The 931,112-nt window shown below is 43.2% G+C and overlaps 8 protein-coding genes, 6 long non-coding RNA genes and 1 other non-coding gene across 33 annotated transcripts in view; 10 read left to right on the plus strand and 5 right to left on the minus strand.

Annotated features, from left to right (window-relative positions):
- The first annotated feature begins 63,975 nt into the window (after positions 1-63,975).
- PSMD6 (proteasome 26S subunit, non-ATPase 6) lies at positions 63,976-80,082 on the plus strand. The gene is made up of 8 exons (XM_032458137.1): positions 63,976-64,202; positions 64,955-65,160; positions 67,637-67,782; positions 68,049-68,268; positions 68,383-68,491; positions 71,874-72,042; positions 79,602-79,679; positions 79,820-80,082. The coding sequence occupies exons 1-8, from the start codon at positions 64,058-64,060 to the stop codon at positions 79,914-79,916; spliced, it is 1,170 nt and encodes a 389-aa protein (XP_032314028.1). The 5' UTR covers positions 63,976-64,057; the 3' UTR covers positions 79,917-80,082.
- On the minus strand, positions 72,230-174,619 carry ATXN7 (ataxin 7). 4 transcript variants are annotated; one of them, XR_004312063.1, is made up of 17 exons: positions 173,554-173,646; positions 172,817-173,171; positions 172,521-172,589; positions 134,334-134,438; positions 108,008-108,257; positions 105,709-105,968; positions 105,124-105,206; positions 100,591-100,856; positions 98,878-99,076; positions 98,383-98,504; positions 93,059-94,064; positions 85,575-85,675; positions 84,798-85,091; positions 84,107-84,246; positions 82,415-82,582; positions 79,463-80,854; positions 72,230-73,051 (listed from the first exon to the last, which is right to left on the minus strand). XR_004312063.1 is itself a non-coding variant. In XM_032458136.1 (12 exons), exons 1-12 carry the CDS (start codon positions 173,590-173,592, stop codon positions 90,492-90,494), a joined length of 2,772 nt encoding a protein of 923 aa, XP_032314027.1. In that variant the 5' UTR covers positions 173,593-173,643; the 3' UTR covers positions 86,393-90,491. The 4 variants fall into 4 exon arrangements, 1 of the variants encoding a protein (XP_032314027.1); XR_004312064.1 differs by lacking the exon at positions 72,230-73,051 and having other exon boundaries at positions 79,348-80,854; positions 173,576-174,619; XR_004312065.1 differs by lacking the exons at positions 72,230-73,051; positions 134,334-134,438; positions 172,521-172,589; positions 172,817-173,171; positions 173,554-173,646 and adding an exon at positions 119,127-119,308 and having other exon boundaries at positions 79,348-80,854.
- On the plus strand, positions 120,547-129,217 carry LOC116657094. Its single transcript, XR_004312067.1, has 3 exons — positions 120,547-120,918; positions 123,240-123,242; positions 129,206-129,217. It is a non-coding gene; the product is annotated as an uncharacterized LOC116657094 (long non-coding RNA).
- A 38,269-nt stretch (positions 174,620-212,888) lies between the features above and the next one.
- THOC7 (THO complex 7) lies at positions 212,889-230,494 on the plus strand. Of its 2 annotated transcripts, XM_032458138.1 has the most exons (8): positions 213,833-214,110; positions 224,448-224,565; positions 225,330-225,457; positions 225,922-226,008; positions 227,596-227,653; positions 228,570-228,636; positions 228,723-228,792; positions 229,682-230,494. In XM_032458138.1, the coding sequence occupies exons 1-8, from the start codon at positions 214,092-214,094 to the stop codon at positions 229,747-229,749; spliced, it is 615 nt and encodes a 204-aa protein (XP_032314029.1). In that variant the 5' UTR covers positions 213,833-214,091; the 3' UTR covers positions 229,750-230,494. The 2 variants fall into 2 exon arrangements, 1 of the variants encoding a protein (XP_032314029.1); XR_004312066.1 differs by lacking the exons at positions 225,330-225,457; positions 225,922-226,008; positions 227,596-227,653; ... (1 more) ...; positions 228,723-228,792; positions 229,682-230,494 and adding an exon at positions 219,931-219,983 and having other exon boundaries at positions 212,889-214,110.
- Positions 230,495-230,991: 497 nt separating this feature from the next.
- Positions 230,992-234,599, minus strand: C17H3orf49 (chromosome 17 C3orf49 homolog). Its single transcript, XM_032459425.1, has 4 exons — positions 234,483-234,599; positions 234,154-234,278; positions 231,644-231,757; positions 230,992-231,189 (listed from the first exon to the last, which is right to left on the minus strand). The coding sequence occupies exons 1-4, from the start codon at positions 234,538-234,540 to the stop codon at positions 230,992-230,994; spliced, it is 495 nt and encodes a 164-aa protein (XP_032315316.1). The 5' UTR covers positions 234,541-234,599.
- A 45,528-nt stretch (positions 234,600-280,127) lies between these two features.
- On the plus strand, positions 280,128-294,990 carry LOC116657304 (cadherin-related family member 3-like). The gene is made up of 5 exons (XM_032459426.1): positions 280,128-280,198; positions 281,986-282,089; positions 286,016-286,114; positions 290,914-291,146; positions 294,811-294,990. The coding sequence occupies exons 2-5, from the start codon at positions 282,005-282,007 to the stop codon at positions 294,988-294,990; spliced, it is 597 nt and encodes a 198-aa protein (XP_032315317.1). The 5' UTR covers positions 280,128-280,198; positions 281,986-282,004.
- Positions 294,991-317,117: 22,127 nt separating this feature from the next.
- LOC116657045 lies at positions 317,118-342,354 on the plus strand. Its single transcript, XR_004311970.1, has 4 exons — positions 317,118-317,131; positions 324,333-324,339; positions 325,981-325,984; positions 342,281-342,354. It is a non-coding gene; the product is annotated as an uncharacterized LOC116657045 (long non-coding RNA).
- A 3,126-nt stretch (positions 342,355-345,480) lies between these two features.
- Positions 345,481-355,577, minus strand: SNTN (sentan, cilia apical structure protein). The gene is made up of 4 exons (XM_006178303.3): positions 355,357-355,577; positions 352,990-353,024; positions 348,824-348,963; positions 345,481-346,424 (listed from the first exon to the last, which is right to left on the minus strand). The coding sequence occupies exons 1-4, from the start codon at positions 355,464-355,466 to the stop codon at positions 346,269-346,271; spliced, it is 441 nt and encodes a 146-aa protein (XP_006178365.1). The 5' UTR covers positions 355,467-355,577; the 3' UTR covers positions 345,481-346,268.
- An 11,900-nt stretch (positions 355,578-367,477) lies between these two features.
- On the minus strand, positions 367,478-640,641 carry SYNPR (synaptoporin). 2 transcript variants are annotated; one of them, XM_032458139.1, is made up of 6 exons: positions 640,457-640,641; positions 640,288-640,353; positions 470,738-470,862; positions 409,612-409,810; positions 371,614-371,805; positions 367,478-369,224 (listed from the first exon to the last, which is right to left on the minus strand). In XM_032458139.1, exons 1-6 carry the CDS (start codon positions 640,472-640,474, stop codon positions 368,967-368,969), a joined length of 858 nt encoding a protein of 285 aa, XP_032314030.1. In that variant the 5' UTR covers positions 640,475-640,641; the 3' UTR covers positions 367,478-368,966. The 2 variants fall into 2 exon arrangements, with proteins under 2 accessions (XP_032314030.1, XP_006178366.1); XM_006178304.3 differs by lacking the exons at positions 640,288-640,353; positions 640,457-640,641 and adding an exon at positions 513,358-513,494.
- On the plus strand, positions 372,087-372,158 carry TRNAF-AAA. Its single transcript has one exon. It is a non-coding gene; the product is annotated as a tRNA-Phe (tRNA).
- Positions 538,048-542,498, plus strand: LOC116657095. The gene is made up of 3 exons (XR_004312068.1): positions 538,048-538,058; positions 538,388-538,491; positions 542,464-542,498. It is a non-coding gene; the product is annotated as an uncharacterized LOC116657095 (long non-coding RNA).
- Positions 640,642-640,826: 185 nt separating the features above from the next.
- On the plus strand, positions 640,827-863,740 carry LOC116657096. Of its 2 annotated transcripts, XR_004312069.1 has the most exons (6): positions 640,827-640,953; positions 642,705-642,890; positions 645,818-645,921; positions 654,525-654,758; positions 655,421-655,595; positions 861,905-863,740. It is a non-coding gene; the product is annotated as an uncharacterized LOC116657096 (long non-coding RNA). The 2 variants fall into 2 exon arrangements; XR_004312070.1 differs by lacking the exon at positions 645,818-645,921.
- Positions 643,906-660,989, minus strand: LOC116657097. Of its 2 annotated transcripts, none has more exons than XR_004312071.1 (3): positions 660,834-660,989; positions 650,205-650,210; positions 643,906-643,917 (listed from the first exon to the last, which is right to left on the minus strand). It is a non-coding gene; the product is annotated as an uncharacterized LOC116657097 (long non-coding RNA). The 2 variants fall into 2 exon arrangements; XR_004312072.1 differs by lacking the exon at positions 660,834-660,989 and adding an exon at positions 654,073-654,143.
- On the plus strand, positions 676,895-688,876 carry LOC116657098. The gene is made up of 3 exons (XR_004312073.1): positions 676,895-676,905; positions 679,330-679,338; positions 688,703-688,876. It is a non-coding gene; the product is annotated as an uncharacterized LOC116657098 (long non-coding RNA).
- Positions 863,741-920,667: 56,927 nt separating the features above from the next.
- The window catches only part of CADPS (calcium dependent secretion activator), a 416,509-nt gene continuing 406,064 nt past the window's right edge, over positions 920,668-931,112 (plus strand). For 7 of the 12 annotated variants that reach the window (XM_032458148.1, XM_032458142.1, XM_032458149.1 and 4 more), the window contains exon 1: positions 920,669-921,516. In XM_032458148.1, coding sequence (XP_032314039.1) covers positions 921,079-921,516 — 438 coding nt within the window. In that variant the 5' untranslated portion in view covers positions 920,669-921,078. Of the gene's footprint in view, positions 921,517-931,112 lie in introns of all 12 variants that reach the window. The other 5 variants (XM_032458143.1, XM_032458141.1, XM_032458140.1 and 2 more) reach the window with 1 other exon arrangement.

The following is a 931,112-nucleotide window of genomic DNA, read 5'->3' on the forward strand; positions in this document are numbered from 1 at the left end:
TTTAAGCAAATAATAAGTGGGTTGTGTGGAGAGAGTTAAGTGCATGGCTGTGTGGTGGTTAGGATGGTATTGATATTGTCTGGGAGCCGGGACCAAAGCAGCATGTAAATGAGATCCCCCACGTCGGAGACCCAACATTTGGGAGCTGCTGGATACTGCAGGAGTGTTCATTGATTCATGCAACAAATGTTCACAGAGAGCCTACTCTCCGCCAGGCACTGTTCTAGGTGCTTGGACTACAGCAATATACGAAACTAACAAAACTCTCTGCCCTCAAGGAGTTTGCAAATTTGACTTTCTCCTAGGCGAGAAATCTGAAACAGCACATAGTCTCACTGCCCCAACCATGAGGACCTGGGAGTTGGGGATGAGAACTATTTCACTCTTAATAGTCTTCTGAGAGCCTTTGGATGAAGGTTTTAGAAACGGCAATTACCCTGCCAGTTCTGCTTATAGATGCTCCTGGGAGCACAGGCTTCAGGTAGCCGTGGTTTCACTATGTGACCTGCCCCCTCTTCCTCTTCCTCGGCAAGATGGTTGGAGTCAAGAACAGCAGCTAAACGGTAATCTCTGACCTAATACAACATGGTCAACTGGACCGATCGGAGCCACTCTCTTAAGAATACAGATTAAGACATTCCGAGCAGATGAGGCAGTGGAAATTGAAGCTAAGAGGCTGTGTGTAGGGAGAGCTGGCAGGAGGTGGCATCAGGCCCACGAGCATCATGGTAAGATGAGGGATGAGGAAACTGAAAGCAGAAGCTTAGGCCGAGAGCAAAGATGGTGAGCACAGAGACTTGAAGTGACCCAGAAGAGCTGGTCCCCAGGACTTCTCACCTCCACACAGACTCCAGTTTCTGCATGGAGGGGCTCCTCTCGGATTACTACCAGGCTGGGATCCCCCACGCACCCCCTCCCCATTGTGTCTTGTCTTGCACGCCTACACAGACTCCAGTTTGCTCTGGTGTTCCTCACAACCCTAATTACAACGTGAAAGGGGGAAGGGAAGAGCTCAGTGGTAGAGTGTGTGCTTGGCATGCACGAGGTCCTGGGTTCAGCCCCCAGTGCCTCCATTTAAGTAAGTAAATTAAGTCCCCCCTCCCCCCCAAAAGTGAAGGATGAAATCTGCGTACCAGTTACCACACCTTTCACTTTCCCCTGCTTCCCTCTACTATTGTCAGTCCCGTCTCAACCACTTGCTTAGTCGTGTCATCTTGGACAATGTCCACGTCCTCTCTGAGTGTTGGTTTTTACCTGTAAGTGTGAGAATGGAGGAGTTATTGTTTGGTTTTACTGGAATGACGCGTGTGAGGCCCTTAGCACTGCAAGAGCTTAAAACACGTTAGTTTTTGTTGTTGTTAATATTATTACTGCCACTCCTGTCCCACCAAAGAGAAAGAACGGTAGGAGCTGGACACCATTCGTATCCATTCTAAGAGCGTTCATTATCTTTTCTTCTAACATAGGCATTAAGTAGGATTTTGAGACATCCCAGAAAAGCCTGAATCTTTGCTATATTTAAGAAATGCCTGCAAAGCTAATTAAATAATGCAGATCTCCCACAGGGTTCTGGGATCCTGGGGGAGAACCCAGAGTCTGCTTTTTTTTTTTTTTTAACAAGCCCCCCTGTCATTCTGATCCAGCTGGTTTGAGGACCACACCTCAAGAAATTCTGCCTCAGCGTTTGTTTTCTTCCAAGTATCCGGACAAAACAAAACAAAAACCATGTCTGCCACCCCACTCACTTCAGGGGAATCTGATGACAAACCCTTTGGTCACAATGGAGAGACCGAAGCCTGAGGTTTGTAATCTAATTTTGGGACGATCTCGGGTATATTCACTCTTGCTTAGGAGTGACAGTCTTCAAAAAAAAGAAATGTAATTTAACTGACTTTAACTCTTCTGATTGATATCACTGTATATTAAGGAGATTTGTTGAAGTGATACGTAGCGTTGAAGAAGAGGGTGAGCTTATTATGAAATCCATTCTAACAGTTACGCTCGGATTTGAGAATTGCTCCCCTTGGCTCGTGCAGCCAGTGGCTTTCACGCAGCAAAATTACCTCAGTAGGTTATTTAAAGTGCAGAATCCTGGCAGCATCCTTAGAAAGTCTGATTCAGCAAGACTGGGGAGAGTGCATTTTTCATAAACATCTGGAGATCTGAGAAGAGCCTTTGGGAAGAACTGCTCTGAGCCTTTCTTACTACGGGAAATCCTTCCTCTTCTGTGAGCCCTTAGGTGCTAAAAGCAGTCCAGCTTGGGCTCCGGAGCTTCAATCTGGAAGGATCTGCTTCTGAAATGTTCACCTACCATATGTGTAAAGTTCACAGGTTTCCTAGTGGCCTGGAATGAGAAAAGCCTCTTTGGAAAACCCATGCCCAGTGTCCCTTCTAACTACAGCTAGTTTTGTCCGAGAGAGAGAGGTCCAGGCAAGAAACCAAGAAGGGAACCTTCCCAGAAGATGCAAAAGACAAATAATCAAAGGCAAACACAGACTGTGGTTCAGCAGGAAACGGTTAAGCCAGTAGATGACACAATCGTACCCAGCAGGGGAACAGCTTTCTCAGCAAAATACTAGCAGATACTTGTTTCCCTGCTAGGCTGGCTGATTGTAGAGATAAAACAGATCATCAGGGTTGACGGGCAGCTTTGTACCATTAACACACAATAAGTCAGTAAACACAGCGAGACCAGAAATACCAGAAAGTGAACCCAATAACTTGGGGAATTTGGGCCGCAGAAGGCAACTGTCTAAGGCCAGATTCTTTGGATTTTAAGTCGTCCAAGCTTACTTCAAACTGACTTGCGCGAAAGGAAATCAGAGATGGAGAGAATTTATTTGAAGGCTGTTGTGTATCTTGTAAGAACCGAAGGGCAGCCCCTTCGTGAGAACTTGGAACCAGGAAGAGGAAAACCACAAAGAGCTCAAAAAATCTGTGAGTGGCCTAAAGCAGCATGGTAAGCTGGAGCAGTCAGATTCTGTCCCAGCTTTTAAATCTGTCTCCCTGAAGTTGCCTGCTTACGCTCCCTTTGCGATCTGTCTTTGCAGCTTGGGGGAGCTCATGGACACAGGTGGGGCTCCACAGCTCCCTCATTTAGCCCCTTAGTCTCAGGAAAGAAACTCCGATTGGCCCAACTCGGGTCAGGTGCTCCTTCCTGGTCCAATCAACTTGGAGGAGAGGCGGGTGGAGTCCTAGGTGAGTCCTGCACGTGCTGGCAGAGTGCTAGTTTTTGCGAGTGAGGAAACAGGTTTTCAGATAGAGACGGTCGTGGGCTGGGCCAAAATGTATCTCCTGTAACAACTCTCTTAGTACCCCAAGGAGAAGAACCAGGATTATTACCTATTGGCTGTATTTCTAAACAGTCCTGTGCACTCCGCGTACTGAATGGGAGCCACCATCTCAAGGGAGAATTTCTACAACCCCCCAAACTCTGTGACACCAATTGGCCCAGTCTTAGCCAAGTATTATATTCAAAGAAGCACAGTTCAGGAACCAAAAAACATAGTAAGTCTGTACTCAGCATTTCAAATCTCTACTCCCTCTCAAGGAAATGCCAAAGGAGGAGTGAATTCATAACACATAGCAAACGTCTTAAAATCCTCTCTCCATCACTGTCCCTTTTACTATCCTGTTCATGGATGCCAGGTTTCCCCCCACCAAATTCTGTCTCTTCCACCCCCCCCATCAAACATATCCTGTGCACAGACATTTTCCATCCCATTTTCCCTTTTCCCTCCCCTGCTCTTTTTTATGTAAATCCATCAGTCAATCTGTCCTGTTTGGTTTTTTGCCTCTGCTTTCCTCAGTACCCAGGCTCCCTCCGTAACATGCAGTTTCTGACACTAGATTTTTTTTTTCCCTCCAAAGCTGCAGGGATCAACAGAGGTCTTTCCCTCTGACTTCATAGGCTGCGTGAATTCCATCCAGCTGGTGGCCTCTTGCCAGGTAAGAAGAAGGCTCTGAGAAAGTCATATCTGTTCTCAAGATCAAGGCTCATAACCTCAGAAACCTTTATGGTAGACGAGGTCTCAGGTCGGGCACCACCTCTCTGTCTTCAGCTCGGCTTGTCTTAGGTAGGTGTCTGGACATGAACACACGAGCCATGATGGGCATATGACAAATAAAAGGTGTGAAAGTCCAACCAGACTGATCTTTCCCTGTCTCTTCATGGTCCTTCCTACCTGCTGTCCCCTCCACTTAAAACACTCAGACGTGCCTACCTTCCCTGTTCTGCCTATTTTTCACCTAACTACTCCTCATTCCTCAGACTCACCTTAGACCTGCTTCCTCCAGGATGATCCCAGCTGGTTGGAAATAGGTCCCTCTGTCTTGGGCTCCCAGGGGACACTGCATATCCCTTGTCACCGTCTTGTGATTGTGAGTTTACACTTCTCCCCCCATCACAAGCTGTACTGTGAGGGATCCTGGCTGCCTTTTCATCACTCTTCTTCTGGAACCTAATGCTTGGCTCAAAAAATACTTTGAAGGAATGTCAAAAGGAAGATCCCTAAAATTCCTGGTTCAGTCCATTGAAAGGGCAAAGGAAAGCACGAACTTAACCTTGCACACCTTGAAGGTTTGGGTTCTCTCCAACGCGTCATCTTCCTTCTAAGGTGAAGGCTTTCCCCTGTGGATGCTGAGTTCCTGCAAGACAAACTTTCCCTCAGATCTCCCTATTAATGCCTGTTACTGTGATCAAATTTGCATTACTGAATTTTCCCTAAATTGGTTTCTTTAAAAAAGAAAAAAACTCCAGCTAAGCATAGTGTTTCCCAATTTCAAGGAGTCATAATGCCCTTGGACTCTATAATGAAGCTACCAACATTTGCACTGCTATCAACTATAAATGCAAAAGCCAAAGTCAAGAGTTCATGCCACTGAATTATAATCAGATGATTTATGATCTAATGAAAGAACCATCTCTAGGAAGTGAAGGTTTAAGAATAGGCAAATCTGTATTGATCTGGAAGGCATTCCCCAGGAATAAACTTATATTAGCAAATGGAATAAATTATCATATTTCAGCATTCTTCTTTCGTGGATCTAGTGCTAATTACACGACCATTGCTTATTAGAAAATGTGCCTGAGCAAGCCAGGACAAAACCAGAGCACACTTAGTAGGTAGTAGAACTCTGCAGCTATTAGAAATAAATGCGATGGTGTGGCACTTAATAAGAGCCTCAGTGGCAGGAGAAACACTAAGACGGACACCGATGCTTTCTATCCAGTAACAAAAAGGAAATCTAACAAAAGCAAATGTTATTCTGACATTTCAGGTACATTCAGCTGTATTTATTGTAAACAGGAACCCAGCAGACAAATGTTTGCCAAGGCATACGTTCAAAAAGGTAAGTAATGGTACTACAAAATTTTTAGAGATGTTAAAAGCCAATTTACTTATTCTACCATCTAGTTTTCTCTCATCTGGTTTCACCAGGGTGGAAAAACAGACCTTACCCCCTGAAAATATGCAGGTGAGAATGAAGGTTTCCTGGCCTATGAAAGATAGCAAAGGACTATGGACATATACCTAAGTCAGTAGCGAACTCCTCTGACCCAGAAACAGAGGGGAACTATGCTCCTTTCATTTCAAAAATATTTCCAGGTAAAGAGCCCAGGAAAGAAATTGGCCCATTTATTTGCAGAATCTAGCCTCTAAATCTCATCTATCAATTGTTTCAAAGTTATTTGCCAGTTCTACAGAATGGTGATTCAGGAGGGCGTTGTGTGTGAAGAACGGGTGTGGTTGGCCCAGGAATGCTCCTTGAATATCCACGTGTTCCCTCCCACTTCCCAGCCCCCGTGCAGTTGCGTGGTGTCATGTGACTAGTGCTGGCCAAAGAATTGAGTGGAAGTGTCACTTAACAGACTAAGGCAGTGAACAGCCCCAAGGCATGTGCCTGCAATCTCTCGTCCCAAGCCATGGTGACGAGGATACACGGGCTGAGATGCTGAACCGTTGGATGGAAGCAGAGCAGATCCCTGAGTCCCTGCCTGGAAGAAGCCATCCACCATAACCTTTGATAAGTAAGAAATGCCGTTGGCCCTTGCACCCTGAGGGGCTCCAACCTTTCACCCAGTTGAAAAATCTGAGTATAATTTATAGTTGGCCCTGGAATGCATGGTTTCTCCATATGTGAGTTTCCTCTGTGTCCGAGATACCGCACTGGTAGGTTCAACCTTGGATGCTGTAGGACTGTAGTGTTTACTATTGAAAAAAGTTCATGGGTAAGTGTGCCCGTGCCGTCCAAACCCGTGTTGTTCAGGGTCAGCTGTACACCTTTGTTGTACTGAACTGTAGCCATTTCAGTGTTAATCTGGTGCTGCAGCCCAGCCCAGCCTACCGCAACTAATACACGGGGCCAATCCCAAACTAACTCTCAAGGCTCCTCCATTGAGGACCTGGACCATCTAGCCTTGGGAGTTATTCGATGGTCATGAGAAGTGCTGAAAGCTAAAGGGCCTGGGCTTTGGATGTAGTTTCTTTGTGTGTTGGCTTGGCTGGTTTGGTTGGTTGCTTGCTTTGGTTTGGTTAAACCATTTGGTTAGTTCAAGCCTCCTTCCGCGATGACAGCCTTGGACCAAGCAGGTGCACACGCCTGTTTTGCTCACCATGTATTTACACATGCTAAGCTCAGTGCCTGTACAGAGTAGGTGCTGCCAGTAGTTACTGAATGAAAAGAATTTAAAAAAAAAAAGCTGATTAAACAGTTTAATGACCCCTGCAAAGATTATCCAGAATGCATGAAGTACCTTATCACGCAAAATGTTGCCTTTGAAAGACTGGAAATGACCTCCCACTTTGTACAGAGGCAGAAGCTGTAGAAGAAAACCACTGAGCTGAATTCATAGGACAACATACTCATTCATTGGATATTTATTGAGCACCTACTGTGTGCACTACTCCAGGATTGAGGATAGAACAGTGAGCAGTCAGACAACCTTCCTGCTCTCATGAAGCCCTGCTTTGCTTTGCTCTTTGTTTTCCTAAGCCCACGTTTGGCCTGTGAAAAGAAAAGTTTCCAATTATCTAGTTACCTGAGTTGTCTAGTGTAAAAAGTAAGGCACAGGCAGAAAGTCCAGGTACCCCGGAATGGGTTAGCTCGACCACCCTCCCTTCCCTGCAATCCTTGATTACTATCAGTCTGTGTGGCTCCAGCATCCACTGCTAGGGCTTCACCTGGAGATTCCCACCGCCCTGTTTCTTCCTTGAATCGAGCAGGTGACTCCTCCCCTCCTCCCTCACCCAACCTTGGTCTTAAGAAAAGCTATTTCCTTCTATGAGCTTCTCCTGATCTACTCCTGGGTCAGCGTTCTGTGGGTTTGTTTGTTTGTTTTTTTTAACCAGTGGCTTTGGAGATGGCTTGCTAGCCTGCCCTGTATATGAAACATCTCCAGCCAGGGACTCAGAATTGAGTGTTTTCAAAAGGGTCACTGAATCTCCAGAGACATGCTCCCAAGCGTCCTAACTGAAGTCTTCACTGAACTGGCCCAGTGACTTAAGAAAAAAATGTGCTTCCTCCATCTGGTCCTCAGAAGATTGCCTGAGACCACACAGGGTAGAATCCAGGCGGTGCTCTGAGCTCAGAAGGGCAGTAACACAAATGCACAGCTGCTAACTACCCCATCTCCTGCCAGTGCTGTCCGCCCCGACCCAGTCACCAAACAGCTGTAAATACATAGCTGACCACCCTTGAGCAACTGGAATGGGGGAAACAATCTAACATCCAGTCCTGCCTTTGTACCTCCCGCAGCCTCTCTAACGCTCTGCCAGTATTTTCAGTAGATCCAGCCTCACCCATGAGATAAATGATACTCAGAAACACGTGTTCCCCTGAAAGGAGTTTTCCAGACATCATCAGGGCAGTCCTCCTCTCCTCTTCCTCCTCCTCCTCCCAACTCTTTGTCCTGTGAATGGATGCTGTCCACACAGTCCTGTAAATCAATGTTTTTTTTTTTTCTTAAGACTGAGGCCAATTCCAGTATTTATAGCAGCAGTGTTTACAGCTGCCAAGATATCCAAGCAACCTACGTGTCTCTCAACAGATGAATAGATAGAGAAGATGTGGTATATATACACAATGGAATACTACTCAGCCATAAAAAGAATGAAGTTTTGCCATTTGCAGCAACGTGGATGGACCTGGAGGGCCTTATGCTCAGTGAAATAAGTCAGACAGAGAAAGGCAAGTACTGTATGTTATTATCACACGTGGAATCTAAGAAATAAAGCAGATGAATGTACATAACAAAACAGAAACAGACTCACAGATACAGAGTACAAAATAGTGGTTACCGGTGTGGGGAAGGGAGTGGGGAGGGGCAAGATAGGGGTAGGTAGGGGATTAAGAGGCACAAACTATGATTTATAAAATAAATAAGCTACAACGATCTATTGTACAGCCCAGAGAATATAGCCAATATTTTATAGTAACTACAAAGGGAGTGTAGTCTATAAAAATCTTGAATCACTATGTTGTACACCTGAAACTAATATGAAATTATAAATCGGCTATACTTCAATTTAAAAACTAATTTAAAAAAAAATGCACATTTAAAAATGAAAAACAACAAGGACTGAGACCAAGAGCCAGGCACAAGACCCAGGGCACACCAAACACAGAACACAAATAAGGTTTCAACCCCATGTGCTGAGCGCTGAAAATAAAACCCTTGAAATGGGCAGTAAAGGACCCTGCAAAGAACAAGCTACAAAAGAAGACTAGAAAGAAATGAGACTCCAAAGAGCAGGAATATTGGGGATCTTCATGCCTTTATTGCACTAGCGAGCCCTCTGCTTCTGTCTCCTCCTCAGCCTTGACCGCTAGTCCCCAGGGGATGCCAGAGTTCTTTCTGTTAGCTGGGCCATCCCAGTAAATAAGAGCTTTGATGACGAATGAAACCACATCCAAAATGTCAACAGGGCGCTCGAGAAGGAGCTTTTGCGCTGCCTTCACCCAGTCAAGCGTGCCTCTCCTGCTGGACCCTGCGAAGCCAGATTTCAGCCCTGAATGTGCGTCAGCTGGACCTACCGGGAAGGAGAAAGAAGAGGGAGGGTCCAGGCTCCTCCAGTTCCCAACACTGATGGTTCAGTGAGTTTGACATCTGGATGAGACCTAGCTCCCTGCATCCTCTGAATGGGTCTTTGTCAGAAGTGTTGACAGCATCAGGGGAAAAGCGCATCTCTAGCCGGAGCCAAGTATATTGTTTAATTTTCTCAGATGATTGTGCTAATCAGCAAACTTGTAGGTGATGTTTGTGTGGGCCGCGTTCACCGGTGTAAAACTAAAGGAATTGTCTATATTTTGTGCATGCTTGCCAGTTCTGTTTTATTATTTCTACTGGATATTCAATTTTTCTCCTGTCCCTCCCTCATCTGAGACACCATCAGGAGAGAGAAACATTGATTGTACACAGACCTTTTCTCCCTTGCATCTGTCATCACTAAAGACGCTATGTGAGCAGTTAAGTAGCCCAAGCTAACACCTGCATGAGATGGGGTTCTGCATTCAGCAGCCCCGGGATCTCGGGACCATTATTGGACCCAGGGCCTGCCCTGCTGTACAGCAAAGAGTGTTAATAACACACTTATATGAGCACACAGGTGGAAGGATCTCATTTTTTCAGAAATTGTATGTGTCTGTCAAAGCAGATAGATTTGGTGCATCGTAACAGGTCCACAAAAGATATTTTTCATTTAAAGCCTTGTTATATGAAAGTTTTATTTGAAAAAAATACCACTTAATTACTGTTTCTTAGAAATCAGTTTGTTACTAAAATGAGATATGTGACTAGGAAAAGTTATGTATGTGTCAGCCACCACTGTTACAAATCTTAGGTTTTGCAAATAAATTACAAAGTTAGGGTGCTGTGATATGAGAGAGGGCATTCCTCATTCAGCCCAAAGAGCATCTTTGGGTATTTGTTGTCAAATTTATATATTTCTAGGGCCTGACCCATAGTAGGTGCTCAATACAATATACTTTCCCAGAGTATCATTAAGGACCTCCTCTGATTCCTCAAAAAAACTAAAAGTAGACTTACCATATGATCCCGCAATCCCACTCCTAGGCATATTTCCAGAGGGAACTCTAATTTGAAAAGATACATGCACCTCAATGTTCATTGCAGCACTATTTACAATAGCCAAGACATGGAAGCAACCTAAATGTCCATCAACAGATGACTGGATAAAGAAGCTGTGGTATATTGATACAATGGAATACTACTCGGCCATAAAAAAGAATAAAATAATGCCATTTGCAGCAACATGGATGGACCTGGAAGTTGTCATTCTAACTGAAGTAAGCTAGAGAGAGAAAGAAAAATGCCATATGATATCACTCATATGTGGAATCTAAAAAGAAAAAAAGGCACAGAATAAGCTTATTTTTACAAAACAGAGACAGACTCACAGACATAAAAAACAAACTTATGGTTACTAGGTGGAGGAGGGGGTGGGGAGGGGTAAATTAGGAGTTCGAGGTTTGTGGATACTAATTACTATATATAAAATAGATACATGACAAATTTATACTGTATAGCACAGGGAACTATATTCAATATCTTGTAGCAAACTATAGTGAAAAAGAATATGAAAAGGAATACACATGTATAACTGAATCACTATGCTGTACACCAGAAATTAGAACAACATTGTAAACCAACTATACTTTAATTAAAAAAAAATGTTTTTAACTTAAAAAAAAAGAACCTCGTCTGTGCAGCCGTGGTGCTGAGTGCCTGACACATTTAAAAAGATATAACTTCTGACCTTGGTCAGAGGTCTAACAAGAAGAATAGACAGAAAGGCTTTTCAAAGGAGCTATTTGCGTTTGGCTTTGAAGGGTACGTAGGAGTTCAGCAGGTGAAGATGGAGTGGAAAGGCAGAGGGAACCGCAAAGGCAGAGCCCAGCAATGTGAAACACTGAGGTATTTGGGAATTCTGTGGCTTTAGTGTTGAGTACGACCCTAGGTACCAGGAGACAAGGTTGGGGAGACAAGATAGGGTGTGGAGCAGAAGGTCTTAGGTTCTGACCCAATGTCTGAGCTTCATTTTCTGGCCAGCAGGGAGCCTCTAAACCTCTTAAGTAAGGGCATGGAGTGAGTCAGTTGGTTTTGTACAAAGTTTACTCTGGCAACAGTGTGCAGAATCATTTTGGAGTGGAAAGAAGACAGAGAACAAGGGGCAAAGAGATCGTTGCCTCAATCCAAGCAAAGTTGAAATCCTGAACTGTCCAGTCTGATCAGAACAGTGGGCCTCAGGGCTTCGGAAGGGAAGAATGGAAAGAAAAGCTGGAAAGGTTGGTGAGAAGAGGCAATGCGGCGATGGTAGTGAAGACGGGCAGCAGGGGGGTCAATCAGGAACCCATCGGAAGATAAAATTTGACTGATGCTCTTCGGATGCTTCTGGGGACCTGGATCCCTTCAAAGGGAACCACACACAGGTTCAGACTGCTCACATTTTATACCTTGACTCTGCCCCTTCCAGCTGTGTGCCCTTGGGCACGTTTTTTGTTCTCTCTATGCCCCAGAGAGAAAAAAGATAAAACACGTCAGAGGCAAAGCAAAGTTCTCCTTTACTAGGAGGTGAATGGGTTCAAAGGCAACCCAAGTAGGCTGAGCCAAGGAAAGAAGTGCAATGGATCAGCTTGGTGGACTCTGGTTATTTCTCCTTCCTGTCCTCACCCCCAGCAACTCCTTCTTTTTCAAGTGAAGTTCATCACCGAGCTTCCAAGCCTGGGAGCTGACTCTGCTGGGGATGTCGGGGGGGGGGGGGTCTTTGACTTCCTGGGGGAACTCCAGACAGGACACAGCTCCACTGACCCTCCCAGTGGACCACCTCATTGTTTCCTCTCACTCTCTTCCCACAGGGACGATCTAGGAAAGGACTAGGACCAAATAATCGAGGCTTTGGATCTGATCCATACGGCAGCCCATCTGGGGGCCCTGGAGAGATTCAGAGTTGGCCAGTGCTGGGAGCCAGTCCAGACGGTACCTTTTGATGGATACTTGGCAAGTACATGAGAAAGTTTACTTTGCTTTCTTAAAAACTATTTTTCTGTCCAGCGCTGTAATGTCTAACGCCTGCAAATGTCTTTTAATAATTACGCTTGTAAGAAGGATGGCATGGACACGATTGAAGTAGCCTTTAGTTGGGGACCTGTTAGAGTGTCAGCGCTTTTGGCCATTGTCTCCCTGCGCCATGGGGTCAGACCACATCCCTGAGGATGAGGCTGGGGCGGTACTTTCCCTGAAGGGAACAGATGGCTCCACTGTCAATTGACTTGGGCATAAGTTCACTTTGAGGGGAAGAGAGGACTTCCTTCACAGTCAGCCTGGAGGGGACCTGGGCCAAGACGCTGGGGTGTGGAGAGAGCCCGAGAGTGGATGTGCTGTCTGGCTGGGCCAGGGCTGTGGTCATGCATGACCCATGAGGGCACCATCCTCAAGGAATAGAATGTGAGTGGTACCCACTACAGTTGTGTGACAAGATGGCCCTGTGGCAGACAGGGACAGGAACTGCTCAGCAGGAGAACTGGGATGGGCTTGGGGCTAAGTTGAGAGAGCCTGTAGCGAAACTTGGGGTGACGTGGTAGGGAAGATACCATATTACCCCCACTGCTGTCGTCAGACTCGGGGAAGACAGAGAGCAGGACACTGGGGCCCGCAGCAGGAGGGGCCCCTGGGACACAGGGTCAGCATGTAGCAAGCTCTCATTTGGAGCAGAGGTGGCAGGTTTCCAGGGCAGTGAGAGTTGCAGATGGTCATGTGTCCTTCAGCCTCATAGGGCATGTCACCTGGGAGCAGCCACGCATCTGGGCGTGATTAGTTAATATGCTTCTTGGACATCTGGAGTTCAGGAGGGAGCTGGGCTCGGTGGCGCAGTCAGGGACAAGGAGTCACTGTATTTCGGAGCATTGGTGTGGGGTGATAATGTTTATACGCCAAACTGGGGACCAGGCATCGCAGTTACATGTGATTGTGTTGCTATGGTTTATAGGGGCTCAAAGTTATAAATCAAACCAGAAAAAAAACTGTTCTTTTGTGAGCAGTATTGCCTCTTCTCCCAGTTAACCCCTGCCATTTTCCTCCATGTATAGACAAATCTATGGACTGATCTGGTGCTTAGCGGGGAGCCCTTTTGAGGTCCCTGGGGGGATTGTGGGTCCACGCAGTAATCACAAGCTTGGTTAGAACAGCAAGGTGATTTCGTGTCACACTGGACCCCTCTCGTGCACCACTCCTCTCGGCCCAGCCTCTTACTGCACCTGCTCCTCTGCCCATGAGGTCAACTCAGGCGTCAGCAGCTTTATGTGGGCACAGCCTGCATTGTCTCTCCTTGGGTCCTTGTCCTGGGCCACTTGCCTCTTGTTTCTGCCCTGGGTCTTCCGTGACTCCTTGCACACTCAACCCAACGTGCCTAATGTGAAAAGTTAACGTTCACGAGGTCATTCTTGATGATAAGGAACTGAGCTGATGGATAAATATTTCCCTCTTTCAGTTCCTAGGTGGACAGTCCTGGCTCCTTCTTCAAATGGCTTTTCAGAGTGTCGCATGGGGTTATTTATTGCTTATATAGGCGTCCAACTAAATAACAGTCTTTAGTGTAGACTTTCAGTTCTTCCTTGTTTACCGCTCCATCCTTCCCTTCTGCTTCCTGGGACTATTTCCCAAAGACAGCTAGCTAGCTGCACTTAAGCCTTTGGCTCTGGCTGTGATTTTTCAGGAACCCAGGCTGAGATACGCATCTGTATCCCTCTTCGTCCTTTCCAGTCTTTCGGAGATTGATGTAAGTCCAAAGATTCAAAATGCATATGTGCACGGGAAATTCGGAGTGTCTGCTAAGGGGAAGGTGGGAGTTCCGTTGGCTTTTCGTGGGTAGTTCTGACGCAAAGCAATGATGCGTGCAGGTGGGCAACAAAAGCCGAACTACCCCCAACCTGCCACCCTCCCTGGAGAAAGACCTCGGATTTCATTGACTTTTTCATCACCCTTTATTGGCCCAGGCAGTTACCAAAAAGAGTCGGCACTCATCTGTGCTCACAAGTTAGCTGTATCCCAAAGGAAGACCCTACGGTCTGTTTTCACTTAATACTGTGTAAACACTGGCTTTTTTAACCTCTGAAAATGCCTAGACCTCTGTGATGAGTTGGTCCAGTGCTTCTCTGAAGCTGCTCTATGGACTGAGTTTTTCAAAATCAGCTAGGGAGCTTTTTTTTCTCCCCCAACAGTGGTAACATACAGTTGACATGAATTTTAGCATTTTAACCATTTTTAATGGCACAATTTGGTAGCATTAAGTACATCCACACCTCTGTACAACCATCACTACTATCTCTTTCCAAACCCTTTTCTTTACGCCAAGTAGAGACTCTGACCATTAAGCATTCATTCCCCATTCCTCTCCTCCACCCCGGGTGACATCTAGTCTACTTTCTGTTGCCTGGTCTAGGTATTTTATCTAAGTGGAATCACACAGTATTTGTCCTCTTGTTTCTGGCTCTTTTCACTTCGGGTAATGTCTTCACGGTTCATTCATGCTGTGGCATGTGTCAGAACTGCGTTCGTTTTTTATAGCTGAACAACTTTCCATTCTGTGTAGATACCACCGTTTGTTAATCCATTCATGTGTTGATGGAGATTAGGGTTGTTCCTGCCTTTGGGGTACTGTGAATAATGCTGCTGGGAACAAGGGTGTGCAAATGTCTGTTTGGGTCCCTGCTTTTAATTCCTTTCGGTGGAGTCCTAGAAGTAGAATTACTCGATCATATAATAATTCATTGTTTAATTCTTGAGGAAGCACCACACGGTTTTCCAAAGCAGCTGCGCCATTTTCTCTATGTCCATGTCAACATTTGTCTTTTTCCTTTCTTCCTTTTTTTTTTTTTTTTTTTTTAAATAACAGCCGTCCTCATGGCTTCATATACCTAACGGGTGTGAAATGGTATCTTATGGTGGCTTTGATTTGCCTAATGACTAACTAGGGAGCTTTCCAAGAAATCCACATTCCTGAACTCTGCCTTTGGATATTTGGGTTGACTCTGGTAACTGGGGCCATAAGACCCAGTACAGCCTTCCAGCTCATCTAGAAATCTATTTTTGTAATTCCTCAAAATGTTAACCCAGTCTCTACATATTTCTAATATTGTGGAACCCGCTCCACTTTTACAGTTTTAGCTATTTTTCTCCTAGTCGGAATTTGTGTCATTTATAGTCACTGACCTAGTGCTTGGCGTGTTTCCTCTGCCTGAAGGGCACCATTCTCTCATCTCTGCTCTCCCTAGCTCCTTCAGCCTGTGGCTCTTCTTCCTGGAAGCCTTCTCAGACCGTCCCTGTCCCCAGGCTGAAGCCGGAGAACCCTCGCATCTTAATCTGCCTCCATCATAGTGTTTCCACATGTGCTGTAACTTCCTGTTTGCTTGTCCGTCTCTGCTGCCACCCCATGAGGACTTAAAAGCCCACAGCTGTCTGACACCATTCAATGATGCCTCCCCACTGCCCCGTGCGTAAGAGAGATGCTCAACACACAGAGGTTGAAACAGCTGTTGAAACACATAAATTCTGCACTAAATGTGCAAGAAAACACTTTGGGTTATTCTTCATTGTGAAGTTAAGTTATGCTGGTTAACATAGCTGCCCCAGGATCAGCCAAAAAGAAAGAATTTGCTAAAACCTAGTCAGTCTTCAAATCAGGTGATAGAATCTTAAACCCAAAAGAAGTATCCTTTGTGAGCAAAAGGAGCTGGATGGAGAGGCTGGCTCATTCCTTTCTCTCTCCACTCAGTTTTTCCTCAAACAGACATATTGCAGGCACATACAGTATTTGTTCAACCTGGATTTTCTTTGTGCTAAGGGAAAATAAAGCACCTTCAGGTATATTTAAACAACCACAGAGTTTTATTTTTACTGGTGTCTTTTACCTACAACATTGGAAAAAGTAATTTTGTCCCAATTAGACTAGGTCTTTTCAGTTGCTGACACATGTTTTATCGAGCATCTGGATGTCATCTGATTAGCATCTGGTGTCAGGCTGGGCGATCCCACCTCCCTAGGTCTCCCATGGAGAAGGAAAGGCATCAACTTGCGTTCACTTGGACCGTCCTAGTGTTGACATCTGCTGGGCCTCCCATCCTCCAGCACTTTGCCCAAGTTCATCTGGACGGAGAGCATCACTCTCAAGGTCCCACTTTAATTGGAGCAGAAAACCACTGTCGGCACTCTGGGCCAGTAAGAGAACCTTCACAGTCTGCTCCCCTCTTTTCCCGCGTACCCGTTGGAGTTGGTATGGAACGCGTCACAGCACATCTAGAGAAGGAGACGCACCGATGATTGATAGACCTCTCCCTGCCCCCGCTGCAGACGGTGCCAGCTCTTTGGTTTCTGTTTCCCCCCGTTCACCTTCAGTTTGCACCGTCAGATCAAGCGGCAGGATGCATTTCTGGAGAATTCCCTTCCTGATTTATGTTTTGTGTTGTGTTCTTCCTTTAAGGGGCACAGCTTTAAAGGAGAATAGTTTCATGTAGTTGTGTTTGTTTTGTGTGTGTGTGTGTGTGTGTTAGTTTTTGTTTTAGGTTGAAGCAAATAGAGCTGATTTCCCAAAATGTAAACAAACGGCTGTCCTCTCCCTGCAGATGCTGAATTATTGATATTTGATGAATACATTTCACTGAGCTGGGGATGTGGGAGCAGCCACTTGACATTTATCACCCAGCACAGAACAGCTGAGCTGGGAAGTCTCTGAAAGGTGATTCTGCATCAGAAGGAAGGAGAATGGGGTGGTTCTTTTAGCATTGGTAAGTGGGCAGGATCACATCCTAGATTCGTAAGTTTTGTGATGGGTTTGGGTGGCTTGTAAACATCTGGCTGAGTCTCACACACCCTTTTATCGATTTAAGTCCAATAGGGCCAAACAAACCCACTGACTTATGTCAGCAAGTTGGACAAATAAATACTTACCGAGTACTTCTAATCTGTCAGGCAGTGGACTGTGCAGAAGGGAGCAGGCCCAACATGTGCCCTTGTCCTGACCACAGATGGAGCCTCATAAGGAAGACTGGTCCTCAGAGAGGATCAAACACATCTGCGTGGTGTCCTGAGCTCTGGGCTGGTCCTGAGTGAGAATGTCAGCCCCAGGAGAATGGGGACGAGGGGTGCTGGAACTGAGGTAGTGAGGACAGCCTCCCTGAGGATGTGACGTTTCAATTGACGCTTGAAGGCAGAGAGTTCAAGGCAGGGGAACAGCTTGTGCAAAGATGGGAAGGAGCCTGGCACGTTCAAGAAGTGAAATAATGCCAGTAGAGGTAGAGCAAGAATGAGAGCCAGAGGGCAGAGGATGAGACTTGGGGTGAGGGAAGTGGTGGGCAGTGCTGAGTCCCACAGGCTTTTGAGGACTCGCTAAAGCTTATGGTCCTGTCGTAAGAACAGTGAAAGCTATTAAAATTACCTACACTGGGGAGGATGGTATAATCCAATTCGGAATCAATGGTTATTTGAAGAGTACATTGTAAGGGCAAGAGTAGAAGCAGGGAAACAAGTCAGTAAGTATGAAAGAGACTGCTGATTGTCCAGTAAATAACCACTCTTTCTTTTTTTAAAACAAAACCCTAATTTTTTTTCTAGTTAGTGATGTCACTGCATCTAACCCCTTTGCTGCTAGGATTGGACAAGAGATGAAAGTGAAGTTTTTGGATGAGGCTTCCCAAAGTCCTTTGTGAGGGGCTGGTTCACCTGGGAGAAGACCATTTTGCATTTTACCTCCTTCCGCATCCTGCTGCCTGGAGTATAGAAGTGATGGCTGGAGCTTTAGCAGCCATCTTGGATCATGCAGTGATCTGACTTGGACCAAGGAGGTGGCAGAAGGGATGGAGTGATGGGGGAGAGGGAAGTGGAGGGCTTGTCTAGGAAGGCAAAAAGGTCCAGAATGATTTGATCAAGTAAAGAAACATCAAGGAAGCAGTTAACATTTCTTGTTGGTTTTGTATGTTTAGTTTTGTTTTTATTTAATTATTCATGAAGGATAAAGCCAGGGGTTGAAAATGCTGTCTCATAGTCATATGCAGGCCTGTGACATATTCTATTGGGACAACACTTGGTTTCAAATTTAAAAAAAATTCTTTGTCGAGCTTTAAGAGTCAAGAGAATTCATATAAAAATCTGGATTAGAGGGAATTCTCTTAAAGATCTTACAAGAATAGGACTCTGTTTCTGCAAAGGAAGATAGTTGACTGAGTCCAAGTCCAAGTTTCACTTGCCCACACGCCCACTCGGCTCACTCACTGCCGACGTTCCCTGCCTGGCCCCAGCAGGTCCTTGAGTTTGCAGCCCTGGACCAAGGCTCCCTGCCATCAAAACCCAAGGGAGGCTCCTTACAGTGAGACTCTGTGAGGGCTAGGAGGTGGAAACCAAGTGTTAACTGCATTAGAAGAATGTAATGCAGATAAATTACGACTGCTCCCCTGTGGAGTTCAGGCTTAGACTGGCGGGAGAGGAGGCCAGGAGGGTACACCGAAGCCAGACTGGGAAGGCTGCGTGAGCTAAGCTATGAGGGGTGAACATTTTCTGGGAAACTATGGGGAACCAAGTAGCATTTTAGACACGAGAGCCCCTTAATCAAGTGTGTTGTCGGATTTTCACTTTGAAAGCTGAGTGGAGAATGAATTGGAGAAGACTATTTTTGTTGTAAACAAGTATAAATACCAATTTGTATATAGTTTATCGGTTTCTACATATTATTTTTTTCATTTGACTTTGATAACACTCGGGAATCAAATATTGTCTATATTTATTTTACATATCAGAAAACTGAGGCTCAGAGAGGAAATAAGACTTGCCCAAAGTCACATACTAAGTAACAGTGCCGTGACTTCTAAGACCAAAGCCAAAGGGATTCCCTCCCCTCCCAGGACCTAGTTTGCAAGACAAGAGATGACAAGCTGATGTATTTCAGTAATGAATTAACAATCACAAAGAAATACATATTTTAAAAATTGATATGATGAATAGGTGTATTTTATCATCGTGAAACCTCCTTTTCTTCCTTCCCATTATGTTAACTCTAAATGTTCCTGTCCGAGTCTGGATGGCCCTTCATTTGTCTTTTGTTTGATTGCCCATGTTTGTGGCTTTCTGCATATCTTCCCATTCGTTGTGGTTCCCTTTGTGTTCCACTCTTTGCTTCTCCTTCCTTCTCAGTCTAGAGCTTTTCTTCCAGTGAGCTCTGATGTGCGTAAATAGCCACGTTTCCCCAGAGTTCCTCGTGTGCTCATGGACGCTACCGACCCACCGTAGCTCAGTGTTACTAGTCCTCTGTCTCACCCCTGTGCCCCGCCCCCCAGAGCCCACACAGATCTAAGGTTCTGTGAGTTGGGACACACCTCGAGAGGTCATCCCAGATGTGTGGGCTGGCTGAGTTAGGCAGGAGAGTCAGAACCACCCAGGCAGCTGCAACCTCCAGGGAAAGGCATTCCACAGCTGCCCTGGGCATCCTGTTTCCAGGATCCGTCCACACCGGTGCTCAGGAAGGTTTCTCAACCATTCACCTAAGTCATGCCATACATATTTGGCAATGACAGTGGCCATTCATGCTGGCCTCTCCCAGTCTTCCCTGCCTTTCCAGAAATGAAAGGCTTAGCTTTTCCCGTCCATACACACCCTCTCCTCTGCTCCTCCAGGGAGTGAGAAATTTGGCTCAGAAATCCACTCAGGGTTCCCAGCTTCAGCTAGCCATCTGGCATGACTGCTGCCTCCAAATTATGTTCACGTCCATAGATAACCGAGTGGATTATCTCCAAGAAGCATCTTCTCAGTGAGAAGAAAGGAGGCAGAGAAAATACCACATTCATGTGCTTGCCTGGAAAAGACCGCGGACAGCAGCAATTTGCCCTTGCTGGCAATAACGTTTGGTTGCTGCTCTGTAATGCAAAACCTAAATCAGGCTTATTAGTGTGAAGCTAAAAGGCCCTGAAGGGCAGCCAGGGTTTCCAGAGCAGGCATCCATCGCTGTTTGGCACAGCCGTAGAGCTGACAGGTCCCAGCTTGGGAAAGGTCAGTAAGGGCTCCGCATGCCTCAGTGACCCATTAACCACTGTAGGTATAATTAAGATGCATGTCCTTCCATTTCTGGATGTCATCCCCTTGTTGACAAGTCGTTCAGAGAATGAAAGCTAATGTTTAATAATTAGCTCTGGCGAAGCATCGTCAGGGAGGCAAATCTGGGAGAAGCTCAGTGTCTTGCCGGCCTCCCGCAGCACAAGGAAGAGAAGTGATGTCATTGGATGTAGCCCGAAGGAATCTCTGTCCACACACTCAAGAAATACAACCTTTCTTTCCTTTCCCTTAAATCTGTGATTCTCAATCAGGTGTAATATAGGTCCCCAGGGGGCATTTAGCAAATTCTAGACACATTTTGGTTGTCAAAACTGAGGGCAGAGAAGGGATGTAACTGTATCTAGTAAGGAGAGGCTGCCAGCATCCTGCAATGCACCGGACAGATCCCCACAACAAAAAAGTCGCCTGGCTTTAGAGTATCAGCAATGCTGAGGTCGAGAAACCCACCTGAAATCAACATAATTTGTATGTCAAGCTTCCCATTCTCTCGGCAAGACAGTTAATGCCTTCGTGTCATTAAAGATTAATGTCTTTATGATTAATGTCAGTTATTATTGGGTTTTGACCCACGGCCGTACCGTAGTTCTGCTGTTTCAGGCTGAATCAAGGTTGGGCAGGGGTTACTATGCTTGGAACAGGGAATCTTTGGGGAGGCAGCTAAAGGTCCCATCGACTGAAGCCTGAATCTTCAGCCCTTGTTCCTCGAGGTCCTTCATTCTCTTCCAGGCAGTCCAGTGAGATCTCCATGGCTTCAGGAACCGCTGCCCTTTCTCCGATTCTGCCTCAGCTTGGGGCACTCCTTTGATCTGGTCTCTGCCCCTTGCTTTTTCTGCCACTCTGTCTCCTTGCAGCCTGGCTTCTTCCTGTTAGCACTTTGGAAACCTCCTCCATTCTATGTGGGACGAGAAGTCTCTCAAGCCACTCCTACCTTCTTCTCAGGTGTATGCCTCTCTTAAGCTTCTGGCTTGAATAAAGGGAAGGAAAGAACAGGGCAGAGGAGAGGAAAAAAACCCACAAATTAACATCAAAATACTATCCAGCAGTCACAAAGGTAACAGTGAAGTCAAATTAAGGAGATTGCCCCATCCTTGACCTGGATCTAGCAGGGACACCCAAGCCTCCTTGTCTTCCTCCCACAGCATCACCTTTCATGCCTGTGGGTAGTATGAAGTTGTTAATAACAATTTTCAGTTATGCTGACCTCAGTTATCTCCACATTGAATGAAAAAGGTTTTAGGATCGCAGCCCTGGAGAAGGTTTCTTGGAAACATTTCCGTATTACATAAGAAGAAAAAGTTAAATTTTTGCACTCTCACTGATTAAAGCTGACCCATCAGTAGCAGAATCACCCTAAGAGTTTGTTTTAAGCAATAAAACTCCTTTCGGAGGTGATCGGACAGCATCTGTTAAAATACAAAGAAGCCTACCATTGGACCCAATAATCTTTGTTAACTGGGATCCCATCTTGTGGAAATAAAAGAATTTTGATTCATGAGCATTGCTTATGGAGGCAAAAAGAATACAGGAGAAAACCAGAAAGTCCATCAGTAGAGAAATGAATTGGGAAATGAATGAATTGGGGTATATCTATACTGTGTGTAATGGTTAATCTTATATGTCAACGTGGCTGGGCCCAGTGCCCAGATATTTGGCCAAACATTCTTCTGGGTGTTTCTGTGAAAGTGTATTTTGGATGAGGTTCACTTTTAAATAGGTGGACTTTGAGTCAAGCAGATTACCCTCCATAATGTGGGTGGACCTCATCCAATCAGTCAAAGGTCTAAATAGAATGAAGACTGACTGCCCTTAGCGAGAAGGAATTCTGCCAACAGACTGCCTTTGGAATCAGACTTCAACTCTTCTCTGCTGGTTTACTCTGCAGACTTTGGACTTAACCAAGCCTCTACCATGGCATGAGCCAGTTCCTTAAAATCAGTCTCAGCCTCATCCTCATCTTCTCATTCTCTCTCTTTTTGATTATTATTTTTTTTTTATTGAAGTTTAGTTGATTTACAATGTTGTGTTAGTTTCAGGTGTAAAGGAAAGTGATTCGGTCGAGTATATATACATATATATACTCTTTCAGATTCTGTTCCATTATAGGTTATTTCAAGATACTGAATATAGTTCCCAGTGCTATACAGGAGAGCCTTGTTGTTTACATTGTTAATGTATAGTAGTGTGTATCTGTTAATCCCAAATTCCTAATCTACCTGTCTCTCCCCACTGCTTTCCTCTTTGGTAACTATTAGTTTGTTTTCTATGTCTGTGAGATAGAGAGAGAGAGATCTCTATCCTACTAGTTCTGTTTCTCTGGAGAACCCTAATTCATCATAGAATATTATGCACCTACAAGTTATGTCTATACCTAGGATCCTGGAGAGGTTGCCATAATGCATTAAGTGAAAAAAAAAGGAATAAACAGAGATGCATGTTGTAAAAGAAGCAACAGCCCAAAATGTGCATATGTATATTAGCATATTATATATGAGCAGAGAAACGTGTGTGTGGAAAAAAATAACAAGTTTGAACAGTAGTTATCTGAAAGGGGAGTAGAGAAGGAAAATAAAAAGAAACTAGTGTGAAATCAAAAAATTATCATCAAATAATGCCAATAAAAATTATAGAATACCAAATTCTTTCTGATATTACGAAAAAGAAAATACCAAATACGCTCATAGTCCGGGATTAGCAGTTAACATGCAAACAGTGAAAAATTCATTATGTTCTTGGACTGGAATTTAGGGCCACTCTTACTTGAATTTCTGATGCTTTAATATTATAATAATTAAGGGGGAAAAAACCCAGATTCTTGGGTCCATGTCCAAACAATCTGGATTTGATACAACAGGGAAAAGACTGGGTACATGCAAATCAGTACTCTTTAATGAAGGCCCCAGGGTGACTGCTGGCGTATGGCTGGGTTTGGGAACTCCTGGTATGGATGAGAGACACTCCCGTAATAGCCATTATAAAATACAGACGACATTTCTACAGATCATCTCCCAAGGACTTTGGGGTGAGTGGGAAGGGGGCATCCCCTAGGGCTTCCATTCTTGGGTCTTCCTTCTGGTGGCAGCCAGGCTGGGAGCCTTGAATCATCCGTGAACTTCCTTCTCATCCCATACCTAACCCCCTTGCTCAAAGCTTAACCCCAGCATCACACGCCAAGTAGAGTCAGATCTGATGTCAAGTGAACTTTTCAGGACGGGGGAAATATCCTTAACCTTAAAGCTTTTCTTAAGACCCTCCAACCCAGGACTTCCTTTCCTGGCCCACATCCCACTGGCTCCTGGAGGAGTAGGCAAATGTGAGATATATGTGTCCATGCCCTGATATTCCCACATCCTGTGGGCCCTAGAGTTGACTCCATCAGACATGGCCATGGGGACTCCAGGAACCTGAGTATGTGACACTCCTGAACTATGGGAAGGAGGGAAATGAAACTTCCTTGGTTTTCCAAATCAGAACAGGCACTTGCTGTTCCTGGAGGTAGCCCCCCTTCTTTTACTTCATCTCTTCTGTGCTTTTCCCTGTTTCTTTTTCCTTCCTCTCTGCCGCTTTCTGAAGCCCCAAAGGTCACGCGAACAGAGTACACAGTCAGAGTTGGAATGAAACCATTTCAGGTTATTACTCATCCCCTCCAGGCTCCAATTAAAGTCTTGGAGAATCTCAAAGCCGTTAACCTGGCCCTCATCCGCACTCCAGCCGCCCATCACCAAGTCTGCCACTAACTCAATTCATTATTGTTTCAAATTTGGAGACATCTGATTCCCCTCTCCTGACCCCAAATCAGTAAAAGAGAGTTCTCAGGGTGAACGAGAGGGAAATCCCAGGGCTCCACAGCTGAGTAGCATGCCTGAAGTCTCTCCTGCACCCCTCTGGAAAGATCTGAAGATCTCAGACCTCCCAGAGAGGGAGGAAGGGGTGTGAGAGGTCAGACTGAAGGTGCAGGCCATCCCCAGCCCTCACCTGCCATAGTCACCTCCGTTCATTTGCCACCCTTGCTCTTTCAAATGCCGTCTTTCTCTTTAGAAGTGCAGCGGTTCATACAGCACTGTGTAATGGCTTCATGTGTGTTACTCTCACCTGCTAAGGTGGACGTAGCGCTGTTGCTGAGTTCGTCTCCGTCCACAGATGCCGGAAATGAGGCTGCAAAACTAGTTGGGTGACCTCCCCGGACCCAACTAATTCATAGTAGAAGAAATGGTACCTGAACCCAAGTGTGACTCCAAACTTCTTGTTTCCCATAGCTACCGCGCTGCCTTCTCGCCTGACTTAAATTGTTTGTTAAGAGGACACCTTGTTTTCCATTCCTTAAATATCCAGCCTTTAATCCTCGATGATTAGATGTGGAAAACGTTCTCTGGTGATTGACAAGGGCCTTGACACCTGCCGTTTTATTTTTGTGTTTTGCTTTCATTGTTAGCTGCTTCGCATCTGCCTTTGTTAGTCATTCCGAGGTGGAGGGGCGGGCAGGTTTACCTTATATTCTGTGCATCACAGATTATTCAGGGCAGAGAGTTTTACAGACGTGTCGGGGACAACATGAACTGAAATTGGCAAGATGTGTTTCTTCCCCTAAGTGGAAATGTATTGTTCAGTTGATGGGACGGTTTGTCTTCTTCATTCTGAGGACACTTGAACAATGGGGTTTTGCAAGTCGCTTCTGAGCCAGCAGAACAAACGATACTTACTCCTGAGAGTGAAAGCAGAGAAGTGTCTTGAAATTTGTGATAGGAGTGTGGTTCTCCAGTTAAGGACAACTTTCCTGGTCTAAAAAAAAAAAAAAAAAAAAAAAATACAGCATGGAATAGAGCCAGACCCACAGGCAGCAGGAGAATATATACCATCGCTACCAGCAGAATACTCTGGGGCACGGAATTTTGTTCCTGACGAAATAGGAATGTCTGCCTTTTGCTTATAGAAACATTTTCCCGATGGAAAGCCCCGATACTCTATTTTCAAAGTATTTCCCCAGTGTCAGCAATTGGTGAGAAGTGGAAAATACTTATTAGCCAATAGGGTGAAGAAAAAAAAAAAGAGGCTTCAAGTTAAGGTGTTCGCTTGGGCAGTTTTGATGATCTGTAGTATTTTGATTAAAAGGCAGTGAATTATTGTATGTGAGATGGATTACCCAGGGTAGAATCAAAGAGGTTGAAAAAAATCATTAATAAACTGCAAGGACAACTGGTCTCATTGACCAGCGGTCTGTCCTGATGACCAGTTTCCTTCTGCATAACTCATGGCGCACTTGAACCTGACCTGCAGTGTGGCCTGTATTTGAGATCCGTGGAGGGTGGCTGTGGACATTGATTCTGCAGTCTTACAATGCATCCTTCTCAGCGACAGTCAATAGTCCTTTTTGTGACACTGGAACTTCAACGGTCCGGCAGGATGTGGGCCATGTTTCCTTGGTAACTTGGAAAACTGGAGCCACCCTATTTCCTTTCCTCCTTCCTGATACCCGAAGGCCTTGCTTTTGTGCCTGGGTCCTTTTGATGCCAAATTCAAGGATAAAGTTGAAGGGAATCGTTGGCTGGTGTCTTCTACAAATGAGCCAGTGACTTAGAGATGGGGTTGCAGACATTCTGAAGGCCAAGTCAAACCTGTCTAGTTGTCAAGGGGATGGAATAGCCTTGTGTTAATAAGAAGCAGGATGCCACAGTATTGCAAGAGAGTGAGAGAGAGAGAGAGAGAGAGAGCAGAGAAAGGGCCCTTCTCAATCTGACGTGTGAGTGACTGTCCCTTCAGACTCGCTAACCTTCCCACATCTCACCAGCATTAACCATTTATCAAGTTATCCAGGTGCGCTGCCCGCCCACCTCTCCAAAGGGCGCTGGAAAAGACCCCAGCTTCATTTCTGTGTTATCTGCATAGCTTCTAGCCGCTTCCTCTTGCTTAGAAAAGGGCCCTCTGAATCCAGTGGTTTCTGCCTGTGTGAACAACAGACCACCCTATAAACTGTTAATACTGCTAAAGCAGTCAGCTTTGGTATAAAACACGTTGTCATGACTTTTTCATCGGTGAATTACCCAGAGCTTCTGCACGAAACATTAACATGAGGTATGGAAACCGCTAAAATGTGCCTGCCCGGCACGGGCTCTAGTCTTTGTCTACCCCATACAGAGCTAAGGAAAAGGCAGCCTCGTGTTCTGCTTCGCAGTTTGTGGATCACTCACGGGATCTTTCACGGTCACCCTAGAGGGTGGGGGAGGGGCATCGTTCCGCCCATTTTACAGATGAAGATATTAAGCCTCACAAGAGCTGGATGTATTTACTCTTCGCTTGAAGTTGCGCCAGTAGAATGGGAAGAACTAACATTTGCAACTCTCTGCTCAGACTGGCCAGTTGGATGATTGTTCATCCCACTTATGGAAAGCTGTTGCAGCTGCTTGAAAAAAATAAGATGCCCTCCCTCATGGTGCAGTAATACGGGGAGTTTGCCGCAGTGTTGAGCAGGGACTGCAAAAACACAAGTGCGTGTAGTTATGTATGTGGGCTGAACAGAAAGAGTTCTGGGAGCACGTTCGTACCGCTGGTAATCGCAGTCACTTTTGTGGAGATGCACGTGACGGCGGGGTGCCTTTGCTATTTCTTTAATGTGCTTATTGTATTGTTTGACATTTTTTTTTTAAATGGAGGTACTGGGGATTGAGCCCAGGACCTCAAACATGCTAAGCATGCACTCTACCACTGAGCTATTACCCTCCCCACTGTTTGACTTTTTAATGACAAAGATATATTATATTAGTAATCAAATTTTCGTTCACTAAAGATAAATAACAGGAACATCTTCTCTACGTTAAATCTCTTTTCCCATCTGTCTCCAATTCTGCAGACCCGCGATAAGCAAAAAGAATATAGTTAGCCTCCCTGGTCAGATTAATCCACAGTGACACGGAGGCACATGACCACTGCCCCGCTGTACACTGTCCTCGCTCTTGTGAGAGGCAGTCCATGAATTTAAAACAAGGAAGGAAGAAACACTGACTACTTCGCATGTGCAAAGCTCTTCCCCTTGTCAGCCGATTTGAGCCTCTCACAACGTAGACAGAGGAGGCGTGATTAGCTGTGGTTGTACAGATGATAAATCCAGAACTCAGAAGAAGTGAGTGACCTACCCGTGATCACCCATAACACGTGGCAGAGCTGCATGCGTGCCTCTTCTGTAGCACAACACCTCCTGGAAACTAGCTTAATGAAATTGTCTGTAGGTGAAACTTAAGATCCAGAATAATTATCATTTGGTTTCCATTTCTGCTTCTGTGAGATCTTTGAGCTTCATTTTTCTTGGCAATAATCTCTGTGATCCTAGCTTAGAAAAGGGGGAGGGGGTCCCCTGGGAGGAAAACAGGGGCCACTGGTTTAGTGTAATTTTTATCGTTGTTCAGTATAAATGTTGTGAGCCGAATCGAAATGTTGGTAGCAGAGGCATTTTGAGGGAGAGTGGGTGACTGCAGCTCTCACAGTGTATTTCAAGCTACCAGTTAGCCCCGAACTGTTCATATGTCATTGTCTGTGGTCTCCTGTTGTCTTTTCTTTGGCCCAGCCTTTCTCTGAAAGTGGGGACACGGAGGCTCCCGCCTGGGAGGAGCAGATATGTTACATCTCTAGCAGCATCTTTGTTTCTAGATAATACTGTGCTCATCCCACCATGGCCAAGTTCACAATAAAACAAAATGTCAACCTGGAAAATAAATCCACTTGATTTTAACATGATTTTCCAGGGGTGTTGACCTCAAATCTTGGTTAAATGGTAATTGGACAATTAAGGGATGGCCCCAACTCTCTCAAGTGAGTCTACAGTTTTGTTAAGGACCAGAAAAAAAAAAAAAAAACACCCAAACCTGGAAAAGGTCACCAAAATATTAACAATGCTTATTAAAGCAACAAGATTACTAGCAATTTTTTATTTCTTCTTTATACTTTTCTAGTCTGTCCCAGATTTTCTACCAAGAACATGTGCTCGCTTTTTAGTTAGACTAAAGTGTAATTTTTTTAATTCTGAAAAGCAGGGCACAGAGCTTTACTTGCTGTATTATTGGAATGTAACAATATGCTTAAAAAATTACTGGGGAGAAATAGCGAAAATGTCGATAGTGTCTGTTCTTAGGTAAAGGCACTATGGTTGGGTTTTTGCTTTATATGTTTATGTATTTTTAATATTCTCTCTGAGGAGCTTGTAGAGGATTTTTCATCTTAAGTAATAAATGTCTTTAGAGACTGGACATTTGATGGGGGTGGGGTAATTCTATTAAACTCCAAAATGTTTTTATTCCTGTGGTAATGACATATCTCCCTCATTCCTGAGATAGCTGAGATTTCTCCAAGATACCTAATTTATAATGTATCCATCTTTCAAGGTCCAGCTCAAAAATGCCCTCATTCCTCCCAAACTGATTTAAGCTTTTTCACTCACAAAATATATATAATGAGCCGCTGCTCTGTGCCAGATACCATGATGGTGCTTGTTGAAGCAAGTTATCATCTTCAGATGGTCTCCTTTCCTTGGGGGACCCCAGGACCCCAGTCACCCTCACTTCCCCTCCAGACGCTTGTCTCCGGAGCCCATATTTCATCAAAGGGGGTCCAGGCAGATACCGCAAATCCCTTTGTGCTCTTCCTTTTTTTTTTTTTTTTTTTAAATGTGCTTCACAGCTGGAGCTGTTTTTATGGGGTCAGTCTTGATTACTATAAATGAGATTTCACAACTGGGACAACATGGTAATCCTTTGGCTTAGCAAGCCACCGTCTAACTCCAACTTAAAAGAGAATTAAATGCAGGAGTCGGAGGTGAGAGAGGAAACCTGATGAAGGCATGCATGAGGGAAGTCAGTGTTACCTTCCTGCCTCTCTGAGTCATCTCTCTCTTTGTTCATCATTGAAAGTATGACTGAATCTTATATAGACATTATTGCTTTACCAAAAAAAAAAAAAAGAAAAAATTCCTGTGGCCAGCTGCATCTGATTTGAAACCTTGTTTCATTAAGTACTCCCAGTAAAGGTCATTGGCAAACCTATGAATTAATATTATGCCAGATCATTTTTTTTTTTACAACATCGAGAGAGTTCCGAATTGCGACTTAAGTTAGCCAGAATTCTTTGCTTTAAATGAAATCCTTAATTTTTTTTTTAAGGGAGGGGTATAATATTTTTTTCTAGGAGGAGGAAGCAGTGCCTGTGCACTGCAGATGTAAATCAGAGCAGCTTACCAGAATGACAAAAAAGAAATCTGTTTATGGAGCTCAGAGTCCTTCTTTGACACAGTACAGTAAATGCAATATGGTGACACAAACCATTTAAGTAAATACCAGTTCTAATTATAGCTGCGTATCCATTGGAAAGTATTTTTATCCTGTGTGTGCTAGCTCCCCAGCCATACATAGCCTTTATCAAGCAGAGCGAGATGTGTGATCACTCTGGCCCTGTTTCAGAGAAAGAAATGATTGATTGCTTGATCCCTGGAAGCATCGATGGTACTTAATGGGTCCTTAGCGCCAAGAATAATGGAGGAAAAAACCTTGCATGTCATTTGATAACCTCCGTGGCTAAGAATGAGAATTTGGAAGGGGGAGGAAGAGAATGAGAAAAGAGGAAATTTAATTCCCCAATTAATCTTACTCTACTTCTGACATAATTCTGGATGGCAGAGAATATTAAAAATTGGCATGCCCCACATTCATATTCTCCCTCCATCCTGTCTCTTATCCATCTCTGTCACATTATCCCTGTGGAACGGGGGCAGAATTCCCCCGAGGACTTGTGAGAGAGCAGGGAAGGAAGTGAGTCCTCCCTAACTTTTGCAATATCGAAGTCCATTTTCACCGGAAGTTCATCAACAGGTGGTCCTATGAGATTAAAGATGCTCTCCCAGTGGTTTCAAATATACCTACACTCTCTGACATTCTCTTTAAAAGTGGAGCCTGATTCTCTTTCCCTTGAGTGTGGGTTGGACTTAATGACTCACTTCCAATGAATAAAATATGGCATAATGACAGCATGAGGCTTCTGAAACTGCGTGATGGAAGTCATGGTTTCCCTCTTTCTTATCACTCAGTCTCAGGGAAGCCGACAACCATGTTGGGAGGATGCTCAAGCAGTCCTATGGAGAAGCCTGGGTGGTGAAGCACTTCTCCCAAGAACCTGCAAGGAACTGAGATCTATCAACAGTAGCCACATCAGTGAGACTTGTTGGAAGCAGATGCTCCAGCCCCAGTGAGACTTGCAGATGAGTACCGTCCCGGCCGACATCTCACTGCATCCTCAGGCTAGAACCACCCAGCTCAGCCACTCCCTCTTCCTAAGAAAACGTGTGACACCATGTTTGCAGATCAAATGGCTAAGATAACTTCCTTGATAACTTAGCATTGAGTTCTTCACCTTTCCGCTTGAGGGCTAGATAATAGTGCATTCCTCTTGGGCACATTGGTAACAAATTTAAATCTCGGGCTTGTGTTGTGATTTACCGTGAAGATTTTTGTTCCCTCGCGTTCATATACCCGAGGGAGAGCTCTCTTCCCTAACTGCTTTTGGACAGACTTAATTATCTTTACATCTTCTGGTCATACAGTTGTCACATACGGTTTGGTGGAGAGAGGCAATCAACTTGATCATCCCCTCATTCTAGAGATACGTCAGAAGTGGCCTGGTTGTGCCGCAGATGACAAAGTTAGTGGCGGAGATGACAGTGTTCTGATAAGGATGGATAACTTTAATAGTTTAGATATGATGGGTTTTAAAAATAAATCAGTAGCAGGGACTAGGAGTCCCTCTTAGGAAGATAATTGTCTCTGCTTGGAAAAATACCTTGATAAGTTTCCAAGGAAAAAGACAAGGCCCTAAGAGCGTGGATTTTGCAGAAGAAAAGACGGCACTTGGTTAAATATCCATGTATTAGGAAGAATTCCGTGTAACAGTGGAAGTGGTGGTGGGAAGAATTAAAAGACTAGGTGTCCAGGAGGGAGGTTGCAACTCAACCGTGGAAATGGCCTTGGGTGTTTTAAGAACACGATTGTCTAGCATTCGATTTTTAGCAGTTTGAATTTCTGTAATAGAAATCCCTGCAGAAATCTTCTCTAAATTTTCAGTAAAACGTTCGAGTTGCATGAGAGATTCATTTGATAGCAAGTAAGAAGAGAGGACTGACAGGGTGTGGGAGCTGAGACAGTGAGGATTAATTGAGCAGAACCAGGAGCTCAGAGCCATGGTGAGGGGATGGCGTTGGACTTCTCGAAGTCTATGAAAAGCAGGTCTGGCTCAAACACGATGACCCAGCTAACATGTGTGTTATGTGCGTAGCTCATTTCAGCCTTCCAAACGATCATAAACCCTCAGTGTGGAGCTATGCTCATGTTCACGTATTTTCCTTCATTTGTTTGTTCAGAGTTCCCAAGGAGGAAGAAAAGATTTGATAATCAAGCAGTGAATTGGGGGTCCAACAGAAAATAACAGAGGGCCAACTATGGTTGAAACAATGTGTTATGTAAATACGTGAAGGAAAGAGATCGTTGTTACCGGGGATCATCTGGGAAGGCTTCTTTGAGGAGATGGGGCTTGAGGTGGGTACTTGAAGGGGAGACAGGGCTGAGGGAGGCAGAAAATAATCTAGGCAGGAAAACATCCAAGTGATCATAGCCAGAGAGGTGGGAATGATCTGATATGCTTGCAGAGAAAACTGGCCCATCTAGGGCAGAGGACAGAGGCTGGTATATTGGAAGGTGGAAAGAAGAGGGAGGTGATGGAGGATCTTGGATGCCACGTGAGCAGTGAAGAGCTTCCGGGCCATGGTGGCTCAGAGCACTCTGTGGTCAGGTTGACCTTTGCTCTTGAGATTCCATCATGACCTGCTGGGGTCATTTCTTGTTCTTCCCACTGTCTGCCCGCATTCGTAGCACAGTGACACCCAGAGGCACTTCTTCATAGATGAATGAGTAAATGATCAAGAAACGAAGAGAAAGGGTGACAGCATAGATTAGTGGTCGAGTCAGATACACCTAACTTACTTCTTACTTTCCACTTACTGTCTGGGCACCTTTGCGCTTGGCTCTCCCTAAGCCTGTTTGCTTATCCACAAAGCAGAATGAATAGCAGTTGCCACCTCACTGGGATTCTGGGGGATTGTTAAATGAAATAATGTGTCTACAACATTTACCATAGTGCCTCCTATATAGTAAGCCATCAATGCAATACATTTATCTCACAAATCAACTTTAGTGCATCTAGACCAACAGACTACAAACCATAGAAATCAGGAAAAGTTTTTGGGAGAATAGGAAACCTTTCTCAGAACCCAGGATAGGGCCTCAAGCTGAATTTTGGTGAAGTCTCAAGGGGAGAGCTGGCCTCTTGATTTTAGTTGGAGAAATGCCTGGGAATGTGATGGGGAGGGGTCCTGAATGCTCCGCCAAGGATGTTGTTGAGTACAGCAGTGACAAGACTGTATCTGTTTTAGAAAGATCTTTCTGGTGGCAGTGATGGCTCAGAGGACAAGACTAGGGAAGTTCCTTAAGAGGCTAGTGCAGTGGTCCGAGTAAAGATGATGAGGGCTCGAATTAATACTGTGACTGTGGGATGGAGAGAAGAGGTTGGATTTGAGTGTCTGGGAGAAGGCAGTGCACTGGGTTTGGGGACAGAGTGAACGTTGTGTGCAAGATAAGGCTAGAAGGCGAGGACAGCTGAGGATTATTTGAGCATCTGGGTGGCTGGTGATGCTGAGGACAGAAGAGAGGGCAAGGGCCAGGATAACTGCGGATTTCAGCTTGGGCAACCAGGTGACTCCTCTAACCAAAATAGAAAATAAGAGGGGATAAATTTGTTGGACCTCTTCACAGCATCTCGTTTTATGAATTCACAACAGCTACACACACAATGAAGGCTGCCCCTGACATGCCTAAGAAAGTTCCAGTGGACTTCCCCTCTTTCCCCGGGGAACAAAAAGAAAGTAAAGACAGTTTTCATATTTACAGTTCGCCTGGCGCCTCTCTCCACTCTATATTTCACCACTGGTCTTGAGAGGTGAGAACTTTGCCTCGGGGAGGCCTGTAGTTACAATGAAAATTCCTGTGTAACAGTTAATCTTTCTACCTCCAACTGATGACCCACTTGTAAGAAGGCAGATTCAAAGTAAGTCAGTCCTGGAATCAAATTCCTGCCCAACAAAAGAATCAGTAAGTGCACCTGGCTTGTGAGTGCCTGCGTGTGGGCATCCGTGGGTGTGTGCATCACACCGAATTTACACACACAGAAGAAAACCCGGACGTAGAACACATGATGCTTTAGAGCACTCCCTTTTAATGGGTCCTGGTGTCACCATGGTAACGGGAACAGAAGCAGTATTCCTAATCACTTAGGGAAAACCTGCCGTTTGGTGAGACACGCCTGTGGGGAGCATTTCAGCCACCACGTGGGCCATTACAACATACGATGCTCAGATAGCCTCGTGGGTTTCTGCTTATGTTGCACTGCTTCTAATCTTCCTCGTATCGCTGTTTCAGTCAGCCTTCTCCTAGGACCACAGCGCTCCAGCTTTTGTCGCGGTCCGTGATGCTGAAAAAGTCTTCCCTTCTAAGGCTCTTTGGGCTACTATGAATGGGACCTTTCCCCACTTAGGTGGTGTTGGTTCAGAAATAACTTAACGATTCTGCTATACCTTAAAGTTATTTGAAATTATGTATCATTAAAAAATAGTTGGGGAAAAAAAAGCAAGCTTCAAAATGCCAGGAGAATCCAAATTGGGTTATTCGTGTTACTCCCTCATGAAAATGACATGCCTGTGACCTACAGACTCAAAATACCAAGTCAGAGGTCAGCTACCTGTGCGTGAGGTTTAAGAAATGTCTGCTCCGTCACTCCAGAAGAAAATCAGTCTGGCCTTTACTACTTTTCTTAGGAGAATTGGAAATAGCATTCATTAGAGAAATTCATCTCCCTCCAATCCCCTAGGGACTTCGAGTTTTCCAGTTGTACTTAAATATTGTATCTCTGCTACTAGTTGTCCTAAGGGACAGCTTCTTCCTTCTGCATAATGTTCAAATCATCTGCAAAGGCTTCTGCCTGCTAAAACTGGTTTGAAAATTGGAAACTGAAGAATCCATCTTTAGGTACCAAACCGTTGCTTTCGCTGTGCTGTCTGTATACAGTCTCACCCGCAGATGTTGTTACGAACCGTTAAGAAGTTAACGATGTCCTATTTTGACCTTTCGGTGGAAACAGAACCTGTTACCATGAAAAATTTAGCGGTATTAATTCCAGAACGTTTTATAGCAAAGATGTGTGTTTATGTGTACTCACACAAACACGTGCACATATGTGGTTGTATGTATGTCGGTGTCTGTACATGTGTATATATGTAAGGCTATATGTGTATTTTGTAACATAGAGGTGGAGAGTATGGATTCTGGAACCAAACTGTCATGATGTGAATTCTCCCTCCTGTGTGACTCTAAGTTACTTAACATCTCTGCATCTCAGTTTTATTGTCTGGAAGATGGAAACCATAATAAGAACCGCCTCCCAGAGTAGGGTGATGATTAATTGAGTTAAGAAGTATGTAGTGTTGCAATCAGCCTGGCACATAGTAAGTGTTCAGTAAATGTTAGCTGTTTTTAGTAGACCAAGTAACCCATATTTTTCAAAGCTGAGTCACCAGCAAATAAGAAACTTTGAAGTTATTAATCTGTTTTACAGGGTGTGGACTGGTAATCGTAGTAGCGTTATTCCTCTGGTTTGCTCTCACTGGAGAGCGTGAATAAATGGTGGCCCTCTACAGCCACGTTCTCCAGGGTTTTCTCGTGCAGAATGCAGGTGGACTTCCCTCTCCCTAAAGCCTTCAGCTTGTCAGAGAGCGAATGAGATCCTTGTGGAGAAAACGTTTCAGTCATTTTTTGGTCACTATTGAGATGGCCCTGGTGGTGCTTTGAAACTCCATCTTTTCATTGTTGGTGTAAGTGGGGGGAAAGAAAGAGTGTGGAGTTTTTAGGATGGATTCACATATTCAGGCAGGGTTGGAATTTCAGAAAGAGTGAGGAGGAGGATGGCTGGCTTGTGGATCTGCTTGTTTTGAAATCAGAGTAAGCGGTGGTTGATGGGGGGGGTGGTGGTCACGGTGGGGAGTGTTTCTCCAGTTTTTGTTTTTGTTTTTTTTCTGGTATCTTTGAAGTTAAACATACACCTTTAACTTTAAAGAAGTCTGGGCCCAGAAAAGGATAATGGCCGAAGTGAGGTAACAAAGAAGAAAGATGGCTTTCTCTGCACTGAGCTCTCCCTCCGGGGCCCGGACTGCACTCAGCAGGCTGTTCATGGTTCCCCAGCCACCCTTGACGAGGCCTTACAGAGAGTGGCCCAGATTGGTTCCATCTACACCTGTGTATTTGGACCTTCCAACCACTCTGAGGAAGGAACAGTGGTCTCTAACCACGTGTAGGATGCTCTTAGGCTTGTTTTTAATAGACTTTATTTTCTGGGACAGCTTTGTATTTACAGGTAAATTGAGCAGATTGTACAGAAGGTCCCATTATTGCAGGTGTCAGGTTGCCGTGTTATTAACATCTTACAGCAGTATGGTACCTTTGTGACAGTGAATGAACCAGTGTCGATACACTATTATTAAAATGTATTGAAGTCCATACTTTATTTAAATTGCCTTAGTTTTTACCTGGTGCCCCAGGATACCACATTATATTTATTTTTTTACATTTGTTTATTTTTCCTTTTGAAGTATAGTTGTTTTACAGTGTTTCAGGTGGACAGCAAAGTGATTCATTTATACATACATACACATATATATATTCTTTTTCAGGTTCTTTTCCGTTATAGGTTATTACAAGCTGTTGAATATAGTTCCCTGTGCTGCACAGTAGGTCCTTGTTGGTTATCTGTTTTATGTGTAATAGTGTGTATCTGTTAATCCCAAGTTCCCAATTTATCCCTCGCCCCCACTTTCCCCTTTAGTAACTACGAGTTTGTTTTTTATGTCTGTGAATCGAATTCTGTTTTGTAAATAGGTTCATTTGTGTCGCGTCACATTTAGTTGCCACGTCTCCTTAGGTCCCTTGGCTGTGAGAGTTTCTCAGACTTTCCTTGTTTCTTATGACCTAGACAGTTTAGAAGAGTCTGGCCAGGTATGTTGGAGGACAGCTGACAAGTGGAATTTTTCTGATGTTTTTCTCATCATAAGTCTGGGATTGTGGGTTACCAGGAAGAAGACCATGGAGGTGAAGTGCCATTTCGTCACCTCTTAGGAAGGGGACATGCTGTTGACATGATTATAACTGCTGGTGTCGACCCTGATCCCCTGACTGGGGCAGTTGCTCGGGTGTCCCCACTCTCGAGTTGCTCTGTTCCCCCTTCTCCGCACTGTGCTCTCTGGAGGGGGGGGTCGCTGTGCACAGCCCACATCTGAGGGATGGGGAGCTATCCTTCCCTCCTTGAGGGTGAAGTAGCTACAGAAATCATTTGGAATTCTTCCTCAGGGGAGACGTGTGTAGTTGCTTTTCACGTGAGACTCTGCAGAAAAAAACTGGCCAAAGAGAAAATTATGGTGGACGAATGTGTAGAAATGAAGAGACAGTTTTGAAAACAGCAGAGGAAGAAAGGCTGGGAAGCCACATTTTCCATCTATTTTTGAGAATTACCTGAATAGTCAGACAAGTTTTCAGAAATATGGGCAAAAATATTTATTGCTGCATTGCTTATAAAACTTAAAAACAGAAGGCCAGTAGAATATACAAACACCTCATGGTACATTCATATAACTGTTAAGCCAGAAACGTTTTGTATATGTGTACATATAAAATTGTTGACATAGAAATACAGTAATAGTAGGCTGATGATTGAACTGTATACAGCATGAGTAGACTTACATGCATAAGCACATATATAAATACACTTAAAATATTAGTATTATACACACGTGCGTGTAAACATATATAATGGCTGGAAGGTTAGCTAGTACGAAAAAATTAACTATCATTATTTCTAGCTGGTAGGACTGCATGTCATTTGGTGCATTCCTGTTTTAATACCTATTCCTTCTGTTTTCTTCAGTAGCTTTTCATTTATGTAATAAAACATTAAAAAAGATTAAAAGAAAATTGCTTGGAGCAGAAGCTCTACTGACAAATCTAACACTAGCACACAGTGTTAGTGATCCGAGTCATCAAAACCCCACTATATATGCCAGCTTTGAAAATGCCTCTAATAGGACCTAGAATAGGGTAAAGGAGCAAAAGCTTCATTATTGTACCTATGCCGTTTCCTCTAATGGCAATGATTCTAACCACAGCTCCTTCTCTGTCTTTTATGGGACTCCGTTCCCAGAGATCGGAGAACAAAGAGAGAGCTGGAACTAAGGCGCTGTGTCCCTCCAGCCCTTCCCCACCTTCTGTAGCCTTCATCTAGTGAACCCCGTGGTCCTCTCTCCTGGACCCTCCCATCTCTTGCTACTCCCTCCCACCCACCCTCACTTCCTTGGCATCCTCGCCTCCTCCTGGCTCCTTACACGTCTTCTGCAGTGCACTCGATTCCTTAGCATTGTCCCTTCATCATCTTGCATCAAACCTCTTCAGTTTTGACCTTACCCTTCACCCAAATCAAAAAAGGGTCCCTGTAGCCCAGCTGTTAACATGCCAGGTGCAGTCTTCCCCCCTTGCCTCTCCTCGCCTCACCTCCATGCCCTCACCCCAGCTCTCCATTTTCTGACCCCTTCTCTTTCCTTTAAGGTGCAGGTTAATTGAGCCCCCTCGTTCCCCTGCCCCCCAAAACACACACTTTTCCAGCCATCCCAAAGCCTGTGGTCCTTCTCTCTTATCTTCAAGAGCAACTGTTGTCTACCAGCTGGTTCTCAGCAGAAGACCTTTGTGACCGTTCCATTTTCATTGAATTCCCTCAGAGTAGGGCTCATTTTTCTCCTAGTCAGGCACCCCGGGCACCCAGGATAACGCTGTGCATGCTTCTGACCCTCACTAAATGTCTGCTGGTGCTCATGACTCTTCTGAGTCACAGTGAGACAGTACTAAGGGGTAGCATGTGGGTTTGAGGTCAGCAAGCATGTAAATACAGCATCACAAGCTCCCCACTCACCCTCTCGGAGTCTTGTTTCCTCTTATATACAATGGGCATGTGGATGGCACCTACTTGGTGGAGCTGGGGTGAGGGTGACATGGGTCGAGTCATGTGAAACACTCGTCGTTTGCAAGTAATCAAACAAGGTTAACTGTTGTCATCATTAGCTGCTTTGTGAACGCCTCCTTCAGAATCACCTAGGCAGATGGGGGGGCACCTGTTTATGTAGACAGAGGATGGGGAGGGAGGGGTGGGACTAGTGCAGAGAAAAAGCAAGCAAAATGAGATCTGTCTCTCAGGCTACTGCTGAGCATCCAGAATGATATGTTGTAGCTGTTTTACAATATGCCCGGGGTTTGTTTTAATCAGGAAGGCTACAGTGACAGACACAGCGACACCTGCCTTTGAAAGCAGAGTTTATAACTCCCTGTTCCTAAGAGGAGGGGCCACACTGTGTGGTGTAGGGCCACCTGGAGAAGCACCAGGGCGGGTCAGGCAACAGCAGGAACCAGGGCAAAGCATGGAAGAAGCCTTTGTTATTATAGTGATGGGGGGCGGCTGGGTGGGGATGTCCCTTAGTGGGCAGCAAATGAAACGCAGATACTAGGGTTTGTGGTTGAAAAGTTTGTAACAAGAGTTTTGTGCACTCGTGACACCCAGAGGTGGTATGATTGTAAGCAACTTTGCCTGTTAGCTTGGCCCATGATTGCAAGATGCCACATGATCACTTGCAGAATATCAAGAATGATGAATTTACAGCAGTCCGAGCTACCTTCTCTCCCTGGTTGTTCTTTCCTGTAGTTTTCAGTGTCACCATCCTTTCCATCAGTGTTGGTATCTCTTCCTCTCTTTTTCAAGTGGACTTGCTGGGCCCTGGGTTTTATTTAGGTCTCCCATTCTGTGGCCCATTTTTTGTTTCTCTCTCTCCTCCCCTCTCACCCTGCTTCCATTGTGCTCAAAGAAAGGTTTCCCCAGTTTTTCACTTTCTTCTGTCTACAAGGGCTGCTCCTTTTTGCAGACGAGCACAGAAGCTTGGAAAGCAGAAGGAAGCCGAGGCTGTGTTGCCATGTCAACCCAAGGCAGAGCTGGCTTTTCAGCATCACACACTCATCTTTCTGGCTTATGGACGAGCAGGGTCCTGGAAAATGGTTTTGCCCACCAAAAAGTCTTTTAGCTATTATCAAGGACACCCAAGCTTCGTCTCTGAGGCCAGCCTGTCCTGTGGCTTCAGTGAGATCTAGTGACATTGGTCTTGCTGTCAAGACAGAACCCAGCCAGGGCCCAACACCCTCATCCCTGTCTCCCTTCTCTGAAGAGAAGTCCCACTGAAGAGCCATGCCAGCCCATGGCCAGATAATTACAGGAAATCCTGGCTCCACTCAGCTGAGAAGAAGGAATTCTTAAAGAAGAACTTCAGGCTGTTTTACTATTTCCCCCCTTTCTTATAGTCCGGCTGTGTGATCTCCGCTCTCGTCCCACCCCTCCCCACCATCCTCTGTTTAGATAAACAGGTGACCCCCTCATCTGCATCCTTCCCCTCTGACTGGGTTGAACTCCTTTACTCTTTCTCTTAAGGGAGAAAAAAATTATATTTTACTGTATAACCTATGTTACTATTTTCTTTTTCTTTTTTTTTTTTTTGAGGTAGAAAAACTTACTAGTAAGTGGCAACCTCTCTGGCTTTGATTTCTGCTCCTTTTTGGGGGAGTGGGGTTTCCCACCTGATCACACCCTTTAATGATGGTGTCAGCAGAAAGGTGGGGACTCGTTTAGCGTTCTAGAGGGACCTTTTGATCCAGGTTATCTATTTACAAGCAGAAAAGACAAGATCAGTAGGCGTCCTGGAATTTACATCACAGAAATTGTCTTTCTTTGGTTCTGGCTTTTGCGTTCCAAAAGCAGGCATCCAGGCATCCTGCTATTTGCAGGTCTCTTTTGCTCGGTGTGTCATGCTGCGGGCCTCCGCAAGTCGAGCAGAGCAGAGCAGAGAGGGCCAGCATGGCTTGCTTGTAAGGAGAGTGCAAAGTGACTGACCACACGCGCCCAAAATCCAGGGACAGATGTGAGCCCAGCCTAGGGTCCCGACCGAAACGCAGCTGCCTCTTGCTTCGTTGGACTGAAGCAGAGACAATCCGTTTTCATCTCCTCTGACATTTATTATTTGAGGGAGGGGCTGTCAGGGGAAGGGGCATTAGCCACAAAGATGACAAGGTTAAAGGACAGTGCGTCGGGTCTGAAGCGTGGTATTCAGACGGTGGCCATCCTGGGTTCATCAGTCACTGTTGCTGACTTGGCCGGGCTTCAGGATGGAGTCATTTCTCTAACGCGATTTAGCCTGTGCCACAAAATGGTGTGTCGGGGACACAATGTCTGAAGCCAGCCGTCTGGGAGATACATTTTGGGAAACAGTCTTAATCTTAAAATTAGAACTTGAAGCGTTTGCAGCCAGGAGGATGCTTAATTCGAGTCATTTAGGCGCCACCAGCTGTTCCCACGACAAACAGAAAAGTCTGAAGTCTCTTCTGGTTCTGTGGACGCAGGGGAGGTGGCCCCCGTGTGCGAGCCAAGGCTGAGAGACCCTTCAGCAGAAAAGCTCTCCAGGCCTGAGTGGCCCCGCTTGGCGCACAGAGCTCACGTTTTCCTCCGTGTCCGTCCCCTTGCTCTGCCCTCAAAACCTGAGATGCTCTTCATCACAGTAGGAATATGTCCACAGAGGGGCCCTGCCCTGCCCTGGAAAGGGTCCTATTAATCTCTGCACGACCCTCGTGTTATTTCCCTGAGCATCTCTCCCCATGCTCTCAGAGGTAAACCCTGTCTTCGCCACACTGAGTTCTAGACCTCGGTGACGCCGTTGTGGGGAGGGGTGGCGACAGGGAGAGAGACCGAGAGGCAGGAGGGGAAGGCGGGAAGACTGTTCAGAAAGGCTGAGTTGATCTATAGCACCGCAGTTTGGGGGATCTTGAATTGTGGAGGAAGGAAGGGAGACTTTGAGGAGTGTGGTGATGAGGTGTGAACCTTTCAGGGAAATTGGAGAGGAGTTCCCAGCCTCACAGGCTGAGAGGTGAAACGGTTCTTAGGAGTGATGTAACCCAGCCTCCCATTCAGTGCGGGAAGCTCTTCGAGGGCTGTACAGCAGAAGGGCCACCCAGCGTTTACTTGGAAGCCTTGGCTGATGGGACGTGTGCTTTTGCACCGGCAGTACTGAGGACTAGCTCAGAACACAGATGCTAGAGCCAGACTGCCTGGGCCCAAGTCCAGGGGCCACCAGCTGCAGCACTTGAGGTATGTTACCTGACATCTCTGTGCCTCAACTTTTGTGCATGTAAATTGAGGCTGATGATAGCAGAGCGTTGTTATGAAGATTAATTGTACATACATACATTTATTCATAAAGGATATATGTCACTAAGAACAGTGCTTGGTCTATAATAATAAGCATAAATATTTTCTATTGTTATCACTGTCATTGGGTTGTTCCATGTATAAGAAAGTTCTTTTGGTGGGGATCCGTATAGCTCAGTGGTGGAGTGCGTGCTTAGCATGCATGAGGTCCTGGGGTCAATCTCCAGTTCCTCCATTAAAATAAATAAGTAAGTAAATAAATAAAGTTAATTATCTCCTCCCCCAAAAGAATGGAAAGTTCTTTTTCAGAGTGCGTCAGTTTGGCATCTTTTACTGCTGCCGGTTTATCCCGTTTCTCAGCCCTGCAATAACTCAGACCGAGGCTGCTCTGTCTTCCACACTCGCGCCCTCCAAACACCAGAGGGTAGTTCTCATGTCCCTCCGTGCTTTTGTTCCTTGTGTTACAGAGGAGAGGTTTTGCAAATGCTGTTCCTTCTGTCGAGAACACTTTTCCCGCCCATGTCCTTGCTTCATGTTCTAACTCAGATTTCTTATTTTTCCAGATGCCTTCCCCCATCTGAGTAATTTACACAGTATTTTGCCCCATGTCCTGAGTATAAAGATAAAAGAATGCCGAAGAGTCTCACAGCCATTTGAATGTGTCACCATTTTACCATGTGACTTGTTCATCTTGGTCACCCAGCACGAAATGCTTCATAAATAAATCAGATGAAATATAGAAGAAGACAGGTAAGTGCAAAGCGATGCCTTCTTCAAAGGCATAGAGCATTTCTCTCTGAGAACAGGGTCTTTGGAGCAAGGAGCTGGTGGAAAGAACGTTGGCTTTTTCAAACGTTCATAGGAAACAGGCGTGCCTCTGAGTCTATTAGCTGACAGTTTTGTGCCTGTTAGTTGCATCCAAGAGGGAAGGTTTCTTGGATTCTCGCTTTTGGATGGCTTGGTCAGCTTGCAGACTCTGCTCTGTGGTGCAGATTCCTGTTAACGGGAGAACTGAAAACCAAAAGACAGAGACGCAAGAGAGGGCACGTGGATTCAGATGATAAAGAGAAAGAAAGAAAGGCAGTTTCTTTCCCATTACGGCTCATCACAAGAAATCGAATATAGTTCCCTGTGCTAGACAGTGGGTCCTTGTTGTTTGTCTATTTTATGTGTCGTAATGTATACGTGAAAACATATGTATGTACGTATGTATGTATATGCATAACTGAATCGCTATGCTGTACACCTGAAACTGACATTGTAAACTGACTACACGGCAATAAAAAAATAAGAATTAAAAAAAGAAAAGAAAAGAAAAGAAAGGCAGGGAGCAAAGACAGAGACGGCAGAGGTTGAAGAGCCCTGTGGGTCTGGATGCGGGCAGAGGCCCCTTGGAAGAGGAGAGAGAAGACGGTGTTTTGATAAAAGTCACCAGCAAGAGTATGAAAGAGTTTGAAAGTGGAGCATGATCCAGAGAGGCTTTTTAAGGGAAATTCGCTTTGCACTAAAAATGTTCGCTTCTGTTAGATGTTTCTTAGGAGACTTGAGTAGCGATTTGAATGGCTTTTGACGTGCATTTTCTGGCAGACTGCTGGTTTTTGCCCCAGCCCTGTGGGATCCCGCTTGTGCTCGGTTCTGTTCTGCTTCGGCTGGTCAGGTGGGTTAACACCCACATCCGTGGGTTCTCTTGCTCTGTGCTAGCCCGTGGCAGCCCTAAGGAACAGAGAGGCTACTACTGCACAGAGGCGGTGCCACTGAAGTCTGCAAATGTGTGAAATCATGGCGCGTGGTGCAGTTCAAAACAGCCCATGGGCCTCTTAAAATTTTCCTCTTTGTATTCATACGGGCTTCCCACATGGAGCCAATCGTGAGTTACAATCTTTGTTTAGAGGCTGCCCCGAAGCGCACATTCTTTTGGAGGGTGAGACCAGAGCAACAATTCTTGCCTTTATTTGTTTCTGTGAAATAGTGGTGGAAATGTTACCTGAAATAGAAAATGTATGTAAAATGCTGGCATTCTTTTCTAGTCTGGGCTATTGATTCCCACCAAAAGATATTTGGGCAAAGTCTTTCATTGGTGAGCCTCTTCTGAAACCTCTGTCTCTCCTTGGAAAAGACTTCTATCCTAGGGCATATGTCCAACACCCTGGCTCCCGAAAATGTAAAAGGACTGGCTGTTTCTCACCAATTTTAGCCAAGTATTTGTATCTCCAACTTGCTGTTTTAATTGTCCAAAGACAGGAAAAGTTGACACACTGTAGATTTGCAACGGAAAGGTGGTGTATCTACCCTTAGAGATCATAATTGTCAGGAAAGCAGTGACCAAAAATATAAAAGAAATTGGTTTATGGTAATTCATGGATGTAGGGTCCTTAAAACTAATTCCCAGTTGTCCGTTTCTTAGAGGACATCAATTTCTGCTCCTCTTACACAAACCTAGTCTTCTTGCAGGTTTCTAAGCTTGTCACTCCTTGGGGGTTAGGCCTTTCCACCTTCATTATGGAATACTTAGCATAAATACCATATAAGAAGCTTGGAATTGTGTATTTTCGAGAACCTTCCCGGACAGCTCCATCAGAATTGGCCCCAGCTTTCTAAGCATAAGTTCATTTTAAAGTGATTTTTATTTGACTGTTGGAACTCTTTTCAATCTGCTACCAACCCTTGGCTTCGTTTTTACCATTAAATTCTCCTGGAAAGCTTTTACCCCCATTCCCTGTGTTTTTCAGAGGCTAGATGGCTCTGCGCTAGCATGGTCACAGCAAATTATCTCTAGGATTACAGACAATTTTAATTTTCTTCTCTGGGGTAATAGTAAGAAATGCAATGAGAAAAAAATTAAATGTTATTTTCTTAGTATCTTTTAAAAGAAATGTTAGAAAGAGACCGTTTCCTTTGGCTTTCAGAGGAGGTGGGGACGCAGATTTCTCTGGCGTCGCTTACCTGTGTTCTAGATTGTTTATAAAAGGCTCAGAAGAGGAAACTCAGCAAAAAACAGGGAAAGAGGCAGGATGAAAAGGAATTTGTTCATGGAGACATACAAAAACCAGTTGTCTTCTAAATGTCTGAAAAGTTTGAAAGTGCTCCAAGCTGGATCTGTGCTGTTATTTGACCAACCTCGCTCAAAAGTCACACTTAAAAAAAAAAAGAAAGAAAAAACTGACAATTCTAAGTGAAAGTATTTTATCTGCATCAATTTCTATTCCATATAAAAGTAAAAATTGGCCCAAAGTGCTAGAAGAAGAAAAAAAAAAAACCAACGAAGCAGGAGCATTCTCATGTTCTTTCGGTCTTTTGCTCAGAATGAGTACATCACAGATTAAAATAAATCAGAAGAAGGCTGGAGTTTGAATAGGTACTATCCCTGGAGATGGAGGGAAGGCTGAGAGTGGGTGGTGGGTAACAGGTATTAAGAATAAAATCTCCTCTTCTCGGTTGCTGAATTGTCTGTGGGACTGCGCCCGCCCTCTGCTTTGCCTTGGCAGGGAGGCAGTGCTCTCTCTCACGTGGCTCTGTGACATTCCCTGACACGCACCTCAAAGCTCAGAGACGTGGCGGGGAAAGTGTCACCGTGGAAGGGCAGTCTGTCCCTGGGCAGTGCGACGTGGCCATTTGGGGTGCTGCTTGGTGACCGAGAGATTCATCAGAACAAGACACTGAGCGCTGTTGACTTGGTACCGCTGAGATTGGTGAGATTCTCAGCAAGTCTGGGGAAGACACACCACAGACGAAAATCCAGGACAGCCATCCATGTGCAGGCAGCAGAGATGATGACCATGCGTGACTAGCAGTATTTTGTTAATGACGGGCAGTTGTTAATAAAGGGTGCTCCCCAGCACAATCAGGACAAATGGAGGCAACTAATATCCTCATTCAAGGGTTTTTGAGCTAAAAGGCAAATTGCTTCAGTGCAAGCAAAATACTCCATTTAAGATTCGTAATTAGAAGGCACTTTATCGACCTAATGATCAGGAGGGTGCTGATTGTTAGAAATGCCTGCATTAAAGGCACTAAGCACATTTGCATTCAGTTTCAGAGTCAAAGGGAAAACAATGATTGTCTTCAGATATAGATCTTAAATTCTTTGCGGCATTTGGGTTCATGGCTCTTCTCGAGTTCAGCCTTGGATAAACTGAGTGGGAAATAATAACCCAGATGTGAACTTTGACACTGCATCTTCCTGCACAGGGAAGTCAGTGATTCCTGCAACACCAGACAGTCACATCTCAGCTCGCTGTCACCGGCAGAAGCAGCTCACACAGCCAACGCCGAGCACCACCCAGCACAGCTTGACCCTGCATTCTAGCTACAGTGGAGGGCTTGAGACAGATCCGGAGGAAACCAATGTACAGACGTCACATTTGCGGAAGGAGAACCCACCAGGTTAATGTTTCCTCAAGTCCATGGTGGCGTAAGAAGGGAAGGATAAAGTAAGATACAGGAACAGACGGAAACCAAACCTTGGTCTGTTCATAGTGAAGAATTAAAGGCTGTTGCAAGCCACACACTTCCCTCTTTTAGTCTGCCCTCAATTAATTATACAGTTGAAGGGAAAGTGGTATGTGGGGTCTGAATGATCAAGCTAATGACCTCACTTTGTCTAATTCACTCCAAATACATCTACTTGGTCTGATTTTCTAAAATAACTGAAAATAGCAACTTTGTGCCTATGTTAAGAGGCGTCAGTTTTTGACCAGAACAGACGACAAGTGTATGCTGGTTGACGTGTGACAGGCACTCAGCAGCTCTGAGTATGTCCCCGACCCCGCGTGTCGGTACCGTCCTCAGACAATGAGGCTGGAGGCAGGGAGGCTGGGAGGCCAGGTGGAAGTCTCTCACCCAATTGTTCAGCAGGTGATGGTAAGGTAGAGCTTTGGAAACCGTGGGTTACTATTTCAGGAAGTCCTGAGGCACGCCAGAGCCTCAAGATCCATTTAAGAGGGAATTGCTAGGACTTGGGGACCAACTAGATGTAGGAGTTAAGAGAGAGGAGGAAGCTGATTTTCTAGCCTGGGCAGCCGAGTGGATGGAGAGGCCATTACCACGGCGAGGCACGCAGGTCTTCGGGTCATCCTTGAGAGCATCAATCATTGTGCCGTGCAGGGAGGCCCTTGGGGTTACTGAGCTCTGTGGGACTGTTTGGTCGGCTTTTTAATTTTCTTGCCTCTTCCTCAGCTGACAGTCTGTCAGCTGTCACTTCTCGCTCCTGTCAGTGTGGCTGCTTCTAAGCATTTTCCTTCCTTAGTTTCTAATTTGCTGCTTCTGGAAAACCCAAGAGGCAAGGCAGCTAGACGTGTATGTAAAGCAAGAGTCTGTAAGGGTGAAGTGATGGCCCGCAGATCACTGTGTATTATAAAAAGTACTCTGAGATGGTTTGATTCAGCTGCTCCCAGGACTGCTCTCATTGTAAATGGATGAGGTCTTCGCAGATCTGGCGTTCGGATAGCTGCAGACGTATTTATTTCTATATTTAACAGCAACTTTGAGAATAAAGCAGCTCCCTCAAGTCATCGGGTGATTATAAATATTTAAGGTAGGATTTTAAAACTTCTTGGCTGCCACGTATGAAAAAGCAGCTGACATATCTCGGGCACTCACTTAACATGGACCAGACCCTGTTCTAAGCACTTTTCGTGTGGTATCACTTGGGATCAGCACGGTAGCACGAAGGATCGGGCGATATCATTATACCCATTTTATAGACGGGAAATCGGAAGCCTCAGGAGGTAACTTTGTCCAAGGCCACCCAGTCCATAAGCAGCAGAACCAGGATTCGCATGTAAGCAGGACTCCACAAAGCAGGACCCTGGGTCGAGGGCTGCTAACCCAAGTGCGGTCTAGTTTCCTACCGACTTGCAAAGAGTTTCTGTGAGTCTTTAAGGCATCAGGTTTATAGTTGACTAGTGACGTAACCAGGCTTAACTCCTCTGCCCACACCTTCCTCTAAGTGCCCAACGAACGTACAAGCATCGACCACAGCAGACACATTTGCATCTTCCTGATTTGGCTAATAGTGCGGAAAACCAGTACAAGGAGGAAGCGGAGTCCACAGGTTAGAGGGCTAGGTGACTGCTGGCCCAGTAAGAGAATGCGCCTGGCTAAGTCACTGAGGCACATGGATTTGTGTTGCTGCCATATTTCTTCTTTCTTCCTTCCCTGCTCCAGAATAATTTTCCCTACGAGATTCCATTGTGTTGTGGATTGAATGGTGTCCTCCCCGCCCCCAATTGATACGTTGAAATCCTAGCCCCCAGGACTTCAGAATGGAACTATATATGGTGATGGGCCTTTAAAGAGGTAATAAAAGTGAAGTGAGGTCATATGATGGCCTGTACAACAATGACTGTCGTCCTTACACAAAGAGGCGATTGGGACACAGACACAGACCGAGGAAAGGCCATGTGAAGACACAGGCACCCTATCTACAGGCCAAGTGGAAAGGACTCGGAAGAAATTAATCCTGCCAACACTTTGATCTAAGACTTCCGGCCTCCAGAGTGACGAGGAGATACATTTCCGTTCCTTAAGCTCCCCCGGTCTGCGGTGCTTTGTTTCGGCAGCCCTGGGAAACATGCACGGTGACCAGAGAGGTTTATATTCAGAACGTTATGTGGAAATTGCCTGAGAATAGCCTCCCTCCCTGGCTTTTCTCCAGAAGCTTCAGTTCACTGAGGAATTACTTTAGGAATAGGGAAGGAAGCTGAATGACTTGGGTGGTGGAGTTCAGAAAGTGATGGAAAGAGGGGAGGGTATAGCTCAGTGGAAGAGTCTGTGCTTAGCATGCACAAGATCCTGGGTTCAATCCCTAGTACCTCCACTAAAATCAATCAATCAATCAATCAATCTACCTATCCCCCTCAAAAAGAACCCAAAAAAAAGAAAAATCAGAAGACCTATGGGCAAAGAAAATTCTCCAAGACCAGAACACCTGGCTCAGTGCACAGCAAGCCCCCCGCCTAGACACAGGGCTCCACTCTTTCCCCCATCCCCAGCCCTGCTGCCCAAGAGTGACCGAGTTCAATTCCAACCACGTCAGTCAGGAAGAGATTCAGAGGTAGATGTTATTAGACGATTTGGCTCTTACTATTAATTTGCAGCATAATGCCATAGCTTTTGCACCCAGGCTTACTGAGTCGAACTTGAGTGCGATCCCCCTCTCTGTGAAAACACTCATCATCTAATCGTGAAAAGGCCCCAGACAGAAAGCTGACAGCTCCGCCCCCTCTAGCACTGTCCCCTCTTCTGCTAGTGACACACCGTGGTACCTTTTGGAAGAAAGACTTTTCCCCCAAAGCGAGTGGTCCTGGAGGACTGTGTATCAGGATGCTTGCCTTGCCAAGGATCAGTGTGGGACCAGCTGGACCAGTTGGATTCTCCCGCGTTTTTGAATCACGAGGGAAGGGATGTAAGGAAGGATAGACGCTGGAGCTATGTCATCCCAACTTCCACTCCGTGGAGTAACTGGCCAGATGGCTGGGGTTCCTTGGAGCTCCCACAAGGAAGCTGGTCCCCGGGCTTCCCTTGCATCCTGTGAGCATCCACAGCTCCCTCAAATATATTTGCTTTTTTGCTTAAGGCCACCAGAGTACACTTCTGTGGCTTACAAGCCCAAAGCCTTAGTTAATACAATGCCTGTGGAATCAGACCCTGGAGGTTAAGATGGAAACAGCAGATACAAGGCATTGATCACCACCCCCAGCTTCGCTCTCCCCCCAGCCCTAAGCATCAGAATCTACTTTTTTCCTATAAATGTTCATGTTCTGGACTTAGCACATAAATGGCCTCATTTAATATGTGGTCTTTTGTGATTGGCTCCTTTCGCTCAGCACAATCATCATCCATGCTTTTTGTAGGCACTTTCCTTTTTATCGGTGAGTCATAGTCCGCTGTAATGTATATACTGAAATTTATTTATCTGTTGATGAACATTTGGGTCATTTCCAGTTTTGGGCTATTACAAATAGAGCTTCTATAAATAGCTGTACATGTGTTTTTGAATGGACGTATATTTCCTATTCCCTCGGGTAAATATCTAGAATTGTGGGATAATACAGTTAACTTCTTAAGAATGTAGTGAACTCTTTGCTGAAGTGTTGTAACATCTTACGTTCCCACCAGCAGTGGATTAGCGTCCCGGTTCCTCCACATCCTGACCACTCCTTGGCAATAAGCAACCTTTTTAATGGTGGCCATTGTGACAGGTATCTCCTGAGCTTTTAGTTTGCACGTCCCTAACTGGTAATGGTGGGGAACATTTCTTCCTGTGCTCATTTGCCATCTGGATATATTGTCTTCGGTGATGTGTGTGTTCAACATCGTTTGCCCATCTTTCATTGTACTGTTAGCTTTCTTCTTGTTGAGTTTTGAGAGTTTGGGGTATAATCTGCATCCAAGTCTTTTATCCGATGTACACTCTCCAGAGAGTTTCTCCTCAGCTCTGGCTTGTCTTCTTGGTCTTTTATCAGTGTCTTTTGAAGGCCAGAGATTTTACATTTTAATGAAATCCAATGTATAAATAAAAGAACATTTTACGGACTTGGATGTTCTGTCTAATCGATCTTTGTCTAACCTACGGTCACAAAGATTTTTCTCCTATAGTCTCTTCCAGCAGTTTTATGGTCTTGGATTTTAACGTATGGAGAGGTGGGAATCCAAGTTCACGTTTTTGCATACAGATATCCAATTTTTGCAGCATCGTTTGTTGAAAAGTCACCGTTGGTCGCATTGTCTTTGCACCTTTGTCAAAAATCAATTGTGTCTATGGGTATGTTTGTGTTCATGGACCATCTAGGCTACTCCTCTGTCTTTACACAGGAGCACACTGTTTGGATTACTGTAGTTTATAATGGCATTGTCATATTTGTGTGTGTGATGCCGTGATCTTTCATCCTTAATTATTTTAGCATGAAACTTTTAAGAATAAGGGCTTTGTCCTCCTTAACTTGTGACAGCAAGGAAAATTAGTGATAATCCCCAAATATTTAATCTGCAGAGTCCATAGTCAACCATCTCTAACGCCTCTCAAACATTTATAGCTTTTAAAAGCATGTATGACAGATCTTTTCTCAATATCTCCACCTTCTCTTCGACAATTCAAAATTTTCAACTTTTTCCCTGGGGTCCGTTTTCATATTATATCATACGGCTAGGAATTCATCCTTTCAAATTTTGAAAACTGTTGCTGCAGAATTGATGATTTGGTTCTCTTAAATTATTTTCATCCCTTCTGTCTCTGTGGTTATTTCTCCTTTCTAGTCTGACCTACATTTGCTCACATCTCTTTATCTCTCTTGCTGTCTCTTCCCTTAATGGGGATGTGAAGGGGTTTGTCTGTTTTGTGAGTCTTTGCCAAGAAGCAACATTTGGATTTATTTATCCTCTGCTATCTTCTTACATTACCTTATTACTTTGGGGTTTTATCTTTATTTTATCCCTCGCCCTCATTTCTTTGGGTTCCTTTTGTTGTTCTTTTTAGGAAGTTACAAAAGTGAGTTATTAGCACCCCTTGGTCTTTTTCTTTAGCCGTGAAGGCAGTGAAGACCGTGAACTCTGAGCGTGGGTCTCACTGTGCCTTATGGGTTTCGCATGCTGGGTGTCACTTTCTGTTGCCTTCTAGACACCTGGTCGCTGTTTTTTGAGTTCCTTTTTAACTCACAGGTTGTCAACAGCTCCTTTTTAGCCTCCAAATGGATAAGATTTGGGCCATTTTAAAGTTGGCCATCTTAAACTCATGTCTAATTTTATTTGATTATGAATTGAAGAATTGGGACATATAAAATCTCAATGCTTTTGAATTTTCAGGGTTTTAATTGTGGACTTACGTTACTTCTTTCTGATAACTTCTAATAGATATTTCTAGACCTTTGAAAATAATGTGCATTCCCTCAGAATGGATATAAGGTAATAAAAGTATCAGTTACATCAAGTTTTTTGACCGTTTTTTTTTTACTTTCTCTTTGTTCTTGTTTTTTTTTTTTTTTTTTTTTCCTGCTGGATATGTTGTCTAAGGCGGATATCTAGGAGACTCCAATTATGACAGTAATTTCATCAAATAGTTCTTGAATTTGTAATCTTTCTTGCTTTATGCTTCTAGGTTACAGAGTGGTGCATAAATGCTCTGTTCCATTGCTTTACTAGATGTCAGCTTTGAGTTTGCATAACGTCCTGGTAAGTCCTGTTGAGGGATTTTGACCTCTCTTATCCATCTTCTTCCATCTTAAGATCTCTCTTCTGGTGCAACTGTGGTTAGCTTTGAGTTGTAATTACTTCCTTGGAAAGGGGTATTTGGGGATCGTAGATTCTGGCTATCTGCTTATCTTCAAATATTTTTCTTTCAACCTGACAGGTGGAAGATATCTTGTGGGGGGGATATAGGATTCTTAGGTCACAGTCCTGTCTTAGATGCTACCCTGCTGTGTCAGAGTGGCAGGTGAGAAGTCTCAGGCCCTTCTGAGTTCTCCTCTGTGCCTGTTGGTGGGGGGGACAGTACCAATCAGGGCCATCACCTTGCACAATGCCAGGAGGCACCGTCCATGTCACCTCACGTGACAAGAATCCCAGATAACCGCGGGTCAGAGTCTTTCCAGCATCTGCCACTGTCTTGTCCTCATCCTCGCTCTTTCCAAATCTGGGCTCCAGCGACCTGCCCAGCCCACAGGGGGATATACTTCCCCCGGTTATCTCCACTAGGGCTCCCACAGAGCCTCACGGGGGGCCTCTGCTGTCCTCAGGCGTCTGCAGGCGATGCAGACAGAGGGAGGTGAGCATGTAGCCAAAGGGAGCCGCTTTCCCAGCGCCGTGTTCCCAGAATCCCTCCCCATCCCTCTCTGAGTGTTGATTCCTGCGAGCAAAGCTTGCTTAAGATTCTTCCTCTAGGCATGTGAACTCTTCAAATCTAGAGATCCCACAGTGACAGAAAAGCTGTTGCATGGTAGCCGTAGCATCCTTTTAAGCAGATGAAGCGCTAAATTATTTTTCCCTAAAATCAAGCTGAATGTATGGAATCAGTGTTCGCCATTAAAAAAAAAAAAGGGAGAGGAATGCTTAAACATTTCAGACATTTGGCTGTTGTCCATGGTCTAGGAAATCTCCCAGCCACTTTGCTTTTGAAAAAGGGAAAGACCAGAGCACGGTGCGTGGCGTGAGGATCTGCAGCACTCACGACCTCCTTGGAGAGAATATTCCATCTGATCAAAAAGCAGCGTCGACGACATAAACTTGTTTTACTCTTTCTGTGTGCTTTTATTAGAAGGCCTGTGCCCACTGAGAAGAAGAGAATGTTCCTATCAACGTGCGATGGAAAAGCAAGAAGAGCCGCTAGAGAGGGTCTGAAATTTTTATTGTGACATTTCACTGAGCAGGGGGAGCGAGCCAGGCTCGAGAAATAGTTGATGACGTGGTGAGATCGTTTCTTTCCTGCCCCGTGTAAAGCTAAAAACCAACACGACATGGGGTTCAGAGAGGAGGAAGCAGTTGGTCTAGCTGTGCTAGAAAGAAGTGAACTTTCTTTCCGAATTTTTTTTTTATTGTGGTAAAATATATACAACATAAACTTTGACAGCGTCACCATTTGCAAGGACACAGTTCAGTGGCATGAATTACAGTCATGATGTTGTATAACCTTCACTACTGTTTCCAAAATGTGTTCATCTCCCCAAACAGAAACTTCGTAACCATGAAGCGCTGACTCCCCGGCCCCTCCCGCCCCCAGTCTCTGGTAACCTCCATCCTGCTTGCTTTTATGAGTTTGCCTATGGAATGAAGTATTCTTGTGAACCAGGGAGCAGTAAAACTCAAGTTGGAGCCTGGGCGAAAAGACTAATTCTTAATGATTCAGTACTTAATTTTGTAGACAGGGGAGGCCACGCGAGGTTTCGGAAGAAGAAATACGACCCCGATCAGAACGTAACTCTGGGCGGCTTCGTCTGGTAGAGGTTTTGTGGGATGGATGGGGGTCTGGAGACCAGTTGAGAGGCTGCACTAAAGCCCCAGGCTGGGGGTAAGGAGCATTAGGAGCTGCTACTGACATGGAAAGGAAGATTTAGGAGACTTTTTAGGGCATATACAAGAGGAAGCCGCTCCATGACCTGGCAAGATTACCTTGGGGAAAAGGGGAGGAGGGGGTGGATAACAGATGTTGTGCGTCTGGGTAACTTGGGTGATTAATTTTTAAGCTATGCGTTTTAAGTTAGGCTTCTATTAAAAAGTCACAAAAACAGTTATTTAAATTACTAACAGAATACAAGAGAAAATTCAGAATGAGATGTGACGTTCCTTTAGGAAAAAGTCAAATGAAAGAACAAAAGAATTCTATATTTTAAGCTTCAGGGTTCATGTGACGTGGCATTTCATGGGAAGGCAAAGAGGTGGAAAGATGGGGTAATCTGTCGCTGTAGAGGGGTAGAAGGTAACAGGTCAGAGAGGGAGAGTGAATTAATACTATATGAAAGTTCAGCACTTGGGGAGAAATCTACTATGGTTAATTGTCTGACAGTAGGAAGTGGGCTATTATGGCTAGGAGCCTGGGGTCCAGATCCAGACTTGTTGAGTTCAAATCCTACTCTGTCATGTACTAGCTGTGTGGCCTTGGTCAAGCTGCTTAACCTCTCTGAACCTCTGTAACATGGCGTGATAAGAGTGTCCATCTCACTGCACTGTTGTATAGATGAAACGACTTAGTGTTTTTTGAGTGCTTAATGAAGTACGCAGCTCAAGTAAATGTGGGAGTTTGGTGCCATTTATTATGATTGTTTGGGGGCTAATTTGAAATATAAACAGAAATAAAAGTTTCCCTGTAAGTTTGAACAACTTAGTTTACCCAGGAAATCAGAAACGGAGAAATCACTAAGTCAGAAGCAGCCACACCTGTTTTCTACGGTTTCCGTTCACCAAAAACATTGACCACCTGGTCAATGCTAATAATTTGCTTTGTGGGTAAATAATATTTTTATAACACATAATTGGCATCACTGTAACTCACTTTAAAAAAATTCATTGACTTGGGCTCTTAGTAATAGATTTTTTAGATTGTTTTTCTCCATGGCTAGATCTCCCATCTGCTGCCTTTTTTTTTTTTTTTCCCCTGCCCATGACATGTGACATTGCATTGATCACATAGGGGATGAATCAATATATGGTTGACTAAATGAAGAAAATAGTAAATTATTTTTATGCTTTCCAGTCATCAAAGTCTAAAATTGAGAATATGGATCTTTAAAGGATCTTTTGCTGTACTTGTAACTAAAATCAGGGGCAGGGTTTTGAAGGTCATACTAAGCTTTTAAATGAGTGGGTTTTCCTATGATTTTTCTCCTTTGAAATTTAGAAGACGCCCCGATGGGCAGTGTTTCGTATCAGGTGCCCCCATCCGGTGCACCCCTTCCCTTGGCCCAGCTGCACACCGCCTGCCCCCACCTCGCCTGGAATTCGTGAATTCCAGGGCGCCTCCGCAAGCCGGGCTCTGTAGACTCGGTGGGCGCTGCTGCCCTCTGCTGGTGAGCACGTGAAACACCACACTCCGTTCCCTTCACCGGGCTTTTCAGAGGAGAAGGCTCAACCTGAGAGAAGACCTCAGAAACCTTAAACCCTGGAGACCCCCCCTTCCCTCCACAGCCAGCATCCTGCGCCCTGAAAAAAAAAATCAAAATAAAAGCAATTGCTAAGCGGTGTAGATGATAGCAAGCCTAACACAGTTCTGGTTTTCCCCACCGTCAGACCACAGCTCTTGTTTAAATGTTCACTTATTTTTTTTCTCGTCTTTGTAGTTGTTGGTTAACTTTTTTGTGGTAAGTATAGTCTGTTTACAATGATGTGTTAATTGCTGGTGTACAGCATAGTGATTCATTTATCCATATATATATATATATTCTTTTTCATATTCTTTTTCATCATAGGCTGTTATAAGGTATTAGTTCCCTGTGCTGTACAGTAAAACCTTGTTTATCTATTTTATGTATAGTAATTACTACCTACAAATCCTGAACCCTCCATTGATTCCCCCCCCCCACCTCCTTTCCCCCCGGTAACGACGAGTTTGTTTTCTATGTCTGCGAATCTGTCTCTGTTTTGTAAATAAGTTCATTTTTGTCCCTTTTTTTTTTTTTTTTTAGATTCCACATATGAGTGATATCACATGGTATTTTTCTTTCCCTTTCTGGCTTACTTGGCTTCATATGACAATCTAGGTCCGTGCATGTTGCTGCAAATGGCATATTTGATTCTTTTTTATGGCTGAGTAGTATTCCATTGTATAAATATTCCACAACTTCTTTATCCAGTGATCTGTCAATGGACATTTAGGTTGTTTCCACATCTTGGCTATTGTAAACACTGCTGCTATGAACTAAATATTTACTATTTAATTCTTTCCCCAAGTTCACTTTCTTGTGCCTCTGCTTTGCTGAATTGGCTGGTAGTGGATACAACACTCTTTTGAAGTGTCCAGTGTAGTTTTTTCAGGTTTATCTTAAAAAGAAATTGGAATGTAGGTGCTGTGTGTTCTAGACCAGTAGCACGGTGTTCCGGAGTGCTTTGTGGTCGTGCTTAGCCAGAGTCCTGCAACGAAAATCAGATACTCGCTTTTTTTCTTTTTTGGTACTTCATGTCCTATGGTTACTTTTGAATATATATCTTTTTAAATGACTTTTCCCTTAGTCTCCTTGATCATTTTTTTGTTAAATGATGACCTTTGATTTCTGGAAATCACTCCCTATCAGCTCATAAAGGTCTCCTTTATTCTTTTTCACAGCTGCCTAATTCTTCATCATGTGTCTGGTACCACTTTCCTGCACTTGGGCATTGAAGTTATTTTCAGTGTTGTACGTTCTCAGTGCTGCCGTGATTAAGCTTGTGCCTGTGTATTTTTGTACAAGTGGAGGTGTTTCAGGGTAGGGTTCCAGAAGTGGGATTGCTGGGTCAAAGGGTGAGTGTGTGTGTGATTTTGTTCAGTTTTACCAAACTGTGCTTCCTGGGGGCAGAGGCTCCCTCTGAGACTGTCAGAGACTCGTGTTTATTGTGAGGATAATTGTGATGGATGGAAGGAAGGAAAGAAGAAAGGAGAGAGGAAGGAAGGGAAAAGAGAGACTGGAATTTCGGGCGTGTGGTCACGTCTCAGGTGTTGGTTGGGGAGGTAGGGGAGGCACGCACCAGCCCTTTTGGGAAAATCAGAAACAGTAGCTCAAGTGGGCCTTATAGAGACAGATTTGCTGGTGGTTCTGGACTTAAGGCTGACCTGGTTCTGTCCCTTCACAGCGTGGGTTGATGAATATTCATTCCAGCCTGTCTGTCCCTTTTTGGGGGCTCCACCCTTTGTGTGTCTGCCCTTCCTCTCCTCACACCACCCGCCCCCTGAGGCCTTGGCTCTGTAAGACACAAACCCCTTCTCGCCTTGGCTTCAGCTCGCTCTGAACTTTCTGACTTTTCCCGGCTGCTCCGTCCGCACATCCTCTCTGCTTCATGCTGTGGTTTCTGTGTCCGCTGTTAACGGGTGAATCTCATCAGTTTCTAATTCCGGTTCTGATCAGGGAAAATATGAGTGGCCTCTGTCTTCCCTTTTGTCACAGCCTCGCCTAGGCCACAGGTGGTGGGTGCTCACCTGTAGTTCACACGGGGTGTCACGTGTCTACCCAGAGCAGCCTGTCCAGGGGGGTTATGGGCGGGACTGGAGGTGTGACAGGTAACAAGATGGATATATATATATAAAATCGAGCAATTCACCAGAAACGAGAGTATGACCCCTCTTACAATCTTATGTGCGGTTTTGTCAGTGGATGCACAAGGCCCGTTGTAACACCCCTGCTTTTTCCTGTCACCCTCTTGTGTTGCAACTCTGGAGAGGAAAAAGGCTGTAAAACGTTTCATACCCGCTTTGTCTGTGAAGGGAGGGAATTGCTAATGGAGCTAAGAAGGTTGGTACAAGCTAACTCCCTTGAAAGAGGACCCTAAACCACGCCCATCATTTTCCCCTTACCCTAAACGTCCCGTCAAGAAAAAAGCCTTTCCTCCCATAATGTGTTCGCGTCCGCGCTCTTCTGGCCACCACCAGCATCACTGACTTAGTGGTTTATTGTCTTGTCTGTCTGTCTGTCTTCCGCCATCCCTGCCCCACCAGAACGTAAGCTCTATGAACTTAGCTGCACCCACAGCCCCCAGATCCGTGCTTGGCACATAGTAGGAGCCTATAAATATTTGTTCAGCAAATCAGTCTACTAACAGTGAGGTTGTGTGAAAAGTGTCGTACTGTGACCGAGTTAGCACTTCCCACCATGTGCCAGTGATCCAAAAAGAACACGGATCCTGTTGGCACGTAGTGCTCAAGTTTGATAACCAGCTCAGGAATAAGAGTGTTTCTGAAGCACACTTCTTCAAAAATGCTCCTAAGCAAAGGTATCACTTAGCGAGGGAGGAAGGAGCGCGCCATGTGGATCTGTCGTTACGCTGCAGTAACGCTGGTACTGGGTGCGTTCTGAGCGCCTGCTCTCCGTGACGTCCGCATCCTAGGAGATGCCACCAGCAGCAAGGATGCTCGCTCGCAGGGGCGCAGAGGAGCGCAGTGTAAACCCCTCTCGGACGTGTGCGGGGAAGCTGTAATCAGGGCCTCTCATAGCAGGTCTTGGAAATTCAATGAAAAAAGCTGAGTGCGCATGTAATTAAAAGTGAGCATCGGCCACAGCCGAGCAGATAAAGTTAATTATACGCTAAGAGGACCGTTTTTGGATGCGGCCATCACCGTCGACAGCCTGCGGGGCCCGGTCCAGGGAGCTGATGATGTTATGCTCAGAATGAAAGAATCCAGTCCCTGGAAACAGCATCCTTTTCAGAGCCGAATGCGCTAACATAAAGGGAAAGTACAAAGGCTGAGCAGGAGGAGGAGGGCCCGCTTGATCAGCTCTCTAAATAAAACCAGGCTCGAATAGAAAAGAGCTTGTAACACTCAGCATCAATGAAGAAAGTAGGATTTTAAAATAAACCCTAGAGGCAAAGCAAATAAAGAAGATACACGTGCCCTTTGCTCGCCAGAGCTCAACTCGATTTGACATTTTAATTTCTAGGGGGCAGGATTCTGCAAAGAAGAGACATGTTTATTTTTTCCTCCGTGAGACAACAAAGACCCCAGCCTTCAAGCTTCTCGGAAGGTCTTTGTAAAACCAGTTAATCCAGTCGAATTGAGTTAATGGCCACAGAGAGGTTGATGGAATGGGTGATTTACTGTTCAATAATGAGTTGTCAACGTGGAGCAAAGGAGTGCGTTGATCAAGCCACTCGCAGCAACAATTCAGGGTTCCATTGATTTCTCAGCAATTAGTGGTGACGATGCTAAAAGGCAAAGAAGAAGACGGATCTGATTGGAAATTGGTTCCCTCCGTGCTGAGCGGGGAGCATGGCAGCAAGAGCCGTGCGGGTGACTTCGGGGAGCCTTGGCACCTGGAAGGGCACGCGTCGTGGAACCCCGTAATTCAGGTCTCCTGGCGATTGCGGTCTGAGTTGGGTTACGGCTCTATACCAGGAAGAATTGGAAACCAGAGAACACCAGTTGTATATAATTTAAACTGCCTTCTCTGCATTAATGACTGTATACAGGTATTCTCTTAAACTTAGTAATGAGGTTTTGATCCTATATCCAATTCTTGTCATAAATCTGAATCTCATGATTTTTTTTTCCTTTCTTTTTTTCGTCTTTAGTTCTTTGCTGACTTGAATTTATCTTCTCCCTCTTTGAACTGAAATAGCTCATGTCTCAGCTGTAACTTTCAGAACATTGGATGATATGTCTTGGCTTTTATTTAAAGCTGGGGTTCCCCTGAAATAATAAATCAAATTACAGAAATGAGGATTTTCACATAAATCCCTGAGAGATTTATCTTCACAGAAAAATGTGAAAAGTGAGGTGAGAGAAAGGATAAATGGCAACTAAAAGCATCCCAAGTAAAAAAAAAAAGTCAAAGTTTCGTCTTCATTCATTGTGGTCAGTCTATTATGTTCATCCAAGAATGCTCGCTGGCATCGGAATTCACCCTCCTGTCAGTGGGGTTAAAGTAATTCCTCAGGTGGAAAATCTCCACCAGAGATGACAGGCTTCTGGAAGTGTCTAGTGAGTAATGCATTTAAGAAAACACACTCATGTCCGTGAAGAAGTATTGTTTGAAGAGGCAAAGAGTTTTGCCGATTACCAACGTTCACAGTTTAAAAAAAAAAAAAAATTCAAAAGCAGAGCTTTAAAAGAAAAACAGAGAGTCTCTTGGGAAGGGGTAAATTGGGAGCTCGAGATTTGCAGATACTAACTACTATATATAAAATAGATAAGCAACAAGTTTCTACTGTCTAGCACGGGGAGCTATATTCAATCTCGTAGTAACCGAATGAAAAAAGAGCATGAAAACGAATATATGTACGTATATGTATGACTGAGACATTATTCTCTACACCAGAAATTGACAGAGCATTGTAAACTGACTACACTTCAGTTTTTTTTTTTTAAATGCAGAGTCTTGCCTCCTTTTCTCAAGTATTTAAATAAGTTGTTCAAATTATTCGAGTAGTATTTTGTTTGTAAAGGTTTGTTTTGAAACAAGCGTGGTGCCTGGATTCCAGCACCTCCCCAGCAGAATCTCGCTGTCCGGAGGCCCCACTTTGAGCCCTGTCTTGGGGGTCTGACCCCTTGCATTTCTAAACACTCTGCTTGTACAGCTTTGGCTGCTGTTCCAGTCTTAGAGATCCACGTTTAACCTCCTACCGTGCAGAGGAAAAGCTCCACGCAGACACACGGTTTCTCAGATCGTCTGAGAGCAGGTTCAGTCCTGGCTGGGGGAAAAAAAAAATTAGGACATGAATGCAGAAGAATCGTGCAGGTAGAGGGCACGGGGAGCGGGCTCCGGTCTGAATTGCTGGTTGCCATCCAGCCATCTCTCTTTACTCCATCCCGGGGAGTCCTCTTCTCTGGGGGTGGATTCCCCGTTTCCATCCTTGTGACCACCTTCCTGAGAAGGGGGTGCATAGGAGGTATGTTCAGGATTCTGTAGGTCTTCAAATGCCCTTGTTCATCCCAGAATGAAGGCTGAGTATGGAATTCTAAGCTGGACATTATTTAACCTTCATTTTTTTGAATCAAGGCCCCCTTCTATGCTCTTCTGGTCCCCAATGTCGCAGAAGATATACACCTTTTTAAGTGACCTTTTTTTCTTTCTCTTTGAAAGACCATTGGAATTCTCTCTTTATGCTCATCGCTCTGAGTTCTCACAATGAGGTGTCTTTAAACAGACCCTTATTGCCGGGTCCTCAGTCCATTCTTTCAGACTGGGAATGCTACTTCCTTCAGTTCTAGAATGTTTTCTCTTTTCTCTTTGTCCAGAACTCTTATTCAGGTGGTGGCTCTCCTGACTGCTTCTGTCTGAACCCCATCGGGGAGTTTCCTAGTTCAGATTTTCCAGCAGAAAACAGGATATGCCCAACCAGCTCTCTGGTTGAGACAAGTCGAATTAGTCATGCATTGTGGACCAGCCAACGAATCCGCTTCCCTTGGCTTCACTTCGGCTGATCTGCTTTGGGTCACATGACACAGAGCGGCCACTCCGAGAGTTCCATGAGCAGGAGGGCAGGCATTTGGGAACAGGCTTATTTCATTAAAATAGAGCTAATTGCTAATATTCTTTGTGGCCGAATCTTATGTCGAGTAATAGATTCTGGGCTAGGCAATATGGTTATAGTCTTTTTTTTTTTTTTTTTTTTTTTTGCCTAGTAAATTGTAAAAACATCTTCAGTATAATATGCTATTCCTTAGTCTTTAGATGTAAATTCCAGATGGAACAAAGATTTAAGTGAAGAAAGAAAGAGAAAAAGAAAGTGTAGATGTATGACTGCAACATTATGCCGTTCACCAGAAATGGACACAACATTGTAAACCAACTATACTTCAATTAAAAAAAAATTAAACTGGAAAAAAATAATCTATAATGGAAAAGAATCTAGAGCTGTACACCTAAAACTAATACAAAACTGTAAATCAACTATTGTTTAATAAATAAAATTATTTTTAAAAAAGAAAGAAGAAAAGTATAAATATACCAAAAGAAACATCGATAATATTTTTCAAACCATGGTGTTTGAAAGGTCTTACTAAGAGGTGACAATGAGAATAGAGACCATAAAAGCAAAGAATAATAAATTTAACTATGTAAACATTGTAAACCTTTATTGAAGCTTATTGAAGTTGAAAAAAGTCCCCCAAAATGTAGAAAATACTAGAGGAAATTTTGTAACACTCAACAAGCAGTTAGTATCCTTAAAATATAAAGAGCGCTTTGAAAACAATAAGGAAAATTTCATAGAGGAATTGACAAAGCCGGATAGGCATTTCGTCAAAGAGGAAATAGTGCAATTGTGAAGAGAAATTCAACCTCACGTCATAAAAGAAGAAATGGAAAGGAAAAGCAACATTGTGTTGCCAAAGATGAAAATGGGTGATAAAAATGTATGGACAAAGAGGGAAGAGTGTCCCCCTGTGTAATCTGGGTGGGAATGTAAATTGATGTGTAATTTTTAGGAAAATAATTAATATAATCCTTCTATATTATGTCAAAATATAAAACATTCAGACTTGTTTTTCGGCAATGACACTTCTAGGAATTTGAGGTAAGAAATAAGTACCCGTGTGAAAATATGTGCACACAGGTGATGCACACTGTGGCATTTATGAGAAGGAAAAAAACGAAAGTCAACCAAGCTGAGGTCCATTAAGGATTGATGGGGGAAAAGCTGGTACATAAAAGTAACAGAACCTTATGTTGTCAGAGGTGGTGATGTCAGTCCATATTTGCTGGCTTGGAACGATATCTACGCTACATGGTGGATGGAACGGAACAGTTAGTAAGGTACAAGTTCAGAATGATCCTATTACTATAAGTCTAGGTGTATTTCAGGGAAGCTAAGCGTCTCTGGAATGTAAGTTCCACGAGGTCAGGGCCTTCATGATCTTCACTGCTGTGTTCCCAGTGCCTAGAACTGTGCCCGGTCCTCTGCAGCCATGCGGTAATGTTTGTTGAATGAATGAATAAAAGCGATTTAGAAAGTTCTTTAGCAAAAGTTTAACACGGTGGAGGGCTAGTAATTTTTTTCGGTGCTCTTTATATTTTCTCTACCATTTGAGTTGTCTTCAGAATGCTTATTTTATTTCTACCCAAACAAATACGATTTTTAAAACGTCGGGTAACACCTATAGCTGGTGAGCAGATGGCACTCCCAAATGTTCCAGTGGCTGTGTGAACTGGTTGAACTCTTTTGGAAAACTATTTGATAGTCAATATTTGAAGATTACAAAAACGTTCCTTCCTCATTCCTGCCTGGGAATGTATGCGAAGAAAAAAATTGCAAAATATGAAATGTTCTGTGCATGCTAAGGTGCTCATGTCAGTTTTTTTAATCGGGAAAAGAACAATCCCAGGCAGCCTAAAGGCACTTCTAATGGAGGGAGGAGTAAAAGTAAATTACAGAAATCCACTACTTGCAATCTCATGTAACCGTTACGAGTTATGAAGACTTGGCTGCAGCATGAACAAAAGGAGGCTGAAAATGTAGGCACAGCAATGATTTAAATTATTCCTCAAGTGACGATGCTGTTGCATTAAGACTGGGGATTTCTGGGAGCTGTTTTCTGAGAAGAGTGGAAAGAACGTGCGTTTTAGATCTGCAGCCAGAGGTCTCTACTCAGGTGTAGCTATCACATAACCTTGGTTGATCATACCCCCTCACTTCTTTGTGCCTCAGTTGTGCTACCTGCAAGATGGGCTAATAGTACTACCTCCTAATATTAAGAGGATTAAAACGAGGTGTATATGAAAGTAAAGGCCATCACAGATGTAGAGAACAAACCAGTGGGGAGAGGGGAGGCGGGAGGGACAAGACAGGGAGGAGGAGGTGCAAACTACTATGTGTAAAGTAAAAAAAGCTGCAAGGATATATTGTACAGCACGGGGAATAGAGCCAGTATTTTATAATAAGTATGAATGGAGTATAACCTTTAAAATTTGTGAATCACTATATTGTACACCTGTAACTTGCATACTATTGTACAGCAAATATACTTCAATTAAAAAAACTTAAAAAAAAAAAAAAAGTAAAAAGCCAGGCAAAGAGTAAGAAGTAGACAAATGTGGTAGTTTTATTTTTTATTCTTCCCGTTGTTATTATTATAATATTGTCCAAATTCTCAAAAGATGGTCAGCCCCTATTAATTACAAACGGAATGAAAAATAAAATAGCTAAGAAGAGAGAGAGGAAAAGGTTCAGGATATGGAACTTTGGAGTTGGGCTCGCCAAGGGCGAGGGGAAACCGCCGGCGACCACACGAGGGCGCCCGCGCTCAGGGCGGGTGATGCGTTCCCGGGCGTGTCCAGCAGGGGACGCTGCTGGCGGAGGCGGACCTGGGACCGGAAGCCGCGCCGGAGACATCCGGGCGCACTCACGGACTCCTCCCACTTCCGCCGCCGGCGCCACTGTGGGTCCGCGCTCAGTTGCCGTCTCTCCGGAACCCCGGTCCTTGCCGCCGCGATGCCGCTGGAGAACCTGGAGGAGGAGGGTCTGCCCAAGAACCCGGACCTGCGCATCGCGCAGCTGCGCTTCCTGCTCAGCCTGCCGGAGCACCGCGGGGACGCGGCCGTGCGCGACGAGCTGATGGCAGCCGTCCGCGACAACAGTGAGGCCCGCGCGAGCGCCGAGTCAGCGGCCTAGGCCTGGGTGCCCCGCGCTTCGGGGTGCTCCTCCGACCGCGTCCCCGAGCCGGGGCCTGGCTTCTCCGCCCGCCTTTGTCGGGGGCGCCCTCGGGGACCTCGAGCCTTGCCCTCAGAGACGTCTGCACCCCTGCGCTCCCCTTCTGGGGGCCGCTTGGTGGGGGGGATCTCGAGGTGTTGAGCCCCGTGCCAGGCACGGAACGGAGTCATGACTTATTGTCATTAGCGGTCGGTCTCGGGGACTTAGGTTTTCTGGGTTGGGGAAAAACTTGGGGTCGGTTCCTTTCGTCCTTCTTAGCAGTGAATGGCTCTGGGCTCTATAGCCTTGAACGCATGTGTCTGAGTGTGTGTGTAGACAGGCTTAGCCTTTCTCTTGCTGGAAGACCCTTTGGGAACAGGTGTCGGCCAAAGGCAAACCATGGATTGCCCTCCTTCCGGCCCTAGTAGGGGGGGGGGGTAATAGGACTGGCCCTGATACAGACCACGCCCTCAGCAAGCATTGCCGTTTTGCCTGGCCCTTAACCAAGCTCTATCCCATCCCTTCCTGGTAGTGGGTCAGAGACTGTGGATCTCCTAAGTGTGTGTCTGTGTCTGTGTCTGTGTCTGTGTCTGTGTCTGTGTCTGTGTCTGTGTCTGTGTCAGTGTGTAAGGAAGTGTGCAGACTTTAGCGTAGCAGGGAGGGCCCGCAGTGAGTTACCTCCCTCTTGCTCGCTTTCAGATATGGCTCCTTATTACGAGGCCTTGTGCAAATCCCTTGACTGGCAGATGGACGTGGACTTGCTTAATAAAATGAAGAAGGCAAACGAAGACGAGTTGAAACGTTTGGACGAGGAGCTGGAAGATGCAGAGAAGAATCTGGGAGAGAGCGAAATCCGAGACGCCATGATGGCAAAGGCCGAGTACCTCTGCCGGATAGGCGACAAGGTGAGGGAGTTAGTCTCCCCTAGTTCACTTCGTTTTTCACAAAGTACCTAGGGTGACGTGCTTACCTGAACTGATGAATCCGTGCGACCGTGGTTAAAGAGTGCACAGGCGGGGATGCGTAGTGATGTGCCGATTTGACAAAATTAGGACCGCTCTCAAGAGGTCGTTTTTTTAACGTGTCTTGGTTGGGAAGCTTTGGTTCTGGTGCGTTGTAAAAATTACTGTTCACACAGTAGTCTCCTTGCAAGAAACTTGCATATTACAGTTAATGCTAAAGTTTTATTTGACCTCACTTCCCTACTTTCTCTAAGACTTATATTTACAGGCAGGTATGTGTATCTGTAGAAATTAGTATTGGTGTAAAAAGATGTGTTTTAAGTAAATAGGATCATAGTGTACGCGCGTTGTCCTTTTTACTTTTTCATTCAGCCTTATACTGAGTGGTGTTCCGTGTTACTGTGAATAATTTTGCTCATTTTAGTTAATTGTTCGCTAATAATCCATTGTAGATCTAGGCCTCAGTTGACTTAGCTTCTCAGTGATTGGATGTGTGTGTTCTCAGCTCAGTTTTTATCTTAGTGTGTGTGGCCAGTTCCTCCACACAGCAGCCAGCCAAGTTTATACTCCACTGTGAGTGCACGAGAGGGTTACCCACAAGTATCGGGTCATTTCAGGTTTTTTCATTGAACAGTTGTGTAATAGTGGGTAAGAGGATGGGCTTTGAACACCCTTAGTTTGAAGCAGGGCACATGTACAGGTGCACACACATGAGGGTCAGCATACAGGAAGAGGACTAAAAAGGCTGTCTTTGAGAAGGTAGGGAATGCAGCTCAAGGAAAACTTTATAGCACTGACTGTGAACATTCAGTTTCTTGCAAGGAGACTGTAACTCGTGTGAACAACAATTTGTAAAGTGCACCAGAACCAATGCTTCCCAACCAAGATGCGTTAGAAAAGTGACCTCTTGAGAACGATCCCAATTTTGTCAAAGCGGCGCACCGAGCATCCCCGCCTGCGCACGGGCTCCAGGGCGTGGAGGGAGACGGGCAGGAGCACACGCCTGGCTTGAGGTGCTCAGATGATGGATGAGAGGGTGTCGGTGTTAAAAAATAAAACACTGGAAGTTCTTAGATGGCTTGGGTTCCATTTCTGGTGTCAGTAATTATGAATTCCTCATCTGTATGAGTTTCCTTATGTGTACAGTAGGGTTACTGACGGTTCCTAGGGGCAGAGAGCTTGGGCTGGTACCTGGTACCAGGTGCTGACATGTTAAATGCTAGGAGCTACTACTATTTACTTTACCTTTGAAACAAATTTTCTTCTTCTTGTAAGATTTGGTCATTGTAAAAATTTGGAAAATGCAGTTTAAAAATCGCTAATAGTTTGTGTGGTTTGGTTGTGAAGAGGATACATTAGTACACGTGACTGAGCACCTTAAAGCTTCTGATTCAGGCCTTGAGGAATTTCAGCAGGGATGTGCGTGAGTCAGCGTCAGGGGCTGTAAGTTGCTGATGTTCCAAAATTATATTCCATGTTTATTAAGTAGCATTCTTCTAAAAAGAGCTTTTTTCCTTTCCTGTTGACTTTCTTGTTTTTAATATTTTATTTAGGGACTTAGTGGGTCTTTATTATTCACTGTGTTATGTTGATTATAGTCATTATTCTTTACATTGCTCAGTTTGTTAAAAATTTGTGTGTGGAAGCGCCTTCAAGACGGCTCCTCTGTCATGTTGACACGCCATCATTGGACGTCCTTATGTCTCATACGAGATGTCACAGGCCCACCTGTTATTTTCACTCCCCCACCCTGGAATCCTCCATTTCTCCTGGGATCCGTGGGTTCTTTTGTTGGGGGGTGGAATGTAGAACCAGATCTGAGTGCTGGGCCTGCCCATTTCTGTCTTGCAGTCTCTTTTATCAATGTATGAGGCATCCCTAAGAATTATATAGCACAGAGCCAGACACATATTAAACACTACCAAGTATAAAGAAATAACTTTATTCATGGTCATGTTTTTAAAGCAATAAAAGCATTCCATAATGCTTTGTGCAAATACTGAGGTGTGTTCTAATACTCAGTGATTAAGATGAAATTTCTACTACCCTTTAAGTGAGATGATTGAAAGTTTAGTGGAGTAAAAGTTTAAAGTGGTAGTGTAGTCATTAAAGGGGAAAATACTCAGTGTATAGAACAGAGAAGAACATTGGAATACTTGTGCATAAATTATCAATGTGTTTCTTATATTGTTTCCTAGAATGTAAGTATTTGCTGTACTTTTTATGCCTTACAGCAGTGGAGAGAGTAGTGTAGGACACCCCCCCCCACGCACCTATCACCCAGCCTCAACGGTTACCAGCCCCCGGCCGTATTGTTCTCTCTCCACTACCCGCCCCCCTTGGGAGGAGAATCCCAGACAGCTGTTAGCTTTTGAAGCTTTTCACCCTCCCTCACCCGTCGCCTTGGTTTTCTTGACAGGAGGGTGCTCTGACAGCCTTTCGCAAGACCTATGACAAAACCGTGGCCCTGGGTCACCGCCTGGATATTGTGTTCTACCTGCTCAGGATTGGCTTATTTTACATGGATAACGACCTCATCACGCGGAACACAGAAAAGGCCAAGAGGTGCTTGTTAGCAGTGGGAGGTGTGCCCTTTACATTAGGACGCTCTGAGTGAGAGATGGATGTGAGAGAGAAACATGCTACTTTGTTCTGTTTCCAAGTAGTGATCTGGTCAAATGCTTGGTGTGCTTATTTAGGAGAATATTTTCTTTAGATACTTCTTTTTAAGGTGTTAAAAGTTGTTTTCGCTTTCAAAGTAACACGAAACTTGTAAAAAGTGGCACTGGTTTTGCCCATTGTTTGTGACATTACTGTGTTTTATTGTACAGTTTAATCGAGGAAGGAGGAGACTGGGACAGGAGAAACCGCCTCAAAGTGTATCAAGGGCTTTACTGTGTGGCGGTCCGTGACTTCAAACAGGCAGCTGAACTCTTCCTCGACACAGTGTCCACCTTTACGTCATATGAGCTCATGGATTACAAAACCTTCGTCACTTACACTGTGTACGTCAGCATGATTGCCTTAGAAAGACCGGACCTCAGGGAGAAGGTAATGCCTGCATCTTTAATGAAGAAGACCCTGTGCTTGTGCGACTTAAATACGCAGGAGTCCTCACGGCAAACGTGTGTGTGTGTGTGTGTGTCCGTCCGTGTCCGTTCCCAGGTCATCAAAGGGGCCGAGATCCTGGAGGTGCTGCACCGGCTCCCAGCGGTGCGCCAGTACCTCTTCTCCCTCTACGAGTGCCGCTACGCCGTCTTCTTCCAGTCCCTAGGTAAGGAGAGAGTTGTGACTCTCTGTCTTCATCTCATTCCTGATCCGGCACGCAGGTAACCTAGGATGACTGTTCCCATAGAAACCAGAGTGTGCGGGTAGCTGCGGGGCTGTGGGCGCTGTGGCTCGCCTCCTGCCCGTTCTTGTTTGCCGGGGGTTAGCTGACTGATCCAGTGTGTATGTGTGGTCCAGGAGGGAAGATGATGTTTACGTTTTTAAAGGATTGTTTAACAAGACAGAACAAAGGAAAACATGTGACCGCTATGTGGCTCTCAACAGCCAAAAATATTTACTGTCTGGCTCTTTGCGCAAGAAGTTTGCCCAACCCCTGGTTTGGAGTCTTACAGGGATGTAAGGCAGAAGTGAGCAAATGGTCCCAAGGATTAAGTTTTGTGGGAATTGATGTAGTGGAATCTTGAATCTTTTGGTTGAGTTGATACTGAGCCTGGAGTTCAGCAGCGGGGTATTTATGCAGGATAGTAGCTAAGTCTTTGTGTTGATTTGCAAGTCATTTTCAAGGGATGTTGGTTGAGAAAAGGATCTGTTGAAGTAATCTGCTTGTGTTCAACCCAAGGGTCCTTCTCAAATGATCTTCCTAAAATTTGAAGAATTTAGCATTGATACATTCTGTTGTGTCTGCTGCACATTTCAGAAAGGGTTTGTTAACCAGTGGGTAGCATGTACAAAAACTGGGGCAGGAGGACTCCGAATGAGGAGCCTTCTGTGTTCAGAGTGGGCTGTAGCCCCGTTTACGCAGCGCTGTGTCCACGCAGGTTAGGGAAGGTAGGCTGCTGTCTGGGCGTCCGTCGTGTGTGCGGGAGTCCTCCAGGACTCCCTCGTGTGTCCCCCTCAGCGCTCATTCCCCATTCCTGCCCCAGCCCCTGGCAGCCCCCGGTCTGTCCATCTCTGTGGATTTGCTTGTGCTGGACATTTCATATACATGGAATTACACAACATGTGGCCTTTTGTATTTACCAAATGTACGCATTTCCCAGATACTTGAATTGCGGAAGATGGGATAGCTGGCTCTCTTGGCAGCGGTTGTCATCTCGTGCACTCTCTGCTTCTGTAGTGAGGCGTGGAGGGCTCATTGGGTCTTAACCTTTTTGCTTCTCCAAATATTTATAGACTGTATACTTTGACATATTTTATTTGAAAAAGGGAAATAGCACCCTTTTCTAAATATTACCAGACTGTTTTCAGAAATTAAAATCTGAGACGAGAAGGTCTTGATCTCCAGAGTCATACACGCATTCCCTCACATTCAAGATTCTTCCAGAGGTAACCATTTGAGGATTGTGAAATGTCATTCCTAAACTTCTGGTCACTTACATGACTTTACAAATTAGAAACCAGTGCACACACACAGAAACCCCCAAGGTTTTATAGACACGTGGAAGGATTTCAAAGAACTGCCATGCAGAGAAGCAAAGGGCTCTGTGTGGCTTGTGGTGGCTGTCCAGGTCCTTGTCTAGGGGTCACTGCCGTTACCGAGTTGCAGGTGTCCATCGAGGGCGTTTGTATGCAGAGGGACAAGCGCGTGACAGCCCTGAATATGCACGTGGAGGTATGTGACATGCAGGTTTCTAAGCAGCTTTTTCCCTCCAAATAAAAAGTAACTTCCCACGTCTGCAAATAGATGGTCATGGCCTCGGTAGATGTTTTTAAGTGTCTGTCGCGTATCAGGGACTGTGTGAATAGTGGAAATTGAACGGGTGAAACTCCTTGGCGCTTTCGGTTACCTTTTTTAGGGACCTCAAGTTTTCCACTGTAGTGGATGCACCATTAGTTATCCTCCGGTCATAAAAGAGTATGATGTTTCCAGCTTTTCCCTGTTGCTAGTGCCCATGTTGTGAGCACTCTTACATTTCCAGTGCCGCTTTTCTGCGGTCACGTACTTTCTTAGGAAAAAAAATCTAAGGAAGTGAATTTTGCAGAGGGCAAGGACGTTCCATCTAGATCACAGTCGCCCTCCAGGAATACTGTGCCCGTTTACATGTCCACAGTTCCTGTTTCCGTCACGTGACGTCATTTCAGAGACCCTGACTCTTCTCCCCCTATGCTCTGAGCCAGTCTCACAGGAGGAACATAATGTTGCTGATGTTTTCTGCATGTCTCCTGTGTGTCTGTCTTTGCCAAGGATGGACTTTAATTGAATTCGTTGGTCTCCTTTTACACGGCTAATAGAGGAGAGGATGTATTTTACTTTATGTGTGACCCACGTCGCCTAGCGTTTTTCTTCCCATCCTGTTCCGTAGTGTTTCTTCGCCCTGGTTTTCCCCGGTGTTACTGCTATTGATGATGCGTGCGATACAGCTGACACGCAGCGTCGTGGAGGTGTGCGGTTGCCATTTATGCGTGGCTTTTATTGTCAGTGAGCGTCCTGTCCTGTGTAGGACCGCCGTCTCCCTGTTACTGCCCTGCACGTTCCCTTACTCATCCTCATCTGCTTGGATGCGGACCATCCTTTGCTTCTTGCACCACGTGTGTTTTCGCCGGACCGTCTGCCTTGCCCTTTACTAGGGCTCTCCGTGACTGAGCGGCCCAGACTCGGTCATTGCCCTCCTCTCTGCCCACATTCTGTCATCCAGTGCTTACGGATGGCATGGTCTTCCAAGTTCATGTCTCCAGCCCCAGGCTTGCCAGTCGTGAGCACCAGACCCATGCCTCAGTGTCTCCCTGATACCGTCACGCTGACTTCTGAACAGGAGAATCCACTTGATCGCTGCCAAAGTGTCATGTTGGAATCCCTCCTTCCCCCACAAACCACCCCCCCCCCAAAAAAAACCTGGAAAACAATAGTTTTCCTTGTCCAGGGATGTTTATGTCGTCCCCGCCAGAGACGTGAGTGTATTGTTGGCTCTTCTGTCTTGCTTACGCTTCCCATCCCTGTGGCTGACCTGCTGCTACAGCCTAGCCTGCCGTCCCTCCTCCCCCGGGCCTAGCCGGGCTCCTGCGGCCGTGAGTGTCTGCGCGCTTTGCGCTGCTGTGCGCCCCCTGCTCTGTGCGTGGCCGCCGCCTCAGAATTCCTGCCTCTCCGTCCCATTCCAGTGGGGGCCCCCTGGTCACTCTCTAGCACATCACAGGTTTATTTTCTTCACAGAACTCATTTATTCACATAGAGTATCTGGTTTATTTGTTCATTTCTCTTTGCTTTTTGGAAACCACGTCGCTGTGGCAGCAGGGATCTTGTCTTTTGGCTTCCCGTCGTACCCTCACTATTCAGAGCAGTGCTGTGCAGCAGTTACTCAGTAGAACAATTTGTACTTGTGTGCAATGCTTATTCCTATTTATTTTTACATTTTTATGTTAAAAGTCTGTTCTTTAGTTGATTGGTTGATCGAAAGGGAGATTCTTATAACTGGTCACCTTATTCACTGCAGCTGTCGTGGAGCAGGAAATGAAAAAGGACTGGCTTTTTGCTCCCCATTATCGATACTACGTAAGAGAAATGAGAATTCACGCGTACAGCCAGCTGCTGGAATCATACAGGTCCCTGACCCTGGGCTACATGGCAGAAGCCTTTGGTGTTGGCGTGGAATTCATTGATCAGTGAGTGTAAAGAACGTCGTGTTTATTATTTATAGTTACCTTTTAATGTGTGAGCTGCTGTATTTTTTCCGTGTGCATTACTTCGATTGCTAAACACTAAGAATTCTTCTTTACGTTTTCCCAGGGCAGTGTCTGGTGTGCAGCGTGATGTCCCAGTCACGCATGTACAGCCATAGACTCGTTTTCGTAGTTTCATTTCGTATTTATTATCTGCGCTCTCGGGCTGTGTGTCTACTTAGCTACTGTGTAGCCGAGATGGAACAGAAGACTACTTTCAATAACAAATGGAGCAGAGCCGTCTTGGTCCGTCTGTGTGATCCGCGCGGGTGGCACAGTGATGACTTAGCTCTCCTGCATGTATTTCACACGAGGTCATAGTTCCTCCGATAATGCCTCCAGTTTTTTGGTCACTGCCGCAATTCTCGGCAAATCGGTTGTTAAAGATGGGGCTCTCGGCCCTTGAATCAGTGAGGCGTCAAACAGGGACTAAGCCGTCACGGTATGGCTGGCGTGGCTTCAGGTCCTCGTTTTCAGTTTTAGTCCAGTTACGGGGAGAGTTGGCAAGTAAGCAAATAAACAAGCATGTGAGTCATTTCAGAGAGAAGTGAGTCTGCAGAGATGACAAAATTGAACAGAAGAGTGCGTGGCAGCAGCGTAGTGGCAGTGGGGGTGTCGTGGGGGGGGGGCAGAGTCAGGTGGGCGTATGCAGGGGCAGGGCCCGGCGGGCCGTGCTGTGGAGCTCGGGTTTTAGTCCAAGTGCTGTGGGAAAGAAAGACACTGGGGGATACGAAGCGTGGGGGTCAGACGGCTCCATGCTGGGTCTTACACAGACCACGTGGGAGACCAGTTGGGCTGTTCAGTAGCTCCCGGAGGAGGCGTGATGGTGTCTTGGACTGGGGGAGTGCGTGTGGGGTTGGGAGAGCAGTAGCCGTTCAGAACAGGAGCTGTCCAGATGGCTTCTAGGCAAGCGGGTCCCAGACACTGCTCTTTTCAACTCTGAAGATGTTTTCTGTAGCTCAGAAGGAAAAAAGTGGTGGTTAGACAGGTTTTTTGGGGGGAGGGCATTAAGGTATATTTATGTACTTTTTAAATGGAGATATGGGGGGGTTTACACTCTACCGCTGACCTACACCCTCCTCCCAGTTTCTTTTTAAAATTGCAGTACAGTTACGTGTCAGTTTCTTGTGTGCAGCAGAGTGTCCCAGTCATGCACATACATATGTTCATTTTCATTAAAGATGGTTACAAGATAGAGTATAGTGCCCTGTGCTATAGAGAAGAAACTTGGTTTTTTAAATCTATTTTTACATACAGTAGCTAACTTTTGTAAATCTCAGACTCCCAAAGTCACCCCTTCCCACCCTCTTTCCCCCTATAACCATAAGAGTGTTTGTTTGTTTATTATGTCTGCGAGTCTATTTCTTGTGTGGAATCTGAAAAGAAGAAAGCGGACACTATCAGGGACGTCACATGGTATTTGTCTTTCTGGCTTAGGTCATTTAGACTCGCAGTCTCCGGGTCTGTCCACGTTGCTGCTAGTGGCGTTATTGTACTCTTTTTCACGACTGGGTAGTGGTCTGTTGTGTAAATACACCACAGCTGCTTTATCCACTCTTTTGTTGATGGACATTTAGGTAGCTTCCTTGTCTTGGCTATTGTACATAGTGCTGCTGTGAACACTGGGGTGCATGTGTCTTTTCAAGTTAGAGTTCCCTCTGGACATGTGCCCAGGAGGGGGGTTGCTGGATCATACGGTAAGTGTGGTTTTAGTTTCTTGAGGAATGTCCATACTGGTTTTCAAAACGGCTGCACCGAAGTACATTCCCACCCGCAGTGCAGGAGGGCTCCCTTTTCTCCACGCCCTGTCCAGCATTCATCGTTCGTGGACTGTTGAGTGATGGCCATTCTGGTGATAGTGGGCCCGGGAAGCAGCAGCTGAATTGCCAAGCTGGGTGTCGGCAGTTGAACAGGAAGTCAGTCGTGGCCTCCCCAGAGGGCAGTCCCGAGTCAGAGTTTGCTTGTAAGTCCAGTCCAGTGCTGTTCTGTGCATCTTGTTCCTAAATCGTAACGTCAAGCTGCTTCTTTAGAGGCTCCGTGTCTGGATCTCTCATTTGGGTAGAAGTGTTAAGGCTGGTTCAGTCTGCTTGTGTAATTGTCTGTGTGTACTTCCGTCCTAGAATAGTAAGTGCAAACGGGTTCATCAGCTGCAGTCTGGAAATGCACTATTTAAGTACCTGGAAGACTCACAGGATTGAGTCTGAAAGCAGTGATCTTTTTAAAATTTTTCTATTTTAGCTAAAGGCAGGCAGTAACATAACTCAAAATTAACAGCTGAAAGAATGGACATGGCAGCAATTCAGAATTTTTTTTTAAACGAGACTATAGAACTAAAGCACCCTTTATAAACCATGACTGTTCTTGTTTGCTAGTTTAGGATAACCTCTAGTTTAAAATCTTGAGTAGTCTAACTTTTTCATCTTCCACGCTCATTTCTAGATTTTCCAAAATTGTACATTTCTTTATGAAATTAGTGGGGCTTTTACCATTGCGTGACCTGTGGCAACTAGATACTGCAAACATCTTTCATTTACATTTTTATTTTTTTTTTCTTACCTGGTTTCTGAGATGTGTATGCTGACTCTCATTGACCTGAAGAGAGATAAAGCTCCGACTAGGGAACTAGGTGGGTAGAGTGTAGGCCTGGCGGCTAGAGGGGGCAGGAGGGTTCTTGTCTTTTTTCTCTCGTCTGTCTGCCTCCTTCACTCCTCGCTCGTCTGTCTCTGTCTCCCTCCTTCACTCGTGTCTGTCTGTCTGTCTCTGCCTCCCTCCTTCACTCCTCACTCGTCTGTCTCCTTCACTCGTGTCTGTCTGTCTGTCTCTGTCTCCCTACTTCACTCCTCGCTCGTCTGTCTCCTTCACTCGTGTCTGTCTCTGCCTCCCTCCTTCACTCCTCGCTCGTCTGTCTCCTTCACTCGTGTCTGTCTGTCTCTGTCTCCCTCCTTCACTCCTCACTCGTGTCTGTCTGTCTGTCTCTGTCTCCCTCCTTCACTCGTGTCTGTCTGTCTGTCTCTGTCTCCCTCCTTCACTCCTCACTCGTGTCTGTCTGTCTGTCTCTGTCTCCGTCTCCCTCCTTCACTCCTCGCTCGTCTGTCTCCTTCACTCGTGTCTGTCTGTCTGTCTCTGTCTCCCTCCTTCACTCGTGTCTGTCTGTCTCTGCCTCCCTCCTTCACTCCTCGCTCGTCTGTCTCCTTCACTCGTGTCTGTCTGTCTCTGTCTCCCTCCTTCACTCCTCGCTCGTCTGTCTCTGCCTCCCTCCTTCACTCCTCACTCGTGTCTGTCTGTCTGTCTCTGTCTCCCTCCTTCACTCCTCGCTCGTCTGTCTCCTTCACTCGTGTCTGTCTGTCTGTCTCTGTCTCCCTCCTTCACTCGTGTCTGTCTGTCTCTGCCTCCCTCCTTCACTCCTCACTCGTCTGTCTCCTTCACTCGTGTCTGTCTGTCTGTCTCTGTCTCCCTCCTCACTCGTGTCTGTCTGTCTGTCTCTGTCTCCCTCCTTCACTCCTCACTCGTGTCTGTCTGTCTGTCTCTGTCTCCCTCCTTCACTCCTCACTCGTGTCTGTCTGTCTGTCTCTGTCTCCCTCCTTCACTCCTCACTCGTGTCTGTCTGTCTCTGTCTCCCTCCTTCACTCCTCACTCGTGTCTGTCTGTCTGTCTCTGTCTCCCTCCTTCACTCGTGTCTGTCTGTCTCTGTCTCCCTCCTTCACTCGTGTCTGTCTGTCTGTCTCTGTCTCCCTCCTTCACTCCTCACTCGTGTCTGTCTGTCTCTGTCTCCGTCTCCCTCCTTCACTCCTCGCTCGTCTGTCTCCTTCACTCGTGTCTGTCTGTCTGTCTCCCTCCTTCACTCCTCACTCGTGTCTGTCTGTCTGTCTCTGTCTCCCTCCTTCACTCCTCGCTCGTCTGTCTCTGCCTCCCTCCTTCACTCCTCACTCGTGTCTGTCTGTCTGTCTCTGTCTCCCTCCTTCACTCGTGTCTGTCTGTCTGTCTCCCTCCTTCACTCCTCACTCGTGTCTGTCTGTCTGTCTCTGTCTCCCTCCTTCAATCCTCACTCGTGTCTGTCTGTCTGTCTCTGTCTCCCTCCTTCACTCCTCACTCGTGTCTGTCTGTCTCTGTCTCCCTCCTTCACTCGTGTCTGTCTGTCTGTCTCTGTCTCCCTCCTTCACTCCTCACTCGTGTCTGTCTGTCTCTGTCTCCGTCTCCCTCCTTCACTCCTCGCTCGTCTGTCTCCTTCACTCGTGTCTGTCTGTCTGTCTCCCTCCTTCACTCCTCACTCGTGTCTGTCTGTCTGTCTCTGTCTCCCTCCTTCACTCCTCACTCGTGTCTGTCTGTCTGTCTCTGTCTCCCTCCTTCACTCCTCACTCGTGTCTGTCTGTCTCTGTCTCCCTCCTTCACTCGTGTCTGTCTGTCTGTCTCTGTCTCCCTCCTTCACTCGTGTCTGTCTGTCTGTCTCTGTCTCCGTCTCCCTCCTTCACTCCTCGCTCGTCTGTCTCCTTCACTCGTGTCTGTCTGTCTGTCTCTGTCTCCCTCCTTCACTCGTGTCTGTCTGTCTGTCTCCCTCCTTCACTCCTCACTCGTGTCTGTCTGTCTGTCTCTGTCTCCGTCTCCCTCCTTCACTCCTCGCTCGTCTGTCTCCTTCACTCGTGTCTGTCTGTCTGTCTCTGCCTCCCTCCTTCACTCGTGTCTGTCTGTCTGTCTCTGCCTCCCTCCTTCACTCGTGTCTGTCTGTCTCTGTCTCCCTCCTTCACTCCTCACTCGTGTCTGTCTGTCTGTCTCTGTCTCCGTCTCCCTCCTTCACTCCTCACTCGTCTGTCTCTGTCTCCCTCCTTCACTCGTGTCTGTCTGTCTCTGCCTCCCTCCTTCACTCCTCACTCGTGTCTGTCTGTCTGTCTCTGTCTCCGTCTCCCTCCTTCACTCCTCGCTCGTCTGTCTCCGTCTCCCTCCTTCACTCCTCGCTCGTCTGTCTCTGTCTCCCTCCTTCACTCCTCACTCGTGTCTGTCTGTCTGTCTCTGTCTCCCTCCTTCACTCGTGTCTGTCTGTCTGTCTCTGTCTCCGTCTCCCTCCTTCACTCCTCGCTCGTCTGTCTCCTTCACTCGTGTCTGTCTGTCTGTCTCCCTCCTTCACTCGTGTCTGTCTGTCTGTCTCTGTCTCCCTCCTTCACTCGTGTCTGTCTGTCTGTCTCTGTCTCCTTCACTCGTGTCTGTCTGTCTGTCTCTGCCTCCCTCCTTCACTCGTGTCTGTCTGTCTGTCTCTGTCTCCCTCCTTCACTCGTGTCTGTCTGTCTCTGTCTCCCTCCTTCACTCCTCACTCGTGTCTGTCTGTCTGTCTCTGTCTCCGTCTCCCTCCTTCACTCCTCACTCGTCTGTCTCTGTCTCCCTCCTTCACTCGTGTCTGTCTGTCTCTGCCTCCCTCCTTCACTCCTCACTCGTGTCTGTCTGTCTGTCTCTGTCTCCGTCTCCCTCCTTCACTCCTCGCTCGTCTGTCTCCGTCTCCCTCCTTCACTCCTCGCTCGTCTGTCTCTGTCTCCCTCCTTCACTCCTCACTCGTGTCTGTCTGTCTGTCTCTGTCTCCCTCCTTCACTCGTGTCTGTCTGTCTGTCTCTGTCTCCGTCTCCCTCCTTCACTCCTCGCTCGTCTGTCTCCTTCACTCGTGTCTGTCTGTCTGTCTCTGTCTCCCTCCTTCACTCGTGTCTGTCTGTCGTCTCCTCCTTCACTCCTCACTCGTGTCTGTCTGTCTGTCTCTGTCTCCGTCTCCCTCCTTCACTCCTCGCTCGTCTGTCTCCTTCACTCGTGTCTGTCTGTCTGTCTCTGCCTCCCTCCTTCACTCGTGTCTGTCTGTCTGTCTGCCTCCCTCCTTCACTCGTGTCTGTCTGTCTCTGTCTCCCTCCTTCACTCCTCACTCGTGTCTGTCTGTCTGTCTCTGTCTCCGTCTCCCTCCTTCACTCCTCACTCGTCTGTCTCTGTCTCCCTCCTTCACTCGTGTCTGTCTGTCTCTGCCTCCCTCCTTCACTCCTCACTCGTGTCTGTCTGTCTGTCTCTGTCTCCGTCTCCCTCCTTCACTCCTCGCTCGTCTGTCTCCGTCTCCCTCCTTCACTCCTCGCTCGTCTGTCTCTGTCTCCCTCCTTCACTCCTCACTCGTGTCTGTCTGTCTGTCTCTGTCTCCCTCCTTCACTCGTGTCTGTCTGTCTGTCTCTGTCTCCGTCTCCCTCCTTCACTCCTCGCTCGTCTGTCTCCTTCACTCGTGTCTGTCTGTCTGTCTCTGCCTCCCTCCTTCACTCGTGTCTGTCTGTCTGTCTCTGTCTCCCTCCTTCACTCGTGTCTGTCTGTCTCCGTCTCCCTCCTTCACTCCTCACTCGTGTCTGTCTGTCTGTCTCTGTCTCCGTCTCCCTCCTTCACTCCTCGCTCGTCTGTCTCCTTCACTCGTGTCTGTCTGTCTGTCTCTGTCTCCCTCCTTCACTCCTCGCTCGTCTGTCTCCTTCACTCGTGTCTGTCTGTCTCTGCCTCCCTCCTTCACTCCTCGCTCGTCTGTCTCCTTCACTCGTGTCTGTCTGCCTCCCTCCTTCACTCCTCGCTCGTCTGTCTCCTTCACTCCTCGTTCGTCTGTCTGTCTCCCGCCTTCGCTCCTCGCTCATCAAAAGGGAGATGCACTCGTTTTACGAGCCATCTCGAGAGACTGTTTCCATGTATGCAGGCATCAGTGCTCTACCATCACGAGCACAGACGATCTTGTACACAGTGACACTGGCAAGTCGTCTCCGTCCTGTGACAGGCACGAGAGGCCATGTCCTGATCCAGCAGTCCCACTCCTGGGCTTATGTCTGGAGGAAGCGCTAAAGGAAAAAGAGATGTGGTGTCTTCCTTCTAAGAGAAGTATGCCAGAAAGAAAGAAAACGTGCCGTATGCTATCATGTCTTTGGGGAATGTGAAATACGACACCAATGAAGTAATCCATAAAACACAGAGACCAGTGGCGGAGGGGCTGGGAAGGGATACAGTGGGAGGTTGAGATTTGCAGATACTGACTACTGTCTCTCTATACAATAGATAGATAAACAAACAACAAGTTTCTGCTGTACAGCACAGGGAACTATATTTACTACCTTGTACTAATTTTATGGTGAAAACGATGAAAACAAAATAAATATATGCATGATTATGCTGGACGCATAATTGACAGCGTAAACTGACTATACTGCAATTACAAATATATATACAAAATACACACAGCAATCGTAATAAGGTGAAAGTTTTTTCCCCCACCATGCTCTGCAGTATTTGGAACATGGTTCTCCTCCCATTATTTCTGTCACCCCTTACAGTCGCTCCCTAAGCACCCGGGCCGCTGTGAACGGCCTCGCCCTTTTGGTACCTCTGCTGCGCCTGAGCGGGAACTTGCGGGCGCGTGGGCGAGGGCCCCGGAGGCCACCTCGGCTACCTTTCAAAGACATTGTCCGTAACAACTCGCTGTAAGGCTCAGAACGCTCAAGGCTCTCTTTCTTCTCTATTAGGGAACTCTCCAGATTCATCGCTGCAGGGAGGCTACACTGCAAAATAGATAAAGTGAACGAAATAGTGGAAACCAACAGGTACGCGGGGTTGTGCGTTGCCGGCACTACTGCTCAGAACACAGGCGTGCTGACGGGTGGCTTTTGTAAAGCGGGTCAGCCGTCGTTACGGAGCGGTGTGCCTGGGAAATAATTCGTCTTTTCCTTCACTTTATTTCTAGACCTGACAGCAAGAACTGGCAGTACCAAGAAACTATCAAGAAAGGAGATCTGCTTTTAAACAGAGTTCAGAAACTTTCCAGGGTAATTAATATGTAACAGCGCATATACAACAGATTTCCTTTAGAGATGACGATTTGGAATTGCTGTAGATGACTTTACTATGTGCCCAGTTCAACCTGTATAAAATACTGCATTGTTTCTTTCTGTTCACTTTTTCCTTAAACATACACACCTTTAAGGATGGAGTCCAGTAATATTAAAATAAAGTCACCGTCGTTATGTCATTTGAACACCTCTGCGTTAGAGGCGAGAACACGTGCGCTCAGTGCATCTATAATTTGTCAGAAATAGTTTGATATAATTCAGCATTCACGCGTGACTAAAAACTTGCCTAAACTACGAATAATATAAGAGGTGGGGAAATCAAAGGGTCAGAGGATCAGAAGTGTGGCCTTAGAAGTCAGCACGGTGGCTACCATCGGGGGCCGTTGACAGTTCGCCACAGAAGCCGACCGACCGGAGCCGAGCTGCCCCGAGCCTCCCCGAGCCTCCCGCGGCGCTGCGGGCTGGGAGGCCAGTGCGATGCCTACTTAGAAGCCTCACACTGATCACTGTGTAGAGGGGGAAAAGTAGGACGAGAGTGTCAGTTTCTTGAAACAAACCTTTCTCAACTCCCATCTGTAAAAAAACCATTTGGACTAAGGCGACCGTGAGGCAGCCGTGGCTCGTGGCCGAGGCTCAGGCTGCGCGTTGGCCTAGAGGAGGGGGAGCCACAGACACGAGCGCTTCCCCGCTTCCTGGCTTAACGTACTGGGTTCTACTTCTTTCTTTTTAAAAATTTTTTACCATTTCAGCCCAACTGCCTAAAATACATAGAGGAGGACGACAGGTAAGAGATGCTGTTCGTTCCCAGTGCAAGGTGGGAAAACTGAAAACTCCAGGACTACAGATAGAGGGCTAAGTGAATAACTTACCTCATGATGAATAAACAAATACAGTTCTGAGGTGAGGCAGTCAAGTTTTTCCTCCTCCTTCTGGAAAAGAATGTATGCTCATTACAAAAGAAATCAAGACACTACAGTGGATTTCCCTTGTCGTTCTACCCTGCCGAGGTCGTGCGCGTTCACGTTTTGACGAACATTCTCCATATTTAGTCCCATGCATGTGCCATTTTTAGTACAGAACCCGAGTCTTTATGGTAAGCTTCAAAGGGTCAGTTTGGGACTTAACACCTCTCTCTTTAACGAGGCCACGTGGTGGAGGAGGAGGAGCACCGGGCACTGCAGCTGGAAGAGCCAAGTTCTGGGCCCGGCCCTCCTCATCGCAGCCATCTGACCCTGGGAGACACTCCTTCCTTGCGCGCGTATCCTCAGCCGTGAACTGGAGTCACAGTCGGGCCAATTACGAGGTTCACTGTACGAAACCGTTACAAACCGCCCAGCAGTACACGGCACCTGCGCTGCTTAGTACACGGCGGCGCGCGGGTAGAAGGCTGCTGTCATTACACCCAAGACGCGCTTTGTCAGACATCAGCATTTTGGGAAGTTTTTTGGTATTTGATCTCACTGAATTTAACAAACCTTGGTTATCAGCTTTTTGACAGAGGATTTTAAATCTGATAAAAGGCTCATCAGTAACGTTGTAGGTCCAGGCACCTACTTCCCACAGTTGGGGGAGACACAAGGCTCAGAAAAATCAAAGCAGGTCAGGACGCCAAGGGAGGCTTCCTGCTGCTGCAGAGTTGCAGACTGGTCCCTAATGGGCTACAACTGTTGCTCCCCACCACCCCTCGCCATATGCTTTTAAGAAAAAAAAATTATGCTTGCTGTCTAAAACCTGAAAGATAATTCAAACATCACCTACTAGCTAGCTTCTCTGGAAAAAATGGACACATCAGGTTAGCTCTGGGCTCACATTCCCAGTGCTGCCGAAAGGCTAGCATGTCTCCTCCAGCAGGGCCTGGCTCAGCCGGCCGCCCTGTCACCTGACACTGCCTGCCTGGCCCACGGCACGTGACTGTCCTGGTACACGCCCCCCCAATACTGTACCCCGGGGGTTGACGGCCAGCAGCCTCCGTTAGTCACGTGGAAGAACCTACCCAAAGCATTCAAGTCTTGACTTAATATTCTGGTTTTAATCATGAAGGGCACATCATGATACGAAAATAAGATTATCATCAAGTGATAGTTTCCTTTGTTACGTGACTTAGAGTTAAAACACTTAATTGTGGTTAGTCCCTCTCCATTCCTGGTGAGTGCTTTTCCTGAAGTTGGTGACTTGTCGCTTTTATCAACACTAGTCACTCATACTACACTCTCCAAGTACAAAAGGGAGTCATGCGAGTGAACTATCTTGTGATTATTTTTTAAGGCAATAATGCCAATAGCTTACTTCAGTAAAATTTGTGTGTCAGATTTCTCTAGTGAGAGAAAATACAAGCGAGCTCTGTCACGGTCTGGCCGTTTCCTGTGTCAGAAGAGCTTCACATCACTTGTTTACTTCTTAGCAGTCATCTTAGGAATGGAAGTTCTGTCTAAAACCATTTTTAGTATTAAGTGTCTGCTTAATAACCTAATGGCTAAAAGGCTACCCACCTCGTTCACTCACCGAGCACATACATGAGATGCACTTAAGATTTCATGACTGAACACACTTCGTCTTCAGTACCCTGACCAGGCGTCAGCAGCCATGGACTGATGGAAGGTCGTTAGCCAGTCAGTTGTGTAATTAATTCCACATTAATCCTTGATGCTGTTTCAAACCTATTTTTAAAGAGGATTAACAGTTGATACCTGAGATGTGCTCTGTCCCCCTGATTATGGGGGTTCAGGGCGGGGGCAGAGAAGGACTGTGACAATCCATGTTCCTAATGCTACACAAACCTGTAGTTGTTAGTAACAAAGCTTATACCTCCATGACGGCTCTGGGGAAGTGAAGTTAGATCCCTGTCTGGGAAACAGGCAAGGCTCTAATCATCACTGGTTTGGGTTTCCAAACCACAGAGCCACGAGTCTGCATTATTTTCCCGTTTCTGAAGATCTACAAAGGATATTAAGAAGGTGTACCAGTTTGATCCAGGCCATTGTAACCCTGAAGTATGTGGTCAAGGGGCAGGCTTCCCTCTTGTCATTCAGAAACCTCCTGTAATGGCATAATTTTCTCCGGGCAGATGGGATGTATGAAAGCAAACGATTTACAATTTGCCAGTGAATGACCAGCCTGCAGTCAGGCAATGATGGAGACCGCCTCGGGCAGGTAACCACTTGGTCGAGGCTGCCGGTAGGTGGCGCCCTCACAGTCATACCAGTCCTCTGTCAGGAGTTACCCGAGACCTGATTTTCCAAAGGATCTGTGCGCGGATTATCAGTACTGGTAAAACTATACTTGGTTCTGAGGACTCTACTTTTCTCGGGATCCTCTGGGTTAGAGGCCCTTCATTCATCTACAGCTCATTATAGTACTTGGGGCCAAGACGAAGTCCACTGTCCCCCACTCCCTCGCTCCCTCTCCTGGCCGTGAATGCGTCCAGCCTCGTTCAAGGTACCTCCTCTTCAGTACCAGCCCGCTGCGCTCGCTGCCCTCGGACCTCCCGGCTGCTCCATCCTGTTCGCCGCGCCCCCGGCCAGCCGGCCCCGGCTCCCTCTCGGCCCTAACGACTCTGCCGCGGACACGCTGCGCACCAGCCCGGCGCCCCCGCCTCCACTGCAGCGCCCTTTCCCTCCACGGCCACGGCCTCGGCCTTGGCCTCGGCCAGGACCCGGGCATCACAAGCACCTCTGAACAGCGCTGCCTCTGACAGTGAGACCAGGACCGCCACTCCGACCTTCCCGTCCTGTTCCGTTGTTCCCTGCCCTGCTCCGAGACGTGCTGTGCCCCCGTCCTAGCTCTGGGTCCCCCTTGTATGCTAACCTTCACTGCTGGCCGTATCAAATTGAACGTGGATGACTCCCGACAAATCACAACTTGTCTGACCATAGACAAGAGAGCTGGAAGGAGGCTCGGAATGGGGGGGGGGGGTAACTGCAAACACACGTCACTGGGCTGCCTGCACAGACGACACGGCGGCTGCTAGTTCTTCCCTGAACACCCCGGCTAGGCCACCACTAGGCCACGCCCTCCCTCATACTTTAAATTTTTCACCAGTCTCCCTGCCCAAGTTCTTCTAACTTTTCATGTCAGTTCATACCTGTTGTTCCAATTATCCTGGAGAAAGAAGCAGGAGGAAAAAAAAAATAAGCAGGTTGATAGGGTTGACAATTAAGATGGAGTCAATTGTCTAAACCAACCTCATCCTTCTCTGCCTCCCTCGATCTGACTTTTCACTCTTCTCCGTCTGTCTTCACCAAAACACGCTCTTCTCCAGGGTCTCGTCTTGGGCTGTCTTCTCCCTCTGGGCCACGGAGATGGGCTTGAGGTTTGTGAACTCCTGGAAATGGAACATAAGATGTGGGTGCCTGTGTCTCTGTCAGAGAGAACCCATGATTTCTTTCATGAGATTCTGACACTATGGAAGGGGGGGGAAAAAAAGATTAAGCGTCACTAAGGACAATCCTGAATTCAAAGCCTGGCATTACCCCCTGCCCGTGGGACCTGAGGCCAGACACCTCCCTTTTTAGCACTTCCTCCTCAGGGAAAGACAACCCTCCAACTCTATTTGAGGCTCGCACCTCTCTCTTAAGCTCCAGGCTCTACATACAGCCGCTAGGCACACCACACCTGAGTCTCCCCCCAGCAACTCAGACTCATCCCAGTGTCTTTTCCCGTCTCTACCACCATAGCCTAATCTCCCTGAAGGCTCCTCGACCAGCTTGGTGAGGCTGCAATCTGTGGCTTATCATCTGGCTCACTCTTCCCCTTAACGTGCAACATGATGAGACCTCAAGTTCCGTGCGTTCCACCTTTAGAAGATCTCTGGAATCACTCCCCTCCTTATCCACATGGTCATCACCTTAGTGTGGAAAACTTAATAGCTCTTACCTCGATTACTGCAACAGCTTGGTAACTTTTTGTCCCAAGGTTCTCGCCTGTCCACTGTGTCCTCATAGTTATCGTAGGGCCCTATGTGATGGGGATTTTAAAATTTCATTAAATTTTAAGTGTTCGATTCTCCCCTTGCCCTGAGAACTTTTCCTTTGGCCAATACGCTCACCCTCCCCTGGAAGAGACCCTCCGTCGGTGTCACCTTTGGTCCATGGGCTCTGGTTGGGAAAGTGAGTTTAACAGGTGCCAAGAATCACAGCCTCCCAGGGTGATAGGCTAGTTTCGCTCCCACTAGAAAGAGGAGGAGGAGTTTCTTACTGGGAAGCGAGGACTGGGTAAGAAGGGGGAGGACCTCAGGTGGGATCTAGGGCAGAGCTTTGGGATTAGGGCTTGGGGGTGGGGTGGGGGGCTAAAGACAGTCTGAGGCAAGAGTAAAAATGCCAGAAACAGGGAGAGGGAGTTAAGTGCCTCTTATATCTTCCACAATCGCCAGTAAAGATCTGAATGGCTTTAACTTGTGGCAGCTGCACTGTGCTGGGACTGGACCATGAACATCTCTGGGCTCTGATAGTTACATGGGGTTAAAACCGTGTGTTCCTGAGGATGCAGACCTAGTGACACTTCAGGCCCTTGACAACCTGGTGCCAACTTCTCCGACCCTATCAGCCCCTCCGCACCTCTTCAGCAAGCTCACCCAGTGTCATCCTCCAGTCTGCATGCCTCAGCCCGCTGCTAGCCCAGGGTGCTTGCCCCCTCTGCCTGGAATGATCTTACCCTGCCCTCCTGCTGCTCAGCTCCCACGAGCCAAGATCCAAAACTGCCAGCCCCCTATTCCATGAAGTGGGATAGTCTCTGGCTATCCAAGGCCGGGCGACCTGCAAGGGAATAGAAGTAAAAAAGGTCAGAGACTGGTGGAACCTTTTCCTGGGAAGTTTAAGGAGGATATCAGAGGTGGAAGGACTTATCTGCAGTGGGGGATCTTCTTCAGAATGCGTTGAGTAGTCGGTGGATCTACAGACGAATGGCAAGTCCTTCATACAACGGATGGATGTTTTCTCCAATACACAAATCAGCTGCGTCCCGTATTATTTCCAGGAGCAACAATTATTTGTAATTTACAAGAATGATTTGCAAATGGTAAAACTGGCCTGATTTCTAGAGATGTAAAGCTATGCTGTGCTCCAGATGATACCAAAACGCATTCGTACTGCCAGTGAGGGAGGCCGGTAAAAGCAAGGAAGGAATCAGACCAGCTCTGGATAAAAAAAAAGTTACCTCGAATCGAAACCGACCGCATGCCATCAAATCTATAGATTAGCAAGTACAAAGAGAATGTATTTCTCAATCTGTCAACCTCTCTTTGTTGACAAACCTACAGGGCAAGAATACAGTCGTGTTTACACAGTCATTAATTTATCCAAGGCACAGCTTTGTGCGCCCAGGAACAGAAACATCCTAAGCCTTTAGAAGGTTTTAGCTTGTACGAAAGGGAAGCTGAAGGAAGGCACTTCACAGGGGTGTCTGAGGCCACAGACAAAGAAACGGCAGACCAGATGGAGAGGGGCGTAGTATCACAACGAGGCAGAAACAGGTGAAGCATTTCATGCAGCCAACCTCATTTATTGAGAAGTCCTAGTTTTATTGCCCGTTTGTAACATGTTTGTTCCACAGACTAATTTCTCATAAAGCAAAGCACAACTTTTTCTTATAAATAGTATAAATTATTTTATTTACAGAAACTTGTTACAAAACAAATAGACTATATATTTCTTCTCTTTTAAATATCCAAAGTAATTTTCTATCCCTTGACATTTGTTCATGTTCTATACAGCAGCCAACACAGAGTCCAGCTGAGATGTTCTTGATTATGTGTACAAATGATCAAACTATTCACACATTTTAACACAGGAGATTGCTCTTATAACCAAGCTCAAAAAAAAAAAAAAAAAAAAAAACAGCAAAATGCTTTCAAGGCCCTACATTCACACTGACAGTATGTAGTGCTCATTTAATGATCTGAAAATGTAAAAGGTTCTGCACAAAATGCAAAAATGATTATTTTCTGCTAAACAATAAAACTTTTAACAATCATCTTCCAAAACCCAATTTCTCCCCCCGCAGGACAGAATGAGAGATATTAAGAAATTCCTTGGCAACAGAACTCTTGCAGGAAGACAGCTGCCTTTATAAGTTACATTTTTCAATTATACATTGTTTTTCAGTGTTCTCAGAGGTACTTTGTATTATATTTTTGGAATACAAAATATTTTAAATATTCTATTTTAAACTCTGCGTTTCACGAGTGAGTAACAAAACGGACGCATTTTGTAAGTTGCTGGCTGACAAGAAGATGTATTAACCCTTGGTGCCACAGGGCAATCCATCACCAGTTGAATTACTGTGACCCAAAAGGTCTTCATTTTAAAATACCTTATAAAATGACCAGCATTTGGTGGTTTTCAACTCCTCCTCTTAAAATTTTAGTTAACAATATTTAGGTGGAAAAAGCAAACTCCAAAAGTTCAACTGAACATTCAAGTCTTTTTAAAGTATCTGTCTAAGCTTAAAACTAGGTTCAGGCACTTTCTGTTTTTTTCCATTTGTTTTCGTCACATCACGTACTAACACACGTGCTCAGGGCGCACACACACACACATGGGCGCGCGCGCGCACACGCTCACACGCACAACACTAACGAAGAAAAAGCAGTGTGTCATTTATTACATGTAGTCTATCGGGAAATCAGGCAACTAGGGGGAAGCAATGCCCACTTCATCTGTATGAATCCACTCCCGAGACACGGAAAGGGACAAAGACTTTCACAGAACAGACGCATCCCTTAAACTGTAAAGGAGGCAGGTTCTAGAACTATTGGCTTGGCAGTGAACCACTTCAAATTATAAAAAGGTATTTACTTTTATTAATTAATAAATAAATACTAGATGATCTCAATTGTACCAAAACAGGATATCAGAAAAAAAGACCTGTGCAAAAATACATATTTAAATATGTACAATTCATTTTTAACAAAATATGTCTTCTGAAATAGGGATACTTCCATATTTATAATAGAACAAGAAATTCCAAAATAAAGATACAAAAGTAGGTTTTGTATAATTCTTTGTTCATCATTGCAGCACTTTTTTTTTTTTGTAGGTTAAGAAAACTGCAGGAGTTGTCATGAAATTCTATTGGAAAGAATATAAAAAATTATCTTGGTTTTAAATTGATACCAAAGTCTGTCTAGAAACAACCCAACCACTGCAAATTTGGTTTCTGCAAGTTAATTTAATTCAAAAAAATACTTGTACTCCCATGTTTTAAATGGTCTTAATTGTTCATCATCATAAAAAGTCGCTGTAGGAGAAAATAAAATATTTGAACAACAGTCTAAAATTTAATAGCACTGTTTAGAATAGGTCTGTTTGTGGCAGGCAGAATCCAAAATGGCTAATTTCCTATTCCCGATGCTCCAGTGTACGACCGGGAGACAATAATGAAATTCAGTTAAAACCTCAGTCTAAGAAACCAGACGATCAGGACGCGCTAATCTAAGTTATCTACATGATTCTGAATCAACCTGCTATCGCGGATCTCATTCACATCTTCTGGAACAACACGATCTGTCTATAAATTCCGTCGCTAAAAGCAACTTTATAACCATCAAGTCCCCTTGGCTCTGAGAATAAATTCTACCCCGACCCCATTGCACTTGTCACCAAGGAATCAACGAAGTACGTTCTGATTCCCCCTTACCTCCTTTCTCTCCCTCTGCTGGGATGGAGCAACCAGACTGATTTCTCCTAACTACACAAAACTGGCCCATCCACGCTCTCTGCTTACAAGCTCTCCTACAGTATCATTTAGAAAACATTTACTGATTGATTGCATAATAAGTGAACAAGATACTGTCCTCCCCTTCCTTTAAAAACAAAATCAGTATCTTACATCAATTTATAGCTAAAGTATCTGCATAAAGTTTTTCTTATCTCACATAAGAAGAAGAATTCTGTAGCGATTCACATTATTAGGCTGGTAACCAAGTATTTACTCACTCTACCTGCTGTTGACTTGAAATTCCCTGAAATTGATGTCTGTAACCCAAGAACTGTAAGGAAAATGGATGCACTGACTGGCTCTGTCCCAGCCCTGCCTGGAGCGACGCTCAGAGCCTTGGGAAGTTTACCCTGTGTTCAGCAACTCTGTGTCTTCTAAGCAGAAGTGCCTGGTTCTCCTTTCAGGAGCTGCGGTGGTGGAATCATGTGTTAAAAAGCTCCAGCTCATCCCCCAAATTCAACGATACCTTCTCAAGCAATGGTGTCTTCTCTCAGGGTCTTTCTTCGGGGCGGGGTACTAGAAAAAAACACCCTAGAGGGTCCCCAGAGCTCTCAGGGAGATGGCAGGCGTCACTCCCCTGAGAGAAGGTATGTCGGGGGCCAGGCGCGCGTCACATCACTTCCGCGAGGGGACGTGCACACGCTCACCCACGCCCCTCCCTGGGTGTCGGCTGCCCACCCCGACGGCACCCACAGCGACATGTGTCGTGCAGGAAGGGGCGTGGAGACATGCAACACACGGAGTACTCCAAGCGGAAATGTTTTAGTCCCAGGACTGTATCCAAAAGAAGAGGCTGAGGGTAAAATGCAGAGTGCCTTGGAAACATTTAAGTGTGTCGATGGCTCTGTGAATGACAGTTTGCGCCGCAACCTAATTACTTCATTTTACAAAGGCATTTTTTTTTTAAAAAAACACAAGACTGGGCAGGACAACCAGCCTAGTGGCAGACTGTGTAACATGAAAACTTAAAAGTCAAAAAAAATTCCATCTCTTTGGAAATCTTGGAAAGTATTTTCCCCCTACAGTGATTTTATCCACCCCCCCAACCGAAATTTGGCTTTCCATTATCAAAACTGTATTTGCATTTTCTTTTTAAAAACAAACAAAAATCACACAGAATTGCTTTTGTACCATGAAAAGTTAGCCTCTAAAATACTTGCTCTCTGGGCATCAATGGCTTTAAACCTGTCTGTACGTGACAAACTTGACAGCTTCTGATCCCAAATTACTTGCCAAGGCTGAGCACAGACACAGGCGCTTTCCTCAGGGCGCCTCGCGCTACCGTCCGAATCCCACTCCCAGCACACGGCTACAGAAAGCCACCAGCAGACGCCCTTCCTCGAGAGGGCTGCTCGGGGTGCAGCTCTGCGCGCCCCCCGGGGAGGTGTCTCCAGGTCAGGTGCCTGACAGCTGGAGAGGGGCCGACAGACGACAGGGTGAGAAAAGAGCCGGGGAGGGGAGAGGAGGGAGGGAGGAAAGTCTACCGTCTCGCTCTTGCCAAGACATTCTGCCCCCAGCCAACCTCCTCCGAGAGGGACTCCGAGATACACTGCAGGTTCGACAGCAAGGCGGGAGCTTCCCACGGATCGGAGCGCGCGGTCCAGACCCCTTTAACACTGATAAAGCAACTGGGTGGCTGAACTCGACCCAGGGTCCTTTACAAGTACTCACTGCTACAGACAGAGCTTCGGGGACATCCTCGGGAAAACAACAGCCCGGCAGAGTCCTACCCTCGAGGCCCACAGGAGGTTGGGAAAACAGACTCAAAGGCATCGTGGCGTCCAGAGTGCTGAGTGGAGGTGTAACTTGTCGTCAAAAGTGTCCAGATACTCCTCCCCGTGCTACTTTCAGCTGTCAGGGACGCGCCTTTGGCTTTCAAAAAAGAGGGGGTGGGGAGACAAGGAAAGGTAAGTAAGTGGCTGTACCCGGCCCGCCCTGGCTCTAAACAAGGTGTCCCCAAGGCCACTCGCCACTCCTGTCTCCGCCGATGGGGCGACGCCAGGAGCAGGCAGCTCCCAGGTTTGGCCTTAGCTTTCAAACGCCTTCACTGCCCTTGGGCACAATCATTCTAAAAGACTGGCTTTTAGAAAACTGCCCAGAAGAGATGCAGGCCAGCTTTCTAGCTTAGAGAAGAGGTTCCCATGTTTGCCTTTCAGTTTTATCTACTGCTGCTGTTTCCTTGAAGGCATTCCAGGTTGTCAGCTGAGAAGGGAACAAGGTCAAATGGGCCAGCACACACAGGTGTGAAAACTCACACCCAAGGCAGTGCCCGTGCCGGGCGGAGGGAACTCTGCCTCCGCTGTCCCCATGGTGAGCTAGTTTTCAGTCCTTGGTGGCAGAGGTCATGAATAGACGGGGCGCCACCCAGCCCTGTCTCCCAGGTTCCCCAGCAGGTCCCACAGATTCCCTCGTTGAGGGCATGTCAACCAGTTCAGTGATCTCTCTCTACAACCAGCTCCAATGGGAACAGCAAGCAGCGGTCCCTGCTGCGCGAAGAGCAGGATCCTTTCCAGCATTTTGTAGTCGCGGGTCCCTGTGAGATTCTGAGGAAAGCTATGGGATGCCTCTTGCAGATACATGATTGCAAAAAAAAAAAAACAAAACCACACGCAACACTCTTTGGCGTGGTCACCCATCCACTGATCTATAGCCACAGGCCCCCCAGGACCTGCGCACCATAGCAACGCTCCACCGCACGGAGGGGGCCTTTCCCAAAGACAAACTTGACGTTTTTACAGAAAAGAACCCAAACTTAGGCTGTTTGTCCTAGTGGGGCCTGGTCCCCCTAGACGGCGGAAATCAGAGGGGGCAAACTGGTAGCTTATGACAGACTGAGCCGACAGGTATGTGGGCTATACCAGACTGAAAAACACAACAAAAACTACAGAGCTTTGGAAAATGGTCAGATCCCTCATGCCAGTCCCGATCTGCAGTCTCCCTGAGAAACTGGTAACAAGTCTCTGGGAGCAGCCGCTCCGTGTGGACGGGGCTCCCACTCCCCAGGGGTTCACAGGCACTGATCCTCTCTGCTGCACCCACCCCTAGCCTCCTCCTCTCCTTCCTATCACTTGCAGGCAGTAAGGTCTGCGGCCAGTTCTACGTGGAGACAGCAATGCAGACGTGGGCATCACAGGGCAGCAGAACATCCCTCCCAGGGTGCACGTGAATCAGGAAACCACACTCAGAAGGCAGTTCATAAGGGATGGATGCTTGTGGTGTTCGCACTGCATTTTTTAGGCTCCTCATAACCTATAATAACTACAAACCAAAAAGTTTTCACTTGTCCAGGAACCCCTGTTCAAAGACCCAAATGACACACAAATGGCCCATGTGTATTTGTGGCCCCTCCAAAAAACTTAAGCAGTTGCTACCTGACCACATGGATAACTACCTTCCCCATACCTTTGGCACTGAGTATTAATTCACACCGACACTGGAGGGGAAACTGTATCACAGCAAGAAATACCTTGATACGCTCTGAAAAAGTTCTAACCTGGCATTTAAGTTCTACAGATGAGGGAGATAAAAAAAAAAAAAAGAGCCTCACACTTTAAATCAGGGCTCTGAGGGTGTCGCGGCTGCCCTTCCTGCTCGTAAGCCAGGAGAGGAGGTATCCTGCTGGACGCAACGACAAGATGAGAGAGGAGCTGGACGGGAAAGAAAGGAAGCTGGAGCAAGCGGCTTCTGGAGAGAAGGTCACGAGGAAAAGGCAGAGGGTGGAAGGCGGAGAGAGGGAAGACGCGAGCCGAGAGAGAAAACCACAGCCAGCTGCGACCCGACACCATCGGCGGCCCCTCTACGGACGGCCACGTGCAGGTTTCTTTTCAATCTGTTCACTTAAACGAGACCTTCAGTCGTCTGCTCTGCCCGGAAAAATAATGCTGCTCTCCTGCCTCCGTGGAGAACAGGGAGGAAGACGATACAGGGAGAGAATTAACCAGCAAATTTGAAATTCTTTGATGGGAAAAATATGAAAAGCTCTTTTTCCAATTTAAATCACCCCTTTCTAGATGAGTTTGATTTTTAGCCTCCCTTTCTTCAGAAAAGCACACTAAAGCACTGCTCTCCAGGAAACACGCCCGCTTCCTTCCTGAACAGCATCCCGGGACGCACGCCGTCCGCCCGGGACCACACTCGCTGCCTGCGGGGAGGGCTGGGCCGTCCCACAGCCCTGGCTGCCAGGATGCGCTCGCACGGCCTCCTCACCCAGGAGCATCTTCCAGGTCATCAGAGAGTCTGGCAGAGAGGAGCCTGTTTGACCTTCACATGGCCACGAACTCCTTTTTTAAAAAGACACCACGAAGCCGCACACTTGCTTACAGGCAAACCCACCACCCCGACCACACCGATCTCCGAGCTGGCGCAAGATCTCAGGGGAGAGGCAGCGGGCCTCCCCACGGGGCTCCCAGTCCGTGTCCTACCTGATGGAGGAGGGAACTGTTCGTCAGTCCCGGGGCCCCCGCGCTGGGGCCCGGGTGTTTCACGTGCACGTGGTTCATGGCTGACAGTCTGGCAACCTTGCTGGGTTTGGTGCTGCCGCCGCCGCCACCGCCGCCGCCGCCGCCGCCGCCGCCGATGCTGCTCGAGCCGGGCAAGCACTTTCTTTTCTTTCCTACGAGCTTGTCCAGGGGAGTGTGCGCGTGCGGGTAGCCGCCGTGCGAGCTGACGGGCAGCTCGCTGGCCTGGTGGACGAGCGGGCCGAGGCAGAGTGTGGAGTCGCTGCCGCTCACCACCACACTCATCCTCTTGATGGGCTCGGCCGGGCTCCCACCGGGGGGGCCCCTCCCCGCCGGCTCGTGCCGGGCGCTCACCGAGTTCACTCTGTGGGCCACACAGTTGAGGCCGAGGCCGTGAGAGGACGTGACCGCTGCAGGGTGGGGAGGCCCCGAGTGAGCCACACAGTTTTTCCTAACAGACTCCATGGAATGCGAAGAAGAGCAGGAGGAGGACGAGGAGGAGGACGAGGGAACTAACAGCGGGGAAGTGTTTTTGCGTTTCTTTCCTGAGCCGCCGCTGGTACTGCTACTGGCGTTGTGACAGTTAGCGCTGTGACCAGAAGACTCCTTGGGCCTTAAAGACTTGCTGGATTTCAACTTCTGAGGTTTCCTGGACATGGGGGAGGAGGGCACGGAGGACAGGCCTGAGGGCGTGGAGGGGGAGGAGGAGGAGGAGGGCACTTGTCTGGATTGCATACTGCACACCGGATCCAGCGCCCCAGAGGCGGCGGGCTGTGCATTCAGTGTGGTTCCATGAGCTGGTACCGATTTGCTGTTGGGGGAGATGCAGGTGGACGCGAGCAGGACGGGGGATGGAGACACGGTGGCTGCTGCCACACAGCTGACCCCACACTGTGACGTCGGCACAGAGTTTGTCCGATGAGGAACACGTGTGGAGACGGGTGATGTACTGGGCACTGGTGGGATTTTCCTGCAAAACGGAAGAGGGCAATGAGTAACGCCTGCCGTGGCCCTTCGGGGGAGCTTTCAGAAGGACTCACCCCTGGCACGGAGCACACCCTTGGTCAGAGGAGTCACTCTGAGACGTTGGGCCACATGAAGGCTCACCTCCCCTTCAAATTCTCAGTGCCCTTCCCGGGCTCTCAGAATAACGGTCTGTGAGGCCATGTGCTCACCCACTGCTACTGCGCAGGTTCACATGGCCACTCCCGGCCACCCCTCTAGTCCCCCACTTCCGGCCACTGATCCTCCTCAAGTTCCTAGAATAGGCCATGACGTGCGATTCTGTGTATCTTCAGCCTACAGCACTTCTCCCCAGTTCCCCCGCATCCTTCCATTCCAGCCCATCATCACTCTTAGAAAATCTGTGCTGACCTGACCATCCTGACCTGCTTAGTTTCACACTTCGGAGGACGCTGGTAGTTTTACTGTGTGATCACTTGCTGACCACTGTCTAGCGTTTCTGCAGATGGTGTGACCCACACCTGACTGACCCTGCAGCCCCAGTGCCCAGCACAGTGCCTGGAATACAGAGCGCCCTCAAACACTGGAAGAACTCGTGAATGAAGGAGGAGAAAAAAGGGCACAGCTAATTATTAACAACTGCCAGGCCCCTGCTCCTGGCCATTGATTGACTGTACAAGGGAACGAAGCCCCCAGATCCCAGGGATTCCCTGTCACTGTGTTCTAATAATGCATTCCGTTAGTACTGCCTGGGTAAGGTAGGTATTCAAACAGTGAAACCAGGGGAACCTCACTTTTATTTTAGCTCTGATTTTAAACATGTGCCGGCAGCAAAGTTTCAAAACCCCCTAGGGCATAATTAACACCAAGGTGGCAAAACAGAAAATGATCCGACTGGAAGTCAGCGCCAAGGCTGCCCTGCTCCTGACTCCCTGTGGCGGGTCTGGCTAGGGCTCCGGTCCCCCCAGCAAGGACCCCTTCACGTGAGGGAGCTGGCCCAGAATGCTGCCAGAGTGCTTTCCACAGGCTTCTTAAGAACTACAGTTATTAATAAAAGACATTAACTACACCAACTCACGTGCCAGCCTTAAAACCCCCGTTCAGAGTGCAGCTCTGCACCTAAGTCCACGCCCCCAACTTGGCTGCACATCAGCATGGCCGGTGGAGGCTGAGCCACGCCCAGACGGACCACCCCAGCATCGCCTGAGGGTGGGGTCCAGGCAGTAGCAACTTCTAAATCTCTCCAGGAGGTTCCAATGTGAAGCCAAGGTTGAGAAGCCGGCTCTATCCTCAGGCTACTCGGGGAGGACCAGCACTCACATCACCTGAGAGGCTTATTAGAAATGCTGAGTGCCCGAACCCACCCCATGCCCCTTGGTCCCTTCAGAGTGTGCCTCTCAACAAGATCGCCAGGCAATTCCTGGGCACTGGCACCTGTGGGAAGCCCTGCTCTGAACAGCACAGGGGCTCCGGCTCCCTGGGCGCAGTGGCTTCTGGTGGCCACCAGGTGGCTTAGGAAGACTGAGCCGAAAGGCCAGGCTGCGGGAAGCAGATACCAGGGAAAAAGAAAAGGCTCCAAGAGGGGCAGGGACCTGGATCCCTCTGGACACGACTGGTTCTTTTAAAACACTTTTAAGTTATTTGTTACCTTCACATAAAGAAGAGGCAAAGAAAGAACATGTAGTCACATTGACTTCTTTTGCATAAATGAGCTCACAGAGACATAAGCAACTATTAAAACCACTTCTGTGTGTGGACAGTGGGAGGGACACAGCCGTGTGGAAGTCGGGGGACTCAAATTTTTCGCTGCATACCTCTTTATATTAGTTTTTCTCTTTCTCGCCAAGTGGTTTTATTATAATCTAAAAAAAAGTTATACTAGAAAAAACAACCAAAACCCAAAACCCCTTCGATGCCCATCCCAACCTCTCCTTCGTGGACGGGCAACAGTGGTCCCCATCCCAGCGCACACGCAGCTGACAGAACCCACAGGAGCTGGGAAACAGCCTTTTGGGTCACAGCCATGCTCCAGAGGAAGGGCTGGTCTACCGTCACTGCCATCCCAAGATGCACACGCTGAAGGGTGACCGAGCTCACTGTCAGACTCACATCCTGCCTCTCCTTGTCCCCAGACTAACCACAGTAAGGAACTAGAGGGTCCGGCCTGAGAAGACTGCTGCCCCACCTGGGGCTCTTCCCGGAAGGGAGGACTTGGTGAGCCAGAGGATGGGACCTGGGCCAGTTCGACAGTGCCCTTGAGTGCCTCAAAGACACCACCTGAGGAACAGTCCTCCCCTGGCTGAGAAGGGCCGAGCCACTGCCAGCACATCTCCAGGGCTGCCTGCGCCAGCCCCCGACTCCAGTGTCTGGAGCATTTCTTTTCTCAAGCTCCTGGCCTGGCACCTCTCTCCAAGTTCCCACCTGCCCCAGGCCATGTGCCAGCCTGTCGGGTCTCTGCTGAACTGACTCTGTCAAAACCAAAGGTTGTGTTAGCAGAAAGGAATGGTTTCCTCCTCGCTGGGAGCAAGTGACTGCTACGGCCCTCAGCGTGTGACAGAGACAGACAGCGGGGTCCACCTCAGGACCCTGCTTCTTCAGACGCTCCCCGCACAAAGAGTGTTTGAAACCTCCCCACACAAACCACTAGGACCCAAAACCCTTCACCCAAACTGCTGGCCATAAACCAGTTATCAATTCACCAGGACAAAAATCCCGGGAGAACATGTATCCAAAATTGAGCTCAGCGTACTCTCCAGGTCCCACCAGGTAGTCAGGTAAGAAGCTGAGGCTTCACGCATCTTAAGGTTTTCTGATGTGGAAAGACCATCCCCCTCAACACACAAGAATCCCAACACACCACTGCCCAAGTCTGCCTCTGGGCCAGGACGCTGCTCCTTTACCAAGGATCTCATCTAGTAAGAACCAGGGAGAAATGGGAAACAGAGAGCCTGAACAGCACTGCCGCGGGGCTGCTTTTCTCAGTGAAAACCTGCAAGTCCTATTAGCGATCATGGAGATGGTTCTTTGGATTGTGGACTATCCGTGGTCTCTGATCAGCCTCCTCTGACTTTATCAGGAAACCAAAGCAGAGAGGCCAGTCGATATACCCACAGAGTCCAATCAAGGAGGCACTAGTAAATGATACCCCAATGGAGGATTTGGGGTGACTATGGATTACTGGACAGCCTCCTTTAGCAAAGCTCAGTATTTCCAAAAGTAGGTTCCATCAAACACTAATCCCCAAGATGCTCCCCTAAAAGAGGTTCCCAGGTAAAAGAGCTTGGGAGATAGTCCACACTATACACGACATCCCCTGCTTTGAGAGCTACAGTAGACAGTGCCCACTAAAGGCTCTGAGAAGTCCTGCGGTAACAAAAACTGTTTTACTTTCGGAAAGGCTGAGCTAATAAACCTTTCAGGCCACGAAACTCTTCCTTCACTTTTTAAAATCACATTTGGGAAACACGAGCATGCATAATGCCACACAAGATGATGGTCCTATCTTAAACTGTAAATCAGAGCAAATGGCTCCTCTCCCTAGAACCCTCGGTGGCTCCCCACTGCCTTCAGTCAAATGCAGTGTCATCTGGCCCCTGCTGGCCTCTAGGATCTCCTTTGGTACCAGGCTCACTTTCCTGCTCCTTCTCAAACAAGTCGCATTCTTTTCTGACTCAAGACCTTCACATGTATGGTGCTTTCTGCCTGGAACACACTCCTCCCCGCCAGCCCGGGGCTGCACTTTCTCATCCATCATCTCAGTTGAAGGGTCCCTTCAGAGAGGCCCTGAATCCCTCTGGCTTGTTATTTTCCCATCCCAGCCCTTAGGAGGGTCCATAACCCAGCGCTCTACCACTAACTTGCTGTATGACCTGTTTCTGAGTTTCATGATTTGTAAAACAGGAATAGTCAAGGTCACTGGACACGGTGCACTGTGTGAATCCAACATCTAACAAGTGGCCTGGCCTGCAGTAAGCCTCTGTAAATGTCAGACACGAATATGTTTCCGTGAGCTCCCGTATGGAAAGCTACAATGTTGATTTTCTGCTCAACGGCTTTTGTGTTTCTCTCCCACCCAGAACGTGAGATTCGTCCACATGGGACTCCCTTGGCCGGAAACCCCGGTCCCGAGAACAAGACACATTTGCTGCAAGAGAGAGACAATGAATAATGAGGGTGCTTCCTCTCACGGCTGGTCAAAGGGCCATGTCGTCATTTCAGAAACTAATATTTTCATGAAATTAGGCCCAGAAGAAATAAAGAGGATGCAGCGCACTGGGCCAAGTCCGCCCCCATCGGCCCCCACGGGTGCAGAGCGGGGCACTCACTTCCACAGCTGCGCGTTCAGATGCTTCTCCACCATGAGGTTGAGGGCGCAGCGAAGCCGGTTCCACCTGGAGTCAAACACGTAATAGCCTCTTCCAATCTGCCGGCTCCCGAATGTGCAAAACTGCAAGAGAGACAGCACACCGCTCGGGCTGGCGAACTCCCACGGCGGCGCGCGGCCCGGGAAGGAGCGGCCAGGACAGACAGCGCCTACTGAGGACCGCGGGCGGCGAAGCATGAGCGTGTGACAGCGCCGAGCCCTGCGTGCTGGGGGACGAGCGAGAGCAGCAGGGGGGCCGCCGGACAGCGCGCTGCCGCGGGGGGGGGGGGGGGGGGGCCTGCCCCGAGCGGCGCTCGCACCCTGCCCCGCGTCCCCCGCGGACCGACAGGCGGGCGCAGGGACGCGCCGGCATGCCGCCGTCCCTGGCGCGCCCCCCTGCAGTGGCCTGTCCCTGCTGCGTGGGGAGGGTGGGCACGGGGGTGGATGAGGAACTTACAGATGCTGGCTGAGGATGATGACCTGAATAATGACAGTCCAGTTTTTCAACAGACTCTTCTTTGTCATCGCCTTCTCCCTCCTCACTGGATAACCGAGAAGCTGGCTCAGTGGCAGGCAGGGGAGGGTGTGGAGATTCATGGACTGGAGGAGGGTCAATGGGGGCACTCCCACCTTGCTGAGCAGGGCAGCCTGGAGGCCTTTGGTGAGTAGAAAGGGCAGCACAGATCAGATCACATCACACATCTGGGAATCAGCTGCCTTAAGTCAGAACAATGTATCCAAAGCCACCAGGGGAGGGCGGGGCCCCACCCCCAGCGCTGGGGAGACAGACACTGATCAGGGGCCTGGGAGTGAAGGACCCTCTCTCCCCAGTGCACGATGTCAAATGGGGCTGTCTACCAGCTCTAACCACAGCCAACTTGTAACTATTGCTTTTCAGAGCCACCTGGTCCTCCTCCTAGTCTCCCCAAAGAAGGTGACATATATGTGGAATTTAAGAGAATTCTTTCTTTGATTCCTTTTCACATTTCACCTGGAGTTGGGTTACTAAGGCAACAGGTGAGATGATCGGTAAGGTTCTCTAAAACAACCCGAGAGAGGCAGGCGGTGATAAAACAAGGCAGCGTTCCCACCGAACGTGGAGCACCCAGAGCCTGTTACTTAAGGAAAGTCGTGTGCTTTCCCAACAGATACAAAGGCCTGGTGTTTCCAGAACTGAGCTTACTTTTCTATGGCTGGAGAAACTTTCATGAAAAGACAGCTAAAGAAAGGGGACTTGCTAAAGAATCGAGGGCCTGGGCTAGACACAATCTGGCGCCTCCTCTGATCGCTCCTCCACGCACTGTTCAGAACTCAGGGGGCTCGTGCTGGGAGAGGCTCAGGCACACACTCTGTTTCCGTGAGGGAGGCCCTTCTACCCTTCATGAGATCATTTCAAAGATCAGACATGTGAGTGTAAAAGGTTAATTAAGCCACAGCAACCAAGGGCTGGCACATTCCTCACAGAAGCCCTCGCTGCCCAAGAGCCTCATTCTCTATGCCTTCTCTTTCCCTTCTCTCTGGTAAGTGGGTACAAAGCCCCTTTCTTCAACTTAGTTAAACATACAAGCACACACATACATATATATTCTGCCCACCATCACTGTCTCCAAGGGGGTGTGTCTAAGTTCTTGGTAACACACTCTGATCCACTGCTGACTACACAGCTAAAATGCCTAACACGGGCTTAGGCCACAGTCCTGAATGAATGAATGGAAAAACATGTTGACAAATGGATGCTGTAAAAACTCAGGCTGGATGCCCGTCCTCAGCAAGAACCCCCAACTGCTGTATCTTGCAAGAAGCGAGACAAATGGATGGGAAACTGCTGCCAGAGCCACGTGTAATGTTCCCATTCCTAACCTGCAGGCAGGACCCGAGCTTCAGCCCTGCTCAACGGGACGTCCTGCTCAGCAGCACGTTGAGCGGGGGTGGAGCGGGTAATTCTACCTTCACTCTGCTGCTTGCATTTGGCCATGAAGAGCCCCGGTTACAACTTACTGATGAACAAATTTTTCTTTTTTTCCTTAAAATAAAGCCCAATTAGAAAAATATCTTCTCTTCCCAAAGCGAGCCCGATAGAGGTCCCTGACATCCTAATATTCTGGGGTGTTACAACATCTGCATGCCTGTTCTCTGAAGGAGGGAGACAGAGCTGGAGGACTTGGCTTACCTTGGAAGACTGGGGGTGTGAGGTTTAGGTTTACTAGCTACGAAAGGCTTCGATTCAGAAGGAATCACTCCGTGAGAGTTTGGGTGTGGCTCCTGCGAAGTCCTAGGAGGGGCGGGATGCGGGTCCCTGAGAAGCTGTGTTGGTTGCTGAGAGTCCGGATGGCGAATCGATTCCTTTTCCCTGGTTTTGTTTTTGTGCTCGGCTAATAACACATCAAATCGTTTTCTTCTACCCTGGACAGCCCTCCGCTGGGTTAAGGAATGTGTCTATAGACCAAAACAGCAACCAGAAATGGAGGAATCTCAGTAACAGGTTTTCCTGTCACTCATCAAAAAACACCAATGCCAATAAAACAGCAATCTGGACCATTAGCATAATCACAGGCTGTGTAGCATTTGATAAGTTAAAAATTCTTATAATCTTTTTTTTTTTTTCCTTAGCTAGAAGCATATATTCCAGGCCCCAAAAGTGTAAGTTGGTGGTGTGATTTCCACCAGAAGGAAGAAATGTCAACCTTGCCCCCTCCAGTGTGTAACTGAGGGGCAGGCAGGTGACGCTAACAGTCGACAGGCCCCCAGGTTTCGTGCCGCAGGAAGAATTCATTGATGGGGGCTCTTACCAGCTCCACTAGGAACATCCCTTCCTGGGCCGTTTAGAGCTCTGAACGTTAAAAGGGAAGAAGCACTTACTCCATAAACTATGTATCAGAAAGTCTTCCTTCAGTAACCACTAGAGAGTAAAACTTAGACACAATTGTTTCTCTTTATTCCAGCGAAAATGCCGTATGTAGAGGGAAAGCCGTGCAACTCATCCTAGAGTTAGGGGCCGAGGAGGGGGACTTACACAGCACGAGGCCTAAAGAAGACAGGCTGACCACAGTAAGGGGCGCAAACGGAGTGAGTCCCTATAAACAGACCCTCACTGTGGAAATCAAGTAAATGGGACAGACGGTATTTTAGGATCTTGTCTAATTTCAATTAAAAAACGGTGACATTCTTGAGAAATTCAAAATTACTCGAGAAAAAGGTCAAATTTTTTGGCAGTGCTTTTCTTAAAAGGGTAACTGATATAAACCTAACATGGTTGACACACATCTTATAAGAAGTCGATGCTCCAAATGCATTCGATAAATGCTGTTTGTTTGTTTTTCCCTAAAGGCTCATTTAGGGCCAAGACTGTTCCTAGCAGAATCTGATCAAGTCAAATAAGCTGACCGTTCCATACTGCCAGGGCCTCAGTCTAGAAAAAGTGCAAGGAGATGCAAACTACAGTGGCCCCAAATCATACCTCCCGAATAGGAGTGAATTCACCTCCACAATCCCTCCTCTCTTTCAGGTGGCAATACCACTACAAATGGTACCTTCTGCGTGCTCATGGCCCTGCACCGTGTACAAAGGGACGGTGCTACACGTTTACGTTTGCTACAATCTGAGGGATTTAAGAGGAGACAGGTTTCTCACGCCCTTTTGAAATTCAATGTCACAACCCACATCCCTAACAGACACACTGCAAGCTATGCCCACCCAAAATCTAACCTGGCATAGACAGTTAGAAAAATATGTTTAGCTTCTCTTTGAATTTTTACCTGCTTTTCTTTAATATGTAATATATAAACAAGAAAGAAATCTAAGTGAAGACAAGGAACTTGGTTTTGTTCAGTGCTGTTTGTTCAGTGGTGTTGGAACATAACGCTTCCAACAAAAAGTATATAAAAATAACGGTTCTCCAATGTTTGCTAAATGAACAAATACATAACATCAATGGTCCACCTGCCTGTCTCTCCAGACAGATGATGCAGACACCTCTTCCCATCTCTGAATGTCCCCTGGTCCTTAGCACAGCAAGACCAACAGAAGAAAGTAGGTAGAGACAATCAATATTTTCCAGGCTTGGTTTGAGAGTTAACAGGATTTCCACTGAGAGCTGGAGAAATTTCCAAACACAAATCTGATGCCCCTGCCTGCCGTCAGAATTCCATGGGGGCTGCCAAGCCCCCCAGGATAAAGACTGGCTGTAAGAAGGCTTCCCGGCCCTGCACGCTCTCACACCCATGCTCCCGGCTCCCCGCTCCTCTGGCACCAAGTGCCCCCTCCTTCCTTTCAGACCCTAGGCTGTCTGATCTGCCCCATCACAGAGCCTTCACACAGGACGTTTTCTCTCCCATTCCCACCCTTCTCTGCCCGGATAAATCACATGGATTTCAGCCCAGTATTCCTACGGCAAAGGAGCCTTCCCTGACCCAGTTCCCCTCATGAAACCTGTCATTTCATAGCCGTTTTATTACCTATCAGTGTTAACTTTCACATTTATCTGAGTCATTACCAAATTCATCTCCATCTCCTTCATCAGACTGTCAGCACCCAAGAGGGTAGGAGACATGCCTTGACTTTGTTCAAACCTGGATCCTCTGAGGCCCAGAAGGAGGCTCACACCCACAGATGTGGGCAGTAAATGTTTCCACAATGACTGAACAGACAAGGCTACCTGAGCCCAAATCTACCTGCATGGAAGACACAGGGGACACGGAACAGAGCACGGGACGGATGAGGGAGCGAAGCAGCGACAATGAGGGTGGCAGGCAGCAGCAGATGCCCTGACAGCGAAGAGGACGGACAACGTCCCGAGTCTAAGGCAGGAGAGAGCTGGGCAGCGGCGTGAGGGACACTCGGCTGGACACAAGTATGTTTAGCCCCACAGCTTAACAGATTCAGGCCACAGTGGAGGCAGGGAGGGGGGAAGCAGTGACAAACGGGACACAGGAAGGAAGTCAGGGCATGCTGTGCCAGGGCAGGCCAGCCGTGACGCTGCACTCCCACCAGCGCCATGCTCGGCTCATGATGTGCCTGGGTGAAGACACAGATGATTGCAAAGACAGGCTCTGCACCCTGCTCCAGACGGTAATGACACCCTTAACAGACACGTGGAGAGCGTACATGACTTGGAAAGGAAGATGGGAGAAAAATGCAGGATCCACATTAAAGCCAGCGAAGGTTTGGGAAAGAGGCTGGTCAGCCTCCTTGCAGATTCTGAGTTGATAAAGCTTCTGCCTCACCAGCACGCTTCACAGATGATTGAAAAGGAGACTTGTGGGTCAAGCAAGCATCCTTCACTGACCACAGGTATTGTAATACTGGGACATCTGTGTTACTGAGAGCCAGGGAGGCAGGAAGAGAGCACAGAGAGGTTGGCAGTGGGACCACGACACGGAGCACGTGTTCCCAAGTTCCCTCAGGGGCAGCTCAACGGGACAGAATTCTACAGAGCTCAAACAGCTACCGTCACACAACACGACCACACTACGTGTCCAATGAATGTTACATAAAACAAAGCAATTTGCCCCATGGAGTTTTTAACCTAGAGATTCAAGAGTGGACTTGGGGTGAGGATAACCATCAATCTCTGAAGAAAAAAAAAAAAGCCAAGTTCAGAATACGTATGGATAAATATGCTTTCCGCTGGGAGGAGGAGCCATAATTTTTTAAAAATTAGATATTTAAAGGTGCTCCTGACCAACCTATTTCATCCAAAGATTCAGAATCACTGTTGCAAGACTAATCCACACACTAAAGTTAAATTAGAAATTTAAATTAAAGTAAGAACTACTCAGAAATATTTCCTATTTTTGAAGATTTTTAACATTCCTCCCCTGTTTACGGGGAGGAGTGGGGCCTGACATTCTTTATTCAAACATAATCTTTGGTAAAATTTCAAATGATACACTAAAATTTTTGTGAGTTTCTAGAGGACAGCATTAATTTTTACCTCCTCCTCCAAGCAAAAGGCCTTTTATTTGGGGGGGGGGGCGCTGACGAAGTTTATTTATTTATTTTGACAAAGGTACTGGAGATTGAACCCAGGACCTCATGCATGCCAAGCATGTGCTCTACCGCTGAGCTAGACCCTGCCCTCAAGGAAGGGTTTTTAAATTACCTCAAAGCAATGACTCGTAACACTTTTTGAACTCTTCTGAAGGCTGCTGGGGGGCATAAGCATATATGCTCATTTAAGTAGGGGGTCTACTGAAGCCACCCACATATCCACCTTTATTTTATAACAAATCTCCCACCTTCTCTCTAGTATTCAAGGATTTCAAAGGAAGACTCAGGACAGAAAGGGGAACCATCACATTTTCTTATGTCATACATATATTAGATTGCTTGTTACCTGCTATTTTTTTTTTTAACTAAAAAAAAGCCTTCTCAAAGTCACAGGTTTTTCTAAGTAGCTCCAAGTTTAAGAAGCACAGAGTACCCCAAACATTTAAAGAATATTCACGTGCATGTAAAGGAGATTTCTGGACTTGTTTCAAGGCAGCACAATTTAAACCACAGTAAAGGGGAGAAAGTTATATATTAAGTTTCTTCAAAGAAATGTTACAAGTCTTTGAAAGTAACAGACTGACTAGGAGAGAACACTATTCCCCTGGCTGTAACAGTGAGACCCCCTGGGAGTGAGGGAGACTTGGGGAGCAGTGCTCTGCACCCCACATTCCCCTGCTTCGCAGAGCACCCCACTCGGCCCAGGAGCCCCTACCTTGCACGTCAAAGACCGGGTGCAGGGCTTCTTGGTGTCGAGGTCGATGACCCCGCAGTGTATGTCAGGATCAAACTCTCTTTCTGTCAAAAGCACACAGACGTTACAACGGGTTCACCAAACACTCCACTTACTTTGAAAATAAGAAAGTAGGAGAAGTCTGAGATTCTCCTATTTCAGACAAATTATAACTTGAATCAAATCTACGGCATGATCAATAAATATAAAATACGTAACGTGTGAGCGTGGAAAAGGAGCTGTGATGGCACTGAGAGAGTGGGACTGCAGCCACAGATGACAGGGAAGAGACTGTTTAAGTCAGCGTTACTCATTGCTCCGTTCAGGAGGACACCACTGCAAAGCTGTTTTTACATCACACACACACGCACGCATGCACACACGCATGCACTCACGCACTTTAAAACCAAGAACAAGGAGGTCAAAAACATTACTCAGGGAACTTCCTCCTAAAGCTGAAGTGGGTCAGTTTTAAAAGGAGGACTTAAAGGTACCAGTTCATCTGCTCCCCTGTGAAGGCCCACTTAACACAGAGAGACAACACTGAGGGAGGAACTATGCAGTTACCTGATAATCTCTTATTTAAAAATTTCCTGTTATTGGAATTATCTTCAGACTTCTTTTCCAGAGTGGGAGGTGCAGGGAGCCCTTTGCCGTTCAGAACCTGCCCAGGTGAAGGCAAGGGCGGCTTTGGTATGGAGGGGCAGTTAAGGCCAGGCTTGACTGAGGAGCTCACAGTAGCAGGACAGGCGGGCCCCACCGCAGGTTTCAGTAGTGTGCCGTCCATCTTCGGAAGGATCTTTTCCACTTTGACGGAGGGTGTCATGCTGTCATAGGGGGAAGTGAGAACACCAGACCTGAGTGCCCCGGCAGCCGCCGCTGAGTGGTGAGCCAGAGGGACGAGGGCAGAGCCTGGGCCTACCCTGTGCACACTGCTCAGAGCTGGCTCCCAAAGGTACCTCAGGAACATGTGTTAGAACTATGCAGAAAGCTCAGTGAGGCTCACTTTTGTTCAGTCTATAAACCCTTCTGGAGAAGCAAAAATCTCCAGCGGAACCAGAAAATTTACCTGGTCTTCCATCATTCCAGAAAAATCTTAAACATGAACCTACAGGACATCTAAGCCTGTTGCCCAGTGCCAATTCCTGCAAGAAGCAAAATTACTACTACCGCAGGACCTTCAGAGGATATCCTTTGAGAACTTATTTTTAAGAACGGATCCATCAAAATAAACTGAATGAGCAGAGAAAAGAACAACTGCAAGTAGAGAACATTTCCGAGGAGGGTCACTAAGAACTTAGGAGAACTCAAACTGCCGAAGGCTCTCCACCTCTGTCTGGGAGGAAGAGCAATGCTTCATTAGCATATGATGCGTCAGCGAAGGGATCACTCTCCACTCCCTGAAAAAGGCTCCTCGGATAGGAGCTTGGAAGCGAAGTGCCTGGCACTCAGCTGGTGAGCCCTGAATATCCGCATTGTTAACCAAGAACTGATTTTTCTTGGAATCTTACTGACACTATCATTTGGGTGGCAAATGTTGGCCTGGCCCCCATCTGAAGCCCAGCTCCAAGTACGGAGAATCGGGACTGATGCGGTCTTACAAACTCTGGCCAGTGGAGTCAGTGCTCTAACAGCTGCTAAGCTGGCGAGTGACTTGCACACTGTACTGGCACTTTCCCTGGCTCTCGGACGGCTCCAGGAGTGAAAGCCAAGCTCGCTGTACTTGCACTTCTGACAGACGAGCCGGGGGCGGCGGGGGGGGGGGGGGCTTAGCAACCAGGACAAACAGCACCAAACAGCTGTACCTGGAACAGCCCGGCAGCGGCAGAGACACTGCAAGACGCCGTGGCCGCTCCCAGCTGGCAAGGTCGGGGAGCAGGAGCAGGTGCCGGCCGCGGCCCTGAGATTAACCAGGTTATCAGACCTTGGGACTGGGACGTGTGGCACAACCCTCCGACAGGGAGGCAGGCCAGGAAAAAGCCGCCCTCCACCAAGGCGGACGGATGCCGTGACGAGGCAAGATGTGTTTCTAGGGGAGGGCACGGCTGCTCCCTCATGTGACCACAGGAGCCTGCCAGCCAACAGCTCCGCCGTGGAGACGCGCCAAGGCCTTGCCTGGCTGTGTGAACTTCTTCCAGTCTTCCCTCATCACTGCTTTGATGTGAACCCGAGACTCGGGGGGGAGGAAGCACTGCTTCCCTATTTGCTTTGCAGGCCCCAGAAAGTCCCAGAACAGCTTCTGGGGACCTCGTCACCTTTTTTCTATGCCTATTATTATCCACAGCAGCAGAAGCACCAGCATCCAGTCACTGACCGTCTCCTGTGGGAAACACACTACGCCAGGCGCTGGACTTGAGCACATGACTTCCACTGCCCCCAACCACCCTGCAGAGCGGCTGCTGTTCTTAGGCTCTGAGAGAAACGGGCCTTGTCCCAGGCCCCGCAGCCAGGAGGGAACAGAGGTGGGATTTGAACCCCGGCCTGCTGGACCCGAGGGCCCCTTGGCTAAAGTTCTTCCATCGTATTACACTCCCCTTTCCTTATGTGGACAATGGGGATACCAACAACACCTATGTCACAGGGTTGTTGCGACATGTAAATGACAACACGCAGAGAGCACGAAGTTTCAAGAGCTGGCACACAAGAACGGATCCATACGTAAGTATTAACCTTATTATTATGGCTACTATGACTCTGTAAAGTCTCCCAACATGTAACAGGGAAACACAAAGAAGCAACCACATATATTTGCACTTTCCCCAAAGTGGGCTCTCTTTCACATTATTCACGGACACGCTCAGGTGCTACTTGTGGACAGGGTTCACTTCCGGCAGGTGAGCTGTAAGAACCCCTCGGCCATACTCACATTCTACCGTGGGGGACTCTGTTTTGCTGAATGGGGTGCATTGGCCTGTTCCCCCTGAGTTGCAGTTTCTCTTTGGGCGATTTCAACAACTTGGAACTGAACGACGATGTGCCTACGACACCTCCACTGGAAGGGCGGCTGCCTCCGCTCCCACTGCCCCCTTTGCTTCTGGACAGAGAAGGGAAGAAGGAAAACACTGACGTGGGAGGAACAGCCAAAGGCGGCTTGCTGGATGAGCTGTGTCTTCTTTCTGAAAAGGAAAACAAAAGAAAAAAAAAAGACACCATGTTTCAGGCAAGTCTCCAATGGAACCCTGGAAGGGTCCCCTGAAATTAACACATTTAGGTTCAAACATGTGTCACTAAGTGAAAATATATTTACACTCAGCAGCGTTCAGAAATGGCTTATCTAGGCCCTGCAGACTTATTCTGGATTCTAGGAACTGGTCCTTCTGCTTAAGAAACACCTCAGCGTTAAGAGGTTTATCACACACAGATAGCCATTAGGGAATTAAACAGCCACGCTAAACCTGGGAATACTGGGCTCTGCATTTCAGAAACGTGCCTCACTGACTCCAACCTGCAGTCAAAGAGGGGAAAACTAGTCATTCATCTGCAGAGCTCAGCTAATTGACAATGCACGGAATTCCTTCTTCCTTTTTAGCACAGTACCTCTCCAGTTTTCAAAACAGCAAAATGTGTAAGAATTTCTTCTTGTCACTACCCACTAGCATATGACACCACGTAAGAATGTTTCGAGGGTTATCTTATCATTCCTTAAGAATCTGTGATGAAATTTTCTTGTGAATCACCTCATCCCCACCCCCTTCTTAATATCTCATTTGACTACAGATGGCACAGCTCTGGGTCACACCACTACGATGCCAAAGGCACAAGACAAAAACACCACAAACAGCTACGCCTCTTTTATAAACCAGGAAGTAATTCACGGTTAGGTGCAGACTACACAGGTTTAACTGAAAGTAAGTCTATCCACTGGAGAATCAGGTTTTCTCAGAGTAAGGGAATCCATACTAAATAAATCGAGAGCTATTGAAGAATGTTACTATAGGAAACAAGTAAATTATTTAGTAACTTTATCTGCTTAAGTACTTTATGCTGGTAGCTTAGTAGCTGCCTTCAGGTAAACTTGTACTTTAAAATGAACCGTCTGCTTAACTCTAAGTTTTAAAATATTTGTGATCCAATGTTTACTTATTACAATATGGATGCTACTTGAGAATTTAAAAAATTGAGCATTTTAGAATCAATGACCATCACCCTCATGTAAAATGGTTTATTTCCAAAGGCCTTTTAATACCAGCCTCTCTGTGAAGCTCCAACGACTTGTTCCCGGAAGGACATTAGGTGTATTATGGGCATCTACAGACAGAATTCAGATTCTCCAACTAGCCCGCACAAAGGCCACAGCCAAGGCAGGAAGGCTAAACTGAGAGTGATTTATAAGTGCCTGCTGCCTTTTCCCCCCAGATGTGAAAGTTGTGTGTAAGGAAGGGAAAGTCAAAATAACAAGTTTAATAATTTTCCAAATTTGGCACCTGAGGTTTTCTTTAAAAAAACATTAGTTTCTTTCTCTGCTGTGATCCTAAAACACTCTGAATATCCTTCCAAGCATCAGCACTTGTCAGCCAGGACTGTAAAAATCTGTTTCCAGTTCTGCCGATGCCCTTGGATGGTTGAGTGTCCCGTCTTGGTCACCGGACCCTGGACAGCATGCCACAGAGAAAGCCTTCGACTGACACTCACCTGATGGGTACAGCTGTTCTTGTGAAGAGGAATGCCTCTGAAATGGCCCCAGACCAGTGGTTCTCAACCTCGGCTACACACTGGCATAACCTAAAGGCCTAAAGAAATACTGACGCCTGAGTCCTCAGAGATCCTGGCTTAACTGGCCTGGGGTGTGGCCTGGGCATCTGACTTGCCCAAGTTCCTCTGTGTGATTCCACTGTGCAGCCAAAGTTGAGAGCCTGCCTCAGACTAGCCTAATGCCTCATGAACCATTAACCATGCCTGAATAAGTTAACATCTGCACGGCGCTGAGAACACTGCCCGGCACATGGCACTACATACCATGGTCTGTTAAGTAACGCTCACTGCTACTACTTGTCCTCAACTAGTGTTTTCCAAATTTCCACCAACTATAAATTATATTCAGCATTCTTACCAAAGCCACATATAATGCTATTTTTGACTTAACACTTTCACATAAATTATCAGCTCTAATGTTACCTCCTCCCTCCTTAATCTAATATTCACCAGTCTCTCATGGGGCTATCACTGGTGTTTTAGACATGACAATTCTCACACAGGATTTCAGGATGGTTAGAATTCCTGTCCCCCAGCCCTTGGATCACCAGTAAGCAGTGCCTCTCTACCAAGGGCAACGTGACACTACCCTCAGGCCACTTTCAGACAGTCCACCATGAAACAGGGTACCACCCACAGCTGAGATGCTTCCAGAACAATAATACCTATAAAACAATAGGTTTGATAAGCGTGTACTATTTTTCTGACATACATTAAGATAATTAAATATTAAAGTTAAATATTCATCCATACTCATCCACAGAAATCATCTTAGGTACCCCTCCAGTGGCAGCGTACTGAAGGCACACCACCACATCTGCGCTACAAAGAGGAATCAAACTCCCGAACAGAACCGTGACTTCTAGGAAGTTCACTCCTTTCACTGTTCTCAGGGTATCACAAATCTCAAGCGAGTGTCTCAGAGTCAAAATGATGTATTTCCCCTTGTATCAAATGATGTAAATAAAACTCCCAATCTAACTAAAACATAGTCCGTTCTGCTACAATGCTTGTTTTGAAAACAGAAACTTATTCTGAAGCCACTGATATAATAAGGAACACGGTGGAGATGATGACATTTTGCATTTGCAAGATTTCATCTGTAAGAAGCACTAGGTGAACAAAGAAAACTACACCCAGCTGACCTGGGGCGCGTGGGAATACACAAAGCACCCCCCCTCAGCCTGCTCCCCCAAACACCCACCACCCAGCTCAGTTCACAGCATGGATGTTAGGAGCCACACCAGCCACATCAGGTGCGAGCACTTGTCCTCGATTTCAGATAACCTTCCTTCCACCACTTCACAGTAAGTTGCAACCCTTCTGAGGTCTACTTCCGCAAGCAAACATCAGGTTGTTTTCAAAGGATATTGTCATATTAGAACTCATACTTGTTTTTAACCATTTAATCCACATAAAACTGTGCTGCCGTTTTTGCTAGGTCCCCACCTCTTTCTGCATGTGTCACTGATGAAGTTCTGCATGCTGTGCATATCATCCCATTTTTCCAATGAGTCTCACGTGGTTCTTATTGCACAATCTTGCACAGTGCAGTAATTTTTTAGGAATGCATGTTGTGTTAGCGCAGAACTGGCTGCAACTTCAAGCTTGTCCTTTCAACTTTCTAGTCCCCTCCTAGTCTCTTCTCCCGAGTTTCTTTGTTTAATGCATTTTTTCCCCTTGCCTATTCACTTTTGATATGGGATTTCACACTACAAAGTCAAGACTCGAAGCTTCCCAACGTTAAAAGTTAGCTGATGTATCAATAACATTTCAAAGAAGTTGTATATTCTACTTCAACAATAAAAGCTATTTAAAAACCAAGAAAGGTAATCTATCGTGTGAATTTGTTCCATTCACTAAAACTTAAAGCAGACCATGTGTGTATATAACTGAGATTCTGGCTGAAAAGTGCCAGCTCAAATCCTTATCATGCTGCTGAATTAAGTCGTTCCTTCACATCATGGTCTGGTAACTTATTCTCTGGAAAGGGCGGCATCTGGCTTTCCCTTCACGAGAAAGCAAAGAGGAAAAACCAAATTTAATTATAGTTGAGTTGGACTCTCCCCAGCCTTTCACATTGGGCTTTTATTTTTCTTAAGATTTTAAACTGGGCTTCCAACTTAAAAAAAAAAAGTGTTTCTAGATCAAAAGAGACATGGGCAAGTCATGGGTAGGGTTAGGGACCTTATATTAAGTGGACAAAGTGGTGGCCAGATGCTAAGCATAACTGCAGTGTGGTTTGGTGAGGAGTCCAAGTTGAATTTTCAAAGCACTCCTCTCTCCGGGGTCTGGCATCAGCCCAGAGGAAGCACACTCCGTCCCTGGGTGAGGAGTGGTGCACTGTGACCGGCTCCCACAGGAGGGAGAGAGAGGCAGACCCACAGACGGACACATACAGATACAGCGAAAGACAGAGCAGGGCCAGAAAGACAGACATGGCTGAGTGTGTGATGGTGCGGTGCAGGCTGCCCAGGCAGACAGGTAGGCGTGGAGACAGAGACGGACGGGAGCTGGGGGAGAGGAAGAGGTGGATGCACAGGGCTTTCTTCCCCGGCTGGCCTGAACACGTGACACCACTGCAGGCAAGGGCAGGATACTGGGGCGGGTCGGGGACAGGACAGCTTTTCTGTAATTGTGGATTTACGCTGAGATTTTCAAAATATTTAAATATTGACACCTAGGTACAAATCAAAAAGGAATTCAAAGCAAATAATTACATCATTTAAAGTCATATATATTGCTTTGAAAATAACTAAAAATAATTCATGATGCTCAAGTGTCAAAGTCAGGAGACAGACTGAAAATCCAGGCAAAAGAAACTGTAACTTCAAATCACTCATGATCAGAAAAAATCTAGAAGGATACTTGTCCAATGTTTTTTAAGTGTTTATCCCTGGGACTACAGGTCTATTTTTAAAAATTTTTTGCATAAGGCTTAATCTTTCTATAAGAAATATGGTTTACGTGATTATCAAATACCTACTTTTAAAAAAGAGAGATCATTTGGTGTTCCGGCCTCAATTTCACACCCAGCAAGGCCCACCACCATCCAGGGGCACAGTGTCAGTGAGTCCCACTCCCCATGTGCATCGCGCAAGAGCAGGCCAGAGTGGCTCACAGCTCAGAGAAGCTCACAGAACGATCTTTACTTCAGGCCCTTTCCTTGTATCTTACTAAACCTTTTATTCACCTTTTATAATCTGAACAAGGGCCTGATGGCAAGTCTCACCTCCGACAACAGCCACAACAGCTAACTACTGTTTACTGGGCAGGCGCCACGCTACACAGTGTACAGGGATTCTCTCGTTTAGTGCTAACCATTGTCCCACAGAGCAGACGCTGTCATGAGCCTCACTTTCCAGATGAGAAAGTCAAGATTTTAAAGGACTCAAGTCAGCTGCCCAACGTCACCCAGCTAATGAAGCAGGGTCAGGATGCAATCCCAGACAGGCTAACTCTAGCGCCCAGGCTGGACCACACTACAACCCGCCTGCCCTTAGGTGGTGTTATCAGCAGGCGATGCGTGGTCCGAAGGCAGGCAGAAAGGAGGAGTGAAGGATGGGGCATGGGGCATACACGATGTTTCCAAGCACTCAGCAAAAGCAGGCGATTAGCACAAAGGCCTGCACAGGCGGAACATACAACAAGCTCAAAACAAGAGTTTTGGTAAATCTGGGGTGGGGATCCAGAATTTGTTTAAGGGGAACCCAGGTTGCTCTGGATTTAACCTTTCTATTTTGGAAGTGGCTACCTCTCTAGCTATGGGTGTCAGCTAATGCAGCATTTTTCCCCCTCCCTCTGGGGTCTTAAAACATCAAGGATGGTTTGAAGAATGAGTTTTGGTAGAAAGTGCCAGTCAGGGCTGCCTTTCTGGCTTGGCTAAAAAGAGTCACTTACGAAGCTCCCACATGGATATGCCCTACAGAGAACCCAGGAGAAGGAGCAGCAAACAGCTGTTCTATACAATGAGGCTGGCCCCACCAACCAGCACCATTACACACGTGTCTAGTCACTCACTGGTCCTGGTCGCCTTCCCAGCAGAGGCTGTCGGTCAGTCTTAACTAACCAGCCTGAATAGAACCCCAAGTAAAACAAAAATACCTTTTTTTTCTTTTAAGGGAGTGACAACTTTGGGTGAGGTAACAACTTTGAAGTCAGAGACACGTGGGTTCAAATCCTTGCTCTGCCACTTACCAGCTGGGTGACCCTGGGCGACGACCTGACACCATCTACCTTGGCAGCCTCTTCAGCAGCCCAGCCTACCTTGCACGGCCGTAGGGGATTAAGTGACAGCGCTGTAAAGCCTGCCGCCCAGGGCTGACTGTGGGCCAGCTACTGGGAACTCCACAGGGAGGGAGACAGAGGACCCGGTAGTGCAGCTGATGCCGTTACGGCCTCAAGTGAGGACCACCCGCGGATTAGCCAAGCAGGCAGAAATCACTGAAGAACAAACCAAACCCACTGTGCTCTACGTTATCTTCTCCAGTGTGGGACCGACTTAGTTTATGTATTTAGTTTCTATGTCAGTCCAGGAAGATACTGAGCTCCTCTCAGCCAAGAGCTCAGAAGAACTTCTAGAATTCATTTAAAAAAGTGAATAAATTCACACACCAACCAAAAAAAGGTGCTCATTCAAGTTGAAGTTATTTTGTAAGTAAAAAGCTGGCTCATTTTTTCCTGACAGAACAGAGTCCCTGAGTCACTGAGGAAGAACTGCAGGTGAAAAGGAAAAAAGTGAAGATCAAGTTTATGGATCCAAGGGTTGCAGTTTTACACAGATTATCAAAGTAATCATTCCTGAAACTCACATATTTTTCTCTAAATGAAACTCACACTTTTGGATGGATCGGGTCAGGTAAGTTTAAACTTCCCTGAGTAAGAGCACTCTGTTATGGAAAGGCCTTATGAGAAACACCAACCCACACTTCAAGGCAGCCATGACCTCAAGGGGTCTCTGACAGCCCCATTCTGCTAATGCTCTACAAACATTCCCATTTTAAGCAAGGATTTTTAATAATCAAGCTTACACATGGTTGTAAGGTGTAGAACACAGGTAAACATTTACAGACCCTTTGGTGGGGCACTGCAAGTTGTAATTACGTACACCAAAAGCTCAGTTTAGAAACGGGGCCATTCATTAAGCAGCCCCTTCACAAAATTAATTAAATTGTTTATTTTGACATCCAGGTTGAAAATAACTGCAATGTGCCACTACACAGTTCCCAGTTAACCCACACTAACCATCCTACTTTACGTTCAGGCCATCAAACACAACGCATGGGGGAGTCAAACTGACATCATGTGTCTTTCCTAGGGATTATGACCACCTCCCTTTTGCAACGTCCAAGACCAGGACCCGAGGCAGACTGTCAAGACTGCATATATATCTCTCAGAACTTCTTTCTTATACATCTACTTCACTCCACATCAGTGTTTTCCCTAAACATCTGAGATCTTTTATCACATCTACACATAATCTAGACTATTATTTACTTAATCTATTTTTTAAAAGTTCAGTGGCTGACCAGGCATACCTAATTCAGCATTATCCTAAGCAACATCTGTGAAACCATGACTTTGGGTCTGACGTACCGATTTTTCCCCTAATATTAAAAAACAAACAAACAAACAAACAAAACCTGGCACACCTTTAAAGTCACACCACGGACTATGCATGGACATAAAGCATTTAACGATGTCTCCTCGCGACCTTCACTGTCAATTTTTCCCTGTAAATATTCTTATTCTTTTCTGAAAGCTCTCTCATGTGTCTGACTAGCAAACTCGGTCCAACTCCACTCCTTGTCATCACATATTCTGTTTTAATCCTAAAATCTACTTTTTCATTCATCCAATTTCTGGAGGGTCCCCATGGACTTGATTGGACTACTCCAGGGTGAGCCGGGCACAGTGTGATGCTAAAAAGGAGGCAAACTGGTGGGACTGTGCCCAGAACATTCAAATCTCAAGTTGGGGAATCCAGAGCTGATCTGTGACACACAGTTCCTCAAAGGACAGTTCAGCCAAAATTGGCGCCAGGAGGCAGCCTCAGAGCATGCTTAGGTGGGTTACAAATGGCACAGAAAAACAGCGAGGAAGAAAAAGTCTTTACCACAAAGCACTCGGCATCATTTCCACTAGAGAGATTTAACTGAAAAGGATGATTTCAACACTGGCTGCCCTAACAAATTAGTCTCCAACTGCGACTTCTGCCAAATGCTTTTCTCCTCCCCCTAATGCAGAGGCGCTTTTAAATTAAAACGTAACGGGAAAGTGCAGAGAAGAGTCATTTACAGCACTTGGGCCACTTGAAACAACTTTTCGCCAAGGTCTATAATCAAATTATCAAGCTCTTGAAGTCAGTGCTTTATGACGGAAATAAAAGCCCCACTAAAGTATTCCAGGTCTCCTGGCATTTCCACGTCTCTGGGCAGGATGCGCACTGCAGCATCCCCATTCACACTGGCTGGATGAAAGGGAACAGATCACAAAGGGCAGATTACAAGCGAGAACGACTCTGACTCCGGTGGGGGAGGGGACCGGCGTGAATGGATTGTAAATAATGTTGCTAAGAAAGGCGCGCAGATATGGCAACCTCCAATAATCCTCCGGCCAGGAATTCTTCCCATGGGGGCTGTTCTTTCCGAACTTTGCTTTCAAGTATGTGAGAATTATGAAACACTTACTGAGTATCTGAGGGTAGCCCTTCCCTGCCGCCCTAACTTGTAGCTCTTTGCAAACGTTCCTTAAAAATGGCTTTAAAAAACTCCAAGTACTTACTTTATTAAAGGAGGTGGAATGATAGAGAAGGAGGCGGTACTAAGGTGTAGCAACTGATCGTCTCAGCTGTGAACATAACATTTCTTCATAACCGTCCTCATAAGACATCGTGGTTAAGGAAAACTGAATGGCTTGAATAACCAGTTCACTTCCTTGAGGGGGCCCTTCTTACGCTCCTGCAACCCTGTTCAAGGTGCAGACTTTGAACTGAGGGTTATCGTCATGATCTCAAACAGACAGACACAGATGTTTTTAGCAGAAGTACCTCGGGGGAAAAGACTGCTGCCGCCTCGAGCAAAACACAGTCACCAAATATGCCACCTCTGTGATCCTGCCGTCACCAATTCTGACCACGGGACATCATGCAGTGAGCGACATGCTGGCCGAACACTCCTACTTTGCCAACAGTCAGAAGGACACCTCTCTGCTGTCCTCAGGACACACAGTGTTACCCAAACGACACAGCAAGCACTCACCCTGCCTGAAACAAACCCGATCTCATGGTCTGAGTAATGCACAGCATTTCACCCAAATTTGCCCCCTTGTCTCCCTCCCACCCACTGACTTGAAATGTCTGTATGCCTCAGGAATCAACATGTGAAAAGAAAAAAGAGCCAAACCCCAAAACTCCACTCCAACTACTCCTGGTTTAATCCTTTATCGGGGTGTGGTGGGGTGGGGTGGGGGCACGAAGCATCCTACATGTTTAGTGACTTATCATTACAAATTTAGCCTTCCAGTTTGTTAATATCTTACGCAGCTCCAACATCAACACCTTCAGTCCTGACACAAGCCCCTCCGTAGTCACGTTTTGGGCCTGGGTCCCAGTTCTTCCCTAATGGATGATACAAAGCTATCATCAAAACGCCAAAAGAGAATTAAGAAAAACAAGCTATGCCTTTACCACTCCAATCCAATTTTCTCACACACACACACACACACACAAGTAGGGAGAGAGAATTAAAGGAACCTTGCAGAACTCAAACTAGAAGAGTTATCTCCATTTGTCTTTGTTTTGTTTTTTTAAATGAAAACTTCTGTGCAGGAATCCCCTCAGGGAGCACTGCCCTCTCAGGCCAAAAGGGAGCAGCAAGTCCAAGGTGCAACGGACTGACAGCACCATCTGCTGCAAAGTGCTGCGCCGAGGCTCCAAGCCACATCCTTACTGCTATTTCCCACTAGTTCTGATCCTTCATATTCTACTTCGGGGTGGGGGGAGGTGCAGGGCAGAAGGAGTGAGCAAGGAGGAGTGAGATCTTTGAACTTGGCGGAGTAACAAAAACCTCAAACTCAGAACACAACCCTTAATGCTCCTCCTGAAACACAATGTTACTGAGGAATGGGTGATTCAAGACTTAACAATGCCAATGTTTTCAATGAGTTTGCAGCACGTGTTTTTTTTTCCCCCTGAAGGGAGAGGACAGCATTTGCCCCACCTACAGGCTGGGGATGGTCAACTAATAAACACCAAAAGCGATATTCAAAAACAAAACCAGGAACAGCAAAACTAAAACTGCCTGACAAGAAAGACACGAGTTTTGAGAAAAATCCATGTTAGGGAACTGACAGCAATTCGATTAAAGGTTTAAAAATCTGTTTGCATTTAAAGTCCTGCAAACCGGTAGCTAAATTTCAACCGCAATTAAAACCATCCGGTCAAGCTCATTACCGCAGAAGGCATGAAATGTGAATCCAGTGAAAACTAAAGAACTCAACTGTCACCTCACTTCCTGCTTGCAGACCGACAGGAGACGGTTAAGGTAGCTTGGAGGACAGCCGCCCAACCCTCCGGGGAAGAATCCGCTGCGCCGTGCTGGCTACCTTAATAACACAACTGAAAAAAAAAAGTCTTTTCTGGCAGTCAGTCAGTAATTAAATTTTTATACACTCAATTTAAGTTACTGAATGACTTCCCAGGGTGACTGCTTGTATTTTCGAGTTGTTCTTCCCCTTGACGGTGTCCTGCTTGAAACTTTGCTGTGGATTTGAAATATCTGACAAAACAGCTCGCAAACACCTTCTACAGGAAACACTGTGCACGGCCTGTCATGAAACCTCATTTACCGCAAGTGAGATAAAAACCGAACAGTTCAAGCGTGTTACAACGTCCCTCCATGTTTAGCGAGCGCCGGAACCGACGCGCTCCCCGTCCTGCGCTGCGGGAACTGTCGGGTGCAAACCTCAGCATTTTGCTGGAGTTAATAGCAAACTCAACTCCTGTCTGCGCTTGACCTTTGGCCGGATCACTCAAATGACATTTCGGAATGGCTCCTGCGGACGGCTCGCGGCGCTAATCCCCTCCCGCCGCGGCCACCCCTCGGCCCTGCAGAGCTCGCCGCCGCCCGCCCGGGGCCGGCCCGGGGAGGGGAAGGAAGGAGGCCTGCGCCAACCCTGCCCGCTCGCGCGGGTCCCCGGAACGTTAGCGAAGGCCGACCCCACCTTCCGCCCGCTCGTCCAGAACCGGGCCCCGGGCCAAGCCCGGCCTCTGAAAACTGCCTCGGAAAACTTACCCGGCGGAGCTCTCAGCCCTCGTGCGGAGGAACGGCTGCTCTGGAGAGGCTTCTCATTACCTTCCATTCACAGAATTTGGTTGTGCTTCATTGCACACTTGCTACTGCGCGCTTGCATCATGACTTGGGTCTGCCCACCAACTCCAAATATGCTCCATGTTTGGTCTTATGTAACATTTGCTACTACTGTAAAAAGCACTTGAATTACAAAGGTCCTGGCAGATCAACAGAAAACAAGGGGAGGAGTCTAATTTCATCTAATATGGTCATACAAGGCGTCCTGGCTGGTGTAAATTAATCCTTTCCTTTGAAAGGCAACTTGCCAAACTAAGGAAGACGGAATTTATACATTTAACCTGCTAAACTGTGAAGTACTCACACCCTGATTTTTCTGAACAACTTTAACCTGACAACGACTACCAGGTATATTAGAAAATTTACATGATTCATTACACATCTACATTTTAAGCCTTGACAGACCTAGACGTTTTAACGTTATACATTTCCACAAATATAGCAGGAGTCTTTCTCCACATTCGATTTCTCCATTAGCTACACTTAAAAAAAAAAAAATAGAAGTTTGTTATCCTGAAACATAGTTTTCCTTCCTAAATCTAATAGGAAAGGTCTTAACCCATTTTACATGCATGTTTGTAAAATATGTCTAATATCAGAAGAATATACACCTGACTGTCTGGAGTTCAGTGATTATTGGACGACTGACTAAAGCTGGGGAACTTTTATACTTTTAACCAAAAACTGCTCTACGCGGCTCTTTGTAAACAGTGCCTCCCCAGGTCAGCTGTTTGCCCATCTCAGCCCTATTACACTCCCCACATCACTACTCGGTCTTGTCAATTGCCGAAGCTTACTGTCAAACAGACATGGAAAAAAGCAGCCAACTAATCTGAGTTTTATGATAATACAGGCTGCACACATAAATAGAGTCAGATGCCTCATAGTTCAGAATGAACACTTTTAAATGTCAAAAGGAGGGGGGAAATTCCTCCACAGAATACCATCACCCAATACAGAATATTTGGCAAAAAGTCATGAATTACATGTGTGGAAAAGATTTGGCCTTGGAAGGGGTGGGAAAGAGTTGTGAGGCATAGGAAATGGCTTCTGTTGGACTAGACACAAATTTTAACCTTACTCTAAAACAAAAGAATCGTAGCCACACTGCTTTATTTCCACAGCAAGCATTCAGATCCTAACCGTGGCAGCAATATTACGATCCAGAGGGTTTTCTGAAACTTTTTTTCCCCAGACTTCTTACAAGCATATTCCAACAAGGCAAAACTATGGTGGTCCTTAAGATTAAAAGACATCAGAAGAACACAGGAAAGAGCTCTCAAGAGCCTGGACTTAGAAGCACAGGCGGAGCAAATCTTTCCAAAGTTAATTAGCAAAAACAAGACTTTTAGGTTAATTCACTGAAGGGTTTCTTAAGATAGGAAAAAAAAAAAAAAACCTCGCTGTACCACTGACTGCAACAGGTCTTAGCATTGCTCCCTGCACCCATCTGCCCTCGCCCTTCCCAGGAGACAGCTGAGGAGGCTCCTCGATGTCATCAATGCCCGAACAGAACTGGGATAAGAGGACCTTCCTCAGACTAAGGCTCAGGTCCACATCACTGCACCCATCAGACTGGACCCAGACTCCGTGCCATCCTCCCAGCACAAATGCTTGCCTTTCTAATGCTCCCTTTTGTAGATGGTGACAGTCCTGAGGGAAATGGTCATTACGAGAACCAGCCAACCCACAACAATTCTGGGAACGAAGTTTTTCTGTAACCCTGAGGAATTTCAGAGTGAACTCTGGCAAATGTCCTTAAATGCTACAGATACACGTCTGCATTTAACTTCACATATCAACAAGAAAGAATTCAAATTTATTTCAAGACCTACATCAAAAAAAAAAGGGATGAATGATCATGCAAGCCGGAAAAATAAAAATTTGTATAATAAGAATGTCCAAAAATACACAAAAACTGGGCATGTAAAGTTCAGATGGAACTTTTAAACACACACCTCTCTTAATGCCCTGAGTGAACTGTTTAACTAAACATCACCCTGTTCTGCTTGGAAACCATTATTATTATTTTCTTCAAACCATTTCCCAATATCCTAACCAAATAAAGCTTACACTGATGTTAAATCTCCCTATGACGGTTCATATTTCAGGGCCTAGGTCTGGGGACATGGTCACATTTCTTTTCCCTTATGAAAAAAATAAACATACTACTGACTAAAAAAAGACTACAGACTAAAATACTGTTTTAATAGAACAACATCCATGCCTTACAGACCAAAAATTATAGGTGCTGGCTGCGGCGGGGATGGTGTGCACTCGTCAGTTTCACTCCGGCTGCACAAAGGGAGCCCTGAGCCGACACAAATCCTCCCGTGGATCTGCCGCTCACAGCGGACCAGCGGACCAGCAGCAGCCAGGAGGGGCGGCCAGGGCCCGGTCCCGGTCCGCAGCCTCAGCGCTTTCACTCATGTGGCCTGGGCCAGAGACTTCTGTCCCTCGGGGTCTGTGTCCTCCTGTGGGAAGCACTGACCGTGCCCCCTCGAACCGGGCCATGAGGAGGTGACACATGCGCTGCAGGGCCCAGCACTTCTCCTCAAACGCTCTGTAAATCTTAGCTACTCCGACTAGAAAGACGGAGACGCTGGATAGTGGGTACCATTTGAAATGAAGGAAGAATAAAGAGAAAGACAGCAGTTTCCGTTCTGGAAATTAGCGAAGTCCCCAACAAATCTTGGGATCTCCTAAATCCACTCGTGAGAAGCCAGCGGAGGTGTCATCTGGCTGTCCTGCAGGGCAACAGACAAGCCGTTGGCAGTTGGGAAATCCTGTGTTCCTGTCACGGTGGCGGCCAGTTCTCCGGTTTACAGGAGCATAACAAGTCTCCACTAACTCCACTCCACTGTCTCAGCAGGCTGGGCGAGTTATAATTGGCCTTAATTGGCACTTACAGGAGCTTTAACATTCCTTACCTGCTGCCAAGGAGCACTTGAAAGGGGGAGAAAGTATTTTCAAACTTGGAAATACCAAGCAATTCATTCAGCTGTGGGCCTGGAAGCCTGCTATCCAGAACCAGATTAGCTTCACCAAGAAATGTTGCTATGTTATTATCCAGCGCTCATTAGGTACTCACGCCGGATTAGGAGAGGCGGGAGATGAAGTTTAAATGGGGATAATTCACCTTGGGGGCTAATGCCACGCAGCAGCCTTCCTCTGGCTGGCATCATCTGACCTTCCTGGTGGATGCTCCTTCAGGGCTCAGACACACTTCGTGTGTGTGTCCCTTTTCAGCTGTTCTGATTGTTCAGAGGCAGGCAAATCAAGTCTAACCTCGCAGCCTGATTTACATAGGCTTTGTGTTAACCACAGTCTGACCTCAGCCCAGTCATTATTTGATACACAAAGTGAACACTGTTAAAAGGTGACCGATCACACCAAAAGCAAGGAGGATAATGAGATCAGAAATAAAACTGACAGCAGGTTTTCACTGGCCCCGCAATTAATCCCAACAGAAACTGTTAGCCTCTAGGAGGTGACACAGGTTTGCGGAGGAATCCCAGCCTACTAGAACTAGATTTCTTCCCTAAGGTAAATTTCATGCATGAATTTACCTTTTCATGAATAGAGATTTCCCATAAATGCCAGGAAAGCTGCATGTAATTGTTTAAATGAATATTTTTAAAAAATCATCACTCTTGTTTTGAAAGATCTCTTTGCCTCGTAAGAAATATCACTGAAACTTTGAAGATATGTGCTACACTTGCAGTAAAAAAAAAAAGTGGATTTGTTGGTAAAACTGATTCCAAAGTCAAATTACAATTAATCAAATTTGTGCATACGTGTGTAAAACAGTAAAAGGCTTTAGGAGAAAAAAAGAAATGGCAGTTCAGAAAAAGAAATAAAACACCTACTCCTGGTGGGGTTACTCTCATACACGGCTAGTCAAGATACAGAGTATTAACAGCTTTTTGGGAAAACAATCTAGTAGCAGCAACTAACAATGCAAATAAATATTCTTTTTGACCCAGGAATCCCTTCCGGAGACTCCATCCCATAGAAGCAAAGCCAGCAGCAGTTAAGGATGTATATAGCAGGGTGGTTCCTGTTGCTTTGTTAGCAGAGCAAAAAGCAGGAAACAAAGTGAATGTCCACAGACAGAGGGCCTGGCTGAGGAAGCTACCTCACAGTCACACCTTAGAACAGTAAGCAACCATTAAAACGGGGATTAGTGCTATCCCGAGATGTGAAAGGACTTCCATGTGGTTATTATTGAGTAGAAAAGAAGCAGAAGTGTGCATAATAGGATTCATCTTTGGTTCAAACTGTGACCAAAAGCCCTTGCTAATAAGACACGGGATTGTATGTACCTATAAAGAGTTATGAGCGTGAGAAAAAATATAGAAGAATGTATACTAAGTTATGTACTGAGAATGTACCAGGTTACATAGATGGGTTACAGACTGGAGAGGACCAATTACAGCTGGAGCAGGTGCGGAGGCAAAGAGTCAATGAAATAAAAAAGCAGCAGGCTGAACTGAAAACAGCATGTTTGAGGTTATTAAATTTGTGTTATCTATGTAAAAATATGTGATGGGTGTATGCATCTCATATATTCATGTGTCAATCAAAAAAATCCATAAAGAAACTGACTTAACATGTTTTTGTTATTAAAAAATGCACTGTGAAAAAGGCTGGAGAAAAATTTAAACAGCATGAAATGCTGGTATTACATCAAACTGCTTCACTCTGACTACGGTGCCCATCTCGTCTGTCTGGCTAGGCAGACTGTTACAGGACCACAACACAGCACAGTAAGAATCACACAGGAAAAGCGTTGTTAGCCACTCTTGTGAAACAACACCTTACGTTTCTAAAGCTTATTTTAAATCTTCTGTATTAGGAGTTTCAAAAATCTTCTAAAAATATCAAGCCTAAGAAGCAATGAAACAAAGTACATGCCAGAGTTTATTCCTGACCTCAGGAGACTATAAATCAAGGACTCTATCACGTGTGATTGGGGGCTGACTGCTTGTATTTGAACTTATTTTAAATGGAAAGAATTACCTTCCCCGAGCTCTCTCTTTTTATTAACTTTCAAACACACAAGAGGAAAAGCTATACAATTTCTTTGAAGTTCAGTTTGAGAACGGCTGTCTTAAGAACGAAATACAAAAGTAAACCTAGAGACTGGGAGTTCAAGACACACAATTTGGAACGAGGAAGGAAACAGCTAATTTTAGCCACTGCCCCCTGTCCCAAGCCAGTTTTATGGGCCTGAACTAATAATGCATGGGAAGAATGATCCCAGCCAGGTGGTAGGTGCCACAGCATAAACAAGCGATAAAAACTCCCTCTTCTGGTCGTCCGTAAGACCACAGCTTAACCGGGTTGACACAGCAAGCGTGTGTATATATTAACTAGTCAACATACAAATTAGAAAGGTCTTCTAGCAAGTATACATAAAACACGGATTTATATCCTGAAATGTCCCCTTTCAAATCTGAAGCACTGCTACTATCCCAATGATTTCTACATGCAGCAGACAACTCCGGAGTGGCACTGGTGAGTATTAACAATTTAGATTGATTGATTGATTGATGCTGCTAGGAACTCACACTTTCACGGCCTCATTCTGGCGGTACAAATCAAGTGTTGAGGTGGTTCACGAAATCCCAGCGACACTAAGCTGGAGGGCGGCTCTGACCAGCCTCCAGGTGGAAAGTCAATATGCTGAAATACTGACAGACATTTGCCAAAGAAGAATGGGTTTTAAAGCACTGCATGTAATAATGTGACACTAAAAATCTAAATGTCTACTGAGGACAGGAGACTGGTTAAATGAAACATATTCATGAAGTGGAATCACAGGCAGTCTTTAAAAAGAAAGAAGTATAATATGCATTAACATGGAAAAATAAGCTAGATTAAACCTTCTAGGGATTATGTTAACCTGTACCCTGGAAAGTAAGATGGAGGAGATTCACTTATCTGCTTGTCTGTTTATCCTCTTTTTTCTCCTTTACAATATGTATGACACCATGTTAACAATGAAAAAAATCAGAATACTTGTATTTTTGTTTCTTAATCAGTAAGTTTTTGTTATCCAAATGAGAGCATGAGAAGTCCCAAGAAAGTGTACACATTCTTTGTTTCTTTTTTTCTTAATTCTTTTTTTTTAGGGGGGTGTGGGTGGGTAATTAGGTTTGCTTGTTTATTTATTTATTTAATGGGGATACTGGGGACTGAACCCAGAACCTTGTGCATGCTAAAAACACGCTCTACCACTGAGCTATACGCTGCCCCCACCCTTTTGTTTCTAGTATCTATGACTCGATTACTGTTTCATTTAAAAAAAAAAAAAAGGAATAAATGACCCCAAAGTTTGGCATCACTACAGTAATTATTTTCTATTCCTACAATCTTCAGACAAGATCTAAAGACAATATAATACATCAAGGCTTTTCATTCAGGTCAGTACACCTCATTAAAAAAAAAAAAAAAAACACAATGCACATATAAACTTAAAGAAAAACTCCATGGTCCACGGGGTAAGTAAACTCATCCAGTTGCTTGAGGCCAAAAATCCCATTAAAATCCTCATTCCTTCTTTTCCCGTATTGTTCAACCCTGATCCATCGGCAGGCCCTGCGGACCTTCGACATCTGTGCAGACTCCTGTTCCATCCACACCTCCCAGCCTCTGCTGCTACAATCTTAACAGAAGCTTTCTCTCCAGGTCCCGCTCTCACCTGGACTAGCACAATACAGCCCACTGATGGTCTCCCTACTCCCACTCTTGCCCTCCACGTCCCACAGAACAACCATAAATCAGATCAAGATGCTTCCGTGCTCAAAACCCTCCCGTGACTTCGCATAGCCTGCACCATCCAGTCCTGACTCCTCCCATCTGGCCCCAGCCACTCTTTCTCCAGCCTCATCCTGGACCCCTCTCCTCCTTGCACCCCGCTTTTCCACCTCCTCAATGGCCTTTCTACCAAGCCCATTTCCACCCCAGGATGCATGCACCTGCTGTTTTCACTGTGTGCAACACTGGTCCCTCCAGATCTCCAAATGACCAGCTCTTTTTCATCACTGCCCTTACTCCTCAGAGCGGCTTTCTTTAACTAGCCTTATCTGCAGTGCCTTGTTGCACATATTCTCTGACATTATCCCCACCATTTACCACTATCTGAAATAGTCACATTTTACTTGATTTCATCTTTCTCAACAGACTATAAGTTGCATGCAATCAAAGACATTTCTTTTTCTAGTTCAGTGGAGAGACAGTAGGTACTCAATAAACATTGGTTAAATGCATGAATAATATCATGGCCAGTTTATTATTTTTTTAAAGAAATCCCAAGGCGCAGATATTAACAAAGGCACAGATTTCAGTATGAAGAAAAATCAATATATTCCATAACTAGAAATTAAAATGCTACTCCTACAAATGGCATAAGTTATACCACTTAAATATACCGGCTTATATAAGGAAGAAAAAAAGATGAAATTTTGTTAGCTAGGGACAGCGTGGTCCTTTACCTGATGCTACTGAAATTATTTGAAAATTTTAATTAGCACCATTTGGCTTGAGGCAAAGAAAAACTGAAGCCACTGCATTAATTTTACATCGTGCTATTCAGTGACAAAATGCTTACAACAAATGGTCAACTTGGAATTTCCTCCGAGAGTTAAACTGAGGTTCACCCTGACTGACATCGCTCACGTTTTGATGTGCCTCTGTTAGTTTGCTCCCTTCCCTGGCTCAGCCCCCGACTGCTGGACAAAGGCCAGGCATGTGTCTTTGAAGCAAAAGAGTGAAGTATTTTTGGCTCTGCTACAAGTTTCAGTCTTTATACTGACTGCAGAAATATGCTGACCAATTCTCTAAAGAGGCTAAAAATGTTATGAGGCTGGAAGAAAAAGAGGAGGAGCTTGGCTTTGAATAGCTACTATGATTTAGGGTTAAATAAAGTAGAACAGGCCGAAGAGAAATCCAATGACTAGGCTAAATCAAATATCTACCTACTACCATTATGTCTTCAAATTACTAAACGTTCTCTCTGATGTAATGGGTTTATGATGCTGACCCAGCGACTCTAAGCAAACTTAAAATTCTACCTGAGCTAGAACATCTGTCATTAATGACAGTTTTGTGACATGTGGAATTCATTACACCTTCTCCAGATTTTCTTTTAACTCTATACACCCTTATTATATGCAAAAGAAACAGATGTAAGTAGATGGAAAACCCAGCCTGGGACATTTTATCTGTGCGAATGAAATTTAATTTAGGAGTTTGATCTGTAAACTGGAAATAAAATCATCCATTCAGTGGGTCACTAAAAATAGGAAATAAGATAACACATGCAAAGCACTTTGTGAATCAAGTACTATAAGAAATTATCACTAGTCTGTGGACTTTTAAATGAATGCCAATCCTAAAAAGATTAAGTATCACTGAATGTTTCAAAGCAGAATAAGACACAGGTTAAAAGAATGTAGTGCCCAAATTTAGCTAACAGCGGAGAGAAAAAAGAAACATTTTTTCCTTTATCCAAAACTAAGTTACTTCATAGCCAAATAAAATAACTCATTCAAAATACCTGAAGCTGTTACTTTCCTTGTCTAAGTCAATCAAGTGACAAGAGGGAGAGGCTGTTCTTTATCAAACAGCAAAACCTCTGCTTCATGATGCAGATTAACTTATACGCCGGCAATCACTGGCCCCAATTACATGAAATTGTTGTCAACAGGGAGATCGGAATTTTTGGCAGAACCAGCCCATGGGATCTCACAGAGTAAGATTCACTTTGCTCTTACACGAACATTCTTTGAAACCAATTAATTAGCTCAAAAAAGTATGAGTAATTTCTTTTTACGCATCCTCTGATGAAAATGACATTTTAGAAAAATATAATTTATGCTGGCATCTAAAAGAATCCAAGCCACCGCAGTGCACTTCAAGGAACATTAAGTCCAAGCACCGTGTGTGGCCGTTAATTTTACCACATTCGTAATATGTCCAAATGGAGGAAGCGCTAAGAGTGTCTCGACAAGGGTTTCTGCTACAGCTTACTTCCACAAAGTTATGAAAAAGACAGGCTTATGACATCCCCCTGCGTGAAGACAGGTCTGACAAAGGGGCACACAGATGTCCTACACACGGCTAACAGCAACCCGGAGCGGCTCAACACGCAGAATCAACGGACAGACGGCAAAGGGCATTTATCTGCGGCCCTTTTGCAGGTGAACATGAGAGGTGAGAATTCTGCTCCCTGGGGATGGCATTTCCTGGGGCTGGGGCTGGCCTCCGTAGACAGCTCCCTAAACACCAGAAGGAACCAAATCCAACGGCTTGAGCTGGTGTTTCTCCAAACATGGAGTAGGCATCCCTCCCCAGTATTAAAAACACTAAATCACAAGTGAGAACTTACACCTTTTCCAAATCTCTTCTACTTCTTCTGATGACATCACACTAGTCTGTGGATGACACTTGCCTAAAACGCGCTAGTCTCCTTTTTACCCAAGGAAGCAGGCCTCAGGGCTCAGGCCGGCACTGACAAGAGCACCAGGAAAGAACTTTATCTTTTCACTGTATTTATTTTTACACCACTTACCATCTATGGCAAAGAACACTAGTCTTCCTGTCTATGATTCCAGTAAGGTTTTCTTTGTAAAAGATTTATTTAAATAGAAGTCATTTGATGCAAAGAAAAAATATTAAGTGGAATGAAGTAAGCAGATCATAAAGATGGAACCTGATGGATTAAACTTGGGAAAAGGTGGCAGAGGCCCATGAGCTCAGGGATTGAGCGCTGAGCCAAAAGGTGAAAAAGTGGGTCAGCCTAACTCATGTGAGGCAAAATACTTCCATAACTGACATTCGAGCAGGGTTTCAATTAATTAGAGAGATGCTAACTGTGGCACCTGTCCGGGCTGAATTAACACTGCTCATTTCTTTCACCCAGGTAAGATCAGCCCATGTCTGCATCAGACAGGTGGAGAGAAATGAGAGCATTCTTCACAAGCAAACTCAAAGGGAAGCGGCAGAGCACAGAGCAGTGCACACACACAGCTCATTAGAATTACCTGGGAAGCTTTCAGCACAGAACCCCAGAGGCTTCCCGCAAGTCATCGGGATCTCCCTGTTCACATCTACAGTAACTGTATGAAAAAGGACTGCGTGTTTTATGCCGCTCAGTAGCCCGTTTAGGACCCACCCATTTATTACTAACAAAATGATCAACTGACGTTCCCAACTTGGTTAGCAACCTCAAAAGAAACGGCTTCTGCCATAGGGCGTGTCACCATATCAGCCTTCTTTAATACTTAAATTTTAGAGCCAAACGTGAGATTTCCGGCACATATACAAAAAGTTAAAAATTAGTTTAAAAAAAAAAACCACCAGGGGCTGCCTTTCATACCATCCTTGCTAGACTCAAATCTCTGCGCACCCACCTGCGTCAGTCACGATGTCAAGCATGGGAATGCACAGCAGCAACCCCGACAGTGACGGGATCTGCTGTGAGCCAAGCGCATCCCACCAGCCTGTGGGTCAGAATCGGCCCAGGGAGCCGTTGAGAATGCAGGTTCCTGGGTCCTACCCATGGCGATTCCCAGCCAGCTGGCCTGGGGTCAGCTCTAGGAAGGGGTCACTGAGAAAGCTCCCCTCTGATTTGGGTACACAGGGGGTCTGGGATCCACCGATTCAATATATTTTAAAATCTGAAATTCGCAGTAAGAAACATCTTGCTCCTAAAAATAGTGAGTAAAAGGGAAATATGAAGCATGCTGGACTATTTTAAAACATTAAAACAACATCAAGAGAGAATGGTATTACGATGCAGTTTCCAAGAAAGAAAGCAATCTATACTATGAAAGCAATCAGACGACACTGGAAACACCAAAATGACACGACAATCACTCACCCTCATGGCTCCAACGGAAATCCTGCTTAATGGCTCATTCCCAAAAAGGCAGCTCGGCTAGCAAAAATTACAGGCACGCTTGAGAGACACTTTATTGCCGGTATGGATCAAGACCACCGCAATAAAGTGAGTATCACAATGAAGCAGGCCATGTGAATTTTTTGGTTTCCCAGTGCTTACAGTTATGTTTATACTATACTGTGGACTATTATGTGTATAATAGCATTATGTCTAAAAAAATGCACTCACCTTAACAAATAAATACTTTATGTCTAAAAAATGCTAACCCCATCATCTGAGCCTTTGGTGAGTTGTATGAGCAACAAAAACTACGGGTCATAATAACAAACGTAACAACAAGAAAGTTTGAAATGTTTCAAGAATTCCCAAAATGTGACAGAGACACGAAGCGATCAAATGCTGTTGGAAAGATGGCACCAACAGATTTGCTTAACACAGGGTTGCTCCCAACCTTCAATGTGTAAAAAACGTAGTATCTGTGAAGCGCAGGAAATCAAAGCACCAGAAGGGAGGTATGCCCATCGGTCTCTCACTACTCTGGGCAACAGCCTGCTCACCAGTTCAGAACTGAGCTAGAAGCCTGGCTGCCATCGGAGCTTCCCTCCCTGTCACTGCCAGGCAGCAGGGGCCTTAAAGGAAGTGCCTGTTGGATTTTGTAGCAACTGCTCGTTTGTTCATGAAAGTCACAGATGAGCACCAGCAATACAAGAACTCACAGAAGACGGCCCACACATTTCCACCAATTTCATCAAAAGATAACAATGGCTACATAGAAAGTTTTTGAACTTCAAAAACTTTCGAGTTTTTTTTGTTTTGTTCTGTTTTTTTGGTGCTAACTCTGGAAAGCAGACATGTAGCAATCGGCCTTCTGGAATTAGAACAAAAAAGAATGGGTTCCAAATACTTCTTCCTGTTACAGCTCCTCACCCCAAAGACAGAAGAGAGACTGGCAGCACTGGGAAGGGTTCTTGGACCTGGGGCCCCTGACCACCTCTCCTTCTCCAGGTGGGTGGGGTGTCACTCCCAAACCACTCCAGAGCCATCACAGGGTGCTTGCCTCCACTTGGTGGAGTTGACCCCAGGCCCACACACCTATCCACCTGCATGCCTCCGCTTTATTCCATCAGCCTTCTCTTTGGCTGCTGCCCCCGGAGAGGGAACTCCTTACACATTTCCCAGCCGAGTCCCTCTCGCAGCAGTTGGCCCTCGTCTTTCTGCCAGGGACTCTCTCCTCCCTTACAGGTTTACTATTTCCCCTGCCACTAGAGGGACCAAAGCCCCCACCCAGTGGCCTCTATCAGCTGCATTTCCTGCCTGGTCACAGAAGGCACTGGATTATACGTGCGGTTCTTGTACTCACACCATACCTTCTTCTGCTTCAGAAGTTACCACAATTCCTTGGTCATTCAACAAGTATCTTACTAGAAGACACTGTGCATGCTACATACTGGTAGAGAAAAACAGCAGAAGTAGGATTTTAAGACACTCCTTCCCCCTGCCCCCAATACAGAGACATTGTAAGAGAGAGACAGGAAGGTAAAGAAAATCATCTCATCAAGTTTATGTACAGCACAGAGAACTACATTCAATATCTTGTAGTAACTTATGGTGAAAAAGAACATGAAAACAAATATACGTATGTTCCTGTATGACTGAAGCATTGTGCTGTACACCAGAAACTGATACAACATTGTAAACTGACTATACGTCAATAAAAATATAAAAAAAAAAAAGAAAAGAAAGAAAGAAAGAAAGGAAAACCATCTCCATGAAATGTGCTGTAATGGAGTGCAGTTGCCTCTGGGAGAGGAGACCGAGAGGGCCCCTTCCCACCTAAGGAAGTCCTGGGAGAGGCGACACCTTTAAGCGGGCCTTCCCCCAACAGCAGCTGCTTTCACATTCCACTTTCCTCTCTCACTCCCTTCTAATCCACTTTACCCATCAATTCTCTGGAGGACCACTAAGTTGCATCCCTCAGGGCCCAGGGAGTCTGGCGACACTGAGTCTCTGGGCCGCCCCGCCTGCCTTGGCACACAGCCCTTGCACACATGGGTACATCAGCTCCAGCCATGCAGACTCCGTGCGGTCCGCTCCAGACAGCCTGGGAAGCCCTGCCTCGGCACTTGCTCCCATCACCCCTGTGGCCAACCTGGAGCCACCAAATGTGGCTGGCTGTTCAGTGCACAAACCGTGCAGCGGTGTGGGGCAGCCCTGTCAGTCCCCATGAAAACACTCCCCAGATTAGGGGATTACAGCATTTTCTGCATTTTCCACAATGGATGTATATTGCACACCAAAAAACTCAGGAGAAAGAATCTGCACATGGGGAAAACAATCCATGTACTCTTCAGAACAGCCCGATGTGAAGGCCGCCCCCTTTAGGAAGCCTCCTCTGAGTTACTCTTCAAGAAGCAATCTGTGCTCCTCCTCACCTCCTTGTTCTTAAGACCGCGGACTGTCTAGCGACTTCAGACCCACCTTCCTCTGCCTACAGCGGCACCTTTGCCCCCCTCTCACACTGACCACTTGCCGGGCGCTGTTTCACGCACCCCTCGCTGCGGACCAGCGAGGCTGCTGTTCCCGTCCCCCCGTTGTAACAAGGGAAGCCGAGCTGGGGAAAGTAGCTCAAGACAAAGAACTAACCGACGGCTCTTGCAAGTTTAAATTTAAATCCAGTCTAGTCTGCCTTCAAAATCCTTAATTCCAAAATACGGGGCAAGTGACTAACTGCCTTTTCCAGTAACAGCCGCTGAGAGTCCTAGGCAAGGAGAGAGTATCTTCCTCAGCTTTGTACTCACTCTGCTGCCTACCCCTGGGCCTCACCCCAAAGCAGACACTCAGAGAACCGTTTTATGATTACAGAAAAGATTCTTTGGGAGAAAAATGTAGGATGTTGATTATGATGGTTTGACTCTTAAAAACAAGCACTGTCCTGACAGAAAGCCCTGCAGGTTCCAGCTGTAAAGTGTATCTCGGCGCTAGGGCTTCGTCTGCTACCGTCTTCACCCTGAACCCTCCTCCCGGCTTCTGATCTTCTCCCACGGCCTAACCTCCGCAGATCTACCAGGGAGAGGGTAAACCTTCAGTAGCCCCGAGCGTCTCCCTCCTCTGGCCTACAAGCCTGCGCACGAACAGGGTCCCGGCCTATGAGGCCAGACTTCTCTGGTCTCTACTTCCCCTCACCAGCTTCCCTAGCCTTCCTCAGCTCTGTGCGCCAGCTCGCCCCTCCGTATTGAATGCTTCTACTCCAGACTGCCGCCTGGGTGGACCCCCTCATCACTTAGGGCTCAGGTCACCAGGGTCACCTCCTGAGAGGTTTCGCTTGAACACTCTATTACAGAAACAGCCTGCTGTTCCTCTCTGTCTCAAACTCACATTTGTAGTAGTGAGGACAATGAGGAAACGATCTGCAATTATTTTTATAATGTGTCCAGTTAGTTTTGCCTGTCTCTCCAGCTAGATTTTAAACTCCATGGAGGTAGGAATCAAAGCCCCAGTGCCTTGAAGCAAGGTGGGTGCTCAAATACTACTGAGTTGTTACTGAACCTAACGGGACATAAAATTAAGTTTCATGATCAGACTTCTTTTTTAAACTCTTTAGATAACCTTATGACAATGCAAAACCACCTTATTTAGATTTTCCCATGATTCATACCCAGATAAAAACAGGCTTAGAGCCTACAAGCCCAGGGATGGATCAGGGATTCATGAAACTTGTGAAGTCACAATGCTTCATTCTAAGTACATGCGCATTTTGATGGGGGTAAGACGGTATGGGTTCACCATAGGCACAAATCACAATATGACATCAAGACAGATTCAGAACTACTGAACTTGGACATTTCAAAATCACATTTCCTTTAAGAGTCATGTCTCCATACTATGTGTGTATATATAAATTTACCATCCACTAAATTCACAACCACGGGATCTAGAAGGAAACATATCTTCTACTATATTGACGCAGTATTTCAATAGAGATTTTGCAAAATACATTTTTTGCCGTCTCATATTAATAAATCTCAGAAAATGCACATCCTTTTCAATAAATTCAGAAAATAACCAACATCTGACAGGCATTAACCCATTCAATGAATTAGAAAACCCACTTCCTGATCACGGAGGGGTGTTCTATCTCCTACCCATGCTGTCACTGGCCTTCAGTTTAATCCTGCTTTACCTCTGACCCTCTAATAATGATTTTTAAATGGTTAAACACTTACCATAATGCGATTGAAATGCCTGCGGTTTGACAACCTGATTACAGTCGTTACACACCACCAAGTAGAAATCATCGTGGGCTGGACAGAGACCAAATATTGGCATGTCTGCAATAAAAAAAGAGCGCATCACTCACTCATGTGGTTCTGGTTAATATGAAACCATTGGGGATGGCAGTACTTTCCAAAGGAGCGGACTCACGATAAAGCGCATCGGGAGAAAAGTCACCCCAGTTTAAAAGTAACAAATATGGCACAATGTAATGATTAAGAGAGACATCAAATCAGGCTTACAGAAACACTGTTAAAAAAAAAAAAAGGGTTAAAATAAAATGCACAAAAAATCTTTAGTATGGAGTAAAAGAGACAAATCTATTCAAATGCAAACAACGAATACATTCACACAATAAAGCAACTTTAGATAAACTCTACCAAAGGTTATGAGAGAGAATCTGCAACCACATAAAATGCTCAGCAATTCACAAAGCTGTACTATCTAATGGTTCTATTTGTTTAACTACGCATTCTATTCCAGTCATCTGGTCTCTGAGTTCTAGGGAACAGTCAGAAAGGAAGCAGAGGTTTCACTGAAGAGTAAAATTGCTGGTTTCGTCAGATGTCATACAAAGAAAATTATTTTTACACTTTCTTTTTTCACCAGGTCACAACAACCTCTAGTCCTTTTGCTTACATACTGACGTCACTGGACAGAAAAACCTTCAGCACAAACACAACATTTCATGTGTTAATCGCAGTTCAGTTACTAGAATAGGACAAGATACAAGCTGGATTTTTTATAGTAAGGAGTTCATTAAAACACAAACGTAAAACTAAACTATCTGCAAATACATGAAAACTGGAAGTACAGTAACTTGATACCTGGTAATACATGAGTAACTAAAAAGTCCCAACCGTGAACACTTAATTATTAGTGACAATACAGGGAACAGAGCTAACAGTTCATAATCTAAATAATCTAAATCTTTTAAATATCTCAGAATTGGCATTTGACACTATTGCATTTGACACTATATGCCCTATTTAGAGTATCGCCACTGAATGGATAATTAGCACATTTCAATTAAGCAAATATTTCAGTAGACCGAATACTAAGTTTAAAGAGGGGGAGAAAAGATCCAAAAGGCTGATCAGCCTCTGCTTTCTTTCCTGGTAAGATTTAATTTCACATCTTCTCCAGCTTGGGTGAGCTGGTAGTTTTAAAGGAAACAGAAAATGCCCTGCGGTGATGTAAAGTGATGATAATCTCTAAAATATCAAATTACTGATCTAATATCCTTTCACCAGGTCACAACATGGTTACAGCCCAGGTTTTCTTAAACACTTCTATTACACTGAACTGTGCAGACAGCTAGCTGTAAATATGAAATATATCGGGGACCAACACGATTCCGGGATGGAGCAGTGGCATTAGCACGTTCCTTTTATCCTCACAACTACCTAGGTAGATGCCATTATAATGCTGCTCGACAGAGGAGGAAACTGACTCAGAGAGAGGTGAAGCACTTTATCTAAGTCAGTAGCTGAGATTTGATTCTGACTCACAACAGTGGCTTGAATCTGGTCCCTTGAAGACCAGAGGAATATGATTTCTAGAAATTCCTTCCAGATTCCAACTCCTGTAAGTTGAATGTCAGGGCTGAACAACTTTGACCGCATAAACTGATTAACATTTAACATTAGAAGGTGCTAATAGACTGCTGACTTCTGCGACTCAGCTTGATAATTTTATGAAAAACAAGAGCTAAACAATGTGCTATTTTCCTTGAAAAGCATGCCCACATTGAGTTAAAAATAGTGCATGTGGGAGAAGGGGAAAGGTTATACCCGTGCGATGATCAACATGTAATAAGCCATCTTCCATGGTGACAGTTTGACATGACATTTCCTTTGTAAAAACAGAAATTTAAAGTAGTTTACGGTAAGTTCCATATACCCCTGTGCTAAATGCATCTGACACAGGACAATTAACACGGAAACTCTGAAATGGCATAAACATTTGTAGCTTATAGCTGAAAAGTATGAAATGTCTATAAATATCAAATCAACAGATTCATTATCGCAATCAACTTGATTGTCAGCGTTCTTAATGAAGCAGTAATTAAAGCATGAAATGAAGTGGTCTCAGTTTAGATTTGGGCCTCTGCAACGTGCCTGGTTTGCAGGGTTTCCCACAGCACTCAACGTCAAGCAGCGCTTTTTAAAATATGTCCCTTTTGCCAGATACCAGATACTGCTGGGCACCAGCCTCCCACCCCTCTGTGAGTAAGGTAATTGTGAAGAACAAACAACTCCACCGATCCTCTCAAGTAGTAAGAATTCACTTGGCCACAATGATGTTTACGTAGAAATTTGTTCTATTTTTGCTCTGAATCCTTCTGATCCTTTTGTGAGACTTAGAAGTACTAGTAAAACTAAGTGGGTAGGGGCCATTCTGTGAGGGACCAGGAATCTCATACTTCGGTAAAAAGTTCAATTTCCTCAATAACTTATAATTATTAGCAATTGATGATGACAATAATGGATGATAATCATAAAGATGAACAGTTGGCATTTTCTGAGACATGACTGTGTGCCAGGTTCTGAGCTAAATAAGCATTTTTCCTATGGTTTAACCCTACAATATAATCCTCATTTTACTGATGGAGACAAGAACTAGTCAAATATCACCCAGGAAGAAAGCAGGACTCAAACTCAGGTTTGCACCACCTGAGGACTCAGTTCTCAATCTCTCTAGCACATCATATCTGCCTAACAAGCCTGCACGTGTGCGCAGACGCACACATGCACGCACAATCCCTGCGGAAGGAAACGTGGTACGCTTAAGGGCAATTCATGCTACCCTATGAAATCGAATTCCTGTTGGGAGAACCTAAAGTAACTTTGATTTTACCTTTCTAAGTTCTTTACTTTCAGATACCCCTATTTGGATGCAAGCTAGAAGATACAAAACAATTTAAATGTCTTCTTCAGGAGAAAAAAAAAAAAAGGAGTTCTAGATCCCTTTTCTGCACTGGGACATTCCAAAGCCTTAGCAACAGGAACAGCATGTGGAATGTTGTGACAACAGAGAAAATGAAATAATTTTTGTGAGAGACACTATGTATGTTTCTCAGTATTCTTAAAGGGTAGGTTCACAATCAGCCATCCACAAATTAACATAAGCTACTTGCCCAAATACAAGATGGGGAGTTTCATTTAAAATAGAAAACAAAATAGAGTTCCTATTGAGTTAAAGGGAAAAAAAGTTTATAAAATACCCTTAAAATATACAACTTAAACCACTACAGGAAACATAAGGAAAAGTTTTAAAACTGCACTTGACCCCATGGATTATGAACTATTTTGAAAGAAGGGATTTTATTGTGTGTAAGCCCTAAATCTTTCTCAGGATTCAGGTCATTCTGAATCTTCCAATTAGCCCAAGTGGCCCGGCACCCACATCTAGGCCATCATGTGCTTTAGAGACCCCAGGCCAGCAGGGGAGGAAGGACTGGGTTTAAGTACCCGGAGCACATGTGGGCAGAGTGAAGACCCTGTGCTCAAAACCAGTCCCTGAACAGTCACTTTGGTGCTGCCATCCCCACGTGAGGACTGTGCCCAACAAGCAGACTGGAGTGCCAGAGAGAAGCATTTCACCTTTGCAGTACCCTGCGCGTCTCCCTTCTCCCACGCACCCAAACTTCTACATACCAGTGACTCCCACACTTCCATCTCTAGCCCAGAGGCTCCGAGCTCTGTCTAGACTCACATTTCCAACTGCCTACTAGACACTGCCATCTGGATGTTTTAGATGCATCTGACATTGAACAAGCACACCCAGGACAGCTTTGCTCATCACCCTGCTCTGCTCCCCAGCCGCCAAACCCTCTCCCTTCTGGGTAAATGACCCTATTCAGCTCCTCAAACTAAAAACCCTGACGTCACCTCTGACACCTCTTTCCCTCATCACAGCCACGCCGCCAGCAGGTCCGGTCAGCTCTCTACTTCACCACCTCTGTCCACTTCTCTCCACTCAGGTCCAGTGCCCTAGAGCCTGTCACCCACTTCTTTCCGGTGGACTATGGAAGAAATCTCCCACGTGGTTGACAACCCCTTCCACACGGGCTCCAGAGTGATTCTTTGAAGTCCTCCAGAAGGTCACATCACTACTGTTAACATTTCTCCAGCAGCTTCCCACTCCTCTTGGAATAAAAACCCCAGCCTTTACCACAGCGCCCAGGCTCCTGCCAGAGGCCTATCCCGCTCCCTCTCACCCCCTGCTTCCCTCCCTTCGGCCCACTCTGCCCCAGGCACACTGACCTCCATCCTCTCCTTAGAAAGCTCTTTCTCGGCCAGGCCCTGCCCTTGCTCTTCACAAAATGCCTGGTGCATTCTCACACATCAGGTCTCAGCTCAGCTGTCATCTCTTCAAAGGGCTGCCCCCACCGCCTCCCAAGTGACTTACTCTTTGTCACAGGTATTTTAAGCAGCGTGGCTAACACCGTGGGCCACTCCCTACCACTCTGAATCCAGTGGGATCTTGAGCAGGCTCTATAACCTCTCTGAACTTCACTTGTTAAATGGTGATGACCATGGTACCTTAATTCACCAGACACTGAACGCGGTAGAAAGATTCAGAGAGCTAATACATGCAAAGGCTTAAAAGGCCTGAGGAAGCACTGCCTTGATGGGAGACAGGAGTCATGCACCCCACTGTTTAGCTCAGGAAACTTATTTACAGCACACAGACACTGAGATCTCACAAACTAGCAAGCGGCAGAGCCAAGATTTGAACCCAGGTCTGCTGGGCTCGAAAGCCCAGGCAATTCCCAACATTCTCCCAGAAACACTGCCAGAATCTGTCGCCTCCATGCCACTCCCACCACCAGTGCCCCGAGGTCAGGGCCTGGTGGCCTCCACACACCAGGACAGAGCTCCTAACAGGGTCCGAGTTTCTTCCCTCTTCAGCCTCCTCCACTCTGCTGCCAAAGCCACCAACCCACAGAGTAATAAAGGCATTCCTCTCCTTAGAGACCTCTGCTGCCCCAGAGTGGGACTGGGAGCCCTGACAGACCCCTGGGTAAGCCAGGCCCCAGCGCGCTCTCTGCTCCTCCCATCTCTCCAGTCTAAGCCAACGTGCTCCACGCTCCAGACCGACGGGCCTGCCTGGAACCAGCCATGCTCCCCGCAGTCCCACCTTCTGGCCAGAACTGTCCCTGTAGCACGGAAAGCTTTCCCCTCTTCTCTGTGGAACTCCCGCTGCTCGACAAGAGTTGTGCTCTTACTAATACCACTCGCTCCTCCACTACAGCCCCTCCCTCACTGGGGCATGACTTTTGCCCAGTCGTAGCTCCTGTGCAGCCCTGCTGGACCCCAGCTTCCTTGCTTTGCCTAGACTAGCCGAGCACAGATCCTGAGAAGTGAGCTCCTGCTGTGTGCTTGTGAAGTGATGACAGGCCCCTGGAACTCTCCCGTAGCTTCCTTTGCTCTTAGATAACCAAGATCCCCTCTCCCCGCCAGCTCCCTGCATCTGGTCCCTTGGGCCTTCCTGTTGCTCCAAGCACACCACGCTCTCTCCTGTCACAGCGCCCCAGTGCCTGCCATTCCCTCCGCTTGGAACCCGCCTCCTCCAGACCTTCACCTGGCTTGTTGCCTTACTTCATTTGGTCTCAGCCGCAATGTCACTGCCGTGGAGACTTGGCCAGGCAGGGCCCTGTTACCCACTCTCAGAGCACTGCCTTAACCTCGCCACATAGCAAGAGACCCTCTTTGCAACTATCCTGTGAGCCTGCATCTCCTCCTGCCAGACTAAGTCCCCATCTGCCTTGTTCTGCAATCTAGTGACAGTGCCCGCCTAACAATGCCTAACCCGACGGACAGGAAGCAGCAGATGAACGTGTTCCATGCTACTTGATGGAGAGTAACTGAAGTATTAGACGAAGTCCCTGTGGTGCCAGTCCAAGTCAAGGTTACAGCTGTGCCTTTATGTCGTGTGATAACGCACAGCCACCCTCTAGAACTGGGCATCCATTCAGTGAGACACAAGTTCAAAGGTGAAAAGGTGTCACCTGAACACATGATCCCCTTCCTGGTGGTAGCTTGTTGTGTTTCAGGGCCTGATGCTCAAACACACACACTGGCGAGTTCTCTTTTGCCAGTGTGTGCAGTGCAGTAACAAAGAGCAGTTGCGGAATCAGACTGCCTGGACTCAGGCCCCTGTTCTTTCTCTTACTAGCTACGTGAACACGGTTAAACTAGTAACCTCTCTGAACTTCAGTTTCCTCATCTGTAAACTACAGTTAACAGGACCTACATTTCGCAGTGTTATTGGGAAGAAGAAATGAACGAACCTGTGCTGAGCATGCAGTAAGCACTCAGTGTTAGCAAAAGAAACAGAAACACAATATACACACGTCAGAAATGTTCTGCTGCAACGGCCCCAGTTCTCAATAATTAAACTTGCAGGAGATGGATACAGACACCAAATGGCAACTATCTTACAGTGCGAGCTTAACTCCCAAGCGGTCTGATGCCCCTGCTGTGGACCACACCCCCCTCCCTGTAAGCAATGAGCCGCAGCACAGCGGCAGGAGACTTGCTGGCGCTCCCCCTGCACGGGGTCAGTGCCCGTGCTTCGGAGTTGAAGCTCTACCCTGCAAGCCCAGGAGAACTCATGGTTTTAAGCGAGGCAGCGACATGATGCACAAGGACCCTCTGGCGCGAGTGTGGATCTACTGAGCTAAGGGGATAGGGAGTGGTCCCCAGGGGCTGATGCAGAAGTCAGAGCGAGACGGGAAGTGACTGTGTGATGAAGATGGGGGAGACCAGACTGAAGACGTGCTCGGGGGGACACTGCGAAGGCCTCAGGAGACCAGAGATGCAGGGTGAGGCAGAGGGAGCAAGCCAGCGATGGGCTACAGTTCGTTTCTCGGCCACTACAGCTAATGTGGACGCAGTGGATGCTGGGAGGCACAGACGGAGGAACCTAGTCTGCAAAGGCAACAGAGCTGGCAGTTGAAGGCACAGCCTCCAGAACCACGCTGGCTGCATTCAAGTCCCAGTCCTGTCACTTGGTAGCCTGTACCTCAGTTTCTTCATCTATAAATGGGTGAAGTAAGAGTACCTATCTCAAAAGTTGTTGGGAGAACTAATGAGTAGACATAAAATGCTTAGAATAATACAGTGTACCTTGTAAACGAGAGTCCTTCTTTATCATCTTCCAGATCACTGTCCTCTGGTCTTTGATCTAAACAGTGGCTGTCCTCCCCTCCACCTATTCCAACTCCGCCACCCGCCCACACACAGTAACCAGTGATGTTTTTACATCATAAATGTCACCTGGTCTGATTAAAGCTCTTAGTGGTTCTCCAATGTAGTCAGAGTGAAAACCTATGCTCAGAAGTCCCTGCCAGATCTCTGCAATCTCAAAACACGGCACTTCCCTCCTCCATGCCAGAATTCTATCGCCTTGACAGTTAGGGCCACATGCCAATCACCTGCCCACCTCAGGGCCCTTGCTAATTCTGTTCCCTCTGTACAGAATGCTTTGCCTGGCTGGCTCCAGGCCTCAGGTTACATTCCATTGGAAAGACCTTCCCTGACCACCTAATTTAAAGCAGGACCCTATCTCTTCAGGCAGTTCCCTCTCTTCACTCATTAGTTATTTGTAATTTGCATTTTGGTTATCTTCCTAAGATACAAACTCCATGAGGGCAGAGGCCGTATGTGCACAGCACAGTGCCTGGCACACAGGAGGTTCTCAACAGGAGAATTTGAGAAAGGCCTCTGGATCAGACTTCCTGAGTTCAGTGTCATCGCTCACTAGGAGTATGAACTCGGGCAAGTTCCTTGGCTTCAGTATCCTCATTTGTAAAATGACAATGATAACAGCAACTACCTTAATGGGTAGTTAAGAGGGTGAAATGTTAGCATACATCAAGCGCTTAGGACTGTCTGGCACAGAGCATGTGCTGGCTCTGTCCTACCTATTATGATTATAATTATTTCTGTTTTTACTGTCAGCGGGTTACACTGGACACTGCTTCTAATCTTTGCTGGTCTACAGACACCACCTCTTATAACTCCATGTATTAAGTACTGAATGTATGTCAGGTATCATGGCAAGTACTCAATATGTATCATTCATGTATGTATCAAATGTCTCCTATGCCTAGACACGATTCTAGGTACTGGGTATACATCAGTGAGCAAAGATCACAACACCTGGGAAGCAATATACATAACAAAATAATGGAAGTCTGCAGTTACTGAGCACTTCCCGTGTTCCAGGTATGGTGCTAAGTAGAACTCATTTGATCCTCACAATACGCCCACATCTCAGGGTCACTATGGCCACTTTATAGATCAAGCAAGTAGGGGAACAAAATTACCTGTCTTAGGTCACAGAGCCAGTACATGGACGAGCTGGGATTTGAAGGGAGGCTACTCCAAAGGACGTGCTCCTCACCACCTCCCTACAAGAGTCTCTCCATTGCTCAGTGCCCTCCCTGCCTCTCTCGTCTTGTTTAATCAAAATCACCCAGTGCTTCCTATGTGACAGCAGGCTTCTAAGGCTACCTCTGGACTGTGTGCTCTCATTGCTATTCAAAGATTTCCTTAAACACTAGGATTCTCAGCCCCACTAGTGTCTGAAACACTTCTAAGTAACCTGATGGTCCTGGAAGGCTGGTCTGCACATAACTGAGCTTTAACTATAGTCAGTCCTAAATTTATTTAAAATAGTAACTGTCAATTCTAGGTAATCAAGGAGTTTTTTAACTGCTGTTAAGTGAGCTTTAACATCTCAAGTCAGAAAAGATAAAACAGAATCTTATTTCTACCTTCCACAAACACTTCTCCCAAATCCATAGTTTCTGCTTCAACAATTAAAGGGAACTGGACTTTGATCATAAAAGACATTAACTGATGGAACCAACCAGAGACAAAAAAGGGCCAATCAACAACCTGCCAAAATATACGTGGTTTGGCACCCTGTCTGAACTACAAGAGTCAATAAAAACTAGATCTGAAGAAAAGAAAAGAAAAATGAAATGTTTCCAATTAAAAAGCAACCAACCAAATACCAAGAGGACCGAAGAGTTAGAAGAACACAGTCCTAACAGTCATTAATCACTGACTACAAGTGGCCAATCTTACGGTAAAAGTCGTGTTACTGTTGTCACTACTTGTGCTGAAACTGAGATACGGGGCCTGGGATAGAGCAGACGAAGCAAACCCCAAAATCCTAGGGATCCTGGCTTAGGGAAGGCAGGTGGGACCACGAAGGTGACACACGTGACAGGCTACCCCATGTGTGCGTTTTAGCTACTCAATATACTGTCAGCAAACCCTGACCTTTCAAGTCAGAAACCAAGCCTCCAGTGTGTCCTGAATCCTGAAGTGCCTGCCAAAACCCTCAGGGGATCTTACCTGCATCAGTACCATTCAGCTAGGCTTGTGGCCTGTGAGAAAACACGAGGTATCAGAGAGTTTACCATGCAGCTGGTACTCTAACCTCAATACAGGTACTTACCTCCAGACATCCAGCTCCTGCGTTTGAAAAGTGGTGGAAACAATGGTACCTAAGTCAGCAGACTGCTGGGCTGAATGACATAATTCATGTGAAATGCTTACTTCGACGTCAGTCTAAGCACAGAAAGGAGAATGTTTATAAGGACTTAGTAAAGAGTAGTGTTATTATTATTATGATTATTATTGTTAAGGTTATGGCTATACACTCATGACTCAGTTAAAAACACCATTCCTTCTTTTGTTCAAAAGGCAGTCAGCGCGGCAGCACCGCCTCAGCCAGGTATCTTGTAAGCAGAAAACCCACGGCTCTCGTACAACTAAAAACAGCGTTAACTATGGAACAGTGCTGCCTACTGATCCGGCTTTACATTTTAGTCCAATACAGACCATATCCTGGCCCAGACAACAAACCTCAACAAATTTAAAATAACTGAAATCATATCAAGTATCTTCTCTGACCACAATGGAATTAAGTTAGAAATCAGTAACAGAAAGATACAAGAAAATTTCCAAATACTTGGAAACTAGACACTTCAAATACTCCACAAGCAAACAACGTAACCCATGAAATGAACAGGCTAAAGAAGAAAAATCATATTACCATAAGAACTGATGCACAAAAAAATAGTCTCGTTAAATTAAAACAACTACTACAACAACAACACGGAGGACTAGCAATAGAGGGGATTTCCCTAACGTGATGAAGACTATTTACAAAAAAACCTACAGTGAATATCATACTTAACGGAAAAAGACTCCACGCTTTCCTCCTAAGATCAAGAACAAGGCAAGGACAGCCACCTTCAGCACAGCAAAGAAGTTCTAGCCAGAGAAATCAGGCAAGAAAATGAAATAAAAGGCACGCAGATTGGAATGGAAAAAAATACAACTTTCCCCACTTGCAGATGACTTGACAGTATATGTAGAAAATCACAAAGAATCTACCAAAAAAAAAAAAAAAAAAACCCAACTCCCAGAATTACCAGTTTAGCAAAATCACAGGATACAAAATTTCCTTAGCCTGTCTGGACTGCATAACAAAGTACCAGCTCTTTCTCTTCCGGTCCCAGGAAATTCGGGATGTCCCGGCTCCGGTGCAGGCACGGCCAAGTCAAAGAACCGCACCACACGCCACCAGTCCCGAAGATGGCACAGAAACGCATCAAAAAACCCTGATCACAACGATACAAGTCTCTTAAGGGGGTGGACGCCAAGTTCCTGAGGAACATGCGCTTTGCCAAGCAGCACAAGAAGGGCCTGAAGAGGATGCAGGCCAGCAACGCCAAGGCCATGAGCGCATGTGCCGAGGCTGTCATGGCTCTCGGAAAGCCCAAGGAGGTCAAGCCCAGGATTCCACAGGGCAGCAGCCGCAGGCTCAGCTGACCTGCCTGCACTGCTCACCCCAAGCTCGGGAAGCGTGCACGTGCCTGAGTCGCCAAGGGGCTCAGGCTCTGTCGGCCAAAGGCCAAGGCCAAGGCTCAGACCAAGGCCGCAGCTGCAGCTCTGGCTCTGGCTCCCAAAGGCGCCCAGGCCCCCACAAAGGCTCCAGAGTAGAGGCTTCCATCTACTGATGTGAGGATAGGACTAGTGTGACCCCTGGGCCGCTGTCTGCGTACGGCTCATGTCTACCTGTGCTGTTTGTACAAATAAACCTGAGGCAGGATCTATTGGTCAAAAAAAAAAAAAACTATAGACTGGTTGGCTTATAAAAAAACAAACATTTATTTCTCCCAGTTCAGGAAGCTGGGAAATCCAAGATGAAAGCACCAGCGTATTCAGTGTCTGGTGAGAACCTGCTTCCCGGTCCACGGTCATCTTTTCACCGTGTCCTCCACATGGAAGAAGAGGAGAGGGGAGCTCTCTGGAGCCCGTTTTAGAAGGGCACTGATCCCATTCATGGGAGCTCCACGCTCATGATTTAGTCACTTCCCAAAGGCCTCACCTCCAAAAATCACATTGGGGATTAGGTTACAACACACGAATTTTGAGGGGAACACAAACATTCAGTCTGTACACAAGTGCAATATACAAACATGAACTGTCTTTCTCTGTCCTAGTAACGAACACATGATAACCACAATTAAATGGCCAGCCTTCAGCTGGCACAGCATGTTAAGCACGTTACCTGCCTTACGGTATAGCTGAGTATTATTCAACAGCCATGTGGATGAAACGTACTAGACATTTGTATCTCTCACAACCACCTTAAGGGGATGTTACAAGCTGTAATTGTCTCATATTTATAAAGTCTCGAAATATCTTACCAAAAGCATGCTCAAGAAGATTCAGAACCTTTAATAGAAAATTACAGTGTAGTGTCTTGAGTTTGGTTCAGATACCTCAAGTCACAGAAGAAATGCTTGTTAGACCTTCTCCTTCTATATTAATGGTCAAAATGAGAAAGAAGGTACGCTCAATTTTATGCTCTCCCTGAAAATAAAGCCTGCCTACTTCAAGTATGGTCCACGGGCCAAATGTTTCTGTATCACTTAGAACCTGGTTAGAATTACAGAACTTCAGGACTCAATCCAGACCCACCAAGTCAGAATCTGCATTTCAAAAAGATTCCTAGGTGATACGCATGCTTGAGAAGTGCTGAAAAACAGAACATCATCTAATCTGAACTGAAATTTGAATAATGTGACTAATATTGAAGAAATCATTCGTACCAGAGTAATTCACACTCTTCCAATCCATCCATCCATCCATCCAAGGCATATTGAACATATTTGCTCAACTGTATTTTGTTCAAATGTGTATTTAGTATATCGTACGTTGTAGAATATAACAAATGTATACTGTACAATGTATATTGAGTATATTAGTTTGTAGTTTGCAGTTTCTGTGATGTCTTTGGTTTTGTTATCAGGGTACTAGCCTCATAGAATGAGTTGAGAAATGTTCCCTACTTCTCTGTGTTTCAGAAAAGTTCATGTAGGATGGGTGTTAATGTCTTATACATTTAGTAAATCCACCAGTGAAGTCATCTGGGCCTGGTCTTTTCTTCGTGGGAAGTTTTAAAGTTACTAATTTCAAATTTTTATACTAGGTCTACTCAGATTTTCTAATTCTTCTTGCATTAGTGTTGGTAGTTTGGTAGTACCTTTCTGGGAATCTATCCATTTCATTCAGGTTATCCAATGTGTTGACATACAGTTGTTCACAGTATTCCTTCATAACACTGTTTCTCTAAGGTCAGTAGTGATATTAATTACCTATTAGTTACCTACTTCATTGCTGGGTTTAGTAATATGAGTCATGTGGTGAAATCTGGCTAAAGGTTTGTCAGTTTTATCACAATCCAAGCACACTTAATCTTGTCAAAGTACCACCTGTTGGTTTCATTGATTTCTGTTTTTCGATTGATTAACTCATCTATTTCCACTCTAATGCTTATTATTTTCTTCGACTTGCTTTGTGTTTAGTGTGTTGTTTTTCTAGTTTTTTCGGGTGGAAGGTTAGGTTAGTGATTTGAGATCATTCTTACTTTTTAATATAAAGATTTACAGCTATAAATTTTCTCCTAAGTGCTGCTTCAGCTACAGTATTTAAGTTTTGGTACAATGTGTTTCATTTTCATTAATTTCAAAGCATATTCTAATTTCCCTTGTGATTTCTCATTTGACGCACTGCTTGCTTAGGAGTGCGCTGTTTACTTTTCACGTTTGTGAATTTCTCAAATTTCCTTTGGTGGTTAATTTCTAATTTCACTCGATTGTGGTTAGAGAACATTGTATTTCTATGATTTCAGTCCTTTTACATTTATTTAGGCTTATTTTATTGTGGCCTAATGTATGATCCTGAAATTACTCCACATGCACTTGAAAAGAATGTATATTCCGCTGCCGTTGGTTGTGTCTGTCTGTGGTTTTCAAGTCTTTGACATCTGTGTTGACCTTCTGCCTAGCTGTTGTCTCCATTTTTTAACGTAAGTTACTGAGATCTCCAACTATTATTGCTGAATTGTCCACTTCTCCTTGCACAGTGTAAGTTTCGTGCTTCATGTATTTTGAGGCTCTGTTAGGTACATGTATCTTTATCACTGTTATTTCTTCCTGCTGGATTGACTCATTCATGATTATAAAATGTCCTCCTCTGTCTCCTATTGTGTCTGATACTTGTATAAGCTAGTCTAGCTCTCTTTTGACTACTGTATGTTATATTTTCCAGTAACTTTCAACATATTTGACTTTGAAGTATGTCTTCTTTTGATAGCGTATCAGTGGATCATAATTTTTAAAATCCATTCCACCAATTTCTATCTGCTGGTGTTTAGCTTATATTTAATATAATTACTGATAAGGTGGGATTTATGTCTGTGATTTTGCCATTTGTTTTATATAGATATTACGTCTTTTTCTGTTCCTCTATTCCGTCTCCTTTTGTGTTAAACTGATAGATTCTAACAGACCTTTTTAATTCCCCTTCTTTTACTTTTTTCCAAAGTTACTTTCACAGTGGTTCTCCTGGGGATTACAATTAACATCAACTTCAGACAATGCAGTTTGAATAAAACCAACTTAATTTCAACAGTATTTTATAAATGCTTTGTTTGGACATGGCTGCATTTTGTGCTTTTTTCCCCCTGCATGTGGGCCATATTTCTGTTTCTTTGCCTGTCTTGTAATTTTTTTGCTGAAAACTGGACAATTTAAATAATATAATGTAACAGTTCTAGAAATCAGATCCACCTGCCCTTTTGGTTTGCTTAGTGATTTAGCTGGTCTGATTGGATAGAGTCTGTATTCTTTGTTACGTGTGGTTAAGTTTTTGCAAGGTTAGCTAATGATTGGGCGGGGATTTCCTTAAAAATCTTGAAGCAGTAAGTCCCCTAGCCTTTCCTGAGGGGCTCTGTGAGGATGTTGGGACACATGCTTTCAATGTTCTTGTAAGCAATTTACATCTCTGCCTTAGTCTTCACTTCCTGCTTGCATAGAGTCTAGAAGTCAGCCAGAGATGAGAGATTAGGGTTTTCTCAGGTCATTCCTGGGCATGTGTATACCCTTATATATGTACATTGTTTCCTTTTCTTTTCTTTCTTAATCAAAGTATAGTTGATTCAATGCATGTGGTTTTCTAGATTCCTAGGAGTATGTTGCAGCTCTTTAAAAACTTCAACTGACATCTCATTTCCCAGTGTTTCCTACTTAGTTTTTTGGTCAGCCTCCCATCAGCCTCAACTGATATCACCACCTCAGACAAATGTAGGGTACAATAAATGTTACTTTTTTTGTTTTGTTTTTTACAAACAACCTAGGGATAGGGCACAACCAAGCTGGTTCAAATAAAGACAAGTTCTGCGAAGGGAGCTTTTCAGGGGGCTACCAGACAGTTCAAACAGTGACAATTTTCTAGGCATGTGGCTTTAGGGAAGCTCCAGACCCATTCTCTCCACTCTGATGGCTTCTAGGCTGTTAGTTTTCACAGCCACCATAGTTATAAGGTCTGCTGGTTCTCAAAATAACTCTAGAGCTGGGGAGTGGGATGTGACAGCAATGAAATAGGGTGAGCTAAAATACCACAGCGTTTGCTGTATTTACAGAGGTTCAGCTATTTTTCTTGTATAAATGCTCAACAGATCCTGCAAGCCTTTCATTTTTAGAATTCTGAAAAAGTTAATTTCCTAAATGCTTGCCAGTGTTCTCACTGCTTTGAGAGAGAAGACTTTCGGAAGATTTGGAAATGCTTATTGGATACTTTAAGGCTAATATCATCAAGCTGTTTTATTATTATTTTCAACACTGATAGGACTGCAGTGTGAAGAGAGGTTCGTGGTTCAAAAGTAGAAGTGAGAAGGCCAGTCACTTGCATTTGCAACAGTATAGATGAAAGATATGGGGTAGCTTGGAGTTTGAGATGACACAGAAAAGATTCAGAGATATTTAGAAGGAAATGTTGACATGACTTGGTAATGGCCTGGACACAAGGGTGGTGTAGAGAATGATGCCAAGTTTCCTGTCTTGTAGAACAGGATGGATGAGTGGCACCAGTCTCTGAGAAGGAATTCTGGAAGAATGCCAGGTCTGAGAATGAGGAATATACACTGGGGACATTTGAAATCTAGGTGCCTCTGAGATTTCCAAGAAGATACCAAGGAAGCCATCATCTTCAAGACTCCTCCCTAATTTTAGAGAAATGCTTTTCAAATCAAATCCTAAATTATTTCCTCTACATACCAAACAAACAAATAACACACACACAAAATAAAAACAGGCAAAGCACATACACCAAGTGCCGATCATTTAAAGTTACCCAGGAATTAAAAACATGGTTCCAAGAATGATGAGAACCATGCATAAACATCTGAAACTATTCACTGCCTACACGCAAGTTAATTAGAGCTTCCCCAAAGGCAGCTTTATTTACAGAGAAGTTACAATAAATATAAAGATAAATCTTTCCTTTGTCTAAAGATTCTGTTGCACTTGTACACGCGTCAATTTAATGTTCTCACTGATGCCTGTGAAAACAAATCAAGCAGATCCATTCATGCCTCCACTCATTCCATAAATACTCGAGTCCCTCCTATTTGAAAGCACTTGGTCAGACTTAGGAGACAGCTGGGACTAGGTCAGACTAGGTCCCTGAAGTGTGAATTGTTCTCTTGGTCTCAACACCAACTTTTCTGAATATCATACTTCTTTGGTTCTGTAATCATTTCCGTGAGGCCTCAACTTTCATGCACGAAATTCGCTTTGCACAGCTGCTTTTTCTGGTCAGGATTGGGCAGGAAAAGATTTGTAAGGCAACACTTACTGGGTAAACAGGAGAGTTGACTACTGGTTAATTACGTCTACTCCTAATCTCTCCTAATGTTATAAAGGCTTTGCTCCGTTTAAACAGATTAGGTGCAGTGTGTTACCACTGGGAAATATTAAAGTACTTGGAGTTTGTTTTGACTGTTAGCTCATCTGCCCACTTCTGTTTCAACAACTAGAAGTCCTAATGGGCAATACTTTCACAAGAAAGTTTTGTGCACTCTCTTATCTCAGTTTTACTTCTTCAGACTTTACGGTTTTACTCCTCATCCTTCCAGCGGAAGCCGGTCAAAGCACCTGAACAAAGAACTCAAAGCTCACTTACCAAAACCATATGCAAACAGATGTGGTTGGCAGATAACACCCTGGGCAGCCACAGTTCAGAGTGATGCCTCAAGTTCAACACCTATTTCTCCCCAGTTGTTTGTTTTCCAGAGATCTTCTAATGTTAAAGGTTGGGCAATTGCTTAAAATACAATACAGTAACAATAGCCACCTTGTCAAATGTTTATGGAGAACCTCTTAGGCTAGACAGTGTGCTAAGTACTATACATGCTTCGGGTTATGCAATCCTCACAACAACCTGGTGGTGTACGTACTATTCTTAGCCCAAGTTTACAAATGAGGAAAAAGGCGTGGAAGGATTAAGTAACTGGCCCAAGAACACACAGCTGGCAAGAGGTGGGGCTGGGGTTAAAGGCTAGATCTAGCTGACTCCAGAACCTAGTCCCTAACCAGCATGCAATGGCATGTCACTGGTCACAGAACTTCAGTCCTTCCTCCAACAAGTATTAACTAAGGGTCCTGGTAGTGTCATCTCTGGGGAAGAACAAACAAGAAATACAGAGAATCATTCCCTACAGAATTGACACAGCTTCTTATATTATGAAAATTGCTTTAAGACACTTGTCTGGGCAAAACTATTACACACATTCTATATATATATATAAAAATACTACTTAAACTTCACCACAGGCCTAATAAATCCCAATTACCCTAAATTATGGTGTATAAAACTTATACTGGATATGATTTTAGTGGGCAGGGGTGGGATCCAAATATGTTCCATTAAGGTACAAATCATTAAACTATATTTTTAAAAGACTAACATGACAATCCATCTTTCACTGCCCCCCTCCCATTTCAACACATTAGGAAGCACTTAAGACAACAAGGAAAAAGAAATATTTGTGCTAATAAGTGGAAACTAACAGAAACTATACTTTGCCCTCCACTGAGCATTTGGTTTGTTTTATGCTACCTAAAATATTTCTGTCCTCCCTCATTTCAGAAAAACAGCCGACACACTGCCTTACATTTATGGTTATCAGTAATGACATGGCCATATCTCTGCAAACAGTTGGTTAATTAATTTGTACGCCTATCTTCTGGCAGCTTGCCTATGCAACCGAACAGCAAAAAATAATAATTACACGAGGCTAAAGCGGGAACATTCTCACTCCTCTTTTTGAGGTTTCTTATCGTGGGGCCTGTTGCCTTTCTTTAAATGGGTTTGACTTGCAGAACGCTTGCAAATCAGTTTAAGGTCATTAGAAGATGATAACGTTTCCATTCTTTACTACATCATGAATATTCAGTCGGGACTGGAAAGGGTCAGAGGAGAAAACTGACCAACCAGTCAAAGGCACAGAGTGTGGGCTAAGCAGAATCATGGATGAAGAAATACCCAGCTCCGCTCCAGGACAGACCTACATCTCTTTCATCACATTAGAGCTGAGGTTAATCCATCAACAAATATTTTCGTAGAAACTACCACAGGCCCCTGCCTTCCTACACACACCCATATGTGAGAAAGTCAAACAGGAGATGACTTGGATCCTGTACTCAGCACCACAGGCCACAGAACTTCTAATTAGGTATCACCTTTGAAACGCAGTCTGCGGGGACACAGTTCTAGGACGTCAAAGGTAAACAGCAGTCCCTGGGTCAGCTTACGCCCACCTCATGTACAAATGATGTCAGCTGCTTTCTGCATACCTAATGATTTCCATCTGTCTAGACTGGGACAGTGGAGTTCCATTTGAAGAGAGTTTCTAAAGTCAGTTGAAATCATCCCAGAGAATTTCTCAGACACCACATGGAGCCGAACCAGTAAGTCCTACACGGCCAGCTGTGTCACTGATGTCCCAGGAGATGGCTGTTTCTACCAGATGAAATAGCTGGCTTGTGTTTAGGGACCTACTTGTAATTAAAAAAAAAAAAAATCCATGTATTTAAACACCAGAATCATAAGACAGTGAGGTGTTTACACTTAAAGACACTTTCAGGAAAAGAGACCAAATAAAGGAAAGCAACCAATGTTTCATCATTACTTGTGTGCTTACTGTGTTCAAAGCACTCTCTCAGGATACTAAAGACAGAGTGAGCAAAATCCTGTCCTCGTGGAACTTACATCTTTGTTGGGTCACACCTCCCATTTCCAGCACATTTCAAGGCACTATGCATCGAATGATCAGTGAAATTAGTCACACTATTTTCCTCCTCTGTACCATCGTATTGTATAATTAGCATAAGTTACCAGCAGTTATGATGCAACTCTCCCGTAAAAGTGTGAGACATCTGTTTCTCATCACCAGTGTTAGAAACCCAGTTTTTACTGTATACTCCTCTTTACAGTGAGCAAAACACAGTAACACAGTTAAATAACTGCTCAAACACACTGCTGCAAGGGCAAAATAGCGAACAGCGGAAAAGACACTGTTGGTTCCGACATGGGAGAGACAACACTGGTTTCTGTCCTGAGCTGTGTGAAGGTTCAAAACCGTACAAAGGGCAGTTTAATGGCATCACTACTGAACATGGGGAAGTGCAGGCTATTCAAATGTGTGAGGCTGTGTTTGAGGCACTGTCTACTCGAGTCCTGGAAAAAACAGCCAGGTGAGGCGGCCTTCGCCGATAAAGAGGTCCTGATCCAGTTACAAAGCCCAGACATTCACAGAAATACCATATTCCTTCATTTCAAAGCTGACATCAAGTGTGTGTCAATATCAGCCTTTAGGGAAGGATAAAAAAAAAAGTACCCTTCAACTTTATAATTCATTCTGAGTTTAGAATGTTGAAACAAGAGTGGGATGGGCATCCTGAAATCGAGGATGCACACTGAGAGGTAGGCTGGCACTTCCCGGGTGCTGCTGAGCAACACGAGTGGGACGTGGGATGGGGAGGGAGGCTCCTCTTGGTAGCCACCCAAAAGAATTCAGCTACTGTAGTGCCACACGGACCCCCACAGGAACCTCCTCTACGTGATTTCCAGGGAAGGAGCTAGCATCCCAACAGCGTAACACCAGCATTCAAGTGCACACTCACACTTCTACCACGCAGCTGCTATGCATCAAACACTGAAGAACATCCCCATATGCCAAGCACTGAGGGAGGGAAGGGCTTTAAATCAGTGGTTCTCAACTGGGGGCAATCTTGCCCCCCAGGGGACACTGGCAGTATTTGGAGACATTCTGGTTTTGACAACTGGAGGGGGTTGTTGATACTGGCAGCCAGAGGCAGAGGCCACGTGCTCCTCAACATCCTACAAGGCACAGGACATTCCCCCACAACAAAAAATGATCTGACCCCAAATCTCAGGAACACTGAGGTTAAGAAACCCACATTAACTACAGCCCCCTCAGAAACGGCCCTGTGGGGGAACACTATTCTAATCCACATCCACCTGTGAGGAAACTGAGGCCAGAAGGTGTTAAATAACTTGTGCAGGATCATCAGGGAAGCGATGGAGCAGGCACTGTGACCCAGGAAATGCGACGCTGTGCAACGAGCATTAACGCCCTGCAAAGCCCTTGGTGTGATTACAGACACCCAGAGAGGAAGTACTTAAAAAACTGAGTCGCCCGGGCATAACACCCATTCGCCCTTCCTTCCCTCAGCTCCCATCCGGAAGTATCCCCTTTCTGCCTCTCACACAGGCCATCGCCTCTCTCCCAGTGCTCGCCCATCCCGTCTTGATCTCTGGGAAAAGGTACGTGAGGAGCATGACTGTCTGATTTCTGATTTCTCCACTCACTGTTCAGAGTGGTGCCCACAAGCATACACAAAAATGTCCCCTGCCCCCAGGAACCCAGAGAACCAGGCAATTCTTTCTTTCTGTGAATTCTGTTCCCAGAAGTGGCGAAAACTTTGGCACGTAGTGTTACACGTAAGAGGCCAGGCGCAGTCACAGCCTCCAAGCAAGCAGGACTGAAAGAGCTGTGGGAGGCGGGAGGCGGCCAGCTGGCAGGCACACGTGAGAGGGCAGGGCACAAGGGCCTGGGTTTCAGGCTTCCCCAGCTCCCGGAGGAGTCACTCTTCAGCCTTTCAATACGACTGTAATGTTGCCCTATCAGCTGCAAAGGAGTTAGGGCAACTGGTGGTTCTGAAAATAAGGATGAATATCAGTAGCTTTCTAGGCACTAAACCTGTGAATGAATTGTGAGCCACCCAACTTCCAGTAACCCATTTTTTAAAGCCCTTTTTTGGGGGGAGGGGGGAACTGAGGGCTCTATCTTAAACACTATACAAACTGATACCAAAAAACAAAAAAACTCAAGTAGCCGCTCCCTCCATAAGCACCTGTGAGGCATGAATTTTTTTATCAGCAGGAACCATTACCCCCCTCACCAGAAAGATTATCTAACTAACCACTTTGCACAGGTTTCTTTCAATATTCAATAAAGGATATCCATCATTTTATCAAGACGGAGATTACCAGAGTCACAGGGAAATCATATTTCCTCTTTTTTTTTTTTTTTTTTTTTTTTGTGAAAGAGAAGTAGGTTAGGCTAGTCACTTAACATTCTGTTCTGTATTCAAATCCAAACCCTGTGTTATGAGATGTTCACTCACTGTGGACTTTCTCAGGGGAGGTGGAAGACAGCTTTGGCCTTTGTTTGAGACTTTGGAGGCCAGGGCTCACAGGGTAGATGAAGAAAGTCAACAGTAATGTGGCAAAACCCTAACCCTAGAGTTTGTGGATTAAAGAGCAAACACGCAGGGACTTTGCGACTCTGCGATGAAGAGCGTGATTCTGACTGGAAGCCTACAATTGATTCTTCCTTTAATAACAACACTTTGAAGGTCTGACCTGTGTGTTTAACTCACAGGGCTCTAAGTTTATAGAGGACAGAAGACAGCAATTTCAACAACCCAAAACTTGTGGGGGCTGGTGAAGGAAGACAGGGGAAAGAGCTAGGTCCCACCCGTTCCTTAAGGAGGGGCCAACTCCAAGAGAAAAAAACCACGCCCCCAGCCATCAACACACTTTTCTGTCACCTACGTGGACCTCTGACACTTGAAAAGCCTTTTTCGAGGGTACCCTGGCAATATCTACCGAAATATACTCTCCACTTGCCGGTTTATTTAAAAAACAAGCAAATAAAAACTTCAGTAGTGCTAAGAAGCTTGTAAAAGTACTTTAACTGTGGTACTGTTGGTAAAAGCAGCAAAACTGACAACAGTTTAAATATCCAACCACAGTGTATTTGTGACACACAAAAAACCTAGGCAGAGCGACACGCGGCGACAAGGGAAGACGTCCCCGCGGATGACGAGGCACGCTGCAGACACAGAGCTGGCCCAGGGGCCCAGAAGAACTGACGCTGCAGCGCAGACCTGTGAGATGAAGGTCGGCTTTTCTTCTGCTAGGAAAGGGGGTGAGGGGAAAGAAGGAAGCAGGGGAGGGGGACGGTGTGCAGGGATAGAGGGCCGAGCCCCGACGTAGGGGTGGTACAGATCCTGGAAGGAAGGGCTAAGGAGCTGGGAGGCTTCGGTGGCCTCAGGCAAACAGAACCCTGTTCATCAGCCAAAGTAGTTTTAGCTTCACCCTAAGGGCAAAGGGGAATTGGTGAGGTCAGTTAGGCAAGAGTCAATCATTCAAGCAATGTTAAACACTCTCAGGTGTGTTTCAGAGAAATCACCTGGACTGCCATGTCATATCCTCAAGTCTGTCCCTCACTTGCCCTTCATTTATAAACAGGTTCAGTTACAGAACTGCAGGCAGGACTTGTATCTGTCTGTCTGTCTGACATGATGCCGGTCCACAAGGTATCACCAGGACAAAAGATGGCCATTTTCTCAGGCTGGCCCACTTACGATTCTTAACCCTTAATGTAGACAGAATATGTTCCTCGTGACATTTACAAAAAACAATACTGCTGTGAAAGCATTAATCAAACAAAGCAAGAACTTTAGAAACCCAACAGGAAATCTAAAAAATATGTATCTTGAATATGGGAACTTGAACAAAAAACTTGGTTTAACTAAAAATAAAATAATAATGGAGACTTGCTAAGATCTTATGAAAAAGACTTCGGGTATTTTCACTGGTGGTGATCGTTGTTGGGTCATGTAGGCCTTTGAGTATCTGCTGAAATGTATATTGTCTCCCCCTAGGAAACTGTATTTATGCAAACACAGACAATAGTTTGCATAAATCTATGAAGGGGTTCAAGGACTCTGCATCTCTCAAATAAGCCCCGCTGGAGAACCCCTGGTTCCAAAGCCCACGTGTTACTTCTTCATGCGTCTATTTCCACTTCTGCACTCCAGGCTTGTCTTCCCTCTGACACAGATGTACTGCAGTCACAATTTACATCCATCACCCTTGTCATGACGCGAGATGGGAGACATTAAAAGAAAGCAGGATTTAATATGACTTCTTCTCCGGAAGTAAGACTTGGAAGGGTAGGGGTCAACTTAAAAGAGGGTGTGCATATACAAAGGAGACCACTTAAACCAGAAGATATACAGGAAAGAGTGTTGAAAAGAAAGCCGAAAAGAGAGAGAGAGAGAGAGAGCGCGCAACGATGCACCTTCTTTCTCAAGAGAAGGCACAAAGGCCGTAAGAGGGAACACTGACCAGATCTGTCCCTCAGGGGCCCCACAGGCCAGAGGTGAAGCTTGCATTCTGCAACAAGAGAAAGCCTCTGAGCGCCCTCTCTGGTCCTCAGGGGCTCTTTCTTCCTGATGCCCGAGTCAAGCCGAGACACCCCACAAACAGATTCATACATGGGTGGATATCCACAGCTTTCACTCAGCAAACCTTTATCAGAGCGAAGTTTCAATTCTGAGTAATTAAGCTTCATGCCCCCCCCCCACCAACTTTTTCAGGGGCTGCTTACAAGTAAGTAATTGTAAGAAGATTAGCAGTAGAAACAAAAGTTAGAACTTCTACCATACATTCCGTCGATTTCAGCTTTAAAGGCCGAGCTCTACCAGACCCCTCTGTTTCACTTAACTCCTTAACAGTTCTGTGAAACAGCACCGCTCTACTCTCCATGCCTCAATATTGAGGCCACTCAATAGCCAGATTTAACACAATCAACACACAAGCTCTTACTGTGTCTCCCCAGAAGCAGCCATCTGTCCAGGGCCTTCCGACCTGGTACGAAAGTCCTTAAGCAACAGGGGTATGCTGGAACCCACTCCACCTTGTAAACTGCGGGTTTGAAAAAGATCAGGTGGCTGTTCTTCCACTCTGGCTCCTCCCCTCATTTAACGGCGCCCAGATACAGACATAATTATGGCCAAGGCCTTCCAGGGAAAGCTGTGGAGGGGCTACACACAGAAGGATCTTATTACAAGATATTTTCACCAGGCAAATAAGAACCTGAGTGATGATGCGAAAGACACATTCCCTATCTAACTCCTTAATTACCTTTTCATAAAATTGACAGCACTTAAAATTTCCTGGGGATTTGGGAATAAAAATAAAAACTTGTCATCTTTTTAAATGAAAGAAAAATCTGTCTCTGAACAGGAGCTGCTAAATTTTACTGAAATCAAGCATTAAAGACTGACCTCTCAAAGTCATTGGCATTATCTGAAAACCATTAAAATATACATTAAGGCCTATTTTTCCTGTCGGGAGAATAGAAAAAACCCCAAATGATGTCCAATTTAGTCATAACAATTTCAAAACCCCAGATTCCTGCCAAAGGCTACCGAGCAGGTAACTCCCAGGCCCCGTGGATGGAGGGGAGCCGCTCAGTCATTTCTCACTGCCTGTCAGTTGCTTCACTGACCACAGGCTGTGTGAACCCACTGTGTGCAGAGCAGCTGGGATGCTGGCAGGGGCTCTGTGGCCAGAAAGAGCAGGGTGCCTGGCCTTCAAGCCAACTCCCATCTGCCCTGTGCCATCATGTCACACGTGGGCAAGACCACAGTAAGGCAACACGACCGAAGTGAAGAGAAATATCTGATGCAAAGTTACATTGTCGTTAAAACCTATTTCCCTTTTTGGGGAAGCACCACCACCAAGATAAGCAGAGGTGGGGGGAGAAAGATCAACCAATGTAGCTACTCAAGGTCAACCAGAGCACGGTCTGGTGACCTAGCACGGTCTGGTCACATAGCAAAAATGAGAGATTCTTAGTTTTTAAGAGAATCTCCCAAGTTCTCTGATACTTTATAAAAGCACTTTCCCCACTCACAAAAAAAAAAAAAAAAAAAAAAAAGGGGGCACACAAACCACATAGCTAGCAGGGTTTGACATGTTTTTCCATAATTCTGAAATGCCATCTATCGAATTTCTGTTTTTAAGGAGCTGTTTTTATTGCAGAATTACTGGTGAGGAAGAACGAGGATCTTTGTGAAATTTTTACAAGGACTTACCCGGCACTTGACGAATACTAGTGCTTACTAACTTTATTAATCTGGATGGTTTGGTCTGTAAATGATTTTTAAAAAGTTATTTTATTTGCTACTCTGCCGTAACACGCTCTTCGATGAGAAGACTATGATTCATGGATAGATTATAAACTCACACAACACAGATTATTTTCAGCAACTGCCACCAGCTTTTAAGAAAACATCTACCAAACACAAGATCTTTCAAAGAAATAGCCACTGCAGCTGCCAGTGAACAATGAGCAGCTCATGAGACACGGGGCTAAGTAAGATAAGAGGGACAGAAAGGGCAGCACATAAAGTCTCCAGTAAACTCTGAGCCTGTCCCCAGAGTAGACAGAAAAGGGCCTAGAAGCAGGAATAAAGGGAAGGCAGAAAATAAATTTCCTATTCAGAGGCTGAAAAGAGCACAGAGTTTATCTTGGGAAAGAAAACCCCAGTGATGTAACAGAACGATTCGGGCACACTGTCATTTATTCGTACATAACCAGTTATTCTAAAACCAAAACCATTTCTCTCTTCACAGCATATTGTTACTCAACCAAAAAGGTGCCGGAACACTGGGAATAAAGATGAACAATGGTCTATCACACTTTATAATCAGCAAGGGAACGAAACGTTACTGCAGTGAGCACTGCCACCCTGCCCCCAACGAAATGCCAAGAATATCACTGGTGGCTACTCTATACTGTTTTTCCCCTTTAGGCCCACTTTGCAAATTTAGCCAAGACTCAAGTAAAAACTGGCCATAATTCCTTGTACCCAGTGTTTATACCCCAAGCCTAAAAGTAATGGCACATTTTAGCCAGGGTGAGGGCTTGCTCTATGCTGACACAAGATACTGACATAGCTTTGCTGCGGGCTATAAAGCCACAGTGATGTGGAGGACTCCTTCAAGAAGGAGATGCGTGACCTAAGCAGGGGCAGGGGCAGGAGAGGGAGGACCACACGCAAGGGTTCAGAAGTGGGAAAGAGCCCAGCGCGTGAGGAGAACTGGAAGGAGGCCAGAGTGCTCGAGGCCCAGCAAGCACAGGGGAAAACAGGCGGCGAGGAGGCTGGATGGCCCGGCAGAGGCAGACCCAGCAAGGCCTGTGGGCCACGGCAGAGGGATCTGGATTTTCAATGGGCTGCAGCCCTACGTGCCCGGCCTCAAGCCCTCGGCAGCTGACTTCTGCTGCTTACGCTCCCCGCGCTCACACCCCTCCAGCTGGCCTGGCCTGCGGCTGCTCTGTGACCACTCCAGGATCCTCTCCCACCACAGCCTCGGGGTTTGCTGTTCCTTCTGGCTGGAGGCTCAGCCACCATGTCCACGTGGCTCATGCCGTCAGACCCTATAAGACTTGCTCAGAAAACTCCTTCTCACCCTATTTTCAACTGCACCCCTCCAACTTAATCTTTCTTAAGACCACCCATCACTAACTCACATATATGTACGTCACTATTTTTTTTATTCTTATCTATCTCCCCCGCTGAAACAGAAGTTCTGTGAGGGTAGTTCTAGAATGTCTGCTGTTTTTCTGAAAATTAGAGCAGTATCTAGCACAAAGTAGGTGCTCAATACATGCTGAAGCAATGAATGCATGAAGCAAACAAAAAGAAACCACTGAGGTGTTTGATGGAAGAGAAAAAAACCCACTTTAGATTCTGAATCTGTATTTTAAAACCTCAATTCCTCAATTTATGATTACCTAGACTCTTGAGGATTTCACATTAAGGAGGAAGGCTACAGGCCCCACTGGCCTCCAATTTCTACTTTAGCCACTGCCAATTCAATGGCCACACTGTTACCATGGTGATCGTTCAAAGACCAACCCCTGAAAACAGCACAAGCCTCTGTACAGGACGACTTTCCACCTACTGCGTGCAGCTCCATCTCCTGCCCTCCAGGCCTCACCTCCCAGCGCTGCAGCCCAGTTCCAGGCTCCCCTCCAGAGATGTGCCACCTCAGAAGCTGCTCCTACATCATACTCGCTATTGAACTCCTCCTTCAAAGTTCAACAAAAGCTCCAACTCGCCCCTTCCCTGCCTCCAGCAAGCCTTCCTTGCCTGACCCCCGCTTCCCCACCCGAAGCTCTGACTTCACTCCACCTCAAGTTGCCGGATGCCTGATTTTGGAGGCTCACACACCCACCATCCAAGGCCTCACAAGCCTTGTCAGGAAGTTTTGATTTTCTCCTAAGCGCACTGGGAGGCCACCAAAGGACACATAACTGTCTGTTGACTTGGCCAACAATCCCCCACCACTGGTCTAGACACTTTAAGAGAAAGACAGACAAAATTCTTCCTATTCACTTGCAAATGATGACGTCCTAACTTCTCCCTTACTTCACAGCAATGACAGGAAAGGACTCCCTACCTGATAGTCCCACAATTCCACATCCCTGCCTGCCACCGAACCATATGCTCCTCCTCTCATTACAACAGAAAAAAGCCTCTGATTCGACCCAGAACAGACCCATCCATTGGGCTCCGATCCCATCACCCTTTCCCATCATAAGGTATTATCCTTGTGGTCATCCATTTCCTCACACGTGATCAATTAGCCTTCACTCCTGGATCACGTCCAGTGGCAGACAAACATGCCCTAATACTATCCACAATAAACAGAATGAAACACAACAAAACAAAACCAGCCTTCCCCTTACTGCCTCTATCCACGTCCCCATCCTGCCATTGCCTCATTTCTCCATTCCCTTTAAAGCAAAACCCTCTGAAGACCTGCCCACACTTGCCCTCTCCACTTCTCCACTCTGGTCTTCCGGCCCCTCCAACCCGGCATCTGCCTCCCCAGCTCTCCGGACTGAGATCTACAGCCAGAGGTCAGTCCCTGGCCTGGCTGCATTCCACCTCACAGCAGCATGTGACACACGCCATCACGTCTCACTTCAAGTGGTTTCTTTTCTGGAATCCTACACCACCACACTCACCTGGTTTCCCTTCCCAATTCATTGGAAATTCCTCACCCCTCCTTCAGACTGCTTCTCACCCACGCACCCCCTACCACCCAATGAGGGCTCAGCCACTGGTCCTCTGCTATCCTTCACTGACACCCACACCCGAGAGGAACCCGCACCTTCCGTACGGAGATGACACAGATCCAGCCCAGCCTGCTCCACCAGCTCCAGACTGTATATTCAGTCACCAACTACACAGCTGCACAAGGATGCATACAGTGTGACCAAAACCAGAGCTCCTGACCCTGAGTCTCCCCACTCTCCACATTCCTCACTCATTAGATGGTCCCACTCGGGGGCTCAAGCCTCAGATCCCAGTCCTTACTTAGCTCCCTCATCCACACTCAATTCTTCACGAAATCATCAACTCTGCCTCCAAAACATATCCTTAAGAGGACAAGGTCTCTGCCCTGCCAGCACCATCACCACCATCTAAGCCACCCTCACCTCTCACCTGGTTGGCTGGTCCCCTCCTCCTCTCCCCAGTCCACTCATCACACAACAGCCAGTGGTCTTCACACACCACGGATTAGATCAGGTCACTCCCCTGCTGAAGCTACTAACCCCAGGAGGCTCTCTTTGCACTCAGGATAAACCCAAATAGCTGACCTTGACCTCTGCGATCTGACCTTTGTTAGCCTCCTGTCCCTCCGCTCCACTCCATGTCCATCTCAGAGGCCACGTACTTGCTTCTTCCTTCTGCTTAGAACGCTCTTCCCCCTCCTTCCAGATGATCGAGTGGTCACTTCCTTCTCACCACTCCGACCTCGGCTCACATGTTAAAGCTCAGATAAGCCTTCCTTGATCGTGTTAGCTTGAACCGCAACTCCTCTGCCTACTTCATTGACTTTACAGCATTCGATAGCCTTGAAAGATGTTTGTGTATTTACTGTATCTCGCGTCACAGGGCAGGAGCTCTTTCTGACTTGCTCTGTCGCAACACCCATCAGAGAACCTGGCACTTAGTGGGCAACTCCATAAATATTTGCTAACCAACTGCTTGACAGTTAGGGCCTTGCCTTCTTACCTGGTTTGCAGCTGTACCCTCGGATTCTACCCCAGCAAGAGGCACAGAGAACGTGCCTGTCAAATGTTTGTGGGATAAAAGCAAATGAACAAAGGGAAAGCAGCCAGAGGATTCTCAAGGCAGGAGTCACGCTGCACAAAATATCCTGAGGCCCGCCCAAGGACAGGGTCTAGACTGTGTCAGAAACTGAAACGACCAGGCTGGCAAGTATGAGTCCTGTCTGTCACTAAGGGTCCAAAGTAGCTACATGGGTGTCCTTGATCAGGTGTGAGCTACCCCAAGTCCAAATCCTGTCACTGAACACTTAAAATTGGCCTAGAGTGGGATTACGGAGAATGATGGCTTTCATATTCCATGTTACTGTTATGAGACAAATCTTTACAGTGAGTATATATTTATTAGCTTTGGTAATAGTAACAAATCATAATTTTTTCCACTAAAACGTATCTGTCTGCATAGTTTCCAAAGAGAACAAGGTAATTTAAATAGAGAACTGCTTCAAGTTAAAAATGGACACTTCCAAGAATTGAAGAGACAATTTTTAAAAGTCCCCTCATCTGGCAGAAAACCCCATGACCACCACCACACATACCTAAAAATCATAAAAGTAGTAGCCTCAGTTATCCGGGACCCGCTTCCCAACTTAGTGACGACGACTCTATTCGGTTGTCTGTAACTGACCTTTCTTGCCCAGAAAGAGCTCTGTAAAACGTTACAGGAAGAGACACCAGCACAGGCTTCCTGAAGGGGAGCAAACCCAGCGCTGCACAAGCAGGGAAAGTAAATACCCACACTGGGCTTCTCTCCACCACCCAAAAGAGGTGACCAAAGGAGGAAACAACAAAAGTCAGCTCCCACTTCTCGTTTTCACTCGAGTCCAGGAGAGCTCGGGACTCGGGTTTGTTTCTGCGCTCTGTTGTCCTGAGCGCGCCGAGTGAGGTTTCCTCTCCTTGCCTACGGATCGCCTGCAAAAGGAAAACTGGCATCTCATTTCCTGCCGCTCCCCTGGGAGCCCTGGCTAACCACCAGACCAGAGGCAAGCTTGCGACGCTGCATTTTCACGACTGGTAAAAATAATACAATTAGCCGGGAACGCGCACGGAACAGTTACCCTGTCTGACGCTGTACAAAGTGCTGAAACGGCCCTACACCATTTCATCCTCCCAGTCACCAGGAGGTACTACTACGATCCCCACTTTCCATGTAAATCACCCGAGGCTTAGCAAAGCTATGTAGACTTCTCTAAAGCTACTCCCCTAGTAGAGCTGAGATTTGAGCTCACGTCTGTTTAAATCTGGAACTGGAGTTCTCAGTACCGCCTGTATTTAAAGTTATCTTCCCGCAAACTCACCACATGGAACCCCCTTTCCTGCGTAACACCTACTAATAGCATACAGAAGCAGGGTTCTGCGTTCCACATCCGTAAAATGTAAAATGGGGATAACGGTAATACAGAGACACTTTGGGAAGCTGATTCAAAGCCGTGATTCTCAAACCCCCAAATACATACTGATCTCCAAAACCCTCCAATACGTACTTAAGTCCACAAATGAGGAAAATAAGGAAAATGCAATGAGTCTTTCCTAAACCTAAACTTTCTTCAGAGACTATCCTTTATTCCAAAACAATGCCCCCACACTTCTATGATGGTAAGAATTATATATGTTATAATGTCTAATTATACATATTATAAAATGTTAGCAACCCTATGTTTGGTCCTTAATTTATTTCAGAAACATTCTAGTTTGAAGTATAAAAGCATGGGACCCTCAGTTAAAGCTTTTTTTTTAAACTGCATTCCTGGAGGTTAGGATTGTGGAAAACATCTGTATAACCTGCAAGGGGAGTATTTTCTGTTTTACAGTTATAAGTGTAATTGATAATGAACTATTACTTTCTCCTTGCCATACGCTTCAGTACAAGAGAAAAAGTATTTCACGTTAGCAGGGTCTTTATTACAAAGAGGAACAAGAACACTTAATCTAGTTTTATGTTATGAATGCCTGAAATGCAAAAATCATTCTCCTTCTTTTGCTCACTTATAATAATCCCTGCTGTACAAGATGAATATAAATGTAATCCTCTGCCTTCCTTTCAAAAGCACAGTATCTCCAACTGTTAAGTCTACTAACAGGCTTCTTTCTCTTTGTAGAACTTCAATCAAAAAATACTTTAATAATCAGAGGGGTACATTTATTAGAAATACTGCCATAAACTTTGAATATCAATGTGATTAAAAGCAATCTTGCACTGAAATACTACGGTTTAAAACGTGAAATTTCACCTCTCCTTTTTTTTAAAGGATTTTTTTTAATGGCACAAATCCCAGATGATTGTGTTTGCTATCTGCTGCAACTTCAGCTCTCATTTAATCTTTTTTAAGCCAATTGCTTCTAATGCCAACTACGTACACTTCCCCTCTTCCCAAAAGAAAAGATTTTATAAAAAGAACTGTTAAATAGAACATATAGACTGTTGTAAAGTGCAGCAAGGAAAAGGCTCTGCTTTCTTTACTTACAAAAAAAAAAATTTTTCTTTCTTTTTTTGTGGTGAAGGTCAGTCTTTCTAGATGACAGTAAGGAAAACAAAGAGCACAGCAACCTGCTCCAGCTCATGGAAAGTGAGTGCAATTCTAGAACGGGCTTCAGCACGTGGGCCGCGGTGTCAGGGACATCTGGGTTACAGGGTCTCTTACATGCTTTGTGATCTTGGTGAGGTCCCTCACGTCTCTGGGCCTCAGTTTTCCCATCTGTTAAATGGAGATAATGGTAATACCTACATCACTGGGCAGCTGTGAAGAATACCTAAGGTAAAACCTATGTTGGCCCAGAGTAAAAGTTCTCACCGAACCCGAGTTGTCCATATACAACAGGAACACTGTGAGACGTGGACGTGAGCAAGCAGGATGCTGTTACAAGGAAAAAATGAGCCCACATAACAAGCAGGTCACATTCAATAAAGATGCATAAATTCCCCGTGCTTCCCTCCGGAGCTCACAAGAACCAATCTATTTATGGGGTCCATTCAGCTAGGAAGTCCCATCCTACTACAGCAAACATGCATGGTTTCCATTAGCTGCGAAGCCTTGTGGGTTGAGGAATTCAGCGTGGACTGTGCCAGGCATTACACTTCTCAGCAAACACAAAAGCAAAGAGGTGAGATCGAACGATGCAGTATGCCGTACTCATAAATCAAAAGATGTGTTTCCTGACGAATCCACCTTCTAAGCCCCAAGACCTCCAACAGGGCTTCAACTCCTCTAAGCCAACTCAAGGTCAGAAATTCTGAAGAATGTGTCAAGTACCCTCTTGAAAATCCCATGAAAGTTCTAGATTCTTACTATATAGGAATTTAACCGAAGCCAAGCCCCATCCTCACAGCCCAAGGCTCTTGGAAGCTGAGACAGTCACAATTCTGTTAATGTTCTATATTTGAATTGCCCTGAAACAGGTATATGCCCTAGAAAAGTAGCAGGGAATGACAAAAGTGACAAAAATAGGAAACTTCCCACCAAAAAGCCCTACATACATTCTTCCTCTTATCTCCTTCTAGCTCAACATATTTCTTCAATGTTGAATTAACTTTTGCTTTAAGAATAGTGGATTTTACTACTTTGAAAATCCTCCATCTCAAAACAGAAAGTTCAAGGAATACTAGACTCCCATTCTGCGGAATGAGTTCCCCTTCATTAACCAAGAGACTCATTAAAACAGGGATGGCAAAGTCTTCCTGTAAAGAGTCAGATGGTAAATCTTGGGCTCAGGGGGCTGCATGGTCTCATGCACACCTACTGAACTCTGCGGGTCACTGCATGGAGAAAGCAGCCACACACAGAGAGTGAGCGAGCGAATGGACGGCTGTGACTACGCTCCAGTGAAACTTCACGGGCGGATGCTGACATCTGAAATTCACACATCTTTCCGCAGGTCATGAAATAATCATCTTTTCAGAGTTTTTATTTCAACCATTCAACAATGTAAAAAGCATTCTTAGCTAGTCTGCAGGCAGGGTTTGGCCCACAGGCTGCAGTGTGCATTCAAAGAGCTAAGTTGCCACACTCGGGGAAAGAATCCTTCCATCAGAGTGTCACCTTCTCTAGGTCTACCGGGGCTCTCTCACTCCTGGGTTAGCGCAGACCTTGCAGGCAGAGATTTACACACATGAACCAGCAGCAAGGACACCGCTCGGTGTCACTGCAGCCCCAGCACTCATCCAGGGAGTGTCAAGGTGTGGGCGACCTGCGACTCCATCACCTGAGTACTCCTTAAATGTGTATTAATGTGTGTCTGACGCACTGAACTTGGATGGCACTGAATCCTGTCTCCAGTTGAGATGCCGGCAGGCAACAAGCACTGCCGCCCGCACTCTTGCGTGCTCACGGGGGGATCACAGGTGGCAGCAGGCGTGCCCCTGAAGGCGCAGCACACATAAAGACTCCATCTTGTAGGACACAAGCTGAAGTCCACACAAGCACAAAAAAGAAAACCAAAAGAAATGATATGATGTCTGGGACGTGCTTCAAAATAATTCAGTGTGGGGAGTACAGTAGAGATGAAACAAGATTGAGCAGTGACTCATTAGCTGTTTAAGCTGTAGGAAAGATATATATATATGTAAATATATATATATATATGGAGGCTCATTAAAATATTTTCTCTACTTCTGTAAATTTCAAATTATCCGTAAGAAAAAGCTGGGGTCGGGTGGTAGAATATAAGAGAAACAAACACTAAAGAAAAACAGAAACACTCTTTACTTCAGGGAGAGGGTTTTCTGCCTTATAATGTCGCTACTTTAACAGGCCTTCGCACAAATACCTATTTGTTTTCAGTTAACTGACTATGAACAATTTTTATTCCCTCAGAAAGAAGAAGGTGGTACTATGTTGACACCATGTTGACTGAGGCTGCCCACCTCCCTAGTCTTTTTTTAACCTAGTTGCCTGTAGGTGCCAAGCAACCTCTTTTCTATCTTGCCCTAGGCTCAATTATGTCCCTATTATTTTTACATGGAAGTCACCTGTCATCAAGTGTGGGTATCACCCTAGGTTGCCATCCTACTCCCTTGCCTAAATATCAGAGATAAGAGAGGTGGTGTCCTGTCTGCACTCTTTCTGGGAAGTGTAAATGGAGTGTTAAACTCAGGACAGAGACACAGGAAGAACTGAAAGACAGTCCCTGGCCTCCCCTGGGGCCAGAAAGCACATCTCCCCACAGAACAGGGACCTGTTTTTGAGTCACAACACAATGGAAAATTGGTCATTTGAACCGTTCAGTATTCCTAGTAGCCCAGTTCATTCATTTTGGGGGCAAATATTCACTGAGCACAAATGACGTGCAGGAGCTGAATATATCCTGGATCACTGACACCTTTGTCCTCTGCAAGCTTGCACTCTCATAAAAGGGCCGTCACATAATACACACATTCAAATGGCAATAGGTAGAGAGTTTGAAGGAAGGAAAAGTGCAGGGTACTTTGATACCGGACAACAGGTGGGCTTAAGAGAAGAATGACTTCCCAAAGAAAAAATCCCTTTTTCTAATTCCACTGTTGACTTCCACAATCACACTATTTATTTTGCTTCAGTTTGCTGATAAATTAAGACATTCAATGTTTTCATTTTTTAAGGCTCTCTATATGTTTAGGTACTAATAATATGGACATCTTAATCAGTTAATCATACCAATTAATTTCATCTAAACATTATTTTGTTAAATCTACAACTTCAAAAATCACCTTTTGAAAAATGTAATTTTTTCTTGAGCTTTGTTTTTTTGAAAAAGTTAAAAATGGATTATCAATCTTTTCCCACCAAAACCAACTATGCTATCAAATAATACTACAAATTACAGAATAAAACAAACAGGCCAATAAAAATATGGGGATGCAGATGAAAAATAGGCTGACCTCTGAAAGATAACTGAAATTTTATCCCAACATTTGCCTACTGTGCTGATAGGAAGAAAGGGGGGTGACGTATTAGCTAAGCCACAGATAAAGTCACTGTCACCTAAATCAGTACTTCCAACCCCTCCCACAGCATTAACCCCTTGGAGAGACTTGCCATGAGGGAATTGGCCAAAATAAGCCACAACAACAAAAAGAAAAGAAAAAAAGACAACGATACAAGCTTAGCAGTTTTCAATTTTGGGGACGGAGGTACATGAAGAATCTTTGAGACTCCAAGATAAGCTGGGGAAACTTTCCATAGAAAGAGGACCATTTTGCACTCAATTTCAAACCCCCTGAAGCCCATGCAAGTCCCAGGTTAAAAACCCCTGACCTAGAGAAATACCAAATTAGGAGATCAGGTCTAAGATTATCAGTAGTTAAAAGGGTTGAAAGGAATTAGTATGTACTGAGTCATTTTCCATGTTACCTACTTTAATTTTAACCCTTACCTATGGGAAATAGGTATTCTCTCTTTTTACAAAGAGGGACAGTTTGATTCTGAAAGGTAAAACAACTAATGTAAGGTTAAGCAACTTTATCTCATACTCAGATTTCTAACCCCTAAGGTATACAGCCGTGAACTGGAGAATTCAAAAAGTCTGGTCAATACTCCTAAATGTCTTGTAAGATGGGAAGTTTCTGACCTAGTGCTTCATTCATATTATCAATGTTATCTACATATTTCTTCTTGCTTTAACTTTGTTGACAAGGGGAATTAGTATGAATTCCCAAACACCTTTTATTGGCAGGAGATAATCTCAGCCAAAGACAAAGGATAACTTTTGAATAATTTTTGATTATTTAAAAATGCATTTTCTATGGTGTATTTATACAATGGAATACTACTCTGCCACAAAAAGAACAAAATAATGCCATTTGCAGCAACACAGATGGACCTAGAGATCGTCATTCTAAGAGAAGTAAGCCATAAAGAAAAATACCATATGATATCACTCATATGTGGAATCTTAAAACAAAAAAACAAAGGACATTATGAACTAACTCATCTACAAAACAGAAACAGACTCGCAGACATAATAAACAATCTTATGGTTATCAGGGAAACGGGGTGGGAAGGGATAAATTTGGGACTTTGAGATTTACAAATGTTAGCCACTATATACAAAAACAGATTTTAAAAAAGTTCTTTTTCTATAGCACGGGGAACTATGTTCAATATCTCATAATAACCTTTAATTAAAAAGGTTATGAAAATGAATTTATGTATGTATATGCATGACTGGGACACTGTGCTGTACACCAGAGATTGGCACATTGTATTCAACTGTACTTCAATTAAAAAATAAATATAAACAAATAAAAATGCATTTTCATTTCTTAAGCAGCCTGACATGAACTGTTAGGGGGAAAAAAGGCCCACTGTGTTAGCGCTGAACATCCTTACTCCTGGATTTTTAAACTATCCTAGAAAATCCACAAAATCACAAATGAGTCAAGAACTGACTGAACGAAAAACTTCATCCTCTACTCAAAACAGGCAGGAAGAGTTTCGGCCATCCTGGCTGCTTCAGCATCCTCTGAGGGGTTCAAGCAGCTTACAAAAAAATGGCACCTCTTACAGTCACTAACAATTTGATAAGTCAGAAGCACACACAACCAAATCTATAATCACTTTGAGCCTCAATAAAGTAGTCAAGAGATCCTAGACCTTCTTGGTAAAATCTATTGATGACTATTTCCCAACAGAAAACAATAAATACAGCAAAAAGTGGGTCCAGGCAACTAAATTTGGTTGGGTCTCAGTCCAGGCCAAGATGCCCAGTGCAACACTAATACACTTACTCGTTCTCTATAGGGGAATTACCAATAAGTAGCACCTGTTTTCAAACAGCTTTAGAAACCCTTTATGGGAAATGCATCCACACCCAGAGAATAAAAACTAAGAACAGGAGTGGGTCAGGTCCTCTAAAGTTCTACTCCAACTGCTTCCTGTGAGAGTTGCCACCTAGTGATTTTAACTTTTTAAGCCCAGGCGGGCTGCCAATTCAACACTAAAACCGGACTAACAACTGATTTTTCCTATTGCAACATCGCCAGCAAGTCCTGTGCCTTCCCTCCTTCCTTTGCTCTCAAACAGCAATTTTCACTCTCAAAATCAACTAATTTGCTCTCTAATCTGTTCCAACTGGGAGCTCTCAGACAGCTGCCACTGGTATTACTCTTCCTCTTAGGGCCAAGAGGCCAATAAATAGCCAGTCGAAAAAAACAAAACAAAACAGTGCACGTGAAGACCTGGCAGGCACTAAAAACAAGGAGTCAATGTGGAGACAGAGTAATAATGAATCGACTCTGGACTTTAAAATATTCCACTTGCAAAGTTCTACCTATTCTGGGGCCATTGACAATAACTATGCCAAAATAAATGGCCACCCTAAGAAAATTGTTCTGGGAATATAAACTCTGTTTTGAATACCAAATCTCACTCAAGTCCTTGTCCACACTACCACTGAAGGAACAGCTTGAACAAAACTTAAAGGTGACTGGCCCCCTGAAGCTCTCTGAGCAGGGTGCGCCCAAGCCTGGATTAGGCATTAGATAGTCAAAATGACTATTCACAGAAAAAGAAAACCTGCAAGAAAACCTGACAGTTCCAAGACACCTGACCTTTCATCTGGAGGCATCCTTTAGCAACCGACATTTCTCTAGAGTATGCTTCTCCCAAACAGGTTGAATAAAAACTGACCAATAATTAATGTCTGACTTCACTAGCTAAGTGCACTAAAGGCTTGTTTCACCTCCGCTGATCTTGGCAGCTCACAAAAAGAGAGAAAAAAAAAAATCCGACCAACTGGTCCTCATTTGTGATCCTTTTGATGAACCTTTGTAACGTAAATCCCATAGAAACAAGGCTGCACAGGTAAAGCGTCTTTTTTAAAGTTCAAAATTCATTTTGATTGCCGGCAGAAAATTTCAGGTGGCAAAGATTCCTTTCCAGAGCCCCCTAAGGCATTCGTGAAAATGTTTTCCGAAGCTGAGAATGCCTTCCTCCACACGTGTTTCTCCGTAAGGGGTTTAGACCCGAAAGGATCTCGGAGTTAAACTCAGTGCTGGTCCCCAGCGCTCATCACTGAGCAATGTTACTCAACCTGCACCCAGCCAGGGCTCCACAGAAGGGTTCCGGACGCCCCCCTTACAGGAAGCCCCCGGAAACCGGACTTTCCAAACGCTCCGTTCTCCCCCTTCTGCTTCCTCAGGCAGCATCCTCGCGTGCCAGGGGCGGAGTGGGTCAGGTGGGCGCAAGCTCCCGCCCTGGTAAGCCGGCCAGGATACTTCCCCCGGGCTTGTACAGACTCCTTCAGGGGGCTGGACTCACCTTCGCGACAGAGCCCCATGACTTCGCGGTTTTTCCCAAACTCCTTGAAACTTTCGTCCAACTCCGTCCCTAGGAGATACACACACACAGGAGGAGGGGAGAGGCAGGTCAGTGGCCGGGAGTGTGACGCAAGCTCACGCAAGCACGGAGTAGGTGCAGGCACCTCCGCGTTCCCCAACCGAGCGATAGCATCTCTGACCCCCGAGGGGGCGGGTCACGCGAGGGGGGAGGGGAGCAGAAGGGTCAGAGGATGGGGGAACGGGGGGCGTGGGGAAGCGGAGGGCGTGGACACTCACCGTCCTTCCCAGGAAGTTTGGAAGCCTCGACCCACAGATTCCACGACTGTCCCAGCATCGCTTCGGGACTGGGCAGGGGCCGGCGCTCCCCGACAGTCGCCATTGCGGCGGCGGCGGAGGCCGAGGTGGAGGCGGTGCCGGGGCCGCCGTCCTCCGGCCGTAGGCGCCGCGGCGGCGGCGGCGGCTGCCGCTGGGGCTGCGGAGGCTGCGGCGGCTGCTGCTGCTGCTGCTGCTGCTGCTGCTGCTGCTGCTGCCGGGCGGCCGCGGCCGCTGCTCCGCCCGCCGCCGCCGCCGCCTGCTCGGCGCGGCTCCCCCTTGACGTCATCCGCGGCCCGCTCCGACATTCTTTCCGCTCCTACAATGTAACAAAAAAGGGGGAAAAGAGTCGCGCGGGGGCCGCTTTTAAGGAGGCGCCGGGGAGTTCCGGCGGCGTGCGCGGCCCGCGGGCCGGGTGGGGCGCGCTGACAGCGCCCCCGGCCGCCCAACCCCCCAGCCCGCCTCCTCCCGGGCCACCCCCCGCCCCGGGCGCAAAGTCCGTGGCGCGGGCTCGCTTTCGCTTTCGACTCCGGCGGCCCCTCGGGGGAGGGGACGAGCGCCGGCGGCCAGCCACCGCGGCGCAGAGTCGCCAACCTGCCTCCGCCGCGGAGACCCGGCGCAGAGGCCGGCTCCCGGAGCCGCCCCCGCCCCCGCCCCGGCCCCCACCCCGCAGGCCCGCGGCGGGCAGGCCCAAGACGCACCCCCGGCCCTTGGGCTGCCCACCCTGAGGCCGCTCGCATCCCCGGGCCGGGCCCGGCGGCCCCGCTCCTTCCTTCCGTCCGCGCGTCCGTCCGAGCGGCGGCGCCCGGCCGGCTCCCTTAAGCGGAGGCGCCTCCCGCCGCCGCCTCCTCCCCCTCGCCGGTCCCTCCCTCTCTGCTCGCTCCGGCGAAGTTTGCACGTCAAGCCCCCGGAGTGGAGCCAGGGCAAAGTCGGAAACGCAGCCACCTATGGAGGAGCCGGCCGGCTAACCGGCCGGCCCCGAGGCACCAGCGGGTGGCGTCGCTGTCGGGCCCTCCTGCCCGGGGTCCGACCCGGGGCGCAGGGGCCGGTTCAGGGAGCACTTCGCTCTCCGCTCCTGGGCGGCCGCGCTGCTGTCAAGAGCGTGGATGCGAAACCGCCGCCGAGCGGACGCCGAGCGTGGAGGAAACCAGGGGCAGGTGAGGAAATGCCGCCCAGGTGCGGTCAGAGGTGTTAGCCTGAAGCCCGCGGTTCGCCCGATGCCCCACACTGGAGGGCGCAACGTGCTCCCGGGGAACTTGAACCCGTCCAGCAAAGAGGAGACCATGAAATTAGTGTAAGATGGAGTGGAGGAGAGATCAAGGCGAATCCGTTTACTTGTTTTGGAGACACTACCCCAAATTTCTCTATTTCTCCTTCCATTGCTCCTAGGAGTTACTCATTCACCACCACCCCCATTCTAGCTGATTTTTAATTCGAGTTGTTGGTCTCTCCCTCTTTATGATTGTCTTTGGGCAGAACGTGAACCCAAGGGCTTAGGTGAATGTACAGCATTCCTAGAAAATAAAGTTTTGTTAGATTCTGTTTACTAAATTAAGCATTGGCCCACGAAATTTAGCACCCCTCCCCAATACACACAATGCGCACAAAGCTTTTGCTCAAGTGATAGGTAAAGACGGTAAAATAAAAAGCTACTTAATGAACAAAAAGCATGTGAAATACTTGAAACAGTAGCAGACCACACCAAGCACGTTCAAATAATCGTTCCTATTATTACTGTTACTTCAAGCTAATGTGAAAAGCTGCAACCTGAGACAAAAACAATGATTTTAATCATCACGTTTCACAAAGCATTAATATCAACACTTCAGAGGCATGTGTCATAGCTGCTTGCTTAGAGGTGCTTTCTCTAGGTTGGGAGAAAGCAGGTTTATTCATGCTTTTTATCTAGAACAGCTGCTGTCAAGACAACCTTCGAAATGGGAGAAATACTTGCAAAAGATGAGACTAAGAAGGGCTTAATTTCCAAATATATAAACAGCTCATATAATAAATAATAATATTAATAATAACAACAACCACTACCATCCAAAAATGAGCAGAAGACCTAAACAAATTCTCCAGTGAAAACGTACAAATGGCCAATAGGCACATGAAAAAATGCTCAATATCACTAATTATCAGAGAAATGCAAATCAAAACTACAACAAAAACTGACCTCACACCAGTCAGAATGGCCATCATTAAACGTCCACAAATGATAAATGCTGGAGAGGGTGTGGAGAAAAGGGAACCCTCGTACACTGTTGGTGGGAATGTAGTTTGGTGCAGCGTTATGGAAAACAGTATGGAGATTCCTCAAAAGACTAAAAATAGACTTACCATATGATCCAGCAATCCCACTCCTGGGCATATTTCCAGAGGGAACTCTAATTTGAAAAGATACATGCACCCCAGTGTTCAGAGAAGCACTATATACAATAGCCAAGACATGAAAACAATCTAAATGTCCATCAACAGATGACTGGATAAAGAAGTTGTGGTATATTTATATAATGGAATATTACTCAGCCATAAAAAAGAATAAAATAAAATAATGCCATTTGCAGCAACACAGATGGACCTGGAGAATGTCATTCTAAGTGAAGTAAGCCAGAAAGAGAAAGCAAAATATGATATCACTTATATGTGGGATATAAAAAAAAGATAAATGAAGTTATTTAAAAAACAGAAAAAGACTCACAGACAGGAAAAAAAAATGGTTATGGGGGGAGGGTGTGGAAAAGGATATACTGGGAGCTCGAGATTTGCAGATACTAATATGTATAAAATAGATTAATAACAAGGTCCTACTGTATAGCACAGGGAACTATATTCAGTATCTTGTAGTAACCTATGGTGAGAAAGAATATGAAAACAAATTATGTATGTTCATGTAAAAAAAATAATAGAACAGCTGGTGTCATAGAGGAGGCCAACTTCTCTGCTAAATAAAGACCAACTTACAGAAACATAAAAATGTGTAAAGAAAAGTAAAAATTAATATGGAAATGTTATTGCAACCTAAATTTACCACAGGGCTATTGTAGAAAGTATCTGTTTTAGGTTCAAAATTTAAAAGCTTTAGTTTAAAAAAAAGTGTGTGTGTGTATATATATATAATTTTTAAAATGTTTAGAAATAACTGTGTAAATTTTTTTCTGGATTGCATACTAACAAAAGTTCCTAAAAGTGAAACTGTGGATGCCTCCTGTCCTTATCTCAGAAGCAGTAAAAACAGAACAACCAAAAATAGTACAAATGATTAGAAGGATTTTAAAAAAAAATCATTTCTAAAAAGCTTTAACTTCCTACATAAGAGCGTCAACGAGAAAAACATTGCACGGGTAAAACATATAATTTCCTTGGTAATAAGGCTTCTAACTCTTAACAGAGGCCCTCAATCTTGGTCAATTCAGACTTCCAATTTTTCATTCATCCACATCACTGAAAAATCTGTAGAAATATATTAAAAACAAAGCAAAACAACTTCTTGGTTTTCCTAGACTGAAGTACACAATTTATGAATTATTTTGAATTCTGTAATTCTACATTTAAGACAAAGAATTATTTGAATTTTAATGGCATTTAGAGCTGCCATTAAAAAGAAAAGCTTAGGGCCACCCAGCTACGTATATACCAAACAGAGCTCGCATACTGAGTACAGCCGTTCTGATCCCTGAGGAGAGGGTGAGAATGAAAACAAGGGGAATTATGGCAAACAGAATTCCTCAAGACACTGCTTGATTTCCCCCTTTTTACATGTGAAAATGCTTCAAGATTCATTAATGTGACTTCTAGCCAATGGGAGGTCAATATGGCAATTTATAATACTTCAACTTCTGTCCTTTTCCCTGTTTGTTACCCCTTCTTTTTCTTTCAAAGTTTTTGATTGGTTTACTAGAGAAAACAACAGGGCTTAAAATAAAAAATACTATCTTCTTAGCATTATGATAGTTGTTAAGAGAAATTATTGCTAATAATAGCTCTCAATTATTGCACACCTACTAGGTGCCAAGCATTGCTGTAGGGACCTTATTGCATTATCTCTATTAATATTCACAACTGTATACAGTAGGAGTTGTATTACTTACTATTTACAGATAAGGAAAGTGAGGGACAGCTTTGGAGCCAATCCCCATGAATTCTTTCTAGGTTCATATACTGGCTCTTTCACTTACAAACCGTATAATGTAAGCAAGTTCCTTATTCGGACCTCAGTTTCCTAATCTGTAAAATGGAGATAAAGCCAGGTTTCCTCTGAGGAGTGCATGAAAACATCCATGAAAAGTACAAAATAACACAAAACAAACACTATAAATAAGTATCATATCACACTGAGTGATTGAGATCAATTCTCATCTGAGAAATTTATTACCAAGTTGAAGAAGATGGGGGGACCAAGAGAATGACAAGCAATTCCTGGTCTCTCCCCACCAACTGTCTTCTGCTGCAGCCAGTGCATTTTACCACACTCTCTTCACCCATGAGAAAGTCCTAACCCCTTCCAGAACAGGCAGTCTCTGATATCCATAGTTGGTTTGGGCTTCCCAGTAGTTCGAATGAGTCACCAACAAAAGTCAAAACTGCTAGCTGAGAAAGTACAGTGTTCTGATACTCAAATTTGGGCAACATTTTTAAAGTGTTCTTATACAAAGGGCGCTATCTATAAACAAAGAGTACAACAGAAATTCAAACACTTGGTTTCATAATAAAGAACCTGATGACTTCTTACCTAAACACCCCTCCTCTGCACCCAACAAATATAAAAGAAAATGACCAATTTATATTCATTTAACATAATCATTTTAATATCATAGTATGCCTTGTGTGCTACCACTCAGTTCTCCTACTGGTGTACTTCTGGTGATGTCTTGTAGTTCTGAAGATCTTCAGTATCTGCCTGCCCAAATAAGTGATGTGTTTTGAAGGTTTGAATAATGAGTATGCAATTTATCAAAGAGTTCCTGATTGCCTTCCACCTACCCGGCACTCTGCTAGGCACCAGGGTGAACACAGCATAGTAGTTCCACTGAGGACATGAGAAGAGTGAGAAGTAGGGGAAAAAACTTAATTCATCCAAATGCTCTTATGGAAAAAGCTGTCACCACCAATTAGATTGTATGTGGCTTAAGAACTAGGCCATCAGAAGTGAAACACTGCCAAGTTCTGAGCATTTCATCCCTTCCAGGGATGTATTTAAAAGGTGGCCTTACTTCACCATCCAAAATTAGGGATGTTCCCAGTAGGTGCCAAGGGTAACAAGGTCTCTCTTTACAAAAAGGATTCTTTGCAAAGCAGATTCACTTGTAAAACGCTTTGTTCAAAGGCCCAAGGCATCACTAAATGCAAAAAACAAAACAAAAAAACCCTTTAAATCTAGTTTAATGTAAAATGGCTGAAACTGTTCAAAACTCTTCGAAGATGTGGGACCCCGCACAATCAGCCCCTTTATTTAGAAAGAACCACCAGTGCCAATACAACATTTTAATAAACTTGAAAACCAGCAACTACGGTATATTTATGTGTGCAAATTACAGGGTTGGTAACAGAGATTCTCCATTATCAACCCCAAAGGATTGCAGTCATTTGAGTAACAAGAAACTCAGATCCACTGAATTAGGAATGTGTTGCCTTGGGTTTCTTTACTTCCTCCTAAAATTGGCTGCGCCTTTGTTCCTATCCTCTCTCTCTCCTCTGACCGCATGTCTCTCTTTCCTTCTTTCTTCTCCAGAGGCAAGGCTGTCTTCTGCGTATGGGGTATGGCAGGCAAGGCCCCTCCTTCACTGTGCTCCCTCTAGTGAAATACCTTACAGCCTGTCATGAATACATCAGTGTTCCAGTATGGGGAGGACAGTGGAAGAAAGTGAATTCTTTAGCTCTCTCAGCGGCCGGAATTGCTGGATCAAGTGCAAAGTCAGGAATAAGGACATTTGCAAAGTGGAGACTTAAAGATGAATGTAATTATCTTTTTAAAGACTTAACCTGTACACACATATTCATTCTACAAACTGTGGGTCCTTTGCCCAGAAGTTCAAAGCTTTGAATTTTTGGTTTGTTTTCTTAATCATGTGTGTAGCCTGCTGGTGGGAATGTAGTTTGGTGCAGCCATTATGGAAAACAGTATGGAGATTCCGCAAAAGACTAAACATAGACTTACCATATGATCCAGCAATCCCACTCCTGGGTATACATCCAGAGGGAAACTTTAATTCAAAAAGAAACATGCACCCCAGTGTTCACAGCAGCACTATATACAGTAGCCACGACATGGAAGCAACCTAATTGCCCATTGACAGATGACTGGATAAAGAAGCTGTGGTATATTTATATGATGGAATACTACTCGGCCATAAAAAACAATACAAGAATGCCATTTGCAACAACATGGATGGACATAGAGATGATCATTCTAAGTGAAGAAAGCCAGAAAGAGAAGGAAAAATACCACATGATATCACTCATATGTGGCATCTAAAAAGAAAAAAGAAAAGAAAAGAAAAGAAAAGAAAAGAAAAGAAAAGAAAAGAAAAGAAAAGAAAAGAAAAAAGGACACTATGAACTCATCTACAAAACAAAAACAGACTCGCAGACTTAGTAAACAATCTTATGGTTACCAGGGTAAGGGGATGGGAAGGAATAAATTTGGGAGTTTGAAACTTACAAATGTTAGCCACTATATATAAAAATAGATTTTTTTTAAAGTTTAAAAAAATCATGTATGTGTAGCTACACACAAATTCATTCACCAGTAATCATAAACATTGTGAAAAGAGAGAAAATTTTAAAATACATATACAACAAGTATTAACATATAGCTTTAAACTGACTAACACCCAAATGTTTCCAGGAATTTAATAATGGCCTCTAAACTATTGACAAACTTCACTTAAAATATTCATTTAAAGCCTTTAGGTTAAATAGTTCTTTAAAAAATAGAAAGTGTGAAGTTATAGAAAAGGAATGGAGACGTTGGACTAACATTTAGCTATAAAAAGAGGCTGACGGTAGAGTTGTAGTTCTAGTGCGCTGCCTCAGATGCAATACAATGCAAAGATTAAACACACTGTTAAAAATAATCCCCTATGTCACCTTTGTACCAATACAGCTTTCACTGAAGTGACGGGTGAGCCTCACCATCTTAGGGGCCCAGCAGTTAGCAGCGTGGGTTCTGGAGGCCATCTGCCCAGGCGGAGTCCCTGTTCTACCACTTATTTGCTGTATAACTTTGGGGGAAATCTCAATCTCTCTGTGTCTGTTTCCTCAGCTATAAAATGAGGTAAAACAGGTGTATCTACTTTCTGAGGAGCATTAAGAAAGTTAATAGGCCAGAAGTGCCTTCCAAGTGTTGGCTATCATTGCTAGCGCCATGCCTGTCACGTAGGAAGCCCCCATTCTAATCTAGCCACGCTATGCTATCAGCTCATTCTTGCACAATAAAGCATGGCATGGGTTGTGTCATCCTTGCTCTAACACTTTCAGGGACTCCACACTGACCGATGAACTCAGTGAAAACGTCTCTCCTAGCACTCCAGGCCCTCTACAGTTGTCCCCAGGCCCAGCTCCACATCTACAGTGTTCCCTCTAACAGGTACCTCCAGCCTGAATGCCCAGTTCATAGCTTTGAACATGCTCCCCCTCCAGATCCCTACTCCCAGGCCTTTGTTCACGTGGTCACGGCATCGTTAATACCTCCCTCCCTTGGCTGAAGTCCCATCCAGCCATGTTCCCCCTCAAGTTCCATTTCCTTAATAAAATCTTTCCTGATCTCTCACACTACGCACATGGGAACTCATCCCCAACACTAAATCTAAATCTAACTTGGACTTCCTGGACTGGGGGGCAAGAGTATATGCTCTGAAATCAAGGTGGCTCCCAGGGATGGACAGTTTGCGTTCCCAACTTAAGGGTGTCCTTTGGAACTTGGAAGCCACCTCCTCACAAACCATAAGATGTGTGGTCGCCAGGTCACCAGGCTGGTCAGCAAAATGCCTTAGGGCCGAACTCTAGGACTAACAGTGCAAGTGTGTTAGTAGTACAAGAAGGAAGCAACAACACAGCTTTTTCTCTCCCCTTTCCACAGCAAAGTTCCAGCCCTAAGCAAAGTCACAGAGCCAGCAAACACAGTCCTCCACGTTCTTTGTGTGCACCCAGATCCAGTAGCCCATCTGGGTTTGTGCCGCTTCCCAAAGGACAGACTGTTCCACAAAGTCTTGCATCCCCTTTCCATCTCTAAAATAAAACCTTCCTTTTCTTGACGTAGATGCATGCAGATTTAACTATATTTCACTAACATGTAAATGAATGACTGTGAATGAATATAGTTCCCTATCTTCAACCCCCAACTCAAACATATATTGTCTCAAATAAAGGAACCTGAACCAAATGACTTTCTAGATTTGATAGTCCCTAAACCTTTCTCCCCAGAAACACACAATTACTACACCCCTATGGCCAGATTTTTAAACAGCACCATCTATGACTTAAGGCAAAGTTCTGACCTTTCATTTTAACCTATTTAATGTATTTAAACCTCTCTTTTGATGACAGTAAAATTTGCAAGACCCAGAGACCCTGAGCCTCTTCTCCACTTCCCACTGCATCCAACTCTCCCTCAAACTGCTTTAAGTGAAGGCACTTCAGGAGCAGAAAAAGTGAACTGAAGCAGAACGGCCACTGGTGAGAAATCTAACTTTGCTGCTTTTCGGAGCTTCTTGCCTCCACTTCAGAAAACAAGAATTTTCACAAAGCATTAGGATTTTCCCAAATGGCTTCTGGGGGCGGTGGAGGCGTGGCAGCAATCACAAGTGGCTGTTAGGAGGCAGAGCTCCAGCTTACCAAATATTTCTTAAACACAGAGCCAATAGGTCAAGTGGACCACATCAAAATTATTCAAAGAACACCTTGAAGAAAATGACAAGAACCCACAGAATGGAGAAAATTTTGGCTAACCACATATCTGATAAAAGACTTGTATCTAGAATGTGTAAAGAACTCTCATAACTCAAAAAAAAAAAGATCCACTTTTCACAATAGGCAAAGGATCTCAATAGACATTTCTCCAAGAAGATACTGCAAATGACCAACAAGCAAATGAAAAGATGCTCAACATCATTTGTCATTAGAGAAATACACATCAAAAACCACAATGGGATACCACTACATAACCCCTAGGGTGGCTAAGAAGTAAAGAAAAATAAACAAACAAAGACAGAAAATGACAACTGCTGGTAAGGATGTAGAGGAACTGGAATCCTTATTGCTAGTGAGACTGTAAAATGGTACAGCCCCTGTGGAAAACAGTTTGACAGTCTTTCAAAAAGTTAAACGAACAATTGCAATATGATCCAGCAATTCCACTTCTGGGTATACACTCAAAGAACTGAAAGCAGGGACTTTCATCACTGTTCGTCGTGGCATTATTCACAAGAGCCAAAAGGTAAAAGCAATCCATGTGTCCAACAACTGAAAAGTAGCTAAATAAAATGTGGTTTATCCACACAACGGAGCATTATTCAGCCATTAAAAGGAATGAAGTACTGATCCATGCTACAACATGGAAAACCTCAAAAACAAAGGAAAAGAAGCCAGACACAAAAGGCCACTTTGATATGATTTTAGTCATGTGAAATATCCAAAACAGGCAGATCCATAGAAACAGAAAGCAGACGAATGGCTTCCAGTGTCTGCTGAGACGGGAGGATGGGAAGTAACTGCTTAATGGAAACAGTCTCCTTTGGGGGTGATGAGCATGTTTTAGACCTAAACAGAGGTGTTGGCTGCACAACACTGTCAAAATATGACAAAAGTGGTAAATTTGTGGTATTTTAATTTTATCTTTTTTAAGCTGTTAATTTTTTTAAAGCCAACCATAAAACCTGGAAAATTTCATGCAAAATTCCAGATTGACTGCTCTTAAAAAATCTCTATGATCTCACACCATTGGACACAAGGTCCCTCAGAACAACCATCAGCTGGAGCTGAAGCTGGTCCTGGAGCCCATCCCTGCCACTAACTATGGACCATAGCAGGACACCTTTGTCTCTGTCTCAGTTAGCTTCTCTGCAAAAGAAGGATCATAACAGTGTCTATCTCATTAGGTTGTTACAAGGAGTTGGTGAATTAATATGCCAGTGCCTGGCATATACTAAGTGCTCATTAAGTGCTTGCTAATTTCACATTTTGATACCTCCTTTTCTTTGTAATAGAGGTAAACAGCATTTGCTTTTTATTTTATTGTGTTTTTTTACAAATTAAAGTACAGCACATAATGTAGCAACCCAAAAGGAAAAAGAAGATTGCCAAGATATGAATTTTTAAAAAGCAGCATGCCAAAAACTATGCATATTATGTGCCTATTTTTGTGAAAATGTAATAATGATGAAGATGATAAGTCTACGCATAGAAAACGGTCTAGATAAATTCTGGACTTCTGGCTACTAGGAGGGAAATAATGTAATTAAAGGGGCTTTTTCTTAACACACATGGTTATATAGTATTTCAATTTTTTCCACCTTTACTGAAATATTATTGACATATAACACTGTACAAATTTTTAAGATGTACAATGTGATGATTTGAGATACTTGAAATAAATATATAGATAGAGATATGTCTCAAAATGATTACCACAATCACCTCACACAGTGACCTAATTTTTTTAACAATAAACTTTTACAGTCAGGAACTATAATAAGGATTATTTTTTTAAGATGAAGAAATCTAAATTAATTTTGTTTGAGACTTTTGTGAGATCTTCATAAAAGTCTACTAGGTAAGTTGCAGTATCATAGACTTAAAAACCAGGGGCCATTTGCTTTGCTGTGAAGCCCAGAGGCGGGGGCCCCTACAGCACCAACCTCTCTTCCATCCTTCTTCTACTTTTACCACCCATCACTCCCCCTTACTAAGACTCCATTCCACCTAAACAAGATATAAAATACACATCCTTCAAATGCTTTTCCACATGCCCTTCTTTTTTTTTTCTTTCTTTCAATTGAGGTAAAATTCACAGAACATAAAATTCACCTTTTTAACCATTTTGAAGTGTACAACTTAGTGACATTCAGTACATTCACAATGTGGTGCAACCATCATCACTATTTCGTTCCAGAACATTTCATCATCCCAAAAGGAAACCCTGTACCCATTAAGCAGTCACTCCTCATCTCCCATCCCTCCACCAGCCCCTAGAAACCACATCTGTTTTCCTTCTCAGTAGATTTGCCCATTTTGGATATTTCACAATGTTGAAACCATACAATATATGACTTTTGTGTCTGGCTTCTTTCTGTTGGCATAAGGTTTTCAAGGTTCACCCATGCTGGACCACGTATATGTAATTAATTCTTCTTTACAGATGAATAAAAATTTTACCATGTAGATATACCACACTTTGTTTAGCCATTCATCAGCTGATGGGCATTTGGGTTGTTTCCCCCCTTTTTGCTCCTGTGAATAGTTACATGCCATTATCTTTTCTCTTCCTTTAGCTTCATGTCCTCATAATCAAAGTCAAGCTTTCATGTGAATTTCAAATCAACTCTTACCTTTTCTGACTTAGCAGGGCCCAAAGTCCTCAACTCTCTCTGACGTCCTTTCTCACCTCTATGCTCAAAGTAGTAAACTGTCACCACATGGCAGAATCCCACATACTCACTTACGTTGACTCAAATTGTTCTGTTTTCTTACATTGCTAACATTGAAAAAAATCAAGAAAAGTCACTAAACTTAAGATTTCAGTTCCCTTATTAGACTTTTGAAAGATCTGGGTTGTTTCAATAACCGCAGTTTAACTGCTCTCACTGCTTTTACCCTTGCCCCCTATGTCCTATCTCACATAAACAGTGGCCACAGTGGTTTTATTAAAAATAAATCAATGTATTTACTTACTACACTTGCTGTCTGTTATCTGCTTCTTTTCATTGGAAAGGTAAGTGCCACAATGGCAGGGACTTTTGTCACTTTGATTTACTAATTAATCCCCAGTGGCCAGAAGAACACAGCATGTAAGGAGGAACTTCATTAAAGTTTGTTGAAAAGATTCTGAGGCTACGATCAGCTGGCACTGAAAAGGTAAGCCCTTTGAGATTGGTCATGAATTTCACACTGTCTTACAGTCCCCCCTGGTATATTTCATTCCTCCACCTGCCTGATCCCAGCAAACTTGAGTTTGTGACACTTCTTTACCTGCCCCTTGTCACTGACTTCCTGGTATCATATCTGTCTTTTCATCAGAATAGTATTTCAAAAAGGACAAGTCATAAGTGTAATCTGTGAAAACCAGCTCCTGTTCTTCTCTTTTTCTCCTCAAGGACCATCCCTCTGCACATAGTAGCTCAGTAAACAGTTCTGGACTAAAGAGCTCCTTTAGCAATTCTGTCAAGTATGTTTCGTCTCTACTTCACCACTCCCATATCCCACCACTGCCAGTTGCTGACCACCGTCTGAGAAAACCCTGCCTCTCTCCTCTCTGGCACTTTCCAGACATTCCACAGTGAATGCTGTCCTCTGTGATGACTCTGATGATCACCGAAGGATACCTCTGGCATCGCTGGCCTTTTAGCTTCGGGCCCGAAAATTTTAAGGGCCTATTTTGAAGATAGAGTCTTCAGAGCTGCCCAGTCCGGTGTTCTTTTAAACACCTTAACAAAACTGCTACATCTTTCCAGAAGCTTCTATTTCTGTTTGGTCACAGTCAAAATTTTATCTTTGCAGATGGATGTGCATGTTGTCCAAAATGTTTCCATCTTTGCTACAGATGCCTAAAACCTGACTGAGGCATTGCATTTGTTGCCTAAGTATGTAAGTTGATCAGTTTCAGAGGCCGAAACTCCTTTGGTCTTTCCTGTTTGGATTTCGTTCAGCTTTATCCTTCAATGACTCATTTCAAAATGCATCTTAACTTGGAAGCCCCCCAACCCACCCACTGGGCTCGCCATTCCTTTTAGGAGTAGATGGGAGGATGAATTTTTTTTTTTTTAATAAAAATTCCTCTAGGAATTTTTCTTCTTTTTTACATTATGTGAAACTTACCACCCTCCCCCTCAAACAGTAAATGACAACGGTGAACACGTCTAAGAAACTAAATTAATGGTGGCTGCTATTTTTGTAATGATCTGGGACTGCTCCTGAACACAGAGCTCCCCAGCAGGCTGGGCAAAGGCACCGGGCCCAGAAAGTGCCCCTGAAGCACTCCTGACTGTTTTACAATTTCCTTGGGATCACCCCTGAGCAGCTGGATCCACATTACTCATAGAAGAAAACAGGAGCTTGGGAAGTGGAACAGGACAAAACACAAGAGCACATCTTTAGATTATTTTGCAGGAAGACGTGGATATGGATTGGGGGGGGTTGCTATCTCCAAAGTATTTCTATAATTTTAAAGAATTTGGGGAAGGGAGGGCTATTTAGCAGATTTTATTTTGACAAACATCTAATAAAGCTGTACTCTGAAATTCACTGTCATTTCATATTAATAAGATAATATTCAGGGTTATGATTAAAACTGGAGCTCTTACTTAGATACCTTAAATTTTAAAAGTTACCATCCTTCGGTAATGCTTAAACTCCACTGTAATCAGAAGTATTACAGCATTTATTCAGCTGTGCTGTGCTGAAACAGCCAGTTACCTTTTCTTTGGAGGGCAGGCCAAAAATCCCGATGGATTTACCAATGGATCTTCATCTGCTATGGTTGTGGAAGCTCTTCTTCTTAATTCTGTTCAGACCTATAAAGAAAGAAAAGGGGCAAAGGAATGAAACAATGGATAAAACTAATCAGAAATCTACAATCTCATTAGTTTCCAGATGTCCCAAAATTATTATACGTGCTTTGAAATGTCAAAAGTGTTAAAATTCGTGGCACTTTACCAATTTTACAACAAATGAAATTGTGTCTTTTTTTTAAACAATGAACTTACTTGGCTATATTTATACAATATAGTAAGAACAAATGACTATTCAATATGTACACAGAGTCAGCCTCCTGGGGCTTAAAATCATTGTGTGTAATTTGCCACTAATGAGTTTTCACTTAATTTTTAAAATGATTATTCAGAAAGCCTGCTCCCATGAAACATGTCAGAATCACAGATTTAAACACACACACAACACCGTGTGAGAGTATTATTTGGAGAGCTCACTCTGTCCTTTATCATTCAGTAGTTTATAAAAGCAATTCATAATGTTACAAACAGGAAACAAAAGCTCAATTAAACCGTCTTCCTAAAAAGCACGAAGAAATTACGCACTCCCTTATCTACACATTTTTGTGCGTATGCATACATGTATATTTCAAGCCGAGTGTGGATACTCTTCAGATTAATTTGGGGAGGAGCACTGAGTTATGGAATCAAGGGGTTGGAGATTAACAAACCCGAGTTAGAAATTAAGCTGGTTTTCAAGTTTGACATGCAGCAGGAAAGAAAGAACAGCAACTATGGGCAATGACACAGCTATGGAACAGATGCTATCAAAGTATAAAAAAGCACAAGGCAGCCTGATTTCATACGAAAAATTCACTAGTAACACACTTCTTCTTCTATAATCCTCACTGGCTATCCACCAAGGTTGGGTGGCAGGAATATTGCTTTGCTCAACATTTATTTATCATCATACACTCTAAGATGGTAAGCCAAGTATTTCTATGGTTTGAGGTGCTAGTAAAGCATCTCCCAAAGTCAGTGGCTGAAATTCTATGCCATGTCTGAACATTTATTCATAATTACCTTTATTGGCTTTTAAGTTATTCCTGGATTGTATCCTTCCCCTCTGCCTTTTTTAAACAGTTTTATTCACGCACAAAATGTTATTCAGCAATGTAATTATTCAGTGAAGTAATCATTCCTACAATCTTCATAAGCCAGCTGTTTCTCTTTCTCAAGATTTCTAATTACTTCCCAGTCTTCTATCTTTTAAAAATTTTCTGTGACTTCCATTTTGGTGTTCCTTTTCTGCCTCATTTCCTATAGAAGCCACTATCTTGTTTAACAGGTCTGTCCTGAGCCAAAACTCATTTCTTTGCATTGTGAACATTTTACAGCTATGCAAAAAATCACTCAAAGGAAGCTACAAATTCCCAGGAAAGCAGCAGCCAATAAAGACGTTATGTTAGAGCTAACCTCCTCTCTGACGGCGATTCCTTCAAGGCAGGCTGGGGGTGCAGGCAGAACACCACCAGCATCAAGTGTGCCTGATCTGACTTCTCGAGGTCAGGCTAGTTTCCAGTTTTCCATCAGGACACCCCAGCCATATCTCCAAAGTATCCAAGAAAGTCATCAGATATTGAGTGCTATGAAATCTCCCCCAAGACAGTATTAGCCTTTAAAAGAAATCACCATTTACTAGCCTGAATACTGTAAAAAAAAAAAAAAAAAATTTAAGGGCAATTCTATTCTTAAAGAAAAATGGTATGGCAGTTACTAAAAATAAGCATTTAAAAATAGTAACATTTCTACTCAGAATGTGGGTCAGAAATCCTTCTTTAGTAGAAAAAGACTACCATGTTTTTGTATATATTCTTTTGTTTTATTTTCACAATAACACTGTGCTCAAAAGAGCTGTCATCATGATCCCCATTTTACTAGCGAGGAAGCAAACTCAGAGAGATCATAATTTGCTCAAGATCACCCAGCAAATAAATGGTTTGAAACTGGAACCAGAATGGAGGCCTCTGGTGCTATTTAGTTCCTTTTCTAGTACACCAAACTGCCCAAACAGCAACTTAATTTTGTTTTGCAAAGAGAAAAGAGAAATAATTTAGAAGGAAGACTGGAGAACATTTTCTAAGAATAGAAACATAAAACTTGATAGCTTTTACTCATTCACCACCCATTTCTCTTCACTGAATGCTTATGTAACAAACATTCAATAAATACAATTTTTAAAAAGTTTTTTACATGACAGCCCATTAGAGGTGGGAGAGGAGAAAGAAACAAGAAGAAAGGAAAGACATAATTTGAATGTTCCCCAAAGTCTTGTGAGGCATAAGTTTAATCTATTTAATCCCTTTTGGGGGGGGGGCAGCGAGGGTGCAGAAGATGCCTTTCTTCTAGAGTAGCTGCCTCTAGCCCATGGCGACCCTTTCTGTAAGCACCATATAACACAACGCCAAGTCATGTTTGTACTGTGGGACTCCATACTCCTCTCCTGTTTTGGCCAAAGTTGGACACATGATCCCAACTGAGATATTCAACTTATTCTCCTGAGAACTAGAAACTGGGCAGAAGAGAGCCGACTCTGGTCTAAGCTGCAAGTTCCCCCATGTGCTCTCTCAGTCTCTAGGAAAACGCAAGTCAGCAAAGACTGACAAATGAACATGCTGCTCAGTCACTCAGACCCAGGAGGCCACACAGCCCCAGAAGACAGAAAGGGAAATGGTTTCTGCCCGGATGGTTCTAGGGCTTTCCTGTCCCATGCATATTCCCCTGGAGGACCCAACGATATCCTTCCCTGGGGTTTTAAGCATCCCCTGGACCTGTATGCTAAATGGCCCTCCTCATCTGAGCTTAAATTTTTTGCAATTGATTTCTGATAACTGCAACAAAATAATCTTGCTCAAGGCAGTAAAACTTTTGTATTAAAAAAATTAAAGGGCAGACAGATATAAAATCAGCAGAATTTGATATAAAAGAAGATCCCGTGGTATGCCCAAGGGTTCAGAAAAATCCACTCATTAACTTTAAACAGAAAAGCCCAAACTGTCACACGGGCAGCGCTACATCACCTTTTACATAGAAAATGACTTATTTTCTAGGAGTAACATTTCTATGTCCTTTTAAGACTCTGAGAGCCTTGTTGCAATTTAAGGCATAATCTCGATCACTTCTTGTTATATACCTGAGTCTGCCAAAATTAAGCAAAAATGCACTAACCATGACAGAGGAAAGAAAACACAGGTTAAACCGAGTTGGTCCTGTTTTTAAGCACAACAGTATACACTTTCTTTTTATTTCTTAAACCTTCTTTAATTCTAGGCCAACCATGGAGCTTCAGTGTGAGAATGCACACCAGGGGCTTGCGGAGGGTGTGAAAGGGAATACAAAGGGCTGGCAAGGTGGGCCCTCCAAGGAGGCCAACGCAGGTTTTAAGTTGACTCCAGCTTCTAAGTTGGAGCTGAGGGAAGGCCAATTGCTATCTCCCCACTCAATACCTGAAGGGACTGAAAACCGAGAGGCTTACCCCAGCCGGCTCACTGAGTCAGTGAAAACGTGCAGAGCACGTGCTCCGCGGCAGGCACTGCGCTTCCCAAGCACGAGAACCAGGAGTGTCTGCAGTGGAGCCGCCTCACCCCAGGTTACACATTTTCCTCTCCACTCTCTCTCACTGCAAAAACAAAGACATGGGCCGAAAATGGTTCACTTTTTAGTCTGCTTGGTGATCTTATGGGGGGAAAAGAGGAATTTGTTGCTAATATTTAAAAGGTGGGGAGGGTCACTTAAGATTCCATCCTCCCATTTTCTCTTGGAAGGTCCAGACCTTCGGCAGGAGGCCAGCTCTCCGGCACAGGGATGATGGGGTGGATGCTGTGCCCTGGGCAGCCTCTCCTCACTGAGCATGCACTTTCCAAAGCGCGCACCTTGGCCGCATCACTCACCCTCCTTCAAGGTCTGTCTCCTGTAGGCAGATACGCTTGTCATCCTGAGCCTGTGCTGTTTTCCTAAGTCTCTTTTCCCAAGTGAAGAAACATAAACCAGTCTATTTAAAGCAGGTTACATTGTCAACTGTAGGTGCATATTCCAAAAATCCGATTTGGCGTGGTCCCTAGTTTACTTACCCTCCTCCTATCCACGTTCCACTTTGCCTTCACCCTGACGGGTTTTCTCCCTGGCAAAACACATTTAAGAATGAAACTCTATACAATACAGGTTCCTCATCCGTGGATTCAACCAACTGTTGATCAAGCACCATGTTTACAACCCGCACTTGGCTGAGGCTGTGGATGCGGAACTGATGGATACAGAGGGCCAGCTATGGGATTGGAGCATCCACAGTACGGCCCTGAAACCAATCCCCACTGACACTGCCAAGTTTTGAACCTACTGAGGACTACTCTAAGGGTCATGCCACGGAACACAAAACAAGAGTTTGACAACATAACTGGTAAAGAGGGAGCTGAAACCACTCACTGGGAAGGACTCCAGCACGTCTGGCCCAGCTTTCAGGGATACACTTTAGAGCCGGCAGTCGGTCTTGGGCTCTCCTCATCCTCTGTGAGACGCCTCACGTGGAGTCTTCACATTTTTAAAGGAGCCTACATTTCCTGACAGCCTGTACATATCCGCACACATTCAGCCCCTCTCTTTTCTCCAAAGGGTTCAATATAGCCACCCTTCACTCGCGTTGCCATTTCAGGTAGCATGGCTCTCCCATCTCAAGCCCCAACTCTCCCTGACTTCACTGAGGTTAACTGAGCTCCCTATCCTTTTAGCCGAGGGGTCAGCAGCCCATTTTCCCATCACCTGTGAGTACAGTACACGGTTTCACCAGGAGCCTAAGACAGAACCAAAAGTGTAACAGAATTCCCAGCAGTTCTCTAATTTGTCTGTGCAGTTGCTTTACAGATCGGTTTACAGAAGCACACAGAAACAGCAACAACAGGAGGAGCTGGCAGGTACTAAGCACTCACTGTGTGCCCAGTTTTACAACACATAGTAAACCCTTTACGTGCATCATCTCACTTAATCCTACCAGGGCTCTGACGTCGGAACTTTCAGTACACCCCTTTAACAGAGAGAAAACTGAGGCGTGTGAGCTGAGGCCAAGGGGCAGACCTGGGCCAGGTGCACTTTAGAGCTGAGCTAAAAGACCATTCCTTCCACTGCCACTCAGCAAAACAATCCCTACCCCTAATCCTCCACTCCTCCTCTTTCCACCACCTTGAACTCCCTTCTTCCTACACGCCAAGAAACTCACCTCTCGAAGTGGGTTTCTTAGAAGCAGAGTCTGCGACATTTCATCCTTGCATCCCCAGGGCTGGTAATAAATGCCTACTGAACAGAATTGAATTAAATGGAACCCCAGGCTCTGACAGCTCCCCATCCACTCAAGTTAACAGGGGCCCGGGGCGGGATGTTCTTGCCTTGCCAAGAACTTAGGCCTGAGCAAAAAGCTGTTCTGACATTTACCCTCACTCTTCCCAGACAACTGACAGACCTCAACACTCAGGAAGGTCCACGAAGGAGGGAGGAGAGGTAAATTAAAGCCCAGTACTCCCGCTGCCCTCTTCATAGGGGAATAAAAAGTCTGTAGCATTGAACAGGGGAATGTGAGCCTAGGGGAACAGAGAGGGGTTTCCCCCCCAATATTCTGCCAAGGGAACACTAATCTCCTGTTACTGAACTGGGGTTACAGAATTCTAAAACTCATATAAATAGACTCAGTCAAGTCATTCTTTGCTACTCTAAGTGGTCCTTTAGGAAAGATGACAAATGAATGGCTAGCAAGTATTTGGCTCTGGGGCCATACACATTAACATTATCAATAATAATAACCTGTGCTGAGTGTTGGTTCTGGGCCAGGCCCTGTGCTAAGTACTTGACACACACAGCACTTGTGTGACCTTCACCAGAGCCCTGTGAAGGACACGTACAAGTGAGGAAATGGAAGCCGACAGTACTTAAATGGCTTGTCTAAGGTCACTACCAAATAGCTTGTAGTGAAGGCAGTGGCTAGTGAGATAAACGTATAATTTTCATTCATAATGCTTGCAGGCTTTTTAAATTCTTCCATCCTCTCTCTTGAAATAATGCCACCTAAAGGCAGGCTGAGTAACCTACTGCAAACCTCACTCTCTAAAAGGTCCAGGGACAATTCCTCCTCATTTGTTAAGCCCTTCTAAATGATATTTGTGCTAGATTGCCAAAGCTCACCTGTATCCACATTCTCATCTTCCTGAGCACACAGTCAGACTAAATTCCCTAATATTCACGGTAGTAAGATGTAGCTATATGACCGAGTCCTAACATGTGAACCAAAATGTTGGGTGCCTCTTCTAGGCTTGGCCTCCTTGTCTCTCATACCCTCTACTGGTCAAACGGGGAGGGTGCTGAGCACCTACAGGTGGGCAAAGCCACAAAATTTCACGCTTGAATGACTGAGTGAAGCAAGAGCCTCCTTGCCAAGCCACACTGAGCTGTGACTTGAGTGAGAACTAAACGTGCATTGTATCAAGCTACTGAGGCTTTGCATAGTGACAGCAGTCACCCTACACTGATACAGCTAATACAGTATTATTGTTTTAAGTACATCACCATAATTTTCATTATCAACGGCACAGCTATAATTTATTGAAAGTGTGCTAAGTAACAGGCAATACACATCTATTTTATTCGTTTCTTACTATGAGGGAGGTATTCTCTGCATATTACAGGAGACAAAATCAAGGGTCAGAGATCAACAACCATTTCCTCCTCTGAACATTTACAGCATTTACAATCCAAAAGATTTATTTAGTAATTAATTATGGACTGCCTTACTGTACACATTGCATTGATAGTTAAGCAGTTTTCACTCCTGTAGTTAGTTGGTGTTTCTTATACTTATAACTTATTTTCCTCATAGGAAAAATTGCAGTTTTTCAGTACTGTAATTACACGTGCGAATGTACATAAACAGTACAGCGGCTGGCATACGTTCAACGATTGATAAATGTTTGTTTCCCTTCTCCTCCATTCCAATAGCTACTTCAAGTAGGATCATATGCTGCTTGACGGGAAAAGAAAAAAGAAAAGTTTAAGTTGGTAAAAAGAGATTGATTTTAATTGTAAAGGATATTTTCCTATCAGGAAGGAAGACTGTCTAAAATGTTAGGTGCGAGAATCTAATGGAATCGAATGCCAGTTACAAGGATGTGCCATTTACAACAACCTGTGCAGAGCTCTGGGCAAGCCCAGGAGCAGGGCTCACTGCCTCACCCTCACCTACAGCCAGCTTAGCAAGCGCCTAGGGAGCCACCTTCTACCTGCTCAGTTCCGATGGTCTGGCCACACGGGATTCCCTAGTGCCGTGGTATCACTGTTTGTAGCCAAATACGAAGGTGCCCTCCTACAGCTCCTAGGATATTTTTTTATATTTTGTTAGAAAACAACACACTGGCGTCTGAGGAAGATTTGTTCCTTCTGAGGCTGTTTGTTTCCAACATTCATTTACCCACAAGACCCCTTTTCTGAGTCATGACAGTCAAAGAATCTTATTAACATGATGCAGACGCTGGCTTTCTTACGGTGACACTTGACATTAACCACATACAGCAATTCTCTGACACGATCTTTATACTGGCTAATTAATGTAAATATTTCAACTGCTCACTTAAATATGGTGTTCCAAAAAGTCTCTGTTCTTTAACGAGTTCTCTTGAGATGAAATGGAACACGAATGTGGGTCAGTTACTTTATTTGGTACAATAAAGTATATATTTGGATTTCTTAGTCTTGCTCAGTAATCAATTGTAATATTTACTTTGTTGATAAGACGGGTTTTTCCAGGGTAATTTTCCCTTTAACTTCACAGTATCACCCTTAACAGTAGGCAATAAGGTTAATGCTATAATCAGCTATTACATTGGCACATACGACTTTAGCTGCTGTTCAAATATAGCAACGAAGAGTATAGAACACCCAAGCTAGTAAAATACAGGTCTGAAAGTTAGTGAGTCAAACTCTGGATAACAACTTTAAAAAAAAATAAATATTCCTTAAAAATGTTTAGCATATTCTTTTTAAAATAAAATTCTTTTAAAAATACAGAGTGAAAAAACCCAGTCTCAAAAAATTATATTTACATAACATACCCAAAATGACAAAATTATAGAGTTAGAGAACAAATTAGTGGTTGCCAGGAGTCGGGGACTGTGAGGGTGACAGGAATGAGATAGCACAAGAAAAGATTTTTCGTAGTGATGGAATAGTTCTGTACCTTGATTACTGTAGTGGTTATGAATCTACACATGAGATGAAATAACACAGAATTATACACACTTTATGTATCAATATCAATTTCCTGCCTTTGATATTATACTACGTACGTTAGGTAAAATTTAGTCAACAGGAGAAACAGGGTCAAGGGTAACCAGGACTTCTTTGCACTATCTTCATAATTTCTGGTCTCTTTATTTCAAAATAAAAAGTTAAGGTAATAGCTAAATGTTGGATTATAAATATATCTCACAGAATAATTTGTTCAACCTGTAAGATCTAATAATACCCAAGCCTATGCAAATATACTGTATCATCTGACTTTCCATTTTGTTTACAAATGAACTACTGGTTATCTTAATAGAGGCAAGGAGAGAGTGAAAATGGGACAGGTTTTAGAATCGGTTTTGCTGTCAGGACGCTTACTGTTTAGGACAATGTCAGTAACACGGACCACTCTGGCAGCCAATATCTGGATGTCTTAAAAAGGGCAAGTAGTTAGTACACAAGATGTGAAAAATAAGAACATGTATTTAAAGATTTATTTTAAAATCTGTAGGATTCTGCCATTTAAAAAATGGAGAGCCATGAAACAGTATACTTTCTAAGTATAACTTAAACTATTTTGTGATTTCTGTATGCTAATCAAGAGCCTACTGAGCATATGATTACTTGTAATTTGCAAAATACATTATTAGATTTATGTGATCACCAAATATGAGATTTATTTTTTAAGTACACATGGCAATAGTTTCTACAATTCAAACATCTCTCTGGCTAAATTAATATAAATTGCTGCAATATGCCAATAATAAATAAGAGACAAATAGAATTCCAGAAGCAGGAAGATGCAAATTACACAAAGCTACTGTAAGTTCTTTTCACTAGGGCTTTAGACAGAGATCTTTTTATCACTGATTAAAATGTAACATTCTGGGACTACAACAAAAACATGACTCCCTGATTCCCTGTATCTCACACCTATGCTGGCTCAACACTAGTTCATCATGACTCGGAATCTAAAGAGAGGTTGGCAGCATTTCATAAATACCTTCCTGTTCGCTCCTTTCTACAGTGATGCAATTTGACCTACATTACCAGTGCCCATTGAAACTTCGTAGGAGGGGGAAGAGGAGAGTTTTTCATTTCTCCTACCCTCTGATTAACTAGGACAGCAAATGCCACTCAAGGGACTGCTACTGGGCAGAAGCAAAGGGGAAAAAAAGTCATGCCAGTAGGAAATTCCACAGGAGGACATTTAGAAGTCCTGCATTCTCTGATTCTGCAAACAAACCTTCATGGCTTTACAAGACAACAGCAAAGAAGTTGCCCCACTTTATACCATCATCAACCTAGAACATCATGGGCTGGTTTACTGACTTCAGGCTCCCAGTGTGATGAAAATTAAACTCGAACTATAGATTCATCCTTGCCACAGCCTCTTTTTTTTTTTTTTATAAACTTTTAATTTTAGAATGATTTTAAGTTTACAGAAGAATTATAAAGATTATACAGAGTCCCTATATATACCCAACACCTCATTTCCCCAACTGCTCACCTCTTACGTTAGTATGCCACATGTGTCACAACTAATGAACCAACTGTGACACACTATTATTAACTGAAGTCCATACTTCACTCAGATTTCCTTAGTTTCTGCCTAACGCCCTCTTTCGGCTCCAGGACCCATCCATATCACATTACGTTAGTTACAAGTCTTCTTCCTCCTCCTCCAGACCGTGAGTTTCTCAGACTCTGGTTGCTTGATAACCTCGACAAGTTTGAGGAAGACTGGTGAGGTGTTCTGCAGAGTCTTGAATTGTTTGCCCAGTGCCTTTCTCTCATCATGATGGGATTACTGGATTGGGGGAGGAAGACACAGAGCTCAAGTGCCATCCTCGTCACATCACATCAAGTGTACGTTTCTCACTGTTCACGTTAACTTGATCTTCTGGCTGAGGTCGTGTCTGCCAGGTTTGTCCACTACAAGATGTTTCAGGCTCATCTTGTTTATTCCCTGCCCCAGTCATAGAATTAAGTCATGTCTGGTTCCTTTTATTAAAAGGAAATGGTACTAGAAACCAAGATCTGGGGACTGGGGCTTATCAAAGTCTTGTAATGTTTGATACTTTAAAATTTCTACATGAACTGCTTCTATAGTAAACCAACACAATTATCTTGTTAAGTACCTTCATTTTGCTGCATAACCTGATAAATCATGAGAAAGATGCTTAATATTCAAACTACCATCTAATTGGCCAATAAGTGCCTTATTATAATGAAGTTCATCTCCCCCACTCCCCAAAAAGAAAGAAACTGAGAAAGAAAAGAAAGAAAAGAAAAGAAAAAGAATGAATATTTTTTTCTGTTGTTAGGGGGAGGGTGAGAAAATCCAGATTTAAATGTGACATGCTTGCTGTTCTATGCAAGAAAGTCTCCTCCTGTCCCCGCCCCATCATTAAATGATACTTTCTTTAGGTCAGCTCTTAATTACCTGAGTTGAAAGGAAAACACAGTCAGATCTAGCTATGAAATACGCTGATGATGACCTATGGAACCAGCTACACCTTCCTATTTATGGTCTGTGTATTTTAATGTTACATATCATTTATCTTTGTTGAGACTAAACTAACCAGCCCAACACAAGGGCAGTAGGGGCACCTAGTGGGAAGCAGATTTCTGTAAATAACTGAACTGCACAGACTGGAGCTAATCCCTTGCAAAACACAGAGGAAAAGTCTTCGCCTTAGACTCCAACCATTAGTCTGTGTAAACAGGCTATATGGTAATAAAATCTTTAGTGACCTCACACTTTTTTTTTTTAAATACAGAATAGTCTGGAGCCAGAACCTAATACTGCTTTTCTCAGTCATCTTTTTTTTTCACACCATCTGATTAAGATTTATATTCAATAAACATTTCTTGAATCTCTTCTGTGCACCTCCCAGCACAAGATGCCTAGAGCTTCCCACTAATCCAAAAGATTCAGAAAAATTAAGAGCTCTGTTCCCATTTTTCCCTCCCAGCAGAGCTGTTGAAGTTGTTGGAAGATAAGTCAGGCTTTTACAATGCTGAAGGCACAAAATGGTCTGGAGAAGCACATGGTTTAATGTCCGCTTCTGATAATGTCTTAGAAAAGACCATAACTTCCTATCTGTAAAACAGATACAATCAAACCTACTTCTCAGGGAGAACGCAGGGCAAGCAAAGCTCTGGCCCATACAGCGGATTCTGTAAGAACTGGCTCACATTCACCTTTTTCTTTTCTTCTCTTTTTTTTTTTTTTTTTTTTCTTTTTTATGGAGGCACTGGGGATTGAACCCAGGACCTCGTGCATGCTAAGCATGTGCTCTACCACTGAGCTATTCCCCACCCCCCGCACATTCACGTTTTACATTTCATCATAAACACATCTAGGAAACAGTAGGGCTGCCCAACTAAGGTGTTTCATTGCCCTTTTTTCAGTGCCAATTTTACTATCTTTATAAACCCTAAAAATCAAGATCTTAAAAAAAAAAAAAAGTCAGTTCCTATGTCAACCTGTCTTTGATAAATAAACAATGCTCATTCATTCAAGAGGCATGGGCCAGAATGGACAGGAAATATTAACAGCAGTAACAGCTAACAGTGCCTGAAAGCTTCTTTGGTGCCAGGCACGGTGTGGATGTTGCACAACAGGCCTACAGGATAGATATTTAAATTGTTCCAAATGTCCAAATGAGAAACTGAGACCAGAGAGCTGAAGGAACTTGTGCAAGGGTGCCACCCATCTGGGCTACTCTATAAGGCAACCTACTCTTACAGAAAAACCGTAACAAACAACAACAGAATTGTATCAAACAACTGAATGTAAACTTATCCATCCCTTACCTCGCACAGCTGATTCCTTTCCAAACACCGCTGCGCCAGGGGCTACAGCCAGCTCAAATGCATCCCTTGCTACGAGATACAAACTAGGAGGGCTGTGGACACTTCTGTCCCCGAAGGGGACTCCAAATGGAGAGACTTCCTGCTTCCAAAATATTTTCAATAAATAAAACCCATTAAGGTCCCCCTACAGCATTTTACAGGAAGCAGCAGCTCCCCAGCCCAGCATGCAAGTCTCTGCACTCTCTGGCCCTGATGACTGCCTCAAGGCATTCACACTACGGGCCTGTTCTAGATCCAGCTGACTTCTTCAGGGCTCAGTTTAGAAGTCACTTACCTCTTCCTCTAAATGGAGTTAATCCCACACACTGATTCCCTAAAACTGGTCTGAGAGACCTCCAGCTGGCCTCCTCATTAATGTCAACATTCCCAACCTGGGCATCCATACTGCCCCGTATGGAGGACCTTCCCCGCTCCAGAAATTACCCCCAGGAAAATCATAGGTGTGGAGACAATCTCTTTGGAATCAGACCAGGATTTAAATCCTGTTTTCTATTTACAAACTGTGTGACCTCAAGCAAGGCAGTTCACTTCTCTGATTAACAGATTAATGGAGGAGGAAAGCAGGAGATAAGACCAGTAAGGCACAGTGCCTACCACATGCTAAGTGCCATTGTCAGCATCATCCCCATCCTACAGATAAAAAACTGAGACTCCGGGTGGTGAAACACCAAAAGTCACAGAGCTGGTGAGTGCTAGAGGTCAGGGCTTGAAGCCAGTTCTTTTTCCTTCCTTCTACAACTCTTTATTGAGCTCCAATTTTAAGCACCATGCCTGAGGCTGAGCACATAACTGAAAGAGACAAGAACCTTGTTCTCATGGTGCTTACCTGCTGGTAGGAAAGACAGCCATCAAACCTTTACACAAATACATGGGAAGGTGTTGAAGGAGGAAGAGCAGGGCACCTGAACATCTACGGGTTTGAGAGTAAATAATAAGATCCTTGGAATTTGTCTGGAAGGTCAGGAAAGGCTTCTGTGAAGAGATGGCATTTAAACTGGGACCAGGAGGCAGAAGAGGTTTGGGGAGGCGAGGGTGGCACCAGGCTCTCCAGGCAAGGGAACCTCAAAAAAGATTCTGAGGAAGCACGGCGAATAGGAGGGACTAAGAGGCCAGAGTATGTAAGGAGGCTGGAGCTGTAGGCGGGGCCAGATCAGAGAATCACAGCAGAACGTGGTAAGGATTCTGGGTGTCATCCATCACTGAAGCAATGGGAAGGCACCAAAACATTGGCTGCCCTTGATGAAACAAGTAGCAAAGGGCTTACTCTGACCCCAGGTCCCTGGTATCTTTTTATCATGTGTACTTGTAGGACACGGCAGGGATAGTTATGAAGAAATATTTGTGAGCCATACGAAAGAATCTTTGGTAAAGACAAAGTAAATACTTTCTCCCTCTTTTTAATTCTACAGCTGATGCCTCTATTAAGGTTCCTATTGCTGATGATTATAGATGGATGTGGACCTCTTTTCACTGGTCATAAGTTCCTGGAAAGCAGAGTAAATATCTTATTTATTTCTCTATCTCTCAAAGCCAAATGCTCAGTAGTTATGGAATGAAACAGACCCTCTTTAACAGCTAAAAATCTCTTCTTGTATTTCTAGATTGGCTGAGGAAGAATCTTCTTACCAGTTCATCCCACCTTAGTGAAACAGATCTTAAGGGATAAAAAGCAAGGACTTAAAAAAAAAATTCCACTTTCTTTTTGCAGCTTAATTTTAACAACAAAAAAAAATTATTTTACCCAATGTGTGATTAAAAGTACAATCTTTATATTTTAGGATAAATCACTTGCACAGTTCACGTGCGTATTTAAGAAAAAAAAATCTTAGTTTAATTTTAACCAAGAACAAAATGCCCCAACAGAACATTGTTCAGTGATTTCCCCAGTCTTCTGAGAATTGTTCAGATTCTCTCTTTGAATATTAATTACTCTGAGTAGGGCAGGGTTAACTGTTTAGACTACCCATATTAAAAGACAGAACTGAGTCACAATCAATAGTTCACATACTTGAGGGTTTATTTTAGGATTTCAAGAGATGAAGATGATAAGACAAAAATGATGAAAGCGGGATTATGAACATGTTACTAGGGTGTGCTAGTAATTTTCGGTTTGATCCTTTTTCCAACCCCAGACCAATTTCCCACCATTCCAGCCATGCTCTGTGCCCCAAAGGCTGACCCCTATGGGTGGCATCCCTGGGTTCATGCAGGCAGGCTTCCAGGTGGGGTTGGCCAATAGAAGGCACTGGAAGGACATCAAAGAAGGAGGAAAGAAAGTGGGGGAGGGGATTTTGCTGCTTTAGTCCCTCCCTGGTCTGGGCTGCATTTTCTGGCAGTGGCCGAATCCCTCCAGGACTATAGCACCTCTCAGACAGCCCCTCCTCTACGGCTCCAGCTCCCTCACTGGACTCCAGGAATGAATGCTATTTCTTCTCTTTTGCTCCTTTGGGCCCAGTAGTGATCATGTCTTCCTATTGCTGTTAGTTTCTGGGTGACAGGAACCCCATATCACCATTAACTCTGACCACTCTTCGAAAATAATCTCTCCATTAAAGTTTCCCAAACCATCAGAGTTGGACTCTGTTTTCTGCCAGACCTAAGAATTCAAACCATAGACTTTTAAAACCAGCAAACTCCCTCCTTCGCATGTGAGCAGTTATCACAAAGGTCATTCATTTCCCAGAGCAATTCCTTCACACCAAGCACTGCGTGCAAGCTCTTAGATTTCTCAGGCAGAAATGACACCTTTTAAACTGGTCAGTGCAGGAGAACACGGGAGGGCGCTCTTGAAAGACAGCTGGCAGAATGGAGGGGCCGACATTTAATTCTCCAGGCAGGAGTCGGCTACATGTCAAGAATAAAATGTTTACAAAGAGATGCCACTTCCTCCTATTTCTCCCTGGGTTTCCTTTCTCTGAGGGCTTGGAATCAAAGTCAGCATTGTATTTTCACGCTGAACACCTAGAAGTTGTATCACTGCCTGGGGAAGTTGTCCTGTGTGTCGCTTCGCTTTGCTAGTTTCTCAGACCTGAGGATCTGCTTACCACTAGCCAAGGCACACAGAAAAAGAGCCAACCATCTTGTATTACTAGCCACCTGCCTGTGATCTTTCCTTCTCTCTTTCATCCCGGGATAAATCTTTCTTCTGCACTAAGCAAAAGATGAGCAGGATGAGAAAATTCTGCTTTGCTCAGCTTTGCCTGTCTCTTTAACAGATCCAACCAGATTAGCACTTTTCCACTGCAGAGGACTGGCATATGCTTATACCGTAATCTGCTCTGAGCTCCTTCTTCGGATTTTTCTTTTACCAAGGCGACTGGATTTGAGGTTAGACGTTAAGTGAAATCACCTTGGAGTCTCTAAACACTCTACCTTGCTTTCACTTGATTCGAGTATCCTGGAGGTTACTGTATTTCTGAATATTGGGGCATTCTTTTGCTCAATCTAGAGCTGATTTAAATAATTCTTCTAGAGATTGGATAAGAACTGATGTGGCTTATGGCAACAAGCCACTCCAACAAAGACTCCAAACGTTTCCCTCTGCAACCAGCAGGCATTCAGAGCTGACAGTAAGAGTTGCTAAGATAAAGACCCCGGCAGACAGACTAGTCTGCAGAAAAGATGCTCTGCTACACTTCAGTGAAGGCTGGCCAAAGGGCACGAGAGCTCTCTTGTCCTGTCCCGGTGGGGAAGCCCCTCTCTTCAGCCTAAAGGCAACACTAGGAAGCAGTGAGATTAACAAAACTTGGTTCACACTATAGTATATCCATTTCTAACACTTGTTACCCTTATGTGCCCGTTTCAAAGGATATTTCATTAGCGAACTCCATAAACAGGTGGCTGGATACACATCAAATGTTAATAGTGATGTCTCTGGGTAGTAGACGTATGAGTAACTTTTGTTTCCTTCTGTGTATTTGCAAAATTTCCCAAATTTTCTATAATTTCATTACAAACACCAATGATTTTTGCAATCAGGGAAAAATTATTAAAAAACTTTTGAGCAGTCAGGAATTTCTGTTTCCCATAAGAACCAAGTTTATGTAATTCTTGAAACTCAAAATCCAAATTATATTTCTTACCCTTTATGTATTTTAAGATTTTCAATACTACAATCATTTTATGAACTACGGTATTTTTACCCCCCTTAACAGAGGCACTGAGGAGTAAACCCAGGACCGCGTACACAGCAAGCATTTGCTCTACCACTGACCTATAGCTCCTGCTCTCCTGAATTATGTTTTCAAATTAAGAAACCATTCAAAATGTAAAGAACAAGAATGCTAAATTGGGTTTAACATGTACATTTTTTTCTGGTACACATCACAACCTTAATTGAGATAATTTAGACTCTTCAAGGTCAAAATTTACTATATTCATACACTGAAGCATTCCCAATAGAGATGAAAAAAATTGGAACTGTTTCTTTTTGTGAGAATACCACGCAGACGGTATCACATGCAGTGATATGGCTAAGAGACTACGGATGAAAAAACAGACTAGTGTTTCTTCCACCACAAAAGCCAGCCAGTAAAAACTTTCCAGTCTACAGCTGATTAATACTTGACACCAGATCTCTGGAAAAGAAAGCTAATCGTTGCTGGCTGCTAGCTCAAGCAACGGACACAATCAAAAAACCTGCCTACTGCTATGTCATGACTGCTGTTTACTATGACAACTGATTATTCAATTTACTGTCATTTATAGTTCTAAACAGAAACCTGGAATAGGGACTAGCTTTTCTAGGGCCTTCCTTTCTTATAATCTACAATAGCCAGACATGTTATTCATTGTTTTGCAGTGATGAACTAAATTAACAGGGAATCTTGGAAACAATAAACATCTTTACTAGCTTCAGGAAGCTAGTAAATTTGAACAAGAGATTCTTTTTAAACTATCATAATGTAATGGCAAATGGTCTCTTTTCCAACTTCGATTTCTAGAGGATTTATAGTTGTAATAATCATAAATAATTGTTATCTATTTATAAATAAATAAATTAATAATAATAATCAACAGGGAGAGTAGTGGGGGAGCAGAGAATGGAATCAACTAAGACTAAGAGCAGCTAAGAGGAGATAGTTAATCTCCTTTGTGTTCAGTACATTAAAACTTAAAAAAAAGAATAAAATATAAAGAAATGAAAAGTGCACATTGTTCAATTTAGAACTTTCTCTTCAGGACTAAATCCAAGGATTCTGAAGGTTCAAAGTGTCCGCAAAAAATGAGACCATGAGACAAATTAGAAATGCAAGCCATCATGAGAAAACCAGATTTTTGATTAGTGTTAAGTGTTAACACAACGTTTTTAGAAGCTGTAGAAATAAGTTCCTGAAACAAATTAGCAAAAGAGTTTAAAAACTGGTGTTAAATGCTAAGACAAGGTTCTAAAAGCTACCAAAAAAAGTCCTGGGATGTCTCTATTTGCAAAAAGGTCTGGCCAAACAAGAACCAGCATATTGCCACTATGATCACAGTGATGGTTCAGACAACAATGAAACTTTAAGAGCTCTGGGGGAAGGGCCCAGCATACAACCCTGTTGTTAACAGAACACTGTCCAGAGAACTCACTTAAACAAAAGTGTCAAGAGCTCCTCTCAAAATCTTTTGTAGCGGCGGGCCTCAACAGCAGAAAACAGGGCAGATCGTTTAAAAGAAGAGTCCAGGGATTGGGAGGACAAGTGACTACACCAAAGGCGGTAATTACATCCTGGGGAAGCTTAAAAAAAAAAAAAAAAAAAGGGGGCCAGACTGAAGGGCTCCAAGAGGTACTTCAAAACCAGCTGAATGGGAAGAAGGGGTGGGGTAAATCTGCTCCTCGACTGGTCGTCTGTGGGGAAGTAAAAAGACACTGGCACTCCAAAGCAAGAATAAACAAAAGTGGCTGCAAATGACCAAGGTGACTATTAGATACCGCCATTACACACCAGTGTCCCCACGGTAATGGAGGTTAATCGTAGGTTCACCCAGCTCTAACTCACTCTGAACCTTAAGAAACCAGAAAAGGGGCTTCTGTCGTTGGTAAACCACCATTCTCGAACTGCCCCCAGCAAAGGCTTGGGGACTTAAAGCACCCAGGGGTTCCCCCGCCCACAGTCCTACGCTGCAGGAGTAACTGCTGGCCTTTCCTAAACCATATCCTTAGCTGAAAAGTAGGGGAAAATATGCTCTTCTCTGACTTCAAAAGATTAGAGTGTAAAATAAAACAGGAAAACATGTGAAAAAGCTCTGAATAAAATCACACTGTATTTGCACATTTTACAGATTGAAACATTTAACCTACGTGGTAGGCTGTCTCTTCGGCTTGTAAACGGGAAGGTCTAAAATGTTTACTTTATGGTATTAACAAGGATACAATGAAAGCAGCTAGACACTACGAGCAGAGACAGAAACAAATGCAGGGCAGTTTGGGACATTTAGTGTTTATTTATCTCACCGTGTGTCAAAGGGATCACCATGCAGTGGGTAAAAACGTTCTCAACAGGGACCCTGTTACCAAAAAATGGTTAAATTACACTCCACGTGCTTTTCTTTTAAAATATCAGGAAAATGCATGATATGTTTTACAAAAGATCACCACATAAAAAAATGGATAAATACGTTACTGCACTGACAGTGGTAAGTGCCAATTAGCTGAAATGGAAATACATGGTGTGTAGCCACAAGACTGGGTCTCAAACTGGTTTAAGAGGCACGTGGGGTTGAGAGGGAGAGGGGTGTTGCAACATTACATGTGATAGATGATGCACAATGTAACACACACTTAGAGGCCCACAAATGTTTGGATGGTGGACATCTGTGGTTTTACCAGCCCTGCAACCACTCCCCCTGCTGAGGGATGACAATCACCCCAGTAGGTACTTTCTTGGTGAGGCAGGAACCAAGGCACCTGCCACCCAGTCTGAGCCTGAGAGATACACCCACTAGAGAGAGGGGTTAAAGACAGCTGGAGAAGTCACGAAGCCCGGCACCCTGAGGACACTCTCTGCTGAGTCCTGCTACCTGGATCCCTGAAGCTGCTCTGGATCTGATTCATTCTGAGGCCTGGTTCCGAATTCAGTTGTGTTGTCAATGCTGGGAGCTACACCACATTGTTCTCATAGGCTTTTTTGCTCAGAGGGGCCAGATTTAGTCTCTACTGTTTACAACCAGAAACCTTTAGCTGATTAGTTATTATTTTGAGTGTAGAAGACTCAATTTTCTCAAAGATTCGGAAGATGAAATTTGAGTGACAAGTTATTTAGACTATTAACTTTATGGTAAAACAAAGGCATGTATTACTACAAAATTCATGTAAAATTTTAAGACATTGGATTTTTCTTTTGAGATTTTTAAAGACATGCTTCCTCCCACTTCTCACTCTTTCCCTGCCCCATGCAAGTTTCTTTAGCAACAGGTTTAAGAAGCACTAGGTTTAAGAAACAGGTTTAAGAAGCACCTCAGGCCACACAAGACCTGCAGAAGAACTGCCCTCCCCTGAAAAATAAATGATCATTGTTTTAAGCCACAAAGTTGTGGAGTGGGTTGTGGTTACTCAGCGATAACTGACCGACGTGCTCCACAAATTATCCCAATATGTCCACATTCTTTTATTCCATGTATTTCCTACAAGTTCCTATGAATGAACTCAACACTCCAGTGTTACCGGATAACTATGCCCCAGACAGATGTGGCTACACTTCTCACTCTTCATGGCCATGTCGGTGTTTCTAATTCCACAGAAACAATAAAATGTATTTCAGTCAGAACATAGAGGTTTAGACAAGGAGTAGAACGCACTCCAATGCCAAAATAACTTCAGTGAAAATAAAGTTTAAAAATTTCTCAAATTATCATAGTTACACCATAAGGATGCAGGTCCAAATAGAGCTGAGCTGAAATGGAAGGTACCTGACTAAGAGAAGAAAAATGAAGCCAAATTGCCATGATTCATTTAAAAACTAGAGAACTCAAAACAGATTCTCCCCCTTACAGTTTTTGTGCCTGGAATTTCTTTCCATATACTTTAAAGATGATCAAAATCCTCTTTTAAAAGTTTCCCACACACTGTCTAGAGAAAATGCTCGCTTCAAGTCACCATCCATTCAACAGCTATTTACGTAGCACCAAGTCTATGCCAGTGAGCCGCTGAGCACTCTGTTTTTTTGTTTGTGTGTTTCTTGTTTTTGTGATAGTGTACCCAGAGATACCAGGGTAGAGGGAGCATGACTGGGTGAAACTAGGGCACACACCTGTCTTGGTCAAGGTACCTGGTCTGGTTAGAGGGTTGAGGCTGATGGATGTGGCAAACAAGGCTCTGCCCTCATGCAAACCTGTATCTAGAAGGGGGGAAATACTAGCAGCTAATATTAATTACTATTATCAGCACCACGACTGTCAGTGTTATTACCTCTCCCACCACTTCCTCCTCCTGAGTTACTGCTAAGTATCTGGCACTCTGCTAAGCACTCACCTCGTGCAACCTTCACAACAGGTTAGCAAGGTATCATCCACATTTTACAGATGAGGAGACTGAGGTTCTAAGTGGACAAAAGCAACAGAGACAGTAAGCTCATGCTTTTACCCACTAGCCTATACTCCCTCCATACGTGTGAATTCCTTATAACTTTATGAGAACTTCAATAGGGGGAAAAATATCCTTCACAGCAAGAAATGAGGCACCACATACTCTCTTTATCAATAAACGTCTATGCGTCTGTGTGTGTTTTCAGTGAGTTTCTTCTAAAAAGTGATATTTATTTAGTCCTGTATGGAATTTTTTTCCTTCCTGTTGGAAGAATCTGGAAAATACTCTTTCTTATTAGTAATATAGAAAACATTTTTAAAGGCATATGAGAAACCATATTTCACTTCTCATTCAGTACAACACAGACCATGGCGGGAATTGACCATCTTGGGGAATGAGGCCTCAGCCACAAATAGAACATGTTTTCAATTAGTATGTTTATTCTTTAATAACTTTATCATGTTCTCCTGATTATAAAAGCAGCACATACCAGTTGGAAAAAAAAATGAGAAAAACAAAGAAAAAGATCATCCACAATATTATTACCTAGAGACAAGCAGCTCCTTTTAGTATTGGGTGTACACCCTTCCAGACGCTTTCTTTATACGGGGCTCTTGTCCACCTTAAAAAATCACACATTAAACATAGTCTCATGCTATCTTCTTTTTTTTTTTAACATTCTATGTCAATAAATATCGATCTGCATCATCCTGTTTAAAGATTGCACAGTATTGCACTGTTGGATAGGTCCTAATTGACCTAATCAATCCTTTATTAATAGGCATTTAGTTTATTTCCTATATTTTGCTATTACAAAAGACAGTGCAGTGAGCAGCCTGGTACACACATCTATGCACACTTGACGGATTATTTCTTTAAGATAAATTCCTAGATGCTGACTTGCCATTTTATTCTATGACTCTGGATTCATTACCCAGAAAATGTGTACCCAATTTACCTTTTTCAAAAGAAGGAAACCCTTAAACGTTAAAAGCAGTGACATGTTTTATATTTCTAATATTTAGATAAAATGGTCCAAAACTACAATTTATCTCTAAACATCTAAAATACCAACTCATGCCTCTGATACTGCATTAGGTTCACATTTGGAAGGGGGAAATTCTAAGGTACTCAATAAGTGGGGTTTATTTTCAACATAAAGTGGTTTTGAAAAGTTAAACTCCAAAAAGAACGTATTTGCTGCAAAACAAACAAATTAGTAGGGAATGCTAAAAGGCAGTGAGAGGGTCGAAAATAAACCAACCAGTCATAGTGGTCACCAGGTCACCAGATCCGCATCCCATACAACGGCCGAGAGAGAAGGGTCAAGAGAGAGAGGAAAGGTGAAAACTACCAGAAGCGACTCTCGGAGCTTCAGTGATGGCCGGATGAAATGACACACAGACATGTACATCCACGTGCTCTGTACACACCAATCCTGGAGCTAATCTCCAGGGGTTAGAACACAAGAGGAATCTTTGTGCGCTTTATTTAACCAAACACCATGCAGAAGCGGGTCGGGGAGGCCGGATATAGGTAAGAGTGGCCAGTTAGCAGCTTGAGTGCCTAGCATCAATTACTTCCCCTTCGGGGCACAGGAGGGTAACTGGAACGTGACACGTAAAACAGCTCCAAAGGCACTGATTCCCTTCAAAACCATCACACAGGACAGGGCTCAATCTTCAAGCTCCATGGAGAACTGGGCAAGGTGACAACATTTTTAGCAATAATTTACTGGTGAGTAAAATGCGTGTGAAGGGAAGGCCACACACTGTAACTAATAACAAGTAACCTACTGGGGCTTCACCCTAATGGGGGAGGTGGGTGCATTAGATAAAGCAGCCACACCAGCAGCACGTGCAGCGGGGAGGAGAGGGGAGGACCGCTTGGTGATGCCACAGATCAAAAGCACTTATGAGTCTAACATTCTTCCAGGCAAGGGGTCAGCAAACTACGGCTTATATGTGGGTCAGGTCTCGCCTCGGACTGTACATACCATGAGCCGCTGCCCACACACGACATTTTTAAATGGTTGAAAAAAATTTTTTTAATATTTCATAAAGATTATATGGAGTTCAAAATCGGTGTCCACACAGCTCTGCTGGAACACAGCCACGCCCACTCACTCCTGACTATGGCAGCCTTCCCCAAGCGCTGACAGAGGAGGCAGGCGTGACGGGGACCTGGGTGGCCAGCAGAGCTGAAAGCATTTACTATCTCATCCTTTACAGAAAGTTTGCTGACCTCTTTTCTAGGCCATGAAATCAGTTGTTGCTGAATGGTTCACAGAGCTAAACCTTGCTGCATACTTGTTGGTTTGGCCCCAGTGTACCCAGGATCTAAACGTACCCTGCCAGCCTAACAGAGAATACAACCCCACTGCACGTCTAAAAGGTCCTGTAGATGCTGGGGTACCTGCCAATGGTAACGAGGAAGATGCAAACAGTAGGATGGTACCAGAAGGTTTATGCACGAATGAGTATGATTAAAGGTTTTCTCTCTGAAGAATATATGAGCTATTTCCTTCCACAGATGACAATTAAACCATCCTCAAAATGGCTACCACCTTTGAGCATTTACCAGGGGCCTAGGACCGAGCAAAGCCTTTTGCTTGTAATGGTCATCTTCTCTAGATTCAGAAAGGCTGGCTGGCTCATGATACGGGAGTCAAACTCAGGTTCAAGTCTAAAGCCTGTTGTTCCTAACCACTCCCTGACTTGAAAGCACAAGGCAAGAAGGCTCACCATGAATAAATAAGAGGAAAAGGGAAAGACCAGAGAACAGTGGAAGAAAGTCTATTTTTATGGCCATGAGCATTACAAGTATTTTATTCATTTCTCTCTCTTTCTCTCTCTCTCAACTCATAATACTCTTTCTTCAATGTTTAAAGAAAGGAAAATACAATTCATTTCTTCCAGAATCTTGCTTGTTAAGAAAAATCAGTGCAGGTACCCAAATACGGAGGCATTTTAAAGATGTCAAAATCAGACAAAGCTATAGGTCTAACTTCCATTAATTCAATCTCTGGTGTATGAAGTTCCCCAAAAGGAGGGAGGAAGGAAACATTTTTTCCAGGCAATGGCCTAGAAAGTACATGTGCAGTTTTTCAATTTAGACTTTTCATTTAAACTACAAATGAAGAGCAAAGTTAAATGGAATATCACCCAAAGAGACAGCTATGTTGCTGGTGGGAAGCTGTTCCTTTCTGCCTAGGATCCATGTCCTTGGCTTTAACAACGGGACCGCCATTTTCCTTCAACTTTCCTCCAGAAGGCTACAACATAAGAACCACTCAATCCTAACCCATCTCTGAAAACTGGATTTGCAAAAAATGTTTCAATCTGCTAATATTTTCACCATACTTACTCACAAATAATGTACACCATTATTATACACCATGTTTGTACATGTTTACTCAGGTGCTTATTAATGATGACCCACATCCAGCTTCCAAGTCCTTCCTGTGGGCCTGATGAGGGGCTCGGAGTTTCATACAGGGACCTTCACACCAGCCTCCCAACACCTCTACCAGACAGGCTTTATCCAGATGAGGAACTGGAGGGTCAGGCAGGTTAAGTAGCTACAGGGAATGAAAGAACCCAGGCTTGAACCGAAGTCTGCTTTGACTCAGAAATTGTGTTTTTGCCGTGGTACTCTGCTGTCTTGCCAAGGCACCAACACATTTTCTTAGAACGACTGCCTCCAGTCAAACTTCAGATCTGCTGGAGAGTAGTAAGAGAGTGGAGCTGAATGAACAACTTGCTCTAAGAGCTGATTGTCAAGCTCAAGCCTCCACTTGTTGACCATCAAGCTATTTGGTCTAAATTTTTAAATACAATTTTTAAAAAGCCACAATGCACCCAGGATTGGCACGTCAAGCCCTTTATGTGTGCGCATGGCTTACCAACCGAAAGACAACTCTTTGCTTTGGGATCAAAATGGCAGTGCTTTTGGGGCTCTAAGACCACATGACTAAAGACAACTTTAAAAGGCAAGTACTGAGCACAAAGATCTACTTCTTATTTTTTTCCTCTTAAGAATTATTCTAACTCCTGTTTTATTTAATAAAAACAAACATCTCTAATTCCCTAATTAGGCCCTGGACCTCTTTTCTAAAACTATAGACCCCTCTCCCTCAGTAAAATACACATACACAAAAACTTTTGGTCACACCTATAGCAGGTTCGGGAATCCTTTGAAGCCCATTCATGGACCCTCTGAGGTCCACAGACCCCAGGATAATCCTTGTTCTAAAGCATGTGACAGAAATACCTATTTAACTGGACCAGGGTAAAGACCAGATAGCCAGCTCGCATCATCCTTTATAGTTTCAGAGGCTAATATTACATCAATACTCAAAGAAACTTTCTTAACTAGACTCTAATACCCTCCAAGAAACTAGGAATCCAATGACTGGAGTAAATCACCAATCCTAGGTTCAAAGTCCAAATCAGTTTTGTTATACTTTAAAACCTGCTACTTCTTTCTGCCCACAGAGATCTCCCTGGGAAAGGAAGAAATGTTAGTAGGGTGCAGAGCTTCACTCTGTCCTATTTTAACATTCATGGACATGTTAACATATAACAGGTTGTATGAAAGGATGACTTGTAAGATTTATTAAAAGATGTTCTCTCACAATATACGAGATGAAGAAAAGTCAATCAAAAAAAAAATCCTTCAATGTTCAACACAAAGATCTGTGTAAAGCAACTGCGAGATAAGTTATGCGGCTGACAAAGCAGATTTTTTTTAAAGTTCAGAAAGGCTCAAATTTTGCTGTTTCCCACCACCTGAGTCAAGAATTTTCAGAAATGTTTATTTTCAGGTATACTTCAAACTTTAAAGCCTTTCCCATCTCTCTTGGTCATTTTGCTGCAGAAAGTTTCTAGCACTGTCCAACAACATACAAAATGAACTTACAAAGGTATTTGGCCAGGACTCCAGCTATGACGGACAGATAGAATGTCTCATGAAAATTTAAGTTACAGGGGGCAGTGATACTTTCCCATAAACAACATTATAGATTAAATCACTAGATACTATTTCCAAATCAGTATTATGATAAGGCCAGGTAACAAGTAACTTAACAAGAACATCATTTCACCACTTGACAATTACCTTTCAAAGAACAATGACCCCCTCCAAAATGTCACTTGGGATGGACAGTCAACTGACACTTTCCATTTACAGTTTGTAGGACTTAAGATTTCAAGTAATTCTTCTTTTGGTTTAAATGTCTTCTCTCCCTCTAAACCAAGAAAAGGAACAGACTCTGCAGCCTGTGCACAGCCAGCGTTTAAGCTAACACTGTTTCAAAGCCAGGAGAGATTTCACACTGTGGGGGAGGGCAAGAGATACTTCAAAATATTCACTCAACTGTGATCTTTTTTTTCCCTCTTTGTGCCAAAAGTCAAAGGTGCACTGTTGAAGAGCACTACTGAAGTTTTCACTTCACATATATGAATACAATTTTACACATACTGATTTCTAGCTAGAGGTGAAGAACCCTTCACTATCACACATTTGCATGTACAGCTCTTCCTCTTTGAAACAACTGAGAGAAAACAAGGAGAATGAACCCAATCTGATTAAGGAAACTGAAACAACCAGATCCATCCTCCATAATTGCTTCATCCCGGATATGAAGAGGCAGGGTACTTGGGTGGGGAGGGGGGCGAACTGTAAAATAACTCAATAAAATAATCAAACCTGGGTTCAGAACTCTGACCCGCTTCTTGCGGCTAACTGAATCTATCCCACTGGAGATCAAATCAGCCGTACTGGTTGGTGCTCGTTTACTCTCGCCTCTCACCACGGAGATGTTGCCATTTACGAGAAACTCATCGAAGTTGAATCAAAGTGACTTTTGGGAAGAGATGCCAATATAATCGGCAGTGTGCTCCGGAAACGTGTAACTCGACACACAAGGCAGCGTTTCTCATTGAGCACCTCCCTCCCCCTTCACTCACTTTCGACTTCCCCTTAAGATAGGGACCGTCACAGTTTTTGAAAATCACAGAGAAAAATCAATCAATAAAAGCACCCCATCCCGGTCACCGCCGGCATTCCGGCGTCCCGGGAGGAAGGCGGGCACCCGGCTCCCCGTGGCGGCTCGAACTCCGCCAGGAGGTCGCTAAGTTTCTCTGTCCCCTTTTCCCGGCACCCGCACGAGCCCCGAGGGGATGGGGGCGGCCGCCGGAGCCGGAACGCGCCACCTGGAACCCGGGGCCTTTTTCGCTCGCCGGCCGCGCCCCGCGCAAGTGCCCGCGCGCAGGACCCGCCCGGGCGCGCGTGGGCGCCAACTTCGCGGGGACCCTCCCGCCGCGCCCCCTCGGTGCCGCCGGTCCCCCGACTCCCGGGCTGAGCCGGGGATGGGCCCCCGCCGCCCGCCCCGCCCCGCCCCGCAGGGGAGCAAGCCCACCCCCAGCGGCCGCATCCGGGATGGGGCGGCGGGGGCCGCGGTCGCCCTCCCCGGGCAAGCGCGGGGGGCTCGGCCCCCGCCGCCCCGGCGGCGCCCGAGTGAGCTCACCTGGCGGCTGGCGGCGGCCTCCGGGGCGGCCTCTGGGCGTGGGCCGGGCGGGGGCGACGGGGGGCGGGGGGGGGTCGGCGGGGGCCGGGGCCGCACCGGGGCCGCCGCCGCCGCCGCCGCCCGCCGGGCCTCGCCCCACACGCGCCGGCCGCGGCCGCCCCCGTGGAGTGCGGGAGCGCTGGGAGCGCGGGTCCCGCGGCGGCGGCGCAGCGCGGCTCAGGCGACGGAGCGGGCGGCCGCGGGCGCCGCCGCCTCCTCCTCCATGGCTGTTTACCCGGCTGCATTGTGGGAGTTTGACCTCCGCCGCCGCCAACCGCCGCCTCAGCTTGCGCCGCCGCCGCCGCCGCCGCCGCCGCGCACGCCATGGGAGCCGTGACTGACGGTGAGGCCCGCTCGCCGCCGCCCCGGCCTGCTCCCCCGAGCCGCGCGGCCTCCCGGATCCCCGCCGCCGCCTCCCCCTAGACCCCCGGCCTCTCCGCCGCTTCCGGGAGACCCTCGGCCTCCCGGATCGGGCCCCTCCGAGACCCGGGCTTTCCCGGCCGCTTCCCCCGAGCCCTTCGGCCTCTTCTCGGAGCCCTCCCCGTCCCACTCGGAGCCCCTCGGACTCCCCGGCCCGTTCTCCCGAGGCCGCGCCGGCCCGGGGGAGGGTGTGGTGCGAGGATTGTCGGGGGCCGGGAGCACACGTGGGGGTCCGGGCAGGCTGGCAGCGCTGCGCGGGCGGGTGGTACCCGGAAGGGGTCCGGGCTGTGGGAGGATGGCGTTGGGGAGCACTTGATGGGGGTGATGGGGTCCGAGGGGCGGTGAAGGAGAGGAAAGGGTGGAGGCCCTGCAGTTGGGGGTCCGGAGGACCTATGGAGGGCTGGAAGGGAGTGGAAACTCCGGGGATGGGGCGGGGGTTTCGGGCCAAGCCGGAAAGAAGGGAGAGGTCCCAGGACGAGAGTACCAGGGGTGTTAGCGTACAGAGGGTGACCCCTGGAGGAGTCCTCGGGACAGATGGGGAAGGTCACCCAGACGATGGGGTGGATCGCGCTGAGGCCTGAGAACTAGCCCTGGATTAGGGGTAGGGAGAGGGAGCTGGGGACAGTTATCCAGAGAGAATAGATATGGAGGGGGGTGACTGGAGGACAATCAGGGACTGTGTCTGGGGATTAAGAGGAGCCAGTATAGGGATGGGGTCACCTAGGGTAGATCAGGAGTGGGAGAGAAATGTATGAGGTAGAATGTCGGGACTTCAGAGATTGCAAAGGCTGCAGTCACGTGCCCCTTACACCCTTAGAAGCATCAGAATCCCCACTCTGCCACTTACAAGCAGATTGACCTTGTATAGGTTAATTAACCTCTTTGAGCCTCAGTTTTACTCTTTGTAAATGGGGATAATAATAAAGTCTTCCTCATAGGCTGGTTTGGAGGATTAGAGGCAATAAAAGTTGTAAAGTGCTTTGCACTGAGTCCAATACATAGTAATGTTCAGTAAATACTGTTAAATGTAAGAGTTGGTTTACTTGCCTCTCCTCCACTTTCCTTCCATGGGGTCTGTGCCCTCTCCCACTCTTTCTCTGTGCAGATTGCCTCCCCCTGCGTTTTTTGCCTGATGACCTCTCATTTCTTCTTCATGACCCATATCAAATATTCTCTTCTCTGCTCTTTTCTCCAGCCAGTTGACCTTTCACCTATTAACCATATTATCTTATGCATATTGCTTCCATAGCCCTCAGTACTTAATTCGCTTATACGGCATATGCCAGAAAATATTTAAAGCAGCTCATTATAATGAGAAAACATTAAAAACATGTTTGGATGAGGAAACGTGGCAAAAAGAAGATGGAGACTAGTAAAAACAAGAGGAGCTTGGAAGTGGGGTGATCCTCGTAATCAGAGGGTCAAGTCTGTATAATTAAAGCAGCAAGTGACTTGTTTCTCTAGATGGCTATACCAGGAAGCAGGACCTGGTCTGTCCTGTGATCTGGAGTTCATGAGAGAAGGAAGATAACATTAAACACCCGGGACAAGCAGGGTTTAAAAAATTTTTTATTTTTTTAAGTTAAGCAGTAGAAGAAAAGCTTATCTTTAAGGTCCTCATAAAGAAGCCAGTGTCATATCCTTAACCGCTTTTCAGCATTGAGGATCATAAAGCTGTTTCTTAGCCGATCCTTTACTAGGTCAGAGAAGGCTGGATCACAATTTAGAAAGGCATCCTAAAGCTACTGGACCGTATGGGTTAGGTGAATCGTGCTGGTCTGCCTTATTTCAGAGCAAGGCTTTTTGGCTTGTTTTAAGAGTTATCTGGAGCAGAGAGGAAAGGACAAGCTATAATTTCATGAGGCAATCTCCGTAGAGTTGGTTTTCCTCAACTGAGCTTTTGGTAAGAATCAAGCAGGAGTGAGCGATATGTGTAATAGGTCAACAAAAATCTATTGCATACCTTCTAGGCACAGTGCCAGTTGCAGCAGTAGACTGTACAGAGGGAAGTCTGGCTCTTGCTTGCGGGAGGGAAGCAGCAGCATGCAATCAAAGAAGTAAGATCACTTCTGAGAAAGAACTCAGTTAAATTCTGAGAATGAACTGGATGGAACATGAGAGAGTCATGGGAGAGGACTGCCAACAATTAGGTTAAACTTAGGTGATCAGGTATGACCTCTCTGAAAAGTGACATTTAAAGTAAGACCTGGCGGGGTCATCTGTGTGAGGAGCCCAGGAAAGTACTGCAGAGAGAGGCAATAACTAGTGCAAAGACCTGAGGTGAACACACACTCTGCACCATTCAGGGGAGATACGGAAGGCCAGTGGGGCTGGATCCAGGAGGGCCAGGACAGGGGTGATATGAAAGGAGGTCAGAGAAATAAATAGGATCTCACAAAGAGCCTTACAGGCCATGGAAGGGAGATCGGATGGTCTTCTGTGGGCACTCCGAAATGATTGGAGGGTTTTCAGCAGAAGAGTTAGTGATCTGATATATCTTTTGGATCATCATTCTGGGTTACTGTGTAGAGAACAGATTCTAGGAAGGCAAGAATGGAAGCAGAGAGGCCAACGAGAAGTATTCCAAGTGAGAGACGAGGTGGGCCTGGAGTAGGATGATGGCAGCGGAGAAGACTGTGGAGTGGACGGCCTCCGTGTCTCCATCAGCCTCCTGAAACATCTTGGAGGAGTACCAGTACCTGTCTGGAGCTCAGAGGAGGGCTGATGTCCTCTCACTAATTTGAGTGCCTCGCAAGATGCTGTACCTTCATGTAATCCTTACTTATTATGGGTTGGCATGTCCAGTGGGGACTGGGAGCTCTTTGAGGAGAAACTCTTTATTTCCTGTACAAGGACACATTGGTTAATTTGAGGAACTGTCCTCCTCAAAGGGAAGGAGAGGCACTATATTGTTATCCACAGATACTGAACAATGAATAATATCACCAATACCATCATCTTTAGATGGAAAAAATGGAGGTCCTAAGAAGTTAGTGGCTTACTGTCACACCTAATTATTGGCAAAGCCATTCTCTCTCCTCCCCTGTTGCCACCTCAGCATTGTGGCTAACTGAAAAATAGTTTAGATGTTGTCACTGTTAATTTAAACTATGTTCACAGTTTGTATTTTGTATGTGTTAATGTAAAGGGTGTTAAACAGTGTTAGTACCCTGACAGAAACCATTTCAGAAGCACTTTTTGCAGTACAGAGAACATTAGGGAGGTATATTGATACGCCAGAGCAACAGATGGGAGATGAGAAGGGGGTGGTGGGGAGTGGGATGTGGCTCTACATTCCATTTAATAGAGCTTGTTGGTTCCGACGGTGTTTTGTTTTGTTTTGATTAGGAAGTGGAATGCATGGATAATATGCTTGTTAATATTTGAAATAATAGTTTTTAATATGCCCATGAACAATATGACAGAATAATGGAATGGCACTATGACTTTCTAATAATGTAATTGTGTATATTTTCCTATGACTGCAGACATGACCCTAATCATCTGTAAAAGGAAGATAATAATGCACTTTATAGGGTTTTTTTTTTCCCCCAAGGATGAAGTGTGATAATATATGTAAAGCACTTCCAAGTTGAGTGACCGTTTAATTGTTTGTCCAGACCAGGACACTTTTCAGAGTGAAAGCAAACAAACAAGTATGATCACCAAATAGGCGTGTGTCAATGCTCTGTAAATGTCCCCTGCTGCTGTCACTCTGATTTCAATTGCTGGTCCAGCGTTGGACATTTGTGGCCACAGGATTTGTTCGGCTTTTTTTTTTTTTTTCTAGTGTCAATGGATTTATCCATTTTGTTGCCTTATCTGTGGTCCTAAGCAAAGGGTTACTGAAGCAGTTCAACTATTAAATAAATTTTTTTAGTCAAGATAAATAAATAGTATCTCAAAGCACAATTGGAGTTTCAACCTTGACTTTATTAGCACCATACTTTTTTTTTTAAACTATTAGCACCATACTTTGAACATTTAAATAAACCCAGAGAAAAACTTAGGACCTCAACATGAATTTTTTGCTTTTCTTTTTAAAATTTTTAATTTAATTTTGGTTTACATAATTTACTTTGGCATCAGCAATTTATTCAGACTGGGCCTAAGTATCTCATGAGAGATCAGTATTTACATGGAAGAATCAAACCATCTTAGTTATTACTCTTCCCACCTGCCTTTTTTGTGTCTTAATATTGTTGGCCTTAAAAATTGTCTTAATGATTTTAAGCTTCTCGAAAGGCGGGGCTAGGTGTTATCTTACCATTAGGAATCTAACACAATGAGAGATACGTAATTCAGCTTAATAACCCATGAGCAGTGGTGAGCGAATGACGAATCTAACAGGAATCTGCACACACATTGTTTTAACATGGCCTTAATGTCTCCTCTTAGTAGGTCAGGTCAATCCAGTTTTTTTTCTTGGTAACACGTTATAGATTCATTAAAGAACGTTGATTAGAATTTTTAATACAGAAAAAACCACGAAGAAAAATACCTCAAAATGACCAATAAGCTCTCTATCCAGGTGACCACTGTTGATATTTTTAAGGAAGAAAAGTGAAACACACCAGAAAACTCAAGAAGAAATGCTCCAAGTGACAGGTGTAAACCTTCCCTCTTCACCTTCCACTGCTGATCCCTCTCTCCAGTGGTAATTACAGGGAAGTGTTTTTTGTGTACCCTTCCAGAATAATTTTTAAATGCCATAAAAGGCATTTAAAATGTTTACATACCTTTCTGTATTATATTTCCATAATGAATGATATATCTTGGAGCTCTTTCTAATACATTTTGGAGCTCTTTCTACCTTACTCTCTGATATTCTATTATAATTTTTTTTTTAAATCAATCCCCTTCTAAACATTTTTTTGTTATTTCTAGTTTTTTTTTTTTCACTCTTACAAATAGTATGACAATGGAGACATTTGGGTAGATGTCTTTGCACCCTTGTGGAAATCATTTTCAGAAGACAGGTCAAGGGTATTTTTAATTTTAATACATAGTGCTGCATTGCCCTAGAAACCAGCTGTTTTATCCACTGTAATCTTGTCTCCAATTGTTATCCCTTCCTGTGGTTTTCAGTATCGGTGCAGGGTGTTTAGGAACACCAAGAAAAAGCCGGTGGTGAGTTTGCGTGCCCGCAAAATTTCTTAGTAAACTGCCTTTAGAAAGGAAATACTGATCCTTGTTGTTGACAGAATTGCTTTTTCCTAAAAGCAGGTGAGATGGGGGTGCTCTGAGGTCTAGCAGATTGGGGAGGCACTCATGTGACAGTAGCTCAGCCCTGGTAAGAAGTTACGTAACAGCAAGGCTCTGCCCACTGGTTGTCAAGCCTTGACCTGCCCCTAAAGTAAGTGTTTTGGAACTTGGCCCACCATTATCTTCCAAATTGTTCTCTCTTTCCATTTTTGAGTATTTGCTCCCAGATGCTGTGAAAACTTGTTTTGTAATCAAGGTTTTAATAGCCACGTTGAGGGAATAACAATTAGGGGTTTTGAAAGGAATGTTAGTCTGGGTTTATGAGAGATTGTCCTTTGCACACCAAAATGGGAGCGCTGCTAACATGGCCGCATCATCCGACCAGAGGGTTGGAAATGAAAAGTTGGTTTAGTGACTATAAAGGAGTCATTTCTTCCTGCCTCTCTGTTTATGGAAAATTGGGCATTAAAATCTACCCTGTTAAAAGGACTTTTTGAGACTTATCTAGTGTCTTAATTCAGTTTTGTATTTCTCCTAGGTATAGGATGACATAACACAAGAAGAGGTCTGAAAGACATCCCAATTTTACGAGTAAATATTTGCTTATCAGCCTTCAGGGGTCATAACTGATTTGAAAGTGATTTTTGAATGGCAGACGTTTTGTAGTTGTGCTAACGGTACAACATCTAACTGAATCCAGCAGGAAACCTTCCTACAAGTCTCAAATCAGGTGGAAAGCCACCGTTCTCAGGGCAGATGTTGGGTATTTTGGTTTAAAGGCTTTTCCAAGATGGTTGTGATTCTCATAGTCGGTAAAGTAATTGTAACAACTAAGGAATGACGTTGAAAAATCACTAAAACAGTTTCTGAGCCATCTTCACTGTTTTTACGGATGAACCAAGGCCCGCCAGAATTAATATTAGCAGTCAGATTACTTACAGAGAACTTCAAGCATGATAATAATTTATGACGTCAGTGTATACAGTAAACAGAACGTGTTTTAGGTGTGTTCAGTCTAGAACTAGTTGATGAGGTACCATTAAAAGTAATAATGCTCGTGTCATACATCCTAGGAACCGTCAGCAGCCGGCCATCTTTAAATTTAAGAAAAATAGTACCTGTTTTCAAACTAGCATCTTAACACTTTTGTTTTATTTTGTTGCTTTTGGAGCTGTGCTCTGTACCTGATGTATGTTATTTCAGTCATTCTTATCCCCAGAGAATTTCCTAGGCAGCAACTCTACGCAGTTAAAGCTAGAAATGCCATGACACTGCAGTCTGAAGCTTGAGACAGAAGCAAATTTGTGAGAAATCATAACTGGACAAAACTTTGTAGGCATAAGTGCATAATATCCATCTCCATCAGTATATAGATTTATCTACAGATGGATCGCCAACATTTACTCACTTTTTAACATTAAGTTGTGGATGAAAGTTAACATGAAGATAAGAATCACAGTTTAAAGTGTTTGCCTTCCTACGGTGAACAGGCATTATGCTCCTTTGTTTACTTTTATTTCCATGATAAAAGCAGTCCTATCAAGTAGATAGTTGTATTCCCATTTTCACAGATGAAGTTAAAACTTGGCCGCACGCATAAAGTCAGCGCTGTGGACAAGCCAGAACATCGGCCTCGGTTTTTGACTTCTGGCCCAGGGTTTGGCTGTGAGGAAAGCTCTGTAGACCAAAGAGGGAGAGGGCTGAAGGAGAAAGAGCTGTGAATGCCTAGACAGGAAATCTCCTGTCCTACCGGGTCTGGCCTGGCCGTCCCACACTCCTACTCGGGCCACCCGGTGCTGGCATTGGCCCCTGGCTGTTTCTAACCAAATCTCTGTTTAGCCTTACTCTGCTTTCCAGGACCTGTGTCTCTGATCTCCGCTTTAATTCATGTCATTTTAGCTCCTCCTGTGTATACTTTGGTAACCTCCCCAGTAGCCTCCCTCCCTTTGGGCGCTTGCCGCTTGCAATCCATTTTGAAACCTGCCCTCAGCCTGATTCTCCCTGGGGTACAAAGTCCTACCCGTGAATCTTCAGCATCTCCCAGTTGCCCACCAGCAAGGTCCAGGTCTATCAGTGCGGCATGGCATTGACCAGTGTGGACTCCCACAGTCTGACCTCTAGCTGCCTTTATCTCCTTGGGTCTTGAAATCTGTCTTCACATATTCGGCCTCCCAGTGCACTAGTGCGCTCTCGTCCCACATCCAGCCTTTCCTTCCCCACCTCTGCTGTAGCTCACAGCTTTCTCCCTGCCTGGGGCGGGAGTTAGGGAAATGACTTCAGATTGCTTTCTTCAGTTCTTTTACTTTAAAAACAAAAAACAGCATTATTGAGATATAATTAATGTACAAAGAACTGCACATATTGTGTACAATTTGATCCATTTGGGCATGTACAAACGCCTATGATACCATCACCACAACCCTAGCCTGCTTTCTTTTTCAAACAACATCTAGCAGACTTTGAGCACCTACATGGTTCAAGAATCAAATAATAATAAAAATACTTTCCCATCTTCCAGTCTGTCCTTCATCTACCCAACATACTCCCCCATCCCTTGGTAACCCCTTTTACTTGCCGTGGACCTGAAAATAAGATACTTGCCTATGCTAGTCCTTGTTAGTTAGTGTCTTACTGAGACAAAGCTCTTTGGAGGGTAGATGGTCCCAGGCAGGCACCATGAATCCAATTTAAAAATATTTATTGGGCATCAGAAATGTAAAGACACAGTAGGAGAGGCTGGAGAGGAAGCAGAATGAACAAGACCTAGAACAGGCCCTCCTGAACCTTTTCCCCAGGTTTTTTTTGGCCTGTACAATGCTTTAAATATTTTTTGAAAACTTTTGTAATTGGAATGTTACATACATATATAAAAAGTACGCAGATCTTAAGTATTCAACGGAAATGATCACAAAATGTGTTCAAAACATTTTTAGTTAGTCACCAAGCTTTAAAAACCTCTTGAAAAACCAGCCCTGGTAATAGCTTCTCCCTTGAGGTACTCACTCCCCAATTTCCCTATTCCCAGAATGCGTTTACATTTGAAATCCCTGGTCCTCAGTAAAGTAAGATGCCTGAGTACCTGGGAGGAAGGTAGGGTTTCCTGGGGGATTGGAACAGTAAAGATAAGATCAAAAAGAAATTGAACATCAGTTGCCCACCGACTGCTCACCCACTGGATGCTTGCTTTTATTTTTACAAAGTTAAAACATGTTTGTTATATTTAAAAATCAATTTTACTTTCTGGATTTTAAATCTCTTCAGGGACTGTTTTGTCTCAGTCTCGTCAAATAGCATCGTTGGTGGTTAAAAAAGGAAAGCATCCGTTTGTATTTTAAAGTGTAAAATTAAAATTAAAACACCTGATGAATCTGTAGCTTGAGTAGTCAGTGTGTCAGAGCCATGCCTCTGAGAACAAAACCCAATTCTAAAAACGTTTATCTGATGTCACAGAATAGATTTTAAAACTGGAGCCATCTGCCTTCCAAAGTTTATCTCTGCTGCACCTGCGCCCAAAAATACTTCTGCCTACACACAGGAACTATTGTTTAAAGATTTTGCTGTTGATTCACCAAGCAGGCTGTCCAGGAATTACTCACACTTTAAAATTTATTTGTTAAAAATGCATGCACGTGGTGAAAAACAGACAATTCTACAGTCATGTAAAAAATTAAATCTTTTCTCATCATTTCTATAATCCGTCTCACCAGAATCAACCACCATTCCCAGTGTCTTACATTTCCTTCCAAAGATATTCTCTGAATATACAAACATATATGTGTGATGGGTGCCCGCAGACACACACAGCCTCCTCCTTTTCTACACAAATGGCAGCAAACTGCGCTTCTCTGCACCTGTTTTGTTTCCATTTTATTTAACATATTTAAGGAGATTTTTTGGCATCAGTATATACATCCACACTGTTCTTTTGGCTGCATAGTATTACATTTAATGACTGTTTCATAATTTAACCGGTGTCTTACTGGTGAATGTTTAGGTTTGCAATCTTTCTAGTACAAACAGCACTGTTAAGAACATCCCTTGACATTTATCTTTGTGCATGGGTGCACGTGTCTCTGTAGGATGAATTCCTCGAATTGGAATAATGAGGTCAAAAATGTACGCGCGTTTTGAATATTTTCTGTTATCGCCCAGCTGCCCTGCAAAGAGGGCACCGGTTTCCATTCCAGCAGTGCATGTAAAGTGCAGTTTCTCAGCACCGTAGCCAACACTTATTATCAGGTCTTTTGATCTTTGCCAGGCTGGGAAATGAAAATGATATCTCACTGGGGTTTCAATTTGCCTTTCCCTTGTTATGATCCAGCATTATCTTGTCCAGGAGGAACACTGGCTCGGAGCTGCCAGGCAGGGCCTTCTTGAGTACATCGTTATCATCTGCACTGCTTTTTTATTCCTTTTTTTATTTTCTTTGTAGCAAAAGAGAGACAGACTTCTTTTTTGAAAAAGTCCTCAAGGGCAAAGAAACATTACAGATATGATAACTAAATTAGACACTTCCTCTTTTTAAACAAACCCATTCCTTTTTCTCGGACCCATCTCATTGTCTTTTCCTAGTCTGCCACTACATCTTTTAAATCTTCCTGTTCCTTTTACCAGTACCTCACGCTACTCAGAGGAATGAGAGCTTTGGACTTCTTCTGTCTGAACAGGTTTTTCAAAAAAAAAAAAAAGTTCTCCAGGAATTGTTGGCTGATTTCCCCCGGTGGTACCTGAAAATTATTTCTACTTAACAACCCAGCAGTAGAATTCCAGTTCTGTGAAAGCAGAGCTTTTTACTATTACAACCCCAACCCCTAGAACAGTGCCTGATACACAGTAGACAAGCAGTAACTTTCCATATGTATATATATAAATTATAGCAAAACCTACCTGACATGAAATTTACCATTTTAAGTGTACAGTTCTGTGGCATTAAGTACATTTACATTTGAATAATTTTCTTTTGGATGAATGAGTGAGTAGTGGCTTTGGTTATTTGTCCCTGAGAGTTAACAAGAGCCAGACAGTCATTTTAACTCACATTATTCTTTCCTCCAGACGAAGTCATACGGAAGCGTCTCCTAATTGATGGAGATGGCGCCGGAGATGATCGGAGAATTAATCTGCTAGTGAAAAGTTTCATTAAATGGTGTAACTCTGGATCCCAGGAAGAAGGGTATTTCATTTTGGTGTTGTATTCTATACTAATGCCCTGATGTAATTTTAGACCATATAGACAGTCCTGTTAATATTTCACATTTTCACGCACCTTAATTTCCAATGCAATTAACTTTATAAATCCAGAGTAGATTTTTCTGGCCTTCTCTTCAGAGGCCTGCTTTATGTTTATTAAATGTGCAGAAGGCATAGTGGTAAGAAGAAATGAAGGTTAATTTCAGACTCATTTAATTTGGTCACTTTTAAAAGCAGATGAATATTTAGTAAAACAGAATATCTAAATGAAATTTTCTCCTTTTTTAACATGTTAATAAAAAGTTGTTGCAAGCTTTTATATACATATATATTCAAAAATTTTTTAACTTAAAATATTTTTAATCATTCAAATTAGCTAAATAATAGCTAAATAATTGTATAGAGTGAAAAACTTATGAGAACAGAATTATGAAGATAAAAACCATCTTGAAGCATTTTTAAAAAGTATTTTAAACAAAATTTAACAAATAGTTGTTGAATTAAGCTTATATTGCTAAGAACTATAGTCCTATCTTTTCACTTGTAACTAACACAGTTTATAAACTCAAGTAAACCGCATTCAGAAAACAAAAACATAAGGGACAGAAATCCTAAATTATTTTAAATAAAGCAAATGAGTCTCTCAGAACTTAATATAATGTACTTAGCAAATCTGTGCCTGCACTATAATAATTCAACTGGAAATCCCCCAAAATCTTTAATCTCTTTTTCTCTCTTTTTTATTAGCTATAGCCAGTACCAACGTATGCTGAGCACACTGTCCCAATGTGAGTTTTCCATGGGCAAAACTTTGCTGGTATATGATATGAATCTCAGAGAAATGGAAAATTATGAAAAAATCTACAAAGAAATAGGTAAAGAAACTTAAAGTGATTATTGTTTCTATCTGTAATCTTAATTTTTATAGTCTAAGGGAAACAATATCTGCTAACAGTTTTCTTTGGTTAGTGGTAAAATAATAACCATAACAATATTAATGGAAAGAATACAGTAAACATTAGCAACAAAAATGCATTTTAACACATATGTGTATATATATATATATATATATATATATACACACACACACACACACACACACACATGCATGACTGGGACATTATGCTGTATGCCAGAAATTGTACACCAGAAATTGATACACTGTAACTGACTATACTTCAATTTTTTTCAAAAATGTATTTTCATATGATACAATACTTTGGGTTACAGCTATTTTTTAAATGCTAGGATCTACTTCATTTGCAATGGAACTTAAAGACGTTTTAAAACTGAAAATGGATGGAGAGTATACATGTTGTTATAACTGTCTTTTATATAGAATGTAGCATTGCTGGAGCACATGAAAAAATTGCTGAGTGCAAAAAGCAAATTCTTCAAGCAAAACGGATACGAAAAAATCGCCAAGGTAAGGGTTTTGTGGGATTTTGTGTGCAAATACTTTATTACTGGCTAGTATTTTCATGCAGTTTTTTTTTACATTGTGAGGTGAAATCTTTAGCTAGAATCAACCTGAATTACAGGGGGCCAAACTTAACTCTTTAAAACTATATTATTCTTTAAAACAGGAGAGAAGGAAGGGCATGCTGAAAAAAAATTTTTCTGATTGTTGGATTGTATTGATGAAACAAGTATTTAAGTATTCATTTCGTTTACTGTCCTCAGACCCCTTTGTCTAAATAACGTTACTGTTAATGAGCAAAGGCAATTTATACAAGTACACTAGATTTAAGGTTTTGTTTGTTGTTTTTTGGTTTGTTTAATCAACTACTTTCAAAAAAAGAAAAAAAGAATTAAGCTCAGTGAGTTTTCATTAAGTATAAAGCAAGCAATTATTTACAGGCTGCCTACATTTCTAATAAGAGGTTTAGTTTTGTTCTGATCTCTTTTGTTTTTAAATTAGGGTCTATCCTTAACTTAGTTCAGAACAACTATTTTAAAATAATTTTTAATGGCAGGGGCATTGCTCCTCCTATAATGTAAATTGAAAGAAAGATTATAAAATATATAATGTATAGTCACAATTGTGACATATATAAAAAACTAGAAGGAAATAGAAAGTGTTAATGTTTATTTTGGTGTTATGGGTTTTTATGACTTAGTTTTTTTTTGTTTGTTTTTTTTTTTTTTTTTTACATTAAGCATATTATATTTTGTGATCCAAAAATTTTTATTTAAAAAAAAGTCACACTTTTATTGACTTAATACACAGATTTCCAAAACAATGAATTTTACTTTTTAATGAGCTAATTAAGATGATGTTTAATTATTTTTAAAAGATGGTTTTTGAATTAAGTCTAAAATGCATGTGGTCAGGTTGCAGTGGCCAATTTACAGCAAGATATATCAACTTATTTAAGAATTAATATCAATTCTAAAATCATTTTAAAATGTTTACAATGTTTTTATTGATTAATGAATGAGGCTTTTAAATGAATGCTGCCATATATAGTTTCATGCGAAAGGTTAACAGGTGACGTATGACTTATCTTGGAAGTCTCAGTGGAGCATAATCAAAGTTTCTGAATCACAAATCATTTCTAAGTTTCTGAAATCTTTACCTTTGAAATGGATGAGAAATATAATTTGTTGTTGTCTAAGATCTGAAATTAATGGTAGGATATATTCACCTTGCGGATCTTTTATTTGCGGGGCAAACAATGAATAAGATTCTCTTCAGAATCAGTCCACTTGATGCTCAGTAATGACTTTTGTTCATTTTCGCTTCAGCTAGCCCCTTATATCCTGCCCAGGGATAGGGAACTGGAAAAAGAGAGTGGGCGGTAAAATCCTTGTTTGGAACACCTTTGAAGTCATGTAGCACTGCAGTTATAATTGAAGCTAGTGAAACTGGCGATATTCTGTCCATCCTTCAATGTTTCCATTTCTGTACGTACTAGGAAAGTGATTAGGAGAGATTTGTGATGTTACACGTCTTGTTTTTATAACCAGGTTCAAAAGACTTTACTTTGGTAAAAATTTTTCTATCTTTCAGAATATGATGCTTTGGCAAAAGTGATCCAGCATCATCCAGACAGGCATGAGACATTAAAGTAAGTTTAGAACTTTACTTTGAAAGGAACTAATCTTGATACATAAGTGTTTACATATTACTCTATGCATTCCATGTTTACAGGGAAACAGAATATGCTTCAAAAGGAGGGGTCAGATCTTTAATATTATATAATCTGGTACCACTTGATTAGACTTTTCCTTCTTCCAACATTATTGCCTATAGTTCTAAAATAAATGTATATAATATGCATCAATACAAAAATCAATAGACAGAATACGGTCTACTCATATAGTAGAATACTAAACAGCCATTAAAAAGAATAAACCAGATAGATACTTTTAAACACAGACCTCAAAAACATAATCACTGAAAAGGAAAACAGAAGACATATAATCAATTTTAAATTATTCCTAAGTTTCTGAAATATATACAGAATAATAACCATTTATAAAAGTGAGAACCCTCCCCAAATATTACATACTCATACTGTATGTTATTTAGAGACACAAATCTTTGCATATAAAGGATGAGAATGATATAGTGATTGCCTGAATAGGAAGTAGAGAAGGGAAAAAGGCCTGGTTTACAAGACTGGGGGTAAAGTTCAAAGGGTATTTCAAGTTAATCTTCAATTTACCCAAAAAAAAAAAAAAAAAAAAGACTTGAAGTAGGTATGACAAAATGTTAAAAGTTATTAACTCTCAGCATTTGATATTCTGATATCAAGTTTTCCTATACTTTAAAAATCATCTAAAAATTTAATTTAAATGAAAATAAGTACATATTTACAAGTTAAGAAATCATCCTTAGTTTTAAAAGGCTCATTATAATGGAGTGTTACAACTCCTTATCCTTTATTTTTAAAATACTATTTAGTAACTAAAAAGTTAAATATTAATTGTGAATTCTGTTCCTCCAATTAGCAAAATGTAACAGTATTTAATTTTTTTCAGGGAACTAGAGGCTCTGGGGAAAGAATTAGAGCATCTTTCCCATATTAAAGAAAGTGTCGAAGATAAGGTATTTGCATATGGTGTATGTGAGCCTTTGTGATCCGTATAGGTGTACAGACCAACGTGTATTAAATTTTTTTCTCATCAACACAGCTGGAATTGAGAAGGAAACAGTTCCACGTTCTTCTTAGCACCATTCATGAACTTCAGCAAACACTGGAAAGTAAGTAGCAAGAGTCTCAAAACGAATGTTTCTGAAGATTCTTAAATGATCCGGGGCATATCTTCTAAAATATACATCTTAAAGAGAGAGCGCCCCTTCAGTTTCAGAACAGGAGTATAGCTGGATGACATTAGAAGGAACTCCTGTTGTTCAGCTTTCTGATTATATGCAGAAAAGCCTTAATTTGTGGTAATGTATGATTTGAATACATATCCAGTGGTTTAAATTAGGAGAAATTGAAGCGTGATAGATTTAAAATTATTCTCAGCTTATTATAGTTTATTGCTATAAAGCAGTAATTCAGGACCTAGGCAGGCAGTAAGTGAGTGGAATAATCAATACCTAAGCATATTTACAGACTCAATAAACTAGGTGCTTTGGGTACCTGGAAACTTGCTCTTTGTATTGCCTAGAGCCATTTGGAAATGTCTTTGTTATCTCCTCTTCTGATTGTTTTCAAGAAAAGCCTAAGACCTGTTTTTTTTTAAAGTTTTTTTTGGGGGGAGGGGGGAGATAATTAGGTTTATTTACTTATTTATTGGGTTTTTGTTTTTTTTTTTTTTAAATGGAGGTACTGGACATTGAACCCAGGACCTCGAGCACACTAAGCACACACTCTACCAGTGGACCATACCCTCCCGCCTAGATTTTTTTTTTTTAAAGTGAAATCTATCACATAAATTTTACATTTTAACTCCACTAATAACAAGCACCGAAACAGCACTTTTAAACCAAACGCTGGTGTGTCAGTTACAGTCGCAGGCTGCCATGTTGCCATTTTTGCTTTAAATATATTTGCTAATAAAGGATAAAAACGTTTTCACGTATTCATTAAGCATGTAATTTAAGCAACTCTGACTGAGGTTTTGTGTTTCTTTCTCAACTGCAGATGATGAAAAGCTCTCAGAGGTGGAAGAAGCTCAAGAAGCAAGCATGGAAACCGACCCTAAACCATAGACCGCCGGTTCCCAAGACAACAGACCAGTCCCAGGAGTCCTGGAGCAGCAGCCTGACCCTAGTGTGTTCGGAATGTGTTGTGTTCTTGAGATAGTTGAAGTTTTGGCGGTGAACTGCTTTCCTTTTAACTATTAATGCACCCTTCATTCCTATTTCTTCACACAAAGGAAGAATGACTTCATTATAGATTTTGTTTTTTATTGACATGTCTTCTTTTTATTCTTAAGAAGTAGGAAGCAATGTCTAAAAATGTTTAGTAAAATGTTTTCGAGCCAGGTATGTTTGTGCTCCTTGAAATTGTAGGTAGTTTTTAACTGGTAGCACTGATTTGCTCACAAAATAAGCGGAAGATAGTGAGAAAGCAGCATTTCCAGGATGTACGGGAGAAAATGAGTCAATTTCTGGAAATTGTAAAAACTTTTGAAAATGGAGTCCACAAATAGGCTCTCAGGAGGGCTGTGATCTTGTGAAATTATGTACAAAGTGTCTGTGGGGTATGCTCGTGGGACAGGTCTCCTGATATTAAGAATCACTGGCGTAGGAGGTAATTACAAGATGCGAAGTAAATCAATCTGCATTCGTTTCTAGAGCTCTGTCCTTAGTACATGAGCAATATGGTTGTTCCATGTTTCCTTGAAATGTTTTCTCTCTATTGTTTTGTTCTTTAGGAATCGTTTTCAAGAGTCTTGCAGAACGGATTTCATGATCTTTTTAAAAAATTAAACTAAGGCTGAATTACTTATAATTGTCTCAAGTATTGAATTACATATCTAATACTTGTTAGTTTACATCCTTATCCATTTCTTTTAGTTCAGAAACATGACACTTTGCATGAATCATACCTTAATGATGTTATATTTTTATAATTTTAATAAGAAATCTTCAAAAATGAAGGTTTACAATTAGCTCCATAATAGTCATATCAAAAGTGTCCTAACACCTTTAAGTGCTTCCTCTTACTTCATCTGGCAAATCGTGGCAGGAATTTCCTTGCAGAATTGCTACGCTCTGATAAATGTTTCTATTTTTCATAATTAGTAAAAAATTATGAAGCAAAAATTTGCCTATACTGACTCAGAAGTAAAAAATCAATTTTTCAAAAAGGGTCTTACTTTAAGGGCTGTTGGGCAGAATATTTTTAACCTCCCTCCCTCCCCCACCATTGATGAAGAGAAATTTTTTTCAGGATTATGTACTGAAAGATAAGATATGAAGGTAACATTTATGCAATCAGGGACAAAATCAGTAGCAGCAGCAGGTACATGGGAAGCACACGTTTTTCAGTTTATACTTCCTCATGGTTCTCTTGGATATCCTCTGAAACTGCTTAGAAGACTGAAGAATTTCATCCCCTAGAAACTCACACTGTTGAAGCTCGGCATATCTTTGGGCCAATAACTTCATAGATTTATCTGTCACTGTTTCTATGAGGTCATCCACCTACGACAGACAGTTAGGAAGAAACAAAGCCAGGTGTTACAAAGCCTTGTCTAAGCCCCAGGGAGAACTGTTTTTCCTGAGGGGTGAGTTCAGGACTTGGTGGACGTTTTGCAGGTCCCAACGTATTATTCTAATTCAAGTCTTAGCAAACAGAGCTTGAAGACATACATTTACCACCCAGTGGTAAAGACAGTCTCGTTTCTTCTCAAAAAAGCCCATGTGCATGCCTTCATTTTAAATGAATTCCCTTAATATTTATTAGACACACAGCATCATCCTTGACGCCCTCAGCAATCCTGTAGCCACTCTCACGAGGCCCCCCACTAACGTGGTTTCTTGACGCTAATCACTAGTTTCATCCCACACCCATGCTGCCTGGCGGGGCTGTGCATCCAGTTAAGCCTGGCCCTCTGATGCTTTTGAAGCACAAAAGTCAAAAGCCTTTGTCCACTACCTGCATTTGAAGCTTTCCTACTGTCAAATCCGATTTTCGGAGGATGTTTCCCATGCCATGTTTCTTTCTCTTAAGTGCTGGAAAGTGTGGCTTCTTTTTTGATGAATACGGAACCTGTCATAATCATGCAAAATTATATCAGATTAGGAAGCGCGGACATTACTTCTGTGATGATGCTTCAATAAGGATGCTCACCCTTGGGACATTCTCTTACAAACTGAACATTTGCCACACAGCAACATTGGGTTGGAGACAGTATTCATATTATTCTCCACGCCCCATGTATCTCCTTTGTGCCCAGAGCTCTCTTTGAAGAGATCTATAGGGTGCAGAGAAATGAGATGGTCTGGTTCTGAGAGAATACACGGTGTCAGGAAAAAAGCAGGTCATTCGTAAGGGGAAAGAAGAGGAAATTGCCTCTGCAGCCGCTGAGCACAGTGAGAGTGTGGCGATGTTGTAGACCAGAGCCCCAGAAAGCTCATTATCACTGGATCCAGTTGTTAATTTGGTCTCTTTTCTGCAGGTTTCCTTATTTTCATGGAAGACGCGTCTGTCTCCAAACATAAAAAGAAAGCTCTGGGTTCTTTTCGCCGCATGCCTGACACTCTTCAGTCGTCCTTGGCTTGCTGGTTACAAGTACCTGTGCTATTGGAAATCATTCCTAGGTCATGGCTCCTGGCGAACATGCCCTGAAGTCTTAAGGGGTTGACTCTTTCTTCCCCTTGTGCTTAGTGATTAGCGTTGGGACTATAGCGAGACCTACACAAAGAAGAATGAGGGAACACACCTGGGTCTTGCCCTTTGCCCGAGTTTACAAATAAGTCTGCCGAACCACCGCTCTGCCCTGCCAGCTTGCCCAGGTCCAAATGTCCCTTGCAGAACCCGCCCCCTCCCACAATCCATCCAGAGTGGGCCTCCTCATTTTTCTCTCTCATAAAACCCAGTGCTTTTTTTCTACTAAGCACTAAGCACATTTGGTAATTACTTAAGCTATTTCTGTGTTTGCTGAATACCATTATTAAAAAGTCAAATGTCTAGAAGGGTCAGGCAGGTTTTGTCAAACAGACTCAGTTGGGGCTGGTGTGTACTGGAGAGAACGTGGCTCCTGCCAAGAGGGCAGCCTCTGTGCAGCCCCTGCTGTTGCCAGAGGAATTGTGGGCCTAATGTTTCCAAATCCTCCTGTTTTTCCAAAGAAGACTGAACGTAGATATTTTATTTGCATTACTCTAATTTTTAAATGTGGGCAATTAATTCAAGTATATATTTTGAGAACATTCTGAGAGCTAACAGTGCAATTGCTGTTAGCTTCTCGTCTATCTCCTGTATCCAACGATAAGTCCCACAGAAACAGGACCGTGCTCACCAGCTCGCCTTTATAGCTCCCAAACCTAGCAATTGCCCAGCACATGATAGGAATACAATAAATACAAACCTAGCACACAGGAGACAAAATTCAAAACTAGTATTGGTACACTCTGGCAGCGAGGCTCTCCAGTACCCAAAATGGAAACGATCTTTACCCTGGCTGTCCAATTCAGCATCCGCTAGCCATATGTGTTTACTGAGCACTCGAATGTAGCTAGTGCAGCCAAGGGAATGGACTTTTAATTTCACTTCATTTTAATTAACATAAATAGTCACACGTGGCTACTGGCTGCCATATTGGATAGTACAAATTAGAACCTGGCATTGTAATTAGGAGTAAACACTCCAGAGCAGGTCTTCCTTGGGTTTGAAGCCCTGGTGCTTCCAATTACCTGGTCAAATTACTTAACCTCTTATTGCCAGCCCTAAAAATAATATCCTATGTATTGTAGTATCCTGTTGCTGTCTACCTTGTAGGGCTGTTCTAAGGACGATCTGAGTCGATATTTTTAAAGTACTTAGAACAGGGCTTGGAACACAGCCTTAAGTAGATGCTTATTATATTTAAATTAATGATATTTCAGGGTTCCGTTTAAAAAAAAATCATCTGGGCAGCTTAGGCTCCAATTTTTATACCCACAGAGAAGTACAGTTTATCTGGTTTGGTATTTATATTAATTTCAGTTTAAGTGACATTCAGCTCCTCGGCTGCACAGGTCACACTGCAAAGTCTTCAAAGCCACATGTACTAATGGCTACTATATTGGACAAATGCACACTTGCATCGTCACAGAAATTCCGCTGGGCTGGTCCAGAGAATTCCTCTCCACACGGCATGCATGAGAGGTCAGATGCTAATATATTAACTTGGTATTTGAACAGTTGACAAAAATCAATATAAAGCTCCAAACTCCACCGCTGCCCTGACAGTAGCAGAAGCTGAACAGTTTGAGCTCAGAAGCAGAGGAATCAGACCCAGAAAGCCCACATTCTGTGCCCTAAATTCTTGGAGTGGAGACACAGGTAGCAGATTTAAAGGCTTTGTGATGAGGGACGCGCGGTGGGGGAGAGCTTGGTTTTTACAACATCCCTAAGCCCTGACTTACAGGTAAGTTTTAGAGGCGAGATTGTTTTTAGCATTTTACCTTTTGCAGCCCTGAAGGAAGGGATGTCACAGACAATCGCTTGGTGGTTCTCCTGGCCTGGAGGAGTGTATTTCCTTGGGTTATCTCCTCTGTCTCTGCCTCTACAACATCCAGTTGTAGAGTTGCTTAGAGGGAGGAGGGGGAGAAAAGATTTTGAAGGATCGCAATTATAAACACGTGTTCCCTGTTAGAAACCGTCACATGCTGCTCAGTTGCTTTTCTCTTTGGGGTTAATAATTAAAACATGGACTTGCTTTTCTGAATCTTCCACTTTCCCCTCAACACTTGCTTTTTCTTAGGCACTAACCCCTCTTGACAAGATGGCTTACCTGCCTTTGAGACTTCAGTTTTGCCCTCTGCTGCTTTTCCCCGTAACTCTTGTGGCATTAGAAAAAGTCACCCTCTGATGCGTAAGACAATCCCTTGAGCATTTATTGTTGATCAAAGCCAAGTTTAAAGTCTACTCTGTAGCAAAGTGGTTCAAGGCTCAGTCATTCACATACCATTTTAATAGTTCTTCCCATATTCCAGGAGCCGAATGAACCCAGGAGTCCTTCATATTTCTATCAATTCAATTCTTAACACAATAAATGTACTTATAAAGGAAACTTAAAACACTATCACAAATTGAAAACCAGTATCATAAATGGGCACTGAGATTAGTATGGTAAAAACAAAACCATGTTATTGCCTACAGAAGGCACTAAACCTCAGGTTACTCAAGTTACTCTCTCTTTTATTTTTTTATTAAACTAGAAAAGGGCAGGAAATGAGACTTTTCTCTTGATGTAGTCAAAGGGACCAACAGCGGCAATGGGAAAAGAGCGTTTGCAGCTCATTCTGTGCTTCAGTGTCTTCATGCTATGATTAGCACCTAAGATCAACTTGTCCTGCTTAAGGTCCATTGATAATGGCTCCCAGTCTCAGTGAGTGGTGGCTCCACCTTCAAAGCAGACACTCAGCCCAGGGACTCTGCGCTCTGCCTTGCCCTCCACTGCCCAGCTCTTCCCCAAATCTCCCATCTTCTCCCCAGGAACATTTCTCCCTTGATCTTGGCACCCCACTGCTACGACTGGCCCAAGCTAACAGCATCCCTTGCCTGAATGGATGCTAGAGCCTGCTCGTTGTTCCTCCTTCATCTGCTCCTGCCTTCCTCCAATCCAGTCTCCACTCTGCAGCCTGAGCTACATTTTACAAAAGCAAATCAGATTATATAAAGCCCCAGCTTGAAAGTATTATCACCCTCAAGGAAAGTTAAAAATTCTTAACATGGCTTACAAACACTCTTAACACCTTATTCACCGGCCTCTCCCTGGCTGGATTGCTTCCATTTCTTAATTACACCCAGTGTTCCCTTGATATTGGGACTTGAACACGCTCTATCCCTAACTATGTGGCTGGCACATAGTAAGTATTTAGCAAATATTCGTTAAAAAGTGTAACGAGGGTCAACAGGGATGAGCAACTGTCTTTTGGCCACAGCTGAGACCGGGTCATACTGTTTGCGCTGCAGTCTGGAGGGATGGGTACATTTTCTGGAGAAATCTTAGTGTAGAGATTTGTTCTTTACCAACGAAGAAGAAAAGAAACCAATGTGTGGAATGAGGAGGATTTTGATCCTCTGTTTTCTGCTGGACTCCTCAACTCCAGCCCCACCGGTATAGAAGCATGTCCTGTTTGTCATTTTTCAACAGAAATAGGCAGGTCAGTCCATACCAGGTAATTGCTAGATGCTTGGATGGTTATATTAGTGACTGCTTTTTCCAGAAGAGAGAGTTTGTTTGAAAGGGCAGTCGGTCAGCTGGAAGCCATCCATTTTTGCGGGTTTTGTTTTTGTTTTTGTTTTTGTTTTCTGGAAAAAGGATCCACTGGGTTGGCAGCCTTGTGACCATGTGAAATTTGAGGTTATGTGTGAATGTCCTTACCTATGGATAAGGACTCTGTGTTTTTCTCGGTGCTGTTCTATAAAGGGCATTAAAAATCTACACAGGGTATTTATGGCAGTGAATTTATGTTCCATAGGACAGCATCATGATAGACACATGACACGGTGAGGTTTTCAAACCCATAGATCTGTGCAGGGCAAAAAGTGAGCCATAATATAAACTATGGACTTCAGTTAATAATATATTCATATTGGCTCATCAATTTAAAACAGATGTTTTGTACTAAGGCAAGATGTTAATAATGGAGGAAGCGGTGAGGGAAGGGTAAGGAGAGTGGGTATATGGGAACTAAATCTGTATTCTCTGCTCAATTTTTCCTGTAAATGTAAAACGGCTCTAAAAAAAAAATAAAGTCTATTACTTTTAAAAAGCTACAGAGGAAAATGCAAATAGTAGTGATATTATTAGTCAAAGGACAACCCTCCCCCCAAAACCAGCATTACTACTTTGCAAAAAAAGATAAAGTTCACAGTTCAAACAGTGACTCTTCGCAAAGCATATGGGAAGCAGACACAATAAAATAAATCTTCCTTTATGCCTTACCAATCATATATTTTTTAAAACAGAATTCTCACCATACCTTCCTCTGCTGGAAGTAGCCATTTGAAAGTCTGCCTCACTACTTTCTCCAGAAACAAAACAAAAAAGAAATCCCACTTTGATTTGACTTCCTAATAAATGTGTATTTTATATATGCATGTACCCAGACATCTGCCTATGCTTGCATCTATATATAAATTAAAAATGGCTTTAGACTGATTAGACCATTGATTAATTAGACTGGCAGGGACCTCAAAGAGATCCGATTAAGAGCTTTTCAAAATGCACATATATTTGCATCTCCTGGGGAGGGATCTTTCTAAAAGGCAGATTCTGACTCAGGAGACCTGGGTGGGGCCTGAGGTTCTGCATTTCAGGCAAGCCCCCAGGAGATGCCATGCTTTGGGTAGCAAGGAAACCCATCCTAATTTCATTATTCCTCCCAGCCTTGACACTTCACCGCGTATGGCCCATGATTACCATTCTGTGAGAGCTTTTTCATTCTTGGTTTTGTGAACAACTTGGGCGAGGGCAGCTCCTTGACGAGTCTAGGAAGAAGGCTCTGCGTGTTTGACAGGAGGGTTTCCTTATGGTTAGCGGAGCCCTCTCTGCTGACACGTGGCTTGCTTCTGGACTTGTATGACAGCATTCTCCCCAAAACAGTCTTCACTTTCTTCACCAAATTTTTTTTCTGATTTTGCTGGCTTTCCTGAAATTCCAGGTCACAGTCACTGGATGATTCCTCTTTGGGGACCAACACATTTTGTTTTACTAAGTTGGTAGACACAGCTTTATGCCATCTGAACAAAGTGAAAAAATAAATTTGTGTCAAGGAAATTGAAAAGTTAAAAATGAATCACTTAAACCATTAAAATCCAAACTGTAAATGTGAACAAATTATACACTTCCAAAAAAAAAAGAAGAAGAAAAGAAAAGAAACTGAAGACCAAGAATCAAATCACAGGAAAATTAAGCCAAAGCAACTACTTGGTGCTTTGTCACCAAACTGTAGAGGTTCATTCTGGTCACTATCTCATTCAGTCCTCATAGCAGGTAGGTTCTATTACAGTCTTCATTTTACTGATAAGTAAACTGAGACATAGAAAGATTCATGTGATTGACCGAGTATAGAATGCAGATTTTAATCTCGGTTTGTGACTGTTACAATGTATTATGTCACACTGGCAAATTGGCAATCTGACTTCAATAATGGTTTGAGGTTGTTTCTGCTGGGTTTGGTGGTTCCAAGGCTACGGTAACAGAGCTGAGAGAAACCTGCAAGGGCAGTCAGTAAAGAATTCAGTCTCCAAGGTCCTATAAATGCTGCGTAATTTACATAGAATACTCATTTAGAGAGAATAATGCTAAGTGCATATTTCCACAGTTCCAAATAGCCATACACCATCTTCATCATTTTTGCATATTTTAGTAATAAGTATAGATAACATCTCTTAATAGACTTCTGTGTGCTTAACACTCACCTAAGTTCTTTCGTGTGTGTTACGTTAACTTAACCCTCCCACTGTCGTCTCCACTTTACAAATGAGGAAATTAAAGCTTGGAAAGATTAAATAACTTATGCCCAGGCAACCTGACCCCAAAGTCTGTGTTGCTATCCTTTGTGCTACAGTGAACGTGACCCATTCCATGAAACCCTTATTTACCTAATATTCTTCCCCAACTACCTGTGTTTTTTTGTTGGTTTCATCCAAAGCAATAATATCTATGAAATCCCATGGATATTTTTTAAAAAGTAGGCTTTTTATTTCAAGACAATTATAGTTTAACACACAGGTTTAAGACATAATACACAGAGATTCTCTGTGTTCTCTGTACCTAGTTTCCCGCCATGGTGACATCCTGTGAAACTAGACCACATGATCACAACCAGGATATTCACATTGATAAGGTCACGATCCATCAGTACCAGAAGCCTTTGCGTTTTATAGCCCCACCCACTTTCCACTCACCCCCACCTTTTCCTTCACCCCTCGCAACCACTAAGCTGGCCTCCATGTGTCTAATTTATGTCCTTTCAACAGGTAATAGCAATAAAATCATCCAGTATACAGTTGACCCTGGAAGATGGGTTTGGACTGTGCAGTTGTACGTACATGCAAATTTTTTTCAATAGTAAATACTACAGTATTACATGATCCAAGGTTGGTTGAATCTGTGGGTATGGAACCTTGGATACCGAGGAACCACAGATACAGAGGGCTGCTCTAAGTGATAAAAGGATTTTTGATGGCGCAGAGGGCTGGCATCCCTAACACCCACTTCCTGCTTTGTTCAGGTATCAATTGTATAATCTTCTGGGATTTACTTTTTTCACTCAGCTTAATATTGTGGAGATTCACCCAGGTTGTTGTGTTTATCAATAATCTCTTCTTCTTTATTGCTGAGTAATATGCCATGATGTGGATATACCATACTTTGTCTAACCATTCACTCACTGGAAGACATTTGGGTAGTTTCCAATTTGGGACTATTATGAATAAAGTTGCTATAAACATATGTGCACATGTTTTTGTGTGAATACAAATCTTCATTTCTCTAGGTTAAATCCCAAGTTTTATATTATGTTATGCTATATTTGAATGCATGTAATCTATATTAATCACGTGGCTATAAATAATTCGTAACTATTAAAAATATTCTCCATACATTACTTAAAATATCTCAAGTCGCACCAGCAGCACATATACCATCCTCCCAGAAAACATTGTTTTCAGATGAGCCCAAATCATTCAGCTTCTCTGTCATTATTCATGAGACGTCGTTCAGCCCAGGCGCTGGAGTTCAATGGTTTTGGTTCGACCCAGCACCACACTTTCTAGTTGTGTGACCTTGGGTATGTTATTTCACATCCGTAAGCTTCGGTTTTCTCATTTGAAAATAGGTGTGCTATTCTCAGACATGTGCAAATAAATGGACATAATTTATATGCTTAGAATCTGATAAGACATTCAATAAGTGATAGCTTTTTTTCTTTTTCTTCAACTGTGTGGATCAGATCTGGGTGGGAGAAATTTTAAAGGCAAGGAGGGAGCACAAGGTAGAGATCAAAAGAGGGGAGACCTCGCGGGCTAGCAGCCTCCCTTTTGGGGCCAAGGACACAGAGTTCTGCCAGTGACACACCCACAATCTCGAGGGGGTGCTGCTCACAGTCATTATAGTTGGGCAGTTAGCTGTAGTTAACTTTCTAGCAGAGGGCAGTGAAGTGTCCCAAGGAAGGGGTGCCTTTGTATAATTTGCCCAAAGATCATTTACAGGCTAAGATTAATCTCCCATGGACCTCTCTGAGAATATGTTAATAAAGCCATCAATTTCTACTACCATACACACACACACACACACACACACACACACACACACACACACACACACACACACACACACATGAATGCAGTTCCGGAGGTGCAGGAACTCCCGAGCCCATCCACGCAAACCGTAAGGTACAAAGCCCAGCTCCGAGTAGTTTCTGAATCTCTCGACCCCATCTCCCACTCCATCCACCCTCCCTCCTTCCCACTCTATTTACAACTAAATTAACAAAGGTGATTTTGCTCCAGGGCTGAGAAACTTTGGAAAGAAAGGATTCTTTTCCTAACAAAAATGGCAACAGTTCTATTTCTAAGTATCTTGGCTGGTGGTGAGTTTATTTGCTTCATTTATTTGGTTGTACTGGTTCTCCTTTTAACCCCTGTTTCTCACTGGAAGTGGAAAACTCTGCGAAATTTCATTTTGCCCATGGAAGTTCAGAAGTTTGGTCTTTGATGTGTCAGGCCTCAGGAAAACACCTCATTTCTACATATCCGAGCTACTGCTCATGAACCTGGTAAGAAAGATGTCAGAAGAAATTGGAAAAGAAATCATCTGACTTTCCAAATTAAAACGTACCATGTTTGGAGAATTTCACGCTCGTTTTTATGGTCTTGCCATTGGCAAGAAATGTCAGGTATAAGATGGTTTTCAGGTTACTTTAACGAGCGTGCACATGGATGAACTACAATTAGTACCTATTTCAGCAGCCACAATTGCTGGAAAAAGGAATAGAAAGAGGAACGATTATGGATTCACTCAGGAAAACGCACTATTGAATTTTCAAAGTAATAGTATTTGCACGGGACCTGTGCTGTGTAAGACCATGAGACTGAAGTATCTACTCAGTATCTACTTCTTTTAGTGTCACATGTGACATTAAAACTCAAGTTCAGGTAGAAAGGAAAGGCATTCCCCATCACGATGAAGACTTTTCTAATCACAAAACTCGGCTTCCATTGAACGAGGCTTCCCGACCCAGCGTGTAAATGCTGTCGCCTCCCCCTCTAGTCCATACAGAGCCTCCGCTTCCAAATGCAGCGCGTGGAAAACCAGATGCCACGCTTTCCAGTCATCACAAGCAATATTGTTTAACACAACAGCCAAGGAATCTCACTCAACAGAGAAGAAAATGACTCCCCGTTCCCTACCTTTCAATCCCCTTCCTTTTGAATGAGCCGTTTTTCTTCCTGGGTTGCTGAACTCTTCTGTGCTGGCCGACTCTCCCAGAAGCCGCCTGAAAGGGCTCCGGTGCAGACGGTTGAGGGCGGTCCATTGCTATCAGCTTTATCTGTGACAGCCGTTTTGGATGTCGCTAGCTTTTGAGCTCACAAACTTCAAGATGAAAACCACCCAGTGACTGAGGCACCTTGAACTTCTGGGCTGCTTGGGGTAAGGTACATAGGAGATTTTTGGAATTGCTTCCTTATTCCCTTCCAGGTGTTAGGGACATCACTGGTGGGGACCGGCCCTGTTTACCACTTTGCAGAGGTCACCAATGATGCACATGGCAGAGGGATGGGAAATTCCCTTCCCCGCTGTGGACTCCTGGGCCGGGCAAATGGGCGACAGGTGACCCGACTGTCTAATCACTCCCTTTGGGGTGTAATAAAATAATCGCACACCAACGGGATCACATTCAGATGTGCATGTTTGAATTCCAAAGATGGAAATAAACAGTCTGAATCCCAACGATCGCAGCTTTTGTTACATCTCTCAGCTAGAGCGGGTGAATACTTTTCTCTGTCCACTTGTTATTTGGCCTCTCATAGTACACCCCCCCCAAAAAAGGCTGTTTTATTATATCTGGTATTTTGTAGGGGTCTCTCAAAACACACGGCTGTAAATGCTCGATGCCTGGTCTACCCCTCCCTCCCAACCAACATTTCCCAGTTTATTTCCTGAAGAGCAAATTCTGAAATTCTCACCACAAGGTGGCAGCAGACACTAGGCTTTATTCCCAAACCTCCCTGGAGCTTTTGAGATTTCCAGCCTGAGCTACCTAGAAGCTAAGAAGGAAAACTCTAGAAAAGTGTTGGGAGATGCAAGAATTGCTCTGTTTTCTGTGTTTGTACTCATCAGTAATCTGGAGCTTGCTTCTCCAACTTTCCTGTGCGCACAGAGTACCCGGGGATCTTACTAAAATGCAGGTTCCCATGCCTGTCTGGGGTGGGATCCAATAATTTGCCTTTCTAACAAACTCCCAGGTGATACTGATGCTTCTGGTCCACAGACCACACCTTTGAGCGGTGAGAATCTTTTATGTTCCAGTCCTGGGGAAAAGAGCTTAAAATGGCCACGGACCAATTCCTTTCAATCGATTATTGGAGTAACTGTCTTAATTCGGTTGCATCTTGTCAAATACTTGCATGAATGGGGCTAATGTTACATTAGGAAATAGAGTTGGTTTCTATTTGTGTTTGCACATGTCTGGGTGTGCAAGCGTGTATGTGTGTGATCTGTGTGTGTAACAGGCTGAAACATTTGCCCCTTTGGCTTCTGTGACAAGAGGCATGGGTTCTGCGAGGAGTTCTGAAGCAGAAGATGGAACCTGAGAGCATCGAACAGGGAGGAGGGCAGACAGACATGGATTCTGAGCCAGATCTGTTTTTCAGTTGTAGCCCTGCCCCTTACAAGCTAAGGGTCCTTGGGCAGGGGACACAGCCTCTCTGAACCTGCATTTTCTTATCTTTATTTTTTGGGGGGCGGGTGTCATCTCATTGCATTTTCTTATCTTTAAATTAAGAAAAGTAACTGCTTCCTTCCGGGGATGCTTGGTTCACTCAGTTACCTGACGATTATCTGAGGGCCTGGTGGGTACTGGTGCTACTTTTGACACCCCAGATACTGCAGGGAACATCACACACGAGACCTGTGAACTAGTATTGCTTAAAATGCTGTGGGAGGAACTGCCAAGCAACAAGAAAGCAAATAAAGTAGCTTCGGCTGGTGGTAAGACCCATGAATAAAATAAAAGAGGAGGACAGGACGGAGTGACGGAGGGGGAGGGTCAATTTTCCACGAGGAGTCAGGGAGGGCAGGGCTGCCTGTGAGAATTCACAGAGACAGGATTTTTATCAACAAGATAAAAGAGTCAGTTCTGTGAAGACCTGCCTGCTCCAGGCAGATCAAATCAGCAGGTGCCAAAGGCTTGAGGTGGAGGGAGTCTGATGGCTTTGAAACTGTGCAGGATAGTCAAGGGAGCTAAGAGATGGGAGAGACAGACGGGGCCACGCCTGCTGGATCCTATAGAACAAACGAAAGATTTTGGTCTTCATCTTCAGAGTAGTGGTAAGTTTTTAAGGGTTTCCTTTACCATCAAAATTTTTAAACATCGGGGTATAATAGATGTCTTGTAAGATTTACCACCTTAACCACTTCTAGGTGTACACTCCAGTGGCATGAAATATGTTCACCACCATCCATCTCTAGAACTATTTTTTATCTTGCAAAACTGAAACTCTGTTCCCACTAAGTAATAATTCCGCATTCCTTCCTCTGCCTTCGCCCCCAGCCTCTGACAGCCACCATTCTACTTTTCTGTCACTATGAATTTGATAAGGGTTTTGAAGGAGCCAGTCAATACATATTTATTCTGGGCAAGGAGGATCCCTCGTTGATGAAAACAGCTGGAATCCCTGCCTGGGATTTACACTCTAGTGGAGGACACGGATGCCAACCTGGGGATTAAATCTATAAAGCGTTTCAGGCACCGACCGACGAGGAATGCCATGGGAAACTAGGAAAATAGTGTAGAGAGTGAATGGACGTGGGTGCTTCTGCCAGAGCGACCAAGAAAGACTTCTCCAAGATGTGACCTGGGAGGGGAGGCATTTCACGTTGAAAAAACACACAAGAACTACAGTAAGAGCTGTGTTCCAAAGCAAAGTATTCCGAAGACAGACCACTACTAGAGCCAAGATCCAGAGACGGGTGGGATCTTGGTCACATTTGAGGGCAGGAAGGAGACCACTGTAGTGGGAACGTAGGTGACAAAGGCAGGCAACGTGATGTTGGCGGGTTTTTAAAAAAAAGATTGCTGTGTGCTGCTTGGAACACGCGTTGGAGAGAAAGAAGTGTGGATGTTGAAGGGGCAGTTGATCCAGGATGGAGATGGACTCCACCAGGTTCGGAGTCCAGATTCGGGGAATATTTAGGAGGTTGAAGACTGAAATGAACTGGGTGTGGGGGGTGGTGAGTAGAGAAAGGGGGATCCGAGACTGGGAAGTCAGCTTGCTGCAGTAGGTCAAGCCTGAGATTGGAGTGGTTTTACTAAAGAGGGTAACGGAGCTCAGCTCGAGAGAAGTGTGTTGATTCAAGAGTCCCCCGTAAGTCTACTTATCTTTTCAACCATCCTTCTTGAGATACGCTTGGAGTCACATCCTGGATACTTGTAAATGTCCCTTGAAAAAGCCAGAGCAGGGCAAAGTCTGGTCAAAACACAATCTCCCTTGTTCTTAAACGTTACCCTTCTATTGAACACCTCTGAGATCACATAATCCTATTTAGGTAACCATAACAACAGTTGACTCCTATTGAGAGAGCAACTGATGGGAACTGCTAAGCCAGAGATTGCAAACAAGATCGCTTGCTGAGCCAGGCAGGTAAATGTGAGTCCCTGCGGGGGGGGGTGTCACAGGGAGGGGCGGGATCTGTGGTAAACTGTAGAGTGCTGGACCAATCAAATGCTATTGAACTTCAAAGTGTTAAGACTCTTCATGCATTTAAAAAGGTGGCCTGCAGTTCACATTTAGCCTCCGGGTTACCTGTTTGCTGGCCCCAGAGATCTTTTTCGGTAAACTCTCCATTCAACCAGCCAGGCCGGTCCCATCAGTGGTCCCAAAGCTGATTTTCCCTACCTCCACCCGCATTCCAAGTTTAAGTTAAATGCATTAACTTGCATTCTCTTGGCTTTGGGCCAATGATTAAATAGTCTTTGCCTCTTATCTCGATCTGGTTTCATAGTAACCTCACCTAGCAATGTGTAAGTTCTTTGAAAACATTGTAAGCAGAGATTCTGGGTCTTATTCCAAATCCGGGAGTGATAAACACATAGAACAGGGCAGGACACTGTGTCTTAGTGACCTGGAGTCATTTTAAAATTGAATCCTTTTGCAAATGAATGAATCTAGCAAGCTGAAGAGTCCCCACTAATTCTGGCCACCCCAGATTTGCCAGGGGGCCTTCACACGTAGGGGAATATGCATCAGGGACTTTCTCTAGTTGTTCAAGTCAATCTCTTTACTGGATCTTTTGCCCATTTGAGAGAAGGTGTCACTTTACAGATCACTTAGCAAGAATTGTGTCATGAGGAAGTGAATACTGGATGCCTAGAGACAGAATGTTTCACCCCAGGACTCCTTACCAAGAGGGTGCCACTCCCTAGCGGTCGGTGAAGGTGCCAACTGGAGCCAAGTGCCTCTGAAGTGGCAAGAAGCTTTTCAAGAAAAGATGTCCTTTCTTCATTTGTTTATTGTGTTGGTTGCTGCCCCAGGTTGGTATCTGTAACTTTAGACTCATATTATATAGCTTTGAAATAATCATTTGGGTTGCTTTTACCCTCTTTAGTAACTTTAACTCTTTAGAAGTTGTCTGATGCTCTGGGCTGTGCCGCCCTGGACCGTCTACATGTCAATTCAAATGTCCTCTCAGGTGCAATTGATTAAGTAGGAATTGGTGCAAGTTTTTTAGAGGGCAGTTTGGCAGTAGCTACCAGTATTTATATAGGTTTATTTGTAATTGCAAAAATTAGAGGCAGCAAAAATGTCCATCAATAGAAGAATAAATAAATGGTCCTGCAGACATACTATGGACATTGGAGCCTTTAAAAGGAGACAAGTCTGTGTGTTCTGATGTGCAAGTAAAAAGATAATTCACAGTGTACTATGAAGTGGAGGCAGAATGTCCTCAAACTATGAACACAAGAAGATTCTTAAAGAAACAACAACTATATTCACATGCAAACAGGTATAGAAAATTCTAGAAAAACATATACAGAAATTTTTTTTTTTTAATACCAAAGATTGAACAGGGACGATTGTTGGAGCTTGGGAGTGGAAGTGGTGGTAGAAATAGCAGAAGTGGGGAGGAATAAGTAGGAGATTAAAAATTTTTCACTTTATATACTTAATGTTGTTTAACTTTAAAAAATGAGTATGTATTACATTCAACTAAAAAAAAATCAAACCTAAGAATTTAAAAATTAATTATCCAAATTTTGAATGCATAATACCAAGACATTGGTGTAAGTGATTTTTTTCTCCCCCCTCACTCTTGCCTGACTTGATTTCATAAAATAACCCAATTAATGAGTTTGGCCGTTTGCGTTAGAATCAGTTACCTCTACAACTGGTAAAGCCAAACTATTATCAATTGCCAACAAAAGGCATGCCAAATATGTTTAATATTCTAAGAATAGATGATGGGTGCCTTCCTTAAAACCAAAAAAGTTCTCATCCAAATCACCCAGGATCACCTTCCCATCTCAAGGTCCCTTCTGCCACGTAACAGAACTTACTCAGAGGTTCTCGGGATGAGGAAGTGGACATCTCCGGGGCAGTCACATTATTCTATCACAACCCTCAGGCATCATACTTGGCTGAATAACCACAATCTTTCTCCCACCCCAGCACAAACATATACTCCTAAGAGAGTGCAAATTTCAGCTATGGAGAAAACAATCTGAGTAAGACTTTGGAATGTTATTCCAGAGGCAAATCAACAAGCAGAAATGAAAATTTCCCATTTACAAATTTCACGGTTCAGAAGTTTTCAGATCATTTCTGAAACAGAAAGGCTGTATTCGGACCTGAAGTACATACTGGGAAGCAGGAGAGAGTTTGTCCTTCCAGGAAAAGAGGTTGGTGAACTATCTATGACTGGAGAGAAACTTGTCAGCGTGTTTAGAAACAGATTCATGAACTAACTGAGTCAAGAAGGTCTCCTTGAATGGAGACCAAAAAGGAAAAGAAAAGAAAAACAAAGCGTTATTAATTCGCCACGACTTCACGTTCACCGCTAGAGGGCGCCATCAGAAAAAGTGCAGGTAGGTGCTGGCAGATGGAAGCTGGGCTTGCTGGCGCTGAAGTGCTAAGAGCTGGAGGGACAAAGGAACGTGGGCAGGGCACTGAAACTGCCTCCTTCCACTTCCTGGATACAGCACACCTCCTATTAGGCTGGGAGTGCCTGGGGTGGGAGAGAAGCCGGCGGCCCTGTTCATCATTGTGTATTTGCATACATATTCTCTTACTGCGAATGGCTATTACAAGGTGCTTTAAGTTTTGTTGTTCACTGCAAAAAATGATTATACAACCATACCTGGCCTGCCTCCTTAGCACTTAATAATTGCTTGGCCAAGTAAATAGGAACGGAATTTTTTTTTAAGGTTTTATTTATTTATTTTTGAGAAGGGAGGTAATTAAGTTTATTTATTTGTTTTTTTAAAATTATTATTTATTTATTTATATATTTCTCAGGGCAGGTGGATTAGGTTTACTTATGTATTTATTTATTTATTCTTAGAGGAGGTCCTGGGGATTGAACCCAGGACCTTGTGCACGCTAAGCAGGCACTCTACCACTTGGGCTATACCCTCCCCTGGAACAGAGTTTTAATTTGAGATTGCAGAGGCAACAGAACCTGGATTTAGGGCCACTGTCTTGTTCTTGGCTCGTTCCAGAGGAGGTTTTGCGAGTCTAGCCTTAGTCCATCTTAGCTAAAATCTTCACCATAAAGAAAAGACCCAGCTGACATTCAAGGGCAGCAGAGAACAAATAAAAGAGAGGAAGAAGGAAAGACAGGAAAACAGAGTCAAAGTAGGCCAGCCCATTAGGGCGGATAATGACTTTTGTGACCTCGAGCATTGAGTAAGTTCCTGGCACTGGAGGATCAGATAGAAGTTGTAAGGAATAATGTCATGTAGGAAGCTATTCTTACCCACGTTTCTTGCATCATGTCTCATAAACTTATAATGAGTTGATGTGAAAAGAAATTCTATATTTCCCATGAGAGTGAATGGCAGATCTTTGTTAAAATAGTGGTCAATAATCTAAGTCACTTATCTCTTAAATCTAGTGATCTGCTCCCGGACCTAGTTCAGCCAAAGAGGCTTCTTATGAACAGCAACTGACTTCCAGCTTCAGAGAAGTTGAGTTGCTTGCCCCAGTGGTCCTGTGACCAGTAAGAGTTAGAACTGGGATGTAAGTCAAGGTTGGCTTGATTCAATAGTCCGTTCCTGATGTGGTCCCTCTCCTTCCTACCCAGAAATATTGCTGGTTTGGTGAGGGTCTTCTCAAAATGTGAACTTCTCAGGACTTTTGCCTTTCCTGATTTTCACCCTAAAGAACTTCACTCAGAGTCATGAACTCATCTCCATTGTTTCAGAATATGTGATTTGGATCCGTCAAGTTTGGGGTTCAAATCTTGATTAATTTTAGTCCAGTTATGCTTCCTGTAACTTAGTTTTCTTATGTGAAGCATGGAAGTGATAATAATGTTACCCCGTACCCCAGAGCTGTTGTAAGAATTAAATGAAAATAATTCATGTTCAAGAGTGTCCTATAAATGGTCATTAATATTTTTATTATTCATTTAACAAACACGTAGCAGGTACTCTTATTTAGTGTCCAAAATAGACACATTCCTTGCAGGTAAAGTTTCCCTGAGAAACTTTCCTGAGAAGTCACATAAATGAAAGGAAATTATAACACAATTTGTCCAATGTCACGATGAGGTGACGTGGAAACACTGAGAAGGAGTAGCTAATCCAACCTGGGCAGGGCAGGGCAGGCTTCCTGAGGGAAGTGATAACTGAGAGGCAATTCAAGAATGGGTAGAATTTGGGGAAGCAAAAAGTATTTCAGAAACAGTTTATATGATTGTCCAGAGATGGTCAAGAGAAGCGGAAAGAGGGTCAGGATAACTGGAGCAGAGAGTGTGATGAGAGTTTCTCAAATGTGTTGTAAGCCCTGTGCCCAGCATCCTCCCGGGCCCCTCTGTGTGGCCCCCTCTGCGCCTTTCTGTGGATGGCCACTGCAATATCCTTTGTGTTTTGTTGTAAACAGTGAAAAATGGTTATAGCCTATGGTCTTAGTCTGGATTCCCCTGGAAGCGGAACCCAAGAGAAGGGTTCCAGTGCAAGTTTATTTGGGAGGCGATCCCAGAAAACGCCAGTAGGGGGACACAGAAATAAGGAGTGGAAGGGCAGGAAAAGAGAGAGAAAGAGAGATCTCTTTGTCTTCTGATAAGGGCACGGTCCTGTTGGATAGGAGCCCCACCGCTATGACCTCACTAACCTTAATTACTTCCTAAAGATCGTATCTCCAGACAGGGGTCACACTGGAGTTACAACATATGAACTTTGGGAGCTCATGATCCCGTCTACAGCATTCCGCCCTATTTCAAGGGCCCTAATTTGAATGTTAATCTCATTCGGATACATCCTCACAGACACATCCAGAATGATGTTTGACCAATGTCTGGGCGCCTTGTGGCCCAGTCAAGCTGACACATTCAATTAACCATCAGTCTGTGGCCCAGGAGTCTCGTGTCTCCTTCCAGCATCTGTAAAACTGTGGCAGGTTGACACGTTATCTTGGAAGTAGAGTAAATTCTCAGATCCTTCACAGCTCTTGCTGATCCCACCATGCCTACTCCACTGCTTTTACGACTTTTAATAAAAAAAAAAAAAAGATTTGTATTAGTTATGTTTTTCTTTTGTGGTTTTAAAATATGAAAGATGTCGGGAAGCACTGCAGAAATCCTTACTAAAAAAAGTCAGATCCTGTGTTTTCTTTAAGATGTTCTAGCTTTTCCAAATTTTACCGTTGAAAATGCCAGCCCTCTCCTGGAAAACGCCTCTGAACACACACGGGCTGCCATCATCACTGTATCCGTGTCACCCCACGCTTCTCTGATTGAAGACCCCGTTCTCATCAATGCGAATCCCACAGTCCGTCCGTTTGTGCTGCCTTGCAGATCCGCCCATCAGTGGGAGGTAAGTATACAGGCGAACGGTAGCCGCACTTGGTACCACAAAGGTCCCGAAAGCAAACTGTCCTCTTCTCCCTTCTTACCTTCTACTGTATTTTATTAATTTTGCACCTGCTCATTGGGACCCCATTATGTGTCAGATGCTCTAAAAATCCTTGTGGGCGGGTATCAGAATGCACATGCTTTACAGATATCTACTGAGGACCTCCTCAGACACCGGGCAAGGCAGTGGGGCCTTCATGGGGTTTTACTGGTTCATAGGGAGATACACTAATCGAGTAAATACTTACGCAAGGATAAAATTATTAGTGTACTAGGAGCCATGAAAGAAAGGCCCATGGTCTGTAAGAGCACCTCAAGGGGACATTTGACTTAGGCTTCCTTGAAGACGTTGTAACAGGGCTCCCAGACCCTGCAGGACCTGCCCCCACCCCACCTCCTGTACAGTCTACTCTCTCTCTGCACTTCCCCTTCAGCTCCCACCACTTTGGGCTCCTCTCAGTCCCTTCTCTTTGCTATATGCTTTCTTGCCACAGGGCCTTTGCACATGCTGTTCTCTCTACCTGGAGTCCTTGTCTCTCTCTCTCTCTTCATCTATTGAATTCCTATTCATTCTGAAGATTGCTTTTCAAGTAGTTCTTCTTTGGAGCCCAACTGCCTGGGTTCAGATCCTGGTTTTAGATGTATTATTTGGTCAAATGACTTAATCTCTCTGTTCTCATTTTTGTCAGCTGTACACTGGGGGTAAGAACAACAGCTCCCTTGTAGTATTAAATACATCACGTGCTTAGAACAGGGGCTGGAATTCAGTCTGTGCTCTATCAGTGTTAGTTATGCTGTTAGAACGGCAGTCTGGGTTAGAAAGAGGTTGATACAAAGAACGGTCTTAACTCCGGAGAGATCCAATACGAGGAAGCCTCGGGGATCCTCTGTCAAGGAGCTGACATCCCTTCTAGAGGACTCAAGGGAAAGGGCATTACATCAGAGGACATAGCATGAGCGAAAGCCTAGAAATAGAAAAATATAGCATCTCATAAAGACCGAGTGTCAGTGAGGCTGGGAGATTTGAGGGAGGAAATGGACAGAGACAGGACATGAAAAGTAGGTGGAGTCACATCCTGAAGGGGTCTGTGCATCTCAGACTTCACCTTCCAGCCAGCAGTTCCCCTAATGCACTGTCTCCTTGGCTTGGGTTGTCTTGATCTTATCCTCCCATCGTTTAAGATTCTTTTCTTTTATGAATCAGCATTTTTCCAACTGAAAATAACAGAAACCCAACCCAAGCTTACCTAAGACAAAAAAGGACTTGTTTAAAATCTGAACTCTTCGAGAATGTAGATCTAATATTATTTTAGGTGCAGCTTGATCCATGATTGAAATAATGTGACAAGGACTTGGTTCTCCCTGGTCTTCTCTACATGGTTACATTCTCAGGAGGGCTCCTCTCCACGTGACTGCCACATGGCTGCCAGCAACTCCCAGGGCTATATCCTCCAGGTTCATGTCCCAGCATTTTGTTCAAACGTCCTGCAATTCAAGTCCGATTCGATTGGTTTAGGGTCATGAGTTCCCTCTGACCCAACCACTAAGGCCAATGGAATGAGATGTGAGGATTGACTCAAAGTTGGGATTCCTGCCTCTCACCCTGCTTGGGAGCACAGCTCCACTAAGACCAGGGGAGAAAGAGTGGAATTGCAAATCAGAATTTGCACTCAAGAGTGGGACTGTTGCAGTAAGGACAAGAGAAAGGATTTGGGTGGTAGACAACAAATGTCTACCATAGGGTCCATCATGCTCTTATTAAATTGTATTGTCATTCACTGTGCAGATGTTTGTGTCCTCCTACACTGTGGGTTTCTTGAGGGCAAGTGCCTGGCTTTATTGATCTTTGTGTGGCCAGTGCCCGTCTTAGTACCTGACACACAGTAGGTCCTCAAATTTCAGTGAGTGAATGGAAGCTTTGCTAAGTGGATGAGACTTTCAGTGGGTTTTTTTTTCAGTGTCTATAGGAGAAAACTGTAAATAAATACAGAATGAATATAAACAGTTTTGACCTTAAAGATAGCTTTTTTTGCCTAACAGACTGGCAAAGTTTAAAAAGTTTGATAATTAATATCTAGTATTATAAAGATGTGGAGAAATACGCTGTCAGACAGTGTTGGGGAGATGCTGGTGACCCCCCAAAGCTATTGCACGATCAGCTAAATGGTTGTACCAATTTGTTCTACTTTTTCAGTAATTACATTTCTTGCAGTTTATTCTAAGAAACAGAGATACATACAAACTTTGGATGTGATTTTTGTTGCAAAATTATTTATAAAATTGAAAGATTGGAACCAACCTATGTTTTCAACCTCAGGGAATTCATTCAACAAATTTCGGTACATTTGTATGGTACAACTACATTAAAATCATTCTCCAAGACCGATGAAGGACATCAGACAATGCAAACAATATTTGATCAATAAATTACAGGTTATTAAATTTGGCACATTTTTTCAATCGTCCATCTTGTGCAGAACCACTGCACTCAGTCTGTGTCATCAATAAATTAATGTATGTGCCATCTCGTTTACCTGAGTTATTGTAGGACTGAGAATTTAACAAATAGTAAAACCACTAGGAATTGGGTAGGTTCATATGCTTCACATTCTTGATCCAAATAATCTTCATGTGATTTTTCTTGGCACAGTTGTGAAAATATATTGTTTAAGTTCTTGGTCTGCAGTGCTGGAGAAGGGTTCACTCTGCCCCACCTTCTACAAATGACATCCTGCCATTTCTTTTTCTGTCCTGTCTTGCACCGATTTGTATGTAGAGACAGAGTGCATCCCCACCTCAATTTAAAAAAAAATTCATCATTTAGGATACAGTTGTTTACTGCCATTAAAATATCCTAAAAGGAAAATAGACAAAACCCTATGAGGGTAATACAAAGGTTACTGGTTGAAGTGCCTTTTGCAAGCTTTGGACCAGAAGTTCTTACATCTGCAAAGTGGGATAAGGGTATTTTTATTCCTAATTTCATCAGGCTGTTAGGTGGATCAAATGATATGAAATACTTTGCAAAGCACAGAAAGAGGCTTTGAAGAAACAGCAGGTGCTGTGGTTGAGGGGAGGGAGCCCGGGGAGGATGGTAGGAGAAGTGGTCACGCCGGTGGTCCTAGAAAGCTGGTGGGGAATGGCAAGGATGCTGATTGGATTCTGAGCAAGGTGGAGCATTATTTACCTATGGCTGCAACAATGCTGTTACCACAAACCACTTCAAAACTCAGTGGTATGCCACAATAAGCGTTTGTTTCCTGCTCAAGTATCTGCCGGTTCGCCTGAGGTTAGCTGATCTAGCCTGCTTTGGCCCCAGGCTGTGTGTTGGGTCCAGGTCTCTTTCTCCTGCCTCTCCCCCTCCTTTTACACTGAGGACACGCCCAAGCCCACTTGTCCGTTTCAAGACCTATGTCTGCTCACATCCCATTGGGTAAAGCGAGTCACACGTCCACGCCGTGGTGTGCACATACAGACACTGCTTTGCGTGGAAGGAACTGTAAGATCATGTGGCAAGGGACTTGACTATAGGGAAAGCTGAAGAAGTGGGGACATTTAATCCACACCCCACATCTGAGAAAACTTGAGGGCCTTTTGCAGGAAAGAGATATGACTTGCTTACGTTTTCAAAGGACCACCCTAGCTGCTGTCAGGAGCACGGACTAGAGGGGGACAAAGAATATCTGTTAGGAGCCTAATTGAATGTCCTTGCCAAACCTTAGTATTGCCAGGTTTTAGATTTGCTTCCAACTTAAGTTAGATGCAAAATGTGATCTAATGCTTGTGCTTATTTTGATTTCCGTTAGAAGTCTAAATCTCAAAATGGCAGCAAAAATTGTTCAACGGTTATACTTACTGTTTTATTTTATTTTTGGAGAAATAGTGAAATAAGCATAGGTTTTGCAATCTGAGAGACCTAAGGTTGAATCACAGTCCATCAACCAGTTAGTAGCAATGTGACCTTGGGAAAGTCACTGGATTTTCTGCACTTTGGTTTTCTCTTCTATACAAAGAGATTAATAGTAATAATACCATCTCACTCAGAGGCTGGTAGGAAGATTCTGTGTGATAATGCACACAAAGTGTCATCTTAGTACTTGGCCATGCGAGCCATTAACACACTGTAGATGTTACTATAAAATATATTTATACTGTAATAAATGTATTTATACTTCAATATTCAGCACTATGTGGTTAAATTACAGAGAATAAAAAAACTACAAGAAAGATGGTCACATTACCATAACATTGTCATAGACCAGCTCTAGACAGCTTTTGAAACAGTTCAATTATGAAACAGTTTCATAGCATGGAAATAAATCTGGAGATAAAGGCATAACTAAGGGAGTTAATATCTGCCTTTACAACATCATTGTATAAAAGGGCGTCTATTGTTCTATTTGAGGCTTAGCATAACATTATCCTTTGTTGAACTTCCTTCCTTGCAGGATATGTGCTTGTTGGGTTTGCAAAAGATTGAGCTTAGCAGGGTGACAGGGCAGGCAGTCAAACAAAAAAAAAAAAAAAAAAAAAGAAAGAAAGAAAGAAAAGAAAAAAAGAGAGAGAGAAGAAAAAGAAATGTCAAAGCCGAACTGGTCTCCTGAAGAAACCATAGCCAAGCTTCAAGCGACCCGATGATATAGATATTTCAATGAAATGAGACAAGGTGCACTCCGGTTATGTAATTTTCAAATTGCTACCTGTCACTGAGGAATCTACATGGGGTCGCCTAGGCAGGATGCCAAATGGAGTTCAGGTTACCCTTTTGTCTGTGCACTTTCTTTTTCCTGGACAGGGTAATCAACCAGAGGCAGCCTTAAACCATCTTCCTGTCTTCTTCCATTATAAAGTGGAAAGAATGGCATCTGCATTTGAAAAAACACATCAAGTATTTGTTGAAAAGCTTGATACTGTGTAAGGTGCTAGGGAGCAGGACGGACACAGTCCCTGCCCCCCGAGGGGCTCCCAAGGCAGAGGGAACCACAACCAGTAGAGCCAGTCTCAGCTTAAGGCTGCGTTTCTTGAGTAAGAGAGTCCTTGAGAACAAGACTGAGCTTAACTGCTGCTTGAAAATTCTATGTATCTTCAAATCAGGCTGCAGTATTCAATTAACTTATCAGGAAGCATCAGGGTATGAAGAAAAGAAAACAGGTTTAAGAGTCAGAAAGACTTTAAATCTGGCTTTAATCTTAGCTTGTTTGCTTCCTAGCCATGTTATCCTGGGCATCTGAGTGTCAATTTCCTCACTGGTGGAATGAGGATACTGACAGCATTTGCTCCATGGGGTAATTGTGAGAATCCAAGAGATAGAGTGTCCAAACTATAGTAAGTGTTCACTAGAGGAGAACTGTCAAATATGAATATATTACTGACTCATGGTAGTGGGAGGAAAACACTCCGGTGTGACTGCCAGATGTGGTGTTGGTCCGTGCAAGGGCCCTGGGGTAGACTGGCAGGGGTCAGGTCTAAGTTCTGCCTCTTCCTACAGCATGACTCTCCTAGCGGTATTATATAACCTAAGCCTCAGTTTCCTCATCTGTGAAATGGGGGCAATACGTGTACCTCCCTCATGGGTTTTTGATGCTTAAATGAGGTAAAGAGCTCAGAGCTGTGCTTGGCACATAGAAAGTACTCAATAAATGCTTGCCCTGGTCCGCATGGGACTGGCAGGATAGCATGGTGATTCTTTCTGCTAAGGGTCTGTGATTCTCTTACTGGAAAAGCGGACACACTGGACGTGTAGGCGTGTGGTTATGAGCAGGGACTTTGGTGTCAAGTGTGAATTCACATGTTGTCTCTGTTCTTTGCTTGGCGATCTCTCTAAGCCTCTGTTACTTCATCTGTAAATTGGGCATACTAATAGTACCAATCATACCAGGTTTTTTTTATTTTTTTCAGGGTTAAATGATTCAAATTAAACGTCCACGTGGGTACCCAGTAGTTGCTCAGCACGTGTAAGCCGTTAGTATTGCCTTGAAACCCATCGTCGTTAGAGACAAGGGGTCCATGGTTTGACACAGAACGTCCAAAGACAAGTGGCCAACCTTTCCAGTGGGTTTTGCTACTCAATAAAGCCTTCGTTTTCTGTAACTTTACCAACGAGCATTTCCCAGGCTACCCGCATCAGGCCAGACATGGAAAGGACATCAGTAACAGAACACCCAAGGCTTTCATGGGAGGGTGGAGACATCCATGGTAGAGACCTGAAGGGTCGTGGCCAGAGCCTTGGAGCCATTTCATAGGAGAGGGGGACTTGAAGCCAATTCTTCAACTGTTCAACCTCAGGGGATCCCTGAAGAGAGCAGTTCAAAAACCAGTGTGAAACAACACTGGAAACCTAGAATAGGAGATTTGGGATGACGGAACAGGGGAGGAAAAAGAGATTCTGATGCTTTCTCTTTCAATCCATTTCGAGATGCCGGGCAGTTTCGGGTAATGATTAAGGGCGTGAAGTCAGGTGGCGTCCAAAGCTGTTGTATTTCTGTCTGGGGAAGTCCGGCCAAGCTGTTTCACCTCTACAAGCCTCAATTTCTGCATCTGTCAAATGCACCCAATAATAGTCCCCACTTGCCATGGCAAGGACGGAGTGAGATGTTTGTCAAGTGCTGAAGATAAACTGTGCCAAATTAGAGTTGGGGGAGGAACGCGATCAACTTTGTTCCTAGGAAGGATAACATGGAAAAGTGGGATGGATGAAGGGGACACCGTTTGATATAACATGTGTGAATTCTCTGTCCATGGAGGTTTTTTTTTAATAAATCAGATAACCTTGCTTCCATTTTTTAAATATGAGGTTTTTATGTCTTTTTTTTTTTTAAATGCTGATTCACAGTGGGAATTACAGATCTCAGCTATTCTATCTACATCCTTAGGAAGCCAGCCATTCACTTGATTATTTTGCATTTAAAAAAAAACTTTAGTTAATCACCACTGGAGTGCCCAAGCTGGACTTTGAGACGGTGACTCTCTACTCGCTGATCATCTATGCCAAAGACAACCAAGGGGCAACAGCATCGCAGGCTATTTTAATCCAGATCGCAGACGTGAACGAGCCACCTGCTTTCATCGGATCCCTTGCTCACGGAGACCAAGGTACAGAGTTCTTCTCGCGGGGAAGGAAGGACCCTGTGGACATATATATGTCGGCCCCATGCCCTGTGTCCTCTCACAGTGTCATGGCTCTAAAAGTGATAAGGAGAATAATGATGACAAAAGTAGTGGCCCACGGCTGTCACTTACTGGGCACTATGTAGCAGGCACTGTCCTAGGAGCACCAAATGGATTTGTTTATTTAATGCTGATCGCACTGGAGGTAGGTTCTATTTCTGTTCTGTTGTAAACATGAGCCGACAGACTTAGAAACGTGACGTAACTTGCTCGTTGTTAAAGATTATTCATGTATCTGGATATTACATACTAAAATTGTTCCTTTGTGTGATGATTTAATCAAGTGTGTCCATGTCATTAAGCTGGATGCTTCCTGAAGACCCAGATTAAGTCCTTTCTGCTCTCTTTCTGTCTCTTCCCCCCATCACTTGATTCTCACCACATATCCATCTTTTTCTCACTTTTGTCTCGTTTATTGTCAATTCTGTCTTTTTCCATGTAGTCGAATTCTTAATACCTACATGTGGATGATCTGTGTCCTTTATTAAAACTGTGAACATTTGGTTTATTTTTTAATTTTTAGGTTCCTTTTAAAAATGGAAATATAATTGATTTGTAATATTGTGTTAGTTTCAGACGTACAGCGAAGTGATTCTACTGTATCTATTTTTTCAGATTATTGTCCATTATAAGTTAGTACAAGATGTTGAATATAGTTCCCTGTGCTATATAGTAAATCCTTGCTGCTTATCTATTTTGTGTATAGTAGTTTGTATCTGTTATTTGCTCACTTCTAATTTATCCCTCCCACCCTTCCCTCTCCCCTTTGGTAACCGTAAGTTTGTCTTTTTAGTCTGTGAGTCTGTTTCTGTTTTGTATACAGACTCGCTTGCATTATGTTTTAGATTCCACATACAAGTGATATCGTAGAATATTTGTCTTTCTCTGTCTGACTTACTTCACTTAGAATGATCTCTAGGTCCATCCATGTTGCAACATCAGATGTTGGGGTGGTCAGTAAGTGGGGAGAGTTACTCATCCTGTCTAAGCCTCAGTCTCCTCGTTGGATAAACTGAGATATTAGTTGCTTCCTGATGAGGCTCTCCTGAGACAGTGTGTTAACATGCCAACCCTAGTGCCAGGCATGCAGTAGGTGCCAAATACACGTTAGTCTCCTTCCATTCCCTTTTCCAAGCAGTTGACAAATCCCTCAAGGGCAGATCCAAGGTCAAATCGTGCTCTTCTGACTTCTAAACCAGTGAGCCTGGTGCCAGGTTGCTGGTGGACACTCCATGCACCTTTGCTTATGGGATGGCCTGGCCAGTGTCCTGGCTGGCGTCCAAGCCACCTGTGGCCCCCTTTGTGGGCGCCACCAACACCATCCCCTTGGCCAAATGGTGCAGCAGCTTCTCCTGGTGTGTGTGTGTGTGTGGGGGGGGTCCTCTCCTCATCCACGAAGGGGTCTCCTTCTGCCCCAGTGTTCCTGATCCCAGAAGAGTGGTTTGACCAGTAAATTGGCCAATGTGTGGTCCCCACTGTTTTAAAAATGGATAGAAAGAGGGAAAACTTAAGGAAAGGACAGACATTAATAAAATAATCAGACAGTATTAGTATATTAGCTGTATAACCTTGAGTCATGACTCTACCTTTCTAATCCTTAGTAAAAATGGAAATAATAAAAGTGACCAGTGATTTGAATGCTTAGCAATTATCAACATTCAGGAAGTGTTCAACATCATTACTGTTTAAATGTATAAATCTCTTTGCTCTGTACCTGACACATGATAGACACTTGATAAATGGTGTCTATTATGATTATGATGAATGGGAATCACCCTATAAAAACATCTATACTGAGCAAGGCAGAATGCCCTACGTTTTGTCTAAAATCCAGGATTGAAAGAGGAGTTCCTGGGCTCATGATGGTGACACTCACTCAAGCCTATCTCTTTTACATTTTCTGGCAGTAACTGAGATTTATATCCTAGAAGACACTGCCCCTGGCACAGTCGTTTACAGAGCAGCGGCCAAGGATCCGGAGGATGCTGCTTTGGAGGTAATTTATGGTTTGGGGCAGAGAGTATCAGTGCATGGTGGTTTTCTGTGTGACTGCATTCGCGTACAAAGCCATGGAGATAATCAGGTCAATTACACCTGTAGTTCGCGTTCCAAACATGACTTCTCCCTCGCTTGTGAGGGCATGACAGGTGAAAATGATGGAAGGGTGGACTGTCTGGGTAATTGCTTTTCCCTTCTGGTGCATTCCACTGTCTGCGGGCTAATCCTCACGTAACTTTTGACAAAAGATGCCAAGCATTTTATTTCATTCTCGGGGATCTTGGCTACATGCACTGTTGAGAAACGATACAACTTTCTGGCGGAATTAATTTGTATTTCAACAGGCTAGGACTGGTCCTCAGGCTTCATAATTCCCCAGGATGTGCTTATTTAGAACAGGTAGAGAGATCATGGGAGGGGGAGGAAACTGTGGATTTAGTGACAAGAGGCTTGGATTTAAGTCCCGACTTTACTGCTGTCATTCGTTTAACATGTCTGCTTCTCTGCTTCAGCTGCGAAATGGGGGAAAGGGTGTCTGCTCTGTCTTCTCTCATACTGCTTTCTTTCACGCTATCATGAACTTAAAAGCGGGTTTTCAATGAAAATACCTTGCAAGTGACAGGATTTATGTTACTGTCTTAAATTGTAATGTCACATGGAATGGTTATGGCTTGATTAGGCTGTAAGATTTTCAGCGAACGAATTGACAGAGAAGAATATCATGGCCTTTAAATTTTAATGTTTTATTACTTTTCCAAATTGGCAAAAAATTAGAGAATTGTACATGTTGATGCTGTAATTTTCAACATTTACAATTTACTGGTAATGCTCCTGGGTCCTGATCCAAGGCAATTTGACTTTTACAAAATTTTCTTTAGACAAGAGACGGCCACTGATATCTGCAGCGCTGTCTGTATGGTTTTTCAAAGGATTGAATATACTTGAGTAATTACATGAATGCACACGGCTGCTGTCAAACTCCCCCCCTACACATTTGTCTTATCCTCCTCCCAAGAGCACAATCCCACATCTAGGATTGGACTGGAAAGGTCACAGCTTCCTTTACAACACGCAATTAAGCCACCTAATCATGCATATGGCTCCAAACCAACATGTTCAAGATTACAGTATTGAATCCAGCACCGAGCAACTCCAACCACGTGGGAATCAGGTATCATACTGCAATTGCTTCCTTGGTGTTCTCCGAGGCAGCTCACCCACTGTGTTGACATTTTAGGGTGGAAAACACATCACAGTCCAGCAGGGTTTAGCTGTGACTTTAATACACAATCACAGCGACTTACTAGCCAATTAATGCAAGTAATTCATTTCTAAAGAAAGAATCCCGAACGCTTGCTCAGAGAGATTAAATGCTTCTGGCCGGACCCTGTATTTTTCTCAGAAGAGAATTGGTTCCTGGGCCATATTTGGAAGTTTCGGGCAACGTTCTTTGTGAGTTTTACCAAACATGGGGGATGACATTTCCGTGTTGACACGGGCTGTGGGAACTTACATTTAGATACACTCCTACACACATCCTTCTAACACAGGAGATCAGACCAGATGTGTTATTTAACAGCTCATGGCTGGGCAACAACTTTCGTTTGTATTTGACTTCACACTGGTTCAGAGGAAAGCTGGTCCTAATCTGGGAAGGCACTCACCATTGTTTTGGAGTCTGATGTATGAAGATAATGACATTAATGACCGTTAAGGGCTTATCATGTGAAAGTTCATACCCTGTATCATTGAATCTCTATGTTCATCCCTGAAGTAGATGACATTGTCTGCGATGATATTTACTAATGGATCAATAAGCTAGAGTATTATGCGTTTAATTGATGAGGAGCATTAAGCTAACAGGATTAAGCAATTAGCTTAGAGGGTAAGTAGGGTAGTTGAGATCCAAATCCGTGTCCATTTTGCTCTAAAGCCAGTGTGTTTTCTAATCACACCACCGAAACCATACCAAAGGCTATGCCACAAAACACAAGTCCCATCAGATCCTCCGTGAGAAAAAGAAAAGATTCGATGATTAAATGATTCTGGGAAATGTTGTCTACTTATAGCTCCTGAATTCACCATACACAGCACATTAAATGCCCTGAGGCGTTCTCTAGTAGAGAAATGTTTGTTTAATCACATTTGTTCTAATTATTTGTCCACGGCACTTTTCAAATGAAATGTAACACCTGTAGGCATTTCATGTAATGTGTAACTGGAGTCTCCTAGGTGGAAAGATTATACCAGGTCCTGCTGTAAGATTGATAAAACATGACATGTCTCTGGGGTTGTTATGATGATGAAAGATGAAATTCCAGGTGAAGATCTGGCCCATAATAATTAGTGTAACAAGAGTGGGTTTTATCCATATCTAGACCCACTGAGTTCCCGGACTAGGATTTTTCATGCTGCACTACCATTGCTACTGTGTATGTTCAAAGGTCCCCAAAACTCTGGTTCACGGTTGTTCTTAGATATAGAAAAGGTGAGATCTCTTATCCGGAACAAGCTGAAAATCAAAGACTTTTCTTGGACCCATCAGGACAAACTATCACTCCAAAATCTGGAGAGATTGAATCCACAGTCACAGCCAGGTTCTGCTTACCTGGAGCGGAAATGTCTAGGTAAACATATAGAAAGACTTAACATGGTAATTTTGATGAATTGCTGGAGGCTGAGTGTGGACTATCACAGGAGTGACAAACTTCTGGGTGCCACAGTGGTAGGGGGACCCTACACTTTCATAGTTTTTACAGTTACGAACTCCATTCATTACGTTCTTACTGTGAAGTTTCAAAAAAAGATCACCTGTGTCTTGGGGAGAGCGAAGAGAATCATTCTGAGGTAAACCCAGAGCTTTCTCCTAATAAAGACTTTTCCTTAACCTTATATTGTCTGGGATACACACACATCCACTCGTGCCCTTAGGCAAATTATATTCAAGGTTCAGAAACCCAAAGACAAAGAGAAGATCTTGAGAGAGACCACAGGAAAATAAACACCTTACCTGTACAGGAGTTAAGAATAAGAAATGCAGCAGACCTATTGTTAGAAGCCATGCCAGCAAAAAAAAAAGAGTGGAAGGAAATATACTAAATGTTTAAAGAAAACAAAATCAACAAGAAGTCTATATCTAGTGAAATTATCTTTCAAAAGCAAAGGAGGAATAAAGACTTTTTCCACCAAAAACAAACTGAGGACCCTTATTACCAGCATAGGTGACCTGCAAGAAATATTTTAAAAGGTCATTAGCAAGAAGGAAAATAACATAGGTCAAAAACTTGAAGCTATATAATGAAAAAAGCATGAGAAAAGAAAGAAACATAAAATAATTTTCTATTTTTAATTCACTAAAATATAACTTTATCGATATGCTAAAATCTTCTACTACGTTGTTACTTTTAAATAAGTGAAATAAATGTTAGCAAGATCACAAGTGGCAGGAGAGAGGAATTGGAATCTTCTGTTATAAGCTACCTACACTGTTACTGCTACACTCTCTAAAAAGCAGTACAGTGCTATCTGAAGCTATATTTAGATTAGGTAAAAATGTATATTGGAAACAGGCAATAACAAAAAATTTAAGAAGTGAAATTGGTGTGCTAATAGAGGAGACAAAATGGAATAAAAATATTCAATTAAAGCAAAGAAGAACAAACAGGATAAACTCAATGACGAGTAAACAATTAAAAATATGGTAGATATTAATTTAACTATATGTTGGTCCAACTATATGTTGTCTGCAAGAAACATCCTTTCAATATGAAAACTCAAAAAGGCTAGGAGTAAAGGATGGAGAAAGATATACCACGTTAACGCCAATCCCTGGAAAGCTGCAGTAGTTGTATTAATTTCAAACAAAAAGTCAGGAGTAGGCAGCTAGGGAATGTCCAGGAAGGGCAAGTCAGCGATATCTGGGGTCCATCTGTGGGTGGTTAAAAAATGGCTGCAGATAGAAGACCCACCTTCTCTCCCACATTGCAATAATGAGATCCCTGGGTGACTTGAAGCTGACCCCACTCCTCCCCACAGAGGTTTTCCCAGTGCTTCCCTGGGTCCCAGCTCTCCATGCCACACCCCATCCGTATTACAAGCCCCCCCCGACCCCATGTGACCGTCTTAACCTTCCTGGTTCAGCACTGGTGGGGGTAGTGGTGGTAACCGTGGAGCTTGTGGCTGTCTATTCTTTCTTACACTGAAAGTCAGTTTGGGAAATCCATGTTCACGATCTCAATTCAATTCTGCTTTAAGAAGCCTGCTTCCTGGGGGCAGTGTGGATGCCTCTGACTGTCGTGAACAAGATGGGGGAGAGAGGTGAGTTATCTTGCTCAACATGCGTTCTGTCTTTCCCTTTCTTTATGGTGAAATAAACGTATCCCTCCCACTGTCCTGCCGTTGCTTGTCCTCAAAGCCCAGGCTTGTTTTCACAAGGTGCTAATAAACTGTTCTGGTAGACACACTACGGGCGCAACACACGACTTTGAAAACTGAATTTAAGGGAATGATTGTAGGGTTGAGGGTGGGAAGGATGAAGTTTGGATAAAACGGGACTGCCTTCATTAAACAAGGTTTAATATCCCCATTTCAAGGTAAAATATCTGCAAAGTTAGTGACAAATAAATCTTCAAGTATAGGCCTTAGATATGTATTGTCATTTCATTAATAAACTTTCGTCTTTGGGGGTCATTATGTAACAAGATAAGGAAATAATCAGATAAGTAAAACAGAATTGTAATAACCTGCCAAAAAATTTTTTAATTCCAATAAAGAACAATTTCTGCAAGTTTCATGGTAGCCCTTGAAAGGTTAAAGATACAGCATTTAATGACAAATAAAAATCTATTTCTATGGTTTTATTATTTTTCCCTCATAAGACAGGTGCAAGGAATCAATGTAGGCCCCAGACTATATATGGAAATGAACAATATTTTCCATTTAGTCAAGTAGATTGACTGGAAGCTCACAATGATCAGATTTTTTTATGGTAAAGTGATATTTGGGTATTCTAAGAGGCATAATTAAGGATGGAATCATCAAAAGACTCAACAATTATATGGCATTAGTGCTTATAATTATGGATCTGAGGATTTTAATTATATACCCCTATTTTATAACTCAGCTGTAAAACAAACATTAAAGGGGAGAAAAAGAAGAGTCTATTGAGTTAGAAACCAGAATATGTAAATGTTGCTTTAAAATTTGAGGTGGCAAATCTGGTTTTAATGGCCTGTTTTTAAGTATAATCATTTTAGGGGAAGGGCCCACGTTTCCTTTGATTAGCACCCACGTTTTCAATTTTTGTAAGTTTCACGTATGTTCGGGGAGCTCACATCGAATGGTAAAATGGATCCAGTTGCTAGAAGTTATTAGGCCAAGTTATTTCTGTACATATTTTGCAAACAGAATTAGCAAGTAGGAGTCTATTTCTTCTTTTTGTGATCCTTCATCGCTCAAAAAGTCTATTACCATCTTTGTGGTCCCAACTAAGAGAAAACTTCAAAAAGTATATTAAGGTCTTTGCGGTCACAATTAAGTGACTACAGACATAGTAGCCTTCATTCCTCCATATAGTCATTTGCCTGTATTTTAAAGGTAATGTTGACAGACCTGTAAGCAAATTGGATGTAGAATACAAAGTCAAGAGAGGAATCAAGAGAGTTCCTAGGTTTTGGGCCAGAGTAACTTGTTGAAGAGGAATGGAGTAGAGAATGAAAATCAAGTGCTTTGTTTCAGACCTGTTGAGACTGAGAAACCAATCAGATGTCCAGGAAGAGCAGGCATCTGGATTAAACTGTTCGGAGCACGGCCAAGTCAGGACGGCTGGTACCCCAGTGTGCAGTCACCAGCTTGCACGAAGTATTTACGTCTCAGGACTAAACGAGATTACCTAGGGAGCAGGTGTGGATAAAGGAGAGAAGAGAGTAAGTTCAAGGATTGAGCCTGGGGGTGCCCCAACATGTGAAAGTTGGAAAGAGGAAGACGACTGAGAAAATGAGATGGAGCAGGGCCAGTAGGGAGAAAGGCAAGCCAGGAGAGTGGAATGTCTCCCAGAAGCACAGGAAGATCTATTTCAGGAAATGCTGCTGAGCTGTTGAGACAGGTAAGAACTGAGATTACGGATCACGGAAGGTGGCGGTGTGTTCGTTTCCAGAATTCAGATAAGTGCCTGTCACGTAGCCGGTGTTCAGTGAATAAATGAATGGAGGTGTTTGGTGACCTTGATAAGCAGAGTCATTCAGGAGAGTAGTGAGAATGAGAAATCTGATTCAAGAAGCTTCAAGGGAAGCCTCGAGGAAACAAGGAACAGCCACCAGAGACAACTTTCAAAGAGTTTGCCTAAAAAGAGCCCAGAAATTGGATAGCTTCTTGGGAAGGGTGTAGAATCAAAGGAAATTTTCATTTTTGAATAATGAGAACTATTATAGCACATTTTTTTCTTGGCTGATGGTAATAATCAAATATAGCAGAGAAAATTAACGCAAGAGACAGTGGCAACCATTGCCGGAGTGGCTGCCGTGTGTAGGCTCAGGGTGATGGCATCCAGTGTGTGGTGGGAGAGCTTGCCGTCAGAAGCAGTCTGTTCATCTAGAGAAACAGGGGAGAATATAGAAGGCATATGCAAAAAGTTTAGTGGCAATAGTGGTTTCATGTTTATTCTCTTGCCTAGCCAGCAATTATTGAGCACTTACTGGTGCCAAGCAGTGTTCTAGGAAGTGGGACTTCTGCAGTAAAGAAAACAGACAAGAGTCCCTGCTTTTATGAAGCTGATATTCTCGTGGGAGGAAGAAAGACGATGTATTTCAGTCTGTCAGATGCTGCCAAGTGTTACAGAGCAAAACAAAGCAGGGAAATGGGATGCAGACTTCTGTAAGAGAGTAGTTGGTACTTTTAAAAACTGTCATCAGTGACTTTAAGCTCAGTGGCCAGTGGGTCTCTTTGGATTGTTTCTACTTCTCTCAGTGAAGAAGGCAGCAAGGTGAGTGGCAGAGAGTGGGGAGTGCTAGAGATCGAAGGAGATCGAAGGAGAGCGAAGGAGCCATGAATCTGTTGCCTCCAAGAGCATGGAAGGTGAACTCTTGAGGGCACACTGGGAGGGTTTGGGACTACTGGGTGGGATAAGTAATTGTCCTGGTGTAAGGACTGAACTTCTGGGGTGATCCAACTATGTAAGCGCTGATGGGCCATGTCCTGATGGTCTCTCAAAGGGCAGGATGGATAACCTGCACTGATTATAACTACTGCTTGAGGCTGACCTCTTAGGAAGGTTCTATCATCGATGCAGTGATTCCCACTAAGTGGGGAAAATGGGTGCCTGTCTTACTGGGAGCAGGAAGAGCTCTAAAACCTGCCGGGGTTACTGTCAAAAGGTTGGAGAGGGGCAACCATCCCGGGAGCCATTACGCAGGACTCTGTAATTTAAGTCTATTTGTAGAGAAAAAGAAGATTCAGCATTAATTATCATGTTGAAAGGCAACAGCCGTACTGAGGGTCCAAGAAGTCAAGACAAAACGAACAGAATTGTTCTGTTGTTCATATTTGGACAGTTGATCAGAAATTAACCTCACTTCACTTGGACGGTGTCTCTCGTACACAAATCTTTGCTCAACTTCAGTAAAAGGAAAATCTCTTGCACCTAGGAGAAGAACTTTCTGGCTGCTCAATATCAAGGGAATGACTGCCTTTTGCCTGATTGGCTTGTGGCAGTGTAGACCTATCAAGACTGTTAGAGCAAATGCTGGCAAGGATGTAGAGAAATTGGAAACCTTGTACGCTGCTGCTAGGGTGCACAGCGGTGCAGCCACTGTGCAGAACAGTATGGAGCTTCCTCAAAAAATTGAAAGTAAACTTCCATATGATTTAACAATCTCATTTCTGGGTATGTATCCAACAGATCCATTTCCGAGTTGCCCCAAAGGCCTGGTCTTCTAGCCTAATCTCACCTTAAAATTTCATCTCTGTGACACTAAGAGAAAGGGGGGGGGAGGATTAAATCATACATTATGGCATTCTTGGAAAGTTCTGTATGTGATGAAATATTTAGGCATTTCCTAAAGGAATTGGAGAATTGAGGCAATTATCTGGGTCAGTCAAGCTAAAGAACAATTTTGTTTGAAATAGTATATAACTGGGGAAAAATGATCTTAAGACAAGTTTTAATTGCCTGGAAAAAAAAAGATCTTTAATTCTCCACATTTTTGGAGAAAACTACAGTCATATTTTTAATAAAAAATTTTTTTTGGAGTATTTACTTCGTCATTACATCATTAGCACCATCCTCCACAAGATGGCATGCAAGTTTGTAACATACTTCAGCCAGTAGTCATGCTGTTGCTAAATCATCTTGTAACAAGCAACAACACTGAACCACATCACACTGTAAGTTGTTGTTGTTGTTGTTTTTGCCTGGCAAATTACAAATATATACATTCTGGCAATGTTTTCTACAGGTAAAGACTATTGCCTTACAAAGATATGCATATTAAAATGTAATTATTTGAAGAATGTGTGAAAAGGAATCAGTAACTTAAGTCGATTCATACAAGGCAAGTGAAGATTTGGCCGTGACTAGCCTATTCAAAGTCCATACTGTATGGAAGGTCTAAGACAAAAGCAACAAAAGGGTTCTGTTGTTCATGTTTGAAAAGTCATCTTTATGAAACTAAGAAAGGGATTCTAAATAAAGTGTTTGTTTTTTGGAGGATTTATTTCATTATTTTAAAGTCTGACCAAAAACGTATCCTGGGACAACTGGGAAGTAGCAAGGTGATTCATCTGAATATTACGGTGCTTTTGCAACAACAAGAGAGTTACCAGGTTCCCTCCTCAGACTAAATCAATCTCTGGAGGTGGGATCCAGGCATTCTAGTGATATCTTAGACATCGAAATTCTCTGAGAGTACCTGCCTTGATTGCCTTCACCCTTGCTCGTGGCAGGCATCACTAATCGAACGTGACACATTTCCAACCCAAGCTTACAGTCTTTTTCAATCAAATGCTTTGGGTAGCCCTTACCAATCAACTCAGAGTTAAAATGAAGCCTTCTTGCTATCAGAGTTATCAGAGAAAGTGGGACAGAGTTAACTGTTATGTAGAAGGTGATGGCTTTCTCAGTACAGTTGCTAACTCTGCTTTCTAGCATGATTTGGCCAAATGATTGTTTCCAGACTGAAGTTTCAATACCCACACTCTTCCCAGACCCCTTTGGATGACATTGTGACTTCTCTGTGGGTGGGAGGCTTCCCAGCTCCCACCAGCTTCAATGTGCTTTTGCTCCTTCAGCAAGAGGACTGAACTTGGACTTTCCTTGTGCTTCCAAGGGCAGGGAGCATCTGGCAATCTACATCTCTCTGGAGTAGCCCTTGATCACTGAATGGGAAAGCCCCATCTCCCTTTCCCGGAGTGAGGACGACTCAGAGGCATGAGGTCTACTCCGCAGCCCCGCCTTGAGATCAGGCCAAAACTGCCTCTGTGGGCTTCGAGGTACTGATGTCCTTGGCTTCGTCTCCTTCTCTGTCCTCTTTCCCCCACGTCCACCCTAGTTCTCCTGGAGTACTTAATTCACCAATCTTTTGCATAGAAATTTTCACCTCTGGATCCGTTTCTGGGGAACCCCTAAGGCAGAGGCTAAAACCTAAGGCCACTGGGCTGGAGAAGCATCTATATAAACCAGGCTGTAAGTCATGCAGAGTTAAACCCACGTGGTGGAAACACATGAAAGAGTGTGTGTGGGAACCAGCCCTGGCCTCCAGCACGAGTCAACCAGACAGCTGTTCTCAGCTGCTGGAACAAAGGAGGTTTTAGAGGACAGCATGGGATGGTGTCCATGCACTTCCCAGGTCCCCTTAGAGGCCTCTGTACCTTTCGATCCATGAAAAATGTGGGACCTAAACAGACCGTGGGGTTGATGTGTGAGAAGAAGGATGAGCTACAGCAAGAGACCTCAGACGTGGCTATGCTGTGAAATTATCCAGAGAGTTTCCAAAAAACACAGATGCTCCAGTTACATCCCCAGAGATTCTGATTTCATTAGTCTGGGAGGTGGCCTGGACACAGGCATGTTTAAGTCTCCCCAAGTGACTCTACAGTACAGCCAAGGTTGAGTATCACTCTGAAACAACCAACTTTAGAATACCTAAAAATCACTCTGATCAGCCTGTTAAAAATTCACTTTCCCTGGCCTCCCTGCCCCAGGTATTCTGAATCACGTGGGTCTGCACAGCTAACAAACATTTATGGAAATTTTATACATATATAGAAGTAGAGAGAACCGTATCATGAATTCTCATTGAATTCCAGCTCCAACCATAAACTCATGGATGGAGGTTCTTAACATGGAGGTGGTCCTTGAGCCACGGGCTATGAAACATTGCCAAAAGGTTTGTAAGTATGTGGGAAAGTCCACTGGGAACATCTGGCTCAGTCAGTGATGGCAAATCAATTCCAAGTTGCACACCCTCTTTGGTACCCATTTATCCCAAGAAATATTCTGAGGCAGAGTCTAGGTTCAGCCAGCAAAGATACTATGATCAGTGGTTGCACAGAGGTCTCTGCCTTGAGCTGGCCCCTGGGACAATGTATTACACATGGTTAATAAGGCTTTGTGCTAGAAAGAATGAGGGCTCTGATGTAGAGATAGCAAACTATTGCTATGGTTTATAAAGTGAATGAAGAGAGGGCTCTCATAGGACTAAAATGCAAGCTTTTACTGACATCATTAACGTTTAGTCTAGAACCCTATCCTTGTTTATAGTTTGAAAATATATTCTTGGAAATTTCTCTCTCCCATAAAAAGCTTTTGTAGGTGATCCCTGATTAGCCAACATTTGTGCTTTAAAAACATCACAGAATGTCTTTTCATATAGAAAGCGTTTAGCCCAGATCATACCTGTGTACTGACTTCCTTCAAGAAAAATGTCACCTTGGGACAAACTACCAAATGAGGCGCAGTATATTAGCAAAGAGCTCAGGTTCTCATGTCGTACAGTCTAGGTTAAAGTTCAGGCTTTGCCACTTTCTGGCGTTGCGACCATCAGCAAATCTCTTGACCTCTCTGTGCCCCAGTTTACTTGTAATCAGGTTAGTAATAGGATCTACCCTCGGGGCTACTGTGAAGATTAAATAAAGTCATAGCTGCAAAGGGCTCCGAACAGTGCTTGGCGGAGAGTACTCAATTATATTAGATAATATTAGACTTCTTCTCTGATAAGAAACCTTGGGTTTTTCTCTTCCATTTCTGCCTGCTCTTCTTTCTTTCCTGGTTCACTCTCCTCTGTCGGACCTTCCAATGTCGGAGGTTTATCCTGGCTTCATCTTTGCCTTCTTCTGTAAACAGGAACAGTGAGTTACTGTCACTCTGTCTTCACCCACCTAGATTCTCTAATCCCCACCCTGCACATTTAAAAAACAAGTTTAAATATAAAGTTTTAAAAATAGAAATATTTACTCCCTGTCTCGCAGGAGGGCAGCCCCGCCGTGAGATGGGCAATATAAAGTCATGGCTCTGAAGTCAGAAAGCCCTGCCTCTGAGGTTCACCTTAACCACTCACTGGTTGCGTGCTCTTGGACCATTTCCTTAACATTTGCAAGCCTCAGTTTCCCCACCTGTAAGATGGGGCTGAGAAGAGTACCCACTTCTTGGCATCATTTTAAGGATTAAACGAGACAGTTCGGGAAGACTCTAGGTCAGAGTGACGGGTAGCCATCACTGTGGTTTCTACTATCACCGATGCTGACGACACAGAAAAATCCAGAAGAATCCCATGTCGCGGCTCTTGAAGTCTGGATGCCCTAATTCTCCTGGTTGGGTCTGGTCTACAGTTTGGGCTCTGACATTTCCCAATCCCCAAGCTTCTCTGAGAGCAAATAGTCACAAACAGGCCTTTCAGAGAAGGGGATAAACTGGATTTTGAAGGTTAAATCCCTCCAGAAGGACTGAAGGCTCCCTTGCCATCCTTCTTCCCAGGAAGCTCTTATCATTCCCTTGAACCTGGGGATGCAGCTCCCACTATTCTTATTGTGGAGATACTTCTTTACTGGTTGATGGTGTTATTGTAGATAAAATGGGGAAAAAATGAATCTAGGTTGCCTGATCCCACAGAGAGTTCATTTCGTCTCCCTTGGACTGCCTTCCTGTTCAGAGGACCGTTCATTTAGGTGGCTTTCCCAGTGATGGCCCTGGCTGCCTAGCAACCACCAGCTCCAACCTTCCCTGAACAGCGGCAGGAGTTGTTCATATCACTGCCATCAATTTTTTTTTAAAGACTATTATCTCATTTTATGAAAAATTAAACCTCATAAAAATACAGCTTCCCAACGTGTTTTGTTCCCAAACAATTGTTGACAACTCTGTAATACTGAAATTGAACTGAGAACTGCAAATCCGAGTGGCTACAAACATAAATGTGGGTGTATTTTTTTTTTTAAGTCACATATATTTATGTATAGCCATCGCTTTTGAGCACTCTCAGGTGATGTAACCACCAACTGTCCTCTGTCCTTCTGCCATGAAATGGGCATCATTATTCCTGTGTTTGGCCTAAAAAGTAAGTACATGGTGCCTTTTCCTGCAGTTCCTGAATGCTAAGTTCTACAGCATTGTTCCACAGAAAAGGCAGAACTCAATTCCATCTTATTTATATGTGTAGAAATGGGCGGTATGAATTTAAATTAATCAACACCATGATTCATCAGAAAAATCAATACATTAAAAGGTCACAAGTTTCTCCAAATGATTTTTAGGCTGCTTTGCAATTCTTCTGGGTTTAATCTTCTCTATTGAATTATCTCTGGGTCTACACAATTATTAAGCCAGCAGTGCTGGGTATAATTAACTCCTGGTATTAATACTCACATGGATTTTGTCCCAGCTTTTTCTAAACATTTGATTCTTACCTATTCTAGAAACCTTGACCTTGTCTATCCTCTTTGGCAAAAAAGAAAAAAAAAAAAAGAGAGAAAAATATGCTCTTAGGGTTGCAGTATGGTGAGCATAGAGGTATCAGGAAAAAGCTCTCAGACTGGAGGCAAGCCACTCGAATTGTCCAGCCTCAGTATTCCTATCTGTGAAATGGGGAATAATAGTATCAGTACTTATGACAGAGTTGTAATCATTAAAAGATGATGAATTTGAAGCATTTAGCAGAATAACTAGAAGATAGTATCTCACTGACTTTCATTTATACTAAGGAAAAAAAACAATAAAATATTTCCTGTATGAACACACATAAAATGAGATGAACAGAGGTACCCGTATTCCCATCTTCCCCATCTACAGCTCTCTCTTCTCCCAGCAAAAAGTGTACCTTCAGGACCACCAAACACAAAATGATCTCGAAATTCTCAATAAACAGCCAGCATGTTTTTCTAAATGTAACTCCTTTTTATTTAATTTGAGCTTTGTTCGGGCGGTCGTAAGTGAGAAAGGTTCAGATAACCCACTGAATGTGAGATTAGGAAAATCCACTTTTGATATTTAAGAGCAAACTGTGTGGCTTGAAGGCAGTGGAATGGACTTCAGTTTCATCACTGTCATAGGGGCCACCATTTCAGGAGCATCTCCACGTGTGGGGTGGGTGGGAGGAGGGCGTCATCTGGCTGCGTTAGTGTCTCTGCAATCTTTTGCTTTCTCTTTACTGTCCAATAAACAGTACTTCCTCTCCCCGGAGGGCTCTGGCTTCACAATCAACAGCGCTGGCATGGTTTCTACAACGGCAGTTTTTGATTTCGAGAGTGAAGCTAGAAGGTAACTCCTGCTGCTGGGCTTTTCATTCACTCAAAATGCCTGCCCTTTGCTTCCTATTTCCATTTTCGAGAAGATCCCGCCCCATCTGGCCTTAATTGTGTTCCCAAATGAAGGTGCTTTCTGCATTGCCTTAGATGTGAAGCCATCACCTAAACTGCAGAGGCACAGTTACTGGCTTGGGTACTAGATGTGGCTGTCTCGGCCCCTCCCTGCATCATCCAGTTTCTTTTGAGCCGAGCATCAGGGTAATTTCATTCGTGTTTGTGATCCACCATAGAAGGTGGTGGACACTTTCCCCCAGATGCCTGGGACACAGAATTCACTCACAATGCAATCCAGCGACTTTGAGAAGTTAATGGATCGACATTTTCTCCTTATTTCCTCCACATCTGCCAAAGAGGATTGGTTCATAGTTATTATTTTTATAATGGTTTTTATGACCATCCTCTCCAGTCTTATGTTCTGCAATCAAAGTGCTTTACAGAAAGAGGAAATGGACTTTAAGCCATTCCAACCAGCTTGGCTCCTGAATCTCATAAAGACATTCTTCCTGATTATGAAAGTTGAGAATGGAATATATCCTGTGTTAGCATCTTCAGTAAAACCAGTTGAGGGTTCAGAAGTGGATTGGCTGAGGGATACCCCTAAAAGTGTATTATTGTTATATATTTGGGGGGTAGAAATTGCCAAAATCTTTATCCATTTTCCCTTACTCTCAAAATCCACTGGCTCCATGTTTCTCTGGTCTCATAAACAGCTCTGAGAATAATGGATAATGTCCATCACAGTTTCCCTTCCTTTTGTTGGCCTGGTATATTCATGGGAAATTGATCATGCATATTCAAGATATTTACAAATCTTAAGATTGGTTAACAAATGGCAGTAAAAGTTATTAAATGAGAGTTTAAAATTAACTTTTTCCTTGTTCAGTGAAAACTAGAGATTTCTCCCTTCTCAGTATCTTTGAAATCAGAGGAGAGGGCACTGAAAAAGTGAAGTTCTGTTTGAAGAATTTGAACAAATAACACTTTGGCTAAAATTTTGCAGTGGGTTTTCACCAAAGTTCTACAGAGAGCATACTGTTCCTTAACTTTTCTCTTAATTCTAGATTTTCCATGGTCACTGAGCAGATCTTTAAGTGAGAGTAAAGCGAATTTTGGAAAGTCTCATTGGTAAGGGGCTCTTATCAATTCCCTCGCTTCAAAGAAGATATGGGGGCTGTGAAGTTGCTTGTTCAAATCCAGATCAAAGAGTTAGCAAGGCTTGTTTCTTCCTTGCTCCCTTGCGGTCAACCCTCCAGCCCCCTGGGTAGACTGGATATAATCCGAGGTCTTTCTGGCTGTGCGTTCCTGCCCATGCCTTACTACTATTCTTGTAGTTAAGATTTCCCAGAATTATCAAAGAAATGTCTTTATTCTTAAAAAGTGATTGATTTTATGGTTTTTGTCAAGAGTTATTTCCTAAATGATCATCTTCTTGTATGAGAAGTTATGAAAGAAGAGGAAAGTTGAGAACTGGTTTGATAGTAATTTTGGTCTCAATTATCAATATAGTTAAAATTAAAATAGATTTTTTTTTTTCCTAGAAAGGTGACTAACTGTGCTGTTTTGCCTAGGACTGAGAAATTTCTAGGGTGTGTGTGGAAGTTTCAGAGCTAGGCTGGACAGTTCTGAGCAAACTGGGACCCCTGGTGACCCTGGATCACGGAGTAGGGTTGTGAACCTTCATCTTTCCACCTGGATACGTTCAGTTTTCCCATTTCAAGCACTCTCATTATTTAAACCCATAAATCTCTTGGCTGAAAGAAAAACCCTTTAATCGTCTAACCGTTCTAGTGTTTCCCCATCATCATGATGTTGTTTTGAAGTGTTCTCAACACCTTCTCCTTTGCATTTGTCAGTTTTCCATATTGAAAAGTCAGTGTTTAACGGTAAGAACCAATCCCCATACCTTTGTTTGCTCTACCACATGAAGGAATTCTCTTTGATTTTTTTTTTTTTAATTATTGATAGGGATTAACAGACTTTTCCAAGTTCCCACCTGTCCTTTCAACGAGTTTGACTAATTTGGTTCCTAACAAAGTGTTAGCCATTTCCAACTGTTAAAATAACTGGTTTGACTGACATCTTCACTAAATGAATCAACTGTTTTACTGGTCAGTTAAAGTCCAATAGATCATAATTCTGTGACACTTTAGCTGTCTTTCCCATGGCTGCCTTTTCAGTTTTTCACTAGGTATTAAAGCGGTTGATCCTGGAGGACTGTTTACTGCTGGGAACCTAAAGATTTTCCTCAGCAACGTCAACAATAAGGACCCCATCCTTACTTGCAGGTAAGGAAATAAAACACTCTTCTAACTTGGCCTTGAAAATTGAATGTCAACATGTAGTCTCTGAAACTCGTTAGTGAAATTTCCATTAGAATGAAATAGTTTTTTTTTTCCTCTGAGAAGGAAAATAAGTGCTTGTTTATATCTTACTTGTTTAAGATGTAAGATTCCAAAGAAAAGGCTTTCTTAAAAGCTGAAGGCAAAGTAGTTTTAAAGTACAAGATGTACTGAAATTGCAGCGGAATAAGGTGTTATGAGTGCAATGTGTTCTTAGAATCTGAAGGGCTGGGTTCTCTCTCACCGCCCTCAAGGAAAATTCTGGTTAAAATTATCACCGGGGAGTTTATAAAACCATATTGAAGGGACAGCATTTTTAAGAAACTGGTTTTTGCAATAGTGGGATAAGAGCACAGTGGATAAGCATATATTCTCTAGAGCCAAAACAGCCTTGGGATCAAATCCTCTGTCAGCCACCTTGATATTTACTTCTGAAAGTTACTTGATTTCTTTCAAAATATGTTTCCATGTCTGTAAAATGGCAGCTACTTCCTGAGGCTGCCGTGAGGAATAAATGAGAAAACACACGAAAAGTGTTGAGCATTGTGTCTAAACTAGAGGCAAGTGCTCATTAGATGGATTAGCTACTAAGACCGTGGTCATAGTTTCCACTTCCGTCATGACTACCGCTAGCCCCTCCCACTCCGATAACTGCAAAAGGTGGAAAAGAAGACACACCAAGCAAATGCCACTCTAATAATCTCCTCTTTTAAAACAAGATTTTTCAATATGGAAAATGCTGCCTTGAGTGTTACGTCTACAAACTCAACTCTGCACGATAAAGTCGACATCACACTGGATGAAGAAATTCCAATTGGGAGAACGGTTGGAGTGTTCCGGGCGACCAATGAAGATTACCTGGGAGACTTAACCTTTGAACTAGATCCATGGAATGTTTACTTCGCAGTCGACAGAGGTAGGTTGAGAATTGTTCTCAGCAAATTCTCTCACATGCTACTGTTATCATCTGTTTGTATCATGTCTCCTCTGCAGGACTGAGTTCCTTAAACACAGGTATCAGATTGTCTTCATTTTCAGAACCACTCTAAGAAGCACATGGTAGATGCTTAATATACATCTGTTGTGTAATGTTTGGTAAAACCTAGTTCTTGGTCCACGCGTGAGCTAGCTTGTGGCTGCTGCAGGATGACTTCCTTAGCTCTCCACTCTGACCTTCTAGCTCATCTTTTCAGGTCTAAAGCTCTCTTCCCTCTGCTTCAAGTCCAAATTTTTGTGAGAGAGACTCCGATTGGACTTTCTAGAGTGAGTCATTCACTTCTTGTCCCGTCACCTGTGGCTGAGGGTAGATCAGATGACGTGGCATGCAAGGCTTCTTCTGGGGCTGAGCAGAGAAGAAAGGTGGTCATTTTTAGCACATCTGCAGGTTTAAGCCATTGCAGCAAACACTGTCTGTGTCTCCTCAGGCCTTAACATTTCAGTGGCCTGACTTCTGACTGCCAGTATCTGCATTTCTTTGCTTGAGGGATTATTTAAGGTCTGATATCTGCTCTGCTCCTCCTGCAGAAACAGCAGGTTAGAAATGTTGGAAAAATACTCCCCATCACCATAAGCTCTCAATTAATGACTGAAGAGAATTGGTATATAAATACTCAATGTTTCTTGGAGGGCTAGTTTTGTTTTGTTTTAATTGAAGCATGGCTACTTTACAATGTTGTGTCAATTTCTTGTGCACAGAGTGTAAGTCATTCAGGTACATACATTCTTTTTCATCATAGGCTGTTACAAGATATTGAATGTAGTTTTCTGTGCTATACGGTAGGACCTTGCTGTTTATCTATTTTATACATAGTAGTTAGTATCTGCAAATCCCAAATTCCCAATTTATCCCTTCCCACCCCCTTTCCCTCATGGTAACCATAAATTTGTTTTCTATGTCTATGAGTGTCTTTCTGTTTTGTAAATAAGTTCACTGGTGTCATTTTTTTTTTTTAGGTTCCAGGTATAAGTGATCTCATATGGTATTTTTCTTTCTCTTTCTGGCTTATTTCACTTAGTATGATGATCTCCAGGTCCATCCATGTTGCTGCAGATGGCATTATTTTATTCTTTTTTATGGCTGAGTAGTATTCCATTGTATAAATATACCACAACTTCTTCATCCAGTCCTGACGATGGACATTTAGGTTGCTTCCATATCTTGGCTATTGTAAATAGTGCTGCTATGAACATTGGGGTGCATGTATCTTTCTGAATTAAAGTTTCCCTCTGGATGTAAGCCCAGGAGTGGGATTGCTAGATCATATGGTAGCTCTATTTTTAGTTTTTAAAGGAATCTCCATATTATTTTCCATAATGGCTGCTAGACATTATTTTTAATCATGTCACAGTTTTCATTCCCTTAATAATATGTCTATTTGAATTCCTTGAATTTCTGTACTTGTTTAGTGTTTGCCTCTCAGCCCAGATGGTCAATTCCATAAAGGCAGGGATTTCATGGTGGTACATTCAGTGTTCAGCACAGTTCCTGACACAAAGTTGGCCCTGTATAAATGCTTGTGGAGTGAATGGATAGATGGATTGGGTGGAAGGAAGTCTGATGAGTTACGATCTCATTACTGTGTTTTCAAGTAATGCTCTCTCTGCTGGGAATGATCTCCACTCACCACCATTTCCTTATCCTACACATCCTTCAAGGACTAAAGTAAGGACCACCTCCTCTAGAAAGTCTTTCCTGTTCCCCTAAGCCTAAAACAATTCTGTTTTTCTATTTACTAATGTAACACGATTAATGAGGGTACTTTGGTGATCAACAATTACACACTGTCTCTATTTTGAATCAGCTTCTTAATTCTAACGAGTGGGGCATAATTCACACTTAATTTTTCCATTGCTATGTAATAAAGTAATTTTGAAAATGACAGCATGGGCCAGTTTGCAGCAAGATGTGCTGTTTTGTTACAGAGCACGGGACTGTGGTTACTACTGCCCGCCTTGATGTGGAGAGAGCTGGGTTTGCACGCGCTCAGTCCTTCTCCATTAAGGCTTGTGACCGTGACCAGCGGTGTGCGGCCATTCCAGTGACTGTCTATGTCCATGGCATTAATGACAACGCACCCTTTTGCGATCAGTATCTGATTAGGTGAGCTGAGAGGGGTGGGCAGGGTTAAGGACTGAGAGCTGGGTGTTGAGAGCAGAGGTATTGCTGTATTTATTGGCTCAAGCTGACATGTGGCTGATCATCACGTTGACTCTTGCTCCGAATCATATTCTTGTCCTCAGAAACGACCTATTGTGAACAATAAATGGGCTAATTTATGTAACATTCTGAGCACAGTGCTGAGTATGTGGTGTGAATTTCATGGTTTCATAATCCCTTATTACAAACCCTTGGCACTGGCTATATTCAAGATAAAGATTTTTTTTTTTAATTTTAGAAATGTAATATGGTGTGTATACTGTATATTGTGCAAGTACCCCATATTCAAATCCATGAGTATCGGCAGTGAAACATAGAGACTCAGACTAAGTGGAACAAAGAAAGATCTGACAGGTCAGGTTAGGTCAGGTTTGGATGATCTCAATAGATTTTGAGAAAATTCTGAGTTTCAGGCTTTTGGATTTTGGAATTCAGATAAGGGATCGTGGGGCTGTATTTCTGTCAGTGTGGCTGTTTTTATTATTTGGAGCTCGGTCTCAGAACCTACATTTCTGTGTCTCCCCTCCCCCACTCCAATTTCTCAACGACAGCTAGGCGAGCTGTTGCCCCACCCCAATCCACCCCGTTTCCTATGCTTTATTCCTGATTATCTAATGAGAAGTAAAACCTAACCTCTGCTAATTACTACCCATGTGGTTTTGTTTGGGCCGCCATTGCTCTACCTTTCAAATGGAGATGATCATTTCACCCACCTCATCGCATTGTTTTAAGCATCAAATACAACACTGCTCGAAATGTGTTCTATAGAGGGGTTGGCAGACACTCAGTTAATGATACTGTTCTTTTTCTTTTCTTTCTCTTTCTTCTCCCTGCCGGCCCGAGGATCCTAGTTAATTAACCAGACATCCACCACATGCGGAACCCAGGGCTCTAGCCCCTGGAAGTGACAGGAGGAGTATTGCCTTAGTCCTTTGCTGTAAGGAGGTTGTATCTTCTCAGGATGATACGATGGATACATATATAGAGAGAACAACAGTAAAAAATACACGATGGTTTTAACTCAAGTTGCTTGTGTCGTCCTTTCATTGTTAAGAGGAAGAATCTATGGGACTAGAGTATTCAGGGGAGCTTCCTGAAGGAGTGAGATCTGCAGGAGTCTTTGAAGAATGACTAGGATTTAGGGGTTGAAGGCTTAAAAGTGGGCATTTGGGAGCAGAGGAATCCCAGTGAAGAAATGTGTGGTGGAAGTAAGTCCATTGTGACTCTAGAGAGGGAAGGGTTGTCCCGCATGAGCGCACCATAGAGATGCTCTGGATTGGAACAATCTCTGAATTATCTGATTCCCCTTCAGACCTTGTCCACTGCCGTGCTGTCCTTGATTGACTTCCAAGCAAGCACCCAACTGAGTGCAGAAAAGAAATACTCCCAGAAAAGGAGCAAAGTCCTCCCAAATTCATAGCACCTTTTGGGAAACGGCTCTCAGATGATGCTCCAAAGCTCAACTGTCTGTCCCCAGGATAAGGAGGGCAGTCACACGTGCGCATTATCTAAACTAGTGGATATGTATGGGGAAAGCATTAAAAGACTCTCCACCTGAAGTGCTTTTTCTCCTTAAACAATAAAACAGGTACACAGGCAAAGAGATCATTGCAAAAGGTACCGTAGTTGCAAAGTTCTTGTGTCATGACATCGATGAGCCTCCTGGTCGGATCCATTACGCTCCAAGCTTGGGGCCAGTGGGTTCTGGACAACTCTTTGAGCAAGTGCCAACTGCTGAAAACTTCATCCAGGTGAGCCCCAGGTGCTGCATCTCCAGGGAGTTCTCCCAAGGAGATGGGGTCATTTCGTGGTCACGGTGTTGTTAGGGCGGGTAGATTCAGTGAGTGGAGCTGGGACGCAGCAGAGAGGAGTCTGGCTGCCTCGGCTGTCTTGCAGGAAGGCATTTGGGCAAGTCCCTCATTCTTTTCCTGCCAGCCATCGTTTTCTCCTTCTTGGAATGAGCACACAATAATTTCCTTCTTATTGAGCTGGGGAAATGACTCAGAAGCTAAAAATCATGCTGATTTCCTCAAAGGTAAGTCTGACTGCCTGTGTGATGACGGCTCATTGGGAGTGGCAGATCACCTCCCTTTTCTCCACCCTCTCGAGATGATAAACTTTCCACTGGCAGAGGATGGACACAGTAAGCTTCCCCGCCCTATGCCTGCTTTGGGAGAATCCTCCTTCTAACAACTGATTTCCACAGTTCTTTCCCCCCACCCCGCCAAAGCACCAATCCCTCTTAGGCTGGCATGATTGTTCCTCAACCAAAACATCACCAAATTCTCCCCCTTAGCCAGAAGATACGGCCAAGAAAGCCACTGATAACCTCTCCCTCTCATTCTTTGGTCCAAACCCTCACTTTTCCTGGAAAACTCCACAAGTTACAAGCTGAGTTTTTCCATATTTTGTGAATCTGGAAGCTTAGGCACTGAGCCAAGAGGTGTTCTGGGTCGATGTTCATTTTGAAATGCAATGACAAACTGTCATTTTTTTTTTTAAATGGAGTTTGGAGAAAGATGGCAGCTTTGTAAACATGATGCTAAGTGACACTTGGACCTTCACATGTGCTTGGTCTACTTCTGAACCACTCCCTCCACCCATCACCCACCTCCACTTCTTTCTACATTTTCCTAATTAGCCTTTGGTCTTAAATGTCACTCATTGCCACAAGCTTTCTTTTACTACCGTAACGGGCTTTGTTCTCCCTGCTATGAGCTCATATTAAAAGTTCTACTTCTCCTATCAAAACACTTCCTACATTCTATTATAACTGCCCATGTAATTACTGATCTTTTCTCATTGGACGCTAGCTTTACGTATGTTTCTGAGTGGTTTATTTCTGTGTACCAATATCTCCTACAGTGCTTGGTGTATAGAGGGCACTGAGTGTAATTTAACGAATGAGTGAATGAACGAATGAGATACTACATTAAAAAAGTCATTGTTTCCAAACACCTGGGTACTTGATGTCACATTGACCCATTCCAACTTAAGCCAACTGAGATTCGTGCCAACGTGGTTATATTAAGACCGTCTTCGAGTCTCTGCTGTGGGGTCATACTGTGCTGATGCTATATCCCTGATGCCAACAACTGTACCTGGCCCTTAGTCAGCACTCAATAAATATTTTTCAGTTGGAGCGACTTGTCACGATAAGAATAACTGCATTTGTTATAGTGCTTTATCACTTACAAAGCACTTTCAAAATATTCTCTTTTTTTAAATATTTTGCCCAAGGTCACACAATTAGCATTCAATCAAGACAGGATATGACCCATGCCTTTTTTCCTACTATGCCAGGATGCTTTGTCCAAAAAATAAGCTGCTGTGGAAGGGGATCAAAGATGTCCATTTGTTCCACTAAAATGTTTACTTCTGTGTGTCAGTTTTGACCCGTCTCAAGCATATTCTTGTGCCATCTTTGTTAAATGAAAACGACCATATACATGCCTTTTCCGGAGTGATTTGCTACTTAAAATATGTACAATAAACAAAAAAGCCAGTCCTTTTCCCTGAAATAATGTTGCTCTACAAGGTTGCAAAAGAATTGGATTATGAAAACCCAGAGATGGATTGCGGCTGGGCGTATCTACGAAATGACGATTTCAGGGTTTGATGACCTGCGTGCCTCCCATACAGGTAAGCTTGATAAAGTTCTCATGGAGCACTAGGTGCCTTTGGAGTCTTCATTTGAGATTTTAAAATGTAAGAATTCATTACATCGGGGACAGTTTGGTTAAGTTAGGCAACGGAGGGAGGGGCGCATTAGGTAGATTCATGTTGGAAGTTACCATGAGGTCTGGGAAGTCTTTTTCATGTCTTGGCAGCTCCTTGGGTGACACAGTTCTTCAGTGCAGCTCTGGCCAGAGAGCCCTGGAGCTAGAAGTGGGGTGTGCAGGGGTGTGTACTGCTCACCTTATGCTTGTTACTTAATTGACTATGTCTAGTGTCTTTGTCCATTCGGGCTGTTGTATCATAGTCCCGTGGACTAGGTGGCATATAGACAATAATTTTTTTTTTTTTAACGTTCTGGATCACACTAACAGGCTTGGTGTCTGTTGAGGGCCTGCCTTCTCTTCTTAGATGTTTGTCTTCTCACTGTAATGTCTTGTGGCAGAAGGGGCAAGAGGGACTCTCTGGTGTCTCTTTTATAAGAGCAGTAATCCCATTCATGAGGGTTCCACCCTTATGCCCTAATTCTCTCTCAAAGGCCCCCTCCCTTCTAAACCCATCACAGTGGGGGATAGGTTTCAATATATGAAGTTTGGAGAGACACAGATACTCAGTTTATAGCATTTAGTAAGGCCAAACATCTCTTATCTCTTAGGAAAGAGCCAGGTATTGGGTAACATATGTCATCCGAACAGCTGGGTAAGAGGATGCTTATGTTTGTGTTTCATTTGAATTATTTTATATGATACAGGTAGAGTCACTTTTAATGCACACTGTGGGACAAAGTTCCAAGGCTCCTCCTCTTCATGAAAATACAGAGAGGGGTTACCTCCATCTGCCATTTGGCTTTTCGTAACAATTCCATCGTTTTGGGTCAGCCTGTGCTAGAATGGGCCTTTGGTACATGGAGATCAAGTCTACTCAGATCGCATGGTCATAAATTCCTTGGCATTTGTGGATTTAACAGTTACGGTTTTGCTAATTGCGAAACACCCTCAGGCACAGATTTATATTGTGTGTGTGGAGCCAGAGCAGAGCGCCTAGCTGGCGAGTGAGCTGAGCCAACCACCTGGCACCTGCTTCTCTCCGCTTATTGTGGTTCAAGTGAGAGCACACAGTAAGTGCCCCAAGGAGTCGTTTATGTGTTCAACTGTGTATTACCACGTTTTAAGAGTGAATTTGAAGCTACAGAGGTAGTTGTGAAAATAGGGATTCACAAAAATTTCTGGATGCACCTATTATTAATGCCCAGTGTCTATTGTCTGTGGCAAGTATGTTCATAAGTGATCCAGGAGGTGGTTGGCATCAAAGATGCCCAAAAAGAAGTGAGTGTTTGGGCAGAGAACACAGGGTTAGTAGTAGAATGTCAGTGCTTGGTAAAGGGTGAGCCCAGAATAGGAGTGACGTTTGGGTTTTATTCTTGTGCTGACTCTAATCGCTTGGTGGTGGTTGCCTGGATCACGGGGTTGAGAAGGATTCTGAGGTTGCATCTGAAAGCAGCAGGAAGGAGAACTTTGTCATGGAATTAGGTGGGTGGAATGATGGTATGCCTTTATATATTTGCAACCAAAGGGAAAGTATTGCTGAAATTTCAGCAACAGGTCCAGAGCTCTTCAAATCCCTCTTGACTCCCTGAAATGAGTTTTTTTTTTTATTGAGTTATAGTCATTTTACAATGTTGTGTCAAATTCCAGTGTAGAGCACAATTTTTCAGTTATATATGAACACACATATATTCATTGCTGCATTCTGTTTTTACTGTGAGCTACCACAGATCTTGTATACATTTCCCTGTTCTATACAGTATAATCTTGTTTATCTGTTCTACATATGCCTGTCAGTATCTACAAATTTCGAACTCCCAGTCTGTCCCTTCCCACTCTCCTCCCCGCCGGCCACCACAAGTTTGTATTCTATGTTTATGAGTCTGTTTCTGTTTTGTTGAAATGAGTTTTAATAGGACCAAGTTTACAGATGTGATTTGTAGACTTACAAGCCCCAATTATGTGAAGAAAGGATCTGTACGGAACGGGGACACGTTGCATGGCAGTATGTCCAGAAGTTTTCTTGTTGTGTTTTCTCTGCTCCCCACTGGTAGAGGTTCCCTGTTTCATGCAAAAGCTTTTAACAGTCCAGTTGATCTTTCAGGAACAAGGCTTTTTCTTGTAGCTACTCATTCTGCTGGCCCCACTAATCCAAAAAGAATCTGCTCCTCTGACTAGATTTGAGCCTTTCTCCAATATGGAGAGAGAGAAAAAAAAAAAAAATCTCTCACAGTAATAAATCCACATCCTCTCTGGCCCTCACACCCCAGCATATTCACAGCAACTGCTCATAAAGAATGCTTGGAACACCCTACATGTGGTTCAGTCTATTTTTATAGGCCAACTAATTAGCACAATTTTGAGTCTTTATGGATGCAATAAAAATTGTAGTATGGCGAAGCTTGTAGCACATAAATGGAATTTATTAAGGGAAACATAGAGGTTTTCACATAAATCATCTGTCTCCCTGGAATAGTGCTTCTTATCCTTTCCTGGTGGTCATGCATACCTTTGAGATGCTGCTGAAAGCTAGAGACCCTGTGCCTAGAAAAACACAGATAATAACATGTACGTGTTCTGTGGGTCCCAGATTAAATTTTCTTGCTTGATGCTCGTGGCATAGACTTTCGAGAGAGATAATATGAAAGCATTCTTCATACCTTGGTTTCTACAAGATGACCAACTAGAGAAAAATTCCACAGTAAATAAATTTGGGAAGCAATGCAGAGATGGGGATTCAAAATATAGAATGATATATAGAAATTCTAAGACGTTTTGTCATAAGGAAACCTTTTAATATTTGTTTAACTTGGCATTTTGCATCTGACATATTACGATGTCAGAGGGGACATTTTGGGAGGGGACATTTTGGGAGAGGTTGGCTGACTCAACTTGGTCCAGTACGCACTCAGTGACTTACGAGATTTATAGAATTTATAGAATTTAACTCTGTGAACCTCAGTTTTCTCATCTGTAAAATGGAGAAAGTACTAATGCTGAATCTGCCTTGCACAGTAAATCTTCGTTACTGTTGTATTTTTAATGTTAAAAGTTTCCCTGTTTGAACTTTGCTTGTTTTTGTTCTTGACCATCGAATTTCTTCTTTTTGACAACTTTCTGATATGCTAGTTTGAGTTTGTTGATACCAAGAATAGAATTCCTTTTCTATAACAGGCAATAGACAAACATCTGGCTGAAATCAGCAAAATGTAGTTACTGCATTTCACTAAACTTTCATATTGAAAAAACCTTCTTGGGCACGATCTGATGTTTTACATTCTGTGAAACAGGAGATTGAAGCTGGTGTTATTCCTTTTTATTGATGAAAAATACGAGCCTCGGAGATGTTACGCTTTGTGGCCTTGAGCTAGCTTAAGTCAAAGCCAATCCTTGGACATGGGTTTTCTGAGTCTCTTTCTATTCTACCTCTTGGATACAAATTAAAAGCAGAATGTAGAATGTCATATGCTGGGTTAATGTGACAGCCAAACAAACTCTCTAATGGAAGAGATTATACAGATGAAAAATACAGTAAACTCTTGTGTAAAATATATAATCATACATTTATATATGATATGAGGTAGACAGACATATATCACTATTGTATAAAGTAAAACATGGCATGCAATAGCTTTCTATATCTTTGACTAATTGCATTGGTTAGCACTAGAATTCAGTTATGTTCCTTGAGAATGCAGAGTCTGGGAACAGGGATCATTCGGAAGCAGAGAGGTTCCCATATAATTTCAAAATCCTCCGCTATGCCTGTTCTTGAGGGGCACAGGTAACTAATTAGTAGAATAAAGCCACCACCCCAACAAAGCATTTATTTACCGTTTAATTTTTCAGTAACTCTGACAATCATTGTAGAAATTACTCCTGCCAACGATTTCAGTCCCGTATTCAGAGCTGCGCACTATTCATTCTCTGTTCCAGAAACAGCAGGAGGTAAGAGGTCCCTGGCTTCTTTGGTGTTAAAGCACACACGCGGGAACTCCCACCAGATCCCAAGTAAGTGACCGGTGGTAGAAAGCAGGTAAGTTGCCAAGACACAAGTAGAGGAGGAGCTCCAGACCTTCAGAGAAGTTCATTTTCATGAGGGAATGCTCTCCATGTACTGTCCTGGGTCTCCCTTAGAATCTCATGTCAGATCTAGGATTTTTCTAAGGGAAAAATACATGTGATATTCACTTGATTTAATTTCTCTTTCCTCTTGCTTCTGAATTAAGTCCAAGTGTACGAAGGTAGTGACAATGTATGTGTATATTTTGTTGTTACTTGTATCTTTTGTATGAGTAAATCTTATAATAAACTTGTGTATTTATGTGGCTATATATTCACACACGCACGTCAACACACATATACACATCCTCTTTTTTTTTTTTTTTTTTCCATAGAGCTGGTTGTTAAACACTTGCCAGCACATCACTGGGTGGAACCCACACTATTCAAATCAGCTTATTTCCTTGACAGACAAGTGTATTCATTAGACAATTGTTGTGAGGCGAGACTAGGAAATTAAAAAACCCATTTATTTGGATTTCAGTCCTTTGTTTGCCTCACCACGCAGTTTTGGACAAGTTCTTAACCTCTCTGTAAAGTACATGCACTCTTATGTGTATCCTAGTTCTGGAACGTAACACAGTTGAATCTTATATGACCAGACAATTTCAGAAAAATTGCATATAAGTTGAAGTATTGCAAACAGGATTCTGCTTTCCCCACCGTGGATTGTTGCTACTGTTTCAGATGCTCTCAGTATTGATTTCTGGGTAAGGAGGGAGCCTCATTACCACGACTGCTTCCCCCGCTTTGTGTTCTCCCAGTTCTGTGCTGGCCTTCCAGCCCTCGGGAGTTCTAGAGTTAATGGAGCATTTTGATGAGTCTTTATGCAGAAGTTAAATAGTTCATCATTTTCCAATTATCTCCTAAGCTTATAAATTGTAAATCTGGACCAGAGGGTCTGAGCATTGGTTCTGAGGGTCCCCCAGGGGAAAAAGACTCAGGGCCTTCACGAGATTATCAGAGGGATTCCATGACCCTCCAAAGCGAACAACAACCAATCTAGATTTTAAAACAGAGACTTGCGTTTTTAAAAATTGATTTTTTTTTAAAGCGCAGTTTAGGTTTACAGTAAAATTGAGCAGAAGATAAAGGGATTTTCCATGCAACCTCTGCCCTCACACCTACATAGCCTCCTCTATCAGCATCTCTCACCAGAGTGATATTTACTACAATTGATAAATCTGCGCTGACACATCATTACCACCCAAAGTCGATAATTTACATTAGAGCTTACACTTGGTGTTGCGCAATCCATGGGATTGGACACCTGTATAATGACATGTATCCACCATTAGGGTCTCATACAGAATCGTTTCACTGCCCTAAAAGCCTTCTGTGCTCTCTGCCTATTCATTCTTCCCTTTCCCCCAGTCCCTGGAAATCTCTTGTTCTTTTTTTCTTTTTTTTTTTTTTTTTAACCATCTCTATAGATTTGCCTTTTAAGACAAAGACAGTTTCTTTTCTTTATGTCAGTATCTTTTCCAACTACCCAAAGTTGTCTTGAAATGTAACTTTATATCTTGAAGGTAAAGCTTTCTAAAGGTATTGAACACGTCTCTTTTCTTAAGGAAAATTTAATACCTTCTCGATGGCTGAAAAGAAGGGTTTAGAATTTTCAATTACAGCACCACCAATTTGGAAGGGCTGGAAAGATTCAACCTCTTTATTTCACTAAGAGAAGCCTGGGGCTGGAGAGAGAATTGGGACTCACAGCTAGTGAGTGGCAGAGATGATGGCTAAACGCAGACTTCCCAATTCCTGGTCCAGTTCTCTGTTGAGAGTTCCAGGCTGCTTTTTTTGGGACGGATTTTGGTGACTGGAATCACTAGGAAGCCTGGAAACAAGTTCTGAGAAATTCATACAAAGAGATAAATGAATCTTTCCTATTATTCTCCAAATAGCTGGCTGCTGATGCGCTGTACCAGGGAGACCTCTAGGTCTTCCTGAGAAAGTATCATGATAGAGCAGAAAAATCATGAGTGTTGGAGTTAAATAAAACTAGATTCTAATCCTATCTCTGCCACTGTTACTTAAGTGACCTTAGGTTAGTCCCATCAGCCCTGTGTGTCTTCCAGTTCTCTGTAGGACAGAGGTTGTAATAACTATGCCTTAGAGTTGAGATGAGGATTAACTGATAATTGTATGTATTTAAACTACATGATACATAGTAACAATAACCAGGACAGTATTGCAGATAGTAACTGTGAGAACCACTCACATTCACTGAGTGCCTACCGTGTGCTAGAACCTTTTCTTTGTGTGTGTTTTTTTAATCACTCCTTGATCTTCCTTATGATAGTAAATAAAACCAGGGGAGGATTGGTGCTTTGAGGCGATGCCCATCAGAGGAGACAAGCACTTCACAACTCAGTGGCAATTTGCTTTAAAGGAGGCAATTGGAAAAGTTAAATCTACTCTAATAACAAACTCTCCTCAGAATATCAAACATTTAGCCTATAGACTTTGAGAACATTAAAAAAAATCTATTTATGTGGGGGTCCTTTTTCATACTGTGTTGATTAGCACAGAGGATTTGAGTGTGCCTTGAAGACTACATGAGATTTTTCATCTGAACAAAATTTTGGGAATATACAATCTTTAAAGTAAAAAAATTTTTCTGATGGCATGTGATAAATAACTGAATCTCTCATTGACAAAAAGCTTCTGGAGGGAAGGAGACAAAGGCAAAAAAAAAAAAAAAAAAAAAAGAAAAAAAGAAAATTCCTGTATCAGAATTGAGAGGAAAACACATGAAAATTAAGTCATGCTGGGTTGCAAGTCACAAAGGAAAACATGTTTCATTTCCAATCTTTTTTTTTTTTTTTTTTTGATGAGGAAGTTTGGCAGACATACAGTTTCATGATTACTCTATTTTAAACTTAGCTAAAGATGCTCAAGATAGCTTTTAGTTTTACTGAAAGATTAAATTTACACCTACAGAAGAGTAAGCTTCCCATTGTAGTTTGCCGGGTGTTAAATGTGAAAAATGGCAGCATCTTAGCCCAGCAGTGTATGGTGGAGACGGTAAACTTGCCAGCCCCTTCACGTGGTCCTGTATCACTTGTGACCCTGTTCTCTTAATGGTGATGCTTTCACACAGGCAATAGGTTCGACTTTTTATATTCTGGATTTACCATAAAGAAATATTATGTTATTCTTCACAAATGTGTTTTCTCTGTTCTTGGTGCTCTGAGTTGTGTTCATTGCCAGCTTAGTAACCCATTATCAGAGGCCGAGGAATCTTGGTAGAGGAAGATGCAAACAGAGAAAGAACTCCTGTGAGGTTGAAGGTGGTGGGGACAGCACAGGATGGGATTTCTTCATCCTAATTTTCATACTTGGATGTCAGCAACCCAAATGTCCTAGATACGTGTTGGTGAGCCTAGTGATTGTGTGGCAAAATTTCCCTAAGTGGGGGAGCTCAGGTGTCTGCCCTGGAGTTTGTTACTCAGGCAGAAAATGATTGAGCAGAAATCTGTCGCATCGGTCATCTCTTACTGTAAGTATGCCGTGCAATGAAGACAATTAGAGTAATGCAACCATAAATATTTATTTAGCCCATGTGTCTGAGAATTGTCTGTGTGGTCCCTCTGGTTTTGGCTGAGCTTGCTCAAAACTGTGGGATGTGGCTGGCTTTCTGCTGCTCTAGCCTGGCTTCAGTCGGGGGTGGCTGGATGACCTGCTCCTCTCTCATCCCCTGACAGGCTCGTCTGAGCTGTTCTCAGGGCAGAGGAAGGGGTGCGGGAATAAAGGAAGCCTAAAATCCCACAAGTGCTTTTCAGGCCTCTGCTGGTGGCAGGTCTGCCCGTGTCCCATTGGCTAAAACAAGTCACACGGGAAGGTCACGCAGAGAAGAGCATGAAGATGTGGAGGGTAAAGAATTTGAGCCTATTAATGCAATCCATCTACCACACCCGTACTTCTTCTAAGAGATTATTCAGGGGAACTACACACTGGACTTATAGCAAGTGATTAAAAAAATGTGTGGGCTGTAGGTTCAGCAAGCACAGATTTGAATCACGACTCTACCTTTAGCAGCCCTGTGACATTGGGCAAGTTAATATCGCTGGGCTGTGGCTTCGGCAACATTATCTATATTGTAAGGCTGCTGAGAAGATTCAGTGAGATCATGTGTATAAATAGCTAATTCTTATGTGACATTTACTACATATCAGGCACAATTCTATGGGTTTTATGTATTTCCTCTCACTGAATCCTCATAACAACTCTACGTGGTAGATACTGTTTTTATTCCTAGTTTGTAGATAAAGCATCTGAGGCCCAGAGAGGTTATAATGTTTTCTAGTGGCAGAGCTGAGGTTTGAAACGTAGGCAGCCTGGTTTAGGAGTCTGTGCCGTGAACCATTATCCGATGCAAATCTTAGCACAATGCCTGGTAGAAAGTGAACACACCATACATGTATGCTAATTATTATTTTTGTAAAGTTATTGTTAAATTACACCACTGGACTCATGTCATGTGGCTTGAAGTGGATCATCTATTAATCCACCTTCCATCACATAGAGTTGGGTTTTTCAAACATGTTGCATTGTCCGAAAAGATTCAGGCTGACTCTCTGAGAAACAATGATGCTATTCGGAAGGCAAAGACATGTTCAGCTTTTGTAAAGAGTGTATGTACCTGCATGACAAGAATGAGCCTTAATAAACGTTATTGGCAGCTTTCTACAGAGTTGGAAGAGTGACAGCCATGGATAAAGACTACCTGCCAAACTGTGTGACGTACAAGATAACCAGTGGAGACACACAGGCCATACAGAGATTCTGGATTCACCCCCTCTCTGGCATGATTGAACTCACCACACAACCAGACTATGAGACCGTGAAGCAATATAACCTCACTGTGGAAGGTGTGGACTGTGACAGATTCCAGCCTCGCACGGCGGTGACCGTGGTAAGCAGGAAGCCCCAGATTCTGATGTAATAGAGATGATGTATTAAGTTCTAATCTATTACGGTCAAAATCAAGTAATAATCCTCATGGGATTAAAAAAGTCATAATATGACTTCCTGTTTTAGGTACATTTAATATATTGGTGTAGTTAATCTTTACCTTAAGTCTTCAAGATAGGCAATATTATCATCATGTCTACTCTGATGATGCGGAAACTCACGCACAGAGTTTGGGAAACTGACATGAAGTGACTCAGGGTTTGTAGATCTGGCTGCCCAAGGCTGCTTCTCATCCAGGGGTCATATTTACAAAGAAGGTAGTTAACCACCCTGAGTTCTTTTAGCATCACAGCCGGGAAAGCGTGGGCCTCTAAATTATTTTAGTGACATCAAAGGACGTTTGAAAGGCATCAAGCGTGAATACCGCTGTATGGATGACGCGGTATGTGTTATTAATGACTCTAAGGCTTTGTCACGGGAGAAGAGACAGAAGTAGGATTGAAGAATTTTCAGGCCCCCGTTTGGACCGATGATTCACTGTACATTTCCTCCTACTGTACAGAGCCCCCGGGGCTGCTGCTCATGTGGTGATTAGGCTTCCCGAGTGTGTCATTGGGAGGGAAACATGAGGCCCACTCACGTCAGCCATCAGCCTGACATTCACAGGCACTGAACGAGAGTCACGTGGACAGGATTATGTGGCTCGGTTGTCTCGGGAAGGTGCCTCTGAGAGTGATCTTTACGCGCAGGTGCACCGTGACACTTCCTCCTGCAGAAATTCATGAGCTCCTAAAATTGTACAGGATGACATCACTTGCAACCATCATCCACTCACTACAAATGGAAAGAGGGGAAGAGCAGATAAACTTCAAGTGGCTCAGTTCTTACAAAAAAAGATTGGTTATTCAACCAAGGGTAAAGCAGGAACTTGTTCATTCCCTCTTTCTTTTAATCAATATCTATTGAATGTTTACTCCGTGCACAACATCCTGGGCCACAAAGAAGTGTAAGACACCATATATGCCTTCAGGTAGCTCACATTTTTAAACACATGGAAAGTTAATGTGTAGCAAGTAAATTGATGATACAGATTGATGTGACTTTTGAGTTCAGAAAAGGGACACAGTTCCTTAGATCCCAAAGTAGAGGGACCCATCCCCGGCATTGCTGTCACCATCATCGTCACCCACCCTTTAGTGAGGCCCTAATAAAAGCCAAGTACTGTGATGTCTCATTTAGTCTTCAACCCCATCCCACAATGTCGCTACTGACACTCTTTTTATAGTAGAAGAATTTCATTTCCAAGGTTTAGAGGTTAAGCAAGCTTACCCAGCTAGAGCTAGAAGGATTAACTCTGGGCACCCAATCACTATTGCGTACCCGAAATTCTCTCTCTGATCCAACAGCAAATCCCATTTGTCTCTACTTTCAAAATATATCCTGAATGCTTCCACTTCTCACCAGTCCACAGCTAACACTCTGGTGGTGCCACCACTGTCCCTTAGCTGGTCCAGTGCATCAGCCTCCTAACGAGCATCTCCACTTCCACTGAATGCCCTTTACAATCTACTCTTCACTTAGTAGCCAGATCAATCCTTTCCAAAGACAATTCAGCCTCTCCCTCAAAGCTCTCCAGTGGACTCCCATCACTTAGCACAAGCTCCAGTGTCATTTCCAAGGTCTGCAAGTGCTCTGCGTGATCTGGACCCTGGATCTCAGTGTTTAGCTCCTAGCACTCCCCCTCTTGCTTCAATCCAGCCACGTGAATTTCTTGCAGTTCCTTCAACACACCAGGGATGTTGACACCTTGAGAGACTTAGCCCAAGGCTGTCATGCTTGTCCTCCAGTGAGCCGCATGACTCACGTTTGCACCTTCATCCTCTTTCTGCCTGAAGCAAACTTGCTCACAAAGGTCTTTTCTGTTGTGTGTGATGGTGGAATTTTGAAGCAATGCACGTGCTCATCATTAAGAGAATGAATAAGGAAAATATGGTAGAGGAAAACATTGGGATAGTAAGAATTGGGAGGAAGTAGAAACTTAGTTCTACAGAGAGCCCTGTGGGAAAGCAGGAGAACATGGTGTTGGATGATAAAAGTAGGAAATCAGAAAGATCTATCTGTAGCACTGTATCATTTACACAAATCGAAATCATAGGACTGAACACTATGTATTCCGTGAGGATACATACTTGTTTAAGAACATGTATCAAATATAGGGGAGGAGGATGGAAATAGGAGAGAGTCAAGAAAGAAGGGCCTTCTCTGAACACTGTTAGAAGAGTTCCGTCCGCTATTCCCCATCTCCTTCACCTGGAGATCAGTTGCCACAGGAGAAGGACTTTGTTAAATGTACCTCTGTATCTTCTGTGTCCAGACCAGTGCTTGGCATGTAGTATTAAATAAATATTTATTTATTTATTTATTTATTTATTTATTTTTAAAACAAAAACACCAAGAGTATTTATTGCTCAAAAAAAAAAACTATTAGTATTTTGATGTCTTGCTTTTTTTTTTTTTTTAACATTTTTTATTGATTTATAAGCATTTTACAATGTTGTGTCAAATTCCAGTGTTCAGCACAATTTTTCAGTTATTCATGGATATATACACACTCATTGTCACATTTTTTTATTGAGTGGATGGATTTATCCTCCCAACAATCCTAGAAGTGGAGGGATTAAGATCTCACTTTTTACAGATGAGGAAAGTGACATTAATTTCCTTGTACCAAACAAACGATCTGGCAAGTGGAAGGGCCAAAGTGTCAGTGAAGAGTTCTGATCCCAAGTCCTGTGCTGTTTCCATCATGTCACAGTGGTCTCCCTGGAATCGTATGAAAGCATCTCACATGTTATACAGAACACAGGGCTATATTCAATCTATAGGAAGAGCATGACGGAGTGACTTCTTCCCCAGGAATTCCACTGTGTTGCTAAAACATTACAGAAAACGTTTAAAAAAGGCAATCCTTGCCGATGTGGCATACCCGAGATTCTTCTGCAAATGTTGCCAAGAAAGTTGTTACTCATCTAGGCGCTGTGGGCAGATGACCTTTCTAGGCTGACTGGCATTTGATCACTGACATTTTAAAATCCTTGCTATTTTGATCTTTTCCCATGTAAATCAGTTTGCCAGTTTATGGTATTTTAATTAAGAAAAGGTTGGTAACGGCCCCTAATGAAGGTCAGAACATACTTCGAAGTAATCGTATTGTTACTAAAAAGTATCTTGTGTTTGGGAGAATGGTGCAGAGGAGGCCCCTAAGTCAGGGAGGAGGAAGCAAACCCAGGATTTCTTTTGCCAGTAAGCATAGATTTTTAAAGGATTCAAAGGATTACAATTTTTTAGAGGCAGCATTTTTCAGCTTTCTTTTTCTCATCATTTGCACACCTTGTGAGCTTTCCACAGGTCCTTCTAATGAGCCCGAAACTCTCCCCAATGGCCACGCTGAATGTCACAGTTGACCCAGAATAATAAGCCAACTGAGGAGCTGATTGACAACCAGAACCCAAATCTGCAGGAACGTTTCTCCAGACTCAAAATTCTAGACATTTTATTTAATAATTCTAAATGATCTGTCTCTACCCAGACGCTTATTTCTGATCTTGTGTATCAATAGTCACATGACGTGGATGTGATGTTTCTTCCTCCCTCACTGCTGGCAGGTCACGGTTGACATCTTGGATGAGAATGATGAAGCACCTGTCTGCACACCCTCCCTCCACAAGGCAGTCGTTTTTGACAACGTTGATGCTGGAACGAACGTCAACGGCTCCCAGCTAAACTGCCATGACAGAGACTCACAGGATTTTGAAATGCGCTTTGAGATGGTTTCTGGTGGATAATTTCATTATTTCTTTTCATCATGAGCCTGTGTCAAATTGACATAACCTCTTTGACATAAAATAATATACCCTTAGAAACAACCGTGTTTATAAAGGTTAAACTATTTCATTATCTATGGCATTAAATTTCTTCAAAGAATCTTTTTCATTTCCATATGTCCAACCTGATTCCTCCTATAGTGAAACTGTCTGTGATCGCAACAATACTTGATAGTGAGAAGGCTTGGGACCTTCAAGGTTAAGTAACTGTGTCCGCTCTCCATGGTACTGGCTGCAAATAGCCATTTTTCCATATGATGCTAACACAGACCCACTAGGATAGATGTTTTCAACTGTGTTATTGTTGGATTTACCCAGATCCGTATCAACTTTAGTCATCATCTGTGACATATGGAAGAAACTTATTGGAAGCCAAGTATGTGCTAGGAGGAGCGTCCAGAGTGTACAAGACAGATATGGTCTTGTATTCATGGAATTCATGGTTCATTACAGTAGTAATAACATCAACAATTATAAAGCTGTAAAATATGACAAGTTTTGTAAAGGAAAGCTACTGGACATCATAAAAGAGTTTAACAAGAAAGACTTAAAATATGGAGGTCAGACCTGCTGTCATGTTGCTGAAAGGATGGGAACAGGGTCATTGCCAACTAAAGTGAAGACTACTTCAGTGTCTGTTCCTTGTGCTAGATGGTAAGCTTCATGAAGGTGGAGACGATGTGAAGGTGGAAACTTTTGTTTCCAGGGCCATTGGGACATGACTTGAAATTTAGTAGGGGCCCACTAGATATCTGTGGTCTGACTGGCCCATTTGTTAGTGATCCAGACTAAGCTCAAAGTGGGACCAGAATTGCCCTGAGTGGGAGAAAAAGGAAGGGAAAGCAATTAGGCAGAATAATTTGATAATAGTGGGAAGCTTGCTGATGACATCTGGGAAGCAGACTCATGATCTTAACCTTTAAAACCATTTTTCCCTAACCCGCTGAATGTATTGCTTACTTGATTTCAATTCTACTAGAAGCCTTGCCTAAGAATTCAGAGAAGAATAAAAATTCTGTTTATTTGTACCTGCTGTGTTTCAAAAGCCATGTAAGTTAGCTTGAGAAAAATCTTTCAACATCCCTTAAAATGATTATAATTTTTGATTTATCCCTTTTACAGGAAATGTGAACCATCATTTTGGATTTGACCCAACTCGAGGCTCAAACACTCCAAAATTAATTGTGAAGAACCCTTTTAACTTTGAGGCTGGGGCTGAACTGCAGCGACGGTACCGTCTTGTTAGTGCACATAACTGATGACAATCTGAAATACGGCAAAGCCAGCAAGCCTAGGAGAGGCACCGCTATTATAGATATTTATGTGACAAGGGCCAATATGCCACCTCTTCCAGCCACCAGCTCTGAAGTAAGGAGTTATGGAATTTAATTTGGGCCTGTATGTGGGAAGTGTTCTCTTGCAAATTCAGGTTTCATCTAGAAAGGCTAAAAGGCTACTCAGGGAAGTAATTTCATCTTTAATGCGTTTTCACTGGGGTGCGACCCCATCTGGCCACCAGGTCACATTTTAGAGCGTGCACCTGTGTGTGTGCGCCCTGTGTGGGTGTGCAAGAGAATTTGGGATAATTGCAGGTGGAGCACAGAGCACCCGCCAGCAACTGATTGTGTCTGAATGATCTGAAAGTCCTGCCTGCCACAGAGACTCACTCATCAATGAATTCTATCAATTAAAAACTTCTACAATTGGACACTCGTAATTATGATTTTCTAGTGGTCCTGTAATTCATAGTAATGGACACCTACCATGTGCCAGGAACTGTGCTCCGTGCCTTATAATCTTCATTTCATCTAATCTTTTATCTGCCTTATGAAGTTTAGCAAGCAGACCCTTTTAGTGTTTCGTTATTCCAAAAATATGTTAAGCCTCTGCCGAACTCCAGAATGGCTTCTGAGTTACCCAGGGATAAATGCTGTTCTCTAGACTTTATGGTTAGTGTATTTTACTGTCATCCAGCCTTTGAAATAGAGGCTTTTTTTTTTTTTTACCACATAGATGATAAATCTTTCCAGCAGAATATTTGATTTTCAAGAACACAGTGTTCTCTCAGGCTGCACAAAAGGGTTCAGCCCGTGTAGAGTAGATGATAGAGGTATACAAGCCTGAGAGAACCTCGGATGCTGTCTAGTTCAACCCCTTGATTTTACAGATGAGAAGACTGAGATCAAAGAGGAGAAACGGCTTTGTTCAAGTTCGCAGAGTAGTCGTTGCACGTAATTCCAGTCTTTAGATCCTTAAATTGGTGCCTTCTTTAGGCTTGCGTGTTCCTTAGTATCCCCGTGGTGTTTAAAAATTCCCTATGTCTGAGTCAATACCCCAGGGTCTACAGGACCACAGCTCTGTCGGATGCGATTATGTGGAAACAGATGCTCCCTGAAAACAACTAATGCTCTGTTGGCTTTGAAATATTTCCCAGCAAAGAAAACGTCTGACCGTTGCGTACACAGCTATCAACACATACAAGTCCAGTGCCTGGAACCTCCCTTTGATCTTCACTCTGATGACTGTTTTCTTTGCCGGTTTGGTTTGCTGGGTGTGTTTCCTGCTTTGGAGATACGGAAAACCCACAGACTGCTGTCAGAAGGTGGCCAAGGAGGTCTCCCAGCCCAAACCCACGTATGTGGCTTTTGTTTCTTAGCTTCTGTTATGATGAGTCGAAATCATTTGGGGTTTGGTGATCTTATTCCTCAAAGCTTCTGCCTCATTTTGCTTTTGAGGGGCGCAGAGGAAAGTCTTGAGATACAAAACTCGACGGGGTCCCTTTCATCATTGCTCCAAACCCCACCCTCAGAATCAGCTGGAGAGCTTTCTTTAAAGAACGGCAACAACACATCCTGGGGTTCTCCCTGAGAACCTCTGCAACAGGCCTTCTGCGAGAATGTATTTTGAAACAAATCAATTTGTGAGCAGACAAACCCAACAACTCCCCATGTTATTTTGATGCAAGCAGCTTGTGGGCAAGTGTTTAACAAGCCCTGGGAATTAGCCCAGAGGCGGGTGACAGAGCCAGGCAGCCTCTCCGTGCTTTTTTTGAATTTCTGTGAAGCCGGGCAGACAGGCCAAAGAACTGGATAGAAAAATGCAGCTGCGTTCATCATTCAGAAATAGTTCCTCAGCGTGCAGAATGTCATGGCTTCAAAAATAGAGTTGGATATGAATTGTTATTAACTAAGGAGAGCTAAATTATGAGTCAGTGTGCGGGGTAGTGATGGTTAATGAGGCCCGTTTGTTATTCCTCATACGGCATCTTAAAAAAAAAATGGGAGTGGGAGAAGGTTGGGTAATAGTCATCTGCTGCAAAAAAAGTGAACTTTTTTGCCGTGTGTTAGCATAATGAAGCTGACATTGTCGAATTTTCTTTTTCCTACAGAGGAATAAAGTAGGTGGCAGGTAAGATACAACTTGCTAGTTGCCACGTGATTATTTTTGAATCGTGTGATCTGAAAAAAAGCCACTCACGTCCCATACCTGCCATTTATTTATTTGTTTTTGAGCAGGAGCCAGAAATCACGAAGAAAAGGTTGTCCCTGGAAACAGAAGTGAAAAACTACAGGTACTAACAGTAAGTACATTTTTGTGATTCCCTCCACAGGAGAAGAAAGAGAACTCCATTTTCTCTATAATTATGGCTCAGTGAAAAGCTCTTTTTTATTAACATGTGATAAATCTGCTCAGGCATCATAGAAAGGAAATATAATCATCTCAATTCCTCGGCTTCAGTTCAATTTTTGTGTACTAAAAAAAAAAAAAAAATGGGATTTCAGACCCAGCCTTAGAATTTGGCTTAAGTCAAAATTTGCCATAAATATTATATATGTATTCAGCAGAAACAACTCTAGGCAAATGGAAACCCAGCTTTATCCACCATTACTCAAAAATAAGATCTAGATTTGAAAATAGATTATCTCTGTTGATAGAGCTCAAGAAATTCTTCAAGCCTGGAGTCTCTTAGATGGTAAAATCTAAGCTAACCTCCTGTGTTAGCTTGCTCGGGCTGCCCGAACAAAGTCGTACAGACTGGGTGGCTTCAACCACAGTTTATTTTCTCTCAGTTCTGGAGATTCAAAGTCCAAGATGAAGGTGCTGGCAGGTCTGGTGTCTTCGAAGCTCTCTCTCCTGGGCTTGAAGATTCTTCCTGTGTCTTCACACACTAGAAAGATGAAGTAATTTATAAGAAACCATCTGCTCGAAGTACTCAATACACTCAAAACTAATTTTTATCAAGCTGACTTTATCGCTAACATTTTGTGCTTTTGAAAGGAAACCATTGTGCGCGAGACCGTGTTTGATGGAGAAGCCGTTGATCCAGGCATGGTGCTTAAATATCTTTTGAGGTTAGCCCATTTTGTCTATTTGGATGCTAAACCGTATGAATTACTTATTATGCCTTGCATAATGAGACTGTATCCTCAAGCAAACCATTCAAGGGCCAGGCAGGTAAGCAGATGACTTGAAAGGGGCCATGTAAGACAGTAAGTTCAATCATCAGTGGCAACTGATGCTTGGGGAACACGGCTATTCCTCGGCTCCTTCAAAATACTGCCACATTGGAAATGGGCCTGGAGTTGCCGGAATTCTGATGCTTAGAAAGAAGCTGGATATCCAAATTATTACATGAAAGCTGCCCATTTTTAAATATAGGTAGCCAATTTACTTTAAAAAAATCTCCATTGTTCAGGCCAAATTAAACACATTCCCCACCCCCAGCCCCCCAGTTATATATTATGTAACAAACTTGCCGGCTTAGAACAACCACCATTATTTTATGTCTCACAATGTTGTGAATCAAAAATTGGTGCAGGGGTCTCCCCGGCTAAAATTCTTTGGCTATCTGATATTAAAAAGGCCTACGATGGTGTTCAGCTGGCAATTGGTCTCATCTGGTGGGTTCCAAGTGGCTTCACTTAACATGCTTGGCAACTTAGTGGGGACACTTGCATGGTTGAGCTCAGCTGGGCCCCACTTCCTTTTCAAGTAATCTCTTTAGGTGGTCTCTCCAGCAGGGTGAGTGGGACATCTTATGTATCAGTTTAGATGTCCCAAAGAGAGTGTCCCAAGAGATAGGAGGGCAAAGTTGCCAGTCTCTTAAGGCCTGGGGCCAAAACTGCTACATCATTTCACCACCTTCTAGGGGTTAGGAGACGTCAGAGTCTACCCGGATTCAAAGAGAGAAGCGTATGTTCCACCTCTCAAGGGATGAGGGCCAAAGATTTTTGTGACCATCTTTAACCTGCCACAACCTCTATACGCCAGATAGGTCATGGATTTGCAGTTCCTAAAGGTTTATCTCGTAGGAACCTTGAAATTGCACAGCAGATCATAGTTTCATTGTAGAAAACACTTTAGAAGCTTTTCTTTCCCCCATGCATTTCTTCCCTAATGAGGAGCATGAACAAGAAGTCATCAGAGATATTGGTAAAGCCTTGGATGTGGAGTTAAGACCTGCGGTTGAGTGTTGACACAACCACTCACACTCCAGGTGAACTTGGGCAAAGTACTTAACTTCCCCGAGTCTCTCTTTTCCCAGCTGAAAAATGGGCATGATGTTGTGGGCTTTGTCTGCTTCAAGGGGTGATTGTGAAGTTTAAACACAAACGCAGTGAAAGTAAAGATCATTTTGTAAAGGGTTATTCACATGGGGTGTTAGTCACAGAAGACTCATTGGCGCCATAAACAGCTCGTGGCACTTTGCAGCAAGTTAAATTCTCATGGCTCTGCATGTCTCCATGGGAAAGTTACTGATGTCTTACTACTGACTGCCAAGCTCTCCATAAAGAAACATTACTCTTTATACTAAATTAAAAACATACTACTTATATCCTAATTTGATCTAGATTAAATAACCGGGCTTCTGTGAGCTCTGATATCCAGGAATTCTTTCAAAGAGTATGTAAACATTATTTGAGCCTGTACCTGGGCCATTACCCATGTCTTGACCCATTCAGTCCTCACAACAACCTTCTAATGCAGGGGTCATTGTTGTCCCCATTTTATGGACATTGAAACAGAGGCTCAGAGAGGTTAGGGAATGTGTTCAAGGTCACACAGCGTTCTTTCCTTTCAACGAAAGGAAGGGAAAGAGTTGGTGGAGCTTTTGGAACAGAGACTGAATCTTAATTGTGGTAGAACAGAGGCAGACGGTGGAGGTAGGTGGGTACTTGGCTCCAAGAGCAGTGACAAGACGGCCGTGTGCCCACAGTGGGTGGAGGGGCTTGGACTAGACCTCTTGGAGGAATGGTGGAGTGATCTTCAGGGCTCTTCTGTTTCTTTTTGTACTTAACTATTATTGAAAATAATAAAAAATTACTACATGCCATTTCTTATTTCCATCTAAGATTTGAAGAAATATGTATTTAATAAACACCTATTTAGTACTTTCAGTGTACCAGGCTTGTTCTAAGAACTTTGTCATTATTAACCTGTTTTTTTTTACTGTATTAAATATACATATTTACCATTTTAACTTTTAAATGTCCATCTCTGTGGCATTAAGTACATTCACATTGTTGTAAAACTATGCCCACCATCCATCTCCAGAACTTTTTCATCTTTCCCAACTGAAATTCACTAAACACTCTCTCTCCATTCTCTCCTCAGCCCCATCTCCTGGCACACAATTCTCCTTTTTGTCTCTGGAAATTTGACCATGCCGGGCACTTTCTTTAAGTGGAATCACACAGTGTTTGTCCTTTTGTGATGGCTTTATTCACTAAGCACAGCATCTTCAAGGTTCATCCATGTTGTAAGTAACATATGTCAGCATTTCCTTCCTTTTTAAGCTTAAGTAATATTCCGTTGTACGTGCAGACCTCATTTTATTTATTTATAATCCAGCAGTGGGTACATGGATTGGTTCCACCCTCTGGCTATTAATGCTGCTATGTGACCTATTGAATTTTAACACTCCTTGCACAGTGAAAGATTATACATTGATTTATGCATTTGCAGACTTATGACAAGATGTTTTTAGGGCATTTCTAATATCAAATCATTGCAAACACTTGTTGAATTTAGTATGGTTAAAAATGTTTATATGAATTGTTCACTCTCACTTCTGTTTATGAGCTTGTGATTATTATTACCCTTATTTTACAAATGAGAAAACCAAGGCACAGAGAGACAAGGATACTCCCCCAGAATCGTAGTTTAGTGAGAAAAAAGAGTCAGGATTTAAAGCCAGTCACTCTGACACAGGAACCCTCGCTCTAACAACTAGTCGACCTCTCCGGCCACTGGCCTGGGAAGAACCAGTCCATTAACAAACCGAGGGCCCTAGATTGCTCCATTCTACAAAACAAAAACAAGTGTTCATGGTCTAAGAAAGACAGCGAGCTATTGCAATCACTTTTTGCCCCACCAACGTTTGACCCCTCTTTGCGTTTGGCCTTCTCAATACTAGGGACATAGTTACTGTGTTTAGATCCATGAATTTGGCTTATTTTGAACTTGATGTCTGATGTGTGACTCAGCAATTAGTTTTTCAGCTCCAACATGCACTACTGAATAACAGTGTGGATTTTTTGGCAGGGGAGAGGTATGAGGGGCGGGGTTTTTGAAGGAAATACTTTGCCTACCCTAGCACAGTGGCCCTGGGGGAAGAATCACCTTTCAACTAAGGATATTTGAGAGGTGACCCAGCACACTGAAGTGCCACATGCTACTTAGAGAAATGTTACAGTAAAAGTAAGTTTAGCTGTCTGTGTTGGGACATGCTGTCATTTACCAAATGCTCTGTGGAACCCAGAATGGGATGCATAAGGCATGGCTTTATTCTTGGATTCTAATCAAAGTCAAAGGCAAGGCCCCCACCCCGGGTGGTGAGTAGTTAGAGCTCTGGAGCTGGACTCCCTGGGTTCAAATCCAGGTCTGTCCCGACACATGGTGTGGCCTTGGCAAGTTATTTACCGTCTTGTGTCCCAATTTCCTCATCTCTCCAGTGTGGCTCATACTATTGTCTGTATCTCAAGAGGACGTCATGAATGGATTAAACGAATCTATAAACGCAGAGTCTGACATACAGTAAATACTGAAGAATTAGCTATTATTGTTATTCAATTATGCTCTAGTCGCCTAACAATTGGTTGACTTCATACTGAATGGGGCCCAGGATACCCTGTTTATTTTCTCTTGTCTATTAATCTTATTTCATTATTGTTTCTATGAAGGGTTGACTGATTAAAACTCATTGTATGAAAGCACACCACTTTAAGGACAGTTGAATAGTTTGATGTGTTTTTCCATACTTTTGATTCAGCAATAATTACAGGCCCAGAAGAAATTACAAAGAAATTGTACAAAGAGAGATTGTGCACTCATTACCTAGCTTCCCGCGAAGGCAACATTGTGTGTTTCACAACCACAGCACCTAAACCAGGACATCAGCCTGGGCACAATACAATTAACTAGACTACAGCCTTTGCTCAGAGTCAACCAGTTTTTACATGTTTTTTTTTTTTTTTTAAATATATATCTATATGGTTCTGTGACATTTAATCGCTGTGTAGATTTATTTGAACATGACCACAGTCACGATAAAGAACTGTTCCTTCACCGCAAAAGCATTCTTTTGTGCTTAAGGGGCAATTTGTAATGCGTGTGAAGTCACGTGCTGCTTCAAGCTTGGCTTCTAGTTTTCCTTCTGGTATCAGAACAAAACTTGAGACAACAACTCGGCGCTAGGCTGGCTATACAGCAAAGGCTTTGTAGGATGAAGAAACGCTTTGTGAGTTCATTATAATTCACTTCCTCTGTGTTGTGGGTCCTTCGTCCCCACAGTCTTGGGGAACGTGTATGAATATGACGGCAGAACGGGGACGAGGACGTGGAAGTCACTCCCCTGGCCGCAGGAAGGGTCCTCGGCAAACATGAACTCCCTCCCAGGGGCCCTTCCTTCTGAGGCGTCTACAAGCTTAAGAATTCCTGTGCAAGGGTAGCGTTTCCTGTGTTTCTGAATGATGGCTTTTTTGGTGTATGTCACTGTCAGTGGGCACTCACCCTTGGCTAGCTAAAATTAAACTGTAGATGCAAAGCCAGCTGCTTTGATTGCGTTTGTATCTTTCTGTAGTCTCCCACTTCAGTGTCTGGGTGAGGGCAGCAGGAGTGCCCTCCTTGAGTCTCTGAATGTGTTTTGCTGAAAACGAGACTACACTGATATATGTTCACTGACTGCCCAGTGGAACGTATGCTTGTTATTGTGATGGGAGATGTTTCACTCACTCCTGTAGCCCCAGCATATGCGTGGCGCCTAATGGGGACTCCATGAATATTGGTGAATAAATAAACGTGAGCATTATCAATTTAGATCTCTTGCCTTTAATTCACATTACTTATTACTCCTCTGACCCACGGGACAGAAATGGGAATTATCTTTAGAATTTTGGGGGGGTCATAAAAAATTCAGGATTTTTCTCAGCATTTTTAAAAAGCATCATTGTTCTTGCTTTTAATTTTCTTTTTATAGCGTGATGGAAGATGACCACCCGAGAACTTTATTTATTTATGACTTGCCCAAGAAATGTTGGCATCCAGTTTTGAGTCTATTTAGACTAACATTTTTAAATATGTATGAGCTCTCTGGTGATCCTCCTTGGTTGCAGAAAACACAAGAGGAGACCAGAAGGATCGTTGATGGTAGAGGCTAAATCCACAATTAACCCAAAAGAGTTCAAGTTGGCATTTTTTTTTAAACAAATATTATTCAAAGTAAAGCACACCATGAGTGAAGAACTAATACATATTTGAGTCAGAGGATAATGGGGAGTTGACCGGAAATGTCTTGATATTTATCCCCCTTGGCACGTGTACACACAGATGATTGCTTTTCAGTCCAGGCACACCTCCCTTCCCAACAAGAGAGAACACTTGAAAATAAACAGGCTCATATTTTGTTTATGTAGCTCAGATGGGTTGATCGTCAGGAGGCCCTAGTGTGGAGGACATCGTGAATTTGGAGTCTGGAGCTTGGACAAGTCATGTCGCCTCTCTGAAGTTCGGTTTTCTTCTAGAAGACGTGTACCGTCATTCTTGCCCCGTTTCTATCTCATAGTTAGCTCGTTAGAAGCAACATAAAACAATTGAGATTCTCCACTTGGCAGCTCTTTGTTAACTGTAAGCACTATTTAACTGTAAAATAGGATTAGTTTCATTATGTCAAAATTGGCTGCTCAGAGAGCAGCAACTTGGAGTACAGAGAGGGTCACTCCATGTTTCTAAGCCCATCTATGTTGGAATTGGTCGATAATGAACTTCCCAGGTTCTGTGAAAGGAGTAGACTGCCTTGTTCCAGATGGCATGGTAATTCTTCACTGGGGAGGAGACCAAAGATTGTCTGAGAAGTGCTCTCCCCTCTCCAGCAGGGCTCTCAGTGGATCAATTATGGTAAGATGGATGTAGATATAGCGGTCTCCATCTGCCACCACCTGAGCTTTTTTTTTTTTTTTTTTCCAGAAAGGGTATTTGTAAATTTCCTTTTCAAAGTCTGGTTTGGATCAGTTAGTATGTAATCCATCTGTGCCAGAAGTCAAGAAAAACTGGGAAAAGCTGAGTGTTTACTTTCTTTTGTCTAGTTGTTTCAGGTCTCAGTTTTAGACACGGCCAAGAAAGAATACAGAGGCTGGTGACAACAGGGGAGTGGTTTGCAAGCTCACAGGGGCTGCTTTCAGGGGCTTGAGTCTGCAATCTGACCTCTTTATTGGCTCCATCATCAATTTTGCCTCCAAACCCCAGATGTTCTTTAATTAAACAACTCCAGTTTAATAACAACGATTGTATTAGTTTGCTGAGGCTAGTGTAACAGATTGCCATCAATGGTGGCTTCAGACAACAGAAATGTATTCTCGCTCAGTTCTGGAAGGTAGACTTCTAAAATCAAAGTGTTGGCAGGGCCCCATGCCTTTCCAAGGAAGGGCCTGCTGCCCAGCTGCGGGGAGTGTGGTCAGCAGGTGCTCCAGCTGTTAGCATCTGTGAGGTCAGCCTCAGCTGTACAGCATCCCCTGCCTGGAAGTCAAGCCCTTTCCAGGGTAGCCTTCACCTAGCAACTGAGCCAGGTAGGTAGCTGGGAGTGGGGCGGGCATCTGAAAGGCCCAGCCATTTCAGTGCACTGCTGGACAGCTCGGGTGGGAAATGCCAGCTCCAGGGTCCCCTGCAACCCACCGTATCTCCAACCTGAAGTTGGCTGAGGCTTTGTCAGGCTTGCTTTGTGCTTTGTTTTTCCCCCTGCCCAGTCCTGCCTTGCTTCTTTTCCCTTCTCTCCATAGGTGTTGATCCCTAATAAACATCTCATACTCTGAACTCTCAAGGTCACAATGTCTGCTTCTAGAGAACCCCGCCTGGCAGTCGGCTAGACTGCAGCTGACCTGTGGAACTAAGCCAATTTTCTACGCTGGTCTTTTCTAAGGCCAGTGCTCACTGTTAGGTGATATAATCAAGAAACTCAGAACATTCCAATAATTCCTAAAAATAGACAAGCCTAAATCCCTCTGTGGCCAGCGGGCCACAGAGAATACAGCTGGTTGTCGATGATCTGACTCATTACAGCAAAAACTCATGCCTTCCTTCAAATCATTCAAATGATTTCCTTCATTGTCGAAGGTACGATTCCTCAAGTCATGGCACTGTTCACGTCAGGGGCCAGATAATTCTTTATTGTAGGGGCTGTTCTGTGCTTTGTAGGATGTTTAATAGCATCCCTGGCCTCACCCAGTAAATGCCAGCAAAACCGACCTCCCTCCAGTTGTGACCACTGAAGATGTCTCCAGACATTGCCAAGTGGCCCCTAGGGGGCAGTCTTGCTGGTTGAGAACCACTGGTCTAAGAGCTCTGCCTGGGGAGGCAGCCTGCAGCTAAGGGAAATGAAACCCTTAGTGTGTTTTGAAACACCTTTTCTCTGTGCTCCTTGGTCCCCAACCTGAGCTCTTCTCAGGAGAGGGGGCGATGGCTCTTGGCATTAATCATCGCCACACCAGAAGATGGGTGAATCCCCTGTTTCCTAGTTAACGAGGTGAATTCCTGACAGGGCTGCGGGCAGCTGTGCCTCATCTCAGAAGCAGCCTCTCCCCCCAGGCAGCCTGTAGGTGGGCGCCCGGTTTTTGTTTACACACTGGGGGAGGCTGCAATCCTCAGGCCCTTTGGAAGCACTTAAGGGCTGGTTTTCTGTCTCCAGGACTAGTTTGAGACAGAGAGGCAAAATCGTTTACTTAAAATGACCAAAAAATGGGTTTCATGGGGACCTCCAAAAATAAACACCTAAATATTGCTGGACCACTTGGCATCGTATGGGAATGTATATACGTGTGCATACTTAAATTTTCACATTTTCCCTTCTTACACAAATACATACCCACGAAAGAAAATTCAAAACTGTAGATGAAGAGAAGATAGAAAATCATTCATACTTTTCCTACCTAATGACACCTGTAATATTTTGAAAAGTCATCTTTTGGATCTCTTACAACAAATAGATGAAACACAAATTTTATAATGAAAATAGGATTATATTGTGATAGACGTGACTCCCTGTTTTCCTTAATATAAGCTGAGCTTATGTTTTCTGCATCTCCAGTTTCTCTCCCTTTTTTTTTTTTTTTTTGTGATTACTGTCTCTTCATTTACAATAAAACCTTCAGAAGGAGGCAGGTTTTTCTTATGACGACCCTCATTCCGATTTTTGGAGGGGATACACAACAAGGCTAGGATTGAGAGAGAAGCTGTGTTTCTCTGCCATCTCACTCACGGCCCCGGGTCCCCCGCCCCTGCCTCCCGCCCCCACGAGCCTGGGGATGGAGCGCTAACCCTGACTCACTGTCGCAGCTCCGCCTGGAGACACTGAAGGCTGAATCCTGAAGGAAATCTCCACTGATAATATAATAGCTGTACAGAGGATGTCAGAATAAAATCCACAGCAGCCAGCGCCCAGTACGGTAACACTGCTTACATAATACCCATCAATCTGTAGGATTTACAAGGTAATAGCAAGAAAACATTTCTTACGAAAGTCAAACTTTTCCTGTCTTTTAAGGTCAAGAAAAATGCTTTGGGCTGACCTTGGGGAGCACATTTGTACCTAGAGGGGAAGGTTGCCCCGAGGGAAGCCTATGGTTTCCAGGGGGTGCTGGGGATGTGTGGTACCAGCTGGGGGCCAGCAGGGGTTTGCTATTAATTAGCCCTCTGATCTTGGGGCCACAGTCACTCCCTCTTGCTTGGCTTCCATTTCTTCTTCTATACAAGTATTCCTTTTCCTTTTTCTTAAAATACCAAATGCTCCTTTGGTCCTTACATTGAGCCAAGCACAGGCTGGTGCTGTGGACAGAGCGGTAAGGCTGTTGTGCCCTGTGCCCTCAGGGAGTTTACCGTCTAAAGGCAAGCTGTCCAATACGAGAGCCACGAGCCACATGTGGCTACTGGACACTTGAAATGGGGCTGGTCCAAACTGGGTTGTGCTGTAGGTGTAAAATACACATGGGATTTTGAAGACAGCATGAAAAAAATGTAAAATGCACTTTCAATAGTTTTTTTTTTTAAATATTGATAACATGTTGCAATGGTACTATCTTGAATATTGGGTTAAATATGAGTACAGTTTCACCTGCTTTTTGTTTTTTTAAAAATGTACTGTGAGGACATTTAAAATGATATCTATAGGGGGAGGGTATAGCTCAGTGGTAGATCATGTGCTTAGCATGCACAAGGTCCTAGGTTCAGTCCCCAGTACCTCCATCAAATAAGTTAAACAATAAATAAACTTAATTACCTCCCTTCCCTGAAACAGAACAATCAGTGGTCCTCTCCCCAGAAAACAAAGCAGCCTGTATGGAGAGTGGCAAGAATAGACTTTTGCTCATTTGTACAAGTTGACCGTCTACCCCAGAGCTCTGCACACTTTTCCTGCAAAGGGCCAGAGAGTTAAGAATTTTAGGCTTTGCAGTCCATTGTCTTTGTCACAATTCCTCAACTCCGAAACCGTAGTTTGAAAGCAGTCATAGAAGATGCAAAAACATGTGGGTGTGGCTGTAATCCCAAACATTTATCTATGGACACTGGAATTCAAATTTCATGTAATTTTCATGTGTCATGAAATAGTAGTCTTCTGATTTTTTTCCCCCCAAACACTCAAAATATAAAAACACACCTAGCTCATGAGCTGCATTTGGCAGCCTGGCTGTAAGTCCGGCCGCCCCTCGCTTACTCTGTACCATGTGCAACGTGAACAAATACACCTGCCTTTACCCTCACAGAACTACAGGGAGTTTGAGTTTTTCTCGGTGTGGGTTCTTTGGAACACTCTTTAATGTTTCACCAAAAATGTCTGGGAAATACTGCGTTTCTTTCCTGCAGGACTTCTCAGAGCCTTTAACACACTCATGTGTGTTGGGAATTTCCAAGAGGGGACTATGGCAAGGGAAACGTGCAAGGCGGAACTGATCTGACTGTTACATAACAGAACATCAGTTCCCAGCTGGTGTTCCATGGGGCACACGGTGAGAAGCCCTCTTCTCTTTTTTAAAGAGGAAAATGAGATCATTTGCGAAGGTCCCCCAGGAGTTGAGCTAACAGATTAGTTTGAAGCTGTCTGCTTCCATCTATGGTCATTCTTTCTCCCTACGGCTGGGCAATATTTTTTACATTCACTCTTTTGATACAAGGCTGGAAATAACACAGAGAGGTCCATTTAGTTCTTTCCGGAAGCACACTGCGCTGCTTCTCATTTGGTTATGTAACACCCTGGTTAATGGTTTGCTTGTGTCTGCGGCTCTCAGTCCTTACAGTCCCCATGATGCCTCTCAAACTCACCCCACCATCGGCTGCTGGATTCCTTTCCAATTTCAGCTCTTCTCACTCGTATAACTGCTGCTTTAATAATTAACTTCAAAGTCCACCTGACCCTAAGCTCTTTGGGGCCCCCTGGCCCCAAAGCTAAAAAGCAGCCAAAATGAGACAGGAAAAAGCTCTTACACATTAAACCAAGGTGTGAGCTGTTTAAAAGCAAACATGAACACTAGGATGTAGTGGGAACAGTTTCGATTAGAATCAGAGAGCCTTTCAAGAAACTCATATAATATGAATGATTCTTGAGGCCTCGGGTGCTAAAAGGACTCGAGAGAGCAGAGTCTTAGCCTACGTGGGAGTCAGTGTTTAAGGTCAGCACATAAGACAAAAACTGTGTAGAGTCAAAATGACCCTTGAACATCCTTTAAATCATCAATAAAATGCCCCCCAAACACGACTTTGTGTAGACTCTGTAGTCTCTAAGTTTAAAAAGCTACAAAATCATTTTTCCCTTCCCGCATTGTTTGCATCTCTTGTTTCTTAGTTTAGCCCCAGAGGAAAGCGTTGGCTTGCATTTCAGGGCCTTGCTATACAGAAATCATCTTGTTCTCCGTGGTGGTTCAATTTCCCCGAAAGATACACACCACTGATATGGCCCGTTTGCCCTGAAATGCCTCATCGTAAGTGACCTTAGATAATCACACTGGTTGTATTTGTCATCTGTCCTCCTTGCGAACCAGCGCCATGAGGTTTCCAGTCTTCCAGGCTCCTCATCCATCTTGTTCTGCCCCCTCACCTCCCACACCTCATCCTCTTTCTTCTCGAGTACCTGTGGCATCTTTGGTTTTGTGTCCCTGTTTCAGGCAGGCAAGAAGAAGATATGTACTTCGTGCATTTCATCTTGAGATTTTGCCTTTTCATTTTGGGAGAAAAGCCCTCCCCAGCAGTTTTCATTTCATTGACCAAGGATGTGACCCACGGGTACCAGGAGGCACTAAGGATTCTGGGAAAGTATGCGTTGCACTTTCTAGGCTTTACAATAGAGGAAGAAGAGGTAGTTGGGTTGGGTATTGACTGCATCAACCTACAGTATCTGGCATCCTGTTTAAACAATTCATTCAAGCAATAGCTACCAAACATTTACTATGTGTCTGAATATGCCAAGTCTAATCTCTTGGAGCCTCAGTTTTGTTTCGAAAAGAAAAGGATGATGCTCACTTGTCTGGGATACATGTGAAAGATTTTTGCAAACGACACAGTGATGGAAAATTAAGGAATAACGATGCTGCTGATTATTTACAAGGTCCCCCTTAATATACTGTGGACCCATTATCCTCATGTGCTGTGATGAGCATCTTTTTTATAGTGCCTCCCACGAATTCTACCAATAACTAATCTGACTTGTCAGGGGCCAGTATCTTAGGCTGGGTTCCTTAAAAGAAAAGCCAAAGTGGGGATTCTTGTGTAAATGATTCATCGAGGAGATACCTCAGCAGAGCCTTGTAAGGGAGGGAGGGAGGGAAGGATGAGGAAGGGAAATAGATAAAAAGAGCTGATGCAAACACAGGTGAGGTTCAGCCTGACCCCAGGAGGAACTAGAGAGTTCCTAGAGACCAGGGGCCTGGGCTTCTCCATCTTGACAACTCCATCAAGTAGGAAGCATTTGCATTATCCCCACTGTCAGATGAAGAAACGGAAGCTCAGAGAGGTGAAGTTGCTTGCCCAAGGTCACACAGCTGGTAAGAGGCAGAGCTAGAACTTCAACCCAAGATTCTCGATGATCATGTGACAGGCATCTGAGACCTGACAGTGACAGATGTGTGTGCCCCAGGGGGCCAGGGGCCCACTTCTTCACTAAGAGAACAGCCAGGAAATTACAGATAGGAGGCTCATGGCTATTTGGTGGGGAGGGGAGCTTTCAGAATAAATTTGGAAACAATACTTTAGTTACTATCATACTTCGTTCTACAATTATTTACTGCACTTTAGTTGTGTGCCACTCCCTAAAGCAGGCTCTGGGGATGTAACCATATCAGTGTTCCTGTCCTCATGGGGCTTCAAGTCTCATCTGCGGAGGTGGACATAAAATAACTACATTTAATAACTATGTAATCAGAATTGTGTCTGTGATACAAAGAAAAAGGCCAGGCTACTGTAAAAGCATTTGAGCAGAGGCTCCTCACCTGGTGTGGGGCTGGGGGTTTCAGGGCAAGCTTCCCTGAGGAAGTAACCCTTGAAGTGTGGTATGAAGGGTGTGTGGGAGGGAAGACTTGCAGTTAGAGGGGACAGAGGCCATCCGGGGAGCATGGCATGCTTGCTGCCGTGCCTCAAATGCCCCTTTGCATGCAGTATTGGGGCCCAATGATTTGGGGGGCTTAGATCAACTGAGTGCAGTTCAGAGGGGAGTGCCCCCGATGTTTACACATACTGACTTTGTAATCAACCTAATACAAAGATACCAAGGGCTACAATGTATAGAACATTTCAATGTGCCAGACTCAAAGTATTTATATATAATTAAGTCCTATAACTATGAGTTACCATTATTGGCCCATTTCACACATGAGAAAACTGAGGCATGGGGATGCTTAATAGAATGAAGGAAGCAGAGGTAATAAATAGCAGAGTCAATGATTTGAAATCAGTATCAAATTTTAAAGCCCCACACTCTGAACCTTTGTTCCGAAACCACTTGGGAATTGCGTGGCGTGAAAAAACTGTTGAAGGATTTAGGGGCATAAAGCCTGAATTTTCCAACCCATTCACTTCTTTTCCGTGTTTCCCATCTTAGTAAACGTGAACCCTTTTCACTTGCCCGAACAAGCTGGGTGTCAGCCAGTGACTTCTGTCTCCTCCTACGCTCGCTTGGAGGCAACGGTCATCGGAACATGTCTCCACCCTCAGCACAGCCAGGGAGCCCAGCTCGCCACCACCTTTCTCTTCCATCCCTTGAAAACCTTCCCCATGGCTCCTCCCGCCTTCAGCTTCATTCCTCCAACCCATCCTCCATCCACTCCACGTCCCAAATGATCCTATTAAAATGTAAATCCTTTTCTGCTGCTCTCCTTCCTAAAATCTCCCAATAATCCCTGACTAATAGACTGGCACTTACCAGGTGCCAGGCACTCCTGTAAGGGCCTGATGCGTATTAGCTCGTGTGATTCTTACCACCTCACTGTGATGATACAGTGGGTTTTTTTTTTTTTAAACATAGGGTTGATTTATGACAGATTTAGGCAGAAGCTCTAGGGTAAGTTTTTTTTCCCCCTGAAATATGAAAAAAACTTTTTTCAGGGCCTGCCTGTAGGTAAGTTCTGTGTTGTGCATTTTGGAGGGTATAAACATCGTCTAACCTGATTTTGTCTCACCATTTCTTGGTCTGTAGATAGTCTAGAATGGAGCCCTTCCTTCTTGGGAACACAGTGGCCAGCTCTTAGAGTCATGTTTCTCACTGAAAATTCAGGGTTCCGTCTCTATTTCCTCATATGCCTGAGTTTTAAGGTTTTAGAAGGGACGAGGAAAAGAGGTGCAAACTCTGGGGACTGAACTAGACTTGACCTTGTCCTAATAAAAATATAAATTGAGAGCTTTTTAAAATAGTAATTTCTGTGTCTATCTCTCTGCACACACGTTCTGATCTTCCAACTCTTCTCTATTTGTAGTCCCTTCAACTTAAATATTTATTATGTTCCTTTATTGGGTGTTACTTGTAATTGCCTGGGTATTTGTCTCCTTGTGGACTCTTCAGAAATACTAACCTTTACACTTAACCAAGATCAGTAGCCTCAATGTTTTGGGAACTTGAAACTTCAATCTATTGCTCAACACTTAAAAAAATTCACCTTCAAGAAAGGTGGAATTTAATTTCATTTGATTGAGCTTGTGTGTTGGAGGATTGTTGGAAATCTTTTGGAAATGAGTTTTTGCTGATTTTCTGGGGGAAAGAACCTATATTCTCTAGGGCCAGGTGTCGCAGGCAAGAAGTGATGCTTTTTGAAATGAAGACGAGCGGAGCCATGCATCCGGGCAGATCACAAGCAATCGTGTGGCTTCCAGCATTCAATTAGGTTTGTCACAAGTCTGGTCTAGGAGGAGGAGAATTTGTTATTCCTTGAAAGCCTTCCAGATTCACTGGGTTTGTTGAGTGCTGAGTGTTCCTGAACTTCACCGCTCAGAGGCTGGCTGGCAATTTGGTGTCACATAGTGGAGCTCAGCCTAATCCAGGGTGAAGCCCTGGAGGTGGTGGTTGAGGGCGGGGACACGGGGAGCATCCTCACTCCCTCGTGGCGAAGCAGAGGGGCTATAGGAGCTCCAGCTCTGCTGCTTGATCGTGTGGGTCATGGAGCCTCTCTGATTCCGGGTTTGTCTTTTAATGAAAGCATGTAGGACCTTGTGGGGCCCTCCTCAAGTTCAAAGACCATTCGGTGCCGCCCATTTCTTGTTTGCAGGAAAAAGGTTTCAACCTCCATTCAAACAGTTACTAATTAGAGTGAGAGGATGTAGAAAGAAGCAATGATGCAGGGAGAGGGCCTGGTCCTGGTGCCTCCTCAGAAGATGTGGATAACAACTTGATACACCTCTGAGTTCTTCTGCGGGAACTAACCTCCCCACCCAGGAGGAGGACGGTAACTTCAGGCTGAGCACAGGCACGTGGACCTCAGACTGGTTGGAACCAGAAGGCAGATGATAGAGATTCCTGGAACTTCCCACCCCCTACCCCATTAACTCACCACGAACCAATCAGAGGAGGGTTATAGTCCCCGCAGCTCTCACCCCAAATTTTGCCTATAAAAACTTCCCTGAAAACCATCCAGGAGTTCAGGTCTTTTGAGCACAAGCCACCCATTCTCCTTGCAGTAAACCTTTCTCTGCTCCAAACTCTTGATGTTTTGCTTTAGTTTGGCCTCGTTGGGTATCACGGACACCAACTTAGGGTTCCGGTAACAGTAAGGATGACAAAACCTGAGATGCTGTCAGCACAGCAAATAGGAGTTAAGCCACTCCAAGGCCCCTGACATCATAAATGCTGCAGCTATCTTTTCAACACAGGTTTGTCTGATTTCAGGGCTGGACTCCATTTTCAAGGCAACTGACAAGCAATCATTGAGTCTCAGGTATTAAATAGGCTACATTTATTTTCAGTGTCTCCCGTCCTCTTCCCCCTTTCTCTGGTCATCTTTAGGTAAATTCCAATGAAAAATGCCTAGGTTTGTATCCTTTCCCTTTCATTGTCACATCTGTGTTTACCTGCAGAGAAATGACAGTAAAAATACTGGTGATGGCCTTGGAGTGGCATCACCTGCTTCAAAGTATTTGCATAAAAACAAACCACTGACTGGAGATTATGCCTTAGGCACACAGATGATGCACACGCTCGGAGCCACACGTGAAGTGGAGGGAGGGGGCAACCCCTCCTCAGATGGCCTGGATGGGCCAGGGACTGTCCTGGGTGCTTCACATAGGGTTTTGTCTTAATGATGCAACAACAAAAAGCCAATGCCAATAATCAATGTTTAACAAATGTTTCCTGAGTATCTCTGCCACGTGCTATTCAGGGCACGTGCAAAGAACTGGATGTGGCGGTGGGTGCACCTCCTGCTGTGACTAACCAGTGCAGGGTTAGGGAAGCCCAGCTCCCTTCTTGCAGCAGGACAGACTGGGGTGTACTCTGCCCTCCAGGGCTCCCTCAGGGGTCAGGTGGAGGCTGCCCCTTTGCTTGATGTTTCACCCTTGTTAGCCTTTTCTCTTTCCTCTCTTGCTTTCCCTATTTCCTCAGTAGCTTCTCCTGGGAGCGCCTCCCTAGGACATCACTTGCCAGTGAAGCCTTGTCTTGAGGATTTGCTTCTGGGGAATTTGACCTGAGACACACCTCGGTCTCTGGCATCATCTCTTCATTGAATTATGCTGTTGTCAAGGACAGAAAATTGAGGCAAGGAAATTCCAAGGGCCAGACTCCCTGCTTGAGGCTGGGGGAGAAGAAAATTTGGGGTGAGCCTTAACATCACGTCTTTCAAGCAAACTCTCATAAGAGGCTGCTTATTTCAACCCTGAATCAGGAGAAGAGAGCGTTATCTTGGCTTCGCCATAGAGCTGTAAAGTCAGAGATGGGGGGTGACTTCTCAGCGGTAGGGAGGGAGTGAGCGAGGGGTGTCAGGGGCTTTCAGGAGCCCACACAGAACACAGATTTGTCCCATGGTCAGGAACTGTATGAGGTCACAGCCCTTCTCCGGTGGAGATTATTTCCCTCTGGGGAGGAGTCACTTCAAAATAATGACAATATGATTCTGGGCTCTGTGATGTCTCTTATGCATATCCCTGTGCTGCCTAAAGGGCTTTAATTCTATCCAAAAATAGCTCTTCAGTCTTGAGTTGAAGTAGATTACAGGCAGGAAAGACAGAAAAATCCCAAACCTTACGTTTCTCAACACAGCAACTTTAACTAGAGCTGAGAGACTCTTGGGATTGAAAACATCACTGGAAACTGGCTGCCTAGAGGTTATCCCTGCCTTTAGTTCTTTATCCATCTTGTCCCAAAGCTCGTCTGTTCCATAAATAGTCATGTTTTTCAGGATTTAATCCCTGCTACAGGAGGCAGAAAGGTGACCTCCCAGAGAGATCCATGTCCTAAATCCTCAGAGCCTGGAATGTTACTTAAATGGCAAGATGGTCTTCGCAGACTAAGTTTCTTGAGATAGAGGTTTTCCTGGACTATCTGAGCAGGCCGGATGTCATCACAAGGGTCCTTCTAATGAAAGGAGGAGGCTAGACGGTCAGAGGCAAAAACTGACAAGAGGAGGCTGCAGTCAGGCCACTGCTGGGAGGGGGCCGTGAGCTAAGGGATCAGCTAGTCTCTCTAGAAGCTGGAGAAGGCAAGGGACAGACTTCCCCCTAAAGCACTTAGAAATAATGCAGCTCTGCTAACAACCTTGATTTTAGCCCCCGAAGTCCCATCTGGGGCTTCTGACCTCGAGAACTGTGCAATAACTTGAGCTGCGTTGTTTTAAGACACCATGACTGTGGTAATTTGTTACAACAGCAGTAGGGGACACACACCGGCCCTTTGTCCCTCTGAGTGTGCGCCCCCTTAAGGCCTCCTGACTTAAATTTCTCCCTACACACTTAGGACTCCTTAACCTTCACCCCCAGCCCTCATCTCCCTCTTATGACTGAGGCATGGCTCAACCTGGGCTCCAGAAACCTTCGGTGCCACAGGTATGCTTCATTACACCACTCACTGGCTGATTTGTTGATTCGACAAAGCACATTTCTAGCAGCATGGGTTGCACGAGATGATTTCAGTGGCTTTTGAAGTTCTGGGGGCGTTCTCTTGGGGAAGGACAACTAATTTGCGTTTTAAAAATTTCACGTGAATTACAAGTTGTGAACATCACACAGCTTAAGGCTACCTCTGCCAGTTTGTTCCCAGTGAGTCATCGTCTTCTATCAGAGGCTGCTCCTAGTAGAAAGCTGGGTATCTTCCTCTATTCCTTACTTCCATCCACTCTCCTTATTCAATCGTGTTCACGGACAAGCTCTAACCACTCCACCTTGTGCCTATCGCTTGGATCTTTTCTCCGTCACTTTACCCTCCCCCCCAGGTGAGGCCCTCGGGGCTGTTCACCTGAAGTCACTGTAGCATCTAATTGACCCCCTCCCCAAGTCCCGCTCTCTACCAATCCATCTTCCCTCGCTGCCTAGGCAATGCAGACCTGATTTCGTTACTTTTTTGTACAACTCTACGGCCTGTCTCCCCCATTGTCATCTGGATAAATCCTAAATCCCCTACCAGGTCCTTGATGAGCTGGCCCTGATCACTTTCCCCATGTGACATACCAAGTCGCTCAGGAACACATTCCCCAGCCCATACCCTTCCCACCCCCACCAGGTACTGTATGTGCCTCCATTCTTTGTGCTTGTAGCTTTTTCTTCCCTCCTCCTTGCCTACGCTCTGTTTCCTGACTTTTTTGCCTACTTATGCCAAGATGAACAAAGATTTCTTAAAGGAGAAATGCCTGAATGAAAAGAAATTGGGAAAGAGCTGGAAAAGGCCAGGAGAGCCATCTGATGGCAAAGCAAGCAGGCAGAGAGAAGGCTGAGTGGAAGCATCTGGACTGCTACCCCATCTGAGAAAGTTTCAGCAGTTTTCAGGGAACCTTTGCGCCCAAGTCAGCCGTGGAGCGTACTAGGACAGAGTTCAGAGCAGCAGCAGCAGCTGGGACCCTCAGTCAGTTTCACTCCCTGTGGCAGGAGACCTGCAAAGGGGTGTTTGTCTGGCCCCAGGAAGATCAAGGTTGCATCTCCTCCAGATTTGCCTTTTCTCCCCCAACCCGTTTCTTTCTGTTGCTCTCTTAGCCTTAAGTGGCAACCTTTGTTAGAACACCTCTCCACTGTACTATAACCCTTGGCCCCCTTGCCTTCCTTATTAGAAAGATCTTTTAAACCAAGAACTTTATCTCAGTCATCCCCTAGTTCCTAGCTGTAACCACAGGATGTGGCACATTAGGGCTTTAGGAAAAGCTTGCTACTTAGAAAAGGCTCATCTTGCCTGACGCTCAGCAAGTCAAAATGCTGAGATGCCAGGGTTTGCAGCAAAGAGAGAGTCTGTCCGAAAGAGAGCCTAACAAAGAAAGAAAACCTCAAGCCTGCCCCCGGGAGGCAACGGGCTGGGGGGTATTTATGGGATGTGGAATTAAGCAGCAGGGAGGCTGGAGGCGTGGGGAACGCAGGGAGCGCTGGGAAAGGTGATTGGGAAAAGATGTGGCGTCCTCATTCTGCGCAGGCGTCAGGAGGCTACAGCTCTCTATACGCGCAAGTGGAGGCGCTTAGCATCATCGGAGGGTGGGGTTTTTGGCCGCCTGACATCGAGGTCACGCGGCGGACACTTGCGCACGCCCAGATGGAAGGTCGGTGGTGCTATCAGGTCTTAACCAGCTCGGCTAGAACGAGGCACAGCTGACTCCAAGTTGCTGGAAAACAACTCAGGGAAACATCTTAATTGTTTGAGCTACTAGCAACGTGGAGGACACGCAAGTCGTAAAACAAACTCATCAGCGAAGGCAGGTGAAATGGATTTGAGGAATCGTTACCCACGGTTTCAGAGGGAGAAGGTGTGCAAACATCATACTCATTTCAAAGATAAGGATGTATAATGGTGCCAGGGTTCGTTTGGGGTGCAGTGGGGATTTGAACACAGCTTGCCTGACTTCACTGCAGGTGTAAAACCTGAAGGTGGCCTGGCGGTGTGACCGTCATTCTGCTCTGGGGTCTACGGCAAGGACTCTTGATTGGAAATATTCAACAAGGAGATGTATTAATTCAAAAGTGAAATAGACTCAGGGTTTATCTAGATATTCTGAACTAATGAAAAAAAAATTTTAAGTATCTCTTTTCTTTGCTTCTTTCTGTGTATCAGAATCCTTTTCTTTATTCAAAGTTGTAGCTAGATGTTGCTGGTACCACAGCCATAACTTTTTGGGGTTTTTTTGATCTGTGTTAGGCTTTAGATTTTTTTTTTTAAATTGAAATAAAGTCGATTTATAATGTTGCATTAGTTTCTGGTGTACAACATAGTGATTCAATTATACACATACATTCCTTTTCACATTCTTTTTCATTATAGGTCATTACAAGGTACTGAGTATAGTTCCCTGTGCTACACAGTAGGACCTGGTTGTTTAACCCCGATCTTCAGCACTAGTGCCCTTACCCCAAATCTGCCAGCCCCCACCTTTAATAGGAGTTAACATAAATCTTCAACTTAAAGGGTCCGGAGATAAGAAAGGAAGTTACAAACAAAAAACCAGGTGGAACCAGCTGGGACCAAGATGGCAATGAAGAATGATAAATCAGCCCTTTTGGGTGTCAATTGTATGAAAATAGTTGGTAGTGGAGAACAGGCCAGTTACTTGCCTCAGTAAATTGTGTGTATTATTTGTGGATTTAACTGTTCCACTTTCAGGCTGGCCACCAGGTGCAAGAGACATCACCCACACTGCTGTCTCTACAGAGTGATGCAGGGGGCACTGTGGGTGGCTGTGGTAGCCCTGTCTTCTGTTAACCGCATATTGATCAGGAGTGAGCTGCACTGAACACAGACACACCTAATGATAAGCAAAAAATTTTGTGAAGTAAACAAAAGGTCTCTGTTGACCTCAAATGTCTTCCTGCCTCCAGGCTTGTAACCAATGTCACACATCTACCATTAGAACAGAAGTTTTTGGCCTGGGGACTGTGGGCCCCTCTCATTGTAACATTGTTTTTGTGCATTTCTTTCTGGACAGCTGGTCCATAGGGCTTGTCAGATCTTCACTGGTATCTGGGAATGTTCCCTCCAAAACCAATCAGATGTTTATCATTACCTTTTGTTTGAATTAAAATTTCCTGGAGGTATGATTATACCTTAAAACCTTAACAGTTATTCAGGAAAGAGATTTAAATAAGGTTTGTTTTGTTTTTAATTGATGTCTCAAAAAAGCTGGTTTGTATAACTCCCTCAGTACAAGTCTGCATCCTCATTTCTTTCAGTATCTAAGCCCTGAAAAATCCCAGGAAAATGTTGACGTTAGTATCTACAAGACCCGAGTTCAATTCCATGCCAGTTACTTATTGGGAAGATAGCCTAAACTTTCTAAAACTCAGTTTCCTTTTCCTTATAAAGACACTTATTCATCTATTGTTGGTGCAGAAAAATGTGTTACAGCTCAGTTGTGACAGCAACCTGGATCTGGGTGAGAGACCAAGCAGCACTCGCAGAGTTGGAGAACTCAGGTTTATTACGCCAGTGTACCCAGAGGAGTTAACACTCCAAGCTCTGGACCCTGTCTGTAGGTTTACACAGGCCTTTATAGGCTGCCAGTTTTACATTTTGCAACATCACATGCAAATAAAGTATAACAGAAGTTGACCAACCAGGAACAAGCTTTATACAAATAGACCAATCAGGAGTGAGAGATAACCAATCAGCAGTGAGCTCCATGCAAATGAAGTACTACAAATGGACCAATCAGAAGTTGGGGAAGTGGACCAATCAGAAGTGAGAGTAATAACCAATTAGGAGTGAAGGAAATAACCAATCAGAAGTGAGCTCAGGGAACCAATAGAATTTTACGGGTAAGTAAGCCGTTTCAGAGGCAAAAAGTGAGATAGGGCGAGGGGATGGGATGGTGCCGGCAGGAGAGTAGTGGCCCAGCTTGGGGGTCCTGCCGGTCTTTTATAGGGCTTCCCACCTCATTGTTACTCATATTACTTGCTTACTGTAGAACATTGAGAAAAACCTGAAAGGAATTAGAAAGAAAATAAACAGAACATAAAATTATGATCCTGAACCCTTGACAGCTGTGGTTCCCATTCTGTACATTGAGGGACTAGATATGCAAACGGTGGCCAGACAGTATACAAATACACAGCTCTGACCCGCAACCGGCAGCAACTGGTCCAGGAAGCCAACCCACAAGGGCTGCAGCTATCAGTCCCACACGGTCAGGACTTGGTCAGTACCCGCCAGCTTTCGTAATTTTGGGCCCCTGCTTCCAACTTAGGACCAACCAGGGGAAGGCAAATAGGCTCCCCTAACTGACCACACAGGATGCCCCGCTCCTAGGCAGCCCTTCTCCAGCTTCCCCGCGCCTACAGCCTCCTATCAGGGCACGCCTGAAGCTTTCGCTTCCACTACAAAGCTTTTCCATTCCTCTGCCTGCCTGGTGACCTCTGCCGTTCAAGTGATGGTGGCTGACTCCCTGGTATAGCAAGCTCTGAATAAGCAGTCTTTGCTCATTCTCATTTCGGTGATCTTGGTTATTTCCACAATATTATTCATCCTCCGTACTTTTTTCCTATGGACATTTATTCATCATATATATTTTATCATTTGGATATGATGTGTTGTATAGTTGAGAATGTGTCAAATACCTTCAAAATACCTTTTGAAATACCTTCAAAAAGATGATTTTTAAAAGGCTGCATAATAATCTAGCTGATGAACCTATTCTCATGTAGTTAAACATTGCTCTGCTGGTTGGCTTTTTAGCCTCTCTTTGCTCGTCTGTAAAACGAGAATACTCATAGCAATCCTATAGGATAGCTGTGAGAATAAAATAAAATAAAATCTGTGTAGCTTCTAGCAGGATTTCTGACACATGATAGCCATGCCATCAATGCTAATTTCCCTGTCGGTGAAGCAGGGTGCGCCGTGGGAGGGCTCCATCCCCCTCGTTCTCCCACTGCTCCTTCCTGTATTCTGGGTGCCTTTGCAGGAGCCAGGCTTCCCCACTGGGGTCCAAATAATTCCAGTGCCCAGGGAAGCAGTCTGGGAGGCACAGACCAGCCTTCTTAGCTTCCCTCACGGATAAGAGCGATTCAGACAGAGAACTTGGCGAAGGGTAAACAGAAACCCCAATAGGGTCTCTTCCTGTTGACATGGCAACCTGACTACCAGCTGTCAGGTAGTGTCGTCAGGCTGTGCACTTAGGGGACTTTAACCCTTACCTGATTAACAAGTCTCAGCGCTGGGAGGATGTGCCAGGTGTGTAAAAGTACCGGCCTCCCTCAACCACCTGCCGCAGCCAAGCTAAACAGGTCCCTCTTTGAAGCCTGATTTAGGGCGCACTTTTTGTTATCCTCCCCCCACCGCCAGCAACTGCTTCTTAACCCAAGGCTGCAAGTAATATCTGCTTGAAGACCTTTTGTCTTTAAGTTTCCGCCTGGCTGCCTTTCAAAAGCTTTCCCAGCCCACGCCTCAGCCCATCATTTGCAGGCACATCCTGTAAGGGGAACTACAGGGAGGCGCAATAGGCAAGAAACAGCCAGTTGCCAAAGGCACAAGTGATCGGAAGACAGAAATCACTTCCTTAAAGAGCAAGTGACTGCTCTGGAGTCAGAGACAAGTAATGTGGATCCCAGCTACCCTGAACACACGGCACAGTGGGGCCTAAGATGTCTGATGCAGGTAGAGTCACCCTCTCCTTTATTCTTTCAACTGCAGACAAAGGGTCTGATTTATTCCCTGGAGGGTCAGGCAGTTGTCTCCGGGTGGCTCTGGATGGTGACCCAGGTTGTACACTGCACAAAGTTGCCTGGCCAAGGGGCCCAACAGGGAGATTCAGTTTGCACATCACTCACCACTCTGGCATGTGGTCCCAGGGTGGGAAATTTTGCTAATTCAAAAAAGTTCTGAATAGGTTCACAGGGGCTCTGGTGAGGCTGGCTTACTTTCTCAAACTCTATCCTGGGGGAAAATGGGGTTAGGGATGAGGGAGGAAGGAGAGCTTTTTCACCTGGACCTCGTATTTCCAAAGGGCCTCAAATTTAAACTTTTCTCATGAAGTCCAACTGAGCATCTAAACATAGCACAGAATTGGACCAATAGGATTGAACAAGTAAGATAGCCCCCAATTCTTATCATGTGATTTTGGAATATCTCCATTTTCTAGTGCCATAGGAGTCTCCACGTGTGAAAGGGGTTTGAGCCCCCCAGAAGGCCTTGTTCTGCTTCCTAGGCCTAGATGGGCCAGCCCTGGTTCAGCGCGACATGGGTAGGGGTGTGGCTAGGTCTTGGTTCCCTCACCTTGCCTTAGAGGGATCTTAAACTAGTCAATCAGGAATTGCCTGATCAGCTTCAGTTAGGTAGTCTGCCTGATAGACCCCTGGCTCCTGGTAAAGGGAGAGTAACCTTGCCATAAATCCATCTGCTTTTTGCCTAGTATAACTTCCCTATTCCTGCTCCCTTCTGCCTGTAAAATCTCTTACCTTGTATAGCTCTTTGGGGCTCCTTTCTGTCTGCTAGATTGGATGCTGCTCAATTCACAAATCACTGAGTGAAGTCAGTGAGATCCTCAAAATTTACTCAGTTGAATTTTTGTTTCTACCACTATCTACTTCGTTTTATTTAGGAGAATCTGTTAAACTGTTAATTTGGGCTTTTTCCTCCACGCATTTTACCTTGATCGCCTTTCACAGTCCTTTTGCATCCTCTGCACCCGTCTGGTGGGGGGAGACGTGGACCCCAAGCCAAGAATAGGAGTTGTGAGCAAAGGCATGTGACCTCCTGAAGACCATCCCAGCCTCATAAAGTCAAAGACTTTGTTTTCTTTACTATGGAATCTTCACTGCCTGGCACCTAACAGGTTGGGTGATCAACTCTCCCAATTTGCCTGGAATTTTCCAAGGTGTAGTACTGAAAATCTCACACCCTGAGAAGTTCCTCATTTCCAGGCAGGTCACCCTACAAGGCTTGGGATGGCAGGTCACCCTACAAGGCTTGCTAAACAAATGAATGAATGAATGAATAAATGGCTTTTGTTTTCCAAAAGTCCACACTCACTGAAGCCATTATGCTAATTTCTTTGAGGACAAGAAGCTAGAGTAGGGGTTGGCCAACTAGTGGCCATGAGGCAAAGCTGGCCCACTGTCTGCTTTTTTTTATGTCCTGAACACTAAGTATGGATTTTTAAAATCCATTTTTAAAAAAGCAATGAGGAATACAGTTTTGTGACGTATGAACGTTTTGTGAAAATGAAATTTGCGAGTCTGTAAGTAAAGGCTTACGGGACGAAGCCACATCCATCCATTTCTGTCTTGTGTAGGGCGGCTTTAGCACTCCCAGAGCTGAGTACTTGTGACAGAGATGGCATGGTTTGTGAAGCCCAGAGTATTTACAACCTGGCCCTTTACAGAGCCCCGGGATAGAAGGAGCTGTCTAAACTCAAGAAGAGATCAGGGTTGAAGGGTGAGACATGGCCGGATGCTGATATTGCATCGTGGCAGTACCTCCTAGGGGAGCAAGTCTTCCATGTGGTGACTGAACAGAAGACACCAAGGCTCTCTGCTTTCTCAGGATTTGTGCTCCCACGGAAGCTGAGACCTTCTGAGGGTGGGACCATCAGGAGGTTGGTGATGGCCACGGGGAATGGGAAGTTCGGGGCCCTTTCTCCATCTTCTGGATTCTTAAGTGACTCCCAGAAAGGCAAATGCTCAATGGTGACTGAGATGGAATTTCTACCCAGCCTGGTGGGGGTCAGGCTTGGAAACTGATTTAAAGTAAGTTTAATTAAAACAAAGAAATAGCCAATGTCTTATATCTGAGCGTGGGGGCTAAGACTATCACTACACGTTCTATGCAGGGCTCTGCTGCAGGCGTTGAAGTGTTGGAGCCCTCACTGCAGAATCTAAGGACCTACATTACCTAAGAAGTACATCTGAGCCAAGGAGGCAGGAAGGGTGAGAAGCAGAAGCCAGGAGAGAGAGGAGTAATTTCAGTGTCCATAGGTTTGTCTGGCCTCCATCCCCTGGCACATAGCTGGTGCTAAATAAATGCTGAATGAGTGAGCATTATGTTTTCCGTCTCCCTTCTAGCCTTTCAGAACCTGTTAGAATCTGATATGGCTCATTTCTAGCTTTGTGTAAATTTAAGTCAATTGCTATCCGTCCTAGATATTTACAGCTAAGCCTGATCTGTAACAGTGAGATAAAAGACTATTCTCTACTTAAAGGGATTCAAACACGAGCAAATTAGCTGGGGGAGCAGGTGACCCAGATACGCTTCCAAGGCTCTTGAAATCAGAACCCCAGGGATCACGCAGACAGCTTCTGTATACCTATTAGGTGTCCGGTCCTAAGATAAATACTTTAAACGCACTGTCCGAAGTCCTCAAAGAGTTTCTGCAAAGTAAGTAAGTGTCCCTACCGGACAGACGGTGAAAACAAAGATCAGAGAGGTCAATAAACAAGCTCAAAGTCACGCAGCTACTTTTAAAAAATCATTCTCAGCCTTCTAAGTCCCCAATGGGAGGTGGGGTTACACAACCTGGAAGGAGATGTTTCAGCACCATTTCCCAGAAGAGTAACCTTTTTTTCTATATGATGAATCTCCGAACGTTTTCCGTTACATAGCCGTGACAGACTCAACGCTGTGGAAAACCTGTTAAGCTTTTCTCAGAATTGTTTCCCCAGTTACTTGCATCTGATTTTTTCATCAATCATCTCGGAAGAAACATAGATAAATCTCTGCTTCATTACCTTCGCCTGAAGCCTGGGGAAGTTTAGTAAGACAACTGCATTATTTTGAATAACTAGCTTTCTACCTTAGCATCTCCGTCTGTGTAAGAAAGTACCTGGATTAGAGTCCTCTGTCTGGTCGCCTTAGTTACACACGTGAAAAATCTGTCTCACGTGGAGTCTGGTTCGGTGATACTCCCAGCAAGGCGATGAGGTGTGAACAGAGGATTAATTCTTACCCCTGTTACTAGACCTGTTACTGAACAGACTCCCAGATCCACTATAAATTAGAAGGCAATGTCTCACAACACCTCGAGGACATGAAGACACGATTTACCTGGCAGGTATTTACATTTATTGCTGCTTGTTTTCATAATGCTGAATCCTTCCAATTTGTTATTTAAGGATCCTATTTGGTTTTTTTAAAACATTTTTTATTGATTTATAATCATTTTACAATGTTGTATCAAATTCCAGTGTAGAGCACAATTTTTCATAAGGATCCTATTTGTTTTTAATTAAAAACAATTTCTTTTTACTGAATCCTTGTGCCAAAACTCCCTATTTTATCAGCTTAAGGAAATGAGGAGCTTGTTTTGGGGCACAGAGGTTTCTCCCCAGGAAGGTGCATCTCAAAAGGGAGTTTGCAAGGGGCTTACTTTTTTGGTTTTGGAGTAATTCAGCACTAGTGGAACACTGAAGACCCAGGCTTTTAAAATCAGATTTTTTTTTTCTGAGTATAACATGCAAAATGAACAAACAAAACAAGGAACTGTAGACAATTTGAAAAAGTTAAAATAATAGAGTCACACCATTCAGTTGTAACAACTCTGAAGATAGGGTTTAGTATATTTTTATGTGCAGTCTTTTTTTAGGAGCCAAGCATTATGTTAAGTGTTTTTCATGGATTGACTTATTTAATCCTTTCAATCACCTCAGGAGATAAGTAATATTATTTATTACCCACATCTTATGGATGAGAACCTGGCCACAGAGAGCTTAAATAGTTTGCAGGGGGCCATCCAGAGAAAATATGAGGTAGATGTGGGATTTAGATTCACCCAAACAGTCTGACGCCCAATCTCAGACTCTTCAACACCATCCAGAGTTGTATTTCTATGAAGTTGTTCAACAGATATATTAATGGCGCTATATATATGTGTGTCTGTATATTATAGCTCATGTTAACATAGTTACTTACACTGAGTACATAGCTCAGTGTTCTTCCCTTTTTTCCCACTTATGTCATAAACATTGTCCCTTGTCATTAAATTGTTAAAATTTTTTTTTTTTCAAGTTGTGACAGGCCAATTGGGTTCATTTGCAGAAAATGTGTATTTATTCATCTGTAGAAAATATTGATCTCATTTCACTTCATGTTCCAAAAGAGATTCCAGATGGTGTAAAGATGGTTTAGAATTTCAGAAAAGAAAATTAAGAAAATGTAAGTGAATCAGGCCCCCCAGGGCTCAAATCCAAGTTCAGGGCAAGCTCTGTGACCTGGGCAAGTTACCTAACCTCACTGAGCCTCCACTTCTTAATCTGTAAAAAAGGAAATGATATCTAAATTAGAGAGGGGTGTTATTAAAGGATTAAATGAAGCACTTAGCACTGTGCCTGGCATGTAACATGCTTCCAGTAAACGTTAGATATTGTTATATATAGGGCTAGAAAAAAATTTGTCCAAAATTTCAGGGGATAAACAGCCCCCACCCTCGCCCCCAAAGACTCACTCTTAATAACCCACTCTATCTAAATAACCAGATGCCCCCAACCTTCACTCTGTCTTGATAAGAGAGTTTTGGTCTAATTAGCATCTAAGGAGGAATGGCTTTTATTCTTGTACGTGGCTCAAAGTGAGTTAAGCCAGCTTCAAATTGAGTTCAGAAATGAGAACGTTGTCTTCCTTCCTCTCCGCTTAGTTTTTTTCTTCATTATAGAATCACAAATGAGAGGCTTGGAGTATGAGTCTGCATATTTAGAGGAAACACAAATGCGATTTCCATAACCAATCTCCACTCTCCAAGGAGAAAGGCTGGCGTAATTGCTAAGCAGAAACGGTGAGTGAATTCTATTTCAGAGCCTCCGGTTAGATTTAGCCCAACCTGCTCACCCAAATGAAGCCAGAGTTGCTTGCAAGTTCAGTATCAGGTTGTTGACACTTAAAACATTTTTAATTGGGTTGACACCCTGGTTGAGAGATCTGCATGTAAACCCAGCTACACGTTGTGGGGAGGGCTGGCTGGTGCTGTTGGACAGCGGCATTTAACCCGGGAGCGCGAAGTAACACGTGGGAGATTAATGAAGCAGTTGGCACTTCCCACAGACTCTAGAACGACTATTTCAGCAGCGGAAGCACGGTGTCCTAGGGTTAGAAATTACCTTTGAGACGTGTGCAGTTTGAGCAACAGACTCTACACCAAGCTGTTGATAGCCTAACAGAGTATTTGAAGAAGTAGGGAGGTCATTGTTAAGAACAGAGCGATGTGAGAGCAGTCTAAAATTGGTCGAGTGTTAGTAAGAAACAACCCTAAGCAAACTGGGATAGATTTTGTTGGAAGCTGTTATTAGCTCAAACATTTGGTTGAGAATTCATATATTTGGGAGGAGGAAACATGTGGGGGGATATAAACACACACATATGTACACACAACACACGCACGTACATATCTAATACATAAATTATTATAAGACATAAAAATATACCCCCCTACCCCCATGTTTTAGTTTTGAATTGTAGTTTTCAGCTGACATCCTTAATTCATTCATCTGGGGAGTTGTGTGGGTCCTTGAGGAATGCTGTGGTCTTATTTTTTCCCGTGCTCAGATTTCTTTAAAGTCTTCATGTGCCTACTGAGGTTAAAGGTTTCCTGCTTGGGAACATCGCAAGTCCTCCCTGTCACCTTTCCCTAAAGAGGCGTATAGCCCTTAATGATTATGTAATTTGCAGAATTATACAATGGCACTTGTTGCTTCAACAGTTACAAACATCAGGGGCAATGGAAGAACATTAGAAAAAGAGTTGGGTGAGGACAAAGAGTAAAACATTGCAAACAGCCCCAAAGCAAATACGTAGTTTGTGCATCTGTGGCAGACTGTGCGAGCTGTCTCCCAGCATCCACTCATCCCTTGAACTTCAGTAATAAAGCCTCCTGATTTTTAGTTGGGCTTATGGCTTCCTGGAAGAAAGACTGCCTTTTCCCATCCTCCTTTGCAATTGAGCATCGTTGTGGGATAAGCTTGGTCCAAATGGACACGAGGAAATGTCTTGGGTGTGGCTCCTGGGATGTGATCTTCAAGGCCCGGCATGTCTTCTTCCTTGCTGCTGGCTGGGATGAGGATATGATGGTTCAGGCTCAAAGGACTGACGTGGACCATGAGAAGAAACCATGAGATCAACATGACAGGGTCTGGTTCCCTGTGACGGTGATGCTGTCGTGCTGGCCCTGGGCTTCTCAACACTGTGCTTCTCCAGGAAACAGAGAAACATCATTGCTTTAGCCACCTTTATTTTGGGTTTTCCCTCTCCTGCAGTTGAACCTGTTCCTAACTGACGTGGCCTTCTTCCCGCCTTTCTCCTTTCCCTCCCCCTTTAACGGAACTGGTCCAAGTTTCTAGACTAGTTTGTAGTTTTTCAATTTCTGTGCTATTGACATTTTGGGTTAGATGATTCTTCATTGTGAGGGGCTGTCCGGTGCGTTGTAGGATGTTTGGCAGCAACCCTTACCTCTACCCACTAAATGCTGGTAGGTCTTGCTACCAAAAATGTCTCTAGACATTGCCAAATATCTCCTGATGGGGCTGGGTTGGAGAATCACCCTCAGCTGAGAACCACAGGATGCGTTCAAGCAGAGAAGGCTTCTCCCTGGATTTGGGAAAACTGGTAAAAACTCAGTGTCTCGTCCCTTGACCTGTGTCTCTGAAGAAGTTTGGGGAACTCAGAGAAGCATGCAGTGAGATGGCCAGAGACGTATCAGGTTCCCTGAAGAAGACAGTCTTGCTGTGAAAATAAGTCAGTGGCCCTCCAGTTCTTTTCTTATAATCTGATAGAATTGTTAAAATCTTCAAGTCTCTGAATCAATGAATATGACTCTTTTTTTGACTACAGGAAATTGTAAGAACATTGGTTTGGGTAAGTAATGTAGAGAAAATACAAGATGATCCAATCAATTTTTGGACAACTCTCCATCCTTGTCACTAAATAAGCTCCTTGAAGACACAACTGTGTCTTACTCATATCTGCAGCATTAGTGCCCGACCCTAGGACGTATTCAGTGACTGTTCATGGAATGAAGGAATAAAAGAGAGAGTGTCTCAGTCAGTGTGAACTGTCATTCCTCCTACCACATGTTAAGTCTTTGGTGTGTTTCTCCTAGACTCTTGAAAATGTTTTCAGCTTTTTATTTGGTAAAAATTTTAATCATGTAGAAAAAGTTTTGGAAATAGCACAAAGAACTCTGACGCACACTACGCCCAAATTTACCAGCTGTTCACTTTTACTACAATTTCTTGTTTGTTTGCTCTATGATTTTTCTTCTGAACCATTTGAGAGTACATTGTATATACCATGCCCCTTTGTTCCTGAATACTTCAGTAAGAATATTCTCTTCCAAAAACCGCAGTAAAGTTAAAATTTCAAGGAAGTCGACACCAACAAACTTTTATGTCACCCATCATCAATTTTCCATTTTTGTCAATTGACCCATGAATGCCTTTGGAATTAATTTTCCCCAGTACAGGATCCAGTCTAAGGTCAGGTATTAAGTTTATTTATTCTGTCTATCTTCTCCTTTACTTTGGAACATTTTCACAGCCTTTCTTCGTCTTGTAAGACAGTAACATGTTTGAAGAACACACAGTACAGCCCCTTTTAAAATAGGATTTTCATCATTTTGAGTCTGTCTGGTGCCGTCCTGGTTGGAACGCCACGGACGTGATGTTGTGTCCTTCCAAGTGTCGCATCTGAAGGCACGTGAGGTCAACGGCCTCACCGCGTGATGTTCATTTTGATCACTAAGTCGAGGTGTTGTCTGGGTGCTCCACTGTATATTTAGTGGTTTTATCCCTTGACGTTTATCAGCAATCTGTGCAGATTCCCTGCCTCTAGAGCTCCCTGGACTTTTATCTATTGATGCTGGGATCCGACTATAAGCAAGAGCCCTCTCTTTTCCCCATTGATGACTTTTTAGTCTGCTTATTCCCATTATGGACCCATGCATCTCTGTTTTCACTTGTTTATAACTCGTGACGAACCTTAATTATTCTGATGCCTCAACAGTCTTAGATTTGGCCACCAGAGCCCCATCCAGCCAACCTCTGTGCCCCTGTGACATGCCTCCATCCTTCTTCTTCTTTTTTTTTTTTTTTGAGCATTTCGTTTTTTTCTGGCACAGGATGCTCCAGTTTCATCCTGTACCTTCCCTGACCTCAGATCAGCCCTTTCCCCTATGAGCCCTGGTTCCTTTTGGTTTCCTTAGACGCTTAATCTCTAAATACTAATAATGGTTACTTCCAAACAGTGGATTTGAGGATGTTTGTTAATGTACTTCTTGTGCTTTCCTGTTTTGCTTGAATTTTTTTAAAATAATGAGCACATATCTTTTTTTTTTTTTCCCTGCAAGAGCCATAAAGATATTAGGAAAAAACCAATAACACCACCAACCAGGTGGCTGCCTAGGTGAAGGTTCCAAATGGTACCCTCCTTCCTCTTTGAGTCCTCCTTCGCTGGTGACTGCACTTTTGAGGACTGGCAGAAATAGAACTTCTGGGCTCCCATCAGACCTTTAACCTTGGGGACCTCAGGTAGGAACTTTGCAGGGAGACCGGGAGTTAACACACTGCAGACATGAAAACACGAGGTCTAAAAGTTAAATGAAAAGGGAGCTGTTTTTCTCCCTCCTCTCCTCAGAGCTGAAGGGGGATGTGGAGCCTTCTGGGTGTAGCTGTACACAGAGGTGACCTTGCAGCGGGGGACAGAAGGGAAGGGCAGCTTCTCAGCCACTGTGAGCTTTGGGTCACGCCCCGACTGGGATTCATCAGAACAGAGCACAGAACCTAATCACAGTCCCTGTTGGGTGAAGTGGAAGGACTTCCTGTACTTGGTTGAACAGAAGTGGTGAGACCAGGCATCCTTGCTTTGTTCCTGATCTTGGAGGAAAAGCTTTCAATTTTTTTTCCCCATGGTGTATGACTGATGTTAGCTGTGGGTGTTTCGTATATAGTCTTTATTCTGCGGAGGTAATTTCCTTCCATTCCTGGTTTGTTCAGAGCTATTTATCATGAGAGGATATTGAATTCTATCAAACACCTTTTCCCCGAGTCTATTGAGCTGGTCATGTGACCCTGGCCCTTCATTTCGTTAATGTGGTGTATCACATTAATTGATTTTCATATGTTGAACCATCCTTGTCTCCGGGGGCTAAATCCCACTGAGTCACAGTGTATGATCCTTTTTATGTGCTGTTGAATTTGGTTTGCTAGTATTTGATCGAGGATTTTTATGTATTAAAAAATACTGGTTTGTAGTTTCCTTGTGGTATCTTTATCTGGCTTCAATATCCGTGTGCTTTTGGCCTCATATAATGAGTTTGGAAGGTTCCCACCTCTTCAATTTGGGGGAAGACTTTGACAAGGATTGGCATGAATTCTTCTTTAAATGTCTGGTAGAATTCACCAGTGAATCCATCTGGTCCTGGGTTTTTCTTTGTTGGGGGGGTTGCCCTGTATCTTTATTTGCTAAATCTGGCAACTCTTAACGCCACTGGACGAAGAAGGATGGAAGGGCTTCCTGGCAAAGGAGACGACCGTGCAAAGAACCTCTCTCTCTATTTTTTTTTTCCCACAACTGCATATATATATGCTTTCATTCTCAGGCAGCTTTCTCTGGCTGACATTCCAGTGGTTCAGAAACTCTTGCTGGAAGAGAAGTCCTTTTGCCGAAGAGTAATGATGACATTTTCAGCACTAACTCTATGAACTGGATGTATGCCCATTCCTGAGCTAATCACTCTGATTGTGGGCCCACGTCAGATTCAGGGCATACAGTAAGCGCAGTGGGTGCTGTTGGACCACACAGTTCATCCTCCAAAGGGACACTGAGGTCCGGCCATGAGAAGGCGGAATGGACACTAGGTGAGCAAAGACAGCAGATGGTCGCTTCTAGAAGTGGTGGAAAGGAGGCCAGTGAAAGCTTGTAGAATGAAGGGACCCTTGTTTAAAACCACAGAGACGTAAAAGTGTGTTTTGTCTGAAAAGTAACAAACAAAAAGCAAGAGGGCAGCCACGGACTGGAGGAAGGAGAGGCGAGGAGCTGTGAAGGATGCACTAATCTGTTCAGAGAATTTCGGGTTTCCGAAGGCTGCAGCTTGTGCTTTCCTCTTTGGGCCTTCCTTGCACCACGTGGGTGGGAGAGGCAGTGCCAGATTTCTCGCTATAAACTGTAGCTATTCCGTCTGCTCTGGACGTGGTCCCAGCAGCTCCCATGGGCACTAGGTCCAGCGTGCGACATCACCCCTTGTTGGTCTCTCTCGCCCTGTGCACACTTTTGCAAATGGCTCCTTTGCTAATGCCTCCTCAGTTGGCCTGTTTGGGCGTGTTAGCTGTGCCATGCAGGGGTCTTGACTGGCACGACAGCCTGTACAACTGGGGGTACCGTGCAGTAGAACTGGCCCCCCAAACCAGATGTTTCTCTGGGCAGAGCCCTGCCTCGTCTTCATCTTGGTACATAGAAAGGGGCTGTCAAATAACAGTACATGAATCTTGCAACGTGTTGGCCAAAAGTCAGCAGGAGAAAGAAATGAATTACAGGCTGTTTGTCACCAACAGGCTACCCAATCAAGCTCCTTCATGATTTATAATACAAAGTAGGCTTCAAGAGGAAACATTTATCTTAGCTTCATCATTTCTTCCTGCTAATGATGTTTACTCTGCAAAATGCTTCTCATAATTTCCTTTTCTTCCCCTACAACTGCATCCTCTTGTCAGTATCCTCTTTTGTGCCAAGAGCACAAACAGCCTCAGAGACTCCAACTTTCTCAGAAGAAATGTGGCTCTGTGAATTACTCTCTGAAATGAGACTTCTGAAACTCAGCTATAGAACTAAATAAGAACTCTGAGAAATATCACAGGAGGATGAATGAACGATTCTACCCAAATGGATACGAGCAAGTCAAGGTCAAGCCACTCTTCTAACAGCGACATTCAGAGGCCACCGATTCCATCCATCCATCCATCCTTCCTTTTGTCCTTCTGTCCGTTGTATATTTATCTGGTGCTAAGAGAATTAGGCTGGGCTCTAGAGAGACAAGAGTGAGCAAGACAGACCCAGATATGGTCTCTGCCCTCCCAGAGTTTATGGTGCAAAGGAGCACTTATATTCCCCCGTGCAGTGTGATTCATTTTAGAAGGGTACCAGGCATTATAGGGACACATTAACAAGGGGGCCTCAGGCAGTCCAGAAGGGAGGGCCAGCGCAGGCTTCCCAGGAGACATAGTATGTAAGCTGACGTGGAGATGAGGAGGACTCAGCCAGGTGAGGGAGGAGGATGCACAAGGCGGTGGAAACAGCACGAACAAAGGCGTCAAGGTGGATGGGATACAGGCGGTTCTCCGTGTCTCGTTACATTCCCCACGGTACCTGGTCTACACTTGAATCTGACTTTGATCCCATCACAGCAGTGGTCTCCAAATCCTTCAGCTCTGTTCCAGTTTATCTCTGGTCCATTGCCGTCTCACTTTTGTCAAGGCTACTCCCTGCAAGTACCTCTTCAGTCACATCACAGCTCCGGTTAGACATACTGGGGCTCAGAGTCCCACCTCCTTAGGCTACCGTTCAAGGCTGTTGGTGTTTTGTCTGTAAGCGGCCTTTGTGGCTGAAACCCAGCTACGCTCTCCACACACGCTCAGCTCGCTATTCTCGTCACAGCTTCAAGCCTGGCTTCTGTGCCTCTGGTTGGGTTTTTTCCTCCGCCTGCACTGTCCTCATCTCCTTTACGCCTGGGTTAGTCGGGGTCTCAGCACGGTCCTGATGGTACCCTCAAACTGGGTAGCTGAGAAGGATGAAAAAAAGAGTCATGTATTTACAAAGATGTAGGTAGGGTTTAGGCGAACCAGCATGAGATGGTCAGTTCCCACCGCTGCCCACGACCACTCTAGACCTGAAGGGGCAAGAGATGGAGTGGTTACCAGACTCAGAAAGAGTAGCTTTATGGAGAAAGCCTTACAGCTCATGCCCCTCCACCCTCCTACCACCTCCAAGGTCGCTGGGCTAGTCCAACCAGAAGCCCGAAGGCAAGGTTGCCTGTTAATGCAGTCGAAACGGGTCAGCCTTCCCGGACAGAGCAGGGGAGAAGAGAGTGCAGAGAAGACCCAGAGGGATAACGGGGCATCAGCACCCTCCCCCTGCTTCCACCATTCATCTCCACCTTTTGAAATAATATCCATTAATTAAGATCCAACGTGGACACCAATCTACCCAAGATTCCTCCCACCAGTGCCGCCCCCCCCCCCAACCTGCCGTCTGGCTGGGAGCACTTTTCCTCAACTCTGAACGTGCCAAGGACTTTCTCAGGATCTCTGAGTACTTCAGAGACCTTCAGGATCTCTCATAGTTCTTCTCATACTGAACCCTGATTCCCTCAGCATTTGTCTGCGTGTGTCTTACGTTGTGTTCCCCCGAAGCAGATGCCGAAATGAGAATTTGGTCTATGGGGAAGTGTTCTCAGGAAGAGCTGGCAGGGAGGCAGGAAGAAAGAGGGGAAGGGAACCAAGGCCAGGGCATGACTCCATGCTGTGGGAGGGTGGGGGCCCTAGGGCCAGTGCACGGCTGCCCTCAGAGTTGACCCCATCAGAGGCAAGGAGCTGACTAGATGGAATCCCGCAAAATCAGTCACTGGTGAAGGAGTCCCTGTTCTCTGAGCTCACGGGCAAAGTGGCTCCAGCAGCCTGTGGTCAGATGCTAACGAAGGGATGTAGGGTCTGGCTGTTGCATGTGGACGCTTCCTGGGATCTGATGTGGACAAAAGTGATAAAGGAATTGAAAGTGATTGAGTGAAGCACTCACAGCTCTTCTCTGTCCTTGGATAGTGAGTTCTCCAGGGTGAGGACTGGAGTCCTCTGTGTAACACCATGTGTATCTTTACAACATCAAAGTCAAACACCAAGGCTGGCTTCATGGATGCGCTTATGAAACTACATAGCACTTAAAAGGATTCCATGCTTGGTTAAATCCTCTGTTGTCATCATTTTGAATTTCTTAACAATTACTGAATAAGGAGACCTACATTCCGACTTTGCCCTGGGCACCACAAATTACATAGGAAGTTCTGTCTAGCCGTGCTTGCCACAAATTAAGCATTTCAAATGTGTTTGTTGCATGAAGGAATGAGTGCCTGCCATTCATTAGGTGGTCAATAAATGCAGGTTAAATGGGCGGGTTAGGAGAAACTGTCGACTTACATCTTCAACTTCAAAAATAAAGATGAGGGAATGGGGTCTTGCCGCCTGACCCCCTTCCCCTGATTCCTCCAGCCTTCACACCTCTCTAGGTCCCTGATGAAGTGCGGGCAGGACTTGTTTATTTCAAGCTGCTATTTATTTTTCTCTTCCCGTGCCATGGAAAATTCTTGGCATCAGGCAGCCTCAGGGCAACACTATTTTTATTTCCCCAGCAGAATAATTAAATTTAGGCTCAGTTGCTTTTCCCCAGCAGAGAGGCTGTGGGCAAAATGGGACGAAGAGGCTGCCGCCGAGGGCTGGTTGGGATGGGTTCCAGAGAGACCAGGCACAGGGATCTGAGACATATTTACATGGATCCATGTGGGGAAGAGGGAGCGAGGGCTTTGCTAAGATCAGACAAGCAGACGCTTCTGCTGCGCAGGGCAACCACAGACGTGTCTTAGAATCTTCAGGCTGGATGGAGATTGTAGGGATGATCTAGACCAGGGGTCAGCAAACTATAGGTCAAGGGCCAAATCTGGCCCCCTGCCTGATTTTGTAAATAAAGAGCTAATGGACCGCAGCCATGGCCGTTCATTTGCATATTCTCTCTGGCTGCTTTCATGATACAACGGAGTTAAGATGTAACAGAGACCATCTGGCCTGCCAAGCCAGACATATTTATTATCTGGCCCTTTAGATACAAAATGTGTTGAGGTCCGACCTAGACAAGGAACACTCGAAATGTGTTATGTGGACATCTTTCAGGATGCTCCATATAAAACGATTCTGGGGCCAAGTCTATTTGGAAAACGCACAGACCTCATCTCCCCTTCTTGGAACTTCACAAACCACATCGCCCCGCTGCAGCAGACCCTGTGAGCGCCGTTCCCACAAACAGCGTGCACTCTGCTTACCAGACGCATCTGTGGCTCCAGCCCTAGGTTCGTGTTCTGTTCTTTGCTGTGTTTGCCTCCTGGCCCAGGGAGCATGTGCAGGGCAAGCTGGGAGCACCTGAGAGCCAATGACCTTGAAAGCGGACTTCAACCAGTGATGAACAGTTTAAGGGAGAAAATTCCTGAGCTTCTTGGCCTGTTGGTTGGGAAAACACTGAGGTCACCCATGGGACCGAGGCCTCCTTGCCCACAGGGGACAACCCGCTCATGCATGCACCCTTTAGTGATTGTCCTCACTTCTCCTAGAGGAGGTCTTTGAGATCACCTCCCAAACGGACTAATCCTAGTCTGATTCGTACCTTGGAGTGTGCTCTTGGGGGAACCCAAGCTAAGATAACAACCAATTAAAGGCTCTGAGAAGTTCTGCAGTAAACATACATGTCTTCTTAATTTGGCCCTCAAGCCTCTTTTTTTTTTTTTTTAAAGTTTGGCTTCTAGCCAACTTCCCGGCCTAATTGTCTTCAAATCTTCTCCACTCATCTCAGACTTTTCTTTTTTTTCAATTTCTTGAACCCGCTGTACTCTTAATGATGCTATTTTTTTTTTTTTTTTTACCTAGTTCCCTTGTCAACTCCTGCTCATCCTTAAGGCCTTAAATACAATGTCATATCATCCTGGAAATCATCCAAACCCTTCCCCCCAAGAAACCAAACAAACCCAAACCAGGTCTTGGGTGTTCCTGCTGAGCTTCCCCTATCATGGTGCTTACCGAACCACATCATTCCCAGCCTGTGTGTCTGCCTTCCCTCCAAACCATATCACTTCATCAGAATAAGGACCATGTCTGTCTTGCTCCCCCATTGTATCCCAGAGCCCAGCAGAAGTGCTTCATAAGTATCTGTTGACCATGTGGATGGAAGGTTGAATGCTTCACGTAGCGCACAGACCCTGGACCAGTTTCTTGGTCAAACTTTAGTCCAGCTCCTTGGAGCCCAGCTCCTGACTGGTCCTTTCCCTTGGCCGGCTGAAGCTAGGTTTAGCAGTTCTGTGAGATTCCTCCGACTCTTGATGCCCCATCAAGTTCCTCTTAGTGATTTTTCACCCATTCCCTCATTCTGCCCATTGACTCTAAACTCCCACTTGTCCCTGTTGTAGTCAGAGATGAGTTCAGTTTCTCTCCCCTGTTTGAACGGTTTCGATCAAAGTCTTCTTTGCCTGTTTAGCTTAGAGTTGAGCTCAATTCTACATCGAAATCTCTCTCCTCTGCTGCGGTGGCTGGAATAAAATGGGTCAGTGTGAGAGAGAGTTGACACCTCTTTCCTGTCTCATTCCCCACCATGCACCTGCTACCTCCCTGAGTCCCAGGCACACAGAACTATAACGTTTTCCTGCCTGTACCACACGTGTTCCTGCCTTCTTGTGCATGCTGTTCCTCTTCTTGGAAGAAAAGGACTCTTTCGTCTTCTTTGTTTCATGATCTCCAATTGTGAATCATCTCCCAAAGGATTCCAAGGAATATCTGGAATTATCATTAGCAAGATTTCCCAAGACATCCACAAGTCCTCTTCGATCACTTACGATGTACAAAAAACTGTTCTCAGTGCTGGGGATCAGGGGAAGGGTTCCCTCAGCGTGGATTCCCCCGCAAAGCAGACCCTGAGACAAGGAATTAGGTGCAGGACGTTTATAGGAAGGCAAACCTAGGGAGCAAAAGTAAGGAAATTGGGAAAGTGAATGAAGGAAAGGAGAGAAGGTGATGAGCGGGTGTTAATGGGTAAATTACCACTGCGGGCAACTGGGTCTCAGCCTCCGTGGGGACCTTCTGAGACGCTGAGAGGAACTTGCCTCATAATTATAGGGCAGGGAGGCTAGAGGATTTGGCCATTGACTTTTCTCGCCATTGGCTGAGAGTTGCCTGTGGGGGTTTCAACCCTCCCCATGCCCTTATTTCCCCTGCCTGCTATAGAGCAAGCTCTCAGGGTTCCAGAGAAGAGAGACACGTGGACTTGAGGTAGGCGTTGTCAGTGTGCCGGAAAGAATCTCCTGAAGTGACCAGGGAACTCAGGTGTGCTGAGAAGATGCACGCTGAACGTTAGCATCATCTGCTACTGAGTGACATTCAAAACATGTAACTTGTGTGGCATCAGCCCACATCAATGGGAACAGGTGCTGGTGGGGAACATCTGGTGTGGACACGCCAGTAACTGCAATCAACCCGCCCCGCCTAAGGAGGCAGAGAATCTCGGTTCTCAGGCTGAGATTCTCCAGGAACACTTGATGTGATTTCTATGATGTCTTCCTCTTCCAGAGATTTTTGCATCAGCCCCAGAGCAGCTCAGAACAGTTGAAACGAAGATCAGAGACACCGTTACCACCAAGCTGGCTTCGCGCGTGCCCTCAGGGCACAGACAAAAGCCTCGCACTCCTCTGAGAGCGATCACCTGCCTCTAGCTTAATTTCAAAGGGCTTCCAAGGGTCAAGAAATCCCAGTTCATTCCTGCACAGCCACCCAGAGATTAGAAGGGATTTCCATTCTTCACCTCTGCCCCGTTTTTGATTTCCGGGTGGGTGTGGGTAGAGGGAATGGAGAGTTCATGAGCGATGAGACACGTTACTAGGCCATTTAATGTCTTCACTCTTCCACACATGCCTTTCAGGGGGAATCAAAGCTCTTTCCTCCAAGACCAAAGTGTCAGACAAATCGAAGTTCTCCTTTTTCCCACTTTTAATTCCATTATTGATTTTCATTAAGCACTTCAGAGGTCCCCAGTACCTACAGCTTTCTTTCCTTCAAAGAGAGAGATTTTGAGAAAGCCGTGGGTTCCAAGCTTTCACAGGCCAGCGGAGACATGGCAGCCTCACCATCAAATCAACCCTGTCCTCATGCCGAGGCCTCCATCTCTCTCCCCATTGAAAGGTCCAAAGATTTTCCCAGGATTCACCTGTGGGCAGATAACCTGAATGAAGTCAAAGTATACCCTTCAGGTAAAAAAGGACAAGAAACGGTAATGGGAAGCTGACGAGGTCAGGGAAGTTACTTTGACTATAGAGATAGATCACTGATTTTTGAAATGGCTTTATCTTATAAATACGAATGTGCCGTTGGACCTGGCTGAGGTCCAGAAATCAATAAGACACAGAAGGGGCTGGAAGCGCCTTTGTGGTTCTGCCCCCAGACCCTCACAGCTGGTGGGTGGCTCTGGAGGATTGTCCACTCTGCGTGGGCTTTCCCGGGCCCCTAGACAGTGGGGTTGCTTCATTCTTTGTGTCTTTGATTCTCTGCACGGCTGATTTTCTGGTTTTGAGCTAAGCTAAAGTGAAAGCAATCTTCAACTGAGTGTAAATCTTCATTCTTACTAATCTTTAAACCTAGTACAACCTTGGGGGAAGGGCATAGCTCAAGTGGAAGAGCGCATGCCCAGCACCCAAGAGGTCCTGGGTTCAATCCCCAGTACCTCCTCCAAGCGGAAAGCGATGAAGAAACCCAATTACCTCCCCTTCATGAAACAAACAAGTGAAACTAGCACGGCCTTTGTAATCAGACCCAGTCTGCTCATCTTCCATGAAAGCCCATGCTTTCTTTTTTCAGCACCGCATTAATCTGCACCCAAGCAAGTATCTTAATGTTCCCCTTCCCACCCCTTCTGTTCCAAAAGGGCTCATTCATTTCTTCATTTGTTCCTTTCATATTCATCCAGCACCTACTGTTTTCTAGGTGCTGCTCCAGGGGTTCAGGATAGTCTACAAGACGGGCAGGGCTCTTGCTTTCAAAGATGTTACTTAACAGGCCAGTAAGCGGCTACATAAGTTGTGTAACTGATATGGCGCTTTCAAAACTCACACAAAACATAGCTACATGTTTTTAATCCACAAAGCATTGAGAAATATCAGTTTTTTTTTTTTTTCTCTTTCTCTCTCGTTTTTCTCTAGGATGCTTTCTGCCCTCTGTGTCTTCGGCTGATACCCCAGAGTGCCAAGGTCAAAGTTAGGAAGGAATTAGAAGAGATAAATTTTCAGGTGATTAAAGTTTGTCTATCTGCTCCCTGGCACTTGCTATACTTTTCTTTAAAAGAAAAAAAAAAAAAAGAAAAGTCTTGGTTTACAAAAAAGATGATCAGATGGGAAGGGATTGGGGGAACATCTGGTCCCAGTGCCCCCTTTCCCTCAGTGAGGAAGAATGGAGAGCAGGGGACCAGCAGCAGAGCTGGGAGGAAAACTCACTGTTCCGCCCATCACGTCAGCATCCCCCTCCCAGGGGCTCTGCTGCCCTTCCTTCCCTTCTCCCATGGTCTCCCTCCTGCCTTTTTATACTTTCTTCAAGGAAAGCCATGGGCTACAGGCCACCCAGATTTTAAAATTCCATTGCATTCCTCCAGTGGAAGAATTCCCTTCCTAAATGACACAGAAAGATAAGGAAAACCAAGTCATACTGTTACTGCTGCTTCCCTGAACTCTCCTGGGTTCCCTCTGGGTTCTGGACATATGAGATGCTGCCACTGTTGCCTCTTCTCTTCCTCCTCCTCTTTTTCCTCCTTGTTTGGGAGAACAATTCATTGTCATCAGATACAAGCCTGAAATAACGGCAGGGCACTCCTTTGGGTAGTTTGACATCCACTCGTGTCATCACAGGAAGGAGCTAGACTGTGGCGCAAAATAGACGTGGGTTGGAATCCCAGGTTTTATTGTTCTGTGACCCTGGTAAGTCACTCGACCTCTCTAAATTTCATTCTCTCGGTGAAACAGAGATAATAACACCAACCTCTTCAAGTTGTTGAGGGGATTAAGTCAAAGGCCGCCCGGCAATACTTGAGTGCAGTAGACACTCTCTTAGGGGCAGCTGGGGACAACAGCAAGCATAGCAAACTGCTTGTCCAGAATGAGATGGATTAGAATGGTTACAAGACATGGGATACACAAGTTCACATGCCCGAAGCACAGTGAGGGCAAACAGTACCAAACCGTCAGAGCTCGGAACAGAGAAAGGTCGATTACAGGGCTGAGCAAGGAGAGCTGGGGGCTCGTGCCCAGAAAACCTCGATCTCCCCAAAGGGTTGCAGCTGAACATCTTCAAAGGCCATCGGAGGGAGCGGCACTGATGGTTGATGGAGATCAGTCGCTAGGCACCAGAAGGTCTGGGAGCCACCGCGCAGGATCATCAAGTAGTTCACGTCTTCCCTTTGGTGGTGGTTTTTAGCATCGGAAAAACTCAGGAAATATGCATGAGATACTATGATCCCGGTGCTTCAGAAAGGAGCTGCAGCAGAGGATGTGGGGGAGGAGTCTGTCCCCGAAAGTCCCCACCGGTCTTGCTCGGTTACACATATATACAGCCCACTTTGCATTCCTGCAAAGATGCTTCTTTTCAGTCTCACAGGGACTTGTCTAAGAGGCCCCATTCTGACCCCACATTTCTATTTGAACAGATCCGAGGCTCACTCAGAAAGGTTGGAGGGCTTTACAGGGCCACACAGCTAATGGTGGCGGGGCTGGGACCAGAGTCCAGCCCTCCGTCTGTCTGGTCCACATCTCCAGGCCAGCCATTCCTCCAGGGGCGTGGCCCTCCCCGTCACACAGTCTGAGCGCTCACACGAAGTGGGAGAAATCCAGACCAGAAGGAGCCGCTGGTCAGTTACAGTTCATGTTTCGTCACTAAATGAGTATGGAAAAAACCTGAGCATCCACTGTTCTTAGAGTCAGAACTGTGGATGAAGTATTGAAAACCCATGACAGGAACGTATTCCTCAAGTGTGCTGGAGTGGAAACCACATGGAGAACCTGCTTTATGTCAGAACACACTCCAGAATTTGGTTATTTTCAAAATAGTACCGTGCCACCAAAGGATCAAAGAGGAATCTGAGTCCGTGTGCCCCAGACTGCAATTAGAGGAGAGGAGGCAGGCACAAATAAGACTTTCAGAACTGAATGCACTGGGTTGCTGTCGCCCCTTGTCCACAGGCTGGGTTAACCTTTGCCAGATTCAGCGGATTGCTCCCTAGTCCTTCTCCGAGCTCAGGATTCAGCGAAGATTTCTCATTAGCTCTACTGGTGCCGAAGGTCAGCTGAGGAACAGGACTCCTGTTGGTTTCCTTCCAGCCCTTTCCAAACCCTTTCTCGCAAAGGACTATTTCAAGCACAATTCCTGATCTCATACTTGGACCCATTTTTAGATGCTAAAATACAGAAAATTAGGGGTTCTAGGACTGGGTATGTTTCTGTCATACTCACCAAATTGCAAGGGTGCTTGTAGCTCTTGGAGAGGAAAATCTGAACTATATTTAATCCCAGGAAGCTCAGGTTAGCTCCTTTTGTACAGTGACAACGCAAGAAGGGTTTCACTTGGAACAGCAAAGGAGAGATTATTCCATCAATTCCAGTGTTTGCTGAGCCCATGCCTGAGATGCAAATAACATTGCCTTTCTAGTCCATTTTATAATAGAGATTCTTACAGTTTCCTCTGTCAATCATTTCTTCCCCCAGCTCCTCCCATCCTTCTTTGAGAACCTGTCCATGTACTTTGCAGGGTCAGTTCCCATGGTCCCTGCTGAGAGTGACTTGCATCCCCGCCCACAGACGGCTAGATTGGGAGTGGTCCCTACTCAGACTCAGCCAATCAAGTTCTCGCTCCTGGGGGATTGCAGTTGGGCTTCCAAGATGCTACTGAGTGTCGGTTGAGCATTTAAAGAGAGAATTCAAGTCAGCAATTGAGACACTGTGTTTGTGCTTTTGTGCCAAGAATCAGAAAGAACTAGTCAAGCAGTAGAGAGGTAGAGTCAGAGATAGAAATGAGGGCGAGACCGCACGCAGACAGAAGCAGAGACGAGGAACCAATTCATGTAAGAGACACTGAGGGCAAAACCTGGACTGTGCTTCCTATTCTGTAACCAGTATTTGGTGGACATTAACTGCATTCTCTGCCCGTTCATTTCAGTATATGCCACTGTTGATAGATACAGCCCATCCTTTTCCCCTGTGTGTGTGTGTGAGAGAGAGATCTGAGTGGATTGTGTTCCTTGCAACCACGGGATCCCAGGACAGATTTGCACCCATAATCTTACCGATGATGACCAGCCGCATTTTCAAGATGGGACCTTTGTTTTAAGAGTGGAGTTCATGGTCCTGGGACTAGAACCAAGAGGTGAGGCTTCTGTGATCCCGTGTCTTAGCCTAATGCTCGTTGAGTCATCTGTCACTGATGCTTCCCGAGCGTCGGCTTTGTTTTCCTTCTTTGCATTGGGCTAAAATAGATTTTATAAGTGATTTCCTCCTCAGAGGAGTGTGACTTCCCATCTGGGATGGAGTTTCAAAAATTCTTACCGGGAGCCCCGTGGGTGGGAATGGCTCCAAGATCCCTCCCCACACCATTGGCTGGGGTCTCTGTTTCCCTTCTCGGAAAGGTGTGAATGTGACCTTTTCATTGGTCACCAAGGTTGCCATATTTAGCTTCATGAGACTAAGATACAAAGGGCTTTGCTGGAGAGCAGCCCACAGATTCTATTTGAGGAACGCCAAATGGTTCTCCGGGACCCAGCTGGTACCTCTCTCTCTCTCTTGCACAGTGCCTGAAATATGCAGTTATTTTTGCTGAATTATAATATTATTGCTCACGATAAAATCTAATATTAAAACAAAATGAACAGTGCCCACAGAGAGGGCAGAGAACCCTCCACCCTGCCAGCTGTGTGACTTTGGGCAAATCGAAACCTCAGTGCTTCGGTTTCCTCGTCTGTGAGATGATAATAGTAAAGCTTCTTCATAGGGTTATGATGGGGGTTGGATGGGTTAATTTTTATAAAGCCCCTAGAACAGTGCCCAGCACGTGGGACAAGCCCTGTTGAACACATGTACCTACTGTTCAAATTGTGATAGAGGGTAGAGCTCGGGGCTTTCCCTTACATGGCACCTGAACTCTCAGACTTCGAACGTCTACGGTTTGGAAAGTGGGAAGGGCGGAGGAGTCAGGTCGTGGTGGATTTGGAACACTGCAGGATGAGGTAACATTTCACCAGATCAAGGATGGAGATCTCCTCCCGGAAAGGGTTTCTTAATATATGCCTCTGAGGCTTACACGATTGGGCTAGGAAGAAAAGAGGAGACAAAAGGGGGAACTCAGGAAGCTACAAGAAATTTACGATGAATAAGAGCTTTGTGAAAGTCTGTCTCCCAGATTCAGGCACTGACCTCTGTGTGTGTATTTGTGTGTGTGTATTTTAAACCCAGGAATACAGGCGTGGCCATAGGGATGTGTGTCCCTAGGACATGCCCACGTTTAGATATTCTCAAGGGGCTTTTGGTTAAGCCATGGCCAGAAATTACAAGGATATTGGGATTTGGGGTTTTAAGTCATGTTTATTTAGGTGTCATTCACATACAGTAAAAATCGCCTTTGTTTTAGTACGCAGTTCTGAGTCTGACAAATCCGTGCAGACATGTAACCATCACCACAATCAAGATATAGAACAATTCCATCCCCGAGAAACGTTCCCCTGAGCCCATTGGTGGACAACTCCACTTCCCACCCACAGCCCTGGCCACCCACTGACCTGTTTTCTTCCCCTATAGTTTTGCCTTTTGCAGAACGTCAGCGGCGCTTCTCTGACCTTTGATCTCAGGTCAGGTGACAACAGCTCTTTTAGCATCCTGTAGCCCTTGTCGCAATTATAATTACACTGTATATGCCACTGATGGCTAAATTGCTCAGAACTCATCTCTTTGGCTAGACTTCTGCAGGGCATGTCTGTGGGCAGAGATTGGCTGGTTCATTACTGTATCTTCAGCGATACCACCAAGTAGAGACAAAAAATACTGTTTAATGAATGAATGAATGAGTGACTCAGTGACTATAAGGAAAGTGCTCTAAGACACTACTAAGTCAGCAAAAGCAATGTAATATTCAATGGTAACAAATCTATCACATTGTAAAGCGCCAGAGATTACATTATTTGAACATCCCTAAAGAGTAAGCATACACTTGTAGTTGTACTGGGTCCGAATATTAGCAATCCGAACCATCCCAGGCAATCCCGGATGCATGATCCGTACTTTAATTAAAAATAAAATGAAAAAAAAAAAACCCCACTTTAATTACTGAACCCTGTATTTTGCTATTCATTTGTCTAACTATATCTTTAAAGCTGTTTATTACATAATTTTTACACTCCATATATTTTGCAGCAAATCTGACATTACAGTGATGCTTAACAGCAAGATCATGAAATCCTCAAAATCCAGCTTCGTTTCTGTATGCTTGTCGAGTTCAGAAAGGAGGACTTTGTATCTCGGTTTGGTTTCTTGTCCCTGTAAGAATAAAGAAGAGAAAGTAAAAGCCGAATGCGTTGTGCCATCCTGGTTTTGCAGATAATAAGCGATAGTAAGCATGTTATTAACAACATGCCAAGTTGCTCCCCGCGCTACTGGTCAAGCACTGTGTTAAGTCTTTTCATGGGTTATCTCGTTCAGTGCTCGCAGGGACCTCATTGAATATGTGCTATCATTAATTATCCCCACTCTGCAAATGCAATGTAGGAGACTCAGTGAGAATTAAGGAATTTGCCCCAAGCTAAACAGCTATCAGTGTGGAGCCAGGATTCATTGCATCGGCTACCTGATGATGGAGCCCACACTCAACTGCTAAGCCCTCCCACCTCTCTACAAACAAAGATACTGTTACATTTTCAGATTTTCAAGTTACAGTCTCTTTCTTTTTAGACCTAACCACAATGTGTTCCGCTGAGTCTACGATCATCCAGAAATATAGAATAAAATATGCTAAAAGAAAATAGATGCTTTGGAAGATGATTCAGCCCTTAGTTTGATCATAAAGCAAACCCAGTTTCGTAGTCCTCATAAACTGACTGAAGAAACACATGTGACTCACACTAAATGGAGAGGCTTTTCGGTTCTAACCACAGCTTGTGAAATATCTTCCCAAGTGGCATTAAAAGCATTAAGGTCTTTTGAGTCACTACGTTTAGTTCAACTCCAAACACTCACCCATGTGCTAACTGTAAAAAACCATCACAGCAATGACTGAGGCACTTCAGGAGTGAGGATGCATTCCTCTTACAGGCTTAAACCTTTCTGGTTTCTCCAGGCTGATACTCCTCAAGAGGTCACACCTACCAGCGAGGGAGAACGGAGTTGTCTCTGCCTCCCCCCAGGAGAACCCAAGATAGAGACAGAAGCCCTTTACTAGTGCAAAGCACTCTGTTTGCTCAAAGGTCAACGGTGCTGGAGGTCCTCCTCCTCTTTTTCCTACATATTTTGTGAGAGCACGGAGCTGACAGAGGTCCAGCCCTCTTGGGGCCTGACCAGCCATCTTGCTTTTGTATCTTCTTAGCACTGCTTTTAGGTGCTCAGTTTTATTGTCTCTGACTGGCTACAGGGGATAAGTAATATTTGCTCAGTGGAGTGGAGCTACTGCCACTGAGACTAAAAGTGCCAGGGATGTGCAGTCCCCTTAAGTCCCCTGAAGTTGGTGCCTCTCATCTGGAGGAGAGGGCGGGACTGCATTGGGGCCCGGCTGTGTCTGCTGCCAGAGACCCCGAAATTGGCTGCCTTTCTCAGGTTTTGCTTTTGTTTTTAAATGGAGGTACCGGGGATTGAACCCAGGACCTCGTGTATGCTAAGCATGTGCTCTACCACTGAACTATCCCTTCCCCACTAGTAACTGTGTTTATATTGCTAACTCTCCCTTCTGCAGATCTGTCTTCTGACCTCCCCGCTCACATACCCTGTTGCTGTCTGGGTTTCTCCACATGAATGTTTCACGAACATCTTAAAATTGACACATCCTGACAGAACTCCTCCTGTCCCCCCCACCTCCCACCCCACCTCCAATCTGCTTATTCTCTGGTCCTTCTCTTCTCTGGGGATGGGACCACCAGCCGTTTCTTCCCACAGTCAGAGCTGGGGTATCGTGCTTTGCTTCCTCGGTTCTTCAACCCTCACAGCCAATCAGCTATCAGATCCTGTTCATTCCGTCTTCCAAACGTCCCTCCTATTCACCACCCTAGTCCAGACCAACGTCTTCTTTTGTTTGGATTCCTTCCCCACAGTTACTCTTTTCTTTGTCTCACTCCCCACCCCCGCTGCAGTCTGATCTCCATTAGCCGGTGTAATTTCTTCCTCCTGGACTCGGAACCCATCCCTGGCTTCCTCCTGCCCTCAGGCTGTGCCTCTGTAAGATGTGGCTTCTTTCCACCTCCCCAGCCTCCCCTCCCACTGCGTCCTGCTTCCTTCCTCCTTCTCACCAATACTTACTGGACCTCATCGCTCTTTGACATGCTTTATGCCAAATCCTCGGCTTGGAATGCCATCATTCTCTCCCCCCACCCCACCCCCAATCCCAGCTCACTCTTGACCTCATTCTTCAGACCTCAGCTGTACCTTCGGTTTTGACCACCAAGCCCAAGACGGCCCCTCTGTTTCACTCTTTCACTGCACGCTCCACTTTTTCCCGGGCTGTTGACTCTTTCCAAAGACTTTCTCAGCACATCTCTCTACTCTGCTGGGTCGGTCACTTGTTCACTGCATTAACCCCAGTCCTCAGCCCGCTTCCTGGCACAGGATAGGTGTTCCAGACACGTTTGTTGGATGAAACCACACAATGGGGCCTCTGAGCCAGAGTTGTTGACTTTGGGGGCCAGCTGTTACGGTGCGGCCCCCTGTTACTTCATGCCTGTTCATTCTCTTACCTCTGTGAAATTCCTAAACTGGGTTTGCAGCAGATTTTTGGCAGCAGCTTTTCCAAGTTTCCCATCGGGGTCAGAAGAATTTCTGAAAATCAGAGCGGCAGTGGCGATGGCTTTTTCCAGATCGGAGCATTTGCGTAGAGCTTTGGGAGAAGACAGGGACAGCAACGTAGCCGAGGTTAGACATGACCCTCCCCCAGACCTGAGGCTCCACCTTCCGGGGGAACTTGGGGAACAGGGTTGGAAGGTGAGTATCAGTGTGATCCCGTCCTTGGGCTCCGTGCCACCTACCTGGGGGTGGGACACGGGGCTGTCTGATCCTGGATCTTGAAACAATAGGGAACAAAAGTTCCTTCAGAAGGAATTAGCATTTAGTAGAATTGGGATGAGATTTACCACCTGCTTGCCGTGTGACCTTGGGAAAACACCTGACCTCTCTAAGCCTTGGTTTTTCCAATGTGTGATTTCATGCAGTTATTCCAGGAAATATATCTGAAGTACCTACTATGTGCTTGGCTCTGTCCCTGGCATTAAGGATACCTCATTGACTAAGACAAAGTCCTGCTCTGGTGGAGTTTACACTCTCTGTCAGATGGAGCATCACCACATGGCAGTGTGATAAAGGAACTGACGTTCAGGACAAGTCCTTTGGTATCATGACAGATCAGGGGTGTCTGTGAATCGCAGCCTCCAACACAGTGACCTCCCAGCTGGTGTCTCTGGGTTTAAACTCCTTGGAAGGGTGGTGCCAACTCATTCCTTTCCAGTGGGTAGCACACGGTGAACCCTGAGCACTACACAAGGTGCGGTGAAGACAACTGCCATCCTCTCCGCCCTCCCAGTCCTCAGCACATCCCCTCTTACAGAACTTCTCCCCCTTCACAGCAATTGAGTGTTTAATCATCTTTCTTTCCAACTAGAATGCAGGATCCACGAGGCCAGGGATCAAAAGCTTTCTTTTCATCTTTTTTTTTTTTGGCACATTGGAGGGGCTGAAAGGAGACACTGTGGCTGGAGTCTAGAAGCTGAAAGGATGTTTGATTAGAAAGGCAGGCAGGGGTTAGACCATGCACCTTGCTCAGAAGGGGCAGAGCAAAGATCTGAAAGTCTGTCTGCCTTCAAAGGCCATAGAAAGATCCGCCACTTGGGAATAACGCCTTCTAAGAGCATCTCCATAGAGGCTGCGGAATCCAGACATTCCCTGACCCTCTGAGACAGTTCAGGTCTGACCGCACTCTGGATAGATGGGGGCTCCATCTGGACCAGCCAGCTTCTCTCCCTTCTCCTCCATCCTCTTAAACACAGCGTGCATCCTTTCCTGACTGTAAAATAACACATGCTTACGGTGAAAACAGAGCCGGGAAACAAAAAAATTAAAACTAAAAGCTAACGAGGAGCCCTGATCATCCCACCAATTCTTGATGATACATTCGGTTTCCTGTTTTTCTGGTTGGGTTCTTCCCTTAATAAACTCAGCGTGTTGCCTCCTAATTCCTGCCCTGCCTGCCTCACGGAGTTGTGAGCGAACATGTGAAAGCATATTGCAGAGGGCTAAGTGCTATTAAAAATGCGAGGGATTGATGTTTCTTTTTTGGCGTCTTTTATCAGCTCTCTTGCCTTCGGATGGGGATGATGGAGAGGGTGTTAAATCAGGCACTTCCTGCCAACCTCTCATTTCCTATCTCACTTCTTACGCTTCAATGATACCAAACTGTGTGTAGTCCCTTACTCACTCTGTCTTCCCCACAAGTACTGCCTGCCAGGTGCTGTCCTAGCTCAGGGGAGAGAGCAGCGCGCAGCATGGAGAGGACAATCCTTGGTTTCCCTGAGCTGGCGTTCTGCTGGGTACTAGTAATGAAAGATTTTGGAGCTTGAGCTGTGTACACCAGCTGCTCCTTTATGGGATGTACATGACTCGACTCATTTCATTCTCACATCAGCCCTCCTTTACAGATGAGGAAACTGAAGCACAGAGAGGTTATGTGACTTGCACAAGGTCACACAGTCAGTCTGGTCCCTCGCCTCTAGGCATTGTGTTTCAGGGAGTGTATTCTGTAGGGCTCTCCCCCACCCCGGATTGGACTACCTGCCCCTCCTTTATACTTCTCTACTCCCCCAAACAGCAGCTTATCCTGACCCTCTCACTGAAACACGCTGTCTAAATTACCTTCTAGATCAGCACCGTTCAAGAGAAATGTAATAAGAGCCATAATTATAATGACATTTTTCCTAAGTAGCCATATTAAAAAAGTAAAATGAAACAGATAAAATTATCTAAAAAATATACTTAATGTAAGCCGATATCTCAAAAATATCATTTTGGCATATGATCAAGCTATTGAGGTATGTTACACCTTTTTCTCTGAAATCCTTTAAATTTGACCTATATTAAATACCCATAGCACGTTTCAATTCAAACTAACCACATTTCAAGTGTTCAGTATCGACGTCTGGCTAGTGGCTACCATACTGAACAGTGCACCTCTACACTGCATGCTCCCTGAGGGCGGTCACTGCATCTCATTTATTTTTGCACGCACTCCCAGACCCTGGCACGTTGCAGGCCTCAGCGTCTGTGTGCTGAACCGAGCTGGCTTGAACTTCAGCACAATTCTCTGCCTCTTTCTCCCCACCTGCCCTGGAACGTGGACCCTAAACTTGAAACATTTGATATACTGAGTTCCTCCCGCTTTAGTGTAGTAGAAACACAACTCTCGGTACAGCAAGGTGTCAGAATCCCCTCATTTGAGAACTTTTCCTAATAGTTCTTATTTTTGCACGTGAAGAAATGAAGCCCCACAGGAGAAAAGTGGTTTGTCCAGGTTTCCATCAGTAGAACTGGAAACTAGATCTCTGCGTTTTTTTTTTTTTTTGGCTAGATCAATAGTTGACCTAATACTCTGGTGCTTCTCGAACTTTTCCCCATCAAAAGAGTTTGGAAGCCAGAGATAAATATGTCCTCAGCCCCCATTTCCACTCACCTCCCCCAAGAGATCAAAGACATACGCCCAAGCAGTCAAAGAAAATATGTGTTGATGTTGACTTCTGTTCCGTGACCCATCCATGTCTGATTTCAATGACTAATACTTAAAATTACTTACCCCTGAGTAAAACACATACAGCAAGAATGAGTCATATTTAGCCTGTGTTTCCTTAAGGCATGGGAATAAATGCTCCGTGCTTTAAGAAATCGTCCAATGTAAGGAGTCTGGTGCTAGGAAGGGTATGTGTGTGTGTGTGTGTGTGTGTGTGTGTGTGTGTGTGTGTGTGTGTGTGTGTGTTTGTATGTTGGGGACAGTGAGGGTGATAGTTATGATCCCCCCCAACCTTCCAGAGTGGGCTGTTATATGAGAAACGTATTATTTTAATGGATATTTTAATGTCATGGACATATTTTGTCATAGACAGTTATCAAAAGTATCTGAAACTGTGTAGGATGTGAAACAGAAATCACGGATCTCTTGTGTTGTGATAGTGTAAAAATAAATAAATCATCTTGATGAAAATATTAAATCAAAATATAAAGCGTCTCCTTTGGAGACACTGACCAGCCACCCAGGGGGAAAAGTAACTGTAATACGCGAGTGTCCGGCTGTTGCCTGTTACTCTGCAGGCATTTTGAACCACACATTCTGGAGTAAGATAGCAACCCGAGTATATGAGTGCTTTTTATTCTTATATGGTCATTTCCACGACTGTATCGTGAGGTCTAAAGATATTTTACCTCTAAGATGGAAATCTGGAATTCTGGGGGAAAATCTGTACACCATGGGAGTTTGCCACACTGTATCTTGTTCTTGTTAGAGGCAGTTGGGGACCGATGGCATCCTGAGTTCCACTGAACATTCATGACTCTCATGCTGATGGTCTTGTTCAGGACACACTGAGGGTGGTGCCCATGGAGGGCCGGCCGGGCCTGGTGGGAGGAACACTGAATGAAGAGTCTGGGATCCATGCTCTGATTATAGCTTGGCCATTAAGTTTAGGGGAGCTGTTCCTATTACTGGACCTCAGTTCCCAAATGTTGAAAAAGAACATCATACATGTTTGATGATTTATGTTCAAATTCTCTGACATCGTTGGCATTCTTTGACGTCTTATTATTTGAAATTCTCGGCGTGCTAACATGGTGGAGAAGAACCCCATCCGTCTGTCACCCTGGGCCTTACCTTTTATTGAAGCCAGTTGTTTGGATATTGAAATGCTGCCAACAAAATGAAAGAAACATAATGATTCTGGGAGTCTGGGTACTGACAGCAGCATCTGAAGTAGGGAATTCAGTGATTTAAAGATTAATTTCTTTCCCGCACATCTTCCCTGAGCATTCTGGTGGAGCAGCGCTCTGGCTTTCAAAAATCCTTTCTCCCTTGGACACTGAGTAAAGAAATGCTTGGCAATGGTTGGCCCACAGGTCCTGCTCTTTTGTGTGGTTTTGTGTCCATGGGACTAAATTCCCTCCGATGGAAAAGGGGCAGGGAAGTGTTCCCTTCCATGTAAGCTCTCACATGCTCTTTCCTGTTTTCATTCGACCAACATAGAAATTATTAGGGACACTTTGGAAGCCATATGCCACATCAGGATGTCCCTACATAGGTCCCTACATGGTCGCATGGAGTATAACTACCAGAGACCTGGAAACCCCACTCTGAACTGTCACATGAAAAAGAAAAAAAAATAACTTCAAAAAAAATTTTTTGGGGGGTAATTAGGTTTATTTACATATTTATTTTTTAATGGAGGTACTGGGGATTGAACCCAGGACCTTATGCATGCTAGGCATGCACTCTACCACTGAGCCACACCCTTCCCCCGCCAAATAACTTCTTGTTTTGTGAAACACCAAGGATTTGAGGCTTACTTGTTCCAGCAGCTTAGGCTACCTAAGAATCAACGTACCGCACTAGGGGATGGGGGCACATCAGGGAACGACTGAGAGGTGCTCACAATCTTGAGGCTCAGATTCCAGTGCAGCAGACAGACATTAAACAGGTAATTCAATAAAGAGTAATGGCGGAGCCCAGGCAGAGGGCAGGGAAGGACCAAGCCAGTCTACAGGCCAGGGTAGTGGTATTGTGTCTGAGCCAAGTCAATCATTAGGTGAAGAAGGAGGAAGAGTGTTGTAAGCAGAGGGAACAGTATGTGCTGAGGCCCAGAAGTGGGAGGAGAGCTTGGTATGGCTGAAGAGCCAGAGGAAGTACAGGACGGCCAGACCCCGGAGAAGGAAGGAGACGGTGGCGGAAGGTGAGGTCAAGGGCCAGGACCAGGGTGTGCTGAGCAAGCCTTGTGAAGGACTCAGGTCATTATCCTAAGGGCAATGGGAAGGAAGCAGATGACACGGGCAGATTTGCATCTGGGGAAGTTATTTCACCAGACGTATGAGAAGGAGATTAGAAAGGGATCCGCTGGGAGGCAGGAAGATAGATCTTGAGCCTTTATGAAAAGCAAGTCAGTGTTTGCTTGGTATTCCAACCCCCAGTGGCTGGAGGCATTTTGAGAAAGCCAGGAAGAACCGTAGAACTTGGTCATATCTTTGTGACAACTCTTTAAAGGGAACTTTTGGGTTCAAGATCTGGTTTTGGCACTAGGCAGCCAAGAGATGGTCACCTTTGGGGGCCCTTTTCCTTACTTGTAAAATTAGGAAGCTGGACCCTATGATATCTTGGACCTTTTATTGCCTCCCCTTGAGCTCGTCTTGATTTCCTAAAGACTCTGCACCATTATTGTCTCTTTCATAGGGTAAAAGGACATGCACCTTAGCCTACAGACACTTTACTCAACGTACACTTGCAATGTGGCTTGGGTTGCCTTTTTTTTTTTTAAACTCTTTTAATTAATTAATTTATCATCCCATTTATTTTTATTTTGGGGGGAGGGAAGGGGGGATGGAAGGTAATTAGGTTTATTTATTTGTTTTTAATGGAGGTGCTGGGGATCGAACCCAGGACCTTGCGCATGCTGAGCACACACTCTGCCACTAAGCTCTACCCTCCCCACCTTATGTTACTTTCTATTGCCACCATCTCCTCCTTTAGTCTGCTGAGGCCCTTAAAAGTAAGAACTCGGCAGTCTCTCCCTATCTCCCACCCCTGGCCCAGCAGAATACTCAGTGCTTGTCAAGTGCTCGACAAATCTTTTGAATGAAAGTTGATGCCCTGAAGGGAATTACATGAGGAAGAGCATTTTTCATTTATTAACCAGAATTTTACGCATTTGAATGATCTGAAACAATTTCCCTCTGTCATGGATAATTTGAAAGAATATATTATATGGTTGAACTCATTACCAATTTTGATTTACAAATATTTTTTAAGAGGCAATCAAAGACATCCGTGTTCAGTATATCAGCTTTTCAGTTCACAATCCAAGCTGCAAATTTGTTCTCTTTAATTTTCCAATTCGATTTAAAGCTGGAATGAGATGGGTAAGAGGCCCCGAACTTGCCATATCTTGGCTACCAAGCTGTGGACACGAACTCGTTGGAAATACTCCTGCAAGCTTAAATGAAACCCAGGAAAGGAGAGCCAGGCGCCACTGACCTTTTGCGCATCTTCCTAGGTGCCAAAGTAGATGTTGGGGCTGCAGAAGGACCGGGGTCCCCTTCCAAGCGGAGTGCTTGGTCCGGGGTACTGTGCAAACAGCCACACATACTCTGCTCTCTTGTTGTGTGTCGGCCCTTCCTAAGCAACTGTCACTTGCCCACCGTTGCTATTTGTCATTTGTTCCCTGACAACGAGACGGTGGCACTTGTAGGACAGCTTTCCCCTAGTGTCATTTGTAGGCAGACTGTCAACAAATATCTGCGTCCTCCTGTGGGGCAGGCACCGTACCAGGTACTGGGGACACAGAGTGAGAAAAGTCCGGGGGGGGAGAGGTCTATTTTACTTGTGTTAGCTTAGAGTTCTTTCAGTGAAAACTCGGGGGTGTCAGCTCAGTAACGTGAGTCCAGGCCAGGGAAGACCTGACCAGCAATTACTTAGATCGCTGGCGAGCTGACGGGTGAGAGGAGACAGATCTCCAGCGAAGCTAAGGACAGTCATCGTTTGGGCTTCACGTTGGCTTCAGGGACACCTGCTATCTTATTACTGCATCGCTGGTCACTGCTCCACCATATGGCCATGCCACCCTCACTGCTGGCCTCTCTTTATGATTTTCTTTTTTCTCCTCTCGCTACCTCCTGACTAATTTCCTTAGCACTTTTCATTTGAATTTGGGAGGGAGAGAGAGTTTGACTGGCCAATTACCGTAGCCCACACCGGTCCACGCGTCAATGCCAGCCGCCCCCGTGGCTTGATATGATGAAATTGTTCCTTTGATAGGAATAATTTAGTTTGCTGAGTTCTTCTTCAGTTTTGTTGTTGCACAACTCTGTTGAAGAAACTACAGAGTTGGGCTCCGGGCACTGGGATAACGTGTATTGATTTTTTTGTTGCTGTTGTCAAGGCTTAATGCGATTCTGTTATTCTGCAGCCAGCGCTGTGCTTTTTCTGCAGTAAAAGGAGCCCAGAAACATACTTTCCTTCCTGCTGAGACAGTGTCTTATGTAGGCAGGCAAGAGCAATGTAACTTTTAGATGGAAGTGTCATTGTGGACACTGGCACTGGCTTTCCCTGACATTCCGCTGTTTCTTGGTTGATTTTGCCAAGCTGGTGCCTGAAGGGTAATGACACCTCTTGCTGTAGATGGATCCTCTTTTGTTAGCCATCATTATAGGCAAGAAGCACAAGGTCGTCCTGCTGTCAATTTTATACTCCACCTTTGTACTGTCTCTACTATGTTGTTGATAGGGTACAAGGTATGTTTTTGTGTAATTTAAAAAATTATGGCAAAATACATGTAATAGAAAAGTTACCATGTTAACCAGTTTAAAGTGTCCAGGTCGGTGGCATTAAGGACATTCACATGGTTGTGCCACCATCAGCACCATCCATCTCCAGAACTCTTTTCATCTTGTGAAATGGAACTCTTACCTGTTCAGCAACCATGGCCCATTTCCCCTTCTTCCCATTTATAAGTACACACCGCCCTTTGTTTATCCATCCATCAGTGGATACTTGGGTACTTCTATCTTTCGGCTGTTGTGAATAATGCTGCTGTGAACATGGTGTGCAAATACATGTTTGAATCCTTGTTTTCAGTTCTTTTGGGTATCTAACCAGGAGTGAAACTTCTGGAGCAAATGGTAATTCCATTTTCAAGTTTTCTGAGGAAACACCATACTGTTTTCCATAGCAGTGGCACCATTTTACTTTCTTACCAACAGTGCACAAGGGTTTCTATTTCTCCACGTCCTTGCCAATACTTTTCTTTCTTCCTGTGCTTTTTTTTTGGGGGGGGGGTAGTAGCCATTCTAAGGAGGTGGTACCTCATTGTGTTTTTGCTTTGCATTTCCCTAAGGGTTAGTGATGCTAAACATCTCTGCATGTGTCTAGCAGGCATTGGTAAACCTTTGGAGAAATGTCCGTTCCAGTGTTTTGCTCAATTTAAAATCTGCTTGTTGTCTATTTTTTGTTGGAATCGTGGGAGTTCTTTATATATCCCAGGGAAGCTGTGTTTTTGAACAGTATCTCATTTAATCCTCATAATAAGATGGTTTAGGAGCATCGTTACCTCAACCTTAGAGCTGAAGACCCTGCGATACCCATAGAGAAATTCACTTGCAATTCATTCCCCAAGCAAACACTTGTTGAGCACTCATGTAAGCCTGACACTGTTAAAAAGCAATGCGGCTCCAGCAGTAAAAACAAAACAAAACAAAACAAAACAAAACCCCAAACTGACCAAGAGCACTGCCCTCCTACAGAATGCACTTTAGTAGGGAAACATACAATAAACAAGATAAATACATCAAATATAAAATACATCCTGTTTAGAGAGCTTCCTTTAACCCTTTTTAAAAAGTACACCTGCTGGCAAACAAGTCTCTCAGCAGGGATAGGGGTGGGAGGGGCTCAGTAGCGCCAGCTTGGGGAGAAGTCCAGGTTCCCCACAGTCTCCACAACACCACGCAGGTGGGAGGGGGTGGGGCCCCCCATTACAGCCTGGAGCGGGTGGAGGTCTAAGTCCATCACTTGATCTTTGTGGGCGGGGGCGGGGCATAGTTGTTTGTAATGGTGTTTAGCAGCAGTAATTATTTCCTAAGAGTTTTCTGTCCTGCTCGGCTGTCCCTTTGGCTAGAGAGGGAGAGCACGTTTTTGCTGGGGCTTTTATTGTCTGTGCCCTGCGGGGTTTCAGGCGGGTGGCACCCAGCCTGGGTTACACGAGGCAAACATGCAACCCCAGGGAATCCACTGCCTCGCTGTCCGAGTTCTGAAGCCCCTTACAGCCTGTCTTCCCTTCTCCATCTTTTGGATTGTGTTGTACGTTAAACGTGTAGGCTTTTTAGCTGTCCTTAGTAGGAGGAGGAGGGAAAATATGTCAGCTCCAACTTCCCAGAGTTGGAAGTCCCTGTGTAATTTTGGAAGCATTAGCTTCTTTAAGTCCTTACAACATAATCATGAACAGGCTCAGAGAGCTTAAGCACCTCGCGCAAGATCCTGGTTTCTGACCTGCCTCCCGACAGCCTGTAAACCCTCATCGCGCTTCTTTGCCAGTCGCGGTACCGGTACCGTATTTACAGAAGTCCGTGCATCCTGCTTCGTATCCCGGGTGCCTCCTGTGTAGCTGGGTCTTTATTTATTGAGTCTCTCTAATAACTTACAATCTACACTTTGTTAACCTTTTTCTGCATGCCCACGCTGTTGTGATCTGCATTGGGACGGTCTTGTCTTTGTAGTGCGACCTTTCCATTAAACCCCTCTGCTGACAGCCAGCACCTGCCCAGAGGTGGGGAGAGATCCGGGCTTCCTGAAGGTACGGGCAGTACCTAACAGAATTTGACCCTCACATGTTACATATTTTATGCGATACCTCTTTCGTTTGTTTTTAATCAAGTGGTTCTTCGGGATTTGTTACCCAGAAGCCAGCAGGCCCTGGGTCTCAAGCCTGCCAACAGTGCAGGGCCCCCCTTTTCAGACCCCTTTCCTCTCTAAAATAAAATAAAAGCGTGGTTTTGCTATGGGCCCGGCCCACGAAGTTGCCAGCAGATGGCTTCAAAGCATTTAACCGCCTGTCTGACGTAGTGGAAATTGAATTTCTGAATCAGAACGCTCAACATTTCATGGGTCTGGGATTTAATTATCTTGCAATGTAATGGGAGAAAAAGCGAGAGCCTTTCATTTTCCATTGGTGACTGTCATTCTTCAGACATTTCCAAGGCACGTTTGAGAGGGAGAAACTGCCTGGCATGCTCCCTGGAGCAGTCGGCAGCCTTTGCAGGGATGAAACACGCCGAGTAATCGCCGTGATGCAGTCAACACACATATGTGCAGAGTCGGGCTTACTATCCCGTCAGTTGGCACAGATAATTAAACAAGATGTTCAGCTTCGTTACTGTTAGGAAGCCACCACTCACCAAGAAGGTCTATAATCTCCTTGGTTAATCCTTGGAGGCTTCATTTAAGGATTTTAATGCCCACAGCGGGAAGAAATCAGGCGAGAATGCTCAGCTCCACAAAATACGCTTAAAGAGGTTTGACGGAAGGACAGACAGAACTGTTCACCCTGACGAGGAAATGCTTGCTTGCATTCCCCCGAAATGGTAGCTTAGGCGGGGAAACGGCTTGCTTTCAAAGTCACCTGAAAGCATTTAACTACATATATTCACCCTTGTAATTTGTTTTTGGATAATGATCGCATTTTCAGGCTTTAAACCTACCATATAAAGGGCATACAGTGAACATCTCCTTGCTATTCCTGTGCCCTATTTGCCCAGTTTTTTTTTTTTCTCTCTCTCCACAATTAGAACCACCTTAATCTGAAATAGAAAGTCTGAATTTTTTTTTCTTGGAAAAATCCCATGCATGGTTCTCATACAGGATCAAGATTGTCTTATGTCCTTTAGGGGACCAGGCACGGAGTCAGTGAGGACATAAATCCTGATCTATAAAACCAGGGGTCCAGGGGAGACACGGTGGAGCGATGCTCTCCCCTCCTCTCTCTCTCTCAACTGCGGATCTTTCAGAGGCTGTGTGCCAGCTGCCTGACTTCTAATAAAGCCGCTATCTGTGTTTCTGAGAGTGGCAGAAGTCGTAGCCCTGCTTAGCTCGTAACTGGGGGGTGTTCTGAACCTTCGCTATTGTCCTGGTGGTGTTGGCTTCCCCTCCTCTGGCGATTTGTCCTTTCCTAGCTGCTCTGTTTCCTTTACTCTTATCTACCCCTGCCTTCCCCCAGGGAACTGGAGGGCTCAGCCTTCATTGGGACCTTTATTTTTCTCAGTTTATGTCTCCAGCACATGACTTTTCAAACCCAGTGGAGGTTTGTTTTTTTCTTTTCTTTTTTTCTTTTTTCCAGGCTGGTGTCAGAGTTCGAGACTCATCCGCACTGAAGAGGTAAAATACAATGTGATACAAGTCTCCACTCGGGCTTCTGTGTTGAAGGCAATGTGATTTAACTTGGAGCGACTTGGGTGCCCAGAACACTGGCAAGATCTATTTCCTTGTACACTTTTGTTCTACTCTGTTTTGGATCGCATTCTCACCAGGGGCGCATATGGGGTTTAAATATATGGTGGTGATTAAATTGTCCCTTTAAGACTTAAAACAGCTGGCAATGTGTCTTCCAAGTGGCATGTCTGGATATTGGACAGATACAAATAAAGATAACCAAGTTGTAAACATAAATATCTAATCTTGAGCCCGGCAGAGATATTAATACGCTGAAGAATCTCTTTGGAGGGTTCTCGTTTCCCTGGCAAATCTGTCTCCTCCTGAGCTCTGACTGAGGGAAGTAAGGGCGTCAGCAGGTTGCCTTGAACTCCTTAGCACCTGTCATGATGATAAATTGTTACATGGCTCGTCTGCTTGAGCAAATCCCACTACCAATTTTAAGTTGTTAAGCGCTTTGTAAGATTCACGGAGCGCAGAGTATACCTAAAAGTAATACCCCGATAAAAACGAGCCAAGACCTCAGTTACCACCCCCTGACTTGCACAGACACCACCGATCAACAAGAATTCCTAGCTCTTCATAGATTCTGAGATTTCTTCTTCTCAAATGATCTAATTTAGAAAAAGCATGACTGTTACCAAACCAAACTTGGGTCCACTCCCCCGTGCACGGTGGAGCCAATCTACAGACACTGGGTTGTGGTGAGTACTGTTGTTAATAACACGAAAGAAGGAAAAAGGAAACTGAGGCACAGAGGGTTAAATTCCCAAGGTCACACAGCTAATCCCTGCGGTGGGGTTGTGGGTCCAGCCCAGGAAGTCTGATCCCAACGTCAGTTTTCTTAACCCCGGAACTTGCCTGGGCCTGATGTTTGCCAGGCTTTCTTCATGCTACAGTTTCCTCATCTGGAAAAAGGGGGTGATGCTACCCAGCTCACATGAGTTGTTGCAAAGATAAAACTCTCGGACACAGTTATCTGCCAGCTACTGTTGGATTTGTTTTCTTTTAAAAGGCATTCATTAAGAAAAAAACCTCAATCTTATCATAAAATAGATTTAAACAACAAGGCTAGAACAGCTTCATTTTACCTATCAGACTGGTAGGAATTGTAAAATTAGGTAGTACCCTAATTCGGCTAGGGAGAGGTAAAAGGGGACCCCTGTGCCCTGCTGGTGGGAGTAAATGGCTACAGCTTCTAAGGAAGGAATTGGCAGCAGCTATGAAAAGTAAGAATGCACGTGTCTTTTGGCCCAAGAAATCCTTTAGATCTGCTTACCAATGTGTTCCAGAATATTAATTATAAAAAATATTAATTTTATTGTAGCAGAAGATTGATCTAACAGTCTCTGTGTCCTTTAATAGAGAACTGACTAAACCAGGGGTTAGCAAACATTTTCTCGAAAGGGACAGATTGTAAATGATTAGACTTTGTGGGCTGCAAGGTCTAAAAACAGCCAAGCACGATGTACAAACGAATGGCCATGGATAATTTCCAGGAAAACTTGACTTACAAACACAGAGGGCTGATTGCATTTGGCTGAGGGCTATCATTCGCTCACACCTGGGCTAGATAAATCATGGTATGTACATACAAGGGAATGCTATGCAGCCGTTAAAAGGAATAGGACAATCTCTAAGATGCACGATTAAGCGGGAAGATCGTGATTTGGCAAGCACCTCCGGAGTGTCTAGCATGCACCAGGCACGGCTCTGAGGGCTTTACGTGCATTAACTCATCAATAGTTACCCTATGAGGTAGTTACTACTCTCAGCCCTGTTTTACAGATGAGAAAATTAAAACAGGGGCGCATGAAAAAACCCAGTCTGCACAGTCTGAAACCCAGGAACAAGCTCTTGCCATCATGCAAGCTGCCTTCTAGAATGGGGTGCACCAGGGCAGCGTGCAGCTCTTTACACAAAAATATAAAATTATGTCAGTGTTTCTTGACCTATGCTTCATATCGCCTCTAAGAAAAATTTTTAGATATGTTTTTTTATAATGCCTACCCCTGCAAACAAAGTTCATTATCACAGATATACAAAGTATCTGTTTCTGTACTGCATTCTCTGTGTTTTATACATAAAGAGGAAGCTATTCCTGCCCTCCCTGTCACGGGAACAATTTTTACTCCTTTGGGGGCAGTACTGCCCCCACTGAGAATTGATGGATTGTGTGTGTACTTACATCTTCATGGACCATCTCTGGAAAGATCCATAAGAAACTGACAATGGTTGCTTCCGGGGTTACAGTCTGGGAGGATCAGAAGGGGGAGACCTCGGATTATATTACTTTCTTTAAAAAATGAGGAGGCAAGAAAGGTCTCTGGGTTGCCAAAACAAATCACCAAGTAGTGAAGGAGGGAGAGATCCCCCAGGGGGTCCCCTGCTGAGCCCCGCCCGTGCTCCCGGGCTGGCTGTGGTTCCCAAGCTCGAATGAGGCCTCGGAGGCCCCAGGAAGCCCTTGATTGCAGGAGGGCTGCAACCCCCTTTTTTCTTTTTTTTACATCTGGGGGCAGCGTTTCTTTGCCTGGCTTTAGTGGTTCCGTTGACAGCTTCCCCTTCTCATTCCCACACAAGACACTTTCAGGATTCTTTGTTCCCACAAACAACTCCAAATTGGAAAAAAGAAATGATTTCCAGTGAGTTCTTTAACCCCTTGTTCGAATGTACCCAGCCCTGCCTTGATCTCTCCAGGAGCCCAGAAATCCCCTCTGAGGTCATTATGGCAAAGCGTCCTTCCCACTTACCCTGTTTCCCACCAGATGAAGGCTCCAGTGGATCCGATAGTGCATTCAGTAGAAGAAAAGGAGTGATGGCAAAGAGAACGGCTTAGGACCAGGAGAAGCGTCTTCTTCTGGGTTCTAGGCTTTGCTCTTTTGCAACTAAACCTTGCCTCTGATCTGGTGTCAAAACTGTGTGTCAAGGAGAATTGGGTGCCCTGATGATCTGGATCACCCATTGGTGACCCTGTAGTGCATGTGAGTCAACTGAGAGGGAGCAGACCAGCATCAAAAGACACATGAAGAACAAGGGAGAGGAACGGAACTGAATCTGGTGGAAAACAGAGTGTGTCTCAGGTGATAAAGGCAAGATTTGTGCCGTGGAACTTGGCGTTCAGGGCTCCGCCTGGACTGCGGCACACTCAAAATGTATTTATTGTTAAAAGTGCCTGTACTAGGGAGGGATGACCCTATAGGGCTTTGACTGGGCTTTTTATGATCGACTGTATCTTCCAGATAGATGTCTCACCCCTCCAGGAATCCTCTATTCCACCCCTCTTTTTTATGTCGTCCATGGCCAATCAAATCAGTATCTACCATTTGCTTGCTTGTTACTTACTGGAGGGCAAGCGGAAAAGAGGGAGAGGAGTGATGCCATGGATAGTTCTTCATGTGTGGGCTGTGGGCTTCTCCTCTCTTAGGATCTGGGGCTGGGGCAGTTTGCAAACAGGGGAACACTCGTCAATGAGTCGGTCAGTGCCAAGGGATGCATGCCCCATGGTTCAGGAAGCCCTTCTTGTGGGCCTGCTGTAAGCTGGATCTGTAAACACGCTGGAAACTTTTCCAAGAAGAATTAAGATTCTTTTTCCTCTCTGGCAAGTTGGTACGTTACATCACCTACGTTAAGATAGTTTGCATATTTGATGAACAACCTTTAATATAATAGCTTGTTCGACGAATATTTATTGAGTACCTGGTATATTCAAGGCACTGTTCCAGGTGCTGAAAATACAGGTGCTCACAGTCTAGTAAAATAAAGTCCCAGCCTTTATTGGAATTTAGATGCGAGCAGGAGAGACATAAAGGACAGGTAAGCAAATGAATACATTATGTCATTTCAGGTCTGAGTGTAATCTCTCCCACTGGACTGTAAGTACATTGAGGGAAGAATTGCATGGATCCAGCTGTTTCTCCAGCTGTGCGCTGGATTGAGTGAATGTTTGGTACCTCAAGGATTCCATCTGTAAACAATGCATTTTAACGTGCTAGAGTACTTCAGCTGAGAATGTGATAAACATTGGCTACATGACTGGGAGCATCACCAAAGTTGGTATCTCAATACACGAGCACTGAAAAGCCATCGGCTGCCCCACGGTGATGCTATGGGCTGGGTCATCATCTCACAGAAAAATTAATGCTACTGATGGGAACAGCTATCAGTTTTAATCATCATTATCAGCTACTGAGCACTGTGACTAGACAAATCTGCGATGACACTTGCTTACATTCTATCACTTTATCCTTTACTGAAAGGGATAATGCGGTAGGTACACTGCTAGTCCCCTCCGTCCCCACACCCAAGATGCTCACATCCTAACCTAGAAACTATGGACGTGCTATGTTTCATGGCGAAGGGAACTAAGGTTGCTGATGGAATTAAACTTGCTAATCAGGTGACCTTAAAGTCAGGAGATTATCCAAATTGGTCCAATGTAATCACAAACTTCCTTAAAATGGGAGTGGCAAAAAGGGGGTCAGAGGGATGCAACATGCAAAGAGCAAGATCTGCTGTCGCTGGCTCTGAAGATGGAGAAGGAAAGCCATCAGAATGGCTTCTAAAAGGTGGAAGAGACAAGGAACTGGAGTAGCCAGGGCCATCCTTGGGGGTTGCTGCTGCTAGCAGTCTCTGAAGAGCATTTATTTATATAATGCTGGGTAGACTGGGTGTTAATGGGAAAAAAAATCCCTTAGGACTAAAAGGAAGGGGACTTAAGTTCTAGGCTTTTCCCTGGCGTTAGGGTTGGTGAAGCTATCTCACATAGCCAGACCTCAGGGTGGCAGACACTGTGGATGCCGTCCCGCTGCCTGTATGTCCTGGAACTCAGCATTGCATGCCCGCGGACCTACCGACTCCCAACTGCCAATTAACACCCGCTACTCTGCCTTTCTCCGTCTGCTGTAGCCACCTGGCCCAGGCACAGCCGCGTTCCAGGCCAAGCAGGAACAAGAGTCACCGGTCACTCTAGTAGGTGACACTGACGCCCTGGGTTGTTTCCTCTCGGCCAGTCTCTGACTTTGGCCGCAGCTGTGAGGGATTGTTCCTGCTCAGTTGACACTGACTCCTTTCATGTCTGCAAATTCTAAGGCTCCCCTGTGTCCTTCCTCAAGGCCACACTGTCCCCAGGAATGGGGAAAAGGAGGGCGGTGATGGCGCTCACGTCAGCCCCCCTCCTGCCACCGCCAGCCCCCCTACCTAAGAGGTTTTGGGACTCAAGGTCGCAAGAGGACGCTCAGGCTATGGGCAAGTGCAACCTGGAAACGTGGGCAAGTCACCAGCCCTCTGGGCAACTGTCAGACATGGGGGATGGGGGTGGGTGGGCAAATGTTCCCACCCCCAGCCCCTGCTAGAAGATTGCCAGAGCCGTTCTAACCGCTGTTTAGAGATCCTGATGGAATGGAGCTTCTCCTGGTCTTACCAGCAACCACTAATGCGCCTTCCATTGGATCTCCCTCCGGCCCTGCCCCACTCTCCCCGCTCCCTGCTCCCCCACTCCTGCCTCCCAGAATCACACAGAACCCACACTTAGACAGTGCCTACTGCATGCCAGCAGCTGTTCGGATGCTTTTACACAGCTTACCTTTTTCATCCCATTCCCAACCCTATGAGGCAGATCTTGCTGTTATCCGAGTTGTAGACACAGGGCAACTGAATGAAGGAGAACTTAAGCCTCCTGCTTAACTTGCATTTACTGACCTGCCCACATTCCCCCAGTGATCAAAGGTGGTCCCTGGGGTGTCAACTCCCCTGTTCCCAGGCTGCACCTGCCTTCAGGCTGTGGCTTTCGAGAAGCCCCCCAGACTTTGGAGCAGGCATGGAGGAAGACAGAGGACAGTCAAGTAAACCGCAGCGCAGGGATTCTAACCCAGGCGGCGGGATCTCAGAGCTCACCCTTTTCCCCAGTCTGCCTTACCTCCTCGCAAGGAGGCGAAGGCTCAGGGAGATGAAGTCACATCCTGCAGTACAGCTAGTGAGCAGCCAAGCTGCGATTCCAAATCAGGTGTATCGGACACATAGACCCAAGCTCTCCCACCACACTGACTACTCTCCTTTTTATTATTTTTTAAAAACTGATTTTGATTCACAATGTCACGTTAGTCTCTGGTGTGCAGCATAGAGGTTCTGTTACACATACGTATGTATTCTTTTTTATTATAGGGTATTACAAGATATTGGATATAGTTCCCTGTGCAATACAGTTGGACCTTGTTTGTTTACTTTATATGCAGTGGTGTGTATCTGCAAATCCCAAACTCCCCAGTTTATCCCTCCCTCGCTACCCTCTCTGGTAACCAAAAATTTGTTTTCTATGCGAGTCTGTTTCTGTTTTGTAAAAATAAGCTCATTTGCGTTATTTTTTTTAGATTCCACTTATAAGTGGCATCATATGAATGAAACAATGCCATCTGCAGCCACATGGATGGGCCTAGAGATGATCATACTAAGTGAAGTGAGTCAGAGAAAGACAAATCTCCCCCTTTTTAAAAGATCCGATCTACTGGCTATTTTCTTGAAACCAGAAGGAATAAAACCAGTTTAAGTGAAATACCGTTGGATTATGGCCGCATTTTATTGCAAATCTGCAGAGGAGGACTATGGAAGCAAGTCTCTGTCTGGACCAGGGCAAGTGGTGCATCCCATTTCTCAGGGCCCCAGTGTACTTTGGGATTGTTAAGACTGGTAAAGAGAACTGGTTAATGAGGGTTCCTCTACTCAGGAGAGTTCATGACTGTCTAAGTGAAGGCCACTCTCTCCTCCTGGGCTGTGCTGAAAAAGGATCAAATCCAGGAAGTCAGACGTGGGTGTGGGGGGATCTCAAGCCAGTTCCCCCTCCCCCAACTCCCAGCCCACTGCCTAGTGGGTGTTAGGTCAAGGCTGTTTCCTGTCCCTTCCTCTTATCCTCCTTCAATCCGCTCTACCCCACAGCGACTGAGATCTTGTCAACGCGTTCATCCTATTGTGTCCCTCCTCTGCTTAAAACCTGTCAATGACTTCCCTTTGCTTCTCTAGGATAAAGACAGAATTCTTGATCGTGGCCCCCGAGCGGGATTTCATGAATGAACAGCCCTGGACTCATCAAACAAGGACAGGGTGAGAGACGGGAAACACTGGGCACGTACCCTTTGTCCTCTCATTGTTCCAGCTCACCAGGTTCTGCGGTGGTAACTCTCCAATATCCAGCCAGCACTGTAGGCAATAACTTTATTCAGGTCAAATAAACATCACAATACAGATTTATCCAACAGGCTCTGGAAACTGTTTCCAGATATCACCTATGACACACGGCTGTTTTGCGCTAAAATGTTTCCAGCATCAGAGATCACACAATGAATTTATACATCGATAATGACTTTTATCTGGAAATACAGAGGCTCAGCTGGCCCTCAGGGTTGGGCCCTGGGGTTTCAACTGAGTTAAAGAGGCAAAGATTGGAATTTTCTTGATAGCGAATATATTCTGGGAAATACTTAATGAGGACTCCCTTTGGAAGCCAGAGTGGTTCATGGAAGTCATTTTTAATTTATGGGTAATATTCAAATCAGACTTTGTAGGCTGCGCTGAGACTTGAGAGTTTTGAATGATTGGATCAAGGAACATATTAACTTTACAAATAAATAGGATTTAAAAGCTTAGCTGGTAGTGTAAGGTTCCACAGAATATCCTTTATAGACGAATATGTCAGCACAATACAGTATCTTCTTGACTCTGGTGTCTGACACTTGCATTTCCATTATTCTAAGAAAACAAGACTCCATCAACACACACAGTTACTGGTTGTATTATTCATAGTCCATAGATATAAGAACCACAAAACACCATAGAAAGTTACAGGAATGTAAATATTTAGCTAACTAAATAGAATAAATATTGGGCAGTTACCATCTATAACACTGAGTATCTACTAATAGGGAAAAAAAAAAAAAAACCCAAACCTTAGTCACAATGCATTCAGAACTGGATAAAGCCAGAGGGGCCAATTTGCAAGTATACAAAGTAGTGAATATATTTCTTTTAAACGTCCGTTTAACAAATTCATGGTGCAAACTGGAAAATTTTTGTAAATACAGTTCAGAGGTTCATTTTGTGAGAAAATGCTTATTCATGCACTAAATCACATGAGCACTGATTCATCAAATAAAAAAAAAAATACAGAGTAATTGGCTGAAGCCAATACTTAAGTGACTCACACTCCTACAGGGTCCGCATCCAAAAAATAGTAACACATGCACGTTGTGATGCACCGAATTTCTTAGAGAAATCGTTAAAACGTCCTTCGCATCAAAGCGCAGGAAAAAGCTCAATGCTATTTGATTGCCTTTGTGCATATCACAGACTAGGGACGTCAAGCTACGAAATGCTTCTATTAGTTCAACACACACACACACACACACAACGACTGTGGAAGTATCTGCATATGTAACAAGGTGCTTCTCCAGTTAGCCATCCACAATGCATAATATATCTCCTCACGTCATCTCATCTCTAAGTACCATTTATCACGCCCCGGGCCTTCCTGCTGTAATGAGGACTGCAGAGCTCCGGTTTACATTCAACGCTCTCTGCATTCACAATTGAAACTCTTCAAAAAAAAAAAAAAAAAATTCTTCTGCCATTGAAATGGAAGGTGGTGAGGGTACCTTCAGAAGAATGCCAACCCTACCCCGTTAAATCTGATTGGTAAAAGAAGCAGGGCCGCTGGGCTGCTGGCCAAACTCATCCGAGGATGGCCCCAAACCCGCCTGCTGGCTGTACCCCCCGCTCGACCCATAGCTGTCTTGATTGTACCCGCCTTGGTTGTAGCTACTGGAGCGCTTCTCCATGGGGTCTGAAAGGTATCTCTGTCCTGAGGAATGCCAGCCGGTCTCCTTGAAAACAAACCAGATGTTTCCAGCCCACAGGATAAAGTTCAAGAATCCGAAGACCTGAAGGAGAATCAGACCAAATGAGCTGACAGCCTGGCTGGAAACCCCGGAAAAAATAAATCTCAATTTCAGAAAAATCCTTCACAACACAAAAGGTCCCTCTTCACCTCAGTGTGGAGGCCTCTTCCAGTTTCCCATCTGGAATCACTATTTCATTTAGAGTATCTGACTTTTCATGAAGGCTTACCACATGTTAGGCACTGCATAAAGGGCTTTATGTGTATCCATTCATTTAGTCAGAGAAGGTGCTATTATTATGCCCACATCAAAGATGTGAAAACTGAGGTTCTGCAAAGCTAAGGATCTCATTCAAGGTCACGTGACATGGTAAGTAGTAGACCTGGGTCATGCCCTGTTCTATCTGACCCCACAGTCTGCGCTCCTACCTCATCCCTCACTGTCTCCCCCACTGAGGCAATTCCCACGGTGTGTAGGTATCTTCAGGGGACACAGGGTTGAGTACTTTCATTTTAATGATCGTCTCTCCCTTTCCCCAGATGCTACTTGGTTTCTAAAACAAGAGATGCTCAAGAAGAACCTGGAAATCAGGGAAACGTAAAAGTAAGAACACAAACAAGGCGTTGCTGTGGGCCTGTTTCTAAGGAGCCGTGATGTCTTACTCTCTTGTCATCACAGAGCTACCACAGACCTCTTGGCTGGCACATTTTGGGGGCACATGGGCCTTTGAATCTTTTCTTGTCATTTTGTTGCAACTGAAATCAGAGTAAGGATTTTGATTCTAGCTCAGATGTGGGACAAGAGAGAGACTGAAATAGACAGCGCATAGTGAGAGAGAATGGGGAGAGGACATCTGATTATCCGCGAAGATGAATCAAGTTTGCTTGCAGTGAAGCTGGAGCGACAGAAGCACACATTACGGATGGCGAGTCAGTTTCTGTTACTTACAACCCAACCGTTACACCACACACGGACCTTGTTACCAGGAGTGGCGTACAAAAAAAAAATGGATTTTAAGGATATGAAGATCATCTTGTTTCAGCCAGTTTAAATTGAGTTTTCTGTCACTAGGAATTGGAAGACACTAACTGATACAGATCTGTAACCAGAACAGCACCAGATCTGTCCTTTCACAGATTTATTTGGTTTCTATCCATGCTTCTTTTGATTTTAAGAGACACGTCACATTGTTTGTCATTCAGATTTCACATCTCCTAGCCTAAACCTTATTAGAGGCATCAGGAGCAGAATGAGATGGACTGGGCAGGATGTCAATTTACTAGAAGAACTAACGAGCACACTGAATGATTTTATCTGTCTTCTCTTAGATTCTGTGATCAGGGCTACAATAACTTTCAATTAGGCACAAACTACACAAGCAGTAGAACACATTCTCATCTATACCTCGAAGGATTCATCCACAGGTGTGGCCAGAAATAAATAAAAATTACTGTGAGACCTTAATACAGAGTTTATATATTTCAATCTTTACTATCTTAGCAAGGCGAGATTCACTGTAAAATCACCAATTGCTGATCAGCTACCCGTTCCCCCTTTCTTAAATGCCTTCTCAGATTAGATTCCAAAAAGCTGCAGAAGCATAAGTTAATCTTGAAGCCAAGATAATTATTGCTAAGGGCTGCCAAAGACTGACATTCCTTCATCAGACCTCGTTGGACCGTCTATCCTTCGTGCTCTTTTGCTACCATTACAGCTTCTGTCTCTCAGATACAGTTTCTTTCATACAGTTTCTTTGGAATAACACAAGTTCTGACATTCATAAAATAAGAATCCAACTTAGTGGCCCTGCTATCTGTCGGATTTTCTGTCTGCCTGTAAGAGGCATACACTTGATAATATTTGACTTTGTTCAACTAATATAGTTCAGCTTTTCCAAAGTTATCAAGCAACTCAACCAGGAGCATAGAGAAGATAAAAAAAATTACTTTAACTATTATGACTATTTTTCATACCTTGCATTTTTTTTTTTTCTGTACTCTACCGGGTCTGCGTATTTTTCTGCAGACAATCAACTGAATGTACTCTAACTATGTGTGGCTGGAACAATGTTTTCTTCCCAGGAAACCTCTTCTCCCATCAAATATTCCTTTTCATTTCTGGCAGACTTCAGCCTGAAAGTTCAGATTTTATATATCTGCTTCCGGCTAAGAATTTTGACTTGACTGTCATCCAGGCAACAGCTGCCAGTATCTGCTGGGTTCTTATTAAGAACTCTAATTGGCAGCATTAAAGCCTACGGTTCTGGCCATAGAAAACCGGAAGGCCACAGGAGCGTCTGGCATGTGGAGTGAACGGGCCTACCTTTTAGATCGGGCTAGTTTCAGAGGCAAACATTTCCAAGATGCCTCCTGAGACGTTTTTCTGATTGGCAGACAAAGATCTGGGAGGTAACGTGTAGAGGGCAACGTACCACAGAAGTGTTCAGGCTGGACATCACAGGGCTGTGGACCGCCATGCATTTGTTGGATGGCTGTTTGCAAGCGGACATCAGTAGGAGAACTTCTTTGGGATCTGTAGCGACCTTGACATCAGACAGCCCTTTGGCCCAAGCTGACGAACCCACCAGCCACAAGAACGAAAAGACCACAGTGACGATGAAGTCCTACAGGAACAGAAAGATAACACAGGAAGAAGAACGTGAACTTTAGAAACAAATCGATGTGTTTATACAGCCCTTTGGTTTGCCTTTTGGAAAATTCCAAGAACGCATAGCATTGGAACCATAATAAAAAACAAAGTTTGTGATATTATATTTCTAGAAAATAAATAATAGTAATATTAATGAATGCTTACTATGTTTCTGATAATGGGGTGGGGTGGGGGCAGTGGGAGTCACCACCCAAGACTCAGCAGACCACGTTTTAACATAGGACGGTTTAAGGGGAGGGTATAGCTCAGTGGTAGAGTGCATGCTTAAAATGTACAAGGTCCTGGGTTCAATCCCCAGTACCTCCATTAAAGTAAATAAAAATTCATTTTTACCCTCCTCCAAGTAAATAAATAACATAGGACAAGTTTTCATATCTACTGTGTTTATGTTTCACTAATATAAAAATGTTGCATCTGTTTACCTAGAATAATAAAAACACAGATCTGGAAAGGAAAATAGTAATTTCCAGCAGAAATAGACTTTTTAAAATTCTAAACGATAAGAGCCTCAAGCAGAAAACTTGGCATATGTTTCTTTCCCACCCAAAGGCACGGTGCATCTCCCTTGCTCTGGGGAGCCTTCCCTCATGCTGTGAATGAATTACTTTTCATCAAGATCCCATGACCTACACCGAAGGAACTCTTACACTCTAAATAGAGATGCTGTTGACGGTGACATTTGTTAGGTGTGACTTTTGTGAGAATGTTCTAGAGGGTCCACTGCTAAGAGTGGCTGAATCTTCGAAGCAACTGATCTCTTTTCATCCATTGAACATTATGCCACAAACCAGCTGAACGTTTCGTACTGGCTTTAGAAAATTTAGGGCCAATTTGTTACCCACTCGTAAGGGTTTTTATAAAGCCTGGTATTTTAACTCTATTCCAGACTTTGTTTTCTATACCCATCCTGCCTTTCCTGTCTTCTTTCCCCTCATTTTAATTAATTTCATCCTGAGTTTCATGTTTCCTTGTGAGCATCTGAAGTCGTTTCTGGAATGAGACGGAGGTATAAACAAAGAGGCAAACAAACACAATATCCTCAGCGTTTCAATAGCAATAAGAACATTTGGAGTAAAGAGACTCCAGGGTTGGGATTTGAATTAGAAATTGGAGGGATGATTACAAACAAACAAGCCAGGTTGACTGTGTCAGATACAACTTGCTGTTCGTATTCAGTCTGGTACCTTATTTCATTCATTCATTCCTGCATTTGAAGAGTAATTTTTGAGTAATGCACCAGGTATTGAGCAAGGTCTTACGGGGGTTTAAAAATGCAAAATATGGACTCTGCTCTCTTGATATTACAGATTTGTTAGCGGCCACAGATAGCCTATAATCCCAGTTATGAGACTATAGCTGCCATCATTTATGCTCATCATAATCAGAAAGACTGTTGGGATGAGGAAATACTTAAGAAAAGAGTCATATGAAAACCTCTCAATTGGAAATTGGAGAAAATAATATCAAAGTTTTTAGATGTACTTATTAAAATAATGGTAAAAATACCTAACATTTATTGAGCACTTATTATGTGAAGTATTCCAAGGTTCTATGTATTAACTCGTTTAACCCTGACAACAACACTGTGAGATAAGACGCTTGCCCTGTACCCATTTTACAGTTGAGAAAAATGAGGCAAGAAGAGGTCAAATAAAATCCTGAGCCATGAGTTAGTAAGTAGGGGAGCCAGGATTCCAAGCCTGGCGTCTGCTTCCAGGACCTATGAGCTTGACTATTCTCTACTGCTTTTCAAGTCCGCTTTAAGGAACATTCATCTTCTTACTTAAAACAAGTACACTTAGAAAGTCAAAAAGTAGGGCCTGAGGCCCTGCTTGAGTTAAATAAGACAAAATAGTAATGAGTCACTTTCCCTAAACAAACTTTATTTAAAATTTAAAAAAACTTTTAGTATAAACAACTTTTTAAAATTTTTTTATTTTTTATTGAAATATAGTTGATTTACAATGTTGTGTTAGTTTCAGGTGTACAGCAAAGTGATTCAGTTATATATATATGTATATACACATATTTTTCATGTTCTTTTCCATTATGGTTTATTGCAGAATATTGAATGTAGTTCTCTGCTACCCAATAGGACCTTGTTTATCTGTTTTATACACAGTAGTATCTGCTAATCCCACACTCCTAATTTATCCCCCTCTGCCTCTTTCCCCTTTGGTAACCATAAGTTTGTTTTCTATGTCTGCAAGTCTGTTTCTGTTTTGTAAATACGTTCATTTGTGTCATATTTTAGATTCCCCATGTAAGTGATATCACGTATGTATCTTTTTATGGCTTACTTCACTTGGTCAGTGATAATCTCTAGAGTCTGCCTATGTTGCTGCAAATGGCATTATTTCTTTTTCATGGCTAAGTAATATTCCATTGTGTGCACCACAATTCTTTATCCAGTCATCTGTTGATGGACATTTAGGTTGCTGCCATGTCTTGGCTACTGTAAATAGTGCTGCTGTGAACATTGGGATGCATGTATGTTTTTGAGTTAGAGTTCTTCCAGATACATGCCCAGGAGTGAGACTGCTGGATCATATAGCAACTCGATTTTTAGTTTTTTAAGGAACCTCCATACTGTTTTCCATGGTGCCTGCACCAGTTTACACTACCACCAACAGCATAGGAGGGTTTGCTTTTCTTTACACCCCCCCCCCCAGTATGTTATTTGTAGACTTTTTAATGATGGCCTTTCTGACCAGTGTGAGATGGTACCTCATTGTAGTTTTTTTTTTTTTTTTTAAATTATAGTTGATTTACAATGTTGTGTTAGTTTCAGGGGGTGCAGCAAAGTGATTCAGTTATAGTATATATTCTTCTTTAGATTATTTTCCATTACAGGTTATTACAAGATACTTTGAATATAGTTCCCTGTGCTATACAGTAGGTCCTTGTTGTTTATTTTATATATGCCTAATTGTACTTTTGATTTGCATTTCTCTAATAATCAGCAGTGTTGAGCATCTTGTCATGTCCCTATTGGCCATCTGGATGTCTTCTTTGGAGAAATGTCTATTTAGGTCTTCTACCCATGTTTCTATTGGTTTGCTTGTTTTGTTACTGAGTTCATAAACTTTCTTTGAGGTCAGGATCCATGTCCTTAGAGCTAATACATTTATTCTGGGGAGTTAATCCAACCTTTTACCCCTTAGGGCCATTTTATAAAAAGGGCTCGTATATCGTACTAAAGGTATCCCACATAAGTTAAAAGCTCAGCATCTGCCGTCAGACACCTGTGTGTGCTTAGGCACTCTGCTGTACTACGGGAAACCTCAACTTAAGCCCTCTGTAGATTGGGGTATTAACAGCATCTCTTCATAGAATGGTTGTTAGGAGTGAAAATGTGTGTGTGCCTTTTCTCCCAGTAAGATGTCAGCTCCCTGAAGGCGAGGACTTTATCTACCTTGCTTATTTTCTGGGTCTTGCCAGAAGACGTGCCAGTAACATTTGTTGAGAGAATAAATGAAAGGAAGAACAAATGAATAGACAAGATGGTCCCAATTTGGTTAGGCAAATTTACGTTTAAGAGTTTACCGAGTGGTAACGGTAGGATTAGAGATGATTTTTGTTTTATATAAGCTTGTGTTTTTTTTAAACATATTTTTATCATCAGGCCAAATATGGTCAAGGCACGGACTGATTACATCAAAGGCTCTCCCAGACAGAACTTCAGATGGTTCTACTTGTCCTTACACAGCAGCATCAGGATTTATAATTAGACCAAAAAATAAACGTCATTAGGATTGAGAGTTTTTGCAACAAAGGGTTCCAGAAAGAAGACTTAAGCCAGGTTTTCTGTCCCTGAGCAAAGTCTGACAATGGGGCCACTGTGTCAGAATTCTAGCTAGAGTATAAATTAGCCTCAACTTTTTTTGGAGGGGGGACTTTGGGTGTAAGCCTGAGTAGAAGTTGCTTTTAGGTAGTGAGATGCTGGCGCAAATCCCTGACCTTCCCCCGGCCCCTTCCTCCCCTCACCCATTTCCTCCCCCCCAACACCTTCCTCCCCTCACTCTTTTCCTCCCCCCAGCCCCTTCCTCCCATCCTTTAATCTCCAGTGGAGGTCCCGTTACTGAAAAAAGTTCATTTCGTTCGGCAAGCTAAAATGCCAAGATGCCCAGGTTTGCAGCAGAGAGAGAGAGAGAGAGAGAGAGAGAGCGCGAGAGAGAGCGCGAGAGAGAGAAAGAGACAGAGAGCGAGCGAGCTTATTCAGAAAGCAGCCAAGCGAGAAAACAGGAGAACAAATTTCAAGTCTACCTCCGGAAAGGCAAGGGGCTGGCGGGTATTTATGGGATAACCAAAGCAGCAGGGTGGTCCACGCCCTGGGGAACGTGGGGAGTGAGAGGAAAGATGATTGGAAAAAGGTGCGGGAATCCTCATTCTGCGCAGGCGTAACAAACTGCAGTCCTCTACACGTGGAGTTTTTTTTTCGCCCCTTGACGTCAAAAGGGCCCGAGCGGACGCTGGCGCATGCTCAGTTGAAGGGTTGTTGGTCCCACCCTGTCCTGACCAGCTCAGTTCCAACGAGACACAGCTGACTCCAAGTTCCGACCACTTGGAGCACGTTGCAAGACCTTGATTGGTGAAGGCAGGTGAAATGGGTTTAACCCACTGGTTTCCCTGCCACTGGCCAAACCCAACTGGAACCCCATGTGATCCAAGCAAGTTACCTCCTGGACACAGAACATGGTGGAGAAGGGCAGAAGGTCCATCAGAGGTTGTCCCAAACTAGTGGTTGTCTTAGGAACTGCAACAACCGTTGCTGTCACCTTTCGTGCTGTGTCACGTTAAATGTGCTGTCACATTTCGCGTGCCTCCCACATGCCAGGCACTCTGCTCAGCACTGACGGACATCGTTAACCTTCTGGCCTAGGTACTTACGGTAACCCTGCTTTTCTCCAGAGGAAGCTGAAGTACACACAGGCCAAATCCTTCCCTTACAATTAATGCCTGGCTTCACTGCGCTGGATCATGAGCTTTCTGTACAAGTTGGCGGAGATACTCATTGGTCTGTTTCAGGTAGATATTTACCTTAGTTGATATTCTGTAAGTTTTAGTAGTTTGGTACTTTCTCAGCAATTCTGATTTTATCCACACACCCCTTCCTGTGTCATGTTTCATATTTCATTTGAAGCACATTACCCTCTTGACACAAGTTAAGGTTATCTCAGAAGGAGGTTATGTGTGGTCCCTAGATGTTAAACCAACACGACTCGCCACGGACGGAAGAAAACAGCACACATACATGCTCTTCAGTGAAAGCAGGATACTTTAAATTCTAGCTGGGGATGTTTGCACAAGGCTCTGGAGCGTAGGATCTCTGTTAAAGGGGAGATTAACAAGTGTTAGAGGGATATTAAAGACACACTAGCATGACCTAATTAGAAGGCTTAAAGTTAAATGGAAGATGCAGTAACGTTCTCACTCATGTTATTTAAAGCCGTGTTAAAGGTCCACCTGCAACCATCTTCTACATCAGGAGAGGTAAATGCCCTGTGCTTGAGAAGTGACTTTCTCCTGACGGTTCAGGCGAGAATCCAGTTGTTTACAAACACTGTCCCTTGTCTGTCTAACAGAGATGGGGCGTGCACAGAAGAAACTCAAGACATACCTCTGTAACAACATTTAATGCCAGGTTATCACGGTGCATCTATTAACCCTTTGAAGATATTTTCTGCTAACTTTGCTCGTGCTATCACCTCCCATAGAGAGGAGAGGCTGACATTTGAAAGATGCTTTCCTGGTTCCCTAAAACTTCACACTTGGGATGTATGCAGCCCCCGTAAGACCTCAAGAAATCAGAGGAAGCATTACTAAGCTCCATGTTGCAGATGAATAAACTGTGGCTACGAGGGCTGAAGGATGTGCCCACGGTTCACCAGGGTGCTTACGAAATGCGCTCTGAGCTGTTGGTCTCACACTGTACCGAAAAAACACCTGACACTCCGACTGGTTGTGTTTCTGCAATACGTTTTAAGTCTCTGTTCAGTGATCCAGGAAAACAGCTTCCTCGGCAGAGGGAGCAGCCTGGCTTAATGCTGGCGGGGTGGTTTGTTTCCATTTTGTTTGTTCGGAGTGTTTTTGTTGCCCCCACGTCTCCTAATTTGCTGCTAGCAAACTCATCTTTACTGGAATGTAATAGTTAAAGATGTTTGTCCTGGATCACTCTGGGGCATATAAGAGGGAGTCATTTTTGGTGACAGAAAACCAGGTAGATCTGTCTGTCTCTCCCTGATGGTGGCACACCTGCAGCTCCACTGGTTATTGGTAAACATAGTCAATTTCCCATTTCTGTCTATTAGCAAATATTCCTAGTATTTCAACTCCAGGGACTTTATCTTTCCAACTTGACAGCTTTGCTCTTTTTTCTGTGGCTGACTCCTACACGGAGCATCTATACCAGACACTGGTCACCCCCACCCTCAGTGCAGCTGGATTCACTTTGCTGAGTCAGCATTCAGGAATCCCAGCATGAGGCTGTCCATCAGAAACAAAGAAATCAAACAGCAAGATAGAAGCTCAACTCAGGGAAGAGCTTTGGATTTGTCTTAGAAGAGAGAATTCCTAAGCAGCGGCTGGATGGGGTAACTTCCTGTCCACTCACAGATTTATTTCATTATGTCATTTGCAAGACTGACCATAATGACGCCTGACTTCCGGAGAGCGTCTACAGTTTTTAACATGCTACCACAGAAAATCATTTGATCTTCACAATAACTGCAAGAGGGTAAAGACAATTATGCCCATTTTACAGATTCAGGAAAGGTAAGCGATGTGTCCAAGTTGTCGTAAGTAACCGAGATTTCAAATCAGAACCCTGGGCTCCATGTTTAGCAAGTGGTTTCCCATTATGCCCAGGTTTTCTGAAGTTTGGACTACCGAATTGTGTGAACACAGACAGCAATAAATAACATCGAGCCACATGGCACAGCAAAAGCTATCTCCTTCACAATTCTCTTACAACCTTAGTAAAGGAGTGAGTCTCCGCTGGGTGCTAATCTTTCTCTAACACCTGCTTAGCAAATACTTCACACCTATTTATCAAAGAAAATTGGCCCCAGGCTCACGCCCTTCAGGCAAACAATGGGACCTGGCTGGAATACAGTACTCTTCATTTCCCACTGATTCGTTTCCACGTTTATCTTCTAATTATGTCAAATAATCCTGGATTTCTATCTCCAGGAGGCGTACGGAGCTTTCTTCAAAAATGCATTTTATTGAAGTTCAAAAAAATAATTTAATTCAAAAAGCGACAGTGACTCATTCATGGCCCAGGTGACAGCAGTGCGGCAGAGAATGAGGTGCGGAAAGGGTTACATGGCCCCTTCTGGGGGTGGGTACACGAGACTCTAACCCAGTGCAGTCAGTTCAGCCTAACCCCAAGCCTGTGAAGTAGAGTCAGTTTTTCTCTTTTAAGGATGAAGGATGAAGCGCTTAGAGGCAGCAAGTAAAAAGAGGAACTGGGTACCAAACTCAGACCTGTTTGACTGCGAATCCCATTGGCTTGTTCATTTGTCCATCGCTCTGTTTGTCCCTTTCCCCAGTCGTCTGTTCGGTATTCATTATTTTCCCCACTCTGGGCTGGGTGCTGTTCTGAACAAGGAGCAGCGGCAGGGAGATTCCAGCCTGAGAAGGTCTGTTCTTAGGTGCCAAGTGGTTTACACCTCTGCTTTCTATGCGCTGTCTGGGTAGTTTTACGTTATTACTGTGAAATGCACTATTGTCACATGATCATTTAATCAGGATTTTGCAAAAAGAAAGCTGCAGTGGACGCTGAGGCTGGGTAATAATAATCAGTCATCTTGTTTCTTGTGTGAAGGATCTGGCTCATGCCTGAGAATCAGTGTAGGATTTCATTTCTTCTTCTCCTAAGTTAGATTTGATTGTGATGGACATACTGCACTTTTTCAGTCGGTTCCCAGAGAACTTTATCACTTGATTTGTGATTGCTCAGCTGTGGGACTGAGGGCTCCTGTTTCATCATCGTCTTTTTTTTTTTTTTTTAACTTTTCTTAAGAAAAGAAGCGTTTAAAAAAAGATCCTCTGCATCTCTCCCTCAAGCTCAGTCATAGACAATTGATTTCATAATCTGGGTGCCAGAGGAGCTATTCTTGGCTGTCTGGCGATCTGGGAATGGATGCAAACTCTCCACTAGCTTGCTGCAATGCTGTTGTACATTTTATGCTAGAAACACGCCTCATAACCTGATTTGATTTCCAGTCGATCTTGCCTAAACTTTTCATTACAAGTACCACAAACCTTTCAAAACAAGTTCATAGTAAAGTAAGAAAATTAATAACTGTTCAAAATAAATGAATAGAGATAGTAGTGATATTATTAGTGACAGTGGCTTTTGACTCAGCGCTTACCATAAGCCAGGCACTGTGCTAAGGCCTTTGCATACGTCATTCTATTTATTTTATTTTTTTAAAAAAATGGGGAGAGGTAATTAGGTTTATTAATTAATTAATTTAATGGAGGTACTGGGGTTTGGACCCAGGACCTCGTGCATGCTAAGCATGTGCTCTACCACTGAGCTATACCCTCCCCCATACATTATTCCATTTAATCTTCACCAAGAATTTGTGAGGTAGTTCTTATTATAAATATGTTTTTAGAAAAGAAAATATCACACAGCGATTCAGTCTACAGTCTTTGGAATGAGGTAGTCCTGAGTTCAAATCTCTACTCTTACTAAGTAGCTCTGGGACCCAATTAAGCCTCAATTTTTCTATCTGTAAAATGGGGGTAATAACAGCATATATTTTCACAGGATTTTTTGCCAAAGAAAAATGAGTTATTTCAATAAAGTGCTTAGCTCAGTGCCTTAATGAACTTTCACACACACATACACACACACATGCATACAGGCAAATTCTATATATAATAATTGAATATTCAACAGTTTAGAAAAGTGTGTTGGTATTATTCAGCAGATTTTGATGGTCAAATAAATCAGGTAGGTTCATTCATTTATTCAACAAATCTCTAATAAGAACCAGCTAGGTGCTGAGTCTTAGGAATACCCAAGGGAATAAAAACAAACATCGCTCTGGTACCCAGTCTTTTGGAAGAGAGACCCCTTACTCAGATAATCACAGGGGAACGTGCAATTGCAAATGGTGATAATGACTTTGCGGAAAAAGAACAAGATGTTTTTAAAGCAAACAAAAAATGCATTTGGGGCACTGGGCGGTTTAAGGGGACAAGGAAAGCTGCATAGATCTGGTTGTATCCAGGATTTTTAAAGGTTTGTACCTAGGGAAGACAGCTTGTTTACTGGAAATTTTGGTGGCCCACATGGCTGCTGAGGCTATCAGCTCTCTGCACTTGCAAACCTGCAACCCTGTCCCTCTGAGAGCAATAAACAAAGCCCCAGGGGTAAAGGGGTCTGGGATGGTTGTGTTTACATGTCTACAAGTTACCGGCAGAAGAGTGCGCCTGCCTTTCTGGACCCTCACAACCCTCACACTATAAGAGTTTGTAAGCTGAGGGAAACAACCAGGGCTGTTAATGTTTCCAGGTGGGTCGCTAGCTTATGCAGAACATGGCACCATTTCCAAATAGTTGGTTACTGGCTTGGACACATCTGCCGAGAAGCACAGAAACAAGTAAGATGCTCAAGTCTCAGACCAGAGGTGAGGCAGCAGTTGAAACCAGTTTGGATGTCTTAAAATAACTGAGGGGAAAAAATAATCACATCTGTAGAGTTAGTCAAGGATGAATCTGGAAATCTGGACTTGCTTATTGACTGAACACCTTACTAGGTTTTCTTATTTTTACGTATTTTTTAAAGCACTTCCAAGATATTTGCAGGGGATGGGGGGCAGCTCCCACTGAACCAGCAAGATGAAAATGCTAAGGTTTGGATAATTAACCACCAGATTTGTCAACTTGCCATGCAACCTCTGGGCATTGCGAACATATCTGGAAAACACCAGATGTCAGGCAGCATATAGATGAAACATCTGCAGGAAATGTATAGAGGAGACGTGGTGGGAGGAGGCTTGAAGTCAAAAGCAGCCAGATTTGAACTTAATCTCTCACGTGTCTCCTCGGCTACAATGTTTTTCATCATGTGAACAAAACTACTCCATCACAACTTTATAGATATATATAAGACTTGGGAGACATATGACTTATCTCACACACACACTTTCTTAAAAAAAAAAAAAAACTAAACAGTTGACACACAACTACTTTTCCCCCCATACAATGGCAAACAATAGAGGCATGGACCGTTCAAATATCAGACAATCCAAAGTGATATGATTTCTTAATTTGTCTAAATAATTTTAAGTCGCCCCCCCCTACCCCACCCGCACCACCAACCTGTATTTTAAAAATGGATGCATCTTACAGGACATCATTTCAAGTGAGCAACACAAAATTTTGACTTAGAAAATGCTGGCAGACCTTTTAGAGGCCACCTTCTGAAGCAACCCAGCTCCTCTCTGAACCCTGTTCCGAGTTCTCTTGCCATCACCTTCCCTGCAGCTGGGAAAAACATGCACATTGTCCTTCTCAGGAATTACATAATCTTAGAGTGGGAAGGAACTGCTGAGAGAAATCCAGGCTGTCAAATACTCCTTTGAAAACATAATCCTATTATTAACTTACTATTCTCCACCAGTGATAGCTCCCAGAGAGGACATAAAAGAATTGCTATGCATGGCTGAAAATAATACAATAAAGCAAGTCTGATCACAGATTTAAAAATCCTCTGGGCTTCAAGGTTTACATCTGTAACATGGAATAGGAGTGCCCACCTTACAGGATTTGTGTGAGAATTAAAATTAAATACAAAAAAAAATACAAATGTTAATTGTAGAGACTTGGGTATTTTCATTGCTGCATTTATGGTTGGGATGATGATGGTGGTGAAGATGGTGCCATCTTCAAGGGACATGGCCTGATTTTGTCCTGGTCAGTGACATTTGACCATGAATGCAGCTGTCATGACTTGATTATTATTTTTTTTTTTGGTGGGGGGAGAGGTAATTAAGATTTTTATTTATTTTTAATGGAGGTTGAACCCAGGACCTTGTGTATGCTAGGCACGTGCTCTACCTCTGAGTTATATCTTTCTCCTTTGATTTTTTTTTTCTCACTCTGTATTCTGATGTTCTTTTCAAAATAGATTCACTCTGCTGAGGTTAAATTCACATGGCCAAAATTTTGTTAATACAGTCTCACGTTTAAGCCAGTGGTTCTTTGTGAGTAGAGCTTCAAACCTATTTGGCAATGGCCAGGCATGTGTCTGTGTGTGTGAGAGAGAAAGAGATGCTTTCATCTGGTTACAAGACATTAGAAAAGATCTAGGATAATTGTGTTAAGACATGCCTGGCCATTTGCAGACATTCTTCCTGGGAGAATGAGTCGCTACTATGATCAATGGATACCCTGGGCATTGCTACATTCTCAGAAGGCACATATTATGTGCTATTTAAATTCTGTTCATACGTTGACCTCATGCACTGGACTCTTTAAGTTCCCTGGAGATGGAACAATCTTAACCACCTATGTGCCTGTGCCCAGCTGAATGTCTGGCATGACTTCTCATATACAGACACTGAATGCAAGAAGAAAGGAAAGAGACTTCATGTTTGGCAGAGTCACGTATAGAGTGGACATCGTTTGGACTGAAAAATCTATAGGTTTTGTAAATTATTTCAAAGATATAAGAAACATAACAAGGGCTACCTATGTAAAAATTAAGTGACTGGAAGATATGGAAAGAAGAAAGGTTTTGGGGGCTTTTAAAAATTTTCCTTTATATCTGTCTTCCCCTCCCCCATATACCTTTTAAAAATGGCTGGATTTGAGAACTTCGGCATAATTTAAAAATAGGCGTATTTTACTGGATTTGACCTTCGGTAATTATGAGAAACTTTCTGTTTAGGGAGAATGATTATGATTATAGCTCACACCTCCCTCCCACCAACTTTTTTTTTTTTTTTTTTGCAAGTGAGCAAGCAGTGTTAGGTTCATGAAAAGAGCTGCTATTTTTCCAGCATTCCTTCTGCCTTTCTAGAGTTGAAGACCCATTATTCTGTCATCTATCAACCCATCTGTCAGCCTGCAACAGATGGTTAAAAATGAAGAACCTCTAAAATACCAGCTGAGGAAATTATCCTCACTTCACCATCCACGGCTGAAATTCAGCCTGACTTCAGAAAATTCCTTTGCCACTTCCCCACTCATCATACGAAGCGAAAGTGAGGGAAAAAATACTACATTTGAATTACAAATTAGAAGCCATTCCTCAAAAAGATGGTTATCGGATTCAAAGATGTTGGCATCACTCTGTCCATGGGGGAGCAGGCAGACCTGGGTTCAAGTCTCAGTTGTATGAGTCCTTAGCTGCACACCGCCTGGCAGTTTATTTGACCTTGTAGGTCATTATTTCCTCAGCTTTAATGGGAGAGAATTCATAGCTTGTCTTCGGGAGTTATTGCGAGAATTAAAAAAAGAGTGGATAATCTGTGGGTACAGCTAGGTACCCAATCAATGAGAGATATTATCTTCACCATCAGTTTTTCCTTCTGTTCCTATCCTATTTCCTGTAAGTTTATTTCCGCTTGAAGATTCCATGCCTCCGGCAGGCAAGATTTAAACAGGTGTCTAAGGACAGAAGGCAGGCTAACATGAGAAAGTGGCAAGGTGTGGGTGAGGCTGTGTGTGCGCGTGCAATGTGTGTTGTGTACATAGTGTGGAAACATGGTGTTGTTTGATGTGTGTGAGAGAAGAAGGAACAGGGAGACACATGGAATTGAAATGTCAATGCATTCTCCAGGAATACATGGTGTTTTCTGTAAGCCGGAGGGTACCAGAGACTTCTGCCCAAACCCTCCCCGAAAGAGTGCTCATATGTTTTCTTGGTTGTCATTTTCAGTCTGGATGAAATAAATATTTGTGATTTGTACCCTGTCTAGGCATAAATATTAATTGAATCATAACTTATGTTTCTTGCTTTATTTAGCTGATTTCACTTATTTTTGTCAGTTCTATCATATTCCCAACACACAACTGTTAGACTTTAACATTCACAGTGGGTTTTTTTCCCCCGCACTGGGAGTTCTGGGGAGGACGGTCTCCCTTGCCCCAGCGCTACCCTTCCATGAGTGCTGATGTGCACGCTAAGAGGGAACAGCGTGCCCGCAAGCTCCGAGGAGCGGACGTGTCCAAGAGCGGGGTTTCTCCACTTGACATGCCGTGACCCTCCGGGGCATCTGGCTGAGATGCAGAGTCTGCTTCAGTAGGTCTGGAGTCGATCTGAGAGTCTGTACTTCTTCCAAGGGATGCCAGGGTGCTGGCCCGTGGACAAACTGTGAGAAGTGAGGTCCTAGTCTATGTGGAAACCTCCACGCTAAAAACTTCCCTGTCTGTGCCAGCGCCCACCGCTGTCCATGGTCCTGCTCCCAAGAGCTTTCCCATGCTACTTTGCACGCCTTGCCATTCCGTCTCAGTCTCCAATGGGTAGGTCTCATGTTCCCAATCCAATTTTAAGACAACTTGCTCCTTCTTTTCTCTCTTTTATGATTCATTGAGTCATTTCCATATACTAGGCACTGGGCTAAGTGTTAACCTCATTTAATTCTCAGTGATAAGGTAGGAATTATTATTTTCATCAATTAACAAGTGAAGACATAGGGGCACAGTGAGGTTAAATAAATTGCCCACGGTGGTCACCCAGCCAAGCAAGCGGAAGGCCCAGGACATGAACACGGTTTGACTCCAGAGCCTGGTCCCTTAATCATTATGGCACTGCTGAGATTATGCCTCATTGAAACTGCGCCAAATATATTTTTTTAACTACTGCCGCACCTAGTCCAGTGTTGTATGGAATAGATATAAGCAGAGAGAGTAAAAATCTATTATACAAAAAAAGAAGTAACACATAAGCTCTTTTTTCCCCTCAAACTGACTGCTTAATGAAACCTGTGGAGCTGAGTATCAGGGGATTAGGACTAACATTATTGGACAAAAGTCCAATAATAGGCACTTAGCTAAAGTGCATATTATTAGAATCTGGTCTCGAGCAGCTACATGGGCACCATTTGACCTCTGCTATATTAAAATCTGTTATCATGAGATCTCATTATATGCCATATTATATCCTGTTGATGAGGGAAAGAAATTAGCTATTAAAAAAGTGAAGGTTCTACATAAGATATTCTCAGTCACAAAGAGGACCCTGATTCCACACAAATTTGCAGACATTAGCTGAAGATGTAATAATCTTGTACCAGTTTGCCAAGCTGTCCCTGTTAAATGCTGCGGATAACATCATTCTGTTTTTTAAAAGAAAAAAAACTTTTTCACAATTAGAAAAATGAAACCAAGTAGAAAGTGGGGTCTTTTTTTTGCACATATAGAAAGGTGCAACCCATGCTGGCGGTAGTTAGACCAACCTCCTGGTTCTGTATTCTAGGAACCACTCTCGTTCTGTTTATGCACCATGGCAAACAGTGTTGAACCTAGTGGAAAACACCAGGGAAATAAACATTTTTTTGCAAGTGCTCTGTTTTCATGATTTTGAGAGAATCTGAAAGCTAAATTACGGTCCCCTGTTAAAGTAATTATGTGTGGCTTAAGGTGAAAAGAAATGCACACTTGCAATATCAATTACCTTTTAAAATGTGTTGGAAATATGAGAGTTGAACCATGCACAACCAGAGGTTGGGGTCTAACATCTTTTTCTGTAATGAGAAAATCACCAAGACTGGAAATAATCTTTGATAAACTTTTCAACGCTCCTGCAGTGAGCAGTGTCCTTGCTGTCACATACACATAAGGTTGTGTGCTGGTGTGTGGGGGCCGTGTCAGAAAAATACGTATCTCAGAACTTTGGAATTGCTTTGGTTCAGGGAGATGCTCTCCGTGTGAGGACCACCAAGGAGCTGAGATGAAGCCACTGCTGTCCTGATGCTTTTTGATGGGATGGCAGACAGACTGCCTGCAGGTTGGAAATGGTTCTTTGTTTTGTTTTTTTGTATATAACTTTCTTACATATGGGCATGTGTTTTGTTAGTTTTTGCCTTTTTTTTTTTGATAAACATGTGTCATTGACTGATCCTATGTCAGCTGCACATACAGTGCACTCTGCTATGTTGTGGTCTTGGAATGGTCATCAGGTTTTTTGAAGGTTTTAAGAGAATGGTTCTCAACCGAGGGCTCCCTGGAAGCAATTTATGAAGTGTCAATTTAGAACAGACACTGGATGGGCCTTTCTTCTGGTTTAGTGTGTAGCTTTTCTGACCGTATTCAGGACAGTGATAGAAACACACCATTCTTCAGAAGGGCAGGAGAGCAGAGTGGTTAGCTGCTATCATTCTGAAGTCAGTTCTGGATTTTTCATGGCCAGTTCACTGTGTGACTTCAGCCAAGATCCCTAAACCCTCTCTAACTCAGTTTCCCCACCTGTAACACAGAGAGACAATATCTAACCCCCAAAACTTTTGTGAGGATTAAGTGAGATGTAGCGCATGGAACACTCACCACATGATGCCTGGCTTTTGGTAAATACTCACTAACTATAAACTGTGAGCACTGTTACCTCCAGGGGAACGAGACACAAGCCGGAACTGTTTAACAAAGAGACTTAACTGTTAAGTATGACTTCCTCGAATATATGTATGTATATGCAAGACTGGGACATCGTGCTGTACACCAGAAATTGATACATTGTAATTGACTGTACTCCAATAAAAAATAAAAAAAAATAAAGAGTGATTTCCTAAAGCAGATCACGGGTGGCAGAGGGGCAGCCTTTCTGGAAATGAGACTGTGTATGCTGGGTGCCAACCCACTTGGCTAGAATGAGAACAACCCACCACCTTCCAGGACCAGAGACTGAGTGGTAACTAAACCTCGTAGTTTTGACACCACTTTAATTGAGAGGCTGACATTTGCTTCGGCTTCTTGGAATCTGAGCAGCAGCTGCCCAGCTGAGTCTCCTCCTCTGAGGCACTTGTACTGCGCTGGGTGCCAGGCTTCTGTGGTTATTTCTTTCGACCTTATTCTGAGAACCCCACTGTCATTTCAATCCCCACAGGTCAGGATTTGTATTGCTACGAGCAAAGAAGAGTTATTAAAGTATTTTTCTGAGTCACATTTTCAGTTGCCCCAGGGCACTTAATTCCATGAATTTGGGAAAGAAATGAATTATCTCCCACAGATAACTATTGTGTTTGCTAAACCACCTGCATTTTATCAATACAGGTATTTTCCACAAGACAGGGAGGACCTTCTCACAACTGTGAGTTCTGTTCTAGAGAGGTTTTGAAAAGCTTTGCTCACAAAAATGTAATGAAATAGAGAGAGCTTTCTTTTTCTAGTATTCTTAGCCATATCCCAACTGGGTCCTATAAGAGCTATTTACAAACTTAAGGGATGGGAAGACATCTCAAATGAAAATTCTGAATTTTAAAATGGAACAGTCCTCCACCCCACCTGACCCCGCCATGCTCTGGGGTTCAAAATGAAGAAGCAACACCAGAGTGTTCTTCCTTAAAAAGGCAGCCATCAAGTGTTCTGTTTGTTTGCTTTTGTAGCTAGAAATGAGGAACCATCCTTAAAGAGAATTTGAAATTATGTGTTGACTTCAAGTGAGCACTAGGAAAATTAGCTAGATAGTCCAGGACAATGAAAAGCACAAAAAGAAACAAAACAAAACAAAAAACCCAGTAATCATGATGGATGATTCATGTACTTTCCACTCTGTGTCCAGGGGGCTTCTAGACCCTGGAAATAGAGGTGTGGACAAAAGCAGACAAAAATCCCTGCCTCTGCAGAGTGTACTTTCTTGTGGAGGAGACAGGCAATTAACAAGATAAATAAGTGAAGAACGTAGTGGTTTGGAGGAAAAATCATGCAGAGAAGATGGGGAAGTGAATGCTGCAATTCTAGGTGGGGTGGCCAGGGAAACCGTATTAAGAAGGGAGGTTTTAAGCAACGACCTGAAGAAAATAAGGGAAGCAGCCAAGTGGACATGCAGGTAGAGCCTGCCAGGCAGACGGAAGAGTAGGCACAGGGGCTCCGAGATGAGAGAGAGCCTGGTGGGTTTATCAGTCTAGAAAAATGAAAGCTTCAGTTAATTCGCTTGAAATGACTTGAACAGCGGCTCTTGACCTTTTCAGGGTCAGAGATGCTTTAAAAGGACGTGTAACACACATACATATATTGCTCCAGGGAAAATGGATCTGGGGGAAAGATGAAAGGAGGAGGGGGAGATTGTGGTCCCGCTTTCAAAATGGAAGGACGATAGTGTGGATTAGGGCGGTGGCAGTTGGGTTCAGGCAAGAGATAATGAGGAGGTGGATTTCACGGAGTTCAGCGAGGGGTCTGATTTAGAGGTAGGGAGAAAGTGTCATAGAAAACACCCAGGTTTCTGGCCAGGAAGATGGTAAGAACGTTGACTGGGGACCCAACTCTGAAAGTCCATGATTCCAGGATATTTAACAGTAGCGAATTCTACCAGCTCGGTCAGTTGGCTTGGTGGACCTGCCCTGCTGAACTCAAAAAGTTCTGGAGTGCAGGCGGGTCAGACTCTTGGATGGTTAAATAATCAAGATACAGCTTTGGACCCTGTTTACCCCATCAAAATTACATGGAAAAAAAAAAAGTACCACTGTATTTCAAAATGTTCTCTTTGAATAGGGATGGTTAAGAAAGACCTCTCATTCATTCATTCATTTCAAAATCTTTTTGATGGGAGATTTTCTGATGGTCAGTTCTACTACCTTAAGTTCTTGAGAGTTCTCTTTGAGAAACCTTTTCTTGTTTATCCCTAGAATCTGGGTGTTTGTAAGCTCGTAACTTCGCTTTTCACTCCCCTCTCACCGCATGCTCATTCACTGCCGTGACCTCCTCTGAATTTCAGATCCCATGTCTGTGCCACTGTCCGCATATGGACGTTCTACACTCCTTCAGTCTCACCTGTTTGAAAAAAACAGTCCACATCTCTTTCCCTCAGCCTACTTTTCCATCAGCAGGTATCAGCTTGGCTGAAGGCAAAAATCTCATGTGACAGCGGGGAGCCTTCTGAAGCTCCTCCGCCCTCTCCCTGCCCTCCTGCCAACCCAGGGGGTGGTGTAGGGTGGTAACTGCCAGCCCAGGACCTGGAGCAGACAGATCTGGTTTCACTCCTGGCTCAGCCGTTCACCAGCCAAGTTACTGACATTGGGCCTCCCCTGAAATGGGAATAGAAAGATTTAGCCTATGGGGCTTCTGGGATGTTTAGATGAGTAATTCATGTGACACCCTTGGTTTCATGCTGGTGCTCAAGAAAAGTTGCTCCAGAAAGAGGGAATGTTATGTTTAGACTCTTACTACTTCCTCTTCAGACTACTTCAGTTGTCTGCTCTCCAGCCCCCACCTCTTATGACCAGCATCGTATTTAATTGATAACATAAGCTTTTTAAGACACAGGTTTGTTAAACACTCCTCCAGCTGAAATCTTCCAACTATATAGATAAGGATCTTAGAATTCATCCTGCCTTGGGAACATTTTTTTTTCTTTTCTTTTTTTGGGGTGGGGAGAGGAGGAAAGGTCAGAGATCTTTTCTAGAATGTAAATCTATGCTCTGTTCATTAGACTCATCCCATCTTTAATAACCTCATGTCCTACTAAGCCCCTGGCTTTTAAATACTCTCCCCCTCACTCGCACATATACACACGCACACGTGCTCACACTCACACACACTCCCTGCTGCTCTCTCCTGTGTCTGGTCCCTCACTCCACGTCTCTCCTCATGGAAGGCGCTTCACTCCATATTTACCCCTGGAAGCCAACCTTTGTTCTCACATGTGACCTGCTCCTCAAAATCCCAAGTTTTCCTGGTTGAACTCAATCCCTTGTTCGTTCTTTGTTCCTCGTTGCTTTCCCCTCCCTTGCTTTTCCCTCATTCTGGCCCTGGGCAGAGTGAACCCAACAGCCCGAAAGCTAGGACTCTCCATGACTCAACTTTCTCAGAACCTAGCACAATGTTTTGCATGTAATGATTTCCCAATAACTGTTTGTTGAATTCAATTAGGAAGGTTTCAGTTTCTAAGAGCTAGATGTAAACATACAGACAGCATTTAAGCCTTGCGTTTACCCAGCCACCTGCTGCTCCCCGGTTCACAGTTTACCTTACAACTGAGTGTGCGAATCCTATTTGCATAGCCATCTGTCTCACACCCTGCCAACGGGCCCGGATTCGCCCGGTCTTTGCATCACTACACCTTCCATTTAGTTCTCCCCACCAGTGAGTCTTTTTGGTGAGATCTGCCACCTGACAGTTTAGACCAGAGATTAAAAATGGGTTCAACCAGTTTGACCATCTAAAAACGGGACTGGTTAGGGGCCGAATGACTGTGCAAATGGTCCACGGGTTTCTGAGGCCCACCTCTGCCCTGGGCAATGTGTTTACCGAGGATTGGGAAGGAGGTTTAGATGACGTGTTTCCTATGCCTGGAATACTGCGGTCTGGCCTGACATTCTGCCGAGTAGAATGACAGCACAGTTTTAAGAAAATCAGACAGCTGCTTTTTGCAACTTGGAAAGTCATTCCAACTGAGAATTCCCTTCCTAACTCTGGTACAGGGAAATGGCCAAGAACTTTCTAAAATTAGCACCCCTGCCCTTATCTTTATACAAATTACCATCTGGTGTTTGTTTCATGTACTTACAGAAAGCCAACTGGAAAAGAGTGTATCAAATGCCAGTCACATTTTATTCTGAAAGGTCCCCCTCATGCCAAACTCACATACAAAGTTGCGAAATCTCTGAATCTCTAGGAGGGGATGGATGCTGTGGATCTTGGGTCGAGGAGAATCTGTTTAATCTAGTCTAGGAAGAAAGAACCAGCCCATTACAGCCAGTCGGGGATTTCACTACTACAGCAGTGTGTCAGACAGACTACTGAATAAAGGAAGTTATTTTACCTGAAGTTCAAGATTGTAACTTTATTGTCCCTAGTATTTGCTCGTACATTTATTACGACACTTTGGATCATAATAAAGTAAGGTGTTCATTTTCACAACCACCACAGTAAAAATTATGAACAATTATTATTATTATTATTATTTTTACTGAAATAGAGTTTAGGACAAAAGGAAAATAAAGACTTAACTCAAAGCCCCAATGTCTTTCTTTCAGAGCCTAGGCTTTGAGAAATCACAAACCAAACTCCTTATTTACTTTGCTCTCTAGCCGGTTTCTACATCAGACGTTTCTGACCGCCCCCCCCCCCCCCCCCCGACAAAGTGTGCTTGCGGCTGAAGATAATTTTACCCACTGGAAAGCATGAGGCCCAGACCTTTTGTCATGTGTCCATGGGCTTGATGATTCAGTTTCCTTTGAGGAAACTGACAAGAGAGTCTGTTTGAACATTATTTCTTCTCGAAAGCTTTTCCCCGCAATCCTAGCTAGGGTTCGCCGTGCCCTTCTGCCTGCAGCTTTGCAGAAACCCCAACTGGAGCTTGTAGCCATGAGAACTGCATCTGGGAAAGGTTATTTTTATTTATAATCTCAAACAGGTTCCTCTGCAGGGAAGACCCCTCGGTGACTGAGCAAGGCTAGAGAAAGCTACGTATCTGTGATAGAAGAAAGAAAGAGGAGCAGAGGGGATCATGAAAGAAGCAAACCCTGGAAGGCTGGCGAGGCTGGTGGGGAGAGGTTCAAGAAACAGGAGGCAGGCACTGGCCTCAGAGCACCTGACAGGAGTGGGGAGGCGTGAAATGGAGGCCTGGAACGAAGACCAAGCCTCCGACAAAGTTTTACTTATTTATTTGCGTTAACCTTTGGTTGTGTGACATGCAACAGAAACTTCTCCAGCTGCCCGTGAAACCTTCCGCATGTCGCACCCCCAGCTCCCGGGTGAGGTGGTGGGGTGCACGAAGCCTCCGCACCGGCGGTTCTCATTACCGCGTGGGCATGCGTACCATGAAGGTGCCCGGATGTCGGAGGCTCGGCCTGTGGAAGGGTTTCACCTGCCGTCCCTGGTCCTGCCTCAATCATTTGAAAGCGCTCACTTCCATTTACAAAAGTCTGTCTGTCTGGGTGATAACTTACAAGGCCACACAAAACAGCTCTTATCTGACTGGACTCTGAAGACCAGGCACACCTTATCCCTGAATCGCCTGTTTACTGATCCCCACTCCTGAGGTCATGGGCTCTCTTCAGGGATAGGATACCATCTTCATTAATTCATTCAGTACTCCATACAGAGTTCTGTATTATATTGTGTCAGGTGCTGGGATACAATGAAAAATCAGAGGTGGTTTCTGTGCTCAAAGATCTTACGATATGGTGGGGGAGGCTGATAAATCACCCAACAGCAGTAAACCAGAGAGAGAAGGCTCTCCACAGGGGTCCTCTACCACGGCACTACTGACAGTTCAGACCAGATAATTCTTTGCTTTTAGGGTGTCCTGTGCACCCTAGGACGGCATCTTGGGCCTCCACCACCAGAAGCTAGAGGCACCCCCTCCAGCAGTGACAACCAAAACTGTCTCCAGACATTGCCAGATTTCATACCCCCGAAGGTCCCCCACTCCCAGCCCCTGCCATTGAGAACCACTTGTTCCATTAAGGCATCATGGGAGAGGCACCTAACTCAACTTTGAGCAGAGTCTTATTAATTCTTCATCCTCAACACCTAGGCAGTCCTTTAATAAATGCTTGATGAGTGAATGGAATGCATGATATCATGCTACCCTTCAGGATTCTTGGAACGAAGCCTAGTAAGCTAGAGAGATGTTAAGTCGGAGGCCTTAGGCAGAATTTGGCCAGTGAATTTCACTCTGAATCATCGGTCCCAACATAGTTCCCCTAACACCCCATATAGCCCCATAGAGACTGGCTCCCTAAATGTCACAGCACAGATTTTCTAGCAGCTATTTTCCTGTTAATAAATACTGATTGTCAAGCACTTTGGCAAATGCCAGGTGCATTAAATGCTAAATAGTCGTTATAAAGCCACATAAATATTTTAGAATTTCATCATCCCCAGCAGAGAAAGAAAAGAATCCAGATTCCAAGAGGGGAAAAAAAAAGCCCTGACATTCAACTAATGGCTTTACCAATGGATGTACGCACCTCGTAGGTTGAAATGTAGTGCATCTTGGAAGTAAATGTTCTTTGCAAAATACAGTTAAACCTGTCCCAACTTTGGTGGAGGCATCCGTCCCCACACTGGCTATTGTTTTGATGTAAATGAGGACAAAAAAATTGACAGTACAACCCACATATTCCTTTCACACAGCCTCTTCCTTGAACTGGACTGACATAAAATAATGGGACAGCAGGGTTCATTGGCAAGTTGACCTTTCTTCACAGACTCAGACATGCTGAACAATGATGGAGCTTTCTGGAACAAGCTATGTGACTTTGGGCAAATGACAACTTCTCTGGGCCTCTACTGGTAAGTCAGAGGGCATAGAAAGTAGTGATTTCAAAGCTGCTCAAAGCACTTGTTAAGATTATATCTACAGTGTTAGGTCCTTAAAGATGAATGGAATTAAGGGGTTCACAGCATTAGTTTTGACTTTGGGAGTGGGGGAATGGCAAAATAGATATTAAATAAGTTTCTTCTGTACAGCACAGGGAACTATATTCAATATCTTGTAATAACCTTTAATGAAAAAGAATATGAAAATGAATATATGCATATACAGGCATGACTGGGACATTGTGCTGCATACACCAGAAACTGACACATTGTAATTGACTATACTTCAATTAAAAAAAGAAAAAAAGTCAGTCTGTCAACAGTCCTGACATCCTTGCTCAAAAGGCTCCCTGAAGTGTAATGAAACCTCACAGAATGGAGCTCCCAGGTTGGCCACCACAGAGAACAAATGGGTGTAATGACTGGCGGAGGCTGGGTTAACTCCTAGCCCTCCTCTGGCTGGTTCTGAGTTGACCATTATGGTGTCCCAGGGACCGAAACACGGCCCATCTGGTAGCCCTGGGCTTTAGGTTACCGAACCTCTGAGAATTCTCTGAAACCTCCTTTTCCCAAGATAAATATTCCCAGCAACCGCACAGAGACCCACTGATGTTATTTAGAAGTTGCAATTAATAATTCCTCCCCTGCCCCGAGAAATCGGTTGTCCCTCTAATTGCCAAACCGTAATTCCTTTGCTGACTCCTCTGAGGTTTATTTTATTTCTAGCATTTTCATAGAACACACAAAACCCAGCAGAACAGCGGCTTCTTTGTTTTAATGTTGCTGCTAAGCTAAAAAAAAAGAAAAAAAAAAAAAACCCCAAAAACCCTCCTTCTTCTTCAATACCTTCAGGAAGTGCTTCATTCTCAATATTTATTAAAAATGGGGAAACAGTCCTAGGAGGCGTCCGGAGGTCTAAGTTCATAAAGTGAATATGCATAAAAGCAGCAGAATATCACATTTTTCTAATTACACCTTTTCATGCATGCAGTTCCCAGAGTGAAATCAGCTTTGATTTAGGCTGATTTAATACAGCCTTTCTAAATTCAGATCTATCCCTTCACTTCTACTTAGCTATTGTTCAATTTCAGATGGGAGAAACAGGTTCCTATTTCCTACTTTCACAAACCAATAAGGATTCCGTATTTCTCAACAAGAGTGATGAGACAGCATTTAATTTCTGACCCCTTCCCCTAATTCAGGAGCTTTGGGGGAAGGAAAGTATTTCTGTTTTGGAGAGATAAACTTTTAAACGAGTGGGCAAAGGAAGCTGGAGAGACAGGCTTAGGTGATGGTGCCCAGCATAAAGCTTTACTCAAAAGTCAGCAGGCACTAATCTCTTGCAAGAACAATGCTTAAGACAGGAGAGAAGACTGAATACTCTCATAGCAATGAGGTAGCTGAGAGCACTTACAAAGACAGCATAGCAAGAAACGGAATTTTGATGAACATGAGGGCCTGTTACAGTAATTTGGTTCAGTAGGTAGAAAAAAAAAATCAACTGGAAAGATTTTGAGTTGAATTACAACAAAAAGAATCATTTGTTCTGCTACCCCAAGACCCACAGCAGCATGAAGAACTCTCTGATAGACTACAACTGGCTTAAACTGACAGTCCACTCTAGTGAAAGAGAACCAGGTACCATGCACACACACTGGGGCTTGAGATGCGTTCCTTTAATAAGCGCTTACTGAGTTCCTGCTCCATCTTAGCGCTGGTTCTTCAGCGATAACAAACCCAGTCCTGCCTTCAAGAAGCTCATTCTCCAGCACAGGAACCTGACACCTAAGCAGAGAACTGCCAATGTGTCATTGCCTTGGGATCAGAGATGCGGACAGTCACCTTGTCCGGCCAGGAAAAATCTTTTCTTCCGGGGAATTTCGTTTATTTTAGAGAAATAAGTTGACTTCACTGACCCACTTATTCCAAGATTCCATTCATATACATTCTGTCATCAAATTACTTTATATCAGCAAGAGTATAAAATCTTAATGAATTCGCTTTATTTTATTAGGCATGATAGAAAAGAGCATTCTTTTCTTTTAGAAGTACTTGGAAATGATCTGAGTTTTGAAAATAGAATATTACCTGTTCTCGACTTCTTTTTGGAGAAAATTCATATCTGAGTCTTTAAGAGGATGACTCTTATTCAAGAGTAATTCTTTAGTTTTCTGATTACACACTTCCCAGATCACTTCCCACAAACAGAAAACCAGATAGGTGTCGGTAACCAGTGGCTGAAAGGATGCTTCAGAAGTTTATAAATTTGAACTTGCCTTGGTGAAGCACAATTATAAATACCTCTTTTTAAATGAAAGGTATGAAGTAAGGCCAAATCTCACATTTTCAGAGAGAAACAAAGATTATGGGGATGCTAGTGTACTGTACTTTGATTCCATTGCCCCTTTACAAACTGTCTAATCAGAACAAAGTACAGGACAGAGATACCTTACGATCCTTTGTCTGGGCAGACTCCCCCTACACGGTAGCATGCGTGTGGTAGGCAGCACTGGAGAAGAGCCAGGGGTCAACATTTTGAAACAGCAAGCTCAGTTTCTTCTGAGATGAGGGACTGTCTTAACAACAGTGATGCTTACTGTGATTTTTAAAATTCTGATGCCTGAAGTGTAAGCGGTCCCAGCAGATCCCTCCGGTCTCTCTGGACCCCTCTCTAGATGGTGCATATTCTCTATGTCTGGCAGATCTCCCTGTGTCTCTCTTGAAATACACATTTGCTGTGTGCAGCCGGCGCTAACCTGATTTCCAGGCACACAGCAGGGACCCTCAACAAACAGGTGTTGGGTGAATGCGCACAACAGACCCCATCCCTGATGGCCAACTTGGGAGGTCATGGATTTCACCCGAATACCAACTCGAGGGAACTATAGCCGTGTTAGAAAGAGTCCTTGCCCTTCAGATGCCTGATGTTTACTGGTCAATCAGACAAAATCACATCTAACTGAAGAACAGAGCACTCACGTTTTTCACACAGAGGAAGTTTCCACACCGAGGTACGGAGTTTTGAGGAGGGAGAACTCGTGTACCTTCTGGAGTAAGGATGTGGATGATGACGAAATAGTTCATAGAACAGACGGCACTGGAGATGGGTCTTTGAGGACGACTCCGATTTTGATAGGCTGAGATGGGGGAGGAGAGGAGACCCTCCCAGGTGGCAGGTGCTCAATTCATGCAGAAAGGGACTGCAGACAGCATGTTTAGGGAGTGGTGAGGAGTTCAGCGTGGTGAACCCATGGGACACAGGGAACGGTAAGAGATGGCTCTGGAGAGCAGGTGACAGGGTCATGACACAGAGGGGCTTGAATGCTGGAGTGAGGAGAGTCTTTCTCTAAGCCAGAGATGGCCCATGGCATAAATGCAGCTGTATCTGGAGTGAGTATGAGGGTTGGAAGAACGGAAGACAGGAGGTAGGAGGCCACTTCACTGAGTCTCCATAAAGATGACCTAACATGGATCAGTTCTCTCCTTTGCAGGGCCCCTCACCCACCCTGTTCCTTACAACCCCGCCAACCTTTTAGGCATGAGGGTTTCATAGAGCCCAGAATGAGGTTTTCAGCAGCTGAATCTTTTAACCAGGAGCATTAATTCCATATAGTTTGGTCTTGTATTTTTTCAATCCTGAATCAACAATTTACAGAATGAGCGGGGGAAAAAAGGGGGGGGGAGGGGCAGGGTGGGGAAGGAAGGCTGTGGGATACAGCTTAATTGGGAGTTTGAAAGAAGCCACCAGAGTTATGCAGAAGCTCTCTCGGGAGGCCAAGTGCAGCCGGCAGGGCTGGACAAAGACTCCTGCTGTTCGCCTTCCTCCTGACCATCTGCCGGCTGGCTCCGTGCAGAACTGCGGGCATTAGAGACACCCCAGGAAGAAACTTACAAAGCATTCCATTATTCTAAAAAAATCATCACATGGAACTTCTGTATGTTTATCTTCTCCTTCCGTGTGTGGTCAGGGGTGCGGTGAATGGTGTTGAAGCTGACTTGCTGGATCTCAGTGAGAAAGGATTCTGCCAAAACTCAAGGCACGCAGAGCCCGGCTCCGGGGCTGGGCTTCTGCTGCCGTGCGGGTTTATGCCCGTCTAGGGGATTCTCCCTGGTGATGAAACCCTGAGCGTCTGCATACTCAGACATGGCTTGAATTGAATTCCTGATGTCCCCTTAGTATCTCAAGTTTCAAAACAAATGTTTCAGTGGCAGCCTCCTGAGAACAAGTTGTTTTATTTTTTTCCCCTCTCTGAAGAGACCATCCCCTTTGTACATCTTTTTGGGAGAACTCTTCTCCAAAAGCAGAAGATTGCAGGGGCTTCGTAGAGTCAAAAAAAAAGGTGGAATCCACATTTTTCACTCAGATTAGAGGTAAGGTGTTAAAGATATGCTTCATAAGGGCTTATAATAGTAACTTCTACTGTAAAAATCAGGAAAACAATCAATTTCTGAGGTTTTTCTCCTAAACACCTGGTTTAAAATATGTGTCAAGATTGAAGGACCAGGCTGATCATCAAAGCATTGCTTAAGAGAGAGAAAAATTCAAAGCCATGCAAAATTTCCAATTCCAACAAAAAGAGATTGGTTAAATAGTTCATATTATGGTGATGATAATGGAATACTAGGCAGCCATTACAAAGGGAAAGAATTAGACTTAGATTATGAGGAATATTAAAGTACCACCAGGGTTATTCTACCTTATTCTTTCTCAGTCCTAAGAAAAAATAAATAAACTATTTTTAAGCATCTACTATGTGCTTAGCACCTAACCATCCTACTAGACATGTGTTATTTAATCTTACTAATTATCTTTTGATATATGGGTTCTTATAACTATTTTATAGAGGAGGTAGAGATTAAGGAGAGGTCAAGATTATTTCATTTGCCAAATGTGAGAAACCCAAAGCCAACTAGCAAGCACAAAGGGAAATTCAGTAACTCACAAAACTGGAAAATCTAGAGTGTCTGGCTTCAGGTATGGCCAAATCCAGGTGCTCATTTTTTGTTTTCTCCAGTCAAATCACTCTGTCTCTTTCTCTCTGTATCTAGGATCTGCTTATCTCTGCTCAGCTTTATTTTTCATAGACTCCTTCCGCAGTGTGGGCAGTGTGGCCCCTCTCAGCTAGACTCACATCTTCCTAGCCTAGTAATTCCAGAGGAAGACCTTCACTCCATAGGTAAATCCCAGAGGAGACTGACTGCCTGGCTGGAGTTACCTGACCATCTGATGTTAGCGGGTGAGGCACCATGACTGATAGCTCGGCAGCACTGTATGAGTCTAAAAAGGAAGTTGCCAGGCTAACAAAAATCGCCTACTATTATGTTATTGCTCAAGCCACCCTGTGGTCAAAAAGCCCTCCCTTCCATCCAGCTCTATTGGATCCTGTCTCTATGCTTTGTCAAATCTCACAGACTCAATCACCCTTCTTTGACCACTCAAGCCAATAACTAGCACTTGCTCTCTCCTGTTGGTTCCTACATGATGTCTTTATCACTGGTCGTAATAAAACACACTGCTCTGTGCTTTTATCGTGTCTCTGTCTTGTCTTACTGACTGTCAGCTCCAGCATGGTGAGGACTTACGCATTTGATGCTCCTACCGCAGCCCCCATACGTCTTGCACACTCTGGGTGCTGAAGAGGTGGACAGACATTGTTGGAGCTTCATTTTTCCTATTTCCAGGTACAAATAGTCTGGCCGCACAGTACCACGATGAAGCGCGTGTCTATGGAGTCTTACTCTCTGTGCATCGTGGTACAAGTTACTTAACATCTGTAAATCTGATCCAACATCTGTAAAATGGGCACAATAATACCCACCTACAAGGTGTTTGGAGAATTAAACAAGATTTCTATCTTATTTAATTTCTGGCCTGTAGAAAGCGATCGAGAGTGAATGGCAGCTCAAACAATGGCTTTCCCTGAGCCTAAACTGCAGTTTTTTTCTGCGTTCTTTTTCCACCCTGTTAATGTCTTATTTTTGGTCCTGTAATTTCTAGGTTGTCAATAGCTACATACTCCTCTGCCTACAGGAGGGGCTAGTCAGTTGGGTAGCGGACCCACTAGGCCATAGATGAACCACATCACAATTCAGCCTTTGCTGTTCTTAAGACAGTATATGAATCAATTAGATGTTTGTTAGACATTTCAGAATAACACAGAGACAGATTGAAGTCACAGGTCTCAGATAAGTAGGCATTTGAGTGAAGGGGAGACCACAGCTTGGCCAAGCTCTCAGGTATTTTTCAATTAACCACGTCCCTCATAAGGGACCCAAGCCAGCTTTACCTGGAGTCACGTTCTCTGTGCTCCCAGGGCAACTTCTGAAAGCCCTCCGTCGTGCGGCTCTGTGGCTTTGATTATCAGAGTCCTGCTAATAAGCAATGGAAATGAAGATGCCCAGCTGGGAGAAAGGGCTAAGAGGGCTGCAAAAAAATCCAAGCTCTGGACTTGGTGCCAATTATTTGAAAGTTTAATGAACTGTGGGGATAAAGCACAAGACAGTCTCGAACTGCTCAGAGCCCTGGTCGATTCAAAGCTGCGTCTTTGAGTGTCTGCTTGTTCTGGAATCAAAGAAATAAACTTAGCAAATAGTAAGGATATTTTTGCCATCACGGGGGTGGGGTGGGGTGAGGAGGGTGATTTTCACCACTTGCAAAAAAATGATAGGAGGAGGCTAAAAGTCTGAACCCAGCTTCACAGTTGAATGCTCCCAAACAAGCAAAATTTTCCAAGTTTCTTCTTGTTACACAATTGAGCTCTTCATAATCTCCTGCTATTTTCAGATTTTCCAGCTGATAAGGGATTCAGGCTCCTTGTTCTCGGGAGCCTGGCTGATTTCATGGACCTGTGTTCTTTCCCCTCTTTCACAAAAATATGAGATCAGGGCGCCAGGGTCAGGGCGAAGGGAGAGCCGAAGGGAGGGGAACTGAGTGATGGGGCCAGGGTGACCCCACCTTCGGGCTGACTACATCTGTCTGTAATGACAGCAGCTTATGCTGAACTGGGAGGCTCAACGAACGAAAAATTTAATACAAAAGAGTGTTGATGTTAACAGTGCGACAAGAAGCCTTCCGAAGCATTTCTCAAGATGAGAGTCAGAGGAGTCTGTACGTATTCACTTAATTTTCAGCCAGTCAGTCCACTGAAATTTAATAAACTCTAGCTACACAGAAAGCGCAGAATGGCCGCCAGGGTAGATGACGAAAATAATGGCTTGCATTAATGAGCACCTGCTCTTCTTCTAACTGCTTTGTGTGCGATAAGTCACTTAATCAGACTGGCAGCTCTGCTATCTCTATTTCACAGATGAAGAAATCCAAGCATAGAGAGTTTCTATAACCTGTCTAAAGTCACACGGATGTCAGGTGGTGGGATGGAGATCTGGACACGGGAAGTCTGGGTACAGAGCTTGAATTCTGAATGACAGATCCTGCCCTCAAGGGTAATAGGAATAAAGCAGGTGGCTTGAGGCCAGGAGCTGGGTCTCATCCTGCCCTGTGGCTCTGGTGCCTCGCACAGGGCCTGGGACCCAGCAGGACTTAAACAGCCATGATCATCACTCTTGAATCCAAGGAAGAGCTTTGACTTGTAATCAAAAGGGAAACACTACATGAACTTTTGTTTCATTGAAAAAACAAAGACTAAAAGCCAATAATATCTGGGGGCACTAAAGGAGAAACTAGTATAAGACAAATATATTTTTTTAAACTGTCAATAGGCATTAACTGAATAGGGAAACATCCTTGCCCTCTTTCTTCCTTTGCGAGTCTTACTGAAACAACGTGTAGCAGCCCTGAGTTTAAACTAGTGCCCTGAGCTGCTTGGAAACATTTAAACTGGCTCAAATGTCACAATTAGAGATGGAGTCAGGAGCAGTGCAAAAGTGCTCGAAGTCCTCCCAGAAAATACAACAGTTCTTTCAGCGGCATCGTCGAAAACTGGTTAAAGAATTGGGGTTGGTACCGTTTTCCTCTCTAGTACATCAGCTAGATCGGAAGGCAGAGCTTTGGAGAAAAAGCCTACGGAGCTAAGATGTGCAGGTTATGTGTGTGTGTGTGTGTGTGTGTGTTTGTGTGCACGTGTGTGGTAGCTAAGAGAGGGAACACAAGAAGACAGGGGCATGAGGGAAGCCAAGAGGTAGCAGTGAGTTTCACAGACCAAGAGACATGAACACAGTGAGGGGTAGGGAGTCCTCTATATGGGGAAGACTTCAGAAAAAAAGGAAGCAGCCTTGGAGCTGAGGTCAGACAGACCCGAAGTGCCTCCGGGGCAAATCTCTTAACCTCCCTCAGCCTCAGTTTTCTGCATCTCAAGAATGGGAACTAAAACAACAAACTCAAAGGGGTAGTAGCTTAAGGATTTAAAGAGAAGACGTGTAAAAAGTACTTGTACACTTATGATGAACACAACATTGTAGATCAACCAAACTTCATAAAAAAAAAGTACTTGTACAGTGCCTGGCACACAGTAGGTGCTCAATAGCTGCTGGTTGTTGGTGTCAATCAGGGTTTCCCAACCTCAGCACCACTGCCATGTTGAGCCAGATAATTCTCAAGTGTGCTTATGGAAGGCTTAGCAGCATCCTTGTTCTCTACCCACGAGCTGTCTGCAATGTACCACTCCTCGCTCCAGCAGTGACAATCAAAAACGTCCCCAGACATCGCCAGATGTCCCCCCACGAGTTGAGAACCCCTGGTCTATCTGAGAAGGAGAGCGTGGTTTTCTCTAGGTGTCCTGGGCCAAGGAGCAGACACATTTGCCATTTCGTGCTATTTTAAAGGAAAAACACAATCACCCAGGAAAGACATGTTTGGGCCTTTGCCAAGTTTCCACTAGGTCCTGATTTTTCTAACTGAATGATGTGTTCCCTGGGATGAGAGGAGACCTGACAGTAGAGGATGGGATTTGGGCAAACGGTCTCTGCTAGCCTCTGAAGGCACCGGCTCCAACACGGGCCAGAAAGAGCCCTGGGCTCCTGAAAAATCACACTAATTTCATAAGCAGTTCCCTGCCTTTATTAAAGCTACTGGGCCACAGCTCATCTCTTTACTTCACTGGTTAATTGGAGAAACACAGTACCAAATACGGTGGGAATTAACCCTCATCGAAATTGTAATTAAGAATCCACTAATGTAAGAACGCTGGAGAAGAGCTGAGGATGTAAAATCTGATCAAATGTGTGGACCGTGTGCTGGGGACATTTTAAATGGGTTTAATTTACTTGTGGTGCTGATTCTGGGGAAAAAAAAAAGTATTTGTTGATGCAAAATCTGTAGAAGTTTAGATTAACAGTTCACTTAAGGTTACGTCTGCGCCCTTTTGTATTGCCAACACTTCTTGGTTCAGAGAGCGAGGAGGTGAAAAATACATACCCCCCCCCCCCCACAAGCCAGAGTGTCACATTCCTACAGCGGTGTCTACCAGTAACAAGAGACATACTTTGGGGGCTTCAAATGATGTTAATCCTTTCAGTATCAGATACTTTATGCTTGGGGCAGAACTTAAAAAATAATCTCCTTCACTCCTCCTCTCACCAACCACCAGATCCTCTGGCGTTGTCTTTAATATGAGTCCACCCTGGTTGGGGAGGGAGTGTCCTGGCTTCCAGGCAGAGGTACCCTTCCTCCTCCAGGCTGCCAAAGCCCATCTGCATAACTTCTAGCAGGTCATCCCAAGGAGAGTCATAATTTTAAAATAATTTTCCTTACCAGACGGGATGCTTTTAATTACCCCCCTATACACACATTGCTTGGCCCACTGAAGACACTAACTGTTTAAGTGAAATACACTTAGACACGAAGTGCAACTAACATGAGGAGAGGAGAGAGAGGCGAGGAAGGGAAGAAAGGAGAGAAGGGAGAGGAAAAAAACGGAGGGGAAGGGGAGGCGAGAGGAAGGGAGAGGAGAGGGAGGGGTTTCTCAGCAACTTCTAAAGGGCTCAGGGACTGCAGAGATCCCCGGCCCTGAAGACAGCTGAGAAAGATGCAGTCGAGAGGCAGGAGCCCGCGTTGGGTTCGCTCAGCATCCAGCTCTGTGCCTGCCCCCTGTTTTCCTCTCCGTGATGGCCTCAGCCTGTACTTGACAACGAGGAGCCTTCTTTCGTTTGGAAGTTACAAGTCCACCTCCCAGGCGTGGAACAGAGTACGGTTCCAGGAACAGAAAGGTTAATCACGAGGCTCATCTAACCATTGTGGTCATAGGAGTAGTCCTGAGTCAGGCTGGGTCCTTGTGGGGCTTGAGGGAGAAGAGAGTGCCTGGGGTGGGGGACCGGAGGGAAGGAGGATGGTGAGGGCTGCAGGCCCTTAAAGAAAGGTGCCTGCAATTCCCCTCTGTGGGGCCAGGATGAAACGGGCAGGAGAATAATTAAAACGATGGATTAATAACAGTGCTACAATTAGACACCTTCCACTGGTCACTCACTGGAGTGCCTCTCCCGGTGCCAAGGGCTTTGCAGGGAGGGATTAACTCCTCCTGTTCTTACAGCAGCCCTGTGACTCATGTGTTGTTATCAGCTTCATTCTATAAATACAGTAACAGGTTCCCAACTGTTCAGTAATAGGTCAAACAGGGCGATTAAAATCCACGACTCCGTAGTTTAGCCACCACCTTCAAGGTCACTGGCCCAAGAACCTGAGTCCTTGTTCTGCCGTTTTAACTTCTCTGACCACAGGCAAGTTTCCTGATCTCCCGGGGACTCATTTTCCAATGCCTGGCATTCAATAAAAAGGAGTTAAAGTGAATCTGTAGAAGGAGGCTGATTGCAATTGCTCTCCTTCCCTCTCAGGATTGCTGTGAGGCTGGATGAGAAACAGGAAAATATTTGGAATGCACTGGGCATAAAACAAATGTGAGTCATGGGACCACCACGTGCCTGCGATGGGTAAACGCTTCTAGTCTCATAAACCACCTTCGGTCAACCTGGTCTCCTTTCTGGGAGCAAGGGAGTTTGAACAACACGGCTCCTTCCTTTCCTATAAAATCTTAAGGTGCATATTGATGCTCCTTAACATTTAGAGTACTTACTGGAAACCAAATCTCTCGTGACAAGGGTTCACCAAAACATGGGATGGTGTGTATCAGCTACTCATTCTTAGAGCGCTTTGTCAGCCCTGTAAGGTAAGTTATTTTTTTAACCTACTTTACATTAATATAAAAAAAAAACCCCTAAAGCCTCACATTGTCACTGTTTGACATGAGATCTGAAAATGGTTCAGAACATCCTGTCTCAGGAATCTAGGCAGGAGACTGGCTTTAAAACTGTATTCTAAGGAACATGACAAAATGATATAACCAGATGTGACATTTCAGTTCCACAATCACGCGCCATTCAGGTGGCCGTTCCTGCTTTCTGAGAGTGATATTTATTCATCGGCACAAGAAGGCACTTACTGCAGAGACGTACAGTAGCTGGCTGACTCTTTTGGCCTGATTTTCTCGCTACTGGGTCATTCAGCATCATTAACCATTACGTGACTTCGAAAGACATTCAGCTTCTCGTTTTTACTTAAAGGTGTGCAATCTTGTCAAGCATATTCGGTAGAGAAAGGTATCTTAAAAAACGGACATTGATACACTTGGCTCCAGTCGGCCTGAAATTGCTCACAACTGCTTGCAAGTGTATGGGACTCAGTCCTGGTGAGCTCTGATTCGTAACAGCCATTGATCTTGGGCATTTGTAAAGCTTGTATTCTGTCCCTGACACCCTCCATGCACAATAGAGATAAACAGCAGGATTCTCTAGTTCCTCCAGCATCAAAGGTTCCCGGCACCCATTCTCTAACTCCAAATGGATTCTGAAGGCAAATTCAAAAACACAAAAAAACCAAAAACCAAAAAACAAGAACAATCTATCCAACAGTCAAACCAGCAGAAAAGTCTAGGGTTCTAGGGTTTGGTTTTTTTATATCCAGAGCAAGAAAACAATAGGAGCTGTCTAGGTGTATAAGCCAATTCGTCTTACCCCCTTATGCCCCTGTGCATTTGCCGCCCACGGCCGATCAGGATTTTGGACCATCGTGCATGGTGGTTATAACCTTGGGCCCTAGATCTGGAGAGACCTAGGTTCCAACTCTACCCTCTGACTATTAGTGATGTGATCTGGGAGAGTTGGATAATTCCTCCGAGCCTCCCCTTCCTCGTCTCTAAATGTGAACAGTCACATAAGCTAGGGTTGTTGTATTAAATCAATTCGACACATAGTAAAAACTCAATCAAGATCAGAGGGGGGTTATTGTTGTTATTACTGTCAACGCCATTACCATCCCTGTCACTCTCCTGCATATCGATCTTATTTATGCATGACGTGCAATGTCATGTCCCAGAGGATGAGAGAGCAATCCTGAGCTACAGAATAAAGGGGAGAATGTGTGTCTTCCTAAAAACAAAGCAACAGCAGAGGGATAGTTGGTAACAAGAACAGAGAGAACAAGTAATGATCAGGAGTCATCTTTCTGAACAAAAAAAACATACGATGATGGTTGACACAGTGTGTGGAATTGTTTTAGGTACGAACCACCTTCTTGAGACCTTGCTCACATGGTCTATTTGCTTTAACCTGCTAACTCACAATTAAGGGTGGGTCTAAGACGCCACCCCTCCTTCCCCAGTCCCCGCCCCGTCATGGTGGGATTAGAGCTGGTGAGGTTTGCCCTCTGCCGCCATCATAGATAGCTTCGCGCTGACCCTCTACATCCATTCTGCTCTGTGACTCTTAGGATCCGGGCTCACCTTGAAATTAACTTCCATCTGCTAAGTAATGAGCACGTCAGTTTTTTAATATCACCGAAGTTTCACCTAGGAGCCTTCTCTTTTTTATTACTGAAATTATCTCCCCCACCCCTCCCCTTCTTCCACAATGTAATAAAACAAAACCTACCCAGTGTAGTACACAGTTCAGGATTTCATTACATCCTGCTAGATGGGAAAGACTATTTACACAGAGATGAAACAGCACGGCTTCACAGGAGTGCTTCGTATGAAGGAGAAGGTAGTTTTGCAGAACAAAATAGATCTTTTCCCACTTTATGGGCAAATAAGGTGTACCAACCTCTTCTCTCTGGAAGTCAGAGTGTCTTCTCAGACTTTGGAATTTCATGAGAGTGTCTCTGTGTCTCCAGGAATGAATGCACACATGTTGGTTTTATCTATCTATCTATCTATCTATCTATCTATCTATCTATCTATCTATCTCTGGTGTATCTATCTGCACATCACGGGAGGGACGAGCCCAAGGTAGGTGACTCTGTCAAACATATTTTAAAGCCATTAAGACTAGACGCTCCAATTGGGAAGAAGGAAACAAAAAAGACATCTGTCCCAAGGTTCAAGTTCTGCTGATTTCCTCTTTTCCACCATAACATACGGATGTGCTACAAAACTTACATTTTCCCAGTCCCTTCGAACTTAATCATGAAGTCTGCCAAATAGGGATTTCTCCCCATTACCCTTCAAAACATGTTTATTTTAAGGCTCTGGTCTCTATAATACATGGATTAGATTAGGTATCTGTAAAGTTTATTTCCCTTACATGCTCCCTAAAAAATTTTGGAACAACTGTTCCTACTTGTATAAAGCTGACATTGTCTAACTTTGTTTTTATTAAAGGTCTAAATGGTTGCAAAGAATCCAGCACAAGTATTGATATTTAAAAATATACCCCATTGTGTCCATTTTTAGATGAATCCAATGGAATCAGTGACACTATTATCTATTTAAAAATTAATAACCGAATTCCCCTTTGACAGTTGAAAACTTGACATGTTCCTTTTGAACCTGTACTTCCATTATACTTCCCTCACTGAATTATAACCTCATATAAAATTTTTTATACTGGAAAACATTTTATCGGTCACCTTACTATACTCTTTGCAACAAAAATACGCACATAAATTTAAATTACCTTTTAATTACCTATGACCCTAGTGCTTTAAGTATCTAAGTATCAAAGATTTCTTTTGGGTTAGGTGATCATTACAAATATTATTAATACCCAATTGTCCAAAACAACATAAATGCATTATAAATGCTAATAATTCATTTAAAAAGTAAAAATTTGATTAGAAATGTATGGGACTGTTTTTCTTTCCTTATGTATTTTCAAGGAACAGATATTATTTACTTCTAAAGGATATGATTCAGCATAAATTCTATTCCCATTTTTTGTTTTATACATGTGTTGAGAGGGCTTGCTCACATAAATGAGTAGATGAGAATGGATGAAGTCTGGCTACAGTGACGCCATTAATTTCTCTGAATTCCTTCTGAGTAATTTGTCTCAGACCACATAGTGATCTGTCATCAAAAGTGACTTGTCAGTGATCTATCAGCTGACCAGAAGATTAGAATTTTCTATTTTATTGAATGGAAAAAATTGGAAACCTCCTTCAGTGCAAAAGGGAACATTACTGAGGCATTTGAATCACTCACTTACGTCAACACCCATATTTCAAGTGGTCCTTTTTTTTCCCAGTCCTTCAAAGGTTCTGCATCCTAGCAATGTACTGTGTAGTAGTGATACTTGGGATGGAAAAGAAGGATGCTTTTCTTTTATAACGTGGGTGTAGGTGATCAAGCAGGCAGCAAGATGCTTTCAGAAGCAGGGCATTCTCAGGAAGACAAATTTTAGGCAAATGTACATGTGAAGGTTGAGAAATGTAAAATTTCCTTAAAATTATCCGCTCCCACGTGCCCCTCTGAGAATCGTCGTGTCCCCCTAGGTGTGTGTGTCCCTCCTTGAACCTGCTGGGCTAGACTGATTTCACCCAGGCAAGTACTTGAACCACTGAATAAAGAAAAAGAAAGAGGGGTGGGTTGGTGGTAAAAAGAGACAGAGAGAGAGCGAGAGATTCAGAGACAGAGAACTCCATCTTCAAACTAAACCATTCGATGACCAGTCTACCATATACTAAAGGCATAACACATTTCAAATAAGCAAAAGCCACATTGTCTAAATAACCAGGGAGAAAAAGTGGTCCACTCACTCCGTAATACTGGAATTATAAATAAATCTTCAGCAAGCCTCATGGCTCTTTCCTTGATCTCATGAGATTGCCAGCCATTTATTTCAGAGGCGTTTCTAGAGACTCTCACAATACTTCTCCCACTCAGGGGCACAAAAGAATGACAGGCGTCATGTTTTCATTTTAGATTTAAGAGATTTGAATGGGAAAAAAAAAAAAGTGATTGCCTTTAACATACCTGCCCTGAGGGCTTGGGTAACTCCAACGTCCTTCCAGCATTGGAAAATGAAATTAAATGGGACAGGAAAAGTAAAAAATATATAAATAAATAAGTAAATAAAACAAGCCACTTACAATGAGAGGACCCCGGTTGTTTTCTCGATACTTGTTCTGGAAGAAAATGTAAACGACAGTGGCGGCCAAGGAGTAGAGGAAGGCGAAGACGGCGACGGTGACGAAGAACTCGGCCGAAGACGAGGAGTCGCCGATCAGGGCCACCTTCTGCCGCTCCTTCCCCTCGCAGGTGGGCACCTCAAACGTCACCTGGTGTAACCTAAGGTACCAGAGAGGAGACGCTTTAATGCTGCGGAGAGAAAACTTGATGCCATAGGTGAGATGTGATTTGGGACCTTTGTGGTGTGTCTCTGGGACAAGCTCATTAAGCGAAATTACAGGGATTGGAGTTGGTGTCGTGGACGGGGACACTGCAATTACACATCATTCCACTGGGTTCCACCACAGCTAGTCACTTTAGAGAGAGGGCAGAAGGGGAAAGGGAACCTGAAATGATGGAGGATTAGACCACATCTTTCCGCTTAAATTCTCCAGTGCTTTCTCATCATACTTGGACTCAGATCCTGACTCCTAAACGTGACCCATCAGGTCTCCTACGAGGTCCTGGCTCAGGGCCTTTTCACTGGCTGTTCCCTTTTCCTTAGTCACTGTCTCCTGACATCGCCCATGACTGGCTCCTTCGTGGCCTTCAGGTGACAGCTCAAACGTCATCTCCTGGAAGAGACTTTCCCTGACTGTTAATCTAAAATAGCTCCTTTCCCTTAGACATTTCTACCTCATCATCCCTGCTCACCGTCACTCACAGCTCTCATCACCAGCCACACATCCTTAGTAATGTATTTAATTAGTTTTTTTTTCTACCTCCACTTCACTTGGAATCTTGAGTTTCTTCTTCTCTGTATATCCAGCACGCCTGACACTTGTCAGGCACTCAGTAAATAGGACCTGGATAAGTGTACAAACACTCTTGATTCTGTAAAAGATGACTGATAAACCCTAACCTGATTGAGATTTTAGAATTTCTATTTTAGAGGATAAATTCTATCAGGACAGCACTGAGGTTCAATGTATTACTTAATAGAAAACAAGTTAAGACTTTGGAGGGCAATATTTCCTGCTCAATAAATAACGTCTAAGGAAAATGTGTTATACCCAGTATGATAGCTCACACTGTGAACTGGGTGGTGATCTGTAATTCAACACACAAGCCAAAATTCTGCTTCTTCAGAGATGACTAAATTATTCCTTGAGTATTAGGGAGGCATGCGGAAATAGACATGAATAAGGTTTAGCGATACCAGTAAAGGGCCACCTGGAAAATTACCTACAAAAGTAATAATGATGACAAAGCCTTTGATGAACCTGATAAAGTCCCAACTTATGCTTAAGAAGTATTTCTCTTACTAAGCAAAACTTGATTCCTTTAAAACGGATTTGTGGGGCACATTCTCTCACAATTTAGGTAATAACAAAACGGTAAAACAGTAATGCCAATTGCAACTGACATATTGGTGCATTTATGTGCCAGACATTGTTTTATTTAATGCTCACAGCAGCCCTGTAAGTAAGTTCCTTCCTTCTCAGAAACCTATTCTTTTAAAATTACTGCTTGACTTGAGAACGCTGTTTACATAGTCCACCTGATTTTGCTTGTGTATACTGAGCCTCCTCCTGTTTCTTGTCAACCAGAAAAGTGTACAGTTTCAGTAAAATTCAGGAAAATAGGGGGCATTCATCATGATTATACTGTAGAGATCCTCTCGTCCCATTGCCAGAGATATTACAATATTTTTTAATAGGTTGGTCTGTGGGCATGCTGAAAAATGAAATAGATTTAAAAGGTAATCATGCCAATTATTTTGATATTCTAAAGTTATTTTCAAATAATGTACCTTTTTTTTGGTCTCACTTACAATGTGTCATCTGTTCAACACATTTTTAACAAGAAGCTCTGTCATTCACACAGTGACTAGATTCTGGGGGTAAAGTGGGGAACAAAGATAGAGGTGCTGATCTCTGCCCATAATGAACTTAAAGGTTAGAGGGAAAAGAGGTTTTCTAGGAGGAGCCTCAGGCTAGTCTGGGGGTGGGGTGGTCAAGGTAAGATTCCTCATGGAAGTCATTTTTAAGCTGCCGCTTAAACATGGGTAGAAATTATCCAGATCAGCAGTTATGAAAAAAAGCACAATGAAAAATGATTTTGTAGCCACTAGGATGGCTAGAATCAGAAGGATTATAAGACTGGAATAACAAGAGTTAGTGAGATTAGACTGGACTAACAAAATGAAACTGGAACAGTAAGTTTCAATGAGAAAAATGGGAACTTTCATATATTGTTGGTGGAAACATACAATGGGTACAGCTACTTTGGAAAAGAGCCTGGCCATTCTTCAAATAGTTAAACATAGAGTTATCATACGATCCACCGACTCTAATTATAGATGCGTGTCCAAGAGAAAAGATAACATTTGACTGCATAAAAGCTTGCACAAGATTGTTCACATCAAGGGTTACTCATCAGAACCCAAAAAGTGGAAGCAACCCAAACGTCTGTCAGCTGATGAACGGACACATGAGACGTGGTATATCCAGGGGATGGAATATTATTCGTCAATAAGAAGGAATGAAGTGCTGGATCATGTTACAGCATGGATGAGTGTTGAAAATGTGACGCTAAGTGAAAGCAGCTCATCACAAAGGGCCACACATTGTGTGAGTCTATGTATATGCGATGTTCAGAATAGGCACATTTATGGAGACAAAAAGTAGGTTAGTGTTTGCCTGGTGCTGGTGGGGGTGGATTGGGGATGATGGCTAAGTGGTACAGGATTTCCTTCTGGGGTAACGCAAATGTTCCAGAATTGACTGTGGTGACGGGTGCACACCCTGTGAATATATTAAAAGCCATCCAATAGTACATTTAAAATGAATGAATAGTACTGTATGTGAATTATATTTCAAAAAGCTGTTAAAAATAGGTATAAAAAAGCACGTACCAAGATCCTGCAGAGACAAGCAGCATAGCATATGGGAGAAGATGAAAGATAGCTTGGGGGCTGGAAGATGGCAGGAAAAGGGATGAGTGATGAAGGATGAGATGGGAGAAGAGGCCAGGGGCCTTCACTGCAGGGCCTCGTCGTAGCTTTGGGTCTTTACCTTTTCACTCTCTTAACAACTTCCATATATAACATACGTGTTATGTTTTTCGTGTTGTACAACACATCCCTCGTACGTATTTATCTTACAACTGGAAATTTGTAACTTTTGAATGTCTTCATCCAATTCCCCCTCCCCCTACTGGAAACCCCCAATCTGATCTTTTCTTCTATGATTTTGTTTGTTTTTGAAGTATAATTGACCTACAACGCTAGGTTAGTTTCCATTGCACAACATAGTGATTCAATATTTCTATATATTCCAAGATGACCATCGTGGTAAGTCTAGTTATGATGTTACCATACAAAGACATGACATAGGCATTGACTATATTCCCCACACTGTACATTTCATACCCATTCCTCACTTACTCTGCAACTGAGTGTTTCTCTTAATCACCCTCAACTATTTCTCTCCTCTCCCCACCCTCTTCCCTTCTGGCAATCACCTGTTTGTTCTCTGTATCTATAATTGTTTCTGTTTTGTTACACTTGATCATTTGTTTTGTTTTTTAGATTCCACATACGAGTGAAGTCATACAGTATTTGTCTTTCTCTGTCTGACTCATTGCACTAAGCATAATGCACACTAGGTGCATCCGTGTTGTCAAAAATGGCAAGATTTCATTCCTTTTTGTGGCTAACATTCCACCGTATATATACACCACATCTTCTTCATCCTTTCATCTACTGGTGGGCACTTAGGCTGCTTCCGTATCTGGGCTGTTGTAAATAATGACGCAATGAACATGGGATGCATGTATCTTTTCTACTTAGTGGCTATTTTGTTTTCTTTGGATAAATACCCAGGAGTGGATCTTTATTTGAAGACAAAGATTGGAAAGACTTTCTTAAACAATATGTAAAACAAAAATAACAGGCAGGGCCGTGTCATCTGTTGCTACTATTTAGAAATATGCACACTTGCTTCCCGGGTGTCAGGATCAGCGATGCTTCCAACACGCCAGCTTCCTCAGCTAACACGCACAGACTTCCTTGGTCCGCGATTTTTGTCTCCAGTGAGAGCAGCAGGGAGAGGGAGAATAAAATAATTTTCTTCTACACAAACAGCTGCATATCAACATTTTCCTCGTTGCTAACTTACTGTATTGATTTACAGTAAACGTTAATAGTGCTCCTCGGCACAAGACAAAAAAAAAACAAAACCACTAACAAATCTGCTGTGCTTATTAATGCCAATGATCTATAGCTTCGTATCGAGCCCTCGAGCCACATGGGGTAAAATCAGGAGCAAGAGAGGAAATGGAAGTGAAGCTCTAGGCTGGTGCCTCTTCCGTGGAAAGGAGTAGGGACCGTTTATAAAGGAAGAGCATGTCAGCACAAAATAGTCTGAGCATAATCATTCACAGCACTGAGCATCTTGAATGCTATGCAGTGGTATATACTGCTAAATATATACACTGTACTAGAAAGGCTCTTCTAGGCAGCAGCTACATATAGATGTTGTATCTTGGAGGGAGAGATTTTATAGTCAGCGTGAGTTTAGCAGCTATGGTAACTTTGGAAGCAAATATCATTCATTTAGAACCTAAACAAGGGGGAAACTGTTCTGTACAGATACAGCATGTTAGCTGATGGAATCTGGAAGTTGGTCGGGACTACCTCTGATCTTGTGAGGAACCAGTCAGGGAGCAACTGCTGAGCCCGCAAAAGGACCAAATCCAATTTGTTGATTTCAGATGTATAATTCCATCCTTGGCTGGCCTGACTCAGTCAAGGGGGAACTGAATTTCTTCGGGATTTACTGCATTGTGTCTGTCTACAAAAAACCCATCCATGTTAGAGCATGTTTTTTTCTTTCCCTTTTTAAACTTTTACCAACACTTAAAAACAGCCTTTTAAACATTCAGCTCCTGCTTCAGTTGAACTAAAGGAGCTGCTGGATACCCACAGTGTTTAGTTCTGTTTGGAAGGCTTGAAAAAAAAAAATTAAGCAAGTTGCTGCTGCTTTATTAATGAAAATATTTAGGACAACAACCCACCAACATTTGCAACCTCCAGACACTGTGCTAGCTTCTTTACTGACGTGTGTCTCAGTTGAGGCTCATAACAACCTTCTTCCATAGGTGCTAGCATTATCACCATTATACAGATGAGGAAACTAAGGCTGGAGGTAGTGGGCTTGCCAGAGGGAGTTCAGGTGGGTAGTGGAGGGTGGAGGTGAGTCTTGAATGCAAACAGATCAGAAGGAGCAATACTGGTAATTACGGCACATTCCTGCTTCTGCTTCAAAAATAACAGCGCCAGACTCACAGACGTAGAAAACAAACTCATAGTTACCAAAGGGGAAAGTCAGGGGGAGGGATAAAAACTGGGGGTTTGGGATTTGCAGATGTGCATATAAAATAGATAAATAACAAGGTCCTACTGTGTAGCACAGGGAACTATACTCAGTATCTTGTAATAACCTATAATGAAAAAGAATATGAAAAGGAATATATATATATACACACACACACACACACACACACACACACATATATATACATACAGACACACATATAACCAAATCACTATGCTCTACACCAGAAACCTAACACAACATTGTAAATAGACTATACTTCAATGTTTTAAAAAAGTTACAACCTCCTTAGATTTCCAGCTGGATGTCTGTATGAAAATGACTAAGCCAGCTCTCCCATGCCATCTAACCTAACAGTAGACCGATATGATAGTTTATACAGATTAAGACTCTAAACAAACATTCGTCTGCTTCCACTTTGAAGCACGTGGATTAGGCATCCGAAGAGGTACCCAGCAATGGCAGAGCTGAATCCCTGTAGACCAGCCAACAGGAAGTCATTAAAACTTCCTAGTTGCCAAATTTGGCCCTGGGTTATTCTAACATTTGCTTTAGAAGCGAGCAGAGCGCCAGTGAACCTGACTGTCTCACGTACTGGAGTTGTGATCATCATAGCGTGCTTGGTTCTTTACGGACGGTGAGGAAAGGACAGCACGGGGTCATCTCTGGATAGCGCTGTACCATTAAGGGCATCTGGTAATAAGCCTTGGGAAGTTGTTGGCAGTGTCTTTCAGCAGGTGTGGAAGAAAGGAGGACTAAAGCTCCTAACCTAAGGGTGGTTCAGTGCAAGACAGTCGTGTGCGTGTAATAAGAAGTGTATTTGCGTGTGCACTTACACACTCACACACGCCCCTGCTTGCTCAGCCTGTGTGATTCACAACAGAAATCACTGCAAGATCCTAGGAGTTTACACATAATTTCACACACTACATCTCACGTCCCCCCCCCGCAGCAACCTTCTGCATTTTACAGATGAGGAAGTCGGAGCTCCGCCATCTTGAAAGAGGCATCAAAGATCACCCAGTCGGTACAGAGAAGAGGCAAACTCAGAACCCAGGCTTTCTGATCCCCAGTTCTAAGTATTTTTTAACTGTTTTTTTTTTTTTTTTTTTTTTTTTTGAGGAGAGGTACTGGGGATTGAACCCAGGACCTCGTGCATACTAAGCATGTGCTCTACCACTGAGCTAGACCCTCCTCCCCAGTTCTTTTCAAATTGATGACCCAGATTCCTTTTCTAAGTTTTCCCAATGACTGAATTCCCCACTACTCTCAAGTCCTGCATTCACTCAGGAGGGATCTACGGAGCCCCGGGTGCCAGTCACCCGAGAAGCCAGGATGGAAGGCAATGCTTTGTGAAGAAAGGGGTGGAGGTTATCCAGGAGCTGGAAAAGGCCAAGTCCCCTCAGACTGTCATTTCCCCACCATTTGTGGGGCCATTTAGGATGGTGATCCCACCTCCACCACAACTGGACGCCAATCACCAACTGACAAGGTTACTGAGCCCAGACTAGGCCAGACACCAAGTCAGATGCTTTCATTTATCACCTCCCTTCGACCTTCAAACTTGATAAAGTGGGTGCAACTTCCCTTATTTTAGGGGCGAGGGAAGTGAGGAACAGAGCGGTTGAGCCACTTACTGAAGCAAGGGGCTCGAAACAAGAGTCTCTCTGACCCCAAAGCTTTCACTCTTACCCGCCCACGTGAAAAAAACAGAGCACTATTCATTGTTGTTCTCACTCACATATTTACGGACGTCCCCCAGCACGGCTGCCTTTCTGAGGGCCTTCCTGCAGCCCACTGTCTCCCTCTCTCACCCCTTCTGGTCATTTCTCATCAGGACAGTGGTCGTGGGATGAATGTGTGGGGTCTGTGATGACTTGTTCCATGCTCCTCTGGCTCACGGGTGATTTCAAACTGGTTCTCAAGACTCACAATTGATTAGAACAAGGTTTCCTTTATGCCATCAACACCTCATAAGGCACAGTTTCGTGCTGTGGTCAAAATCTGGGGAGAGTCTGACTTCACAGAGCCTCAGCTGTAGGATCTGTTTGGGGTGGAAAAGGCAGACATGGGGACAAGGTGGGGACTGAGAACAGTCTTGGGGAACATGCTGGTTGCTGTGAGGACTGAGAGAAGGCTCCAGCATGTGCCTAAGTTTGAAGTCCTCATCTTGTACAGGAGGATGGAGAGAGTCTGTCTGAGATACAGGACTCACCGACCTGAAGGTGACAAGGATCAGTTTACCTGGAATGCCTCTGTTGACAAGAAGGATCATTACTAGGCTCCAGGCAACATCAAAGAAAGCGGAAATAGAAAACAACCCCGTTCACAGATACCCTTCTGGAGCACCTCGTGGGTTCTAATGATGCCGCGTGTCCCCAGGAAGGTCAGTGGACCTGGAGGTTGTGCCCGCACTCCTGTCTGCTAGACCTAACAGCTGACTTCCAGCCTCTTCATCTTAACGTACATGGTGTTGTTTAGACAGCCAGAATCATTTTTCCAGATCCTTTGGTCCTAACCTTGGTTGAATCAAAACCGGCTTCATCTCCAAGCCTGCGGTGACAGCCTGCCATGGATTCACTAAAAACATTTGCTTAAAAGAAAAAAAAAAAAAACAAAACCAAAACGAAGTGAAGGACAAAATGCTGTATGTATTTCTGCTCTTAAACACAAGGCCATTTCTCCTTGATACAATTATGTATTAAATGTACTAAAGCTTCCTGCTTCCATGGGAGAAACTTTCTGTTACTTTTTCTGCTGTTCACTTTACCATGAGGGAAGAATTTTTTTTTTTTTAAGGAGAGTAATAATCCATTTTGGGCAGAGGGAACTGAGTTAGCTAGACACTGGAAAAGGCAATCAAGGTGACAGCAAACAGTACTGTGTCCTGCACAATGCACTGTGCTTGTCCACACGAGGAAAAGGCTGGGAGACGACTGGCCCTCCCCACAGTGCATGGGCACCGTCTCCAACGGCCACAGAGGGATTTATCCAATTTATTTAAAGTGCATTATGCTAGAAGCATCTTTTCAAATTTCATCCCCCTCCACAAGTTTGTATTTATACAGATAAACATCTCCAAGTAAAATGGCAGACTCCAAAGTGATTAAACAGGAATGATCAGTAGAAGCCAGCGTATGGCTGGGAGAGGAACTGGAAGCAGAAGAACTCTATAAAACCCATATAATGACATGCAAAGAGGCACTGCCATTCTCGCTAAGCTATGATTTATTAATTTTAGTTTCTTCAAATAGAATTTGAGTCATAGGGAACTCAGACTGCCTCTGCATGGTCAAATTAAAACAGATAATGAGGTCGTTATCTGTGTATTTCAGGGAAAATCTTTTTTTTTTTCCCTTCTTGTTTGTCTTCCCTGAACTGTGGTATTGTACTCCAGTGCATTATGAAACAAAAAGTCCCAGAGGTTTTTTTTTTTTTTAATACTTGAATACCCAGACAACTGCCTGTCCCTGTCCATTTTATTTAGTTAGTAGAGAAATGTTTCATGGATAAACAATTTCAAGGGTTGGACTAAAAGATATTTATAACATTCAGGACACACACAGGTCACATGGGAGGGGGCAGCAGAAACCTGTCTGCGCTGACCTTTTGTTTAGAATTTTGGGCAAATTGATTCGCCTCATTAACAGTCAAAATACGCGATGAACAAAAATTCAATCGATACAGAAATGCTTAAAGGAAGAAAAGGTAAGGTTCTTCACAATTTCATCCCCAGTATTAACAACTTAAGAAATGGAAATTAAACAGGATCTTTCATTTGCTGTGTATTACCTAATCATAGGACCAGGAAATACCTTACTTTTCAGGAAGATTTATCTTATTCTTTTAATATACCCTACAGGATGTATGAATTAGCATACTGTGTACAATATTCTGCATTAGTGCACATGGCACAGTAATTTTCTTAGTGGTCCCCTACAATGGACGTTTTGATTGTTTCCGGTCTTTAACTGTCAGAACAGCGCCTTGAGCATGTATCTTCGGATATCTGTATGGTAATTTTCTTTGAATAAAGTTCTAGAAGCAGGAATGCTGGGTAAAGGAGTGTATGAGTCAGGGTTCTCCAGGGAAACAGAACTAATAGGATACATATTTTAAGGAATTTAAGGAACCTATTTTAAGGAATTAGCTCACATGATTGTGGGGGCTGGCAACTCTGAAATGCAAAGGCAAGCCAGCAGGCTTAGACACTCAGGTGAGAGTTGATGTTATAGTCTTGAGTCCAAACCCTGGAAAACCAGAATATCTATGTTTCAGTGTGAAGGCAGAATTCCTTTTTTTAAAGAAGAAACTCAGTCTTTCTCATCAGACCTTCTTCAACTGATTGGACGAGGCCCACCCACATAAGATAATACATTGCATTTATTGTAGTGCTTGCATATAATTGGCAATTAGTTTTTAGGCAGTTCATAGGCAATTACTATTATTAGGTGAATTGCAAACAGTTTCCAAAATTCAAAATTCAAGGCGTAAGTCTAATTACTAAAGTTAATTTTTAAAATCCAAATGTTTTCAAAAAGTAGAGTTCCAAGACCTGGAAACATGGCACGTTCTATTACTATATTGCTCTGTCAAAAAGCCACCCGATCAAGCAGTTATTTGGTCATTTTCTGCTGTTGTGTGTTGTCATTTCATTCTTTACACAGTAACTGACCTCGCTGAATGTTCAGGATAGGGAAACTAACAGAACCCTCGCTGGGTAGGAAATTCAATATATCTGCCAGATTGTAATAAAATAAGCAGAAATCGTTTATACATATAGTACAAAATGCAATCTCCTTTAAACCACTGAAAAGCTATTGCCCTGTCAAGTGGCTATGGAATTGTCAGTTTCCAATCCTTCTGTTGTTAATATCATCATAAACACACAAAATCTTTTTTGGGGGAAAAAAAGTCTAAGGCACAAGGAAACACTGTTCATCTTAGTTAACTAAACACGATTTGTTCAACGTATTTATCAGCTCGGGATGGAAGGAGTGCTCTTTACTGTCAGCAAATAGAATGTCACCCATGTTTCGATGCTTTGCCAGCAACAGGGGATTAATCATACTTTTTTTCCAAGTTGCACTTGGAACATGACATCTAAGAATTCATTTTCCGCACAGCAACCAGAAATCTCCTAAAAACCATAAATCGGAGCATGTCACTCCCCCACCTAAAACTCCCCTCCAAGGCTTCCCTTTGCACTCAGGGCCACATCCACACCCCTCATCATGTCCTCCAAGGACCAACACCAGCTGGCTCTTGCCCACCTGACTGCCATTATCACACCCACTTGCCACTTTCTCTTCCTAGAACACACTCCCACCCCCGCCCACCAGGGCCTCTGGACTGCCGCCATATCGTCCACGGTCAGCTTCGTCTCTTCATTCGGGTCTCAACGCGAATGTCACCACCTCTGCGAGGCTCCCCTTGACCACCTAGTCCGAAGCACGCGTCCCAGCCCTAGGCTTCTCTCTCACAGTATCCCACGTCGTTGCTTTCGGTTTCTTTGTTTATTGCCCTGCTGCCTGTCTGAAGCTACCCTGCTCCCTGCTTCTCTGTACGCCTGTGCTTTGCCTGTCTCTCCCACTAGACTCTCAGGGGCATGGAAGCAGGGGTCCTGTTTCTGTTCACTCCCTCTCTATTACTGAGCACCAGGTCCAGTCGGGTTCCCAGTAAACACCCAATACATATTTGTTACATGGAGAAGAAAGGAGGGATGGGAGGAAGGGAGGGAAGGAGGGAAGGAGAAAGGGTGGAAAGAGAAAGGGATTCCTACAAGAGACATCTGTCTGGAAGCTGACCCTGCTCCTCCCCTGTAGACTTGTAGGAAGAGATGCTTCTCCTGTTCTCTCAGAGGAAACCAAGACTCAGAGAGGTGAAGGCACTTGATCAAAGTCACACAGGGCAAGATGCATGACTCAAGCTTTCTGCTCCTGAATTGGGGGACTTGGCGCTACTCTGAAATTTCTAGAAGGAAGAAACTCTCTAGTGGCTCAGAAAGGCCATATCTGGAGGTTGGAAGAGCCATAGGACTAGAGGCCAAAAATGGCAGGCATCCCTAGGGGTTTTGGAGGCCCCTGGGGAAGCCCAACAAAGACCCTCCCCTCCAAGCCTTCTCAGGCATCCTCCATAGACCCTGTGTGTCTAAGTCACACCCACACAGCTGAGCAACGGCTCTGGCCCAGGGTCAGGACCAGGCTTCAGTACCATGCTTTTGGCCTAAGGCCTCACTCATTCATCTCTCCATCCAACCATCTCCGTGTGGAACACTGTGCCGGGGAAACAATATGGAGATGGTTTCTGTTCTCAGAGTCTTTGTTCTAAGAAGAGGCAGGTAACTGAACAATGTGTTTCAGGAAATGGCGAGGAGGGTTAAGTTCAGGGGTTTATAAGAGCCCTGAGTGGGTCTAGGCAACCAGAGAAGGCTTCCTGGGGGAGGTGAAGTTTAAATGAAGCCTGGAGGGTGAAGAGGGTATACTGGCTAGCGGAAGCTGGGGAAGGGAGGGCTCTGGGCTTAGAGGTGAGAAAGTGTGTGCTTTGAGGCACTGTTTTCTTTTAGAAAATGGAAACAGGATTGCCATAGTCACTTCTGTCATTAATAATGATAATGTAACAATAATAGTGAGTAGGTTCTGATCCCTGCCTTGGTGACAGCCACTGTGCTATGTCCTTTACATACCATATTTCTTTTGCTTTTTACCAGGGACCTGAGAGGCATAATCATCATTACCCCTATTTGACCGATGAGGAGACTGAGGCTGAGACAGTCCCATAAAAGGAATAAGCTGGCTTCCTCCCTTCTCCCCTATAGTCTAAGACCTGGTCTGTCTAGAGAGTCTTCTCTGCAGTCACATCTTGCCTCCCCCACGCATGCGTTATGCCTCTCCTGCAGACTGGATGTTTCCTCAGCTGTTCCCAGAGCCTCCTCCGAGCCAGTTCTCTGTTTGCCTGCAGTGGGGGGAGGACAGAATTCACTTCCCTGGAGCCACGGGGGGGCTCAGATGGAAGATGAGGGCAGTAGGGCTGGAGGAACCCGGGAGTGGAAACTGATGAAATATCGGGAATTGTCCCCCAAAAGTTGATCTTCAGGGTTACAAAAGTGAGGACTTGGCTAAATCTCAAAAAAGAAAAAAATAATTGGCTGAAAACCCAATTTGCCAAATAATCAATTAACCCGAAGCTGTCAAGGAGATTTTACCACAACCATTTTGCCACAAGTGTCTGAGGTTGAAGATGCTTCTCAGTTTGAAGGCCAGTAAGAATGTAGATGAGTGTGTGTGTGTGTGTGTGTGTGTGTGTGTGTGTGTGTGTGTGTGTGTGTGTGTGTGTGTGTGTGTGTGTGTTGGATAGTGCTACAGGGCTCGGCCCAGTGCAGCTAATACACTGGAAATATTTCAGAAGAGAAAAACCCATCTTTCAGCAAAATGATCATCTGGCTCAAGGGAAATGGCTATCTTGCATATTTACTACTTAGTTCTTGTGGGAATGGATGTAGAGACCCTTGGGGCCACCCCGTTTTGCCCTGGATAAAGAATTCTTTGGGGCTGATGTGGTGCCTTTGCAGCTAACATTGACAATGACACTGTCCTTCACGCTGCCCAGGACAAGGGAAGAGATGGCTTCCTTCCACCGCCCATTCTAGTCCACACACATGGGTGTGGTCTCAGGCAGTCCTTCACCATGTCCAGCTTAATCCCTTCCTGCTTATCCGAGTCAGTCTCCTGAACTTCTGTCTCCAAATAAGTCACCCCACTTTGGGCCAATCTTCCAGGAAAGACCGTTGTTGTACAACGTCTAGGATTCTAGCGGAATTCGACTGGAAGGATTTTACTGGAAAGACTGAATTTTTCATGGTGGCCAGTGACACACATCTGTTCATTGAAGGGTCCAAAAAGTCTTAAGAAGGAAAATAGTATTTAATCATTGGAAAGATTTCCAACAAAATAAAATGAAAAAACCCTTCTACTATTTCTTTTTCTTCTTGATTCACAGAATGTTTAAATGGAAGCTGAATCCAGCTTCCTCCCCCGATAATTAGAAATAAAGGCCTAAACCATGCGAACATCTGCTACAAATAAGTCTTTCAAGTAATTTGATATTCAACATTCTCGTGTAGCTCCCTGGAAATACTTAATGTTCCTGAAAACTGTACATCAGAACTCCTCAAACTGTGGTTCAAAGACCCCTGAGGATATATTAAATGCTTCCAGGGGGTTCATGAGATCAAAATGGTTCTCACAATGATACTAAGATGTTACTTGAAATTTTCAGTCTCATTCTCTTGCAAATGTACAGTGCAATTATCCAGAAGCCACATGTTGTGGGATACAGCCATCGTTCCGAAGGCTAATGGAATGTGTATTTGCAGATTCTTATATTTTATATATTTCTTCATTTTGCTTTCTGACATGGTAATCTTCTAAATACCCATAGGCACAACCCATACAAATGAAAAGCTGTTTGTGGTCCTCAATCATTTTTAAAAATGCAGAGGGGTCTTGGGACTTAATGTCTGAGAATGGCTGCTCTAAATAATGATTTTTTTTCACTTTCCCCCAATTTTTCATTTTTTTCTCATGCCCGTTTTTAATATGGGCATGCATGGCCCGATGTGAGGCGTACCTATTACATCCGTGTCATCACACTTAGCCACTTTTCCCACTGTCGTCAACCAACGAGTGTCTATCAGCTCCCTGTCTTTGGCAAATACTGAATAAAGGGCTCTTGGATCAGAACTCTAGGTGGCGCTACCTGGATAGTCTCTATCCAGCTGACCATGACCTCACCCAGAAGGCAAAAGCCTTTATCTCATGTTATGAATGTTCCCTGGTCTTTGACACTTCATTTCTTGAGGTCTCTCAGGCTAGAGGTAGGAAAAGAGGGGTCAGCCTTAGATGTTCCATTGTGATGATTATTCCATGTACTCATTACCTCTCCATCCTTTATCTCATCCTCGAAAGGGAGTCCCAGGCTGAGGCCTCAAGATGAGGACATTTACAACGTGGGAGCAAGAGTTATTTATCTTAGTAACCCCACGTAGTGGACATCGGTGTTTTTGCTTATCTGGCACCTGTTCGTCATTTTCTGAATAGTTCTTGGATTTTTAGGTTGGAACATTAGATCTGAGCAACTGTCATGTTTCACTCCCTGAACTTAAAGATCTAAGACAGGCATATTGGATCCTTCTCCAAAATAACGAGGCCAATACGGAAGAAAACATGTGGACAAAGAGAGAGAAAAAGATTCTAGTTCCCTAGATCTAGGGAATGCTAGATCGTGTTCCTAGCATCTAGCACAGCTACTCAAAAACATTTGTTGATTCAACTGACTTTAGTCTGGCTTCTTTACAAGAGACCCAAGCACCTCAGATAAAAACAGGCGCCCCTTTAATCCTTTATCTTGCATAGACATCAGCCCCAGAAATGCCCACTGGCATCTCCAAGTTTGTAATATCCGCTTCTTTTCTTTTCTGTTTACCCCATCTCTTTGCGCAAGCTTGTACCGCTTCTCTAGATTGTAATTTTCATTCCAAGTGTCCTTTTGAGAAGGTAGTTGTTATAAATCAGGACACTGAATATGTCACGTGATTCAAAAACATTCTTTTCTGAAAGTATTTTTTAGCTTCGCATTTCTCTGTTTAGCTTCTCTGGCTCCTAAATCTTGTGAAAGAAATTCCACAGGTGGCCAACCTATGCCAACATTCACAGTCTGCGTGTCAAGCCAAAAAACATGATCAACATGGATTAAGACAGTGAGTGAGAGGAGAAAATTTTCATAAAAGGAAAATTATAATTAGAAGGATTTAGGACTCAATAGATTTGGCCCCTTCAATCAAGGAAAAATTAACTTAAAGTTCAGATATCCATTTGAAATCTACACAACTATTTCAGAATCCTACCTATGTAAATATTCAGTAGGTCTGATGGCTGTGATGACTCAGGTAAGTAAAAGGGACTAGTCCTTTCTGATGTCCTGCAGATTGAAAGATCAGTATATTGTAACTCTGCATCTTTGGTTGGTTGAATTTAATAAGAAGGCGTGTTAAGAAAAGCTAACCCAACCAAACTCCCTTCCTCTATGGGATTAAAGGGGCTTCTGTTGAGAAATTTGAGATAAAATTTATCTCTTGTTTACTATCAAGACTGAGCCCAAGAGCTCAAAAAGAAATTGGCAGGACGCTGACCATTCATTCCTCAAATCTGCTTGCCTCTGCTTGGCTTTACTCTTTCTCCCTGGGGTGAGCAAGACGGCAGATACACACACACTTCTTGTCAGCTCTGCAGCCCTGATCATCAGAAGCCAATTTCCCTCCCTGCTCCAGTTGAAAAATCCACATTAGGTCATGTGTCCATCTCTAAAACAACCACTGAAGCCAAGGAGCTGGGGGCCCTAACTCTGCCAGGTGCTCAATGAGTGTGTGTGTGGGTGTGTGTGTGTGTGTGTGTGTGTGTGTGTGTGTGTGTGCATGCGTGTGCACATGCAGGGAGTAAGACAAGGGAGAGTGGAGCAGAGCTTTATGTGACCTTCATGAATGGGTTACTCACTGCAAGAAAGAGTTCCAGTACCAGAAAACAGAAATAACACATACCTACTGTATGGGTCTCTTCCTTAGCAGATCATATCTGGGTTTAAAAAAACATCTTTGCACCTCCAGAGCCAAATATTAAGTAGGTTCTCAATACATATTTGTTGGATGAACATAGAGTTACATGTGATATTGTAAGTGCCTACTCCATCACAAGGGCCAACCCTGTGTACTCTCCAAGGAGAATATTTTGCTGAATGCATGTCCATTGTGATACAGCCCCGTTCCACCTTCCCCTCTCCCCATCCTTTCCATGCACAGGCTCATTTCTTTTTCAGCACATTTCCACTTACTCAATCTTAAAGGACTACTCAAGTATTATTTCCACCATGAAGCCTTTTCTGAGGACTACATGCCTCACAATTTCCCCCATCTTGGAGTCGCCACTGCTTCTATTTCCTGCACCTGGCCCTTCACGAGTAAAGTGTAGCTTCAACCCCTTCAGTTCAACTACCCACGTTCAAACCTGCACCGTTTACTTGCTTTGTCACCGTAGCAAATTCCTTCATTTCCTCATCTGCAGAGGATGCTAACCACAGTATCCACCTCACAGGGCTGTTGCAAGCATTAAATGATACACTATCTGTAAAAAGTTTATTGACATGGTGCCTGGGAAATACTGACTACTGTTACATGTAGTGGAGTAAGTAACTGTGCACCTTGTAGCGGAGACAGGTGATGTCCTGCAGCGTGTCTCCCCGGCCTACCTGAGTTCAGGCAGCTGCTGTGGACGTTGGTTGAAAAACCTTCCACCTGACCCTCTCTTCTCTGTCTCAGGGCCTCCCTCGGCTGGAGGAAGCTTGCTCTGGTTCAAGCAAGCACAGTTCGAAGTGTGGGGGAGTTAAGCCTTTTGAATGCAGCCTTTAACCATCAGATTTTTATCCTTGGCCCCTGGTCTGAGGGTTCTTGGGTGTGTCCCACACAGTTGCACAGAGGATCCCAGCAGGATGGGCTCTAGTTGCCCAGAGAGGAAACCGGCTCACTCATGCAAATTCTGGGGGCTCTTCTCCCTCCTCGGTCTTACTTCCTCCACTTTTTTGCTTGTGCCTTTTGGGATCACCTCACATATGAGCTCCCTGTGCCCAAGTCTGTGTCACCAGGTCTGCCTGGAAGGGAACCCAAATTCAGACAGCTCCCAGCACTTTCAATTGTTCAAGTCATTTCTCAGGGTACCTTTATTTAAGGCAGGGATCACATTCTTTTTTTTTAGAACTGAGATGTAATGGACATATAACATGGTATTAGTGTTAGGTGTACAACATTATGATTTGATTTATGCATCTATTCCAAAATTATTACCATAATAAGTTTAGTTACCATCCAACACCATGCACAGTCACTATTTTTTTTTCTCTTGTGATATAAACTTCTACTATCTGCTCTCTTTGCAAGTTTGAAGTATAGAATGAAGTGTTGTTAACGACAGCCACCATGCTGTACATTATACTCCCAGGACTTGTTTATCTTATAACTGGAAGCTTGCACCTTTTGACCCCTTGACCCATTTGGCCATCCCACCCCTCCCCTCTGTATTGCTTGGCATGTTCTGTGGACATGCACCCGAGAACTGCTTGCTGAATAACTGGTATATTTTGAGAAAAAACTTTTTTAATATTTAGCTTCAAGACAAGGAAGTCCTGTGATATTTCTCACCACAGCTGATGGGCTTAATTTTCTATTTGCAGTCCCCTTAGGTTCAAGTTTGGGATACACATGCATGAAAGCTTGACCCCCTTCTGGAAAATTTAGCCTCGGAATTGTAACTTGTGAAAATGAGCCATAAACTGTGGTTCATTTATAAAAAAATAACTTGACACTTCGCTTGGTGGGTTTCACTTTGTTGAGGAATCACCCATTCTCTTGAGTGACTGGTACCAACCCACGAAGATGCCAAAATACACATTAAAAGCTACAGAATTGTGCATTTTTTTCTTTTTTTTTTGTAATGCAAAACCTTCAAACTAGAGATCTGAAAGAACATATGTCCTGGTGCAGAGGTGGAAACAGAAGTGAGGAAAAGAGAAAGGGCCTTTGTCTTCCTTCTACTAAACAAGTGGCTAGAATAAATGAGAAGTCTGGTCAGACGAAGTTTATTCTTTCCAATAAAATAGCCAGGCTCATGCTTATTTTATTTATGATTTACAAACAACCTGTCATTTTCAGAAATGCCTTGGCAACGTATAGATTATATGATAAAGTGGAAAGGAGAAAGGCATACTAATTGTATGTAAGGTTAGTATTGAAGCTTCTAGTCAGGTAACTGTCACCATGATCACGCTGCATAATAAACCATCTCCAAATTCAGTGGCTTAAAACAGCCACCACCGGCTTCTGCCCTTGTGTCTCCAGGTTGGCTGGGGTAGCTCTGCTTCGTGTGTTCATGTGAATTCTGGCCCTCAGGATGAAGAGGGGCACATCTACCTGGGGGGGGGTGGGTGGGTCTTCCTTTGCTGTTGGCAGAGCACAGGAAGGCAAGCCAGGGACGCACCATGCTTGCTAAGGTCTCGTCTGGAAAATGACATACCCTTACTTCTGCCCGCCTTCCATGGACAAAAGCAACTCACCTGCCGTGCTCAACACCAGTGGGCAAGGAAATATACTGTCTCTGAGTGACCATGGTGACCAAAGGGTGGTTTGCAAAAACTAGTTTGGGGAAGAGGGTGTGAAGAATTGTGACCAGTAAGTCTGTCTGCTGCAGGGATTAATATTAATTATCGTACCGCTGTCTGACGTTCATTATGTCCCAGTCACCTTGCTCGCCTTCAATTTGCCGAACATCATTTCACCTTGACACGAATTATTCCCTCTGCTTGCAATTATTTCCCCTCGTATTTTCTCTTATATCTCTTCCACTTCTAAATGTAAACTCCGTGAAGGGAATTTTTGGAGGGTCTGTATTGTTCATTGATGGTGATTTCTTATCACTCAGATGCCGTCAGCTGCTTAAATATTGGGATTTGTGTCAAAAAGTCTTATCGATCAAGCTTCATTGTACATTCTTAATCCACTGGTCTATGTGGTAACTTTGTTCAGATGTTTCAAACCACAATAGGGTTAAGTAGTAGAGGAGAGAGAGATTGTACTGGAAGGACTGAATCTGGATGAAATTTATTCACCAGAGGGCCTACTTCGCCCCACAATAGAGTCACGATTTCAACTCTTAAAATATCTTGGGTTTATTGACAGCCAAGGGTAAATGCTCCAATGAAATGTTTTAGGATTCTGCAATACAGCTTTCTAATTGCACAGGAGTATTCCATGTGATAGGAAGAAATGCTTGCTCGTCTTAGGGAGCTCAGTTTATCCTGGGACACTTGAGGACTCAGCACCTCACGTTATTTCTGGACTCGACTCTGAGCCATTGGTCTGTATGTCAATCCTGATGCCAATACCACATTTTCTCAATTATTCTGATTTTAAAAAAATGTCAGAGAACTACATTATACCACTGCCTTTAATAAACTGTTCAAGAGGCAAACAGACCCAAGGGTGGAAAAATTAGTAATCAGTTTTTTTTTTTTTCTCTCAAATCAGTCATAACAACTGAAAACCATTTTCAGAGTCAGTAGAAGGAATCACAGGTCATCATGTTCTATATAAAAAGCTCTTTTATGTTGATGGATCTTTTTTCCTACCCACAAAAATTTCCTGGAAGTCATATTTTTAGAATCACATCATAAATTCCTGCCTGAATATGCATTTATTGAGAACCTGCCCTTTGTAAGCATATTCATCTAAACGCCTCAGAAAAACAATTTCTAAAGTTAAGAATTACATTCGTAAATATATGCCTCAATGTGTGTGTAGCGTATTCATTTTCCACATCAGTATTTTCTGTATTTCACTTTATTATTATTTTACTTTCTGCCACTTATTAGCTGTGCAGCCTTGGGCAAGTTATGTAATTTCTCTGACTCCTCTTTTCCTAATACTGAGAGTACCCACCCTCATCGGGTTCTTATAAATATTAAATGAGAAATGCATGTAAAGACCTTATTAGAGCATCTGATACCCAGAAGCACTTAAAAGGCCTAGACGTTTAGCTTTCAGTTTTTCACATTTACGATTAGAGTGTTAGCAGAAGATGCATGATGAGTTTGTTGACAAAACGTCATCTTCACGTGTTAATTATGGAAACTGGAAATGGACAATGATGCAACGCCTAGAGTTCTATTTCACCAACTAAACTCAGCTTGCTCATCTCTCCTCCTAGCTGTAACATGGTGCCATACCCACATGAGAAAGTAGAAACGTGTTGATAGACATTCAGTGACCTTCATGTCTCATCCATTCTAACGACTGATTTAGTCATCATTTGATGACTTCTTCCAAGGTTGGTCCTTCCATCTTTCTATAAAGAAGGCTGGCTTTCTAAGTAATTTAACAGGTAAAAGAATCTCCTGAAATATGTGGGCAACGTGAACAGTGGATAAACTATTTGACAGCACTTGTCCAAAGGTATTGTGCTTGAATTTCAAGTCTAATCTACTTAATAAATAAAAGTTTTCTAGTGTCTCGTCCTTTCCAATCATCATGAGGGAGTTTCGTTCCTTACAGTCGTTTTCTAATCTGTACATTTTCCAAGGCAAGATTGTAGGGGACATGAGCTGTGCTTTGGCTGCCAAGCCCTCATTCTCCCTTCTTTTGTTAACAGCACCTTGATTTCCTTGGTGGAATCACGTCTCTTGGAGGGTTGCACCTCTTCTACGAAAGGGACATTTCCAAGCCAAGTGGAGTAGATGTACGGCCCAATGCAGACAACTAGATTATTCTTCTGGATTTTGGACCTTGAGTGGCATGTCGTAAGAAGGGGATGAGGCGTTGAGTTGAATCACTCCTACAGCAGTACACGGATTGAACTATGAATTAAAGCCATTCCTTAGCATATGTGCCTGGAGCGGCCGCGTTTCCTGTACTTCAGAGCCCAGTTCTTCAGGTGTTCCCTTTCATTATGTGAACTTCTCTAAAACCTTCCAATAGGTGACTTCACTTTTGTTACTCAAAGGCAATTTCTGTTACTTGCGTGCTCAAAAACTCCTAGTGACACAAAGTCTGCCTCTACCCCTGCCCACCCCCGGACCTTCCAAAAGAAGCAGGGCTACTGATACTGAGTTTTCCATATATATTTGTTTGTTAACTCAAGTCTCCCAAAAGGCCCATCCGTAAATTCCCCTGGCATTCTCCCATCCCTTTTAAGTTTCAGAATCTCTTAAGCATTCCAGAGAACTCTCCTTCAAAGGAACTCACTGAGACCACGTGTGATGAGAAAGTGACATTTGATAACGAACAAAATCCTTCTTTCCTTCTTTCCCTTCCATCCTTCTGTTTGCCAATAAATATCTAGTGAGGACATCCCTGTCCTAGAGGCTAGAAATAACGAAAATGACTAGGACGGAGTCTTGTTCCTTAGAGAGCCTGGAGTCTAGGAGGGGAGATGAGAGCCACGGAAATAACGGGAATGCCACAGAAACTGTGATAAGAGCTACAACTGAGGAGCAGACCCAGTGCTAGACGAGCACAAAGGAGCCGGGATTAACTCCGGCTGGAAGGACTGGGGAAGATTTCAGGGGAGGAGATGAAATTTCAAGCCGACTAATCCTCCTGTAAGTTGCCAAGTGGCCAGATATCTCCAAGAAATGGAGTTTGCAAAATTAAGCCTGGCCTGCAGAAGATGGTACTTTTCTTCTAGGCGTGGTGTATTACAGTTGCCAAGGTTTATGCCTTCTTGGGCAAAGTGCTAAACTGCTTGGGCCAGGACTGAGAGCACAAGGATGGCAAACCTTGCTGGTCTGTGCCTCGTATGTCTGGGGCCTGGCGTCTGCATCTTTTGACTCAGTGGGACCAAGGGACAACTGACCGGACTGGGGGCCAGTGTGTTTCTTAGCAGTCTTTAAATAGCGCTTAAAATTAACTACCACCTCCAAGTCCCCACTTGGGTTTATTTTCTTCAAATGGGGCTGCAGCGATAACCAAGCCTGCAACTTGTTCTCGGCCTCCTTGAAAACACATCTTCCTTTCATGTCCTTTTATTTCCACACCTCCCTTTCTTCTGCCCACATAATGCAGCCAACTTTCTTCTTTATTTTAACACATAAAGGATGCTCCGAATAAATCTGGGATGGACAATCAGTCTGACAGAACAGGCTTGAAAAACTTATTACTGCTCAGGGCCATGCTGGCATGGGTTTTGCAGGAAATGCTCCTTTCATGCCGGCAACCTCTAAGACACTGGGAAGCAGCGTTATTTGGAATACAAAACGTTGTGTACCTAGGTGACAATGAATTCCTCCATCTAGCCAGAGAGCGGAAAATTGGAAGAGAGAAAGCCATTTTTTTTTAAGTTCCATTTTTTTCATAAGGAAGGCTTAATTCGATAAAATAGGTAGCCCACTGCCCTGTCACCCACCTACAAAATCCACATTGTGAACAGTGTTTACATTAGTCTTTCGCTGGAGAAGAAAGAGTAAAAGAATAAAAATGGAAGGCCACTGCTTCTTACAGAGTCCAGGGAGAAAGTCTTTTGTATGTCATTATTTGACTGGACCCTGCTGTGTGAACACATTAGGGAGGGGGCTACTGGGACCCAGAAGCTCCTTGCGAATGACGTAACATTTCTGCAGAAGTAAGCAGGAAAAACGAAGGGAGGCTTCAGTGGGAATTCTAATGTCGCCCTGATTTTCCCAGCCTCAGTGTCCTGAATTCCAGCTCCGTCAATGATCCCTAGGATGTCCTAAAGATCTTTTCATACTTGGGAGGGAATGGAGATGGAGAAGGCAGAGGGTCTCCAGCCCTACGGCCCTTCATATGTTCCCAGTACTCTTCGGGAAAAAGTCACTTTGGAAGTTTATCTGATGCTGCACAGGAGATTGCTTGGGTTCAGTGAGTGCACACATATATGCTGTTATGGGCTGAACTGAGTCCTCCAGAAAAAGATAGGCTGAATTCTTAACTCCCAGGCCCTCAGACTGTAACCTCATTGGGAAATAGCGTCACTGCAGATGTAATCAGCTAAAATGAGGTCATGCTAGAGGAAGGTGGGCCTCCAGTCCAATATGACTGGTGCCCTTAGAAGAAGATGGCCATGTGAAGACAGAGACACAGGGAGAACGCCACGTGGTGACCCAGGCAGAGACTGAGTTATGCAGCTGCAAGTCAGGGAATGCCAAGGATTGCCGGCAAACCGCCAGGAGCCAGGAAGAGGCCAGGAAGGATTCCCCTCCAGGTTTCAGGGAGAGCACGGCCCTGCTGACACTTTGATCTCAGACTTCTAGACTCCAGAACTGTGAGAGGATAAATTTCTGTCATTTGAAGCCATGCAGTTTGCAGTACTTTGTTATGGCAGCCCTGGGAAGCTCGTAACGCATTTGCTTACAACTGCCCGTGATCGCGCTTTATTGATACCTGTGACTCGGACGTCCAGGCTGGCGGTGCTCTTAATACCTACCTCCTCCTCTTCACCTCGTCTTTCGCTCTGCACCCCCTGAGCATCTCCTACGTTTCCCGGGTGCTGTCCCACCTCTGGGAGTGTGTGGTCACCCTGGCGCAGCCAGGACCTGGGACTCTGGGTGAGCGAGGACAACAACGGCATCCGAAGTGGATGGTTCGCATCAGCGCTCCGCTTGCCATTTAGCTAGCTGACTGCATGTCTAACTTTTTCCATATAACTCTTTAAAAGCTGAGTCCGTGTAATGTTCATCTTGTATCTCTGAGATGCTTGCTTCTCGAAGCACAGTCGGCAAACGAGGAGAATAAGCTCACAGGACCTCAGTCGCCACCCCAGACCTGAATCACAGCCTGCACGGTAACAAGCTCCTGCGAGACTGCACAGACGGGACACCCTGGGAAGCGGCCCCTGGAGGACAGTGACATGGCGGTGACTATTAATTGAATAATATGCTTCCCACCTGCTACTAAGCTCGGCGTTTTTACTTACCTTATTCCAAGTCAGTCATGTCGACAATTCCGTTAACAATTCTGCGAGGTGGGTATTGTTACCCTGCTACACAGATGAGAAATGTGGAGCAAAGCCAGACTGGAATGCAGGGACTGTTCCCGCCTCTCTTCCCAGTTCAACACGACTCCCGTGACTTAACCTACCTAGTGGTTTTTCAAGGAACAATGGTAACTGGCCAGGGGTTGGAACTTCGGGGGGACATCTGAGCATCTGTTGCCCAGATGGACCCCTTTTTGCTCGTTTAACACTTAGCTGATGAACTCGTGTCTGTCCAGATGCTACATCCAAAAAGGGTCCCATGGAAAGGCTCAATTTGGGAAATGCTGCAAATGACACAGCCCTCTTGAACATTAAGAGCGTAGAGCCACCTATTAAAAGCCTCATTCCATGACCTCAGTGAATATACCTCCTTAACTTTGTTTAACTCAGTTTTCCCTAAAGTTTACTTGACTCCAAATTAAGGTTGTGTAATAGCCGTTAACATTCTGTGAAACGCACTCTGGTTTAAAATGAGATGTTAATGACGAAGGCAGATCAAGAGAGATTCACTTCACGGATTGCTTTTTAATTCAGAGAGAGAGAGGGAGGGAGGGAGGGAGAGACAGACAGACAGAGACAGATGGACAGGCAGAGACAGACAATCTCACCTGTAGTTATTCTTCAAAGTGGACGTTTTCTTGAAATGAGACATTACTAGCATGTGGGAAGAGAGCTAGGAACCAGCATGAGCTTCTGAGCCACTGGGAAGAGTGGCTCATTTCTCTATGCATTATTTACTATCACAACATCCCTAGAATCTTCTGTTCCATGCTGTAACTCAAGACAAAGACCTTTAAGAAAATTAAGTAGGATGTTAACTCTGAAGCACACTGGGATGATAAAGTGACACATTAAATTATACTAAGCTTTACAATTGATCACCGAGGTCATGAGCTTGACACATGGTGGCGGCAGAGGGTGGTGGGGGGCACCTTACTGCAAAGAGCAGGATAAAGCCACACAAAGGACATGAATTACCCATTAGGGGCTTGCTGAGGAAAGGGAGTGGGGAAGCTTATGCATTTGGCTGTCAGGGGAAATCTCTTCTCAAGGATTCTTCCCCCGCTTGAGATGAAGGACTTCAGTAAGAGCCTTTTTGTTTGGGGTAGACCCTTGATCGTTCCAAGAGTGGATTTATTTGGATTCCTGGTGCTGATGGAGAGAGGCTCCGGGTCCGCAGAGCTTCTCATGGCTCTGACAAGCGATGCCACCATTCTCAGGAGTTTTTATTTCCATGCCTTTAATGCTAATCTAGAGCAGTGGTTGATGGCTGCTTGCTTGTGTGCTCACAGTGGAAATGACAGGATGGGGTTTTCCCGGTGTTTTCTTTGTAGACATAAAGAGCGAAATTGAGGTTGGAAGCAGAGACGCCTTCCTGAAGCTCCTCTCTCTGAGGACGTGGACACAATCATCTGAAATGCCTTGTGGATGACGCACGTGGAGTAAGTTATACAAGGAGAGATGAAAGCAGGCACATTGCAAGTGCTCCATGAGTTCTCCACTGCGCCCTGTGAGCGCGTTTCCCTGCATTGTTTGCTGCTATCCAGCCTGGCCTTGCTCCAGTTGTCTACCCAGTCTGGAATGCCTTGGCCCCCATTTCTGCCTGTTGAAATCTTGCCCATTCTTGAAGGCCCCGTTCAGATTTCTCCTCTGTACACAGAGCAGGATTTCCTGATGACCTCCAGAGAAACAAATGCCGTCCTTCTGTGGTCTCCTGGGGCCTTGCATAGAGCACCGATCTCATTTTGCTTTCTACTACCATGGTGGCTCTCTCTGAGGTTTATCTCTGGCAGTGGGACTGGATTCTAAATCACATTTAGCCCCACCACTCTGAGCTCATAGCTGATGCTCGGTAAAGGCCAGATGAACTCTACCGCCACATTGCGAGAGACTGCTACTGGGGGCATCGCTGAGACTGCAGCTGAGATGACTACATGATACCCTCTTCCATCTCGGCCTTGTTCTTCTTCCTTTTAGTCTCCTGATCTGCTTCTTGACCAGTGTTTTCCAAACGTCAGTCATTCTCATCACTCTCAAGAGTTACATCCCATCTGTGGACCACTTATACTTGCATTGACTTAACTATTTCTCTTTAAATTGATTCCCCCTTTTCCTGACGTGAACTCACTTAAAAAGTAGACCATTGACTTCGAATTAAAAGTCTAGTCTCACTGGCTTTTAATAGAAGATAAACACATATATGAATACAATGAGAGTAAAACCTTCTTAAATCCATTTGTTCGAAGAATATTATTGAGCATCCGCTCTGTACCAGGCACCCTAGGAGCTAGGGATACAGCACCATCTGCTCTGTACCAGGCACCCTAGGAACTAGGGATACAGCACCATCCGCTCTGTACCAGGCACCCTAGGAGCTAGGGATACAGCACCATCCGCTCTGTACCAGGCGCCCTAGGAGCTAGGGATACAGCACTGAACCACAAAGACACGATGCCAGCTCTTCGGGCTTACACTCTATTAGGGTAAGCGGCAACTCAACAGCTAAACGGTGAATATACTACAATAAAAGCTCTAAAGCACATGCAGCAGGGCAAAGAGATGGAGAGCAATCAGGGTATTACTTAGATGAAGAGGTCATTTAAGTAGAGACCGGGAAGAGCAAATCGTGCAACCACCTGGAGGCAGAGGCGTAGTGAGCCCAGGTAAGAGCAGGCATCATGGGCCAGAGAAGGGAATGCTTTCGATGGTGTCTCAAGGCCGTTGGGGAGGCGGGGAGGGGGGCAGCTGGAGTGGACCGAAGGAGGGGAGGAGTGGTAGGAAATGAGGTTGGAGACAGAAGCAAGAACAAGAGCACGTCAAGCCTCATGGACTAAGGCAATGACTCGGAATCATATTCTAGAAGGGGTGGCGACTAGCACACACTACTAGGAGATAACGCCTTTGGTTCGGGGAAGATCTGAGGAAAGTCTCCGCTGGCCTTCTATCTAGAACATCCTCCTCGCTCCATGACCAAACCCTGCAGTCAATAGTCTTGTCTCCAAGAGATGGCAGCATTTCAGGGGAGGCAAAGGGTTCATCGCCCACCATTCTCTCCGGTTCCTTACTCTCTGCACCCCCTTTGGACAGTGCGTAGCACACAGTGGACACACCTTTAGCCTTGGTGAAATGAAGGAAACCTGCATTGCTTCTGCCTTCCAGACTGTGTCTCCTTGCTTTGGATCCTGCCCCTCACCACATCCTGCCAGAGCAAATGGAGGCGAGGCACATATCGTCTTGAATTCTCCTTCCCAAGCAGTGGCCTCAGTGGGGGCTGTCCGCTGGAACAACATGGGGAGTTCTGACAAGTTACTGATGGTGCCCAGGCCTCACCTGCAGAGATTTGGGCTCACCTGGTCTGGTGTAAGATCTGGGCATCTGTATTTTCAAAGGCCCCACAGGTGATCCTACCATGCTCCAGGCTGAGAACCACCACGCTGAGGGAAGTCAGCATTGTCACCTCCACTTTTATAGAAGGAGAAATCAAGAATTTCAGGTTTTTTATGATCACATAAAAACTAGTAATTTAAAGTGGTGTATTTACATGGGTGGGCATGGAATAGGAACACACTGGATGTGAGATTCCTGGCACCAGGCACAGAGGATTAAACAAGACAGTGTGTAAAGTGCTACAAAAGAAACAAGGATTCTATTACAGTAAGCTACAGCTAGGGAGTTGTATGTGTGTGGGGGTGGCATGAATGGGGTGGTGAGGGAGGACAACCTCGCCAGAGAGGTCAGAATTTCTCTAAGAGAGGCTATTTGAACTGAGAAGTGAAAGACAAAAGAGAACCAGCCAAGCAAAGATCTGGGAAAAGTGTTCAGATCAACGGGAACAGCAAATGCAAAGGCCCTGAGGCAGTATCATATAGGAGAAATTGTGAACTAGGGGTGAATGGCAAGAAATGAAGTCAGAGATACTAATTTGACCCATTCCCTATTTATTACCTCAGCAAATGAGGCCTTTTTCTTTATAAAAATTAACCGCCTTCATAAAGTCTCTTTACCATATGCTACTCTCCGGGTACATCCTGCAGAGTTGGCATGTCCTTCACCCTTTCTGGTTTACCATACCCTAGTCTAGATTCTCTATGTCCTTCAAAGTTCTATTCAATTGCCACCACCTTCGGGAAGCCTTCCATGATCACTCCAGATGGAAGAAATCTCTCCTCTGTGAACCGTCATAGCCTTTCTAATCGGCAGTGGGTCACTTTGTCTTATTTATCTCTTTCAGCCTATCATCTTCCCACCACCCCCTGGCCCCGCTCTACAGACTAGCTTCAGGTCTGATTTCTCTGGGTGCCTGTCTCTTCACTCAGCACTAACCCTGCATTATACACAAAACGAGGGCTCATAAATGTTTACTGAAGAGTTAGTTATGCATCTTCAATTCCTTTCACCAAGAAGAACAGCAATCCAAAAAACCTAAGCACATCAACACAATAATTAAAGCCACAAACAAAACTGTATTGGCTGTCTGCCTCTGAGTACATTCTTGACTTTCTGACAATGATTTCTGATCATTTACCTTTGAAAGAACACAATGCAATTGAAATGAAATGTATCAACCCAGACCACTTTCAGAAAAGCCACAACCTTTGCTAAGAGGGATCGTGGTAGCCAGAAATGAAGATCCCAAGAAAATGAAATGTCATCGTTTAAACCTCCTTAAACAGTCACTTAGGAGCAATGGAGAAGAGAAGGTGGCAAGATGAAAAACAAGGAACACATGAAAAGCGCTGTTGATATACAGGGTGGGTTGGCTTGCTGTGGTCAGTGATGTGTGACCGTGTACTTCCTGTGGCCATCCTGACTTCTCAATGCCTGTGGATTCTTCCAAAAGGATTCCCTTCATGGGCAGAGGTCCTACTATTCACTGACTGCCAAAACCAATCTTGTTTAACCCTAACCACCACCCTGAAGAATGGGCAGCATCTTCCTATTTCCACAAATGGTGAAACTGGCCCATGGGAGTGAGGGTTCCAGCCTTGGGGCTGAATAGCTTGGGCTCCATTTCCGGCTCTGCCCACTGGCTCTGTGATCCTGAGCAATGTCCAATGGCAATAATAATAATTCCTTCTTCATTGAGTTGCTTTGAGGATGGGCTGATCCACATACGTAAAACAGGACAGTGCCATGGACAGAATTGGCATTCAGTGCACGTTATCTCAGTATTCAGAGAGGTTAGGTCATTTGTCCAGGGCTGGCAGGGGGTAGGGCTATGATTTGAATTTCACTGTGTCTAAAGGAAAATCCTATGCAGTGATGGGCTAACGTGAATGGAGTTAGCAAAGCATTTGAACGTGGAGAATTGTTCTAATTTTGCTTCCACACTCCCTAGAGCATCGCCGAATGGCCAAGTCATTTCTGTAGTACCTCCTCCTTTCTTGTTTGTCCATGTTGGAGCCCCCTGCTGAGCAAGCAGGCTTCCAGGCCTGGGACACAGTCAGAATCCTCCCTAAACAAGGCTGTGTGTGCAAGGTGAAGTGGTCTGTCTGTTCTTGCCTCTCATTATATGGAATCAAGAATTCAAGAATTTGAAGGCATGGGTATTCTAAGCATTACAGAATAATATAGATGAGATAAAACTTATCAAGCAAAGATGAAGGCATGTCTCCTGGTGAGTTTCCCTTCACCCACATCCCCTGCTCCGTCTCTCTCACATAGAGAAAGAGGATGGACTCAGTGGGGGAGGACACGGGTGATTCTTTGAGTTACCCGTGATCTTGGGCTTTGGTTTTGATAGAATGCAGGCCACATGGTCCTGAGAGTCTCCCGAGACTCTGAATGACCCTGGGGCCACGGCTGCACTGGTGAAATCAGCCTAGAGAGGCATTGTTCTCGTGATGCCCGCAGCCCTCCCTTCCCAACCTGCATGCTGAAACCATTCCTTTCTGTATATACGTATTGTCACCCTTGCCCACTGCGCTGTACTCGCTCATTCCCCCTTTGGTCTGCCTTTCTACATGATAAGTGCTCAAGGGCACACAATGTGTCCAGCACTATGACAACGATTAGAATCTCTGGCTTTGGGGCTGGGTATTCCCAATTAGAGCCCTCTTCCTTCTGACCTTGTTCAGATAAATGAAACTGGGTCCTGCAACCTCTATGTCTGGGGGCAGCTTTAACCTGCAACCCTGAAGTTGCAGAATGTGATGTGAATGTGCATGTTTCTGGAGAGAATTCAAAGCTTCATCAGATTCTCAAATTGGTGAGGAGGGAACATGGCTCCAAAAGAAGTAAAGAATTTCTACTGTAATTAATTAAAACTACCTTTATCCAGTAATTCTGGGGTCTTCAGAGCACTTTTTATAATAAAGAAAAAGGGGATACTATATCCTTGATGTCTACACTAGGAGAGTTAGCTCTTACATCCCTTTTATGTTTTTCCAGCACTAATTCACTTAATGGATGATTTTTTTCCTGCTCCTTAAAATACCTTTTCCTCCACGATCATCCACTGAGACGGAATTCGGGTGCCAAGCATCCTACTAAGCACTTGAAAGTACATTAACTTATTTAACCATTAGAGTGATTCTCCAACTAAACCTTACTGCCCCCATTATACAGAAAAGGAAACTGAGACTCAGAGGTAAGGTGGGTTCTAAAGCTGCTCTATGCTGACAAACCCTGTGCTATGCTGCCCTTGTCTTTGCTAGAGTCTTCAGTTTCTGGATGTAAGCTTGTCCAGTCTACTGTTTGGTTTGTAAAACATCTGTGGCTAGAGATGTCGGAATTCTCCTTAGGCATTCAGTCAATACACATGTAGACAGATCACTCTGAAGCCCGCAGTTATGTTCCCTTTGAGTCAGGACGTTAACATCCCCCAACAAGCAGGTCTGGCTTTTATAAATAGACTTTGCCAGGCAAGTTAAATGATATCACATCTGTAACACTATTCAAAGCCTTCATGAATATATATTACATTTTCAGGTAAAGAGAAAACAAGAATACTTTAATACATCCAGGATTCTAATCAAAACATGACCCACATGTGAAACAAGAGAAATGTTGCTTTCTATTTGGAAAAGCCAAATGCGTACCAAATTGATATTTAAAAGGAAAGAAAACATTGACAGAAGATTGATAGAGCTAAGTTAGAAGCAGACTCTTTACGACTGTTGGAACGCTGCTCTGAATAGTTAAACTACAAAACTGAGTCATAGACAGGAGGAAAGACCACGGTTTTTGGCATTAGGTAGAGATGGATTTGAATCTGGTTCAACTATGAAATGAAGGTGAAATTCACCGTCTTATAAGATTGTCAAGAGAAGACAATGTCAGCACTGAATAAGTGGTCAAAAGCATTAATATTCCAGGGGGAGAGGGTTTAGCTCATTGGTAGAGTGCGTGCTTAGCATGCACGAGGTCCTGAGTTCAATCCCCAGTACCTCCATTAAAAAAAAAAGTAATTAAATAAATAAACCTAATTACCTCCCCCACCCCCTCAATAAGCAATGATGTTCCTTCTTTCTTCTTTAGAATTTCTCTTCTAATTTGGCATAAAACCAGAGTATCTGTTTCCAGTGGGCAGGTCTTTAACCATGAATCTGCCTCTGATACAACTGAAGTCCCAGGGACATGGGACTTTGCTGAGGAGTCACGAGGAGCCCTGGGCGATTCTTTAGAATCATTCTAAGAATCCAACCGACGTTCCCAGAGCACGTCCATCCATAAAGAAGACCAATCCAGTTAGTTGTCCAAGCTGAGGAAAGACGGGGAAAGAGACTCTCCAACATGGGGTGTCCTTTCCTAACCCAAACCAAGGTGGGCAGCATGATTTTATACCACCTTCTGGGTGTCTTCCTAAATATCCAATGTCTACTAAGCTTTCATACCCTTTGAAAAGGAAATCTAACTTCAGACATTTTTGTTGAAGAAATAAGTATTTAAAAAGAAACTTACATGGCTATGCATAAAGGCTGTTGACTGCAGCATTGTTTCAGTCTAATTAACTGTTGCCCTAATTGTTGACTGGAAACCAACTAATTGTTCACCTATGAGGATTTGGTTAAACAAGTTGTGGTCCGTCTATGGAAGAGGAGTTCCTTGGTCAAGATGGTGGGAAGAAAATTTAAACGTTCACAGTGCATTAAGTTTAAAAGGTAAGTTAGAAAACATTATGTTCAGGTTGATCCCATTTTATGTGTGAAAACAGATCAGTAAGAATATAATCTAATATATACACAAAATTTGGAAGGTCAAAAAAAAAAAAAAACACATGTAATAGGTCTCCTCACCTGTGTGCTACTCTGAATCATCCAAATTCTCTGCCACAATTGTTTGTTGGTTTGGTAATAAAAACAGAAGCCATTTAGGAAATCTCTAAGACAGTGACCATTCCTCACACTCACTGTAGTGTCTTAACCTTCCCTGTTTGTTCATTTTCCCAGGCCAAAAGCACATGGATATGCTTTCGATTTCTATTAACAGGCAGGCTGGGGAAAAGGACGTAGCTGTATTCCCATTTTCTCCATTTAAGGAAAGACGGTGTTTATTATTGATACCCAGATGACTAAGAGAGAGAAAAGCATAAGAGAGAAGAAGCTGATTTTGATGATGTGAGGCTTCAAGATAATAATTACAACCACCCGACTTGGCACTGGGACGGCTCCTCGCATCTTCAAAGACAGCTCAGATATTATCTAATTAAGCAAAGTGAGGAGGGCAATGACAAGAGGGGAACATTTAATCGAAGAAGCATGAGGGGGCCTTTGAATAATGAGGAGGTGAAATTAACAGAGGGGCAGTTACAAGAGGGTCCAGATAAGACATTCAGTGCAAAGTCTGAGACAGCAGAAGCTCAGAGAGGTTTTGAAGGCTGAAAGCAAAAAATCAGACATCGGAAAGACAGGGAAGGGGGAGAAAAGGAATGATGAAAGTAGTAGAAATGGAGGAAGGGAAGCTGCTGGAAAATTGAACACCACCATATTGTTTCTAGAAACACACACCATTAATCTGTTTAATTACGCTTTGTACATATTTGAATGCAGAACGATTCCTGTGACCCTAGGATTCACATCATTCCAAAAGCCTTAAACATTGGACTTGCCAATCAGAATTACCGATGACATTTATCTCTGCAACAGAGGGAAAGCATTAAACATACATGACAGATGCACGTTTTTGGGGGAAGCTTTAGAGGGCTGATGGCTCCTGCCGTGGGACCAAATTTAAATGCAATGAAAAGACAGGCGCATCAGAGGCTATCAGAACAGCACATCTCAGGCATCCTAAAAGCAGAAGGTTATTCCTCAGGAGCTCGAGAGGACGCACAAAGAGAAGAAATGCTCACTTGGGAACCTGCAGTTCTTGGTTGTTCCAATACTCGTTGTCGTTAGTTTACGTCCTTACTCCATTACTGGTCCCACATGGCCTTATCCTACAATGTGTATCAATTATTCCAATTTAATAAGATCTGTGATGTGTTCTCTCGAAGTTCTTTCCAGGGTAGGAAGACGGGAGGTAGCATTTGTAATGAGCCTGGATGACAGGAAGGAAACCGAGACAAGAGAGTGGCAGGAGCCAAGGCCATGTATGTGCTGGAAAGCAGAGAGCCAAAGACAGGCACTATGCTATGCTCCGGCAGAGACCACAGGCAGAAATTTCTTAGAGTTGGTCCATTTTCCATGACTTTCCATGACTGGCTCTGTCTCCTTCAGGAGATTTAAGGATGGGCAGTGATACACGATATACCCTGGAAACAGGCATCTCAACATCTGCTCTTTCTTTCTCCCCCCACCCCCCACTCCCCCAAACATTCAAGCCTGCAGTTAAAATACAGCTGCCAATTACCAAGCAGGAGCCTCCTGGCCCAATGGTGATTCACACATGTCAGAAGCCAGTTGAGGGAAGGTCTAAGGCATTGAGCACACCTGTGGACTGTGAGTATACCTGCATGCCTTATTGCCTTTGTTTGTTTGTTTGCTTCACTGATCAAAAAGAATCAGATACTTAGACCTCTGCATTTTAATATCTGACTTGAAATAGTGAGAGTGGGGTGGGGACACGGCCAGCTTGTGTCATCATAGTGGACACCGAGGAAATTATGAGCATTTTCAGCCATTTATGAATTAAATATAAAGGGCTTAATTTTAGCAAGACACCCTACTCGGCATTCAAAGGTCTCCACTGGTCATAATCATAGTCTGCTTTATCTGTCTTTTTGCCTCCCTCCCTTCCTTCCTTCCTTCGCCTATTTACTCATTCCTCTTATGTGCAACCACTAAAGAGCTTTGATGCTGCAAATCACCAGACAGGAATATTCTACCTAAGCCTTCACTTTGCTTTGCCACTTGGATCACACTGGGTCTGCCTCTCTTCAATAGACCCTTGGGGAGCTGACTCTAAACTGTAAACTAATTTCATCATTTGCTTGACCACAACGGCACAGGAAGATAAGAATCACAAAGCACATTCAGAAGAAATGGAAATTGAAATGACTCCTATGTGCTCAATGGCTTTTGTGATCTGACCTACCATTCCTCCCTCTTCCCAGATGACTGAGGGCTGGCCACAAGCCAAATGAAAGAGTGCAGGACAGCTAGCTGCTTTCACAACCTGTGTTTCAGTTTCCTAGGGCCCGCATAACAAATTACCATTAACTGGGTGGCTTAAAACAACATATTCGGTCACAATTCTGAAGGCCAGATATCAGAAATCAAGGTGTCAGCAGGGTTGGCTTCTTAGAAGAAGTTCTGAGGGAGAGTCTGTTCCACGCCCCTCCTTTAGCTTCTGGTGGCTACTGACAACTCCATTTTCACATGGCCTTCCCCTGTGTCTCTGTGTGTCCTCCTTTTCTGTATCTAATAAGGACACTCATCATCGGATTTAGGGCCCACACTAAATCTAGAATGATCTCTTTTAGTTGGTGGGTTAGATTGTTTATTTGAAATTGTTCTTCTTTTTTGAGGAAGGCCTGTATCACTATAAACTTCCCTCTTAGCACTGCCTTTGCTGTGTCCCATAAATTTTGTGTGGTTGTGCTTTCATTTTCACTTGTCTCAAGGTATTTTTTAATTTCAGCTTTGATTTCCTCATTGACCCATTGGATTTTTAATAGCATGTTGTTTAATCTCCATGCTTTTCTTTTTTTCTCCTTTGTTTCTCTGTTGTTGATTTCTAGTTTCATGGCATTGTGGTCAGTAAAGATGCTTGAGATAATTTCTGTCTTCTTAAAATTGTTGAGGTTTCTTTTGTGCCTAAGTACATGATCAATCCTAGAAAATGTTCCATGTGCACTTGAAAAGAATGTATATCCTATTTTTGGGGGGTGTAATGCTCTGAAAATATCCACCAAATCTAATTTTTCTATTGTATTACTTAATTTCTCTGTTGCTTTATTTATTTTCTGTCTGGAAGATCTGTCTAGTGATGTTAATGTGGTGTTAAAATCTCCAACTATGATTGTATTCCCATCAATATCCCCCTTTATCCCTGTTAGTAATTGTTTTATGTATTTAGGTGCTCCTATATTGGGTGCATATATATTAATGAGTGTAATATCCTCATCTTGTATCACTCCTTTAATCATTATAAATGTCTTTCTTTATCTTTCCTTACGGCCTTTGTTTTAAGTCTATTTTGTCTGAAATCAGTACTGCAACACCTGCTTTTTTGGCTTTTCCATTTGCATGGAATATCCTTTTCCATCCTTTCACTCTCAATCTATATGTATCCTTCTTCCTTAAAGTGGGTCTCTTGTATGCAGAATATTGAAGGTTCTTGCTTTATTATCCAGTCTGCCACTCTATGTCTTTTGACTGGAGCATTTAGTCCATTAACATTTACAGTAATTAATGATAGATTTGTGTTTATTGCCATTTTGAACTTATCTTTGCAGTTGATTTGGTATTTCCTCTTTGTTCCTTTCTTCTTCCCTTAACTTAATTATATCTGCAAAGGACCTATTACCAAATCAGGGTACATTCACAGGTGCTGAGGGTTAGGACTTGGACATATTTTGGTGGGGGTCAGGGGGACAGTATTCAGCCCACTACACGCACCCTCGCTCCCTCACACCCTGACATTACCAATGTTGAACAACAATGAAAAAGGAAAGACAAACAAAAGTCCTATAACACGCACAGAGATACACTGAAGGACACAATGCTCAGTCTCCTTTGTAAGCAAAGACTGGAAACATCCTAAATGTCCATCAACAGAAAACTCGGTTAAGTAAGTTTGGTTCATCTACCCAATGGAATACCAGGCAGCTACTAAGAAGAACAAAGTAGGATCTATATGAATTGAAATGGAAACAGCTCCAAAATATGTTGTAAAGAGAAGTAAGCAAGCTAGAGGACAAAATACATGTCACAAACCCAGTCTAAAAAAACAAACTATAAGCAACAGACCCACAAGATCTTCCTTTCGGGGAATCTCTCTGTTTCCATGCCTGTTATGTGATTCTGAGGGAAGGGCTGTCAATCACGGCCCCTTGATCCCCTTTCCCCGCCACACAGAGTAATCAGACCTGGGCGAGTATGACATCCTATTCTGTTGACCATGGTGACCAGGAAGGAGGCTGGTTGAAAACCAAGCTAGGCTAAGTCAAAAGCCTTCCAAAGATGTTTAAAATTTGGATTTTGGGGTGAAAAATTCTCTTGCCTTTTGGGCCTGGTATTAGTTTCCCATGGCTGCTAGGACAAAGTACCACAAACTTGGTGGCTTAAAGGAATACATATTGATTATCTTAATTATGTAGATCAGAACTATGACCCAAGTCTCAAGGAGTCAGTAGGGCTGTGGTCCCTTCTGGAGATGCTAGAGGCGGGGGTTGGGGGGTGGGGATCCAATTCGTTGTCTTTTCCCACTTCCAGAGGCCATCCATCTCCTTAGCTCATGGCCCCACTCCTCCACCTTCAACTCCAGCCACAGTGGTTCGAATTCTTTTCATATTACATCCCTCTGACCTTGCGTCCGCTGTCACGTCTCTTTTTCTGTCTCTAGTTCTTCTACCTCCCTCTTTCACTTTTAAGGACCCTTGTGATTACTTTGGGTCCATTCAGATAATCCAGGATAATATTCCTATTTTAAGGTCAGTTGGTTAACAACTTTAATTCCATCTGCAATTTTAATTCTCCTTTGCCATGTCAGGCAACATATTTACAGGTTCTGAAAATTAGGAGGTCCACATTTTTGAAGGGAGTTGGGGCACTGCTTTGTTTTGAATCTGGCGCAAATTCAGGTCTGGAGATAGGGCTCCTCCCGCCAACACATGGGGAAAGCCAACTGAGGGGGAGAAATAAGACACACAGAAAGAAGCCATGCCAAGAGATGGAGAGATAAGAGAAAGAGACTACACTGTTGGGGACTCTGGATCCAGCCATTCCTGAAGCTAATTCATCTCAGTTAAGTATGATTATGTATAAGTCAGGAGATTCCCCCCATTTCTCTAAACAATTCTTGAATTGGGTTGGTCTCATTTACAATCGAAAGAGTCCTAATTACTCTGTATGTGTGTGTAATCATATATGTTTATATATGTCTAGAAAAATCTAGAAGGAATAGAAGAAAGGAAAACTGGAGTGGTTGATGTGGGGTAGGGTTCATTTTTTATTTAATATATTTGTATCATTTGAATATTGTATGATGGTCATGTACTACTTTTGTCATCTTAAAAATGAAGGAAAAATAAGAGCCAATCACATAAAAAGTAAGTTCATTCAGTGCTCCAAGGTCTAGGTAAACAGCACAAACCTCCTAAGCTTCTCTTTCATTCAGAGCTTTTAAACAGTACCTGTGTCCACCCGAGGGCCCATAATTACAGGTTGCTTCTTGGGCGCTGATAATATGCTTTATCCTTTAAGAAAAGCTATTCAGATGGGACCACAGATGATAAAAGGGCTATGCTCAGAGTGCAAACAAAGAACTGCTGGCTCATCTTTGTGGGCCTGACATGGGCCTGCCCAGGTCCACGTGGCAGGGCCTGGAAAGCACAAGTCTGTCCTGATTCTCTTTCTTGCCTCCTTGGACTACAAATACATGCATTATAGGAACCTAAGTTAAAAGAAAAGGAGCAGAAACAAATGCCCGCATTTCCCTTAGGAAAACAAAGGGACAAAAGCAGCCTTAAAAAATAGGAACAGAATATTATGTTAAAATGTCACAGTTAAGAGCTCTGAAGAATTCTCCTGCTGGCCCAGCACAGCATGTGGAAAGACAGCATGTGGGTCTGAATTCCTACGTCTTCTCCTTGTTACAAGGCTTGATAGACAAAGAAGCCAACATGCAGAGACCCTTAGAAGAGACCCTCGGAGCACCCCAGACAATGAACATCAGGATGTAAATCTGGGCCTTTCTGATACCAGGATCCATGGTTCACAAGGCCCAGTGGGTTCAAGTCACTCAGGAACCTTATTAACCACCCAGATTCTCAGGCTCAACCTTCCAAAGATTTGGAATCTGGAGCTCTGGGGCTAAGCCCAAGAACTGCATTCCATAATTTGGTGCAGCCATTGTGGAAAACTGTGTGGCAGATCCTTAAAAAACTGAAAACAGAGTCGTCATATGACCCAGCAATTCCACTCCTGGGCATATATCCAGAGAAAAAAACTCTAATTCAAAAAGATACATGCACCCCAATGTTCATAGCTGCACACTATCTACAATAGCCAAGACATGGAAGCAACTTACAGATGACTGGATAAAGAAGTTGTGATTTGTGTATATATACATACACAGTGGAATACTACTCAGCCACAAAAAAGAATGAAATAATGCCATTTGCAGCAACATGGATGGACCTAGAGATTATCCAACTAAGTGAAATAAGTCAGAGAGAGAAAGACAAATATACAATATTGCTTATATGTGGAATCTAAAAAAAAAAGACACAAATGAACTTACTTATAAAACAGACTCATAGACAGAGAAAACAAACTTCTGGTTCTCAAAGGGGAAAGGTGGGGGAGGGATAAATTAGGAGTTTGGGATTTGCAGATACTAACTACTATATATAAAATAGATAAACAACAAGGTCCAACTGTAGAGCACAGGGAACTATATTCGATACCTTGTAATGACCTATAATGAAAAAGAAAAAAAAAAGTATGTTTAACTGAATCACTGCTGTACACCAGAAGCTAACACAATATTGTAAATCAGCTATACTTCAATGAAAAATAGAAGAATCTGCATTCCAACAAGCACCTCACATAACCAGATGTAGGACGAATACATACACTCAACACAGGACAAATTCCCTCTCTCTCTCCATTGCACTTCCTGCCTTTTTACTTCTTTAACGTATCTCAGACTCTGACAAGCAGAAGTTGCAGAATTACTTACACATATTTCTGGTAACCACTTTTTAAAACCAAATTCCACAGCAGAAGGAACTGGGAGTTAGTTCAATGAGTAACTATGAGTGACCAGAAGTTTAAGAAATCAACAATGAACTTCATACTCGATCGCAAGGGAAGTAAACAACATCCACAATCCTCGAGAGAGAAGAAATCAACTTCTTAAATATGTTAAATCCACCAGACTGTAGGTAATTATTCATATTTCGGGGAAAGAAAGAATCAAAAACCTTATTGATCAAACCTTTCTGGATCGATGTCAGGAAATTGCAGCGGACTGCGTAAGTTCAAACCCCTCTGTTTTCTGCTGAGCTTTTCTTGTTCTTATAAGGTGGTTCATGCGTATTTCTGCTTTGTGTAGCTGGAGGGCTGGCTGTTCAGAATGCTATCACCTCCTTTAAACCAGACGTTGAAAATGGCAGTCAGGTGTTGCCCTCTATGGCTGAGCTGGACTTGCCCTTATTAAGTACTCAATAAGTAAAAACAGAAGCTTGTTTTTACTTTCCATTATTCCTTCCATTCAAAATTGCATGTTGAAACTAAAGAATGAAAAGTACCAGAGTGAAGCCATAGGTGATCTGGGTTTGATTTAGGTCCTGTCTCTTGCAGCTCTCCTGCAGCCAGAATATCTGAGTCACCTTACCCAGCTCTGTGCCCCTCCGCACTCCCAACTCCACAGCACTTACTCTTTCCTACTTACTGCATAATTCACTCATTTACTACAGCCACTGTTTACGTCAGTCACCCTCTCCAGAATGGGAGCTCTGGGAAGCTGGGAATTTTTGTCAAGTTCTATACATATAACAATGCCTGGAACATATCAACGCTCGTAAGTGAGGGAGGGAAGGAAGGAGTCTATAGTAAGAATGAACCAAACCCTCACAGAAAGAAACAGAAATAAAAGGTGCATAGAGAATGTGTATTGATGGTGATAGAGTGGTGCTGTCCAGTATGGTGGCTACTGTGGCTGCTGAGGGTTGGAAAAGTGGCCAGTCTGAATTGAGACTGGATTTTGAAGACTTAGAACAAGAAAGAATGTAAAACATCTCATTAGTAATTTTCTATATTGATTACATGTTGAAATGATAATATTTTTGGTACACTGGGCTAGATTACTATAATTAATTTCACCAATTTCTTTCTACTTTCTTTAATTTGCTAATAGAAAATTCAAAATGACATACGTGATCATACTCCTGGCTCACACTCTATTTCTATATAGGTTAGTGCTGTGTTGGAGTTTCTGCATCTCATCATTTCTTTTTCTTTGTTTTTGTGCTATAGTTACTTTTTTAAACTTTTTATTTTGAAGTGCTTTCAGATTCACAGAAAATTTGCAAAAAAGCACCGTAGAGAGTTCTTGGGTATCTTTCCTCCATGTCCCCCTAATGTTAATATCTCACAATATTTTTAACCGAATTAGAGACCTTATTCAAATTTCAATTGCTTTCCTCTTAACATCCTTTTTCTGCTCCAGAGCATGATCCTGGATTCCACACTGCATTTATTATCCCTCTTTAGTCTCCTTCAATCAGTGACAGTTCCTAGTTTTCCCTGGTCTTATGACTGTGGTGTTTCTGATAATTACTAGGCAGTTACTTCACAGAATGTCTCATTTTGGGTTTGCCCTGTTTTTTTTTTCTCATGATTAGATCGAAACTCTGCACTTATAGCAAGAAGCCAACAGAAGCACTTCTGTGGTCTCAGCGCACCATATCATGAGGTCCACGATGCCAATGCTGTCTTATTTCTGGCAATGTTAATCTTGGTTAAGGTGCTGTCTGCTGGCTTCTCCACTGTAAAGTTCATTATCTTTCCCTTGGTAATCTATAAATATCTTGGGAGAGAGACTTTGAAATTATGCAAATATCAATATTCCCCTCCAATTCTCCTATACTGTTTTTAGCATCTGTCAGTGAGGTTCCCATCATTCCTGAGGCAGTTCTTCCAAGACCTGAGTGACAGTGGCTGTTCACTCATTCCTTCTGCATTGTGAAGTTTTGACACCCTGTCTGCTTCACCATCGATGGTACCTGCCTGGCACTGTTGGTATTTGAGTTTGCAGCCTTCAGCAAACCGGCTCATTATCTATGAAGCCAAAGTTCTCATAGCCCCGTGTTTGTGAACTGTCATATATAACAGGGTGTAGCTTACATAGAGTCCCCATCATTGCACACGACTCTCTTAAACATTACATGGGTTCTACAACACAACTCTTAATACAACTCCCCAGATTAGTCAATTTTGTCTGGCCTCATATTCAGCAATGATCTATTTACCATCAAGGAAAATGGAGCAGGATTAAGACACACCTCCAATTTACAATCTGCTAATGATTTGGTCGCCCAGGATAAGGTTACAGGAGACACCCCTGACCCTTTCTTCCCCCTCCACTTGCATTTGATCAGCACTTCCATCACATCAGGTACTTAACAGCTCTTAGCTCTTTCTTCATCTCCCTCAGCACTGCCACTAAGTCAGGCCAGCAGAGTTACTGCTCAATACAACCTGCTGACCAATGAATGCACAGAGTAGATCTCAATGCATTAACTTTTAAAACATCATTTCCACTCCCACCAAAGGCAGATCCACTCATTGGAAAGAGTATGTGCCTGAGGCAGCATGGAAGCCTTTAATTTTTACTTTTACATAATCCTTTTAAGAGATAGAGCTCTTCTTTGGCAGCTGGAATGAAAATTCGCTGATATCTAACTCAACCTTTCCCAAGTGTGTTCTGTGGAAGTCTAGTTATGCGATGCTAATAGACGTTATATTTTAAGACAAGGTTCTAGCATCAAATGAGTTAGGGAGATACTGGGTGAAGAAGGACAAACAAATTTCTCTTCTGCAGGACTTTTCAGAACCTCCCCTAGTCTAATGTACACTGTGAAGGGGGCTGGTAAATAGTGTTTCTCAACAGGATTTCAATTCCTCACTTTTTTCCAGTCTCTCATTGTTATTTATTTATTTTTCTAGCTTTATTGAGACATAACTGATACATTACATTGTGTAAGTTCAAGGTGTGATGATTTGATACATGCCTGTATTGCAAAAAGATTAGCGCAATAAGGTTAGTTAACACCTCCACCACCTTGTCTAATTACCTTTGTGTGTGTGTGCGTTGAGGGTGAGAATATTTAAGACTGCAGCAACTTTGAAGTATATGATGCAGTAATGTTGATTATAGTTACCATGCTGTACATTAGATCCCCAGAACTTAACTCACCTTACAACTAGAAGTGTGTACCATTTGACCAACATCTCCCCATTTACCTGATCCATCCCCAGGCAGACCACCCTTCTACCCTTTGTTTCTACGAGTTCAGCTTTTTTAGATTCCGCATTTAAGTGACATCATATAGTATTTGTCTTTCTCTGACTCATTTCATTACCACCTTCAAGGTCCACCCATATTGCTGTAAATGGTAAGATTTCCTTCTTTTTTATGGCTGAATATATTGTATAAATATTTATACACACATATAAACATGTATCACAGCATATAAAAATGTAATATAAAATATATGTATTTATATGTATGAATGTGGTGTGTATATATATATTTTTTCTTTTACCCATTCGTCACCATTTCCACGTCTTGGCTATTGTGAATAATGGGGCAATGAACACGGAAGTGCAGTTATCTCTTCGAGACAGTGTGAATCCCGCACTGAAAAGCTTTTCGTAGGACTAATGTTCCTCTAAAATCTTTTTCAGGATCACTGATCACACTTATCTACCTAGTGGGGACAAAGCAGTTTTTCTCAAAATATTTCAGAAAGGCCATTTGGGAAATTTCGTGGCCTGCAGTTTTTAAATATTTGCTTTTAGGGCACACTGCTGAGAAATAAGAACTGCAAACTTGGAAAGAGGCATGTCTCCTCCGTCAGCCATCTGAGGCCTTGCCCACTACGTCCTCGGAGTACTGGGGCCCACGTTCAGCCAACAACTCCTTTCACAGACTTGTTCTACAAGCCTGAATCCGGAAGAGGAAAATACACAGAGGGAAGGAGGGAGGGAGGAAAGGAGGGAAGGAAGGAGAAAAGAAGAAAGGGAGGAAGAGAGGGAGGGAGAATGAGAGGAGAGTGTACGTTTGAGGTCTACGTTGGAGGAATGTGTGCAGGAATAATCTCCGAGCTGTGTTAATATCCAGAGAGAATGACAAGTTAGGCCCAGAACAACAGATGGAGGTACACTTATCCGCGGGTAGAGGTTTCAGCTCAGGGATGAAATCTCTGGGGATGTGAAAACACAGAAGTCAGTAGGAAGGTCTACAGAGAAGATCCTTCCCCACACGACTGTCATCAACTGAAATCATCTCGCTGTTGGAATGCTGTCCATTGAAACTTACAGCCCAGCAGAATGGAGTAATTCACACAAAGATGGCAGTATTGATAACCAGTAAAACCCTTGCTTTTGTAGGGTGAGGGGAGATTCAAACGTCTGCTTTGGGTCTAAACCACGTTACAAGGTAGGCATGCTATTGTAGAAATGGCTTTCACTCTATGGATTCACTGCCCCCTCCCCCACCATAGACTTAAAGTATTTAATGTAGACACCTTTCAAGCTACAAATGGCAGGCATTCAAATGACTGGTTCCGCTCTATCTCCAACCCTCAATCATGCTTTGAAAAGCCACTAGTTATTGCTTCCCCCATGGTGCCACCATCCTCACGGTGAGAATAGAGTCCTGCTTGATGCAAGACCCCTCCATAACACGTTTTCTCTTCCCCTCCACACTGTCATATAGATATGTGGAAACTGGGGGAAAGATTAAGTGTTTGGGGCCAGGTATAGGTGCATTTGAAACCTCATTCCAAAATTCACTAGTTCTGTGTCCTTGGGCAAAGGATTAGTTCAAACCAAATGAAACTGCCAGCATTTTGATTGGCATATGGCAACTGCATATGGTTCAACCTAACACCTAAACTTCTGAGCCTTGGTTTTTCTCGTTTATGCATAGGACTAAATTACTGCTTTTAATTGTGAAAGTGACGTGTGTGTGAAATACATAGCACAGACATGGAACAGCGTGGGATCTCAGTACATGGGAGCTGTTATCATCGAACACCGAGCATGCTCCTGTCACATGTCACATCCTCTCATCCTCCATCCTTCCCAGTTCAGTTACTATCTTTCACTCATACTCAATCTCTTTAATTATCTGCCTTTTTTCTTTCACCTCTTTCTCGATCAGCTCAGAAATCTCTCTATGCTGTTCTGCTGTCTTTCTGTTCCTTCCCACACAATCTTCTGTCCAACTGAGCCACAAAAGAACGTCAACATGGCTGAGTGGAAGAGTAATGAGGGAGGGGCGTACCCTCGTCAGCAAAAAGACATTTGGAAAAGCTCTTCGATGATCACAGAACCTTTGCAGTTAACCTCTGTGGTTCTTGAAAGTTCCCAAAGCAGCTTTCAGGGTGTCCATGGAAGTCTCTCCTACTCATTTTTCAGCTCCTAATTAAAAACTTCACGCATGGAGCTTCAAGACACACTTAAAAGATAACATTCAGTTTTTGAGCTATCTCTTTTAATTAATTATGTTGCATGTGTGGTGTTCATTGTAAATGCATAACCATTCTAGACATACGTGTGGCTTTCGTGGGCTAGCCTTCGAACCCAACACGCTCTGCACTCCCGGAGGAAAGCGACTGACTTGTAGATGAATTTGGAAAAGTAAATCATTTATAAATTTGGAGAAGTTAAAATCCTGTAGAACAAAGGAGGAAGGCGCAGGGGACGGGATTACAGAAATAGCGATGTGCTGTTTGTTTTATCTTGTGATTTACGAATTCTAAGCGAAAGCGAGTGCTTACTACCACTTTACAGGAAGTTATTTCATGTGCTTCAGAAAGTTTCTGGAATGTTGTTAAGAAGCTCTCCATAAAGCAAAGCAGTGTCTCTCTGCTCTTAGCCAAAAAGGGCTCTTCATTTTAACAACCTTCTCAAAAGCTTGAATACCCAGACTTACACATGGCCAAAACATGTGCATCCATATGAGATTTTAAAAGTTATCAACACATTATCTTGTGAGATGTTTTCATTTCAAAGTGAACTAAATTAACTCACTAAAAGGTCATCCTGTTATATATACTGTCTCCTTGGTGGAGATTTGGGAAATGTGCATGTTATGTAAGACTATTTTCAGTACAAACTCACTGAATTCACAAATAAATATGGTCTATTGTGTAGAACACTGCAACCTCCTACAATCTACATTAATCCTGGGCATAATGACCCTACTAAAAGCAACATTTTACTAACATAAATTAATCAAAATGCTATTGATACCTAAACGATCCATTACTGTTTTCAGACCCATCACCTGATTCCAGCCACTGCCGTAAGAGGAGCCACAATATTTTGTCAACGCTCCAGCTCTGAAATAGCTTCGGTTAATGCTGCCCAACAGAACTACCACGCAGACCACAAATGGGAGCCACGTGTCTAATTTTAAATTTTCTAGTAGCCCCACTGAAAAAAAAAGGCAAAAAGAAACAGGTAAAATTAATTTAAATAATAAATGTAAACACAATATACCAAATATTACCATGTCAGTGTCTATTCAATATAAAACATCTTTAGTGACATTTTTAATGTTTCTTCATACCAAGTCTGAAATCGTGTGTGTATTTCACGTGTACCGCGTATCTCTGTGTAGACTAGCCACATTATGAGGGTTTGTAGCCACAAGGAGCTAGTGTATAATGGCACAAGTCTAGGTCTTTATCAGTAAATCTAATCTTTCCTGTTTCCCATGTAGTATCTTTTGAACATCTATTAGTTTCTAACATTAGGCTAAATTCCTACGATATTTTGAACAATAGAACATAGACAACAACACAGATGATCAAATTCTGAACTAAGAATCTTGTCATCCTACCCCAGTTTCTCCAAAGTACGACTTGCTGTAATAAAGACCGAGTTAACAAAAGCTGATGAAAACAGCAAAGGCGCATGTTTATGAAGCACTTATCATGTGCCCGACATTGTTTACATGTGAGAACTTTGATCTGATTCTCACAATAACCGTATGGGCTGGGTACATGACACTTAGAACCAAAGACTCCTAACAGAGATGTCACCAATGTGAACAGTAATTCTCATCCCCCATGCAATCAAATAACAGTGGTCGATATTTATTTCGAGCTTGCTATGAGGCAGGCAGTCTATTAAGCTTAACTGTCATTATTTCATTAAAAATCACAAAAAACTTTACCAAATAGGGATTATTATTTCTATTTTCCAAATTAGGAAATAGATTTGGAGGACTTAATCATCTTACCCAAAGACTGTAGCCAATAAGTAGCACTAAATCTTGGCACAGGCCACGCCATACACTATCACGTATAGTCTATTTATCATGCGCTCACTTGACAAAAGAAGGAGCCTTCTCTGAGGGCTCCCTTATACACTTAGGAAGACAAGTCTTGCCTACTAGAAATAACTGGAAATTATTTTGAGCACAATCTAAATTGTGTGGTTCTGATAATAAGTGAGGACACGTTTAAGGAGCTGGAGGATTCTGGAGCACAGCTTAGAGGAGAAAATACTCTTTTTGCTTTTTAAACGCCAGCATTGCCCAAGTGGCATTTACATTAGGAACCTGCATGTACAATCAGGAGAGTCCACAAATACATTCTTAATCAGCCCTGCCATTTGCTGGGCACTTTTTTGTTTTGCAAAGCATTTGAACATACTCTGGTTTATTCGATCCTTATCATCATGTTGTGAAGTGAGCAGGGAAGGTCTATGCTCATTTTATTGCTGTGGGAAAAAAAGCTTGATTAGCCCAGAACTGCACAGATGCTCCTAGGTTAAGGGGCCAAGTTCAAAGTCAGATCCTGGGAATCTGAGCCTAGCGCTCTTCTCTCCAGGGCAGTGTTTCTAAGAATCTGGTACTTTGTAGCCCTCATGGCTGTCATATGATATTAGCCACATACAGGCCAGCTCTTATTTTCATAGTCTGTATTTATTTTTATGGACATTAGAAAACTAGACAAACGGCCAACAATCCATTATTTCAGGGCTTTATTGCTTAGGATGCGGCTAGAGTACGTATTTAAGTTACAAGAGTGAATTTAACTACATGAAACATGAAGCAAATAATAGTCTAGGTGGTAAAAACCCAGGATCGGAATTCGGGACACTCCACCTGGTATAACGCCACACCTTTCCTAATAAAAATCGGTGTGCACTGACTGATCAAATGAGTAAACAGACAAGTGTTAAAAGTTCACCGAGTCCAAGAGGACTTCTGGTGATGTATTGTGAAACTCTGAAAGAGGATGCTTGCTATTTTTTATTTTTACTTTTTACTTTTTATAAATATATCGAGTGTATTTCTCTTCCAGAAAGCATTATAAAAAGTGCTCGAGACACACTGTTTATTTGGCTAGTGGCGTTGGGTTGAAAATTGAAGTGATTTTTAAAACTATGGAAACACAGTCATCTGGGCACTAGAAAGTAACTCACATTACATTTTCATTTCGTCTTGTACAGCATAAGGCATTTACATTCACTTCCTTCTATGGCGCTGTTTGTTCCAATATGGAATATGTATGCTTTACTTTTTTTTTTATCTGCATAAAGGAAATGTTAAATTTAGTCACTGTTTTTTCCGAGGAACATTCACTCTGCAGAGAGACTGAATTCCACCCTCTAAAGACCATGGTGATCAGCATAGTAATTTCAGGTTTGGAAACGGTAAAGCTCATGTCAGTCTAAGATGATGACTTAAACTGACAAAAAAATAGATTTAATGGGGCATAAATGACAGCATTTACTCTCTCTTAACAATGGCTCGTGGTGACTTGTGAAAAGATCAGAGGAACCAGTCCTTTCCATTTTGGCAGGCAATGAAGTAACCACGGAAATAAATAAGACTAAACTCTTGAAAATTAACCCTGAGCCAAACTCTTTGGTGATATTTTTGTATCTGCGAGGGACCAGGAGTTGGCAAATGAGTTCTCTTTGCAATCACTATTGAGCAGACTGTTTTCAATGCCAATATTTAATGCGGGTTTGTTAAGATGAACGCCATGATGCAAATTAATTTGATATATGAATCCTTAAAAAGTTCTAACACACCGTGTAAGTATTAATTTGTTAATTTAGGCAATTTGTTCTAGACCTCCTTGTCACTAGTAAAGATTAATAGGGCCTTGATTCTAATTATCTGCACTGCGACTCTGAATGATGGTCACATTGGGTAAGGATTTCAGGGACATTAGGGCAAATCCCTGTATAATGAGGACTTGCTGTGGGTCCTGACGGGCCATGTAATTGCTCTGTGTCGCAATTTCATCAATGTCGGGGATTCTTTGAAAAGATACGTAAGCTCCATGGAAAGGGAACCTAGTCTCCTGTCATTTTTAAATTCCCATCATTGCCAGGCACAGTGCCTGGCACCACAGTGAAAGCGGCATCGATTAGTAAATCTCATCAGAGGGCACTGAGGAATGCTGATTTAATGAAGCAAAAGGAGTCGGGGGAAGAGAGAAGGTGCATACACCAGGGATCAGACAGAAAGAAAGATGAGTAAGTACACTGTTTCTCAGAATTTTTTTTCCAGGAATACAAATGTTGAATAATTATATAACAATGTGCTTCTCCTCACTAATACTGAAATATATGTGTTCACAGGATTCCATTATTGGGAAGAATGTGAGGAACCAGGCACCTTCAGACCCTCCTGGTGGGCATCTAAATTGCTTTCTAGAGAGGAATTTGGGAAAATCTGTAAAAATTTAAGGTTTGTATACCTTTTGTCCCAGGAACTTGTCTTACAAATGAAGTCACAAAACTACGTTAATTGTAGCATTGTTCGTAACGGCGGAAAACTAAATGTCTGTCGGTAAGTGACTGGCTTAATAAATTATGGTACAACTACGAGGACAAAAAAATGTGAAAATGTGGTAGGTCCAGAGGTTGATGTGAAAGGATATTTACAATTGTTTTCCGGAAATAAGAATGAGTTTGTGAAATAGTATTTACAACAAAATCAGTTTGCATCAAAAATGAACAAAGAAAAAGTCTGAAATGATACACATCAAAACTCTCGATGGTAATTATCTCTGACACGTTACATTGGGGGGATTCTGAGATTTTTATTCACTAACTTCTGTACAATAAGAGTTTTAGAACAGAAAAAAAAAATGTGTTCCTTTTTCTAACCAAAAAAGATCTTTAAAAATGTGGTTAGAATCAATAGAAAATGTAACTGTCTTAAGAGGATGGGATATGAAACGGTGGAAAAAAAGGATGGAAAATGAACCCCCGGGTAGGTATGCTTAAACACCTATGTAGAGGTTGAGGAACATAATTCTCAGCTAATTTTTAAAGATACCTAGAGCTAATCACGTACATCTCGGAAGAAGTTCCCCCTCTGCGCTTAAGGAAAAATGGTTTTCTGCACTCTTGACTTATTTCTGCTATCTCAGTGTTAGGCTTAAGGAGCATTGTAACTAAAGATCCTTCACTGTGATCAAAGATGTTTAAGTCCCTTGATCAGTATCTCGGAAATGGCAATTCCTCAACTCCTGCTTCCTCCATAATCCACCCCTTGGCCAGGGAAATGAGAATCTGCTACAGTGCTAAAGCCTCTGGAATAACTATGTTCTTAGAAAACCCTGTCACTTATGTGACTCCTTAACAGTCTCCAAGTGGCAGCTGCTATTTTGGCACAGAATCTTCCAAATTAAAAGACGTAAAACGTTCTACAGATGGTATGAGCAATATAGCCCATTTCTTTCAAATTTTAGCCAGCTGCAAAAGGAAAAAGGATGATCACTGAGAGCTCCAGCCTGGGATGCTTTTGCCTTCCCAGTTCATTCCTGGACGTGGGAAATCAACCGGAAAGGAAATGCCAGGAATTCTGAGTCCCATGGAACACGACGTCCTGGAGAACCGTTCCCTAGATTCCTCTTGCCTGCCCAGCCTGCCTGCCTGCCTGCCAGTGGGGAGCAGGCTCAAAGTCTGGGAGTGAGGAAGGGAGCATCTGCTATTGTAGGGGGTTCGTCAGCTCAAGGACAGCAATGCTGCTCTCCGCAGTGTGATGGTGCAGAACACGTCATGGTGCAGCCAAACCCAGCTGGGCAAGGTCTGGCTGTGTCGCTTATCAGCTATGTTGGGCAAGTCACTCAACCTCAAAAAACTTCCTCATTTGTCAAGTGGAGTTCAAAGTCACCATCTCCCTGGGCTGTTATCTCATAGGGATGCTGTCAGCACTACAGCACCCCATGTGTGATGAGCTTGGTTCCTCGCATACGGCCAGATGATCGACAAAGTGGCTTTTGTTTGATGATAACGATGTCGATGATGGGATCACCAACATCATGACCTTCATCATCATCTTCATTATCATTCCTTGCTGGGCAAATAGAGTTTTGGGGTAGCTGGTAAATAACTCCATCGAAGACACCCATGGAAGTCGCAAGATTTGGATAGGTTTCCAGCTTTGGCATTTCTGTGTGTGACCTTGAGTAAAGTTTTAAGTTTCTGTGTGCTGATTTGCAAAATGGGGAATCAAAATACTCTGGATCTGCCTCTGTTACAGTGCTGTTGTGACAGTCAAGGGGATAACCACCCTACCAATAATTGTCAATCATTATACATATATACATGGGTACGTGCATATACATACACATACACACGCACACCTATATACACATATATAAAGTAAAAGAATTAACACGCCCATCCTACTTTTTGATTTCTACCCTAATTTCCACTAGACCTAGGGAGGAAAGGCAACGAGCACTTCAGCCTCTTTTGGGAGGACAGGCTCAAAAGCACGTTACTGCGGGGAGAGGTAGTGAAATTGCTAATTTGCCCGTTACTACTAAACTTGAATTACTCTTTGCTGCTTCATCACATGTTGCTTTTCATTCTATGAGGAATACATGCCACAGCAGAAAATTTCAGAATATCAGAAAATAGGAACATCCATTTGCTTAGTCATGGTACTTTCTTTTTTCTGTTTTATCCTCTGAAGTATAATAAATGAGGCAAGTGTTTGCTTAAAGTGTAATCCTATTTATTAAAAAAAAAATCTATCAATGTTAAAACACAAAATATCAGGCAGCTGCAAACTGAAGTTCCCTATCTGTCCATTTCTCCTGAGATTAGCAGTTCTCCAGGTGCCATGTATCCAAGAACCCTTTGGGGACTTTGTCAGTGTCAATCCTGGGCCGCATCAGCAGTCATGCTGATGAGGTAGGTCTGGGGCAGGATCTTGGAATCTCCATTTTCAACAAGCTTTCTACACGATACCATGCAGGTTGTTGGGGGTAGATGTGGGGGTGGTTCCTGAACCTTACTTTGAGAGACAGTCTAAAGTCCTGACTCATGCCCTGGCCCCTGAATTCCCACAGCTGGATCCGGGAACAGGAGCCAGGAATGCAAACCCCAGCCTTACAGTTGTTACTGCTTGATGGCCCAGGCCCTGATTTTACTTTTCAGTTCTGAAAGCGGAGCATCTGGGAAGCAAGGCAGCTGGAGCACTTGCCTCCTTTTTGTTTGACCTGTGGCCCCCAGAGAATTCCATTCCTCTCCCGATGGCTCACAGAATGCCATTCTCTCAGGGATGGGTGGGGTCGGGGAAGGAGCCGGCACACAGGTCTCCACTACTCAGCTGACACCAGCTTGACTTCCTCAAGTAAACTGACTTCTGGCCACCTTCTTGATAGCTCCAGGGGGTAGAGAGAATGCTTCAACATCCCTCTGGTCTCCAAAGAGAAGGGAGAGGAGATGGAGGTTAATGGGACCTCAGAGCAGACACCTAATATTTCCAAGGGACATACGTAACAATGTGAGTGGGAGGTCTTCTTCTGACATTCCTGGGCTGTCGCCATAGCAGAATTCCTTTATCTTTTTCTAGGCAACTCATCCCCCATCCCCCATCCCCTATGCCCTGCCTCCAGTTCCAGGAAAGAAAACAGAGGAAAGGAAGAACTAGAAACTTGTTTTCAGAACTTAAAATAAAAGCGATGTTTGCATTCTTCTAAGGAGCAAAGCTTCTCCCAGGTAATAAGGTTATGCCCACCCCACTCCCCCAAGCCTGCTCTGTAAAATTACACACGGTGAGACCAAGAACTATAGGAAAGGCTCATCCTGCATACACTGATTTAATCTCTGCCACTTGTCTTGATCATATAACCTACAATCATTTTCAATAAGTGCCCAAATCCTGGTTTTTAAACCCCTGTTCAGATTTTACTTAAATAGGACAAAGAGCAGAAGAAGCCCTATGAGGCTGAAAGAAAAAAGACATATAATGTAATTGTGTTGGATTTGTACATTTTCTTCTGTTCTCTCTGGAGCAGCAATGGCTGGTGCACTGCCAGGGTTCCCAGCCGAGGTCAAGTCTAACTGTTCCCCTTAAAAGGAGGTTAAGAAAATGTATTTCAGCTTTCACAGAACTAGAGGTCTAGTTCTCTTAAGAAAGCATCAATCCAATTCGCTCATGCTGTAGATGAGGATACTGAGGTTCAGAGAGGAACTCTGTGCTGGTCACTGCCTGTTTGTTCTCAGTTCCAAGACCTGCTCCTCTCCTGTTCTGCTCTGCATCTCAGGGGCCTGATTTCCTTCCTCACTGGTTTCCAGTTAGGTCGAGCCAATGGGAAGCTCTGTGGGAGACTGGAGGGCAGGAGCACCGGAGAAGACGGAGTAGCTCTCCGCCTCTTTCTCTTGCTGCTTTGGGTAACACGTCCAGCAGTGGCTGCATCTCTGCCTTGGTTTGTGCTCCTCTGGGCAGCTCTCTCCATGGTCCTGGCTTCTGCCACGCGGGCACCCCATCCTGTGCTCAGAGAAGACCACCTCCTTCCCATATGCCTCTTGTCCAGGGGTCAGTAAACTTTTCTTTTTAAAGGGATAGACGGTAAAAACTCAAGGCTTTAGGGGACGACAGGCAACGCCAAGGATGTTTTGTAGGTACTTATGGAACTATAACGTTTAAAATGCAATCATTAAAAAGTGCAAAAACCACTCTTAGCTCATGAACTATACCAAAGCAGGTTGCAGGCTGGCTGGACTTGGCTCAAGGGTCTAACATTGCCACCCGTCGCTCTAGCCTTAGGGGTGGTGGTGAGTCCCACCATTTCCTCTTGGTCTGATCGTCCAAGCCCTGCCCGCCTAGTTCCCTATGTTAACTTTTAGAAATTGAATCACTTGGCATGAGATCTCTTTTCTTGACTGGATCCTGACTGATGCAGGCAATGACTTGTTTCAAATCATATTTCAGGAAGTGGAATGATTACCCACTTCATGTACTTCTTACTGCTTTCAGAAATGTATTCACAAACATGCCTCAATGGAATCATGGAAGTTTCCGTTTGAGTTAAGTCAGCTGATGCCTACTTGGGTTCTGGCTGTCCTGGATGGCACCCTCATGCAGTGTTGGAAAATTAATGCTCCCACCCACCCACCCACAAGGGGTACCCACAGCCAGTGTCAGGAACAAGAAGCTTAAGATTGATCCCTGTACTGACCAAATGCTACCCAAATGCTAGGCTCAGGGAGATTTTAACTTGCCCATGTGCTGGGTGGCAGAGCTCAGATTTGAAGCCAGGGGTTTGGCCAGAGATCCACCATCATTCCTTGGGCTACACCGTCTTCCAATCTCTCCAGCTCTCGGCCCCAGAAAACCACCAGGTCTCATCACATACAAAATTTATCTTGAGGCACAACATTAAAATGAGATACTAAAGTTATGAAGTTTCTGAAATTTTAGCCAAAAAAGAGTGCAACCCTCTGGCAATGAGAAACAATAAAAACACGTTCAAATATAATTGCAAATGCAGCATTTCCTGCACTTATTTTTCCATAAGGTATAAAAAAAACTGCAGCCCTTAACATTTTTATTTCCCCCAGATTGGCCCTTATGATTTAAAAAAAAAACAAGTTTATCACCATTGCTCTAGGGTAAGGATCTTGGGAGGAAGGGGCTTCCCCCCATGACAGAACGAGCATTACCGGATAATGGCCCAAACTCCACAGCCTTCCTGGCATCCACCTCCACCCGTCCCCGCATTCCAAACAGAAGTGGGCGAATCATAGCAAGTGGCTAGAGTCCTGAAGAGAACGGTGCTTAAGCAGACGGCGCACAGCCAAGCAGCCCCGCTCGCCTCGCCCTCAATATACAGGACCCATTGTCAAATTCTGTTTCGCGGATCACAGGGGTCAGACTCGCAGCCCCATTCTCCCATCCCACTCATGCCAGACAACCCGGGAAGATCATGCTTGTGCCACTGAGCCTTTTCTGTCCTCTACTTTGGGAGACTCTCATTCTCCCATTACTTTAATGAGAAAAAAAAAACCCAAAAAACCGCAGGCCTGATCATCATAACTTCCAGGGCAACCCAAATAAGCGTCAAAGAATTAAAAGCAAGTTAATAAACGTGAGACAGTTGGATATGTATGTATATTTCCATATTTGCATATCAGGAGAGAGAGGGTTGGGGAAGCTCCCATTTCAAGTAAAATATATCTTAAAGGGGTCATTTTGTTGTCTTGAGGGTAATTTTGCTAATTAAATAGGATAATTATCTTTGTCAGCTCTCTATTTTTACTTACATTTTCCTGGTAATGAAAGTAGAAGTAATACACTAAAAGAGAACGTACTGAACGCCAGACCTCATTTGAAGCATTTCCTATACATGACTCATTTAATACAACACTACTATGACACAGGTAACACTGTCTCTGTTTTACAAATAAGGAACAGAGATGGAAAGCAATATTCTCAACAAAACACAGCTAGTAAGTTCCAGAGCAGGGATTTGAACCTGGGCAATCCATCTCTAGAGTTCAAGCCACATGACCTGGTTGCTTCAGTAGATGTACAGTGTGAAAAGTCATAAAGGCTTTGAAGCCTTTGAAGAAAATCTGGAAAATGTGGACAAGAGTACAAAGAATATCTGATGCACTCAGAATCTTACCACCTAGAAATAAAGGAACATTTTGATGTAGTAATCATGACATGACCTCTATAAATATGACTCAGTTTTTGCTGTTTGGGTATTCCAAGAGAAAAGCCATGTGCTTAATCACTAAATTTGCAGAAAGTATTTTGGGGGTAGACTGACAAAGCATAAACTATGTCTTAGACAAAACTCATTTTGGAGGCCTCATGGATCACTTCCCAAATCTAAGCAATCATCTATTTTCAGATACTAAGGCTGAAGTCCATGGTACTATGACTGTCAATTGGAAAACACCTACTGCATGTGCTAAGATACCATGGACAGAGGAAACCAATTGTGGCTTCACAGATGGAGCCCAAACCGAAGAGCACTAAGGGAGATGTTCTGAACTGAAGGTACTGATTTCCAACCAGGCTGGTTTTCATACAAGCCACATTGTACAATATGATTTAGAGTGAGAGGAAATAGGGATCTGTCTTTATCTCCACCTACCTACCTACCTACCTACCTACCTACCTACCTATCCATCCATCCATCCGTCCATTCATCCACCCACCTACTCACCCACCCATTCATCCATCCACTTAAAACTATGGTAGTGTCTTAGGTTGGATTACCCAGGAGCAGACCCTGAGATCAAGATCTGAGTGCAAGTTGTTTCCAGAGGGCTCATCTCTGGAAACACAAATAGGATAGTGGAGAAGTGAGACAGGAAAGGGGAAGGAGGTAATAAAAGGTGTGTTCATGACCAGGTTTCCATTGTGGGCAGAGCTATCCTGCTGGCTCCTTCTGAGGAATGGTATGGGCCATGCCTTAGTGGTATACCCCATGAGAGGTGAGGAAGCCGGGATATTTATCCTCCAATTCACATCTGTCATTGGATGAGGGCTGCTCCAGGAGACGTTAAGTCCCAGCATTTCTGGCCTGCCCTGCATACTGACAAAACAAGCTCCTGTGGCTAGAGAAAGCCCTTTAACAGCCATTGGGACCTGCATTAACAAGTGCAGGTGTGAACTGTGAGGCATATGGGCAATGGGAGTATGTGTTACAGCCAGCTAGGATAAAATAAAACAAAATTGGAATCACAGCACATGTGTATAGTATTGTATTCTGCTTTGCCACCTAATAGAATGCTGGGAGCGTTTCACATGTCTTTAAATGTTATTTGAGAAAATGCGTTTTAATGGTTGCCTCTTACCTTTTATTTCACCGGTTCCCTATTTTTGGACATATGAGTTGCTTCTCATTTTGAAGTACTCAGAATAATTCAACAATAAATACCTTTACACACACTTCTTTCTATCTCTGGCTATTTCTTTAGGTTAAATTAATCAAGGACAATTTTGTTAATTATCTAAAGCAGGGATTACTAACATGTCTGTAAGAATCCTTGACATGGACAGAAAATGTAATTTAAAAAAAAAAATCCTGGCGGGCACCACAAGACATGGAAGTCACAGAACAAAGAACTTCATTTATTTTTCATTATGAATCTGCTGTTAGTCTCTGTATTCAGTTGTTGTCAAATGATGGAAGATTTTTACGCCTTTATTGTGGAAACTTTTATTACTGTCTAGCCAAGGTGGCAAGTTTATCACCATGTCATCCAATGAGCTGATTACTTTCAAGAAGCAAGAGATGAGAAAACCTTCTCTGTAGGAAGGTCATGAACACACTTGCTCGCTTTCTGCACACCCTCACCATCTCCTGCAGGCCTAAGGGGAAACGGTGAGAGCCTCAGAATCTTGCATTTTACTTGTCTGAGGGAAAACATACCAAATTCTATCTCCCACTCTCCAACAGCCTGGCATGGTTTCTTTCCTACTGAGATATCTCGTGAAATTTCTTAATGACCACCGTTCATTACATCCACTGGCCTCTTCTCAGGTTTCCACTCCTTTACTTCTGAGATGTGCACAGTGGTGCCACCCACGCCTGATGTGATCCTGCCTCCCGTGAAGCCTACACTTGCTTGGTGGTCCCAAGTCTTTTCCATATGGCTCTTGGCGGTCACCTTCCGTCCCTCCTCTCCTTCTTCTGTGGAAGCTTAGCCCCCTGGGCCCATTTTTCCCTCTCCCTTGATGATCTCTCTTCATCCAGGACTTACTTCTCACTGCAGGAATATGACTCTCAGGGGTCCATTTCCAGCCTTCCCCTCTCTCTTCTTACAGGGGGTCTAAGTATGAAACTTCCTGACAGAGAACACCTCAAACGTGACATCCAAATTTACCTTCTCTCTCTGTCATTTTCAACTCCTTCTCCCTATTGAATCACTTGGGAGTTCAAGGTCTCCTAAAATCTTGCCTCCAGTCACCTTTCCAATGTTATCACTTTACGTGAGAATCATAATTTTTCGCTTTACTCATCATGCTTCTAACAGCCTGAACACTGCTTTCTTCAGTTTTTATTCAAACTAGTAGATTGTATTATAGAATATATGAAATCCAAAAGTTTGGATTTGATTTTCTGTGTGGTGAACTTTCCACCCTGACCACCTCTACCTCTACAGGCACCATGTAGAAATGGAAAGTGTGAGTTGGCATTCCTCATATACGCTTCCTCCAAATACCTTAAATTCCTTAAAATAAGAAACTCCATTTCACGCGCTTGTGTATAAAGGAGGTGCCAAAAATATTTAACCCAACCCCCTCCCAACTTATCAAGTAAGTTTCTACCAAATCAGCACATTACAGTAGATGAGAAAACTAGTTAAATACCACTTGTTCATTTTTAATCACGAATCAAAAGGCAGATCAGGTGATAAGTGTTTTATTCTCATAGTAAAAAGATATATTGCTGAATGTAAATTTCTTATGATAGAAGTGTGCCTCAGAAGTACGTATAGGTGGTGGTGTGAAGGAGCTTATAATTTTGACATATTTGTTAGAAGCAGATATTTTGCTAATTACTAGCATTTTGTAAGTTGATACCTCACATTTGATAATCTGATAAGGAAGTTAAGCAGCTTCCTTTGATCTGTCATGTACAGACTCACTGTTTTTGTTCCGATGACTTGGCATGAGAGTTTATTGTCTTCCCTGTGTTTGCAATAAACGAAACTGTTAGAAGCTGCCACTGGATGCTCTCATTTTATTTCTAAGATTATGATGAAATCATTGACATCGGTTTGGAAAGTTTTAGAAGAAAATAACTTTTTAATGATTTACCATCACCAACATCTTGTGAACCCAACTTCTTCTGAAACAAATGACTTCAGAATAATCTGCGTAAATCCTAGATCAGGTCACCTACTATTGAAATCTTCACCAAGAAGATACTGGCACAACACTTTAAAGTATCCAAAAGCACAATTGAAATTGCAACTCTAAAACTGAGCCTCTTTGGGATGGAATGTGTATCTCCTAGATGGACATCAATGGGACAAAAATGCAAGACATTCTGTGGGAGGAGATAAGCTAATCTTGATTTCTTAACAATGGATAGTAAATGTTGTATAGATGTGGTACACAGAGTGGCAAAAGCCTTCTTTTTACTAGAACGGTGGTTTTTAAATTGCTTCTGGGAGACCTAAGGTTCTGAGGAGATATTAGGAGGGGGTGTAGCAGAGGGTGAGCAATGTGTGTGGCAGAGAGAGGGCTGGGGAAGACCAGATGGATGCTTCGTGTCCCTTTCCTCCTCTTGTTCGAGTTTCTCAATGACTCATATCTGTTAGATATACAGAGCTTCTGAGCAAGACAATGTTTGGAAGAAAAGTTCTACTAAAAAAAAAATCTAATGGTTCATAATTTTTGCTTCAGAACCCAAGTAAAAGTCTGTCAAATGAGCAGGCCACTATACTTACAGATGTCAATGAACATTTTTATCCAGTTTCTCCAGTTGCTTTTGAATTGGGCCAGTAATACGTCTTGGGAAGAAAATGAAGAAGCCCAAGGCTGGAAAACGTTTGCTGAAAGGGTCTTTTCGAATTGTACACTTAGCTAAGGACTGCATGGAATAAAATATCACCCTGCTCTCCAACCCCACTCCAACCCACACGCTGTAACCATCTACACAGGATTCTTGACTACTCTTCCAGTTTGACAGACAGAGAGACCTGTCTTCAATGTTTAGTGACCTGTTGCTCTTCAGATGTTAATGGGCTGATCGTCAAGTCATTTGCTTCTTCCATATCTCTTGGAGGGAAATCCTTGTAGAAAGCAATGCAGACCTTATAACTTGATGAATAATGTTATTAAGCATCCTGCACCTGTGGCCCAGCCAGTGGCAATTCTCCTGTCCTACCCGACGTCCCCTATACTGATGATTAAGCATGCATTGGCTTGGCTATGCCACACCAGAGCCAAGGAATTCCTCCAGAACTTTCAGACATGTCAAGCATCCTCACTCCCATTTCCACCAGTTTAGGAAGCTCTTTTTGCTAAATCATCAGGGATTCCATGCTTAATATTCATCAGCTTTGGACTCTTACTAGCTAATTAGGAGAGTATCTACTTGAACAGAGAGGTATTTGCAACTTCTATCAGTGTACTACTCTTAAAAACCATTTAATACATTGATATAAAAGTCTGCATGATTCATTGCCTATGATCTGAGGCGCTTTTGTTTTGGACTAGGAACAGCTCACTAAATCAGTAATATTAAGGATGTGTTCCGTGACATACAAATCTTCCAAGATGTTCAGTGAGAAAGACTTTATGTGGTCAAATATACTGGGAGAAGCATTGTGTTCTTCTCAGTAATTCAAAATGTGTATTAGAAGGTCAAAGTGCTAAGAAGTATTTCTTAAACTTATTTGATCATATAATTTAAAAATTCTCCCTCGCTTCCTCCTTCCCTCCCTCCCTCCCTCCTTTTCTCTATCCCTTCCTTTCTTTTCAGAAACATCAAATATCTAGGGCTCCGTGGGAAAGATTTCAGACAACAATGCACTTGCCTGTCTAAGGAAAGTTTTTAAGGGCTAATTTCTACTTTTCCCCTGGAACTCCAGAGCCAGCACTGTGTCTGGCACAAAGTGAATATTTCGTAAATGTTTGCTAAACTGAAGTGCACACAAGAGAGTCTGTATTAATAAGATGCCAAAATATTATGTTGAAAGTTGTCTTCAAAACTCACACCAGTTATTTGGTACCAAGCATTTGGTAGTTTCACAGAAACAAATTATTTAAAAATTGAATTCAATTAATCCACTTTGGATCCACAGATCAGAATCACAAGATTTTAGTCATCATTTTATAGACAGGTCTTATCTTTCCTAGTGAATTTATAAAGAGGTTGAAAGAGTTATCTCAAGCAATTTAAGTACAGGAGTAGTGACGTGAGCTCTTGGCTCAAACTGGGTGGGCTCAAACACTGCCTCTGCCACTTACTGGCCAAGGGACTGTGGGCAAATGGATTTGTGCTCGGTTTCCTCATTTCAAAACGGCGGTGGTACTTGTACTCCCCTCAAAGGGTCATTGTGATGACTTTATGAGATTAGACAGGTAAATAACCAAGCACAGTGTCTGGCACATGGAAATAATATGACATCAGTATCATTAAACACATTATCAGATAGGACTGCAAAGTCAATATGAAATTAGAGGTGACACACAATTCTAGACAGCACTTGGGAGAGCTTATGATTCGGAACGTGAAGGGGGAGGAAGGAATTGTAAAACTGAGGTCTCCATATTGATAGCCCCCAATACTGGGCCATTTGTAGAATTTTTTGGAGGAGAGAGGAGGTTAAGTCCGGTGTGAAGGTACAACTCTCACGGAATAACTTTTCCCAGGGTAAGGTGTTGAGTGGGCATTTCAGTGGTTTGGGCATTTTGTGGACTCAGGAAGAACCCTCTCTTTTCACCCAGAAGTCCCGGAGACCCCATTGCTGAGAAACCACAGAAGGAAGAAAGAACCCTCCCTCCCCGTGAGTCAGCGAGCTCGGACCACCACCACCTACCTGAACGGGTAGGCAAATGCTATGTCAATGCTCAGGTTACTTTCCGTCTTGTTGACGCAGTCCACACTCAGCCGCAGGCCTCCGGAATAGCCACCGCATGTTGCAAATGCAAAGATGGCAAAAAGCTGTGGAGAACAGAGAAACACAAGAGAAGGCGGCTATCAGAATGGTGCTAATCTAATGAGGTCTACCAGCAGGAGCTCAGTGTCGAGGTCGAGACAGGCTATGGTTCTTCTGAAGTGCAGCATCATAACTGGTTCAGGCTAGAATGAAGGCCAAGGTGATGGGAGGAATGGGGAGGTGGGGTCTGAAATAATTGTCTGGCAAGCTGGGGTAATGTTGCTTACAGAAAAATGGAAGACAAGGACACAAATCTGTGTTTGAGACCAAAGAGCTGTCATGAATCAGAAGGTAGAGACATATATCACACTAAAGGCTCTGGAAAGCTCCGTACCATGGGGTTCATGACGGGCATCTCCAGGTGGGAAGAATCTGGAATGTCTCCTTGCTTGCTTCTTTTTGTTTATCTGTATTTTCTGCAATAAATATGTTTTGTCTTTTGTAATAATACAGATTCTTTAAATTGCACAGTCAGAGAATTTTAGAGTTGATGGGTGGAGGAAGAGGAGGTGAGTATCTAAGAAGTGCGATTTCAGAGCACAAGATCTCAGCACATGTCAGCCTTAACCCCCACCTCGGTGGTTACATCTCTGTGCTTGTTGCTTTTTCTAAGTCAACTATTAAAAGGTTCAACTGGTTAGTGTCATAGTCTATCCTGGTGTAGAAACTGCATCGGTGGGAATTAGGTACTGAAAATTAGGAGAAAGAACGCAAGAGAAGTCTTCAAGAAAGAAGGTACATCCGGGAGGGTAAGCATGGCCTAAGGTGGGAAGTAAATAAATGCAAGGCTTTGTCCACTTAGTTTGGCTAAATTCAAAAGAATTTCCTGCTCATTTACAAAGAAAGTCAATGAAGTGTACTAAACACCCATGCTGTATACTCCCATTTATTTTATTTTAAGTTTGGACTTCAGCTTCTTGCAGTAGCTTGGGCAAAGTGCTAAAAGTATTTCTTAAACTTATTTGGTCATAAAATTTAAATTATAATTAAATTAATTAAATAAATTGATTATAATTAATTGATTGATTATAATGATTAATTATAATGTAAATTATAATTTTTATGAGGGACACCAGCTCACTTTGCATGTGAGAGGACTTATTGTGGAAGGGTTAAGTACGTGAGCTCTGGAACATGACCTTGGGAAGTTGCTTAATTCACCTGTGAAACGGTCTGGCCCTGGACTTCTGTGTGTTGGAATTTTTCGATTACTGATTCAATTTCATTACTAGTGATTGGTCTCTTCAGATTTTCTGTTTCTTCCTGATTCATCTTGGAAGACAGTGTTTCTAAGAATTCATCCATTTATTCTAGGCTGTCTAATTTGTTGACATATAATTGTTCCTAGCAATCTCTTGATGATCCTTTGTATTTCTGTGGTGTTGGTTGTAACTTCTCTTTCTTTTCTGATTTTATTTGGGCTCTTTCTCTTTTTTTCTTGATGTTAGATTGAGGTTTTTCTTGTTCCCTGAGGTCCTGAGGTAGGCTTGTATTGCTATAAGCTTCCTTGTTAGATCTGCCCTTTGCTGAGTCCTGTAGATTTTGGAATATTGCCTTTCCATTTTCTCTTGTCTCCAGGTATTTTTTGATTTCCTCTTTGATTTCTTTAGTAACCCACTGGTCAGAAGAAGCTTGTTTGGTAGCATGTTGTTTAGCCTCTAAGTGTTTGCAATTTTTCCAGTTTTCATCTTGTAATCGAGACTCTAGTTTTACACTGTAGTGGTTGGAAAAGATGCTTCATAGGATTTCAGTCTTACATTTACTGGGATTCATTTTGTGTTCTAACATATCATCTATCTTGGAGAATGTTCTAAATGCACTTGAGAAAAATGTGTATTCTGCTCGGTTGAAATAGTCTGTACATATATATTAAGTCAATCTGGGAAAACGAGTCCTTTAAAACCAATGTTTCCTTACTGATTTTCCTGTCGGATGATCTATCCATTGATAAAAGTGTTAAAGTCTTGTATTATTACTGTATTACTGTCAATATCTCCTTTTATGTCTGCTAATTTTTGCTTTATAAATTTAGTGCTCCTATGTTGGGTGAAAAGATATTTAGAAGTGTTACAGCCTCCTGTTGGATTGATCTTTTTTATTATTATATAATGCTCTTCTTTGTCTCTTTTTATCATTTTTGCTTTGAAGTTTAAGTGTTGATCCCCTAGCTTTATTCCTTTTTTCCGTTTGCATAGAATATCTTTTTCCATTCCTTCAATTTCTGTGTGTTTTTAGCTCTGAAGTGAGTCTCTTATAGGCAGCACATCTAAGGGTGTTGCTTCAAAATCCATTCAGCCATCCTGTGCCTTTTGACTGGAGTATTTACCCATTTACATTTAAGGCAATTCTTGACAGGTATGTACTTACTGTCATTGTGTTATTTGTTTTCTGGTATACTTTCATGGTTCCTCTCCATTTTCTTCTTCTCTTGTCTTCCCTTGTGATTTGATGACTTTCTTTAGTGTTACGTTTGTATTATTTTTTTCTTTACTTTTTGATCTGTCATAGGTTTTTGGTTACCATGAGGTCTAACAATCCATGTACATAGCAGTCTCTTTTAAGTCGATGGTCACTTAAGTTTGAGTGCATTTTATTTTATTTTATTTTATTGATTTTTTTGTTGCTTACTTCTTTTTATTATGTACAAATTTATTAGCTAAAAACATTCAAGATTAAGTAGTGATTTACATAAAATGGATGTAAGTACATTATACGACCTTGTATTTTTTTAAATTGAAGTACAGTCAATTACAATGTGTCAACCTCTGGTGTGCAGCACAATGTCCCAGTCATGCATATACATACATATATTCATTTTCATATTTTTTCCATTAAATATTATTACAAGATATTGAACACAGTTCTTGTGCTGTACAAAAGAAACTTTTTAAAAATCTATTTTTATATATAGTGGCTAACATTTTAAAATTTCAAACTCCCCAGTTTATTCTCTCCCACCCCCTTTCTCCAATAACCATAGATTGTTTACTAAGTCTGCAAGTCTGTTTCTGTTTTGTAGATGAGTTCATAGTGTCCTTTTTTTTTCCCTTTTAGATTCCATGAGTGATATCATATAATATTTTTCTTTCTCTTTCTGGCTTACTTCATGCAGAATGACGATCTCTAGGTCCATCCATGTTGCTGCAAATGGCATTATTTTATTCTTTTTTATGGCAGAGTAGTACTCCAATGTATAAATGTACCACAACTTCTTTATCCAGTTTTCTGTCGACGGACATTTAGGTTGGTTCCATGTCTCGGCTATTGTATATAGTGCTCCTATGAACAATGGGGTACGTGTATCTTTTCGCATTAGAGTTCCCTCTGGATATATACCCAGGAGTGGGACTGCTGGATCATATGGTAAGTTGATTTTCAGTTTTTTGAGGACTCTCCATACTATTTTCCATGATGGCTGCACCAAACAAAGTTTGAGTGCCTTTTAAAAGCACTACCTATTTACTCTCCTCAACCTCATTTTACGTTTTTTGATGTCATATTTTATACATTTTTACTTTGTGTATCATTTAATTATGTTAGATATAGATAATTTTACTACTTTTGTCTTTTAACCTTCCTGCCAGCTTTACAGGTGTTTCATCCACCACCTTTACTGTATATTTGCCTTTACCAGGGAGATTTTTTTTCTTTCATAACTTTCTTGTTTCTAGCTATGGCTTTTCTTTTCTATTTAAAGAAATCTTTTAAAGAAGCACATTTCTTGTAAGGTCAGTTTAGTGGTGATGAACTCTTCCAGATTTTGCTTTTTTTTTTTTTTTTAATAACTTTTGCTTTCTATAAACTTTTAACCTCTCCTTCAATTCTGAATAACCTTGTTGGGTAGAGTATTCTTAGTAGAAGTTTTTTGTTTTTTTTTTTCCTTCAGTGCTTTAAATGTATTGTGCCAGTTCCTTCTGACCTGTAAAGTTCCTGCTGAAAAAATCAGCTGATGGTCTTATGGGAGTTCCTTTGTACATAACTTGTTATTTTTTTCTTGCTGCTTTTGAGATTCTCTCTTTAACTTTTGACATTTTAACTATAGTGTGTTGGAGTGGGTCTCTTTGGGTTCATCTAGTTTTGGACTCTCTGTGCTTCCTGGACTTGGATGTCTGCTTCCTTCACCAGCTTAGAAAAGTTTTCAGCCATTAGTTTTTCGAACAGTTTTTTTGTTCCCTTGTCACTTTCTTCTTCTGGGACCCTTATAATGCAAATGTTAGTAAGCTTGATGTTGTCACAGAAGTCCCTTAAACTATCCTCATTTCTTGAAAGTTCTTTTTTTCTTTTTTCTCTTCCAATAGGGTGTTTTCCACTACCCTGTCTTCCAGATCACTGATTCATTTTTCTGCATCTTCTAATCTGCTGTTAATTCCCTCTAGTGTATTTCTCATTTATTGTCTTCTTCAGTTCTGATTGGTTCTTTTTAATATTTTCTGCCTCTTTGTTGAAGTTCTCACTGAGTCCATTCATTCTTCACCTGAGTTGAGTGAGCATCTCTCTATTACTCTGAGCTCTTTATCTGATAGATTGTTTATCTCCATTTCATTTAGTTCTTTTTCTGAAGTTCTGTGTTATCCTTTCAATCAGAAGGTAGTCCTTTGTCGCCTCATTTTGCCTAACTCTCGGTTTCTGTATATTAGGTATATCATCCACAGTTCCCAGTCTTGAAAGAGTGTCCTTATGGAAAAAGTGTCCTGTGGGTCCAGTGGCACAATCCACCTGGTCACCAGAGCGAGGTGCTGCAGGGGTATCCCCTGTGTGAGCTGCATGTGCCTCTCCATCACAGTTGGGCCATAAGTACTGGGGGTGCACCGGCGGGTGGGCTGGTCCCCAGCCTACCTGTCTGAGAGGTCAGGTCACAATGGCTGCAGGTGTGCTGATGTGCAAGGCTGGCCCCTGGCGTGCCTGGCTTTGAGCCTGACTGAGACTGCTGTGGGTGTGCTGGTGTGTGGGGCCGGAACCAGAGCAGGAGCCCCTGTGGAGGGGCACCAGTGCCAGCTGGGGATGCTTGCCGGGTGGAATGCAGCAGCAGCTGCTTTTGAGGAGTCAGTGGGAACAGGGGGTTGGGAAGGGTGGGTCCCCCGGGAAACACTGGGTTGGTACACACGGTGTTGGTTAAATTGATGGAGAGTGACAGAAATAGTACACACCAGTGACAGGCCCACGAGGTGGAAGGAAAGTTTAAAAAGATAGCACCTGCCAGCGCTCTGCCCCTGGAGAAAGTTCCACCAGATCTCTGTCCCTCCATCACATGCCCTACGTTTAGTCAATGAAATTCCTTCTCCTCTGACACAGGCGCTTTTTAAGCCACTGCCTCTGCACTGGGACTTGGAGTGAGTGTGTGCGTGTGCTCTTCAAAGAGTCTCAGTTCCCACAGCCCTCCGGCTCTCCTGGACGTAAGCCCCACTGGCTCTCAAAGCTAGACATTATTGGGGCTCATCTTCCAGGTGCAGGTCCCCCAGGGTGGGGAGCGCAGAGTGGGGCTTGGACCCCTCGCTCCTCAGGGGAAACCGCCACGGCTGTGCCATCCCTCCCGCTGTGGTCAGGGCACCAGGGTGCAGGCTCTGACTAGACCACATCTCTACTCCTCTGCCCATCTCCACGTGGCCTTTTCCTTATAGTTGTAGTTCAGAAAATCTGCTCTGCCAGCCTTGAGGTCATTGTCAGAGACAGTTGCTCTATATGTGGGTGTAGTTTTTGTGAGTCTGCGGGAGGAGGTGAGCTCAGGCTCTTCCTGCTCTGCCCTCTTGACCCAGAATCCACCAAGTTACTGGTTTTTAAAATCAGGATTTTAAAATGGAAACAACTTGACCAAAAGCTCTAACAGAGGTAATAAAAGCAAAATGTGTTTATATGTGTTCATGTGCGTAGAGCATTTACAACAGAGCACAGGGAGAGCACTCAGTAAATGCTAACAAAATCTTATTACTGTAAACACATGTGGATGAGCTTTTGGGTAAGACCTTCCAGGCCATAAAATAGGAAAGTTAGACTTACTCCCTTGCTAAATCTGTATGACCACCAGCCCCAGTGAACGTCCAAGCACTCCAGAAAAACCGATCTTTTTCTGCTTTGCTTGCTTTTCTTGCTAGGCTGTATCACCAACAAGACTTGAGGCGCTGAGAGGCTCCTCCAGCCCACTGTGCAGTCTCGGGGTGACACTCACAGAGCACGAGGGCTGGAGGGACCAGACCTTTATCCCAGTGGCATGGATCTGCTCACGACCAAATGCTCTCATTCTGTCAGCTCTTCGTCCCGGTAGGAATAAGGACATGCTTTTACTTGTTCAACGCTTACATCTTGGCTTCCTCATACAGTGCTGGGTGTCACAGCCGTTTGTGCCGTGTCGCGGTAGTGCCTTTGGGGTAAGACTTCTTCCAGAAGAGAGAATGGAGTCCTGGGGCATGAAGCCCTGTGGTGTGGCGTGGACACAGCCCTTTCCTCACCTGTACAACAGGGACACCCTCTGTATCTGCCTGCATCACTGAGAGAGTTACTGGGGCATGGAGTCCGTATTTACGTGCAGATCCTTCTCAATTCATGTGGAGTTCCGTACGCACATGTGCAGCTCTCCGGGGCAAGAGTCCTAAGCATGGAATTACTTGTACATGTAAAGGTTAGAAGGAATTGTCTTGTCTGTTGTTGCTATTACTAAGTGCCTACTATGGGCTAGGTGTTGTGCCCAGCACTTAACATGTGTGATCATACTTCTTGACAATAGTGTGTGTGTGTGTGTGTGTGTGTGTGTGAAGCTTCATATTCCTATATTAAGAATGGCATAATGATCTGAAACAGGTGCCCTTCAAGGTGCCCTTGAAACACGAAAATGGAGTGAATTAGCGTTGAAGGGTCCAAAGACCAATCCTGTTAATGTCAGTGCTTAATGGCTATAAAGAAACTACCTTTGGCTTTTCATCTTATATTAAGCAAATATAGCAAATTAAGCAAGCAAAGCAGAAAAAGATCGGTTTTTCTGGAGTGCTTGGACGTTGGTTCACTGGGGCTGGTGGTCATACAGATTTAGCTAGGGAGTAAGTCTAACTTTCCTATTTTATGGCCTGGAAGGTCTTACCCAAAAGCTCATCCACATGTGTTTACAGTAATAAGATTTTGTTAGCATTTACTGAGTGCTCTCCCTGTGCTCTGTTGTAAATGCTCTACGCACATGAACACATATAAACACATTTTGCTTTTATTACCTCTGTTAGAGCTTTTGGTCAAGTTGTTTATATACGGTAAGTATTATTAATACCATCATGCAGTGAACTTAAGATGGAGTGATAATTATGCATTTCAATTGTGTATTATTTCAAAATGTTTGATGCGTAGAAGGAAGGCATCAGAGTATTGAAACCACGCACACCACTATTTTTTCTTTCAACTTCTGCTGAGCTCTGAAAACATAAGACATTGTACTCGAGTTAAATGTAATACCTATGCGCTTTCTGGTTACCTTCCTTCCCCACAACCCCTCAGTGATTAAAGGGAAGTCATACTGTGTGACCGATATCAAACTCGCATGGGTTTGGTGAGGATTAAACAGATATTGTCTGTGTAACACCGGAAGAGTCAGATCCCGCTGAGTGAATAATGTATTACAGGGATGGTTGGTTTCATATTTGGGAGAGTGAAATTAACTCCTTCAGAGTGTATCAGCCAGGGACCTGGTTCTGTAATTAGAACGCAGAGTGAGAGAGGGAAATGGAAGCTCTCCCGATGTTCCAAATTCTCTTGCTGTTGCAGAGAAATACAGAGTGGGAGGGAACTTTGGAAATCCCTCACCGATTCCCCTCCCGGAAGCCCGGATGGCTACTCCACCCAAGTGGTGAAGGGAAGCAGTTCTCCGTCAGGCATACCTAAGCTTGGGTCCAATTCCTAGCTGTCTGACACTGAGCGAGTTATTTAACTTCTCTAAATCGCAGTTCCTGCCTCCCCTGAATCAGGACTAATTCACTGGTTCATTCAGCAGATGTTTAATGATGTATTTACCAGGTGCCAGCTGGTAGGGAACAGAAAGGTGAAAAAAAAAAAATGTCAGAGAAAAAACAAAGAAAAAAGTAGGTCCCTGCCCACTGTGGAGCTTACTGCTGGATGGAGGCAGGGACAGAGCCAAAAGAACATACAAATAAGACGATTACCAATAGTGTGAAGTGTGTGGAGGGAACGCCTTCGAGACAGAGCATGATACCCAAGGATGTCACATTTATGCTGAGACCTTGAAGATAAAGGAGAGGAAGCCAAGCATGAAGCGGGGTGGGGTGGAAGGAAGTGCTCTGGGCAGAAGGAACAGATTAAATGAAAGCTCCGAGGGCGGAAAGGCTTGACAACTTCAAGGAGCCAACGGAAGGTCAACGGGCAGCTGGATGGTGAAAGAGGCTGAGTAACTTACTGAACGCGATTCTGTGTACATTAGCCAAGCGAACGCAGGTAAAGCGTCAGGCTTGCAGCCCTCAATACACCATCAGTGTCCCCCCCTTCCTCCTCCTCCCCCGTCTCCTGCCACCATGCTATTGAAGAAATTGAGAACTAGAAGAAAATTCACTAGCCCCAGCTCAGCCAGAGCAGAGCTGGAACTAGAATCCTGCTCTGCAGACTCCAAGACAGCAGTCTTCTAATTAGTTGTACAGTAACAGGAAGAACAATTTTTGGCCACACGGATAGAAGGGTTATCAAATGGCCCAGGTCTCTTTGCTCAGGAACGCACCACAGTGCCTTAGGGGCCCGAGGTTCTCTGCGTGTCTCCTGAGCATCTCACAAACACATACTGCTAGCTCTCCGCCCAGCAGGGTGGGTGCTTTGCTCTTTGTCTCCCTTCTTTTTCCCCTTGTTCCTTTCCTTCTCCCTCCCTCCCTCCCTTGCTTCCTTTTACCCTTGATGGAGTGGAGGATTTTAGAAGAAGGATCTTGGAAGATGTTTTAGAGAGACATAGACTTCCTTACTTAATAACTGATGCTCCAAGAGGCCATCAATGTTAGCAAGAGGAAGGTTTGTGCATCTTGTAGATGCTTGGATCCGTGAGACTAATGCTGATCCCTGAGATAGACCATATCCCCTCTGGGAGACAGAAGGGATGAAAGTCTTTGTGTTATGCAGCCAGGATGGAATGCGGACTGGGGGTGGGTTCTGGAAGGCTCAGGAGGGAGAAGAGCCCGGGGAGGGGGGAGGGGGACACTGCATGTGTGAGGTGTAAACAGAGACGAGAGAGGAGAGCTGGAGAGAAGAATCTCCATCTGAGGCCAACTCTCTTAAGGATTACGTGCACCTTGACGACAGCTGTAAGGACGCTGTATTTCTGTGTGTGCACGTTATTTTCTCAAAGGTCTGGGCTCTGTGTTCATCCTTAGCCACCACTGCGCCCCCTTCCTGGGGATGCAGCGTGCTTGCTCACCTCCCCAGACACTGGGGGCACGAGCCGGGGCAAAAGTCCACTTACCCAAATCGAGTGAAATGAGAAAACCTCTGCGTCATCATCTTCCCTCAAGGTCCCAGTTCTCCTCAAACCAAGTGGACACCCCACCCTCCAGCGTGCTCTCAGATAATCAATATCGTAACCCGTGGCCCAACTGTTCACTTCCCTTGAGTTCAGGAGATTAAAATAAATCTCCTACAATGAACCCTCATCTCACTACCATCTTGGTGGATCTACGGCTCTGTTCCTAACAACAAAAATTACTCACTAAATGGACGAGATTGGCCAGCAGAGACTTGCCCTGCATGTAGCCTGGTTAGATATAACGTTCAGGTCAAGAGAACAGAAGCATCGTCTTGTAGTTCCTGGCTTACTTGCATTTGCAAACCAAAATCCCCCATTGCAGGAATATCTTTATACAGTTAATGAAGCCAAAGGTTCTCCCCTAGAAAGAGGGCAAGCAGCTCTCTCCTTCAGATTAACTGAACCACACAAGGACTAGCAATGAAAGATGCTATTAATCCTTCTGGGTAATTTGCAAGGCAGAGTTGAAAGCAACAGGCTGGAGGAGGACAGGAAATCAGGCTGATTAATGGCTCTCATGGGGACTGCGGTCTGCAGTGAAGTCAGGGAGGGGACATCTCCCAAGGCCTGATACACAACCTCAGGCATGGAAGATGCCTTGGGAGAAGTAAGTGAGAGGACAGGTTGGAAAGAGATCGGGAGACTGGGACGAAGTTGGTACTCCTGTCACCACCAAGCTGTGTGTGCTGACTACCAGATCTCCAGAAGACAAAGCTTTGATTTATAGCATTCGCCAGTTTCCATGGTTTAAGTACTCCGGCCATGCCCAATTCCAAGCTGCCCACATGACACCTCTGAACCTTGACTGGGAAGAGTGCTGCACGGTCAGCTGTGCTCCAGCAGACCACGGCCACCAAAGCACCAAAGGACTTTCCCTGACTCTCCCGTGGAGCAAGAACCTTGGGCTTATTTCATTGATTCCCTTTAATTATTCATTCTTTCATTCACTTATCCATTCAACCACTTACAATTCACTTACTGATGTAGTTCATTATTGTAGCAGAGGCTGTTGGTGTCCTACTTAGAACCCTTTCGCCCAGCCCAGAGGCCACCTGCAGCTTCAGGGGGATAGTCTGCATACACATCAAAGGCTCCTCCCCAAACACCCGAGTCTCTCTGCTAAAGGGCTTTCTCAGGCAGCAGGAATGCGCTCAGCCTGTGTCTGGGGCTCTGTGGACGTCTCCAGGAGCTAATTCCCTGGCGGCTTCCAACCAATGGGAGGTAGAAATTGGTGGATAAACTCCCAGGGTCCTTGCCCATCTGTGGGGAAATTGTGAGGTGTGTTCTATATGGTTTCTCCCAATGGGACTGAGCCCCGGTTGCCCGCAGCAACATCCACTCCTGAACCCAACCCACTCTTGGCTGGTGTTTTCCTCTTTCTGCCTCATTTCCCCACTCACCACTGATGCTTCCTGGCATCACCTCTCAAGCAACCTTGTTGAGCCTACGTTCTTGCATTTTCCAAAAGCAGGTCTCAGGATCTGCTCTGGGCAAATGCAGTGGAGACAGTTACCAAACACGGACCAAGTGCCAATTCCTTTTCACCACTTACTGCAATGGCCCTCGGGCTGTGTTAATGGAAGCGCAGGTCCCCTCAGAGCGCCTTACCTCACGCCCCACAACTTCCAACTTCCCACATGCCCATCTCTGAAGCCCCCGCTAGAGTAGGTCTCCCGAGCCCAGCCCACCCCCACCCCGGCTCCCGTTACTCCCTGTTGCTGTTTCTTTTCCTCTTCTTCTTTTTTTTTTTTTTTCCTACATGAGCAGACACTTTAAAACCTGTATTTATTTGGCATCATGTATTTACCTGTTTATGTTTCCCTGAGTAAAGTTAATATGCTTGTTTTCTGTTTATGGCTGAATCTCTGTTATGGGGCATAGTCCTAGGCATGAAATAGATGCTCTTTAAATCCTTGTTGATGAAACACACAAATATAGTCCCCTCCCCCACCTCCAGAGAGCTTGCTATCTTTCTGGGGACACAGACAAGCAGGTGAATGGGCACGGTGACAGTGACTTAGAGGGGTGGCAGTAACTGGAGCACGCGGGAGAAAAAAGTGGTGCACACTTGTGGAGGAGGGGAGGGGACGTGAGGAGTGGAGTCTAGAGGAATGGAGAGCTAAGCCAAAACCAGGCAAACATGCCAGCTTTATCCAGGTAAGAGGGAGACAAAGAGTGTTGCAGACAGAGAGAGCAGCAAGTCAAAGACACTCAAGCAAGCAAAGGAGGCACATTTGGGCTGTACAGTAAGTACCGCTGGAGCAAACACCATAGGATGGGAAGAAGGGAGAGATTCCATTCAAGAGGTGGCAGTAATGTGTCAGGTATGGTCCAGCAGGGCTCTGAAAACTAAGGCCCCGGGCCATGTCCAGCCACATCCATTCATTTACATATGATCCATGGCTGCTCTCAGGTTACAATGACAGAGTTAAGTACTGACAATAAAGACACTATGGTCCAAAAGGCAGACTTATTTTCTCTCTGGCCCTTACAGAAATAGTTCAAAAGTGTGAAGACACCTGGGTTTTAGGACAGGGTTGGGTTTCCAGCAGGGGAGGGGCATAACTAATTTGCATCTTGGAAAAGCCACAGGGGTTGCCATGGAGATGTGGCCTGAGAGAGGGCAGGACTAGATGCTGGAAGATGAGTAGGTATTTTACTTCCCTTGACAGTCTGCAAAGGCTTTGCCAGCAGGACCACACCTCAGTGCTCCTGGTACCCTTGTGCCAAAACACGGCAGGCGGCTCAGAAACGTCAAAGTGAATGAATATATGAGTGAAAGGGCAAGAGAAGACGGGAGGATGAAGGGCTTGGAAACACGTACTCTGGCACCGAAGCACAGAGTAATAAACTTGTGATGGGGATGGGGATGGCGATGATAACAAAGATGACAGTAATCAAAAATCAACTGCATTTGATTCTCGGTGCCTTTCTTTGTTAAATACATTATTTACATGAGCTCATTTAATCCCCTTAACAACCCCCTGAAGTGGAAACAGCATCCCTCATTGTACAGATGAGGAAACTGGGTTAAACAGCACGCCAGCATCACATGGTTTATTGGTACGTGAAGTAGGCGTACTTTAAAGGCAGCCTTTCTCTAAAGTTAATCTTCCTTCTTCTCAGCCAGCCCAGGGCCATGAAGGGCGTCTCACCTAGCTGGAGTAGGTGAAGGAAAGACTAATGCAGAAATATCAATTATGGGCTAGTTAAGACTTTTTCTGTCATGTCAGTGCTCAGAAAGCCAAGTGTCTCATAGACTAAAGGAAGCGTCTGCAAGACAAAGCCCGGACCATCCAAATGGATGCCCATGGTAGATCCTGGATTTTGCTCCAGCAGCACAAGCCTTTGCTCTACGGCCTCACAGGCCATCAGGGGCTACGGAGTTAGAGCCTGGTAGGATAGGAAGACTGGAGAAGCCCAAGAGGAGTAGTTCTGCCAATTACATTTGACAAGTCCCTCCCCCTGACTGTCAGTCACGCACAGCGCGGGGCCGGGCTTCTCATTCACACCTGTCCATCATACAACAGCTTCCGGGTGAAAAAGACCCACTTCCTGCCTCTCCGCGCGCCTCTGAAGAAGCCCTCGGGTCCCTTCTCCTGTGATGATCTATCTTGGGCTGACGAACCTTGTCCTTAGCACCCCCGAGGAGCATTTCTGGGAACACAGTTGTTTACAGGAGCTGATTACTCAACAGCAGCCCTGGAAAAGCGATGCATGCCTACTGTCAGGATATTTTCTGGTGCAGAAAGAACGTCTGATTAACTGTGGCTTCCCTCTCACTCCCTGTGCTAACCCGGGAGGCCCTCGGCTGGCTGATGAATGCCTCTAAAACTGATGTTCCATTTCTACTGATTTTCGTCCAATTCTTCCTTCTCTTAGTGTTTCTTCTCCTGCTGATAATTGGATTTTTCCAAGGAAATTGACCAAGCAGGCACCTACTCGGTCATCAGTTTATGGTTACTGCCACACTCTGACCCAGAGGATTTTGTGAATAACCCTGTAAAATCTCAGGTGAGACCCTCCTGTGAAGATAAAGACTGCAGGCTGTCTCTGGAAGACGATATAATTCTGTCTTATTTGCAGGCACTGAAAACCATTGTCAAAAACCTTTCCCCCACAGAGCTGTATGTTTCCTTGTTACTGTACATAACCATCTGTGTTCTTAACCAGCCCCAGTGTCTTCCACGCTGCCTTCCATTTTGTGCTACCTGTCAAAAATTGGATACTGTGCCCTTTGAGCTGTTTTGTGATTTATAGGAAACCTTCCCAAGCAAAAACAGCCCTTACAGAACTGGTACTTCACACTGTCACCTAAGGAATTCTGACTAGGCCCTGCAGAAGGAGAACCCCAAATTACTCACCCAGCAAAAGGAACTATCATTTTCATCGTCTTAAACCTACAGCTTGGAGGTGGATCATTTAGTAAAGTATTTGGGCACAGATAACAGAAAGCTTGACGTATAGTGGCTTAAAGAAATAGGACTTTGTTTTTATATGTATTGAGCAGTCCAGGACTAGGTGGCTGCTGGTGTGATGATGTCAGAGCCAACATCTCTTTGTTCTTACAGTCTTTGCCTCCTCACCCAAAAAATGGCTGCTGCGTCTCCTTAGCTGCGTAGGAGGCAGGGGGCTGAGCTGCTCAGGGGAGATAAGCAACGGTGCAAGAATGGGAAGGGTTGTTCAGTCAGCCAGTCTCCACTGTCTGCCGCAGAAATTTATGGCAGAAAGATGCAGAACTAAAACAAGCACTCAGGGCATTTTATAAAGGCAAGAGAGCAGAGTCAAGCCCATTCAGCATCTGGTCATTTCCTCTACCCTGGTCAGTGCCTAGAAAGTCCTGTGTCTTATACGCTAAATTGCCCACAAATTGAGATGTAAATTTCTGCTTGAATTTTTTTTTTTCTGAAATAAAGCCTGACACAGATCTTTAAAGTAAAATGCATGCTTGAAATAGTTAAAATAAATTAGAAATAATCTTCAAGCCTATTAAAAAATAACCAAATAAACTTTGAGGTATTCAATCAATGAAATAGTATGCAATCGTTAAAAAGTATGAAAAGCAGTATAGAAAGTTACATGTAATTTTATGTAAAGCAAAAGGAAAAAAAGCAAATTGCCAAGTACGACATATGTGCCTTGCACTTTTGTTATTTTAAGGAAGTACTTATACATATATACATTTTTCAATGGACTTGAAAAGGTGTAGAGAAGTAGCACTGAAGTATTATCAGTTGTTAACATTGAGGAGTGAATTCTTGAAGCAGAATCACATTTTTGAATTATTCTTGTATTGTTTCAATTTATTCCAATATGCATGTATAGCCTTTGTAACTAAAAAAAGATTTTATTAAAGCAAACTTACTGTTGCCAAAGGGGAGGAGGGGAAAGGAAGGACAAATTAGGAGTATGGGATTAGCAAATACAAACTACTATCCGCAAAATGGAGAAGCGATAAAGAAATAATAGATACAGCACAGGGAACTATATTTGATATCTTGTAATAACCTATAATAGAAAATAATCTGAAAAAATACATATATAACTGAATCACTTTGTTGTACACCTGAAACTAACACAATATTGTAAATCAGCTATACTGCAAATAAAAGAGAAGATTTTATTAAAATTGCAAATTTAGGCAACCTCTGGGTAACTTGAGCAAAGTAAATTCAGGCCTGTCCTTAGATGGTGGTGCTATTTTTAACTATCATTTGGATGAAGAAATGTGAAATCAAAGAAAACCCACTCCCTTCCAGAATTATGTTCAATAATCCCTTCAAATTATTAACATTTGTGGGGAGGGGCAATATTAGGGTAGGGGGAAAAGCGTTTATTACAAGATTGTATGAAATTATGTGTGAAACATCTGTAAACTGGAAAGCACTATAGAATTTAAAGAATCATTCAATAAAAAAAATCAAGAAAATTATTTATATTTGCAGAGAATGTAAATGGAATCACATTTTTGACTTGCTAATTTATAAAAATATTTTGGCAAAGTCATTCTTTACAATCAGGATAAAAATATTTCAAAATACGCCATGGGAACATATTGTTTAAGTGTCAACATTCAGTCGAGTAAAAGTGTAACTTATCTTTCATCAAATTCAATGATGGTCATTATTTTTAAAGATGTCAACTCCAATTCTCTCTTATCTGTCCTAGTAGAATAACAGGAAAAAATAAAAATTCAACAGAGCGTCTCACCTAGAACTGATGCCATTTCCCTGACACCTGATTTGAGAGTGTTGTGAATTAATTTCTTGCTTACTGTAGCGTTTTTGAACTTGATGTTTTTCCAGAGTAAATCTGTGATATGGACTTCCTACATTTTCTTACCTATCAAAATCTTAGAGCATTGAGGAAAATCACTGTTAGGTATCTTCACTGCATACTTTTGCTTGAGAGGAAAATTAGAACAAGATAAACTCATGGAACATAGCCACTGGTCTGTAAAAATTCAGTGACAGGTGTAGAATATGCTGGCATGAACTATTCCCTGCCAGAAGCCATGCTTTCATGATAATGTAGAACGATTAGAATTTTTTTTAAACTAAAGAAAAGTCACAACCCTTTAACCTCATTTTTTTTTTTTAAGAATAAGCTTTAGTTACCACGTCTCTGAATAGAAAGCGAAAGTCAAGTTGGGATTCTCTTCTGGATGCACTCAGTGTATTTGACACGTCTTCTTTTCAAATTCGAACGTTTCATGAACTAGAGTTGTATTTATATCCATAAAGCAAATTAGAATAACATAGGATTCTTTGGGAGAAAAACACTGATCCATAACCCCCTGGCCACATTCAGTTAATTCTTTTCATTATACCGCATGGCTCATTAAACAGAGAAGTTTCCCTCTCTCCCTCTCTCTTTCAAAAAAAATTAAAATAAAAATTTTTGTTTGTTTGTTTCAAATGCGGTTTCACTTTAATGAAAGACAAGGACAAGGTCCCATGGAAAGAACAGTAGGAGTTGATTTTTCTTTGTTTGTTTTGCATTTTTTTTGTGCTTGTGGCTATATTAAATAAAATCTAGGGCTTACCAACTACAAGCCATGCATAGAAACAGGCATCGCATTTAAGCTCATGATTTCAAGAGGCAGAAAACCCAGAATGAGTCATAGAGCCATTTATTACCAGGAGAATTTTAAAACATGCAAATAACTATGGAAGGGGACTGGAAGGCCTTTCTACTTTCCGGTTTCTTTGCACACCTCCCTGGCAAGTTGCATCTCTACACTGTTCACACTTGAAGATGTTTGTGAAGTTGTTTTGATTGTTCCCATTCTTGACCTGGGAATCAACAACCAAACCACCCAAACACAGCGCAGAGTCATCAAATCACCTCTATGAAAACCAGAAACCTGCTACCATATATTATTTGGATTATGCAATGGAAAAGAAGCAAGCCTGAAATAGGCAGTTAAAAGGTAACATACCATTCATTTGAGTAGAAGTTCCAGAGTAGAAGTTCTCAAGGAATAGTTTGAAGTTTATTCTAAAATAATATTTTCTGATTATGATTCGAATCATAACAACACTACTGTTACCTAGGGAGCTTCTATTTGTGTCCAGCAATGCACTTGTCTGTAATGTCTGCCACGTGACTTACAGACGTGATCTCACTGAAATCTCATCACTCTGTAAGGCAGGTATTAACAGCATGCCCATTTCTGAGCTGGGTAAACCATGGCTCAGAGGGGTTAAGTGACTCATCCAAAGCCACACAGACAGAGAATGAAAGTTTGAATCCATGAGCCCATAACTGTACTGAAAGAAATGACTAAACATAAAAACCTAGTTAGTTACTGTTAGTGGACACCACTGAACAAACCTATTTTTTAAAAAATTAGTAAATGAAAGGGAAGCATCAATCATTTATCCTGCCTTTTCTTTAAGAGTGCTACTAGTAAGTGACATAGTTGTAGAGATGAAGAACTTCAAAGAACTATTCACTTAATAATGAAGAACAGATAACAGATTAGAATATCACCATTTTGCAACCTATGATAGACTGAATATTTGTGCCCTTCTGCCCCCAATTCATATGTTGAATCCCTAACCCACCCTCTGTGTGGCTGTATTTGGAGATGATGCCTCTAAGGAAGTAACTCAGGTTACATGAGGTTCAGTGTGGGGCCCTGATCCCATAGGATTCGTGTTCTTAAAGAAGCACCAGAACATGCTCCCTCTCTCAGTCTCTCTCTCCCCGTGTGTACTGACCAAGGAAAGGCCATGTGAGCACACAGCAAGGGGGCGGCCACCTACAAGCCAAGAGGAGAGGCCTCCGAGTGAAATCTACCTTGCAAGTACCTTGATCTTGGACTTGTCAGCCTCCATAACTATAAGAAATAAACTTCTGTTTTTTAAGCCACCCAGTCTGTGGTTCTTTGTTATGGCAGCCCAAGCTAAGACACAATCCTCAATGAATTCATCTAAGTGCTGATGACTGATAACACAAAAAGAGAGACAGCCAGCTATTATGTGCCTCTAATGGAAGAAGATCTCCCCAATTTTGAAGTATTCTTGGCCAAAAAAACCCCAAAACACAAAAACCCCCAAAAACCCAACACCTGAATTTGACCAAGCCTCTATGTCCAATTGCCAATTTACACAAAATGCAGGAGAGATAGAAACACGTAAAATGACACCACTAGAATGGAATCAGCAAAGTCCAGATCCTGGGAAACTCTCCAGGTGAAAAACAACTTGTTTACTCAAGAATAACAACAATAAACTACAAAAGTGTACAAAAAATGAAAGAAACATAGAAGGGGGAACTGAAAGAGAGGGACTTATGAATAAAAAGGCTTTATAACAGAGACGTCAAAATCCAGATTTCAGAAAACTGAAACAAACGATCATGAGACTAAATGAGATACTTGGAAGCTTGTAGATATTTGATGATATTGAGTTATTGCTAATTTTAAAAATATGTAAAATGGTACTGTAGCATTCTTGTTTTCAGTATCTTTGAGAGAGAACCCACCAGTGTATTATGGGTGAAATGATCTGATGCTTGGGGAGAGGGTGGTGATGGGAGTATGAAACAAATAATATTAGTCATGAGTGGATTATTGCTGGAGTGATGAGAAAGTAGACTCATTAATTATATTATCCTGTTTCTTTATATGTTTGAAATTTTCCATTGTTAAAAGTTGGTACAAATTGAGATCTTATTATAAACCAATCTACATAGAAACGCCCACATGTAGTTTTTAATTCAGTAGTTTTTAAAATTTAATATATATGTGAACAATTTTCATGTTTTTTTAAAAAAGGATATTCAAGAATAATCTTAAGGTTTCTGAGAGGAACACTTTTTAAAGTAAGGAAACCTCGTTCTGTTTTGTTATTATAATACTGCAAGACTTAGAGGAAAATATATTCTCTTCTTCAACCAAAATTTTCTTTCTTAATAATCTTTTATTGATTGTTCTAAGAACCCATTTAGCTCTGCCTCATTATGAGAGAGCAGCTTTTTCTCATTATGTTTTAATGAGATGACAGAACACTAGAGCCTAAAGGACTATATATTCCATGTAAAGGACATTATTTCCTGGACAATAAGGCAAAAATCCCCACCATCATTCAATACTGTCTTTCTACTGATTCAAGTCAAGAGGTAATAAAACATATCAAATGACTTAATGTTTAATGGATTGGTTTTAGTTTCTCAGTACTTATGTTGTTAAGTGGAGTTCATATGGACCATACCCATAAGCACAGACATAAATATTATCCCATCCGTCCTGGCACTGCAGATATGAAGGCATTTAGGATTTATGTAACTAAAAGGCAGAGAGACCTTTTATAAATATTTTAGCTTCTGGCTCCCAAGTTAAACTTATACCCTTTTAAAATAATCTAGCAAGGTTAAAATGCCATCAGAAAATCACCTTATTTGTGCATGAGACTTAAAGATAATTATGCAAAAAAAAAGTGGCACAATTCTCAAAGAAGGGATTTGCATGGACTGAAGGAAATTGGAAGACGTGGGAATAGAAATGTAAGTAGAAACTGCCTTGCAAATAGTAAATGTCCCCCACCCCCACCCAAATGTATTTAATGAATGTGGGGGTAATTCTTCCTCTAAGAGACAAGAAGTCGTCACTGGATGAGGCTCCAGGGATTTATGGTGAGTTGGAGAGGAGGGAAATTGAGGAGTCCTAGGTGGACGAATCTTAATGTTCTTAGTAAATGAATACATGAAATTAAATAATGAATGGAAGTGGAGGAGATTAGGAATCTGAGGAACTAGGAGAAAAAGCTGGAACTCTTACTGAAGTGGTAGCAAGAAATTAAAAACGAAACAACTGAGAATTACAAAAGGGCATGATGCCATTATGCTATTTTCCTTGCTTGGCTGGAAGCCCTCTGAGGGCAGGGCCACCTTAGGGTTCTCCTCGCATCCCCTGTACAGCAGAAATGCTCTCGTCTTGTCTGTAAATTAAATGATCACCTCAATTAGTGCAAGCACACCCAGAGAAAACCTCCAGGACCTGTCAGACACGCACATAGAAGTAAGCTAAAATGTAGGAAAGAATATTAGAGCCAGAGTTCTCTGATGAAGGTGAAGACCGACATGTCCGAACTGTCATCAGGGTAAACACAATTCTTCGCTCATAGCAGGCATTTAATGGTAATTTGTTGAACTAATGGAAATACATCCCTTATCTCCCTCCAAACAGGGCAGGACTCACAAGCTTGTATGAAGGTACTTGGGTTGGGGGCTGGTCTACCAGAAGTGATTCGAGTAAGAGTCTGGAAGAAAATAAGAAGAACTAGAAATTAGAAGAAAGGGCGTCACATAAAACTGGAAGTCATCTAAGGGAAAGAAAGCATAGACAATATGACAAAAATAGATAAAGATGAGTTGTAATAATTGAATGACACACCCCAAGGTGTGAAATCATCCTGGAAGTTGGAATGAGATGAACTTGTTTGAGGGTGAATTTGCTAGTGGTCATCCAGGTCATCTGATGGGACAACACGGGATACCCGTGGGCTGGTGTTTTACCTTGGTTTGCCCTTTGGGAATCTACTAAAGGCGATGGACTTACTTTGTAGGAAAATTCTCGCCTCCACATAGATTTTTAAATTATTATAGAGATTCAGTGCCTTCAGAGACCCTTTGAAGCTCCTTAACAAACAACATCCAGTGATCCAAGGACTTCAGGTAAGAAGCACTGCTCTTAAAGAGAAGCACAACTCACCAGGTGCCACAGCTGGTGACAGACCATCCACACCTTCTGCTAAACCCTGCCCCTCACATTCACCCGACAGGTCTCTTTCAGGCAGGTACTCTGGCCAAGGCACTTTCCAGATCTGGCTGCCCCCCATCCCTACTCTGAGATTTCTGATTCCAATTCTTCCAAATGTCCCCAGTACTTAACCTAAGTCACTTTCTTTAGAATGACAGCCCTGTCTAATTCATCTGCACCAAAGCTCTTGTCTACTCTGGAAATCCTGGATCTAGATTTTATTTGCTTATTTTTTGAGCCAGGCTGCTTCTTACAAGAGGGCTAACCTAAAAGAACATCACTTCACTGAAAAGGGAAACTGTACAATGTTCCACAGCAAAGTAGAAAGCCAGTGACTTTCTCTTGTTCCCTCAGCTGTGGAAGAAAGTGGCAGAACCCTTCTGGGGAACCTACTGGCACACGGGAGACCCCAGTGACTCTGTGACATGAAGTTGATTTCCAGTGGAATAACTGCGTCTCTGAGGAACGTGCTTTGCTGTGGCCGTGGCCACATGTGTCTGCAGAGCGGAGGAGCCTGGCAGGAAGGGCAGAGCATGACCTTCTCTCACTTCCCTGATGGCCCTGGACCTGAGTCACACACCAGCACACTTCCGCTTTACAGAAAACCGAAAAGCATGCCCAAGAAGACAGTTGGAGAGAATTAAAACCTTACAGTGTTTTGACTTCCTTAGCAGAGATTGGTTGGAAATGCGTATTTTAATGGATGCACACTAAATACACAAAGAATATTTTCCCAGTCTAATGCTTTCATCTCTTCCCAGTCATAACAGATGTGAGAGGATATCATCACGAGAAAGACGGGCATCTCAGTTCATTTTCCATCAGTGCACAATTTAGGACGGGCATCTCTGTGACGTCTGTTACCAGCGAGTCTAGAAAGCTGGTTCCCTACGATTCAAGAATAAACTGTAACGCAGGGACTTAAACTAGAGGTTACTGAGTATAAATTCACAACACTGAATTCAAGGTTTTATTTGATATATGGCTTTTCCTGGAACAGTCTTTTTTCCAATGCAATTTTATCAGAGGACTGTGGACTTTTCTCTTAAAATTAAAATAAAAAAAAACCTTTTAAATGTAAATATTTATTGCCTGCCTACTAAGTGCCAGGCGTGTAGCTGCTGGAGACAGACAGAGATAGAGACAGAGACATAGATATAGTGATGCTGTTCTCTTGGAGCTAAACTGTGGTGGGAGCAACATGCAACAAATGAATAAACCAATACAACCTTGTGATAAAGGAAACGAAGGTATGAGCAGCTACAGTGATAGAGTAACAGTGAGGCTTTCTTTGGGGATACGGTGAACAGGGGAGGCTTCCTTGATGAGGGAACACTCAGACCCCAAAGGCTAAAAAGAAGCAAGCCTTGGGGACACTTAGAGATGGATGAAGGGAGAAGCCCGGGCCAAAGATTCCAAGAACGGCAAGAGCTTGGCATCATCGAGGAAGTGAAATGAAGCTGTTGCAACCGCACTGAGCAAAAGGGAAGGAAAAGTGTGAGATGAGGCTTGAAGGAGGACCAGGCTCGTCCTCATAAGGAGTCTGGAGGTACCACATGGAATCGATTTGTTATTTCTTTACAAGTCACATTACAGTCATTACTATTAACAAAATATTCATAACCAAAAGAGTAACTCATGTTTCGGGAGCACTTCCTACATGCTGGACCTGGATAAAGTGCTTTGCATGCATCTTCTCCAATGATCATCCCAACGTGCCTGCAAGTTCTGCAGTGAGGAGACTGAGGCTCATAACGTGGTAATTGATATTACACAGTGAGTACATGGTAGAGCCGGGAGTTGAACCCTAGACTATCCGACTTAAATTCTTAGCCAAATCCAGGGACACTCTCTTTCTTTTGAACTTCATCCATACCTTGAAGCGTTCAAAGACAAGCAGAACCTGCCTGTGGATGGGAACTTCGAGGGACCTGGGCTCTTTTGATCTCACTGAGCCTCACCATTGGGTCTGGCAGGCGCTGGGATGGAATCCAAAATCCTAAGAGAACCAGTGGTCTGCGGGGAGAGGATCAGAGGTGATATTTTGACACAAGCTCAGAAAAAGGCCAGAACAAAGATGTAAAAAGGTGTTAGACTTGCTCAAATAAAAGGAGGAACGCTGCCACTTTTATTGGTTGATGCGTTTATGTTCCCTGGGAAGAAATGGCAGACAAACGCCAGAGGGAAGTGAGAAGGGCTGGGTAATGTAGAGCTTGCTTCATAGGAAGCAGATCTTTTTAATGATTATGATTATTATCATGTTCTCATTTCTTTTTTAAATTTTTTATTGAATTGCAGTCAGTTTACAATGTTGTGTCAGCTTCTGGTGTACAGCATAATGTTCCAGTCATACATGTACAGACATGTATTCCTTTCCATATTCTTCTCCATTATAGGTTACTGCAAGGTACTGAATATAGTTCCCTGTGCTAGACAGTAGAAAACGGTTGTTTACAATGTTCTCATTTCTTAATCTGCAAGTTCAGTGGAACATTGGAAATGAAACAGCCAACCCATTCACCTGGTATGGCTTAGGACTCCAGGCTTACTGAGTATTTAAAGACTGTCTTCCTTTTAAGGTGACTCCTAGAACCCATGGGAACAGCCTCATTTTAGATATGCTCCATCTCGGCCCATGGTACCTCCTCTGTCCCATCACCAAAGCCAAAACCCTGAGAGTCTTCCTGGATTCCTCCTTGATCTCATTCATTCAGCTGCCTGGCCTTGTTGGTTCTGCATTCTGAATATTGATCGTAGCTTTTCTATTCACCTGCTACTCCTTGGCCCAGGCACCATCACCACTTGCCCAGCATAACAGTGTGGCTCCCTATCAGCTGTACCTGCCTCCAGTCTTGCCCCAGGACATCTAGGCTCCATTCTGCTGCCAGGGCCACCCTTCCAGAATGCAAGTTTGACTATGGTGCCTCCTTTTCCCCATTTATCACCACTGACTGGCCCTCCACTGCCTGCCAGATAAAGTCTAACTTCCTTAGCATGGTAGGCAAGGCTTCTGTCTTCAGGTCCCTGCCTCCCTCTCTAGTCTCAGCTCTCATTATCTTCTGTGAACAACAATTAGTTACAGCCCAATCTCACCAAATTACTGGCCATTCTTTGCCTACAAGGCCTCCCCTATGAGTCTGTCTTTTACGAGAGTGCCTTCCTCATCTTTGTGTTTTAAGACTCAGTTCAAGTGCCACTTTCTCCATGAAGCTATTCTATTAATCCTTTACAATTTCATGGTAGAATAATGACCCCCTCACCAAAGATGTCCATGTACTAATCTCCTACCATGCAATTATCCTACATGGTAAAAGGGACTTGGCAGATGTAATTAAATTAAGGACCCTGAGATGGGGAGATTATCCTGGATTATCTGGGTTGTGAGGAGGGCAATGAAAGCATACGGGTCCTTCTAAGAGGGAGACAGATAGGTCAGTGTCAGACAAGATGTGATAACAGAAGCAGAGGGGAGAGAAGGAGAGAGAGAGAGAGAATTGAAAGATGGCTGAACCAAGCTACTGGTTTTGAAGATGGAAGAGGGGGCCACAAGGAATGAAGAAAGCCTCTAGAAACTGGGGGAAAAAAAAAAAAAAAAGCAAAGAAAAAGATTATCCCTTAGAGCCTCCAGAAGGAATGCAGCCCCACTGACACCTTGATTTTAAGACTTCTCAACTCAAAAACTCTAAGATAACTTTGTCTTTTGTCACAAAGTTTGTGGTAATTTGTGGTTAACTGTGGCAACAGGACACTAATACACATTCCCTGTCCCTCCTTCCCTCTACTGCAAGGGAAAACTGACCCCTCTGTCTTTAAGCTTCTATTCCACCTCTTACATTTCATCATTTACACACCTTCCTCTCCTAACAAGAATATAATTTCTTAAAGGCAGAAACCACACCACTTGCATATTTCCGCATGAGCACAAGGCTGGAACATACATAACTATGTATTCATTCATTCATTTGTTCACTCACTTTCTCATTCAAATATATATTATTTACTGAGTGTTTAGTAGACACCAGACGCTGCTAAGTCCAGCAAATGCACTGAAGACCAAAAACAGAGGCTTTCTGTCTTCAAGGAGCTTATGGTTTGATGGAAGAGTGAACATTAATTAAATAATGTTCCAGAATAATCTGAGCTGACTAAAGGATGTATAAAAGTGGATGCAGGGAACTCAGCGTGAGCAGAGGGAATGGAACAGGCAAAGGCGCCGGGAAGACGGAGCATGTGAGGAACTGAGCAGGATGACGCAGGTCAGTAAAGGGCATTGTGGGAAGACATGATCTGGAGAGGCAGGCGGGGGTCAGTTGCCACAGGGGCTCTGGGACCTGTTACAGATACTGACCTTTAACCTAACAGTGAAAATCTATTGGAATGTTTTAAGCAGGGGAGCTGGATGAGCAGACTTGAATTTAGAAATGACCACTCTTGTCATTATGGGCAGAATGGCTGGGAGGAAGATGTGAATGGGCAGAAGAGTGAAAAACAGTGACATCTTTTATGGGAAATTGCAAGAGAATAAGGGAAATCAAGAGAGAGAAGCAGACAGATTAAGGGATATTCTGTAGATAAAATGGACAGGATTTAGTGCTGAGTTGGATGTTGGTGGATAGGTGAGGAGTCAAGGATGATTTTTCAAATAAGGAAAAGCAGCATTTTTCCTAGAGCTTGGTAGTAGAGATCATTTTGTCAGGATTAAGAAGCTACAGAGTCCATATAAAGAACAATAGATTGGTTCGGCGTACACAGACCCATGTTTCCATCCTGCTCCCCTAAGTGTTAGGTTGTGTGGACTTGATAATCCCACAGCCTTCACAAACAGAGTAATTAAATTAACTTAAAGATTTAATTCAATGTAATAAGCTTTCACTGAATAACTCTTTTGGCCATATCCTGTCCTATGAGATCTGGAGACCCCCAAAAGGAAGATTCGATGTGTTTCTTTACTTTTAAGGACATCAGACTTGGCTGGAGAAGCCAACATTTGTGCACACAAGTACTGGGATTATTTAGGATGAAACATAATTACATGGCAAAATATAGAGTGCTGGCTAAATATATAGTGGAACAACAAGAAAGTGAGAAATCATTGAGCCTTTTGGCTCTCTAGAGGAAGGAAAACTTGGTCCATATGTGGGTTAGAGTTTAACAGGCAAAAACGATGGAGAAAAACATAGTGTGAATAAAGGGAAGAAGCAATGATAGGGTGCTTTGGATCAGCAAAATGAGACATTTCACGGAGATGGGAAAATTCACATTGATGGATAGCAGAAGACAATCTACACAGGTATATTTAGGGCCAGATCAGAAAGTGGAGCCTGGCAGAGCAGTCTGAGCTTGGTGGAGTGGATCTTGGAGAGCTATGGAAGGTTCCAAGCAGGAGGGAGGAGAGATAAGTAAAGATTATTTGGGAGAAAGTGTACTGGGTGTTTTGGATGGAAGAACCACTGGAAGCAAAAAAAAAAAAAAAAAAAAAAAAAAAACAACAAATAAAAAAAAAACAACAAGGAAAAATCTCAGTAGTAGGAGAGGAGAGTTTGAAGAATTCTTAAGAAGGATCCTCATAGAATTTGGTGGCTTGGGCTACAAAGAAAGTGGAAAGAGGATGGTATGAGATGAGCACAAGGCTTTTAATTAGGTGCCTGAGAAAATGACAGTTTTTTTTTTTTAACATTTTTTATTTATTTATAATCATTTTATAATGTTGTGTCAAATTCCAGTGTTCAGCACAATTTTTCAGTCATTCATGGACATATACACACTCATTGTCACATTTTCTTTTCTGTGAGTTATCATAACATTTTGTGTATATTTCCCTGTGCTATACAGTGTAATCTTGTTTATCTATTCTACAATTTTGAAATCCCAGTCTATCCCTTCCCACCCTCCACCCCTCTGGTAACCACAAGTCTGTATTCTCTGTCTGTGAGTCTATTTCTGTCCTGTATTTACGCTTTTTGTTTGTTTGTTTTTGTTTTTGTTTTTTAGATTCCACATATGAGCGATCTCATATGGTATTTTTCTTTCTCTTTCTGGCTTACTTCACTTAGAATGACATTCTCCAGGAGCATCCATGTTGCTGCAAATGGCATTATGTTGTCAGTTTTTATGGCTGAGTAGTATTCCATTGTATAAATATACCACATCTTTATCCAGGAAAATGACAGTTTTATTGTCAGAAATAAGTTAGGAGGAAAGGGAGACAGTAGTTAGGCCTGCTTTAAAGAGATCCAAGGTCAGGTGAGTTTGAGATTATCAAGTGAGCATGTTTTGGAAGTGAGGGAAGAAAACTGGACTCAAGATTTAAGGGGGCAGTCATAGAAGTCATACTTGAGTGCTGAATAGATTGCAAAAAAATGGGTATAATTCTTTGCAGCTACTCCCATCACGAGGTAGAGTCTATTTTTCCAACCCTTGAATCTGAGATTGGCCTCGTGACTTACTCTCAGCATTAGAAAGTGGTGAAAGTAACATTCTGTCCATTACAAGCTTAAGCCTTAAAAGAAAGGGTTTGCAGCTTTCGTACTCACTCTTGGAACCTAAGGACTGCCATGAAAGCAAACCCAAGCTAGCCTTCTAGATGATGAGAGGTAAGCTGCCCAGTCATTGGCATCTTCCCAACTGAGAAACAGCTAACCTCTAGAAAGAGAACCACCTTATTAATGATCATAGATGCAACATGAGTGAGCTAGTCAAGATGAGCAGACATACTATCCAGGTGAGCTCAGGCCAACTTGCTGACCCACAGAATCATGAGCTACATAAAAAGTACGCATTGAAGCCATTAAGTTTTGGGGTGGTTTGTTATGCAGCAAAAACTAACTGATACATAAACTCCAAGAGAAAGAAAGAGAGAGAGAGAAGAAATAGAAAAGCAGACAGACTCATAGACGTAGAATACAAACTTGTGGTTGCCAAGTGGGCTGAGGGTGGGAAGGGACAGACTGGGATTTTAAAATGTAGAATGGATAAACAAGATTATACCATATAGCACAGGGAAAAATATACAAGATCTTGTGGTAGCTCACAGTGAAGAAAAGTGACAATGAATATATGTATGTTCATGTATAACTGAAAAATTGTGCTCTATATTGGAATTTGACACAACATTGTAAAATGACTATAACTCAATAAAAAATGTTAAAAAAAAAAAAGAAAAGCAGAGGGCAGTGCTATCTAAGTCAATCACAAAAATTCAATGAAGAATTAACCTTGCTAATAGATTTCATGAGACTTTATTAATGTAACAGTTCAAGTACCTTATCATATATCAAAAACAAAGTTTCAGTGCCCCAAACACCCTGATTTTCGCAAAAGGTACACGCACAACTAGGATTAGGAGTAGACGAGGTAAGAAGAAAATAACTGAGGGTCTTGAGAGAACAATTCATCAGAAGTAGGTTGAAAAATCTCTCCATTTAGAGTAGAGAAAGGCAAGAGGAGCAAGACAGTACCACATTTATCATGTTTGATGTGATCAGTAATGCCCAAAGCATCAGCCAGAGTAGGTAGTTATGTAACCATCCATTTGCCAGGCATAACACAGTCCAGGCAGTGGAGTCTTTCCCCTTCCTAGACCGACACTTGCTAATGTACCCCTAACATGGTTTGAGCTCTGTGGGCCTGTGTAACTCTTCAGGGGTCCTTTCCCCTCTTTCTAAGGTAATACAAATTAGAATTTGCTCCACTGAGACTTTTGACCCTTTATGAAGGGCAGAAGTTGAATGACTTTGTTATTTTGTAAGTTCTTTTCACTTGTTCCTGTTTTCTAGATTTTAAAAAGAGTCAGTTTGTTGGAGATTGGGGGCACTTGAAGTTCTCGGCAATCTTATCATGACCTAATTTTTTTTAGCAGATGCAAGAAACTTCACCCAAGAATTCACTCAAATGAGACTGTTCTTCTCGTGTGCTGCCTATTGGTGGAGTTCTCAAGTGTCCTTAAGTTCTAGGGGAAGGACAATGATCTATTTGGACTTTAAGGAAGAACAATGAAATAATTAAAAAAAGGATCATTCTATGTGGAAATATCAATTCAAGAGAACAGAGTTATTAGAATAAAAAACCATAACTGACTGGAATTGAAAACTCTCCTAGGTAAGTCAGAATTTACTCAAAGAGAAAGCACTGAGGGGTTCACCAGCAAGCCAATTCTTGCCCTGGGAGAGGAAAATAAGAAAGCTCGAAGCATCATGTAACTCCCAGCTAGAGAAGGCATTCTTAGCTTGGGGAATAATGACCCCAGATAAGGAGAAACAAGAAAGGCTCAGGGTTATAAGCCGTCCTGGCTTAACACCCCATGGGCCTATTCTTGCAAGATAGCCCAGGGGGGGTGCATTACAGAGGTGCCCCTCAGCAAAGAGGGGAGCTTCCCTGGATCTAAGGATTCAGGCAGAAAATGCAAGGCAGTTTTTGTCGGTATTTCTGTTTGGTCCTCCTTTTGGGTGGACAGCTCCAATCTTACAAAAACTGAGAGGGATGTCAGGATGGATGTAAGGAAAAAGACTTCAAGGCAGGGGAAAACAAACAAACAAACAAAACCAAAGAGACTAGTGGTTACCAAAGGGGAGATGGAAGGGGGAAGGGGCAAAACAGGGGTACAGAATTAAGATATAGATGAGCAACAAGGATGTACTGTATAGCACCATGAATTATAGCCATGATCTTGTAATAACTTTTAATGGAGTATAATTTGTAAAAATACTGAATCACAATGCTGTACACCTAAAACTAACATACCACTGTAAATCAACTATACTTCAGTTTAAAGAAATTAACACAGTTAAGCAGATAAACAAAAACAAATAAATGAAACCAAAAAACCAAACTAAAGAGAAATTGGCTGGCTGGAGAGTGGGTTCACCCAAGGAGTCTTAAAGGTATTGATAACAGAACGTCCCTGCTGGAAGAGCAAATTCTAAATGGCTCTCACTTATTCATTCAACAAACATTTACTGAGGGTCTACTCCCTGCCAAGCATCATGACTCAGAGGTTGGGGATAGACAGCAAAAAGAACAGGGCCTTCATATTCAAGGTCTATTTCAGAGTAAACAATTTAATGGGAACAGGATAAAACAATTGATATTTGGCACTGAGACCGTTTGAACACACACACACAACTATATACAAAGCAAAATGAGAGGAAAAATGGGGGCATGTTTTTGAGGTTTAATACAACTAACCTACTTTGTGAGTAAATATACAAACCAGCTGATGGATTGAGTGGGGCTTGGCTGTACCAACTTCCCACGAGAATTCAACGTGCTATAGGTATTAACACATTTTTTTTTTAAAGCGAGAACAAACAAGAGTTGATTAATCCAGCAAGTGCAATGAGTAAGGCTTTTTTTTAAAAGAGCTTCTACTGTGTTTGAAAATTATAAAATATTATTATTTTCCAACACCATCAGGTCCCTCCACTTTTTTTTTTAATTGTGGAAAGAGCATTTAATATGAAATCCATCCTTTTAACAGATGTTCAAGGGTGCAATATGGTACAGTTGACTAAGGTACAATGTTGTACAGCAGACCGGTAAAGCTGACTCATCTAACTTGGCTGAAATTTCATGTCCAGGTCTCTCTAGTCTTGATGTGTCCTTATTTCTAGCTCCAGCCCATCCCCACGTGGCGGACACCATGGCTAACCATGATAAACTACAGCACTTAGCTTTGAGAACCTGCAAGAATGAGGTGAAAGAAAGATGCTTTCAGAACGTTACTGTGTCAAAAATTAGGATTGCAGGGAAAATGGCCCTTCAATCATGCTGTAGTGTCTATGAACCAGTTCTTTTTTAACTGACAATCCTAAGTCATAGTTAAGTTGACACATTTCTGGATAAATATCTGCACTGTCAGAACTTTGGGGCCACGTACATTAGAAAACCAGGTATACTATGTCTTCAGCTGTTTGTACTGTCATCAAGGGAGGCCGAATATCCTGGGTGTGTCCTATTGTTTCTTGAACTTTATATTCCACATGTAGCTGGAGGCAGGTGGAAGTGTAGCACTGTGTGTGTGTGAGTAACAAAGGCATGACCAATTATGACAGTAGAAACTTTCATGATTTCATTAGAGAAATCATTGCAAACAGAGTTTGAACAGTGTAATGTGAATTTTAACCTCAATGTAATAAGATGAGGAAATTAATGAGGCTGTTCGAGAATCCAGGGGGAGACGTAGCTCCAGTGGAGGCCAGATGTGTTCTGCCTGTGCTGGAAGAGTTAACATCATAATTAGATCCAGTTCTAACATTTTTCTCTCATAACATATTCCCTCTAATATTTTCCTTGTCAGAGTGTAGCATTGTTTGTGGACTAGTGAGGGGAATGAAAAGAAGACGTTACATCTTTGAGGTACATTTAGATGTTGGTCGAATTTACTAGGATAGAATTCTAATTTTGAGTCAGTAAGAATAAACTGTTGCTATATTTTAATCCGAAGATGTTCAAAGAGAGGCATTGGGATAAAATGCTTTAAAAGCTTATTCTAAAACTTAAGTTGCTTTGGAAAATTCCATATTTTTGAAGGTGATGTTCCATGCCTCATGAATTCCATTTGCCATTATGTTATTTATTCTATTTTCATTCTCGGCACCATCATGTTTAGACAATGGTAAGAGCTGAAACCTAAAATAAACTTAACAAAGTCTCCACACTGCAGACTGATACCCTAGAGCCCTGCCCTTTACTGTATGAGGCTGTGTGGGGATCGTCAAGCAAGGAGAGGCTCCGTGGTAGAGTCTATGTCGAATTCAGGGATAGAGGACTTGAGTTCGAGTCTTTGCACCACCATTTACCAGTGGTTAACCTCTGGTCAATTGCAAAAGGTTTTTCTGAGCCACAGTTTCCCTCACTTGATAGAAACCTCAATAGCCACCAAATCTATTTGTTTCTGGGGCTACTGTTAGTATCATCTGGAATGATGGATGATTTTGTCAAGTTTTACGAAGACGGAAAGGTAGTACCATTGGTCAGCAAGTCGAACCAATTTAAGGGTTTCAGACTGGCTGACTCTTCGTTTTAAAGAAAACCTAGAGAGAAAATCCTAAAATTCACACAGACAAAAAACCCGTTATTTGTGCTTCTGCAATTTCTTTGTAGGTTTCCCTTGATACGTTCACTGTTTCATTCAATTCATAAAAATATGGGTTTGAAAGAATGGCCCACCCCTCTACCTGATTTACATTTCTCCATAGCTCTTACCGCCCCCATCTAACACTTTCTGTTCTTTGTTTGCTGTCACCCATCTCCACCCTGCTGGGTAACATATAGCACTGCTGCATTTCCACTGCCTGGGAAAGTTCCCTGCACTTAGTAGCATCTTGATAAAACGTTTGTTGAATGAGGAAGTGAATGAATGAATGAAATGATAAGATACATGCTAAATTAAGCTAAATATCACTTCTAAAGTATTCAAGTTGTTTTTCTTCATATCAACTATTCTCTAATTTCCTAATTGTGTCATGATAATACAGATAATTTGAGAGTAGTGATTATGGGAAATTTCACTTAACAACCAATAATAATAATTACAATTTATTTAGTGTAGTACTCTGTGCACATTGGCATATACACCATGAAGAACCTCACAACGTGATACAACATTATAAAATGATTATAAATCAATAAAAACTGTTAAAAAAAAAAAAGAACCTCATAACAGCACCTCCCTCCCCACAATGGTGAGAATTCTTTCCTTAGTTTACAGACGTTAATCACTTAAAGTCATTCCACTACAGTGGGGAATGGGAGCCAGAATTTGAAACCAAGGTTTGAATGGATCCAAAGTACATATTCCACTGACATAGTTCCTCCCAAAAGAGGCTTAATTATATGTAAAAATTAAACATGATTTAATGTTTGCCTGATAATGTCTTTACAGCATCCCTGTTCTGGATAAATACCTTAAAAGGATTTTCAATGCTGATCTGACAGTCATTTTCTCTTCCTGTTTGAACACTCATCACACTACATTTTGGCATTCATTGCTGCTCTGAGAAGTCTACTTTTAATCTAAGCATCACTTTAAATATATTCCCCCAGTGATTCCAATGTAGGTGGTCCATGGACAACACTAGGAGAAAATGATTCTGGAGGTAAAAGAGAGACTTGGAGCTTCTACAGAATCTCTCTTCCCAACAGCTCCAGGCTCTTCTGTGGGGCGACCCTTGATTCCATCCATGGGGAGGACTGAAGTCATCCCCACCGAAGATGCAGAGCAAAGAAAATCTGGGGCGGTCAAACAGCGGGTCACTTAGCATCACAACCAGAGCTGAAGCCCAGTGTTTTAACAGCTGAGCTTGTAAAACTTAACTGTGCATGTGAACCAGGTGGAGATCATCTAAATGTGGATTCCGATTCTCAGTAGGTCTGGGGTGGACCTGGAGAGTCTGCATTTCTAACAAGCTCCCAGGCAACGCGGATGCTGCTGGTTCTCAGTCCACCCAGCCTTTGAAAAGGAAGCTGCAGAAGCAGCAGTTTGTCTCCATTGAAATACGCTTTAAGGATTAAGCATATTTAAGGATGCAACACCTCTGGTCCCACAAGCTCCTATTCACTCCAAGAGGGATCACTGTGTTTCTTAACCAAATACACATTAAAAAAAAAACCTGTCACCATTCTAGAGTGCTTTCTAGAATATGAACCAAATGAGGAATGTCCTATTCAGACTTTCACAGGTTACCATCACATTTAAGAGCCCAGGCTTGGGGTCAAACACACCTACGCTACAGTCCCAGAATCACCACTTATAAAATGTATGACCTTGGACAAGAGGCTCAGGCTCTCTACATCTCCTTGTCCCCATCCTGAAAATAATAACCCTGCTTCCTGAGGACGCTGCTGTGAAGGTTCAGACCTCGTGAGATGCAGCGCACAGCGCGTGGCGAGCAGTAAGTGTTGCATACACGTCAGCCTCACGAACTCTTAGCATCTCTTCCTGTTGTGTGACCCTCATTCCGAAATTCCTAGATTTACGAAAGGAGTCCGTGCCCTTCAGGATTTTATGAGCTCTAATCCTTCCCTCTTTGAACCCCCTCACAGAGTTATTACAAGGATTAAATGAATTAATATGCATGAAACACTTGGAGCTGTGCGTATCCCATAATTAGTACCCAAGATGGCTTAGCTTTTATTTTTAGCACTTACTTACTACAAGGATAATTAAGTCATTTTTGAGGGATTTTTTAAATTGCCTCTTCCCCCATTAGACTGAAAATCTTAGGAGAGCAGGGACTAGATCTGCTTTAGTCACCTCCGTATCCCAAATCTTAACACCGAGCCTAGCACGAAGATGCTGGTAATAAACACAGCAGAATACAGAAATGAACAAATGCATGACAAATGAGTGAATGGCTTAGAAACATTCTTGTTTTCCTGGAGAGATCCACAGGGGGAGAAAAGGGTTTGAGAAACACTCCCTCACAGTGCGGAGACAGCGGGAGAGGGAAAAGGCAATCACACTGGGGAACTGGTCTCGGGGAGGGTTGGAGGTGGTGCCTCCCAAATTCCTGGGAGGATGAGGAATGGATAGACACCAGTCAGAGAGAAGGGGTGAGTCGAGGAAAAGGCACCTGGGAGAGGACTGCCAGCAGATAAAGGCGGTGAGAAAAACATATGAGCTAACCGATTTTTCTGATCAACTGTGTCGGGAGATGCTTCGAGGTAAATAAGATATGAGAAATGAGAAACCTTTGCATTTCCCGCATCAGGGGCTAACGAGGAACCCAGAGCAGGCAGCAAGAGGCCTTCCGTGGGCTTTGGTCCTTACAGGGGAGGAAATCGGGTTTTGTCAGTTTGCCTGAGGAGCTTTTGGGATCGTGTGGAAAGAGATGACGGTTAAGGTCACACAATAGTAGAAGGTCAGAGGCACATTAACCCATTTCCCTGACCCCCCCTGCTCCTCCCAACCCCCCCTCCCCAATTACAACCAATGGGTTATGCCTGGACCGACGGGAGTGAAAGGGTTCTGAGGAGGTAGAAAGGAAGAGAAAGGCATTCCTTGAGATGGGCTGATCACAGGAACTGCTTTATCCATGTTGCATTTGGTTTTATTATAGTTATTATTCAGGGAAGATACTCTGTCTCTGCAAATTATAATATGGACATAAATCTCCCCTGGAGATGGAATGACCCATCGAAGCATTTCTAGACCACATTAGAGCCTTCCCATTACTGCAGTCATTTTCCTGGTAGACTGGGGAACCGTTTCCCCTCACCCCATGCACTCATCAAGGGCCCTGGATGGAAAGTGAGAGCAGAATGAACTCTGATCACAGGGGGAAGGAAATAATGATACTACTGTCCAGGTCTGCGTGCTCTCAAGAGAGTTATTTACCGTATTCACTTACAACAGCAGTCCTCTCCAGAACTCTGGGGAGGGGACTCGTTATTTCTATTTTACAGATGAAGAGACTGAGGCCAAGAGAGGGCTAATGAACTGTCTAAGGTCATGCGTCCTCATGAGGGACAGAGCCAGGATTTGGACCCATTTCCTCTCATTCTAAGTTTAGTTCTTTAAGGCAACGCAGGCAGAAGACAGACCTCTTGATGGGCATTCTGCCAGAGCAATACTCTTGGAAAGCCTTTTATCTTGGCAAAAGCGCCAAGGGTCTCAGTAGTTACAGATACCTTTTAAGAGTTCATTGGATGGTCAAGGATGCGGACCTGGGAACAGGCGGAGGCCCTCTCCTGGGAAAGCCGTGCCCCTCTCCAAGCTCAGGAGCACGTGCAGTGAGGGCCACTGCAGACGACTACCTGTCTTTAATGTGTTCTCCAGGTCTCCTACTCTTCTAAGCCCCATCAAAGTCTCATGCAGCCTCTAGTGTGGACAAAATATGGTTAAGCTAACCCCAAAGATTCTCGGGTGTACCTAATTCAAAAACTAGGGTCCCACCTAGACATCTGGTAATGACCCACAACACGTACATTTCTGGTATGTGCCCGACCCACACACTGGCCTTTCTCCACTTGCAATGATTCTTCAGCTCGCTGAGCTGGAAGTACACTGAGCTCTAAGCTTATCATCCTTCTGAACTGAATTCACCATCAGGCCTTGAGGAACTCAACTCACCTTTCAGGCCTTCAACTTTGTGACTTAAAGAAATTAAGTTTTAATGCTCTACGGTCACCAGTGAGATGTCAGATGGTTCGAGGATGTCATCTTTTCCGGCTGGGATGCTGACTCCTACAGTAGGTACCCGTCGCTTCTTCAAACCCCGTGCCCGATGCACTCTGCGAGACTGATCTCTGGGGCTTCCTGTGGTGTCTGTGATGTATCGCTCCCCGTTCCCTGAACTGCCGAGGAAACTCAAAGAGCACAAAGCCACCCAGTTAACAAACACTGAGTAAGGAGCCAGGCCTGCGGACCCCCATCCACAGCTACACCACCATGATTTCCAAAACAGCCTCAAAGAGAAAGAATGTGCTTTAAATCTACTTGCCTTTGTTTTCTCACTAAATATTATAATTCTGTAGAAAAACACTGGGTTTTTTAGTCAGGACATCTATCTGAGTGTGAATCCAGGTTCCACCCATTATTAGTTGCAAGATTTGGGGCATATAATGATTCTAAATACCCACTTACTCATCCATTAAAAGGTCATAATAGTTTAATATTGCCTCATTTGTCGATTGCTGGAATCAAGCGAGGCAACCTAAGGCAAGTGAACATGGTGTTAATCAGAAGTAAGTGATCAAACAAAATTAAAAAAAAACCCCAAAACTTAGAGCTGCCTTACTTGTCTTTGTTAAACAAGTTGTAGAGAATATTTGGGGGAAAAGAGCTTAAAAGCCCTGCAGTAAACCAGGCAGCAAAGAACCTGAAAATAAGAAAAGTAGACATGGGAAGGGGACACTGGGTCAAAGCTGGTGGTGATTACTAAGTTTCTCGCAAGGTTTTAACTCCGGGTTATTTGGCATCGTCTGCAGATAATTTTGGTTCTTACAACGTGGTGGGTTGGAGGAGGGGTGGGCAGTTTGCTACTGACACCTAGTGGGGAGAGGCCGGGGCCGCTGCTAAACACCCTACAATGCCTAAAACTGCCCCGCATCAGTGGTTTATCTGGGCCAAAGTGTTAATAGGGTTGAAGTTGAGACATCCTGACCTCCTGGAAGTTGGATGAATTTGGAAACCAGTGTGTCTTAACAACTCCTGTGTCGTAGCATCTTGCAGTACTTGGCATAAAGTGGACACCAATTTTATATATATATTTGCTGAATAAATAAACAAGTGAATGAACACCTACAGAGAGCCCGATGGTGCCAGTTAGATCTAACTCAGATTGCCAGTGAGAATCTCATTTCCGCTAGGCACCCTCTCTGTTTATGATTCTAGCTTCTTGACTTTTCTGTCCTGCTGAAGCTTCTTCCCTTTCTTGCTTCTCCTACCATTGGGCCAGAGTGAGAAGAGCCTATCAAATCTGAGGATGCCTGGGAGCGATAAATCATGCTTACGAGACACAGGTGCACAATTTCTCCCAGCTCTGCCCCCGCCGGACCACCCCATTTCAGCCCAGACAGGAATCACATCGGTAAATAAATGGATTCGTTCTCGTTCCTTCACCGAGCACAGACAGGACCAAAAGCACGTATTTCCTGCCAGGGTCTTACGAGCACAGTTCAATTATGCTTTTTACAAGACACCTCCTGGGCCATGAAAAAGAAACTAGGTTTAGATGAGAAAACGGGAAATGAAGGCATTTCGTTCTGGGAGTGCAGGTAGTATGTCTCTCTGGTTATCACAGTATCTCCCACACCCAGCGTGGTACCTGGCACGTGGTAGGCATCCTTAAATATTGCTGAGTGAAAGAATAGCCTGTGCAACTCCAATCCTCCCCTTAAATCCGCCCACAATTTAAAAAAAACTATTTTTTTTGGTCTCAAGCATTCAATTTCACCGGAAAGCAATGTGAATGCCATGGGTTTTCAAAAATTATATCCATTTTCCTCCCTTACGGAGATCCAAAGCTAGATAAAGACACGTGGGTTCATCACTGAGAGATGGATGTCAATACGGTGACTTAGAAAGTCCTCGTAGTAAGAATCTATATTGGGTACCAATGTTCTTAAAGCCACATTTCACCAGAAAAATAAAACAAGCCTAAAATATTGGTTATATTTTTGTGAGAAAGTCTACACTTGAGACAATGTGTGGTCATTCGGGAGGATTTAAAGATTCTGTAAGCAGGACTAAAGAGTCACACGGGAACTATCAACAGAAGCCTTTTACGCCCAACATGCTGGTTCCCCTAGGGACGGTAAGGACACGACTGCCCACTTATTATATTGGCCAGCCCAAAGCTTCACGGTGAGCTGACTGCCCTGTGTTGGGAACAAGCTTTCCAGAAACTATAGTGGATTGTGTTTGAAGTTGCCCAGGACCAACTTTCCATTAGGACTTTTGGCTCAAATTTGTATGAAAAAAAAAAGATCACTGTAAAATATATTAATTATGCAGATCCATTAGTCTGCAGGGTAGAGACCGAGGTGTTTCCATTTTCAACTCGTCCCTAATCTTTAAACATTTAAAGACACACAGCTGACCGAGAGCCTCTTCTGGAGGACTGAATACTTCATGCGCTCATTTCAGGCTCAAAAGCCCCCCTGATTCCATCTCCTAAGACAGGAATGGACCAGGACCACCAGCTCTATTTGCACACCAGCTTAGGATGTTTGATGACAAATTCAGGCCTCGTCCCACAACCGTTAAGTCCTAGCACCACATGCTCTCTCCAGACTTAATAGATCATTTTTAAGCTCTTAAGGATCAACACGTTTAAGTCGACACACCCACAGGCAAAGACAAGGCAGAAAGAAACAGAGGTAAGAAGAAACACAATCTCCAGTGTGATTTATTTTGGATTTGGTCACCTCTCAGGAGAAAGCTCTATCTTGAAGATGGAGACTGAAATATGATACACTTTATAAAATTGTCTCTAAAGTTTAGTTTTCAGGGCTAGCCTGTATTTGAAGAATGCTGTGGCTGAGTACACCACCAATCATTAAAGTAAAAGTGCTCATTGGGTAACTGTTAATATGTTCAGAACCCTCATGAATGCTGTTGGCAAAATGCAGATTGATTTCAATTCCTTTCTCAGGATAATTCTTGATCCTGACTGGCTCCAGTACCACACTCTCTGATTAAACCATCCAATTATTATTTTTTTAAGAGCAAGAAGAAGAGGTAATAGAGAATAAGTTGCCAACCTAGCCTCTGACAAAAAATGACTATCATTTGGGACACATACCTTATTGAGCACTGCACTCTGAACTCTTTAATTAACCAGGTTCTACAGTAGGGGTGACTCAGAAGCGACTGCTATGAGATGCAGCAGATCATACCGAGAAGTCAATACTATGTCAACACTTTAAAACTTGACTCTTAATGCTCCCAATTTGTGATGGATTGTTTTTGTTCATTTGTCCAATCATATATTTAGATCCTTCTGGTTTTGGATGAAATACAGCAAGAGGGTCCTAATCTAGGTTCTATCTTCTAGCAAATTTCCATCCCTCACAATCCTTTCCCTCTCACTGGAGGGAAGAAAACGCAGTATTTCACAGACTCACCTCATGATGGGTGTGCCCTGTCTCTAGTCCGAAAACTGCCAGTGGAGGAGAAATTCCAAACATATTGATTCTATGCCAGATGCATTTTCCCCCTAAAAGATTCATTTGAATTTTAGTGGATTAAATGGATTTCAAGTGAGGAGTTCAGCGCTCAGGTGCAGAAGAATGCATCTGGGGACTCTGAATTTCAACCCTGTCACGCTTCTCGGCATGCTTATTGGCAGCTGTTTTCATCTTTTAAGTGCCCAGGTGGTATAGACGCTTTGCAATATTCTACCTGAAGTGCCACCTCAGCCCTTTCCTGCTGGCCAAAGGGTGCAAGAAAATCATGCTGGGGGTGAGTGAAAAAAAAGGAGGGGAGGACTCTACAAATTCCCCACAAGTAAATCAATTCACTAGCAACTGCTTTTTACATTTTGCATCAGTGACAAACCAGATACCTCGACATATTGATATTTGTGTTATCATCACATCTTTACTTTGACTGTATCTTCCAAAGACTGAAAACCAAAGGGATGGATTTCCTTTGCTCAATTTAAAAAAGCTCCCTTCATTTAGCCCCTTCTGCCTATAGCTCTCCCTAGGCTGGCTCCTTTCTGTCGCATCCACATCTCAGTAGCTGCCCACGGTGAGGGGAAATACAATCCACGTTCTCTAGTTTCAAACACATAATTAGCTTGGAGTCACAAAAGCACAGTCTGAGAAGGAGGAGGCTCTGGAGCACCAGAAGGGAGAAGAGCGCTAATGAAAACATGGTGTGTAACTGTTAAGCCCCTGCGAACCCTTGCAGTCTACCAGTTGGCTGTAGATTGCACCGAAGAAGTGAACCCCTGGTGGAGGGGAGAGGTGAGCAGCTCGACTGTGGAATAAGCCTGCCTAGCTCTGAGTTTCATCATCCTCACCGTGCTGCCTCAAACAAATTGCACATTTGCCCTCTGGCTCCGTTTCCTTATCTGTAAAATGGGGAAGCAATGTTATCTCCCTCCTGGGAGGGCTGTGAAGATGGAAGGAAATAAGCCCACGGACATGCTTTTAGCACAGTGCCTGGCATACAGTTGGTGCTCACTAAATGGAACCGATGGTAATGGCATTCTTCATCTTGCTAGAAAGAAACAATGGTCCCATCATAAGATAAAAATCCCCTTTGTCATTCTCACGAATGTGGCAGAGATTTTTATTTCTTGGAATTGCTGACAACAGTTCTTTGGTGGTGGCGTTCCAGACTTTTCCAAAGAGATGCTTTTAAGGCCAGGCACGCTCATCCTAAGTGACACGAAAGATCTTGACCTCTTCAAGGCCCAGATACCCTGATGCCCTGCCTATGTCAGTGGGTGCCAGCATGCTTCACAGTTTTGTAAACTGGCAACCTGGAGGAAAAGACGGATGCTTTCACATGCAGGATGCCACCCCCCTCACATCTTCATTAATTTATACTACTAAACAGCTTCAGAGGGTGATCAACTCCATTTACAGCTACTGACTTTGCTCATAACCTGTTACAACAGCCATGAAAAGAGAACACTGACAAAAATAGTAAAGGATGTTGGGAAAGTGGACTCTGGGGAGACAGAGATGGATGTTGACTTAGCACTAAATGCCAACAGCCCAGGGATAAAAGTTCTGTTCCTTTTTTCAACAAACGATCAGCAAAGGAACACCTGGTTCCAGGGAGGGGCTTATGACAACTAAGGCTGTAATTAGGGACATGCTTTTTGTGACCAGTAAGAGGCAATGTGAGTTCATACGGGCTGGTAGGATTTTTGAAGCTGAACTCTTTCTGAGGTTGAACTACACTGACCGAAATTCAAAATTCTATTTGTTGGAATGAGTAGTTTCATTCCAGCTTGCAAAGGGTGTGTGACGGGCAGAATGCCCCCAAAGAAGCAGACTTGGGACCACATTCCTAGATTTCCAGACACCGGTATTTTCATGAGCTGCCCCAGGCGACTTCAGGATCTGAATCATTGCTCTTCCGAAGAAGATTCTATGCTTAAGAGACCTAAGCACACATGACTTTCCCAACTTGCCTTCCAAAATCTCTGAAAAACACACAATCAGACCTCCTCTTGCTTCTCATTCCATGGTGCCTTTAACTTTCGTTGTAAATACATTCTCCAATTCATTCCACCATGAAAAAGATAATGCAGATTTGTGTGACAAAAAGAGGAGATTAAAGCCTCAGTTTGTTTCCATTAGAGCAATTACTTAATCGTCTTATCATCTCTGTCTAGGATAATTATATTAATAGATTTTCTCCAGACTTCTGAAATAACAACAAAGAATCCAGACCCTCTAATACTCCCTGGAAAAAAAAATAGGAAAACAAAACCAGTTAACCAGGTAATGCATTTAAAAATCCTTACTAGCAGTGGTGAATAGATCATGGTTTTGCACTAGTTTGAATTTAATAAGGGCAACTTTTCTCCTGATCAGCTTCAGACATAGAAACAGGAGAGCCAGGGCTGGGCATCTGACAGATGGTGGCACAAACACACAGTGCAAAGAAAGGCAGAAGAGAAGTAACAGCCACTTGTGATTCCATCTTTTCACAGAATTCCAGAGATTTACTTTAATGATCTGAACACTTTTCATAAATGCAGCTCTTTTAAAGGTGCGTGTTACCTGATCTCGGAGGAAACTCATCTCATCCACCCTGCCTTGATCTAAGACTTCATGAAATTAGCACACCCCTTTTGGCACAGCATACAGTATTTGGAAGCTATTTATGGAGTTTCAGAAATTCTTGCTCTGACACTAAGGAAGAAACTAATTAAAATGGTATGCAGGTGACGGCACAATGAATATACTTCAGATATGAAACACTCCTGGTGCGAGGCAGGATGACATTACATTTTTATGAAGCCAGATATAAGTTTGCTTAAATAGTTTCCTTACTGTGTTAAAAGAAACCCGGCAGATCCTTCAACAACTACGGTAAAGCATCACACTCTCACTCAGCACAGCTCTTCGGCTTAAACATGTGAATACAAGCAAGCAAAGTTGAAAAAAAAAAGACGTTATCACTAAAGATCTCAAAAAATGGTATTTGGAGAGATAAGTGACTATACAGCCTAAATGCACCTATGCACACACACAGACACAGACACACACACACACAAACACACAGACACACACACGCCCCCAGCCAGCTGTTAATCAAGAGAGAGAGAAACTTACCGGAGCAAATATCACCATACACATTTACAAAAGAATTGATAATCCAACTTCCCTCTCTTGAAAGGAAACAGAGGCTGTCTCATACTAAAAATCAAGCTTCTCTGTCCACAGCACCAGCCACCGGTCCCTCTTTTTATGAAGCAAAGGAGGAGAACAAGAAAATCAATGAGGAGGGAAAGTGAGATGTTATACCAATCAGGTAGCAGCTGCTGCCTTATTTGCAGAGAGATGGCAAAACGGTCATATTATTAGACAGTGACAACCCACAGCCGGAGTACAGCAACCTGATACTTCTCTCCGGTGAAAGGCTGCCTTCGCTGGGAGGCGGTTACCATCCCACACTTGGCGCTTCACTCCCAACTGCAAGCGCGGGACGGACTGCTCTGCGCAAGCCGGCTGCATCAGCCCGGGAGCACCATCTCCCCCTGGACTCCGCGAGCCCCCTCCTCCCTCAACTCAGCGCTCAGCAATACACTGGGAAATAAAAGGGAGCTGGGGATTTTGTGTGTCCAGGATTCGGGTGGGAAGTGGTGGTTTTATAAAATTCCTCTGAATAGATTTGCATAGATTAAGAAAATGTGTATATGTTTGTTACACAAAAAAAGATGGCCCTCATTTTTATGGAAATGCCTGGATGTTATGCATGATCCCCATTTGGGAAATCCACACACCACCCATAAATAAGCATTAAGGGTGACAGTAGGGGAAGACAGGCTTTTCAGGCTCTGGCAACTGGGGAAGGGACGAATTATGACCTGGTTGCTAATTTGTCGCAGGAGTGTGACTCCAGGTCTCCCCTGCAAGATCTGAAAATCGAAGAGGTCTCAGAGGTTTCAGTGTGACCTGGGTCTGCTTTGTCTCCAAATGGGCCTCTGCAGGAGGGACATGAGGTTGACTAATTCGAGGGGCCAAAATCATGGCATCCCAAGGCAACAAGTTTTGGGGGGACTGGCACTGACGGCACGGGAGGCTGCCCACGGGGCCATGCTCTCCTCTCACTGCCTTCCTGAGGGCCTTCTCTCAGGGGTCTACACCACAGTGAAGGTAGAAGAAACCTGCATCCTTCTTGCCCTCACGCTCCCTACTTCAGGACCCCACATGGCATAGGAATAGCGTTAGGTTGGCCTAAGTGTCAGTGCTTTATCTTTTGTGCCATTGGTGATGGCCCCACCGAAACTCACCTTGGCTGGCCAGGCTTTTGATTGTTGGTTATTAATTCAGATCTGTGCTGAGTCTTTCCTCGGGTCCCTCTCTCCATCTCTTTCTCTTACCAGCACCAGCACTCCACACCCATCATGACCATCACCAATCTCCCTCCTCCCTCTTCCTTCTCCATCCACAGAGTACCAAGGGGGGCTGGGGGACCAGACAAACAGAACCTGATGAGGTGTCAGACAACCTGGGTTCCATCACCAGTCTACCACTGGCTCATCACATGACTTAGGAAGTACCTTAAGTCTCTGAGCCTCACTTTGTCCTCTGTGAAATGGGCACACTAACATCTCAGAGAGCTGTGGGGGGAGGAGGAGGGGAAGAAACAAAAAATGGCAAAGGCAGTGCTTTCCATGCACTCAGGATCCTCCAGCCACCTTTTTCTTCCTCCTCCTCTTCCTCCTCCTCCTGTGATCTGCCTGTTCCTCACACATCACCCATCAGGATACTCATGAAAGCTTCCAACTGGATGTGGCCCCTTTGAAATTCTGATAGAAACCTCATTCCTCCTCTTCCCCACTCTCCCGCTGCCACCCCTCACCTGCCAATTGAAACGTCGCTGCATTTCAACAAGAAGTGACTCAGGGGAGTAAATTAAGCAAATGAACACAGTTGAAGCAGGAAAAAAAAGGCTGAGAACCACCAGGCATTTCAGTTGGCTCTCAGTAAACGTTTGCGGAATAAATGAATGGAAGATTGCCTGTAGGGAGAGTCTCCCTGCGCCAAAGGGCACGGTTCCCGCCGGGGGGGCTGGTAACCAGCAGCGTTCAAGTTAAAAAGGCCACAGTCCCAGCCACTTCCCCTTAGGGGAGAAGCACACCGAACAGTTTCCTCAGGGTGGAGAGTGAGTCATTGTCATCAGTTTGGAATATTGAGAGCCCCATTTCCAGGGAGAGAAAAGGAATTTTGTCTTCTGTATAATAATGGCAAACATTTCTTGAATATCTGCTCTGTGTCAGGTACTAAGTAGGTTTTTTTTTGTTTGTTTGTTTTTTTGTTTGTTTGTTTGTTTCTCTCTCTCTCTCTCTTTTTTTTTTTTTTTTTGGTCTAAGTATGTTATTGTAAGTGGGCGTCACAAACTATGAAGAGTTACTACATTCATTCCAGTTTACTGAAAAGGAAACCAAGACCCCAAGAGTTAAGTAATGTATCGGCAGTTGGTAAAGGCAAGGTGTGTACTTAGTGGGATCCGGGCTCCAAGCTGTTAACCGCTCTGCTTTAGACGCTGTATCATGGCATTTACACTTTTATGTATTCACCCTGCACGGGCATAATTTGTATATGGATGCTTGGACCCTGACATACCTCCATAGCTCTCCCCATTGCTCAGATCCACACCACACAGACTGGGAACCCCAAGGTGTAGGCGGGGGGTCTACAAAGCAGACAAAGCCTACGGCCGGGCTCAGCTGCCATCTGTGTGGACTTGACCTTGTTTAAGCCCCTGGAAGATGGGAGGTGTGAGGCTCCGTCTCTGATGGCTCCTGGCCTGCTCGGTGACCCTGAGCCCGTCCACTCATTTGTCCACATTTCAGGTTTTGTCACAGGTAAATTGAAGGGTTTCCACTGAGTGATCTCTAAGGGCTTTTTTGGGTCCATTTGGACTAGATAAGGTTCTGAGACTGATAGTTTGATTCCGCTCTGCAGCTAGGGTTCGCTGTTCTGTCTGCTGTTTTGTTCCAGATAAAGTGTTAACGTGTTCTACGTCTCCACGGCTATCACCCACCTCCGCTCATCTCTCACCTGGACCACAGCAGTCGACCCCAACAGGTATGTCTGCCTTTACTCTTATCCCGATAAATCACTTGCCACATGTTATCCAAATTGAGCTATCTGAAGCATAAATTAGATCATATCTCCCATCTAAGAAAAATATTTCAGTCATTGTCCAGTAGGCTTCAGATGAAACTCACACTCTTTACTGTGCCTTCCAAGACTTCAGTGACCTGGCTCCCATCCGTCTCTTTGTTTTTATCTCATTCCAACCCTCTCCCTCCCTACGCTTCAGCCACACTAGCCTCTTATACCTTTGCACTTGCTCTTTCTTCTGCCTGGAACATTCTTTCCTCAGATCTTTGCTAGCTCTCTTCCTCTGTCACTGGATTCTTACTTCTACGGTCCACTCTTCAGAGGGTCCTTCTTCCCTGACCACCAGACCTAAACAAACCCTCTCTCTCCCCAGTCACTCCCTTTCACATTACCCTTTATTTTGTTGTTGTTGTTGTGGTGGTGGTGGTGGTGGAGGTGGTGGTGTGTGTGAGATACGGGTTTTTTGTACTTCTTATTGCCTGATTCATTCTTGCTTATTTCCTTCTTTATTTCACTACTGATTATTTTCTTTCACTAGGAGATAACCTCTGGGAAAGTAGGAAGTCCATTTGTTTTGCACAACACCGTATCCTTGGTGCTTAAGAGAATGCTGGGCACATAGCTGATGCTTAAGAACATCTCATGAATGACTCAATCAGTCAACAGGAGAACAAGATAGGCTTGAGACAGAGGCAAAGAAACCTGCTTATCAAAAGAGCCTGGCCTTGACATACAGTGCAGGTGAACAAAGGTGACTGACTCCTACCTATTAATGGACACAGACCGTCTGCACTTCCTCATTCAAGGAAGCTTCTTGAAAGGTTGCGGATTCCTGAACCATACTGACTTCAGTGGAGGCCATGTCAAAGGGAGTGGAGAGCTCCTTTCGTGAACCAGACTGACCAGGCGTTTTATAGAAGCTTGGGTTCCCAGGGGTCAGTTCATCCGGGCCCACACAGAAAAGCTGAAATTTGGATCCCTGACCGTACTTTTGTCATCAGAGAGCGAACAGTCTTGTCGTCACTTAGACTGTCCTTTACCTTCCATTCTATCCAACAGTTCAGACAGTTGGCTACCACTCTCTAACATGCCACCGGAACTGACAAAATAAAGCAATCTACCACTGTTTGATGGTTCTTGTTTGAGAAAAATATTAGCGTTGTCGCTACTGCCTTAAAAATAACATTTACCCGTTATTAGACTATTAAAAATAGTACAGTGTTCTCTTCGTTGGATATTTCTGGAGAAGGTTAAATAGATTAAAATGATCTGTGATTCTCTGAGAACATCATTAGCAATGCTAATTTCCAATATGGTCTCATCTTCAACTCTGATCTTTCAACTGAGTGTGGCTTTCAGATAACTTCAAATGAATTTATTTATTTTTTCTAAACTAAAGAGCTTGTCTCTCCCCTTTTGGTGGACACACCTCCTGGTAAATGCAACAGATCCCTTCCCTTACAGCTTCTATTTCTAAACATCTGGCTTCTCACAAGGGGTCCTTTCAGGCCTGTCTGCTTCAGGGTTGGACAGTGGGAGGCCTAGCTTTCGAAGCATTTAGCAAACACTGAGAGGAAAATTCCAGTGCTGTGAGGATCTCTCCACTGCTGTGGGGGAAAGGAGGTTATCAAAGACAAAAAAACTACTCTGGACACACTAATAAATGACCAAGGGTGTTAGCTAAGTTTCTTCCATTTTTGCTCCCAGAACAATTCCAGCTCTTTCAAGCTAAAGCAATGAGAGCACTTACATTCAATCCACTTATGAAACTACCTAGAAATCTTTAATGGTGCCTTCCTCACTGACTGCAAACAGCTCCTAGCAGGAGTAAAATGCAATTTATTCCAATGAGGATAGGTAGGTAGGGTCGGGACAGACCTTTCTAGGCCTTTTGGTTTTTTATTTCTCTTGAAGGAGAAAGAGTGTTTTTCTCCAACTTTGTCTCTTTTCTTTTTCAAAGACCTAATGAGATAAAATAATAACAGTGACATCTGAACACTTGTCAGGTTATTCGCTTCACCTCAGTAGAGTTCAAGGCTGGCAAACAGAAGCTGAACACAGAGGAGAAGTCTGTAGAAACAAGAGAAACTGAGAAATAGAGTGGAACAAGATTTGAGGAGTGTTTGGATGTTTGGGTGGAAATGCAGTCCCACCTGGGAGGAAAGGGAGACAAAATGATAGTTAAAATAGTAAGTGAAAAACGTTTGACACAGTCTCTGAAGACAGCGAACCCAAGCTCTTCAAGGGGAGGATTGCAGCTTACTCATCTCTGTATCCTCCAAAGCAAACTGCCTGGCACAGAGGAGCCAAGCCAGGACAATTTGCCGAATGAGGGAGGACAGAAGGATTTGGAGGCAGAGTTTGTACGGTTAAGTGCATGACCTTTCAGGAGGACCCTGTGCTGGACAGCTCCTGTTTGTCCCTGGAGATCCCTTCCCCACCCACACCCTGTCCCAGGCTGACCTAACAGGACCACATCTTTGAGCTCCCTTTCCCTGAGGCTTATCCAACAGAGGTGCCGCTGATGGGAAGTTCTGCCAGGAGACCAGACAGGGAGAGGGGACTGAAGTCTGGGTATTTATTCTCTTGGTCCCTCCTGGTGGGTTTCAAAGTTGGTTATGTCTCTCTAGCAAAAAGGCCATAGGTGCTGTGAAGTTGCCTTCTCCACACATTTTTTCCATCTCTCTTTCTGTTTCTCCTCTCCCTGCCACTTGACCCTGCATGCCTGGGGTGGTAGCTGCTCCTTCCAGTTACCCTCCCCAAGGTGCTGCCTGTGCACTGTTCCCATTTCCTTTACTGAAGTCCTGCCTACTCCTTTCTGATAAATTCCCTCCCCCTTAAAAAAAAATTCCCTTAATTACCCAGTTTGAGTGCACTAGCTCTTTCTGACCTGGAAGCTGACTATACAAGCAGGTGGATTTGAGTTTCAGTTCTGTCCCTTACTCTATGAAGTCTTGTCACATGCCATAGCCTGTAAGACTGGGTACTTGTAAACTACTGCATGCAGAGTTTAAGTACAAACATACATCTAACAGCATGGGGACAGTTATAACCTTGATTCTGATACTCTGTCAGTTCCTGTTTGCTTTATAGAGATGATATACAGCTCTTTCATTTCTCCTCCAGAGGGAAGAGCTTGTCACATTTTGGGGAGGAAAAGACAGCCCATGGCTTGTTTAGAAAGACTTAGCAGATTTTCCTCACTTAGATATGAGGGGGTTATAGGAATGACATTGAGGCAGATAGCTTACAGTAAACAGGCATTTGTTGAAAATGGTTTTGAGTGTTGGCTTTTTGAATAATCGTATGACATGGGTCGACCTACTCAGTCTATAGAGCAGGTCTTTGAAGAGTTGCTTTCTCCTGACCCTCTGTAGAGGGCGGTCTAGTGGTTCCCCGATAGTCATCCATGATCTCCTAGACCTAAGGCAATAGCTCCAGAATTACCATAAGCTGGGTAATTGCTGCTTTCATTCTTGCTCTGATTAAGTATTTCAAGCCAACAGAGGGATTGGGTGCCTTTAGAAGCTCCCTTGATATCCCAGAAAGACTTTAACTCTGGAGGAAAGGGGACTCAGGTTTCACAAATCACAACTGAAGCCTACCTGGGGCTCATGTTTTCAACAGGAAAGGATAATCCTCTAATTCACAAGAACTTTGTTATTCTCCCCAAATGAAAGGTCACTCATGAGTCTAAACATTTCAGTTCAACGATTGTTCATGGAGTAAATGCTATATGCCAGGCATATGCTGAGTTCTGTGGATACCGGGGTGAGAAAGATAAACATGGTCCCTGCCCGATAAGCACTTAGGATCTTTCTGATTTATTTGTGTGAGGAACCTACCAGGGCTTGGGGTCTAAATAGCGTTCAACACATATTTGTTCAATGATTGAATCAACAGTGCTGAATTACGATGATGAACTTCTTAATCATAAAGGTAAACAAGTCAACATATTGCCCTAGCCTTACATGTAAAACACAACCATAAAATAAATATTGCTGAGAAATTCTTGTATGTACTAGATTATAGATGGCACGTTCAAATGACCAAAGCATCTTGGTTCACAATAAAATTATAAGGATAGTCTTTAACATCAGAGCTTTTAAGCGGAACACCATGAAGCCCACAGAGATGCTCCTTGGCACACAGTGGAGGTAGGAAGATGGTGCAGGGGTCTCCACACCCTTCTGAACTCCAGCCCCCTCCACTCTACTCCACTGTTTGCTCTGCTACACCCCGGGCTTCTGTGCTTGGTTACACAAGAACAAAAAGTTTTACGCCTTAAGCAAAAAAAGCGTGGAGAACCACTGATATAGTGGAGGAACTTGGCAACGGTCATTTCTTGCAGTGGGTCATTCTGATACAAAGAATGATGCTAATATGGGTTCATGGGTATTACCCTAGGCTCTGTTCAAGCACTATCTCATTTGATTATGAGAATCTATGATCTAGAAACAATTGCTATTTTTTGTAGTAATATATTTTAACCCAATATATCTAAAACATTATCATTTCTATGTGTAATCAGTATGTTTAATAAGATGTTTTCTACTCCTATTTATTTATTTGTTTATTTATTCAGCAAGGGGGAGGCAGATGGGTTTTTTTTTTTTTAAATGGAGGTACTGGGGCTTGAACCCAGGACCTCGTGCATGCTACGCACACACTCTACCCCTGAGCTTTCACTGTTGCTATTTTAATTTTACAAATGAGGAAGCTAATGTTTAGTGCTGCTCAGTAACTCGCCCAACTCTGCACAGCTAAAAAGTGTTAGAGCTAGGGTTTGAACCTAGGTTGTCTGACTCAGAAAGTCCTGGTTGTAAATTTCATCACCAGCCTTGCTGATGTGTGCCGTTTACCATATAGCAACAGGATGGGCAGCTGAGCACTTCTCTGACTGAGCTTATACTTAACTGAAAACAAAAGTGAGGATGCATTTCAATGGCATAATTTCAGGCGACAACACCCGCTGCTCTGGTGTAGGGGGTTAAAAGTGGTCTCACCTTTAACCTCTGGACAGTAGGATCATTATTCTGGCTAGTCTTGCATAGCACCCAATATTGGTCTGCATAGAGTAGGTACTAAGCATGTCTTTGCTCAATCAAGAGGAGAAAATGAAGGAACTTCCTTAAGCCCACATTCCTAACTCTAATCAAAAAGAGCAAAGACCCAGCTCTCTGTTCTCCTACTATCATTCTTTTTTTAATATAATAGAGGGAGCTCTATCAGCAAATGGATGGCTTAGAAGTTTGGCTGTTCCTGACATATATTTCTTAAAGCCTGGTGTGGAACCACAAGATGAATAGTTGTTGCTATGATTAAGGATTAAGACTTTATATCAGAAAGAATCCCCGAGGTCCATTTTTAACATGAATCTTGTTGGTAGTGTAATAAAAGTGAGGGAAGAAAAACTTGGAGACCTGTTTTCAATAATCTTGCCCAGCACACTGAGAAATGAATAGTAAATCAGATCATGAGCTACGTGACTTCTCACTGACAATTTCCCCATGAAGAGAGGCATCATAGCCAATGGTGTACACTTGTGGGCCCCCTTTAGCCTTTCTAAACCTCAACTTCTTCACCTGTAAAATGGGAACAATAATGCTGAGTGATAGCAATAGCATGGGGAAGGAAGCCTGTTGGTAATTATGAAATACAATCACTGCACACTTTCTCCCGGCTAATGCTGAAGGCAAGATAGATTTAAGAATCAAATGCTTGCAAAACTGGCTTTCTGATTTTCCTTTCCCTCCCAACAAATGGAGTCAAAATCCTCCTGTTAAACAAACATGTCTCCAAAACCCACGCCAAATTACAGCTCTTAGTAAAACAGGGCAGAGGTAGGGAAGAGAACGGGGTCTGCGTCCACCCCTTGCAGTTTACAAAATGGAGAACGTGTAACTGAGCATGTTTTTATGGAGCTCCCAGGACACTAGTCATGGTCTATCTGGTTAAGATTCCATCTTGAAGTATTCTCCCCACTCTGCTCCCACCTTCCCACCCCAACCCCAGTCTTAGGGATGTGATTGGTTACGATGCTGTACAGCAAGAAACCTGGGGCATTATTTTCATTTAAGGGCTTATGAAATCTTTGAAAAGACTCTCCTCTTTTGCCTCAGTATGTCTTACGCCAGAGGTGTCTGATTTCCTATGATATGGGATTTGACCATTTGGTTTAAAGCAAATCAAGCATTTGTTGGCCAATCCATTTGGCCAGTAAAGCCTCCTACAATTTTCCAAACCTAAAAGATGTCTCCTTGATGGGTAGGCTTCCTGCATTCTTAATTTATATTTTTCCCAAACCCTTGGATTCAAGACTACAAAGAAAGACGTTGCAGCCTTGGCTATCTCACAGGGCAGCTGACGCCAACAAGAGACATCTTTGGTTGCAAGTTACTCTGAGACCTGAAATTCACATTAGTATGCCAAGTTCCTGTTGGTGCCTGAGCTCAGCGCTGGCTTCTGTAAATGTACCACACAGCCATTCCTCCTGTATTAGTTGACTAGTTATTATTGCAGCCCCCTGTTTAGAATGGTTCAATGCGCCTTGTGCGCACACACAGAGGGAAACCAGTTTTCTTCTTCAGCTGTGCATCTATTTTTAAAATAGAATGCTTTACCAATGTCTTCCTTAAAATGTTAGTTTCTCCATATACCATCCCCGAGTTGTTAAATGATACAGATTAAGAGGGCGAAGCTGAAGAACAGGACATCCTGGTATTTCCAGGATGTCATGTGTCTCAATTCTGACAGCAGCCCTTTCCCTCCCATCTCCATGGAAGTGTGGGCACAGAAACTCCCTGTCAGGGACTAGACACACAACTTGTTCTGACGTGGATCTTAGTAGTGTAAGGAAAGTCAGCCTTAGTGTCTGTTCAGAAAACAGAAAAAGTCCACGCTCTCTGGTAGGACACCCCGATGCTCTGCGCTGTGGATCCTGGGGCTCAAAGCTGCTTGGAAGTACGGTTCTCAGACCTGCTGGTCCATCTGGCCCACCCGAGCAGTTTGGAGGAACAGGAGGTACCAGTTCCCGATGCAGACCTCCTGAGTCATAAGCCCGGAGGGTCCACATCTCCTCTCTTCTTCATGTGAATCTGAGAGGGCACAGGTGTTAGCAACCCTCTGCACAGTGGATGAGAACAGGACTTGGATTAAATTACAGTCAACACAGCCCTGGTACGGATCACACGTGGTGAGCTCCATATTCAACCAAGGCTCTGAGGAGGAAGAGGAGTCTCCCCTCAAGGAAGAAAGGCTGCCTTCTGGAATCTGTGCCTCGGGGGTGATTCATGAGCCCTCGTGCCCTCCTCTCCTCATCCCTCTTTCGTGTCTCAAGCCTTCCTCTTTCACGAAACACACTCTCACATGCAAAAACCAGAGGGGAAACCAATACAAAGATAATGATGGCAAAGACCATGGTGGGTATCTCCGGGGCAGCCCCCTGCCTAACCACTCCCTATGAATTAACTCATTTCATCCTCCTTAAAATAGAACTCAATAAAAAAAGAAATCCAAGTCCCCCAACCAACAGACATGCTTGTGAACCATGTCCCGGAATCAGCCTGGATTCTGCTCTTTGGCTTCAAACCAGCCCCAATCCTTCCCAGGAGCAGGCTGATGCCGTGCTGTCTCTGGCTGCCCTCTCCAGGATGGTTCCTCCCCAGACAACACTTGAAGTGCAAGGAGTTTATCTGGAAAGTGATTCCAGGAAAGGCAGTGGGGTATTGAGACAGGGAAGCAAAGGATGCAGACAAAGGGTGCAGTAAATGAGCTGGTCACCACGACGTGCACATTAAGTCTCCCATCCCTTTTTGGCTCCCACTAGCATCAAACCCCCTGCATTCCTTGGCCAGCCTACTTGAGGGGCCAGAGCCCTGGGGCTGAGAGGCCAGGTGCCTGCAGAAGGACTCACTCTGCAGGAGCAGTGAGTGCTGGGGACATACAGCAGGACCTTGGCAGTGACGGCTGCAGTGCCTCTGGGCACCTTTGGAAAGCGTAAGTCACCAGTAGGAAAGGGGAAAAAGGGAAGAAGGAAACCATGACTTTTTCATGAGGGCACCAAGGAGAGACTGTGTTGGTTCTGGCTCGGCTTCTCCTGCGCGATTTTTCCTTTGTGTTTGTTTGGTTTTTAATGGGCTTGGTGATTTATGTAACAGCCTGAGCTTCTCTTCTCAGCTGTCTGCTTTCACACCTCTGCCTCCTGGCCTGTGTTGTTCCCTCCAATAAAATACCTTCACTTTTCTTGGAAAACAACAACCCTATTTGCCCTTCAAAGACCAACGCAGTGGCCACTGTCATTCATTTTAGTTTGTTCTTTTCATTCACAGTCCTTGTTTCCTCCTGTCTTGGTCCATAGTTAGCCATCTTCCGGTTTGTCTCCCTCTTTTTAATCCAACATTTTGCAAGTGATAGGTGATCAATGAATGCCTATTGAATGGAGGGATAGACTACTTCGAAATGAAGAGATTTCAAGCTTCTTCCATATGATTTACCTTCAGACCCTGGGCCTCAGATTGTGGAAGAGATCGCTTGTTCCTCTCGGTGCAATTTCAAAATTCTGTTAGTTCATTCAGTGTGATGGATTTCTAGCAGTTTCCTCTCTGCCTTTCATAAATGCCACATCACTGTTTGATTGCAACGAGGGCTTGAATAATGTTTAACTAGTGAGGTGGTACAGGTGAGCTGACAAATTCGCTAGGTCAGTGACGTACCATTATTGAAAACAGAGAAAGAAACAGAGAAGCATTGTTGGCTCTGCTGGGAAGGGCAACGGCCTCACAAATCACCCTCCTATGAGTCACTTTTGGAAGCAAATCTCCATGTTTGCTTTATTGAAAAGCTTCTTTCCTTGTTGGGGATTTGTTATTTGGTTTGATTGTGAACTCCTACTCATCCTTCAAAACCCAGCTCATTTGTCACCCCTTTGGTGAAAAAGAAAAGGAAGCTGATGTTTGTGGAGCACTTATTCTTTTCCAGGCACTGTGTGTGGGAATTTACTTTTGTTTTTTTATTCTATTCTCTCAGCAACACTGCAGGGCAGGCATTAGCCCCATTCTCTAGAAAAGAAAAGTGGGGCTAAGCAAAACTCTAGCTAATATGTGATGAAATCAAGATTTGAATCCAAGTCTCTCAGATAGCAAAGTACACATATCTTCTGCTAGTACTTACATATAATTCTCATTTGTTATACAAGCTTTATGTTGAGTTTATGTGTTATAAATCAGGGTTATAATAAACCTGCAAGCTGAATGTTAACAACTACATTTTACAGGGCCAGAGGGCTCTAGGGGGTCTTTTACTGCCTGCATGTTCTGTTCTTCCATAGTGGATGATATGTCTCAGTTATGGTATCTGTCTTAGTATTTCACAATTATATGCTTATATTTCTATCTTCCAAACAAGAATATAATTTCTATGAGGACAGTGTATGTGTGTGTGTGTGCACGCATGCATCTTCAAAGCAGGAGTAAATAAATGAATGTGTGGGATGAATGAACAAAGGAACACATTCTGCACCCTAAAACATAACATAAAAATAAGTCAATGTTTTGAAAAGAGTTGATAATGTATTTGGCAAACGAGTGTTATGAAATGCTTAGTGTCCTGGGCACAGCCAGCCTGTCTAGAATGTATTTTCATTCAGGTCACTCGTATCTTTACCTCCTTGACACCGGATAATGTGCCCAGGCTTTGGATTCTCAAATTTGGCTCGTCTTTCTTTGGACAAGAGGCAAGACCAAGAAAATAAGCAGCTAAAGGACATGTCACCGAGCTTCTGCACACTAAAGGTCACACGCCTTGCTCAGATTAGAGGCCTCCTGCTCCTTACTCCAGCATAGTCACTCTTACTCTACAAATAAGCTTGATAAAGTTGGCTTTTCTAAGATGACAGCGTATTAGAAGAAGCCAAGGAAAATGGAACGAACTGTCAGAGGCAGGTACACTTAGAGCCCATGGGAGCAAGAGAGAGCACAGAGACAATAAAAAAGGGCATAAATGAGAACTTGAAAGCCGAACATTCTCAGAATTTTTAGGTAAGGGCGAGGAACCCCTGCTTTGCTCCACAAAGCTCTGAGGATGTCATTGCATCGTGGAAAAGAACAATATTGTCAATAGCTATGTTATGCTAAAATGTTTTTTTTTTAATCAACTCTATTCTAAAACACAAGGACATGAACAACTTATACTTTTAAAGACTAATTTCTATTCAAAATAGCTACAATCTTTTTGCAAAAGGAACTAAAATTTTGCTTCTTAAATGGGCAAAACTTTAACTATCAGAAATCATGGGTATTAACAGAAGAATTGCTCCCCGGGGGTTCCAGAGATGGCGGAAGTGTTACAGCCCCCGAGACGGTGCCAGCCCTGGTACTATGCAGAGTGTGCAGAAATGCTGAGACTAATTGGAGATCTCACAGAGAACTTCCACTTGAGATCCAAGGCCATTGGATATATTTCAGAGAACCACTTCGCTTTGGCAGTCTAAAGATCTTTCTATTGTTACCCACCCACTACAGAACAGAAAGCTATCTTGGTTTGAGATATGCAAATTCCTGATGCAAATCTGTCAGCATAGTGAGTAATAAAGTTGTTGATCTATTTCTCACTGTGGGTCCCCTTACTGTGTGTCTTTGCTTTCAATCACTGAGCATTGCACCAACAGTGTGATAGTTACCTACAGGAAACAATAAAGACATAAACGAAAAGGGAGAAAAAAATGCCCACAGCCCTAACTTGTCAACACCTCCCTTCTTTGCCTTTTTAAAATATGCCGTCTAGTTCCTGTTCATGTATGTGGCATACTGACTGCAAAAAAAGAAAAAAATAAATGATGCTTTTATTCCTGCTCGTCCACACTCCCTCAGTGTGACTTTGCAGTTCTTCTTACGTAAGAAATAGAGTCCACTTCTGCACGCCTTGAATCTGGGCTCGCTGATAACTCGCCGTGGCCAACAGAATGTAGCAGAAGTGAAGCTGTGCCTGTTCTTAGCCTAGGTCCTCAAGTTGTTTTCTGATTTCCACTCTCTTTCTTGCAAGTTTTTAGACCACGCCTGTGAATAACGCTGAGATAGCCTGACGAACGGCACAGAAAAGACCCACGGTTTGGGCACTCCCACTAAACATGCCTGGGAGGGTTGTTCTGGACCAGTCAGTCTCTGGCTGGCTTGACATCTGACTCCTGATGCAAGAGCAGGCCCAGCCGATGACCAGCAAGCCTGTTTACCCACAGACCAATGAGAAACAGTAACTGCCTACTGTTGTAAGCACCGAGTTTTATGTGGTTTGTTAAACAGCCGTCGCTGATGAACCACGTATGCATATAGTTGACCTAGTGGTAATCATGTTATGAATCATGCTTTTTTAATGGCTATTTGATACGTCATACAACAAATATACAGAATGTGCTGAAATATTCCCTCTATTGATGGATATTAAAGTTGTCTGCAGCTACTCAGGAGAGGCAACGATGCAATGCAGAGAGCACACGTTATTGGTCTTCTAATTTGCTCTAATGGCTCACAGAACTCAGGGAAATACTTTACTTGCTATTACTGGTTTATTATAAAGGGTATTGTAAGTGATGCAAATGACACAGCCAGATGGAAAGGTACGTAGGGAAAGGTCTGGAAGGATGCGGAGCACTGGAGTTTCCACCCCTGTGGAACTGGAGTATTCCACCCTCCCAGCATGTACACGTATTCACAAGCCCTGAAATTCTTCAGATTTTTAGGAGTTTTTAATGAGGTTTCATCACACAGGCGTTATGGCTGTTAACTCAATCGTTAGCCCCTTTCTAGCCCTTGGAGGTTGGGAAGTGAGGCAGAAAGCTTCAAGCTTCTCATGAAGATGCGATCTTTCTGGTGACCAGCCTCCACCCTGAAGCTATCACAGGGCCTGCCAAGATGCCCCAGGAGAACAAAATTTGTTCCCATCAGTCAGGAAATTGCAAGGGATTTACGAGCTCGCTCTGAAATTTACAAGCTTTTAAGATCTCTGCACAAGGAACTGGGGATGAAAACCAAAACAGGTATTTTTTATGACCCCTCAGTATCATAGGTTAAATATAAAAGAGCAGAAAGACAAACAATGGATCTGAGGAAACCAGAGCCTGCAGGGAATTATGGATTAATTCAGCTTCCATTTCACTTACTCAGCATTTATTGAGGTGAGAAGCACTGAGCGAATCAGTGTCCTACCACCGTGGAACTGTCTTGGACCTTGTAAATCAGAAATGGGAGTCTGGTGGTTACCCAACAGCAGAGCACGGCGAGAACTCGGTGTGTATACAAGAATGACTGAACGAACTTGTTGAACACATAGATTCTCAAGAGCCCCAGAGCCAGGGATTCTGATGCGGTAGAACAGGAGTCGGACCAAGAATCTGTGTGTTTTGAGATTCCCCCCAGGGGATTCTAATACATGGCCAGTCTGGGGGAACCACCGCCCCATCATCCACCCCTTCCTCATTTCTCAGGTGGGAGATCAAGACCAAGAAAGGTGAAATAAGAAGCTCAGATCTCCTCAGGGAGTCAATCAGTGGCTGAGCTGGGACCATAACCCACATCTTGGGACTTTGGAGCCACCAGTCCCTGTGGCTTACACCTGGGAGAGCAATCCTGAGTTCATCAAAGGAGAAAAGTCCACGGGGACCCTTATTCCAAGCACTTCCTTTTCTTCCCTCCCAAGGCTATCTTCTCTCCACCTCATCCTAGCTGATAAACACGTTATATACTGAGGAAATGATTAATGTGAATATAACTTTTATTCTTCACTGAGAACATGTCCTCTGAACTGTAACCAAAGTAACTGACTTTCAGACAAGTTGAAATACACTGAGGACTGGTTTATCTTGTATATCAATATACAGCTCAGTGTTAGCTTAAAAAAAAAGCAGTAAATAAAATCAAGATAACAGATTCTTTTAAATTTTATTGTCTCCTTGAAGCTTTGCAATACATTTTTTTAAGATAAAGGGCTTACCGCTTCATATAACTTATCCTTTCAAACAAATGGTGTGAGACTTTTTTTGTCTTCCAAATTCGAGGTTTGGGGAAAAAAACTCTTTTGTCCTGTGATTTCTTCAAGAAATGCAGCTGTCAAGACAGATGTCACAACACGAATATTTATTTTGGTAGTCTTGGAAGTCTTTGATAGGGTTTTAGAGTTATTTAAAAAATACTTTAAATTAATTTGGAAGCTCACCTTCAGCTCAAAGCAAGTCAAATTATTTACAGAGACAAAAAGAAAAATTCCAACCCAAGTTAACCATCTGTAAAGTCTTAAGCTCTAGGTGGCTTAGCAATGAAAGTAAGTCCAAGAATAAGGATTAAACTGTTGACAGTTGTGTTTGAATGTTTTTCTAGTTATAGGCATGTGACCTTGGAAAATAACTTAGCTTCTCTGAGACTTACTGTCTTCATCGACATAATGAGGATAATTATAGCAGAGTTTTTTTTTTTTGAATGCTGAACATCTAGCACATGCCAAGATATTTTAAGGACCCTGTTTCCATTATTTCATCTATTACTTATAATAACTCTGTGATGTCTGTGCTATTATTATGTCCATTTTACAGATGTGGATACTGAGGCTCAGAGGGTTTAGATTGTCTAGGTCACACAGGAAGTGCAGGATAAAGCCTGAATTTGAAACTAGGCAGGTTGATTCCAGAGCCTCAGCTTGTAGCAAACAGTCTAGAGGGAATAGATCTTTACGAAGCTGCCATAAGGAATAAATATTCTCCACCAAACCGCTTAGAAATGTGCTTGAAAATAGTAAGAGCTTTAAAATGGTGGTCCTAGCACCATTACTGGCAGAGGAGTACCTGGAGTTGTATTCTCACGTGGGGAGCCCTGTGCTCGAGCTGTGAGCCACCTTCATGTCTGCATTTAACAATCCTTAATGCATATACCCATCATACTAAATTAACTGACACCTGCTTCTTTTCATGATCTTCTTTTTTTCCTACTCATGGATTTGTTTTTATTTTTGTTGGCACATAGAGGATGGCTTGGGAAACATCTACGCAAGTTACGCCCCATCAGGGAGCTGTCCATTCTCAGCTTCCTGAGGTAGAGTTTTCCCCTTTTCTTGGAGCCGCTGCTCTTGCTGGCCGTGGCCTGTTCAGGTCCACTGCTGAGCGGCTCCTCCTTTGAGCATGTCCTCTTTCTTCTTGAGCACGCTCTTTTAGGCCCTGACTCCTCAGGGTCACTGACTGGTTCCTCTTGGGGGAAAGATTTCTTCCTCTTGGCAAGATTTCCACCGCCAGCTGTCTCGTCAAGATCAGTACTAACCAGCTCCTCCTTGGGAAGGGATTTCTTGCTTTTGAGGTTTGGAGAAAGAGAGAGACGGGTCTTCCACTCCATCCTCCTGAGGAGCCTCCTGGGCTTTTGGTTTCCCTTCTCTCTGAGTTTTACACTTGCTCCTCGCACTCCCAGGAAACTGCTGCTGTTTTCTGAAGACACCAGGGAACTGCAGCCAGCCGATCATGTCCACCTTCAAGTGTGTCTTCTCCTGTTTGCCCAGCTTCCCAGTAACCTCAGCAGCGGCCTCCTCTGCCCAAACCATTGCTTCCTTCACGACATCCAGATTCTTTCGTGTCTCTTCAGTCTCATAGAAGGACTTATCCTTGATTTGTTCTCGAAGCTTCTCCCCAAATACACCGGTGAGCACCTCAGAGAAGCAATCAGCTCATGAGGCAAGACCGCATTTGTTCACCAGGTACTGGAGACGTGGCCTTTGTTCTCGGCAGCTGATCAGCCGGTGAAGGTGGGGTGGAAAATGAGTCCATATTTTCCGGTGTTGGCCCTTGTTTTGGGGGTTCTGGAAACGTGGTCCCTTTGCTGAGCCCAGGGAATCACTCAGACACCAAGGACTGGCCATTTCATTATCTTCCAAATAAAGTCTGTTATGGTCTGTAAAATGCAGACGTATTTACTGAATCTCGCCATTCAGATGACTACTCTCTTGGTGAAGAGTCTACCCTTCCAGTCTTTTCTCTGTGCAAATGAATATCTGCTCATTTTTTTTTTAAAGCAAAATGTGGATTAGTCTCCAAATAGGATTTACTCTTCCCTTCCTTTCCTGATTAGATCAGAAGTATTTCCCCTATTGCAAGTACTAGTCTGTGAAAACAGGATTTTTCAACAGCACAAGCATTTTATCTTGTAGGAAAACCCAGAGAGAGGTAGGCAGACTCTGCCCTTCCCCTCTCCTCCCTCCTAAAAGGCTGGATCCAATGTGACGGGGATCAGGCACGTACACTAGTAACAAAGACCCCTGTGTTAAAAACTTGCCCCCGGGCTCTTGTGTTCTACTTGGCTCCCTCCCTTGACTGGGCTGAAGGAGGAAGATAACCATCAATCATACACACTTTTTCCTTTGTTCTCTCTCCTCACTAGACAGAGAGTGGTGCGATGAGATCTGACTTTGGATTTATGAAGAGTGGGAGAGAAAATTCTCCTGCCTAAGCATGATGTTCAGTACAACTGATGAATTTGTCCCCACTCTCCAAAGTGTCCCATATTGTCTAAGGGACTGTTAACACTGTGTGCATTATTTTAGGTTTGTTTATAGAGTGATTATAAACCTCTCCCGGGGCACTGGTATATTAAACTGAGACAATTCAAGCTTGCCTTTTCTTTTTTAATAAACACAGATCATGGAATGGTTTTCCTACCTGATACAAACACATCTGAGGTAATAACAATAATTATTACAATAAAATTGGAGTAATAAATATCTCTTTTCATGTTTTTTCAACCTTTGTCCCCAGGTGTGATAAACAAAATTCTAAGACATCCTCCAGTTTCCCTACCCCCTGGTGTACACATCCTGTGTGGTCCTCTCACCTTGAACGTGAGTGGGATCTGCACAGAGGACGGAAAAGCACTCCAGTGATCACGTCACCTCTGTAGCAAAAGTGAAGAAATTCTGCAGATATAATCAAGGTCCCTAATCAGTTGACTTAAGGTCCCCAATCAAGTGGATTAACTTGATTGAGCTAATCAGAAGGAAGGTCACCCGGGGTGGGTCTGATCTACTCATGTGAGCCCTTGACAAGAGCTTCTAAAGGTCAGAGAAAGAAGCCATCAGGATTTGAAAAAAGCAGACAAGCTCTCCTTGTTGGCCTTGAAGAACTGAACTGCCACGTTGTGGAGATGGTCCCATAGCAGAGAAAGACAGCTGCATGCAGAGTTTAGGGCCTCAACCCTACAGCTGCAAGGACTGAATTCTGCCAGCAACCAGAGAGCCTGAAAGAGGACTCAGAACCTCAGAAGAGTTTGCAGCCCTGATTTCAGCCTGAGCAGATAACCCAGCTCACTGCTGCCCCATGGGAACTGGCAGATTAAGTGTTACTTTAGGTCACTAAGTTTCTTACCATTGTCATGCAGTCACGGAAAATGAATACACAGGTAACAAATGATCTGCCTTCTCTCACCACAGATTAGTTTGCATTTTATAGATTTTTTAAATTAATGGAATCATTCCATATATGTGTATTTTTTTTTCAGATCTGGATTTTTTTCACTCAGCATAGTAATTTTTCAGATTCACCCATTTTGTTGTTTATCAATTCTTCGTTTCTTTATTCAGTGTATAGATGTACCACGTTTTGTCTCTACATTCATGGATATTTAGGTCGTTTTCAGTTTCTTGGCAATTACAAATAAAACCACAAGTCTCTGTGTGGATATATGTTTCCATTTCTTTTCTTTTAATTTGAATTTTCTTGATTACTGGTAAGACTGATTATCTCTACATATTTCATTAATTGCTTCCATGTCCTTCCCTGTGAGTTGCCTTTTACTCCCGTCTGCCATTTTTCTATCGTGTTCTTCTGTGTTTCTTTCCTCACTGGTTTGTAAGAGTTCTTTATGTATTCTGAATACAAGTTCTTTGCTTATCATTACTCGCGTTGAAAATATCTTTCCCTAGTTGATTATTGCCTTTTAACTTTAAGACATCCTCTGTCACATAAAAATTTGTATTTTAATAAAGTCTAATTAATTGATCTTAAAAATGTTTGCTTTCATCACTTGTTTTAAGAAACCCCTCCCAGACCTGAGGTTATAAAGGTGTTTTCCTAATTCCTTTATCATAGTTTTAGAGTTTGGTTTTCACATTTACATCTTTAGTCTTTTGGGCGTTTACTTTTGTATAAAGGGAGGTAGGAATGAAATTATTTTTTCTGTAAAGAAAGTCAATTTTCTTAACTCTACTTATCAAATAGTTTATTCTTTACCCCACTGATTTTCAGGGTCAGATACAGAAATTCATATATATGCAAGGATCTATTTTCCATTCTGATGGAAAGGATTCCATCCCTTCCTATTCTGACGCACTGGTGTATCTGATTATTAGTGAAACAATGCCACACTGTTTTAATTACAGTATCTTTGTAATTAAGCTTTCTATGACCTTTATGACATTTACTCTTCTTTCATCTTCTCTTTCTGAATTATCTTGGCCTTTCCTGGACTTTACTTCTTTAGATAAAAAGGAGAATAAATTTACCTGAAAACATTTGATGCATTTTTTTATTAGAATTGCACTGAATTTATAGGTCAATTCAAGGAGATCTGCATCTTTACAATATTGAGTCTTCTCGCCCATGGGCATTTTTTTTTTAATCTAACCAATTTTTCTTGTCTTCTTTTAGATGTATTCATAAAATTTTGCAATTTTTTTCCCATAAAGATCTTACCCTTTCTTTGTTAGATCTATTCCTATGTAGATAGGGTCTTAAAATTTTGTGCAAGCCATTGTAGCTATTTCTATAGGAAAGTTTTAATGTGAAGAAACTGTAATTTCACCAAGTGGACTACTTTCCACAGGGAAAATGAACCTACTCTTAGTGTTGTTTATGAGCTGATTCCACAGCGATATTCTCTCTCTCCTGTTTAGAAAGTAGAGGCCTCACACGAGAATTCCATATGCCTCTCCAGGAAAGTCATCTTCTACTGTCTGTATTCAAGGTATGGACATCCTATAACCACCCTGACCCACTTCGTGGGGGCAGCTGCCACCAGCTCCCAGATACCACTGCAATCAGGAAGTGTGGGGACCAACCAAGGTTGCCAGATCTTTCAGTTTTTCAAGAAAAGCTGGCAATCCAAACTTTAATATGAGTTTTTCTGACTTTTAACCTTTGGCACATGATGTAAAATTAAACACTGAACATTCTGTGGGACAAACCAAACAGGCTGGAGACCCAATAGGAAGACATGCGGGCTGCCGGCTTCCCCCTCTGGGGCAGCCCTGCTTTGTCCCCCTGCATCGCACCACGTTCCTTCAGCCCAGGAAGGCGGGCAGAGCAGTAAGGATGCGCCTGGGAAGTAAATATCCGACATCACAGTGTGTGAGCTATGAGGGACATGAGAGTTTGTCTGGTCCTATTTCCATCTTAATGGTTACAGCAGTGTTGAGGCTAAGGCAGGGAAACACCTAGCCCAGGCTGACACAGTGACCTAGAGGCAAGGCCAGACCTAGACCTCAGGTGGGCTCTGAGTCCACATCCAGTAGGTGTATGATCACTTACACTGTCTGATTATTTACAGAGCCTCCTGGACTGGCTGTGACCCTTCCCACAAGGCCTCAAATACGTAAGAGTCTGACAGGTGAGATGCTACCGAGGTGCTCTTCCTTTTTTGGATGCATGTGGAGGAACTCCAGACAAAGTGGAGAGAATGGACAGGTCCATAAATGCTGCCCTCCAAGAGAAAATTAACAATGCGTATGAGCTATTAAGTCTCTATTAGACCAAATATTCCATTAAATCTGTGTGGCTCATGAGCCTAAAATCTGGGCAGTTATAATGAGACTTTCCAGATTGTTGGGTGGGAAGATTGAGCACAGTGTTAACATTTATGCTTTAGGCATGTTTGATACATGTCCTGTGCATGAGGGTGTATATGTGGCTATCCATAAACACACTCATTATCAACAGAATGAAATGCAATATAATATCAAGCTTCTTACTACAGACAGCCATGTGGACTGAAATGTGATCTTCAGTGATTCAACAGAACAGAATCTCAATAAAGTTAAGTGTACATCCTAAACATTTGGCTTTATTTAGATCACCTGAAAGATCAGTGGCTTGAAGAAGTGGACACGTCCGTGTCTTGTTTGTAAGCTTCTATTGCTTGGTGAGTTACCTGTGTGGCTTAGTGAATCAGACAACTTTGAAGGGTTTTAAAACCACAAAGCTTCATTTCACAACTGCCATCACACAACAGCCCCAAAAGCCTTCAGAGATGGCATTTTCCTTTAATGGAACGGCTAAGTGATGCCAGGTAGCTGTGTTGCTTTTTGCACTGACGCTTTTAATTCCTTAAGGGCATTGCTTAGAGCCAAAGAGTATTACTACAGTTATGATTTGTCAATTAGAAGGACACCTGCAGAATATAGTGAGCTATGCCTGTTTAGTACTTACACCAGTGGTTGTAAAACTTTGGCCTGGCGGGGGAGGGGGTCAAGTCAGACCCACCAGCTGTAAATAAATTTTGTAAATACATTTTCATTGGAGCTCAGCCATGTCCATTTGTTTACGTCCTGTCTGTGGCTGCTTTTGTGCCGGAAAGGCAGAGCTGAGTAGTTGAGACAGACATCCTGGCTCACAAAGCCTCATATATTTACTACCAGGCCTTTACAGAAAAAGTTTGCCACATATGGTCTGTCACATATTTGTCTTCAAAGAAAAAAAAAACAAACAACTTTTAAATAAACATAAAAAACAGCCTTAATTCTCTGGGACAGGATTTAACTTTCAGGTTGCCATAGGGTGCCAATCTCAGCTTTGGACAATCAACAGAATAATAAGTCAAACTCTGATTTGCAGCATTCGCCCCGTCACCCTGGTGTGAATGCTCCCAGCATGACCAATTTCAAGCTACCCAGGTGCACCTTCAAACCCGGTGTCGGGACGAGATTCGCAGTGGAATGCGATTGCATAGTACGTTCACCACACTGCACACATGAATAACACAGACACACCCGGGCAGCTGCAACCAGACTTCCCACATTATTGGGTGGAAAGATTGAGAACAGCGATAACATTTGTACTTCAGGCACGTCTGATGTACATTCTATGTATGAGTGTGTAGATGTGGCTACACATAAACACATATAAGTTAGAACGAAGTACAATATGATGCTGAGCTTCTTACTACAGCCAGCCGCGTGACCTGAAATGTGCTGATACAATACACCTGAATCACCCTAAGAGCAGAGAGAACAGTAAGAGGTGGTGAGATAATTAGAAAATGGGGAATTTTAAGTGTTTATTATGCTTTTCATGTAACGTATTCAATTTTAAGTCTGTACGATTTAATTTTTTAATGATGACCATGTGTTTAACAAGCAGCTCACAAAAATCCTTGATAATTTAACCACTGTCCCTTGGGAGCCAGGAGAACCCTTCTGCAGCACATCACTGACTGAGCTTAGGGACTTTTCACTGCTCGGAGATCACAGGAAAATCCTTTACTACCTTATTGTAAGTTAGAAAGTGGTAAATTTCAAAGTATGCACACCCAAGCGGAAGACTTAAGCATGAACATTTTGGCTAATTAGCGTCATCGTATGTGCAAATGATACTGGTCGAATGAGTATAAATCTAAGCTGAAAAGCTGCAGATTACACAGTCAGTCAGCAACAAGACTCACACATCTCCACCCCCAAATACACTTTTAACTTCAAGAAAAATAAACTCAGCAGTAGGTGGATTTGATCTTCAATGTTTCAAAATATTTAGGGAGTAAATCTTCCAGTTTTTCATTAGTGGAGGTTGGTTTTGAAAGATTTTGTGATCACCTTGAATATTCGCAATATTTCCGAATTGCAATATTGAAAAGGCAGGGATAGCTTTGTTTTTGGTTTTTTTTTTCCAGCAACGATGACATGGCACTATCATTGTTCCCAGGATGAAGAAGGCACTTAGCAGATCTGTTGTGCAAAGTCTTTTTCTCCTGTTTCTTCCAATTCAGTAGACTTAGACCCCAGGCTGAGGTGAAACATCCACAGACAAATAAAACTCCAAAGAGTAAGGAATTCATCAGATGGCTTTCTTTTGTGTGAGAGTTTTTAAAAAGATATTTAACGTTTTATGTTTTTAAGAAAAAAGAAACACGCAACTAATTACTGTCAACTCTATTTTCAGCCAGCAGAAAGCTGTTATTAAACCACTGTAAGCCTCCTTGGCTTTTCATCCCACATAAGAATTATTATTTTATTCACAATGTTGGCTTCAGAACAGAGGTTGTCAATCAAGATACTCAAGTTCCTGTCTGAAAAAAAAAAAAAAAACTACCAAGGCTCTTTGTTTTTATTTCAGAGATATATATGTTTTTCCTCTTAGGAGTTTCTTATTCTTGCCTCCAATTGTTAATAAAAAAATAATACATGGAGAAGTCTCCTTCTCTGATGACACTGCAGCTCCTTGCTTTTAAAAGATCACTTCTTTTGTTAATGTTCAGCTCCCTCCTAACTTTCACAGCCATCAGACCCTTTAGCATCCGGGCAGCGTGGAGGACACAGTTGGTGGGGAATCTTTCTTCCCAGCCCGTTTTCCCCTTTCTCCCAAGCAGCAATCACCAGCAGCAGCAGCTGCCAGCCACTTGTAACAGACATGTAACGTGTAACAGACAGCAATAGCTTATCGTGATTTGAACGAGGTAAGCCAGCAGCACCCACAGCATTGCTATTTAAAGTTCTAGCTTAGCATAACTGTTCTCTGCTGAACGGGTACCTGGGGCTCTATTTGTTCTAAGGATCTGGTCTTGATTTTTGTCCTCATCCCCTGTGTCAATGGTGGAGGAACATAAAACGGCTTTAACCTAACTAGCAGAACTGAATTTTCTGTCTTGCTCTATTGGTGGAACAAATAAGCCATTACATAAGCCTTCAGGGACTCTTAGAATTTTTTTCCCCCTCAATTATGGACTCATTTTTTAAATTCAGACCAATCCAACTCAGACTTTTACCTCACCGTTCTCACTGACAGCTTACCCTCTGAGTCTTTGGCAAATTGTTTCAGCAAGATAAGAGACCTTCCTAGTTCAAGTCACCTACGGCCAGGACACGGCGAGTCACGGAATATGACAGAAGGTAACACACATCATTTAAAGAGCAATGAAAGACTCACCGTACCTTGTTCCCAATCTGCTTTGTGATGAGAAAATGGTTGCTTAATGAGGGTGGTTATCTTATGGCTTCTAACAAGTGAGCAGGCCAACGTCATTTTCTGATCATTACCTAATTTCACCATGAAAAGGATTAAGTATAATAGTACACTGATTTGTAGCACTTCTTAATTGCCATGCTTCAAATGAGATAAGATAATGACTCGGATACTTGAAACCCTAAAGGCACTAATAAAATACAAAATCCCCTACCAAAGAGATGCAGAGAGCAAGCGTGGGTACTGGATCTTGATCTCTTGGTAAAGCTGTCCACCACGACTCCGGCAGAATTACTTATGTAAGACGCAAGTCTGATTCCATTCTCCCATTCTTGAAATGCTTCTGTGACAGCTGGCAGTCTTTAGGTTAAAGTTAAAAATGTTTATAGGGTTGCTGATACCAAGCTTCTGCCTCAATCTCCAGCCTCCTACTACTGCCCAGCCCCTCATTCCCTTGCTTCAGCCTTACTTAGTAATACTGGTGGTTCCTTACCAACAACGTACTGTCTGAAGTCTCCTAAGCCTTTGCAGCGCTGTCCCTAATTCCTAGAACACAATTCATACTTGTACCTCAGCCCTAAAATATGCCCTCCAAAATGTGCCTTTTAAAGGACTTCTGTACGTTCCTCCATTACTTGCATCTCATTATGCTGTGTATCGATCCTTCCATTTCTCAACTACACTATACGTTCCTCTAAGTCATTGTCCCTTTTTTGTCTCTGTATGCCCAGGACTTGCTGCAAGGTATATGCTCAATAAAACAGCACTGAGTAAATGGGTCAGTGTATCAAACTTGGGTTTTTCAGTGTGGATTTAGTCAGATTGTAGCTTCCAAAGATTCTGATTTTTTCCCCCACTTTTGTGGGGTTTCTAAAATTTTATTTATTTATTTTTAATGGAAGTATAGTTGACTTACAATATTGTGTTAGCTTCAGGTGTACAATGTAGCAGTGATTCAGCATTTTTGCAGATTATATTCTATCGTAGGTTATTACAGGATAATCGGTATAATCTCCTGCGCTATCCAGTATAACCTTGTTGCTTATCTACTTTATATATCAGATTAAGAAACTGTGGTGTAAATATACACAATGGAATATTACTGAGCCATAAAAAGGAATGAAACACGGCCATTGAAGCAATGTGGATGGACCCAGAGAATATTTCACTTAGTAAAATAAGTCAGGCAGAGAAAGACAAATACAATATGATATCCCTTATACGTGGAATCTAAAAATTAATACAAATGAACCTATTTGCAAAACAGAAATAGACTCACGCATATAGAAAACAAACTCATGATTACCAAAGGGGAGAGGAAAAGAAGGAGGGACAAATTAGATGAACAGGAGATTCTGCTTTTAAGATGAATAGAGAATTATCTCCAGTGAAAAACTCTCCACAGAGCTTCAGATCCTCACATTCAACTACCTATGCACTTATTGTCTTCCTCTGAATGTTACAAACACACCCCAGTCTCAGCATGTACAAGACACTGTCCCTACTCTTTGTTGTCCAAACTGATGTTATTCCAATGGTCCTTGCACAAGCTGCTCAAGTCAGAAAACTTGGGGTCTACCAATTACACATCTCACTCATCGTGAAGTTCACTGATTTTCCTCCTCTCTGTCTCTATACTCACTCTTCTACCCTTGTCCATTTCTCCTGCCAATGCCTTAGCCTGATCTAGCAGCCCACTCACGCCCAGACTATTGCAGTAGCCTCCTAATTCACTTTCTTGTATTCATTCCACTCCCCGAGCACACACACTGTCCCCACCCTAATCAGCACAGCATTTCAGAATGCAGATCGGACAGCGTTGCTGCTTGACTTAAAACTCTTCGATGGCCTCCTGTTGACTTCAGGAAAAAGATCAAAGTCCTTAATAGAGGTTCAGACTCTATATGGTCTTCCCCGACTCCCCTGTACCACTACAGCCTTATCTCACTCCATTATCTCCTTTTCTGTTCCCTTCAATCTCATCAGCTTCACAGTTCTTCTAATAAACCATGTTCACTCTGTGTTCAGTGTCTGTGTACATGCTGTTCAAGTCTCCTGGAATGTTCTTCTCCTGCCTCCCACCCCCTGCTAGTCCTTACTGTTCCTTCCGATCTGATCTCAGCTCCAAAATCACTTCCTCAGGAAGGCTTCCCTGATCTCCCACACTTGGTCCTGTCATCCTATTACATGCACTTAGAATATCACTTTCTTTTATAATCAGTTTGTGATTATGTCTTTTGTTCATTAGTGTGATCATCTGATTATGACCAGCCTTCCCATTACATAAAACTATTGGGATTAAGCCTGCTTTGTCCACCATTATATCCCCCACTGCCCAGTTCGGGGTCAGGCACACAGTATGTGCTCTATAAATGTTTGCTGAATGACTGATCGAACACATCTAACAGTTGTGGGCCTGCAAAAGGAGGCCAATTTGTTCCTGGGGAATCTAAGGTTCACCTCCTTTCCAACCCTTACCACCTGTGATCTCAGATTTCTCCATCTCTAATTCTCCACCCACCCACCCACACACCTTTGGAGTCGCCATTTGCTGTTCCCTTTTCCCAGGATCTGGCTTGAAACTTTTCTGACTCAGCTCCCACATTGCATCAGCTGGGGCTCTTACTTGCAAGAAGCAGAAGCTGACTGTGGCTGATTAAGCAGAAAACAAGTTCATTAAAGGATAGTGGGTAGCTCACAGAATTATTGGGAGGTTTAGAGAACTGGGCTTAATGCCAAATTTCCAGGAATAATGCCCCAAATCATGTTCCCAAACTAGCCTGATGAGAAAAATGCTGCTCCTCCCAGCACTGGTGCTACTGAATGAGCTGCTTTCAACACTGCAGCCGCATTACAGATGCCACACCCCTGCAAGGTACTCAGCACTGCCATCACTGCTCTCCTTAACACCAGGGACCTCTCTGATGCCCTCCCCAGCTAAACGGATTCAACAGTAAGCCTTTCCCCCCAGATTGCTCTTGTCTGAATTTAAAGTCTAAAGTGGGAAAATCAGCTTGGTGGAGAATTGTTATGTGCCTGTGTTCTAGCTGTAAAGGAAGCTGGAAATGTGGTTCCCACATGGGAGGTGGGAGCCATCAAATGCAAAAACCCTGGAAACAGAACATGGTGTTTAAACGATGCTAGGCAGCCAGAAAACAGGACCAATGCTCTCCCCACAAAACATGGCTGAAATTTCGGCAGCTTGTTCAACCTCTCTTCGGTGGTCAGTCTAAGTTAATTTACTTTGTCCATTACAACTGAACGAACAACACAGAGGAATTTAGCCTGCTACGCTGTCTAAGAGAGACCAGACCCAGTCCCTGAGAGACTTTTAAAACCAACTGTAAACTATTCTAGAAATCTCCATTTGCAATAGTAGAATGCAACGTTTCAGAGGACAAACTCTGGAATCCAATGGTTTGAGTACGAAACCCAACTTAATCATTTAATTAAGTGCACGACTTTGGTGAACAAGTTACCAGAGGCTATAAAAACAAGTATCATGATTTGCTTTTGCAGTACCTAGCCCATATCTGGCACATAGCAGATATTCAGTAATTACTTGTTGAATGAATAAGTGGATAATTAATTACATGAATGAGTGACTTCTGTATTAATCAGGATGATCAAGGTTAAGCTGGGTTAACAAACAACCTCTAAGACCCAGCGTTTTTCTTGTATGTTGCCACCTATCCATGGAGGGTCGGGCAGGGCTCTGCTCTATGTCATCCTTATCGCAGGATGTAAGTGAATCAAATTTCCACTGTCTGGAACACCGTTGAGGAACAGAGAAAGAGAGCACGGTGAATTGTGGACTGGCTCTGAGAGCTCCCACCCATAAGCTACAGGTACCACTTCTACTCATATTTTATTTACCAAATTACCTGTAAATTTTATAGGTACACTTATCACCAAGAGGGTAGAAGACTGCTTAAAGGGGGAGCTGAAAACATGTCACCAACAGCGAAAATGATAGCCTCATCTTTTCTGAATCTCAGTTTTTTCATCTTTAAAAATAAGGACCAAAGGAGGTTGTGAAGAACGAGTGTGAATCTCAGGAAACCCTCATCATCCCGGTCCTCACTCGACGTCTTCGTAAGGGCACAATAGCCGAGCCCAGGGATCAGTGTCATCATTAAGTCAATGACAGGAGCCAACTTGCTGAAACTTGAAAGTGGGACTCAGAATGAGCAGACGTGATTATAGCAAGATATGATCTTGGAGCATCGATCTTTGTGCTTTTCTTCCCTCCTTGATTAGGACCCTTCTACCTGTTATTCAGAAGCACCACACTGCCCCAGGGAGAACTGGTGTGGTTACAGCAGAAATGTAAAGAGAAAAACAACAACAAAATCGGTGTTCAGTTTTTCTGAATTCCAAAATATATTCTTGAAGCCCACATCAGAAACAATAGCTTTGAAACCCACGGCTTTTGGTATATAAGGAATGTGGTTGAGAGAAGAAAGGACTTTTGAGAATCAAAATGGAAGCCTCTGAGGAATGCATGAAGGATGTAGGGTGATGCTATAACCTTACCAGAACCAGAGAGAAAAAAAAAAAAAAGAAAGAAAACTGCAGATCGATCCATCTGGAGGGAGAGAAGATGAGGGTCACTCAGCCCCATGGGGTAGATGAGAGAGAGGGAGAGAGAGTAGAGGGGCTCGAAATCCCGTGAGAGTTTGGCGTAGTCAGAGAGGAGAGACTTCATGAGGAGGAGAAGAGGGTAGAGTTAGCATGGAGACCGCAAAGGCTCTCTGTGCGCAGCCAAGGGGAAGCCACGCCAAAGCCTACGAACTTCCACGAGTGAGCACTTCATGTCGCCTTTCTGAGAAGCCAAGTTACATCAACATCAACATGGTGCTGGTGAAGGGAGAGCCGCAGCATCCGTCCTTGGGTGGGAGAGTGGAGACACCCACTCTGGGTTAGGGTCTAACATCTGAGTACCCTTTCTTCTCACCCCATCATCTTGCTCCCCAACAAGGCTAGATTGCTCCCTTGGATCAACCTCCCCAAAGAATAATTTCTGAATGTGCACTTTTTTTTGTCCTGAGCAAAGGTACCTTTGGGAAACGATGTCAGATTACCCAGTAAGGCATTTCACTTGTAAGTTTTAAAGCCGACAAATAAGTAACAGTTAACACACTGAGCACTTACTATCCGTCAGGCCCTGTTGAGCACTTTAAGTGGAATATCTTACAACAGTATTATCTCCATTTATATAAATGAGAAACCTGACGTCAAGAGAGCTAAATGTCAATCACGTAGCTAGCCAGTCTGGTCTCAGCATACATAGGCTTGACCACCACACCACACTATCTTTTTTATTATACAGGAATTAATTGCTCATAATTCTTGCTATCCTTCGTTCATTCAAGTTTTTTCTTTTTTTTTGAGAGCTTGCTGTAAGTTAGGCACTCTGCGAGTCACAGGCATAAAGAAGTCAGCTGGGCACAGCATTGGTACTCCTGAACCACTCGTCGTCTGTGCTGCAATGGCTTCGTCCTAAACTGTTTACATGATTTCTCCATGGAAAGCCAAGATGCAATGGAAAAAAACTCTGTCAGATTTACCACCAGGTAACTGTGTGACTCTCAATAAGTAAATAACTCGTTTAAACTACCCGTGCTTCAGTCCTCCGGTTCTAAGATCCTGGGACTAAGATAGGTAGACTGAGTCTAGGCATGTTCTACTCCAGGAAAACTCAGAAGTGAGCTGACAGTCCTTGGCGTCTCCAGTATTCAATGCAGACTGCTCTTAGACAACCCAAAGGGCACCAAATCACTTCTACCCACAGTCAAAATATCTAGACTGGAACTTACGTTCTGGTCCTGGCTTCTAACCGTTGTGGAGTTGTGAGTGGGACACTGAAGTCAACAGAACACACTCCTGTTATCCAGGAACTTGGCAACAATGTCAGGAGAGGAGAATCCTGCTATTCTGATGAGACCCGCTTGTGAGATTGTCCAGCTTCGAATTCTACTTAATAAAGCTTTCCTTCTTTTTCTTTTTTTTTTTCTACTTTCAGAATCCTTGCCTCTTTCTGCCCCACTGTCTGCCTGCCTTGCACACCTCTGCCTTCCTTTCCTCTTTGAGAGGCACTGGTGTGCTCTGGAAAAAGAACAAGAGCCAGGCTGGGCTCTGCCCTGTCCTAGTGGAATGACCTTGGCCATAAAGCTACCCCTCTGTCAATCTTGGGTTCTGAATCCATCAAATTAAACCATACCACCCACCTCCTAGAGTTTCTTGGAAGATTAAAAATAATACATCCCCTGCACCGAACACAGTGAGGAATAAAAATAAAGCACCTAGTAAAGGACCTGCTACGGAGAAGGTACTGGATACCTAGCCCAGGCTTATGCTGTGAAATAGTTGATTTCCTCCTTCTTTTTTCTGTTTCTCACCCCAAAACTGTGTTTCCTCTATAGCAAAAGGAATAAATCTTACTGAAAACACAAGGATATTGGTCCTGACAAGCAGACAGGGTATGGGTAGTGAAAAACTGCATTCTTTACCCACATACCTCAAGACTCAGAAGTTGCATGTTATTTTTCTCCAAGATTTATTTCCAGCAAGGACATGGGCTCTGGCGTCAGACTGCCAGTGCCCAAACCCCAGCTCTGCCACCTACACAGGGTTGTGACCCTGGGCAAGAGAGCCCACTTCTCTGGCCCCCAGTTTTCCCTCTATAAGGCGGGAAGAAGAACCCCACTCTGTCTCATTCATGGTTGTGGTGTGAAGACTAAATAAGACGTGCTGATCAAAAGGGCCTTTCAAGGAGTAAACACCCGTTAGGCACTATCATTTTGATTGCTACGACCATTTTGTTGTTATTGAATACAACACATTGCAGTGCTCTCTAGGAACACAGAATCCAAGCTACGGTAGACAAAGCTTTGTGGATCCTGTTACTTAATGCTGTCTTCAAATCCATTTATTCTTTTCTACCCCTTAGCCCTGGCCACCCCCATGTCCTCTCCAGGATCTCACAGTAAGGAGCCCCCTAACCTCTCTCCCTGCTGACAGCCTTTGGTCTCTCTAAACCACTCAGTACATGGCAGCCTGCAGGAGCCTTCGCGAAAGTTAATCTGATCTTTTCACTCTCGCTCAACACCCTTTATCTGCTTCTGACTGCTCGGGATAAAGTCCTGGCTTTCATGTGGTCCACAGGCTCTGGTCTGAGCCAAACTCAGCACTAAACGTAGCCTCTTCCATCCTTCAGGCCTGGCCTTCCAGAACTATTTTCGCTGCCGCGGGTGAGTACCGGGCTTTTGTCTCCAGTGCTCTGCATTTGATATCCACTCCTGCCCTACTTCACATTTGGTACCACTTTCCTATCAGCTGATAGGCCATTTCTTCCAGGAAGGTTTCCTTAACCCTTGTTTGCATATTACCCACGTGATCTCACAGCTTCAGGTATTTCTTCTGTTAGACTATTCAGCGCGTTGACAATTTGCCTGTTGAATTCTGAAGACATCCCAGGGATGGTCATGGACAGGGACTGAGCCTACCTGGTTCGTCATTAGATGCCAGTCACGTTTCTCACCTGGGACAGAGGAGGAGGGACAGCGATCACCCAGGGTGCAGGAGCAGAGGTAGGCAGCCACTAATGCTGATGGTAACATGCTCTTTTCCTTAGGAATGTCACCAAATAGTTGTGTGGATTACTGCCCACTGCTCTTCCACGATACGTGACATGTGGTAGGTCTCCAACAAACATTTGCTGAATGGATGACAAAGTAAATGCTACACTGCTGGCTGCGATATGTGCTCATAAAGAATTAGAGCACTCTCTCTCCCTTCTGCGGATTTCTAAATTCCAGCTCAAGAGGGCAGATTAATCTTGCCTTACCCTCAAGGTTTATATGAAATGTGTTAAATACATGAAGTAGATGCTCTATTTAAAAGAATCAAGAACTTTTATTTAATAAAAAAGAGGGCTCCTTCAGTATTAAAAAAAATAGAATAAATATCTGCCTTAAATATCGATACTCCAAATTACAATTTTAAAAAAATACTAAAAATAAACTAAAATGTCTTATGAAGTGGATGATCATAAAAGTGATTGCAGAACCAGAGTCCTGGTAGTAGATAAAAAGCATGTAATTAAAATATCATTAAAATGATAGGTTTATAAAATCTGTGATATGACCCAGTTCCAAGAAAAATCAGAAAGGTACTTACAGCCTAAAACATTCCAATGAAACCTTGAGGCAAGGATTTAAGATAATTGGTTTTCTTTTAAGTAAGGGATCCTGTCTCAAAAACTTTTTTTTTCACAATTTTCCTCAAGATATACTATATACTTCATGTGTGACTATTACCATTGTTACAGTCCTTTGTTAAGAAATCTATTTTACTACAATTCTATTCACTGTAATTTCCTTAGTAACAGGCTGCTCTCTTTTTCTCTTAAAAACTATTAAAATGTCATTCACATCACATTCTAGATGTGGATCCAGCTATTCCCAATAGCTATTCAAAAAACATAATCACCATAATTACTGTTGACATCTAATTAACATTCAGCTTCCTTTCTACAGCGTCTACAGCTGGACAAACCATCTATTCCAGGATAAAAACTAATGCTCTGTTGCCTTTTCTTCAAAAAATAAAACAAACCAGGATGCTCAGCACCTGGGCTCCGTGTTTTTGTTCTCCCTGTAAATGGTGGTTGGAGGTAGGACAGCTACTGTGAACACCTTTCTAAACATTACCAATGGATAAACTGGACCCGGTCATAAGAAATTAAATCCATCCAACAGCTTATGGGATTGCTGACATTCATCTGCACTGTAAGAGTTGTGGTCCATTAAGGATGACTCCCAGAGTTTGCTAACACGTGGTCTTTTGATGAGTTCTTCCTTGATCACGTCCCTTTCCATCTGGCTTACTTCATCACTTGCCACCCTCTTCTTCGTTCTCTGAACATCTGGACTCCTTCCATCTTCCCAACATCTCCACGCTCTCTCTCACCTCTGGGGCATCCACTGTGCTACTCCTCTGTCTTCCTCCGTTAGTGTGATGGTTATGATGTGGGTGTAATACTAGAACACTCAACTTCCTATCTCAGCTCTCCATGCCATGGGCTGTGTGACCTTGAGCAAGTTAGCTCCGCCTCCGGGTACCCATCTGGTTTTCTTATTTGTTAAATGGCGATGGCATCCAACAAAGGCACCCACTTTGTGGGGTTATTGGGAAGATTAAATGGATTAATATATATGCTCTAAAATATACATGTAGCTGTTTACTGTTTGAGTATTTTCTCCTGGCCAGAGCCTCCTGGTCTCAAATTTGAGGCCATTTTCCCTTCACATTACAAGACTGTTTAGGTCTCCAAGCCGTGTGCTCACTCCCCCGGCCCCCTGTATTTCCGCATTGGCATTACCATCACACTTGTAATAACTACGTCAAGCACACAATACTTGGCTCATTGTGCAACAAATATTGCTTGAGCTGTCACTCGGTGCCTGACACAAGGGATACAGCGATGAATGAAAAAGACAAAGTCCTTGCTCCAGCTGGGCTCACACTCTGGTGAGTGTCTAGAACTATGAAATAAGAAAACAAACTCAGAGGTTAAATATTAGGAAGAAAATGCAACCGTATAATGACATAAGGCGTGATTGAGGGGATGCTCTATCCGTGGTTGGGCAGTCTCTGAAAAAGGGACATCTGAACAGAGCCCTGTCAGATCAGAAAGAACTAGCCACACCCAGACCTGTGGGAAGAGAGCTCCAGGCCGAGGGAACAGCTCAAGCAAAGGCTTGAAGGCAGGAATGACCTAAGACTTGTGGCTCTACTCATCTTCCTTTTGTTCAGTGAGGGCACACCCCCACCCCATCCACGTCCTCCATCCTGGAGCTCCCAGAATGGGAGGGAGCCTCCCCAGCTATGCCCACAAATGGGCCAGCCCTTCTTCCTGTTAAGGTTTTGCTGGAGGGGTTCGTGCAGAAGACAATGATGTAAAGACAGAGTTTCTAGAATCCTTCACTGCTCTTTTCACCATGGACACTGGTTAAAAATATTTTTGAGATAGGAACTAGAAGGCACACTGAATTTCTGTCCTGTGACTTTTTTTTTTATCATCTAAAGCGGTGGTTTTCAACTGAGGGAGATTCTGCATCCCCCTAAACACCCTGGGAAAGTTGACAATGTGTGGAGACACGTTTGATTGTGACAATGTAGGGGGATGGTCCTGGCGTCTAGAGGGTAGGATGCTACCCATCTCATAATGCACAGGACGGCCCTTCCCAAGAAATAATTACCCCTCCCCAAATGTCAATAGCACCTGATCTAGAAAGTGGTCCTTCTTCAAGCCCCCTTCCCTGCTTCCAGCTGCATCCTTAACTAGGAGAGTAGGGGCCCCTTCCTCTGCAGTGGTGCTGTCCCCTTGTGAGCAGATAGGCTTAAATATACGACGTTAAGGATGAACAGCAGGGGACTCTTTGTTTCAAAGGAGCAATGGGTGTCTCTGAGGATCAGTGGACGAGTGAATACTTTGTTCTCTGGTGTCTCCATTGCCAAGCACGCTGCTTTCTTCATCTCCTACTGGCCAAGAATTCCTCAGCTTTCAGAGAGACCAATGCTAGGGATGGGAAACAGGGGTCACCCTGCATCAAAACTCTGATCGACTGGTAGTCGCTGTTTGGAGCACCATTTTGACTCCCATCAGGATTCCCGTGGGCACATTCAGACTTGCAAAAAAAGTGCAGTCAGCTAGCGATGCCTGCCATGGAGGCACGCACATACCTGGGACATGCTATCCCTTCGTGATACAGCTCAGAATACAGCTAGAACAGCTCAGTCTTGATTCTATTGTTGACTTGGTCCCACAGTTTGTTTTCTGCTCTGGGCTAGATGCAAGACACTCCAAACAGTTCACAGTGAATAATATTCAGACTTTGCACCGACAACCCAGGTAAGCCAGCGAGCAGATGACGATGCTATATTGTGTTTCCCCACTACTCTCTTGCTGTTTGTCCCTAAGCCAGTTCACCTGGTGGGAAAGAGGGAAGCCTCAGCGCCAAGGCTGGAGTAGCCTTTCTGGCCTCACCGTGGTACAGTTCCACTTGGTGGTAAACGTCATGGGCATCACCATCCTTTTCTTCTTACTTCTAATTGACCATAGCAACAGCATGCTCTTAACTGAGAGGCTCTTATCAAGTATTTATTTGATTCCTGGCCAGTGTGTGGAGTGTACTGCCTGCAGGCCACTCATCAGCAAACCCAATTATGTTCCTGGGTGCCTGCACTGCCTTTCACTTGTAGCTCCCCTCCTAGACGTCCTCATCACTCTGTATGAGTGCATGAGTCCCATCTTGGTATCTCTCTTCATTTCTCCACCTGCATTATAGGTTTTAAAGCACTGTAGGTCTTATATACCTTTGCCCCTCAAGCTGGAATATCTTCCCCATCAGCATCATAATTAAACGTCTTGTATTTGTTACATCTAGTTCTGGTACCCCCACCTTGCCTCTGCCATTGGCCTCTCTCCCACTAATTCTGCTTTCTGCTGGACAATCTCAGAGGCTCTCCCATCACAATATGCCAAGCCATCCTGCCTTGCTGTAGCTCTTACACACACTGCCCTACTCCTTTCCCTTGGGTCATACCAAGGGAGTCCTAACCCACTTTACAGGGTATTTCCTCCCCTTGTGTTTACTATTGTTTATCTTTTGACTGCTCTGCTTCCATGTCTTCTTCCTACAGCATTTCATTTTGGGGAATTACCCAAATACTTTGTTGGGGAGGATTATCTCATTTTATTTGGGGGAGCTACCTCTCCTGCACTTTGTTCGATTCAATGATCACTTAATCTAATACCTGCCCATGGGGTTTCAAAATATGTCCACAAATTCTTTGACACTGCTACTTTTGAATGGTGGAGCACAGTTCTCCTCCCCTTACGTCAGGCCTAAACTTAGGGACTCTATTCAAAGGAACAGGAAGTTGTGACAGTGATGGTGTGTGACTTCCTAGTCTAACTCAGAGAAGGCATTGAGGCTTCCTCCTTGAGCTCTCCCTTGGGAAATCTCTTGCTGTGAGGAGTACCAGCTGCCAGGTTATGAGGAATCATAAGATGAGGGGGTCCACGTGACAAGGAAATGAGGCACTCTGTCTAAAAATAGCTCTAATTTGCCATCTGTGTGAGTAAACCATCTTGGAAGTAAACCACACAACCCTTCAGGAGATGGCAGCCTTGGCTGACACTTCGACTCTGGCCTCATGTGAAACCCCACGTCAGATCCTTTCAGCTAATCTGCTTCTGGACTCCTGACCCATAGAAATTGCATGAGATCATCAAAACTTAGTATCATGTTAAGCCTTTACGTTTGGGGTAATTTGTTACACAGCAATAGATAACTAAGACACTGTACCTCACTGAGAAAACAGGCAACTGCTACGTAAGAGCCCCCAAGTCTTCTTTGTATATAAATATTAGCTTTCTCCCCCCTCCCCCCCATCTATAGGTCAGGTGGGATGGCTTTGTTGGTCTTTGCTGAGCTCACTCATTTCTCTACAGAATCTGTTGGGGGATGGCTTAGCTACATGGCTCTGCTTCATGTGACTTTTATTTCCACTGAACAATAAAGGCATTTCTTCTCCTGGAAGTAGAGGCACAAAAGAACAAGAAGAAATAAGGGAAGGCCTTGACTAGGAATAGACACGTGTCACTTACACCTCATTCGATTGTCCAAAGCAAGTTACATAGTTGCATACAGTCAAGACACAAAAATATACCATTTAGTGAAAGGAACTACAAAGTCACATGGCAATGACTGTGGATGTATAATTCTGTTACTTGGGAGGAGGTAAGGGTTGGCATGATAATCTAGCCTAGCACAGCCAGGTCCTCAGTGCAGCAGGCATTGTGACCTAAGCTGATCTAGTCAGACGGTCTCCTCCAGGGTTCTGCATCCCCAGCTTAATAGTGCAAGGCTGGAGAGACTTCCTCCAACGTCTTGCATCTCACTCATGCTAGCTGATGATCATGATCACTGAGTCCTGATGAGCACTTCCTGCCATGAAAGCAGTCATGTATTCCTGCTTCCCCACCCAACGAAGTGTCTTCATTTCTGTCTGTCTCCTAGCCTGGGTCTCATGCAAATATTCCTCATGGGATGTGTTCTTGATTCCTGCCTCGTTTAGCTGCCATCACTGGAGAGATTGCTCTGAAAGAATATTCTGAACTGATCAGATTCAAAGACAGTTCTTCACACGTGTTTGAAGCAGCAGGGAGTAAAGAGCGCCTATCTCTTTGTCATAGAGACAAAAGGGTTTTTATAAAGAAGATAACTGACTTGTCCAAAGTCACACAGCAATTCAATGGCAGAGCATGGATGGAAACCCAAGTCTACTTAATTCCCAAGGTGACTGTCTTTCTTCTACACCATGCTAGGTGGCCCAGTATTGATCTGGCTTCTAATATCACAGATCTTGAGAACTAGTAAAACCTTAGGAATTGCTGAAAACAGTGATTTTGGAACTGAGATAATCTGGGTCCAAGAGTTCCTCAAAGGTGCCTCAGAAGCTGCCAGAAGAGGAGAATGGGGGAGTGATTGGAGGAAGGAAAAGGAAGGGAAGGAATATGTGAAATGAAGGTCCAAGAACTTTGGGCCCATCAGAGTAGCTCAGTTTCTCTGTTTTATGCATCAGAGTTTCAACAGATTTTCTTTTAAAGGGTGCCACTGCATTAAAAAGTTTTAAAAACTACCGATTTGAATCAACTCCCTCATTTTTCCACATCTATGATTCTGGAGAGAAATTAAATGGCTGGCTCCAGGCCTCAGTAAGGAGCAGGGCCAGGACTACTCCCAGAAACCCTGTCATGAAACCCAAAAGACACTTTCTCTTCTCTCCCTTCTTTGAAGAACTAGCCCCACGGTATTTTCAATGTTGATGTCCTTAAAGCTTCAGACTTCTCCCCTTATCCTATTACTAGGGAAACAGAAGCAGAGAGCTCTCACAGAAAGAAAAATAAAACATAGGTGTGAAATATTTAAATTTTACTGCTAGCCTTTTTGTCAGATTTTGAACATTGGCGGTCCCTGAGGCTGGAAGGAGAATGCGCCCCACCCACCTCACACATCTTTTCAAACTGAAGACCTGACAGCCCAGAGACTTACCCAGGTGTGTTCTTGATGAGTTTAAAAAAAAAAAAAAAAGAAGGATGTTGTTGATCTGGCAACTGAAGATGTTGATTGAAAAAGAGGCACTACCTGAACTGATATCATTCCTGAAAGGGAGACCAATCTGGGATGTCTTGGGAAGGAGTGACTGACAACTTCCCCCTCGCCCTCTCCCTCTGGACCTGGGATATTAACTTGCCCACAGAGTCAGTTTTATAATTCTCTTCCTCAAGCTTCACTTCAGTAAGACCTGTTTTGTCAAAAAGGGAGCTCTAGAAGTTTCATTTTTTAGGCTAGTAGCTTTTCTTAGAAGAAAGATCTTGAGCAGCCTGTGATATGATGAATCACTGAACTGAAGGGCAGAGAGTCCTTTCACAGGGAGGGCAGGCCAGCACCAGAATTAATTAACTGTAGAGCTGACATCATACAAGGGACTGGCCAGTGCATAGGTGTAATCACCCCAAGGGGTTAAATATGCATCCAGCAACAGCTGGTCTCTTGTCTGGGCAGGAGTTCAACCATAGATGGCTGGTTATGCTTGAGTGGTTATTATTAGGTTATTATTAAGTAATAGCTAAATTTACTAGGCTGCTTTCAATATATGGGCTGGGAATTGCTCTGAATGCTTTGCATGTTTTCACTCATTAAATCCTTACAAGATGAGGAAATTAAGGTAACGTAAGACTAAGACAGAGAGCTGGTCTTTAGATAGATGCAATGCACTTTTAGGATTTTGATGAATGAAGCTATAAAATAGAAGAGAATGAAAGAAACATTTTTTTAAAAATCCCAAGGGATGATTTTGTACCCACTAAACAAGAAAAAGAGAAGAAAGAAAATCTGAAGTATGATATCTGGTGCAGATAAAGTTAGAGTGATAGGGCTGCATACGTTAAAGAGATAACGTATACATAATATATAATGTAATGTCTACACACACCTTCCTTGGTATATATTTGCAATACCTGTTCCCTGTTACTGCTAGTTACTACTACGATTACTTCACATGTAATGGAGAGACAACGCTCGTGAGCATTGGGACATTAGGCAACTTTCTCAGCCTCTCTGATTCTTTGACTCTCATTCATCTCCATCCAGAAACAGGCACAATTGTAGTGCCCACCATACAGGGTTGTTGTGAGGTTCAGAAAAAATAATATGTCCAAAGTACTTAGCATAGAACCCAACACACGATAACCACTCAAAAAACAGAAGCCAGCCATTTTGTTACTGGTATTAGTATTACTGCATACAGACTTGCCAGCAGCACTGAAAATGTGTGCCACCCTTGGGGAAAAACACTAAGATAAATTCACATACTAAGAGTCATAAAGAGGCTACTTCCACTTCTGGAAAGTTATCATAAGGAAGTAAGTCAACAGAGTCAAGAAGCAATGTGCTAATTGCCTTTGGTACCATTATCTTCAATAATCTTGTGGTTTAGGCAAAGAAGGACGGACATCCAACAACTCTCTGAACAGCATGGAAACTGGAGCCAGAAACCGGCATCCAGTATGATCTTCCCCTCAAGCATCAGGACTGTCTGATCATCAGTAGTCAAGCCCTGAAGCAAGTCTGGTTTAGTCCTAGTATTACCCACCATGTGTGGGTTATAACAGTGCACTGCTTTTCATCTGGTGGTATAAACTAGTAGATCCACACCATGATGAATGTGCCTATTTAAACTGAAGATTTTTTTAGATAAACTTTGCCCCATAGATATGAGATAATTGCAAACTTTATCTGACGCTAAAGCTCAAAATTGCTTCAGTAGTTAATACCGGCTTTGGGTTACAGCATTGTTTAAAGCATGATTACTTAAGGCATTTTTGTTTCTTTGAACATATTTCTATTCTCTCAGAGCTAAAATTCTGGCGAAGTGATTCTGGACAGAATGAGACTTGGTATTCCAGCTTTCTCTGGTGATATCTTGGCAGTGTGGCTGATAGCAATTTACCATCCTTACTGTCCAAGGAAATCTGAGGAGCATTTTCTCTTTAGCATTTTAGGAAAGCTGTGTGGCTCCTTTGATCAAAAAAGGGTGAAAATAATTTTCTTTAAAGGTAAGAGATCTCACCACGATAAAAAAAAATGTGAATGCAACTGCCCACTCTTTGAGAAAGCAAGAAAGAGTTCTCAGAATCTCATTTAATATTAACCTCGGGGACCAGACCAAGAGATCCTCAATGTGAATGTAGTTTTCTGGTTTTTCTAGTAAGAATCCAGACAGAGTCTCTGGACAGAGTTAAAAGAAGATTTAATTTAGACCAAATTCTGGGTTAGAACGAAGAGAGTTAAAAACTAGACTCTAACATCAAATTAAACAAAAAGGTAGAACAAGCAGAAACTAGAATTACAAAGTGTGTTATAGGTAAGGGAACAGGCTAAGTGAGAGGTTTAAGAGACTTCTTCAAGGTCACGGTTAGGAAAGGGGAAGAGCTAAGATTTGAATTCAGGTCTGTCCTATTCCATACTTATATGATCACTGAGCAAACATTTATTTTGTACCTACCACGTGTTAGCGCTATGATCTGGGGGAAAGTGTGGGCTAAGATTAAACACAATCCTGACCTTGGGGAGATCACATTCAGACAGGGGAAATGGATTTAAATAATGAGTAGGCAAACAGCTAATTAGCATTATGCCAGATGTAATGAAGGAAAAGCACTATGTATCCTGAAAGTGTTTACCAAGGGAACCGATCTGATCTGGGAGGTCAAAAAAGATCTCCCTGAGGAAGAGACATGCATATAAAAACATGAAGGATGAAAAGAAAAATTCTATTTATAAACACTTTTAGATAGGTGTTAAAATTATGCCTACCTAGAAAGCATTAATAACATGTATATAACAGATTAAAAAATTAGCAGCCATAATATGTAAAGAACTTCCACAAATCAATAAAAAAGGAAAACGCTCTGTAGACAAATAAACGCTATGAAATGAAAAGCATTCCATCAACAAGAAGACAACAATGGCATACTATCTATTATTCACTGAATTGGCAAACATAAAGAAACCTGTCAATAGTTCCATAAAAATGTGGGGGACAGTCACTCTCTAACACTAATGAAAGGAGTCAATATAAAATGTACAGCCACTTTGAGGACTTGTATACTCTGTACACTTAGTATTTATCTTAGGAAAACACTCACACAACATAGGCAAGGAGACATGCATGAGATGGTTTATTTTAGCCTTACCTATGATACAGAGAAGGGAGGAAGGAAGGAAAGAAAGAACCCAGCTACTTATCAGTAAGGAGAGGGACAAAATAAACTTTGGTGTATTTGATCCTGTTCAACACTGACCAGCTTTTCCAATGAACAACTTAGGTCTACACGTAACAAAATAATAAGTGTCTAAGACATATTTTTCAGTGACTTATGGCTAAGTCCAATTGCAGAACAATGCATACAGAATGATATAATTTATGCTAAAGGCTCCCAGTCATACCATTTAGATTTCCAGGGCCGTATGTGCACAGAAAAGCATCAAAACTGCATAGAAGAATACGCTCACTGCAGTGTTTGCCTCTGAGGAAGGAGGCCAGATGGGAATTGGGGTGTGAGTGAAGGAAAAATGGAAATCCATCTATTGTATTTTAGTACAGTTTTTTTTTCTTCCCCAAGAATAATTCATTCATAAATTACTTGCATTAAGAAAAGCTAATAAAAGGGAAATGTTGCTTACTGAGTGACAGCATTCTCCCAATAGGAAAACAGAGGCCTAGTTCATCACTTTTCAGACAAAGAAGAGTTTCCACTTGGGCTGGATGTTACGGCTGAACCATCAGGCACCTGAAGTGCAAATGAATTCCTGGAATGATCATGATGATACCACTTCCCATCTGTTCAGCATTTTGCAGTTTTCAAAGTACTTTCCCCATACATTATCTCCCTGGATTCTCACAACGGCCTTATAAGGATGCAGCTCTGTTCCTCAGGTGATGCCCAGGAACACAGGGGAGATAGCAGACTTCCAAGATTCCACAAACAGACACACATACACACACACACACATACAATGCCATTTCCTCAAGGATCACGAATAGCCTTATTGTAGGGGTCCTTCTGTGTATCTGGTTGGGCAAATGTGAGATGGAAAACAGTAGTTTGGAGAGTTTGTGGACAACAATGTAACCTGAGAATCTCTTCGATTTTTGCCTCTGAAACCAGAGAGCAGTATCATTTCTGAAAACTGGACTCTCACTGCCTGGAATCAGACAATCTAACATTCCACTGTGAGTTCACTAATGCAAGACCTCGAAGAAGCAGGGATGTGTGGTACCATTACTGGGACTGATTCTTGGGTCCTCGCTCCTCCATGATAAGTTTATCATTACACAAATATTAATTATTGATAGCGCATCTTAGTTACGCAATAGAGATGCTAGACCCAGTGGAGCTGGAGATGGCTCATAATGCGAGCTCACACTTAGAAGGCTGTGCTTTGCACTCACGTCCGACAGAGGCAGCATGGCTTAGGGAAGGGCCTGCGACGTGGCCACCAAGGACCACCAACGCTGGGCACACCTGAATTGGTATTTTGCCCCTGCTATTTTTTAGCCATGAGACACTGGGTACATAAAATTACTTCTATAAGTTTCAGCTTTTTCTCATCTGTAAAATGGCGTTAGCAGAGGAGTGGACGCAGACTCTGAACCCCATAACCTGGGGTCACAGCTCAGCTCTGCCACTATCCTCCTATGACCTCCAACAAGCTACTTCATATTTCTTTGCCTCACTTTTCTCATCTGTGTGAGAGGTGATAATTGTGCCCACCTCATAAGGTTGTCTTGAGAATTAAATACACACGCACACACACGTAAAATGTGTGTGAATGGCACATAAATTCTCTCCCTTGGGGTTAGCAATTATTCTTACTGCCCTAACGTAGTATGCAGCACATACTAAGCCCTCAATAAATGGCAGTGGATGCTAATGGTGCTACTGATACCACAGACCTTCAGAAAGAGGGTTTTTCAGATTCAGACCAAGGCGAGGCCTGATTCCTCCATCCAGGGAGAGGTGCTAAGTGATATTCACTAGATGCCTGTTACTTGAATGACTAGCAGACACAAATGTCCTCAGGAAGCCACAGTGAATTGCCTGCATAATGTAAAAAGTCACAAAGACACATGGTGCCAGTCGTATGGACTTCCCATGTCACAGGGAGGCAGAGTCTGCAGTGGCTTGGGGCGGGGGTGGGCAGGCAGGGAGGGACTGGGAAGGACAGGTGGGAGGTAGGAGTTCCACTGGACCACTTTCAAGCCTGGCTGGAATGCACAACAGAGATGGAGAGAATTCTGGGAAGAGCCATCCTTGCTTGATGCTTTCCCCCTGTAAATAGGCCAAAAGCTTATTATTAGAAGCAGACGGGTTGTGATGAAATCCAGTACATTTAATTTTAATGGTGATGAATTGGTCCATTCAAAAAGTACTGAGTTCTCACTGTGGCCCAGCACGGTCTGTGGCCCTGAGCGTATACCTGGGAGTGCAGTGGACATGACTCCCCAGCTTCCCGGGCTGACAGTCTAAGGGGAAACCACAGAAAGAGGACACAGGGCTCTGGAGGAGCACAGTGAACTGTGGGGATGTAAGGAAACCAGGGAGCACAGAGAACGTCTGAGGAGGAGGAGGGCTTGGATGAGTAGCTGGGAGAAGTCAGAAATGAGCAATCCAGGCGGAGGGAGCAATCCTGGGAGAGAAGGCCCTGGGATGCGGATGCATTTTTAAGGGAGTTTAAAAAAAAATCAGGCTGGAGCCAGAGCATCACTAGAAACGTGTGAAGGGATGAGGACTCTGAGTCTAGGGCCTTAAAACATTTTGCCCAAGTTCACACAACAGGGTGCTTTCCCACGACGGACCATAACACTGCTCCAGTCCTCTCCCACGGTGCTGTTGGCGTGGTATTCCCACAATGGCAAGTGGGAGACGCGTCCTCAGAAAGCAGCCTCCACCAGCACTGCATCCTCTTTCAGAAAGGGACCGGCCCAGATCCCTTTCTTTTAGGTAGACAGTCTCATTTCTCTCTCCCCTTTCAGCTACTCACATCAAAACCCATCACACTTGAATTTCATAATGATTCACCCTTTTCTGGGTTTCCTGCCTTTGATGTGCTTAACAGCCACCTGGGCACCATTCAGGGCATGCATTCTTGCTACCCTGATTTGTTAAATGCACCATCATCGAGAGAAAAGCCTGACTGAAATTCTATCTAGTTCTGTCCCATCTTTTGATTAAGATTCAAAACCGGCCTCCCAAACACATTTGTTGATCATGATCTTTAGAGAGAGAACGATTTCCCCGCTGCCAATCTGTGTGCGGGGTGGAAAACGCTGAGAGACCACATGTTTCTCTCTTCGTGGTGCTATGGTAACATTATCCTATGAAAAGGTGGAAGTGATTAGCGCTTGGTCCAACTGAAAGGCTTTCATAGCTTCCTGATGGAAAGTGGGATAATACTTGTGGAAACGCCAGAATAGAGCCCAGAGCGTGCTTGCTATTAACTCTAATGATAGTTCTTAATTAGCGAGCCCCTCCTATGTTCCAAAGAGCTTTGATGTACATATAAACAACTTTCATTACACCAATCCTGCCAAATCAGAACGATCTGCCCTATTTTATATATGAGAACAGTGAAGGGACAAGAACGGAAGTAATTTGCCAAATAAAAGTGGCAGGGGCAAATTTTCCCTTTGGTCGGAAAGGTTAGTAGATGCTAGGTGTTTTTAACTAACTGGCATCCACACACCACTTTTCTGGCCGACAGCATGTTGATTTTCCTTCGCGAACCACCCCGACTGAATTCTCAACCCACACGGTTCCAGAGAGGCTGACGGGATGCTCTGGCTTCAGGGTGGCACGTCACACCCACCTGGGCAATGAGGATACCACTGTGATGGGCTGACGGATGGGTACATGACTGAAGGGAGCCAATCAGAGCCACAGAGTCGGCTGGAACCACGGGTGGGAAAGACTCCTTCTGCTCAGTACTTAAACTGGGATGATGGAAGGCCAGGACTTCCAGTCCTAGGGAGAGTCTGCCCGAGAATGGAGCCAGCCTGATAACATCCTTTGGACTGTGCCCTAGTCATGATGAGCTGAACAATTTTCTCTTTCTTCTCTTGTTTAAGGCTTAAGGTACACTTTGGTTATTTGGAGCCAAAAAAACTTGTCTGAAAATGGGGTCCAAACTCACACTGCATCCATTTCACACACTTCTCACTGCTATGCACAAGGGGTGCTCAAAAATGTATTCTTTTGTTCCTAATTTCTCTGACAGCAACTCCAAAGAGATCACTGCTCTTACGCTTAACCGATCATAATTTGATGAAAATGAAATCCCAGTTGTAGCCAAAATTCTAAATCTTCTCCTACAAAGGCCAAGAAGATTTAATTTCGGAGGTCAGGACCAGTGTTTCATTAAAATATAATAAAAACCACTTCTCCCCACCACCCCACTTTTTTTTTTTTATGGGAATTTGTGTTGTGTGAGCAGGTATCAATTAATAGCTTTGGGAATCTAATAGTAAGTTTCTGGGTATAAATGTAATAACTTCTGGGATCTCATGGGGTTCTGCAAAGCTACTGTTTAAATGCACCATTCAAAAATATACACACAGTTTTAAAGGTCACTCCAAATTTTACTTGAGTATAAAGTGGGGTCCAGTTCATAACGCACAGTGTACGTACTGTGATACGCCAGCCACCCAGACACCCCTTCAGGAAGAGGGGACAAGTTACCCTAGCTGTGGATCATGCCCCTGGCAGAGAGCACCCAGCTCTCAGCCCCGAGCTGATGCCCCTTCAGGGATGGCTCAGATGCAGAGGGCCGCCTTACCCATCTCCATCTCCATCTCCCTCCTCTGGACAACCCACATTCAATGGCTGACTGGGGACAGCTCTGAAGGGTCATCCGTCCTGTCTCCAGAACTCCTCCAGGGTCAGCAGACGTCTTATCTCTGACTACACTGTGGCACATCTTCCTCTGCCAGATCCTGCTTCCTGTCCCCAGGTGTTGACCCAAGTCCTTTCAGATCAACGTCTTGAGGACTAGTCTCTGACTCAGGGTCAGCTTCCTGGGAAATGCAACCTTTAATGCACGACAGTGTATCCCAGCGTTTCCCCTCCCCTCCATTTCTCACACCCCACGGCTGCTTCTGCACCTCTCACTTCAAAGCCCCCTCCACAGCCCCCGCTATAAGCCTGTTTCCCCTGCTCCTGCTTCTGGCCCAGCTCTTCGATAAACTTGGCCTCTCTGACTCTGACTGTGCCCCTCATATTCTTCCTTCTCACTCTGTCTTTCTCTCTCCACTCCCCTAATTCTGAAACCGGGCTGGTAAAGAGGAGTCTTGGGATGGCTAGGGGGATGAGAAAGGCTTAGGTGAGCACGTTCAAAGTTGTTCTAATCACGTAGGATCATAGTGCTGCTAAGTTTCTCATGACAGAGCGGTAAACTTCAGCATGGAAAGAGGCAGGGGCTGCAGTGACTGGTGGCACTTAGAGATCATTAAGTTGAAGTGGCCAATGGAAAATTCTTAAAGTTAAGAGATATAAAGCCCATCCAGGAGAAGGTCACAGATTTGTACCCTTCCTTCTAAATATTTTGGAGTTGTAATATAACTCTATGCTAAAAAACTGTACATTTATTTAAAAAATAGTGATTCCAAGAAAAATATAAAGTCGTCAACTTGGCTTTAAGGTAGTCCATGGACATAATAAAAATTGCAAAGGTGTTATGTAAATAACTAAATTATAGGAAACCCCTTCTTACGGGGCTGTTGCGGGGATCAGGGCAAATCATTTTGCAAGCATAAACGCTGTGTGTGAGTGAAAGACATTTGTTTTGCTCTGTGAAACGTTGCCTGATCTATTACAGGATCATCCTGATGTAGAGAGGGGGCCGTTTTCCTAAGACAGCTACCAGGCCAAATACAGCCTGACCCCAAAGAAATGGGATTCTTGAGGGACAAGACCATTTGTTTTTGGAAAAAAAAATCCTAATTATCTGGAAAGAAGAGCAGAGGCTACTTGGTAGGGTCCCCGCTGTCTTGTCACAGTTCTCCTGTGGCCCAAGGCTCATCATCAGCCAGTGATGCAGCAGACAGGGTCCTCCACGGCACGGCTGGATGTGCAGACCTCAGGCAGCACCACGCTGCGTTCCGCGTGACCAGCCCCCAGCTTCCAGCAGGTTGACCCTGGCTGGCTGCACAGCCACATCCCTTAAGGCTGAGCCCAGGTCAGTCATCCAGAACGGAAGCTCATTGGAACACAGTGAGTCAGAGTCAAATTTGCATGTTAAGGGGGAAAACAAGAAAGGAAGAAAGGAAGTAAATATAATCCAACTCTGCTCTTACTCTCATAGAAGATAATTACAACCAAACAAGAAAATTAAGTGTCAAAGTGCCAGACTATATTATAATTAAACAAACACAAAGCCAGTTCTGGAATGTTAAGAATGCCATCTAAAAGAGTCACACAAAGCTCGTTAAGGAGGAAGGCAGACACCTTGTCATTACTCGAGCACTCGGCACTGCCCCAAGACTTCCAAGATGGCAGGCGGCAATGGAACACGTGGCCTCCCACAGGGCAGAAGAAATTTCTTTTTTATTTTGGAGGGTGAGACAATGAAGCTCAGCAGCAAAGGCAGAAGCAAGCCATGGGGTCAGATAAAAGAGGGTTCAAATGCCACTTAGCAGATGCATACTCTGCGCCCCCATTTCTTATCTATAAGATAAGGATTAATAACAGGCGGTTATGAGAAATGTGTGAAGTCGTCCACTGTGAAACTTCATCTGCAGGAAGTCCTCTGCATATGTTAGCTGTGTGCTACCAAAATGATTTGTACAGACCATAGACCTGATGCATCAAAGGGACCCAGTTGATAAATAAAGGTGAATGAACATCTAGCTACTTACGATTCCCAAGATGTCATTTATCATTCATCCAGTATGGTCTTGATAGGGCTAATGTTTTGAGTCCCTCAGCTTTGATAGTCTACTGCAAGACTTTCAGCTCTGTGAGGTTAAAAATCATATTTTATTTTTCTCTGGAGAGTGAGTTACATATAGTACGTGCTTCAAAAGAGCTGTTGATTGACTCCAGCATTAAAGGAGTAAACAGCGTATCACAGATGCTCCCTTGAACTTGCAAAAGAGGGTTTTCTTCTACTTGGCCTCATAGGAAGCCTAACTTCATACTTCCAGTCCTCAGTCACTCCCTCAATTGAAAACGTTTTCTAGATGATTTTTGGAAAATATAAATTAGCAGTCGCAGGTGCCATTACTGTTACAGCCAAATTATGAGTTTATATTTCTTCAGTCTGAAGGAAAGAGTTGGAAAAGAATTTTCCAGGTCACTGAGTAATGGCATGTCCATTCTTCCATTCGATTTTGACAAAAATTCTTAAAGAGTTTAAGCCAATGATTTTCAAATTGTGGGGCACATTCTTAGAATGAGAGGTGACATTAGTTGATATATAGTATTAAGTGATGTTGAATCACACCATCAAAAATTACTCCCTTTTCAATTATTTTTCGGTATTTCTTATTACACCCAGGAGAGAGAGAGGGAGGGAGAAGGGGAAGGAAAAAAGAAGGGAGTGAAGGCAATGGGGAGGTTGGGGGGAGGACATGATGGGCCACCTTCAAAATCCTGAGCACCATTCAGGAAAATTTTAATAATACTGGTTTCTTCATTGCATCTACCTTCAATGCTATCTACTCAAAGAACAGTATCAGGTACATAGTACGTAAGTAATAGTACAAGATGTATCAATATAAGGCAAAAATTGTTTGGTTTTAGATGACTAAAGTTTATATTTGCATCAAGTCATAAAGCATAAGTGTGACAGCTGGGGCCAGGAGGTTCTCTCCAATCTAAACCTTGTGCTCTTTCCACCTTAAGAGTGTCTTCTAAATTATTAAGTCATTTCAAGGATAAATGTAAGTCAAAGTTAAGAGCTCTCCTCTCTAATTAGGAAAATCCGAATTTGGATCTAGTCTCAAGGCCAGTAGCTAGGCTTCAGAGGACAAGTTACTTAACTTCTCTAACCCTCAGTCTCTATCTTTTAGGAAAGGAGATAATAATAGCACCTAACTCACAGGGTTGTTACGATGTTCGAATGAGAAAAACCAGTATCAAGCCTTTAGCACAGTCCACGCACATAAGAACTCCACAGTATCTACAAAAAATGTTGATTACAAAGCTGGAGGCATCACACTTCCTTGCTTCAAACTGTACTACAAAGCTACAGTCACAAAAACAGTACAGGTGTGTATATATATGATATATATATATATATCCCAATCAATCAATGGAACAGAATTAAGAGCCCAGAAATAAACCCATGCATATACAGTCAACTAATCTCTGACAAAAGACCAAGAACACACAATGAGGAAAGGGTAGTCTCTTCAATAAATGGTGTTGGGAAAACTGGATATCCACATGCAAAGGAAAGAAATTGGATTCCTATCTCCATATCCCAAAAAATTAACTTGAAGTGCATTAAAGACTTAAATGTAAGACCTGAAATGGTGAAAATCCTAAAGAAAAGCAGAGAAAAACCTCCTTGTCATTGGTCTTGGCAATGGTTTTTTAGACATGATACTCCAAACACAGGCAACGAAAACAAAAATAAATATGTGGAACATATCAAACTAAAAAGCCTCTGCACAGCAAAGGGAATGACCAACAAAATGAAAAAGCAACCTAAGGAATGGGAGAAAGTATCTGCAAACCACATATATGATAAGTAGTTAACATTCAAAATATATAAGGAACTCCTATAACTCAATAGCCAAAAAATAAATAACCCAATTGAAAAATGGGCAAAGGACCCGAATAGTCATTTTTCCAAAGAAGACATACAAATGGCCAACAGGTACATGAAAAGGTGCTCAAAATCACTAATCATCAGGGAAGTGCAGGTTAAAACCACAATGAGATGTCACTGCACATCTGTTAGAATGGCTATTACTAAAAAAGATAAAAGATTACAAGTGGAGAGCAGGGTGTGGAGAAAAGCAAACCTTTGTACCTTATGATGGGGAGGTAAATTTGTACATTATGGGAAACAGTATGGAGGTTCCTCAAGAAATTAAAAATTGAATTACCATACGATCCAGCAATCTCACTTTTGGGTGTATATCCAAAGAAAATGAAATCTGTATCTCAAAAGATATCTGCACTTTTGAGATCACTGTTACATTATTCACAATAATGCTACAATAGCCAGGAGATGGAAACAACCAAAGTGTTCATCAACAGAAGAATAAGTAAAGAAAATATTATATATTATATTATATAAATATATTTTTATATATTATATAAAATATTATATATATAAAATCACATTTCACACATGTAAATATATGATGGAATATTATTCAGCCACAAAAAAGGAAATTGTGCCATTGACAACAATGCACGTGAACCTGGAGGACATTACACAAAGTGAGATAAGCCAGACACAGACAGGCAGTTGCCGTGTGACCTGACTTACACACAGAATCTGAAGAAGTTGAACTCAGAGAACCAGAGAGTAGAATGGTGCTTTCCAGAGGCTCGGAGGTGGGTGAAATGAGAAGATGGTCAAAGGGTTCAAACTTCCAGTCATAAGATGAATAAGCCCTGGGGATCTAAGGTACAGCATGGGGACTGTAGTTCATACTGTAGTGTGTAACTGAAATTCACTAAGAAAAGCTAACTATGTGGTAATAGATGTGTACATTAACTTGATTATGGTAATCATTTCACAATACATATGTACATTAAACCATCATGGATTACACTTTGAAAAATCATATGTACAACTTAAATACATACAATTTGTCTGTCATTCATACCTCAATAAACTAGAAAAAATACTGACTGAAAGGCTTAAAATTCAAACTCTGCCAAATGTTTGAACGTTCTAGCATTATAACGAGTGATTATTTTTTACTACCATAAACTGGTCTATCTTAGGACACACTGTTCATTTCCTCCCTAGGACAAACTCTGACCATGGTTAAGGAATTGTAAGGCTTTTTCCTGAGACTGCCTAGCTGACATAAAGGAAACCTGAAATCACACGTTTTCGTCAGGCAAACGTAATGACATAAACAGACTTTGGGGAAGGAAGGGAGGTCAGATATTGACCTTCACTGAATCTCAGCAAACGACGTTCTATTTAGAAGTAAAAGATAATATCTTGCCAGGATATAGATTAGCATCCAACAAGGTTTAGGAACGCTGATGAAGCACTTCGTGCTGTGCTCTCTCCGAGGTGCTGAGGATACAGCAATGAACAAGAGAGACCCAGGCCCTGCCTTCACACAGCTTCAGCCAGATGTTCTGACTCTAGCCTTGAGGTCGCAGAATCTTCCCGGCACCGGCTCAAGAAAAAGCACAGCCGGACAGGGGCAACCAAGTAGGCGCTAGGTAAGTGGATTTCGGATAAAGCACTGATTGCTTGCCGGTGGTGTGATGCTTTGGAGAAGCCCTGTGTCCTCTCTGCCTGTCCATAGTCATACAACATCACGAGATGCTTGATCTGGGTTTCACAAGTATTAAGCATTTGCTGAATGCTTAGTTACAGTTCTCCACGTAGCTCCATTTCACACTCCTACCCTTTACTTTTGTATTCTTCAAATTGCTTCATGTTTTAATTTTAATACATTTACTTCTCAAAAGAAATCTGCTAACATAATTAAAAATGGGCATCTTATGACATAAATGGAAGTCATCTGTAAAACAAACATTTTACTAAACTTTGGTAACCTTTTATTGCCAGCTCCCTATGAAACTGTCTAGACGAGACAGAAAGGAAGCCAAGACGCGCTACTTTGTATTAGAGGGAGGAGCGAGGTCGCTCTCCACGGCGGGAGGCCTGTTAGTGTAACTCATGGCCTCTTCCATCCCTTTGCTCATGCTGTTCCAGGAGAGCTCACTGCCTTATCTGCTTAGTAAGTGTGGGAAGGATGAAGTAAAATCTTGGTCCAGATCCACTCTTTTCTCCTGGGATCTACCACGTCTCATGCTATGCTGTTTTTCCCAGTTCAGCCCCTCAATGGCCTCCATGTTCTTGCTACCCTGTGATTTTATTATCAATTTATCCAGAATGTGGTTGGGTAAAGGCAGGCTGTTTTATTAGAACTGAAAGAGAACTGGATGTCAGAGAAAGTTGATAGGAAACTATGCAATGAATGAGCGAGGCCACAGCTCCTCAGTTCTCTGATAAATCTGGACCTTCCTGGAAGTGGGAGGTCCAGATGTGCAGCATCTCCTGGTGTCACAACACCATCTATAAAGTATCTGCCTAAAGAATTAAAGCCGAAGCTAATTAAGACCCTGGTTCTAATTAGCAGCTTATGGGAATACAGGAAAGAGAAGAATCTATTAAGTGAGACATCAAATGTAATCAGCGAACCAGAATGTTAGAAATTTTTTCAAACAAAAAAATGAAAACACTCCTTTTTCCAGTAAATAAGTGGCAGGAGAAGGGGAAGAGGCAAAAACATAAAAACCAGCCCAGGAGGAAGATGGGAGTAGGCATTGCTTTCATCATTCCTCCTGCAAACTACTACTACAAACCCTGGAAATCATATACAAAACAGACCTAAGATTCTGTAAGAGGGAAAGCAAAGGCAGGCTGTCTCGGGAGCTTGGAACTGAAGAGATAACACGGTGGTGTTCTCTGGGTTTGCTTTTTGCCTCTTATATCCCAGACACAGAGATGAAGAAATCTGCACTCTGAAAAACACCAAGGGGTGCAGACAAAAAAAGCTGCCACTCTGTTTATACAAAGGATCAGGAAAAGAGCTGAGCCTCTCTCATACCATGATACTCCAAATCTCTGATTTAACTGGCTTCCTCTGACCCTGCTCCAGGAGGGGCGGGGAAGGGGAATGCTGCCAGGTGGGAGCAGAAGTCCCGGTTCCCCACCTGGCCTCCACTGACACCTGAGGAGCAGAAGGGACACTTGCTGGTGTTGGTGGGCGTGGGCAATCCAGCCTCCGGCGACGTCTCTTAGTGATGCCTCCCTGGCTTGGAGGAGTAGGAGTGTCTTGTCACTGCTCTCTCCACTGACGCCGTGGGAGTTGGGCATAGGAGCATCACTCCTAGGCAGCCGTGACAGTCCTGACTCCACTAAGCTTCTTTAGATACGACTTCAGCAGGGATGGAAATCCAGGCTTCTATGTGCTCTGTGACTCTGTGGTGGGGGTGGGGCTTTGTGACTGCCTTTTCTATCACCATGGTGGGGAGCAGAGAGCAGGTGGTTAGGGTTCCTCATTATGGTCTGGTGAATTTGGAAGTCTTTTTTTTTTACCCTGACCTTTGCTGTTTGGGGGGAAGGTGGGCACCATAGTTACTGTCAGTGGTGTTCGACTGGTACAGAACAGCTATTATCTAAAAGTTTTCTGTCTTGCTAGATTGAACAGAGCCTCAAGGATCTGTGGGGCTAAAGTAAAAGGTCTGACACTGATGTCACTGGAGTCCCAGAAGGAGAAAAGAAAGGAAATAGAGCTGAAAACTTGCTCAAAAGAATTACAGCTGAAAAATTCTTAAATTCAGCAAGAGATACATACTTGGGTGATCAGTATATAAATATACTATTTTCTCTTTGGTGTGTGCTTGCAAAGTTCCATAAAAGTTCTAAAGAGAGAAAGAATTTGGAAGTGAATACATTTTCCACTACATGGTTTAATGTTATCGAATGCTGTGACTTAGGACGCAAAAAGTCACATCATGAAATACTGTATTGGATAACCTATAGGTGTCCATCCAGTCGGAATACTCAATTCTAAATATCTGTAACTTACATAGAAAAATACATATGGAGTCATTCCTCGTTGAAAACATTCTACTATATTGCATAATTCTTCTTCACAAAATATTTGATTTTATGCTCTTATAGTAAATCCAATATGGATCCTTAGGTCGACTCTATAAAGACTCATAACGTGAACTTTCTATTCTTTACTTGCTGAACCAGTACTAACTAGACTTCGTAGTGAGGTGGACCTGTTTAATATTTTGTGCCTATTTATTCTGACAGTCCAAGTTTCTTACACTCCTCTGACTCCCATTATATTTGTTTATCAAAGATTCAACTTGGCAGTAAGGGCAAAAAAAATCACAAAACATAGAACATTCTGTATAATAACTCAACAGTACTCTGCTAAGTATAATACATGTAATTAATGTTTTTGTTTAATAACATAGATTCCAATTTTCTGGAGCATTGTGACTTCATGAAGCAGGGTTTTTTTTTTTTTCAAAGCATCTAAAATGTATCTCACTTGGTTTGCTTCAACCTTGCTGCTTGATTCTTTTTTTTTTTTTTTTTTTACCTGTTATTTTACTGTACACTAAAACAGAGACTTTAAGTCAAAGTACGTGATTTCATTAAAGATGATAGGTTGGCATTACCTTCTTGAAATTTGCTATTGTCCTGAAGCTATTTTATTGTACCTTTCCAGGCTGTCAGTTTCACTTAAACCTGTCATTACTCTTACAAAATAAGACTTCTTTTCTTATCTGTAAGTGACTTCTAATATAAGAGCCAGTTGCCTTTTACACCTAGAACTGTGACCTTTGTCTGTGTAAGCTTTAGGAGACCAGAGAACCACTGGCCAAAAATGTTGGAAATAAAATGCCAAATTATATTAAGACATCTCAATAAGAAAACATTTTTTTTCTGCTGTTTATATATTTATTTGTTTCTCATGTGCTCTTTGCTAAATAATGTTTGAGTCATTTAACAGCATATGTGTTTCATACATGTTATCTGTATTATACAGCATCTAAGTCTATAAACTCTATGAACACATTTTAGTCCTGGTTTTTCTTTAACCTTTTTTATTGACAACTCAAAAATGAAACTGTCACCTCAACTCCTATGGAGCTAAGTAAGTTGTAGTTGGAAAAATGGGATGTTTAAGAGGAAATGATACAGAGGGAAATTGGTCTAAGGCATGACTTTGTGAAAAACACTATAATGAGAATACAATACGGACATGACTTGTCATTGAGGCATTTATTATGTGCCCAGAGCTGTAGGAATATAATAGCAAGTAAGACAAGTATGGTCTTTGTCTTTGCAAAGCTTACATTGTAGTGAAGGAGAGAGTCGATAAACAAAGAATTTCAGACAGTAAGTAGGTGCTTGAATCAAACAAAAGGGAAGTGAGAGAGAGTAGGATGTATGTAGCTACTTTAAATTAGATGATTAAGAAAGGTCACTTTCATAATTTGGTACCTGAGCTAAAGCCTAAATGAGGAGAAAGACTTAATCATGTGAAGAAATGAAAGGGAAGGGGAGTGGCAGGCAGGGCATTGTTTTGGGCTGAGATTCAGCAAGTGCAAAGGCACTGGGGTGGGAAGTTCTGCCCACTGACAGAAACAGAAAGAAGCTCTGGATGACGGGAGAATGATGACTAAGGTAGAGAGAGGTGTATAATGAGGTAGAGATGGGCAAGTGGTCACATCATGTAGAATCTTGCAAGCCATGATATAGAGTTTGCATTTTGCCCTAAGTGTAAGGAGAAACCATTACAGGTTTCACAGGGAAGTGATGTGAATTGATTCACATTGTAATAAGATGGTTCCTGCAGCTGTAAGGGGAGTGGATTTTAGAAGGGCAAGATAGGAAGAAGGTTCAAGTTAGAAGACTATTGCAGGGGAGAGGCAAGATAAGGGGAGGGGATTAAGAGGTACAAACTGCTATGTGTAAAATAAATAAGCCCCAAGGATATACGGTACAGCAAAGGAAATATAGCCAACATTTTATAATAAATATAAATGGAGTATAAGCTATAAAAATTTTGAATCACAAAAAAATAAAGAATAAAGAAGACTATTGCAGGAGCCCCTCTTCAAAGATGGTGGTGGCTTGGACCAAGGGAGGAGTAGTGAGGATGGAGAGAAGCAGATGGATATGAGATATGTCCCAAAAGTGCTATGGACAGCACTTGCTGATGAATTTGAAAAGGAAGGGATAAACTGGGAGTTCGAGATTTGTAAATATCAACTACTATATATAAAATAGATTAAACATAAATTTCTTCTGCATAGCACAGGGAACTATATTCAATATCTTGTAGTAACCAATAATGAAAAATAATATGAAAACAAATATAGGTATGTATATATATGAAACATTATGCTGTACACCAGAAACTGACACATTGTAACTGACTATACTTCAATAAAAAATAAAAATCAATTTTACAAAAAAGGAAGGGAGAGAAAAGGAAATAAAAACAAGGTTGATTCTAGGGTTTGGGTGACTTGTAGTGCTATTTACTGACAGGAGAAGAATTGTGGAGGAGCAGATTTTAAGGTGGAAACCCAGAGTTCCTTTTTGGACACGTTAATTTCTCGATGCCTGGAGACATCCAAGTGGACAGGGCTGGTGGACCATGACACACTCAAGTCTTGTGTTTCAAGGGCAGGTCAGAGCTGGAGGTAAGAATTTTGGACACACTGGCATCCAGGTAACATTTTTTTAAGTAGTGCCAAGTGGAATCACTACACTGACATTAAGTACCATTTCAGGGAGCCTGTGGAGAATAGAATTTAACTGAGAACCTATGCCTCAGCAAAAACTGATGGTAGGTGCTTCCATTTATACAAACTATAATCAAAATATCATATAAGTATAACTGGACTTGAAGACTCAGGGTTTAAAAGTGCTTTAATCATACAATCAAAATGGGGTTATTTAAATTCTAATTCAACAGTGGGGCTTGGAGGATATTTCCCGAGCTTTTGAAAGCACTCTAGTCATACAGGACTCTTTGTCTAACCCAACGGTAAATGTTTACAAAGTTCTCAATTCATGAATTCAAAGCTCAACCTGATAGTATAAAATATAAAATTTGAAAATGTCCCCTTATTTGGAAACCCAAAACATGCTAAGACATCCATCCTGCAGTTTTGCCTCTGACCTAGAAATTTCCAGCCATGCCCACAAATCATATAGAAAAAGCCACGTGGTATCGATTCACTCTACACATGACAGTGTGAAATGGCCAGTTAAGTCCCAGGATAATATTTTGGGTGAGCATAAATTCTGTTTTCAGACCTCTACAGAAGATTATGAAGTTCTATTAAAAGAGAGTGTCCAATAGATTCTTTATCGGTGCACTAGACAGCTTGTCAATGTTTTTCTTTCTTTCTTTTTTTTTTTTTAACTTACCTAAAGGATGATGGAAAGATTAAAGAAATCCCAGATTTGGGCAGAGTCGATCCTTTCAGAACACTCTCAAGGGCCTGGTTTTTCTAAATGAAATCTTGCCAAGTGTTTTAGAATACCATTGTTCTCATCTTGGGCTACATCTGGGGAAAGCTTCTCCCACAGGGCAGAGAATGGGGAGGGTAAAGGAGGATTAACACGTCCACTTCAGGTTGACGTCTACAAATGCATCTCTCATCTACACGACTTCTCCACCTTTTCTAGCCACGTGCCAGTTATCTGGGCTTTAACAAGTCAGAAAGAATGTGGCTGATGCATAAGCATGGAGCCACCACCCAAACCACTTCTGAATTTTATTCCCTGCTTTAGGCAGTAGGATTCCACATGGAGGAGGTCACCCGCAACATTGGGCCATGGGACAAGGGAAGCACTTGGACGAGCTCTGAATTTCTGATCAAAGGATACCATGGGTGGGGAAGGAAAACCTGCTTCATCTTCACTAGCCTAAATCAATCTCAGAATTCCATACAGTGATCAGGAAACAAGAAGGGAGTCTAAAAATGCTTTAAGGCAATAAGTAAAATGCGGTATTAGATGACTGATGAATACCACAATTCATTTCAAAAAAAAAAAAAAAATGACCAAAAAAATGACATTAAAGCCTTGAGCGCCACCTCTCTCAAGTTCATCTTCATGCATACCAATAGGCGGTAACTGACATAACAATGACCACCAAAAGGCGGCAAAATGGGAAAAAGAGATCAGACCTTAGGGAGTTTGAACACCAGTTTCCAAATTTCGAAGGACTGAGTTGCTGTGTTTAGTGGGGAAAGACAAGCATTGAAATGCTTTAAGAAAAGTAAATGATCAAGACATATCACACAGGTTTGGTTATTCGGCAATAAACTCTTCACTGTTTTAATTTCCTGATGGACTTCATACTGCTTTTGCACGTGCGGTATTGTTTTCCGCCTAGCCCCCACTCCACACGGGCCGCCCTTCTTTCCACACTTGCCCTGCCCCCGCACCCCACAGTCTGCCTTAGTCAGCTCTGGTTGCCATAAGGAAATGCCACAGCTGCCGGGTTTCAACAACAGCGACTTATTTGTCCCACAGTCTGGAGGCTAGAAGCCCAAGGTCATGCGCGAGGAGTGCTGCTTCTCCGGAGGCCTCTCTCCTTGACTTTCAGATCACCATCCTCTCTGCCTCTTCACGTGGTCTCCTCTGTACACACACTCTTGATGTCTTTCTCTTCCTCTAAGGATGCCTGTCATATTGGACTTGGACCCCAACCTACTGGCTCATATTAATTCAATACCCTCTTCAAAGATCTTATTTCCAAATACAGTTCCATTCTGAATTATTAGGGGCTGGGACAACATGTGAATCGGGGTGGGGGGCACAAATCAGCTCACAACACACACCATAAGCACGGATGATTTATTTTTCCTAATCTTCCACGTTAACAGCATCTTCACATAAAACTTCCTTCTCAGCTCTAAGAAGCCCCTGCCTCTGGTCTGGTTTGAACATCTGCCAACGAGCGGAGTTCATTTTTCGCACTAGTATCACTGCAGCAGCCTTGCAATCTGACTGAAGTAACACCATATACACAAAGCAGCACTTCCCACAGCTACTGATAGAGTCTTCTGGCCAAATTCAAGGACCATCCCTCCATTCTGCTTCCCCTGGGCCATTTCCACATCAAAGGGCTCCTCATTTCTCTGGTCTGCTCTTTCTCACTTTCCTTAAGAAAGCTCCGCCCTTTTAATGGATTCATCCATCACGCCCTGTAGGTGGCCCTGAAGTGACATCTCCAGATCTGAGCTGCCTCGGAACCTGAGCCTCTCGCATTTGGTACGAGTCTCTCCTGCTGCATTTGTTTGGGCTCAAACTTACCGTCATCTCCCTCTTTCCCTCAAACCAGCGCCCTCTCCTGTACTCTCCCTGCTCTGTGCAGGAGGCTCAGGCTCGGAGCCCGGCATCATCTTGGTCATTCACGAACGTGTGATGCAAGTGTTTACAGAGCCCCAGAGGGGAGGGGCCCACTGCGCTAAGCGGTGCAGGTATCAGGGGGATGAAAGAGACACAGGCAGCTGCTCTTGGTCCAGGACAACTCTCCCTCTTCTGCCCCACAGCCTGTCCCTAATTTCCATAAACCCTTCCTTCTATACATCACTCAGATCCATCTCTTCTTTTTTTTTTTTTTTTTATCATTCCTTGCAGTCAAAACCAACACCTTGTTTCTCATTACATCAATTTTGTCACACTTGGATACGTGTGACCATCTCCAGACTGATCCTCCACCTCTAACGTCTACCTTACTTGGCTTCACCACCCCATCTCTCCAAAATCTCACTGCAAGGCTAGCCTTTAACTACTGTCACTCCCTGCAGCAGTTTTTTTTCAGTGAGGATACCAGCCTTCTGAAAAACAAAATCCAAACTCCAGAGCTAGGGAAGCTGGTCACGAAGGACAGATGTGAATTCCTGCTTGGCCACTTCAATGTTTGGTGTCCCCAAGCAAGCTATTTACCCTCCCCGAGTCTGTTTCTCAACTGAAATATTAGGATCAAAATTGATGACTAGCTCATGGGGTCGGCATGAAGGACACCGGCACGTGCTGTTACCATGGCCACTACCGCCACCACCTGCTCTACAAGCTAATATGAAGAACTTCACAAGCCAGGTGCTGTGATCACTGCAGCATCTCATTTAATTCTCACTCTGTATACTAGCTGGTTGGCACTGGGGCAAGTTTCTTAACCACCCTATGGCTTGGGTTTTTTTTTTTTTTCCCCAAAATGAGGTGTCCTAAGGAGCGAATGTGATAATATATGCAAATTACAGTGCGGGGCACAGAGTGAGTTCTCTTTAGCAGTCCTAAGACTTACTCTGCATCACTCATTGTAACTTCTGGATTGAGATTGTGTCACACTATGAATACAGTGTCTATCCAGGAGTTACAAGTGTATCCATCTCCTATTTCCTAGCCTAGACTGAAGAACTGCCAGCAAGAGGGAACTGTGTCTTCCATTTACCCTGTTCTCCTAACAGGAGCAAACAGCACATAGAAAGCCCAATAATCCCTTGCTCAGTGAATGACAGTGAATGAATTACCAGGTGACAGTGTTATCTACAAAGGTGTACACTCTTTACTTGAAAATGGGATCCAAGAGTTTCTGAGAGTAACCTTCTTTGGTTTATATCATACTTGGCCTTTTTCCTTTCATAGCATAGTGAAGTTACTCTCTTCCAGCCCTATAATTAGAGTGATAAAGATTTTCTAAATTTATCCAAGACAATAAATAATCCTCTTCTCAGCCCACCCCCAGATAAAATTAGCATTTTAGAAGAAAGAGAAACCTATAGGGGAAAAAAGAAAACCCTCAACTTTATCCCAGGAAAGTCCTGAAAAGATTTAAATGCTACTTGAATTCAATACATAATCAGAGATTATATATGGGTTAATGAGTGCCAGAAGTAAAACTAATTAAGATTCTGCCTCTTTTGCAGAAAATAAAATGGATTCAGCATAACTGTCTTCCAAATCTTTTATTGATGTAATTACGAAATGCAAATATTTATGAATTATACAGATGATGTTCAGTATCATTTAAAATAGCAAAGAGCTATTGCTGCAGCAAAGGAAATTAGGGAATAGAACATCAAAAGCTTCCCACAGATCATTTGCTCACCACGTTTATGTGAGAAATAATCAGAAAATGAGGCGTGTCCCTATTATAGACTCATCACACTGAAGTGGTACCAAGGGTCAAAACATTTGCATTGCTTTTCAGACAAACAGAAAATGTAATAATAGAACAATTTTGTCCAGGAGACAGGTAGACAGATAGACAGACAGAGATAAAGACAGAAGCAGGCTTTTTTTTTTTTTTCTGCCCTGGGTAATAGATATTCCTGAAATTAATGAAAAGATCACTCTACACGTTCCTTTTCACATTCAGCATCTTTCTGAAAACATATACCTTGATGATATTTTTGGCTGCCAACTGTAAGGCTGACATGCTTTCCAGGAATTCTTCAGCTTTATTTCCCCATGTTAAATTTCGATCAACCAAATTTAAAATTGAATTTCCCATACACACCTCTGTTTGGGCACCTAAAATGTAGCAGAGCTGCTCAGGTTGAAGCTCCCTTTGGGGCAGGAGTGCGGAGCTCCACCAAAACTCTATTCCCAAACAGCCCCCTCCCACTCCCAGACAGGAACCCTCCCTGTGGAGCCCCGAGATCCACAGAACCCTGCTTGGATAGCCCCGGACTAGGTGGCTATAGATCACTCCAAACTCTAAATTCTATTTTTTCTGTGATGTTCCGGTTGTTGAACACACAGGGTGTCATTTGGTGGAAACTGTGACATAAATTATAAATTGTACAGCTGAACTATGTCCCTTGGCCAATATCCTGGGCTTCGGCTCACATTTACGGCGTTGGAAGACGCAGCCCTCTGCTGGCACATGCTTACGTTGCAGTCTGCTAACCTCTAAATATTTTTGGTAATGACTGATCTAAAACTATCACTCCCCCTTCATGTACTTGTGCAGATCGTTTTCCAGACCTTCCAAAGCAAACTTTTGCATTTACTGCTATTTAAAAAAAATGTTGTTTCATTAAACTTGGCCCCTGTATCAGTGTATTCAGGTCACTTGAGATTACAATTCAGCCATTTAAAGCATTCATTTATCCTCCAATCTGATATCATTTACAAGACTGGAGGGGGTAATTTCTTCAAAGTAGAGCATCCCAGGCACCATCTCATGCCCACAGAATCATAATCTCCAACGGCGGATTCGAGCAGCTCTGTTTTCCCCGTGTGCCCCAGGTGATTTGGATGTTTGGGGACCACTCCTTGAAGTCTTAATACAAGTCAATGGCAGCAGTGAATGGGTTAGGACCAAGGACAGAAACCACCTGAACTCTGGTTGCTTTAGATCCATAGCTTATGCTCGACAGTTCCACCAATTAACAATTCGCTGACTCTATTATCCAAGCTGACAACAAGAGTTTCTTGAGTGACTTTCCCAAATACCTTACTTACATCCAGGCATATCCATTCAAAACGTTTTCCTCTAACTTTAGTTTTGTAAAGAGGCAGTGAAGTTGATATGTCCAGTTTGCCTTCTTCCTTCTCTCATGTGTTCATAAGCCATACATCTATTCAATTTTCAAAAATTTGGCAATGGACTGACGTTAAGCTCCTGAATCTGTAAGTTATACTATCTACTTATCTCCCTCAGCCCCTTTTAATGAGCATCACCAATATCCAATCAAGTTGAGAAGCTCACTTAATCCCTTGCACAAAAATGCAATTCATCTAGAACAGACAAATGGATTCATTCCAGTTTCTGCCACCTCACCTTTATGTAGATGCAATACCCTTAGCAGTGGTGTGTTTTGCATTTCTAGACCAATGGCCACTCTCTTTGACAGAGAAAATGGAAAAAAGAAAAGGAGCTGAATGCGGGAAAGCTTTTGCAGATGGTAACACCAATGTTATCACTAATCAGCAGTGTTTGTTAACATTTTCTCATCCTTGCAAGTCAGGGAACCTGCTTCTTTCAGGGATAATAGGGCCAACAGTAGTAACAAGGTAGTGGTGATAAATTTCTTTTTAATACTCAATGCTCCTCCTCATTACCATGAACAGTTTTCATAATCAGTACAGGCAATGATTCTACATCTAGTTATGGGGAAAAGGGCAGAAGGAAATCCTATTATGTGAGCCTTAAAGCACCTTCACTATTACCTATTAGACTAGATGTTATATAAAAGCACAGACTGTCTTATTCTGAGCTGTAGTCTGGGTATCTAGACATTATATGGCACTGAGTGGGGTTCAAATAATTCTTAAATGAATAGGAAAATGAGTGACCACATGACTACGGAGCAGCTCATCTTGTCTGATCCCTACAGCAGCTCCCTGAGTCAGCTTGTCATCCTCTACCTTCCATATGAGGAAAATGAAGCTCAGAGAGGCCAAGCGACTTGCCTAAGATCACAGGCAGACTCCGTGAGAGAGCAGCAGCCCAAGCTGATGCATTTCAGCTGCCAGATCACGGACACCCCTCCATCTATCTCTAAGGCATGGATGCAAGAGGACTGAACTTCCTCTGCTCTTCAGTCAGCTACGAGCTGCAGTCCCTGGGAAAGTCTTAGAAACTGCCAGAATCTCAGTATTCATATTCAAAAGAAAGGAAAATGTTGCTGACCCTGCTTTTCTTTCTTTCTTTTTTTTTTAAACTCAGAGAAAATAGGTAGTCAAACATGAGAAATTATTATTATTATTATTACTATCTCTTTGATCTTCCCTAGAAGAAAACAGTTACATATCTAAACATCAAAGAGCTCATTATTTCCTCCTACAACATAGATGCTGGGTAAAGGAAAATTTTTAAAATTTCAGCATCAGCTAGCAATAAAACAAGAAATAATTATGGGAAATGATGCTGGCTTCCAAGTTAAGCACACAAGAACATTACTCTGGATGGATGGTATAAAAACCCAAAGTTGTGTTTGCTACCATGCAGATTAGCTGCATATGAACACTGTAGAAATTCTTGAGTCCCACTACTATCCAGTCTCCATATTCAGGGAATTGCTTGAAATTCGGGGAATTCTATTGATGTACCAGCCACTTCCCCCAGAAATTACTTGGATAATGGCTTTGGCTCTCCATGAAATTTTGTCTTATTACTCGTCTAGTAGCAGGCTGAAGGTATAGAGCAATTTTTAGACTCAAAGGCCTGAAAGGAAAAGATTTCAGAAAGGAGAATCTGTATCTAGTGGTCCCTCTGTAACCACAGGGGACTGGTTCCAGGACACCAATACCCAAATCCATGGATGCTCAAGTCCCTTATACACAATGGTGCGGTATTTGCATATAACCTATGTTCCTATGCACTTTAAATCATCTCCAGATTACTTATAATACCCGATACAATGTAAATGCTATGTAAATAGTTGCCTGCACTTGGAAAATTCAGGTTTTGATTATTAGACCTTTCTGGATTATATTTTTCCCCACAATATTGTCCCAAGGCTGGTTGAATCCAAAGTCTATTCAATGAACATGGAGGGGGCTAACATGCCAAGCAAGGGGGAGAAAGCCACACAGTAAGATTGGAGATGCAGCCAGTGTCTGGATAATGTTGGGTCCTGTGGGCCAAAATCAAGAAGCTGGATTTTATTTTTAATGAAAATGAAAAATCATTAGAGGGTTCAAGGGTAAGTGACATGTTTTGATTTTGTTTTTAAAATAATTAATCTGACTGCTCTGCATAGAACAGAAGTGGGAAAAGGCAAGAAGTGAGGCTGGGAGAAGAGAAAAGAGGCCATTGCAATGGTCCACTTAACAGAGGAGGGCTTCTCGGTCTGCAGGTGACATGTGGGAGGTAAGAAGTGGTCAGAAGCAGGTGTAGGTTGAAGGCATAATGGAAAGAACTTGCTGTTGGCCTGGATGTGAAGTGTGAGTAAAAGACAGCAAAGATGTGTACAAGATTTTTGGCTAAAGAAACTGGATGAAAAGGAATATGGTTACAAAAGCAGGAACTGCCAAGATCTGGAGGAATAATTTTTATTTTGTGAACATTAGTTTCAAGATGCCCATTCTAACTCCAAGTGGAGTTGGATAGTGGAGCCTGGATTTTAGAAGAGGGGTAGGAACTTGAGAATACGATAAGACCAGCTCTTAATCCCTAATTCATAAATCTCCAGGGCTGCTTGATTCTGCTTCTTCATATTTTCACTGAATCTACAGGCAACCTCTTCATCTTCAAATGATTTCCCCACCTTGTGTCCCCTTACATTTACCAGAATAAGTTTCTGTTGCTCACAACCAAGACCCTGATGCATATCATTATTACCGTTGCCCCCACTCTGCAAAAATGGAGACAAGCTCAGAGATGTTAAGAAACTTGACTAAATTCACAAAGGTTATCACAGAGAGCTGGGACCTGAAGCCAGGTGTGTTTCTAAGATAACCACCTCTCTAAAGTCAGAATATTTTACAAAGCTGCTGCCTGCATGGTCTCCTTAGCAAGAAGTCTTCAAAGGCCTGGAGCCAACAGTGCTGTTCAAAGGCACTTCCCGGCGGCAAGGAGGGGCTGGAGCGGCTGGAGAGAGGCCTGACTTCAAACAGAAAAGAGCATCTCTCTGGGAGAACCAGCAGTTGCCGGCCTGAAATTTCAGGAAGCATCTCAAAGCAACGGGGAGCGTGCTTTTTCTTTCTTGGTAGCATGCTGGGGGCCACTGGGCCTCTGTTGCAAAGTGCAAACACTCAACTCTTGGGTAAGTTCTCCTAACGGTAGAGCTATTGGATCAACAAGGAGGGGGAAAGCTGTATTATTCTGTGGCTGGATACAGACATGTCGTTCATATGCAAATACTCAGAGGTAGGTATACCCTCTTGATAAGATTTATCTACATGAGGCAGAACATAAGGTCCCATGGGTTCCTTTCTGAAGGCCAGCCTCTCATTACGTCATTACCTAGAAAAAGAAGGATGTTTCTCTTGTTCTCTCATGGGCTCCCCGGAGCCCAGCCCGCTGCCTGATACTCAGTAGTTTCACGTGTGTATTTTGAATAAAAACATGGAAAATATCTGAATGTCTTCATACAAACTAGAAGGCTTTCAAAATCCTTAGTACCCCCCCAAAATGAATGGAAGAACATTAAATGGTCTACAGGGATTTTATTACAGACTCTTGGAGCAGAAGAAGGAGATCCTAAAGTCCTTACCTCCAATGGTTCTAATGTCAAACTAGGGTTCCATCCTAGCTCTGCCAGAAACTACCCACGCCAAGTATGAATGGAGATTCCAGAGAGGTTGGCAAGAGGCCGTCCAAGGTGGGAGGGACCTTTGGGACTCAGATAGAAAAGCACACCGTGGGACCAGGGAACAGGGAGGGTGGGAGAGCCCCGGGGCAGCAGTAGAGCTGAGGGCTGCTCACCCTCCAGGCACAACAAGGGACACAGCTGGGACACAGGATCTGAATCCTGCCAAAGCCAAGAACGCCCACTCCAATTCCAGAGATGTGAGAAACAGGGCACCGATGTCTGGGCCAAGTCACAAAGATTTGTACTAATGATAATTACTATTTGCAGGGCTTTTTTTTTTTTTTTTTTTTTTTTTTGTATGTGAAAAGCGCTGTTTTAAGCAATTTTTTTTACATGTTAAATCATTTCGATCTTACAACACCACGAGGGTATCAACACTATTACTATTTCTGCTTCTCTTACATCTACTGATTTCCTTCCTTCATTTCATCTGCCTTAACCTACTGTGAAAATCCTTCTTTTTTTTCCAATTCTAAAACTGCTTATGGGTTTATATCAGGACAAAACATATTTCATATTCAGTGAACATTAACTGGGTCCCTAGTATGTGCCAGGAACAGAGACATGGGACTGGCAAGGTGAGTGAGACCATGGGCTCTCCTAGCCTTGTGAGGAGAGGCACAAAAATGATAGTGACAAATGCCCTGAGTCCTTGGGGAGTGTGGTGAAATGAAGAAGGCAGAGACCCAGCCTTGGAGATTCAGGGAAGACGCCGCTGCCTACTGACCCTGAACACATTGTTTCACTTGTCTCTCAGTTTCACTTCCCTCATCAGCAATAGAGATGGTAACAGACCCAGTAGGGTTATTCTGAGGATTAAATGAGATAATGTTTGCCGGGCATTTAGCCTGGTGTCTAAGACACAGTTGAGTGTTTAATAAATGCCATGCAAATGTCCTAGTCCTTGAACCAAGTCCCAGAGAACCCCACAGAAGTCAGCCAAATAGCCCAGGGTGATGAACGCACTCTTGATGCCTTTGATTCCGGTGTTGGTTGGTTGAACAAGTTTAACCAAGCTTCCTCACCAGACCTCACGTTAGCTGCACGAGGGGAAATAATGAGCACGGCAGTCATGGCCAAGTTCATGGAGCTTAGAGATTCCTGGACAAGTACGGAAAGGACTACAGAAGAGAAGGAGGAGGTGCATAGAACTGGCAGCGCCGTGTCCTCCTTAAGGAGATGGGCGTGAGCTGAGACCAGGGCTGGGGAGGAGGGCATTTGGAGTCCCAGGGCTAGGAGGCTTGCAGAGAAGGTCACAGGCAGAAGAGCCACATCTTACCTGTGCTACAGACCCTGAGGCACAGACGGGAGTTTTCAAGCTACTCAGAATAGTGCAGTTACCAACAGAGGGTCACAGCTTTGACAAGTGCTGTGAAGGCAGGTGGACAGCCCCTAAGAAGGTACAGGTAATGAGGAAAGGACCTTTGGAGACAACAGGGCACCTTCCCTGAGGAAGCGGTCTTCCAGCTTACACATGGTAGATGAGTCAAAGTCCACCAACTGGAGAGCCAGGGAAAGAGGGAGAGAGAGGCCCAGGCACGGGGAAGGCCATTCTCACAGGCCCCGTGCCAGGGAAGGGAACTGAGCAAGGGCTGGGGAGGCCAGGGCACCCAGAGGTAAGGGAGGATGGGAGGGGAGCGAGGATGCCAAGGAAAGCAGGCCCTGGAACACTGGGGTCTTCTAGGGGATGTTAAGCTCCTTAAGATTTCCAAAGGTAGTAGTGATTTATTCAAGATTTTATGCAGGTGAGTAGCATGCTCAGAAGCGCATTTTTAAACAATCTCCCTGGCTGGCAAGTGTACAATGGACTGGGAAGTGCGGCCAGTGAGGATGTGGGACAATCAATCGGTGGGGAAGCTATTATCAGCGGCAGCTCTCTTAGCTCTGGAAATCCGAATGGTCTGGGAGGCAGGGGCCTAGGGTCCTGCAGGAGACACTGGTCTCACTCCAGCAGGCTGTGAAGCCAGGCAGACCTTGGGTGAAACCCTAGGATCGTGTCCTGTAACTCTGCACTGGTGAACATCTGCCTCCTCATTTGCAACAGGCAAAGTCATAGCCACTCCCCAGCTTTGCCGTGAAGCTCACATGGCATAATGGACATGAAAACAACCAATAACTGATTGATGGTGGTTATTATAAACAAGTATGTCAACAGTTTATAAAGCAGGCTCCATTCTGTCTCAAGATGCTGATGATCATTCCTGCAAAACTTTCTAGACTGAGAAGGTATCTGAAAAAGAATTATGACAAAAGCAAGCACTGAAGTAGTATTTACGATGTGCCAGGCACCTTTTGAGGCATATGACACACATTAAGATACTTAATTCCCACAATAACCTTATGTGTGATGTGCATTATTTGCCTCTATTCTTCACTCCTCCCTGCAGCCACTCCCTTTGCTCTGTGACTCTGCAGTTCCTTTTGCTAAAAGGGCAGAGTACATTTCTCGGCCCTTCGAGTTTGGGTTTGGCCACGTGACTTGCTTTGGTCAACAGGACGAGGCAGAAGCAGTGGTGTGCCAATTCCAAGCCAATGTCTTAACAGGCGTCCTGTGCTTCCCTTTTATGTGACTTGTCATCGCCATAAGAAGAGCATCCCCTGCTAGTCATCTGGTCACGGGAGGATGAGGGACACATGGAGCAAACCCTAGCCTGCAGTGTGTGGAGCAGAACCAGCCTTGCTGATCTTAGCTCAGCCTGATGCACTGACCTCCAAGTCATATACAACTTATACAACTTATACTTATACAACTCGGCCTCTGAGCTGTAGGGAAGCCTATTACGCAGCACTTGGAGCAACTGCTGACTCTTGCACTCTGTAAGATGGTCATCACTAGTAGCGTTCATTTCACAAGTGAGGAAACTAAAGCCAAGAGAAGTTCAGCAACTCGCCTGAGCTCTTGTAGTGTCAGAGCTGAGACGTGAGTCCAGGCAGCCTGACTTCAGAATCTGTGTCCTTACCTTTCATACATACAACCTCCTAAGAAAGCCAAACCCTTCTAATTTCAAGCGTCAGTTGGCCTTTCTAAATGCAAAGCATGAAGAGCAAATAAGCGAAAAAAAAAAAAAAAAAAAAAGAGGACCTGACGGCACGACATCCTTGTGCATTAAAATTCACACACAAAATCAGGTGTCTCCGTGCTCAGGAAATGCCTGTTCATGGAATCCGATCATATCAGCACCCAGCATAAAGAAGCTGGCCTCAGTCACCTAGCTGGGTGCGGGAACAGCTCAGAGTGACGCAACACTTAAGGTTTACAAGTGGAGGGGATGGTCTGCCGAAAGTGAGGCTGAGACAGGAGGCCCGGCAGTTGTTGGTGAGTCAGGCAGGAGGGTGGCTGTGGAGGGCCTGAGTCACCCAGCTGATGTGTCCTCAGCGTGATCCCACTCCTGGCTAAGTCCCAAATCTCCACTCTGGGGCTGCATGAGCAAAGACTCTGTTATCCACCATGAACGTCAATTAAGCCCGGAATGTGCTGCTTAAACCGCAGGAGGCTCAAGGCCAAAGTCAGAGGTCCCACTTTAGCAGGGAGCCCACGGCATTCCTAATTGTAGGCAGCCTCACTAACTCTCCCTCACTGTCAAGGAAGGTGAGTAAGGATGAACCAGCTCATTCCTGGCAGGACATCTCTACTCCGGCGGGTTGAGAGCAACCTCTTACTCCTCGGAAAACCCAAAACAATCTATGTGTGACTTTCGTTCCCGATTGTATGTTTCCTTAAGATGAGGATTGTTTTGTGGATTTCTGTTCCACCCACCGCAACTTGTATACAGTAGGTGGTAATAAATGTCTGCTCAATTAACAAATAAATGAATAGGGAGAAAGGAAGATATGGTTTTAAAAGGGTACAGTGAATCAGGCCCTTGGTTCATCACTGAATCACCAGTGCCCAGCACACTGCCTGGCCCTTGGGAGATGTGTAAAAACCTTTGTGGTGATGAAGGAGGGAACAGTCTGCACCAAGACGGTGATCAAGCAGGAAGTGAGTTGATCTCTACATTGCAGTGTCTCGAAAAGATCCCCCATTGTTTCTGCAAATCTAGAGCACCTTTGGGTCTTGCTGATCACCTTTCTCTTGATCCATGGGCTCCCCAGCTGCCTTCCATAAATTCTCTATTTACTTCAGTCAGCAGAGAATGACAGTGACATCTGTTGCCTAACCAATGAATCTGCATTTTCTCAAAACGCAGTCCACGGAGCCCTTGCATCTCTCAGCCATGGACCTCACCCTAGACCTCTGAATCAGACTTCCCAGCAGACTCTGCCTATTTGGCAAGCTCCTCGGGAGATTCTTCTGCAAATTTCAAGAACAATGGGATGGACGACACTAAAAGTCTACAGTTTTATGAGGCAAAGAGCAGCTCCTCCCAACGCCTGCATGTCTTGATGGCAGGCTCCTCCCCACCACTTCAGCATCTTTCATCCCCTTGCCTCCCAGCTCACCTCACCCCGGCTACGCTAGCATTCTGGGGTGGTCCCTTCCACCCCAGGACCTTCATACTTGTCATCCATTCCATTTGGAAACCACTCCCTAAGGTCTCTACATGGCTGGCTCCTGCCTTTCATGCAGGTCCCCTCCAATGCCACCTCCTCAGAGAGCACATTTCGTATCACCTGAACTACATTGCCCCTCAACCTCCCTCCTATCACTGTCTCTTCCCAGTGACCAGTATCTGAACTGGTCGTTTGCTTGCTTCCTTGTTTTACCTCTCCCTGCTTAGAATGTAAGTTCCATGACTGCTTTTCCCAGATGAGCTTTTTCTTGTCTCTGCAATACGCCCAGTGCCTAGAACTTATCACACAGCATGTTCTCAGTTCAAGTTCGAGTTATTGCTGAATAAATACGTTCATTGAATATTAGATAATCTTTGAACCCTATGCTACATATGATCTTACTTTAAAACCAGACTAAATGTCACATTTACCTTTAGAAATACGTCATCTCATAATACGTCTCAGCATTTCACCCACTGCCCCCAAATTTGATCTCTACTGCCTCAAAGTGCAAACGAAAAGCCACTGTTTCTGCTTTAAATTTCCTCAGCTAAGAAAAACCGGGCCTAAATTTCCCTCAAGCAACAAATAGCCGAGAATCCTTGTCTCTTGACGCCTTAGAGGAAAGTCAGCCGAAATGATTTCCTCGCGGCTGCCCACATGCACTCTTGATTTGAAAGGCACACCTGCCCTCTACTGGAAGCATGTACTATTGCAGCTTGAACTCAAACTGTCAAACGCATTAGGCACGGAGTGTCCAGTTACCCCTGAAACCAGATGAAGTAAGCAGATGAAAAGAGCAGGACTTGCAACAGATAAATGAGCAGCACTCATGGCGCCTATCTGTTCTGAGGGCTAAATTCGCCTAGACCCGGTCAGTGGATCACTCAGAATTTTAGCCTTTGAGATACTGGGCCTATTTCTCCCTGTAAAAGCAACAGAGATGGGGGATAATGGGTCATGTTAGGACAATCTAAGAAACAATTAGGATTAAGCCTCAGGGGGAAAAATACAGAAGAAAGCCAAGTGTCTCAGAAGGGGAACAGAGTCCAGAGAGTGAGGATTTGACCCCAGGTAACCCGGGGAGGGGTGTGTGCATCAGACTCATCGCTGGTAAAACAAGGAAGGATTAAGAAGTGCCCACAGCAGCTGTGCCTTGCTGAGGGGTCAAGAAATCACTCACTGACGGGCTCTGGGGCAGACCCTAGCTACAGACATGGTTCAGCCCACACGTTGCTGGTTAAACTATTGATCGGGAGAGGCAAAGGGTCTCCACGTTGCCACAGTGCATCTATCTCTCATGCATTCATGTGCACACTTCTGACCGTGACGTCAGCACTTCTGCTTAGCGCAGTGATGGTCTCTGACAGCCAGCCTGCTTTGTGCATTGTGTGACCGGCCAGGCCCCTGAAGCATTTACACTTTTGACTAATGCCTTTGGGATGTTCTGCATAATGGGGGGATATCTCTCTCCTCTTCACCCGGAAGTGTACACGCGCATGCGAGCACACACACGGCTTTAGCAATATGCACTTTCTCTCTCCCTCCATCATGATACATTCTGAAGTTCTCACTTGCCCCCCCCAAAAAAAACAAACCCCATGAACAAGACAGAGCTCCCCTACTCCTTATCTCCCATCCCCAGCACAGACCTTGTAGTGGATTCAGTGAGTGTGAGAAGCTACGGTGATACAGGTCCTTCTTGCAAGGAAAAATCTTCCTCTCTACTCAGAAGTTAACAATTGTGTGTGTGTGTGTGTGTGTGTGTGTATCCCTTTCCTACCATGCTGTGGAAGGAGCACTGAAATGGAAAACCATGACCTGTTAGCTCTTCTCATCAGTTTCAGTATGAAATGACCACAGAAGACCTGCCTTTTAGAAATATAATGCCAGGGTATTAAGAACAGCTGACATTTAAGCTCTGATTAGCTTAAATATAATTGGACAAACTCAATGGATCACTCCAATTTTTTTTCACATTTTAACTTGACGAGAGAGATAAGAAAAAGAAGCAAGATGAAACTAAAAGGCAACTATCGAAATGAAGTCAGAACTGCATCACATGGTACCCAAGACAGGGACAGCTGATTCCCCTGGGCTGTGCCACCTACCTGGGCAAAGGCAATTGCTCAAAATGAGGCAGACGGCCCTTCAGTTCTGAAGCCAGAAGAAAAAGGTTTGAGCAGATTCAGCAATTATGAACCTAGAGAGGGAGCTGGGTGGGTGTGGAACTCAGGCAGAGCATAGGGAAGTCTTCATAAACCATCTCTAATCGTCCAGAAAGTAGCCTGCCTCCTGCCGAAACTCAGACTGGAAATGCTGCAATTTATCCACGGCAACCAGATGAAAATGTTTTTCGACCACATTTGCATTTCATTATTGCCAGATCACGCCTTTAAGCTGCTACCTACCTGTATGAGTAAGAGTAGTCATCAGTTAAGATAGTTCTTTAAAGACATGGATTATTTAGGGCCATTTAGAAACCTCATAAATTACTAACATAAACCAAATGAGGATGGGCACTTACTAAGCCCTCAGTCTGGTGTGAGTGAGTCACATTCTGTCAGTTTTTCTCAGTAATTCTCTGAGATAAGCACTACCATTATTCTACTCTACAGATGAGGAAACTGAGGTCTAGTCTGAGCACTGCACATGTCTGAGCAAAAGAATGCCTCCCTTCACAAAATTATTCCTGAAATAGAAAGGAGCAGCCTTACGTTTTTAGAGCATTGTCAAGTCTCTCAAATTATAGGGTACTCCATCACCCAGTGCCACTTGAGGAAGGCACACCATTTGTGAAGTGACCTCAATCAATCCTACTCTGGGATTTATTAAGGGAAGTGGGTAGAATGGGTCAAAAGAGAAACAAAGAAATTTAATACATATTCCCTCATACTTTCTGTTAATATGACCTCTCAAGTACAAGGAACAAATACCATTAAAAATCATCTCTTAAAATCATTTTTAGAAGTAAAAGGGTAAGTAGTGATATAGCAAAGTATATAAACGTCTATCTCCAAGAAGAATGGGAAAAATAATAATATGTGAAAGTGTATTTATGACTTGGGTAAAAATTCTAGTAATAGGATCACAGAAAGACTTAGAAGTTCTATACTTCAGAAGTGAAGATCTCTTAAAATTATATAAGGTGACACAAAGGTGGCTCTGGTGATGAAAACAAAATTGATGCATGAATAGAGTTCAAATAAAATAGTTTCAGGAAATAGTTACAGTTGACAAGGGCAGTATTTCAAAATTAATACGGAAGGATACAAATCTTTTAAAAACATATGAATTTGTCCCCCTAGATCCACATTTCTCTCCCTTAGAGGTGACCTCGGTAGACCACACCCGTGGGCTCCTTTGGACTCCAGTTTGGGTTGGATTCAGCCAATGGGAGCCCAGCAGGAGGTCGGAGGATGGGGAAGAGGTGGCTCAGCTTGTCCCCTGCAAGGGTACCTCTACCAGGCTATTCCCCCCCCACGGAAGGGGCACCACTCTCTCATGACAGCTCCCTTTTCCAGATTCCACAGGTGCTTCTTTCTGCATCCCTCTGGGCTTGTGATGAGACCCTCCCTGCTGGTACAGTCCCACACAACTGTGCTGCATACAACAGGTGGTCCCCCAACACCCAATGACACTCCTAGCCATGAATCACCTTCTTTGCATCTGCACCTGCTTCCCACTGGAATCTGAATATATTAACATTGTTGATTGCCACGTCACCGAAATTCGGGTGACAGTTGTGTTTCCTCAAGGGCCCCGTCACCCAGATATAGATGACATTTTCCTTCATCCAATTATGCAGAATTTAATTCAAATTTGTTTTGTGTGGAAATAATGACATTCCAAGAAGTAAAACCGTAGAGAGGCTGAAAATGGAAAATAAGAAAAGAAATCGTTTTTCAAAACAATTCCAATTATACTGGAAAACCAAACAGATTAATTATAAGCCCATATACTGTTAGTATGTCATACTGCGGTGAAATGTGAATTTGGGCCACTCAGGAAACACACTGGATCCACAGTCGGTGGTCAACGTGTTAAAGAAGGAATTGAGCTAAATATTAATATGATAGCAGTTAATATTATAATTACACGTTCACTATTTCCTCTATATTACAAAAATTTAAAGTTGACCAAAAAGGCTTTGGACTTTTACACGAGGAAGAAGAGCAGAACTTCTGAAAGAAGGACCCAGGGCTTCCTGACTTGAGAGCTCAAGAAACTACCTCCTCACTAATCATAAAATAAGTAAGGAGGAAGGAGGTGCTTCAGACAACTGGACCACTGGGTCAGATGGAAAACGGTGTATTCCAGTACCTAAGGGGCTGTTGACCCTTTGGGTCTTTTTTTTTTTTTTTTTTAACTGCCAGGCTTATCATCATAAGCACATTCTTTTGAACACAAGAAGTCTGGTTATTACCTTTTTATCAGAGTGTCAGGAGGACAGATTTTAGAGCACGCTAGACAATATGAGAGAACATTCTTCCCGTCCACGGAGTCTTTGAAATTGACTGCAAATGAATCGCCTGTGAACAGCGTAGGAGGGAGGCTGAGAGCTCTCCTAATGATGTACATCTGGGAGGCCTCGCTTGGGCTTGGGCTGCGCTTACATCACTAGAAACTCTGCAATTATAGCCCGGGCCGTTTCCGGCACTGACACGATGAAGACGAATTGTGGCAGCAGGTTTCCTGGCTTGGAGGTCTGCCAGTAGCCTGAGTCACCGTCCCAGACATCTGTACCACATTAAACTGCACTCCTGTTATCTCTGCACACTCCGAACAATGGTCTGAACCTCTGACGGAACAAACGGCTGAAGTCTTTTTGAGAAACCCTCTAACGTTAGGCAGCGAAACATCAGCCCGTGCAAAAATTTTAGGACAACTTACACTGTAGATGAAGAGCCAAAATACTGCTGCTTTGATTTTCGGTTGTCTGCTCTGTATTTAAACTTCATGAATTTAGATGGCCTGAAGCACAGACTGAATGTCTGTGCCCCCCCCCGCCCCCCAATTCCTATGTTCATTCCTAATCTCCAATGGGATGGTATTTGGAGGTGGGGCTCTTTGGGAGGGGAAGAGGTTATGAATAGGATTGATGCCCTTAACAAGAGACCCTGGAGAACTGCCCCACCCCTTCTGCCATGTGAGGACATCGTAAGAAGGTGGTCCTCCATCAGCCAGGAAGCGGACCCTCACCAGACACCAAACCTGCCCATACTCCGATCTTGGACTTCCCAGACTCCAGAACTATGAGAAATAAATCTCTATTGTTTATAAGCCACCGGGTCTATGGTATTTTTGTGACGGCAGCCTGAATGGACTAAGAAGAAAAGTGAAAATATAGCTGAGATGATTTCTGACAGTCTGAACTTTATTTAAACTTCATAAACGTAGATGGTCTGAGAACAAGTAACTGTGATGGAAAACCAATGAGAAATATGGTCGCTCTTAGTCCTTGAGAGAAGGAGTTCAGGCCAGCTGGGCAAAGAGGGAGAGAAGCAAGTAGCTTCAGACCCTGCTCCCACTCTGGCTCCTAGTCTCCATCTTCCCTGCTAGCTCTAGGATCCAAGCCACCATCACCTTCGAGAGAAAACTGCTAACTCTTCATCCCTTGTCTTCTGATTCTTGGCTCTCCTACTATCCTTTCCCCGCAACAGCAGCCAAGGCCAGCTTTTATAGCTATAAATTCAGGCATGGCTTTTCCTGCTTTAAACCAGGCAATCATGTCCCACTTCTCCTATAATCACATCTAAGGTCCTTCCTGTGGCCCATGGCCTCCACATTGTCTAATTCCTGTCCTCCTCTCCAGGTTCAAGTCCAAAACTCCAACCTCTCTCCTGATTGCTTGTCCTACTCCAGCCGTTTCTGCCTCTGGGCCTTTGCACTGACTTCTCTCTCTACCTGGAATGCTTTCTCCCATTATCCAGGCTGGCTCCTTCAGACCTCAGCTCACTTATCACCTCCTTAGAGAGGCCCTTCCTTATCATCCTTACTTTATTTTATTCATAACACTTACCATTATTTAACAGCAATGTGCAAAAGGATAATATGGGAATACTATACATAACTTTACACTCAAATTCTACCGCTTAGAAGAAATGGACCAATTCTCCAAAACAACAAACTACGGAAACTCCATCAACATGAAATAAACAATCTGGAAACCGCTATAACCATTAAAGAAATTGAATTTGTAATTAAAGAGCTTCCAATAAAGAAATCCTAGTCCCAGATGGTTTCACTAGAAATTCTACTGAACATTTAAAAAATAATTAACACCAATTTTACACAATCTCGTCCAGAAGATTGGAGAGGAGGAAACATTTTCCAACTCGTTTTATGAGACCAGCATCACCCTGATACAAAAAAACAGACAAAGACATCACAGAATAAAAAACTACAAGCCAATCTCTCTCATGAAGTTATGCATAAAATCTTCAACAAAATACGAGTAAACTTTGTCCAACAATGTAGATAAAGAATTGTACACCATGACCAAGTGTGTACCTGCTCATGACTGGGCCACCAGTCATTTATTCTAGGTCTGCAAATTTCGTTCATCACTCAAAATCCAATCAATATGACTTACCACATCAACCAGCTAAACAAATAAAATTGTGTGATCATATCAATCAGGGCAGAAAAAGCATCTGACAAAAATCCAACCAGCCACTTGCCTGGTTGAAACCTCCAGGCAAACTAGGATTAAAGAGGACCTTCTTCAGGGTGGTAAAGAACACCTACAATAGTCAACGCGGTGTGGCAGGCGAGAAAGAACAGATCACTAGGCCAATGGAACGGAATAGAGAGCCCAGAAACAGACCTGCATCAATAGAGTCACCTGATTTTGACAAAGGAATAAAGGCAATTCAATGGACAAAGAACAGCATTTTCATAAATGGCGCTGGAACACATACCCAGATTAAAAAAGAAAAAAATCTCAAACACGGACCTTTCAACTTTCACAAAATTAACTTAGAATGAATCATACATCTAAAGATAAAATTCAAAACTGTAATACTTCCAGCAGATAACAAGAGAAAATTGAGGTAATCTTGGATTTGATTAAAAAATTTTTTTAAATTTAGATACAACATCAAAAACACAATCCATGAAAGAAAAAAAAATCAATAAATTGAACTTCATAAAAATTAAAAAACTTTTGTTCTGTGAAAGACACCATAAATAAAAGGAAAAAGCATGCCAGGGAAGAGGAGAAAATACTTGCAAAACACATATCTTGTAAAGAACTTGTATCCAACATATATAAAGAACCCTGAAAACTCAACAATAAAAACACAAAACAACTCAATTAAAAATGGGCAAAAGGTCTGAACAGACATCTCAACAAACAAGATATACAGATCACAATGCATCATATGAAAAGATACTCAACATCAGATGTCATTAGAGAAATTCAAATTAAAACAACGAGATACCACCACACAACAATGAGAGGTTAAAATCCAAACACAACATCAAATGCTGATGAGGACATCAAGCACCAGGAACTCTCGTTCATTGATGGTAGGAAAACAAAACAGTACAGTCACTGTGCAACACAGTTTGGCAGCTTCTTCCAAAGCTGAACCCAGTCTACTGTCCAATCCAGCCATTACGTCCCCAGGCAACTCATTCAAATGAGTTGAAAACTTATATGCTCACACAAAAACCTGCCCACAAATGTTTGTAACCGCCATATTCATAATTGCCAGAAACTGGAAGCACCCAAGATATCCTTCAATAGTTGAACAGTGGTACTGCCAAACAATGGAATATTATTTAGCAAATAAAAGGAAAGGAGCTATCAAGCCACAAAAGACATAGAAGAATCTTAAACGTACATTGCAAAGTGAAAGAAGGCAGTCTAAAGAGGGTACGTGTTGTATGGTTTCAACTATATGACACTCTGGAGAAGGCAACGCTACAGAAACAGTAGAAAGATCCAGTGGTTGTCAGGGATCTCAAGAGGAGGAAGGGATGGATGAACAGTGGGAGCACAGGGGATTTTTAGGGTGGTCACACTATTTTGTATGATACTGTAAAGGACAGTGACAAAACCCATAAAACTACAACAGAGAGTAAACCCTCACGTAAACTATGGATTTTAGTGAATGAATAATATATCAATATTGGCTTATTAATTATAACAAAGGCACCACACCGAAGCATGATATTAATAATAGGGGAAACTGTGTTTAGAGGGAAAAGGGTATACAGGAACACTCTGTGGACTATCTGGTCCATTCTTCTGCAAACCTAATACTGCTTTAAAAATCAAGTCTATGAGAAAAAAATTAAGTCTATGAATTAAAAAATGAATGGTAGAATCTGGGTGGTGGGTATATGAATGTTCACTGAAATGGTTTCAACCTTGCCTATGTTTGAAACATTAACAAAATAGCGAAAGAAAAAACCATACGGTCACACAAAGCCTGCACACAAATGTGCATGGTAGTTTCATTCAGAACAGCCGCAGTGAACTGCAAGCAGCCTAGATGATCTGCAGTGAGTGCATTCGTAGACAGGCTGTGCTCCATCCATACCGTGGACCGTCACTTGGCGATGAAAAGGACTGAACCACTGAGACACAGAACAACCTGAATGGATCTGAAGGGAATTACCCTGGGTGAAAAAAAGCCAGACCCCAAAGGTTACACACTGTAGGTCCCATATATATAACATTCTTAAAAAGAGCAAAATGGTAGAGAAAGGGGAATGTTTGCCAGGTGCACAAGGGTTAAGGACCAGGTGGGAGTGGGAGGTGGATATGGTTATAAAAGGCAACACAAGAGATCCTTGTGGTGAGGGAACTGTCCTCTGTCTTGACTGTTGTGGTGGATACATGAGCTTGCATGTGATAAACTCGTAGAGAAGTAGACGTAGACACACACACACACAGACACGTAATACTGAGGAACTCTTAAAAGGATAGCTGGCTTGTATCAGTGTCACTCTCCAGTGGTGATACTGTGCCATCTATAATCCCGCTACTGGAAGACACTGCAGCTCCATCACTGTCCCAAGTGGGTGACCACATCAGTGAATGCTGGGGTACCCTCCTCTCTCCCCCAAAAGAGACACCACTGACGATTTAAGGTCAGCAGACAGTCCCTCTTCTAGCATCCTCGCCTCATGCTTTTGCTTTTAATTCCCCAAAGACAATGACTTTTCTTGGCTTCATCTCTGTTACCGGGTACACTGTCAGGTGCTTGGGTTAGTAAACTTCTGTTGATTGAATGAATGAATCCATGAATGGAGCATACCTCTATCAGAACAGTTATTTCGTGCTAACATGTTGTCATTGTCGCTTACTAAGCCCATTTTTGTTAAGCACCTACTAAATCCCAGGGCACCATGATGCGGATACAGCAATGAACAAGGCAGGAAACATTCTTGCTCACATGGTGCTTGCATCCTGCTGGGAAGACAGACACTAAGCAAATTAACAAACTTTGTAGTGCATTTAATTTTTTAATTGAATTTTTATTGAGATAATTGCAGATCCGCAGGCAAGTGTAAGAAATCTATATCTCAGATGTTAGATGAGTGCATGGCCCATCTAGGGGGCTCAGTCCCTCCCTGTTCCAGAATTGAACTGTCTTCCAGTAGCAGGTTTCTCAAGCCTCTCCTGCTGGAACTAACTTCAGCAGCTACAAGGAGTCAAAAGAAATACTCATTCGCAAGAGGCTGGTCAGGAGGGACTGCAAAACAGCACTTATGCATCAGCCCAGGATCCAAAATCTGCACAATGGGTTTGCAAAAGCAAGAGAAGCATCTCCCTCTGAGGCAGCCAGCTTTCACTCTGAGTGCCTGGGACTCATGAGGGGACCTCTAAACACCATTATCTGCCTGTGTACGTGCACACACACACACACACACACACACACTCCACTGGGACAACTGCCTGAAAATTTCAGGCTGAACTTTAGCACAGGAGCTACTGAAAGGTAGCTGTGCCAATGGCTGGTATGTGTACCTACTGGTCTCTCTTGACTATATCCTTTGCCACACCAGGCAAACAGCACTCCTCTCCTATCTCACTGGACTCTCCCATGTCCAAGTCATACCCCTTCCAGGTGGGCCACATTCTACGGTCACCCAAGGTTAGCTCTCTGATCATATGAGTCAAAGCCAATTCCTCATGGAGACCTCATAACCCTATGGATTTGCCTCTGCTCCCAGTTCCTGCCTGTATGAGGCTTCCACAAACCAGAAGAAAAAAACGTATTAACTACTCTGAATTCCATGGCTAAACCATTTGCAATTATATACTCCTGCCCTGCTCATTAAAACAGCCGTGAGCCAAAAATATTCAACAGTACTTGACTGAAACAGCCCAGATTATTTACAAAAATAATTAATAATAACCCTCTTTAAACTCTAAGAAGTTTTACGTGGTCCACCACCAGGTGTCACCAATTTCTCTGTTTCTAGTGGCCATCGTTTCATCTTCCTAGTTTGTTTAGAAAATCTCTTAGTGAAACATTTCAGCCTTAAAAAAAAAATTCCCCTTTGCACCGAATGCGAATAAGCATATAAAAATGAGGTAAATGGAAAAGGTGAAATTTAGTGACAGATTTAATTTTATACCTGTCTTTGGACTGGTGACTGCTATGACCGAAAAAGATCACCTGGTAGCAAATCAGAAACTCTCCCTCTCGGTCTGAGCCATCACTTTTTTTTTTTTAATTGAAGTATAGTCAGTTTACAATATTGTGTCAATTTCTGGTATACGAACAATGCTTCAGTCATACATGAACATACATATATTTGTTTTCATATTCTTTTTCACAAGTTAGTATAAGATATTGAATATAGTTCCCTGTGCTATGCAGTATAAACTTGTTTATCTATTTATATATATTAGTCAGTACCTGCAAATCTCGAACTCCTAGTTTATCCCTTCCCACCCTCTTCCCCTCTGGTAACCATAAGTTTGTTTTCTATGTCAGTCTGCTTCTGTTTTGTAAATAAGTTCATTAGTCTTTTTTTTTTTTTTTTTAGATTCCCCATATAAGTGATATCATATGGTATTTGTCTTTCTCTGTCTGTGAGCCATCACTTTTGTGTTCGCCTTGCCTTGAAATTGAGGCTACTCTCTTTGCTTTTCAGATTCAAAGGTGACACCAGGCTGGGGTGGGTGGGGGTGGACAGCAGGAACTTACTAGTTAACACGTTTCTGAAAAGTCTAAGGAGAGAGTGTAACCAATGAAGAGTTCACCAGATTTGAAAGTTCCCTTAATTCGAGTACAGCAACGGAAGGTTAAAATCAACTTAAGGATTAAGGAAAAAAAAAAACCTGCTTTAAAAAAAGTGTGAGTTTTGACCTGCTGTTTTGGGGATTGTGGCTTATTACTCTAAGGCAGTGGTTTTCAGCCAGGGATGGAGGGGACTCCTCTTTTAACCCTAGCTGAGTTAGAGCATTTACTGAAGGGCTGAAATGCACACTGAGAGACGTGATCGCGCGTTCTGAGGTCTCAGGCAGGAAGAATCATGGAAGCGTGGACCTGGTTGTGTGCACTGTGGTGAGAAACTCCGTCTACAAATACAGGGAACAATAGTCAAAAGATGAGGAAAGATAGGTCACAGTGACATCCCTGGAAATCCCAGAACGAGCCGTATCTCAGGCAGGAGTCTGAACCCAGATTTTAAAGGTTGCCTTATTGTTTGGTTGTCTATTTGTTCTGCTGAAGCCAGTCTGAGGAATGTTTTTAGTACTCAGAATTAGAGGAGTCCTCACTATTCCACAAGGGACTCTGATGGAGAGGTCTGTTCTCAAAGTCATGTGTTTCAGAAGAATGCATGGAAAGGACCTCGAGGAGACTGACCCGTCCCATCAGCAAGGACTGCAGGGGCCCCAGAGCCGATTTCTGTAGGGCACAAGTGTTGGATAAAAAGCTCCTGAGGGCTAAGAAGCACTTTAAAGCCCAGGAAGGGTCAATGATCTTCCTGACAGCACCATGCACAGCTGAGCCTACACGTGTCTGATCCCAGGATTCTCTCTGCCCAGCCAGCCCAAATCGATGCTGAAGTCTCTGCCCAGATGCCCAAATCCCTGGGAACCAGGTGTTACAGGTCCTCCTGCATGCCACCCAACTTCAGAAGACCATGCTGTTACTTCTCTGCTCTAATAAGGGGAAGGTAAGAGATGGGGCTGCTTGGCCAACCACGCATTACCTTCGTGGGGAAAAGCCAAAGATGCTTGGACAGCTCATTTCTGGTCAAGCGGCAGCCTGGTCTTGATCCTGAAAGTCCTGGGTCAGATGAAGAAATTGGTCTCATCCTTCACTGAGTTTCTGTTCTAGACAGCTGAGCTTTAATTGAGAGGTTTGGACATTTTTGGCAAACACAGGTATGTTCATAGGGTAACCATATGGTTCACTGTCCAGAAACACTTGAGTAAGTGAAAAGGAATCCTATGAATTACTCCAGGCCCCGGGTGTAAACCAGGATGGTCCTGAGACATGGAACCAATCTTACTAGTCATAGCGACTAGAAGCATAGTCCTCTCCTCCAGAAATACATTGCATTCCATTTGGACATTTGATCTGATTCAAGAAATTGGATAAAGAACAAATTCATTCCATTTTCTTACAATTTACTACATCATGATCACGAGGGTAAAGGAAAGTAGAGCAGGTTGGTTAAAGGATTTGACAATTTTAGATATACTGATTTTTTTTTTTTTAATGGAAGTGCTGGGGATCGAACCCAGGGCCTTGTGCATACTAAGCACGTGCTCTACCACTGAGCTATTTTCCCCTCCCCGAATCTAGTTTAGATCCTAGGTTCAAATCCTGGCTTGACCGCTAAACAGCTGTGCCATTTTGGGCAACTTACCTCTCTGTGCCTCAGTTTTCTCACCTGTAAGATAGACCTACGGAGAGTAGCTACCTCATTGGGTTATTGTGACAATTAAATTATAAGGTAGGTTAAGTGATCAGTGGCTGATAAACAGTAAACTTCCAGTTATTATTAGCTATTATTTTAAATATTTAAATAACCCTCGACTGTGAATTGGCAGCTCCGGAGCCAGCCTGCTGAACAGTCCAAGTCTTTCATTTATTTGCTCGAACAGGCAGGGTATTTTTCTAGGTTCATGGATAACAATGATCACTTTTGCACTAAGGACCTGAGGACTGACCCGATTTTCCAGAACTTGGATAGGTGAGATAATCTTCAGGTTGGATTTGACTTAAAGGCTGTATTCAAATCACTCAAGTAAGAAATACAATGTGCAGTTCCTAAAGTCCATCTTATTTGATGCATGTTGGAGATGTGGCCGTTCATTGGGGGAAAGAGGTCCTGGCCTCTCGTGGACATTAACGGGCAGAAATAAGTGAAGCCATACAATATCCGTGCCTGCACATAAGCCACTGACAAATGTGGCAAGTTTACTTAATTACCATGGATTCAAACTGAGATTTTCAGGGGTCACATCCACCCTCCAGTCCGACGTGCATGACCACAGCGCACAGGCGTCCACAGCTCTCCTGCGGGGCCCTGGAGCGCCGCACCCTCCCCAGGACTGCTGGCTACTATTCTTAGTCACCAGCAATTTTATGCGCATCCTCTTGTCCATTTTAAAAACACACGATTGTGAGTCAAAGCCAGAGGGAACAGGCATGTTAGGAGAACTGGGGCTGGGAGCGCTCAACCCAGTGATTAAGTTTTTAGATCATGCTGGTACATCATGAATTCTTCCTTTTAAATATAGACCAGTTTCATTGGATTTGAAATGGGCTGACTCAGGCTAGTCATGCTAAACAGGTCACCTAATTGTGCTGAAACGTGCGGCCTGAATGAAAGGTTCTGGACATACCCAAAGAGGGAGAGGAGGACCCTGAACTTCTAAGAACCTGAGGCTCAAGGGAAAAGTGGGAAGGAACTCTCTTTGTGCTCCCAGCAGTTCTTCTGAGGGTGGGTGTTATTTTTATGGCTTAGTATTGAGCATCTTGAATGATGTAACTGGTCTTGTGACAGATTTGAGATTTGTAGACTTTCTTCAGAGTAATGTTAAAACCTAGTGATATGGCCACTAAAATCTATTTTCGATTCAGCATACGTGATATTCTATATTTGCATAACATCTCACATTTTACATCCAATTAATTTGTTAAAAATATTTAGTTTGTCCTGCTTTTTTCCATCTGGGCCTCTCCTGGTCCTTTTCACACACTGCCTTTCTTCCAAGCAAATTGCTTGACATGCTACCTATGTACAGAAAAGTACAAAGCAACTCAGTGAGTTTTTACAGACTGAACGCATCTTATCAACTCAGTTTCTGGATCAACAACCAGAACCCCACAAGTCCCATCCTGCCCTCTTCCCAGCAAAGTTAGCTATTGTCCTGACTTCTAAGACCAGAGATTATTTTCGAAATTGAATTATACACTATATTCTCTTTCGTATCTGGTTTCTTTTGTTTAGTATTTTTGTGTGTGTGTGAAATTCATCCACGTTGTGTGAACTCACAATATGATCACTTTTCTTGCTGTAGTCCATTATATAAACGCACCACAATGGATATGCCGACCATACTGCTGATGGACATCCGTGGTTTTACAAACAGTCTGTAATGAACATACTTATCTGTACCTTTTGGGGAACATACATTTAAGAATTGCTTGGCTATATAAGTTGCGTTATACATAATTACATATGGTAATAATAATAATAATAATGTATGCATATATTATACAAAATTACATACTGCATGCATATTGATACTTCTATATACTTTCCACATGAACCTACATATATATTTCCTTTAGGAGGTAGTATTAAATGATTATCCAAAGCTACATCAATTTACATCCCCAACCAGTAGTGTAAGAAAGCTCTCATTCTTCCACATCTTTGTTATCACTTGGTATTGTTCACTTTAGTCATTTTGGTGGGGGCATGTTTCCCTTTAACAATGTGTGTATTTATCTCCATTCATCATCGCCAGTGGCTATTTTTTCCCTCCCAATTTGCACAAATGACTGCAACTTTAACACAGCTAGTAATTAATATATATAGTCACTGCTAAACAAAATGCTAAAAATAAAATGTCAGTGGTTCATATTATTTCTATAAGGAATTTAGCCTTCTAATGGATTAAGAAAATACTACTACTAATTTTGGTAACATTCAGGAGTGGGGAAATGGATGTGATGGCCATTTAAGTCCAAGCTATTTCCCTACTACACTTCCTAAAACCAGCCCAATGTAACCCTAATCAGAAACAGTACAAGCGCAACACACGTCAATTACTTCCATGAGTTCACCGAGTCCAGCTCTTGCCATGAACCTCGGCTTTCTTCTAAAGATCTCAGGGAGTAACAACCACAACTCCTTTTCTTGGTGCTGTTTAACAGAGAGAGACACCAATGAGGGATGAAGACACTGGTTTCAGGGCATCACTGTGAGAAGGCAGAAGACGAAGGACCAGAATCTAGGCTTCAAGCCTTTCAGGTGTACCATGACAGGATACCCCCTTTAGGACAAGACTAGCCACTCAGTGATCTGGAATAGACAAAGTGAAATGTGAACCAGTGACCCTCTGAAGCTCCTTTTTCATCTACCAGAAATGGTGATGTCCTTTGGAATACCAGCAAAATCCCATTTGTTATGAAAGAGACCTTCACTGCACTGACATGGCTTAACTATCGCTCCTAATATCTGATAATGGAAGAATAAAGTCATTTTCCACTGCATAGTAATTTGGCTCAAACAATAGTCCCAAATATGTACCCCAAGAATTAAGTTCTTTGTGAGGTCCCATAAGCCAGCCTCAGCCTCTACAACGTAGACTGACAGTCAGACAGATCTGTCCTAACTCCTGCACCTCTGCTGGCTTCAGTGGGACCTCTAACACGTCCCTTCAATTTTCTAAGCCTCATTTTTCCCTCATTAAAGTTATCATTCCTCCTACTAAGAGGTGCTGTGGAGACTGGAGACCACACACGTGTGGCAGAATCATAATCTGAGGTCTTCAGCAGTCTCTTCTTTCATTCTCCCCACCTCATCCCCATTCAGGCTGGGGGACAGGGGTCACCATTTGTCCTGGGGCTGGATTCCTCAGGAGTGGGCCAATAAATAAAAATGACAGTTTCTCAGCTTCTGGTTCCATCTCAGACACACAGGGGTGTGGAGACAAAATGAGTCTCCTTTTACAGCCGTCAAAACTTCCAGATCCTTATCGTGTTGTAGGGTCGGTACATGCAAAATTTCCCATGGGTCTTGAGGGGGAAGTGAAAGTTGGCTGAGGAGGAGAGGTGCACGGACCTGTACCAGGTCCCATTATGGGCACAGGAGCTAAGTGTCAGATACCAGCTGTGTGGAGAGTTTCCGTTGGGACTAACGGGAGGAGTGAACTTCACCTCACCAGATTATCTGAGCCAGGAGTCTAATGAGGGCCAGTCACAACTGGTAGATTGGCTGGTCTCTGTGTGCAGGTGCATCAAGATCTGACTAAATGAATTTGCATCCAGTGTAAGAGGCTAGCAGAGGACCTGCAGGTCCAGACAGAGAAGTGGACACCCACTCCCTACTGTCACCAGGGTGGCACCTGAGTAACCTGTCCTGGGCTTAGTATCCTCCCTGGATCAAAAGGAGGAATAAATCGGAGGGATGATGGTTGTGAAATGAATTCCAAACACGGACTAACGCATTTCTGAATCACAACTTGCTTCAAAATATGAGGATGATGTTCTGACCACTAGGTAGACTATAGGCTTCAATTATTTTATTAAAGAAACTGTTAAAATTTTGTTTGTGGTATACCCCCAAGTGAGTGATGCTATTACATGTGAAAAAATGCCTGGTACAAGTAAATGGTCATTACTATTGTCTAAGAGATCTAACTAACATCCTGTCTCTTGTCACCCAAGGATTAAGCTGTAATGGCAGGGGCTGTTTCGCCATGCTGTAAGCAGTTTCTACTAATACTGTAAATGCCGAAAATTTTTCAGCTTCTAACCCACTGGGAGGACTTTATGAGTATCAGGATGTAAATGCAGACAACCCACCAGATGGCCTCATTAAAAAAAATCTGATTTGAATAAAGCCTTCTTCACCATTAATGACCTGAGTTCATGTCACTGCGATAACACGAGAAGACAATACCTGGAGAGAATCAAAAACACACGATGGAAGTTTTCCGGGTCCATGGGAAGCCACGTGCCTCTCACTTGTGATATCTGTTGTGCTCTCTCCCGAGGTCTGTGGAGAACAGCCAGTTACCCATCACCATCTGGCCAGGCTAATTCTGGGTGGCTGCAGCTGCAGCCCAGTGTCTGGTCATCACAGCTCCAGGTTCTCTCCATACTAAATAGCTGCTAGCTCAAGGGGCTGCCTGGCCAGCAGACTCACTACAGGCAGCCTCCCTCTCTAGCGAGAGGTCCAGGTTTCGAGGCACCAAAGAGCGCCCTCATCATCCATAAACCCAGTACCGTGTGCTTCCTTTCTCTCTCCTCCCAGGAGTCTCTATTGAGCTTTCAGGATCAAATGCCTGGACCACACATCTCACCTGGACAGGACCTCTTACATGGATGCTTGCAGTAGGTCCTATAACTGCTCCCTCTGTTCTGATCATCCATTCTATCATCTATCCAGTGCTAGTGCCAGGTTAATCATCCCAAAGCCCAGATCAAGCCACATCACCTCCTAGCTCACAAACGTTTAATATTTCCATGTTGGCTACAAAAGAAATGCAAATTTCCTGGCTTAGCATTCAAGGCTCTTACCATCTGGTCCCAGTCTTAGGAAGCAATATAATGTAATGGCTGAGGTCACTGATACTGATTCAAAGCTCCGCTCTATTATATCCTTAACATCCTTCTATCAAGTTACTCTCTCAGTTTACTCATTTTAAAATGAGATTAATGATATTCATACCACTGTGGTAGGGATTAAGTCAGATCAAAGTAATCTGCCTAACACCTATACACTGAAAATACTCACTGGAGGCAGGTGAGAGTTACTACTAATTTTTCAGTACTGCTTCTTGGTATTGGCCAACATTCCATCCACAAAGGACTACTTATTGAGGCAATATACTGTAAGTGGTTAAACATCAGAATTTTGCAGTCAGATTGGGCTTAAATGATGACTCTGCCACCTGCTGTGTGACTTGAGCAAGTTACTTAACCTGTCTGAGCCTCGCTGTTCTCCTTGGTAAAATGGAAATAATACCTATCTCATGGGGAGGTTGTAAGTATTAAATGAGAGCATGTATGTGAAAAACAACATAATTCTCAGAACAAAGTAAGTGCTGAAGAGAAGTCACGCCTTATTTCCTGTCCGATTTTGAGCTTACTTTAATATACTCTCTTTGAACTTAAATTCTTTCATGTCCATCTTTTGCTTTCGCTTTTTCTTTCCTATTCTAGAACCACACTTTTCTCTATTTATAACTCACCAGGTCCTATAGTCTTTAAATCCAGATCAAATATTCAAATGTTTCCTCCTCCAAGAAGCCTTTCCTGATATCCTTAGCAGGAAATAACCTCTCAGAAATAAACTACTCTGGGAGTATGAAACAGTACTTTCTGATAGACCTGAAGCATTAGGTGTGGGAAGAAAGGTTGCCAGCTGTTTCAGCAAACAAAGAATGTTGCCTTTCATTCCCACCATCAAGCCATCAGCCACCGCAGCCACCCTGACGAGGTGCCCCGAGGGGAATTCAGGATGGAGGAAAACAGGATGCTGGCCTTAGGCAGTCAAGATGCCTACTAAAAGGAATGATTTCAATGAGCCCAGACTCCTGCATCTTCCCATAGTAGAAAAGTACTAAAATCATTAACTTGACGTGGCTGTTTTTTTTTGTGATTAGCAAGAATCTTTTGATGTTCGACTATATGGGTTTTTCAGCAAAAACTCCTATATACGCTGGCTCCTCCCTTACCTCTCTGTAACAGCTCCTCAGAGCTACCTGAGAGGCTGTCTCCAGGGCTGTAGTCCTCAGTAAGGTCCCCAAATAAAACATAACTCAACTTTTAGGTTGTGCTTTTTTTTTTTTTTTTTAGTTGACACTGAACTGTGTATATTTTTATCTCGACAACTAAATTATCAAGTTCAAGGATGAGACTCAATCTATTTCATCTTTCTGTCCCCTTCACAGTAGGACTTCAATACATGCTCATGGAACTGTTTCATCCAGTTCCCATCTGTTTTGCCAAAAGACCCAGAAGTTTAGAAACTGAAACCATGGAGTGAAGAGAGAAATCAACGGTGGACTGGTCGTTGCAAAGTGAGCGTCGCTAATCCGTGAGTCAATCCCGACTGTTCCATTCGGCCCTTTGTTAGTTCCTCTGGAGACAGTTTTTGAGCATTTTGCTCTCAAAAGAAAGCTTGCTGATGAGTCAAAACTCTGTTGTTGCTTCAAAAGGAGCAAGTGTCCAAAGCTCTGCCCTGACAAATGTCACAGTCACTCTGCAGCTAGAGTCCTGCTACTTTGAGTTCTATTGACCTGCTTAAACAACACCTTCTGTGTGAGCCTTTCCCAGCTCTCGAAAAAACAGGCCTCTTTGAGGTTTAAGGTCTTATGTTCCACTCCTTTCTTTGCCGTGCCTACCTGAGGAAGCTCTCACCGGATAATCCCCAGTGAACGGCCTCTCCCTACCCCTCAAGGGGATGATGATAGAGGAGAAATGCCCTAAGGAGAGAGGGCCCTTGTGTTGAATTTGTAGCCTCTTCCATAAAAGATCACTCTTAAGGAGCAAGTTAAGTCTCAGGTGAGGACACAGATCTCTTTAACCCTGTATATATTCATCTCAGTGCCAAGCTTCTCAGGGGCAGGGAGATGCTGGGATTGAGTGAAAAGGGCTGGGTGTTTGGCCTCCCACAGATCTAAGCTCTAATGCTGAAAGGCTGAGTGTTGTGGGCAAAGGACCTGGCTCTTAGCCCTTTTTTCATTTGTAAAAATGGAGACAGGGTCCCCTAACTCCCAGAATCACTGTGAGGATTGAAGACCTCAAGACCTATATCAAAAAGCCATTATATGATCAGTAACATAATACTTTTCAATATGTTTATATTTGTGGAGGCAGTACAGACCAGTGGTCAAGCACAAAGATTTCTGGGGGGGACCAGGCAGATGTGGACCCAAGCTCACTCTTACCTACTTCAAACTGTGTGACCTCAGGCTTCTCCTCTCTGAGACTCTTTTACCTCATCTGAAAAAGTGGAGATAACACCACTTCCCTGAAAATCTATGGGAAATCATAAGCAAGAGAAAGAAAAGTACTTAGCACAGCGCCTGGTCAATAGATGGCACTCAGAAGTACTCATCCAGTGGGGGAGGGTATAGCACAAGTGGTAGAGTGCATGGCTTAGCAGACCCAAGTTCCTGGGTTCAATCCCCAGTACCTTCCCCAAAAATAAACAAATAGGTAAACCTAATTACCTACCCCCCCAAAAATAATAATCAAAAAAGAATATTAAAAAATCCCTATTCAGTTCGGAAATCTATTCTCTGAACTGATATGGAGATCCTTCTTAGCAGAGATATATTTGCTTGGTGTTAAATTTTAGAAAGGTGAAATGAACAAACCAGGCCAGTTTCCATTAATTCAGGGGAGAAAAAAAAAGAAGTGCACATCCATCAGCTCGGTTTTTCCATGCTGGTATCTTCAGCATCTACATCGTACTTGAAACAGGGCGCTTGTGACAAACCTTCGCGGGTGCTATCATGGAAACCGTACATTCCCCTACGTGTTGAGTGCAGAGGATTGCTGCATACGTCTAACCAGGGCCGGGTCTCATGCTATCTCCCCTGACACCCCCTGGCCAAGCAGGGATGCTGCAAGGCAACACCTCTCCCCACTGACTGTTGTTACTAGACTTAATTGGGTTAGTGACAACAGTGGACTCCCTTGGTGACAGGGACAGCCACAACGTCAACCTCCTCAGAGCTGAGAACCACAAATTTCCTGGCAGCCAGCCTGACAGGGCTGCTTTTGAGCTGCCCCAGTTCCAGGGAGACTGCAGAGGGCTCCCTGGGAGCTTTCTAAGGTGGGGCACGAGGAAGCCTTCAGCTGATTTTACCCAAGGGGAGTCTTCCTTATGTTCAGACTGGCTACCCTCGTGGAGAAGTGTGTGTAAACACACAGAGGAAGCTCCATGCATAGACACAGGGCTAGAAATTTAAACTCTTCTCCTCAAAAGAGGAACAGAGGGAGTTTCTCCTGCCCTAGGAGATGTTGAAGAATAAGCACTTACTACGTGCTAAGCAATGAACTGGTTATTCGGATGACACGTAAATAAAGCACAACCCTCATCTGTAAGGACCCAGCACACTTGCAGGGCATTTGGACACACATCCCACTCCTCCTTCAGGGGCTCAAAATTAATTGCTCCTTCCTCTGTGTCCACATGTAACTTGACTTTCATAATCTTTATAACAGTAATCCCATTAATCTCGTCCAGAAATAGAAGTGGATTCTTATGGAAATATTTGACCCGCATGGTTCTCAACAAAGCACGATTAGAGAGAGAATAAAGCCCCTTCCTCTTTGAGCTTTTCTCCAGGACTCACATTTTCTACAGCAAAATATGTTTTACTTGTATATGAAGATGATAAAGGAAAGTGTTACTGTATTTATAGGTCAGAAATGGACCCAGCGCCTTGAAGTCACATTCTGTCAAAATAAAAAAGCTGTAATAAAATACTGATATTGTTCTAAAAAGTCCAAAATACTTAAGATCTTTTCTATAATTGAAAGAAATCTCGGGATGGGGGTGGGGGGGCGGTGACGTGTAAACTTCAAAACTGCAGACTAAATAACTGGGTTATTCTGGGTTAAGAATCCAGTCCACACCCAGTGTGCTGATCCAAGCCAAGCCCTTTGTTCTCCTGACTTCTCCATCAGACAAGTTTTCTAGCACTGTTCATGCTCCTGGCTTTCAAAATTAACGGACTGATTTAATCAAAGGAAGGGAAGAGAGAACAGATTTTGGATCACAATTTCTTGGAAATGGCAGAAATTTCTGGAAAACCAAGTAGCTGCACCTTCATTTTACAGAGGAGGAAACTGAGAATCACACGGTCGCAGAGCAAAGCACAAAACTACGACTGCGAACCTGACCTGTATCTGTCTCTCAAAGCGATGCCATTTCCATGCAGAAAGTCAGTCTACAAATCAGTAGTTACACTTTCTGGAATGTACAGATGAGCTGTTAGGGTCTAGAAGTTCTGCTACACGAATCAGTTCATAATGGTTCATTCACTCACTCATTCGCCCACAAGACGTCTCCTAATTTGCTGCTCGGCGCCAGGCAATTGTCTCAAGTCTGTGGACCCAGGGCAGGGAGCCACACTTTGACCCTGCCTTCCTGGTCCAGAGATGAAAACTAACAAGTCCTTGGACATCAAAGTTCTCTGCATCTAGTCATTTTCTCTCTAAAAGGGTGTGCCTTTATTACAGTGCTCCACTGGGAAGCTGAATAGGGTTTTCTTCAGTTTAGTCTGCAAATATCTACCAGAAAGGACAGGAACCTTTTCAAAATGCATGGTGGTCAAACATGAGATTCTTCTCCTTCTGCTTCACCTTGACGTCCTTTTTAAGTAACTAAGCTTAGTTGTTCTGACTTCCCATTGACTCACTAACTCCACTGAGAGAATTTATAATTAGGAAATAGTAAAAAGTGTACATAAAAATGTATATTTACAGGTGTTCACTAGAGCATTATTTTTAAGACAGCAAAAGTGAAAACAACCTACTTTTCCTATAATTAGAGGCCACTTAAATAAACTACGATACAGCAATATGTTCTAGACCTATGCCATTAGTTAAAGTAATCCTTTAGAAAAATCTCCCTAACGATATAAAAATTTTTCCATAATGTGACATGTGGGAAAATAAGGTGATAAAACAGTATTTATAGCATAATTCTAATTAGGTAGCACATATATACACATTATATTCTAAAAATAGGCATTATTGTTGGGTGTCATAATTATGAGTGATATTTATTTTCCACTTTTAGTCAGTGTCATTTGCGTACTCAGAAACAAAGCTGTCATTTAAATTAAAAAATGATACTGTGTATAAAATAAGCTACAAGGATCTCCTGTACAACATGAGGAATGTAACCAATGTTATACAATAACTATAAATGGCATATAACCTTTAAAAACTGTGAATCACTATACTGCACACCTGTAGCTTATATAATATTGTACATCAATTATCTGCCAATAAAAATTTTTTAATGATGCAAATAGGTTTTCTATAATAAAAGTTGTTTCAGTAAAAGCTAGATTTCCTTAACAGGAGGTGTCGACGACATACTAGTTTACCTTTTCATAATTCTTCAACTAAATCGGTAATTGCCAGGACTGAGTACTGCATTTCTGTGTGCTAGCTGGACCACTGTTAAAAAATTTTGAGTTAAAAGGAAATGTATTCCTTTCTTATTTGGTGACTGAATTATGTGTCAGTGTTTATTTAGGACTTTTTGCAGATAAATAATGTGTCTTTCAAATACATTTTTCTTTATTAATCTCAAACAGGCTAGCAAATGACTCAAAGTGGGGTGACAGAAATAACATAGCCTTACAGAAGTAAATAATTTTTTGAAATTCGAAATTCACATGTCTGTGAAAATGTGCTATTTATGAGCTCTTGAATGGGCTACAAGTTTTGAATCTGCAGAACCTTATGTCAGAACTCTCCCGTGTTGTATCAATCGTACCCATGAAATGAAGACAATTTCATATGGATATTCTCCCATATTAATTTCTTACTACATAAGTAAGACAAAGGAGTAAATTCATACAATATATTAAAATACCTTCATATCTTACCTTTTACACATGTGACAATTCAGTTAGTTACGAGAACTCAGTACAAATTGCTCAGGAAGACTCAGATTTGAGTCATGAAGACTTTGGAATAATACCACAAAATTTCACCTCTAAATGTTTACAGGTTCAGCCTAGATAAAACGTTGAGTCAACTTTCTTCAACTGAAATGGTTTCCCAAGCTAAGAATATATTTGTTCATTCATTTATTCATTGATTCAGTCAATACATGGTAACAGCAGTTGGTACTCTGCTTGGCCCTGAGTATACCTGAGTCATTAAAACAGAGTTTCTGCCCTTATGACATTTCTAACTTTGTGACCTAACTTTGTGAGAGGCAATGAACAAAGGAACAACCAGATAATCCAAGAATGTCAACTGTTGTCAGTGCTGTGAAAGAAAAATGTGTGGGGCTGGGGTAGGACCTACCACGGTGAAGAGACGTCTGCTGAAGAAGGATAATTCAATGGAAATCTGAAAGATGGGAAGTGGCCAGGCCTGGGGTGAAGAGAGGAAGGAACACTGCAGGAATGGGGGCAAGAATGAGAGTCCTAAGACAGGAAAGAGGTGGTTGTGTTCAAAGAGCTGGGGTGAGGCCAGTGGTTCTGAAGTGGAGACCTCTGGCAAGCTCAGTACCACTGAGGTGGATGGGGCGATGCCACTCTGAGAGAGGCAGGGATCCCCGACACAGGTGGACAGATCAGGAATGAGCAGACAGGAACCTCTTTCAGAAAGTGCTTCGTGTGTGTGGACGTAAGTTACCTCAGTGGGTTTCACTGCAGGAAGTGGAAAGAAATGGCTTCCCTTTTCTCTGGAGGTAGGAAATGAGTGCATCTGTGGACAGGGAGGGGAGAGATGGATGTGGCTGTTAGGATGTGGCCCGCTCTGAAACAGTCCCTCCAAAGGACAGCAGAGAGAAGGAAGAGAGAGCTGACTAAGAAAGCAGAGAGCTTGCCAGGCAGCACCCAGACCCCAGCTGGGACAAGGCTGAGAATTTATAGCTTTAATAATAGCAAATTAAGTCTTTGACCAGCAGGTTACAGAACAGCAAGCAGACTTGATCTTATTTATGTAAAATCATCTGCATGTATCTTTGGGGACACAGGCAAAGAAAATCCTAGGTGGAATTTCATCAACACGTCAAACACTACTTACAGGGTGAGTGTATACTTGACTCTTTGCTGTTTGAATTATTTCGTATGACACACTTCAGTGTGAGATTTATTTCATACTTTGCACAGCATTGGAATTTCTCCTATTACCAATGAAGGGATTTAGAGAACCATGGAATTCTAGACCTGAAAGGGACCACCTTGTCCTCCCTTCTCCTTTAAAAGGTGAGGAAAAGGGGGCCCAGAAAGAGGAAGCCCCCCCCCCTTTTTTAAAGTCTTACAAGGATTGAACTGCAGAGATGAGTGCGTCCCAGGTCTCCTACACAAGGGTCTTTCCTACGCTGTCTAGATAGAGGATTAAACAGAAAATAATGCACAGAAAACTGGCTTTCCATGGGGGTTGAAGGTACTTTTTAGATAAGGATACATCCTGTTTGATGGCAATACTTCAAAGCATGCATGTATGTAGATACAAACAGTGTATGTATTTGTACATTTATGTACACATGTCTATCCACATAGCTTTAAATCCAGGCTGCATTTGCTACAACATCTGCTCTTCTCTTTGAGATTACCAATTTCTGCACACACCACACTGGGCACTTCCATGGAAAAGTCAATCAGGAGATTTCCTCTCCACCATCTTCCCCACTGTCAGCCAGCAGTTGTCAGGGGCACAGATAAAATTTCTCAAACTGACAACTGAGATTCTTTGATTAATATAATTATATCTCATTTCCTCTTATAGTAAGATGTTGAGAGCCAGTAGTTAATTAAAAATGCCAAGAAAGCAAAAAAGATTTTAAAATCGAACTAAACAACAAAACAACACAACACAAATAGCCCCACTTTCTCTTGGCTTCTGTTCACTGGCACCCACTCAACTTTACACATCTGATTTTGGGCAGAATGTGGGAAGGACGCCTGCATTAAGTGACATGTGTGCGAGATGTGGGTGGCCCTGAGCTTGCTGGCTGGAAAGTGCAGGGAACAGCTCAGCCCCTCTAACACACTGGTCTGAATGTGTTAACTCAGGCATCTGAAGCAAGACACTCTTGTGGTCTGCACATGCCTCATGGGCCCCCGTCCTGACTTGTCCACGGAATCCAGGCCTCCCAGCATGCACGCCAGGTAGTTTGGGTAGGGCGCCACTGCTGGTTCTAAGAGCTGGAGCGGGGACCCACACCTAAGCCGGCCAGAGCCCCACAGCAGCCTCAGGACTGGCTCAGTGTTGGGCACGTGAGCCCGTCAGAGCCAGTGGGGGAGTGTGAACCTTCTGCTGAGACCTTAGGACGTTTTTCCTGCTGACCTTGGACCTGAGAAGGCACAGGCCATGGCTGCCCCAGCCCTCTTCACAACATCAGCAAGAACCTGGCTGAGAATGGAGCCAATGTGAGCGAAAGCAGAGCTGAGAGACAGAGAGAAAAAACTAGGAGGTTAAAGTTGTGAAGTTTTCATTTTTTGGAAGTTAAACTTGTCACAGAGGTTTTAAGTTCATGTGGTTCAACCTAACTGACTCTGATGATGAGCTTGAACTTCTGTCCTAAAGCCACCAGGTCTAAGCCTGGACTTCTCAGTCATATAAGTCAATAAACTTCCTTTCCCTTTTTTATAAGGAGGTTTGTGTCTTTTTTTCTTTTAACTGCTCAAAACCATAAATCCATCTTCCTCCTTAAAGCTGAGCTGTTTTATGAAGAAACCGAAGAGACAAGAGACTGATGGAAAGAGAAAGAAGGGTGACCCCGTGTCAACTACACCAAGGGAAAAGGAAGACCCTATGGGGTGGTGCGGGTGGGGGAAGCTGGGGTATGGACTCGGAGGTGGGAGGTGTGGGGTCAGAAGAGGAGTTCCTCTCTAAACCCAGCTGGACACTGGGTCTCTGCTGGAGAAAACCTTCTCTCAGCAGAGCAGACCTAAGAGATATGAAGTGGGTACAGAGAACAGGGCTTTAAGATACAGTCTATTGTCATGCAAATCCCATTGCTGACAGAAAGCCAGAAGAAAAATGCATCAAGCAGAAGAAGACCACAAACACACTGCAGTAAGAGTCTAGAGAACCAGAGCCCCTCGTCTGCAGGATAGAACACTTAAAGGAGAGGGGGTACACAGAGAATCCTGGAGGAAAAGCTGCAGAGGGCTCTCCTTGAGTATTCAGCAGAGCACTGTTCAGCATATGCATGTGAGGAAGCTGCCCGATACTGGGGAGAGGACCAAATGAAAGGTTAGAGGGGAGAGCACCTGATGCTCACACAGGGCTGTGAGTTGTGCCTGGGCCCCTGGCAAGAATGGAAAAGCTTTAATTCACGGGCATTGTGCAGAAGACTTGGAAGGGTCTTGCGTCAGTAGTGGGGAGTCTAGACCCCAAAACCCTCTAGTGCTAACAAATCCTAAAAGCAAGACCTGAAAGGACTAGTCTGTTTCCAAGTAAATTAACCGACTGCTGAATGATATTCATAGAATTTTTTTTAGTATAGCAACAAACAAGGTAGAATTCACAATATTTGGTATCTAAGCAAAAATTACCAAGCATGCAAACAGAGAGGAAAATCCGATCTATAATGAGCAGAAAAATCAATTGAAATGAACTTGGAAGTGATTCAGATGTTAGAATTAGCAGACAAGGCCGTGACAACAGCTATTACCATATTACAGATGTTCAAGAAGTTGAACAGAGGCATGGAAGATTAAAAAAAATATTCAAATTAAACTTCTAGGGATGAAAACTGCAATGTGTGAAGTGAAAAATATATAAGATCGGATTAAGGGCAGATTAGAATTACAGATGATTAGTGAGCTTGAAGATAGAGCAACAGAAACTATCCAAACTAAACACAGACAGAATAAAGATTTTTTTTTTATGGATCTGTGGGACCACTTCAAGAGGCTTACTAGAAGAGTTGGAGTTCCCAGAGGAGGGCAGAGCAGAAAAGAAAACTGGACAGTAATTACTTGAAATTTTTCCAAATTTGATGAAAACTATAAACCCAAGGGTCCAAGAAGCGTAATGTATTTCCAAACACTATATGAACAGGAAGGAAATGACACCACAAAGTACATCACAATTAAACGGCTCAAAACACATGACCAAGAGAAAAGTCTTAAATGCAGCCAGGAAGGAACAAAAACACATTATGTACAGAGGAATGAAGATAAAGATTACAGAAAACGTCTTGTTAGTAGCAAAACAAGTGAGAAAACAATGGAGAAACATCTTTAAAATACAGAAAGCCAGAATCTCACAACCTAGAATTTCGTAGCCAGCAACCATGTCTTTCAAAACCAAAGATGACATAAAGACTTTTTTCAGACACCATACAGCTGAGAACATGTACCACCAGCAGACATGCACCACAAGGGGGGAAAAAAAAAGGTTAAAGAAAATCTTTCAAACAGAAGAGCGATGATGACCCTGGATGGAAATGTGGATCTATGCACAGGAATGAGGAACGGTGGAAATGGTAACATGGTTTAATGTAAGTCAGTTACATCTCAATAAAGTGTCAGTAAAATATGTGCAGGTGAATAAAATTTTCTTAGAGAAATATTAATTGAATACCTACTGCATTTTGGTGTTTTCTACGCTGAGGATGGCAACATTGGCTAGATATACTCCTGGTCCTAGGATGTCTCACAGACTGCACTGAGATGAGACTACCTTGAGAAGTTCCAGTAATTTCAAAAAATTACAAAAAACTTCAGGTTCCTCTTTATCCTTCAACTAAAATGCCAAAGCAAAATGAAGAATTTGGTTCTACCATTTCTTATAGTTAATGAATACTCACACCCCCATTCTTCTGCTTTCTTAATATTTCCAAATATTATTGAAGATAATCTTCCTTTTCTCTTTGTCCTTCAGAGTCCTTTACCTTGGTGTAAAAAAAAAAAACCTCTTATTATTTCTCCCTAATGTGAGCCATGAACTATGTCCTTCTCAAGTCTGATATCAGATCTCTATTAGTCCCTTAACACCAGCGGCAATTAGCCCAGACTCCAGTTTTTCTCTCGAAAGTGAACTTTCTAAATAGACTTCTCCTAGGAACACAGCATGTCTCACTTCATCTCAGTGTGTGACCTCTCTGAACACAGTTGAATATATGAAAATCAAAATTTACAGAACTTGTAAATTGAGGGCTGATTATCTGCATACAGAAGGATTTTCATGAAGAATTCCTTCAACTTAAAATAAATCATTCGGCATGAAGGCTGAGGTGAGGAGATGACAGGGAACGAAAGACTGCCAAACTGCCAGCTAGAGGCTGAGGAAGTTGCTAATTAAAGGGCAAAGGGAGAGGAGGGGGGAACACTGCTGCCGTGATAGCACCAGACAACGAGAAAACAGGAGTAATTAGTGCACAACTTCGGGGGAAACAAATATGTTAAGGAATGAAAGTGAACTTGGCACTTTGTTAATGTACTAGTAACCATCTTTTCAAGTGATTTTTTTTCAAGAAGAAAACTGATTTCAATAGCTCCCTCTTGTTTAAGACGGTGGTGGGGAGGTGGGGGGGAACACAATGCAAGAGGTCTGAACTTGGGTTTGGAAGTCAGACCGCCTGGGTGTGAATCCTGGCCCATTCGTGTAATGCGTGTAACTCATGTGTGAACCCAGGTGACTCACTTGGCCTCAGAACCTCTATCTCCCCATCCGTAAAATGGGGGGGAAAATGGTATCACCTCCTCCTTTGTATTATGGGGAAAACTAAGTTGAATAATGCCCTAACCAACAATGGATAAAGCACATGATTACTTGAAATTCACGAAGGAGCCGCAATGAGAAACCTCACCCGAAAGAGATGCTCTTGCTTAGCACAGGTCCTGGAACAGACTGCACATTCAGTACATGACAACTATTATTACTATTGCTCAGAATTGCCCTCCAGTTGTTCTGCCTTCACCATGGAGAGTGTAATTTGTATCCTTTAGCAGAACAAACACAATAAAAATGATGACAGTTGAAAAAAGCCCCCCTCCCTTCCCTAGGTCTACTGAATGGATTTGCCTTCCTCCAGTCTAAACCGGGCTGATGGCACACTCGTGATTAAAAGCACCTGCCCCCAAGTGCAGTCCTTTTGTAGGGAACCCTCCCTCTGAAATTGGGCAGAGAGAACACAGTCCTTTTCAAGGATGAGGAAGAGAGCGCTCTGATTGATTTCTTTGCATTCTGAAGTCATAATTAAGCATATTGAGTTCCCTGCTACTTTGATCTTTATCATGATAATGAACTCCTCGGCAAATTTTAATGGGCTGTCTCCAAACTAATTCTATATTGTTTTTCGTCATTGGTAGATCTGATCGACAGAGGTCGGGTAGAAGCCCGTCGGAACGTGTCAGTCTGCTCAGCCACTGAGCAACTCTCAGGTGTCAGGAAGAAAGTCACCTGCCTTAGTGCAACGTCCTGTTCATAATGGCAGTCTATTTAATGTTTCCAGAATGAGCGATACCGCACTGCTTTCAGTTCAAACATACTGAAAGGGAGCATATTGAGAAGCCTCACTAAACAGAGATGCTGTCTTGCCTGGCCCCAAAATTTGCTCCTCGGGGCTGCCGCAAACTGGCACCTGATCTTGAATCGACACTTCAAATCAAGGAGCTTGACATTCAATTATGAGATGAGTAAGACGGCAGTCCTTGCCTCCCGGAACGTAAGAGGATAAAGGAGGGACAAATGTTACCTTTATAAGATGTTGTTAAGGAAAACATGCTTTGAGAATCTAAAGGCTCCCAGGATAAAAGGGGAATCTGAAAAGCCATCTGGGATGGAGGCATGGCATCTGATCTGGGTTTTGAACATTGGGTGAGACACTGGGAGGTGGAGATGCAGAAATCGGAGGGAAGAGGGCATCCCAGTGGCAGAGGCTGGTATGGGAAGTTGCTAAATGACCGATCATTCCAGTTTGCTCAGTGTTGAGGGATTTCCTGGGACACAGGATATCCAGTGACAGAGCTGGGAAAGTCCACAGCCAACCGGGACAGGCTGTCATCCTAGGACGTGTGAGAAGGGCTGGTGCTGGTTCTGAGAGTATCTAACAGCTCCGTTTGTCAAGGGCAGAGTTCTGGTGAGGTGGTATGTGCGTGCTTGTTAAAAAGAATGTTGCCTGAGCCCTGCCCTTGATTTACTAAGTCAGAACTTCTGGTGGTGGGGGCCGAGGTATACTTGTTTTAAACAAGCTTTCCATTAATCACAATATAGTTTGAAAACTGGCAGTATACATAGGATTTAAGCAAGGAAAAAAAATCTAAAACACAAACTCTCACATACTCCCTACTTAGACAGTCAACAAGCCTTCGAGTTATTAGAGTCTGTGGAATCCTTTTTTTCCTGTCATAATGCATATTGGTTGTCAACCACTGTGTAGCAAATTAGCTCAAAAATCAGCTACTCAAAATAACAAATATTTACTATTCACATAATTTCTGAAGGTCAGAAACCCAGGAATGCTGAGCTGGACAGTTCTGGCTCAGGGTGTGTTAAGAGATTGCAGTCAACTGTCAGCTTGGGCAACAGGTATCCCAAGGCTCAACCTGGGCTGGAGAATACACATTCAAGGTCATTCGTGTGATTGTCTGCAAGCCTCATTTCCTCCTTGGCTATTGGCTGGAGGTTTTAGTTTCCTGCCTCTTGGGCCTCTTCACTGGGCAGATCAACTCAGTGCACTGTGGGAGGGGATCACACAAAGACGTGAAAACCAGGAGGTGGGATCATTGGGAACCATCTTGGAGATGAGTTATTGGTAATCTGGATCCATTATCTGTGTCTAATAAAAATTATCATATGAATGCAAATCAAAATTACAACGAGGTATCATCTCACACCAGTCAGAGTGACCATGATTAAAAAGTCCACAAACAATAAATGCTGGAGAGGGTTACCATAAGATCCAGCAATCCCATTCCTGGGCATATATCTGGAGAAAACTTTAATTTGAAAAGACACATGCACCCCAATGTACATAGCAGCACTATTTACAATAGCCAAGACATGGAAGCAACCTAAATGTCCATCAACAGATGAATGGATAAAGAAGATGTGGTATACACACAAACACACAGACACTACACAAAATGGAATATAACTCAGCCATAAAAAAGAATGAAATAATATCATTTGCAGCAACATGGATAGACCTAGAGATTATTATATTAAGTGAAGTAAGTCAGATAAAGACAAATATCATAGTATCACTTATATGTGGAATCTAAAAAAAAAATGACACAAATGAACTTATTTACAAAACAGAAAAAGACTCACATAGAAAACAAACTTACAGTTACCAAAGGGGAAAGTGGGAGGGGTAAATTGGGAGTTTGGGATCAGCAGATATAAACAACTATATACAGAATAGATAAACTACAAGGTCCTACTGTATACTACAGGGAACTATATTCAGTAGCTCATAATAACCTATAATGAGGAATATGAAAAAGATTATACATATGAATAACTAAATCACTATGATATATACCAGAAACTAACACATTGTAAATCAACTATACTTCAATAAAGAATTATCATATGAAATCATATCTACCAAGACACTAATTTGTCTTATCACTGAACAATATATACATTTTATATTAAATAAAATTAATTAAATTAAATAACATAAATTTAACTTCCAGAAAGGCCAACCCTTCATTACAAATTCTCTCTTTTTTTACCAGTGAGACACACAGGATGTTTTTATTGAAAAAAAAAAAAGGAAGGGGGGATATTATGATACTTATAGTCCCAAGAGGAAGAAAATGTTGAGTATTTTGCATGACTCATTCATACAATTCTCACTTGTGATATTTTTAAATCATACAATTCCAACTGGGAGGCTCTGACAGCAAGACAAAAATCTTTTAACAAACAATGAAAGGTTGCAGCATGCCCTGCAATTTAGACCATCAATTCCCTGGTAGGTTAGGCCATTTCTCTGGCCTGGTCTTTCCTTTGCTCTTAGCAATTCCAACATTGTTTAATGAGAAAAACTACATCCAAATGACCAGTGATTTCCAATTCCTTTTACACAAACACTCATACACACTTTTCTTACTCACTTGATTCTCAAGGTGATTGAAGGTCTTACTGTTTGGAGAGCTGGACTGGCATTGGCAATAGCTTTCTCTTTCCCCTGAGTTCTCACATGCTTTCCTATATAAGAGAACCCACTCGCAGAAAAGGATCTGCTAGCAGCCGTTCACGACACAATATAAAATTAACCCAGCTGTTGCTTATTCTGACAAAATTTGCCATTCAAATGTTATCACTAACTGTGGAACAAATAGCTTTTTTGAACATCCCTAGAATAGGAAAAGGAGTGAAAAAAAAAAAAAAGCCAAAAGCACTCCTTGGAGAATTCATGTGATGTTTCAAGGTAAAGTTGCTGTGGGTTTTTATGTCGGATCAGTTGTACAGCCCTTGGCAAGACTTTTGCTCCTTAGCCACGCAGAACGACCCACTGGGAGGGTTTCATGAACTACATAGGATCTCATTGGGCCATGAACCCTACGGTCCTTCACCCTCACGATAGACCATGACATGATGGCCAGTGTCTCCAGATGACTCAGCTTTCTCTTGGTAAAACTCAAAAAGATCATTCTGTTTTGTGGATGATGACCAGGTAACACCAAACAATGACATAGCTTTTTTAAAAAAAAACCTCTCCCCAAATTGCTGGCAGAGTCTAAATGATCACGTCCGTGACGTGCAGATGGATTTTTTAAAAGCAGAAATAGAAGGAACGGAAGTCCACCCTCAGTGCTTTTCATAACTGTTTCTACTTGCTGGCCCTTGGCTCAGTGCTCATACGAAGTATTTTACATGCCTTTGAAAATGTCATGGTAACCATAAAGGTATGAGGTAAGTGTATTAATCCCAGCTTTATAGACAAGATTCAAAAACTTTTCCACACTTGCAAGTAGCTGAGCTCAAACTTGAATGCGAATCTGAGTCCACAGGCTAAATGACCTTCTCTGCGGACAGAGTTATTGTTCAGATTATTGACACGATCATACACATGGCTCGTATGCTATTTGTCTTCCAAAGCCTGGGAAATCAGCTAAGCAGGTGCTGCTCATACACAGAGTGGTTTGCCCAGATTCTTAACAGTTAGGAAATGGCAGGATCAGGACCCAGAATCCAGGTCTTTTAATGAGCAAACTCAGGCCCTCCCTCCCTTAATGTCACCCTGCTTGGATGGGACTCTTGCACACAGGACACCATGACAATAGCAGTGATGTTTATAGGTGACAAAGTCATCCAGAGCATCTTATTCTCAGATTTGTTTTTTTTTCCTGAATTCAGAATGACAGGGCTGACTATTTCCAAAGCCAGTCTTTCCACAGGGATGTTTTACAGATTTTTTTACCTGATGATCTTCGCCTCTGAAAATATACATATTTGAAGGTGTTAATTTCTAAGTTGATGGTGATGACTAACCATTGCTAGTTAGAAAAAAGGATTATTTTTAAAGAAATATTTAAAGCAAATATGATTACATTAATGTGGCTGTTGAATATTATTGATGCTTGATTTCAATAATGAAAGCCAACACAATAAATTTTCGATAAAAAATTCTTCTACTGAAGAATATTCTCTATGCCTAGATAATTTGAAAACCACTGAAATAAAGTGGTACAGAGGACTGCATAATCAACGTGGGGTCAGGCCCAGTAAGATGTAATTCTGTTCCAACAACTCATGGCCCTGTGGCTTTGCACATAAGGTTCGTTTGAGTAACAACAGGAGGAGATTCCTGCTTCAGAGCCTGATTTATGTTGGGAAACACCAGCCTAACTTATTAAGGCAGACAGGGAAACCGTGAGTCTCTCAAAACAGAGGAGGCCATTTCTTTCATGAAAGTTCAAATAAGTGAAAGAAAGAATCTGAGAATTGGAGATGGTTCTAGAAGGATCGGTAAAATTTCAACAGGGGAGAAAATGATGAAACGAGGGGTGCTGATAAGGAATGGCATTCCAGGTGGGAAACTGACTAATTCACTTATTTATATACCTATTCACGTAGGAAATATCTGGGCACTTATCATGAAACAGGCCCAGCTCTAGGTAACAGGATTGCAGAGGTGAGATTCACAGACAGACTCAGCCCTCACGGAGCGTATATTCCAGTGATGCTTATGGTAACATTCAATACGAGAGTGAAGTTGAGTCACTAGACAACAGGTGAGCACCTGCTGCAGGAGACAAGATGAGAACTTTACAAAAACCCAGAGGTGTCAAAAAACGACACAAATTCATGTCGTAAGTACCCACCTGCTAGTTACTGCTAAGCTTCTATGGCAAATTTTCTTAAATAGTTCAACTCTCCTCCTTAAATCATAGGTATTTAAACATAAGCCTGATGCAGGAAGACTTGGAAGTCTAAACTTGGAAGACTATATACATTACATTATGCCATCTCCAGAAGATTCTTATCTCCGCCTCAGAACAGGAAATCATTTACCTTGGTGAAGGAATACTGTAGGAAATTTTAATTGTCGATACACTTCAGTACAAAAATTAATTTATCAAAATAGTAAACGCTGGTAGATGCATCAAACTCAATATGAGATGGTAAACAATGCCTTTTACCCACTTCTTCCAAATTAACCCAACTTAAAAAAAAATAGCTAAATCCTTGTAATGGAACCTTCTCTAGATTCCGTTCTATGGTTTGAGCTGCTTCTTAAGTTAGCCAACAATTACAAACATACACCTTTTTAAGTACAAATATTTAAAAATAATTGCTCAAAATTCACAACACTTTCTGAGGGCCCACTCTGTATTTTAGGTACCATGCTAATAAGCACATTTCATACCTAACGGTCATTCAAAACATTGTCATTATTCAGATTTATTTATCCAACTTGTCACAGTAACACTACTGAAAAAAAAAAGGCTCTTGTCTACAAAACACCAGATTAGTATCAGGTGATGAAGGAAAGATAAGTACATACTCCTACTTTCCCAGTGAGGGAGCGGAGGCTCGGAAAGCAACTTGTTTAAGGTCACATGGCGGAACCGAGACTCAAGCCTGGATCTTCAGCTCTTGTCACTAAATCATATTTCACTGTATTTAATAGAACACTTTCCACCCCTCCACAGCTTCCTTTGCCAATATGCTTTTTCAAAAATAGGGTCTAACTACAGTAACATCCCTGCCTTTGAGCAGGTTCCCTAGAGGCAGAGAGATGTGAGAGAGATGTGCGTGCTCTCCACTCACTGGGGGAGCGCTCTCCAGGAAACAGCGGGGAGGGAAGGAGGGGAGAGCTAGGGGACAGGACGGGCTGAGCAAGGATGTGTTGCCAACCACAGGCTGGTTCAGTCTGATCCCACCAGGCAGTCGGTGTGAACTGCACCAGAGGTGGTCCCACCCTGAAGAAAGGGACCCAGTCTTTTGTACCCCAGTGTTGGACTCTTACAGCTGTAGGGCTCCTCGGGGGCAGAGTGTAAGTTCCTGGCCAAGGGGGCTTTCAGTCATGCAAAGGCCATTCTCTAGACAAATGGGCAGCTCTGACCCCTGCAATCAACATTCACAACAGCTGAGGGAGGAGGAGTGCTGTGCATGAGCCTGGTAAAGGAGATTCGGGCAGGGGATGTCAGAGTCCAGCATAATTACTTCATCCTTAAAGGATGCCAGGCTACATTTTTTAAAAATATACTAACACCATGCCACATTTTTTAAAAAACCAAAGCATCTGAATCAGCAGGTCCATGTTGACATTACCTTGGATTGAAGATAGATGGATGGATATATAAATAGACACAGACAGACAGACACACTGCACTTTCTAGAATTCACACTCAGAACTCAGAACCCAAGTAGTATTTTAAAAGGGGCTTCTGGTTAACACGTCTTATAAAACGTCAATTGCCGAAGTGCACATTTGCAAGGCATCACTTGGAGGTGAGTCATGTTCCCTCCTTCTTCCACTCCCCATTTCTGTACGCTAACCAGCTCTTCTGTGAAGAGTTCTTCTGAAACTGGCAGGAAGGCTTGGAACGGTTATCAAAAATATATCCAAATCACTCTTGAGCGCCACAAGTGAAAAACATATCCCGATTCTGCAATCAAGGACGCTCATCATTTGCTGCTAATTTTAACGCCAAGCACCTCTAATGATTAATGAATTCCACAATGCTACGTTCAAAACGTGTAAGTGCCTGCTGCCCAGGAGATGGTCTGAAGATGAGTGTCCCCAGCATCTAAATGACGGTCACCACCTGCAGAGACACCTCATTTGTGCTAGTTTCTCAATTACTGTGAAGCTGCTACCATCGTTCTCCTGGGGGTTTGTGATTCGGTAAGCACGTCCTCATACTTGAAAAAAACAAGTCACTCTCAGGGAAGCAGAGACAGCAGCCATGTTCTCCCCTCTCACTGCCTCTTCTAGAAGACTCTCCCTCCCTCCAACATTGGCTAGCCTCTGGAAACCACGTGGTTCTGCTCCCCTCCACCCACCGATTTGGTGACAGGACCCTAGCTGAGCCATGCCGCAGGTGAGGCTGAGCCGGCCATTCTGCATCTCTGGAGAATTTGTGCCCAGAGCAGAAGTGTTGGAAGCTTGAACTGAGAAGAGAGGATCGGACTTGGGGCAGGTGTTGTCTTCCTTGAATACAAAAAGCAGAGCAAGATATTTACAGTAAAAGTCAGAGAGATGGAGTCAAGGCACAAAGAGAAGCAAAGAGCAGATGAAGAGAAACAAAGGCCCCAGCAAGATGACGTGGAGAAGCTCGTGGAGAAACTCTGCGGATCTGCCGCCTCCCAGCTCCCCTTTTCCTCTCCCTCTCTCTCATGAAGCCTGACTAATCCTCTTGCCTTTTGATAATGCTGATTCCTTCCAATATATCTTACTTGTCTTCCCTAAGCCAGTTTGAATGGGTTCCCGTTCCTTGCAACCAAATGGTTTCTGCTTAATGATCTTCGATAAGGATCAGAACGGATCTTTTTCATATATATGTAAGCTCTACCAAAGCAAAGCGGAAAATTCAGCAACTCTTTGAAAAATAGCCGTTGCGTACCTGCGCCAGTGGCTGCTAACTCCCTAAGCTCCACTCTCTCCTTCCTTAATAGCAGTTCTCTTGGACACATCAACACACCCAGCTCCAAGCCACATTTCCCAGCATCTTCAGAAGTAGTCAGGTGACCCAATGATAGCCAGTGAGTGTTTCACACTGGTCCCCAGAGTCTCCCCCTGGGATTAACCTGCAGTTGCCAACACGAGTAACATTTTCGACAATGCATTCTCTATCGCCTTCCATTCCCGGTCCCACTTCTCCACTCCTTTATCGGTGTTCGCTGGAATTACCTCCCAAATGAACTACCGTAATCCTTACCTCACAATCTGCTTTTGGGGAACTCAAACTAAGATAGAAGTTAACTTCCATGAGGCCACCCTTGAGGGATGGGGATGGAGGCCCAAAGGTTACTATTTCATCGTCTTGTCCCCACGATCGTTAGCTTCAAGAACAGATGCACTGCATGAGGCTACTTGCTCCGGAAGCCCCGTGGGCTTGAGCGACAGTCTCCCGCAGGGGATGGCCAACTCCGTAATGTGCCCTTATACGGGTTATGCCTCCTTCCCCACCCCCATTTCACATCCCCGGCCCCCTCAGTCCTGCTCCCTGGGATCACTTCCCAGTGAGTCACCCTCACTGACACCACCTTCGACATATAGGCGTTGCTCTCAGGGGAACCCAAACTAAGACACTGCAAAACTGGGATGCATGGGCCAACTCTAAAATTCCATACTATCTTTGGGTGACAGAAACGGGGGAGGGGGGAGTGTGAGATACGTGGAATCGCTCACCCCCAGGCTGACACCACAGCCGTGATGCACTTCAACCACTGCTCCCCTCTTAATCTGATTACCAGGCTCTCATGCCCCTTAAACGTACGTTTGCATGCCAATTACATGGCTCATATGGCCACTATCAAAACACTACTGGGCTACCTTGCTAATCACAGAATAAATAAATGTCTCAACATGATTTCTTGTTAACTAAACCTTGAAGAAATTGTTTAAAATTTCTCTGCATCACCTAACATTCAGCAATCTGTGTAGCTTTTAGCCTGTGCCCCAAATAAAATGCTTATCCTCTTTAAAAAATAGTAATAATTATGATGAGATATTCTTGTGCTAACAAATTAGTGCAAACTTTGACAACTGTCATCTTGCTTCATATCGAGGGCAAATAAAAAAGGTTAATAGTTTGTTTTCTCTTTTTATTTCAATCTATAAAATGGGTGTGTAAAGTTCATAAACATATGGAAACACATAAAATACATAAAAAGCAGGCACTAAAGAGATGGTAGAATTCAGGGTCTAGTAACTTTCTGGAAGTTAGCCTGGAAAATTCCCTGCCACACAAACTGGGTGATGTGTGTTGAAAAATAAATGTAAAAATGAATGCTTTCAAAAACAGGGCCATAATGAATATATTCCACTACACAGTAAGCCAGTACCTATGGAAGTTTTTTTTGCTGAAGTTTAGCACATTGCCCTTGCAACATAGGAAGATGGGCTAATTCTCCGCATGTATGCTACCCAAGATGGTAACCGCTAGCTATTCAAACTTAAATTAATTAGAAATAAACTGAATTTTAAATTCAGTTGCTCAATTTCAAGTGAGCAGTAGCCCCATGTGGCTAGTGACCACTGTACTGGACAGTGAAGAACAGAACATTTCCAACACTGCAGAATGTTCCATCGGACAGTCCTACTCTAGATAAATATTCAGAATCCTCCCTAGTTACGATTCTTTATTCATTGGTTCCTTAAACTATAAGCAATTCAGCTGTACTCTGTACTAACACAATTCTGTGAGATTACACAGGCTAAGACATTCAGTTCTTCTCAATGCGTTATCTGGTACCCAGAGACGTATGACTAACTTACTCTCTATTGCTCCTACGAGCCACTGCCTCCATTCCCATTATGGTTTAGGCCCAAGACATAGTCCCTATTTCTTTATGCTTCCTAGATAGCTAGTGAAAGAAATTTTAATTTAATCTAAAGGAAGGCAAAAGGAACCTTTGAACTCACTAATTCCATCTTTTCAGAAACCAAGCTAGGGTTAATTTCTGAACACCAATGTTATTCATCTGTCAGTCAAATGGCTCCTGAGAACTTTCTGTGCAAGAGGAACTGGGCCAGGTCCTCGGGGGCACAGAGACACAGTGTCCAGGGTGCCAGGATGCTGTGGTACAGTGGGAACAAGCTGGAGGCTGGAGGCTGGAGGCTACACCCAGAAGGCAGCCACGCTTCGTGTATTCTGCAAAGAATGGGCCTCAAACTGTTTGAAAAATGGAAGACATTTCTAACATTAAAATCTCCCAAGATCAGCACTGAAATCCTTATTTCTCTTTTTCTCAAGAGAAGTGGGAATATTTGGACATTTTGGGCCTATGCCCTCGCTCAGCAACAACTGGCAGGAGTGGAGGCAGCTGGTTCTAGAGGCAGGAATCCACGTTCTGGTGTGCCTACCCCTCTTCACCAGTGCTGCTTCTTATGACGGCTTGCTTCCTACTTCCTGCTTCCTCATGTATCAGGCGCCGGGACCCCGGCAGACCTGGTTTGCATTCTGGCCCCAACATTTACCAGCCAGATGACCTTGGACATCTCCCCCAGGTGCTTCAAAGGCAGGGTAACCAGAATGGGAAAGGAAACCATTACAGGGCGTGTCTCCCAAAACAAAACAGCAGAACAAAAAGTTTACAACCTCAAGGGTCTTTGCATTTTTACAGGCAGGTGGGGTCAGCTGAAGGGTGGCCAAGGAGTTACTGACAAATTGAAAAGGCAGGGCGGAACCAGTCCCATGGCTCTTTTTGAGTATTTTTCCTCATTTGCCCAGGCCACTGTAGATCTGATTTCTACGAATAAAATAAGATCAATTCAAACCAAATCAAAACCATCCTTTCACTTACTCTTTTATTAAGTGAACTTGTAAGAAAAATCTTTTAAAAAAAAAAAAAAAAGTAGTTGCCTTTGAACCGCAGAGAGAACTCAAGAATTTTGCTCTGCCAACCCACAACAGAATTCTCCATGTAATTGAGATCAAGAAGCAGGTTCAGTCAAACCAAAGTTGGTGGACTTTGCCCTGATAGGTACCCGCTGTCTGGCTAAATGGTTGGGCTTGTCTCCGAGTTGGGTTCACTTAGGGTGATGTGTGGCAGCCCTGTTGGCTGGGATGGTTCTTTTCACGGAGATCTGGTCTCTGGGAGAGAATGGGAGCATTTCTTCCTCTACAACTGCTAGGGTCTTTGTGAAGCACTGAAGACCTGGGTTCAAATCTCAGCTCTTCTGTTAGCAACTGTACACACTTAAAACATTACACACAGAAACTTACTTTTTTACTCTTCACGTTCCTTGCCCAGAGAGGGGGAAATAGTGATGCCTGCCTTCTAAGAGAGCTGTTAGAATTAAATGGCATCCTTGTCAAAAGCATTCCCACAGGACCTGGAACTCAGCAAGCATACAATGAAGGTTAACAACTGTTACTTTAATTAATCTGGGGCCAAGGTGGCCCCAAATAACCATGTGTGAGGCAGACGCAGAGTGCATCCACAATGTTTTCTCTGTTAGTAGCAAGTGCGGTCAGGAATGAGACCCAAGAAAGAGAGAAAATGCCCTTGGCATCGGGCAGCTGCCGAATTTATTTTATTTTACTGACAGGGCACTCGATAGTCAGGAGCCAGACACACCCCAGGACGCCTCCAATGGTGCAATAACACCCCGTCCACTCTGTCTTTCCCTCAGAAGAATGACTGAAGTTCCAAGTGCCCCAAACCCGAAGGTGGAGTCCACATTTGTATACATCAGTCACTACATACAAATCCAGGCGCTCACCTGTCAGAAAGGTACCGAGAATGGACCAACACTTAGGAGTTACCACTTAAAGTAAAATAATAAGTGACTTCTGAGGAATAAGTTTAATATTGAAAATATAAATAAATGCAAATCGAGTGGTCAATTTATATTATAAAATTACATCTATGATTAAAGATACAGAACATAGAAGTTAACTTTGGTATTCTAAAAATTACATAAATCTACTCTTAAATAATGATGCAGAGAAAGGAAGGCTTAGGAGGGAAGGAGTAGCTTACGTGGTAGACAGCGTGCTCAGCATGCACAGGATCCTGGGTTCAATCCCCAGTACCTCCTCCAAAAATAAATACAGAAGTAAATGTAATTACCTCCCCCTCAAAAATTAAAAATTAAAAAAAAAAGAAAGAAAGGAATGAAAGAAAGGAAGATTCAGCATTGGCCTCTCTGCCCGAGTCAGAGTACAGCAATCTAAATAATTTCCAAGCAGTGGAGAAGGACAATGACCTAGAAAGATGAAGGCAGCAGCTTATATAAAAGTCCACGTGACCAGTGTCATGAGTTTGGCCACCTCGGCTACTGCTGTACAAATGTATTCTGTCCAATAAAATGTTTCCAAAGGAAAACAAGAATATAAACAATCTTATGAAAACAAAAATGTGCCATCTCCTTGCAAAATTAAAGTACAAATTTAATCAAGCTTTCATTTCTGTCTATGAAATTGGAAAACCTTTTAACTGGTGATGCCCACAGTGGAACCACCTCACTGGAGGGCAATTTGGCCATTGTTTCAAATACCTTAAACATGTATAATCGTTTGAACCAGAAATTCTACATCCACAAACTCGGTAAATAATAATAGAGGTACAGTAAACATTTAAGAAGGGATTCTCTGCAGATTTTAAAAATAATATACACTTAAAAACTACTAAAATTAAAAAGGATAGGTTAAATAATTTCTAGAACAGGCGTACAGTGTAGTAATACACAGCCACCAAAATTATGGAGAAAAAGATTTTATCTACTGGCATGGTAATATACGCATAATATTTTAAAGAGGACAGAACAGATGACAAAGGAGTGCCTATTCTAAGAACCCATTTGTCATGGGTTGAACTATGTGCCTCCAAGATCCATATGCTGAAGTCGTTACTCCTGGTACCTAAGAATGTGAACTTGCTTGGGAAGAGGGTCATTGCAGATGTCATTCGTTAGGATGAAGTGGTGCTGGAGTGGGGTGGGACCTAATCCAATATGACCTGTGTCACATAAAGGGGGAAATGGGGACACAGATACACACATGGGGAGGACACCATGCGACGACAGAGACTGAAATTCGGGTGACGCACCATCTCCAAGTGAAGGAACACCAAAGACCGACAGCAAGGCGCCAGAAACTAGAAGGAAGGTATGGAACGGATTCTCCCTCATGGCCTTTGGAAGGAACCGACCCTGCCCATCCCATGATCTCAGGCTTCTGGTCTCCAGAACTACGAGGCAATACATTCCTGTTGTCAGAGTTACCCAGTTTGTGGTCCTTTGTTAATGGCAGCCCTAGCAAGCTAACGTGTCATTTCTTTTCCGGGAAAAATGGTACGTCAACACTAAGATGTCTGAGAGAATATTCTTCAAAATATTAGCCTTAGTTGTCTCTCTCAGTTGAAGGACACTGCGTAGTATTTACTTACTAACTTTTGCTTATATTTTTGTGATTTTGAATTACTAAGCAAATTACTCATGCATAAAAATAGCTGGAAGTAGCAAGTCAAAAAAAACCAAAACAAAACACAGCTTCACCCCCTAATACAAATACACTTCGTATATTTGGATCATAGCAGGCGTGGGAAAGGCAGGAGGTCAGACAGACAGGGCTTGAAATCCTGCCGTGGTCACTTCCCAGCTCTGTAGCTTTGGGCAGTGGACCTTATGAGGTCATTGTACGGTCTGAATGGAATTGTGTACATAATGTACGTTGTGCGGATACAGGACAGCCTGACACATTGCAAGAGCTCATTAGTGTACCGCCATTGAGTGAACTCCCACTATTTATGGGGGCTTTGCCTTGTTTTAAAATAAAGAAGTATGTTATTCTTTTCAGAAAAGCTTCACAAATGTATGGTCACCTTGCCAAAGCCCACAGACAGCCTGGGGCTCCAGTGAGTCTGGGACACTGATCTAGGATTTGACAATCCAGTCTTATCATTCTTTCCTTGCCAAGCACACCGGCCGAATTATACTGTCCCATTCGAATTGGTTTGGGTTATGTACCTGCTCTTTATGGACATTAGTACAAAGGATGTGTGTGTGTGTGTGTGTGTATGTGTGAGCATACACACACGCGCATGCACACAAGGGTGAGAGAGAGAGAGGATGCCCAGGAATACCTAGAGAAGCAAAAGACTCTTGTGAAATTGAAACCAATTCTTGAGAAATTTACATGGGCAGTAAAACATATTTTGGGGGAAAGAAGGAAAGAAAATGAGCATGTAATGAGCACTTGCTGTGTGCCATCACTTCTGTAAACGTGATCACACGTAACCAATGCAACAACTCTTGCTAGCTAATTATTATTATTCCTACTTTGACAAATATGAAAGGCCCAGAGAGGTTAAATAATGTGTTCAAGGTCACACAGCTTTTCAGTGGTGGAGCTGATAGTCAAATCCAAGTATTCTTTCTGTTACCAGAAGAGGGAAATGTCATGAATGAAGCCAGGCATTGAAAAGAAAACAAAAAGCAGCCAGCAATTTAAAATAATAAAGCATGAACAATATTTATACTTCAAATTTATCCACTGTTGCTAATAAACATGGTCTTTTCCCCTTGAATATCTTGAGTTCAGTGCCACTAACAATTTCACACCTATTCTTTTTTTTTTTTAACCAATGAAGCACATCTTCTAAAATAAATTTCAAATACATATAATCATGTTTTGCTTTCGGTTGCTTCATAAATAGAATCTGTGTTGTGATTCTGACGACAAAATCATGCACAGTCTAGTACATGATTATGAAACAGGAAGATCTGCCTTCCCCCTTTTCCAAGTAACTGCAGCTGCAGGTGACAAGTGCAGGGAACACGCCAGGCATTGCTCCCAGAATAAAGATTGTGCAGAGGGCTGAGCTTTACTTCCCTAGACTTGGGAACATTCAGTATGAATGACTGAGCCTTCTGATGGGGACTTGCATACTTGTTAGCTCTTTTTACTCCACAAGTCTGTCTTATAGATGAGATCCCCATTTCTACAGTTCAAGAAGTTGAGAGTCAGGGACATAAAGGGTTTGTCCAAGGTTTTTCAGTCACGAATTCATTTTCATCATGTAAACATATCTTTTTAGTTAAGTAAAACCCCCAAGGAACTCGAGACTCCATGAGGCTGACTGGCTCTGGAACACACCCAAGGTCTATGGTTGAACCCAAGCTCATGTGGCTCTGAAGCCAGTGCCCTCTAAATCACAGTCACAATCCCTATTCATCAAGTTGTCCCCTTTTCCAGCTTAAATATCTCCCAGGATCTCCATTCTTCAATCTGATCATGGGTCTGTGCCTGATAATTTTCTCTGCCTAGTAATCTCTTTCCTCCAATCTAACCCTTCTACCTTCTCAATTTTTCTAGATCCTAGCTTCAGGAAGGATCCCTTGGGTAATGCCAACTGTCTATCAGGTGCAGGAAAAACCATCAGGTGAATTAAGGGCATGAAAGCACAGCCAGGCAGTTTCATGCGAGACCAGATGGTTGTGTGAGCACTTCTTGTTAAAGCCATAGGGGGTATGTCTTCTTACTTGGCACACAAATCGTTCAAAACAACAAATCCAAAGAAAGGCAGCTCACACACACACACACACACACACACACACACACACACACAACGGGCAGACAAAATTCATTTGCTCTTCCTGCATTCATGATGAAATCTGTTTGACTAATTTATCAGGCATCCAAAAAGAATTTAAGTGTGCAAAATCTCGCTAAACATCCAGATCCTTTCTGAATTCTACAGAACTCTCTACAGCCATGTTTCAACAACACATTCCCGAACTTGAATTTCTTTATATGGTGGATCAGTGGATAAAAATCTTGTTAGAAAAGATACATAAGATCAGTAAAAATTTTGAGAAGTAAAAGGGTCCCTGAGACAGTGTGGACATCCTTAGTCATTACAAGGACAAGCATTTAAATTCTGCTGTGTGCTCTGTGAATGAGGAATAAGAAGACATGCCTTTAAGAAGAAATCATATATATTGTCCCCCAAATATATATATGTTTTCACTGGGAAAATCATTTAACGTCAAGATCTAGAAGTAAAGAGTGGTCACTGTTCATGGGAGGTCACATGGAAAAATGATTAAGAGCAAGGAGTCTGGTACCCAGTTGCCTGGGTTCAAATCCTGGTTCTCTTACACGCTCACTGTATGATGTTGGGCAAGTTGTTTGACGTCTCCAAGGCCGAGGTTTCTTCGCATATAAAAAGGCGTTACTGTCTGGTCCTTCAGAGGTAACTGTGAGATTAAGTGAAATAACACATGGAAGCACTTGGTGAAGTGTCTGTCTCTATGTATCAGGGTTACTGCTACTTCTATATATTTTATGATCATCTCACAATGAATGTTCTCCCAACGGAGCGATAACGATAGAAATAAAAATGACATGACGATAAAACACTGACCAAACTTTACGCATATACTGTCCCAGGAACTTTAGGAATGCTTAATTGTATGTACAGATAGCATATCATTCTCTTGAACAACCACTTCCTTACTGACAGTTCGGGAGCTTCGGGACAAACCAGAGGCTATGCTGGGGAGTTTATAAACAGTATCCTATTTAACCTTCACAGCAACCCAAAGGCATGACTCTCTTCATTTGATGACCTTGGACCTGAAGACCAGCACGATCATGCAATCTGCTCAATGTCCCACGGCTGGAAAGAAGAGCCAGGATTCCAGCAAAAGGCTCATTCCGAAGCCCACGCTCCCTCAAGCTCCACGCTGCCTTTCAGGTTTTTCCCCAAGAAACAAGATTCTTGTTTGTCAGCCTCCCCTTCCTGAAACAAACAGGGCCCATCACAGCAGACAAGCCAATGACTCTCCCATGAGTAAATACACAGGACAAAAAATTTAATTTGGATAGGAATATTAAATCAAAAACAACAACAACAAAAACCCATCCATATGTACATGTTTTTCTGCTTTCTACCACATAAGTAAACACAAGAACATAACTGATGTCCTATTTAATGTAGTCTTCTAACCTTAAGGGCCAGAGCTGAATTAACCCTCCAATGTATGAACAAAGACAAAGTGCGTGTGGTTTGGGGGAATACGTGTTCCTTCACAAATGGGCTGTCTCACCAGGGAAAAAACTCCAGCATTCCTTTCAGAAAGAGGCGTTCTAACCGATGAACAAGATGGTAGAAGCTGGTAGAGCCCACCAGCTGAAGAGCCAGAGGCGCACCCCCTCAAGATAGCATTGTCAAGGTGGATACCCCAGTGGTCCCTCGTCAGAGCGAATTCCAGGAACGCTGCTCCCCACATCTCACAGACGTCACGTGCTCCCTTTGAGAAAATTACCAGACATGGAAACCTCTCTCTGTGCCTAACTTACTCAGCACCTAAAGAACACTGCCCCGCCCCCAACCATGGCTCCAGCTGGAAGAACTACCTAGGGCACATGTTTTGAATCTCATGATCCTTTTTATCCAGGCCACAAGTGACAGGGCTCGCAGTGGACATCTGGCCCAGGGCAGCCAATACAGAGCCTGATTTGAGCCAGGGCTGACAGTTGTGTCCACACTGAACAAATTATCTGTTCAGCCTGAATTCCTTCTCTCAGCACATGAGACTAGACTCAGACAAAGGACACGCTACATGGGCAGCAGAGATGGAACACGCAGAGAGGACGGCAGGACGGCAGCCAAGGCTCAGCACGGGCAGCACTCTTGCTAAGGCCGTGCCTTGAACCCAAGACACGAGGCCTGGGCCCGTGCTAATCCCTGCCCGTGCATTTCCGCAGGAGTGCTCCTCCCTCGCGGCGCAGTGGGTACCCCGGCCCTGCCGCTGCCCTCTGCCCCTGACAGCCGAGTCAGCCCGTGTGACTTACTCCCCTCCCCAGCCAAGACCAGCAGCTAAGCCCTTGTCCCCACGGGCTCCCTTACAAGTCCCCTTCACAACGGGAGTCATGAAAGCTGATTGATGCCCCGTCCAACGTGTGCTCAAGGATTCACTTACTCATCCTTTATTCTCTTTCCTCCCCCCTCCTTTTCCCCCTGACTTCCTTCAGCCAATATTTACTAAGCACCCACCGCCTGGGTCTTTTGGTGGGATTTATAAATGCCCCTGGAGGTGGTCCAACCATGTGCCAAGTTGTTAGACACTTAGAAGGTACTGATGAACAAGACGGACAAGATCCCTGTTTTCACAGAGCCTTTAGTCCGGTTGAGGAGCCAAAATGTAAAAAAGTCTTTAAAGACTGTGCTCTGGGAGCCATCAGGAAGCTGACTTCATCTTCCTCCTCAGAGAGGCCCTCCCAAAAGCAGTGAATGGACAAGAGGAATATGCCAGCTAAATGGGGTTGGGTGAAAAGAGAGGGAGAGGGTTCTAAGCAGAGGAAGTAGCATGTGCAAAAGTCCATCAAACCAGCGAGAGACCATCACCAGGACCCCAAAATATCGAAAAAAATGTGAAACGTGTATGGAGCAAGAAATTGGCTTTTAGTATGAGAGCTAAAAGGGGTGAGGGTGGACCTCCTCCAAGTTTCCATGATGCCTCAGTTTCAACTGGCAGCATCATTCTCTCTCATGGGTTCCAAAGAGACCAAGGAGATTGGGGCAGAGGCTGGAGGAGGGACTGTGCTTGGGAAGGGCTCAGCCCCTCAGGGAGCAGAGATCACTTCACATCTCAGTCTTCACCCAGTTGTCTTATGCTATCCAGGGCCACCTAGATTGGAAACAATTACTCCTTTATCATCACCACCGTCATGATCACAATTACACTTTCGGAGGACATTTAATAGTTTACAAAAGAGTTTTGACATACTTGTTCTTACTTAAAATTTCCAAAACTGTGAGAAGGTAGGCAAGGGGTGCTGTCCCCAGAAGTCACTGAGGAAGCGAGGTTCTCAAAGGATGGCGAAGCTAACAGGATGAACGAGAATAATTACAAATACAGTCAAGGTCAAAGATTCCCTGCAGAAGATGAAGACTCAAAGGAAAGTAGTGGTTCCATAGACACATTCCTTAGAGACTTTCTGTTACTTTTTTCTATTAACACATGACTATTTTTTCTTACTTGGATCGGGAATCCACGTGAATCCTCCAGGGAAGGGAGGACTAAGGGTGATGTTTCTACTTGAGCACGAGTGCAGGGTTCCTCCTCTGTTTTTATCTGGGAGACTCCCCAGGGCCAGGTGTACCTGGGTGTTAGGGTTGGTTAATAAATGCCTGTGGTTGACTCTGTAAGGACCTTCATCTACACTGTGGAGAACTCAGTTGGATGCGTGTAACTCTTTCAAGAACAAGCAATGTCTATGGGTTATGATTTCAGAAAGATCAGGAAAACCATCTCACCACACCGCAACGAAAAAATTCCCGAGAACTAAGCCCCTGCAATTCTTCCATTAGAACTTTCCCCTTAGGTTCAACACTGGCCTCTCTGGAATGTCCTTTGAATGCAAATATTCCAAGAAGCAATTCCCTAGGGAGTCACTCATGCAATGGGAAAAAAAAAAAAAAAAAAAATCCCTGGCAGCGTGGTATAAAGGGAGGGGGGCTCAAAAGCAGCACGTGTGGGCGTGAACATAGATTTTCTAATTCAGAACTTTGCCAAGACTCTACCTTGCAAGAGGTTGCCATCATGTTCTAAATTATCCTCCAGTGGATTTCTACTTTCTCCCTTTTCGTCATTCTCAGAATCCTTCAAATAGTTATCCTCATCATCATCGCCATCATCATCCTCCTCACAATCATTTGCTGGGCAATTTTTACACCTTTTGTAGCCCAGGCACTGTGCAAGGTGGAGTAAGTCACTGACGGCAACCCTCTGAAGTAGGAACTAGTAACAGTCCCATTTCATAGATGAGAAAAATGGTGCCCAGTGAAGTTAAATAACTTGCCCAAGGTCACTAAGCTAGTGAAGGATAAACTCAGGATTCAAATCCATACGTAGTATTTTTATCTCTTTCTTCTGTACCCATGGAGCCAAATACCAGCTGTCTTAATAAAACTCAGAAAAGCAATACGTGACAAATCCATTAGCCCACTGGGGAGTTGCTCTTTGCTGAAAAGTGTTATTTATTGGTTCTTATTCCAACTGCACATGATTTTTGTCACTAATTGAAAGGCTACAAAGTTATAATTAAATCCAATTTAATGTAGCTTTGAAATTACATCAGACCCTCCATGGCAGATTGCTGCTCATAATTTAAATAAGTTGTGTGTTAGAATTCCTGTCTTGTTTATACTCAGGGGGATAAAAAGAGTCGTCTGACTCATGCACAGATATTTTTAAGAAAATTGAGGGAGAAAAGACCATAAAATAAGATTAAATTATTGGCTTTATAATCAAACTCTTTTTCTACATCTTTTAAAGGAAAAGATACTGGTTTCTAATTAGAATCTACACTAACTACCTTGTTTACTTAATAACCAACAGAAAATTAAACAGTATCAAAGGCAATTGGTGTCTGTTGAGCTCCTTGCTAAATATAAACACTCCTTGGCATTTTCAGAAAAGGCCTCAAATACGTATCATAGTGGGTGAGATAAACACTGCAAAATAGGGTAGCATCTGCCTTTTACCACTTCTGTGAGGATTAGGGATAAGGTACGGCAGGTGCCTGCCACATGGAAGGAAGCAGACGTGTAGCATTTAAGAGGATGCTCATATCTTGGCTTTGCCATTTCCTACAGTTTTGCTCTTGATGAGTTATTAACATCCCCTGAATTTCCCAGTGAACTGGGAATGTCAGTCACACACAGTCAACACGATGATGAATGGAAAGCAGTGGAATATGGTGCTCCTTATGAAGACAGCAAGACAGAGGCAGCTTACTGCTACTTCTCTCCTTAAGGGTTAAAAATGAGAATTGAATTATATTATATTATATTATATTATATTATATTATATTATATTATATATTAAACATGCATACTGTGTAATTATCAATAACCTGATCAGAAATGCTATTAATATCAAGTAAGCAGTCTGATGTTTGCTTGGAAAACACAGATCAGGATTTAGATTCAGGAATGAAGATTATGGAAGCAGGTGCCTCCATTGAACTCAAGCAGCTCTATACCTTATACGTCAGACATGCTGCATCTCTGGATTAGCTGGCCTCGTTTGGGAAGGCAGAAAGGAAATGCAGACTGGAGATATGGAGTCCAGGGGTTGGAGCAGAAGTGGTACGGCAAAATGGGGGGTGGATGTCAAAGAATAAGAATTAGAGGAATCAGGCAATGGGACCCAGCAGCTAGTTCTCCAGGGACAGAATCTGGACCTGCCAGCCAAGCAGACATCACCTGGGGGAGCTGAAGTCCTTCCAACGCCCCTACATCTGCACCAATTCTAGTCCTGGACAGTTTAGACGTGTTGGGGTCCCCCATCTTCCATTACCACAAATCCACAAGCACAACCCCAGACCCTTGTAAATAGCAAAGAGATGAATATATTAACACATTTTTTTAAAAGAAAAAGAATCAGACCAAAGTTTTGCTGGCAAAGAATTGAAGTAGCAAAATAAAAATGATCCATGGATGATAGACTTATAACTTAGTAAGTCAGAAGTAAATTCCATTAAAAAATTTTCTTTTACCATCACCAAGTGGTGGTTTAAGAGGTTTTTTGGATCTATTTTATCATCAAAGAATGAACAGAACAGACCACCAGACTCAGTGTTGTGTACTGAATTTTGGTTTTGACCCAAAAGATAGTGAAAAGTCCCTTGATCTCATTTTAGTAGAGATTAAGGGTTGGGAATTTTTGCCTCAAGGTCTCTGAAATTGGCTAAAGCTCTTCCCTGAAGGCTTGACTTAAATATGTTTTTTTAAACTTCAGATCTACTGTATCCATGAGCCCTCCCTAAGCAAAGAACACAAAAATAAAGTGCACTTTTCCCCCCAGGCAATCAATCTCAAAGTGTAGGATGTCTTCAGAAGTAATACTGCTTTGTGTGGGCAATCCATAGGAAATCATTTAAAATATGAGTTTCTTTTAAAAAATTACTCATGTGCACAAGTGTGGACAAGTGATATGCCTGTGACCCTTCCCGCAGACCACAGCCATCCTTCCCCCTTCTCCTCTGCTCACCCCATGGAACCTCAAATTACATCCTTTGGGAAAAAAATCAATTTTAACAGTTTAGAGGTATACATCTATGCTTCACTCTATGCTGATACAAATTACACACACAGATATACAACACACACTCAGACACATTACTATCCTTTTTTTCTTTCTATATATTATGCACATTAAAATATTGTATGCTATATATCACTCTGAAACATGACCAAATACATTTTCCACGTGTTGATTAAAAGAATGAAAACTACCTTTTTCCATTTAACAATTTCATCGAATACTAAGAGTGAAATTCACTTTTTCCAAGTTTAATAATTTTACCAACACAACTACATATGCTGACCTCCAGGTCAATGCACAGCAATTGAAGTCATCTTTTTAATGGCAGTATAATATTTCACAGCGTGCATGAGTCACACTTCAGTGATTTTCCTATTACTGGACTTACTAAATGTTTCCAGTTCTTTCTTCTACAAAGGATGCTGCAGCAAATAAAGGATGTTGCAGTATCCGTGAACATATATCTTTAACATACACCTTTATTTCTACAGCATAAATACTGAAAAACAAGAGGACTGTAATTCAAAGGCTTTAAAGACTACCAGTGTCAAAGCTGCTCCCCCACAGATCAGGAGAAAGTGGGGTATTTTCTGTGCTCTGTTTTGCTCAGTTTACACTTTTTGCTGATCACATACTGTTTACCAAGCACCATGAAAGACACTTATGGGGAACACAGAGACCAACAGAACAAATTTCCTGCCATCTAAGAGCTGGAATTCTCTCTCTTAGCTCTTTCAAAAGGTAGCAATCAACTAACTTATCTAACTTTCTAAGGTGCTTTTGGCCCCTTATTCAGGTCCTTTTCCACAAATGAGAGGCTAATAACTGACTTACAAGCAAAATCCCTTCCTCCTTAGAGCCTTAGAGGCCCAGAAGAGAGAGAGAGGAAATCAACTATACTCCAATAAAAAATATTTTAAATGTAATAACTGCTCTCTCTTTCTCTCTCTCACCACACACACACAAACACACACACAGATCTATCAACAAAAAACAACTGTAAGGTAATGTGATAAATTCTCATGAATGAATGAATGGATAAAGTGTGATGGAAGCCCAAAGAATGGGGTGAATCACTCAGTTTGGGGTAGAGGAAAGGGGAAGAGACAAATCTGAGTGTAGTTTTCCCTGAAGAGGTAATATTTAAGCTGGGGTGAAAAGACAAACATCTGCCCTTGGCTTGGGCTGTGAGGGCGCCCCATACAGTATGAACGGGCAGAGCAAGAGCTTTAAGGTACAATGCCCTTTTGAGTTTTGGGGGGACCTTGTGTAGCTTAGGGTGGTGGCACTTCAACTTTAACGAGCATAAGAATTATCCAGGGAGCTTGTTTAAAATGCAGGTTCCTGGGTACCCATCTTCCCGATATTTTTATTTCATGTCCAGAAAACTGCATTAAAAAAAAATTCATCCACACTTTGAAATATGAAATACCTGTAGAGGCTGTGTGTGGGGAGTGGCGAGGCAACGGGAAAGAAGGGAATACAAACTACTGTTGCAGGTAAGCGACAATGACGGTGAGAGACAATAAGAGATTATGTCAGAAATGATGTCAGGTCTTTGAATTTGTTTTGAGAGACAACAGCTTGGCCATGCAATGATTATTTTGAGCAAGGAAAAAAAAAACAGAAAATCGCTCTCCCACAGAGAATGTTCATCGAATGGCTGAATGAATGAATGTGGACGGAACTCTAAGAAAGCCAACTGAAAGTTGCCTGGACTGTGAGTCCACCTTACTTTACCTTGGCTGTAAGGGGAACAGGTTTAGACTAGCCATCCCGGAACCACTAGTCAAGCCTTCCCAGTGTATGTCCAGTTGATATATATTTATGCCTTTTCATGCAGTTCTATAAACAAGGCAAATGTGATTACCCCATAGATCATGCATGTAAACACGAAGCACAGTTGTGTGGCCTTGGCTGGATGGATACTGGCCCTCGAAGCTAAGGTCTGAGAGGACAGAACACGGTCTTACATAATTTCCCAGCTAGTCAGTGATAGTGCCTGTGATGAATGACACATGACGGGCTTTGAACTTTCTGTTCAGATAGGTTCGCTTGCCTTTCAGAGCTCCTAGCAAGACAGAACGTGTGACCTGCAGACTTCACTCCGAATAACCGTCATCCAAGCCAGCAACACTGCCACTGCTCTGCCGCCCCGTGGGTAACTGCTTCTGTGCCTCACTCCTCTGCCAACAGACAAGTTGCCCTAAGACTATCAAGTTTGGGGGTTTGTTTTGTTTTGGTTTTTTTTACGGGGAGAAAACATAAGAGTAACATAACTTCCTAAACCCAGTCGCTGAAGAAAGCTCCACCGGGAAGAAGGTTCTGGGAGGTTCTTCTGGGAGAAATCAGAAGAGCCCTCGAGGAGCGGCCAGAGTAGAGAACCGAGAAGGTGGGAGGAAGGAGTCCCGCTGTCAACGCCAGCATCCTTCACAGCCTCGCAGCTTCTCTGTTGCTGGCGCTCCGGCAGCGGCGGGCGGCGGAGCAGTTGGTCACAGCGCTTCCAGGCTCCCAGGCCAGGCTTAGGGCTGCCCCCGTGCTGACCAACTTTCCGTGCTCGGTCAAGTCCTCCCCACTACTCCGCTCGGCCCCAGGGCCCTCCTCTCATGCCCTCACCCCCGCAAAAATCCAGGTGAGCAGCCAGAGCCCGGCGGCAGCTCCTCCATCTGCTCCCCTGCCCGTCTCGCCAGGAGGCTTCTCTCAACAGCCCCTGAGCGTTTGCGAGCGCGGAGGTGAGATGACACCTCGTCTACGCGCCTACAAAAATTTGTCCAGGCTCCAGCCTCCAAGCCGGGTCCCTCCATCCCGTCCCCGCCATTCCAGAACAGCACCTGGGGGAACGGGGAGGATGGATGGAAGGGTCTTGCATCTCAGGCCCGGAGCAGAACCCAGCAGAGCGCGCCCCACCCGACCTCTCCTCACCTGCCGGTCCTCTGCCTCGCTCCCCTCCCCGCACACACACACCGCTACTCACCAATTCCAGGGCTCGCAGGAAGGCAAGGGGCTCCTTCAGCGCCCGGAAGGTGCCTGCCGAGGCCAGCTGTGGACGAGGGAGACAAGAGACAGGGACAGCGTGAGGAAGGTGCTGGGGACGCGGCACCTGGAGCCCGTGGGTGGGAGGTTGGGGGCGGGGGGCGTCCTACCTGACTCACGGGGTCCATAGCTCGCCTCGCTCGGGCTTCTCGCCCGCCGGTGCCTTTGGAAATGAAGTTCGAGGGCCACCACCGTCGTCGCACTAGCCCTCAGGGCCAGATGCCCGCTTTCGGAAAGAGCCGGAGGAGCGAGGCCGGGGAGCGCGGGGCGCCCGGAGCGGGCTCGCGAACACGGCTTCCGAAGCCTGCGCGCCCGAGCGGCGAGCACAGCCGGCGAGGGTGGGAGGGGCGGGCGGCGGGCGGGAGGCGGGGGGCCGGGCGGGGGCCCGCCCCGCCGCCGGGGGCAGGGCTGCCATTGGCCAGCTGCGGGGCCGCGGGGGCGGGGAGGGCGGGGAGGTGGGCCCGGCGGAGCTCGCGACCTTGGGGCCGGCGCCGCGGGGCACGCCGGGTGACCTCGGGCTGCGGGGCCGCTGTGGGGCCGTCGGGCTGAGGGAAGCGGGCTGGCAGCCTCGGCGAGATGGTTCCCCGCCTTGAAGACGGGGTTCCAGGTGAGAGAGAGGGGCAACCCACCCCTTCCGTGGGGCGGGGTCCGCGTTCTGGCCACTTCTAGACGCCAGAGAGAGGCTGCTGGCGTGGCCCTGCCCCCGAGCCCTCGCGGAAGGCCCTCCGTGTGGCCAGGCAGCGCCCAGGTGCTGGGGCACATCGAGGGACGGGATGGACACTGCCCGTCCCCTCGGGGGTCGGCAGAGGGTCAGGGCAGAGGGAACGAACGGGCCGGAGGCGAGAGGGGAAAGACCTAAATCCTCAAAGTGCGGGACAGTGTGCCCGGCAGGTGAGCCACGTGGCCACTGTGTGAGGTCAGGCGCGAACCATGATGCCCATTTCAAAAGCAGAAAATAGTCTTAGTGAGGCTGAATTAGCCAAGGTAACCCAGCTCCCGGGGGGCTAAACAGGGGTTGGATTTCAAGTCCCTTTAAAATTCACGCTGTTTCTCCTGAGATCCTTTCCCTAAGATGCAACCCGTAAATGAAGCTACCCGAATCCGTCATAAGTAGAACTGAGCGCCTTACCCCAAACCCAGCTCATACTCTCTTCCTCTCTTAGTCGGCTGACCTTGCCAAAAGTCATAAACAACAACAGCAACAACAACAAAACAATGGAGTTCCTCCCAGGAGTCAGAAATTGTTGTTAAGGGCTTTATAACATTACTTCATTAAATATTCACAAAACCCCCATGAGCTGTTGTACTATTATTCTTGTCTTAGAGATGAGCGAATTGGGGCCATGAAAGGGGAAGGGCAGAGTCGTCATCATAAAAGTCAGAAAAGGAGGAGGAGGAGGAGGCCTCAGCGCTCCTAGCCATTAGACCATGGAGCTGATACATCCCCTTCCTTCTCACTCCCTTTGGACTGGATTCCACGTATGAAGTGGTCTCCCAGCAACACAGATAGCCCATCTGTTTACTACAAAGATTTGCCAAAAAGGTTTGGGGTTTGTGTGTGTGTGTGTGTTGGCGGTGGAAGGGCAGTAACTAATATTCAGGAGTTGGGGAGAAAGATGGAAATGAATAGTTTTGGAGTCTGAGAAGAGGAGGCAGCCAAAACTGGGTAAGAAAGAGGGTTCAGTGTAGATGCCCACTGCCCATGGATTTTGCTGGAGAAAAGCTAGCAAGTTAGTGAGTCAGAACTCCAGAGGGCTAGTTGGACCATCTGCAGCCAGCCAGCTTTGCTCCTAGTGCGCTTCCTACATGCAGAGAGAATCTAAAACAATCAGAAACAAGTTGTTTCAAAAATAAACTATTATGCAACTACAAGTGCTTAGTGTGTGTCTTGCAATTTTTTGTATATGATTTTATGTGTGAAGTCACTTAGCCCCTTCAAGACCACAGGGTTTTTTTAACCTGTAAAATGGAGCCAAACAATACCAGTTTAGCTGGTGGTTATGAAGACTCGATGAGATTTTGTAGAAAATATATCTTGGGCAGAGTCACATCATAATTTCTCCACGTGTACTGGTTAAATTTCTGACTGCTCACACCTCTACAGAAACAGATGAAGGCTCAGAGGCTCACATTAGAGGTGTGGTTGATTGTAGCACAGTCTTGCCACACTGTGCAGTGCTTCTCCACTATATATCCTTGTCCTTTTGAACCGGGGAGTTGCTATGTTACTAGCGTTGGCCAGTGATGTGTGGGCAGAAGTGATGAGTGCATTTCTGGGCAGAGGTTTTAAGAACCCCTTCGTGATTTGCCATATTGCTAATTTCTTTCTACCATGATGAATACAATGTTACCTCACAGGGGCTCCTCCGACAGCCTGGGTCCTGGCATAAGATTGATATAGAGCAGAGCTGCATCTGGACCTTGATGGACACTGTTCTGAACAAGAAATGCATTTGGAGTTATAAGCAACTGCGATGTTGAAGTCTTTTTTTAACTACAGCACAGCATAACCTAGGCTGATTGATCCAAGAGTTCACATGGCTGGTAAGTAGCTGAACCAAGATTCCTCTCTGAGTCTGTATGATTTCATTGTCTTTGCATCCTTGTTCTTTCCATCACCGTCAACTAGCTTATGAGGTATAACACTTCCTGCATATGTTTAATAATGATGATAATTATCATGATAGCATATCCCCGTGCATCTCTCGCTACCTGCCAGGCACTGTGCTAAGTGCTTCAAATACATCATTGGGGCCTCACCGTCATCCCCTCCCTTTCAGGTAGTATATTCAGGTTTGAAAGGGTAAGTAACTTGTCCAAGGTCATCTAAACATTTGTATCTTTTTAGACAGAGAGATTGACTTATTTAAAACACCACCCACTTGCGTTTCATTTGAGCTGAGAACTTGGCGCAGACCAAGTGTGATTACTGAGCCTCTTCCCCCAGGCCTCTCTTCACACTCAACATTCCTCCTTGCTAATACGGTGGCACATTTTCCAAGTCCCCCAAGCACCATGTGAAGGAAGCCAGAATTGTGGCAAATGTCAATGTGGTCGCTCAGACAACAATTACACATTGTCAGAGGATGCTTTTCACGTTCCAGAAATGTATGAGCTGCCAACAGCTGCATCACCAAAATAACCCAGAGTTCCACATCCCATTTGCAACGTTAAATACTTGTAGACTTTGGGGCTAGAACCTCTGCATGCAGACCTGGAAATAACATTGGGTTTCTTAAAGAACCAGGATGGGAGAGGTAGGAGGGATGATACGAACACTGCCACAATATTACTCTCAGTAGCTGACGGTGACCCCATCTCTTCTGCCCCATCGTGACGAAAGATAATTTCCCTCTTCCGTAACAAATCTATTGCTGTGGCTCAACAGTCGGGTTAACTTTGGTGGGGCATAAATGATCCATTTGGGCAGCCTATATTGATCATGTAAATCAAATAGCTTCCAAATTCTTCTTTCGTTTTTTGGTCGGGAACTTACAAAGATTTCCTTTGACATGCCAAGGCAATAGGTTTACTGCAGTGGTTCTCAATAAAGGATAGTGTGGGCTCTTCCCTCCCCCAAGGAGACCTTTGACAATATTTGGAGACGTTTTAAGTTGTCACAGCTGGGAAGTTGATGGGGGGAAGGGTGTGGTGGTACTGGCACCTGGAGGGTAGAGGCCAAGGATGCTGTTCAACCTCCTATGATGCTGAAGACAGCTGCCTGCAACAAAGAGTCATTCGGAAAATGTGAATAGTTGCCAAAGTTGAGAAACCTTGACTTACTCATTTGACAAGTAAGGACCACCTGCCTGTTATGTGTCAGTATTGTTCTAGGTATTGTAAACAGCTTGACAAAATTCCTGCCTTCACAGAGCTTACCTTGTAATGGGATATACTATAAGCCCAATTTAGTCAAGTTCCAAATTAGACCAAACCAATCAACAAAATTCAAAAAGCCATTCTGAATCTCAAAGAGGGCTCATGTTGAATCAGAACTACAAGAAAACAAGGTATCAAGCTGCTGTAGATGGACTTGCATTATTCAGGCAAATTAAATCTCATTCTCAGGGAACGGCATACTAGGTTTCATCTTACTATGTCTCTTGCGGCAAAAAAACAAAAAACTAATTTAAAATTTTATCCACAGCAACTTAATACAGGAGGAAATACTACCCATATGTTGTGATATTTGGAATGCTAGAAATAAGTAGTAAGTGGAAGTCATTCAAAATGCTATGTATTTCACTCTCTCCTCGTGCTTCTAACCTAATCTTTCCAAATCTTCTCCTAACTAGCGAGGGTGACAGCAGAGACCAATAGCATGTCTATGTAATATTTGTTTGTGTGTTTGGTTTGCATGGGGCCACTGGTACACGGGACTGGAGATGGGCTGGAAACATTTTCAAGAACTCTGATTTTACAATAAATATAGCATTATCTCTCAACCTAATGATCAGGTAAAGCCATCTTATATTTTAGTCTTAAATGGCTGCAATAAAACATGTAAGGATGTGTATGTGTTTGTTTGGTTTACAACTTCATCACAAAATAAGATTCCATAGGCTTCCTATGGAGTTTTTAGCATTCAAATAGGATGGCTCTTAATTAATAATCAGAAGTGATATAAAATTTCAAGTGTGGATGGCCACTGTAAACTCATATCACCATGTGCTTTTGGTATTTCTGTTTCCAGTTTTCTTTTAAACAAAAGGTATCTGTGTAAATATGACCAGACTTTAATACATGCACATTACAGGATCAAAGCTCATGTCAAAGGATTCTTCCTTGACCCCAGCGAATAATAGTAGTAACAGTCATCATAAAGTGACGTTTGCAGTGTAGGAAGTAGTAAGTAGATGCTGGCCAGAATGCTAAGTGCCCCTGGAGGCAAAACTGGCTTAGTGTCCTCATTAACCATCTAAGTATGCGCTACAGTTTCTCCCCTTGTGCAGACAAGAAAACACAAGCTCAAAGAAACGAAAAGTCTCAGCTAAGCTTTTCTGGGTAGTAAACAGCAGAGTCATGATTTTTCTCCTACCCTCAAAACTTTCCAAGAAAAAGATGATACGCAGTTTCCATTGCAAATTTGAAAATGTCACCAGCTTTAGGCAAAAATATTTTTCCTGCTGAAACATAAACAAAATTTCTCTGGAGAAATCAGCTGAAGATGGTCACCACTGTCTACTGCTACTACTATGCCTGCTGCTACTGTTTTTCCATGAGCACAGTTACAAAATTACCCTCCCTTCTCAAAAGGCTCAATCATTCTGATGATTTTTGTCTTTCATCATTAGCTGTGTTTTCCAAAATGCTCATTATTTTTGACGTTCTCCTTGGATCACTCGCCTGTTTTCACGGACACATTGATCACAGCAGCACTGAGTTACTCACATGACACCCACTGCCATTTCTGAATGAGGTAAATGAAGCCCACGGAATGGACACATCTTGCCTAAAGTTTTCTTCCCTAGGAAAGAGTCCAGCATAAGCGGTGATGGCACAAGTTCTGGAATCGGGTTGATGGAGTTCATCATATTCTGGCTCAGTCACTTCCTAGCTGTGTGACCTTGAGCAAGTAAGTCTCTTAAACTCTTGTCACTCAGTTGCCTCATCTGTAAAATGGGATTAATAACTATACCACCCACATCATTTTGTAAGAAGGAATAATTGAGTTAACACAAGGTAAGCCCTCAGACGAATCAAATACAGAAAGCTACTAAAAGGCCGAGAAATATGACCTGCCCGAGTGGTAAGGGGATGGTCTGTGACATGTGCATCCCAAGTGGTTTATCACACAACCACTGCTTACAGTGAACACTCTAAAAAAAAAATCATTCATTTTCTTCCATTTCCCTTCTTTTCAGAATTCTTACTTCTTTTTCCTCAAAATTCTTCTCTCTTTTTGGATGGTAAGAATATTGCATCATTCAAAAGATTTTTAGGGGGAGGCTTGCTGACTAATACCCTTCCTAAAAAAATAACAATTCAGTATGAAATTTTTTTATGATGATCTTTTTCTTTGATGTTTAATAAGTAGAGCTTTGGCAGGGATTCTATGATTTTCTTAAAAATATTTTTTCTTGGCAGTATTTGCACTCTCTAATAATTTTTTCATGTTTTAAGAAATATTTATATGTGAAAACTTACAGATGATGAAGATAGGAATGATCAGATGGATCGTCTCCTATCTTTAATAAAAGTATGTGATCCAAATTGTACTGGATCCTTTTCATTTTAGTGAATTCTCCAGATGGTCTTTAGACCTTGTGTTTCAGTATCACAGAATGGCTTTTGCATCTGCTCTAAATGAGGCAAAAGAAAACCCTACCCTCTTCAGCAAATGTAAGAACACATTTATTTATTCCTTCCTAATTTAAACCTTTAAGTAAAAAAAAAAAAAAGTTAAATATGAGACATTAGAAAGTTGACTTCTTTGATATTTCATGGTCGTGTTGGCCAAGGTGCTTGACAACTGTGTGAGGACCTGGTGGATCCACTCACACAGAGAGAAACACAATCCAGTAACTAAAATTAGGTTTTACTAAATTATATTGCACTGCACTTTTACACCTGCTTGGCAAATAATACCCAGAAGAAAGGTACAATTACATAGGCTCTTTGCCAGAAATAGAAGGCAGGTTTAAGAAAACACTAAAAAAAAAGAGAGAAGGAAGGAAGGGAAAAAAAAAGGACGAGAGAGAGACAGGCAGAGAGGGAGAGGAGACGGAAAATGAGAGAATCCTGTCCCCACACCTTGGTCAGGAGCAGCAGCACCATTTAAGTTACTTCTGTTAAAAACTTGCTAGAGGGGAAGGTATAGCTCAAGTAGTAGAGCATATGCTTAGCATGCATAAGGTGCTGGGTTCAATCCCCAGTACCTCCTCTAAGGATAAATAAACCAAATTACCTCTCCCCAACAAAAAATAAATAAATAAAATAAATGAATTTAGAAAAAAGAGAATGTGCTCTGTGTGTGTATTATGATAAGCCCCTTATAACACTGAATTCATTATTATCCGTATTTCACAAATAATGAAACTGAAGCATGGACAGATGAATCTCTTGACCAGGCTCATACAACTAAGTGTAAGTGAAGCCACGTTTGAAGCCAGTAATTCTTGAGAGTGTGAACTAACTTTCTACCTTCTTGTTATCCAAAGTATGAAATATTCACCTCTCAGATCGTAGCTGGAAATTGGAGATACTGATGAGACTTCTTTTATTCAGTTACCAACCCTAATTACCTACTTAAAATTAGGGAATTGATCACCCACATTCTCATCTTTTTCTTTTTAAGTTGTGGTAAGAACACGTGGATGTCCAGCGTCCCCAACACCATTTGGTGAAGAGGCTGTCCTTTCCCGATTATGTGTTCCTTTCAGTTAAACATGCACGCCTGTGTGTATTTCTGGGCTTTCTGTTCCATGGGTCTGTGTGGGCAACAACTGTTTTAACCGCTGTAACTTTATAATGTATTTTAAAATCAGGAGGTGTGATACCTTCAGTTTGGTTCTTCTTTAAGATTGTTTTGGTATTTAAGTTCTTCGTGGTTCCATATGAATTTTAAGATTTTTTTCTATTTCTGTGAAAAATGCTATTGGAATTTTGAAAGGGAGTGCATTGGTTGTGGATTGATTGCTTTGTGTGCTGTGGGCATTTTTACCCTTATTAAGTATATATATATATTAATAAGTACCCTTATTAATCCATGAACATGGGTATCTTTCCATTTATTTCTGTCTTCTTTGATTTCTTTCCTCTGTTTTATAACCTCCACTGTAGAAGTCTTTTACTGCCTTGGTTAAGTTCCTCCTCTGTATTCCACATTCTCAATCTTTGCATGTCCTTTAGTTTTAGTCTTACTGCTAATGATTTCTGGAACATCGTTTGTTCTTAAGAAAAGCACTTGTTCTCATTTATTTTCGAGATACCCAAAGGACATCTTGTTTTACCTTAGTGTTATAGGACATCCATTACTAATGAGGTGAGGAACATGCCTGATTAAAACATTAATTGAGCTATTAATTCATGACAAGATATGGAGGAACCTTAAATGTATATTTAAGCACTGGAAGCTGATCTGAAAAGGCTGCAAGCTGTACGATTCCAGCTATGTGACACTCTGGAAAAGGCAAAGCTATGGAGACAATAAAAGCAACAGTGATTTTCGGAGGTTAGGGTGGTGGGAGGGATGAGTAAGCCACACACAGAGAATTTTCAAGGCAGTGAAAATACGCTGAATGATACCATAATGATGGATACATGTTATTATACATTTTTACAAACCCACATAATATAAAACACTAAGAGTGAACATAATGCAAACTGTGGACTTTGGGTGATTATGTGTCAGTATAGCTTCATCAGTTGTGAACATTGTACCACTCAGGCAGTGGAAGTCGATAGTGGGGGAGGCTCTGTGTGTATAGAGGGGCAGGGGTATATGAGAAATCCCTGTGCCTGCTGTCCTGTGAACCTAAAACTGTTCTTAAAAAAACAAAGTCTTAATTTAAAAATATGATAGATGTAGCAATCTTAGGTTGACATCCTGAAATTTAAAAAAAAAAATTGTTGATCACTACTTAGTGCTATTATTTCTCGAGCCAGGAACCTATTTAAACTCAAGGTTAGAATAAGAAATGGAGCATGTTTATGAAATTCTTCATTTAATGGAATGAACTTTGGATTTCTTTTTCTTTAAAATGACTTTGAAATTAACTGAGAGAAAAATGTAATTTTCTCCGCATGGCTTTTATCTTTATATAAAGATTGATTAAAGGTAATATTTTGGGGTTTAATGTGTAAGTTGCAGGTGTTTGTTTTTATGGGGGGTTTATTGGGAGAAATAGAAGCATGTTAACACTTCTGTTAGCCTTTCTTCTTTTTATTTTACAGACCTTTTAAGAATACATATAAAATTTCAAATGATATAGAACTATTTAGGGTAGAGGTTCCTCTTTTATACCTCCTATTTCCATTGCCCAAGGGAATACATAATTTCCTGTATAGAGATAGATGTGCATGTGTGTATATATATATATGCATATATTATATATGTGTGTTTATATAGACCCCAAATATAATATACACATATAATTATATATTTAAAATAGTATATGCACTATATTTTACAGAAATGAGATAATACCTTATAGATTATTACACAGCCTACCTTTTTTCACTTTATGTTTTATTATGGTTACTTTTCCTTGTCATTTCATACCAGTCTACTTCCTTTCTCTCATGCTGGCTGGGATCCATATGTGATGACAGGAGCAGGAGCAGCCACCTTGGAGCCAAAGATGAAAGTCATGTCAGAGGATAATAGAGTCATCTGACCTCTGTTGTGTTACAAGGTGACACTGCTCATGCCATCACATTTTGGGTTTGGTAGATTGCCTTAAACTGTGCCCTAACAAAATGTCTTCCGTTGCTCAGTTCAGATGGCATCTACTCTAGGAAGGCTTCCGGACTTCCACCGTTTTCAGTCATATGCCAATTAGAACTGGTCACTCTGATTCCAGTGTTCCTTGTACTTGGAAAATGTTTCTTTCAGCCCTTATAATTCTCTAGATTTATTTTAATTATTTAAATGTAGTGTCTGCTGTCAACATAGAAGCCTTACCTAATGTTCCAGACTAAGTTAGAAGCCCCTGTCATGTGCTCTCATAACATCCTGTACCTCTGTGTAACAACTATACTTAAATTTACTTTTTCAGTATTTCCCTTCTCACTATACTGTGCAAACTCCCCACATGAGCAGAACCTTGGCTGCCTCTCTGAAAACTGTATCTCCACCTCCCACAGGAATCCTGACACATCATAGGCTCACAGCAAATGTTTGTTGGATGAATAAACGATCTCCTTAAAGATAGAAGATACGGGTTGCTCATATATATAACCCATTCATTGCTAAACTCAGTGTCTGGCACCTATTACGTAGGCAATAAATGTAGAATGCTACAAACTGTGTTTGAACGGGATGGTATTGAATGAGAGGGGAGGGGCTTAGACTCTCAGGTCTGTGGGAGCAGTAGGTGAGTATTTTCACTCAAGAAGGTCCCTACCAAAGGCTTAGCTAGCAGTGTTTCCATCAGCAAATATTTTAAAATTCCTTTGTATCTGAGGAATGGTCATTAGAAAAAAATATTTAAAATAATTTAAATATTTAAAATAAAATAATAATTTAAATAATGATGATCATAAAAATTATTTAAATTTAAATGAGCCGTAAAGGAATGGCTGTTGCATAAATTCTAAGATGGGCTTTCCATGTTTGAAAAGCAGTGGTTGGAACATTCATTTCAACTTGAACCCTCATACTTACCTTTCTGTGGTCAAGCGTTTGTGAGGAAAATCCATCATTAGTTAATTTCCTTATTCATAAGCAAGTCGTATCTTTATATTATTAGGAAAATATAGTTTATGCTTATAATTGAGAATAGCTAATACGGGATTCTTAAATATATAAATGGATTCTCAGTCATTTATTATTATTAAAGGTATTTTAAAGATCTTTTCATACATAGTTCATACCAGTAAAATTACCTAGAAATTGAAAGAGATTTCTGGGATTGACACAGTGAAGAGATTTCAAACAATAGTGCATTTGGGACATTCACTTTGAGTGCTAAATAGTTCCGTTCAGCTCCCTCATATGAAAACAGGTTTGAAATTAAGTTCTCTAAATTTTCAGAATGTTCCATATTTTCCATGAATATTTTTATATAAACAGAAATGATCTCAGTCAAGCACGTGCCTTGTGTGCGGGGAGAACGGCTTGGTTGACGTGAGGGGCAGCCCGCAGCGTGAAACGGGGATTTGCTCAGCATCGCTCAGGGCTCTCTCTTTGCTGCCAGGATGTGTGTCGTCCCTGACCAGCACCTTCTTTTTTTTATAGAGGCTCTCTGGGGACTCTTTCGCCTCACTTACGACTTGGCGTATAAAATCACAAGTTAAATTCTGTGCGCATTTTACGTGTTTGTTTACGTGAAGAACAATTACCCCACAGTGTGAAATAATGAATATTCGTTCCAGTGACAGGCGATCTGAATCTGTGAAACCACTTCTGAAGTTATTAACTGTTTCAGAATATTTTTGCTGAAGTGGAGGATACTGAACAAATTGCTGTTTTTGCATCGTTTTGTTTCCCATGACGCCTTTCAAATGTATTCGATGGGAGGGGGCAAGTTCCCTCAGGCCCCTGCAACACACCTCCGGCATGACTGGGTTACTTACTCTCTTACTAAAATGTTAGATGGTCACTTAAGATTGTCTTGATTCTGAAATGTGGAATTCCCAATCCCATTTAATAATCAAAGTGGCAAAACTGAGTACAAGGTACCTCTGCTCCGTAGCCCTGGCCAGGATGTAATGCAGGCATGAAGCCTCCGTGCGCGGGGTGGAGGATGGTGGGGTTCGCGTCCTCCTTTCCTTGCCCCTCCTCTCCCCCTTGTTAACAGCTCTCTGACAGAAACGAACAGGGGTCAGTGGGTCAGGAAAGCTCTTGGTTGCCTGACATTTTTGGAAGTTGGATTCATCCTCCCTCAGCCTGAGAGATTTTTCTCTCCTTCAGAATGACACTCCCACCCCCCACTGCTGGGGATCACTCACCTGGCCCCCCTTCACCTGAGGCAAGTACCCCTGTCTCAGCTGCTCACGTTCTACACCTGCTTAGAACCTGGCAGCCCCATCAGGTGCCCTTTTGTTGGGGCCCTGCTGACACTCTGGGAAATCTCTGTGATGGCTCTGCTACATGCGGCCTGTTGAGTGGTCCTTGGGAAAAACTCATGAATCCTTTTCCCCAACAAACTTTGAGAGAGCAGGTCCCCCACAGGTTCCTCCGCTGGCTTTGACATCTCCACCCTGAGTTTTCTCAGAAGGGAGCCAGACGTCACCTCACTTTCCAGCTGCTGGGGATACACATCGATCTGTGGTTTTCAATGAGCTCAGCGCACTTCTGTGAGAGAATCATCAGTTCTTAGAGCGCCCCAGGAGAGCCCGGGGCCACGGCGTGATTTTCAGGAATGCTTTCCCTACAAGAACATTAATGTTTTGTGCCTCTGTTGTTACAAGAATGAATATAATCCAATCTGGATTGCGCTTATTTTTTTCCTACTGGTTTTAAAAGCAGTGAAGCCATCTGCATGGTTCCTAGGCCTGGTGCCTCGTGAGCAGTTGGTGAAGCCAGCCTCCACAGAGGTGGCTGGTTTATGAAGCAGGCGAGACTCGTGGGGATGCTGTGACAACACAACTTTATTTTTGTTTTCTTCCTATTAACCCACCAGGTGCTAGGCACTCTGGTAATAAACACAACAGACACCTGATGTTTTCCACATTTGAATGGAGCACTGAAAAAAAAAAGATGTGATGTAAAGATAGTGAAAATAATAATAAGGCCAGTGGTGCTAAAAGGAAAAAAATCACAAATGCTTGAATTCGTTTATGTGACAAGTTCTCCTCTTTTCCAAGCCAGACCGCACATGGGGGAACACGGGCACATGTCTGCTGTGGTAAGGGGTAGCCATGCTTACTTCTCATTTTAATAATAAGGATGACAAAGTTCTTGTCCACTTGGATGGGGAAGCTGCCTGGGTTGAATCTCTGCAGCATCTGCAAACTTTGGCCAGGCTGGCTAGATTCTGTGGTTCTAGACTCGATTTCTTCATATGTAACAAGAGTTTAGAAGAGATGGTCTCTAATGCGCCTGCTGCTCTGGAGCTATTAAGGGAAGCAAGGTAAAAGGTATTTTTAAATATCGGTGAACCTGATTTAAATGCATTCAGTGGACCTGGACTATGACTAAATGTCATTTCTTGAAACAACTGGAACGTCTCATATATTCAACACCTGTCTCCTTACCACACGCACAGTGCTAGGTATTGGGGTTACAAGAGTGAATGCAACAGACATTATCCCAGCAGTGCAGATGGAGTGTGAAAGTCTGGTGATCAAATAACATCATCCTTTCCTCCACATGACCAGTGTGGAAGCCAAGATTTTTATGGCGGACTGAAAAAAAACAGTCCTTACGTTGTTCCTTAGGATTAAAGAGTTGTTGTTGTTGTTTTAAACAGAAAGCATATATTTCAAAGTTAAAGAATCGTTGGAAACCACATTACCACTCTACCCTGAGCACTTGAAAACACATTTAGATGATGTCTATGAATTTGAAGGGCTCCTGTGTTTTCCTTCTAAAAAGAAATTTGTTCTGTCAACAAGCCAATGCTATGTCTTGCACTCGACTGAATTTTAAACATTTTTATATTTTGTATTAGGGAGCAAATGGTAGAACTGAGTTTCATGTTGAATATCAAAGTACCATTTACATCTAAAGTCACCAAAAAAATACTAGACCCTATTTAGTATTCAATTCTGGAGACGTAAGAGAAAAAAACCACACATACTCCTGCTATGGGCTGATAGGGGTTGTCTCGGCTTATGATAAAATTACTTTTCACTTCGAGCACTTTTCCTCTTAAAGGCTCAAAGAATTTCACTGCCTGCTTAAGGGACATGTGCATCTCTATCTGGAATAACCTTTTCAGAGGTTAATAAGTCAAGAGTGACTTTCTCACTCATTATTTTGCTTAAATTCAAGCATCATGCTGATCACGTATCTGCTAATCTTTCCCTGTTTCTCCCACCGATTACTGAGCTCCTTCACCTTTCCGTCTACTCACTATCAGATCAAATCCTTACACGTATTTTTCTCAGTGTATGGAACTCCTTTGTCTTTTACCCTCAAGCAGCAAATCCTGGCTATCAGTTATGAAAGACGTAGAGTTTTATATGCACTAACCACTAGAAGAGACAGAACAGCTGAGTCACGGGAGCCTAGCTTTGGAGACAGAAAGACCTGGGCTCAGGTCTTAGATGATGTGTAAAAGCTGTATGACTTTGGGAAAAATCACGTACTATCTGTGTCAGTTGCCTTGTTTATAAGACAGGGATGTATTAATAGAAAATACATCTCATGTGGTTATTTGAAGATGTGGACGTTTGAAACGTGGCCCCAGACTCTTTGACAGTTCTCTCATCACGGAATAGAATCGGTGTCCTCTCCTGTTTAATCAGGGCTTTGTGGTTACTTCATCAATGGAATACACAGTGTCGGGTTCTGGGTCCTTAAAAAAAAAAAGCAACTCCATTTCCCATCTCTTGGGATGCTTGTTACAGGAACCCATCCACCCAACCATGGTGAGAGACCCACGTGGAGAGGACTGGGGGCTCCTTGCCCTTGGCCATGCCTGAGCTCTTGGCTGGCCGCCAGCACCAACTGGCCAGCCATGCAGTGGCACCTCCTGGAAGTGGCTCCTCCAGCCTCAGTGAAGTGGCCCCAGCTGACGCAACATGGAACAGACATGAGCCTTCTCTGTTGATTGCTGACTGAGCTCAAAATTCGTGAACTAAGTAAGTGATTGTTGCTTCCCAGAAGTGCTAAGGACCACCGCCTAGAAGGACCTGGGAGTTAGTGGCCCGGGGAGCAAACCTTGAGCCAGGAGAGAGACAGAGGAAGAAGCCTCTAGCTACTTCCCTCATCCTCCTTCTCCCGGCAAGCCCCCAACACACTGTTCCTAAGAGCAGTGAGTCTCCTGATCATTCAAGACAGGTCTTGCATGACCAAGCAAACAGCTGTGTGTTCCGGTGGTGCCGTGGCCAGCGTGGTCACCTGTCACTTTGTTCTTGCTTCCCGCCTGTACCTTCCTCGCTTCCCTTCCCTCACCTTTCTGTCCGTCTGTGAATGATGCACCCCAGTAGAGCACTAGCAATGCGCATTTGGCCTCAGCTTTGCTTTCTGGAGAACACAGGTTCAGGCACCCTCCCTATAAAATGTTCTCTGATTCTTCCTCCCCTCAAGAAACAACGTTTCTAAAAATCGAAATTATAATGGTAAATCCCTGAGTTGGGATCTGAAGTCCTGAGTTCTTCTTCCCAGCTCCACCAGGAACTCGGTGATAATTTCACTAAGTTGACGCACTGTCTGCTTATCTATCCCAGGGAAGGGAGTGATGTCTGTCAGCATCCCCAACCCCCCTCACATAACGGCACACACGAAAATTGTCTTTGCCTAGAACTTTGGCACGACTGGTTCGTGGACAGAGGAGACAGACCTGTCGGTTCCGTCTCTCCAGGCTGCCCAGGCTGAAGGCGTGATCTCTCGGCACATCTGTATCTCAACAGCTCTGTACCAAAGTGCTGTGGCAGGCGGCAACGTTGGGGATCTTCAAACCTTGACAGGAGGACACGGTAAGAAATTCACTTTTATGTTGTCATTAGCACAACCATTTACACCTAAAACAGTAATTCCCAGGTGAGGTGATTCATGCCCTGGAGCACTTTTAACAGTGTCTGTAGAGATTTTTGTCTGTCATAACTGAAGAAGCGGTGGCAGTGTCATCTAGTTGGTAAAAAGCAGGTGGGGCTGCCATAACAGAGCACCGCAGCCTGGGTGGTCTGACCGTCTGCAAGCTATTTCCTCACAGGTCTCGGGGCTACGAAGCCCAAGGTCAGGGTGTCAGCAGACTGGTGTCTTCTGAGGCCTCTGCCCTCGACTGGTAGGTGTCCATTTTCTCCCTGTCTCTTCACACGGTCTTCCTTCTGTCTGTGGCTTAATCTCCTCTTCTTAAAAGGATGTCAGTCACATTGGATCAGAGTCCATTCCAGTGACCTCACTCTAACTTAATTACATCTTCAAAGGCCCCACCTCCAAAGGCAGTCGCATCCTGAGGTACCAGGGGTTAGGACTTCAACATATGAAACTGGTGGAACAAAATTCAGCCCCTAACACCAAGGATGCTGCTAAACATTCTGCAAGGCACAGGACAGACTCCTTCTCCCCAGACGTACACACAATAAAGGATCATCTGGCCCCAAATTTCACCAGTGGTTAAGACCCTGATCTAGAGCCCTCCTCCAGCATGTAATAGGTGCTCAATAAATTTTTGCTGACTAATGAAAGCTTGACTAAGCATCTGTAGCTGAAACAGTTTTATAAAATAATACGCCAACTACATATAAGGCACTCTGCTATTTTCTCTTCGATATTTTTACTGTTGGTTGCAACCATTAAATTGGTTTCATGACCCACTTTAAATGCTGATCTAAAGTATTTAGAAACACAGCTTTAAAAACCCTGTAGTTCCATTTGGGTCATATTTTAGATTCCACACATAAATGAACTTCTTCACGGAACAGAAACAGACTCACCAAGAGAGAAAACAAACTCATGGTTACCAAAGGGGAAAGGAAGTGGGGGAGGGATAAATTAGGAATTTGGGATTAGCAGATACAAATACTGTATATAAAATAGATAAACAACAAGGACCAATTGAACTATAGTCAATATCTTGTAATAAACTATAATGGAAAGAAAAAAAATTTTTTAATAAAAATCTTGCAGTTCCACATTTAAAAACAGTTACGATATGTAGAATGCTACTACAAGTCATTGCGTTGGTTTTTAACTGACAAGCTAAAATTTATTTATCAAAACTCCTAAGTTAGTTGTCTGTTAGGAAGGCAGTGCAGTTGTTCGAATGAGTTTTTGAAACATTCAAGAGTTTCTTTGGGGGATCAGCATTGTTTTCTTCAGAGCTTATAGAACCATTAATGTTGTTGTAATGTTGTTTTATAGTTATACCACTTTTTTTTTTTACTGTAAATTTATTATCTAAATTGAGTGACCGCCTTATTCACCATACTTAACTCAAAATGGCCTTTGACTGCGATTAAAATTTAAATTTATCCTTAAAGGGGGACTATTAGGCACCTGATATGACATTCAAAACAAACAAAGCAGTTCCTCCGAAAAATGTCTTACTGAATGTCTTCTGTGGCTTAGAATAACTGTAGGATGACTTTGAAGGAACCATTCTTATCTGCGTATGTAAATTCTGGTGATATGCTCGGGGTCCGTTACCTGTGTGTTTGACCGGATGCTAGAGAGCAATGAGCACATACAACTGCGTCCAGTTCTTCAGATCACGCGTCTTTATTCTGCTTTTTGATGTATTTTTAGGAACGTTCTCTGTAGCTTTGTGGTGAGACAAGTTGCATATCTCCTTTGACAGAAATGGTGAAGAGAGGGCAGTTTTCCTTAAAGGCACTTTGCAACACCCCTTCTCACTGAAAAAGAAAACCAAATGAATTTTTTTCGGCAGCTTTATGTGACAATCAAAAGCTATTTATGACATATCCATTCGTCCTTTATTCTGAAATTATCTAAATCAATGCTACGTTAATGGAATTCTAATAAAATGTAATGGATCACCAAACACGGCACAAGGATAAAAGGGGATATTTTATTATGTATTACAAATATGTATTATAAAAGTAGTACAAACTCTTGGCTTAAAGGAAGTCTTTACAAAATTGTAAAGACTTTACAAAATCAGATGAAGTCTCAGCCTCTCAAGGAAATCAGAGTTAATCATTTCTTCCACATCCTGGGGACAGTTAGAACATTCAATGTTTTTATGCAAATGGGACGCATGCCACTCAAGTTGTTCTTTCTCTTGCCTTTTGTAATTTAAAATTTATCTTGCCGATCTTTCACATTGGAGCATGTATACTTGCCTCATTGTTTTCAGTAGATACTATTAATTCAGGGCACAAGAAGTGAAAGACTGTCTCATTCCACTCATCCAGGCAAGGAAGACATTCAGTTATCTTTATTTTTCTTTAATTCAACTGAATTTTATCTCAGGATTCTGTTCCCCTAGGTGGTCACAACTTAATCTCTGCCAGTTCTGGGTTGTCCAGCATTTGGCTGAGTTCCATGAGGCTCATGTAGAACAGAGGTCATGGGTGCAGCGTCTTGTCCTCGGCTGTTGTCCTTCGAGGCTGACAGACGCTGAGATGTATCTGTCTCATGTGGTCCCCCTTCTCTGATCCATGTAGATCCCCGATGATCATCCCAGGTTCCCACTCCAGTCCCATTAGATCCTTCTGGTCTCCTTAATGTGTCTGTGTGACCCTAAGACGCGGGATTACCGTGCCACACCGCAATTTGGGGAAAATCTTGCGTGCTCTTGCAGACTCATCTTTGAGGTACACCACGCGGCTACTCCTTCTCTACTCTTTTAATACTGTGTCAGGATGCTCTCAAAACTGGGGGGTGGGGGGAGGGTTTGGTCATTTCTAGGCATCCACCTAAGAAACAAGTTTTCTTTTCTCTCAGACTCAGCAAAATAATCTGTAGCTTTTGTCACTTCCCACCCCTGGATTCAGCCTTAAATGGAAGCTCCCTTCTAGGGCACATAATCCTCCCCTTCTAACTCCCTCGCTCCTCCCAAGCCAGGAAGCTTTTCTCTATGGGGGCAGATAGATAAGTTTCTCTTACTCATTGCACATGCTTCTAAATATGAGGGTGTACTTTCTGAAACTTTCTGAAACTCAAAAGCCAAACATTTTCCACTTGTTCGACATTTGCAGTCTACTCTGCCACTTGTTCCCTGAAGCAAGGCATGCAATGCGCCAGATAAAAGAGAAATTCAAGGAAAGAGCCCTCCCAAATAGCTAATATTACCAAATGTTATCTCACCTATGTGTATATATCCTCTCGATGACTCTTTATAGGTAGTAATTTATGTTGTTTCCATATGTTGTCGCGGTTACAAGCTATGATAAACATCCTTGCCCATATAGCTTGAAAATTTATGTAAGAATACTGACACTAAAAATCCTAGCATGAATTCCTGGGGAAAAGGAAAGGGCAATCTGGTATGGCAGTGTCTGATTCTCCATAGCGTTGCCCTCTAGGTATTTTGTTTTTAAATCACATATTTAAATTTTTTTCCAATCTGATGGTTTAAAGTATTATCTCTTGATTTTATGTTTTTCCCATGTCTTTCGTTAAAAGAGAGATTGAACATTTTCCCACAGATGTTCCAGCCTTGTGCATCTTGTGTTCCCTCAATTGCTTATGGACGTGAAGAGAAGCTATTAAATAATCCTAAATGGATTTAAATAGAATTTTTCTCAAGAGTTATAGATTGATGGGATGGTTGATTTTTGTTTTGGGAGGCGAACCATATACAATTTAAGGCAACTACTTTCCAGTCTTTACTGCATTTGACAACCGAGTGACTATTATATAGGGTTAGGAACAAAATAAAATTGAAGATGAAAAACGGAGTTAGCATCATAGAATTAGTAATGATGCTTCAGCAATGTTATGATATTTCCACTCTGCAAACACAGAGCCCGTTCTCATCAAAATGGCCTTTGGACCAGTGGTCTGAATGAGAGCAGCCATGCGAGACAGCTAACAAAATCAGTGCATATCCCTTGAGCATGTGTAATTACACAAAGATGCCGATAACTAATTAGCACAATGGATTCTGGTCTCAATTCAAGTGTTGCAGAACATCCATTTCACATGTCTCATGTTGTCACCGCCTTAGAGAGTTTCCATCATAGTAGATTTGTTCTCAGTGAGAATTCCACAAAGAGAAGCTAGAAGAAGACACGTAATGACTTTAGGAGAAATAAATGAGGACTGATTGCCGACCACATGATTAATTTTTCAACACCTTGATCATGTAGCATGTAAACGATCTGACTTCTCACCCTTTAAAGCTTCTTCATGTCCATTTCCCCCATGTTTTGTTTCATACTTACCTATATCTCACGCACATTAGCATCCTGTCTTCCAGTTAGAAAACACCTTACAACCTGAGTAACTCCTTACAGCCATCACACTTCCCCTTTATCTTGATGTTTATTCAGGTCCTGACACCGGGTAAGTATGCACCCCGAAACCCTGCTAGGAAGTTACCGTTACCCCCATTTTACAGATAGCGCCTGACACACAGAGAGGTTGGAAAACTTGCCCCAAAGGTCAACAATCCAGTAAGTTGCAGAATCAGCATTAGCAGGTTCTGGGGTATCTGAGATACTCTGCAAGGGATAACGGAGGAAATGTTTAATACCAGCTGTGGCATTTCTTGGAATAGACTTTGCTGGTACTGCTACTTAGTAGCCAGCAATGCCAAGGCCTCCCTGTACATTTCTTTGCCTCTGGGCAGCATTGAAGCTGTCCCTTCAGTGCTCTGACTGGTTCTGTTTAATCCCATTTAAAGATTGTAAGGATGCGTAAGGCAGTGTATGCTATATGACCCTTAGACAATTTTTTCAAACATGGAGAAAGATGCCTTATAAGAACTAGACAAGATTCTCGATTCCTGCCCCACTTCTGGGCTACTTTTACCTCATGGAAACGGCTCTAGATGGGCCCCTTCCTCTGCTGCCTGCTCCTTCCTGGCCCCCTCCCCAAGTTTTGTGACCCTTCCTCTAACTGTATTTAGGCTGATTCATGGAAAGAGCTTGGGAAAATGGCTTTCCTTCAAGAGGCAGAAAGGGAAGGAAAAGGATTTTGGAAGAAAAATTGGAAGGAGAATTAACCCTGTGGAAGGGGCCCGGAGTGGTCCAAGTGTTAGACTTAGACCTGGATGATGGAGCCCTTTGAAAACATCTCGAGAAGACAGGAGTTCGGGAAAGCCTTGCTCTTGAGGTGAATTAAATCAGGCCATCTTTTGGGATAGCACCTTGGCCTGACTGTCACACTCCACAGCCAGTGGCCTTAGCCACCAGATTCCATCCTTCCTGATTCAGCCCCCAGCAAGCCTGGGGTCAAGTCCCTTATTATCCTTACCCAAATATAAAATTTCATTTTCAGGGATTTTAAAGCGGGGATACCAGCTCTCATACGACCTGAACACTTTGGACTGAAGCGATTGCTTTAATTTAATGTCCTCATTTTGCAAAACCTGAGGTTCCTGTATGGGAAGCAGCTTGTGCAGGACCACCCAGAAAAGGAACCATTTCTGCTCACGTTCTCATTTCTGCCTTGTATTTAGAAGAGAGTTCCAGTTCAACATCCATGATCCATTCTAATATGTAAATGTTGCAGAAAATTCAGGTTGTCCCTGAGAAGCAATTTTTTCCTGTGTCATAGCTAACATTTATTGAACTTAGCACAACGCCAATTACAATATCAGTCTCTTTGTCTGCCCAGCCAATCTTTACAGTAACACTGGGAGGAAGGAAATTGTATAAATGCCCATTTTATAGGTGAGAAAATAAAGGCTCAGAGATTTCAAATCATTTGCCGGTTGCTATTACGCAGAATCTTATCCAAGTTTTCGAATTCCAAAACGCAGGCAGGCTCTTAACTGTTGTGATGTGCTGAGCCCTTCTACAGCATTTGAAATAGCATTGAAACAGCACTGAAATTTAAAGGGAATCAAGGCTCCATCCTCAGAGGGCTTGCCCATGCTCTTCCTTCCACCTGGAATGCCCCTTCTGTAAATATCCACGAGATCCAAACTTTCACTGACCTCAAGTCTCCAATCAAATGTCACCTCATCAATGAGGACTTTTCCGACCCCTTTGTATAAAACACCCACCCGCTGCACACCCACACTTGTTACCCATTTCACCCTGCCTCATTTTTCTATAGACTCCATCATCTGACATATTACGTACGTACTTCTGCGTTGTATCCATCTCCCCTCGTTAGAAATGTCATCTCTATGAGGTCAGGAACTTGGACCTGTTCCCTGTATCTCCAGGACCTGTAAGAGTGTCTGGCACACAGTAGATGCTCACTAAAAACTTGTAGCGTGAATGAGTGAGTGAACGAATGACTGAATCAAACAAGTTCAGTTTACATCTCCATCATCAGCCTCCTACGAGACCTATCACAGAAGCAGCTGGGGGACTCAAGGAAGTCTGATTTAAAAGGTGTCTGATTTTCTAAAGAAAATCCAGTTGGATAAAAGACTATTTAATTGTGTCAGGGACTGACATTAAAGCGTACAAGGGCATACGTTTTTTCTTCAAGCACTGACAGCTGGGAGAAGAATGCACAAGTCGGGTCTCCTTGTCTGTCCTTGGGTTCCCTTCCCTGTGCATAGCTCTGTATATTTAAATCACTGGAGACGCTCATTCTAAGAAATGTAGAAGCAGCATTTTTTTCCTTTTCATAAGCCGACACTTATTCCCAGTGGGTAACATTTAGCAATGAAGTGTTTTTTGACTCCAGCACTTTATCAGTGTTTCTGAAATATACAGTATAATTAAATTACTCAGAGGTTGTGCTTTAATCAGGAGCAAATTTAATGAATATTCAAGCTGTTCATTGTTAGAAAATGAACAAAGATTGTCGGAATATTTTCATTGTGGCCTCAAAAGTCATCCAGAAGAGGGTGCTAATGTTCTTTATGAAATACACGCACGCACACACGCACGCACACATGCACGCACGCACACACACATACACACATACACATGCGCGAGTGCTCAACAAAGCTTCCTTATGTAACTAATCAAGTGATGATAACTACATGCACTGAGCATTAAGAAGAGAATTTTACAAAAACAGGCAGTCCAAGAGTTAAAATCATTGCCTATTGATAGCACTAAAGTTTTTAAAAATTGGGACAGTTTATAAAAACCTACCCTAGTTCTGGACAGATTAGTTAACAGTTAACCACATCACCACGAAAAGGAGCATGTTTTCTGTCGCCAGAGTTAATACTGTGATATTTCATTACACCATTAACCTCGATCTAAGCTAAAAGAAGATGAACAAAAGAAAAAATCTTTGGGCTAAAATGTAATATTATAGCCAATGATACATTTTAAATTAAAAATAACACTCTTTTCATTCGATTAATAGTATATTCTTCATTCAAAGGCTTTTCTTTCGAGGGTAAATAACTCCTGCCGGTTACTGCTTGTCTGTGATTCTGGAGAAATCATGTTATAGATTCTGGTTATCTATCCCAAATGAAAACTGAGTTTTAACATTGGCATCTTTTCGGGTTTACTTAGTCAAAAATAAAATTTCAGGAAGGATGAAGTTTCTGTGAAGCAAGTCATTCTCAAAATTCTTTTCTACTTATGCTTTGGAGATAAAAGTTGACGATAGCCAGGGCAAGAATCTCTTTCATTTCTGTTTCAAATGTGCCCTAATTTCTCTACCTTCTCCTAGGTTTTCTGAACTCCTGCCTTTAGAGTTCAAACAGTTTGTATTTTGATTATTTCTTTGAAGCAGAACAGTCCTGTGAACTGTAAATTTTCTGTGGGCCAAATAAATGCAAATAAGGAGCTTTCGATGTCCGCCTAAGTGAGTGACTTAGAATACAAATAAGAAAAGCCACGCCAGCAGGGTAAGGCGATTTTACATTCCACGATCAGCTTCCAGGCACAGCAGCTTTGAGAGGATACACGTAGTACAAAAAGCTCATAGATGGATGGTCTTAATTGGAGTTCCCATTGGTAGAGCTGGTGGAACAGGACTCAGATTGGAAGGAAGCAATGCCTCTGCCTGAAAGAAGGGTCCGTTTAGTCGTTCACACGCAAAACGCACGTGCCATTTTCAAGCCAGCATTGACTAGGCAGCTAACGTAGAGGAACTCAGGCAGATGGGAGGGTGAGAGAACCGGGCAGACAGAGAACAGGCCTCTGACACGCTGAAAGCATTTGCAGCAGCTCAGCTGAATTCATCATCTGGGGGGCGTGTCCATCACCTGCCCTTGTCTCCCCTCGGTTGTGTATTGGAGGGCACACATTTCCTGGGCTTTCTTGCTTTCTGCTTTTAGGTAGGTTTAGCTAATGGAAGGCTCTGGGTAGAAGCATGAGGAGCAAGGGAAGGATAAAAGCTGGGATATGCCCACCTCCTGCTCTGTTTCGGGGGCAGCTCCTTAGTTGCTGCAACACCTGCGTGGCTCCTGTTCCTGGACGATGTCCCCTCCCTCCCACCACGGACTCAGTTCTCATCAGACAGGCCCCCCAGTGACCCTGACTCTGATACAACGCACTCCTGCTTTTCTCACTCCAGCCCTAGCTTGATCATTGCTTTCTTGCTTTCGCTAAACGCAGGGCTGCATCCTTAAGTTCTGTTTAGTTTCTTAGCTATTCCATCATCTAAGAGATTCCTTGTATTAGATTCCTCTGGTTTGAAATACATAAAGGGCTCTCTTTTAACTGATACAGAAGACCACCTTTTGCGCTGTAGGAATTTTTAGAAGGGGCTCACAGTCCTAGTTCAACCTGAATTATTTTATTGCATAACTTCTTTAAATCAATCTGGCTGGGCAGTGAAAACCCAAAGTTTGGTTAAAAATATCGTTTCTCCACCACTTTCTACCCTGCTCACTGCACACACAAAACGACCACATACATAACTCTGAGGAACTCACCGCAACGCGACACTTCTGGGGTGGTTATATTTAACATACATTTGGCTTCATTATTCAACTTTCAAATGTTTGTGGATTATCAAATGAGTCATCCAAGAAAGGAACAGACAACCTCCAAACTTCGATCTCGGTGAAGGTTTGGTAAGACAGAGTTCCAGGTAGAACTGTTTATGCCTCACGACTTGGGATGTGTTATTCCGTTGTCTTTTGTTCATGGTTCTGTATTTATCTGTGAAATGGGGAGAGCAATGGTATTTTCTCTATCAGATTGCTGTGAACGTTAAATGAGAGATACTTAAAATAATGCCTGGCCCACAGCCAACACTCAAAAGTGTTGGCTATTATTACCGACTCTAAGTCTTTTGTCAGTTGAATGGTCATTCCTTTGTAGGAATATGTCTTTTAATCTCCAGTAGCTTTTAAGAATTTTGCTTGTCTTTGATGTTCTTCAGTTGTATTACAGTGATTCTTTTAGACATGATTTTTGATCTGTCCTATTTGGATCTTAGGGTGCTCTTTTTATCTTAGGATGCCTTAGATGACATTTTTTTCAGTTCTGGAAAATTCTCAGCCATTTTCTCTTATAACATTAGGTCTCCCGCATTCACTTTACTTTATCCTGGAATTCCTATCAGATATATATTAGACTGTCTTCCTGTCTTCCGTGCCTCAACTTCTTTTGTTTTTATTTCTCTGTACCATGCTCTAGGGCACTTCCTTGGATCTGTGTTCCAATATGTACATTATTTTTTTCATGTGTATTTGTACTGTTGTTCAACCAGTTACTTGATTTTTTAAAAACTGCAGTGAGTTATGATTGTCATTTAAAGATTTCCATCGTATCCTTTTCCATTTTCCAAATCCATTCTTTTTTATTCTTCTGTGCGTGCTTTATCTTATTTCCTCTTTACTTATTTAAACATTTAAAAATAATTATTTAAAGCCTCTTTTAGATAATTCTATTATTTTTTGCTCTCAATGCACAAATTGTTTTTGTTGCACCATCTTATTCTCCATCCGAGTAATTCCCTTCTTCCCAATTTGAATCTTCCAATGGGGGCTCATCTTCAGTTGAGACTTACTTCCCTGGATCCTGGGTCCCCTGTGCTCTGGAATTTTTCCTGTTGGGCTACATTCGCTTTGCCTCTTCCAAGAACTCATGGGTTTCACTCAATTTTTATGTTGGTTTCTCAATTAGGAGCTTCTGCTCCCCACTGATAGTATGAATTTGGACCTGCTTATTCACGTGATGATGGGTTTGAATTTCTGTGGGTTACTTTTTTTTTTAAACTCAACCCTGGATATCAGGCAAGCTTCCTTGCTGCTTCCCCCACCTGGCAGGGGTGGAGTCTACAGATCTCTGTGACTCCTGGCTTGTTGCAGGCATCTTGGGCCTGGTTCCCTGCATGAATATTGTCTGTGTCCTAGACTACTTTCCCCCCAAATGCAGCTATTAGAGCCTGTGCCTGCTTCGCATAACACGCTAGTACATTTTAACCGAAGCCCCTTCCCACCTCTCTGACTGTGAGTTTGCTTTCCATTTCTGAAAATGGGTATTTCTCTCTTTTGGTTTTGAATTTGTATGTATATTCACATATCTTTTATTTTCTTATATACTACTTCATGAATTCGGAGTCTAATTGTGTGGGGGGGTCCTTTCCTCAGTTTTATACTCCATGTTGTCCACGCTAAAAGAAAAAAATGCTTGATAATTACAGAAAGATTCTTCCATAGAGTGTAGTCCATGCCATCTGCAATCTCAGAAACACCTCGAAGGGGATGTAGGGATAACTTATTACTGGAAAGAAGGTACTGTTACACATAGCTGATCATGAAACCACAAGGAGCCCATGAAGTGATGCAAAGTACTTATTTTCCTACCAGATAGTTGATCCTTTTGCTGTGCTTTTGGCTGGAGGTAACAAAATTCAACGACAATGGGCTTAAACAATAAGAAAGATTTATATTCTCGTCTACCTGAACCTAAAAATAGGGCCATTTCAGAGTCAGGTAACTGAGTGGCTCGACCTCATTAGCGCCCCAGCTCAGCTTCTTCACGAATCCCTGGCTTTCCCCACGTGGTTGTGCAATGACAGCAACAGTCCCAGGCATGTCAGCCTGCACAGACAGCAAGATAGAGTGAAGGGGAGAAGAGAATTCACTTCTTCCTTAGGCCTCTCTTTTTAAGAGAAAGGAAGAGTTTCTAGAAGTCCTGGTGGTATAACTTTCATATCTAATTGATGAGAAATGTGTCATATGCCTGTTCCCAAACCAGTCACTGGCTACAAAAATAGAATGACCACAAATGGCAAAGATCAAATCATATTCACTCTGGGGTTAGTAATGAGTCCAGGCTTCCCTGAAGTACAAGGCTGCCCAGTGACTGAACAGTTCCAGGAACCTCTTACCTTTGAGAGCAGGATGTAGCTGCAGGGAAGGTCCGGTCACTCAGAGTCAGCCTTAGGAGACAGTCGGGAGGTCCAGTCTCTGGGCTCCTTTCCTCCTGTTTACTGTCCCTGATTCCTCCCTGCAGCCCCAGCCCCTGCTAAGGCACAAGCGATGCTCGGCACTCAGTGTCTGTCTCTAAGCTGTAAGAGTGAAGGTGGAACCCCATAATAGGTACCGCCATACAGACTGGGGAAAGACTAGATTTCTTTCTTCTTTTTAACACCTTCAGACTGAACCCCCTCTGAGATAAATAGGGGCCATCTCTTCACTGTCCTGCTTTAGAAATATAGCCTTTCAGAAGTCATGGCATTGTCTAGAGCTGCACACGCAGGCCTCAGTGGATTGAGGGGGAACTGCCTTTAACATTGTCTACGTGGTGAGGGAAAGCATGTGTTTTTCTCCTAGAGTGTAGACTGCAGAGGTGAGTGCCCTGTTAAAATGGGATGAATACTTCTAATACAAAAAAAGTGAAAAATATAAAAGAGCTAAGCTTTTAAATTAAACTAGATTGAACATATTTATCCTGCTAAATTAATTAATTCTTCTCTTGCCAGGATTGATTGCTTGGCATGTGATGGCCTTAATGGGCTTTCTATTTTAAAAAACACTGAAGAAAAACTCATGCAGGGCGAGGAGATGAGACAGAAAGGAAGAAGAGGGATGCAGAAGATTAGACAGCCTGCCCCATCACACACGTGACCCCAGCCTGGTTCAACTGAACGTCCTTCGCCCAATAGGGATAGAATGAAATAAATAGGATTGTCAAGGACCTAGTCCATCTCTTAACCTTTTTCTATCTTGTAAATCTTATAAGCATGAAACAGTTGCTTGACCATGGTCAGATAGCTACACAACACCTGTCCCACTTCCCCAGTCCAAGGGGAGGGCAGGTGGATTTTGAAGGAACAGTTAGAGGAAGATGTCAGCACAGACACTCACGGAGTCCACATCTGTAGAGAGAGCTAGAGAACAGATACCACAACCCACTCTCAATGGACCAGAGCACGTACCGTACGACCAGGTTAGTGGTGAGCCCCTAGGAAGATGGAATTTGGGTCATTTCAGTCTCTGAAACAATAGCACTCAATCTTGGTTTTGATCACACCTAAAAATCTTAACTCTACATTTTTCGAAAGGTCAAAAATAAAGGAAATAGTAGGACTAAAAACATATCAAAGCAATGATAATTTTTGTATCCCATCTTGAAAGATAGCATAGCTTCCTCCAAGATGTGAATACCCTGAATTACCCTCTACCACACTTCAAAACGCACTGTTACGAAAAAGAAATCCTTACCTCCTCATTATCTGAAATTATGCCTCGAGGGCTCTGTTCTGTTTCACTTTGATCCATATTAAACACAAATAACCTCTAAGAATGTTGAAATGTAGAAGCTCCACTAGTCATTAAAATTAAGTGAATAAATGACAGATCTCTTCGTATTTGAAATCACAGAATTAATTTAATTGTACTAGAAAACCATGGGTCCTTAAACTTTCCAACTTTATAGCTTCCTTTGTGTTTCACTTAACACAGAAGCTGTTTTGTTCTGTGTTTCTGCATTCCCTACCACTGGTGTTTCATGTTTAAAAATCACTCCAAAATTTTATCTCAGCAGATAGGAGAGGTAATTGGGGGGAGGTGAGGAGGGGATGGAGACTGGAAAAACAAGGAACTGCTAAGGAAAAGTAGGGGGCAAAACCAATGAGGCTAATGTTGCCCCTTCCCTATGGCAGGTGGAAACTGACCCACAAGAAAAACTTTTGAATTATTTGTTTAGATTGACTTTCTTTCTTCCTTAAAATGAAATAGAAGGACTTTGGGTTGGGGCAAGACGGTGTAGATGAGTTTCTCCCTGCTCCTCCCCACTACACAGAAGTATAAACACTGGAAACGGCACAGGAGACAACGAAGGAGAATGCTGAGAGGTTGTAAGAGGACGGTGAGATGGTTTCCTCGGGACTCAAGGAACAAAATAGTGGCAGGGTGTCACCTGATGGGCAGATGACCTGGACCCATCATTTCCCAACCCCTGACCTAACAAGAGAAGGAGCCCAGATAGGTTCATTCTTCCACCAGGTGGACTAGGAGTCCCACTGACAACCTCAGCCATAAACCAAGCAAATCAAAGTAACACCACAAAGGCTTTGAAAGTTAAACTGCCATTGAAACCACAGCCCACAAAGTAAGCCAGGATTTATCAATGAAACTTAAACACGTGACTGCCTGTTAAAATGGAAGATTTAGATAGGACCTAGAGTCTGCTAACATAGTAGACAGAACGTCCACAGTACAACCTGAAATCATCCATCATACCAAGAACCAAGAAAATCACAACTTGAATGAGAGAAGACAGCCAACGGATGTGACATCCACGGACATAAATCAGTTGTCGGCATGATCTGATGAGAATTTTACAGGAGTCATCTTAAAGATGATGCAGCAGCCAATTATAGACTCTCTTGGGACAAATGGGAACATGGTTTCAGCAAGGAAATGAAAATGATTATTTAGAAAAAACAAATAGAGATTATAGAATTCAAAAATATACCACCACCAATGAACTCACTGGATGAGTTCAAGAATAGAGTAGAGATGACAGAAGATAGAATTGGTGAATAACATGTACAAAAACATTCAGAGCTAACATTGTATTTAAAGACTGAACGCTTTCCGGCTAATACTGAGATGCCCTCGCTCACCACTCTTACTGAACATAGTGCTGGGAATTCAAGCCACCAAAGTAAGGCAAGACAAAGACATAAAATGCATATAGTTAAGGGGAAAGGAAGAAATAAAATGGTTCGTATTTGCAGATGACAGAATTGTTTACGTAAAAAAACTCCCAAATAACCTACAAAGATACTCCTAGAATTGATAAGTGAGTTTAGCAAGCTTACAGCATGTAAAGTCAACATGTAAAAATCAATCACACTTCTATATACTAACAATTAACAGAGGGAGATCAAAATGTGTAACTCCATACCATTACCATTACTCCAAGTAAAATTAACCACTTAGGTATACACCCAATATGTTTGGGCCTTATATGCTGAAAATGATAAAATGCTAATGAAAGTAATCACAGAAGACATAATTCCATGGAGACACATGCCATATTCACGGACTGGAAGACTAAACATAGTAAAGATGTCAGTTCTCCCCAAATGGATCTGCAGGCTTAGTGCAGTTCCTATGAAAATCCCAGCAAGGTTTTTGTAGACATAGAGAAGCTTATTTTAAAATTTATATAGAAAAGCATAGGTGCCAAAAAAGCTAAAACAATCTTAAACCAAAAAAAAAAAAAAAAAAATTAAGTGGAAGGCATTACTCTTCCCAGCATTAAGGATAACTACAGAGCTATGGTCGTCAGAACAGTGTTGTATTGGCCGAAGGATACATGCATAGATCAGGAGAACGGTGTGGAGAACCCAGATACAAAGTCGTGCAGAAACACCCAACTAATTTTTGACAGAAGTGAAACAGCAATTCTGTGGAGGTAAGATAGCTTTTTAACAAATGGGGACAGAACAATTGGATATCCATAGGCAGGCAGGAAGGAAGGAAGAAACCTCAGCTTGATATACCTGATAACAAAAAATTAAATCAAAATAGACCTAAATGTGAAATGTAACACTATGAAATTATTAGAGAAAAATATGAGAACAACCTTTGGGGTCGAGGACTAGGCAAAGAATTTGTGGACTTGGACAACAAAAGCACAATCAATAAAAGGAAAAATCAGTACATTGGACCTCATGAAAATTAAGAACTTTTGCTCTCTGAAAACACCCCCTGTAGAGGGTGAAATGACAAGCTGTGGACTGGGAGGAAATGTTTCCAACACAAAACACACATCCAAACAAAGGACTAGTATTTAATACAAAGATCCCTCAAAGTTGAAATTTTAGGAATGGAGAATGAATGAATGGTTGACAAGGGTTGGGGACGGAGGGGGCATCTAGGAGAAAAGAGAGGTGAGTGTGGTTCTAAGAAGGAGACCCAAGAGATGCTTGTGATGTTGGAGCTGTTCAGAGTCTTGACAGTGGTGGTGGACACAGATGCGTTTACTCTGACAAGGAGCATCTCCACAGGTGATAAAGTGGTAAAGAACTTAGGATGCACACATACACAACTACACACACGCACAAATGAGTACGAGTAAAAGTGGAGAGATTGGAATAAGATCAGTGAATTGTACCATTCAATATCCTGCTGTGATATCATTCTATGGTTTTGCACACTTGCTCCATTAGGGCAAGCAAGGCAAAGTGTACAAGGATCACCCTGTAGAACTTCTTACACTTACACGTGAACCTACAATTAATCCCAGTATAAACTTCATTAAGAAAGGAAATAGCCTGTCACTATCACATTAACAGTTGAACTTTCTACTACTGCATTTAATGATCTCCTATAACATGTACAAAACAAGATCTTTTATGGGAAACAAGCAGATCCGCACAGGCCAAATGGCCCACAGCAGAACATACTGCACTCTTGTTAACAAGAACTCTTGACTGCAGGCAAGTCATCATTTGAATAGATATTGAAAAAGACATTTTGGAGCTTAGAAAGTCTACTTTTCTCATCTAGCAATTCCACAGAGGGGCAGCTCCTGAGTTTCTTAGTAGCTGGGGCTTCTCAGAGGCAACTCTTGTTCATTTCCTAAGTTGGGGACAGCCCCGCTACTAACAGACTACAACACCACAACATGACTCCTTTTCTTCCATCTTGATCCCAAGACAATGCAGGGCAGAAGTTCCTGGTTAGAGTTCCCGTCCCGTAGTCCTAAAACTTCCCGCCAGTGGCATCCCAAAATCTAGCTACAGTCTCCAACCAAGCTTTTGTCTGAAATGAAGTTTTGTTTTTTGATGTTTATTTATATTTGTCCCTGGGTCTGTTTCTCAAGTATTTCTAAACTTAGGTAAAGAAGAAGGGCTTCAGGTCAGCCACGTGACTGGAGGGAAACGGCCATTGGCAACATTGCTATAGGCTGTCTCTGCAGAGCAAACATACTTGGAAAAAAGTGGTGTGTGGAGGTGGGATAGAATGAAGGCAGCTTGCAGGACAACTCTTAATGCTCCTGCCATTGGCCTCAGCTTCATGTAGCATTTTAATTTTCAGTTTTATCCATGATAACTAAAAATGGTATGATGCTTCCAACCAAATTTAAGTTGGTGGAAGGCGTATTTCATACAGAATGAATAGCATGTTTCAAAATGCAGGCTCAATTACACAGATTTTTTTTTTTTAAGGAATTCAACAGAGTTCTAGGTGGACTTTAATGGTGCCAGTGGTTTCAAGATGAGGCAGAGGCAAAGAGTGAGAGAAGCAGGCAGGCCTGGTGGGTGGGGAGGTGACATCTGGACCACGAAGAGCCTCGTGTGCTGTGGTTAGAACAGGATCCGTCTCTTGAAATTGACAGGGAACTGATGACTTCTTAACTTCACACTTATTTTAAACCTTGGGATGAAGAAAAGAGAATTTGAATTTGTTGTCTCCTCAAGGTTTAGAGATGTGCTTCCTAACAACACACTAGATTTGTAACACCTACATCCATACCATGCCCCTCAGGGAGCTAGAACGTTGGTTTTCAATTCCAGTGGGTTTAGGAACCAGCTGAGTTCTCTGTTAACCATGCAGATTCTGGGGGCTCCACCCTCAAAGAGCCTGGTGTAGTTCCTCCTGAGGAGGCTCTGGGAAGCTGTGTTAATCCTGAGGCCCCAGGTCTTCGGATTACACTTTGAGAGGGACTATACTTGATTGCAGTTTATACAAAGGTCCCCTTACCCTGTCCTATGAACAAAAGATCTGAATGTACTTTCAGATGGAATTAGCAAAGTTGGTTCTAGTCTCCACTAGAGGGTAGTATATCAAAATTTTGAATTTTGAACAAAACTTGTTTAAATTATGGGTGGTTCTTTTGTTTGTTTTTGAAAATTAGAGGGTTTGAAACTTTTTTTAATGTGGATTTTTTTTTTAATGAAAATGTTTAAAAAGAAAGCACTCTTTGGAAAACTTTTTCCCCCTTTGTTTTTTTCCTAGTTTAATCAAATGACTTGCTGAGATTAAAATATTTCCTCAGTTGCTAATGCATTGTCATTCTGGGTGATGCAATGATAGGATGTTTGTGGGGAAGGAAGCCACCATCTCCCTTTTACAGATGGGGAACAAGAGCCCAGGAAGAAACTAGCTCAAGGCCTCTGTTAGTAGTAGAGTTGGCACTAGGCCCCAGGTGGCCTGCCTATCAATTCAACGTCATTTTCTAGAAACCATCTTATAAAAAGGTTCGATAATTTTGGGGGTGCCAGGAATGGACAAAGGAATACTGCAGTATCAAATGTTAGTTCCTTTAACTACAGTTCTAATAAGAGTCAGAATCTGAAATATTCATTGGAAACAGCCTTGTGAGCTGCATGAAGTAACCCTGCTTAATGGCTCTATAAATCTGGTACGTCCTCTGAAGATAAATCTCGCCACTTCTTTTCTTTTTCTCCCCTGGATTAGACCAGTTCTGAGTTACATAGCTCTTTGATTTCTGCCTTTTCATCTTGTGCACGTGGTTTTGTCGATGTTTTTTTAAATGATGGAAATACAGCTTCCAGATAAGGACAGAGTGAATTAGGATTTAAAAGAACAACAGTGAGTGAGCCTAGTTTGTTCATCTTGTCCAATAAGGGAAACAGGTGTAGATGCTCCAGTAAATGAGCCAGTTTATATTTCAAGTGGTCTTGGCTTTGATAAAGAAATCTGTGCAAAAGCTTTGAACTTTTTTTTTCCCCCTGACATGAGCCATTTACTTCCATGAATGGCTTAGCATCTGGTGAAGCCATGTGCTTTTTTGGGCATGGTTCTCACCCCCAAGAGCTGCTAAGAGGGAGAAAAAAAGGCCTTTTCTTAGAAGGATGCTGACCACTTTTGATCTAGGGCCTGTCTGGCCAGCCCAACAAAGGTATTATCCCTCTGAGGAAGGAGCAATAGCATTACTTCCTTATTGTGATGGAAGTAATTTCCTGAGACTGGAAGACTTCAGAGTTCAATTAGGGTATAAGGAGTCACTAGGTAGTAACTTAACTATTTCCCTTTTTTTAATGGGAAACCACCAGTCGTTTCATGCCCTTTAAAAGGATATCTCCTGAGCATCCATCCACTTATATAAAACATGGGCCATAAGACTCCAAATTCCCAAGGGGCAAACCAGCCTTACTATTATAATAAAAACTAAATTTGCCAAGTTTCTAATAAATGTCAAGCAATGGGCTAAGAGGTTGATCCATAAGACCTTATTTTTCCCTCCTAACAGCCCTATGAGGTGGTTGCTATTATTATCCCCATTTTACAGATGATGAAACTGAGACTTAAATAGACTGAGGAATTAATATAAAAAACTAGAAGTGGATGAGTCTTTGCTTAAATCCAGGCAGAGTACAAAATGGCTAGGCCTGCACTCAACCACTCTTCTATCCCATGCTTAGTTTATATACAGCCCCTCGGATGGCAACACAGACGGAAACGTATCCAGGGTATGCTTATTTGCAGACCCCCATTTAGAGTTGAAACATGATGTGTATCTATCTTCTCTTTAAGGTTAAAGTGTTCTTAGCAGGGGGACAAGAAAGGTTAATTATTGGCCACACCTTAGCCAGTAAGAATAGCCTGCAAAAGCTGAGAGAGGGTTAACGTCTAGAATAAAATTCAAGCCAGGCCTGATTTTCATGCTCTATTTACTGCAGCAGACCAGAATCCTTCCTTCAGAATCTCTGAAAACAGAAAGAATAAATAGCAAAGGTATTAAAAGGACCAGAAGCTGGACATGTGGTGCATTTTCACGTTAGAGACAGGTGTTATTTCAGATAGATCTTCAATTACATTTCTGGGGCATCAGGGTACATGCCTCACTATAGTTTAAAGCTCCATCTTTGCAAGATTATCCAGCACGCTCACTGAAATGTGCAAGAGGAAAAAGAAAAGGACTGGAAGGAAGGAGAAACACTGAAATTCCTACTTCAGGGAGGCCGTGAGGTGCTGGGCTGGCTGTGTACTGGGTGGTCCGTGTACCACTGGTGGCATCTCAGATGAGGCAAGTTGGCACAGGAATACATTTTTATAAAGAAGTGTTAATAGTTGCATATTAACTAAATGGGTATGGGGGCGGGGAACTTAGCACCTGAAACCAGTGATTTAATGGCTATTTCTTAGGACAAGTCTATGTTTTAAGGAGTGAGCACATTTAAATTTGATTCGAACAGAAGTACTAAGTGAATAATGTTAATAGTGACAAACAGATACAGGGAGGATTTTGAAGGTGTTATACAAGAGGGATTGACGTTTGGGAACCTTAGTGTGGCAGGGCGGCGAGGATGAAGGGCCACATCCTTGGGTCCAGTTTCTGGTTCTGAAAAGAACCAGCCACGTGCCTGTGGGTAAGCCACTTTACACCTCTCATCCAGAGTAGGTTTGCTTAAAAATGAGAGGGTTGGACCAGATCAGGGAGGCTCTTCCAGGGGCGGTAGACCCATAGAAGACCTTGGGCATTATCGCGAAAGATCTGAGAGCTCACTCACTCGATAAGCACTAACTTGGGTTTGAATCAGTGCATCTCACTGGCAAACATATGACTGGTTTACAAAAGCACTGAGATGCTGTCATGATTATTATGAATTTCATCCATTTGAACTAATTCAAGGGAAAGCTCTCCTGAATGCAGAGGTGCTTGAACTAAATGCACATTCTCCAAAACACAGATGCTACAGGGGACAATTACAGTTGACATTTTTTTATAGCATCATACAGCCCCATGCAGATTTTCCCTATTAATACAGTTTAAGCTTCCACATTGTGGAAGATGGGCAGCTGTGCACAGCACAGAAAGTTGGGCCAAGACCACGAATAGAAGCTAATTCGTGGGAAAATGCCCTCGTTTGATCTTTTGCCTGACTCAGAATCAGCACACACGGAAGAGCCACACTCAGCCTCAAGACCTTACACACCCAGGCCAATTTCAAAAAAGTAGATTTGTAGACAACTATTTTTTCATGGTAATTACCTTAATGATAACAATGGTAATAATGCTGTGAATTGCACCCCTTAATGTAGTATATAGTGTGTGTGTGTGTGGTGTGTGTGTGTGTGTGTGTGTGTGAGAGAGAGATGCTGTGCCCAGTGGCATATGTAACTCTAATCTTTCATTGTCCCTGAAAATTAAGTATAAATACCCCCAATTTGTAGTTGACGAAACTGCACGTCACAAAGGTTGACGTTTTTGCCCCGGGCCACAAATCTATAAGGTGGCCATACCAGGATTCAAATCCAGAATTCCTTGGTTCCAAACATCACCTATTTCTGCCGTGCTACCCTGCTTTCTGATATAATGACAGTGGAGAATTCTAAGTAGACACAGGCATAGGGGAAAGAGTGGTCCACGTACGTTCAGCAGAATTTTCTTTGAGGGAGGATACACGCTCTGAGGTCAAAAAAGAGATGATGCAATCCTAGAAGACCCCTTGGCGGTCACCATTGACCAGGACTGAGAGTGAGTATTAAATTTTCACAGCTGAGGTCCCATTACCGTGTCTCCTGCCAGTTCCTGAAAAGGCTTTCTCAAAAGTCAAGCTACCGAGAAAATAACAGGATTCTGGTGGCTGTCCCCGTACTTAAGGAACTGTTCAGACTTCACATTTTCTGCAGCATCAAGTGGCATCATCCAGCAACCTGGCAATTTGAGGGGCTAAGCTGACGTTGAAAGCTTTTGGCTGATGGCTTGAAATCAAGCATTATAGTCACTGTATTGCCATAGTTGTTCTCCTGTGTCAAGGAAATGCCTAGGAGACCAGCCCGATGGGAAAGGAGTGAGTTAATGTGCTGAGAATATGACCATCTGTATGGTTCTCAGACGTGGGGTGACATTATTTGATAGAATGGCTTGGGGCGTGGTTTGTTTTGCACTCCAGCTACTGTGCATGGAAAAGAAAGGAAACTCGTTCATCCATTCATTCAAAATACTCGTGATGAGTCCCTAACATGTAGAGATTACTCATGGCTAAGGAATGCCAGTAAATGATACAGGAATCGGAGTCAGAGAAGTCCCAACCAGTGATCTTTATTTATCCATCACCTGTCATCAAGATTGATTTTATGACTGAAAGTACATGATTCCTTTTGGCCACTGATATCTACATATAACAGTGATTTATGGTACCATTCTTGTCTAGACAGAGAGCCAAGAGGAAGTGATCAAGTCCCACTTCTCCTGCTTACCAGCTGTAGGACCTTGGATAAATCAAAGAAACTCCCTGGGCTTCGGTATATAGACAGATAAAAATATGTCAAATCAAAGAAAGATCTAAAGCAATGATCCATTCCGCCATCATATAAAGACTGTGTCCTCTCCTCCAGATCTACCTGAGGGAATCCCAGGGTTCAGAGAAGCTCATGAAATAACATCACCCCAAGATGTTCGTTGTCAAGTTTCCTACCAAGGTCTCAGGGGCAGGAAGCCAAACCAAGTTTTACTTTTTCCTATGCAACTTCTAGAGGTGCCACTTGGTGGTGCCAGATGGTCTATTTTTGTTTGCTTGCAGAAAAAAGAAAAAAAGAAAAACTTCCAGAAACATTGTTTTCTATACTTGTAAGGCTATCATGGAATTCTTTCCCCTTCGATACTTATAAATATTTTCAGTCAAGGTTTAACCCAAAAAAAGGTGTTGAAGGGGCGATCTGGAAATCTTGAGAGCGTGTTAAAGTGAGAAAGTAAAGGAGGCATGAAACTGAGGAGAATGGTAGAGTATCTGGATAGTTGAAGGAAACACATGGGAACCCAGCAAAGTGTCACACGTGTCAGCTTCAGAAACAAAGTCAACTGATGGACTTAATCGTGAATGAAAGAGGTGGTATGGCTGCTTGCAGCTCCAACTGTCTCATCTATAAAATGGAGATAATGATTCTTTATCTGCCTGATGGTAGGAACGACATGATGGCTTAGCTAGCTTCCAGCTCCAAGACCACAGGTTCTGTTAAAGGGATGATCAAACTAATGCCCTGTTTCTATATCAGGATCCCCTCTTCCCTCGCGGTGGGAGGACTCTAAGCAGAATGGGTTTATCTAGCCAAGATGGCAGTTCTATGATAAAGCTGACAGTCTTCATAAGCCCCACGTGCACTGCTGCCCCCTCACCTGAGCCAGCCCGTCTCCCTCTTGACCTAAGACAACAGCCTCCCGGTTGGCTCTTCCTTGTTTGGAGCAGAGAAAGGTTTATCTGTTACCACTTATTGATGGTCAGCAATGAATTTGGCTCCATGCTAAACCCTTTATAGAGATGTTACTTGTTTTCCCTTCAGGGTTTTTTGGTACAAATTCTTACTCCTATTTTATAACCAAGGAAACTGAGACTCAGAAAAGGCAAACTTTCCTAAAATTCTACAGCTAGGTGGCATTCATGTCAGGATTCAAATCTGGCTTTGCTGACTTAAGAGCCCTATGCATTTAACCAGAGAACTCGGCCGACTTCCACTGGGGGAACTAGGGGAGTCTCCAGTGCAGTGCTGAGAGAGTCCTCCCCTCCACCCATCTGTTTATCTCCTGGCTGCTTTGAACTTTGCTTAGGGTCATAGAAGGTACAACCCAGGAGATAATTTTTGGAAAGATTCATTTTAAATAAAAAAAGAGTATTACTTCATGAAAAAGAATATGAAAACAAATATATGTCTGTATATGCATGACTGGGACATTATGCGGTACACCAGAAATTGACACACTGTAACTGACTGTACTTCAACTTAAAAAAAAAAAAAGAGTACTACTTCAGAGAATAGAAAGGCATTTTAAAGCTAGTACTTGAGAGGCGAGTTTTCCCTTGACTTCAGTGTTCAATGGCTGTTGCAAGGACTCCCTGAAAGTTTCTTTCCCTGCCAGGCAGATTTTGGCTGACAGGTTACATCTCTGCCTGAGAAGGTGATGCCAGGCTATGCCCCTTCACACTGGTGTTCCTTTGTGCCAAGGCGTGTTGTCAGGGACGAGGATGCAGCCAGCCAGCATGTCCCGAGAGGCTGAGATAGAGTCATCCAGACCATCTGCATGCCTCTCCAGCTCGCTGGGCTGCTTGGAGCCCCTCCCAAGGATCTCCTTTAGCCCTGGGGTATTACCACCAGGCAGCGAGGAAGACTCTCCCCTTTCTGTAAGACAACTCTGTCTAGGACTGCTGTTCGTCTGTATCTTTCTTAAGTTGCCAGCAAAGCTGCAGAGAAGACTGAGACCCAGTGAGACGGGACTTGGGTGGCGTCACGTGGATGGTCACGTCTCCCACGTTATGCAGTCAGAAGCTCAGCTCTTCCAGGTGACAGAAGAATGTCTTCACACATCGCAGGAGCAATTCTTTGCTCTGCTCTCTTTCTTTCCCGGGAGGCTGCCCTGCAGCATCTGGGTCTGAGAATGCCCATCGGTCCAGCATAGCCTGCAAGAAGGACCGTGTTCTCAGTGGTCCAGAGGAGACCTCCAGGGTGTGGCTGCTCACCAGACGGCTTTCCCCTGCAGAGACCCTTGCCTGGCTGAAGGAAAGCTGGACCTGTGTTTCCTGAAATAAGTGAGAATCTTCCTCATGATACTTGTTGATTCACAATGGATATAAGCATATTGAATAGCTACTCAATCCTCGAGCTCTTTTTCCTTCCCTTTCTAGGCGAAATCTCTTTTCATCTCTTTCCATTCTCCCCCTAGGTGAAACCATCCAGTCCTGTGGCTTTCAGTCCCACTGAAATTCTTGAATTCCCAAATCATATTTCGGGTTTAACCTTCTCCTTGGAACGCTAAGCTTATTTACCCAAATGCCTGCTTGACAGCTCCACTCTTAATTTTCACAGGCATGTCAAACTTGAGATATTTAAATCCAAAGTCCTCATTTCTTCCCCCCACCCACAATCGATTTGTGTATCTTCCAGTCTTTCCTGTATTCCTATCAATCAAATCAGAAGCCAGATGCATTGATTAGGGTTCAGTCAGGAGGGAGAACCCACACTGGTGATTTGAACAGAGAATTTTTCAAATATAAAGAATTCTTAGCTAGGTGTAAAGTTGTTAACCAGACAATTGAAAAAGACCGAAGAACTCTAGGTTATTACAGAAGTGGAAACTGAAGGAACAGCCACCAGCAGGACAGCAAAGATGAGAGGTCAGAGTTCATTAAAATTAGAGCCATTAGCGCTGCTGCTCAGACACCTGAGGAGGGAGCGCCAGGTATCTCGGGGGAGAGGGGGCACGAGGCTGGTTCTGTGAGAGTCAGAAAACCACAGCCTGGGTTAGCCTCTGCGATGGGAAGGAGCTTCTGCTGGGGTGAAGACGACAGAGGCTGGGGTGACTCTTAAGGGAGCAGAAAGTCCACAGAAAGTGACCAGGAAGGAGCCAGTCCCTTCCCTTTCTTCCTGCTGTTCAGACTCTTCCATCACACCACCTTTTGGCAGAGCCTAATATGGAGCCGCTGGGAAAGCAGAAAGGGGGTTTGCAGAGTCCCAGCACCAGCCCCAGAGAGCAGAGTGGAGGAGGGAGGCTGTCAGGCCGAGAGACCATCACCTAATAATCAGCCTATCGGTTATTAGCCACGTGATAATTCCATTATCCTGGGTTCCTTCTTGCTGTTTAACTACAGCATCAAATCCACCAGAAAGTCCTAACATTTCTCTCGCCAAAATAGTCCTTTGTTATCTTTTTTCCCTCTTCCCCGTCATAAACTTGATGGAAGGCCCCATAACCTCTAGCCTGGACTATGGCAGTCCTGATTTGGATTTCTGAATTTCACTCTCACTCTCCTCCAGATCACATATTTATTCAATGTTTAGTGGCACCTACCATGTGCCAGGCCCTGACCCAGGCACCTCGATTACAACAGTGGACAAAACAGATGAAGCCTTCTCCTTAAGCTTCTATTTTAGCCACACATGTTGACACAGAGCAGCAAGGTACCTCTTAATGAAAGAGACTTTAAACTGCTTAAAACTCTTCAGAGGTTTTCCTGTTTCAGGTGGAACAAAAGCCAAACTCTTTTCTGAAGTACAAATCCTGTTATAATCAGATGAGTTCCCATCTCTCCAGATGCTCTCTGTGCTCCGGACACAGTGGCCAAATTTCAGTTTCTTGGACATGCCAGAGTTTTAAGTAGATATCTTACTTGTCGGACCTATGTCTCCCGCACTAGACTGTGAGTTTCATGGGAGAGGATTGGTATCTAAATTCCAGCAGATAGTGCAGTGCCATGCACTCTGTACACTTTTGTAGAATGAATTAATCAATTAAAAACTCCAAAAAGTCAGTTTAATGTTGTTTAAATTAGCAGTGCCCAAACTGATGGGGCCACAGAATCATTCTCAATGATGTATTTCTCAACCCTCCTGAAGAACCGTTTTGTTAATCCACACTGGGGAACACAAGCTCTCATCTGGGATCGTCTCTGGTCCCTTGTTTAACTCTAGTAAAAACAGCTTCCAGCCACCGTGTACTGAGAATCAAGTTTTACTCTCAAGATGGGAACAACAAAGGATTTACAGGTACTTTTCATGAGACCCCCGGGAAGGCATCCTGGGTTGCAGACAAAGGTACAGTCATTGAGTTCTAAAAAGATTGGATTCAAAAATAAATAAATAAAATTAAAAAATAAAATAAATAAAAAGATTGGATTCTAATGCTAACTCTCATGTTTAAAGTGAAGATTACAATTCTGACATTTCAGGATTGTTGGGAGGATGTGATGAAGTAAAACACAAAGCACCTGGTATAATACGTGGCACATGGTAGGTTCTCAATAGACATTGGGTCCCACACTTTCACCTGTTCCCTTTGTGCATCTATTGGAGAAACAAATAGCTAACAATCTGCAGAGACGGGAGAAATAAAGACAGCATAATCTTGGCATGGATTCTATTAACTACTAGTGGACAGGATTATCAACTAATGCTTTTTTTTACAATCTTCATCTCTATAGTTTGCTCAGCTCACCAGTAAGTCTAAGGCATGGTCCTGCCGTTGAGAATCTTAAAACTAACTGGGGAAAAACAGCTAACCCAAAAGGAGTAACCAGAGAGGGAAAGATGCTAGTAGGAAATAGTTGTAAGAAAGGAGCCTTGAGGAGGTCTCGTTCCTAAAGGGTACTGAGGGCACGGATTGGCAGTTCCCTCCCTTACCGAGCCGTTTAACAAATGCTTTTGTATGGAGCTGGGGAAATCCACTGAAACTGATTTAAGGACGTGTCCTTCCAAGATCACAGCACATATGAAGGAGCCTGTCCTCAGTAAATCCCCAACTAAAGAAAAATCGGACCCCTTTCCAAAACCTGACTTCTCAATAGAGCTTTTCACTTACTGACCCTGGTGAAAGCATGGATGCTCAGTAGTCAAATCCATTTCATCTGGACCCTGCCCTCACTAATCAAGGTCGTTTCAGTGGTTGCTACAAAAGGCTTGCAGCACGCTGCTGAAACTATAACTATTCCCAGAGTTGTTTTGCAGGAACTTGGAGGAGTCAGCGGTGTCTAGTTCTAGCTGAGCTGGTTAAGACCAGATAGGTCCACTGACCCTCCTACTGGGCATGCGCCAGCGTCTCTGACGTCAATCAGAGGGCCCAAAACTCCACCCACAGATGGTGCTAAGTGCCTCCTAACGCCTGCGCAGAACGAGGATTCCACAGTTTCCCAATCACCTTTCCCAGCGCTCCCTGCCTTCCTGCCTCCAGCCGCCCTGCTGCTGAATTCTGCATCCCATAAATACCCCCCCGCCTAGCCCTGTGCCTCACAGAGGGTGGGATTGAGATTTGTTCTTCTCTTCGTTGTCGTTCTAGCAAATCTCTTTTGTTGTTGTTGCAGACTTCTGTGTCTCAGCGTCTTGGCTTGCTGAACACCGGACAAAACAAACCTGGTTCAGCAACACTGGGAAATTCGAGTGGCAAGCTATTTTTTCCCATTCTTTCTTAAAACTGAAAGCAGCTTGAGCTCTCAAAAGTCACTATCTAACAAGGCAGATAGAAACCAAAAAGAGCAAAATAAAAGTAGAATTAACCCGTGGAGAGATAGTGAGGGCTTGAGGGGATTTCTGTGAAAGGCTATAACCTTGAGTCTCCTTGGAGAAAGACTTCAAGTAAAGGAAGGCATCGGGGTACCTTTCCTACAGCCTAACTTGTAAAGATAAATCTAGTAAGATGCGCAGAGCTGGGAGAAGAAACTGAAGGGGGTGGGGGGAAGTAAGAGTTGGTTACATTCTGAGTTGGAGGCACCAGCACGTGAAGATGTCAAGTATGAAGTTAATGACCAAAAGTGATGTTCCTCCACAACTAAGATAAAAATCGGTGGCTTTAAAGATGGGTTCTGCTGAACTTGATAACTTACCAAGGGGACACGGGGGAGGAAGGTGGGCGGGTCGGCTGTACTGCAGCAGTCAGCTCCACTCTGTTGCTTTACTATCTTAACTCTCTGAAAAAGGGGTTCTGCTGCTGTAAAAAGACTGCAGGTTGCAGTAGTAAATGACTTGAGGATTCTTCAGATTCTAAGTGACTATAGAAATGGGAGAGTACCCAGTGCTAAACTAAACCCTCCCTAAAGGTGGGAAGCACCTGGGATGGGGGCTCTTCTATGAGGTGGCGTTCCCCCCGTTGCGTTTAACTTCCCTGTGACCTATTAATGTGCTGACAGCTTTCAGGACTAGAAAGGCAAAAACTTTGGCATTAAACAGTATAATGAAGAGAGAACCTTACATGAGATTTGACAAAGAAAGTAGAAACCAAATTCTAACTTAATGAGTTTGCTAATGATTTCATCTTGAACGCTGAATTTTTGGTGGGACCACATCCTAGGCATACAGGCACCTGAGAATCCACAAGATGATACATTGAGCGGCACCAGTGAAAACACCTATCGGATATGTACTAAGAAAATCCAAAGGGCACGGGGAAGATGGGAAGGAGCAAAAGTTAAAAGAAAAATAAGAGGAAGGAAGGGAAAAAAACAGCTTAAGGAAAACATATATGACACTTTGTTTTCACTAAAAGCTAATAGTTTTATTTTCTATATCAGTTTCTCTTGCAAACTCTGATCCAGAGATAAGAGAAAAAAGGGAATTCAAAGGAGAGGCCTTGTGTGAAACCACTTTCGTCAACTCTCTGTTTCACTTAAAATGAAGACTTCTCAGGTCCTGATCGGTCTCAGGACCTTATTTCTATATGAGGATTTAGCTTTAGCTGTCAACTAGATTACCTACTCCTGGAGGAAAGGGATCACTGAAAACAGCCTTTCCATTACTCTCAGCGCCAGGCACGTAGTAGGCCACGCAGCTGAATTAAATAACGATAGTTAACAACTAATGCTAGCCAGAGACACAAAGAAAATAATTATTTGCATTCGTGACTCAGGTACAATCACTCTGTATTCTTGATTACGTAAAACGAACACTCTTGGATAAAATACTCAAAAGGTTTCTATGTCAGGCTGTTCTTAAAAACAACGTCCTGTGGTGGGGGGAGCAGTATTTCCCTGTGAATGTTAATATGGGTTCTATGAAGTTTTCTGAACTCCATTTAATTGCAAAACAAAATCTAAATTAATCCAACAACTACTAGCACCCATCAAGCACAGGCTCTTAGGCAGCGCCGAGAAAGACCAACCCCCCCCCCCAAGTCTTGTGGAGCTTCCAGGCTGTAGAGAAGATGGAGATTAAGCAACTTAATACCTAATTATTTGATTAAAATTGTGATGAGTGCTACAGTGGGGGAATTCTCGGATGCTGTGAGGCTGGAGACTCAGGAATTCTTCCCTGAGTAGTAAATCATGCCTGAACCCGTACGTGAAGTTCAAGGAAAAATAACTAGGTGAAGAGGGAGAGGGAAAATAGGTTTTCAGACAGCTTGTTGGAAGACCCTGAAGTAAGGGGCAGAACGTGCTGACGGAAGCAAAAGAAAGCAACGTAGCTAAACCAAACAAGCAAGGGAGTAGTAGCACCCAAGGGCTCAGAGGATGACGGAGGCCTATGTGATGAGGAGAAGCTGTCAATAGCTGTGTCTTGTTTTTTAAGCTGGACCCCAAATTACTCAAATGTTTATGTATAAGCTCTGGATTGTACATTAAAAAAAAAAAAATCAGTGTTTTGAACTTGACATAGCTGATTCTGGGATACAAGGACTTACCCATTCTAAATTCTTTCTCCCACTGCTTTACCTTTTTCTGACCTTTCAAATATAAAATGCTATGTAGATATTCAGACCCTACGTGTATTTTGGGGGAAGAGGGGGAAGCAGGAGGGTTCAAGAGGAAAGGGTAAAGGCAGGGTGCAGACTTGGAGCCACGTGGCCTTCAAAGGAAGCCTACCATTTCTTCTGCTTGCTCCTGAGGCTGGCTCCCAAGGCCTCCTGCAAGACTTCAAGGTTGTTAGCAGTTATCCTTAGCTACCACTTTTCTCTCTGCTTATTCACAAGGTTTCTGGGCTGAAAGCAGACTTAGTTATGACTCTTACGTGTGGTAGCTAACTCAGGATCCTGGGATGGGGACTTGAAGGGAGTTAAGCTATTTGGACACAAGCAGCTTTTCTCTAGTGCCTAACTCCTGACATGCAGAGCTACATGGGCTAATTGGAGGCGGTTTCAACACGCTGTTAGTTCTGTTGTTCCTTTGTTAGTGTGACCTATAGAAGAGAGTTCTGTGGTCAAACCTTTGAGGGAAACAGTAAGTTAAGTAAAAGTAAATATTTCCTTACTGCTGGATTTCTGTCTTTACCCTTCTATCGAATCCGTGTTTCTTACTAAGTTACTGTGTACCAGTCTCAGACTGAGCCCAGGGGGATACAATGAGGATGGAGGACATGGTCCCTGACCTCGTGCAGCTTCATCTGGGATGCTCCAGGAGGGCAATAGCATCTGCAGAACTTCCCTGAGTACAGAGGACTTTGAGCAGAGCATCTCACAGGACACTCCTTGAGAAATGCCTGCTAGCCCTTCCTAGGAGAATCAGTGCTAGGCATGCCCCCACACCAAATGCTTTGAGTTTTGTGGAAACACGCTTGACCAAAAATGCCAGACAAAACCTTGTTTCTGGGAGGACAAACCAGATGACAGGCGGTAGGATGCCCTCTCTCTAAACAATGAAGAAGCATTGTGAGAAGACCATACGTGCCCCAGAGTGAGAAATACAAACACCTTGTGTGCTGGGCTTGATGGCAGTATCGGGGGGGGGGGGTGTTTTCTCAGGATAAGCATGAGAAACCCCTGTCTTTCCTCATCTCAACTCTGGAAACAAATCAGTTAATGTTTCCCAAGGATTTAAGCCCCGTGCCAATTATGCAATAATTAGGTCCTGGCGTGGTGTCTATTTGGATGCAGTTTTATTTCAAAGAAGGGTATCACTCTAGGTGCGAGGCTAATTAAGACAACCATCTCTGTCCTCTGAAAAACAAATGTATACCTGGAAGTTGATGACTCAGAGTGCATGTGCGTGTGTGAAACTAAAGAAATACTTTTATCTTCTGACCATCTCTCATCCATGGTCTTCTCTGAAGTGCTCTTCCAGGAGAACAAACACCAAACTGGTACTTCCCAGATAACTGAAGCCAGCGGGCATCTTGCTGGGGGAGAACAGAAGAAAGGGTCTCTTAGGTTTCATACTATCTTAAGTCTATTAAAAAGTTCATCATGCTTGATGGTGGGTTTTTGAATAGAAATTTTTCCTTTTTTTTCCTAAAATGCTGCAGACAGTAATTAGATTCTCTGATACTAGGATTCAGAGACCAGAAGATAACTGGTCTTTCAATTCTAGCATCCCAGTGTTCCTTTCTGAACTGTTTTCCCAAGCTTCTTAACTTCTTGAAGATCCTCACAATTCCCACTACACTCAGTTAAGGGTATTGTGATTTTTACTTAAAAGGATACAAAAGATGGCTTACTTCAGATAATGAAGATGTCTACATATATAAAAGGTGCTCAAGAATGCTTATTCAGTTGTTTCATCTTGGTAGTGACAAACGTTGCATATGAGTCATTTTCCTTTTGGGGATGGTGCCACAAGCAGTCAAGTAAGAGATTAAACACACCGGCTCTGGTTCCTGATTTCGAATACTTTTAAGAGAATCAATATGTTCAGATAACCTGACAGGAGAAACCAGACCAGAACACACTATATAGGAAAATTAATACTGAGTTGAACATCTAAGTACCTGTCAGGCAGACACCTGTCCTGACGCACACCGCTGGATAAAACTCAAATGTGGTGAGCCTTCATCCTCCCTGCCTCATTCATCGCCCAGTAAAGTCTATGCTTTTATTAACAATAACCTTGGTTACAAGGATGGCAAGAATACAAAAACTAAACGTCATTCTCTTACCAGAAAACACTGCACATCGCCCGTAGGACCTGGTACCCTGGTGCTGGAATATCAGGAACTACACTTCCCCGCTCCTCCCTGACAGCCTCGTGCCTCTTTCTACAGGGACGCCTTTGTCTCTCTTCCCTTCTGCAGAACGGTTTTCTCTACTTCTCTATGGCAGCTGGAGCAAGATGACAAAAACCCAATCCCAGCCACAGCCCTAGATGTGACTCCGAACTCCTGTTATCAACCCTAATTTGCTAGGGTAGAGAATCCAGTGGGCTCAGGTCAGGTGCCTGTTTCTAGCGCCATCAGTTACAACCAGGGTCAGGGGCCCCCGGGTTCTGCTCTTCACATGAGGAGAGGCATGGTATGCGAAGTGACGAGCGTGGCCATTCCACTTTCACTCCTTTTTGAATCTAAATTTAAATGCATCTCTCCATTGCATTCAAAAAGTTTTAGCTCCAATAATACAAACTTTAAATGACTTAAGACTTGTATAAGCCCTCACTAGGTGATTCAGTTGTAAATGGGCCACAGCTGGAGAGACATGAGTCTAGGGTAAAAGAAAGAAGGAACAGGGGCTAAGAATCTCAGTAGAAGGGAGAACAGAAGAAAGCCATCACTTGTTGTTTCTGGGGAATCCTTCCCTTGCTATAAATTTTCTCAACCACCAAGAGAAACATCAAAGCCTTATTCCTGAACCAAGCTTTCTCAGTGGGTTTTCACCACTGTATTTAACATGCCCCGAGGGTTTGTGGCCAGATATGTCCAGTTACTCCCATAAAAGTTTACGCAATGCCTTTTCAGATGAGTTTGTAGCCGAGGGAGATAGCACGGTACACACTCCTGCCAGGCTGGTGACAGAGCTGTTGCTCAGACAGGCTATGTGACTACAAAGCCAGTCTGCAATCAGACACATCATTTCTCAGATCGGCTGAATGAAAAGGATACAGCCTCTCTTTTCATGCACCTGTCAAGGGAAGAAGACACTCCACAAAGGGGCTACAGAAATGCACTTACCCTCAGAGACCGAGAAGTGGGATGATCATTCCATGGCTCTGCAAGAGTCAACTTGAACAATGACAGGAGCTTCATAGCAACTGCAAAATTCCGGAGGCACACCCCACCCCCATCAGTGAGGAGGAACGTGCCACACAGAAGGCGTCTGTTTCTTTCACTTTAGGCACTAGGTGCTACATGTCAAGGTAGAAACATCTTTCTGGAATGTCTGTCTGTTCAGAAAGGCTCTAATTTCACTGATTCGTTTGTCTATTCAAATATATTACTGTACAAATATTAAGGCATAGTTCTCGTTAAGCTGTGCCAGGAGTTACGCTCAGTGCTAGGGATACCCTGGGAGGGAAACTGACTCAGCCCCTGTCTAGGAAGAAGGCACGTGAGGAAGACGGTGTGAAGACAGTAGTCACAGACATAATATCAAATTACAAGTGAGGTAAATGCCGTGGGCGGTGTTGTGAGATGCTAGGAAATGGAGAAATGATCTTGTCGGGAATGTCAGAATGGTGAGATGGAGTTGGGGGGATAACGGTTGGATTAACCAATTGTAGAGTCAGAAGTGTCTTGGGACAGAGGTGTTGGGGAGAGATCTGGGTAATTCCGGAAGTTGATGAAGACTTCTAACAGAGCAAGGTGGTGTTTGGGGTCAAATTGTGTCATTCCCCCCCCCCAAATGTGAAGTCCTAACCCCTAGTACCTCCAAATGTGACCTTGTGTGGAACTAGGGTGATTGCAGATGCAACGGGCTGAGATGAGGCCATCCTGGGGCAGGGTTGTTCCTTAATCCAGTGTGACTGGTGTCGTTAGAAGAAACAGACACAGAATGATGGCCACGTGAAGACGGAGGCAGAGATGGGAGTTACGCTGCCATGAGGCCAGGAACTCCTGGGGGCCGGTCGGGGTGGCCCTGCAACACTCTGACGTCAGACTTGCAGCCTCCAGAACTCTGAGAGTCAGTTTATGTTGTTTTCAGCCCCCTAGTTTGTGGTCATGCGTTACGGCAGCCCCGAGGAAACCATGTGAAGTAAGGCTGGTGTGAAACCCAGCTGGAGTGGAGCTCAGGCCAGACCCCACAGGGCCTTAGGTCTCATTCAGGGTCTTTCTCTCAAGAACAGCGGAGTTCAGTGTTTTGAAGCCATGAGGCAGCAGTGACTGGGTAGAGTGTGAGAGGTCAGGCTGCTTTTCTGTCACCTGAGTTTCTTCTGTAAAGAAATCGGAAGTTTGTAAGAATTCATGAGCTAACATTTCACATCAAAATAGCCACCCCAGTAGATCAGTGTTCTCTCCACTACCCCAGATGACAAGAATCAAGCTTTTCTGCACTGGCTAATGCCCAACGGCTGAAACAAACGTTGCCAAATTGTGTTCCATGGAACACTTGTCCTGAGAAACATAGTTAAGAAAATGCTCCCGGGTCCAAGAAGACTTGGAAATACTGAGATTCCTGGGTGGTTTCTTGCTTGAGGAGTCATGATGGGCAGCAACGTATTGAAGTTTATGGAAAGTTCTCCAATCAAGAGTTTAACCCCAATTCTCAAATACACGTGATCGTCAAAATACCTGTGGGCCAAACCAAAGCTAGAAATAGGTGAGACTACGTGATAACACCCTAATGAATTCACTTTTGGAAACGCAGAGGTTTTTAAAAATCATATTTCATGCACTCAACCCACTTCTGGAACCAGGGGATTCTACCCAGTTCTGAGCTTAAATCTTGCTCTGCTTGTGTTCCCTTCCCTGAGTACGTGGCCTGCCGGGGCATAGCTGCTTCCAGTCTGAAGCTCAGATCTCCCTTCCTCCTTTTTCCCGTGTGAGCCTCATTTGAGCGATGTGCCCTCAAGCAACTCTACAAGCAGAGTGTGGAGAAAAAGTCTGAACAACAGGAATTATGATGCTTTTCCAAATGGCATGTTCAAACATGATTGGAAACGGGTAGCCCCAAACTTCAAAGCGCTGGGCATCGTAACCAAGACAGACAACGCTACACCTGGAAATGATGCTAGGAGTCACTTGGCACAAAGTGTTCATTTTGCTCATAAATTAAGGCACAGATAACCAGAGACTGCACCGATCCACACAGCTGACCAGATAACACAGCAGGAAGGAGGTCGGAGGTGTTTATCACAGCCCATCTTCTCTTGAAGGACGTCTCCCCGGGCTTTTAAAAAATGCACAGGAAACTCCTGACAGCGTTGGATTCAGACACTAATAGCTAATAGAAAGCAGATCACCAAAAAGGCAATATAATTAATTTAAGAATCTCAATAGCGCGGACCTTCTTTGTGAGTGATGCTAATCAATTCCGTAAAACAATACAATGAAACAGGGAAGAGAAATTTGTGTTAAAAAAAAAACAAAAACCCCACAAAGTTCTATGTAATAGTTGTCCATGTACCACAAATGAAGTTACCAAAAAGTAACCCCCCCTTGACACTTTCATATATTCACTCTAAGTTCTCTGTTCTTGGTGAAGGAGTTTTTTTTCCTTTAAACATAAAATGTTAAGAGAATGACTGATACTTCCTTTTGTTTTTTTTATCTCTCCTTCCCTTCTCCAATCTCTGGGAGATACCTTTCTATCTGTAACCAGTCAGTACCACCCATTTAAGAGAGGAAGGTCATGTTTTGCTACCTCTGCTCTCTCTACCATCTGGGCGGCTTTTAAAAAAAAAAACCCTTAATGAATTTCTGGAAGTCAGTTTCAGCTGGTTCTGTCACTGCTGCCCCACAGAGGTACGTTTGCATTCCCGATTCAGCACCTAAGCAACAGCCTTGCAGACAAGGTGATGGGGCACAGCAGAAAGGGGGGACTGCATCCCTGCAGGTGCTGCTGCCCCAGTAGGGGCTTGGGTCGGGAGACATGCACATGGTGTTGCTCCAGGTATGAGCATCTTACAGTCGCTTGCTCAGAGAGAAGCAGTGTTCATGCACCATGGCCCCTTGACACAGACCAGCTTCTCCACCCCATACTCCACTGAAGAAAGGCTTGTCCTCTAGCATCAGAGCATCATCAGGCTAAAGGAACCTGATGCAGTCATTCAGTACTCATTTCTCCTTAGGAATTTCTAAGGATAATTTGGGCTATGTGCAAATTTCTCCTTATTAGCTAGTTTTAAAAACCCAATCACACGCACAAAGCATATACTTCCAGGTGGAACTTCATTAAGATTAATCAGGAGTGACACTTGGGCACAATTAGACGTATTCATTCTTCTCTGCCTCCTATCGGCCAATTCTGTGTCTTTTAAGACAGCATGTAAGTATCACCCCACTTGGGCCAAATTAAAAGCACTTCTGTTTCCTTACGTTCTTTCCTCTCAGAAAGCAGATTAACACTTTCAAAATGCCTGGGGAGCTGCCTTCAAAATGCTGCCACCCCCTGGCAATAAACACCTCAAAGAAGTGAGTCAGTCTTTCTCTAATTCAGACAGCAGCCCAGTGTAGGGCAAGACTGAAAAAACAAGTAGTGGGACCGTGATTTAGACTCTTACTTGTTGAGGGACCTTTGGGTAAATTTCTTCACTGTTCTGAGCTTCACTTCCCCTTCTGTGTGTGTGTGTGTGTTTAAAAAAAAAATACTTTGGAAAGCATCAGTTGCTTTCCCAATAAATTATCTTGAGAGTTGCGGGCACATCAAAGCTCTCAGCATGCATTTTCCCTTCCCTGGCTCCTTTGAAATTCAGCATTCAACCCAACGTAACTTGAGAAATTAAATGCCCGCTGTGTATCTAAAAGAAAAGTTCTTTGTGAAAGTCGAATCTAAGAATCTGTCATCCAGGGTCTGTGGTAATATCTAGAGTAAATACAATATTAAAGCAATGCACTGGTTGGGGGGAAATACAGAATAGACTGCAAATGGGCTCCCCAGGATGGCATAGTGAGGGTTATCTATGTCCATGAATAAGTGCTTAAGAAAATCAAAATGTTCAGTCCAGCATATAGGCCATATCAATTCCACTATGACCTCCAGACAAGAATGATGGGGGATATTGGACGGACCCAGGAAGCAATTAAATGCAGTGGTTAACAGCATGCAGTTGGAATCAAATGCAACTATGTTCCAATATCCTAGCTGTGCCTTAAGCAAGCTATTTAACCTGAGTTTCTCTCATCCGTAGAAGGAGGGAAATAAAATGGCATTTAATTTATGGAGTTGTTTTTGTGAGAAATACTGTAATTCAGCGCTCTGCACAATATGAGCCAAGGAACAGGTGTTTAATACATGCTATCCATTATTATTGCTGTTTGTTTTTTGAGACACTTGAGGTCGAGTTTGATTCACTCGTAATCACAGACCTTCAGCCTCTCAATGCGCCAGAATGTGTAACAGGAACCCAATACTTAGGGACAGAAACAAAAGAAAATCCTCTCTGAATCCTCCTCCTCTATCAAGCAGTCAGGAAATAACGTGGTGACTATCAGTAGGGCAGGACGGATCTGAAGAGCTATTTCTAGCCATCCAGAAACACACTATATTGGAGTAGAGCTGAGTCGCTTTGCTGTGCACCTGAAACTAACATTGTGAATCAACTACACTTCAGTTAAAACTTTCTTTTTTTAAAAATTAAGTTAGAGTCCATGCTCTACAGCCATCACACCCGAGGTGTAAACTTTGTAGCATGTTTATTTTGGCTCAATTGCCACCTTTTCTTCTAGAGCAAAACTAAGATACATAGCCATGTAACCAATGGGGAAGATTTTTGTCTTTTCTTAGCCGATTGTCTGGCATGACAGCTGAAATCATAGCACTTTTCAAGGCCATTCTTTTTAGATATCTAGAGAAGATAGGAAGTCTAGGCCTGTGTTTAAATGGCAGGTGTTCAAAAAGAAATCCAGCTGGTGTACCCATAATTTCCTGGACAAAAGAAAGGATCCCAGTTTTTCTTTATTTCATGGGAACACTGACAGCAAGCTGTTTAATCATCAAGGAACCAAAGATTGAATATCGCAGCCCAGGTCTATAGCAGGGCAGGAGTTTAGCAAATCAGACCAGTGTGATGTGGGAGGAAAGTGAATGGAAATGTCTGTCACTGCTTTGTGTGAATACCAGTTGGGAAAAGAATATTTGGGGGAAAATCCAATGAATGAGGTCAAAAACTCAAATGGATAGCTCTTGCTAACTGGATGTTCCAGGAGTCAACAGCTGAAAACCTTTTAATATTACATTACTTTTAAGTATTCAGTATAGATGGATATTCATGTTTAAATATGTGTATGCTACTGTGTATCTGTGTGTATACATGTATATAATCTGACATATTGGGGAGGTTAATGTGAAGTCCTGAAAGCACTACAGTATTGTGAGATGATGGAACTTAAAATTCAATTGAGAATGCCTCTGGGTTGGTTTTACACACAGTGTTTATGATGGCTTTATTTCTAACCGTGAAAAGCTGGAACAACCCAATATTATTCAATCAGTGAATGGATAAACAAAACATAGAGTATCCATACCGCGGAATACTACATAGCAATAAAAAGGAATAACTGAATAAAACAACTATGTGGAGGAATCTGAGAAGTGTTATGTTGAGTGAAAGAAGCCAGAATCAATAGGCTGCATCCTCTAGGAATACATGTATCTATTTTCTGGAATAGGCAAAGAACTGATCAGGGATTGGCAGGAGTGGGGTTAGGGACTACACAAAGGAGCATGAGAATCTGAGGAGATGTCATGTACTACGACTGTGGTGGTGGATATGAAAGCTCATAGAACCATACACGAGAAAGGATACACTTGTCTGTACCTAAATTATATCTCAAAAATTAAAAACCCCCCAAGTTTAGCAGACTGTCGATGAAGGAGCACAGCTGCTCAGACATCTCTGTGACTCGCTGAGGCCCCTTCCTGAGGCAGCCTAAGTGATAAAGGCCAGGCCTTACTGAGTTGCAGTTAGCCTGCTGGCTGACCAGGCTGTTAAATCCCTTCCCCTGGGCCTCGGTGCACAGCCCTGAGCACCAGTGAAAGCCATAACAATCGGCCACTTGAGAGATGTGACTTTCTCCCACCTTGTCCTTTGAGGCCCCACGCCCCAGATGGACACTTCTGGTCTGCATGGCGTGGGAACTTCCCAGCTTCAGCAGGTCAATGACTCAGCTCAGATGCTGCCCAGATTCCCGGGCACTCTCCTCCCTGAGACTTCTCCTGGTTCCCCAAACATCAAAAGTACCAGCAGGAGAAGCCAGCCTCCCACAGCTGCCCACACTGTAGACCCCTGCCAGGCCTTGGGCACTGCCAATGCCCCTTAAATGATCAGCCTCTTGGCTGGAACTCCTCCAGAAGAAATCGAAGGAAGAAAGGCAAGACCAGAGCTAGGGGTCAGGTGTGTGAGAAAGACTGATCCACAAGGCCTCCCAATGAAAAGTGTGTTAATTTAGGTGGGACTCGGGGTTAAGTAACAGACACCAACTTGAGGCCGAGTGGTAATATTCTCAGTGTATTAGGCCCTGCTCTGTGTGTATTTCCTTCCACCTCTAGAATGCCAAGGATATTGTCTTCTTTCTCCTAGTTCACTGCAGAAATAAAAGCCAAGACTAAAAAACGCCACTGGCCTAAGCATGAGGCAGAATATTTGAGGTAACTGATTAGCTTCAGGTGTAATGACTTGATATTTGTATGTACTGCAAAATCACTACAGTAAGTCTATTTAACATTCACTCCCAGTTACAATTTTTTTCTTGTGATGAGGAATTTTAAAATCTACTGTTAGTAACTTTCAAATGTGCAATGCAGTATTAACCAGTTACAATGCTGTATATTACATTCCCATGACTTATGTTATAACTAGATGTTATAGGTACCTTTTGACCACCTTCACTCATTTTTTTCCACCCTCCACCCACTGCCTCTGACAACCAAAAACCTGTTCTCTGTATCTATGAGTTTGGTTGGTTTTTAAGATTCCGTGTATAAGTGAGGTCATGCAGTATTTGTCTTTGTCTGTCTGACTTATTTGACTTAGTATAATGCCCTTAAGATCCATTCATGGTCTCACAACCGGCAAGACTTCCTCCTTATGGCTGAATAATACTCCATATGCACACACCTGTATTTCCTTTATTCATCATTGGTAGACACTGAGGTTGCTTCTATATCTTGGATGTTGTAAATAATGCTGCAACGAACATGGGGGTGCATGCATCTTTTTGAATTAGTGGTTTTGTTTCCTTCAGGTGAGCACCCAGAAGTGGGATTGCTGGATCATATGGTAGTGGGTTTTGCTCTTGTTTTTTGTTTTTGAGGAACTTCAATACTGTTTTCCATAGTGGCTGCACCAATTTATATTCCCACCAACAGTCTAGGAGGGTTCCTTTTTTCTCCACATCCTTGCCAACATTTATTTCTTGTCTTCTTGAGAATAGCGATTCTAGCGGGTGTGAGGTGTATGTCGTGGTTTTGATTTGCATCTCCCTGATGAGTGATGCTGAGGGAGAACTGTTTAAATGCAGCTTTAATCAGCTAGTCCAAACTGAGACGTGCTATACGTGAAAAAGATACTTTGAAGACTTGGTACAAAAGGTAAAACATCTCAGTTTTCATGTTGCAAAGATAATCTTTTGGTATGTTGAATTAAAATTTAAAATTTTCCTTTTTATTTTTCTAATGTGGCTCTAGAAAACTTAAACTTGCCTATGAAATTTAAGTAGAAGTTAAAAATCACATAATGTGAAATCGTGACTCGTTACATTTCTGTTTGATAGCACAGCTGTATAACTGGTAAATGAAGTTCAGTTTCCTCTTCTGTAAATTGTCTTAATAATTAAAACTAATGAAGGTTAAGAACTTAGCATAGGGTCTGGATCACAGGACACTTTCAAAAGTGGTTGCTACAATTAACATACAACTATGGATCTAAGTAATTACGTGCTGTACAGGACACTCAAGACAGGTCAGATTATTTATTAAATGACCATGATGTGGAGAAATAAGTTCTGGGGAGCCAGATTATAGAGTTTAATCACCTTTCTTTGTAATTTATTAAAAGGCAAATTCCTTCAAAAGTTGTGTAGGCAAGTCAGAGTTGTCACCTGAAGGGAGTGGTGGTGGTGGTGAGGGCATGTTACGGAAAAATGGAAGGGTTCTATTTGATGAAGAAAGTATATTCTCTGGAGTCTGGCAAAGTTGAAGCATTAAGTGGTTCTAGGATAGGCAGGGACCTGTGTACCACTCCGTGAACCACCCACAGGTCAGAGCCCCGAAGGGAAAAAGCTTGCACGAACTGAGTCCCCAGGGAGCTGGGTGGGGTTTAGTCACTGGGGAACCTCAACCGCAAGCTTGGCATAGAGAAAGAAGCATGGAGGTCAAGCTGACAGCACTGGTAGAGGGGCCCTGGGGCACTGAAGATCAGGGACCGTCCCCCATATTTCCAAACTAAATCAATCCAAACATTCCTAGGTGATTTCAAGGTAGAAAAGGAAAAATCTCCCCTCACCTGCAGTGTGTGCACATACACTCTGGCAAGTGACTAAACTGGTTTAGAAAAATAAAGGATGTTGTATTTCATGGACCTCAAGTTCTGTCTTAATATTCATGGTGGGTTCCCATATACCATTTTGTACACTCAGTGGGTAAATATTTTGGTATGATGTATTTTCAGGTGTCCACATTCATCGTCTCTTGGGATGAGGCAGAAACTAGAGGGGGGTTTCCATTTATTGTATCATTTTTTCCATAGGGTTTGAGGACAGTGAAACTTACTCATTGCTTTAATAACAAGAATCATACTTTTTTCCCAATGGTATTAAGTCCTCTCTGTTTGAGTCTTAGTAATGTTTCCAGGACCTTCTCAGACTTGGATAAGAGCTTGTTTGCTGTTCTCCTGAGGGTGCTACATGTCCTCCCGACAGTCGGTCTATAGCTGCTGACTGAAAAGGATATGCTTTCATTGGCCACACGCTGAGTGGCTCCACTGATCAGGGCGTTGCCACTTGGAATGGGAGGGGATGGGTCATTAGCTTCAGAAGTTTCTCCTTCAGGCACAGAATATACTCACGCCCAGCTCTGGCTTTCACGGTCAGTGGTGCAGGCACCAGTGTTTGGGTCATCTGCCCGGAAACTGTCTGCAGGAGTGAGTTCCTAAGGGAATGCGTTGATTTCTTGCCTGCAGCCATTCACAGGTGGGCCTGGTCAGGATGTTGACTATGAGCTAAACAAAGGTACTTTAGCTTAATGCTCAGGCTTGGGAGGCAGGATTCCCGGAGATGGACCATTACTGTGCACTTTAAGCTATGGGCAACATCGCTTTAGTGATTAACTTGTAGCAAAAGCAATTGAATACAAAGGTTAAAGTAAGAGAAACAGACCCAATATGAGGTCAGCTTTGTTCCTCCCTGTTACACATCCAGGCCACTCGCAGCAGCTTTTAGCCCGCCTGCCAGCTAGAGTTGGTGCTAACACGACCCCGCTTTCCTCCACGTCTTGCACAGAAAAACCGCGCCTGACGTTTCAGCCTCAGACAGTAATAATCTGCACAGTTACCGTCAGGAGACAGAAGAGGGCACCCTAAGAATATTTAAGTCGCAGCCCACGGTCACTCTAACACACTTAAAAATACTACAGTGAAATGCGTTTTCTCAAGCACAGCAGAGCAAAGCATGGTCCGTTTTGCAGCTAAAATTCTGCAGAGCCACATGACTGAGGGATGGAGAGCAAGAGTGCCCAAGTCTGCCTCTGAGAAAAAAGGCCTCAACCAAAACGTTCTGTCTGTCAAGCATGTTATTCCTAAGTAACCAAACTGACTTGTCACCCTGGTTTGGTGGAAAAGGGTGATCAGAAATCATTACTTGTATTTTAATGAGTGTGGAGAAGGAGATAATAATACTAACTTACAGAGCAATCTGTGTATGCCAAACGTATGGCTATGAACATTATTTAATACTCTGAGGTAGGTCACTCAGAGCCCCCTCCCCCCAGCACGCCAGTAACGAAGGGATCATTTTAATTAGCACCCCTTCCAGCTGTCCTCATAGCCCCCTCCATAAGGACAGACCTGAAATAAACAGGTAGATGATTTAAGAACTCAACATGGAATTGAGCAGACTGAGGAAGAAGGAGAGATGATGACAAAGAAGGAAGAATAGGAAAAGGTGGGGAGGAAGGCATGGAGAGGAGTCTAGGGGAGACTGAACAGAGCCACACGGAGAAAGGGAGGGAGAGGAGGGGAGGGAGACTTGGCGGGGGGTGGGGGGAGCTTTTCCTAAGCCCTCAAAAAGAACTTCCCTTTATTTTCATCCACACCAACAGCCCAAATACACACTTCAGAGGCCCTAACACGGCATCAGACAAGGTCTACATCAGCCGCAGCATCCACGCCCAGTAAGGAAGTGTTGAGGAGGGAGCCAAGTGCAGCCACTGGAAGGGGACCCGTGGAGGAAGGGTATTGATTTAGCAGGCTCGGAAAGCAGCCCTCGCAGAAAGGCTTTGTCCATCTCCAGCTGTTCATTAGTTAATGAATATGAAATATTGACTCCAGGATGGCCTGACAGGTGTTCGGGAAAACAGTCTCATTTCTAACCAGTGATCGATCGCACAGAGCTGGAGGGAGAGTCCATTAATACCCCCCTCCCCTGCCCCGTTACCTCTCCTCAGAGCCTCAGGATAAACTGGGCCTTTGGATCCGGATACTTTACCCCTTCTGTTCTAGGTGGGGGAGGTCCTGAAACAAACATCTGTTCCCTTCCTCTTTCTGAACACTGCAGGATAGGGACACATTGAATCCTAAGGTTTGGTAACTGGTAGATAAAGCCTAGGAAGGTTGGGGCTGAAACAGCCTCTGTACCTTGTTTACCAAACAGACTCGAGGACAGTTTTGGATGAAGTAGAAAAGGCAGTCTTATTTCCTTGCCAGGCAGAGGAGGTCACCATGGGCTCATGCCTCTAAGACCGTGAGCTTGCTGGGGAGAGGAGGCAGGGGGTTTGTTTATGTAAATGCCTTAATTGTGGTATAATTCATCGCTGAACCTCTCTCACCTCTGTTTCCTCATCTGTAATGCGAGGATTCAAAAACCCCGCCGCCCCCACGAAACTGTTGATTTATTTAACCTTGGCTGTCAAACTGGTAAGAGTTTCTTACGCCTGCAAAGAGGTACACGGAAGGCCAAGCTCCCTGTTTGCTCCATCCCCTGCAGGTGGAAAGGAAGGGCCTCTGTGAGGTGGCGGAGTTTAAATCCCAGTTACTGAAACGGCGGTTTCATCTTGGGAAACCTAAACCCAGATCAGTGTGTTCAATCTCACTCTGAGTTCAAATAGGGATTGAAGTCCAAATGTGCACCTCTCAGTCCAACTCAGCGGTCACCTCCTTGGGGAGGTCCAGCCCGATGACCCGTGGGGAGGAGCTCCTGCTTTTCTCTCTCCACGGCATTTAGCAGTCACGTTATTTATTGCGTTAATTTGTTTCTTTTCTCTTCTCTCTCTAGAAAGCTAATATTTTGAGGGCAGGGACCTCTCCACCTGGTTCCTGGCTAACACGCAGTAGCTGCTCAATGTTTATTGCCTGCCTGACGGGGTTGCGGGGAAGAAATGTGCTTTCTGCCTTCATCCTGCCAAGAAAGAGTCACTGATCCTGTAGGGTCAAATACCCGATTAAAGTTAAGAAACCATCTTTACGTTCAATTTAGGATTTGTTCTGGTTTTCAGAGGATCCAGTATTGATTAGGGTAGAGAGGCTCTGGATGGAAGCCAGCGAAGCCTTAGAAAAACTTTTGGAAAATCTCTTACCCAGGAAGGGTTAGAAAGTGAGAGATGCAACCAAAAGACTTGAAGGCCCTTCCACCTGCTAGAAGGTAGCACCACCCTTTGAGACAAAACCGTTTCAGGGGGAAATTGCCCTGTTTTCCGTTCACTGTCACTGTTAACATTTGCTGAAGAAATAGACCTATTACTGGTTCATAAGTGGTAAATAGAATGTTTAGGAGCTGCAGTTGAGAATGAGAGCTTAACTTCTAAAATTCTTATTTGGAAGGTGTTAATTTTCTTCTCCTGAACCTCCATTTATCCTCTTCCTAGAGTACATGGTTCCATGAGTAGGTCTGTGTGTGTGAGTTTGAGGGTTGGCGAGCTGTGGAGGAGAGTGAAGGGGAAATGTGGATGTATTCATTTTCTTTAAATACCATAGTTTAAAAGGATTTTCATGTAACAGTCTGAAAGTATATCACTTAACATCACTTAATTCAAGGCTCTGGAAGGATAACACACCATTGAATTAAATTGTTTTAGAAAGACGTTTAAAAACATAACAGTTCTATATTCAGCTCTTAATGTCGAGGACTTCACTGAGTCATTAGCCTAAAAAAATGGGTCTAGCCTTTTCATTTTATTTCACCTTCTAAAGTAAACATCACAAACTGAAAAATTAATTTCGTGTCTTCATAGAGGTGGGAAAGGGCGAGGGGAGCTGTTTTTCCTTCTTACTTAACTTCTTCCCTCCTGCGTGATTCTGGAGCTGAGTAAAGACAATATGTTCCAAATTGCCAATCACATTAGTCTCTGTGTGGGCTGCTTAAAACATGCAAATGGCTCTGAAAACTGTGTCTCATCCTACAAAGATAAATGGAGGAGTGCATTGCCTGCAATTGCAGTGGAAGTCAAAGGAGGACAGAAGGCGTTGATCAACCAGGAATCTTTGCCTTTCCCCATAGACAAACATTCTGTAAGGAAACATGAGTGATGGATTGCATCAGCCTCCAGACTGTATGCACGCCTGTAGCCTCCACTGCAACGCACCCTCCCTAGCACCGCTGGCAAATCTTCCTAAAGGATAGCTTTGTTTACTTGCTCGCTCAAACACCTTCAGTGGCTCCCTATTGTCCAAGAAGTAAATGTAGTCCCACCTTTTCACCCCCGTGTTCAAGGCCCCAATCAACCTGGCCATCCTTATTATCCACAACTTCTCAAAGTCTTACAGTCCAGCCAGAGTCAACTACAAGGGGTCTTCTGTTACTGGAGTGTGTATCAGAGCCTCTACAGTGATATTCCAAACGGGAATCTAAGCTAACAGATGTGACCTCTTCATGGCCAGCCTGTGAAAGTCAAGTATAAAGCGAAAGAGGTCCATCATCTCATGTCACCATACAGTTGTGTCAAAAGCCCTGCACACACATACACCCTGGCCTTGATCCGTTGTTCTACCTGGGATTTTGCTGTGATTATAATTGACAGGTTGTAAAATATAAAACTAATTTTGTAAGTGCTTTTGTTTTTGAGAGAAGTTTCCAATCGAATTTCTCAGCATTACTTAGGAACTTCTGGTCCCCACTTGAAAAGGATGCCGCTTAATGATACAGCAGTTTCCTTTGGTCCTTCTGCTCCTTTGTCAAAATATTCCATCGTTTTCTCTGCCTGCTGATGAGCACACGGCATTACGCTTCCAGGAGCAGCTCAGATACTACTTCCTCCAAAAACTCTTTCTTAACCCCCTTTCCTAAAAAGGAACGTTGCTCCTCTAAACACCCAGCAGAATGTGCTGGTAGCAGATTTTGTTCGTTGCGGCTACAGAACATTTCAGATGTTGCCTTGAGGTGTAGATTATTTGACTATTTAGATGAGGATAAGGATCAGTTCATTCATTTATTTGGCTAGTAGTTTTTGACCTCTTGGCATCGGTGTTCTGGGGTTGGTGGGGAGATAACGCTGTCTCTGTAAACCGTAGCTATATTGAATTGTAATTATTGAACAGCAGGCAAACGGGAAAGTGAAGATTTACATCTCCTTTCTGTGGGCTTCTCAAAAGTGAGCAGAACAGTCACAGGCCTCGATGTCATTAAAGAAGGGGAGATGGACTGCTTTCCACTGTGACCTCAGTTCAGAAGGGGAAGGCAGGAGGTGACGGCTCCCCCACTGGCTCGCGCCCCTCCTGCCTCAGCCCTGCCGCGTGGTTGTTCACATGCCCTGCAGTCTCTGTGTGGCCAAACCCCAGAGTCCGGCAGCTGGTGCTCTGGAGTGGTGGCATGTGGAGCCGCGGGCCCTGTCCCCTGGTGAAGCCTCTACTCAGGTTTGGGGTAGCTTCTGCGGAACTGGAAAGCTGCCTCTCCGAGTAACACTGGCCAGTAATTCACAAGTTGATCCAAGTGTGTGTCCAAGGACAGGATGGTGAAGGTGGTTCTTGGCTGGAATCTTGGCCACGCTGATTAGCGTTCCATTCCAACGTTGGTAGAGAATTCAGAATTTAAAATATCCAGGGACAGAGGTTCCGCAGTCGTGAATCACGTGGTGACTGCAGAGACCAGTCATGTGACATGCGTCCTCAGGGGAGCAGGGAGGACTGGGATGGGATGAGCTGGAGGCTGCGCACCCCTTTTAAATGGATTCAAATTGTGTGCAAACGTGTGTGCTTAACACAACGTAATTTGGGGTTTGAGGTGGCCTAGGGATGCCAGTTTGCAGATCCTAATTTAGGAAAACAATGTACTTTTATTTTTAAATAATTTTTAGTTTAGTTAAATTATTTATATTCATGTTGCTGCTGAGGCTTCTTCCCAATATCTCTTTGTGCTGATACCCAGGTCATTCTTCCTTATGAAAAATAGCCCATTATTCTACTAAAGCAAACGGGAAAGTTGGAGATGTTATCCTGGAGTTGGAGACCTTGAACTCCAAGCTTATGTGTGTGCTTGGAACCAGCATTGGGACCACAAGCTGATTCTTGCAAATCTACTCATGTGATCTACACCAGAAACTAACACAACATTATAAATCAACTACACTTCAATTTTTTTTTTTTAAAAAGTCTTCTGCTTCAGTATTAGATGGTGCAGCCTTTTTCTCCCTTGCCACCAAATGTGTCAAATAGAATTGTCATGGCTGCATAATATGTTACCATGTGATCATTACTAAATCAATCCCCCACACTTAGTGACTTCACATTTTGTGATATTGCAAATGACGTCACCTCATTGAAATATAAACATTTGTCCACTTCTCTTTACTTCCTCAGGGGATCTTCTCAGCAGTAAAAATTACTGGTGCGAAGATGAACCCTTTTAAGTTTCCTGGTACGCAGGCAGGGCCCAATCACTTCTTAAAGGGGCTGTACTTACTTAAAAAAAACCAACCAAGATGATATCCTACAATTCTTGCTTTGATGCTGGGATGGGTGCAGTTCAATTGCCTGGCATAATTTAAACAGAATTCAATTAAGGCCCAGACCGTAGGCCGTGCTGTTCAATAACAAGTATTAAACGTGCCATGATATTTATGTTCCAGAAAGAGCTACATTCTATTTATTCACTTGTAAGACTTCATTAGTTTACCCTTGAAATCGGTAAAGGCCTTCATTTATTTTCATCTTGAGTGATTTCCTTTATAATTGCAACAAAACAGAATATACTCAGGAATTATAAACCGGCTCTGTGGACATACTGCAGAAGAACAATCGGAAGAGATTCTTGAGCAGTGCAGGCCCCTGGGTTCCCTCCACGGAAAACTCCCATGTATTAGATTTGGTCTAGAGTCTGAGAACCTGTATTTTAGGAGAGGTTGCCCAGATGTGGCCAGACCGTGTTAGGCTTGGGTACTACTGCGATGTATTGTGAGAATGTCTCCGTGACTCTGATGTATGTATATCACCGTCCCTTTAAACTTCATACCTCTTATTTTCTAGCCAATGATTCAAGAATTATTTGACCACAGTATTCGCTTTAAAATTATAATGGACTGCTGAAGCATCAAATGCTTATGAATTAAAATTCCTAATAGGAAAGTAAAATATTCTTGCAGATGAAGTAATTGTGGCAAGAAACAATTAATATTTGACTATTCTGTTTATATAATAAAATACATTATGCATGTTAGAATTACAAGGCATGAGATACAGACCACAGAATATTAACAGGATAGTACACCATTCTATAGCTGGTAAGTGTGTCTCAAGCATCAATTTACAGATTAATAGCATTGATGAATTGGGTGCTGTCTCAGGTTTCCTTGATCTTGGGAATGGCACACCATTTCCCAGATCAGTTCCCTCTTTTTCCTATGATATACTTACGTGTGCCCACGTGTGTGTATGTTCACACACATTAGAGAAACTTGGGAGAAAAAAATGAATATTTCTTGCTATAGATTACTTACGCATTACAGAGTGCTGGTGCCGAGAAGTGGAGTTGGGAAATGCTCACTGAATGAGGGCGTACACTATTGCAAAGGGAAACACATTCAAACTAACTCATGCAACAGAGAGGCTTAAGGACAGAATGTAAGATCATCTCACGTGAACCAGAAATGGCAGCATCACAACTGGCACGTAGTCTATCCTTGCTAAATCTCACTTGTTGAGATGGTGAGCGCTTCTCTGTAGACACCTGGAGTTCAAAATATCAAGCCACCTAAGGCTAAACATTTACAATCTATCTCATAGGTGAGAAATGAGCAAATGAACGCCAAGATTCTGGGTGGAATGAGCTTCTGTTTATTAGGCTAACAAATGGGAACAGCATTTGGAAGATTATTTTAAAACCCAGAAGAGTGAGACAGATACGGTGGCAAACAAATTGATTTCTATGTGACTTCTGAATGCGGACACACACAATGGCTCCCAGCAGTGCACCCTGTTTTTTGTTTAGGGACCCTATTGTTAGAATCCCAAGCGGAAAGGAAGACTTCTGTCAGAAGTATGTACTGGTGAAAAATGCAGGAGTGAAATTTTTCCTACAACACTTGAGTTTTTCTCTTTAAAAGGACATAATTTTTTTCTGCTGAATATATAATCATTCTAAAAATGTCTAATGGAAATCTCTTGCATATCGAATCTACCACTCCCAGAAATAATTACCAGTAGTAGTTTGTAGGTATATACGCTCCGTATGCACCTAGATATAGTGATGATAGGCTAATACCACATAATTATCCTATAATCTGATTTTTTCACTTGACATATTATTGACACCATTCTTATACGTAAACAGATATGACTGCAGAACTTTCCATCACATAGATGGACTATAATTTTTGACCACAGGCCTTTTCATGGACATTGATTTTCCTCCTGATTTTTTGCTATTGTATCTATGTAATAAGTTGCACTGCAGATAAATTTATCTCATATTTTTTGGATAATTCTTAAAAGTGGAATTTCTGAATTGGTACCCAGTTCGTTTGTGCCGAAGTCTATGGCAGGCAGAATCATGTGCTCCTTCCCCCAAAGATGTTTACATCCTAATTCCCAGGACCTGTAAAAATGTGACACTGCATGGCAAGGAGGAATTAAGGTTGCAGATGGAAGTTGCTAATCAAATAAACTTAAGGGGAGATTATCCCGGATTACTTGGGTGGACCCAATATGACCACAAAGGTCATTAAAAGGAGAATAGGGAGGCAGAAGAGAAAGTCAGGAGAAGGTAGGACCACAGAAAAAGGCACAGAGATGCAGCTTTGTCCTTCCCTTCCTATAGTGGATACTGTAAGTGTCTGCTCCCTTGCACGTGACATGATGTGGCTCTGTTCTAACCCATGAATGGAAGTCTACCAGCACACCCTCCTTCCTACTCCTCTTTTTTCTACCTCTTTTAAATACATAAAGGCTAGATCTCTAATATCCAACTTCCAATAATAAGAGAAAGACAATGAGAGTATCAGAGATGCTGGCTCTGACCTCACTGGGTCCCTGGACCAATGTTAGATGTCTTACGTTAAAAAGACAAACAAAAACAAAGCTTCTGTTTGCTTAAGCTGCTGCTAATTATTTATCCAATGATTTGCTGCCAAGCGTTCCTACTGGTAGAATCCCTCATACCCGACCTTCTTTCTCTCTTCCGAAGTGACCCTATCTACCTCCCTCGTGAAGCTTCCTTTGTGTTATGGCTCATGAGAATTTCCACCTCCTCCCAACCTCAACATACATTGGCCAGAGGTGGCCAGAGGCCCACTCGTTTGAGGCCTGTGACCCATAAGATAAATTTCAGGTTTTTCCCAAAGGTAGGGGGGAACCTGCCAACAGCCCAGGCTGGACTCGTGCTGTTCCTCCCCAGCCCTGGCTGCCTGGGACCCCATGGAGTTCCCCAAACATCCTGCACTCTTACACCTTGATGTTTTTGCTTCTTGTTGGGTTCAAGGACAAGTAAGCCAATGGGGCTCCAGTCACAAGATGCCTGCCTAAGAAAACAAAGAACATTTCTCTCCCAACACGTAGTCACTTTAGCTCAACTACCAACCCTGAGTTTTGACCTAACAAAGCCCTTCCCCCAAATTCCGCAAGTGGCCTGCCTTGTCCCAGGACACTTATATTCTCACTGCCTCTATAACACCCTCCCCTCTTGGCCAAACCTCAACACCCTTATCTTCCTAGGAAGGTACCATTTATTCTTCAGGGCTCAGCTCAGATGTCTTTCCTTCTATAAAGTCTCCTCTGAACTTGCACAAAACCAAGTGTAGCACCAACGGCTGCTATTTAATTTCTTCTACGATATTAGCGTGAGTTGCTTACCAAGCAGCCTTAGTGATAATTGCTGGCAGTTCCCAAGCACTGTGCTAGGCGACTTCCGTAACTTACTGCTCACTCTCCCCAGGGTTAAGTTAAGTCACTGTTGCTACTTCCTTCTCTGTAAAGGGTAGGTCACGATAGCAACTACTTCCAGGGCTGGTGCAGAATAAAAAAGATCGCATGTCAGGTGCTTAGGACAGTGTGTAGAGCATAGAATCCACTCAGTGCGTGTTTGCCCCCCTCACTTCTGACCCTGGATATAGAGTAAGCCCCTATGGTCATGTGACCTGATCTAAATTTTAAGTCAGCCCATCCAACTAACATAAGATCCAAATCTGGTGGGAAATCCACACAACTGTTTTAACCTGAAGTAACAAGTAGACAAAACAATTTTGTTTATATAGAATTTTTCACAGTCATAGTGGTGTGAAGCAGGGATTGAAACGCAGGTCTGTTTTAGAATTGAAGTCCAGCAGTCAAAAAACCCAGGAGATGGACTGATCACCTACAACCTAGGTTGGGAAAGTGACCAAAGCCGCGATGGGCACAGGACTTGGCAAGGGTTACAGGACCAAAGCAGGGGCCCAAGTCCAGGTGTCCTGGCTGCAGGGCCTTAGTTGGTTACAGCCGGAGGCCTCTCCTTTCCTAAAAGGCAGCTTGCGTTCAGTCCCACCCCAAAGGAAGGATGGAACTTCTGGGCAGCCTTTGTATTTCCTTAAGACACATTCTTTTGGAATAATAGCCTTGAGCAGACCCAAAAGTCGTCCTGCGCAGCACTCAGAATGTCAAGATGCCACAGGGTATGGCTGCCCTCCTGGACAGCCAGGCCGAAGGGGAAGGGCCACCAGCCTGCCTTCATAGACAACAGGCAGACCTCTTGGGAGACCCAGTCTGACTCGTCTTTGTCCTGGGCTTTTGAAAAACCTAGAATATCTAGAAAGATCTGTTTCATGTCAAAGAGCAGGCCCTGGGTCTCCCAGAAGAATACCTTCATTTCTTAGAATAGCATTCATAAGGCTATGACGGCTTCGGCTTCCAAGAATTCTTAAGAGTGGTAGAAAGGCGCACAAAAAAATCCTTTATTCCCTTGGGGGGAAATGGATGGATTTTTTTTTATTGCATTAAGAATGCTTTGCTTAATACAAGATCTACACTCTTAAATTTTATTGAGCAATAAAATACTTAGAGTACCCTAAAAACTACAAACATGAATGAAAGAAATTAATGAAGATACAAACAGATGAAAAGGTAACTCTGTTCAGAGATTGTAAGCTGTAAGTTAAAATGTCCATATATGACCCAAATGATACAGATTAATGGCAATCTCTCTACCAAAATTCCAATGGCATATTTTACAGAGTAGAGAAAGCAACCCTAAAAATCAGGTGGAACCACAGAAGACCCCAAAGAGCCAAGCACTCTTAAGAAGAATAAAGCTGGAAGCATCATACTTGCTGGTTTCAAAATATAAAGCTGCAGAAATGAAAACAGTATGGTAATGGTATAAAAATAGAACTATATACCAATGGAACAGAAAAGAGCCCAGAAAGACTCAGGTGTATACAGTCAGACTTGATCTTTGACAAGGGAGCCAAGAACGCATACAGTTGTCTCTTCAACAAATGGTGCTGGGAAAATTATAGATATTCACATGCGAAGGAATAAAATTAGACCACACACAAAAATCAACTCTATTGAAGATTTAAACTAAAAATTGATTTAAACTCGAAAGTGAGAATACAAAACATATGTCCATGTGTACATTTTAAAATGTAATATTCTACAGTACTACCTCCATCTCTTAAGAAAAATAGTTACTCAGTTTTCTCATTAAACATTTCATACATAGACACAGCAACTGGCGAAAACAGAATGTATAGACAAGCACGAAACAGGAAAATTTAAGTCAACTACCAATCCCACTCCTCAGAATTAACCATGGCTGATTTCTTTCATGATACATTTGTTACAGCTGATGAACCTACACTGACATGTCATCACCCAAAGACCACAGTCTGTATTAAGTATTCTGCACTCTATGGATTTGGACAGATGTATAATGACGTGTATCCAGCATTATATTAGGACAGTGAAACTACTCTGTATGATCCCATAATGGTGTATATAATACCCCTATGAATGGCTGCCTACCTTTTTTTAAACGTTTTTTATTGAGTTATAGTCATTTTACAGTGTTGCGTCAAATTCCAGTGTAGAGCATAATTTTTCAGTTATACGTGAACATACATATACTCGTTGTCACTTTTTTTTTTCGCTGTGAGCTACCACAAGATCTTGTATATATTTCCCTGTGCTATACGGTATAATCTTGTTTATCTATTCTGCTTATGCCTGTCGGTGTCAACAAATTTTGAAATCCCAGTCTGTCCCTTCCCAACCCCTGCCCCCTTGGCAACCACAAGTCTGTATTCTATGTCTATGAGTCTGTTTCTGTTTTGTATTTATGTTCTTTTTTTTTGTTTTTTGTTTTTTTTTGTAGATTCCACATATGAGCGATCTCATATGGTATTTTTCTTTCTCTTTCTGGCTTATTTTACTTAGAATGACATTCTCCAGGAACATCCATGTTGCTGCAAATGGTGTTATTTTGTTGTTCTTATGGCTGAATAGTATTCCATTGTATAAATAGACCACATCTTCTTTATCCAGTCATCTGTTGATGGACATTTAGGCTGTTTCCATGCCTTGGCTATTGTAAATAGTGCTGCTGTGAACATTGGGGTGCAGGTGTCTTTTTGAAATAGGGTTCCTTCTGGATATATTCCCAGGAGAGGGATTCCTAGGTCATAGGTAAGTCTATTCCTAGTCTTCTGAGGACTCTCCATACTGTTGTCCACAGTGGCTGCACCAAACTGCATTCCCACCAGCAGTGTAGGAGGGTTCCCTTTTCTCCACAGCCTCTCCAGCATTTGTCATTTGTGGACTTTTGAATGATGGCCATTCTGACTGGTGTGAGGTGATACCTCATTGCAGTTTGGATTTGCATTTCTCTGATAATTAGTGATATTGAGCATGTATAAGTCTTTCACCTCCTTGGTTAGATTCATTCCCAGGTATTTCATTACTTTGGTTGCTATTTTAAAGGGGATTATTTCTTTACTTTCTTTTCTTGTTGATTCATCATTAGTCTAAAGAAATGCAACTGATTTTTGTATGTTAATCTTGTAACCTGCTACCTTGCTGAATTATTCGATTAGTTCTAGTAGCTTTTGTGTGGACCTTTTAGGGTTTTCTATATATAGTATCATGTCATCTGCATATAGTGGCACTTTTACCTCCTTTCCAATTTGGATCCCTTTTATTTCTCTCTCTTGCCTGATTGCTGTGGCTAGGACTTCCAAGACTATGTTGAATAGGAGTGGTGATAGTGGGCATCCTTGTCTTGTCCCAGATTTCAGTGGGAAGCTTTTGAGTTTTTCACCGTTGAGTACTCTGCTGGCTGTAGGTTTGTCATATATAGCTTTTATTATGTTGAGATATGTTCCCTCTATACCCACTTTGGTGAGAGTTTTTATCATAAATGGGTGTTGAATTGCCTACATTTCAATTGTATGGATATACCATAATTAATTTAACCAATTCTCTTAAATTCCCTTTAAGGTCTCAGAGACTAGAAAAACTGCTCCTTGCACATATTAAATGATGAACTGATGAAACCAAAAAAGATCCTAGTAATTACCTAATGCTCACACACCATTTTACAAAAAGAAACATTAAGGCCCAGAGAGGGCAAAGTGCTTCGTTAAAGATCAGAGAAGCAGTTAATGGAAAGGCAGAGCCTGGAATCTTGGTCACCAGGTCTTCAGTGTGACACCTCTGAAGAGGTCAAAAATTGAATTGAACAAGTAATAGAACACTGTACAGCAACCAAACACAGTTAAGTAGCTTAATCTATTATGGCTTGGAAAGAGCAAAAATCCATTATTAAATAAAAACACCAAGTGGCCCAAGGGTATGAATAATACAGCAGTTTTACCCACATGCCTACAAGGCAGGCAGTTAGTATGAATGAGTAAAGTGGCCTGAATGGACCTCAATAGAGTGGGGTGAGGAGTATGGAGAACTCGAGAGATGGTCGTTACTCACTTTTACTTAATTGTTGCCAGATCAGAATGCAAGCCATGTTGCCACAAGGAAATTTGGGTCTTTATGTAAAAATGCCACATGTAAAAATGTTTGCACCAAATCCTTGAAGATGAACAGACAGACAAAAGAACTACATGAGCCAAACACGTTGGTGGGGGTGAACCTATGTGTGGGCTACACGTGTGATGGGTTTGTCACTCCTGAAGCGTGATTCAGCTTGTATTATTTAAAAATATGTATCTACATAGAAAATAAAATCTGGAGAAATAAACCAATAACCACCACTACCTCTAAAACATGGATATACTGAATATTTGTCAATTTTGTGTTGTTGCCCAGCACCTAAAATCCACTCTTGTGACCGGGAGAGTCACCCACCTAGTGGCAGAGTCTTTTCCCAGAAGGATCCTGGCTCTCTCCCCACCTTCCTTGCAGCTGGGACACAGGCACTGGCTTAGACAGGCCCTCCCCAGACTTGAATTTGAAAATACTGACACGAAGTACTGCTCTGACCCGCCCCCCCACCCCCTCCAGGGACGTGGTACCGTGATGTAGCTACTGCCACTTTCTAGAAGCCTTGAGGACAACGGTAGAGGGGACGTCTGGTCATGTCCATGAGACAAGCTGAAGTGGGTGTGCCCAGTATGGGCAACCACAGCACCTTCCTGGGATCAGTTCTGTGACCTGATTTTGAGCATTATCCCCAAGTGCTAGCCTCTAAGTCTGGCTCTCTGAGCGATGACCTGAGCTTTGTAATATCATTTAGTAAATTTTAACTCTATTTAAATAAGCCAGAATTGCTTTATGATACATACAATGGGGAACCGTGACTGATCCAGTGGGATTGGGGTGGTATATTTTTACATACTTGTAGTGTTTGCATCTTAACTTTAATTTCTGTTAGATAAACAGATGAATGCTCAAACATTTGTTCAATAAAAGGGTCAGCAAGAGGAAAAGAATGTAGAGTGTTGTAACAAATGGTTCTTACCCTATCCGCTGGCTCCCAGAAACACACCCTACCCTGTGCTGACGCTACTTCTGTTACCAAGTCCAAACTCGTTCTGCTCGCTGCACGAGATGCCAATAAATTGGGAGATGAGGTACTGGGGCAAGGAATAGCGACTTTATTTGGAAAGCTGGCAGACTAATGTCTTGGAGAACCATCCTGCTCCAGTAAAAACATAGGCTCCTTTTATAGAAACAAAAACAGGGGAGGGGATATGGTTGGTTGTTGCAAACTTCTTGGTGTAGGAATTGTTTGTTCCTGCAGCTGTCCACGTGGGCCAGCTCATGGTGCTCCTGCAAAACCTCCAACAAAACAAGTGTTATTCTCTGTTCTGCAACTTGTTATCTTTACGTGAGTGCAGAGTGAGCAAGACTCGGCCTAGAAAACAGGGCACAGTGGTTAAAGCTAAAGGAACAGATCTAATATAGAGTCAGATTTGTTCTTTTCTATTACACATCCTCCACCTGGAATGCCTTCTCTGTCCATCTGTGAAGACCCTACCACCGTGTTAGTCAAGCCTAAATATTCTATGAATTCTAAATCCAGGAAAGCTCACCAGGTCTCTGTCACCACCACTGCCTTATCCTCCCGTACATTTGGGCTCCAGGAGCAGAGGTAAATGGAAGTAGTCAAGGAAGAACAGGAAAGAAGACAGATCCCCCTGACCGCAGCCCTCGACTGATGTCCATGTGTTTGCCAGCCTGTCTTCCCTGTCTGGAGGATGAGCGGTGTGTCCACATGCCCGCTTCCCCAGCAGCCAGCAGAGCACCAGGTGATGATACGGGGGCTAGCACCCACACAGGACTCGGCGAGTGTTGACTGAATGAAGAACCCATTCCACAGGAGGGCAAAGAATTAGCGGAGTTTCGCACTGACAGCAGCTCCGTTCCTCTTTCATCTTTATTTTCACAGCCTCCACCACATGCCCTGATGAATTTGAGCATAATCACAAGCCCACTTCAATAATTCTGTCATTTCCAGGTGAAACCCTTTGCACCCAATCTCAGCCTCATCGCACTGGACGTCATCAGCAGCGGCAGGGCTCTCTCTGAAGGCGGGAAGTAGCAGGGCCTCCCCATGGTTGACAGCTGGGGAAAAGGCCCCGGGGTCCCTGCTTGGAGGCCCATGTGCTGTTCAGAGCTCTGTCTAGAGAGATGAAAAAGGTAGCCACAGTCCCTGGGTGCTGGCAAGTGTGTTGCTCAAAGTCTGAAAAAGCTCTGCTTTGAGGAGCAGACATCTGACAGGAACTGCAAAGTCGGTAGATCTAATTTTAGACTACCTAGTGGTGGGGAATAGGATCTTAAGTTGAGCTGTAATGGTTTTGAGAACTGAGGGCCTGGCAAGCACAAGTGTGTGTGTGTGTGTGTGTGTGAGCTGTGACAGGCAGGCTGCTCCATCCGAAAGCAGCCCAGACCTTGAGGGGCCCCCTCTGCCTCCACTAGGGAGCGCAGCAAAACACAGAGAGGACTCTCACACACACATGTCTACCTACCTCCTTTCACAGGTGAACAAGCCAAGGAGAGTAAAGAAACCACTTCGCAGAGAGACACTTTTAGGCATGAACACTTTCTGTCAGCTAATGGGAACTTGGCTCCCTCTCAGACAATGGGTTGCATGATTCTGCCTCTCCCACCTTTGACCTAGGAACCTGAACCCTACAAACCTACAAAATGGCTTGACATCCAAAAAGTCTGATCACCTTTCCCAGGGAAGAATCTACACGAAGTGCTGAATTTCCTTAGACGGTCTCTCATCAAGCTTTGTTGATCAGCCAGCATTAGTTTTAAAAGAATATGAATTCATCCATTAATGTTCATCCAGACTCTGCTTGGAGGTAGAAGATACCTTTTAGCTTAGATGTTCGGGCTCACCGTGATGCCCTTTCTCTGAGAAACGCTCCTCTTTATACCTGCATCGGACTGTTACACATCCACTCTCTAGGAATATTTCTATCATGTGACCCTTTCCCTGCTCACAGTTGATTGGACCGCGGATGATACCCAACTCAAGCGGGACCAATCAGATCCTCCTTTCTCCGGATTTTGGAATCTGAGAGATTTAGGGAATTAGGCAGTCATCTGAGCTGCTCTCTTAAATGGAGAAAGTATAATCTGGAGACCTATGAGGATGGAGGATGGCTCAGGAATATGGAAAAGCAAAGAAAGCCAGTTGGAGGGAGAATAAAGAGAAAAGGAGAGAAATAGGGATAGAGGGAAGGGAGCCACAAAGGAAGAAACAAGAGGGACCGAAGGAGACAGAACCAGAGGCAGACCCAGAGATGGCTCGGGACAGGGAGCAAGACCAAGAGATTAAGAGATTAAAAACTGCCTGGTTCAAATTTCTTTTTCAAGTCATTTGAGAGGTCCAGCTGCTCTGCGGTTCCACGGATAACACAGCGTTCTCTCAATAATTCCCCCTTTTATAATTTGAGCTTTTGTTGTTTTCTGTTAGCTGCAGTGAGGAGTTTTAAGTCTAAACAGCTTGGCACTCATCCCCAAAGCAGTGCTAGTGAAACAGCAACAAAGAACAAGGGTGCAGGCCAGAAGGTGACACAGTGTGGGTCGTGGCACACTCAGGGGTCCCTCAGACGCCCTCATATGCCTTCCAACACTGCCTAGTTATCTTAGGTTAATAAAACCTTCACCATCAAAAGCAATTTAATTCAGCTCTGCCACTGGGAATGTCGATTCAAAATTCCTTTGATGGATCCATAGGACAGGTAGAGCGAGTTAATGTGTCCACAGTTTGAAGGAAATAGCATGGAGATGGCTGAAGAGAGTTGGCTCCTTAGTCAACATACTAGAGCTGAAGCCAAAGTGCCCAAGGCTTCTTGGGGAAAGGACCTCTAGAAACCAGAGTGGGAAGTAGGGGAAGTGAGTGGGTTCCAGCCAAGTGGGAGGAGATGAACGGGGATTCACACATTGTATCAGAGCTGTATGTTGTGCATGGCATCATCTGGCCATGCCGTATCTTGTTGACAGTCACTCCCTTGGACTCAGCCTTTGCATCCTCACTGCCTAAACACACCACGCATTTTCATGCATCCATCTTTCTCCTTCTACCTTGCCTTTTCCGTGCCATGCTTGTAAGCTTACTCCTTGACAGATAAGCCCTGGTGCATCTTCCAAGGCTCTGCTTGCAACACAGCCCTCTCTGGTCCTTCCCCAGCCCACCCTGGACAAATCGGATCACCTTTACCTCCGTTGCCTCCATTGCATTCAGAGCTGATGTCTAATATATGCCAGGCACTGTTCTCAATGTTGGGAACAGAGCAGGAAGCAAAACCCTTACTTCATATTCTACTTTGGAGACAGACAGTAGGCAAATAAGCAAATAAATACCATTTTCAGTACTGATGAATACTTTAAAAAAAAGCTGTGGAAGGTACTGATTGATGGAAAAGGAAATGGAATCTTGTTCTATTCGTTTTCATCAGTTAGATCGAGTTGTCCCTGGGGTTCTTCAGCTAATGAGCTCTGAGAAGGATCTTGGCCTGGCACATAGCAAGTGCTCAGTAAATCTGTAAGAAAAATAGCCCACAAATTCGTCAAACCCACAAATTCAGTTTCACAGTCAACAGAACACTGTTCCAGGTTTTCCAGACAGTAAATGAGCTAGAGAGTTAACCGATTTCCCCGTGAATGACTGAAAATTATTTTGTTGCCTGAAAAATGAGTGTCATATTTTTCTCTGACTTCACCCAGGAATGTAATTAACCAGAAAGCTCTCAGTACTGGTACCAAACATCAATATTCCATTTCTCAGTTTCATAAATAGCTGGGTAGACTTGGCCCCACATTCCACTCTCACTGCCTTTAATTATTTAATGCCACGCTTTCCCGTCCAAAACCTGCTGTTTATTATCTATGTGTCTCGTGTAATTTTTTTCAGCCACCAACCAAGCTCAGTTGTAATTTTCAATCCAGTACACGGGGGTTTGTTGTTTGACTTCCATTCCAAATACCAGTTGATTTAACTCTGGGGAACCTTGAGGGGCTGAACCACTTGTCTGGAATAGGAGGCATTTTGTTGAGCAAGAATATCCAACTCATTTCTGATTACAGGCAGGAGGATGGAGGTATAGAAAATGCTCTGGAGGTTGGAGCAAAGCTGTAAAGGAGCCACAGCCTTAGATTTGGAAGGCAGTAAAGGGCAGAGGCTTTGGGATCCACTAGAACTTAGTTTGAATTTCTGTTCTGCAACTTATTATCAAGATGTCCTTGGAGAAACCAATCCAGGTTCCTCCTCTCAAAATGAGGCAAATAATACCTGCTTTGCAGGGTTGCTGCAGCAATCAAATACAGTGTCTGCAAAACACCTAGCTGACTATCTCACACATGATAGGCGCCTATAATATTATCAGTGGACTTTGATCCAAGTGGTCAATTTTGTTAGATGGAAATCTATAGTCAATAGACTCTCCTACATCATGTCTCAAAACTGTGTCCAGTCATAGACAGTGTAACATACTCTTGGCATCAAAGTAGAGCTATGTATTCAGGAACAAGTGCAGGACCACACAGCCTGAGTTTGAAACCCAGCTTTACCTCTTCTAGTTGTATGACCTTGGACGAGTTACTTAGCCTTGTAGCGAGTGCCTGTCTCCTTGTTTATAAAATGGAATGAAATAGTCATAGTACCTATTTCATAGGATTATTGTGAGGTTGGGTGAATACACTTAAGTTGCTAAGAATAGGAATCAGGAACACCAGCTTCTGGTTGCAGTCACATCACGATCAGAAGTGGGACCTTAAACAAAGTTACTTAGCTTCCTGGTGCCTTCAGGTTTCCTGTGGGCAGTGAAGGAATTGGAAGGCAAGGATTCTGATGCTGCTTGAGATGAAGCTAGTTTTATTGTATGGCTGGGTTTAGTGCCATTAGAGAACCCTGAGTGACCCATTTATTCTCTGTTGAAGTGCCCTGGCCACTTGGCACTACTCGGAACTTCCTGGGTGGGGAATGTCCTCATCTCAGCTCGATGAACAATTATTTAAGGACAAGGACAGTGCTCACTGTGTATTCTTTCTAGTGCCAGACTGTGAAAAGACTTGATTTTAACTGCTTGATCTAAATAGGATGCCCAAGAATATTTAATTTTTTGTTAGAACAGAGGCAGACACAGAAAGCAGAGGAAGTGTTGGCAGAAGTGAAATCTTGCCACTCTGGGAGAATATACTGAGACCGTCACATAACCCCAGATTCACAATGTGAAACACTTTGTACAGACTTACCATCTTCCAACATGGAAAGCTCAGATTCCTAGGATGAACCTATGTCACAAGTAAACCTCATGTTAATAGATTTTAAAAAGCATGTTTGAAAATTTTTAAATCTTCCTCTGATCATTCTAAAAAAAATAATCTCTTTGGAACTATTACTAAAACAATGTGAAAACCCCACCATTTCTTTGATTAAATGGACTAACTCAAGTCACAGACTCTAACACTGACAAACTTGACATTCTATCTTTTGATTTACGCTAAACATCTGCAAAGCACTATCTTTTTTGCAGACGCTTCACTTCTTTGTTGCTATCAGCAGGTGTACCCCTTTCACTAAGACACTCTTTTATTAATTTCTTCTCAGTTGTTCCTCCAGACACTAGTTGGAGGCATAGAGAAAGCCCTTCTGGTTTACGAATGTTGAGCAGGTAGCTAGACTCACTCATTAGCCAGGAGACTCCATCTATGTCAGTGGAGTTCTCTGGCAAGCAACAGAAATTAACCCTGCCAATGTGAAATAGAAGAAGGCATTTTCTTAGAAGGGTAAGTGGAGAGATCACAGAGTAAAAAGGAAAAGCTGTGAATCAAGTGGTTGGGACAGAGACCTAATGCCCCACAAATCCTAAAATATTTACTGGCTGGCCTTTTACGGAAAGTTTGGTGATTCCCTACTCAAAATAATGGAAATGCAAGGACAGCATTGTGAGGCTGCACTCCAGGCTAGAGTTCCTCAATCGCTTTCAATCTTAACACCTCTTATGTCAAGTTTCAGGTTCCTAGGAGAGAGAGTCCGGCTGCCTGAACTGGGGTCACGTGCCCAGACCCTCCTCAGGGTTCCCTGACTGGCATTCTCCCCTGCGACAGTATCCGCTGGCTGAGGCTCAGTGCCCCGGAGTAAGCCCCGGAGCTCTTACTGATGAATGGAGAAGGGGTGCCAGGCAGGCAGAAACAACAGATGAACACGCGCTCCCACGCAGCAGCCCTGCAGCAGTTCAGGCTCGTGCTTCCCTGAGACGAAAATGTGTGCACACACGACACGCGCCGGGAGCTGCAGGTTGTTCACAGAGTCAAAAACAGAAACGGTAACTTGGAGTTCCCAATATATATATCACATTTCTCCTAGTCCCAACGGCACTAGAAGTAGCTACTGAGGGTAAAACCAAACAACAGCACTGAACAGGCCTGACACTGATAAGCAAATCGTGTCACCTCCCTGAGAGTCAGTTTCCCCGACCTTCCCTGCCTACCTAGCGGTGCGGTGGTAAGGTTCACAGTCCGGTATGGGATGGGTGCGCCTTACGTACGTGTAAAAGGCTTGAGGATCACATGGAACTAAAAGGGCATCATGTATGGACAATCATTAGACAAAAATAAGGCGTGATTAAAAATCCAAAGAAAGTCATTTTTGATAGTGTTTGCCTCTAAATGCAATATGCCACAGTTCACAAGTTCTTTGCTTGTTGATCGTTTCTTGCTATAGCTTGTAAGTATTAAGACTCTTCTTTCTCCCTCCCCGCAAGATGTATCCTCCACTCTCATGGGTGTGACCCACGAGGGTAACATGGAAAACTTGGACACCAGTCCAACTTGTAGGATACAAGGAAATAATACTAACTTCAAGGTCCTTAGTGCCTTCTTTGGAGTAGATAAAGCCTCGAGCTCAGTTCATTGGAACAAGTTTCCACAAAACTTGACACAGGTACACTCCTGAATAGCACAGCCTCCTTCACTATACAGGCCCAGGTCAGCGTCACTTCCATCACCATAGCAACCCACTGTCACATCATTCAATCATGGTTGTTACTCTGATTTTGTATTCCTCACCAGACTCCTGACATGTGCTGCCCCAAGACTCATCAGTGTTTTAGGCACCATCTAGTAATAGTGACAACCGCAAATCCCTAACCCTGCGCCAAGCATCGTGTTAAGACTATCTATATATTTCATTTACTTGGTACAAGGTACTGAGCACCATTTAACAAGAGAGAAAACTAAGACCAAGAGATACCATGCAGCAAGCTGAAGGTCGCAGGGCTTGTTAAAGTGCTGGCGCTTGGATTCAAGTCTCGAATGGCTCATATAGGGACTGTGTCTCATCATTTGGAAGTCATGAGCTCTATCAAAGAACAGGAGAGCACCACTGTTACGTAGAATAAGAAGAAAATAAACACGGAGAGCAATAAAGCATCCTGACTGAAATCAATTCCCTTTACCTTAATCATAAGATAAGATTCGAAAGCATTAACTGTGAGTCTATTTCTGGTTTGTAAGTTCATTTGTGTCACTTTTGTAGAGTCCACATAGAATTTTTGAGATTCCACACATCAGTGCAGTATCTTTCTGACTTACTTCACTTAATATGATAATCTCTAGGTCCATCCATGTTGCTGCAGATGGTATCATTTCATTCTTTTTTATGGCTGAGTAATAGTCCATTGTGTGTGTATGCATATCACATCTTCTTTATCCATTCACCTGTCGATAGACATTTAGGACCACCCTTCTGATGGTTCAAGCCAGAAATGTTGGAGTCTGCTTTTTCCTTTCCTAATTATAATTATTCCATCTATGAATCCTGTCAATTTCACCTCCAACATTTATCCCAAATTCATCTAATCCACACTATTCCTACTGCTAGCACCCAAATCTAAGCTACCATCTTCACCTTCCTGGCCCCCTGCAGTAGCTTCCTCTCCATCCTTGACACTTATCCCCCAGGATCCTCTAGGCATGCGTGTCCTCCTTGAGTTGCTTTTTGCTTGGAACCTGCGTGCGTATCCTTTTGTCCGCTGGTCTGACTCCATCCCACTCTCCAGGCTTAACTGCCCATACCAGGAAGGTTAACTGACTCAGCTCTCCCTGTTCCTTTCTCTTGCAGTGTCCCTGTTCCTCTCCTTTATAGCATCTACTACAGAGATATTAGCTATTTGCTTACTTCTTTATTATGTCTTCCCTGTCAGGCTGCAAACTCCCCAAAGATGGAGGGAACCTCATCCATCTGGTTTACCCCTAGTCTCCAGCCTTGAACACAGTACCTATCACATACTAGATAATAAATATTAAGTGAGTAATGAATGACCAAATCTACCCTTGATTCGTTATGGCTTTCTACTGTCTCATTTATGGTTTTACCAATCTGTTTCCTCCCAGCTGCTTAGGGATTTATAGTTGGTAAAGCCCTTTTATTGTCTTTCTCTCATCTGTGAAGAAAGCGGAGAAGATGAGTTCATCCCTTTGATACAATTGAAAAAAAAAAAGACACCCCACAAGGTTCAGTTTGTTTAACAGACTGGCTTAAGGCTTAAGAATAGCTAGTATGTGGCAGAACCAAAGCTGGAACCCAAGATTTCCACCCTTTCCTCTAGTTCTCTTAAGCCTCATTCATGCCTTGACGAGTCTGTCCTAAGTGGTAAATTATTATCAACAAAAGAATAAGAATACAATGAAATACAAGGGAAGGATATTCAAATATATATGAAAAAGCTTAGTCTTATTTGCAGTGTTTGCCTTTTCAGGCAAAAAAGGCTCATTTATGCATTCTGCTCCAAGCAAAGCTAGGCAGAAAAGCTTGTCTCTGGAATTTCAGAATTGAAAACTCTTTTCAGGTTTTATGAAGATTTATTACAAGTGAGGCATTACAGTGGGTAATAAAGCTGGCTTCATTGACTACAGCAATGATGAAAAGTAATTAAAAGCTGTGGCCATACTAGATTTTAATTAGTGTAATGGACATGTCTAAAATGCAGGTGTACCCATTCATTATTCTGTTAGAGTTGCATATTCTCTAAAGTGTTAACGTGCAAAAATATGTCCTGACACAGAATGGCTACATGTGATGGATTATTTTAAACATGAACATTATTTTAAATTTTGGCTGAGGACAGTTAATATTTTCAGAAGTATCACCTGGGTGACTTTTAATGGAAAGTTTATCATAGAGCCATATTAAGCCCCCTTTTCCCCCATTAGCTTTCTACAAAAGCAACTTATCCCTTTGTAATTTGTAGAAAAGAACACCAGCACTGCATCTGAGCATGGCAGTTCAAAGATCATAACTGAGTCATTTATCTTGGAAATTAAGATAAAGTATGCAAAGCAAGGTGCCTCCTCTCCTATCCCACTTCTTGACTTTTCCAAAGATAATACCATCCACAAAAATATTTTAGTTCAAAAATGTAAGAATGGAATTGTCTGGCTTGGTGAACTGTAACGATCAAATGATGAAATGTAGACTGTCTGTGAAGAGGGATTCCAACAATATCTCCCAGCCTTGTCATGTCAACCTTCCCACCAAGAGGTGGAACCACTTCTCCCTCCTTGAACCTGAGCCGGGCCTGTAAGTTGCTTTGACTGATAGAAGGAAACAGAAGTGGCAGTGTGAATTCCAACCAGTGAGGCTTAAGACTATTAGCAGCTTTTGGTCTTGTCCTTGGGGGATCTAGCTCCCATGTCAAGGAGCTCAGGTGGTACTACGAAATGATGCCAGGAGAGAGAGAGAGGTCCAGCCAGCCCCAGCCATTGGTGCCATCCCAGCCGAGGCACCAGGCAGATGAGTGAATCTTAGATGTTCCAGCTCTCCCTGAATCCTCAGCTCAAGGAAGCCACCTGTGTGACCTCAGTTAACATCACATAAAGCAGTGACAAGCTGTACCCAATTGCCATGATCTAACTTCAGAATCATTTTTTTTAAGTTTCTATTTTAAGCCACTATATTTGAGGGTGATTTTCTATGTGTGACTGAAATACTAAGATAATCACATTTATCTTGGCTCCTTGTAGATGTAAGTTAAGTTGTCAGTTGAGTACACATTTATTGAACAACTACTATGAGTGCTGGGGGTGCAAAGGTGATTAATACATCTAATCTTTAAGTAGCTTCTTGTCTAAAGGAAGATGCAGAAGGAGAATCTCAGAAGGACAGCTGAAGGTTTAAGTGCTGACACAGGGCTGTGCAGCTGAGGAGCACTAAGGCCAATGGACTCGAGCAGAGAAGGCTGGGGGAAGGAACCACTGAGCTGAGTCTGGGAGAATAAGGAAGACTTAACCAGATGTAAAAAGAAAAGGCGATAGAAAAAGCATTTTGGGCGAGAGTGTTGGGCAGGGGGAGTGCTGGGGTGGGAGGTCCAGTAGGGGAACTAAAAGAAGTTGGGGATGTGTAGAGCGTGACATGAACCTGGGACTGACAGGAGGGAAGAAGCCTGAGGAAGATGCAGAATCTGGTTCACCTCGTATCATAATAAGGGCTTGGTCTATTCAGCACAAGGACTAGACTGTACATTGGACTTGGATCAGAACTATTTTTTTTATACCGGGCGGCATCAGGGTACGTCCATGAACCGGATCCACATCCATCATCAGTCCCAGCCATCATTCTGTCCCAACTCAGCCTGCCATAGCTTAGTTGTGACAGAATCTCAGTTCAAAGTGGATTAAGTCAAACAAACAAACAAAAACAAAGCGTAAATACAGGACAGAAATAGACTCATAGACAGAGAATACAGACTTGTGGTTGCCAGGGGGGCAGGGGAGTGGGAAGGGATAGCCTGGGATTTCAAAATTGTAGAATAGATAAACAAGATTATACTGTATAGCATAGGGAAATATACACAAAATGTTATGGTAGCTCACAGAGAAAAAAATGTGACAATGAGTGTGTATAGGTCCACATATGACTGAAAAATTGTGCTGAACACTGGAATTTGACACAACATTGTAAAATGATTATAAATCAATAAACAATGTTAAAAAAAATGAAAAAACAAAGTGGATTAAGTCAAAGATAATTTTTTTTTGGGACCATGTGGCAGTGAAGGAAACCGAGGCAGCTCACAGAATTGGAAGAAGAGCCGGAGGAAACTGGGACTCAAAGGACACAACTAGAAACCCAAACTCGGGGGTATAGAGCATTTGACTGCAGAAACCCAACGTCACCAGGACATACTCAGCACCCCCAAGACGCGTTCACTTGCTAGCTCTTGATTTCCCCAGGGGCAACTACTTAAAACCCTATAGTGGTCCCTTCTGGTTATTTCTCTCTATTTCTAAGAAACATGACTAAACTTCTCTTTCTTGAATGCTCAGATTGAGACGTTGTCCACCCACTTCCTCTTTAGTTGATGGTTTTTATTACATTCCATTTCCCATACCTCTACCCTTTTCAACATAATTATATCACAATTTTTGATTGACTACACATCAGTGCTTTTACTATTATGACTATGTAAATATTTCTCATTGCTCAGTGAAGTAGTGTACCATCATTATATTTAATCTTTTATATCACTTTTGTCTTACCTGGACTGCTTTTGATTGCTCAGTTTTATGTAAATGCATGCAGTTCTTCCCCCACGTTGTAGTAAGTCTTTCAAACACTCTTCATTTATTTTTTTTTAATGGAAAACTTAATCTCTGAGTTTCAACAGCTTCTTGAAGACATTCCTCCTTGTGCCCTTGATTCTGCTTGAATCTGCTTCATCATCTCTCTAGTACAACTTGAACCCCGGGGTTTCCCGGAGCTAACCTTCTGGAAACTGCCTTGACCTGGGTTTGGAGCTCTTTTCTGGATTCCATTCATCTGCCGTAGCCTACTCTTACCTTTTGCTGAAACAACAACAAAAAACATCAAAGGTAATTGTTTTGAAATAAGGAAGTCTGAAAAAGGTCCCTCCCTTGTACCCCTGTGTCTTCATACTTGACTGATAGTATAGAAGGCATACAATTTGAGGTCGAAAGTAACTTCTCCAGTATTTTGAAGATGTTCTTTCCTTCTCTCTTAGCTCTCACTGATGCCATTCTGATTAGTGGGTTTTTTATTTTAAATGTGAAGTGTACCCCCACCCACTCTGGAGAATTCGATGCTCTTCTTTTTGTCCCTGGTCTTCCGAAATATCATGATGACCCCTCAACATAGGTCTCCTTCCATTGTGATGTGTACCTGGCGGTGGAGGGGGGGGGTGTCTTCAAATCTGGACACTCATGTTTTCAAGTCCTTGAAAAGTTCTTAACCTTCTTCTTTCTTCTCCTCTTCCTTCTCCCAAACTTGGGGCAGAGAATTCTGTGCTTTAACTGATCACTTTACTGCTTTGCCCCGCCCTTCACCTGCCTCGTATGTGTCCCTTTTGTCCTCCCACACTGTTTCCTCACTCTGAGAACTGTGTCAGAATATCTTCTGTGGTCCTCAGAGTGGGTGGCATGTTCTATAGTGAAAATACTTGTTTAATGAAATGATGCTCTTATTTTAAAAGCCTGGATAGCCATTTAAATGCCATTAAGGTGCCGAGTCGTTTTATGCAACTTTATCTAAACTCTATTTTTTTTTCTGACATTCAAACCTAGGTGTGTTGTACTCTGAAGTACGCTGTATTCTTTCATCATTCTTGAAGCAGGTGCTCATGCTTCCCTGTCCATTTGCCTCCACGTGAAAGGTTACCATAGTAGGTTGAATAGTATCCCCTCTGAATTCATTATCTTAAAGCTGAAAGTCTGGGAAGTAGATTTTAAGCGGCAATGACAACTGACTTACAAGGAGGTAATTTGTACATTAATTAGAAATACATCAAAACTAAAAATGGGAGCAATGTAAGCCAAGTCTTATTCCTGCCTCACTGCTTTTTGCATGTAACCTTATAACCATGAGGTCTTTGGGAGCAAGGAACCCACATGCACCTATGATTTTTTTTCATACCACCCCTAGCTATTTGATAAATAGCATAAAGTAAATTAGGAATGGATAACAAACCACACATGCCTACAGCTTTCCTCCAGGTTTAAACATTCCCGGAGCATCATTTACATCGCAACTGTTGCAAACCCAGTTTTCCCATTTATTTCTTATCCATGAGGATGTCTGCAGTTTGCAAAATAGAAAGCTTACTTCATCTCCTTGTTGCAGAACTGAACTCTGTGTCTCTTCAGGAAATAGCCTCTGTCTCATGTGTTAAGTCCAAATTATCAGTGACTCAGTTCTCTATAAAAAGCAATTCACACTTCCCTCCACCCCTCTGAGTCCACAAACAAGAAGAGCTTCTGAGAAAAAAAATCATGGTTTTTCAAGATGATCTGATAAGGAATGGCCTGAGCATAACGCATGAGGCCTGATTCCCAGGGAGAGCAGGAAAGCTACAGTCAGAGAAGGGCAGCCAAGGAAATGTCCAATAGAGAAAGCAACCCATGTCAGATACATTTGGCCATCCCTGAATAAGTGTCCCCTTCTGAAGATTCTCAGAGCCCATTAAAGGCTCTGAGAAGTCCTGTAGTCAATAAAACAGCTCAACTTGGTTTAATGAAAGGATTCTAAAATTGAGAAGATAACTTTTTTTTTTTTCCAAAATGATGCTTAACCACTCCAAGACTTGGTTTCTTCTCCTGTAAAATAAAAGATAATGGTATCTAGTTCAAACGAACATTTTAAGTATTTAATAAGACAGTTTACTGAAATAGCATTTAACCAGTGCCTGGTTTATAAAAAGCCTGCAGCAACTTTTAAAGGTACTAGTTTGTGGAATTGTAGTTTAATTGTGGGAGTTACGGGTTTTGTTGTTAATAGTAATATCTTATGGAACGTGTCTTGGGAGATGCTACATAGAGGTATGTCTGTAGTTGCACACCACAGTCTATGGAATTTGGTGAGTGAGCAATTCTGAGACTATTGCAAGTCCCCCACGGGATCGAAGTTTTCACTATGTCCCCTGAAGTCCTCTGCTTTAATGGTTTAAGTGTCTTGTTTATGCTGCTGGATCCTGTTGGTGGCCAGTCTCCCCTGGGTACCAGAAGAGTCATGAAATCACCAACCTGGGACTTGAGAGATACTGTGTATGGATGTGTGGGAAGAACATCAGTTCTGGAGCCTAAACACTTGTGGGCACAGATCCTAGGTCTATGCTGCCCTCTGTGTGATCACAGACAGTTTACCTAACCTCTCTGGTCTTAACTTCCCTAGAAAACGAGAAAAGCTGATTTCTAACTTATAAAGTGGGTGGGCAGATTACCTGGGACACTTGTGGAAAGTGAGCCTAGTACCCAGAGGTTAATAATTCCTGCCCAGTTTCTTGAGTATTCTGGCCTTTATGTCACTTACGCTGATGGCCCCTGCTCTACTGCTAGAGTCCAGAAAGTCAGTCCTTCTTGTGACCCAGGAGGATATCAGTTGTCTTTTGACCCACAGCGTCTCCCAGTGCTCATACCACCTTCCCACCCTGCATCTGCTGAGCTCAACCCCGCAGGGCAGTAGCCAGGAGGATGCACATCCTGACATCTCAGCACCTTAACGCAACTCAGTGGCAGATGTACCATCTGCAGAGGCAGGCCAGTAAGGGGGAGGGATGGGGACCACAGGGCCTTTTGCACGACAGGAAAATCTATATTCTAACTGACTCCAAACACAAGACTTGTATATACAAGCCTTGTCTCATTTGACATACATCTGCTTTATGGGGCTGTTATGTATCTTTTTATTACCCTCTTTGTACAGAAGGAGAAACAACCTCAGAACTGGTGTAGGATTTCCCCAAGGTCACAGTATGTCACGGAGTTAGCACTAGAATCAAGCCTTTTGAATCCAAATAATCCAGACCAATAAACACATTAACTTCTATGACCAGGACCACCGAGGACTGTTCAAGCCTCTCACCGGCATGTGCCATTTAATCCTGAAGAGACCTCTGGGGAAAGATATCTCCCTTCCATAGATGAAGAAACAGGGGCAGCTGGAAAGTGGCAGGGCCAGGATTTGAACTGAGGTCTGTTTGACTCTAAACCCTCGTCCTGCCCGCTAAGTTGTGCACACTTCAGGTAGAACCCTTGGATCCTGTTACTGGCATAAAGACCCTCCAGTACGATGTGCTCCAGTAAGCTACCACCCAGAGATGCAGGTGAGTTTTGATGAATACTTAATCGTACACACACACCTCACTGGCTGGTCTTTAAATGTGGGTTTTGAGATGTCTGAGAAGACCGGCAAAGTGATTACCTTTCATGAGGACAGAGTGAGCCACATCTCAAAGATCTGCCAACAGCCGAGTCAGTATCTTCCCAGCCTCCTTGGTTTTCTGGGTTTCATCCTCCGCTTCTGCTCATCCTGCTGTGCCCACCCTCACACAGGATGCTCTGCATGCTGGGCTGCATTGATTCTTTCCTTCATTTCTTTCAGATCAGAAATAGGCAACGGACACATTTTTGGTGAATTTATCACGAGGCAGGCACCGTGCAAAACTCTTTACCTTCGTTTCCCTGTTTAACATCCCTAAGTCTTCAGGGAGCTACTGTTCTCAGCCCAGCTTTGTCAATGAGAAAACAGACTTAGGGACACTGTAACTTGCACAAAGTCACACAGCCTGTAAGTGGTAGGGGCATGACTTAAACCTTGTCATTCTAATGGCAAGTTGCAGCCCTTCTGTTTTGCTAGATTGCCTCCTTAGAGAGAATGAAAAAAATACCACATTAAAAACCAACCCACAAGAAACACCAGCTGCCTTGTCATTTATCTTCAGACACTGATTCCGGTAAACCTAGAGAAGAGAGGTCAAGAGCAGTTGAGACGACTTGGGAAGTGCACACTAGAAGTGAAGTTGGTGATTTTTTTTTTTACCAAGTTTTACCTCCAAAGACTTCACCTCCATGTCCTCCTGTGGATTACAGCACGCCAGGGGAGACGGTGGAGATGCGTCCGTCCACGCATAGGGTTAGGGGTTGGTGGTTGTCACTATTACCAGACGGAGCCTAAAGCACTAATTCATCTTGGGGCTGCACATCTCAGGAGGCTGGTGAGGAATGCAAAATCATCAGACTAACAACCCTCACTGAATAATGTGGAAGCGGGTCGCTATGGTGACGGAAGTGATGCTGACTTGGGCGGGTATAGTGAAGGTGGCTGTGCTGTTCGGAGGGGCCTAACCTGTGTCAAGTTTTGTGAAAATCCTCTCCTTCCCAGGCTGCCCAGAGAAACAGGAGGGAAATAATCCACCTCCCAAAGAGTAACTGCCTCACGTCATAGGACAATCCTATGGATGTTTCTTGCTGGATTACCTTGATTTTAGAGAGTATTTGTTTTCTCTTGCTGCTATAACAAATGATGATAAACTTGTTGCCTTGAAACAACCATAAATTCATTTTCTTCCAGTTCTGGAGGTCAGACATCTGAAATGGGTCTCACTCAGCGAGAATTAAGGTGTCATCGGGGCTGCACTGCCTTCAGAAGGCTCTAGAGAGAGAGTCCATTGTCTTGCCCTTTTCAGCTTCTAGAGGCTGCACATATTCCTTGCCTGTGGCCCCTTCTTCCATCTTCAAATTTCCTCAGGGGAAAAACACTGCCCTCCTTAGTGGGCAGGGTTTAAGCTGACCACAGAGAAGGACTGAGGTAGTTTTAGCATGTGTCCCTAAATGCCTTGACGCCCTCTCCTTTCAAGATTTGGAGCTGAATCCCACTCCTAAACTATAAATGTTCCTTGAGTTGTTTTCCAGAAACTTGGAGTCATCTGTGTCTAGTTCTAGCTGAGCTGGTTAAGACCAGATGGGTCCACTGACCCTCCTACTGGGCATGCGCTGGTGTCCTCCATGACCTGTTGACTTCAGAGGGCCGAAAACACCCACAGTTGGTGCTAAGCACCTCCTGCATGTGCAGAGGCCAGTAGCCTCCTTATGCCAGCACAGAACAAGGATTCTGCACCTTTTTCTAATCACCTTTCCAAGCACTCCCCGCACTCCGCATGCTCCCCTCGCCTCCAGCGACCTTGCTGTTTAATTCCTCATCCCATAAATACCCCGCAGATTTGTTTTTCTGTCTGCTTGCTTGGCATTCTTTCTAGCAAATCTCCTTTTTGCTGCAAACTTTGGTGTCTCAGCATCTCGGCTTGCTGAGCACTGGACAAAACGAACCTGGTTTGGTAATAATAACACACACTCTGAAGGGTGTTGTAATTGTAACCCTATTGAAGCCATGACCCACATAGTCCAGATTTTAAGAGTAGCAGCATGGCCTGAGAGCTCACTCCAGCCACTGAAAAGGAATTTTAAAAGAGAAAGTCATTGACAGGTAAATAACTTCTTTCTTTCCAATTCTCAACTATCCTCTAATTACCTAGCACTTAGCCAGACAGGACCCCAAGTCCTTTCATCTTTCTTTCTTCCCAACCGCAGCTGCTTTGTATGTGTTGATGGTAAGGGTGGGACTCGGAGGGTGAAGAAAGAAGAAAATGAGTGGGAAAGTCCAGAATGTTCTTCAGTGGGCACGGGGAAAGCAAGGCAGAGAGAAATCCCGTGTCCATCACCTTTATCCTTCATCCCGGTCGTGGGTAGGCTTCTCCTTGAAGTAGACTTAGAGACCAAGTTGAATGTGTAAGATTTAGGAGGGTGCCTGGGACAAAAATCTATTGAAGGGAGAGGCAGGAATAGGATTAAGGAGACTGACAAATGGAGCTGCCAGGCAGGTCCAGTGATGGCCTTGGCTGACCTCCCGGGGAGCTCTGGACTCAACATGGTGCATCACAGCCATCCTGCATCAGGCAGACACGGTCCAGCCTTTATAGATTTCACCCTGATCAGTTGCTGGTCGTGAGTCACTGAGGGAAGCTCGTGATGTCGGGGAAGGCAGCTCTCTGCAGCCGAGGCAAGTACTAAGGGGCTGATGAGAGGAGGCTGTCTGCCAAAGGCCCTGCCGGCAGCTGTCGCAACAGCTTGAAGGGGGACCTGGGCTACTTGCTTGTCGTGGTGATCACCATGCCCGGCACCTTGTGGCCAATTAATTAGAGCCCCTAGTTGGCTCTGGCTCCAGGCCACCTTCCACAGCATCGCTGTGATCTCTCTCCCTGTAACCGGAAGGGAGCTTCCCTACCTGCATCCTCAAACTGCGGGAACCCAGACTGGAACCGGTGGGCACTGAGCCCCAGGAAACCCACACATTGAGAGAAGGCTGCCCTTCTAATGCCCTAATGTTTCTTGGGCAGGGAGTCTGGTCCTTAACGGGCCGGTTCTAGGAGCTCTAGCTCTTGCAGAAATTTCGCTGGAAGGCCTGGGATCTGGCCCAGAACAGGAAGCACTGGCCTGTGTGCCCTGAGGCCATACGTTTCCTTCCCCAGCTTTTCTCTCTTGGCCTCCCCAGTTAGCGCAGGGCTCTCTGCTGGCTGGGCCCCACCTCGCCAATGACAGTCTATACTCCAAGCCCATGAAGCGGGCAGTCGTTCCCCACTGGAGGCAGGGCTCTCCGGAGGGGGAGTTTCAGCCCGCTCCTCAGATGCAGGCAAGGACAAGCCTACCGGTCATCGGCCGCCACACGGCGCAGGAGAAATCAGGTCAAATGAATATCACAGGCAGCCTTGAAGGAAAAGAGAAATGACCAGAGCTGAGCCTCGGGGAAACATGAAAATGGTGGAAGGCTGATTTTTCTTTCCTGGGAATGAAGGGTTTAGGGGCCAATCACACTTAAGAGCTGATTAACTCTCCTTTCCCTCAGCCTCTCTCAGGCACTGTCAGGAATGTCTGGGCAGAATCTCGGTCATCATCACCTTGTGACAACTGAGGGGCAGCTGTGGGCACACCACCCGAGCAGGGACTTTCATTCATTTATTCATTTAGCAAATAGGCTGTACCAGGCAGAGGGACACTAGTAGGAAACGAGCTGATATGACAGGTCACGTATCTTGCAACTGAAACTTACCCCCCCAAGTTAAGAACACTGACCTCAAGTCTGTAGTTCTCACCCCGCCGTGTCATCTACGCCTCTCTACCTCCTTCCGTTTGTCTCTTCCCCCTCACCATGTTATTTTCTGTTGCTCACAGCATCTAAAACCCCAAGGTTTATTGCATGTCAGACTTCTATAGAAAGAAAAGAATTACTAAGAAATTGAAGATGGCTACATCGCATACTTGTTGGAAGAATGGAATTGGAGACCTTGAGCATTGGAAGAGACCTAACCCACCAGGAGACTTGGGCCTCCCTCCCTCTTCTGCTCTGTCTAGTGCTTTGTTTCTTTGACCAGAGTTCTCTTTGAGGCTCACCCAGCCTCTCACGAACCCTCATTCATCAGGAGCCATGGTCTGGGTCCCACTTCATCCCATTCTCTCCTTCAAGTGTCTCACTCTCTACTTAGGTTACTGGCTTCCTTTCAGGTCCTTGATGTAAAATTCTTTCCACCTTTACTGTTCCCCCTGCTGGAAATGCTCATCCCTTCTGTTGCTCTGGCTGTGATGAAGGCATCCTTCAGGTTTCAATTTAAATGCCCCTTCCTCAGGAAAGCCTTTAATGAATCCTAAAATTTTAGATTGATATATGGCTTCTTGTGACTCTCTCCTTTCCTTTCCAAGTCTGTGGGATGGCTGGACGAATGGAATTAGTGGTGATTTCTACTCATGGCTTTTGATCCCACCTTTTAGGCTTTACTAAATAGGCTTGGTTCCACTTTTGGGAGATCCCTTCTGTTATTTGCAGAATGAGTGTATGCCCTGTCTGACTTCCTTGCAGCTTAAACATCCTTGTCTCCATCTGGGTTCCACTGCAGATCAAAGCATCAGCATGCCCTCTGTATTGTCCATAAGGCACCTTTCATAGTTATGTTTGATTCAAGCTGGTTCTGAACAGAATGGAATTTAACGCATGGGAGGAAAAGAATCCTTGACAGAGGACAGCTGTGAACAAAAGGAGCAAGGGATGGAAACCATGACAGGAAATCAATACAGCTCTATTGCCAGGAGCAGCTAAGTATAGAAAAGACTCACATTTGCGTTGTTTATACCATTCTTGCAAACACTTACTAGCCAGACGTTTTAGCAGCCAGCCTTTTCCCCCCAGGGGATCTAAAGTTCCTCCTGATACTGGGATGAATCTCTACGTAAGACTGACTCTAAATAATGTCCTAGAGCCTTTTCTAAACTCTTAATTGTAAATGGGTTTTAAAAAAAAATTCATGATGCCTAGATCCTTCTCCTGTCCCTACCCATCTTAGACCTAGAATCTTGCTTGAAAGAATCATTTCGCCTCTTTGAGAGTCAATTTCCTCATCTGTTAAAAGGAGCATGATGGCCCCTGTGTTAGTCACCCCTAAAAGATCACCTGATAGAAAGCAAAGGCGCTTTGCCCGATGTGATGTACCATATGAATGTAAGACGTGCTGAGGGAGATACTGTACTTAGAACATACTTCATCTTATTCCCTAAGTGAACCACCGTGTTTTAAGTGAATATGGCTCTGGGAAGAGCTTCACGTAAACTCCAAGGAGGTCACATTTCACAAGTGCGAATGTTGAGGGAATGTCAAGGGATGTTGAAGTTCATCTTAGGAAACAGGAGTTTGTGATATGGTTTCAGAAGACGGCCAGCATGTGGGAAGATAAGCAAGAAGGGTTCTCTGATGGTGAATTCCAGTATCTGGAGGCCAACATCACACCCCCAGAAGTGTGACTTTTCCTAACACACACAGAATCAGATTTGGGGCAGAGCAATTTTTTAAAGAGTTGTGCTGTTCCCATGTTGACATGAAAAGCTCTCCTTTCTATAGTTCAAGGGGGGAAAATGGGCACAAAATGATCTTTGGACAGTATATTTAGTGGTTCAAAACAAGCTTTTGAAATCGGGCAGGGTTCCAATCCTAGCTCTGTATCATGTGCGTCGTATGATCTTGGCCGTGTTCTCAATTGTTTAAGCCTAATTTTACTCATCTGAAGAGACAGACCAGCATGGAGATATGTAGTTATCTCTCTGTTTTCATACCGTGCCTGGCATATAGTAGGAGCTCAATAAACTAGAATGGATTTTTGTTTGAGACTTAGAGCTAAGGAAGTGTCACAAGCAATTAGAAATGTTGCAATGGAAAGTGATACTTACTACAAATATCTGACTCAAATTATATACTGTAAAAGAACCAAGATCAAAAATGAATTTAAAACATAATTATGGGGGGAAAAGTAGAAAAACAATGATGGGAAGCATTTATAATCTGTGACATAGATGCAGATATTACTGGTTAAATCTGCTCTCAAATGCACTCTGGAATCAACATCTTACCAGATTTTAATCCTTGTGGTGTTCTAGAAGCTACTGGGATACTCCACAGAAAAACGATATTAGAAGAATTGAATGTGCCCCCAATCCCTCTGGGCCCTCCACCCAACACCAGATCTCAAGATGCAGTCTAACTGGTCTCTCCACTTCCCCTCTCCTACCCGGTAGCCAAAGCAATCCCCTTAACATGCAGGTGCGATCATGTTACCTCCACTCCTGCCGACACTGCCGTATTGCTTAAAATCCTGGCAAAACGTTCCTTGGCATTTAAAATACAATTCCAATTCCCTGCCAGAGCCCTTAGGGTCTGTATGACCCTCTTACCTCTCCACAATTCTTCTGGGCCAAGGTTCCCACTGCCCAGTGTGCTCCAGACACCCCAGATTTCCTCTTTCTACTCCTCATCCTGCCCGGATCCCCAAAGTTCAGGTTTCTATTTAAATGCCCCGAGGCTTTCTCTAAGGAGCTTATCTAAACTCCCATTACTCTCTCCCAAGGCACTTTGTGTCCTTCTTAAACACTTGTTTAAGCTGTCCTCGCTTTATTCATTTATACATTTGTTACCGAGTCCAAACTCGTTCCGCTTGCCACACGATGGGCCGGAAAACCAGGAGATGAGGTGTTAGGGCAGAGAATAATGACTTTATTTGGAAATCCGGCAGACCGAGAAGATGGGACTAATGTCTTGGAGAACCGTCTTCCCCAAGCCAGAATTCAGGCTCGTTTTATATTAAAAAGGGGAGAGGGTGAGGTTGCTGCAAACTTGTTGGTGTGGAATCCTTCGTTCTTACGGCTGTCCACGTGGGTCAGGTCATGGTGTCCCTGTAAACCTCCAACAGAACAAATGCTGTTTTCTATTCTGCAACTTCTTCTCTCTATATGAATGGGAAAAGTGGTACACCATTAAAGCTCAGAGCTGTGAGAATGGACTACCCTGTATATTTCAGGCTGTAGACAACAGTCTTTCACAAAAGGTGCAGAACCAGCACAACTAGGCCCAGGAAACAGAGCACAGATTTCAAGCCAAAGGAGCAGATCTAAGAAGGAGTCAGGCTTGTTCTTTTCCATTACACATCCCCTGGCTTTTGGTCTAGCTCCCCTCGCTAACATGGGAGCTTCATGAAAATAGGAACCAAGCCTTGACTCCAGAACACTGAGCATCACGTAGTATTTGGCATATAGAAAAGCACTTAATGGAAATCGTTGTGTGACTGAATGAATGAATAAATCCAAGTTTCACCTGTTTTCCTTAAAGGCAGGTCCCTGAAGACAACAGCCCGGAGGATTGACCACTGCCTTGGTAGGGTTTATTCACTCCATGTTTGTTCACTTGAGAGAAAACACTGGTGCGTCACAGCCAAGCTCTCTTGGCGAATTAAAAGAAAAATTGGAAGTTGTGCTTGCAGCCCATGAATTTCTACTGGCAATTCTCCGAAGTTAACCCTGGTTAACCCTATTAGATGAATTCTCTCTTTTCTCAACCTGGCCGGGAATCCAGAGGAAGGGGCGGATCCAGGTTCTGGGGTGTGAGGGTCATGTAGATGTGGGGTGTGGTGTCCTTGGAGGTGCACCACTCATATTTACCTTCAAGGGAGACTGCTACAGGGAATGGTAGTGGCCGGCAGTCTTGATCTGCAGCACCTTGAGATCCTCGTGATATCAGAGTGGAAGCCTTGCTTCCCTCTGGCTGTTTGAGCCCATGGCTAAGCACAGGAGAGCCCCCTGCCTTACTCTCTGCCTCCAGCAGCGGCAAACCATCCACTGTTCTGCAAAGGTACCATGCTGTTCCACTTACTCACAATTCCGTCCTTGCTGTTCCCACTGCCTGGACCTTGCCTGGGCATCGCTCCTCTGTGAAGCCCCCCAGTCATCCCCAAGGCGGGTGGCGACTTTGCCCTCTGACATTCTTCTGTGTCATCTCTATCACATTGTGTTGTGATGGTCTTTCGTTGGTTTGCTCTCCTAGGTCATGACCGTCTGATTTTTTGTCTCTGTTCTCTGCCTGGTGCTGTCTCTGGCATGGAATAGTGACTCAATCAATACTTGCTGAATTGAGTTGAACACAGGAAATATGTGGCTCAAGGACTTGGTGACTTTGAGGATTAGGGTCCAGTGCATATGGTTATGTGAGGCAAACCGTGGTGTGACTATCACCCCCTTATGTTAGGCAGTGAACCACTCTATGTAGAGGGTCTGGTAAGGGTTAAGCATGGTCTCTACTAGTTAAGTGTCAGTGCCTACAAGTGACAGAAACCAACTCAAGCTAGCTTACGCCAAGAATGGGAACTTATCCAAAGAATAAAGGAATGACTTGGGGATCATAACCAGAATTTATGAAGCCATGCTGGAACCAGAAATTTGCACACTTTTCATGACTTTATCTTCATTTCTCATGGCTGTTTTACTTTGCATACCAGTAGTATTTGTCTCCCAGATGCAGACAGGTTTTATTTGCTCACTGTCACATACAAATTGATGGCCACCCCCAGAGCCCCTAAGTTTAGGTCTTACTGGTTCAGCCACTCACAAGGACCGAGAGAGGGTACACAGGACTTCCAGGGAAGATGGTCTGATTGGCTCAGCTTGGGTTAGTGTTGATCCATTGACTAATCAGCTATGTCTTGGGAGAGGGCTGTGCAGTTCAAATGAGACTGCAAGGGGCATATTTTTGTGGATATGTTGATGGCAGTGTCACCTAAAAGATGGTGTTCATCCTCTAGAATCTTACCACCAAAGAAATGGTGTATGTTACAGTGTAATTATGTAACAGATTGACTTTGCTTGCTTAATCCTACTAGTACTAAGGCAGGGGCTGTAGTTCCCATCCCCACATGAGCCAGGGAGAATTGCCTGACTCTTTGCCAAATGCCACATTGAGCTCCAGCTGAGTCTCCCTTCATCCCTTTCCTGGTCCAGCTTCCACAAACTAGAGAAGGAATTGAGGAGTAATAGACTCCAAGAAGATAAAAGACCAGAATCCCCTGAAGGACTCTGGCTTCACGGAGGGCAGGAAATGTATCTTATTTATCTGTGTCTTCCTTTCCATCCCAAGGAACTAAAGTGCTTTGTGAGCCACGTGAATCTCCTAGTGGACTAAATTAAGATGGACTGGACCAGGCCATTTTTATTCTAGACACAGAGGCTGATTAAAACAGTACTGAAAGCCATGTGTAAACAGGGTGTCATGAATTGTTTTAGGTGGAGAAATTATATTATAAACTTTGATTTAGTGGCTTCTAAATGAATGGGACCTTACTTCATTACAAATACAATAGTGGTTTTGGATTCAGGTACACTGACATTTGTATTAGCTTTGCCATGTACCAGCTTACTCTCTAGGGCAGTTATTTAGCACATCCAAACCTCATTTTCCTCTTCTATAAGATGGAGATGATAATAATACCTACCTTGTAGGGTACTTTTGAGGATTGAATGGGGAAACGTGTATATCATGTACATGACGAGGTGCTTAGCGCATAATGAACATTCAGTAATTAACTATTACTGTTTATATACTAATTTCAAACATTGGCTAGCTAAGGGAAACTTTGCCAAGACCCATATGAGGGGGTTAATATTTCTGGGTTACATCATAATCCCAAAGCACCTGTGATGGCTTGGATACAATAAAAACTCTTCAAACCCAGCTAATTTGCCACTAGGGAGCTTAAGAAAGATAACATTTAATGAGAAAATGTACAACCAATGTGCGTGTGTTCTTTCTAGAGCCTGTCCAATTCCCAAGAGACAAAAAGTCCAAGTCAATATTAAAGTGTTTTTAGAAGCTAAAAACATGGCAGAGTAAAAGCTAACGGCAGAATAAAACCAATTTTCTCTCTTCATTATGCCCCAAGCATCTACCTCCCTCTCTAATCTCCTCTAAATCACCTTGACTAAAACCTTGCCACTGTTTAGGTCAAAAGGAAATAAATACCATCCCTTGCAATTAGAAACTCTGCCATTCCAGAAATCTTGACCAAGCTGTCTTGGCTTCTTTTTTAGCCTCTGTCAGCCAAAAGGTCCTTAGTGCATTCTTTAGTCTTTTCAATTATGTTTCCAAAATAGTTGCTCCAGTTGCCAGTGGGGATGTCTAAAACCAGAAAGCTGCAGTCCGAATGGTTGTCTTAATAAAGAACGAGGGGGCAGAGAAAAGACTCATCAAACTGAAAGTAAACCCAGTGACAACTGGCTGTCCAATATTCTATAAGCAAGTTCTGTCCAAAGACCCAAAGTAAATTGGATTGGGTTGGTCGATTTGAAGGTATACAACATATGAACCAGTCAACTACAACATAACCTGAAACATTTCTAGTTCATTCCCCCATCCATGTTCATTCCTTTGTGTTTTGTCTGTTTCCTCCCTAAGCCCTTAAACTCCATCAGGCAGGAACCCCAGGGTGTAGCATGTTGCTAACAAAACTCCGTTACCTAGTACAATGTCTGGCATACAACAGGCACTCAAGAATGTGTTGGTTAAATGGATGATTTTGTGTTAATGGGAACATAAGCTTCTGCCATAGGTTGTGTTCTTTGGAAGCAGATGTTGAGTCAGTTTGAGGTACAAGATTTTTTATTAGGGATCAACACTACTGAAAGGAAGGAAGAGGTCCAAATGAGGCCAAGAAAGAAGCCAGACTGTGCTGCAGTCTTAACAAGACTTGCCAACTTGGCAGGGAATCTTTGGAGCCAGTTTTGTCTTTCAGAGTGTCTTGCTTACCAAGATGGTGGCCCTTCATAGCTCCAACTTGCTGAATCACTGCCTGCAGCTGTCCCCAGGAAGGGCATGACCTTGCGTAGGGAGTCTCCCTGCAACTGAGGGCAACCTTGAAAGAGCTGAAATCTAGAGGCCATCTGTGGGCCCTGTTCTTCCACAGCCAGATAGCAAGTCCTTCCTTGACAGAGTAGCTGGGTGGGACATCTTCAGCAAACCACAGTTTCTGTTACTTTTCTCTCTGGAGAAGGTGGCTCTGTGTGGGCTGAACACACTAATGAATCTTCGATGGGCAAAGAGAGATCCCAGACTTAATTTCAGAGGTTGACTGAGAGAGAGATGAACTATTCATAAAAAAGAAGCTTTTTTTTTTTTCTATTTGCTGGAGGTCAATGAGTAAAAAATGGATAAAAAAACAGCAAGCTGAGAAATTGGACTGAACACTGTAGTTTGCCTGATGTCTGAACTAGTGGAAATGGTCAGAGAAGCTTTTAAGCCCTGAAAAAGCAGATACTTAATTTAAAATTATCTGCACACAAACCTGGAGCATCACTTTACACCTTCAGTGACTGTTACTCTATTCCTTTATTTTAAAAAAAATGTGCTTCCTAGCAACATATTTGTTTAGTCCATTGGAGTCCATTCAAGAGGTCAAGTACTACATACTTAAGCTTGAGAAAACACATGCGATATTTTAAAGATAAATGGCAGAGATATAGCCAGAAAACATGGAAAAGATACCCACCAAACAGAAACCCTTACAAGTCTATGAAAATGAATCTGTCAAGGTAACAGAGTTGGGAGCAGCGCCAACTCAGCCTGGCAATTACCCAATCTGACAAGGCTCTGTTTTCACCCTCCCTCCTACTGTGTGAGTCCAGGGGACGTTGATCAATGTGATAGTCTCCCCTGAGTCAATCAATCAAGATTCATCCCTAAGGCTGAATTTATGAGCTGTGTCTGCCTTTTCGTGACCGCCCTTGTAGGGTTCACAGTCTGGACATGTTCTCCGTGCCCACTGAGACCACAAAAGGAATTTCCTGGAAATCAGGGGAAAAAAAACCAAAAACTAAGTGTCATATGTGAGTTTCACACAGAACAGAGAGAAAGACACACGGGGGAGGTTGAACATCCACTGAGAGCAGGAAATTTCATCGTGGGGCCTTCTCCTTTTCCTCCTCCTTCCTCTTCTTTACCCAACTCTTTAAAAATATAAAAAACATTGTGAAATCACAGGCTGTATAAACAGGCACCTGGCTCCACTGGGCCATGGGGTAGTATTTTGAGCTTCCCTGCTTTAAATCACCATGTGGTTTACAGGAGACATTTGCTGATTCCTATGATGAAAGGGTTAACTATAAGACATAAAATAATTGCCTACGGTAGGAGAGCTGAGGGAAAGGATCTGAGAAAGGACCAACCTGCCCCTCTTCTGAAGGCTGAGGTTCAGACCACCCTGGAGAAGGTATAGTTGTAGCTCAGTAGATGGTTTGATGGTCCGCAAGCAGGAAGCAACCCTTGGGGCGAGGTGGGGTGCAGCTGGTAACTGGACATGCAAGCTTGCAGGAGGAGTTGGAGAGGTGGGGGCAGGAGGTCTAGATGTCAGTGTCCTGTTGAAAGGACCATGGGAAGGTGAGACTTATCATGGCTGCTAGGTCACTGAGGAGCCCATGTTCTGGGCTCACTCCACAGGGGCAGAGCCCCACCAAGTGTCCTCCCATCCATACCAATGACTGACCGTGCAAACTTTAGGACCAGCAGGAGAGCCCTTTTTCTCCTGAAGTGTCCCTCCAGTGCCCTCGACTGAGAAAGCTTAATGTTGTACTTACTGTCAAGGAGAAATGTTTAAACAAATTCCATCCGTTATCACAGAGCGAGTATTGAAGGGCGAGTTGGGAGCTGAGAGGCAATACATTGATCTGTAACTGGCGCGTGTGTAATTTTTCATAATCCTCAATCACTCAGGAAGGAAGGGGAGAAAAACTTACTCATATTTTATAGCTGAAGAAGCTGAGATTCAGATAAATTTTTCCCCACGCAACCAGTAAGATTGAAATACAAGGAGACTGACTCCAGCGTCTATGTTCTTACTGGTACCTGGTGCCATTGCTCATATATACATTACAAGTATTGCATCATATATGTATGTGTGTGTGTATAATATATGTATCATTGGTTAACTTACTGTCATTTGAACAGTTAACCACTTTTTCTTAGGAGTGGTAGGTGTACCCATGAACCCCTTAAAAATTGTTTCCAAAATACAGCAAAATAGTGTGCGCCTGGCCAGCCAACTTGACACTAGCCTCTTTCCCAATGTCTCCTCTTCTTTCTTCCTGTGTTTGACGTTGCCATGGCTGGTGAAACTCTAGGAAATATTTAGAGATTAGGACAGAGAATCACATCACCATTCCTCTTCTCTCTTCAACTCTCATGAAGCTTTGATTGTTCCGTTGGTCAAAAACGTTGAGATGTTTAACATAAAAAGTATTACCTCTTTGAACAGCTTCACTTCTCTACAGCTTTAAGGGGAAATGAAAGAAGGCTTTTGAAATTTGATCACAGAAGTGACTATATTTTTTATTCAATTGTATCACTGTCACAAGTAATGAAAGTACTAGAGAACATGAGATGGGTCTCCTGGAGTTTTAGCATCTCTGAGCTTTGGTCTAAAATCTCATTCATCACCATGTTTATCACTTGGTCTTTGGACACTCATATCCCATTTGCAAACCCCATGGAACGACTGTTTCCTCACTAAGTGCCTCTCCCTCATGAACCTTGCTCCACAAATGCCAACAGACGCTGAAAGCGGCCCTTGGGAAATAACATTTATGGGGCACAAAGCGAATGTCAAGGTCCCTCAATTCCCATGACCCCTTTTTTCGTTCTGACATTTGTATTAAATAGACATTTGTAGACCTGGGTTTTCTCTTTCTGAACGTGTTGGGACTGGGTCCTTTTAGTTCTATTGTTCTTAAATAAAAGAATCTATATAAAAACTTGGCTTTAATTAGTTTTAAACTCAGATTAGTGTATCTTTATAAATATAACACACACATACTGCCAAAAACTTAAACAAATACAGAAAATATTAAAAAAAAAAATCAATTCAGCCGCATTTTCACCCCTGAGTCAGCCATGGTTCACATTTTGGGGTGTTTCCTTTCAAGCTTATTCTTCTTGGCAGGGGGGGTAGTTTAGCGCAGTTGTGATAAAGCTCTCAGTAAAGTTTTATAGTCTGCTTTTCTACAAATGAGTTTGGTTTTACCTCCTCTGAACCTTTGTATTAGAATATAACATACATACAGGAAAAATGCCTGGTTCTAAAATGTACAAGTTGGTGAATTTCCACAAACTAAACTTGCCCATGTGACCAGCACCCAGATCAAGATAGAAGCAACCACTCCAGGAGCAATCACTATCCTGATTTCCATCCCCTACTAGATGAGTCTGGCCCATTTTAGAACTTCATGTAAGTGGAACCATGGAGTATGTTCTTTATCGTGTTTGGCTTTTTGCATTCAACGCTCGTCGTGTGAGATTCATCCATGATGTTGTACAAGTAGCTGTTAGTTCATTCTAAGTACTGTACATAAACAACTTCTAAAAAAAATTACCTGAGTGGGAAGAATGATGTTTGTGTAAATCCTAGTTCAGGGAACTGATCCCTATCATCTCCCAACGAGGCAATGTTACTCAGAATTACTTCTTTGAAGGACTTTAGAGTGACTTTTACTTGAGGAGAGGGCTAAAAGGGAAAAATAAGGAAGGAAACGTCCACGATGACCTCCAAAGATGACGTACTGTGTCTGTCTTCAGGACTCCAAAAGCCGCTATGTCAGGAGAGAGTTTTTCTTTCTTAGAAAGGTGGGTTAATTCAAGATCTTGTAGTAGCTCACGGTGAAAAACAGTATGAACATGAATAGATGTATGTTCCTGTATGACTGAAGCATTGTGCTGTACACCAGAAATTGACACAGCATTGTAAACTGACTATAACTCAATTAAAAAAAAAGTTGGGTATATAAATCATTGGGATTAGATAAAGGAAATAAATGAACTCACAAGAACTCCCTTTATTCTGGGTATTTCTGAGATATGCTTACAACGGAGAGAGATGGGTCGATTCGTGAGAAGACCGACTTCTTGATGGGTCAGAGCAGGAGTGCTACTCCAAGTGTGGTCCTCCACCGGCAGCATGGCTTCATAGTAGAGCTTGTTAGAAACACAAATTCTTGAGCCCCATCCTAGACCTGCAGAACCAGAATCTCTAGGTATGGGGCCCAGGAATCTGGGTTTTAATGAAGTGATTCTGCAGCTGTTTGAAATTTGAGAAGCCCTGTTTTAAAGCAGGAGAGGGCAAGGTGAAGAGCATGGCTTTCAAAGTGGAGGTGGCGTAGGTTTAAGTTCTGTTTCTGCCATTTGAAGCATATGATCCTGGGCAAATTACCTAACCTGCTTTGTTCTGTATAAAGTGAGATCTTAATTCCTTCCTCGTAGGGTTGCTGTGAATTTCAGTCAAAGACAAAGCACGCAAAGGGCTCGTCGCAATGCTCAAGAGAGGGTTCCTCACTCGAGGTCTGAGTTTCCTAGGATCCATATTTGGCATTTAGGGTTTCCAATCCTATGGACCAAACTTAACCAATCCTGGGGATTTGGAGTCAGAGATATGAGAGTTTCAATCTTCACTCGCTGCTTAACATGGAAATGTCAAGGGCAGGTCAGTGAGGAAGCCAGGGGACAGCCATCTTCTGCTGTGTGTGCAGAGATGGAGATCCAGCGGGAGTGCTGGAAAAGAAAGAATGAGGCTGAGGTGTAGAAATGAGGGGAAATCAGAGACCATATGGCCTCAGAAAGACCGAGAGTAGATGTTCGACTTCTCAGCCCCATCTCTTTGGAGGTCAGACTGTAATTAACGCCACTGTGTTCCGTACAGCACTTCGGGATCCTTATGCTGTCACCTCCTTCAGGTTTCAGTTAATTTGAAGGGGTGTATGTTAATTGTAATAGAAAATAAACCTTAACTAAGGCAACGTCAACCTTGTCCTAACAAAAGACCCGTGGCTACCGCCGTCTGAATCAGCACCTGCCCGTGGGGACCGTCTTACCCGGTCCTTTGCTCCAGATGCTCATATCTTCTTGCATCAGCATCTCGCAAACAGAGCATCCCTGGCCAGCTGCACTAACAATCACAGGAGGGGGAATATTTGCATGTTCAGCATCACTGCCTGGAAGGACGAAGATGGAGATAAGGTTGTCTGTGGTTCACAGAGAAACAGCCCATAATTCGCTCTTATAATAATAAGAGACGTTTACTCCCTGGAGTCTAATAATAGCAAAGTGGCAGGATAAGTCTGATCATTAGGCTATTTTTGGTGACTTTCTTTTGCTAGTGCCGGAGGGGAGACTCCTTTTCTTAAAGTTGCAGGTTATTTAGAGATGGAACAAATACTTCGGGTCTGCGTCTTACATCTGCTTCACCTCCTCCCCAACCTGATTGACAGCTGACAAAACAGAGCACGTGGGCTCCTAGCTGGGTTTACTTACGCAGACATTAGTTTTGAGCCAGCCTTGCAGACAGGCATTGATTACGCCTATAGACTATGCGTTGAATGGAAAATGGAAAGAAACTCCGCTCCTGACCCCACCATCTGTGGGCTCCCTGAGAGCAAGGATCCAGACACTATATTTAGAGTCCAGCAGTGTGCCCGGATTATTCAAGGAGACTCTCCACGGAGCTGCTGACATCTGATGTGGTTAATTTTCTCTTTCCCTTGCAGGGGGTAGGGATAAAATAAACAAAACAGGACTATTAAACTCTCAGCGCCCCACCAAAGAAGTTAAATTAGACATAAAAAAAGGAAATAAAATGTTTAGTGTTTGCAAGAGCCTTCTAAAATTTTATCTCTGTTCAGAAATTATGCTTACTTGGTGTTAAATGTTTCCATTAAGAGAAGAACTTATCTGAGTGGAATTTAGCCAATGACATTATTTCCTAGAATGTCTGCTCTTGATAAAGTAATTTAAAAAATGCGAATCAGAGGTGGGGTGGCCTGTGAACCCTCTGATGTCCTAGTCCACCAGATTGTCCAAGTGACTTACGACTCAGGAAGGGGTAGTGAAAAGCTGGGGCATCCGAGACTGCCCGGGGAAGTCAGAACAATCACGTCTTCATCACAGGGCAGATGTGGCATCACAGTTTCTGCAGTATCTGTGATGATTTGCATACGGAAGACAACTTGAAGACAGAAAAAGATGCAATTAAAATAATTCTTAAAGCATTTGATTAATGTCAATCTTGTCTATTTCTACATGTCCTGAAGTTATGTTTAGAAGAATCAAGTTAAGGCTTATCCATGGAGTGGAGTTTAGTTTTAGTAAGTTTTTTTTTAATTGAAGTATAGTCAGTTTACAATATTGTGTTGGTTTCAGGTGTATAGCAAAGTTACTCAGTTGTGTACATAAATACTATTTTTCAGATTCTTTTCCATTATAGGAAATTACAAGATACTGTAATATACTTTCTTGTGTTTATTTTATACATAACAGTTTTTATCTGAACTTTATCATGTTTTAGAACATGTATTCATTTTCACATTTACTTGTTCTCCCAGTTCTTTACAAAGCATCTGCTTCAGCATCTTCATTATATAGGTAAAAAAAAAAAAAACTGAGGTCAAGGAAGTTAAAGCGTTCTTGTCCAAATTAGCGAATGTCAGAGACAGAACCCAAACCCAGTCTTCTTTAGCCACAGGCAATGGTGCTTTTTCGTTCGGTCATAGTGCTACTCCAGGCTGCCCCTTGGTCTGTCCAAGATATGATGAATACAGCTTTAAGAAACATCCCACAAATAAGATTGTGCAAGTGATTGAAATGCTCATTGAGACCTAAGATAGTATACACTGGGTGCCTTCTTCATCCTGTCTGAGTCATTCTCTAGACGGAGGTTAAGCTCCGGAAACAGCAAGTTTCCTTACTCCCAACACAGGAACAGGGCCATGTCCCAGGAAGAAAAGCTGGAAGTGGCCTGAAGGGCCTTGATCATCATCCATCAAACTGAAACTGCATCAAAGAACCTTTTTTATGTCAAGAGGGTGCCTGTTAAACTTCAGTTAAGTTTAAGAAAATTGAGGATTATATATTTAATTGGTTTGCCACAGGAAAAGGGTCTGCCTTATTTTAAGCATGTAGTATACATTTGTTTCATGCATATTATTTTTTCATTCTGTTTTCTCAGTATTCTTTGGGAATTTTCCTCCAATTTTCTGACCCTATGCAATTCTACCAGTGGGAGGGAGGGAGGTCAGTCGTGGGGCCAGAGTCCCTGACTACAGCTTAGGTGAAGTTACCCAAGAACTCATGACAGATCAAGTCTCTCCCTCCAGGAATTAGAATGTGGGACAACCACACTTATAAAGTGGCTGAGGCTGAATGACCTGATGGAAGAATCCTGGAGAGACTACTAATGGGTTCTTGCTACCGAGGTCACTGAAGATGCTCGTTCCTCTCACTCCCAGTGCCTAGGTCTTCAGCTCATCCTTGAATTCATTAGAGGTCCAGTAGCCACCTTACTTGTCTATGTGTCTGTTGCTTAAGTCACAACACTGGATTGCTGTTTCTTGCAGTCGAGGATCTCCAGTCTTGCTCAGCTACTCAAAAGGGATGTGATCTTGAGCAATTTCCTTCCCCACCTCTAGACCTCAATATTATCTATATAATGGGCATGATAAATACATGAACAAATAAGGGAGTATTCATGAGATGAGGGACAAATTAAAAAAAAGCAGAACCTCTATTTTAAGCTTTGTTCTAAGCCCATTTACTTTTTTTTTAATTTTTCTTTTTGGGGGTGGTGGTGGTGGCAATTAGGTTTATTTGTTTATTTTTATTTTTTTAACACTTTTTACTGAGTTATAATCACTTTACAATGTTGTGTCAAATTCCAGTGTAGAGCACAATTTTTCAGTTATACATGACCATATATATATTCATTGTGTTCTAAGCCCATTTACAATGATAAATGAGATACGGATGAATGTGAAGACTCCATGCATTGCTCAGGGCATCTAACTTTTTATGTAACTAGCATAATAGAGTCACTATTTCCAAATTTTCCCTAGTGAAATAAGTAAAAAATTTTTTGTACAGAAATGATGAGGAAGTACAAAAGGGCTCACAGAGTGAAATACCGTGAGTGTAGTAGATGTTTCCTGCAAGCAGCCTTTTGGTCCTTGTTAGCCTTCCTGGCAACCCTGATGGTCACACTGTTGCTGCCTTGACGCCTCTGTGGACAGTGATTCTTAGCCTAGAGCAGCTCCCACCATGCATCTCAAAGCCTTGAACCTTCACTGATCAATGCTTGGCTCGGCCAGGGCAGCTATCAGGAATTTGGCAGTATTTCATCCTGGCATTGGTGTTCACGGCATCTTACACACAGCTGTGTACTCAGTCTGACTTTAGGAAAGGAAAACAGTAGGAAATGCTACCTCATCACTTGCCTCCAAATTGGTCTTTTTTTACTTCTCTTAAGCAAAAACCCAAGAGATACCCGCTATGGGTATATGGTTGAAAACAGTAAGGTAGATGGAGCCTCCTTAGAAAATGTGGTTTATGGTCCACAGTCACACCACCCCACATCTGGACATTCATGCATCTTCAGCCTCAAGAGGGGGAATCCATGAGCTTAAGCTTTTTTCCCTCTGAATTAATAGGATGAGTCAAGATTTATGAAACGCTGTATTTTACATATCTTACCTCCTTTAAACTCACAGGAACCCAGTGAGGTCACCATTGCCTTGGTTTTCAGTTGGGGAGTCTGAGACTCAGTGTCTGCCAAGAGGCAAAGCCAACATTCGATTTCAAGCTGACTTCAACCTCGTGCCTTATCTTAACCACCCTTCTTTTCCACTGTTTCCTCTTCCTTTGGTAATGGGAAGGGGTGGGGCAAGGAAATAACTAAATAACCAGAGATAAGATTGATAACCCTAATTCACGCCCTGTTTGGCATTCTGTAAGGTCCATGGCTAATAAACCCTGGAAACATTCCTACCTGAGTTTAGGCATAAATGTTAGACTTGGTAGCTGAGATCTTGGTGAAACCATCCCAGGAAATAATAGGCACTTGACTTAGGCTCCCATTTCCCGCAGCTTCAGACATTCAGCTCTAGATTATCCACAGTAACATTCTGAATTCCAGATATTTTTACCCCAACAGTCAGGGAACTTTGGAGATGAGTTTCTCTCGTCCTCTTTCCCCTATAGGTACAAAGTCAATTTAATACTGAATTGTCGGGGGGGGGGACCCTAAATAGGATAGCAAACAGTACACTCCTGCTAAACCCTACCATGCATTACAAAGTTGAACAAAAAGATTTTGAGCAACTGATTCTCTGCTAGTCAATTGTAGTGGCAGAAAAAAAATTAGCATTCAGACCTCCAGGCTAGAATAACATGAGTGTACAAATACAGCTGGAGAAAGTCCGTCAGAGTAATTACCATGCTTGCTCTGGCGTTTCCTTGAAGCTTTCTGTCGTGGATCGAATTTTCATATATTATTATTACCACTTGATAAGCACCAACTGTGTGCCAAGCAGTGTGCAGAATTCTATACGGATCCACTGTGTTTAATAAGAGAAAACATAATAAATGCTTCTATTACCCTGGGGAAATCTGAAGCATAGACATTTGCCCAAATAAATGGTACAGTCAAGACTCAAACCTTGGAAAGTCTAACTTCAAAGCTTACATCCCCAAGCACTGTGCTAGATGACTTCCACTCTTCCAAGAAAGGAAGCGTTGCTAGGTTTAGAAATCATTCCACTGATGGGTTCAATGTCATGCACTTTGCAAATATTCAGAGAAATTCCACCTCCCTCCCTCCTACTTACCAGGCAATAGAGGAAACTGTATAAAAATTCCAGCCACATTTGTCAAACATGATCTGTTTTTCATGAGTGCAGTAGAGACTCAGTAGATTTCCACTGATACCAGCTGAGGAAATAATCAATTCCACTGCAAACTCACCTTGTACTTAATGTCATTCATTTGCCCTTGTAGGTGATTTAATAGACTTTCTCGGGACTGAAGTGTTCATACTGTAAAAGACCAATATTGAGAGATGTAAGAACATGCTAGGAGGCTGAGACTTTCTGAAAGCAAGTAGAATCTCTTTGTGCCTTTGTGAGCTGGGCGACATGATTAATAGGGCATACAGTCATTTTACAGGGACTTCACTTGGCCCTAGGATACTGAAAGTCACAAGCTCTTCAGGAAGCAGCAGACAGTGCTTCACTAAAAGGCTGAAACTTCAGTCAAGCCTCTGTCCTTCACGTCTTTGGGGCAGAAAGTGTTTTCTCTTTCTTCCCTATGCATCAATGTCACAGCAGATCCAAAATATCCAGTCCCCTAGTGAAGAAACCCAGCGGGGACACAGTCTCCAGTTACCACCTGACTACTTGGTATCTGGTCAATTACTTCCTCTCCGCAGAATGTAGCTTAGATTTTCCTTCTATGCATTTGCTAAAAGCAGAAGTAAACACCTCAGTGTCACATCAGGAAGACATCTTTTTTCTCAACATCATATTTATTACAGAAAACAACAGTAGCAACAAAAATCAAGCAGCGCAAAAACATGAGACGCTTCAGCAGTGCTGAGTTCCAGCCTTAAGTGGCTATGTGTGTGCTGTCTTACACCGCTTTTTTTTTTTTTTTTTTTTGCCATTGGTTGCTGTATTGTTAATTGAGTCTATTACTCAACTATTAAGAAGTAGCCCCATGACACGGGTTCTGATTATACAAATGTATGACGTTCATCTTGTTTCCAGTTTACTCAGATTTCCAGTGTCTTCGGAATTTAAAAGCTATCATTAAAATGACCCTGAAGGGACTTCATGGATAAGCTACACAGAGCTGGGGGTGCAAGGAAATCTAATGAACTGAAATTCCAGAAAGTGGTAAGACTTTTCCAAGAGAGCCGAGAACAGTTACTTTATCCCTGGTAGGACTGTGGGAGGGAGAGGAATCTGTTAACACACGGATTAAGATAAACTAGCCAAACATCTCACAAACTCTTAATGGCTGCACACAAGCTGGCTGGAGAGATGAGAATCCTGAGGTGCCTCAACCACAGGGAAATTCTGCAGCCATTCATCAGCTCTTTTCCACAGGCTCTCACTGAAGGCTTGAGGGTATTTCTACTGAAGACTGGGACTTGTACAGGAGAGCTGACAGAAAAAATTTTCCAAGGGATTCCAGACTTTCCACAAGTTGTGCTTCAAAGGCTGAGGATGGGGGAGGAGGACCAAGAGAAATTCCCCAAGGACACTGTACTGGAGAGCAAAGAGTACTTCCTGGAGATTCACGATGCTGGGAGAGGCTGTAAAACAGAAGTCTTACCAGTATCCAGATCTTCAGTCCTCCTGCAGGGAAAACCCTTGAGGTAAACTGAATCCAACTACAGTTGCATCGAAGCTAAATGTCGATGAGGTTGACTCAGCTCCCAACATTATTAGCCCCACAGAATAAGGAACATATCACAACCAGGAGACAAATATTATTTACTTAAATCTGTTGGCCTTTTACACACAGTATGTAGGACACAATAAAAAAAAAATGAGACTTTTGAAGAAGCAAGAGCATGTGACCTATGGTCAAATGAGAAATAGTAGACAAAGAGGTGACCCAATGTCAGTAATGTAAGACATGGAATTTAAAATAATGATAAAAATAGATTAAAGATCTAGAAGAAATGGTGGACAATGTGTGTGAACAGATGGGGAATTTTAGCAGAAACTATAAAAAGGACCAACTTGAAATGCTAGAAATGAAAAAAAAATTGTCAGAAGTAGAAAATTTATTTGAGGGGTTTAACAGACTAAACACAATAAAGGCAGGGATCAGTGAGCTGGAAGAGAGGCCAACAGCAGTTATCCAAACTGAAACCCAAAGAGAAAAAGAAGGCAAGGCATGCAACAAAGCATCAGCATTCTGTGAATCACTATCACAGATTGTCCACCACCTATGTGACCCGAGTCCCAGAAAAGGCAGAGAGAAAGGACAGAAAAAATATTTGAAGACTGAACATCAAAGCACTAATCGAGTCAGTAGGATAAATCAAAAGGAAACCATTACTAGAGACAGAGAGGTCAAACTGCTAAAAAAAAAAAAAAAAAAAGGATAAAGAAAAAAATTTTTTAAAGAAGCTAAAAGGAGAAAAAGAAATATTACATATTGAGAACAATAGTATGAATTTTAGGTGACTTCTTACCAGAAAGAATAGAGATAGTGCTTTATTTTCTTCTATCTTTAAAGTACTGAAAGAACAAAGAGTCAAACTACTATGGTTTGTGAAAATATTCTTCAAAAATGAAGGCAAAATCAAGACATTTCAGACATGGGGAAGTTGAGAATTCATTTTCAGCATGCCTGTAATAATAAGGATGCTGAAAGAAATTCTTCCAGCTGAAAAGGAATGATATCAGATGGAAAGCCCAAATCTTTGGAAAGGAATGGATGGAAAGCAACAGAAAGGATAAATATGTAGGTAAATGTAGAGACTTTTTTTTAACTACCTATTTACAGATCTACAATAAAAAGAAACTTGCTTCTCTGCCAGTTGTTCTGCAGAAGTAAAATATGAAAACAAGAATACAATAGACAAGAAGTAGAAATGGAAGTGTACTGTTGTAAGGTATTACATCATGAAGTAATTCCATAGTAGTTGAAGGTTAATAGCACTAAGTTAAAAGTGAACATTTTGACCTCTAGAGCTATCACTGAAAAAAAGACAAAGATATAAAACTAAAAAAATTTTAAAAGGGATAAAATCTAAAACCATTTCTATTTCTATTTCTATTCATCAAAAGACAAGAAGGAGCCATACACACACATACAACCAGATGGGTCAAATAGAAAAATACCAAGATGGTAGGTTTAAACCCAACTATGTCAATAATTACATAAAATGTAAACAGATTTATTATTCAATTAAAAGTGAGAGGTTATCAGACTGGATTTTGAAATGATGTTTAGAAGCAGCACCACTTTCAATATGATGACACAGACAGGTTGAAAATCCAAGGATGGAAAGAGAGAGACTTTGCATTTAGCATAACAAAGGTGTAAGGACTACATTAGTGCCAGACAAGGTAGACTTCAAGAAAAAGAGTGATATGAGAGCAGATATGAGAGGTCAAATTATCTAGTTTAAAAGAGTCAAATCATCCAAAAGTCATAAAAACCCTAAATTTGTATGCCTCCAAGTCCAAGTTTTAAAATAGAGAGAGAAAAATCTGACAGAACTATAGAAAGAGACAATTCCTGTCTCATGAATTAACAGAACACACACACACACACACACACACACACACACACAAAAGCCCAGCAAGTACAGAGAAGACTTGAACAATTCTATCAACCAACTTTATCTAATAAACATTTGTAAAACACTATACCCAGCTGGAGAATATGTGTGATTTCAAATGCACATGGCACATTCATTGTAAAATATACTGAGATTTGTTTTATGATCCAGCTTATGACCTAGTCGTAAGATTGAAATTTTCTTACCATAACAATAGTGTTAGAAATTACTAACAATAAGACGTCTAGAAAATACTCAGATATCTGGAAAATGAACAATATCCTTGGAACAAAATCCATGCATCAAAGAGGAAATCTCAAAGGAAATTAAAACACATTTTGAAGTGAAGTAAAACAAAAACACAGTAAACCAAAACTTGTGTCATGCAGCAAAAGTAATGCTTGTAGTGGAATATATAGTTTTTAATGCTCATATTAGTAAATAAGAAAATTCTATAATCCATTGTTTAAGTTTTCATCTTAAGAAATTAGTAAAAGAAGGGCAGATGAATTCCAGACATAAGTAGAAGGATCAGCTAATCCAACTGCATCATCTTTCAGATGAAGAAATTGATGCCCAAAGGTGTTAATTCACATGAGGTCACACAACAAATCAAGAATGAAACCAAAACTTAAAAAAAACCCACTTCCTCCAGATGATCTGCCTCTTCTCATACATCAGGCTTCTGTTCTCCCATCTTTACTTCCTATAAGATTTTAAATTCTTCCTGTAAGGGACCATGTTTCTTACAGTAATGGGCAGCAGAACCCATCCAACCATCTTTGGGAGGTGAGGAAACTTGGCCTCCTTGTAAGCCGTCTGGAATTGCCAACCAAGCTCACAGATTCATTTCTGCTGGGGAGCTGTCACCTTACCAAGTTCTGAAATAGAAGTCTTGCTGAATGCTTTAGGCCAGAGGTCATAGAGGAAAAGCTTCATTTTCTTTATTTCCCCTGATTTCAGTCATGATGGGGCTACTAGTGACCTAGAATGGAAAGCATGGACTTTGACTACTTCCTTTTCATCCACCAAACCCAGCACAGCGTTCTAAACTGTAATTGGAACATCCGTGGGCCCAGCGCTCATTCACTCCTCTCCTGAGGGCAGCCCCCCAGCTTTCCTCTGAATAACCCCCCTGATCCACTTAGAGCCCACCATATTTATGTGGTTTGTTGGTCTTAACTCAGCTCTAGCAAGTTGCTCAGTCTGACCTACAGGAGCAGTTCATTGCCTCCACACTCATCCCAACCACTGTGATGGGACCCAGAAGGGGCACATAACCCAATCTGAGCCACTAAGACACAGTCTGAGTTCTTTTTGCTAGGACTTACGCCTTGTTGAAAGATAGAGCCATCGTTCCTCCTTTTGCTAAACTTAGAAATGTGAAGATGTAAATGTCAGCTTCCATGGGCTGTAAGTGGAAGGATTTTACGTGAGAGTGAGTGACGTTAGCTGAGAGGAGAGCTGAATTGAGAGAAAGAGAAGGCCTCTGGCTCTTGGTAGCACTGCTAATACTCTGTGAATCAAGCGTAAATGTTTCCTTTCATTTTTAAACTGTTTTTTTTTTTTTGGTTGGACTTTAAAAAAAAAATCTAATTCAACTGAGTCCCAACTGATGAAGAGCCCAAGAGGATGATGCCTTACAGACACATCAGTTTCTAAGTGGTGCCCAAACCCTAGTGAGGCATTGAACCCATTCTAGTCCAAGCGTAGTCAGTGCCCTGCCCAAACCCCAGCCAGTGGGCCTGGCTTGGGCACTGGCTGTAAAGGCAGCCAATGAGCTGGACTAATTGGGTTCCTGCTCTCAGGAATTGGAATTACAAGACTCAAAAAAAAAATAATGAGATGGTTAGTGTTAAGGACTGAATGTTTATGTCCCCTCAAAATATATAAAATTTAACCCTACCCCCCAGGAATGGTATTAGAACGTGGGGCCTTTGGGAGGTAATTAGGGTTAGAAAAGGTCATGGTGAGGGGACAGCCCTCTTGAATGGGATTAGTGCCCTCATAAGAATCATGAGAGAGCTTTCTTCACTGGTTTCTTTCTACCTCGTGAGGACACAACAAGAAGTCAGCCATCAGCTGTCTCCAAACCAGAAGAAAGTCCCCATCCTGCCATGCTGGCATTCTAATCTTGAGCTTCAAGCCTCCTGAGCTGTGAGAAATAAACTTCTGTTGTTTGCAAGCTATTCAGTCAAGGGTACTTTTTTATAGCAGCCTGAATGAAGATTGTTAGCAATAGGAACTGAAGCTTAAAGTATCAAACAGGCTTTTTTTTTATATAAGAAATGAAGAGTCCTGGTAACTCCAAGTTACAAAGCAGTGGAATCCCTAAGGAAGCAAAAGTCAGGAAATACAGGAAACAAATTCAAAGAAGAGGGAAGGGGTAGGCATGTCAAGAGTGGAAGACCAGCAGAAAATTAGCAAAAATGGCAGAAGACCATGTGGTCCATGAGAGAGAGAGAGAGAGAGAGAGAGAGAGAGAGAGAGAGAGAGAGAGAGAGAGAGAGACGGAGAGGGAGAGGGAGAGGGAGAGAGAGGTGAAAGCTCTAAGATAATAAGTGTTTTTCTAATTCCATTTCTCACCAGACCTAGCGTGTCCCCAGCAATTCTTGTTTTGGGATTCTGCTAATCTTACATCCTCATCTCAGTTCCTGTGCTTACTTAGTTTCTAATCTTGAGCTGGAAATTAAAAATTCACTCTGATGCCGTTTCCTCACCTGTAAAATGGTATGGATAAGGAAAGTACTAGCTCCCTTGGATTGTTGTAAAGATGGACTCATCCAATGCAAGGGTCTTAGCAGAGTAATGGCGCATAGTTAAGTTCTTGATACGCAGTAGCTTCTTTCACTCCTATTGCTTCTCATTATTTGTTCACATATATGTTGAGACTCTAATATTGATTGTCCTCTACACACTGGGGATACAGGGATGAATGAGAACAAAACCACTGTCCCATGGAAAATGAAACAAAGCATCTGAGTCATGAAGGCTACGTATTATCTTTCCTGTCTCATTTATTATCCTCCCAAAATGTCCCATGGTAGTTCACTACTCACTTTGTCTTAAGACTATTCATTGTATCCAAAAATGTATAACCCAGACCAGCAGCCTGGTAGAATGAAGAAGATAGGAACCTAAGGACATGCCTCTAGATCTCAAATGTCTCCTTTTGAAGTTTTTCTCAGACTCTCTATACCCTAATTTGCTCACTCGGGAAATAAGCAAAGTACATGAAAAATAAAGCAGGTCATAAGGATATTTTTTGACCTCACTAGAAGAAAGATACTAGATAAAGTCAAGAAATTACAGTTATTTATCCATGTCACTATCAGTGTTTCTGTCACCCATGATTGAAAACTGCAAAGCATACACATTTAGGAAAATTTATGGAGTAGAATAATGCAAGCAAAGAGTCCAAAAATAGGACTTTTCTTAATCTTGATTAAGAAGTCAGACAGCCAAGGGTTGACACTTCAGGGAAAAACAGCTCAAGTGAGGTATGTAGACAGAGAAATCTGATCCTTTCGGTACTCGAAATTGTTATTCTCCTGTCCTGATTTTTGATGAGCTGATCAAAATCAAAAGTTGCGTTTCTCCCAGAAGATCAATCACTGACAAATTGTGATGCAGAGATCTCAAGATCCTGAGAGAGAATTGTGCTTCTGGTGACCTTTAGTTTTATATTCCATTTCATTAACTTCCGTCTGAAAAGAATGAGGGAGAAATCAACAGCAAGTCTAGACTGAGTTCCAGCCTCAGCCATAATTGTGGAAAACAGTGTGCCTGACTGCTCTTGGTTTATGACCACACATCATCAAAGCTCGGAACGGGCATGTCAGACACCAAGCTCACTAGACAGAGGAGAGTGGCTGAGACTCGAAGGGAGCAGATAACACCCCACGCTCAGTAGATGACAAAGTACCACTTCCCAGCGCAGAGGAGCGTCAGACCTGGGATTAGAAGAATTCAGTGTGATTCTTGGCTGCCACTGGCTCTTCTTGCTTAAGGACAAGTCACATTACCTGCTCAGTCTCAATTCCTCCTTCATAGGTTCAGGAATAATGCCTACTAGTTGCAAGGTTCAGCATGAAAAGGAGAAGGTAAACACATCTGGAAAACAGTCATTCTGCAGTGAGTATGTCGAATGAACTAAGATAAAAATGGACTGGAAAACACTGCAGAAAGGGAAGATATTTGAACCAGCTGAGTAATTTCCCATAAGAGACTTCAAAAATAGTGCTAAATTAATCTATTGCAGCCATGATTAGTTTCCTGTTGGGCTTTATACAAATTCCGTAGCCACTGTGCCTCAATTTCCCATATGAGCAACTGATCAAAACGATAGACCCTACTTACATTACATACACATACACACATGCACACACACACTCTTCCCACATGAGTGCTAGATTTCTTTTAAAATTCCTATATTCAGTCATTCACTCAACTCTTCAACAGATTTTTTTTTTTTTTAAATTTCTCTTACCTGCCCAGCACCATGCTGGCCACAAGGAGCCACAAAAGACAAAGCAAACAAGACCCAAAGTTTGCCCCTCTTGGAGTTTCCACTGTAGTGTGTTTGAACACCACGTGATGCTGAGACATGGGTTGTAATGCAGTGTGTGTGGGGAGCCCTCGCCCCACGAGATACACTACTGAGAGAATCCCACAAACCCAAACATTTCAGTGCTCTGGCTTTTCTAGGTAAGAGTTAAAACCACCATCAAACACTAGCAGTCTCCTTGAGCTCAGCTGTCTGCCCGTGAATGAGAGTCAGAAGTGACGTCTGTCACCACGGATGACACTGGCTGTCAGAAACAATTGCGTCTTTAAGAAAGGATGAAGCAGATCCTCCCTTGTGCTCCCAAACAAGCGTGCCAGGTGTAATTGTTATGCAAGAGAGGATTTTTCAAATCAGCAGCTAAAGGAGAGCTCAGAACAGCCTGGAAAGCAGCAGACCTGTCCATCAGGTGGCTGGCAAGCCTCCCTTCTGGAAGAATGTATATTGTTCCCCGGTGAGGGAAGGAGCCTTATTTGTATCCAGTAGTGCACAGATCTTTCTAAAGAAAAGGCGTATGTGTAGAATCCTGAGGTTTTGCCTGCCCACGATTCATCAACACCCATCTTTAATAAAAGCATTTCAACTATCTCTAGAAGATCACTACTCCCCCACCCCTTTGCTTGTTATGACATGACTTATCAGGGAGCAGGGCACAGACCTAGCTCCTGGAGCGTCTTAATCCTCTTAACCTGAGTGAGTGATTGAGAAATGGGGACATAACATAGGCCAAGCCAATATCTTCAATGAAAACTAATCCTAGTGCTTCATTTTGGGGGGAAAAAAAGAAACAAGGTATTCGAGCTCCAAACTTGAAACTGAATATAAGACTGGACTTAACTGGCAGCCATCTTGTCACCCCATTAGGAGCGTGCATTTAGGAATGGAGCCAACAGAGAACAAAGAGTAGCCAGGAGAGGTAGAGAGAGGACCTGGAGCTCAATGAAATAACCTTCAGTTTGGAGCCCACAAGGCCTAGAACAGAACTGATTTTTTTTTAATGAATTTGAATTGAATTCTTTTGTTCCTTGCATTTGCGATTATGATGAGTCTGGATGGTACATATCTAACCACCACTAGGGCAAATGCTTTGGGCTGCAGAATAGTCTTGAGTTGTCATACCCACCTTCTTTCTATACCAGCCACCAAGTACGAGATAGCTGAATTCGTACCCAGAGTTGTATGATTCCATAGCCCAGATCTGTAACTGTTTTGTTAGACTTGCCTTCCTATCAATTAACATTGTTAGTCATCCTACCCAAGGACGTTTGAATTTTATAAAGTGACACTTGGTTAAGAATTACATATCCCAAAGTGACGCATTCTTTTAACAGTATTTCTCAGATGATTGAAATGTCTTCCCTTCTTCTCTCCTTGTTGTCGATTGCTAAATCAAAATACATCTGAAAATCTTATGAAAAGCAACACTATAAAAGAGTTTTCCAAATCATACTGCAGGCAGAACTTTCATGCCACCCTCTTACTTTTAGCCAAATATTTACAAAATGGCTGGATTTCAGGCATACAGTTTAGGAATCTCATTAATCAATGACCGTTAGCTTCTAGTTTAGTGTGGATAAGTCTTATGAATGTAGTGCTGACATACCAGGGGTTTGGAGAAACCCATGACTGTACAGGCCTGGCTGGAGCCCTCCATCCCTATGCCAGAGTCAAGAAATTAATCAGTCAGAGCCTTCTGATTGCTCACAATGGGTATAGCATGCCAAATTGTTTAAACACGTGGGCTCTGAAGCTGGACAGTCCTCAGGTTAAATACTAGCTCAGAAAATGAATAATAGTGGAACTTTGGAGAAGTTACTTAAGCCTTCTAAGCCTCAATGTTCCCTTTAGTAAAATGGGTATAATCATCATGCCTACTACATAGGGCTATTGGGAAGGTTAAATGAGAGAATATAGGTAAAGAGCTTAGGAACAGTAGAAAGGCTTACTCAGCTTCAACCATCATTAAAATACACAAGTTATGCTTAACGGAGTCTCAGTTCACCAGAGTCGCATATTTCCCTGCATCTGATTCTTCAGAGGAGCTGAGAAGGCTCCAAGCAAGAACTGCCTCCCCTGGCCCATTTGGTGTGACACTGAGACTAGAACCTTCTTCTCTGTACTTAGAGTTGACTGACTTTCTCTGCAGTGGAATAGCTCACCAGCAGGGCTCCTTCACAGCCAGAGAAAGGCCAAACTCCTCCAATGTTTGGAGGTTCTTCTAAACACTAGTGGTATGTTTATGAATATACATAATATTTGCATTAACAAGCCACAGCATACGTCAGGCAGTGGGGTCCAGTCATGGGACACTGGTGCAAGGCTGAATGGTAAGCCTTTGAATCTCATCGCTGTGCCTATATAATTATATGGTAACCATATCATCACATAATTGTAAGTGGCTAAATTTTAGACCCTTCACGTGAAACCCAGGTACAATGACCCACCCACCCCGTATCACCAGAAATGGAATTTATGTGTAGAGGAAAAATTAATCAATTGCATGAGCCATAGAAAGCACATCCTAATATGAAGGCAACAAGGGTTTCGTCCACCACTTTGGAGGCCAGAAGGCTTCCTGGCTCCACAAGTTACACCCCTCCTCCCCAGATCTCCCTCTCTTCCCTGGGGCTTGATAAGCATCCTGAGCTTCTTTCCTCCCACACTATAGAAACTGCAGCTTGAAACACTGCAGTGTGAAATATTGATCGGGTGGCAATCTCCCAAGCCAAAGCAGATCCGAGTGGGACCTGGCTGAAAAATGACAAATCATCAAACAATAGGGCTGAACTAGAATTTAGGTGCCATTCAGGTCTGAGCATCTATCCATAAATCCCCCACGTCCTGTTTGGACTTTTCAAAAAGCACAGTGTGTCAGCTCCAGCTACAAAAACAACTTTGACCTGGGAGATTAACCTCAAAAAGCGTAATTTAGGGCTGGATTAGACATGATCCCCACCTCTGGCTTTCAGGAATGAGAATCCGTCACTAGGTATTGAAGTCGTCTGACAACTCTTTGGTTGCACCCAAGGTTCCATCTCAGCAAAAGGACGAGAAACGAGTTACAGACCTAGGGGTTCAGGGTGAGTGCCTAAATGGATATAACCATAGGGATATTTGAGATGCCACTGGGGTCTGCGGTCTTTAGGGCCTGACGGGAGGACCGTGTTTACTGTGAACCCCCAAGAACACTTTACTCAGTGCTGTCTGTTACAGCAACAGCATGGAAAACTTCAGTAATCTTTTCAGTTTTCAGACTGTGTAGTTGGCGTTTGAAAGTGCACAACAGCAGCTGAGAAATCACTTGATCAACTCAGCATCTCCCTGCCAAAGCAAGGCGTTCTCATTGTTATCAAAGGCAGTTTTCTTTGACTTCCGTGTGGCAGACCATCTCGGATCGTTCAGTGCAAGTGTTCCGTGACCAGTGAAGAGCAGGGTGGGCGGTGAGATTCGTGAGCCCTGGGGAAGCCAGTGAAGCATACATCTGAGGTGTAGGATGTTTTAGGGGAAAGTAGTCCATTTTAATTATATCACAGATACCCACTGGGAAGAAAATGGAAAATGATGACAATGTCAAGAAAACAAGAGGAACCAAACAATGACAGTGAGCATAATAGCTAACGTTTATCAAGCTCCGCGTTATTCTAAGTTCTTTTATGTAACAATCACAGAATATATGAAGAAATAAGCACATTTATACACTGTGTAGATACAGTCGCCCCTCGGTATCTGCAGGGGGACTGGTTCCAGGACCCCTGAGGTTACCCAAATCCTTGGATGCTCAAGTCCCTTATATAAAGTGGCATAATATTTGCATGTAACCTATGCGTGTCTTCTTAACTGAAATCATCTCTAGATTACTTACAATACCTCATACAATGTCATGCTATGTAAACAGTTGCTAGGATAAGCCAATTCAAGTTTTGTATTTGGGAAATTTCTGGAACTTAAAAAAGTGCATATTTTCCATCTGCAGTTGGTGGAGTCTGTGGATGCAGAACCCACAGGTAGGCAAGGCTGACTGTACATCCTTTCTTGGTGTCAGTTTGTTCACATGAGTTCAATAGACCTTGTTGGCTGACAGTCTGGTCCCTCTCATTGAAGGGCACTGAGAGACTGAAGAAAGAGGCAGGCCACTCCAGATTGGTAGGTGGCAAGTTTTTAACAAGTAAGGGAACTTCCTTAAAAGGTTTGTCTCGGGTGCTGCAAGGCAAGTGGATCTCTGCACCCACCTGCCAGAATCTTTCAAGTTTACAGAGAATCCTTAATGGCGTTCAGTTACATAGACTATCCAGATGGTCTCAACAATGTCTTATTCTCTCAAGGCTATGTCCTCAAAAATGGCTCCCACCACGGAAAAGGTGGACAGAACTTACATTGTGAAGAGTCTCTGATTGCCTGGGTCCCAATCTCAGGTCAACCAGTGGTCATATTCTCTTGATTACCTCCTCCAACAGACTTTAAAAATAAAAAGCACATACATTTAGATCCACAGGTTTTCTTAAAAAAGACTCACTCTAAGGGAATAGTCACACAAATGCAAAGAGATATGTGTGCAAGAATGTTCACTGCAGCACTGTTTACAAAACTGACGGTTTGGAATCATAACTGGCCAACTGTAGGCAATTCAGTGAATTATAATATTACCCAGGCATTAAAAATTATAAAGCTTATGTGCTGAACTTCCTCAAAGAACTTTCAAAATATATGGTAGAGTGAAACAGAAGATCTGTTGATAATTTGTAAACAAATGTATTTTCTCTGTGGGTATTAAATAGAAAAAAAATTTTAAGGGTATAAACAAAAGTCCTAAAACAAATACTGATGTTTCATATAAGTTATTTTCTTTATTTTCTCCCTTTTCTACTATAATCATTACTGTTATGAGTGTAACATAATGTAAGATTTAAAGTATAAATATAATAATAATATAAACATGAACTTATGTTTTGAAGCAGATAGATCTCACCTTATAGGTTTCCCTGGAATTGTTGCTAGCTTACCTAAAGGGTCTTAGAGCTTGGTGGATTTTTTCATTCTCAATCACGGGGAGAAAGCAGCTCTCAGACCTTTAACTTAATAACAGGAACTCTGAATTCATAGGTCAGGTCAGTTGCTTCCTTTCACATTCTTAAAACTCCCAAGTCCTTTTGTAGGTGATGCAAAGATTAGATGAGGGGGGAAGTGGTCAGAAATAATTTTGATGGAATCCGAGAACTAGAAAGGATTTTGAAGGATGCTAGTTGGACTAAAAGACTTTCAGATTAGGGAGAAAACTGAAAAACAGAGCCAATGAAATATGAAAGGACCTAAGGATGCTCATTGTTTTAAAAGCATTATTTTTATGTATTTTTTTTACCACAACTGGATGAACTAGATATTCTTCTACCAGTCTTAAAAGAGGAAGAAGCTACAGCTCAGATCATATAACTTTCCAAAGGTCACCCGGTAGGAGGAATTTGGAGCTTGCATACAAGGCAAGAGTCGTAGAAATTATAGAGAAATGATACATTTCAGTTAAGCATAGAGAAGGACAAGTAGGAAATGGGCCTCTACTGTAGTGAATTCCTGGCTAGTGTATGTAGTCAGGTTCAGCTTAGATACCTATTAGGCAGTGATTCAGAGGAAGAGAGCGTAGCACTGTTGGTGGCTGTGCCATTTGAACGTACGGTTTCTTACAACCCAGAGAATTCTGTCATCTGGCCTTCTTGCCAAGAATAAAACTAGGTCCCCGCCCAACGTTCAGACAAAAGGAGTTCACAACCTTCCTTAGGGGCCTGAAATTGTAAGAACTGACAAAGGAACATTCTCCATCTGTTTTTCCCTATCCCCACTACTATAATGTTCTTTCTCTTTCTTTTTATTCTTCTTGTCCCTTGTCCAAATTGCCTTATTCCATTTCTGCTTCCCTTCCCCTCCTCTCACTGCTCTATCTCATGCTCTACAGGAGACACATCCTAGAATGATTTCATTTTCCCCTTTTCAGTACCCTTTTTAGACTTTAAATCAATACGTAGCAGCAAGGATGCAGGAAACAGCATACAATGGGAGAAATAATGTCATAAATACTGCGAGAACAGCGTTCAGAACTCCTTTGTTCATGGAACTCAAAGCCAAGTTCTGCTCTTTTCTCCCAGCCAATGCACCAGAAGCCATTCTTGCTACGTTAGAGCAGGAATAGTGCTCACAGCCTGCGATCACCTTACAGTTTAAAAAAAGACAAAGGGGTAATGGAAACCAAAAAGGAAGCCAAGAGACACACAGCCTTTCCTCAGATCTTCTCTACGGAAGCAAGAGCTCAGGGTGGTGCTTGTTCCATCCATCCATTCATTTATTCACCAGGAGTCAACTGCCAATCTCTGTTATGTAACAGATTCTACACCACAGAAACCAAGTGAGACTTGGAAGAACAAAGCTGAACAGAGAGGTTGCAGGAGTAAAACAGCCTCTAGCAATAAATTCAAAGATACATAAATGTCACAGGAAAAGCCATTGTTGGAAAGGTGACATCTGTGGCCACTGTCTGAGCCATCACAGACATCATAATGTCATAGACTGTGGTAACATGGATTCACTTATCCTTGCAATTTTGCAAGGACAATTGTCTGACTCCCCATTTATAGTTGAATTACAGGAGACTCAAAGAGGCTAAAAAAAAATAGAATAAAATAAAATAAAAACCACCTATAAGGTCATATAGCCCAGAAATGGAAGGGCCTGGATGGGAATCTGGCTCCATTCTATGCTCTTAGCCCTCAAGGTGAGATGAAGGGAAAGAGAATGTCTGTCCATGCTTTCAGGGAATTTATTCTGTTGTCACCATTTTTGAGAACTAATTACCAACAATAATCCCCTTCTCTTTGCTGCCTCAAGGAAGCAGAAAAGCAAGATGAGTAAAAAGGACGGGATGGGGAGCCAAAGAAAAAGAGAGAGTGTGAGCTGGTTTTCCTTGTCCCGCAGCCCCTCCAACACACCCTGGGATGCACGGACTAGCGCACCCACGCTCATGACTGTGACCTCTCCCACCCACTTGCCTTGTTTCTCTTCCTTGAATCTCCCTCCTATATACTTCCATCCTGCAAACAGAGGCAAATCCAGATGGAAGCTCTGATTTTTCATCAAATCCATATTTAGACTCTTCCTGATTGTTTTAGTTCAGAGTGACGCTATTATATGAACCAAAATTCTAATAGATCCTACGAAATCTTGAACTTACACACAAACGCGGCTCGTCTCAACAACTCCCGTTGAATAACTCAAAAAATAGAGACCTTGGTTCCTATGTCTGGATTTCGCGTTGTACAGCACTCCTGGGCACGGAGATTTTTTTAAAAACCTTCACTGAAAGATAGGACTGAGAACAGTGGGAAAAAATCGATAGTAGAATGTGAGTGGGAGCCATGTGGCAGCTCAGTATAGTTGGCCAAGACGTAACATTCCTAAGGGTTAGTTTCAGGCTTGTTGGATCAAAGCCATCTCCAGGAGGCACTTGATATGACTGTTAGAGTCTCTCATCCGGAGGGAATTTGACCGACAGCAGGAACAGGAAACAATCCAAGCCATGTCGATGTCAGTGCTGGCCTGTGTCGGATACAGCCTAGGAAGCTATACGGGGGACGGAAGCCGCAGCCAAGGGGGGGACCACTGAGCGAAGCGGAGGCCAGTTCCCAGCTGATCAGCATGTCTCCCCTGGTGTTTTGGGGCATTTTTGTTTCTAAGTAAGCCAGGGAATTCTGAACTTGGAGGAGTTTGTGTTTGGGAGTGCGGAAGAAAATACCAATTGCCTGATCAATAAAAAAATTTGGAGTTGGATAATAGTTTTTGAATACTTGAAAGAATATCTTTTTCGAGTTTTTGGCGCTAATGCAACGCCACAGCTACTGATAGGAGACAGCTGAATTTGCATTATCACTCTCTCCATAACTTAAGTTTAAGCAGTTAACAGAACAAAAACTCAAACCCTGATTTGTAGCTTCTGCCAGTTTCTGTGCTGTACGTACCCCCATCGTGACGGTCCCTCAAGGTGGAGCTGGGAATACATGACACCATGCATAGCCCACAGGGACAGGGGACTCAAGGCAGTAACTGGGAAACTAAGTTTTGAGTACCTACTGCTTTTGTTTTAAATTCAACTTATTTAACTCTAAGTGTATATAATTTAAATTTTAATAAAGGCTGCGTTTAACAACTAGCTTAAAAAAAGAAAAAAACTCCTAAAAATGTAGCCATCGGCTCTTGCAAGCAGGTACAACCTATTCCAGAACAACTACTCCCTCTTGAACCAGTAACTTTCCCTCTCATTAAAATTAGATAATGGACATCATATACTTATCAAAACCTAATACCACAGCCTTTATTCCATACTTGGTCTGTTTCCCACATATCTGTAGAACAGACCCTCAGGAGAAAAACAACCTTGCTGTGTTTTCCTGGATTGCACTCCCAGAACCCGACACGGCCCTGGGACCACAGTACGGTGCCCCTTAACTGTCCCCCAGCAGCAGGCATGAACAGAGAACATAGCATCTCCCAGTTAATGTGAAAAAGACAAGCTCATAGAAGCTGATGTAGAGAAATCGTAGGCATTCCAGGTGAAGAAATTCATAAGGCCGTCAATAGGAGATAGTCAGCCTCAGCTGGAATGAAGAAAATGTCTTTATTACAATTGCCGTGCATCCTGCCCACATCTGGGGACTGCCTTTCTCACCACACCGTCTCATTTGAAGGCAGTGCTTATTTGAAAAGAGCGATCCTCAAACGCGTGTGTCTGTAGGAGAGATTCTGACTCAGGAAGCCGTGACTGTATTTTTTTTTTTTTAAACAAGTACCTTAGATGACTCTGGTTCTGGTAATTCAAGGATCTCACAGGTAACCGATGCAGTGTTCTTAACCCAGGCTGAGCTTAAGCCTTAACTGAGGGGTGAGCGGGGGAGGGGTGGGGGGAGGGGAGTGGAAGAGGGAAAGGGGATGAGAGAGGGGAGGGAGGGTACTAAAAATAGAGACACGACCTCCATTGCTTCTTCGCATTACACGTTTACTGCAGATTTTTCCCTGAGCATAATGAGGATCAGTTTTGTATCTGGGTTTCTTTGCTGCCTGTTGAAACACACAAATACAGTTGCCTGTGGTGATGGTGAGCATTGACTGGGATGGACAGCCCCAAGCCAGCTGCATGACCTTGAACAGATTCTGCAACCCTTCCTGCCTCAGTTGCCCCCACGGGGTTGCTGTGAGGATCAAACAGCTCGGCGTACGTGACGTCCTCGGAACAGTACCTGAAAATGACAAGGGCTCTGTTCGTGTTGCTGTTACGTCGTCAGTCGCGAGGCTAGCTGGGGCTCCATAAGTGCATATTCTCAGAGGAGAGGAAAAGGCTGACACTAAAGAAGAAAAGCAGATGATTTTTAAAAATCTGCACCAATCCGCATCAGCCCCTGCCCACCCTAGGCCTTGCTCACTTGATAACAAGTGCATTTTGGCATCTCCAGAAACCATGTGTTGCCAAGGTTCTCAGCCACTCTGGAAAACAACGCCATTCTCTTCACGTCTTTCAAATAAGGTGAACTTCAGAGGATCTTTGATTATTTGGGAACCAGTCAAGAAAATTTCAAGCGGCAGCCAGCGCCGTCTTTCCAATGTTTTCTCAGAAAATGGGGAAATTACATCGTTTTCACTTCAAATCATTCACCACGGAATTGAAGCAGACTTGAAGAGGGAACCAGGGTCACCGAAAGAAAAATTCTAAAGGCCATTTATATGGCACTGCTGTGATGCTGGAGATAGTTAATCAAATTCTCCTGTAGTCCCCCAAAGCATTAGGGTCTTTGATAGTTCAGTTTACAAAACAAAACAGTGATATAGTTTATCCTAAACAATATAGTTTGGCTTCAAATAGGTTTTGTACTTTATACAAATAGGCTTTTACTAGATGCATTTCCTGCTATTTGTTTTCCTGACAAAATTAGGTTTGTGAGATTCACCCTTTTGCTGATTCATAAAACTAGTTTATTTCAATCATGTTTATTTTTCCTTTGTAGGAATTGACTGAAACTTATGAGTTATTTTTTGGTGGATATTTGGGATATGTCCAGGTTTTTTTGTTGTTGTTATTACAGCCAATACTGGTATAATTTTTCTTGTGTATACACACATGTTAAAATTATAAAGAAAAACAAGAGATTGATAGAGAAAAAATTCAGGATAATCTTTCCTCTTGGAGGTGAGAAAGGGCAATTGGCATCAGTAAGAGGGCTGAGGGGTCCATCAAAGGGAGGATAATACTGTTTCCTTAATGATAATACTCTGTTTTCTTAAGGCCTTCCTCCTTTTCTCTATCTGTTGTTGTTTTGGTTTTTTTTTCTTTTTCTTTTCTCTAGTCTTTCTCAAAAGTACTACAATAAAATGGCTTTCATTCCTTGGTTTTGGGATTGCATTGGTACAGTGTTTTACTCAGTGGACATCCTGAGAAATAGGAACAGAGGGCAGCAGACAAGGGATAAAAAGAAGAACCCTTAACCAGGTTGCGTGGGAAAAGATCTCAGCGTTTTAGAGAGCACGGCGTGACGTCCCTGCCAGCGGCTCCCTTCTCAGACCCCTTTAGGTACACTTAGCCCAAGTTCTCGCTCATTGCTCTGACCAGAACATCTCAGTCGGCCAAGAACAGTCTAGGTCTAGCCAGAATGCCCGCAGAAGAGGTTTGTGTTTTGTGTGTGTGTGTGTGTGTGTGTGTGTGTGTGTGTGTGTTTTTACCACCTCTGAGCCTCCTGGGTGGCGGAGTTCCAGCTGTAACAGAGCCCGCATCAAAGCGATGCAGGCAGAGATAAATGCACCAGGCCACCGGCTCCGTGATTCAGTCAGTGGCAGAATACAAACCACTGGGCAAGAAGGGTTACCTCACTTGCACTTCGTTGGCCAGATTTCTCTCTTTCCAAGTCATATACTCTTTTACCAACACCAGTATTTCTGTCTGGTTTATGGATGAAAAAAATCAAGTGACCAGAAGGGTAAGACATTTATCCAGCATCACTGTAGATGGAAGTGATGAATCATTTAAAATACCAATGAATTAATACTAGGAGTTTAGTACTTGGGAATGTGAGCCAGAAAACGGAAGAAGCGTCTGATGCAACACCTTTATTTTAAAGATGAGGTAACTGTAGTCCAGATAGGGTAAGAGTATGATCAGAGGTCACACACAGACTGGAGCCCCTAGTCTCTCAATAGTCAACATTTTTTGCACTAAGCCAATGACTCTCAACCCTGGCTGCACATTATCATCTCCCAGGGGAGCTTAAAATTCAAACAAACAGAAACAAGAAGACACCAATTGTCTAGACTCAGAACCCAGGATTCTAATAAACTATTCTGGCTGGAAGTCTGGTCATCAGTGTTGAGTACCATCAGACGACGACAGTGATTCTCAAACGTCAGCATGTTTCAGAGTCACTCAGAGTTTCTAATTCGATACATTCAAGGTGGGGCCCAAGAATTTGCATTTCTAACAACTTACCCAGTGATGTTGATGATACTGATAAGTCTTCTTGGGACCACACCGTGAGAATCACCGCACTGGATGAGTATGTAATTGTTGGGAAAGGCAGAGCCCTTACTGGGCTGCATAAGAATGGACTTGGGTCTGGGACATTCCCTTACTGAGAGACAAAAAGCCCACTCAGCCTGTGCTGGGCTTGCCTAGTGTGGGAGTATCTGTCCTAGTTTAAGGCTCGATGAGCACTCTTCTGTCTCTGTTCAAAGTGTGTGTGTCATATGGCACCTGCCAACCCCATATACCTGTCCTCTGCAGGGAGGGGACAGAGTTCCTTCCACTGAGGCTTGCGAGAGGTACATTGCCTTGTTTTGGCCACCTGGAGAGATCCCCACTGGCCAGGGGGGACCAACACCTACCAGCGAAGCTGCTCTTGCTCTGTCTCTTCTCTGTGGAAGTAGGACAGTGTTCAGGCCAGGGCTTGACTGCCTTGTGTTTGCCTTGGCAACCCCTGCATCAAAACACAGTGAGCAGAAGCGTTGAGAGTCTTCCTTAGGGTTGATAACCCGTGTGCGGTACTCTGCTCAACAGTAATAGTGCGTAATGGTTAAGACTGCCTGGATTAAAATCCTAATTCTGCCACATCCTAGCTGGTAGAAGATGGATAAATGATTTATCTCCATAGCAGTGTTTCTATACTAGGGTTGGGGAGTAGGGTTTACTCCTCCACCACACACTGGGGGACATTTGATAATATCTGGAACCATTTTCGGTTTTCACAATGGACAGCCTGTCACCACCTGGCATCTAATAGGTAGAGCCCAGAGATGCTGATGACTCTCTCCAGTGACCCAGACATCCACCCAAAAAGAGAATTATCCAGCCCTCAAATTAATAGTTTCCGGGTTGAGAAGCTGTGTTCCATATAACTTTAGTTTCCACATGTGTAACATGGGGATTATGAATGAATCTGCCTCATAAAATTAATGTGAAGACTAAATGAACTCTGGCACAGAAAGAACCTGGCACATAGAAAATATTTAGGGCTAGTTATTGAAGCACCTCCCTTTTATGTATTGATGCCAGCCTTTAATTTGAATATCAAAGATTTTGATAAGCAATATGGAGAGGGGATCTAAATGTAGACCCTGGAACTAGTGTATGCAGAGGCTGGGGAGGGGTGTGGGGTTAGGGGCAGTCTGCCCCAGGTGCAGGCAATAAGGGGTACATTGTGGGCAGTTTTGAAAGAATAATAAACTAGACTAAAATCAGTCTTTTTTTTTTTTTTATCATCACCAAGCATCAGAAATTCTAAACAATGCCATGAATCAAATTCTTCTCCCCACCCCTGGGATTTATCACTTCCATCACCATCCCCACCCCTTGCCACTGGATGTAACAGCTTGTTAAGGAAAAAAGACAAATGGACTTATTTATAAGACAGAGACAGACTCACAGACATAGAAAACAAACTTACGGTTACCAGGCGGGGGGAAGAGGGTGAGATAGGATAAATTGGAAGTTCAAGGTTTGCCGATACTAATATACATAAAATAAACAACAAGTTTATACTGTATAGCACAGGGAACTATATTCAATATCTTGTAACTTATGGTGAAAAAGCACATGAAAACGAATATATGTATGTGTATGTATGACTGAAGCATTGTGCTGTACACCAGTAATTGACACAACATTGTAAACGGATGATACTTCAATACAAATATATACATTAAAGGGAAAAAATGAATCAGGCACTTGCCTAAGTGCTTTACACACATTAACTCATTTCGTAATTTTAGCAGGAAACTATGGAGAAGGTCTGCATGGTATCTCCACTTTATAGATGAGAAAACTGAGAACCAAAGACAGTTATCGATGTGCCCACAACCACACAGCTAGTAGGTGGTGGAGAGCTGATGCCTGGACCCAGAAGCCATCTGCATTCATTGTCAAACCCCAGATGGCCTTCGGTAACCCACCACTGGCCACCCCCAATTACAGCTGAGTCAGTCTTTTGAGGAACCTTATCTCAATTCCCCTGATACATTAGGCATCTCTTTATCAGAAAACAGAGCAGCTCCAATGTTGACTAAACTTCCCTGCAATGCTAACATCAGGAAAAAGTAACCACATGGCAAGCTACCAGGGGACCCAGGAATAAGCCTGTAGGTCGGACCTCTGATTCTGTTGACCAGATATCTCCAGCAGCCGACACAGAACAAGCACCTGAATGAATGTTTGTTGACTGAATGAATGTTTACCGAGTTCAGGTAGAGAAATGCTCAGAGGTCTGGCTCCTACGTATGTTACTACTTGCTTGTGGCCAGAAAGCAACAGCTGGGTTTCCTCCAGATGTTTGGAGGACCCTTATCTGGGGTTATCTGTCCCTTGGTGTGAGTAAACATGTGCTCTGATTTCTTTTGTGCTGAATAATGGTTTCACAGGGTCTAGTTTCACAGAGGAAAAAAAGCAGCATCGATCATTCTATTTTAGGATTTGGTACAGAGGTTTTGGAGCAGAAATAGGCTCCGTGTAACTCCAGGGAGAAATAATTCAGATTCCCATGGAAATACTGTGCTTCTAAATTTGCTCCTGAAGACAATAGAGGGAAATCAAAAGTGTGAGTCAGGCAAGACTGTAACCAATAGCTCTAAACCAACCAAATGACAAATAAGGTTATAAAGCAAAGGGTTACACCTAGGACACTCGCTTATTAAGAAAAGACTTCAAAGGTGCCCCCACCCTCCCACCCTCCCAGCCTCCCACCCAGAGCTGGGCAGATGGGATAAATTCCCTTTCTCCTTAGGATGGAATGAAATGAGAGAGGTTTGAAAGGGCTTCCCTCTTTACCCATGGAGAGGTGGTAAATGAAAATACCATTTATCTAATATTTTGAAGAGATGAGCAGCATCATTTAAGTGTGTTTTCAGAGAGCAGAAATGCCAAAATTTTACTTTAATCATTCTTTGTGAAAATTCTTTAAAATGTATTACCCAATTTCTTACCATCTTAAAAAAAAAAAAAGGGCACAGCATCTTTGTGCTGACTTGGGGCTTAAATAATGATGATGAGTTATAGGACTGTGCGTGCTGTGTGTAACCAAACAATACTCCAGTGTTCCTGACTCATTTTTTTCCTTAAAATTATGCTCGATGGCTCCAACTTGCTGTCCTTTGAGCTCATCTACCCATGCTATTTCTATTACTTCCCCCATGTCTGTGGGTTTATTTCCTGTGGTCTTGCCCTGTGACAGTCTCTTCTTGCCTCTTCACTTTTGTTGACGTCTGGGAATCCAGATCACTAAGGTTATAAGAATTGTTTTGAATGGAATAGTGAACAGGTTCTAAATGAGATAGTGGAGAGCTCTCCTGTGAGTAAGGGGGGAGGATTACATCACATAGATGATTACTATTTTCACTCTTGAGTCTTCGTAGGCTCCAGGAGGATGCGATCAAATGAACTTCAGATGAGTGTGCTTTTAACATATTTTGTAAATAAAATTAATCTTGTCATTTAGCCTTAAAAATATAAGACATCTAGGTCAAATTAGTATGCTTCTGAGTTTTACATTCAGCCTCAAATTATAAACACAGAACGCTCTTGACATGGTGAGGCAGATATTCTTATTCCATGTTTTCAAATAATTGAAATGATGGCTCAGAGGGTTAAGTGATTTGCCAAGAGCTGGCAAAGGGTTAGATCTAGGGAATAAGCACTCAAACTTGGCTGTGTATTAGATTTCTGAGGATGGGGCCTCATCCCAGATAAATTATATCAGAATCTCTAGATGTGGTCTATGCCCAGCGTTGTTTAAAAGCTGCCGAAGTACCATGTTCAATAGCAGGGAAGTGTCTCAGTACTAAGCAATAAATCTAACAAAAGATGTGCAAGACTGTTTACTAAACTTACAAGCTTCTGCACAGCAAAGGAAACCATAAGTAAAACAAAACGACAACCTACAGAATGGGAGAAAATTTTTGCAAATGAACAACAAAGACGATCTCCAGAATATATAAGCAGCTCATACGACTTAATAAGAAAAAACAAACAACCCAATCCAAAAATGGGCAGAAGACCTAAACAAGCAATTCTCCAAAGAAGAAATACAAATGATCAATAGGCACATGAAAAGATGCTCAATATCACTAATTATCAGAGAAATGCAAATCAAAACTATGATGAGGTATCACCTCACACCAGTCAGAATGGCCATCATTCAAAACTCCACAACTGACAAATGCTGGAGAGGCTGTGGAGAAAAGGGAACCCTCCTTCACCGATGGTGGGAATGCAGGTTGGTGCAGCCACTGTGGAAAACAGTATGGAGACTCCTCAAAAGACTAGGAATAGACTTACCATATGACCCAGGAATCCCGCTCCTGGGCATATATCCAGAAGGAACCCTACTTCAAAAGACACCTACACCCCAATGTTCATAGCAGCATTATTTACAATAGCCAAGACATGGAAACAGCCTAAATGTCCATCAACAGATGACTGGATAAAGAAGCTGTGGTCTATTTATACAATGGAATACTACTCAGCCATAAAAACAACAAAATAACGCCATTTGCAGCAACATGGATGTTCCTGGAGAATGTCATTCTAAGTAAAATAAGCCAGAAAGAGAAAGAAAAATACCATATAAGATTGCTCATATGTGGAATCTAAAAACAAAACAAAACAAAACAAAACAAAACAAAACAGAAACAGACTCATAGACATAGAATACAAACTTGTGGTTGCCAAGGGGGTGGGGGGTGGGAGGGGACAGACTGGGATTTCAAAATCTGTAGATACTGACAGGCATATGCAGAATAGATAAATAAGATTATACCATATAGCACAGGGAAATATATACAAGATCTTGTGGTAGCTCACAGCAAAAAAAAAAAAGTGTGACAATGAACATATGTATGGTCATGCATAACTGAAAAATTGTGCTCTACACTGGAATTTGACACAACATTGTAAAATGACTATAGCTCAATAAAAAAAATGTTAAAAAAAAAAAAAAAAAGAAAACCATAAAGCACTATACAAGAAAATGTAAGTAAATATACCATGTACATGAGTAGGAAGGCAATATTCTCAAGTTGTCAGTTCTCCCCAAATGTGACTGATAGATTCAATTCAATCCCAGTCAAAATCACAACAGTTTTTTTGGCCACAGAAATTGAAAAGTTGATATTAAAATTAGAATGAAAATTCAAAGAGCCAAGTGTAAATAAGACTCTCTTAGAGGAGAACTTAAACTCAGATAAGAAGACCTTTTATGAAACTGTCAGAGTTCGCCAGGGAGTGTGGTATTGTGCAGACACACAAATAGGAAAATGGAAGAGAACAGAGTCCAGAAACTGACTCCCACACGTGTGGTCACCTAATTTATAGTGAAGGAAGACTAGTGAGTTGGGAAAGGCAAAGGAAGCCTGGTCAACTGGACGTCCAAATGGGACAAAATGTATCTTGACCCCCTACTTCACACTTATATACAAATGCTGATTCCAAATGGATTTCATGGCTAAATAAAGTAGAATAATAAATCTTTTAGAAGAAAAAAGTAAAAAAAAATTATTTATGACCATGAACTAGATAAAAATTTTATGAATTGACACTAAAAGCACTAACCATAAAGAAAAAAATATGATGAATCAGACTATATAAAAACTAAGAACTTCTGTTCACCAAAAGACAGCATGAAGAAAGTTTGAAAGTAAGCCTGAAGAGTGGAAGAAGATATTTACAACACATAAATCCATCAGTGACTCAAATGCGGAATGTATTAAGTACCCTCACAAATCAGGAAGAAAAAGACAGAAAACCCAATAGGAAATTGGGCAAAAGACTAGAGCAGTAACTTTGACACAGTGGTTATACAAATAATCAGTAAGCATAGGAAAAGGTACTCAAGCTCATTAATCATCAGGGAAACGCACATTCAAACTACAAAGCAATATGGCTACGTGTTCACCAAAAAGGTGAAAACGACAAAGACGCTCAAAACCAAGTGGAGATGAGGGTGTGGAGCAACCTAAACTCTCACCTGCTACAGATGGGCATTGACAATGGTACAAGCTTTGGAAAACTGCTTGGCAATACGTACTAAGGCTGAACTTATACATGCCCTAAGACCTTGACATTTCACTCCTAACAGAAATGTATCTCAACAGAAATGTCCCTGTGTACACCGAAAGATATATCCCCAAATGTTCACAGCAGTACTATTCAAAACAGCCAAAACCAGAAAAGGGATCCGTTGTCCATCAAGATTAGATAAATTTTATATTCACACAAAGGACCACTAAAAAACAATAAGAATGGACATATGAACGCTCTACACAGTTGGGAGAAATCGTACACATAAGATTGAGTGAAAGAAGCCAGTTGGCAGAGTATATCCTGATTATTCAATATGTGAATTTTCACAACAGCCAAAACTCATCTATAGCGTTGGAAGTCCAAAAAGCATTTGCCCTTTGTCATGGGTAATGACTGGAAAGAGGGCATAGGAGGAGCTTCTGAGATGCTGGTGATGTTCTGTTTCTGAACGTGCATCCATCAGTCTGTACACCGATGATGTGGACACTTCACTATACACTTGCTATTTTCAATACAATTCAAAACTCGCAGAAAGTCTCTTGGTGAGTGTACTACGTAGCCACTTGAAAACCAACAATCTAGAGCTCAGATCAGGTTTCTTCCCTCTGTTTCTTCCTTCCCGCCCCCAGACCCACCCTCTCAAGTCTTCCTCTCCGTAACTCTCTGGCTCCAAAGTGTCAAGCACTCTTCTAAGTATGAAGGATACAGAGAGGAAAATGCTGTCATTCTTGCCTTCAAGAAGCTCAGTGTTGTCTTGGCTGTTAACTTCCGCCTGTCACACACATGACAATAAGATTCACTTGTCTACACTGCAGTTGTTACCAGGTGAAGTTGTCACTAACAGCTGCAAGAAACACCCCTATGAGCTTCCTGAATAATTACAGTGCTAGTGTACAGGACATGAGCACATTGTGGGCGGGCTCAAATGCAACAGATATTAATTAATCACTTAGAATTGTATTGGGTGCCATTTGACCCCAGGGGTAATAGAATTAATACAAAAATGAGCTCAGTTGCCGGTACCAGAGTTCTAGAACCCACATGATGTTTCAGTTAAATGTGGCATAAGGATCAGTCTAGTCCCAGTGGGACAGTTCTGTTCCCAGTCAACACCCCATCCTTTCCTGAATATAAATTATGATAATCCTCATTCTCTTGGTCTGTCTTTTGCAAGCAGTGTGTGAACATTAGACCTAATGTTCCATTTATTATTTTCTCTGCCTTTCTCAACACTCTTGCACTGAAGTAAATAAATAAATATAAGCAAGCAGGCAAGGAAGTGAGCAATGTCTTCTGCAGAATCTGGACTTTGCACTTCCAGAGCACATCTCCATGCTCATATCTCTGTCCTCAGGCACTTCCGATAACCAAGGCACCGGCTGACATAGAAAGTCAAAGCAAATTATCTTTATCTTTCACAGCACACCCTGTCTTTTAAGAACCTGGCTATTGATTATTTGACCACGGTCATTATTCCCAGGTTGGCCTTTATAAACAACCAAAAGATGCCGCTCTAACCTTGGCCTGGATCCTGCCTTTCGTTCATACTCCCTCTGACTGCTGTAACTAGAAAGTCTAAATATTCACGTGGCAAAGGGCCCTGAGAAGTTACCAATGGCTTCACCTTTGTGTATGAATTCCCTTCTGCCTATCCCTCCTCTCTGCACTAGATAATCCACCCTGACAAGAAGACAGTGTTTCCCAGATATGGGTGTTCAACGTTTCACTGACTCCTATTCGCCCTCCAGGTCCCAGACTATATGTTACTTTCCAGGACAGCCCCCCAGACTCTTCGAGGATAGTTGAGGTCCCCAGCTTATGAACTTTCACAGAATCATATCATTTTCCTTCATAGTCCTTAGTTCAGCTGCAACTAATCGAATTTTGTGATGATTTGTATCTCTCACTTCCGTAGCCCCATACTTTGAACAATGGCTGGGCTCATGAGAGATGCTCATGTTGAGTGGATAAGGGAATGAATGAAGGAATGGATGACCGTGAGCCTTCTGAAGAATGTGTGCTACTGTTCTCATTGTTTGGAGATTGCTTTTCTTCTCTAAGATCATTTTCTATTTCTCTAGACAAGGCATGTTCCCTCTTGCTCTTTCCTCAGCAGAGATGAATGGCAAACAGATGGCCAGCAGCTCCCATGTCAGAGCCTTTCATATCATCATAAATCACGACAAAAATACTTATTCTGAGGTGTTTATTAAGTCTCAGGAATGTTCTCTGAAGGAGCCCTCGGTCACGGTGTCAAACTCTAACAGGAAGGGGTGGTAAGGAATAAAGTCATCTATATCCTCTGTCCCTTGGCATTAGATTAGGCCTGGATCCTGGTGTCTTTGAGACTTGTCTTGAGATCTTGACTAAGCCCTTCCCATTCTCTACTCTTGAGTCTCTTCTCCATAAAACATGAAACTGGACTGCGTCAAACGAAGGCTGCCCTGCACATATGTAGCTCTAAACCTGTGCTCATTCATCCACCGAGGAAATGTTTTTAAGAGACTGGAATGTGCTTAGTCTGTGCCCCATTAGAGACCTAGCAGTGATTTAGAGAAGCAAGCTCCTGCCTTCAAGGGATGCAGTCAGGACTGGGAAGAGGAGGGCGCTTAGGGAGGTCTTTCTGACATAGGAGTTGCCTAGATCAGTGATTTAGCATCTGTCGTAATCACCTGCAGGGCTTGTTAAACACAGATTGCTGGACCCTACCGCCCACTTCTGATTACCCAGGGTGGGCCTGAGATTTTGCATTTTTAACAAGTTTCCAGGTGATGCTGATGCTACTGGTCAGGGGACCACACTTTTCAGGGCACTGACCTGGAACAAAATGGAATATTAAGTGAGAACACAGTTAGACTTAATAAATATTTGGACAGATAAATGAATGGATCAATCAATCAGCCAATCAGGGCAAATCCATCACTACATCAATGGCCTAAAGTCTCAGTAAAAGGAGACGAGAGAGATGGGTTTTATAGTGGCTTTTTTTTTTTTTTTAAATTGCAAAGCCATGAAAGGCTCTGCCCTTTCTCTCCCTACAGTCTTTAACATGACTCATCACTAACAAAAATGGTAAGGCTGGGATTGATCAAGCTGCTTTTCCCCCTGTTTATGTCTTGCTCTGTCTGGAGTTGCAATGGGCATCACCTCCTATGGAGTGTAATTCAGGCTGACTCATTTCCCAAGTCACTCACGGAGAGGTCGGCCTGGCCACAGTTCACAGCTGAAGGCTTATCGAGGAGCTGTTGATCAGGACTGGCACATCAGAGAGAGACCAGCTTCGTCTGTGTTCTTTCTTGGCTGTCTTGCCAAGAGTGCAGCAAGTCAGTTGAACTAGAGGTTGAAAGCTCACGTTGGCATGTTTGTGGGATGGAATATGCAGTCAGCTGCAGAGAAATTACACTAGTCCAGTAGAGTGCTTAAGTGCATACATGAGCTTTGCTTGCCTTCAGACAGAGGTATCTAAGTCCTGATTCTGTCACCTGGGAGTTACAGGATCAACACCTCCAATCCTCAATTCCTTCATGTATAAAACAGAAATAATAGTAATAAGGTTGTTGCACATATTGTGTTTAGCACAATACTAACCTCATATTAACCATTCAACACATTTTAGCTAGCTTTGTTATTCATTAGCTTCTCAAACTTTCTTCGTCACATTTATTAATTGTTTCATACATTATCCTCTGTAAATAATAAACGTAGAGTCGGCACGTACCCTTCAATTACCTTTTAGAGTGGATCTGAAGGAGGAATTTCAGGATTTTCCATTCTGAGCCAGAGAATGCAGTGATTCATATGCAGCTAAATTCTCTTTGCCACACAGTGTAGAGATTTCCACACTGGGCCAGAATTCATTCCCCGTTAAAGGTACCAAGAAGAGAGCTATAGAAGAGATAGCTGTCTTCCTCAAAATCAGCTTTAAAAGGTAAAGATATCATACTTCCAGTTCCCCTCTCATTGTCCCCCAAACTTTCTCTCAACTCTAACAGTGTTCCCTAGATTATGAACAACTGAGTGTGAAATGATCTGTATCAGCCTAGGGGAGTCAAACACCCCATGTTTCCAGTCCTGGCTCTTACCGCTACGAGCTATGTGATCTTGGAAAAGTTACTTAAGCTCTCTGTTTCTCTGTTTCATCAATGTTAAAATAATAATCTTACTACTAAGCTATTGTGAGGATTAAATCAGTCTGCATTTTCCAGTACCTGAAAAGCATGAAGTGCTACATAAATGTCAGGTACATGAACTCTTAGCATCTTATCCTGTAGTGTGACCCTCATTTTAATACCTCTGGGTTTGTTGAAGGAATCTATGCCTTCCAGGATTGGAATGGTTTCAATTATATCCCCTTTCAACCTCCTCTTCTTCATGTAAAAGCCCTAATCCTTTTAGAGAGCCCACATTTCTTTCATTCCTTTCAATGGTATAGTTGCCTGGCAATTTCTCCTCCAGCCACCTCTTTGGTCTTTCTGGCAATACTAAACAAGACCTTTCTAAGGTAGGCCTTTCATCTATCTGGCCAAATACAGGGCCTTGTCCTTAATAGGCACTCAATAAATGTTTGTTGAATAGGTGAATGAATAAATACAGCCAAGGCATTCAAAAGTAATCGTGGTATTAAGCTAAAAATAAGGGAAGCTTTGTTCCTCTGCAGTCATGCAATAGGGCTAAATTACCACACCCCCTTGAAAGAATTGTTCCAAATCAGTCACTCATAAGGAATTGTGCAAAGCTCTATTAATCATAATGCTGTTACAGAACACAAGGGTGGGAAAGGGAACATCTCCTCTACATGAAACATCTTTTGGTTCTGATTCTGGCCAGAAATCCACATTGTCTACACAGAGCCAAGATCAAAGGGAGAACACCTCTGCTCTCATCTCCAGGTGCCTTGTTTGACTAAAATTTGGCAGAAACCCAAGTATAGTTGCAGCCCCTGTGGACTGCTAGAGAGCTTTTTTAAAAAGGCAAATTCATTTATTTTACCTCCATCCAACGACATTCTGACATTCTGTGACACTTAAAAACCTCATTTCCTCACCTTGGTCTGAAAGGTTCTAGATGACCTGGGTCCTGCCTATAGTTCTGCTCAAGTATCATTTTCTCAGAGAGCCATCCCATCATCCCATCACCAGACACGCTATCTTTTAAGACAGACTTTTTCTGTGAAGGGCCAGATGGTAAATACATTATACCTCGGGGAGCATATCTTCTCTGGGGCGACCACTCAGCTTTCCCGTTGTTGTAAGAAAGCATCTATAGAACATGTATCTATTCAGGAGTGTGCCTGTGTTCCAACAAAATTTTATTTACACAAACAGGTGACCATCTGGATTTGGCTTGTAGTCCATAATTTGCCAACCCCTTGCCTAAGATAAGACCCCCTTCCATAACTCCCTACCTCTATATCCTCCTTTAGTTTTTGTCACATGTTTTCACAATTATTTGTTACTTACCTGGTTCAGTTGCTATAATATGAGTTTCATTGAGGAAGGGACCTTTGTTTTGTAGACAGCTGTGTTTCCAGCACCTAGGACAGTTCCTAGCACCTCCTGGGTTTTAGTAACTGTTGAATGAATGCCTCCATCTCCTATCACTTTTGCTTCACTCACTACTCCAACCTTCCTTCAGTTCTCAGGACACTCCAGGCTCATTCTTGCCTCCTGGCCTCTGCACCTGCCTTTGTCCTCTGCCTTAGTTATCCTCCCCTCTCATCTTCACACATCTACTTCTTGCATTCTTTTAGGTCTCAGATCTTTGGAGTAGCCTTTTCCAATCATGCTAAATAAAGTTTCCCGGAAGCTCCAGCCACTCCTGTCTTATTTTCTTCTTAAAGCTTATTAACAACTGGAATTTTTTTTAACCTGATTCTTACAGATTCTCCCCATGAATCCAGAAAATTTCCCAGCCTCTTTAAAGCCTAGAAAAGTATAGGATTACAGAGGAGGTTGTCAGTAAATATGTGTCTAAAACAGTGCCTTTCTAACTTAAATGTGTGTATGAATCCACTTAAATATCTTGTTAAAATGCAGATTCTGTGTTAGTAGGTCTGGGGTGGAGCCTTGAAATTCTGCATGTCTAACAAGCTCCCGGGAGATGATGATCCTGCTGGTCCATGGACCACTCTTCGAGCAAGGAGTCTAGTGAATATTTTTTACTGCATCACCTATGCAGGTAGGAAGTGGACCTGAGGCTGAGAGTCCAAGAAACATATGAGATGTTTGCCTGCCTGCCAAAGATCAAAGTGAAAGACTAATCCCACCCTTGAAAGGCACATCCGATGCAAAATGTTAAGGACAGATTTTCCCTGAGTCTCGTAAGTGGTTTTGGCGTCAGGCATCTGGTCTTCAGTGGACGGGAATTGGCAACATCTCCCGTATTCAATTCACCTTGAAAATGCTGAGTCACCCATGGGGAACCAAAATGAATCTGTCTTCATTCCCTGTTCAGTTAAGTCTCTTTCTTTCAATCTCTCTGTTGCATACATTAGGGGGTTACCTGCTCTACACCTCAGGGTGGTAACCCTGAGCGATCTCATGTTTCTGTAGAGCCATGGACCATGTTGGTGGTGTAATATGGTGGTGGCATGACCTGACAGGGGACTCCCCATCTCAAAGACGAAAGGAAATGTATTCAACAGGGAAACACAGTATGGCAGAGTGATTAAGAGCTATTGCTCTGGAGTCTGATTAGCACTTAATCTCTGTGTGACTTGGAGCACAACACCTAAGTTTTAATGCCTCAATTTCTTCCTCTTAAATGGGACATAATAGTATCTGATTCATAGCACCGTTGTGATAATTAAGGGAGGCAATTCTGGTAAGGCATCTTGGTATATAGCTCATGGCACATGTGCCTATTAAGGAATATTCTGGTCCCCCATAGAATATTATTATTATATTTCTTGACAGTTATTTCATGTTCTAAAATGCAGCATTTCTACTTCTGGGTGTACAACCAAAGGAAATAAAAACAGGAATTTGACCAGATAGATGCATTCCTGTATTTATCACAGCATTACTCACAATAGCCAAGATATGGAAACAACCCAAAATGCCCATCAACAGACTAGTGAATAAAGAAGATGAGATATATATACACAATGGAAGATTATGCAGCTGTGAGAAAGATGGGTATCCTTCCATTTGCAACAACATGGGTGGACCTTGAGCACATTATGCTGAGTGAGATAAATCAGACAAAGACAGACATACTGGAATCTAAAAAAGTCAAAACAAAGCAAAACAAAACAACAAAAGCAACAAAAACAGGGAGTAAAATGGTGGTTACCAGGGTATGGTGGCTAAGGGGATAAAGATTGATGGTAGTTAAGGATACCAACTTGTAACAAGCACTAAATAAGGCATAGAGATCTAATGTATAGTATATTGAATATAGACAATAATATTGCTCTGTAAGTATGTAATGTGATAAATATCATTATGGCAACCATATTACAATATATAAATGTATCAAAGTAACACTAGGTACACCTTAAATGCACACAAGATCGCATGTCAAATTTATCCAATTAAAAAAAAGATCGTGCAAATCACTTCGAACACAAAGTTCAGCAGTTATTATAACTAATAGTTAAGACACGAAATGTTTATGTACCAGGCAACATATTAAGTGCTGCTTTGCCTCATTTAATACTGAAAATAAATCTGTGAAGTAGCTATTGGTATCTCCATTTTGCAGACAGGATAAACCGAGGCTTAAAATGGTGAAAAGGGTTTGTAAAAAGTCACTCAACCAGTAGCACTGGAGTAAAGAATCGAGCCCAGGTTTGGCTGGCCTCAGGGCTCCAGCCATGCGATACCACCTTGCTAGTTATATCATTCATATAAGTATAGCTTTACACATCTTGGCTCCTGAACACGAAATATTTCCATCACAGCATCAACTCTTGGGGTGGTTTTCTCTTCTGTGAATCAGAGAGTTCTAGTTGATAAACATCAAATGTCTTTCCAATTCTAGCAAGCTAATGTCCTGAGTTCTGTTCTGATAGGTTTTGTTAGCTTGTTTTCCATTTATTTGTTTGTTTCATTTTTGCCGTTGTAGATGCGTCCTGTTTGACAGAGCCTTGGCCCAGTGAACATCATCACGTCTTCAAGGCTCAGAGCTGCTCCTTGGTGGCTATGCTGCCTCTTACACTCTAGTTATGTGTTGCTAACGATGAGCAACCATCCCCGACCATCCCAAATTTTAGTGATGTAGAACAACAGCAGATTCTGAGTCAGGATTTTGGAAAGGGCATAATAGGGACAGCTTTTCTGTGCTCACAGCATCTGTCGCCCTAGTTGAAAACACTTGGGGCTGGGGGATGGTGGCTTTGTCTAGGGGCTGGAGTCATCTACCAGTATCTTGGCCCACATGCCTGGTACTTGGGTCAGAAATGACCCAAGGCTGGATTAGCTGGGACCATGGACTGCACCTACATATGGGCTTTCCATGTGGCTCTGGCTTCTCACAGTGTGGCAGCTCGGTTCTGTAAGATGGTATCCCACGTGGGAACATCTGGAGAACAAGTGTTCTCTCGAGTCTTCCAACTCATCTTTTGGCGCCACTTCCTTTGTATTCTATGACAAAAGTGGGTCACCAAAAATGCCCAGATCCAAGGGGAGGGGAATTAGAGTCTACCTCTCAATGTGGGGAAGCAGGGTCACAATGCTAAAGAACACAAGAATGGGAGAGATTGTTGTGTCCATCTTTGGCAAATATAGTCTGCGACAATCTTCAACTTTACACTTTCCCTATGTCATCATATTGAATATCAAACGCCTTGCAAAAGGCCAGCAACTTTCCTGCCAGCCTCAAATGATCTGGCAATGAGAGGTGAAAGAACTTACCCAATGTCTTGAACACCCTCAGAAAATTTTTCTCTCTGTAGGTAGCATGCCTTAATTCATGAGCAATAGTATTTAATAGAGGCTTTTGGAATTACCAAGAGGTCTTTCTTAGGTAACGCCAAGGATGTCTTCAAGTGAGAAAAATTCATATAAAGGAACTTTAATGAATAACTCTACCATCTATTTTCATCTTCATGGCTACTCTTAATATGCATATAGTCCTCACAACCCAGTGAGGTAAATGACATTTCAAGTTCTCTATAATAAGAGGAAAATTGAGGATTAGAAACCGTAGGTAACAGCTCAAGTTACACCCAGATAGGAAGTGGTAGAGTAAGGGTTCAGGCCCCACTCTTTCAGACAACCATAGATGTTCAATGACCACCTGGTAATATTCCTTGGACATCAGTTAGTCTCCAACTCTTGTTTTTCAGTCAGGACTTTTTGTTTCCAGTGACAAAAACATAACCAACATTGGCTCATGTAACTGGTACATTATACCAGTTACAGGGGCTTCAGACACGGCTGGATCTAGGTGCTCCAACTGTGTCCTTGTGAGTCTATCCCTTCCCAACTCTTGGTTCTCCTTCTTTATCTTTTGCTTTCATTCTTAAGCAGTGTCCCCCCAGGTGGTGATAAAGACAGCCACAGTTACAGGTCTGTATCCCAACATCTGAGCAAAGCCAACACGTATTTAGCTTCCCTTCTCTATAAATTCAAGAAAGCTCCTTTAATTTCTTATTTGGAGTAAACTCTTACTGATCTCGGTTGAATCACAAATCCATTCCTGAATCAATCACCTGTGAGCAGGGAGATGAAGTAAGATGGTGGGACATATCTAAGCCAGACCTTCACAAGCAATATGGGTTGTGCATAGGGGGAAGGAATGTTTGCCCAAAGGAATATCAGGGTGAAGTATCTGATGGCAAAGTAATGGACCTTGGGCTGGCAAAAACATCAGGTGGTAACTGTATCTTCATTTTGCAGACGGATAGTCTTAGAGCTGGAAGACGGATCCTTACTCGGTTTTTATCAGTTCCTTTCCTCTGGCTCCCAGTCTTCTATTATTACGTCTGTTCTTCCCTCCTTGGAGGAAAAGAGTTGACAAACTTATTCATGCTAAGGTGGGAGTCACTCAATCACCAAGAACGCTTGCATTCTATTTTCTATAATAAGCATTCACTTATTTGACTAGGATGTATTGAGCATTCACTGTGTGACAAGCCTTTTGGTAGGTAGTCACTGCAGATGTAGAGGTGAGATAAGGTAGGTATGACTTACATAGATCTGAGTATGTATTAACACTGCAATGGGAAAAATAAACTATTTTCATTTTTAAAATGTTAAGGTCATCAGGCAAAGGGCAAATACTCAGGTATCTTCAAATTAGAGGAGTTCATAAATATTGCTTGAAGCTGTAACCTCTAACCCCCAGAGATTTGATTCAGTCAGTCTGGAGTTAAGACCTGGGAATCTGAATTTTTATAAAGCGTGCCCAGGAAATTTTGATGAAGATGCTTCAGGGACCTTACTTTGAGGTCCCACTGGCTTACCCCAAAGGAACTATTCTCTAATGACTATCTGTCTGGAATGTAGAAATCTCTGAATTTCCAAGATTTCAAGAGAAACCTTGGAACAAGAATGCCCTTCCCTTCAAATCATACTGCATATGTAGCGTCTTCTCTGGTCTTTTCCTAAAGCATCCAGCCCTGCTTCCTTTGTGTTGGGATTTGCAAGGTGGATAAATGATGCTGTCAGTGCCTTGCCCATAGTACCACTCTCTTCACATTAAAGGCTGTTTACTGTGAACACCTGAGTCTCTGTCTGAGGGTTTTTGTCTGGCTTTGGGAGCACACTTCATCCAGACATTTCCAGGTGGAAGGCTGGAGAATGAATTCCCCTAAGGCTGCCCTCAACTGATGTCAGTTGAGGAGCTAGTAAATACACCCCCCTGCTCCCTTCCTCTTTGTTGGGATATCCCATTGTTCTACACTGTTTCTCAGAATCCCCCAAATGTATTAAGCTCCAGTTGTCCACAGCAGTAACTGGCTTGTGAACGTTTCCTTCATTGGCTTTCTTCCCCACTGCTCTACTGCCTCCTGTGATTACCTTCCCTACAAATGGGCATCATTCTAATCCTAATCTCAGAGTCATCTTGGGAAGCCCAAAGCAAATACCCATGTATGTCTAATTGTAAAATTCCTGTGCTGTGCCTACATTGTTGTTAGAGATATTAAGTGCTGACAGGTGCCTTCAGATTACATTAAGGAAGAGGTTCCAGTCAGGTATCTGAAAGATGCAAGCCAAGCCTTAAATTACAATGTGTTCCTTAATATCTGACACAGAAACTAGTACACGTGCCCTCGGCTACCATGCAGAAGATGACAACCTTATTACTATTACTACTACTTTTACCATTAACTCTGGGAAAAAAAGCATTCAGCCCAGATCATGCTAGTCATTCCAAAGAAGAATGTGGGGAAGGAACAGACTGATACTAAAATGTTATTGTACTAAAATAGTCATTAAAAGTGCAAAGAGTACGTTTATTATGCAGAATGCATCCGAGCATGATTAGATGTTTGGCAGAAGAGAAATAAGGGAGGAGCGAAAAAAGCCGAGCAAAAACCAGCCAGTCCCAAAGATTTACTCAAAATTGAATGGATAGAAAAGTGTTTCTTGGGATTTGAATGTTGATGAATAACTGGCATCTCTGTTCTGGTAACAAGTCAGCCTGATGGTAATTGCAGAATGTGTCTATTTTTGGCAATCTGATGGCCATGGAGATCCTCCCACTTGTTTTCTATCGCTTCCCACCCCCACCCCAAAATCATTCATGGACTTTTAGAGGAATTCGAGAATAAACAGTAGCGTCGTCTTTTGTTCCCGGACATGAAGAGAAAAGCAAAAGAAAAATACTTGTTGAATGAATGAACACGTTAAGTAGGAAGGCAAAATCAGCATTCAGAGAAGTTTGGAGTTTGTTTATATATATACACACACATACAGTGGGGGGGGGGCTAGGCAAGCTCTTTCAGACAAACATTCAGAGTATCTGTCTCTGTTTTTACTAGAACCACGAGGAAGAGATCAGTTTAGAAATTTGTTTTCAGTTCTACAGTACAGACATCCGTTGGGTTGCTGAGGAAAAGACACAGTTGAAAAGCTCCTGAAAACAATTGTGCTGTATTCTTTTTTTTTTTTTTCTTCTGAGAATAAGATAATGCTGCTCTTCTGAAACCATTTGTTAGATATTTTCTGAAACCATTTGTTAGATATTTTCAGAAATCATGTCGTGAACTCCCTCCTACACCTAACACCAGCTGTTTCAGTTAGGATTTGTAGCTTGCAAGCAACAGACATTGATGGAGTCTGTCTCACTTGAGTACAAAGTAACTCGTTGGAAAGTTCTGGGGAAGACCATTCAAAGTTATGGGAAAGGCGAAAAGACAGAGAACAGGCTACCAGGAACCAGTGATGCTCTGAGAATCCTGACAGCAACAACAGACTGTCTGACAAACTCATCAGCCACCAAAGCTGGAAGGAACCATCTCCAAATGCTTTCATGTCATGCCATTAAAGACGCAGGGTACTAGGAAAGAAGAAAAAATATTGTCAAGCTTGGGGTGCAGGCCCACCTCTTGGCAAGGGGAGAGCAGTGTACCTGGAATGTCAGTTCCACCAAAGTGACATGCAGTGGGGGAGAAATAATCCTTCCAAAAGAAAATTAGGTGCTTTGACTAGGAAAAGGGAGCTACAGAGCCCAAGGGCCAGGCCACAGGTATTGATAAATGATTAAAGAGAGAAGTTTGTTTTAAAAAAAAAAAGTACCAGTCTTAGAGCTTTGTCTGTTTCATGGTCTTGCTGTTTCTCTACCTTGTACAAAATACTTCCTTTAGAGCCCGAATAATTTTCACACAGCACATTAGAATTTTGGGGAAAGGCATCACTTTGGGAAGACCCCCACCTCTTACCACTAGCATACTTTTGCACCCAAGCCGTGAGGCTGCACTTTTCTTTCTCATTTATCCCTCCAGACTCCAAACACAGAGTCTGCTCTACCTCTGTAGACGCTGCCTTAAAAGACTCAAGTTTGAGGCACGAATTACGACTCTCTGAGTTCTAATACATGACCAGTTGTTATGTACTAGAAATTTGACATCATATTCCTGGGTTAGGTATTTTACATTTATAGTCACCTCTATGCAGGTAAACCCTATAGCATAAAACAAAAACTAATGATGGTAACACAGCAGCCCTTGAAAGCCCAGTGGGATATATTCCAAGGCCTTTGAAAACCACCAAATTCTCAAATACATCTCTTTGAATTATATTTTTCCCCACAAAAAATGCAGTAAAGCATAACTGAGAAACTATAAATAATCCCCTTGGTCTCTAATGATTCCATAAATAGGGGACGAAAGTCATTTACAAAGCCATTCGAATAAATGCTGGCTAGAGCACTCCCTGAAACAATTTCACAAATCATTTCTTCTTGTTTCCCTAATAGTAGAGAGATCTGATTCACAGCTGAAGATAACATTCTCCTCTTTGATGTCTTCAATACATGCAATTTCCAGATAAGAACTCCCAATTTTGTAAACCTCTGCATGTCTACCACGGATACTGGACGTGTGAGGGAGGCATCTGGGCTCTGGAGTTGGACTTCCTAGATTCACATCTGGGCTCTGCCACCTGGTGCTGTGTGAACTTGACAAGACCTCTTGTTACGGAGCCTTGTTTCCCTCCCCTGGAAAATTGTGTAATGATAATCTCCACGTGACAATTCATTTCAAGTACTTCGTTAAGTGTTTGGTAATTTATAAATGCTCAATATACATTAGCTGCTACGTTTTTTTTAAAGGCTTTAAAATAATTACAGCAAGAAAGCAATTGCTTTTGCAAAGATGAATAGAGAAAAACAAAGCACCTTAAAAATATATATGCTGGGTGTTCAGTGAGGCTCATTTCCCTGCGAGGTGACTCATTTCCCACATGGCTTATATTTGTGTCCTAGGAAAACTTAGAATTCCTTTATAGTATTAACCTTCAGGGTTACTTCCAAATAAGTGAAATATGAAATCCATGTGCATCCAGGATGTAATGCAAGGTTGACAAATAATTGGGGAGGAAAAATAGTAAACTTGCCAAAGGAATGTCCCCGAAATACCAACCGGCTTTGTGACAAAGACGAAAACATATTCATGTCTGTTACAAAGCAATTTAAAACATAACAGAGCTGCAGAATGTTGTGCACAAAATTACATAATCCTCGGAGTGGCTTATTAAAACTTCAGGGTTAATATACGACCAATTAGATAGTTCAGCTCACTGAAGCAATCATCCCATAATGATAATGCAGGGTTTCCCAGGAAACACATTGGAGTTACTGAAATGGAGACAGAGCATAAAAAATAAGTGAACGTCCCAAGGGTTTCTGTCTCCTTCAGAGAGGTGGCTTTAAAATGTCATGGGGAGCATATCCGTGGTGAAGTCTACATTACTACTAACACAGTAATGCCATAGTAAAAGCATTAACTGATGACAGCTATTTGGTGGCAAGAATCCCCCATTAATGTTCACGGAAAATACTCTCCCAAGTTTATATAAGAAAGTTATAAATGCTAACTCAAGCACAGAGCTTGTCTGTGTACAGAATTTGCATCCGTAGAACGTGGTACAGTTTAGAGATGGCCTTAGAGAAGATATGTGACTCCAATTAAACACGGAACCAAAAGGTGTCGAATAAATATTCCTCTCAAGGACTCCTTTCGGCCCAGGAAGCCCAGGAGATTTAGCTAGAAGGAAATTTACTCGTCAGAACTTTACCCCTTTGGCAACGCTACAGAGGAAGACCTTTCTTGCAACAGATCTACTGCCAGGCCTTCCCACGCTGCCTGGGTCTCACTGACCCACAGATATCTCTGCCCCTAACTCCACGTGGCATGGCACCAAAATACACCAGCCTGACTCCTTCAGTCCTTTGGGGTTACCCTTCCTCCTTGCAGCAGACCTTACTTAAAATACAAATAATCCTGGGAGGAGGCAACACATTATTACTGTTGTCTTAGTGCAATTAATTCAAAGCAACCAAATCCCATTAACACGTGGGGAAAAGGCGTAGAACAGATATCTGTGATACAGAAGGGGTGGTGGTGCCACTGGGATGCAAAAAAAACAATGACGTTAAGATCGTTAGATGGATACTTAAAGAAAATGCTGTTTTACTTGGATGCCTAATTTCCATATTGTGATGGGTGAGATTATTTTCCGCAAATATTGACTTCCCTACATTGAGTGGAACACTGCCCGCCCCGCTGACTTTGGCGTGGCCATGTGACTCAGTCTGTCCAACAGAAGGCGGACATGAAGTGAGTATCTCATACGTTAGCATGTTTCTTGGTTTGCTCTCTTGAACTCCTGCCATTCATCACAAGAGGAGCATCCCCAGGTTAGGCACTGACCCAGGGAGGATGAGCAGAACTGAACCCAACCCACAGCCTCGAGTGAGCCCAGCCCCGTCAACCCACCGCACAACACGGAACCGCTCCAGTGGACCCTCGGGCCCACAGGCAAGAAAAACAAACGCTTATTAGCATGAGCCACTGAGTAGCGGGGTGATGTTTTATGCAGCATTACTGAGCAGCAGTTGGTAGATGAATAACACCAGCTAATACCATTTGAGTTCCCACGCTGTGCCAGGCACTGAACTAAGGACTTAAATTTTTTTTTTTAAATTCTTAAACCACTTGCAGGGATAGCAATGGTGCTTCTATTTAAAAAGTTAAAAGAGTGGCCTGAGGACAATTAGAAATCAGCAAAATCAAGACTGAAATCTTGTGCGATCTGACTTTCACGCCCCTGTCTTCCACTGTGCTGCCACCTCTGTAAGTGTTCATTCATGGCGGTGATGAAGGGTCAAGGCCCCATCTTTCTACTGGTCTTGAATCTATTTGTCTTACATTAATAACTATTTATTGCACACTCATATTCTAGACATCGTGTCTTGTATACAGTAAGCACTCACTGCTTGAATGTCTGGTAGCTATTATCATCTTTAGCATGTGAATATGGGAAAAAAATGTTACACAGACAATGAGATCTTAAAACAATAAAGGGAGAAAATAATGTGGTTCTATGAATAATATATTTGATGTAATTGAAGAAGAAAAGACCCCTTCTCATTGTTCATGTGAAATAATTGAGTGCCACCAGACAAAAGCTCAGAGACTTAATTTCACTATCAGACCAAGTAAATTTATTTGAAATGTAGAAAAAAATTATATTTTAATTCTATCACCTTACTACACTATCAGCTTTTATATTCTAAATTATCTCTTGACCTTGTTTTAAAAACAAAAACAAAAAATCTCCCATAACAACATATAATCTTCTCAATCAGTCTCTCTCTCTCTCTTTTCCTCTGTCTCCTGCTTCTAACACGAGGAGGAATTATATGAGGACAAGACTATTTCTCCATAGGAAAAAAATGTCTGTACCCCTAAGCTTTATTCCAGGGTGTACAAGGAAGACATTCTTCTCTCATAAGCATCTTTTCAAAGCTTTTAAGAACAAAATCTTTCCTGAATATCTACTAGGTATCAGGTACTAATATGAATTCTGGGATCCTAACACTATCTGATAAAACACCTCTGTTTTACATTTAAGAACATCACAGAAATCATTCACACTGTCCCTGGTCACACAGCTAGAGACTTAGAATCAAAATTCCCCTGATCTAGCAAATCAAGCATCTTGTCTGGTCAGAACCAGATGAGGACCAGAAAAGTGATAAAGGTTCATCTGGGCCTGGAGCCAAAAATGCAAACATTTGTGAAGGTCATGGAGGTAAAGTAAGTGAGCCAAGGTGGCCAGAGATAAAACCCCTGAGGAGGGCCACTGGTCAGGTGGAGAGCATGAATCCTGCGGCAGTCCCCCCTGACTGCCCACCACAGGTCACTCCTGACACCCTTTCTCTTGCTAGCAGAGCCCTGACTTGGAGCAGGTCTTACTGTTCTCAGCCCCGGGTGATAAATCAGAATTGGTGTAAAAAGATCATGATATCCCAGTGTCCTTTGCTAGCAGCGAGGGGTGGACACGTGACCCAGCTCCGGCCAATGAGATGCAGAGGAAGATTTTTAGATGGCTTCTGAGAAATCTTTCCCTTCCTTAAAAAAGAGATCAACGGAAACCAGTGCTCCCTGGATTGGCCCCTTTCCTTTCTTACTGGTATGATAGGGAAGAAGGAAAAACCCAAAGCACTGAGAATGGCAACAAATGATAGAAAGCTAACATTGCTGAAGCTCTTGAATGAAGCCCCCCAAACCTACCTCCAGATTTCTTAAACAAGCGACAAATGTCCTACGGTTGAAGCAAATATTGCCTGGAGCAGAGGCATCCCTAACTCCTCCGGGTCCCAACCGAAGAGGCAGCTGCTATTCAGCGCCCGCTGACTACTGGTGATGGGAGTGTGGGACCAGTGTTGCCACATCTTCCGTTAAGCTAGGAATCTGGATTTTTAAAAAATATAGGATCATTCACTTTTATAAATGCCGGCAACTAAATCAAATTAGTGAAACATTGTGTGTACCAAACAAAACATACCTGCCGGCCACTTCTGACAGCTACAATTCTGCAGGTCTTGAGAGCTATGGGTATCAAGTGTGTAACTCTGTCTTATATTAGCTACTCTTTTTTGCTGGCTGGTCTGATAGGAAACCCACAAAAGGACCATCCAAAAGCAAGTATTATGTGAGCACTAAATCCTGCAGATAGAATAAGCCAGATTTGCCTTCCTCAACTCAAGAAGAAAAGGAAGAGCTTCTCCATACATCTGGTCTTGGGTTTAAAAAGTAAGTTGAATTATTAGGTCATTGAGAAGATTGAATCTGTTCAGACATTTCAGTGGGTCTGTTTTCCAAACTGGTTTGTCTTCCTTTTGATCAGATCTCAGAAACCGATAGCAGAGCTGCTTGGAGCTCAGGCTTCATAAAATGCTCATCAAAAAGAGGAAGAAAAATAAAACTCTTCTATGTCAATAATCAAACCAGGGACCTGCTGCTCATCTCAGGTTTGTTGTGTGGCTTCAGATACCGCCCCAGGCTAGAACAGAAATAGCAGGAGTGCCCTCCGTCCAGTCTAAGCACTGAAATAGATCTCTGTTGTTCTCACGTTGGGAAACTGCCCTCCCCTGCCCCGTATGGTACCAGTGGGACTGTAAATCCCAGGGGCTTGCCTACCTTACACCTGCGAGGGAAAGCACGTGCCCCAGACATGGCCAATCATCTTCCAGCCCCTGACAACAGCCCTTAATTCCCAAATCCAACTGTGCCTGAGAAATGTTCACTCCTTGGACATTCCAATGAAGTAAGCCAATGAATTCCTGGAGAAATATTGCTCCAGAGTCAGAACAAATGCAGCAATGCACGGAGCTGACAGAGTAACTAAATGTGACCTGTAATTGACTGCCTCGGATGGCTGGAAGGACAATTTTCACCCATATGCCTATCAGAAAATTCTCAGTGGAAAGACAAGGAGAGTTTATAGGAATGAAAACAAAAAGAAGTTACATGGGATCTACAGATGACATATGATAAGAATAAAAACAAAAAACCTCTGCTCCCTATTCTTAACAAGTGGTCTTATCTTGAACTGTCTTCTTTTTATTTTTTTTTCTTCCCCTACTGCCTCCCAATGAGGTGTGTATTGTGCAGACACAAAGGGCACGACCCGCCGTGGATGCTGCTCTGCCCACAAGCATCTTGCAGGCCATAGAAAACTTGTGTCCTTCTTAAGCCTTGTTCCTTGCTCATTGTCAACAGGGTATTTCACTGACAGGGAGGAATAAATATCTCATTCTCTCTGAACCCAGCTGTGAGGGTCAGGTAGATTTTGTTCAGAATCTCAGCTCTGCCCACAACTAGCTGTGATGCTTAGAGAAGTTACTTAAATTCTGAGCGTCTTGGTGTTTCCAGCAGCACTGGAGGTTCTGATGAGGATCACACAAGCTCTCGTGGGTAGACGTACCCAGCACAGTGCCTCGCACGTTGTTAAGAGCTCAAATCCAGAAGTGTTAGATGCTCGGTCCTCCTCGTCTCCGTTATCTTTTTTTGCCCTCAGACTCTCAATCTCTTGGCTTTCTGTTCCTGTTATTTCTCTCTTTATCGGAGTTGCAGTGACCATATTTCTTTTGGTTCGCTCCCAGGAGAGCGTTTAGTGGAGAACGCACAGTGGGACTCAATAAATCCCCTGCCCCAACACATGCTTCAGGCTGCCATGTTCTGTCTTCAACTGCTCTCTCGACGTCTTCACTGATGTCTTCAGCAGGCACCCCGAATTTAACACAGACAAATTAGAACTCTTGATTTCCTTCACAGCCCCAAGACGGGTCTTCCCTTAGTTTTCCCCATCCAAGGAAACGGCATCATCTTCTTCCCAGTGCCCACTGAGTCTTCTCTTCCATTCATCTTCCATATCCAAGTCATCAGCAAGCCTTACTGGTCCTGCCTCCAAATACATAATGATCCCACGTTCTTCCACTACTGTCAATGCTATCACCCTCGTCCAAGTCACCATCACCTCTTGCCTGGTCTCCTAGTATCCCAACCGGTCTATTACTGAGCTCCGAGTTAGCCTAAATTGATAACCATGGGACATTTCTGGTAAAGACAAAACCAGTTTCCAACATCTCTACTATTTTCCCTTTGGACACCTTTAAGATCGTACTCAACCAAGGACAATTGACTGCAAGCTAGAAAAGTCAAAGCGCTATGTAATGAATTCTCTCAACGCAGGACAGAGTCCAGGAATTCTTACAATTCAGAAATCTGAGCATCATGCTGGAGAAACTTGGGCTGACATAACCTGGCACCAGGTCACATATATTCTTTCAAGCTTGCCCATTCTTTCTAGGGTGATTTTCCCACCCCAGTCACACTAGGAGGGAGACCTGTCTTCTTAAGCTCTTGAGAAGTTCACAGGAACCCGGCAAATTAACTAGACTCTTGTAAAGTCGAATCCATCACTGCCCAAAGCACTGAAAAGAAAAGCAGTGATTAATCTCAGGTTTCTACCGCTCAGACAAAGCAAGATCATTGAGGCTGCTGGGTTACTAGACACAGAATCTTGACAATTACAGCTACTGCTTAGGAACAACAATAGTCCCTTCGACCATTTGAAATCGCCACTTTTTGTAGGTCAAAATGGTTGAATAATAGCAATTTCTGTTATTCTACCTAATAATAACTAATGTTTATTCGTGGTTTACAATGTGGTAGGAAATATCAAATGCTTTCTATGCACTGTATGAAAGGGCGTGACACAATTAAAGGGATTTATAATGACTGGCAGCAGTTACAGTAGTTCACAGGGCATCACTCGATCCCATACTAACCCTACCAAGTCTCATTACCTCATTCTGTAGATCAGGAAACCGAGTGAGGGAGGCTAAGTCACTTGCCCGCATCCGATCTACTAGTAAATGGCTGGGTCAGAAATAGTGACGGGGTCTCTCAGAAGCGAAATGCTGTGAGCTTACTGCTTTACTGAGCACCTACTATGTCCTGAGTGCTATTTCTAAGTTTCACAAAAGTGCTTGAAAGGTAAAGGTGACTCGCCTTTTGCAGGGAAAGTAACTGAGCCTCCAAGAGATGAGGTGGTCTAAATCCAGACAAAACGTAGCATAGCTGGGATTTAAACTCAGAGCTGGTCTGAAACCATAGCCCTTACTTTTTTCCCCGTATGCCACACTGAGGTGGAAGAAACTGTTTTGGGAGTGGGGGATACACACATACACACATGTGAGCGCGCGCACGTGCGCGTGCATACAAACATATATGTGTACACAAATACATGTGTGTGTGTGTGTGTGGTTAAGACAAATCAGCTGGATTTATAACCAAAAAAAAAAGCCATTTCACTGTCCCAAGGGTACAATGTCCAGGCTAAGCAGCCTGGCATTCAGGAATGAAAGCGAGGACCCTGATGGTTCTGCATAAAAATGCAACTGAGGGCATCCTGCTCCCCAGTGAACTTCCAAGCCCTTCACTCTATGCTTGGAAACCTTCCTGCCGCCTCCCATCTCCCCTCAGGGAACCAGCGCCGGCAGTGTGTGTGGAATGACTCACCGAAAACATGAAAATGGACAGACCTTCCCGCGGCTGCCGGCCAGCCCCGAGAAATTCGGTACAGACCATCGACCAAATGGAACTCAATCCATCTGATATTAGGGTGATGGGAATGAGGCAACTCTCAGGGGCCTTTCATTTCAATTAGTCCCAATAATGTAAAGCAAATGCTCTTAAACCATTTGAATTCAATGAGCTGCCCACATCTTCCCATAAATACTCCACCTCCTCTCTCCCCCCATTTCCCTTTTCACAGATGCGAGAGAATGCTGAAGTCCAAGGACAGGCTTTGACAGGATCAGTTTCTCCCTCCTCACATGCTGACTGAAGTGTCTGGAGCTGCCAGAATTCTAAGACCACCCTAGGCAAGAACTCAGAAGCTTAGAATTAGGGATCACCCCTGAAACAGAAAAGGATGCTGTTTGGATAAACACATGGAATATCAAATATTTATTGTCCACTATGTGAAGACATTGGCTCCTTTTATCAATCACAATGTTAAGAGCATGACTCTGAAATTAGACAGACCTGGGTTCAAATTCTGCCTTTAAGCACATATTCACTGTGTAGACACAGATTTTCTTAAAAACACCTCACCCGAATTCTCTCACCTGTCAAGTGAAACTTAATATCAGTTCATAGGATTTTTGTAAATATTAAATGAAATATAAAGCTTGTTAGGTGCTTAGAACAATGTCTGGGACCTGATAAGTGTTCAAAGGTGTTATGTACGATTATCATCCAGATACTAGACAATAATCTTTTTGTTGTAAGAAACATAAATCCGACTTAAACAGGTTCAAGCAAAAATAACAAAGATAAAAATAATAAAATTATAAGTTTGTAGATTCACTTAATGTAAAGTCTAGGGAATCACTAGGTTCAGACACAGCTGGGTCTAGAAGCTAAGCTTATATCATTAAGAATCTGAGTTCTTACCAGCAGCTTATTTTTACCCTTGGAAATTGAATTCTTTCCCAATAGGTCCATGGAAAGTCATAGGCCAGGCATACAGTGGGCTACAATTCCTACCTAATCATCTCTAAACTAATTGTCGTGGCTCTTTCTGACCATGCCTGAGTCATGTCTCTGAGCCCAGAGGCAGTGGGAGGGAGCCAAACCCCATCTGAACTCCATGGTCTGATAGTGGGGGAGGGGGGCGGGGGAACAAGTCTCCAAAATAAAGCTGAGATGCAGTACCAGATGAAGCAGGGATGGGGCCAGACAGGAATGGGTTATCTGCCAGGGGAGCAGGTAACCACTCAGGTCCCCAGCAGTTAAAACAGGCTTGAGATGTAAAGTCAAGTCAGGCGAGTGTCTTGTGATTCATCACACAGAAATTAGAGAACTTTGAGGATGACAAAAGTCTCCTTCTTTCTAAAAGCTAGTCTCCGTTTTGAATCCATTCTTAATGCACTGGGTCAGGTAAATCATCTTTAGACTATTTTAAATTGTTTTCAAGCTTGCTGTACTGTGACTGGCCATATACAGAATGGCATTTCCCAGGTCAGTTAAAATCATTTATAAATGTATAAAAATCTGGAGACAGATTCCTTTGTGGAATGGAAGGTTATAGCCTGCATCTCGATGCACAGTTTTTTTTATTGAAGTGTAGTTGATTTACAATGTTGTGTTAGTTTCTGGTGTACAGCATAGTGATTCGGTAATACATACATATATTCCTTTTCATATTCTTTTTCATTGTAGGTTACTATAAGATACTGAATATAGTTCCCTGTGCTATACAGAAGAAACTTGTTCATCTATTTTACATATAACAGTTAGTATCTGCAGATCCCAAACTCCCAGTTTATTCTTTCTCACCCTCTTATCCCTCTGGTAACCATAAGTTTATTTTGTATGTCTGTGAGTCTGTCTGTGTTTTGTAAGTAAGTTCATTTGTGTCGTTTTTTTCAGATTCCACATATAAGTGATATCATATGGTATTTTTCTTTCTCTTTCTGGCTTACTTCATTTAGAATGACATTTTCCAGGTCCATCCATATTGCTGCAAATGGCATTATTTCATTCTTTTTCATGGCTGAGTAGTATTCCATTGCATATATATACTACAGTTTCTTTATCCAATCATCTGTTGATGGACATTTACGTTGCTTCCATGTCTTGGCTATTGTAAATAATCTATGCACATTCTTTACTTAAGTCCCATTCCTGAGAAGTAGGTATCAGTATCACCATTTTACAGATGAGGAAACTAACATTTGGCAACTTTGAGTGACTTGCCAAAGCCATGCAGATGTGAGCATGGCCCCCTTGAATTTCTGATCCCTATCTGTCAGACTCCAGAGGTTACACTTTCCCTACAGTAATGGGCCATCCTGCTTCTCAGCAACAGCCATGAACACGCTCATCCCTTTCTGGCTCCTTGTTCCATATTTGAGATGCTTTCTCCAAGAGAGAACATCATCCTGAACGAATCTGAGACTCTCCACACACGAGCAGTCTTTTCTGTAGGGACACCAAATGCTGGTGAAAAAGCCACTTCACAATAGCTGAGGCTTTGCCACTTCTTAAAAACAAAAACAAAACACAGCCACCCTCTTCAGACTGGAATGTCTGACTCTCCATCTCAGCTCCAGGATGGGTGCTCTCACAGCCTCGGACGAAAATCCTTTCAGCCACGTTGAGCCAGGCAAGCGTGGGAAAGCAGACACGCACCTCTCCACAAAGAGCCTGTCCTGTGTGTCTGGTACTCTCATCACCATGGAAATTCCAGCTCTCACAACCACCAGTTTGACATGGGCACAGATGTTGCTGAAAGGAAAAGCATCTTATTTATTTACCGTCTGAGTTGACAGGCACAGTGGTCACAGAGGCACCGCCTGAATGGATCAACAGGTGTGGGATATTTCTGGGAAATTTTACAAGTGAGAGGAATTCCCTGTTCAGGAGACTGTCAGCCAGAGATGACAGCTTATCTCAGATGGCTGCTCCTCTTGAAATGTGACTCGGATTCTTTCACGTTTATTCGAGAGGTACTCCTGCCACGTAATTCCTCAGTGACATCCTCAGTTAAGATGCAGGGAGCACTGAAGCTGGATTTCCTGCCACCAGAAGAACTGAAGAACATTCTAGGATGTGTCACCCACCCTGGCTGGCTGACGCCTGACTTACCATCTAGAACAATGACTCGCTTATTGGACACAGTAACCAAAGTTATAATCTGAACAAATACATTTGCACTAAGACATGTTACAGCCAAACGAGAATCAATTAACTTTACACAATTGATTCCGGACTCTTACATTTATTATGTGTTTGTCAAAGCTACCGAGTGAAACCCTGCGCCTGGCTACTGTTATCCTTGAAATAACTAAAGGTGGGGAAACAGCCTTTAACTGATGTGAAGTCCGGGTCTTTATGACACTGAAATACACCTCGGGAAGTCATAAATTTGAGGGGTTTATTTCTTAACTTGGGATGGAGCCATCACATAGCACTTGGCATTTATTTCAAACTTTTGAACATCCTACCTGATCCTAAAGTCTAGTAAGACACTTCATTTTATTATGGAACATACATACCTGTTTTGATCACCTTCTTTTCACTCGATTGGTGAAGAAATCCCTGCTCTAGGGTCACGGAGGGGGGACCCACATGTGACACCCGACTTTGGACAGATGAGACGGACTCACAGTCTGGAGGAGAAGGACACCGCATGCCACCCAGGGCCACCTGGGGCCGTGCCTTGGGCACCAAGTGAACAGTCAGGGCCTGTGGAAGGCAGGCTCTGTGGCATCAAGAAGGTGGGGTGACCCCTGTCCCTTTGCGGACTGTAGTTGGCTTGTTTGAATAATTCTGTGGGCTGGCAGGGAACTGAAACCCAAGACTCGGGGAGCAGCAGGAACTGACTTTGTTCCATTTGATAAGAAGCCAAGAGGACCTTTTCTATGGAGCAAAGTCGGGCCATTAGAGACCCTCCTGACGGCACCAGATAACAGACAGGAAGCGCATTATGTTACCTGTGAGTCTCCCGCTACAGTACCCTTGGGACATGTCCCCACAAAGGACGCAGGGGTCCCTGTTCACAGTTCCTCTCGAGAAGCCAATGGGATACACAGGCTGAAGACGCTGTTAGGTTTCAGCCAGACACAGTAAGATTTACATGCTCTTTACCTGGAGCCAGGCCATGCACCAAAGGATGCACATATTCCTTCTGCAGATCCCCTGCTCACATCCCTTCTGGGCATAGAAGATTTGCTGGCTTGATTTTTATGCTCTTACCAAAGAAGTTCCAAGTCACCAAGTCGTCCCTCCAGGTTGCAGATGACATCAGGGACTGTCGCTTGAGGAAGCCCAGGGCCGCGATTTCAGGCCTGCAGGGAGCAAGGCGGGAGGCCGTCCTGGCCTGGGCACGTTCACGGCCACGGTGCTGAGTGGCAGGCAACCCCTCTGTGGTCAGCCTCTGGCACTGGGACAGCTCAGCTCATCCTGGTGTCCGAGGCCAACCGGGAAGACAAAGTCAGAAAGAGCAGCTCTGGAGATTGGCTGGGTACTGATGGGGAATAAAGGTAAAGTCAATTCATTAGGCGAGTTTCCATCCCTTCTTAGTCCTTCTCACTAAGATAACAAATATCAGGTACCACCCTACTCCAAGAAAGGAGGTGTCCTCCACTGGGGTAAAACGCTCCTCTATTATACAGTCGGAGAAACCAATGCAGGAGAGGAAATGTGCTTGAAGACCCCACAGCTGGTTAGTGGCTTTAAAAAGGGTCTCATCTTCAGGACACGGGGCAGCGTGTTAGGAGGAACAAGACATGAGTGTTGGAGTCAGTTTAACCTGAGTGTGAACCCCGGCTCTCCTGTCCGCCCACGATGCCACACTGAGCACGTGGTTTGAAGTCTCTGAGCCTTCGTTTCCTCTCCTGTATGAAAAGTTTGACATAGTACAATTCCTGACACAGATTGTGTATATGTTGACCGATACATAAGTTTATGTTTTCATCGAGGTAAAATGACAGATGCTAAAATGCCCATGATCTACGCAGTTGAGGCGGAATTTGATGCCTGGGAAGACTGAGTCTAAACTCCTGAGCTCTTTTCACTGTGTTCTCGTGTGAGAGCAACCATGCCACAAATCAAACCTTGTAGAATGTTCTAGAATCTACAGAGTCACAGAGAGAGATGGCATTACTAGAAAAACATACTGGGAATACATTAGGACCTGGAAATTCATACTTTTTCACTGACACTCTCTTTCCATCTCTTTAAGGAACACTCCCAAAGTGATGAAAGGAATATTTATTTTGACCGTAAATGCGTCTAGAGCTGGAAAGCAAAGATAGATGACAGGTTAACAGATGGATAGGTTGTAACAGATCTAAAATCATCAGAGATCAAAAGTCTTGCATCTGTAATAACATGTTATGGTTTGCCATGCATCTTCATAGAATTTAAAAAGTTCATTCAGTGAATAATTATCACATGTCTACTCTGCCTACTATGTGTCAGGCACTGTTCTAGGTGCCAAGAATAGAGCAGGAAACAAAAAAAGCAGAACGCCCTACCCTCCTTCAGCTTACATCCCAGTGGACAGGTAGAGACGCTAAAAACAAATGAAGAAATAAATTCTCTTATCTAACAGATGATGGATGATAAGTGCTATGTTGGAAACTGAGGCAGGAAAAAAGATAAGGGGCACTGAGGGTGGGGGAATGCAATTTGAAATAGGTGATCTGGGAAGGCTGCTCTGAAAAGATGATATTGAGCAAAACGTGGAAAGAGTTAAGAGAGCAAGGGTGTTTATCGGCAACAGCAAGTGCAAAGGTCCTGGGGCAGGAGCGAAGCTGTAATGTTGTGTTCCAGGGACAGCCAGGGGGTCAGTGTGGCTGAAGGAAGTGAGCAGAGGAGAGTAATGGAAGAGGTCAGTGATGTAAGGCCCTGGCAGACTGTAAGAGACTTACAGGCTTTGGTGAAGACTTTGGCTCCTATTCCAAGTAAGATGAGAGGGGTAGGACATGGAAGTGGCATGGTCTGATGTACGTTTTAAAGGATCATTCTGGTTCCTGGGTTGGGAATAGATTGGGAGAAGCTAGATAGAAGGAGGCAGAACCGGATAGGAGGCCAGTGCAGAATCCAGGTGAGAGATGGTGCTGGCTTAGATCACAGTGGTAAGAATGGAGCTAGTGAGAAGTTAGGTGATTCTAGAAATATTTTAAAAGAAGAACCAGCAGGACGTGCTTGTAAGCAGCTCTTTGCAGGAAACCACCCTCAACAGGAAACCCCTTTTTCTTTTCTTTTGCTACCTTGTAACTACCATTTAAATCTGGTGTGCCCCCATCCTCTACTCCACGCCTGCCCAAACACACTTTTCAAACCTTTGATCACACAATAACTTGCCTAAGCTGCTGGTTCTTTCTGTGGATCCAAGAAGCAGGAATGCAGAATAAGTGATTAACAGATGGCCACATCTCTTCCCTAGCTTCCCCTTCAGAAATCTTGCAAACAACTGTGTGAACAAGACAGCATCCTAAGACAGACCACAAGATACTGACAAGCCTGCACGTTGTGGGAGATGGCTATGGGTTTGATCCCCTATCTCAATGCGTATCTGAGATGACTTCCCTCTTCCCCTTTAAAAACTTTCATGGCTGAGCGGTATCTTCAGAGTTGGTTTCTGGGGGGACACAAGCCCACCCTCTGCGCAGATTGCCAGCATTCTGTTTAAAAGCAACTTTCCTGTCTACCAACATTTGCCTCTCTCCAGCGTTGATTTCTGAGTGGTGAGCAGCTGGACCTGAGCTGGGTGACACGCCGAGATGAGAAGAGTTGAGGGTGGCCCTGGAGGTTGTGGCTGGAGTGACTAGAAGGAGCGAGCAGCACCCATAAGCATGAGGAGAGGAGGGCATGCAGAAGGCGGGGCTGGGGCATTAGGCGTGTGCGCACATGTTTAGTTTGAAACTCCTATTCCACGATCCAGTGGAGGGTTCAAGGCGTCTGCTGTTAGGAGCCTGGATTTCAGGGAAGAGGATCAGACAGGAGATTTCAGTGTAGGGATGACAGCCTGAGCTCTGGGGCTTCCAGGGTCACTGCGGGAGGTGAGGAGGAACGCGTACTCACAGCCTCACCCCCATCATCTTCGTGACCCACCAGGCTTGCGTTCTCACCAAAATGTGTTCTTTCTGGAGCTCCCTTGTTCGGCCGGGGCCAGGAAAAGCCTGGATGGGAAGCCTGGCTGCTGAAGAATCCTTGTTGGGCAGGACGGGGAGGACAAACCAGCAGGCACCGAGGTCAGTGTCCTGCAGCCTGCGTCCAAACCGCCACTGACCTGGCTCCCCTCAACTTCAGGCATAGCCGGAGGGAAAGGGACCGGGCTACTGGGGGCTCGGGGAGGAGAGGGAAGCCATCCCCGTCACTCCAGCCCGCCCCTGCGTTCGGGACTGCTGCAGGAAGCACTGGGTACTTTTCCACTGGGGAAGCGCTTAGCGTGGATGCGGTGATAAAACTACTCCTTGTAGATGACTCAGCAGCTCTGGTCTTCTGCCAAAGTCCTGTTCAAGAGAGTTAAAGAAGGCTCCAGCCAGGGAGGGCGGAATGCCTGCAGCAGGAACGTTCCAAGGTGTGGATGGCCACCTTCTACCTGCCCCCCACTCCCCACCCCACCCCCAAAGAGCATCTGTCTAAACACCGCTCCCGTTTCTCCAGTGCACATGGTGGGCCAGATCCACAAAATGCCATCTCAGAGGCGAGAAGGGATGGCAGGGAGAAGTCGGTGGACGCACCCAAGGCCACTCGGAGCCTCTGCTCTTGACCGCTATGCCTTGGCTTTTCAGAGCAGAGGTGGATTCCTCCTGGAGCCTCCCCTCAGGGGCTTTTATATCAGGAACTCGGAGCTCTTTCTCTTTGCCTGCCTTCCTCCTTAAATTAGAGGCTAACTGAGGCTTTTCACTAATGGCTCAGCTGCCAACTCTTTTGGAAGGAAACAGGTTCCAGGGTGGAAAGGGCAAAGCACACTTCTGGCTAAGTCATTTTTCCTGGGCAAAGCTACCTGCGATGGAGAGGAGACCTGGAACCCCAAACTTGCCTGTGTTTGGAACTCACAATGTTAGCATGACATTGCTTATTTTCCAAGGAGAGAAAAAGCAAAGTATTATCTGAAAAAAAAAAACCCTCTGTTTGGCTTGATACGTGGTTCACCGCTTTATCTCAACTCCCCAATGTATGTAATTGCTGCCAGAAATACAGAGGTTGTCCCAGGGGAGAGCATGTGCCGTTGGAAGTTGCCAGGAAGGAAAAGGCCTCTTAGCTTGGTCTCCCCACCTTCTCTGTTCCCGCCAGGGCCCTGAGCTGCCCTGTTCCCACATCCAGAGCAAAGAAAGATTTTTTTACCCCAAACCGGAACAATGTTTCTGTTTACAAATCCGAGAGACTCAGATACATCTGCTCATATTTATACCGTTTCTGCTGCGGCTGTAAAATTGCATATGCTGTTTTAATGAAACTTTATCTTAATTTCATTTACCAGCCCGAGGAATCATGTGATAATCGCCTGATTTCCAAGTAACTGGGCAAAAATGATATTTAGGGTTTTTTGGTTTTTTTTTTTTTTAGTTTCTCTTTTTAGACTCATGACTTTAATAAAATATTCCATTTTACCTTCCTAAATGGAAACCAAAGTAATACATTTACAAGCTGCTCGTGTGCCTACACGTTGAGGGGAAAATGGTTGACTTTATCTTTAAGTGGTGGTGGGGGTGGGTCATTGATGGTCTTGGTGATGGTCCAGTCCAGGCACAGAGAGCCCATCAAAATGCATTTGAAGTGAGGACAGATGCTGTAGAAGAAAGAGCTCAGGATCTGGCATCAGACAGATGTGGGGTGGCAGTCCAGTGCTTCACTAACTAGCCTGTCATGTTATGTCAGTAATATCTAATAAGTACATCTAATAACATCTCTGAGCCTTTTCGCATCTAGAAAACGGGATTAAAAAACTCCCACCTTCTGGGAATCTTAGTAATTATACCTACCAGGTGTGTAGGATGGTACCTGGCACATTGCAGATGATTGATAAATGATAGTTCTTCCTATTTTTGTCATCACCCTCCAATTCTGTCATCACACCTGCCTATTCTGTTGTATCCAAACTGCTGGATGTGTTGTGAGAGATTTTGCCCCATTCTGGCTGGGACGATGCGTTGTTTTGCTGACTTCATTACACTTCCCCTGTTGGAATAGGAAACCAGGGCCACCAGGTTGCACACCACCGCTCCAGTGTGTGTTCACATTTTAGCCCATGTGATTCTGAAAATGAGGCAGATTTGTGATCAGTAGACTTCCAAATGACACCTGCACCCCAATGTTCATAGCAGCACTATTTACAATAGCCAAGACATGGAAACAGCCTAAATGTCCATCAGTGGATGACTGGATAAAGAAGCTGTGGTATATTTATACAATGGAATACTACTCAGACATAAAAGCCGACAACATAACGCCATTTGCAGCAACATGGTTGCTCCTGGAGAGTGTCATTCTAAGTGAAGTAAGCCAGAAAGAGAGAGAAAAATACCATATGAGATCGCTCATATGTGGAATCTAAAACAAACAAACAAACAAAAAGACTAAATGACTTCTTAAATGTTTTCCAACTCTGTCCTTTGATGATTCTGAGCAAAGCAGTTTCCTTAGTGTTAGATCTGACTGGATAATAACTATATCTTTTATCCCACAGTAATTCCATGCAAATATACGCATGAATCTTCAAATGAATCACTCACATCACTTAGAGTGACCTAGGGCTCTCCTCTAATACTCTTTTACTGTGCAATAAATCAAAATGAGAAGACACACAGGCATTCAGAGGTAGGAGAGAGAAAGAGAGACTCCCAGATTCAGGGAATGGTAATTTAACTGGGTTATTCTCTAGAGACATAAACTATGGCTCGGTATTGTCAAGAAGACGCTAAATCCAACACGAGCTTCTTCCTAACAGTGACCTAGTATTTGAGATGGATGCTGTTACCTGCAAACCAAGGCGCCCAGATAGACGATTGAAAGACAACCATGAAATGCCAGTAAAGATAATGACAGCTCATGTTTATTAAGTTTCTCCTGTGTGCCAGGCAGTGTGCGAAGACGTTGTCACAGCATCTCCCTGGCTCATCTCGACAACTACATGAGATGGGCACTTTAATTATCCCCACTTAATGGACAAAGAAAGTGGGTTCCAGCGGCAGAAGTAACTTACCAAAGGTTCCTAACTAGTGAGTGGCAGAGCCAGGCAGGGCACACATAGATCTGACTCCCACATTCCACATTCGCGTGCCCTATAATCTCTTAATGACGCCAGCATTAAAGCAAAGGAACCACAAGCAAGTTCCTGAAACATTCTTCTAAAACACAGCAACGACGACAGAATGTTACATCAAATTAAAAGCCACGCAAAGAAAATGAAGCTCTGCTTCTTTCCCCTTACATTTTCCCATCAAAATCCACAATCCCATCATGGGTATTGCTCCCTTTGTTCCAGTTTCTTCCTAAAAAGGAGCTTTGATTGACAGCTTCTTGGAAGTCACTATAATTTAACCTACTTTGCCATCTCTTTAACCATTTTACTTTGTTTCCTCTCTCAGCTGTTTCCATACGAAGGAAGACAAACCTGACTTTTCTTTTGCCTTTTCTGTGTTGTTCTATTTAGAATGTTTTGGACGGCTTTGTACGTTTTTTTTTTTTTTTTTTCCTTTTCCTCATGCCACCATTTCCAGGAAGAAAGTCATATGTTCAAGAGGATGAAAAGCAGCAGAGCTTGGCTTCCATTATTTGTTTTTTCAAGCAAGAATGGAGGAATCACCAAAGGTGGCAGAATGCTTCTACTTGCTGGTGCTTTTGACTCATGCTGACTGAGCACAGAGGGCTTGGCCCTTGTCGGAACATTTGGTCTCCTGGAGGAGAGAGATGTGAGATACTCAGATAGGTATATTTACAGTTGCATTGCAAGTGTGGAGGAGGGCTCCAGGGTCCAATAACAACTTGTAACGGGGGAGCTGACCTCACCAGGAAGGCCAGGGAAGCTTTCTGAGGTAGAGACGTTTGAGCTAAGTTAACTAGAAGAGGGAAAGGCTAAGGGCAAGAATGGGTTAGGCAGAGGAGCACTCTTGCAAGGGCCCGGTGGAGAGAAGGGTTGACGAGAAGACCAGAGGGGGAGAGTGTGCTATGGCTGAAGGAGGAGACAGGGAGACAGCCAGCCAGCCAGCCATGCTGGACACGCATGGCAGCAGGTGGATTTGGGACCTTACCTCCAGAACAATGAACACATTGAAGGAGAATAATTAAGGGGCGGGTTCACTCAGATCTGGACGGTGCAAAGGTCACTTTAGTTGTAGTGGTTTATGAAACAGTTTCCCATAGAAAGACCTTGCTCATCTTCTTGACTTTTGGCACAGCAAAGCAAGCCTCAGACAACTTTTTTCCCCAGCAAACAGAGATCTTAGCCTAAGTGGAATAATCTCAGGAAACTTAGTCCTCAAAATCCTTGCTATTGAGTCGAGCAGTGAACGATTGTCCCCGAATACCATGTCATTAACAAAGACAGCATCTTAAGCTCCGAGAGGTAAGATGACCTTAGCCTGGATTTTCTTTCTCAATTTCTTGCAGTGATCAAGACCCCTTGGAAATCATCACGACTGTCAGCAGCATCTCTACATTTAAACAGATCTTCTAGAGTTTATGAAACACTTTCAGAAACATTGCTTGAAATTAATAATAATCTATACTTTTGAGAACTAATCAAGTATTCCAAACTGCCCAGATTTAATCTTGACCATATCTTGTAGGCAGGGAGGGAACGCTCACGCTCATTTTAAAGATAAGGAGTCTGAAGGGCAGGGAGATGCAGTGAATTACTGAAGGTAACTCAGCCTACAGCTGACCAGCCTGGGGCTTAACCAAGTCGGCTGACCTTGAGTCTGAAACTTCACCACTATTTATGTCAGCAGTTTATGGCCTGCCTGAACTTGATTCTTTCCTTTACCACTTACTAACCATGAGAACTTGGGCAAGTTTTTAACCTTTTTGAGGTTCAGTTTCCTGATCTATATATGTGGATAATAGAACAAATTAAAAGGGTTACTAAAATAAATTAAATTAATAACTTATTAAATAAGTTAACTCATAATACACTTAGGACAACTTAATACACAGTAAAGACTCAAGGAAAATTAGGTATTATTACTATTATATGTTCCACTATACTGTGCTTTTTTTGGCTGGGGCAGGGAGGTGCCTAAAAATAATAACAATTATTTTTTTAAATGGCTAAAATTTATCAGGCAGATATTCTTTTTTTTAACATTTTTTATTGATTTATAATCATTTTACAATGTTGTGTCAAATTCCAGTGTAGAGCACAATTTTTCAGTTATACATGAACATACATATATTCATTGTCACATTTTTTTCTCTGTGAGCTACCATAAGATCTTGTATATATTTCCCTGTGCTATACAGTATAATCTCGTTTATCTAGTCTACATTTTGAAATCCTGTCTATCCCTTCTCACCCCCCACCCCCTTGGCAACCACAAGTTTGTATTCTATGTCTATAAGTCTGTTTATGTTTTGTATTTATGCTTTGTTTGTGTGTTGTTTGTTTTTTTAGATTCCACATATGAGCGATCTCATATGGTATTTTTCTTTCTCTTTCTGGCTTACTTCACTTAGAATGACATTCTCCAGGAGCATCCATGTTGCTGCAAGTGGCATTATGTTGTCAGTTTTTATGGCTGAGTAGTATTCCATTGTATAAATATACCACATCTTCTTTACCCAATGTTCATAGCAGCATTATTTACAATAGCCAAGACACGGAAACAGCCTAAATGTCAATCAACAGATGACTGGATACAGATGTTCTTAGTGTTTAAAGTATTGACAATGAGGTAGGCATCATTATTATTCCCTTTTTTTCTTGAACTGATGAAGAAACTTGAAGCACAGAGATTAAAAGTAACTTCCTCAGAGCCCCTAAGCTAAAATGCGGCAAGGCCAGTATTTGGAGCCAGATTAATCTAACCTCCAAGGCAGCAGGCCTGGAAACCTTTACTGGTCTACCTGAAGGCACCTGGATCTCTTAAGAGGACCCCTAAAATGAGAAGACCCAGGTGGCAAAGGTAGCAAGAGGAAGCCAGGAGCTGAGAGCTGGGGGTAAAGAAGCCTGTTGGAAATGGACTTCCCTTCCGGCTAGCTGAGTAGCCTGAGAAAGTTCAAAGGACATATGCATCTCCAAGGGAAGAAGAGAATGAAAATGAAAACGTAAAATGTCTTTGTCAGTGAGAGATCAGACATTTTTAGATAAAATGTACTACAAGCTGAAGCTTAGGATATATTTCCAATTGAAGGGATTACCCAGTGATTTAATATGGAATTGATTTTCCTCATTTCCAATACGTATTTTTCATGTTTTTCCTTCTTTTAAAAATATTTTTAATGGAGGTACCGGGGATTAAATTCAGGACCTCCTGCCTGTTAAGCATGTGCTCTACCACTGAGCTCTACCCTCCCCCGATATGTTCTTCTTTCTTAAAACCCTTTCTTGCTGTTCATCCTGGTTCACGCCATGTCGCGGGTGAGAGGATTTAATTACTATTACTTGTTCAATAGGACAGCTTTTGTTTCCAAGTCTGCGTCCAACAATGCTAGTCCCAGTCTTTTAAATGGAGAGGTCATGTAAAATCAGTTTGAAGAGCAAACAGCATATTCACTTGACTGAAGGATGAAAATCTGGTCCCTCAAACTGAGGTCCGTCTGTCCTCTTGGCATTCTGACGCGGAGAGATGGTCTTGTGGAATATCTGTCCATGCCCCTCAATTTTAGGTTCATTTCCATTTTGTGCTCCATGATGGCACCAAAGATTAAGGTTTTAGATTTTGTCACAGACATGTGAGCCTCTCTTGATGGTGGGAAATGATCACTGTCAATACAGAGTGAAATAATCAGATAAGAAACAACAAGAGAACAAAACAACTATAGCCCTGTTTGAAGGAAAAAAAAAGTGTCTTAGTGAATTTTTAATGCATTTTGCCCATGAGGTCAAGATTGATTTATTTTAAAAATATGTTAGGATTGGAATATAAATGAAAATGGTATATTTTCCCATTTAGAGCTTTTATAAAGACCGTATTATATGCCAGCAATGTTATCATGGTTCATTCCCTGTATTTGATGACTGTAATCATATTTTGCCTTTAAATGTTAGCTTACCTTACTGTGAAATATGAGTATAATAAATAAACAGGCATTTCATAAAACACCCTAAATAATTCTCAATTATGCTGATAATGTAGCAGGATGTGCTTGGCTCTTTCAAAGGGAACTTACTATACATGTTCATGTCTGAGTTCATTTATCACCTCTTCTGTAACAGACAGAATGTAAGACCAGCTCCGTTACAACTAAAATACATGCTCTTTCTTATATAAAGAAAAAACTGAAGATCCATTATTATAATCAAGACATGAGCATCGAATTTTCTTCCACTAGTAGTTATAGGTCAGAAAAATAAATTTTAATCCCTGTTAAGGTACTTGAATCTCTCTACAAAGGATTTGAATGGCCGTGGATTTCAAGATGGTAGATCAAGTTTAAAGGGGCCAGTGAGCGGTCATGAAGGTGCAGTCTTTTTCCACATGAACCTTATCAACTGTTTAAAGTGTCGAATTCAAGTTTTGACTTCATTAGAACTCACTAGCTGAGAATCATAATTCTATAGACAAGGCCCTTCTTGCAATCTAAGAAAAACCCCTGGATGTCTCTCACCCTACCCAGTAATTACCAGTTGCTAAGTTGGGTTGTACGCCTGTAAAAATTAAAAAAATGAATTTGAGTAAGGCTAAATATAGAAGCCAGGCTCCAGATTCTATTGTATTAGTATTCCACATGACTCAACCAATTCCCATAGGTTGACAACCAGTCTAATTTTTAAACTAGAGACTTTCTAGCTGTAAAAAGCATTTCCTAATTTGGAAAGGAATTTGCCTGTCATTCTCCACTCTTGGTAGTTATCATGAGGAAGTCATTTACATTTTGAACTCAATATTCAAATTAAAACTCCAAGAGTTTCCAGTTTTGTTCCAAGCCCCATTTGACTTCCAAGAAATGTGTCTAATTGTTGTAGATGTGGAGCAATCACTAAACCAGAGTGGGAGCTGAGGTGGAATTTTCACTAAGCAGAGATTTCGCTACAGTGACAAGGCTTAACTGTCACTCACACTGACCAAATCTCAAAGGCATGATAAATGATAGCACCTCATTTTAATTACCATTTGTTCTTTCATGATGGTAAAAATTATTATAAATTATGCAGATAAGTAATTCATCATGGGGAATGTGCCAAAAAAAAAAAATCTAGGTCTGTGATATTAAATAATGTTGACTCAAGGCTTGGTGAAAATTAAAATTATAGAGCAAGAGGATAAAGTTTGCCCTAATAATTAGTACAAATGAAGTCTGCCTTCTTGTTTGAATAGCTCTAGTCTTATCTACCCCTTAGTCATTGTTCACTTGTTCAGTGCAAAGAGACACTAAAAGTTTCACAAAAATTTCCTTCAAACCAATTGACGAGGCATTTATTCAGTGTCTACTAGCCATAAGGTCTTGAGTTAAGCTGTAGTTCATAGGGCCATTTTGGTTTCATTGGAATTCAAGGTTGTGCTGCCAATTCATTTCTTAGAAATTCCAAATTTAGAAGAATTTGTTTAAAATTTTTCTTTTACCTTATCAAAATCTGACCTTCCAGCTAGTGAATGAGACGCATCAATTCCTTCATGAATCCTTTTTCGGACCCCCATTCTCCTTGCCCCCATCCTCCTAGACACCCTGTTTTTGTGTCTTCATAGCACTAACTACTGCTGAATAATAGTATGCCACTTATTCTGTATGATCTGCCTCTGCCAGTCTTAAGTATAATTTCTATAAGAGTAGGGTCCCAGTCTTTTCCCCTCATTTTCCAACAGTGAGAACAGTACCTAGAACATATTAGTTGCTCACAAAATACTGAAGATTGTATGACTGAGTGAATAAGTGAATGGAAAACGTAAGGCTCACAGAAATTAAGTGGGACTTAATCCATGGTTCCTTGGCCAGTACAAGGTGAAGCCAGGATCAGCAAGCTAAGACCCAGAAGGTGCCAAGATCTTTAAGCGCTAGGGAGCACAGAGCTCACGGGATCAGGTGAGAGTTGATATTTGAGTTAAGTCTTGAAGAGGGTAGGATTTTGACGTGAAGTCATAGAGAGTGAAGCAGTCCCTGCAGAGGGTACAGCGGGGGCAAATGCAGAGAGGTGGAGAGGTTCAGGGCTAGCATCTTCTGCCAGAAGAACAAAATATCAAATTGGCCGAGATGAGCAAAGAAGAGAAAGAGGTTGACACATGAGCCTCCCACTCTGCAGCCTTCAAGCTTGTGGGAGAGGTTTTGCAACTCACACTAGAGTTAAGAGCTTCTTAATTGTGCCTTTTTTGGTTTTTTAGCTCCTCTCTCGCAATGCCTAGCCTACTTCTCTTCGGCTTCCATTATGAAGCTCTCACGCAGCTCAAATTTAATTGCCACCAGGTTGCTTTAGACCCTGACAGCCCAGTTCCAGCAAAACTGGGTGGCGGGTGGGAAGGCGTGGGAGTCGAGAGCTGCGGGCTCTGAATTCACCTTGGGACCTTGAGCAGGTGTTTTCACCTCTTTATTTCTCAGTTGGCTCGCCTGGTCAGCTCTGGCTGCACATTATATGTCAATGGCTTGATACGGAGAATTGGTTCCCACTCACCGAGTCCTCAAGGCATTCACTGACCTGTTTATTCACCAAGTGTTTATTGTGTCCTTTTTTTATTTTTATTTTTTTTTAAGATTTTGTAATGGTTTATAATCATTTTACAATGTTATGTCAAATTCTAGTGTTCAGCACAATTTTTCAGTCATACATGGACATATACACACTCATTGTCACATTTTTTTCTCTGTTAGTTACCATAACGTTTTGTGTAAATTTCCCTGTGCTATACAGTATACTCTTGTTTATCTATTCTACACTTCTGAAATCCCAGTCTATCCCTTCCCACCCTCCGCCCCCCTGGCAACCACAAGTCTGTATTCTCTGTCTATGAGTCTATTTCTGTCCTGTATTTATGCTTTGTTTTTGTTTGTTTGTTTGTTTGTTTTTTAGATTGAACATATGAGCGATCTCATATGGTATTTTTCTTTCTCTTTCTGGCTTACTTCGCTTAGAATGACGTTCTCCAGGAGCATCCATGTTGCTGCAAATGGCGTTATGTTGTCGGTTTTTTATTGTGTCCTTTTTTTAAATAGAGAATGGGTTAGTTTTTTAGGGCTGCTTGAGTTGGGTGGCTTAAAACAATAGGAATTTACTTTCTCGCATTTCTGGAGGCCGAAAGTCCTGAGTCAGGGTGTTGATAAGATCACCCTTCCTCCCGCGCCCTAAAGGAGAATCCTTTCTTGCCTCTTTCAGCTTCTTATTTTTTTTTAAATTATTTTTTATTCTTTTTGGGGAGGATGATTAGATTTTTTTAATTAATTAATTTTATTGGCAGTATTAGGGACTGAGCCTAGGACCTTGTGCATGCTAAGCACACACTCTACCCCTGAGCTGTACCCTCTCCTCTTTCAGCTTCTAATGGCTCCAGACATTCCTAGTTTGTTGTAGCAGAACTCCAGTCTCTGCCCCCATCTCCACATGGCCTTCTTCTCTGTGTCCTTCTTTGGCTTCAAACATGCTTTCACCACTTCCTCAGTGTGTGACCTGGGACATCGTACTAAAGGTAATCATCTGTGATTGTCCAGAGGATTAAATGAGATTATATACTACGTATATTGACTGGCACACAGCCAGCGCTCAGGAAGTACATCTTTGAAACTGTAATCCTCTTTAGTAAAGAATTTCCAATGATGGGGTTGTCTGTCCATCCAGAAAACAAATTTGGGTTCACATCAAATGACAAGGCAGAGTGAGGTGGGAAATTAAAACTCCAAAATCTTACCATAGAGGAAAGGGGCTTGAAGTTCTCAGACATTACTCTCTGCACTGATTGCATAAGCCAGATAAATATTCAGTTGCCAACTTAACGACATCCAAACAGACAAAGGCTGGGTTTAAGGCTCATTCTATACCCTTGAACTTTCTAGTGGGCAATTTCAGGCTCACCCAGCTTCCATGGTTTATATACAGAATCTCAAAGATCGCCGATACCCTGATTGCAATGGTCTGGGGTTTTCTGTAACTGAAGCAGCTGCAGTTAGCTTCAGAGACGCCGGACCTGGTCTCTGCTTGCTTTCCCAGCCTTATTATTCATGAATTCATTCGGTAGGTATTCCGGAGCAACACGTCTGCTCTGCTCCGCCCTTGCAGTCTTTTAGACACCGAGCGCACTTCCAATAGCCCATCAGGTTTCTCAAATACAGATTTTCCTAGAATGTCTGGGTTCTGTCACAGAACCCCGAGGAGCCTGATCGTGGCCTCTTTCGGCTCTTATAGGACAAGTGATGGCCTCTCGAGATACAGGGCAGACGTAACAAAAAGGTTCTGTCTCCTCTGGAAAAGGACACGTTCACAATACTGCAGGGAGAGGAGGGAGAGGCAGGGTGGGATTTCTGAGAGGAAGCGGGAGAAAGCTGCTGTTCTAGAGCTTACCAGCTGTTTTTCCTGGCGTTTCATGTTCGGTCTGTGTCGCTGTCCGTGGTATAGCCCCTAAGATCCGGCCATAAAAGCAAATGCCTTAATTTATATGACCCCATGACCCTGGAGATCAAGATTAGAGCACAGCCCTGTACCAGACCATCACCTTCATTTGATCTGAGCCTCCATCGTGATGGCAGAAGCATCTTGTAGCATCATGCCTGCCTCCTGGGATACAGTAAGTACTTGTGAAAAGAAGGGAGGACAGAAGAAAGGGGAAAAAAAGAGACTGATTATAGTGCATCAAATATTGATGACTCAGCTAAACTCCGTGCCCAGCTGTGACCTCGTAGCTTTCTGTCCGGTCGGTATTTGCTTTGTCTCAAAGCTCGCACTTTCTTGGGGTTTTATTTTCCTCCTGGCTACAGCCCATCATGGTCTAACCTTGTGGGGGCCTCTTTATTTAACCCTCCAGCCTCGACTCCTCTTAACTGCCTCCTCCTCTCTTGGTTTCCCAGCTCAAACTCCCAAGAGGTAGAGTCACATTTCATCTTTTCTATTTCTTAACCCTGCTGCCTCACAGGCCATTAGTCATTAAGGGCTTGACTAACTTTGTCAGCTGCTCACCTCTGGGCCAATCAGCTGCGATTAGATTTTTTGGGCAATTTGCAAGATATTTACTTGATAAACATTTTCCAAAGAAAAATGCAAAGCTTCCCAGACAAGCCTATTCAATGGTATCCTCAACTTTTAGCAGCAGTTGCTCACTACTGGATTAGCCAATATATTTAAAAAAACACAGATACATCTGAGACCAAAGTCATCTTATTAGAATGACAGTGAAGCCAATGAAACACATCATCCATATAGCTTAGGAGACAATGCCTGACTCATTCCAAGAAAACTGGCCCAATGGGAGTGCCTATAAAACCCTTCTCCGTTCCTCTACTCGGCGTCCAGTCCACATCAGCGAATTCTTTTCCCACAATGAAAGCACCCATAAAAGAAATATTTCCGATGTAAATATGCTCACCCCCATTTGAAGAGATCTTTGTTGGCTGCGTGATTTTACAGAGTGCAATGTGCACCATTTTCCCTGTTGCTCCAGCCACTGGCACCACTGGAGAGAAGCTGGCATGAAGTTGCCAGTTTCAAAGACATCATTGTCCTTTGCTTGAATAACAAAAAGGCCCAATGTTGGGCCAAAACTAGGAAAAAAATTAAATTTTTGACTTTTTTTTAAATGCTGAGATATGTGTTTGAGTGTTATACCAACAGAAAAAAATGTATCTTAAGTGCAATGCAGAAAGAGTAATGGTTTATAAAATGCATTTTAATGTCTTATGAATAACAGTATTAGAATTAGAGTTGGATATATATACCTTAGCAAAAAAAAAAAAAAAAAAGAAGAAGAAGAAGAAGAAGAAGAAGGAATGCACATAAAAGATATGATTAGATTCTTCCTGTGGTTAGAATGACCGAAGAGTAGCCTCTCCTCATTTAAATGATATTTACTCTGTTTCATTTAGTCTTCATTTCAGCAACATACGTATTCAAATCCTGGAACATGGCTAACTTCATCAGCACTAGGCAATGCCAGGGCCTGAGGATATAGCTAGTCTTTTATTTATTCATTGGATTTATATAACATCTCTTTTCCAAAGAGCTCCAGGCACTGAAGAGAATGTTTAACTGATGTTAGACCGAGGTTTTCACGGAAATGAGAAGTGCAACTGTGTCTCTAAGGAGAAGTGGCCAAAAAAGGAGAGAAATTAGGAAGGAAGAGGGAGAGGAAATGGAGAAGCTTGTGATGGGGGAGGATGTAGCCCTTTTTAAAATGCCAGAATAAAACTGTGAAGTCCCATTGCCTACTCTCTGTAGTTCATCCAGAAAAAAATGATATGATGACTGAAGTTCTCCTATGAAATTCAACACATTCGAATCTCTTTCTTAGAATGATACATAGAGTCAGCTTCTAGGAATCTCGTTTTGAACAGATATGTTACATTCACAAGCTATATGCTGAGAAAATTTGATGTTCAGATCCCGTCATATTTATGTTACCACATTTTAATATATCCTTATCCAATAAATAAAATTCCTTCCCACTTCTCCTGGGTCTGATGTGACCAAATTTTTCATACCACTTAGCAAGTCCACACCACTGAGAAAGTACTGAAAGTCAGAAAGGACGACAGGTGGACAGGGGCAAAGCTCATATTCATAAGAATGTAACAGATGAAGTTAACTGGAAACTCTGCTGTGGCATGCACCCTCCCTGGCCACGGAGAGTGGGGGAGACTTGGGATGAGAGTTCCCCACATCAAAGAGTCACTGTGTCGTACGCCTCCTATGACACTTAATCTCTGCAAAACGTACCGAATAGTGGATCCAGCCAGGCTCGTGCCAATTTCAATCCTAACAGCAAAGTGAGAGTAATGGAGTAGACTATGATGAGACGATGGAAAATAAGTGGCATCTTAAAAATGCTATTTTGTGAGAAAAGCAGGAGCTCGAATAGTTTACATGTTTTAGACCTTCGTTGATTTAAACATTATTTATTAATCACTTGCTTTACAAATTCAACACCGACGTTTCAACAAATTACATGTAAATAATTGAGCGTAGTGCTGATGAAGAGAAATCCGAAGGAATAGATCCTGAGATTTATTTTTACTTTAACATTGAAAGCCTGGGTGGTGGAAGATTAAAAAAAAAAAATGCAAGGATGTACTTACTCCCAGACAAATCCTTCTTTCAGAACCGCATTGGGGACTCACAGCAAGACTAGCGTTTTGGGTCAATTTAATTTAGTACATTTCACTCTTAGTTGGACAGCTATGTTGTACTTGGGGCTAAGGCAGGTCCCCAGCTCACCATTGCCTGAAATATGAGTGGTGCTAGCGAGAAGCTTGAAATGCCTACTATAAAAATACACTTTCAGTTTTTTTCTTTAAAAAAAAAAAATACATGTTCAAACCAGCTCTGTTAACAGAACATTGTGAAGAAACCAGGAAAACAAGAATCTTTGCCATCCGTGAGCATTTTTTGAATGGTTGAAAAATTTGCATGACAAGTTTTTCTTCCCATTCTTTTAGAAAACAAATTTATCTTTCGTGGCTGTCTGGAGAAAAGCTCCTGTTTTAGTTCAAAGATCAAGAATCGAGTTCCAAATCAGAAGAATTAATTGGTAATGGTTTATTTATTGTCATTTAATAGAACACTTTTCTGATTCATTATCCGCCAGCGTACTGACCCCACAAAACAAGTGTTTGAGAATATTGATGGTTTATGGAATGCAGGTCACTGAAATGAAAGAAGAAGAAAGGAACTTGAAACTAAGTCCCTATGACCAAGAGAGTCCATTAGAAAGCTCGGTTAGGCTAAACGTGGCATCATATTACCTAAACTCAGGCATTCGGGCTCTCTGCTCCGGGTATCTGAATCTTGAGTAAGTGGCAGGAAAGCAGGAATGGTTGATGGGAACTGATCCCAGCCAGTGTCCTGTGTCAGAGTCCCTCTGCTCCAGCAGTGATGTGTCTGAGTCCTGACCTTAAAGCCTCTCCGTGCCCCAGATCATGCCCCTGCCACTTCCCAGAGGTTCCACAGACTCCCAGTGACCAGGAATCTTGGGCAAAATACACGAAACGGTCACCTGAGCCTTGGCTGATTTCTAAATAATGGGAGATACTTGAATTTTGTGGGGCTTCCCTCTCGTGTTTCCTGGGGACGTTACCTACCTGCGGTTGTGTGAGTCAGAGGAAGAGAGGAGCTTGTTTGTTGACTGTCAGGTATTATTCTGGAGAATGGTCCGCGAAGGGCACGGGAAGACCGCTGGGCGTCCTTCACCCAAGCACCCGTCTTGCTCCTTCTTGGTGACTGCCGACGGGCTCGCCTCTTTCAGTCCAGACTGCACCCAGGAACCTCAGCCAAGGATCAAGGCTTACCCACATCAAGACTTACTTCTTAAAGCATTTACTCAAAAATGTCCCAGTCCAGCTTATGATGGAGAGATTGAGAACTAAGGAATGGAACCACTTGATTTTGCCTATTAAATTTGGGGGGGGGGGGAGAAAAGTGACAAAATGATGGGACTTAAATATAAATGTGAGGCTTCTGTGTTGCTTGACCATTGAAATGGTGTCAGTTTACACTCTTGTGATGTGTGGGGGAAAAAAAAACAATGTCAAATCATATTAAGAAATAGTTAACTCTCGGAACATGGTTGGTGTGCCTCTGGGGGATTTAAAGACATTTTTGACACTTTTTTTTTTTTTTTAAAAAGCAATCCTGATGTCCTGAATCAAATATGGATCTACTGCTTGTTAACTTGTGTGACCTGAGGCGACTTATTTAACCTCTCCACATGAGCTCCAATCTGATGGTGGTTGTGAGGGTTGAATTAATGTGTCTGACTTAGCACAGGGTCTGACCCACCATAATTACTCAATAAAACTTAACTATTATCACATTAAAGCAATCCTGCGAGTATCCTCAGGTTATGCAGCAAAACAAGTGTTTCAACAGGTCATGGATTCTGTTTTTAACTTTGACCGCTTTTACTCGCCCCCTGCCTCCACCCACCTTGTTTCCTTTTTAATTTGTTGGTGGACACTTTTTTTCCTTCCCTAGAATTCCTCCTGGACGTTCCTTTCTTTTGGAGCAGAGTTAAATTCAAAGGTGAACACTGCTTTTTATTCCTCGGTTCTTCTTCGTTGCCTCGTACCTGCAATTGATCTCAGTAGAAGCTTAATTAGCCGGTTACAAGCCAGCACACTAAGATTTCTAATTAATAGTGCCTTGCCGATCAAGTTAATGTCCTTGCAAATTATCTCCTTCTAGAGATGATTACGCTTTGTAGATATAAATCCATTATTTATTATATAGGGGGCTTAGCAGACACTCGTTTTAAATCGCATGCAGAGGTGTCTCGTATGGTAAGCTTCGAAGACAGAATCTAAGTGAAAAATGTGTGTAGTCAAATTTACCTCGTTGACAAGCCCTTCAGTGGCACTGCCCTGGAGATCAACATTCTGGTGTCCATCAGTCCCACACCATTCTTTTCTCTCGAGCACCGATTCACTGGAATTTAGGAGATGTGTTGAATGAAAAATGATGACTTTTAAACACTGGAATCACAGGAAGCATGGCAAGGTGCCCACCCTGGGAGATAAACACAGAAACAGGAGTTTCCCATCACAGTTCAAGCTCAATCCAAGGTAGACATTTTGATGGAACATGGCCTGATAAACAATATTTAAATTGTCCCCTTTCTCTATCACCTCCCACCCACCATCATTCTTTGTGCCAAGCCTACAGAGATGAATTTAAGTAAGTTAGATACAGGATACAATACCACTGTGATATATTTTTAAGCAGCAATAGTACTGATTGTTTCATGGCTTAATTTTGGCTCTTAGATGCTTTCCTATTTTTATATCTGTATGGCTCCTTTCATTAGTAAAAAACCTATACCCTAGCAAGAGCCTGTATGTCAATGTTTTCAGAGAAATCAAAGAAGTTTACTGGAAATCAGTGGATGGATAGATACCCAGTGGTTTGTCCAAGGTCTGAGGTCTGGTTTGTCCTCACTCAGGAGAAGCGCAAGATTAGTTGAGAAAATTACTTTTAAGCCCAGTAAATCATCTGCCTGGAAATGGCCCCTTCATCTTTTGCTCCCAGAGATTTACAAGATACTGGCTTTCTTGTAGATTCTCAGGAAACGTTTGTTGGATGGAAAATAAGAGAAGGGAGAGTGGGAGGGAAGGAAGAAGGGATGAAGGAAGGAGAAAGAAGGGAGAGAGTGAGGAGGGAAGGCAAGAAAGAAGGAGAGGAGTTGATGAGTTTGAAGGCTGGTTCTCCACGTTTGGAACCCCATGACCTTGGGCAAGCTGCATTTCCTCTTTGATTCTCAGCGTGTAGACAGCAATAAAATGTCTGGCACATAGGGATTCAATAAATGGGAGCTCTTCCTGCTGAGCACTTATCATGGGGCCACATTTCGTATTCTGATGGTTTCGGATCCTCACATATCTGCTCTATTCGTAAAAAGTAAATTTCTAAATGTTCATGTCTGCAGACTAAAGAGTTGGCCAGCAAGTAGTGTTGTTGGGCAGAGTCTGCCCATACAGACCATTACAAAGCAGGCGAAATCTTCCGAGAGACCATCAAAAGACTCTGCCTTCACAGGCAAACAGCATACAGTCAGAGAACAGTGATGTATGTAACAAAATCCTGTTAAATCATTACTAATAGAGCTGCTGCTTGCTCCCACGTGCCACGCCTGTACTAGTCATCCTCACAGTCACTCAGGGAGGGAAGTGCAACTGTTCTCATTCTTCGGCTAAGGAAACGGAATTCAGAGCAGTTGAGTAACTTCCCTAAGGTCACACAGGTGGTAAGTTCCCCGGGGCCCACGTTCATCTCACTTCCCCTGACAGCGACCACACCCAGGCTTTTTCTACCACACCGCCCTCACACGCCTGGTCAGCATCTGAACTCTACGGGAAGTATTCAGTCATGAGAAGCAAGCTGTTTATTGGAGCGGCAGCACTAGTAGAAGAGATTGAGGGTAGTTGTAGGTGTTGAAAGAAAGGGCTAAACACAAAGCGCCTTCACCCCCGGAGTCCTTGGAGGCCTTCCCTGTTTATACAATATAAAGCGTTGGCAAGTAACAGCCAAGGGCCCTGCACACGTGGGTCCTTGATTATGTATTATGTGCCAGGCACTGTCCTCCGCACTCTTACGGGTACAGCTAACTCATTGGAGCAGGTACTGAAGCCCAGAATGTTAATACAACCTGTAAGTAAGAGATAGAGTTGGCATTGGAACAAAAGCAATCTGGCTCCAATGACTTTGCTCTAAACAGCATATGGGTTGGTGTGAGGTTTGTGTTTCTTGTGCCAGGTCTGCCTTACAGGGCTCGTGGGGAGATGGGATGGCATAACACAGGCAGCATGGCTTAGAGCATGAGTCAGGACTTCCTGAATCCTGCTGATGCAGAAATCAGAAAATACGGGAACTGCCATCCTCCCTTCTCTAAGCCTTAATTACTTCATCAGTAAAGGAATGCTGACCATGCCCAGCTACACTGCTCCAGGGGAGATGATCACGCATACGAGAACTTGATGAGAAATACAAAATCTAATTGTTAAAGCACAGGTGCCCAAGTCAGACCGCCTGGGTTTGAATCCTGGCTCTACAATGTAGTAGCTGTGTTACCTTGCATAAGTTACTTAACCTCTCTGTGCCTCGGTTTCCTTATCTCCAGAACGGGGTTAGTAATAGAGTCAACCCTATAGGGTTGCTTATAATATTATACAGAAGCAAACAGTACTACGGGCTAGCATTAGTATTCATTGTGAAGGATGTATTCATTTGGGAAGGGAACACCATCATTATTTCATATATAAGTCAAATTTAGATCAATGTAAGCAGTCCCTATTGTTACTGGAAGCTCTGTTGCTTTTTCCAAAAGCACCTGAAGCTGAGATAACTGAGGGAAATAGCATGAGAAGGAACACAGTACGTGAAGGTCTTGCAAAGGCAGGGGATGAAGCTGGGGGTCTTCCATCTGCTCTCTGCTTTGCTGCCTGAAAGGAAACGGCGTCTGACGCGTGCTGAGCTGGTTGATGTCCGCCATTTTGAAAGCCAAGTCGACATCTTATCTGGCTCATAGTAACACGTTCGTGGTTTCCCTCTTGGTACAATAAAAAGGTGACAGCCTCTGGGTTCCTCAAATGCCCTGAGCTGTTAGAAAACCATTTGCAGTGTAAGAGCAGAAGGAGCTTATAAGAAAAGGTGGGAGGGCAAAAAAAGAAGATATACAATCATTTCCTCTTTGGAAACAGCACCCCAAATTTCTGCAGTGAATGATCCCTTCCCTGCTCACAGTCAATGATTTGGGTGGAGTTAATATTACTCACCACTGCTTCCTTGATGGAGGGGTAGGAATCAACCCAGGGCTGGCCGATCAGTATATTCCATCCCCCAGGGGACCGAGATTGGTCCAGAGATAGGCACTTGAGCCAAGTTAGGCCAATGAGAATCAGCTCTGGAATATTTTTGGATAGAATTAGTAAAGAGAGGTTCTTCTGTCCACTGAGGTCACCAGCTGGATGACAGGTGGAGAGATGGGCAGCCATCATGCTACCACTTTAGGGACAATCTTATGGAAAATGGAGCCAAGCAAGAAGGAAGTGGAACTTAGAGACAGTGAGATGGCCTTCATTTGAACCTCTGAATCCAACCATAGCTGAGCCAGACCTACCTCTGGACTTCTCAGTTACAAACTCAGTAACTTCTCTTCTGCTTCCCCCCTCCCCTCCCCAGCCCACCCCCATCTTCTGCCCTCTGTTTCTCTCCCTTTCTTTCTTGGTTCTGGTTGGGATTCTTGTCAGAGTGATGTGTGTCCTCAATTTCACCGTTGTGTCTGCCTCCAGCCTTCCCAAATTTATAGAAAGGCTGCCTCTCTATTCAAAAAAATGCTAAGCCCAAGACGTCAGATCAATTGAAAGACTAGCCTACAGCTCAAGCAGAATCTCATTTTCCTGGGAGAATCAGTTCTCCTCATATAAATTAATAAAAATATTCATGACTACATGGTGGAACACGAACTCATTTCCCCAGGTTTATAAACCTCCAGATAGATATCCGACTCTATTACGATGCTGATGGCTTTTACAAAGCTATGCTGAAAAGGGGGAAAACAGATGCCTCCTGTGTGATAAGCTCGTGAGGCCCTTCGTTCCCGTTCATCATTCTGGAGGCAACACAACGAAGTGAGGGGAGCACAGAGGGGTCCTTTTCAAATCAGATTGCTGTTCAAGCTGAAACGGGAAAACAATAAGCCAAGTCTTCCTTGTGTCCATCTTGCCTTTAAGATGGAGAACAGACAAACCAAATTCGATTTGAAATGATAGAGGAGGGAAGAAACTACACCAAGCTGCAGAGGAGTCAGCGTCCTGCTGAGTGTTCATAAGGAAATAGCCATAGTTACTGGGTGAGGTGCATCAACTTATCTTTACAGATTATTTGTTTAAGTTCTCAGGTGATTGGCACACAATTAAAAACTTTTAAAAAAACGAAAAGAGAAAGGTTTTACTTGGAAAACTCTTGGATCTGGATTTTCTTCTTTGGCTTGCTATCAGGCATTAATTTCACTTGTTCATTCACTATTTATTGAGCAACTATTGTATGCCAAGCACAGATCCAGGTACTGGCATATGGCAGATACCAATACAGTCAAGGCTACTGCCTATGTGAAATTCACTTTCTAAGTGGAGACGCGTTTGAAACGGAAAACCTACAAATAATCACAAATCAAAGTAGGTGACTTTCGAGAGCATAAGTGCTTTGATAAATGGGGTGTAAAGACAGAGAGACTAGTGGTGATGACATTTTTGGTAGGTGAGGTATTGATGCCTTGCTGGGCAAGTATGAGAGAAGGGAGCCAGGCTGAGGAACAGCAAATATAAGTGCCTAGATTTAGCAAACAAAATTATAGGACACCCAGTTAAATGTGAATTTCAGATAAACAGCACATAATTTTTTATATTTCTGGTAACAAAAGAGCTTTTTAAATCTAGCAGCTCTAAAAGGACAAAGGATCAGAGGTAGGACAGAGCTTGGTGTAATCAAGGATCAGCAGGGCTGGTACGGCTGGGGTTTGGGGGGCAGGGGAGAGTGATGGGGTGTGAGGTTGAAAATGGAAGTAATCAAGGTAAGAGGCCGGGGTCTTAGTATTAATGTGATGGAAAGCCACCGAAGGGTTTTTTAGGGGGAATGGCCCTAATGTGACTTGCGGTTTTTAGTGATGGCCCACAGGGCTACGGGAGGTAGATGGTGGCAGGTGCGAACATGGAGGCAGGGAGCCAGGCAGAGGCCATTGCACTGGTCCAGCTGTGAGGTGATGGGTCTTCGGTTGGGGTGGGTAGCAGTGGAGAAGAGAAATGACCTGTATCTGTTGTAAGAGCTAGAAACTGACTCTGGCATCTTTAGAACCGAAGAGAGTTTTGGCGGGGGAAAAGGATGAGTGGGGGGTGACACATATGTGAAGTCTGAAGAAATAAACTGCAGACTAGTCAGGAATTGAAGAAATACAGATATAAGAAACCAGCCAATGGCATTCTATGAAAATAGCTCAGGTGCCAGCAGCATGCCTTGGCCCTTCAAAAGTGCATTCTCTGGCCATCATTAAAAAATTTACAAAGGATAAATGCTGGGGAGAGTGTGGAGAAAAGGGAAACCTCTTCGAGTGTTGGTGGGAATGTAATTTGGTGTAGCCACTATGAAAAACGATAGGGAGATTCCTTAAAAAAATTGAGCTACCATATGATCCAACAATCCCACTTCTGGGCATGTATCCAGAGAAAATTCCAATTTGAAAAGATACATACACTACAATGTTCATAGCAGCACTATAATAGCCAAGACTTGGAAGCAAACTAAATATCCATCGACAGATAATTGGATAAAGAAGTTGTGGTACACACACACACACACACACACACACACACACAATGGAATACTACCCAGCCATAAAAAAGAATGAAATAATGCCAATTGCAGCAACATGGATGGACCTGGAGATCATCATACTAAGTACATAAGTCAGACAGAGAAAGATAAATATATGATTTCACTTATATGTAGAATTCAAAAAAGTGACACCAATGAACTTATTTACAGAACAGAAACAGATTCATGGACATAAAAAACAAACTTATAGTTACCAAATGGAAAAGAGGGGAAGGATAAACTGGGAGTTTGAGATTAACAGATATAAACTACTATATAAGAATAGATAAACAACAAGTTCTTACTGTCTAGCACAGGGAACTATATTCAATACCTTGTAATAACCTATACTAAAAAAGAATATAAAAATATATAGAAAGAGGGAAAAATATTTCTTAGAAGCATCGTTTGTGATGGAGAGGTTGGAGTGATCTGGGTGTTCCATCCATCACTGGGAGGAGGGATGAATGAATGTGGCAGAAACCTACCTTCAAGTTTGTGGGTTTTAAATGAACCAAATGACATTCAGGGCAAATTCTTCAGTCCAGTAACATTCATGGAGATGAAAAATCCATGGACAGACAAACCAACACTACCTGTTTTCCAAGTATTCATTAAAATACCCATTGTTACAGACTAAATGTTTATGTGTCCCCAAAATTTATATGTTGAAACCCTAACACCCAATGTGATCGTATTTGGAGGTGGGGCTTTTGGGAAGTAATTAGGTTTAGATGAGGTCATGAGAGTGGGGATATCATGCTGGGGTTAGTGTCCTTACAAGGTGAGGAAGAGAGACCAGAGCTCTCTCATTCTCCACCATATGTGGACACAGCGAGAAAACATTTTCAAGCCAGAAAGAGGGCCCTCACCAAGAACTGAATCTGCTGGCACCTTGATCTTGGACTTGCCAGCTTCCAGAACTGTTAGAAATAAATATCAGTTGTTTAAAAAAAAATGGCCAATATCCATTACATGGATGATTGCTTTTCAGAACAGGAAAGTGACCAAAACATCATAATTCTTGGAACTGTCTGCAGTATACCGAAGAACAAAGATCATAACAATGAAATGGATATTTTCATAAAGCTAGACATCAGCACTTATGTCCAAAAGGTCCACCTGTGTGAATAGATAAGGGAGAAAATGAGACTTCTCAGTAGCATTAAAAAAAAAAAAAAAAAAGGATGGGGAATTGAATGGCTAGTAGGCACAATCTGAGTCAAGAGTGAGCCATGGCTGAGAAAACAGCATGAATCCCCTTGGAAACAAAACCAAAAGAGATTAAGGACTTAAGACAGAAAACATACTTGAGGCTCTCTGTCTGATTCATGGTTGAGCCAGGTATTTTTCCAGAGTTTATTTTTATGGCTGAAATGAATGATCTTAATGTTCTGACCATCATTGAGCTCCATTCTTCCTGGGATTATGAAGCTAAAAAATGAAGTTGCAACCTTGCAAGGAAGTCAATATTTTAGACTCTATAGTCAGACATACCAAAATTGGGCAAATAATTTAACCTAAACCTTAGGGTTTTGTTTTTTTTTTTTAACTTTGAAGTATAGTTGACTTATAACATTACATTAATTTGAGGTGCGCAACATAGTGATTCAGTATTTTTATAGATTACACGCACTACGAAGCTAATATAAAATATCGATGATATTCTCTGTGCTGTGCATTACATCCTTGTGACTTGTTTACTTTGGAACTCCTAGTTTGTATCTCCTAACCCCCTTCACCATTTCACCCATCCTTCTACCCCTCCCCTCTGGTTACCAGAGCATAAATCCCCTTGGAAACAAAACCGAAAGAGGTTAGGTTAAAGGAAGACGGTAACAGACCCAAACTGATAACGTTATTATAAGACTTCCATGAGGTAACACATGGAAATGAAGATCGGGCGCCTAGCCTGTTGTGTGTTCAATAAATGTCAGTTACTCCTTTCACAAAGACGGTTTTGCAGTTTCTAATAGCTAGTTGTGTCTCAGAATTGAGCCCACATAGGCCAATTAATACAGATGTATTTATTGAGTTGAAAATACCTGCTTAGTTAAAACTAGGGAAAGAAAAGGAGACTTAAACACATACACAAAGGAAAGAACCTCAGTGACTCAACATTAATACATTTCTCATCTCAGCAGAAGGGTCTCTTTGCACTGACAGGCTATTATTCAAAATGTACTTATTTATCAAAATCATTGTTCCTGTGATGCTGTCACAGTTGGTGGAAACTCTACAAACATCCGAACTGGATGTAGCCACAGTCAACATGGATGCTGTACAGGGGCATTGACCCGGGCTCGGAATCACACCCCATCTCTTTCCACCTGACCTTTTCAGCCAGCTACCTGGAAATCTAGAGCCAAATGCTCATACACACAATTCACGGTTTGCCCTCACACTCCATTTTATGAGCATTTGAGTGGACAAGGTGGAAAAGCGGTTGTTAAATTTTATGCAACAAGGAATATTTTATGGAGGGGAAATGCGCCCTGTTACATGAAAACCAGAATATTGACAGCAGAATTTATCCTGTTGATTTACTGTCTTGCATATGGTTTATATATTCTGCTCGATACTTTATAAAAATAATTCAGCGAAATTCTTAGCTGGGTAAGAGTTGGGCTCGTCTTACACTTCCGTCTTTCATAAAAGAGAAAAACTAATCAGTAGACCAACTGCAAAAAGGCAAGCTTTTTGAACTTGGGAGCCGCAGGCATTCACTAGGGCTATAAAACAAGACACATTAAATTTTCAGGCAGAGCTCCATAAAGTGTATACATTTTTCTCCTCAAAAAATTGTTTTATAAGAAGCCACAAGCAAGGGCATACTTGACTTGGCTGTACTTCCTGTGGACTATCATGTAAACCATCTTTAATATCAAGTGTCTCTTTATCTCCTGCACTCAGCCAAGGCTGATACTCTCCTCTGCAGGGCACTTTGATGGAGTCAATAAATTGAATTTCCAGCATCGGTAAGAGGCAATCAGAAATCAGACCTAAGAAAGACTATATTCCTCAATGCTCAAAAAGTCAGAGATGCAGTGGGAGGGAGCTTTTTGTTTTATTTGGCTTTGTTTTAATGTTTCAGGTGAACAACAAGGCATTTTATCTGCGTTCAGTTTATTTGCCTCTGAACTAGAATAGTCCTCTGTTATCTTGCTCACTGGCTTCTTAATGATGACTTTTTTTGTCCTGAATATAATGATTTAGTTCTTTATTCATTTACTCACTCATTCATTCAATACATATTTGAGGACAAGATTATAACAGGGTTGTATGCTGTATGCTGGGCAGGTATAGAATGGACTGGACCCCCCCCCCCCTGCCCTTCCAGCAGCAGTTCTTAAAAAGTGAGTGTTTTAAAATTAAACAGTGTACTCATGATTTTATGCCCCCTGGACCTGAATGTTCCTACAGCTTTAGTCATCGAGTGGGTCTGTGGACTGGGAGTCTGGAGCCAAGTTCGTGGTGTCAGATCTGTCATTACTTGCCCCTAGGACCTTAGATCTATCAGTGAGCTCGTCCGGACTTCAACATCCTCATCTCTAAAAGAAGTCGGTGGGATGAGAGATTCAATTCTCTTACACCCTAAAACTACAAATCAGTGTGTGTTTCTAGTGCGAATCTTTTCTGTGACTTGCCCAAGCCCTCCCAACTAGAGACTGGAAAGGAGAGACTGAAAACTAAACCCCTGGCTTTACCTACCAAGGCGTCATCTTGGTAGGAAACTGACTAAATACAGCCACAGACCTAACTTTTTGGAGAGGAAGGTGGTCTGTCTGCTTGTTTGTTTAGTTGCTTGTTTAGTTGAATGAATTGACAGTGTGCAAACATGGGGAGATTTAATAAAACATATGGATTCATGGCTTCTCTTGCAAAATAAGAATCTAGACATTGAGTTACTAGTTGACCAGGGCTAATTAGCAGCAACCCTTGAAGTGATCTGTTGAGTCAAGTTTGCTGTAGTCCCCACTGCTCCCTATTGTCTTACACAGAGCTTTTTCTCCTATATTGTGTTACTTGCCTTGTCTTTAAGAGAATGAGTTTGCAAACCCTATAGGAAACCATAAACGGATATGTGAGTTTGTGTGTGGGGGTGTGTGGGAGTGAAGAGGAAGGGAATATATTTTCATATAGGATTTACAACTATAGCTGAAATAAGAAAAGAACTAGGAAAAACTAGCATGGATAGGTTTTATCTCTAGCTAAAAGGTAATTAAACTTTTGGACCTAATATCTACTTACATCGCTGAATCAACAGAACAGAAATGGAAATGCCATTCAAAACTTAGTTATCATTTAAATTACTCACCAGCGGTCGCTTTATAGATAATTCTGCTTTGTTTCATCCAATCCAAGAACCACAACACATATAGACATACTTTCAGATAAAACCCACGCTAGCAAGGGTAGAAAGCTTGATCTTGAGAAATGATAGACTTATGGTTTGAGGTTGTTTTCTTTAATGTCTGCCTTTGTAAAAAGGATCACACAGCGAACGCGATCATTTTCAATCTCCTTAAATACTTTAAACTGAGATGATCTCGCTACCAGCTCAGGTTGGTTAATAAAAGAAGGAAATACAGAAAATGTTCTCATCCCACTTTAGTTCTATAATTCTTTTTTTTCAAAGTGTAAACCATTTTCTGTATGGTTTTATTTAGTATTTCACTCCTGATTGGTGTCAGTGTTATCTAGTATTTATTTTCTTTCTGTCTTCTATTTTTCTTTTTCTCAGTGGAAACTAAAGTGGTGAATTAAATGTTTGTATTTAAAGATGGAGAATGTATTTTCACTTTCTTCTCATTTGAATTTGCTCCCTTCTGGACATTTTTCTTCATTGTTCGAACGAAGTAGTCATCATTAATTGCACTTCATTCTTCTTTTCTTAGCCTCTCCCCCACCAAAAAATTATTTCTCGCCTTACTCTCCACCACCATTCCCAATGTCCCAATGATGTTTAGTCTTTTCTGTCTTTGTGTTGACTAAAGGAATTAAGATTAAAAGATTGTCAGTTAACAGACTTTGTTGTTGTAACGATTTTGAGGCAAAGAACCCAGGAAAGGCACAAATTGTGCAGTGTTCCTTTCTATCCAAGGCGGAAAAGGTTTTAAGGCAAAAATACCCCTCTATCTATGTGAAGATCAGTCATTTGAATTCAGTGAAACCTTTCTCGAGATTACGACTTCTGCTCTGATGCTGAGAATTTCTACAAGTGTTATGCAAGCTCTTAAAATATCTTTGGTCTTTCCTCTCACAGCTTTTTATTTTGCATCATTTACTGCTTTCAAACAATGTTTTTTAAAGAGATGGCAGTTTTTCTAAGGAAAAGTGACAGTGCACATAAGACTTTTTTTCCCTCTCCATAGATAACAAAGGTATAATTTTGAGATTGAGCTTCTTTCCTGTAGCGTCTGAAAGATGAGTTGCCCACGATATGCAATGATGTGGCTCAAGACAAATAACACATACAGAGCAGAGTCAAGCTGACTGAAGGAAAGATGTTGGTGACATTTCTTGAAAAGGTGCACGATGCATAAGTCAAGCAATATGACGACATCGAAAAGAATTTTAGGAAGTACGACTGCTTCTATTCAACCTTTGCTGAACAATCCTGCCTCTTCTCTTCTGTCAGTGTGTTTGTTCTTCCCTTCCCCATCATAAAGAAGGATTTCTGGAGCAGATCAAGATCCACTGGCAATGGGGAAAAAAAGTGTTCTCAAGTTTTTGGGTACCATCCCTTTCTTTCCATCCTGGTATTTAAATTCAAGGGATACTTCTTTTGAAATGGAAGTAAAAAAGAAAAGGAAGCAAATTACCAAAACCAAAAAAAAAAAATCAAGATAGTTGAGATAAACAGAATGCATAAGAAAAATAAAGACATACTCAAAATCAATGTGACTTCCAGGATACTAAATATCTAGAGTTTTATTCTATCCAAAAGACCTATATTTAGGTCTAATTTTTACATAGCATTGTTTCTAATTATTTAATGGTATTCACTTTTTTTTAAATTTTTTATTGATTTATAATCATTTTACAATGTTGTGTCAAATTCCAGTGTTCAGCACAATTTTTCAGTCATTCATGGACATATACACACTGTCACATTTTTTTCTCTGTGAGTTATCATAACATTCTGTGTATATTTCCCTGTGCTATACAGTGTAATCTTGTTTATCTATTCTACAGTTTTGAAATCCCAGTCTATCCCTTCCCACCCTCCACCCCCCTGGCAACCACAAGTCTGTATTGTCTGTCTATGAGTCTATTTCTGTCCTGTATTTACGCTTTGTTTTTGTTTGTTTTTGTTTTTGTTTTTTAGATTCCACATATGAGCAATCTCATATGGTATTTTTCTTTCTCTTTTTGGCTTACTTCACTTAGAATGACATTCTCCAGGAGCATCCATGTTGCTGCCAATGGCATTATGTTGTCGGTTTTTATGGCTGAGTAGTATTCCATTGTATAAATAGACCACAGCTTCTTTATCCAGTCACCTGTTGATGGACATTTAGGCTGTTTCCATGTTTTGGCTATTGTAAATAGTGCTGCTATGAACATTGGGGTGCAGGTGTCATCCTGAAGTAGATTTCCTTCTGGATACAAGCCCAGGAGTGGGATTCCTGGGTCATATGGTAAGTCTATTCCTAGTCTTTTGAGGAATCTCCACACTGTTTTCCATAGTGGCTGCACCAAACTGCATTCCCACCAGCAGTGTAGGAGGGTTCCCCTTTCTCCACAGCCTCTCCAGCATTTGTCATTTGTGGATTTTTGAATGACGGCCATTCTGACTGGTGTGAGGTGATACCTCATTGTAGTTTTGATTTGCATTTCTCTGATAATTAGTGATATTGAGCATTTTTTCATGTGCTTTTTGATCATTTGTATGTCTTCCTTGGAGAATTGCTTGTTTAGGTCTTCTGCCCATTTTTGGATTGGATTGTTTAGGTATTTGCTTTTTTTTACTGTATTATTCAACAAATTAGATTATATATGTGAATATTTGTTAAAATCATGTTTTGTAGTTAAATTCTGACTATTCCTATTGATTCTATTTCCAAAACCATCAAATGTTTATAACTTTTTTGAAGGTGACGAGGCTGATATTTATGACAAGCTCTGTATGACTACAAAATACGTTCTCTTAAGTAGTTAATTTTGTGACTCTCAAGCTTTTTGTCAGGTTGTTTCTTTCTTTAAATTTCAGCTTTATGGAGGTAGAATTGACATATAAAATTATAAGATATTTAACACTCTGGTGACTTGATATACACATATTATGAAATCTAATTAATTAATACATTCATCACCTCACATACTTATCTTTTTGGTGGTGGGGGGGTGAGAACATTTCAGTTCCATTCTCTTAGCTAATTTCAATTATACAAGACAGTGTTAGCAACTATAATCACCATGTTTTATATTAGATCCTCACACCTTTTTCATCTTATAGCTGAAAGTTTGTACCCTTTTACCAACCTCTCTCTATCTCCCCCACACCCAGCCCCTGGTAACCACTTTTCTACTCTGGATTCTATGAGTTGAATTTTTTTTTTTTTAATTTCCACATATAAGTGATACCAGGCAGTATTTGTCTTTTCTCTGTCTGGTTTATTTCACTTAGCATAGTGTCCTCAGGGTTCACCCACGTTGTTGCAAATGGCAAGATTTCCCTCTTTCTCACGGCTGAATTATGTATACATATACATGTATAGATCATCTTCTTTATCCAGTCATCTGCAAAAGTTTAGGATTCTAATGGGTACACATTTTACTCAAATTTTCTTGTCCATCAATAAATATTTGGAAACACTCTTTGGAGTTCGGTTGATGGAGACAGCCAACCCCTGGAACGGAGAACCTACTCTGCTCTGTGTGAAATCAGATACACTGACTAATAGGCAAGCCTCCAGCTCCCTTAGTACCAACTTTTCTGATCTCTGTGAGTTGTGCTCTGTCTGTCTTCCTTCCTTCCTACCAATATTTATTGAACATCTACTATGAGCCAGACTGTAAACAAAAGAAAATCCTTGCATTCATAGAACTTCCAGTCGAATGGAAAGAGAGACATAAAATATGTAAATATTTGTTTGATGCCAGGTAAAATGTGTGATTTAAAAAAAATGGAGTTCAGGGGGCAAAGGGCATAGCTTAACCGGTAGAGCGCATGCTTAGCATGCACAAGGTCCTGGGTTCAATTCCTAGTACCTCCTCTAAAAAAGTAAGTAAACCTAATTACCTCCTCACCCCAAAACAAACAAAAAAAATCAAAAAATAATACAGTAATAAATAAAATGTTAAAAAATAATTTTAAAACGGACTTCAGTGATAAAGAATGAGAGAGGCTGCTAGTCAAATAACTTCTGGAAGACTTCATCCATGAGAAAAAGAAGGAAAGAAAAAAAGGATTGATATCAGGAAATTAAAAAAAAAAAAGATGAGGGAAAAAACTTTTCTTAATTATATAAAAATGTCAAGATGAAGGAGAAAGTTATATTGTAGGTATAGGAAAACATCTTCCTCATAAATATGAATCCAAGCAAAATTATAAGTGGTAAATGTTCAAAAATTCTTTTAACAAACATTATTAAGGGCCTATTTCTGGGGGGAGGTGAAGGGCACTGCCCAAGGCCCTGGAAATATAGCATTGAACAAAACTAAACCCTTTGCTTTAGTGCAGAGTTGCTGTGTGCAGCTGCTCAGATTGTGCACTGCACAATTCTCAGGGGCACATTCACGTAGACCATGATGTGCACCCCCTGGGGTTGTGCACCATGGCAGCTCTGATCTAATTGCCACATACATTCTCTCGGAGGGAAGACAAAACATAAACCAACAAATAGGAATATCGCATGGAAGTGCTTCTGGGGGAAAAAATAAAGCAAGATAAGAAGGAAAAAATAAAGCAAGATAAGAAGGAGAAAAAGATTTAGGAGAGCTATTTCAGATTTTGTGGTCAAAGCAAGCATCTGGAAAGGCAACATTTGGGAGGAAGGCACTAGGATATCTGGGGCTGGGAGCAAGTACTCTAGGGAGAAGGCGTAGATTTTCTGGGGAAGAGGATGTGTTCAAGAAATGTCCAGGAATCCGATGAGGCTCAACCAGAGTGAGTGAGGAGGATCAAGGTGGGAGGCAAAGATGGAGAGAGAGGTAACAGGAAGCTGGATTGTGCAGGGTCTGTGAGGCCAAAGGAAAGACTTTATGTTTCACTCCGAAAAAGATGGAAAGCCACTAGCAGGCTTTGAACAGAGGAGGGATTTGACCTGACTCATGTTCTATCAGAATCATTCTGGCTTCTGCTTTAACAAAGACTGCAGAGGCACAGGGGCAGAAAGCAGGAGACCATGGCAATAGGAGACCACTGAAATGGTAACTGTGAAAGGCGTTCATGGCTTGGGCCACAAGAGGTGGTAAGTAGTTCGATGCTCATACATTTAGAAGGTACAGTGAGATTTGCTAATGGATTCGAGATGGAACATAAGACAAAGGGAGGAGCCAAGAATGACTCCTAAGGATTTTATCCTGAGCAACTGAGAAAAATGGAGTACTGTTTACTGAGACGGGAGGGATGGTCTGAAGGAAATTTGGAGTTCTGATTCAGAGATGGTGAAGTGTGAGATGCCTGTTCGTAATTCCAGTGGAAATACCACGTAAGCAGTTGGATGTGTGCGTAAGGAATTCAGGGGCGATACTGGGACTGGAGATGTAAGTTGGGAGTTGTTGATATGTAGGTAAAATAAAGCCTTGAGACTGGACAAGATCACCTACAGTAATTGTTCCCAGGGCTGGTCGTACACTGTAATCACCTGGGGAACTTTCAGAAAGTATGAGAACTGAGCCTTGACTGGACTGATTAAATCAAGACTTCTCAGGGCGAGGCTAAGGCATCAATCTTTTTAAAAAGCTGCCCAGGGGATTCTTAAAAGTAGCCAGGGTTGAGAACCAGTGACCTACAGAGTCAAGGAAGAGATGAAGGGAACGAAGCCCTGGAAGACTGGACAGATTCTGCCGTTGTAGCAAGAAAGCAGCCTTAGACAGCACGTCAGTGAATGAAGGTGGCTGTGTTCCAATAAAACTTTATTTACAAAAGCAGCTGGTGGGCCCACAGGCTGTAGTCTGCCAACCTGTGATGCAGAGCATCCCGCGATTAGTCCTGGTCTCCTAGTCAGATGACAGTGGTGAGCTGGTGAAGGACAAAGAAACAAGAAGCCCTTGTCGTGGTGTGGGTCTCCTCTTCAGGGACACTCGTGAAGATGTCAAAGCCACCGGAAGAGCTGTCACTGGAGAACGTGGGCACCCCTTACCCATTTAAATATTTCCAAAAATTTTGTTTCATTGAATCTGTGTCTAGTATAAGCTTATAGGTTAGAATTCAATAATAGGTATGGATTTTATAATCGCTCAAAAGCCTTTTTCAAATAAAATACAACAGAATGAGGAAATACGTAATCTGGAGTCAATCTGTGAACACGCTGGTCCGTGTTTCCCTTTGACGTTGCCTGTACTGCTGCCTTGAACGTGGAGTCAGGGTGCGTTATTCTCTCAAGAGCTCCTGTTTGGGGCTTCCCTGGAGAAGTTTAATAATCCTTCTCATTAAACTTGTTAAAATGAGGGGGAATGTATTTCATCGTATAGGTTGTCCCTGACAGTAGGGATGAATGTGTGTTGCCAATGTTGGAACCAGAAGCCTCAAGAAAATTGTGAGGAACCCACTGAAAATGCAACTTCCCACACAAGGGGGAAAAAATCACAAAGGAGGTGATTCTTTGGATGCCTAGACTTGCTTTTACTGTTGGCAGCTAAATCATAATGATAATCATGGTAATTTATAGTTCTGTAGGACCTCAAGTTCCTCAAAGGGTGGTGGAAACCCAAACAAACCTTACTATTCCTCTGTGGCTAAAAAGCATGCAGTTTTCAGAGACATGAAGGAAACAGCAGCAAGGCTGACATAAATAATTGTCTACATGGTCAGAGAGAAGGACGTGTGAAAGCAAATTCTAGGAGCAGAATCCCAGAAGTCTGGCCAACGCTCGACACAACTAAGGTGCCATGCTTGTCTGAGTGCTAGGATTCCATAGGTGGGCTGGGGACTCCTGCTCAGGGTCGTGAAAGGAATCGTCACACAGTAGGGCTACAACACGAATTGGCTAATTGAAAGTACACAAAGCAGGTAGTCGAGTCACAACTCTACAACAAAATGCAGGTGGGTCAAAACAAGCAAGACTTGGATTCCAAATCAAAGAGCATTTATTAAGCACCTACTGTGTGCCGGTGCTTAGTTGGGTTGTACCATTAAATGCTGATATTAAAACAGAATGGAGCATAGGGACTTTCGACTCCGAGGAAGGTGGAGTAGCCCCACACCATCCAGGCTCTCCTTACCACTAAACATCATCTGGGCATAATGTAATAAACAGGATGAGAAGACTCTGAAAAGTGGAAAGGAGGCGGCAGACAGCTTAGGAACCTTGAAAATTGAGGAATGACACAGCATTTAGTTCCTGAGGCTTCCTGACTGCTTCCTATATATGCAGGACAGGGCACTACGAAAGCCTTCAGCTCTGAATCACTAACCAGCACAGACAAAAAAAAAAAGCTTCAGAAAAGCCTGTTGTCCCTAACCGAAGGACGAGGGAAAGAGGAGACGAACAGCAGAAACACTTTTTGGTAATGCCCACCCTCCACCAACCCCAAACCAACAGAACACATGCATCTTCCCGAAGCCCAGCCGGTCCCAGGACCCCAGCAAGGGGCAGTCTGCTTCCCCCACCCATGTGGTGTCAGCGGGGCCAAGCCAGAAGCTAGTTCTCCATCCCTCCACTAGCCTGGTGGAAGCAGGCACCTCTCACGTTCTCCGGTCAGTCGTGTTGACAACCCAAGCCGAGAGCCTGGCTCTGATGACTGACTGTCACTGTGGGTTATTTTACTTGTTTTGAGCTTCATATAAATGGAAGCACACAGTGTGTATTCTTTTGCATCTCACTTCTTCTGTATAACAGAACATTTTTGAGATTCATCTAAGTAGTTGTATGTATCGGTAGGTAGCTCTTTTTTTATTAGTGAATAGTATTTTATTGTATGGATATACACAATTTGTTGATTCATTCCCCTGTTGACAGACATTTGCTTTGCTTCCAGTTTGGCAATATTATTGAAAGCTACGATGAACGTTCTTGTATGATCTTTGTATGGAAGTAACTGATTTTTTAAAAATTTTTATGGGGGGTAATTAGGTTTATTTATTTATTTAATGGAGATGCTGGGGATTGAACCCAGGATGTCGTGCATGCTAAGCAGACACTCTACCCCTGAGCTACACCCTCCCCCTGGAAGTAATTGATTTTTGATTCAATCACAATAGACAACATTCCAGATGTATATCAATCTCCTGGGTGTTTTCATGTACTTAAGCCATTATCTTTTAACTCCAATAACCACATAATTCTTAAATTTTATGTCATTCTGTGCTGTTTAAAATCAACCTCAATAGACAGGAAAAGAAACGGAGAATTGGGTGGCGTGAACCCAGTGTGGCTAAAAGATATTTTAGTTCAAACTAATTATGTAAAATAGAGACATACTTCATTGATTCAATCCACTTACTGAATCTAATTAGGTAGCAACATGTTACAGGGAGTGGAATTCCATCCTTGCTGCTGGCATGCTCACAGCCAGGGCACTTGATAGTATAAAAGTTAAATTATTTCATTTGAGGGAATCTGGGGGTCGGGGGACACCTTACTGAATTCTCAGCCTTTGACTATTATTCTTGTACGAACTTCTTCTAAAGTTGGAAGTGATGAAGTTTCATGCTGAGCAAGAAAACTGATAAGCCTTTAGGATCAATAAACCAAAGGGAATGATCAGAATTTAAATGGTCTCCATTCTTGGAAAAGCATACGGGGGATATTATGTGATGGGTAGAATGTCAATGCAACATGGACAGTCCCCAAGGTGTTCTATTCTCTCCTCCATGAAAGAAAGAGAGTGGTAGGGGAGTCGTTTTCAAAGTAGACCCAATGACATGGAGAATCCATTCCTCCTAACAATTTAAAACCTACTGTGCTTTGCCATGATGTAGAAGCTAATCCTTGCAACAATGTATTTTGAAGTAGAAATTGGAAAATTACAATGTCTGGAAACTGTGATTCAAAAAGGAAAAAAAAAAGTCTTTTAAGCACATTTTAGGGAAGTGAATCCCATTATTAACATTATCCCAGTTGCTTTCTTCATTCATAATTTTTAGTTGGACCTCTGCACCCTGACACCCCACCTCTTCCCTCAGGACCCAGTAAGCTTCCAATATGGCTAATGTGTTAGGTTTAGAATCTACCTGGCATTTCTGAAAGGCTTGGTAAACATTCTCATCTATGATGGTGCTAAAGGTCCTGCAAGAGACAAAGGGCCTCCTGTGAGATGCTGCTAAGTGCTAATCACTTTTATTAAGGAAGACACGGTTCAGCTGTCAGAGTCCTACAGGAAGGCGCCTAAGGACAATGGGCAGCATTTCTAAAGCCTTTCGACTGATTAGGCTGATTCTCCAGGGAACACTGAAGGAGGAACTTGCATTGTCTTGTTTCTGAGAAACTCTGTAGACTCAAGCCCTCAACTGCTTTATCCTGACCTTCACAATATGCTTTTCTATTGATATGATGATTCTCTTAGCAGCAAATTCACTTGAAGTACAATAATGTCTTGATCAACTAAATTAAAAATAGAGGTCGCTTCCCTCTCATGCATTCTGCAAACTACCTTTTGCCCGTTAGCTAGCAATGGTTTCCCTTTCATGTTGCATGACTTTGCAGTTTTGGGGAGCTCTCCGCATCCTCTCTGCACTCTACTTCTGTGATCTGATTTTGGAGTATCACCTCCGTGTTATTTTTGGCTTATTTTCTGGTAGGAAAGAAAATTCCCCGGTTGTCACAGTGAAAAATGTATCCCCTATCAGACAAGAATACAGATGCCCTTTCTTCCTGTGTAAAACTTTTAAGTACCAGTTGGCCACAACATCTTAGAACCGTGACAATCATTTTAAATCACATAATCAATCATTTTTAATCCACTCATTAAGGAGTGACGTGGTAGTAAGTTCCCATGGTAGTAACTTCCAAGTTGGTCATAGATCCTGTAACTGATTGTCCCTTTGAAATCGCTGGTACCTCTCAGGTTTCCTGTTCCTAGAGGTAGGACATCCCTTAAACCTTTTTTCTAAGCCAAATGTAAAGTTCACTAGCTTGACTAACCATTCCCAGTGCCGAAGCCAGATGCAACTGTTTCAGCCTGGAGCAATCTCCTACTTCCATTTTACTCACATCTACCAACAGATAGGCTGATGGAAACTTCAAACTGAATCTAGAATTCAGAGAGCCTCATAGTATTCTGCCCTCTTCTGCCTGCTGAGCTGGAGATCAGGACCTGAGCTGCTCCTGAAGACTAACTCATGACCAGGTGCTTGACTCCCAGCTCTTCATGGATGACTGGTTCTATCATACCCATTGTTGCCCTAGGTAGAAATCCATTCTTTTATTTCTACCATGCATCAATTACTGTCAAGCTATTTACAAGAGAAAACACTATACCTGTCCTCAGGGAGCATACATTCTGGTAGTAGAAGAAGACTATAAAGAGATAAGTAATAATTCAACAATATGCTTCTGGATTATGATAAGTGTCATGAAGAAAGTAAACAGGATGGCCTGATAGAAGATCATGGCAGGGACACTGTGATTGATAAAGTAGTCAGAGAAGATCACGGGTTGTTTAGAGGAGCAAATATAAGGGCAAAGATTGTACAAGTAAGGTTTTTATTGTTTTCTTACTGACATTGTCTAGTACTTGGGCATTCCTCAAACACAGTTACCAAGAAACAGATGGCACTCTTAAGTGGGGGTATTGGGGATTGCTTAATGAGAGACCAAAAATTTGTAGGTGGGATAAAGGAAAAACAAGAAGGGTTAGTGATGGTCCCCCTACCACTTCTAGGCATGAAGGCACAAGGAGGGGGAAGAGTTTTGGGAACTTAGAATGAGATGCTGTAGTTGTAAGAGGGATGTTCAACAGAAGCTATGGCTTAAAAAAGATAAACAGAACCAACCACAGCTGGATCATGTCTTGGCAGAGATAAAGACCCCAAACTTTCCTCCTCCTTTCCAACTTTCCCCCTCTTTTACAACTTTCCCCAGTGCCCCATAATTAGTGAAATTCAACCAGAAGCCAAAGGGCAAGGGTCCTAGATACTGCAGTCCACAGAGATCAGCCTCCCAGAGCACAAAGTCAAGGTGGGGAAGGATGGAAGTGTATATGGAGGGCCAATGGAGAATAACGGTCATAACACAGAATGAGCCAGGTTGACGTTGCTGGATTGCAGTCCACCATTGTTGAAACATGAATTAAAGGAAATATGCAATGGAAGGATGAAGGAAATTAAACCCAACTAATGCACACCATAAAACTATTCTGGGAAGTCAGAATTTTCATGGTGTAGGGCCACCAACCTGTCTGTCTTAGAAGAAGATACAGAACTCAATAACTAAAGTCTTTCCTGTGAAGTGTCATTCTACAGCAAATCCTGTTATAATGAGATTGCACTGTGCAATATTTTGGAAAAATCGAGGCATTCTGACAATTGCTGTAACAGCAAGCATTCTGAATAAGAGGGCACCAACCATTTGAATGACCGTTTGAGACATTCAAGATGACAAGCTTTAGTAGTTTAAGCTCTGGTTTATCCTGGATGAAATAAAAATTGCCTCCTGGCCTGGTCTTGCATAAATTTGGATTGCAGGTAATAAGTGACAAGATGAATTTTCCTTTCCAATCAAATCACTTGTCACCCTTCAGTCCACCTTCAATTACTTCTGCTATCTTTAGCATGCAAGAGATATTTCTATTTATATACCAAATTATGGGGAACTATTTTGGGGCTAGATAGGAATTTTCTTTTCTTGATTTTTTTTTTGTATCCCCTGAATTTCAAAGTCATACATTTCTGGTTTATCTCAGTTCAAGTCAACTCCACAATTTAGTAAACATTTACTGAATGCTTATTCTGTTTAGACGGAAAAGCTCTAATTCAGCCAGTATGTTCCACACTTGGATGACTGGTGTTTTAGCCTGGTAGCAGTTGACCTATATTCTCTTTATTCAGTATGATTACCAGTTAATACTTGAATTTCGTTCCTTGTGGATATTGAAATAGCATCACCACCTATTCGCCTGAAACTCCATCAATGTGTTTCACCTCTTGGGCACTAGTTGGAACTCTTTAGAGTCATCCATATATTTTTTTTTTCCATAGGTTTTGCCAACATGCATTGACTGTGGCCAGCTGACTTACACATTTACTCACCCTGATTATTTAAAATAAAGAGTATAACGGTGGTATTGCAGACTAGCAGGGCTGAGATCCTGAAAGTTGGATTTGCCTATGTTCTGACTCCACCGTGCCGCCCCAGGTACCATGGAGACACACAGATAAGCCTTGTGCACTTCCCGAATTCAAGGAAATCAGCCTTTTGTGGGAGCATGATGGTACCAAATAAAGCCCAAGGAAGAGGGTAGTGAATGCCTTAATCAGAGAAGAGGAAAGAGTTAAACTAGAGGACTGTCCTAAGGGATAGAGGGAAGAGGTGGCATCAGCGGAGGGCCTGAAAAAGTAGGTAGGATTTTACGGGGAGTAAGTGGAGGGGACGGTGAGTTCAGACAGCAAACACAAGCAAACTCTCAGAACTGGGAAAGGACAGAAGTGTTCAGGGAACGTGAGGACGCTGGAAGTTGCTACTGCTGGGGTCAAGAGAGGGAGGGGGCTGCAAAGGGGCAAGAGTAAGACCAATAGGCTAAAGCAAATCTCAGTGTTAAGCCCAACTCTGCCCCTTAGACGACCTTGGACATTTTACTCAACCTTGTGGAGGCTCCCTAAAGCCTCATTTTTTGAATAGGGAAAATAATAGTGTCTCATAGGATGGTTGGGGGGATTAAATGAGCTGCGGTGTTCATTGAATGCTAATACTCTCCCAGCTTGCCTCATTTTTCTTCTGAAATCACCATACCTCCATAGAAAGCAAAAGAATTCAAATACTGATTTTTAAAAAATGTATGATAACAGTCAGTGTCTGTTGAGTGCTCAGTGGATGCCGGACACTGGGCTAAGCATTCTGTATGTATCCTCTCTGTGAGTCATGTTCTATCATCATACTCATTTTGTAGATGAGGAAACTGAGGCTTATGGACGTGAAGTAAATGACCCAAGACTCTTATGTGGTAGAGCAGGAATTTTGAGCCGGGAAGTCTGGCTCCATGGTCCATGTTCTTAAACACCACACAGAATTCTGCCCTGTTAAAGTCCATCCATTTATTCAACAGAAATCCGTTGAACACATAGTCTGCGTCAGGCACTGTCAGTGAACCCAAGAGACAAAGATCTCTGGCCTCACGAACCTTCTAGGTTTTACAAGAAGAAGGGCAATAAACAAATCAGCAAGTTGCATAGCATTTTGGGAGGTGATAAGTGCCATGGAGTGAGAAGAAAGCACGAACAGGCAGGAGGGGAGTGTGGGAGGGGGTTAGTATGTTCCAATATGGTGGACCTTCCCTAAGGAAGGTTACGGCGCCAAGGTGACATTGAACAAAGACTTGGAGGAACTGAAGGAGAGAGCTTGAGGATGTCCAAGAGACTACAAATGAGAGGGTCTTGAGGGACAAGCAGGCTGGACACGTTGTAGAAAGAGCAAGGAGGTCCACGTGGCTGGCATGGAGCGAGTGAGGAGGAGGGTGATTGGCTAAATCTTGTAACATCTCGTGGGCCCTGTAAGGACGTTGGCTTTTCTAAGCTTGAGCCGGGAGCCATGGGTGGGTTTTGAGCAGAGACATGACATGATCTCACATTATAATAGCATCAGTCTGCCTGTATTTTGAAGACTCAGGGAGCCATCCGCAGGCACCACCACCCCCTAGGCGAAATGAAGATGGCATAGATGGCAAGAGCAGTGGAAAAAGTGACAAGTGTGATGTGTGATGAAGGTGGAACCGGTAGGGTTTGCTGATGGGTTCCACGTGGGCTGTGAGAGAAATACGGAGTCTGCTGAAGCCAAGAGGTTTTTTAACCCCGGGAACCAGATCTATGGCTCCCCAGTCATTCCACATCTGCCCCCACTAAGCAGCTTACTACACCGAGAAAGGCAAACCTCTCCTAGGACTCTCACTTGGGGATAATAACCTGGGGAGAGTGGAAATATGGCTCAGAGGGACACAGGGGTGCCAGTGTAGAGGGCCAGCAGTGACTGCAAAGTAGGGAACTTTCACTGCTGTGTTGTCACCAAATAGAACAACAGACCGTGTCTTCAGGCTCCTTGGCACGCGCCAAGCTATTCAGTCTGAGAGGATAGTGGGCGGGCGCTGCTGATGGAACGTGGAATATCTATCTGGGGAGTTTTGCTGCCAGTTTTGCTTTAATTACTCAATATTTTTTTTTCAACTACAGAAAATATAAAGGCTTACCTCCTCAGCCCAGCTTGCCCTCGGTGTCTGGGAAAAAGCCATTTCCTCCCACCTGATCTCTCCTACTTCTTCTCTACCCAATGCATGCATATTTTCCTCGAGGAGGAGCCTGGGTTTCTGTACATACTAAGCATGTGGCTGCATAATCTTAGTAGCCAAGCACATCAAATACTGGTGTTGGACCAGGTTTTTTCACACATCATTAAATGAGATGGTATATACCATTGGCCCTGGGTATCCACAGGGTCTTGATTCCAGAGCCCACGCCCCATACCAAAATCCCTGGATGCTCAAGTGCCTTATATGAAATGGCTAGTGCAGTCGGCCCTCCAGATCTGCAGTTCTGTATCTGCTAACAGGGAGGGCAACTGTATACGGACTTGCTCTCCTGATTACCTACTGTTTGCTCTAAGCCAAGTTACTTAGCCTAGAAGAACTCCTTTCCTTATTTGCCCCATGAGGCCAGGGATAACACCAACCTCTTAGGGTTTTTTACAAAGAGTGGATTAAAACATGGAAATCCCTTAACTCGGGGCCTGGCACCTAAAAAGTCCTCGATATTCTTTGCTGATTTATTATGATTATGGTTATAGTGGTGATTCACCTTATTAATCAGCTTAATTAAATGCCTGGGATTAAGTAGATGCCAAATAAACGTCTATCCATTCTCTTTCTCTCTCAACAAAACTGGGATCAGAATCTTCCAAAACCAGAGCAGTTTGTAATGAAACATGGAGAGAAGTGCACGGTGGTATCAGACAGCAGGGGGAGTTTCAAGAGATGATGATGACTGGGCAGTGGCAGTGAGGATGCTGAAAAGCAGGTGAATCGGAGAGATTTCCAGGATGTAAACTGAACACCACCTGCTGACTGATTAGAAATGAAAAGTGAGCATGCACACTGTCCACGCTTTCTGCCAAATAACAAAGCTTTTCTGCACATTGCACCTGTTACCTGTTGCCACAGTAATGCTGCATAGTAAACGGCCATAAAGCCTCCATGGCATATAATAAAAATTAATTTCTGCTCTGGATTGTACCGGACAGCCAGGTGGCCCCGGGTCAGCCTCTGCAAACCTCAGCTAGACTTCCTCACACATCTCCAGGCAGGGTCTTCTGGAACCTCGATGGTCAATGATGAGGGGATGTTGACCGGAACGATGGAGTGGCAGTACCATCTCCTCGTCCGGCTGACTCACTGGACTTACACGAGTGCAGCATCATTCCAGGAGAGGAAGCAGAAGCACACAGACCTCTTGAGGCATAGACTTGGATCTGGCCAACTGTCTCTTCTACCACGTTCTATATGCCAGAGCCAGTCATTGACAACTATTGGCCAGTGAAGCACTGAGGACAATTTGCACTCAATTGCAATTGATTGCACACCAACAAATGCAAGTCAATGCCTGCATGGAAAGGAGAGGGTGCCACCCTCTAGCCCTAGTGATGATCACGAGGGCTATTTGTATCCTTCCTAATGACTGGAAAGTGGAGTTTTCAGCTACTTTCAGGCAGGATCCCTGTCCAACCTTCACCGCCATCTAGGAGACCTCCACTCCGCAGAGGCAATCTTGAAAAGCTGGATGCAGATCACACTGGTGTAAATTGATCCTATTTCCCCAGAGCCCTGTTATTTTTGTTCTCATCATTTCTGATTGATCTTGGCAGGATCTGTGAGTCTCTGCTACCCACTAACCCCTAGCTCCCAGATTTCTCTGATCCCAGCCTCTCCGACAAGCTGATTTAGTAATGATTTGTAAACAAACACTTCCATTTATTGGAGGTGTTTCTTTGTAAAGAAATTCAGTGACAAATCCTCACTTAAGTCATTTGTCTACTTTGGAAAATGGGAATTTTTTTTTTTTTTAATGGAGGCAGCCCTGGACATACTCGCTGGTAGATGCAGGAATAGGAATAACAGCCTAAGCAGTGTTTCCACTGAGGTTTCACCTAGAATCAAAATGCCATCCTTAAACCAACGTAACTGCTGCTTGGTGATTAAGTGACTAAACAGTCCCTTAAGTGAGTGTGCAGAAACCACCTTCCAAGTAGACTGACTAGGCGGGTCTCCTTACAAGCCGTAATTTTTAGGGCTATGGAAAATCCATCCACCCATCTGCTCAGTGACAGCAGAAACTGACAGCATCCGCATTTATTCCGTAATTAAATAAAGGCTTAAATTGCAAATATCTTTGTTGGCCCTAACACAGAGACTTGCATTCAAATTAATGACATAATATGATTAAATAGGAAGCTAGGTGGATCGATAGACTGACAGTCTGCCATCTGCTTATTTATTTATTCATTCAGTCACCAAATATATTCCGAGCACCTACTTTGTGCCCAGGTCCTTTCTTTCCTCTGCCTTTGCTCTTTAAAAGCATTTTTTTCTTTCCTTTCTTGCTCCTTTCTTCCTTTCTTCTTTCATTTTTTTTTCTTTTTAATCCAAAGTGTCATTATGATGTTAGTTCTAAACTTCGGTGCAGAACTCTCACCAGTTAGAAAGGACCAAGTAAGGATGTCAACCAATGAGCTAGTTAGTCCTGATGCACAAAGTGTGTCTTTTTATTCCAATGCTTAGACATCTTGGGGTCTTGCTGGCACTGGAAGGACCTGCCGCTCCCAGAGTGAGTTAATTCCTAGAGAAAGCAAACAGCTCCCTAAGAGCGGACCTTTCGAATGGGAACCAACCAGTCCAGAGCCCATTCTCCCCAACCACCTCCTTTATGTAGCTCTTACATTCTAAGCCAATATCCCCCCATCCTAACCACCCCGGGCCAGGTAACAGACAACTAAGGTCAGCCCATATGCCACCGAGGCTGCTCACACTACGCAAACCAGCCAATCCTGAGCCTGTTTACCCTGCCCTGTACGTTTCTTCCTGCAGGAACGATATAAAGGCTCCTGCCACTTTTCCGCTCTGCTCCTTCTGCATCCTGACTGGTCCTGGGGCTTCCTTTTGTGCCCCTTTGTGAGAGTGACATGCTCCCTGTTTCTGGGTATCAGTGATATTTTAAAACATCTCCCTTCACAACCGTCATTTTTGGGTCTACATGTCTAACCGTATCCAATCCCAGCTGCGTTTTAAAAATCTTTAACATTGGGAGTCAAACAGAAGGTGAGAAATGGCCATTTTTCCGTCTCCCAGATCTTCTTCCCAGACTCCCACGTGAGTCAGATCTGACCGCCACAATATTACAAAAATGAGCTCACAGGATACTTACTGGTGACAAAAAATATATATAGCCAAACCAAGAGATGCATTAGGAGATGCTTCGTACCCAACACCTGAGTTTCCTGACCTTCTTACCCCATGCAGGCAGAGAGCAGCGATGTGCCGAGTGTCGGTTCATCATCTCTCTACACTGAAAGGTTGGGAGAGAGAAAAATGGAACACGACATGTCCCTGCCCTGAAGGGGACCACCTGCTGGTGCGGGAGAGGGCCAGTACACGAGGTAACAGCTGTAAGCGTATTACAGCTCCACACAACACTCGGGCAAGCCGCTGGTACAGCGAGGTCTTATACTGGATCTTGAAGGATGAGCAGGAGATGACTTAAAAAAGGTCAGGCTGGCGATCTCAGAGAGAGGAGCATTATTTCTTTGCAGGAATAAAAAGTGTGGGAAAGGGTACGTGGAGTTGGTTTTTAGAAACCTGACAGTGTCTCCGTGGTTTTACATTTTTCCTTAGCTTGTATTTTCTCCATCTGCCGTCCTGCCGCATCAGCAAATCGCCAAGAGTAGGGCAGAATCGTGGCGTTGCAATGTGTCAGTCTCGGGAGAGAAATCATCCCTGGGGATCGTGAGTTTGCAGGTCTGGGGAAAGATCCTCCCCTCTGTCCAAAGCTCAGACACTGTCTCAAGGGTCTGGGGTGGGGGTGGGGGGTAGGCAAGAGAGAGGCAGCAAGGTGCGTTTGCATGTGTCTGGCCCTTTAAGAGTCACTGGAAATAATACCAAGGAGAGAAAAAGGAGCTGCTGGATTTTTAGCAGCTGATTTATACCCCACCATTACTGCACTTTATTCTTCACCAAACTGGTATGTGTCCAACCCAAAATAATGGAAAATGAGGGTGGGAGTGCGGGGGGGTAGCATTCTCAAGATGCCAGTTATTAAGCACAGCAAAGATATGTTTGCAGTGGTCCAGATCTTTGACATTCACTGATGTTCACCAGTTTCCAAACTCCAAAGGTTTGCAAAATGTAGCCCTCTTGACAGACTTAAGGCGCTCCATCACTTTCAAATTGCCCCACCCTGTCCAGACCCAAACGCTACTCATCTCCAAAGGAAATGGCTCTTGAGAATCTGAAGATGGTTCTACATCACTCTGCAGGGCAAGCATAGAAGTAACTGGGGCCCCTGTGTTTGGCGTCGGGCAGGCATGCGGCAGAGCGTGCCATAAATAAAAACCCCGCGTCTGACCGTTGGCCAAACCTCAGCGAAGTCTGTTTTCAGCTGAGTAAAGGAAAGCCATGCCAACCTTCCAACACGTTCTTCTGGGAGAGGGAAAATGAGCAAAATGTCTCCACTAAGTAAACAAAGCCCGGATTAGTGAAGGAGTTGCCCCCTTCCCTATGAGCCCACGAACAGAGATGTACGCTGCTTTTCTTAAAATGTGAAAATAACGATCCTTACTTCCTGCTTTGGGGTGAGCAGTGTCTCCAGCTAAACAGCAGTCAGGGTTTAAGGTCTTTTCAGGCACTTGTCCACCAGAGGGGCTGAAAGGCCTTTGGTCCTTCCCTGGCACTTGTTTACTTGTTAATGTTTTTAGACTCTGAGGATGCTCTAAGTGGAAGAGACCTTAGCGATCTCCTTTGCAGAGAAGAGAAGCGCACACACGGGCAAAAACATTCAGAAGATGAATCATCATTCTGAACGTTTACCAAGCATTCATTACGTGCGAGACACTCTGATAAAAGCCTTCTATGGCAACTCTCTGAATCCTCACAACAATCCTGTGGGAGGCGGTCTCTCATGGCCCCCAGTTTAGAGAGGCTAAGGAACTTGTCCAGAATGATGCAGCTCAGAAGGGGAGGAGCAGGGATTCAAGCCAAGTTCCACTGGCCCAAAGACCTCTGCCCTACAACCGCAGTGCCCAATCCCACAGGGGTGCTCTGAGGATTGAAGAAAATGACACGAGCAGGGCTTACAGAACAATGCCCTGCCCGTGGTAAATTCCTCAAAAAGGTTAAATACCATGGTTGATTTTCTGTTATTATTAATTGACTTAATGTCTTCCGATCTCCCTTGGAATAATGTGAGTTGAGAGGGGTCTACCAGAAGTTAGCTTTGATACTACACCTGTCACCCTATTGGCCAATTTAACCTCTCAGAGATGCAAGCACCCATTCCACAGCCCAGATAAGAGGCGATCACCATACGCTCCATGTACCTCAGTCGTTTGGGACTAAACTGAAGAAGACAAGCAGAAATTATCTTACCTATGTGCAGATACTGACTACTATGTATAAAACAGATAAACGACAAGTTTCTTCTGTACAGCACAGGGAGCTATATTCAATGTCTTGTAGTAACCCATAATGAAAAAGAATATGAAAACAAATTTATGTATGTATACACATATGACTAAAACATTACACTGTACACCAGAAATTGACACAACATTGTGAACTGGCTATACTACAATTAAAAAATAAATTTAAAAAAATTATCTTACCTAAATATGGAAATAATGAGAGCGATCAATCATGATGACCTACTATGTACTGGAATTTTATATACTTTCTGATCCTCACCACCTTAAAAGTAGACATTACTATCCTATTTTATAAATATAAACTCTGAGGTTCAAAGATCCGCCCCAGGTCACATTGCTAGAAAGTGCCTAAGACAGGTTCTGAATCCTGCTTTTTCTGAGCAAAGCACACATTATATCATATATATGCTTCTCCCTTAGACAGTGATTCTCAGCCCTGACAGCCCTGGGGAGGCTTTAAAACTATCAGTACTCAGAACCCGTCCAAAACAATTGAATCACTGCCTCGGGGGGGGGGGGGGGAGGGAAAACCCAGGCACCTGTGATTTATAAAGCCTTCCAGGTGGGTCTGCTGCTCTGTCTGGACTGAGAACCCCTTATCTAGACTCTGCTATCTTCTGAGATGTGTAAAATGAAGAGTAACTTACAGCAATATATTTCCTGTTACGTAGTCCATTCATTAGTTTAAAGTAGCTTAAATGAAGGCTCGTTCGCATTATTTACTCCCGGAGCTAATTTTCCCTGCTTGGAAAGTCATCCATCCACATTTGGATGAAGAATCTCACGACACTTTTTTTTCTAGATTATGAGCCATACAGTTGTTTCCTGTGATTTTTTTTCAATCACAACGTATTTTTGAGAGCCCCCCTTTGTGTCTTTATTGTCACTCCTGAGAGACATAAAAAAAAAAAAATCAGCCACTGTTCCTCCCAACGAGCTTGGGGTCATCACTGCAACAAATATTGATTGAGTTTATTGACCTGGGCCATCTGGTATAAAGCAGCAAATCGTGGTTGTGTAACTCCTGCATCTCAGCACCTAGAGTCTGGTACAGCGATAGGAGCTGACATTCAAACTGGTAAATAAATATGTAATTACAAATTATGGTCATTGTCATGACGGAAATAAACAGAGAGGGGTCTCCTTTAGATTGGGTGGTCAGCGGTCATTTCCATGAAACGGCTTCAAAATCCTGAGGTTGTTTGATAGTTGTCTGGTGTATTCAGGAGAGTTAATTTTAGAACAACGAATCTACCCAGGATGTCTGACTCTTTCCCTCGGGATAATGTTTTTGAGCTGCATCCTGTTGTTAAGTGTATCCACAGTTTCTTATTATTTGCTAAGCAGAATTCAACTGTATGAATACACCCTTGGTGATGTTTATGCACAAGAAAGTTTAAGAATCCACTGATTGTACTTGCCAGAAATCTTGGCCCACGGTACTGCCCTCGGTAGGCATTCAACACACATTAGCTGATTGGATGAATTTTGATGATCACGGATAAGACCTATAATTCTCTCTCTTAGTTCTCTCTCCAGTGTCCCCAACCACAATATTCATGTGACGGCTGTTTTTTTTTGTTTGTTTGTTTTTTGTTTTTTTAATATAAAGTAGATGTTAATTTGAGCCAACAAAAAGACAGAAGCAATTGAGCATTTTCACACAAGGCAAATGGTTCACTCAAGAGGTCACATTATCAGCGTCAAACCTGTTTGTTCTCAGGATTCTTTAAAATCAGATGTGTCCAGTGCAGACAGACGTTGCCTCATTCATCACCATGTCCATGTCTATGTCCATGGCTGGTTTTGACTCTTTAGCTTGGATGTTAATTAATTACACAAAATTCGGATGTGCTGAGAGGTAAGGATGATACCCTAAGTTCCTAGGAAAGCGTGGTCCCTCTTTATTTGTCTCTGCTTCCACTACAGCCCGAGTCACAGCACCTAGCATCCAGTTGGTGTTCAGTGAAGGTTTCTGGAATTGAACTGAATGTAGACAAATTGCTTGGATACCAAATACGAATGTGCACAATCTGTTTATCCATAATCATTACTTTGGGAACGTTCAAAGAAGCCCTTCCCCAGCCTGCCTTTTAACGCAGGGCACATTTCTGAGCTGAGACTAATGTTCCGCAGAATGTCTCCCGCGAAACCAGACTAACATTTAAAACAGTTAGTATCCCAGAAGCAGCCTGGGCAATGTCAGTGTGGCTTGCGATTACGAGCTGGTCTACATGAAGAAAACAAGCTCCCTTTAATAAACTGGACTGTATACTGGCTGCAGAAACCTATTAAAACAAAGGGAGACTGGCTCGATGAAGCTGAGAGGCTTGGACATATTGTTGCCGATTAAAATTTATACATTAATTATAGGATAAAGCCGTCAAGAGGGATTCCATTTTGATAGAAGGCAGCTAGAAGATAGTTGTTGAGTATATGAACTCTGGAGTCAGAATTACATCTTCTGCACCCTAGCTGAGACCTGGGAGGATCCGCCTAACCTCGCTGACCCTTAGTTCCCTGACCTACAGAGAAGTGTTGATATTAACAGCCTCACTGGGCTGTACTCTGATTGAATTATATAATGCATTGTATAATGCCTTCTTAGGTAAGCTGTGGATGGAAATTCAGCACATCCCCATCATCTTAGAGCTTATTAGAAATGCAGAAACTTAAGTCCAACCCCATACCTCCTGAATCAGAAACCCCATTTTAGCAAGATCCCAAGGTGACTCGCACACCCATTAAAGTGTGAGAAATGCGGATCTTAAAACATGTTACACGTGCCAGGCATGCAGGAAATGCCTGGTAAATATTTGCTACTAGTATTGTACAGAAAATTTTAGGAATATAACTAAAATACAGTGCTACCTCCTCCCAAGGGATAGTCAGATGCATTTCTTTACCGTATTGTGTATGTCTTTTATCTTCCTAGGATTGTTCACCGTTGCAAAGATCAATGGTCTTTTCACATATGACATTCTGTGTAAACCCTGACCTTCTTAATTTTGATGATCATTTGTACAACCAGGGTTGAACAGTCGATACTGATCACCTAAAAAGCAGGCTAGGTTTCTCTGTGTATTTCAAACATACAGCTTTATCAAAACCGGCAGGCTGATGCCCAGATGAAATTGTTAATTGACCTTCTCTCCCGCCTCACACCCATGGACAGATGCATCTTTTTAAATGGATTCTTCACACGCTGACAGCTTGGTTGCCAGTTTCCACACCTATAATTGACAGAAAAAGATGCAACATAAGGGAAAAAATTGTAAAAATTTTAGGAGGCAATCATTTCCAGTTTCCTTGAGCCTATGTTAACAAAGATGGGAGACAATGTGTATTGGGTGAGGGGACAGCAATGTTTTCTTCCTGGATTTTTCCCCTTTACATCAGTACACTTGTGTGTGCTCTCTGGAAACCTCTAAGAGAAATAAGTAGCTCCATCTGTGTCTTTAAGGATCCTCCATCTCCCCTGAGTAGGAGCTGGGAGCACAGCAAAGACGTTGCACGCCCTGTGAGCTTCCAATGAAAAGTACAAACAGTCGACACGTCCCTCCAGCCTGAGAAGAGATGTTCTCCCCACTGGTCACCGTTCTGGTCCCTACACTCCACACGGTCGCTCCTGCTTCCCTGTGTTAGGGCCCAGAATATTAGCACCAACACTCCCTTTGCCTTCAATGCTCTTCTCCTAAGTATCTGTTTGACTCCTCTCCTCTATTTCTTCAGGTCTCTCTGAGATGTCTCCTTATCTGCAAGGCCTTTCCTGATTACCCTTAGTGAAATAGCTCTCTCTCTCCTCTGACCCCTGCCCTAATGGATCATCCAGTCTGGTGAGAGACAGATATTAATCAAAGAATCATGCAAATATATATCCTGAAGGACCTATAATTCAAAAAGATACATGCACCCCAATGCTCATAGGAGCCAAGACATGGAAACAACCTAAATGGCCATCGACAGGTGACTGGATAAAGAAGTTGTGGTATATTTATACAATGGAATACTACTCAGCCATAAAAGAGAATGAAATAACGCCATTTGCAGCAATATGGATGAGCCTGGAGATTGTCATTCTAAATGGAGTAAGTAAGCCAGAAAGAGAAAGAAAAATACCATATGAGATCACACATATATGGAATCTAAAAAAGGGGGGGAAAAGGACACAAATGAACTTATTTGTGAAACAGAGACAGACTCATAAACATAGAAAACAAACTTATGGTTACCAGGGGAAGGGGGTGGGAAGGGGTAAATTGGGAGTTCAAGATTTGCAGATACTAACTACTGTATATAAAATACATAAACAACAGGTTTCTTCTGTCTGGCACAGGGAACTATATTCAACACCTCACAGTAACCTATAATGAAACAGAACACAAAAAGGAATATATGTGTGTATATGTATGACTGAAACATGATGCTGTACACCAGAATTTGACACAACATTGTAAACTGACTAACTACAATAAGAAAATAAAACACATACAAAAAAAGAATCACGCAAATAAATTTAAACTTAGCACTAAGGACTGAGGGAAGGCAGGCCCAGCCCTAGGAGAGTAGATCAAAAAGGAGGACTGACTTGATTGGAAGAATTGGAGACAGTTTTCCCCAGGAAGTGAGAGTGGAGCTGATCATTGAAAAACAGGATAACAAAAGAATGGTGCTGAGATTTAAAACAGCCTTGAACATTTATCAACTACATATACAGAGGCTGAGTGCAACATCTCAAGGTTCTGTTTGACTTCAATAGTCTCCATTATTTGCACTAGTATCCACAAAACACACACACACACACACACACACACATACACATTTTGCTTTCTAGCTCTTATGCAACCTGAGGTGTCAGCTATAATTTCTTTTTCTTACGGAAGATGTTCCTCATGCACCTTAAGTAGGTCAAGGTCTCCAGTTTTATGCTGTTGTCCTCACATCCTCTCGGCAGCCTTGGTGACAGATTTTTCCCCTCCTTTCTTGGTAAGGAGTACAATGAGATGATACGGGCTTCACACACCTTGCACCACATGAATATACAACAAGCATTAGCTCTCAGTGCAGGGGTAGATCTATGAACTCACCAGAAATCCTTTGGAAAGGGCCTGAATTAAGAACTCAATTTTAAGTCATTAAAAATAGGGTCTCAGTAGAACTCAGGTATATGTACCACGGAAATGAATCATTCTACAAAGACCCTACCACCGGCGGCTGCTGAGACAAAGAGCAGAACTTAAAAAGGGAAGCCATAATTCCCTCGGGGGCTATGGGACCCAGTGGATCACCTCTCCTCTTTCAATTTGAGAGCGTGTTTGGTTACTTAGTAATTGTGTGTTCTGGCCATTCCACGGTAAAAATTCCAACGTTGTGAGAAGGAAATCTGGAAATGCAGATTATTCCTCAGAAAGCACTTGTCACACAAACCACCCAGGACCTCAGAGAATTGCTTCTTTAATTGATATTTGTGTTTTTTTCATTTAATGAACGCTGACAGAGAAGCTGCCATGTGGTGTATACTTTGCACATCCTACCTCGTGGGAATCGTTATGACAGCCCCGTGGGGAATGTGCTGTTGCTATTCCCAGTTTCCAGATAATGGAATTGAGGCTGTTTTTGCTCTGCTTTGCTGATGTATATACAAAGCATATAGGTAAGACAAACCATGATGCACTGAAGGAATCCAAGGAAACCGGGTGTCCCCAGAGGGAAGAAGCAGAGAAGAAGATCTATAAAGGTCAGATCTCGAGCTAAGTTAAGCAGTTTGAATTTATCTTGAGGAAAATTAGAAGCTACTAGGGGATTTTAAAACAGAAGACTGATACGATGTTATTGCAGTTTTATAGCACATCAGCTAAAAAATCTTTTTGTTGAAAGCAAAAGAAAATCCGGTCCAAACTGGATTGGTTCATGTCATTGTGAACCAGGTGAGCTTCAGGTGAGCTCTGATCCAGGTGTTCAAAAATATGTTACCAGGACTCAGTCCCTCTCTTTCCGTTTCTTAACTGTGATTCCTCATTGCTGGATCTGTTTTGGGCAAGTCTCACTCCATGTGCTCTCAACATAAATGTCAACCCTTTTTAGAGTATATGATTTCTTATCTACATCCGGTGGGGGAGAGAGGGTAACTGCTTCTCTAACAGCTTACAAGAAATGCCTTTAAATTCAACCTCTGCCCTGATTTGGTGAGGTGCCCACTTCTTATACAGGCTACGGGAACAGTCCTCCAACTGGTATAGGCCTGGGTCACAAGATCTACATCTGGAGCTGGCGGTGAGATCAGCTTCACCCAGATACACTCAGTTAAGATTGGAGAAGTCCCAGAGGAGGTTCAGAATCCCGGCTTAATGTGACATTTTCGCTCTTAAGGAAGAAGTTGTCCACTCTACGTGCCCCATGACAGCAGCAGGCCAGGGGTGTGGTTTTCCTGCTAGATGTCTGATGCCGTGTGGGCAAAGCTTCAAGTTTCGATGTGACTCCAAAGGAGAATTTTATTTTTTATCCCATCTATTTTTGGGCAAGAAAATTCATGTTCTAAAAGAAGATAAATATGTAAGGTGATGTGATGCGTTAATTAACAACAGGAGCTGAACCTTTTCACAGTGCTTATGTCTCTCAAATCTCCATAATGTATGCTTTAAATTTCTTACAATTTTCTAGCTCAATTATACCCATATGCCTACCGAATGTTTTGTTGAAAAGGAGTATTTTCGGAAGTAATAAGTGTCCTGCACGATCCTGTGGTTGGTTAGCCAATGGTTCAGTCAAGGGCGGAGGGAGCGAAGAATGGTACAAAGCAAAGGGAAAGTAGGTTGGATATTTTTCGTCATTTGTACTAGTCAGGAGAAGAAATTCATCAACGTTCCCTCAAAATTGTAGCCATGGCCAAAAGAGACCTTCCATCATTTTCCATCACCATAATTGGTTGGCCCTTTCTTACTGGCAGTAACAAGCTCTATGTTGGGAGCTCACAGCAAAAGGAGCTACCATTCTCAGCTCTTACAAGAAGCAATAAATTTCAACAGGAAAAAAAAAAAGAGTATTTCTGTAAAACAAAACCAGCAAATATCTCCAACTAGGGGAGTTAGGTCTGAAAGAAAACTAGAGAAATTAAAGTTTGAGTTTCAGACTGTGAATAACATATTTTATTTTCCATGATTGATTTTTGCCGGTTAATTAGAATGATACCTTATTGACTGTACCTTTTTATCTTTCTCAACAACAACAACAGAAATTATATTTCCTTGTGGTATTATTTCTACTTTTATGCTTGAACACTTTTCATCGCAGCATCTTGTAGAAACTGGCAATTAATAAAACAGATTAAAATGAAATCTTGACAGAACACTTTCTAGAAGGATCCAAACTCTCTTGGATTGAGATGTTTAAAAGAAAAGAAATAAAGCTTAAAGTGATCATCTTCACAGTTTTGATATTATATTTTAGTTTCTGCCCTCATGCCAAGTAAAATAGAGGAATCAAGATACAAGGGCAAAATAAACAGATTGCACCAATTTTATTGCACCTTGATGTTAAGAACATCTGCTTGATGAGGCTATAAAATTCATATTTAAATCCCACTAGACTAGAACATTAGACTGAGGAGAACGGGGATGGTTCTGCTTATTTCCACTCTATCAGTGTCTTGCCCATAATAGGAGTTTAAGAAATTGGTTGAGCAGATAAATTTAAGATGAGGAAACTGATGTTCTATGAGTCAACTGAGTAAGCAAGTCTTAAAGCTATGAGAGGATCAGAATTATGCCATGGGTCTCTTAATCTGCCCCAACCCAATGTTCTATTATCTAATTAGAATAATAATAAGAGATAACATGCCTGGACATACTACTGTATCCTCAGCATCATTTCCCCTTCTGCCTTCCCATCAGCTTCCAATTTTCATTGGAGATCCAAGGGATCTTAAAAATCTGACTCCATTCTCAGCTCCGGGAGCACCTGACCTAAGTTAAGCCAGTCAAGGCATTCCACCTTCTGGTTGCAGTGATTGGTTCAGAGTAGGGATGTGACCCAGGCCAATCCAATTAGGTTGACTCTCAGAGCTTTAACAAGAAAAGCTCTCACATATGCTTTCTTTCTCTAGATAGAACGGGGTATCTGTGTGTGTCCTAGAACTCCCACAGGGATGGGCAGAATAAGGGCGGTGGCAGGTGCGGTCCTTTTTGTCATCATGTTGGAAGCCATTCAGATGAAAATACAGATTCACCTAGAGGGTGTAACCAAGAGAATTAAAGGAACCAGAACCAGAGTCCACTGTAAATCTCCAGACTAATCCACCCCTAAAAGTTTGACTTACCTTAGAAAGTTCTTCCATGTGAAACAACACATTTCCCTTTGTTGTCTGAGCTGAATTTGGGATGGAAAAGGAGTGAAGACCAACGCAGTGATATCTGCAGCGCTCTTAGCATGTGCAGATATGGTGGTAAGTACTTAACATACAATAGTTTATTTAATCTTTGCAACATTTATATGAAGTAGTAATTGCGTTATCCCATTTACAGATGAAGAAACTGAGGCTCCAAAAAAGCTACATGATGTGCCCGATTACAGAGCTAATAAGTGGGGAACTCTGGCTCCAGAGCTCAGGCAGTTAACTGCTGTTCCATAATCCCTAAAACACACTGCCTCCTTTCAGACCCTCTCTCCCACTCAGGGCCTTTTAATCTGTATTTCTTCCTGCTTAATTAAGAAGGTTGTTCCTGTCATTCATGTCTCAGGTCAGTTAACACCTCTGAAGTGGCCTCCTCTGACCACTTTATCTTAAAGTAGGACCCTTGCAGGAACTCTGTGTCCCATCACCCTGTTTGTTTTCTTCAGTATATTCTTCTCATTGCGTGTTTATCCCCCACTGGAATGTAGACTCTGCGAAGGCAGAAACCTTGTTCACTCCTGTATTTTCTGTGCCCTGCCAAGAGCTTGGCATGGGTTGGGCACTCAATACACACATAATATTTTTGAATGAATAGATACCTCAATTAATTAGAAATAATTATAATTATACATTTCCTTCCTTCTGCTGCCTTTTGGGGGTTTTGCTCTTCTTTTTCTAATTCTTTCAGCTGGTGGGTTAGATTGTTTATTTGAGATTGTTCTTCTTTTTTGAGGAAGGCCTGTATCGCTATAAACTTCCCTCTTAGCACTGCCTTTGCTGTGTCTCATATATTTTGTGTGGTCGTGTTTTCATTTTCATTTGTCTCAAGGTATTTTTTAATTTCAACTTCGATTTCATCATTGACCCATTGGTGTTTTAAATAGCATGTTGTTTAATCTCCATGCTTTCCTTTTTTTCTCCTTTGTTTTTCTGTAGTTGATTTCTAGTTTCATGGCATTGTGGTCAATAAAGATGCTTGAAATAATTTCTATCTTCTTAAAATTGTTGAGGCTTCTTTTGTGCCCAAGTACATGATCAATCCTAGAAAATGTTCCATGTGCACTTGAAATGAATGTATATCCTATTTTGGGGGGGTGTAATGCTCTGAGAATATCCACCAAATCTGATTTTTCTATTGTATCATTTAATTTCTCTGTTGCTTTATTTATTTTCTGTCTGGAAGATCTGTTTAGTGATATTAATGTGGTGTTAAAATCTCCGATGACGGTTGTAATCCCATCAATATCCCCCTTTATCTCTGTTAGTAATTGTTTTATGTACTTAGGTGCTCCTATATTGGGTGCATATATATTAACGAGTGTAATATCCTCATCTTGTATCACTCCTTTAATCATTATAAAATGTCCTTCTTTATCTTTCTTTATGGCCTTTGTTTTAAAGTCCATTTTGTCTGAAATCAGTACTACAACACCTGCTTTTCTGGCTTTTCCATTTGCATGGAATATCCTTTTCCATCCTTTCACTCTCAATCTATATGTGTCCTTCTCCCTAAAGTGGGTCTCTTGTATGCAGCATATTGAAGGTTCTTGCTTTATTATCCAGTCTGCCACTCTGTGTCTTTTGATAGGAGCAATTAGATCATAATCTCACTCCCATTAATGTATATTGACAAAATAAAACAAGGATGGAGAGCAATAGAGAGAAAGAGAGACACTGTAGAGCCCTGGAGACCAGGAATGCTGGTAGATTGGTTTGTTTTGCTGTGACACTCAAGCAGCTTGATGAGTCAGCAGGTCTCCATTCATCTGTGAATATCCAAGTTATCATTTTAAATGTCCTCTGTACCCAGTCATATGCCTGGCTGCCCAAACAGCTATTTAAGGGAAGAGGGGAAGGAGTTGACTCCAGGCTGTGTGTGATTCATGAGCACAAGGAGACTGAGTGGAAGGAAAATGGAATGAAAATGAATGATTAACAAGATCAGCTCTTGGCCAGGTCCATGTAAACTCTGAGGGCCTCTCTTTAGTATGTTCCTCCCTTACAGCCCACTTCTGCTAGAGCAGTCTTGGAAAAAACTCTTAGCCTATAGCTGTGCGCTGCAACACATCCCCCCAAGCCCACTCAACTTCAGAACCACTGTGATGGACAGTTCCACATACATTGCCCATGCCCCACCTCCAAAGCATGCCTGGGGAAGTCTATCCACTTTTCTGTCTCTGAAGGCGAATTTGCCCTAAAATGTGGGGTAGTGTCCCAGAGCCATCCTCAACCAGTGAAGGATGGAAGCCAGAAGTCAGTAGTGCCCAGTCTCCCATTCGTACAGTTCAGAATATTGAGACTCAGAGAGAATAACTTGCTTGCCCAAAGCAAAACTAGCAGGTAATCTAAGATGTGACTTTAACCCAGTCTTATGATTCGAAATCTTAAAATCTTTCCCTAGCCCAGGCAGCCTCAGCAAGAAAGAAGCTCATGAGACAACCAGATATTTTTAGAACTTGAATACTACTGTTATTAGTCTACTGAGTTCTATAAATTTCCTACTGACTTGCAAAGTAATTTTGAGGGACAAAGATCTGGTATGTAGAACTCAATATATGTTTTTTTCAATGTATAGATAAATGATTGAAAAGATGAGTAAGGGGAAAATGGAAATACTTCCTTATTGATTCCCTAATATTGCAAATTAAAACTAAAATGATTAACTCATGGTGACAACTACCATTATAGCAAGAGACTCAAATATGTTAAAAAAAAAAAAAAAAAAAAAAAAGGATTGCAGACCAGAGCTGGAACCTTACCACTTACTAATTTTGGGATTTTGAGTAACTCAACTTACAGGGTTATGCAGAGAATTAAATGAGATAATATTTTCCCCAATATCTAGGGCAATTTCAGAAATATAGTAAGCGTTCAACAAGGAGATGTTTTAATTAATTAATTAAAATATATTATGTGCTTGTTCTATGCCAGTCACTGTGCAAGTCACAGGGGGAACCAATGAAAGTCAGTACCTGCTCTCAACGAGCCCACAGCCTGTGGGGGAGCTGTGTTTATAAATCAAAAGGCAGATGTGAAGTGCTCTTGAGTTGTGAATGTCCCCTGGCCACGTGTTACAGGAAATGTGCCCCTCGTGGCCTCATCACTCTCCTATGGGTTCCAGGAAAATCACACTCAGCCACTGTTTTGTTCAGGGTTGTGTATGAATCATGATCTGTGCTAGATTTCTTTGTCCCTTTCTCGTTTTGGATCAGTCTGTATTTATCAAAGCCATCTGACTCAGGAAAGAAGTGGAGTGCAGAGTCAAACAGCTAGAGAATTTCCCACACTCCCCAGCTGTGGACTCTCAGAAGAGGAGTGTGTTCTAAATGGACAGAGCCAGAGGTCCTGAGTTTTAACTGCTTCCTGTCCTATGGCTAACATAAACAGCAGGTATGACTCCCAGCTCATGAGCTTAGCTGGGAAAAAAAAAAAAAGAAAGAAAAAGAAAGAAAAGAAACCACAAAACAAAAATTTTAAAATCCCTCTATTTGTTTATCTTTTTTTAAATTCACTTGGTTCTAATTCAGAGTCCACACCTCCTGGCTAACTGGCGGTGGACGGGCTACTAGAGAGTTCCCTTCCTAGAGATGCTGGACATCCTGGACGCTCTGTAACATCACAACCTCAGGGAAGCTTCTCTGATCATGAACGTTAACCTGCGCTGGTTACTACTGAGGGTCCACGGTGCCTGCAGCCCACACCATCCCTCTAGTTCTGATGGCACCAATTCCTTAGAGCCGTGCTTGGGGCCTGAGACCTTTGGGAAGGCTGGGGCTTCTGGTGTCTTGAGGGATCCAAAGCTCTCATTCCCCTTGGCCGTCTGGACGTCTTCCAAGGGCACTTCCAGGGACAGCTCAAATCTCTGCTGCTTAGGGTACACAGACACATACACACACGTAACTGTCTCCAAAACTCTCCCTTTTCATCCAAAGTCAAAATGCTGTTCTTTCTACTCTTGTTTCCCTCCCTCTCCTCTCCCTGCCAAAAAGAAGTCTAGTATCATCTATTCAACCGACCAAGACTTTTGAGATCAAAAGCCCCAAAGGGATCTAACTGTCCCTTCTCTTTTTTCGTTTGCTTCTAACCCTTCCCAGAGGCAGGAGAGCAAGCCTTGTTGCTTATTTTGGTGAAGGAAAGGAAAAGAAAAATCCATGGGAGAACCACGTACATCAACGTGTCTGTAGCTGATTCGACCATAGCTCTGTGCCACTTGGCTTGCAGAGCAGTGAGCAGGGTAGTCAAGTCGGGTTTTGCCTAGCTAAATGTCTGATATCATATATCAAAGGATGACAACCATCTCGTAATAGCATGTGTTTATAGATAATTAGAAGTTAGACATAAAAGGAAATTGCTGCTGCAATGTTTGTATTTGAGCAGAATTGATTAGGGCGAGGTGTAAGAAAGACAAGCCTGCAAGAATGCATCGCAAGCCATCCAGTGCCTTTCCCCAGAGAGCCTAAATTGGCATCCAACAGCACACAGGGGGAAGAGATGCCGCTACAATAGCCATCATTCACTGGGCGTTTACTGTATGCCAGTAACTCTGTAATATTATCATATTTAAACTTCCCAAAAAGGTGAAATGTGAGGCCCATGTGGGAAAAACATTCGTTACTTTCACTGCCCCAGCCCACAGTCATAAACAGTGCCTGGCACATTATAGGTGTCCCATATGTATTTGTTAAAAGAATGAATAGACGGAATTATCTGAATTATCTCCACTTTATAGATTAAAAACTGAGATTTGGAGAGGGGGAGGGCAATCACATAGGAAAAGAGAGAGAATTTGGACCTAGATCAGCACCAAAGATCCTACTCTTTCCAGTCTAAATCCTGGGAATTGACCAAGGAAAATGATTCAAATTATGAAAATCAGAAATGAAATGGGAACATCTTCATAGAAATGAAGAAAATTGTAAAGAAATGGTATTTAAAAATAAACTGTCTGCCAACAAATCAGATAACCTAGGTGAAATGAACAAATTCTTGGACACAAACTATTGAAGCAGACTCACTCAAAAAGAAAAGGAAAATTTGACTAGACACATAGCAAGTAAAGAGATCCAGCTAGTAATTTTAAAACTTCCTCAAAAAAGAAGCCCAGGCCAAGATGGCTTTTCTGGTAAATTCTTCTAAACATTTAATGAAAAATTAGTAACAATTCACCACAAACTCTTCCGAAAAAAATGGAAGAGGAGGGAACGCTTTCCAACCAGTGCAACCCTGATACAAAATCCTGACAAAGACATCAATCACAAGAAAAGAAAATAACAGACCAGAATCTCTTAGGAATAGAGTCACAAAACATCCATCAACCAAATACTAGCAAACTGAATCCAGTAGCATCAAAAAAAAAAAAAAAAAAAAAAAAGATTCAACCAGACCAAGTTAGATTTATCCCAGGATTGTAAGTTTGGTTTAACATCTAAAAATCAATGTGAAAACATCGTATCCATGGAATAAAAAAAAAAACACCATAATTATCTCAATAGATATAGAAAAGGATTTTAAAAATCCAGCAACCTTTCATGATAAAAATGCACAATGAACTTAGAATGCAAGGAAACTCCTTCAACCTAATAAAACCCACAGCTAACATCATACTTAACAGGGAAAGACTGAATGTTTTCCTCTAAGATCAGGAATGATACAAAGATAGCCATTCTCATCACCTCTATTCACCATTGTACTGAAGATTCTAGCCAGGCCAATTAGATAAGAAAATGAAATAGAGGGCATTTCTATTGGAAAGGAATAAATTAAGCTACCTCTGTTGGCAAATTGAGTGATCTTATATATAGATAATCTTAAGAAACCTGCTAAAAAACCAACTGTATTCCTATACACTAGTGTAATGGACTGAATATTTGCATTTCCCCAAAATTCTATGTTGAAGCCCTAAGCCCCAATGTGATGCTATTTGGAAGTCGGGTCTTTGGGAAGAAATAAGGTTTAGCTATGCTCATAAAGGTAAAGTCCTTGTGATACAATTAGTGCCTTTATAAGAAAAGACCCAAGTGCTCCCCTCCACCCTCTCTCTCTTTCTCTCTCTCTCTCTCTCTTCCATGTGAGGATATAGCAGGAAGACAGCCATCTGCAAGCCACAAAGGATCCTCATCAGACCCTGACCACGCTCGCACTCTGATCTCCAACTTCCCAGCCTCCAGAACTGTGACAGATAAGTGCCTGTTGTATATGGTATTTTGTTACGGCAGCCCAAGCTAAGACAAATAGCAGTGAATAATCGAAAATAAAATTAAGAAAACAATTACTTTAGAATGACATCCAAATGAATAAATCACTTAACAAGAAATTTTCAAAAAGCTGGGCAAAATATATCCTCTGAAAACTACGAAACATTGTTGAAAGAATTGAGAGAAGACCCAAATAAATGAAAAGACATTTTGTGTTCATGAACCAAGAAGCAATGTTGTTAAGATGACGATACTCCCCGAATTGATCTACAACTTTCACACAATCCCTATCAAAATCTCAGATGTCTTCTTTGCAGAAACTGACAAGCTGATTCTAAAATTCATGCAGTAATTTAAGGCATCCACGACAGGTAAAATAATCTTGGAAAAGAACAAAGAAGACTCACACTCTCCAGTTTCAAAACGTAGTACAAAGTACAGTGATAAGATAGTGTGGGACCGGCATAGGACAGACACACAGATGGGGCAGAATCGGCACGGATGCTGAGACAATTCCGTGGCAGGGATGAAGAATTGTCTTTTCAACAAATGATGCTGGGAGAACTGGATAGCCACACGCAAAAGAATAAAGTTGCAACCCTTTCTCATCCTACCCACGATGCTTAACTGAAAAGGGATCGCAGAGCTAAACGTAGGTGAGAAAACCATTAAAGACTCTTACAAGGAAATAAAGGCGTAAATCGTTGTGACCTTGGTTTCGGCAAAGGCTCCTTGGATAGAACACTAAATATTGAGGACTCTCCTTGGCTGCGAGTGATAAGGAAAAAACTGTGCCTGCAAGCAGGCTCCACCTTGATGCTTATATCAGCCTCCGATGTCTTTGGAGATAAGGATGCTCATTTCTCCTGGGTGTAGGGAGGGCACCCCTCATCTAGGTATTTTATGACCTACTGCAGGAGGGGGAAGGTCAGAGGGACATTCCTACGGCTGCAGTTTCCTCAGGCTCTTTCGGGTTAAAATATTCCATATGCCAGGTTTACCATGTCTGGGGGCCTGGGCCCCCATCAGCATCAAACTAACTTTCTCCTTTCTCTTCACAATCTCTATAGACGGTAGCAATCTCTGTTATTCACTTTCCCAGAAGTGATTAAATTCATTTAAGCAGTTTCAACCCTGTTCCCCGCCCCCAGTTTGGTTTGCACATCTAGATTCATCCAAAACGGAGTAGTCAACACTTACTAAGCACCTAGTGTGTACACACTTCAGGCATGGGAAGTAGAATCCGGGGGCCATCGGTGCCTTGTGTGTACCCCTCACGCCTGACCGCTTCAGTCCTTCTGACTGGTTCCAGTGGACAGTAGTGGCTTCCTTTTAGTCAGAAATACCAGAAATTTAACAGACACCCTACAGGAGCTCTTAGCCAAAGATTAAGTGATGGCAGTTGGTGTATAAAATCACCAGCACCCACAGCTCTCAGTGGGGTAATTCAGAGGCATATTTTCTACACGGTTTCCCTGAGAACCATAGCAGGTCTAAACTCCAGGAGGCTCCGGTGGGAATAGATGCTGCCTACCTCGTGATGACACAGTACGACGTCACTGCCTTCTCTCCCCTGTCTTGTTTCCCCACCGCCCTACTGGTTTCCTCATCTCCCAAATAAACTACGGACACTCAAATCTTTGTTTCGAGAGCTGCTTCTTAGGAAACGAAATTAATGCAAACATCATTCCTGACCACGAAGAATTTATCATCTATTAAAGATTCACTATGGGCACAAAAATCACATAAACAAACATGCAGGTTTCCAGAGACCCAAAGAGAACCTTTGGGTTCGTCCAGCCTTCCTTTGAAATCGAATAAATAATGCATTAAAAATTCACCTTCGCAGCTGAGCACAATGGCTGTCTGTGGTTACCACAGGGGGTTGTTAGCTAATCCCATCAAAGGCTGTCCCTCTTGCTGAGAGAGCAGAGCCTTCCGCCTGTCCTCTCCACCCTTCCCCACCAGGGGCCACGTCACCATTAGCACCTCACTGATGGCAGACTCAGCAACTAGAGAAACAGAAACCGGCTCGCTTTGGGAGCCAAGAACAGTGTTCCTGCTTTGGTCTTGGAATCAAAGAGAGGGTCCGATGTCAGAAGCTATGATGAAACTGATAAACCTTTTAAAGTTTACGGAAAAGTCTCCTGCAGCTCTGGTTCTTTCTGAATAGTTTGGAAGGAAACACAGACACACAGTCACACACACACACACACACACACACACACACACAGTGTAAGGTTGTTCGTTGTCCAGAAGAGTCCTGGAGAGTAAGAAAAATCATAAAAATATTACAATAATAGTTAACCTTTTTTTGAGTTCTTACCATGTACCCACCACTCTCCTCACAGCAACCCTAAGAGTTAGGCATTTTTATCACCCATTTTATAGATGAGCACACTGAGCCTTAGAGAATGTAGTCACTTGCTCAAATATTGAGGGAGAAAATAAACAAGCTCCATGAGAACAGGAATTTCGTCTTGTTTGTGACTGCATCCTTTAGCATATTGCTTAGTATATAATCAGTGTTAGACACACGTTTATTGGATATTGGATGAATATTCAAACTCTGGCCGGAGGACCAAGTATTCAATATCAAAGGAATGACACAGGGTGGTGACAGCAAACTTTCTCAGTAAAGGGTCAGACAGCAAATACTTCAGGCTTTGCAAACCGTTAAGGTCCCTGTCATAACTACCCTGCTCGGCCATTGCAGTGGGAAAGCAGCCGTGTCATATCAAAACATTGAAAAATGCCTCGAAATATGCATACCAGGTGAACAGTAATCAATTTCAAGGAGGAATATTTTAGCAAATAGGGCTGAAGGGTGAGTGGTGAGACGAGAGAGGTAGTTTTGCTTTTCAGATTTTATACTTACTACACTTTTTGTGTTGTATTGACAGCAAACATGTTTTACTTTTAAAATTATGATAAGAGTATGATAATAATGTCTTCATTCTTGTCTCGCGAGACTGGAGTGATGAGTGTCATCAAATCTAAGTAATTGCTGTAGAGCCGTCTGAACATTTTACTTCCCCTTCTCATCTACAGAGACTAGATGTCAGAGACAGAAATTGCAGACATTTAGTGCAGCTACCTTTTTGATTTTGCCTTGAGTGCAACATTTATTCTGTGCGAAAACACGACGGGATGGCCCACGGCACCAGGAGAAGCCAATCTTTGGCTCGTTGGGGTATCACTTCCAATTGCAAATGTCACGAGGCGTTCATTCATGAGACAAATCAGCAAGGAAATGTCAAAACATCGGGAGATTGTGAGTAAATAGACTCAGATGCTTTGGTGCAAACTTGCCGAGAACAGGGGCTGTGGTTTCCATATGCCCCTCCAGACTCCACCGGTAGGAGCCCTCATGAATATTAACTACTTAGACATTTCAGGGTGAACGATGGTGGCACAACCCAGCATGCCAGGCCAACTTGTGAAGAAGGGCCTGGCCCTTGGGTAGGAAGGACTGACGGGAGGACAGTCCAGTTTGGCAAATTGAAGGCTTTCTCTGGGAGCCTGAGGAAATGCCCTAAGCAGAGCAATTTTCCCAAAGAAGGGTATTCCATCTCATATGATGGAACTGATGACCGTGCTTTGCAAACTGTGTAGCATCCTGTTCCTTCTTACTGTGTAAGTAGCTACGTGCATCTCATGACAGTGTCTCTACGTTTCATTCTTGGGACTCAGTGTCTTCTGTTCACCTTGTGCTTCACTGTAGCCGGACCTGAGCCCATTTTAACAGACACGAGGCACATTTTCTTTCTTAGGCAAAACTAACAGAGCCAACTTGCTTCTTTAAAAGTATGGGAATATTTCAGATATTCCCTTGAGGATCTGCAGGGTGTGTTAACCTCAGGTGATCTATAGACAGAGAAGTCCTCATGGAAAACTGGAGCCGAAGGGCGTGAGCAAAACGTGGGTGCAGTTAATGAAACAAGACTGACGTGTATTGATACTTGTTGAAGTTGAGTGATGGGTGTATATATAGAGATTTTTCATTCTATTTTTGTGTATGTTTGACTTTTCCATAATGAAAGGATAAATAAAGGAAAAATAAGTGGCTGGAGGGGCTCCTGAAGAGGATGGCTGAGTTCCAGCATCAGCAGGAAGGGGCTAATATATTAGCAACATTCCTGTCATTCTATTCTCAGTTTCCCTACTTAAAAAATGGAGATAATATCAACTCACTGGCTTGTGACAATTAAAGGAAGAAATGAACGTAAAATTCCAAGCACTGTACCTAAAAGGGTGCGACTATTACTAAAATGAAATATGATAAAAATATTTTTAAAATACCAACTATCGACAGTGATTGTATTTTAATGGTGGAAACATTTTTAGATGCTTTCTTTTAACTTTATTTCCCCACTTTCTATACTAAGCATGCAGTTGGGAACAAATGAAATCATCTTCACTTGACATGAATGTTGGGTCATCTCTATTCATATAAGAAGGGGTCTGAAAAACTTGGACTACGAAACATTCAGAAACATGCCTAATATTATAACTTCGATTCCTCCCTGTCTGAAGTGTAAAGGCTTTTTGAACAGTAACTTTGGTTGGAAGTTCCTTAAAAAGCAACAGAAAAAAAGCTGAATTATAACAGACCCATCTCTCCTACCTCTGGGTTCCCCTCCAAAAAAAAAAAAAAAAAATTTAAATTAGCCGTTGGCTATTCCTGTGTAAAACTGGTTTGTGATTTTACTTGACAAGTGATGGGTTACAGTAACTCACCCTGCAGTTCCCCAGGGATAAACATGAAATATTCTACTTCTGTCAAAGAAGCTAGATTGCTGTTGGGTTTTTTGCTCCCGAAGTGTGTATCCTGAGCCTGTTGCTTCTGCTTTTATTTGGAGCGTAAAATACATAGACGACTCTGACTTCCAGGAGTTTTGGTGGTTGACGCTGTTATGAAATGGTCTTATACACAGCGTCAGTTATCAGTTGTCATGGTGATGCTGCGCAACCAGGTGAAACTGACACAGGACCGCAACTTCCTTGAGAGCCGCACGATACTTCGTGTTGTCCCCTAGAGTGACTGCAAGGTCACTTACTGTAACCCTCAAACTGTCTACAGACAGAGGAGACTCAGATGGAAAACTCAGCAGCCTACAATAATAAGCACAGATGTAGCTCCTGAGTCTGCAGGGTACAGCTGATCAGGCTGGGCTTGGCTGAGCTGAGCTGGACTCACCCATTCACATGCCTGGGATCAGCCGACTCTGAGCTGCCTCAGGGGAGCCTTGGCTGAAACAAAGGGCCCAGGGGCTCTGTTCTGCTCCAAATGTCTTTTGTCTTCCTCCGGGCTATCCTAGACATATTCTCCTGATGGGATAAGAGCAAGCACCAGCAAAAATGCCCGAGTGATTTTTCTTTTTCCCTCATCATTTTGTTCAAAATATGTCTCATGTATTCCCCTTGCTTTTTTTTTCCCCAAGTGCTTTTTTAAGCATCTGTTGTGTCATGTCTACAAACATCCCCATGGCTAACTGAAAGGCCAGATTCAAGGGTGAGGAAGTAGACTCTGCCTCTTTAGTGAAAGGAATTGCAAAGTCACGTAGCAAAAGTTGAGGCCACAGGAGAGGGTAAGGAATTGAGGCCATTCATTGCAATCAACATGCCATATAAAATTACATAATAAGAACTAGCATTTCTCTGTGATGTTGTATATTCTGCAGAGCATTGCTATATATTTAAACACATCCTTAAGGACTCAAGAGGGTTAATTCTTTTAGGAAAGCAGCCATGAGTTTTTTCCAGGCTGAAACCCCTTTTTACTTCGGGCATCTTATCCCCTAATTTGTGCAAATATGCTATGATAGTTTGAACTTAAATTTCAGAGATCAGTGAGTAAAATTGCTTCTTTGCTTTCCACATATGTAGTTTGTGGTTGCCTGATAAATGCCATCTAAAAACCCATCTGTTATTTTCCCCTCTGCTAGGAAGCCTCACTGATCTCTCCAGATAAAATTCCTCATGCCCTCCTCTGAGCCATCTTTGTGCCTGTACTTCAGCCTGCTCTCGGCCTTATGCATTGGGATCTTTCTCCCTAAAGCCTGAGCATTGAGGTTCATGGGTTCTGGGATCAGCTGAGCAGAGTTCAAATCCCAGATCTACCATTTTTCACGTGTGGAACCTTGGACAACTTGGACAACAGCTTGAACAACTTATTCAACTTAGGCTAATGTGCCTCTTTTTTCTCATCTGTATGATGGGAATAATCATTGTACTTCCTTCAAAGGGCTATTGAGAGACTTAAGTGAGTATTAAACATTTGATAAAATGCAAGACATGGGGTACTAAATAGTATTACCTATTGTTAATTATAGTCTTATTCTGCTTAATGCTCTTTAGTTGACTTTGTATCACGTGGAGTAAATTTATAACACTGGGTCTAGACTGCCAAAGTGCCCCTAGATCCTTGAGTCCTAACGGGGTCTTTTCAATCCCGTTGTTCAGACCAAAAGTACAAATAATAGTATAACCAGGACCTAAAGGAGAAGGGGGCAGAAAATTAAGAGCTGAGCAGTGAGTGGAACGAGCCTCTCAGGACCACCTGGCTCTGACTCTGACATGCAATTCCAGGAAGATGATGAAAATACAGGAGGATCAAAATATACCCAATTAATATTCATCTTTATAGATCTCATTTCTAGGTATTGTTTCTTTGTTCCTCTGAGCAGAAGTTTCACGTAAGTCATTTCAATAAGCTCTGTTCGCCAAAAACCAAATAATAAGATGACGAGGGACAATGGGAGATAAAATGAAGTGGCAATAACCCATCCCTGAGGCTAGAGGAGATGATGAAATGGAATTACATAAGCCGCCCCTAAGTCCTCGGTTTGAATGATGCATTTACTTTGAGACGTCTCATCTTCAAAATGGGTGAGCGGAGGATTAGAGGAACTGAGCAGATGGCGTCTCGATAAATTAAATTAATACTCTGGAAACGAGGGAGGAGACACATTGTCTACAAAATCCAGAAAGTACTCCTGGATGAATAAAGCGTAGGCTATATTCTGATGGACCTGAAGATTAATTTCAATGCCTGCGTCATTGTCGTTGTTTTAGCATATTTGGGGAGAAAAAGAATCCTTAACAAATGGAAAAATACACTTTAACATTTATTCACTGTGTCATAGTGCTACCAAGTAGTTCACTGAGGAGAAGCAATTGGCATATAAGTAATAATCATGCTCTTGCTCGTCAAAGAAATTGACTCTGTACAATCACGTAACTGGGATTTTCAATAGGCAGAATGTATACATAATAAAAGTAAAAAAAAACAAAAACCCAACAACAACAAATAGTGCAAAGTGATCTCCAGTGAAAGCTGAGTTTCTCTCCTGACTCTAATTCTCCATTCTTCAAGGGAAACACTATTACCAGTTTCTTATATATATTTTCTTTTCTTATATATGCTTGTATATTCTGATCACTCTGTTACAGCTTAAGAGAATTTTTGTCCCAGATGTGTACCTTCATTTTGCACACATTTTTTTTTTCACAAAAACTAAAACTAAGGTGCTGTAGCTTAGAAAGTTTACATACCCCATACACATTTGGGTAAATTGTTTAGTGAATCAGTTCGGATTAGTTTGGTTTCAAGTGACCAAAAGAAAGCTGGTTTAAGCAAAAAATACATGTACATGTAAATAAAATTAAGGAAATAAAACATCAGCTCATGGGAAGATATCCAGGGGGTAGATCTAACAGCTTCAAACACAACTTGAGGTCTTGGTCTCATCCTCTCTCTCTCCCTCCCTCGCTCATTTTTTAGTTCTGTTCTCCACAGGTTGCATCCAATTTTAGATTCGCGGAGAGACAAAATAGTGGTCAGCTCCAGCCCCGCATTCCACCTACTTTCAGATCTAGCAACATGAAAAAGGGTTCTTCTCTCCTCCAGCTATTCAGGGAAAGCCTGAAGCTTAATTCTGACTCGTCCCAACTGTCTCACGCACATCCCTGAACCAACCACTGTGCCAAGTCCTTTCCCCGCTAGAAGCACACGCATCTCTCTTCTCTGCCCCTGCTCCCACAAAGCACATGATCTAAGAGGGTGGAAGCTGCATTGCCCAGAGGAAAACTCAGGCGCCATTATCGGAAGAAGGATGAAATGATGGCAGGCAGCTAGAAATCACAAGAGATTTACAGCACTTAACCAATTAGGAGAAAGACAAGAGTAGATATCTCTCACTTTGCAGTAGAAATTAGTCGAATCAAAGATTGGGAGGCTGTAGCTTCCTCTTATAATACCACATAGTTATTTACTTTCAAATCTCATGCCTTATTACAGGATATACTTCCACTGGACGAGGAGTATACGTTCTCTCGAAAAGCCAGCCCAATGTTCCTGTTTTCTACAAAACTGATTTGAATTCAACAGCACAATAATTCAGATTTTGGTCACTTTCCAATTGCTTTCAGAATCATTCCCAGCAAACACAGGGTGATGGCTTTAGATTTTTCTCCCTTTCGGGAAATCCATTATTGGAATGCTTGCTTCTTAGCCACTAAAACTAGCAGTTAAAATTTTCCATCACCCAGAGAAGATAAACAAACACACTAAAACCGAGCTGAAATAAAAGTGGTGAAAGGATACAGATGACTTCCAGGAAAACAGGGAAATAGCAGTTAAGACTCAAATAGAAGAAGTAAACCAATGGTAACACAAGGTAAAATGTCTCTTCCTTACATGTACGTTTCCAGTAACATTTAAGACTGCTCTTCATAATAAAAAAAAAACCATTCACTAACATGGAAAATACATTGCTTTTAACCTCAAGACTGCAGGAGATTCAGGCAGGAACAGAGATCACCTAGTCTAGGAATGTGGATGTGTGACAGAGCAGACCCTTGGGAGGAGAATTAACTCAGGTGTTGGCTTAAAAATGCAGGTGGCTGGGCAGGACCAAGATCTAATGAGCTACGGATCTGCAGATGGGATCTGAGAATGTGCATATTAATCAGCTCAATGGGTGACGCTTATGAACCCTACACTTGAAAAAATGTCGATCATCTAACTCCTTCATTTTACAAGTAGGGCCACTGAAGTACCAGAAGGGGCAATGACTTGCCGGTAAGTGGCAAAGCTGGGACTGAACCCATGTGTCTTGACTTTCAGACTCTTAGCTCTTCTCTTGCTTTCCACCTTCCTGTACCTCCATTTCCACAGGGTCGTTGAGAGAGAGTCTGGCTGACCAGACTGTCCAGCTGATAAGAAATTCTATTAGAAAGATATCTGGTGGGGAAATGACCATGTCACTGGCCTTTACCTGTCCCTTAGAGGATCCATTTTCCTGACTGTACAAAACATCCGTCTGGTTGAATGCTCAGTTAGTTGGTTCTTAAAGTGTTCCAGATAGAGAATGGTGTTTCCTTTGGTTTCAAAAAGCCATGTATTCCAAAGATCCAAGATGGGACTCATTCAAGTTCAGGGTACATTGTACCTGAAACGGGTCCACCTCACTGTACAGTTGATTCCTTTTCTGCCCTTTACAATAACAATGAAGAGACACTAAGAAAAGTATTACATTAAAGCCTAGATTATATTTTTTCCTGGCTACCTTAGGTCTTATTTCACCATACATGGTTTATTTAAAGTGATAATTTATCTGAAGTGATGTTTCAAACTGGAATTAAGCAGCCTCCACAATCCTTTACTTACCAATGGATAAGATTTTCTCTTCCTCCTTTTTCCTGTGACTGATTCAACTTTGTATCCTTTGTATCCAGTGTAATGCCTGGTACATAATATCATGGTATTTTGTAGAGGTTATATGCCATGTAGTTAAGAGAAAGTGTACTGATAGGCGTTTAATTAGCTGGCTCTTAGGGGAAAAACACCCCCCCCCCACCCACCCCAGTCTGTAGCTTTTGCTTATTTCCATGATGTAAATAGCCAACCGTGGCCAATTTCAAGCCGCCAATGTGATGTATATAAAACTGAGCTGTGTTCACCCACAAAACATCTCCGAGGAGGAAATGAAATCCTCCCCTCTGCGGTGCTGGGTGGATTTAATCAGCTCCTCTGCTTTCTGTGGTGCCACAGGCTTCCTACTATTAAATACTAAGAGGCACAACATGACTTGCTATTAGCAGCGTCAGCAGCCTCTGAAAAAGCAGGAAAAGAAGTGCCTGTAATCCACCACTAACTCCCCCTGGGGGCACGAGAGGTAAATCCCCTCCTTCAGACCTCATTTCTGTGCGTCCGTCCGGGGTGGGGGGGGCCTCTTCTCTTCGGGAAAAGGGCTGAGTCTGTCTTTGCCAACATCGCACCTCAGCTAATGCCAAGTGGCACTGTTTCCCCTCCAGCCACTGCCTCCCCTCCTAAGGCCACCTAAGGAAGCATCTCGCTCCTGCTCGCGGTGGACGGATCCCCGCAGGCTTAGCAGCGCCCTGTGCAAGCATCTCTCCCTCAGATGGAAAGCCTGACGTGGGAAATGCAGTGTCTCCTCTCAGGCTGAGTAAAGCCCTTCTCCTTCAGAATAACCTCCTTCTCCTTGCTCGAATTAGAGCTTTAGTTTGCCTTCACCTGACGGCTGTGGTTCCTGGATCTTCCGTGCAATAATGGCTCAGCAAAACCAGAAGCGGAAACCCAGTCACCAGCAAACTCAGTGTTTCAAGTCATTGAAACGGCTGCCCAAGGTGATGGCGCAGCAAGCAATGAAACCGGTGACCGGCAAAGAGGCCTTTGACAAAAGTCCACATCACTTAGTTAGGTGGAGAGTGGACCAATGTCGAAAGAAAGGCTTAGCATTTCCCAGTCCTGGCTGGCTCCAAATGCCACGTCCCACCCATGGCACCTTCTGAGCACCCATGACGTAGCGACCCAGGAGAGGCGAACACTTGAGATTTTTCGCCCTAAGAACAGAGTGGAGAAGTGAAGACACGAACAGAACCAATTCATGTACTCAGCCGGTCATCACCCTAGGCGAGGGAGCAGGCATCCTTAGACAGGAAGAATCTGCATGGAACGAACAGTGACACTGAGAGCAGGAAGGAGTGGGCCAGTGTCTGCCCACCTGCATCTTGCAAACCCCCAGGGGTCCCTGGAGATGTTCTGAGGTTTTACATCATTAGAGATGTCAGGGTACCTGCATTCATTTTGATGTTTTAAGTCCATGAAGCAAAATAATTAGGTAAAGTGTTTTTTTTTTTTTTCTGTTAAAGAAACAAAACAAAACAGAATACTCTGAGGACTTGCAGCTCTTATCATGGGCCCCTTTAAGGTAGGAAGTCATTTTCACTCAGCTAAACGCCTTTGGCCAAAATAAGGGCTTCATGGTTATGCAGCTTTGTTTGGTTTTTAGTTTTATTGTTTATTTACATATTGCTTGGTTTATAATCTTACTAGACAGGATAAAGACAGGAAGCAGGAGCAAAGCAAGACAGTAATGACCGTGAAAATGATGATAAATCTACAATTTCCCCTCAAGTTGGTACCTTCTTGATTCATACGCTGATTTATCTGATCAGAATTTTTAACCCACACATGTCAGGATATCTCAATTGCCTCAACACGCCTTGCTCGATAAAGGAACTTCAGTGGTGATTAGAGTTAATTTGGCTTTTGATTTATTGGAGTTAATAATAACTACCCATGTGATGGTTTATTTGCAGAGAAATGTTGCAAAGAGAAGCCCTGGGATTTTTTTTTTTTTATTAACTTGTCATTTGGAAACAAAACAGAAAAATATTAAAAATAAACCAGTTAACTTTAAAGTGAAAAATCCAAGCCTTCCAAACAATCGAGTCATGAAGCCATTTTTAAAAATGTATTTTTAATGCCGTAACACCTGTTAAATCCCAATCTCTATTTGAATAACCATTCGATCCTCAAACTAAATGAGGAATGATGTTCTTTTAAAATGTATTTTTGTTCCCGAATTAATTCCAAGTAGATTAACTAGTATCTGTTATGTTTTAAAAGAGAAAAGCTGGCAATTCTTTTTACAAAAGCTGGCAATTCTTTTTACATTACTAATGATGGTCATTTCAAAATTTATTTCGTTATGCAATATAGATCTAAATTAAAAAATAAAATAAAATCACTTCTTGGCGATATTTCATGAATGAAATAATGAAGTCATTTATTAACAGGCAGGGGGACTCACGAAGCATTGCTGTGTGTAGCAGACATTTGCTGCTTTTTTCCATCCAGCATCCTTTCCTCTTCTTCAGGCCATGTTGCCTGGAATCTCCTTTGAGAACTACTGCCTCCCAGACATGGTCCCATGTGGTTTAGGTGACACTGACCTGACTCCCTGCCTCGTTGATGGGCACCTTGACCCAGATCAAGAAAAAGCAGAATGTAGAATGTCCCTGGCCAGTGGTTGGTTCAGAACCAGGCCATGACTCCAGCTGGCCTAATGACTTTTACTTGAACGAGTGGAATAAGGAAGCTCTCTTTTGGCTGGAGCCACTGAGGTGGAAAGACTTAAGACTGGAATTCTCATCTCGTTGCATGAGAAGAAAGCAATGCAGACAAAAGCAGAGCCAAGTGATGGATGGAGACAGATTCCTGTTGACCTCTGAGCCCCAGGAGCCAGCTATTACTGGACTCAGTTGGATTTCACTCCTAGACTTCTATGTTACATCAGGCAGTAACTTGATAGATCAACTTGAGCAAATCATTTTATTTCTCTGGACTTTGACGTCCTCATCAATAAAATAAAGGCCTTGGACTAGATGACTGCCTAAGATTTCTTTCCAATCTTACGTCTTTTGATATTATGATTGACCATGCATTAGTGACTCCACTGATAATAATTCTTAACTAGACCCAATTTTACTTGACAGATTAAGTGCTGCTGACCAGCTCTGCCCTCTTCATAGATAAAAAAAAAAAGCAACTCATACAGCAGTCATAATTGTAGGGGTCTTACGAAGTCATCTAGCCCTTCTTCTGAGTCTCGGATCTAAACTGAAAATATACAGAAATTGTTTTATACATGCTATCTTCATTGTGCTGGAGCTCAAGGGCAAATGTCTGAGTTAACTTAATCAGAGATGTTATTCACTACCTGTGTTATGATCCTAAGTATTGCTGCCCCCATTTGGATGAATAAACCTAGCAGTTATCCACTTGAGTTTCATATGGATTTGATGAAATTCTTCCCTTTCAATGTAGCAAACGCAGTGAAAAAGCCCTTTTGTGTAATCACACGTAGTTTAATAATTCTTTGATTGACAGCATCAAAATCCCCTGCTAATTATTTGCCCCATAAGGCAGGGTATTATACTTCCCAGGAGATGTTTTACAGGTAGGAAGGCTTTTGAAAATATATAATATTTTGACCTTTTGAGGTAAGAGATTTGTTGTGAAACGACTCCTTTTTGTTACTAGGGTGTCATTCAAAATAAAATAATACGTTTAGACGCGTTGCAGCAATTTACTTGCTATTACTCAAATCTTACCCTCTAATTAGAAGGAGAAATATGAAGCCTCATCAGTGCATAATTTAACAAATTCAATGTCATGAAATTATCATATTTTATTCTTGCCTTGCACCAAAATTTGTGGGCATGGAGGGAAAATATTCACTTCGAAAAGGTAAGATATGACATATGACAAAAGAACGCTGGAAAGGGGAGAGCACAGGTTCAGGCTATTCAGAGGTTTTGGATGAGTTCCAAAAGGCAGATTTTTAAAATATGACTCCATCTCCATACCCCATCTGCTTTGGGATGCAGTGGAAAAAGAAATGAAGTCATTTAGGGAGAGAGGGAGAACTCTGAAAACCTGGACTTTTTTTAAGCACTGATGGAAATGATGATGAAAACAGGGGAGTCCAGGAAAAATTCTCCAGGGAATTAGAATTTCACCTCCAGGTAGGAAAACACGTACCCATAAAAGTGGCAGAGATCTTCCTACTTTGAAATCCAAGTGTACTTTGCTCTCTCTCTCTAGCCACCATCTATCCGCATCAGGGTAGCTTCGAGGTTTTACGCGACATCCCGAAAATGATGTTAGTGTAACAAAGTCAAGGTTATTTCTCATTCACATCACAGTCCCATCCGGGCGCTCCTGGTCAGGAAGCCCTTCTACTTGGTCATTCCATCCTGGGGCTCCACCCTCCTCTAGGCCCTCGGGGTCCTCTTCACCCGGCCAGCAGTGGGGATAAGAGGACACAGGGAAAACTCATCCACGCCTTAACTCCTTTGACCTAGAAATGACGCAGATCACTTCTCTACACATTCCGTTGGCCGGAACTCACTCATTTGTCTCCATCTAAGTAAGAAGGAGGCAGGGAGGGATAGTCTTAACTGTGTGCCAGGAGGAAAAGGGAAAGCTTTTGGTGAGCGTGTCTCTGCCACACCCCCCTCCCTTCCTCTCTTCTTTGCTTTCTCCCTCCCGTCCTCTGTCAACTTTGCAGAAGCAATATTGCGAAACAATTAGGAATGCAAAGAGAAATATGCCCCCAGCCAGACGACCAGGATTCAAATGCAACTTCTGCTCTTAGTAGCTATGTGGTCTTGAGAAATTATGTCGGCTTTCTGTGTTTACTCTTCTGTAAAACCAGAATAAATGAAGTTACTTACTCATAGCATCCTTGTGAATATCAAATAAATTAATGCCCGTAAAGAACTTAGAATGTGCCTGGAACTTAGTTACTTCTCAATATCTGTGATTAGTCAGACTTCCAGGGGGCAACAGAAAAACATCTCGCTGAGTTAAGTAAAAGAGAATTTATGAAAAGACCAGAAGGGCTGCAGAAACAGGCTTTGAAAACAAGTGCAAAGCTAACAACCTCCGGAGGGCCAGGTGTCTGGAACCAGAGCAGTTCTCCCAGCAGAAACAGGTCCAGGCCACCTCTACTGCTGAGGTGATGATTTTCTTCAAGCGCCCCACACCCTGCAGCACCCATTCAAATTCCATGTGCTTATAAGGGACTGAACAATTGGCCAAGCTGAAGTCAAATGCCTGCTTCTGAACTTGCCAGAATGGAAACAAAGGGAATTTAGCACCATTTGCTTTCCAGTTCCCAAGAATGCACACAGTGACACATTTCTAAGAGGAGAAGAAGTTTTAATAGTTTCAGTACCTTGCCATGATGGGATGCTGGACAACCAAATACATAAATATTTTTTCTATGACTCATCTCCTCATCCTTCCATTCATCCATACGTCCATCCGCTCAGCTACCCACCCAGCCATCCACCCAGCCAACTGCCTGCCCACGCACCCATCCACCTATCCAGCCATCCATTCACCTACTCATCCACCCATCTAGTGATCCATCCATCAACCCATCCAGCCAGCCATCTATCCATCTTTCCACACATAGATACATATATATTTGACAAACACACATCATCAGATTTCAGTCACGTTCCTTATATCCAAGTGCCCATAAAAAATGAGTCTTTCAGAGGAAGCTTTTATGGACCTAATTCTCCCCAAGGCTTCTGTCTCCCTGAGCAGTAGATGAAAAATACTGCAGACTGAAAAGAACTGACTTGAAAGAATTAGGGCCCCTGCCTAAATGCCTAACATAGTATAAAAGAGTGACTCCAGCCCCAGGGTGAATGGAATCTTATGTTTCATAAGGCAAGATATTTGCTATGATGGCAGGACAAAATGGCCTCGGTCAGATCTTAAATCCAGGATGCATCTAAAACGAGAATGTCACTTTCAAATTCAGAGCCAAAATTTACATTAAAGGCAAAGAGTGTGTATGAATTCTATTTAAAATTCTCTTTGCAGAACCTGATTAGAATTGCCATTGAGACCAAGCTTCTGTTTTACCTGAGATGTATTTAATGCTTTGAGCAGAGTTTAAGGCTTTCTTCTGGAACTAATCACCTCATTTAATTTGCAATCTCTATGTTAGGAACGATGTACTCAAAATAAAAGAAAAAAATTCCATTATTTTCGTCAATGGAATTCTAAATTAACTGTTGGGATTTCCAACTGTGAGAGCCCCCACAGAAGATTCTGTGTTTTAAGCGGGTTAATAGTCTGGGTATTTTATTTGTTTTGTTGTTTGGCTTCTTCTTTTCTTTTTTGGTGGGGGGAGAGGTAACTAGGTTTATTTATTCTTTGTTTTTAGTGGCTGTACTGGGAATTGAACTCAGGACTGTGTGCATGCTAGGTATGCACTCCACCACTGAGCTAGACCCTCCACCCAATAGTCTTGGTATTTTAATGCCATGTTTTTGAGGAGTTAAAATTCACTCATCCCAAATGCGCTGAAATGCGATTGTAATAGACACTTGTTTGTGTCTGCCTCCTGCATGCCAATGGTTGGGTGCGAGGCACTGTGCTAAGATTGTTTACGTAGATCAATTCACTCAGCCCTCACAGCCTGTGGCACCGGCTTTATTGCTTCCATTCTGTATATGGGGAAATTGAGGCTTGCAACATGCGGGTGCTTTCCCATCCTCACCTACGTGTTAGTGATGAAACTGGAAATCAAACCCAATTGTCTGATTCTAGAACCGCTTTTCAGTCATCACATAGCCTTGCAGACCCATGTATCTTTCTCTCTCATTCAAACTGGCTCACTGGCCGCCATGCTTGGTATATGTGACCCCATCACCTTGGTTACTGTTATATTAGGGTTAGGTGACCTCATCCAAGGTCACGTGTAATTCTGGAAATCTGGAATCGAGATCAAGAGGCTGCTGTTTGGTCTATGCTAGCTTTGAAAAATACAAGAGAGAGAATCTGGGAAATACTGAGTGGACATATTCTCCATATGATTCGGACTCAGTAGCTGGAAAACTTGGACGGCAGCGGCTGGAAGAATTAAGAAACTATGCCAAGAGAAGTTTGGATATTTCTTAAACCATTTTTGAATTTGTTTAAATAGCATTTGGCAAAACAAGGATTTGATGGCAGCCCCAGTAGTAACAGTGATGCTGGAGACATCCCTTCCTAGGTTTTTTATAAATGCAAGTATTTCAGTACTTCAGAAAATCTGTAGAATCTGATAAATTAGACAATACTACTGGAATCTGTGCCTGTTATTTGCGTCACAGTTATGTCTGTAATTGAAATGGCTTAGCACTTCGCCAACCCACGTTAGCAGTCCCAAAGGCACCGTAGTTGTAGTTATTATTCTAAATAAAGCCCTGGTACTTAACTTACTGTTTTCTCTTAGCATTCCCTCTTAAAATAAAGTGACTTTTCTTTATTATAGAACTTTGTGAATGGCTTCCTAATCTTTATAAATGGTGTTTCTGTATTATATGTTTAACTATTATAGACATTATGTCAATCAAATACTACCCATTGTCTTTTTGGCTTTTCAGTTGTTCAAATCCCTCTTGAGCCCGGCTGCATCTCTTCCTTTGAGTTCTTGGGGTTTGCCCATGTGTCTGTACAATGTGTTTCCCAGTATGCTCAATTGCTTTCTGTTCCTTGCAACCCCAAGTGTCCTGATCCCGTAGGAACGGGGGGAGGAACCAGTATTTACCAAGTGTTTACTACCCGCGAGAGTATTTCCATAAGTTTACTAATTTAATTCTCATGACAACCCTGGCACTAGCAAATTCAAAGCATTTTAGTGATCTGAAGTCGTCAAGATTTTGGCTGTGGCCTCCTGAACTCCAAAGCCTAAACTTTTTCTCCTACACCATGTTGTAACCTACCTCAGAAGGAAGAAGAAAAAAGAAAAAAATAATAACCTCAGAAACTCAGAAATATGACTCAAATGCTGAACTTCAACCTCTGTGAATTATAAGGGTGCAAATAAAATATGATGACAGTTGCTTGCTTCTAAAATGTCACTGCCCTTTCTAGGGCGTTGAATAGTAGGTGCCTCATTCTCGATGAGCCTGAGTACCCAAGGATTGTAAAAGCCTGCCCAGTTACTGTCAGAGCTCGCACAAAGCAAGAACAAATAACAAGGCCCATCTTTTTGAAAAATGTAGGCAATGAACAAGAAATGAACCAAGAATAAAGCAAAGAAGACAAAACCACAGTCAAAACTACAGCATATATAAAGTCGTACCTCGAGATTGGTGTTGACTTTCTCTCTTTGCCCGTAAGGAAGAGACTCAGACCAATTTATGCAAAGAAAGTTTATGGTCAGTCAGGGAGACAGGGGTCTCAAACAGAAACCCAGGTATGGATGGGCCTCAGAAAGACAAGAGGGGAAGCCAGAGCATCTCAAGAGACCTTGACAGCGGACCTGTGCTAATTGTCCCACCAAAGCTCCATCCAGAAGGCGACCTGACTTGCCTCCTCTTTGTCCCATCTTTTGTATCTTTGCTTTCTCCTCTCACTGCCGCCTGTCTCTCTACCTCATCGCTTCTCTTACTCGTGGCTTCTGCTTTCCTGTGACTTCTGAGCACTTGTAAGTTCTTCTGCGTAGTCAGTTTCATCGTGACCCAGGCTCCTCTACATGGCTTTCCTCTTCACCCGGGACAGTTACAGCCTGGTGGGCTCCATGCTTCCCTGTTCAAGGTCCTGGAGCTAGAGTCTGACTGCCTGAGCTCATCTTTACTTGGACAGAAGTTTTGTTTGTCTGTTTGTGGGCTCTTTTGCCAGCCCCTCTCTTGCAGAGCTGAGAAGACCATGGATTGGCTGCTACGCTCACTCCTCATCCAAGCATCTCTGGTAGCATGTGTGTGTGTGTGTGTGTGTTTTGGGGAAGTGGTGGAGCCAGGACACAGTATAAAAATCATCCTAGCCTAAGGCTACCTCTTCATCAGTGGCAGTGGTGGGAAAAGCTGTGTTAACAGGGAAGAACTAATCTGAATCCACATTAGATCTGTTCCTTTGGCTCTAACCCTGTGCTCTGTTTGCCGTGCTCAGTCATGCTGGTTGTGCACCTTTTGTAAAAGAATGTTGCCTGTAGCCTGAAATATACAGGAGAGCCCATTCTCAACGCTCTGACCTTTAAGGGTGTAACAGTTTTCCATTCATATAGAGATAAAAAGTTCTAGAAAAGAGAATCACATTTGTCTCATTGGAGGTTTACAGGAACACCATGACCTGACCTGTGTGGACAGCTACAAGAACAAAAGGCTCCACATCAAGAAGTTGGCAACAATATACCACACCCCTTCCCCTCTTTAGTATAAAAGAAGCCTGGATTCTGACTTGGGAAAGATGATTCTCTAGGATATTAGTCCCCTATCTTCTCAGTCTTCTGGCTTTCCAAATAAAGTCATTATTCCTTGCCCCAACACCTCATCTCCCAATTTTTTTGGCCTGTCACGCAGCGAGCTGAACAAATTTGGACTCGGTAACAGATGTGCTTAGTCCTGGTTTTGCGTGAAGTCTCTGTGTATTAATAACACAACAGGTATGTGTCAGCTCCTTCTGTGAGCTTGGCACTATGTTAAATGCCTTGTGCACACAATCCTGTGAACTGCTAAATCATAACTTTATGAATTCAGCCCCCATTTTGAAGTATCGTCCCATTTCAGAGACGAAGAAACTGAGGCACAGACAGCTTGTACTCTTAACCCCCGCTTAGATTAGGAGTTATTAGTGGAGGGACCATTCAGAACGTGGAACAGGGCAAAGTGACTGGGCTATTTCTAATCCCTGATAAGACATGGGTATTTTTCAAGCCTGTAAACAAACAATTAAAAGCCAAGAATGGAGTGGTTTCCCCAGTTGACATGGCAATGCCCTCAGCAAGATCCAAATAAAGTATCTGACCCTAGGGATAGTCTGGAGAGAGGTCTTCTTTCCAAAAGGAGGCTGGGGAAATGGACTCGGGAAAGCAATGGAGGCATAGTTGACAAGGACACTCAGGTCTTCCTCTTCTAACTTGGATCCTTGATGATAAAAGGGGACAATGGGAAAAGCCAATTCAGGTTCCACCTGCCCTGAAGATGTGGTAAGTTCCCCTCCTCCAAGAAGACTTCCCAGATTATGGCAGGATCTCTCCTGCCTTGGAACTCGCACTGCCTTTACTCTGTGGTGAACACTGAAATGTTCTCCACAAGAGAGGAAAGGAAGAAATAACCATGGGTCCAGTGTCTGAGCTACTTCGTGGCAGCTTCAGCTGTGGCGTCATCAGGGGCCACGGCAGCTGCCGCATATTAGCATCAGCCACGCGGCCAGACGCCCAAAGCCAACAGCAGACACGTGTCTGGGGCTGTTTTTAGTCCTTGCTGCAGTGGCTGCTCTGTCCTCTTCCTTCTGGCGCTCCCAGCTCTCTCTCCTCTCTCTGGGAGGGCCCGGTGCCAGGTTCAGAGGAAGCTGGCAGACGTCTGTAGCCTGGTCAAGGGTCATTATGTCTGGGTGGGTCCGCTGAGCCATCGGAGGGAAAGGAGGACAAACACAGCCAGGAATCTCGCTGCCAAATGAACTGAAACAGAACACAGCGGCATCAGGAGACCGCTGCGGTCGTGGTCACTGGGCATTTGGCGATCTGTCTGATGCAGAGTGAAGAGTTAAATGAGACAGCCTGGCTCGCCCGCCTCAGCAAACGCCTCCTGTGGCGAATGGGCTGTCTCCTGTCCGCCGGAAACACAGTCTGGTGACGGCTTTCAGGCTGCACCGAAACCGCCTTAAATGTGCAGTTATGTTCAAAATCCCTCTCCTTCCCCTGCCAGCAAATAGTTAATACTTGATTTCTATCAGCTGCAATTCTTCGATCAGGGAAATGCCTAGGAGGCTTCTTTTCCTCTTTCTCTCAAACTTCAGAGCACCTTTTAATGTATTTACGTGCCTGTGTTTTCAAGGAAGAAATTCCCTGCAGAAGCAGTCACACGCCTTAACACATCTGCGCTGAATACCTGTGTATCAGTTACAGAACCGACAAGTGTGACGGCTTCGATGTCCAGCCACTGTGTGTGTACGTGTGTGTGTTTCATTGAGACCAAATTCTCTTTCTGAGCCAGAGTATTTATGTATTTTAGACAAGAACCACTGAGATCCAGTAAGGGTTTTAGTTTTGTTTTGTTTTTAATAGCACAGTGGTATTCTCTTTGGAGGAAAAATATTTTTTAGGTTTTCAAAACACAGACACCTACGCATCTTTATCTACTTAGTCCAGGGTTTCTCAGCTCCAGCACATTGATGCTTTGGGCTGGATAACTCTGTTCGAGGGACAGTCCGGTGCATTTTAGGGTGTTTAACTACCTCCCAGACTCTACACAGCAGATGTCACTTCAACTCCTCGCCAACCCCCCAAAAACTTGTGACAACCAAAAAATATATCCAGCAGACATTTCCAAATGTTCCTAAGGGGGCAAAAATCACCCTCGGTTAAGGACCACTGACTCAGCTTAGAGGTACGAAGCGTTTACACAGGAGGCACTCAAAGCGTGAATTTAATTAGGAGCAGAGAATACTGTTTCCCACTGCTCTTTAGGAAAATGCAGAGCTTCTAAACTTGGCTTTTTTAGCTAACATGCTCTGGCCATGACTTACCTATTCATTCAGATCTCAAAACATATGCCCCCCACTACTTTCTTGGCTCCAGCCACACACCCCTCTGCCGGGGGGGGGGGGGGGTTAGCACAAGCTGCTACCTCTCCGTGGAATGACATTTCCTCACCTACTTTCCGCAGTCAAGTGACACTTCTTCAGGGAAATGACTGTGAGTTCCTCCCTTAATGGGTTTTCCCTTTTATTACAGCCACTCTCCACACCTCAAGTCTCTCCATCTTAGCTCTTGTCTTGGCTGAAAATTTACATTTGTCTGTGAATTTCTGATGAATGTCTCTCTGCCCCACTAGTCTGTAAGCTCTGTGAGGACCAGACCAGGTATGTTTTTCTCTTTGATTCTCATTTTTTCGCCTCTTTGTTCCCGCACCCAGCACCATTCCTGGATCACCTCGAGGTATAAGGTATTCACATAAATGAATACATGACAAAATGACTCAAAAGACTGTTTCAAATATCCCACTGCCTTGTTCCAGTCGGTAAAGAGATTTGATTTCAAACGGATGCTGAGACTAAAAAAGATGGCCTTTAATTTAAAAATCGTGAATTAGTACATTCAATAGATCCCTCAAAGATGCGGGAAACAGCAAGAATTTGCACACGATAATTCAGATTAGAATCAGCTAAATCAGAAGGCCACAGAGCAGCGGTTCTCAAACTGCAGTGCATCAGAATCACCTGGGGGGCTCGCGGAACCCAATCAAATCTCTGAGCCCCGCCTCCGGAGTTTCTATCAGTAAATCTGGGGTGAGCCTGAGAATTTGTGCTTCTAACAAAGTTTCCCGGTGATAACTGAGAATGCCGATTGGAGCCCCACGTTTTGAGAACCACTGTCCTAGGACAAGCAGATCCATGGAAAATCCATGGGAATCTGGGCTTCTCTTAGCAGTGGTTTTCGAAGGGGAAAAAAAAAACCTATTCTAATAAATATTTTACAAGAAATTGGGGTTCTGAATCGTGAAATAACCGGCCGTGACCACACAGCTAGCTAGGAAGCAGCAGAGTCGAGACAACCATCCGTTTTCTATTTGCAAAGCCTGTGTTTTTTACTCCCATGGCCGTGCGTCTCCAAGTTGCCTAATGGTAAGTACAGCTGAAGGCATTTGTTAGATACACAGGTGAATGTCCTGATGGATCAGGCTTGGGAAACACTGCGCTCGGCACTTCCTGCCTCCCACTCAGAGGCACCGCTCTGTGGCTGGGACTTCCTCCAGCCCCATCTTCTTCCAGAGCCGCCCCCAAGCTGTTCCCTCGATCGAGTGTGACACAAACCAACCTACTTGGTACTTCTTCAGCTGGAATCTCCCCAGAGATAAGCAAGTGTGTGTGGGAGTTATGCAAAGCTATAAGGTAAAAGGGGCCTTTTTAATTTTTCTGAGCATCGTTTTATTCCTCGGTGAGCAATTTAAGACATGAAAAACAGAGCTATTATAGACTGTAAGAGGAATCGTGTGTGTGCGCGCATGCTTGCCATGAACCTATTTCCCATCATAGGTCCTTCTTTCCTCCTTTTGGGGTAATTTGGTTGTTACTGAAGGCAAGTTCATGTGCCTGATGCACCACAACGAGGCCGAACAAACCGAAACATCAGAGTTTGGAGCAGAGAAAGGTTTACTGCAGAGCGGAGCAAGGAGGATGGGGGTGGCTCATGTCCAAGAAAACCCTGAACTCCCTGAAGGGTTTCAGCAAAGCATACCTAAAGGCCAAGGGGGTGGGGGGGCGGGTCCCAGGGTGTGTGATCAGCTTGTGCACGGTTCTCTGATTGGCTGATGTGGAGGTAACAGAGCAGTCAACGCTATCAACCCCTAGGCACCAGAAGGTCTCAGGGCTATATGCTCTCCATCCTCAAGTCGTTAATTTCTTCCCTTTGGTGGTGCTTTTTAGCATCTGAATAACTCAGAAAATATACATGAGATGCTATTTTCTGGGTACTTCAGAGAGGAGCTACCGCAGAGGATATGGGGGAGGGCTCTGACCCTGGAAGGCCCTGCAGGGTCCTGCTCCCTTACAAGGTGTCAAATTTGAAGCTTTCTGGCTCAATACACAAGACGATTTTTTTTTTTTAGTAGCATCCAGGAAGACAGCAAGGATACCCAAGGATAATTTACTCTTTTTAACGTTTTAAAAAATTATTTATTTAAACATTTTTTATTGGAGTATAGTCAGTTTACAATGTTGTGTCAATTTCTGGTGTACAGCACAGGGTTTCAGTCATACATATACATACATATATTCCTTTTCATGTTCTTTTTCATTATAGGTTTTTTTTTTTTAATTGAAGTATAGTCAGTTACAATGTGTCAATGTCTGGTGTACAGCACAACGTCCCAGTCTTGCATATATATACACATACGTATTCTTAATGAGGGGTTTGCAGGCCAGTTTCTTTCCTGAAAAGCAGATAAGAAGCAACTCAGACATAGTACCTAATTTCAAGAAGCAACAGTCCAGTGGAGCTTGGGTTGCCAGATAAAATACAGGACGCCTAGTTAGATTTTAATGTCACATAAGTAAATCCCATGCAATACTTAGATACACTGAAAGATTATTTATTGTTTATCTGAAACTCAAATTTAACTAGATGCCTGCTTCCCCTTCTCATATCTAGCGATCCTAAGTAGGGCAAGAAGGTCAGTACCCAGGCTTTATATAATATCGTTCCAGTATTGATTAGACAGTGAAAGTTATTCCAGTGGAACTACAAAGGAAGTGATTTCGAAGGAAGCAGGAGCCCCATCTGGTTGAGAAACTAAAGGAAGATGATGCAGGAGGTGGAATTGGAGTTGAGCCTTAAAGAATAAGCAAGATTTGGAAGATGTCAGACATGAGCGGGTGCTCCAAGCAGGAGGGAAAGGGAGACAGGAAAATATAGAGCCAATTTAGTATAGATTTTGTGTCAAGCAAATAAAGATGAAAAGGGATGATGGGGGCAGAGAGCAGAGGTCAGAGGCCACCACTGAGAAGGTATTTAGGGTTAATCTGTTCCATCAGCACCGGGAAAACTGATGGTTTCATAGGATCTGGACTTCAAAGAAGGTTAGTCTGACCAGGGTCTGTAAAAAGAGAAGTTCAGTTAGAAGTCTGTTGCAATGATCTGTGTCAGCTTTTTTCTGTGAGTCACAGCTTTTTAGTGGGTTGTGAAGTTAATTTAATTGGTCACGACCAGCACTTTTAAAGAATTAAGCAGGAAAAAAAAAAGATTAAGAAATAATCAGTGTATATCAACCATCGTCACTCTGAAGTGTTGCTTTAATGAGTATTTGGAGTGTGAATGTTTCAGATGGGTCATGGTGGAAAATGTGCTTTTCACAGAGTCACAGTCCAAAATGTTTGAAGGCCATTGTTCTATGCAGAGGCTGGGTCAGTTTGTCTCTTTGCCTCATGCACACCATCTTCTCAAGAACCCATTCCCTCCTGCTGACTTTGGCAGGGGTTGTTCACTGTGTTCCGTAACCCCTAGTTCAGACCAGGGTGAACATCTGACCCAAGAGGAACCAATGTGTAGACTGAAGCTGAGCCAAGCATCCCATCCCGAGAACAGGTGTTATGAGACACAGCCCGCATGTACATGGAATTGTGGGCTGCAGTCAGAAGCACCTCCAGTCTGGTAGCTGGTGCCCACCTTCCGCCATCGGCAAACTGAAGCAACAAGCCAAGAGGGTGATGAGCAATGTGTGAGAGTCCCCAAGAGGTGGAGAGACGTGAAACCCAGCCAAGTCACTGATGGACGGAGAGTAATTTTGTATTCCAAATTTCCGCTGCTTGTCCCTATGTGACCAGACTATTCTTTCTGATTCTTAGATGTCTGTGAGATTACCTATTTTGTCTATGTGTTTCTATTGGCAATACATTGCCCTTTTTCTTGAGCAAGCTGGAGGAGGTTCAGCTCCTTGTTACTACCTAAGACACACTACTTGGGCAATGGTGATGCTAAGTAAATACTTATTGTGCAAGAAGAGGAAAGGAGATATACGCATTTACTAAAAGGACCTGTCAGCTGAATAATAATAACAACAACAAATTATTATTATTTATTTGTTGCCTTGGTGTGCCACAAAAGAGCCGGGTAGATAATCCACTGGTTGTGGCGATCGTGAATGTGAATTCTCACCACCACTCTACATCTGCAAATGTCGACACTGAGTCTCCAAGAGATGAGGGAAACAGTCCTGGTCACCTTACTAGTAAGTGACAGCAGGGACTTGTGCGTGGTCATCATCCTCCATTCTTAGTGCTTGACATCCCTCGATGTGGCCAGTGAAGGGCAGAGACAGACAGCCAGGATGGTAAGATCCCCGGCCCCAGTGACCACGAAAGTAGCCCAAATTCTGGCCGCGTCTCTCTTTCCCTTTTCATTTCTTTTTCAAATTACATTCCAACAGCAGTCAATCAGCCTTGCAGCAGGAGACCATTTCCATACAACCCCAAATGAAGTGGAAACGACTATTATATATACTTAATCTGATCAACAGTCAAGCCACACAATTCAGATTTACAAAAAAAAAAAAAAAAAAAAAAGGAAAAAAAGAAAAACTTCTCGAGAGGTGATCTGTCTTCTCTGACTGCCGGTTTCAGTTCTGCACTAGCTGCACACGGAAGATTAAGAAGTCCCCGGCGAGGCGACCAGCAGGTGCTTAATGGTCTAACCCTTCAACCCTCACATGTTTTCTTGGTGTGGTTAGTGGCATGCCCACCCCCACCCCTTCTTCGCCTCCCGGGTCATCTATTGCCCATCACCAGAAATGATGATAAACGAAGTCCAAATACGCAGAGAGGGAGCAGAGAAGGAAAATGCCAGTTACTCAGCCCCGATAGACTGAGTGCCTGCTTGCAAGCTGCACAGGGAATACACCTACAGAAGATGCCTTTAATTAGAGCCAGATTCTGTTGAAAGGTTGGCAGTGTCTCTGAAATCCTTGTTTGCCTTGAAGTGCATGGAACGCTATGCATTTATATCATTTCCATGCCATATGTGAATGGAGGAATATTAAATATCTATTCTTTGTCAGTTCCTAAATAACACGCTGTTCAACTTTTCTGTTTACGAACACCACTCATTTATTTAGTCCATGCTGCCTGTCCGGTGGGGTGATTGGGAGCGATAGTTGAAATATCACTTTTAGCAGATTCCTAGGTATTTAAAGAAAATGTAAACTTATAAAAGAAGGCATAGAAATCTTATACCCATAAGATAAAGGAGAGGCCTCCTCATGGGCGTCTAATCCCATGGTGTGGTAGGAAGGGCCTTTGGCACCAAGAAGATGGAGGTTTGCACCAAAATTGTGTTCTTGCCACCTGTGTGACCTTGGACAAGTTAATTAACCTCTCTGATTCTTGTTGCTCATGTCGCTGAGATGCAAGATTGGTGTAAAATGAAAAGGACTGTATTGTGTCTGAAATTTTAATTTTCTTGCTAAAAATAACATCTTTCTGCTTACTTGATGCTAAGGTAGTGGGCGCCAATAATTCGGTGCTTATCACATTACAGGCCACGTGGGTCTCGTTGTCACATGATTGCCACACCTGTGTCACTTTGGGCTTCCTCACTAAGGAAGTGTCTGGGTCTGGGGGGCAAGGGTGACGGGGTGGGGAGAGTGCCAGGTGACGTGACCTGGCCTGGAAGTCACATAGCACCACTTCTGACACAGTATATGGTGGGGGCAGTCATGAGCCCACCCAGGTATAAAAGGAGAATTAGGCTCCATCATGGACAGAAGAGGGACAGAGTTCTCTTTGTGGAAGACTCTGTAGGGCCAGAAACATCACTGGACCATTCTGGGGAAATACTGTCTTGCGACAGAATGTGAGCGCCATGAGGGCCAGAAAGGATGGATGTTTCGTTCTCTATGTGGTCCTTTGTCTAGGAGAAAACTGACTCCCAGAAACGCACAGTGCATTTTCACGGCATGACTGACAGGAAGTTTGTGAGACCTGTGACTTGTCAAAGCCTTGATTTATGGAAGATGAAACTGAGACCCACTGAAAAGAACGAATCTGCGCAAAGGCAAAGCTTGGGCGAAATCTGAGGTTCCTGCTTCCAGCCTCATGTTCTTTCCACACCCAAAACGCTGCCTCTCTTGGATGGAGTTACTGGGAAAATCGGAGAGTTAACAAACCAAGTTGTGATTCAATGTCTGGCGATAATGACCAATTTTGGAGCTCCCAGAGAGCTCCTGGAAGTAACAGCCCTTCTCCCAACAAAATATCAGCCCTATAAATTGCTACTTGTTAAGAAACTTGTGGGAGTGCACCAGACTCATCGAAATAGCTGGAAACCAAGAGCAATTATTATAGAACTGATCGCCCATGAGTCAACCCACTAAGATTTGGATTGTCCTGTATTGTGAGGTGCCAATGGGCCAAATGCTGTGGTATTTGGAAAGGACCATCACTTGCCCTCTGAATACGATTTGAAGCAATTTGAGCCAAAAAAGCAATCTTGCATGGGATTCCTGGTGGAATTTTTTGTGGCTCCCAAGCAATATGTGTTTAGCAAGTCATTGCTAGGCTCGTTGTAACGTTTTACTGTCCTTGTTTCAGAAGACTGCATAGCATTCATATCATCCAATTAAACTAGTTTATTAGCAGATTAGTATTAGATGGTACTGTTAAACCTTTTCTGGAGTTCAAAGACAATAAATCAAAGATCAGAGCAATGCCCACAACATCTCGCAGTCAGTGTACTAATAAGATGGAAAACAAGGCAAAAGCTTGTGAACCACAACAGCAGGACAGTGGCTAAACAACATTCAATTGCCACCAAGTTCCCTGGACTCAAGTAGCCCTTCCATTACCTACTAGCTGTTTGAATTTTGTGAGCTGCTTCAGCTTCCTGCCCACAGTTGATCTAATGGAGATAATCGTAGCATATACTCGTGATGTTGTTTGAAGAGCATGAAAAATTAACAAACATAAAGCATCTATAACTGCGCTTGGGGTATAACAATGGCTTTGTGAACGTTAGCTGTGATTATTGTTATACAAAGAATTCATCCATCTGAACATTTGATCACCTCCCAGCAAGGATGAGGGGGAGCGCTGAGACAGAAACTGCCACGTCCTGCACCTGACCTCCTTGCCTTCACATCCTACACTATGAAAGCTCTTTTCTTCCCTTTCTTAGGAGCCGTGCTTGTAGTTAACATCCGTTGAAAAGGTTATCCATAATTTGGTTCAATAGATCTTTTTCCTATAAACGCTGGCAGATGGAGAGGCGCAAAAGCTGGACTTCCGAGGACCGATGTCTGCGGTTCACTGAACTGGGACGTTTCCCTGAAATGAAGCTGTGGGCAGCAGGATGAGAGGAAGGAGCCCAAAGGACTCCCAGACCAGGAAGAATTAAAGCTCAGCGGGAAGCAGGGTCCATCTGCCTCTCCTTAGTGAAGAAAAAGGCTTATATCTGCTTCCATCCCTTCTGGCAGCTGGGTTAATGATCTCCTCAGCGTTTGCCACGTAATCCCCACGTACATGGACAGAGGGACCACCCACCCTGAATTCTTTGCTAAGTCCTCCTTTACACAGGGAAGCTGTCAAGAGCCCATGTGTAACTTGTTGCCTCTTCCTACAGACTCACTTCCAGAGCAGGGGAGGGAGACAGCAAGCCTTGACATTGACTGCGCAGAAATCCCGCATGTTTCATTACATAAAAGTAAAAGCATGTTACCTTACGTAAGATTTTATGTACAATGGAATGTTACTCAGCATTAAAAAAGAACGAAATATTGCCATTCGCAATGACATGGACAGAATTAGAGAATACTATGCTCAGTGAAATAAGGCAGAGAAAGACAAATACTGTATGATATCACTTATACGTAGAATCTAAAAAAGTTAGACAAATGAATGTACATGCAAAATGGAAAGAGATTCACAGACATAGAAAACAAACGTGTGGTTAGTTACCCAAGGGGACCGGGAATCGGGGAGGGACAAATTAGGAGTATGGGATTAACAGGTGCAAATTACTATATGTAAAATAGTGGAAGAAGTTGTAGCTCAGTGGTAGAGTGCGTGCTTAGCATGCACGAGGTCCTGGGTTCAATCCCCAGTACTTCCAGTTAATTAATTAATTAATTAAAAACCTAATTAACTCCCCCCCCCCAAAAAAAAACCCTCAAAAAATAAAGATTAAAAAAATAGATAAGAAACAAGGATACACTGTATAGCACAGGGAATTATACCCAGTATCTTGTAATACCCTATAATGGAATATAATCTGCCAAAATGCTGACTCTCTTTGCTGTACGCCTGAAACTAGCAGAATATTGTAAATCAAATATACGTCAATGAAGGAAAAGATTCAACATTTAAAAAGTTACTGAGCTTTCTTTCCTGCTAAGTGCTCCGCTGTATTCTCGTGAACAAGCTCATGAAGTCGGTTCTATGGCTGCACCCATTTCACAGATGAGGAAACAGCGGCTCAAGGAAGTTAAGTCACTCGCCTTAAGGGAGAACAAAGCTGAGAGTCAGAATGAGGTCTGCCCAACTCCAAAGCCCATGCCATCTAGATCTGGGTGAAACTGTATCCACATGGCCTGCGATGCCCGGATGCTCCAGTCCCCACACCCCGCTCTCCCTCCCTCATTCCATTCCAGCCCCACTGGCCTCCTCATTATTCCATGAAGATGCCCGGCCCGGCCCTGCCTGGGGCCATGTCTGAGGCTGATCTCCAGCTGGAAAGCTTGTCCCCCAGATATCCGCTTCATTCACGTGCTCATCTTGGTCCTTCTTCACTCTCATCTTTCCCTGGGAATTACTTTGAACTGTTCAATACTACGAACTGCCTCTCCATCCTCCACTGACCATGACCTCCGTAGCTAGCTCAATTTTCTTCTCTTCTTCCAAACATACAACTTCCTTACTTACTATACAACTTTCTTATTTTCAGGTTTACTCTTTGTCTATTTCTCCCACTAAAATGGAAGCCCAATGAGCGCAGGGATCCTTATTTAATTCACGGAGGGTCCCAAGCACCTGTAACAGGACCTGGCACATAGTAGGTGCTCAATAAATAGTTCTCCAATGGAGTGAGTAGCCCTTCCCTACATGCACATCTGTCTTTCTTCAACCATTCTCTCTTCTTATCCTTAGAAGTTTCCACATGCCTCAACTGTGTCCCACAAAAATCTTGCTAATGTCTCTGAATATTTATTTGGAACCTGAGTACGTTCTGTTGATACTTACATGGAGCATTTTCCTTCACAGTCGTTCAGACCTTCCCTCCTCACGTTCTTCTTTCTTCTCTCCTTCCCTCCCTTCCTTCCTTCCAAGATTTTACAAGCCACTTACCATATGCCTGCCATGCTGTCACTTTCTGGGGATGAGATGATGAAAACCTCATCACCTTTCACCTCTAGAAGACCACTGACTGTCAGGTCAGACTCACCAGAAGGAGACCCCAAGACCAGGGTTCATTTGCAGCTGATCAGTTGATTTCTTTGGTGCTCTTAGGAGAAGCCAATGAAGGAATAGAGGAATCAGGGCACGGGGTGGGGAGAAAGTGAATCACAGGTGCCATTTCAGACAAAATCGCAGCCTCAGACTAGTCCTGCCAGAGACGTCTGGACTCTGAATTGCCTCTCAGAGTCTGTCTGAGGCAAGAGAGCTGGGCTTCCATACCCCACACCAGTGAGTCCTGGGCTACAGGATGCCCTGGGGGTGAGATAAACCCTCAGGCTCCTGCATCTCTCTACCTGAAGCAGCTCTGGTAGCTCCAGGCCAAGGAGAGCAGGTGCTGGCTCACACGGCAGAGCGGGGAGGGGCTCAGGTAATGGAGATTCTAGGGGCCCTGGGTGAGCAGAGACAATGTCCACTCCCTTTCATCGTCTTTACCATTCAGTGTGGAACTTGATTGCTTTCTCTTTGGTACTTTACGGCATCTCCACCCCCACGTCTCCCAGATTTCTTCCTTCTCCCCCATGGATACATTTATCGAGCACCTATAATGGAACAAGCACTGCACCAGGGACTGAACACAGGATCCACAGCCTGCTGCTGCTTATAGAGCCACGCTCCGTGTCTTTAACCATGTGAATGGCTGTAGCCACAGTCACCCCCCCCCTCCCCGTCTGACATTTATTCTGTTGAATTCTATTGAATATTCAAGAGGTAGGGAACTTGAGTCCATCTCTTAATGGGAAATTCTGCAAAGTCCTCTTGCAAAGGTAATGGGTACCAGGAGGATATTAATGGGCATCAAAAATATGCAATCAACCTACCACAGATACTTGCATTTTCCCTTCTTCATTTATGTCCTCTTCCTGGCATCCAAGGCCTTCACTGCTCAGTCTTCACTTTGGCTAAGCTGGTGTTTTTGCCTTTACTATTAAACAGAAGCCTTCTACCCTGACTAGCTCAGGCTCTTGGCTTTGCCTCAGTGACTCCCCGTCTTAGGTCCTGGGAGCAGTGTGGTCCTCCTCCCTCTCACCCATTCAAGCCCTACTCATCCTTCTAGTCTTGGCTCAAGTCTTACCTCCCACCTGTAGCCATCCTCGACTTCTCTTGAACTCCCCCCGCCCCCCGCCCTGAACTCTGGTTAATACTTGCAAGTCATTCAGGTCAGTCTAGGAGTTAATAAAAGTTAGATGCTCTCAGGAAATTTTTGAAAGTCCACCTGCCAACCCTAGAAGAAGATTGCAGACAAGCAAGATCACATAGGGGAGGAGTGCAAAGCCTCAGTGGTCAAACCAACCCAGGTTGAATTGCTACTCACCCATGTACCAGCTGCGTGACTTTGGACAAGTGACTCACACTCTCTGAACCTCAAATGTGTCATCTGTTAAATAAAATACCATAGCATAGAGTTTTCCTGGAGCGTAAACAAGATAATATACATAAAGCGCTCAGCACAGTGCCTGACACACAGTGTTCAGTAAGTGGTCGCTACAGCTGTCGATGCCACTGTGATAATATCTCCTCAAGTCAGTGATTTATTCAGCGTCTGCCTTTCCCCTGATTCCTTTGTCTGAATGTAGTAAGTCAGAGTCACCAAGCTATTCGTTGCCTCTTTATTTTGACGACCCTAGTGAGTTACACTAGAAAGAACCTTTGTTTATTTGATTAAAGTGTTACTCCAAATGTCAAGATTTGCTAGTTGGGAAAGGGAGAAATCAAACGATTTTCTTGTGGTATTAGATTTAGTCATCTTGTCTGGATTAATCACATTTCATTGGACTCTAACGCCAATCTAACCCTAGCTACTTGGCAAGATTAGTCACGATGACTGATCGCCTCCTGACGCTCGAGTATTTCATGTAGCTCCTGAATATGTGCAGCCTCTTTGTGGGATAATCTGCTTTTCTCCAGAAGGTCGCCACTTTCAGATGGTTAGAAGCACATCAGTGTTCTGAGCCCAAGAAGTTTGTTTAAAACTTGATAATACGCAACACATTTAACTTAAATCCAGGAAAGAACAAAATGATATGCAGAATTTTTTGTGAGCTAGAATTGGATTGTGTCCTCAACAGGGCTAAGAGGCACCATAAGTAACCAAGGAACACAGATGCGAGCAGTAGACCATCAGTTCACATGTGTGGGACAGATGGAAGGAAGGATGGTTGGATGGATGGAAGGAAGGATGGTTGGATGGATGGAAGGAAGGATGGTTGGATGGATGGATGGAAGGATGGTTGGATGGAAGGAAGGATGGATGGATGGATGGACAGATGGAAGGAAGGATGGTTGGATGGATGGAAGGAAGGATGGTTGGATGGATGGATGGAAGGATGGTTGGATGGAAGGAAGGATGGATGGATGGATGGACAGATGGAAGGAAGGATGGTTGGATGGATGGAAGGAAGGAAGGTTTGATGGATGGAAGGAAGGAAGGTTTGATGGATGGAAGGAAGGATGGTTGGATGGATGGATGGAAGGATGGTTGGATGGAAGGAAGGATGGATGGATGGATGGACGGATGGAAGGAAGGATGGTTGGATGGATGGAAGGAAGGATGGCTGGATGGATGGAAGGATGGTTGGATGGAGGGAAGGATGGATGGATAGATGGGTGGACGGATGGACAGACAGATGGACAGAAAAATCAGTAAACTAGATTACAGTGAAACCCAGAGTTTCTAATGAGAACAATATTGCAGGTCTTAAGCCCCTCTGAATCCTTTAAGGATCAAGGCAGGATATTAATTAATTTACTAAATCCCCAGTTTACTAGGCTAGTGGCTCTTTCAAGAAAAGGAAATCAGATTATATTATAAATACTGTAATTACCTTAACAATATGCCTCCAGGGATTTTTTTTCCCCCTCTTCTAATCTATACTATAAATTGCCTCTAAATTAATCTTCTTGGAATTTAATCTTTTATTATTTATTCCTAACACCACCTATCATTTCTTTTTCTCTCCTACTTCTTCAACTCATTCATCACATATTTCAATTAAACAGCAATAATGTTCTCTTTAAGGATGGTATTTCCTTTTCAATGGGAGTAGGTGATTTTTTCTGCTCAAGGTAGAAATGTCTTAGAAAGGTACTGTTTGATCAGAAAGTCAAATATCCCTCCCCCAAAATATATTTACCCGTTCACTCTCTTCTTTGTGTAAGCTGTTTAAACCACTAGGGGATCTCAGGAGCAGAGAGCCGCACCCATGTTGAGATCCCCAGTGACACGTGACAGAAGAATAGACAGGAGCAGTTATTTCGAAAATAGAAATTTAGACTGATAACTGACTCTCATAGGAAGCTAAACTTTTACACAACCCTCTTCGAGTGGCTTGTTCTACAAGGAAGACCTTAAGAAATAATTAGTATCCATTTCCTGGAACATTTTATAACAATGAGAATAACACCTATTATTTCTCGAAAACTTACTTGTCTGCCAGCCACGATGCTAAAGGTTCTCCATCTATCTGTTTATTTAATTTTATTTAATACAGAGTAGGCACTGTTGGACTCCCAGTTTCATGGATGAAAAAGCTGAAGTTCAGCAATGTGGAGTCCTTCCATAAACCTGGAAAGCCAGTGCCCCGGGCACTGGTAACCACTCTGAACAACCGATCAATGAGTGTAGGCAAAGGAGACAGGGAGTGAATGCAAACATTTTAGCACTGAACACACAGCAGGTCCTGTGCTCAGTGCTTTCCAGGTATTTCTTTCAATCAACACACCAGCACTGCCCTTAACACAGTACCTGACACAAAGTACCCACTCGATATATGTTGAATCAAACAGCCAAATGAGTACTTCCAACTAGAAAGCACTGGGTGTCAGGTCTGGAGGTAGCAGAGGAGTTCATTCTTTGTTCCGCAGAATTTGGAGTGACTCAACCTCCCGATCAGGAGAGCTATGGCAATACTATTCATGGACGTGGACTGTTAGATGGAAAACCAGTAATGTAAAAATGTGAATACGTTTTTCAGACTGAAGATGTAGTTCAGTTTACCTCTATAAACCACTAGAAATAATGGCCAAAGGTGTGTTAGTTAAAATATGGAGGATGAGTGGGATCTGCGACAGGGTCCAGAGTCAAACGTTATGGATTACTTGTCAAGGCAGGGGTTCCAGAGGACAGAGAAGGTGGCTGGAGTGGTCCCCTGGACACGGAGATGTGAAGGGAGCCCCACTCCAGGCAGAGAATTCAGGCATAGGGACCAGACTTGTCACACTTCATCTGACCCAACAGCAATGGATACAAACGTGAGGCAAGATTCTACAAGACAGGGCAGACCTGCGGGCCATTCTGTCCCCTATATGTAAATTAGCTGTCAGACGCCCCTCCTACCTGCCAGCCAGTGCAGCAGCCCCGCCCCTTTCCAGATGCCCATAGGAAGCCGCCTTCTGCAAACACTTGGCTCATACTCATGCATCCCTCTCACCCCTACCCCTTCCTTTTTCTCCCCCAGGTATTCGATGGAAGGGGAAAGAGAGCCAGCAGCAGCTCCCTCTGTTTTTAGATTATTTTCTCCCTGGCGAACCTGGGGGTGATAGCAAGAGCTGCAAAGAGAACACAGCTCAGAAAATACGAAGGGCTTTGAAAAATCAAATCCAGTTGAGAGGCTGTGCTCCCCCATTTTACAGCTGAGAAGACGGAGGCTCAGAGGATGTAAATAGCTCGCTTGAGGTCCTAGAGTGGGTGGCCGAGCTGGAATTTGAGTTCGGATCTCTCTCCTCCGAAGTCTATACGCTTACTCAGTGCAAAGAGGATAAAATAGAACACTTTCCAAAATAAATGTTCAATTTGGAGTGCAAAACAGATCTGACGGAGAGGTGGTGACAAAAATCAAGCAACAAGATTGATTATGGACCCTCCGCTTCAGCAAGGGCTTCAGCTCTAAAATAGCCCCAAACTAAAGCAACAGATTGGGGTGTGGGACTTGTAGGGTGGCACTAAACAGACTGTTTAAAGAACCTTGTTAAAGGAACTACTGTCTATTCATAGAGCACTGAAGGTGGAAAGGGAGGGAAAAAAACCTATTTCACACAAGCTGCCATGGTGGTGTAAAACTATCTGATGATTTTGGAACTGGAGTTTTAAATTATTTGTAAAGTAAGTTACAGAACTAAGGTTATTTACCTAGCATAAAGGAAGTGTCACCAGCCAGAGACATCATCTTCTTGGTGGTCACGACCTCCTGCAATCAAAGGATTAATAGGAAGAGGGCAAAACTGGGAACATTATTTGCCAAGTCATTTTGTCCTCAGACGAGACACAAAAACAAACAAACAAAAAACAAAACAAAACAAAAACCCACAGGAGAAGGCAATGATGCAATGACTCAAGCTCAGTTCAAAGGAGTAAACTTTGATACAGTTCTGAGTAGATTGAAATCCTTTCTAAACTAAAGGAAGACTGGAGAAATTGTCACAGGATGCAGGACCCTTGGGAGCATAACTAAAGATTTGGGAGGGGTAATAACTAAATACAAGGGAAATTCCTAAATTGGATCCTAGAACCGACAGGGACATTAATGGGAAAACTGGTGACATCCAAATAAAGTCTGGAGCTTGGTTCATAATGTGCCAACGTCACACAGTTTCTCAGTTTTGGGCGCCACACCAAGGTCATGTACAATGGGGGAAAATAGGCGAGGGGTATGTAGAAACTTCCTGTAACTTATCTTTGCGAATTTTCTGTACATCCAAAATTATTGCAAAGATGAAATTTAACTTCAAATACCCTTTATAGCCCCTTGCAATAGGTTTGCAGAGGTCTCCCAATTCAATGCTTTCTTGCCCTGTCACCATAGCAACGTGCATCCTATGACAAGTGATGAGGTTACAGGAGAGGAGGGAAGAAGCAAGCAGGCAAATGTGACCTTGGTTCCCAGTCAAGGCTCTTTGCCCGTAGAGGACTCCTCCAGCAAGTTCGTCTTTTTATTGTCGGTACTTGGTATCTTGGGATATTTAACACTTGCCCGTGAACTTGGGAAATATTCCAGTTTGTGCTCCTAATTGTCTTGGCACTTAGGGATATTGCTTAGTCTGTCAATGTTGTGCCTGGTTTGAAGAAATGATAATCAGATAGTCATAAACATGATTATATAGCATAAATGTACACTTCCCATAAGGACGAAGGCTGAACTTCCTGAGAAACAGACAAGGTGGGTACGCCCTAACCTTAGATACATCAATCTCAGTATTAGTTAGAAAACTATTATGATGTCCGACTTAGAGATCAAAGAGGAAGAAATTACTGGCACAACTCTAATTACTTGAGAGAGAGGAGGAGACACGCAAAAAGTTCTTGCGACTGGGAAAAACACAGAAAGCATTCAGGACATTGGATACGGTTTCCTGAAAATTCCATTATTTCACATAAACTCGTTAGTTAACAAATCCCCACTATGTGCTAATTGGAATCATGTATCTACATGATTCTTTTCCCCTGCAGAGTGATTAACAGTTTTTAGAAAAAGTGTCTACAATCAGCTGCCCAACAGAGGCACCTTATTGGCTGAAATGTATGGGATTCTCCGAAATGAGAGACAAAAAAACTATGGTGGAAGCTGAACTGAACATAAACTGAGGAAAGTGCGTAAACTTGAATATGTGATAGGCATGTTCCTTTTGATTTTAAATGTAATGTGATGGAGAATATTGTATGACTTTTATGGTAACATGCATGGGACAGAGAGGGTGCACTCCATCATAATATGATACAGTCATACATATAGATGGTGCCAGGAGCCCCTTGGGTACCAAAATGCATGGATGCCCAAGCCCCTTATCTAAAATGGCATAGTCCAGTCAGCCCTCCGTATCCAGGATGTGAAACCCCAGGACACGGAGGGGAGATTGTATATATTGTATATGTATATATACATACACATACACAAACATACAGATCTTCCTCGACTTACAAGGGGGTTACGTCTGATGAACCGATCATACACCGAAAATATCGTAAGTTGAAAGTGCACTCAATACACTTAACCGACTGAACATCATAGCTTAGCCCAGCCTACCTTAAACACGCTTCAAACACTTAGCCTACAGTTGGGCAAAATCATCTAACAGAAAGCCTGTCTTATAATAAAGTGGTGAATATCTCATGTAATTTATTGAATACTGTGCTGAAAGCGGAAAAGAAAATAGTGGTTGTTTACCCTGGTGACTGTGTGGCTGACTGGGGGCTGAAGTGGCTGTCCCTGGCCCGCAACACCCGAGAGCATTACTAGCCCAGGAATAGACCACAATTCAAAGGATGGTTTGTACTGAATGCACATGGCATTCGCACCGTTGTAAAGTGGAAACATTTTAAGTTGAACCATCTAAGTCAGGGACCATCTGTGTGTGTGTGTGGTGGTGGGTATATTTTACTATAAATCTTACTACAAATCAATGACGAATGTGATTTAAAGACTGAATAGCCCACTTCTTTCCTGCAACCTAAAAAATTAAGTCAGTTAATTTACTATTATCTCAGGTTGATATATTAACTAAATGAAATAGGAAAAAAGAAAGAAGAAAAGGAAACAGGAGAAAGAGGAAAGGGACAAAGGAGGGAGGGAGGGAAGAACAGATTTGGTAACAGATACTGCCAGGGGCTTAATTTAATACACCAGCATTTCTTCTCCCACTCAGAATGCTTCAAAGAGTGTTCCTTTTCCAGGAATACTGAGTTTGAGAAACACTCCCACAATTATATGATGCTTTCTAAGGTGCAAGAAATATAGTAGACTTGTGTATTTGGTCCTTGTCAGACAGTGACCATTCTGCTAGTCTCATTGGAATCACCACCATGAAGAGGAGCTGTAACAGGTAAAAGCCCATCCTCTCCCTTTTCCTGGGGTTTGTTACTATTTTTAGTCATAAGCTGTTGGTTGTGAAGATCAGAAGGTTATCAGTAGGACCTGTGCTAGCCTCCCAGGTGACTCCGGCCAGGAGTAACGTGCAAGGACGGCTGTTGCACTAAGGCACATTCTCCCCCTTTATTATTGGTTTTACTTTATTGGGTTTAAAAAAAAAAAGTGTGAGTGTAATATGTATCTATTATGGCAAGTCACACAGAGGTTAATAATGTGCCCTTGCCTCTAAGCAGACCCTCTGGGTAACCAAGCCAATGTGAATAGGCTAGTAGGTATAATTCCACACAGCATTTGTGCTCATTCATACACGTGAAAACATAAATGCTCACAAGTAGGTTTTGGCTATAGTATTTTACAAAAATTGGATCATATCCATCACTCTGCTTTGAAAGTTGTTTTGTTTTTTTTTTTTTGTCATTTAACATATATCATAACATCTCTCCAGGCCAATGTGTACAGATCTGATTTACGTGCTCTCTCTTTTTTAACAGCTATTTAGTACTTCAGGGTATAAATGTGTCATAATTTAATCAGCCAGCCCTCTGATGGTGGACTTGGCTTCTTGTTTCATTTTCCACTATAACAATGTTACAATAAATATCTATATCCATCTCTCTCTATTTACCTATTATCTATTTACATTTTTATATAAATGATATACATAGATGCTTTATTTCTGTAAGAAAGAGACCCCAAATGAGGTTATTGGCTTAAGGAAGCAACCTCCTTTGCAATCCAGACGTAGAGGCAATTATAGCCACAAGTAACCAATGTTCTTCTTATATTATTTGGGACCCCTTGAGGGTCATATAGTAAAATAAAAGGACAATGATCAGTGGAATTCAAAGTGAATTTATTGGCACAAACACCCTTCACATCACAGGACCAAGCAACGTCTCCATCTGAGCTTGATGGCGAGGAATTTTCACAGAGAATTCACAAACCAAAGTGTGGTGGTATCTTTGCGAGGCCCTCCCTCATGGCCCATTCTCATCACCATGACAGCTTCTTAGTCGGGGTAGCGAGAGCGGTTTCTAATAGTACCTTAGCCGAGATGCTTGTCTCCTCCTTGGAGTGCTAAACTTACCCATGACTTGTTATTCCTATTTTGAAGAAATAAATTTTGAAGAATTAAAGACAACTGAATGTTAAAAAAAAAAAAAGATATTAGACTCTTCTTTTGGTGGGGACAGGGGCTGTGGCAGCCTTTGAAAGTAGCAGTTTTCTAAACAATTATTTAGGGACATTACAAATAACAGAGAGAAAGCCATTTTTGTCTGCAGGGTGATTCAGTGCTCTTGGAGCTCAAGAAGTCTTACTAGGAAACGGGGAGAAGGTTATTCTCTTAAACTGGAGCCCAATTGAGATATTAGGTTTCTTATAATGAATAACAATTCCTTTATAATTATTAACATTCTGTCTCAGCAGAAGCCTTGGCACAGAGATGGCTTTGAAAATGGATCCTGAGGGCTTTAAACACCCAGCAGAGAAGAATTTGTGCTGTAAAAGCCTTTCCGCTTCTGCTCGGCGTAATGGAAACTCTGGACCAGAACTCCGGAGATCTAGGTAACACTGAGCAAGTCAGGTAAACTCTCTGAGTTTCATTTCCTTTCTGTAAAATGGGGCTGATATTCCCCCCACCCCTTGGCTAATGCCTCCCTGCGATCAATGAAATAACACACCTGGAAGGACACTGAAGACAGAGATGGAGGTTGAGAATGCAGACTCTCGAGTCATCCAACTTCTGTGGATTTCCTGGTGGCTCCTGGGTCATCTTGATCCTATAACTTGCCCTTGGACCTTCCACTTCCAAAAGGGGGATAATATCCCTGCCTTTATGACTGATTAAAGCATGAGATGGGATCATGCCTTCAAAAGAGCATACAGTGCCTGGTACATAATGAGATCGCAATAAGTAAGAGCTATTATTTGTAAAGTGTCACTCGAATGTGATAGTTCTTTAAGAAAGAGCTAGATTTTCTTTTTCCCCCCTGAGGTTACTTAAGGATTTCCTTCCATTCCATAGCTGCTGTTTTTCCTCTCCTGACCTTTCTGTTCTTAGCAAGACCCATTTGCCCTGTCTCTGAGAGACAAATAGGGGCCTCAGTGCGAGAATCAAGGCTGCAGAAAAGGGGTGAGAACATGAGATCCGGCTTGGAGTTTGATGGGAAGCCAATGGCAGGAGCCCCTGGGCCCCTCCGCAGGCCCCAGTGTGAACACCACATCAGCTCCCGACTGCTCGGCATCCCAGAACAAACCAAGAGATCAAAGAGCAATGCATGGGATCCAACATCAATAGAGAAATTCGCTTCGACCCACTTTGAGATGAACGTGAAGTGGGAGTTACGGAATCAGCAAATATACGCCCTTGGCTTCTCCATTCACTAGCTGCCATGTCGTCTTGCTTTCTTCTTGTTGTCCTCAAGGTCACGAAATGCGTATTGTTTGAATCAGTCATCCCAGGCCAAGAATGGAGGCCCATACGTGTGTGGCTGGGCTGGGGCAGGATCACTGGGCACTACCTCCAGGGTAAGGGAGAGCTCTGGCTTTATGCTGTAGGTAAGAAGGTCCTGTTCAGAATAATCATCACAGGTGTGGGATGGAAGGCCCTTGTAACATGATGAAAAGTCAGAGGACTTGGAGACCCCTCTGGAGGTGCACAATCTCCAGACACTACAAATAATAATAGTTATTCTCCAATATTAAATTTTCCTCTCCTGCTTTCTAATTCCCTTTCTTAAGTCTGCTTAAAATACCACAGCCTGGTTGTCATTATGTTTTGAAGGGCTAAGAGAAGGGCCTGTGTCCATGCTTGGAGTGAATAAAACAAAGAGAGAAACACATCACAAGATGACCCAATTGGCCCACGTTGCCCTAAAAGAATGTACTCCAGAGCAAAGAGTGATTTGGGGGGGCTACAAAGTCTTCAAGACAGATTTCCACCTGACCCCAAAATAACCTAGGGAGGAGATCCTGGTCTGTTGTGAGTTGGCTCAGGGTATTGTCTTGTTGGTTTGGTCACCCCCAAAGGGCAGAGAACTGTGGATCATCTGAGGTATGTAATCATCACAATAGCAACCTGAGCAGCTGCCAGTTCTTGACCACCAGCAGATGCTAACAAGGACATCAATGCGGATAGGAGGCAAGTAGTATTAACCCCATTTTACAGGTGAGGATCTGAGGCTCAGGTCACTTATCTAAGGTCCTGTTGTAGGTATGCGGCGATCTGGGGTTCAGATCGAGGTTGGTGTGTCTCCAAAGATGGGGCTCTTCAACACACACAGCATCTTGTAGGATATCAAACCAGAGTTTTATATCCAGCCCCATCTTTGCCAGAATTTCCTTCCAACAATGCAGCTAAATTCCCTGCCTTAAAAGTCCGAGCAGAACTTGGGGGAAGGGTGGCACTTATGGGCTACTGACTCCTGCCTGGTGTGACTGTAGAGATGCCCAGAGCAGACAGTGTGTGGCGGGAGGGGGCGTGGGAGGGCAGCCACCACCAGGGGTAGGGATGTTCCATGGATAACAGTCAGTCCCACTCCCCACATCAAGATGGGGAACACCGTTTGGAATTCATTTACTTCTGCCACCCAGCAGAATTTTCTTGCAGGGATGGAATTGTTCTACATCTCCACTAGCCTCGTGTGGCTTTTGAACACCTGAAAGATGACTAGTGAAGTGAGGAACTAATTCTTCATTTCATTTCACTTCCATTTAAATAGCCGCACGTGGCCAGTACCATGTTGGACAGAGCAGGTATAAACCATCTCTGCTGCCCAGTCTGGTTCTTGTCACAACTGTGAGTCAGGGAGCTCCATCTCACTTTCCATGCTGGCATTCATGAAAATCAGTACAATTTCCAGGAACGGCTCTGAGGTCAGACTGCCTGAGCTTGCAGCCTGGCTCTTCCATGTCCTCCCTGTGTAACCTCTCTGTGCCTCAGTTTCCTCATCTGTAAAGTGGAAATTAAAGACTGTTACTACTTCACAGAGGCATTGTGAGGATTACACGATTTGGGGTTTTAAAAGTACTTTACGAAGTACCCAGAATGCAGTGAGATGATAAGGATAAAGAAATGAACAAGATATCTTCCCTGCCCTCAAGAAGCTTTTGTACCACTGCTGTGCCTTTAGGATTTTTATTCATTCCACTGCCCCCAGTCCAATGAGTCTAAACAGTATGCATAGACCAGCAGCGTGGGTCTAAATGGCATGTATAGATCAGCACTATTTGCTGTGTGTGGGGAGAACCTAGCACAGCACCTGACACATGGTGGGCACTCACTAAAGAGCAGCTTTTCCTCTTGGTGAGTGAGATTTTGTGACATGCAGAGCTAGAATGGACCAGATTTTGTGCACTCTCGGCCTCCTGAACACTGGACTCTCTAGCATTATAAGCGAGTGTTACCACGGTGGGGTTTTCTTTTAAAATTTTCTTCCCTTGGCCGTATTTCAAAGACTTCATGAGACGTGGAATTGCCAGGGCCCCGGGGGGTAGTGGGTGCCCCTTCTGGATCCAGAAGTCCATCAGGGGAACACGCAGTCATCATCTGTGTCACCTAATCAAGTAACGTGCACTGGGTAGTTTTTCTTTCTTTTTTTCCCCGAGATCCACTGGTTTCTTCTGAGGACTGAACACTTGTTTTCGCTGGGAAACCACTCCTCCCCATTACGGCTCACGTCCTTCGGTGGGTGAGTCCGACTCTACAAGGAGGGACGTGGTTTTGGGGATCAGCTAATCGGAGCCCTCAGGCCCTTAGCCGGGGCGACGGGGCATAAGTGGCTTTTGGCCCAGATCAATCCAATGAGGTTCAAGTCAAAACTTTGGGGTTGGGAGAAACTCTTGGGAAGAAAGAATGTTTCTCCCCAAAGGACTTAAATTGAAAGGACATCATCTGGGGTTGCCAGAGGATGTTATGTGGAGAAGGCCCGAACTGGGGTAAAATCAACCCGAAGCAAAGCAGAACTGAAGAAAACAGGGCTGAATCTTGCTGGCTTCTCTTGAGTCTGGACCCCTGTGCCGGAAGCTGTTACTGCTGGGCGGTAGGGATGTGAGCCGGCACATCCCCTTCCTTGTAGACCAGTGTGAGTTGAGTTTCTGTTTCTTGTAACTCAAGCAGGATATTCCCTGTGCCATTTCCTCGGGGCAAGAGCGTTGCTCCCAGCAACTCTGCCGGAGTGGAGGCCAGCCGACCTGCACTCCCCTTCCCTTGGAAGCAGCCTCTGGAGCTCTTACCCATGAAAGACCAAACGGCAAAAGCCACTCACGTGCTCGCCACAGCAATTTTAAGGTTGTCCAGTGTGAGACCGACCCGAAGAAGGGATTCCCAAAAGGGCCTTGCTTATGTAATTTAAATTCTAAAAATAACCGCAGATTGAGTCTGACAGTCCCGCCGGGGACTCCTGACTGCCTAACCTGGGATGGAGGGGTCAGAGATGCTCAGCGAATGAAAAACAGGCTGACAGCAAAATGGGCTAAGAACGAAATCATCACTTACCCTGGGCAGAGCAGAAGCCTGGCTCCAAGTGGCACATTTGTGACTTTGCATTTATTTAACAACTTCTCCAAGATACCTTCAGCAGCACAGGAGGAGAGCTGACCCATTCTGGGGGTCTGGAATCAATAGACTAATAAAAGTAATCCTTAAAAATAGCTTTCCCTTCTTAAAACATATTTCCCATTAAGCAGGATCCAGAAGAAAATTTTTATCTGGGCCCTGACTCATTTTTCTATGGTTTGAAATGGTAATACAGAAGCCTTGGTGTACGAGATGGTGAGCTGCCTGGATACCGTGCACAGGGGTTCCGATCCTGAGTGGAGACTCCAGCCCGGGTTTCCCAGCTCTCCTGGGTGAGCAGCTCCTCCTCCCTCAGGTGGGAGAGGGGGCCAGGCTTTAGAGGCTCCCAGACTTCACTTTGCTGAGAGGGATGTATCTGGTGTTCTCATCCTGTTCCCATCAAACTGAAACCGGGAACCCAAGAACAAGAAGCAGGGTCTGGCATGCTGAGAATGACACTGGGAAGAGGGCAGGGGAGTTCCCTGGGAGCGGTGTCTGCTTATTATCCTGCAGGTGATTGGAGAGAAGAGAGGGAAGAAACGGGTCTTCGGATGAAGGCAAACCCTTCAGGATTGGTGGCGGTTTGTGGACAATATCATTTTCTTGGGCTTGAGTCTTTCCTCGTTCTGACTCCCTCAGAATGAACCTGTCCTTAAGACCCCATTCCTGTTGTTTTTCCCTCAAGGATTCTCTTTCCTACATATGTAGAAGGAAATATCATTCTTTTTTTTTCATTTTCTGCCCAGCACTTCCTGGACAAGTAATAATCTGGGATCCATGTCCCATCTCCTCCATCCACGTGTCGTAGGAATGAGAATTCCCTAAGGAGATTTTTCTCAAAGGGAGGACTTGGACCGTTTGTACCTATTATTTCCAGGGTGCCTGACAAAAACATATATTCCAGAAACCCAGTATAGACTTAATACATCGAAGACATGGGGAATGGAGCCCAGAAATTCCCATCTTTAAGATGGTTTCCAGGCATCTTTTATGCACACTAAATTTGAAACCCCTGCCCCAGTGGTAAGAGCAGACATTTTGAGTTGCCACAAGCAGATGCAAATTAAAGGCTTTTATCTCCAGAGGAAGTCCCCACTTGAAGGAGTGGTGTTCAAGCTTGATTAGGGGAGTGCAGTGGTTAAAAAAAAAAGAAAGGACAGAAGAAGTGTAATCCCGCACTTTCCTTCCCACCTCATGGTCAAAGCTGTAGGTCCAGTTTCTCTCTACACAGGGAGAGACTTACCTTGAAAATTCCAGAAGCTTCAAGCTCCTTCGTAAGTTCAACTCAAAGTCACTTTCCCTGAATCTGTGGTTAATGCTGTTCTACGGGCTTTGGAGTTTGGGCTGTCCCTTATGCCACCAGAGATGGCAGTGTGCTGTAAAAATGATTTGATTACAGACCATAACCTGCATTCTTGGTAATGGGGAAAGTGATTATTTCACAGTCATGCTGTCTGGGCTCTGAAGCTGAATAACGCCCATGGGAAGGACAAAGAGAAAATGAAAAGTTTGCTTCAAGCTTTCTTAACTGGAATTTGGAAAGGATGCGAAGCAGAGACTGGAGGTTATCAACGGGAGATGGAGGACCCAATTATTAGCAGTTGCAAATTGAACCAAAGGTGCTTTCTGGACAGCAGACAAGATACGGTGAGAGTTCTCCAGGATGGTATTTGAATGGTGTCTCATGGAAGCAATATTAAGGTGGGAAAGTGATGACTGATCACACAAGGTGAAATATCTTTACTGAGGAACCCTGCCATAAAGTGAGAAGATTAAAAAAAAAAAAAAAAAAAAAGCCAAAAGGAGAACCCTAAGCTCCGCTCTTGGTGGCAGTAGCTATGTGCATCAGGAGTAGGGAGAAAAAAACTAGGGGATGGCTTGATGACCTCTAACAGGTTTCCTGAGTTTTACTTCTTAATCCTTGCAATGATCCTCTGAAGTAAATACCATAGCGAAGGAGCCTCGGGACCTGAAACATTAAGGAACTTGCCCAAGGCACCTATATTTGTCAGGTTACTGTGGGAAAGGATTTGACTCTTAAATCCTTTAACGATGGCCTTTATAGAGACTGGAATCCAAACTACAAGCAAGAAACCGTCTTAGAACCTCATTTACCCTATAGGGTATCGAGGTATCTGATAGCACAAGGTCAAATCAAGACCATGAGTTACTTGTTTGGTAAAAATGAAAGAAAACACAGGAAGCCCTTAGTGTCTGCACAGATGAAGCAGGCACCCCACAGATGAACGCCGTGTTCATCACCATTATCATCATCATCAACATGTTATCATTACGATCTTTACCATCACTCCCCCAATAGGACAAATTTTAAAGGTTGCTGAATCTTAAGACTTCTCTAAAGCTAACTATATAAAACTCTAAATTAAAAATAGAATAACGAAGCAGGTGGTGAGTAGATTCAACTGCTCTGGGAAATTTCTACATGGTTCAGTGTGACTGAGGGAGACACGAGTTGGGATTTGAACCCAGGTCCATCTGACTCCAGCATCCGAATAAATCTTTTCCTGTATCATTCTGCTCTTCGCCTTGGATCCTCTGCTTACCTGTTTCTCCCTGCCCAGAAAACCCATTCTGTCCTCCTTCTCCTTTAAAAAAGTATCACCTTAAAACCTTTCTGACACTATCACAGAGACATATTTCAAAATAGAGATTCTCCCCAGATCACAGTCTTTGGTACATTTTTCCTTCTTTCAGACGCATTGGACTATAACCCATTGTCAGCTCTGTTTTTCTAGTTCCTCATACTCTTTCATATTCCAGCTCTAGGTGTTCCTCCTAACTGGTCCTGTAACACCCACGGCGTGTAGATCTATCCTTGAACCATCTGGAGGACACTATCATTTTTTTTTTTTCTTTTTTATTGCCTATATTCCCAACTAGACTGTGAGCTCCTTGCAAGTGAAAAACAGGACTCATTGTTCATATTCTCAGGATCGAGCCCAGAATCAGGTACATAATAGGAGTTCAATAAGGGGTACAGATAGGTGTGTTTCTTAAGCCAGTGTAAAAATAATTGAACTCTAAAGTCAGGAGTTACTTAGCGAGCATTACTAGAAGACCCCCTTTACCTACCATCCATAAATGATAAGGATTCGCATAGCCTCTGCTCACAAAATGTAACTTAAATGACAATTGATGCTGGTCCCAATGGTTAAAAAAAAAACACATCCACATTTCAATTAGCAGAATGAAGTGCCTTTGAGGTCCTGGAATGCACTTTGAGGGCACATTCACCAGAACTCTTGGCTCACTGCAAGGTTTCACATATAATTCTTGTCACTTAGCATCCCCAGGCTCAAAAATTGGCACATGCTGAAAGGAATCTCTGGGGTAAGAGAAAATCCTGATTCCCTGATATGTTCCAACAGGGACAGAAGGATTGCAGTTTCATTTCCTGCCAATTTCTAAATTATGAATATTTTGGTATGATTATAAGGAAGGGAGACAGGCCTACCCAGGGAATCAAATAATCCAGGAACATGAAAACATAGGTTATTGTTTTCCTCTCCTTTTCCTCGCAAGTTGATTTGTTTTGCCTTCGCCAAAGAAAATAAGGTCAGGTGGCAGGAACATTACTTTGGGAAATGTGAATCTACAAAGTCACAGTGAGAGGAGATTTGTCTCTCTTAGTCAGTCACACCATCCAAATGCATAACACTGCTCTGGTTTCCTTGGAATTATGGACACATTATTTGATTAGTTTAAGCCCTTTTTTTTATGTTAAAAAAAAATCACCCTGCTTGACCCCCTCTCTGCCAAATACCTCTCCAGATTAGGTAAACTCTTTAGGAACCATCTCTTTGAAAGATTTGTAGTAAAATATAGACTGCTTTAAAAGAATTCCTTAATCAGAACAATAATAGAGGTGAGAGCAGACTTCTTTTTAAGTTTCTAGAGTGAAATGTAAACGCTTAAATTTTTATGGCATCTTTTTGCAGTAATCTGAAACACGGTTTTTTGTTATGTTAATGAAACACATTGCTATCTGAGGACTCACCAAATTTTCCTTCCATACATAAGCACTTTCAGAATCCAGACAGATTAGGTAAGGGCAGGACTGCCTTTCCCATCCCCATTTTACAAGCAAATATTCCAATATCCAGCATATGTTAGTTGAATTAATGAGAGCCATAAACAAAGAAACCAAGATTAGCGATGGACGCACTCAGTGGAAAACTTCATCTTACACTAAAATCGTCTCTCTTTTTTTTTTTTGTCCTTTGAATGTTATTGCTAAATATAAGATGAGAATGCTTTCTTGTACTTGCCTTTATGTTTCAGTCCCGTTCACAGACTTTCTGACTCACCCCTATTCATGATCAAACACAAACTCCACAAAAGGTTTAATTGCATCCAGACTTTAATAAATATTCTTTTGGGGATCTGCAAATAAGACTATAGGAAGGTGGGGCAATCGTTTTGTTATGCAAATACAAGCTAATGGAGGCTCTTTCTGAAAGCTATTTAGCTGAGCCCTCAAAAAGCAATGTCTGAATGGCCTTTTCTTTCTTTTTTTTTTTTTTTTTTCTTCCAGGAATGTCAGCCTCATTACAAGTCTGGTTATAACATCCTTATTTTGTGATCATTTGGCAAATAAGTTCTTCCTGAGATGAATTTTGCTAAAACACAGAATGATAACTTCAAGTATTTTTATAAGCTATCTCAAATGAAGTTCTTTATTCAGGGATGGAAGGTTAAGATCTTGATAACAAAGAATTTTTGTAGAAGCTTCTCCAACAGGACCTGTCCTCTCTGCAGTGGGTAAGTGCTGGACACCTCTCTTCTTGGCGTTCTTCCGTTCAGCAGGATATAAATTCTTGTATAACGTTGACAATAGCTTCCATTTCCTGAGCATGTGCCCACCAATGGTGTAAGGCATTGTAGATGCGTGAATTCCATTCCTCTTCATAAAAATCCCTCTGCGTTATTGGTACTTTCATTGCCAGTTTTAAGGTTGAAGATTTGAGGATCAAAGAACTAACTACCCTTTTCCAGGTCACACAGCTGATAGAACCAGGATTTGAATGCAAGTCTGATTCCAAAGACATAACTAACTCATACCCTGTATTCAAAATACGGTGTTTTAGATTCTTGGTTTGAGTTTCTTTTTTCTCTCTTAAAACAACTCAGTTAATAAAACAAGAGGTATGTAGACATGTTTTACCCAGAGAGTCATGTCTATAAGGATTAAAAAAAAAGAAAGGACAATATACAAACTATGGAAATAGAGTTACCAGAGCTATTGCCCCAAAATCATATCCCTGCTCCTCCCTTGAACAGCAACCAATTATTCTTATCTAAGTTTCAGGAGGAAGCTGTAAAGAAAAATAATGAGAACCAGTTAGAATCAACTAGGCCCAAGATGGCAGAGGATCTGCCTTCCAGTGGACCTTGAGCCTCATTATATTCTCATTGTAATGCATTAGCATGCTAGATGACACACCCACCAGCGCCATGACAGTTGCCAGTTGCCGTGACAACCAGAAAAGCCCATACAAGGACTGAAAAGGGGAGATGCATAAGTTCCAGACCCAAACCACATCCCTGTTCTCAGATAACTCATGAATATTCCTCCCACTCTTTCCAGTTCACTCCCTTTTACCTTGATCCTCCTATATATTTGGTGCCTCCATCCAAATTGGGTTGAGAAATTGATTTGTGAACTAGGTTCCTCTTCTCCATTCTTTGGCCATTGGGTAAATCCTATCCTTTTTCAGTCTCTGCGTCATTGTCATTATTGGCTGCGTGAAGTGAATCCAATCAGAAAAAGAACCTTCCTGGTTGGGACAGGAATTATTGGCCCAGGCTAGGACCTGATCAATTCAGTAACAATAGCAAAAGACAAAAGACCAAATATTTAACTGTGGAACTATATCAGTAATTATGGAATAAGGTTGATGTGGAGATGTTAGAATTTTTCCTTTAGCACCTAAATGCCAGTTAACCTGGGCAAACTTGGGGATAAAAACAAACTCTTAACAGGCTACAGTTTCTCTTACTTTTATAACCAGTTACTCCTGTGAGAGATTAATTTTAAAGTCGCATATTTTGTATCATGAATTTGGGCACAATTTGAACATTCATCACTTTCGTCCCCCCAACTAGTAAATTACCAGTGGGGAACTGAAGACTTGGTTGCACTCAATAACCTTGAATGTATAATTGAGCCCCGTGATGAAGTTGCCCCATAATGAAGCCATTCCCACTGCCTGTGAAGTTGCCAGAGGTTATACATATGTATCAGGGGGGAAACAAATGATGACTCGGTTTTATGTGATTACTCAACCTATTGCCTGAAGGCATCATCATACACTTAGGGTTCTCCCTCTTCCACACTTTTTCTAAAGTAATCAAATAGGTTATGGCCACTGCATGGCAAATGTGCTGTTTTAATGGCTGACAGTACAAGTGACTTGGTGACTCATAGGAGTCTCATTTTGTTGTGCAGTATAAATAGTAGTTCAAGGACCGATACGGACCTATGATTTAGGTCTAACTTTTTGCAGTCTCTTCACTGTGAGTTGACTTTGAGTGCAGACTATTCCTTAAACATTTATTGCATTTCCTATGCTGAGCTGTTTGGAAGTGGAGATTGATTTTCACCAATCTGAGGAAAAGTCTGTACACTGGTCTTTTCACAGTGTGAAGTAATGCCCTGTGTGGAAAAGTTAGAACAGTATCTCTGTGATAGTTGATGTGCCAATCACACTCCAGGCGTTCCCCTTAGATTTCCAGCTGACTCTTCCAGCTTCACGACTTTGCCCCCATCCTTTGCTTAACTCTCTTCCTCATGCTGGCATACCTTCTCAAAATGTAAAAGTAGACTAAGATATCAGAATAGGTGAAGAGGGCACAGGTACTAAATCTACACTGAAAGAACACACCACCAGCTTCTTCCAAGACCTGTGTCTGACTCTCACAGTCGGCCACGGGTTTCCAATGCTAAGTTGCCTTTCTCTTAAGGGGCAAGAGGTTTCTCACCGGCCTTAGTAAACTGTGCCCCGCTCCCTGCTTCCAAAAAGTAGGGCCTCGCCTTGTTATTTGGAATAAAATTTCACAATAATTATCAACAGTCCCTCACCATCTCCATTGGCATTTATCAGAAGCTTACTATGGGCTATACTTTGTTCTAAGCACACACGTGCGTTAGCTCGTTATCTCCTTCACAGATACTGCCAAGAGGAGTACCAGAATCCCGAGTAAGTACAACTGATGGAGAGAGACTCACTCTTAAGAAACAAGTATGGGGTTCAGCCAGATTCTTGGCTGCAGGACAACCAGGGATCTTGAGAGCCTGAGCCACTTGGTGAAAGGTGGTAGCTTGGGTTATGATCTTGCAGAGAGAAAGGCAAGCTTCTGGCTTTCTTCTGTCCCCTCCTCAAGAAGAGGGCATAGAAATCAGATTTATCAGATACTGTATGCCAGTTGAAGCGTGTTAGTGAGTGGGCAGGTCACTGTGCGCTGCAGAGCTGTGGCAGTCTTGTAAATATCTCTCTTCTCTCCTCTTTTTCCATGTGACTGGCGTGAGTAGATTCAAGGCTTGCAGGCTTGGGGCAGGCTTTTCCTCTCGCTCCTTTGCTGGCATGCCAAATTGTTCTGATTGTTATTTCGGTTTCCTATACCTTGCAACTGATCAGAAAGTGATAAAACATCAAAATATGAATTCTAGATGCTGAAGGCAGAGATTCTTCTGCTCGGATATAAAGCCTAAAAAGTATGTTTTCCTCAGGTGCTATCAGAGCTCTGTGTTGGGGGATTACTGAGCCCTGGCCCAGTTATCATCATAATGGCATTGTGATTTTTATCTGCAATTGTTCCTTGTACATTTCTCCCAAGAGCCACACTGGTTGAAGGACAATGAAAGAATAGGATTTTTACACTGATAAGTACCTGGTTGGAATATACTAAACCCCGTCATAATGCAACCCTAGATGCAACCCAGAAGTCCATTGCTCCTCGTAGTAAATTGTGAGGTACAATGTGTAAGTGAAAAGTAACAGCAAGTCAACATCTCCCTAAATATTCTTTTGGAACCAGACTGGCTAGAAAGTTCCTACTGATGAAAAAAATAAGAGAAGGGTAATGGCATTTGTATGGACAATGGGCTGGAATACTGGCCTCCGCTGTAGAAGAGTCCGTATCACCCCAAGAAGAAGAGGAAGGGGATGAGGGACACTCTTATGAGCAGAGCTCAGGCCTTAATCTGTGAATTTCCCTTTTGGTACCGGCATGTGGATGACTAGACCTGGTTTAAAGCATTTCCCCCAATACGTTAAGCTCTACTGACCTGTGACCCAGATGGTAGTATCCACCCCTAGATCAGGACCCATCCTTACATTTTAACTTACTCTCCCTTCATTCATCGAGCCTCTCTCAACCTCTTTTTCTTACTCATTTTCTTCCTCCAAAAGACTAGCTATCCAAAAGACCCGTATGTTTTAGGGTAGCCTAAATTGAGGGAATTCCCTATTTTCAATTATTTGAAATTGAAATCAATTTGTTATTATGAAAATACCGAGGCCAGTCCTCCCTATTTACAATCTGTAAAAAGCCCCCAGTCTAAAGCCAGTGCATTTTGTGACACCAGTTAAATATAACCAGACACTCTACCTGGAAAATTATTCTGAGCTGGTGAAGATACAATGGTAGCGGCATTTACCAAGGGAAGCCAAATTGGAGAACTGGGCTAATTAGGGGCATTATCTATCTAATATCTTACATGGAAACAGCAGGTAGGTATTTTTTTTTTTCCCATTTATTTGCTGGCATGTCTCCATATTGCAGAGTCCGTGCAAAGACTCAGTCCTTCACTTTGTCCATGTAAACACCAGCATAAACTGCATTTCAGTTTACACCACATCTAGCTCCCACTTCTGTTAAAAGAAATTGCATACACAAGAAATGTGATTATCCTGGTGACTAGTTGGACTTCAAAAAGTTAAATATTTATTGTAAAATACGTTCCATTTTTCTTTATCATCTTTTTAACTCATAAGGGGGTTTTCCAAGACCCCTTCCTATAAGCAGTATTATATATCATTCTAAAACATTTTGTTTTGTTGCCTAGAAGGGCCTTAGAGAAGATGTTTTTGTGTGGCTTGATTCTATTATTTTAGTCTTAAGATCATGCTTTTATTCCACCTTAACCTGCTTCATTTGACTTTGGCAAAAATTATATGATAAAGAGTAATGATGAACAACAGGTTTTGCAAACAAACAACAACAAAAAAACATTTTCTAAGTCCCTGAAAATGCTATGTAAAACAAGAAAGAGGTCGATTAAATAAATAAGCAAATATTCTATTATTCAAGAATCTACTTCTGAAAAAAGTCTATTTCTGGATTATGTGATTTTTTTTTTCTTTTTCCTTCCAGTTTTATTGAGATATAATTGACATACAGAAGTGTATAAGTTTAAGGTGTACAGTATAATGATTTGCCTTACATAACATCATGCAATGATTATCCCAATCATTTTAGTGAACATCTATCATCTCCTATAGATACAAAATAAAAGAAAAAATGCTTTTTCTTATGGATAAGGATTCTTAGGATTTACTCTCTTAACAACTTTCGTATATAACATACATCAGTGTTAAGTATATTTACCATGTTATGCAATACATTCCTGGTACTTACTTATCTTAAAACTGGAAGTTTGTACCTTTTGACTACCTTCATCCAATTTCCTCTTCCCCCATCCCCTGCCTCTGGTATCCACAAATTTGATCTTTTTAAAAATGAGTTTGCTTGCTTGTTTGTTTTTGAAGTGTAATTGACCTACAACACTATGTTAGTTTCTGGTGCACAACATAGTGAGTAGCTACTTCTTTATGTTACAACTACCTGTATCTATCACTCTGTTTCTGTTTTGTTGTTTGTCCTTTTGTTCTTTAGATTCCACATATAAGTGCATTCATACAGTATTTATTTTTTTCTGACTTATTTCACTTAGCACAGTACCCTCTAGATCCACCCCTGTTGTCACACATGGCAGAATTTCATTTTTTTAACAGCCGAGTAATAGTCCATTGTATATATATCTGCTTTATCCATTCATCTATCAATGGTCACTTAGTTGCTTCTGTATCTTGACTATTGTAAATAATGCTGCAATGAACATAGGGGTGCATGTATCTTCAAATTAGTGTTTTGTTTTCTTCAGATAAATGCCCAGGAATGGAATTGCTGGGTGGTATGATAGTTCTGTTTTTAATTTTTTGAAAAACTTCCATACTGTTTTCCATAGTGGCTGCACCAATTTACATTTCCACTAACAGTGCAAAGGGTTCCCTTTTCTTCACATCCTCGCCAACACTTGTTATTTGTTGTCTTTTTGATAACAGTCATTCTGACAGGTTTGAGGTGAAATCTCACTGTGATTTTGACTTGCATTTCCCTGATAATTAGTGATGTTGAGCATCTTTTCACATGCCTGTTGGCCATCTGTATGTGTTCTTTGGAAAAATGCCTATTCAGGTCCTCTGCCCATTTTCTCAGTTGGGTTGTTGTTCTTGTTGTTTTGATGTTGCATTGTATAAGTTCTCTGTAAATTTTGGGTATTGACCCCTTATTAGACATATCATTGGCAAATACCTCCTCCCATCCAGTAGGTGGCCTTTTCATTTTGTTGAATAATTTCTTTCTCTGTGCAAAAGCCTTTACTTTGATGTAGTCCCATCTGTTTAGTTTTGCTTTTGTTCCCCTTGCCTGAGGAGGAATATTGATAAGGTCAGTGTTAAAGTGCATACTGCCTATGTTTTCTTCTAGGAGTTTTATGGTTTCAGGTTTTATATTTCAGTCTTTAAACCTATTTTTAGTCTATTTTTGTATATGGTGTGAGAAAGTTGGGTTATATGATTTTTTAATGTTGCTTTTCCTTCCAATTACGTGTGTCCGATTTCTAGTCATCTCATTTATTACAAGTCCCTCTACCACCAGTTGAAAAAAAATTTTTTTTGAACCTAAAATCTATTGAAAAATACTTTTCATATAACATAAAATTTAATTTTCTTGTCATTCCAAGGGAAGTGAATACTACCATCTCTCATTTTACAGATCAGGAAACTGAGTCTGAGTCACCGAATAATGTTCTCAGACTAACTCTGCTGTTCAGTAGTTAAGGCAGTACTGCCTGGTTCAAGAGCCCAAGCATTTAACCTGACTTTAAGGATATGGTAAGCTTCAAATTTATCCTTTTTGGTGTTTTTGAGCTATTTTTAAATTAAAAAAAAAATAAAAGAAATGTTGATTGGATGAGATGATTACTTCTAGGTAATATGAAATTCATTGTGAGATTTAAAAATATATTTAATTTGGCCAAACTATCCTCGAGTAACAAACATGGAAAAACATTAAGATGGGCAATAACTCAGTTTTATTTGATTGAAACATGTTATAAAAGTGACATGAAGAAGTGACTGTTTTTCACCAAAGTGTCTATTGATTGCCAGTGAGTCAGATATTCCCTCATAATTGTGGTTTTTTATAATCACAGCAAAGACTTCAGAAAAGAATGGGGTCTAGAAGTAATCAAGGTCCAGATGATAAAACCCTGATTTATAAAAGTCATTTCCATTTCCTCTAGATTTTACTTTAGTGGGTAGGATTAAAAAAATTCAATGTTATAACTTCTACTTTTATGATACGGTCTCCAGATGGCTGACTAAAATTTATTCCATCACCTTAAGGTTATTCAAGTTTCCTACAAAGCAGAACTGTAGGTGGGGGGCAAGCATGCAAGCACCTAAAATAGCTCGTTTGAGGATATAAATACTTACATGTATCAGAATCTATGGTAGAGTTATATGTTTTAAAAGAAGAAGATGGATGTTAACAAAAGGTAGACAAACGTTAAGAGCCTTTGGATGTGTTCTTAGGTTATTTTCTTCCTTGTTCATCAAATTTGCATCTAGGAAACCCACAACTCCTAGTTTAGATGCCTAAGGAGTTCTAGTTAGCATATCTTATCTTCAGCAGTAGCAAAGAGTTACAGTATCTCCAAGGACAATGAATTGACTTTCCCCTAAGGTAAAAAATATCTTTGAAAGAATGTACATTTTAAAAGTCAGAAATATACACCTTTTGAAAAAAATTATAAAAGTTTTTCCAGTAAAATCTGTTTAAGTTTCTTTAATTGAACACTCATGGGTGTATTGCGAAGTGTTAGATTTATCTAAGCAATGTCCTACTTGATAGCCAAATCATAGGTTTATATGATTAACAAAAGATAGACACTGAGTTTGTTTCAATGAGTAGAAATGGAAAAAACCCACAAAACTCCCTCTAAATTGGCAAAATACAAGACTAAACAGAACTTTATCACAGCGATTGAGAAATTCTAAATGGTTCTAAATACAGAATTCATAGTCACTCCTCTACCAGTGCCTAGCAGTGACACTTAAATGCCTTATCTTGCTTACAGAAGATTTATCCAATTAGGAAGTGGCTTTGTCTGAGCTTCAAGAGCACCCCCTCCCTAGCTAACAATTCATTTCTTTGTGTGGTAAACATGCTTCCCCCATTTGGCCAAATGTATTATTATCTCAGCTCTTTATTCCCCACTCCTCAGTTCCCTCTTCCCTACCCACACACCACCTCCATAACACTCTGTACGTTACTTGGTCCCTTGTCCTATCACGATGGCTTTCCAAATCACTTGTTCCACTTGTAATATCTCCCCTTTTGACCACCCATTCATATGGTTCCTTTCTTTAAATTTGAACTCTCTTATTTGAGAAGTATATGATTCTTTTCCATTCCCAGCTGCTTCATTCAAGCAAGCTTTTAGCAGTTTACCAACTTGAGTTTGTTGATATAGTGCCTTGAAATAAATGCTGTCAATCTTTTTCACATGTTTATGTTGTTATCTCCTAAAGGAGATTATAGACTTTTTAAGAGAATGTCTTCTAAAAATTTCACCTACCCCAAGCACCTAAAACAATATTCACTCTGTGAAAAGGTGTTGAATAAAGTTTTATTGATTGACTAGCCTACTATATTTCCTGTTTCAGGGAAACCAGTATAACATAATTTGAAAATCTTTTACTTCTTTAGAAAAATTTAAAAGTGAGAACGGCCAAGATGTAACAATTTTCACATTACTGGATTACTTATCTTAAATTGATACAGAATGCATGATGACCATGAAAGTTTTGGTCATCATGAGGTGAGTAGGATGAGTGAAGTCAAGTATGAGCCATACATATATTACTTAATTAAAAAAGTTAAACAGGATTGTTGGAATGAATGTGGAGCTAGATGTTTTAAATTCATTTTTGGGTCCCAAACAGACTAGCTAGAAGGCTTCCCTTGAATATCAAAGCCCACAGTAAAACTAATGGTAAATTTTAAAATACATAAAGACAGATGTGATGTAAACTTTAAATTCACACTACACTTTAAAAATAACTCCCACGAGTGTCGACGAATAATTAGAGCATTTAAAATACATAAATGTAGGAGATGGGGTTGGGTAGGGGAAGAGAGGTCTCTAGATAGCCGGAGATCCAAGGGTGGAGAGTGGTTTGTTTTCAACCCATCTGCGGGTCGCTGATTAGATTCAGCACGCTGGCCAGCTCCCCCGTCCGCCGGGTTTATTGGCTTAAGTGAAAGGTGCAGGGGAAGGCAGGCACCATCTGCTACTTTGAATTAATAGATAACCGAGAAGCAGGAAGACTGCAACAGAGGCAACGCATTCGATGTTGTTGCACTGAGTTTTTAGGGTGCCTTTGATCTTGGGGTCCCCGCTCCTCCACCCAGGTCTTCCAGCGAGCCAGAATGGAGGAAGGGCCGAGCAACCAGAACGCTTCTATTTCTCTGGTAGGCTCACCTCAGCGTAAAGTATTACCAGTTCTTGGAATTGAAGAATGTTCATCACAGCTTTTGCAAGGCAGGCAGGGGCGGGGGTTCTACTTAAATAGTTGAGCTGCACGGTCGATACGCCAATCAGCTCAAAATTGGATTCACGTTGATTTTAATAAGCGTGGGCGTACGTAAAGTAAATGTCTGGCATCAGAGTTGACACAGGTGAGAGAAATTCGCTGAGCAGCCCCACTGCCCCCATGGCCCAGGTATGAAGAAAGCTGGGGGTAGGAAATAGCCTCTTTCTTTCCCGTGTAAGATCTCGCCGACCTCCTCTTAGGCCTCTGAATTTCTTGTGTCCAACAGCCCACTTTTCGCTGGCAAGAAGTCATCACTGGTTTGCCTATTTCTTCCTCCCCCAAGAACTTTTTGTCCATGGGAGGGGGAGAGAGGTCCAAGCCAGGAGACCTGGACGAGGAGGAAATTACCCACAAAGACGAGGTGGTGAGGAGGACGGGGAAGCATTAGGGTCAGCACGGAAGCTCTGGGACTTTGGGGACGCTACGCGTTCTCCCCCACCTCCAGCCCTCTGCAGCCACCCTTTACGTCGCGGACACGGGAGAGTTAAGCCAATAAACACGTAAGCGCCGCTCCCTCCCCAATCGGCAAGATGCCTCTTCGGCTCTAGGCTGCATCGACAGCTTGCAACACTCGGCATCTTTTCTGGAGGCGCCTCCTTCAGCGGCTGCAGATGGCATCCGGCTGCGGGCTCAGGGCTCGCAATTGACTCTCCCTCTTGCCCACCTCGGGCCCACGGACGCACCTCTCCCTACCCCTCCTCCCCTCGTGCTCCTGGGGCGGGCTGAGCCCAGCTGGCTATCGCCGGGCTGAGGAAGCAGTCGCGGCGGCCGAGGCTGAGCAGCAGCGCTCTCGCTCCCTGATTTGAGAAGAAGCGCCCATCCGGGAGAGCCGACCCCCGGCTGCTTCCAGGGCCCCCCCCCCACCTTTTGCACCCCGGGCAAGGGGCTCCAGGCGCCCTCCTCCCCAGGCTCCACCATGCTGGACCCTTCGTCCAGCGAAGAGGAATCGGATGAGATCGTGGAGGAGGAGAGCGGCAAGGAGGTGCTCGGCTCGGCCGCGTCCGGCGCGCGCCTGTCTCCCAGCCGCACGAGCGAGGGCTCGGGCGGCGGCGCCGGGCTGGGGAGCGGCGGCGGCGCCGGAGCCGGGGTGGGCGCCGGCGGCGGCGGTGGCAGCGGCCCGAGCAGCGGCAGCGGGGCCGGGGGGTTGCAGCCCAGCAGCCGCGCCGCTGGCGGCCGGCCCTCCAGCCCCAGCCCGTCGGTGGTGAGCGAGAAGGAGAAAGAGGAGTTGGAGCGGCTGCAGAAGGAGGAGGAGGAGAGGAAGAAGAGGCTGCAGCTCTATGTGTTCGTGATGCGCTGCATCGCCTACCCCTTCAACGCCAAGCAGCCCACCGACATGGCTCGCCGGCAGCAGAAGGTAGGTGCGCCTGGGAGGCCCAGGATGCGGCGCCGGGACGTCGCCAGGCGGGCGGGGCGAACAATGGGAGCTGGCGGCGCAGCTGGCGAGGAGGAGCAGGAGGAGGAGGAGGAGGAGACCCCACCCGGGGGAAGGGGCGGCCAGGCCCTGCCCAGGCCAGCGCCGAGCGCGCCAGGAGCTGTCCTCCACTAGCCAGGGGCCGGGAGCGCAGCCCCGGGTGCACGGGCCTCCCTGATGGAGAGCGAGGCGGGCAAGTCCCGCTTGATGGCCCGGGAGGCTCGGGGAGTGACTTGCAGCCCGCGGTGCCCAGAGAGGCCTGCCTCGCTCGCAGGGCTCCCAGCACTCTCCAGCGGCGGGCGGCTGCGCTCAGCTCCGGGCCCGCCCTCCTGGGCGTGCGCTGGGCGGGCGGGGGCGCCCGGCAGGTGGGGGCTCCGGTGCGGAGCGAGTAGAGCGCCTCCGAGTCGCGCTCAGGCTAACCTGGGCAGAGAGCCACCGCAGGGCTAGGCGGGAGAAAGCGATCCTGGAAGGCGAGGCTTCCTGTGACACTGTGAAGGGCACCCTCCTCCCTCCGCCCGGGTCAGCTGATCATCGATTAGGGTCGCCTCGGGGTCCCTGGACACCCCTTCCCTCTGGCCGGGCTTCCCTCCAATCTCCCTTCTCCTCCTTCCTCATTGACCTCAGAGCTGGGGCGCGCCCCTGGTCCTGCCGGGGTCAGTCCCTCTATCTTCCTCTCTTTGACCCTCTTCTCCTCTTCCCAAGGTGACTTGGCCGCCACCTTCTGGCTCTCCGAGGCCCTCCAAGCCCCGCCGCTGTTAGCTTGATAAAGTGCAGCTGCAAAAAACCCCTTGTAATGATAAGCATCAGAAAAGCTTTTTGTGTCTGAGACTGGGGCAAGGCTGAGGCGGCTCCTGGCTGCCTTTGATGTGAAAAAAGTTCCTATTTCTAAGAGCTGTTCTCCAGTTACGGAAAGGAGGGCTTGGCTACTGCAGGTTGAGGGGCAGTGGCTGCAGGCCAGAAGAGAAGGCCCAGGTGGAGTGAGTGAGTGAAGAAAGTCAGCACCCTGTTCTGTCTCTTTTAGATGACTCTGCAGCAGTTGAACTATCAGAAAAGCCAAGAAGCCCTCCAGCGGGGCGGTGTGAGGGGCAGTTAAAGCCAGCTCTAACCCCAGCAAGGTTGGGAGACCAGCTTCCTAAAAGAGTGGATTCTTCAGTTGCTACCAATTAAGGCTGAATTGTATGTTGCCTGTCGTAGCATGTTAGGTTTTCCTATATTTATCCACCCTTATCTCAAATTAGCACAGACTTCTCTGTTTGTTTTGCTTGTATGTGTACACACATCACCCAGAGTTGATGATTGATTTCAGCTATCACAAGCTTGGATATCAGTTTTATTGAAAATGAAACTTATTACCTGGTTGAGAAGGAGCAGGTGCACTCTACACTCTACTCTCCACCCCTTATCAGTGGTCTGTAGCTTTTTCAACCTGGATTTTGGACTACAGGAGAGCAAAAGTCGTCTCAGAACAGTAAAAGTTTTTTGGATATTCTTTTAAGGTTGGATCTTGGGTCCACAGGGCCTGATATTTCAAGCTTCAGGTTGGAGTTATTTTGGTAATTGTGTCTTTATAGCAGGGGAATTTCCATCTCCAAAATCTATCCCATTAGTAATTTAGTAACAGCACCCACTAAAGATGTCCTATTCCTTTGGCAATGAAAACCATTGTCACTTAAAGAAGAATTAAACAAACTTCCCTTTAAAGAAAACTTTAACTTCCCTTTATCAGTCAAAAGGCTCTCTAGTTCTGTCCTTCAAATACATGCTGAAAACAAACACCGGAATGAGAAAGAAAGAAATCTGTTCTTATAAAGACCTTAAAAAGCTGCCTCAGGGCTGTTGGCTGTCCTGGGAAGGCGAATATCCATCTCTTTATTGCAAAAGAAAACAAACACCTCCGTTACTGTATCTTTTAAGTGTTTAGTGCTTTTCTGGAAAAGGCTGTTTGGCTATATTTCTCTCCAAGTACATAGCTTAGAATTTTCACTTTCTTTTAAGGAGTAACCATTAAAAAAAAAAAAAAAAAACCTAAAAGTTTGCATAATCATTGTGGTAAACTTTAAAGCCAATAAATAAGGCTGATGAACTAGAAAATGAGGGAAAATGATGTGGAGAAAGGGACTAGTGTGGCATGCAGCAGGGACAGAGAGAACTGTCTGTGGCAAAGAAGTGCTGAATTGGGGAAAAGGAAAGATCGTATTGTCAAATCATCACGCTGTACGCCTGAACGTTACATAATGTATGTCAATTATATCTCAATAAAGTTGGGGGGCAGAGATCATATTGCACAGAGTATAATAGATTTTATGAAACCAAATAGTCTATAGGCTACCATTTTTTGAGTCCCTACTATGTGCAAGGCACTTCTCTTAGATCATTTTTTAAAAATAGACTTTATTTTTTAGAAGAGTTTGAGATTTATGGAAAAATTGAGAAAATAGAACAGACAGTTCCCATGGACCCCAATTTTCCCCTATTATTCATATCTTACAGTAGTATGGTACATGTGTTACAATTAAAGAACCAATACTGATACATTATAGTTAACTAAAATCTACAATCTATGTTTCCTTAGTTTTTACCTAGATTTCTATTTCTGTTCTTAGAACATTTTAAGTTGTTCTCGTAACTTTACCAATGTAGGAATTACCGTCCTCGTTTTTAGAAAAGAAAACAGAGACTCAGAGAGGTTTTGTAATTTGCCTAAAGGACTACGTAGACAGGTGTAAGAGTGGGAATTTAGTCTTGGGGGGGGGTCTCTGATTTCAAATCCTTTCTTTTTAATGCACAACACTGATGAGGAATATTCTAAAATGAAACACAGAACACTGGCATCTGACAATATACTTTGTGTACTTTGTTACTCAGAGTTACTTCTATTTGAGTTGAGAGAGGCCTGCCCCTCCCCCTTTGGGCACCTACAAAATACTCAACACGGGCAAAATGAACATTGAAGTACTAACTTCGTAAGGAGTATGAAAAAGAGAGATGGGCTGTTGGCTGGTAAATCTGAGCAGCAGATTGTTGTCAGTGTTTCTATGTGGTTCGAGCTGAAAGAAAAAAGAAGCATTTTAGTTCAGAAGAACAATCGGGAAGGAGCACAGGGAAAAGGTGGCATTGCCGGATTATTCTGACAGTTTGTTACTTTGGTTTCGCTTTTACTGAAAAAGAGAAGGCCTAGGCTTTCCAACCATCTTCCCAGTTAAAAGAAGACTTTAAACAGGCGATGTGAAAACGGATTTTATCATTTGTAGCTTTTTTTTTTCTTCTTGTGCTAAAGGCAGGTACTGTAAACAATTCTGTGTAATGTTTAGATTGATAGGGCCAGTTTTTTAAATTAGCTAGTAATTATTCATAGTGCTTGGATTACAAATGTCCACTATGAATATTATGTGTGCATATGTAAGTGTGTATACGTGTGTCTGTATGTACTTGCTGAGAAAGGGACAATCCTAACCTTGTGTCTCTTCTCTATGAATCCTCATGTCATCCGAGAGGACCTTATGATTAGATCAAATGTGTTTGAAGTTCAAGTTACTCATTTCTATGTGATTCAGCTTATATATTTTGCCCTGAAATTATGGCTAATGTTGAGTCACTGTTAGCCACAGAAATTGCATCTTCATTCATTGACTTCTTTGACTTTGTTGTTCAGTTATGACTCAAAAGCCCATAACTTTCATAAAAACTTAGGACCTAGTGCTAGGTGGCTATATATGTGTGTGAGTGTGTGTGTATTTTAAATCAATAATGGTGATTCATCCATTCAGATACGCTTTGGGGCACTTGGGTTAACTACACTATTCAAAATTCTTCAGGGTTGTTTTGTCAATGCAACGTACAGTTGGCATGTAAAAAAAAAAAATTACCTTTTGAGAAAACTAAATGACTGTTAAACCAGGATTCCTTCTAAAACAATGATAGGTTTTCCTCTTCTTCAAGGAAAGAATTGAATCCTTTAAATATGCTTTTTGGCATTTTCCCCCCAATCTTGTTGGTACATTGTGCAGGAACTGTTATACACTGGTACTAACAGAGACATTCTGAGGATGTGAAATACAAAAAATTAATAAGAGAGGTTCTTGCCTCATTACACACTTGGAATAGCCTTACAGTCCCCTAAAACTGGACTGAAGAACAAAGGAAATTAAATCTTTCATTCCTGAAAAATCGTACCGTAGAAAGTGGTAAAAGTCAAATGATTCTGAGGTCTTTCTCCTGCAGAAGCAAATTTAACACACATTCATAGGCTATCACATTGAAATATAGCCAGTATTTGGGGCCGGTTGTTTATACAGCTTAAGTTGGAATAATTAGCAGAGTTCTACTAACTTAAACCAAAGTTCAGAAAAAAGACCAGTTATTCATTGCACTAAGGACTCTCCCAGGCTCGGTGGCAGAACCAGAAGATTGCTCTGAGATCGGCTTCTGAATTGGGAAGTTTACTTTCTCGTTTGGAAGATAACATATATACATGTCAAATAAGTTGAGAATGATAGTGGTTAATTGTGAGATGCTGAGTACCAATTGTAAAGTAGGGGAGTGGGAGAGAGAATGTGTTTGCATGCACACACTCACAGAGAACTGGATATAGCAGTTGGGAAAATCTTCATGGAGGAAGTAGACTCGGGTTAGGTCTTAAAGAAATTGTATGATTTTTGTAAGCATCGGGAAAGGCAGGTATTCCAGTCTGGAGAAGAGCATGGGGTAGCAGGAATGTGGAAAGGAGTCATTGTTTCTGGGAGTATTAGTCTAATTCTTTTGGTTTCAAGTGACAGAAACCCAAATGAAGTGGCTATGTAAATAAGGAAATAAGGGGGAGGGGAAAGATTTATTGGAGCATGTAATTGAAAACTCCGGTACAAGGTGGTTGACTTCAGGCATGGCTGGATCTAGGAGTTCAAATGACTTCCTTGACAGAGTAAAGGTGGCTGATGAGGAGAAAGATTATATATTGAAAACTGTGTTTAAGCTCAGACTCTACCACTAATGAACTACTGATTGCAGGCAAGTCATCTTCTAGCTCTAGGGTAATTTCTTCATCTGCCTTATGAAGAGGGGGTAAGGAAGCCTCAGATAATCTCTGTCACCTCTGCATATAATTGTTGATGTTTCTTTCTGGGTAATGAGATTACTCATGATCAAGACTTAAAATTTCATTTAAACTTGTATTTAGTATGTTTTCACATTACAAAGTAAGGCAGTGTCTTGAAAGAATCTGAGATGATTAGAGATGAAGTCAGTGTTTACCCTGTCCAAGTATCAAAATTTTTAGATGAGGAGGTGAGATCTTAAAAGGTTACAAGGCTACCAACTACACAAGAGGTCCAGCTTAGGGCATGAAGCTCACCCACACATCTATTTTGTTTTGTTTACAGTGTATTTTTCAAGTTTTTGAATTAGTTCTCAACATTTAAAGCTTTCATGACATTTCACGTAAAAAATATACATTTCTGGCTTCTCCTAGAATTGGAAGATGTAGCATAGCCGAGCCTTGAGTTTTTATGATTCTGCGAAAGTGATAGACGTAAGAGAACAAGTCATCACTTAAATAATGGAATGTTAATCACTTTTAACTAAAATTGTTTATTCTAAGAGGAACATCATCTATACCTGGTTGGTGGGACACCAGCTATCTGGTTCTTGCTATTATGGCAGAGATAATGATGGTCTGACCCTGGCCTCTGTGATGCAGCCAAGAAAAAGATCTGGAATTGGAAACTCTGTGTTCCCTGTCTCTGGCAACAGTTTCTCTGTTAGGATCAGATTTATAGTTTGCGCAGAATTGGAGGACTGGCAGTCAGAGTTACCTTATTATTTTTTCATTTGTTAATCCAAGCGTGGGATAGAATTACTTCTCCATTGTTAGCAGGTAAAGAAAAGGAGATTAAGTCAGTCAACACTTTAAAGTTTGGTCATTGCTTTTGACATAATGCTGGATAGTGAAGGACGGTGGTTAAGAGCCTGACTCTGAAACTTGAATGCCTAGGTTGGCTTTCCTGGATGTAGCCCAAACTGGCTCTGTGATTTGGGGCAACTTACTTAAACTCTCCGGGAGTCAGTTTACTCATCAATAAAGTGGGGATAGTAGTGGTACGTCCATCATTGAGTGAATATTAAGTGAGATCGTACAGTAAAACTCTTAGAACAATGCCTGGCATGTGGTAAGTGGTATGTAAGTGTTACTTCCTGTTATTGCTAAGTTGTGCAAATTTGGGGGTATTTTTGTCTGCGACAGGACTGTATGTAAAGTACTGACCACAGCCAGCCTTACATTCATTATTGCTATTATCGTCACGATCGTCATCATTATTGACATGATAGGCAAACCCAGGATGGCAGTGGTTACCATGACGGCATCATCTACCAAATAGATGGGGTATAATACATCCCTGTTCATCTTTTGTTGAGTTACTTGATTAACTCTGCAGGCCATCAGTCTCTAGTTCAAATCCCTGATCAGTTTTGTGACTTAGTCGCTATATGACCTTGGTTGCATTATCCAGTCTCTTTAAGTCTTAGTTTCCTCATCTGTAAAATGGGGGAAAGGAATAGTGAGGATTACAAGAAACAATGTATGTTAATTGCTTAACAAGTCCTTAATAGGTGGTAAATGTTGAACAAACATTACCAGTCACAGTAATAACAGTGTTCTTGCATTTTCGTCCACATTCCCCCATTGCTATTTCAAACTGTAATCCCTTTGCCCATGCTGTTCCTTATGTTTGAATATCTTTCTTTCTTCCCTTGATTTGTTGGTTTGTCCTTTCATTAAATCAGGTGTTACCTCCTTCAAGAAACTTTAACCAAACCTTGTATGGGGCTAAATGCTCCTGTAATTCCCTAGTCTGTTTCCACTTTTCCTCCTTTATATCACATTTAAATTACCTTTTCTGTATGTGCCTATGGATAGACCGTAGGACTCCCAAAGATAGGGGCCACGTCTTCTTCCTCTTTGATTCCCCATCTCCTGAAACAGTGCATGGCACACAGTAGGTGCTTGTAAACACCAGCTGTTGAAATTCTGCACTGAAGTTTTCTTTCCTAGGATATTTCTAAGGAAAAGAAGTGAAGGGGTCTTAAATACAGTCTGCCTCTATCAAAGAGACCCAACTTACATACTTTTATAAAAGCTTCAATGGAAAACAAGGAGGGTAAACCAATTAGCACATGACCTCAAAATAATTTATGTAGCAGAAACATACCATCAATCACTCCCAAACTGGTTGATGTGTTCCAACAACTGACGAGTTTCTAGATCCGTTATAGAGAAAGGTCTTCTTTCAAAGACCACAAAGCAATTACGAAATTTTTGCAGTGACTGAATCCCAGTTGAACTTGAATCACTCTAGCACATGTTTAAGTGACCAAACACTAAGCCAAGGTAAGAACTAAATCTCCATACTGAGCATATGTTTTATTTGACTTAGCTCTTTCTGAAGGAAAAAAAAAAAAAAAAAGTCAGTCAACAGCACAATAGTAAAAGTTAGGCTGTCGAAAAAATGATCCGTCTCAGTGTTGCCAAAGTTATATCATAGAATCTAAGTTTTATATATTTAATGTAAATAAATACATTTCTTTAATTTTGCTCTCTTGCAAGATTTTGGCACTGTTTTTCTCATTGTAAGCTGTCTAAAGTCCTTTTCAAAGACAGAATGTAAGTAAGTAATGAGTATTTGCTTTTGCATTTTGGATGTGGTAATAAGCATTTAAGATGGGTGTGAAATATCTATAAAGTAAAAGTGCTTAGATATGGATTTTTCTGGCATCTTTCACTAGTCAAAGGGAAAATTACCTTTGGCAAGCCATTGCTTTTATTTAAACAAGCAGGGCAAACATTTGAGAGGTTTGAAAAATAGATTGAATTATCAAGCCCCCAAGTGTCCAGAGCTTCTGGCTACCCTTGTAAAATTGAGAGGGATGGGATAAACTGATAATGTACCGGTGTCCTCGGGCAGCCAATGGGAGGAAAATAACCTGTCATGTGGTGTTTCTCAGGACCACTTTATGCAGTAGGAAAGTTCTGAGATAACTCTGGAGTTCACTTAGGGATTAAAAATAGAAGTCTTCTGGGAGCACACGCTAAGTTTCAAACCCTCGAGGGCCTGCCGTGTTTTCAAAAAGACAATGGGATTTTTGGCAAATACGCGGAATGGTACAGAGAGTCTACTGTGCAGCTTAAGCAAGCAAAGGAAAAACACTGAAAATTCTTGCAAATAATCATGCCTTCTGTTGCCCATGCAGAAGAACAGTCTTTTGGTGTGGATGGTAGGCATAGCGTTGTTTAAGCAAATGAGTTAAAATACATCTTGAACATCTACTTTGGCGATTTGATTTCTGACAAGTACAGCAACTGTTGTCTCTACAAGGCAGCGTGTCATAACATACTGTGTTCAGAACATTTCTCGGGGGCTCTTTCGTATTCAAGTTTTGTTTGTTATACATCATCAGAGAACATTGTTTTGGACCACTTCTACATACAAGAAACTCACTAAATCCTGTAGGCAAACAATGGAAAGACATTTTGGACAGCTTTCCTGGTCTCTAGGAACCTATCAATCTGGTCGAGAAGCTGAGATACATTGACAGGGAACAGAGCTCATAGTATAAGGCGGGATATGGTGAGCACCTGCATCTTACGTATTAGTGTTTTTCAGGTCTCCATCCTTGGCTTTTTATGGGTTGATTGTGTGCCCCCCAAAATCCAGATGTCAAAATCCTAACCCCAGTACCTGAGAATGTGAGTTTATTTGGAAATAAGATCTTTGCAGATGTAATTAGTTAAGGTGAGGTCATCAGGGTGGATCCTAATCCGTTAAGACTGGTGTCCTCATTGACAGGGAAAGCTGGACATAGGGACAAGCATGTGAACCACCCATGTGAAAAGAAAGGCAGAGATAAGAGTGATGCTCCTGCAGGCAAGGAACACCAAAAACTGCCAGAAGCTTGGAGACAGGCCTGGAGTATATTCTCCATCATGGTTCTCAGCAGAACCAACCCCACCAACAACTGTAAGACAATAAATTTTTGTCATTTCAGCCACCTAGTTTGTGGTCCTTTGTCACAGCAGCCCTAGGAAACTAACACAGCCCTCTTCTCATCTCTGTCCCATCTCTCAGCAGCCTCACCACTGATGGTAGCTTTAGCTACCAACATCTCTACACTTCCATTCCCAAATCTGGATCTCCAGGACACGCCTCTCCCCAGACCTCAAATTCATACATCTAGTCATCTGCATCAATGCTGCTGAAGGTGTGCTCTCAGACTGGTGCATTCAGTTAATGCTTTGTCTTGGGTCTGCAGCGAGAGAAGGAACTTGACCTAGAATGTAAATCACCTCGCTGCTTTCTTCAAGGAAGTCTTGCTACAAAAAAATTGCCCGTGGAAGTGAACCCATCAGCGGTGAAGTTGAGGTCATTTCCTGTACTAGCACTTGATCTTGGTGCAGACCAGTAATAAGCAGTTCCCAGAAAGCACAGGTCTACATAGTACACTTGGAAGAGCGTTGACCTCCGTCACATCTCCCCTAGGATGTCCTCGGA

This window comes from Camelus ferus, chromosome 17, assembly GCF_009834535.1.
Source record: "Camelus ferus isolate YT-003-E chromosome 17, BCGSAC_Cfer_1.0, whole genome shotgun sequence".
Lineage (NCBI taxonomy): Eukaryota > Metazoa > Chordata > Mammalia > Artiodactyla > Camelidae > Camelus > Camelus ferus.

Bases quoted from the DNA above. Each gene is read 5' to 3' on its own strand.
- PSMD6 (XM_032458137.1), top strand. From the start codon at position 64,058: ATGCCGCTGGAGAACCTGGAGGAGGAGGGTCTGCCCAAGAACCCGGAC. The intron at 67,783-68,048 runs GTGCTTGTTAGC...TTTATTGTACAG, and splicing joins AACACAGAAAAGGCCAAGAG to TTTAATCGAGGAAGGAGGAG. The intron at 72,043-79,601 runs GTGAGTGTAAAG...CTTCTCTATTAG, and splicing joins GGCGTGGAATTCATTGATCA to GGAACTCTCCAGATTCATCG.
- ATXN7 (XM_032458136.1), bottom strand. From the start codon at position 173,592: ATGCGAGCGGCCTCAGGGTGGGCAGCCCAAGGGCCGGGG. The intron at 100,857-105,123 runs GTAGGGGCTCCT...TTTGGTCTATAG, and splicing joins CCCGGTCTTTGACGTGCAAG to ACACATTCCTTAACCCAGCG. The intron at 99,077-100,590 runs GTAAGCCAAGTC...TACTCACCAAAG, and splicing joins CACACCCCCAGTCTTCCAAG to GCCTCCAGGCTGCCCTGCTC.
- THOC7 (XM_032458138.1), top strand. The intron at 224,566-225,329 runs GTATTTCATTTT...CTTTTTTATTAG, and splicing joins TCTGGATCCCAGGAAGAAGG to CTATAGCCAGTACCAACGTA. The intron at 225,458-225,921 runs GTAAAGAAACTT...TCTTTTATATAG, and splicing joins AAAAATCTACAAAGAAATAG to AATGTAGCATTGCTGGAGCA.
- C17H3orf49 (XM_032459425.1), bottom strand. From the start codon at position 234,540: ATGCCACAAGAGTTACGGGGAAAAGCAGCAGAGGGCAAAACTGAAGTC. The intron at 231,758-234,153 runs GTAAAATGCTAA...TGATTATGACAG, and splicing joins TTCCTTCAGGGCTGCAAAAG to GTTCCGTATTCATCAAAAAA. The intron at 231,190-231,643 runs GTAGTGGACAAA...TGTCTGTCGTAG, and splicing joins TAGGAAAGCTTCAAATGCAG to GTGGATGACCTCATAGAAAC.
- LOC116657304 (XM_032459426.1), top strand. From the start codon at position 282,005: ATGAAAACCCAGAGATGGATTGCGGCTGGGCGTATCTACGAAATGACG. The intron at 282,090-286,015 runs GTAAGCTTGATA...TTAATTTTTCAG, and splicing joins CCTGCGTGCCTCCCATACAG to TAACTCTGACAATCATTGTA. The intron at 291,147-294,810 runs GTAAGCAGGAAG...CACTGCTGGCAG, and splicing joins CTCGCACGGCGGTGACCGTG to GTCACGGTTGACATCTTGGA.
- SNTN (XM_006178303.3), bottom strand. From the start codon at position 355,466: ATGTGTGGCTGTTTGCACAGTACCCCGGACCAAGCACTCCGCTTGGAA. The intron at 353,025-355,356 runs GTCAGTGGCGCC...TTTTGTTGGCAG, and splicing joins CCTAGGAAGATGCGCAAAAG to CATTTCAATATCCAAACAAC. The intron at 346,425-348,823 runs GTAAGAGAATGA...TTATTCTTACAG, and splicing joins AGTTTAGGAATTTCACAGAG to GGACAAGAAACCAAACCGAG.
- SYNPR (XM_032458139.1), bottom strand. The intron at 470,863-640,287 runs GTGAGTAGCGGT...TGTTCTCCACAG, and splicing joins TCCTGCGAGCCCTGGAATTG to CTTTTTGCCATCTTTGCATT. The intron at 409,811-470,737 runs GTAGGTGGTGGT...CTGGTACCTTAG, and splicing joins GCATTTGCCTACCCGTTCAG to GTTACACCAGGTGACGTTTG.